The sequence below is a fragment of the Euleptes europaea genome, chromosome 2, assembly GCF_029931775.1.
Source record: "Euleptes europaea isolate rEulEur1 chromosome 2, rEulEur1.hap1, whole genome shotgun sequence".
Classification (NCBI taxonomy): Eukaryota; Metazoa; Chordata; class Lepidosauria; order Squamata; family Sphaerodactylidae; genus Euleptes; species Euleptes europaea.
In genome coordinates, this window is record NC_079313.1 from 65,175,352 (window position 1) to 66,214,259 (window position 1,038,908).

Here is a 1,038,908-nt window from a genome sequence, read left to right on the forward strand (position 1 = left end):
ATAAAGTGTTTATTTACTTAACATCAGTATGTGCAAAGTGTCTTTAACACTGCTTGGCAAGGCAATAGGCATACATTTGTATCGTGTAAATTAAATAGTCAAGAACCTGAGCTCACATTTCTCTTATGTGTTAACTGAGGAGTCCCAATTAGGTGAAAAAATATTGATGAATCCATAAACACGCGATAGGTCCAATTTCTACTAATAGTCATGCACTCCCAACACTCCCTGGCATCATGACATCAAATATATATCAACGTCCTTCCACATTATAATTCTTTCTTCAAAATGTTTGTTCCACAGCTTATAATGTTGTGGGCAAATGTAACAGGTCTGTAGTTTTTTTGGATCGATACTGTATGTTCTAACAGAAAGTTAGATTGCGGTGCATAGGTATATTAACTTTTCTTCAATCGCCACACTTATGCAAGTGAATTTTATTTTAAGTAATTTCAGTTTTATTTAAAACATCTTATTTTACTGATATACATGAACATATAGTACATTTCACTGCTATTTTCCTTATCTCACAGAAATCAGCAGCATTATTAAACAAACCTGAAACCCATGTACCCAGAAAAGCATTAAGCAGCTTAAAGGATTGGCACATAATCCACTATGAAGTTATCCCATGCAAGGCCCACCAAGTTCTTACACATTTCAATTCATTTCAGTGGGACTTGCACACTGGACTTCTCACTGGATTGTATCCTTGATCATTTCCATATAGAACTTACTCCCCTACATTGTCACCAGTTAACTCATAGGTTTCGATGCAGTTTCCGGCAGTACTATACGTGACACGTAAAGAGTGCAAATTACAAGAAGCAACCCATGTGATCTCTCAATTGAGTCATGAGAAGTGCAAAATATGTCATCATACAAGCTCAACATTCTTGGTATCACAAATGTCTGAAAGGAAAGTTACTTGCATTAAAGGTAGAATAATTGTTTTATCAGTCTTAGTTATGGTTTGGATCCCATGACATTGCTCCCTTTGCTCTTCCCTCCAGCCACTGTGGTGCTGGCTTCCCCTGCTACTAGCACTGTGCAAGATCAATGTTTTTCCAAGGAGCTGTCTCTCACACACAAAAGTGCTAGCAGCAGAGGAAGCATGTATCACAGCAGAGGACACCCTCCACAGTGGCCCAAGAGCACCACAAGGGGAACAATGTCATAGGATCACAATGGTTGGTAATTTTGGTCACTATTCTTAATTTTATAATGAACCACATCTCTAAGTTTCACATGTGCGTGCAGTATGCACACTTTGACAATCAGAACGCCTCTTCTCTTAAAGAATTCTGCATGGGATATTTCCTTTGCTTTCCTTATAAATATCGTTAGCATTGGCAATGTCACTGAAGACTGGGTAAGAATTCTTTGAAACTCAGCTTTCTTTCAGGCACTGTTCACGGGACACTTACAATGTATCCCAATAGCTTAATGCACTTTGTGATTAGCTAGTTCCAAACACAGGACAGAAAACAAATCAAGACAACATTCTTGACGAGACAACCACTTTTCCTTTGATTACTGCTTCCTTGCCTGTGATCCATTTCACATATATCATTTATTCCAGACAATCAAGATGAATGTTACTGCATTCTACTGAATCATACCGTAAAACATGTAGACGTTACAGGCTTTGGACATGAATTGACACTTTGTTGATTAATGAGACACTATACCACAACACTGACTATGAGTTATTGGAACCATCACATTTTCGTTACTCTCTGTTGCTGTATTATCATACATATTAATGACTAGCCCTATTCCAAACTAAGGTGCTTTCTGCAGCCTCCATAGAGTTGAACTTTAGATTCCACAAGCTATCTTTATCACCTATATAGCTCTCTTGAGACATGCTTTTCATGAGGTTCTTGTCAACCTATCAGAAGAATTCAAGGGAGCCAGAGAACTTGAAACAAGACCAACGCAAACTGAGTGGAGGCTGAAAACTGACTCATAATTACCAGCAACATGCACACCTACCCCAGGAAGATTAGTCAGGGAGGCAGGCATTTCATCATTAGAACTTAATATACAATTAATTTCTCTTAGGAGAATTTGGTATTTCATCATCTGGAATGGCAGCAATTTAATTCCATTTTAATGTTTTCTGGCACAGGTGAAAAGACAATCAGCATAAACAAACCATGAGTGAGATGCAAAGCCACTCTTCTGTCCACCAGTATCCAACAAATAGCTAAACTCCCTTTTGTGCATGTGCAAATTCTAGTTCCAGTGATTATTCTGTTATCAGTAAAGCAGGAACAACTTCGCAGAGAGGAAGAACATTCAAGGAAGCACTAGTGCAGAAAATGATTTCACAATAGCTTTCAGTGACCAGACAAAACGAACCTCTACAAAGGATGAAAACCCCCCAGGCAACAGGGTTAATGTGCACTAATTTTAGCTAGAGCTGGGGGTTTTATCTCACTTGGAAAGGACTGTATACCATTTTATAGCAGCTCTAGCAATGCTCAGAAATAATTGCATCCAGCCGAGATTGCATTTACAGCAAAGCTCACGACAACACGTTCAGTGTCACAGTCCCTTTTTGGCGCTTCAGAATAGCTACAGCTTGCTCATGAGTCACGCCTTCTAGAGACTCTCCATTAACAGCTAAAATCTGATCACCACGCTTCAATCTGCCATCGTCTGCAGCTGCTCCCTGCGGACAACAAAAACAGTACATCAGAGGACACACAATTTTGCAGGTCTTAATTAAAAAGACGCACACACACATACACAGACTACTCTGAACAATGATGTTTCATTTCCGCTATTAATGCTTCCTGAAGTATTTGTGGCAGGAAATGTTCCGCAGGCTTCACTGAAGAAGCGGAAGGAACAGATAGTTGCTCTACTACCCTCCTGTATGGAACAATGATCCCTTTCCAAGGCTTGGCTAAATCATTCCACATCACCACATTTTCTAAAATAAGGTGACGAAGGGAGCTTGGACTCTCAAAAGCGGATACCCCAGAAAATCTTTTTGATCTCTAAGGTGCTTTTGGACTCGGATCCAGCTGTTCTACTACAGACCAACACGGCTAACCTTTGAATCTAAAATAAGGGGCCCTGTTAAAGCCTAGGGCGGTGTGACCTTACAGAAAAACTGCTTTTAAAATGATGGCTTGGTCTTACACAGCCCAATAAAACTAATGTCCTCTGACCAATGTTAAAATGCCAAGGACGGTGAAATAAGCAAACTTGTATCTTTACAGCCTACTTCACATGGTTGATTTAGTCAGAATATAGTTATTAAAATGTTGTATGAAATATCAACAACTGGTAGCATGCGTCTTAAAATCATAGTGAAAGGGACAGTCAGGAATGTGGTCCCCAATCTTCAATCCCATATTTTTTACAAAAACAAGATTAAAGTTACAGCACTGTGAAAGATCTACAAACTTGCCTCTTAAGGATGTAGTGATCATTTGGTCAAGCACCTTACAAACTCATTTAACAAGGCAGTGTACCACTCTCTCTTCACCAGTTTTATTTTTTTTTAAAGATTGTGTGCCCATCTGTCCATTCAAAATACTCACAGAGTGAGTTCTTCTTGGTACCCGGAACCCGCCTAATTGTGCACACGCTTATCTATTTCATATTATGCAGAGACATCATTTTAAAATTCAACTTCTCTTTTCAGGTAGTGCATAATCCAACAAAAATGGAAATATAACTACTGACTGCAGAAAACTGACTGAACTTTCTTTTAAAAGGTACTTCTTGTGTAAATATTGACCAATAGCTCAATAACAAGGGTCCAAGTTTGTTTTTAGAGACCATATGAGAACCTGGACATGGTTCTTCTTCCATTTTCTTTACCAGGGTTTGATGAAATCAGCATGAATTTAGTTATGTTTTGAACAAACCTGTCTTTTGGAAGTCTAAGCAGGCTGAGGCTGAACATACTAAAACTGAATCCAGACATAATGGACATGCTGCTGTGTAGGAAATTAGATCCCTTGGAGTTCCCTGGATATACTAGCCAGTCTAGTTATGCTAGTGGCTTAATGGTGAACTTTTTACTTGAAGTTAAGAATACCACCATCTCACACACAGTGGCGAAGTTCTGTTATACTACTATCAGAATACGGAGATCGCTGAAGTTATGTGAAACAGCTCGCTAATTGTGTACTATTGTGATTGTTTCTTTTTGTTTGGGACGTGGAAGAGGGTGTAGAGCCTCTGATTCAAGAAATCAACCCTGGCAACTGGCCAGAGAGGGGGGATGTTGACTTGCCTAGGAGGGGTTTCCAAACTGCTTTCTAGATTCAAGGAGGAGTAAATCCTTCCGGGCAACAGCTGCAGGCCTAAAACCATTTCCTGGGAGTAAGCCCCATTGAATAACATGTGCTTACTTCCGAACAGACCTGTTGTGAATTGTTATTTCTGTTTTGCACAGAGGGCAACTTGTGGGAGGGAGCCCATACTCATCTCTGGACAGAGGTACTTTTGGGGAAGTAGATGCCTTTTAGGGTTGGACAGTGTTTAAGAGCAGGGTGTCACACCTTTAGTCTGAGGGATTTAGTTGGGGGTTCAACTTCTCAGCAAACATCCCAAACATGAATGGAAACCAATGGACCCAGCCTCTCTGAGTCAAGTAAGGCAGATTTCACACTTCCAGTAAGCAGAAGACTAATCCATTAGGCTTGTAATTAAAGTGGACTTGGGATTAGATGGGTCACAGGTGGCTCAGGGTGGTGTGGGGTGGTGTTTGCCTTGGCAACAGAGACCTGGATGACTTCCATCCTGGCATCTCTTCTGTGATATTAGCTAGAACGCCCCAGCGGTTGCCTCCCTCTCCCTCCACACGTTCTCTGTTCCGCAGTGGTTCCTCAGGGCTCAGGGTCCTTGTGCGGAAATGGTACATAGTCCCGTCACAGCACGTGAACCCTCGCACACACAAAGAGCTAGGGGGAGGGGAAGACACGGATGCCAGCTGTGGCTGCACTAAAATCAACCACTCGAGAGTCAGTTCCACCACCGTCCTTTTTCATAGTGCCTAACAAGGACCCACCCTGACCTGGATGGCCCAGGCTAGCCTGATCTCATCAGATCTCAGAATCTAAGCAGGGTCAGCCCTGGTTAGTATTTGGATGGGAAACCACCAAGGAATACCAGGGTTGCTGTGCAGAGGAAGGCACTGGCAAACCACAGCTGTTAGGTCTCTTGCCATGAAAACCCCCAAAGGGGTCGCCATAAGTTGGCTGCGACTTGACGGCACTTTATACACACACACAACAAGGACCCAGGTAAGTCCCCCCCCCCCCACAACTTCATCTAGCTAGGAAACGTGGACCCAGATATGTGGTCTGCAACGATGACCATCCCCATGTACTTTGGGGTCACCTTTCCTGTATTCTTCCCCCCTTCGTTTGCTCCTTCTATATACTCTGTGAGAAAGTGAACAGAAGGCACACACACAAAAATAGTACCAGTCAGGGTGTTTGTGTGTTCTAGCAATTCTGATGCTCCTGGCAAGTTGTTGCATTCTCAGAGGGAAACAGGATGGATAGATGTCAGTTTTTTCATGCTCTTTTTAGAGACAGATCCAGTCTGGCTCTTCAATTAGAAATGCATGGATCTGTAAGACTACACAGGTGAGAATCTAGGATTCCAGGTTTCCTTTCTCTTTGGCCATCAGCCCTATTTTACACATGGGGTTGTTTTTCTACCCAATGAATGAGGTGGGCTGGAATCCTGCCCCAAACTTGATATGTTAATACATTCATAATATATAATTAACGTATCTTAATTATGCAGAAAGGTTAACATGTAGGTTCATGTACACTTAAGGGTTATCATGTAGGTTCATTTACACTAAAAGAAATAAACAATTCATAGAAGTCAACACAATTTATTCTATCGTTTACAAGAGTTATTGATTACATATGTATATTATATATGTTGATTATGTATGTACCGTATATATAAATAAATATTATGTAATATATGGGGGCGTCATTTTGTACTCCCACTCCCCTTAAAAATGTAGATCTGGCCCTGCCCATTTGGTTCCATAAACTCAGGCCCAAAGCCCCCTACCCAACCCTAAAAAAACATTATTCAGAATAGTGGTGTGCATAAAAGGTCCTGGAAAACAAAAAAAACCTTAAGAAAAATAATGAACGTAAAAGAATAAAGAAGATTATTTAACTTTATGGCTCACTTTTAATATCTGTTATTTTTTCTTGCAGTTCTGAATAATGACAATGTTTTATATTTCCTTTATAAATGTTTGTCTACAATGTTTTATTTTTTTGATGAAAATAGATCATAATTCCCCCACAATATTTGTATTTATTTCCGATAATTTCCCTCTTACCAGATGTTTAAATTATTTATACTCCCCCTCAGTTACCAAAATGTTTCCCCAAAATAATCCTTTAAAAAGTTTTTTACCATTTTGAAAACAATTATAGAAAATTTTCAAATCCTTATATAACCTAGTAATAGTAATACTGGGTAGGCTACAGCAAAAATAACACTTAAGAGCCAATTCCTGAAGGAGGTATACTGGTCTGACTGAAGCTCTGGTGGTGTATTTACTAAAAATTCCAATAGTTTCCACCAAATTTCAGTGCCATGCAGAGGCAGAAACTTAAGAGTGCCATTTGCCAGCATGATGCCCTAGCCCGGTCAATTGTAAATACGTAAACAATGCAGTCAAAGGAGCTCAACTCTAGCCCCCCCCGCCTCCCCCTTGCCTTTTAACTCCCTTAGGTAACCCCCCCAGAGAGTGGTACTGACCACTTTGACAACCAATGGTCAAAATGCTGTTTCATTCGCCTTGTCTGTATCACGTGAAGAGTCTAACGTGCTCCTGAATCCTGCCTTGTTTTTTAAGAGGCAGCCTGGTGGTGTTCCCAGGTTTACCTTTTTCATTAACATATCATTTGAAAGCTCTTTCACCTTCTTTATATTACTGTCCTAGTGACAGTAACCAACACTTTTATAATCTCCAGATTAAAGAAAAAGGTAAAGGTCCCCTGTGCAAGCACCAGATCATTCCTGACCCATGGGGTGATGTCACATCCTGACGTTTACTAGGCAGACTTCCCCAGTGCCTTCCCCAGTCATCTTCCCTTTACCCCCAGCAAGCTGGGTACTCATTTTACTGACCTCGGAAGGATGGAAGGCTGAGTCAACCTTGAGCCGGCTACCTGAAACCAACTTCTGTTGGGATCGAACTCAGGTCGTGAGCAGAGCTTGGACTGCAGTACTGCAGTTTACCACTCTGCGCCATGGGGCTCCTAATCTCCAGATTAGACTACTGTAATGTACTTGTCATGGGGCTGCCCCTGAAGGCAACTCAGAGACTTCAGAGACTTCAGCTAGAGCAAAATAGAGCTTTCTGTTTGTTAGCAGGTGTCAGACATTGGATGCATATTACCTTGCAACAGTTGTACTCTTGTCTGTTTATAACAGAGCTAGTTTTGACCTTGAAAGCTCTTCATCACTTGGAACCCATATATCTGAAAGACTGGCTCCCTATACAGATACACCTGCCAATTTAGTCTTGCCCACACTTTCTGGTGATAATTTCCTCCTTTTGGGAGGTGTGTTTGGCCTCCGCAAGAGTACTAGCCTTTTTTGGTAGTGGCACACCTTGTTTGGATTGGATTACCAGAGGAGGTCTTTCTCTGGTAAGTCCACCCTATCCCTGTGGGCCTTTGGCTGTTAACATGTTTTGTTCAGGCCTCTGTACTGCTCTTATTTTCCTCTTACTCTTAATGAGCTGGTTCATTTGCTGATTTGGGGGACAAGCAATTTTATTTTCTTGTATTTGTATCCTGAGTGTTTTGTGAGCTGTTTGATATTATATTTCACTTTTTGTTTTATGTTACTGTTGTTATTGATGTTTGTATATTTACTTGTTTCTTCATTTAAATTAAAACACCAATAGTCATACGATACATACTTATGTTCTTTTTAAAATTACCTTTGCAAAAATGGTCTTGACATAAATGGGGAGGTCTCCATGGGGGCTTCCGTAGCCTCCTACAATACTAAATCCCAATCCATCTGAGCCTTTCTCCAACACAATTATTTTAGGCTGAGGTGCTCTGAAAAACATAGCAAACGCCTCTTAAAACAGTGCTTTTTAATAACTGGGAAAGCAGCCTAATTGGTGATGTGGGGCTTTAATAAAGTTGCCCACTTTCTTCTGACAAGGCTCCTCTGTCTGCATCAGCTGTTAAGAGCCAGAAATCAGCAGGTGAAACTTTTCCCATTACTGAATCTCCATGCCAGGAAAAGTTGCACGAGTACACGTTTTGCGGCTTTTAATAGCCGGAGAGCTCTGCCATTTAAAATGAGACTGACAGTCGTAAGGAGCACATGAATGAGGCTATTTCCTTGGACCATTCATTTGTTTAAAATAAATTATTTCCTGGGAGGAATCTCCAGTGTGGTACTCCTTGCATGTTTCTGCTTGATTTGTGCTAGGTGTGAGCTAATTTGTAGGATCAGTTGAGTAGTGGCTTAATATGTAGAACATGGAGTCTGGAAGTCAAGGTACAGTCTGAAACACCTTCATGGCTCTTCTGGATCTGTGATCTTACTATTCAAATCAAAAGCAAGTACAGCTTACTGCCAAAGCAAGTGATGCTACTAGTCAATTTTATATACTGTCTTATCAGTGGTGTGATGTTTCCTGCAGGTCAGATGCAAAAGGAGAATACCAGTGTTTGTTTAACAAGGAATGTGGTAGCACTAGGGTAACAGAGATCATATAGATCTGTGCCTGATTCCCAGCATCAGTACATATGGAAGGTCAGCAAGCTGCTGATCCTGAAGCTTAGATGTGTATCCAGTTCACAAGAAACCAACAATGGAAATGTGGTGTAGCTTTCAAGAAATGTCAGAATATAAGAAACAGGGAAAAACTGATTAAAAATAGGTGTTATTTTTAGATTAGGATGGGAAAGATCCAAGTTCAAATCCTTGCTCAGCCATGAAGTTCACTGGGTGACTATTGGCATACCAGATTGTGACTGGCCCACAAAGCTGTGTTGTAAGAATAATATGAAGGAGGTGAGAGCCATTTATACCACCCCGGGCACCTTGTAGATAAGACACCATGAAAATAAACCCTATCCCAATGATAAAAGTGCCCTTCCATTGACAGAAGTGGGAGGCTGATTTTCAATACCTCTCTGACTACAACCCACCCCGCTTTGTTCCCATACTGTTTGTGAGGGTTCCCTGATCCCCAGGAGTATTTGGGGTAAGGTTGCCAACTCTGTCTTGGGAAATTCCTGGAGATTTGGAGGCATTCCTGGGGAGGGCAGAGTTTGGGGAAGGAGATCAGATGTGATACCATAGAATCCACCCCCCAACCCTGCCATTTCCTCCAGGGGGACAAATATCTTTATAGTCTGGAGAACAGTTGTAATTATGTGAGAATTCCAGGCCCCACCTGGACAGTGGCAACCCTAATGTGGGGGAGGCTCATGGGATTCAGCATGATACAGGGAATGAAAAAGTCCCATTCTGTGAGATTCATGCCATTCACTGTTGGAAACAAGCAATTCCTATTATTCAGGGAATAATTTTTTTTTTAATATAAATTTTATTGGGTTTTATAATAGAAATTTTCCATTGCATTAAACAACATCTATAACAATATCGAATTTCAATTCTAACCTAAAGTTGTAATAATTCCATATCATATAATTAAAAAGAGAAAAGAAAAAAGAAAAAAAAAGAGATGGAAATTTTTTTGACTTCCCCATCACCTCTATCTGCCTCTTAATAAAAAGTTCCTCCCGTCATAGGTAATCTAATCTTGATAAAATATCAATACCATATATAAAAAACCATAATCTGTTAGTAAATATAATTATGCTTATTCAATATAAAAAAAAAATCAAAAATAATCCTCTGGATCAGATTAGAAAATATTCTTCCATTCTTCCCAATTTTAACTCATATTCACAATAATGCATCCACGCCCCCCATTCCCCCAAAAACCGAACGTCATTTTCTTCATTTAGAATAGCTGTGAGTTTTGCCATTTCTGCCACTTCAAACATTTTAACAATCCAGTCTTTTTTCTCTGGAGTTTCTAGCCCTTTCCATTTCGCTGCATAAAGCAGTCTCGCAGCTGTTGTGGCATATATCAAAAAGGTTCTTTGTGTTGCTAAGTCGTCTGGAATCATACTCAATAACATCATTTCTGGTGCTTTGGATATATTATTTTGTAGTATTAATCTCAGTTCGTTATAAATCATGTCCCAGAAGTCTTTGGCTTTGTCACAGGTCCACCACATGTGATAAAAGGAACCAATTTCTTTGTTACATTTCCAACAAGTAGGGGCCATCGTTTTATAAATCTTTGCAATTTTCTTGGGTGTTAGATACCATCTATACATCATTTTATAGATGTTTTCTCGCACTGACTGTGCTTTTATTCCTTTTAAATCTTTAGACCATAATCTTTCCCATTTATTTAAAACAATATCATGTCCCACATTTTGAGCCCAATCGATCATAGTTGGTTTAATCGTGTCCTGCTCACAGTATATTGTTAAAAGGAGATTATACATTTTAGAAATCAGCTTTGTATTATTATCTAGTAGAATCCTTTGAAAAGGAGATTTTTCTTTAGAGAAACCTTTTTTTGCATCTTGTACAAAAACTGATTTGATTTGGTAATATTGAAGCCATTGTAAATCATCCTTAAGCAGTTGAAAGTCTTTTAGTGAGCATTTCTTTCCTTCCCAATTAATTAGATCTTGATAAGTAATAAATTTATCTGGTCTAAGTGGGCGCAAAGTTAGCATTTCTTGGGGCGATATCCACATCGGTGTTTCTGGTTCCAAAATGTGTTTATATCTCATCCAAATACGAAGTAGAGAGGACCTGATTATATGATTACGGAATGTTGCTTGTAACTTAATTTTATCATACCACAAATAACCATGCCATCCACTTAAGTTATTATAACCTTCCAAGTCTAGCAAACGTACATTTGACAAATCCATCCAGTCTTTTAGCCATACTAAAGCTACCGCTTCAGCATAAAGTTGAAAGTTAGGCAATGCTAAACCTCCTCTAGTTTTTAGATCCACCAAGTATTTATAAGCAGTCCTTGGTTTTTTTCCTTGCCAGATGAAGTTTGAAATGTCTTTCCTCCAAGTTTCAAAATATTTTGTTTGTGATATTATTGGTAAATTTTGGAATAAGAAGAGCATCCTCGGTAAGACATTCATTTGGATCGTTGAGATACGTCCCATTAATGACAATTTTTTGTTTGACCATATAATCATATCAGTTTTAATCTTACCCCATAACTTGAGGTAATTGTTGGTTAACAGATCTTTATTCTTTGCAGTGATCCAAATTCCCAGGTATTTAACTTTGTTAGCTTTCTCCCAGCCAGTATATGATATAAATTCCTGTTGTTGTATTTCCGATAAATTTTTAAATATTATCTTTGTTTTTTCTTGATTCACTTTAAAGCCTGATACTTTTCCAAAATCATCCAAAGTCTCCTGAAGTATATTCATTGACTGTGTTGGGTTTTCCAAAATTAGCAGTAGGTCATCCGCGAATGCTCTCAACTTAAATTCATGTTTTTTAATTCTTAGCCCGCGGATGTCCTCCATACTTCTTAGTTTCACACATAGCGGTTCCAACACCAACAAAAATAAAAGTGGAGACAAGGGACATCCCTGTCTAGTCCCTTTCGTGATTTGGCAGTTATCTGACATTGATTCATTAACCAAAATTTTAGCTTGTTGGGAGGTATAAATAGCCGATATACCTTTCTGAAAACGATCTCCAAAATTCAATTTATCCAAAATCCGTTTCAAAAAGTTCCAAGAGACCATATCAAAGGCTTTTTCTGCATCCAAAAATACAAAAGCCGCAGTTTGTTGAATATTATGGTCATAATATTCCAGTGAGTCTAGTAAAATTCTTACATTGTCTTTTATTTGCCTTCCTGGTATAAAACCTGCTTGGTCCTCATGTATAAGATCCTTAATAAATTGCTTTATCCTACATGCCAAAACCGAAGCAAAAATTTTGTAATCCACATTTAAGAGCGATATAGGTCTGTAATTAGATGTTTTTTCTGGATCTCTTCCTTCTTTGGGTATCAGTGATATAAATGCGTGTGACCAAGTCTCCGGGGATGTTCCCTCGTCCAAAATTGCATTGTAAAGTGAACCAAAAAATCCAACTAAATTGTCACTAAATGTTCTATAAAATAGTGCAGTAATTCCATCTGGTCCAGGTGTTTTATCCGTTTTTTGTCTCAGTATTGCTTCTTGTATTTCTTCCCTTGTTACTGGAGCTTCAATACATTCTCTCTGGGTCATTGACAAAGCTTTCATCTGTATTGAGTTTAGAAATTTATCTATTTTCTGTTTTGGAATATTTTCTTTCTGATATAACTTAGAGTAGAATGAAACAAATTCTTTCTGAATTTCTGAAGTTGAATAAACTGGTCCTTTAGCAGTTTGGATTTTTGTTATAATCTTCTTTTGAAATGAGTCCTTCAGTTGTGTTGCTAAAAATTTTCCTGGTTTATTTGCATATTCAAAATACTTTTGTTTAGCAAGTTTCAGATTTTTATTCATTTCCTCCATTATTACCAAATTTAATTGGTGTTTAGATGCAGAAATCTGTATTTGAATTTCTCTTCTCTCCTCTTCCTGTGTTACCATTACCAATTTCTGTTCCAAATTTTGTAAATTCCAAAGTATGTTATTTGTAAATTGCAATTGAGTCTTCTTCCAGGCCGAGTGTTTCTGTATCATAAAACCTCTCAGAACAGCTTTGAATGCGTCCCAAACTGTATTTAAAGAAGTTTCTCCATTAAGGTTAATTTCAAAAAAGTCTTTCATTAAAACCTGTAATTCCTTTTGTATCTTGTTGTCTTTTAAAAGTTTATCGTTCATTCGCCATCTAAATGCTTGTTTATTGTTCCAATCAAAGGTAACAGGATTGTGATCAGAAAAAGTTCTAGGTAAAATATGAATTTTACGTAGTTGCGTGAAAATTGATTTACTGGCCCATATCATATCGATTCTGGAGTGTGAATCGTGTCTTGCTGAATAAAAGGTGTATTCTTTAGCTGTTGTATTCATTGTTCTCCAAATGTCTTGTAATTCTAATTCTGAAGCCATGGCAAAGAAAGTTTTAGGCAAGCATCCATCATTGATATCTTTTGCTTTTGATTTTTTGTCCAGAGACGGGAGAGTAATTCCATTGAAGTCGCCCATCAATAAAATTTGATCTTGTACGTACTGGGTTATCAGGTCATGTAATTTTTCATAGAAGGATTTTTTCCCTTCATTGGGTGCATAGATTCCAACCACTATTGTCCTTTGTCCCAATATTTTAGTTCTGATAATTACAATTCTTCCTTCATTGTCTTTATATACTAGTTCTGGACAGAGACTGGGGTGGGCATAGATTACCACTCCCTTTGTTTTAGTTTTAGCAGAAGCAATAAATGCTTGTCCAAGCACCTGTTTCTCCAAGTATTTTTTATGCTTTGAAGCTATATGGGTTTCTTGTAGACAAATTAGGGAGTATTTATATTTCTGTAGATATTTGAAGATTCTGGCCCTTTTAGTTTTCTCATTGAGTCCATTTACATTCCAAGAAATTGCTTTTGCCATAATGTAGTATTTTTTAGCAAAATAAAAAGTCTATAGTTTAGTACCACCTTCTGCACCCTGTACCTCTTCTTCTTCCTCTTCTTCTTCCTCCTTCTCTCCAGGTATTTCTTTAAGGTCCATTTTATATTTTCTCAAAAATTTCCCCACATCTGCTTGGGATAGAATTGTCGTTTTCACTTCCTTATAGGTGAAAGCCAAACCTTGTGGCATAATCCAACGATATTTGATGCCATTAGCTTTCAGTATAGACACAAAGTCTTTGTAGTTATTCCTCTGTGAAAGTAGATGCCTTGGAATATCCTTCAGTAGTATAAGAGAGGAGTCTCCTGCTGACACTGGATTTTCATAATGAATCTTCATAATCTTGTCTTTAACTCTGGTGTCATAGAACACTATCATCAAATCTCTTGGCTTAGATCTTCTCATTCTAGCAGGTAGTGGTATCCTGTATATTCTATTAATGGCTTGTTTTAATTCTTGTTCGTCTATCTGAAATAAGTAGGCCAAATTTGGTATTGCAGATTCTTTATTATCTCCCATCATATCTGGAAAATTGCGTATACGAAGGTTGGTCTCTTTCACTCTCATCTCCATCATTGCCATTTGATTTTTTGCCGCCATCTGATCCGCTTGTATTGTTTCAATCTGTTTTTCTTGGTTTGCTAATTTTTTCTTTGTGTCCTTGTGCTCATCCATCACTTTCTTAATCGATACATCCATCGCTTGCATATCTGTCTTCATAACAATCATTTGAGTTTTTACTTCTTTCAAGTCTCCAGTGACCACATCCAACTTCTGATTAATAGCTTGGGATGCTTGACCAAGATTTGTCATCATAGAAGTCAACTGTGCCATCTGTGTGGACATCTGTTCAAACTGTTTATTTGTTGCCTCAGTTTGTTTAGTTAGCATATCCTGTAACTTTTTTTCCATGGTCGAGGTTTGTAAAGAGTCCCTTAGTTTAGTATAGGCAGGGCTATGTAGTGAGCCAGAGCGGGGTCGAGACATTTACATTAAAAAAAAACTGGTAAAATACATGTCCACCGACAGGGCCTTTAAGGTGCTGGTTAAAAGATGATAGTTCAAAGATCAGCCTAATAATTTTTTCGGGTTGAAAAGAGTCGAAATTGGCTTTAAAATTGCATTTTAAAGTTTTAAAATACCAGTGAGTTTTTTCGGTCGCTCTAGGTCGGATTAATCAGGAAGTAAACAGGAAGTTACTAGTGCTGCAGACCTTCTCTCGCCTCTTCTCGATGGTTATTCCTTCAGGAATGATTTGAAAGTAACTCGAGTGCGACGGATATTCAGTCCCGCGGCTACTTCCTGTTGTTTTAGTTCCAATGATAGAGAGGGTGTTATAGAGAGTCTTCCGTTCCAGGCACTCCCTTACTGCAGACGTGGCAGGAATTCGCCGGAAAATCAGGAAGAGAAATCACCCTCCCCTTCCTTCGGACCTTCTCATTGGTGATAATTCTTGTCAGTCTAAAAGGTATCCTTCCGACTCTTTGTTATGGTTTAGGCTGATCGATCCGATAAGGCTCCTGTCGCTAATCCCGATGACTAACTCAGATCAAACTTTTTCAGTTCGGATTATGGAGGGGTGGGGGTCCCAGAAATATTCTTATCAGCCTCCCGTCTGTTCAAATTTCTAGTAAGTAGACGAAGAGTTCTTTTGTACTCACTTGGGTGTCAAGAGGTGAGGTTCTTTTCTTTATGTAGTCCTTATGTTGGTATTAAGGCGGTGGAGGGTAGAGCTTGCTGCCAAAGTTGCGTTTTGGCGATGTCCTTCCCTAGTGCCCTCGCAGGACCGGCGTCTAGGACTCCGAGGGGCTTAAAAAAGCCCCCTCAGAGTACCTAGGAGGTCAAACCGCGTTTGCGGGCTGCAGGGAGTTCCTGCTTTCCAACCCACTTGCAAGGGTCGGATTGGGGTATCTATGTACCCCCAAAATAACGCAGACTTGGATTTCTCCCAGGACAACCTGGGGAAATGGAGTGCTCTCTCCAGCGGCACCGCCGGAAGTCTATTCAGGGAATAATTTTAATTCCAGTGACTAGGTTTTACAGAGTGCCTGATATAATTTTCATAAATCAAAGGAAGAAAATATTTAAAATTATCCCAAAGAACATGTATCTTGAAATTTTCTTAGAAAAAAAATAATGGAAGTCATTCTTCATTTAATTTCTCTAAGGACAGATCATCTGGAATTGCAGCTGTCATAACTCATCTCAAGCGAAAAAACAGACAGGAGCAGAATCAAGATGACAACACATCAGGGGAGAAAACTCTGGGGGATGGGTTGTCAGAAATCAATCAAAAGAACAAAAACAAAAAAATCATTCCAGCAGTCTAGAAGATTCACACTTGCATATTTTTGTGATTATTAGCAGTTGAAAGCAAAAATATTTACCTTATCCATCAAGGAAGAGGACATGAGCATTTTGACAAATGCTATAAATTGGGGCAATAAGGGGGAACTAAGAGTACACACCAGACCCAAATTCATGAAACAGCAGGTCTTGGATATAACTCAAAAGTCACCTAGTCTGCTTTGCACACAGAGGCAGGATGTTCTACATCCAGCTTCCAAAGTTCAGAGTTGTGTACATCTGCACGTAGAAAAGCAAAACTATGCAATGTATACAATATATGAAACTGGGGAAATTTGCATATATTTGCTTAGTTGTATAATTTATTCTGTTAGAAAGGGCAAGAAGCAAGGCATGACACTGGTCCCATTCCTTGACCTCTTATGGACCTTTTCCAAAGCCTATGGACCTTTTCCCTTTCTAAGACTTTAGAAAGCAGCACCCATACTCCACCCCCTCTACAAGGTTTAGAAATCTATTTTTAAAAGAGATTCTGTGATTATAAAATTTTGAAGTATATGGTATTATGCAGAACTTCTGAATATATGCAACATTCAGGTCATGGCGTGGGACAAGTGCAGTGCAAAATAAAGATGCATTAGATAATGCTCCTAAGTAGCCCAGCCAAATGTGAAGCCACACCAATGTGTTTTCACACAGACTGACCTGGGATTAAAAAAAATTCTGCCCCAAGTATGCCAATCAGTCAAACTGTTTAGCCTACTAAGGTGTGAAAACCTACACACATCATTAAAGTATTCTACCTAGTTCATCTCCTGTTGCAGATCTCTATTATTTCAGATTTACTTGGGGAGGAACCAGAGTTTTGCCACCCCGCCTTTCCAAAATGCTTCCCCGATCTCAGCATACCGCTACCAAATAATTACCACCATACCATATGCCACGAACATATGCCACCATATGGTACCAAGTGTAAACCTGTCAAATGTAAACCTTGACAGCAGTTTATGGGATTCAAAATTTCACAGTTGGCAAAATGGTAAAAGCTCAAAATTTCTACATTCTAGCCTTGACAAATTTGTTTGTCATTATTTAAGACATTTGTATCTTGTACTCTCAGCTTTTACTCTCTAGGCAGCTAACTACCATCAAATACAGAATCAGTTGAAAGGCAAGTATCAACAAGGAGCAGAGAACCAGCAGAAACGACAAGCCCTGAAAAGAGAGCAGCACGAAATTTAGAAATCCCTAATCTCTTGGTACAGAAAACAAAGGATAAAACATAATGTATGCCCAAACACCAAAGGGGAAGCAACAGAATCGTATTACAGATCCAACAACTGTTGACTGAAAGCATTTTTAGTTCTTTGGAGCAGAAATTTGGCCTCTTGTAGAATACCCGAAGCATTAAGAAAACATGTGTACTTACTCTAGATCTTCAGGATGGTGTTTGGTAGGTGGGCTCAGGTTAGTGCCAGCGGTCATGCTCTCTAGCTGGCTGGCTATGGCACTGATGTTGGTATCAGCTACCACCTACAGGTCAGCACAAAAGAGAGAAAAAGTTAGCAAATTTTGAATTCTTAACAAACCAGATTTCCCCATTTAGAAGCTACCTTTTCAGCAGAGGAACCCAGTGAATGATGGAAGTGCCAAATAAAGCTAAGTTTTTAAGTATATTCACTTACATAGATATAGCTCTTACTAGTACATGGATGAAAATTTCTAAAAGAAGAGCAGAATGAATGACAAGATAAATGCATTCTTATATACTTCCTCTTTTCTAGACTTGCATAGCAAGAAGATTTTATCAGCATCCCACACACTTCAAAGCTAGTGCACTCAAGGTATAAAGGTTTGCACATGCTGGTTATTGGGCACAAGGAGAAGCAACCCAAGACAGTTCTTGCCACCAAAGAGAAAAGATGGACTTGGATCCTATACAGCATGAGTGGTGCAACATGTATAAACAGTAGTTCTCCCTCTTCTACTGCAGTTGTCTGTTCTGCCTACCAATTACACCCCACCATAGGATACTGAAGCCCCATGAACTTCACAGGGGGCAAAATAGGGAGCTGAAGTGAGAAGAATAAATTGGTGAAAATTGCTCTCTCTTTCACAAGCAGGAATGGAAACGAGTTCAGGACCCAAGCAGGATATTACACATTAAAGGGAAGACACAAGGACTTGAATGCATTCTAAAAGTATATCTTGGTAGCACTTTTGGATATGCAGAAATCTATGAATCTCATTTCTATCTCATTTCTTTTCTAATTCACTATCAACCAATTCTTATGTGCTGTATAGGAACGGGTAGCCCAAATTGGTAAGCAATAGAAGACATTTAAATTAGTAGTAATTGCTGCAGATGCTTAAACCTAATTTTATGTTTTAATTTTAAAGCCTGTTTTTATTATTTTATAATTTTGTTCTTGCCTATTTTGTTTAAAAAAGAGATCATTTAATGCTTTCTGCATTACAGCTTCCATGATTTTGCTAGTGATGTGGTTCACACACATCTTTTGCAAGCTCAGTTTTTTTTCTTCATCTTCACTTCTTTGTTCCTGACATGAAAAGTAATTATTTTTGGTTTTGCTTGCTTGACTTCCCTGCCAAAGTCAGTCAATTGGAATCACAAGTTGCTCTATTAAAAATCTACATCTTCATCCAAAAATAAGAGCTCTTGCATCATTTATAATTCCATTGGAAAGCACACGGAGAAGAGAACAAGTAGGAAGCTGAGAAAATAAAATTATGCTAAACTCACTGCATTACGGCATTTCGGGAGGCGTTCCCGGGGCGTAATGGCGTCCTGGGAGGCGTTCCCGGGGCATAATGGTGCCGGCCGGGGAGTGGGGCTGCCATTAGGTGCCATTCAAAGCCGTTATGGCTTGGGAACGCCCCCTTTTATTTTTGCTGAGGGCAACCCTATGCGGGTTGCACAGATTTTTGGTGCCGGGCCAAAACCTCCTTATGAGGCAGCACCGCTGCGTTGCCTCCTAAGCCCAGCACAGGCATTCCACTCAGGAATGCACTGTTAATTAGCATAAGGCACAGACATCAGAGTTCTTTAAATAAACTATATGTAGTATTTTATATGTTCCAACAGTAATATTGTATATTTTATTGTATATAATATTGTATAATGTTATATATTTCTGAGAAGGCAGAAAAGACTTAATTTAAACAATACTATAATTTTCTAATAGGATTGAACCCTTGTTCATGGTTACTGGTTTAAAAAAAAAATAGTTGGCAGCAAGACATATCTATATTTATCAATCTGTAGTTGGCAATGAGTGCATCAAAATTCAACAACCTTGCAAAAAGATGCTCCTTATAACCACTCCTGCAGACAATAGATTAAATTAAACAACAACAACCAAATAGCCAGGAGGCATGTGTTCCCCTGGGATCCTAATCTCCCATTTGCAAACAACATTAACAAACTCCTTTGCCATCCTTCCCAGGGCATATCAACAATAAGCTTTTCCACACCACTGGATACAATTATCTGACCTTTCCTAGCCAGTTACCAGGAGGGGGTTTAACTGATAATAGAATTCCTTAATGATGTGCCACTTATGATTATCACATTGATAGAACGAGCACTTCTATTGTCAGAATTCACTGTTAAGCAAATGAAGAGTACAGTTACTTAAAAAGAGAAAGGAAAAAGGAAATAGCTATTTCCTGTTCAACATTCCATATTTTTCTGCTATAATATTTAGCGTTGATACAGCTGTCTAATCATGACAGCTTCCCTCAAAGGAAATTTTCACTAAGTATATTTCACATTTGAAAGTGGGATTAAGAAAATTCCAATTAATTAATATGTGGGAGGAAAAAAACCAACCTTTATTTTTTAAAGTCAAATATTGTTACATAAAAACCATATTGCAAGAGGAGCGGCAACCTTTTAAAACAGGAACATTTGACAGTCTGCTTCTCAGGAGGTGCTCATGTAATAAACAAGAGTTTTGACACCTTGCATGCCATGCTATTAACACTCACTTCTTTGTTATCCTAAGATATCACTGCTTGTGTTCTGTTTAGGGAACTACAGATATGAACAGAGTATCTTGGACAGACAGCAATGGCAAGGTCACATTCAATTAGTTTAAATATTATTGACCAGTAATTGTCAAAGCAACTGACAATGCCATTTATCGGAGTCATCTGCTTCACTCTATGACTATTCAGATCCTCCCCTTGAGCTTTTATTCTGAACCAGTTCATTTAATACAGCCACCTCATCAGATTAGTGGCTTCTGATTGGCTCCAGCTCCAAACTACTCACGTCTTCCGTGTGGTGAATGTATCATCAGGAGAGGTCCCACATAAATTCATGCAGTTGGACTCTTTAACATCCAGTTCAGAACTTGCTACCTTGATTAATTCCAGATAGGTAACCATGTAGGTCTGTAGCAGAGAAAGGGAGCTCTGACTCACAAAAGTTTATACGAGACTAAATTTTGTTTGTCTTTAAGGTTCCAGTGGAGGGAAGACAGCATGGTATAGCTCAACCTTATCAGACCTTGGAAGCTAAGCAGGGTTTGTACTTGGATGGGAGACCACCAAGGAAGATTCTGCAGAAGAAGGCAATGGCAAACCACTTTTGCTTCTTGCTTGCTTTGAAAGCCCCTTGTTGGGAATCGCCAAAAGTTGGCTGCGATTTGACTGCACTTACGTATGTAAGGTTCCATTGGACGCTTATTTTACTAAACTACCCTGCATGTCATTGTGCAGGGTTTACATTTTTAAATCAATAGCTATAAACCATGTATGCTGAAGTTTTTCTCTGCTTCAGAATCAGTTGTCTGTGAACTGTAGTATTCAGTGGATGTTCTGAGCCATCCTACGATGACACTTGTGTGCTCTGTATATTCTTCCAAATCAGGATCTGCAGGTACAGCAAATCAATTATGTGACTACTTTACCACTTGCCCAAAAAAGGAAAAATGTCACCCTTCCTTCCAACCTGAATTCACTCAAAGATCTTGCAAGCTAAAAATAGATTCTTAAATGACTCAGATATTGTACTGATTTTTCCATCTGGCTGAAGGTAATGGCCCTGGCCAAGGACTTCAGACTTCAGCAGCTGCCCTTCTTGAGAGTGAATCTCAACTTCTATCTTAAAAATCTTGGAATCTAGTTCTAGCAAGCTGAGCTGCAGTTTAGCTCCAGCTCCTATTTTAAATGGGGCACGAGGTGCCGGTTGGGCCAGGGAATTGAGAAAAGCTGTTTAAATGTACTCCTCAATTCATACTTTTGCAGAAAGATGGCCTACCCACCATCCCTATAGAATGTGGGATTAGCTGGTTATCTTTTAGGGGCTGAGCAGAATTTTTTTTTGGGGGGGGGCTCTTCAGACTGGCAGGAAAGGAAACCTCTTTTTTTCAACTGCTTTGCATTGTTTGAGGGGTTAGTGCTTTAATAATAATTAGGCTTGGTCTTGGACTATTATAGCTGCTAGGTGTAGCAGAAACAGCATGGGCTGCTAGTGTACAGGTAGGGCTAATTGGTGAGCACCCTGAGGTATCTAAGGATGACAGGGGTGTTGCTATCATTGGCTTGAGCAGGTGGGTGGATTGAGGATGGGAAGCTCATGGTACTGAGCAGCATCTATGGTCATCAGGCAGCCGTCTGCTGGCTATCCTTCCAGTTGGGATCGCCCATGTGGCATTGATCAGAACTCAGGCCTTTTCCCTCATGGCTCTAGCTCTGACATGGGCTCACTGAAGAGGTGAGAAGGGCCCCCTCCTTGGAGAATTTCAGGAGGCTCTACAAGGCCTGCCTGTTTGCCAAGGCTCTTGAGGGAGTTTGAATGGCAGGCATCTTTTAAGGAGGGAGGGATTTGAGGCTTGCTTCTTTATTTTTGGTTTTAGCTGGGGATGTTTAAAATATTATTGTAAGCCAACTTGAATTAAGAGGAAAGACAGTATATAAGTGTTTTTATAAACAAGCAAACAAATAAGCAAGCCTTGTTGCTTGGGCAGCAATTGCAGGGTGGGGGGAGATGAGGATTAACACTTCTAAGCACTGTTTTACGTGCAGGCTAATACTGGCTAGCTTTGGATCCATGGTGGCTTTCCCCAAAATGCTGTGGTAGGCTGCTTATTAGCAGCAACCCACAGTAAAAGTCAGGGAAGCGTTAGGTGGATGTAGATCAATCATTAGAACATGTTTTGTTCAGGTGCTCTTTTTATGAGGAAACACGTCATAAACTAATCATTCCCCTACTCAGTCAAATCACAGCTAATTCAGAGGAAGGGAGAACTAAAAGTCTCCTTTGGGAAGGAAATGCTCAGACGGTAAAATAGGTAGCTAAATTCGGTGCAGTCTCATATAAAGTCTGCCGCTTAAAGTTGGGTCATGGCAACTAGATTAATTCCTTAATTTTTGTAATATTTAGTGAATTTTAGTTTATTAAATATTAGTCAAGAATTTTAACCAGCTATTGTCTTTTTAAAATCTCTGTAAACTTTTATCTCATGTATAGATGAATCAAATGTTTTATTGGCTAATGCTGTAGTAATAAATCTGATTAACCATTAACAAAGCCTAGTTTATTGTATATTTTGTGTCTTGGGTTGTTATTGCGAGTGAGCGTACAACAATCTAGCCTACACTAATTCATCTCATGTTGGGCCTTCCTCTTTACCTTCATTGAATTTAATGGGATTTAAAAGAGCTTAATACTCTGTACTCATTCTTTTTAGGTATGCTGATCAGGTTTTCTTTTTTTTTGGTAAGCAAATAAAATGAGTGCCTTGTAATTTACAACAGAACAGTGATCATCTAAGTTAATAATACATCTCTCTTCTACATAATTAAGACAACTCTTCAGTTGTAACACCCAGACACTGCAGTTTGGTTGATAACCAGTCCTGTGCAGAAGAAAATTGGATAACACTACAAAATCAGCATTGCTGTTTCTCTTGCCCTCTCCTTTGAAGAACAAGGAAGTTAGCATGATGGACAGCTCATTCAGAACTATGAGGCACAAGAAAGGGAATAATTTTGTATTCTATAATTGTGAGGGGGTTAAATAAAAAACAGACAAATTATAATCACAGATGATTTTTTCATGTATTTCAACAAGTCATTTCCGCCTTCCTTCTCGTTGTTTTGCCTTTATGTAATCATGCTCACAGTCTATATGGCCATGAATAAAGAATTCTTCAGTGAAATAATTTCTTGCTTTCATTCTGCTGCGCTGTGATGTCTTGCGCCAGTGATGCTCAATCTTTCTTTTTCTTTTCTTTTTTGAACACACCATTTATCTATCCTTGTGCAGCTGCATGCTCAATTTATCATCATACCTGCAGGATAATACCCCCATAAGCATTCTTCAGTAGATTAACTGCATCAGCATGAGTCAGTCCATCCAAAGGCTGCCCGTTAATACTGACAATCCGATCTCCAACCTTAAAAAAAAAAAGCAACAAAAGCAACAGAAAATTACTAGGATTGAGGGAAACTGGAGTGCTTAACACTGCTTGCAAACTTGGCATCGCACATCCACGTTTCTCAGTGATAGTAAGACAATACAGATCTGCTGTATTTCCACTGATTAATAAGCATTCTTCATAGCGAGGCTAAAATATTCATCCTAGAACTTTCAGTCATCAACAAAGAGCTTGTACTTTATTGCTATAGGGCTGGAATCAAGAGGGAACAGCATAAGAACTCATTCTACAGGTAAAAAACCTACTGAGAGCCAAGGAAAAAGATCATCTCACATGTGTTTATGAAGCTGGTTCTTTCAATATGAAAACTATACATGAAAACAGATGATCTTTGGAAGGCAAACACGTTTGAGCTGTGAGCCCAGATGTCATTGAAGACCCAGGGTATTGTGTTAACGACAGTTTTACAAATTTTAAATTGTTCACATTAGTCTCACTCCTTTTCCAAAGTTCAGGAGATAAGATACAAACGCTAATAAAAAAAAATGAAATATCCATATTAAGTTGGTTGGGTTTTTTTTATATGCTGACTTTTTCTGCCACTTAAGGGAGAATCAAACTGGCTTACAATCACCTTCCCTTCCCCTCCCCACAACAGACACCCTGTGTGGTAGGTGAGGCTGAGAGAGCATGACTTGCCCAAGGTCACCCAGCTGGCTTTGTGTGTAGGAGTGGGGAATCAAATCCAGTTCTCCAGATCAGATTCCACTGCTCCAAACCACCATTCTTAACCACTATATTACACTGGCTCTCAGTGTCAAGTGGTGTGCAGATAATACACATTTTACTGGCTCGACTTCCTCCATGTAGAAGATTGGCTTAGATCCTATCTAGGGCAAGCAGAGCAGCAGTTCCAGAAGTGAAGTTTTTTCCCCTCCGTGCTCTTGCTGCACCATACTGTGCCTCCCAGAATCATGCCCCTGTTGACTCCTGGGAACAGCAGAGGGGAATGAAGTGGGGCCTGTAGGTGGGAGGGAGGACCCAGAAAAGCTGTTCTCTATTTTTGCTGGTGAACGTATCTTCTGTCAACAGAACTTGCTGTTAGGATATAAGCCACATTCACTTGTCGGTTGCATACATAAAATTTTGAATGTCCAGAGTAGTCCTTAAAAAATATTTGGATAAATGGGTATCATATGTCACAGTGTCTTGCAGGCATGAGGCTGCATGGAGGACACAGTAAAGTCAGACACAAAGCCTTAAGTATCTGTACAAAGCAGGCCATATTTGTTTTTACATAAATTCAAAGTGTTGTCACTATCTTCCAGAAGCTCTTCTCTATTTACAGATTATACAACCTGGGATTATGGCCCTTGATTCCAGTCACAAAATACATAAAGAAGCAGCTGCTATGCTTTGGTTACTTTTATGTAGTCAATCACAAGGCTGACACATACAGGCATAGCTAACAATCAAAAGACAAAAATAAGAATGGAAGTAGCCTTTGTGTTGGGAAATGAAAGGGGCTATCAGGATCTCTTCATCAAGATATGATCCTTGCAATAGAAGAAATCCTCTTTGGAAATAATAAAAAGAGCAGCAGCAAAATAAACATATCTGAAGGGAAGATTTCACTCACTTTGAGCTTGTGTGTCCGTGCTGCTACTCCGCTGGCTTGAATCATGGCAATAAAGATTGGAATGTCTCCCAATGGGCTGCCTTTGCCACCAGCTATACTGATACCAAGAGCATCATTTGGCCCCTTAATAGAAAGATGATTGTTACAACAGCTCAGAATACATAATATATGCATTTACACATATTTATTTAATGTTGTAATTCTTATGTAGACTTGTTAATGTAGAAAGCATGGGCTATGATGTAAAATCTCCAATTCATGTGCTTGATTAAAGAAAACAGAATGCCTCACAACAACAACCCTCGCATGCAAAAAATTTCCATTTACAGAAGCAAGAAACTGCACAGTACTTCTTGGTGCTTGAGGCTTGGGTAGATCCAGTGTTCGGATTGTTCCACTATACACGCATGAACACATGAAGCTGCCTTATACTGAATCAGACTCTTCGTCCATCAAAGTCAGTATTGTCTACTCAGACTGCCAGCGGCTCTCCAGGGTCTCAGGAAGAGGTCTTTCACATCATCCACTTGCCTGCTCCCTTTAACTGGAGATGCCAGGGATTGAACCTGGGGCCTTCTCCATGCCAAGCAGAGGCTCTACCACTGAGCCACAGCCACTTCCCACAGTAGCCCTTTCAGTGATAGTCCTTTACACATATTATTTTCAACATGCATATATGTAAAGCTGAGAAAAGATGATTGCAGGGTTGTATCTAATTAGCGAGGCTGGCTTTGTAGGATGATCAGGTTTTATATAGTTTAAGCCAATCATACATCATATACTCAAATGGCACAATAAACTGTACATAGAAATTCTGACCTGAATACACAGATACTAATATATGCAATACTAAGCACTAACAAACCAGAGAACAGCTTTCGCTTGAAGTAAGAGGTAAATGTTTTGAAAAGCTTACCCTTGTAATCTCCACAGTCCTTGGACCCATATCTGCTCCAACTAATAAAGAAAGAAACCATTAAAGACTGTGATTAAGAGACAAATACTGCCAGGAGATTAGGGCCTGTCCAGGTTATCCTTCCAAAATTATCATTGAGCAAAAACCTTGGTCGCACCAGACCAGATGATAACCATGGAAGAGGTGGGCCATCTGTGCTATCCAGTGCACAAAGGTGGCCAGAGTATAGCTTGGCCTATAGTTAATGCCACTGGTTAATTTGTTCTTAATTAGGCTCATCATGACTAGTGCAATGCATACCCTTCATGTTCTATAGTGTATCTAGAATGGATTGCTGATGTGGGAAAATACCACAGATAAAATCCAGTTACTGTCATATGCTGTTGCAGCATTCAATGATGGAATAGTACATATGCCAATAACAAATCAAAAACGAACAGAGCCATCCTCTGCAGAGTTGTTCCAGTCTTAGTCGTGGGTTTCAATGGACTCAGACTGAGGTAATTCTTTATAGGATAGCAATGTCAGTAGTTTGAGTTGGATATAGTAGGTAACAGCCAACTTTGTCGGTTGAATGGCCTAAGAAAGGATTTGGGACACCATAAATAGAATTTAGAGTTAGGGGTAGTACTTGTATTACACAAATGGGTGTTCTGTGTGCAATTTCAGCTCAGACTCACTGACTGCCAGCTGAGTTGGAGACCTGAGAGCCCTTTCTTCCCTGGTAGCTCCATTTCCCCCCCATTCCATCCCCCCTTCTGTCCTCCTCCTCCCAGTGGTTCCATTTACTCCCATCTCTCATCTTTACATTGCCCTTGCCTTCATTCCCCACAACCTCACACCCTCAATCTCTCTGCTACGCACCTTGCCCCCTGCTCATAGTGGCTCCCTCCTTCCCCCCTTAACTTCAGCTCATCATGGAATATGCATTTTTTCAGGTTGTTTCATTTCCTGATGCAGTGCCTTTGCACCTATAGACATTGCTCATCTGATCTGGGCTTTTCAACCCCTTTTTTAAATTTTTAAACTTTTCAGTTTTTTGTTTTTTTGCAAACCTAATTTTTTTTTAGAGTTGTAGAAACACCTCTGATATCTTTACATGGCCCATTGTGCAGAGTTTTTGATACATACTCTGGGGCCACATTCAGAATTAGGTATGATTCTTCCAGTCACCCAATCAACACCCCACCCACAGCCAGCTATCATTATTCAGCTCATCAATTTAACACTCAAAATATCTGGCTTGCTGTAGGACAGCCTGCTTCTTTGCAGGAAATACTCCTCTCCAGGACTGTTCTTTGCAGGAAATACTCCTCTCCAGGACTGTTCTGGGGGGTTTCCTCAAGTATAGGCATTATTGCAATTACTGTTCCTTTGTTACATACAAATGAACATATTAATAATTGTTCTAGGTGATCACAATAAGATAGCATTATAAAATAGAGTAAAATAGCATAATCTACAGAGTTATTGTTTGTGTTTCCTATCCCATACCTGAGTTTCTATGAGAGGAATCAGCGGATGATCTTTTAGCACTGACAAAATTCTGTAAGGTGGAGATAACTGGAGCAAATGTAGGGTGAAAGTGACCATGAATGGTGTGTTGGCCTATCTGAAAATCAGAGGCAAAAATGGTAAGGCAGAAGGAAGAAAATAAAAGATTTTACAGCACACTGAACTGAGCTCCATCCAAATGAATACAGAGGTAGACAATATAATGATGTTATTGTGTGAATGGATGTACAAATGCTTGTACAGTTATACAAAGTTAAAATATAGCTTATAGTGAATATTTATTCATTTATTTATTCAGAATATTTCTATCCTGCCTCTTCAGTCTATGTAAAAAGGCAGATCAGTTCCAGTATTACAGATTCTTGCGGTACTACTTCCCAGAATATTTATTATTGCAATGAAAATGGATAGACTCCCAAAATATTTGTGCAGCTCAGACTTGGAAATAAACTCTGATTTTAAAGGGATTATTATTTCCCAAGTGGCGTAACTTAATAGCCATCACCTACTGTTACAGATGTCAAATTTCTATAAATTTTGCAGAAAATTTCCCCTCCATTTAAAAAAAGAAAATAGAAATGGAGAGGGGGGATCGAAATGTATGCAGTATGTACATTCCTATCACAGCTAAACTGTTTTAATAACATAAATGCATAATTTATAACTTACTTAGCATATAAAATTATACTATTTGGCATATTCATAGAATTTAAAAGTATAAATGTGTTACAGTGTAATACTAAGCAGAGCTGCATCCTTCTAAGCTCACTGACATCAGTGGACTTCAAACTCCGTTCTTCTGATGAGGAATGTTTGGTGAGCTTTTTACAAGAAAAACTGCAGCTATACCCAATATATGAGAGAGAAAGCTGCAAAATGCTGCAGCCTATGGTTCCTGAGCACATGCATCTCAATTTCTACACCACTTGAGAAGTAGGAAAAATAAAAGTTAAAATTTGAAAACAGATTTGGGTAGTAACAAAGAGAAGGTTAGTTGGAGAGAAACAGTTTAATACAGTCACAGACGGACTACCAGCATATTTGGTTACACTTCACAGCTCTGAAAACATTGAAGTCGTCAATAATGTGCTGTCATACACATGTATATTAACTGTTGTCAAAGCTATTCACATGTAAACAATAAACACATCCTTGAAAATATGTTGCTTATGTCTACCAAGGAATGATCTAATTTTGTAAATTGTGTTATGTAAACTCGGGCAGCCATTTGCAAAAGAAAACAAGATGCTCCCATGTGGCATTACAGTAAAAAATAAAGTATGATAACGAGGGATCCCAAGAAAACATCCATACTGCCACAGAAAACACCCATACTGCCGCAGATTTCAGCATTAAACAGAGGCAATATTATCATGTATGAGCATCTTGTTCTCGTTTGCAAATGGCTGCCCAAATATCTGTATAGATCAGGTTCAATGAGACTGGCAGTGCAATCCTATGCAGAGGTACTTCAGTCTAAGCCCTTTGATAGTTATGGACTAATACTGAAGTAACTCTGCACAGGATTGCCCTGTGGGTGGAAATGCACATAGACAGAAAGCACAGTTCTGATAGGCCTGCTGTATGAATATAGGCAAAGCTTATCTTACACACTTCCATCTTCTTTTTGCTCAGCAAAATTTTATCAGTGGAAATAGTAAAGTGATAAAAATCCCCTTTTCCTACACAGTGAGAGTATTTTCCCCAAACATTTCACTCCCGTGTACCTAAAGCCTTAGCCTGCCAAGCTACAGCTGTGCATGCCTTGCATCTGAAAAAACTTTGCTCGCTAAATAGATTTTCAGGCCACAGAGTGCTAATGAAATTTCTACAGAATTTGGATTAGTGCTCCTTGGAGTGTACGGAGAATTCATTAGCAGTGGCTCTCTATTCTCTACAGTATGCTTCAGACTAGCAGGGAATAAGACGAAGAAATAATATGCACAAGGACCAAGCAAGGCACAGTTCAATAGTTCAGAAGAAGCAAAATATCTAACATGCATCAGAACTTGACACATGACACAGCAGCAGAAGGGCACAGAGACTACATGGAAATAAGAATGGCTAAGAAATGGCTTTGCTAAAATATTCATGCCTTTCCATCAAATCACAGTGATTGCTCGGCTCGTTTCTGAAGGCAGAATCTATTATATTCTTTCCTTTATTATTGTCATATATTGTTATAGAATGCCTGGGAACATTATTGCTGGCAGCTTCGGGATGGCAGCATGGCCCCCACGAACCAAGTGGTGACATTTCTGGCTGGCTGGGCAAAGCGTGAAGTCTGGGCTCTGCCTCTTGTGAAATGGAAGCTCTTGGAGGCTGGAAACCTTGACAGGGCGTGTGTGGTTTGTCATACTATCTTTAAAAGGGAAAGGGAGGCAGCTGAGAAGGGGTGCTCTTGGTTACCTGCCCCTGGTCATGTGAGAGTAATGCAAGAATGCCAAGAAACCTCCTTAAGAACATAAGAAAGGCCCTGCTGGATCAGACCAAGGTCCATCAAGTCCAGCAGTCTGTTCACACTGCGGCCAACAAGATGCCTCTAGGAAGCCCTTCCCTTGTGATCTCAGGCAAAATGGAGTTCATGGCCAAGGGGATGGGGTTGTGACAGAGAAGTAGAGCCTAGACAGTCTCGTATATAATCTTCATACCGACTTGTCTACAGTTTTAATTTTATTGCTGTAATGCTTATTATCGACCTTGAAGACATCAAGTGAGATAAAACGTGAGATAAAAATGGAAAACCTCAGATTGCTTATGCAATTGTTATTTTCATGAATACTTAAAGAAAAATGAAGTACATGACAAAATAACCACTATAAGAATATACACATATTTCTTAGATAGGATTTCAAGCCTCCTTTTGTGCCAATAAAGTGGATACATTGTCCAATAGTTTAAAAGATTATTTTGGTTACCAATAAAAGTAAACCAGTAAGTTAGATTTGAAAGCCTGTTCCCTGCAATCATTGTGCACAAAGTAGATTTGAAAGCCTGTTTCCTGCAGTCATTATGTACAATCATTGTGCACAAAAAGCTGACTTTATCTGATAAATTTCCCATTTCTTATATACTGCACCATCTGCCACTAACCTGGCTGTTTTGAGATGTTTTCCGTGATGACAGCCAAGACCCAGCTCTAAGTCGTCCAATCTCTAGCCGCACAAGCCCTTGAGCACACTTAAGAGATGAAAGAAACACACCAGGCAGTTCTCAGATCCCCCTTGGAAAGTATTCATTTATCAAGAACACCTCACCCACACACCAAAATCCCACCCTTGCCATTTTATAACACATAAGCCTAACTATTTGAACAAGAGATCAAATAATTAAATAATCAATTTTCCAATTGTGAAGATAGAAAAGCCATTTTATATTAGCTTTAGCTTAGCATCGCTTATTCTCCATTTTGAGTGTCTAGAATTCTGCCTTGTAGTTGTGGAGGTTTAGCAGAGTTCATGGATAACAAGATGCACCTGCAGCCTGTTACCAGGCAGATAAGACCTGTTCAAGGATGAGCGAACATAACAGCCTACTTGGGAGCTTGTTTCATCTGTGGGAAGTTGGGTGGGGGGATGATCTCACTATTCACTCCTAAAAACCCAGTCCGGCCTGAACCGGTCTGAACCACCTAGAGACTTCTCTGTAGTACCATCCCTGATTGGAAGTCATGGGTCATCTGACTGGGGTCCACATTGCCATAAGTTTAGCCATACTCACTGTATGTTAACTTTCTTTATTATCTGAACTGCTTTGCACATTATTCTGCTTGACTACAGCAAAGGCTCAATGCAAGAAACCAAGGCCTGAATCAGCTTAGCTTGATAGCAAAGAACATCAGCTATGTAATAGAGTAGTAAGTATAATTAGAAAGACTTTTGTTATTTTCTTTGCCAGTGTGCCTTTAAGAATTCTGTAACTCGCATTTTAATTAATTTGACTTTTTATTTCTTAATAAACCTTTTCATTTAAAAGGTGGTGTGAGTTAATTGGCCTGACTCGGTTACGTTACAACACGGCTGGGGCTCAGGAGAGGGCAACCAGCCGTGATACTAATTCTGGGTCTCAATCCTGTAACTAGTTCACCTTCTGTCTGAACTGCTAATTTTCTGTGTGCAGAAAAGTCTTATAATGTAAGGAAGCATATAGCATCCCTATATTTCGAACTCCTTTTAAAACTGTGTCCTTTTAAGAACACACATAATTGCTTTAAATCACAAAGGCATAAAATGCTTATTTTTTCCCCTTATAACATTTGTTCTAAGACACGGGGCAATCCATCAGTGGAAGGCACCCAGCAATCCATCAGTGGAAGGCACTGATATTCATGGCTTTTTTTTTCAGTTGCTCTCCTCCTAGAAATCCTTTCTGACCCTGAGAAAGCTCATTCCTGGGGCTGCAGGACCTACATGGATTAATAGTCACGTGGGTCAGGCAACTGCAAGGGATGAAATTTCCTTTTCTGACTCTTCTGTTAGTACACAGGGAGATTTTGCCTCCCTTCCCCTCCAGACTCCTAATGCAGGTGGCTATTAGTCCACTCAGGTCCAAAGAGCCTGTGAATAAATTTTCCCAGGGTCAGAAGGGACTGCTGGGTGAAGGAAACTTGTGAAAGGTCGATGATCTTCGTGTCCATGGGTTCCCAGATCCAATCCTTGGGCTGCAATTTTATGAAAACCTGCCTGGAAGTAAATCCCAGTGAACACAGAGGAGTAGTGGTTAAGACCGGTGGTTTGGAGCGGTGGACTCTGGAGAACTGGGTTTGATTCCCCACTCCTCCACTTGAGTGGCGGAGACTAATATGGTGTACTGGATTTGTATCCCCACTCCTACACATGAAACCAGCTGGGTGACCTTGGGCAAGTCACATTTTCTCAGCCTACCCACCTCACACGGTGTCTGTTGTGGGGAGAGGAAGGGAAGGTGATTGTAGGCAGGTTTGAGTCTCCCTTAAGTGGTAGAGAAAGTTGGCATATAAAAACCAACTCTTCTTCTTCATCATCTTCTGAGTAAATATGAAAAGGTTTGGGCTGTTTTACTTGTAATATTTCACACTGTCCAGTCATCAGGCGTCTTCCCTTCTTTTTTGAACAACAATTAAATGACTGAAATATTTGCTTCATGAATGAGAATATTTTCTTAGTATCTCCATGATGTATGTTAGATTTGGGGGGGGGGATGGATCTCAACTGCATAAGCATCTGCCATCTTTGCTGAAGCTCCACCTCCCCCCCACAAGAAATCTTTGCTAGTTATCTTACTAATGTACCAGCACTTCTACTGCTTGGGTGTCAAATATAATTTTTGGATTAGAACAGAGAATCACTTGGATCCCATGAAGGACTTTTACAGACAGAAGGGGCAGATTTTGCTAATTTCATCCTCATGCTACAGACCTTCAAGTCCTCCAAACTACTCCTGGGAAGTTCTATGTCCCCCAGGAGCAGCATTTCAAGTGTAATTTTGGACTACAGGGAGGAGGTGGGGAAGTTCAACCACACCAGTGGTTCCCAACCTGGGGTACACATACCTCCAGGGGTACGAACCAGGACTTTTAGAGGTACATGGAAAAAACTAAATAAGCAAACATTTTGGTAATATGAGGGGTACAAGTTATGGAAATGGGCTGCCAAAGGGGCACGCAAGTGAAAAAGGTTGGCAACCACTGAACTACACAGATGGAAATCCCTTCTGTCCATGGAAATTTCTGGTGGATCCAAGTCTATCATCAGCTTGTAGAACGTTTGCAGTTGCAATTTAGCACAGCAGAATATATCATGGCTCACCTTGAGAATAGTGGCAACAACCTCTTGTGAAGCATGTCTTACATCCTCCCCATTGACTGACAAGATCTGGTCCCCTTGAATTAGTCTCCCATCAAGGTCTGCAGCTCCTCCTTTGACAATATCAGAGATAAATACTCCACTTCCATTTCTAACAATGCAAGAAACACATGGCTATTAAACAAGCACAAATGGTTTCTAAATGCAGCTTTAAAAAATAAGATATTCAAAGTGGCAGACTCAAGGAATACAGACTTTTAAATGTTTCAGAGACACAACACCCAATACAATAGGTTCTTATTACACTGCAGCCCCCCACATCATGACACTTCTGGGAATAGTATTTCAGAGAGCATGAAGCTCCCCTTGCAGCTTGCAGTTGGGATTGGACCCTTTATTTTTCAAATGGTAGGACCACGTCAGGAGATTTGGAATATACATTCACTGAAAGAATTCCTGGCTAGAATTCACTTAGCCACTACCTACATTTTAGTCTTAAAATGAACATTCAGACACAATTCGCTATGTGGAACAACACCAATAATTCTATACATTACCCTAGAAAGCATTATAATTGTCCTGTAAGGTAGGCCAATGTTACTATCCCTATACTCCAGATGAGAAAATAGCAGTTTGTCCAAGGCTACCTAGTGAGCTTGAAGCTGAGATGAAATATGAACTTGAGAACACTCATAGACCACACTCTTGCCACTATACCTATAGCAGCTCTCAACTACCAGGGCTCTTATCTGAAATGAGAAATGCTGTTTAGAAAGAAGATATGTAATTACAGTGTGCCTAATTAGTAGGAAAGATGCCAAAAGCATAGATCCAACAACTGGGGCACAGGAAAGTGACCTTGATGAAGATAAGCCGATGTGAGTCTGGATGGTGTCTGGATGGGAGACCCCCCTGAGAATTCTATGCAAGCAGCCTTGAATTCCAAGAAGGAAAAAAGGCAAGATATAAATAAAGTAATTACATAAATAGCCACTGATCTGAAAGATCTCTTCAACCTTAGGTCACCATTCTTGGCCTTCTGGTTTATGTCCTTGAATCTTTGGGTTTAGAAGAGAGTGGGCTCTTATGAAATAGTATGGCCCTTATTTTTGCACAAAGCAGCATGAAAAGTGCTTGAGCAGTAACTTTCCACCCCATGTATATTCTCACATATTATGCTTGCTTACAATTTAAAGCTCCATGTGCTCACACTTACTCCTGGTTTTTCACTCCAATCCTCTTTGTCTGCAGGTTAGGGGCAACAATTAAGATGAAATCAATGCTATACTTGTAAAGATATATGTGCACCTTAAAGATATATATGCACCAGTGGAACCGAATTAACAACAAATACTAACACCATTTATTTCAGTATGAGCTTTCAAGAGTCACTGTTCACTTAAAGCACATATTGAAATAAAAGTTGTTAGTCTTTTAAGGGCTACTTGACTTTTGTTTTATTTTGCTACTAATACAGGTACCCTTTTGCAAGATTCACACTTCAATTACAATGTAATAAAATGGGAATATTTAAAACCTTCTAGCTTCAAAACTATACAATCAATTTTTACCAAACCAATGACAGGGAGCCCAGCAGCTTACACACATTTTAAAAGGTTTATTTTAACCTCCAAAACATGGGAAGACTCAACATGAGATGGATTGACTCGATGAAGGAAGCCACAACCCTCATTTTGAGAGATCGGAATAAGGCTGTTAACAATAGGACGTTTTGTAGGACATTAATTCATAGGGTTGCCATAAGTTGGAAGTGACTTTATGGTACTTAACACATACACACACTGCAGCAAGGAGATTCTCCAAAGCAAATATCATATTGGTAGGATAAATCAGGAAGAAAGTAGATTTCTTTGAAATGTTGGAGGAGAGTTTCACAGATACCATGGACCACCAAAAAGACAAATCAGTGGGTTCTAGATTAAATCAAGCCTGAACTCTCCCCTAGAAGGTAAAATGACCAAACTGAGGCTATCATACTTTGGTCACATTCTGAGAAGACAAGACTCACTGGAAAAGACAATAAGGCTAAGAAAAGTTGAAGGCAGTGGGGGAAAAGGAGAACACAACATGGACGTTTTGGAGGTCATTAATTCATTCCTTGGCTCAATCATTAACCAAAATAGAGACTGCTACCAAAAAATCAGAAGGAGATTGAGACTGGGAAGGGCAGCCATAAAGGAGCTAGGAAAAATTCTTAAGTGTAAGGATGGGTCACTGGAAACCAAGATCAATTTAATTCATGTCATAGTATTCCCTATTACTATGTATGGGTGAGAAAGTTGGACAATTAAGAAAGCTGACAGGAAGGAAGTAGATTCCTTTGAAATATGGTGTGAGAGGAGAGTTTTACAGATACTGTGGACCGCCAAAAGGACAAAACCGTGGGTTCTAGATCAAATCAAGCTTGAACTGTCCCTAGAAGCTAAAATGCCTAAACTAAGACTATTGTACTTTGGTCACATTGAAAGAAGACAAGACTCACTGGAAAAGACAATCACGCTAGGAAAAGTTGAGGGCAGCAGGAAAAGAGGAAGACCCAACATGAGATGGATTGAGTCAATCAAAGAAGCCACGGCCCTCAGTTTGCAAGACCCAAGCAAGGCTGTTAATAGGACATTTTGGAGGACATTGATTCATGGAGTTGCCATGAGCCGGAAGCAACTTGATGGCACTTAATCACACAGGATAAATAAAATCAGTTTTACAAGGACTAGAATTTTCATAAAAAGTGGCGACCTCTTAAGCACAGAGACACTGACTTAACTTTAGAATGCTCTTGTAGCAGAGCTACAAGACGTTCTTCTCTTAACAGAACTGTGCTTAAGTATGCCTTACCGTTTGCCGACAATGCTTAGCCCTAATCCTCTACCCATTTTTCTTTGTAGCTCTACATAGAAAATCTCCAGATTCTCTTCATCTTTATAATGAGCTTCATCTCTGTAAACAACCAGTTGCACTTTCTGAGGAGTCTGTCTCAGGGCTGTGATAGCTTCTTCGTGACTAGCGTTCCTCAAGTCAATGCCATTAACCTGGAGGAAATCAAAATATTATATTCGCAGAAATGTTTGCGTATTGGATTTTAATTAGTATGATTACTAGACAGTATAACCAATTGATTTATTGTTAATGAGACCAGGTTTGTAGGAAAGTATTCCGCTCAATAAGGCAAGGTATTCAAAATTTCAACCTAAAAATTCTATAGTCATCCATATATTTGACAGTGGCTATGCAGGACCCAGGAACAATTAGTATGCCCATTCTACCTGCTCTGCAATGCAATTATAAACAGAGTTATGTTCTTCTAAGTCAGTGGAGTCAATGAACCTAGAAAGGCATAAATCTGGTTAGGATTACACCGCTAATCACAGGTTAACTTTACATATTAATACGATTCATTATATTACTTCATTTTAGGTTGCATTTGTATTAAAGTAAGGTTAGAAAAGACACCATATGTTCTAGGAAATACTTCGCAATGAATTAGGACTTCCAGGCTCCTTGAAATAAATTTTGAACTCCCAGGAAAAGAAAACCTATCAACCACAAGCATCAAGCCAGAAGTCATCCCCATTTGATTAATATCCAGGAGGATCTTCCTTTCTGTAATTGGGGTTGGCAGAATCCAATATTGGCTCTTGTATAAACGATGGTGGCTTACTAGGACACAATCCAGCTCATAAAACCCGTTTCTGCCTTCTCGAAGATCCTGAATTTCCATCACACTCAAACTTTCTTACAGTCTCGTATATAATGAAGAATGTATCCTACAGCCATTAAGCATACATCAGGTAATAGTGTTCGATTACAAATGGGAAGATAACAGATGGGAAAAAGAAATAAACAAGCAGGTCAGCTGCCACAGGGAGAGATAAAAAGTTCCCAAAACATCACTGATTTGTATATACCTAAACTTGTGTTCAGTCCAATACCTATTTATGGACCCATTAAAGCGCCAAGAGATACTTCTTTAGCACTTTGTGGTACAAATCTGAGTTCCCTACATTTTGTCACCAAAGAATAGACATGTTGTTTATAGTTTGATGAACCAACAGTGCACAGTTACTCTAGTCTCAGTCCATTGAAATCAATGGGTTTAGACTGGAGTAACTGAGCATAGGATTGCAGTGTAAGACTTTTAATTTCTGTGACTATATGAATACTCAGGTTTTTCTGGCCATGTAGCCCTTAATTTGTATCTAGACATCCCATCTAAATCTTAAAAGAATATTTCACAGTGGAAGCTACAAGAAAATTATTTTTATACACTCCAATAGATGGCACACAAGACCAATCTTGGAGTTTTCTATTAAATTGCTTTTAAAATAAATGATAAAATGTTGTTGTGTAATAAATGTCGAAAAGACATGATTGTATAATTTTCCTGACCAAATAAGAATCTATTTTTGTTGACATAAAAAAAACCCACTTGAAACATATATTGTACTTTAATTCCTGGATGATTTGGGGTTAACATCCATATCAATCTTCCCCCACACACTTTGCATGTGTAAGAAGCCTCTTTATTTAGCTGAGAACACAAAATGCGCATTTTTAAACATTCCACATAGCATCGGATGAAACAATTTTGGAGAATATGGCCCTGGAAATCTAGGTAGGTCACAAGGAATTTGAATATTTTGGTAGGGCTGAAATGTATAAAGGCAGAGCACCATGGTGGGTACTTTGACCTGTTGTAGCTGAACTGGAGACACATTCAGTATAGTGGGGGATAAGGGCACATAGCTGTAGGTCTCCTTTAAACCTGAATGTACAAGCACGTCTTGCTATAGGCCTGGGGATTTGCATCGTAAAATGCTTCCATTGATTAGTTAATTTGTATTTTCCAGGGTTTTTATTCCTCTGCTTGATTCCAGATCTCTAATCAGGGTTGCCAACCTCCAGGTGGTAAATAAATGCAAAGAAACACCTATGCTGTGAAAATGTGTGTCACAACCCAAAATACAGCACAAGGCTCTAATGTTCACAACAACTACAAATACAAGGAAACTTATACTATTTTCAAACTGTATTGTTAATAAACTATTAACTTTTGTATACATGAATGTCAATGATAATAAATATTCCTATGTCAATACAATATTATTACAATACAAAGCCGCAATGCATAAACAACCTTAATACAATATTATTACAATGCAAAGCTACAGTGAATAGGCAATCTTAAATTCTCAAAAGGATGTAGCTTTTCACTGTAATAATATTACTGTAGCTTTTCACTGTAGCTTTGCATTGTAATAATATTGTATTAAGGTGGTTTATGCATTGCGGCTTTGTATTGTAATAATATTGTATTGACATAGGAATATTTATTATCATTGACATTCATGTATACAAAAGTTTATATTGTTTCTTAACAATACAGTTTGAAAATAGTATAAGTTTCCTTGTATTTGTAGCTGTTGTGAACATTAGAGCCTTGTGCTGTATTTTGGGTTGTAACCTCCAGGTGGTGGCTGGAGATCTATTACAACTACGACAGAGATCAGTTCACTTGGAGAAAATGGCCGCTTTGGAAGGTAGCCTCTATGGCATTATATCCCACTGAAGTCCCTCTCCTACCCAAACCCCTGTTGTTACTTGTTATTTCCAACAAGGCTCCACCCCCAAAATCTCCAGGTATTCCCCAACCTGGAGCTGGCAACTCTACATCTGTTACTGATCCAGCCTCTGAAGAACCAGTCTGGTGTCTGCAGAACTTCCTAGTTTGCTTTTACTCTTACGAAAGAATGATCATGTGATTAATATAACTTGCTAACTCCTAAATCAGCATATAAGAATTAGTGGAGATAAGGTGAGAACCTGTATTTTTGACTGTGTCCTTCATGAGGACAAGGACTTGCAGCAATAAGCACTTTTGTAGAAGCTGGCCTACCAGGCCACTCGATCTCTCCAGGCTCAGAGGCCAAAGCACCAACTTTCCCTTGTTTTCGTGCCAAAAGGCAAGTCTTCCTAATGTGCTTCCTCCTCCTCAACAGACTAGACTATTTTAGGGCACAGAAAGGGAGGGCAGAAAGCTGATCCTTTCCTTTTTAATTCTCCTAAGTCTTGAACAGGAACACTTTAGCAGGAAGTGACTCTAACCAACACCATCCAACCTGCCTACACTGATTCCACTATCTGTAGTTTGGATAGATGGGGAACTAGGGTTGATTGAAGACTCTACTATGTGCAGACTGTGGCAGTTAGGTAAATATCTGACCTCATGCAAAAACGCCCTGAGTGATGGGGTCTACTTGCAAAGTGTGTATGTGCAAACATAAATTATAAACATACAGGGAGAGGGTCCATCATGATGTCAACCTCATCATGATGACAGCCCAGCCACTAGTTACAGTACTCGTCACAGAAATTTGGATTCCAATTGCTCCCTCGCTCTCCCCCCCGCAGAAGGTGGCATTTTGGGGGGGGGTTTTTTTGGCCATTTATGCAGGGCTGTTTCCCTGCAGTCACCCCCGCCGACTGCTTTGGGGCTTCCTTTTGATTATGTATGCCTTTCGTGCTCCCCACGTGTTTCCACGGGTTTTCCAGATTCTGGCTAAAACAGCATCTGGAAAACATGGGCAAAACACACGGAAACACGTGGGGAGAGCAAGGCAACCTCTGACGGGCGGATAAGGCGTGCATAATCAAACGGAAGCCCCAAAGCAGTCAGCGGGGTGACCACGAGGGAAACTGCCCACATTAATGGCCTTTGAATGCATAACTTGGTCTGTGTCTCATATAAGACAATTTAATGAGGCTCAAATGAATGTGGTGCTGTATTCTCGGTTTCTCAAATCAGTTCAAATGGCCACAAACTGAACAGGTCAGGCAAATATGTTTTCTAAATGAAAATTTCTTCATGTTTCATGAATAATTCTACATTATTAATTAGATTTTGTAAATATAGCATTAAACGAATAGAACAGCAACAGAACAGCAAGAGTAATTTCTAAACAGTCCTCAATATTTTCCTAACCTTCTTACCTACAGCCCATAATAGGTGTGCAGGGATTTTTGGTTGACTGCCCAGCAAGACATTTGTAGCTGCTTTGAGACCACAGTGGTTTGGCTCCACTTCTATTATTCTGTTACCACAAAGTTTTTTCTTAACCATTCCTTATGTAACAACCCCAAAAATAAAGCATTTGCAAATCAGCAAAGTTCATAAAAAAAAGCTTGTGCCAACACAGGTTATTAATTTGGAGGGCGGTTTCAGAGAATTTGAATAAGTCATTATTTAAGATTTTCATTGTCTGAAAATTATTTTCAGACCTTAAATTAAGTAAGTAAATTACTGTAAACCAAACGGCAATCAAAGGAACTCACTGGAGGGGAACTGCTGCCTCCTCCTCCCAGTTACCACCATTGCCATGTCTTCTCTCCCTGGCAGATGCAGCAGCTGAGAAAAGGAGAAAAAAGCAGCCGCCATCTCTTTCTGTTCCTGGCTGCTGCTGATTCTTCACTACCTTCTCTCCCTGGCAGGGGCAGTGGCTAGTGAAAGGGGGGAGAAAGCAGTGGCAGTGCTGCCATCTCCTGCCAGCAGTCGCTACAACTGCTTTGTTGCTTTTCCATCTAGCTTCTTCCCTCACTTGGCGCTGCCACCATCTAGCTTCTCCCACCCTGGCCACCAACACTTGCCTAACTAATTTCTGCCTGCTTAGCTTCTTTTCCTCCCCGTGGCTGCTCCTGCTCCACTGCTGACCACCTTCATCCTCGTCCAGCTGTCTTCCTTAGCAATGTTTTATTGGAGTTGCTAAGCAACTCCGAATATGGCAGCCAAGACGTTGCAAGGCTATGCTGTGAGATTTTGTTCTTTCCCTTTGCGGTGTCTTTCTTCTTCCATTTGGAGGAGGGATTTTACCTTCCCTTTAAGAAAAAAAACTTTTGCGATTTTTCTGCAATCCTGGGGGTTCCCAAAGGTCCATAGACACCCCCCGCCTGTACTTGGCTCCATTGTGCTGTTTTTTTGATCAGTACTCTGGAGGGTCAAGTTCAGAATTAGATATAAGATAATGTCAAAAAGTCAGAACTGGTTTAAATCAAGTTAAGCACACGTATTTCAATGTATGATTATATATAGTATTAAATCAATGTCAGCTGTTTGCTCTCAAATGTAGGACAATGCATAGTTTTCCTCTTAAAACATACGTTTTGAATGGAAGATGGAGTTAATAAAGAGTAGCCTTACCTCAAGAATTTGATCACCAGCCCAAAGTCGACCATCTCTAGCAGCTGCCCCTTCATCATAAACTTCATGGATAACAATAGCATCCTAGTGGAGCAAAGTAACTCTGTATTAATGAGCATAAATTAGATAATATTCCAAATTTGTAGGGGCACAATGTTCTGCCGATGCTTTTGTTGTTGTTACTGAACACAATAAATGTTAAAATGACTGTGGGGGAGGGGAGGAGTATAAAATGTAGTATACAGTTCTGCAGATGGTCATTCCTGGGTAAGAGAACAATAGAGTCCTGATAATGCCTTTAGGTAACAGAAAGTATCACATGAATACACATGAAGCTGCCTGATACCGAATCAGACCCTTGGTCCATCAAAGTCAGTATTGTCGACTCAGACCAGCAGCGGCTCTCCAGGGTCTCAGGCAGAGGTCTTTCCTATCACCTGCTCACCTAGTCCCTTTAACTGGAGATGCTGGGGATTGAACCTGGGACCTTCTGCATGCCAAGCAGAGGCTCGTCCAGTTTCCAATGCTACCATCTAGATCACAATTTCACAAACTTATCCCACTGTCTAAGAGTAATGCTATGCTGATATTCTTGCCAGAAACATCTACTCATAATATTCTCAGACATCAGCTATATATGAACTCTGAGTCAACTTTCATGTTAATCATGTTTAACTTTTATTATGTAATGCAAAAGCAGGGTGTTACGGAATAATAACTCTTTTTAAAGGCCACAGGGATGTTCAGCATTAATTAGGAAACTGATGCCGTGTACTGAGTGCAATTCAATCCACCAGAAGAAACGAACTCCAGAAGTGTATTGGTTTTATAACTCAGGCTTGAAAATATAGGCAACAGCAGATGTTGCTCTAGGGAAAGTTTCAGTGATATATACTTATTGCCGGGAATGGATGCTGCAGAAAGAAAGAAAAAAGGGGGGACCGAAACAGCATTTGTTATCATAACATCCATAATACCATTTACTTTGAAACAAAATGCCAGATGCACCCATGGATTGCTTCCTAACTAGCCTTTGTAATGATTTGCCATATAAAACTGAGAAGGATTGGCAAATATGCTAGAGGACAGGCTAAACATTCACAATGATATTAAAAAACTTGTCAAGTGGGGCAGATAGCAGTAGAGATTATATTCAATAAGATAGAACAAACTGTTACATATAGGAAAGTAGAAATTAACAAGTGGGGGCCATCAAGGACTTGTGGGGGGGACATCTCATTTTCCCTCCCCACATATTACCTCTTTCCATTTTCTGAAAGCGCCCATAGCTTCTCCCCCTTTCCTGCTTCCTTCTCTCCTTCCCACCCATTGGCCATGCTACCTTCATCAGCTTCCCTGTCTTCAGCTTTCCTTCCTTCCTTCCTTCCCCCTGGCAGCCACTCCCAGGGAAAACTCTGGCTGAGTAGTGCGGTGCTAGCCCTGTTGCCCTGTGTTGGCTCTGTGAGACCCAATTACACTGTAGCAGTTGTGCTGTGCCAGGACCAGCTGTACCAAGCCAACTGTGCTGTGCTCAGTTGTGCCATGCCAGGATGTGCTGGGCTCAGTTGCTTGAGCCATGTGATGCTGGACCCAGTTGCGCCAGGCCCAGTTGTGTGATAGCAAGTTCAGTGGTGGTTGAGGCTAGGCCTGGCACCAATGAATCCTCCCTCTAAGGCCATGGAATGGGCACTCCTCCTGCCCTTACTGAACAGATCATCTCAAGGGTTTCTTTCCTCTCAAGTACAGAAACATACGACTTACTTTCTGTTCACTAGCAATATTGTTGTGGTTTCCTAGTAATTAGGGTTGCTAACCTCCAGGTACTAGCTGGAGATCTCCTGCTATTAACTGATCTCCAGGTGAAAGAGATCAGTTCACCTGGAGAAAATGGCCACTTTGTCTATTGGGTTCTACAGCATTGAAGTGCTTCCCTTCCCCAAACTCCATTTCCTTCAAAAGAGACAAATAAAACAGTTTTGAATTTTTATTTCAATAAGCCTCTCTTGTGCCATATATTCTAACTTATATTTATAAAAAAAGAGTTTTTGGCAGATCCTCCAACCATCTTAAGTGTGGGACAGAAGACTAAAAGAGACAAGTCACAAGTCTCTGGAGTGATAGTGGTGGTTGGTGAGGGAGAAATAAATTAAAACAAAAGGAGATCCATCATACACTTCCCCAATAGCACCCAAAAAGTTTCTCTTGAGGAACAGTACGGAATGCAGTGCAGGGGCCTGTAGCTTGAGTGGGAGAGCTGCAGAAATTGTGCAGACCCCTTGTACACGCAAAAGTGCTTTCCAATCTGACAAGAACACCGTTTGGACTCAACTTGTCGTAATAAGAACAGCAAACAAAATGTGAAATATCTTTGAGCTTACTATTTATTTACAAAACTATTTGGAAAGATCTAGCACAGGACTTTGCAACCAAACAAGGAAGCATGCACCTTATTTCAACTTGTCTTTGGGCATAGCTCAGTAGGGAGCCCTCGAAGTGATTGTAGCAACTGACCACTCCTGAAAGGGTTGCGCTGACTTAGAGGGAGAAACAGGGCAAAACGGCCAGCTGCCCACATCTAATTGGCTGCTCTGCTTTCCCTGCTGCCATTGGAGCCTCACATTTCATTTGAAGCAAGTTTGGGGCCAGGGCAAATCAACCCACAGCATAATTTGCTGTGAGTCTCACTTCTGCGAAGCTGCTTTAAGTTAGCAATTCTGGCATGAAATATTCTTCCATAAAGTTAACTGCTGAAAGAAATGCAGTGAAATACAAGACATTGTGTTTTACATATGAGCCTAGGTTTTCTTATTTGTCATTAAAAAAAGTGATCCTTTAAAAATTGATTTGCTAATGTTGGATGTACTTTTGGTGATTATGGTATTTTTGGTCCAGGAAGATGGAGTTGGATCTGGTTTTATCTGAGTTCCAAAAATAGATTTTCATATACTAGGCTGGGGTCTCAAAATTAATGAGTGTCTCAGTGTCTCAGTAGATCTAATGTGTTAGCTATCCTTGCCTGCTTCTCTGGAAACTGTGTGGTTAAACTACCCATGAATTTTAAAAAGCAGTATAGAGATCCACGCAGAAGTAATAAAGGACTTCATGAAGCACAGTGAGATACAGTTTAATTATTTACATCATTCATAGTCCACCTTTCTCACTGAGATTCAAGGCAGATTACACAGATGTGATTACAGAGATGCGGATTGAAGCTATAACCTGCTTCTTGTAGAAATAAAAGTAGCTTGGGGGTTCTGCAGAGGCATCTGCTAGATCTGTTAGCAGACAAAATTATGCATAAAGGTATTATCCATAAAGAAGTTTATTGCTGCAAAACACAACCAGTACAGAATTCTATCCCTTAATTGTATAAAAACAAATTGTTATTAATCTCAGTAAATGTAACCATATCTTAACAAGAGTTAGCTGCTTTGTCAGTACTACTTTCACGGATCGCTCCAAACATACAGAATACAGGGTAGTTTCTTTTTACCTTTTTAGATCTCTTTTCTCCTGGCCTGGTGTAGATGTCACACCTGCAATCTCCTAACTATATGCCTGGATGCTCCTTTCTCCTTCTTCTGCTAATTTGTGCAAGTTCCTTCTCTGCTCGCTTTTCACAGCTAATGTTAGCAATGGTGTTGCTTTGCACGTAATCTCCAAAAAGTGAAGGGAAAAGGAATTCCCATGGCAGAGGGCAGTGGAAAGGAGGTTAGGAGATCAGGACTGCTAAATCTGCACCAGGCCATGCACTAATAAACACAGATGCTGCTTCGAGACTCTATTATGTGCTAGGTAGCAGGGCTGACAGCCAGAGTTAACCTATCCTGCCTTTTCACAGTGAGTAACAGCAACACAAATGATAAATACACTATCACCGGTACTCATGTTTTTCCTTCAACCTTCCACACCAAAAATGAAATATTTATGTTTTGCCTAAGAACAAATATTTTAGCAATTGTTGCAAGCTTGCATTGATAATGATGTAATAATGGAATGTGTGCACTCTAGCATCATTGTGTAAAGAGCTTACAAAATAGTCTTGCAACCTTCTTAAATCTTGTGATAAAGGAACAGAATTAATATATGAAACCCCAACATATTGAGAGGGGATGTCCCATTAAATGGAATAACTCATTTACCAAATAGCAAAAAGAGAGGCAACAATAGCTATCTATCCCAAAACAGAGGGCGGATAGCCTACAAGAACCAAAACAGAGGGCTTGCACGCCGTAGAGTATGCGCTTTGCTTACAGAGGGCCTGAGGTTCAATCCCTGGAATCTCTGGACAAACAGTTCTCAGAGAGCAAGGCTGGGAAAGATCTCTGCGTCGAAGACCCAGGGAAAGCCCTGCCAGTCAGTGCTGACAGAACAGGTCAAATGGTTTAACTCAAGTGTTATATTCCAATGCCAAATAACACAGCAAGGAATGCTTAGAACATGATGTAATCCTATATATGGGTGATATGTTTTAGTGGAGCTGGAAGTCACGCAAGCATTAGCTAGTGTTCTTTGGGAAGATCTAAACGTACAAGTCAAGTCTCACTTTACATGGTATGGCTGAAGTCCCATGTTAAAAAGCTCTTCCCCCTCCCCACACATTTCCTGATTTGAGAGTTTTTTAAGAAGGAGCGCACAAAACTGTATCAGCCGTTGCTTGCTATTTCACAGCACTATGAGAAACTGGGGTTGCCAATCTCCAGGTGGGGCCTTGGAATCTTCCACAATTATAACTGATCTCCACACCACAGAGATCAGTTCCATTGGAAAAAATGGCTGCTTTGGAGGGTGGACTCTATGGCATTATACCCCACAGTGGTTCCTCCCATCCCCATCCCCAAACCCTGCCCTCCCCAGACTCTACTCCCAAATCTCCAGGAATTTCTTGACCTGGAGTTCGCAACTCTAAGGCCAATTTATGATGACAGAAATAGCTTCTATATCCTCCCAGGAACTCTTCTAAACCCTGTCACGATATTCCTTCATTCACGTTCCACATTGGTACCATTGTTACATTTATGGACTGAAGCTGAAAAATTATGGAGAGCTAAATTTGCCTGAAGTAACAAGGGGAAAATGTAATGTGATGCAGCTTATTTTTTCATCTCAAAGCAGGAAACAAAGGTGTTTAAACAAAACCAAACAAAGTTAATATAAAACAAAACAAGGAACTTACAAGTGGTGTATCTTTCCCACCTACGATGCTGAGGCCAAGGCCAGATCGTCCCTTAGATATTTCTATAGTCATTTCTTGGCCAGGAACTATTGGGCATGTTGCTGGGTCCAGTACCACTAAAGGCGGTGGGAAGCTGCCTACAAAGACAAAAGGTGCTAGACGATGAAAGCACAAGCACTACACAAAGAAGACACAGTGTATAAGTCTGCATGTGCATCCTCATCAAATTAATGATTGGAGCAAAAGAGAAAAAGAGGCTGGCTCACTGCAACATAGACAGCAACAGAAGCAGTTAAAATGAAACATGTATAGGTTTTATAAGTATATTTTGAGTAGCCCAACAGAAGTTAAATTGAATCACTGCTTTCTCCAGAAGTAGTCCCAGTATGGTCAAGGAGAATAACCTCAAATAAGTGCTTTCATGGCATTTTAATACTACTACTTTTAATTTAAAAATTCTCAGGATTGCAGCAATCCCCGTAAATGCACTGATGCTGCCCTACAATAAATTTTCTTGGTTCATATGTAGGAGAGGCACCTGGTTGGCCACTGTGTGAACAGAGTGCTGGACGTGATGGGCCTTGGTCTGATCCAGCAGGGCCTTTCTTATGTTCTTATTTTCTTATATAGGAAAGGATCACATTACATTTTAATCTATGACACCTGAATCTCTTGCCATTTTAGGGTGGCTTTTCACTGCTACAACTTGGTTGTTCCACTCACAAAAACTCATGAACTTCAGCTGTAGCAACATCTGTGCTCTACAAGGTGCACAGTGGAACTTTGGTGACTAAAGAAATTCCCATGGTTGAGATTTCTGAGCCCACAGCTAACACATTACTTTGCTCATTTAAGGATAGCATTCTGAGAGTGAAGAGAGAAGCAGTAAGGTAACATGTGAATCAGGCCTATGGTCTGGACTTCAGAATTAGGTGATATACTCCTGAGGTGATGAACTGATTGTACCACTTTGGGTGGGGAGGGAATGACACTTTTGAATTCACTCCCCATATTAAAAAGCCTGCACGCACGCGCACACACACAAAGTATATTAAGGCAAGAGTTTATCCCAATCTGTTTCCTGGTATGCTTGTTTTCTACTTGCAAAAAGTCTTTATGGGCTAGAGCAGGATTTTAATTTAAATTGTATTAAGTGTTCTTATGAAACGTTACAGAGAGAAACAGAAAAACCCCTCATAAACAGAACTTCACATACTACGTCTTTAACAACAGCCAATATTTCTTGTTTCACATTCTCATACAGCTTGAATTTGTTCCAGTAAGAAATAAAAGGAGTCCATTGTTCCAAGAATGACAGATGGTTAGTTTTCATGCCTTCCCATAGTCTTCTATAGTGTGCAAGTTTGTTCATTAGCGTAGTGTGCCAAAAATCTCCTTCTTCATTCTTCCTTTGAAGGGAGCTTATATTACTTCCAATATTTTATAATTAGGATATGATCAGTATTAATAAACTTCTAGCTTTTGATGGCTTTTCTAACCACATTCTTAAGAAATCCTAAAAAGAGTACCGCTGGATCAAATAGAAGTTCATAACTAATAATAATCTTTTATGGTACTTTCTGTCTTTTAGTGGATTTACATGACTACCAAATATGCTTAAAATCCATGGTTGGATGGTTAAATCTTCAGCACTTACAGTGCAACCCTAAGGAGAGTTACTCCAGTCTAAAGCCATTCCTTTCAGTGGTCTTAGACTGGAGTAATTCTGTATAGGACCGCACTGTTAGACTTCATTGTTCCACAGTATCTTATCTTAATTAAGAGTATAATACCAAGGATAATGGATTGCACCCAAAGTTTCTACATATATCTTCCACTGGAACAACAGTTTCTGCACTAAGGGAACGCTCCGCTGTGACTGGAACAGAAAGTTTGGATCTAACTCATAACTTACATAAGTTTTCTTTTGAATTAGGTGCGTACATTGCATTAGGAACACATACACTCTATTGTTCTTTTGAAACTGTCAGTTGCAATCCTTTCCCCATTTATCTTTGTTATTATGATCTATAGAGTGCAGTTCTATCAAGATCTTACACATTTTGGCAGATATTTTTGGGGAAAAGAAAACTATTAATAGTCTTTCAAATTTTGTCAGTGGAAAAAAGATATAAAACCTGTATGTATTTCCTATAAACAAATTCTCACCTGAAGATACTGGAATGAAGGAGAAACAGTTTTAGCAGCACTATATGAACCAAGTAATTCCAGTTTATATCTTTTGTAGTGTCTTAGAGTTGCTTAGTGCTTGGGAGATTATTTTTTTAATTTAAAAGCAAACCCATGTAATAACTTTTATTAAGTCAAACCAAAATGACAAAAAGGGTATGCAAGTTTTTAATGCAATTTTTGCCATTTCAATACCTCACTGAAAACAATTTGGCATTGCTCTTCCCTGTCTTTGTCATCTATGAAACAATACTAATAATGCTTTAAACATTACCACACCCATTAGAATTCTGCTTCCTGAAATATGTTAATAGCAAAGGGACGCTATGCAAGATTCTCTTTTTGAGATATGGAATATTCATTAGAAAGGCGATTTGTTCTTTGATGATGTTTTGTTGTATGCCCTGATGTCATTTTATATGTCAGCTGCCTTGAGTCCCCCTTTTTTAGGGGGAGGTGGAGGTGGGATGTACGCTACACAAAACAGCCAAATTTGTTTGCCAAAGCATTGTAACAATACAACAATGTAGAAGCAATGTAGACTAAAACAAGTATCTCTTTGTCTGAAAAACAGAACAGACATACAATTATCTGTATATCGTACAGTCATAAGAACATAAGAAAAACCATGCTGGATCAGACCAAGGCCCATGAAGTCCAGCAGTCTGTTCACACAATGGCCAACCAGGTGCTTCTAGGAAGCTCACTAACAAGATGATCACAGCAGCATCCTGCCTGTGTTCCACAGCACCTAATATAATAGGCTTGCTCCTCTGATACTGGAGAGAATAGGTATGCATCAAGGCTAGTATTCATTCTGACTAGTAGCCATGGACAGCCCTGGATAGTCAAAAGGGTATAGGTCTTGAATCAACAGGAGAAAGATGGGTTTATAAATATGGTTTAGGACCATTTCCCAGTCACAGATAATATAGAGTGCCCATTGTGGTCGAGTTTTTATGAACCACCAGTGTATTACAAAGGCCAAACTGGATGAGACCTTACCCCCTGAGTCCAGCCAGGGGATGCACCACCATTTTGAAATAGTGACCCCCCCCCCATCCACTGGGGAAAACCTTTTAACAACACCACAGAGGCCTGATTCTAATTGGGACCACCATGGCATGGGGAGGGGGGGACAGGGACTCCTGCCTTCTTCCCATACCACTTTTCCCAACCCAAAACAACCCCAGAGGGATGTATTAGAAATAATGCTGGATCTGGCCCCTGGGCCTTATGTTTGACACCCATGATCTGACTTTTAAAAAAGAATTCTTGAGATTATACTATAGAAGCAGCATAATGAATGCAAGGTATTCTTCTGTTGTAAATAAAAGGTTCATACTTTGTCTGCTGAACCCTGTCTCTGGAGAAAACGATGATGCAGGTGTCAAAGATATCTCATGTAAACTGATGGGGATTACTGCTGAAGATTTGGATTGCTTCAATTGGTTCCGGAACTAGAAGGGGAGGGGGGAAAAGGAAAAAGAACCACAAGCAGTTGTATTGTTAAGCTCTTTTAAACTCCTTGAACTTAATTGAATTTTCAACATTTTTTTCTGGCCACTTACTGTATCAAACATTTTACTATACAAAAGGGGGAAAAAGGTATTTTTTCAGATTAAAAAAATTGCCAGTAGGATTGCCTCTTTTATGTTAAAATGGTTTCATATTTAAGAAACAAAGGAAATTGAAATACACACGTTTTCTGGTTGTTCTGACAGAACATGCTGATTCTCCATCATCTCTTTGTCAGTCTTGTTACCAACATTCTAAAAACACAAACAACCCACACAGAGTTAAAGGTTATCTTGATCAAACCATTCCTAAACTATGCATGCTACTGATTTCATTTCAGAATTTCTTTAACTTCCATTTTAAAAATCAGCCCAGAAATAAGACGCTCAGTTTTGCAGACTATGAGTCACTGCTATATTTTGATGAAGCTTTTCAACAGACACATAGTATCACATAGAAATGTACAGTGTTGTCTTTAATTTGGAGTTAGCAACATCTATACTCCAAGTTCCATATAGTACTTCTGCCAATAATGTAGAAAGATATTTGATTTCTGATACAAAATACATACTCATTGGCATAAATCTTCTCTAACCAGGTAAATGAGAAATGCCAGCTTTTGAGTGACTGGAAAAAGAAGCAGCAGGAAGAAAACAAAAAATTGCCTAAAGATGCTCAACAAGAACTGTTGCAGAAAGTAACCTTACACAAAATAACAGCCTCTGCAGCACCTAATCCAAAATCACAGCTGAAATTAGCAAGATTTCCTATTTCTTCAGAACACATTTCAATGAAAACCATTTGTACTTCAGCTTTTGTAGTGGAAATGGATAAACATATCTAACCATCTTTTCAATGTGAAAATTTGATTTTTAGCATTCCAAGATGGCACTTAACACATACACTCAAGAATCATTGATTTGGTTATGGCTATGATAGGTAGGCTGGCAGGAAAGATTGGAGTGGGTTGGTCAAGGCTGCCTGAGTTCCATTCAGCCCCACTGGTGGAATTTTATGTCATTCACTTATTTTATGTTCATTTTGTTTTGAGTTCCAGCACACAATTTGGTCACTAGGGATTTCAGCTATCTTGAGATGGTCCTTGGGTTGGTTTGTTTTTTAAGCAGAATGTAAACACAGACCTAATCAGGAAGGCTTTAAAAGTTTTCAAATACATTATTTTTTTATTGCTTAAAAACTTATATTGATACAGAAGGAATAAAGTAGAAATGTGAAATGCTGTTTTATAACAAAGGATACCACTTATAAGAACTGAAATATTGTGAGGAAGGGAAAAAATTCAAATATTGCTTCTCATATATGGTCAGCTCTGTCCTCTGATGTGATGCTTCATCATTTTAAGAGACAGGTTATACCGCTGAAAAACATAAAACTACTGGATGTTGTACTCTGCAGACATACTAGTGTTCCTTGTGCCAAGTAGTACCATGTCACAGAAATACTGGGAAATATTAACACGAGCCCCCCCCCCTTTCTTGAAGCTTGCAAATAAATAAATTCAGCTGATGCTTGAGTAGGATTCTGATTCAAGGACATACAGAGGTTTTGCAGCTATAGTAATCTTCAAGCTTTAAAAGACTCCTGCTAAACACAGACATGATTATTTTGTATGTATGATGCAGAAAAGCAAAAACACATTTCAAAAGCACAGCGAGTTGTTACTCAAGCCATTTCCTTGTAACGTCAACACAGAAGATTTAAAATTACTTGTTGGGTAGAAGCCCTTTTTAAAGAATAATATAGCCTGCTCTTCAAAAACACCAAATCATTTTCTTAGGGCACCTTTAAAAACCAGAGATATATTGCAGGAAATATATCAACCGAATTGTGAAGAAATGGCATCTTTCTATTGTTTTCTACTCTTACGAGTTCAGAACCCTGCCAGTGATGTGAATTTGTACTTTTGAAGGTGACAGCTTGCAGTGCAAAACACTCAAGGACAGATCATGAAGGGGAAAACAGGCTTTTCAAAAAGGTTGCCACTTGATTAGATATAATGGCTTGGATCCAGATTAAATTGCCAATTTCTATTGATTCCTGCTTCCCACTGCAATACCCCTCTAGCGTCATTCCTCAGGGTTAACTATCACTCAAAAGCACTATTTCATGGAGATCAGTGGGAGTGGAGGCAGGAAAGTTCCATTCCACTGACAGAAAACTGAGTTTGGATCCAATCAGTTCCCACTACCCTAAGGATCCTAAGGATATAGCATTCCCATTGTGTGACTATTTAAGCTGCACTAGCACATGTGAAACATTCTCTTTTTGAAGCCAACAATGGGAAAGCTCTGAGTGATTATATATTTAACATGCAATTAGCATAGCGCAGAAGCACTACATTAAATACTGGGTTCAGAATCTGTCATCCTGAAAACTTCACCTTTTCATGTCTTAAAAACAAAAAAGAAGTTTCTAGCTCTTATGATTACAGGTATAGGCCTGAATATGTCAGAGCAAAAGAAGAAGAGTTGGTTTTTATATGCCGACTTTCTCTATCAGTTAAGGAAGAAGCAAACCGGCTTACAATAACCTTCCCTTCCCCTCCCCACAGCAGACACCCTGTGAGGTAGGTGAGGCTGAGAGAGTTCAGAGAGAAATGTGACTAGCCCAAGGTCACCCAGCTGGCTTCATGTGTAGGAGTGGGGAAACAAATCCAGTTCACCAGATTAGCGTCTGCCACTCATGTGGAGGAATGGGGAATTAAACCCGGTTCTCCAGATCAGACTCCACAGCTACAAACCACCGCTCTTAACCACTACACCACGCTGGATGGGTGGAGATGCAAAACCAAGTAAGATTTCAAGCGTGTCAGGCCTTCAGTGCCTTGGGAATGCCCTTGCCCCTCCCCATGACTAGAAGGAGAATTATGTAAGAGAATTAACATGTTTCTTAAAAAGTGCTTACTAGTTTAGTGTACACATCATCTGTTGAGCCTTTCATGAGAAAGTCCAAACTGGCATCTTCTTCACCACTTGCAGATTCAGTGGTACTGTGATCCTAATAAAAAAGTTTTTTTTAATTTAGAAAATGAAACTATTGTATATTTCACTTAAATTTGAACAACACGACTATAGAAGGTAGATCCTTCTACAGTATGGAAGAGACTCAACGGATAGGTTTACTTTCACACTCAGCATCCAACTGACAATCCTGGCCATAATTCATAAAACTTATCTAAAAGAATAAGAAAGCTGAAAGTCTCAGGAAATTTAATATATCCAACACTGTCCTGGAGGTACATAAAATGAGCCAGTCTGTGTACACCTTGGAACAATTAACATTACACTCAGGTGATAGCCCAATTAATTGAGGCTAAAATTCTGATTGGGCAAGACATTTTTAATCGGTTAAATGGGCTTGATTAATTAAGGTTGTAGCCCTTAATATTTGACTCCACCAAGATTTCCAAAAAAAAGCAAGTGAGAACAACAATCACCCAAGGACTTACGCTCCGCTCTCCTGGTGATGAAAGATAAATGTTTAAAATGAACTCTCATTAACAAGTTCTGAACACAGGGGAACACAAGAGAATTAACTGAGGGGGGAGGCCCTTTAAAAAAAAGTGACAGGGCTTTTAAGTCGTAAAGACAAAATTAATGAAATACCCTTTGTTACACCTTTTGAATTCCAGATTTAGACCTAGTCATACATTTTTGGCCAGGTTTCCAATAAGCCTGGCAACAATCCCAGGGTTTCCTAACTGTAGAAACTCTTAGATACTGATTTGTTTCAATAGATGCAGGCAAGAACTGGCCATTGTCCAAGACAACATTTTCCCAAAGGCAGTGCTGCGAGGTTAAAATGTGAATCTGACATGAAACTGCATGCGGTTACAACTGCATACTGACCTGTCCAATGCAGACATGCAGCATGCAAAATGAATCATGCAGCTTGGATAAAGGGAGTCTGAAAATAATAGCTATATTTTCAGCTCCAAACAAAATTGTTGGATGGTCATGTCTCTTTACATACAGGAGAAGATCAGTCCTGGTCATATCTTTTTAATGCCGGAGTAATCCAATTTATTAGTTAGCAATGGCTTGGACATTAACAAGATATAGATACGGTTGCTAACCAACCAGAAGACAAAAACTCAACAGTTTTTTCTTTAATAAAGTCTGGCGAGAATCCAGTGAGGGAGATTACATTTTTAATTCTATGGCTGGCCCTTCCACACATATTTTTTTTAAAAATTATTTTTATCTCTTTGTTCTTGAATGTGCTGGGGCAGTCAGACTCAGGAGACACAGTTTTGCACACATGAAGTCTAGTGGAGCCTAAGCTGTAAAATGGGTGCATGCCACTGGCTAGAGTGCCACTGGCATGGTTATGGCCATGCTGCCTAGAGAGGGCATCATTCTAGTAGCAACAGGGAGAGCAAGGTGGTAACAGCTCAGAACTTCAGTGGTAGGAAGGCGCTTCCAGCAAATTGCAGAAGTGTTTTGTCATGGACATTGCAGATTAGAGATGCTTAACTCAGGCAGGTTTATTTATTTATTTGACTTATAGCCTGCCCTCCCTGGCAGACACTGGGTTCAGGGCGGCTCACACTGTAATAAAGGTAAAGGTCTCCTGTGCAAGCACCGGGTCATTCCTGACCCATGGGGTGACGTCACATCCCGACGTCTTCTAGGCAGACTTTGTTTACGGGGTGGTTTGCCAGTGCCTTCCCTAGTCTTCCTCCCTTTACCCCCAGCAAGCTGGGTACTCATTTTACTGACCTCGGAAGGATGGAAGGCTGAGTCAACCTTGAGCGGGCTACCAGAAACCGACTTCCGTCGGGATTGAACTCAGGTCATGAGCAGAGCTTGGACTGCAGTACTGCAGCTTACCACTCTGCACCATGGGGCTCCTCACACAGTAATAACTATACAATAAAACATCATAATTATATAAAACCACATTAGTTAAAAACAGCCCTATAAAATAATAATATCAGACATTCCCTATGGAGCTTAGCTTGTGACATAAGGCCACAGTAATGCCTGCTGAGAGTTCACATAAAAATGCAGCCCATAGATGTAGTAGAAGCTGTAGTAGAAGGGTGGAGTAGACTAGAATGGGGAGGCCAGCATCAACAAAGGAACTGTAGCTGGCCTCAACCATTAGCCTGGCAGAATAGCTCTGTCTTGCAGGCCCAGCAGAACTCCATAAGGTTCCACAGGGCCCTGGTCTCATTTGAGGGACTATTCCACCAGGCAGGGGCCAGGGCGGAAAAAGCGCTGGCCCTGGTCGAGACCAGCTGGATGCTCTTTGGGATGGGGGCCACCAGTAGATTCGTGTTTGAAGATCTTAACGCTTTCTGGGGGGCATACCAGGAGAGGCGGTTTCATATATACCAAGGTCCCAGACCATGTAAGGCTTTAAAGGTCATAACCAGCACCTGAATTCCCCTAACCTTTGGTTCCCTGCCAGTCCAGTATGCAACTCATGATAACCCATTGCCAGCATTCAGCAAGCCTGCTGCCAGCATGACTGGCTGTAGAAGAGGAGCCAGCAACAAGAGAACAACCAGAAGGACCAGTCACTTGGGCCAGTGGGGTTTGTGTGTGTGTGTGTGTGTGTTTTGTAATTTTTCCCAGGCCTGTTCTCTGTGCATAAGGTAGTAAAATGGTTTACATTTTCCACATGATCCATTCATTGACTATACTATACAAATATGTGCATTGCCAGGGATGTGTACGTTGGGAGGGACCGTTGTCCAGGAGGTGTCAGGTCAAGTAGATCCCTTGTCTCCACCCCCACCCCACATTTTGTTTGCTGGCATATAAGTTACTTCACAGGCAGATGTTGCATTTTTTGGTGACTGGGACCAAAACACCTGTTGAAAAATGTGTTAATTTTAATGGGGAAAATTTGGCAGGAAGAAACAGAAGCTAGTGCAAAAATAATTGGTTTATTTCCCATAATGGAGAAGCACAAGCAAAACATTAGCCATCCCTTCACTTTACATAGATATTTTCTACACCAGTTTCATGGTATCTGTAAGCATTTGATCCTTATCACACATGGAACAAATGCTCAGTAAACCCACTGCTGAAAAAAACACTGAAAAAAACATTGGCTGCCTCTGGTAACTGGTCTGCTGACCCCTTGATATGACAAAGTAAAAAGTGTTTGAGAGGCCATTTCCTTAGCCAAATTCATCTCTAGTTAACTACTGAGAGAGCAAGTCTACTTCATATCCTACTCAGGTCGATTCAGTGGAGCTTACTCCCAGGGAAGTGTTCTTAGGATTGAACTGTAAATTACTCAAACAGATCTGATTTGCAACATAAGACACATTCCTGAACCAGCTGCAACAGTCTCTGGGTTATTTAACAACAGTCTCATGAAGAAAGACAGTGTCTACTGCTTTGTACCATACAGCTACTTTATCAAGATGGGAAAGTCATGTGCTTTTTGATGGGTTTAATTAGATTGATATCTGGAATTCTATTACATTTGCTAATTAGGATTAATCTCCCTCAATTAGGAAACAGATTTTTAAAAAAACATTTTACCTCAATGGAAGACTGGGAGCTAGAAGGCAATGGGAAAGGAGCAACAGCCATCTGGTTAAATGCTTCATCGTTGCTGTAAAGTGAGGGAAAAAAATCAATAAAATGCATGCTAGACAAATGTGAAATAACCAGTCAAGCCTTCCATTTCCCCTTTGTTACTTTCCTTTATTCAGACTACACTTCTATCCAGACCTTCACTGAGCTTAACTCAATTCCCAGGAGGGCTCCCATCCAGCTCCTGACCAGACCTAGACCCACATGGATTCATCATGCTTGATGTGCCATATCTATGACCTTCAGAATAGGATACTTATCCCTTGTAACTATGTTCCTTTATTTTGCTTAGAGCAGAAAAACAGATGAGATATTAAGTACTAAAAGCTACACTGCAAATCTAGAGGGCAGCAGTCATTTGCATGTTTTAGCTACACGCGCAGTTACATGAACTACCTATCATTTTTATGAACCTAACTGGTGTCACTGTGTCAGTCAGGGGCCATGGCGCACTGCCTTACTGTCATGTAATTTTTAGTCAATGGTCAATGATTATGACTATTATTGTTTATTGTATTGTATCACTGTCCGGCTGGACGGGCAGTTTATTTTAACCTTTTGCTTAATTCCAATAATGTGGTATATTTTATATATTTCATATTTATTTGTATTTTATATATTCTGTATATTTCTAAGCCTGATAGGGGCCCTGGTTTGTTCATCTTGGGTTGGTGTGACTGGACTTTGATTGTGAGAATCTGTATGAGATGTTTTTTGAACTATGCCTATTAAAGGTTGATGATGATAATGATGTAATTTTTCTCTCTTTCCCTAGATTTAACAGCCACTGGCTATCCATCAACCACTTCACACTTTAAAGAGGGGAAATGAAATTTAATTTTTTCTTGACACTATAAACAGAAAATTTGCCACATCTCTCACGCAATTGACCAATCTATTTGACAGCAGATAACACAGTATTCGCTTCTCAGAAAGCGTCTTCAGCTGTTTTATTCAGGGAATGATATATTTATTTCGTGCAATATTATTTTGTGGACATGCTAAAACAATGTGGGCTAGGGAATCTATTTGATCTGGACAAAATGGGCATTTTCGTTCTTCTGCAATAATTTTATTGTATCGCCCTTGTGTCTCGGCTGCATCTAGGGCATTACATCTTGTCAATAAGAAAGCTCGTCTGAACTTATGAATTTCTAACCAGCGGAAATAATCTTGCATGGTGAAAATCCTGTTGAAAGGTATTTGGAAGAAGCGAGGTGAACGTTTACGATTTGTGTCCTTAAACACTAAGGACCAATCCTCATTTGATGGATTAAATTTAGTAAAATGATTGCTAACATTTCAATTTTACATGGTAAATATTCATCTCATGTTTTACAAAGCAAGGCCTGGTATTCACCATGTAAAAAAGATTCGGAGTCTGCATTCCCCGTGCACAATTTCAAATATATATCTCAAAAGACCTTAATGGCCATGGATTCAGTCCATATGAAAACAGGCAACCTCTAATCTCCCCAGCAAAACTTGGCAACATGGCCAGTCAGTGAGAGTACAGGAAAAAATTGGCTAAAATCTAAAACAAGTTACCAGCTCTGTTATTAGGTTTCCACACACTGAATTTGTGAACACAGCATATAACAGACACCCTTCAAATGCCTCTACAACACCCCTTAACTGCCTTTCCCCATTATGCAGCCCTTATGTTTCCCTTCTTTCTTCCTCTCCCAGGCTACTACTCCCCACACACCCTACTCTCATCCCCACTCCCTCATATTCCCATGTCACATTCCCTCAGATCCCACCTGTCCCTGCCCAGCACTCCCAATGCCCACTTATCACCCTCTCAGATCTCCCTTGAGGTTCTCCAGCTGAACTTGAGACTGACAGCACATCCTTCCAGGACGTGTGACAACTGAACGCTTGAGTGTTCCTTTGGGCAGACTGCAACAACTCTGTTTTAGGAGGGGAATATCTCAAAATGGGATTAGGGGAGGCAGGTTGTAGCTTTATGTATGCCTGGACGTTCCCCCCCCCCAACATTCAGAAATAGATCTCCCCTCTGCCCCAATCCCATCATAGGGCTGTTGTTACCTGCATGAGGCCTGGACTTCAGAATTAGATATGATGGTACTTATCGATAAACAAGATCATGGCAAATGAATCTATATGTAGTGCCATAATCAGTCATTTCAATGTCTATGGCAGGTTCCATGACTCAACCTTGAACTAGCACGAGGGGTACTCGTGGACAGTTGTGGACCGTTAAGAGTTCTGTTCCTGAAATTTAAAATTCTCACAAATAAGAAGTTCTTTACAAAAAAGCAGCTGGCCGATGCCATAGAATGTAGTACACTTTGCAGTGTGAGGCTGCTGCTGGCAAAGAGCCAATAAAAAATTGGTTCTTGTAGGTTATCCAGGCTGTGTGACCACGGTCACACAGCCCGGATAACCTACAAGAACCAATGAACTCAGACTGTGAAAGCCTTCGACAGCCAATGAAAAGTTGGTAGCAGCACTATACCAGTTTTGCTGCCTTTGCTAGGCCTCTAAGAGCCAAACTGAATGTGAGAGAGAACTTGTGGCCACCATTTTAAAGAGACTATAAATTGCAGCAAGGTCATGGCGCAAGCTCTTCCTCACAAGTGGCAAAAGAGCAGCAGAGGTGGGGGTACACACACTCCTGCAGCTGTTTTGGCACTTGAAAAAGCAGGGGGGGGGAGGTCTGCGGGCCCAATTAGAATCAGTCCCTTGTGGCATTTTATAATCATTTTAAAATGGTGACAGCCAACACATTGAAGCCATGAGTTCTCTGTCACATTTATTTTGGCCCTGAGAAATCAAGCATCAGGTTTTTTTGCAGTTTTGAAAACATGTCTGGTTTCTCCAAGCAAAGAGAATACTCATTTATTTATTTACTTACTTCATTTATTCCCCACCTTTCTCCCCAATGGAGATCCAAAGCAGCTTACAACATTCTCTCCTCCATTTTATCCTCATAACAACCCTGTGAGGTATGTTAAACAGAGTGTGTGTGACTGGCCCAAGGTCTCACAGCGAGCTTCCATGGCAGAGTAGGGATTTGAACCAGGGTCTCTTCTAGTCAGGCAGTCTAACCCCTACACCAGACTAATTTAATGTTACTTTAATACCTGTTTTATGCCATTGCTCAGGTTACATCTCAGGGTTATAACCCCATTTCCCGTGTACTGACTATATGTCCTAAAATATACTTCTCCTTTCCACATTCCCTTCCAGGCTTTGGTGCAGCCAGAGATTAAAATGAACTGCAGTGATCAGGGTTATCAAGTGCACAACAAGTGCCTACAGAAACGTGCACCATGAAAGTGCACATGATTTTCAGCTGACTTCAATTTCCAGTCACCTATCAGTTAGCCAGTACAGCATGTTAAACAGGAATGTGCTTGCTCATTTGTTTTTCCAAGCATACAAACCAGTTAGGATGCAGCTCTTCCTGATGAGAATCCATCAGCAAATCTAAAAGCTTTGTAACCCCCAGTAATTGTTGTCTGGCACCAAGCTGATCCCTGCCCACATATATGAACCCTGCTCATTCACTTCAGCGTTTTCTTTCCAGCCCATGCCTCGCTTAACTTTGCTGGTATCCGCTGAGGAGCCAGGGCACATGTTTGGAAAAAGCTGTAGGAGGGTCTGGGCTTTACTTTCCTTAGCACATGCTCCAAATGCTTCCTTACCACATGTTCAATTTTTGAAATAAAATAGGCCAGTCTTATAACATAGTTGCCCCAGAATTTAGGGGTCCAGGAACCCCTAATTCAGAACCAAATATTAACTTGGCTAAGGAACTAAAAGCTCAGAGGCTGTAGCTGAGAAAAGGAAGATTTTCTCCAGTAAAAAGAGGCCTATATTTTGAGAAGGTAATTTGCTAAATGCAGTTAAACTAGAAAGAGCCAGTTACTGGAAGACCCTCTAGTAAGCATCTGGAAGCAAGAAATAGGTCAAGCAATTAGTGGTTAAACTGGCTAGAGTCCAGATGTTCATTCTTGGGGAGTTCCTCTGAATGAATGCCTAAAAAATTGGATAACAGTTTCTGCAAAGTCATAATTAGAATAGAAACAGCTGCGTGACGCAATATACAAAAATAGTAAGGAGGAAGGTGGAAACATGAGCAGCTAATAGGGTTGCCAGATTCCTCTTGGCAACCAGTGGGCGTTACATGGAAGGGGGTTCAGGGGCGACAATCTGCATGCCCAGCGAATGACAGAACTTCTGGGTTGATGCAGAAGCGCTGGTATCATGCAGGGGAGGCTCTATCACTCTCTCCCAAAACTATGGTTTCCAAAGAGTTTTTTTGGGGGGAGTGCTAGAGCATCCCCAGCCCAATGCCACACTGCGTCAACCTGGAAGTGACATCATTGTGCTGGGTGCGCAGATCGCTTCCACCTGCCCACCAGCTGAGGGTCAACAGGCAGCTGCATGAATTGGTGGGTGATTGCTTGCCATTACAAGGCAGCTGGGAACCCTAGCCGCTAAGCAATGTTAAATTTTGATTAAGCTTTTGCCTTCCTGCACGTATACAGGTGAAAGTAAGCTTGCCTTGGACAAAATGTGGTCAGGCTATGAGTGGAAGAGATGGTTATAAGGAAAAGGTGTAACTGAACTTCTGACACGTTCCTTGAAGGCAAAAGAAATCCAGAGAGATATCACTCCCAGAAACCAAGTTTGTTTCTTTGCTCTCCAATTTCAGTGCCACAGGAGCAAAGCTAGGCATGACTGTGGGTGCTGCCCTCTTCCCTGCCATTTCTGGGAACAACAGATGTGCTGTCCACCTCTGAAATGAACAGCTGGCCACCTTGTGGTTTTAGATGGTGTATAGAAATCTGTGTGTGTCAAGTCGTGTTAAGTGCCGTCAAGTCGCTTCCGACTCATGGCAACCCTATGAATGAAAGTCCTCCAAAATGACCTATCTTTGACAGAGTATAGAAATACCTTTGAGAGTGTATAGAAAAACCACCCAAGAATTCACCCCACCATTTCAGACATTTGGACCACACTCTGTGTATTCTCAGGAACCCAGCTGCAAACTCATAGCTAATAGAAAGGAAGGGGTTGCAGGAAGGAGCTAACAAGTGTCAAGCATTAGGTTATCCTTATGACTCTGGCCAAAGCAGGACAATAGTTTACTATCCCACAGCCTGCTAATAAGTCACACCCCAAGACATAAAGCTGGGAAGACTAGTGAGAGAACAAAAACTCTTCCTTTGGCTGGGACACAAAGGGACAGTAAGGTCATCCCCTGTGGGGGAGGGAGAGAGACAGAGGGGTTATTTACAGCGCATTCCTGAACTGCGCCGGCGTCCAGGACGAAAGTCCCGTAGGAGGCCGGGAAGGGCCTGCATCAGCGTCTGCCCCCCCCCCACCAGTGCCACGCCGCCCCGGGATGCCGACAGGGCCTTCCAGTGGTGTCCGAATGGTGGCAAAGGCTGCGCCGGCATTCTGGGAGGCATTCCTGGGGAGTGATGGCGTCCTGGGAGACATTCCCTGGATGTACCGGTGCCAGGCTGGCGGCAGGGCTGCCGTTAGGCGGCCTCCTAAGCCATTTCCGCCTGGGAATGCCCCTTTCTTTGCCAAGATACGCCACCTATGTCCCATGCAACCCTATGAGGGTTCCACAGATTTTTTGCGCCAGGAGGAGGCTTCGGCAGAGCCGAAAGCTCTTTTGGAGGCTGCACAGCCGCGTTGCCTCCTAAGCCCGGTGCAGGCATTCCGCTCAGGAATGCACTGTTAAACTCAGAGCATGACGAAGAAGCTCTCTTACTCTCCTGCCAGCTCCTCAAATGGACCAAACCATGATGGACTAATCTTTTACCCAGGGCCTCCATCTTGTCCACGTGGCAATGGGAAGAAGTCCTAACCATGAGAACCAAGGTAATGATGAACTTTAAACTACACATCTTCAAGTAAAGCTAGCCTGCCCTAATTAAACATAGTTTAGGATCAGTACTGAGAGTTGGGTAAGGAAAGGGGCCTGTGTGTTTACTTCTTTTCTTTGCTCCCTTGCTCAGCCTGAAAGGCTTGAACATAATGTGTGTTATATTTTTTATAACTTATTAAACTTGCATATATTTTGAATACTATAAGCCTGATCTCTGGAAAAACGCCATGCCTATTCAGTCTTGCTATCTGAAATGTGGCAATCGGGAGAAGCAGCTGGTAAGCTGACCATCCCTAGAGCATAATAGCTGGGAATTGTTAAGTTACAATAGACTGCTCCCACATTCGTTTGTAGGAGTATAGCGGGAGGCATGATAACTAGGCAAAGCCACTAAACAGCAGCACTGGTACAATGTGCGAGACATCCAACTTAGGATGGATGTTAGGATGGAGTTAGGAGACACTCTCAGAGTTGCTGGCAGCAAAGGGTGGTACCCAGTTGGTTTCTGGCAACCCTGGAGAGTGAGGAAAGGGGGCAGCAGCACCAGGCAGAGACTTGGGACAGCCACAGGGGTTTTCTGACCTCCCCAGGGGCCAACCAAAAGGAACAGAAAAATGGTGTCCTTGATTCCTGTGGCTCAGGTAATATGATGTGTCTTGCATGCTTTCATTTGCTGCTGTTACTGTAGTGTGCTATTATGCGTAATAAACTAGTTTGATTCGTAAATCTAACCAGCTGTGCACATGGTTGGCCTTGAGCGCACAAGAATACTGAAAACAACCTGTGCGACTGCAGAGTTGAGCACACAATGTCATCCTAAGCAGGTCTACCCAGAATCCTATTCAAGTCTAGTTAGTGACGCTTACTCCCAGGGAAGTGATCCTAGGACTTCATTGACAGTGTAACAATCCTCACTTTGTATGGTAAGTACGGTAGGGCTGTGGCTCAGTGGCAGAGCATCTGCTTAGCATGCAGAAGGTAGCAAGTTCAATCCCTGCATCTCCAGTTAAAGGACCAGGCAGTAGGTGATGTGAAAGTCCTTCAGTAATGACCTTGATGGACCAATGGTCTGATTTACTACAAGGCAGCTTCATGTGTGTTCAAACATAATGGCTGCTTTTAGAAAAGGAGAGATCTGAGATTCTCAGTGAGGAATCTCACATTCAGCAATCTGATCATCACAGACCTCTCAGTTAGCTGTGTTGTTGTTCCTTAAACCTCTGGGAGGATGGAACGTTTACCCTACATTCTGGAAAGCAGGTAGGACTGCCCTACTGTGAGGTGCATCTATACTTTTCCTTGTTTTTGACAAGCCTCAAACTTCTCTATTCCCATTTCCCACACCTTCTTTAAGTGCGTGCAAACAATGCTTTTGCATACCCTTACCTTCAATCTAACATCAGATAGCTGGGATGGCTCTGATAAGAAGCACCCTACTTACATAAAATTAGAGTCCTCCCTGAGCCAGTGAGCTAATGCGATTGGGGGTGGGACAGGAATGGCATTCCTGTCAGACACATATTTGCTGAGTAGCCCTCTTGCCCGAGAGAAACTGAAATTTTAAGTTGGTGCAGGAAAATAGAAACTCAAAGCTGGGTGCAATGCAGACATTGTGCTGCTGCCAGAAAAGTAGCCAGATCCGGCCCTGTTGATTCAGATCTGAAGACAAAGATAATTTCATTCATACTGGTTACTCTTCCAAGGTTAATGGACGGGGCCTTTTTTGGGGTCAGATTTTGATTAGTCACATTCTGAATGCACATCTCTAGTTCCTTCTTTAGGCGACCTTTAGATACCTCATGCTTTTACAACACAATTTTGCCATCTGCCTCCTCCTATTGCTATTAAATTTGTATTGTATATCATTTTTAAAAGATCCTCATTTCTTATTCATATAATCATATTTCTCCCAGGATTTCAAACGCTGGGTAAAAAGAGGTTTCTGCTCATAATATTCTCCTGCTGTAACTGTACATATTCAAATGAACTGAGTCCTGCTTCAAAGGGGGCCCCTTTCAAAGTAAAGGCACATTTTAAATGGTGCTGCAAACAATAAATGGCCTTTGCACAGCTCTCTCTACAACTGTAAATCATAATCTATTTATAACTAAAGGGAAGACAACTTCTCTTTGATAGCTTTTAGATGAGTGGCTATCCCTTACCCACTCCCTTGGTATGAATTTATGCTTACAGGTCTGCAGCTTTTAAATGGCTTCTACTGTATTTCTAGTTTTGAATAATTTGTATCAATTAGCTTTTATCTGCTATTGTTTTAATGTTGTGTGAATTGTATATTTCATTATTGTAATTTTAATATGTCATTACCTGTCCCCAACTAACTGTTTAGCCTGAAGGAAGGATACTCATATTTAAATAAATAGATAAACAAGCTGACAGATGAGGGGATTGAAAAACACATCTGAAAGTCAAGGTGGCAACAAAAATTCAGCATAAAGCCATCTGAATGATTCAGTCTTCCATACTGAGGTGCTACAATTCTCCTTAAATGAATTCACTCATACTCATGCACATTAATCACTCTGCTTCAGCATACTAAAAAGAATTACTTGCACATGTAAAATGTTAATCATAGATCCAATGTTTTCATGGTTCCCGACATAACCTCAAACACTATCCTTCCAGTAGAGGCACTTCACATATCCACATACTTGTAATTTAAAGGCTTATAGCTGAACATGTAAATTTTCTAAATTAAGTTTGAGGTTAGGCCATGTTAATATGCATATGTAAGGTAAGGGATTCTTGTACAATTAATTGAGTTAAAAAGCAGCATCCTAAGGCTTTTGCATTCTTCACAGTATATTTTGTGGCTGTCCACTTCAGTCCTAAAAAGGCTTCTAAATGGCGTGTGTATCTAGGGCTGTGCATATTAATCAACCCAAACTGAAATCCCCCCCTCCGAAAAAAAGCTATTTTGGTAAATTTTGGGTTCGGGTTTACCGAATGGCAAAGCCTGGGGAGAAAGCAAAAGCCGAATTTAAAATTCCTCCCAAAACTGGGTAATTATTTGGCTTTTCCGGGTTCAACTTTCCCCAGGCTTTGCGAAGCTCCTGGGGAAGAGGGGCATTTTTTGAGTTCAAGCCCCCAAATTTGCAGAGTAGCTACAAGGAATCTCCTTGCCCGAACCCCCAAGTTTGGTGAATATTGGGTCCAGGGGTCTGGAGTTATGGGGTCTGCAAGGGGTTGCCCCATCCTCCTCCATAGAGAATAAATAGTGAAGTGGCCGTGGTCAGAATCTCTACTGTGAATTTTGCTATGTATCTCTATGGAGGGGCCCATGCCAACTTTCCCACCATTGCTTTCAATAGTGGAAACTTGAAAATAAGCCGAATCCCCATATTTACCGGTATGGAAATTCGGCTTATTTCAGGTTTACAGAAAAATTTGGCCCCAATAATCGCGAACCCGAAATTTACTGTTTTTTTGGGTTTTTTGCACACCCCTTTGTGTGTCTCCTGGGAACCCCAAGAGATCATGGAGTGTGTGTTTGGGCCCATCTCCTCCTCCTCCTTCTATACATTTTAAGGCTTGATTTTTGTTTCCTTCTTTAATTGACTCTCAATTGCTCTCTATATTTTAAAGATAAAGATCTTTGTCATCTTTGTCGTGCCATTTTTAGGAAGTTTTATTTTTAATTTTTTTTACGAAGTAATATTTTTCTGCATATTCATGGGGTATTCTAGTATGCAGAATCCTGTACCTGGTCTTTGGTTAGTCAAGTTTTGAGCACTGATGAGCACTCAACCATTAAGTCTGCTAATATTTATTTAGAAAATGTATATGCCGCCTCTCTCTCTCACACACACACAAAGTAAAAACAACACAGTAGCAAAGTTAAACCACTAACACAAAATTATCAGTGTTAAAGAAACCCATAAAATAGACCACAAGCCTACCAGGGACAAATAACAACATTAAGCTTTCTAAAACAATATCAATAAAATAGCCCTCAGTCTAGAAGACCATTAAAACAGCTACAAAGATTATAATCTCTGTATCCAAGCCCTGACAATAGCTTGATTGCTGCATTTTGGACCAATAGAGGCTTCCAAACAGTGGTTCTCGTAGGTTATCCGGGCTGTGTAACCGTGGTCTTGGTATTTTCTTTCCTTTCCTTCGTTTCGCCAGCAGCTGTGGCCGGCATCTTCAGAGGAGTAACACTGAAGGACAGTGTTACTCCTCTGAAGATTTACTCCTCTGAAGATGCCGGCCACAACTGCTGGCGAAACGACAGGAAAGAAAATACCAAGACCACGGTTACACAGCCCGGATAACCTACAAGAACCAATGAACTCTGACCTTGAAAGCCTTCGACAATATTTTGCTTCCAAACAGTTTTGGAAGGCAGCCCCCTGTAGAGCACACTCCAGTAATTTAGTTTAGATGAAATCAGAGCATGGATAACCATGGCCATCGGGAAGTTTTACAATCAAATGTGTTTCAATCAGGTCCACTAAGAACAGTGAAAGGGGGTTTACCTATTACTATGCAAAACAAATTCTATGGGTACAGTATTACAGAAGTCATGTGTACTCAGTCTTTTATAGTGCTATGCAACAACAAATCCCTCTCATATCATTGTTATATGAGTCATCTTGATTACAATCTGTAGAGGAACAAGAAAAAACGCTTCAAATAAATAAATAATTTTTTTAAAAATCCCTCTCACATCCAATTTCAAATATTTCTGCTTTAGCCTGTGCAGCTATATATCAGGCATTTTCCACATGCAATTAAGTAATGGAGACTAAGTGGTTGTACATGACATTTAATTTTCAGTAGCTGAATAAAGTAAGAACAGGCTACAGGCAAGACCATTAATCTCCTTTGGATGACTTGCCCTGCTAAGGATAGCAAGTAATTCTTCATTTTACTAGCACTGTTCTTTACCATTGTCATTTGTGGTCTACATTAGACCTAAAGATGCATACATAGTAACTAGAAGATATATTGGCTGCAGTCCTAAGAAGACTTAGCTGAGTAGCCCTGCATAGGATTGGTCTCATTGTCTCTTAAAGACACAAGTACACAGGATATGGATTTATTCCATGTTTATATTCTATAATTTTACAGAGCTCAAGCTCAGTATCAGTCTCTGAGAACCAAAAAGAGATGCAGTCGTGCCTTGCTCATCGTTCTTCTATTGATTTTAGCGGAGGACAACAGGTCCAGATATTTGGCAATTCTCTTTTTTGGTTCCATAAACCAAAGAAGGTTTAACATTTTTCCTTGATGAGCTCTGAGACTGAGGAAAACAAAAATTCAACATCTTGGCTTCTAGTCACAGATACCATCCTAAATATATCAAGGGAATTAAAACCTGTGAACATCTACCAAGATAGCGGAGACATGTTGTTTGTCAAAATAGTACAAAATATGAGACTATAAAATCTGTGCATGCTATAGAAAACCATGACAAGTGCCTGGTGAATAGGTTGTAATGTCACAAGGGTACACCATAGTAAAACAAAATGGGTTTGCCTGGACCGCACAGACATAATTCTATAATATTCAGCCAGAAAGAGAATTTGGATAAGTGACAACCCTGTGAATGATAAAAACAGAAAAACACATTAATTCTGTAGCCCAGTTTTGTAGATCATCCATAGGACTTCATAGCTTACTTTTAGAGAGAGAGAGAGAGAGAGAGAGAGAGAGAGAGAGAGAGAGAGAGAGAGAGAGATTTGTCTACACTTTGGAGCGCAGTGCATAATTGAAAAAATGTATTAAATATAATTGTTATATTACAAGTGGTTCAAAACAATGTTTACAACAATCCTGTTACGTAAGTTAGTATTAAAGCTGAAGTATTAAAGGCTGAATATTACAGAATGGTGGAGATGGTTAAAGTTACTTAGACAAAAGATTTTCAACAGTGGCATACACTTTTAGCCATTATACTATATCTAGGACACAATCCATCAAGATCTAAGCACTTTAAGTACCATAAGTAATGGGAAGATTTAATGACTATGCCATTTTTACTGTAGGAATAGGGTCGTGCAAAAAAAATATCGGTAGTTTAGAGTTTGGGTTTATTGAGCCCGATTTTTTTGGTAAACCCGGAACAAGCCAAATACCAATACTGGTAAATATGGGTGTTCGGCTTATTTCCGGGTTTACAAAAAAAAATCAGGCCCATTATAGTCTATAGGGATTTTTTTTTGAAGCTCCTGTGGGGGCATTTTTAGAGGTAGAGTCACCAGATTTGCAGCATGGCTGCAAGGGACTCTCCTTAGATGGCCATTTAAGTTTGGTGAACTTTGGGACAGGGGGTCCAATTTTATGGGCCAGCAAAGGGGTCGCCTCCATCCTTCAGGCATTTGCAAGCAGAGCTGTCCATAGGTTTTCACGTTCAGAAGTTCAGCAGTGCCGAAGACTGGCAGAAAGAGCCGTTTGGCAGGCTGGCGCCTCAAAATCTGGGGCTCCCTTCGTATCTGGGGCACATGATGCCCATGCAAATTAGCTGCCAAACTGAGGGAAATGGCTTAAATGCAAGAAAAATAAGGTACAGAAAACATTTCTTTTGGTGGCAAATTACATCCTATGAACAGTCCTTTAATATAGTCATCAAAAATCTGATTTCAAGAGATGGTGCGAGGAAACGAAGCCTCTACTTGGGCCAACCTTCAATTTGACAATTTGGGGAGGGGCTGTGGCTCACTGGTAGAGCATCTGCTTGGCATGCAGAAGGTCCCAGGTTCAATCCCCGGCATCTCCAGTTAAAGGGACTAGGCAAGTAGGTGATGTGAAAGACCTCTGCCTGAGACCCTGGAGAGCCACTGCCGGTCTGAGTAGATAATACTGACTTTGATGGACCAAGGGTCTGATTCAGTATAAGATAGCTTAATATGTTCAACTTTGTTTCATGCACAAAATTATTAAAGATATTGCATAAAATTACCTTCAGGGCATAAGTAGTATATAAAACATAAATGAATTTCGTGTTGGGTCCCATCCCCAAGATATCTCATTAAGAATGTGCAAATGGCCCAGGCTAGCCTGATCTCGTCAGATCTCAGAAGCTAAGCAGGGTCCGCCCTGGTTAGTATTTGGATGGGAGACCACCAAGGAATACCAGGGTTGCTGTGCAGAGGAAGGCACTGGCAAACCACCTCTGTTAGTCTCTTGCCATGAAAACCCCAAAAGGGATCACCATAAGTCGGCTGCGACTTGACGGCACTTTACACACACATGTGAAAGACCTCTGCCTGAGACCCTGGAGAGCTGCTGCCAGTCTGAGTAGACAATACTGACTTTGATGGACCAAGGGTCTGATTCAGTATAAAGCCGCTTCATGTGTGTTCATGTGTGTGTGGTGATGGGGGTGGGTTATATCGGAGCTAGCTGAAGTCATGACCAAGGCACCTCTTGCGAAGGAAATTGCTCATCCACACGGGTGAGGAGTCTTCAGAAGCCTGGTAAGTAGCTGTAGAAGCAGCCATTTTTTAGTTGGAGGGTATATCCTCTGGACAGGACTGGGTGAGCCCCATCTTCTAAATAACCCTTATGCTTGATGCAGAATGGCAGATCAACCCACTGAACAGTTGTCAGACCAAATTGGCTCCAATTACACGACCTCTACCTCAAAAGGGCTCCAACTCTGGGGCCCTAACAAAACCAGTCAAAAGATAGAAAAATGGGAGAAAGCACAGAGCCATACTTCTGAGCAAAGGTGACTAGCTGAACAAAGCAAAGGGTTTTTCAGGAATTGCCTATTCGCCTTCGGGCAGATTTCCAGGGTTGGGTATTCGGTCTACCCAGGTATTCGGTCTACCCAAAACCCGAATATTGCCGAAATGGCTAATTTTGGGTTTATTTTCTGTTCAGGTATATTGATATGCACAACCCTATGTAGGAGCTGTCCCAAAGAAATTAATGGAGCCTAGTATTTAACTTTTGGTGGAAGACACCCCTGGTGAACGTGCCCTGTAACAGTTCCTCTGTTCTGTCTGAAAATAGTGTTATGTACTCCCTACTTTCCCAGCAGCAAAGCTTTCAGGGGCAGCATCTTCCTTTGGATGGCAGAGAGCCCTGGATATTTAGGGTATCTTACATTTGTTTTATTTACTAAGATACAATGGTTAGAGAAAAAGAAGCAGTTCCACAGATCAGCAGATCCATTACCTCACACAAGGTCCCCAGAAGGAGAAACCCTGCATTTCAAATCACAGTGCATGCTCTCTAGACACCCTCTGCTATGTCTGTACCTTTCAGACTCAATCTGTTTATTGGGCCCACACAAACATATACATCTGCTCTGCCCCTCAGCTAGAGAAGTCACCTTCCTCAAGTTCCCATTCAAAAACAAGCTTCAAATTGAGGGAACATCTACAGCCATTTAAGAACATCAACATTCACTTGTCAATGGCTCTGACTCCCACAAGGTGCCATTTTAGGCCAAATGATAGGAAATGACCTCTTTTCTGTAACCAAGGAGCAAACCTATAACTACTTAAGCTGGCTGGTCTTCTGCCTTACCATATCTCACCCTCCAGATTTCCCCCGAGAACAGTTCACTTTCATTCCCTAGACTCCTTCAAAACATCACTTTGGGCACTTTCACATATGCCAAACAATGCACTTTCAATCCACTGTCAATGCGCTTTGCAAATGGATTTTACTGTGTGAAATGGCAAAATCCACTTGCAAATGATCCCTAAAGTGCATTGAAAGTGCATTATTCAGGATGTGTAAAAGCGCCCTTTGTTTCATAAAATCCGGTCCATATCAATCAAATAATCATGTGCTGCTCAATTCTCCAGTTGCAGCTTGTCATTTTGTATTCCTCATATGTAAGGTTGCCAGGTCCCTGTTCGCCACCAGTGGGAGGTTTTTGGGGTGGAGCCAGAGGGGGGCAGGTTTGGGGAAGGGACTTCAATGCCATAGAGTCCAATTGCCAAAGTGGCCATTTTCTCCAGGTGAACTGATCTCTATCGGCTGGAGATCAGTTGTAATAGCAGGAGATCTCCAGCTAGTACCTGGAAGTTGGCAACCCTACACATAGTGTTGGCTCCCTCTGTAATGGGAGCTCTTTTTCTACATCAGAATGATTTTCACAGACCAAAGTCTTTAAGTTGTCTTGCTCTCAATCAGCAAGTCTTTTTCTCACTGGCCCTCTAGCCATACTGTATGCTTACATGATACGAATAGCAGGGTTTTTTTTAGGAAGGAGGGAGGTATCTGGAGTTTTATTTTATTTGGTTTTAATTTGAAATGTTTTCATTATGACTTGTAAGCTGCTTTGAAGAAAAGGAATGGTGGGGTATAAATATTTTAATAAACAGATGCAGATGGTCGCTAAGGGATTAATAACGACATTAACATTTATTAAACTTCTAAACAAGACCTGAGCACTGTCCAGTCAATAAAAAGCAGTCAGACAACTTGCCTTTCTCACTGAAATGGCAGCCAATAAATCCCTTCAAAAAGATCAAAATCCCAATTAGCAGAGGGAGCAGTGGAGACAGGGAATCCAGATGCCCAGCCTCTTCCTGCCCAGCTGTTTGATTCAAAAAGGGAATGGCTCACACAGGACCCATTTATGTATGTGGTTCCACATTCAGTTAGCAGTGTATATGTGTATAAGTTTGGTTCCATGTACACAGCATCTTAAGTTGGATCAGGGCGATGACCGACCCAAGGTTTCCTAGCAAGCTCCTAGACAGAGTAGGGATTTGAACCAGAGTCTCCCACATGCTAGTCAGACACTCTAACCAATTAATCATACTAGCTGTCATAACAATTGTGCAAGAAATTGCCAAGCGTTTAAAAGGCTTGCCCTTGAAAGTAGATTTTAGCAGCTATCGATTTTACTTGGAAATTCACCCTTTTTCTCAGTTCGTAGCTCATACCAGGTCACTAATCCCTGATTTGATAAATCTAATTGTTACTGGCTATGCCATTCTTACCGTATGAATACCAGTTTGACCTTTGATGGGGCAGTCTTAATTATTGCGGAAGCATTTTGGTGACTTCTCCCGTACAAGATCTGGTTATTTATCTGTTTTATAAAAAAGAACATGAAACATAATTACTAATTAAGCAAAAACAAAAGGTTGCATATTGCTTTGTAATTTTATCACACACTTCTGCAGGAAATGTTCTCTTCTCTACCCTTTTTCTTTTAATCTCATTTCCAGCCAGCAAGCAAGGATAAAGGTAAAAGGTATGAGTCTTTTACTTCCTGGAGAAACATGATTTTTGTTTTAGTTTTACTCTAATAACTCTCTGTGTGAATAAAGTTTTGATCAATTGGAATAATTATATCTGCTGAATAAGACTGATTATATAAGCTAAAATTGTGCCATTCACTACTTTGAATGCAATCTGAAAGTGAGAGATAAAAATCACACACACTGTAAAACGGAGGTGATAGTAATCCCATTTCCTGTGAACCTACTGCAATGCCAAACCATATCAGAGTTTTGCCTTATATTACTTTTTTTCCCCTTGCAGGAGTACAGATTAGTATTCTACAAGAGTCTTCCTCAAGCGCTACGGCATTTTAGTAAGATAGTGTGCAAAAATACGTGGAGTGAAATAGTCAATGCTAACCTCCTTCAGCATACCTCCTCAGAAACCGATCAGCCTGCCATCACTCCACATAAAGCAAGACTTAGCTTTGATGTGGTTTCCCTTAAAAAACTTGTACACACAAGCAAATTAAACATTTTCCGTAAATATTTCAAGCGAGACTGGGAATTGATATATTCCAGAGGGGAAGCCATGTTAGTCTGTTCTGCAAAAACAAAAAAGTCTGGTGGTACTTAAAGACTAACAGATTTATTATGGCATAAGCTTTCAGGGCCACTTCATTAGATTCACAGGAAATGGCAGTCATAAACTTAAGGAAGGAAAATGTTAATTTTCAGTGATAGCAGAGTCATTCCTTATGTCAAGGAAATGACAACATAACTAACGAAAGGAAACAGGATCATAATAGCCAATTCAGAAAAATGGTGAATATAGCTTTCTGTAGAAAAGTGAAAGAATCCTACATAGACAGAAGCAGGATAGTGACATTAACAAACAGAATTTTTAAAAAAAGGTATAACTATGTTTCTGCTCCAAACAACAGTGATAAAACACATTCAATTAAAAACCAACATTTATTCAAGAAATCTCAGGATATAAAATACAGAAAACAGGCTACAATCAATACAAACTATTAACCTAAGAAAGCAGGCCAGAGCCCCGCATGCACCAGTGCAATCTTTTTTATATATTGCCCACATTCATGGTAGGAGTAATTCTGTTTTCACAACTGGAATTATTTTGTGAGAAATGCCCTTTGTTAAACTAAGGATATAACATCTTACAGCACCTGCATGTAATACTGTGCATATTCCCATACATCCTTGTGTCATTTAGCCTGTTTCAAATTAGACTGAGGCAGAATGGCTCAAGGCTGAGAAGCGAACTCAAGCAGGGTTCTCACGTCCAAAGACAACATGCTCTCTCCTATACCATACCTTTACTCAAATTTGAAAAGGACCTTACATTACAAGCAGAGCCCTAACTAAACAAACTGGTTACCTGTACGGTTTCCCTATTGGGGAACAGAGCAGCTTGGGATATCAGTGTGATGTACATAAAGAATGGCACAAGAGAAAAAGTGAACTTCTTTAGAGATGTGTCCTGATCTAATTCCCTTCCTTTCCACACAGCTGCTAAAAGATATGGGAGATCTGATCACGGGTCTTTGATGTCTCATCTTGTAAAGCCTTTTAAGTGGGGCATTTTTTGCATCTATCCATCAAAACTTAGAGCATGAAGTTTACCTCATAATGCCAAGCAGCATGCCAATACAGAGCAAACCAAGAGAAATGTGAGGCAGGAGTTCCATTGTGTCTTCAGAAGAGAATGTAGAGCAAGCCACATTTACATTTATCAGCAGAAATTCTATCAACATTCTATCAACATCTAGTTTTGCAGAATTCATTAGTCTTTTCACAGTAATTTTATAATATTGATATTATGATATATGATATTGATATCAAAGACTCAAATGCTTTAGCATTTTCTTGAAGGCTTCATAAGAAAACAACCATTACTTACTGTAACGTTAAAATCAGCTCAGAGCTTTTTTATGAGGAACAGATGTATAAAGGAGAGGAGTCAGAGAAGGGTAACAGAACAAAAGGGAAGAAAAGATAAATGAAACTATCAGTTAAGTAGCTTGAGAGGCTATAATCAATAAAGATTAAAAACAGAAAAATGAGATTTAAAACAAAGCATAGGTTTTGGAGTGGTAGTGACATCATAAATATTTCATAGAAAGTGGATGTGGTTCCTTAAGATAAGGAAAACTTACAGGAGTATTTTAAGAACGAGGAAATTATCAAAATATGGAGGATGATTAGTCTGGGAATCATTTATAAAGGAAACTGAAGCTTTTCACCTCCTTTGAAATTGTTTTAGCTCCAGGCTCTGCATTCAGCTCTCTTCAGAAAAAGAGTACACATCTCTCTTCCAATAAAGAAGAATGGGTAGGTTTTAACAAGCAAGTTTCTCAGTTCAGTGTGGGGTAGTGATTAGGGTGTCATATTGGGATTTAGGAGATCCAAATTCAAATTCCCATTCTATCATGGAAGCTCACTTGGTGACCTTTGGCTAACCATTTTGTCTCTCAACCTATCCTACAGGCATGGCTTGGCAACAGGCAGGAGATGGAAGAGGCAGTGACTTATGCTAGGGGGTATGATTAATACCCCTGGTGTGATGACGGAACTTCTGGTGCAATCTGGAAGTGATGTCATCGCACAAGGGCAACATTCTTGCATTGACCTAAAACTTATTGTTTAACTGGGTTACACTGGAAGTTGTGTCATCACACTGGGGATGCATAGCAGCACACTACAGTTTACCATTATGTCAGACCCAAGTAACCAAGAGGGAATGTCACAGCATGGGAAATGGAAGAGGAACAAAGCAAAATGTGTGAAGGTGGCAAGAGAAAACTTAGAAGCAAATAGGGTACAAAGCTCTTCTGCACTGAATGCAATCATTTTAGCTCAGGCCCGACTACTTGGCTTTGGGGTGGCTTTCTCATTCCTGCTAACAGAAACCTTTAAACTCAGAATCCAAGGGACTGAACTTGGGATCTTAGGTATGCAAATCATGTGCTTGTCACTGGAGGGCCAGAAGGAGTTTGTGCCATTAAGACCCTTGGTGCTTTTTTGAAACTTTTAGTTGCCTACAAGCACAAAGACATATTCAAACATTTAACAATCCAAGGACTAACCATTTCAAAAAAGGTAGTGTAAAGCAGAAGATTCAAGCAGTTCACTCCTACTTCACTTCACCATTCAATTGAGAGACAGACTACCCTTCCATAGCTTTGTTCTAAATATCTACACCCATCTTCAGGTGACAAACATTACATACAAAGAATATGAAGCACTGCAGTACAGTGGTTCGAGCTCAGCCTCAGGCAGCCCTGCAAATTTGTTGGTTGCCCACCCCTAAAAGGCGCAAGCTAGAAGCGTAAAAAGTGACTGGAAGCATAAAAAGACTCCCATCAGCTTTTCAAGTTGGCGGTGACGATGGAAGCAGTCAAACTGAGCCTTAGTGTCAGCAACAGGGGTGAGTGGCTGGAGGGGGGAAATTTTCACCTGGAAGCAGTCCGCCCCCCAGACTCAAACCCTCTTCCAGCTCTCTCTTGGGGCTATTTTCATCCTTGTAGCTGGTAGCCATGTCTTCCCACCATTGAGTATTCCTTATCCAAAAAAAATTCGAAATCCAAAACACTTCGGTTCCAAGCATTTCTGATAAGAGATACTCAACCTGTAAAAAACACAGCTCTCACAAATATACTGTAAGCCTATTACAGCTTTATCACTGAATTAGACTCTTTTGTATTACCTATTTCCCCCACCCCTGTTGCAACTGGGGAGTATGATGCTGCCTATTGCCATGAATGCTGCAGCAGATGTGTCAGTATTAATGAATTCTGCTATTAGGAAGACAAATGTTCTAACATTAGTGCCTATCAACCTGATTTTATTTCTGTTATTGACTGCATATTTTCCCATTTAAAATAATTATTTAAGGAATGATAAGTCGAACCAGTGCTGAACTAAAACACAGTGGACAGGTTTGGAGCTTGGATTTTAAAAAATGGCCAGACTTAGCAACTGACAGAAGAGCCAGCCAAGCAGCCCTAAGCATGACCCACCTTGAAAAGGGGAGGGGAGTTAGTTTATGACTGACATGAAGATCAGCCAATCAGTACTGTAAATACATTGCTTTAAACATGAAAAATATTCTACTATCCTTGGCAGAAGGATTGTGTGACTGCAACTGCTGTGTAAATTCCTCTACAGTGGGATTAGTGCTGAATTTATGCACGTCTGAACGAAGCCTCAGATTAGCACTAATATTTCTAATAGCTAGAATTAATCCTATTCTAGCTGAGCAGATAATTATAGTTAACTAGATTTAAAGCAGTATGTTTTAATTACTTAAATACAGCAAAACTGAACGATGATCAAAAAATCCCCATTTTTTCAATCATCCCATGTGTTCACTCTTCTGCAAGAGAACTCACTCTCTCTCTCAAGCTAAAAGAAACAGAATTAATATGTTCTAATTCAAAACTGGATATGTTGCATTATCATGCTCAGATACCATGATAACAGATATTAAAATCCAGCAAAAATAGAACCACACAATGACATCTAAAATGTCAAGAAAGTTCAGCAACCGAAGTGGATTACATCAGCTGGAACACAATGTTAATGCCAGCACCCTAAACTCAGCAATCAATCTAAGTAATGATTTGTCAATGGGCAGAACCCTAAAAGGTCCCAGCTGCCTCCCCAACATGGATATGCCATTTTAAAATATTTTGCTTTAAACAGGATAGTCTGTTTGAAATAGACTATTCAAACAGACTATACAAAACAAGGAATGGCATGAGACAATGATAAGCCCCTGCTTCTCCTCACAGTCTCTATAGGATAGTGCTTTTGAATTAGTCAGTCAAAGATAATGATCCAGAGACTCTGACTATTTTGTAAAAGATGACAGGAGTGTGAGCTATCGGACCACACAGACAAATAACAAAAAGGAGCCTGACCCCACTCTCCCTCACCCCCCAATTCAGGTCAAACAAGCTATAACATCGAAAATCCATGAGATCAGGATCACCTGCATTTTCCTTTCTTTAATTTGGTTGTTTACAATATCGGGAAAGGGGCAGTAGAGAAGGGGCAGCTTTGCCCTTTCCTTCCTGCCGTTGTCTTGATATAATTTCCACTCCTGGTCCCCAAGCCGTAATACGTTTTTTAAGGCAGAAAATACCAATACTGTATTTTTCTTTGTCCCCATGGAGCTACCTGCATCTTAAGGACGATGATTGAGAGCAGGAATTTGGTGCTGGAAGAAAGGCTTAAACAACCCTTGACCCACAGCTGTTGCGCCAATAAAATAAACAACCCCATACAGCTGCTCTAAACTAAAAAAAAAAGGGAGTTCCTTATCATGGATCTAATTGTGCCAGCAATTCTTAGTTGGGTTATATTGGGTGTTAGTATACTTCAGTCAGCACACAACTCCTGTGTGAACAAGAAAATATCCTCTTTATATTTTGCAAGTCACAAGTTTATTGGTTCTCGTAGGTTATCCAGGCTGTGCAACCGTGGTCTTGGTATTTTCTTTCCTAAGGAAAGAAAATACCAAGACCACGGTTACACAGCCCGGATAACCTACGAGAACCAATGAACTCTGACCGTGAAAGCCTTCCACAAGTTTATGCTTAGATGAAACACTGCTCCATTTGTAAAGAGGCAGGTTCTATTACTAACACCTACTATGAAGACAGTTTCTCTCATGTGGAAGCCCCCCCTCCATTTCAGATATTACTCAGGGGTGTGACTCATTCTGTAATTCATGGGACAGGCTCAGTACTCATCACACTGGGTATTTATTTTGTTTTTTTCCATTTACAAAGTGATTTCCCCCACATATCTTGAGTGTCCTCAACCCTTCTCTCTTCACTATGGAGGAGCCTGTTTTGCTGCCTTACTGATTGGCACTCACTTAGAAAATTTACATCTTCCTCTCTTTCACTGCCCTACCAAAAGGAACTTGACCATGAAGTTTGCTGTTAGAAGGAATGAGAGAACTTGCCTAAGTATTCAAACTACTGGACAGGTAGAGATTAAACTGTATACAGCAACAGCAAAACAGTTTTGATGCCCCCAAACTGTGCCTGCTGGCATGTTTGTTTTATTCAGAGTTTTAGCTCATTACTTTGTATTTGGTTCTTGATCTTCTCTATCACTGCATGTTAAAACATTTAAAATGTAAAAAAGAAAAATTACCTCTAAAAGTTCATCTCCAATGTGCATTCTTCCATCTTTCCCTGCAGGGCCATCTGGACTGATGCCCACAACAAAGATGCTCATGCGAGACCTGTCCTTGTTGCCAGCAAGGCTGAGTCCAAGACCATTCTTATCCTTCTCAAGCTCGATAATGTGCAACTCCCCTGGCAGATCTGCATATCTTTGTCTGATTTTCTCTGCAAGTAAAAGAAATCAATAGTACATATCGTTAGGAGATGGCTTTCAGTACAACATACCAGTTGGCTGTAATTGCTTCTTGGGCTTTTGGCTTGGCAAAGAAAAGTCAAACAAGGTAATTGCCTGGGAGCTCGGAAGAGTCTGCTTATTTTCACGGTATACATGCACCCACTGATGCTGACCTCCAATGCCCCTTGTGCTCTACTGTGGGGTAGGATCAGCACAGCCTGCTCAGCGGTGCCATGTCACCCACTGGGAGTTAATGCACAAGCAGGGAATTTGAATATATTTTTCGCCCACCCAAACTTAGTATTGGCAGTCCTGTATCATGAAACACATTAGGTTCATGAACTGGTTTATTGTACATTAGTACTGATACTTTGGTATGCCCTGTCAAGGGTGGGTAAAGGACATCCAGGCAATCACTAAAACCACTGATAACCAGATTCTGCAAGGAAAGGGAAATAAATACATTTCTAGCTTTTGTTACCTCTGATCTCCTTGGTTCTCAAGAGTGGAGAATGTTATTCCATCTTAAGTATCAAGGCAAGGGAAAGGTGAAGTACACTTCCACACTATACTTGAGGAAGGTGGGAGTGTACCTCTAGAATCATAGCGCTTGATGGGGCCATACAGGCCATCTACAGGGGCCATACAGGCCTGCTCAATGCAGGATCAACCTAGAGAATCCCTGACAAGTGTTCGTCCAGCCGCTGCTTGAAGACTGCTAGAAAGGAGGAGCTCACCACCTCCCTAAACATTCTAAGCATTAGTAGAATATTGTTGAAGGCTTTCACGGTCAGAGTTCGTTGGTTCTTGTGGGTTATCCGGGCTGTGTAACCGTGGTCTTGGTATTTTCTGTCCTTCAGTGTTACTCCTCTGAAGATGCCTGCCACAGCTGCTGGCGAAACATCAGGAAAGAAAATACCAAGACCACGGTTACACAGCCTGGATAACCCACAAGAACCATTAGTAGAATGTATCTCACAGGTAGTTAGCCTACAGAAAATTTACCAATAACCTTTAGGCTACTTCCTAAATAATTCTCTGGCCACTCCATTATTTGGAGTTTATCCTGTGATGGGTGTGTGCGTGAGGAGAGTTCCTGCTCAAATTTCCAAAAATACATGGCAACACTACTTCAAATAACATTTTGGGTTTTATTAAGTGTTGTACTTTCTTGCAAAGTAAAAACCCTCACAGTTGCTCCCACTAAACCTCCCTCCAGTCACTGTTTCCATTCATACACTGGTGTTTGATTCCCAAGGAGGGGAAGTCATGCACTAATAGAGCAGGGAAGTAGCACACAAACAGTACACATGCCATATCTACGCCCACTGTAAAAAAAACATAGGTTTTTGGATGCAGAAAAAGCCTGATTGGGCAGGGGGCACAGTCAAAGCTCAGCAGTGAATCAAGCTGCCTACTGCAATGCAGTTTCCACCTAAAAGGGGCATTCATGGCATCAGCAGGCATGAATTCGTTTGCCCTGGCCCCTTCTGACAAATGGTTGGGGATGGAATTGTTCCAGCCAAGGGGGAGGGGCAGCAAAGTAGCTACTTAAATGGGCTGTGCCCCTCCCAAGCAGGCATTTGCTGTGTGCTGCTGACCCACCCACCCACTCATGGGATGTCCAGGGATTAGCTGGTTGTTTGTAAAGGGCCAAGCAGGAAGTTTTAAAGTTTCCCCCAGACTGGTTGTTGTTGTTGTTGTTGTTGTTGGTGGTGGTGGTGGGCTTTTTTACCTGCTTTGTGATATCACTAAAGCGAGGTGTTAAAATTTGTTAGGCCTGATTTTTAAGTGGTTAGGCCATAATTCGTTGGCAGGAATAGGGCAGGTTACTCAAGATGTGTGTGTGTGTTAAGTGCCGTCAAGTCGCTTCCAACTCATGGCGACCCTATGAATGAAAGTCCTCCAAAATGTCCTATCTTTAACAGGCTTGCTCAGATCTTGCAAATTGAGGGCTGTGGCTTCCTTTATTGAATCAGTCCATCTCTTGTTGGGTCTTCCTCTTTTCCTGCTGCCCTCAACTTTTCCTAGCATGACTGTCTTTTCCAGTGACTCTTGTCGTCTCATGATGTGACCAAAATAAGATAGCCTCAGTTTAGTCATTTTAGCTTCTAGATAGGTACGGATAATTGGCCAGCACACTGATGCATCAGACATGATGAGGCTTGTGTCCCAAAGGGCCCATCACATGCCCTGCATCTTGGTGGGTTGGGATGGAGCACCCTTGGTGATGAGCAGCATTGTTCCAAACTTGCTAGTGGCCTTATGGTGCAGTGGGGAAGGGGGATATGGCTTGGCACCTCTAGGCACATTGCACTTGCAGGTGAGTGTAAATAAGGAATCGCTGGCCAGGTGTTGAGTCAAGGTGGAGCTTCCCAACAAAGGTAGCCATTAGCAGGCTGCCTAGTGAGCCTGCTCCTTTAAACATATTAGCAAATTTAATATTATGATATAGATCAGTTGTTTAAATGAGCTAGTTAAACCCACCCTGTTGTCTCGTGTCCTCACTGGGGGGGCGGGTGTTACCTGGGCAAAAGAATCTAGGACAATTATAATTTCATGTATTCATGTATCACTTGAAATATCACCATTTCCAAAGAAAAGCCCTCCATTTCTTACAAGAAAGTCCCTGAAAGAGTTACAAATAGAAATTCTGATCTCTTACAGAGTCTGTAATGTTTACAATACACGTCTTTAGCTTTCTCCAATACTTTGTTTGGTATGAGTCACTATTGATAACATGGCAGCAACAGCAAACATACTATACACAGGCAAATCACTTAACACACATAATGAAATTGTTATTCCAGTGTAACAGGTTTTTTACTTTAAGCCACAGTGTTTGCAAGACCTGAGCAAGGCTGTTAACATTAGAACATTTTGGAGGACATTGATTCATAGGGTCGCGAGTTGGAAGTGATGTTAGGTAGCAAAATAAATTAGATGTTAGGTAGCAAAATAAAATGAGCTTAAAACAAACAAACTATGCTCATGTAGGAGATTGCACTTAAAACTATCATTTCCACCAGTACTAGTTTGTCCTGCACAATTTCAACCACACTTTTCTAAAACCAATTCTGTTGTGCTAGTGCCCGCACAACCAGAAGATTTTTTTAAAAAAGGGAATCAGAACTGTTTTCAAACTATTGCTTGAAAGCAACATTCCTAACCAGAACAAGGAGAAAGAAATTGATCTATTAAAAAGAATGAAATATCATAATAACTATGTACTATACAAGCTCTACTGTAAGAACTACCACTATCCTGGGAAATTGTGATAGATGTACAATGTAGTGAATGTTTCTATGGCAACAGTAGACTGAAGAGGTGCTGAAAAAAGTAGAGAACCTATCAAATTAAAGAAGGAAAAGGAAACAGATATTGCTGATACAACACAGGACACTGAAAGTCTAACAAGTCAAGTCTAGATTCACAACTTGAAATGAATATACTGATTATTTTTCAAGAAGTCTCTGGTCTTTAAAAATAATAACTGTCATCCTTGAACTAAGTTGGTGTGCAGCATGAATACATATATACACACACACAACTTGCATCTCAAGCCTTGCTTCCATTTTTGTTGCACCCTTTTCTGTTGCAGGGGTGGGCTTCCACTGTGGATCACATTCCTCAAGTGCTAAGAATTCTGCTCTCACAAGACCAGCATTTTTAAATGAGCCAAGAATTGTCTAATGCCAAAGGAACAAGCTCTGCACCAAAGGACTGCCCTCACAATAGACAGGGTGCTGCGCAAGCAAAAGCAAGGCTTAGGAAAACCATACAGTTTTGGCAGAGATTGCTAGAGCGTCTGCGTCACTTCCAGGTGAACCCAGAAGTGATGTAGGTGCGGTGCATGGGGTGTGCGCATGCATCAAGCGCCCCAGCCACATCCCAAAAAAGCTACCGCCGGTGGAGCTAAGGAACGTAGCAACCCTAGGTGTTGAACTCTTGGAAAGAAAGTGAAGGCAGTGGAAGACAGTAAACAGAGTACAGTAATTGAAAATCTGTACATGCATTTGTTGAAAATCTTTATGCTAGACAGGTGTCCTGATAAGCAAATTCCATTCAAAGGACGCTATTTACCCTAATTTCCCAAAAAACTACAAAACTAAAAATGGCTATCTGCCAAGTCCTTACATAAAGATTGTCCATGACCTTTTTGTGCTGGATTAGGACTATTTTGCTAAAATCTAAGAATTTACTCCGATAAAGAAAATCCTTAATTGCACCTTAACTACCTTCATCATTGAGAGGAAGCACTTTGGAGAGTTCCTCATCAAATACAAGGCTCCACAAGCAGTTATTTAAACTTGTCACACCACGGCTGATTCACAAATACATATATGTAGCTAGCTCCTTGCTATCCCAGCACTTAGTATTTTGCAACTGATCCCAAAAGTTCTCTAGATGTGATAGTAATTTGTATTTGATTTGTGACTGATGATTTCACGTGTGTAGAGTCAATTCACACTGCCATTACCTGATGAACACAACTATGCACACTTACTGAGAGCTTACTACTGATCCTGTCATTTAGACAACGTACTATCAAACTATTGTAATTTCTGCCCTATTGAGTGGTGTATCTGATTTATTCTTAAATCATCTCATTTCCACTTTCCTTTTGGAAAGAGGATGCGTTGTATTGTGGCACATTAAGTACTTCCAACATCCAGGCCTATACTCAGCCATGTCTCAATAGTCTTTCTGCTTTCATTTGTATTCATCTAGGGCACTTTTTTGATTAAGGTACACATTTTACAAATGGCACAAAACAAACCGGATGTGAAATCTAAGAATGACTTTGAGAAAGCAAAGTACCTCCTATCCAAAAATCCAAAATCTAAAACTTTTTGAGCACCAACATGACATCACCTGACCTCATATGACAGATCAGTCAAAACGCAGGTGCACAACAGTGTCCCCAAGGGAAAAAAGCTCCCTTCAGCTGCAAAACATTTTTCCCGTGCTTATTCTCTGCTCTATGATGGGTGGCTGAGATAGTGACATCTTTGTTTTCTGATGGTTCAATGTACAGGGAGGGGCTGTGGCTCAGTGGTAGAGCATCTGCTTGGCATGCAGAAGGTCCCAGGTTCAATCCCCGGCATCTCCAGTTAAAGGGACTAGGCAAGTAGGTGATGTGAAAGACCTCTGCCTGAGACCCTGGAGAGCCACTGCTGGTCTGAGTAGATAATACTGACTTTGATGGACCAAGGGTCTGATTCAGTATAAGATAGCTTAATGTGTTCAACTTTGTTTCATGCACAAAATTATTAAAGATATTGCATAAAATTACCTTCAGGGCATAAGTAGTATATAAAACATAAATGAATTTCATGTTGGGTCCCATCCCCAAGATATCTCATTAAGTATGTGCAAATAGCCCAGGCTAGCCTGATCTCGTCAGATCTCAGAAGCTAAGCAGGGTCCGCCCTGGTTAATATTTGGATGGGAGACCACCAAGGAATACCAGGGTTGCTGTGCAGAGGAAGGCACTGGCAAACCACCTCTGTTAGTCTCTTGCCATGAAAACCCCAAAAGGGGTCACCATAAGTCGGCTGCGACTTGACGGCACTTTACACACACATGTGCAAACATTCCAAAATCCAAAAAAATCCAAAATCCGAAACACTTCTGGTTCCAAGCATTTTGGATAAGGGATATTGAACCTGTAATAAATTGCTGCTAGATATCTGCACTTGGAAGAAGCCAGACAGAGGTAGCTTAATTAACCCTATTTTCAGGAAATGGCCTCACGGTGAACAGAGGCAACTTCTTCCACCTTATTATCATATTGTAGATTTTCTTGCAGTCATCTTACTTCATTTCATTGGCTGAGAGGTAGCGGGCCCAGAGGATAAAGTTTGCTATTTACACAACAATACGAGAATGTACTGCTGTAGAATGCAGGTGTTGGCATTCTAATCTGCAGTCACAGAATAGCAATGCATACAGAATGAGCAAATGTAAAGCCAGGAAAAGCTGCTGCTTGGCACCCTGCTCACTGGGATAGGACCCAAACAAGCTGAATGAACACAGATACCAATTTCAGCCCAGTTTCATTTAAATGATCCAGCACAAAGCATTTTATGTAGCGCCTGAGCCCACAAGGTGCCGAAATGGAATCTCCATACAAAATGATACTTTCATAGAGAAAGGGATATGATCAAATGTACAAAGGATGAGACTTCTAGCTTAAGCTATGAATGTGGCACCTCTTAATTCTGATCTTTGTATTTCACTAGTGGTGGTTATGGAGGCTTTATTTAAAAAACAACAACACAACACTCTGTGCTATTGATAAGGAAACAGGACATCTTATACTATGTCCCTTGATCTGTAACTTATTTCTCATTCGGTGCTCTACTTGGAGATTTTCTCTGCCAGATGTTTGTACAGAAAACAGCAACCAAAATGATTAGGGGACTAGAGCAACTGTCCTATGGGGAGCGGTTAGGATGCTTAGGGCTGTTTAGCTTGGAAAGAAGGCGGCTAAGGGGAGACATGATAGAGGTCTATAAAATTATGCATGGTTTGGAGAGAGTGGACAGGGAGAAGTTTTTCTCCCTCTCCCATATTACTAGAACACAGGGTCATCTGCTAAAGCTGGAGGGTGAGAGATTCAAAACAGATAAAAGGAAGTATGTTTTCACACAACACATAGTTAAATTGTGGAACTCCCAGCCCCAGGATGTGGTGATGGCTGCCAGCTTGGAGGGCTTTAAGAGGGGAGTGGACATGTTCATGGAGGAAAGGGGTATTCATGGCTATTAGTTGGAGTGGATGCTGGTCATGCTCCATACCTGTTCTCTCTAGTATCAGAGGAGCATGCCTATTATTTTGGGTGCTGTGGAACACAGGCAGGATGGTGCTGCTGCAGTCATCTTGTTTGTGGCTTCCTGGGGGCACCTGGTTGGCCGCTGTGTAAACAGACTGCTGGACTTGATGGGCCTTGGTCTGATCCAGCAGGGCCTTTCTTATGTTCTTATGTACTTCCAGAAGTCTTTCCTGAGTGATGACTCAGTGGGACATTCTTCCTAATTCATTATCTTGAAAACTGCAGTCTTGTTCAATAAGAACCCTGTGGGAAAGAGCAATAGTCTATCTATTGCTTACAGTAACTGACCAGATACTCATAGAGCCAGCGAGGCGTAGTGGTTAAGAGTAGTGGATTCTAATCAGATGAACCGGATTTGTTTCCCCACTCCTCCACATGGAGCCTGCTGAGTGACCTTGGGCCAGTCACAGTTCTCTCAGAACTCTCTCAGCCCCACCTACTGCACAAGGTGCCTATTGTGGAGAGAGGAAGAGATTGTGATTGTAAGCCACTCTGAGACGCCTTAAAGGTAGAGAAAAGCGGGGTATAAAAAACATCTCCTTCTTCTTCTACCCTAACAAAAGCCCAGAACCCAAAACCTCTCCTTCCCACTTTGTCCCAGAAACTGGCATTCAGAAATATATCGACAACTGTTCACTGTGTGTGCTTACAGTCAAATATTAACAGGGATATTTTCCTGATGAATTAGAGTATTCCAATGTTACCTATATTCCATTTACAGTGAAAGCCAGAAGTGCTATACTGACATTTTTATTTCTTTTTATTTATATTTATAGTCTGTCTTTCCCACTGAGACTCAAGGCGGATTACACAGTGTAGGTCAATACACTGAACAATACAATACAGTAAACAATGCATATAGGTTTTATATTGCAGAAATCTGAAACCAAGAAGAAGTCTGAAAGCAGAGCTGAAAGAAAGCATAAGCATTAACATGACACATTAAACTGTAGAAATTACATAGTAGGATCATACCTCCAGCAACAGTAGTATAGTCCACAGTCCTTATCCCTTTACCAGAATATCTTTTTGATCCATTTCATTACAGTACGGCTCTATTAACTGCATTAACTTGCTTCTCCAGCAATAATGCTGGATCCAGTATAACCCTTAACTGGGTCTTAACTCAGTCAGCAAGGTTCAGCTGAACCCTATTGAAAGTGGGGAGCACAATGTCCTTCAAGATCTTCACTTTCCAACCAGCATTATCTCTGTCTTTCCAGGATTTAGTTTCAATTTTTTTACTCTTAGCCATTTAACTACAGCATTCAGGTACAGAAGCACTGAGGAGAACATTATACAGGTAACCACACACAGAGAGCTTATATCTAGTGCTAGAGTAAATGTCAGAAATGAAATAAAACATTTTGGAAAATTAATAGGAAATGTCAGAAAATGCAGATACTTCAGATATTCAGACAAGAGCCAGAATTGTGCAGTGGTTAGACTGTCAGACTAGGGAATTTAATGTATGAATGGTTTTGTTATAAATTCAATTTTCACCGTAATTTCCATAATTTTCACCCTAATTCCCATAATTTTCTATGACCCTGTTGCATGATTTCATTAACAGAATACATGAGGCCTTGCATAGGGATGAGTAGATCAGTCAAAGGGATAACAGAGTGGTTGACTTCCCTAATGCAGACCAGATGCCAAAACCTACAGATCATTACCCGTTTGTGATGGTCCATGTGGGAATGAACGACACGGCTATGAACACCATCACAAGCATTAAGGCTGACTATGGAGTTCTCTAGAGGAAGCTGAAGGGAATGGAGGCACAGGTAGTGTTCTCTTTGATCCTTCCTGTCAGAAGAAGAGGAATGCAAAGGGAACAGAAGAACATGGAGGTGAACCACTGGCTGCATTTTTTTGGATGATGCCTATTAGCACGTGATGGGTTTCACCTGTCAAGGTTGGGGAAGAATTTGTTTAGCAGAAACCAGGGGAAATTCAACAGGAGGATTTTAAACAGAAACCACAAGGGGAAGGAGACGACCTACATATGTATTTCAATAAAGGGCAGCCAACAGCAGAAGCCCACCTGAGAGGGCCGAAGGTGCAGGGTTTCAGATTCCTATATACCAATGCTGAAAGCTGGGTTTTCCTGCAGACTGTCTAAAATTTGGGTAGTTTACTGATTTTTGCATCTTTATATGAATGTCAGTCGATCATTTTGTATAAGTTCTTACTGACTAAACACATATATTTCAGTTATTTTTCAATTCCACCCTCCTGTTTTCACCATTCTCCCTCCTCCAGCTGGTATAACTTTTCAGTGCTGGGCTTTACCAAAGGGAAGCCAGTTAGCATCTGTTTTTGCAAACAATTCCATTATCTGCTTTCATTACCAGATACTTTACACAAAGCAGTTGTAATTCTGATGTTATTACATTACAAACAGGATGCCTAGTCTTTTTCTTAGAGCTCCATGGAGCCATGTTATATCCAACAGAACAGATTATATGGCATTTGATGCATCTCCTGAAAGGTCTTTAGTCAGAGAGTGAAACATCAAATTTTAAAACAATAAACACATGCAAAGATAAGTATGAACAAAAGTTTTTTTTAAATCTATACATTAACACCTCATTGTTTTATGTTTCCAAAGAAGAATCCTGAAAAATGGACAGTGGAGCAAAACAAGATCGATGTGTTGCTACAATATTTTCTGTGTCTATTACAAGGGTTGACCTATTGGCTGCGTTCTTCATATGGCCCAGACTTTAACAACAAAACGTGGGATAAAACTAGATTAACGGTATTTTATAGCCTCATCATTGTTAAACAAATCCTGTGTTTTAGGGCTCTGAATTGTAATTTTTGCTTGGTTAATGTTGACACTGGCACGCCTAAAAATATAGAAGTCCAACTTCCTTCCCCATGGCTTGCTCCCAAATACATATGCAAAGGGTGTCTGGGTTACAGACATCAGTGTTGCATGGTTTCACACACAGCAAGACAAGAGTCCAAATCTGATAGATGCTGAGGGTCTTACTGCAGTTTTTTGCCCTCCAGGGAACATGTACATATCTAGCTCAGAGTATTAGCAAAGGGCCTGAAGTGGATGCAGTTATTGACACTACATCAACAATACAAGAATGTCATGTCATATAATGCATTAGAGAGAATACATGAATGGCTGTGCCATTTCACAGACAGCACATGAAGCAATAGACCCAGTGTACGAACACCATCCATTTTCTTCCCAGGCCAGCCTTAAATCAAGGATTTCCCCCCAAGGCTGGGAAGGCAAGCTATGTATGTGTGCCCTCACAAGCATTACCAGATACATTCGCTTTATTTATACCCTGCCTTTCTATCCACTGGGAACCCAAAGTGGCTTAGATCATTCTCTTCTCCTCTGTTTTATCCTCACAATCCTGTAAGCTAGGTTAGGCTGAGAGTGTGTGACTGGTCCAAAGTCACCCAACAAGCTTCCATGGCAGAGTGGGGATTGGAATTTGGGTGTCCCAGATCCTATTCAGATACTCTAAGCACTACATCACACATTTGTATACTTCCTTTGTCTCTCTGGGCTACTGTTTCATCAGACACTCCATGTTTTTTTTGTTAATATTTATTCAATAAAATAAACAACAACCAAAAACATACAACAATCTTCATAATTTAAAATATGTGTAAACTTAAAAATTTAACAGAATTTCTATATTACAACTTATTTCAATATCCTCATTCACACTACCACACCAAATACACGGTTTAGTCCTCTGAGAGCCCCGTGGCGCAGAGTGGTAAGTTGCAGTACTGCAGTCCAAACTCTGCTCACGACCTGAGTTCGATCCCAACGGAAGTTGGTTTCAGGTAGCCAGCTCAAGGTTAACTCAGCCTTCCATCCTTTCGAGGTTGGTAAAATGAGAACCCAGTTTGCTGGGGGTAAAGGGAAGATGACTGGGGAAGGCACTGGCAAACCACCCCGCAAACAAAGTCTGCCAAAAAATGTCGGGATTTGACGTCACCCCATGGGTAAGGAATGACCTGGTGCTTGCACAGGGGACCTTTACCTTTTAAAAATAACTAGACTATCATTGCTGTACATTGTCCTTTCTCACTCTTAATTATAAGATTTTCCATTTTATTTACAGCTCGTAACCATAGCTCATCTAGACTCATCGTATCACCATTTTTCTGATACGTTGTTAACTTAATTAAAACATATATTTATTTAACTTTAACCAACCATTCCTCTATTTTTGGAGTCTTTTTTTGTTTCCAGTGTCTGGCAAAAGTCATTCTAGCAGCGGTTATCACATGTAACCCCATACATTGTTTATCTTTAGTTAGGTTTGGAACTAAATTTAACAAGAGTATCTCCGGACACTCCAGGTTTTCTAATACAAACACAAATATCTTATATTACTTGTGAATTATGCAAAACCATTTAAACTACTTTCGACATCACAGGCACCAAATCAAGATGACATTTTAAGGTTTTTAATAGATATTTCCTTGTCAAAGAACTCACATGGCACTTCACAGTCTTTATGGGCAGTAGAGAGTTGTAATGGGATAGCATGGAAGTAATGTGGGCAGGCCAATCCCGAAGCAGGGCAGTTCCGTGGTGGCTGTGAGCAGCGCAGCCACACCACCTCCTTTGAGGCTTCCTGGCTGTTGTGGAGGGAAAAAGAGACCTAAAAAAATTTAAACAGTTAAAAAGGGGGGAAATCCTCCATTACCGACAATGGGGCTGCGCTACTGGAAAAGGTGTTGCAGCCCTGGCGCTGCTCAAGGGGGCATTCCTGGGGCGAAAAGACTGTGGAAGCTACCTAAAGCCAGCTCCACCACTGGAAATGCCCCGGGAAAGCCCCCCCCCGCCAGTGCTGGCATGACTGCGCTGGCGGAGGGGGCTAGTGGCACCCACCAGTGTCTGGATGTCGGCGTGTTTGCCCCTGCACCGATGTACAGTTAAAGGTAAAGGTCCCCTGTGCAAGCACCGGGTCATTCCTGACCCATGGGGTGACGTCACATCCCGACATTTACTAGGCAGACTTTGTTTACGGGGTGGTTTGCCAGTGCCTGCCCCAGTCATCTTCCCTTTACCCCCAGCAAGCTGGGTACTCATTTTACCAACCTCGGAAGGATGGAAGGCTGAGTCAACCTTGAGCCAGCTACCTGAAACCAACTTCCGTTGGGATCGAACTCAGGTCGTGAGCAGAGCTTTTGACTGCAGTACTGCAGCTTACCACTCTGCGCCATGGGGCTCCTGCACCGGTGTAGGCACCACCTTATTCCATGGGGTCATTCTGGTTCCAGAGGAGTTTCTCCACCCCCCTAGGAATAGGCTCTGAAGTGTCTGGTCCCTTACATTAGAACTTCTTCCACCTAGAAAGTTACTAAGGTCTGAACAAAATAACCAGATGGCAATGGAACAGATGCAGTTTCTTGCAGCAAAAAAATCTGATTTATTCATTGTGATTGACTTCAGGGCCAAATATTACAGGGTCTCTAATCCACAGAGAATGGAATGAAGGCTATGCAAACTGTAAGTCCCCCAGTTTTCCTGAGCTGGGTGTGTGATGTATTTATTTATAAAATGTTGTATCCCACCTTTGAAAGTTACATGGGCCAATAATTACAATGCTTCAATAATGCTCCCCTCACCAGATATGAATGGAATCCATTTTATCTGGCAGCACCATCACAACCTTGTATTTTGTGTTCTTCATGTAATATTTAACTTCCTCAAAGTGCAGCTTGCATACACAATTACTGGACTACTCTTGCATATCAAACACTTATTCTTTCTTTAGTTTAACTTCATAGAAAGGAGCAAGGATCCCCTTGAAAGCTAATCTTAAGGCTCTGAGGTTAGTGCATCTAATTTACTGATTACAATTTACAAGATCCTAAATGAGCCCCGTGGCGCAGAGTGTTAAGCTGCATTACTGCAGTCAAAAGCTCTGCTCACGACCTGAGTTCGATCCCGACGGAAGTCGGTTTCAGGTAGCCGGCTCAAGGTTGACTCAGCCTTCCATCCTTCCGAGGTCGGTGAAATGAGTACCCAGCTTGCTGGGGGTAAAGGGAAGAAGACTGGGGAAGGCACTGGCAAACCACCCCGCAAACAAAGTCTGCCTTGGAAACTTCGGGATGTGACATCACCCCATGGGTCAAGAATGACCCGGTGCTTATACAGGTGACCTTTACCTTACTTAAATGAGCATATTCAAATCTGCAAGTAAATAAATTGGGGTTAAGAACTATCTTGCCATTCAAACAATGAACAATTATACTATATTAATCCTTCCAAACAGCTCCAATGAATCTAATCTCAGAATAATGCAAACCGTTGGATTCAAAGTCTTCTGACAACTACTCACTGACAAAAAGCGAACTCAGAGGACATGGCGCTGGGTCGGCATCTTCACAGAAAGTCCCCGCCTGCCCTATCAAGGTCCCAAAGTTCCTGGCTGAAGACTACCAGCTCACTGAATGCAACTATTAGGTTTAAAGGGAATTGGTAGTTTCAGGATTTTGACCTATCAGTCACAGGTAACCAAAGACTCCTACTGAGGTGGGGAGAAGAGTCAAATATAACCCTTAGCCCTAAACTACACTGTATTAACTTGCACATACTGACAGTTTACCATATGATTGCCACTTAAATCTTTTTGTATGGTACCTCTAACTATGACTGTATTAGCATCTGGACACATAGCAGGTCAACACTACTATGTTCCGTATGTGCTGAACGTAATGTTTAACAAAGCATGAGCATGCATAGGCAAAGAAATTTGCTAACCACCTTCCCTATAAATAGGGTTGCCAGGTCCCTCTTTGCCACTGGCGGGAGGTTTTTTGGGGTGGAGCCTGAGGAAGGCGTGGTTTGGGGAGGGGAGGGACTTCAATGCCATAGAGTCCAATTGCCAAAGCGGCCATTTTCTCCAGGTGAACTGATCTCTATCGGCTGGAGATCAACTGTAATAGCAGGAGATCTCCAGCTAATACCTGGAGGTTGGCAACCTTACCTATAAAACCTGACCCAGGGTTCAAAGGTGAAGCCTCCCAGAGTCTACTGTCTTTAGTCCAGAACAGATACAATATCTAGGTCCTGGCTAACCAGATTAATAGGATTTTAAAATATGCAATCTCTGATCTCTGAGCAGGCCTCAGTGAAAATTACTTTTAAAAAAACTGCTCACTGCTAAGTAAGACCTTCTAGAAATAGTTTGAGGCCTTTGCTGAACTGTGCTGTCACTGAACTTCAAACAGCTTCTCTCCTTAAAATTAGGGGAGTTTAATATGACTGAGGACTTGAGACTTTTATATGTTGACTCACAAGTTGCATGGGCAAATGTTGCTGATGGTCTCAGCACACCACGGGCTGACAAAGAACTTACAATTGCACGCAAAGTCCAAAGAATGACCTATTCACTAATGCATGTTCTTTGTAAACTGAGGCCTAATTCTTAATAATATGGCAAATCCTGTGTCTGAGTTATATCCCTTCAGACTCCATATTCTTTACGTAATAGGTGCATTCCATATTAAAAGCTCAATCCATTACATGCTAGTTTTCTATGTGGAAGAAATGAGGTATGTAAAAAAGAGCCTGCAAACACGTGAGCCACCTACCCACAGAAGGCTTGCTATTTGACCACTAATAGTAGGCAATCCCCAGCCCTTGATGATTTGTCGAATAGGAGAAAAAATGGGGGTAGGTAGGAAGGAAATAGCATTGATGGCGACACTCTAGGAATTTCCCCAATTGTTAATGAAAAGACATTGGGGTTGGAGGGATTTCTGAAGCATCACTGGCAAGTGACATCACATCCTCCAAACCTTCCCTTAGAAGTGATGTTATATCCTCTGTGATGCTCTAGGAATTTCCACAGTCTGTATGGTCTCTACCATAGAGATTGGGAACATTATTTGTGGTATTCAAATATCTATGCTAAATTAAGTCACTAGTTAAAAAGTCATTAATGAAATTTATTCTATTTTCCTGAATAAACATTGCATTGCTCTCACAATTTCCCAAATACCTGTGTCAGCTAAAATACTTTGTGTGTGTGTGTTTTTTAAATGGGATAGCTAAGTCGATCTACAACATTAAAGCAAGTTTACCTAACCTTCCTTGGGAATATTAACAGTTACTTCAGAGGAGCTTTGCAAGTGGTAGCAACTCAGAGTAGTGTAAACCAATCTCTGAATTTGCTGTTCTCACTACATGGCCAGAGGATGCCAATGACCATACAGTCTGTGCTAATATAGTCAAATATACTGCCAATAATAATGCTCCATTATAGTCAAAGGTATAGTCGTGATTCCACTCCAGCCCAGTTTCATATGTATGGGAAGTGAAAGGAAAAGAGCTAGTCTCTTGATGGTTATTTTAAAGACAGAGAAACGCCTGAGAAATCTACAATCTCTGCCTCCCTCTGAACTAACCATTGGTTTCAGGGGGAAAACACACACTCCCTATTCATCTACCTTTTAAATTGCTTGCTTGCCAGCATCAAAGCATTTGCCCCTACATGAAATTGACCTCCTCTGAATACTCTGAGCGACAAATCAGTTATTCACCTAGAGAAACAAACGGCTGAGTTTAGAAAGGCTCTGTACCATCCAGAAATCCTGCAGTGCTACGCACTTTGTTGCAAAAGCCTGGAGAAAAGGAGGTGGGGTGTAGAAGCTGTCTGCATATTTCTTTTCTATTGCTTCACTACTGATAAGACATGAATGTTTTACCTAGATTAGGAAGGAAACAGAGCAGGCTGATGGTTCATCGCTGTTCTGACAGAGCTTATTAAATATAAGCAAAAAACGATGAAAACATTTTCCCCTTGATAAAATCCTGTATCATTATCACAAGCAACTGCATAAACGGTTTCAAGGCTGGAACTGAGTAGGAGCCTTTTGAAATAAGACTGAAGCATGGTTTAAATACATGCTTAACAGCTAAGAATGCTAAGGCTTACCTGGTAGAGGATGAAAGGCTGTAAGATATATTTTATTGCTCCAACTAGCAGGCTGAACATAACCAGCCTACATGTATTTCACATGTATTTCATCAGGTAAGACTGCTTTGCTCAGAATATGAAAGGCTCAGTGGAATTCAAAAGCTTGCATGCTCTATAACAACTGGCTGATGCAATAAAGAGACTGCCTTCTCAATTCTTTGTGTCTACTTCTGTGACACTGTCATAGTCACCAACCGTTTGATCTGCACTGCAGATCACAGTAAGCATATCCAAAGAAATATCAACAAATACTTTATCCATAGTAGCCATTTTATTTACCCTAATAAACAACAAGGTTGTTGTAGTAAGAAGCAGCATCACTGCCAAATGGCGGGTTCGACCGAGATTAAATTTTCCAATGGCAAATTAAAATTTCCTGCCTCCTTCCACACAGGGGGAATTGCAAGGAAATTGCCAATTTAGTCTGGATCTAACTTGGTATTTCTCTGTTGTCCTCGAGAATTCTCAGGTCATCCTGGGGTATAATTCAAGAAGTTATGTTAGGTAGAAATATCTTCCAGGCCAAGATCATAACAATAATAATTTCTTTTCTAAATGAACGTTTGCCACTAATAAAGGAGTTAATCTCTTATTGCATAGCACTGCTTGTTCTGCAGTCTTCCAAGTACTTAATGAAAATTGCATGGGTCAAAGCAGCATAGAGGAAACCAAATCTATGAGTATTGGCAGGACTATAGGGAAATTATGAAAGTCATTATTTTAAGCGGGAATGTGTTTTTAAAAAATACTGGCTGGATCTCACCCAGAAATCTCTGCTGACAGAAGGATTTCTGACAGTGGAGCATCACTTCCTGCCTGTCAGGCCTCAACAAGTCGATGCGTTCCTGGCAATAACTTTCCTCCAGACGATGCAGCGAGTTAAAAAGTTTATTTCAGAAGAACAGCGATTTCAGCAGGTCAAAGACTTAAGGCTAGCATACAGGTATGGGGAATACAGAAACATATATAGGGTGGATACAATGGGGTTGATTGGATTATTGGAAACAAAGGCACAATGCCGAAGCAAACTACCGGTAACGACTTGAGCAAAAGTATTCAGAGTAAAATGCGTGCGTTAAGTGGAAGATCTTCCCAGGCTCCCAGTATTGTTTTGCGGGACCTGGTATCTGATCAGCCATTACCGGGGCGGGTCTCCATTGAGCTGCAGATCTTGGGCAGGAGACCAGGTGCAAACGGAGAGGGACGGAGTGCAAAAGGACCCCATTTTGTCAGTGGGGGAAACCATCTTGTTTCTCTCCGGGGCCGGCGGAGACACTGCCTCCCTCCCCCACAACAACCCAAAATGCCCCTTGTAATGCTTCTGAGGGGCAGGGAGCCCCCCAAGGATCACCATGAGGAGCTGGAGGACTGTGAAAGGGGGGGATAGAATTGGTAAAAATTGCCTCTCTTGTGCATGCAGAACTGATCCAACCCACTAACCTCTATGTGTACTTTATACATGTTACAATCAACACATGTACAACTGAACTTATGACACAAACCCCACATTTATTTGGGTACTGATTCCCGGTTTAATTAATAAAGTGAACTCGCATTGGCTTAGGGTTGCCAAGTCCCTCTTCGCTACCGGCGGGAGGTTTTTGGGGCAGAGTCTGAGAAGGGTGGGGTTTGGGGAGGGGAGGGACTTAAATGCCATAGAGTCCAATTGCCAAAGCGGCCATTTTCTCCAGGGGAACTGATCTCTATCCCCTGGAGATCAGATGTGATAGCGGGAGATCTCCAGCCACCATCTGGAGGCTGGCAACGCTACATTGGCTCTTTCTTATAAGTAGACGTACACAAATACAGGCAGGATGTACATACATTCACTGTAACACATTAAAGGGTCTACTATCAAAGTTCTATTGGCTTACATTTGGGCAAGTTAAGCAGTATTAAAATTGGAAAAAGTAGCATTCAGTGTGTTTAAATAAAAAATACCATGACACCGCCCTCTATGTTGTTTTGTCCTAGTACTCCTAATTGCATTGGTAGTGCTTAATTCAGCAGTAATGCTGCAGCACTTGGCAAGCTTTTGTTCTGAAGCATTATGTTCCCTAAGGATGAACTGTCTTAATAAAAAAATGTATCTTAAAACTACAAAATAGTTTAATGGTCAGTAAATGAATTTGTTAATTATATGTTCTGTTCTGGAACTGAATCCCTATGTAGCTCCTTTCTTATTCCCAGTCATTTGAGCAAAAGTCAAGCTCCAAAAAATGCTGAATTATCCAGTGCATAATCCAGTTTCTAATTAAAAATTATAACTGTGGAATCCATGTCTAGATGTAATACGATTCTGAATTTCATGCTGGTGACTGGTAAGTGCAGCCCAGCAAATACACACAAGCCTTTGGCGCTCCAATGGAAACACAAGTTTCTGAAAAATGCTGAAGGTAAAGCCAGTAACTAGGGTAGTAAATTTTAAATATTTGCTTCCCAAAATTTATGCTAAATCAAAAATGCCAAGACACTTTGTATCATCACTGTTTATGGATGAAGAGCAGACTTCTCTGCTTGTCTCTGAAAATTCTGTATTCCTTTGTAATGCATTTTAGACAAGATATCAACCAAAACAGAAGAGACAAGTACAGCAAGAAACATGGTGATCAGTATTGCTAGGTCATGGAGGATGTGAATTAATTCTCCATTTCCCTCGTTTTTGACACTTCATTTTCATTATCTCATATTTTAACTCTGCAATAATTTTGGAGGACATTAACTCATAGGATTGCCATAAGTCAGAAGCAACTTGATGGAACTTACTTAAAATTTGGATTCAGGTCTAAAGGACCCAGATTTTTTCAGGAATCCTGGATATTCTTGATATGGGGGTTCAGAAATATCCAGGATTCCCGAAAAAATTCAGGTCCATTAGATCTGAATCCAAATCCCCCCCCTTTTTTTTGCACACTCCTAGCCCTTGTGCCTCATTAGGACTCTGCCCATGAAGACATCACTCAGGTATCATTTTCATTCATAGCAAATCACATCCTACACATAAATCAAAACCTCTAATGTTTGGTTCTGACCTAAAACAGAAGCTTTTTTCCCTCTCTCATAATACTAGAATGTGGGATTATCTGCTGAAGCTATAGGGAGAGAGATTCAAAACTGATAAAAGGAAGTATTTCTTCACACAACGCATAGTTAAATTGTGGAACTCTCTGCTCCAGGATGTGGTGATGGCTGCCAATTTGGAAGGCTTTAAGAGGAGAGTGGACATTTTCATGGAGGAGAGTGGGAATTTATGGCTGCTAGTTAAAATGGATACTAGTCATGATGCATGCCTATTCTCCCCAGGATCAGAGGAGCATGCTGAATATATTAGGTGCTGTGGAACACAGGCAGGATGGTGCTGCTGCAGTTGTCTTGTTTGTGGGCTTCCTAGAGGCACCTGGTTGGCCACTGTGTGAACAGGCTGCTGAACTTGATGGGCCTTGGTCTGATCCAGCATGGCTTTTCTTATGTTCTAATGTACTTCCTTGCAAAAGAGAATTAAATATATGTTCTAACAGCAAAGTTGGCCAAATCTGAGAATACATAAAAACCCCAGGTTTGCAGAAAAATCTGAAATTAAACAAAAATACATTAGGGGGCTAAAAAACCCCAAAATGATAAAAGGAGTGCTTGTAGCTTTAAGAAACAGATTCCCTCAGTGGCTGTTGCTAGGCAACCACAACAGGCTTGGTTTCTGTCAGTAAAAGTGGGGGAGGGCTCTTTCCAGGTATATTTTGGCCTTTTGAGGGAGGACTCATTGGGGACAGGCACAGCAGCAACCACTAGGCAACTTGCTACCACCCAACTTGCATGCTTTATCTAGGCCTGGCCGCTTGCTACTGTTCAACAGCAGCCTCCACATGAATGCCAGTGTGGTGTAGTGGTTAGAGTTTCAGACTAGGACCTCAATTTCCCATTCTATTGTGGAAACTGACTGGGTGAACTTATCCCAGTTTCACATTCTCAGCCTCATTTACCTCACAGGCAGGGGGAAATACCATTAAGAGCATTTGGATGCCACCTGGTGGGCCAATGACCTCCCCCACACCTGGGCCAGCTAGCTCTCTGACAGAAGAGCTGAGCACAACCAACCCAAGCCCTGTGCAAGGCAGGGCCTAGCCAGCCTGAGGCAAGGCAAGGATGACTGAGCCCAGCCTACTGGGCTGAGACACGATTCAGGGAAATTGGCAATACCCAGCCCCACCTGGCCCTTAAATTATGTTAACAAAACATGACGGGAAGAGTGCTTTCATTACATAACAGCTATTTAGCTGTCAAGTAAAAGTAATTTTAGAGACTAATTTATAAACAGAAAAGATTAAAATATAGGACAAGTATCTTTTGAAGTATATGCGAAAAACAACATCACTGTAACCTACTTTTTGGTCTCTTTCTTCCACAATTAGAAAGAGCAAGTTGTTGTGGACCATATTAGTTAATATATTGAGGTCTAGGAGAAGATTTGCAAAGGGTTAAAAAAACCTGTGTTTCAGTCTGCCTGCTTCCATATTTTTTAATCAGCTCTGTAAATTTAAATTACAATGAAATGAGGTAAAATTGCAGCAGGATTTCTTTAGAGGGCTTTTGAACAGGCCATGTCCCAAAGTGCTGTAAAGAGACCAGTGCAAAATATTATAGATCAGCTATCTTCACTTTCAAAGTATTTCACTTTAGGAGAATTGTGAGACACATGAATTAATCTGTTGTCTCATAAGCACTACTGGAAAAGATTGCTTTGTTTTCTGGATACATGGGACATGTTTAATGGTTCCTCCTTATTAATGTGTTTACTAAAAAGGAGATATATCAAGGCTTCAGTTTTAGATGGATTGTAAGTATGTTTATAATCAACTAATTGCAGTAAGATGTGTCTGCTATCAAATGTACTTAACAACTCTCTTTTCCTCCTGGTGAATTGGAAGATTCGTAAGCCACAAGAATAACCACTATATAAAATGGACCTGCTAGTTAGCTTTAATTGCAGAAAGAAAAATAAGCCTTTGGAGAGGAAAGCACAACAGAACAGCTTAAGGAAGAAGAAGAAGATTTAACACAATAAATTGAACCGTCTACTGCAACTGCTTCAGATTTTGTTCACAAACAGTTTTTTGTTTTACCACATGTACATGTCTAAACTGAACACAGGAAAATGAAGCTAAATGGGTACTTTCTGAATTCATCTGTCAAATTATGGTTTGTTTGTGACAAAAATGAGCTGGGTGTCCTCAGGCTCATGCATTCCCTTCCCATGCTGTGATTGAACCCTTCTGGATGTAGAAATAACTGCAATTTGTTGGGATGTCTAAACGGCATTTTTACAAACTGAAGTTTGTTCTTTGCCAGTAACAAGGATGTTGAATCAAATTACCCATGGTTTGTTTGATTTATTACGTTTATTTATTACAATTATTTATTAAATTATTTTTGATCTTGTCTCAGTCACTGCCTGAAAAGGGCTTTAAGTCAAGGCAATAGACACAACTTTCTACCTAAAGTTCTATATCTCATTTAGGCCTAGTAATTCACAAATGTGCCTAACACAGTGCAGAACCACAAAGTATAGTTTGGCCTTGTAAGATGAGAGATAATTTGCTACGAGAGGCTAAAGATATACCAAACCAGGAGGAAGACTTCTGTGAACAATGTTGTGACTTAAACAATTTTATAATAAGGGTGAGATTGGTCCCGGAAAGGGGATAATGGGGAGACCTAAAAGACAGCAGGGAGACATGAGATCCAATTGGGCCCAGCAAAGGAGACCAGCTGGTTGCTATCCTCAACCTTAGGCCTGGTGGAACATCTCTGTCTTGAAGCCCTGAAGAACTGAGCTAGGTCTCACAAGGCCCAGGTCTCACTCAACAGAGAGTTCTATTCCCTGGTCGAGAATAGCCAGATAGTTCTTGAACCAGGGACCACCAGGAGATTGTTTCCAGAGGAGCGCAATCCTCTTTGGTGGGTGTAGCAGGAAAGGCAGTCTCACAGGTATGACGGCACCAACACCATTCTCCTCTTCTCCATTTTACCCTCAAAATAACTACCCTGTGAAATAGGCTGCGAGTGAGAACTGGCCTAAGGTCACTAAGCAAACATGGCTTACACTAATGATTCCACAACCACCAGAGAACATGCAGTCCACACAGCAAAGCATTTTAAAAATAAATTGTGATTGTAATTGGGTTCCATTTCATAACTGTGAGTTCACATATTTTACCTGGTATGCACTGCAATTAATGAAAAACCTCTTCTATGCATACAGGAATCTCCCCACACTTAATTTATTCTGTTGCTGTCATTCTCTCAAGACTCCAGCAGTGAATTTTGGAATTGGTAGGACTACATGTGCTATATATGGATGTGTTTGTCACACACATATTTTATTTAATTCATTTATACCCTCCTTTCTCCCCAATGACTTATATTGTTCGCCTCTATTTTATCCTCACAACAACTATGTGAGATAGGTTAGACTGAAAATGTGTGACTGGCCCAACGTCACCCAGCAAGCTTCCATGGCAGAGTGGGGATTCAAACCTGGGTCTCCTAAGATCCTACTCCAATATTCTAACCACTACACCATGATGGCTCACCACTTCAGCACTCCACATATAGAGAACCAGACAACAGTTTATGGAAAGTGAGATTTTGTTCAGACATTTTCCAGAAAGATGGGTGTTTGTAAAAGTCTTAAAAATCACTGTGTAAGTATTTGTGTTCTATTTGTGCTATCCAGTTTCATTAAAATGTCATACTTCTAGTAGACATTATACTTTCAGTGGCTTCCAATCTTACAAAAGTTCTTGATTCACTTCTGGAATGTCTTCTTTGCCCATTATGTGTGTACCAGCTACAGCTGGATACCCATTTGGACACATATCCGCTGCTCAATATATATATTAAAAGACAAAAATTGCCAGTAATCATATATAATTTGATTATTCCACCAATTTCCACTGATTCCCTCCTCAGGACTTGGGAGAGGCCTGGTACTCAGTACTGTTGAGGACCATCACACACACACACATGCACACAAAAAGCAGTCCTGCTCTTAACTGTGTGCTACCACTGCCCAACTACAAACACAGGAAGATGGCACACTGACATGGTTTCCCCCATCCTAATGGCATACGATTAACAAATATTGATTTAAAGTATGACACCTGACAGCTTTTGAAGGCTCTTTCTAGTACAAATGTTATGTTATGATCCAGAACAGATAAAATCAAACTCTGGCACTGAAATTACAATGCCTTTTAATGAAGATGTGGAGTAAGGCAATGATTCCCAAAGTGTGGCCTTTATCAGTTTGACAGAGTTGAGATACTGTGGTAAATAATGTAACATGTTTTAGGAAAGAGACATAACATGGCTGTCATCTAGACACTGATTCTAAATGTCCTTCTTGAAGGTGGAAAAAATAAATAATCCCTGAAAAACCTATAGACATTCTGACTATGGCAAGCTCATGATGGAGCTCAGAACTATACCCAATGATTTGCTGAAAAACCTTTACTGGTTTCTCTGTTGGAGAAAAGTCACTTTCTGAGGAGACAGTTTGAAGCACAGAAATGGCCAGTGCGTCTCTCCAGATTTGCCACTTTTCATGACACAGTTTTGCCCTTCCAGCTATTTTGACACCATGAACTTCGAGATGCATATTTACCCTCAAAACACTTCTAGAATTCTGCAAGGGGAATGCACTTTATGGGGTGGAGAGTAACATCAGAACAGCAGCACATGGGGAAAAGCTGAATACCCTTAACACTTCCACCACTTCAAATCACACCTCTAATAAAAGCACAGTCTGGGATTGGTTGCTTGCATTTGCATGCAATGTTTAATTCTGACCTGTGTGTCAAATGTTCATAATATGGCAGAAGTAAGAGTTGTTTGACAGCGGAATCAGCTACCTATGGAGGTGGTGAGCTCCCTCTCACTGGTAGTCTTTAAGCAGAGGCTGGACAAGCACTTGTCAGGGATGCTCTAAGCTGATCCTGCACTGAGCAGTGGGTTGGACTAGATGGCCTGTATGGCCGCTTCCAACTCTATGATTCTATAAGTATGTCTAGTATGCAGTGGATGCACGTGGACACATGTCCATAACATGAAAGTTAGCGTGCCTTGCAATTACAACAGGGAAGAGAACGTTTCAAGGAGGCTTCGGCTGCTCTTGTGTATGTTTGGCAGATTCATCTGTAAAAGCAATTTCTATAACACTAAGGCAAAAATAATAAAAAGTTAATACAAAAAAATAACAACAGCCCCAAGATGGTGATGCAGTAGCCGTCAACTACATACAACTTAAGCTACAGAACTGTCAATTCAGATCCTTCTGAAGCAACATATAACTAATGCACACATGAAAATATTAATCCCAGCATTTACAGACAATATCTGAACCAATATAGAACTAATACATAAACAAAAATATTAATCCCAGCATTTACAGACAACATTCTGGAATGTATAAGAGCACTTACAGAAAGCAATTGTTAACAGCATAATACGTTTTCCTTCCTAGTGTAGATTATTTACACTTCATGTTCCTAGGAGTCCCAGTCTCAAAAACAACTACGCAATGAAGATGCCTTTTAGACACTGGAAATTGATAAATAAGCAGTGTGGTTTTGTGTTCTCTTTAGAATTTTACAGCTTTGCCGGTTGGCTAAATCAGATGTTCTTGACACACTTTCTTTGCAGTATGATAGCATTATTGTTACTCATGGTACTGCTAAAAGATGCAATTTGAAACAAATATTCACTTTCTATAAGAACAACTCTAGAACAGCCTCAGGCATACATGAATGGTATACTATAGTTTGCCCTCTCCCTGGCAAATGCCTACGCAGCCCCTCTCTCAGCCTGTTATGTCATATCTCTAATTGCAAGTCACTGCAGTGATGCTAAGTGTTTCTCCGCGATAAAGTGCCAGCTTCACTAAAAGAATTCCTTCTCTGCAATCATCCAAAGCCATTTCTCCATGCAAAGCACAAAGCAGATGCTACAGAATCATGGTTTGTGAAGTTGTACACTTGCAATATTTGACAAAGGTTTGTAGTAAAAAAAGAGGGCTATATCAAGCTGTCACTGGCAGATCTTTTACAGCATTAAACCTAAGATTTCTGTGCACGCACCTCTCTCACACGCGCATAAACCTTCCCCCGTTCTAAATACTTGGACCCCAGTCATTGCATGAACATAGATAGCAAAAAGATAAGCCAGGAATAAGCAAATCACACCTCACAGCAGTGCTGTAACATTGTATCACACTTCACAGAAAATAACATGCTTGTTTACTCACATTCTGTTGCCTCATGCAATAAAAAAATGCTGAATGTTGAGATTTCAACAACTGCTCTTTATTGTATTCTAAACATTTACCTAGCAGACACTTAGTAGGCAAAATATAAAAGAAAAACCATCTGCTATCACAGCTTAGGGATGTTTGGCTAAGAATTTAAAAAGTTGGGTCATCTTCACCAATTACCACAGAATTCTGAGCACTGAGACAGCCTATCAATACCTTGACAGTTTCACAAGCTGATTCAAATAATTACATCAATTTAGCCAACGCGTTAAAAAAAATACTAGCAAAATTCATATTATCTTTCTACATATAGATAATGCAAAAGAAAAAAAAACAATTATGCTATTATTGTTGTTCTTTCCCCCCCTCCTTAGTAGTTGTTGATGAAATGGTGAAAATGAGTGGCTGGAAGTGAGTACAATACATGTAGACAGATACTTGAATACATACCTGGGAAACCCCCTTGTACCATTGCTGTATCAGTATGAACTTCAAGGTATCTGCATTCCTGACAAACATTCAAATGCTGCGAGCGGCTCTAATCCTCATCACACACACACACGCAAACACTCAGAGACAGAGAGGCTCAGGGCTGACGACCTTGGGCCTGTCTGAGAGATTCCCCTCTCCTTAAGGGCAAGCTGTCGGTTCTCTTTCTATTAATGCATGTGATCAATTACACCTCATTTCAAGCTTATCCCCACAAGCGGACAGTTACATCTGGCAGCAAAACTGCCAGCACAACTATGCAGGGAAAAGCAAATCCCTGGTTTCCCCCATCCGACCCACTGACGCTCGACTGCTTGCTGCTACTGCTCGTGCTGCTGCTACTGTGCTGTTGCACTGCCAGAGATCACTAATATTCGAATGGCACTCCCGTCCCCAAAATGTACGTCAATTCAACACAACACTGTATCTGTCTTTCTCAGCTAGCTACAGCCGATACTTAACGGTCCACTCTTAATTGCAGAAAAATGGTTTATAACATCCAGTCACATATATTTATAGATGCATTTTCTAGTTCAAATCATCAGTGAATGTCTGGCAGCCAAGCAGACTTGCTCAACTATTACCCTTCAGCATTCACATTAACGGAGATGTAACCACAAGATAACGTTTATAACCCCAGAAACAAAACTGTGCTGTTTTGCAACATTCAGGTCTAAAAGCTGCTCGTTACTTGCATGTTATTAAAGACAAATTAGGAAAAACTAAACCTTTCAAGCATTTAAAGTTGCTCCTTTTTTAGCAATTAAAAATCACAAAAGCCTAAGGGAAAGAAATCTAACAGTGGAAATTGCCAAACTCATTAGTTTTTCTAAGCGATCATTTTTGTTTCCTCCTAAAAAGCATCTTCTATGCATTCTTTCTGATGTCCATGGATATGTGCATATCTACAGATACACCATCTGTTCAGCACATTAACAGGGAGCACCATCAATTCCAAATGGTTCTTTGAGAAGGCATATTCAGTGTTGCAGCTCTGCACCAACAACTGGAAAAAGCCACGAAAGTATTTTATATATATACACACACACATCAGTATGAAAGCTTGTGAAGTAGGACAGAAATGTATTGCAGCATTCCTTTGTCCTTCAGGTGGCAACCCCATAGGGTTTTCAAGGCAGGAGATGTTCAGAGGTGGTGTGCTATTGCATACCTCTGCATAGAGAACCTGGATTTTCTTGGTGGTTTCCCATCCAAATACTGACTACAGCCGAGCCTTTTGAGATCTGATGTGATCAGGCTAGCCTGGGCCATCCAGGTCAGGGCCTAATATTTGACTATATATAAAAATATTTTACTATATTATCACATCATCAAAATATAGTAATATTTTACTATATTATCATTGCAAGGTCCAATTGGTTATCTTTATGGGTTAATTATGAAAAACTGGAATTACCCACAGTTGAACAATCATTTGTTGCAACTCTCTTAATAAGCTGGTTCACTTTGAAAAACCCTGAAAGATATATTTATTATAGAAATGATAGTCATATTAACTGTATAATGGAAACCTGGACTAAGTTTAATAGAAAGTTATCTCTTTGTTTGTCCCAATTTCTGTTGGCAGTGAGAGAACGTGAACCTAGGGGAAGATGGAATTCAGATTGTTCATGATGGGAAAGATCTGGACTTGATTGGTATTGGGATTTAGTAAAAGACAAAAATATAGTTCAGTAGAGTCATGTATCCGATCATAACACTAGAGGTATACCGGTATTTCAATAGTTACAAATAAAACATTTGCCTGTTGCAAGAATTCATAAAGGGAAACTTGGAAGGGATTTGGTTCTCCTCAAAATTCTCATTGCTTCAAAAAGTAATGGTTCTCTTTCTTCATTTTATAGCTTGTTACGTACTAAAGTCTGGGATTCAGCTCAGGAATATTTAAGGAAATGGCAATGCGCTTTAGGGTATGAGATTAGGGTATGAGTGATGGACTCTGATCTGGTGAACTGGATTTGTTCCCCCACCCCTACACATGAAGCCAGCTGGGTGACCTTGGGCTAGTCACACTCTCTCAGCCCCACCTACTTCACCGGGTGTCTGTTGTGGGGAGGGGAAGGGAAGGTGACTGTAAGCCGGTTTGAATTGCCATATAAAAACCAACTCTTCTTCTTCTAATAGAATTTGGAATTCTTTGTTAACTTTTGGTCTTTTATTTTCCATTAGTCTTTGTTTAAGAGAGAATGCTATGAAAATGCTTCATCACTGGCGCCTCCCCCTGGTTAGATTGGCAAGAATGTACCATGGCATCAGTAATCACTGCAGGTGCTCTAATGAACCCCATACTGATTTTATACATATGTGGTGGAAATGTATTAGAGCAATGAAATATTGGAGGATGGTATCTATAAAGGAACTAGAGTTAATCTTGAAAGTACACCAGAATTATGCTTGTTAAAATATGCAGCCTCTATTCCAAAGAAGCTTTGTGTGATAACATCTTTTGTTATAACTGCCGCTAGATTAACCCTAGCTAAGGTATGGAAACATAAGAAAATACCAATTAGAAAAACGGTTTAAGATAAAATTAAATAGTTTTATTTATATGTAAAGCTTTAAAAATGTTGTTTTTAGAATTGACTGAACTGGGCAAGGAGTTTTAAGTCAAATTGAGCATATAATATGAAAATATAGCTTTTATTACTTTTTTCTCTTTTGGCTTGTATAAATAATTTGCTTATCTGTACTTTGCTTACAAACAAAAATAATAAGAGTTAAAGAACAGCAAAAACTCAAACACCAGCCTCCTTGGTAATAATTTTTATTTTTATGTCACCACTAAGGGACCAAGTACATTTTCAAAGAAAGTCACATAAGCACCACACATTATTTAAATGTACGAAAGTCCACATTTACTAGAAAGCATCCTTTAAGTTATTTTTCCTGGTGCACATCTTGAACAGCAACACTTACTGGTGACTGCAGTGACATCTATTGGAGAGGCAGTGTTTGACTTCTGGCTCCTCTTCACCTTATGACAGCAGTGTACACTCCTATTTTTTGCAACAATCAACTTGCTTTCTTTTTTCTTCCTCTTGCAGAGCTACATGCCTAAGTAACCCCCCAGAGACACTCTCTCCAGTAACTGCACAGGGCAGTCAATACAAGTCAAAGCTTCAACATGCCCATCATTTTAACAAATTCATACAAGGATTTAACACACCATTATATAGTTTTTTTATTATATCGAGGCAGAAAAATTTCCAGCTTTCTCTTACAGTACAAAGTATGTCTTAGAAACAGCATAACTGTCATCAATAATAAGGGGTCAGATCATAAGTCTTCTTCTGCCTGTGCAAGGCATGGTGGTGAATTTCCTGATCCCCCTCTCCCATTTGCAGACACCCTAATCGCATACTACACAGCTCCCAAGCTCCAGGAGCTACAATTGAGGGTTCACAGAAGGCTGCAGGGAGTTAGTTGTTCTGCTCATTGTCCTTAGGATGCGGAATAATAATTTTGTCCAGCTAGTTCAAGGCACTTGCTCTTACAAATTCAAGGCAGCTTTGTCCCTGCCCTTCGAGCAATTAAGAGGCTGAGAGATGGAGACTGTCCTGAGTTTCCCAGTAAGCTTTGAACCTGATCAAGGATTTGAATTTGAGCCCTCTATGTTCAGAACTGCAGCTACTACATTACACTGATGTTGCGACAACTGATAGAGGAGCTTCTTTCCACAAACACTATGTTTTGTGATCTCACTGTCCAGGAATTTAAGGAGTTCCTTTGGAAGAATGGAATTAAAACACATTCAAACATCTCCCTATCATCCAGCTTCAAATGGCTTAGCTGAGAGAGCTGTCAGAACGTTCAAAGAAGGAATGAAAAAGATGACTAACGGGACTTTGGAGACCAGGCTGGCTCTATTTCTTTTGAAATACAGAATCACACCGCCCCCAACCACCACGGTGGTGAGCCCAGCCCAGTTGTTGATGGGAAGGAGATTAAGGACCCACCTAGATTTAATGTGTCCCAATATAGAAGAGGGAGTGCAAAGGAAACAGAATATTCTTAAAGGTAAGCATGATTAGAATCATAGAATCATAGAGTTGGAAGGGACCACCAGGGCCATCAAGTCCAACCCCCTGCACAATGCAGGAAATTCAGAACTACCTCCCCCCTCCACACCCCTAGTGACCAGAAGTTGGCCAAGATGCCCTCCCTCTCATCATCTGCCTAAGGTCACAGAATCAGCATTGCTGACAGATGGCCATCTAACCTCTTCTTAAAAACCTCCAGGGAAGGAGAGCTTACCACCTCTCGAGGAAGCCTGTTCCACTGAGGAACCGCTCTGTTAGAAAATTCTTCCTAATGTCTAGACGGAAACTCTTTTGATTTAATTTCAACCCGTTGGTTCTGGTCCGACCTTCTTGAGCAACAGAAAACAGCTCGGCACCCTCCTCTATATGACAGCCCTTCAAGTACTTGAACATGGTTATCATATCCCCTCTCAGTCTTCTCCTCTTCAGGCTAAACATACCCAGCTCCTTCAACCTTTCCTCATAGGACTTGGTCTCCAGACCCCTCCAGACCATGCTAAGAATAGAGACTTGGGACATGTCCAGAGGGTGGAGTTCAGGTTCCAGTTAACTCTTTACTACACTATGTGAGCACTTTAAGTTTTAAGAAGATCCAGAACTATGAGAATGACAGGGAAGCCTGTTAATAAGAAGCTGGGACAAATCATGCAGTAATTCCTGAGACGCTTTAAAATAGCATCCACATCAGGCTTGCTCACTGATCTAAGCAACAAGATGACTCTCATCATAGACCACCCCTCACATTTGTTATTGCTTCACCCACAACTGACATATTGATCTGACACACTACTGTACTATATGTTCTTTTGGTTCTTAGGAGCAAAAGGGGGGAAATGGAGAAATGGCAGAGATGATGCTACAGGGAAGAACTGAAGATGGGGGGAGCCTAGAGAGGTTCCATCATTATCCTTCCCCCATTCATGGAACAACAGGATGCTGTGATTCAAAATTTAGGTTCTTTCCCCTCTCCCTGAATTTTTGCAATTCTTTATTTCTTATTCACCCCTACCTTTACCACATCTTATTCAGCCTTGCTGCTCAGAAACCTTATTCTATAGCCACACTCTCATCAATCCTTTCATGTCTTTTGCGATGTGCATGTTTCACTCCACTGAAATTCAAAAGTGAATGAAGAACTATGAATGACAGGGGAGGAGTTATGTACAATAGCCTTCTGCTCTTCATTCCAGTGTCATTTGTATGAAATGAATCCACACCACAGTCTAAGCACAGCAATAACATGCTTGTGTATCTGCGATTTGAACGGACATGGTTTATAATGATTCAAATGGGGAAAATCCAACAAGCCAATCATAAAACTTTAACAAGAGAACTTGAGGGCACCCAATGAAGTTAATGGGCAGGAGATTCAGGATGAACAAAAGGAAATACTTCTTTACACAACCAGTGATTAAAACATGGCATTCACTGCCAGAGGTTATAATGATGGCCGCAGGCATAGATGACTTTAAAATGGACAGATTAGTGGAGGATGGATCTATCAGTGGCTACTAGCCATGGTGACTAAAGGGAACCTCCAAATTCAGAGGCAGTAAACCTCTGAATGCCAGTGGCAGGAGGCAACATTGGCCTCTATGCCGTGTTGCTGCCCCTCCAGAGTAACTGGTTAGCCACTGTGTGAGAGACAGCATGCTGGACTTGATGTCCCACTGGTCTGATCCAGCAAGGCTCTTATGCTTTTATGAATATGGCATAATTCAGAAGCAAAATTAAACCAAGAAATGGTGTGGTTCTCTAAACGTAAAGAGTGGTTCACATATGATTCAGGTTTAAGGGCTAAAATATTATTTGGCCATTAGAGTGAGGGGAAAAAGTATTTGATCCCCTGCTGAATTTGCCCGTTTGCCCTCTGACGAAGAAATGACCAGTCCATAATTTTAATGGTAGGTCTATAGTAGCTGTGAGAGACAGAATAACAACAGGAAAACCCCCAGAAACCCAGAAGACAAAAGTCAGAGATTGATATGCATTATAATGAGTGAAATAAGTATTTGATCCCTTTGCAAAAGATGACTTCGTACTTGGTGGCAAAACCGTTGTTGGCAATTACAGGGGTCAGACGTTTCTTGTAGGTGGCCACCTGGTTTGCACTCATCTCAGGAGGTATTTTGTCCCACTCCTCTTTGCAGATCCTCTCCAAGTCAGTAAGATTTTGAGGCTGATGTGTAGCTACTCGAACCTTCAGCTCCCTCCACAGATTTTTGATGGGATTAAGGTCTGGAGACTGGCTAGGCCACTCCAGGACCTTAATGTGCTGCTTCTTGAGCCACTCCTTTGTTGCCTTGGCCGTGTGTTTTGGGTCATTGTCATGCTGGAATACCCATCCTCGATCCATTTTCAATGCCCTGGCTGAGGGAAGGAGGTGCTCACCCAAGATTTGACGATACATGGCCCCGTCCATCATTCGATGCGGTGAAGGTGTCCTGTCCCCTTAGCAGAAAAACGCCTCCAAAGCATAATATGTCCCCCTCCATGTTTGACGGTGGGGATGGTGTTCTTGGGGTCGTAGACAGCATTCCTCCTCCTCCAAACACGGCAAGTTGAGTTGATGCCAAAGAGCTCGATTTTGGTCTCATCTGACCGCAACACTTTCACCCAGTTCTCCTCTGGGTCATTCAGATGTGCATTGGCAAACTGCAGACAGGCCTGTACATGTGCTGTCTTGAGCAAGGGGACCTTGCGGGCTCTGCAAGATCTTAGTCCTTCACAGCGTAGTGTATCACCAACTGTTTTCATGGTGACTATGGTCCCAGCTGCCCTGAGATCATTGACAAGTTCCCCCCATGTAGTTCTGGGCTGCTTCATCACCGTTCTCATGATCATTGCAACTCCACGAGATGAGATCTTGCATGGAGCCCCAGACCGAGGGAGGTTGACAGTTAGGATTAGGGTTGTCACCTTCTCACCAAGCTGCTCGGCAATAGTCTTGTAGCCCAGTCCAGGTCTACAATCTTGTCCCTGACATCCTTGGACAGCTCTTTGGTCTTGGTCATGGTGGCTAGTTTGGAATCTGATGGATTGATTGCTTCTGTCGACAGCTAACCCTAATCTGGCTGGTTGATAGGGGATCAAATACTTATTTCACTCATTATAATGCACATCAATCTCTGACTTTTGTCTTCTGGGGTTTTTCCTGTTGTTATTCTGTCTCTCACAGCTACAATAAACCTACCATTAAAATTATGGACTGGTCATTTCTTTGTCAGAGGGCAAACGGGCAAATTTAGCAGGGGATCAAATACTTTTTCCCCTCACTACGTAAGAAAGCCTTGGAAAAACTTGTAACCCGTGGTTCTTCTGCAGAAGAGTAGACTGAAACATCATTACACAGATACACCACCCATTTTTACTTGCTCTGAAAATAAGTTTTCTTTACTATTTGGGACAGAACTTTTAGAATATTGTCCACCATCAGTTTTAAGAAACTGCAGTTTAATACATTTTGTGAAACTTAGGTAGCCTATCAAAAACTGAGATCTCTCATCACTTTAACAAATTTTAATTATGGTCCCATAAACATGGATGCTACTATTGCCTGCTACTTCATAGCAGAGTCACAGACGAACAGCAACCCATAACACAGCAATATTAGTAAAACATCACATCATTTACCGTCTGTATAGAAGTCCTCTTCTTCCTCCTCTGTCTCCTCAGAGCTGGACTCTTTTGGTCCTTTGTAAGGAGGTGGTAATTTCATGGGTGGTGGTGCTCCACTTTTCTTCTTAAAAAAAGAAGAAAAGAAAACAGGATACATAAGACCTTCAGAATTATTGTCCATTGCTTGACACGAAGAGCCTACAGTTATATAAACATATTTTTGATGTACATACTGTCTCCAAATGAAGCTTCAACATTAGTAGGGTTTTTGATTTCTTTTTAAAAAACGCTCAAAAACATTTTTTTAACAAGAGCAGAATGTAAGGAAAATGGATTTCAGACTAGGCTGCTTAAGAAATAGAATGCTTAACAAGGCACATAACAGACCACACAAATTAAAACATCTCTGTTTGACAGGAACTACAATCCATTTTTCTTTATGTAACTCTATTTTCTACACACTTTACAAAAAAGAACACTGAACACATTAAACTGCATAGGCATTAATAACTACAATATTTTACTCAGATCTTAGGTGCAGTTTTTAAAAGTCTATTTATTATAATTTTGAATGAAATTTTATTACCTCACACAGATAAAGACATTTGCGATAGTGATGCATATAGTGGTGCATATCCAACCTAAAGAGTTCTGCTGCAGGTCACATCCAAGCATCGGTTTGTCTGGCTCGGACTAACTGAATCATTCTTTAGCTGCACTGTTTTACTAAATTACGCCCAATTGCATCCCATGCAATCACAGCTCTAATAGCAAGATGCACTTTAGCAAACAAATGTTGAGGCCGGATGCCATGAGAGCAACAGAAATGGCCAGAAAATCCTTCTGCAATACAGAGTTAATATCAAGGATCCACATGTCATGTTAGGAGGATATTGCTCCACATGCATATAGGAAAAGCCAAACCTATACGATAATCTTTTAAATCTATATTTATACTATTTCACATAATTCCTATCAGCTACATGAGACGTGGAAGCTAAATACAAAACTGCTGATAAAACAAGCAGCCACTGATCTGCAACTGTGATCCAAAATTATTCTGCTCTCATAAAATACATTCTTTCCAGTTGATAGTGGTGCATCTACTATGAAACTAATGAAGCCTAAGCTTCAGGGCTCCTAATCCCAGAGGGGCCCTGAAGCACTTTTTTTTTATGAGTGAATTTTTCAACAAAATTGATGGAGTTTTTTTATGTCTGTTATTAAAATAAGGCTATTTTAGTGATAGAATCATAAGCCAATGTGTTGAAGTACTTAATACTGACATCAGAATATACTCTAATACCCATTTCATATGACCTCAAAATGTCTCCATAATTGGTCAAATTTCAAAATTTTCTCAGGGCCTTGCAGCACCCAATCCCCCAGCTGTATGGGCTCACTAAGCTCACCAGAATCTATTCATAGCCTACATTTTGGCAGCTGGATCCTTGAATCCTTCGTTGGTGCACGGCTTAATAGTTCTATCGCTCAGCCCTTAAGCTTGAGCCAATCGGAACCATAAAAAGACATCTGAATTTTCAATTCAGGCTGCACTCGTCTCGCTTGTGCATTTTAACAGCAAAAATCAGATTTTCACCTCTTTGTGAGCCCCCTCTGATGACCTTCTACCTGTCTATTGGAGAATGAACCAATACATCTCCCATAGAACAACCCCACTGAAGAAGATAACAGCGGTTACCCAGACCTTGTTGCTGGTGGGAAGGGGCTCACTGTTTGGCCCATTTTCTAGAACTCCACCCCACCATCTTGTTCTCCACCATTTGGGCCTCGAGGCCCTTGTAAGGGCAGCGAGGCCCTTTGTTTTGTTTTTAAATATTTGTTTTATTTTTCTTCATTTAATATATCCATAAAAACAATATAATAATAATAATAATAAAGAGAAAAACAAATAGTATTTCTAATTTAACAATCAAATGATTTCCCCTCTCCCTCTTCCATCTAAAATTAAATTGTATAATCTTTTGCTAATGGAACTAATCCCAATATTATTTTAATTAATCTGTTCTTGTCATATCCAACATTATTAAATCAATACCTAATATAAAAATTAACACAAAGTATGATTAAGGGATTAGATCAATGAGTATCCTTTAAATGGTCCCGTTAAAAAATAATTTTCACAGTACATTTTCCAAGCCTCCCATTCCCCCCAAAATTGTTCATTATGATTCTGATTTATCAAAGCTGTAAGCTTCGCCATCTCGGTCAATTCCAGCATCTTTTTTATCCAGTCTTTTTTGTCTGGTATCTCAACTGTCTTCTATTTAGCTGCATATATCAATCGAGCAGCCGTGGTGGCATAAATCAAAAAAGTTCTATGAGTGAAAATGGTATCCGGTATCATACTCAATAGCATCATTTCAGGTGTTTTAGGGATATTTTGTTGTAGAATCAACCTTATTTCATTATATATCATCTCCCAAAATTTCTTAGCTTTTTCACAAGTCCACCACATATGATGAAAAGATCCTATTTCTTTGTTGCATTTCCAGCAATTTGGTGACACTGAAGCATACAATTTTGCTAATTTCTTTGGTGTTAAATACCATTTATACATCATTTTGTATACATTTTCTCTTAGTAGTTGCGAACAAATAAGTTTCAGGTCTCTCATCCAAAGCCTTTCCCATTTTTGTAACATTATATCATGACCCAGCATTTGTGCCCAACTAATCATGGTAGGTTTTATTCGTTCTTGTTCACAATAAAGTTCTAACAATAATTTATACATCTTGGAAATAAGATGATCATTTGTATCCAGCAAAGATTTCTGTAAAATTGATTTAGTTTTAGAAAATCCTGTTTTGCAGCAAGGCCCTTTGGACCTTGTTGGATGTTGCCCTATCATTGCTGGTTGCAAAGAGGCCCCCATGACAGTTCAAGCTTCAGGGTCCCAAAAATGTAGGACCACCACTGCCAGTTGATAACAAAAATGCATAAAAAGAATAAAATAGGTAAATATCAATAATAAGTTTCATAACAAAATTACACAGAAGCACTCTAGAGAAGTTCAGGAGCTAGAAGGCAACACGTTATCTGGAGGAATGGCTTCTCCCAGAAGTGATCATGATTTTAAGAATAAAGGCTAATTCATTAATTAAGTCAAAAGGTTTTCTTTTGAATCATGAGTTTTTCCTCACAGTGATGTTAGGCTTAATATTTTACCTTTGGCCCTCATTCAAATACCATTTTCAAATGCACAGTGAAGACTGTCTCCATTTTGAGTCAATCAATTGTAATCTTAAATGAATTATACACTTAATTGTTTCTATCATATTTTTCTCCTACCCTCTTCAAGGAATTCAGGGTAGTGTACATGGCATTCTCATTCTCCAGATAATCATCATAACAATCTCATAAGGTACTTTAGGCTTAAGAAACCATGACCAGTCCACCAGGGAACTTAGTGGCTGAATGTGGGTTCTGTGGTAACACATTATTTCTACAGAAAGAGGCTGTCTCGAATTGTGTTTTTAATAGCCCAAATGCAGGCTTCTTGAAATGTCTCCCCCAATGCCTTGAGAAGAAAGTTAACTGCGTTCCTGACTCACTTTCCCCCTAGCTTAGTTTTGTATGTGGTTTGACTAGATGAAAATCCTGATCCATATTAACAGCTGTATTTGAGCCTGGCCAGAAAACCAGTTCATCACACATTCCATCACACATATGCACTTGAAGTATTGTAACCATTCCCTCCTATCATATCGGGTAGGTTTCCTCCACTCAAAGTTTCCCCTTCCCTCACTATCAGTAGTTTGAGGCACTGATAGTGGTGACCGTGTGTGTGTGTGTGTGTGTGTGTGTTAGCAGCAGCCACACAAACCTCTATTCCACCCTGCCTGCTAACCAACTCTAGCCCTGTCAGGAGTTTTGGTCTACCTATGTATGAATGGCTAGGAGCTTTGGGACTCTTTGATTACAGTCTGAGATTCTTTTAGATAAGAAAAAATCCTTATTCAATAACAACCAGTTCTAATTTCAAGGAAGCATAGAAACATAGGAAACATTAGCAGGAATGTTATAGAAACTAATTCAAAGAAACAAAACCAGAAGCTAATTAAATTGTATAGATCACTGGTTTTACTTTGGCATTCTGACCAAGGAATGGACAAAAGCAAAACTGGAACTCTGAAACAGAGGCTTGTTAACAGAGGCAGACTTTACCCTATTTCTCCCTATTCCTGGTCCTTGGCTTGAGCGCCCTTCATAGGACATATTAAACTTTTAAACTCTTTCCCTTCCAGATGGGAGGGTTTCTCATTGACCTATTCTGAAATTGGGTTTGGACTGCCATGTATGCTGCTCTGCACCTTTCCGCTATCATAATGAGGCACACATCCTCAATCTTTATGGCCTACCCAAACACCGGTCTACCTTGCTCTTCCTGGTAGGTGGGCAAATGATTGTCCTCATCCTGCCTTGTCTCCATGAAGGCAAACCAATTTCACTCAGTCATAAATCCAAGGAGTTTATTGCTTTGTTCCCAGGGAAAACAGTGTCCTATCTGAGGTCTGGTGCCCCTTGTGTGTAATCAAGATATCCTGCATTTCCCAGTCATAACAGTTCTAACCAATTGTTTCTTGAGGCTTGCAGTAAAATTTTGAGAACCCATAAATCAGCTGTTCGACATATCAGTTACAGCAGTTAAGCTGATATTGGCTAGATGGTAGCTCTACTTTTCAATGGATGTTTTCATGGACATAACAAAGAGCTTCAGACTAGCTCCATGTAACCTGTGATATTTTTGAAGTTTTCCTTCAAAACAGCAGTTCCTGGTAATAAACGAAATTAATAGAGCACCAGATTTGAACAATGAAGGGTTTCCCACAGGATGAACTAAGTGGGTTGATACTAAAAAATGGTTGCATCTACAGTGCAGTCTTTCAGAATATGTATTCATTAATTGAAAACCAGGTGCTAATTATATTTCGGAATTAGCAGCAGAGCATACTGAAGGTTCAATCACTGGCATCTCCATTGAAGGAATATGAGATAACAGGTGCTAGGAATGACTTTTCTTCAACTTTGAAAATACTGCTCAGTTCAGAGCTAAACGGACCAAACATTTGATTCAGCAGAAGTAATTTCATATAATCGATCCTTGATTTTTCTTTTGTGCTTAGAACTCTGCACTCTGGGATTTTGTCAATGGGGCACTTCAGCTGATCCCTAAATCTTATGCCAACTCTAGAACTCATATATTCCATAGCCTTTGATCACATCCCAAGTACCCACATGTACTATTAATACTCTAAGTGATGGTGATAAAAGCTGATTGCTGATAGAAGGGGAAAAACCATTAGTAAAACAACCACATTTTGTTCATATTATGAACAGCCAGGAATAATGCATAATTTAAGAGTACAGTTTATACCCAGAGGCTAATGCAAGATAATTTTTAACTTTATTTCTGGAAAAAAATTCTGCTTGGATATGATCTTCACAATGAAACTGCGTTTTAAAGTAGCAACTAGGGAATACCTGAATGTTGTAAGGAATTTTGTATTACTATACAAATTGTATTACTATACAAAATAGGGTTCACAACTGCCTGGTTGTGGTGGGCAATTGCCCGTCAATCAACTGGGCAGCCTGTTGACCAGCTGATGACCAGCGCTGCCCAAAAGAAACTCCCGCCAAAGGTAAGAGGGGACCTGGCAACCCTAGTCATGGATTTGATATATAGAGTAGGAATTGATCTGTGGTGATGGGAAACTGTTTAGAGGTCAAGCAGGAATATCATCTTATGACACTCTCCACACAGCCCACTTCATATGGCAGAGGCAACAGCAGCATTTTCATGCATACATATTATTTACTCCAATATCAAGTAACATGTATGGTTGAATTCTCCCTAACATACATTCACAGCTGCCAGCACCAGACTGTGGATCTCCTCCAGAAGGTTCAGTAGAGTGAGAGGTTATTTGCTCATGTAAGGTTTCAATTGCTCTTGTTTCAAATTGTATCCTAATACAAATGTAAAAGTTTTATTTGCTAAGTAGTAAATTCAGTTGTATCTTCTGCAATTATTTCTCCATTAAGAACATCCCTATATGATATAATCTCAGGAATGTATGCATACCCACCCCTTTTAGCAGCATACTCAGGCAACTGATTAGCTGAGAATATTTTTTTAGCAGTTATTTTAGAGATTATTTTCATTACTGGTATCTAAACGTACTTATCTGTGTGGGGAGGAGTGATCTGATACACTGAAATAACAGCTTGCCCTCTGAATCAGAGTTGTCTGCTCATGTCCTTGCATCAAACATAAAAGACCAAGGAAAAGACTATTGCTTACCTTAGCAACCAAAGTGATTTCAGATGAATTATTATACAAAGTAGGGAAGCTGCCACCTCTTTTACTATGACAGATATAAGAGTAAGGTTGCCAATCTCCAGATGGGGTCTGGAGATCTCCTGGAATTACAACAGATCTCTAGACAACAGACAGTAGGTCCCATGAAGAAAATGGTTGCCTTGGAGGGTGGACTTTACAGCATTATACCCTGATGAGGTCTCTTCCCTCTCCAAACCCAGCTCTCCCCAGGCTTCTCACCCAAGTCTCCTAGAATTTCCCAACCCAGAGGTGGCAACCCTATATAAAAATCATTTTATGATGAGTGGCTATGTGACAAATAGAAAAGAAAAGAAGACCAGGAAACCGTATCATAATTGAAATCATTACAGAAATAGCAACATCATTTTAATCTTCCAGATGATCTCTCCAAACACAGCACCATTGGCTATGAAACAACTGTATGCCTGCTAATGAAATCCCACTCCAGAAGTACACAAAGCCCTGCAACACTTAATGCTGGTCATCCGTTCCCCCCCCCCAATCTTCTCAAGTCTTTCCAAAGACTTGAAAAGATTTAGTTTAAAGCTAAAAAAAGGTTTCTAAAATTAGCTTAAAATATCAGGCGGAATACTGAAAATCTATATTTTATAAATCAGAGGAAGATACATTAATTGCAACGTGCAGCTAATTTACAAGACCTGAGCAAGGCTGTCAAAGATAGGACATTTTGGAGGATATTGATTCATAGGGTCGCCATGAGACGGAAGCGACTTGACGACACTTCACACACACACACACACAGCTAATATAACCAATTCAGATTCATCTGCACATAAAGAACTTTAAAGCTAGATATTTTTTTAAATGAAAGATGGGATTTGGGGAACCTGCTTGACCTATCATTATAGCAGAATATAAATATTTTAGTGCCTTTTTAAAATATAAAAAATGAAACTACTCATCTTCAGGGTGTGTGTGGGGGGAGTGGGTTGATGATGACAACAGTCCAATCATTGAAAAGTGAGGTGGAGGTGTGTGGGAGTGGGAGTGGACGGGACAAAAAACTAACAGAAACATTATGCACCAGGAAAAAGACGTCTTAAAACTGACTTCCACAAGAAGATTGGAGTAAAAGTGGGTTCAAAAGAAAGAAAAATTGTGTGTGTGGGGGAACAAAACAAAGAAAACTAAAGGCACAAAAATGCATGTGAAAATCAGGGGTTAAACCGAAGTGGTATGGGTCCAGAACCGATGAAAAAAGAATTGTGGAAAAGCCCCTGGTGGCTGAAGACAGTGATGGAAGGGGGATGAATATCCTTAGGGAGGGTGTTCCATAATTTTGGTGGCATGACTGAGGAGGCACTCAGAAGCTATTATCCATAGATAATATTATCCATGAGCTATTATCCAGGTATTTTGAAGTTTCGTCTGTATTTTAAAGTGACAAAGCATCCGATAGTACATGTTATTACATAAGCCTGATTTAGGAAAGCAAAAAATAAAATTAACAATACCTCTTCAGTTTCTCCAGCTGTGTCTTGATCTTGATCACTGTGATTTTTATTTTTCTTGGGGTTTATTATAGAAACAATCTGCAGGACATAATTTTTTAAAAAAATATATAATGCAGCCAAAATGCAATACATTTTATCTTGCAGATAATCACCCAGTTCTAATTATGTTTCATTCATACTATTTCAAGTACAAAGTAAAACCCTAATCGACAACTAGTATAACGTTTGTTGCTGCTATTTTCACTAGGATTTTATAATTTGACAGATTAAAGTGTGAAATTATTAAAAATTATTAAAAATGTAACATTCATGTTTTATTATCATATACATTGAAACTGTAATAAATGCACATGAAAGTGGTAATCTTCTTTTTGCAGAATGGGATTAACAAAACAGCATAAAAATTTCTTAACTACGGTAATTCCAAGAGTATTCAGAAGACAATATATGGGATGGCATTTGCATTCCTTAAGAACAAATAAGAAAGCTTCTTTAACTATTGTACCCCTTGTCTCCCAAGGACACTGTGTAAATTTAACTAGGGGTTAGCTACTAAATCCCAATCTGGACATATTTTTACTTGGGTTTACTTTTAACTGGCAGCAGTTAGCAAGCATTAGAAAATTTAAACTCGGAAGTATTTTATTGATTTTTTAAAATCTTAATATATTATCTGCCTTGTCTCCTTGCCTTGAAATCACTTTTCATTAAAAAAAAATCAAAAAGATTCAAAGACCAAATTTCTCTCCAAGAAATAATTATCAAATAAAGTGGATGCTATTCTGTATTTAGATTTGGAAACCAAACAGGTAACTCACCCTAGGCAGAGTAGACAAACTCTGAACAACAAACACAATGGGGTTGCCTGCATTTTTTATAGCTTCCACTGCTTCCTCGTGAGTAGCATTTTGAAGATCTATTCCAGACACCTGCAAAGTAAAGACTTTTTTTGGTGCTTTTCACAATATGAAGTTTCAGAATCTCCTCACCAATGAAATTTAGCACCTAAAAACATCACACAAATGTTTCCCATACCAAATATATTTAACAAAACTCACAATTAAAAACTGACTTCAATAGCATTAGCATGATGTCCACTTCATGAAAAAAGACATTTACTCACATTTTGACAACTGTACACGCAGAAGAATCAAAGAAATACTTACTAGACAAATGCTTCATAGTATTAAGTTTGGCTCATGTGCTCAACTTATTTGAAGCAATCTGCTCTACAGCTGTTTCAATATGGTATACTTTGCTTAGTTATTTTTTGTGACATAATACCTTATCTTCACAAGCTTTTGTGGTGAACTGCAGAGGAGAAAGGAAGTGGCTTTCTAGAGAATTCTCCCCTAATGTTAGATATATGGATGGATGAGCCTATGGTTCTCTGAGTGGTTGCAGCTTTCTTTATAAGGAAACATGAATCCAGTAGGCATAAACGAGTTGTACTTCCTGTCTTCATATCTTTACCATTCCTTATAATAAAGTGAAGGAGGACCACCCACAGACAAGCAGTATTTGCATACTTGGTTTATACTCAGATGGGGAGAAAAAAATACTGCTTGAAAATATTTTGAAAAGAAAATCCTCCCCAACTACAAACAACCTGATGAGTATTCTCATTGTTTCCAGAAGCATAGAATGTTATGGGCAATTAAAGGTGGGGCGAGGGAAAATTGGCCTGCTGAACTGGTACCCTGGAGAGAACCAGGTGTGCAACTCCTATGGTTGCCAAACTCCAGGTGGTGGCTGGAGATCTTCTGCTATTACAACTGATCTCCAGCCGATATAAATCAGTTCACCTGGAAAAAATGGCCCCTTTGTCAATTGGACTCTATGGCATTGAAGTCCTTCCCCTCCCCAAACTCCGCCTGCTTCAGGCTCCAACCCCCAAAATTTCCAGGTATTTCCCAACCTGGAGCTGACAACCCTAGCAACCCCTCACTGCCAAACTCTCCCACATAGAGAGAAAGAGGCAAAATCTCCTCCCCTCTGCATTGCACCACAGAGTCAATGTTACACGATCAGCTTCCTGACCTCAAATCACAACAGTCATATATATAAATTGTTTGCCATCTTGGGGATCCTAAATTGAGTGGCAAGGTGGGGTACAAATGTTTTACATAAACAAATAAATGCGAAAGGTCCTAACATCTCCAGTTCAAAGGATCAGGTAGTAGGTGATGTGAAAGACCTCTGCCTGAGACCCTAAAGAACTGCTGTCAGTCAGAGTATGACAGTGGAAATAATTATCAGAGCAGACAATACCAACCCTTAAGACATCAGTGTTCTGACTCAGTACAAGGGAGCATCATGTGCTGGTCTGCTCAAATCCCTATAAATTTATAATACCCTGGACATGGAAATTTGATTTGTGAAGGATAACTTCTAGACAGTTTACCCCATGCCTGATTCTTCAGAGGCCCCCAGTGTCTTCTAATGAACTTGACTGAATGGGACTTTCCTCCCCAGATAAGGATGGGGTTTCTGCATACTTGACAGTCTTTTTAGGTATATAGAAAAATACTGGCTCATAAATTAAAAGAAAAACACTCATATTGAAAACACCCAGATGATGGTCAAGCAGTCTCATTACACTCAAAATGCTGAGAACAGTACAATCTGTTGGAGAATGTCTGCACAAACCTCTTTTAGAGATTTCAGTCATGGGAGGGGGTTCCAATCATTAATCCCACCCACTTTAACAGATCCCAGATTGTGTATCAGTTAACACATAAACTGTAGACTTAAGTATTTCCTGTAACAGGGAAATGTGTGTGTTATGTCTGTGTGAAAAGCACACACATCTCTGCAGGGGACATGCTCGAGCCAACACTTCAAACGTTAACACTATGCATGAATAAAAGGATGTATAGCTCATTTGCAAATCATGCATTCCGATGTACCATTAGTGGCTGAAGCCACTCTGCGAATACCTTCAGTTATTTCTGAAGGAGAGTTTGTTTTCTCTTCAAAACACAAAGCTTTTAATGCTTTATCCCACAGTTAGACAGTTGTGAACCATTATATTCTCTTTAAAACAAAGTTTGTCTGAACTTACTTCAAGTATTTTATCGCCAGTTTTGAGAGCATTTGTTCTTCCCGCCGGGCTGTCTTCCAAGACTTGCTTGATAAATATACCTTTAAGCTGTTCTCCATTCTTTAGGCGCTTTATAACTGTATGTCCCCCGACAATACTGATGCCAAGGGGCACATGAGGGTCTCGCAAAATTTCAACACTAAAGAATGCAAAACAATAATTTTGCTGAACTTGGTCCTGATGCAAATCTGAACACATTACTCTTTGTGCAGTCTAACATATGCCTCTTAAAGAAAGAACCAATTTGCTACAGACGAGCGGGATTTCACTAACACTTGTCATCTTCTGTTCCTCCTGAAACATGCCAGTTACAGTATTCACAGAATTCATGCCTCCACAGATCCTCTGTGTGATGTTACATGACAATAAGATCAGAGCTTTCCAAATTATGTTAAAAAACCTAGAGCTGACCACTTGTTGATCCCAACATTTGTTCTATATTACCTGACCCTCTACACATGCCCAGGACAGGTACATTTGAAGTAGAAATCTGGCCTATTAAGGAATTTGGTGGCAAGGCTAGGTATTGACATCAGCCCCTTGTGCCTCACTTGGCCCCTACTTTACTGTCGGTTTGGTACTGTTTCTTTTCCCCCAACCTTTTCATTAGCTTTTAATAATCTTTCCAGCTGTTTTATGGTCTGCATATGCTCTGAGGTTTATTTTATACATATTTTTCTGCAGTTTTTATGTCCCTGGGCTTGATTTAATGGCTTGTTCTTTACTAAGATACATTATTGTTTAATTGTAAGCTACCTCAAGCAGGACTCTGGAAAGGCGGCATAAAAATCTCCTTGGCTGAAAAGAGCTCAGGAAGACTGCAAATGGCCGTGTACGGCGTTCGGGCTGCTTGCGCCAGCAGGCGGGCCACTTGCACTGCCGTGAGAGGCATGCTGGCTTGGCCTCCCGCCAGTGTCCCGGCACAAATGTCTGTGCGGGCGTCCTGGGGGGCATTCCTGGAGTGTTCCGGGGGCAGAGCTGCTAGTAGGCAGCTTCCTGACCCCTTTCGGGCAGGGAATGCCCCCTTCCAAAACAGCGTTGCTGCACCAGGATTTTGCTGGCGAAGCCTCACTGTTTTCAATGGGGCAAAATGCCCCATTTTCACAGAAAACTTTTAAAAGGCTTTTTTAAGCCTTTAAGCAGCTGGGGAATGGCTTTGGAGGCGCCGCAGCAGCACCTCAGCTACACCGTCTCTGGCCACTGCAAAGCTCAGTAATGAGCTGTATTTCTGCCAGGTATTCTAGCACAGATTGCAGAACACTTGCCATGTATTGCATTTGCAATTGTCATTAATGGGCTTAAGGACTCTAGCAAATAAGTCCTGATAATTGAGTGGTTGCCAGTTACAGACTGGTGTATACCACCTGCCTTTTCTTGGGAAGGGGAATGAGAGGCTGCTGGCAGAACAGCTTCAGGGTTTCTGCCCTCTACCGTTTTCAGTATGGCTTCAGGTCTAGCTATGGAATGAAGACAGCCTGGGTTGCGCTGGTGGACAACATTTATCTGCTGATAAGGGGCATGCTTCCCTGTTAATACTGCTTGATCTCTTGGCAGTCTTTGACATTATAGACCAGTCAAGGGGTTGGATCCAGACTAAATGCTCCACTAACAGAAGTTGAGTATAATTTCCACCAATTTTTTGCCCCTCATTCCCATTTTGTCCAAAAGCTGATATGCTATGTAGACTTCCTTGAATAAATAAATGTCAATTAGATCATTATGATTCCTGAGGGTCTCCTGTCCCCAGAAGCAGCATTTCGGGGAGATCAGGGGGCTGCAGTGAGAGAGAGAAGATGCAGGAAAGTTCGGTTCCTCTGGCAGAAACGGCTAGCTTACATTTCTCCATATTTCAGTGGAGTTTCATTGCCACTTAAATTATGAGCAGATGGACCAACGGTCTGATTTGTTAAAAGGCATTCATATGTTCATCTTCGGCATATTCTTAAAATATACGTGTGTGAAATCACCATATTTCAGCCAGCTGCTAGTAAGATTAGAATGGCTGATAGCAGAATCTGTGTGCAGTAATCCACTGATGAATCAACAAAATTTAACTGAATAAATCAGCTGCAATGGAAATCAGGAAGGTTTCTAAAATCAACGGAACTGATATAATAAACCTTTTCAGCAGGACATCTGCTAAGCATTAATTTTATCTGCAGTGTTTAGCAAAACATACATCCTACCTTATTGCTTTTCTAGAATGGGATAAAATAAATGATCAAGATAACAGAGTCTCAGGCGAAAGATGAAAAGTTCAGGCAAGTAAAAACTTCATGCTCAAGAGCCTCAAACATTTTCTAAGGCAGAAGAAATATTGAAACATTTATCAACATACGTTTGTGGTGGTCCCCAGTGGCTGAATACTGGAGTTTCTTCCCCTTCTCCTTCTTCTCTCTCAGGCAATTCGCTAAAAAAATAAAAGGGAAATATATTTCAGTTCCCTACCTAGGCTAAACTTTATTGATGTATATAACAAAGCCTAGAATAAAGATGCAAAGTATACAGGTTCATGAGAACCTGCAGTCTATATGCCTCTATTTGTAAAAAAATCTGTTACTAAAACAAAAACACCTGCAAAATAAAGTGTCCTAATACCACTGGAGCATCTGTTAATAAGAAATAAAAAATTTCTGTCCCCTATAAGTACAAAAATGCAAAGACTGATTTTGCAAAGTCAAGATAATGTTATTGAGTGTAGCATGATATGGACAAGGGAGAGGAGGAGCACACACTATGCTTTCTTCTTCTTGGCTACTGCCTAAGCACAAGGATAGAATTCAGAGCCAAACATGTACAAATACTGTAATTTGTTTTAATGACAGTTATTACCAAAAAGGTCTGTTGCCTGTATAATAAAGCTTGTTACTGTACTGTACTAAACTTTGACGCTCATAGGGATGATTGAACTACTCCATCCTTACACGATAGGGTGCCATAGCATCTGCACCTGCCCCAAGGTAAAATAACTCTGCCTCTTTATATATCTGACCAGCCTACCTTGTGGTGAGAAGGTTTAACTTTGGATGGCTGCAGGATAAGAAAGGGCTTGCCCTAAGTAGCTTGGCAGGTATCACCCAGTTGAGAAGGAAGGACAATTTTCTTGGCAAGATGGCACCAATGACCAAATAACCTGGTGGCAAGCCTTCTCATTCTGCAATCATCCACATTTAAGCTCAGTCATCATAGAGTAGCCCAGCTACTGATACGAAGAGGTAAGGAAGATTTGTACCATATATCATATTATAGGTATGTGACAGACTGTATGGCAAAACAGCCATCAGGGTAAAACAGTCCTCAGTTCGAGCTCCCTATTGGAGGTAAATAAAAAATTTCTGATAGTAAATGAACAGCACTAGAGACCACCAAAATTACAGAATGCATATGGAAGACTCCTGCAGCCATCCGACAGAATATTTAGCACTTTAAAATATTCATATCATTTTGCATACAGTCTCTCCATAATTATTTAATAAACTCTGTGAGGTAGGTCAGTATTACCCTCACACTACAAACAGGAAGTGAGACCAAGAGACAGTGGGTTGCTTAAGACCCGCCAGTGAATCTCCAGCTGAGGCAAGATTTATACCAGATTATATTTGTTTGGGCGTACAGCTAACAACCAGCTATTTACTCTTGACACCTGGACATTGGTTTTCCACATTCCTTTGCCTTTATCAGGTATTTTCTGAACAAGATAGGCCATGTTTATCAATCAATAATAATCACTTTTATTTTGGTGAAAGAATGGCCCTCTTACTTAGCTCAGCAATCAGCTATTTAATACATTTTTAGTTTTTTTCAATATGTTTTGTTAAGTAATAGCAACCTAGTTCACAGGGTTTTTGAAACAGTTCCTAAGATTATTTATTTGCACATTCCTATGCCATCTCTCCAGAATAAATGTGTCCCCCCAGACCCTGTGCAGCAACAGCAAATCAGAACAAAAAAATGAGCTGCAAAGGATCAATAAAAACACAAAGGTCAGCATAAGATTATAAAACAATAAAATGGTCAAACAATATACTCCAAAAAAGGGCATGATGCTAAAATGTTAAAAGAGCTAACAAAAGGTCCAGGACTCCGGAAGAATGAGCAACTCAGCTAATTACCTGCACAAACAAAATGTCAACCTGGCATCTGAAAGCCAAAAGTGTACATGTCTAGCACCAAGCTTCCATAGGGACAGTTTTCTATGCCACTGCTGTCTGTGCTTGCCACGCCCTTCACTTCCATGGACAGGTACATACAGAATGAAGTTCAGTATTGTAAAATTAAGTTTTAAGACTGCAAGATTCAGTATTGTAAAATTTAGTAAAAGTAAGATCCTAACTGGCAGCCTGGACTATGTGGGAGGAGACAGTCCTTCAAGTACGCTGGCCCTAAACCTTTTAGGACTTCAAAGGTAAAAACGTTGACAGAAATGAACAGGCAGTCAGGGCAGATCTTTCAGTACAGGTGTGATAGGCTTCCTATATGCAACTCCACACGACAACCTGGTGGCAGCATTCTGCAGTCTTCACAACAGCCTTCAAAGACAGCCCTACAGACAGCACATAGAAGTAATCTAATATGGATGTGCCTAGGTTACCAATGGCCAAATTTCATTTCACAAGGAAACCTGGGCTTCCAATTGGAGGTCTAAATTAAGCACTACCCCAATTCAACTAACTTGTTCCTTCAAGACAAATGCAATCCCTGCCAAAATAGGCTGCCTCCTTATTCAGTTATTGGCTTTATCATTGGCATACAGCAATTCAGTCTTGTCTAGATCAAGATTCAATTTGCTGGTCCTCATCCATCTTATTACTGTCTCTAAGCAGCAGTTTAGAACTTCCACAGGCCCACTGGAATCAGATTAAGAGAAACAGAGCTGTGTGTCATCAGGACTTTGATGGCACCTCACTCCAAATCCGAGGACAATCTCTGTCAGTATTTCAATGTAGATGTTAAAACAGCTTGGGTCAAGCAGCAGTTCCCCAGAATCACCTTCTGCAAAGGACCAGTCAATGTATGCAAAATGACGGGAATACTTTCAAGTACTATATAAATGCTAAATATTGTACAATGGCTAAAGAAATCTTGATATTTCTTGAATTTTATAATTATTTATGACTATTCAAGAATAATGTTCTAGTTTAACTTAGTACAAGGAAATCACCTAGACATTTTCATCCAAGAAAATCTTTCATACCTAGACAGCCCTCTAGACAGAGCTGAATCCTGGCTGCTGGAAAAGTCATAGTCTTTAGCCTTTGATTTACTTTTTTGAACAACTTCAAGATCAGTGTTGATGCATAGAGGATCTTTATGGTCACTTTGCGTCTCCGTACCTTGAAATAAGAGATTAGTTATTATTTCATTATAGTGAGATTTAGATGCGAACAGTCAGACAGGGAATACAGATAGTGTTGCGAGTAGGAAATGTGAACTCAAGAGACATACTTGCATGAAATAAACATAGAGACTTCTGAAAGCATAACATTTGTGCCTATATGATCAGCATCAGCAATGGTGGAAGTAGACATAATCCAGGACATAGAGCTGCTACCAAAACAGCAACTTCACTTGAATCTCCTCACTTTCTCCACAGCATTTAGGTGCCTTACATAATTTACCAGTAATGCATGCTGTTTCTCTAACCCAGCCAGTTACAGCCAAATGTGGAAAAGAGAGGCTAGAAGTCACAACGAATATTGCAATGTTGTCACATTACGTCTGTATGAAAAGAACTTGACTCAAGGGTGCTATTTTTTGGCAACATGTCCAGTTTAATGCTTGCTTCTGTTTTGACAAAAGTGGTGCCATTTCGGATCCCTGAAAATGTATTACTAATTATTATGAATAAATCACAATTCAACTCAAAACCCTCAGGTGGCTGAGGACTGTGTAACAATTTTAATTTTGTTCACTACCCACTAATCAGATTGAGTTCTGCATCCCGAGAAATTTGAATATTGTAAGCAAAATGAAGTATGCAGACAGCCAAATTTCTAAAATTTATTCTCATCGCTGGATCTGGCTTTCCTAATTATCACAGCCAAGTTAGCAACCTATTGTCCACTAGAAGAGGAAGCCATGTATTAATTTAATACAACAAACGGAGGCACACAAACTTAAATTCCAGCTGAATTTTTTTGCTGATTACTTACTCATTTCCTGACTATCCTGCATACTGTTTGGTTGGTTGTATTCTGCTGAGGCTTCAGGGAGTAGTGAACTGTTATCTGTGATTTCTTCAGGCTTCAGAGAAAAAAAATTATGAAGGCAATTTAAAATTGAAATCCACTGGCATTGACCTATGCTGTAAATACAGGCTGAAATTACTGTAAAAATGAATTTTAAACTAATTCAATATAAAGTTCTTATGACCAAATCTATGACCACAAAAAGAATCCTGCTTTCCATATAATAGTTACTGCAACTAGCTTTGTTTATGCTCTATTCAACAATAGCAACAAAATCCAGTACAGACCATTTTTATAGTCCCAGCATTCTTCAGGCTATTTGGATGTTTGAGTTTATTCTATAATTAATAAAATAATAGCAGTATCTACTGTTGACTTTTTCCAGGACATAATACAAGGAAATATCTTGTTCCACCCCAATATCTCACATTAACAGTTTTTACCCTGTTCTCTTTACTGGATATGCAATGGTGTGCCTTTTCAGCTCTAATATCCATCATGTGACTCAATTTTGGCATTGTAGTAAATTCTAGTTCCTGTGCCCATTGCCTTGTAGAATCAAAGACCATGTCAATAGATGAAGCAAGCTCGTTTATATCTGATGGCACACAACTGTAATAATCCTGGTCCACATAATACTCTTCATCCACTAGCATCTCTCGCTCTTCGTCAAGATCCTTCACTGGAGGCTTCAAAAACTCATGCATTTCCCATGCCTCCTTGTCAACATCGGCCTCATTTTGAGAAAGTTGAAATTGTCTCCCCAAATCCAGGATTGGTTCATCAACGAGTTCTTCTTTAGAGAAAGATACATCTCTGAAGTCCTGCATAAAACATCAAAGCAGATCATTGTAGCGGCCCTAAAAATTCTTTTTTTAACTGTTCAATATTTAAAATTTAATATTTTGTCCTGGGAACATCTTTGACTTTATAACTTCTGTCTCATGATCTGGGGTATTTGTTTAACTATTTTCTTCTTAAACTATTTCACAATGTTGGTGAAGTGAAAATGTACAAGTAGAACAATTTATCATCTCATTTCTCATATGATTCAAAAAGGGAGACGATTTAATTCAATGAAGCAATACTTGGTAGACACTTGATAGATACATTAGAAAGCAAATTTCAGTGAATGCCTGGGATATAAAAATTGCTAAGCAAAATAATAAGTCAAAGAACAGAATCTAAACAAGTCTAAATAAAGGAAGTTAACAGCGCCATCCTAAATAGAGCTACACCATTCTAAATCCATTGAAGTCAATAGGCTCACAACCATGACGGTACTGTAAATCAGATTGTTTTCCTTATCCGCAGTCACAAGGCAGATGCTATTAGAATATAAGAAGACGGAAAGCTTAAGACAGAGGGACAGGTAAAGGTAGGTTGGTGGAAAGGAAGTAGGGTTGCCAACTCCAGGTCAGGAAATTCCTAGAGATTTGGGGGGCAGAGCCTGCAGAGGATGGGTTTGAGGAGGGGAGGGACCTCAGAGGGGTATAATCCCACAAGCTCCACTCTCCACAGTGGCCTTTTCCTCCAGGGGAACTATGGTTGTCAACCTCCAGGTGAGGGCTGCAGATCACCCAGAACTACTACTGTTTTGCAGAATACAGAGATAAGTTCCCCTGGAGAAAATGGCTGCTTTGGATGGTGGACTCTATAGAATGAGGTGGCTTCCCTCCCCAAACCTTACCCTCACAAGGCTCCACCCCTGAATCTCCATGCCTTTCCCAACCTGGAGCTGGCAACTCTAAGGAGAGAAGGAAGCAGGAAAAGGGGCGAGTCTATGGGAGCGTTCAAGAAAGGGAAAGAGGAAATAGTGGGGTAGGGGGAAATGAGATGCCTCCCACGATCCCTTGCAAGTTCCCACTTGTATAATAAAATATTACTCTATAAAGCATGCATTTAGGATTCTTCAGATTTTAGTCCCTCCTTCAGGTCCTTAGAAATTACATCTCTTAGTGTTAGATATAAAGCAGAAATGTTCAGGAGGGCATTTTTATAAATGAAATAGGGCTGCATTATAACAGAATGATTCAGGAAGATGTTTTGCTAGAGAGAACAAGACTGTGGATAATACTACTACCATATATTACCAGTTTCTGTATGTTTTTATCTTCTTCTCACCACATTATATATCTAATGTAATACCCTTTCGTACATTGTTTAACGTGTCATGTTTAATACTTGTGCCTTGTTTTAGATTTCTGCAATCCTAGTCTTATTACGTTGTTTATTTGATGTCTCCTAATCCTGTTGATTGCACTGGTTTACATTATGTAATCCTCCTTGTTTCATAGGCAGCAGATAAATGCATCTTGACCTTATACTTACATGAAATTGCTCGTGCATGGATGCAAAATACCAGCGACTGGCTGCCTTTTCTACATACAACCATAAATGCCTATTCAGATACTTAATCTTTGCAGAACTTGTTTGAATTACAGTTGTTCTAAAACTATTATTGCTAGAACCCTTGTCAGAGTAATTTCCCCCCCTTAAACAAAACAGTTACAGTCAGTTTAAAACCATATAATAGCTTAGTTTGGATGCAAGTGAAAACCATGGTTTGCCACTATGGGCAATGAGTATAGGGGGAATCATCAGACTTGCATGCTTCCTCCACACCTCACATATGGCCAGCAAATTAGAAATTTCTTTTCTTGCAGCAAACTACAATCTGAAATACACTGCTGATCCAAGGAAGTTACAGTTTGTACTGCCCACCAGGATTCCAATTAAAAAAAAACACACCAGAGGTGTTTTTGTAACTTGGAACCTACATGTTCCAGGGCCGGGGCAAACTTTGTGATTCTGATACTTTAATTTTTAAAATTTAATTTTCTGCCTATGCTTGTAGGAATGCAGGAGGGTGAGAGGACCGGCAGCGTGTGTGCCCAAGGATTCCCCAGACTCATTCACACAGTGGCAAACAGCACTTTACCATTAAATCTGAATCTAGGCCATGTTTCAGAAGTCGGGGCAGTCTGTGCTACTGCAGAGCAAATTAAAAATGCAGAGTAAATGATCCTTAGTATGAGAATGGAATACATATGCGTAAGAGTCTGTCTAGTTCCACCTGTGAAACACTGCAGAATAAGCTACACTAGAATCTTTCGCTGGGTATCCCAAAAGCTTTAACAAAGAAAGAATTCATAAATTAAGTTCCTTCTCATTGCTGCAGCACCCATTGCTATTGTGCACTCCATTTGTGAGGCTCATCCAACTCTCACAGAGGATTTTTAGAGCAAGCTGTAGGCTGTCTGGGGAAAGGGAAGTCAGGGACCAATTTACTTTGCCAACTCTTTCCATGAACTTTTCTGTGAACCCAGTACCCTTTCATCCCATGCACATTCTCTCTATAGTATAGAAGGTTGAGAGTAACTTCAAGAACAGTAAGGACATTCATGTCTGATTCTACTCTGGCCTTTTATGCATGGCTGTTTCCCTCATGGTCAACCCTCCAACAACTTCATGTCTTTGTTTTGATTATACATGCTGTTTCTAACCATCAGAGGTCGCCTCGCTCTCTCCCTGCGTTTTAAAACTTGAGATAAAACGGGTCTCTGAAAATGCAAGCAAAATGCAGGGAATCGCAGGGGGGAGCGAAGCGACCTCTGATGTTCAGAAACAGCATCCATAATCAAAACAAAAACCTGAAGTCGTTGGAGGGGTGACCGTGATGGAAACAGCCACACATAAAAGGCCTCTGTCTTCATGTTGCAGGAAAGCCCTGGCCAAGGCTTTAGATCAGTTTATATAGACTGGGCTGGGCTCAGGCCCAAGGGTCTAATGAGTTTCATTTAAGGTATACTACACGGAATATCCCAAATGGAAAACAAGGGTCAAGGGACTCTATTTAACTCATAGGTCTAATATTCCCCAAGTCTATAACAGGCAGTTTACAAAAAGTGTTGTACACACACGCACAACCATCTAAAAGAGAAAAACGTACGCTCCTGAAATGACATGCACTACACTGATTAAAGTAAGAACATAAGAAAAGCCATGCTAGATCAGACCAAGGCCCAGCAAGTCCAGCAGTCTGTTTACACAGTGGCCAACCAGGTGATTTAAGAATAAGATTTATGGATAAGAAAATTTGAAAAAGAAATCCTTTTCCATCCTGAAGTACAAACTCTCTAATATCCCCAGTTTAAACTGAATGAAAATAAAAAATCAATAGATACCTTTGGAGCTTCAAGGAGTAGTGATGATTCAGTATTATTGATTGGTGCTGGAGATGCAGAATTCCTGGCAATACTCTTTGGATCCATAATACAAGAAGCTGCATGCTGTCTACTTTCTCCCTTTAAAAAGGCGCACACACACACACACACACACTAATCAACATAATACCAAAGCCAAAATTTTGAAACAGAAGAGAATGGACAAGAAACTTGCTCATAAAGGACACGGCTGCAAAGAAAACCAAAAGGGCTTCATGAAAGGTAAACTAGATAAGATATTATCCATAACTAGAATAGTACAAAACACAGCAATAACACAAAATGTTGAGAGACTGGTAAAGAAACAATAAGCTAAACATATGGGCTAGATAAAAATTATGTTCTCACTGATTGTATTTCCTCTGTTTTGGTTTATTTGTAAATTATGATAAAAATAAAATTAACCAAAAATAGGATACATTTTAGTCTCATCATCATCTATGCCTTCACTAGCCTGAGAAGAACTTAGAAACATATTCTTATTTGCTCTTTAATGCTATGCTTTAAACTCTTGGGGGTTCAGCAAGTGACTTAGCAGCACCCTATTCTTTATCATTGCTAAAGTTAAATTAGGTGTGGCCAGGGTCAGAATAAAATATTTATTTGGCTTTTTCATGGCAAAGAGGAATAATTTTTAAAAAGTTTTACATCAGCAACCATAGCCCAACAGTATTCACATTCTTATTCAAAAAGATGGATAATTCCTCTTTATCCTATCATTCCGTATTGCATCTTGTTGAACTTTCAGCAATTGCATCACAACAAGCAGAGATACATTCCAACAGTGATCTGAAGAAACTGTGATGCCACCCCATACTTGGCAATAAATCAGGGGTCCTCAACTTTTTTGAGACCTCGGGCACATTTAGAACTCAGTAGGCACAGCAACAAAATGGCTGCCACAAAATGGCTGCAGCAAGAGGCAGAGCCACCCACATAATTATTGCCTCAGTTTAACTTCAGTAACACAGTGTAGATTCTTGTGTTGTGGTAGCAGCTACTGCCACAGCAACATTTTTAAAAATCTGCACAGTGAAGAAGAAGAAGAAGAGTTGGTTTTTATATGCCGACTTTCTCTACCGCTTAAGGAAGAATCAAACCAGCTTACAATCGCCTTCCTTTCCCCTCCCCACAACAGACACCTTGGGGAATCAAACCCAGTTCTCCAGATTAGACGCCACTGCTCCAAACCACCACTCTTAACCATTACACCACACTGGCTCTCAAGTCTCCATAGTCAATCAGAAGCCTTGCTGGGCAAAAGCCCTACCTGACCCCACCCACTTCCTAAAAACACTTGGTGGGCGCCAGAAAAGGGGACCCCTGCAATAAATGTTAGTTTTCTTTATAAAGCCTTTGTGCTTGTGCCTTGTAGACAGCATTATTGTCAATAAACCGTTTTGTAGTTCAAGAACAGAAGTGTGCATTCTTGGGCTATACCCACTATGCAATACCCTCAATCCAAAAGTAACTATACTCTTAAGCATGTTAGGTGCTTTCATATCTTCTATAAGCAAAGATGAAGAATATACAGGGCATGCTTAGTTAGAATCATTGGCTTGGCTCATTATTAGCACAAGGAGAGTTGAGCTTCAGGAAGGCAGCTTCACTGTCTCCCTACTGCAGTCTTCTGTGGCCTGCCCCCCCCCCCCACAACTGTGTAACTGCAGGTTAGTGAAGTCTCCTGGGACAGTTTAGGGTCAAAGTGGGAGCCTGCAGAATATTGGCAAAAATCAGCATCCTTCCTCTGCAAATGGAAATGCTGCTCCATCAGAGGAACTGCTGTTGTGTCGACAGAACAGCACCCTAGCAGTCAAGCCACAGAGTTGAAATGTGTCTAAAAAACATCTAGTCCGACAACTGACATCTTCTATGTAGCAATGTATACTCTTCCAATTCATTCAAGTCTTAAATATATTAGTCCAAGTTACCATGTGCCACAAGAGAAGAATAAGCACCAACAAGATCCCATAAGTTTAAGAAAGTAGCTATATGTTATGGGTACAGGCTCTTTAATCAACCTAGGCTTGTCAGTGAATATTGCCTGGGGGGAAAATGTTCTTAGTTATGAATACAGGGTGAGTCATGGATACAGGGTGGCCTCCCTGGTGGGGGAGCCACCTCTTGGGGATGCTCCCCTTCCCTCGGGAGCCCCGTCCCTCTCATAGCATTTTGGGGAGGGGGGTCACTTAGTCTGTTCTTCCCTTGCCAGCCGCTCCTCCCACCTCCGACCATCTGCAGGTCCCCTCTGCTCTCCAGGTCTTCGACACCCCCTACGTCCCTCTTGCCGACCTGGAGGCAGCCATGTGCAAATGAAATGTATGCAATAATAATAATAAAGTATTCTGAATACAGGGTGAGGGGCACTATTAGCAACAGTCTTCTCAGTAGTGGCACCTTTTTGGCTCTCATTACATGAGCACGTGCAATAGACTTGGTGACATAGGGACTTGAAGGCTGCTTTGCTTTTCCGGCTTCAAGAAGCCTTTGAGCGACTGAGTGTTTGCAGTCGCTGTTTGATTGGTTTCTGCTGTGTTCTCTTGCTTATACTGTTGTAATTTGATTTTGAAATACTGCACTTTAAAATTGTACAGTAAGCTACTCTGAAAGACTTGCAGAACTACTGAATGGGATAGCAACTTGAAAACTGATGGCATACAAAAATGGAATCAGACCCTGTGCATAAGGGCAGGAAAACCACCATCGAGTGTCTTCAAAGAAGTATTCTCTTGTTCTTTCAGCACACATACTATCTGCCATCTCCAGTTATAACAACTTTGGATATCCGAGAAGAGGGGAACCTAGGGACTATGTTCGCAGCCAGCTCCTCTTGGCACCCATAGCGAATTCTGTCCAAATTAAGCACAGGCTTTGCTGAACTGGAACAATGTAAGGTATAACACAAAATGACAGCCTTTACCACCAAAGGTTTACAGATTCCAAGACGAACATTCCCTGGAGGTGCAGATTTCAGCACTTCTACAGCCTCTGGAAGAGAGGTATTGTGCAAACTTTTTTCATTTACAAAGACCAGACGATCGCCAGGGAAAAGTTCACCCCCACGCTCGGCCACTCCATTTGGCACCAAGGAGCTAATCACAACTGCTGTCTGTGTTGGATCTACGGGATCCTGTAAAAGGAGCAAAAAAATAAGCATTAGCCTTCAAAACAAACACGCTTGCAATAAATGTTCTTGATTCAGATATAATGGCAAACCAGGATTTGCTGCCACATGAACAAGCATGAGGGCTTGCGCATTCCCTTCACCTAACAGATACAGCTAGAGAATTAGTTATTTCTGCATTTGTGGCAAGGCATAGTTTGCCACTACATTAAAACTGGCAGTTTATGGTTTAATTGTGGTTTGTAAGGAAAGCACAAATCACAGTTTGCCACTGCAGACGTACCAGTGAAGCATAGTCTACCATGAACAGAAAACAAATATCTCATTGCATGAAAAGGGAGGGAGGAGAGAAATAGGGAGCAAAATGACCCCCAAGTATCTCACACGCTCATTCACAGTAGAAAACAATTGTTTGCTATGTCTGAAACACGCCTCTATGACTGTTAAGGGTTAAAAGTTTCACTGTGGGAAGGGGCTATGGCTCAGTGGTAGAGCATCTGCTTGGCATGCAGAAAGTCCCAGGTTCAATCCCCGGCATCTCCAGTTAAAGAGACTAGGCAAGTAGGTGATGTGAAAGACCTCAGCCTGAGACCCTGGAGAGCTGCTGCCGGTCTGAGTAGACAATACTGACTTTGATGGACCAAGGGTCTGATTCAGTATAAAGCAGCTTCATGTGTTCATTCACAGAAACCATTTGTAGGCAATTGCCTCTGATCAGAAAAGCTTGGCATATGCAAGAGCACCACTGGCTTCAGACTGAAGAACTAGGCTTCATCACCAGAGGAAGAAGTTTAGGGTATGCTTCCAAACAAATGAGTGACTAGCACAGGGATTCATTGTCCCTGCCCTTACCTGATCATGTTATTAATTAAAAAAATGCCCTGGTTCTTTTATAAGTGGAAGGCTTAAGGCATAATAAATACTGACAGTCTCTTAAAATGGTTTTCCCAGAGTTTCATTGGAACAAACACAGCCCTTTAAAATTATTATTTCAGGTTAAAAAGGGAGCCAAGAACTTTAAAAATATTCTATTAGCTTTGAGGTCAGTCAGCTGCTGCAATATAAACAAATTAAATTGATAAAACCTAATTAAGCAGAAAAAGTAGCCTACAAATAACTAGCCAGTAAAATAAAGGATTTATTTGCTATCGGTTATAATTACACTGTCATTTTCAACCAGAGGGAGCTCTTGTACAGGAAGAGAAGAGAAACTACACAATGGGGGAAATGAATCAGTTCAGAAAACTCATTTCTGTATAGAGAAACTGCAATATGAATATCAACATAACTTGCTAGAAAAAATACTAATAGTTAACTCATTTTCTAGTTGAGCAATACAAGGTTCAGAGATTTTAGAATTTCTGCACTCCGGGGAATCTCAAGTCCAGGGTTGCCAAATCTGGGTTGGCAAATTCCTTGAGTTTTTGGGGTGGAACCTTGGGAGAGCAGGTTTGGGGGCAGAGAGGACCTCAGCACGGTATAATGCAATAGAATCCACCCTCCAAATAGGGTTGTTAACCTCCAGGTGGCACCTGGAGATCTTCTGCTATTACAATTGATCTTCAGACCATCAAGATCAGTTCCCCTGATGAAAATGGCTGCTTTGGAGGTATACACTATGGTATTATACCCTGCTGAGGGCCCTGCCCTCCTCAAACCCCACCCTCAACAGGCTCCACCCAAAAAAACTCCAGGCATTTCCCAATGCAGAGCTGGTAACCTTATCCCCCAAAGCAACCATTTACTCCATGGGAACTAATCTCTGTTGTCTGGAAAGAAGTTGTAATTCCGGGAGAACACCAGGCCCTACCTGGAGGTTGGCAACCCTACTCAAGATGGATTGCTAGTGGTCAGAAGAACAAGCAGTGCCAGTCCCTGACCAGTCCTTTGTCACATTAAGCTTGATTTTGTATTTTGCACCAAGACCATTGATGGTGACAATGGGCTTTATTTTACTTACATGTGTCCTGGGTCCCCATTCCACATAAAACACTCAAGATGACTAACACCAAGTAATAAAATGCATCAAGATAAAAATGAAAAGTGTTCATGGCCTGTGTACCACAACAAAGAAAGCCCAACTCTGCATACAGGGTTGCCAACCTTCAGTTGGGGCCTGATGATCCCCTGGAATTACAACGGATATCCACACTAGAGAGATCAGTTCCCCTGGAGAAAATGGCTGCTTCGGAGGGTGGACTGTATGGCATTATACCCCACCTTTCAACCCAATTCAAGGTCCCCAAGATGACTAATGAACCTCTCTTGTCTGCCCCCTTCAGCTTTATTTATTATTTACTTACTTCATTTATACCCCAACCTGGGGACCCAAGAAGCGTACATCATTCTCCTCTCCTTCATTTCATCTTCACAACAACCCTGTGAGGTAGATTAGGCTCAGAGAGTGACTGGCCCAAGGTCACCCAGCAAACTTCCATGGTGGAGTGGGCATTTGAATCAGGGTCTCCCAAATCCTAGTCTGACGCTCAGGCCACTACTCCATACGGTCTCCCAGTTTCCCCTCTTTCCCTTCCCCGGCTGCCTCTCAATGGGTGAAGTCTATCCAAGTTACAGAAGTCCTGTGGTAGCAAGTTGCTCGCGTGAGTTGTGTGGTGGCCACTGCCAGGCATGCCCAAGTCACACAAGTTGTGTGGCAGCTACTGTTGGGCCCAGGCAAGTTGTGTGGGATTAAGTCATCTGATAGCCCTCACTGCATCTGGATGAGTCACACAAATTACATGGTAGCAAGTGCTTGCTGCTGGGCTGGACCCTAATGAAGGAAGGAAGCAGGGCAGGAGAGAAGGAAGCAGAGATGAACTAGAAGGCCAAAATAACCCTGGGACAGGGCCCTCCCCTGCTTTTACTGACAGAAACCAAGGTTTAAAGGCTGAAAATATTGTTGTGGTTGCCTAGGAACCCCCACAATGGCCACTGAGATTTCCTTTCTTAAAGGTACAGGTGCTGTTTCTATTATTTTTTTCGGAGGAATTAATTCCCCAATTTTTAAAAATGTCATTTTTTTCCCTGCAAACGCAGGGCTTTTCTCGGGTTTACCAAAAGATCTGTCTTGTCTGTTCAAGGCTCCAGTCTCTGGCTTTAAGTATTCACAGATGGGGCCATGCTGAGAATTAGATATATTAAGAACATAAGAAAAGCCATGCTGGATCAGACCAAGGCTCATCAAGTCCAGCAGTCTGTTCACAGAGTGGCCAACCAGGTGCCTTTAGGAAGTCCACAGACAAGACGACAGCAGCAGCATCCTGCCTGTGTTCCACAGCACTCTGATACTGGAGGGAACAGGTATGCATCATGGTTAGTATTCATTTTGATTAGTAGCCATGGATAGCCCTATCCCCCATGAACATGTCCACTCCCCTCTTAAAGCCTTCCAAGTTGGCAGCTATCACCACATCCTGCAGCAGGGAGTTCCACAAATTAACTATGTGTTGTGTGAAGAAATACTTCCTTTTATCTGTTTTGGATCTCTCACCCTTCAGCAGATGACCTTGGATTCTAGTATTATGAGAGAGGGAGAAAAGCTTCTCCCTGTTCACTCTCTCCATACTATAATTTTATAGACCTTAACCGCCTTCTTTCTAAGCTAAACAGCCCTAAGCATTTTAACCACTCGTCATAGGCCAGTTGCTCTAGCCCCCTGATCAGGTTGCTCTTTTCTGCACCTTCGCAATCTCTGCAATATCCTTTTTTAGGTGTGGTGACCAGAACTGTACACAGTATTCCAAGTGTGACCTCACCATAGATTTGTACAAGAGCAGTATGATAGCAGCAGTTTTATTCTCTATTCCTTGTCTAATTATGGCCAGCATGGAATTTGTCTTTTTCACAGCAGCTACACACTGAATATCACTATCCAATAACTAGTATACTTCTGCATTTCATCACTGATTGCGGTTGTCATGTTCCAGAAGCTAGGTACCTAGAACCAAAACAAGCAATTTATGCACACACAGGACCATGCTGTAAGTACACAATACAAAACTGGAGAGAGGAGGCAGGCACGTGGCACTAAATGCTCAATAAGTTATAACTTCAGTGCACAGATATGTTTTTTAATACATGGGGGTGGTGAATAGTCTCTCTCTTCAGTCTATTTAAAATGCTTCAAGTTTATTTATTTGATTCTTTTTAAACCTGACCTTCCTTCAAAGAGCTGCATACGTGGTCTCTTCCTTGGCATGCAGTGCAATGGACAGGTTAGGTTCCGCCTCTTCCTAAGGGCAACCAATGAGAGCTGACGGAATGTTAGGGAGAGATGGTTGGAATACAGAAGTTGAGAGTTGAGAATGGAAACACGGCGTGAATTCACTTTGGTTACAAAGTGAATGTGGCAGGTCTTGTGTTATCAGGATCCACTGATTTGAAAGATGAATTAGGTCAGTCAGAAATGTTTGATCTGCAAATGCCAACTAAAGTACAATACCTAGTGGACTTCCAGGACATGAAATCCCAAGAAGGAGCCAAGATCCTGATGCTGCAATTGGTAAGAAGAAGCAAGCATCAAACTACTGGGAAGAGGCCAAACCAGATCCCAGAGACTGAAGGTTGTGAACCCTTTTGTGTTTACTAGCAAGGACCCAAACAAGACTAGAGACGTGATCTCCGACGTGGGGATCCAGGGCACATCCCTTCAATAGCTATACAGCAGAGTCTGCAGAAGACATTGTGATTACAGCAACAAGAGAACAAGCCCAATGCGTACTTCACCCTCCCCAGGAGCCCCCGACTTTGGCGGCAGTGGGGAAGGGTGATCTACATGCTGAGCTGGAGCCCCCACTTATAGAATCATAGAGTTGGAAGGGACCACCAGGGCCAACTAGTCCAACCCCAGCACAATACAGGAAATTCCGAACTACCTCCCCCCCACACCTCAGTGTCCCATACTTCATGCCCAGAAGATGGCCAAGGTGCCCCCCTCTCATGATCTGCCTAAGGCAGGGGTTTGCAAACTGCGGCTCCCGAGCCGCATGCGGCTCTTTTGCCCGTTGAGTGCGGCTCTCTGAACTTGTTTCGGAGCCCCTGCTCTCACGCGCGCCGACAGCCGGGCTGCGGAGCAGGCGTGCCTGAGAGAGAGAGAGAGAGAGAGCAGGCGAGTGGGCAAGCTGTCTCTCCTCCCCCCCCCCGCTGTGGAGAATGGCCGGGTCCCCCTTGCCCTTGCCCTCAATGGTTGGAAGGCTAAAGCCTCGCCTCCCCTCTAGCAGCGCGATTGCTGCGCGGGCAGCTCGGCGGTTCCTGCCCCTCCGCCTGCCTATCAGCTGTTGGGCGGGGCGGGCTTCCTTTGGTAGACCTGGCCTCCAGCTGAGTCCCATTGGGAGGCCATGTCTACCCACTGGCTTTCTTGGCGGTAGACCTGGACTCCGAGGAGGGGAAAAAGTCCCCTTTCAGAGGCCAGGTCTACCAATTGGCTTCTATGGGCCTCCGGAGGCCAGGTCTACTGCCAAGAAAGCCAATGGGTAGACCTGGCCTCCCAATGGGACTCAGTCGGAGGCCAGGTCTACCAATAGGCTTTTATGGCGGTAGACCAGGCCTCCAGACGAGGACTCCGGACGGGGAGGGGGAAATGGCAGGACTTACAATTTAATTTCTGTCAATAAATAAGATCACTATTAAGTATGATATCAAGTTTTATTCAGTGTACCTTTAGTTTAATTAAGATTTAAAACTTTAATTAAAGTTTATTAAGTTAATAAACAGTGTACCTACCTATATAGTTTAAGTTTAAGAAATTTGGCTCTCAAAAGAAATCTCAATCGTTGTACTGTTGATATTTGGCTCTTTTGACTAATGAGTTTGCTGACCCCTGGCCTAAGGTAATAGAATCAGCATTGCTGACAGATGGCGATCTAGCCTCTTCTTAAAAACCTCCAGGGAAGGAGTGCTTACCACCTCCTGAGGAAGTCTCTTCCACTGAGGAACTGCTCTGTTAGAAAATTCTTCCTAATGTCTAGACGGAAATTTAATTTCAACCCGTTGGTTCTGGTTCGACTTTCTGCAGCAACAGAAAACTACTTGGCACCATCCTCTATATGACAGCCTTTCAAGTACTTGAAGGTGGTTATCATATCACCTCTCAGTCTTCTCCTCTTCAGGCTAAACATACCCAGCTCCTTCCACCTTTCCTCATAGGACTTGGTCTCCAGACCCCTCACCATCTTTGTTGCCCTCCTCTGGATCCATTCCAGCTTGTCTACACTTTCTGATCCCTGCTGCCTGTGGGCTCAGACCTTCATTTGGAGGTCCCAGCAAGCAGCACTGATCAGAAGTCCCGTCTTCTGATCCCCACTGCCTGTGGGCTTGGACCTCCACAGGGAGGTCCCAGCCGGCAAGCAGCATTTATCGGAAGGGGGGGTATCGAGCGCCACAGACAGGAGAAGAACAGGAGGAGCCCACCAACAACTGGAGGCCAACACTCCCTCTTAAGACCCCAATACCCTGCACAGCAGTCAACCTGCCAAACAGCTGATTGGCTGGAAAGTTTTCCAGCCAGCAGGGAAGGACGGGGGCTGGGACTAGCAGGCTGACTGGCGGCCAAGATCGCCCAGGGCCTGAACAGCAGCCCAGGTGCATTATGTCTGGTTTACCTTTTATCTGTCTTCTGCCAGCTTTCAGAACAGGCGTTAGAAGAAAAGAAATAGACAGAACCACTGATCTCTCATAGAGAGAACTTTACTCCAACTTCTGTATAGAGAACTTTACTCCAACTTCTGTTGCTAAATGTGACTTGCCCCTGTGCAATGTCAGCCCTGATAGGCACAGTTCAACCGCCCTGCCCCTTCCACACAAACACACCTTCAACCCCCACCAAAAAAGACTGTAAGAGGGAGACTTCTTTGTCTGAAGAGGCAAACAAAGTCTGCAGCCCAGATCGGGATTGGGGTGAGGGGTGGTGATGGGTGCTTCAGCTCAGCTCGCAGGCCAAATAACAGCACTCAAAGGGTTGAATCTGGCCCGTGGGCCTTATCCTTGACACCCTTGCTCTAAAATTTTTACTTCAATGCAATGCATATAAATGGACGCAAAAATGTAGTGGCAGATACCCTCTCCAGGAAGGGAGAAGAAGAACAGTTTAATTATAGCATGTAAGTATTATTTTGTAAGGTTTAAATGTGTTTTTCTCCTGGGAACCTAAAAGTTTTAATTCTTGTGAATATAAATATGTAAATGTGAAACAAGTATGCAAAAATTTGTATTTAACTGTCTTAAATAGGTAAAAACAGAAAAGGTGCAGTTTAAATTGATTTGAACAAATTCAAATAAATTTATTGATTGATTGATTTGATTTTTATCCTGCCTTTTTCTGACCAAAGTCCAGTTCAGGATGACTCACATCATTTGTAATACAAGATCTCAAATGCTGGAAAAGGGAAACCATTCAAAAGTTCAAGGGAAAAGAAACTTGTAACTTCTACTTTATTTTCTTAAGGTTATGTTCAAACCATAAATAAAAGTTAACTCGCTGTTTGTTTAACCCTGTGGGCTGCGTGTCTGAGAAAGAAACACACACACACACACACACACACACACACACACTTGAAGATCACTGTCTATATATGTTTTAGGATATGAATAAATGGTGGCATCATGTGAAGGAGCAGTGTTCGAGCTCCCCGAGTGCATGGCATCATCACGTCCTTTCTCATGAGTTTCAGAGTTTGGGATTTTGGGGATCTAGCAACCTGAGTGGACATAGCATGTTTATTAGTGGACATTTACACTTATTGTTACGGCCATTGGCCAGCACAAATTATTGGTGGACTGTATTCTCAGCTCTGCAGGAGTAAAAAAGGCAAACAAGGCTCTATGAAAGTGGCTCATTTATTCTTGAATCTCACTGGATTTGCAATCTATGTCTAGATGTCAGACGGTAATAAAGCGCTTCTATTGTTACCCTCTGAGCTCACGTGACCGCTGAATTTAGGCATTTAGGAGAAAGGGAGGTATGAACACACATGAACACATGAAGCTGCCTTATACTGAATCAGACCCTTGGTCCATCAAAGTCAGTATTGTCTACTCAGACCGGCAGCGGCTCTCCAGGGTCTCAGGCGGAGGTCTTTCACATCACCTACTTTAGGTATCTACTTTAGGTATCTAAATACTTAAAACAAATTCCATATGCAAAGCTCTTTATACAATCCATTTTTGGTACATGAGTGAGTTGGCACAATTAAAATGCTGAATCCAGCTGGAGAGCCATTTTGTACAATCCCTTCTGATGTGAAACAGGAATCGTAGGATTCTGGTTTTAACTGCTACATGCTGCAGAAAGCAAGGTATGAATGAATTAATTTCTGAATTAAGTATTTAAGGCTTCTGTTAGTCTATAGAGTCAAATATGCACTTTAACTTAGCAAAGCCTTATAGAAAAGGCCCTCTGCTCTGTTCCCATTGGAAACTATGAATTCCCAAAGGCATGAAACTTCCTTAGATCCCAGACTCCATTAAAATTATACATGCATTCCAAGAACCATGCCAGACAGGCATCAGGGACTCTTAACTCTTGCATTTAAAATGATGAATTTGCATTCAGATTTTAATCAAGATCTTTCTTTTAAGGTGTTAAGTTTATCTATGTCTTCATGTATGTTCTCTCACTCATTATTTCTAGATAAAAGCATTAAGTGGGACAGACTGTTTATCAGTTGGCTTCAGCTGATTATCTATCAGATTTGTTAGCTGAGGAAATTTTTAACATGGCATACCAGCACCAATCAAGTGCAAGGGAGCCATAACGATGAAGGCTGGATTTATTAGATTCAAAGGGTGTGAGATTTCAGTATTGGCCAACAGAGGGCACTAAGAGACCAAAAGCAGCTTCTTTTGCTAAATGTATTAAACATTGGTAGCCTGCAATATTTTGTCTAATCATCAGATTAGGACCTCCCCCCTTCCCCCAAGGACACAGAACAGTCATCTGTATCTAATTGTTCTGCAACTAAGGCTTTACTGAGAACAGGCACTGTGTTTGGTTTTTAGAAGCACATGCAGCAGATAACACAATTCTTGCCATTTGCTCTCAGATTAGCTTCAGTACTCTTTGAGCTCTTCATTCAGACAAATCAACTTCCAGAAGAAAGTTGACACATTCAAGTCACAAAATATCCACTGCCACAAAAATGCCTATATGTAAATACAACAAAAAACAACAACACAGCACGGAACACCTGACTCCAAAGCAAATACATTTGTCTGTACCCTTTTAAATTACCACTGGAATCTTTTGCTAGCAGGAATATGCCACATTTTGTGTACCAGAGCCAAGAGAAATACATCACAGTTCAGAAGTTGAAATTAATGTAATACATTTGGCAAGGGCATTATTTAAGGAACTAAATGTATGAGGTGGGTTCTTCAACTCTATTTTGTACTCCTTCTCCAAAGTCAGTATTTTTAAAGTGAACTTTTACACCTCCACCCATCGAAAGCCTACAAGTGAACATGTTTTGCAAATTGGTAGGAATTGAATTGTGATCGCCTCAGTCCTACGGGTGGGACACTGCAGTGCAGACTTTACTACAGAGCTGTGTAGTTATGGTTATTGGAAGCCTGAATATTCAGGTTTCGGGTTGACCGAATACCAAAGCCTGGGAATTTGCCTGAAGTGGTCATAGGCAATTCCCGATAATTATTTGGCTTTTTCAAGTTCGGCTATTCGCCTTTGCTCAGAGGCACGGCTCTGTAGTTGGGGCCCTTCTGAGGTCGGGGTCGTGTAATCATAGCCAACTTGATCTGACCAACCATCCCCTTTCAGGGGATAAATCTGGATCAAGCATAAGGGTTATTAAAAAGACGGGGCTCACTAAGTCCCATCTGGAGAGGCTCCAACTAAAAAGAACTGGCTTCAACAGCTGCTCACACCACCAGGCTTCTGAAGGAACTTCCTCACCCGTGCAGATGAGCAATCTCCTTCACACAGCCTCTGTGGTTGAGACTTTAGCTGGCTCCGATATCATCCCCGCCCCCATGAAAACCTGCTTTTAAAAAGAAGGTCACCCAGAGTAGAGACTTCGTTTCTCTGCACTGTGACCATCTCTTGAAATCAGATTTTTGATGACTATAATAAAGGACTGTCCCCAGGATGTCATTTGCCACCAAAAGAAATGTTTTCCGTGCCTTATTTTTCTTGCATTTAAGCTGTTTTCCTCAGTTTTGAAGCTGACATCATGCTATGGATCCCAGATACAAAGGGAGCCCCCAGACTTTGAGGTGCCAGCCTGCTAATCAGCTCCTTCCGCCAATCCTTGGGAACGCTGAACTTCTGAATTTGAAAACCGATGGACAGCTCAGCTCACAAATGCCTGGAGGATGGGGGCGACCCCTTTGTGGGCTCATAAAATTGGACCCCCTGTCCAAAGTTCACCAAACTTTGGTGACTGTCTAAGGAGAGTCCCTTGCAGTCACACTGCAAATTTGGTGACTCTACCTCCACAAATGACCTCACAGGAGCTTCGAAAAAAATTCCTATAGACTATAATGGACCCGAATTTTTTAGTAAACCCGGAAATAAGCCGAAAACCCATATTTACTGGGTATTTCAATTATTGGGGGGGGGGGGAGGAGATGGGAGAAAAACAAATCATGGATGAAATTCGCCAAGCTAATAGTAATTTTTATTCTAACCCCAAAAGTATGGCTGTCCAGAAATCAGTCAGCAACTGGCTAAGTACAAAGTCTGATAGCATCTTCAGGTAAAGAAACAATAGATAAATTAATAAAACAGGACTGAACTCCCAGAATGTACAAATACTAACGATGACAAGTTTACTACAGACTTGAATAAATCATAGGGGTAACCTTTCATTTCATTCTATTCAACAAAGTCTGACAGGACGAAAACATAAGGGCTTCTGGGACTTCCAGTGCCGCCGCTGGAGAGAGCACTCCATTTCCCCAGGCTGTCCTGGGAGAAATCCAAGTTTGCGTTATTTCTGGGGTACATAGATACCCCAATCCGACCCTTGCAAGTGGGTTGGAAAGCAGGAACTCCCTGCAGCCCGCAAACGCGGTTTGACCTCCTAGGTACTCTGAGGGGGCTTTTTTAAGCCCCTCGGAGTCCTGGACGCCGGTCCTGCGAGGGCACTAGGGAAGGACATCGCCAAAACGCAACTCTGGCCTCAAGCTCTACCCTCCACCACCTTATTACCAGCATAAGGACTACATAAAGAAAAGAACCTCACCTCTTGACACCCAAGTGAGTACAAAGAACTCTGCGTCTACTTACTAGAATATTTGAACAGACGGGGGGCTGATAAGAACATTTCTGAGACCCCCATTCCTCCTTAATTCGAACTGAAAAAGTTTGATCTGAGTTAGTCATCGGGATTAGCGACAGGACCTTTATCAAATTGATCAGCCTAAACCATAACAAAGAGTCGGAAGGATACCTTTTAGATTGACAAGAACTATCACCAATGAGAAGGTCCGAGGGAAGGGGAGGGTGATCTTTCTTCCTGATTTTCCGGCGAAAAGAATTTCCTGCCACGTTTGTAGTAAGGGAGCGCCTGGAACGGAAGACTCTCTATAACACCCTCTCTATCATCGGAACTAAAACAACAGGAAGTAGCTGTGGGACTGAATATGCGTCGCACTCGAGTTACTTTGAAATCATTCCTGAAGGAATAACCATCGAGAAGAGGCGGTAGAAGGTCCGCAGCACTTGCAACTTCCGGTATACTTCCTGATTAACCCGATCTAGAGCGACCGAAAAAACTCACTGGTATTTTAAAACTTTAAAATCCAATTTTAAAGCCAATTTCGACTCTTTTCAACCCGAAAAAATTATTAGGCTGATGTTTGAATTATCATCTTTTAATCAGCACCTTAAAGGCCCTGTCTGTGGACATGTATTTTACCAGTTTTTTTTGAATGTAAATGTCTCGACCCCGCTCTGGCTCACTACACAGCCCTGCCTATACTAAACTAAGGGACTCTTTACAAACCTCGACCATGGAAAAAAAGTTACAGGATATGCTAACTAAACAAACTGAGGCAACAAATAAACAGTTTGAACAGATGTCTACACAGATGGCACAGTTGACTTCTATGATGACAAATCTTGGTCAAGCATCCCAAGCTATTAATCAGAAGTTGGATGTGGTCACTGGAGACTTGAAAGAAGTAAAAACTCAAATGACTGTTATGAAGACAGATATGCAAGCGATGGATGTATCAATTAAGAAAGTGATGGATGAGCACAAGGACACAAAGAAAAAATTAACAAGCCAAGAAAAACAGATTGAAACAATACAAACTGATCAGATGGCGGCAAAAAATCAAATGGCAATGATGGAGATGAGAGTGAGAGAGACCAATCTTCGTATACGCAACTTTCCAGATATGATGGGAGACAATAAAGAAACTGCAATACCAAACTTGGCCTACTTATTTCAGATAGATGAACAAGAATTAAAACAAGCCATTAATAGAATATATAGGATACCATTACCTGCTAGAATGAGAAGATCTAAGCCAAGAGATTTGATGATAGTGTTTTATGACACCAGAGTTAAAGATAAGATTATGAAGATTCATTATGAAAATCCAGTGTCAGCAGGAGACTCCTCTCTTATACTACTGAAGGATATTCCAAGGCATCTACTCTCACAGAGGAATAACTACAAAGACTTTGTGTCTACACTGAAAGCTAATGGTATCAAATACCGTTGGATTATGCCACAAGGTTTGGCTTTCACCTACAAGGAAGTGAAAACGACAATTCTATCTCAAGCAGATGTGGGGAAATTTCTGAGAAAATATAAGATGGACCTTAAAGAATTACCTGGAGAGAAGGAGGAAGAAGAAGAGGAAGAAGAAGAGGTACAGGGTGCAGAAGGAGGTACCAAATTATAGACTTTTTATTTTGCTAAAAAATACTACATTATGGCAAAAGCAATTTCTTGGAATGTAAATGGACTGAATGAGAAAACTAAAAGGGCTAGAATCTTCAAATATCTACAGAAATATAAATACTCCCTAATTTGTCTACAAGAGACCCATATAGCTTCAAAGCATAAAAAATACCTGGAGAAACAGGTGCTTGGACAAGCATTTATTGCTTCAGCCAAAACTAAAACAAAGGGAGTGGTAATCTATGCCCACCCCAATCTTTGTCCAGAATTAGTATATAAAGACAATGAAGGAAGAATTGTAATTATCAGAACTAAAATATTGGGACAAAGGACAATAGTGGTTGGAATTTATGCACCCAATGAAGGGAAAAAATCCTTCTACGAAAAATTACACGATTTGATAGCCCAGCACGCAAAAGACCAAATTTTATTGATGGGCGACTTCAATGGAATTATTCTCCCATCTCTGGACAAAAAATCAAAAGCAAAAGACATCAATGATGGATGCTTGCCTAAAACTTTCTTTACCATGGCTTCAGAATTAGAATTACAAGACATTTGGAGAACAATGAATACAACAGCTAAAGAATACACCTTTTATTCAGCAAGACATGATTCACACTCCAGAATCGATATGATATGGGCCAGTAAATCAATCTTCACGCAACTACGTAAAATTCATATCTTACCTAGAACTTTTTCTGATCACAATCCTGTTACTTTTGATTGGAACAATAAACAAGCATTTAGATGGCGAATGAATGATAAACTTTTAAAAGACAACAAGATACAAAAGGAATTACAGGCTTTAATGAAAGACTTTTTTGAAATTAACCTTAATGGGGAAACTTCTTTGAATACAGTTTGGGATGCATTCAAAGCTGTTCTGAGAGGTTTTATGATACAGAAACATTCGGCCTGGAAGAAGACTCAATTGCAATTTACAAACAATATACTTTGGAACTTACAAAATTTGGAGCAGAAATTGGTAACGGTAACACAGGAAGAGGAGAAAAGAGAAATTCAAATAAAGATTTCTGCATCTAAACACCAATTAAATTTGGTAATAATGGAGGAAATGAATAAAAATCTGAAACTTGCTAAACAAAAGTATTTTGAATATGCAAATAAACCAGGAAAATTTTTAGCAACACAACTGAAGGACTCATTTCAAAAGAAGATTATAACAAAAATCCAAACTGTTAAAGGACCAGTTTATTCAACTTCAGAAATTCAGAAAGAATTTGTTTCATTCTACTCTAAGTTATATCAGAAAGAAAATACTCCAAAACAGAAAATAGATAAATTTCTAAACTCAATACAGATGAAAGCTTTGTCAATGACCCAGAGAGAATGTATTGAAGCTCCAGTAACAAGGGAAGAAATACAAGAAGCAATACTGAGACAAAAAACGGATAAAACACCTGGACCAGATGGAATTACTGCACTATTTTATAGAACATTTAGTGACAATTTAGTTGGATTTTTTGGCTCACTTTACAATGCAATTTTGGACGAGGGAACATCCCCGGAGACTTGGTCACATGCATTTATATCATTGATACCCAAAGAAGGAAGAGATCCAGAAAAAACATCTAATTACAGACCTATATCGCTGTTAAATGTGGACTACAAAATTTTTGCTTCGGTTTTGGCATGTAGGATAAAACAATTTATTAAGGATCTTATACACGAGGACCAAGCAGGTTTTATACCAGGAAGGCAAATAAAAGACAATGTAAGAATTTTACTAGACTCACTGGAATATTATGACCAGAATATTCAACAAACTGCGGCTTTTGTATTTTTGGATGCAGAAAAAGCCTTTGATATGGTCTCTTGGAACTTTTTGAAACGGATTTTGGATAAATTGAATTTTGGAGATCGTTTTCAGAAAGGTATATCGGCTATTTATACCTCCCAACAAGCTAAAATTTTGGTTAATGAATCAATGTCAGATAATTGCCAAATCACGAAAGGGACCAGACAGGGATGCCCCTTGTCTCCACTTTTATTTTTGTTGGTGTTGGAACCGCTATGTGTGAAACTAAGAAGTATGGAGGACATCCGCGGGTTAAGAATTAAAAAACATGAATTTAAGTTGAGAGCATTCGCGGATGACCTACTGCTAATTTTGGAAAATCCAACACAGTCAATGAATATACTTCAGGAGACTTTGGACGATTTTGGAAAAGTATCAGGCTTTAAAGTGAATCAAGAAAAAACAAAGATAATATTTAAAAATTTATCGGAAACACAGCAACAGGAATTTATATCATATACTGGCTGGGAGAAAGCTAACAAAGTTAAATACCTGGGAATTTGGATTACTGCAAAGAATAAAGATCTGATAACCAACAATTACCTCAAGTTATGGGGTAAGATTAAAACTGATATGATTATATGGTCAAACAAAAAATTGTCACTAATGGGACGTATTTCAACGATCCAAATGAATGTCTTACCGAGGATGCTCTTCTTATTCCAAAATTTACCAATAATATCACAAACTAAATATTTTGAAACTTGGAGGAAAGACATTTCAAACTTCATCTGGCAAGGGAAAAAACCAAGGACTGCTTATAAATACTTGGTGGATCTAAAAACTAGAGGAGGTTTAGCACTGCCTAATTTTCAACTCTATGCTGAAGCGGCAGCTTTAGTATGGCTAAAAGACTGGATGAACTTGTCAAATATACGTTTGTTAGACTTGGAAGGTTATAATAACTTAAGTGGATGGCATGGTTATTTGTGGTATGATAAAATTAAATTACAAGCAACATTTCGTAATCATATAATCAGGTCCTCTTTACTTCGTATCTGGATGAGATATAAACACATTTTGGAACCAGAAACACCGATGTGGATATCGCCTCAAGAAATGCTAACTTTGCGCCCACTTAGACCAGACAAATTTATTACTTATCAAGATCTAATTAATTGGGAAGGAAAGAAATGCTCACTAAAAGACTTTCAACTTCTTAAGGATGATTTACAATGGCTCCAATACTACCAAATCAAATCAGTTTTTGTACAAGATGTTAAAAAAGGTTTTTCTAAAGAAAAATCTTCTTTTCAAAGGATTTTACTAGATAATAATACAAAACTGATTTCTAAAATGTATAATCTCCTTTTAACAATATATTGTGAGCAGGATACGATTAAACCAACTATGATCGATTGGGCTCAAAATGCGGGACATGATATTGTTTTAAATAAATGGGAAAGATTATGGTCCAAAGATCTAAAAGGAATAAAAGCACAGTCAGTGCGAGAAAACATTTATAAAATGATGTATAGATGGTATTTAACACCCAAGAAAATTGCAAAGATTTATAAAACGATGTCCCCTACTTGTTGGAAATGTAACAAAGAAATTGGTTCCTTTTATCACATGTGGTGGACCTGTGACAAAGCCAAAGACTTCTGGGACATGATCTATAATGAATTGAGATTAATACTACAAAAGAATATACCCAAAACACCAGAAATGATGCTACTGAGTATGATTCCAGACGACTTAGCAATACAAAGAACTTTTTTGATTTATGCCACAACAGCTACGAGACTGCTTTATGCAGCGAAATGGAAAGGGCTAGAAACTCCTGAGAAAAAAGACTGGATTGTTAAAATGTTTGAAGTGGCAGAAATGGCAAAACTCACAGCTATTCTAAATGAAGAAAATGACGTTCGGTTTTTGGGGGAATGGGGGGCGTGGATGCATTATTGTGAATATGAGTTAAAAATGGGAAGAATGGAAGAATACTTTCTAATCTGATCCAGAGGATTATCTCTGATCTTTTTTATAATGATTAAGTATAAGTATATTTACTAACAGACTATGGTTTTTTTTTCTATATATGGTATTGATAGTTTATTAAGATTAGATTACCTACGACGGGATGAACTTTTTATTAAGAGGCAGATAGAGGTGAAGGGGAAGTCAAAAAACTTTTCCATTTTTCTTTTTTCTTTTTTTATTATATGATATGGAACTATAACAACTTTAAGTTAGAATTGAAATTTGATATTGTTATAGAAGTTGTTCAATGTAATGGAAAACTTCTAGTATAAAACCCAATAAAATTTATATATATAAAAAAAAAAACATAAGGGCTTCTATTCCTGTTCCTACCCTTCCTGTTGATTTCAAACACAGTATAGCATTAGGATATCCAAAATGTTTGCATTTGTGCAAAGGAAGGCCCAAGACCTTAGAAGCCCCAAGTAGCTTCATTGGATGATCTGGAAATATGCTCCAGGTTCCCTGGCAATGCTGAGGAACAATCCTAAAATTGTGTGTGTATATATATATATATATCTTTCCATTTATTTTTAGGGCCTATCTTACTACCCACATCCATCCATGTCTGTAACGAACAGACTACAGATGAAGGGAGTCTGTCTGCTGAGTCTGGGCTCAGTTTAGACATCACATGAAACCATGGTTTGATTTGTTTTTCGGCTTTTAAATGGCCCACAATGGGCTCTAAAATGGCGGTGGCATCTCCAGGGACATCATAATGTCTAGTTGTTCCCAGAGACATCACTCAGACCCCAGTTTGTCTTGACAAATGTGGGTTTCATTGCCTTCCCTCTGCAGTTGCAAAGGTATCACAGAACAACTGCTGCAAATAAAGTAAGATACATTCTGCAGCAATACAGGGACCTTTGGGCCATACTGAGGTCATTTCATGGAAAATTACTTTGCTAAAATCAATTCTGTAGAATGATATCAGGTTAAAGCTGTTTCTGTAAAGTTTCTCACCACTGGCAATCACTGAAATACTCAATATATCGAAGGCACCTGCACTGGAGCAAAAACTGGGTGCTGCCAAGCCTACTCTTCTTGCTTAAAGCAACTTTGGAGTGACAGGCTGAAGGTACTTAGAATGAGCCCCTCTTTTAAGGTGAGCAGAACCCAGTGCTCTAGATAATATAAAACTTCTGATTTACCACTATGACTTTAATACAACCCTAAAATGCATAAATATATTCAAGCTGTTAAATTGAAGGGTGTTTTTGTAGCGGAGGAAGGCAGACTTTGGAAAATAAAACATAGGTATTTATTGATCTGCAGTGGGAACTACAGCAATGAATTTCATAAGCTCTGCTATACATCTGGCATTAATCAAGCCTTCTGTTGTAGAAAATGTCAGCAAAGATCCAGAGAAAGAAACTGCACAAAGAAGAAAAACTAACTGGAAGAAAAACTGGCAAAATGGGTAGCCAGCCCCAACATTTTTTATATTTTTGGATTCTCTGCCTATCCCCCCAAAATGAAATAATTTCACCCATCTTCACCTATACACTCACTCCCGACAAAGAGAGTGTCTAACCAGAAAAAAGATGTATTAAATAAAGAAGAATATTCAAGGAGACACGCTGTACTTTTAAAGCAACTGACCAAAAAACGTACACAGTCTTTGTCAAGGTTGGCAATCCTACTTGGCTCAACTACAGGTGCTCCCGGAAATCATATTTAAATTGTGACAAAACAGCAGCACTTGAACTATATGTGTTCTTGGGACATCATCCTTTTTATCTGTGGCAGATGTTCAAATGCTATTTAATCTGGTAATTGGTTGTGCCACCTTGCCAATGAAGAGAGATTTCCAACCACCTCTAAATGAAATCCCAAAATTTATTTCATCAGAAAGACCTATAAGTGACATAAAAATAATTCCTTGGGAGAAGTAGAAATATTCAGCCTGGTCTGCTACACAGATCCAACAGTTTGCTACACTGTTCTAATACAACAAAGCATAACTATGAAACTGGGAAAAGTTCAGAATAATGTTGCATAGCGGCTACCGTTTACTCTGTGGTGCTTGCCAACACCAAAGCACTTGCTTTATGGAGCCTCTGTAACAAGGAGCATCCATGCCTCAGTTTCAGAGCATATGGGCTTACATGCAGAGGGCCTAAAACTCAATCCTTTCCATTTCCAGGTTTGGAAAAAAAACACCTCTATTTTGGTTGAGATCCTGGAGAACCCTTGCCAGTCAGAATGGACAATATTGAGCTAGAAGGATCAATGGTATCTGATGAAGAAGAAAAAGAAGAGTTGGTTTTTATGTGCAGACTTTCTCTACCACTTAAGGGAGACTCAAACTGGCTTACAATCACATTCCCTTCCCCTCCCCACAACAGACACCCTGTGAGGTAGGTGGGGCTGAGAGAGTTCTAACAGAGCTGAAACTTGCCCATGGTCACCCAACTAGCTTTGTGTAGGAGTAGGGAAACAAATCCAGTTCACTAGATTAGCCTCCGCTGCTCATGTGAAGGAGTGGGGAATCAAACCTGGTTCTCCAGAACAGAGTCCATGGCTCCAAATCACTGCTTTTAACTATTACACCACGCTGGGAGCTTTCGAGAGCAAAAGCTTATATCCCAAAATTTTTGTTGGTTTATAAGGTGCTACTGGACTCAAATCTAGCTGTTCCAACTGCAATACGATCACCCTCAGAAACTATCCAGATGGATCAATGGTCTCACTTAATATAAGGCAGTTTCATATGATCAGTTTGGACTAAGGAGGAAATATTCAAAGCAGCAATTAGTTCTGTTAAGACATGCTTTCTTTGAGTTAAATCAGCAAGTCATTGCTGATTTACTGGAACTATTCAAGATACTTCTGAAAGGTGAGCAAGAGGACTGTTCCTTGAAAACCTGTTAGAGAAGGTAAGTGAACCAGGATGCAGCCTGAAAGTCCATGAAGCATATTTGATCAATATACATTGGCCACCATGCTCAGAAGCCAGTTCCTCAAATTCATCTCTTCTGTTTAGGGCCAGTTCCTGAATCACTTCCAGCCATCCCTTTAAATAGGCTTTTCCAACCACCTGCTCCTCTCCTCTTTCAAAGCAGTATGCTCCCCCAGGCCACCTCTTACTTTGGTGATATTCCATGTCTTTTGCTGGGTCTCTTTCAGCAAAGCAGAAATTCTCGACTTAGGCCAGCTGTCCTCATATAAGTTTATAAAATCAAAATACCAGTTAGAGAAGATTTTTCCTTAAAGGCAGAAGCCTAAACCCAGCAGAAATCACCAAAATATCTAGGAAATAAGAAGGCTTAATTAGGCTTTATTAGGGAACGAAAGCAATGACATCCTAAAATGTCAGGTTGTTGTACCTATCGATTTGCTCGTAGCTAAACCTCAGTCAAGGGTTTCAGATATTTTGGATTTCCTTCACTTCATCATTCCACAGCTGATGAAACCTCCACAGAAAGAGTGCTACTCAGATTAGCGGAAGGACAAAATAGCCTGCTATCCCCCAACAACAATGCTGTCCTGAGGTTTAAATATTGATCAGTAAGCATACCTGGCTGAAAGCAGACCCAGAGTTATTTATTATATATTCAGTAACAAATTAATACAATAAAGGTTGCTATTATGTGGCATCTGCTTTAGACGACCTATGTTTTCAATTATAGATGCTATACCAATGACGTTCAGAATCCATATCCCAGCAGTCTACACTAAGTAACTCTGCATTAGGACTACTCAGACAAATCATTCAGAATACACTGCAACAAAACAGACAGCAGGAAAGATGTGAAACATGATGCTAAAAGGACATCTAGTTATGGGATGGGTTGTAAGACCACACACTCCCTCCCCTATGACAAGTATGCCAAAGAGTTACAATGGTATCAGCCTTAACTATGATTACTACACTAATGAAGTTCACCGTTCACTGAGGCTTGCAAATAAGCCTCAAGACCTTGCCGCAGCTAGCATTAACTGTGGTACAAACCTAAGCACCTGATACCCTTTAACCATGGTTGAGGTAATTGTGTGGGAAGAGTAGAATTGTGTAGACCTCCCCAAATCTCTCAGTCATGATTAGAGAACAAAAACCCTAAGTTTGCATCAGACACTAGAATATAAATTATTAGCTGAATATGATCTATATACAAAGTAATACAAACTGAATCCAGAACCATCAATATAAAGAGCTACCAAACAAACAAACCCAAACGTGCTGAACCTTTTCACACCAACTTGCGCCACATAGTTTTGTCCAGTGATGTAAATAATAAAATGCTCTTCCATAACATTCCAAGTGTTGTTAAGGATACCTTCAATACTGCATGATCAGATATACAGCCATACCATTAAGGGTGTAGCTAAATTAATTTTCCATGCAGCTAATGTTTCCATACATTAAGGACAATGCACTCTCCCTCTCTCTGTCTTTTTGTGTGTGTGTGTGCTTATATCTAAATTAATACAAATTAAATAAAGACAACAGGAAAGTTGGTAAAATTGTAGACTAAAGAAAATAAATCAATAGAATTTTAAACAGGTAACTGGATGAACACTTGGCACTGTGACCATAATAACAATCTGCCAGTTTATACTGCATACTCCATTCAGATTGTCTTTCATATAAAAGCACCTCAAGCTCATTTATCTTTGAAGTTCCATCACTTTATTCTTGACAGAAGTTTGGAATTCAAGTCTGGATCTCACTTTGTTTCCCAAATCTCTTTCTTTGATGTTATCTTTTGAAAAATTTAATAGATAAAGCCATTTTGGGAAATTTATGTAACCATTCTGGATTTTTTTTTAAACAAAATTTACTAATATGCAAAATATTTTCATACCGTTAGTAGAGAACACTGTTTTCGACAGGATCTTCTGTCCAAAGCCCTTTATGGAGTTCATATGAGGAATAACTAAGTTTCATGACCAAGTGAAATGAAGTCATCTATGAATGCGCCAGCAACACTACATAAAAGTTAGTTGGGAGGTGGGCAACTCGTTCAAACAGAATGGTAGGAAAAAATAAGGGAAGTTGAATATATTACTCACCCTAGGATTTGGCCAGCATATTAAATTTAATACCATCCTGCATTTAATTACTAGACATGGGCAAGGTATTAGACACAAGCTTGTGTTGTATCCTGCAGCACAGCATCTCCAGTTAGCCCATATCTGATTAGTCCCATACATAACTGGAAAGAAATCTCTGGCAAATGGTTGAATGCAGAGAGAGAAGACAAGCCTCTACAGCCCTTGGAAATTACAGCCAAACTACTCAAAAGCTACAATGACATTCTAAACCAAAACAAATTTCAAAAATTTGTGCCAGATGCACATATTTGTACATTTTTGTCACCCCTGTAACACATAGCCGCAAGGCTAATTATTCCCTAGCCACCCATTTTGGGATTCCCTTCACTTTCTAAAAGCATCTGGTATTGCTCATTGTTAGAAACAGAATACTTGACTAGATAGACAAGTGAGGAATGGTTGAGAATTCCAGAAATATAGAAAACCTCAGATACGGCCTTTGTACACCCAGTAATAAACCTCTGTCTTACTTTCCAAAACTGAGTTTTAGTGTGTGTGATTTATTACGTAATTACAGCAAAGAGATATTAGAGCTCATTAATTATCTCACACAGGATAAAACTTTTAAATTAAGTTATCGGCCATACAAATGTCACAAAGGATGCCATTTACTCACTTTAATATATAATGATATATTGCAAATGCTGCTGGAAAGAACGTGTATTTTTTCCAGTAAGCTTTTGAAGCAAAACATGTGGCCTGGACTGTGCATTTTGGCAGTTTTACTGTAGTCCTCCTCACTCCATTTAAAGTAAACCAGATAGTTCACACAGCATTTATTCCCAGCATGCAAGCCAGCCCACAGCTGTCCTTTACTGCATACCTACTACAATTTTGAGAGAGGAAAGCTAATTTGAATCAGGCTACTTTTGTATCTTACTTTACACTATGGTGGCCAGCTCCAGCTTGGAAAATTCCTGGAGATTTGGGGGAAATCCTGGGGAAGGCAGAATTCAGGGAGGAGAGGGAGCTCAGTGGGGATATGATTGCATAGAGTCTACCCTCTGAAACTGCCATTTCCTCCTGGGGCATTGATCTCTGTAGCCTGGAGATCAGTTGTAATTCTGAGAGAACTCCAGACCCCATCTGGAGAATGGCAACCCTATTTTACACCTTACCGGGACACTGCAAAAGCAGCTAACACCTTGTACAGGATCCATTTCCTAACTGTCCAACAGAGCTAGCTTGGTTAACCTCGCAGGGCAAACAATTCCAAAACTGAAGAGGAGTCTTGTGGAACCTAAAGGAATGGCAAGATTTTATTCTGGCATAAACTTTCATAGATTACCTATAGCCCACTTTGTCAGAAGACAAAGTGGAATGTAGTTCATGTAAGCGTATACTAGAATACACACTTGTTAGCCTTTGACAACCAGCAGGTTGGAACCCTCAGATGGTTCACAGACCTCAACTACTGGGCTGTTACTGGCTGCCTTTTAGAAAAATCTGATGTTAGTGAGCATGTATAGAAAGAACACACCTCCTGACTCTCCTTGCAGTCGTGCTGAGAGGAGCACCAAGCTGCTAAGGTGAGGAGGACATTCAGCAGTGGAGAGGATTCCCCCCTGCCCATGGCACTGACCCTGGCTTTTTCTTCCTGGTGTTTGCCTGCATTTACTGTTGCTGGATTCTCCCTGTTGTCTAAAGTCTAGGCCTTGATACTGGTGATGACATAACTTTGCCCCCTTCTGGTAATGTAAGATCATGTGACTTCCTGTCATAGAAACCCAGGCCATTCAGAGCTTTAAAGATTAAAGTCAGAATCATAAACTGAGCCTGGAAACTGAGTTGCAAGTATACGAGTTCTTTTAATATCAATAGATCTAATTCTCAACATAGCACAATCTGTGACTAGTTAAATCCAGAGATTGGAGCCTTGAACAGCAAGAAAAAATCTTTCTACAGACCTGAAAAATGCCCCAGATTTATTTATATATAATGTTTATATATGTTTATATACATATATGCCGCCAAATAATAGAAGCAGTGCCTGCCTGTAACTTTAAGAAACCAATGTCCTCAGGCAATGGCTAGGCAACCACGACAGTATTGCTAGCCAAGCCTTGATTTCTGTCAGTAAGAGGCTGGGAGAGGGGGCAGAGCCCTCACCAGAGCTGTTTTGGCCTTTGAAGGAGAACCAAGGTCTGGTAGTAACCACGGGACGATTTGCTACCACACAACTTGCATGACTTACCCAGGACTGGCTGCTTGCTACAGGTCAAAAGCAGTCACCCCATGAAAGCCACTGTGGTGTAGTGGTTAGAGTTTCAGACTATTATCTGGTGAAGGGAACTCTGGTTCTCAAAAGCTTATACCCTGAAAATCTTGTTGGTCTCCAAGGTGCTACTGGACTGAAATCAAGCAGACTAGGATCTGGGAGACTTCGGTTCAAATCCCCACTCTACTTTGGATGCTAACAAGGTGACCATGGGCGGGTCATGTACTCTCAGCTTAATTTACCCCACACAGTTGTAGTGAGGATGAAATGGAGGAGAGAACAATGAGGCAAGCTGCTTTGGGTCCCCATTGTGGAGAAAGTCAGGGTGTAAATGAATTAAATAAATAATATAGCTGATAAAATATAGCAGATTAAAGGTTGGTCAGCTGGTGGGTGGGAAGGAAGCAGGGAAAGGATATGGGGGCTGCCAGGAGGAGGAAAAGAGGAAACAGCGTGGGGAGGTAGATACAGGGGAAAGTGAGGTGCCTTCCAGCAGCCAGCATCTGCCAAAAGCCATGAAGAACACTTTGGACTGCTTGAAGTTTTCAAATTGTTTTCAAGTACAGCCTACATGAAGCATGTTACTCAATTGTTCGATGGTGGAATGTGCTGCCTCGGAGGGTGGTGGAGTCCCCGTTTTTGGAGGTCTTTAAGCAGAGGCTGGATGGCCATCTGTCGGGAGTGCTTTGATTGTGGGATCCTGCATGGTGGGGGGAGGGTTGGAGTCACTGGGGATGTGGGGGAGCGGTAGTTGTCAATTTAATGCATAGAGCAGGGGGTTGGACTAAATGACCCTCGTGGTCCCTTCCAACTCTATGATTCTGTGATTCTAATTGGAAGTTACTGAGGCAAATATATGGATTCAGTCAGAAACAGAGGTCCAAATGTGCTGCGTCAGATGACACACATCTGAATTCTCATAGTATGAGCAACAGACCGGTGACATAATGAAGAAAATGCAAACAGTTCCCCAATCAAAGCCTGTGCTAATTGTAATTAACATAACAATTGATAAATATGGGTCAACCCCGACTGTCTGAACTAGTCAACAAAAACAGAAGCCCTCCAGAGAGAGCTGATATCCTCAAACATGATCTTTTACTTAAACAAAAAATAAATAGGTCTCTGCCCCTAAGTAGCTTACAATCTAAAACAGATAAAGGTGATCACAAGAGACAGAGGGAAGAATTATAACCACAGGAAGGAAGGAATGTGGATCAAATGAAGCCACATGTATTTAAACTTACTTATAAATGCAAAAAAGAAATGAAGAGACGGAGATGTTGGGATGAAGATAGGTTTGCACAACATATGGCCAAATGCCAAGGAGAATGGGCATGCTACAAGAGAAATCCATAAGACAAGCCACCTTGCACACCAAGAAATGGGCAAAGGAGACAAAGAATGCTTGGGCAGGTGAAGTAGAGAAGCAATTACCAATTGCCCCAGTCATCAGAAATAAAAGTAGGATAATTATGGCTTAGGAGACAGGACAGTAACATCGTTTTCCACTGGTCATCTAGGTCTGACGTAGAAGTTGCTATTCCAGTCACGTATATTAATTTGAGATTTCCCCCCCCGAATGGCCTGTCAAAACAGTTACTGTGAACGAATATATCTAATTAATATCTATGCACCATAAAAAGCTCAGTAGATCAGCAAGGACACACAGCACTTTACAAACCAATATCTTAAAGTGATGGAAGATCTAAAATTAAATGGCTTATAGCCCATTTCAAATAATTTAAGTTTAGCTGCCTCCCATACATGGGGATGCATTTGCATTTGTAAGTAAATAAAAACCGTGTTATTAAGGCCTCCATTAATTCTGATCATACAAGAATATAAAAGCAGATCTGCATATTATTGCTCTCTGGAAAGGATATTAGGTGCCATGTGGTAAGATCTGAGACTCCCAGCACAAAGTTTGTAAGAACAATGACTTGGGATGCAATCCTAAGAACACTTTCTTGGGAGTAAGTCCCATTGAGCAGAAGAGCTTAGAATTGCTCTCTAGGGATCTATGTTGAATAATTTAGAGTATGCTACAATTGTCTTTACTGTGTCTGTGCAGGGAAGATAAATGTCAAGGCACCTGCATTTCATCATCATGGCAAATCGGGGTTTCATGCAAGATTTTAAAAACTCGAAAGTCTTCAAAGCGGGGGGCAGGGGATGAGCTGAGTGCGAGCACACACGAAGCTGTACTTGTGCCCATCATGGACACACCTTTCTTTGTCTGTGGTGGTCCCAACGCACCCAAACTATTAAGAGAACTTGATGCATTACACTCCTTGTGAGTACATAAATGTTAATCAAAATATGAAGTTTTAAGGGGCATAATGCAAATAAAATTTGGATCAATGATACTTGATCATAATGGATGTACACAGCATACCTGATAGTCCAGTATGCTGAAGCCTAAGCCCGTTTTCGTGTCTTTCACAAGATCAATAACTTTGATTTCAGAAGACCATAGTGCAAGCTCTGCATCCTCTTCCTCTTCTTCCTCTGGGCCAAAATCTATAGGCTTCATTTGAGAAATAAGAGATCATTTTTTATTGATACTGTCATCCAAAATGTACAAGATGGAGGGGGTCACCTAAGCTAAAATTTAAATAACGATTGCATACAACTGAGTATTTGTGCTCTTCAGTTATAGCCTAAAATAATGTTACAAACCTCTTATTCTTCAAAGGGTTTCATTTGTGGCATAAAAGTACATACCTAAGTCTGAAGTCACATTATAGTACAAAATTTCAAAAGGCTGGAAGCCCTTGGTTTAATTCTAATCTTAGGAAAGTGCTAGGGGTTTTTCAGGGTCCTTACTGGCAAGTCAAAATGTAACTACCTCATAGGGATATAAATCAGAGCAGCCTGACAAATGTGGTGAAATACAGTATCTCCTAAGGTTAATATGCAATGGACACTCCAGAAGAATGGAGCAAATCCATTCTAAGGTAAGCACAAAAACCTACCCCTCATAACTACTGAAGAATGGGCATTTAATCTGGCCAGTACAAAAGCTCTTTAAAAACTTGAAGAGATCAATAAGAGAGGAGATTTCAGAGGAGGAATGCCAAAAAACCCGAGATGAATAAAGTATGGCATGCTCTAAAAGCAGAGTTTTGATAATCATTGCTTTATTTCTTATCAGTAACTGATGTGGTCCCCATTTTAAACTAGAAGAATACCCAAATATGAAAACTCCTTTACTTGTTGGATTTCTTCACCATTCAGTGTCCATCAGTACACTGTACGATTTCATTTTTCTGAGAAGGCAACTACTTTAGATATCTGTTAGTTTATTCACGGGCCTTCCCTAACAAAATATTCTGAAAAAGTTTTTAAAAGATCTCTGAAGACCAGCTCTCATCCGAGATAATAGGACAGTATCATCTGCATAGAGCAAAACTGGAATATTACAATTGGCCAAACAAGGTGGGTGACAAGACTCATTAAAATAATTCGAAAGATCATTCATATTTTGTTTTTTTGCTGTCAAGTCACAGATGACTTATGGCAACCCGGTAGGGTTTTCAAGGCAAGAGCCGTTTAGAGGTGGTTTGACATTGCTTGCCTCCACATCATGCCCCTGGTATTCCTTGGGAGGTCTCCCATCCAAATACTTGCCTGGGTTGAGGCTGACAGTTCTTAATGCACTTAACTAGAATGTCTATTGAAATAATCAGATCTTCCCATTTTCAATGTATTTTTAAAATTTAGGTGGAAGTTGATAACAATACCAGTATGTCACATTTCAAAAATCATTTATGTTCCTATCAAAATCTGACCAGAATTGCTTTCTTACTGTACACATGTGCAAGGAGCACTTCACCACCAACTACAATTGTTAAAAGTAACAGTGCCGGGTAAAAAAGGCTGGGGTCATGACAGAAGAGCTCATGTAAAGGGACTTCCAGGAGAAGAAGCATTCCCTCCCTTTTCCTTTTGTGTAAGTGTGTTAGATGCCTGCAAAATCGATACTGCCAGATGAGGGTTTCTTAGCTGGTTCAATATCTACATTTATTTTGTGTATTTGCAAAGAAAATGTTTTTAAAAAATATGTCAATTTTAAAAAGGCATCCCATTAAGCAGAGCTTCTGCCTAAAACACTGAAGACCAACCATCAGTTATGCATAACCTCACTCCCTGACATTTTGTGGTTGGCTCCACCTCCCATGGCAACCATTTTGTGATTGTGCCCAGTACCCTGTGTCAGAATTCCAAAAGTGTCTGTTGGCTGAAAAGGTTCGGGGGGGCCTGCTATCAAGAATCCAAACAGTCCCACAATTGTACCATAATTTCACACAATGAAACTACATCAGACTAGGATCAATGATCTGTCTTCCCTCATAGAACTGCCTGATGTTGCCCTTTGCATTATCACTTTTCCATAATATAAATGTATTTGCATTCTGTTAACTGTTTTGTGATTTATTGTAAGGACTCAATTCCCTCATTTTTCTTCTGGTCATAATATAAGAATATGCAGACATAATTTTGGGGCAAGATCTACATTCTCAATTAGTTTTCAGGGTAAGGAAAGGAGCATCTGGCAACTTTCCTTACACTATGCATTAAGAGATGGCACTATATTATGAGACAAAGAAATGTGTACATTTCATTATTGGTATAAACCTTCATTTAAAAAAAATCTATGTGACCATTCACATGCGGACGTTTTTGCACCCCAGCTTCAGTTAGTGTGAGTTTTGCTCATGTTAAAGTATCCTATGCAGAAAGGCAATCTATCAAGAGGATACCACATCATGAAACAAAGAACCCCAGGAGCAAATATTTACTTTATTATGGAAATGTTAAAGGCTAAGATCTGAGACCTTTAGAAATTTTAATAGCTAAACCTGTAGTTTTCCAGTTTGCATCAAATCCCTTTGTTCACAAGATGGAAGCAATCAGCTAATGGGGAAGCTGAGACTGGGTATAATTCAAAGCACTTGCTCCCTTATTAAACTGAAGAATGATGAATGGGATGTACACCGTCAGCATGTCGGCCCGTTGATTTACATACCTTGTATCATTAGTACAATGATGCGTCTAACTACCTGCCTAGATAAGCTACTGGGAGTTTCCAATTACAGTAAAAGTAGTGAAGTCACAAACATAAAATAACTCTCAGAGAAGATACATTTTCTAAAGCACTGTTTGTACTGAAGTCCAAATTACACACAGTGCTTCATAAAATCCAACATAAAGGAGCCAAATTTTCCAAAGTTTGCTGCCCAGCTTTAAAGTGAACATCTCTCACTTTCAAAACAAAGGTTGTCATTTTGTCCTGACAGACAAGCCAATTAAAAAATTCTGTACATGTGTAAAAATGATTCTTCACCAGCACATATTGCTGTTTTTCCCTTTTAGTACCAACCCCTTTGCATCAGAAGTGCTATCCAGAAGGGCTCTCTAACTCTGGAGTGCGTTTGTGGGGGTGGGGGGAGGTTGGCTGCCCAAAGGTCCAAAAAAATCCTTGCATGGGTTTACTTTGTATCCTGGTTATAATTTTGTGAGGGTTGTCGCATTGCTTTCCCAGTCCTGAAAGATCATTTTTTAAAATATTTTTTATGACTTTACCTTAGGTTCTGGTGAGCAAGTGGTAACAGCTGCAGGCTCATCCACAAAGGACTCTGTGCCATCATCAAACAGGCGTCGACAACAAACCAAAATAAATGGAGGTGGCACTTCCCTAAGAAAAGAAACTGCTTCACGGCGGGATTTTCCATACAGCTGAACGCCATTTACCTGTGCAGAGAAAGGACAGCATACATGGGCAGTGAAATACTTAAAAGACCTGGTTCTGCCATAAAAATATCTTCCTGCTTGTTTGGGTTACTACAACAGTAAGGCAGGTTATAACATGCAAAAGTGTTTATAAAAATGTACTTCACCTATCAATTTCTGTGAAAGGGGGGCTTTAGTTCAGTAGTAGTAGCCTTAAACTATATTTGTAACCCTGATTTCTGAATTCTGGTTAATTTGTTAAAAGAAGTATAGCAATCTGTAGTCATTGTTCAGTTCCTATATTTGCTGCTATCTACCTTTTTTACATTTCTAATCTCACCAAGGAAGTACATGGTCATGATGCAGAGGCAAGCAATAGCAAACCACCTCTGAAGGTCTCTTGCCTTGAAAACCCCATGAGGTCATCATCAGTCAGCTGTGACTTGATAACAAGAACAACAAAAAATCCCAACCCCAGTACATATTAGAATTATTGCCCTTCCTTAATTGTGATTACTTGTATTTTTTCAAGTTTCATGAGCTATATTGAACACGTAGGGCGGGAGGTGGATGAGCATGGTTTTCCAGACTGACTGTAACTGGAAATTATAGTTATTACATCCTAGTATTCGATTCACGACACTCTTAGTACCATGCACATAATCCAGCACACTTATATGCAAATAGTAGTAAGTACATGCACTATGGTTTCCTAGCAAATGGACCACAGCAATCTCAGAAAAGACCAGCGGTGGTGGTGGAAAGTACAATCAAGTGGCAGCTGAAGTACTGTGACCCCATAAGATTTTCAAGGCAAAAGACTAACAGAGGTGGTTTGCCATTGCCTGCCTCTGCGTCACAATCCTGGATTTCCTTGGTGGTCTCCCATCCAAAAGGAGCTCTGTGGCGCAGAGTGGTAAGCTGCAGTACTGCAGTCAAAAGCTCTGCTCACGACCTGAGTTCGATCCCGACAGAAGTGTCAGGAGCAGGCCATGACGACAGTTTATGGTTGTGCTCCCAGGTGTTGTTTTGCAGATCTCTCCAAGGCCAGTCCGTGCCCCGTGTTTAGACTTCTTAGAGTCCTTCATAGATTCCTTTGGTGTGGGAATTGCCAAGTACTCCTTCCTGCCTCTGGGAGGGGGGTTGCCTGGGTTACTGGTTATCTCCTTTTGCTTTTCCATATATGCCATGTGCCTTGCCGTAGCTCCTTACTAGTGTCATTCTGAATATGGCTTCTGTAACCTGTCGAGTCTAATCAATAAAACTGCTTTCATGGACTTGCCGTCTGCTGGAATCTGTTTATGGGTTTGCCGCAGGGCTAGAGCTTACAGGAAGTCAGTTTCAGGTAGCCGGCTCAAGGTTAACTCAGCCTTCCGAGGTCGGTAAAATGAGGACCCAGCTTGCTGGAGGTAAAGGGAAGATGACTGGGGAAGGCACTGGAAAACCACCCCGTAAACAAAGTCTGCCTCGTAAACGTAGGGATGTGACATCACCCCATGGGTCAGGAATGACCCGGTGCTTGCACAGGGGACCTTTACCTTTACCTTACCTCCCATCCAAGCAGTAATCAGGTTTGACCCTGCTTAGCTTTCACAATCTGACAAGATTGGTCTAGGCTGGGCCCAAGTCAGGGCTTCTGTTACACTACAGTACTAAAAGCCATGGTTTGTGGTGTCGCAGCATTATCAAGTCCTTAAAAGTGGAGTTCTTGCAAGCCTTCAGAATAATTCATCTAAAAATGAATAGCTACCACAGTCTGGTCCCTATCCAGCAGTGGTGATCTGCATGTGGAAGCAGCCTTCTGTGTGAAAGCAGATGTACACCACACTAGAAACATTCATTTGGATCCCATTTTTGGATGGGGCCACCCCCTATAATGCTCACAATTACAGGGGCCGTTGTCTTTATGGTATTTCACTTGTCAAGAAGTGATACATCGATTTAAAAAGTAGAAATGTGTCAGTATGGTTGGTCCTAATAAAAGGTACAACTTTATCAAATTAAGTAACCAATTTTTAAATATTTGATTTTCTGTTAAAGAAAAATGCAGTGATCTATAAATGAAGGCCTATTAGGCTTGAAACAGAACCTAATATAATGCTTTCTCTCATACCCATAATCCTTCTGAAAGTCAAAATACAAACTGAAACACTTATATATTATCACATTTGTATCCAATCCTTCCCTCATAGGCAGCATATTGGAGGTTAACCCATTTTATTCTTACACCTGCCTTGTTGATCAAAGACCTGAGGCCAAATCCCTGCTCAGCCAAGACTCAAACCAGTCTAATTTACAACTATCTTGTCAACTAGTATTTAGAGACAGTGGCTTTACCAAAGCTATGGATGAAAAGGAATTTCACACCACATATTCTTGGACCAGGTCAAACCCATACACTGCACTTAATTATCTAATTATAGAAGAAGAAGAAGAAGAAGAAGAAGAAGAAGAAGAAGAAGAAGAAGAAGAAGAAGAAGAAGAAGAAGAAGAAGAAGAAGAAGAAGAAGAAGAAGAAGAAGAAGAAGAAGAGCTGGTTTTTATATGCCAACTTTCTCTACCTCTTAAGGGTCACTCAAACCGGCTTACAATCACCTATGTATATCTTTCCTTAGTATGATGAGACTCATTACATGCCTTTTCCTAATGGTTAATACTCATATATTTCCTTGCTTACCGCTAGTTACCAGTCTGCAAGTAAAATGATGGTCAAGAGTGCAACAAGAAGAAACAGCACAACAAAACTGGCTACTGTATTTATACAGTGATGCCCGTTTTAGAAATTATTCAATCTTTTATCTTGTTATTTACTTTGAAACCCTGGTTGGATCCTATGACACTGTCTCCTTTGTGTTCCTCTCTGGCCACTGCAGACTCTTTCCTCTACTGCGGTGCTTTGTTACCTTTGCTGCATGCAATTCAGTGTGCGCAAGATCGATGTTTTTCAAGGAGCCTTTATGCATGCAGAAGTACTAGCAGCAATGGAAGCGAGCACTGCAGTGGAGGAAAGGCTCTGCAGCAGCTGGAAAGAAACATGAGGGGAACAATGTCGTAAGATCCAAGCCACTAACTCTAGCCTTCTCCGTTAACCCCAAATCTCTCTACCTCTGTGGTCTGGCGGTGCTGTTCTCTTTGTGCAGCTATTACACTTTTTCATTGCTTTATTTAACATGATGCGTAACCTGGTATTATACAGAATTGTTCTTGGCATTCAGTGTTGTTTTTTTAAAAAATTAAAAGGCATGGTGACGTGGGTTGAATAAAGGCAACAGCTTACAAGGTCTGGAAATAGCTGAAGACTTGGATAAATAATGAACAAATAAGAGTTCAGGCTAACAGACCACAGTAAGGCTTCATTACTTCCATACTATATTTTTGGTAACTGACAAGACATTGTCTTTCGATACTCTTTTAATCCTTTACACCCAACTTTTCCTATACTTAACATCTTCATTTTCAAAAGAAAAATGAATTTGTTGCGAACAGTATGCATTTATGACATAATAAACTATAGGATAAGAGTAAGCTGATAACATCTGCTATAGTGGCTCCAATTACATAACACAACCATTCCATTTCTGCCACTCCTACTTTTTTAGCTATTCCCAATCGCAGATGTATCAAATAGATATTTTAATGCTCCTCAAGATACGAACAGTAATAAAATATTGGACTGTTAAAAAAAAAGACCAACAAATTATCTAGATACCATACCTCTAAAAGTTCATCCTCCAACTGCAGTAAACCAAGCTTAGCAATTGGGCCATCAGTAGCAAATGATGATATGTAATGATGTCCTTCATATGTATCAAGTTCAACCCCTAGCCTCAACGTGTGAACAGGCAGCAGCTGTATTTTAATAAAAATATGAAATATTAAATAACCAAATGCTAAGTTTTAAAATGTTTTTTTTTGTAATACTGCACCCTAACTAATGCTTACCTTGAAACTACTTATTCAAACTGAGTTAACAGGACTACAATCTCTAGTTTTTTAAAATAACACTGCATTAGTCAAGCATTTTCTTTTGGAAAAGCTGGCAAAATAGTAATCTCACAAAGGTGGTCTGCAATATGACAGGGGTTAACTGCAGTTCAGACATTTTAAAAATGAAAAAACAATACATTGTATAGCCCTGACACTTGATACCTATGATAGAAGCTTAACAGTGAGATTTTAAATATGATACAGCACAAAACAACCAGAAAAATCTCAAGACACTTTGCTGGAAAATGCCTAAAAATCAGAAAGGACTTGGTGGTTATGGTGTATGTGGTCAACACTCAGGATGAACGTTATCTGCAACATTTCCAGAATCATAATCCAGGGGTTAAAGCAATATGCCCTTCCATCAAAGGAAAACTCTTAGTTTCTTAATGGCAGGAAAGCCAGCAGATTTTGAGTTTGCTGACATCTCATAATGAAGGTCACAGAACTTAGCTAAATACACATAAGAGAAGATCTCTACAGGTGTCTACAGCTTTGTTACCATCAGCTGGTTTAGTGCTGTACATGTAAGTGTGTGCAGAGAACTCAGTGATCATTCATTTGGGCTTCAAAGATGTATATTAATTTATCTGAAATATTTCTGTGTTGCCTTTCCACCAAACAGGGTTCCAATGGCAGCAAACAATAAAGCATTAAAACTGCATTTAAAGTAAAGTGTATAAAGATATTTAAACAATTCAATAAAACATAAGAACACACAAATGTACATAACACAACAACCAGGGAGGAGGGCCAATAAAGTTAGTGGGGGAATGCCAAATGGGGGGGGAAGGTCTTCTTCACCTACTAGAGGAAGACAACAATCCAAGAGTCAGACAAATCTCCAAGTGGAGGAAGTTCCAAAATTTTGGCACCATGACTAAGAAGGCTCTTTTTCTTGGGTTGCCACTGTCTAGACTCAGATGAGGGGGGGCACCCAAAGTAGGGACTCCAAAGATGACTGGAGTGGATGGGTAGGTACATAGGGCAAATGAAAGAACATCTAGTAAAAAGACTATAAGTAGGGCTATGCCCTTTCTGGCCCCTTCCAAAATGGATACTTACTGCATGCAACTACAGAATTATTACACAGACCAGTCTGAACAGGTTTCCAGCTTGTAATAAAACTGAAGGATTGCTCAAAATAAAAGCACCTGGAGTTGTTGTAACATAGGTGTATTATTAGCATTGCTGCTACCCTCAGAATTAATATGCCAAATAATCATCACAGTGTTTTAAGAACGGAAACAGCAGCATACTTGAAATTTTATTTATTTAGTTCAGCATCAACTATATTTGGAGAAATTAAGGATAAAAGAAGAGTCAATTCTTGGAAGAATTTATTCCTAGTTTGTCATTACTTCTTAATTGTCAGGGGGAAAAATTCTTTGAAAGATCAAGAGCAGCCACAAATCTGGCGCTACATCAAAATTACAGAAATATTTACATTCAAGTTGGTTTGTTCACACCAATATCCAGTAACATTGGTAATATGTGCCAAAAAAGAAATAAAGAAATAAGATTTGATACCTTTGAATATTTCTGTAGCTCAGCATCATCTGCAATTGGCATGTCCACGGTGGAAACCTGAACATCAAACAAGAATACTCCCATGGGTACTCATTAAAGAGACATATTTATTACAATAAAGTAAATGCTATGCGTTCAACAGATGTAACACTGATAAAGTTTAACAGTATCCTTTTTGGTGAGTGGGTGAATGGCATGAATCTTGCCAACCTCCAACAGCATATTTTGGCACTGCTGGAATAATGGAGAATGGAGCTATAGTAATGTAGCACACACACACTCCTCTCCTAGAACAAAAAATCTGGCCTCCTTAGTTGTTTTGACAAGTCACTGTCTTTCAGTTTGTGTTCCTGCAACAGAACATGCTTCATCCATCACAAGAAAAAAACCTTACACTAGAGGAAATTAATAGATTCAAACTCAGATTCAGTGCAAGATTCGGCCCAAAAGAACTATCTTAATAATACAATTTAAATGACCATGGAAAACACCCTCGTATCATTATGCATCGAGTGGCAATTAGGACTGCGATTTGCTAAGGTGTGCATTGTTGCAGTAAATTTTCTCTCTCTCTTTACCCCTTTGTTGGCCCTCTATGGAAATATACCAAAAGGGTGTCCCAGTGGAATTACAGCTCATCTCCAGACTACAGAGATCAGTTCCCCTGGAGAAAATGGATGCTTAGGAGGGTGGACTCTATGGCATTGTACCCCACTGAGGTCCCTGTCCTCCCCAGGCTCCATCCCCTAATCTCCAGGAGTTTCCCAACCTGGACCTGGCAACCCTATTCCTCATCCTCCACCGGTGGTCAGGGGAACCTGGCAACCGTAGCTCCTCATCCTACATTCAGTGAAACATCTGCATATAGGCTCAGTATGTACATCTGCATGCACACAATGCAGTGTCCATGCAATTGGAAGCAGTTTTTCCAGGCTTTCCCTTCTGCAAAGTGGATCTGACATAAATACCATTTTAGGTTCCAGTTCTATGAAGTCATCTGAAGTGTAGTGCTAAGCTCTTGCTCTCCCCATTGCATTAACTGATCAAAATGTGACTAGAGCTAGTGTATCCCTTATCTATTAATTTGTTGGTTTAAAGAACAATAAGGTGTTCTCTAAATTACATACAATGTAACACTCAGTCTTATGATTTAAAAGAACAGTGTGTACCCACAAGTATGTGGCAACGTACCATAACTTCGAAGTCAGGTCCCAGCATTTTCTGCCACTTAGATTTTAATTTATCTTCTGATGTTTCTGGGCTTTCGCCTAAATTAAATATAACAGGAATATTCCAAAAATTAGAAGAAGAATTGGTTTTTATACCCTGATGTTCTCTACCTTTAAGGAGACTCAAACCGGCTTATAATTGCCTTCCCTTCCTCTCCCCACAACAGACACCTTCTGAGCTAGGTGGGGCTGAGAGAATTCAGAGAGAACTGTGACTAGCCCAAAGTCACCCAGCAGGCTTCATGTGGAGGAGTGGGAATACCAACCCGGTTCTCCAGATCAGAGTCCACCGCTCTTAACCACTACACCATGCTGGCTCTCAATATACATTAGCTCAGTATACATCAATAAAGCACAGCAATAGCAAAATTAAAGCAATAGAACAACACAAAGAAAAACACTTTTTGTAGACAAACACAAATATAAATGCTAAATATGTGATTTATTCAGTACAGAAAGATATGTGAAAGGTGATGGTTATGTTAATGAGATAAGTATACTGCATTGTTTAATAATGTAAATAACTCAGTCCTGGCTATGAAAGTCAATGGTCTTTATCATTAAGGGCCATTTATAAAAGGTCTCCCACTAGCACCAACACCTTCTAGATGAAAACACCCAATGCAACATAGCTGTTATCAAGGCTACATTGCTACTATTCAGCCATAGACTTTGTTTATACATTTGGCAAGTATGAAGGTCTTGTCTAGTTTAATTGAGTAAGTAATACGAACTTTAATAAAAGCCCCAGTTCTAACCCAGTCTTCCGTGGGAACTTGGCTATCTTGACATTTATATCTTTTCAACTTTCTTACTTATGCAGCCAGAGCAGTATTACAGTCTTGCAAGACAATTTGACAAGGCTAGACAGCATAAAATGACTGGCTGCCCTGCATTTGACCTCAGCCAGAAGCTCAGTGCACTTATAAAAAGATCTTCACATAAGTAATATTTAACTTGTAGAAATCCAAAGCCCCAACATGCAGACCCAAAAAAAAAAAAAAATTCAACTAACAGTGGCAGCAACTGGAGGATAAGTTTACCGCAAGCTATTTGGTTTTATAGCTGATTTTGTTACAACTCTGGACAACTTACAGAACATTTCATTAGCAGCAGTGAATACTGTCAAAATCCTAATACACTCTGTAGTTACCAGAATTTTTTCAGTGCACGTACATTTTTGTGTTACATATCATGTAAAGAATTATAATGCATGTTAATGAAGACAACTGCAAGAAAAAGCAATGCCCAAAATCTTTCAAAAGACAAAATAGGTATCCCTGCAAGCCAGTTGAACAGAAAAGCTACAAATACTGTCTCAAGCTTTTAAAAACGGGTTTCAATGCATTTTAGGTATAAACAATTTTTACATTACCCAGCAAGAAATCAAATGTAGTGAATCACAACATAACTTCCTAAGTGACTGAGGCTGTAGTCCTATCATTATATCTAACATTAAATCAGCTGGCTTCTCCATTGATCACAAAAGCAGAGAAAGCAGGCCATTCTTAAGCAAACTAAGGGCTTCTGCATACTTGGAAGACTCCCGTGAAGAAAAATGAGGAAATTAACCAAAAAGAAAAAGGACTAAACACGGCTTTGGAGCCAGACTAATGCAGCCAGAGAAGCAAGGATGTTCACCCATGGGGCACAATTTTCTGGCCTCCCCCCTCTCCTATTGCAGCCCTTACTCAAGTTCAGGATTTCAGGGGATATTTTGGGCTGCCCAGGTAGGAGGAGGTGGGAAAATCATGGTCTGTGGGCAGAAATCTTTGTACATGCAGACGTTTTTGTCTGGATCCAAGCCATGGTCCAGAAAAGTTGGGACTACAGAAGTATTGAGCCTGACCTACACATGAAACAGAAGGAAGTGGTAAAGTGCAGAAACACAGTAGCTAGAGTTGCTGTTATTTTCCTGCAACTCTTTGTGCAGCAAGCTAACCTATTTTGTGATAACCTCTAGGCGGGGGCTGGAGATCTCCTGGAATTACAACTGATCTCCAGACTACATAAATCACTTATTATTTATTTATTTTAAACATTTATTATGCTTATCCTGGAGAAAACGGCTGCTCTGGAAGACGGATTACATGGCACTATACGCTACCAAGGTCCCTCTCCTCCCTAAACCCCACTCTCCAAGGCTCCATCCTCAAATCTCCAGATATTTCCAAACCTGGAGCTGGCAACTCTAGTAGTGGCAGAATGAATCGCATCACTACAGACTGCAGCTGGGGAATTACATTTTTCAAAGTTCACCTGCATTATAACTTCCTGTAAGTGGAAGCCAGCACAGCACTAGCTTCACTCAATGTGTAAATGCGTAGGTCTGGCTTCAGTTGAAGAAAAAATGGAGAAAGGGGAATCAGTCTGCCCATTCAAGTTTAAGCAAATTTTCTTAGAGGGGCAAATTTGAAAGAGGTATCCAAGCTGATCTGCTACTTCTTTTACTTCTTGTGACCCCCGTCCGTACACTTTATTTGGACTTATTTCCTTTCAAAAGTTTGACCCTTGTATCATTTTTAATGATCTCAAGCAGTTTCTTCCTTACCACATAGCTGACTAGAATTTCTCCCTTCAGAGCAGATTAGTTGATATTCCAAGACTCCATTGTGCCTTTTGTATGACCTTGGATGTCCAAGACAAATACACAAAAGGACTCCAGAAGATAATGGCAAAACAAAGATAATTATTTCTTTTACTCAACTATATCATAAATCTTTAACTGGATTCATTTTTATTAAAGCCTGTTCTTTGAAGACAACTTTATCTTTCCTTTCCAGGAAAATTTTGAAAGAACATATTAAGTTTTATTAAATGAATCTGCTACTAGTAAAGTTTTGTGTACTTTGGGTATGGGTGTACTTAACTGCAACACAGAAACATAGAGCTAGAAGGGACGTCATAGGTCAATTAGTGCAACGCCCTGCACAGCGCAGGAAATTCACAGCCACCTCCCCCCCCCCGAATTTCCCCAGTGACCCTGCTCTATACTCAGAGGAAGATGAAAAACCTCCATGATCCCTGGACAATCTGGCCTGGAGGAAAAATTGTTTCCTGACCCCAAACTGGCAATCAGCCAAACACTGACAGAACCCTTCCTGTCCCCCCTCTCATGATCTGCCTAAGTTCACAGAATCAGCATTGCTGTCAGATGGCCAACTAGCCCCTGCTTAAAAACCTCCAAAGAAGGAGAGTCCACCACCTTCTAAGGAAGCCTGTTCCACTGAGAAACCACTCTGTCAGGAAGTTCTTCCTAATGTTTTGATGAAAACGCTTTCGATTTAATTACAACCCGCTGGTTCTAGTCTGACCTTCTGGGGCAACAGAAAAAAATTCTGCACCATCCTCTATATGACAGCCCTTCTAGTACTTGAAGATGACTATCATATTACCTTTCAGTCATCTCTCCAGGCTAAACATACCCAGTTCCTTCCACCTTTCCTCATAGGACCTGGTCTCTAGACCCCTCACCATCTTCGTTGCTCTCCTTTGGATACGTTCCAGCTTGTCAACATCTTTCTTAAACCGCAGTGCCAAAACTGAATACAATACTCCAAGTGAGGTCTAACCAGAGCAGAGCAAAGTGATACCATCACTTGATGATGTGGGAACAATTAAGTATGAGAGATAACTCTTAAGAAAAAAGTGGATCTGGGAAGAAGACTCTGACATCAACCTTACCAGCATCAGTACCGCCACCAGTAACATGGCTGGCTTCTGTGTGGAAAGTGAAAGCTGCATGGCAGGGACATCACAGGTAAGCAGAAAAAATAACATTCTAAGTTAACTGGGGGGGGGGGGACCCAAAGGACAACACAAAGAGGAGTAAATAGGCTCCAAAAGGGACCGAGAGCAGCTGAGTATCACAGGAAAAGGGATTAGAAGGGGAAATCAGTCTGCACAAGCTTCTGTCAGGGCTTGAAGAATCCTGGACAGGGAGACTTTGAGCCTTGTGGTTTCCAAATTGTGGCCCCCCTGCAGTTCCTCATGGCCCTATTTTCTACATCCCTAATGATGAGTGGGTTGCTTTGGACTAACTTCAGAATCCAAATTCTCCAGATGTATGGAAACAATAAAACAGAAACAAAGCATGAGTATACACATTTATATTGAACGCATTTAACTCCACTGATTTGTCATCTGGAACGACTTCCTTGCATACTCTTTGATTTCTGGCTTTCGGTTTGTGGCCCATTTCAATATACGTTATGGTGGACCTACCTTCGGAACTCCACTCTATTAACTCCACTCCCTCCTACCAGTGTCTGCCAAGCCATGCCACCAGACACACAGACTGCCTCTAGGCCCACCAATTTATGCACAGGAATGTCCTAATTTTCATATGTGAAATTTTGGCAGATATATTTACACACAGCGATTCTTCAGATGGGGAGTCTGCAGATTGCCTTTGGGTACAAAATAACATTTGATGGTGTGACAAACAAGGGGTTAATCTTCAGCAGAAGCTGAGAGACCAAAGGCGGGCAGAGCCGAAAAGCTGATACTCTGAGCTCTGAGAGACAGAGAGGCTTCAGAGCTTGGGAAGTGGTGTGAGAGGAAGCTGTGAACAACTCTGTGAACCTAAGGGTTCGGTGTAGCCAAAGCTAGTGGAACACACAACCTGTGGAGTGACAGGATTGAGATTGGGTAGAAAAGGGCCCTTTCTCAGGTCACAAAGGGGAATTAGTCTCTGGGACAGAGCTCTTCCGCTTGCAGGGTGGTGTGGAGGATTACTGCCACTGGTGTGGGGTAGTCAGTGAGAACTGGAAGAGGGATTTTGATACATCCCCATATTTCTGCTGTTCTCTGGGAATAGAGATTGAAAGTCTCTTCCTTCCTGATAGCTGGGCTGGGGACAGAGTTTGTGAAACTGAATCTGTGTGTGTTCTGAGGAACAGAACTAAACTTGTAACCTAAGAACTGAAGAAACTTAACTTGAGAAACATCTAAGCTAAAGACATTTTGAGTAACATCTAAACTAAATATAAACTAAGCAATCTTGTGTGTGTGTGTGTGATTTTGTGCTTTCCCTTCAATTCAGCCTTGCCTCAAAATCCATCTTGTGAATACTGTTTAATACATTTCCCTGTTTACTTTATTAACTTTAAGAAGCCTCTTGTGTCCTATTTTTCTCTGAGGTAAAATCTGGTGGGAACTGGAGAAGGAGAAAAATAATCTCCACATAACATCCTCTAGCAAAATAACTAGAAGTAAGGCGATCCCTCTCCCAGCACCAAATACTGATTACTGGGAGCTGGGAGATAATAACAAGGAGTGCGGTCGTAATAGATGGTCTCTTTACAACTGTTCTTGCAACATAACCCACCTCTCTGTTTATTTGTATCTCTTTCTTTCTGTGAGAGATCTATGCTTTTAAGCTTCACCAAAACTATTATCTTATTATTATATTCAGACAGTAACATGCCTAACGTGGCCCAGTATGCTTCATAACTGAGGGGCCAACTTATATTTGACAGAGGTATGTAAAGTTTCCACTAGTGCCTTACAGGAAATGTGAAGCTTTAAGGCAAAAGCAACCCTTCAAAAATTCAGACATGCATCTTGTCCCCAGCACACATCTCTCATATTTCATGCATTCCCTGTATATTGGTATATACTCTGTGATCATGTTTGCATCATAACTGGCTCTGAAGAACTCACTGAATCAGTTTTCTCGTAGCTAAAATCATTACTTTGGCCACATGATAACGTTGATGCTTGGGTGTCTCTAGACTTCTAGGATATAGTTATGGGTGCTGTGCATACACTATTCCTCAAATATTTTTCATGAATTGCACCAAAACATGATTACTAGCCTGTTTCACTGCTTAAAACCTCTGCAGGAAACTTGAGTTTTAACGACAGTTTAGCACAATTTGACCTAAAATAAAAACAACACATCTTATAAAACACACTTTTTACATTAACTTTGAAAGGTGTTTCCAGAGTTTAGACAGGGCATTAAATTAGTGGTGTTTTACTTTAGTGCTATTATAATTAAGTGCCTGTCAGCATTTCCAATATAAGAACTATTTTTGGAATTTAATTTGGCCATTAAATTCTGTTCCAGGGTGAATTTTTATAGACAGCATTTTAGTATCAAACCATGTTTGAAATGAAATGACTGCTTTTAGCTCTCAAGCAAAAAAAAAAGTAAATGAATGTATTTACCAGTGTGAAACACTCTTAAATCTTTGTATCCTAAATGGTTTTCACCATTTCTGCAATAAAATTGAATCTTACCAAATGACAAGCATTTCAATGTAGAATTTCATGCTAGAGATCACTTATTCAATTTTAGAATCATTTCTATTAGCCTATGAATGTCCTGGCATGGTGAAAATGGATATTAGTCACCATTTGTCAACTGCAGCATGTCGCATGAAACAACAATGCCACATGTTACTAACATTGCAGTGTAATATATCTAACATGGCAAAAGGCTACAGATGCAGCTTGGTATTGAAGTATCTCATCAAGAGCTAAAAGTATACCTTATGAAAAATAATACTCGATTGCCAACCCGTGCAGAAGTTTAATTACTTAACAGAAAATACCCTAGTTTCAGACAACTTAACTTTGGATATTTCTTTATTGTTTCTCAGAAACAGATGTTCAGTAGGTTAGGGAAAAGTACAGCCAGTTAAGCTAGGGTTGCCAACTGCCAGGTAGTAGCAGGAGATCTCCTGCTAATTCAACTGATCTCCAGACGATAGCGATCACCTGGAGAAAAATGGCCCCTTTGGCAATTGAACTTATGGCATTGAAGCCCCTCCCCTCCCCAAACCCCGCCCTCTTCAGGCTTCACCCCCAAAATCTCTCGCCGGTTGAGAAGAGGGACCTGGCAACCCTAAGTTAAGCCCTAACACTTCCGACCGCTTCTGCCTCTCAAGGGCACTCTAGGTTGTGGCTGTGTGGAGACTCAGAATGAAAGGGACACAATCAGTGGCTACCTCAGCTTTCAAATTCCCAAGGATCCACAAGCTGCTTCTTTAAGCAGTCCCAAGATCTAATTGTCCAGCTTCAGAAGTGCCTCTGTACAACAAAGCTCACTAATCTTGCTATCCCATTGACTTCTTGTACCACCTGGCACAGTCAGGCAAAGAACCAGTATGGAAAAGATGCGGAGAACTAGTGCACTGAACACATATCTCCTCCAAAATCTTTAGAGACATGTTCAGGCTGCTTTGAGTCTTACCCAAAGAACTACAACTGTACCCTTAATAGCCATTAAAACAAAGCCTTCTGCCCATGGTAATGTACATTATTTTCACACATAAAATATCCCAAGTGTAACTTCTGGTATCTTAGGGTTAAATAAATAACTGCAGGTGACATGGCTGAGAGACAGACTTGGACAGCTATAGTCAATGCTGGGACAGATGGGTCAATGGTCTGACATAGTATGAGGCATCTCTTTATATATTTAAAGAAACTTGAAGTCATAGCAAAACCATATCCTAGAAATGCAAGTCTGAAAGTTCTGGAAGGTCATCTAGTTGTAAGTCACATCAGCTACGCCCTAACAGTTAACCCTATGTTACAAGAACACAGAATATCTGCAATGCAAAGATACAGCATGGTACCAGTAAGAAGCAGGCGAGACCAGGACACATTAATTATTTTAATTGCTAGTCGCCTTGGTGGCCCTGATGGTGCAGAAAGGAAGGGTAAACATAATGTAATTAATGAATTATCAATTAACATAATTGGGTCTTTAGGATAGATTTGGAACTCATTTCTGAAGGGGGGAGAAGCTCCTTAGAAGCCGGCGTGACCATGCGCCAGCGTAGGTGCCACCTTATCACGAATACAGTGGGACCTACGGCAGAGCAGGGGCAAACATGCCAGTGTCCGGGAGCCACCAGCCCCTGCTGCCAGCACAGCCATGCTGGCAGGGCTTTCCCTTGAGCAGCGGCGGGGCTGCACCACCTGATCGCTATGAGGCATATCCCCGTTTTTACTTCTAAAGTTTACCAAAAGGTTTTTTATGCCTCTGCGGCAGTGAGGAAGCCTTGGAGGAGACAGCATGGCTGCGCAGCTCCCAGCCACCCCATATCTACCCCCCCCTTCAGGATTGGGCTGCCCGTAAACATTCCAAATGACTAAAGCTAATAAATTATGCTTTCACAGGAACCAGCAGCCAATCAAAACTGTGCAAGCTATTTTTTGTTCTTTTACATTTAAAAAAAATGTCTTCCTCAGAGCAAACATGCCCAGTGGTTTCGGAGCAATATAAGAATTGCTTTGCTGGATCAGATCCATACAGGCCACTGCCTGAATTGAGGTGAATGTTTCTATTTTAATTATTTTTTCCTACTGTTATCGAAAGGAGACTATTAGAATTGTACTTACCTGATGTACTGGAAACTTTCTGATCTTTAACCCTAAAATACTATTATTTCTGTAGCACAGTGATACATAATTCTAATTAACCATTTTTCCTTTCAAATGAGGTCTGACTTACCCACTTGATGTAGTTTCTGCTGATTTTCATTTTCAGAGTTATCCATTTGCTCTTGTGCTTCCTCACTTTCACTATCTAAGTTAGTTTCAGTTTCCACAGCTCCAGACAGGAATATGGCTGGCATGGTGGGCTGCACTGCAAGTTTTCAAAAAGCTTCTGTTGAGTTATGCACTTACAAGGACGTGACAGCACACAACACGGGCCCCTAATACAAGCTTGCTTTCATTTTAGACATGATCACTCTTCCTTCCTCTCACTCCAAAGCCAGTCTGATTTTTGTAGTATGGCATACAACTTTATGCATTGTATCTTCATATAGATTACTCCCCCTCCACAAACGCGCCTTTAACAACCCTCTGTTGAGTGACCATTTGTTGAATGGCTTTTCCACTACCCTAAAAATTCCTTAAAGAGAAGGAACAACCATTCTGAAGCGTTAGAAATTAACAGAATTAGGATTGTAAAAACTATTTCATAGCATATTTTAATGTTTTGTTTTTTAATCTCATTTCCCCCCAAAACGAACCAAAGGTAGTTCAAAGAGGATAAAAACACATCACATAATATTATCAAAAACAACAACAACAAGCAGCCCCTAGTAAAAACAGCATGACAGCAAATCATAAATTCCCTAGGCCTTCTATAACACCAAAGCATGGCAGAATTATAATTTAAAAAATACTTTATCATGGTTTATAAAACAGCAAGGATCTGAATGAGAGTACTGAAGCGGAGATATGTTACTGCAGAGAAGGCCATACTCCTGGTAGCAATCAACCTAAATTCCAGAACGGAAGATAAACAGAACAGGAGCATATCTGAAGATCTTAATGGGACAAACTACTATTTTGTATATAGCCATATTACAAGTGACCACATTACACTACAGATAATTGAGGGACTTAAGAAATTAATAGGTAACCAGGAATATTCAGTAAATTACCAGATTGTGTATAGTAACATAATCTTGAGCCCTCAGAAACATATGGTCAACTCTGATGCATGTTTGTGATGTTCCAAATAGATCATGTTTCTATGAATGAGGAAGGTATTTTGTAGGTTTCAACCACTTTAAGTAACAAAGCAGGACATAAATACTGCAAATTAAAAAAAATCCTGAATTAACTGATTGTACGGCAGGAGTCTACAATGGGGTGTCCATAGGCACCAGGGCAGCCTCTACCACTTTCACTGGTGCCTACCAAGTGTTTTCAGAAAGGGGATGGGGCCAGGTATGGTTCTTATCCAACAGGGCTTCTGATCAGCCTCGGGAGAGCCAACTGACTGTGCAGATTAAAACAATGTTGTTTCAGTTGCAACAGCCACCACAGTATTGGTTTTATTCTCTTTCATTCCTTTTCCCCCAGTGTATGTTTTAAATCACGCTTCTCCTCCCCTGCACTTGGGCTTCCTCTGTGTGGTTGGCTCCACTTCCTGCGGCAGCCATTTTATGGTTGTACTCACCTCCTTGTGACAGAATTCCAAAGGTGCTCATAGGCCCCAAAAGATTGAGCTCTACATGATTATCCAAACTGGAATATGGAAGTATTTTTTCTGAGACTGCTGCCATGGAACATTTAGCAAAAGTAATAATAATCAGGTAAAATCAACTTAGAATATCTGCCACGGTCAATAAAGATGGAGGGAAATTTTTTTACCTCTGTTTAAGCCTTTTTCTGAAGGGAAGTCAGTATAACATGGTTTCTTTCGAAGTAACGTAAGGTGTACACTTGGTCCTGTATTACGCAATGCCTCCACGACTTCTTGGTTAGTAAAATTCTGAATGTTAACCCCATCAACCTAACATGCATAGATAACCAGTCAATTTTTTTACATTATAATCCGCAACTCATACTTCATTAAATGGATGAGAATGCCAATTTGTTTTGCTTGTTAAGATGCAATTCTATATACACAAAGACACATCAACAAATCTTTGCTGTCCAAATGAAATGGGATTGAAGCTGTATGACCACTCAGTACTAAACACCGCCACTTAAGCAACAAAAGGGCTCAGTCATTAAAAGTCAATCGAGACTAGCCACCCATAAATGTAGAATCAGCTCAGGGTGGGAGGGGGATGTCCTCATGGGTACTTACAAAAGAGTTCAGGAATTCTAATCAAAGTTCAGAGACTTTCCATAAATGTGAATTTATGGTCAATTTTCATGTGCCCTTTCCATACAGCCATAATGTAACTGCTTTTCTGTGATGCCATCTTATTCAAGTAGAAGCTGCATGTGAACGCATGGATTGGACACATTGTGTGTGGTTTTCCCATTACACTGGAAACCTGCTGGGCCGGAGGGATCTCCTCATGGTGCAGAAGCTGCCATGCAGCTCTGTGTGAAGGGCAACTAAAAATAATCTGCAATACCAGTAATGGTTGGCAATGCAAAACATTTATAAGTTCCAAGGAAGATGTACTCACAGCAATAATTTTGTCATGGACTTTTATTTGACCACTGTGTTCTGCAGCACTGCCAGGCACTATATTTTTGACAAAAATCCCAGAAGATTCCACTTTAAGCAAAAACAAAAGAAAGACTTAATAGTCAGAACATTTTTAGGAGATGTTCATTTTGCAAAGATCCCTGAGAAACAGTTTGTTTTTCTTACAAAGAATCCTCTGTTTAACCTGGTAAAACAGACTCTGGCTCAGGAAAGCTTATGTCACAATGAAATTTTGTTAGACCATTCTATACAAAACTGCACGTCAGAGGGAGATGCTTACATGAAGAAACTTCTGAAGTTTTTACTACAAGCAATCACCTGGCTGAGAGAGAGAAACTACGGTAGTTGCAATGTTTCTAGACGAGGGGGATCATAAGTGTGAAGCAAAAAGAAGTATTACAGTTTTTGCTTAAAAAAATCCCCCCCCAAAAAACCCTCCCCCACCACTGCACAACAATTACACCCATTACTTTTAATTTAACTTGAAAATTTAACTAAAATTACATTCTGGTAATTTAGATTCCGTTTAGAATGAATAGCAGAACATTAAATACTCTGACTCCAGGGGGAATCTCAGTGACTCTCTAACCAGGTAAAAAGCCTAAATAAACAAGGGAATAGCTAGCTATTCTCTTGTTGCTGTAGGTTAGTTATTAACCATTCATTATATTTTGATTGAAACCTTTAAAAGGTTTTCAATTACAAGAAAATTACATGAGTAAAGAATGACGGGTTATAGTCAAAGACTCTTGCATTGCATAGCTGCAACTCTGTGCTATACATAATTTCATATTTTCTTACATTAAACTGACATACTTGCAGAGCACATCTCATTGTGTTTTAAAAACACACTACATTTGATTAATAAAGTTCAACTTTAAGCAGGCAAAACAGACAAGGGAATTTGACCATTCAGCCAGGTGTTCATCTGTAGATATAACTTTAAGAGGACCCCAAACAGGTAAGGTTGCCAACCTCTAGGTGGGGCCTGGAGACCTCCCACTATTACAACTGATCCCCAGACAACAGAGATCAGTTCCCCTGGAGAAAATGGCTGCAATTCCTCTCCTCCCCAAACCCCGCCTTCCCCAGGTTCCACTCCCAAAATATTCAGGTATTTCCCAACCCAAAGCATATACTTTGGACATATACTTTGTATCTGTCTCTACTGAGATTGCTTAGGATCAAGGCCTCATGCTTTAAACTACAACAGGACTCTGTTAATTTTGTTCTGTTCATCTTGAATGACCATTTACAAGTAAAACTATGCAGTCTTCTATTTAAAGATGCCAAAATGGGGGTGGGGGTGGAGAAAAGGTTTTCCTTTCCCCCCCCTTTTTCTGAAGAAATATTTTCAATTATTCCAATGGAAAAAACTAGAAACTTTGGAGAACACTGAAAAGAAACCCCATTAAATATTCCTGTATTGAACAAGTCTTGCTAGGATTTACTCACCCAAAATCTATAGTTTGAAGATTTTTATGTAAGACAGTCTACACTACTTTCTTACACTGGAGTCCAGGGAGTCCCTAGGATGTATTCTATGTTACTAACTGTCATTGTTCCCCAAAGGTTTCAAAATGTCTGGAAGTTTTTACATCTCTGCTTCTATCACAATGCTTTCAGCTCAGATCACAAGGGTATAATAAGCAGAAGAGAAAAAGATAACTTGTTTTGAAGAAAACTAGGTGAGCCAGCCATGCATTTTGGCTGAACAAAAGGGGTTTTGTTTCAATTTAGCTCTTGATCTCTATATTAAACATGACACATTTGTTTCATAGCCTCTTTTACTACTTAAAAGTAGTCAGCTTAAAGCCCACCTTTGTCAGAAACTCCTGTATAGCCAACAATTGTTATACCCAGACTTTGTCCATCCTTTTTCATCAGCTGAACCTCCTGGATTTCATTTTCCTGTGAAATAAACCACACAATTTGTATACCTTCATACCCAATAATATAAACATTAGTAATAAGCTTCTGAAAAGAACTCCCATAACTCATTTCCAGCTAACTGGATACTTCTTCAGTCTAAATATCCAAGAACAAAATGTTTTTCTTCTAAACTGGAAGTTTGACATTTCTGTAGTTTTAGTGCCTTTAACATGAACATCAATTACTTTAAAATACTGGGGAGTACAGCAGGTTAACATGGAAGGTAAAGTCCTGAATTCCAATCTGTTCAAGGTCCCCAAGCTTGAGTCACAGTAGCAGGGATCTAAGCAGAGACAGATCTGGATATTGCCGATTCTGATATTTCACTCCCAATAAATAACTTTCCTTTTCTCCTTTCCTTTTATCCCTTAGAAGCTCCTTGATCCATTGATCTTGAGCAGCATATATCTAGTGTTTGAGGGATATAAGGACTGAAACAAATCTTGCCACTGACAATGTAGCCTTGGGATCCCTATCGCTTAGTAAAAAAGGCATTATGTCAGACACAGAGGCATTAGATTTGTATGTCAAAAGGGGGGAAATATAACGTGATCAAAGTTCCTCATAAAAGCGGCATTCCAAAAGGGCATGAGCTAGTGAATCGACAGAGCCAGAAGAGCAAGGACAGGTCCTGTCTGAATATGGTATATTCAAAATTCTGCCCTGCATAACCATAGAGGGGTTAGCATTCAATCTAGCTAAACAAAAAGTTCTAGAAAGACGAGGAGTTGTCAAATAATATGTATAAGCAGGCAAACCACGTGGTGGTGGTATTCCAAAGAAGAACAAACGCGGCGAGCACGAAAAGTAGTGCTGTTATAATCAAGCTCTTTAATGCGCTTTTAAATTTTGGTGAAAGCCTCAGTTTTCCCAAGATCTAATAACATATCCTGCGCTTTTAAATTTTGGTGAAAGCCTCAGTTTTCCCAAGATCTAATAACATATCCTGCGAGAAGCCCAACAATGACAGTTTCTCATCCAGGATTTTTTGCCATGAGGATTTAAAAGGGTCGTGCTTCAGAGAAGCTAGGAACCCCTCAGTGCTGAACCACAGTTTAAGGTATAGTTTAAACGTGGCCAACCATGCCCTAGCTTCAAGTGACATTTGGCCAAACTCCGAACAAAAAGTAACGCCAACAACACATTGAGGGGCATTTAGGAGTTTTCCTAAGAACTGAAGCAATGGACGATCTATAGATTCATTGACAACTGTTAACCAGATGGCAACACCAAAGAGAATAATTGGGGTAATTTTTAGATTAAAAACCTGAATAGCCCCTGGAATATATTTGCCACCTTTGGTGTGGAAAAAGTTGACAATAGCACCAGGTTTAATTTTGTTGGACACTGCTTTTTGATGGGCATTCCAATTTAGGTTATGGGAAAAAAGAATGCCAAGGTAAACAAACTCCTTGACTTGGTCAACCTCAAAGCCGTCTAATACCCAGCAAAAAAGGGGGCATTTTTCTCCTCTTAGTGAAGATCATAATCTTAGATTTATGATGGTTTATTTTAAGATCTTCCCTAGAGCAGTACTCAGAGAAGGTTTGTAAAGATCTTTTCAAACCAATTCTTGTGCGGGACAGAAGAACTGCATCATCAGCATAGAGTAGAATTGGGGTGGGATGACTTGCAAGTTTTGGGGGATGACGACTCTGAGAAATTGGTTGCCATATCATTCAGGTATAGATTAAACAAGAGAGGAGCAAGGAGGCAACCTTGTCTAACTCCCTTGGCCAGTTCAAAGGGCTCAGTTAGTTCTCCTTGGTCGCCACAGCGAACCTGAGCTGTGAGGCCAGTATGAAATTGTTGAATAAGCCATAGTAACCTCTTATCCATAGTAGAATTTGACAGTTTCAACCATAGCCTCTCCATCAGGATGGTATCAAAAGCTCCCTTAAGATCCATAAAACCCGCGTAAAGGGTGCCATTTTGGGGAGAGGAATATTTCTCGGCTAAGTGGGAGAGCACTAAACAATGGTCCATAACAGACCAACCCCTTCTGAAGCCAATCTGCTCCCAGCCAAGGATGTCATTACTCTCAACCCAGTCCAACAGCCTCTTTAATAAGTAGGAAGAATACAATTTGCCTAAGCAAGATAAAAGGCTGATTGGACGATAACAGCTTGGGTCAGAGTGCTGACTCTTTTTGAAGATTGGAACAATAATAGTATGTCTCCAAGATTTTGAAATGGCTCCTGATGCATTAATTTGTGTAAATACAGGAGCAAGAATGTTGGCCCACCATTTACTATTGACTTTAAAAAGTTCACAGGGAATTAGATCAGAACCTGGGGCTTTCCTTGAGCGTAAGCGATCAATGAGCGGTTTAATTTCATTAGGAGACATATCTGGCCAGGAATTCAGCAAAATAGAAAGTGCTACAGGTATAAGTCCTTGGTTTTCCACAGAGTAGGAGAAAAGGCTCTTGAAGTAAGCTACCCAGACCGATGACGGGATACATGCGGGGACTCTGACATAGCCATTACTTAGAGAATTCACAGTCCACCAGAAGGTTGAATTATCGTTTATTGCTGTAATCAAGCTCTTCCAATTTTTATATAAGGCCTCTTTTTTCCTTCAGTTTTTACCAAGTCCTTGTAGTTCTTTTTAATGGTTGACAATTCCTTCAATACTGAAATAGTATTGTTCCTTTTGAATTCTCTATGTTTCCTGGTTATTGCTCGTTTGAAGAGTCTGCACTCATGGTTAAACCAAGAATTTTGTTTGGATAAAGCATGTGAGCTTGAGGTAATTTCCTTAGTAAATAAGGGTTTAAATAAATCAATTAATCTGAAAAAAACATTTAGGACAGTAGCTGCAGACTCTTGCCCAAGGAGGGCAGCTCTCAACGAAGTCACCTCTAAAAGCTGCATTCTGCCACGTACCAAGGAGTCAAACTCAGGACTCCAGTAAACACGTGCTAGGGCTTTTTGGGATCCCAATAAATAACAGACTCATGATTAGGAGGAGGACGCAGGGGGGGGGGAGTGCATAACACAGCTTGGCCACAGTGTTGCCACCGCCTTTTAAAACTGTTTTTAAAATTTTAAATCTACTGTGGTGACATGGCCTCTAGAGGCCAGGTCTATCCCCCATTGTTGAATGTTGAGTCATCAACATGGTAGAAGCCGGATAGTACAATACACTCAAAACAGTCCAGTCCAAGAAGATGAGCGCAGTGGCCTTGGACAACCAGCAGCCACAAAGGTCCCACAGAATGCTTGACACTGTACTTCAGTTCCACAGATAACTTGTAGTTGCATCAGATTGCACTGGTAATTAGTAAAAATTGCAGTGGAAAGGAGTAGCATCTCTTTCCCCTTATATGGAAAAATCTGCTGGTAAGTCTCAGATGAGATGATGGAGAACTCTGCTCCAGATTCACCTTCCAGGATGTGTGGAACACTACAGATAGCAACTATCATTGTCAATTTCTTCAGCCTAGTGGAATACCACACATATGGCTCAATGTGTTGAACAATATTACTGTGTCATCATGCGAGACATAGATAGAATATACACTACAGCTCCTTTGTGCCCCCAAAATTGACTCCCTTTCTGCTGTACTCCTGGAGGTGACTAGTTTCAGCCTGGCTTGATGAACACATGTAATATATGTCTAATCTGGTCACAAAACTGGTATTGTACATTTCTCAACTGACAGGTTAGTCATTCATGAGGTTCTCCACAGACTTTACACTGCCCTGGAGGGCCTTTATCTGGTACTTAGGTTCCCCACAGCAGCTGTTCTAAGTGGAAGAATGCTATGATGTATCATATAAATATCCCCTGTTAGAGACTAACAGACCATTCCTGTGGGTGGGGGTATATCTGTGGCAGCTGGAAGTGGCACAGCCATGCTGCCTCCTCAGAGGCTTTCTGGCTGCCATGGAAGGGGGGGAAAGCTTTTTAAAAAAAAATTAAAAAAGAAAAAAAGTGGGAAATGCCCCACTGCAAATAGTGAGATTGTATCACCAAAAAAGATGGCGCAGCCACACCCCTTGGAAAGCCCCGGGAATGCACCCCCCCCTGATGCCGGCATGGCTGCCACTTTCGGGATTTAGGTGCTGGTGGGGAGGCGGAGGAGGCCTGCGCCACTCCGGGCCATCCAGGCACCAGTGTGTGTGCCACCCAGGATGGCGTAAGCGCCTATTATCCTGGGTTAAATTGGCACTTACGCCGGTGCAGGGTCACGCCAGCTCCTATGGAGCTTTCCGCCCCCCCTCAGGAATGCGCTCTAAGATTTCAGGTCAACAGAACCTCAGAGCAAGGAGGACTCCTTTCCTAAGACACTTCACGGGTACGTGCTGCTTCTCTCAGCAGCCAGTGCTTTTCTTTTGCACACTTTGGAGTGTCAGGCCCCTCTGCAGTTCTCCGTTGTGAAGGACACATACTAAGTGACCACACAGCATCTCCTCCAGGTTTGGGACACTGCAGGAGTCAAATTTAACTGGAAGAAGAAACTGCTCTGGCTAAAAGCTGAGTTAGTGTGGCAAGTCAGGAGGGCCAATTCATTGTGGGTACCACCTGCCTTATATATATATATGTGCGTGTGGAATATGTGAACACAAATATACAAACATACATAACAAAATTTTAGCTGTAGTTGGGGAGGGGAAAAAAAAAAGAGGCTGTGGAAAATATTCCACACCACCATTGAAAAAGCACAGTAGAAACAGATGGAGTACAAGCACAGCTTTGCTTACATTTCAAGACCTCCTGCATACTTTGGTTAGCATTTGTTGGTTTTAATTACTCAAAACTGAGAAAAGCTTTTTTTTAGACAGACATTTGGATATGGCCACAATTACATTCGTTAAAGCAAGATTTTACCAGCAAATATTAATGTGGACTATAAAGACATCAGAACTTTATTTAGACATTAATATTTAGACAGGAAAAACAAGCCAGTATCAGCTTCTTAAAACTACTGAAGGCTTAATTTCTAATAAAAACATTTTTTAAAAAAATACTGTAAGATATTTTAACTTAGGTTGCCTGTGGAGGCTGAGATTATACAATTCTGAAGGTGGAGTGGTAATAGTATTTAAGATTTATTTTATTTCAACAATACCTAACCGTAAGTACAATAATCAGATTAGAGCTTTCCCCACAGAGATTGTGAAAACTGTGGGGATCAATTGCAAGTGATTACTCCAACCACTCACACCTGCAGTAACAAAGGTGAGGCCGCCAGGCTTGGAACAGCAATGGAAAATGAAGAGATCAGATGTAGGAAATGAAGAATCTTTTGCCTTGGAATAGAGGAGGCTAAAAAGAACGTGACTTTTCGTAGAGGACTTCGGTGGTAATAGGAAGGGTCATATATCTTTTGGACTGGAGGTTTTATCAAGAACCAGCATGGTGTGTAGTGGTTAAGAGCGGCAGACTCTAATCTGAAGAACCAGGTTTGATTCCTGGCTACTCCACATGAAGCCTGCTGGGTGACTTTGGGGCAGTCACAGTTCTTTCAGAACTCTCTCCACCCCACATACATCACAAGGCACCTGTTGTGTGGGGGGGAAGAAAAGGTGATTGTAAGCTGCTTTGAGACTCCTTACGGTAGAGAAAAGTAGAGTATAAAGCCAACTCTTCTTCTTCAAGATTTGAGGGACCAATAACTGTATAATTATGCAACCTATATGAAATCTTCAGTTGTCATGTGCTTTCCAATGTAACAAACAATATGATCAACTATTATTATGATACTCACTGTGCCAAAACACCTGTCCTGAAAAGGAGTCAAAATTCCAACAGGCTGGGCCAAAGGGGTTGGTGGCGTCACAGTTATATCACACACTGGATCTCTTGCAACAACCATCCTAACACAGTTCCCACAGTTCCTCAACACCTGAGCAACCTGCTCACTGCTCATTCCTTGCACATTAATGCCTCCAATTTCCAAGATGTGATCGCCAGTCCTGAGCCTTCCGTCCTTCAAGAAATATAGTTTTGCCAAGTTAAAATTAGTAACTGAAATAGAATAATATATTGCCAGACTATAACCATATATTTCTCCTGCTTTCATAAGGCACTCACTCCATGCAAAATGCCATCAAATTAGTCAGTGTAGCAACATACGTTATTTTGAAAAATACCAAATATTAAGCATCACATTTCTTTACAGTAATTAAAATTTAACCACACAAGCCATCAGGCACTTCTTCTACTTAGGAGGTCTCAGTTATTTCCCAAGAAAAAAGAGCCACTTTGTTTTTTGTAGGAAACTATTGCAACACACACCTGTGGTCTTGAGACTTGCAAAAACCGTGTTACTGAACAGAACAGCAACTGAGCGGATTTTAATTCAGTGCTACTGAAAGTCACATGCTGTGCTGTTAACATCACTGGCTTTTAAGCAGCTCTGCAGACTTTTACCAAAATATGGTTAGAAACAGGATCTCACTTTGCAACACAGTTAGAAGGGTGAGTTTTAATCCACCATTCCGGCAGGAGTATAACATTTCGGACATGCATGGAGATGAAAGCTACAAATCTGCTCTCTGGAACAGTGTGACTGGGTGGGGGGATCACAGGTAAGTTAATATTCAACTCAATATTGAACATTTTTCCATCAAAGGTCATCAATCTGGATTCTCCCAGAATTATAATTTAGAGCCAGTGCAGTTTCAGTATGCCTTACCTGCACGAATAACTGCTCACAAGGAATGGCCTACTCACAAAAGCTGTGTAACAGATGAAGAAGTGCCCATACAACATTGCAGCACCTTTTTCCACTAGCATGCACACAGGTACAAAAATAACTGCTGAGATTTTCTGCACACAGCACCTCTGACACTATACTGCCCATGCACGTAGACCGCTCAGGTGAGCACGTTTTTGCTCAGGGAACCCTCCCCCCATCCAGGTCTGCATTGGCTCATGAGGTCACTCTGCCATCGTATTTGCTTTCCAAATTTAACATCTCAGTGTTTTTTACTCTCCTTTTCATACTGTACCTCCATTCTTAGTCACTCAAGCCTGTTGTAAATTAAGATAATGTGACATATGCTATTGGAAGCCAAAACATTTTGTTCCTTACAGCAAAACAGGTGTTCCAAAGGCATAGTAAGAGGAAAAGCATTCATTATGTGAGACAGTTTTGTAGAGGAGGGAGAATAGCCAACATTTAACATTTCAACTCTATTTAAGTATCCCATTTTCATTTATATTCTGAACTGGAATACAAACTGTCTCTTTGCTGTACATTACTATTCTAAAGTGAAACAGGGTCCTCTTTGTATAAGGTTAGGGCAACAGTTGTATTTAAGTCTTTGTCACATTTGTACTGATGTGCCAATCCCAAAAGGGGTGCCATCCTTTCATGCCTGCTGATACACTTGGAAGCAAAACAGCAATTAATGGAGCACTCCTAAGGAGCACTACTCAAAAAATACATCCCATTTTATTAAATGAAGCTTACTCCCAGGAAAGTGTTCTGAAGACTGCAGCCATAAGTTCTGACGAACAACTCCCCAAAGTCATAGGGTAAAATCCCAATTGTCATCAGAAGCACACACTGAAGGGCTGCAGCTGATGGGCTCTGCAATCTCCTGTACCTCTCAGTGGATTTTGATGCCATCAATCATGGTATCCTTCTGGAATACCTATCTGGGCTAGGATCGGGAGGTACCATTCTGTGGTGGTTCCAGTCCTACCTGGAGGGTAGGATTCAGAAGGTAGTACTGAAGGACTGCTGCTCAGCCCTTGGCCTTTGGGGTCCTGCAAGGTTCCTTCTTGGCCCCTATGCTCTTTAACATCTACATGAAACTGCTGGGTGAGGTCATCCAGAGATTTGGTTCGGTTGTCACCAATACATGGATGGCAGCTCTATCTCGCACTTCCCGCTTATTGAAGATTGAAGCTTAATGCTGACAAGATGGCAGGGCTACTGGTGGGCAGAAATCTGACCCTGGATTTAAGGTGTTACCCATTCTGGATGGGGCTGCACTCCCCTGGAAGTAACAGGTTCATTGTCTTGGGGTGCTCTTGGACCCAGGTCTACTGCTGGATAAGCAGGTGGCAGCTACAGCCAGGAGTTCCTTTTACCAGTTTCAGCTGGTTTGCCAGTTATGGCCTTCCCTGGTCAGAAAAGATCTGGCCACTGTGATGCATGCCCTGGTGATATCTAGCTTAGGTTACTGCAATGCACTGTACATGGGGCTGCCCTTGAGCAGTGTTTGGAAACTTCAATTGGTACAGAATGCTGCAGCCAGGATGTTGACTGGAGTGGGTTGCCAGGACCTTATCACTCAAATCTTGGCCCATCTACACGGTTTCCCAATTTGCTTCCTGGCATAATTCGAGGGGTTCAAAGACCAATACAGTTTGGGGCCAACATACCCCCAAAAACCTTATGTGTATATATCTTTACCTATATGCTTATTCAAGGAAGCTTACAATTAAACTTTGCTGTCTGAAAAGTTGTTGACATCAGCCACTTCTCTGGCAAAACAGAATGAATCCTACAAAAGTTTCTATTTCTGTGATTTTCTTTTCAGTTTGTTTGCTAGTTGCCTTACCAAGCAAACATAAAGTTCTTTTACACTCCCTTTAATTTCCTAGTTTGCTTGTTAATAGATTTGAACCACAGTAATTCTAGTTTAACGAATGATGGAACACCAGAAAAATCTACCCAAGTTGCTCTCTCACAGGAGAGCAAAAGTTTCAATGTCAGAACACATTTTAACCACATAAAAGCTAAAAGCACAACAGCTTGAATAAATATTTATTATTATGGCATAATGAGTGTTGTGATTTGTGTCCATGGTGCTAACCAAGTATAATTTATTAAAGACATTCTACATCTTTCACTTGCAGATCCACAATCCACTGCTGAACTTCAGTTCCAAATGGTGCACATGTTTTAAATATTTCCCTTTTTACTGAGTGCCAAGGAACACTTGAGAAGTCACTCATCTAATTTTAGACAGGCTCATTGTTGACATTTAATTAGTCATCTTTGCCCGACCTTTGTGTGTGTGTGTGTGTTAAGTGCCGTATCATGGCTGACTCATGGTGACCCTATGAATCAGTGTCCTCCAAAATGACTTATCTTTAACAGCACTGCTCAAGATCTGGCAAACTGAGGACTGTGGCTTCCTTGATTCCCAAAGAGTGCTAGTTAATGGTTCCTCATCCACTTGGAGAGAAGTGACTAGTGGAGTTCCTCAGGGATCTGTGCTGGGCCCAGTGTTGTTCAACATCTTTATAAATGATTTGGATGAAGAAATAGAGGGGATGCTTATTAAATTTGCAGATGATACTAAATTAGGAGGGGTAACAAATACGGTAGAAGACAGAGCCAAGATGCAGGATGATCTTGACAGGCTGGAGAAATGGGCTAGAACTAATAAAATGCACTTCAACAAAGACAAATGTAAAGTTCTGCATTTAGGTAGGAAAAATCAAATGCATAATTATAGGATGGGGGAGATTTGTTTGAGCAGTAGTGTGTGTGAAAAGGATCTTGGGGTCTTAGTAGACCAAACACTGAACATGAGTCAGCAGTGTGATGCTGTAACTAAAAAGGCAAATGCAGTCTTGGGCTGCATCAACAGAAGTATAGTGTCCAGATAACGCGAAGTGATGGTATCGCTTTGCTCTGGTCAGACCTCAACTAGAGTACTGTGTTCAGTTTTGGGCACCACAATTTAAGAAAGATGTAGACAAGCTGGAACGTGTTCAGAGAAGGGCAACAAAGATGGTGAGGGGTCTGGAGACCAAGTCCTATGAGGAAAGGTTGAAGGAGCTGGGTATGTTTAGCCTGAAGAGGAGAAGAGTGAGAGGGGATATGATAACCATGTTCAAGTACTTGAAGGGCTGTCATATAGAGGAGGGTGCCGAGTTGTTTTCTGTTGCTCAAGAAGGTTGGACCAGAACCAACTGGTTGAAATTAAATCAAAAGAGTTTCCGTCTAGACATTAGGAAGAATTTTCTAACAGTTAGAGCGATTCCTCAGTGGAACAGGCTTCCTCGGGAAGTGGTAAGCTCTCCTTCCCTGGAGGTTTTTAAGAAGAGGTTAGGTGGCCATCTGTCAGCAATGCTGATTCTGTGACCTTAGGCAGATGATGAGAGGGAGGGCATCTTGGCCATCTTCTGATCACTAGGCAGATAATGAGTCACTTAGATGACACAGATGATGGCACAGATGATGGCAGATGATGAGAGGGAGGGCATCTTGGCCATCTTCTGGTCACTAGGGGTGTGGAGGGGGGAGGTATTTGTGAATTTCCAGCATTGTGCAGGGGGTTGGACTTGATGGCCCTCGTGGTCCCTTCCAACTCTATGATTCTATGATTGAGTCAATCCACCTCAGGTTGGGTCTTCCGCTTTTCCTGCTGCCTTCAACTTTTGCTAGCATTATTGTATTTTCCAGTAACTCTTGTCTTCTCATAATGTGACCAAAGTATGATAGCCTAAGTTTAGTCATTTTAGCTTTTAGGGAGAGTTCAGGCTTGATTTGATCTAGAACACACCGATTTGTCTTTTTGGTGGTCCATAGTATCCAAAAACTCTCCTCCAACACCACATTTCAAAGGAATCTACTTTCTTCATTGTCCAACTTTCATACCCATTCATAGTAATAGGGAATACTATGGCATGAATTAACTTGATCTTGATTGCCAGTGCCACATCCTTACACTTAAGAATCTTTTCTAGCTCCTTCATGGATGTCCTTTCCAATCTCAATCTCCTTCTGATTTCTTGATTGTAGTCTCCTTTTTCGTTGATGATGGAGCCAAGGAATAGAACGTCTTAAACAATTTCAGTTTCCTCATTGTTCACATTAAAGGTGAATATTCCCCCTGTAGTCATTACTTTTGTCTTCTTGATGTTCAACTGTAACTCTTCTTTGGCACTTTCGCCTTTAATTTTCACCAGTAGTCGTTTCAGGTTTTCGCTATTTTCTGCCAGTAATGTAGTATCATTGGCATATCTCCTTACCCAAATTCTCACCCCGCCTTCAGTTATATTAAATCCAGCTTTCATTATGATATGTTCCACATACAAAACGAAGAAATAGGAAGATAAAATACATCTTTGTCTGACCTCTTTGCCAATTGGAATCCATTCTGTTTCTCCATATTCTGGCCTAACAGTAGCTTGTTTCAGAATTGGAATGTAGATTGAGCATTTCCAGTTTGTGGGCCATTGTTTTATTTTCCGTTATTTGTTGGCATAGTCTTGTTAAGATTCTGATAGACTCCATTTATGTGGCTTGGAATACCTCTATTGGTATCCCAGCTGTTCCTGGTGATTTCTGTCTCCCAATTGCTCTCAATGCAGCTTTCACTTCACTTTCTAAAATTGTAAATTCTTTTTCAAAAGATTCTTCTTGGAAGGAATCCTTCATCCTTTCATCTCTTTTGTATAGTTCTTCAGTGTATTGTTCCCACCTTTTCTTTATTTTGTACTGTTCAGTTAATGTATTTCCATATTGATCTTTCAGCATGCCTAACTGTGCAATGTCCCTTTGATTTCTTGGATCTTGCGGAACAGATCACTTGTTTTTCCTTTTTTGTTGTTCTCTTCCATTTCTTTATACTTATTATATTTGTTCTCTTTATCTCTACTTGCGAGTCACTGGAACACTGCATTTAAACTTTTAATTCTGTTTTTGTCGCCTTTTACTTTTGCTTCTCGTCTATCTTTAGCAATTTAAAGAGTTTCCTCAGTCACTCATTGAGGCTTTTCATTTCTTTTGGCTACAGGAATAGTCTTTATGCATTCTTCTTTGATAAAATCTCTTGATTCAACTCATAGTTCTTTGGATTCACATTCACTTGAACTTAGTAATGAAAATCTGTTCTTTAAACTAATCAGGAAAGTCACTTAGATTGTATTTTGGCACTATGAATGTTTTGGTGTTTTTCTTCAGCTTTACTCTAATTTTCGATATTAACAAGTCATGATCTGCACTTCAGTCAGCTCCTGTTCTTGCTATAGCAGAAAATAGAGATTCTCCATCTTCTGTTTTGTATTATGTAATCTGTTTTATTTCTATATTGCCCGTCCAGGACGTCCACGTATACAATAGTCTATTTGGTTGCCTGAAACCAATGAGCAAACTGTTGTCTTCACAGAATTCTATGACTCCTGCTTCATTTTGTGCTTCTAGCCCAAATCTGCCAACAATATTTGATTCTGCTTGTTTTCTACTTTTATGTTCCAGTCACCTATGATTATCAGCACATCTTGTGTGGTCAATTTCTTCCTGAATACTTGCGTAAAAGCTTTCAATTTATTCCTCAACAACAACTTCATGATGGTTGTGTTTATAGGCTTTCCTTGAAGTCTGATTGATATTATTAGGTCAGACTATTTTCTCATGCACCTATTTTTGCATACACATTATTTTCACAATTTCCACATGCTAGGCACTTAGGGCCAAAAGCTAGAGCCCTGAGGGGCTGGCCCCCTACTTCACTGGGTAAATGAAAAAAATGATAAGAGTGATACATTGGATGTCCAGATATGGTGGTGTGCTCCATCATTCTGAAAAGACAATGCTTTCATTTAATAATTGTAACAGCATATCCTCCAGTCTTTGAGAAAAGAGAATAAGAATTAGCATAGTGCAGCATTTTTACCTTATCTGCGAGTCCACCAGGAACAATAGTCCGTACCACTACACCAATTGATTTCCCACCGACAATTCCAAAACCTAATCCCGAGCCATCATTAACAAGTTCAACATCTTCAATATGACCCCAGTTGATCTGAAAAAGAATACAATATGAAACCCTTTAGCTGGCTATACCCTTTATATGAGCCCACCCTCATACGAACCCAGCCATTTTTTTAACCTGCACTATTTCTTGTAACAATGACAGTTGGTGCTGAAGAGCTGGTGAGAACTCCTACGCATGCACAGTAAAGAGTAATTCTGGCCAGATTTTGATAGGAACATAAATGAACCAAACATGACATAGCGATGTTATTACCAACGTCCAGCTGAAATATCAAAATACATTAAAACAGGGAAGAGAGGATGACTTCAACTGAAGGTCAAGTTAGGTACATTAAGAGTTTTAACCCTGCAGCCCAACTGTGTTTAGGCAGAATCAAGCCCTGCTGTGTTTTTTCAACATTACTCTTCTTTTTGCACAGGTGATGTACTTTACATAAAGCCACTGGTCTACATTATACCATAGACATGAAAAACTCAAAAAGCCCCACTTGTCCCCACCCCCTTTCTAAAAACACTTGTTAGGTGCTAGGAAAGGTTGCTGGTGGGTCACCATGGTGCTCCCAGGCACCATGTTGGGGAACCTTGCATGACCAGAGGCAAGCTTATTGGACTATGTGAATAAATGATGGCTGAAAATGCCGCAGTTTTACACATTTTATTTATTACAGTTGTGGCCCGAACCTCTTCTGAACAGCTCAGTAGTCTAAAATCTTCAAGCCATGAAATATGGACATAAAATCTTTGCCCAAAGGTTATAACAAGAACAGTAGGCAAACCATCCTTTCCCCATTTTTGAAATATAAAATGATTTGTAGCTGTGACTATGATATGCAGAATTTAATCTGAGTTTCAGGTGAATGAAGGCAGTACTACTCAGAAAAACACAGTGCATCTGGTCAGCCAATTCTCCAGTCCACTTTCACTTTTCAGCACCGAGCACTACAGCAGTAAAAGTCAATGCACTTGTTTTACTGTGCATGTGTGTGTGTTTTAACTTTTAAGATGGTGGCTAGGATGTGAAGCTCTAGCACGGACTACTCAATGGCACAGGTGACAAATGGGATTTGCTTGCTCCCTGCTTGCCCCTACAGATGAGAACTGAACACCACAACAGTTAACTTTTGCTCATTATTCCTCTTTCTTCCAGTACATTCTATGAACAGTATAATGCGAGTTTTACCAGACTAGACTAGAAACACCTCTCTCAGCTACTTAACTTGGCAAATTTGCAGTGTGATTTGAAACAGACTTACTCCAGTTTAAGCCCAGTGAAAATGGGCTTAAATCGGAGTAATTCTCTTTAGGATTGCACTGTTGGTGTCCTGCAAAAAATCTGCAGGAATGTAAGTGAAGTTTCTGAGACAGGTGTTCTGTGACTACAAGGTACATAAGAGCACTGAAAGATCTCTTCATGATACTACTTAATCATAAAAGAAGTTTTAAAGCCATCTGTACAGAATTTGTATGTTGCATTTTGTCAGGCTGTTCAGGACATATTCTGTACTGAAAAAGCAGTTAAAAATTTTAATTCTTTAAATTCACAGACCAATAACCAATATTGATTATCCTCTAAAAACTTCAAATTTGACAAGGTTTAGTATAATCATAAAAACGAATAAAGTACCTAATATAAGGCCTCTTCCAAGGTTTTTTCAGTTATTAAACCAATGATTGCAGATCTAGCGATGTACTGCTGTATGAAATAGATCCCACCCCCATCTCAACAACACAATATGACTAATAAGTAAAAAAAAAACCCACTATCAACATATGACAATAACTTGTAAATCTTGGTATCAAATTATGAAGTTCAGGCAATATTTATCTCTTAAAACCTTATTTTGTAAGTTGTAAAGAGTTTAGTACTGTAACCAAGCTATAAGTACCACAAACATTTGAAGGATGTGAAAAATAAGGCTTCTCTTCCCAGGTATCTGTTGCCCAGTTACTGGTTAACAGCCTTGTTTGTCATACCGGGCCAGCAAGGGCACAGCAAAAAAAAAAGGGGAGGGGGATGAATAAAAGGTTTGTCATGTGATCCACCGGGTCACAGGAGACAGAAAAGGAAAATACTTCCTGAAAGCTAAAGGATACCAGTCTGACATGGGCACCATGATTTACAGAATTAGAAGTTTACAGCATGTTTACATGTCTATTATGACTTACTACAGATTATTTCAGAGCTACAAAGTGCACTCTGACTGCCTAAAAGTATTACAGCTTTAAATATGATCAGTTGCTTCATCGTTTTGCTCCAGCTATCTCAAAAAGGCGGGGGGAGATTCTAAAAAAGGTTGCAATAAAACATCATGCAAATACGAATGTGCTTTACTGCATGTTCAGTTTGATCTGTGTGGAAAGGAGGAGTTAAATCAGATGGTGAAAATGGCCAAGCATGTAAACAATCTTCATTGAAATTAGTTAAACAAACTTACTGTTTCAGGCAAATTATTATCACTGAACACAGATGAGGTCATACTACTTCTTTGGGTTGGCTCTCGGGCCACAACCAAATGTAAGGAACCAACGGACTGTTGGAGCAACACAATTGCTTGCTGATGGGATATGTTCTGGTCCAGTGGAGTATGATTAATGGCCAATATGTGGTCATTTTCCTTTAACCTCTGGTCCCTTCATTAAAGCATAGAAGACGTTTAAGAAGTACTGCAGCAACCTCATAACAAATTTGCAAAGATTAAATGGAGATGTCAAGGCTGACAAAGATAGGACATTTTGGAGGACATTGATTCATAGGATCGCCATGAGTCGGAAGCGACTTGACGGCACTTAACACACACAAATGGAGATGACAGGGAAGAGGTTCTAACACATTTTTATCTTAGGGCATTAACGCATGGGCAGAATGTTCCTGGTTCGCTCCTCTGTTATCCCACAATATTTTAATCCCACAATATTTAAGTCTGGATAATCAAACGCATGACGCCAGCCTATCCCACATTAAGTCTGAAACAAGTAGCTGCTGGAGGCTCCCCGTGCGTTTGAACCAACCATATAATGTGGGATAGTTCGCAATGTGGGATAGCAGGGGAGTGACATCGCCCAAGGATTGGCTGAGGAGTTATCCAATCAAAGGGCGATTCTCCCCCCTTTTTTTTTCTTTGAACGCCAGCGTTCCGGTATACCATCGTCTCAACCTGTCAATTAAAAAAAGGCGGGACGGGAGACCGGAAGCAGCAATTGCTCACACAGGAAAGGGGGTGGGACGGGGGACGGGAAGCGGCAATTGCTTGCGCAGGGAAGGGGGCGGGACGGAGGAGACCGGTAAGGAGCATTAGTAGCGAGCTAGCCGAGTAATTACACGCACGTCGGCGTTCCGGTAATGTAGCGGAATTAAAAAAAAGTAGCGGATTAGAACCGAAAAGATCGCTATAAACCAGGGATTGATTAACCCGGGTTTTTTTGCCTTAATTCGTGACTAAGGTGGGTCCGATGCGCAGCCCTTGGACGGTCGTGCGTGTGGACCATGGAGATTCGCTACTATTAAGGCACAAAAGCGAGACAAATTGGCCGTGCGTTAAGCCCCTTATTCTTCCTCCAAGGAGGTCAGGGTGCCTTCCCTTCATTTTATCCTCACAGCAACTCTGTGAGGTCACTGCAAGATAAGTGAGACCAGTCATGCTCTATCAGCCTTATAGCCCATTCCTGACCTCAAAGGACGAAAGTCCTTTGGAGGCCAAAAAGGGGCTCAGCCAGCATAAGTGGGGCAGCCAACGGTGGCCGTCCCACTTACGCCTTCCAGGTGGGCTCAGACGCCTGCGGGGGGACCCGGCCGCTGGTCTCCCAGTGCTGCCGTGGCAGTGCCGCCCAGGGATGCCGGCTGGGCCTTCCGCCGGTGACCCACCAGCGCAAAGCCCCATGCTTGTGTCCCGGGGGGTGTTCCCGGGGGCATAGCTGCCAGTAGGCAACTTCCTGTCCCCTTTCGGCCCAGCACGCCTGCAGGGAGAACAGCGTTGCTGGACCTGTTTTTTTGCTGGCACAGCCTCGCTGTTCTCAGTGGGGCAAATGCCCCATTTAAAAATTAAAAAGCCTCTGAAAGGCATTTTTAAAGCCTTTCAGCAGCCAGGAAACGGCTTTGGAGGCGCTGCAGCAGCACCTCGGCCACCCTGTCCCCAGCTGCCGAAGGCTCAGGAATGGGCTGTTAAGAGTGCCTGGTGAACTTCATGACAAGAGTATGATCTGAACCCAAATCTTCCTGGACCTACACAAACACTTTAACCCATACAACTGTAAGCTACCTTCTCCTACAGCTTGGCTAGTGCCGCACACTGGTTAAACGTGTGCTTTACTAAGGTAAAGTTGTCTCTCATTGCAACCATAAACTCAGTGGGACTTTAGACAAGGCACTCTTTCTCCCTGCCCCAACTCATCATACAAAATACGAGGATGGTAATACTGACCCACATCATGGTGTTGATTTGATATAATGTATGTGACACTCTCCGAGTGCTGAAGTGCTATGAAAACGCTAGACAGTATTTTTATTTTTTTGTGCTTGCACCTGTATAGCAGGCAGCTTTTGCAACTCATCTGCTCATGCTTCTAGTACATTGTGATGCCCAATTTCCATAAGTGGATCTGTGGGTGGGTTGGCGTTTCTGCCTTGCAAGGAGGAAATTGGACAAGGCAGATTTTTGGTGCCTTTCAGCTCTATGGTTGTGTGATTCATCATGCAGAGGAAAATTTTAAAAAAAATCCCATAACCTTCATTCAGTTGTTGCATTTTTAAATGCCTTGGCAATACTGATTTTTATTCTTTTTTAATTGTTTGCCACCTTGAGGACCCTAATTGGGAAGAAAGGTAGCATACAATTTTTAAAATAAATAAATGTTAAAAAATACCCCCCCAAAAAACCACGCACCTGGCTGCTATGCTTCCGGGTTGAACTTCCTTGACAAAGATACCAACTTCTCCAGTGCTTTGGTTTTTAAGGGTAACCACACTAAATCCAAGACCTCCACTAAATGGCTTTTCAATATCTATATATTCTATTTGCTTTCCCTAATAAGGAGAGAAAAACATGAATACTACAAATAAGCTGTTTCAATAATCTTTACATACAACTGCAAAAAGTTGTTTTTTCTTTTGATGAAACTATGCAAGAACAAATTCATATGTTTAACAGAGTAAAGATCTTGAAACCTCATGGAATTTAACAGATTCTTTCACACTTTATTTATATTATGACCATGTGCAAAATGCTTATTTCACCTCTTAGAGGAGGGAAGATTGTTTTTGTTTATTTTTTAGAAAACACAAATAGGACAAAGAACTTTTGACAGTGTGCAGTGTTCCCTCTCATTTCTGACCTGGCTAGTGGCCAGGACCAAGAATGAATTCCTGGTCAGATCAATCAACTTCTAACTGTGTAGTGGCCAAATGGCCAGTTATTTCAAATGCAAGACTCTTCTCTACTATGAGACCATTCCTAAAGGGGGGGCAAAATTCCTCTGGAGCCAGCGTGACCCTGTCCCGGCATAGGTCCACTTTATCACGGAATAAGGTGGCACCTATGCCAGCGCGGGGACAGACATGCTGGTGTCCGGGCGCTGCCAACCCCTGCCACCAGAGCAGCCATGCCGACAGGGCTTTCCCAGAAGGGAAAGCCCGCACTGGCATGGGGGTGCGCTCCCAGGGGTGGAGCTGCCTTTAGGCAGCTTCTATGGCCCTTTCGCCCCGGGAACGCCTTCATGAGCGGTGGCGCAACCCCACTGTCAGCAATGGAGGATTTTTCTCCCTTTTAAATTTTCTTTATTTTTTTTACGTCTCTTTCCCTCTGCAATGGCCAGGAAGCCTCAGAAACGGCACAGCTGTGCTGCTCCCAGCCACCACAGAACTGCCCTCCCTTCAGGATTGGGCTGCCTGTGTCTTCACAAAACATCATCGCATATAATTGAACTATCTGTTATCAAAGTGGCAACACACTTCCTGGGAAGTATGATAAAAAGTCTTTATCAGATTAGGAACTACATAAATTTTACATTAAGGAATCCAGAATTATGTCTTTGGAGTACTGATGGTAATATACCCTTACCTTGGCCATCCTTTGGATTGCTATATTAAACTCATCCACTGCAAGTTTTGGCATCAGAGGAGGCATCTTGGATACTGGTAAATTATTATTGTTGCAAGTCACATAAAGGTTACCAAAATCATGAGAACGGTGGTCAGCATCAAATACCAACAAACCTCTCCTAGTAAAGTCAAAATCCACTGAACGATCTGGAGGCATACAACTGAGCTGTGGACAGGAAGGCAAAATATTCACATATAATTAATTTAGAACACAAGGAAAACAGCATCTTGAAATGTCTGAATATTTCAGAAAGCAATGGAAAAATGGGTGCCTATGTTGTATTTTTAAAATCACAACTATTTTTCTTCTCCTTTTTTAAATACCCTTATGAATCACTGAGAGTTTTATTTCAAGAGTAGCCAAATAAGAGAATCATAAAGAACGATCCTAGACAAGTGGAAACAGGGTGGGAAAGGAGTCACATTCCTGATGTGTAGGCCAGGAAGCATCTTTCCCCGGGTTATTTCCCCCCATCATATTAATTCTTTCTAATTTTTTTCTTGTTTTCCTACATTAGGTGGGTTTTACATACAGGCAAAGAGGACATCTGAGAATATTCAGTAAGTCAATTTTGCCCTTTCCACTTAAAGGTTGTTCCACCAAATCAAACTGTGTACAGTTTAAACTAAATTTGTATTAGTGAAAAGATGAAAATGTCTATGGGAAAGGAAAGCAGATACCTACATTAGCTAGAATCTGCAAGGCCTTTACTGACTAACGTTACTGTTATGTCCCTTTTGAGCAGCGGGATGTTAAATAATCTGAAAACAGCAAATAGTCCTTGTGCAACAAAAATTGTGGTTAACATGAGTTCACAGATCAGCCACCACACTGTCTTCAGCCTTGCACTTTTGGGCAAGACAGTGGATCAAATGAGCTGTTTCTAAGTTCCCATATATCTGGATGACATATTTCCTAGACTCATGGCAGGCCAGTTTCTGGCAAGGACTTTAGCTATGACAGTCTGGTTGACAATCTACATTTGGAAACATACAGGAGAAATCATCCCATATTCACTGTACTTTTTAAACGATATTTGACATTGTGTTGATATTCTATGTACATTGATATTATACGTGATACTTGATATTATATGCGGGTTAAACTTTAGTTGAATAAATTTCAGTAGCATGTTGTCAGATCCCAGAACTGACTGAACAGGTGGTATATAAATCAAACTAAATAAGTTTCATGCCTTTTTGCTGCATGAAAAAAAAAAGAGCTAGGGGGCTTATTCAGCAATAACATTGATCAAAACTTTGGACCTTAGTGTGGACAAGGATGTGACAATCACTGAAACTCAGGCCCGGTGCTCAGGGCATTCGTCCCACAGGTGACTTTTTCATGTTAAATTAATGGGGAAAGTCACTTTGTCATGGCTTACTATGCCAAGAGTAAACACAAGTGTTGATGCAAGGTGAATTATAAAAACTAAACTGAGTTTACTGACCAGCTTGATGAAAGAGAAGATGACTGAAGAATCCCAAAAGAAATGGGAATGTTATTTTGATTATGTTAAATGGAAAGGGTAGACTGTTAGATATAAGGATCAGCTTATAAAATTTACTATATAGTATAGAAGGAATTTATTAACCAAAATGTAGAATATCAGAACAATATATAAGGTGTTTGAAATGTAAGATGAAATAGACTCCCTGAAGGAGTTCAAATTGTGTGAATGTATGTGTATATAATTTGTTTGTTTTTTCTTGAAAATGTTAATAAAATATCTTTAAAAAAAACTAAACTGAGTTTAATAAAAATTAAAGCACACAATTAACCTCAATTTAGGGAGATTCAAAAGTTAGGTTTAAGTGAGAGAGAACTTTGCAGTTTGCTTTCTACTATTAGATAAATGCACAGTGTAAGTGACAATCTAAGATGTGACAGTAATAGTAATTTTGCATATATAAGTTAACAAATGACACTACAACAGGAATTATAAATGATGTGAACAGACACCTACTTAAACGTTGCAAGGCAATTACATTGCTAAGAACAAACACTTCAGGGATACTAGTGATTTCCTTCAAACAAAGCTACTAGCAACAGCAAAGTAGCAAAATTTGTAACTTACTTGTTCCTTCAGTTGCTTGATTGACTGCTGAAGAGTCAGGATCTGATTGAATAAGGGGCTCCTTAGTGTACTGTGCAAAACAGTCAGTTTCTCAGCCTGTGAAGTGTCTCCATGCTCATGTAGCTTTCTTTGCAGACGGTCCAGGATCTGCAGGACCTGCAGCTTGTCTGTTATAACCCCCCCCAAAAAAAACCCCACTAATTAAACATCTGCTAAATAATATTTGCTTCATTGACCAAAATATATTTTTTTTCCAAAGCATTTACCTGCTGCGGGATTTTCTGGCATAATGGCTCGTCACTATTGCAATCAGTCAAAAATATCTGCATGAAAATAAAAGTGTAAGTTAACTTTACTTCAATGTACAGAATTATTCAAGCATACTTGGTCCATCTGTACCCTTTTGCTAAATCTAAAGTTGCTGTATAAAACCCTACAGAGCAATTGACACTGCACTTTTCTAAAGTCTAAGTCCACTGAAATCAACTGGCTTACAAGGGTGTAGCTTTGTTTACAATAACACTATATTTGGGGCAGAGCAACTCAATCATTACTCACAATTCATGAAACTCTCATTGATATTAAGGGATTCACTGAATGTTCCTAAGCATTGGTTCTTGTAGGTTATCCGGGCTGTGTAACCGTGGTCTTGGAATTTTCTTTCCTGACGTTTCGCCAGCAACTGTGGCAGGCATCTTCAGAGTAGTAACACTGAAGGACAGTGTCTCTCAGTGTCAAGGGTGTAGGAAGAGTAATATATAGTCAGAAAGGGGTTGGGTTTGAGCTGAGTATTGTCCTGCAAAAGTATTGTCCTGTAAGTATCAAGATAATGTGCTAATGAGGGTATGGTGTGTTAATATGGAACCATTGTATCCTGAAGTGATCTGTTAATGTGTGTAATCCAAAACTAATCTGTATGGCTATTGTTTAATGTTGTCTTTGTCTGGAGGTTTTTCAGGGCAGGAAGCCAAGCCTTATTCATTCTTAAACTCTCCTCTTTTCTGTTAAAGTTGTGCTGATGTTTATGAATTTCAATGGCTTCTCTGTGCAATCTGACAAAATAGTTGGTAGAATTGTCCAGTCTTTCAGTGTCTTGGAATAAGACCCTGTGTCCTGTTTGTGTCAGTCCATGTTCAGCCACTGCTGATTTCTCAGGTTGGCCAAGTCTGCAGTATCTTTCATGTTCTTTTATCCTTGTTTGTATGCTGCGTTTTGTGGTCCCGATGTAAACTTCTCCACAGCTGCAAGGTATACGATATACTCCTGCAGAGGTGAGGGGGTCTCTTTTGTCTTTTGCTGATCGTAGCATTTGTTGTATTTTCTTGGTGGGTTTAAACACTGTTTGTAGGTTATGTTTTTTCAAAAGTTTCTCCATCCTATCAGTGACTCCTTTAATAAATGGCAAGAATACCTTTCCTATGGGAGACTGTTTTTCTTGAGTTTTCTTATTTTTGTTTGGTTCAATGGCCCTTCTGATTTCATTCTTGGAGTAGCCGTTTGCTAGCAGTGCGTGATTTAGATGGTTAGTTTCTTCCTTGAGAAACTGTGGTTCACAGATCCGTCTTGCACGGTCCATTAATGTTTTGATTATTCCTCTTTTCTGTCGGGGGTGGTGGTTGGAGTTTTTGTGTAAGTAGCGATCTGTGTGAGTTGGTTTCCGGTAGACCTTGTGACCTAACTGAAGGTTTGATTTACGGATGACAAGGGTATCAAGAAATGGGAGTTTACCCTCAATTTCCTTTTCCATGGTAAACTGAATGTTTGGATGGATATTATTAAGATGGTTTAGAAAGTCCATTAATTTTTCTTCACCATGGTTCCAAATGGTAAATGTATCATCTACGAACCTGAACCAGACTGTAGGTTTGTAAGGTGCTGATTCTAATGCTGTCTTTTCAAAATATTCCATGTAAAAGTTTGCTATTACTGGACTGAGTGGACTTCCCATAGCTACTCCATCAATCTGTTCATAAAATTCTTGATCCCATAGGAAATAACTTGTTGTCAAACAATGGTGAAATAAGGCTGTTATATCTTCTGGAAAAATCTGGTTAATCAATGAGATTGTGTCTTTAACTGGAACCTTGGTAAAGAGGGATACAACATCAAAACTGATTAATATATCCTTTGGATTGAGTCTTAACGGACTGATTTTGTTGATGAAGTGAGTTGAATCTTTGATGTAAGAAGTGGTTTTTCCAATGTGGTCCTGTAGGAGGGTGGTCAAATATTTAGCTAATTCATATGTTGGGGAACCAATGGCACTCACGATGGGTCGGAGTGGAACGGAATCCTTGTGAATTTTAGGTAGTCCATATAATCATGGTGGTTGTGCTTCAGTCTTGCATAGTTTTCTGTGTGTGTCGGGATGAAGAGTGGAATTCTTGATCAGAATGCTAGTTTTCCTGGTAATTTTGCAAGTTGGATCTCGTTTTAGTTTTTTGTATGTGGCAGGGTCCAGAAGTTCCTCAATCTTCTTTTTGTATTCTTCTGTTTTCATGATCACTGTGGCATTGCCTTTGTCAGCTGGTAGAATAATGATTTCTGGATCTGCATTGAGGGTCTTGATGGCGTTTCTCTCCTTGCGTGTTATATTGCTAGCAGGGGGCTTTGCTTTTCGTAGAATTCTTGCTGTCTCTCCTCTTATTTCCTCAGCATCTTCTTCAGGTAGATTACGAATGGCAGATTCTACATTTGCAATGATGTCTTCCACTGGAATTTGGGTGGGAGTGACTGCAAAGTTTCCTCCCTTAGCTAAGATGGAAGTTTCTTCAGGTGAGAGTTGTCGGTCTGTCAGATTGAAGTTAATCCGTTTGTTGTCAAGTTTTGGACTGTTCTGTCTTCTTTCCTGTAATTTGTTAAACTTTTGCTTCTGTCTGGAAGTATGGCTGGTTAACCCCTGTTCCATTTTTCTGTAGGTGAGATTATCAATCTTGTCCCAATCATGGCTTCTCATTTTGTGGCTAGTATTGATATGTAAGGAAAACAACTCCTTGTCTGTGGCAGCAAGTTCTCTGCGGGTAGTGTGAATTCTCTCTCGTAAGAGAGCCCGTTCTAGATGGTCATAAATGCGGTTAGCTCGTGAAGTTTTAAAGATTCTTTTACTTGTGAGAAAAGATGGAATGGTTCCAGTGTCTCTGCATCGCAGTAGAAAAGTTAAAGAACAAAGTAGATGTGCTTTCTTGTTCCGAAGTGTTTCCAATCTCCGGGTCTGTTGAAATATTTCCTCCCCGTAGAGGCGTTCAAAATATTGTCGAAGGCTTTCACGGTCAGAGTTCATTGGTTCTTGTAGGTTATCCGGGCTGTGTAACCGTGGTCTTGGAATTTTCTTTCCTGACGTTTCGCCAGCAACTGTGGCAGGCATCTTCAGAGTAGTAACACTGAAGGACAGTGTCTCTCAGTGTCAAGGGTGTAGGAAGAGTAATATAGAGTCAGAAAGGGGTTGGGTTTGAGCTGAGTATTGTCCTGCAAAAGTATTGTCCTGTAAGTATCAAGATAATGTGCTAATGAGGGTATGGTGTGTTAATATGGAACCATTGTATCCTGAAGTGATCTGTTAATGTGTGTAATCCAAAACTAATCTGTATGGCTATTGTTGAATGTTGTCTTTGTCTGGAGGTTTTTCAGGGCAGGAAGCCAAGCCTTATTCATTCTTAAACTCTCCTCTTTTCTGTTAAAGTTGGTGAAGAAAAATTAATGGACTTTCTAAACCATCTTAATAATATCCATCCAAACATTCAGTTTACCATGGAAAAGGAAATTGAGGGTAAACTCCCATTTCTTGATACCCTTGTCATCCGTAAATCAAACCTTCAGTTAGGTCACAAGGTCTACCGGAAACCAACTCACACAGATCGCTACTTACACAAAAACTCCAACCACCACCCCCGACAGAAAAGAGGAATAATCAAAACATTAATGGACCGTGCAAGACGGATCTGTGAACCACAGTTTCTCAAGGAAGAAACTAACCATCTAAATCACGCACTGCTAGCAAACGGCTACTCCAAGAATGAAATCAGAAGGGCCATTGAACCAAACAAAAATAAGAAAACTCAAGAAAAACAGTCTCCCATAGGAAAGGTATTCTTGCCATTTATTAAAGGAGTCACTGATAGGATGGAGAAACTTTTGAAAAAACATAACCTACAAACAGTGTTTAAACCCACCAAGAAAATACAACAAATGCTACGATCAGCAAAAGACAAAAGAGACCCCCTCACCTCTGCAGGAGTATATCGTATACCTTGCAGCTGTGGAGAAGTTTACATCGGGACCACAAAACGCAGCATACAAACAAGGATAAAAGAACATGAAAGATACTGCAGACTTGGCCAACCTGAGAAATCAGCAGTGGCTGAACATGGACTGACACAAACAGGACACAGGGTCTTATTCCAAGACACTGAAAGACTGGACAATTCTACCAACTACTTTGTCAGATTGCACAGAGAAGCCATTGAAATTCATAAACATCAGCACAACTTTAACAGAAAAGAGGAGAGTTTAAGAATGAATAAGGCTTGGCTTCCTGCCCTGAAAAACCTCCAGACAAAGACAACATTCAACAATAGCCATACAGATTAGTTTTGGATTACACACATTAACAGATCACTTCAGGATACAATGGTTCCATATTAACACACCATACCCTCATTAGCACATTATCTTGATACTTACAGGACAATACTTTTGCAGGACAATACTCAGCTCAAACCCAACCCCTTTCTGACTATATATTACTCTTCCTACACCCTTGACACTGAGAGACACTGTCCTTCAGTGTTACTACTCTGAAGATGCCTGCCACAGTTGCTGGCAAAACGTCAGGAAAGAAAATTCCAAGACCACGGTTACACAGCCCGGATAACCTACAAGAACCAATGAACTCTGACCGTGAAAGCCTTCGACAATATTTTGTTCCTAAGCATGTTTAAATAGTACGGTAAGTTCCACTGAGTTCAACAGGACACATTTTAGTAAACATTTTTTTTTTGCTGCCAAGTCACAGATGACTTATGGTGATCCCATAGGGTTTTCAAGGCAAGAGACATTTGGAGGTGGTTTGCCATTGCCTGCCTCCACGTCATGACCCTGGTATTCCTTGGAGGTCTCCCATCCAAATACTAGCCAGGGTCAGGGCAGAGTGTGTGTGACTGGGTCAAGGTCACCCATGGCGTGAGTGGGGACTCAAACCTGGGTTTCCCAGATCCTAGTCCAACACCTTGACCACTACGTTAATGCTTCCCAAACTTTTTGAAGCATGGAGCACTTTTCAGGAGAGAAATTCATCACGGAGCACTAATTTTCACCTAGCACCTATAGTACTAAACCAAATGACAGCAGTATTTTTCTTTCCAATCTCTTCACAGAGAACTAGGAGATGTTTTGCGGAGCACCAAGTGCTCCATGGAGCACAGTTTGGGAACCGCTGCAATACACCATGCTGGCTCTCCAATTATTTTTTGAGTATGACCAGATACTGGGGTTTTTTTTTGGCCATAAGGTCACATCTGACTGATGGCAACCCCTGGTGGGGTTTTCAAGGCAAGAGACCTTCAGAGGTATTTTGCCATTGCCTGCCTCTGTGTCACGACCCTGGTATTTCTTGGAAGTCTCCCATCCAAAGACTTGCCATGGTCAACCCTTCTTAGCTTCCAAGATCTGATGAGATCAGGCTAGCCTGAGCTATCTATACATAGGATAAAAACCATTTTTTAGCTGGACTGTGGTGGTAAGGCCAACAGATTCCCTAATTTTTCAAAACATTATTAGAGGTCTACGACCATTGCCAATTGACCGCAATCCCCCCCTTTGGTGGCCTTATCCGCTTGGCAGAGCTGGACTGCATCTTCCTTATTATTTGAAAAGAAGGACAACACAATGCTATCTCATTGGAATTCCTTGGATACTATGGAATGCTGCTATTACAAAGGAGAATTATCTCTAGTCACTGCTTCATGCAAATCCTTACATGCCCATAGGAGACAACACAGAGAATTGTATCAGTTACATTGTTAAGATATAATGAAACCCTGACTTATTATTTAGACTCTACTGTGAAATACTGTTGTTATGTAAAGGCACAGCTGGTACTAAAGACAAACTCTCTTGGATCCAGGCTTCACCAAAGTTGGAAAGCAAAGTAAATTTATTGCGCTCCTCTAAAAGCATTAATGGATGGAGCTTCACTTAACCGATTCCAGATTCAGGGAGAAGTCAGAACCTAAAATAGTTTCAATTAACAAAAAACAATTAAAAGGATGCTGCTGAAAAGATTCACCCCCAGAAGTTCTTTTAAAGGAAGGTCACCCCACAAAATAACCAGGGACTAATATTTAAGTTTCTAAATTGAGAAGTGCTGGAATGCCTGGAAGACAGACTTGTCCACCCTGTTTGATGGCTAGTTGTATTTTCTCTTGGCAAGGGAAAATCATTCTGCATGTTCTAAAAGGAATTATATCTTTTATTCCTACATTTTTTAAACTGTTGCATCAGTTTGGTAGCCTCATTAGGTAATATCTATTGCTATTTTATTACCTTTAGTTATTAAAAATATTTTTTTTAATCTAGCATGCTCCAGAGTGGTGCTGACATAACAAACCAGGTTCAGGAGGTAGGGTTGCCAACTTCCCGGTAGGGCCTGGAGATCAACCAGTTAGAGATCTCCGAACTAAAAAGATATGTTCCCTTGAAGAAATGGCTGCTTGGACTCTATGGCATTATAACCTGCTGAGCACCCTCGTCTCTTCAAAACCTGCCCTCCCCGGCTCCACCCCCAAATCTTCAGGATTTCCCAACCCAGAGTTGGAGACCCTATAGTAGATGATGCCATCACTCAAACCTCATCTAGATGATAAAAACATATTACAAAATCTTGTGGGCTGAAACTAATATGGAGCACACTTTACTATTATTTATCATTCAATAGAGAAAACATTTCCATGAGAAATGTGTGCAAAAATATGGCATTTGTTGACTCAGAACTTTGAAAGATTACCCGTTCACTGGAAACATAGCTCTTATTCAAAGTGCTAATTGGCTTTAAATACATTCTATTCAGGCCAGCCTATATTGTCCTGGACCAGATCTGACATTTGGATATGTTGTGTATCACTCCTTAGACTGTTAGAGGCCTTTGGGATATTTCAGACCCAATGGCAGCCCATAGATTTATCCAAAATAACAACAATCCACAGCACAAAGAAGGAAAAGCAAAAGGTTTTTTTTCAAGAGATTTGCTTTTTCTCCTACACAATGGAACCATGTTGCTACGCTTTGGGTGTTTTTTTTAAACAAACAAACCTTACTTTACCGTACTTATCATAAACAACCCAATTCCAAAGAAAAAAATAATGTGTTCATTGGAAGCAAGAAGATATGAAACATTAGGTTTAGAAAATACTATAATTATACCCTGTCTTATATGGGGCTCAGCTTACACCCACTGAGCCTTGCAAAGAAGCATGTTGCACTTTCTCTTCTTCTTCTAAGTCTCATGCCAAAGGGAAGATGTGTAGCCCCTCAGTATGTGTCAAGGAAATACATAATCCCACAGTCTGCAAGGTCAAAGCACATCTTTGTCCCATTACAGTGAAGATGCATATTCCTCTTCATAAGAAAAAACCAATGTGTATTCACTGGAAAAATAAAATTGTGTACTGGTACTTAAGAAAACATGGGGTATAGACTGAATGTTCAGCAGTAATTCAGTAAGAATTACTCAACTTGCTTGCAAAGAAAAACATGGAACTTTTATGGGTGTTCACTGTATGTACAGTGCTTAGAAAGCATGAGAACAGGAAACAGAACTCAGAATATCCACTTTCAATATGGTTGCCAACCTCCAGGTCCTAGCTGGAGATCTCCAGTTGAAGAGATCAGTTCACCTGGAGAAAATGGCCACTTTGGCAATTGGACTCTATGGCATTGAAGTTCCTCCTCTCCCCAAACCCCACCCTCTTCAGGTTCCGCCCCCCAAATCTCCAGGTATTTCCCAACCTGGAGCTGGCAACCCTAACTTTCAAGAAATATTCTGTAGCATCCCTGCTTGCAATGGTGCAGCTTCCAGGTACACGATCCTTCACTCTGGTTTGCGAGGCAGGGCTTTCCTAGACTTGTGTCCCCCCCCCATCCCTGACTCAAGCCTAACCATAGCTAATGAAGATAATTCACAGTGGGTAGCTGTTTTAGTCTGTCTGCAGTAGTAGAAAAGAGCAAGAGTCCAGTAGCACCTTAAAGACTAACAAAAATATTTTCTGGCAGGGTAGGAGCTTTCGTGACCCACAGCTCACTTCTTCAGATACTGCTAGAATGTGAATCCATCCACTACTTAAAGACAGATGGAGTCACTTTCTAGCTGTATCTGAAGAAGTGAGCTGTGGCTCACGAAAGCTCATACCCAGCCAGAAAATATTTTTGTTAGTCTTTAAGGTGCTACCGGACTCTTGCTCATTTCTACTATAGCCAATGAAAAATAAGAGCCACCTCTCTCGCAAGGGTGCATTTCCAGCTGGACCTACACAAGGCTACAATACTCGAGTTGAGCAGGGAGCTGAAAATAATTCTGTCCCCGTTTCTATTTCACACAGTCTCGGGGCTTTTATTTGCAGTCGTTGCGGGGGACTCGAATCAAGGCGACCGGACACACAAGCCACTTTATTATTGCCCTCTGCCTGGAGCAGAAGCGGGCCAGAGCCCGAGGAACTCTGGAACTCAAGCGAAGACTGGAACCGAAACCAGCCTAAGTTCAAGGCAGTGAAGAGGAGTCTGGCCATTTATGCACGGGAGGTTTTGCCTTGGATTTGCCACTCTTTAGATGCACTTTTCCCCCATCCATATTCTCAAAACTCAACAATAAGCCGCCATGCAGAGTTTTGAGAATTCAGATGGGGAAAATGTGCGTCTAGAGAGTGACAAACCCAATGCAAAACCTTCCATGAATAAATCCACACAGTTGAAACGCCGGACAAGGGCTGGGGAAAGTAGTTCCGCTCCACGCACAAGTTCCCCAGAAAACTTAAACCAGGAAGGAAGCGGAGGGCGCCCCAGAAATCCCTGCTTGCTGCTCTTGTCCTTGGATGCACGCTGCGTCTGTCCTTCTACGGGAGGGCTCAACGCACGGGAGGAGAGGCGGGGGGTGGGTGCGTGGGTGGGGGGGCTTTTTCTTCCCTGTTTTTAAAGGCACGCTCTTACCTGTTCAGGAGAGGGATCTGCTGCTCCAGCAACCGCTCTCGGAGCTTTACTCGCTCTCACCTGGGCGGAAGCGGGAGTTCAGATTTTGACCGCACCTCACCTGCAACGCAGGAAAGCGACAGGGAGGGGAGCTGCTGTGCGTTGGAGGAAACAGATCCAGGCAGGGACGGGGTGAGGGAAGAGGGATCAGCGGGCAGGAGGCAAGACCTTGCCTTGACTTCCGTGTGCGAAAGTCGGGTTTGGATTTCAACATCTCCCCCCCCCCCCCCGCGATCCAGAGCACCAAAGTATTCGCCCTTTACTTCTATTTTGCTGTTCGGCCAGTCTACTTGTGAAGGAGCGACTATAGGATTGCAGCCAAACTGAGAAGACTTTGGAGAGAACCAAGGCATAGCAAACACCTCGTCCGTTCAACCCCTAACCCCCGAAAAAACTGAGAAAATAGATTCATCTCAAGTAAAGAGGAAAAGTTGAGGGCAGCAGGAAAAGAGGAAGACCCAACAAGAGACGGACTGACTCAATAAAGGAAGCCACAGCCTTCAATTTGCAAGATCTGAGCAAGGCTGTCAAAGATGGGACATTTTCGTTCATAGGGTCGCCATGAGTCGGAAGCAACTTGATGGCACTTAACACACACACACACAAAGAGGAGAGGACTGAGTGGGGAGAGATAGGTGTGTAGATACATTCTCGAGGAGGGTGGAAATTTAGTTGATGTAGTTACCTTCGTTTATGACACCAGCAATATGCCAAGCCCCAAACATACAAAACTCGTGAGTCAGGTTAAAAAAAATATATCTGCATACTTCTGAGTAAGCAAAGAAAAACATTCCACTTAATATTGCTTAACATATACTATTAGGGTAAGATTTCTTTTAAATCCTCAGTAAGTAACAAAAGAGGAAAGTAGTTCAGATGCTTTAGTGACTTGACCCTATTGGTTTATTGAAGTCATCAGAATCTTTGCCAAGTATTATTTTACTTGAGTCACAGTTCTTCAGAAATTGTTAGGTGTTCAACTTGATCTTGGTATGCTTATATGGAAACAAATTCCACTGTTTTAACCGTGGCTTACTATTATGGAGATATACATAGGATTCCAGTGCTATTATAGAAAAGGTGGAGGGGAGGGTAAGCAATCTATCTTCTGATCACTGGCAGGTGGATCAGATTAAAAGTTTCATACTCACCTCATCTGGTTTTCGGAGACCATCCTGTAAAAAAATAAATGCATGATTTTCCCTAGAAAAGTCATGTGGATAATCAACTGCCTTGCCAGTTTTCCACATATGCAACCATGGAACAATTCAGAAAGTTATGGAAGTGCAAAACAAACTGGGACACTCTCTGCAAACTTGTTAATAAAGTATAATTTAAAGAGAATTTGGTACTTTTGAACATTTTAATATGCCATTATCCAGAGGAATTTCAGCAACATATTGTTGTACAAAACAAATAAACCATGGATGCAAGTGAAGCAGGTCAAAGTCCATTTGACTCGGTTGACAACTTTTTTACCAGCTCTTCTCCTGTGCCCTTAACAGTAGCTTTATGTACAAATATTAGAGATAAACATTATGATCTCTTATTCCATTAAAAGATTCACAAGATATTTTCTGCATTTTGCTTCCTTCTGACAATATTGAGTGATGGCATACAGGTAGTATTTTCAGTCTCAATAAAGTGCTAACTGAAAGAGATACTTCTCTGAAAGACTTTTTTAAACAAACAAAAAATAATAATAATGGCATCTGTAGGTTGAAATGAAACCCATTTAGGAGATGATGGTGTTTTTACTCCAGCAAATATATTGTAAGATAGAACCAAACATATTTAACTAGAGCTTTTCTTTGACCTTTGCAATACTTTGAAGCACTTTCTGCTCAAAGTCTTGAATTGACTTCTGGAAGGAAGTTTCCATATCGAGTACAATCTCTTGAGTATGTAGAAAAAAGTCCTGACTTTCTTTAGCCATAGCCAGGTTTTCTTTTGGTGGCTGCTCTGATATAGATTTAAATTTTGCAACGTCTACCTCTTGTTCTTCTTCAGAGTCCTCAAAGTCTTCTAAGGTTACTTTCTTTCGTTGTTTTCCTTTCCGTTTTTAAGATTGGCAGCGTGCAAAGCCAGATCCAAATTTCAAAACAGGAGCCGTATGGCATGTGTTCTAAGAAGCATTTTGAAATACTGGTGTTTCAGAATAAAACATTCCATTACATTCAGCAGAGCTGCACAGTATGTGATTTTATTCTTCCCAATAGAGGTCATGATACTTTCAGTGCGTTGACAAAACTCAGTTTTCTAAGGTGTAGTTACTGACATTCCCAAGTTTACTAAAAATAAATAAGTCTTGCAATGCCTTTAAAGACCAACACGTTTTTATTCTAGTGTAAACTTTTGTGCACTTTGATGGGTGCACGTCGTTGGTCCTCTTGTGTTTCGTTAACAGTAGGACTATGAAATTCAGGAAGTACAAGGCAAGATGATGTTCTATAAGTCAAATGTAATGAAAAGAGATCATTCACATAAATTCATGGATTCCTTGAAGTGTGTATTCCAATCGGGGGTTCTAGTCTTTTTTTTTTTTTTTTAAGTATGCTATCTTTTAAACATCTATCTAAAAAGCAAACTCACGACCACCAACTTTTTTTTCCTATTTGTAGTGTAAATTATGGGGAAGGCTGGGTCGTTGCTTACTGAACAGCTCTTAAAGGTATAGTATCCCTATCGAGGGGGAGGGATAACAATCCACATTCTAATCTGTACGAACGGATGGATGGAGCTGGCGTTGGTGATTTAACTGTATTAATCCACGAGAAAGTTCCTACAACAGGCACACAATTGCCATCATAGCCCGGCCTATTCGTCAGCGTATTTGAACCGACGTCGACCTCTCACTCGCTCCTCCCTTTTCGGGAATGAAAAAAGCAGCGAGCGATGAACGCTAAATTGGCCTGCCCAGAACGACACCCATCTTTTCTAAGGGAACCTGGCTCACGGAGAGGCGCGTTCTGCCTTCGGCCGCCTTCAAAGTCATACGAAATGGGAGCCATCTTTGTTAAGGGCATGGGAGTGTTTCCGTGCGAGACCAGCACTTCCGCCTCTGGTTTCTTTTATGAGGCGTCAGCCGCCTTCGATAGGTCGAGGGTATCAGCTGACAAATGTGTCTGTGTGTTTTTTTTAACATGGCCGGCCGGCAAGGGAAGTCGTTATCCGGTACCAAAAGAAAGAAAGGGCCTGCGACAGTTCTCTGGGCCTTGGGGACCGCCTGGGTGGCGTGTCTCATGGCACGGGGCGTGGAGGGCGGCGACTCGTCGCTGAAGTGCGAAGATCTTCGAGTCGGCCAATATCCTGAAGCTGGGAGAACGCAAAGCACCTGGTTACTATGGTGACAGGCTTTGCAACCGAGATTTAGGCTTGCTACCCCTCCCCCCTCCCCCGTAGTAACCCTGTGTCTTTAAAAGACGCATAGCAAGCAAAAATTCAAGAGGTGAAGTCCACCAGCCACGACAGCTGTAACGGGGAAAGTGGCACTTGTTGAATTTCTGCCTGTGGTGCAGCTGTAAACGGGCCAGTGGCGTTGCTTGGAAAAGGTGGGACTTATAGTAAAGAGTATAGAAAAAAGATTGATTTGATTTATAGGTAATTCCCAGTGGGTAGCCGTGTTAGTCTGTTTGCAGTAGTCAAAAAGGGCAAGAGTCCAGTAGCACCTTAAAGACTAACAAAAATATTTTCTGGTAGGGTATGAGCTTTCGTGAGCCACAGCTCACTTCTTCAGATACAGCTAGAATGAACATACCAGAAAATATTTTTGTTAGTCTTTAAGGTGCTACTGGACTCTTGCCCTTTTTGATTTATAGGATGTGTGTAAACGTCATGGCAGGATCATGTAAGAAAAAAGTCTAATAGGAATGAATGGACTTCAGTGGACTGAGGCATAACTCTGCTTAGAAGTGCACTGTTCGCCCCCCCCCCCCCCCCGGTCTCTAATTTTGCATTAAGAGGGTTGTTTTTTTTTAATCGTGACAGCTATTTAAAAATAAAAAAAAAATCTGAAGTATAGGTTATGAATGTCTGTCATGCCTACTCTGTGAAGGTGTACTATTTGGGGGTTGTGCTGTTCTGGAATAAAAAGTCTTCACACACAAAAAGTTCTGTGCAGCAGGTCAGCCACTCTTGGATCTCCTGAATCTGATTTTGTTTTATGAAAAAGGAATAGGTGTAGAGCAATTAAATGATGGTTGCTTGGTTAGTTGAGTTTTCTGAAAGAGAACCAGTTGTCCATGACCACTTTGGTGTTTTGGCTTTTGCTAATAGTTCTTATAAAATGAGGAAATATTTTAGGAATATGTTGTCAATGTATCATTAGTTAAGGTTACAGAACTATTTCTTGGGAAGATGTTTTTGTGCTTTTAAAAATGTCTGCTCAACATTAGCATGAATATCCTTTAAGCACATACGCATTGTGAAAGAAAAGTCTGTTAAAGGTGTCAAAATAAAAGTTTTGAAGCCCCTGACCAATACACTTATTTCTTACTGATGTGCTCCCCCCTAGAAAGCTTAACCAGATCCTACAGAGGCACACAGATGCTATACTTTCTCAGACTTTTCTTATGTTTAAATGTAACTGTTCATGTGACATCATTTTGCTGCCTCTTCTCCACTTCACATCATTGGCTACCACCACAATAGTGTATTGCTATCATGTCATTTGTTCTGTTTGTCTAGCTGTAATGAGGAAAAGACAAAAATAGCACTAGCAGTTCAGTTTCTTTTGTCATCTAATCAAGCCCTTAGAAGTAATGTTTATTTCAACTGCATATTTTGCGTTTATCTTTGTTTTCACTTACTAGATGAAAAGAAAAAAGGCTATTGGTGCGTGCAAAATTTCTGGTTGCTGTAAAATTTATTATAGTGTTAGTGCTGGACATTTGTGTAGGAACTTGTTTACATTTGTTTCCCTTAATTATTCAAACATATATTTGTGATGATCCTAAAATAGACAATGACACTCAGGAACCTGTGAACTGTACCAATCATACTGCATACGGTAAGGATTATGGCGATCTGATACTTTTTGAGTTGCATGTTTAACCAAACTATGGTAAGAGTGTATAACCTGATAATTGATTATATTCATCGGTCTATGAAATGCTGGATTGCAAGGTACTTCAGGAATTAATACTGTGGGTGGCCAGTGTGTATGGTGTTCTTCACTTGCTATGATAGGATGTTCATACCTTTTGTTATAGGCCTTCTTCCAGTGAATCTTGATAGCTAAAGCTATTAATAGTAACCGCTGTGAAGTTTAGTCATGTACTCTTAATTGGATTTAATATCACAGATGTAAAGATTTTTTTTTGCAGATGTTAACAATTGTTACTTTTTATAGTGACTTGTAAAACTTGGCAATATTGCCACTTTTTTGTTGTAGCAGACTTAACTTTACTTTATGCTAGAACCAATATTAGTCATTCATTAGCGTATTGAGAATATGCACATTGTTTCCTGAGTTTTGTATTGTGGGGTCTTTCTGTGGATATGAATCAAAAATGCTATCATTTTATCAGTCATAATTTTTTTTTTTTTTGCCCTCAGTTGCTTGTCATCCTGCACCAAATGTTACATGCAAGGATTTCAGTGGAAATGAAACCCAGTTTACTGGGAAAGAAATTGGATTTTACAGACCCATAGAATGTCGAAATGTGTAAGTGAATAATTGCGGTCAATGTATACTCAGTATACAACGTCTCCAGTTATCAATATAAAATATCTCCACGTTGGCCAATCGTGTTTGCTTATAAAATATTTTATATGCTTTAGCTGCCTTCTTATTTTGAAATATTCTTCAGCCTTCTTCCTTCTGAACTCTATTATGTAGAGAACTAGTTGATAACATGACCAGGTCAATGCATTTACCATATAGTTGTCTTTATAACTAAAATCTGTGTTGCCGTATTTTGCCATGCATACTCATGTGTGGTAAAGGCTGGGGCCTTCACTAAGTGTATTTCTTACACTGAATGGTCTTCCATTTTAATAATGCGTAATGATAGTGGATGATGTTGAGTAGGAAAATATTTTTCCAAGTTCTCAGATTTCATGACTAGAGTATTCTGTATGTTTCCTGCTTTTTTCTCTATGATTCTTAGTTTTCACAATATCAAGTGAAAGACTTAATTAGTAGTTTTCCTTAAGACGTTTTTGTTTAAATTTTTAATTATGTATTGGGGTGTGTGACTTTTTTAACAGAGAAACCATACCCTGATATTGTACACTTTGTTTATTGTATGATGATTTGTGTATATATACAATTCTGATTTTAATGAGGACACTAAATTTAATTTGATTTTAAATGTGTAAAGTTTTAGATATTTTGGTTTGTTTTGCAGATGTGGTGCAAAAACCACATTAGCGTATTGAGAATATGCATTCAACGGAGGCACCATTTAAAAATACAAAGCAAAAGCCATTGTGTAAAAAAAGATAGAAAATGTATGTAGGTACTTTAAATTATACCCAGTAGGGGCTTGTAGCATCCTCTCCAGTCATCTCTCTATATAAATGGTGACAGAATGCTGCAGCAATGCATGGAGGTATCGGAAGAGCTAATATATTCACTCATAGCAAAAGAATTTCTATAACTAGGTTATCAGTAACCAGGGAATATTGCAAAGCCAGTTACTGTTTCCAACATTAAAGCACTTCTGTATTTCAGAAGTACATATTTCTCAGGTTGTAAACTGAATATCTGTATTCACCCACTGACAAACCAGTTGCCAGGTTTGAGGTAAGGAAGGGCATTCTTCATGTTGTTCACCTCTGGTGCCTTTAGCCATCACTTATAGCATGTAACTTGGCTTACTTGCCTCACTGCTTGATTTTTGTACATAGGAATGACTAAAGTTTTTGACTTCAGTGGGCTTACGTATTCTGAACTGTGTAGTAATAAAAGGCACATCATCTGGAGCTATCTCCTCAGTTGGCATTTGATATGATGCACATCATTTGCTGCTGCGATCTGGATTATGGGAGTCTGGGACAGTTTGCCCTGGGACAGGGACTTGAGCTTAATGGTTTTCAGGTTCTTTATTGGTTATCTTACTACATTTTCCTACAAAATCATAATGTGCCGAGTACATTTACCGCTGCTGCCTAAAATATTGATTAGAAAAGCATTCCCCAGTGTGGCACCCATGGGTGCCATGGCACCTGCCCGTATTCTTATTGGGGCCTGTTAAGCTTTTCACTGTAAGGCAGGGCTTGTTATTGGCTGCCCTTATTCAAACAATAGAGTTTTCCATGGCTGTAATATAGCCACAGGAAGATCAGGAGAACTGGTAAGCACCTGGATTTTTCTTTGTCATTGTGTGGTTCCATTTCCCCTGTCAGGCTTTTCTTCTTTTTATTGTCTAAGCTCTTTCTCTCTTTCCCTCATACTTTCCTCCAGTTCTTTTTTCTTCACTTTCTCCTCCCACCTCAGGCTTTCCTACTTCTTTCTCCCCTTTATTCCCCTTCTACGATTCTTTTGCAAAGTGAGGAAGGAAAAATTGTGTTTGGCTTGGCCACCTGAGGCATCCATTGTGGAGTGACACCACTCCCCCTCTTAAAATGCAGGCTCAAAAAGGACCTTGCTGTAGAATGTGTGGATCTGAACAGTGAGGGGAAATTAACTAGGTACATGTTGCTTACTTCTGTGTATGCTTCAGTGTTAAGTGCTATCAAGTGCTTCTGACTTATGGTGACCCTATGAATTGACCTCTGAAACATCTTGTCGTTAACAGCCTTGCTCGGGTCTTGCAAACAGGGCTGTGGCTTCCTTTACTGAGTCAATCCATCTCATGTCTTCCTCTTTTCCTGCTACCGTCAACGTTTCCTAGTGTTATTGTCTTTTCCAATGACTCTTGTCTTTTCATAATGTAACCAAAGTATAATAGCCTCAACTTAGTCATTTTAGCTTCTAGGGAGAGTTCAGGCTTGATTTGATCCAGAACATACTTATCTTTTTGGCAGTCCACTGTATCCGTAAAACTCTCCTCCAACACCACATATCAAATGAATCAACTTTCTTCCTGTCAGTTTTCTCAGTTGCCCAACTTTACACCTATAATGGGGAATACTATGGTATGAACGACCTTGGTCGCAAGTGATACATCCTTACACTTATAAATCTTTTCTCATTCCTTCATGGCTGCCCTTCTGGCTCTCAATCTCCTTGGCCATTTTTGCATGGCAATTAGCAGCACGTTCCAGGCTGAATTGTTCTGCATATAGATTGAACAGTCAGGGAGATAAAATACATTCTTGTCTGACACCTTTGCCAGTTGGAAACCATTTTGTTTCTCTGTATTCTGTCCTAACAGTAACCTCTTGTCCAGAGTACACATTGTGCCTCAAAACAATCTGATGTTATAGCACACCCATTTCTCTTATAACCAATCATAGCTGAAATTCTCTTGTATGCTTCAGTAACCAGTGTAAATTTGCAATATGATCTTTAGTGCCTCTTCCTTTTCTGAATCCAGCTTGAACATCTGGCATTTCTCATTCCATATATGGGAACAGTCTTTGTTGTAAGAGTTTGAGCAACAGTTTACTCACATGAGAAATTAATGTGATGGTCTGATAGTTGCTGCAGTCTTTGATGCCTCGTTTTTTGGAATTGGAATGTAAATTGAGCTTTCCAGTTCTGTTTTCCATGTTTTTTGGCATATTATTACAATTGTGATGGACTCTGTTTATGTGTCTTGGAATACTTCTATTGGTATCCCAGCTGCTCCTGGTGATTTGTTTCTCCCAATTGCTCTCAGTGCACCTTTCACTTCACTTTCTAAAACGGTAGGTTCTTCTTCAAAATATTCTTCTTGGAAGAAATCCTTCATCCTTTTACCTCTTTTGTATAGGTCTTCAGTGTATTGTTCCCATGTTTTCTTTATTTTGTCCTGTACAGTTAATGTATTTCCATGTTGATCTTTCATCAGTCATCCATTGAGGCTTTTCATTTCTTTTCGCTACAGGAATAGTCTTTGCACATTCTTCCTGTGCGTGCTCCATATTAGTGAAACATTGAACATATTGCTGATTGATCTCTGTGTCCTACTCAATATATAAACAAAGCAGTGCCTCCCTGCTGTCTAATGATGTTTACCATTCAAGGTGTATACTCAGTACAGGTGCATCAGAGTTTAGAAGAAGTTGTATTTTAATCTGGTGTTAATCTTTGTAACAGAAAGCTTTCTCTATTTTTACTATTGTTAGTGTCGAAAGAATCCTGTGGCATATTAAAGGCTAACAACTTTATTGTAACATAAAGGTTGATAGGCTTGAGCCCATGAAAATGTTTAAACTGATGTCATATATTGGTTACAGTGTTGAACTGGGGTCTGAGAGATCCAAGTTCAAATCTGCATTCGGCCATGAAGCACACTGGGTGATCTTGGGCTAGTTTCATGCACTTGGCTTAAGTGGCTGCTTTCTGGTGGGCTATGAGATCTGCCTATTCAAATGCCTTATGTATTTGAAGTGTTTGTGTTAGTAGTGTTTTAGATGTTAATGTGATTTGGTGACGTCTACCCAGTATGCTGATTGTAGACAACCAGACTCAGTACAGGAGGAGGCTGAAGTTGATTCCCAGTGCCTTAGTCACACTTCCTAGCTCCTTGTTCATGAATCCAATCACAAATATTGGTGATACTTAAAAGCTCTACACTGCACCACAAGATCCCCACATTCTGGGGACTCTGCTCTTCAAAGAGACCTATGCTGTTCCCTGGATCAAAGCCTAGCTTTCACACTAGCCACTCTAAAGTGTGGTGTCCTCAGCAGAAATGCAGAAAAAGAAACTGGATGTACCTGTACTCCCCCCAAAAAACACTTTGGGCTACCCCAAATCATACATCCACACACTTAGGAGTGTACATTATAAAGACTTCCTGGGGGACCCAAAATAGAAGCTGTTGGTGCTAGAACCAGTGCTTGAGGTGGCCACCAACACATGTTATGTTGCAGGCACAATCCTCCAAGTGTGTGGGTATATGATTCAGGATAGCCCAAAGCTTATTTTTGGAATCCAGGTACCTCCAGTTTCTATATCTGCATTTTACCTGAGGTACCCAATTTAGATCATTTAGAGCAAAACCAGTTTTTTGAACCACCCTAGATGCTTGTGGTGATCCAGACCATTTTGAGAGGTGTAGAGGTTTTTAAGTATCAATATGTGTAGTAGGATTAATGAATAAGGAACTGAGAACCAACTTATGCCTCATCTCTAGCTCAGTCCAAAGTTCCAGTCATCTCAGTTTTCCCCCAAGGATCAGGTAGTAGGTTGTGGAAAAGACCTCGCTTTGGGACTCTAGAGAACTGCTACCTGTCAGAGTATACAGAACTGACCTTGATAGACCAGTAATTAGTATAAGGCAGCTTCGTATGTGTTCATGTGAGTCAGACATATGCATAGGCTCCACTGAACAGCTAAAAGACTGTACAACAGTCTTGGGATTTAGCAGGTTGTGCAGAACACTTTAAGAGAAAGCTACCCAGTATACAAGATGATGTTGTGTGTGGATACTGTTTCCTGCACATTAACTTTGAACCATAGCACTGAACACAGAATACTAGAACTTCCTGTGCAGGCGGGGCACTTTACTTGCAAACTATCTAAATCATACCATCATTTTTTCCAAACTGAAGTCAATAAATTGCCTCTAAAAGAGGTTTGTATTTGCTTGTATAATCTGCTCAGATGGGCAATGATTAGGTAAGAATGTTTGGAATTTGAAAAATAAATTGTTAAGCACTGGCAATGGAACAAGAGCCTTGGTGCCATCTGGGAGTGGATATCATTGTGCCAAGTTCCACCACCTTGTCAACCTGTTGATATTGACTAGTCTCATTATAAGGGAGTGTGATATCTGGGTATGGCAGAAACTGTATTGTTCAGCTTCCTTAGTGCTGCATGATGAATCTGATGAGCTGTAGGGGAAAAAGGAATATTGAATGAATGCTACGCCTAGATCTCTAATAGGGATTTTTTTTTTAAATTTCCAACTCTTGGACAGCTTGTAGAATGTAACTCATTGCCCTCTTTAACACCTGTTGCACCTGTGGAATGGTTCAGTGTGTACAGGCTGGGGCACTTCTTATTTTGAAAAGTCTGTAAATAGCATATTACTTAAGTATAGAATCACTGAATTATTCTCAATGCTGGCAGGGCCATAGCTGGGGGTGGTGAGGAGAACAGCCGCTGCCCCTGTAGTTCTGCCACCCTCTCTGCATGCCACAGGGACAGCAGCTGCCCTCCTACTCCCTTCCCCCGTTATGGCTCTGATTACCGGTAACCAGCTGAAAACGGCAGTTCTTGTTGATTAAATCCTGTAAAAATAGCCATGTGAAGCAAGTCTGACTTTATATTTGAATTAGAAGAATAATCAAGCCTGTGACTGTTCAAGCCTAGAGATGTTTCCATGTCCATATTGTACTAATTAATTACAAATATGGTAGCACTGCAAATATTGATTCTGAAAACATTTGCTCCTGTATGTATTTCTGGTCATATGTTGTTGGTGTATAAGCATGGCTAGATTTCCATTTGATCAAGCTGTGAAGCAGTTAGGTTCTGAAGTGAAATTTCTTGTTAAATAGGCAATGGAACACTGTTGCAAATTCATTTAGTGAGAATAATTTAATAAATCATTTCAGCTTTTTTTTTCTCCTGTTCTTGTTTCTAGAAATGGTTACTCCTACAAAGTAGCAGTAGCTCTGTCTTTATTTCTTGGTTGGTTGGGAGCAGATAGGTTTTATCTAGGATATCCGGCCTTAGGTGAGTACTTCTTTGTTTTTGTCCATGGTTGTTATAATGTGTGTATTTACATGGGTATAAGCTCCATGACCTGGATAGCCCAGGCTAGCTGGATCTCATCAGATCTCAGAAGCTAAACAGGGTTGGCCCTGGTCAGTATTTGGATGGAAGACCACCACACTGCACAGAGCCAGGCAACGGCAGACCACCTCTGAACATTTCTTGCCTTGAAAATCCTACAGGATCACCATATGTTGGGAGGAAAAAAGGAATTTAAAGCTTTCCGTATTTGTAGTACATTATACACAATTTCAGGACATATAAGAACTCATTAAAATCACTGATATGCTCCATTGGCTTTCTGTAGTATCAGTTCATCAAAATGGCTTTCAGAATCCCATTGACATACACAATAAATATTGAGGTGGTTTGAGAGAGCATCTGCTATACTTAGGAGTATTCTGGTGTTTCCTTGCTGAAACTTCATGTACACTTTGAGAACCATGTTCTTAAAAAGTTGGTAACAGTAACTTTTTAATAATTAGTATTTCTGGGAGGGAAATATAGTATTTTGATGCCATTATGTTGGTCCATAAAATGTCAGGAAAGTTCTGGAGGCTTCACTTCAAAAAGGATGTGGACTGAATGGAGCAGGTGCAGAGGAAAGCAATGAGGATGAAGAGGAAACAATTTATAATATAAAGACAGTAGTCAAATATATCATAGTTGTCATCATAAATTCACTTTATTAAGGTAATAAAACTGCCTTTTATTGGCTATAGTTTTTACTTATAAAAATAAGTACCACCATTCCAAACCCCTTTTAAACTACAAAACTGGAAAAGTTTCTCCCAGAAGTATCTTACTTATGTCGTCATTCCATTATCTACCTGCAATCTCAAGCCAGAATGTCTGTGTTGAAGGATACATAAGAACCAACACTACTCCGACATTCAAGTTACTTAAGCCATATTTTCAGTTTGTACATCAAATGTGCCTCTAAATAAGGAGTGTCTAGACTATCAGGAGTTCTTTAAAAACTAGTTATATGTATAAAGGTCTGTTGCCTCTGATCTTGCAGGATAATTTCCAGTCCTTATGGCTTAAGGCGGTTTACAACAAAGTAGAATGGCTGGGCTTCTCTCTACTCTGTTGTCTCAAGGCAAAGATCAGGCAATATGCTCTCTGAAGCAAAGGGTGAATGATATCGAATGTCAGGCAGATCCTGGGCGATCACCGCTTTACCTACCACCTGAAAAATCTAGATACATAGGCTGTGGGGAAAGCTATCAATCATAGGAAAGCTTTCACCGTTGCTAGGTGCCAGGTTTTACCATTGGCGGTGGTAGAAGGAAGATATAAGAAGGTCCCTTCTGCAGGAAGGATTTGCCCATGTAGGTTAGGAGATTTCAAAACTTCAGACCATGTTTTGATCCTCTGTTCGTTCTACCAAGAAGTCCGCACAAGGTTTCTTTCCCCTTTATTTAACATTTTCCCTGGCCAACTTGATGTGTTTCTGGCTAAAGAAGTTCTTAATAGATGACAAACCACAGTTTTCACTCCTGACCACTAAATTTTGTGCTGCAGCTATCAACATATGCCATACCCTGGTAGGATAAGAGTAACTGAAATATTTTATTAGTTTATTTATGCATGCAATATGTAATTTTTAGGTTTAGGTCATTTGTTGTTGTCTTTTCTGCTGGTCAGTGACTGTATTAATAAATTATAGTTATATGTATAATAAAAGTGTCAGTTGTGTTCAAACTCAGTATGTAAAAGATTCTCAATTCTGATTCTTTTAGGGACTTTAACTTTGTTCAAATATGTTCAGATTGAGTACAGTAATCATTCTACAAAGATTTTGTAGCAGATGAGTGGCTTTATCTGTTAATTGATTAAAAACATTTTAATGTTTGAAGAACATAGATGGCTTGATGCTGGAACTGAATAAAAATCCACGTCATAGAAATATAACCTGGTAGGGTCATCAGATGAGAATGTACTTGCACCTCAAGGTCACTGGTTCAGTTCTTTGATAGGGAATTTCTTACTTAAATAAAGGCAATTACTTTGAAGAACAGGACTGAAGGAGTATTCCAGCTCTGTCCTGGAATTATGCAAAAGTGTTTGCACTCTTTTTTCTCCTTTTGTACAGTCCTTTTGTACAGTACTTCACAAGTAGATGCCTCTTAATTTATAGATGGCGCACGATCCAGAGACACTATAATGTATATATGATAGAACTATTTAAGAACTATTAAAAAATACCGTGCATGAAGTGTAGACTTGTATTCTACTTACATTTCTGTGGGTACAAAGGAAAGGCCAACTTTTACAGTTCCTCATCCTGCAGGAGACCTCTGGTTCCCAAGCAAGCTAATCCTGGGTGCCCCTCCATCTCCTGGCAGCGTCATTTTAGGGCATGCTTTGGACTGCCAAGGGAGGGAAGAGTTTGTGAAAATATCCACCTACCACATTGCACTTGTGGAAATCTAGGTAGGATCCAGCCTATAATATTATAAAACAACAGATGTCTATATGTACTGAAACTGTATTATTCTGAAGCTTTATTGTGCAACTGTTCAATAGTATAATTGTAATTTTCCTCCCTCAGGTTTGTTAAAGTTCTGCACGGTGGGGTTTTGTGGAATTGGTAGCTTGATTGATTTCATTCTGATTTCAATGCAGGTAAGTTCATGTATGAGAATTTTTAAAATAGCTGATACCAATGAAGCCATATAGATCAATTCCTGCTGGCACTTAATCTAGGACCCACGTCGTAGATTCTTAGCCCAGAACCACAAATATAAATTGACAGCACATGTCATTCTCCAGATCACTGACAAATTCAGTGGATGAATTGCACTTTCAGAAGAGAATTGATGGTTGGTTTAATTTAATTAGTCTGACTGGTGTCTAATAGGTCCTAATATGATCTTGTAAGTAAGGCATATATCTGTATTTAAATCATTTATACCCCACCTTTCTCCCCAATGGTGACCCGTCATTCCGCTTGCCTCCATTTAATCCTCAAAATAACCCTGTGAGGTAGGTGGTGAGAGCCAGCGTGGTGGAGTGGTTAAGAGCAGTGGTTTGGAGCGGTGGACTCTGATCAGGAGAACCAAGTTTGATTCCCCACTCCTCCACATGAGCGGCAGACGCTAATCTGGTGAACTGGATTTGTTTCTCCACTCCAACACATGAAGCCTACTGGGTGACCTTGGGCTAGTCACAGTTCTCTTAGAGCTCTTTCAGCCCCACCTACCTCACAGGGTGTCTGTTGTGGGGAGAGGAAGGGAAGATGATTGTAAGCCAGTTCGATTCTTCCATAAGTGGTAGAGATCATCGGCATAGAAAAACCAGCTCTTCTTCTAGGTTAGGCTAAGAGAGTGTGACTGGCACAAGGTCACCCAGTGAGCTTCCATGGCATGAGTGGGGATTTGTACATGGGTCTCCCAGATACAACACTCTTACCAATACACTACACTGGATCTCCTGTCTAGCCATGCTGTTAGGATTTTAGAGATGAAGAACTTTTATTTACATGAAAGTTATGTTCTCTAACAACACTTGCCTTATTTTTCCTAGCTCTGTTTTCCATGAGCCACAATTCTCTAAATATGGAGATGTTGCTAAAAGTCTCAGTACCTCTGAAATCCTACTCCATGCTGCCCTCATTAGCTGAAATAACACGGGTGGCCACACAACAGGATTTTTTCTGGGTTGATGCCTTGTTTGATGGAACATCCTTCCCAGAGATTTGACTGGGGTCTATATCAAGTTTTTTGGCCCAGTTAAAGACATACTTATTTATTCAAGCTATCAATTCATTATTTTAAATATGGGATTATTGCTTTAAAAAATTATATCTAAGCATCCTTGATCAATTCTTGATAGAGAACGAAAATACAAACAAATAAAATTACAGTTAAGCTTCTCTGTAAGGATTTCTGGGTTGGAGGCAGAGCGCAAGCTGCCATGCCAAAACTGTGAAATCAGCATGTAGTTCAGTTGTTGGTGGCCTCTCTGCTCTTGATACTTGAAAGCGTGTGAAAGTGATAATTGATAATGGTAGCTTTCCATGGCCATAATTTTGATGGCTGAAAATTAAGTAGGAAGCTAAGTAGATTTACTGCACAGAAAGCAGTACATAGAAATTGTACAATATTGAAATCCAGATAATAAACTTTTGATGGAAAGTTTAAAGTTGCACTCAACATCTCTACATAGCTGTGTCCATACTTGGAACAACCTGATATGGTATTAAAACCTGGTTTGACAATATCTGGCCTTACATACAGAAGGCATAATTATAGTATAGAATTCAGTCATATCATGCAACAATTTGTTTGAAGTTTCATGTGGCTGTCTCATGTATGAATGGGTCCATAAGGTTTTAGAGATGAACTTTAAACGTGTGCCAAGTAATATACATATATTGAACACTAATTAATCTTTTTTAAAGTGTTAGTTGTACTGCAGAGATCAGCTTTTTAGTGAGGGCAGTGTTCTGTAAAATGAAGTTATGTTGAAGAAAAGAGTGTTCTTGAACGGTAGGGTGTTTTCCAGATCTTGGCATTTTTGTTTTTACTTGTGTTGGCCTTCAATTATTTGGGGATGCTTCTTTTTTTAAAAAAAAGATATTTTATTAACATTTTCAAGAAAAAACACCTACATTCACACAGTTTGCACTCCTTCGGGGAGTCTATTTCATCTTACATTTCAAACATCTTATATTCTACATTTTAGATAATAAATTCCTTCTATACTATGTAGTAAATTGTTAGATCTAAGGATTAGCTTATAAAATCTATCTTTTCCATTTAACATAATCAAAATAACATGCCCATTTCTTTTGGGATTCTTCAGTCATCTTCTCTTTCATCAAGCTGGTCAGTCTGGCCATCACCGCAAAGTGCCTCCCGGCCGGGAGGCGCAAATCTATTTAAAGGGCACCCCGCGCGCCTCCAGGGAAGCTCCCTGGAGGCACGGGGGGGGGGGAAGAGCAGATCTGTGCCTTCCAGCTGGAAGGCACAGATCTGTTTAAAGGGCCCGAATTGGCCGAATTCATTCGGGAAACACCCTGAACTCGGTCAATTCGGCTCCCCGGTTCCCTCCCTTTTTTGGGTTCGGTTCGTCTGAACCGAAAAACCGCTGAATTGGGAGGAATTTGGCTGTTTTTCGGTTCGGGCCAAACCGAATCAACAGCCCTAGCTGCCAGTACTAGTCTAGCCGCCGTTGTCAGCCAAATATTTCTTTATGGTTTCTGTCCAAGTTATCTGGCTCAATTCCTAGCAACATAGTTTCTGGGTTCAAAGGAAATTTGATTCTTAAAACTTTCTGCATTTCTTGATGAATTTGTATCCAAAATTTCTTAACTTTCTTGCATGTCCACCACAAATGAAAATATGTTCCATCTTTGTCTTTACATTTCCAGCACCGGCAGTCATATGATTCATTTTTTTAATGTCCATTGGTGTGATGTACCATCTAAAAAATTGTTTGTACCAGTTCTCACGTAGATTATTACTGACCGTGAATTTAATTGACTTGGTCCAAAGTCTTTCCCATTGCTGCAATGTTATCTCCTTTTTAAAATTTTCCATCCATTTTATCATACATGTCTTGACTTGTTCTTGTTCTGTTTCAAATTTAAGTAAAAGTTTATAAATTTCCCCCAAAATATGATCCGTATCTTTACTAATTAAATCTTCAAACTTAGTGTTCTTTCTTATCGTCCCCTGTTGGAAAATTATTTGGGGATGCTTCCTAACAAAAATGCTTTGTCTTTGTCTAAGAGCTGGTTAGTACACCAAGCTTCAGTGAATTTTCTTACACAACGTCTTTGGAATTTCCCCCCATGTCGACACAGAAGAAGCTGAATGTGGAGTTGAAGTGCATTCATAGCTGATAATAGGCAATGGCCTTGATTTCCACTAATTACTGTTCCATTATGGTAGCTTCAGAAGAGGTTGTTAGAGCTGGCTCAGGACAGTGGATACAAATGTAATTTGCTTTACATACTACCTTGGAATCTCAAGGATATTTCCTTGTAGAAGATTTGGTGGCATCATCAAATCAATTTAGACATAATGTACCTGAATCTTTACATCTTGCAGGCTGTAGGTTTCCTGGAAACCAGAACCATCAATCACAGTCAAATTGGAATGGCAGCTTTAGTTCCAGGTTAAACTATTCTTTTCCTGTTTCACATGTGTAGAGGTAAATGATTTGCCAAGAAATGGGAAATGGAGAGTAAAATCCAAGGGCCTGAGAACGGAACATGCAGGACTGAGGTTCAGGCGCAATTAGACAAACCATGATTTGGTTGTTGTGTGTGAATTGACCAATCATGTGTGAATCAAGACAATCAAGAATACTTACCTACTTATGAGTCCATCCCAAATCATAATTTCAGACAATTTGTTCCAATAAAAGGCATCCCTTTGCCTGGTTTTCCAACAAGGCTGAAGCACAGAGTTATTCAAGAGAGCTTTTGTGGCAGGCCTCCCTACTGGTGGGGGTACAAGGTGCTTTTAGATTGGTTTTTAATGTATTTTTATATCCGTTGTTTAATGTTCATTTTTATCACTTTATTTTTTTATTGTTGCTAACTGCCTTAGGTCCTGAGATGCAGGTAGCTTTATAAATATTTTAAATAACCAAATATCTCACTGTGGATAGATAGGAGGCAGGAACATTTTGTGGCATATTCTGTTCAAAATGGATAGTGTTTACTGAAATGCTTTCTCTTCTAGATCGTGGGACCATCCGATGGCTCTAGTTACATTATAGATTATTATGGAGCAAGACTTACCAGACTGAGTATTACTAATGAGACATTCAGAAAACCACAGATATATCCGTAAACTTGCCAGTAAGTGCCTTGATTTGGAATATGGATGGTTCCATAGTTGATTAATAACTAAGTTTAAAAGAATGCGTTTGACAGAAGGATGAAGTCCACCAAGCAATGCTTTCTTCTCTTCATGCAGTAAATGAACGAATGCACTAAATAAACAAATAGAGGAAGAGTCTTAGCTGAACAAATTGACTGTGAACTATTAAGTCTTTATTAGTAGAAAAGAGCAAGAGTCCAGTAGCACCTTAAAGACTTAACAAAAATATTTTCTGGCAGGGTATGAGCTTTCGTGAGCCACAGCTCACTTCTTCAGATACAGCTAGAATGTGAATCCATCTGTCTTTAAGTAGAGGAGAGTGAATTCAGACAAGCATGACGTCTTTAGTCTTTAAGGTGCTACTGGACTCTTGCTCTTTTCTACTACTGCAGACAGACTAACATGGCTACCCACTGTGAATTATTAAGTCTTTATGTAGGGCTTCTTGCATGCGGTGGGGCTTTAGTTTTTTTGTCAGAGTAGAAAAGCTTGCTGCCCTCCCAGTTTGGGACAGGTATGTACGTGATTCTTTAATAAACAAAATATTGAGGAATGCCCTTTTGCTTTCATATATGTGCTTCTTTGCAGAATCATATTTTCAATAACAAAACTGAAGATTGTTTGGAGGATGCTGGTGATTTTAATTTTTTTTTACTGTGGCTGTTTTTATTGGTTCCAGCATTTTTAAGCTAATTTGGATGGACTAGGGAAGGAATTTTATCTGCTGCTGTTTTACAGTAGTCTGTTTTACTCATTTTGTTTTATTTTTTATCATTTTGGTTTGTATTTGTTTTATTATTATTTTTAGTCTCTTTGTAAGTCACCCTAAGTGCTTTATAATTTGAATGATGGGATACACATTTTCTAAATAAAGATTTCTTTTTGTATAAGTAAAATGCACAAAGTCATTTGAGGAAATGATTCTATGTTAAAACTCTTCTTCATTATATAGAATCTGATAAGCCAACAACTACAGTTTGCTTCACTTTCCCCCTCTCCTCACATTTAGCATCCTTGGGAAATGAATTTTTAAAATTCTACTGGGTCTTCCAAAGCATACTAATCTAACAGTACAATCCTAAAGAGAATTGCTTCAATCTTACCCTGCTCATTTCAATGGGCTTAGACTGGAGTAACTCTGCATAGGCTTGCGCTGTAAGTCTGATAGAGTTTTTTGTTCTTTAGGATGATCTTGTCCTTCCCTCTAACTAGTCTTTTGTTCTTCAAAAGGTTTATCGTTTCAACATGACTGTGATGCAGAGAGCATCATGTGTAGCTTGTACCTATTCTCAGCTGTAGGCATCAAGGGCCATGCACACAACCTGTGTTATATCTGACAATGAGTGAATCCTAAACTGCAGTTGTATTTATATTGGCCGAGAGCTTTGGTCTCTTACTACTGGTAGTCCATTTATTGGTTTGCATCATTAGGTGTTCAGACCTTTTGTGTGTTACCAAGTCTTCCATTTTGTTCTCTTGCACTTCTGTCACATGCAAAGATGACATTGTTAAAGTCAGGGACATAAGCCAAAGGTAAACTTCCTTATAATCCTGTCTTCATAAGGCAACTGCAATAAATATGTATCGTTGCCTATGTTTTACTTTGTGTATTAAACTTCTGAAATAGGTTTTTTGCTGAATGCAAGAGCAGGTGACAAACATGTTGAACTGGGGAGGAAATCAGCATTTCCAGTCTCCTTCATGAGATATGTGAATGATCTCAAATGACTTAAACCAGTAAAGACAGTATTTTAACTTGCTAAGCATGTTCTTTATCTTTTCTTACCTCAGGCTGTCTGATGTGATGTATTGGGTTTTATTTCCCAAAGGCGAACTCTGATAGATTTTCTGTCGTTTTCAGACCAAATTCAGCTCTTTGCCTTGGTTATTTTAATCCTGCCTTTAATCCAGGTTTGCTCATACCAAGAACAACAGCATTGAAAACAGTGAAAATAATTCACCGTAAAAACTTCATAACTGAATAACAACAGAAACTGACTGGCCTGAATCATCAAATTCTGGACGTTTATCAATTCTGCAGTGCCTTCTCAAACAAAATTAACTAAACCATAAAATTCCTGTTCAGGGTTTAATAAGGTTAAAGAGCCTTGTGTGAGTGAGAGCACCATGGTGCAGAGTGGTAAAGTTCATTACTACAGTCAAAGTTCTGCTCCCAACCTGAGTTCGATCCCAATGGAAGTCAGTTTCAGGTAGCTGGCTCAGGGTTGACTCAGCCTTCCATCCTTCCGTGGTCGATAAATTGAGTACCCAGGGGAGGCAACGGCAAAGCCTGTAAGCATAGTCTGCCTAGTAAACGTCATGATGTGATGTCATCCCATGGGTCAGTGATGACTGGGTGCTTGTACAGGGGACTTTACCTTGTGTGAGTGTTGGCAGTGATCATCATACAGATCTGGTTGCAGGGCAACACCTCATTTGCACAACTTTGCATACTGACTGCTTACCTGGAGCTCTCATTTGTGCTGTATTTGGAAGAAAGAACGAACTAACAAGGCGCCGCTTCTTCCAACACTGTCAATTCTTAGGTGGAAAAACTGAAGTACATCTATTGGCAAAGACACTATTTTCCCTCTTCTCCACCCTGTTTCCTGTAGGTGGAGCCAAACCCCATGGCTGAATACCTTATACTAGTTGGTGGTATATGCTAAAGCTCAGGTATAACCTCAATATTCAAGTGAACTTCCCCTTCAGTCTCAGCTTTTATGGAAGCAAATGGAACATGCATTATTGCCTTTCGAATTTACTCCTGCAGGCTAGTTTTGCTTGTTTTATTAACAATGTTAACATGCTGTAGAGTCTGCATCAAATTATCCTTAGAATCTCTTGCATTCCTACTGAATTTCTCCTTGCTGGTTCTTACGCCAGATGAGAGATTCTCTGCCCGTGCTGTGTGTTAAAGGAGTTGTTTAAGATGTTCATTGCAGCTATTCCACTGATACGTGAGAGTGTTCAGAACTTTTTGGATTATGAGGGAAACGTTTAGTATCCTCTAAAGATGTGTATGATGCATCATTTTCATACTGTGCATGAGCATTTTTAAAGATCAGCTTCCATTAGTGTAATTACTATATAAATTCTCTTTTGAAGAAGTTTACAACAGATAGTTTAATCCTGCTTTAGAGCTGAATTTTATGTGCCATGATATCAAGTTAGAATTATATTCATTTTTAGCCTTTTCCACGAACAAAAATATTACATCTAAAAAAAATATCCATGCTGCTGTAAAGGCTGTGCTCTGGCTTTGAATGAACTTTAGTCAGAAATTATTATTTTTTTACCTCTGGCTTGAAAAGCCCATCCAACTATGATACCTGATTGCTGAAACTGGGAAAGACTGTGTGTCTACATATTTCTGCTACATATATAGAAGAAGGAGAAGAGTTGGTTTTCATACCCTGCTTTTTCTGTACCTTTAAGGAGTCTCAAAGCGGCTTACAATCGCCTTCCCGTCCCCTCCCCACAACAGACACCTTGTGAGGTAGGTGGGGCTGAGAGTTCAGAAAGAACTGTGACTAGCCCAAGGTCACCCAGCAGGCTTCATGTGGAGGAGTGGGGAAACCAACCCGGTTCACTAGATTAGTCCACCACTCTTAACCACTACACCACACTGGCTCTCTATAGAGCTAAATGTACACATGAAACTTCTTTGTGCCACCTCAGATCACAGGTCTGCCCACCCTGTCTTCTTTGCTTGGCAGCGCCTCTCTGATGTGGCTTGTGCCAATTGAAGGGCTCATGCAGAAGTCTTTCCAAGCCTCATCATCTGGGAATAACTAGAGATGCTAGAGATGCAGCACATTTTCTGTGTCACTGATATGAGCCCTTGTCCACATTCATTTTTGCTCTCAAATCTGTGTATGAGACAACTTTCAGAATATCCATAGGAATTCTGAGTAAATCCTGCGCTTTTTGTAAACTCCAGCAGGCCTTCCTTGTGCACTGAGATTCGGGAGATGAAGACATATTTCATGTGGACCGCTTAATTATAAGGCACATTTCATGTGACGCACGGAGAGGGGTTGAAATTGCATTTAAGTGGCCACTGCGTCATGCATAGGATTGTTTGTACTGGCCAGTGGTGTGCTGTTTCACCATATAGTTGCAAACCACTGACCAGAATATTTTGCTGGGATTATATCAAGTGAAAGTGGGTATTCCACGTGGCAAGCTGTAATGTCAAGCAATCTTTGCTTTGGAAGTAGTTTAGAATGAAACAGGTTTTGTTTGTAGGCTACCAGTCGTACAACTGAAAGGTAGGCCTTTGAACTCTTTTCCGGTGTACCAAACTGTAATTCTGGAACTGCTACACTTCCTTGCTGGTTAAAAAGTAGGTACAACCAGGTACCTTAATTATGTGTATTTTGCTACCATTGCTGTTTGCCTATCTTAATGAGTCTATTCAACAGTTAAATTCTTCTGGCTATACTTCTTCAGCTTTTAAACTGTGGTGCACGCTAAGGGGTGGTGGTAGAAGGGTATTGAATTTAGCTAACACAGTTCCCAAACTCTGTTGACAGCAGCAAAGAAACAATATTTTTTGGCCACCATTGCTTCCATGCAGTGTAGATGTGCAGATCTTTTCCAGCTGGTTTGAGGCTTAGTGGGTTCTGGACTACAGAAGGAGGTGGACTGCTCTGTAGCCTGATAAGCACTTTGAGGAGAAAATCACATCCACTCCACTTGGACTCCATATTAGCAGTGACAGGATTAGCCGTGACAATCCCAGGGTGCCAATTTACCCAGTTGTATGGGATTCCTTTCACCCTGTCCAGTCTGAGAATGTGGACAGGATTCTTGTTGGTTTTAAGACATACAACCTTCTTGTACAACCCTTGTCCTTCCTGGCTACTTAAATCCGCTGGGGTGGGGGACTGGCAGACTGAGGCCAGGAGACTGCAGATGCCTTCCTGGAAGAGAAGGTGGTCCACTCCCGCCTTGAGGTGGGCAATGGTGCATCCACTCCTATAGAAAACTGCTTTGGAATCTGGAATAACTACTGTCCAGTCTCATATGTTCCATTCTTGAGCAAGATCATTAAACAAGTGGTGACTGGGCAACTTCAGGGATTCCTGAATGAATGGGATTGTTTGGATCAATTCCATTCTGGTTTCAGACTTGGTTATGGGACTGAAATGGCCTTGGTTGTCCTGGTGGATGAACTGAACCAGGAGATGGACAGGAGGAGTGCAAGCAAGCCTGTTAATTCTTCTGGACTTCTCAATGATGCCATTGATCACAGTACCCTTCTGGACCACCTTTCAGGGTTGGGACTGCAAGGCACTGTTTTGTAGTGGTTTCCGTTTTACCTTGAAGGTGGGTTTCAGAGTGGTGCTGGAAGACTGCTGCTTGGTCTCTGCCTTGTCCCTCAAGGTCCCATCTGGTCCCTCATGCTTTTTAACATCTACGTGAAGCCCCTTGGAGAAGTCATCTGCAGATTTGGGCTGAGTTGCCACCAATATGCAGATGACACCCACCTCTATCTCACCTTCCAGCAGATCCCAGATGGGCTGTGGAACCCATGAACAGGTTCTAGGGGCAGTTTTTTGAATGAATGAGGGCTAACAAGCTGAAATTTAATCCCAACAAAATAGAGGTGTTACTGGTGGGGAAGGGTTTGACATGTGAACGGTGATACCTCCTGTTCTGGATGGAGCTGAACTCCCCCTGAAGGAGCAGGTTTGTAGCTTGGGAGTGCTGCTTGACCTGGGCCTTCTGTTGCATAAACAGGTAGAAGCAGGGGTGCCTTCTACCAACTTCAGCAGGTGAAACATGATGCATGCCCTGGTTACATCTACATTAGAATACTTCAGTGTGCTGTATGTGGGGCTGTCTGGAAGGTACGTTTGGTACAGAATGTTGATATGGTCCCTACAGCTCGCTCCAGGGACTCCCGTCTTGTTTTATATACAGTGAGGGGGGAAAGTATTTGATCCCCTGCTGAATTTGCCCGTTTGCCCTCTGACGAAGAAATGACCAGTCCATAATTTTAATGGTAGGTCTATTGTATCTGTGAGAGACAGAATAACAACAGGAAAAACCCCAGAAACCCAGAAGACAAAAGTCAGAGATTGATATTCATTATAATGAGTGAAATAAGTATTTGATCCCTTTGCAAAAGATGACTTAGTACTTGGTGGCAAAACCCTTGTTGGCAATTACAGAGGTCAGACGTTTCTTGTAGGTAGCCACCTGGTTTGCACACATCTCGAGGTATTTTGTCCCGCTCCTCTTTGCAGATCCTCTCCAAGTCAGTAAGATTTCGAGGCCAATGTGTAGCTACTCGAACCTTCAGCTCCCTCCACAGATTTTCGATGGGATTAAGGTCTGGAGACTGGCTAGGCCACTCCAGGACCTTAATGTGCTTCTTCTTGAGCCACTCGTTTGTTGCCTTGGCCGTGTGTTTTGGGTCATTGTCATGCTGGAATACCCATCCTCGACCCATTTTCAGTGCCCTGGCTGAGGGAAGGAGGTGCTCATCCAAGATTTGACGATACATGGTCCCATCCATCATCCCTTCGATGCGGTGAAGGTGTCCTATCCCCTTAGCAGAAAAACACCCCCAAAGCATAATATGTCCCCCTCCATGTTTGACGATGGGGATGGTGTTCTTGGGGTCGTAGGCAGCATTCCTCCTCCAAACACGGCAAGTTGAGTAATGCCAAAGAGCTCGATTTTGGTCTCATCTGACCGCAACGCTTTCGCCCAGTTCTCCTCTGGGTCATTCAGATGTGCATTGGCAAACTGTAGACGGGCCTGTACATGTGCTGTCTTGAGCAAGGGGACCTTGCGGGCTCTGCAAGATCTTAGTCCTTCACGGCGTAGTGTGTTACCAACTGTTTTCATGGTGACTATGGTCCCAGCTGCCCTGAGATCATTGACAAGTTCCCCCCATGTAGTTCTGGGCTGCTTCATCACCGTTCTCATGATCATTGCAACTGCACGAGATGAGATCTTGCATGGAGCCCCAGACCGAGGGAGGTTGACGGTTAGGGTTAGGGAACTAACCCTAAGATAGGGGATCAAATACTTATTTCACTCATTATAATGTACATCAATCTCTGACTTTTGTCTTCTGGGTTTCTGGGGATTTTCCTGTTGTTATTCTGTCTCTCACTGCTACAATAAACCTACCATTAAAATTATGGGCTGGTCATTTCTTCGTCAGAGGGTAAACGGGCAAATTCAGCAGGGGATCAAATACTTTTCCCCCCTCACTACATGGGTTCCCAATTTAAAGTGTTGGTATTGACCTTTAAAGCTCGATATGGCTTGGGGCCAGCATACCTTAAGGTTGCCTTCTCCCAAATGAACCTGCTGTCTTCTTTGGTCATCTTCAGAGGCTGTACTTTGGGTGCCCCCGCCATCTTAGGCTAGATGGGTGGCATCCTAAAAAAGGGTCTTCTTGCTTATGGTGTCAAAACTTTGAAACTCCCTCCTCTCAGGGAGATTTGGCTGTCTCTCTCTGTCACTGTATTCTGCCAGCAGCTTAAGACTTTTTTTTTTAAGCATTCCTTCATAACTTTTATTAGCCCTCTTCCTGGTCTGTTTTCATGTGTTTGCATTTCTGTGTATTTGTGTTTATATTGCATTTTAATTGTTTAAAATCTTTAATATATATTTGCATTTTAAATGCTTTCTAATGTATGGAATGTTTAATGTTTTGTTTTAATGTTACCCCGTTGATTACTCTGAATTGAGTGGAGAGGTGGCATAGAAATGTTTTACATAAATAAAAACCATGGCCCTCACAACAACTTTATGTTGGCAAGTACTGGAAGAGATGCAGCAGTGAATGTAGTCTCCTGACCCTGCAAATGACAGTGAGAAGATGAAGGACCTCTTTTCTCTTCATGGGCAGCAGCTGCTGCACAGGTGTTTTGGGGGGGGGCTGTATGACTGTGCCACTGCAAGAGGCAAGAAAGGGTTACAGCAGTAGGCTCTCCAGCTGGGTATCTAGGGGACAGGAGAACCACCACTGCTCAAGCAACATATATTTATATGTTGCATAGTGGAAGCTACACACCTTTTTAGTATGTTTTGAATAAAACAATGCTGCTTTTTTGTAGTATACTGGGAATGAAACAATATTTTTCTTTCAGAGTTAAACATCATGTCCTCGACTCGGCTGTGGGGATGATGCCTGGAATAATAAACAATGGAATGGGGCTGCCTTGAAAGAATACAATTTGATGGAAACGTCTGTGTCTCCCATTTTTCTCCATATGAGCCAAAGCAGCGGACCACTTCGTTATATGTGCTATTTATTATTTACATGAAGAGAGTTAGGGTTTTTCGGCTATGATTTTGACAATCGCTTCATGTCCCTGTCAAGAAGACAACACCGACCTGCTGTTTATTTTGTTAAATGGGAATGAACTATGGCCATTATTTATGCTAAATGCACCATGCAGTACTGTACACTGGACTTCATACTAGTCTAAAGACTAAAAGCGCTTGTGAACAAACGTAAAGAAGGAGGCAAAGAGCAACGACTTGACATTTGGCATTCTGTTCCATACTACTCTTTAAAAGCAAGAAGAGACTATAAACAAAAAAGGGGGGTTGTTTTACAGATGTACCAAGTTCCAGCTCATTCACTCCTGCCCTTGCACCAAGTACATCCTGTACTTTTGGCAACAAGTTGTCTGGATATTTAAAAGCTGCAAACTGCTCTGAAAGTTTCACATAGAGGGTTATGGGCCATGTGGGTTTGATCAAAATTCAATTACTATACTGTGCCAGGCCTGGAATCCTATCATTGCAAGTTATGAAGTATGACGAAATAAGCTACTTAATTGGTTCAGTATGGGAAGCAGTCTCAACCAACCTTGTTATGATAAATAGCTTCCTGTGCTAAAGGTTCTCTGGAGCTTAAGTATCTTGGCTTACCTCCTTCAACAGAATAAGAATATTGTTCCCTAGGAACACTTACATCACTGTCCCTCTTCCCCGTTCATACTTAAACATTTGTAGCATTTTCATCTTTCTGTGCTTGACAGAAATAAACTATGGCCATTGCTGTCATTTCCCTTCTCTCCTTTTTTGTCACTTCCAGTCATAAAGCATCTTGACTCCCTATATAAAAAGATTGCTTTAATATTTCAACACAACTACTGTTGCTGGCAATTGCACTTTGCTCAGCCATGTTGCCCCATGGAAATTCTTGACTGTTATTTAAGTTCACAAGAGCTCAAAGAGAATATTCTATGGCTTTAAGCCTAGATCTGCATTTGCTAAATCTGCCATTGAAAGCATGAGTGTCATGGGAGAGAATACTGACTCCATAGTTTTAGCAGTAACGTCTGTGTTGTGTTATCCTTATGCCACAATAATAGCCTGCAGCAAAAGGATGGAGAACAGGCAATTATTGTCCATGGCTGCACACATAGGGTGGCCATCAATGCTCTTTGGATACAGATGGCATTCTCATGGTCCACTTTAGGGAAAGAATGAAATATCCGCATTAGCTGCTATTTTTGTTTAAGGTGATCTAAGGAAAAAGAGATCCTGAAAAATGCTCTTCAGTATTGGTGCTGAGTTAAGTAAATAGATCAGTGTTTCTCTCCATCTTGTGTTAACAGGTATTACCAATGCTGTTATCCAGTTACCACTGGTTTTCTGAACTTTGAAATATTCTGTTTATCCTTTTTGACCTGCTCCTAAGAGCTTGTACTAGATCTGCAAAAAGGTCTCCATTTTAGTTAACGCTTAATCAAGCAATAGCTAAGTGCAGCCATATAAAATTAGTGGGAGGAAAACTTTATTTCTCATCTTAATCATACTTACATTTGTTTTATAAACCCTGTTGCTGTTTTTGTAAGCAGATGTCACCAAATGCTTTGGGATGGATCAGAGATATGTAAAATGTCCTTAGCCCTAATGTTGCGCTATGTGGGTTTATTTTATTATTTTCCTTGCACTAGCTGGTAGATGATAGTAATCATTTTATGGCTCTTCATAAAGTTCCACAAGAAGTAACTTTACCTTTAAAAATAGAATGTGACGGCAGGCACTTATGCTAATCTCCCTTTTGGCAAATCAGCTTTTTTTGTATTGAATCCCGCTTGATTGAATAGCACTAGAACTGCCAGAGTAAATGCTATTATCAATGTACAGTAATTAAGGAAATAGTCCTTGTCACTCGAACAGCATCCAGGCTATGCCTGCTGTAATAAAGTTAAATGATAAAGAAATCTCTTTAAATAAAGTGCAGCTACTGGAGTGTGGTTACCTCTGAAATACAGTGGAACAATGTAGTGGAGAATTATCCGTGATGGGAAAATAAGCCCACTGAACACAGTATAAATGTAGAACTTTAAAACATATAATTAAATAACGTTAACCGATTAATCATCTGATTTAGAACTGAAGAAGCACGTTTTAATCCTCCATTCCTAAAAACTGGCACGCACAAAGCTTTGTCTTCCCTGCCCTTAAATAAGAAACAGGGAACTTGGTTCCTCAAAATATAATTGACAAGTGGGGACCTGCAAGAAACTTGTGGGAGAAGCTATACAATCCCCCCGCCTTTTCTTCCTCCCCTTGCTCCTACTTTTCTCAGTCTCTCACCTTCCTGCCACTCCTTTTCTTACCCTTTCCTCCATGCCTGTCCCTTTTTCTACCCCGGACGCCCTCTCTCTTTCTGACCACTAATTCACTCTCTGCCCCCCATCATCCTCCCGGCTTCCCACCACCACCCAGTGGTGGCAGAGGCTCTCCTGGAATCACAATAGATCTCCCAACTACAAAGATCAGTTCCCCCTAGGGTTGCTACCTCTAGGTTGGGAAATTCCTGGAGATTTGGAGGTAGAGCCTTGGCAAGTTGCAGTCTGGGGAGGGAAGATACCTGAGCAGGCTATAATGCCATAGACTCCACCCTCCAAAGTGGTCATTTTCTCCAGGGGAACTGACCTGTTATCTGGAGATCAGTTGTAGTTCTGGGAGATCTCCCACCTTCACCTGGAGGTTGGCAACCCTATTTCCCATGGAGTAAATGGCCACTTGGGAGGATGGAGTTGTCTATGGCATTATATATCATGCTGAGGCCTCTTCCCAAACCCTGCCCCCCTTAGAGTTAACCACAAAATCTCCAGGAATTTCCCAACCTGAAGCCGGCAACCCTTCCCAGGCCTGGCCCCAGTGAGTCCTCCCTCAAAGGCTAATATAGTCCTGGAGAGGGCTCTGCCCCCTCCTTCCTTTTACTGACAGAAACTGAAGCCTAGACTCTGTGGTTGCCTAGCAACAGCCACTGGGGAATTCCGTTGCTTAAAGCTACAGGCTTTATTATTATTTTTGGATTTTTAAAACTGTTTTAAGGTAGCTCTTGCACATGAGAGTGAAGTCTAGTGCCACCAAAATGGCCTTAATACCTGCATTGTGTCTTTTGTAATGCAGGAGATAATAAAGGACACATTTTTAACACAACTTTTAGAACAACCGAGAACACGCAAGGACATACAGGAGGCATCTCACGTCCCTCTCCCCCACTATTTTCTCTTTGCCTGTTCTGAAAGCCCCATAGCCTAGCCCCTTTTTCTCCTTCCATCTCCTTCAGGGTGGCATGGAGATCCGGAATCGCCACATATCCCAACTACAGAGATCAGTTCCCTGTTAGGGTTTCCAGCTCGGGAAATTCCTGGAGATTTGGGGGTGGAGTGTTGGGAAGGTGAGGCTTGGGGAGGGAAGTGACCTCAGCAGGGTATAATGCCATAGCGTCCACCCTCCAAAGTAGCCATTTCCCCCAGGGGAACTGGTGATCTGTGTCATCTGGACAGCAATTGTAATTCTGGGTGATCTCCAGCCCCCACCTGGAGGTTGGCAGCCTAGTTCCCCTGGAGGAAATGGTTGCTTTGGAGGGTGGAGTCTATGGCATTGTTCCCCTCTGAGGTCCCTCCCCTCCTCAAACCGCACCCTCTCCACCCCACAAATCTCCAGGTATTTCCTAACCTGGTTTTTTAAAAACCCAACGGTGTGGGGCTTTTTAAAGATTTCAGATTTTTCTGCAAACCCGAGGTGTTTTTCAGGTTTGTAGAAACATCAGTCTTGCCTGTTCACAGCTTCAGTCATCAGATTTAAGTATCCTCTGTTTTGGCTGACTTTGCTATTAGAATATAAGAGGATGACTGGGCAGACAAGGTACTGGTTCATTTTACTATTATGACACCTGAATTAACAATATATTTGGAATACATATACCTAAGAATACCATCCTGAGCAAGCCCATAATTGTGAGAAGTAATTTCATGAAGATTATTCAGCTAAGACTTAAGCCTCAACCCATGATCAGAAAGGAAGACATGGGACGAAAACGCACGGTCGCTTTAGCCTCCTTTATTCCCTTTATACTCCTTTATTGAGACTCAGAAGGGCAGACATGAAAGAGCTAGAAAAGATTTTGAAGTGTAAGGATGTGTCACTGGCCACCAAGACTAGATTAATTCATGCCATCGTATTTCCTATTACTATGGGTGTGAAAGCTGGACAGTAAAGAAAGCTGATAGGAAGAAAATAGATTCCTTTGAAATGTGTTGGAGGAGAGGGTTACGGATACCGTGGACTGCCAAAAAAAAAAAAAAAATCAGTGGGTTATAGATCAAGCCTCAACTGACACTAGAAGCTAAAATGACTAAACTGAGGCTGTCACGTTTTGGTCACATCATGAGACGACAAGAGTCACTGGAAAAGACAGTCACGCTAGGAAAAGTTGAGGGCAGCAGGAAAAGAGGAAGACCCAAAAAGAGATGGACTGACTCAATAAAGGAAGCCATAGCCCTCAGTTTGCAAGATCTGAGCAAGGCTGTCAAAGATAGGACATGTTGGAGGACATTGATTCACAGGGTCGCCATGAGTCAGAAGCGACTTGACGGCACTTAACACACACACACATTCCCTGTTTCAGCCAGGATCGAACTCATGTTCGGCGAAACGCATACGTTCTATCCTGGCTGAAACAGAATAAAGGAGGCTAAAGCGACCTTGCGTTTTCGCCCATGGAATCTTTGTCAAGAAAACTTGGATGATTAGATGGTCTTATTTGAAGTAGCTGATCTTTGGGTGCATCTGTAAAAATAAATTCCAGATAGTCTGAGGTGACAATGTCATAAAAACGTGCTGAGGCCTGCATCTAGGAGACACAGCTGCCAAGCTGATACACATTTTGAAAATGGTTGGTTCAGCAGGTTAAGAAGTGTAGCAAGGGTCTGTGCTAATGGAATCTTGTGCTGTGAATTCTTATTCTGCGGTCTAATAGCAAAGAAACTAAGAAGCAAAGAAGTAATAACTGAGGAAAGCTGCAGCAATTGCAACAAGAGCAGGGCATCAGCGCTGACAGTTAGATAGCATGTGCTTATGACTCAAGTGGCAATCTGGGATTTTTCCCTTCCAACCACGGCAGCATATAGTGCCTTGAGAAAAACTGCCCATCTTGCTTTCTAGGTGTCCCTTGTGCACTTTCCTTTTTTAAAGCCTTTTTTATTCTAATCCAGTTACTTGTTGCAAGATTTTGCAAACTTTGCTTTTTGTAATATCTCTGCAAGTTCACTATAGATCCATAGTAGATGTCATTGCCAGAAGCACATAAGAAGTTAGGTGAATGTTTGAGCTGTGGTCACTGTGCCAATTCTTTGTTTTAGAAAACCTTCATAATGACCTTCAGTCCTGTACATTGCAATCAAAGCGAGGATTAGCCAGTCCATTTTAAAAAAATATAGTACAAACAGTGAGTTTTAAAAATGAGGCATGCCAAAGCTGAATGCAGATGTATTCTGTGTTACTATTACTACTTTGCTGCTTCAAGGACAAAGGAAACATCCAATTAGAAGAGACATGCAATTGAGACATTCTTAATTCCTGCAATACAGAAAATTCTGGACAAAGAATATCAACCCTAAGTCATAATGAGTTCTGTTGAAATACTGACTGCACTGTTAAGTCTAAATACACTAAGTTGTGATTTTTTTCAAGGCATGCAAAGCATTATTCTTTATAAGGCTACCTGCCCAAGGCAAATGCCACAAGCCATATGTAAGATATCCAAAAAGTAAATGAGACTCAGTTATTTACCTGGAGTGGTGTCAACTATAAGTTGGTCATTCCAATGAATGTAGCATGGGCGGGGATCAAATAAATGAACAAAATAAACAACCAGAAATAATATCCAGCTTTTAAATAATAACAAAACAAGCATACCTTCTCAAATGGCCACAACCAGTTGTTGCCTGCCAAGGATTAAAGACAAGAGCTTGTCAAGAAAAAGCAGCAGGGTGACATTTTTAGACATTTTTGTGCCTGAAGCAACATTTCAAAATGACACCCCCGCTTTTAAAAAGTTGGATGCAGAAGTGAAGTGGGATCATTTGTTGGCTATTTTTACTGTTGCATGTGTAATAGATGAGGGCAGACGTGTAGGACATTTATGATGATTCACCAGCTCTCAGGTGAAACTAAGGCTGCGAAAAGCCTTATCTGGCTAGATAGGTTTGGTTGTTCAGCCAGGAGTCAAAACATGTCTCTCTATTGACTGAGCCAGTTCTGGTGGACTCTGTGTCCCAAAACACAAGACCCAGATTTAAGGCCTTTTTACACATGTGGTTAGCCATGTTTGCATGCTTCTTTTCTTAGTCTGTACCCTAATCCTGTAAACTATACTTACTCTAAAGTTGCACCTGTAGTAATAACGCTGATTAGTTCAGAACGCATTGCCTTGATTCCTACCCATTTGCCTTGTTTCTGGCTCATGCCGCAAACATCGCCCCATTTTGGCAGCTCCTCCTGACTGCTGAAATAGGGCAGGGGGCAGGGATCAAGTGGTGGTGGCAGGCCACTGAAGGAAAAGTCTCTGAACCCCACTTACCAGAGGGCTGGGAAGTCACCTGGGATGTGCGGATTTCCCTCACCCAAAGAACCTCTGTTCTAGCTTCTGAGCAGGGATGCGCCTCCCTCATTTGCATGAGGGCTGTTGGCCTGAGTGGGGAGAGAGCATAGCTTGCTGGGCGCTGGGGCAGAAGTGTCACAGCATGCCATCACATAGTCATGTAGAAGAAGAAGAGTTTGTGTTTATATGCTGACTTTCTCTACCAGTTAAGGAAGAATCAAACTGGCTTACAATCGCCTTCCCTTCCCCTCCCCACAACAGACACGCTGTGAGGTAGGTGCGGCTGAGAGAGCTCTGAGAGAGCTGTGACTAGCCCAAGGACACCCATCTGGCTTCGTGTGTGTGTGTGTGTGTGTGTGTGTAAAGTGCCATCAAGTCGCAGCCGAATTATGATTCATGTGTAGGAGTGGGGAATCAAACCCGGTTCTCCAGATTAGAGTCCACCACTCCAAACCACTGCTCCTAACCACTACACCATGCTGTGGATCTATTGATCTGTTGTCCTTCCCTGCATATACTGTAATCACTAAAGTGTCAGCTACATTAAACCCGTTGTACAAGAAGGATGGCAAAATGCAACTACTGTGACTTCTTGGACCCTTTGGTCTCCTGGGCAGCTTCCAGAGCATAGCTGGAAGAATTATAGCATTTGCAGGCAGCCATGGAATAAAAGGAACCGACACAATGAACTGGGAGAATAAAGGGTCAACTTAATTTATTCAAGAACAAATATCTACAATGGGCAAAACACTTACTCAAATGGCATTCAAGTCAAGTGCAGGTAACTAATGGCATGGTGATGAGTCACATTTCCTTTGTCTGTGTATCCCTACATGTGAGTAGGCTCTGGCTCCAAGATATGAACAGTCATTATGTCTCCTCCCTACTAAACATTTAATGTTTGAAGGTGTCATGCCACATCTTGAGTCAAGGATGATTACGCTCCAAAGGAGGCCCTATCCCAGTTCCTCGAGGCGACCATAGCCCGCAGAGACTGATCTTCACCTTTCAACTGATGCCCGAGGGTGCTTAAATGCTCTGCTCCCGTTGGTATTGACAGCTGAGACCACTGAGACCTAAGCAAGGCAACCAACCCAGCAGGGTCCTAGTGAATCAGCCAAACTGACCCTCCGAGTGCAGTAGATGAAAGAAACCAAAACAGACCAGGGCAATTCTTGATATAAAAAAATTCCTACTCAGACATTAAAGCAAGCCACTCATGCCTACTCTGAATAGTTGTCAGAGAGAGTGACTGAAAGAGACTGGGGTGGTATCAAGGCACTTAAAATAAGATACTCCCTCAGCCTTGGTCCCAGTGTGCAGAAATATGTTGCTGCCTCATTCTTCTCTTCCTTAAGCAGGCCCCATCCTTACAGGGAGTGGCGGGATTACTTTTTTTCCCCCTAGGCTAAAATATCCAAGATTTTACAGTTGTTCTTTGTAAGGCTTTATGATTATGATCAATTTATATGGTAGAGTTATGATGCTTACTATTTATTTTCAATCCCTTTCCTAAACATTTCAAACACCAAATTTTATTTTTCACAGTCAAAGAAGACAGAACTGGGGTTGCTGATGAGTTTTCCCAAAGATCTCTTCCTGGATGGTTTAGACTCCACAAATGTATACAGAATGCTTGTCTAAATACCCACCACTTTCCACACACTACCATTCTGTAACCTGGCCAACTGGGTTGTAGAAATCCCTCTGGAGCTCTTCACAGTCTGTTTGGGATTTCAGCATCCTGAATTATTCATAGTCAAAGTTGATTGCACTACTATTCACCATGAGTCCAAATAATTTATGAAAGTTAAATAGAACTTGCCCCCAAAAGGTTCTTAGGAGACTCCTCAGTTCAATCACACATACACACCTCGCCACAATCTACAAAAACTGGCATCTTCTCATCTCTAACCCAGATTTCATTCAGATTTTAAAAACAAATTATACATGATGGAATGCAGGCAACAAATATATTTTATATTCAAGTGAAAAACCTATATAATGGGGAACATTAATATAAACGAGCTGCTAGATCCTATCATCTTGTCCCTGTGACCAGGCATATTCTTATCTAGCAACCATTACCTGTATAAGCCAGGCTGTTTTAACAGTGGCTGCCATGTGCGACTGTAGTTTAGGGTAAGAACAGAAAACTTGCTGATGAGATTGCAGAAAACAATGAATTTTTTGCACTGGCTTTCACTGACAAAAACATGGGGCAATTACTCATCCTATAGCCACTGATTTAGAAAAGGTGTTTGAAGAACTAAGTCAAATAGAGGTGACAAGGAATACATTTTCAGGCCTAATTAACAAATTAAGCATGAACACATCACAGGTTGAGGTGACATATGCAACTTGTTGATAAAACCAGCCTCCATACTAGAGGACTGGAAAGTGGCAAATGTAAAACCAATTTTTAAAAGGTATCCAGAAGACATACAGGAAATTACAGGCAAGTTAATCAAATGCCTACTTCAGTTAAATTTGTGGACTTATAAAAATAGAACTAAGCATGTAGAGGAACTGGTTCAACTGAGAGAATCCAGAGGGAAGTCCTGCCTCATCAACCTTAGAGTTTCTGAAAATGCTAACAAGCATGTGGGTAAGGGTGATCTCTCCCAAAAACGTCTGATAAAGTGACTCACCAAAGACTCATGAGTAAAGTCATTAACAGTCATAAGATAACATGATAGGGTCTCTTGTAGATTAGGTTAAGAGACAAAAATATATGGATAGCTTGCACAATTAATTAAGATAACCAATGGGCTCCCACAGATACTAGATTTGCCAAGTCTTAGAAAGCACAAATCCAGCATGTGGCATGACCATGGAGCCCACCAAGAGGCAGTGCCTACTCCAGGGTTCACCCACCCAGGAATGGATCCAGAGAGATCAAAGAGCAGAGCTCAGTGGAGTCAAGGGACAGATCAAACACAAAATACACTTTTCCTCTAAGGTTAATAATTAAGGATCACCAAGCAATACTCCCAAACATAATTGCAAGTCAACATAGATTCCTATTCCACTACAAGCACAAAATGAGAACTCAAAAGGCATATAACTCGAGCAGTTGACAGTTGAGATGACCATAGTATACACATTTACAGTGCCTAAGCAGAATTACACCCTTCTAAGCCCACTGAAGTCAGTTCACTGTTAGTACTATTTAAAGCATATATGCAGCATATTATGAATTAAGCATTTAGGACTCTAGAAAACCATTCATCCATTTTACAGATGGGAAACACTGAAGCCAAGAGTAATCCATAGACCAAGAATAATCCACAGTGGCGAATTCAAACCCCCAAAACAGCAGATCTCTCAAGAAAGTAAACAATGCTGCAGGACAATAACTAAACCCATGACAGATTATTTCACACACACACACACAAGGCAACAGAGCCAGACCATACAGAATGTAAATCTATAGTGCAGACAATTTAAAAAAAAGAAAGGTAAGGCATGCATAGTCTCTCTCTCTCTCTCTCTCTCTCTCTCTCTCTCTCTCTCTCTCTCTCTCTCTCTCTCTCTCACACACACACACACACACACACACACACACACAGTCTCTATCCCAGCTGTTGATCCTCTGACTGACAGCTGTAGCTGCTTCTGGTGGGTGGCTAATTCGTCCATTCTGGCAGCTGGCCTTGGCATTTTGTGTTGGCAGGGCAGCTAGGCTGCCTGTGCACCAACCATTCTATCCCAGATTTGGGGCGGGGGGAGGAATGCTGAGGGGAGGGAATCAAAGGAATATATCGAAGAAGGGAGGTGGGATTAATAAGGGGAATGGAGTAGACAAACCAAAGAGGACATTCCAGGAGGGGGGAGTGCAGAAAGAAAAAAGAGTGAAAGAACCAAAATTGACTATAGACGGAATTGGGAGTGACTAATAAGGCTTGGTTAAAGCAGGGAAAGAGAATTGGCTATGGGAAGGCTTCCCCAAATGGAAAACCTTCTCATAATCAACCACAGGTGAGAAAAACCTTCCTGGCTGGACAATTTCAGACCAGATGGTAAGTCTGGCAAGGTTCAGTATTGGGAGCTGTGCTATTTAATTGGTTCATAAATGGTCAGGAATTGGGGTGAGGAATGAAGTGGCCAGGTTTTCAGGCAACAGTAAATTATTCAGGATGGTGGTAGGGACGGGGAGTAGATAATAGGAAGATCCAGTATAGAAACTTCCTTGTATGAATCTATGGTACAGCTACATTAGGAATACTTTATGTAGTTTTGGAAACTGCTTTTCAAAATGGATATTGTAGCATTGCAAAAGATGCAATTAAAATAAATAAAGACTTAGAATACTTTTCTTATGAGGAAAAATTAAAGAGATTGAGAGAAGAGACCACTGGGGTGAGGCAGGGCATTGTAAGCTCTTGACCCATCGAACCAGAAATCACCACAGAGACAATCAGATTCCAAGCAGATGGCTTTACTGGTCAAATAGGCAATACAGTGCATTGAAGGCAAGATGACAGCTATGGTTTGTCTTGCCCGTTATTTGGAAATATAAGGCAGAGAAACGGCGGGAGATTACAAAGCATAAACAGAGCATTATTTCCCAGGAGTGGCGTTCCCAGGCTTTGGTATGTGTAGTCGTCCTTGAAGTCTGGACGGTTCAGCAGAGAAACGAAAGGAAACATCTATACCGAGATAACAGCCTGACATCCTGCTCCCCTTAAGGCCCCCTCCCATCCGGCAAGGGGGCTGGTCTGTCTGGGTAGGTATTGTGAAAAGCGTTGACGAGTTTGGGGGCGGAGACATCCCGTGCGCGAACCCATTCGTCATAGGCAGGGGGGAAGTGTTTCCAGCGGATCAGGTATTGCAAGGTCCCGTGGTGTATGCGGGAATCGAGGATTTTGGAGACTTCGAAATGTCCCCCCCCCCACCATTATGGGCTGTTCAGGAGGCGGCTCCGGGTGCCATTGTGGGGAAGCAACATGGGGCTTTAGAAGGCTGATATGGAAAACGGGGTGTACACGTCTCAGAGTTTTGGGGAGAGACAGTTCCACTGTGACAGGATTTATGAGGCGGATGATGGGAAATGGGCCAATGTATTTAGCATTGAGCTTATGGCACGGACGGGTGGAGCGCAGGTTCTTGGTGGAAAGGTATACCAAGTTACCCACTTGCAGGTCCCTACCGGGGGAACGATGCTTGTCGGCCTGCGCCTTGTATTTGCGCTTGGCTCGGTCTAGGTTGCTAACCAGCCAGGGCCATGTTGTACAGAGGGTGTGTGCCCAAGAGGCAATGTCGGCATCCCCCTCCCCCTCAAATCCGTCTATTGGGGTGATAGGACCGAAGTCCTGTCCATACACCGCATAAAACGGGCTGAAACCTGTGGACTGATGTACAGCATTATTGTAGGCATATTCTGCGAAAGGCAACAGTTCCACCCAGTCATCTTGGTGGTAATTGACATAACAGCGCAAATAGCATTCAAGTACAGCATTGACACGTTCGGTTTGACCATCCGTTTGGGGATGGTATGCACTAGACAACCCCTGCTCCACCCCCACCAATTTGAGAAAAGCTTTCCAAAACTTAGCAACGAAACTACTTCCGCGGTCGTAGATTATCTTGCGCGGAAACGAATGTAGTCTAAAGACATGTGACACGAAGAGGCGGGCCAACTTCTGAGCGGAGGGGATCCCCGCACATGGAACCAAATGTATTTGCTTAGAAAATAAGTCAGTGATAACCCACAACACAGTTTTTCCCCCGCTGAGAGGGAGAGCCGTCATAAAATCCATAGCAATTACTTCCCAGGGTTTGCTGGGTATTTCAAGTGGTTGCAGTAGTCCTGAGGGCTTGCCTTGAGATCGTTTGACTGTGGCGCAAACAGGACAGCTGCGAATAAAAGAGTCAATGTCAGAACGCATTCCCCCCCACCAAAATTGTCTGCGCAACAGGTGAAGGGTCTTTAGGAACCCAAAGTGTCCAGCTGTTTTTACTCCATGAGCCAAGTGTAAGACGTCTTTTCGGAGCGCTTTGGGCACATACAATTTCGAGTCTTTGTACCAAGAGCCTCCTTGTTCGATTACACCAGGAGGCAGGGTTTGAGCAAAGCGTTCCATAAGGCATTGTTCCCGAAGGGAATTTAAGAAAGATTCGGAGACGGGAACCCCCCCCTTGTTTACGGTGGTATTAGGAGCAGTTATGGGGGTTGACGAGGGGGAAGCGCTTACGTGCGGTGGTGTGCAGACTGTAGGCGGCTGGGCGGCCGGTTGGGTTGGAGGAGCTGGAGCGCCGGCTATCGTGTGTTTCCGTTGTGGGGGCAGCTGGTAGGGCTGGAGGAGCTTGCGCGCCGGTTATCGTGTGCTTCCGCTGGGGCAGCGTCTGGGATCGAGTTTGTACAGCCAGTACGGGCAGGGCTTCTCTTTGCGCGAGCGTAAATAAAGAGTCTGTTGGCCGATCGAGTTTTGCCGGGTATTGAGGCAACCGGGAGAGAGCATCTGCGAGAACGTTTTGTTTTCCAGGGACATGCTTCAGGACAAAACGAAACTGAGCAAAGAATTCCGCCCAACGCTGTTGTTTCGCGGATAACTTATGGGTTCCTGTGAGGGCGGCTAGATTCTTGTGATCGGTCCAAACTTCGAAGGGGACTTTAGACCCTTCCAGGAATTGTCGCCATAGAGTAAGTGCATGGTGAACGGCTGAGGCTTCTTTCTCCCAAATGGGCCAGTTCAATTGGGAGTGCGCAAATTTCTTTGAGAAGTAAGCGCAGGGGTGAAGGAGACCATCTGGTCCTCTTTGGAGCAGGGCCCCTCCCATAGCTACGTCGGAGGCATCGACTTGTACAATGAACATTCGATTTGGGTCTGGGTGCCGTAGCACAGGTTCCGACGTGAAAAGGCGTTTGAGGCGGTCTGGCATTGATCAGTCCACAGTATCTTAGCGGAGGGTAATGTAGCAGAGCTTCCTTTACCCTTGGTTTTCAGAAGGTCGGTGATGGGCAGCGCTATTTGGGCGAAGTTAGGGATAAATCCGCGGTAGAAATTAGCAAAGCCCAGAAACTGTTGTACTTGCTTGCGGTTGGAGGGAGGAGTCCAATCGAGGACGGATTGGACCTTGGCCGGGTCCATGCTAAGGCCATGGTGGGAGATTATATATCCCAAGAAAGTTATTTTGCTCTGGTGAAATTCGCATTTAGCCAACTTTGCAAAGAGTTGATGATTGCGCAGGCGGTGCAGAACTTCTCGGACCAAAGTGACGTGCTCATCCATGGTTTTTGAATAAATAAGAATGTCATCCAAATAAACTACCACCCCGCGGTACAGTAAATCATGGAGGATTTCGTTGATGAGTTGCATGAAGACCCTCGGGGCACCTTTTAACCCGAAGGGCATCACAAGGAATTCAAACATTCCAAAACAGCTAGAGAAGGCAGTGAGGGGTTCGTCCCCCTCGCGGATACGGACGCGGTAGTAGGCTTCTACTAGGTCCAATTTGGAAAATATACGTCCCTCTTGTAGTTGCCCCCAAATATCTGAAATTAGCGGTATAGGATAGGCGTTGGCTTGAGTAACTGCATTGAGTTTTCGGAAGTCAATGCAGAGGCGTAGGTCGCCCTCCTTTTTTCGGACGAAAAACGCGGGGGCTGAGTTGGGAGCATTCGATGGGCGAATGAACCCTCTGGCAAGGTTTTTGTCCAAAAAGTCCCGTAGTACAGTGCGCTCGGAAGCGCTCATAGGGTAAATCTTACTCTTGGTTAATGTGCAGTCCTTCACCACCTCAATTGCACAGTCAGTGGCCCGGTGGGGGGGTAAGGCATCACATTCTTTAATGTTAAAGACATCCGCAAAGTCCTGGTATACATCAGGTAGGGATGGCGGTGATGGGACATCGGAGATTAATGCCGGAGCGGGTGGAGACAGCACCGCAACTTGCTGTCGGTGCTGGTCGCATTTGGGGTTGGCAAAGGAGATAGTGTTCGTCTCCCAGTCTATACTGGGACTATGACCTTTAATCCAGTTAATTCCCAGGACCACTTCAAATCGGATAGGGGCTATGGTAAAGTCTATTTGCTCCCAGTGGGGGCCAATACCCATCGCCACCCCTATAGTGCGATGATCAACTGGGCCCCCCTTGAAATGGCTCCCATCCATTTGGGCAAATTGGACGGGGGCTGGTAAAGCCTCGGACTTGACTTTGAGTGCTGCAAATGTGGCCTCATTGATGAGAGTGCGACCGCAACCGGAGTCAATGAGTGCCTTAATGGGTAGTTGGGGACCACCTTCATAGTGTTGTAAAACTGCGTCCACATAAACGGTGGTTTCTACTTCCTTTACTTTAGTGGGAGCTTTCGGTTTAGCAGGAGATTCTGCAGAGGTCTGTGGAGACCCTCCACTCACCACAGACCGGAGCCGTTTTTTGACAAATCAAGGGGGGATTCCAGGTTTAAAGCTGGAGGATTCCATGGGTTCTTTTCGTCAGAAGAAGGAAAGTTGTCCCCCAATGGGGCATTTGTAATCCGGGACCCGGCGGGGTCATTCGATGTAGGAAGGATAGATGAGTCCTCAACGTGAAGTGCAGAGGGTGTGGGTCTTCCCGGCACTGCGCTGCGGGTGGCCGCGGTGCCTCTGCGTTGAGGTCGTCCTCTAGCTCGGGCTGTCATGCTGGGACGAAAGAGTTCAGGGCGATGTGGGCAGACTGCTGCAAAGTGGTCCAGTTCCCCACAAGTGAGGCAAGCACCTCTTTGAAATCGGGTTTCGCGATCCTGGGGTGGACGCGCGGGTTTCCGTGGATTGGGGGGCGGTGCCTTGGGCTGGGGCTTTTGGACACTTTTCTCCTTGTTTCTTTGGCGGACAAGGGAAATAAAGCGCCGGCGGCTTTCCACCTCTTCGGCTAATAGAATCCAATCCTCGAGGGTGTCGGGATCACCCCGCATATACGACCAGTTCAGAATGTCAGGGTGTAAGGCTTCCCTGAAATGGTGAATTAGGGTGGCTTCGGGCCAGCCCACAATTTTGCTTGCTAGTCTTTGAAATTCATCGGCAAACTCTCGAACTGGAGTAGAGCCCTGTCTTAGTTGTAGAAGCTCCACTTTGGCTCGTTCCCCCAGAAAGGGGTCCTCAAACCTCCTCCGTAAGGCAGTCATGAAATTGTTGAGGGAACGGATAGAGCGGGATCGGGTGTCGAACTGGAGGACCATCCAGTTGGCTGCTTTACCTGTCAAAAGGGAAGCCACATAGCGAACCCGGCTGTCCTCTGTAGGGAAGAACTGTCCTTGTTCTCGCATATAGCTGTCCACCTGATGCAAGAAACAGGGCAGGGTTTCGAGAGATCCATCGTAAGTAGTTTTCAACTTGAGTTGTTTCCAAGGACCGGGCATGGGTTGGCCCGGTTGCACGGGTGCCCTGGGTGCAGGTAAAACGGGACCTACGGGAACCGGAGGTTGAACAGGCACATTAGCGGGTGGCTGGGCTGGCACTCCCTGAACCGGTACTGTGGCCCCCTGTGGAATGGGTTGTGCCGGGGTTGTCAGGGCCTGCTGTAACTGCCTGTTGTCCTGAAGCAAGCGTTCCATTAGCTCCTGGAGTTGATCTACATGGCCAGATAGCTCTCGATTCTGAGCTCGTAACAGGTGAACGTCCTCACCCGGGCCACCTGTACGATGAGGTTTGCTTGTCCTAAAACTTGTGGCCCATTGAGAACTGTCCCCATACAAGTCTTCTTCCTCAGACTCCTCGGAGTCTTGGCGTCGTTCCGCGAGGCGGCGTGCGCGTTGGGTCATGCGCGACGGGGCAAATACCGGGGAAAAAGACAGACCCAATGGAGGACCGCTCCTTCCGGAGTCTTTGGGGCGGCCGCCTGTCCGTGCCCGATCCGCAGCCAACTGCAGTTCTTTATCCCTTGCGGCTTGAGCCTCGGCTTCCGCCTTAGCCGCTTCAGCAGCTTCCCTATCCGCAAGAGCTTTTGCGCTTTCAAGTCTCAGAGCGGCAGCTGCGGTCATGTGCGGTAAAAGTTCCGTTTCCAGGAGCGTGAGTAGGGGGTCGGGATTCCCACCTAGCAATGGTTGCACTCGGACCGCGACCGCGGGTGCATCGGCCCCGAACGTCGAGGTCAAACGTTGAGCCAAGGTGGCTATCGTGGTATCCTTTGTACAATCCGCAAAGAGGAGGGCCGTCTGGATAGCGACCCTCTTGGCTTCAGCTTGACAGTCAGCTGCATTGGGTACCAAAGAAAAACCTGCCGGTGCGGCTCCCGCCATGGTACCTTCCCCCAAGGCGACAGGACGCGTTAGAGCCGTGGATGAGAGAGTCTCACGGGCAATAAGCTTATCCAATAAATCGGTTAGTATTTGTAAGTCCTCAGTTGCCAGCCGGGCATCATCCAGCAACTGATCAAAATCCTGGAGGTCTAAACGAGCATTAGTATCCTCCGACGTTAACATCCAGAGAACCCTCACTAGAGATTGCCACTGTGTCTGGACCAGTCCACTCAAGCGACAAACCTCTGAATTAGTCCTAAAGAGTTCAGCTACTATGTCCCGTAGAAGGGTATGATCCTCAGATGAGGACTCCAGGGTCCCAAGAAGCAGTAGTCACGGTTCACTCGGAGAGCGCCCTCCTAGCTCCCATCCGAGTGGCAGGCGAACCCTCCGGGGCTCCAGCCTGACTAAAGAATCGATGAAGAAGAGTAGTGATAGCTGTCATAATGTAAGCTCTTGACCCATCGAACCAGAAATCACCACAGAGACAATCAGATTCCAAGCAGATGGCTTTACTGGTCAAATAGGCAATACAGTGCATTGAAGGCAAGATGACAGCTATGGTTTGTCTTGCCCGTTATTTGGAAATATAAGGCAGAGAAACGGCGGGAGATTACAAAGCATAAACAGAGCATTATTTCCCAGGAGTGGCGTTCCCAGGCTTTGGTATGTGTAGTCGTCCTTGAAGTCTGGACGGTTCAGTAGAGAAACGAAAGGAAACATCTATACCGAGATAACAGCCTGACAGGCATATGTTTTTTGTTTTTATTTATTCTTTTGCCATCAAGTCACATCTGACTTATGGCAACAGCTGCTGGGGTTTTCAGGGCAAAGACATTCAGAAGTGGTTTGCGATTGCCTTCCTCCACACCACAACCCTGGTATTCCTTGGAGGTCTCCCATCCAAATATTTTCCAGGCTCAACCCTGCTTAGCTTCTGAGACCTGACATGCTAGTCTGGGCTGTCCCAGTCAGGGCACAAGATAGGTTAATAAAATTATGCATAGCGTAGAAAAGTTAAAGTGTTACTATCCTCCTCTTCCCTTTACTAGAATTCAGAGGCACCAGGCTGCAATCCTAACAGCACTTTATTGAGTCTAAGCTCCACTGAATAAAATCAGGCTTATCTTTGAGTACACCCGTTTAGGATTGCTCCCCATCCAAATGACGTTGACAAGTAGCAAATACAGAGCAGACAAAAGGAAATAGTTCTTTATTCAATGTGCAATAAGTTTGTGGAACTCAATGTCACGGGATGTGTTAACTGAGAAGAATTTAAGAAGTGGCCAGTCACATGCTTGGAAGACAGGTCAATGGCTGTTAGTCATTATGACTCAATGAAATATTCACATTTAGAGGTAGAATTCCTCCGAATATCGGTTGCTGAGAGGCAACAGTGGGGTGGGGGAACTTTGGCCTCCTCACCATCCTTATTTGCAGGCCTTTCAGGAGAGTCTGTTTGGCCACTGTAGGAAAAGGGTTCTAGATTAGATGGACCATTGATCTGATCCAGCAGGGCTGCTCTTATGTTCTCTTAGCTGCACCTGTAACACATTCACGAAAAGGATCTCTGCTACCTTTCCATTGTGGAATTCGACATCACAGGATATAACAATGACTTATTTAGATTGATTTTAAAAATTCAGCACCCTGCACAGCTCAAAGCTGCTCATGTGTGATGGGTCATGGATAGAACGTGGTGTTGGAGCTGTAGGAAAAAGGGGAGAATGAGCAGAAAGCTTCCCTCCCCACTGTTGCCTGTGCTGCTTTGAAAAAAGAGGAAGAGCTCATGGAAGGATGTGGATTACTGCTGATTGCCCCTTTCTGCCACAGCCCTTTGTGCTGTCCCTCCACAGAAAGAGTGTGGGGTCCTCCAGTAGGAAGAAGGAAAGATCCCTCCTGTGCACTTGCTACACTCATGGTTGTTTGGATCTGATCCATGTGGAATTTTGCAGTTGGACACAAAAATTCCTCTGCCTCTCAGAGCAAAAAAAATAGTTTTATAGTAAATGTATTTCTTTATTATCATGATTCCAGTCTGATATTGCTTGTGTTCTGGATCCAGTGCTTCCTTGCTACAAACTGCATTGCATACTTACCAGAGAAGAAAAGAAAAGCGGCGAACAAATGAATGATTATTAATAAAAAATATAATCTTTATCCTAGTCCGGACTAAATATAATTGAAACAGGTTTAATTCTTTGGCAGTACTGTGCAATTTCACACCTCTTTTGTGGCGACCCTTCTTTTCCTAATCAAACCTTCAATTTGCAGATGAGCTATATCCTACATTAACCTCGCATATGGCAAATGGGGACATTCCTCTGGACTTTTCCAGAAGACACTGATGAGTGCCAAATTCCTGTCACAACCTATCCAAATTCTATTAAAATCTGCCCGGTCACTTTCTCTTAAGCAAGGAGGGCTTGCTTTCATTACTGGAACACCAACAGGAAGCACACAATATATGAGACAAATGGAAAAGAATAACTTAATTTGGGCAAGGTAGTGAAATCATGGAAACCTAACTGCTAGCATGTACACCTAGCCCTTCAGAGAATTCTTGAACTCCTGCTTTCCTCATGGATTATGAATTCTACACTCACTAGAGGCTTAGCAGCTGGAATGGGAAATGCTTTGGGTGAGCTATTCATTGAATGTGGTGCAAGATTTGTTCCCAATTTAATTTTTCTGCTAACACAGGCTGATTTTCAGATGATTTAGGAATCAATAATTTAAGAAAATTGCTATTAACAGTTTTTTCATTAAAATTATTTTATGACAATTTTGTATCATAGTACTAAAAGTACTATGTAAAAACAAAACAATGAATCATTAAACAGTGATGAAATCCATAAAACTGTTACATTAATACAAATATCCACAGAGCAAATGATTCACAGTTACAGTTTACATGAAGCTTCCATCTCAGTTCAGTCAGAGAGCCACCGAAATCACCAAGTCTCCAAGCCAGCAAAAACAACAACAACATGGAGTTGGTCAGAAAGTCCTGGGGCAGAAAGTCCTACAACACCAGTTGAAATATCAAGAAATCCCTGCAGCAGCTATTGCTCAGTAGTAGATCATCTGCTTGGTATGCAGAAGATCCCATGTTCAATCCCCAGCATCTCCAGTTAAACGGATCAGGTGATGGGTGATGTGAAAGGCCTAGGGTTGCCAGTTCCCTCTTTTCCACCGGCAGGAGGTTTTGGGGGTGGAGCCTGAGAAGGGCGGGATTTGGGGAAGGGAGGGATTCCAATGCCATAGAGTCCAATTGCCAAAGCGGCCATTTTCTCCTGGTGAACTGGTCTCTATCTGCTGGAGATCAGTTGTAATAGCAGGAGATCCAAGGCAGAGGCTCTCCACGCTGCTGGAGAACTGATCTTTGCAGTCTGGAGATCACTTGTTCTTCTGGGAGATAGACTCACCTCCCAAAGTGGGGCCTCACCAGTGACATAATGTCATTGCTGGCAATGCATCGACATGACTTCTGGTCACAATAAGAAGTTACATCAGCGCATTGCCTGCGATTCTCACTGGTGATGAGCTGGTATGTCAGGACTGCATGTCAGCTCTCCTTTCCCCCTATTTTTTTCTGCCGCCCAGCTGAGTGGCAGCGGGTGGCCCTGCTGGGAGTGGGAGTTCTGCTCTCTCCAGTGGGCACATGGCAACCCAACCTGTAGATCAGCAACCCTAGCCAGATCCAGCCATTTAATTGGGAATGGAAATTAATCAGAATCAAGCACAGACAAACAAGAACAGGAGAAATGTGTTTGCACATGATTCTCCCTCCACACTAAATTATGGCCCACAACGTTCTGCTGTCTTCAAATGCAACCTTGCACACAGCATGCCACAATAGTCCAAACAGGAGGTTACCAAAGTACAGGTGATGGTCACAAGATATGCATCTGAACAGCTGGGTTTTTCGGCTGGTAAAATACACTTCTAGCAATAGCCGCAACCTGAGCATCAAGCAGCAAAGCTGAGTCCAGGAGAAGTGATGGCCACTGTTTATATGGATTGACAGATTTTTGGCCATGATGGCCAAGTGGCCCCTTCGGATTCATAAGCAGAATGCTTTGGAACAGTTAGGAGGCATCTTAAGCCCTCTTTGCGGGCTTCCCCGTGGTATCTGATTGGCCACTATTGGAAACAGTAATGCTGGAGTAGAACACTGGTAGCTACTCTTATGTTCACTGCTAGACCATAACTGACCCTTAACATGACATCTATGACCAGGGCATTGGAATTAGTACATTGATTGTGTATTCTACTTTTTGTGGTTTAATGACATGCACAAAGACATGGGGTATTTTAAGCAAGTGTCTTTATTGGTGTAAATGAAATGCTTCAAATTTTACAAAGTATATTTGGGACAAGCAGAAGTTACAAATCCATTCTTAAAACTTCAGCCAGTTCTTCGTCATCATTCAGTTTGATCTGAATACATGTGACGAAACCTGTTTCCAGCCTACTATATCGCAGCTAAAGTCATTGATGCATTAGCCACACAATGGACTCTTGGGTTCAGAAGGGTAAAAGTTATTAACTGAAAATCAATTGAAAGAAAAAAAAAGAGCGGCCCATTTGCCGCAGTGCACAATTCACTCCAAACACGCAGCTTCTTCCTGCATTGCAGGCAGAATAAAGCTGTGACATTTGCGGGGAGCCACATGATTGAAAAGAAGGCTAAAATGTAGTGCCACTTGTAAATGGCCCAAAGGATGTCAAAAATATTTGGGTAGTCACCATTTCCAAAAGCAAATGCTACTTACAGAAGGTTAAAACTAGCAGGGAGCTAAACTGAAAGACGTTACATGAAGTTGGGTAAGCAGGTTGAGATAATGGGGAATTGACTGTAAAAGAAAATAAAAATTGTAATAGGAAACATTGTGGCCAGGTCTAATTATATACTAAAATTCTAAAATATAATATGGGCAACAGTTAAAAAGGTATGTGCAGTCATATAGTAACTAATGAAAACCTGAAGCAAATACACCTGAGGCCAGAAGGAGAAGCAGCAGCGGTCTGGCACCCATTTGTTGTGCTTGGACTCAGACGTCACGAAGAACTGCTTCCCTGAGCACCTTTTATTTTATTTTTTAATATCCATATTTTAAACAGCTGTAAGACACTTTGGGGAGCCACTTTTTGCCTGAAAAGAAAAACAACAAACACCAAACAACTTGTTCTTTAACATCATTATTATAGCTAAACCTGACTAGAAAACAAGCGTCAGTAATATTAGGAAACATTTGAATCTGGCCATTATTCTGGCACCTGGCAGTCTGACTTAGAGTTCAATTATGTCAGAAGGAGAGGAAGAGAGGGCAGAGTGACCATGACAGATATGCAGGTGACCGGGACATTTACCAGTCAGCAGAGCTGCACACAGATCTTATCACCTCAAAGGATCTTTTTATAAGGCTGTGTTAAATGAAAATGTTTGATAATAGTACTTACAAAGTGTGCATTGGAACAACAATGCAATATAAGTCCTTTTGCACTTGAAACTATTATATGTAAAACTTTCAGATCAGTAGCTGGGTTGGTCTGTAGTCAAAGATTTTCACACCTTAAAGATTTTCAGGGTATAAGCTTTGGAGGCAAAGCTCCCTTTGTCAGATACAACAGAAGTCGTGCAGCTGTATATCATGCTTTGAAATGTTATCCTGTTAAAAAAAAGATTGCACTGTTAAGAGTTTCTTTCCCAAGTATTTTTAATATCAATTCCTTGCTTGAGAGGAGGAATTTGATTCCGTTTGCAGTGGCTCCTGTTTGCTTGTGATCATGTTTTCCCTGATGCTGCGCCAGCCAGGCCCAAGGATAAGCATTTGGGTTGCAGATGCTGGCATGCAGGCAGGTGGCACTTCAGATGGTGTTGGTGGAGGTGGTGGGTGGTTGGTGGAAACATATGCCAAACATCAAGATCTTGTAACACCTATGTTTTATCTTAATTACACACAACCTTTAAATAATACCCAGGTTTCCAATGTTTTCTCCAGCCTTGAGAGACTGACTGTTGTTTGCTTGGCAATTTCAGAGATAAATCCTTTTGTTAACCATGTGTTGCTGTTAATCCATGTTGCCAAGATGTACTCCTAGCCTGCTTGGGTGGGTTATGGCAACTCAGTAAGTCCCTCTCAACTGGATTTTCTTAACCATGCTATTGTTATGAAAAATGGGTTTGTAAACAGAAATATTGGATGTACCTGGTTTAATGGAACAGCTGTAGTATACCAACAGTTCCAAAGTTTTATTCTGTGGATATTAATTTTAAGCTTTTATTGAGGCTACAAGATCTCCCTCCCTCCCTCCCTCTCTCTCTCTCTCTCTCTCTCTCTCTCTCTCTCTCTCTCTCTCTCTCTCTCTCTCTCACACACACACACACACACACACACACACATTCCTTGGCAATATGTTGGATTGTTACATAGAGATAATGAATCGTAGATGAAGACCTTGTCAAAACACATTTGGTCCTTTGTTTTATTCTGACACAAGGAGTGTTCACTTTATTTGGTGACCTTTCATCTATAAGTGGCCTTCTTTTTCCTTAAGGGAAGTCATGTTTCCTAGCTGGTATTAGCCCTGGTAGAGGAAAACAGACAGCCTCCAGTTCATATGTAAAGAAAGCAGGAGTAAGGAGACTCTGTTTTTAAGCAAAGTCAGAAATCACAGTTTAACCCTGCCACCTCTTGAACTTTACCTTGAATCACTCCAATTCTTTTAATGTATATACATACAACCTGCTTCAGTGGATTGCCAAATGTTTGTCTCTGCCCACCATGTGAGTGAGAATTTTGATTACACAAAAAATAAGAATAATTCCTCCTACCTGCTTGAATTTGTCAGAAAGGATCCCTGGAAGATGGGTACAGTCCCTGAGAATTTGTGTGGCAAACAAGGAAAAGTTACATCTGGAAATGTGTTTTGCATTGAAATGAAATAAAGAAGAGAATAAGAAAAATGAGTGTAATAGTTACAATAAAGAAAATGAATTTTAATAATATTAAAGCTAGAATGAAAACAAAAATAATGTGTGCGCCCCTTACTACCCTGTTGTGTTAACTGTGCACACCAATGCCTTCTGTGACTCAGCTGGTGAACTTTGATGTGTGGCAAGTATGAAACATATTCCACTTCCCCAAAGCTTTGGTTTAAAAAGTTGGCATGTTCTTTCCCAGTATATTCAAGTTGGGGGGAAACAGTAAATCTGTTCCATGAAATTCCTTGAAGGATACTGAAGCAAAGATACTGGGGGTGGGGGGAACCATGCTTTCTGATTTTTGTTATATACAAAGCACAGGAAAACAAGAAAGGAAATTGTGTGACTATTCTTACCTTCCAGACAAAAGGCCTTGTTTTCTCCAAAAGATGTTTGGGAAACATGCTCTCACTGTAATAAATGATGCATCTTTGGGAAAACAATTCTATTCAACTTTGTGCATACTACATGCACCAGTCTGCTCTCCCCCTTCCCGTGCAGTATTGTACTGATGACTTGACAAAATATTGCACTTTATACATTTTTCTGTACAAACGGCCTATCCACAGAGAAATTAGACTGTTTGTAAAATCACAACGGCCCACTAGATGGCAGCAGATTAACTCTTCAGATGCCAGAGTGCTTATTGAAAAGTTCCTAAATGGCCAAAGAAGGGAGGGGAATGAACTGAATGAATTGTTGAGGCGCTTGAAAGAAGACTCTCCCCGTTTTATTTTGAATGCACTGCATGCAAGCCAAGCCAAGCTCCAACAGAGCATAGGAGTCCCGGTTGCTGCTCTTCCGAAGCAGCTGGAGATGAGGAGTCATTAATGAGGCTCTCATGGTGCTCCCTCAATACCCTCAGAAACCCATTCTTCCTCACAAATATTTGAGCTCAAAGCAGAGCATTTTTCAGAAGCTCCTTGTTCAACTGATGTACTTGCATTTTTTATCGTTTTATATTTTATACATTTCTTACATTTCCTACCTAGGTTAAAGCATTATCAACTGTAAGAATAAAAGAGCAGCCTTGCTGGATCACACCAGTGGTCCATCAAGCTGCACAAAATGTCCAACCAGATGCCCCTGCAAGCAGCACACAGAGGCCAAGGCCTCCCCCTCCCGGTTGTCTTCCAGCAATTGTATTCTGCCTCAAAAGATGGAGGTTCCATTAAATCCTGAGGACTTAATCGAACCTCCATCTTTTGAGGCAGAATGAAATCCATGGTGGTGTAGTGGTTAAGAGCCAGCATGGTGTAGTGGTTAAGAGCGGTGGTTTGGAGCGGCGGAGTCTGATCTGGAGTTTGATTCCCTGCTCCTCCACATGAGCGGCAGAGGCTAATCTGGTGAACTGGATTTGTTTCCCCACTCCTACACACAAAGCCAGCTGGGTGACCTTGGGCAAGTCACACTCTCTCAGCCTCACTCACCTCACAGGGTGTCTATTGTGGGGAGAGGAAAGGAAGGTAATTGTAAGCCGGTTTAAGTGGTAGAGAAAGTCGGTTTATAAAAATCAACTCTCTTCTGCTTCTTCCTCTTCCTCTTCCTTTTCCTCCTCCTCCTCCATGAATTAATCTAATCATCTTTTAATGTCATATAATGACTGGCCATCACTACATCTTGTGGCAGAGAAATCTTCATCTTAATTCCTTTTTGAATGAAGAAATACTACCTCTATCTGTCCTGAATATGTGTCTATGGTCATTTATGCATGAGTACTTTCACTCACTCACTCATGAATTGGTTGTTCCTTGGAATTATGCATGAGTTTTCCGTCCATTAGAGATGACCTCGTGCCCAGACCTCACAATGTCCAGGTTTTCCCATTCCTCTGTTAACTCTTCCATTTTCCCTGAGCAAAGCCTGGGTGAAATCCCCATGTATTTATTGTCGAAGGCTTTCACGGTCAGGGTTCATTGGTTCTTGTAGGTTATCCGGGCTGTGTAACCGTGGTCTTGGAATTTTCTGTGTAACCACAGTTACACAGCCCGGATAACCTACAAGAATCCCATGTATTTGTTTAGTAATAATAAAATCCCCATATAGATAACAATTACTAAAATCAGAATATGCTTGTACTTAAGTACCTCAATGGCGCAACTCATCAGTGTCTCCAGTGTGCAGGGCCAACAAGGGCACGTCAATGGCAGTAAATCCCCTCATCTAGTAATCCAACTAGGTAAAGATGTTTTAAAGGGGGGGGCAGCACTTATTGAAAATCCATAGCTGTCCTCAACCATAAGCCTGGCGGAGTAGCTCTATCTTACATGCCCTGCAGAACTCCTTTAGGTCCCGCAGGGCCCTGATCTCATTTGGGAAGCTATTCCACCATGCACAATATCCCCAAGGCTTTTGGATGAAGTTAAGTTGCATAGTGTATTCACAGAAGTGAACTGTAGTTTTAGCATGAAATCAAACATACCTAAGCAAGTAAGACAAAGACTGGAAGTAATTAAACCAGTTGACAGGATCACTACAGTTTTGTCACCATAACAGTTCTTAACCGTTTTCCCTTTCAGGAGATACGGGGGTGGGGTGGGAGAGGAGCAAACCTTTCCAGGCAATTTAGAAGGTCTGTTGCTGAGTTTTACCATTTTTCCATTTTACAGAACAGAACACTAAAGGACGCAAGTGTAGGAGTCAAAGAAACCCTCTGACTAGAAATTGCTATTGGTCTCAATCATTGTTTCAGTCTTCCAATCTTTTGTGTGGTGAGTGACAGTATACCTTGTATTCTCCCTTCCCTTTGGGCCTTATCCTGGGCTGCACTATCCTGTAACCCACCTCCAAGGAAGGAGTACTTCATTCTTATTGAATCCAATATGTCCCCTGGGCATTGCGCACTGTTAACCTTTTCAATGTGACTTAAATTTGTTCAGCAAGTGACTTTGCTAAGACCATACATAGCAGGAATTTGATCTCAGTCATCAGTGCCCTATATTTCAGCCACTGTATGATTAGGTTTGCCAACCTCCAGGTACTAGCTGGAGATCTTCTGCTATTACAATTGATCTCCAGCCGACAGAGATCAGTTCACCAGGAGAAAATGGCCACTTTGGCCACTGGACTCTATGGCATTGAAGTCCCTCCCCTCCCCAAACCTTGCCCTCCTCAGGCTCCGCCCCAAAAATCTCCAGGTATTTCCCAACACAGAGCTGGCAACCCTATGTATGATACAGTTTCTAATTAGGGTTCTTTGCGGCAACTATAGTGGGAGGAGCATAAAGAGGATGAGTTTGGTAGTCAAAAATAGTAGGTAGAGTTCAAACTAACATCTACTGTGAAGGCAGACATTTAGAAAATCCCATGCATTTGCAATCGTGTTGCATTTGAATTTAAATTATCACATTTAAGAACTTGGCAAAAAGGCTGTCAAACCTTTGTTAACTAATTCATAATTCACATTTATAATTTAGTAAATCATGGATTGTGACCAATGAATATGAATCGTGTCATTTGCAAGTCATATACTGCGAGACTGCAATTAATGATTTGAAGTTTTGTAATTTAAACAATTGAAGGCTTGATCCTATGAGCTGCTGAGCTGGCAAATAAATATTTAGGATGGGCTGCAGCAGCTGGTGTCTCAAGCACAATGTTTTGATCTTGGTGTTACTTCATGTCTGCACCTCAGCATGTGTTGGCACCGCTTTGCTGTCCAGAGCCACCAAATGCCTCTATAACTGTGTGCTGAAGTGCTGTCAAACAAAACAGTTTGTGGTGAAAACAAGATACGGGCAGGAAGAGAGCCAATGCACCTTACGCAGCATACTAAAGGCATTTTTGGCAACCAGAGAAGCATCTGCATTGAAACAGCACTATAAACTAATATTTGGAAACAAGCCTTTATGGAAGGGGGCACCCATGGGCGTCCACAACTTTCTGTTCAGGATGAGAGAGGATCTACTCCATTGTAATTTTTAGAATGGCATTCCAAGACAAGCACATTACACGGCTGTGCTCTGGAAATTCGTGTAATTTTATACCATTTGAACTTGGGTAGGAAGTTTGGCGAAAGTGGATGATGGATCTTTGGCATCCCAGCTCGTCCCTCTCCATCACGCATTGGATAAAACTTGATTGCTGAGACAGCTTTGTGTAAGCAACAAATCAAAAATCTGCCAGTCTTACCTTTATGCACGGCCTTTCGATAAACACAGGTGCTTTTCTGAGCTAAAGAAGGTGGCGGTGGAGGAGAAAAGATAGGATGCTCCTTGCCAGCTGGCATTCTACTGTACTCTTTTCCCTCAACTTTGCAAAATCCTATCCACAAAATTAGAAAACACATTGTTGGGTCAAGAAGGCAAGGTCAGAGCTGATTGCTGTAGGTGTAGGGAGCTTTGTCCTAACAGGGGTAATAGCAACATTCGAACTACATAAGCATAAGTGGGGGACTTGTGGGGAATGTCTCATTTCCCCCTGTGTCCCCCACCACTTATTTTGAAGCATGACTAGCTATTTTTAAATCTGAGTTTTAATACTCATGTTTCCAATTATGATAACTAAGAAGGGAACTAGTGAGGACTTCTATAGGATGGGAACTCTCACCCCACCGTGCTGGTCACCACTTCCTTCCATTTTTCTGTACTGTGAAGCTGACCATTTCTCCATTGGGACCGATCTTTTTAATCTGGAGTTCAGTTGTAATTCCAGGAGAATACCAGAGGCCCCACATGGAGGCTGGCAACCCTAACAATTACCCATTTCTCTCTCCCCACCCCTCCCGTCATCTGGTTTGTTTCCTCTTCCTACCCCAATCTGAACAAGTACCCATTGTCCTACCACTCTGTAATCCACCCAATCATCCATTTTCTTGCCCCATTTTCTATCTGCCCAATTAGCCAATTCCCCCCTGCCCCTACCTGACGAAGAAGAGTTGGTTTTTATACCCAGCTTTCCTCTACCATAAGGAGTCTCAAAGCGGCTTACAATTGCCTTCCCTTCCCCCCTCACAACAGGCACCTTGTGAGGTAGGTGGGGCTGAGAGAGCTCTGAGACTAGCTCAAGGTCACCCAACAGGCCTCATGTGGATGAGTGGGGAATCAAACCTGGTTCTCCAGATTAGAGTGTGCTGCTCTTAACCACTATACCACATTAGCTCTCTGGCTTCTCTCCCCCCCGCCCATTTTCACATGGTTTTCTTTATGCAATGTCTGTCCATGCATATAGTTTAGGGGTGACCTGTTAGGGGATGTAAACTTCTACATTTATGTAACTTTTCATATTTTTTCTACAAACCCTGGGATTGCCCCAAATTTGCAGAAATATACACCCTAGCCCTAGTTACCCTCCCTTTGTAGATTTTTTGATCACTGTAGGAGGGCTACCAATCTTTGTTGGATATATGACAGTCAGTCATTTTTATTTGCTGTCATAGACCATCAAGCAAAGCGAATTTACATAACTGAATAATATAGGATAAAACAAGTACAAAATACAATTAAAATTTAAATGCTTAAAATGGGAAAAGATGCAGAGGTACATAGCTAATTAATATCAAGTAAAACGAATGCTGTATATTATTAAAATTGGAATTCTTAATAATAGCAAAAGATTGCTAGAATATATATATATATATATATATATATATATATATATATATATATATATATATATATATATATATATATATAAATAAACATACATTAAGTATATAGATATATATAGTACGCACAATACACATTCTCTATTTCCTTGGCTATTGTATAGTCTTAAGTGATCTCTGCCTTATTTTCATTGCTAGCCAAGCAAATCTAGCCATGCTAGCAGATAAGTTAACTATTATAGCCGATAAGAGGAGTGCTAGACATTTTCTCAGAGATCTGGGGCAGTCCCCTAATAGAATCAATGAACCTATGCAGATATGATCGTATAATTTACACTCAAATAGCATGTGTATGGTGGTTTCTATAGCATCCTGTTCTTCACACAACGCATAGTTAAATTGTGGAACTCCCTTCCCCAGGATGTGGTGATGGCTGCCAACTTTGAAGGCTTTAAGAGGGGAGTAGACATGTTCATGGAGGAGAGGGGTATTCATGGCTACTAGCTAAAATGGATACTAGTCATGATGCATACCTACTCTCTCCAGGATCATAGGAGTGTGCCTATTATATTAGGTGCTGTGGAACTCAGGCAGGATGGTGCTGCTGCAGTTGTCTTGTTTGGGGGCTTCCTAGAGGCACCTGGTTGGCCACTGTGTAAACAGACTGCTGGACTTGATGGGCCTTGGTCTGATCCAGCATGGCTTTTCTTATGTTCTTATTTCCTGTTTGCATATGCATCTACATGCTTCTAATGGTCGTTTATTATATATCCCATCTATGAATGTGGAAGGCAGGGCATTATACCGAAGAAGCATAAAGGCTCTGTGATATTCAGGTTTTGTAATATTAGACAGATATGACATGGTACTATTCCTGATAAGCAGATCCTTTCTAAAGAGAGGATTCAAAATCTTATTTAGATCATGTTGCCTCTCTACCTCAGCTACTCTGTTCTTAAGAAGCTCCTTTGCCTTCTCATAGGTCATTCTTAAAAGAAATCGACAGGAAAGCCCATAATAACTCAGCTTTTTATTGAGAGCCATTTGCCAGGATGCTGTTGAATCAATCTGTTAGTATCAGGGTTATCAGCCACTTTTTTGATATTACAGTTTTAACCAAAAACAGTTTTAACCAGAGGATTTCTGGGCATTTAGGGCATCATAGTTGATATGTGAGGAACTAGCTTGCGTGGCTTGAAACACAACCTATAGATATTTATACTGCTGGACCTGCTCAATCTCCTTTTGACTGATTCTCCATCAATATTGCTTTGGGTTCCTAGCATAGACCATAGTTGTGGTCTTATCCACATTAATCAGTAGCTGATTTTCATGGCAATACAGGTTTAACGCCTGCAAAGCTCTTCTCAAGCCAACCAGAGTTCTGGAAAATAGAACTAGATCGTCATCATAGAGCAGGAATAAGATATGCCTATTACCAACTGTGTGTGTGTGTATTAAGTGCTGTCAAGTCGCTTCTGACTCAAGTCGCTTACCAACTTTTGGAGGGTGAAAATGAGTATTTTTGAGATACTGTGCCTATAGATATCATTTATATAATAATTAAATAATAAAGGAGCAAGTATGCATCCCTACTTAACACCCTTTTCAGTCTTAATCAGGTTCGTGAGATGACCTTGTGGGCTGCATCGGACCCTAATACCAGTGTATTAGATATATGACTATTTGTCTGGGATGGTTAAAAACATAAGAATGATGAAATGTCTTACAAACCATTGTTACTTGCTAATTTTAAAAAAATGTATAAAATTACTTAAAAAAAAGAAATGCATCTCAAAGTTTTACTATCTATGGAAAATCCCATGCCCAGTTCACCCATGGCCTCTGTATGTATGTTCCACATGTGGCAGGGGTTCAGTAAGCCTTGATCTTCTTACATGCTCTTCTGCTTACATTATTGATAGAATGTTTAACCAGATGTGAATGTATGCACATGCGTTCCTTTAATGGAAGGCCTGTCTGAATGGAAGGCAGCCCATTCCTGAAGGGTGGGCAGATAGGCAGTGGGCAAAGGCAGCACTGCTGCATCGCCTCCAAAGCGGCTTGCTGCCAGTGCAGCAAGTCAAAAAATAAATGAAAAAGTAATTTTTGGAGAAAAACCCTGTGGAACTCCCCATAGAGTACAGCAGGGCTACGCCATGACTTTGCAGGTGTATCTTGATGCCTACAAAAAGGCTCCTTTCCAGCCTTAAAGGGATTAGAAAACTGCCTAAAGGCAGCTCCTCCCCAGGGAATGCCCCCCAGGATGCTCGCACTGGACGTATGCTGCCAGAAAGGCAGCATGGGCACAGGAGGCTCACATTGCTGCGTGGCACCCCAGGTCCAGCGTAAGTCACCCTGCGCCGGTGTCCATGCCAGTTTACACGGTGCAAGTGGCACGGGCATTGGCATAGGGGTCACGCTGGTTCCTGTGCAGCTCTGCCCCCCCTTCAGGAATGCACTTTTGCACCTTACCCTGTGTAATATCAGAGTATGAACCAGCCTCTGTGGAAGAAGGCTTTCAACTTTCTTGAGATGACCAGCATAGGGGAAGAGCAATAGACAGCACTGCAGGAGGCTGAAGTTGGTTCCCAGTTCGTTCCCAGTTCCTTATTCACATTTCCTAGTTCCTGAATGATACTGAGGACAATTTAAAAGCTCTGCACCCCCTTGTATTTTCAGTTAGGGGAACAGGTGATTCACGTAGCACTCTTGAGTAATTGCCATACTATATGAACACTGAGATTACAAAATTGACCTACCTCTGAGAGCATTTTGTGCGTTTGACCTTTTCCATGTTGCTGTCTCCATATTACTTAGTCTAAATTGGGGATATATCTTGTGGCTCTTTCATGTTTATTCAGATCCCAATGGAAGATGTGTTCTGGCCTTTTCTGCTACTGGAGTACAAGGGAACCATTTGATGGTACTCTAATGCAACTGTATCTTCCATATTAAATATTTCATTCCCTACAGGTTTGATTAAAAGCCCTTGCAGTGTGCTCAGGGCAACAATTGCTTCCTTTCCAGTCCTGTTGTTGTGAACTGATGAAGAAATAAACATTCTGTACCCAATACAACATTTGGTTATTGTTTCTTATAAGGATGCAGAAACCCATGTCTCCATAACATGGCAAAAACGATAAAATGTAATATCAGAACAGTTTCACTTTATTAAATTTTTTTAAAGTATGGCTATACTCTGCGAAATTATTTTCTCTCCTCCTGACCTTTTCCAAAGCTCAACGTGTGGTTTCAGTGGCTTCGGCTGAAATAGTTCCAAATGGTGTGCATGTGATATTAGTTAGTTTGGGAATCTGGTTTCAATTTCAATCACTTTGGGCTGTATTTTTGCTGCGACTCGTTTGTCACAAAACACTGACACGTTGTTGAAAGTATGCCATCTTTCCCATTGTTTATATGCAAGTGCTGAGACTACAATGATTTATTTATGTTTTAATTAAAATTTGGTGAATAGACTTGTGATATTTTTTAGCATGCCATTTCTAATTTGTTGCCTCAAGAAAAAAAAATCAATAACCTTATACCATTTATATTTTTATAGTTACCTCAGGCATTCGTAATGCAAACCTGCCATTCACCTGCATTTGTACTCGGGGAATAGGAACCCACTAGTATAAACATTATAAAGGGGAAGGAGGTTCCATATTTCCCAGTCACTTCCATTCGGTTTGAGTAAAGAAAGAGAGAGAGATGTAACACCTTTCCTCCTCTTGTCAAGGTACATGTCTAAAATTAATACAGCAAGTAAATTGATGTACTGTAAGTTTTACAACACCTGACTCAATCCTTAACAGATGCTTAGAATTTTAATAATTTAAGTCCATTGATTCCCCCCCCCTCATCTGACATGTAGCAGGTCGATCTGAAAATATAACCCACAGACCCTTTAGAAACAACATGCAAAATGCTCATTTTTTTTAATACGAAAAGAATGTGTTCCATTCTGTGAAGGATCATAAATTATTAGTAAAAATGGGTGGTGTCAATATGTTTAATTGTATACACAGTTAAGTAATCACTTCATAAAAGAAGCAAGATGAGGCAGGGAAATGGAAATGAATGTTCAGATATTCACTGTGGCAAACCATGACCCAATGCATTTGCAGGGCAGGAGTGCCTTGAATATTAAAGTTGTGATTAGAGCTGTTGAGAACTATTTTTACTGGCTTTTTTAAAAAGCTTCTCAGTTTGATGAACTACGGCATGTACATATGTTAGGAAAATAGAATGTTTCTTAAAGAAGTGTTGGCAGAAATGGAGAGAGGGAAGTTGGCATTTGAATGCACTGCCTGTTGCCTGCTACTCACTTGTAGACACGGCTATTTCTATGCCACCTCTCAAAATAGTAATTTAGAGTGTAGGCATTAAAACTATTTATTGTATTGCTTCATCTTTTTAAATCACATGAACACATGAAGCTGCCTTATACTGAATCAGACCCTTGGTCCATCAAAGTCAGTATTGTCTACTCAGACCGGCAGCAGCTCTCCAGGGTCTCTGGCAAAGGTCTTTCACATCATCTACTTGCCTAGTCCCTTTTAACTGGAGATGCTGGGGATTGAACCTGGGACCTCCTGCATGCCAAGCAGATGCTCTGCCACTGAGCCACAGCCCCTCCCTTGGCTCAAATCAATGCCCAGTACATTGGTCTTATTTAGTTCCTAAACCTGGTTTCATGAACAAAATGAGTCCTTGTGAATTCTTTTTAAGCATATATAGAGTGCATTTCTTTTGCTACTGACAATCACAACAAGTTCCAATAATGGATTGCAGACCCAGGGCTAAGTGAGAAGGAAGGCTGGCACGCTAAAGTTATGTGTGAAGACATTAAAGAACAATTTAAAGCAACCCAACTTTATTAAACAACAACATACATCGTACTTAATAGAAAAGGAATGAATAGATAATTGGAAGGTAATAGGCCACAACTTGGAATTGGCAACAGCTGCGATCCCTTGTGGAGCAGCATGAAAACAATATGTCAGGTACCATGGCCGACCCCAATGCAGCCTGGTGTGCCAACCAGCCCACAGCGATCCCGCTGTGGGCAAGCAGTGTGGGGACCAAGAAAACACCAGGACGATCACCACTGGGTGTTTTTCTCCCGCTGCTTGCCTGAGTTAGGAAAGCGACCCCTCCAGCTCGCTTTTCCCTCCAACTGACACATTTCCATGCCTATCCACCCAAGTTGTGACTAAAGCTAGGGAGGGCAGGTGGGTCAAAAGAAAAGACGGAATGAGCTGGGGGCGGGCCGCCTTCCCCGTTATATACTAATATGGGAGGGCTAGCCCGCCCCTCCCCTGCTCCCGCCCGTAGTTCCCATTGGCTTGGGCCCCAGGGGAGCAGCCAATGGGAAGTTGTTGCTCAGGAGGCCGGGCCGGCACGCGCCCAACGGACACGCACAAAAGCACATGTCGGCCAGCCATTTTACATCCCGCTCCCTGCTCGCTCCAGCTTGTTTCCTGCCGTGGGCTGCAAACCCGCCTCCCGTTTAGGCGGAAACCATAGCTTGCAGACCCAGGGCTAAGTGGGAAGGAAGGCCGGCGCACTAAAGTTATGAGTGAAGACATTAAAGAGCAATTTAATGCAACACAACTTTATTAAACAACAACATACATCATACTTAATAGAAAAGGAATGAATAGATAATTGGAAGGTAATAGGCCACAACTTGGAATTGGCAACAGCTGTGACCCCTTGTGGCGCAGCATGAAAACAATGTGTCAGGTACCATGGCCGACCCCAATGCGGCCTGGTGTGCCAACCAGCCCACAGCGATCCCGCTGTGGGCAACCAGTGCGGGGACCAAGAAAACACCAGGACGATCGCCACTGGGTGTTTTTCTCCCGCTGCTTGCCTGAGTTAGGAAAGCGACCCCTCCAGCTCGGTTTTCCCTCCAACAGACACATTTCCATGCCTATCCGCCAAAAAGCTGCGCTGGGCCCCCATACTCACAAGCCAGTGTAGCTTCCGCCACATCTCACAGCTGAAGCCAATTCATCAGCCCCCCCCCCCGAATGTTCTGAAGCCAAAGATCTATGCCCCAGGTGGTGAGGTGCACGCCGTCCCAACGGTATAATGCCGACGTGCGAAAAGAAATGTCCCCTTGCCGGATTACCGTTCCGCCCAATCTAGTCACCGCTCTGCCAATTGCGTTGGTGACCTTCCTCCTTGCCACATCTATATGCTTGACGTTGCAGGCACCTCTCCAGGACCTCCTTTCCAACCAATCCAACCAAAAGATTACCATGCCCGGGCATGCTTTCGCCAAAGCTGCCAGATCCGTGCACGCCTCCCTTTCCAGGTCTTTGCCTCACGAGCTGCAGAGGTCATTCTCCCCCAATTGGAGAACCACCGCATGAGGAGCACCATACTCCTGTATCCACTGCAACATCACCGGCATGAACGAATGCCACCGCATGCCTCGTTGACCCAGCCAGAAAATCCACACATCACGTTCCAGGCCCAAATGTCGTCCCCATCCAGCCACCGAAGCATAACATCCACTCCAAAAGATGATACTGTGGCCCACGATCCACATCGTTCAACAGCATCCTGAAACTCATAAGCACAATTAAAGGAAAGCCCGGTCAGGCCGGACATAGCCCTTGTATGTTGCTGACCGCCAGTGGCCTATGGCCTGGATCCGTTCCGTTGCCATGCCAGCACCGGCTGCCGACGTGGCCGCTCCGATGCGGAATGAATGCCCCCCGTGTTCTGATGCAGGGAAACCCAACCTGTTCAACGTGGTTCAGAATACGCTGACAAATTGATATCTCGTCAACGGCGTGCCGTCAGCATGGATAAGCAAATACCCATCACCTCTCGGGCACACACCTAAAAACTGGCGCAAAGCCCAGTGTGGGCAAGGCCCCTTTTTGCCAGTGGCATGTAGTTGAATCAATGCCCCTCTTCCACCCTGGTCCGTTTTGGACTTTCTTATCACCAAGGTTAATGTATTAGCCGACATATGTGCATCTCCCAGACTGAGTGCCCTCCCTGACCCATCGTGGTAGGATTGGGCCACTAGTTCTCCAACCCTTAGCGCCCCAAAGAAGGCGATGGAGAATGCTGCCTAGAACAGAACGACCTCGTAAGGTGACCTGCATGTCCTGTGGAGACAAGAGTTAATTCTGGCCAGCAAAGCTATAGTAACAGGTTTCCTGCCATCTCTGATGGCTGGTGTGTTACGCTGCCAGCCCTTTATAGCTCGCCTCACCCTAAAGGATCCACAGGGATCAATAAACCCATGGGCATTGGAAAAGAACGATATGGCTGCCATATGAACTCTGATGGTCCTGGCAGCGTACCCGGATTCTTTCAGTTATGCTAAATATTGCAGAGCCATAGTTTCTGTGGTTGACCATGTGCTGGGTCCTTCCGCACGAAGCTGAAAACCCTGAAATTGTGCAGCGGCTCTGTCGTATGCTTGGACCCTGGTGGGGGCAATTGAGTTTCGAATGCCGTTCATGATAACGTGTCCCCAAGAGCCCACAACTCCTCTGGGCAGGGAAGCGGAAGGCGATCCGCCTCTGGTGCCAAACGCCAGAATTTGTCGAGCTGAAAACAAGACAACGCATCGGCTAAGCAGTTGTCCAGGCGAGGTACATGTTGTGCTATAAAGGTGATATTATTTGACAAACATGTTAAAACCAGGTGCCGAACTAGTCGCATCACTCTTTCAGACCTTGATGTTTGCCTATTAACTACCCTCACCACTGCCTGATTGTCGCACCAGAAAAGGACCCTTTTATTCGTGAAAAGGCCAGCCCAAATGGAGACGGCTACAACCAATGGGAATAGCTCCAGGAAGGTCAAATCTCAACAAATTTCGGCCCCCCGCCACCTGTCAGGCCACCGCTGGGCGCACCACTGTCCGTTGAAATAAACCCCAAAACCAATGCTACCGGCTGCATCAGAATGGACTTGCAAGTCTTGGCCAGTCTCTAAGCAACCCTGCCAGAGGGAGGTACCATTGTAATTATCCAGGAACTGTAACCAAATTTTAATGTCCTCCTTTATGTCTCTGGATACGATGATGCGATGGTGTGGAGTGATGACCCCACGAGTAGCACTGTTTAAACGGGCACAAAATGCTCTACCCGGGGCTACCACCCTGCAGGCGAAGTTCAGGTGGCCAATCACGGATTGCATTTCCTTTAAGGTGCATTTTGTCCTATTGCCCACCAAAGTAAGCAGGGCCCGAAGAGCCAACAGCTTTTCTTCTGGCAACCTAGACGTGCCCGCCAGTGTGTCCAGCTCGATACCCAGAAATGTTAAAATTGGGGTGGGTCCCTCGGTCTTCTCGGAGGCCAATGGCACCCCCAGCTCCTCTGCCAGCTCCTTGAAGGAGGTTAGCAAGTTAGCTAACCCACCTCCCATTTAGGAGATTATAGTTTATAGGAGATGATTGATGGTGAGAATATCTATGATATACAGACATACAGTCCCAGCATGTCATGCTTTGGTAATGTAACATGAGTCACATGTAAAATGTTCCTGTTAGTGCTACACAATGGCTAGACTTTTACTTTTTTACATGCAGGACATTTAACACTGTTCTACTGTAATAGTAAAGTGATCCATGTGTGTTTAGTCTGAATGTTTGCATAACATCATATGGCCTTTTTCAGTGAAAAGTATAATATAAATTGTAAAAAAAATGTAGGTCAGGATTTTTAGGATGGAAAATCAAGCTGTGATCTGAAATTCTTATCCTGAAATTCCAGTATAGTTTCTTCGAACTAAAGAGGGGAATACAAGATGTTTGTGTGTGTAAAGTGCCGGCAAGTTGTAGCCAACTCATGGCGACCCCTTCTGGGGTTTTTAAGGCAACAGACTAACAGAGGTGGTTTGCATAGCAACCCTGGTATTCCTTGGTGGTCTCCCATCCAAATACTCCCATCCCAAGGCTAACCCTGCTTAGCTTACGAGATCTGACGAGATCAGGCTATATCATGCTGCCTTCCCTCCATACCAGATGTAAGTAATGGTAAATCTAAGAACTGGACCAGTTTAACTCCACCAAGCTGGGCTGAGATTTATTATGTAATCTGCACACAGAACCATTCTGGAGTCTATCTAACACAGGTGCAGAGAATGGTGATTCTGCTATGACATAAGACCTTGGAAGTAAAATGCTTTACTAGAATAAAATTGTCCTAACCCTCAGTGGAGCAGTGATTACAGTCCTTAGGTGTTTCTTCTTGCACTTTTAAGCCTGTATTAGCTGTTTATTTTCTATCTGTGGGTGAGATATGCTAGCTAAAGAAGTTTGTCACATGCATCTTAAACCTCCATTGGTATTTCAAAGGTTTCTTCTGATGATTTATAACTCTGTCATAATCATGCTCTGACCAAGGAGGCGGCGAGCATTCCATTTTCACAGAGACTAAAGCCTTAAGATAGGAGTTTCTGATAAACACTCCTTCCTCTCTAAAATATAACAGCTGGAGTAAGTCTTTACTTGAAGTGATTCAGTGTAAAGGACAAGTGGAGTTATGCATTTTTAGATTTACTAAATCATCCTGAACTCTCTTCTTTTTCCAAATCAGCTATTCCCACTCTGCACTGCAACAAATGTAGGCATTGGGATATATTCTCTGACATACTGCTGCCCATGCATTTTCTTTACTTGCTTGGCTTTCTCTTTTCATCTCAGGTTTAAAAGACAGATCTTACATTTCAAGGGTGGGAGATGGCAGATTTCGACCCATACAGTTCACCATCCTGCCCTGACTGAGAGAAATTATTTTATATGTTATATGGGTATTAAAAATGTTGTTATACCTGAGATTAATTTCAGGGCCAGGGTGGGAAATAACGTGTGTGTGTGTGCGCGCACACACAGTCTGTATACATTGGCCATCTAGATGGTTGCCTAAGGCAAAAGTTAGCTATTACAGTAACTGAAAAGAACAATATGCAGTGGGCAAAATCCATGGCTGCTTCTTACATGTATGAAAGAGAAACACTTTTTGTATTCACCAGAATTTCTTGCAGAATGATTTGGGGCATTGCTTCCCATGGATGGGAGAAGGAGAACTAAGGATCAAATTTGACAATAAATATTCCACGTTCATATTAGGTACTTGAGAATATATTTTAAAAGTCATTAAAAGAATGCTTTAAATTAATCGACCAAGTGCTTGGCAGGGTTCCCTGGGAAAGGTCTTAATAATCCATGACCCATTGCTGAGAAGGTCCTACAAAGCACTACAAGATCTGCAGTGCTACCCTAAGCAGAGTTAAACCTTTCTAAACCGATTGTCCCCTCCCACTCCCCTCTACAATCCAAAAGTCTGAATCTGTTGGTAGATTCAGTGAAGTAACCTCCTGCTAGGGATCCCCTTCGACGTTCCCCTCCCTGAAACTGTCCAAAATACAGACACCTCCCTCCTAGGTTGGGGTTCTCATGCGAGGCCCACGTCAGTCAGTCAGTGGGACTTGGTTTTACAAAAAGAGCTTGCTCCACATAAATGTTCTCCAGCTCAAAGCAGTGCCCTACACACTTTCATCTGGCAGGGAAGACCATTCAGGTGGTTGTCAACAATGTTGCTGCAATATATTACCTGAACAAACACTTAGCTGTCCGAATATGGGATTGGTGCATATCTAAACCATCCTCTATACAGGCTGTCCATATTGCAGGAGCCAGCAACCATTTTGCAGACTTCCTGAACCACAGCCCACTAACACCACATGAATGGGAACTGCTTGGGGGTTATCTACTTCCAGTTTTCCAGCAGTGGGGCACCCCATCCATTGCTTTCTTTGCCACCAACAGTAATAAAAAGTGGAGGTACTTTTCCTTTAAAGCAGCATGGGGCCCACCCTCTCTAGGGGAGTCAGCATGGTGTGGTGGTTAAGAGTGGTGGACTCTAATCTGGTGAATCGGGTTGGTTTCCCCACTCCTAAACATGAAGCCTGCTGGGTGACTTTGAGACAGACACCGCTCTCTTCGAGCTCTCTCATCCTCACCTACCTCATAAGGTGTTTGTTGGGGGGAGAGGAAGCGAAGGAAATTGCAAACCAGGAAACTGGTTTGATTCTCCTTAAAGGGTAGAGAAAATCAGCATATAAAAACCAACTTTTCTTCTTCTTCCTCCTCCTCCTCCTCCTCCTCTTTTCAGCTCCTTTGGACAAAGATCCTACACGATACCTTTCCCCCCTTCCCTCTCATTCTGCAAGTCCTGCACAAAATGTCACTACCTCACTCTCCCTCAGAAAAACAATCTCATCTCCCAGGGACCCTTTTTGTACCTGAATATTCACAGCCTTCATTTGGCCATGAGGCTCATTCATTTTTGAACTAGCCCCTTTCAGACGCAATATAACAAATTATTATGGATGCCAGCCCCCCCCCCCAATATGGCATTCCTATTATTTTGCATAGAAGCAGTTTTCTGTTGAGCTGAGCAAAAAAGTATAAATATTATTTCCTGTCCTCTGGGAGATATTTTAGATTACCTCCATCAGAGTACATGGGCAGAACAATCTTGAGGGCTGCTGGCTGCGCCACTGCCAGCCAGTGTTGTAACTGTGGCAGGGCTAATCTGCTCCCTGAAGGGTTTTGTTAGTGAGCAGACAGCAGGAAAAAGTGTGTTGCAGGGGTTTTGGAGGCCACAACTGTGTCAACAACCCCAATAACTGAGACATGGCATCCCATCTGGGTGCGGTCTTGTGTTGAAGGGCTCATCGAGTGCTTGCGATCCTCCACTGGAGCTTCTACTCAAGGCTCAGATCCTGCAAGGGAATGCGTCAACAAGCCCTGTCCTCTGCCAAATTGGGGGGAACAAACAACTGAACTTACAGCTGGGGTACTAGCTGGAGATCTCCTGCTATTACAACTGATCTCCAGCCAATAGAGATCAGCTCCCCTGGAGAAAATGGCCGCTTTGGCAATTGGACTATGGCATTGAAGTCCCTCCCCTCCCCAAACCCTGCTCTCCTCAGGCTCTGCCCAAAAAACCTCCCACCGGTGGCAAAGAGGGACCTGGCAACCCTACTTACGGCCTTGTGTTGGGCTGAAAATGTCCCCCCCCCCACGCTGTTCTCCTGGAAAATTTCCTGGCATCTTTTCCAATTGCATGAAAGGGCCATGGTGCTGGGAGGCCGTGGCTCATGCTACACCGGCACAAGTGCAGTGCTGGGCTTGAGTGCGGGAGGTGCAATTGCTGGGAAAGCACTCAGCCTCAAGTTATGGAGAACAGGGGAGCAGGTTTGTGTTCTTCGCCCTTGCTTACCTGTCAGTGCGCAGTCACTGCTGTGAGTCGAGCCTCCACAGGTGGGGGTACCTGTTAGGATTTTGAAATAGGAGAGGTCAGCCACAGAGTATGGACGTTGTTTTCCCCCTTGGGTGTTAGAGCTAAGTGCTTGCCCTGTATTGCTAAGGACCTCTCTGTACTTTTCCTGCCACCAAAGTGCCTCTAAGTCTGCACGTAGGGTTGCCAACCACCAGGTACTAGCTGGAGATCTCTTGCTATTACAACTGATCTCCAGCTGATAGAGGTCAGTTCACCTGGAGAAAATGACTGCTTTGGCAATTGGACTCTATGGCATTGAAGTCCCTCCTCTCCCCAAACCCCGCCCTCCTCAGGTTATATTGCTGTGTTCATATAGCTATTCCACACTGAGGAATTTCAAATATTTGAATGGGACCTTAAGTTGTGAAACAGAAATTTATCAGGGGGCAGGAGCAAGTACCTTAGATGTATTTGTACAAAAACCAAGTGAGTACTTGCATAGATAAATGGAACAGCAGTCATACAGTTCACAGACACTTTTTTATGCCTCCAAAAGAATCCCAGAAAGTAAGAAAGCAATTGGCAATGGAGGCCAAATTGGCAGAGCTTTAAGAACATCATCCTCTCTCGTACAGTCCATAAACATATAATTCCCTTCATTTCCTGAAGCATGAGAACACACCGGCTGATGAATATGGAGATACTCATGCTGTTAGTAACGTAATTGGTGCCTTGAGTCTCTGACAGGCACTTTTAATAAATTAAAACAAATAACGGAATGTCAAATCATGCTGTGTACTGCGATGCATATGAGGTCTGCACTCCACATTTTTTTCCTAGTGCGTCATGGCTCAGAGAGAAACTCCCAATATCTTATGTAAATGTGTATTAATTAAAGCACTTTAGCAATGCAGAATATTGACCTAATAGGCTATAATGGCTCTGTTGGAGCAATTACTATCTATCACAGAGATATACATTTAGGGAGTTATTTTTCTCGAATATGCATTATTGGCCTGATGGAGTTTAACAGTTTCATCAGAGCTGTTCCTGCCTATTGTGCAGATCCTTCTTGTTTCCTGGTTCACTGATGTGATGGATTGAAATAACTTAGATCTCATAAAGCCATTTTCTTTCCTCAAGGGCAAATGTCCTTCGGATGATCTGTTTACTTGACACACTTCATTCCACAAAGACTTCGGATGGTGGTGTTAATAAGGTGCTGATACAGCCACTATCGCACTGAGTATTATCATAGCTAAAACTGTTTAGGCCCATCAGTGAAATTGGTAGGTCTGCTTCTCCAAACGTTTGAAAGCAATTCTTGGTCTAAGTCAGCTGACTGATCAAGTCTGGCACAGAGAGGCATCACTTCCTATCCCATGAAAATAAACATGTGATGTACTGGATGTTGGGTTTAGCTGTGGAAGTCTTGGCCGTAAAGTCTCCTTAAGCTTGTGAAGATCACTGATTTATCGGAGCCTTTAAATGGGTGGCAATGACTATTCAAATCACAATTGTAATAACATTTGTCATATTTTGATTGCTGTAGTGCAGGGGTGGGGAACGTCAGGCCCGGGGGCCGTTTAAGGCCCGCAAAGTCATTTGGTCTGGCCCTTTGTGGATCCTGGCAGATCAGAAGGATCTAAGACTGGCGATCCACCCGCTCCCGCAGACAGGAATAGCCTCTATTCAAGGCGGATGTGAGTTTGTTTTGCTGAGGAACCTTTCCCCGCCCCCTTGCAGAAGAGTCATTAGCTATGGAGCTGCTAGGACCGGCCAAGAAACTGTGTTAACCCTTTCCTAACTGGGCCGTGGAGAAACGTATTCCCTCTGTACTACAAGAGGGCTGGGGGCGGAAGTGGCAACAATGGAGGGGTTAAAGGGGGCAGAGCCAGAATGCGTGTGTGGGGGGGAGTTCTTAGCCATTTCACCCCTAATTTTTAAGTTGATAATTTTGTATGGCCCGCGAATGATGTTATAAATATCCAAATGGCCCTTGGTAGAAAAAAGGTTCCCCACCCCTGCTGTAGTGTGTAGTGCTGTAGACCAGGCAAGGTCTGGACTGAAAATTCATTACTCCTGTTGAAATCATTTAGTTACATAATGACTTCTTTCACCCCTTAGTTCAAGGGTCTCCAGCCTTTTTGAGCCTGTGGGCACCTTTGAAATTTTGAGAGGGTTTGGTAAGCACCACCCCAAAATGGCTACTGCAGGAGGCAGAGCCACACGTAGTACCTCCCTTCTTGCTTTGCAAAATCATAGCAGAAAGGGGATTCAAACAAATGTAATAAAACCAGAGAGAAAGGAGGGAGAAAGATATTAATGTATAAAAAGAAATAAAGGAAAGCCTAGGGATGAGGAAGGGAGAAAGAAGAAGGAAAAAAAAGAAGGAAAGCTTTGAAGGGGGATGCCTACCAGTCCTCGTGATCCTCCATTGGCCGCTACTGCAGCTGTTGAACACACTTTAATTTGAATGAGGACGACCAATAACAAGCCTTGCCTTAAGCTTGGCAGGCACCAGATGAATTACTAGTGGTCAGCGTGGCACCCATGTGTGCCACATTGGTTAGTTGATCTGAATAAGCCTTAGCTGCCTTAGTTGCCTGAATAAGCACGCTGGCTGAGGGTCAAAAGCAAAATTATCAAATTGCCTTGTACCTGGAGAAAGTACTTCATTTATACCCCACTTTCCCCTCAAGTTGGCTTACACAATTCTCTCATCCATTTTATCTTCACAACAAGCCTGTGAGGCAGATTAGGCTGAGAGCATGTTACTGGCCCAAGGTCAGATCCATGGCAGAGAGGGATTCGAAAGTGATTCTCCGAGATCCTGGGCTGATGCTGTAATCACTACACCTCACTGGCTCTGTTGACGGAAAGCCCATTCCTAAGGGTAGTTCCTTGGCAGCTGGGAGTGGTGCAGCTGTGCTGCCTCCACACAGGCTTCCCAGCTGCTGAAAATACAATAAAAGGAAATTAAAATATAAAAAAGAAAATACCCCCACGAAAATAGCGAGGCTACTCCACCAAAAAAGGTGGCATAGCCAGATCGCAGCTCCATGGGGCATTCCCAAGGACAAAGGGGTTAGGAAGCTGACTAATGGCAGCTTCGCCCCCAGGAACATCCTGGGAACACCCCCTCCCCCATGCCAGCGCGGGTTCCTGCTTCTGGAATTTTCCTGCCAGCGTACCAGTGCTGGTGGCCGAGCCCCGCACAGCAGCACGGCTTCCTGGTGCCAGCATGTGAAGTGCCTATAAACTTCATTTATGGGAAAACATATATTCTTTCATATGTATAAACATTCATAGGTTCATGAGGTGCTATGCTCAAAAATAGAGCATAGCATCAGGCAGATATATTCTACCCACGCATGGAAACGTTGGGAACGTTGGCATCCATAACTATAAGAGGCCAACAGAACACATTGCCTGGTACAGGCTTTCCCCAGTAAAGAAAAACAGTGTCTTACCTTCACTGTTAGGAATGTGAATCACAAGACCAAGTGCTTGCTTAGAGACAGCTTCTACCAATCTCTATATACTATGTTAATTAAAGTAAGGTAGACAACCAATGTCTAGTGAGTCAACGTAATTGGAACATCCCTAACCAGAAGTTATAATTGGGGTTGCAATCCTTTGTTTGAGTGTGAAGACTGTCCCGCGCATTAGGGCAGTTTTATCCGGGATGTATATTGGGCTCAATAAACAACTGCTTTGAACTATCAACCTCCCACTGTGTTATATTGATTCGAAATTAATATTATAACACAGGCATTTCACATGTTTGCCCCCTCACCAGCATAGGTGCCACTTTATTCTGTGATGAAGTGGCACTTACGCCGGCACGGGGTCATGTCGGCTCCCGAAGAGCTCCAGCCCCCACCTTCAGGTTTGCAGCCACAGAGTCAAGGCAGTTGACACAGATTCCATTGGACCATATAGGGTTGTCCAAGAAAAGCAATTAAGCCCTCCAGCTGCAGTCAGGCCTTTTGCCCCACATGGCAGGTTGGAGGCAGATATATGAAAGGTAGGGATGAAATTAAGAGGAAAGGAGCTTGAAAGCTGAGGTGAACAATGTTTCTGCTACTTTTGCAACTGAATAAGATAAATTATGATTTTTAAAAAAAATTCTGATGAGAACACCTTCTGAAGTTCATTACGCAGTGAATGACTGACCTATGTCGCATGACAAAAGAAATTTGCAATATAAAGCATAAATGAAGTCAACACACAAATGGAGTTAAACCAATCGCTTCCCCGTTAATTTAATGGTATTAACAGTGCCATCCTAAACAGAATTACTCCTAAGTCTATTGAAGCCAATGGGCCTAGAAGGGTAAAACTCTAGGTAGGAAGACGCTGTTAATTGGCTAAATAGGTTTATGGATTTGGGGTTTTAATGAGTGTCTCAAGTAGCAAAGTTCAAAAAAGGTAATCTTTTCCAGGTTTTCACTGAAGATGCTGAATGCTCTACCTCAGGTTATGAATTTGGAATGAGAAAATTGTCCCAGACCAAACCATTCTCTTTTTTTACTTATGCCTCATTTTGAGATCCTTGAAAGTATTAACACACCTGTGATATATCTAGCTTTGTTTTAGTTTTTGAATTGATTCTGGCTCTGATCCAGCATAGCACTTAAGCAAGTGATTAAATCTAAGCACATGAGTAGCCTTAGTGGTTTCAATGGAATATTCACAGCCTTTAAATGTTATGTAAGTGTGCAGGAATCTAGATGAAACAGAGGCTCAAAGATTTCATTGAAACCTAGACAAAATAAATTAAAATAAGATATACCATTATTTCCTTTTCATATAAGTTATATATGGCTACTTGGGTATATACATTTTATTCTAAATGTGGCTGTTTCTGAATTTTATACTCCAGGTGTTTTGAAACAGAACCCTTCATACTGCAGGAAAGAACACGCATATTGCTGTGTATTTCTGGATGCTGATTATATGTAAGTGTCAACTACTTAAAGTAATGTTATACTATAAGCTCAGCCTGCTCATGTACTACAGGGGCTCATATTTCAACAAGATGCATTGCTAATATCTTAAACCTGAGTGTACTATTAGGGATTTTGTCAAATTAAACCCAATCACACAGCCCAATGTTTTATAAATCAGTTGAACCATGACATCCATACAATGAAAATTAAGAGCATGTTTCAAGAATTATGATGGTTCCGAGTCCCCTTTTCACTTAGGAACAGAAATAAAAAGTGTGAAAGGATAAAGAAAGGGATATTATACCCAATACACAGATCCTAACAGCCCATTCCTGAAGGGGGTGGGTGGATCCGTGGCGGCCAGGAATGGTGCAGCTGCGGAGGCAACCTCCCTTTTTAACATTTTAAATTTAAAAAAGGGGGAAATGCCCCATAGTGGGCAGCAAGGCTATGCCACCGAAAAAGGTGATGCAGTCCCACCAAGCTCAAGGGGGCGTTCCTGGGGCAAAAGGGCTCCACCCCAGGAACGCCCTGGGAACACCCCCCCCACACACACCAGCACCAGCATAGGTGCCACCTCCTAAGGAGCTTCACCCCCTCTTCAGGAATGGGCTCGCCAAGTATCATATACACAGTGATGCTTGTGCCTCTGAATCTGTTGGAAAATGGCAGTTGTGGCACTTCAGGAACTCAACCCTATACATGCTGCATTTGCACAACAATATTGGGGCCTAGGCAGCACTACTGAGCAACTAAGGTATATTCATGGGTTAGCAGCACTTGAGCTAATAAGAGAGTTTAAAATGCTAAGTCTGCTGTATGGTGCACATGCATGTTAGTTCTTTTCAATGGTCCCCACATGACAGAGACTTCCCTCCCTCCTAGTATCAAAAAAGGGTATTTCCATAACCAGCAGAAAGCTGAAATTTGGTTAACATGTAATTAAGACAACCTAATTAATACATAGTCTGAAAACAAGGCATCTTTATTCCAGTGGTCAAAACATGTGATGTAAAGTCCCTCTCATAATGGCAGCCATCAGTCCAACACAGCTAAAGTCACCAAATGGAATGGAGTGGTGACTCCATTGAAGAGCATGTGCCCGAGCAGCCTTCACACACACAAACAACATCAGACTTAAGCTGAATTCAGGAATAAAGCAAACTTGTAAAAGGTAAAGGTAAAGGTTCCCTATGCAAGCACCGGGTCATTCCTGACCCATGGGGTGACGTCACATCCTGACGTTTACTAGGCAGAGTTTGTTTGCGGGGTGGTTTGCCAGTGCCTTCCCCAGTCATCTTCCCTTTACCCCCAGCAAGCTGGGTACTCATTTTCCCGACCTCGGAAGGATGGAAGGCTGAGTCAACCTCGAGCTGGCTACCTGAAACCAACTTCCGTTGGGATCGAACTCAGGTTGTGAACAGAGCTTGGACTGTAGTACTGCAGCTTACCACTCTGCCACAGGGCTCTTCCAAAACTTGTAATAGGTGAGTACAAGTATGTGCATATTCTCCTACACACTTGAAGAATCCTTGGATTCACAGTGGCAGTCTGGAATATATCTGTGCATGCAGGGGGTAAGTTGTTTTTAACAGTGTCAGTGGAAAGTAAGCCATCTTTCAGCGTTAATAAATATGAAAGCACTCTTCCCAATGCTGTTCTGTAAAAATCCTCACTAGAAACCAAATCCCACAGTGTTGCAAGGAATAAAGAAAATCTGGAAATGCAATGTTAATGCACAAGCTGAAAACAAATCACACATTATGACCAGAGTCAGTTAAAATCCTGATGGGAAAATGAAGAAAAATCAAACAGATGCACATGTAGATCTAATGAGCATGTACTTCACTGCAGTTTAGAGCCCCATGTATTCTGCAGTCCACACCTGGGGTTCCTTAGCCTGAGCTGCCCTATTCAGTTAAATGGATTTCCCTGAACCTGATTGGAGCATTCCTTGCAGACTGGATACTTTCATGCATCACAGTTTCTGTTCCTGCAACAAATCTTTGCTTCACAGTTAAATATCTAGATCCTGATTTCAGTTCTCCCACTGAAATCAGCAAAGCTTAACTAGGTGTAACTTTGGCAGAATTGTTTCTATCACCACAGAATTAAATCTGTATTCCTGATCTTCTTGAAGTTATTCTCTCATTTTATAATTTCTTTTAAAAATTAAACATTGGCAATGTATAAGTACTCTTACAGTGCAATCCTAAAGAGGTTCATACCCTTCTAAATACATTGAAGACAATGGGCTTTGAAGGGTCTTACCCAGGCTAGCCTGACCTCACCAGATCTCAGAAGATAAGCAGGGTTGGCTACCAGGGTTGGATGGGCAACCTCCAAGAAATACCTGGGGTGTGATGTGGAGGCAGGCAATGGCAAACCACCTCCGAACATCTCTTGCCTTGAAAACCCTATGGGGTCGCCATAAACCAGCTATGACTTGATGGCACACACATACAAAAATGAAACTAATAGAATACCTCACCGGTCGTCTTCTGGAAGGTTTATTTTTATTCTGTGATCTTTGGCTTCAATTTGAAATGTATGATAATACCAGAAGTTCTAAGGAAACACGAGCTGTGCTGTCAGAAGGCAATGGAAGCTAGATGCTCATTTTAAGAGAATCTTGCGTGATGTACTATGCAAACATGATGAGATCATGTACAGAAGAATATTCCAAATACCATGTTCTGCTGAAGGAACGGCACTTAGCTATGAATGAAATCTTTCTCTCTTTGAAACTAGGATAACTAGGCTTCTTTGTTTATGTAGAAATATAAACAATTTCAGACTTCTGCAAGTGGAAGCTGCTTAGAATGGGAAGAAGCATCATCACAGGATACTAGAGAATAAGAAACAGAATGTACCAGGCTACTAAGCTACATGCAGTGATACTCAGAACTCATAACAAAGATTGTAGTATCCCTTGTGAGGCAGGAAAGCCCATCAGACTAGGAGAAGAATATGACAGAAGAGTTGATGTGCCTTGACTATTATTCATGATCAATGAATCATGGGATAACAATTGCAACTACAACCAGAAAAAGTCAAGGGCATGTAACTTACTTATGTCCCAGGGCTGCTATAACTCGTCCATCCCATTTCAATTATTACTGCTGAATGTGCGTTATTTATGTATTCTTCCAGGCTCCACTTTTTCATTATACTTTACTGCCTTTCTGGCATATGCCTGCTTTGCATGTACTCGCAAATATGCAACAGAATGCCAGGCTGAAATATTTGTGATCAAAAGTATGCCCATATTTTACCAAAATTCTAGCAATAAATCAACAAACAAAAAGTGAAATGACCACATTGTCCATAATGGGCTTTTAAAACACACACACAAAAACCCAGAGATGTGATCTAACAGAAGGTAAGCACTTTCAAGTCCTACTAATTTCAATAGGGGAGTGTTATGCATTTGCTTAATGTTAAATCTGCTGTACTTAGTGCTTAACTGTGGTTGGAACATTCCTAAAGATATGAATCCTTTATATTTCTTTTGCCACATAACCAGAGTCTGCAGAAATGTGTTGGCATAAGAATTCAAGAAAGAACATCCAAAAGACCAATGGGTGGACATCTAGTTTAGTAGGATAGCTTCGACTAGGAACTGTTTGATTACTTGTTGATTGATTATTTCCTGATTTATGTGATTTACTTGCTTTTGATTATCTTATTGCATAGCTTTATAATCTTCCTTCCTTGGCCGCCTTTTATGAAAAAGGGAAAGTGTTGTAAACCAGTTATGATCGCCAATGGGGAGAAAAGGGGGGGTACAATAAGTAAAAAAATCTTTTATCTCTATTCCAGAAAAATCAAATTCAGTTCAACTAAAAGTTGCCTTCCCCCTATATTTTCTCCATTGAGAGGGGCACATGTGAAGGCCACATGTGTGCATCCCTTTTTACTTTTCCAGTGATAACGAGGAGGATTTGGATACCATTGCTCATTTCCTGGTGATCATCATTTGGGCTTCTGCAATGTAATCAATGTGAGTCTGCATTATAAAAATGATAAGAAAGAATAATTAGCCCAAGTTGCAGCTGGTAGCAAAGCTCAGCTGCCTGGAGGACTGCAACCTCTATATTGACTGCAGAGATTTCTAAAACCATTATAAGATGCTGATTTTGACCTTTAAAGCCCTAAGCAATCTAGATCCAGGACAGTGTAAAGACCATCAGGTCATCCTATGTGTGTTTGCCCCATCTAAATAGATGACAGTATGTGACATGACTTTTTAGTGGTGGCACCAAAAGTATGGAATGTACTCCCAAGGCATTAAAATTATTCCCTTACCGTATTTGGTGAAAACATTTCAGTCTCAGCGAGATTTGTTTAAGGCTGTTCAGACAGTGGGCAGAACTTGTGCTTTACTGTGATGTTTTATTTGTGATTTTTGTTATCGAAATAAAACTTGATTTGACTTATCTTGATTTCCTCATGTTGTATCCCATTTGTTACAAGAGATCTGGAATGGTCTAAAAGGTAGGTTACGATATTTTAATAATAAACAGATAAATCCCATAAGATAATGCGCAGTTTTAACCAAATAACCCAGGGTGGTGTGGTGGTTAGAGTGTTAGACTAGGATCTGGGAGACCCAGGTTCAAATCGTCACTCTGCCATGGAAACTTTCTGGGTGACCCTGGGTCAGTCACACACTGTCAGTCTAACTTACCTCACAGAGCTCTTGTGAGGAGGAAAGGAGAATGATGTAAGCTGCTTTGGGTCCACCTTGGGCAGAAAGGTAAGGTATAAACAAACAAACAAACAAATTTGAAGAGAAACCAGATGTGAGATTAACAGTTTTGTAAAAGTCCTGGGATACCCTCATCCATGCTATGTGCAAGCTGCTTATGATTACTTAGCAGCAAGAGAATGGTGCTTTTGACTTGTCATATGCACTTCCTTTATAATTATTTCATGTATGTAATCTGAAACCAGGTCTAGGGGTGAAGCCATATGACTCCTGCTTAAAATCATTAATTAGTTATCACCACAAGACAAGACCTTGGAAAACAGTGCTAACTTCAGTTTGCCAAATCAGAATTTACCTTATTTATTTACTGCCTGGAGATGCCACCAGGGTAGGGTTAGGGCTGAGAGAGTTCAGAGAGAACTGTGACTAGCCCAAGGTCACCCAGCTGGCTTCATGTGGAGGAGTGAGGAAACCAACCCTAATTACCAGACTAGAGTCCACCTGATTCTCCAGATTAGAGTCCACCATTCTTAACCACTACACCACACTCGTAACTATTGTCCTATGGAATATAAGTATGTACGTACACCATGGTTTTCGTTTAGTGATAGAACCATAAGCAGACTTTTGATTAGATGTAAAAATTATTCCATTGTCAGGTTCATTTTTTCCCCAACCGTGGCACTTTCCTGGCTTTTTGAACTACGGCCCAAATGGAGGGAGGCTGTGTCTAGCACTCTTCATTTCTGGTTGTTTCTTATGTGAATGTCATGTGCATGGCTTGTTACAGAATTAAGTGCCAAGTAATGAAGGGGGATTTTACTCTCAAAAGCTGATACCCTAGAAATCTAGTTGGTCTTTAAGGTTCTATTGGACTTGAATCTTGCTGAGAAATGCGTCTTCTATAACACTGTCTGAACACTGCAACAACATCCATCCCTATCTCTCATTTCATAAAAATTCAAATAGAGTATGGTGGTTCCGTGCCAGATATTTTAACGTCTATAGCTAGCAGTCTTAGAAAGAGGACTTCCCATTTCCTTGAGGGAGATGTAGGTATTTCATTAATGTTTTACTAGCACATGGTGCTACCACCAAAATCACTCATCTCTGCCATTACCATATAGGCTACATAGCTAATGGTGTATTTAAATTTTTCAATACCATATGCCACAATTTTGTATAGAACTGCAAAGAAAGATTTGTCTCTTGAAAATTACACCACCAAAAATAATATATTCCCTAAATCAATTGGTGTATTAATCCTCAACAGAAAAAAGATGTTTCAGTTGCATAGACAATATTTAAATGCAATGATAGAGACATCTGTTATAAATACTTGTAACAAATTCTTCAGAAACTATAAGTGTGAGGCTATAATTAATAGAAACGCCAAGTGCCAGCTAAAGCAGAAAAACTCAAACATCATAAATCTGTCCTCAAACCTTTCGTGTACACTGATGGATGGTTACTCTGTGCTTAAATATTTCAAAATCAATAATTCAAATACTGATCCTGCCCTATTAAATTTGTCATGTTTATAAATAAATGCAATATTTAGCTGACTTCCACATAAAACATATACTTCATTCAGTAACCAAAATATGCCATTTCTGAAGGAGATTTTAAAAACAACAACAACGAGTGCTTTAGCATTCTGGGGGGAAAATCACACAAATCAAAGCTGCCTATTGAAAATACTTCATACAATCCCTCCCCTCCAATTTGGCTGACATGCAAATATACCCCAAACCAATCTTCTTTAATGTACAGTAAGCACACTTAAGGCTAAAGATACCTAGAGTTTATCAAAACCAGATTGGCAGTCAGGCTGATGAAATCGAACACAATATTGAATGAAACTGTGAATTATTTACACAGAGTTCTGTAGCTCATTGTGCTACTCAGCAAGATCGTGTACCTCATCGTTATTCAAGCCCCTTTCCCTTTGTAAGAAAAGAAGTACATGAAAGATACCACTCACTATTGGCCCTCACAGACTTTCGTTTCTGGTGTTTCATTATTCATAAAGAATATTACTATTGAAATTTAATCGTTTTCATTAAATACACCCAAAAAGTGATAATGAGCAATTGTGATTGATCCTTGGTTTCTAATTATTTGATTTAGCACCTGCCTTTAATAATTGGACTTTATAACATACAAAAGATTTTCAGAGTTGTCCACTTGTCCAAAATCCCTTAACAAGTTGACCATTGCAGAAGTAAGGTTATCCTAGCAATCAATTCACACTTTCTGCAGAACTATGTGTTATTTATACTAGATTAAGATACTCAAAGTGATCAGCTGTCCATTTATAATTATTATTTGCTATTTCCAGTGATATTTTAAACGGACAGCTTTAAAACTCCAAACCCAAAATTGCTGGCCAACTGCAACAATAGTCTACTACAGTATGTGTGTGTGTAAAGTGCCTTCAAGTTGCAGCTGACTTATTGCGACCCTTTTTGGGGTTTTCATGGCAAGAGTCTAACAGAGGTGGTTTGCCAGTGCCTTCCTCTGCACAGCAACCCTGGTATTCCTTGGTGGTCTCCCATCCAAATACTAACCAGGGCTGACCCTGCTTAGCTTCTGAGATCTGATGAGATCAGGCTAGCCTGGGCCATCCACTACTACAGTATGAAGATTCAGATTTCCTTACATTTTCCTCCTTTTTTACTCATTTAAACATCTGAAAATGTTTTCCTGCAAGAAGTGATCAGATATCCAGCGTGTCCTATATTACTACCCCGGGGGTATAATACTACCCCTAAACATATTTGTATTTTGCCACATACAACTGTATTTGTCCTACCAAGCTTGCAGTGGGGGAACTACAATACTTTTCTGAAAAGGAAATGAAAAGGCACCAAATTTGGTGTACAGGTCATCACTCTAGCTTATGAGGTTCCATGTTTCCTAAATTATAAAATTAAAAAAACAGAGGGCAGATATTGTGTAATCCTCATACAATTACCTTAGTCCAGAGTTCAATCCAGAGATTTGTGTTCTGGCTCTGAACTCTCACATAAATCACACATAACTACAGGAACAGGGCTGCCAACTCCAGGTCAGGAAATTCCTGGAGATTTGGGGTGGAGTCCAGGGAGGGCAGAGTTTGGGAATGGAAGGAACCCCAGTGGGGTATAATGCCAAAGCATCCTTTTTCTCAAGGGGAACTGATCTCTTTTGTCTGCAGATCAGGAGTAATTCTGGGAGACCTCCAGGCCCCAATTTGAGATTGGCAACCTGTACCAGAATTATATTAACTTAAAGAAAGGATATGTGCTAATACGTCCATGGGGTTTTCAAAAACTGCCACAAGAATAATGTAACCTACAGGGGAAGTTTGAAAATATTTACATGGTAAAGAGTATGGTTTCTCCAACTGGAAAATGGTTGTCATGAGCCAATAGGCAAGACAATGGAGGAAAACTATAGAAAGAAATAATAGTGAATGTAATACAAAATTCCCTGGTATGTCCTGTACCACATCTTCAGTTGTGATTCCCCACAGTCAATACATTCAACATATTCTTCATAATTCTGTGTTTCTTGTTGCCTGACTAGGTCTGGTAATAGCCTCAACTCTGCTATCACCTATGAACTTGTCTCAGAAAGGATAGCAGATTATTCCTCCTCAGGGCTTCAGACTGTTCCTATCTGTCGTTACCTTCTCTACACTGTCAATATTTGAATATAAGGCTATTAATGTTAGGTTGCCAAATGTATTGAGGTAGTATTTCTATAAGCTCTAACCAATAAGCTCTAACCACTGCTTCAATTTCCCCGCTCATGTTAGGTGCAAAAGAGTTGCCAGGCCTCAGAATAGGGTTGCCAAATACAGCCTGGCAACCAATGGGAGTCCTGGGGGACAGGGGGCATGGGAGGAATTCTGGTGATTAATAGAACAGACTGACATCATGTCTGGGTTTCCCCTAGGGTTGCCAGCTCTGGGTTGGGAAATACCTGGAGATTCAGGGGGCAAAGCCTGAGGATAGTGGGGTTTGGGGAGGGAGGGACTTCAATGCCATAGAGTCCAATTGCCAAAGCGGCCATTTTCTCCAGGTGAACTGAACTCTATGGGCTGGAGATCAGTTGTAAAACAGGAGATCTCCAGTTAGCTCCTGGAGGTTGACAACCCTAGTTTCCCCTGGAAGTGATGTCATGTCATCGCCTGATGGTGAATATTTTAGATTATTTTTCTCCTGATAGCTACAGGATAGTGGCAGGAAACTAGAGCTGGGGGAGAGGCATCCCTTGCCCCTGGTGGAAAAATGGCTGCCCTACTTCAGAATCTTCAGCCATTCACTGTTTGGTTAGTAGTCACTGAATGGATTTTACTTTCAATGGTTGCACCTTGGTATTTCTGTCATGCCCTGGTTGGGAGTGTGGTCAGTTATGTAAACTTCCTGTGCTGTTACTTCACAGTTTGCTCCTCTCACAGTTCCAGCATTTTATCTCAATCATGGAACAAAAAGGATTCCTGTAGACCTTTTGTGAAAATAATTTTGATAACTTCATAGAATCATAGAGTTGGAAGGCACCTCCAGGGTAATCTAGTCTAACCCCCTGCACAATGCAGGAAATTCACATGTACCTCCCCTCCACACACCCAGTGACCCCTACTCCATGCCTAGAAAATGGCCAAGATGCCCTCCCTCTCATCATCTGCTTAAGGTCATAGAATCAGCATTGCTGACAGATGGCCATCTAACCTCTTCTTAAAAACCTCCAGGGAAGGAGAGCTTACCACCTCCCGAGGAAGCCTGTTCCACTGAGGAACCGCTCTAACTGTTACAAGATTCTTCCTAATGTCTAGACGGAAACTCTTTTGACCTTCTGGGGCAACAGAAAACAACTCGGCACTTTAACAACATCAACCTTTACAACAACCTTGCAAAGTAGTTCAGTGTGATTGTCTGTATTTTGCAGGGCAGGGGAAAGGGCTTTGAAATAATAGCTTGCTTTGAGCTAGCCACTGAGTTTATAGTTGTGCTACAAACCTGCCCATCTGCATTACACTAGTTAGCAGCACTGTGTGTTAAGAATGAACCTGATCTCTATACAAAGATATGTGCAGCTGTGCCTTGTCTGTTATGTTGTATGTCAGTTTGAAAGAAGGGAGAACACATTCTGGGAATAAATGTAACAGGGTCACTGAAAGAGCATCTTTTGTTCTAGTAGGGTATCATAAATAGGTGGGCAGGTACTCTATTATGAATCACATTTATAGGAGTAAGTTTTCAATTTTCCTTTACACCTAAGGCTATTCACTGCCATTCATTTCTTTCTAGAGAGGAATCAGTCTTCAGAAAAAGGTTGATGAAGGGAACTTATTCATGAGGGCCTTTACAGACTTTGCTAGCATGACTTTCTCAGAACTTGAGGCAGTGGAGCAAGTCATTTACTTTTGATGTTTTTGGAGCAATGTGATGAACTTTCACTGTACTTGTTTATGCAGACAACTGATTACGAGGATAGTTATATCTGCTTCAGTTGTGAATGAATTGGCGTTTGATTGTATGGCTGCCTGCATTCTAACCTATAGGATGTAGAAGCACCAGAAGAATGTATTTTCATTTCAGTGCCTGCAGACACATGGCCGAGGGCACCAGCTGGTAGATAGATAGATAATTTATTTGTGGCACTTAGCCAGTCAAAACATGATAAAACGGAAAGCATGGACTAATAGATTCTTACAATCAAAGAATTACAGTCCAAGTCTTAAAACATTTTTAATACATTTTAAAAAAGAATTACAGCTGGGACACATCTGTCAATTGCGCTGTTCTAAGGTGACAAATTTTCATTGCTGCTAAACATAATTTCGCAACCTGAAGAGTGGTTGAAGGATTACCCCCTTGTAGGAGCATCTCAAACATTTCACCTGCCCTGTCAGGTCTTAATCTTGATAAGAGGGGCTCAATAAACTTCGAACAGGGTAATGTATAGAAATTGCAGTTCAGGAGGGCATGCTCAACAGTTTCTAAGTCCCCTGATTTGCAGGGGCAGAATCACTCTTCCCAGGGTGTCTTCTAGGCACCAGCTGGTATACAGATTGTCACGTGCCATCTCTGCGGCGCACTGGAGACAAGTGTTTGGGCCTTTCACATGGACACATCAATCTACAGATGTGAAAGATCAGTGATAAGGAAGGACCAGATTTCTATGTAAGAGAGAACTGCTGATTCAGCATCTGAGGTCTTCCAACCCTACCCCAGACGTTTTGACACATTGCTAGCTAGTGTTTGCATGGGGAGGTTGTATAGTTCAGATGATGGCCCATGAACAGTCATTGTTTGCATAACTATGTTATCTTATTAAGGAGGTACAAAACACTTTGCACATGATTTGGCATACTTAGAGACGTGAAGGCCCATTTTTACCACCACCACACTTAGGACTTTCCCTCCATTTTTTTTCCAATGGAGCAGTGGCAAAAAAAAAAAACCTCCTATGAAATATTTTCTCTTATACAGAGTAAAATGTTTCTAAAGGCAAGGGTTTTTAATACTCAAAATACTTGATTTGAAATGCATGGAAAAGTCTGAGTACTTTCTCAATTTTTCCAATGGGAAAAATATACTGTAGACATACACAAGGTTTTTTGGAGTGTAAATTTAAATAATTTTGGTAACAGTTAATGTGCTATAATGTATTTAATCATTATACATGATTGAAGAGCTCAGTATTTTCAGTGTTATAAAGTTTAACAATATCCAAACTAGGGCTGTCGATTCGGTTCGTCACGAACCGAAAAACAGCCGAATTTCCCCTGATTCGGCGGTTTTTAGTTCGGATGGAACCGAACTAAAAAAAGGCGGGAAAATGGGGAGCCAAATTCAGTGAATTCGGGGTATTCGGCAAATAAATTCAGCAAATTCGGGGTTCGGCGCAGCAGCATAACCTTCAGTTAGTAAGCAGCATTCTCCTGCAGCCAATCGGTGGCCAAGCTGGGTCTTCTTCTGGCCAATCAGTTTGAGCGATTGAGTGCATGAGCCCAGCTGCTGCGCGGCCCGGGAAAAGAAAGAGAGAGTATCTGTTTGTGTGCGAGAGAGAAATCCCCATGGGGGGTGCTTGTGCACATTCGCTCCTTTCCGTGGCTGCAGGGGGCACATTTTTTGGGGTAGAGACCCCAAACTTTCAGCGGAGCTTCAAATGACCCTTCTTGTGCAACCCCCCCAGGTTTTGTAAATATTGGGTCAGGGGGTCCCGAGATATGGGGCCCGAAAGGGGTCCTCCCCTTAATGTGCATTTTTATTCCATTTAAAGCACACATTCGCTCCTTTCCGTGGCTGCAGGGGGCGCATTTTTGGGAGTAGAGACCCCAAACCTTCAGCGAAGTTTCAAAGGACCCTTCTTGCGAGACCCCCCAAGTTTTGTAAACATTGGGTCAGGGGGTCCCGAGATATGGGGAACCCCCCTTTCCCTATTGGGATGAATGGGATCAGCCAATCCTGTGTGCATCTCGAGAGCGGCAAATCCAAGGCAAAACCTCCCGTGCTTAAATGGAATCGTATTGGATTATCCAGTCCTCCCAGTCCCTCCTGATGGAACAGAAGACATCCACAGACCCCTTTTGGGGCTTTAATCTATAATTTTTCTCGTGTGTGTGTGTGGGGGGGAGCAGAGTCTGTGTGTGTGTGGGGAGGAAGCACTTTCTGTGGGTGGGGGGGAAGCCAAAGGGGGCTTTCGCCTGTTCTGTCTGGGTGTGTGTGTGCCCCCTCGAGTCTCTCTCTCCCTAGTTTGAGGGGGGCTTCAGTTGTGTGTCCTCAGGTTTTCCCTCATTCATAAGATCAGTTAGGTCTATTTTGATGCTTGCTCAAAAATTGTTTTCAGTTGTGACTTAAAGAATGCATTTTCCTGGTCCCGAGACTGATGCAAAAGGGGAAATTCCACCCCCTCCTGCTCCTGATGCTTAGCTAGCATGCCTCTGTCCCTTTCCATGGTTTGCAAACTCCCAGGCATCAGGTGTTGCTTTGCATGGTTGCAAAGGTATTGCTTTGCAAGGTTGTGTTGCTTTGCATGGTTTGCAAACTTTTTCTGTCCTTTTCCATGGTTTGCAAACTCCCAGGCGTCAGGTGTTGCTTTGCATGGTTGCAAACGTAATGGTTTGCATGGTTGTGTTGCTTTTCATGGTTTGTAAACTTTTCGCACCTGCCCCACCCTTGCTCCCCGCAGCTCAGCTGTTTGTCGGGGCTGGGAGCTTTGAGTGGGCGGCAAACTCTGCTAATTGCAAATGCACATTAAGGAGGGGGGACACCTTTCAAGGCCCATATCTCAGCCCCCGCTGATCCAATCTTTACAAAACTTGGGGGTTATTGCAAGAAGGGTCCTTTGAAGCTACTCTACCCCAGAAATTGCCCCCCCAGAGCTGCGGAAAGGTGCAGTTGTGATTTTAATGGCTTTATTCGGCTGAATTTTCCCCCGAACTCCGGACCTTATGCCGAATTGCACGGACCAGAAGTGGGGGACTTCAGCATTTCCCGAATAAAAACGGGTGGAATTTTGCCAAATCTGAATTTTACCAAATCTTTTTTTTCAACAGTCCTAATCCGAACACAGTGGTAGTCAGTCCTGCCTACTCTGATGGTGTCCAAATACTACAAAATTTATTTTCTGCCTTCAACTGCTATTTTTCCTACCTCTCAGGATGACAAAAATTAAAGATACATGTGCAATGGTAGCTTAGGATGCAGCAGTTGGCAATTCTTTCTCAAGTATTGGGTATACTTTTAGTTTTATTATAGAAAATGAAGATGTTTATAGTTTTAAATTGTATAAATATCCAAATAGTATATGCTAACTAAGTTATATGCTAACTAAGTTATAAGACTGGCAGAGTGGGTCCAGGACACAATGACAGAGGGGATGTCAGCCCTGCCTTGAAGTGGGCATAGGGTTGCCAGGTCCCTCTTTGTAACAGCGGGAGGTTTTTGGGGAGGAGCCTGAGGAGGGCTGGGTTTGGGGAGGGGAGGGACTTCAATGTCATAGAGCCCAATTGCCAAAGCGGCCATTTTCTCCAGGTGAACTGATCTCTATCATCTGGAGATCAGTTGTAATAGCAGGAGATCTCCAGCTAGTAGCTGGTGGTTGGCACCCTAAGTTGGCAATAGTGCATCTGCTCCTAAAGAAACCTACTTGGGGCCCAGGAGAGTTGAATAATTACCATTCAGTCTCAGCTGTATCATTCTTGAGCCAGGTGAGTGGTGGTTGGACAACTTCAGAGATTCCTGAATGAAGTGAGATGTTTGGATCTGTTCCAGTCTGGTTTAAGGCCTGGTAAGGGGGCTGAAATGGCATTGGTAACTTAGGTAGATGACCCGCACTGGGAGGATTTCACATGATAATTCTTCTTCTTTTTTTTTAAAGATTTTTTTTATTATTTTTATAGGATACAGAAAAATAGGGGGGAAGGGGAGAAGATAATCAAACTACGTCCATTTTCACCGACGTATGGGATTTTATCATCAATTTACATATCTCATATCTATTATTACTACTGTTTCATACATACATTAGTTCTCTATTACCATTGTTAATATTTCAAATATTTTTCTTTAGTCTTTCAAAGATAAAATAAAACTTGAACAAGACTCAAACTAAGATACATATTTATGAACTACTGTATTTATCATAAAAACTTGCCATTTCTGCATATGTTCTTCAATCATCTCTTGATGTAACATAGTCGAAGGTTTTGACATCATAGCATATTCATGCATTTTTGTAATCCACAATTTCAAGTCAGGTATTTCCTTGTCTTTCCATTTTTGAGCCAGTAACAGCCTCGCCGCCATTGTTGCATATTGGTACAACTCTCTCTGTTTTGAGGGAAGTTGAGTTGGAATTATACCCATTGAAAATGTTTGGCTTCCAATGGAAAGCTCATTTTCATTAATTCTTGTATTTCTTCGTGTATGGTTATCCCAAAAAGTCTGTACTTTTTTACATGTCCACCATTGATGAAAAAAAGTCCCTTCTGTGTTGGAGCATTTCCAACAGTTTGCCTGATTTGCTTTATACATCTTCTGCAAATCTTTCGGTGCATAGTACCATCTATAGAACATCTTGTACCAATTCTCCTTAACTGCTTGTGATCTTGAAAATTTAATGTTTGTTTTCCACAATTTCTGGTAATTGTGTTAACAGAAATGTTAATTCTTCTGGATCACCTTTTGGACTTGAAATAGGTATTTTTAGTTCTACCTCAAAGATGTTTGAGGTGCTGGGGGACTGCTGCTGCCTCTGGATCTTCACAAGGTTCCATCTTTTCCAAAATCTATGTAAAGCCCCTGGGAGAGTTCATCTGGAGATTTGGGTTGAATTGCCACCAATAGATGAATGATTCTCAGTTCTATCTCACACTTGGGGAGGGGCCATGGCTCAGTGGTAGAGCCTCTGCTTGGCAGGCAGAAGGTCCCAGGTTCAATCCCCGGTATCTCCAGTTAAAGGGACTAGGCAAGTAGGCAAGTAGGTGATGTGAAAGAACTCTGCCTGAGACCCTGGAGAGCTGCTGCTGGTCTGAGTAGACAATACTGACTTCGATGGACCAAGGCTTTTACCCCAAAACTGTCCCTTTGCCACAGTGCCTCTTGATAATGCTCATGCTTCAGCATGTACGAACCCTTCCCCCTTCCCCTAGCTGTTCTTGTTTTCAGCCCAGATCTCTTACATTCTTCCCTTCAGCTTTTTTGCTGTATCTCCCTCTCTCCTACACTTTCTGGAAGCTCTGCTCCAAGCCCCCCTCCCCGCCAGCAGTATACTCCCTCTCCAGGCTTATGGCACAGCAGTGTGCGCTGAGTTGGCTCACACATACTGTCCCCACTGAAGAGGGACACCTTTCCAGCAGCGATGGGGAAGGACTTTTTCTATTTCTCTCCCCACAGCATACCTCCACATTGTGCCCAGTACTGTTCTTGGGGATCTCCTGAATCCCAGGGATTTGGGGGGTGGAAGAGGGTGATAGCATACGGGCCTGCCTAAACCTCCCGGATGTGACCTGGCAGCCCGATGTACAGACACTCGACTACTATGCTGGCCGCGCACCTGCCCCAAACGATACGGGACGGTCGCTGCGCTCTCCGTCGTCACGAACTCGGCCGCTCCTGCAAGCGCCGTGCAGTTAGCAGCCAGGAAGCAGACACGGGGGCCAACCCTGGTGAACCTGAGGGAAGCCATGTTCCTGCACATATTCTGTTCCAGCCGCAGCCATATTATAGAAAGCAGTGTGTCACATAGTCAGTGCCAAATACCCCCCCTCTCTCGCAACATCCACGGCTTAATGGGCCGTCAACAGCAATCCAGATATCAAGATGAAGTCATTCCTCCAGCTCAGCAGCAGCAATCTCAGAACGTTTGCACAGATCGCACTCATTGTTCCAGTATGTTAATCTCATCAGCAGAGAATTTCCAGCTCCTCACGGGTTGCAAAAGTCATCGGAATCAGAATAGATTTCCAAATTCTCACTACCCCACCCCAGTAGCCACAGTTTAATCTTTTGTCACCTTTTGCCACCTGGGAACCTAGGAGGGGAGAAACCCCTCTCCCCGCCATTAGCTCTCTCTCGAATTTCTGGACCCCTGGAATCGCTCTGACACCTTAGGTCTTTCCTGGCACCTCTGCCGTTGCTCTGTTGGTTTGGTTTTGTGCAGCCTTACCTCTCTCCCTCCCGCCTTGCTGGTCAAGTCTACGGGAACCCCTGCCCCCATCTCGGTTTTTACTTTCAATCTGTTTTAGTCTGCCTGAGCTTGGACACCACCTCGTCTAGAAGGTAAATATAATCCCACCAACGACCTCCTGCCACGTTGGCTCCTGTGCTTGTACTCCTCTCTTGATATTCCTAGAGTCTCTGTATGTTTGTGTGCATCACCGAATTGAATGAGAAAGACATAAACACCTTTATTTGGAAATCCCCTGCTTCTGTCTTTATTTTAAGGTCACAGTTATGGGCTCTGGTAGACAAAGGTTGCGATACCGCTATAAAAATAAATATTGTAATTTGCCATCTTGCTTGCTAATTCCCCAAGTTAAAGGGCAATTTGGCTAACAAGGGGTTATAGACCGAGAAAGAGGTGGGAAGTTTTTGTTCTGTGACTGGAATTTCACTCATAGCTTCAGCCCACTGAAAATAAGGGGGAATGTCCTAGAAGTAAGACTGGCAGGAGGAACCATCTCTCCTCTTAATTCACCAAGTGGTCATCCATGTTCTTCATTTTGCATATCAAGTAAGAGCACAGCATTTAGGCAGTAGAGCTGATCAGAACATTGTTTAAGGAGATATACGCATTTTGTCCTTTCAGTCAGTGTCAGCAGATACTAGGTCTCTGACAGAGAGCAGACAACTATAGGAAAGGCCACTTGAAGAGGAGTAAAAAAAAAATTATGTTACATGTCATCTGCAGTAATTATTCAGCCTTCCACTGATGACTACCCTTGTCCTAATGTGGTGGAGAAATTTTATGATCTGCCCACTCCACCCCCATATATTCTGCCATTGTTGTGTTATGGTAAGTGTGGTTAAAAACTATGGGCAAGGTCCAGATTGTTAAGATAAATTAGGCCAGTGCTGATCACATGGATTTAATTGCTATGGATTTGATGATGAGGGATATTATTTGGGTGATGTGCTGTCCATGGTGAAATTGTACTTCACCCCAGGTATCTATGCAAAAAATTACAACCTGAATGGCCTGTGAATGGCCTGAAATAGACATCTGGAAACTTTAATCAAAAAGGGCAAGAGTCCAGTAGCACCTTAAAGACTAACAAAAATATTTTCTGATAGGGTATGAGCTTTCGTGAGCCACAGCTCACTTCTTCAGATACAGCTAGCTGAGCTTTCGTGAGCCACAGCTCACTTCTTCAGATACAGCTAGCTGTATCTGAAGAAGTGAGCTGTGGCTCACGAAAGCTCATACCCTACCAGAAAATATTTTTGTTAGTCTTTAAGGTGCTACTGGACTCTTGCCCTTTTTGACTACTGCAAACAGACTAACACGGCTACCCACTGTGGAAACTTTAAATTATTCTGTCTGTTATCCTGATTCACCATCACCATTCACTTCCCACCTTAGTTTATACTAAGGCATTTTGCACATTTTATTTTCCTTTGCTCAGCAGCTGTTTTGCTCAACTAGATGTTTTTCCTTTTTGTAACTAGTGACTGCATATAAAAGTAATGTTCTCTCTCTCTGAAATAGTGCTCAAGCAGGGAATTTGCAAGGACTTGCAGAAGAGGTGGGAATATATTCCCCCACTCTTCCTCCTCCCCACTGTATCTTCAGAATTAGATATATGATGGTGGTTTGGTTTGAACCCGCATAAATGCCTAACTTGGCTCATGCTTTCCCAGGTACAAAGAGATGGCAGGGAGATGTCTGCCTGGAAAGGAATTTGAGTAATTCCATTATAAAGTGTTCAATTCAGATTCTAAAGATTTCTCTGCCTCCATGATATTTCAGAGTAGAAGGAATTATCTTAATATGAAGTGTATTTTTAAACCCAAAACTGTGTCTAGAAACAGGCTACTGGAGAAGTCAACAGATACCCTGTGGGTGCCAATGGAAAGGAAAAAGGATATGTGTGGGAAGGGGCAGAGATGGAATAAATGGAAGAGCTGCATTTCTCATTAGGGTCTAGCAGCTTGGACCTGGGCTAGATGAGTAAATTCCACATTCGGCAATGTACAATGAGGTGTCTCTGGGGCTCATTTCGCCAATATAATTATAATGACAGTTGTCCAGACCTAACTGCAGTAGTTTGCCTGTAGACAGTGTGCCATTGACTATTTGTCTTTGTTAAACTTGCAGAAGTTACCAAGCAGAGGTGTTGATAGACTTCTCTGATTAGTCTTCAGGGGCACCTGTATCTCTGGTTTAATAGGAAGTGTAAATCAGTTATCACAATACCTTATTTTTTTTAAAAAATAATTTAATCTAGAGCACATCCAACAAATTGCCTTGGAACCTCTCTGCAAATTCTTCACCCTGTCTCTCTCACATATCCCCCCCTCCCTAAAATCTGTAATGGCTCCATGATGCAGCTTCCTGGACACATTATTTCAGAAACTTACCTACCCTTCAAATGTTTCATAAAAGACAATCACCTGGAGTAGAAACTGGGTATAACCTGTGTTGCTTAAGATTTTCTAAATGAATAACACACATATATAACTTTGCTACATAGACAAGGACGTACGAATGCAGCTGTTTGTGGGGAATTTAATCCCTGACACTTTGCACCTCATTAAGAACCCAAATGAATACCTGGTACCTTGGAGCCTTGGAGCACCTGGGACAAGTACCAAGATCGCAGAATACACATCTTGCAGGGTGCTTTTGGTCTTACATTTGTATCTTGCCTATTCTTGAGGGAGCCCAAAGAAGCCCATACAAAGTTCCCAGGCAGCCTTCTATGCAAGCAGTAGCCTGGTTTCTTTTAAACGATTGAATAAAATTGGGCGCTTGTGGACTGTTCTTTGGGTGCTTTGTTTTTTCCTCCCTAATCAGTTATTTATACTCTCCGTGATGGACTTTAATAGGTTTGGAAACGCTAAACCGTTTGGTTAAAAAGTTAAAGATACAATCTCAATATTTGTGAATGAGAGCCAGCATGATGTAGTGGTTAAACTGTCGGAATAGGATCTGGCAAACCCAGGTTTGAATCTCCACTCTATTATGGAAACTTTCTGGGTGACCTTGGTTTAGTCACACACTTTCAGCCTCGACCCTGGTAAGTATTTGGATGGGAGACCTACAAGGAACACCAGGGGCGTAATGCGGAGGTAAGCAATGGCAAACCACTTGCCTCTTGCCTTGAAAACCCTATGGGGTTGCTATAAGTCAGTTGTGACTTGACAGCAAAAAACCATTGTGAATGAGGAAACACAGTTACATTTGCCATGGATGTAACAAACTCAAGGGGCATGAGGCAGGAAAGGGTTGAGGATTAGAAACTGTGTGCAGTGTAATGATGAAAATTATTTTATTAGAGTGTGAAAACTGGGTTCAAATCTTCCCCTTGGTCACAGAGTTCTTGGATGACCTTGGTCTAATCACTGGGTGGGATCCAAACTAAATTTTCTGCTCATACAAGGCACTTCGGTCATCGGAAAAGAAAGTTCCTTCTTTACTACAGCCCACATCTCCCTGAAAGGCTGCTCCTGAGATACAGGGAACCCTCAAGAATGGCATGAGAGGTAAACTGGGGGTTTGCAGCAGAAACGCAGAATTGGTTTAAATCACCCTCACCTTCTGTTAGTGGAAAATCTAGTCTGGATCCAACCCACTATTTCTCAGGCTCATCTACCTCACAGGAAAGTTGTGAGGATAATGAAGGAACAAAGCAGGAGCTCTTTAGAAGCAGGGTGGGATAAAAATGTAATCATAATATCAGGGATAAGTCTAGTGGGAATGAATTCTCAGAGAAGCAGTAAAATATAGCTTTTGTGCTAAGTAAGTCAGAAGGAAGCTTGCATAGTAGTTATCACACAGCTTCATCTGAGTGTGCCTACAGAGTAGAATTTGAGTTACGATTACATAAATCTCAATTTCAAATTTATTGCCATAATTTATCCGCTCATGTTGCTGAATGGCCAAGTAGTTAATTTTAAAATGAAGTGGTGCTATTTTCATTAATACCCTTGTGCTAACTACCTATCAAAACACTCAGAAGCAATTAATACCATGTTGCCGAAGTACTGAACCAATAAATATCTCCAGTACTGGCTTGTCTTTGGCAGATAAAAGACATTAGACTAACCCACTCCCTTAATAATGCTTTCTCTTTCCTTTTCTTTCCATATCACCAGAAACATTTATACTTTAAGGAAGAGATTAAATAGCTCAATAAGCCCTTAACAGGAATTTGAAAGGCTGGTTTTTTGCTTCTTCATAACATCCAAGAGGTCTCTTTAGGATTTCACTGCAATATCAATACAGTTGAATGATGATGGAAAATTCTGGGGATTATATATCATTAGCACAAAAGAAGTTTTGCTTAGGCAAGGAACTCTACTTTGTTTTAAATAGTACAGTAGACAATGTGCTGCTGTACATTTTGCCATCTGCTAGGCATTAAAAATACTGATTTTATTTTTTAACTGAAAAAGTTGTCTTATTTGTGCATTTTGAATCCCCCCCCCCCCCCGCTCTAGTATGTTCTTTGGCCATAAATTTATTACCACTGAAATAGGTTTACCCTGCCATAAGAACGAGAAGGGATTTTGGGGTCCATCTCTGCCAGCTCAATAAGATGTGGGCTGGGCTTCTGTGTCCTTTCCTATTGCAGGCATTTGAGCCTGGGTATGGCCTTTTGGTGTAAGCCAAGAGGTCTTGGCCCATGGCTCATAACCTGTGGCTCAATGGATCCAGGACTGAGCTATATGTTGGGAGAAGGCTCCACACTTTCCTGAATGGAGTGGTAGGATTCAGGCCACTACAGTCTTCTTTCATGACATATGGACTGGAATGAAACCACCTAATAGGACAGAGGTGGAGATATGCAGTCTTTTCTGATTATCAGCCCCAAATCCTCCATTATACCACTAAATGCTGAAGAAGCCATTTGTTTTATCTCATCCAACTGAACAGACTGAGCTAGTCATAGATTCAGGAAGGATAGTAGCAACAAACAGAGATTGGTTAGGTCATATAGTTTATAGACACTTGATTGCTGTGTTCTGTCTTGTGTGTCATTCTATAACAAAATAACCAGATGTTGTACTCAAAGTAGACTGGTTTACATGATTTATCCAAATTTTAATGTATTATTCATTTATATATTTTATTAAATTTCTACGCTGCCTTCCCATGCCTAGGCTGGGCTCAGAGCAGCTTAGTTTTAGCAGAATTTTGATTCTGTGTTTATTGAGGGTAAAAGAAATATTTAGTTTCAAAAATGGTATGAGGAAAGTTATCGCAAGGCACATAAAGTGAATGTCCAGCCTAGTGAAACCCCTTGTTAGAACAGATGCAGCCCACTGTGTTTTCATTCTACAGAATAAATAGAAGAATCCCCCCATTTAAAAAAGTGTTATGCTTCAGAAGACAGATTACATCTCAATATCTCACTGAACACTGAATACACCATGTTGAAAAACAGGGTATTTTTTTATGGATACAGGAACTCCACTCCTATGGAGAAGTACATTCTTTCACGTATTTCTTTGCCTGCATGGATCTGCTCCTGCCATTAGAATGAAGGAGGAGAACTTACATTTAAGCAGTCACACACAGATCTGAAGACCAGGACAAAATAATAATGTCAAGCATACGATGGCAATTTGTTACTTTAAACTGTAAAACACAATTGTAAATATATTGTAATTGCTTCGTTATATTTAATTCTGAACTTATAGTATGCTCAGTGTAGTTCACAAAACTGATTAGGGTAGAGTAAAACTAAGGAAACATCTGACTATATAAAAAATTCTAAGCTTTATATGCCCCGCTTCTAATTGAAGAGTCTGAATAAACGCAGAAGTACTACTCTAATGTGACTTGCTTTCAAGATTGTGACTCCAATGCAGTGGGGCTTTTATTTTTTCTCATGAGTAGTAGAGAGATGTAGTCTGAAATTCTCGAATCCATCCTGAACATCGTTGGCAAATGTTAGAAATGCACGGACTCCAGACAAATCACCTCCAAAGTTCAGGGACATGGTTATTCTGGCACTTAGCTCTCTGGTTCAGCGCAGCAGGAAGTAAAAGGGCGGAGGCTTCCAAGAATGTCTCAGCATCATCAGACATGCACATGACAGGGATGCTGCCAATTGTCTGGCCCAGGATAGTCACAATGTCTCTCTGTGTTAAGTGCTGTCAAGTCACAGCTGACTTATGGCGACTCTGTATGGAAGAGACATTTGGAGGTAGTTTGCCATTGCCTACCACTGCATGGGCTGAGAGAGTTCTGAGAGAACTGTGACTGGCCCAAGGTCACCCAGCAGTCTTGGTGTCATTCATGATTGCACCCTTTCATTTGATTTTGGAAGAACTGGTTCTATATAAGCACCTTCTCTTGGCCTGAGGTATTCTATGAAACTGGGTGAGGAGGGGAAATACTTTGCTTCTTCCGTTGTAAGGCAGGCTGGTGGAAGGATACGAAGGCATGAGAAAACCATCCTATAGGTCCAGCAGGGGGTAGAGGGAACGGCTTTGATTGTATTTGCTGGATGACAGGAAAGGCAAATGGGAAACATGTTATAGGTTGGCAGCAGGGCCGTAGCTAGGGTGGGGGGATGAGGAGGGCAGCCACCGTCCTTGTGGCATGCAGAGAGGGCGGCAGAAGTACTTCTCCTGCAGGAGGAGTGGGCCAGGTAGGGGAGGCAGTTCTTCCACCCTCCCTGCATGCCACAGGAGCAAAGCTGCCCTTCTCACCCCCACCCCCATTACAGCCCTGGTGGACAGCAACTGTCAGCCTGCCTTTCTTGCTGAGAAGGGAGAACAAAGAGCGACCCTTGTGTTTCCCCCTTTTCAGTGACAAGTAGTTTGTCTACCCTGTTGAATATACTGGGAGCAACAGTGGCTGCTGCCAAGGCTTCCCAAACATGGGATACCAGGAACTGATGAAAAAGCTCACTCACATTCTGATTGATCTTTCAATGGCCAATCTACAAGTGAGCATTTTAATTTCTAATAGAATGCTTTTTAATATATATCTGTCTAAGGCCCTGACCTGGATGGCCCAGGCTAGCCCGGTCTCATCAGACCCTGGAAGCTAAGCAGGGTCAGCCATAGTTAGTACTTGGATGGGAGATCACCAAGGAAGTCAAGAGTTGCTAGGTACAGGCAAGCAATCACAAGCCACCTCTGAATGTCTCCTGTCTTGAAAAACCCATGGGGTCACCATAAGTCGGCCTTTACTTGATGGCATCAAAACCAAACAAAACAAAGCAAAACAAAAAATGAGAAAGAGAATCCTTCAAGTGAGGAACATATGCCCTGAACATGTCCTCTTAAACAGTGGGGTGGAATTGCCCCAAACAAATGGTTTTTCCATTAAAACCAATGAAAATGATTACAGGATGGACTTCCTTATATGATTAATTTTGATGCTGATAGTAAAGAACTCAGCTCAATATTTGAAAAATATGTGGCCTGATTCAGATTTGGGCCCTTTTTCTTACATACTCCTCATAGCAATTCCACACAGCACTGCAAAATCAACTTTTTAAATGTCCTAGCCATGTGATGGTCCTGCTATTCAGAAACATAAAAACAAAATCTCCACTGTGCATGGCTAGTCCCTTTAAGAGGAGATTGCTAGGTAGAGGCCTGTAATTATTAGTTAACATCCAGCAGATTTGTGCAGTACAATCAATTTATACTGAAAATGTGCCTGTAAGGCATCACAGAAAACACCCACCCACAAGAAAATGATTTTTATCTATCTGTGAGTTCATCTGATTAAGCTGTATTCAGCTGGATAATGGTTCCTTAACAGGAAGCTTTCACCTTCTGTATTCACTTTGGAACACTGAGGTGCAGATGCCTCCCATGCAATACTTGAAAAGTCAATTTGCCTGTGTTCTCATGCCAGCTATAGTAAGGAATTTCAAAGGTGTATCCTGCAACTGAGCAGGAGAGAAATGTTAATAGTTCATATTCTAGGATAAGTAGCATTGGTGTTGCGTTCTGTTTAGCTGCTCCTGAGATTTTGGTGTTTTAGGCAGGATCTTGGAGTCTGGGCCAGACAACTGCTCTGTAGCTAGCAGATCCAGATAGAAAGAACAGAAGATCTTCCACTGAATGCCTTGAAAATGTATAGGTGTTACCATGAAACCCAGACTATTTGAGTCGTTCATTGTACCTGCTTGTGATGCCAGAATAACAACCCTGCAATATTCTCATAATGTGCTGTTTCACTGTTGCCTGTTCCCAAACCATGTTCTCTTGCGACAACAGATTTCAGAAATACGGCTGGCTGGTCCCATTTCATAGAGACAAAAAGATACCTATGTACACACTGTATAGTAAAGAACAACAAAATGTGTTAGCATTAGCAATTTTTTATTTTCCTTTTTTGTTGCATAGGAAATGCAGTACTTGCTTCCAGTAATTGTATTGTAATGTGAGAGGGTGGTAGCACTAATGGTTGAATACAAGAGTTAAACTAATCCACACCAGCTCAAAAAACCTGCAGAGATTTAGTTGAAAAAAGAATGGATGCCCACAGTGATTCTCAACCAATTGCAAATTTTCACAGAACACAGTAAAACTAAAATGATAAACTATGAGAGTCAATACAAAGATTCTAGAGGCACAAGGGGCCCGATTCATAAAGGAAGGTGGAGACACAGGGGTATTAACATGGGGTTCAGTGATTTTGCAGCAGATTTTTCACATGTCCATTGGAAGTGCTTTGATACACCAAGTTGAAATTGAAAATCAAAGTATATGACTACTAGAACTGAGCATGCGAACTGGTGAATGCCTAATTGTGCAAAGAAGCCAACAGCAGGTGCATCGTGGGTATTTCTCACTAGCTGACCGTTCCTACTAACTAACATATTTTGCAAGCCTGCAAAATAACTGCAAAACTACCATTCTCTGCCTTCCTACAGCAGCAACAAAAGAGAAGGTAAAGAGGGAATCCAGTTCACCCAGCCACATTGCTTTATTGGATGTGCTCTCCAAGACTACATTAAGATCACTTTTCTACTCTGAATTGCCAAACTTTTCCGGCTTTTACTTATATACTAGTTTTGTCCTTGGGACTGTGACTATTCTAGTTTTCTAGAATTTTCTAGAACTTTTCTAGCTTGGAAAAAATTCACTGATTTGAGGGATGGCTGTACATGAGGATGCAGGATTGTGTCGAAGAAATGCCTAGTGAAATCCTGAATTGCAAATGCTCTTTGCTCAAGGAAAGATCCAGAAAGGAAGTGCAAAATATATGCCAAATCTGCAGATTTTTGTATGACCAAGAGAACTATACTTTGCTCAACAGCACAGTAAAATGTCTCATATCCATGCAAACAGCAGAATGAGGGTGCTGTCATTGAAATATTACCCTCCTGGACTCCTTTTACCATACTTATGTCAAGTGATCTAGATATTGTAGGCATAGGATAACTGTTGCTTCCATGAAGTCCTTTGGTTGGCATGCTGAAGTTTACACTTGTCTTGGGGGGTGGGGGGAGAGAATTCAAATGTGAATTTAAAAACATACCCAAATCCTATGTTAATGCCTAGTGATCATTCATGAATCGGGCCCAAAGTTTATACAGAGTTTTCTTTTGACAAAAAGAAAATTGCAATGGTGCATGAAACTAAACAGCCACATGCGGTTGGGTTTTTAAAAGTTCTTCAAAGGTTGTTTTAATATGAGGAGGTCTGGTGTGAAGAAGGGCCAAGCATGGGTACCTGGTTTAAATACTGTCCATTAAAAAAACACTTTCAGTGTCAGTTCAAAGTTCAAGAATTGTCCCTTAATTGAAATATGTCTTATTGTTCTTTCAGACTGAGCTCCTAAAGTTCTTATGGAAGATTGTGAGCAAAAATACCACCAACACATGGATGTCTGATTTCAAACCCCATGCCTGCCTTCAAGAATAAAGAATGCCCCCCTAACACAAGTAATACTGAATTTTAAGTAAATGTATATCTCCAAGATACTGAAAACACCCAAAATCAAGAAAAAAACAGAATTTGTGTTCTCAGTGAAATATCTTTAAACCTATCTGACAAGAACCAAGTCAGAAAAAAAAGACTAACATAACTTTGAGTAATATTCATACAGCTCACTAAGCATTATGGAATAGCATGCATTAATATTGTACGGTTATTTTACATCACCTATATCAGAAGGTTCTGACAGACAGCGAAGGCTACTGGTGTAGAAAAATCTTACTTCAGAAGAGCAATATAATACAGATTTCACAGGCACTACATTTTTTAATATATCAGGTATTATGCTGGTTTTCTTATATTTCTTTCTGTCCTAAAGCTGGCATTTATAATAATGACCAAAAAGGCAAAGGATTGAAGTAAACGGAAACTAGATACCAAAGTTGATATATTTCTTTTTTTCTTCAGATTTATATTAGTGCATAGTTCTCATGCAGATAAACACTGCTATGCATTTACATTGTTGGAAAGCAGAGTGAATTGAGCCCAAGTTGTCACATTTTTGTAAATCATTTTGCCAGCCTGTAATAGCACCATGTAATGGATTTGCATTAAACATTAAATTGATTTCAGAATTGGTGACACAGTATTCACTACAGTTAAGTGCTATGGAATAGCTTCAATGTTACCTGCTATATATCAAAGCAATTTTCATCCCACTGCTTTTTTATTGGAAAAAATAAAAGGAAAATGTACTCGATACTAATTAGACTATTGCACAGCCTTGGACTTGATGGTGGCATAGCCGGGTTTTACTGTCAAACAGTAATACATGCATTGACAAAATTGGCTTTGTAAGCTTGGTTTAATGGAAACCTTGCCTGGTAGGCAGAGTTCATTTCATGAGATCTCCCCCAATAGATCTCATGAAAGATGAGTTTCGTTTAGGTGCCATTGAAGCTCTCCTTACATTTTCATGCCGGTTGTGGTTTGCAATGTTTGTTCTATGAAGGCCTTCTACCAAAGGAAAATAATAAAAAGATATTTCTAGAGACACAATGCAAAGTATAGTACTGACATTCTTTTTTTTTTTAAAAAAAATCACAACAAGGAAAAAAACTGTTTTATGCCATGTATTTGGGTTTTTTGTCTTTTGTCGTTTGTGTGTGTGTGTATGTGTGTGTGTACGGTAAATGTTAACGCTGTTACTACAAAGCTGCAAAATATACTGAAGAGAAAAGAAATAGTGAAAGAAAACTGGGTAGAGGGATTTTGCATATTCCTGTGGGCTGACTGAAAAATGTGGAGCCGAAAAGTTTCTATTCCTTTCCTCAATTAAGAGAAGGGGCCAAGATTACAGTACAAACAAGATATACCCATGGCTCATTTTAGCCCATTTTTAAAATACATATATATAAAATATGGTGAACAAATATAGTATTGCAGAGGTGTGCAGAATGACAACAGGTAAAGTCCAATTTTAAAAAGGGACAAATAGAACAAATATTTAATAGCAGAGTCCATTTGTGGAGACATACTGTCATTTGGATTGTGGGAAGGAAGAAGGGGGGGAAGTCGGTGTTTGTGCGTCTGGTGGTTTTCAGAGAAAGGGTCACAAAGAAAAGTTGTTGTTTGCACAAAGAATAAAAAGCAATTTCAAAATGGGCAATGCAAATGCGACTCTGATTCTGAAGTGTGACCCAAGCTTCTTTTTCTATTGTCGACTGCACACCCCATGCAGCTGTCTCCCCTAAGATCTCCATTCTCTATTCCATTTTGAGGAATAAAACACTGTTTGTTCTCCACACCTGAACAGATCTGAACTGCTGTGTTTCTGCATGATAATAAGAGGAACCAAAATTTAATTTAGTGTCTTTAATACTTTACAACCCCTGTTGGTAAACACCCTTGACCGCCTATCTAACGTTTAAAGCCTTTAAAACAATTTGTTTTATGCAATTCCGATCAGAATTCCCTAACTTTACCATCTTCAAACTTAATATGATAAAACACCTTCAAAAATACAGCATATCTGTAATGTCCATTTACAATGGTTCTTCAGTAGCCTATACTTCTCAAGCATAGGAATATGCTATACTATTGAGAAAAGAACAAAAATAACTGTATTTAAATACATACAAAAAGGAAACAGGTAAGTTTTTAACTTAAATCCAGTTCCCAAAGGAAAAAAAAAAGCAATTCTATGAATGCTGCCTTTATAACGAACAATCAGAAATTCCACTAAGCTAATTTGACAGAAATTTTTCCTCATTTAAACAACATTACAAAAGTCCTGCATTATAAAATAGGGTAGAATAAATCAGTGTAATCAATAAAACTATACAACATACAAATTACATCGCTTCTGAGTGGGCAGCTTTGATTCTGTCTCTTTGCGGCCATGACTACGACATGCTCACTAAAAACAACTAACTGCCCAAACTATTGCTTGTTTGTTTTGTTTTTTTTAAAAAAGGGTGCAATTTTGTTGTATATACAACCAATTTACTGGTAATACCTTGGCTTATAGCAAGGTTCTGACAAAATGTTTGTCTAGGCTTTTTTCCCTTCACTGTGAAGCACTGAAAGCTGCTAATTTTTTTATTTTTTATTTTTTAGTGCACATATGTCTTAATAAAGTAATGCCCTGCTAAGTGCTATAGGGAAGGCAAACGATGCTGGCTAGTGGATGTGATACCATAATACTAACAATCACACAATACAACAGAGCAAATGACTACTCAACCACTTATCTGACATATATGAAAATCCAAAACATTTTTTCCTTAAATAGAGAATAACCAGTAAACAATTTTCAGAACTTGGAAGTTTTAAAAACGTGCATATAAAAATGGGCATTATATACTTTTATTGAATGTGGATTGATTGCAATCTGCTAATAAAAATGGGTGTGGGAGCTGAAGAAAAAGGGAGGGTTTTTTTTTTAAGGCTTGCTTGTGAAAGGAACAGTTGTAAAACAAAACTTGCTTGAAGCAGGGTTCAGCTTAGTGCTTCACAGTTTGACTGCTTCTCTAAGAAGAGCCCTTCCTGCGTGTGCATTCAAAAATCACCAAAAAAAAAAAAAAAGTACAAACACCTAAAACACACTGCGTCAAGTGCAGCACTGACTTTGGTCAAATAAAAAAAAAGTCAAAGAAAAATTAAGAATTGTTAAGCTTTTCTTCTACATGATATAAGCAGGTATTGCATATTTTCATATATCTGGGGAAAAACAAAAACAAAAGGAAGACTCCAAATAAAATGTAAAATGCAGCAACATCCAAAAATACTGATAATCTAGCATCTACAGATCTCAGAATAGCACTGCCACTGACCGTACAGGACGAGAAAACACTACCCCCTATCTGTGGAAACGACTAACATTCTACTGAATTCTAAGATGCTGAAACTGACAATGGCTGACATAAAAGTCACATTTACAAAAAAGTGTCTCCAAATGCTTGACTAGGGAAAAAACCCTTTCAATATAGGAACATGTGCAACAATTCCACAAATAATCGCTATCCAGGGCAAGGCACATTGATATGGAATTTTTTTTTTGTTTCGTGCAAATCAAGAAAACAAAAAAAAATTAGTTTCAGGGAAAAGATGAGGAGCAAAGTGTCTTCCCAAAAAATTCAGTTTACTTGATTGTATAGGACAGTAGTAGAAACCCTTCTGAAGGGCCGAACAAACATAGTTTAAAGGCAAGTGCCTGGATTAGGGATTACAATATTGTGTCTTAATGCACTCTACTTTACCCTACATTAACTATATAAAAATTAGTTACTAACACTAGAACATGCAGAGACTTTCTCTGATTAGCTGGACTTGCCAACCAGAACGTATATATATGTATAATATAGGAAACCTTCTTAAAGTTGCATGGGAAGCAAAGGGGTGCTCCGCTGTCTGATAGAGAAAAAAAACTTGCATTTTTCCTGTTTTTTTCTTTTTCTTTTTTGTACATAAGATACAGGACATTTGGGGTCTGAACTTTTTATTTCAGGGTGCCCTTCCTTTGAACTGGAATAATAAGATGTAGAATCAGCATTTTGCTGTATTGTTTTTGCTTTTACAGTCCAGAAAAAAATACCAGTTCAGGGACACAAAGGTGTTTCATTTTCTGGACAGCTCTCTATTATTAATTCAAGGGTCACAATTCAATCCAGGGCTAGGGACGCTTAAACCCACCCAGTGGGATGACGCACATCTAACTCTGTGCTGGGTTGTGGCCAAGATATTTTGAGAAGTGATATTCCCTATATTGCTGGAAACACATAAAGTTCGTCAAAATTGGCATAATGTATTATAGTGACTTTTAGCTTATAAAATTAACAGGTATTATGATTTAATTTTAATTATGTGCTTTGATAACAGAAAATGATTAATTAGCATTTAATGTAGATAACATATTGTGGTAAAAGCACCATTAATTTTTGTATTTTTTTAAAATTTCCTTCAGTTTTAAAGGGATACAAGTTTAACAATAAAAAACATAAAAAGCAAAAATAGCTCCCCTTTTTTCTTGCAAGGCTGTTTTTTACCCCGATAATTTAGAGTCCTGGGGTGGTAGGACTTGGAAAACAAAAATAGAATTTTCAACAATCTCTATCTTACAAAGATATTTAGCTATCCAATGAAATTGCACTTTTCTCAATTCAAAATTCGATTGTTTTGATTGATTCCTGTCAGTTTCTATCAAAACAGACCAACTTCCCCATTTCCGTGTGAATTTTATGTAATTGTTGAAAATCGTCAAAAACATTTTATGTAAGTGCAGCATTTTAAACCTTTTTCTTTTTTCTTGTGAATAGCAATTGATTGATGTTTTATATTTCTCTGCAACTTGAGTGAAAATCAACCTGTTGATAATGCTGTTTTGATTAATGTCACCTAACTGACTGTAATTTTTTTTAAAATCCTGATATGTTACAGAAAAAATATACTCCATGTCTGTCCTGTAAACTCTATGTTGCAGAATTCAACTACTACAAACAAAACTTATAATTGAAGTCTGATTCTCATGATCTCTCAAGAAGTTTCACACCTGTATGGGAAATAAATCAGTGAAAATACTGTAAAACAACCAGGCGACATATGGAAAATGTTATAACAGCAAGTCAGTAATCAGCCAGGAGGCTAGCTCTACTACCGGTGTCCCTAATGCTTACACTACCAATTGAAACACTTCAAAAATTATGAAGCCCAAACATTTCCAGCACCATATGAGAAATTACATCAGTCAGTAAGGTGTTCTTTAAAAAAAAAAAAACCTCCTCCCCCCCATGTTACGGCCTTTGTCAATCAACCATAACTTTTGCCGTTTCTGAGTATGATCATTTTGCTGTTGATATCTGTTCTTCTCCCCTTCCACGGATGTGAAGTAACTGCACTGTGTTGCTGCTGCTTCCATGTTACAGAGTTGGGAAGGAGTCAGGTGGTCTGTCTGGTGGATGGTGGGAAGCTATGGGTTTTATCCCAGGTACCAGGACTGCATGAAAGAAATAAAAGAGAAAGGGAAGATTTTTACTATGCGTAGTCATTATTAAAGAAACCCTCATTAGTTAATTCACACAATTTGTATGCCGCCTCCCCATCCAACAATGCCGGAAAAGCTTCAAAGCGTAACTTCAACGACAAAAGTGAAACTGCAATCGATATCAACTTAATACAAAATAAATAAAACACAAGAAGATATACCACAGCCAGCAGATGGAAGCACAACAGGCAGAATCACAAAACGCTAACACATAAGAGTAAAAAGGCACTATGGTAAGTGAGGACTTAAAGGAAATCTACAAATACACTCAAACTGATCTGGCTGTTTCATGTGTCATGACCAGTCAAAGCAAATGGTACTATGGCTCCCTCTTCATTTGTCAGAAAATGAAACAGGAAATTTACAAATCATTGCATAACATTAAAATTGCCTTGCCTTTTAATTGTTACTTAAACAATATCAACGTTCCATTCACAAAGATTCTAACTGAATAGTTTCATAAAATGAACAGAAACGGAATGAAAATCAGTCCCAGTTAAGGGAAACAGACTTCCCCCATTCCTCTTCAAGCTGCATTTGAAGCAAGGAAGCCTCGGAGGGGCTACGAAAAAAAAAAGGATAAAGCAGCAGTTCTGTGATGGCTCTCTGCCACACAAAGAATTCAGAAGCTGCTGGTAATATTAGAGAAATTTGGCAAACCCTGCAACATTCCGCAAAACCATTAAAACATTAAGATTCAATCATGTGAAGGTTGTGGCCAAACATACTTTCCCTATACTTTCCCCCCAACTAATCCACACACTGGATCCCATGCATATGTCTTCAGCACAGTCAGATTTTCTTGAGAACTTTATCAAGACTTGGAAGGGGAAGCACGTTTTGCTTTCCTACAGAAGAATACATGCAAAATACATACTTTCTACAATTATAGAATATGTGGCCTGCTAAAATGGCAAAGACTATGGGTTGGTCTATATGTTAAAGCTGCCAAATTGGGGCTGCCTATAACAGCTTTTGTGGGGGACTACGCCAAGGTTTGGTTATAGAAGGTAGACTGGCTTTGCCACATGGAAAACTCACATGGAAAGTTCTCATATCATTATCAGCTCCAGTCAAGAACAGAGTACACGAGTCTTAAAATATAAATCAGCTGGGTTCAGGGAAAGTGCTAACTTTTGTTTCTGGTCAAGATTCAGCCTGCGAGTGAAGGAAGAAGACTGCATAAAAGCTTTTCAGTATGAAATTAAACTGGAACAAATGACGGCACTCCATAAAATGCTATGCAGTGGGCATAGATGCCAATCGAGACAGACTGGAGTGAACCACTCAAAAGTGATTTCTCCCCTTTCCCTTCTATGGTTTTTAGGCTCAGTGATTTCTCATAAACTGCTCCAAAAAACCCCCCCACTGAATCCAAATATGTATGAGCAGAATTAAGGCGAAACAAAAACTGGGTCTAATTTTCAGTTCGCACTCGGCAAATTACTTGAGTCTGCAGCTGGATAATGCCTGCTCCTTTTAAACGAACAAGTGGATACAATGCCAAACATCATAATGAGACAGATGATATTAGAAGATAAGTTTTGTGACATGTCCAGGCCACCCTTCCATTGTATTTGAATAAAAAAAAATTCAAACCTCACCCTTCCTGACTGAAAACTGCCCAAACTTATTACACCTGGAAACACATGCAGTTACATGAAACTTCTCTGGGCCTTTTGCTTCTGTGTGCCTAGTAGAGTCCAGCACCGGTTTGTCGATGGTCCAGCCAGTTGAAATGACTCATGCAGGAAGCTCCACACAGAAGGTTGTGCTATGCAGAAGCATTTTTCAGCCTCTTACATATGGGACGGTGAATAACCAAACTTTCGAGTGTGCGTTTTGTTACTGTTATGATTATTTGTCACATTCCTATCCTTTTAAAAAGCAGTTCTGGGTGGCCCAGATACAGTTTCCCTCTTTTATCTATATAGCAATCTTATAAGACTGGTTAGACTGTGACTGACCTGAAGTCAAAATGCTTCATGATTGAGCAGGGAATTGAACTCAGGTATTCTGGTACAAATCTGACACACTGTCCATTATGCCATGCTATCTTTCCAGTTATCCAGTGTTGATCTCTTTTACCAATGCATGACTGTCAAAAACTGCTTTCTCTTTCTTTGAATGATGGCAAATTGACAGTACTGCACTTATACTACTGTGGAGTACACCTGCTTATAGTGACCAAAGCAGATATGAATGGCAGAAACTAGTGCTATTACGGTCACAATAATTTCCCAGACAAAACAAGCTTGCACCAATGCACCTGGTATTATTAATATTTAAATTGCTTATTATAAAGAAAAGCAAAAATCCTGCTGGCTTCAAGATTACATGATTTTGGCTTTGGCAGTGTGTCATGGAGACGGGTTAAATAAATACTGGTAAAAATAAGTTGGCAGGATAAATGCTGTCGGTTTGGTTGCCTGGTTTCCTTTTCATCCCGCTGTCTAATTCTTTGGGTCTTTCACAAACACCCTTAGATATCTTTGCCATCTTTTCTCTACAGATTTTATAATCTCAGATCTAGACTTGATGTTACCAAATGAAATAGCTTTCATAGGTAGGTTTTTGCTTAAAATGTTCGCTTGATTAGTGAGCTTGGGAACTTCACTGGATTCATATAGAGCGAATTTGATTACCTCAGTGAAATATTCCCCATTCACTAGGCATAACAGAGTGTACTCCCACCATCTGAATGCCTGAAGTTGGAAAGCGTTTAATAAGGTTGATTCTTGCACCCCAGTTCTACCCTAAGTTACATTAACACATTAACATGCTCGCAAGAGTTTTTACAAGCTCAGCGAAAGACTTATTGGACCATCTTGAAAGCGCTTGGATTGTATGTTGCAGTTCCCAGCTCCAGGCCAGTGCAAAACATGACCCTGACAATTGGACCAGGATCACAAACATTTGTGCCAACACAAATGTTCAGAATTAATATCCTAAGGGTTGCTCTCCAGAAACCAAATGTTTAAACCAGAAGGTCACTCTGTCCCCAGTTTTCAGACAAGCTATGACAGGAGCAGCCTGACCACCTGCTAAATGCCACCAATGCATCTTGATTATCCATCTTATATTGCTATTATTTTAAAATGCTTGATTGTTCAGAAGTCCTCCTATTGATAACCTTCCAACTATTAAAGAAAGTCCATTTAAAGTAGGCAAATTTTAAATGACGAGAAATGTATACCATTTACCTTACACTAATTTTAAAGGTACAGATCAGGTTCTAGTAAACATTTTAGCAGTCCCCCACCCGCCCAGTTCATGGGGCCTGATTCAGACTGCCCACACACTGATGTGGCCTGTGTCATTTAAGGACATGTAGCAAAAGTTTTGAAACGCCTTGCATTCTTGCAGAATGCAGCTTGCATCCAATATTTCTTTTCTTAATACTCAGTGCACATTTTGGACAGGAGGGGGTGCACTTTCCCATGCCACTTTTTCCCCTCTGCTACTCACTGTATAAGTTTAAAAAAAAATTCTGCAGTGCTTCTGCACTCTTCTCAAAACTGGGGGGGGGGAGTTTCTTCACCCATCTTACTATTCAGTGTGTGCCTTGCAGACAAGGTTACCCCAGAGCAGCTCTGTAATCCTTCACTGAAATAGGCTTTATTGATTGCTCTGGTCTATTGTTCCCTTTTCAAGTCCCCCAAGTTCAAGTTCATCCTGGTGTTACATCATGTCTGGTTGCTCATAGCAACCAGACAGACCCAGACGTGACTATCATTAGCAAGAAACACTCTGCTCTCCTCCCACCAACCTTCCAGTGGCTCTGACGTAGCAGGCCCACTGCAAACACATTGAAGTATTTATTCAGCCTAATTTATGACCTACCCAACAAGCGAGACCCCCACTCCAAAACCCAACGCTGTTGTATATTTAATTAATCAGCCTCTCTCTGGCACTTGGGAAAGTTAGACAAAGGGCTAATTATTGTGTTGCACTCCCCGCACTTTTCTTTTTAGTGTTGGGGAGCGGGAGTTGAATATTTGCATGGGAAAGAAAACTTGCAAGGCTAACGCCAGTCACACCCTCTCCCAATAAACACCTTTCTCCTACTCTCCTGCCCTACTGACATTTCGTGAAATACTTTAGCTGCTTAAGGGAATTAGAAAAAAAAAACCTGATGTGAATGTAACTCCTTCAGAGTTGGTATTCAGTAACACAAATCAACTCCTGACATGTTTAAATTTAAATGCTAACCACACACTCCGAGTTACTTTAAAGGTTAGTTTTTAATCAATAGAAGTTGCTGACTCTGGAGTTTTGAACTGCGCACTGCAGCTCTCGTGCCTTTGTCTAAGACTTAAGGCTTTCAAACTTTTCTTTTTTTTTAAAGATGATTTTAGCAATGATTTGCAGACAGAGTGCTATTGTGTTCCTGACGAGCAACATGTCAATATAGGAGTAGAGTTACCAGGCACAGGGGGAGTGTCAATATGACTCCTGCTCACACACCGCTCTGCGCCTGGGACCAAAGGAAAGGGAATTAACCCTTTCCTCTCCACTGGGAAACTTTAAAGCTGGTTGGCAGAGATTTGATTATATACGTTCAAGGGGACTCCAAACATTGCTTTCCAAGACATCCACATACAATTTTTTTAAAATAAAGATTAAAATCCCAGTGTGGGTTGGTGTTTATATGCCTGTTATTTTCACACAACCATCACAATGAAATCTTCACTTTCTGGAGGAAACAAGAATGCATCTACTTTTAGATCTGGGGCAGGTATTTTATTTTTTTTTATTCACAGCATCTCTGAGAAAAAGTACATATGCAGTAATTATTTTATGCTATTGATTATTTTAAGCTTCCATCCCCAAATCCTTTTATTCAGACATGGCCAATTACTTTTAGATTGCACTGAACAGTCAAACTGTCCTTCAGATGAACTTGGAGTTACAGCAGAGTATTTAAACGTCACAATATGGAAGGAAAATACATGAAGTTCATAGGTATACACACCATCCCTCAATATGAGCATATTAAAGTCTATGATTTACAGATGTTCCTATGAACAAGCATCAATGCTGGTGCAGTGTTTACCTTGTTAGTTACTGCTTGCAGCAAGTACAGTAATACTTACTGACCGTTAAGTCTGCCGTTTTATTTTTCTTTGCGTTCTCTAAATTAATCTTCTGCACCAGCTAGTCACTAGAAGTGCTTCTCTGTTCAGTTTTAAAATGACATGTGTTATACCTATATAGGACAGGGCTGTTACAACTGTGCATTTTAAAGCAGAGCAACAGTAATTTAGGTGTGATCTCTATTTTTGGAAACCTATTGTTTTAGGAGACATTATACGGATTCACTAGAGTGAATAGTATCAGTTATGTAAAATTAGTGCCATAGAGTTGCGACTGCTATTACAATTCTGTGTCGTCCTAAAATGGATTTCACTGTCCTTTCCCTAGTGCTCAAGGTGAAACATCAAAAAGAATTCTGCAGTCCGGTACAAGATCTTCACTTTCCTTTCTCCAGTCAAATGAAGAAGTAATCTCATCAGGTTGAAAAGTGCTGACTAAGGATTTAATAAAGTGCCTGCAGATGTGTGTCATCTCTAAGGTATTCAACTCATGTAATGCAAAACAGTTCCACACTGAATGTGCTTATAAAATTCCATTTAACCATTGCTGAGCTCTGTTTTAATGTTCTCCGAGGAGCATTATCACACTTCCCCCGCCCTAATTTACAGCACAATGAAAGTTGAAGCTCTGTATTGCCAGTATCCTAAAATCCTCACAGTAGTAAGGTTTTATGAACCATAAACAATATCTACTTGACTGAATCCTAAACAGGAAGTCTGAAATGGCAATTACAGTACTTTGAGAACACCAGTCTATAGCTACAGCTAGCTGGGAAAGGGTTCTTCTAAAACACACACACATACACACAAAATTCTGCCTTCGTTTTCAAAGAACACCTAAGTAACACCAGTCCTGAAATTTAGAAGACTTTAAAGAGAACAGCAATATTTATCTTTTAGTACAAAATCTGATTGTGCTGGCAGTATAGGAATAGGCCAAAAGGTTGTTAAAATCTTTAAAATGTCTGTTGTTTTATATTTGGCTCTGAAGTTATACATATTCAAACCCGGCCTGGCCCAGTTCAAAAGATTTCCCAGTAAATAATGACATTTTATACAAAATAAACAAAAACAGTAAGTCTAGGACAGCAGAAACTGCTTTTTCCCCCTCAAAGAAGGGAAACAAAAGTCCTCAAGGGCAAAAGTGTAATACCGCAGAAGGAGGTTGCTAATGTGGAATCCAGAACTGGGTGTGACAGTTGGCTTACTTCTCAAAGCAAAATGGGTTATTTAAGGATATTAATACATTAAAAACTCCTCTGACAAATTCCATATAAGAAATTTTATTTTCCCCAGTATATTTATGACTAAGGCCTTTTATTTAAAAATAATCCATCCTCAGCTATTAAATTTGTCCCCTCCCCTTTACAGCAACTCTGTAATATAGATTAGGCTGAGGGTAGCCAGAAAATGTCATGCCAGAAACCAGATCTCCTCTAGCTAAGCGCAAGACCACAGATGAAATCTTGTATAGCTATTGTTGCTGGAGCTGTGTCACTGAGGAACAGTATGAAGAAAAGTTTGCCATCACAAACGTCTAAAACTTTCACATTTATAGAAGTGGAGATGCAATTTTGGCCACAGAACTGAAAACAGGCTGCAGCCACTATACCACTGCCCAAGGTAGCTCGTTGTTGTTTTTTTACACTCCTTTTAACCTCAAAGGGCTTAACATTCATTCATTCATTCATTCATTTATATAAAGTATTTATATAAAGCATTCTCCCAGAAAACTAGGAGCTAAGATGGGTAACAGATAGCAATATAATCTGTAAAAGCAACAACACAAAATGCATTAAAATATCATTTGATATATGACACTGGTCCCTTAGATGAGGGCACAATAGACCTTACCTACAGTATTACATAAATAAATAAAAATTTCCATTATGAAAAACGAAGTCTTCCTCTCCCTCTGGAATGGCAAGTAGCCTACATAACAATACAAACATGAGCCATCACTTGGGACAGATTATTGGACCAGACAAGGACCTCCCTGAAAGAGCTGTTCTTGACTTGTAAGCAGAAATAATGCCCTCATCCCAAATAGGAAGGAGAATAAATGTGAAGTATTCTTGGTTTTCTACCTTATCCTCTGATTGCACAAGTTCTTGCTGAATATAACCCAATGCTGGCTAGCTTGGGTAAATGTTTAAATATACAATGTAATAGTTCCAGCCAGTAAATGTAAATCTAAATCCTTGGCATAAAGAGTTAGGCAGCAACTGCAATTATCACAAGAATGTTTTTTGAAGTAACTTTTACAAGAAAGTAAAGGATCTACAGTTAGCATTTCAAAGCAACACTATAATGGTTTAAGATTCCAGTGCAAGAACCGTTAACTAGGTAATAAATCTAGGAAGGGGATATTTGGCAGAGTTCTATGGAACTGGAGTCATTTGAAGTCGTTTTATAATTGTTTGGGCTGATGTAGTCTTCAGACATCTTTGGACTGCCAGTGCCACCCTAAGCAGAGTCCAGTTCCATGGACTTAGAAGTGTGTCACTGCTTAGGATGGTACTGCGAGACCGCTAAGGCTGGGCATGTCTCATGTACATTTCAGCTGTAGCTCAACAACATACGTAGCTTTTATGTAGCAGCACAGATGAGATGCCACGAAATCCACGATTGGATGCTATGAAATCCCAGCATGATCTGAGTTTCACTATAGCTGCATGGAATCGAGACCATGCAGAAATGAAGAGAATTCACAAATTGTAACTGGACTCCTTGTACTGTTAGCCTTAAAAATAATAAAAAAAACAAAAGATACCTGTCTTTTTTCCTTCGAAAGACTAACAACAGTTGGGTGTGTGTGTGTGTTTCAATTAGTGAAACTGTGTGTGGATGGAAGGTTAAACCACCTCCACCCTGCTCTTTGCAGCTGTAGTTTGTCTTTTAAAGACTAATGTCTTGTCCCTTAGAGTGTTCAGAGTGCTTCACATAAAACACTGTACAGATATGTCAGTATTCTTGTGCTCCTATGGGAAGCTGAGGATAAGAGATTATGAAGTGCTTAAGACCAACTACAAGTTCATTTAGATTTGAGTCCAGTAGCACCTCAGAGACCAACAAGATTTCCAGGGTATAAGCTTTCAAAAGCTCCCTTCGTCAGACAGTGAGTTCATATTTGAGGTAGTATTTGAACTGGGGACGTGCTGGAACACTACATCAACTCTCTGGTTGAGAAACAGTGGGAATAAAGTGGTTAGCCCTGTCCTAGATCTGAACCAGAGTGGGATCTCTTATAGCAGGAAGAGAACTTGAATGAGCGGTTTCTCCCCTCTCTAATGAGAAGTCTGATCAGATGGTCTTCTCTGAATCCTTTCCATGGTGCCATCCTTAATTATTTTGCAGCCCAGTCAATTTCAATTTTGGTGTACTGGCTTCCATCGAAACTAGGAGAACATATGAATGCCTACCGCTATGCTGTGGTTATATGTGTTTTATCGTATGTAAAGATTTGGTGAAAAGCAAGAAGCTTTGAAGTGTTTTGGCTGCTGAAAGAGATGTATGTACTGAGAATTGGGGTAAGAAGCAGAGAAACGCACATTTTTTCTGGATGCCAATTTCTTCAAACACCAGTTTCCTCTTGCGCCAGTTCTCAATACATGCATCTTTTTCAGCAGTCAAAACATTGCAAAGCTTCTTGTTTTTCACCAAAGCCCTACATCTCAGGCTGTTTTATATAAATACACTGTGTTTTAAAGGCCCTTGTTGTTTTATTGAATTCCTATTTGGTTTTCTAAGCTGTCTCAGAACCTCTAGAGAAATGCACTGAGACCTTTAAAAAAAGAGAGATGAGTAAATAAGGAGATGGAGTCATGTAATGGACTATAAACTGAATCTATATACTCGTCTACTGTATTACATGGAAATGTGTGTATTTTTTCTTGATTTCCATATTAAATGTTTGTTGTTAAAATTGTTTTTATCTCTAACTGTAATTTTGTTGTTCTAGATCTTTGTCATACACTGGAGATAGTAAACTTCCCAGAATATTTATTTATTTAATTAATTCATTGATGCCCTGCCTTTCTTCCTGCCAATGGGGACCCAAAGCAGCTTACATCATTCTCCTCTTCTCCATCTAGGGTTGCCAAGGGCCAGGTAGTGGTGGGCAAACCCCTGCCAATCCACCTGGCTGCCTGCCGACCAGCTGAGGGTCAGCGAGCAACACATGCACTGCGCCTGCCCACTGTACCAGTCACTTCTGGTTTACACCCAGAAGTGCCGCATCGCAAGGGGCCTTTTTGAGTGGTAAAAGGCCCATTGCGACACGGCACTTCTGGGTGTAAACGCATCACAAGGGGCCTTTTACCACTCAAACTGGGAGTTTGAGTTGTAAACGCCCCTTGCGTTTACACCCGGAAGTGCCGCATCGCAATGAGCCTTTTACCACTGAAACTCCCAGCCATTAGCCATGCTAATGCTATAAGATCATGAAATATCTTATAGTACCACTATGGCCACCAAATGGTTACAATGCACTTCTAGGGGGGTACCTCCATTTCAAATGTCTATTGTATAAACTCCACTGACATCTCTCATACTTTTTTAGTAGTGATATACTATAATTGTGCCATTTAGCTATAAACAATAAATAAAATACATAACAGAAAGCTCAACTAGCATAGATCTATTAACAAATTATACAGGAATTGCTGTCCTGAGAAGCTAAGTAGGGTCGGTCCTGGTTAGTAACTGGATGGGAGACCAGGGTTGGGAGACCAACCAGGGATGGGAGACCAGGGAATACCAGGGTTTCTATGCAGAGGAAGGCAATGGCAAACCACCTCTGAATCTCTCTTGCCTTGAAATCCCTACAGGGTAGCCATGAGTAGGCTGCTACTTGACAGTACTTTACACATGCACACATAGGAATGTCTAATTTATTTATTTAGTTTATTTATAGTTTAGTTTATTTCTCACTGAGACTGAAGGTGTATAACACAGTATACATCAATACAAAAAAGCAGTAATAATTTATTTGGGAAATGACAAAAGTACCTTGTCCATCTAGGACTTCGTTTATCATAGTGTTCATTTTGCCTTTTTATTATTATTTTTTGTTTTTTGTTATGGTTTGTATTTACTGCTGGCAGGCCTTTTGGAAAAAATAATCCAGATAAATCTTATTTATTCCTGGCATCAGCAAGTAGAATATTATTGGCACTATTTTTTCTACACACAAAAGAAGTAAAAACAAGAAGTGCAACGACTGGCTGTCCCAGGCAGAGTTATCTACATATAATGTTGTAAGTAAAGAAAGGAAATTTTTCCTTCAAAACAGAGAGTTCAGAAAACAACATATAGGTATCCTTTGAAGGAAGACAGTCATGGCAAGCTATACTGATTCTGTACTACAGCTCTAAAATAAGGACTTTTGCCTGTTGATTATTAAGGCTAAAAACACATGCTCGTCATTGTGCAAATGAAGACCTCCATTTTATATTATTAAGAAATTAAATGCTAATGTGTAAGCCTTATGCCCTCCCTCCCTCGCTCCCAGTTTGTCTGCCCAGTCACTACTGCTGATGGTTTCTCCTCCTTTGGTGAGGAAATAGAAGAGCTCATGTAATCTATATAAAGATACATCATTGCACTGTGAGCATGTAGACTCTTTATTTTTATATTAATATTGTCAATAGGACACTAGAGTGGTGAATATTGCTATGTGAGTCTTGCTTCTCTCTGTTGCTAAGCTGGAAGGTCTCCACTGCCTCTACTTCCAGTAGCAGGTAAACAGAATACCCCTAGGAGGAGGTTGCACCACTTCCATCTCGGACATCTAGCAGTGGGGCACTTTATTTCCCAGCAGTGACCATGAAGAAGAAGACGAGCTGGTTTTTATATGCCAACTTTCTGCACCACTTAAGGAAGAATCAAACTGGCGTACAATCACCTTCCCTTCCACTCCCCACAACAGACACCTTGTGAGGTAGGTGGGGCGGAGAGAGTTCTGTGTAGGAGTGGGGAAACCAACCCAGTTCACCAGATTAGAGTCCGCTGCTCATGTGGAGGAGTGGGGAATCAAGCCTGGTTCTTCAGATTAGAGTCCACTGCTCTTAAACAAGCAGGTGAGCATTGGGGAAGGGCAAGAGTGATATATCGAGCGTGCAGTTCACTGGTGCAAGAAATAGCTATTAACAGAATACTGAGAGCACAGACAGATTTTTTATACATGGCATGGACCATCATGGATATTTTGGTTGCAAACACTCTGGGTCCTAACTTTTCTTCTAGTTCTGTCCGAAACAACTCATCCACATTCTAATATTATTGCTGATGTTTCCAAAGTTTTAAACACGCAGCAAACTTTGCAATTCCCAGAACTTTCCTGTCCGCAAAGTATAACTCCATTGTTTGAAAGCGGAAGAATGAATGAAAAGTCGGTTGGATTGTAACATAATCACATTTAATATAACCCAGAACAGAACTAGGAAAGGCCTGAAATATATTCCAGGTGAGCAGACAGATTTCCACTTTTAATATATCAATTATGTATAAGAACTTAAGATCTACATTAGAGTTATGGAAAAAAACCACTTTCTCCTGACTATGGAAGAAAATAATTTGACAGTATATGTGTGTGTTTTGTAAAGCCTTTGTAACAAATAGTTTGGTTCTGAAGAAGGTAATTAAGTTTTTATTTATTGCCAAGCTTACTTTAAGTTAATGTCCTAAACTTTCATGTCACACATTCAAAGCCAGCCACGGTAAACTTCAGATTTTTTTCCTGGTTAAAAAAGGCAGAAGAACAGAAAAGTAGTCAACCAAACAAGAGAAAGAAACAATCCTATTTGGGTTTTGTTATAGGACGGCATACTACATAGATCAGAGGCTTTTAAAAAATACAAACCCCCACTGTACACAAAGCACAGGAAAATGCTGGGGGGGAAAAGGGAAAAAAACCCCTAAAAGCAGCTTAGGATGTGTTAACTCTGCCATTCTGTCAGCTTAAAGAGTATTTTATGCTTGATCAACAGCTCCCTTTATTATGCTATTCTTTCATTCATTCAAGACATCAAAGAAGTGAGCCACCAGTGTACCTGATCTACTTGAAGGACTAGTAAGGGTATTCTAAAGAAACGGGGATATTGGGAGCCAGACACCCCTGCGGACAAGCTAGTTCAAAGGGAATATTTCAACAATGATTACATTTTGTAAAACTTTTTTTCCACCAAAGACAGCTTATTTCCTGCTTTTTCATGAAAAATAGATTCTACCCATTAAAGTGAGCCAGCGGTATGGAAGTTACTTGAGAAGGGAAGTACAGGAAGGGGATTAAGCAGAAGGCAAGATGAAATCTTTCAGGGACTTCCAAAGCATTGCTTGCTATTTGTTGCTCACCATAAGGTTTTCCTTACTGGAATACAAACTCTTCAATTCTATTTTTTGGCTACTTTTATTTTTTAAAAGTAGATTTTTACCTGGGTATTCTAAACATTACAGCTTGGTGTCATAAAAATCTATCCTTAATTTAAACCACAAAATTTCAAGTTATGACTTTTCAAGAATTCAAACTTCATACAGAGGCATGGCACTTTGCATAGGCTTGTGTTCACCTTGACAAACCTGCAGGATAGAGCTATCTTGTTGAAACATTGATAAAACATTAATGTTTGATGAAGATTTGGAAATGCAACATAATTAAGAAAAAGATAGGAAATCTTCAAAAGACCCAGTGAAATAGAAGATCTGTATAGGCTCATACATACTTCCTTACATGCAGACTGTGAGTTCTAACTCAGCATATACAGAAGGGCAGCTGATTCAAGTTGATGGAAGGAGACTCCAATACACAGAGGATACACCACGGGACTAGAATATTGACTAAATATTTAACCGGGCACCAAAAACCACTAACCTGCATTGTGCCCATCAATCACTCATATGCAACTCTGATGACAATTGCATTTATTTTTGAAATTATATATTTTGCAATGACAAATACTTCATCCGAAGTATTTAATAGTAGAACCTGTACAGTGTATGCACTACCGGGGCGGGGGGTAGAGAGACCTCCTGCCTTTGACCTGGGAAATGTAGGCTATAGTAGGGGACTTCCTTTTTCAGGAATCACCACCTGTGCTACAGATGTCTGGTGGTGTCTCCCAATGGTGTTTGGAGGAGTGGAGCCCACATCTGGACTTCTCTCCTCTTGAGAGGTGGAAACTAGCATGCACAAATTGTAGTAGCATTGTCTTCAGCAGGGCTTGAGAGGAGACAAGTGATGAGTTTCCTGGCTATCTGCTCCAGGCTGCACGGGAGAGAAGCTGGTGAGAGGAGGAGGAACCAGGTGCACTCGAACCCACTTCTTCTCCCTCTGAGATGATGCAGGGCCAAAACGGCAAAGGTGGGACCCCTTCACACACATACATTTCTTAATTCTAAGGGTAAATTCATCCTTATGCAGTAGCTTTATGTTGCTATCTATACATGTAAAGGGGAAATGCACATCCCCTTTATAATCAATTATCGCTCTGCATCGCTTCATGACATATTCTGAGTATTTAGAGACATGCGCCTCCCCTCCTTTTTATGTAGTTTATGCAAGTTTGGGCTATAAAAGGACATCTCTTTTTTTTCTTTATTGATTCCAGTGTTGCAAAGGCACTATGCTCATAGCAACATGCTCTCCCACTTTACCCAGCAGTTCTTTCTGTCCAGTTCCACTGGAATGCATTTAAAAGTTCAAGTTCAGATTTAAGCTAAATAAAATTCTCCTGGGGAGTCTCGAGCCAGCCTTCATTTACATGTGATCTCTCTGAACTTCTCTTGTGTGAGCTTGCTCTGTTTCCAGGGCCCACCAAAGGAATGTTCTACAGTTAGAGCCCGCAGTGCTTTCTCAGGCATTCGAGACCCAGAGGCGCAAGTTTCAAGCTGCAGTTTTAAAAGTTTCCATAGGGCTGAAGCAGGGACGGAAAGAAGCGGAACAATATCTTCTCAATTATTTGCATATAGCATTACAGTTAAAGTATTAATTTTCTTTTTTTTTTAAAAAGGGACATAATTTATTCTAACAGCGGAGTGTTGTAAAAGCCAGCATGTGCTTTCACCACGGTCTAAACTCCCTTTGTTCTTCATTGCACTTTCCACTCTTGTTGCTTTTGCAAAATCCTTTGTTTGTAAGCCCTCAAGACTGTACTTGCAGTCTGAACCACAGAGTGGGCTCCTGGGGCAAGCTAACTACAGCAGACGTTTTTGCTACGTATGCTGGTACATGTATGCCTACAATAAGTAATGTATAAATATTATTTTAGAAATAATTGCTGTATACACAGCATGTATACACACATCGGAGCCATCTGGACCTCTATCTTGCTATGCCCAGGAGAGGGGAAAATGTTAAAAATCCATTTTGGGAACCTAAAGGGGAGTTGAAAAATATTAAATAAAACAGGCAGAAGTCCCCAAACTACAAGTTTCTGCAAAAATATAGCCTCTGACTGGAAGGATTTGTTTCGCTGTACTTCTCAGGATGAAGACTGTCCCCTTGTATGAAGGAACGGGAAAATGTTATTCATATGAGATGATGAGCAATGATTTAAGTAGAAGTGACTGTTGTCCAAGCACAGCTGTCCAAATAGTGATACTACACAGAGTAGTGGTCTTTTCCAGCTCTGAGACCCGTCTTTAAGCCCAGGCAGGCTAAGAGATCTCCTGAGCTGCAAACATGTAAATTCGGAGGTGACAACAGTGGTACATGATAGGAAGAGAAGACTCTCGGAACCTGCCCATGCTAAAAAAAGAATCCTCTTCACCACTGAGTGACCTCCCTTTGCTTTCCGGCTGTTCTTCTCAGTGAACTTACAGAGGCATGAGCCTTAGCAATGAAAATGTCTCTGGAAGGACTTGTGATCCAGAGGGTATGACCTACCTAAGAGTCCTGACCCACGGGTTGAAGATCACTAATATAATCACTATTTTGAGTCGGTAATGAGCTGGATGAGGCTGAGAAAGCTGAAACCTAAGCCTGACAAGACAGAGGTTCTCTGGGTTAGAAGAAAGGCAGAGCAGGGGCTTCCGATCTCTCCTGTCTTGGATGTGGTTATATTCCTCTTGAAAAGCCAGGTTGGCAGCTACTTGGCACAGCAGTCACCTTAGAAAACTAGGTGGCTGTGGTGGTCCAGAGTGCTTTTGCCCAGCTTCGGCTGGTGCATCTGTCCATTCCTGGGTCAGTCAGGTTCATGCCTTAGTTACATCTAGACTGGGCTATTGCAATGCACTCTACTTGGGGCCACCTTTGAAGAGTGTTTGAAAGCTGCAGCTAGTGTACCAATGCTGTGGCTAGACTTCTGGTTGGGGCCAGCTATCAGGAACATGTCACCCTGATACTACAGCAATTGCACTGGCTACTGATCCACTCTTGAGCCCAATTCAAGGTGCTGGTTCTTACCTTTAAAGCCCTATGGGGTTGGGGACCAGGGTAACTGAAGGACAGTCTTCTCACATATGTTCCATCCTGCCCAGGAATTAAGGTAACAGCAAGAGACCTTCCTGACTGTGCCATCAATCAAAGAAGCTCATTTGGTGGATACATGAGAGAGGGCCTTTTCAGTGGCAGCCCCACGATTATGAACAACCTCCACAGGGAGGTGTACCTGGCCCCCTCACTTTTAATCTTTAGGAGGCAGATGAAGACAATTTTATTTAGGACTGCATTTTATTGATTTTGGTTTTATGTATTTTTATACATTCTATAGGACAGCAAGATGGGGAAGTTACATTCCACCAGCTTCACTCTGTCAGTGGTGCTTTGGATCTAACCCATATTGTGCATTTTCAGAGAACAAGCCACAATAGGTGCTCACATGGTTAACTAATTTGCTTTTTAAATGGCTCCAAACCTTTTTAAAGTATGGCAGACCAGAGATAGCAGGAGATAAACTAGTACAAGAATGACTAAGTAGTGATTTAGGGGCACCTCAAACGTTACATTTTTAAGTACATACCTAACATGTTTTAAGCATGCACTTAAAAATATGAAGTATGAATATGACAAATACACGAACAGTAAAAATACCTTGTCAGGTTGCTGTGCCTGGCTGTGGCTCATGGTTCAGTGTTCATTCAGTGGCAAACTCAGATTTGTCTTTACATAATGTACAGAATGCTTTCATTGTAGGCTTTTCAAAGAAGTGCTATCATGCTGCTTCTCAGACATCAATCAACATCTTTCAGTGTATAAATATAGTTCTCCAAAGAATGCACTCTTTCAAACATCACAAAGGTATTCCAAAAGTAAAAAAAAAAAAAAAAAGGTACAGTGAACTGAAGAAGCTTAGCGTTATGGATCAGGAATAAAATTATTCTACATACACAAAACTGTTCTCTTCCACTGTTGTCACAAAGTGAATTCAAAACTATGTGTGGGAATGGAAGGAGGAATTTTAGGTAAATCAAAAGAGAATGGAAGGAAAACAGTATAATGCCAAGACCTAGTTTGGATTTACCATAAACTAATGTTGAGGAATGAGTAACAACAGGCACTCTCTGCCTTCCCTTCCAAGTTAATTTCTTCTTCCACTCCCTAATCTGGGTTTGAATATACAGATAACCCTGGATATGTTCCTAAACTCAAGTTCAGAACCTAGTTTAAATTTACTTAGCAGTGTGTGTTGGTTTGTCCACTACAGCTGTCCTTGCTTACCAAAGGGCGCTGTGAATTGAAGATGTGGGAAAACAAAAAATATAAACAGTACTGAGGGTCAGAATGCATCATCATCCATAATGTACAATTAAAGTCAACAGGGATTCACAACAAACATTGGAACGAAGAAACAGTCAATGAGAAAGATCACTGACTACTGTCCATTTTAAATTATTTGAAAGCACTATTATAATGTCACAAGCTTACTAACAGATATGGGAAGGGACTCTGTTTTATTATTGCTATGTTCTAATACTGTGCAGTGTAGCAAGCCAGCCGAATTAATTAATAATCACAATACAAGTAGTTGTAATTGTATTGCTTCAGTGTTGTTTCCAATCATCAGAGCTATGGTGCTGTGGTTGAGTGGGCTAATAATCAGGCTCCCACATCCAGCATTTATTTAATTTTCAAATCATGATTTTGAAGCACAACTCATTCACTTGCTTAAAGTAAATGTTTGATTTTTTGGAATCAGGGCTATTAATAATCCAGCTAGTTATGTGATGCAGTTGTTATGAGAATGAGGCCTGAATAGTTACACAAACTGCAGTACAACACATACCTAAGTTTTGTGTTAGTAAATAGGAAACAAAAACCAGCAGGAGAATACAGTATTGCAGGCACTGGGAATTAATCAGGAAAAAAATTAGACAACTCAAAGTGAAACTGAAATCCAGCAACTGACAGAAAAAACTATGCACATTTACTCAAAAATAAGTGCGATTTTATTCACTCCCAGGTAAGTGTTGTAAGGGAGGCAACCTTAAACACTGAACTGTGCAGTTATACTCCACGGAATGTAGGCATGCACAATTTCCTCTGGACTTAGGGTTGCCAACCTCCAGTTACTAACTGGAGATCTCCTGCTATTACAACTGATCTCCAGCCGATAGAGAGCAGTTCACCTGGAGAAAATGGCTGCTTTGGAAATTGGACTCTATAGCACTGAAGTACCTCCCCTCCCAAACTCTGCCCTCCTCGGGCTCCGCCTCAAAAACCTCCCATCAGTGGCAAAGAGGGACCTGGCAACCCTATCTGGACTGGGCCTACAAATGTCATTTGGACAAAGGAGACAGCCAATCAGCTGGATTACTAACAGCCCATTCCTGAGCCTGGTGCAGCCGGAGTTGGCATGGCTGTGGTGCTGCCATGGCGCCTCCAAAGCCTTTCGGAGGCTTTTTAAATTTTCAAATGGGGCATTTTGCCCCATTGAGAACAGCGAGGCTGCACCAGCAAAAAAGCTGGCACAGCAACACTGTTCTCAACAACGGTGTAACTGGCCAAAAGGGGACAGGAAGCTGCCTACTGGCAGCTTCGCCCCCTGGAATGCCCCCCAGGATGCCGGTGGAAGGCCCAGTCAGCATCCCTGGGCAGCAATGCCGGGAGACCGGCATCCGAGTCCCCCCGCCAGCGTCTGTGCCAACCTGGACGGCGTAAGTGGCGCAGCCCTTTCCTGGCCTCCAAAGGACTTTAGTCCTTTCAGGTCAGGAATGGGCTGTAATTATTGCCAGTGTTATTTTTGTCCTAAAATAGATGCCTTAGTTAGGGGGGGAAACTATATGTTGCTTATTAACTTAGCAAGAGTGTTCTGGAATCTTTGAAAAATAATAAATATGGTTAACCACAGTACTATTTTTACAAGGACAATTTTTAGACTAAAACAGTACACTTGTGGTTATTGCCTGCCTGGCACATGGGTATTTTGATCTCTCTTCACTATGAAAGATGAAAGTTACTCAGTATGCTTAGCACATTTACATTCGAGTAGGCTATAAAAACTGGTGTTTTTTTTTAAAGATGAAGAATTCACTTTCAGAGTTTTCAACAGCTATTTTCACCCCCCAACCTGTCAGACATCCTTACAAAAGTGTGTAAAATACTGCACAGATTAGTATGTTTAAAAACTAGACATAAGATATAAAAGATTCAGAGTGTATGAAATATATATGTATGGATACTAATTCACAAAATGGGTTTAATTTGATGGCAGATTTTTACCAAGACAAATCAGCTTTGCACAGATTTTGGTCATAATTAAATATTTCCATTTTACAGATGTGAATTCAAGACTACCTAGAGTGTACCAATTGTCTAGAGTGCTCTGTAGTGATAAAGCAATGTGTAACCTGTAGCTGGCAATATTCCTGTTCCAGCAAATAAAAAGGTAAAGGTCCCCTGTGCAAGCACTGGGTCATTCCTGACCCATGGGGTGACATCACATCCCGACGTTTTCTAGGCAGACTTTGTTTACGGGGTGGTTTGCCAGTGCCTTCCCCAGTCATCTTCCCTTTACCCCCAGCAAGCTGGGTACTCATTTTCCCGACCTCGGAAGGATGGAAGGCTGAGTCAACCTTGAGCTGGCTACCTGAAACTGACTTCCGTTGGGATCGAACTCAGGTCGTGAGCAGAGCTTGGACTGCAGTATGAGTTTGTACACTGTACACTTCATAATGCTAATACATATTTTAAGAGTGACAGTATCAATACAACATATTCCTGGGAGTAAACCCCACTTAAAATAAAGTTCAGGTCTTAAACTTCTGTTCCTAGAAAAATGTATGTTACAAAAGAAATATGTGTTTGAATTGTTTCAGTAGCAATTTTTAAACATTTCAGGATGCAGTCCTATGAATTCAGTAGGACTTGTTTCTGGATATATAAATCAGGCTGAAGGACTTGATCCTAACATTTAGGATACCTTAAGAATTAAGATTCTTATTATAATATTAAATATTTATAGACAGTCTCCATACTTTTATATTTTAATAGATAATAGGATGTAGTACACAGATTAGAATAATATTGTGTTCTATGGCGGGTGTCCTGAGTGGATGCTATGGTGCAGCACCATTACATAGAATGGTCATTTTGTAGATAACTAGGTAAAAAGGGGGACACATTAATGAATTACTGAATCCTAAAAGTATTTCAGCTACTATATAACTAAAAGTGTACATATATGACATCTATAGTAGTAAACTGTTGATATAGGATTTTAATGAACACACAGCACAGTAGGATGCGCCTGTCACCAGGTTATCAATCTACCAGCACTAGTGCAAACTAATATACGCCCCCATGAAATAATGCACTTTTCTAGGATTGGGGTACTAATATTCCAAAAAGTTCATGGGTATACCAACATTGTCTCCACCTCTAAGATTGACCGTTACCCATCAACATAAGCAATTAAGAAAATGTGATTTAATAATACTTTAAAACAGCCATTAAAGGAAGACCAACCCCCCCCCCCCCGCTGATCATTGAATGAGATCAATGTTTTCAATAATACGCTTGCTGTCATGTAGCACCTTAACTGTTGCAATTAATAATCGAGCTGATTAACTTAAGTGAAGTGCTCTCCATTGTATAAACGCATAAAGATGTATAAGATAGGGAAAAAGAGAAAGGTAAAGAAAGAACAAATCATCATTTACTATTTTTTTTTATGTGGACAGGTTCTTGCTTTCCATTCTGCTCTTGTAACAATTACTGTACTAGCCTCTCTGACAGAGTCAATAAATCGATCGGGATCTGATGCAGCGGCAAGCCAGGCTAATCCAATACACCATTATCTGCAGCAGAGGTTGGTGTGGGGGGAGGTGAAAGTGGAAAGCAGGAAATCAGAAAAGCGAAATAAAGGCAGCAAAGGATACAAAACTCCAGCCTGGGCTCAGTCGAAAATGTTTGGTATGCATCTGGAGGTGTGCATTTGAAATAACTGGCAGCTGCATAACAGAGATGATTAAACACAATGCATACTGGAATCTAGCAACCCCATATTCCTTATGCTGACTACAGCAATCAGCAGTTGAGGGTAGATTACTATCCCCATGTAAACATGTAACCTGCAGGCCTTACTTACAAAACAAAAACTTCCATAAGGAGTGTGCATTGAGTTTAAGATTTTTCTTGGACATACAGTTTCTTGCATTGAAAAAAAAACCTGGTTGAGCTGCCATCCCACAAATCTGATCATTTTCAAAACAAGCCAATATTTTAAGTAGCCCAGCAATGCAATGCTCTAGAAGTTTTCTTGCTGAAATGAAAGAAGTTTGCTCATGGATTTGAGACATGTAGAATTTCTGGACAGGTTTAAGCTATGGCACCTCCTCCAAGATACAATTTAAACGTCCCCCACCCCAAACAAAAATGTAGAATTTCATAAAATGATTCAAAATACCTATTTTCTTCTCCAATAGAGATATTCCTATTGTAAGAACATAAAATGCAGCATGTATAATTTAGCCCATACAATTACTAGTCATTACATTTATGATTTCCATACAATTACTAGTCATTACATTTATGATTTTTAAAAGTATAAATGCCCTTCAAGGCAATCCTATGTATGAATTATGCCAGATAGACAATGATAGGGTCAGGACTAAAACAGAAGTTCTAAGCTGGTCAATTTGGAAGAAAGTCCCATTTTATTCAGGGGAGCTCACTCCCAGGAAAGTGTCCTTAGGATTGCACTGCTAAACTTTTATGATGCCGTAAATGGAAGAGGTGGGTGTGTGCCAAGGCAGAAGCAAAGGAGTGTCCACCTTAGTCCCAATTGTATCCTGCCCCAGGTGAAAAAGCCAACTCCTCTAACAGCAAACAGTAACTTATTATATTCCCAATAAACCCAATGGAGGGATAAATCTAATATCCTCCACCTATCTCACTCACACAACTACAACAGAGCACAGGATCCCAGCTAACTCTATAGCATAGTCAATTAAAGCATACAACGAATAATATACCTCTGGTGAGAATCATAAATCAGATGATAGAGCATATGATACGCTGACCTAATGCCGTATAGGGAAAGACAGCTGTTGATCATAAAACATAACATACAGACAAGTTCGCAGTGCTGTAGTGAAGGCAACTGGGAGGACATACACTGCACTACCACCATTTTGCTTCTATCCATGTCAATGAGTCAATGGCAACCTCAGTCTTTCCTGACATTCACACTTTGGCTTCATCTAGATATCCTTTCTGGAGGGAGTTCTGTTTTCATGTGGCATATATGTTCATTTAGAAAGATCACCACATTTACTTGATGTGCTGAGTTGTTAGCTTGCCACCTCAGGAATCTGCTTCATGACTTTGATGATTCCCAAGATCTCTTTAGTCCATGGCAGTTAGAACTGCTGCATTACACCCTCGGGGAATGAGAGTTTTGCTATCCGCGATCAAGTTATGATTCCAAACTATCTGTAAGAATGAGGACAATCTAGCCACCTGTGCCTTCAGTTCTCCTTGAAAGTGCTAGTGCTTCCAGAACTTCCTGTATATGGAATCTCTAGAGCGCCAGGAAAAGTTTTTAAATAATCCCTTCCCCCATCCAATGCAGACTACCACTCATGACAAGTACTCTTGCCACATATCACGTCATCATTTGGAACGTGTTAAGTATTCTTTAGGAAAAGCGTATGTTTTGGCTACCTACCTCACTGGGTGTCTGTTGTGGGGAGGGGAAGGGAAGGTGATTGTAAGCCGCTTTTATTCTTCCCTAAGTGGTAGAGAAAGTCATCATATAAAAACCAACTCTTATTATTATTATTATTTAAGTACAATGTGTTGTGATGGTTGTAGGGTTTGATGCTGACTTTTGGCTATTGCAGACATTGGCTCCAAAGGCAGACAAGGGTAAGTTTAGCAGATAGAGGCTCTGTAAAAATTCAGTTACTGGTGGAAACCACTTATATGGATGTGAAAGATTAAGATCTTCGTTGTAAAGTCTTTGCATAAGAGAGGCATTTTCATTGTGAAAATGTGAGCAAGAACATGCAGAGTATGTCTTGTAAAGCAGCTGTTTAGCTAAAAGATATTTACATAGCCTATGGAGAGCTACTTAGTAAGAAAGAAAATCTCTATAGTCCTTCCTAGGGCACATGTAGGCTGAGAAAAGGGATGAAAAGCTACCCCACTGCCATTTCCACTAGTGTAAACCAGGTGGAAGGGAAACAGACATCTCTTGTCCCCACTTGCAGGGACTGTTTAAGCTGAGTTCCTCTGACCTGACTGCAATTCGGGTTGTGCGCCCATGCCCTGACACGTGTCAGACGTATCATGTAGTTTGGCCCTCAGTCAGAAGTGCAGCTAACCCGAATCTATTTGAAATGAAGCAAGAGAAAAATTGAAAGGTGTTTCTCTGACAGAAATTAAATGCATAAGCTCCCTAATTCGTTTCAAATGTAATATGTTTTCAACAGTAATTGTGTCATATTTTCCCCATGCTGGTCAATACACAAATACCTGGTCTACCTAGTACAAAAACACAAAATTCCTCAGATCGATGATGTGCTGGTTTGACGTGTTCTCAAACTGCCTTAGTGACTACCCTACACTGAAAAAAACCCAAATTAAATAATCCCTGCACAAAACAAGTTGGAAACACTGGCTATAAGAGTTCTCATTCTTGTTAAAGATCTGGGACAGGAATGAAGGTTGACAGGCATGGCCTAGCAACCAGCAGGAGATGGGGGGAGGCAGGTAATTATTGCGGTGTGTGTGTCTTTGTTGCTGTGCAATGACATCACTTCTGGAGCAACCCAGAAGTGCCAAAATTGTACTCAATGGAGTTTATGGGAAAGTGCTAAAGCATCACCACAGCTGGAGCTTTTGGGTCACGCTGGAACTGTCGTCATTGCATGGCAATGAAGACTGCCGCCCCACCTTTTCCCGGCCTGCTTTCACCTGTGTGTTGGCGGGCATTGACAACAAATACATGAGTTTGCCTGCCATTAGTGGGCAACTGGAAAGCCTAAATGAAGCCCGTAAGACATGACAGAACAGTGAAAAAAACACTGAAACACTGGTCACGTTTTGACTGGGCTCTACTTCACACTGCGGCTCATGGTGGACATACTGAAGAGAAGCATATGAGCCGATACTGTCCTGGAGGAGCAGCTTGTGCCCTAGGGAAAACCATGACACAGTTGTTTAGGGAACTTGTAATTTGAGAGTCATTTCCCTCCATATTTCCATCAAGGAGTTGAACCACAGCCAATGTCACTTAGGTCACATGTGGTATATTCCTTAGTATAACATGTCAGGGGAAAGAGGACTGAATATTTTAAGTGGATGACTATCTACATTGGATATCATTTCCTTTATTGATAAGACAGCATTTGTATAGAACTATGGAAAAAAACCCAAGATACAGTACATGGCTCATCGCCTTTTAAAGACCACTGAGTGAAAAATCTGAGAGAAAATAAACAGCAATATTTTGTAAGATTTGAAAGAAGAATATCTCCGCTCTGAATTTACACGCTAGAACATTTAAATCCTGAAATCATATTACTGTTTGACATATTTTAGAAGGGTGATAAAAAGGAAGTCTCCATTTTGAGAGTTGTAATTTTTTTAATCTGAAATGATAGAATGGTAACATTTTCATCAAAAAAAGACAAAGGTTATGTTCAGACCTTGCAAATGCTGCTAGCATTTGCTTTGCTTCTAGAGAATATAAGACAAGGACACAGACTCTTTTGATTGTTGTGACCTTCTTTAAACTATTACACAATTACCATTAAAATAAAATAGTAATAAAATTAAAACATTCCCCCCAATTACTTCACTTTAGCAAATCTGGAAGGAATTAACCAAGACCATGGAAATGTGCATTATTTATGCTGTATACATTTCCTTTTTGTTTGTTTGTTGCTGTGGAGAAGTAGAGAGGGCAATATTTATTTCCTTTACTGTGCTCTTATAACTCATTTGCTCACAAAGAGAAGGAACAAAGCTAAAGGTGTGAATGCTAATTCTAAGTGAACAAAATAAATGGGATTTAGTTCTGAGTAAACAGAACTACCGGTAGCTCAAGGCTGTTAACTGAAGTTACCCACTTTTTGTCCCATTTCCCCCTGCCCTTCTTTCTAGGAGTCCATGGTGACATGGTTCTTTCCTCCTAGTTTTACCCTCATAAAAACCCTGAGAGGTAGATGAGGTTGAGAGAGTGTGACCGGTGAGAGGTCTTGCAATGAGCTTCCTAGCTGAATGGGGAGCTGTGTGTGGATTTCTGCAGTTACCACACTGGTTCTCTATAGCTCAAATCTAGGCTGAACCTAATTCAAGGTCTCTTTCTTCCAAATAAGTACATGCAGGATTGCAGCCTTGAAGTAACTGGGTATAAAACTGCAACCGTAAACTTCTTGTTTTAATACACATCTTCCCTCCTGTACTTTGTTATATAAATATAGTTTCCGAGGCCACAAAAATAATGGTTTCATTTTTTAAAAAAAGCATAGGAAAACTTTGCTTATATGTCTGTTAAACTGGAGATACTTCAAGAGAGACTTAACTGCAAGAAGCAGAAAAACCTCTTGCTGCTTAACCAATGCAAACAGACCACAAAGAGTTAAAATATTCTCAGAGTTGCTGTTATACTTTCTGTGACCTTGTTCAGTGCAAAGAAGGCTTGAAATCCAACACAGTTTAACCAGTTCTATCCGTGTAGCTATAAAGTAAAGCCCTTACCGAAGGGAGAAAAAGGAGAAGTCAGCAAGAAAGCATACAGTGCTCTCACAGTCTGGGTCCAGGAAAATATTGATTTCATTACTGAGGGTAAGTTCACACAGCTTGTGAACGTAATACAACTTATGGTTTTCTGTATAATAAACTGCAGTTTTCATGTGATTTATTCTTGGTGAAAGCCCATTTTTGAGTCCAGCTACCATGACCATTCTTTCCAGTTGCATTATCTCATCACAAGCTGCAGGCACGGTGGGATGGAGTAACCCCATGCTAGCAGATCTGTGATAACACATTCACACAAACTAGTCATCATTCGTCGGCTGTCATTTGTAACATGGTCTCACTTGATACGCAACTATACAGACATAGCCTCAATCTTATCTGGTGAAGCAGCTTGACATGTTCTGAAGTGATTTTCACCCCTTCATTACAAGAGGGGTGAAAGGCATGAACACATATGTAGCTGCCTTATACTGGATCAGAACATTGGTCTATTGAAGTCAGTACTGACTACTCAGACTGGCAGTGGGTCTCAGGTGGAGACCTTTTACATTACCTACTGTTGGATTCCTTCAACTGGAGATGTTGAGGACTGAACCTGAGACCTTCTGCATGCAAAGCAGATGCTCTTTCACTGAGCCACAGCCCTTCATCATCTTGCAATTATGTAGTGAAAACTGTCAATCCTGCATGATGTGATGCTTCATATAAGCAACATTCCATGCTCAAGCAACAGTCCAAGGTTCCATCATGCCAGTCAATGCACAACCAATACAAATCTTATCAGATAACACAGTGAGAATGCATGCCCTAAACATGTAGGAGGGTGACATCTATGTGCTTTTTTGGGTTCTTATTGCAATTTATGGAAGAGGAACACAATTACAATCCTGCCCTACATCTTAACGCTAGAATAATGTTTTTGTAACCATTGCCAAATAATAATACTGCATGTTTTTGACCTTTCAAATATTGTACTATAATATCAAAACATCCTAAATAAAAGCTATAGTCCTGAAACACTAGTTCCTCTCGTTAATTCCCCCCCTCCTCATGACTGTGGGATATTAACTACAGCCTTAATATTGTTCAACATCTGGCTCAAATTAGCTGCTAACAAAACTGCCAACAACTATTTTCTTAATTGACATTTGGGAATTTGAAAGGGCCCAGAAAAAGCATATTCAAAAAGTGTTCTTGTTTAAATGGGATACATTTTCTCATCAAGCTTCTGATTCAAGTACATACAACAAACATCTGAATAGGGTAAGGTTACTACAACATCATGAAGGTTAAGTTAGTATGGGCTGCACTGAGGATGCTGTTGGTGGTTTTTCAGTTTTATGTTCCATTTGACATTGGAAACTAAATCTTTAAATGGAGTTCCTTAACCTCCTCAGTAACTTTGATGCAACTTTCTGTTCTGTAGCCCAGGAGAGAAACTGGCTTGATCCTATGAAGTTGTTTCTGCTCCTTCCTGCCCTCCAAAGACTCCAGAGACTTCCAAAACATTAATGCTGGAGAGTGTGAACCCTTGTGAACAAAACACCATGTGGCTGCACAAGTTTGTGTTTTGGAGGTCTTGGGGAAGGAGGCAGGCAAGAAAGGCCAGCACTATGAACAGAGTGCCTACGCTTCATTATCCTTCATTACTATGCTTCATTATCCAAGACATTATCCTTCATTCATAAGTTCATTTTCTCTAACATGTAGAAATAAGATGTATCCCAAAATTTCTGTCCTCAGTCTTTTTAAAACATTTATCTAATGTTTCAGAATGCGATTTATTGAGCAATCTCACAAAAGAAAATGAAAATTCAAATGATTAGTGTAAAAGGATCTTGTAAGAAAATGATACCAACTTCACTTGCACAACAAGGAATTTTGAACTAGTTCCACCATTCAAAAAAGAGATTTTGAAATAACTTTAGATCTCTCTCTTAAATACGTCAGTTTCCAACATCAAATAGCAAATACATTTTTAGTAAGGGGCAGAAATTAGAAAACACGCTTCTATGAATCATTGGGGCATCCATATCTTGAATGTTATGTATAATTCTTCTTGTCTTACTTCAAGAAAAATGTAAATGAGGGCCAAAGTAGACATGACCATGTTCCTGGTCACTGCCGCCATTTAAAACCATGGAATGTTGGTATAAATGTTGGTATATCTGTGGTATTTTTTAATTGTTGCATGTATTTAACAGCAGCTGCAACACAGATGATTGGAAAGGTTATTTATGCTTTTTGTGTGGTGGAGAAAGCTTAGAGTAAACACTACAATACTGTTACTTCCAGAACCCTTGTACTCTCCTTTGGCCTGTGAAGTCAAACATATAGGCAGACTCCTTCTTAGATCAAACCACACAATCATGATAGAAATAAAGTGTAATAAAATGCCATTTCACAATGAGACAACGATCCAGGACTTGTCTTGTGACTCCATGAGATCTACCCCCAGCCAAATCAAGAACCCTCCCTCTCATTTTCTAAAAATATCACACCAAGGGACACATGGAAGGATCCTCTGTGTCAAGAACAGCACTAACATATACCTTCCATCTCACACTCATACCTTTGTCCTATTTCACTCATCTGTAAACGAATACTTGTTCCACTGGGTTAGAGATATGAAAGATACACTCAATAAAAACAGATGTCTAATCGTGCAATCTTGAAGGGGGGTGGAGCTGCTTAGGAGCCGGCATGACCCCAGCGCCAACATCTGTGCCACTTGCGCCATCCAAAGTGGCACAGATGCTGGCACATGGCGACTTACATTGGCTCCAGGTAGCAACGCAAGCCTTGTGTGCTGGCGCTGCTTCCCTGGCAGCGTTTTTCTGGTGCAAGTACTCACGCTGGCATCCATGGGGCGTTCCCGGGGGCGGAGCTTCCTTTAGGCAACTTCCAAAGCCCTTTCGCCCTGGGAAAGCGACATTTTCCAGGAATAGGTGGTGTATCCCCGTGAAACTCAATGGGGGAGTTTCATGGGGATTTTTAAAGTGTTTTTAAATTTAATTTAGGGCCTAGGAGGCCTCTTAGGAGGTGGCACAGCTGTGCAGTCCCTGGCCGTCAACTAAGTACCCTCCCCCTTAGGATTGGGCTGCCCATATCACTTATGTGACAGGAGGTGCTGGAACAAATAGCTGACTCCAGCATATCTAAATGGATGAAAGTTTTATTCATCTGGATATATTTCCAAGTAAAGATGCTTAAAATTGCTATTGTTAGAAATGTAATTTTATTTCTTTTTTAAAATGTAAATATGAGTAACACTTGCATGTAATGCAGGTTGCAGCTATTTTTAATGTTACCATATTTTTGAGAATTTAGGCAATTTATTTTGAAGAATGTGGTAAATGTGCATTGTAATGATCCTGTGCTGCCGTGAAGATGTGAATTTTAAGCTGCCAAGTGTCATATTTACCAAAATGAAAAATGGAATCCAAACTTTTCTCCTGAAAGCCGAGTTCTCTTTTGTACTAATAAACAGTGGGCTTAAAACACAGGACACTCTATTTCTATCACAAAATTTAAACATGCATAAAGTAGTGAAATTCCAATGTACAAAAAGGAGATATTAAGAAAAATAAATCTGACTCTCCTTCACGCGAACAGCTATTACCTTGTCTTGTAATAAATGAGTAATGAAACCCAGTCTTATTATATTGTATTGTACTGTGTTACAATTATTGTATTATAATAGTCCAGCATTAAATGGTATGAAACATACCCTTTTCTGGTTATGGAGGAAGCACTTTGTCACAAGAAGACCCCTCAAACAACCCCTAAACAATGCAGACAAACAAAAACAGGAACTGACATTTCATTCGTTGTCACTCAGACCACGGAGATGAGCTGACTGATGAAGACACAGCTGTCTGAAGAAACACTTAAGGTACACCAAAGAGGTAACAAGCAGGATGACATACAGATTACAGAACAGAAGTTGAAAGCTTCCCACCTGTGTCTGTTGAGGGATATTTACAAAGCTTGGATCCCGTGGTCCAACACTGACGAATCGGTTTGCAGGGGAGGTGCTGGGTGTCGAGTAGGCTGTGAAGGGAAGGGACACATGCGTTCAGGAAGCAGCACCAGATCACACACAAGCAACACCAAAACCGACATCATTCTCGGAGCTACCTCAACAGATGTCGAACACAGAAATGAGCTCACACTGTATGGGTCAAGAATCTGACTTGAGACAACTGTTTCAGAATGATGGCGATAGAAACATGACATAATTAGGCAGTAGGAAATAGCCTTTCTGTTCAAGACAAAATGAGGTGATGTAAATAAGTAATGTTACGTTCACTCAAGCTACTTTTTTCTTTGAGACAGTTTATTTAATACAAGGTTCCACATGCAAAAATACCCGGCCTGTAAGGATGCTCTCAATTCATTTTCAAGAAGGAAGACACTGTCTTCATGAGTGCCATTCTTATGCTTGAAGTGACTCACATGCATTTTAGCATAATCGGTTCTTTATTCCATATTAGAATTCCTGCTCCATGTCACAGCACTGGACAAACTCTGAATTATTTGTATAATGGATTCGAAATGCTAAAACGATTAGCAAATGTAATGAAACACAATTGTGGGGGCAGGGGAAATGTATATAAATAGCTGTTCTCTACATAAAGTTACTGGCCATACTGCACCGAGATTACAGTCACAAATATGGATCCCATGGTGCTGAAGACTGGGGATCAGAAAGCCACATGGGCTCTATGAATGCCATTGGATGACTGGAGATGTGGACTGTGACCATTAAGGACTATACATTCACAGAACCTAGAACCCCTTCTAAAGCTAGTGCACTGCATTTTAATCATGATTTTATTTTTGAACATTTCTTCATTTCTGATTTTCAGGTCTTCACATGTTTAATTTTTAAAAATTTTAAATGGTACAGGCCATTTCCCACATATAATCCATTCACCATTAATGGGAAATTTAATCAGAATAAATGTGTATGATTTTGCTCAGTGTGTTTACAAACTGATGTGATTTAATGAAAACATTCATCACACATTGAGAAATGAAAATGATCATTCCCAAAGTGTTCAAAAATGAGATAAGAAGAAAAACCTGCTATTCTATGAAGGTTAGGGTCACAGTTCCATCACTAAAATATTTTTGATATCAATGAGATGGTTCTTATTCCTCCCAAATGAGTAAGTCAGACTACACCCACGAACGGAGGTTAAGTAATCCAATGATGCTGTCTGATTTAGTTGCTCTGATACAGTGGTTGGGGAAATGCCCTGTGAATTTTCAGAGTACTATTGGACAGAATAGCCATGAATGTCATGTTAAATAATAGATTACAGTGGAATTACAATAAAACATTTAGACATGAATGAGAACATGATGTTCTACGTATGGTGTAATATGTGTGGGATACCAATTGTTGTCCCCCCAATACATCACATGCAGACCCTATAGGCTGGGAAGATGATGTGAATCTGCTGAGCATCAGAAAAGGAATCCTCTTTGCTATAGCTGATGATGTAGAAGGTGACAGAATGGAATAGAATAATACCATAGTATCTCCTATCCCAATGCTGCTGAGGATTACTGCCCTACTCTCACCAGTAGGGTTGCCATTCCCCCGTCGGGGGAAGGGGGTTCCCTTCTTCAAGCCCCCCTTTGATGCCATTCAGCCAGCTGGTGGGGGCACTTACTACCTTCAAAGGAAAGCCAGCATCCACACATCGATGTCACTTCCAGAAGTGACAGCATCATGTTGCCGATGACTCAAGGGGCACTCAGGTATTTGGGCAAAGCTCTAAGGTTAAAAAGGCTTCTACCATGGAGTTTTTTGCCCAAATACCACAGTGTCCAATGTGATGATGAAACTTCTGGAAGTGACATCGCCAAGTCAACACTGGCCTCTCTTTGCAGCTGGTAAGTTCCCCCCTACCCTACCCCGGTTGCCAGGGGGTACCTAGCAACCCTACACACCAGCTGGTAACAGAGAGTACAAGATATTCCTAAAAATCACAAATTCCTACATATAGTGGCTCAGAGGTTTCTTGCTATTCACAGTTAGCAAGGGGATTTTCCATTAGACTTTTTAGCTAAGCTAATGCGACCAGCAGCCATAGTGCACTACACTGCTACAGTGGATTCCTGCAGAAAAATTAAATGGCAAGGCAGAGGTCTGAGAGCCCCAGCCCTGGTACAGCTCTTCACTTTGGTACTTCTGAACCGAGCTTCTAAACTGAACATACATTAACAGTACAATCCAAAAGAGTAACACCCTTTATATCTATTGAGGTCAATGGGTTTAGAAGGTATACTGTTAGAATAGCACTTGAAGATCAGTCACAAACTTTCTTCAGTGTCTCCATGTTTATTTCATGATACAAAGTATTAACAATGGTTAGAACAACATATAACAAGGTGAAGGAAATTTCTTCCATACTTTGTTATCCTACTAAGCGAATTTTGATTATAGATATACTCTCCCAAGAAGTGTCTGTTGCCCTAGTGGCTCTATATCATTTAAATAGATGCATCAGGCCTGAAATTACATACTTAAGATGAAGCCAATGAAATTGATAAGAGGTTTTGTTCGTTTGTTTTGTTACTGAAACCTATGCAAAGAGACTAAACAGCAGAATGCCACTTATTTGTAAATCTAACAGACCAATCCTAAGGGGGGGGGGGTAGTTGGGATGGGTCTGAGCATGGCGCAGCCAGGGCCAGCTCTGAACCGCTTGCTGCCTCAGCTCAGCTAGCCGAAAATTGTAGAAAACACTGTTAAACTGCTCTATGCAGTTTAATGGGGCTACACCTCTCTTTTTGCTGGTGTTCCTGGGGCAAAAGGGCTCTTTGACGTTGGCGCAAGCCCTTGTGCTGGGGAAAGGTTGCTGCAGTAGCTGTTTCAGTGCCCATGAGTGACATGGTCACACAACTCCCCAGGGCAAGCGTATGTGGTCCTGTGCCAGCGTTAGTGCCACTTTAGCCAGCGCAAGTGGCACTAACATTGGCACAGGGGTCATGCCGATTCCAAAGGCATTTTACCCCCCCCCCCAATGATTGCTTTTTCCCATGCCTTAAACTAGCTTATGATAGTTTCCCTCTTAAACTCTGTGGATTCGTTAGAATTTAGATGCCCAACAGATATACAACTATAGCATCTAAATATAAAAAATAAAATCACTGTGACGTAAGCATATCCCTTTTCTACAGGCATAAAAACAATGTTCTATATGATCTATATTTCCTTTCTGCTATCCTCCAGGGAACTGGCACAGTACCTATTGCATATATAATATCCAAATTTCAATCCATGACATTTCTAGTTAAGAAGAAAAAGAGTTGGTTTTTATACCCCAATTTTCTTTACCTTTTAAGGAATCTCAAACTGGCTTACAATCACCTCCCTTTCTCTCCCCACAACAGACACCTTGTGAGGTAGGTGGGGCCGAGAGTGTTCTGAGAGAACTGTGGCTAGCTCAAGGTCACCCTGCAGGCTTCATGTGGAGGAGTGGGAAAACCAACTTGGTTCACCAGATTAGAGTCCACCAGAGTGCTGGCTCTCCTGGTTAAAGGGTTTCAGAGAGTTAGAGAAGAATTCTAGGCCTTGTTCAACTATTACTAACAGCATTCACCAAACTGACAGCCTGGCTCAGTATAAAGACTGTCTGAGACTGGACCTTCTCCCGGACTTACCCAGGCCACAGCAGGTAGCTATGCCCTGGCCCTGCTATGGCTGTCCTGATGGTAAGAGGGTCGGCACTGCCAGGTCAAGCAATTCATATCTCCTATACATCACTGAGTGGCCCCTTTAAGGAGCTGCCAGAAGCACCTTTAACTGGGACAGACCAGTCAGGCAATCATGCAAATGGGAAGAGATGTGGGAGGTCAGGGAAGGCTGATGGACATGTGCATGATAGCGCCTGGCCCATATAAGGGGTCAAAAGGCAGGGAGGGAGGAGGCTCCAGGTGTTCTCCAGGCTCTCAAGAACAGATTTGGGAAGAAGAATAGGCAATTAGCCCCCTCCCTATCTACATCTGAGGCCTTTGCTAGTCCTGGGGTCTCAGCTGGAACCACAGAGGCAGACAGGGAGGACCAAGACATTGCGGATTCCCCTAGATCCCATAGCAATCAGCTTTTTGAGTCTGAACTATTTTTAATTTTATATGTGATGAAACAAGTCTTTCAATTCCTAACTTTCTTGAAAGCGTTATTACTTTCTAAGAGTTGTGGAGTCAACAAGGATGACTGCTGGCAAGGCAAAATTCCAGGCAGCTGTAATCTAATACTGTGTGCAGTCTCTTCTTCACAAGAACAAAGATATGTACAAGTGCATGATATGAATAGCTACACTGTTCTCATCATGACTGGTGCTATCACTTCAGACACCTCTACAGATACAAACAACAGAATTTGACAGAACACAGTTCCAAGAGAGTAAGGTTGCGCAGGATCAACACCTTTCACCATAAAACGTGCTATAAAGTTTAGAAAATGGGCTTGTTACCGATTTTGTGTGTTAGGGACCAAAGAAATATCAAGAAAATGAAAAGTTAGAATCAGACGTCATTAGGAAAACCATACTGTTCCCATCCCAGCAAGCATATAGATAGAACTCCAGCCTCTAAACATGATAGCAAAGGCCAGTACAGGTGTCCAGTCAACTGATTTTAATTTTCCTCCTTCACATGATACCCAGAATATGGCACACAATTCACTGAAATATTACTTTACTACTCCCACCTGCAGATTCCTGTCTGCAAATTCCAGAAAGCTGAGACTCAGGGCGATAAATGGAGAGATGTTTATACTATTGCTCCTGATTTCACAGCTGCCGAGGAATGTAATTTGGTATTAAGTACTGAATATGGTGTCTTTAGGATCTCAGATTTAATTTATTTTTATTCAAACTTCTAACCTATATGAGTTGTGAAGACAGGCTTGAAGACTGGCTTGATGAAATCTCAGAAGCAAGAAAGAGAGGTAAGCAGGATTTCCAATAGTAAGGCAGTAGTATTTGAGGGCTATCCTGTCTCAGTAGCCTGAAGAATAAATTCTGAGAACATGCTCTATTTGCTTATTTTATGCATTCAGAAAATGTAACTTTTCTAGTTGCATAATTCACATTCTTCTGGTGCAGAATTTTTCTTTGTCTTTGTTTAGAGAATACAGAATTCTGGATAAATGTCACTAGCCCCTTCTTTTGCACAATGTACACAACTCACAAAGCACTGGAAATATATTTTGATTAATACTTAAAATATTCTCTCAGGGTTCACAAACATTGGCCTAGTACGTCAAAATCACCCCACTAGGGAAATGTTAAGAAACAACCTTTGGAAGAGAGATGGTGGCATGGTATAGCCCAATCTCGACAGATCTCAAAAGCTATGCAGGGTCAGTACTTGGAAGGGAGACCACCAAGGAAGGCTCTGTAGAGGAAGGCAATGGCAAACCACCTCTGCTTCTCACTTGCCTTGAAAGCCCCTTGCTGGGGTTGCTATAAGTTGCCTGCAACTTGACAGCACTTTATACACATACAACAACCTTCAAATAATGTGACTATCACCTTCTTGGCTGTTGAAACAAGTATCAATCTTTGCTCTATAAAACTCTCCGATTCTGGTTATGCTTTGTACCCAATCATCAAGAGAGAACAAAAGAAATATGAAGTCCAAATGTGAGAGACCTTTCTCTTTCAAAAGACAGTGTGGCACAGGGTACAGAACACCAAGTTTCAAACTGGAAGTCTGTAGTTCATATCTCTGCTCAGCCATGAATTCATTGGTCGGCCTTGGGCTACTCACTACAAGTTTCTTAAACGCTGTAAAATCGTATCATAGCAATAAAAGGAATATTTTATATATATTGTTAATATAAAGATGATAATAATCACAGTCTAAAGATACAGATTCCTTAGCTCAGTTGACAAACACTAAATTATTATTTTTTCTTAAATACATAATCTTGAGAATTTGAGATAGAATTAACCTTAGCATTTGCCAAATCAGTAATGCTAGTGGCTGCTGATCATATCTTCCATCCATAGAAAAGAATGGTTCTACACTTATGGGCCTAGGCAAACATAATTTGTATGCTTCCCAGATGACACACATTAAGTACTAAACTTATGGACCTAGGCAAATTTTTCTATGGAAAAATCTGTCTAAGCATAATTTGTATTCTTTCCAGTTGACACACATTACATACTAAGCAGGGATTTATCACAATGAACAGTCACAATAAATTATGCAAGCAAGCAACGGAAGGTTCCAGAGTGAGAAGCTCAGGGAGTAGGGGGGCTCTGATTGGAGCACTGAAGGCAGCCCCTCCACCTACAAGTACCACGAGGAAGAATGAAGATACATCATCAATGGACAAAAACAAAGTGCTTTTCAAATGCCCTCTCCCATGATTGTAAAGCAAGAAAATTTGGTTGTCCACAAAGGACAAACAAGCCAGAACTGTAATTGCCAATGCAATAAACTGTATTCACAGTTATAAGAATACTCAACAGTGTTTTTAATAATATGATATACAGGTTGAGTATCCCTTATCCAAAATGCTTGGGACCAGAAGTGTTTTGGATTTCAGATTTGTTTGAATAAGGGATACTCGATGGTGGGAAGGCATGGCTACCAGTAAATTTACGAGAACTGGAAAGAGGCTTAAGTCCTGGGTGGGGGGCTGCCTCCAGGTGAAAGTTTCCCCCCTCCAGCCAATCACCCCATGTTACTGACGCTAAAGCTGGAACTAGAGGATCAGCCAAATGAGAGGGCCCTACAGAAGCCGCTGCTCTCAGTAAGCTCCCATCATTGCGCCATCTTGAAAAGCCACACGACCTCGCTGCAAAGACCATGACGTCTGTGGAGTTTGGAGAATTTTGGTTTTCAGATTTACAGACAAAGGATACTCAACCTGTAGTAACTGTGCACTGATCAGGGTTGTGAAGAGTCAAAACTGTCTCTGTTTCACCCAGGATTCATCCAGGATCGAACACATGCGTTTCGCCTAATGTGCAGGATCGAACACATGCGTTTCGCCTAATGTGCAGGGATTAAAGGAGGATAAAGCGACCATGCATTTTTGCCCCAAGTGACAAGGCATGGTGTTATAGCTGCTACTGCATAAAAGACTGGTGTTGTTTCCTGGCTGCAGAAAGCAGAAAGTCACATAGTTGTTTTCCTGGTTATGTTTTCTCCTCTCACTCCTTGCCAGCAGTGGCTCATGTGGTGGATCACATGGACTGTTCTAGCTCCCACCACTGATAACCACTGAAGGGGGAGAACACTGTGGTATTCTTACCAGAGGCAGTCAGGAGGCAACAGTGGTGGCGCTGAGGCTACAGCGGCAGAACTGTGGATGTGCAGCTAGTGGCTAGCAGAAGTTGGTATCAGGAAGTGGCTGTGCACCAGCATGGTGCCACAGCTGTGGTCCTGGCATATATTTTCTGTTTCCTGACATCCTTTGATAAGGACATCACAGTGGTGGGGCCCAGAATTCTTCCAGTGCCTTATCAGACAAGCTGCTGCTATTCTTTGTAAATGAGATGGGGGAAACTTAGCTCTTTAATGTATTACTGCAGCTGGACAAACATTTTGGTACATCATTTCTGCTGTTTATATGAGATACAGAAGCTAGCTATGTTTCTAGTCTAGGTACTTGCTCTTTCTTTCTTGGGAACAGCTTTGATTTGTTATGGATTCCTGGCTTTGCAGCATGGCTGTTGTATGAACAGTGGCTGGCAGAGAGAGACAAAGGAGCTAGAGCTGTCAACCGAAAGGAGTCGGGAGGGTAGTGTAGAAGACTACACTATCAAATAACTTTTATATACCATATAAAGGCTCAGAAACGTATGGTATAATCATGTGACATAATCATGGCTCAAACCTAATTTTTGCGGTTTGATAAATTTGTGTGGGCGCAAATTCCTATGATCCTGGAAAAATTTTGCATCTGGATCTTCACTAAAAGGTAATAACGACAAAAAGGTTACCCTAGTCAAAAAGCAATTTGAAAGTCCACCCTGATTATGTCCAGTAGGAATCAATCTTGGTATTATTGTTGTGTCCTCAGTAGTTTGATGTAATTGAGAGGTTTTCTTGTTTTTGTTTCATTTTACAGAACCATGAACAAATTGCTGATAAAGCTCCATCAAACAACTCTTTCGTTCCTCTTGGAAGCGGTACTTACTTGGTGAAGTGGGAGAGGTGGCACCTCCTTCTGTCGACGTGGCTGGAGGCTTTGTGTCTGGCACTGGCAGAGGCACAGGCCTGGCCATCGGTGGCGGAGGTGGTGGTGGCAACATTGGGGTAGGAAGGAATGGATTGTGCACCTTGCCTTGGCTGCTACCATTGGGCTGCCAAAACACAAGAAAACAAACTGTTAACTGATGCTGATAGCAATGATTTGGAAATCTTACATCTACCTATAATTGCTTGATGCTGAAGAAAACAAACAACTCTCTAAGTTAAAAATAAGAAATATTTAGCTTAACAAATTTAAAATCTACCCTGGCAGTTCCATTTTGTCCATACAATGACTCGCTGATATCTCAAGCATCTTTATTCAAATGGTGTTCACATAAAGCAGCTGTTTTTAATTTTATAGGCTCTCTTAAGCCTTAGAATTGCCTATGAACTGAATCAGACATGACATGGAGCTTTCAAGTGGTTTTCAGATGGCTCATATCCACAGCTGGTTCGCCACCAAAGCAACTGCTTAGTGAGGCCTAATTTGCAGGGTCCCACCATGCCTGCTCCTTGCTTGTGATGGCAAGGTAGGAAGTAACTGACAATTGTCATTACAAAACTACAAAGCTGCTGCCAAAATCTGAGGTGAGCCCACTGCACCACTGTTTGCTTTTAGCCAATGAGTCTATCCCCTGTGATGCTGCTTGAACAGGAAAGCATCTTCATCCAGCTCTGGTAATGTCGAATGGACCACTTAGGTTGTATTTTTCAGTCCACTCAGTTACTGGTTGAGTTCAAGCATAGCAACAAATCTCTGTTTGTTTTTGACAGGCACAAACATTGCTTGTTTGCCATGCTGGCATGCTCCCTCTCTTTCCCCCTTCCTTGCTCTCCTCATGAGTAGTGTATGATTGAAGGTTTACTGGTTTTGAAAGCCTTCACACTCAGAATTTCCATGACATCCAAATGAAGATGCCTAGCCAAATCTGAGATCCCCATTCGTGTTCTCTACCAACTGGGATTCTAAATGCACTTGCATTTGGATGTCGAGGCAAATTGGAATTGGACTGAAATTACGAAGTTTTCAATTGCACTTGGACAAAATGTGGGGAGAAGGGGGAGCAAATGTGCAAACATGCTATGTTGATGCCTGTCACAAATAAATAGATGTTTGTTGGTATGTCTGAACCCAGCAGTGAGACAAAAGGTTGAACTGAAAAGTGCAACTGTATAGTTTCTAAAATTCCTGAGATTTTTCTCCTTTCAAAAATACCAACTAGGTATCTGATATTTTTTTAAAAAGAAAGAAAAGTCCAGGATACATTTTTAAAAACTGCCTTTTTGGAGTCTTATAAGGGTTTTGAGTTAGGTAATCAAATTTTCTGTCAAACATGGCAGGGTCAAGGTTTACAGTATTCTGCATGTTCTTCTTGCACTGACTGGATATAAGAACATAAGAAAGGCCCTGCTGGATCAGACCAAGGCCCATCAAGTCCAGCAGTCTGTTCACACAGTAGCCAACCAGGTGCCTCTAGGAAGCCACTAACAAGACGAGTGCAGCAGCACCATCCTGCCTGTGTTCCACCGCACCCAAAATAATAGGCATGCTCCTCTGATACTAGAGAGAATAGGTATACAGCATGACTAATATTCATTCTAACTAACAGCCATGAATACTCCTCTCCTCCATGAATATGTCCACTCCCCTCTTAAAGCCCTCCAAGCTGGCAGCCATCGCCACATCCTGGGGCAGGGAGTTCCACAATTTAACTATGCATTGTGTGAAAAAATACTTCCTTTTATCTGTTTTGAATCTCTCACCCTCCAGCTTTAGCAGATGACCCCGTGTTCTAGTATTATGGGAGAGGGAGAAAAACCTCTCCCTGTCCACTCTCTCCAAACCATGCATAATTTTATAGACCTCTATCATGTCTCCTCTCAGCCGCCTTCTTTCCAAGCTAAACAGCCCTAAGCATCTTAACCACTCCCCATAGGACAGTTGCTCTAGTCCCCTAATCATTTTGGTTGCTCTTTTCTGCACCTTCTCAAGCTCTGTAATATCCTTTTTTAGGTGTGGTGACCAGAACTGTACACAGTATTCCAAGTGTGGTCTCACCATAGATTTGTGGAAGGGCAGTATGATATCAGCATTTTTATTCTCTATTCCTCGTCTAATTATAGCCAGCATGGAATTTGCCTTTTTTACAGCAGCCGCACACTGGGTTGACATCTTCATTGAGCTATCCACTACCACCCCAAGATATTAAAGCATTAACACTAAACATTTTTAAATGTAGAGTTTACATTTCTGCAAAATGTACTTTGAAAATACTTATGTTATATCCATTTAATTCACATTAGTTGTTGACTTCAAGGATTTAATGAAGCTAAGCCCTTTAGTCTATCATATCTCTTGTAAGTAATTTTAATTCCATCAATTGATTTTTAAAATCAGACTGATGCAGTTGAAGAACATTAATTTTTGTGATTTTAGGCAACTCACTAATCCACTTTGACTTTCTGGGGTTTCTTTTTAAGATTGGGTAGAGTGAACGCTGCCATCTGGTATGACAAAAAATAGTGAAACTCATAGGAATAATTCACATATGACAGCAAACCATGGTTTGCCATTATGGAAATGAACCTCGGCACTCTCTCTTGATTTTTACATTGTGCTTGGCTGATAATTTATTTATTTAAAACATTTCTAAGCTGCCTTTCCATCTAATTTAGGGTCTCCAAGGTGGCGCACAATAAAACATTAAAACAATTTAAACACAAACACATGAACAGGAGGAAGGGTCAATGAGAATCAGTGAGTGAATGCCAAACAAAACAGAAAAAGTTTTCACCTCTTGGAGGAAAATGATAGAAGGGGAAAAATTCATTTCCGTGGAAACTGATTTCATAATTTTGGGGCCGTAACTTAGAAGGCCCTTCCTTAGATTGCTACCTATCTAGCCTCAGATGGTGGAGGCACCCGAAACGGCATTTAAAGATGATCATAGTGGTTGGAAAGGTTCATATAGTGGTAGATGATCTGTAAGGTATGCTGGCCCCAAGCCATACAGTGCGCTTTAAAGGTCCATGCCAGGAACTTGAAGCAGACTGAGAGCCCAAGTAGGAAGAACAAGACTGGAGGGATATGTTCCCTATTACCCACTCCAGCCAGAATTCTGGCTGCATCATTCTGCAGCAATTGTAGCTTACAAACACTGTTCAAGAGCCACCCACGTGGAGTGTAATGCAGTAGTTTAGTTTAGATGAATCTAAATTAATAATTTCTTTCTTTGTGGAGAGCTATGATTTGTTGTACATCCAAACAACAAATTATGGTTTGTTCTCTTGTCTTCGAACCAGGATTGTGAAGCAGGATTAGAACCAACCAGACTATAATTGGTGATGTGGATGAAACACTAAACTATGGTTTGCCACTGAAGTGTGTATGATTAATTTGTAATCAGCATGAGAGAAGAGAAAGGAAATCTGAAAATTTCCAAGGCCCATTCACCATATGGACCAATCATGGTTTGTAGTTATATATGAATTGTGCCAAACTCATGACTTGAATATGGTAGCACTACTCCTGTTTATAAGCTTCGTTTTTTCTTAGAAATTTCAGGTGAAAGTAATCTGTGCAATTATGCCTTTGTCTTTAAAGACCGGTGTAATTTTGTAGTCCCTTTTCTGAAGCAATCTTCTGCTTTATACATACTGGACTGGATTGTCCATTTATTCTGTCAGAACCTGTGCATTCTTTCCAGTGCAACATGTCAATGGAACAAATCTAACCCAGTGTTCATGTTCACCACAGCACACTAAGGAAATTGCTATTCAAAATGATCTCTGTTTTACTGTCTAGATAAAAATGTATTTGTTATCCAAGCTGGGAAAGTATTCTAAGTTTGTACTGGCTACAATATACAGAATCAGAAACATATTAACAATGTGATTATTAACTAACACAGGTAACAAATTGGGTAATAAAAGCCATCATTTACATGCTTAGCATTATGTACAGCAGAAATGCTATGGGTAGAAACAACTAGGGGCAATAATCATTTTGCAGCCTTTATTGTTGACACTATTTTGGATAATGCTGTATGCAGAATTAATCATTTCTGCATACAGATGGAATGTTATTCCAATAACTTGAACATAATTATTAAGTTTGCTTGAGAGAGAAAAGCCCTGAAATCACTCAACCAAAATCTTGGAACACTATTTAATTTTTCAGAGAGATAAGGGGGAAAGATAACAACTCACAGGAATAACAAACCATAAGGAACTGTACTTTTATCTTCTTGAGTTCAAGTACTGGTCAACTTGATCTAAAGTGCTATAAGAAAGTCATTTAAAAAATGAAATGTATGTGGCTGAATTTAAACAGCTGTTTCTTATTCTCCTGTCTAAAGACATAATTAATAAAAATTATAAAGTCCCTGTATTTTGTTAACCTTAGAAGAGCTGGAGTCATAAAGCATGAAGCTTTTCAGTCTGCTATGGTACCTTAGAAGGTGACAGTTGTTTCCTGAGGCTGAGTTAGAAGTTCGGTTCACACATGACTATGTTGTGAAGAATCTTGGGCAAGGGTCAGCTATTGCTAATTTACATGTACACTAACTACGTATTATTCGGTTGTGCTCACATCTGACTACAGATCAGATTCTTTCATCCCTACAAGAATTAGGATCACACAGGCACACCTAAAGTCCTCATATAGGAGAAGGAATCTCCTGCCCAATAAATTCCAGAGATCTTCTGTGTCCTCTTCTCCTGCTCTTGTCTGGCCTAGACTCTCTTACTGGACATGTCCTTTAACTGCAGGACCCTCTGAAAAGGAATGCCAGCACAATGAGAAATCTTGGGGTAAATATGGAAGCAGACATCGTGGTAGCAGATAGGATTAGTCCAAAGCATTTGCTGTGGGGAAGGCAGATCTCCAAATGATTTGGTATTGTATTCTGTAAAGCTTCTGGGAGAGAACAGACTTGGGGGTCTTCTAGAAGACAGTAACTTTTATAAACAGCACAGTCTCTGGTGTTACTCTTCTAATAAAATAATGTTTTATCTGCCTGACCAATATTTTGCCAATATTTGAGTGGTCAACTACCCCAGTATTTTATGTTTATTGGCCAAATACCAACCCAAATACAGTTTCAAAACTTGGGAACACAGTAGCAAGTTTGCATACCCTCCCACATCACAACTATTGTATGAACTGGAGCCTGCACGCATGCTTTCATGGGAATGCATTCATATAAGTCCAGTTCACATAAGACCAGTTCACAGCAGTGGAGTTGTACAAGCCTAAGACATGCTCCCATACCTATCCACATATACATCCCACATATAATGGTCATGTATCAAGTGATCCAGAGTTATATATTTATGACAGGTGCAACCTTTGTTCTGAAAATATGCAGCTTTGGCAGTACATGCAATATGGCTTAATATACCAACAATGGCATTTTAAACTTGACAAATCGTTTCACTTGGTCCTGCTATAGCCTGTCTATTGCACTTCTGTAATAAAATGTTACTATCCAATGGTAGGCATTCAAAAGATCACACTAGAGTAGTTGGCTCACTGGTGCTTTAGCTGTCCCTAAGTGGTTTGCCTGCCCTGACCTGGATGGCCCAGGCTAGCCTGATCTCGTCAGATCTCAAAAGCTAAGCAGGTTCAGCCTTAGTTAGTATTTGGATGGGAGACCACCAAGGAAGTCCAGGGTTGCTATACAGAGGAAGGCACCTGCAAACCACCTCTGTTAGTCTCCTGCCTTGAAAACCCCATAAGGGGTAGCCATAAGTCGGCTGCGACTTAACGGCACTTTACACACACACACAAGTGGTTTACCTAGTTCTGTCCACAGCTCATTCTTTACACAATTCTCTGTGTTGAGAAACTTACAAACTGCATTACATGTGGCACTAGTGGTTCTTCCCAGCCCAGCAATATCTGCACAGCAATATCTGCATCAACATGCAATTCTGGGAATGTGGCCTATGATGCCTATTCTATTGGAAGAAGGTTGCTTGAGCAGGAAAGGCTCCTGCTACTGGATCCGATTAGTAAGTGCCAACCTTTGTGCTGGATCAAATAATTAAATAATATTATATTGTACCTGCACCAATCACTTACATGGCATTGCAGGGACTAATAGGATTTGGATGAAAATTGATCATATTTGTCATAACACGAGGAGGATAAATTATGGACACAATCTAGCCAAATGTAAGCAGTTTAAATTCCCATTAATTTAATTCTTCCCAATCACAAGGAATGGAACATAAATGTGCTTAACCTTGCCTAGATCATGCCCAAAGGTTCTTTCTTGAAACCAATTTTACTGAAATTGTAGTGAATAGCTAACCCCCACACCTTTTTATATGTATAAAACCTGTTAACATAATTCCATGGTTACTGGAGACAGAGGAACAAAAAATATTTGAATAAATAAAAATGGCTTTCTTACATTGAGGAACCCCACCTGTCCAGCCTGCTGACCAGCATCGGGGCAGACAAGTTGGACAAACTCTTTCAGAGTCTCCTGAGGATGATAGCGGATTGCTGGGTGTGAGAAGTATGGCCCAGGCTGCTGAATAATGGGTGATGTTGGAAAATGAAGAGTCGATGGTGTTGCATGTGGACTTGCTATAGGAAAGAAAACAAAAAGAAGTTATAGATTTTTGGAGTTTTGTCAATACAAGTTGTTGTTTTTTCCAAATAACTTTACCTCTTTTTTTAAAAAAATTCCCACCAAGGGTATACACTCTAAAGTATATAACTGATGTTCTATGCAGCTGATCTTCAGAATACATCAGGTCATGCTGAATTCTATAGCCAAGCATAAAGGCAGAGCATAAATGAAGCCAGATTTTAAAACGTCTTTTCTGCATTTTTAGTGGTCATCATTTATAAAGGAGCCAGCAGTCCTTGGTAAAAGTGATGACTATTCATTACCTTAAGAGCCTTTCTAATGAATCCAGCAATAAAAAATGTATTTGGGAGATTACGGTTGATTTAATTGACATTCCATATAATTCTGGTTTGCACATAGGGACTAGTTTTATTTTGAGCAATAAATGGGCAATAACATAATGATGATGCTCTTGCAGATCTTGTTTATGTCACTTTTCCAGCTCAATGGAGGATTATTATTTTTAAGTACTATGCCTTCACGTAAACCAATATTTACATTTTGCTTTTTATAAGAGAAGAATGAAAATCTAAACATTCTCTCGCTCATTTTAGGTATATTGCTGAAAGGAGTTTAGGAATTTGGGGGGGGGATCACACACCAAGGAATTACAGCAAAGATTGGGAAAAGAAATACGTGGTTATTTTAGATATCGTGTTTATCCCAAGACACTGGAACAGCTAAGTACTTTGATGAGTATTAGTGATTTCATCCATTCATTTGCAGCAAACATTAAATGTCTTATAAAACCGTAGTAGTGCAATGTGATGGGATTAATGCCAGACTACGTTTTCCCCTTAAGGAAAGCAACACTTGGAATTTATACTGCAGTACTGCTGAGTGCTCAACATACCGAACATACATTATCCAGTATCAGACTGCTATCAAAGTAGTCTCCATGTGATGGCTTCTCCATGCTGTTATCCTATTGTGGCATATTATTTTGGTCTTCCTTATACTTTAAAGGGTTCTGATAGCTAGTGTTAGTACACAAATGCTCCACATTAAAGTGGAAGGATGGACATGATGCACTGTATTATAAATCATGGTGCCAGTGTGGTGAGGCCAATTCCTACGTTCATCACATGATGGAGGTTATGTGTAGATTGGTTCTCAGTAATCCCTACAAGAGCACTATACAGCCAATAAAACTATCTCTATATTAAGAAAGGGAAAGGGAACTGGTAATTCCCATTACTTTGTTCTCTCCTCAAAGGGGAGAACAAAGGCCATACTCTGTGGCTGATCTCTCGCAGTTTTGAACCCTATATGCCATTGCTGCAGGTGGTGTGCCAAGTTACAGCATTCTCTATTTCATCCCAGGGCCCTGCACCCTCAGAGCTAGGAGCACACAGCCTTTGTGAGGTGGGTGCATGGGAGCGCAACCATGGAGAGATCAGCCATCTGTAAGGATGTGTGGGTCCTTCTACGTCCCGAGTTGGCTGGATGCTCAGAAAAAAATTGGTTCTGAGGATCCTCAGCAAGTGTCCAGGGTGCAGTGTGGGAATGGGCATGGGAGGGAGGAAGTGGTGTGGGGGGATGCTTCTGATTCCCACCGACCAGGGGTCAGACCATGGACCACCACTCATCCAGTCTGGTGGTTCAACCCTCCCTAAGAGTGCCAGAAGGTGCAGGACTCTGAAAGGTGCCATGGGTGGCAGGGTGCCTCCTGTGTCAGATGAGCTCCCATACCCACTCACACTCAATGTGTAGGAGACCAGCTTTGGGTGTTCATGGGGGGGGGATGCGGTGGCCCATGCCAATACTTGCAGGTGCCCATTAGTTTTTGAGGGGACTTGGTCCCTTTAACAGGGGGGTGAACGCCAGCTAGCTTGCCTGCACATACCCTCTTTCAGTCTCTGGGCTGTGATGGCTGCTTGGCTCAGTCCCTGTGCCTCTTGGCCCCTGTGTCTGCCCTGTCCATCAGAGCCTGCCTCCCCACAATGCTGTTACAGACCACCGCAGCGCAGTTGCTGGGGACATTGACATAGTTGCACCAAAAGACAGCCTGCAAAACCCTCCATTTTCCTGCTGGCCACCCCATACCTTTTCCCCACAGGAAGTGGACTAGCAGTGCCAGCCACAGCAGCACTGGAGGCCCTCAGTATTGCTCTGCCCATCTGGTTACTCTGTAAGCTACTAGTTTTAAACAGTGATCATTAATTTGTACAAAATGCAGGTGCATTTTACCACCACAAAACAAACACGTGTCCCCAATGGTTCCACTTATGCCATAACCAAGTGAATTTATAATGGATGCATATCATGGTGCTCCTCCACAGATTCTATCCATTTCAATGTAGCTTGAGCAGAAGAACTACCTCATGCGTTTGGATGTGTTTGCTGTAATTTAATGCATTACATTTTTCTGTGGAGAGAATAATTCACAGTATGCATTTGACTGGTGAAAAGGTGAGCCCCCCACTAATGGCAGGAAAGGCAGAGTATATGAATTTAAATATATATATATATTTGATATGACAAATATTGTTAAATGATACTTTAGTATTTTAAAAACATTAACAATATTCAAACAATGGCACTAGAATAACAGTCATTGACAGGGAATCCCCCCTTTGATGTTACTGCGAGTTGGCGTAGCCCTGTGGAATGCTATGGAGTGGTTACATGGGGCCTGCAAGTAAGGGCAGCTTTCTGGCCTGGGGGGGGTGGATCCCACTGTGGAGGCAGCCACCCCCAGGGAATGGGCTGTATACATGTTACAAAAGACAGCCTCCACTAAGAGATTAGACATATCAGTAAATAAAGCATTCTTCCAGAGCACGAAGAGCAATAAAATTAGAAATGGCAGATTTGAAAAAAGGCTTACATAATTATCTATGGATTAAAAAATCAGTTAAAAAATACAATACAAAATGGAAGCCACATAATTAGAGATGGTTTATTTAGAACTTGGGGAACTACTCGAACAAAAGTCAGTCCTTCAATATCACAATTAATGTCTCCCATAGAAGCATACTATGATAAATATGTGAGGGGAAATAATTATTATATAACATATGGTGATATTATCAACTCTCAAGGAGAAATTAAATCATGGCAAAAGATGAAGGATGAAGGTAAAAACATATAATGGTTGTTATACTTTCAACTAGTCTCAAGATTAAAAAAGGACAATCACACAGCAGGAGGAGTAATAAAGGAATTGACTGAATTTGAAAAAGGGTGATAATGCAACAAAAGGATCATTTATTAGGACAAATTTATCAGCTATTACTTCAATTTGACACAGAAACAGAACAAGTTAAGACATGTATGGTTAGATGGATGCAGAACTTGGAGGAAGAAATATCTTTCCAACAATGGGGAACATTATGGACAAAAGACAAAAAATTTACAGCCAGTCCATCATTAAGGGAAAATTAGTATACAAAGTTTTATCAGTGGTATATTACTCTAAAAGACATTGAGAAGATGAACAAAGATTACAAATGGAAATGCAAAGAGGTGGATGGAACTTTTTATAATTTGCAGTGGAGATGCAATAAGACAAAGAAATATTGGGAAAAGATACACAGTGAAATTCAGAAATTTTTTAAAATCAAACTTCCAATGGAAGCTAAGAGTATGCTATGGGGAGTCTTACCAAAAAAATATCTCAAAATCGTCAGAAGAACTGTTCAGATGTATGATTACAGAGGCCAGAGTTACACTTGCAACAAAATGGAAAGCAGAAAGGTGTCGTTCCAGAGAAGATTGGGAGAGTAATTATACTCTGAAGTATAGGGTTGAACATGCAATGATGGCAAAACTGACAAATTAGGTGAATAAAAGACCAATCAAAGAGTTCCAAGACAAAAGGAAAGCATACTATTTATTTCATCCCTAAAAATGGGGAACCGAAAAAATTGTTGATATGATAGTTAACTTTTTTGAAAAATCTCTTTGATACACTGTATCAAATATATGCCAAATATGGTGGGGGGAAATCAATTTTTAATACTGGGAAGAATTATTAGAAATATAAAATAATTAACTTTTACTAGAAATATAATACAATAATTAAAATTATGTATTGTTAGCTATATTATTTTATAACTCATTTTAATATTCTGATCAATATAAATATTGTGGTTATTTAGTATCAAACAAATAATATTATGATTTAGGATAAGAATATTAAGATAATCATTAACTAATGTTGTCTATTATATTAATTCATAACTGCCAATTTATTTAACACTAAAATGGATATATTTTTCTTTGGTATAATTGTCTTAACTGTCTTGATTGTAAATGAGATCATGATATGATTCCTTCTTGTTATATACTAATTCCAGCTTTTTAAACATGTTTTGATTATATTATAATATTTTTTTTTTAAAAAAATCAACCATTCTTTGGGATATATACAAATTAAAATCTAAAGATTTGCAAAAGGTAAAAACAAATGAACTTGGGATCTATTTTTGTTGAGTTCAAATGCGAAAAGATCGTGATCTTGTGGATTATGGTTCACACACACACACACACAAAGACTCTGAACATGTAGCTTTCTTTTAACAAAACAAATATTTACTATATTATAGGAAGGGTAAACTTGGGATACAAAATAACAACTGTCGTGTCGCTCATAACTTGAGGAAGAAGTGTTTATGCATAGCAAGTCTCTCTCAACTACTAAATGGCAGTTTAACTGCTGCTTCTTGGAATGCAGCTGAACATCACATGACCAGTGCCAGCTTAACTGACCAATTAACACTGGCTAAGTGGCCAGCACTGTTCCCCAATACCATGCAAACAAATATATACAGTTAACTATCTTTGTTGTCCTGACATAGACAAAAACTCGGTGTCTAATTCCCAACAATTAGGCTCTGAAAACGTCGTAACATAAATTACTAGACTATCTAGCTAGGATTTTCTATTACATGGTTTTTTAATCATGCTCCTAAAAATGTTGTGTAGTTATTTTCTGACATGCAACCATGTATATAGTAAAAGGCTGAAGTCTTTTTAAATGTCCATTTCTATTAGTAAATTGTGGATGCTGACATATAGGGGGAAATTTTCATGGTTAGAGTCTTGTTTTAAGGCTTCTGAAATTAAAGGTTATTTGTGATGACAACAAGCCAGGCAGTCTTTGGGCTAAAGAGGACTCTAGCCATGATTACTTTCTATCACACAGACTAGGAAGGAAACAAGATAAAGGGGTTCCCCTCTAATATGGTGTTAGTCTATATAATCAATACATCAACTAGCATAGGCACAAAATGCCAGCTTAGTGTAAGTTTTGCAAAATAAATCAGACGTTATCACACTAAAATAACTGAAATTCCCAATTATTATATCTTTTTCACTAAAAGAAGAAACATGCATTTGTCCTCAGCAACTTAAGTGGCTCATGAACAGCTGCGTATGAACTCTCACGAAGTTACATTTACAAGGAAGGCTATTAACAATTCAAACATTTATGAAACCTCCCCACCTGCTCCAGCCATCAATATTGACTAGAAGCTGAAATGCAGAAAAACCATTCCGGATACCACAGTTCTAGGCCTGCCTATAGCAATGACACAATGATTAAAGGTAACATTTTTAAACTTATTCGTTAAAGCAATCAAGTTAACCTTTGCACAAAACAGTCCTTAAACATTTCATTATTTCAAAACACAATTCTCCCTCTGGTAAACATGGGGGCCTTAGTATTGACCTGCACCAAGGCATCTGCATAACTACATCATTAACTGTGCAATCCTGAATGGGGTGTGTGTGACCCCGAGTTGGCATCGATACTACGTTGCTTTCGGCCCAGGAACGCCCTTTTGTGCTGCCGCAGAGCTATGCCAGCAAAATAGCTGGTGCAGCCCCGTGGAACACAATGGGCAATTTTCATTGGGTAGTATTTTTAAAGCTCTTTTATTTTTCAGGCCGGGAAGCTTTTCAGGAGGTGGTGCAGCAGCTCCATTGCCATCCGTGGCCCAACTATGTTGATAAATGTTTCATTACTAGGTAAAATTGAATCACAAAACCAAGGTGCCAAGCAATGCAAAGGAGTTATGCCCATAACTTTTAATTCTTCAAAGTACCAATTTTGAGGAAGAAAAACCAGTAATAGTTTGGAAGAAAAACCAGTAACTTCAATTTGGAATCCCAGTGTGTTAGCCATCATATCTTGTCTGTCAAAATCCCCTCACCAGACCACAGGTACCGCTAATAATTAGCTTTCTCTAATCTCTGGCCCAAATTCTCAACTCTTGACCACTTTAATCCATTTCCCACATGCCACTGCTTGTCCTCCAAAATCCTCACACGTATAAAACAGCTGCTCCTTCCTCAGTTCTGCCATCTTAAACTTTCATAGTCTCCTTTTATACAGTCAAAGGTGGAAAAACTATATTTTACATCTTTTGCCTTCTCGACAAAAGCTGGTAAAAAGATATTTCACATTCTTTTCACTCTTAACACATCCATGATTTATTTAAATGAAACGGGAGAAAGGATGAGGATGGATCCATGTGACACCGCACGTGGCATTTTATTTATTTATTTGATTTCTACTTCACCCTTTCCTGGCAAAGCTGGGGTCAGGGAGGCTTACAGCAATAATTAAATGTACAAATGTAGGAATAAAACATGTAATTTAAAACCACAATTCCATATTTAACAAAACAAGATGGCATCCTGAACTACGTGGCCACCTCACATAGGTGGAGCTGTCATCAATGGGTGAAGTTTGTCCAGAAGATGTAAATGGGGAGACCAAGAACAGCAGAGAAACTCACAGGTCCAAGGAAAGTAACAGAAAATAGGAGAGTAGGGAAATGGGAGGGGAAAAGGGGAAAGTAAAGGATAGGGGAAAGCGAAGGGAGGACTATTGAGCTACATAACCATCGCTGTCCTCAACCATATGCCCGGCGAAACATCTCCAGCTTACAGGCCCTCCAGAACTGAGCGAAGTCCTGCAGGGCACAGGTCTCACAAGACAGAGAGTTCCACCAGGCTGGGGCCAGGGCTGAAAAGGCTCCGGCCCTGGTCGAGGACAGCCGCATAGTTCTGGGGCCAGTGATCACCAAAGAGTTGTTTCTGGTTGAGCGTAATGCTCTCTGAGGGGTATATCGGGAGAGACAATCCTGTAGATACGATGGTCCCAGACCATTTAGGGCTTTAAAGGTAAGTACTAAAACCTTGAAGTTGATCTGGTACTCAATGTGGAGCCAGTGCAGCTGGTGGAGCACTGGTTGTAAGAGTGCTCTCCATGGGGTCCTTGTAAGGATCCATGCCACCACATTCTGATCTGGACAGTTGCAATTTCTGGAGCAACTTCAAGGGCAGTCCTGTGTAGAGTAATAGAAAAGAGCAAGAGTCCAGTAGCACCTTAATGACTAACAAAAATATTTTCTGGCAGGGTATGAGCTTTCGTGAGCCACAGCTCACTTCTTCAGATACAGCTAGAAGTAAGTGTCCAGATCACGCGAAGTGATGGTATCGCTTTACTCCGCTCTGGTTAGACCTCAACTAGAGTACTGTGTTCAGTTTTGGGCACCACAGTTTAAAAAAGATGTAGACAAGCTGGAACATGCCCAGAGGAGGGCAACAAAGATGGTGAGGGGTCTGGAGACCAAGTCCTATGAGGAAAGGTTGTAGAGTACTACTGTGTAGAATAAGTTACAGTAGCACAGCCTAGAGGTGACCGTTGCATGGATCACTGTGGCCAAGTCAATGTGGGACAGGTAAGGGGTCAGCTGCTCGGCTTGGTGAAGGTGGAAAAATGCTACCTTGGCAGTATTTGTGACCTAGGCCTCCAAAGAAAGAGCCATTCAGAGTCACTCCCAAGTTCCTGGCAGAGGGAGCTGTTATCAGTTGCACCTCATAAAGAGTGGGGAGCTGAATACCCTGTCCCAGACCTCCCCGTACCCAGCCACAGAACTTCTGTCTTTGATGGGTTTAATTTCAGATGGCCACCCCACCACAGCCTCCAAATACCTGACCAGGTTTTCATGGAATCATAGAGTTGGAAGGGACCACCAGGGTCATCAAGTCCAACCCCCTGCACAATGCAGGAAATTCATAACTACTTCCCCCCCACACCAGAAGATGGCCAAGATGCCCTCCCCCTCATCATCTGCCTAAGGTCACAGAATCAGCATTGCTGACAGACGGCCATCTAACCTCTTCTTAAAAACCTCCAGGGAAGGAGAGCTTACCACCTCCCAAGGAAGCCTGTTCCACTGAGGAACCACTCTGTTAGAAAATTCTTCCTAATGTCTAGACGGAAACTCTTTTGATTTAATTTCAACCCGTTGGTTCTGGTCCGACCTTCTTGGGCAACAGAAAACAACTCGGCACCATCCTCAATATGACAGCACCTCAAGTACTTGAACATGGTTATCATATCCCCTCTCAGTCTTCTCCTCTTCAGGCTAAACATATCCAGCTCCTTCAACCTTTCCTCATAGGACTTTGTCTCCAGACCCCTCACCATCTTTGTTGCCCTCCTCTGGACACGTTCCATCTTGTCTACATCTTTTTTAAATTGTGGTGCCCAAAACTGAACACAGTACTCTAGTTGAGGTCTAACCAGAGTGGAGTAAAGAGATACCATCACTTCGCGTGATCTGGACACTATACTTCTGTTGATGCAGCCCAAGACTGCATTTGTTTTTTGGGATGTTGTCCGGCCATTCCTCCATCAACAGATACAGCTGGCTGTCATCTGCAAATTGATGACAACCCAGCCTGAAACTCCTGACTAGCCGGGCAAGGGGAATCATATAGATGTTAAAGAGCATTGGGGAGAGGATTGCCCCCTGTGGGACTCCCCATACCAGAGGGTGTCATGTTGAGTCCCTCTCCCCAAGAGCCACCCTCTGTCCCTGACCCTGGAGAAATATTTAGGCACAACTGCTCTTCCAAGCACTTCTTGGCATCTCACTTTCATTACTGGAACTTGCTGGAGGAGAAGCATCGGAGGAGACAAACTGTATGGAGGTAAGCTTCAAGTGGAAGAAAGGTCAAGTGTGTCTTGTCTGTAATCCTATTTGCTGTTATATTTGGACCCAATTTTCTCTTTATGATTGGGAAATATCTATCTACTAGCACACTTTTATCCTGTTCTTCTTCCAAGGAGCTCAGAGCAGCATACATGCTTCTCCTTCCCCATGTTATCCACACACAAACCCTGACAGACTGTGGCTCAAAGTCAAGGTCACCCAGGGAATTCATGATCTCTTTCTTAAGAGAATCTCCACTAGCTTTATATGTGTATGGTGCTGCCACAGAAAGAAACAGCTATGTTTAGTAACAAGCTCATTTATATATCTTCCTAGAAATAATAATAGTTTATTCACAATTAATCAAGAAGAAGAGTTGGCTTTTATATGCCGACTTTCTCTACCACTTAAGAAAGACTCAAACCGGCTTACAATCACCTTCCCTTCCCCTCCCCACAACAGACACCCTGTGAGGTAGGGGGGGCTGAGAGAGCTCTAACAGAGCTGTAACTTGCCCAAGGTCACCCAGCTGACTTCGTATGGAGGAGTGGGGAAACAAATCCAGTTCACCAGATTAGCCTCCGCAGCTCATGTGGAGGAGTGGGGAATCAAACCCGGTTCTCAAGATCAGACTCCACCGCTCCAAACCACCATTCTTAACCACTACACCATGCTGGCTATCAAGAGAGTGTTCTATCAGTTGTGTCTTTTTAACAAACATAATCGGCTTAATTACAATTACAATTAATTACAATTAAGAAAGTATTTATTAAAAGCCATTTATGTGGAAATGTTGTAGTTTCTTCCCTTAGAATCTTCTTTCAATCTTTTTGAGATGCCTTAACTCGCTGTGATCTGCAACATCTCAAAACATTAGAGCAATGTGCGTGCCAGTTCTGATTATGCAAGGTATGTCCCGTTCTTTGTACCCCAATAGGGCTTGTTTTCCAAAATGACCATATTAAAATACTAATTGGCTAATCTACCATGCTGACTGATATGAAATGCTTTCAAACACTATGCAACACCTGTGTTTATCAGAAATAAGAAAAGTGACTTTTTAATAAGGAAAGCTGGCAAAAGGCCAGGATTGAAGGGAACTTGAACTTCTATATATAACCCGATACTAGAGGTAGAGAACAGAAGTCTTTACAAACAGCTCTAATTTTTTTAAAAAAAAATTGAGTGTAATCCAGCTCTATTAAAGTCAATGGGAGTTCTGCCACTGACTGCAAGAGGAAATTAGATCACAACTTGTATGATGAATGCCTCTTCCGCATTCTTCTAATCTGGATTTATTTTTCCAAAAAAACCCCAAAACAGATCACCCACATACCATAAGCTGATTTGACCTTATTTAAATGTATTTAAATACAATTTTGCACACACAATTCTGCAGTTTTTAAAACAACTGCCTTACTATTTGCCCTGATGTTACTTGGTAGACTGTTCCACCAGGCTGGGGCCAGGGCTGAAAAAGCCCTGGCCCTTGTTGAGAACAGTTGCACACTTCGTGGGCCAGGGAGGGGAGGGACTTCAATGCCATAGAGTCCAATTGCCATAGTGGACATTTTCTCCAGGTGAACTGATCTCTATTGGCTGGAGATCAGTTGTAATAGCGGGAGATTTCCAGCTAGTACCTGGAGGTTGGCAACCTTAGTCACCCAGGTGTAGCACTACCTCTGAAACAAGCTTTAGACAGCCAGGGCCATTTTCAAAATAGATAATTCTACATAAGTGGTCAAACGGAAAACTGACCAAAATTTCTGGTTCCTTAATAAGTAAATGCAGATAACATCTTTGAAACAGAAATGTAAATCCAGTTGTCTTCTATAATTATGCCCCATTTTTCATGTGCGTAATTATATAGTTCTACTTTGATACTAAAAAGTGCATGTTGATGGAACCAATGAGTCTGGAACAATATATTACTGTTGAGTTATTAGGACTTTGTGTCCCCATTTCTAATATCAGTGTTTCTCCTTGCTTCCATTCTGCAGATGGTAAAAAGATACTACATAAACATTGCTAAAGCTATAGTTCCATGGTACAGTAATTCACTTAACTTTAATGTGATTTATGGTTCTGTCATTATCAGAGGCTGGAAAACTTGAGCTGTAATACTTAAACATGGGTTCTGGATTTAAAAATAATAATGTACTTTAGTTTATGTGTCTGAGGATGATAGAAAATTTAGCATAAAAGGAAATTTTGCATAAAATACTACAGTTCAATGCCCTGCTCAAAGCATATAGTTTAACTTCATGGACACATCAAAGAAAAGGAATGAAACTGAATATATAATCAGCATGACAGCAGGCTAAATATTGAGGTCTAAGAATATTCCGTTTTTATGTTATTATTTGAGATATGCATGAAATCCTGTTAGCTTGCTCAAAAATTCTTCTTCTGCTCTTACTGTCCCTTATTTTTATATGGAATGAATCAAGTCTCTTTTGTCAGACTAACGTTAAATCTACGTCCACTTTATTCATCATGCCATTCTTCTCTCTGGCAGTTCCCCCTTAGGGCATTTTTGTGCCTCTTTTAAGAGATTAAGCGACCAAGTCATCTTGTTGCGCTAACGTCCTCAGTGGAACAACATATTAATACGGCTCCTCATGAAAAAGGCCCTCTCTAGAAGTTTGCTGCAGGGATGACAAATTAACCCAGCATGGTGTCCCACACATCTATCTCTTTGCAAATTATTAGTGTAATAGCGCTCTTACTTATGCATTTATCTAGCATTTATTGAATCGTTGCACATCACAAAGCTGAGCAATCAGGATCCTTTATGAGGCAATCTCAGTGGGTGGTCTTACCATTAATTTAGGATAGTAGTCCTCTAAGCTGTTTGCTTACATACAAATTAGCTAAATAAGCTAGTCCTTTAAATATTTCCTATGTCACAGGGCAACTCTTTAAAATCCAATAAAGGTACAGTTTTAATTACACGGTTCCTGACTTTTGTTTAGTTCTAGTTTTAACCATATGGGTGGGATGCAAGGATACTGTAGATTTGAACAGTAAATGTAGCCATTATCTAATTAAACCTGACGATTGACCTGAGCATCTTGGGTAGCAGTTTTCCTAAGCCTTAACATGGAGCAACTGAATATTGCTGAAGGGAACTATCCATTGTGAAGTCTCTATCTGCTCTTTTTTAAAAAGCTGTTGTTCTGACTGTAACAGATACTACTTCAACAGGGCATTTGTTGGTGGTGACACACTCCAGGCCCTGCTTTGAGGTTGGCAAGCCTACTACTGAAAGTTGCAGATTATAAGGAGACTGAGTTCTAGTGTATGCACAACCAGCCTACACGCACATCAGGTAGAACAGTTTTCAAAGTATTGGCAAGGGAAAGGAGAAGTGATTAAAACCCACTCTGTGCATGCAAAACCATAGCCTTTATTTTGTTACGGTTTTGCAGAACAGAAAATTTGACCTCTGGAACTTCATTCCCTGGCATCTTCCATTTTAGCAATCAAGCCTTCCCTGTGAAGGCTTTTTCTTCACCCACACTCTAGCTTTTAAGTTAAAGAACTTAACCTTCTGGAGATTTGGTCAGGGACCTTCCACAGCATGGACATATAATTTATTATGGGATCCAGTAATATAGAGGAAGACAACATGGAAGAAGGTTGCCAACAACCTGGAGGAAAAAAAATGGCTTGCACCTTTAACCAAAGATTCTGTTGGGGAGCAGGCAAGGAGGCAAGCAACACAAACTGTGATTTGTTGTGTGTACAGCTGGGACACACACAGTGATTTAGAGCCCAAACAATCATTAGTATGAAGTGTGGTATGTTCTTAATATGAACTAATCTGCCACTATATGAACCCCCCACCCCCAACCCTGGAAAAAAGGGAAATGAAGGCTTTATTCCCCTTCCACCCTTGAATGTAGGAATTATCATCAGGCCAGAAACTTTGGAGTTTAAAGCTGCTATTATTACCAACCATGAAGGGAAACCCCCCCCCCCCCAGCATTTAATAGATGGGATGCAGGCATGTAATACAGTGTTTCTTGGACTGAATTTTTAGAGCTCTATGAAACCTGATATTAAATTTATTTTATCTATTGGGATGAGGTTCACTTCACTCTTTCTTTTTTTCTGTTTTCTTTCTTGATTTTTCTTCCTTCCTTTCCCTTCCCCTCTTAGAGCTAGGGAAGGGTGGACTTATGGGATGGAAAGCCTTTTTATAGTGTTTTATATTGTATATTAAAAATAAACTTTAAGTAAAAGGTGCCATTCCAGTGGTACAATTGCCCTTACATACATCAACAGAAGAGCCCTTTTAGATCTAACCCATTATTTGGGCAGAAGTAACTTGTACTATGGCAGGGCATAGGACCCACTTTCTGACTATAATAAATCAGTGTCCCAGAACACCAGAGGCATAGCAAAAAAGTTTTGAATTCTAGTTGGCACAAATTTACCCCCAATAGTGATATTCGTTTGCGATGGAAGAAAAGTGCTAAAGTTACACACAATGTACTGAAAGCCATATTTTAAGGTTTGATGTTTTAAGTTTTTTCTAGAGAAAAAATCTCTGTACACATGCTCAGAGTCTTGAATATTGTGTATATTGTGTACATTTCTCATGGTTAAAATCTGGAAATGAAAAGCCTGGATACCTGAAATGACCTGTAATACAGCAAAGGGGTAGAGAAGAAATTACTGGAAAGACAGGGGAAATCACTGTAGAGTCACAGATTGGAAAAGATGGGTGATATCCACATGAAGCTGCCAGCTCAGAAACTCAGGGGTCATATAATGTGCTTGTTTATTTATTACATGTTTATCCCACCCTTCATCCAAAGAACTCAGGGCAGTGTGCATGCTCTTCCATTTTATCCTCAAAACAATCCTGTGAGGTAGCTTACACTTAAAGATATGCTTGACCAAAGTGAACTTCAAGGTAGTATGGGAATATGATTGGAAGAAAGTTCCAAGTGCTACTAAAAATGTTAAAGTGGATGAGATAGCGCCTTAGTCCAATAGCACTTTAGAGACCACTTTAGAGCCAAAGCTCCCTTTGTCAGATACAAGCTGGAATGGAGATCTCGAAGTCCTAATATTCCAGTCAGAAGATGGGAGGGGTGTTGCAAAGAAGGAACTCATGATGCAGCGGTACAATGCGCATAGAAATTAGTTTGATTAGAGGGGAAATGTTTGAGGGCAGAAAATCAGTTAGCTGTAGTGAGATAAGAATCCTATGTCCCTATTCAGACCTGGGGGGATCCATTGTTCTGAACTTGTGAATTAATTTAAGCTTTAAAATCTCATGTTCCCCTTGAAGCTTCTCTGTTTGGGGACTGCTAGTCTTAGGCCAGCAATGGAATGACCAGGAAGATTAAAATGTTCCCCCACTGGTTTTTTTTAGTGTTGTGGTTTTTTATGTAGGATTTATGTCCATTTATTTTTTAGTGTAGGGACTGACTTGTTTGTACAATGTAGAGCAGAAGGGCATTGCTGAAATTTTATAGAATATATAACACTGGAAGATGAACAAGTGAGTGAACCTGATATGGTATGGCTGGCGTTGTTAGGTCTGGTTATTAAGAACATAAGAACATAAGAAAAGCCCTGCTGGATCAGACCAAGGCCCATCAAGTCCAGCAGTCTGTTCACCCAGTGGCCCAACCAGGTGCCTCTAGGAAGCCCACAGACAAGACGACTGCAGCAGCATTCTCCTCCCTGTGTTTCACAGCACCTAAGATAATAGGCATGCTCCTCTGACCCTGGAGAGAATAGGTATGCATCATGACTAGTATCCATTTTAACTAGTAGCCATGAATACCCCTTTCCTCCATGAACATGTCCACTCCCCTCTTAAAGCCTTCCAAGTTGGCAGCCATCACCACATTTTGGGGCAGGGAGTTCCACAATTTAACTATACATTGTGTGAAAAAATACTTCCTTTTATCTGTTTTGAATCTCTCACCCTCCAGCTTCAGCAGATGACCCCGCGTTCTAGTATTATGGGAGAAGGAGAAAAACGTCTCCCTGTCCACTCTCTCCAAACCATCCATAATTTTATAGACATCTATCATGTCTCCCTTCAGCCGCCTTCTTTCCAAGCTGAACAGCCCTAAGCGTATTGTGTTGTCAGAATGAATATGGGACAGAATTGGCACTGCTGTGGGTGAGAAGTTGTTTAAGGTTAGGAGGCTGCCTGTGGACAAGAAAAGGTTTGCCTCCCAATGCCTGTGAAAGAGAAATATAATTGTCCAGCATAGGTTGTACATCATTAACGATGAGTTGAACTGGTTTGAGCTGAGAGCTGTATGTGACCACCAGTGGTGCACTGTGGTTGTTAGGTTTGGGCCTATCTTGTAGTAGGTGATCCCTTGGTATCAAAGTGGATGATGTATCTTTTCTCTTACCCATAACTGTATGTGGAGAAAAAAGTGCTAAAATTCACACAAACAACCTTTTCCCCCACATGGGACTCAGGAGTTCTTAGTGCAGCACTTGTGGCTGTTGAAAAATTGCAGACAGAACGAAAGCTCCCCTTCCTTGCTGATTAGTAGCAATTTCCACCAACTCCAAGCACAGAGATCCCTGGCTTAACTGCATATTAGGTTTCATTCTGCAGAACCAGAAAAGGATCTAAAACTATCCACATCTTGCAGGTGCAAATATGCATCGTAGGCGAAAAATGTGAAATTTGGAAAATCAGGAATCTCCACTCCCTCCTAATTCAGGCTGTTGTGACAAATCTCTCCCGCCACAAGGGCAGCAAAAGTAATCACCAAAGAACAGGACGGGTATATTCAGTAATCCGACACTTTTGCCAGCAGACCTTTTTTCAGACGTCCGTCCGACATCAGAGCTGTGATGAATACCCACAGTAGCACCGCCTAGGGGCTGACATTTCCACATGCAGCTCTTTACAGCACAGGTGTCTGCTGAAGTCTTTGCCTTGCTCGTTTCTGTAAGAACTGTGGCTTTCCTGCTGTTTCATTCAGCGAAATTCTTTGCAGCAGTAAGATCCTATTGTGGAGCCTTGTTCATGCATCTGGAGCTTTGCAAACAAAAGGCACACACTGAAGTGCAAAGCTAGGCTGGGAAATCCGAAAATGCCAGATTGCCAGGTAGTTTTGTGCAGACCTCAAACATGTTCACAGAAAGAGTTTGCATGTACATATCAACCATTGTAACCTTTTAGGCTAAACTCACAGGCCACATGCTTTATGTTTATTAATATGCTTATATTGTTTTATGGATGAACAGAATTCAAAGACAGGTCTCTGATCCAAGTAGTTTACAATCTAAATCTCAACAGTTGAGAATGAAAGAAAGGCAACAGGGAGGGAAGGAGAAAGGAACAGGAATGGGTGAACCGGCTGGGAGAAAAGTGGGATATGAAAGACAAATGGCTTGGTTTCTCTTGGGGGGAACTATCTCTCCTTCTTTCTGTTATCTGCCAAAATATGAAACATCCCTTCTGTACTGTATTCCTGCCGATAATATATCCAAAATACACCGTAAATATAACCAGTGATACGTGGAATAACAAAGTCTTTGGCAAGTTTTTTGAGACCACGCCAAATTCCTCTAATATAGGTGCTAACTTGAACTGAGAACATGCTATGGCAACAGTATTGAGCATTTAAAAACCAATCCCCCAAAGTTGCAAGTTGGTTGTCAGAGGGGAAGTTTATGAGGTCTTATGAAATCAGAGCAGGTAAGGCAGAAATGCAAGCGCATGAAAGCCATGGGGGGCGCAAGGAGGGTAGCCGCCACCCCTGTGGCATGCAGAGAGGGTGACAGAACTGCCTCTCCTACCTGGCAAGAACCAGAAGCATGTGAAAAGCTGAGTTACTAATGCTCTCTAATATTGCCACCAAGTCCCCCAGAAGCAATATTATCATGTAAAGGGACACATGGAGTACTGCTGGACAGCCCTCCACCTGCCTTGTCTGTTTAAGACGCTGCTTTGTTTAATAAAATGCAATCCTCTAGTACAGTCACATCAGGGAAAACCTGAGATAGGACCGTGCTGTGCCTGGCTTAGAGTCAGCTGGTGCCCAACTGAATGCACTGCTAATATAACTCTAATACTAATAAGCATACCTTGGTATTAATCACCCATTATCAAGGAGTGGTTTTAAAAGGCATGTTTGCCTCCGAACAACTGGTTATGTGATTAGCAGCAAATAATTCTATCCAGTCTCCTCCACCCCCCGGGTCCCCAACTGAATAATTCCTGTATGCTTTTATAATAAAACCTACTCAAGGCACTCAGCAAAGTTTCACTGTGGCGAGACCTTATACATCAATGCTATAATCAGGGCAGCTCTCTGGATTGTGGTGATGCATTTAAGATTACAGTAAGAGTCTGAGCATCCTTTCCTATCCAAGTATTAATGCCGAGTGAGCCATTTATTCTTAAACAATTAGCACGCTTCAGGAACAAACATAATTCTGTCACAAATATCCATTTTGTATTATTTTTATTAGAGAAAAGTTATTAAGAGAGGAAGATTTCTTGTGTGTATCTCTAAGCAGGCATGAAAGTGTATTTAAAATTCCAGGGAGCAAGAATGGATTTTAAGTGTCTGAGAAAGCAAATGCATGCAATTTTTCTTTGTCTTCCTCTAAAACACATACATGGGATTCTCAGTGTGTCTCCTGAAAATTAATCAAGGTGCATTTTAATATTTTGACCGAAAATTGGAGATCTCTTCCAAACCAATTAACCGGCCATATAAATTAAGATGGGCTTGCTTCATTTTACCCACAAAATTTTTTTGTGATGAAAATCAATAGTCTACAGTAAGTCATCTGCAACTTGAAAAGACAATGCTAATGAGGCCAGGTCCTCTGGTGCAATTAAACCTACGCGCTCAATAAAAAAATGGTATGCAATGTAAAATCAGGCTTGCTGAACCTTTAAAGAGGTACAGCAACAAAATGCAGGGCTCTTTGGTCAACCAGATGCAAAACGAAGGGCTCTGTGGTCAACCTGACGCAATTAATCTACCATACCTATTCACAACCAAAAATATTAAAAGGTCATCCACACTGGTTTGAAAAGTAGCCATTTTCCTCCCTGAAAATACTTGGTGATGCAAACTCTTATTTAAATACTCAGACCCAATGAGCAACTTTCCCTTTTTTTCTGTATAAAGCCATCAGGCAGCCACTCTCTTTTTTCGTTGTGCGCAACCTAGTGGCTTGGAACCCCATGGTTAAACTACCAGACAACCAGTGCCTTTGGGTAAGGCCTCACCTCTGGGTCCTGTAATGACAGGTCGATGATGCTGTGTGAATGCTGCTCCAAGGGAGGAGGTCTGCGAAGGCGAGGGACTGCTGAAACCAGACTTCTCTGACTTCTTTAATGTAGTTGGTGATGGCATCCCTGGCAAGAATGATTGATAAGTGCAATTTAATAATGCTAGGTCATGGAACAACAGCCAGTGCATTGTGAAAATGGGTGCGAAAGCAGATAGATAAACTTAAAGGAAAAATCAAATTGCATACAACAGCAAGCTCAAAGGCTCACTTTTATTTATGATTGTCTTTGGGGCAAAGGGTGACCACAGTTGGCTTAAATGAATACATATTAAAACACAGCCACACTTCTCTTTTAAAACCTCTGAGTGCAAGTTGTTGGCACGTTACTACTGTTGTTATGTTATGACATTGTATCCTGTACAATTTATCAGCCTATAACAGAGGCAGAAGTCACATTTTTTGCATCTGTAAGGGATCTAAAGATGCATGTTTGAGAAATTTAGCCTGCACTCTCTGTATTAAGATTAAATAGGCTAAGGAAAAACCTTCTGGTGGTATTAGCACTATCCTGCCGGGCAAATGCAGTAATTAATAGTTTTAAAATAATTAAAGTTTAAAAATACTTATAGATTAGATGGTTATATCACTACAGTGGAGAGGTGCAGAGAGGTCTGCTCACACCATGTTAAGTTCCTGGGTCAAATGTTTTATTACCCTTAAGCCAGAAATGAGCAAGCTGGTCAAAAGACCCAACACCTCACCCAGTGCTGTTCCAATGGAGCATTAATGCATATAGTAGAACTATCAGCCTCTCTCATATTGTTTTCTATAGGGCTTCTTAACTGGTTAAACCATTAAATGTCAACATGGCTGGAATGCAGTCACAAACAATTAAAGCTGATGTAGCATAGTGGCTAAGCAAGTGAGTTAAAAATTTCTTGATTGACATCCTACCACAATGGTGTCCTCAGCCTACTAACTGCAACACTGGGATCATAATGTTGGCTTTATCTTTCATGGCTGTTGTAAGGATTAATTATGTATGTGGAGTGATCTGACCCTTTCAAATGTTTGTATAAATGCTAGTTATTAAATACTAAAAGTATTAAAAATACTAGACTTTCTTGGACATATTAAATATATATTTTAAATGGTATTTAACAAGGATGTATTTGTATAATTTATAGTCCTTGTTTTCCTATTTAGTAACAAGCTGGTAAACATGGTTGCCCCCATTAGATTCCAAAAACATGACTGCTTCCTCATTGCTATGAAGATGGGCTTTTGATTTGCATGCTATGGAGGAATTGTGATTGAAGCAAAAATGGAACCAGTTGCTATTTTCCATATTTTGTCCTTTAAGAAAGGAAAGGATTAGTGGGCAAGTTAGGGGCTGCAAAACATTATTCACATTTTATGGTACCTTAGCATGGTATTTAGACTGAGTAGCAGAACTGAAACATTCATTGAATAGGTTAATAAAAGTATGATGATAGCCTGCATGCAAAAATAAAAGTTCTAGGAACAAGCCAAATAAATCTAGCTCTTTTAAAATGGTAACAGCCAGGTGACATCATCTTTAAGACTTCTAGGGATGTCTCTTTTAGCAATTAAAAAATAAAACTGGAACTCTTGCTTAGTATCACACATGTGGTGAATATTCCTGACATATACTGCATGTTTCTAGTATACCCCCTTCAATTTATATACAACAAAAAATTTTAAAGGTGGACAACTGTATTGTAACTGTTTTGGTGTCTTAGCCTACACCAATTAAGCAGCCATCAATGTTTAGGATACTGCAGTAACTACTAGAGGGAGAACTCATGAATGGGATTAACATTTTGAGTATTTGGCATCTCTGAAAATAAATCTGTTCGAAAATCCCACTGAATTGAAGACATTTGTGCTCCTTTGGATGCTTGAAGGATGAAATCTAAATTACTAGAAAACTAAAGTTTTTTTAAAAGTTTAAGCCTTCTGAATGTTTCCTCCATGTGGGATTTTCCTAAATGCAAAAAAGCTATTATGTCCATCCCAAAGCATCACAGCCATCTGCCCACCATGTAACCATAAATTGAATCTTTGGTTGTTTGATGCCTCTGGTTACTGGAGTCATGGTATGGATGGTGAAGCCTCACAGGAAGACCTTCCAGAAGTCTGCCGTTCGCAAACCTCCAACCCAAAGTTAATCAGTGAATGGGCAGAAATATTTCATGTACTGATCAGTGGAAAACTGCAACAGTTTAAAATTCTATACCTTCTTATATTTGCTAATGCAAGAAATATCAATGTATCAAAGCCAAAAAGCCTTTATATCTGGATTTTCCAAATAATTTTATTCCTAGTATCTGACCCACTGCATGGCGAGTATTTCTCCTATTTTCACAAACTTAAGGGAAGTTCTTTTCTTCCAAGAATGTAACTAATCGAGACTGGTGACAACACTATTTTCATCTTCTTTCTGATTGCAAATATAGCGAATACATTTAATTCAGTCGCGAGGGTTTACTCTGGAAGTACTTGACCACCTTAACATGGACTTTTGATCTTCAAAGCACAATCTATTTTGTCATAGGAGTAAAATCTAACTACTGTATGCTACTGTTAACATATATATGAACAGCACTGATAAATATGGAGAGTAAACAGGAGAAAAATGCTCAAAGAAGAAAAGGAATGAAACCTAGACTATCAATTATGTGGAAATGCTCATAAATAATTTATATTAAACATACTTTTTACAAGAAAAAACAAGTATTGTGAAAGATACAATAATTTTGCAATGTAAAGTGAAACTCGGTTGTTATTTTTTTGACAAAATTTACACCCCACCTTTATGCCTTCATCAGGGCCATCAAGGCAGGTAACAGATTACAAATATACATACATAAAAAACACATCCATTCAAACTAAGAAAAAACCCCACATAATTAAAATAATTAAAACCAAAAATAAAATACACATACAAAACCGTAGAAACAATAATGAAAACATATGGCAGGAAGAAGGGATCACCGAGGGAATGTCAGATGAAACAAAAAAACCCTCTTTACCTGCTGGCAGAAGATGGAAGCAGAAGGGGAGAGATGAGTCTCACTGGAGAGAGAGCTCCAAAGCTTTAGTGCTATAATCAAGGAGGCCCTCTCTTGGGTTGCCACTTGTCTAACCTCAGAAGGCAGGGGAGTAAGAAGCAGGACCACGGAAGATGACTGGGTTGGGTAGGTTAAGCTACATAGCACAGTCAGAATTCTATGTAAGTGCTGAATCCATGTAAGACACCAAGAAGGTGTTTTTGCTAAGGTCCCTGAACCACCAGGAATGTTAAAAAATTGTAATTTTCCAAGGTAAACTTCTTTTACTTAGCCAAGATCTGTCAACCAACGGGTGGAACTTAATTGGTATATTTTAGTGGCAATTCTTTCTAGCCTACATGTAATACAAAGTTGGGGGGTAGTTTTTTTAAATATACTTCTTTTTCCCCCTGCACTCAGCTCTTAGCTCAGTTATTATCATTTAACAATCAAATAACAATCAATGAAAATGCAATGAAAATGACAAATGGAGTACCCAAGAACCATTTATTGATTTATTCAGTAATACAAATCATTTGACATGTGATATCAACAATTTCTGAACAAACCTTTATTTCTAAACATCATATATTTGTCCAGGTACTCACACTGACAGGCAACTATCACAACACTTAACCTGAAAGTATGTATGAAAATGCAACAAGACATACACAAAAATTCTCTGAAGAAACATTAATTTGACTAGATCTAAAACATGAAAGTCATTATATGCTCCGTAGATTGAAAAATGGTGATAGGCAAAAGATAAATAATAAATTCAAACAGCATTTACAAAGCTCTAATTAAAAGTATTTGCATTCCACTATAACCACGTTATGAAACTTCTGGAAGTTGATGACCATACACAATTTTATATTTCCAGCATATCCTCAATTTGTATACTAAATTGCAAGTGAATGAAGGGATTTGCAACAGGATTGTGTAGCTAGTATCTCACACTGATATTAACACATTAAATAAAATTCAGCAGCGATTTCTACTATATATATATGAAAACTGATAATCTTAACAAATCTATTAAGATTTACAGCCATTGTTACAGCCCCGTTTTAGAACAGGTATATGAAGGATAAGCCTGGTATAAAAAAAATCATCTGAACAGTTCATTCTTGGATAAAGGGACAAGCTATGTGGGACCAAACAACCAAACACGTATCAAATCACAAGGGTGCTGAGTTTCCCCCCTGATTACATCAGATTCCAGGGTCATACCACTGTGATCAAACAGTTTTGAGTATTATTAGAGGACTGGCTACAAAATCAGTAGTTATGTCAATATACTATATCGAAGGGACTTTGTACCTATTTTAATTGACATTATTGCTGTATCTGTTTTAATTGATGTAATTATTCATTGATGTAAACAAACCACTCTGAGCTCTTAGCTGAAGAGAAGCGGTATAAAAATGAAATAAATATAAAAATGAAATATATAACAAATTATTATCAGCCATACAGATATAAGGGTAGGATTCAATAATTCATTCATGAAAGAATCGTGGGCCTTCCCTTCTTTCCCTTCCCTACCACAGCTAGTCCCAACCCAGCTCTATGACGTTTTGATAGGTAACTGGCTGACTGGTTATAGCTCTTCTCACAATTTGGGCTGGGGTCAAGCTAAATTTTCCATTAATGGAAAGAGTGAGGTAATTTCCACTACTCCCCACTTCTTGCTGTGGCCCCCCGATTTGCCTCTCATGATGTTCCTGAGCATCCTCTTTCCCAAAGGAGCAGCATTTTGGGGAAACCAGTTGGCTGCTATGGGAGGGGGGAGGCAGGAATGTTCTGTTTCACTGATAGAAGCGCCTTCATCCAGTTAGTCTGGACCCACCCCCTTGGTTTGGTCAGATATTCTGTCCTGTCTGTCAGAAACTCTTGCCATGTCCAAGCTTCTCAGATGCCTCATATGCTGACTGATTGTGTCTGTTTGGGCTGGAGGCTCTGCAGGATTTAGAAGAAATGCTTAGGCCAAGCTGGTATCTGTTCAGTGAAGATCCAAAATGAGGAATGAAAGCAATAAAGCAATAACTGAATATTTGCTTCTGGCAGTAACAGGAAGATAGGTTCTAGTCCAGAACAGGATGAAGCTCACTATAATTTTATTTTTCCACACAGGAGACAAATTAGTGTAGAGATTTCACTGGTCAAGGATAGTTTAGAAATTGAAATGAATAATCTACTGTGTACCACTGGTATCTTGTACCATTAACCTTATATCTCAAATGATACCGCTTCCTGGGGGTGTCTCTACTGACAGAACTCAGAATTGGGAGCAGAGTATTTCCTTTTCTGGAATGTCCTTCTCACAAGCGTAGTGAAAACAAAAGGGGATCAGCAGTATTGGTTCATGTAAATCCCTCCCCACTTTTTTCCAGAGTGAGTTGCATCCTGTAGGAACAGAGGAGTTTGGCAAATGAGGACATGTGGAAAGGGTTAAAACTGAGGAAAACCAGGAAGTCAGGCATACGGGTTTTATGAAAGTTCCCACATCTTCCTCCACATAATTTGGCACTGTTCCTAGACCCAAGTTTCCATCATTGCCATTTAACTGGTCATTGTTAATCTTGTCCTTATAAAATTTACTCTCCTAGCCTGCAACCTTTGTTTATCATAGTGTTGTTTCTGGATCTAGATTATTTTCCAACTTCTCTGCTGCTTCATTTTTTGCCTCAAGCTCTCCACCTTGCTTATCTCCACCTTACTTATCCTAACATATCTTACTGTAAAGCCCTGGTCAGGGATGACATCTCCATCCAGCCATTTCATCATTCTCCAGCCTTGCCAATAAAAGGCAAACACCAGGGGACAGCTTCATGTTCGTTTCACAGTTTGTTTGCAATAACAAAGTCCTGGGTTCAAATTCCAGATTATACTCTGCAGATCCACATTTCCCTTACTGCCTCCACCTGCTTCAGTACAGACTCTGCTCCTCCTCCCAGATAAGGGTTCCTGCCCAGGATTCCTTCATTGCTGCCTTTAGAAGCTGCAACCTTAACAAAAGTTTAGTTTTGAGGCAGGTAGGTCCCAGAAGAGTAACGTACTACTCTCCTAGCGAGGAACACTGCCTCCCTGACCTCTTCTGATCCCCAGGGCCCCAGACCTTGACAGCTCTTTGACTTCCCACTCTTGTCAGCCAGCTATCTCCCCTCTTTTTCTTCTTTCTGTTCTGGCCTTTTATGGCCCTTTCCTCTGCCACACCCACTTTCTGGCTTTCTTGGCCTACACTTGAGTAAGCCTTTACTCCTGAGGGTTTTTCTACTCCCGAGACAGCTGCCATACCCCTAGGAAGCTAGTACAGTAGTCTTTGCCCCTGCCTGCCCTTTAGGTGCCTTCAGGGCCCAGTCCTGCCTTTCCCTCCTTATAGTAGCTACAGTGCAGCTTTTCCTGGGGCTGTTCCTGGGCTCCCCCACTTCACAACTTCACTTGAGATACCACCTGGTACCTCGCCTGCTCACTTGGGCTGTCTGCCTGGTATTGACTCCAATGTCTCTTTAGGACAAGTGTGCACAACTCAGTTACATATGCCAGAACTGACCTTGATTGGAACTAAGTGGCCACATTGCAAAAGTATACAGTGACATCTGGCCTTGTGCCTTCCTCCTCAGGTTTTGTGATGCTGGGATCTGGCAACACTTAAACCTGACTATACTGTCATCACGGTGTAAGAAACTATTCATTATGATTAGGCACATCACAGCAAAAGAAGGATCAGAAGGAGTGATTAAGCTGTCCATGGCCATTGGGGGCCCCTTCCCTTCACACTATGTCATTGCCACCACCCTCCTTTCTTCTCCCCCACATTGCCTCATAGCAGGAGGAAGATTGTGTCCTTGTCAACTACTCCCCAGCCTTCTTTAAACAAAGAATGGAAATCTGTACATGCTAAGTTGGAGCTCCTATGCTCTCACGAGAAGTGCCACTGCTGTCAGAGCTTTGAAACTTGAAGCCTTGACTAGGGCTGTAGATTCGGTTCGGCCAGAACTGAAAAACAGCCGAATTTCCCCTGATTCGGTGGTTTTTAGTTTGGGACGAACCGAACTCAAAAATGGCGGGAAAACGGGGGAGCCGAATTCAGCGAGTTCGGGAGTTCACTAATAAATCCGGCCAATTCGGGGCGGCAGTAAGCAGCATAACCGTCAGTAAGCAGCATTCTCCTTCCCCGGCCAATCGGTGGCCAAGCTGGGTCTTCTTCTGGCCAATCAGTCAGGATTGAGTACTGGAGGAATTAGCTGATGTGCGGCCCGGCTGGGGAGAGAGAGAGAGGGAAATCCTCGTGTGTGTGTGTGGGTGGGTGCTTGTGCACATTCACTCCTTTCTGTGGCTGCAGGGGGCGTATTTTTTGGGGTACAGACCCCAAACTTTCAGCAGAGATTCAGACAAACCTTCTTAAGAGACCACCCAAGTTTTGTAAACATTGGGTCAGGGGGTCCCGAGATATGGGCTCCCCCCTTTTTTCTTTCCATGGCTGCAGGGGGTGCATTTTTTGGGGTACAGACCCCAAACTTTCAGTGGAGCTTCAGATGAGCCTTCTTAAGTTACCCCCCAAGTTTTGTAAACATTGGGTCAGGGGGTCTCGAGATATGGGTGCCACCCCTTTCCCCTCCCCCCTTTTCAATTTCTGTGGCTGCAGGGGGTGCTTTTTTGGGGATACAGCCCCCAAACCTTCAGCATAGCTTCAGACAATCCTTCTTAAGATACCACCCAAGTTTTGTAAAGATGGGTTCAGTGGGGGCAGAAATATCGGCTCCCCCCTTTTCTCTTTCCGTGGCTGCAGGGGGCGCACTTTTGGGGGTGCAGATCCCAAACTTTGAGCGGAGCTTCAGACAAGCCTTCTTAAGAGACCACCCAAGTTTTGTAAACATTGGGTCAGGGGGTCCCGAGATATGGGCTTTCCCCTTTCCCCTTTTCCCTATTGGGATGAATGGGATCCTGTATGCATCTCCAGAGCAAAACGTCCTGTGCCTAAATGGAATCGATTACCCAGTCCTCCTCCCACCCCTCCTGATGGAACAGAAGACAGCCACAGTAAGACCCCTTTGGGGGCTTTAATCTATACTTTTTCTCCTGTGTGTGTGTGTGGGGGGGAAGTAGAGTCTGTGTGTGGCGGGAGGAAGCAGTTTCTGTGGGTGGGGGGGGGAGCCAAAGGGGGCTTTTGCCGGTTCTGCCTGGTGTGTGTGTTCCCCGTTGAGTCTCTCTCTCCCTGGTTTGAGGGGGGGTTTCAGTTGTGTGTCTTCAGGTTTTCCCTCATTCATAAGAGCGGTTAGGTCTATTTGGATGCTTGCTCAAAACTGGTTTTCAAATGGTGACTTAAAGAATTCATTTGGAGTCCCATGCAAAAGGGGAAATTCATCCCTCCTGCTCATTATGCATAGCTAGCTGCCTCTGTCCCTTTCCATGGTTTGCAAACTCCCAGGTGTCAGGTGTTGCTTTGCACAGTTGCAAAGGTGTTGCTGTCGTGTTGCTTTGCAGTTGTGTTGCAATGCTTTGCAAACTTCTCAGCTGTTTGTCGGGGCTGGGAGCTTTGTGCGTGGGTGGCAAGCTCTGCTCAGAGATGCACATTAAGGGTGGGGGGACCCCTTTCAGGGCCCATATCTCAGCCCCCCTGACCCAATCTTTACAAAACTTGGGGGGTCTTTCAAGAAACGTCCTTTGAAGCTCTGCTGAAAGTTTGGGACCTCTACCTCCAAAAATGCGACCCCCAGAGCCGCGGAAAGGCGCGGTTGTGTTTTTAATGGCTTTATTCGGCCGAATCTTTTTCCCGAACTTTGAATTCCCGAATTGCACGGACCCGAAGCGGGGGGGTTCGGGCTTCGGCATATCCCGAATCTAAACGGGCCGAATTCAGCCGAATCCGAACTATACCGAATTTTTTTAAATTCAACAGCCCTAGCCTTGACCACCATCCCAGACATTTGTGCTTCTCAGTAGCTTGCCTGAGACTTCCCAACCATCCCTTGCAGTACCGCTCACTTCAGTGCCTAGCAAATCAGGGGCACAGACTCCAGAATCATCTTCTAAGCAACCAGAAATGGCTGTGGGGGCTGTGCGCTGCAACTCATAGGATGGAAGGCCACATATGGGCCCTGCAGGCTGAATGTTGTGCATCCTTACTCTAAAACAATGGTTCTTAAACCTCTGATAGCTCACATTTATTTCTTGCTGCGCACCAGCAGTTATTTCACAGCACACAGTTTGGGAAATTACTGCTCTAGAACCAGGAACTCGCATAGCCCTTTGATGACCAATGTCATGTTTTGGAGCCTGCGCCTTAAATGTGATATTGACTTTGATTATTGCCTGTCTGCTACAGGCCTACTTGTCCAGATATTTATATTTGTATCTGGTGCCCTGAAATTATATGGGGAATTTCACGCCAAGGCTAAATATGAAATATTGTTGTAAAGAATTCAGTGACAATATTGTGCAGAAGGGCAGGGGCGTTATTTTTTTAAAACGCCCAGTAAAAATGAGATTCATAGTTTATGAACTGCTGGAGTTTTCCATGGATAGAGAAGAAAGCAAGCAAGAAAAAATAACGAAGAAATCATACTGAGCTTTCAAAAGGCTAACCTCAAGTTTCTTATATATGCTGATGATATATATTGACTGTGCAAAAGCTTAAAAGCACAGCTGATGTAATAGCGGACCTCAATAACTTTATTTAAAATAAAAAATTAGAAGGTGTTCAAGACATTTTATAGTGGAGAACAAGAATATAATGCTAAGCCTCTTAAAATTGCCTGAACTGTGAAATCAAGTAATGAACACTAGAAAAGGTTCTGTCAGCTGGAATCAAAGCTTAGACCAGTCAGCATTTTCTCCTAAACCCTTATTACAGCCAAGGTATTTGATTTTTCATCTCTGCACTCTGTTCTGCCCAACAAATAAACCAACTTGACCTCTACTCGAGGTGTGTTCTTTCCCATCAAAGCCTTCTCAGCCACTGAGAAGGTGGCGGGATATAGTTGTCCAGTGACTCAATTTCAGTTTTGTTCAACTGAGATTTCACAGTTAAGGACTGTGGTTAAAAGAATGCACGGAAATTCTTTGAGGGGGGGTAAATAATCTTCACTGGTATAATTCCTACAAAGATGCTCGATCCATTTTTTTTATTAGAGATTTCTTATTCAAATCCCCCCCACATGCCTTTTGTAAACTGTATGTTTGCAGACAGAGTATGTTGAACATACCTAGCAAGCTGATGAATGTGGAAAGAAACCCAACTTATTTAACCTATTAGAATGTCCTGGGATCACATCATAAAGACAATCTATGGAAAATAAGTCCATTCTTTTCCTGCTCAAATAGTAACGAGCTTCATCCCACTAACCCATAAAGCGCTGTCACTTCAAGCATGGTATCTTGACAAAAGAAGTGAAAGAAGGTTTCTAACACAAAGACATATCAGGGAAAGCACTTTTCTGCAAAGTTGGGCTTTTCCTACTGATTAATGCTACATTCAACAAAAGAGACAGTGTCTGCCTAATTACGTTAAATACTTATCTTCAGGGGATTAGCAGGGTGTTTCTGCTCAATGTCACTCTTCCTGACAACCTAATGATAGATCTGTTTACTTAAGAGAGCAATTAGTAATTTTTTACTGTTTTCTTTACTGCCTTCATATCATGAAAATATTTGATTAACAACACTCTACCCTATCTTACACTGGGAACAACATATTCTGAATACTTTTTGCTCTTCCTTCAAAGGCGCATGACTGCAGCTTGCAGTTATCTTCAACACCCTCACATTCCTTCTTTCAGAAACCTGATGATATTAATGCTGAATAAAATATGTACTTCAACTACATTACAGAACTTTTAACTAAGTAGGGAATGGAAGAGAATACAGGCTTCTGAGTTCAGACACTCCATTAACTCTCGTCTGATAAATGATGCATAGATGCTTCAACAAGAGCAGCAAGATATTTCCCCAAATATAGAAGTCAAAAACACAAAATGGCATGTAATGAAATGGACACAATGTCAATAACATTAGCCCCACCCTTCTCCTAAAGAAACAGAGGTGGAAATGGATTTGAACATGTAATACAGAAAGGTCCCAATCCAGTCAAGTCCAGGGGGCACTAGACTGTTGGCCATGTGGCCACTGGAGAGTGAACAGCCGCAATGCGTTTGAGGCTGGGTCTAGCGCCCCCTAAAGTCTAAGAGCTGAAAAACCATCCAAAGTAAGCCAGCTCATGCGCAGTCTCAATGTGGGACTGCATGGAACAACGATGATGAACACTAATTTCTTTAGCAGTATCTTTTGCCACAACCAATTGTTACTTCAACTATTGGCTAATTCAGTGTTCATAACTGCTTCCAGCAGTTGCTGAAACCAGCAATCTTTGAATGTTGACTATTCTGGTTGACAACTGTCCCAAACCAGTGTGTTTTGTGTGCATACCTATGATTAAGTTTCTGTTACCATTGTTAAGAATTGTACCTGCACCATCAATTTAATGTAATACGTAAATAAAGTTGCAATCCTAAGAACAGTTTACTGGGAATAAGACCCACTGTATAAAATGGACTTCTAAATAGGCTTAGGAGTCTGAATATTGCTTAGGATTTCTCCCAAAATGAATAGAAAGCTAGACAGCCTCTTGTCCAACATTTCAAATTTTGTTCATTGGGCAAAAGCAAATGTCACTAGCGAGGATTCATTTGTTCTTCTTAAAAAATGCAAGGCACAGGCCTTTCCACTACCAAGCACACAAACTGTACAACATTGACTAAAATACCTTTGGATTTTTTTATTTATTTAGTGTTTATAGCCCACCCTCATTCCCAATCAGGCTAGGCTCAAGGCAGGTAACAACGATAATTTAAAAACCATAAAACATTGAATTAAAATCCACAATGATACAACTATAAACAAGATGTCATTCAGATAAACAACTATGGGCCAGAGAAGCAAGTTGAACCCCTATAGATGGCAGTAGTGGGGGGGGGGAGATGGGGAGGCAAGCAATGATGAACAACTCATGGTTGCCCTCAATTATAGGCTTTGCAGAACAGTTCCATTTTTCAGACCCTGTGGAACTCCTTAAGGTCCCTCAGGGACCTGATGTCACTACAGAGACTATTCCACCTTACCGGGACCAGGGATGAAAAAGCCCTAGCCCTTGTAGAGGACAGCCACATACTCTTTGGGCCAGGGACCACCAGTAAGTTGTCATTCATAGAGCATAAAGCTCTCTGGGGGGCATACCAGGAGAGGCAGTCCCACAGGTACAATGGCCCCAGACCATGTAAGGCTTTAAAAGTCAAAACTAGCACCTTGAACCTGATCCGATACACCAGCTGGGACCAGTGCAGCTGTTTTAGCACTGGTGTGATATGATCTCACAGCAAGGCTCCCATAAGGAGCCTTGCCGTGGCATTTTGCACCAGCTGGAGTTTCCGGATCAGTCTCAAGGGCAGCCTTACGTAGAGCAAGTTACAGTAATCCAACCTAGAGGTGAAAGTCACATGGATCACTGTGGCTAGGTCAGGGTGGGAGAGGTAAGGGATCAGCTGCCTGGCCCAGCGGAGATGGGAAAAGGCCGCCTTGACCATGGCTGTGACCTGAGCCTCCATTGATAGGGAAGCATCAAGGGCCACACCCAGACTCTTGAAGGCAGTTGCAGATGTAAATTGCACGCCATCAAGAGCAAGGAGCTGGCACCCCACCCCAGAGCCTACCTTCCAATGCTGTTTACCAATAAACAAAGTGGTCATTTTGGTTTAAAACACTTATCACTTTGGAATTTTTAATAACAATGGAATGTCTAATAATCTGAGAGCCAAACTGCACTTTCAGAAGAATCACATACTATGGCTTGGATTGCTTCAGAATGCAGATGGAGGAACTGCAGCATTGCATGCTTATGTTAAAATTAAATCCTGCTCTGCACTAAAAAACTTAACATATCACAGAAAACAAGGCTTTAACAGTTGTCCCTACTAGTTTGCTTTTCACAGTTATGAGATCATAAGAACATAAGAAAAGCCATGCTGGATCAGACCAAGGCCCATCAAGTCCAGCAGTCTGTTCACATAGTGGCTAACCAGGTGCCTCTAGGAAGTCCACAAACAAGTCAACTGCAGCAGAATCCTGCCTGTGTTCCATAGCGCCTAAATCATTATTCAGCACCTCAGATCCTCTACCTTCATTCTGAAGCTGGAATACAAAGATGGCTGTGCTATTCTGTTCCTCCAAACATCTTCTGGTTATTTAAAGTTAATGAAGTAAAGCAATGGGAGAAATGTTTTACAGAACACTATTGAAAACTCATAGATGTTAGTTATTACTGTATTTTAATTATGAGTTAAATTTTTTAAATTCTAATCTGCTTTGAATCTTAGCGGCAAAAAAGCAAAAGTGGCAATGAAGCAAATGAAATAAATCAGGAAATTGAGAAGTCCTAGGGGGGAAATTTTACAAAACTAAACATTTTATTTTCATAGTTTAGTATTTGTGCTAATCATAGCACAGGACAACATTGCTTGATGTTGTTAAACAGCCCCCAAACGAACTACCACTAACAAATTAAACAAGAAAGTAGAGCCAACTAAACTGAACCTTTGGGTGATCCGTTTCAGCTTTTTGAATATAATCAAAACCAACCAGACACTACTTCAGACTGGATGATATAGGATATAATATCCTCCATGCATTCACGGCCCCTAAATAAGTGCTTAAATTCTGTTTTACCTGTAAGCTTATCATCGAATGGCTTTTAACGGCAGCTGCATTGCAGTACTTCAATGTGGAGCCCACAAGGGCAGTGAAGACTGTGACACAAGAACTGTATCAGCAAAAAAGGGTCACCGGCATTCAGCTAACTGAACAGCATTTAGTCACCATCGATAACTTTTCTTGCCTTGAGCACAGCCTGAATGTGAACAGGCTTCGAAAGTTAGGTCTTTCCCCTCTGACCATAGGGGTAATTGTAGATTAAAGATGTCATGGAACAAGGGCAATGCTCAATAGACAGAATTTTCAGAAGTGAATTACGGCAATAAAGCTCAGCAATTAAAAGGAATAAAAGACATGCTTGATTACCTAAAACTATAGCTTCTTTTAAAAGGCCATATATTAGTTCAAAGACACACACACACACACACACACACACACTCAAAACAACATGCACCACCACAGATATTTGTGCATGTGTGATTAGCTACTGAAAGCAATCCAAGGAAGTGGCACAGTTTGCATCATGTAACCTCTCAGCTGATGTCCCTCTTTAATGCTCCACATCGATGTTTCTTTGTGCAAAGTCTGGTACCATGATAAAGAGGTACAAATTTTCTTGCAATTTTTTGAACACATGAAGCTGGCTTAATTGTTGTATCAAAATTATTATTGTCTACTCTGTCTAGCAGTGGCTGTCCACGGCCTCAGTTAGACGTCCTTCACGTAATCTACTACCTGATCTTTAACTGGAGATACAGAGATTGAACCTGGGACCTTCTGCATTAGAAGCCCTAGTACTGATCCACAGCCTTTCCTAGATACAGAAGAAAGGTCTCTTGGAGAGGCTTTCCCTAGACATTTCTCTACCACTGGAACCTTTTCCTTTTATGCTGAACTAGAATCTTTTTATCCATGCACCCATTTGCCATAGATATCGCGTTAATTCTTTTTGTTGACTGTATTTCCATGGCTGCTTCACAGCTCTAGAAATAATCTATTTCACAATGCCTTCCTCATGGTTTCATCCCCCTTTAAGGGTCTAGTCCTATCTTACAAAGTCCCCATCAGTCCTATTTACAGGTATGTTCTGGGAGTTCTGTGCTTAGAAATTAATACTCAGGCACATGTGGGCCCAATTCAGATCAGGAGCACAACACACAAGGGGGGGTTAAGCTTCCTTCCCATGCCATTTTCCTGATGTAAAATGGCTTTGGGGAGCTACTATTTGCCCCACTACAGGCACTAGTGCCCCACTACTGTTGTCAGCTGACTCATATATTGTCCCAATTGGGCAAATATTAGCAGTTCCGAGACCTTTCCAGGTTGGGAAAAGGGCACGGGGGAGGTTCAAGTCCCCTCTTCACATGTACTGCAATCCAGGATCTGAACTGGATGCACACACACCTGAAAATTAAATTCTGAGCATGAAATGCCCTGAACATATAGTTCAACAGGACCCATGGCAGTTATGAACACTTTGCAGTGTTTGATTATGTCCTCAGGCACCCCTTACAGTACACTGCATGTAAGAACATGTGGAGTATGTGGTTAGCTCCTTGTGCTTATTCTCACATTTGTAGATGTGATTATTATGGACATGGCTCTTTTATAGACACAAACACTAAATACCACACATTCTTCAAGAAATTTAGTACACATTTATTATTACCAAGAGGTGATTATACTAAGAGAGAACAAGGCATCACAATGATGGCCTTAAGTAAAGACATTCTTACCGCATGAGAATAGTGTGGTGTAGTGGTTAAGAGTGGCAGACTCTAATCTGGAGAACCGGGTTTGATACCCTACTCCTCCACATGAGCGGCAGACTCTAATCTGGTGAACCAGGTTTGTTTCCCCACTCCTACACAAGAAGCCTGCTGGGTGACCTTGAGCTAGTCACAGTTCTTTCAGAACTCTCTCATCCCCACCTACCTCACAAGATGTCTGTTGTGGGGAGGGGAAGGGAAGGTGATTGTAAGCTGCTTTGAGACTCCTTAAAGATAGAGAAAAGTGGGGTATAAAAACCAGCTCTTGGGGTTGATAATGACTTTTTTGTACAGCAATCTATATAAACATAGCTTAGATGACTTTTATAAAAGATGAGAAAAATTAATAGATATGCTTTATCAATGACTAGACAGCTAAGTAAATCCTTCAGATTGAGGCAGTGGACCACTGGATAACACATGCTGGCAACAAAGAGCAGTGAAAACCTCTGTGCCTTGCTAGCAGTAAACCCAGAGTCTTCCAGTAAGTAACTCTTGCAAGCAGAAAGCTGTTTCCTTCACAAGCCATTCTCAGATTTTCAGCATTTGAAATGTGGACTTATGAACTGACCTTAAATATTCATATTTTCCAAATTAAAAAAACAAACAAACCAGAGAAGTGGAAACCCTAAAAATTATTTTGGAATTCTAATGCTATTTTTCAGCAGTTATACTTTTTGTGAAAGAAAACAAAAATTTTAAAATCGTATTAACAACAACAAACCTTTTAAAAAATGATGGAACAATTGTTTCAGGATTCATATGTGGCTCTTCATAAAAACAGCTTTTAAAAATATTTTAGGACCCTTTCAATCATCACTATAGTGCAGGAAAAGCTGCTGTAATGTGTTTTTCAAATACCATTGCAGTAAAGTGAGAAGGTGATGATGCAACTATTTCCCACATCAAGGGGTCCCTTCTGGGAGCTTGGCCAATGCCAGTGTGGTAAGAAGCACTGTGTGACCTGCTTCTACTAGGGGTTCCAATGTTTCCAGACAGGTGCGAGATGGAGGTATGCTGCAGTAGTTCCCTTACTACTAAAGTAACATTGAGACAACAAGAAGAGAGGAGGACTGGCTCTACCTAATCTGAAGCTTTATTACCATGCTTCCTGTTTGGTTTGGATATCATATTGGATTAAATATCCAAGGGATATAAACTTGGTATTAGAAAAAGCAGATATTACAGTTGGTTTTCACAGACTACTCTGGACCCCAGAAATACACAAAACTCTATTTACATCACCATCGAGTCAACAAGATTGCAATGTGAAACCTGCCCTATTAAAAGTCTGGAAAAGTTATAAAAAAGGATCAGTCCATCTCCTTCTACTCTTATGTCCCCACTTGAAGCCTACTACAATTCGTCTATCTGGAAATGTAATAAGTATTTGACCTACCAAGACCTCATTAATGAATTCAGAGAGATCAAGCAATCATCGTTTTAAAAAAGAAAACAAGGACCTAAACTGGTTAACATATCTACAATTAAGATCAAGACTCAAAGAAGATTGCTTTAAAACGGGTGAACTTAGGGCACAAACAGAATTTGAAACCATTATAGTGAAACACAAGATCACCTGCTTGGTAGAATTTATAAGTTACTTCTGAAATATGGTCCAGAAACAAAACAGGTCCATGATCAAATGGACGCCAAAATTCAGAGAAATTATTCCTATTGAATAATGGGAATCACTTTGCACCAGAGAATTAAAATTTACAGTTAACCAAGACATATGCGAAAATTGGTACAAGATGTTTTACAGATGGCATCTCACTCCAAAAATGCTACAAAAGATGCAAAACACAAATCAAGGTACCTGTTGGAAGTGTATCACACAAGATGGGTCTTTCTTTCATGTTTGGTGGACTTGTCCGAAAGTACAGATGTACTGGAGGAACATTCACAATGAATTCCAAAAACTGTTCCATTTAAAACTCACCTTAGACCCCAAGAGTATGCTGCTGGGCATTAATCTACCAGAATTGCCCACACAATCTAGACAACTGTTTAAATATGCCACAACAACTGCTAGAATTGTTCTAGCTAGAAAATGGAAGTTGATATCACTTCCAGATATTGAAGAATGGAAGGAAAAGCTGTCTGAATATGCATCATGGCCAAAATGACCGATTTAGCTAACAATGATCAACAGTATGAGCTGTTTTATGAAAACTGGACACTCTATTATCAATATGTAAAGTATTAATCAAAGATGGTGTTAGAAGGATAGAAGATATCAGAAGGATAGAACTGATACTAAGGTTTGATATCTTTATTAATTATCTTTTTTCATTGGGAAAGCTGCTTGGATATGGGTAAACCATGTACCGTGAAACACAAACACATGCATGTAACAATTTTTTGTATTTTCTTTATTTTTCGACTGTTTCCCTTTCCCTGTACTTTCTTTTTCCCTTTATACTAAAAATAAATAAAACATTAAAAAAACAATGGTTTTTTAGGGAATGTGATTAGGGAATGTGCAAGAAAATATTCTTGACTGCCAAATAAAAACAGTGTAATATTCTAATAGTTCTTCCATTTAAAACTCACATGATTGTATGACAATCATGTCAATGCATCAGTTAATTGTCAAAGATAAGGGTAACCACCTCATTCCATAAACCATAGAACAAAGAGAGACATATTGATCCAATGCTGTCTGTCATCATGAAGTGTATTAATTATTTTACTTAATGGCTACAACGGTAAACTCCCAATTATGCTCCAGATACTGCTATTGACTTGCTATGTTTCTGTAGTATATTCATTAACAGATTTTTGCTGGCCATAACAAGAGAGATGATGTATAAAATGTGACAATGCACAAAAGTAAGAGTAGTCATACTGGCTCACTACAATGATTCATGAGGTTATGTGTCATGGATGCCAGTGTGATGTAGCAGTTAGAATGATTGACTAGGAACTGGGAGATATGATTCAACTCCCCCCACCCTAAAGCTTGTGGGGCCAGTCACTCTCTCTCAGCCTAACCCACATCACAGGATTGTTGTAAGGGCAAAATGGAGGGAGAACTGTATATACTGTTCTATGTTCCGTGGACGAAAGGTGGGATAACATGCAGAGATTGAAAAATGCATCTGACAAAATTCACTACTAGGCACTTCAGTGAAATACTGCTCATTAGTTCACACTAGTTGGACATGTAAGAAAGAAAAGCAACTACCAGCGGACAGACTTGCCTCTTTACACAGAAACAAAATAGGCATACTGTTTTATTCCCTCCTTTGACAGTGCAGAGGGCAGTCCAAGGGCAAAGTAAGGATGTGTGCACTGTGGGAAGGTGAGAAAGACAGATGCCAGGCCAAGAGAGCTCATGCCATCAGCTCCTGAAGAGATCCTCAATGGACTGAGAAAATTTTGCTATTTCATTTTTCTTTCTTTTGTATCTTTTATTTTGAGTTTTACTGTTTCAAATTGTAACCTAACCTAGAGTGCCCTGGCAGAATGGCAGCAAACAAACAAATGAATATATTATAAAAAATACACGGGGATTTTAAAAAAATAAACACATTTCAGTTTCGTTGAGGTGATAACGCGTTCCAGATTAATGGATATGGAGTGAAAGGGTGTGATCTGTATGCTATATAAAATTTTGGAGCATCCTGATACTTTTAAAACAACTTTTCTTTACAGCAAGACGATCCTGTGATTATGGATTCTATAACGGAATTGTGAGTTGTGTAAAAGTAGTTTTCAGCACCCCGTTTACTTATTTCATTGCTGGCTCCCTGAGACTTGCAATTAAAGGGGGGAGGGAGTTAGGCTGTGTTGGTGACAAAATCAACAGCAATGCAGCATTCTAACTGAGAGCTTGCTAAGAAGCCGATCGCTCAGAGTGTGAAAAAAAGATCTCTAATGTGCTAACACAGCTATCCTCTTTCATGTAGCACCAGCTGAGACAAATGTATTGTGATCCCAAGGTCCTGGTGTGATTGCTCCTGAAAATACATTAAACTTTACTGACAAAATTCTCAAATTGACAGTGATAATGAACCAAATCATTTAGGGAGGGAGGTGGGAAATATTATTTAATAATTTATTGCAAAGAAAGCTGTTGTTTGGTAGTTTGCTGAGCTTCTTTTAGATAATCTCTCTCTCTCTCTCTCTCTGGAATGAGGAATGACTTTGGTGTGTAGTTTGTTGCAAGTTTTGTCATGTGTTACTAACTTCAGTTACAATTAACTATATAAATAGAGTATTATATTTAAGTACTGCCTTCATACTGCTGTGGATTATTTTCATTTTATTGCACTGGGGAATTAACAGCCTTTGTTGCAGTTAATACTTTTTGATACAGTTTTTGGACCCATCCCCTATTAAACTTCAAGACAGTAGCGGGATTTGAAAGGGTGACGTAAGTGATATTTGTAGGAAGGTCTGGCAATCAAGCCTCTTTGGTAGGCAACTAAAATTCCACTCTTGCTAGCTACAGGTCACCTTCACCTTATTCCTCCTCTGCATTTTGCTCGGCCTCAAATTAACAGGGGCAAGGTCTGAATATTTGCTTACAGACCATTCCTGAGCGGAAGGGCTGCGCCAGTGACTAGAGCCAGCACAGCTGCGCTGCCTCCAAAGGAGGTTTCCTCACACACACAGAGGCCAAAACCTTCCCCTTCCCTCAAAAACTCGAGCAACTGCCCCATAAGGTTGCACGGGGATATGCCACCTAAAAGGGGGGCGTATCTCAAAAAAAAGGGAAAGGGGGCGTTCCTGAACTGAAAGGCCTTAGGAGGCCACCTAAAGGCAGCTCCTTTAGGGAACGCCTCCGGGAGGACAGTGCACCATCCGAACGCCGGTGCAAAGCTATGCTGGCATCCCTGAGCTGCGCTGCCACAGCAGCACCAGGAGGATGGTGTCTGTCCCCCTGCCGCATTCGTGCCACCCTGGGCAGCATAAGTGGCATGGATGCCAGTGCAAGGGGGCCAAACACCAGCACAGCCTCTGTCCTCCTAAAGACTTTAGTCCTTTAGGCTCAAGTCAAGTTAAGTTTATTAATATGGTCTATTTGACCAGCCAGAAGTTAGTTTATCATATTGTCCAACTTGATAAAACTGTAAAAACTGGGGAAAATCTGTTATCAATAAGATATACAAAAATAGTGCATGATACAAAAGTGATATAAAAGTATAAAAGAGTTTAACAGTTTTTTTCCACTCTATTTTTGCGTATTTTAATTGCATGGTGCAGAATTTAGCAGTGTGAAGCGAAAGATGAGGAATCTCCCCCATCAGAAGCTTCTTAAACAGGAACTCAGACGACTTATCTGGGAATCCACTGATCAGGGGATCAATAAGTCTAATACGAGCCCAGGAATGGTCTGTCTTTTACTGTTTCCTATTTTTCATAATGAAAAACCGTGCATTCCTAAGCCACGCTGGCAGCCAGGATGAAAGTCTTCTAGAGGCCAGCAAAGGCCTGCACCGGCGCAAGGGCCCACTGCGCTGGCATCCGGGCTGTGTACGCCGTGTTTGTGACCCCAACGCTGGCATGAAGGCCCAGTTACTGGCCACTGCTGCGGCAGCACCAAAACGCCCCCCTTTTTTAGGTCACGATACACCACCTTTTAGGCACCAGGTGGAGGCAGGGCTGTTGCATTGCCTCCTAAGCCCAGCGCGGGCATTCCCCTCAGGAATGCATGACAAGTTTTGAGAAAGATGACAATGACAACATGTAGGAAGAAATGTAATGCTTCCCAAAGAACTTGAAACAATCTCTTCACAATATTGTCGAAGGCTTTCACGGTCAGAGTTCATTGGTTCTTGTAGGTTATCCGGGCTGTGTGACCGTGGTCTTGGTATTTTCTTTCCTGACGTTTCGCCCACAGCTGTGGCAGGCTTCTTCAGAGGAGTAACACTGAAGGACAGTGTCTCTCAGTGTCAAGCGTGTAGGAAGAAAATACAACAGGTGCTACGATCAGCAAAAGACAAAAGAGACCCTCTCTCCTCTGCAGGAGTATATCGTATACCTTGCAGTTGTGGACAAGTTTACATCGGGACCACAAAACACAGCATACAAACAAGGATAAAAGAACATGAAAGATACTGCAGACTTGGCCAACCTGAGAAATCAGCAGTGGCTGAACATGGACTGACACAAACAGGACACAGGGTCTTATTCCAAGACACTGAAAGACTGGACAATTCTACCAACTATTTTGTCAGATTACACAAAGAAGACATTGAAATTCATAAACATCAGCACAACTTTAACAGAAAAGAAGAGAGTTTAAGAATGAATAAGGCTTGGTTTCCTGTCCTGAAAACCTCCAGACTAACAAAGACTACAGTCCACAATAGCCATGCGGATTAGCTTTGGATAACAGATCACTTCAGGATACAATGGTTCCATATTAACATACCACACCCTCATTAGCACATTATCTTGATACTTACAGGACAATGATTAGCACATTACCTTCAATACTTTGCAAGACAATGACCCAACCCCCTTTTGACTATATATTGCTCTTCCTACACACTTGACACTGAGAGACACTGTCCTTCAGTGTTACAACCCGGATAACCTACAAGAACCAATCTTTTCACAAAGTTATGGCCCATTTTTTGGGCAAGATAAAATTTCTTGACAGAACCATTCGGAATACTGGTCATCAGATCAAAGGAACTAAGCATTCCGTACACTCATCTTGCCACGGGGTGACCAATATTCCAAATGTTCTTCTCAAGATTTCATGAGAGACTAGGAGAGCTTGCAGCTATATTATCTTAATCAGACCTCAATATTCCAAAATATATTCTTCTATACAATTAAAGAAAATGCTCAAAGAGCAGGTGGTCCAATTGACCTAATGTGTTATATATAGCCTTTTGCTAAGTTATCTAGTAATGAAAATTTTGTTTTGGATTCTTGGACTTTTAAAAATAATTTTGACAATCATTTTAAAGCACTAAATTGGCTTATTACACATTGCTTATTTCAAGGAAGTATTCTTTGTTCATTTCAGAAATATTCAGGGGAAAGAAGAGGTACACTATAGTTGCAAAAACCGTGTTTTGTTTAATAAATGTCAAGGAGTATATATTCTACTAAAATAATGGTAAAGTTCTGACACAAATAATACATCATTTTCTTTATCATGATGTATTCCTACTTTGGAGTTCTTCAGACCACAACCCCTGAATCAACTGTGACATTTTATTTATTTGCAGAAAATCTATTCCACATCTAACTGACTGTAAAGCAGCTTCCAGTGACTGATAAAACATCACAACAAAATACAATCAAACAGCATCACAAATGTATGTGGTGGGAGAGGGTAAAAGAGGAGATGAAAATAGAAGTAATAAAAGATCTATCAACCAATTTGATCTTTATGTCATGCCTAAGGAACCTGAAAATGAAGTCAATAATATCTTATGGTCAGTCTTCAAACGTGCTATGTAAGGTAAATGCCACATCTGTGTAGGATTAGAGAATGCTATTTAAGAAGAAAAAGAAAAACTGAAAGGAAAACTGAATGTTTGATGTCATTTACTTCATTGAGTGTGTTTGATTATGGCAGATTAAAATAAAACAAAATTCTGAAGCCAGGAGCTTTTAGGTGTATTTATGGCTGTGTAATAGCTCATACTAGTTTAAAAATGGAGCCAATGCAGAATTGTGCCACAGTATAAACTAGAGACCGACGCCACATGATTTCCTTACCAAGCATACTCATCTCCTCTTGCCTTCCTTCTCCGCTAGTAAGAGTTATGTGATGAAAGTGCTGAGATAAAGTAATGGTAAGGAGGATACCACAAGAGGTATTTCAAAAGCAGGAATAATTTACTACATGTCTGCTTTGTTTTACTTCCCTGAGTCTTCCTGTGGTGAAAGGAAATTCATCTTTTCTGGCAGACTACAACCTTTTTAGGCTTGAGAGCTCCCCAAGCACACTGGAGTGCAGATAAATGGATGCAAGTCTTCATGAGTACAGTATTAAGATCATGGATTTAATGTTGTGTTTTGTTTGGTATGTCACGTCTGAAGCAGAAATAAGGCAATGACGCTTATTTGCAGAAATTACTTCAGTTGTAGTAACAGACCTAACTTCACATGCAATTCTGGGAATGGAGTGTAGGACTTTGGTTAAAAACCATGGTAAATGCTATAGCAACACCTCATACAAACCTGGAAAAGGGAGAATATTATGTAATAGGCATAGTATTCAATCACGCTGATCTTCTATGAGGAGTCCTATTAACATATATTTTGGGGGCTCTAATTTGATGTACTTCTTTGGTGCAGGATACAGAAATGAAGTAATGTGAAGGATCTCTCTTATTTCTTTTCTTACAAATCTTTGAGGAAGATTTACTCTTGAAGATAGAATTAATTATGGCAGACCTGAAGACAATAACACAGTGCCAAAAATTCATCACATACAGCCTGAGAATGGATGGATTACATAATGTTAATCCCCCTGCACAAGCAGAAATAGAGTACCTGAGAACCTGCATTTGAATGGAGTTCACAGTGGTCACAAATGTGGTGTGCTGGTTAAAGTGTTTCAGTGCATTCCTGAGGCGGGGTGCTGAATCGCCTTAGGAGGTGACGTGACCCCTACGCCAGCATTTGTGCCACTTGCACCATGAAAACAGGGATGGACGCTGGTGCTGTGACACCTGAACGCCCCCCCCCCCGGATGGGTGCAGCAGCATGGCCCTCAGACACTGGTTTGGCTTCCCACCGGTGTCCTGCTGGTGCAAGTCCTTGTGCCGGCATCCCAGGAGGTGTTCCCGGGGCGTTCTGGAGGGCAGAGCTGCCAGTAGACAGTTTCCTAACCCCTTTCAGCCCAGGAACGCCCCCTTAACAACAGCAGTGCTGCGCCAGCTTTTTTCTGGCATAGCACTGCTGTTTTCAATAAGACTTTCCCCCACTTTTCTACATTTAACTTTTTTAAAAGCTCCTTTTCCCCCTTCCTGCAGCAGCTAAACCTCTTTGGAGGCGCCACGGCACCGCCACGGCCACGCCGTCCCATGCTGCTGCAACTCTCAGGAATGGGCTGCCGATTAACCCCTGGGAGATTCTAGTTTGATCCCACAGTCACCTATGGAGCTTTTTAGGCCACTTTGGCACACTGTTTCCCTCTCAGCTTAATATACATCACAGAGTGTTTGTGATGACAAAACTGATGACAAAACTGAGTGGTAAGAAAGAATCCCCCTGATCTTCTAGGAGGAAGGGTAGGGTAGGGTAAATTTTTTACATAGAAATACAACAATGAACCTCAAAAAAACAAGTTTAAAGTTTCACCTCATTTTGTTCAGCTTCTTATATAGCAAAATAATCTCAACAATCATTTTGCTGCTACTGCAAAGATACAAAATAAATACTGCTTAACAGCAACAAGGTGTCCTGTTCAAGGTGCAAGATATTTTTTTTACGATCGTCTAGTAATATGCAAAACTGAAGTGTATCTTTTGAATATTTCCCATGGCCATATCCCCTAGAACTTTATACTTAAGGCTGTAAGCCCACAACAATAAACTAACTTAACCCCCCCCCCCACAAATATGGCTTTTTTTACATGTGATATACTACATTGCTATACAAAACCCAGAGGATAAGGACAAAATATGATGAATGTAAAAAAGATGCACTATAGAGTTAAAGAAGCATTTCTAAACCCTGGCAGGTAAAAATGTAGTTTGTTTAAAGAAACAGTAGAGCCCTCAGGTGGAAAGGACACCTTAATGATGGGATGTCCTTGAATATTAAATTAAACGATTGCAAGAGTTACATAATTAGGTATAAAAATGAGAGAGGCTTGAGGATGAATTTGGGGTTTTGGCTTTCTGCCTCAAAGAAAGTAGAAAGCCAGTTTTGCTTATCCAATAAACAATTATATTTCTGCTATAGTGGGGCCTCTTTCATACTTACTGGTTCCAAAAAGCTGAAAACATCTTATCTAACTTTGGCTAAAATAGGAACTGCATTATTTTACTCCTTCTTCCAAACAGGTTTGACTCTAAATTTCTGTAGAGATTTTTGCCCTCTTCTGTGATCTCTCCTACCCTCCCAGCAACACAGAGGTTCTGGACCTCCACACCTTCTTATCCCTTTTTGTTGTTCTGCTCCCTTCCTTCTCATGACTAGAATTCTGTCTAGCCCTTCTTCTCTCTTTTCTTATAAGAGATAGCAAGCACAAAGTTGTGCATACATTTTATACTGTTCCCGAGGACTAATAGCGGAATGTGTGTACATTTAACTGAATGAAACACAATGTATTTTTGTACACTGTGAAGATCACTGGCTTGTGCATGGGACGTGGCAATGTCGCAAAATGTACCGTTGAAGCAATCAGTGATATTTTTTGTATGGGGTATTTTCCCCCCTGTAAATCAGAACTGCCACCAACAGAAAGTGACCAGGCATAAGGGGATAAATTTTACTGTAGCATTTTTATCATTATATAAAAACTATACAAAAGAGTGTCTATGGCAGTGGTTCTCAACCTTCCTAATGCTGCGACCCTTTAATACAGTTCCTCATGTTGTGGTGACCCCAACCATAAAATTATTTTCGTTGCTACTTCATACCTGTAATTTTGCTACTGTTATGAATCGTAATGTAAATATCTGATATGCAGGATGTATTTTCATCACATAGGGAGACATTTTAGATGTTACGTTAGGTTTGCGTAAGGCAGCTAATTGTGCTCATGAACATTCAGCAATTCAGGGGAACCATATGCTCCGCCTGGGATCATTGGAGAAGCCAATACAGTAAATAAAAACAAAATACACCAGTAGGAAAGAAACACCCAACCCCAATTCGTTCACAATCAAAATCTCCCTGCCCTTGGAAGGAGTGAGCCGTGAAGAAGGTGAGCTGTGACTCACGAAAGCCCATATACCAGTAATGGCAAACCTTTTAGAGACCGAGTGCCCAAACTGCAACCCAAAACCCACTTATTTATTGCAAAGTGCCAACACGGGAATTTAACCTGAATACTGAGGTTTTAGTTTAGAACAGGGGTGGGAAACCTTTTTTTTGCCAAGGGCCATTTGGATATCTTTAACATCATTCGGGGGCCATACAATAAACAAACAAACAAACAAACAAATAAATAAAATCATTATTAGATATTTGTGCATCTTATGCAGGTCTACTCTAAATCCTACTCAAGTCCAGTCAGTGGGCTTACTCATTGGAAAGTGTTAGTAAGTTTGTCCTGCAGATGTCTAGTATCTTAACCTATTGGTAGCCTACCCATTTTGGCCCAGAGAAACTATGAAGTATACTTTATTTATTGAGAAATTTTATATGCTGCCTGGATCTTGACTTGGATGGCCCAGCCCAGCCTGATCTCATCAGATCTCAAAAGCTAAGCAAGGTCAGCCCTGGTTAGTACTTGGATATGAGACCACCAAGGAAAACCAGAGTCGTTATGCAGAGAAAGGCAATGGCAACCCACCTCTGTTCATTTCTTGCCCGAGCCAGCAATGCCGTGGATTGAATTTAGAAGGGTACAGATTGGGGAGGGGCACAGAGTACACAGAGAGAGATGCTGCATGTTTGGTAGCCCATCCTGCACCTGGGACCTTCTGCATGCCAAGCAGATGCTCTCCCCCTGATCCACAGCCCCTCCCAAGGAGATGCTCTCCCCCTGATCCACAGCCCCTCCCAAGCAGATGCTCTCCCCCTGATCCACAGCACCTCCCCCTGATCCACAGCCCCTCCCAAGAAGATGCTCTCCCTCTGATCCACAGCCCCTGCCAAGCAGAGGCTCTCCCCCTGATCCACAGCCCCTGCCAAGACGCTCTACTGAAGAGCGCCATCTGGGAGATCCAGCGGGGAGGGGCTGGCCAGTCATTCTTCATAGAAAGGCAATGGCAACCCACCTCTGTTCATTTCTTGCCTGACCTGGCAATGCCCTGGATTGAATTTGCAAGGGACTAGATTGGGGAGGGGCACAGAGTACACAGAGATGCTGCATGTTTGGTAGTCCATCCTGCACCTGGGACCTTCTGCATGCCAAGCCAATGCTCTGCCACTGAGCTACAGCCCCTGCCAAGCAGATGCTGTACCTCTGAGCCACAGCCCCTGCCAAGTAGACTCTCGACCTCTGAGTTACAGCCCCTGCCAAGCAGATACTCTACCTCTGAGCCACAGCCCCTGCCAAGCAGATACTTTACCTCTGAGCCGCCAGTTCGAGCCTCCAGTTTGGCCTCGGCTGGGTCGGGTCGAGCAGGAGGGAGCAATACGGAGTGCCCCACCTGCTTCTGCTTTAGCTTTGGGTGAGAGCAAGGGGAGGGCCACGGAGGGACCCACGGAGCCAGCAGTGCGGCCAGTGTGCAAGCCGGTGCGGGGGGATTTGGCGGTGCAAGTTTTGGGCGCCCCAGCGGCGAGTTGCTGACTGAGGCGGCTTCCTCCCTTTCCTCGTCTGGGGAGCCTGAGAAGGGGTGAGTGGGAGGGGGAAGAGCCCTGTGTGGGGTCTGAGGGAATTTTCCGATGGTCTTAGGCAACCCCTGTGAAAGGGTCGTTTGACCCCCAAAGGGGTCGCGACCCACAGGTTGAGAACCGCTGGTCTATGGTATTATCAATGTTCCTACACATATATAACAATGGACTATATATCAGGACTGCTATAAACATTTTCATTCAGCCTCATAATAGTACTTTAGGATTTGTATAACATGCATTGTTGGATACTGCACTGCCGTTGCCTTTAGCAATCCTTTCCTTCCTGGATAATCTCATATGAACCAAAAAAGACAGCTTAAAATGACTGCTACACAGCTGCCCTTTTTTACCACGCAAGTGATAAAAAGTATCAATCAGGAATCCCATCTCCAAACAATCAAATCAAGTATTTTCAAAGTTCTATGCCTCCTTCCGAATGATTGTCTTATCATTCTTCCTTTTTCAGAATGCAACATGGACAAAAATATTAAATCTTGCCGAAGAGTGTTTTTAAATCAATGAAAGAATTTGATTTAATTGATATATGGAGAATGAAAAATCCAAAAACAAAAGATTATACCTTTTATTCAAATCGTCACAAATCACACTCAAGAATTGATATGTGCTGGACCTCCAGATCAATGACAACAAGTGTGGAGAAGATACACATTGCACCCAGGATATTGTCAGACCATAATCCAATTGAACTGACCTTGATAAGAGGCAAAACAGGGATCCAAAGATGGCGGATGAATGATCAAATACTGCGGAACAAGCAAACACTCGAACAATGCAAGCATGATTTGAAAGAGTTTTTTATTTTACAGAAGACATGTCCGATCTTGTTATATGGGACGCAAGCAAAGCTTTTATAAGAGGGAAAATGATAGCCCTGAACTCTAAAAAGAAAAAAGAAAGACAGAAGAAAATCAAAGAATTACAAGATCAATTAAGAAAACTGGAAAAGAAAGTCCAAATTAAGCCAGATAAAACTATTCTACATGACATTAAGATGACTAAGCACCAAATAGAGTTGATAGAAACAGAAGAAATCAAAATAAAAGTCAAATATGCTAAGCAAAGGTTTTTTGAAAGAGCAAATAAACCAGGTCGTTTCCTAGCCAATCAACTTCGACAACAAGAGAAGAAAAGGAAGATAATCGGTGCCAAAGCTAACGGGATAACTTACAACAAACAAGAGGAAATCGAAAAAATATTTGTGGAGTACTATAAGCAACTTTACTCGAAAGATGATCTGCGAGAACAAGGACTTTCAACTTATTTAGCAGGTGCACAACTACCTAAACTATCACTAGAAGAACAAGAGATTCTTAACCAGAAGATAACAACTCAAGAAATTGTAGATGCCATTAATAATTTAAAACCAGACAAAGCACCTGGTCCGGATGGCTTAACACCACAATACTACAAGTTGTTAGAACAACAACTAATTCCGGTTTTACTCTCTCTTTACAACGAGGTAATTGAATACGGCAAGATCCCTCTGTCATGGCAGGAAGCACATATCTCTTTGATCCCAAAAGAAGCTGCAGATCAATATCTTCCTCAAGCTTACAGACCAATATTGTTACTGAACATTGACTATAAAATTTTTGTCTCTATAATCACCAAAAGATTTCAAAAATATATCGGAAACTTGGTACAGTTTCCAGATCAAACAGGTTTTATTCCTAAGAGACTAATGAGAGACAATGTGAGACTGGTTCTTAGTGCAATAAAATATGCAAAGTCAAAATCATTAAAAACAGCAATGATATTTTTAGATGCAGAAAAAGCTTTCGACAACGTTTCTTGGCATTTTATTGTTAAAACATTACAACAAATGGACTGTGGAGAAACTCTACTTAAAGTTTTCAACACGATATATTCGGCGCAAAGAGCTCGTCTCTTGATCAACGGTCAGTTGTCAACAGAATTAAACATTACAAAAGGTACAAGACAAGGCTGTCCTCTTTCTCCATTTCTATTTGATTTATCAATGGAGGTCCTCTCAAACCATATAAGAAATGATCCAAAAATCAAAGGTTTAACAATAGAAAATGAAGAACACAAAATCAAAAGCTACGCAGATGACGTCGTCTTAATTTGTCAAAACCCTGAACAAACACTTCCACATGTTTATAATCACCTCATCGAATATGCAAAATACTCTGGTTATAAACTTAACAAAACGAAGACGAAAATTTTGACTTTCAATCTAACAGCAGATGAAGACAAGCATATTGAAGAAATCATCGGATGTCGAATTACTAAAGAACCAGTGAAATATTTGGGTGTCAACATATCCTCACAAAACAATACACTTCTAAGGTCAAACTACTTGAAAATTTGGGGAGAAATAGAAAAAGATTTGAGTTTATGGTCAAAAATGAACATCTCATGGATAGGAAGGATATCGACGATAAAATTTAGTTCTTCCTAGACTAAATTTTTTATTTCAATTTTTGCCGATTGACATCCCTGATAGGACACTAGAAAACTGGCAAAAACAAGTTAACCGATTTGTTTGGAATGGGAAAAAACCGAGAGTCAGATTTAAAGTCCTTCAAGACGAAAAGAAAAGAGGAGGGCTGGCATTGCCTAATCTCAAATTATACTACCACGTTGCCTGCCTAACTTGGATAACCGAATGGATAAAACATCCTAAAAGCCGGCATGTTATTTTAGAGCGGGCAGACTTGGGACAAGGTTTCCATAAAGTTTTGTGGGACTTCAAATCAAAAATTCAAAAAGACAAAGTATCAGAAGATTGCGATGTCAAAACAGTGTTACTGAAAGTGTGGAAAAGATACAAAAAGAGAATAAGTCCTTCTCCGCCACCCATAATGTCACCAACTGAAGCTTATCACGATAATGTTAAACTGAAACCGGGTGTTCATTTTACCTACAATGATATGATAGAGTCCATGGGAGAAATTAAGACCATGATTAAACTTCAAGAAAAATTTCAAAAGTTGAATTGGTTAACTTATCTACAATTGAGGTCCAATTTGCAAAAAGACTGTTCATACCCACAACCATTTCGTGAATTAACAGAATTTGAGCAGTTAATATCTAAAAATGATTCACACGTCTTAGGAAAAATATACAAGCTTCTCCTGAAATACGATACAGAAGAAGAACAAGTGAAAACAAATATGATAAAGTGGATGCAAAATTTCGGAGAAATGATCAATATGGACCTATGGGAAAAACTTTGTTCTTCCGAATTGAAATATACTGTCTGTCAAGAAGTGAAAGAAAATTGGTACAAAACTTTTTACAGATGGTATCTGACTCCTAATATGCTTTCCCAGATGACAATTCCAGGGAAAAAAGGTGCATGTTGGAAATGTCAAGAGTCAGACGGCTCTTACTTTCATGTTTGGTGGACGTGTTCAAAACTATAACTATACTGGAAAAGAATTCATCGGGAACTACAGATGATGTTAGATATGAAGTTTACATTTGATCCTAAATTTTATCTACTCAGTATAGTGCCGTCAAATTTACCTTTGAAATCGTATGACGTCTTCAAATATGCTACAACAGCTGCCAGAACAATTTTAGCAAGAACCTGGAAACAAACTCACATACCTGAAATTGATGACTGGAAAGAAAAACTTCTGGAATATGCAACCATGGCCAAAATGACTTTTGAATTAAATCCTAAACCTAGTGAATCCACTGAGCAATTCGAGGAGAAGTGGGCATCTTTCTATACTTACATGAAATGCAGCTAACCTAAACGAAGTATGTTTAAACATTATAATAAACTCTGTATTATATTTTCTTATCTCAATTAACTGCCAAGTAGAATATGAATTTTTAAAATATTAGAAATCAGAATGCAAGTATAACAAATTAAAGATATTCTGTAATTATGTTCTATTCAGAAATCATTTTATAATACTGTATTGTTTTTATAATGATAACGTTTACCCCTTCCCCTTTTTCTCTTCCTGTACCCTCCAATTATATAAATAAAATAATAAAAAGTTAAAAAAAATATTAAATCTTTCTTCTGCTGTTCTTATGAAGAGGCATGAATGGAAATTTACCAGAACTTTCTCTTAAGCCACCTCTTGTTACTTCCTCCATATTTTCTACCATAGAAACATTGGCAAGACCTTAAGCCCTTCAGTTTCTTGATGAAACCAGCGTGAGAAGATTCTGTTTGGAGTAATATAATCAAATTGCACGAATGGCGAAATACTCATTTTTCTTGCCATATAATAACCTTCTTAGATAAGTTACAATTGAATGAACTTGTCTTATCTTGTGCCCATTTTCAATAAACTCACAGAAAAAAACTATATCAAGTTCTTCCTTGCATAAAATAAACTAAAAAAAACAAACAGAAATTTCACAGAAACAGTGAGCTGAGAAGCCTTTACTATCAAAAATTAATATTTAACTTTAAGAATGAAATGCTCCTTAGACAACCAACAATATATTTATATGAATACCCACTTAAGAGATAGCACAAGAATACAGACTTTAAATAATCCAGCAGTGGTACAACAGCATCCGTGGTGAATCACACATACTTCACTCAAGCTTTCTAATACTTTTTAAAAAGACCAAACAATATTTCCTATGGTGGCACTGTATAGTCAATGTAGAATTAAATCAATTTAAGTTAACAATAGTTTGAAAGTGTTTCTCCCCTTTTATAATGATTCAGCTATTGTCATTTTATATTACAATGTAGCTAAAATATGTAATTCTTTTTGAAGGACAACCAACCTAAATATACAACACAATTTTGGGACAATGAAGCCTTGATAATCATTGAAAGAATATTCAACACTATATTTTGCTTACCCAGAACACAAAACTGACATATGGCCAAAGTTCTACAGCTGTAAAATTTTTTAGTTTCTATATGGTGTCTCATACATAGCCAGATTGTAAACTGCTAAAATTTAGGAGTAAAGAAACTGAGTGTTAGTGAGCATTGCCTAGGCCTCCTAAAAGCCATTTGAGTGGCCACAATTACCTGGCTCCACTTCATGCCATCCACTTGACTGACTGCCACTTCCTGGAGACCGCCCTTGGCTTGTATAAAATGATTCTTCTCCAGGACTGTCCATTTCATCCTCTACAGATTTGAGGCGCTTTGTAGAGCTGGAATTTTAGAACACATATTATTTGATAAATAATGAGTGAGATAAAATGCCGTAGTACCATTATAATCTTTCAGGATCATAAAAAAGGGAAAATTGCCTGTCTCTCTGTTTGCTCTAAAACAGTCAGAGATAAGGGTGAGCATTTTGATATTCCTCAGCTGAAAATATACCCTGAATTCACTGTTTCGGGCCATCTTGGGGATATTTGAAATGACCCTAAAGATTTCTGAAATTCGAGGAGTAATGGAAAGGTATATCCTGGAATTTCAGGAGTGTTTGGGCTTTCAGGGAGGCCAGGAATGGGGAGGGAGAGAGGGGAAGCTGGCACCAGCAAACAGCTGTTTAGCAGCATCTGGCCCCTTTACATTTTAAAGGGCCATTATTTTCTGTGAGAAGAACTGGTCTCTGGAGTTCTACAGGCCAGATCTTTCCATAGAACATAATGGCCTATTAAAATTCAAAGGAAAGAGAAAACCTGACTAACAGCTGTTTGCCAGGGCCAGCTTCCTGTCCCTCCCTCCCTCCCTGCTCCCTCTGGGGGAGATGGGGCGGGAGGCTGAAAAAATGGGCCAAAATACCGACCCAAATTAATATTTTTTTGGTGGTGCCCACCCTAGTTAGAGACTGTGCAGCTGTTTTGCCTCTTCTGCCCCCTTACTCTGTGGACCCCAGTTGAACTGCTGCAGGGCTATACTGAAATCCTGCTACCCACTAAAAGCAGCTCAGGGAAATGTGTGAATGGGCCATTTCAGAAACAAAGCAGAAGACAAGGTAACTGCATACTCTTATGTTTTCACAGCTTTAAAAATGAAAGCTCTGATTTGACCACTGGCAATCCCATTACCTTTATAGAACAGGCAAGCACTGAAATTTACACCAAGTAATATCCTTGATGAAAATGTTGAACAAATTCAGCATTTCATATTTATGCATTATCTTTAATAATGTGTTAATTTATGATTGACAATATCTCAATATTTAATTATTGTACTTTACAAGGAACAAAGAACACAAATGCATATACTCTAGCCATCCCAAACTGTAGTACTGAAATAGTAAAATCACTAGGGCTGTTGAAAAAAAAAACGGTATAGTTCGGAATCGGCTGAATTCGGCCCGTTTTAATTCGGACCGTGCCGAAGTCCGAACTCCCCCGCTTCAGATCCCCGGATATTCGGGGGGATCCGGAGTTCGGAGGGAAATTCAGCCCCCGCGTGCCTTCAGGGGGATTCCCTGAAGGCGCGCGGGGGCCCTTTAAACAGATCTGCGCCTCCCAGCTGGGAGGCGCAGATCTATTTAAAGCAAGACCAGACCCCCCACACACACACCCTTCCAGCCCTGCCGTGAGTCCCGGCAAGACTGGGGGGGAGCTTCAAACAGATTTGTGCCTCCCAGCCGGGAGGCACATATCTGTTTGAAGACCCACCGCGCGCCTCCAGGGAGCTTCCCTGGAGGCGCGCGGCGGGCCCTTTAAATAGATTTGTGCCTCCCAGCCGGCACAGATCTGTTTAAAGACCCCCCCCCAGCCCTGCCGGGACTCCCGGCAGGGCTGGCGGGGGGCTGGCAAGACCAGACCCCCCACACACACACCCTTCCAGCCCTGCCGGGATTCCCGGCAGGGCTAGGGGGGGGCTTCAAACCGATCTGCGCCTCCCGGCCGGAAGGTGCAGATCTGTTTAAAGACCCGCCGCGCACCTCCAGGGAGCTTCCCTGGAGGCGCGCGGCGGGCCCTTTAAATAGATTTGTGCCTCCCGGCCGGGAGGCACAAATCTATTTAAAGCCCCCCCCAGCCCTGCCGGGACTCCCAGCAGGGCTGGCGGGGGGCTGGCAAGACCAGACCCCCCCCCACACACACACCCTTCCAGCCCTGCCGGGACTCCCGGCAGGGCTGGGGGGGGGGCTTCAAACAGATCTGCGCCTCCCGGCCGGGAGGTACAGATCTGTTTGAAGACCCGCCGCACGCCTCCAGGGAGCTTCCCTGGAGGCGCGCGGCGGGCCCTTTAAACAGATCTGCTGGTCCCAGCCGGGAGCAGCAGATCTGTTTAAAGGGCACCCCGCGCCTCTCCAGGGAAGCTCCCTGAAGGCGCGTGGGGTGGGGGAAAGGGGCCGAATAGGCCGAATTTATTCGGGAACACCCCGAACTCGGCCAATTCGGCTCCCCGGTTCCCCCCACTTTTTGAGTTCGGTTCGTCCGAACTGAAAAACCGCCGAATTCAGAGAAATTCGGCTGTTTTTTGGTTCAGGCCAAACCGAATCAACAGCCCTAAAAATCACCAACTGGCAGGCATGCCAAAGTAATAACAGAATTCTGTCAGATTCACCATGTGAGAGTGAAGCTCCGGCAAAGAAACAAGAATCGTCTTAACTGGATACTGAAGCAACTTTTATCTTTGTTTTGGTAATTCTCTACCTATATAGCAATGGATTGTAATCTGAACTGTTTCTTTTCATATTTTGGGCATTTGTAAGGGATATGAACATTTGTGACACTTTAAGTTGAATTTTGGAATGGACAGTGTAATCCTAAGCAGAGTTACACTCTCCTACGTCAATCAAAGTCAATGGTCTTGGAAGGCTATAATTCTGCTTAGAATTGAAATGTAAATATTATAGGGAGTGATCCATATGTCTGTTTTCAATACTTCTAGTGTGGCTTCTGAAGTAATGCATGGATAAACTGCAGGTGTTTACACTTTCCAATGGACAAGTATGGTATCTTGCAGACAACCGTTACACTTCTACCCAGCCAGGTAAAATGACTAATAGTTGGTTGCCCAGTGTGACCATGTCTATAATTGCCCAAGAAGTTAGCTTTAGCTACAACTAGCTTTATACTAATAGCAGGTTGCATTACATTCCACCTGTTGTTCATGGTTACCCAGTCTGTGGAATGCAGTGAGGAAGGCTTATGCTCACAATAGCTAATTCTGAATTGTGTCTTGTCTATACATGCATCGGAGAAAGATAGGAATGAGGTAGAGTTCTGAAAGGGCATAATAGACCGTACTACTTCAGAGTACAGATGTGTAAAAAGCTCCCTACATTAGGGAGAAATGTTTAGCCTATCTTTCTTTCTATTTTTTTATTTCTGGGAGTGCTCTTTTACATGGGGGACATTAAAAATTGAACTGACCATCTTCAGTGTAAAGTAGAACAGCTGAGAATTTTGCTGCATGTGAAGACGCAGCACTATTTTATTCTCCATCGCACACAGTTTTAATAGCTCCTTTTCAAAGTGACGTAAACATTGATAGTACTGCACAATGGATGTGTACAGCAATTGAATTGAGAGTGAAGTTATTCTGTTCATAAATAATTTTGTTAGGATTTTTAATGCTACAAAAACATGTGGTTGGATTAGTAATTCAAGATGGTGGTTGTTTCACTGTTTTAAAATGGAAAACACATTTCCAACTGATAGTTTCAGAGAATAGCTGTGTTGGTCTGCAGTAGAACAACTAGATTCAGGTTCAGTAGCACCTCAGAGAACAACAAGATATTCAGAGTATAAGCTTTTGAGAGTCAAAGCTGCCTTCATCAGATACCAGGATGAAGAGAGCTTTGACCCTGGAAGGTTTATACCCCAACAATCTTGGTTGTTCCCTGAGGTCCTACCGGACCCAAATCTAACATTTTCACCAGCAACTCATTTCTCCCTAAACTGGATGAACTCAGAGGTTAGACCTCTTAACCAAGCCCTTTGGTGATGCAGAGTGGTGTTAGAGAATGGCTGCCACAGGGCTAGGGGATGGAGATGGGACCAGGAAAGATCTCGACTTCACCCTCCAAACAGCAGCCAGGGAAAAGCCAGAAGGTGCACAAAGGTGGAAGTGACCTTTTTTTAAAAAAGCATCCCAATAGGAACAAATCCATACTAAATACTCAATGAAGAAGTGACCAATCTCTGTTTTAATGTGGACTGTCTATTACCCAGGCAAGGGTGATTATATGAACTTACTATTATGGTGTAGGTAGAGCCACATAGTTCTCTGTCTCTGTTTCTGTGCAACAAACTATCTAACTGGACAAGCAAAGTGACAACTAGAGAAAGCAAGAGAACAAATCTGACATAATTACCTTGGGAGCCATAAAAGTGCTGCAAAAGTATTACTAACTAAGCATAGCTAGGCAGGGAGAAGGATCCCTTGATTTTAAAAACAATCAGTTTCACCACAACTTGAAACCAAATTTTTTTTTTTACTTGAGCTCTTCAGAGGTGAAACACAGAGAGACTGTTACTCATCACCAGCCACATATACATCCCTCCCCCATGAAACATTCAAGTGAAGCCTGAGAGGAAAGATAACCCTTCTGCTGAGCTCTGAAGGTCAATCGGCTCGGACTCTGGCAGAGTAATGTGGGGGAATTGCAGAGCCAAAGGCCCTCAGCTTCTTGAGCGATAGTGAGCAGAACAGACTGTTCTGAGGAAAAATGCCCTATTGAATTCACATTTGAAGACAGGGTCGGCAGATGTTACATCTATTGTCAGCTTTATGGAGTCTATTGCACATTTCTGTGCACAATGGAAACAGAAACTCCCAATGGTAAACTACCTGCCCAAAAGTCCTGTTGAGTGAGATCAGGGAAGACAATTCCCTAAATTAAAGAACTATTGTAAGGGAATTTAAAAACCTGTCATGATTTCTCCTGTGCTTAAGAATTTAAAAACAGATAATTCATACAGTCACTTCTTGAAAATCTGTTAAAGCAAATTGCTTCTTTGCTATTTAGGGTTTGCCAGCTCCGGGTTGGGAAATACCTGGATATTTTGGGGGTGGAGTCTGATGAGGGCGAGGTTTGGAGAGGGGAATGGCATAGATTCAAATTGCCAATGCGGCCATTTTCTCCAGGGGAACTGATTTCTATCTCCTGGAGATCAGTTGTAATAGAGGGAGATCTCTAGCTACCACCAGAGGTTGGCAACCCTATTGCTATTTGAAGTGAATTTTCTGTGGTATGAGCATCACAATACAAGCACTATCAGTGCATGGAACATGGGACAGATTTTGTCTACTCTAGTGTGCACAATTTCAGTTCTTGATTTTATCATACTCACATCAATGGAAGTTATTCAGTGTTACAGGAAAAGTAAATAACAAGGCATTCTGAGCCTTCTGATCTCACCGCCTTTTTCAAATTTTTATTTGCACACATGAGGGCTAGGTACTTTTCAAACAATTAAAACTGAGATCCTTGGCACTCTAACCATAGCCCAGGAACACTAAAAAGCGTCTCTCAGCCCCAAATTTGTTTTCAAAGCATGTTTAATGTCAACAAGAGACATTTTTATCTGCAGTACAATCACTGCCTTGATAATTCTGCTAAAGCTACAGTCCTTAGCAGTCCTAAGCTTGTGTATTTGGAAGGAAATGTCGGTGAAATCAATAGGGACATACTTCCAAGTAAATATGTTTAGGATTGTGCTGTAAGCCTGTAATTTAAGGACTTTTCTGTCTAATATGGAGAAACCTAATGTGAGGAAAAAACAAACATATTGCAGAGTTATTAACTACTGAAGCTGTTTATAATTAGCTTCTTATCTGTGTCAGGTATTTGCAGAAGCCTACGAGAGCGACAGCTGAGCTTTACTTTTAAGTATCGTTAATAATCTGTCTGTTCTTTCTCTCCTGAAATGGAAACAAACATACCCTGAGACTAACTCTTATGAATGAGAACTGTCCATACAGCATACTAAGTATGCTCAGAAAAATAAAGCTAAATTGTGTAAATGAGTATACTGATTACTGCCACAAGTAACGATTAGTTTATTTGCCAAATTTCAGAATGTTGACTGAGTATACGCACACAGGGCATTCTCTCAGTCATCACAGGCTATAAACCAGTGACACATTGTCCTGGAGCCTTTGTAGCAAAAAAAAAAAAGAAAAAAGAAAAAAAAGGGGGGGGGAGACACAGAGAGAAATATTTGTATGAACTACATTTTTCACATTACATTTTTCTTACATATCATTTCCAGAAGGGAGAAAAGAGTATGAAGAACTCACATGTGTTATTTTGCTGGTTATAGCCTGCAATGTGAAGCTGAAGTCAACTGTAATGTGAAGACTCACATTAATACAGCTAAACATGCATATGTAAGTCCTTCATAAATTATGGGGTGCACATGCTACACAGACAGGATAATTCTATATTACTCTAAGCCCAATGAAATCAATAAGTTGGATCTCAACATCCAGAGGCAAGGATCACTGATCTTTCCTTTATCCCCTTCCTACCAGTCCTTTCTGACCATGGCAAAGTTTACTCCTGGGAGCACAGAACCTGTGCAGCTTAATAGCCAAATGAGTTTGGAGGTTGTGGTGGGGAAAAGAGTTAAAACACTTTCTGTTTCCTCTTCTGTCAGTAGAGCTGCAGTAATGAAAAAGACAGAAAGGGTAATTTCCCCTCCTTTCCCCTCCTTGTTGCAGACTCCTAACCAGGAGGGTCATGTCTTTGAAACAACTGATCCACTTTGAGTGAGAGCAAAAAATTCAATTTAGGTCCTAAATAGCATACATGATAGCAACTGGCTTTGCCTTGCTTGCAAAAAAAAAAAAAAAAAGTTACAATTTTAAAAAGTTGTCTCCAAATTACTATCCAAGCCACAAACCCAAGACCTATAAGGAAAGCTAGAACATCATCTGAGGCAGGCCTGTGCATGCGCAATGTGGGACTGCACAAAAGACCGAAGATGAATAAAAGATTCAACTCCTTTCTAAAGCTGCATCATCAAGTAGAGTTCTAAAGGGCAGCACCTTAAACTACACTAGGTTGCTATGTACCAGTTTATCTGAAGCCATGTGTTACATTTCCATTGGGCAATATGATACAGGTTGTTGTACCAAAAGCCCAGAAAAGCCCAGTCAATATGGTTTATATATATTAGACACAGAGGTATCATCAGTGGCCTGCCCTGTAGGTTAGCTAATCTTCAACAGTATTACTTTAAAATGGCCTCCTTGCTGCAGAGTCATCATGGTCCCCTTGACCTTCCCAGAAGCCAAGCACTGAAGTCATACTATTCTGTGATGTTTCATGAAAGTCTCCTTCAATGGACAGAAAGCAGGAGGGACAAACTACATGAAGTGATTGCTTACTTTGCAAGCCTAGTTCCTCTCAAAACAACACCGTAATGGAAAACCACCTGTGTGCTTTAGAATAATGACCTTCCATTTGGCTATTTTGCTTGGCTCACCTTCAGTTAGCCTTGATTCAGCTCAGCAGATCCCTGCAATAGGTTTATTGTTTAAGAGCCATTACAGCTGAATGGCTGATTGCTGTGCATCTGTGTGGCCTGTTCAGCTCCCCAGACAAGCACGTACCTAACTGGCCACCTGAGCAGATGTTCACAAATTGAGTATTCCTGGATTAGTCCCAATTCAACTTCGATGTGCAAATAGCAGCATGATTGCTGCTTGAAACACACTAGCATGGAATCATATCCATGTGGTAAGCCATTTGTGTGCAGCAGCTCTCTGTACCACTCTAGCAATTTTAACCAGGACAATTCAAACTCTGCACTTTGAAGGAACTGGGTCTCAGTGTCTTAACTGCCAGTTCCCTAAACTTGGATAAGGCCACTTCTGTCATTAAGACCCTTCAAAAAAAGTTTAGAATTACAGGCCAACATCTCCATCCGTTATCACTTTTATTCCACCTTTAGAAAATGCCTTCCAATTTATATTCATTAGATCTTCAGTAACTTTCAAAATATAAGTGCAAATAAAGGGCTTTGAGACACATTAATGGACACTCCACTTTATTCTTAGAAAGTCTCAGGCCATGTATGCTTGGTAATTAGCAGCGTGTTCCAGGCTGAAGTGCCCCACATTTTTTTTTTTGAGTTTTTCATGCTGAACCATCATCCAGGAAGTGACTGCGAAGCCGGCACATACCTGCTTCGCCTTTCTTAAGAGCCCCTTTAATGTGACCTTTTGTATTTGCTCCGCCCCCGCACCAAAGCATTCACTGAAGAAACCATGAAAAATCACAAATACAGCTTAGCTATGCAAACGACCATTGCCAATCGCTATGCAAACGAAGGAGAGAATAGGCATTTTAAAGGTCACCTTTAGAAAAAGAGCTTTGAGTGAGCATCAAAATTGACCCTGCATAAATGGACTCAATGTCTTAACCAGAACCTGTCAGGTAACTTAAGTACTAAATGACAGCATTACTGATTTTGAAATGTGCGCATAGCCAAGGAGATTAGCCATAACCCCAATATCTTGCACAGACTGAATTACCTGGTAGAGGAAGTGCTTGGTAAAGATCTCCTCATTGCTCCTGGGCTCATGCTATAGTATGAGGAACTTTCCAAATCTGAGAGTGAGAAATTAGGGCCTGTTCCTGCGGCTATTGGTGCTGGGGAAATAAAGAAAAGGAAGTAAGTCATGTGAAAAACGAATAATTACATATCAAACATTCACTTTCACCTTAATGACTTTACCCATCTTGTGGGTAGAAAGGTATGAGTTAACTGACACTGTAATCAGAAAGATTAAAAGTTAATTATGCAACTTTATGATTAAGGTCTTCTTTTAAGGTTTTTTTCTAATGGCAAAGTCTGTTTGCACTGTGGCCTTTCTCAAAAACCTGAAGGAATATTGCTTCACAGATTTTTTCCATATGTTTAATATCACCGGATATAGTAGCAAGTTTTTCCTTTTGTTCCTGCCTTGGGTAAGTGATTTAGTTATTTAAAATATTTATATCCCATCTTTTTAGTTAGCCCAAGGCAGCTTATAAACACTGCCATACAACCACGATTAAGTCTTTTTTGTTGCACTGTCTCTTGACTGTTACAAATGGGTGGGATGAACTAATTTTTAGTAAAGATACTACTAATTACACAGAATTAATTGCGAAGAAGGGAAGTTTGTGAATTTCATGACATCAATAATATTGATCTGGTATCACAAACATAAGAAATGACTAAAGGCAGATGACCATTTTAATACAGAAGAAATGTACAGTTGTTCTAAGAGACCAAGGGGACCCTTTCTCACCTGCCATAGGGTGCTGCAAATAATATTTCCTCAGTGTTTTCACTGCAATGTTTTTGCTGGGAAAATATGAACATCTAATGTGATAGAAATCAGGGCTGCCGAGAGCCAACATGGGCCTCTGGACAAAGATTCTACCTGGGCGCCCATATGACCCTGATCCAAACCTTGTGTCTAATTTTGTGATATTTGTACGAACATACACATGTGAACCAATATAGAACACACTTCTTACATCTGAGGAAATGGACTGAAGTTCACAGAAACTTCATAACACAGTAACTCTTTAGTAAGTTAATCTGTAAGAAATCTAGTTGTTTACTCTTGTACCTTTACTTAGCACAAAAGCAGGGCAAATTGATTATGTGGTGGTGCTGGATGAGAAGTACTGGGATCTGATTTTCTAATAGTTGTCCAACCAATACAACAGCAACAATGCACTGCCTGATAAGTGTTTAAAATGTAATTGAATCTAATGGGAATTAGATGTATAACCACATGTATAACCACTAACATTCCATTACCATGCACATAAAGGGGGCATCCTTTTCCTATTTTGATAGCTCATGGAGAAATATTAACACCCCCTTCACTTCTGTTCATAACGTTAACTGTTTCTGCTGTACTACCGTTAAGTGCATTCTTGCCAACCAGGGATAAAAAGGAGTTGAGACCAAGTCTGACAACTAATGGGGGGATTAGAAGAGGGAGAGAGAAATTAAGAGATATCATGAAAGAAAGAGAGCAAAATGGAGAAAAATGTGGAAAAGAGGAAGAGAAATTAAGAAAATAGGGAAGGTTATTTTATTTTCTACAACACACTAACAGGGAAGATCTGGCTGAGCAGACAAAACTATGGAGACCGATGGAAGGAAATGGAGAAGGAAACAGGCTGCTGGAAAGAACAATCTTGTTAGGAAGCTGCAGCCTGGCAATGGGTGTATCAGCCATGAGCTGTGCTGGCTGTCTTGCCTTGCTCCAGTCCTGGCTTGGTAGATGGGTTTAGTAGGATATGCAAGTATTTGCCTCCTTGTAGTAAACTTTGTAAAAAGGCACTGGGAGCAGAAAGCTGAACTACTGCTGTGTACTGTGCCCTGTCTTCCTTGCGCCCCTAATGACTGCAGTGGATAACTGCATTTGAACCAAAATAAATCGGGATGCATACTGAATAGGGCATGGTCCATAGGAATTTTGTCTCCCCAGTTCCCCCTCTCAGTGGCCCTGACAGAAATGTGGTTGGTCAAATTTCACAGGTACCTATTAGGACTGGTTCATAAATGCAAGGTAATCACTTGCTGACTTAGTGAATCACAAATTACACTACTAAATTGCACTAAACTTCAGTGACAGCAAGTTACACCACAAGTGTGTTCATTCATTTACTGAAAAATATGTACTTGTGTATGTCCTATCTCTACTTCATCTGAGGTGGCTAATAATCAGAACGTCTAAAATACAATCTTTAAAATTGCAACATGGCGATGATAATCAAACCATAGTCCAAAAGGTACAACTATGACCTATAATTAAAAATCAGCTTGACAGGAATCAGCACACACAATCCAAAAGAAGAAATTGCTACCTGCATCAAAAAGAACAAGCTAAGTTAGGAACTCAACCCGAAGTATGCTGAAAAAAAGTGACCATAAGCTTCGAAACTTCACTAGCAAAAGTTCTCTTTGCACTTTCACCTGCTACATAAGGTGGAAGCCACTATTGAAAAGACTAATGAATGTACGGAGGACCAAATGTACTTCTTGAAGGACAAGGGTCTTGAGCTAACTACAGGGTTCACATAGGGAGAGGCAGCACTTCAAGCATGTCTTCAAAGCACCTTGAGTTGAGCCTAGAAATAAATTGTTAAACAGTGCAATCATAAAATTGGTGTTATGTGCAAGTGATTTCCAGTGCCAGTTTGCTGTATTTTGCACAAGCTGAAGCTTAGGGCTGCCCCACAGAGAGTAGTATAGTCTTAAGGTTACAAAAGCATGGGTCAGTGCAGCTAGTTTGGCAGAGTCTACAACTGTGGGAAGTGCCCAGATTAAACACATATACAGGTAAAATATCCCTCATCCAGGAATCCCACATGCAGACTGATCCAAAAACTGGACCCTTTAAGCCGGCATGCAGGCAGATCCATGCTGCCTGCTTTTAAAATAGTATTTAAAATTACATTCAGGCTATGTGTATAAATTGTATATAAAACATAAATGAATTTGGGTCCCATCCCCAAGATAGCTCATTATGTATATGCAAAAATTCCAAAATATTCCAATATGCGGAAAGATCCGAAATACAGACCACTTTTGGTCCCAAGAAGTCTAGATAAATGATACTCACCCTGTAGTAAAATATACTCCTATCAACTATTGCATCCTTTTCTCAAATACCAACATTTGACTGGGCAAGGTAATCGTTTCCATCTAAATTTAACCGATCTCTCTCTCAAGAGTATCTCTCTTCTCAACAGCATCTGCCTTAGCTTGCTTTCTCTCATTCACATGGCCACCTCTTCCAAACACTGGTTCAGGATTAGCTGCATTCACTGAATCAGCCACCACTTCACACAAAGAACTTCCCTGTCTCCAAATACTGACTCAAACACATTGTTATTTGGTGGACATGTTTAACTTGTCATAAATCATCAGTTTGGTAATCAATGAATGACAAAGAAAATTATCTACTTGCCATTAGAGAGTGCCTATGGCATCCCTGGCGACAAACGATGTAACTGTCTGCCTCCTACGCCCATGCATTTTTGTGATTTTAAATTCTTAAAACTCTTGCTTTTCCATTTTCATATATCCATTTGCACCATACTCTATCTCAGCATGTGAATAGCTATGAATGCTGGGCCACCATTCACTGAAATAGGTTGAGAATTTCTACTATGCAGCTTCATCCCAGAGTGTAGAGGGTTAAGAAAGTAGGTTCCCAGCATCAGTTCAAGTGTACCCATATGCAAGTGTGGAATCTGATCATCTGCTGAAGCTGGAGGGTGAGAGATTCAAAACAGATAAAAGGAAGTATTTTTTCACACAACGCATAGTTAAATTGTGGAACTCCCTGCCCCAGGATGTGGTGATGGCTGCCAGCTTGGAGGGCTTTAAGAGGGGAGTGGACATATTCATGGAGGAGAGGGGTATTCATGGCTATTAGTTAGAATGGATACTAGTCATGCTGCATACCTATTATCTCTAGTATCAGAGGAACATGTCTATTATTTTGGGTGCGGTGGAACACAGGCAGGACAATGCTGCTGCACTCGTCTTGTTTGTGGCTTCCTAGAGGTACCTGGTTGGCCACTGTGTGAACAGACTGCTGGACTTGATGGGCCTTGGTCTGATCCAGCAGGGCCTTTCTTATGTTCTTATCATAATCTGAATCCTGGTAATTCAGCCACTGAGACCTAGCGTAATGTAGAGGATAAAGTGTTAGACCTAAGTTGGGAAGACCTGAGTACGTAATTTAGATTAGCTATGAAACTTACTGAGTAACACTGAGCCAATCACTCTCTCTCTCTCAGCCTACCCTATATTATAGGATTATTCTTCAGCAAAAATAGGATGACCCTCAATTGAAACGCCCAAAACTCCATGGATACAAACGTGAAAAATAACTGACATATGATCTGCAGAAAGTTTAACAGGGGAATGGGCCACAGACAACCTCTTCTGAGGTTGTAAAAACATCATGGGGTTTATGGGTTCCCAGTGTAATTATTCCCAGGATAATCCTGCACCAAGTCTTTCTGCATACCTCCTATCCAATTTGCCTTTGGTGGGTCTTTTACATGGGCACAAGCTTCTTTTCATATTACAATTAAATTGGATGCCTAAGTCCTCAACAGAGGGAATATTATTTGGAGTAAATTGTTAACAGACTACAGGTGAAACATGGGAATCATAGATAACACGGAGAAAAAAACCTCCTCATACAACTTGCATATAATACGCTAGAAACAATCGACTACTCCAAGCAGTGGTTTAATGACAACAGGTGGAATGATATGCATTGAAAAAAAGAAAAAAGAACAGGATGGAAAGAACACAATGATATTAAAATGGGTGCCAGTCGGTAATGATCTTTAAATGGAATTAACTTGGGACATAATTTATAAAAAGACTCAACACCCATTTGCTGTCTTCTTTTAACTACAATATGCTTCCTGTGCAATGGGTAAATGAAAATTTGCAACAACAAAAAAGGATTGTAAAATTAACTCGTTTTATCAATTGTGCTGTCTGCTAGAATTTCCTGACATCAGAGACAAGATGCTGTAAAACTGATGAATTTGCATGGAAAAAGAAACCAGTGTAAGTAATTTGTGTAAAAGGTAACATGGGCTTGGGCTGCTATAATTCAGACACCCTGCAGATAGCAAACTACTGCAGTGCGAGCAGTTATGGGTTAGAAAAATGACCACACTGCAGTCAGTCTGACTTGAATGGAAATCAATCATAAAGGTATACTCTGCAGCATCCGCTTCACAGTTTTTAGCAAGTTCTTGGCCAAATGTATTTGTGCTTTAAAAGCCTTCACTTGATAAATTCTCTTTCACACAAGACCTATGGAAGGCATAGCTGAAAGGTTAATAATGTTTTTTTTTAAGCAGGTACATAACAATGTCATTTCCCAGCTACTATAATATTTATTAAGCAAGTTCATTTAAGAGAGTGGAAATGAGGAAAAATACCTTAGTTAATTACCCAGTTTCTACTTCTCTGTCCTTATTTCAGGAGGACTAAATTCCATGAAGTGTAATTCTACCTTGCTAAATTTGGATATGTCTACAGACAGCAGGAGGGTGGGATACCATTAGACAATGCAGACCAAATATAATACATAACAAGAAATATCAAGCTATCTCCTTAAATGACAGGGAATAGATAACATTATTTGCTTATCCAAAAACTTTGATAATATGTGACACACAACCTTTGTTGTATCAGATTGTAGTATCCGTTCCTTGACATCAATTCACAATGTAAGCAATAGGCTATAAAATTGAGCTAAGAATTCTACTGTTATTATCCTAACATCTTCACAGAATTGGGAGGAGCAGTGAACACATCAGAAGATATAGAATTCAGCGAGATCTGAATACACTGGAAAAGTGGCCGAATATGAACAAGGTGCAATTCAAAAAGTGCTGAGTTCTACATCTGGGTAACAAAAATAAGGAAGACACATTCTGGATGGGGGATGCACTTCTGGGTAGCAGTGTGTGTGAACAAGATCTTGGGGTACGAGTGAACTGTAAGTTAAATATGAGCAGCCAGTATGATCAAGCAACATAAAAGGCTAATGCAATCTTGGGGTTCATCAACAGAGGCGTAACATCCAAAATGCAAGATGTCATAGTTCCACAGTACACTGCATTGGTCAGGCCACACCTGGAGTATTGTGTGCAGTTCTGGAGGCCTCACTTCAAAAAGGGTGTGGACAGAATGGAGTGGGTGCAGAGGAGAGTGATGAGGATGATCAAGCCCTATGAGGAAAGGCTGAGGGACTTGTGAACGTTTAGACCAGAGAAGAGGAGGTTGAAGAGGATCATGATAGCTCTCTTTAAGTATCTGAAGGGCTGTCACCTAGAGGAGGGCAGGGAACTGTTCCTGTTGGCAGCAGAGATTGGGACTCACAATAATGGGTTTAAATTATGGGTAGAAAGGTACTGGCTGGATATTAGAGAAAAAAATTTTATAGTAAGAGTTGTTCAACAGTGGAATTGGCTACCTAGGAAGGTAGTGAGCTCCCCCTCACTGGCAATCTTTAAGCAGCAGCTGGACAAACACTTGTCAGGGATGCGTTAGGCTGATTCTGCACTGAGCAGGGGGTTGGACTAGATGGCCTGTATGGCCCCTTCCAATGCTATGATTTATTTGTGTGAAACAGGACAAAGTGGACTAACACTACAGCTAGCTACATTATTAAAATGTATTTCTTTATTTTAAAAATTAATGTGCTTTCCTTGCAATGAACTAAGAATGAAAGTCATCTGTAATATACAGTGAAATGGCCCAGTATGTAAATTTAAAATGTCCTTTAGTAGTTATAATAAGCAAACCCATCTCATGTCAGAGGTTAGCCAAGGTCATCAGTGTGTGTGTGTGTGTGTGTGTGTGGGGAGAGAGAGAAAGAGAGAGAGAGAGAGAGAGAGAGAGAGAGAGAGAGAGAGAGAGAGAGAGAGAGAGAGAGAGAGAGAGAGAGAATGAAACGGCTTCTCCGTAGTGGTCAATAAAAAGATAAAAAGTATCTGCATCTTCATTTTAATGGTACTCATCTGTCCAGTCACCATTTTATTAACAACATAATGCAGTATTTCTCAAATTGGGGCCCAGGGACCCCTGAAAGTCTGTGAGGGTATAAGGACAGAGGATGAGCCCTTCTCATTCCCATCTAGATATCATGAAAAGGAGGCTTCTCATTTTTGTAAGAATAAGTGCAGGGACTTTCCACCTCAGGGAAAAGGGATAGAATCAGCTGACCACTCTTCAATGGTGAGAGCTCATAGAGGTCATAAAATCTTAGAAGTGCTGGTATATAAACTGCTGGTATTCAGACCACATTTAGAACTTTGTTAACATTTTCTCCTTGGACTTGGAGCAAATCTTTTTCTCATTTGCTGTTAAGCCGTAGTTATGCACATTTTACTTTTCTGTATTAAAATCACACACTGTGATAAATTAAGTCATTATAGTGAGAAAGAAGGGAAGAATATCCATCTATCCAGTATGTTCATCTCCCTACTAAGTTTATGGATCCAAATGCCAGAAGGACACATCAGTTGTTGCTGGAGAACCACTTAGCCCTGGCTGCAGTAGAGCAGAACAAATCCTCAGCTTACCTGAGAAAATTCCCTGTGCATAGATATCCAGTGCTGAATATGGGGTTAGGGTGAGGGTATATACAGGTGTATGATTTTACATCTTAGGTCCAACTCATGAATGGATCTTCTGAGCAGTTTCTACTGATAAACAACAGCTTCCAGAGGTCTATTGTTTGGATCGGAGCCACAATGCAAAACAGAAAGAAATTTAATCCTTTCAATCCTGCACAATTTTACCAGTTGCAAATGACTCCCAGATCTGTCCCTTTCAGGGAAACATACAGATGGCTTATTCTGCTCCCTGTATACATTCCCCATTAGGCAAATACCAGCTCTGCAAGGCCATCAGAGGTTGAAACATAGTGCAAATGAAAGGATTAAATCCCCTTATCCCCAAGGCCCAAAGTTGAACCCCCTGCCACTGCTGCTATCACCCAGCCTACGATCTAGTTTGATCCTCAGACACCTATTACTGCCCAACCCTAAGGAAACCCGATTGGAAACTGGTATGATAAGGGTAGAGAGAAAGGTCTACTTATCCTCTCTCTACATATAGTTTAGGATGAATCTTAATCCTAGGGGTCTTTTGCCACTGGTACTGAGTGACTGCTCTGACCTGGATGGCCCAGGCTAGCCTGATCTCGTCAGGCTACTCCTGCCCTTTAGCAAGTGTAACTCTGTGCCAGCTAAAAGGGGTGTTCCTGGCCTGAAAGGGCTTTGGAAGCTGCCTACAGGCAGAGCCGCCCCTGGGAACGCCCCCATACGACAGTGTAAGTGCCCTTGTTCTGGCATCCATGCCAGTTTGGATGGTGCAAGTGGCACATATGCCCGTGTAGGGGTCACGCTGTCTCTGTGGCAGCTCTGCCCCCCTTCAGAACTGAATGGTTAAGGTGGCAGAGCTATTAACTGATGAATCCAGCTACACAATTTGTTACCTAGCATAGCATCATGCACATCTGAGAATATATCCCATTTCAAAGCTGGAGATTCTAGAACTTTTTGCCAAGTTCTAGAGTTTAGGGGGCATGATAAAATGTACCTATTTTGTGAATGTCAAGGCCACACAGAGGTGAGGGGGAAAAGGCCTGAGGAAGGAGGATGGGAGGATGAGGACTTGTCTCATGTTTGATAATGTGAAGAGAATCCTTTAGTATTGTTCCCATTATAAGGAAAAGGAATCCTGCAAATTATGGTTAACAAATCAAGCACGTTACTAAGCAGAAGCACACCCAAATTACATACAAAACGTTCCATGCAACAAAGCCCATAAAAAATCCATGTACTCTACAATGGAAAGGACCTGAAAGAAAAAGTTACTGCTAATCAAAATTATATTGAAGCCTAAGCATTCTAACAGCTCATTCCTCAGTCGTGCAGATGCCGGGGACAACGAAGCTGTGACGCTGCTGTGGCACCTCCAAGAAGGTTTCGTGGCCACTGCAAGGGGAAAAAGGGGCATTTTTAACTAATTTTTTTTTTAAGCGGGGGAAGCCCCATAGAGAAAAGTGATGCTGCGCCAGCAGAAACCTGGCACAGAACTGCTGAAGCATAAGGGGGTGTTCCTGACTTGAAAAGGCAGCTCCACCCCCCAGAACACCCCAGGAATGCCTCCCGGGACATCAATGCAAGGACTTATGCTGACAGGATACTGGCGGGAGGCCCAGCTGGCATCTGAGGGCCGCGCTGCCACAGCAGTCCTAGAGGGGCAGTGAAAGTGGCACAATACCAGCATCCATGCCAGTTTGCACAGCACAAGTGGCACGGACACTGGCGTTGGGGTCTGGGCATCTCCTAGGCCCATTCGGCATCCAGGCTCAGGAATGCACTGTAAGAAGCCTAAGAATACTGAAGCCCAAGAATCATAGCTCACCTAAGTACATATTCCATATGAGAAAGAACTCTAGGCACATGAATGTGAAGGAAGGTGGCTTTGCTGGATGAAGAACGGGCTTCCCGTTCAACTTCTTCTCTGATTGATCTACTTGAAGCTTGTCTAACTGAGCTAATGCTGATTTGGGATCCAGTTTCAACTGACTGGGTGGTCTCGCCGCAAACCTCTACATATACATGGGATAGTTTTCAGTCACTAGGAGCAGCGAATGAATGTCCCTGAAACAGTCACTCTAGCCCAAAGGCTCCTCGCTCAAATGAATTAAAAATGTCCACTAGTACTAGCTCACTTACACTTGTCAGTCATAATCACTCAAATGTCTAAAGGGGGGAAAAACCAGCTTAACAAAACTTGAGCTCTTGTCTTGTAAATGTACAGAAATGTTTATTCTGATTGGCACTCATCTTATAAAGGATGTGGCTCTTGCTCTGGAATGCTAATATGTGTTTTTACTTCTTTTCACTCCCCACCCCCATTTCCTATTTAGAACCCATTTCTCTACTATTAGGAGCATTACAAATGGAGACTCGTGGATGTAAATCCATGGATGTGTTTTGGTGCATGTAATAATCTCCTCTATGTTTATACTCGATCTACTGTCACACATGCTGCTTCATTAACAGGACTAGGCATGGCTCGTTCAAATCAAACAAAGCCAGAGCTCTTTCAGCCAAGCACTATGGAGGTTTCGAAGACTGCAGCCAATGTTTAACTTAAGGTTTTTTGTTTTTGTTTTTAAAAAATCTTGTTGTACTTATATGGTTTTTGTTACAAACTGGCAAACCCATTATTTTTCTGCAACTCCATGCGTTCTGAGTTCAAATTAGATACTCAGTTGAAGTCTTTATGACCACAGAAAACCCTTAAAAAATCTGAAAGCTGGCTTTGACTTAACAAACAGACATATAGGTATTTTGAACACTAAAGCAGAAAAGTGACAGTGTGAGAATGAGATGGGGGTAAAACCAAGGAGCAAACACGCCTTTGAACCGGTAACCCTTTCTCTCAACTGACTGAATAAGCAGCATTTATTTATTTATTCATTTACTTTATTTGCCTTTCACCCCAATGGGGACCCAAAGCGGCTCACGTCATTCTCCTCTCCTCTGTTTCATCCTCACAGCAACCCTCTAAGGTAGGTTAGGCTGAGAGTGCGTGATGACTGGCCCGAGGTCACCCACAAAGCTTCCATGGCATGAGTGGGGATTCATCCTGGCTTTCACAGATCTAGTCTGACACTTTCACCACTAAACCACGCTGAAATCTGTGGTTAGATCTTTTTCTCTCCTGTAGATGGTTTTGCTAGCTTGTGTAAGAAAGCTTTGCAGAATACCACAGATATTAAATGTGTGATGTTCATTTCAACATTACTAGTACAGCATGCTATTGACCATCTAATTATGCTGAATTCCATTTATAAACATAGCTAACCACTAAGTTTATGGTGACTTTTTTGTGTTGCCTTAATAGGATATTGATTGAGAACAAGGTTTGAGTGGGCTGCCATTGAATTGTGTAATGGCATAAAAAGGCAAGGTCACCCCAACGCTTCATTCTGAGCCCACAGTCCATTCTGTATTGTAATTTTTTTTTTAAAAAAAAAATTGCTTTGGTCTTTTCATACCCAAAATTGAATTGTATACTTTCAACAGCAGTGCTTTACTACTGAATATGAAGTTAGCCTCTTCAGTGTTTATTTTTATGCTGCTGATTTTAAATGACCTCTCCTACAAAACTGATTAGTACAGCAGAAACCCCACATTCTTATATATGGAGAAATAGCACAGCTGTGTTACCGTGGAACATAAGAGAAAACAGATCCACCTAGATTTCTCTAGGCTCAATGGGGGAGGGGATTTTTTTGTTTTTGTTTTACCAGGGACAGTATTTGACTGGGGGAAGGGCTGCTGTGAGAGGGAAGAATCGACAAAATTAGTCCATCAGTGTCTTTTATTCAGCCTACTTCTGTGTGGAATCCACACAAATGACCACAGTCAGGATGTTAAAATCCAGGTGAGGTCAATGGGTGTGAAACTGCTTTGCATGCATAACTGCAACTGAAAACTTGAATATAGTGCTATGAATGTTTCTCATAAATGGTAAATTTATTCTAAAAAGTGAAAGTGTGGGGCATGCAGGTTTCATGCATTCTCAGAAATGACAACCTTTACTCTGAAAACCTGCTGCTTAATTCCAGAATTTTGAAGGTTAGTTGCAATTACATTAGTTGTTCAATCCATAGATATTGCCATTAGTATTTCATATATTCCAGGCACTTGAGCATATTCCAGACCTAAGCTGTGGCTAAAAAAAAAAAAGGGGGGGGGGGAGAAATCCTGCTTGCCACTTTCACCCAGCATACATAGAAAAATAAGTCTGATAAGCTGCTCAGCCACTCATTTTATTGGCTAGTGATCAATTCTCAGCAGCCATTTTGAATTGTCAAGCTACATCAATTTAAAAAGCTGCCTTATGGATAATCTGTTGAAACTTGGGGTCCTGAGACCACAAACATAGAATTTACTCTGGCAAAAACACCCCCAAGATGAAATCTCATCTACACTTTCCTGGAGGTCATTGAATGAAGTCCCACGGAAGTCCCATTGAAGTGGGACTTACTTCCAAGTAAGCACATATAGGATTATGCTGCATATCTGATCAGAGCAGTGACAGTTAAGTTTATCTTCTACTGATTTGTATGTATATAAATTATCCTATTAAGTCTGTGTACATTTTTATTCATCTTCAGAAGTAAGTTCCACCAAGTTCAGCCTCCTGCAAACCAGAGTTTGGGAAGTGTCAAGCATGTTAATTCAGTGGATATGACCTAAGCCATAGACTGTGCCAATCTCTATGTTTACCATTTGGTGCCCTAATGGCAAAATGCACTCTAGTAGGATCAGCACAGTCTGAAACAGCCATGACACAACAAAACACCCATGCTGTTAGAATCTCTTCCTTGTATTGCCCTTTCCCTCCCGCTTCTTTCCCCACAACTCCTGCATTAATGCTACAGCCCTAGATTGCATTTCAAACATCTTCAGGCCAGTAGATCCGGCTTTCAAGCTAATTGTGAGGAATCCTAGTAAACACAAGTGATAACTGCTTTCATTTTTTTTAGCAGCAATGATCCATGCTGTACAGTAAGAGAATTATTGCAACTTTCAAACACTAGAGTGCCACCTCATGCCAATCTGAATCTTCTTACATTCTGTTCCAGCTTCTTATTGTCAGGGACTCTCTATACAGTACTCTTACTTGTGTGACTAGGAGAGCAGATCGCTACAGTGTATTTTAAGTGATGTAAGCTTCTAACTACAGATGCAGAGAATCCAGTGACAAGCCATATTTTTGCAATGTCCACCTTTTCCTGGATTTTCCAAATGTTATATAATTGTTTAACCTGTGCAGAATTTCAGTGGATACAAATTTAGAAAATAAAATGTTAATACCTGCAGCAGGTAAAAACAGACATATTAACTCAAAGTGAGTGTAAGGGAAGGGTGGAGAAGATCTCTGCAGTATTTCCCTCAATTCAGAGGTCTAACAGTGCAATGCTAATCAGTTACAGCTTTCTAAGTCCATTGAAATCAGTGGGGGCGTAACTCTGTTTAGAACTGCACTGTGAGCATATGGATATGAAAGACCCCTGCCTGAGACCCTGGAGAACCACTGCCGGTCAGAGTAGACAGTACTGACTTTGATGGAGCAAGGGTCTGATTCAATATAAGGCAGCTTCATGTGTTCGTGTGGATTTCTTATGAATACAAGGTTCCCCAAACAGTTCAATGATCCATAAATTTATTTTAAAGAATGAACATGAAGATAGATACTATATATTGAAATACAGTCACAAAAGTCAGGACAGCACCACATATATATTGGAAAAATGGCTTATGTTGTCAGTCCTCTTGAGAAGCAAACACCATGGTATAGAACGGCAGAGTCTTTAAAATGGCAGCAATACATGCTGGAGCTAGATTAGAATTTCAGCTAAATTTGTCACCAGTTCCTTAAGTCCTAGTTAACTGTAATCAAAATAGAAGTATGGCTAGGAGACAATGGCGTCTATAACTCATTGGTCTGCCTGGAGTATGTCACAGTAAACATCAAGGTGTCTCTGATCAATAGAACAGGGTGGTGACAAGTACTCCTAATTCACTGTTAGTGAATATTGACAAGCTGGTAATGATCATCCTGCAGCATGTCATTCAGGTGGAGGACATTAGCATTGTTTAAAGGTCAAAAGGAATGGCTTCAGGAAAACAGAGTTCCATACAACTCAGGCCATGGAGTGTAGAAAACCGTGATAGCCATAAAGGGGAGAGCTACGGCTTACGTGGGTTCTGTGACAGTTTTTTACTGGGGGCTTATACACACACAATGCCAGAGCTGGTTCCAAGTTTTAGGGGCCCTTCTCCCCTCCTCTGCCCCCCATCAGGCACTCATGCCTTCTTCCCTCCCGCCCACCTGCATGCCTTCCCCTGCTTGTGTGTCCTTCCCTTGCCTTCTCACAAGTGCTCCCATCAGCACTCTCAGCTGCTAGCGTGCAGCTGTGAACACGGATGGTGGAGTGCTAGCGAGTGAGGGGGGGGGCACACGAGTGCTGGAAGCAGTGGGCCCTGCTGGAATCCTTGGGCCCCAGCAGCAGCCAAACCTCAGGGTATGCTGATGCTAGCCCTGCACGCAGCAGTTGTGAGCAGCTTCAGATTGAGTGGAGAACCTGTAGCTGGGGAAGGTTTGATACTTTCTTTGTTACCCGTTTGTTCATTTAAAATTTCCCACAGCTGATTTTCTCACAAGGAGTAAAAGAAATAGGTCCCAGTCTCTCTGTTGCCCCACGGGAAAGAATAAAGCTGGGGAAAGGGACTTTGAGTGGACAAACAGTGGACAAGGAAAGTTTATTATATTTATATGCCACTTATGTGCAGAAACAACAAGCAGTGCTATGAGGTTAATAACCCCTTCCTGGCCTGTCAGTTCTCTGCTCAGTCTCAAGCCTCCAGCAGCAGCTCTGCACTATAAAAGTCAGGGGAAATCACTATGGAACTCATTGTCAGCTTCTCCCCAAACACCCGATCCTGTATCTGTGAATGAACTGATATTTTCAAGTTTTATCAAATCTAATGATATAACAATAATAATTATTGTACAATATGAATATGCATGCCAATGTGGATGTACCCAGTACATGTACTATGTGCAGTGGGGGCTATATGGGGAGGGGCCATGGCTCAGTGGCAGAGTATCTGCTTGGCATGGTAGGGGGTTCCTCAGCCTCTCCAGTTAAAGGATCCGCCAGTAGGTGATATGAAAGACCTCTGCCTGAGATTCTTGGGAGCCACTGCCATTATCTGAGTAGATAATGCTGACTTTAATGGACCAAGAGTCTGATTCAGTATAAGGCAGCTTCATGTGTTCACGTGTTTTTAAAAGTCTGATGAAAATCAACGGTCTAATTCTGAAAACACACAAATTTCCTGAAAACACGCAAACATTTACCGGACATGAAATCATTTGGAAGAGTGATCTAATAGATTGACTTTAGCTGGAGTTGGCTAGTGGTAGCCAGAACCCAAACATAAATGGAAGAGGCAAGAAAACGGGTACACTTCTAGGGGGTCTGGGCCAGTGTACAACCCCTTACAATAAGGCAGGTCCATTTATGTAATTTCAAAAATAAAATACAAAGTATTCTTCCATGGATCATCAGATTGGATGTATGAGTTTGAGTCACGGGGGAGAGAGGGCTCATATATTAAATGTCTACACTGGACCCACTGAAATTATGTCTAGGCCCTAGGGGTACCTTGGACTATTATAACTAAAGCAGCATTTTAGGTTTAGCAAATGGATCAAGCCCGGCTATTTATATCTTATTCCTCTATCTGCATGTGTGTGTGTGTGCATGTGCACCACCAAGTCACAGCTGACATATGGTGACCCCACAGGTTTTCAAGGCAAGAGACGTTTAGAGGTGGTTTGCCATTGCCTGCCTCTGCGTGGCCTGAGAAAGTTCTGCGAGAACTGTGCAAGCCCAAGGTCACCCAGCAGGCTTCATGTGGAGGAGTGGGGAATTGAGCCCTATTTGCCAGATTAGTCTGCCACTCTTAACCACTATGCCATGCCATCTCCTCTTATTCTAGAACACCTAACAATTTACAAACTTTACATAAAGAAAACCATGAGCAAGTTTATCAACTGCCTTTTCAATCCCCAGGATTCAGCATGGTAGATCAGTTGGTAATACCATCCATCAACTGTGAGTATCTTTGTGTTGAACTAAAGGCCTTTCACTATAGGCCTTTGATTGTGCAGTAATGCAGATGGCTACTGCCATGCCAGTATCCATTGCAAAAAAAGCTTGTGCCAACATAAACTGAGGTTTCCAGAATCAGGGGGTAGGTCAAGTACTAACAGTACTTTGCTATTTTAGTGAACAGTCCAGTTTTGCAAAAAACAGGACCTTGTTACTTAAATTATAATACACAGTTTATTTTCTTTACCTAATTAAAATTGCAACACTACTTAGTTATCTACGATATGCAGAAATGGATTTAAAAAGTGGGTTTCCAAAACTGGTATAAAGGTTGAGTGTGCGTAGAGAAACCAAAGGAAAAAAAATACATCACATAAAATATTCTTAAATTATAAAGAACAGTACTTACTTTGTGAGACCCTTACTAGCTCAGTCACACTGAAAACACCTGATGTGACAAAACTGTCTTGGAAGCCCAAATGTCCTGCAAAACACAAGAAAATCAGATAAATGATTAATCTTAACAATGAATGCCAGTATTCTCCAATATTTCAGTAACTGTTTCTTCCTTCCCGTCCCTGAAAGGCTCCATGGCCTTTCCCTTTTTCCTGATTCCTTTTCTCTCTCCCACTCAACCTACTTTTTACATCCCCTGTCTTCACCTATACTTCATTTGTACCCTGCCTTTCTCCACAATGGTAGCCCAAAGCAGCTTACACCATTGTCTTCTCCTCCATTTTATTCTCACAACAACACTACAAGGTAAGTTAGGCAGAGAATGTGTAACTGGCTCAAGATCACCCAGTGAGCTTCCACAGCACAGTGGGGATTCAAACCTGGGTCTCCCAGATCCTAGTCTGCAACTTTGACCACTATACCACACTCACTTTCATGAAGTGGCTGCTGTTGAACAGTAGCAAGCAGTCGGGCCTAGGTAAATCATACAAGTCATGTGGCAGCAACCTGGCTGGGGGCTGCTGCTGGGCCAGGCCCTGGTGAAGCCAAAACAGACCTGAAAAGGGCGCTTCCTCCTGCCTTTTATTGACACTAACCAAGGCTTGGGTGTTTTTTAGGTTTGTAAAAAGATTTGTCTTTTCTGTTCATGGTTCCAGTCTCTGGATTTAAGTATCCACAGATGGGGCCACATTGAGAATTAGATGTATTGATTTTACTGATCACTAACGGCTGTTTAGGTAAACAGATATATGGTTAGAGTTTAAGAAAGTTAACAGTCACTGGGAGTTGTGTATATATTAAGGTATTTCAGCTAGAAATCGGAAACAAAATAAACCAGTTTTGATAAAGTTACCTCAGATGACCCTAACGACTTAACAATTGAAATTAAAATACTGTTCCTAGGAATCAGATGGGACAGCTAAGTTCTATAATCGTTTTAAACATTATTCTCTAAAGAAACATCTGATCAGGATTATCTACTCATTCATTCAAACAAAACAAGATTTAAAGATGTACTCTTCCTTTTCTGAGGTTACATTAGGGAAAACTTAAAATAGTAGCTGTTTAAAAATATTGAAAACTAATGATTTTCACAAAGGAAAAAAGTCTTTAAAATGAGCTTTTCAAAAGAAAAATGAAATCTTTGCATAAGAAAGCTTTAATTCTAATCCTTTGGTTTCTTTTAAGAGACAGGCATATGATTACCTTCCTGTTTCGTTTGCGTAAAGGATATTTTATATCAAAATGTTATTACACTCCCCATAACAGTATTTCCCTTTTTCTATGAAAACATGTCCATCACCAAATGGTAATTTAATTTTCTGGGTATAATCAATTACGAAACAAGAAGCCCTCAAACTGTAAATCGGGTACAAGAAATTCTGCAGTACCAGATACTACAGTGCATACCAAATGTATCAGTTTTTCAATTAGAAGGCTGTAGCTGATAGGCCAGCATGACCTATTGCTTTTGAAATCAGGGTCAAAGAAATCTGAGGATAAAGGGATTATTAAAAGAACTGTAAAGACGTTCTTGTCTGCAGGATAAGTGGCATACCTTTTAAGGTTGTTCTAATTAAGGTCACCAGATCTAACACACATACACACACAGTATTGAGCTCCATATGCCCAGATGTAATAAGCTGTGTATTAGATTGTTTGATTTCACTGTATTTACTCATAACACTACAAAAGAATACTAATGCTACTGAACAGCTACTCTTATTATGTTATATACTGTATAGTGCATACTTTAACACCTACGTGGAGATACATGCACACAGAAAATGCTGCAAGTATTAATCAAACAAACAATTTGTTGATTTATCAGATACTACCAATTGCATGTCTATCACTGTGAAAGGGTGGAAGCAGTATATGTCCTTTCTTCATTCAGGTGACACATTGAAGCTGATTTCCCAATAAATAATGCAGTGCTAGAAGCCCATTTTTGCCAACCCCCTGGCACTGGCTAGAATCATGAATCTGCCAGCCTTCTTTTCACTTCTACTTTTCATGGATGCAAATCCAACAGCAACAAATACTAAGAGCAGAAGAAGGGTATAGTCCCTAGACAGATAGGTACTCAGGGACCTAAAGATCAGAGCTCAGCTCCTGAATAAATTTCTAGCACAGTACTGATCCTGGAAAATCAATATTGCTCTTACTGCTGTGAACCATGTCCTCAATTTATAAATTATACCCCAGTGTAAACAATGTGTATGCTCCTAGTCTCAGGAAAGGACGTGATTTTTTGCAATCATTACTAGGCAAATAAAGGGAGTCGAAAAAGTGGAACTCAAATAATGCAGAATGTTTTTGGCATTCTTTGGGGCCACTTTGGCTCCACCACCAATTTCCTCTCCCTCCCCTCCCTCCCCCTCTCCTCCCCCCTTACTTACCAGAGTCAGACCACTGTGGCCTGCTGGCTCCCAAGTCCACACTGGGGTGCTTATTTCGCTGCTGCTTGCAAGTTCCCAAGTCTAGCTGGCCTTGAGGGCCTGCAAGCAGGGCTGAAATGAATGCTAGGGCAGGCTGTCGCCTCCAGGCCCCACATGTGGCTCGGAGGCAGCTCTACCCCTGCCACCGCCGCAGCTGCAGCCCTGGAATGAAGGTAAGTGGAGGGAAAGGGGAAATGGAGGGGTGGTAAAATTTGGATTCAGGTATAACAGACCCACATTTTTTCAGGAATCCGGATATTCCCGATATATAGGTTTGGGAATATCCAAGTTTACTGGAAAAAATTCAGATCCATTAGATCCAAATCTGAATTTTACTGATTTTATTTTGCACGCCTCTAGCCATTACCAACCTTTAGCCTTGCGTTTGTTCAAAGCAATGGGCATAACTGGAAAAAATGTAGAATAACCATGGAAAGTGTGCAAACATGAACATTCTCCATGGTCAGTCTGCACATTCATTCCAGGTAAATGTGTATAACTACTGATGTTTTGTGTGCTATCCACAGCTGTTCTAGACATTCTCCAGCATACGTATGCCAGCATAAAAACAAGTGACATTTAATAATATGAAAGCAATCCTTTCCTGAGATGGCAAAGGCACACACGATTTACACTGAAGAGTTAGTAAATTTCAAATATAGTTAATAATAGTACAGCCTCTATTTTCCACAATCATTAATGTGCACATTTTCTAATTATGCTCTGTTTTTATAATAGCCACAAACACAAAATTTATGTATGAATACTTTATTGAGATTCTTTTAATGTTAATTGCACAGCCTGTAAATATTGCTTTTCTGAATCACGAGGAAATCACAGCACTGCAACCTGTTACAAGAGCCTAGACATGTAAAGTATCCCACTATACAGTGACATCTTAAAATCTTAAAATAGTAATGATCAATTAGAACGGCAAGCCTATTATCTTAACCAAATGCCTGATTAGAAAGAAAAGCCTTCCCTATTCTAACTGCAATTTGATTCCTCCTGGTTTTATCCTGCCTAGATAATCCTCTGTTTCACAAAAAATGTCAAGCAACTAACTTTGAATAATACTTACAAAATAAGTGTCTATGACACTAGTTACAGGAACACCTTGACAGAGTCATTGGAAATATGTTTGATCCTCCTAGCAATAAGTACATTAGGTCAAGTATTAGCCATATGCTTTGATGTACTAGTTAAGCTGGAATGGATCTTATTTATTTATTTACAGGACTCTGCTTTTCTCACCAATGGGGACCGAAAGCGACTTGCATCATCATTCTCTCCTCCAATTTATCCTCAGAATAACACTGTGAAGTAGGTTAGGCTGGGAAGGAAAGAGTGATCGGCCCAAGGTTACTCAGTGGCAGAGTGGGGGTGTGAACCTGGGTATTCCAGATGCTAGACCAATAATTTTACCACTATACCACTCTGGCTCTGAAATACACCAGTCACATTGCATTCATGTGATGCTTTGCAAAAACCTGCAGATAAGCTTTGCTGGTTAGGTTTCTCTTACAGATGATATTGATAAGAGGAAACAAACAAGAGAATAAATGAACAACCATTTGAACAAACTTATCAAACACACACTTTATTGTATTAGGCAACTAAATACAATTGTATTATTGTATTAGGCAACTAAAAATGAAAACTAAATACCTATTTTGAATAACCAATTAGTACCCAGCTTGCTGGGGGTAAAGGGAAGATGACTGGGGAAGGCCCTGGCAAACCACCCCTCAAACAAAGTCTGCCTAGTAAACGTTGGGATGTGACGTCACCCCATGGGTCAGGAATGACCCGGTGCTTGCACAGGGGACCTTTACCTTTACCTTATAACCAATTAACTTACTTTGGAATCTGAATCCTGCCTTCTACTTTGTAGTTCTATAACATAACGGCTTGCATCCAACCACTCTGTTAATTTAAGTGCCTTCAGGAAAATCATACTACACTTGCTCCCTGTTTAGTTGGATACTAAACAGTATCCCGGGACTCCCGGGAAGAGGGGGGATGGGTTGTCAAGCCCCTCTGCGCTGTCTGCTGTCTGCGCAGGCAGCGCAGAGGGGTTTAAAGACCCCCCGCTCCTCTTCCCGGGACTCCCGGGAAGAGGGGCGGTGGGTTGTCAAGCCCTTCTGCGCTGTCTGCGCAGGCAGGGCAGAGGGGTTTAAAGACCCCCGCCGCTCTTCCCGGGACTCCCACCCCGCCCCTCTTCCCGGAAGCTCCCTGAAGGCGCGCGGGGGGGGGGAACAGATCTGCGCCTTCCAGCTGGAAGGCGCAGATCTGTTTAAAGGGCCCGAATTCACTGAATTTATTCAGGAACACCCCGAACTCCCCGAATTCGGCTGCCCGTTTCCCCCCTTTTTGAGTTCGGTTCAATCCGATCCGAAAAACCGCTGAATCGGGGGAAATTCGGCTGTTTTTCGGTTCGGGCCGAACCGAATCGACAGCCCTAGTTGACATCAAAACTATGATGCAGGAAAGTTTTTTTATGGACTAGAAACAAAACCACCATTTGTGGAAACTCAAAAACAATTTCGGCCCCATTCTATGTTTAATTTACAGAGCAATCCTGAGGAGAGTTACACCTTTCTAAGCATATTTAATTTAATAGGTGTAACTGCCTAGCACTGCATTGTTAGTCTGAGAAAACTGTATATCCTCACATAATTTCATGTGAATGTGATAGTGAGCCTGTAGAAAATTATAGCTGCCCTTGCAACTTCATTAAAAACAAATATATGTATTCCATATTTTGACCAATGTTGTGTACTTTTAAAAATAACATTTGAATGCTAATTTATCCAAAGATCTAACATTTTAAAAATATGGCCCATTCCTATTCCTTTTCAACGAGGCACATTTTTATCACTGAAATGTGTGGATGTTACATTTTTTGTTATCTCTCTTTCTCTTGAAACCCTCATGTTTGGCAACAGTTGCTTTTAGTTTTGGTTCTGTCTGGCACCAACGATTAACCATGGTTGCTTTATTACCCAGGCTTATTAGACATTTCCTTTCAAACATAACAACAAGGCTGCTGGGTCTACATGCCAATGCTATCTAAAGCTTGTTTTCACATCCGTCTTTTTAACACGGTTTTTAAGAACCAACAGAAAATTCTTTGCGTTGTATAACGGAATGAATTGGACTATGTGGGGCATAACACTTAAGTACAATGGAGGAACACCTTTAAGACTTTAAAGTCATGTAATACAATTCTAGGCTGGATCTTTCTTGTTGAAAAAGGCAGAATACAAGTGGCCCAGAGAAGAAAGGACCAATATTTGACAACAGAAATCAGCATAACCTTTTAACTGCAGCAGTCATGGATGACTGCCCTTTGACCTGGGGAGATTATGTGGGATTTCAATGACAACAGCTGGAAGTGAGCATGTGTGAATAGAGAACACAAGATCTTAGGCCTAACACAAAAGCCTGCTCAGATCAGAGCGTTGATTAGAAATTGTTTCCTGGTCCTGGCTTAATAGAGTGTAATAATGAAAGTTTTGTTAACACTTCACACCACACAAAATTAGCGGGATCTTGGTTTCTTTATAGTCTTTTCAGCAATTCTTGCAAACCCATCACTGAACCGGGATATTTTTAAAATATTTGCCAATATAATGGCTACAATTGTACAGAGTAGTATGATGCTCTGTGCATTGGGTCAGACAAAATAGCCTCGGTCCTAAACACATTTGTACTGAAAAATTCAACGGGGTTTAAGCATGCAACTTAAAATCTTAATAATACTGCAAGAAATCTTTTCATGTCACAGGGCATTGGATAAAATTTTACACATGGAGTAAGTATAAATATGCACAATTCGTATGCTTTAGTTGCAGGGAACGCACAAAGAAAACATTTAGCACTTCTGGGAGGGCGCTTTGCACTAACATCCAAAAGGGAAAGCAAAGTCCAGACTCTGTGGCTGGCCCTTCTCACTGCAGAACCCGAACAGGTACCCCATCTCTGCAGGCTTGATCCAAAGGGGAGCCCAGGTACTAGCAGGTAAGCATAGTCCAGGGTCTCAACCCTCCTTCCTCATTTCCCTGGTTTGTGGCTGAGAGCTGCTGAGCCAACAACAAAGGGGAAAAAACTTAACCCTAAACACCAGAATTAAGTACCCAAAAGGTCAAGAAAATATAAATCCAAGTGAAAATCACAGGCCCGAGGAACTACTCCAGATTTTATGAATACTTTTTGACTATGAGATATTGATAACTGTATTTATGGTTGCAATATTACATCCCCTCATTTAAGAGGGATACATACACAAGGATTAGTTTTCCCTGTGGATGGAAGTCTAAAACAGAGGAAGAAGGGTTGCCGTTTTATATTTTAAATGTTACTTTGCAATAACAATGCTCACATAGTCATACATATTTTTTATATATTTATGTATATCTTTGAGTCTGCAATGTTGAGTGCTTAGACCATTGAAAAAGGCTGTATGGCTGAAACGCGTACGGTCAGAATATAATTGTGTTATTTTATGTCTTACTGTGTTATGAGTATGTCAGTTTGGTAGGCTATTGCAATTCCCTATATGTGCTATTAGATTTTATCTTGAAATAAATGTATACATATTCTGTACTTACATCATTTTTAGAGTGTATAACCTTGGCCCTTGGATTTTTATTTTTATTTTCTTGACCTTCAGGGTACTTAACTTTGGGAGCCGCTGAGGCCACACCACCTCAAAACAGATAAAAGAAAATATTTTTTTCTACACAACGTATAGTTAAATTGTGGAACTCCCTGCCCCAGGATGTGGTGATGGCTGCCAGCTTGGAGGGCTTTAAGAGGGGAGTGGACATATTCATGGAGGAGAGGGGTATTCATGGTTATTAGTTAGAATGGATACTGGTCATGCTGCATACCTATTCTCTCTAGTATCAGAGGAGCATGCCTATTATTTTGGGTGCGGTGGAACACAGGCAGGACAATGCTGCTGCAGTCGTCTTGTTTGTGGCTTCCTAAAGGCACCTGGTTGGCCACTGTGTGAACAGACTGCTGGACTTGATGGGCCTTGGTCTGATCCAGCAGGGCCTTTATGTTCTTATGTTCTCCCATACCCAAGCCCCGTTGCACTGTTGTTGTGCAGTGGACCTGTTAGCCACAGTCTCCTGGCACCATGGCCCCTCATGCACAAGAGGGATTGGTGCATCGTAAGTGTTCTAGGAGAGATGTCGCGGGGAGGGGACCAAAGTTGTGGGTTCCGCAATGGGCTGTAAGCTCCTTATTTTGGTGGGCTTCACCCTGGACAGGGTGTTTTGTTGGGGTGTGTATGTGTGTGTGGAGTCCCTCCATTCTGTGGAATAGGTTGCCACACAACTCTTGAACTCATTCTCTTGTGGGCAGCGGCTGCCATGGTGGATGGATCTTTAGCAGTCGCTGAGCACCTCAACACAGGACCAGTGAGCATGGTTCGGGTGGCACCAGCCTGTGCCTCAAGGGGGAGGTTGTGGGGAGTTCTGCCCCATAGGCCACGAAGTGGAGTCCGTGGAGGGTCATGATGAACATGGCTGCACCCAGCAAGGCATTCACTGACCCAGCAAGGAATTCCTGACAGCTTGTTATCCCTGCACATGTCTCTGTTTTGCTTTCCTGCAGATGAGGATTCAACAGGGAGACCTCTGGGCATGGCTTGTGCTGTTCTCCCCCAAGCTCTGCTCAGTCAGCTGTCCTAGTCTGCCTCCTGGAGTGAAGCTTTGCACCCAGCCAGACCTTCCAAATTCCACCTGTGACTCCACCCCACTTAAATGCCTGCCGTGCCAGAGAAGGTTCAGCCCATCTCCCCATGGCCCCAGGAGGTGGCTGGAATCATCAGACTTTGCCATGATCTGCAGTTCAATGAAGTCTAGATTGTGCCACAACACAATGAAGTCTACAACACAACACAACGAAGTCTAGATTGTGCCTCCCATGGCCCCAGGGAGGTGACTGGAGTCATCAGACGTTGCCATGATCTGCAGTTCAATGAAGTCTAGATTGTGCCACAACTGTGTTTGTCTGTTTGGTTCTGTCTGCATGACAAGAGCTCCGTGCCCCTCCCTGCCCCACTTCCTCCCCACCCCATATGTAACTCCCCCAAGGGCTGCCTGAGAACACGTCCTAAATGGAGGGCTCTTGGGTGGCTGTGGATGGTTTTGCAGGTGCCACTGATCTTGTCATAGTCATCCGCCAAACATAGCAGGGCCCAGCAACACCTCCAAGGCTGACCTAACACCTAGTCCACCCACCACTCACTTCACTGCCTGCTGTGAGAAGGGGGGGATGGGCCAGTGGCTGGTCTGGGTGATTAAACCACTGAGGTGTGGTGGACAGAGTATCAGATTGGGACGATCTGGGAGCCTCAGGCTCAAATCCACACTCATGCCATAGACACTAGCTGGGTAGTCTTAGGCCAGTCACGCAGACTCAGCCTAACCTCTCTCACAGGGTTGGCATGAGGATAAAACAGAGGAGAGGAGAACTATGTAACCCATTTTGGGTCCCCATTGGGGAGAAAGGGCAGGATATGAATACACTAAATTAATGAAGTAAATGTGTTCCTGTTCTAGGAAAGGACGCTTTGACACCTGGGGGAAGACTGGGGATGTATCACTGAGGGGGCAGGGGATCATGGGTTCCCTGTGCAAACATCTGGGAGGGGGGAAGGCAATGCTGCTGGCAAGCAGCTGACTCAAGTCCTGGTTGCTGTAGCAGAGGATTTGGAGCCCTTGAGGTGGCCCTTGGGTGGCAACCAAGTGGGAGCAGCTGGAGACCTGCCATGTCGAGGGATGTGTTCTCCTGAGACATAAAGGGGTTGGCAACATCTGTGGCAGCAGCTGCCAGGAACCTGGAGGGGCTCCTGAATGTCACAAGGGTCATCAGGGACAACCAGGTGTGTATCAAGAGAGGATGTACTAAAATGAATGACAAGACTGCCTGTTGGCAACAATGGAGGCTGCCGGAATGCCCACTGGATTTACTGGGAGCCAGTAATGCCAACTAACTTGCTTGGCCTCCACTGAAATACACTAATGCAAACAAAAGTTACAATGAGTGCAGAATGGATTTAGAATTATGGTCTCGGGACACCGACAGATTGCTCTGGGACTGGAATGACTGCTTCTAGAATGGAAGGATGGTGATTCCAGTCCCAGAATACTTCTGTTCCATTGAGGAGGCTATTGGGGGATCCGTTGGCAGTGCTCATGCCCCCACATCTGAGCCTACTGCAGTGGCCCCCTCTCTTGCTCCACCGCTGGCAGGGGTGACCAGGGATGTGGGCCCAGGGTACCCTTAGAAGTGTCTGGGCTGCCAGGAGGTGCCCCACAGGTGAGCAGGGGAGACCCCTGGCTGGCTGCACTCTCCTTGTCATCTCCCGTGCTCTTTCTGAGGTGAGGGCATCCTTTGCACCATGTGGGCTGACAGCCTGATTAAGGTCTCCATGGGAGAGGGATTGCTGGGGCCCTTGCCAACACTGTCAGCAGCGCAGGGACTTGTGTTAGGACTTCATCCTTTTATTAAGGATGTGTGTGGGGGAGTACTGCAGATACAAAGCCAACATCCCAGGCCATGCTCCTTCCCACCCCTGGGCTGTGATAAGCACTGGGCTACACCCTCTGGCTCGATGGCCGTTGATTGGTTCTGCCTGCCCTGTCCGTCATGGCCCGGCCATGGCAACACAACACCTGTATGGGATGCTATGGTGCAGCTTCTGGGGACCCTGATGCAGTTGTGGCCCAGCTAAGAACTCTGTTTCCTGACAGGTGCTTTCTAAGCTTTAGGGAGCAGACTAGTGGTACTACGGTTACACCAGCAGCCAGTTGCTGCAGCACCGATAGCCCTTAGTACTGCCCTGCCCATTTTCTGTCAGTCTCAAAGCATTTATTGCGAAATACGTACCCTCAGGATTGCAGCTTTAGAAGATTAACAGGAAGACCACAGTATTATACAAGATTTGTTGCCTTAAGCAACACTATTATATTAAAAGTCGATTGATCCCCGCTTGGGTGGAGAGCAGGGTATAAGTCAAAAATATAAATAAGAACAAGTTCAGTCCTTTTTGTGAATTAAAAATTAATAATTTTTCATTAGAAAAATCATCAGCATGGATACTCTTTAGGGATCAACATCTCTGAAAAAAGCAGATGTCTTAAGTTTATTTCGCTTTTTTAAATGTAAACCCAAAAAGGATACCGTATATACTCGGGTATAAGCCGACCCGAGTATAAGCCGACCCCCCAAATTAGAGGCCAGAAAAGGGAATTTCTTATTGACCCGCGTATAAGCCGAGGGGCAATAAGAAATTTCCTTTACCGGCAATGCTGCGCTCTAAAATGGCGGCCGCCATTTTAGAGCGCAGGGCCCCTGCCCCAGGTCGCCCTCCCGCCGCCTCCCAGGCCCTCCCGACCCACCCCGACCCCAGTGCCATCCAAGGGGGGGAGGGGGAAAAGCCCCTGAACCCACTACTTACCTGGAGAGGCGGCGAAGCGGCGGCGCGTCCTTCCTGGGCTGGCAGGAGGCCCCTCCAGCCGGCAGCGAAAGGCGCCCAGGCGCGTGGGCGGTAGCGGCGCGACGGGCAGGGGCCTCCCAGGGCCCCTCCCGGCGGGGAAAATTCGGTGGGGGCCGGGGGGGGCCAGGGCAGTCTCTCTGCGGCTGCAGAGAGGCTGCCCAGGGCCCCTCCCGGCGGGAGAAAATGGCGGCGGGGGCCTGGGGGGGCCAGGGCAGCTTCTCTGCAACTGCAGAGAGGCTGCCCAAGACCCCTCCCGGCAGGAGAAAATGGCGGCGGGGGCCGGGGGGGGCCAGGGCAGCTTCTCTGCGGCTGCAGAGAGGCTGCCCAGGGCCCCTCCCGGCGGGAGAAAATGGCAGCGGGGGCCTGGGGGGGCCAGGGCAGCTTCTCTGCAACTGCAGAGAGGCTGCCCAAGACCCCTCCCGGCAGGAGAAAATGGCGGCGGGGGCCGGGGGGGGCCAGGGCAGCTTCTCTGCGGCTGCAGAGAGGCTGCCCAAGACCCCTCCCGGCGGGAGAAAATGGCGGTGGCTCGGCAGCGGTGGTAAGTTCCCTCCTCCCTCCTCCCTCCTTCTCCCTTCTACCATATTGACCCGTGTATAAGCCGAGGCCGGCTTTTTCAGCCCTTTTTTTGGGCTGAAAAACTCGGCTTATACACGAGTATATACGGTATGTTAAAAGTAGAAACTCCACCCTAAATAGTCATACCCATTTGGCAGATGAGATTATAACACCTTTTCCAAAACCCTTTCAAAATAAATGAGAATTAATCTGTAGAACACAAACAGGTTTTTTTTTTTGGCTTGGTTTTAATGATTTTGTTTGGATATAATTCTTTTAAGATGTGTTTTTATTAAGTATGTTTACAATCTGCTAGCAACCTTGGTGGCCCTGCTAAAGTAAGAAAGGTGGGATATAAGTTTTGTAAATAAATAAATAACAAGCGGGAACCCGCAAGGACTCGTGGGAGGCATTTTATTACCCCCCTCCCCCACTATTTCTTCTTTCCCTTTTCTGAAAGCCTCATAGACTCTCCCCTTTTCCTGCTTCCTTCTCTCCTTAGGGTTGCCAGCTCCAGGCTGGAAATTCCTGAAGATTTGGGGGTAGAGCCTTGGAAGCCAACCTTCGTTCATCTGCTCCTCTGTCTTAAGTGTTCCCGCTCATCCCCCACTCCTCCAGCAGTCTTCGCCTAGGAAAACTTTGGCCCAGTGTTTTGGTCCCAGACACTGGGCCAGGCCCACTTGCACGGTAGGGGACTGTCAAGGAATTGTGAGGTGTCACTTCACTTTCCCCGCTTTCCCTCTCCCCACAGTATTTCCTCTCTCCCTCCCCCGGCAGCCTCCATATCTTCTCCCTGTTCCCTGCCTCATTCTGTCCTCCTCAGCCATTCACCAACCTTCCTTTTATCAGTCTTCCATCTTCAGCTATATTTATTATTTACTTACTTCATTCATACCCCACCTTTTTCCACAGTGGGGACCAAAGCAGCTTACATTATTCTGCTCTCCTCCTTTTAATCTGCAAAACAACCCTGTGAGGTAGGTTAGGCTACAACCATGTGACTGGTCCAAAATCACCCAGTCAGCTTCCACAGCAAGATGGGGATTTGAACTTGGATCTTACAGACCCTACTCTGAAGCTCTAACTGCTATGCTACACTGGCTTTCATTGGGTGGCTGTTGCAGAACAGTAGCAAGCAGCCAGACCTAGTTGAATCATGCAAGTCAGGGGGTATCAAGTCACCCAGAGGTTGTTTCTAGGCCTCTATTTGCCAATCTTCCTCATGGGCTAAAATAGGCCTGGAAAGGAACCTGCCCTCTCTTGTGTTTTTATTCACAGAAACCCAGCCTGGAATCCTGTGGTTACCAGGCAACAATCACTGAGGGAATCAGTTGCTTAAAGCTACACGTGCTCCGTTTTATAACTTTTGGGTTTTTAAACCACAATGGGTTTTTTTTTTTTTAAGATTTCACATTTTTCTGCAAATCTGGGGCTTGTTTCAGGTTTGCAGAGAGATCTGTCTTGCCTGTTCACAGCTCCAGTCACTGGATTTAAGTATCAGATTTGACATCTTAGCTATTAATATATAGACAAGTGGAGACCCAGAAGAAACTTGCGGGAGCAGCTATCATATTCCCCTCACCTTTGCTTCCTCCCCTCTCCCACAGCAGTGGCTTTCCCTGAATCACGACTGATCTCCCAACTAGAGAGATCAGTTCACTTTATGGTTGTCAGCACCAGGTTGGGAAATTCCTGGAGATTTGGGGGTGGAGGCTTGGGAGGGTGAGGTTTAGGGAGGGAAGCGACCTCAGCATAATGACATATACTCGACCCTCCCAGGCAGCCATTTTCTCCAGGGGAACTTTGGAGCAGAAGCCCAGGACTTATCAGCCCAACCCCCTGCAGGCTGTAGCTTCACATTAAAAAAATATCATCTAATGGCAGTGGCGGGGGCGGGGTAAATCCAGAGCCAAAAGTGCACCAATGGTGTCATCCTTTAACCACTAACTACTGCTCAACTGCAATACATCTAGAACTGGCAGGCAAGGCTTCCAGGTTAGAAAACATGGATCTCATACAGACCAAGTGCTCTCTTTCCCTCTCTCAGAAAGATGTTAACAATTTCTACTCAGCCTGCTAATATTTTGCATGACTCATAGACACAGCATATGATGTTGGCCTAGATGTGTTTCTTAGAGTGCAATCCTAAGAAATTTCCTGGTAGTGAGCCCTATGGAATGGACCTGAGTAGGATTCTGAGTAAACCTGCTTACTATCACTCTTTAAAGAAACTATAAAAGAAAATATTATAGCACAAAATAATGGAGGGCCTCTCATAACCTTCATTCCACATGGTCAGAGCTTTCATGCTGTTGTTCAATGTTTTGTGCTATTGAATGCTGGAAAAGAATAACAAGTATACGATTTCTGTTTATTCTCCTGTGCCCATTTTAGGTTGTATTGTGTAACAATTGATATAATCCTTTTAGGAGATAATTAATATCATTTCAGTGGCTTGGTAAGGATGCTCTTATCTTCTTAATTTTGCTAGACACTGGGAACATCTGTCCATCTCAACGTTCCATCTTCACAAATAGCTCAACCTTATTATTTTGTGACTGATTTCATGCAGTGGCAAAAAGTTGTGCCCACAAACTACCCCACTGCTTATAAAGCAGTGGATATGTTCTACAGAAACACATTTTGATGTGAATCCTTAAGTAACTTCCCTTGGACTAAATACTACTCAGTTAATCTACTCAGTTTAACAAAATCCCGTAGACAGTCTCCGTTACTGAAGTACACTTGCGGGGGGAAGCATAAGAAGAGATGGCTTCCTCATTTCTCATTTTGCTCACATATAAATAAATTTAAAGCCATTTTAATTTTTTGGACTATTTACATATTCAAACTAATCAAGAGCTGAAATAATCACATTTGTTTCAGTGCCTTGTTTATTGCTGCCCGGCCCCTCCCTCCTTTAAATCTTTCCCTCAGCCACAGAGATGTTTATTGAATACCTGTCATTTCTCCAGCAGCTTGTGCCAAGAGCAGCTTACCAGTGCCAGTCTTCCCGAAGCCCCTTCTGTTTCCTGTTCTCTCAGGGGCTTCCTTAGATCAGCTGCTCCCCCTTGCCCCAATACACCGAGACTTACAAATTTGCAAGTGCGGCAGTCAACATGCCGAATAGCAAGCGGCACCCATTTTGCCCAGTGTAGAGCTCACTAGCGAAGGGAGGAAAGAAATACCACATGGTGAGCAGCGTTCCTCACCATGTGTAAACTGTCAATTTGATTTGAAATTAAAATTTTTTGATTAACATGAGCATTTTTGGGCCTCCCACTGGCAGCAGCCTGGTTACTGGAAAGTGACATGATTTGTAACAAGCATGCTGTACTGAAAGCCCCATGCCAGCAACTGAAACCCATTTTCATTTTGTTTGAATAGTGACAATTTGAGGGTGGCTGGTAGAAACTAACTTTCACATTTTGGCCAACAAGAAGGCATTTCTTTCTTTCTTTCTTGAGCATCACAAGACTATGAAAAGATGGAGACAGAGTGAATGTGAAGGAGGCAGTATGACTCCAACCATGTCATCTCCTTGCAGCACCAGGGACTCCTCTTTAGGGTAAGAAACAATATTTTAAAATATGCAGGGATGTTAACATGATTAATGTTTCACACATGAGAAACGAGGCTTTGTTCACCAGGCCAAGGAACTCTGCTGAGCAACCCAGATACCCTTTTAATATGGTCTATTCAGGTACACCTACTAGTCATGTCTTCAAACAGTTTACGTGGGAGCAATCCCTTGACATCTGTCAAGTGTGGCATTAGAAGTGTAGCATTACTCAGTGATGATAATTGCAGAGGGGGAGCTATGATAGTCTGTAGCAGCAAAACAAAACAGGAGTTCAGTCTTACATCCAGGATCCATGACCACCTAGAACATGGGGAAAGGACTGTGTAGGTGTTTCCCACATTGCTTTCAGGCCCAGAGCACAGATGCCAAAAGACCAGGGAGAGAAGTATCCTTAATCAGACACAGAATCTGACAAGGAAGTAAAATATCATTTAAATTGGTTAAAATGCAAACTGAGGGTTTCCGGTACCCTTTGCAAGAAAGTTCATCCCAAATGCAAACATCCTTTCTAAACATTGTCGAAGGCTTTCACGGTCAGAGTTCATTAGTTCTTGTAGGTTATCTGGGCTGTGTGACCGTGGTCTTGGTATTTTCTTTCCTGACCTTTCACCAGCAGCTGTGGCAGGCATCTTCAGAGGAGTAACACTGAAGGACAGTGTCTCTCAGTGTCAAGTGTGTAGTTCCATATTAACATACCACACCCTCATTAGCACATTATCTTGATACTTACAGGACAATGGTTAGCACATTACCTTTGTTACTTTTTGCAGGACAATGATTCAGCTCAAACCCAACCCCTTTCTGACTATATATTACTCTTCCTACACACTTGACACTGAGAGACACTATCCTTCAGTGTTACTCCTCTGAAGATACCTGCCACAGCTGCTGGAGAAACGTCAGGAAAGAAAATACCAAGACCACGGTTACACAGCCCGGATAACCTACAAGAACCAACATCCTTTCTAAGTTACAGATTTCATATTCTGGCCAAATAAAATTGGTTAGTGTTTGTAACAACAAAAGACAAATATTAGAGAAAACTTAAAGGGATTTTTCAGACAATGCCTAATATATCAAAGGGAGTGGTTTACAGGCAATCCTAAAGGGGATAGTTGCAGCAGGCACAGAGATGGTGCAGTTACACTGACTCCTGAGCAGCTTGCTGTAAGGAGCAGCAAGCCAAAAATATCACTTCCCTGTAAACCCCGTGAAACTCCTCCACTGAGCTTCACGGGGTTGCGCCACCACTTCTGCTGGCACAAGTTTGCGCCAGCAAAAGGGGGCATTCCCAAGGTGATGAAGCTCAGGCAGCTGACTAAAGTCAGCCTTGCCCCCGGGAACGTCCCCTTTGGCACTGGCACAAGCCTTGTGCTGGGGAAATGCTGCCATGGAGGCTGTGCTGGGGCCCATGTGTGGGTGCTGCCATGTGGCTCCCCAGCACCGGTGTTAAGTGGCCTTTCGTCGGTGTTAGTGCCACTTTAGCTGGTGCAAGTGGCACTAATGCTGGTGCAGGGGTCATGTTGGCTCCAAAGGCTTTTCGCACCCCCCCCTCAGAGGACTGTTCTGCCCGTCTCCTTACTGAATTAATCCATAATGGCAAAACTCATCTCCTGTAGCTAAGCCCCAGGACATTTGCCAGCAAAGATCCTGTAACTGTATTTGAGTTAATCATAGTATCTCCCAGTCAGTTTTTGCCCTGAATAAATAGTGAAAGAAATAAGTATCTTTGAAGATTGAAACTAGCGCATATGGAATTTGATTTAATTTGACTCTAAGAACTATCACAGACCTCCCTGTGTTTAAGGACTGGGATTGTAGCCATTTAATAAGTTCAGTTTTTCCTTTCAACTGACTTCCACCACCACTCCAGCACAAGGACAAGAGAATCATGCAAAGTATAATTTTATTTCTTTAGACAATGTTTATGCTGCCTCTCCAGAGAATTTGCCTGAGGCAGCTTAAAAAATAAAAAATAATTAAAACAAAACACAAAAAATATTAATTAAAATCTAACATAAAAAGCCACCCATAGCATAAAAAACATAACCACAAAAACATAAAATGCTGAATAGCTCAAAATGAGTTTTCAGACTAAAAGCAAACTTAAATGGTGTTAAAAGATTAACCCCTTAATTCAAAGCCTGAATGAAGAGAAACATTTTTGCCTGGTACCTAAAAGAGAGCAATGTAGGTGCTAGGTGAGTCTCAAGAGGAAGGGCATTTCATAAGAAAATGGCCTGTCTTTGATTGCCAACTGCCACACCTTGGAATGCAGGGGCATCAAAACAGCATTTGTGGCACAGATCTTAACTGGCAGGTTAGACAATACGAGAGGTTGGTCTTTCAAATACCCTGGCCCCAAATCATTTAAAGATAAGAACCAGCACTTTGAATTGTGTTCAGAAACAAATGGGCAGGCACTTCAGATCTTTCAGCACTGGGGTGATACGATTACTGTATTCTGCCCTGGATAGTAGCCTCACTGCTGCATTTTGGACGAGGTGAAGTTTATGGACTATAACGCGCATTATAGCAATCTAACCTGGGTGTAATCAGAATATGGATCACCATTGTCAGATTACACTTTACCAGGAATGGCTGTAGCTGGCATATCAGCCAAAACTGATAAAAGGCACAAAGTGCCACAGAGAAGACCTGGGCCTCCCGCTGTAGGCCAAGATCCAGCAGTATCCCCAGGATACAAACCCATTCCTCCATGACAGGCGGACTGCTCAGTCTTTGAGCAGCTTTGCCTTTGTCCAACAGCACCTCAGTTGTGCCTGCATTGAGCTGGGTCCTCACCTATCCCTTTACCACCTCCAGGCATCTGTTAAGGACTTCCACAGACCCACCAAAATCAGCTATTAAGGAGAAGCAGAGCTTGGTGTAATCTGTGTGATTTAATCTCTCTCTCTCTCTCTCTCTCTCTCTCTTTCCCCCTGTGAACTCTTCCCCTCTCTGCCATTGCACCCAGCCCCAGAACCTCCTTCCAGCCCTCTGCCAATACCAACCTGCAGCATCATCCTGAGCCAGCTTCCCTGTTTCTCTTTTTTTATCTCAACACCAGTGCCATGCGTCTCTTCCCACCCACCCCGCACTCAGGTACTTTTTGAACTCAGTAAGTTTCCCTCACTCTCATCCTCTTCAACATCCTTAGGTATCGCCTCCTGGGTTCAGACCCAGGCATTTTCCAGCCCCCATGAATTGCCTACATCTCTCTCTCTCTCTCTCTCTCTCTCTCTCTCACACACACACACACACACATCTTGACAGCTCCTGTCTCTTAGTCCTCTCCAGGAGCCAGTACACACTCTCCATCTTTTAAAAAGGAATTACAGGAGGGTAGAACACTAATTTAAAATAAAATAATCACACCAGGAGTGAGATTGCCATTACTGTATTTATGAATAGTTGTTAATTAACTGATATCTTAACATTTCTTCTTTGCTCTACTGATAATCTATTGATTGTTGGTCAACAAAGTTCATTATTTCTTTCTTTCCAGCTCCTTTTGGGAAGGGAGATGCCAGAGCAAGCCTTTGTATACATGGGCCTAAAATGATCCCTGGAACTGTCAAGTTGCACACTTGTGGGAATGCCTATGTGGGTCAGCTTCATTGATTCTAACATTTATTCTAGCATAAGAGCCAGCATGGTGTAGTGGTTTGGACAGCAGTGGTTTGGAGCGGTGGACTCTAATCTGGAAAACTGGGTTTGATTCCCCACTCCTCCACACGAGCGGTGGATGCTAATCTGTTTTCCCACTCCTACACATGAAGCCAGCTGGGTGACCTTGGGCTAGTCACACTCTCACATACCCCAGGGTGTCTGTTGTGGGGAAGGGAAGAGAATGTGACTGCAAGCCGGTTTGATTCTCCCTTAAGTGGTAGAGAAAGTCGGCATATAAAAACCAACTCTTCTTCTTCTTCTTCATGAGTTAGAGACTAACCAAACTGATATAGTGACCTCCAACTCACAAAGTTGATGATGGAATAAAATCTAATTAAATCTCCAAAGAGCCACTGGATTCCTGTTTTAGCATTCCAGTGCACCACTTGCTCCCAGGAGATCAGGGTATGATTTGGGTACCTAACTGCTTGCAGTCCCTTTGGAGTCTCAGCTGCTTTCTGTGAGCGAGTCACATCTCTAGAGGCAGAACAAATAATTTCTGTTCATTAGCAGGTTCCAAGATATTAGCCTTTCTGACAAGAATACTTAATAATGGGGAAAATGTTCTTTGATTCAGTCTCAGGTCATGGCCTTTAAGAAGTGAAAAGAACATGTTTCTTGGGCCCAATTTCTTGATTCTGCATGGGCAGAGGTGCGAGCCATCTGGCAAGACTCCAAAGGGTACTGTGGCCCCGAGGGAGTCCAATGGGTCCATGAGATTGAATTGTACTGTGTGTTGTTTTTGGTTTGTCTAAATTATATTTTCATGTTTCTTGTAAGCTGCTTTTATTTTAAAATTAGCTAATGTTCTACCAGTTTGATACCTGGAATTGTGTGTGTGTGTGTTAAGTGCTGCAAAGTCGCTTTCAACTTATGGTGATTCTATGAATTAATGACCTCAAAAACATCCTATCCTTAACAGCTTTGCTCAGGTCTTGCAAACTGAGAGCCATGGCTTCCTTTTTTGAGCCAATCCATCTCATGTTGGGTCTTCCTCTTTTCCTGCTGCCTTCAACTTTTCCTAGCATGATTGTCTTTTTCAGTGACTCTTGTCTTCTCATAATGTGACAAAAGTACAATAGCCTCAGTTTGGTCATTTAGCTTCTGGGGAGAGTTCAGGTTTGATGTGATCTAGAACCCACTTATTTGTCTTTTTGGTGGTCCATGGTATCCATAAAGCTTCCCCCACCCCCAACACCACATTTCAAATAAACCTAGGGTTAGAAACGATTATATATTGGCAGGAGAAGGTTCCAGATCTTTCCCCACTTCTCAACCCTACGTTTCCCATCCTCCATTCGTGCTCCTTGGCTCCACAGTTACCTGGGAATGCTCAAGGAAGACTTGCTTGAAAGTTGTGACTCTGCTGCCACCTCTAATCAAATGTACTTTAAGAGCATTATCAAAACAGGACAGTCAGCTCTGGTTGTTTGAAGTGGAGTGGTTTCTACTCATCACATACATCCATTTAACAACATTCAATTTGGGTATGGCACCCCTAAACTGGCCACAAATATGTGTTCCCAAATATGTGGGTCAGGGTGGAGGAGTGAGAGTCTCCTCCATCCTTCCAAAATGGCAGCATGCATCTAACTCTGAAGCTGTAAGAGCTAGTGTTACATTATTATTACCCCTCAGATATTCCCATCTAGGTGAGCACCAGTTCTGTTCTCATGAAGAAGGTAAAATTTGTTCTTCCCTATTATGTCCTGCTGTCTACATCATTTCTTAAGAGCTAATTTGAATTCTTACCTTTATTCCTGGCACACAGTTTTAACCTAAGACATAAAAGGTTGTAAAAATCATGTACTGTACTGCTAGGCTACCCTTGTGTTCCTGTCCATCATCCTGTTCAGACACAGAAAGGGCTAATGATCTGTCAAGCAGGTAAATTCATTACCCAAGAGAGAATACTGTGCTTCTTCTGCTACCCATTCACAGCAAGGATTTCTTTCAGAATGATGCTACATCTTCTATTCTCATGGGAACAGTTTATGGTTGGCAGAAAAGCACTAATAACAACAATTTACATTTATGTGGTTCAGGGCATGCTCTATATTTCTACTGCTAGATTGTTTCTAATCCCGCCACAGATTCATCAATCAGCATAATGACACACACCGAGAAGCTGCTGCTTCACTGTCATGACCAGGTGACCAACTTACAACATTTCCCTTAGTTTTTCTTCATGACACTGGGATGATAAAGAATTTGAGGTACATTGGGAGTAGGAACAGATCTGTGATATCAAGCTGCTAGTGTTAAGAAAAAGAATATTCTAAGAGCTAATTCTAATGCAATGTTTCTCTACTAGTGGCAGCATGCACATTAAACAGATTGGCTGCACTACAATGGAAAAAAAATCACAGTTTGTCAAATTATTTGTGGAAGTCCTTTGACCAGCACACTCCCTCCCATTTCATACATGGGTCAGTAACTGAACTATGATTCGTTCCCTTGTCTGCAAGGGAAGATTCCAAGCTAGGATTATATACACACACACACATACACACACAAAGCGAGAGAGACAGAGACGTATGGGGCAACTCCAGCTTTGGTGATGGGGTCTTTGGAGGTGGAGGCAAGATCTCCTGAACCTCCGGAGAAGGTCTTCACGCTGGTTCCTCAGAGTGCCGGTGTCTCAGTTCTGAAGCCTGTTTCTCCCTTCTCTTCTCCTTATCTTTCAACTTAGGTCATTTGCTTGGCAGCTCTGACAAACATCTTGGAACCGGTGAGGTCGATTGGTTCCGATGTTGCTCGATTCCGAGCAGCGGTTCAAGGAAGTTGATCTCACTGAAGCGGCCGAGGACCCTTTGGAAGGTCAGGTTGATTCCGAGGACGGTTTAGTTGGGGGATCCGCCAACTCAAGGGCTTCCTTCCATAGGGCGGCCTTCAATTTGGCTGCCTGATCATTTCTTGCCTTCAAGGTGTACTTTTGGCAAGCTTCGCAGGTGGCCACATTGTGTCCCTCACCCAGACAGAGCAGGCAGAGCTCATGCTACTCAGTCTGGGTTAATTTAGCACTGCAGCAAGTGCACTTTTGAAACAAGCTCTTCTGCGTCATGTTGAAGCTCATTGCTCAGCTCATTGCTCAGTAGGGGTGGAGAACAGACCCTCAGTCAGACGAAGAAGTTGCTCAAGGAAAAGCCCAACTCACAGAGCTCGGCTAGAAGCGACTGACTCCGGTAGTGGCGAAAGAAAAACAGAGCAAAGGGCGTGCAGCACGCCAGCAGCACGTGATAGTTCAGGCGCGAGTGCCTGTACGGCTCCGGCTCTCTGCATTCCCCAGTGGCTAAAGCTTGTAAAACCTCCAATGGCAGGCCCGTGCAAGCGACAATGAATCAGCAGTGTAACAGTACTATTGTGTTTCATTCAGTGCTATGTCTCACAGTACCAGTTTTGTGTCAACTCAGACATTAAGAGCAGAAGGAGATTTTTGCACACATGTACCATTTCCAATTAGTATGGAAAGATGTGACTGGTGAAAATTGAGATTAGCACTTTAAAATTAAGGTAGTTATGGATTCAGAAAAAAATACATGATGAGGAACACATCTATCTGTCTATCTGTCTGTCTTTATATCCACAGCCTCTTCATTATAACTGACTCAAGGGTTACCCTAAGACAGGGGTGGGGAACCTCAGGCCCGGGGGCTGTATGCGGCCCCCGAGGACATTTTTTGTGGCCCTCAGGAGCTCCGGGAACCCTGCCGCGGAGGCGGGGCGCAGGGTGGCCCTCCCCGAGGGTGTTCCTGGGGCCACGGCTTACAGCGCCCTTGTAGTGCCCTTTGGACCTCCTCTCACTGACTATTGGTTGTTGGTCGGCGAGAGGGGAGGGGGAGGGACTCTTCCCCCAAGGCTGCCCCCTACAGCTGCGGCGTGCAGGAACGCTGCGGCACATTGTAAGCCCCTCTTGCTGCCTGTCGACTGTTGAGCAGCGGGGGGGGGGAGAGAGGCTGGCGGCTCCCGGCGGCAGAGCATGCATGCAGAACCAATTGGGCTTGGGGAGGGCTTTTATGGACTCTGGGGGGCAAGTGCACGAAGACTGGGGCCCGGTTGATTGGTGCTCCGTGCGCCGCCGGGTGTGTGTGTGTGGGCGGGGGAGGTGGGGTGGCTGGGGCCCGGTCGCGCAGGTCGGCATGCGCGGGTGTGTGTGTGTGGGGGGGGAGGCTTTTCTCTCTTCCTCTTTTTCTGTCACTCTTTCTCCTTTCTCTCCCTCTCTTCCTCCATCTTTTTCTGTCTCTTTCTTTGTCTCCCTCCGTCCTTTTTTTTCTTTCCCTCTGTCCTTTTCTTTCTTTCTCTCCCTCTCTCCATTTCTTTCTCCCTTTCTCTCTCTTTCTCCCTCCCTCCCTTTTCCTCTTTCTCTGTTTTCCTTCCTGCTTTCCTCCCTTGCCAATCGACTGTGGGCTGCGCCCCCCTGGCGCCTCGTTTTCTGGGGCCCACCGCTGGCTGCCCTCCCACCTGTGGGGAGTGGGGGCACCCTGAAGGCCTTCTCTGGGTGGCCTCCCCGGGGTTGCTAACCTCCAGGTGGTGGCTGGAGACCTGGCAACCCTAGCCTCTCTTCCCCCCCCCCCCACTGGGAGATCTACACCTGGTATGGTCCCCGAAAGATGTTATAAATGTGCAAATGGCCCTTGGCAGGAAAAAGGTTCCCCACCCCTGCCCTAAGAAGTCAAAGTAGAATGTTTTAATTTTATTTTTCTGTTCTTGCTCTTTTGCTCTTTGAGATAAACACAGAACAATTTAGAGCTAGGATCTGCCTTTACTTGCTCTTAGGTTCCAACTGCACAGTCTGGTGATATTAAGAACTCACTCAAGAATGTTAAAAGACATTTATAAATAACTTGGTATAGCGCAGATGAGACAGAAGAGGGGGGAGGTGGAAGGGGGGAAGTTGACATTCTTTGCAACAGAAACTTCAAACATCACCATTTTCTTGAACTGTGGTAGTGGATAACACATGCAGAAAAAGCCACTGAACTGAATGTACATGGGAAGCAGCATAAGAGCCACTAAACATAATGTGCATGGGAAGCAACATAGACACTGAATCCTATGGTGGATCCAAATGATCTGAAATGCCAATTCCAAATTTAGATCATTACACAAGAACATAGGAGGAACCCTGCTGGATCAGAACAATGGTCCCTGTAGTTCAGCATCCTGTTTCCCACACTGGCCGATCAGGTGCTCTGGAAGGTTCAGGGATCAAGGTACAACAGCCTAAACCTCTCCCTGTCACTTTGCTTCCCCAGCAATTGGCAATTGGTGATATACTGCTCCTGAATAGGATGATCAGCATACCGGAAGGATGCTTAGATTTCCCAGCTATAGCACCATAATAATATAATAAACCTCTTCCCACAACGGTTCTAGAAACCATGCTCCTGCAGGAACTTATCATTTGGATTATTGTTTTAAGCCTATGATCGATTAGGTATTTTCCTCTGAAATCTATTGTACATTAACTGATGCCTGTTACACTATTAAGGGTCCTTGAACCCAGTCTCAGAGACTGCCCTACACTGGAAAATACTGAAAAATCTTTAACTCAGCTAACATTTACTCAATCTACATGCCCCCTGTTTTGAGGGCCTATGTAAATGATAATTTGTAGTGGGAACAGACTAGCTGGGATTGAGTTCCACACGCATCAATGTGACCTAAACTAGATGTATGCACACAAAACCATGAGTGGGACTAATCTTTTACATGTTGCTACATGGTTTGGGTTATGATGTTAAAAGCCCAGCCGAGCATGCAGCTACCATGCACACAATCATTTAGCACGTACTGAAGCAGCTCTTCCTGTGAATGTTACTTGCCAGTGGGATGTAGTGGTTAAAAGTGGTGGTTTGGAGTGGTGGATTCTGATCTGGAGAACCTGGTTTGATTCCCCACTCCTCCACATGACTGGAAGAGGCTAATCTGGTGAACTGGATTTGTTTTCCCGTTCCTACGCATGAAGCCAGCTGGGTGACCTTGGCCTAGTCACAGCTCTCTCAGCCCCACCTACCTCACAGGGTGTCTGTTGTGGGGAGGGGAAAGGAAGGTGATTTTAAGCCTGTTTGATTCTCCCTTAGGTGGTAGAGAAAGTCAGCATATAAAAACCAGCTCTTCTTCTTGCTGAAATACATATATGAGGAAGTCCCAATGGTTTCTAAATCTTAACGAAAACGAGAATTTTACACCAAACCAGCTCTTACTTCCGCCTTTCTCTTCCTACTTCTAATTTAGTCCTTGATTAGATAAAACCACTGGTTTAGATGAAATATTGTCTGCAGTATGACAAGTCTGCTTGCAAGACAATCACCCTCTCAGCACTTTTAAAGTCAATAGCTTGGCTTTTTATAAGAGGAAGGATAAAAATGGACGAGGAAGGAAGAGACCCATAAAAGGTTTACACATACCTTTGCTTCAGGTCTTTTCCTAAATGGTGATCAAGTAATGAACGCTTCTTATAAGTGACTGATTTTAGAGTGCACTTTTATCTACAGGTTCGGTATTTATAGTTCAAGCCCTTTCAATTAAAACATGAAAATGGAATTAAACTGCTAATTATCGTATTTCATTCCAAGTCACAGGACTTTCATCAGACCCATTAAGTGAGGGAGCCAGTTCAACAACTGGAGTTGCAGTATGCAGATTTATGACCAGCGTTCACCATATTGATAGCAAAAGATACATGGATTTGTAGCACAGAGTTTTTTGAGGACAAAGTCTTAGACTAACTGTTCTTGTAACTCTGTTGCTGTGGAAATGAAGCAAGACCTATGAAAAAATCCAGACCCGTCCCTGCAACACTGCTCTTTACGTAAGGCAGACTTTGATTTTGCATCATGGAGTGTTAGAATAGAATAGAAATATTTGTGTGCTTATGTGCTACACGTCCTTCAGGATCTGCGTGATCAAGCTGTGTTTGTTTTACATTTTCAGTACTTTGTGTCAGTCTTTGCTTGGATTATTCCTTTTTATCAGAATGTTTTGCTTGCAAAGGTCCTTTATCAATCTGCAATCTAATGTCCTTTATCAGTCTGCAAGACTAGCATACAGAGGTCATTGAAGACGTCACTTCCACATTTCAGAACTAACCTTTTGTGACTACCCCATATAATGTAAGACTAACAATAAGTTACATTCTTTTTGAGTACCATAAGAGTGCTACAGCAAAACAGCAGTCATACTAACAACTAGAATAAGTGATGCTAAGTCATGTGCTTACAAAAGACTACCTGCAATCTAATATAAAGGGAAAATGATACAATTTAAAAAATAATAATAAAGAAATCTACTGATTTTCAGCAATATGCGCAAGCCTGTGTTGTTTTTAATAAAAATGATACCTTTCAAAGTTAACTAAGATGCAATATTAAATTATGTTCTAAAACAAGAAACAAAGTTGCTTAACTATAATAGGTTTAACAGATTTCTGTTAAACACAGAAAAGATCTGGCCACTGTGGTACATGCCCTGGTTACATCTCGATTAGATTACTGCAGTACACTCTATGAGGGGCTGCCCTTGAAAAATGTTGGAAACTTTCAATTGGTGCAAAATGCTACTGCCTGGATGTTGACTGCAGTGAGTTATAAGAACCACAGTACTCCAGTCTTTGTCACTCTACACTGGCTCCTTATCTGTTTCTGGGCACAATTCAAGGTGCTGGTGTTGGCCTTTAAAACCCTATATGGCTTGGGACCAGTACATTTGAAGGACCACCTACCTATTCGACCTAATGAACCTAAAATCATCTTCCCTTATGAACCTACGATCATCTTCCTAGGCCCTGTTCCAGGTGCCTCCCACCTTCTGAGATTAGGCAGGTGGCAACCTGGGAAAGGGTCTTCTCATTCATGGAACTCTTTCCCCAGAGAGACTCACCTGTTCCCTTCTGTTGCCACCTTCTGCCACCAGGTGAAGACTTTGTTTTGTCTGGCATTTCCTCAGTGATTCCTCCTTCCTGCCCTATTTTTTAATTATTATTTTTCACTGATTTTAGCAAGTGTCTGGCCAATTAATACTGTTTGCTTAGCTAGATAATTGAAAATTTCTGCCCTATTTTGCTCTGATCTCTCGTTCCCCAGAGTAGAAATTTGGAAATTATCACTAAAATTAGATGATTCCTCCAGACCCTCATCTAACTGTGAATGTTGTGGATTAGGGATTAACTGTGCAATCCCGAAGGGAAGGTCTGAATGCCCATAGGAGCCAGCGTGACCCCTATGCCATGCCACTTGCACTGTACAAACACTGGCCCCCTGGATCACAGTGGCAGCGCAGCTCTTGGATGCCGGTGCGGCCTCCCACTGGCGTTTCCCCAGTATATCTCCCCATACCGGCGTCCTGGGAGGCATTTCCTGGACATTCCTGGGGGCGGAGCTGCCTATAGACAGCCTCCTAACCCCTATTGCCCAGGGAGCGAGCCTCCACGCTTCAGTGGAGCTACACTAGCAAAATAGCTGGTGTAGCCTCGCTAAAGTCTATGGGCCATTTTCCCAATGTTTGTAATTTCAGTGCGTTAATTTCCCTTTTTTTGTGGCCGGGAAGCCTCCGTGGAGGTGGTGCAGCTGTGCCAGTCCCAGTCACTGCCTAACTGCCCCCCCCTTCAGGAATGGGCTGCGGAGACAGCCCTGACTGCTCAGGCAAGCACTGACATCTATTTGTCTGTTTGGAAGGATACAGGAGTCCCTCTGAAAAAAAAAGTCTTCCATTTTACTTTGTTTAGTGCAAGGGGTGGGAACATCTTTAAATGGATAGCCCCGTTTCTTTCCCTTTGTCTATACTAATGTCAAGTTTTCAGTTCACTCAATAAAAATAGATTAAAATTGGTACAACACCACACAATTGGTACAAAACCCCTAATTCATCTTGTTACAGCTACATAGATACTAGAGGCTGAGTAGTTTTAATACACAGCTGGATCTTGCTAACCAGGTTAACTACTCCCCACCTATTCTCTTCTCTGTTGTTCAAACAAAATCAAATAATAAATAAAAGATAAAATAAAATGAAATACCCTACACTTGAGCTGAGGGAGAAACCAAAACACCTTTTACTATAAGATAGGTTCAGAGTGATAAATACTGGCTGTTGCTTCAAGGATGAAACAACCAAGATAATTATAATCAAAGAGGGGAAAAACAGAGATTCTAAGGTCTCATAAGTGATCTGAACAACCCCCAAGGAGTGTTCATCAATCAGGCATAACAAAATAAAATAAGTACACATAAGGAATAAAATAAAAAGAACATGAATGAAAAGCAGCAGCACCCCCACCCCCAACCTGCCACCCCAGTTAGCAATAGCAAAAGCTAGGCTTGGCAACCAAAGTTAACTGCTTTCAAAACAGAAACTAAATACCAAACAACCAAAGAATCTCAAAAGAATATCTGAAACAGGAGAGAGAGAAGAAAAACAACTAAACTAAAACATTAAGTATTAAAACAAAACTCCTCAGAGCAGCAATTATACACGGCACCCAGCACAACCCGAAGACCTTAATTATTATTTTTATGTGTGTGTATTTTATTGTACTGTGATATGCATTTGTTTTATTGTAATGGTTTTTAAATGTGCTTTTATTATGTATGTTTTTAGTCTGTTAGCCACCCTGGTGACCCTGATCAGGTCAAAAGGTGGGGTATAAATTTTGTTGCTGTTGTTGTTGTTGTTGTTAATAATAATAATAATAATAATAATAATAAAGCACTCTGTTCTTCCTTATTTCTAAAAATCCTTATTTCTAAGAAGGATTAAGAACTTCAGATCTTAAGATAGAGATGTAATAAAAGCAGAAAAAAATAATTTCTTATGACTGGACCAGGTTGGAACCAGGCTAAATTGGCAGTTTCCCCTCATTTTGTTTTTCAGGGTCCTTTGTTCCACAGTAGGCTGCAGTGGGGGCGACAGGAAAGCTCTGGGCAGCTGATGGAAAATTTAGTCTGGATCAAACCCAATGTATCCAGTAAGGAGAGTTAAAATATTACTGCTTGCATGTCCAATGCTATAATGGGCAAAAAGTTTTTGGTGGCTTGCTTTGCTGAGGAGACCTCTAAACTAGCAGTGAATCAGTGAGATCCCAAGAGGTGTAAATCTTTTGGATCTTGTACTTTATCCCCACCTAGCATGTTTAATTCAAAGTCTCATACATAGTGAATTTTAGCAGTCAATAACAAGAAGGCACTTCATATTTTGAAACAGGGTAAAAATCCAACAGAAAAGACATTTCAGGTACAAACTGTATGACCTCCTCAGGAGCCTTAAGCGATGAATCACAACAACCATATGCGAATAGTTCTTGTTGGTGAAATCATATCTCTGCATTGTTCCTGAAGTATGGATACTAAGAACGTAAGAACATAGGAAGAGTCCTGGTGGATTAGACCAGTGGTCCATCTAGTCCAGCATTTTGTTTCACACAGTAACTAACCAGTTACTTTAGAGGACCAACAACAGGGAACAAAGGCCTGAATCTTTACGTGATGATGCCTCCTGGCAATGGCATTCAGAGGTTTACTGTCCCTGAACAGTCTGACATATCCTCCAGGAAGCTGTAAAACCCCATTTTAAAGCTGTCCATGCCTGGGGCCATTACTACATCCTCCAGCAGCAAGTTCTACAGTTTAATCACTGGTTGGTTAAAGAAGTATTTCCTTTTGTCTGTACAGAATCTACTGCCTATCAACTTCACTGGATGCCCTAAAGTTCTAAAATTTTGAGAGAGGGAAAAGTTCTCTCTGTCCACTCTGTCTACTTATGCATAATTTTATAAATCTCTAGCATGTCCCTCCCTTAGTAATCTCTTTACTGAACTGAAAAGTCTGAGACTCTTCAGCCTTTCCGCATAGGTAACATACTGCAACACCTTAATCATCTTGGTTACCCTCCGCCATACTTTTTCCAGCTCTGCAATGTCTAGAGCTGCACATAGTATTCCAAATGAGGCCAAACCAAAAATCTCTACAGGGGCATTATAATATTTGCTGTTTTATTTTTAGTCCCTTTCCTAATAACCCCAAGCATAGAGTTTGTCTTTTTCACTGCAGCACACTAGGTAGACGTTTTAATTGAGCTATCCACTATGACCCTAAGACCTCTTTCTCTCTTAGTATCAGCAACTTCAGACTCCATTAACATGCAATTAGAGTTGGGATTTTTTGTACCATTGTTTATTACCTTACACTTACCTACACTAAACTTCATTTGCCACAATGTTGCCCGCTCATGCAATTTGTGGAAATACTCCTGTAGCTCTTCACAGTCATCCTCAGTTTTCACTATCCTGTCATCTGTAAAGCTGGAAACTATGCTGCTCACTCCCACTTCCAATTCATTTATGAACAAATTAAACAGCACTGGCCCCAGTATCGATACTTGTGGGACCCCTGAACTTACTTCCCTCCATTGAGAGAGCTGTCCATTTATTCCTACTGTCTGCTTCCTTTCTTTTAGCCAATTCGTAATCCATAAAAGGACTCATCCTGTTATCCCATGAATACTAAAATAAGGTTCTTCAAAAATGTTTTATAGGCTGACACAGAACACTTTTTAACTGCATTACTTATCACGTCAACATGCGTATAACTGAATTAAAGGAGTGCAGTGTGAGACTGGGTTCAACATGTAAATGCCAGGAAAGTCACTCGCTGATTTCATCAAAGTCTCTTCGGAATATTGATCTATGATCCACAGTGGGTGGAAAAGATAGACGTGAACAGTAATGATACTATTGTGTGGTTAGGGCCAATCTACATGTAACATAGTGATGTGTAACTTTAATCCAAAGGGTGTTTTTCCCCCCCAAGAGAAAAAACATGTTTTCGAGACAGTGATCTTGGGCATAAGACTGGCAGGTGGGGCTCAAGTGCTTAACCTTTTCTCTCAGATGGTTTTCGTTCTCAAAATAACCCTTCCTAGCTGCTTTTTTTCTGACCTGGAAAAAAGAGACAGAACAGTACATTTCCCCCCTCTGGGAGAGAAGCACATGGAAGGGTGCCTCCTCACATCGCAGCATTCTGCCACAAACTGTAGTCTCCCACAGCTGCTTCTCATTACTGGGGGAAAAATGCTGGGGCAAAGTTACACAGAACTGTACAATACAGGTAGGTTGACACTCAGAAATGTTGATAATTTTATACTGTGGGAGGAAAAAGCAAAGAAGATCGGGGCCAAACTGACACTAAGCAGAAAAATCTGAAACTTAAATAAAAAAAATACATTGAGGGGGTTAGATTTCCCCCCAAATAAAAAAGGATTGTCTGCACAAGTGCACTTACCTTTAATCTTCAGAGCTCGTGTGGTGGATTCTGGGTGCCACTCTGGGCCTGGAGCAGCTCTAGCTGTACATTGCCGCCACTGCCGCCACCACTACTGACCCTGGGCTAGGGTTACCAACCATCAGGTACTAGCAGGAGATCTCCTGCTATTACAACTGATCTCCAGCTGATAGAGATCAGTTCACCTGGAGAAAATGGTCGCTTTGGCAATTGGACTCTATGGCATTGAAGTCCCTCCCCTCCCCAAACCCTGCCCTCCTCAGGCTCTACCCCCAAAATCTCCCACCGGTGGCAAATAGTGACCTGGCAACCCTACCCTGGGCTCAAAGGTGAGTGGTGGGTCCCAGAGCCATGCTGGGCTTAGTGATGGGGGGATGGGATTCCCCCATGAGTCTTGTGGGGCCCCCACTTGTTTTTATTATCGGGGGAGTTTTAATCCTCCATTGTATATATATTTTTAGATTTCTGCAAACTAGGTGAGTAGAGAACCCCTCCCCCCCATCTATCCCTAGCTTCATTTTGCTAATCCACACTCTATGGCTTTGGAATTAGATATATGATAATTGGGGATAGGATGATATTGGGTGGGGTGACACACACATTGTAGGTGTTTTGTTTAGATTTGCTTCTATCTGCAATAGCCTGATCTAAAAGCCTAGGGGAGCACGTGTAATCACCCAGTTTCTGGAAGGCCAGTTCATTAATAATAGCTGTTAATGTGACAAATGTGACCTTTAAATCTCACAAAGAGAAGCCACCCCTCCAGACAAGGGTATGACCTTTAAAGACAATCTTCCTCATCTGTTCCTCTTTCTTGCACCCTACTTTTCTCTCAGTTACATACACAGTTAGGCACAGATTCTTAATGTCACACTGCTTCTCATCCATTTCACTCTCATTCACATTATATCATCTATTTCATGACTATTCTCTCTCTTTTTAAAAGGTAAAGGTCCCCTGTGCAAGCACCAGGTCATTCCTGACCCATGGGGTGATGTCACATCCTGACGTTTCCAAGGCAGACTTTGTTTGCGGGGTGGTTTGCCAGTGCCTTCCCCAGTCATCTTCCCTTTACCCCCAGCAAGCTGGGTCCTCATTTCACCGACCTCGGAAGGATGGAAGGCTGAGTCAACCTTGAGCCGGCTACCTGAAACCGACTTCCGTCGGGATCGAACTCAGGTCGTGAGCAGAGCTTTTGACTGCAGTACTGCAGCTTAACACTCTGCACCACGGGGCTCTTTTTAGACCTCTTTTTATTGGCTTTCCCAGTAGGATGAGTGGATATAGTTCCAATCTGGGATCTTGCAGCCTCATTCAAAGTCGTGGAACTGAGTGGGTGACCTTGAGCCAGTCAGTGTCTTCTGGTCTAATCTGCCTCACATGGTTATTGTGAGGATAAAATGAGAAGAAAAAGAATTTGAACCTGGTATGCTGCCCTGAACTGTTTGTAGAAAGGGTGGATAAAATACAGATTTCCCACATTTCCTTCTTCTCACCACCCAGTCCCCCATTTATCTCAGATATTCTTGTACACCTTTCTCTGGTACAAAATGTGGACTTACGTGGTTAAGAATATATACAATTCTGCCAATTAGTATAAATAATACCTACACTGACCTTCTTTGGTCACCCTTTCCCACGACCACAAAAATACATGTGGCTACAATTTGTTTCCCATATTTCACATCCATGTGAGCTTCTTGATCACAATCTAATCAAAATTAAACATATGAAAGTCCCAGCATATTACTAGTTAACCCTATTAACATTCCATGGATTTGGTGAAGCACAGGGGCTAATATTAGCTATGATCTGGGAGATTCCTCCTTCAAATTTTGCCTCTGCTACAAACTCTTTACTTGGCAAGCAACCCGCTCTAAAATCCTCAACGGAAATATGCAGACAGTCAATACTGGCCTACCTTGCAGGGCTGTTGCGAGCTATGTAAGTGCTATATAAATGCTAAGAATCAGTATTCAATGGGAGGGACTGAAGGCACATGCTAAAATGCAACTAAAAAAACTCCAGCCAACTGAAATTATTAACGTACCCGAACTGCTTTTTTTTTTAAAACATTCCTTTGACTCATGAAGTTAAAGTATGCCCAACCCTATGTAAATAAATAATTAAGTAGATGAATGAATGAATTCTTAAGCTGTATTAACAAGTTCAGTACAATTTACCAGAAGGGTGGTCAAACTAGTTTTGTGAGTTGCTGAATGTCATTGTTTCATACCTTATACTGTTAGGAAGAACAAAGTGCCTTTCATTTTCTAAGGTACAGCTAAGGTACTTGCAGCTTAAAGCACAAATAATGCATTCTAATTTTTTAAAAAATGTTTGACTTGTATAATGAAGATTTTTTTTGAAGCTAAATATCTCTGTTATCTTTTTAATGAGAAATTAGTTCAGCAAACACTGGAGAATAGCTGCACTAATGAATACTGTCCTGTTTGGATTTACATTTAAATGTAACACATTCTGTAGGGTAAAAAAAAACTCTTGTAAATTTACAATTAAAACTCCTATAATATCAACTTCTGGCTGTCAAATCACGAAAAATACATGCTGATCAGAGATGTTGCTGGACTTGCATTCTTACACATATCAGTTCACTATCCCATTACTAGTATTTGCAATTTCCTATAAATTACTAGTTTTTCCCCTGAAGGAGGATTGTGAGGTTTATCACATTGCTCTATGCAATGTCTGGATAGACTTTGCAAAGAGCACCAACCCTGCAAGTACATGACAAGAAATCACGTGACATCAGAGTGAAGAAGAGGAGGCCCAGAATCAGGTCCTCAATGGTGTCAAGGCCAGGAACATGGGCAGTAGAACAAGAACACTAGGGCCCCAGAAAACAAGCCAAGCACCAGGAAGTGTACACAGAAAGCAGGAAGCCAAGAATCAAAGTCATGGAGGAATTCTTTCCATGAATGAATGACCTAACCTCACTGTATGCTTACAAAGACAAGCAAGAGGCATGGTGCCCTTTCTGTATACACAATGAGTCCTTCCAAAAGGAACTGAAAGAAGAGAGGAAGCACTATATAAACTGCAATATAAACTGCAATCTTCCTGAGGGTCCCTATGGAAAGGTTAACAACTAGTACAGACACACCAATAAAAATAAGTACATTAGGACTTAAATAAGTAAACTTAGAACGCATTCCTGAGGGGGGTGGCGAAAGTCATTTAGAGGCGGCGTGACCCTGCGCCAGCATAAGTGCCCACTTATCACGGTATAAGGGGAATTTATGCTGGCAAGGGAGACTTCCTGTTGGCACCTGTGTGCTGCGTAGCTGCGTGAGGCTCCCCCGCCAGCGCAGCCTCTCCGGGAGCTAAATCCTGGAAGAGAACGGTGGCGCCGGCATGGGGCGGGCGGGGCATTCCCAGGGGCGGAGCTGACTTTAGTCAGTTTCCTAACCCCTTCCAGCCCGGGAATGCCCCTTGCTGCTGAGGCAAGACTATGACAACTTTTTTTGGTGTCGCAGCCCCGCTGTTTTCAATGGGGGCAGTTTCCCCATTTTTTATTTTTAAAAAGGCTTTTTTATTCTCCCTGCAGGCCAGGGCGCCATTGCGGATCCCAACCCCCAAGGAATGGGCTGTTGAAGTGTGTAACTGTACCCAGTATTACTAGGGAAGGGATAGGCAACAGCAGCCCACTAAAGCATTTTGCTTGGCATGTAGGGCCAGTTCCCTACAAAAGCAATCAAATTAAGCCCTTGGGTTGTTGAGATCATCTCCCAGACCACTGTATCCTCCCACCAGGTCTGAGGCAAGGCCCTGCTGGAGCTCAGTTGTTCCAGTGGAGCAAGATTCTAAGTAACAGCCTCTATCCCCCACTGCTGCAGTACATATATCTCCCAATGTCACTTCTATTTTGACACAGAGTGTTGAAAATGTATATAAAACAAACTTTAAAGCCCCAGCAGGTACAGACTTACCATTTTCTGGCTGGTCCTTAATATCAGCATCACTTGGCTGGCTTGGACTTTCAGACTGACTTGAATCTGAAAAATATAAAAGATGGCCAAAAATGACAGGATTCCACTATGGAAAGGTGGCAGACGATCTCCAAAGTCTGAGTATTCAAATGAAATGTATTAGGCATTCTTTTCTACAACTAGTAGATGGAAAGAAGGCAGGGTAATACCTTTGCTCTTGATTTGTATGAATATCTTGGAAGTGAAGCAATTCGTTTCTGATTTCTCAGACTTTGCTGAATATGAGAAATTGCACACCATCAAAATTTATAATCATACAAGACCTTAAAATTGTTATGATAACCAAGGACTTTGGATTTGTAACCTTCTGTTGAATTGGCATGTGTTTGACTATTGTAGTCATTTTTAGTGTGCTAACGGCTTCCAGTTGAGAAATTAACCTTTTCATGCTTACATTATTAACTACTGTTTGTGGCTTAATATGCTACTTTAATTCTCAGAACCTTCTGAATGAATTTCAGCCTGAATAAAGGCTTGTGGGGACTGAACAACATTCTTTTCCAGCTTTATATATTGGTTCTATCCTGCTTGGGAAGTGGGCTCTTCTAGTTCTAGATAGTTTAGGATAACCAGAAGAAGTATTCTTTCCATCAAATATCATCTAATTTACTCTATAAAGGCAATTGACCAATCTACAGTGGATCCAGGGAGCAGTATATATTATAGCAACAGAAACTCTGGAGTAAATCCAAGATTAAGGCAGCGACTCTAAACATAATTTCTTGTAAATAAATTATGGTTAAATTCAAAAGATTTGCTTCCAAATAGATACAGTTATGATCAGGGCCTAACTCTGAATTCAGCAATATTATGCACATTAAAACCTTGAAAACACAACAGTATTCTGGAAAGTTACTTCTTTATGAAGATTTATATATGAGAATATTAGCACATGAAACCAATTTAGAAACAAACATCCATAAACCACCAAAAAGCTTCTTGGGTTTTAATCACATATATACAAACTTATAGGTTTGTAAAGGTAGTCCCCTGAGCAAGCACCAGGTCATTATGGACTCATGGGGTGACATCACATCACGACGTTTACTAGGCAGACTATGTTTATGGAGTGGTTTGTCATTGCCTCCCCCAGTCATCTACACTTTCCCCCCAGCAAACTGGGTACTCATTTTACTGACCTCGGAAGCATAGAAGGCTGAGCCAGCTACCTGAAACTGACTTCTGTCAAGATTGAACTCAGGTCGTGAGCAAAGCTTTGACTGCAGTACTGCAGTTTCCCACTCTGAACCACAGGGGGGCTGTAGGATACGTACCTACAGTGGCACATAAAACAGTTTCCCACGTAGTGATTTTTTAATCTATGATGTGTCAATGACATCACAGTTGTCCCTAACCTAAACTGAATTGCAGCAATGTAATGCCACTAATTCTAAATATTCTTCTAGTCTACAGTAATATGGGACAAAAAAACCAAAGCTTAAAAATGAACTATGAAATTAAAACTTACTCTTAAATACAAAAGTTAATCCAGATGCTCAGCAGAGCATCTGACAGAGCCTTCCTGAAACAGTCCTGTCTTAGATACGTCTTAGATACGCATATAGATTGTTGTATGTTTGAATCTCAACCTGCCACATAATCTAGCATGGTGATTTCTAGCTTTATATGTCCTAGGATATCTTAATGTAGGGAAACATTTAGAAATGTGCTTTCTCACGTGTGTATCTCAGTTTGTCTCTCTGATTTGCACATAGATTACATGTTTGAATCTATGTGTTAAAACCGACCAGCGCACAGAAACCTACAGTGCTCATGGGATTGTACCATGTTTTGGTGCGTCAGAAAAAGTGAGGTATAAATAAATAAATACATTATATTATTCTATATTGTAAAAACCTAAGAACAATGGATAAAAAATGACTGGATAAATAAGTACATGATATTTTAATGACAAACTCTTAACAGGTTGGGTCAAATACAATTAAAAAAGGAAAAAGACAATGAATTGGATCCAGACTAAATTTTCTGCTAACAAAAGGGGCAATTTCTGTCCAATTCCCCTTTCTGCTGATGGAAAATTTAGTTTGGATCTAGCTCAATGTTACAGTGGAACAATGACCTCATGAATATTTGGAACCCACACAACCACTATATATATGAAATAATTCACATGTATTAAAATTAATACATATTGTATCAGTTTCCCTTTAATATAGTAGACATATATTAATTTAACAGATCATACATAACACATAGTATAGGGTGAATGGGGGAAGAGGAGGATTACAGTTTTTTCTCGATATAATTGAAGAATTATATGTACATGTAAAGTGCCATCAAGTTGTAGTTAACTTATGGCGACCCCATAGCGTTTTCAAGCCAAATGATTAAGCATAGATAGTTTTGCCATTGTCTTCCTCTGCAAAGTCTTCCTTGATAGTCTCCCTTCCAAGTACCAAGTAGCTTCTGAGATCTTACAAGATCAGACTATACTATACCATTCCACATCCCTGAAGAATTATATAGTAATTGTAAATTCACATTATTAGGATTTTTATTTTATAATTTTATGATAAATAAGAATTATAATCATGTTTTTTCTAAAAAGAAATAGTAAACGAAAGAGATTTTGGGGTCATAATATCGTATTGTATGTGCATTTAGGAGTTACATCAGCACGTTGTAAACGGATCATTCTGTTTTTATCTTATTTGGACTTGGCATAAAAATGTGTCAGAATTTGTTATCCTTTTCATATCTTGGCTTTTTGGCCTCACTGTTTGGCAAAGGTTTTTTTATCCTACTGGCCAGGATCCAAAGAACCTTGCAACTGTTTCTGTGTGCCCAGGAGAGCTTTGGGCCATTCTCAAACAGCAGCTTGACATATCACATGGCAAACCTGTCTGGACACTGTGAGCATATCAAAAGCAGTTTTGGATGGGCATCCAATGCAGAAACAAAACAAACACATTCCAACGGGAAATGACTAAACTAGCCCTTTAGATCCTGGTGTCTGTACCCATGCATATACATACTAACTAACTAACTAACTAACTAACTAACTAACTAACTAAGGAGAACACTTCAAAGTTTGCTGTAATCTACAAAAATTTAGGATTGGTTTACCCATGCAGGAGAATAAGGTAGGAATAAGGTGTCAGAATACTGTGGGTGGAGGATCACACAGGACCACCTTTTGGAATGCTCCACTATGTTAAAGTGGCCTACAAATAGAAAACCAGCACATTAAACAGAAAACTAGCACCATAATTGTGTGTGTGTGGGGGGGGAGGACTTTTTCTCCCCACTGTGCTAGTTTTCTATTTGCATGGAGGTTTTTATGTGAAGGAACATTCAGAGTTTGAATCTACCTGCTGCAGCCTGAAATGGTTCAGCACATTCAACCACCTCAGCAATTTTACTACCTTCTTCTCTCTTCATTCCCCTGGGCCCCCTGTGAACAAAATGCATTTGTTGTTGAAATGACACTGCACTTTGGTACCGTTAGCACCATTGTTAATGTTTTGGGGCTAAAACGGATTATATTTTATAGAAATTAGATTTCTAATGTTGTATTAGACAAACATTTGATTAATTAGCAACCAAAAAAGCTAATGTGATCCTGGGATTCATCAACAGAGGCATAACATCCAAATTGCAAGATGTCATAGTTCTGCTGTACACTGCTTTGGTCAGACCATACCTGGAGTATTGTGTGCAGTTCTGGAGGCCTCACTTCAAAAAGGATGTGGACAGAATGGAGCAGGCGCAGAGGAGAGCAATGAGGATGATTAGGGGCCTGGAGACCAAGCCCTATGAGGAAAGGCTGAGGGACTTGGGAATGTTTAGTCTGGAGAAGAGGAGGTTGAAGAGGAACATGATTGCTCTCATTAAGTATTTGAAGGGCTGTCACTCAGAGGAGGGCCCAGAGCTGTTCCTGTTAACAGCAGAGGATGGCACTCACAGTAATGGGTTTAAATTGGGGCAGAAAGGTACCAGCAGGATATTAGGGAAAAAATTGTTTACAGTAAGAGTTGTTCAACAGTGGAATCAGTTACCTAGGGAGGTGGTGAGCTCCCCCTCACTGGTAATCTTTAAGCAGAGGCTGGACAAGCACTTGTCAAGGATGCTCTAGGCTGATCTGCATTAAGCAGGGGGTTGGACTAGATGGCCTGTGTGGCCCCTTCCAACTCTATGATTCTGTAATGCTTGTTATCAATGAGGGGGCAAATGCCTTTCTTAAAATAAACATAATTACTAATTAAAGAATTTACTATCTGAAGCAAACCTATATTTGAATTAACCAGAAGTTGTTATAATGTAGCGATCTGAACTGTGGCCATACTTCCGACAGAAGAACAGTCAGTGCAAGATCATCTACCTGTGATAAAACTGAATATTTTATTTCTGTTTCTACACTTGAGGTATTAATAGCACTGAAAAAACACTGCTGGAGATTTTGAAATAAAGAATGATAATTTATTATGTTTGTTTAAAAAGTCTTGTTTTTGAACAAATAAAGACTAATTATCACAAACCACTATGAAGAACACTTTGAATATTCAGGATTTTTAAGCTGCTGTCACTATGGATAACCTGGTAAAAGCTTAAAGAACAATGATATAAATTAACAATGAATAACTAATAAAGGTGTACATGAACAACTTGGATACTGCATCTAAACATAAAAATACCCAGAATGACTCTCAGTTTTAGAGCAGTGTGGAAATGTGTGTCAAACACAATCAAATTGCAAATGAGGCAGAACATCTGAATATCAGTCTTTCTGAACCTCATTGTTCCTTTTTACTATTTTAATGATGTTATTGTTGGGGGGGACTTGAATTTTCAAAAATTTAAATTTTCACCCCCCACTACATAAAATTTTGATATTGTAGAAAAGCATGTTTATTTTATCGCTTAAGACAGAATGGCTTTAGAAATAAAATTATGTAGATACAATCCCTTTGTGGTCTTATGTACTATTCAGATATTACATATAACAACAATTGCACAAACCTAGGCTATTGCCAGGTTCATACATACACCATACTCCTTGCTCTTACATCTCCCTTCTCATGCCAAAAACTGTTAAGCAGTAGCTCCTCTTGCCATGATGTACAAATGTACGTATGATGTTTAACCTGTTAGTTTTACCTCCCTCCCACCCAGTTACCAGGATTCTTAAGCCAGATGAAACCCCGGTTTCAGATTCTGGTTACTGGAGGAAAGGAACTAACTCTTGACAACCTGAGTGCCTGTATTTATATATTTCAAACAATCTATGTTAGCAAGGGGGTGCAAAATGCAAACCCCCAAATGTGCCAGATTCACGTACATTTCTCCATAATCATATTTAAATGTGATGTTTTAACGCATTCTTACTTAAGAACAACTCCCTCTGGATTTTAGTAAGACTGCCCTCAGATTCAAACCTGCTTATGATTGGGCTGCATGCAGTGCTTACATTTTGGGCACTATTCTTTCAAGTGATATTTCATACTTCTGAAGTGGGGTACAGATCTTAAAATAACGTATATATACAAAATGGGGAAAAATCAGCGTACATATCTTTCTTTTCATTTTCCCAACATCCTCCCATTATTACATAATATTTACAACTAAATTAATGTTGTACAGGTAAAAAAGGAAATGAGTAAAAACTGCTACATTTTCTAAAGAGTTGGTATGCGATACAACACAGGATGCCTTTTGTTAATCTTAGGTCCTCCATGAAATATGAATCCTACAGTTTATATTTTACCCTATTTATATAAGCTTGATTTATTAAGTAAATCTAAAAAAGGAATATCAAAATAATGTACCACTAAGATTTTTTCTAGAAGAATAAGTAAGATGAGCTGGGCTATCACCAATATCAACACAAAATTTCACTGGGGTTAGATCCCATGATTAAATTAAAATCTTGTTCCCATGGAAAGAGCTTTGGTCCATCACACCAAATGGCTTGCTACATTTAAAATTTTCAGATTTAGCAAAAGGGAGTCTTAGGATCCAATGCTCGAAATTTGCATCCAAAAGTCTATGCTCAACTCTAGAAAATCTTGAAGAAGGCAAACCAAGCAAAGTGTTTCTACCTCGTATAATAATTAAAAGCAGCTCTAGAAATATAAAACCATGCTGAATCTAGTTGGAAGTCTTTTTCAAATCCATTTTCATTGTAGAAAAAAGTTTCACTGATGTATTAAGCTAGGGATAGTAACAAGCCTTACTAAACGTGCAATCCTAAGGGGGGGAAGCTCCTTAGGAGCTGGTGTGACACCACACTGGCGTTAAGTGCCCCTTTAACCTGGGATAAAGGGCACTTACTTCATCCTGGGGGCAATCATGCTGGCATTGGGAAGCCACAGAGCTGCGCTGGCAGGGAATTCCCAGAAGGGAAAGCCTGCACCAGCATGGGGGGGGGGGATCCTGGGGGTGGAAGTACCTGTAAGCAGCTTCCTAACCCCTTCTGCCCCGGGAATGCCACCTCTTGCAGCAACGTGGCTATACCACTTTTTTTGGTGGCACAGCCCTGTTGATTTCAATGGGGGATTTTCCTCTTTATAATTTTTTTTAACAGTTTAAATTTCTTTTCGGAAGCCGGGAAGCCTCTGCGGAGGCAGCACAGCTGTGCCAATCCTGGCCACCACGGATCTACCCTTTTTCAGGAATGGGCTGAAAATTATATAAACAGAATTGGCAAAATCTAACCAAATGTAAGATTTTTTAAAAAATGTTTTAATTTCAGTGGGATTAAGTTAAGCACAAACACAATACTGTCCTTGAAGTCAATGAGATTTCAAACAGACTGTGACTAGTGTTCAAGGTTGAATGTAATGTATCACATGGAACTACAAGCATTATAGTGAAGAAAACTGAATTGGAAGAATGTGTATTTTATCCAGGAATCTAGTTTTAAGAAACCTTAGTTGTTAGATCACTACAAATCTCACATTGTGCAGTAAGTTTAAGAAGTCTACGAATAGGGTTCAAGTACAGGTTCAAGTTTATTGCATTTGGCCAAAGGCCCTTACAAGAACTGATAAAAATCCATATAACAATCATTGATAAATGTTACATTTTGGTAACATTAAAATAGATTAATATTAAATTCAAATATTTCTGTAACCCACCAGAACTTATCAAAATATTGGAGAATGACTTAGAATGATCTTAAAAAATGTAACATTTGAAATTATTTGGGAATACTCCAACATTAAATAAACAGAAATACCACTCCAGACTTACTATGAAATAAAATAGGGTTTATCCAGCACAAATCAGATAGTGCTATGCAGTGACACTACAAAGTGTACTAAGCCATAAGTAATAGCTGAATATAAAAATAGAACTGAAGCAATATTATTTTCTATACTGATGAACAAACTGGGTAACATATTCGGCTTCTGATGTAGCATCTGATTCCGTGTTCAGGTTTTCTATACTTTTTCTAATCCTTACAGCTAGGATTTCTGACTTTCACAGACACAGCAATATTATATCAGAATTCCTAACTCTAATCCTGACACTTTATCAGTCTCTGAAACCACCTAAAGCTGTAGCCTCTTAGCTGTCCTGGTGGCCTCTTGTTCTTTTTTATCCAGAGTCCTGCATTCTATTTTTCCAGTAAGAGTTTGGGAACATGGATAAGTAAATTTATAAATCAGTTAACAATCAACTTTGGGGAGAATCTTGGTGATCCTGGCCCATTAAAAAATAATTTCCATAGGGAAATAAAACTGAAATGTATAATTGCAGAAAAATATAAATAAGAAATTGAAATAAAATATTATAAGAGGCGAATGTAGATCATTTGAACACTCAATTGAATATGTGGATTGCCTCCACTGAAATGTATTGTTCAGGTAATATGAAATAAATAAATAAAAGCCAACCCGTGACCACTTGTTGCTAGTAGGAGAGTGCAATTTTTAGAATTTTTACTGGGAATGTAATTTTAGTGAACTCAACAGGAACAACTTCTGAATAAATAAGTTTTAGGATTAGGGTGGCAAAATTTTTCTTTTTCATTAAGACAAGGCACATGATCCAGCAGGAAAATTCAAATGTTGTATTTACAGGAGAAGGACTACAGTGACATAGAAGGAGACCATGTCATCCAACCCATCCCTGTGGACATTTTAAAATATGGTACTGGAGTGCCATGACACTGGCCCATAATCCAACGACTTTTGTATTAAATAATGCTTAAATTGTGCTAAGAGACCTTTCATCAGGGGATGAAATTGAAAAAGTGTATCTCTTCCCAAAATAATGCTACTCTCTGCACCCCTCCCCTCACAACACCAACAATCCAATAGACATTGAGGATTGACCACTGACATTTATTAGTTAGTTGAGAGCAGCAGATGGTACTGTTATTTGGGACAGGGCAAGGGCATCAGGGAATCCCTCTGTTCCTCATGCATATTTGTAAGGCTAGAATATTGTACAGAATGTGAGGTGATGCCTTGATGAGTGTATAAGGGCTAGAAGATCTGTAGACAATAAACTAGGATATGGAGACAACCAATGGTTTCAGTTTGAACATGATGTATTAGATAAAGCCAGGTTGTAGATAAACCCACATTTCAATAGCACATGACATGGATAAGTCTGTGCTCTCAGCAGAATTTTTGATGTGCAAAATAACTTTAGGATACTTCCTTCCACTGGTACTCCCTAAAACCGCTCTAACCTTCTTTCCCATCTCCACAATAGGCATTAGCCCAGAAAAGTGGATAAAATGAAGCCTTTCCTCCCTTGCGCCCTCTTAACTCAAGCCACGTTCAAATTATCCTTCAGCGACACAATTTATTTCAGTATTTGGTTCACTATACTATCTGCTCTAGTGACCCCAGCCTTGAATCTCAAAGTTCTTTTTAGCAAGCGATTTGTATCCCATCAGCTTCTGAGAAAAAGGTGCTACACAGTGGCAAAATCACAGGAACACTAGTCTTATTTTTATGAGAGGACTTTTAATTCCCACACATTGGGAAAGAGATTATCTTTGTTAATGGAAATGTAAATCAAAGCTTGCTGTTGTTTATTCCAGACAGACATTTGTGCATTAAGTCTGTTTATCAGGCAACACTCTGTCTAAGCCAGGACGCAGTCAGCCTTTGTGAGAAGATGTATGCAAATATATTTCCCAGGAGTCCTAGCCGCAAACTTTTGTTGCCAAGCCCCCTTACCTCCGACTCGTTACTTTACCAGTAAAATTGTCCTAAGCCAGCCCATAAGTAGATGAGCAAAAACAACTAGCTTGACTATGCTGATGAGCATGAATGAAACCAAAACATGTGCGCACAGTCTGCTGCCCTTTATTCTAAGCAGACTTTGTGTATTACATCTGTTTAGCAACCAATACTTTGTCTGAGTTGGGGACAGAGTTCCCATAAATTCCACTATAACGTATGCACTCAAAATAATAGAAAATGATTCTGATCATTAACAGTATCCCAGAAATCTATATAAATCACTTTATTTTATAGATAATAATTAATTTGTTCATTGCTCCTTTTATGTATTTCAGTATTCATTCTTTTTTCCCCCCCAAATAAATGTCATTGTTTTCATTCTGGAGCAGAATTCATCTACAGCAGCAAATATTATTTTTTGACAAAAATATTATAAAGGCTTCCTGTTTTAAAAAATCCATCAACATAATGCAACTATGCTGTTTTTTTAAAAAAGATAAAAGACAGAAAAATCTGTAACCCAAAGGAATTAAAATGCAAGTTTTCAGACCTCCCCTTCCCATTAGCCAAATAAACACTTTGGACTTCACTTGTTTGTATTCTCCTCAGTAGTGTTGTATGCATCAGCAACTAAAAACAAAGAAACTTTTAGCTGCTCAGACAAAATGCAGAAGCTCCCCAAACGATGAAGAGGGGTGGGGGGAAAGGGGGGGAAGCATTCAAAAAGTCTGACAGTCCATTCAATATACGGATGATGGCCATAATGCACCCAGGGTCCCCTTGCTAATTAAATATGCATTGGCACAGTTTTGATCGATGCAAGCCATGGATCAGATGACACACCTGCAAAATCGTGAGCCCAGAGCTCCCAGGGAAAAAAAAAGGGAAAATACAGCCTGTCTCCTTATCTTTGTTTTCAAAGGCTCTCAATTTCTGTGCTTAGATATCTAATTTAATTCTCTCACCCCTCAGCAAACTGGATTAGGAAAGTCAATACTGCCTTTGTGCATCGACAGGAACACACAGCTTTCCTTTTATTCAATTTAGCCATGACCTTTAGACAAAGATAATGACAACTGTCTAAAAGAAAGGTACGGCTTCAAGGAAGGAGCTCTTGAGGGGGGCCCCTTCAGCCTCCTGTAGTTCCTCCACTCTACATTTGCCTACAAGATGAGTCAAAAATACATGAAAGCCCCCTTTTTGTAAGCAGCGAATGTTGAGGCTAATCTTTAAAGCCCCGCATACTTCCACAGGCAAATTTTTGCTTAGTAGCAAACTCCTGAATTCAAAGTCACTTGCTAACTATTTGCCAATAAAATGTAACAATGGCTCCAATAACATATTGTTTAAAGGCTGGGTTTTTCAAAAGGCTACACCTGAGATAAAGAATATGGAGCACATTCCATGAAAATATACTATTGGGTATATAGCAGGAAAAAGTATTCGCATGGCTACATCAAAACTGAATTTTAAATATAGCTGTGACGATGTTGCGAAAAATATGTTGCAAAATCTTATAAACTATTCCCTCTCTCTGCATATCACATTTGTACTGGTGTCAAAAGGGCTAGAACTAACCTGATTTCCCTCAGTCAGCTAACAAAGCGGTAACAAAGTGTTCAGTAGCTATAGATTACTGCTGGACATAACTGACATTCTTTTTTTTTTAATTGGTTACTAGTAATATGGGGATTCTTTAAACCAGCACAGTATCATCCCGAAACTTTTAATGGTATATGGTACACAGTTTTTAGAACCCTATTTCTCCATGTTAGAATATGCTCTGTAATTACAGGTCCTTATTTTTCTGAAATATGCCATATAGATAAAGCCGGGGGAGGGGGATAGTTGCGTGACAGAGAAAAATATTATTGCAAATCTGGTTTCTTGAACACCCTGATCTTTAAAAATACAATAAGAATATTTAAATGCCAGAAGGGACCATATGGATCAAAAATATCTGCCCTTGTATTGAAGAGAAACATAAACTCATATTTCATCACCGTAAAGTCCAAACTGGAAAAATATATATTCAAATTAAAGACTCTGTCCTCTTACTCATTTTCTATACCCCTTCACAACCAATTTACATTATTCACTTCTATGAATTCTAACGTGATTTAAATTTATTGGGTCATTAAAATTTTTAGAGAGCTTCCAATTGGATCTGTATGGCTTTCCAGACATATGCAGAGCTCAGTTATTTAAAATTAATTGCAGTACAATAATTTTAAATTACTTCACACTGTACTGATCTCAAGTGCTTTGAAATATTTGAACCATTCTGTTTAAAGCTATCAATGTTCTGCTGCATATGAGTCCCAAAAAGGAGTTTCAAATGTTGATTGGGCCTTTCATGAGCTATGTCAAAAAGCAAGTGTTCATAGAGGGATTATTGTAAATTGTAGTATTCAAAATGTTACAAGATTGTTATAGATCTTTTTATACTCTATGTCTTTCCCCAAACTCTTAATCTCTACGTAATCTGAATTACTTTAAACTGCAAATATTAATGTATGTAGTAGTCAACATGCCCCATCTGCGGATACTTAAATTTGCAGTGCAGAGCCATATATAAACTACAGACATTTTGCTGAAATTTGGGGCACCTCCAGGTTTGCAGAAAAACTGGAACCCAGGAAAAATATGGGGAAACAAAATCACACAAAATAAAGGTGAATTTGACTGTGCGTGCGCACACAATGCATCTCAGAGCTGCCACTGCTTCCCTCTCTCCTTTCTCTGAGCAGGGAACAAGCTGCTCCCCACAATGGTGGCATCAGAGGCTAAGAGCCAAGCATCAGCTGGGTTGGGCACAGAAGTGGCAGTGTTGCCGCTTTGCCCTCCTCCAGTCCTGATGGGTCCACATCTAAGTGACTTGTGAGTGACCAACCTGAGGGCTGAGCTGAAACAGTGACAACAGCAGCAACAAGAGCATCCTTTTTGAGAGCCTCCATAGAGTCAGTGATAGGGCTGCGTTGCCACAACAAGCATGGAGCAATGGAGGGGGTGTTGTGAGGCCGGCATGGAGGACTGTCTGTTTATATTGGACCTGCAGAAAGGAGAGTGGTGGGCTGGCAGGCAGAGCAGAAATGAGGATGGTGGGTAGGTAGGCATAGTGGGAAAGACGACGATGGTGAGGTGGGCAGAATGGTGAGGAGGAGGGAGGTGGGCAGGCAGCCAATTAAAGAAGGGTGGGTGGGAAGGCAAAGCACTGAGGACAGACTGAAGAAAGAGGGAGTAGCAGGAGGGCAAGGGGGATGTGGGGACCTGTGTTGGGGCAACAGGGAAGAAGATATAAGATGTAGAAGGGGAAAGATGAGGAGAGGAGGTGGAAGTGAGAAGAAAGCGTAGAGAAAGGTGGCTGAGAGAGTTCAGAAGCCATTAGACAAAGCAGGGACCTGTGAGGGAATTCCCTGTGATTTTCTCATGGGTCCCTGCTTGTAATCAATATTACTATTATTAAGATAGTCTAAAACTTAACAGTTGTACTATGAGAGAATAATAGCCTGCAGGATTCATACCTGCGTGTACCTTTTCTGCTTCCAGTCCAATAGTTTAATTCATGCTAGGGACAGGAGACCCCAGAAGAAAAACTGCCTTTGGGAATGTTTCACTCCTTTCTGAAGACTTTTAGGGACTATCTTCCAAAACTACATGCATACACAAAATTCGCTGAAAGACAGCTTCAACAATCTCAAAAAGACAAAACAAAAACTACATCATCAATCAAAGTCAGAGATAAGGAATATACTCCCCTAAAGCAGCACACAATCTTGAAATTCTATACAAGATTGGCTTCAACTTTTCCATATTTGTCTTTCCCCCTCTTTTTGTAAAACATTCATTTTTTTCAGATAAATGGATTACAGTGGCAGCAGAAGTAAGTCAAGAAGGACAACTCCTTGGTCAGAATTGAATTGGCCATTCTCTAAATTATCCCTGCTGTCATGACAAGAATACGAGAAATACCAAAGAAGTAAACTCCAGAATTTAGGGAGGACCAATTGATCAGCATACAACAATTGTAATAAAATAAAAGGGAACATTAAACCCTCCCATTAAGAATAGAGATTTAATCTAACCTCAAAGACAGCCTCTGAGGATGAGAGCATTTCAATTCTGTAATATTTTACAATGTAATGTGATTACAATGTATTCCTTCTTGGGTGATATAGTCCATGAGTCAAATATCTCTTGTGTAAAGTAGGCCATAATATTCACCAGGGAAGATCCCAGTTGGCAAACAAAAATGGAAGAGATAGAAGTTTTCTTACTCCTTTTCTCCGCACAATAAAGGAACCTATCCTGAAAGGTTCTTCCTTGAGTAGAGTGATCTCTAAAACCTTTCATACATGAAGGGAACTTCTCCTGAGTATGGGATGAATGAAGGCAGAATGATAGCAATACCAATTCTGTATAACACTCAACCGGATTTTATGAGGCGTTTACATTTTTCATTCACATGTCTGCTTGCATGTTTGTTGCTCACAGCAATGTAGGACTTCTTTTTCTCAGCCTGGTTTCAGAACTGGGCAAGGGAAGTGACATAATGTGGCAAGTTTAGGCAGGGGAGATTGCAGTGGTCAGTTGCAACTCGCCCCTTACCCCTACTTAGTTACATGTTGATTTAAATCAGACACCATCCCTGACTTTATATGTGAGTGGGCCAGCTTTGAGAACAAACATGATCACTGCTCATCTTGTAAAAATGGGTTCTCAGACATAAAATCTGGTTTGGGCTGAAGAACAATTGTGATTTTATGAAAAATATCCAGATTGGTCAGAACTGTTAGCCTCTGGACAATAGTGACAGCTTCTTGTGACAGCTATAACAAAATCTACCTTAAGTACACAAAATGCTTCAAAGGGAGTCCCGGGCAAAACTTTTAGCACAAAATCTTCAAGGGGGAAGCCTGTAAAACCATTGGAAACATAACTATTTGTCTGTTACGATTTTTGTAAATGAGGATATGAAGAAACCCTGTGCAGTGGACAGCAAGAAATAACAGGTTTCTTTAAGGCTTGAGGCCCTTAACTATTTCTTCTGGCATGTAAAAAAACCTTGGCTTTGTGGGAATGGGTACTAAATGGTTGACCCTATGAGATGAAGATCTTCTAGGCAACACTTAGAAAAGAACTATTTCCAGAACAGAGAGGAGCAGAAATGCATACAAGAAATCCTTCAGCCAAGCCTGGAGAAAGGGTACCGGTTTTCAAAGCTGAAATCCTAAGCAGTTTCTGAAGAACAGATGCTTCTTCCTGTTGAATTTGTAGGTAAACAGATTTTCATTTTGATTTCTGAAGCAACAGAGGACTTCTTGAAACAGATGACAAACCAACAGAGGATATTCTTGAAAAAAATATGTTGACTTAGCAAAATGTTTGAGATTTGTAAAGACTCCTGATATAGATTGCTGCAGCAGATGTTAGGTATACCTCGAAAACAAAAGCAGATTAGCTTCCTTCTTATGGGCCTGGATTCCCTTTTTCCTCATTGAGGAAAAACTAGGGAATGGTGAGGTATGGCAACATTTTAGGATATAGTTGGAAGGTACATGATGCAGCGGCCTCACTGAAGTTAAACATATCTGGGTCTTGTCAGTACCTGGAAGAGAGACCTTCCAGAAATTCTATGCAAACCTCCTTGATTTATATGATGAAAGAAAGTCAGGCTAGAGATGTAATAAACAAACACTTGAGCTGTATGGCTAGAGTTCCAACACATTGATATAAAGCTGCTGCTCCACTTGGGATCACTGTCTGATAGGAATGAAAGCCTTCCCCACTATTCAGACTGGTATTGTTTGACCACTTGTCAATGGTATTCCTACTCTGTCTCCAATTGCTTATTGCCACCAAATCAGTGGTTCTTTGAGACAAGGAGAATAAGATCACTTTTCAGTATGAATTCTATATGATCATGCCTTGAAGAACAGCTAGAAGATTCATGAAAGTGGTGCAGGAGACCATTTTTACTCAGAAAATACAATTTATTAGCTCCAGATTCCTTGAACCTCTGAACCAAAATGATGTGATTTGATAGTGTTAGGATCATGCCCAATATGGGATGTCTTTGACTGAGATCAGCTGACGTTTCTCTAGTTGATGAGAAATTCAATTTGAAGCCAGTGAAGCCCACGTAGAGTGAGTGGCCCAGTTCCTGGAGGCAGCTCCTTAAATCTTCTGGGAGCAGTCACCAGTGAAGCCTTGGGCCTTCTGGTCTGCCTGGGGGCCCCCACCCCCATCCAACTGGCCTGCTGCTTATTGGCTGTCTTGGAGCCCAGGCCTGATCACTGCCACCCCTAAGCAACCACTGGAGAGCCAGGTATAACCCCCTCTCCTCCCTTGCTACCAAGCCCCCCAGCTGCAAAAACAGCCCTGGTTGAGTCTGCGGCTGTCACTTGTTGAAACAAAAGAGGAAGAATTTAATCAGTATGTGCTGTTGTGCATCCCTGATATATACATGGATGACAAGTATTCTCCTGGCTAACTGTGTAAGGCTATGGATGATCAGAGGTTCCATTTAAAACAGCTGGTGTCTGATTGTTTACTTATCTGATGTATAATTAAGTCATACTTCCCACATTTTCAAGACCAGGAAAACTATAGAATATGCCCATAACCATGCAGACTATCCAGCACTGGCTTGACAGCCCTTCCAGCAACTGTCTCACTAGGAAATTCAATGTTGATGTAATATCTGGATATGGTATCTAGTACCCTGCTGACTTGGAAGAGTCTTGTCCATGCCACAATAAAAGCAATTATCCACCCTCCAACGGGGCCCACAAAAGAAGGGATACGCACAAGTCAGCTTTGTCTTTTGCTGTAGATGGTAGTTGCCATCTGAACTGAAGATTATTTTGTGATCCTTTTTAGAGATGTAAAGGCATGGAAAAAATAAAAAATAATTTTTCTCATTTTTTTGCTAGGACTTTTAAAAAAATTCTGATGGAAAAATTAGGAAATCTGAGGAAACACCAAAAAGAAAACCTTCTATGAAATATTTGCTCTTCTATACTGAGTGCTTCGGGAAGTGCAATCCAAAGGGGGGGGGGTAGTTTCACAGCAGCTGGGGACGGTGTAGTGACGGCACAGCCACATCACCTCCTGAGTGGTTTGCTGTGGTGATGTAGTCAGGGGGGAATAAAAATGGGACACCCAGGGGGGAGAGGAAGAAAGGGGGAGGCCATCTTAGACGTGTAGTCCTCAACCATAAACCTGGCTGAACATCTCCACCTTAAAGCCCCTGCATAACTGAGCCAAGTCCCGCAGGGCCCGGGTCTCACTAGAGTTCCACTAGGCTGGGGCCAGGGCCAACAAAAGCCCCAGCCCTAGTTGAGGACAGCTGAATAACTCTGGGAACAGGGACTACCAAGAGGTTTTTTTCCTGAGATCATAAGCCTCTCTAGGGGGGTATATTTGGAGAGGTGGTCCCATAGATACGAGGGTCCCAGTCCATTTAGGGCTTTAAAGGTCAATACCAAAACCTTGAACCTGATCCAGTACTCAATCTGGAGCCTATACAGCTGGCAGAGAACAGGTTGTATATGTTTGCTGAATCAGAAGGATCCAGCCATTGTTTCTTCAAGAGCGGCTTCACTACTGCCTCCTTCAGCATTCCCAGGAAGACCCCTGACCTCAGGGACAGGTTGATAATGTCTTCCAGGGAAGTCTGTACCCAGTCTGCACTAGCCTTAACCAGCCAAGATGGGCACAGATCCAGGATGCAAGTGATTGGTTCACAGCAGACAGGATCCTGTCCACATCGGTCCCAGTGAGTCTGCTGAAATTGTCTAGAATGGGACCCAAAGATGGCCTTGGGCCGTAAGTTCATAACTGTATCAAATGTTCTGAAGATGTTAGCAATATCTCTGCAGAATATTTTGTGGCAGTTTAGATTCTAGCATTTACCATCAACTGAAAGAGCCATTTGGCTACTTCATGCCTTGTGTGCCACCCCACCAAATGCACAATGCAATAAGATACAGCAATTATTATTAAATATATAGCCATTTTAATTATCTCTGACAATTTGGCCTGTTTCCACCACTGCTGAACATTAGCCAGCCCTTGTGTACTTGGAGTGAGGGGAAAGGCTTCCCTCTCTGCCTTCCTACTCTCTCCTCAGCATGAGGCACAGTTGTGCACGCAAGACAATGAGATTGCCAGGGAATCCAGAAGAAAGCAAGATGGTTGTGGTGAAAAGGAAGAAAATGAAGTAAAATCCCCCCCTCACACACACACACACACACACTTGCCATGACTTCCACTGAGCCAATCTGTGATTCATAAAATGATGATGATCTGGAGGAAGAAGCAGGAACACATCTGAGGCAGATCAGCAGATTGGGGAGACCCAAGCACCACAGTGTTTCCCTCAGAGCTGTAGCCCCTGGCTCCCTAAGAGACTACAATTGAGACCTCACCACTGGGAGACCCAGCAGACATCCTATATTTAGTGAGAGCAATCCCGTCGCCAGGCTAGGCCAGGACTACCAGCTCTCCAGGCTCAGCTACCACCCAACAGGAATAATGTTATCTCTAGGCCCATACGGAAGCAGTCCAGTAGAGATGCAGTTCAAGGCTCACAGCTCTTGCTCCAGCTCTTAACCAAAACCATTGCTCCAGTGATCTTAATCCTTTGCAGGATTCTGACCCCAAGTAAGTCCTGGCAAGATGAGTCTCTGCTGCCTATTTAAGCCTTGCGGGAGGGCTATTTGTGCCTGGGGGGAGAATCTAATGTGCTGTTTTCGATACCTGTCTTTCTTTCTTTCCACAGGGTTGCCACAAAGTGTTGTAACCTATTTAGGCAGTGGAGCCCAGATTTTTTTCCTTATAGAGATTTTTGTTGTTATTGTTGTCAAGTCACTGCTGACTTATGGTGTTTTCAAGGCAAGAGGCAAGGTTTGGTATTCCTTGGTGGTGTCCCATCCAAGTACTATCCACGGCCGGCCCACTTAGCTTTGGAGATTTGACAAGCCTGAGCTATCCAGGTTAGGGCACAGGGACAATACAGCTTCTAAATACATAGCATATGTTACAGAGTAGATGGTTTTGCCTTGTTCATAAAATGTATGTGTGTGCATACATTTCTCACATACACCTTTGCAACTGTGCAGGTAAGAGCTATATATCAAACAGTACACAGAATATTGTTTCAGGCTTAGTCCATAATTCAAAGCATTGAAGATTATTAAAATGAAATTAAGAAGAAGACTCAGTTGCCATAACATTAGGGGTCTGTTTTTATTGTGCCAGTATCATGTTGGCGTGATTCAGTGTGCCCTAAAAGAGAAAGGTTTCTCGATAACCTGCTGGTAAATTGCTCATGAAGAAGATGGAGTTAAAAAACTTGGAAAGAAAATAGTATCCCAGAGTTTCAATATGTCCTGGTCGTTTGTGCCAAAATTCAAACTATTAGGTTAAAAGAGAAAAAATGCACAATTTTAAAAATAACTTGTCAATTGTGGGGCAGCAGATGCTAACAAATATGCGTGCAATAGGAAAAATAATTTTTTTAAAAAAACGTAAAACATATGGAAAGAAAAGGGAGCTTAAAATGTTCCTCTCAAACATATTAAATAAAATCTATTTTTACTTGACACAGGGCTCAGTAATTGCAATCTGGGACAGAAATTGAAGATGGCAAAGCTTTAGAGCTCTTAAAACCAAGAATGGTGCTGTGACATACATTTTAATAAAACTTTTAAACGGCATCTGATGATAGTGGCAGCAGGCATCCGTTTCTATTTCTCTTTCAAGATAACAAGGATCATGCAGAGTTAAAAACGTCAGCATCAAATAGTGAAAGTTTCTGTGGGTTTCGAAAACAAACAGAAGAAATGCAAGATTGGGTTGCCACTTTGTTCTATCTGAATCTCTTCCTTGCACTAGAATATTGCACTAGAATATTTTGTTGCATTTTCTTTCTGGTTGTTATTTTAACATTACCACTTGCAATGAAAACGAATAGGTCGTTTGTCTACATGGTAGCCCCATCTTATACCAATGCACTTAAAATTTTTGGATTAGGCTACGTTTCCCTTATACTTGTCCTTTCAACTCGATACCTTTAGCGCTTCCAAATCTATAAATGTTTGGCCACGTTGAGACTAAAGGAAAAAAAAAATGAAAATTAAAACTTGCCGAATAACTCAGAGGCTCAGAGATAATTTTGAAGGCATTCTGGCTGAAATCTATATCCCTTTGACTCACATGAGTGTTTTAAAATGTTAAACACACTACATAGGAACTAATGAATGTAGAAGAATGATAAAGAGTCCAACTCTATCCGTTACATATCTCAAACTAAATACATTTAGGTATTGTGCTCAGGAAACTATCATAACCATAACAAAGGTGAAGGAAAGCTAGAAGATACAACTGTAGACAATTCTATTTCTGCAAAGTGAGCTTTTTTGGTGACAAGTAACAGATGTATTTGTTAAATAACTAAACTTCTTAACAAAGGTGTTTTATAAATCAGTGATAAAATAAAGCCATATCCATGTTTCGTCATAGATTACATTAATTTATTGATAAAATAAATTGCATTTGGACTGATGTAGTGTAGTCAAAATATACCAATTGTAAATGGGAAAAAAATTCATTATTGCTATTTTAGTATGTTTTTGGCCTTGTCTCAAAAGTTTCCAGAGCCCAATGAAGTGCAGACAGAAATAAAATGTACATAGTGATTCTAACCATAGAAAGTTTGAGAATATATCAGATTCAGTACTTTTCATAAAATAAAATGTACATAGTGCTTCTAACGATAGAAAGTTTGAGTATATATCAGATTCAGCACTTTTCATAATGGGTTGGATCCGGCCACCGTTTTTGCTCAATTCATTCTGGCTTTCTCCTAACTAGTGTCTCTGTCCCTCATGACTTTTGTTCATGTATATCCCATGAACCTTACCACAGCCTTTTGGTGATTAAAGGAGACCCCCTCCCTTTTTCACCAACGGAAAAGTTGGTTGGATCCAGCTCTATGATGGTGGTATGATAACAAGAGGTAACCTAACAATAAAGCATTAATAAACATTAATAAACATATGCTTCTTCCCACAAACCTTTCAGAGGATGTCAAAATGTTAATTCCTGATATGGCTTCTTGCTCTTTAAAACACCTGCAAATATGCCGTGTTTCTAAAAGAGTAGCAAAGGCATTCTTTAACGGTACTACTTCTGATGGAAGCTTCATTCTGTGCATCAGGAAGGGAATAGAAACTAAGCAGGGAACCCACAAGGAGTTATGGGAGTAGCTTCATTTCCCCCTGTACTTCCTTTCCCATACTATTTCCTTTTTCTGCCCTGCTGGCAGCCCCCCATATGCTCTCTCCTTTCCTTGCTTCCTTCTCTCATCTTTATTTACTATTTTACTACTATCTTCAGCTTTGTTTACTATTTACTTCTTTCATTTATACCCCACCTTTCTCCCTGTTGGGAATACCAAGCAGCATACATCTCAAAAATTGCATGGTAGGAGGTTGCCTGGTGATTGTGGCTGGACCAGGCCCTGAAGAACATGTTTCATGGCTTTATTAGATTATTTGTTTATTTTTCAATCTTATATCCTGCCTTTCCTAGCAGAGCTGGGCTCAGGGCAGCTTACATAACATTAATTTCAGCACCAACAAATATATTAAAAATTACAATAAAATCAAGTTAAAAATGCTATAAATAAATAAGAAACATGTCCCAATGGATTTCAAATTGGACTAAAGACTACACACACAAAGAAGCAAATAATGGCCACTCTCCCTTTGACAATCTGTAGCACAATGACTAGGTGTCTTTTCAGAATATTTATAATCCAAGCCAAATCTAAGAATTATTGCTGTAGACTCCATCTGTACAGGTATAATTACTTGCTTTAATTGGTACTGCTGGCCATCCGGAAAAGGCATGAGCGAACTCGGTAGGCCACTATGACCTTTTTGAAAAACATTTTGTGGGTAAGACCACTTGCATTCTTTCTAGCCTAGGGGCCACATTTGATATATCAAAGCTTTGCCCCCTTTTCCCTGGAGCTACCATAATGTGATCAGTTTTTAAACATCCATCTCTATATATCACTAATCCTGACAGCTGAAGGCTGAACTCAACTTTCCATTCTTGGGTAAGGTGATCAAGCATGTGGTGATTCACAACTCCAAGTTTTTTTGGATAAAATGGATTGCCAAGATCCTCATTATTCTAGCTTTTTACATGGGTTTGGTTGTACAACTACCTCATTTGACAATTTGATCCAGGAGATGGATGGGTGGCATGTGTCCCTACTGATTTTTCTGGATATTATTGATCTATAGCATCACCATCAACCAATCCTTCCAAACCATATTGATGAAACTGGATTGGTAGATACCATATCGAAGTGGTTAAGCCCTTTATGGAGGGTGAGGTCAGAAGATGATACTAGAAGATGACAGCTATTCTCCTCAGCCTTTGGCATATGAAACTCTCCTTTGCTTCATCTTGCATTAAGCTATCTAAGATCTACATGAAATGCCAGGAGAGGTCATCAAGAAGTCTGGGTTGCAAAAACACTAGTAAACTGATTATATCCAGTTCCAACTCTCATTTTCATTATTTCCTAAAGAGACCATATATTTACTGAACTAGTATCTCAAAGGCAATGATGAGCTGGATGAAGATGAACAAACTGAAGTTTAATATATACAGGACACATTTGCTGTTGATTAAAAGTTCGGAGCATCCTTACCCCCAGCCCTTGAACAGGGCTTTTTTCCCTTAAAAACTGAGCTATGGCTCAGCTGTGAGCTGCATTTCAACTGTTGGCATAGGATTGCTGGGCTGGGAGGAGGCCCAACAAGGTTTGTCAGCCAGTTGTTGCTTCTGCACTGATAGGACAAGCAGGAAAGAGGGCAGTGCCAGCAGAGAGTGACACAAGGATGGGGTGTGTGGATGCCATCTCTGTGTCCTTCCCCCTGCTCACTATTTCCACAGCAGGGTGGCTTTCCTCTTGTATGGATGCTGTCCTGCCCAAAGGGACACACCCCCTTGTAACTGCTAGATTAGATTACCGTAAAGCAAATTACATGGGCATGCCTTTAAAAAGTTCTCAGAAACATCACTTAGTCCAAAATGTGGCTGACCAATTATTTTCTGAGGGTAACCACTGGAATTATATTACATCAACTTTGCCCCAGCTCTATGTTGCCAATTTGTCTCTAGGCCAAAACACTGTTTCTGACCTTTAAAGTGCTAAATGGTTTAGTACCAGGATACCAAAGCACTACGTTTTCCAACCTCAGCCCACCCAGGCACTGAGATCATCAGGTGAAGCCCTGTTTTGTGTGACATCACCCTTGAAAGTTTGATGGATGGCAACACCTTTTCAGTAGCAGCATCAAGTGGAATGCCATCACCTGTGTGGTATGACTGGCATCTCTGCTCAACATTTGTAGGAAGACAATGAACACTATTTTATTTAGATAGACTTTGGGGTTAACATTGTTGGGATACTGAATTTGATTATGATGATGACTATTCTAGACTGCTAAATTGCTGTTTGTGATGTCTCTTTATTAAATGACATAGTATTTAATGGTTTGTTTTACATGTTTTTATGTTACTGCAACCTGCTTTTGGACAGTTATATTTTAATAAATAAAAATAACTAAATAAAAAGCCAAACTGTTCCTCTTCAGTTTGAGGAAACTGAGCCTTGGTTACTCACCGTGAAGGCTTCTTCTGCTCAGAGGGACGAAGGGCATCTTCAGAGTGGGTGTTTCCGTTTCCTCTTAACTCGGGAGGCAGGAATCTATTATTCAAATTTTTTCCCTTCCCAGTCTACTGTGGTAAACGTCCCCTATAGCCATTTCAAAACTTTCCAAGCCTTATATCGTTAGAAAGGACATTGAAAAAAGAAGTCAACTGTAACTGCAATTGGTACCCAAACCTGGAACACTAACCATAATAAAAACTAGAACTAGGACTAGATCTACCTGAACTAACAGATGTCTGGGAGGGCAAGATGCCCTTCATCCCTCTGAGCAGAAGAAGCCTTCACGGTGAGTAACTAAGGCTCATTCTCACTCAGAGGGCCAGAAGGGCATCTTCAGAGTGGGACATATAAGAGCAGTCCCATGACAGGGAGGGTTAGACGTCTTGGACTACACTCTGCAGAACCCTTCAGCCGAAGGCTGCATCTGCCGAGGAATAAAGATCTAGCTTATAGTGTCTAACGAAGGTGGAAACTGAGGACCAGGTTGCCGCCTTACAGATTTCCTCTATAGGAGCCTGCCTGTCAAATGCCGTGGACGTGGCTGCGCTTCTGACTGAGTGCACAGTGACGCCACCTGGGACAGGAAGCTTGCTTTCCTGATATGCCGATTTTATGCAGGAGGCAATATTGCAACTGATAGAGGCCCTAGACATGGGTTTACCTTTGTTTGGGGGCGAAATGTTAATGAATAGAGAATCTGATTTTCTGATAGATTGCGTGCGATTGATGAAAATATGCAGAGCCCTACGTAGGTCAAGGGTGTGCCATGACCTTTCTTTGGGACTTTTTGGATTGGGCAGAAGGAAGGTAACACTATGTCCTGCTGCTTGTGGAATCTTGTGTTGCATTTTGGAATAAAGGAATGGTCGTGTCTTAGAACAACTTTGTCCTTGTGAAAGGTAAGGAGTCCTGGTCTAATTGAAAGAGCACCTAATTCAGAAACCCTGCGAGCTGAAGTGACTACCGTTAAAAACAGGGTTTTAATTTTGAGCCATTTGAGACTTATTTGCGAAATAGGCTCAAAGGGTGGCCTAGTGAGAGCAGTGAGAACTGTGTGAAGACTCCATGTGGGAAATCGGTGTCTGACCGGAGGGGAGATAATGCTTAAGCCTTTAAGGAAGGCCTTAATGTGGGGATGTTTAGTTATTCTATATTCCGCTACTCTAGGAACTATTGTGGCTATTGAAGCCAGTTGCCTGCGAAGTGTGGAAGGAGACAGGCCTAGTTTTTGCCCTTCGTGAAGAAAGGATAACACTCCTGCTGTTCTAGGTTTAAGTGGGTTGATTGCTTTACGCCTGCATCATCTAGTAAACGCTTTCCAGGATGAATTATATATCCTCTGAGTAGAAGGCCTACGAGCTGCCTGAATGGTGTGAATTATGTCAGCCGTATAACCTAAGGCTGAGAGTCTGCTCCGTTCAATTCCCATACAGTCATTTTGAACCATCCTGGATTGGGATGGCAGACAGGCCCCAGTACCAGAAGGTCTTTCCTGACTGGGAGTCTCCAGAGATGGTTGTTTGCCATCTGAACTAGGGTGGCAAACCAAGGGCGGCTGGGCCAAAATGGGGCTATGAATAGAACATGTGCTTTCAGTTGTTGAATCCTTCTCAGTACTCTCGGGATGAGAGGGAGCGGAGGGAATGCATAGAGAAGGCCCCTGGGCCACTAGAGCATCTACCTGTTCTGCTCCGGTCTGGGAATACCTGGAGAAGAACCTCTTTATTTGGTGGTTGCTGCTGGAGGCAAACAGGTCCACCAGAGGGGTGCTGAATTTCTGAGTTATCGAGCGAAACACCTCTGGGTGAAGGGACCTTTCCGCCTCTCTGATTGTCTCCCTGCTGAGCCAATCCGCCTGAACATTTACAGACCCCTGAATATGCTCCGCTGCAATCGATGACAAGTTGCACTCGGTCCACATCAGAATTGTTAGAGCTTCTTTGTGCAGGGCCGACGATCTCGATCCCCCCTGTTTGTTCAAATGCGCCTTTGCGGCGATGTTGTCGGTTCTGATTAACACATCCTTGCCCTGCAGAAGATGTTGGAAGCTCTGAAGGGCTCTGAATATAGCCCTGAGTTCTAGAATGTAGGTGTTGTTCCTGGGAGGACCAGTGAACCTGAGCTAGTTGTCCCTGAACTGTGGCTCCCCACCCGGTGTTGCATGTGTCTGTGAAAACCTAAGTGGGGATGGGAAGGATGTACCGACGCCCTTTGGCAAGGTTGTTTCTGGAGGACCACCATTTTAAGCTTATTCTGGTTTTGGCAGGAATGAAAATGTTTTTGTCTCTTTTCCTTTGTATGTCTCCTTGGAAGGGTCTGAGGAGCCACTGCAAGGGTCTTGCATGGAGATGCGCCCATTGTATGGTCGGAATACAAGACACCATGTGCCCTTGAAGTTTGGCTAATTACATGAGTTTTGCCCCCTGGACGGTGTGAGCCCATCTGGCTAAGGAAGCTATCAGATCTACTTTGTCCTGTGGAAGAAAGAGGGAGTTTCTTTGTGTGTCTATGTCTACTCCGAGGTGTTTTAGCCTCTGGGAGGGCAAGAACTGGCTCTTTTTGTAGTTGATTAAGAAGCCATGGTTTGATAGGACCTCTATAACCTTTGAGTATGTTCTGCGCTTTGAAGTTCTGAGTCTGCGCATATGAGAATGTCGTCTAGATATGGCAGAATTCTGATTCCCTCCTTGCGTAGGTGCGCCACTAGAGTGATTGACACTTTGGAAAAAACCCTCGGAGCTGAGGTAAGCCCAAACGGGAGACCCCTGAACTGATAGTGCCTTCCTAGGTAGAGGAATCTCAGGGAGCGTCTGTGAACAGGAAAAATTAGTATGTGAAGATAGGCTTCTGTGAGGTCTATGGACGTCATGAAGTCCATAGGCCTTAGAGCCTCTGAGACTGACCTCAGAGTTTCCATGCGGAAGCGTTTTAGTGGTATAAATTTGTTGAGAAAGTTGAGGTCTAGTATTGGTCGGCAACCTCCATCTCTTTTGGGAACTGGAAAGAAATGTGAATAAATTCCGGATGAGCATTCCAATAGAGGGACGGACTCTATGGCTTTGATGTATAGTAAGTGTTGGATGGCATGAGATGTTCTTTGAACTTTGAATTTGTTTTTTGAACCTGGGGAGACGACCAACCTGTCGGGAGGAATGTGAGAGAATTCTAGACTGTATCTCTGTGTGATGATGTTTTCTAACTTCTCCCTCCTTTCACTTTCCCAGAAAGAAGAAAACTAGAAAATAGAAAAATAGAGGAGAAGGACAGTAATCGAAGAAAACAGAAGTAGATCCAGGAGAAAAAGGAATAAGAACAGTAAGGCTGGTTATCTATCCCTATAGAGCTAAGAGCTGCGAGAAAGCTGCTCTCCCGATAAAGGCAGGAAATAGAATGGCTATAGGGGGCTTTTACCACAGTAGGCTGGGAAGGGAAAAAATTTGAATAATTGATTCCTGCCTCCCGAGTTAAGAGGAAACGGAAACACCCACTCTGAAGATGCCCTTCTGGCCCTCTGAGCGAGAATGTCCTGTTTCTCCTTGCAATCTGCTTTGCAGATCATGCTCAGTACCTTAAGCCCTGTTTACATGTTACAGTGAGTTCTTGTACATACGTACTTCTACCCGTAAGAAAGATCCAACTTGTCTTCACTTTACAAATCAGACTGGGGACCAGGACCTGGATAAATTTGGGTTTAATCACACGTTTAGCTGTACATGTGTTAAATGTAACATAAGAATTACTCATATATAAAGATCAAGTGTACACTGACCACAGATTGTACCTGTGTTCACTGTAACTTTTGAACACAGCTTTAATGTTATCTGTGCACTTGACTATCTGACTATCACCCACCTCGGCCCTGGCAAGCACTAGTCCAAACACAAGACTCTTTTTGAACCCACCATTTAGTAATCTGCACTATGAAATCTATAAGCTTATTTTTACACCTTTGTATTTTTACAATTGTGTCAGTAAACCTACTCCGTTTCTTAAGAGCTTTTGGCAAGGCAAAGGCTTTCTGAAAATCCAAGCATTCCATTTCTACTAGAGCACCCCTATCTACATTCTTGCCGTCTTGGCATCCTCTAAGAATTCTGAATGGTTAGTGATGTATGACTTTTCTATCCAAATGCTTTGATTACTTTCTTGCAGTGGCTTGCTGATATTCTGAAAAACCTAGACTTAATAAAGTTAACCAATTTACTTAGCACAAAGGTTAGTTTGAGAGCACTATTTTTTTCCCCTGGATTACATTCACAGACATAACCTACCCAATTATTTTTTTTACTTGTTTGAATAACTAATGTCACAGAAAAGACCTTTCAACTGTCCAGAAATATTTTGCATGTGCAGTATTTTCCTATTGCTTTTTCTTATGGTTTTTGGCTATATGCTACCAAAGCATAAAAGAAATGTTCATATTACATACTATATGCATGACTTTGGGTAAAGCTAAATCTACTTTTGAGCTATGTATTTTATAATCCTCTGAAGCTTTGTACCAGAGAAACTGCTGGACAGTAAAGAGAAGCATCTGAGATCCCCCTGAAAATTTGACCGCTCCGTTGCAAACAATACAAAGCTTAAGATTTGGGACATATTGCTGACACAGCAACATCGCTGCCTCAACAAACTGTGGGAATTGTCAGATTTATGGTCCTATGGGGGATGGTTGGGAGGTTGTCCCCCCCCCCCCTTCAACAAGCCTCTATCGGAAACAGAGGCTCTGGAAAGTTTTTGGCTATATCCCAGCGAAGCAGAAGGAAGCTGTATTCCACACTTCCCCTGGGACCTAATGAAATATACAGCCTCTGGGCTTCTTTCAATTTGGTCTTTCAGATTGCTAAACCAGTGAAAGAAGGATCCTAGCTGTTAGGGACATCACATGTTTGGGGTCAACTGCTGCTCAGGGGTTCTCATGCCAGTTGTTGATATAATAAGCATCCCTTATACTTTAATTACAATTCACAGTGTGCAAACTCTGCAATCTGTTTTTTAAGGCCAACTGTGTTTTTTTTAAACAACAACACTAACCTTTACTACTGTTAGCTCCGAAACTGGGTGTGTGTGTCTAGCTGCCTGATTAAATACATTCAAATATTTGGAGTCCTGGGCTAAAGTAAGCAGTATCTGTCTTGTTCAAGGGTCACTGCATTGTCCATTACAGAATCCAAAGTGAAGCCAGACCAAAGCCTCCAGCCTGCTAATTCCCGGGCAGCTACAGCCCTACAGGGAACCCTGAGTCCCAGTCCATGGGGTCATCCAGGAGTAGCTTTTCAAATGGCTGGGACTAGAAAATTATGTTTCAAGAACAGCTAATTACAATACAATAAAATTTTGTGAAAACATGTAGAAAACGGCAAGAATACTGAATCAAAGACCCCTTAGGAGAAGTTTAATATCTCTCTTTTTAAAACAACCACCCACCAAGTGTCACCAAGTTTCTAACAACCGCCTTTCCTGACTTCCCAGGTTTCTTTGCACCCTAACCTAAATGTAGGGAATCGGTCTCAGATAACTTGGGAGATCTAAGCCCCACCATTTCATCTTCTGTTGCTTCTTTCTGCTGCGTCTGTAGAAAGAGAGATCCTTATCACATGCGGAAATTTAGCATTCATCTCCAACACTCAGAATATTTCAAGAGCATTGCTTTCTTTAAAGAATCTCACCCACAAATGAATATGACCCTTTCCTGTTAATATTATATTTACCAAACCATGACAGAACATAGCAAGTTTCAGAACCACTTTCTTTACTACAGTAGCTGTGTAACTAGTTCTTTGTGGGGATCATTAAGGTGGATTAGATGACCTGTTTATTTAATAAGCATGGTGCAAATTAGCAAAGTCAGGTGGCATCTGACTACTGCAGTAAGTTCTTCCCTATCTGCCCACTCTCTTGTGAAAGGTCGATTGAGGTCATTTAAGTGACATTTATGAGTGCCATTTGAGTGCCTGAATTGATGTTCAGTCAATCTACAAAAACCAGTTCCATTGGAATGACAAATGCGTCAGGTATAGCATGATCCTCTAAGGACTTCTCATACCGTGATTTACATTTAACATGCACCTTAGCATTTCTGTCTGAACAAGGTACAGATGAAATGATTAAGACAATCCTGGACTGAAAGGGGACCAAGTTGGACTGCTTCAGTTTGAAACTCAACAAATATTTCCTATTATTTTTTATCATCTGCCATCACACTGCATCCTAGAACCTTGTGGTTCACTCATCATTCAGTACAATGAGAACTGTAGACCCAGATAATTTCTCCCTTTTCCCTTGCCACTGGGCAATCCCTATGTATTGCGGTTATTCCAGAACAACCAACCCTTCCAGAAAGAGAGGGGGAAAATACATATTAGATGTGGGAGCAAGAAAGGAAGCAGTTCATACAATGTGTTACACCTATCTATACTAAACCAAATTAAATATAATTCAGGATGACCTGCAATACAGATATATCCCTACTGGTGGTGGGGTTTCAAGGCAAGAGACGTTTAGAGGTGTTTTGCCATTGCCTGCCTCTGTGCAGCAACCCTGGACTTCCTTGGCAGTCTCCCATCCAAATACTAATCCAGGCTGACCCTGCTTACCTTCTGAGAGCTTACAAGATTGGGCTAGCCTAGGCCATCCAGTCAGGTATACCCATATTACAAATATTTTGAAAAATCCTTTAAGCTAGGAAGTAAACACTATAAGTTATACAGTGGCTAGGGGAAAATATCTTGGTTATTTGTAGATTTCTAGTAGACAGGCAGTGGAATACTAAATAGAGTTAACACCCTTCTAACAGTGAAATCCTAAACTGTTAATTCCATTTAAATTAATGAGTTGGATCCTGACTAAATTGGCACTGCTTCCCTTTTCTCACTGCAAACCCCTCTCATGTTGTCCCTAAAGTCCCTGATATCCCAGGAGCATCATTCTGTGGAGACCAGTGGGCTGCAATGGGTACAGAGAGTCAGGTTCTCTTCCACTGATAGAAAATTTAGTCTGGATCCAATCCAATGGGATTATAAGGGTATAACTTTGTTTAGGATTGCACTCTGAATCTGAAGTTTAAGCACTAACCAACCCTTTTAACCCATAATCTATTTCTCCATAACCACGGTTAAAAGAAAATTCTGCACTATACCTAATCTAAATTATTCTGTTCATATACTACACAGAATTTTGAAAAGCATTTGGTAATCCAATGAAAAGTCTCTAGAAAAGACAGTCATGTTGGAAAAGTTGAGGGCAGCAGGAAAAGAGGAAGACCAAATAAGAGATGGATTGACTCAATAAAGGAAGCCACAGTCCTCAATTTGCAAGATCTGAGCAAGGCTGTCAAAGACAGGACATTTTGGAGGACACTGATTCATAGGGTCGCCATGAGTCGGAAGCGACTTGACAGCACTTAACATACACACAATCCAATGGAAGATGTGGTATTCACTTTAGCATTAAGGAAGATGACATGAAGTAAGGAATCATAATTCAGTGGCAAGAATTATGATATAGTTAACCCAAGCACTCTGGGTAATAACATTAACATTGCTATTAAACAGAAGATAGGTTGGCACTTCCTTCCCAAATACGTAGCCTTGGCCATATAAACTACAGTAAAGATTGGTAGATGGTAGCCTGGGGACTCAGTCCACTTTATATTATATACTCTGATTCGAAGTGTGGTTCCCTACAAGTGGAGACAAAGAGAAATAGTGCAGCAGTTGTTTATTCCCATAAACCTGTTACTTGTGGACTGAGCACCTCAAGTGAAAGGGCCAAAATTCTGCCAATGGCTCTGCTCCTGTTTATACTTGAAAAAGCAGGTTAAAGAAGTCCGTATCAGCAAGATCACAACCTGTGACATCAATGGCCTATACTGGCTGGCTTTGACTTTGACAACAACCATGTATACTCAGATGGTAGCCACTGCTAATTATGAACTAGATCTAAATCTAAATTACATTAACTCCATGTTTTAGTCCATATAATGGACTGTACATACGTTCAGGAATCCTCTGGCTCTATATCAGCTGTAATTCAATAAACAAGCATACAATAAACACCATCTTTAGTTGTTCCACAATTTTCTGGATTGTGTTTACTCTTTTGAAACCATAAGAAAATCAGAGATAATTATTTAAATTTTCATGAGGATGAATATTTCCCTCAAACAAACCGCCAAAACAGATGTGTCACAGGTCAGGGGCAAAGGACTTACCAGGCCACTTTCACACACATTCTAGCATGTTTTAATGCTCTTACCATGTGTACAATTCCATTCACATGCAGATTTGTCAAAATGAAATGTGATGAAGGTGTATGGCCGACTTAACAGGTAAATACTTCACCCACAATCCCACCGCTTATCTGTTGCACAACGTTTTTCTCCACTTTTCTCATTGAACGCCCAGGAAATAGTAGATACCATGAATCAAACAGAATATTTCTGAAAATATTCAAATATGGCGATGAGAAAAACTATTTTGAACACTTAATGACAGCAGGCTGTATAAGCAAAAGAAACACAAACACACTGTTACATATAAACTCTCTATCTGCCTCTCTGTTAGTGTTAGCAGGACTGTGTAGAATACAGCATGTTTGGTTAAAACCATTTCATGTTCAAAAGGAAATGAAACCAAAGAATAAGTTATTAAAAGGAGTCTTTGAAGCTAAAAGCAGTGATGTGTGAAAGGCACAACCAGAAGAGTTTATTTAAATGCTGAGCTGAGAAAACGGGGGAAAACAGAAACTAGGAAATCAGAGGAACTGTCATCATGGCACCCAGCAGCCCCTTTTTTAGTCCTAGAAATTCTTCTATCTATGAATATTTTATCCAGTTTCCAACTACCTTTTTCAAGTTCTCCATATAAAAATCCCAGACTCATTCTTCAAGGAATTTAAAAGTGTCTCTCCCAAATTTATCAGTCCTGGTGGATGATGGGCAATTAATTGAATAAGCCCATGACAAATAAAGCTTCAGGAAGTCTAGTGCCCTTTGATAGTTATGTCTTTTCAAGCCATTAAATAGTGCAATGATTAAATCCAGAGTGGATGGACTTTGGTTTTTTCAACATAAATAAACAAACAAAAAAGGAGAAAGAGAAAGGAATAAATGAAAAGTAGTTAACGGATGTAACTTTGTTTCCCCCCCCCCCCGTCAATTGTTTTTAAATCGTAATTCTTAGATACAATATACCACTACAGAAAAGAAATCACAAGAACAACTGATATTTGATGTTTGTTCTTCCCAAGAACAGATCTCCTTATTGGGTCACAGCAAATTCTAACCAGACCACTATCTTGATTTCAGGAAATGTCCTGCTGTGGATATTATAGATTACAACCAGGAACCCACAAAGACATGTGGAAGGTATCTCATTTCCCCATCCCCCACTATTACCTCTTTCCCTTTCCTGAAAGCTCCTGTAGCCTCTTCCCTTTTCCTTGTTCCTTCTCTCCTTCCCACCCAACAGCCAGCCTACATTTATCTGCTCCTCTGTCTTCAGCTTTCCCTCTTCCTCCTTAGCAGCCTCTATCTAGGAAAACTATGGCCCAGTTATGTGGCGGTGGCCACTGGTCCGCTTGCATGGTAATGAACCCTCAGTATCCTCAGATTTGGCCTACTTCGCTATTTAAAATATACAAGTGGGAACTCACAAGGACTTGTGAGAGACATCTCATTTCCCCTCCCCCACTATTTCCTCTTCCCCTTTCCTGAAATCCCCCATACCTTTCCCCTTTTCCTGCTTCCTTCTCTCCTTCCCATCCAACAGCCAACCTACATTTATCTCCCCCTTAATCTTCAGGTTTCTTTTCCCTCTCCAGCAGCCTCTCCCTAGGAAAATGATGGCCCAGTTGTGCGGTGCTGTCCACTGGGCCAGGCTCATTTGAATGGTAGGGAACCCTCAAGGACTTGTATGAGGGGCACCTCATTTTCCCTGTATCCCATTCCTCTCACTATTTCCTCTTTCCCTCGTCCTGGCAACCTCCATATCCTCTCCCCTTTCCTGGCATCATTCTGTCCTCTTCAGCCATTCACCAACCTATCTTTATCTGCCTCCTATCTTCAGCTCTATTTATTATTGATTTACTTCATTTATACTGCACCTTTCCCTGCAGTGGGGACCAAAAACACCTTACATTATTCTCCTCTCCTTTTTTCCCTCACAACAACTCTGAGAGGTAGATTAGGTTGAAAGTATGTGACTGGTGCCAAATAACTCAGTGAACTCCCCACAGCAAGATGGGTATTGGAACCTGGGTCTCCCAGAACCTGCTCTGAACCTCTAAGTGCTACACCACACCAGCTTTCATAGGGTGGCTGCTTTTGAAGAGTAGGAAGGGGGGGGGGGAAACAAGGTGCAAGGTAGAGCAGTTTATTAGACCTTTAAGATCCCAAAGGGTTCCACGATAAGCTTCACCAGGAGATCTAATAAAAAGTTAAAATAGATGCAATTACATTAATCTTATGTCAATTAGAATGAACATACAGAATAATAATTGAAAAAATATTTTTAAACCATTTACATTACTTTTACAATAATGTTTAAAAATAATTTAAGACACATTCTTAGCATGGTATAAAGAACCTAACATATTCTCTAGAGTGATACAAAAAATTTGAAAGTTTATAACCTGAAACCTTTTTATATAAACTGAAAAAGATAAAAGAACTCAAATAAAACATTAATACAGAGTCTGTATCAGAAAAGTAGACAATGTGGTATACCTTACACAGAAACTTATCGGGCTCCCACCTTGGCTCCCTGGACAAATGGCTAGGTTGGGGTAGCGCTCAGTATATTTTATAATCAGGTATGGTGCAAGAAATCCAGACACCCTTTTAACTCCTCCTAAATAGCAGAAAAGCTGGCGTTGACAGCTCCCTACCCTCTTCCCGCTTCTCTAAGAATCTTCTCCCTCTTTCTTATCCCTCCCCTTCGGTCAATCTTCCCATCTCTCTTTCTTCCCTTCCTCGTCTCTGAAAATCTCCCCACTCTTTCTCCCCCTCCCCTTATGTCACTCTAGCCCCATCTCTTTTGCTCCCCACTCCTTCTCCATCAATCAACCTCTCCTCCTTCCGTCAAACTGCCTACTATTTTCCCTTCTTTCTTTTCTCCCCTTATCTGTCAACCTACCCTCTCTCCCTTTGCCCCACCCCTTCTTCATCAATCTACCACCTTCTGTCAATCTACCCCACATATCTTTTGCCCCAACCCCTCTCTATCTGCTCTCCTTCTATGTCAACCTACCCCTATTTCCCCCCTTCCTCCTCTTCCCCTTATCTGTCAACCTGCCCCATGTCTTTTGCCCCCACCATCAATCTACCCCCACCTACCCCCCACCCTTGGCACTTCACTCACCCCCACCATTGCTGCTCTCCCTATATATCCCCACCCTTGGCACTCCATGCCCCCACCCTTACTGCTCTCCCCATCTACCCACCACCCTTGGCACTTCACTCATCCCCCACCCACGCTGCTCTCCCCACCTCTGCACAGAGACCACTTTTATTGGGGGGGGGGTATTTAACTTCCCAATGTGTGTCTTTAAGATGTCAAATTTTTCTGCCTAGGGGTCCCCCAAGTTTGCAGAAACATCTGTTTTGGGTGTGATCCCGATGCACGCATTTAGATATCCACAGATGGGGGCCACACCTGAGAAATAGTATATAGATAATGATGATGATATACATAGCTCCATGAAGAAAAAAGGAACACTTTAATTTCTATTGTCTTCTCTATTTTTTGCTCTCTATAGCATGTCCCTGCCCTGTGAAATATAATGCATAGTCAAAGGCATCCTTGGCATAAGTCCTGGAAGTTCTCTTGTGGATAGCCATAGTTGAATTTTTCTGAATAGTTCCAGGTCTTGGAACTATCTACTGGCAAACTACATAGCCGAGCTGTTCAATTAAACTTATTCATATGTCTGCAACCGCAGGAATTGCTCTATGAGCCACTGCTTTATGCTGAAATGGTACAAAGTTCGGTTTCAGTGTTCAAACCAGAGAATTTTTATTACACTGCAGCAGTTCTGTTGAGGTTAAGAGGTTTGGGCATTTATTAATTTGAATACATCCTAAATTCTCAGTATTTTACACACTCTCTCTCTCTCTCTCTCTCTCTCTCTCTCTCTCTCTGTGTGTGTGTGTGTGTGTGTGTGTGTGTGTGTGTGTGTGAATGTGTGTGTCAGAGGCCAAAGTCCTGCAGGCTTCAGTGGGATTAAACGCAGGTACCAGGGTTTCTGTGTACATGCTAGTGAGCTACTAGCAGAGCAAAGTAGATCTACAACCCACAGACATTTATTCTTGAAAACAGCAGGACAAAAATTCTGTGAACTTTACCATGCTTAGAACACCATGATGTAGAAACAAAGGAAGAGTTTTTACAAATATTTTCTAATTAATGTCATGCACAGTCTTGATGAAATTTTCTCTCTCTTTCTTCTTTTCTGTCAGTCTCTTATCTACTAGGCAGTTCTATGAAGAATTCATTCTAGAATTATTTTATTATTTATTTTGGTTGGGGGAAATATAGTTGTGAATGGCTCCATTATTCGGATAATCAGCCTTCTGGTGGACAGAAAGAAACTTTCTCTGAACAGCCACTCACTGAGTCTGTTGTACTCTTTTACATGTTGTAGTTCAGCACACAGTAAAAAAACCTTCCCTATTTTTTCTTTCAGAGTTTCTATTTTCAATAGGGTTTTTTTTTAACAGTAGCTCATAATGAATTTATACCACATCAAATCGGAGAGAGAGAGTAACATCCAACCACTGCAGTTCTTTTTAAAGTAGACGTTATATGGAACACTTCACCCAATAAAATTCTTCAAGATTTTGAACTTTCTTCCACAAAACTTTTTTTAAACCTCTTTTTAATTAAACAGTTTACAGAAATAATGCACCAGGGTTACACCTGTGGCTTTTTGCCCAATCCCAAACAAACCATATGTTGCAAAACAAAACCATCCAAACAGACGCTCTCTCCTCGTCACAAAATATAGCAACAGTGGTCTTCAGCAGAATGTTCACAAGTGAGTTTGTTGACGTATATTCATTTTGAAAGAAAAGTAAAATTTGCTCAGCACATAAACAAAACAATAAAAAGATTTGTGAACCATTTTAACTTTTGTACCTTAAAACATCGACATGTTTCCAAGAAGCCTGATAGTAAAGGATTCTTTGAATAAGAAATAATTAAATAGATTGTCTTTGTAAAGCAAAATTACGAACACCAGATCACCAAAGTATTTTTCTTTCCTTTTTTTCTACTCCAATCATCATCCGTTGGCTTCAGGTCTACTTTTAAAGCCAGCCCATAGTCTCTTACTGGTTTCTGTTACCTCCACAGCCTCTATACCTACAAGCTGCTGCTGCCCTAATAGTGATAACAGCCTTGAGCAACAAAGTGAAATATGGAAATCATTTAACATACACATAGAAGATTAGAAAAACAAGGTCTTAATTAGACGTATTATAATATAACCTAAATTTTATTTACAAAAAACTATCAGGTTCGTTAACGTATTAACCAGTTTCTGAAAATATTTATTATTTGGTATTCCATATATTGGCCAAATTGATGAAGATTTTGGTAATGCTGAATGCCTGTTTTGCGTTACAGTATTTTTTACTATTATTAATTGTTTGTGAAAACTACATACTGGACATATACATTTTCCCCTCTCCCGTTTTTCTTTTGTACCCCCCATCTCATATAATTTTTTTAAAAAGGCTGCTGCTGCCCATCAATATCTGCACTAAAAGAGATTGTCTTGACATTAATGCATAAGCATAAAAGGCAGCTGTGCAGAAATAAACATGGCATAATGGGTTCCTGTCCACATCCCCTTATAACCTCTTGAGCCAGGTTTCTACTCTCATGCTTGTCAACCCACAGCTACAAAGATTTTTGGATCTTCTCATGTGCACATCGGCTTCTGCAGAACCCTTACTACAGCCACCAGTCAAAGTGCTAGGCAGCAACTAAGGAGCCTGTGCATGCCTGGCATGACCCATGATTGGCCAGTAGGTCTAGACTGAAAGGAAATTTTCAGAACCCCACTAACGGCAATCAGGGAGATGGGATGAAATCCACTAGATGTGTTGCCCTCAAGCCTGGATCAGGGCAAAGTGGGCACAAGTACTTTAGTTTGTTTGGGCTGGATGTAGTTAAGTCAGGGATTTGACTAGATAGCCTGCATGGCCCCTTCCAACTCTATGATTCTATGTCAATTAACGAACCTCTCTTCTTAAGGAGTTCCCAATAGTTTATCATAAAACGACTAAACATAAAGGTTGCATCATTATTGGGAAGAACGCTAAGATGTCTTTCAGACTGTTTCCCATAATTTCAAGTAACTGTTTTGCACTGTTAACTGACATTGTCATTTTATTTAAAATTAATCAACATTAAAAATGGTGCTTAAATCAAGCAATAGTTAAAATCCCTAGGCTCAAAGCTCAATCTAGTAGGGGCATTTGGAGAGTTTGTCACACACTCTCACCTATGCTGGCAAACACATAACTCTGGCTGCGAAGAAAACCACAATGTGGGAAGGAAAGCCTACAAAAGAATGAAAACAGAAAGTGTCTAAGGCCTTGGCAGAAGGACACCAAATAAAATAGAGAGCGGTGACTCATTCTGGCAGGGAATCCACCTCAACCCCTTCAAAGGTTTTGGCAGGAGTCCTTGGAGGAGACCCTCGGCTTTTGCCAAGCCACAAAACACCACAATTATTATCACAGCAGTCATCAACAAAACAGATTTTGTAAACTGACTTGCTGGCACATAGATTAAAGAAGCTATAAAAAGGAGGAACAGCTGTCTGGGTTGCCCTGAACTGAAAGTTACTCCACAGAAAGTATGCAATGCATGTGTACATGCATGCATGCTAATGCACTGTGCATACATGAAACATGTAGGAATTTCCAACATCAAACAAGTTCAAGGGAAAAGATAAGCTTTCTGAAGCTGCTGCTACGGTTTGAGAGTTCAGTTGCATCAAAGATAAACTGACAAGTCTATTCTCAGGCGCTGGATAATTGAGGAGAATGTAGTCTTGAAGCCAGGATAGGATGTACCTTTTGTACCTTTAATAAATGAAAGAGAGGGGTCTTAGGTAGGTACACCTTGTTATTCAGGAATGAGAAAAGCTGTACCTGCTAGAATTCCACATAAGCCTTCAAGGAGCACTGTCTACAGCTCACTCTAACACTACACTGGCCACGTTCATGTTGCTGACCCATTGGGACACTTTCTGTGTCTGGCACTGGATTGTGAACACTGACTGTGAGCCTGTTTCAGTCTGCTTTGCCTGTAGCCACCTCATACCATTTCCACTTGTTAGTTAAAGCTAACTCAGAGATACTGATCAGAAATACTAGTTTGCATCTGGTTAGTCCAGAATGGGAGTCAGTGTAGATGACACAATGTCTAGCATAGAAGAAGGAAAATCAAGTCACGCCAAGCATCATAGTAAAGGGCCAACGTCATCACTTAATGATTGGTCAACAAACCCCATATTGTGTAAATGCAAGAAGGGAATTTCATAAACTGGTAAACAGGACAGGCACAAAGTAACGAAGGGTCCCCTCGGCATCACTATAGATTCCCTTTTCCTACTTACTGAATCTGCAGCCTTCTCAATTATAAGAGCCAAATTATTTCAACATGCGCTCCATTCATTATATGAGTCTGCTACTAAGACATGCTCACCTCTTCACCACGGAATATTTCCTAAATCTGGTGAAACTGCCACGTATTTATATCAACTGTACATTTCAGAAGTGCACAGGGCTTTTTCTTTAGCCAGACTTAATGTATTACCATCAGCCTTACTAACTGGCCATTATACTGGTGTCCCCCTTCCCGATAAGACTGTGCCCTTGTTCTATGGAAGAGACGGAAACCATACAACATGTTCTCCTTCGGTGCCCCTTGTATCAAAGATTACGATTAAAACTCTTAAATCCTAGTTTGAGTCAGATGGAGGGACTTTCTAACTGTTCAAAGGTTCTCACCCTTCTTAATAAACAGGAACCTAAAATCATAGAAATTGTGGCTAATTTTTTTGTTGGTGTGATGGCAATTTGCTCTTCTTTTTAAGAAGTTATGTTACGTTTTCACTGTACTCGGATGAATATTGGATATGCCAATAAAGGTATCTGAACTAATGAAGGGGCCAAATCTGAGAAAGAATAGGACAGAGAGACAATTCCACAGATATGTAAGCACGCCATTTTGGAAGCAGTAAACAGGATATAATGCCTTGCTTCTGAGATTAAGAACTACCCTCGCCTATTTTATATGTGTAAAAGAGAGAAGAAAATTGGAAGATGGATGCAAATGGCTTTATAAGGGTTAATCCATGTTTTTCAAGTTGTCTAGACAAAAAGGTTCTCGGAAAATAAGCAGGGTGGGCTCTGGTTACTATTTAGATGGGTAACCCACCAAGAAATACCAGGGGTGTGATGCAGAGGCAGGCAATGGCAAACCACCTCTGTTCGTCTCTTGCCTTAAAAACTCTATGGTGACTCCATAAATAAGTTTTACTTACCACTATGACCCAGAGAAAAGTTAATATTGTTTGTGTTTAGCAGTTAACAGTATTGCCTTACTATCAATTCTATGTAGATTTGGTTTGGATCCTGGGGTTCTGAGCTGTTGGGGGGGAGGGGGGATACATGATTATTTTCCAGAAAAATATTTAGCAGATGCTTGAAAAAATCAAAGCACAAGGGTCTAAATGGAGGACGAAACAGCTCTGAACAGCACATTTGCAGCTCTTCCATATCTTTCACTCACTGGAATCAGCTGGAGAGCAAAGAGCACAGCATAATAGTACTTTATAGTGTACATACTGGAAGTTAGATGGCCCTTAGTTACCAAGCAGCCCTGCACACATAGCTGTGGGCAGGAAAAGAAGAAGAGTTGGTTTTTATATCCCACTTTACTGTAAGGAGTCTCAAAGCGGCTTATAATCGCCTTCCCTTCACCCCTCACAAGCAGTGAGGTAGGTGAGGTGGAAAGAATTTTGAGAGAACTGTGACTAGCCCAGGTCACCCAGCAGGCTGCATGTGGAGGAGTGGGGAATCAAACCCTGTTTTCCAGATTAGAGTCCACTGGTCTTAACCACTACACCACGCTGGCCAAACCTATAAGAAGACACCATGACCTTGTGGATACAACACTTGGCCCTGATTTTTTAAGGGTTCGTTTGCAGAGATACACATGACCATGTAAGAGGAAACTTCAGGATAGTTAGCTCTCAGTAGGTTTGTACAGTGAAACCATACATGCATGCCTTATAGGAAATGCTCTTTTGTTAAACGTTGAGATAGAACTTTTTACATTTAAAAACCCAGACACACACATACACCTAGTCAGGCATTAAAAAATCTTTGGAATTCATTCTGTATTTTGCTATACATACTTCAGGTATCTACCCAATGGTGTATTTAGAACTTGTCTTTGCAGACAAGCATTTAGCCAACAATGGACAGGATTTAAATACATTCCAGCTTTTTAGTATTCTTAAGAAGCAATATTTTGCATTATTGTATTCTTTTTCTTCCTTCTTTACAACTAGCTTGGAACCATACACCATATTATTCAACTATATAATTAACCAGCACACTAGCAGAAGTTGCTAAATTCCACCACTCCAAGTATTTAAAAAGCATTCAAGTACATACTGTCTTCTCTGTAGCCCAGAGAACCCTGTTGAGTCTTTGCCAAGTCCCTGAAAAGTTGGACACGACATCCGGTATTTACACTAAGCTAAAATTCTAATCAGCACTAACAGAAGTGTGTTTTAATTCAACCTTATGATTTTATTTCAATCTGCTAAGTACCTCTACTGCCAGAATGCAACTTGCTATAAATGTAAGTAAACAAATGTGGCAACTAAAATAATCTGCAGCCTGCAGTATATATAAAGTTTGCATTTCTTTAGATGCACATAACAAAAGAAAACAGCCTGAAATATCATTGGAAGCTGCCTACTTTGGAGAACTTCACAAATAACAAATCCTTCCAGTTCATGTTTGGTGTAATGCAGTCAATGAAAGAAAAATCTTAACGCTATTTTACACTGTCTAGTTCAGCTCACGTCATCTCTTAAAGAGGTTTCTGCCAAGTACTGTGAAACAGGAACACAGTTACTACACGGATCTCTGGATGACTCTATAAATTCTAGTGCCAAGAGGTTGCTGCCAAGTTTAGCATCTTCTTCGCTTTGGAAAAAAAAAAAAATTTTGTGAAGTTGGTCACCATTTTGAACCTGTTCTGTGTATTCAGACCTTGGCAGCCATCTTATAGCTTGGCAACCATTTTGAGAATTTGTCTGGCAAGCACTCAGAACCCGCTTACACTGTTTAAACAAAATGTCTGTTAAATATAGTCCAAATTAAACAATACAGTGCGACACCAGGTAAAACCATTCTTCATAAAGCTGCCCAACAAAACACATTATAAATATTTTAAATAATGAGTACCATTCTGACGCCCTAGAAGATGATAGAATTTTACTAAGGAAGTTTAGGCTCCTTAACCCTTTAACATACTTTTTGCTGAGATGAGAATTCTAAATGCAAACTGAAAACAAAACATAATAGATAGCTAGATGTTCTCATACAATTTATCCAAATCAGAAGTATAATGTCCAAGGATTAATATGGCATATACTGGATAATGTTAGCTATTGTGGATGCACAACTGAAAAACGACAGATCAAGAATTGCAAAATGCAGAATACACTTTCCCTTTTGTTAATGTTTAATGAGGCCACTGAAACTGTAGCCAGAGTCAAAGTACGGGATCCTTCTTCCTTCAGACAAAGAAAGTTCGTATACAAAGAGTGAGACAGATTTTAAACACAGTATCAAAAACTAAAATTGATAAACTTTACATAAAGAAGCACTGCATTCAACAATATAGCATATTCTGCTTTTTCAGATGCTTTCAGACGCTTTATCCCCATAAACACTAAGTGTCCCATTCATTATTTTAAATTAATACATTAACAGATCCCCTCCCCATTTTTCTAACTTATAAAATCTCTTTTTTTAAACTGTGTGGCTCTCTCTTATTAGGTGACAAAACACACAGCCCTTATTTGTTGCCAACCAAAGAAAGAGATGACACAGTAATTTTCAAAGGACAGAATTAAGTTTTCCAATTGTGTTAGGTTTGCAAAAGTCTCATTAACACTAAATGTAAGACACATTTTCTTGATTCTGAACTCTAAAATATTTTAAAAGTAGACTGTGCACTCAGTTCACACATGTGCTACCTTCACTTCAGGTACACACACATTTTCCTGCCAGGAAATGACTTTCTTCTGGAATGTTATAGAAACAGCACATCAAAACACACACACACACACACACACACACTTCCTGTTTCAGAAGTTGCTGTTATTATTACTGTTTCTAAAACATCTTGTACAGTACAACATACATAGTTTATGGTTACTTAAATGGCCCTGTAAAGAAGAAGAAAAGTTGGTGTTTATATGCTGATTTTCTCTATCTTTTTAAAAGGAGAATCAAACCAGCTTACAATCTCCTTGCCTTCCTCTCCACACAACAGACACCTTGTGATAGGGTTGCCAACCTCCAGGTAGTAGCTGCAGATCTCCGACTATTACAACTGATCTCCAGCCCACTGAGATCAGTTCACCTGGAGAAAATGGCCACTTTGGCAATTGGACTCTATGGCATTGAAGTCCCTCCCCAAACCCCACCCTCCTTAGGTTCCGCCCCCAAAATCTCCTGGTATTTCCCAACCCGGAGCTGGCAACCCTACCTTGTGAGGCAGGTGGGGCTGAAAGAGTTCAGAGAGAACTGTGACTAGCCCAAGGCCACCCAGCAGGCTTCATATGTAAGAGCATAGGCTGAGAAACACCAATTTGCCCATGACTGAACAGCAGTGTGAATCTGGCTGTTTGACAATCACACTCAAGTCTACTAGACCACATTGGGTGCTAGAGTGCCCACATACATTTAGCTTTACTCATGTGAAATGAAAAAGCCACAACATACATGTTGGTACAAAATTTGCAGAATTATTAAGTAAACAATAATTGAACTCCACAAGCAATTATTTGGTTATAAATTTATTTGCTTACAAACAGAAACGGTGAAGTATTTTTATTTGAGAGGTTCCTATTCTAGTTGTACTTCTGTAGCACAATTAATTCACCAGTTCTAATCTCTTGCTATTTATACAATAAATTTGACTTTCACTTTGCTATTTATTGCAATTATTTACTGCTTAACATGGCCAAATCAAAAAGAATAAGCCACATATGTAGATTCAAGTTACATAGCACATGTCTACATATCTCAAAAAAGTGACTTTCAGATATGAGCAATGAGTTTACAGTTTACAAAGTACACAGTGGATGAACCACTGATTTTGCCTCAACTAACATTGGACTTAAAAAAACCAAATCCCCTTATTCAACAGAGGTATTTTAAATGGAGAAAGCAAGAGTGCATACTCCTTGTGCTTAGTAGTTACTACCATAAATAAGTGAAACTGAGTATGTACCCTTGCTTAATAGCATAAAAAGTTTTAGTGGATTAGACCACAGCATTCCTTCAAACCCCAGCAACTGCCCAGCAGCCAGTCTGCACCACAAAACCCCAGTGGACCTCTCCTGTATTATGAATAAAAGCTACAAGCACCCATGCCCAGTATTATGAATATAGCTTTGCACAAGAAATGGAGAATGCATGCAATATTTATCAATGCACTACACATCACTGAAGTCCAGCCTAAAGAGAAGTGCTTGCTTAGCACTTTTCCTCCAAATGTCAGGAACAGATCAAACAGGGACTCAAATCAAATGCCCAGTGTACCAGATTATACAAACAACATGTCAATAATAATTGCAAAATCAGCTTTTGAATGCAGCCTTAAAAGACAATGTCATTGTGTGACTTTTTATAAAAAATTAAAACGTTGTATATCAGTAAGTGAATGCATACACAATTAAGTGGAAGTGTGCACATTTAAAGCAAGTATTTTAACCCACTACACTTTCAGATATTAATCATGCTGTATTAATTGAAAGGATTTCATCTAATCTTCTAAAGAAACAGGCAAACTCTTGGCTTTCCTCTAAAGTAAGAATATATCACTCAGGCCATCCATTACTGTGCTATAATTATGGTAAGTGAAGCAGAACTGAATCGATGGAGCAATTTATCAATGCATTCCAAACTTGTGTAGTACAGTTGACGTCATGCTATTGCAGATACTGTCCCTCAATCTAAAAATATCTACCATCCCAGGCATTATTCTCCTTATATATTTAATATTTAGTATTTTTACGTGTAGCGTCATTACTGTCCCCCATGAAATTATTATGAAAATGAACTTAGTTGTCTATTTTCAGATTTCTAAAATTTATTTTTTATATATGGTACAATCTCAAATATTTAATGTTTCCTGCTAATGAGAATATCATTCGTTTCTGATGCTGCCTTGTTGCTGCAGAAGAAGGGAAGAGGCTAGCACCTATCCTTCAGGCCTTTTGGAGAGACAGTAAGACAGAATTATTTAAAGGAGCTTATAGGGAGCCTCTTTAATGGCTGAAAAACAGTATCTGTTTTTCTTATCTGTTTTCGTGATGTTTTAAGTATTTTAATAGAAGGTTGTCCTTGTATTTTATCTATTGTTGTAACCTGCCATGGGTCCTGACTGTGTTGGGGGCATGGCAGGGTATATAAATGTTCTAAATAAATAATAATAATAAGAGTTGGTTTTTATATGACGACTTTCTCTACCACTTAAAGAAGAATCAAGCCGGCTTACAATCACCTTCCCTTCCCCTCCCCACAACAGACACCCTGTGAGGTAGGTAGGGCTGAGAGAGTGTGACTAGCCCAAGGTCACCCAGCAGGCTTCATGTGTAAGAGTGGGGAAACAAATCCAGTTCACCAGATTAGCCTCTGCTGCTCATGCGGAGGAGTGGGGAATCAAACTCGGTTCTCTAGATCAGACTCCACTGCTCCAAACCACTGCTTTTAACCACTACACCACACTTGAAAGCTACTATCTTATTTATCTAATTCAGTCATTCAGATTTTTAGTGGGATTATGATGACATCCTAAAGTTGTCAGTAGGCTACTATGTTCTTGGTTCTACGTTTGCTAATATAAAATATTTGAAATAGAGTATACGATGGTGGAAAAATTCATGGTAGATATCCTGTTTGTGAGTGCTGGATCTCTCAACTTCCTCCATGACTAGCAAGACTAGTCCACAACCACCGATAAAGGTTTCAGCATGGAATCCCTTCTGAAAAGTTTCCCTTCAGCGTAGCTGCAGCCAGGTTGCAACTAGGCCCTTTTCATTTTCCTGATCAAAGTTATTGGGGGGGGGGGGGACACAGACTACTACAGCTGTATAACTGTGTACCCAGTTTAGCCATAGCTGGAGGAAGTTTCTTTGAGAATGCTATCCTTTCTGCATCTGGATTCCAAGGTGTATTCACCCCTAGAGTCCATTGCTACATGCAGAAGCCTTCTCTACCAACATGGCCTATAGCCATTGACAGACCAATCCTCTACAAATTTGTCTAGTACCTTATAAAGCAAACACACTATATTGTGACAGTTTCTTCAAGCATATCATTTGCTTGCAATAAACCTCACTACATATATACTCATGCTCAACCACTTTTAATGGTGAGGGGGGGAAATTGCTATTATTATTATTATCATCATCATCATCGTCATCATCATCATTATTATTATTGCAACAACTGGGGAAAATGCCACAGATAGAAAGGAGATACATGCATGCTGCTGCTGGAGCAGTGTGCTCTATTTTTTAAAATTACATTTTAGTTAAACTACTTGAAATCTGCTTTTAACAGGGAAAACACTCCTGTTTCCTTATAAATGGGAAATACTAAATAAATTACATGCCTGTTTATGCAAACTAAAATTCTATTGTTCTGTCATTAGATAACTTCAAAAAAATATGTGTCATGTGTCAACTGGGTTGCTACGACCCACTAAGCGTGTGGTACTGCAAGTACGTTCTGGACTGTGGCATTTCTTCTGAACAGCTTTCACAGAATGTCAGGAAGTTATAGCTATGCCTATCTATGAATGAAATGGGTACCTTTATTATCAAATGTATTGATTACAATTTATTACTGAATCTCTCATGCAGCATTCCGAATGATTTTACTTAATGTTTGCCATCCATGTATTTTAATGTCAGTGAACTCCGTTAAAATAAGGCTACTGTTTTACTTACTGGATGTTTCTGTTTATCCAAGTAGGGTTTGGGGAGGTTTCTTTGCTACAATGTTGTAATATTTTATGATGGCATAGGCTGGAGGATGAGGAAGGCTGTTTAGAAAGATACATGTTATTGGGGATTATTTCCTCACAAGTAAATCCAATCCAAAGAGAACTTTTCCAATATGCAACCACTGTGGCCAGAATTATATACGCTTCACAATGGAAAAATTCTAAGATTCCATCTAAGAACGAGTGGATTTATGAATTATTTGATTTAGCTTCAATGTCAAAACTAACCTGCCTGATGAAAAAACAATCATTAGATGACTTCAGGTGTAAATGGCAACCACTACATGATAAATATGCAGCATCGATGAATTTAGCTAATTGTATTTAATATATTAACTTGAAATATAATGTATGGAATCTATATACTCAGCACTAGCTATCAATAGAGGAGAAGTTACTATCATACGTTTATGGAGTGACTAAAATAAGGCTAGCCTGATCTCGTCAGATCTCAGAAGCTAAGCAGGGTTAGCCCTGGTTAGTATTTGGATGGGAGACCACCAAAGAATACCAGGGTTGCTGTGCAGAGGAAGGCACTGGCAAACAACCTCTGTTAGTCTCTTTCCATGAAAACCCCAAAAGGGATCTCCATAAGTTGGCAGCAACTTGAAGGCACTTTACACACACACAAAAAATAAGGCTACTGTTTTACTTACTGGATGTTTCTGTTTATCCAAGTAGGGTTTGGGGAGGTTTCTTTGCTAAAATGTTGCAATATGTTATGATGGCATAGGCTGGAGGATGAGGAAGGCTGTTTAACTTTAGAAAGATATCTGAGAAGCAATTATTATTACTCTTGAATTAACAATATTTCCAGCTGTTTAAATGAGACCTAATTTCTGAGATATTCTGCTCTTCGGCGATTGCAGTAGTGTCCAATTGATCTGTACTTAGAAATGTTGGGTTTCTTCCCTTCTCATGTTACAAAGGCTGTCACTGGAAATAAAATGTAACTTGGGATGACTGTAGCAGCTATCAAACCTCCTTTGACACATTATAATGTCTGAAACCCAGACACTCATGGTTTACATCAGAAAAACTTCAGCGTATAGTGAACAACTCAAAACCAACTATCGATCATATATATTGATTTTTACAAGAGAAACCAAGAAGGAAAAAGCCCCAGAAAAGATAGCATTTCTTTCCCCCACCCTCATCTGTAACTCACTGGCTGCCAAACTCGGGTCTTTTCAGGCTAAAGCCATCAGAAATTTGTGTTGCAGCTAGCCAGGATGTCTGCACAAGATAATTCAAGCTGAAGGTAGATATTCTGCAGTAGGGACTGATTAGCCAGTCCTGTCCATGTCACAAAAGAAGCTTCTTGGCAGTAAAAGAAAGTAGAGTGGTAGAAATAAAATTGTGTTTCAATTGTGTTTGAGGACATCTGAGCTTCCTTTGCCATTTATTTTAAAATACTCTATTTGACTGAATCTTCAAACATGCTCTGACAATGTCCTTACATCTACATCATCAATATATCTATTTCTCAAATGTGGCTCCCATCTACAGATATCTAAATCCATGGATTGGGGCTACAGTTACTCAAAACAGATAGTTCTGCAAACATGGGGTACTCCCCAAGTTTGCAGAAAAATATGAAACCTTAAAAAAAGAATATATTGGGGGGTTTATATCCCCCACACACACATTTATTGTCTGCTCATGGGCAGACTAAGAGCCTACCTTCGACTTCGTTGGATGGCTTGCCACCATCTCCTTCTTTGATGGTGAAAGAGGAGAAGCTTCAGCAGGCTTGGCAGTAGAGGCAAGATCTGAATGGTGCTCACTAGAATTAGAGGGAGGGAAAAAGCCTCAGCAGGAACTGGGCTGGGCTCGCTGCCATTGTACTTGACAGTGCGGGGGGGAGAAGAGAAGCACGGACATGGTTGCATTAATGGGAGGGAGAGAGGGGAAATAAATGTAAGAGGGAGAAGGGATCTCCCCATGAGTATCGCAGGTTCCCACTTGTACATTCTAATAATGAAGTTGGACAAATCTGGAGCTGTGAACAGGCAAGGCAGATTTTTCTATAAACCTGAAAAATGCCCGTTTGCAGAAAAATATGGAATCTAATAAAACCACAAAATGATACAAGGAGTGCATGTAGCTTTAACAAATGGATTCATTCCCTCAATGGCTATCCTTACGTTTCTGGATTCTGTGAGTAAAAGGCAGGAGAAGGGGGCAGAGTCCTTTCCAGTGCTGTTTGGCCTTTAAGGGAGTCCTAAGGTTGCCAGGTCCAGGTTGGGAAATTCCAGGAGATTTTGGAGTGGAATCTGGGGAGGGGAGATGCTTCAGCTATATATAATGCCATGGAGTCCACCCTCCCTAGCAGCCATTTTCTCTAGGGAGACAAATCTCTGTAGTCTGGAGATCTGTTGTAATTCCAGCAGATCTCCAGGTCCTACCTGGAGGTTGGCAAACCAAGGTCTGGCAGTAACCACTGGGTGAGAATGTACCACCCAATTTGCATGATTGAATTAGGCTTAGCTGCTTGCTACCATTCAACAGCAGCCACCCTATGAAAGCCAGTGCGGTGTAGCAGTTAAAGTTTCAGAATAACATCAAGGAGAACCAGGTTTGAATCCCCATCTTCCTGTGGAAGCTCACTGAGTGATTTTGGGCTACTCACATACTTTCAGCCTAATTTACCTCACAGGGCTGTTGTGAGGATAAAATGGAAGAGGTGAGAATAATGGTCCCCATTGTAGAGAAAAGGGGGGTATAAATGAAGTATATAAATAATAAATATAGCTGACGATGGGAGGCAGATAAAAGGTTGGTGAATGGCTGAGAAGAAGAGAATGAGGGAGAGGGTATAGGAGTTGTCAGGAGGAAGGAAAGAGGAAATAGTGAGGGGAGGGGATATAGGGCAAAATGAGGGGGGGAAAACCCCAGTCCTTGAGGGTTTCCTCCCATGCAAGTGGGTTTGGCCCAGTGACCAGAACCATAAAACTGGGCCATAGTTTTCCATAGAGGCTGCTGGGGGTGGGGAGAAGACTGAAGACAGATGGGCAAATAAATGTAGGTTAGCTGTTGAGTGAGAAGGAGAGAGAACAGTCCTATGGGGTGTTCTCAATTCTGTACATGCTTTTGCTTAGGGTTTTTTATTTTTTATTTTAATTTGTATCTGAGTTTTACTACTAATGTATCCACTAGTATCCTGATGACAAGGACAGTCATTTCTAAGACACAAAATTGTTCTTAAACCTTCTGTTATTGAAGTGTGCTTCTCGGTATGGGAAGCAACAGAGAGGCTGGCTAGTGACCTTTGTCCCAGTGGTCTCTATTTCAATTACCAGTAGATGATTCAGTGTCAGCCTCAATGCACAGCACAGTTATGTGTTTGCAAAGGCATGCTTGAAATCCTGCGAGGAGAAAAACAGTGTGGGGGTACAATCTTGAGCAGAGAAGTGGGAGGTACAGGAAGGATTAAGTACTTGTCACTTCTCTGCTTCAACTTGCCTCACCCTACAAGATGCCCCTTCCTTTCTAAAAGTACTTGTCAGGGCTTATACACCTATGCTAATGTTTCACTGAGGCCTCCCAGACAAACCTCTGACCAAACCAGGAAGTTGTGGATCAAGAGCCATGTGTGAAGGGAGGAGGGTCATAGCAGGTGTGAGAAAGAAATGTGAGAAGGATACAAACTGGTGTTTGTATCCATCACAGACAAATCTCAGCTTATCTCAGTTTGTTGTGATGTATGAATGCTTTCAAATTTCTGAGCCAATCATTAAGGCCTAAAACCTAATATGGAGATGTATACATAACTGGAGCCTAAATAATCCACACTTAGGTTGAAAGCATTCCTGAAGCTAGTACCCAATAGACCCCACAGTAGAAGCGCCAGTATAACTTGCCATACATATAAAGAATAGTAATCAGAAGACACTACAGGTAGCAACATATTCTTCTATGCTGCGTTACTTTATACTAGCCGGTGAATTTACTCCACACTAAGATCAGAATTGGTTTCCTTGTTAGTCTGTATTATGTCAAGACATATTGCACCATATGTCTGGAGCATTGCTAACCGGCTTCATTTCCAGAAAATCCCTGAAGTAACAACATGAATATCACACCTGTTTATCTAGATACACACACACACCTTTATGGCACCTTCTGCTATTTGTCCCAACTGCTAGCATTCTGAAGACAGCAAGACGAAACATCCCTTATTCCTGTTTATATCAACAGAGTTCCCAATTATTCTGACAGAGAATGCTGATATGAAATATTTTTGATGCACTACTGTCTAGAATGAAGTAGGCATTGACTGGAAAATGTCCATTTCACAGTGGACAAATGACCAAACATCTTAAAAGGCAATTACAAAACACGAGGAAGTTTGACATTAGGTGTTTAACAAAAGACATGTTACTTTATTACTCCTGAAGAAAGATGTAATGCACCTGAGGCTGACACCTTCTTACGGACAGACATTCAGTACTTTTAATGGCACATAACATGGCAGAACTAAACAAACTAAGATTATTTTCACAACATGGGGAAATTTTTACCAGTTATATTCTGCCTTTGCCTGGGTTGAAACATGGACAATGGCAGGTAATATCGTTTATCTCCATGCTGTGAAACCTCCACCTGGGGATTTTGACGTGGAAGCAGGCGGATTAGCAGTTATCCAGGACACACCACCAGAACTCCTTGCTTTATAGAAAACAGTGTTGTTTAATTTACAGTGCACAGATAAAAAAGACAAACTGTCACATACACTTCTCTCCACCAAACTTCCCAACACAGAGTTACAGTTACATAGGCTTATATACATAACACCACCTGAAACCATTAAGGCCACCTGCAGACCTGGCCACAGTATTACATCATCCTACTGCTTCAAACCGGTTAGTTGCAGTTCACCTTAGAACCTGCAAGGCTATTGCTGCCTCTTGCATCATCCTAGATGCCTCTGATCTGACAGCTACCTGTCAGCTGTCTCTGTCAGATTATTATGGGCAACTTGTTACTCTGACAGATTTTTGCAGATATCTCCTGACTTGAACAGCAATTCACAAAGGGGTTTTGAGGTCAAATCACTACCCTAAAAGTCTCTAGCAATAACTATTTTCTGTAGAAAAAAACTTCTGTAAATGATTTGGCATCTCTAGGCAAAACCCCAGGTAAGTGACTGTTGCAATCAACTTTTATGGGGAGAGAGGGAGACCCACCCATGGTGAGGTAAATCAAAATAATCAAAACTGCTTGCATCAACCATCATGTGTTGCCTATTTCTGCTGGGAAAAAGCTTCACCTGCTGAATTTCAGCCTCACACAGAACATACAGCACCTGATGCTACCTAGAGTTTTGTTTGCTTTTGAACTGAACTCTGGAGTTAAACCTCAGTTGAGAACTGAACTTCCTGAGTTCTATAGGCTCATTTTGTTCAGCTTGTAAATAATGGAAAAACTAATGAACTTATTTCAAAAGATTCATGTTGGGACAAAAAACATTCCGAATCTAAAGCACTGTGAAGTGTTGAATTACAGACTTATACACAATGCTCAATTATTATCACCAGTTGTCACTGTATTTATCATAGCTGTATTATCACATACTTTCTGAAATAGATTTCTAATCAGATCCCTAGCTTTGTCCTCAAAACAACAGAGTAACTCAAATTAAACAGGAAAAAGTTAGTAAGTTGCTAACAATAAGGCACCCATGTTATTTTTGCCTGAGTTGCATTTAAGTGTTTTCATACTGTCAGATCATGCATCCTAATATTTTGTAAAGAAAGATGCAACTAAAAAAATAATCTTTGGTACAGTCTACTTACAAAAAAAGTGTCTCTACGGTCTAGGGAATAAAACAGTGGCTTGTCAGTCAATGTGCCTAATTGTGGCATATGGGTAAAGGTTTCAGTCTGCTATCTCCAGACTCATGTTATGGCCCTGGTTCAACACAACTGAACTACTCTCCAGACAAAAGAAACGTATTCAGAATGGGTGCTGAGAGCTGTCTGGCCACTATAAACTGCGATGCCTGTTTGAATGAGAACAGACTACTGGCAGCAGAGACGTGGGATGCAATGTGGAGGTCTTTAGAGCTTTCTAAAAGCTAAAAAGAAGCTGCCTGAAGGTTAAAGCTGGCTAGTCAGAATGGCATACTTGGCTGCATATATAGCCAGGTGGCTTAGGCATATTGGCAAACTGCCGAATACATATGGCTTGGATTGTTTTGCTCTTCCCAGGAAGCTTTCCTAGACCCTTGAGCAGGCATTTCATTCAGAGAAGTAGGCATCGTGGTTTTAAAAAGAAACTGTTCACTAAAATATACAAGGCTGAATTCTTTTTTTCTGGGGGGGGGGGGGAATATACCATTGTTCCTTACACTATACTCCTTTAATTTTATCTTTATTGCTATTCAACACTTTAAACCCACAAACAGGAATCTGCAATTTTTAAAAGCAAAAATTATAGTGATGTAGAAATAAGAACATAATAGGTCCTGCAGGATTACACAACCTCTGAATATGCCGATTTTTTTAGTCACCATGGCCAAAGCTCTTGAGAGATCTATAATCTAGGGTAAGATTTGCACGACAGACCTGACATCCAAGATAAGGCAGCAAAATCCCTGTTGTTTACTTATAAAATTTTAGTTTGCTTTTCAATTAAAAATGGTGGTGGCTAAAGAAGAATAAAATCAGCGCAATAAAACAATAGCAATATATGATCAATAATAAAACAACAAATAAATAATATAAGTGCCACATACCCCAGCAGAGTCTTAATTGCAAGAATCGAAGGATTAACAGAACAATCCTGAAGGGGGTGCCATAAGAGCCAGTGTAACCACATGCTGGCATCCGTGCCACTTTGCGCTGTGATAAAGCGGCATGGACACCAGCACAGGGGAACTTCTGCTGGCGCCAGGGAGCGATGCAGCAGCGTGGGGCTCATCCGCTGGCACTGCCACATGGGCACCAAAAACCCAGAAGCGAGTGCCTGCGCTGGCAGGGGGGGGGGCATTCCTGGGGTGGAGCTGACATTAGTCAGCTTCCAAGCCCCTTTCAGCCCAAGAACTCCTCTTTACACTGCAGCATTGCTACACATGGTTTCTATTTTTCAATACTTTATTTTGTGTATTTTCTGGGCAGGAAGCCTCTGAGGAGGTGGAGTAGTTGTGCCGCTCCCAGCCGTTGACTAACTATCCCCCCCTTCAGGAATGAGCTGGCCAATTTCTGATGAAGTAACTCTCAGATGAAAGGAAGGGACTATATTTCCTAGGGCAAATTATGGTACAGTATCTTAGACACAGTGTCTAAGGCACCGAGGTTGATGGGGCAGTAGAAGTTTCTTTATCCACTCACACATTTGCTGCCTGGCTGGCTGCTGCCTTGCATGGCATCTCACCACCATAACAAGCCTGGCTAACAATAGTAACAGCAGCAATAGCTGCCTAAGCATCCCAGTGGTCTTGGACTGAGAGAGGAGGCACAGGAGAAGCAAGAAGGGAACAATGATCGATTGATTGATTGATTGAATGAACCTCAAATGTTTTTGTATTATGTTTTTGTTACCTTTAATAAATGTATGCCTTTAATAAATGTATGCCCCACTCAGATTCTTCACCAACTTAATTTTCCAACTTATCTTTAAGGACTACCTCCCATAAAGCATGTTACAGTAGTCAAATCACTAGATTACCATAAAAATGAGAACATACACATGGACACATGAAGCTGCCTTATACTGAATCAATCCATTGAGGTCAGTATTGTCTACTCAGACTGGCAGCAATTCTCCAGGGTCTAAGGCAGAGGTCTTTCACATCACTTACTGCCTGATCCACAACTAGAGATACTGGGGATTGAACCTGGGACCTTCTGCATGCCTCACAGCAGTATCAAATTTACTTTTCTCCAAACAGGTGCAGCTGGCATATCCAGGCTAATGAAACATGCTCTTTGCTGTAGCATTCACCTAAAAATAAAGAAGACCCAGATCCAAGAGACCGTGGCTCAGAAGCAGACATTTCTCCCAATTTTCTAGTTTTAGGTCCATACATCTTGAGTTGGTGATTGTGTTTCAATGTATTGGACCTCATCTAGCCTGTTACTGACCTGTTTCAGATAGAAAGGAAAAACAGAAGTCGCATCTCAGATCATATGCTCACAAAGTGATGGACAGCACTCCTCAGGACTCATCCTGTAAAAAATATTTTCCTCTAGAATTTCTTTTTGAGCCCTTCATGCCTTTTGAGAATTTTTTGACCCAAATACAAATGTTTGAAAACAAACTGAAAACCCATTTCTCTTCCTCCATAACATGGCCCCAAACCCAGCCTTCCCTCTCCTCTAAAACAATCAAATGGTATCTTTGTGATCAGGTAGGAAGTAATCAACAGAAGTGATTGTTAAACACAGGAGTTAAGTTTCTTGCAATTACAATTGGGAAGTTTTAGGGAGCACTAAAAAAAACTTCTACAAACGATTTTTTTTTTTAAGAAGTGAACTGTGATGAGTTAGCACAGGGGGCAGCAGTTTGCAGCGCTCTTGCTTGTGTTGGGTGTATTTGCAATTTTGCTGCTAGAAAACCCAGGAACTACTACTTTTAAATTCCATCAGTATGCCAATGTATACAATTTTATATGCTAAGTAAATTGTAAATGACATAATTTAAGTTGTTAAATCAACAAAATAGGGTTAAGTTTGATATAAGTGTCTCATCTATTTATTTTCTCAAAGTCTGCATTTGTTCTGAAAAACAAACAGGGGAAAACTTTTTCCATAACTTTAGAATTTCTGGAAATGTTACATCTCTAATTACAAATCATATTAGATTGGCCCAGATGGTACAGTTTGTAGTTCCTCCTCCCTATCAATTCAATTGGGAAGGTAGAAAAAGCTACAGATCCAATTATCCCTAGAAAAACATGATGGTCACAGAAGATGGGATTTTCTATATCTTGTGTGAAATAAAACTTCCCCACTCCATGTTTACTTGCAAATGTAAGATTTCATTACTTGGAAAGGAAAAGACTTTCACATAGGACTGAGTTGAGAACAGTAAGATACCTGTGAACTTCAGTCTGAGCTGAGTCTAGATTTGAAGGGTCAGGTGTTCAGCTTAAAATGGAATGTGTTTTTTTTAATGAGTGTGTGTATGACGTTTCACATCAAAAATATTAAACAGCTTACTCTTGAGATAGGGTTGCCAACCTCCAGGTGGTATTTAGAAAAAAAGGCAGCACAAAGGCTCATACAATTGCAAACATTAACATACACAGTATTTGTTGTTCAACAATTGGACATTTACTTCATGCCAATACTCAATAAATTCTGGTCAACTAGACCAAGGATGCAAAGCTGCTACACAACAGAATAACAGCTAAGTATAATTCATTCATTAATTAATTCCAGGTAGTAGCTGGAGATCTCCTGGGATTACAACTGATTTCCAAGCAAGAGATATTCACCTGGAGAAAATGGCCGCCTTGGAACTCTATGGCATTATACCTCATTGAAGTTCCTCCCCTCCCCAAACCCCACCCTCCTCAGGCTCTACCCCCAAAATCTCCAGGTATTTTCCAACCCAGAATTAGCAACCCTAACTTTGGGGTCCTTGGAATACTTGTTTAATGACTGTCCAACAGCTGCCTGTTCCAGGCTAAATGGAAGAGAATGAGTTCATGCTTGTTAATAAATAGGCCACCTACTTGTTTTGGCTCTAGCCGTGATGTCACCAGGCTCAATGAACAGGGGCTTAGTGGAATGTTATTATGTGAACTGATCTAAAATCCCATGTCTACGAAATCTTTAAAAACATTTTGTATCCCTTCCTGTCCCAATACACTCTCCTGCTGCTTTTGGGGAGTTGCAGTCCACGCTGCAAAGATAACCTGAATAATTACTTATAAATAAATCCCCCATCAATCAATAAATAGACTGGGTAGTAGATCCACTAGTTAAGAATGGATTCTAGCCTGCTGCCAGAAGTTTCTGTTCTAGTCATTTTCTCTGTCAAGTAGTGAAAAGAATCACGACATAGGTACTAGATCAGGGGTGTCGAACTCAATTGTTATGAGGGCAGGATATGACATAAATGTCACTTGATTGGGCTGGGCCATGCCTTGCCAGCCCAGACTGAGAATGGAGGGTGAGTGGCTGCCTCGTGGGCTGGAGCAGAACTCTCAAGAGGTCGGATCCGGCCCTCGGGCCTTATATTTGACACCCCTGTACTAGATACTAAATAGGTACTAAATGGGGTTGATGTATGTGGCTTCTCCTAAGCTATATCCTAAGCCTCAGTTTCTCCTAGGTTATTATCCTAGGAACCATTCCTCAGTGTACAGATTTTTTTTTAATAACTGAAGTTTGCATGGCCTTATCTCTTTAAAAAAATGTGTTTTCTGCCAAAAGCAGAGTTCTGAAATACCTGTACAGCCTGATTTTAGTAAAACCTATCGAATTAATTTCTTTTGGACAGATATACAGTGCAGTGGCTTAAAATAATGTGCACTCAGGAAAGCTGGGTCAGTTGGAATAAGATAACATAATTTAACAAAGCTCAATGCAGTTGCAGCAGCCTGGTCACGTTTAATCCCAAGTAAAAAGCTGAGCTCAATGTGATGCCCTTTGTAATATATTCTTAGGGCTGCAGCATTGATCCCTTTAAATCTCTATACTATAAATCTTCTGTAATGTCCAACAATGTAGCTAACTGGCATAATTTCTATGCATCTTATGTTCTTGTACTTATATAAAAAGCCTGAGAAATCAATAACCAGAAATCTAAAACCAGAAAGAGGGATGGGGCCCAGAATCTATTCTTGATGCCAACCTATCCCACTTCCAGAGAGGACACTCAAATTTTTTTCCATGGTATGAACACAACTAAATCGTTTCAAGATTTACTTTGTATGGATTTGAATGTGATCATAGCTCCATATGTGGTTGCTAGGAGTAGAGAAAGCTGCTTTCTTTTGACTCCACCTTATTTCCTGATTTTGTACATTAAAATGATTAGCCCAAGAAATTGCAAAACTGCTTCCAGCTACTATTTTCCCAGTTCTCCTTTACTTATTTTATTTATGTATATATTTTATGTATTTACTCCATTTATAACATTTCTGCCCACTGGGGGTCCAATGGAGCTTATACCAATTCCTTCTCCTCCATTTTATTCTCTTAAACTTTGAGGTTGGTTAAGATGAGAGTGTGTGACTAGCCCAAGGTCATCATCCACTTTCACTTTGTATTCAGAAGTAAATTCTTCATTTTAAACAGGGGTTTAAACTACCCTTGGATAGCTTTTAAAGCAAATCACACCCTCCTCATGCTCACTGATTTGCCTTACCTAGCCTACTTGTGAGCCACAAGTCAACTGAAATTCACTATCATCCATATGTGGTAACCTGCAGGAACTGATTACTTCTCTGCTTTTGTAGACAGGGCAAGTGGTTTTACTGATCCCTGATGCATTCAATTGGTAAGGCAATTGGAAACTGCCTACCCTAGCCCAAGACTGAAACCAAACCAAAGAAAACTAAATTGTGTTTTAAAAAATTGCATTTGAGAAACGAATTGGATACATCAGTGAGAGAGCTTAATATGATGTGTGCAAGTTCAGGATTTATATGTTGGTAGAATAAATAAATCTACAGTTTTCTTTAAAGGTTTCAGTTTTCTTTCATGTGTTCATTATTACTATATTCACTTCTAATGTCTAAAAAGTTAGTTTAATTAACACAAAGATTTGAATCATGGGTATCCAAACTGAATGTTCTTGTGACCTTATTCGTATTATGAAACCACAAAATGCATTCAAATGCATTTATTTAAAATAGTTTTAGTTTCAGTTTCTGGATTTATTGATTATGAAGAAATTATATGTTCTTAAAGACTAGCAGTCAGAAATGTCCCTTCGTTGCTTCTGGAACTATTTATGCTATTGGAGAAACTATAATAAATTAACATTTAAAAGAGTACAAAATTCATCCAAGTTGCCTGCTATGACTGCAAAATTAGCCCCATTAAATTAATTGGGAGCAAGTGGTTGGAAAGGCTTCAATTTCTACCATGCTCTCAACTCAGGTTGTGCTTTTACTTACACAACTTGAATTATAGCATTAATTCAATTTGTTTTCCAAAGCAATGTAAAATGTGGATGTCTGGCAGAGTTCCTGGCTAACCCAACACCAGCTGAAACTTAGACTTTTTGTTACCAATGTGAGTGTATGTATCACCTACTTATTCAGACACTGGCTCTGAAATCAAGCAGTGTGCAAGAGGGTCAAGACTTTATGCTCTTTGTAACATTCCGACATGTGAGAAACCTTGAAACTATATTTAACAGATGTTTTAAAAAGGCATCTAAAGTGTACTAATGAAGAACAAAGACAATGTCTATAATCCAGCTATAAGCTTCTGTCTTTCTGCTTACTCCTGATACCTTTGGAGCAACATGGAAATTAACCTACTGATTTGCAATATGGTATTTATCCATTTTATATGCAGTATTTTAGCTCATGACTGAAATGTATGTTTTTAGGGCATTTCTTCTAGCACCTGAGTGGGAAAAGACTTATACACCATGGATGTGTTACAATTTATCAGTTCAATGTCAAAAGATCATGGCCATCATGGGCAGTATGAAAAGGGCAAACAAAGAAGCCATGTCAAAACTTTATATGTAATCATTTTTTCTTGGTACAAGCCTCCGAGAAATATTGTATGTCTTTATATTTAAACTTTTGAGAGGAAAATGTGCCTCTGTAAGTTTTGCAAGTTTCTGATACCCAAAGACCAACTGTTCAGCTTTTCAGACCAACAATGTCTGCTCATTTTGTCCCAATCTTTCCAGCTTAAATATTCACAATGTGCCATTATGATGGAATCATTATCTGCCTGTAGCTCTGACAACAGCATCATATGGGCTATGAAAGGCTTCTTTCTTCTCATGATTAGCCTCTCAAACATTTCCTCATCTTACAGTGCTTTTTGGCTTCCCAGGATGCATTGCTCAATTACAGTGCTGAAATTAACTGTATGCCACTCTTATTTATCGATAAAAGAATAATCAAGTGCCCCAGCCCATATCCTGCTTTAGCCATAATTTCTGTATCATGTTCCAAGCAATGTATTTAACTCTTTACAAGTCTGAAATTTGCAAATATAATGGCACTGGAATTTTGCTTGTCCACATATAACAATCTACATTAGAAATTTGATCTATGTTGAGGTCCTACCTTTAGATCAGCCATGAAGCACAAAGATTTCTTTTTCTCTGTGCACCTGGTCCTTCCTCCCTTGAACACACTGTCAGAATTTCAGATATACAAATAGCAATAAAAACCTGAAGTCATTACACAGCAGCTCAGATTGGTATATATGTGAAATACTCCACGTAGTCCAAAGTAGTTCTACTGAATATTCAGTTAATGTGACTGCTGAATTGCATCCCGATCCTCAAAATAACTGAAACAACAATCATCCTAGTGGAACTGGGCTGCTCAAAAGCTGGATGTACAGAATTATCCCACAAATGAAATACATATATAAAGTGAAATATAAATGAAATACATATATAAAACATATCAAGCTATAGGTGTACAGAATTATCCCACAAATGAAATACATACATACATACATTACCTATATATACCTACACACACACACACACACACATATACCTACATTGAGAATAAAATACAACTTCTTGGCTTCTCCCTCTTAGGAAAATGCCATCTTGGGTTCTCGGGAGCTAAAAATATACTTAAACAACGGATCTGGGATACAGCTCTTCAGGCTGATAGAGCTCGGGCCATTTTGAGCAAGCGAACTATTTTTATGTTTTAGAATTCCTCAAATACTGCAGAGCTTTCACCTTAGCCCATTTTAACTGCCTGCCTGCAACTCTACTAGAAGGGAGATACTTGTGTATTCCCTTTTCTCAATGTCTGTGTCCCTGCCAATTGAATGCAGTCAAAACAGTGGAACATGTGTTATTATATTGTTCATTTTATAAGGACATCCATTCCACATATCTTATTCTGACTCTAAGTTTCTAGGAAGATCTGGAAAAATCTACACATATTCCTTCCTTGCAGACCGCTCCAATGAGGTCACTTCTAAAGTGGCCAAATTCTGTGCTGAGACTTTGTCAATAAGAAAGCAGATTTTCCAAACATTTTAATAACTGTTATATATAATCAATTACTGCACAATAAGGTTATGAATTTTAATCTCTGTATATTAATTCTATATTTGTATGTAAATTGTGCGGTTGATGTTGACTGATCTCTTGATCATAATGAATGTTGATACATTGATACATGTTACATTCCATATATAGAGAGATTTATGTTTTAAGTGTAATTCAATTGAATTATTATGCCCTAAATATCAACTAGTATATACAAGCCACTGATTGTTTTTCTACAACATGATTATGTGATCAACTGCACTTATGCAACATGTTGCATAGGGTCAAGTTCAGTGTTCCACATCAGTTTCAAAGCATAACTCTTACTGTCACCTCTTTGCTATGATCTGACTACAGCACACCTGTAAGTTCTAGATTAGACTTTGTAGATGCTCCCCATCCTTCCTGAGGTCCACAGGAACCGCTTCTCATGCTACACTTTGCCCTCTAACAAGTTAAAAAATAAATACATATCATGCAACATATAAACTGCTGCTTCACTTTTCCATTCCTTGTTTATTAATGTATTAAAATATTTGTATTGCATATTACTATCAAACCTAGGCTTCCAATGTGGCTAGCACCAACAGTAATAGAATATAGTACAATAACAAAAATCAGATCCTACAGGCGAGAAAAAACACAATACCCCTCAAGTGCCCCCAAATACATAGGAAGAACAGAAATTTTTTTACGGGGTCCTTAACAATGTTAATTACCTTACTGGGTAATTAACAATGTAGGTGATTTAGCTCAGTTAGGGGGAGTATTCCAAAACCAGAGTGACATGACAGAAGAGACCCCAAACCAGTAGCCACATATCTCACATCCAAGGAGGAGAAGCAGGAACAAGGTCAGTAGATGATCTTAATATACAAGCAGGCTCATAAAGAAACAAGCAATTTCTGTTTTCATTTATTGTAAAAAGAAAAGTATCATGTTGCACATATGTATGAACTTCATAACTGATTTGGTATATCATCCACTGGTACATTTGCAATGAAGAACAAAATGTACTATGGGCAGTCATTTTAAGACAGCACTCATTCATTTCAGTGGACTTGCATAAAGCTCCATCATGATGACTCGTAACCTAAAGGATTTGTTTGATGCAGAGATAGAAAGAGAGAGAGAGAGAGAGAGAGCACTTCAAACACCTCCAGCATGTTTCTACAGCAGATAATTGAAGAGGAGGGGTAAAACTAGATTAGAATTATGCCTTAACTTTATTTTACTAAAAGGGAAGAAATTTCCTTCTGATACCCAAAGGTTACTATTTAATTATGGTATGTGCCTTGGGCCAACAAAAGAATGAAAATAAAAGAGTCTTTAAACCTCAATGATACTTACTAACCCATGCCTACATTAATCATTTATACCACATGATTATTGCTCAGCATTTGTGAAATAACAAAGAGGAGGGGGCAGGAGTTATTGTGGGTTTTAGCAAACCACATTCTATTTAGGCAAAGCCAACTATTAATCAAAAGACTAACTTGCCAAACCAAGATAAATACATGCCATTATTATGATGACATAAAAGCCACTGCTCTTAGCATTACATGTTCTAATTGGCACTATTATAATTAAATGAATGCATATGTTTACAGTTCATCTTTGAATGGTAAAGTGATTTAGCAATGCTGGTGTCTCTAATTTCTTTCAACTGTACTGGCAGACTTCACTTAATCAGTGGTCTAAATACCACACTGCCACAATAAATTGGTTAATCATCTAGTAAACTCGGCAATGCTGTCAAGCTTAAATACACCATGATATAAGAGCTAGTTACAATTCAGTAGGTATAGTGAGAAAGACGAGCATGAATTTATTCTGGATAAGCAACCACAAAAATCCTAAGAAGAAAAACAGTTTTCAGGTAGGTAGCTATGTTAGTCTATAGTAGTAGAACAAAATTCAATTCCAATAGTACCTTTAAGTGGCCTTGTGTCGTATGGCAGTGCTGTGCCACAAGCTGTGATGGTTTTGATTTATTGATACTTTTGTATTAATACAATCCTGACATGGCTCATGATCCAAGCACACTAACAGAAATTGTGATATTGTGTGTTAATAGGGTAGCCAACCTCCAGGTAGGGCTTGGCAATTTCCCAGAATCACAACTGATCTCCAGCCTACAGAGATCAGTTCCTCTGGAGAAAATGGCTGTTTTAGAGGATGGACTCTATGGCATTATAATCTGCTGAACAGTTCTGGATAAATCAATTCCTGATTGCGTAATTTGTAATTTTTAGGCTTAGATTATTTGTAGTAGCAGTAGTAGCTGTTGTGGTTTTCTTATTAACTATTGTGGCTGTTGTTTGTTTGTTTTTGCTGGTCAGTGAACGTATAAATAAATTATTATAATCCCTGATTGCCACAGGGAGTCACTTTGATCAAATCTATGATGGATTTGTAGGCAGAAGAAATTTTTCTATGAAAGGAAAAATGTTAGCTCTTCATTTTAGTAATGCTAGTATCATTTGTAAGAGAGCCAGTGTGGTGTAGTGTCGGACTAGGACCTGGGAAACCCAGGTTCAAATCCCCGCTCACACAATGGAAGCTTGCTGGGTGACCTTGGGCCCATCACACACTCTTAGCCCTGACTCTGGCTAGTATTTGGATGGGAGACTTCCAAGGAATACCAGGGTCATTACACGGAGGCAGGCAACTGCAAACCACCTCTGAACGGCTCTTGCTTTGAAAATTCCATAAGTCAGCTGTGACTTGACAGTAAAAAGAAAAAAGAAAAAAAAGGTCATTTATGGGCTCCTCTGTGCACAAAAACTTTTGTGGGGCTGGGCTGCCAGGAGACACCACAAGCATCTATACAAATATTCTCTAACATCATATTGGGCCCCTATCAAATTCATAAAAATGCATATGTTTGAATCAAGTAGACATGATGCTACTACTATCAAAGAGTAAGCAATACTACCATCCAGCATTATTACCTTTCCCTGACTCCTTGTTCCCTTCCCCTCACCTGCTCAGGAATTTATGTATGTATAGAAATACATCTATGTATTGTAAACAAGAATGAAATGAATGTATGTGGTACCAATAAAAACACACAAAAGTAATGGCATGTTATAAGAGTTAAGAGTATGAAAACCATAACCTACTGTAGGTCAATGAAAGACTATGGTTAGAGTGTTGGGTTGAGATGTGGGAAACCCAACTTCAAATCCCCACTCTGAATTGGAATCTTGCTAGGTGACCTTGGACCAATGACTCTCTCAGAGCCCAACTTGCTCACAGGGTTACTGTTCAGAGGGAAAATGGAGGGAGGATGAATAATGTAAGGAGCTTTGGCTCCCCATTGGGTATAAATATCTAAATGAATAAAAATAAAGAGATGTAGTCCCAATTGCAATGCCTTGTAAACTCATTTGATGAATGGCCAGTCTAAGATAGATCTTTCTGATAATAATCTTACAATATATCATTTGGTGATTAGAACATTAGACATTTGACGATTTGGCTCATGGTACTTGATAGTGAGTCTTAGAGGAGACTCTTTCCACATCTTTACTCAAAAAATTGACACTACTGCTGTTTGGAAAGTTCTTTGACAGAACAAAATGGGGATTTTGTAAGAAAACAGATGCCTGCTAACAGGGAACTATGAATAGAATCTATCATACATACTACCACTGGATATCTTGCCTAACATTAAATATGCAATACACTGTTCATGGGCTCAGTGCCTTTCTGTTTACTCACCTGGGGCAGAATGACCCGGTACAGTGAAAAAAAGTAGCTTAGGAAATTGTTTGAATAAGCCAAGGACACATTTAACCCAATCGTATACATGGGTATGTACGCTGAAGGAAGTTCCACAATGTTCAATAGGACGTACTCTTAGGTAAATGGGCATGGAATTTTAGCATTGGTAAAGATAAGGCACAACAATTAAGTAGTAGAAATACAAAACAGGGAGAAGTTTTAGGTTTTCTTTTTTGGAAACTCAATAGGATATATTTTCAGATGCACTTTTTGTGGCTCTTCTGACATAGTGAGGAATCTGTACATTGCTGCTGCGAATGCTGAGGCCTGTATGCTGATGGCAAAACTTTTACGTGAGAGTTTTCTATGCACTTTGCTCCATTTTTAAACTTTCCCCTTCCACACATACTCCAAAGCAGCTCTCTGAAGTATGGTCATCACAGCTGCCATGACAATGCATCACTCCTTTTCCCCTTCATACATACACGACATCCACCCAAAATGTTAGAACAATGTTCTTTCCAAAAAGATTGGAGTGAAGCAGGTTTGAGAAGTAGCATACTGAGGGCAGAGAAGACCTGAAAAGAGGACAATAGGCATACAACATTGGACAGATGTTCCAAAAGAAGTGCTCCACTTTGGAAGCCAAGGAGGAGAAAAACCTCCACATGGAAGCAGCTTGTTGCAAATGGGAGAGATGTGGAGTTTATCCTTTTAACTTTTAATGTTACTTGTTGGCCCACCTACAGCCATGCTTGGATAGTGAAGAGAATGGGATATTATTCATCAGGAAATGTTATTTAACTTCATGCTATGAAAAGCCAGCATGGTGTGGTGGTTAAGAGCAGCAGACTCTAATCTGGAAAACCAGGTTTGATTCCCCGCTCCTATACATCAGGAAATGTTATTTAACTTCATGCTATGAAAAGCCAGCATGGTGTGGTGGTTAAGAGCAGCAGACTCTAATCTGGAAAACCAGGTTTGATTCCCCGCTCCTATACATGAGCAGTGGACTCAGTCTGGAGAACCAGGTTTGATTCCCCACTCCCCCAGTGGGGAAGCCAGCTGGCTGACCCTGGGCTACCTCACAAGGTGCCTGTTATTTGTGTGTGTGTGTGTGTGGGGGGGAAACGGAAGGCGATTGTAAGCCGCTTTGAGACTCCTTACAGTAAAGCAGGTTATAAAAAAATTAGCATCTGCTGTTTACATAGACAACACGCTGCTGTGATTTTACATGCTTCCTTGAGGGGATTCTTTGAGGCGGGCGGGGGAGCAAACACAAAAGATCGCGTTAAAGGGGCTCTTAAGAAATGCGAAGCAGGTATGCGCTGGCCTCGCAGTCACTTCCTGAATGACGGTTCAGCGTAAAAAACTAAAAAAATAAAAATAAAAAAAAGGAGGGGCACTTCAGCCTGGAACGAGCTGCTAATTACCAAGCATAAATGATCTAAAAGTGCTGCACCCAGAAGACTCGCTCTCTCTTCCTCAGCTGACTCTCTCAGGCTCCTCTTTATTCAGCCTCCATCTTCCTCTCAGTTCCCCCATCAGATCACAAGCTTCCTTCAGATAGCAATTCCTTTGTACAGTCTTCTTCAGCTCTTTTCATTGCTTCCACCAGCAACTACTGAATTTTCACACCCTGACTATCTCTAACCCGACTATTATCTCCTGGTAGACCCTTTAACCACTTAAAGATCACTGTGTCTCACACTTTCATTGGTTTTAAGCCAAAGGCCCTGAAATCACCTGCTAACTGACCAATCATAAGTGACACATTTTGAATCCTTCTGCACTATATTAAATGTGAAAGAGATTTGCTGTAACTCTCAGAGGGGAAACAACTTCCTTGGTAACAGTAACCAGGCATCAGTTGCACTGCTTGGAAGGCTGCCCAGAGGCCTACATACGTTTGTACCTTTACTTTCCCTGCAAAAGTAAAATCAATTCACATTTACCTCATAACTTTACTATTTCTTAATATTAACATTACCTTTTAAAACAAAACTACTATATGGTTTCAAGCAAACTGCATTCTAAGCAAAACTACTATTATCACACAAATGGTAATTTACCACACTGAATTTTAACTGTTTCTCCACAGTGGTATTAAACTCTTGCACCCAGTGGATGACATCATGTACATTTGTTTAAAAGAAAACACCCAGGACCTCAACTGACATTGGAAAGTTGCCTCAAAAGAATATATGTGGGTACTGTAGCTTTAGGATTTAGTATCCTTAACAGTGTAATTTACCCATTTACAGTTGCACAGAAGAGCAAGGGAGCCCTTAATGGCAGCAATCAAATAAGTATTTCAAAAAAGCAGGCTGCCAATCAGGACCCAGCCTTCATTGACAAAACCAAGCAACCTATGGAGGTAGTAACGTTTGCCAGACATTCCAGGATGTCTGACTGAAGGACCCAGCTGCTGGTTCCACTGGTACCTGAACTTATACTTATCATTCATCCCAAGTGGCCTGAGGGACACGGAAGATATATAAATGAAGAGTCACATGTTGAAATAGAAGTACTGCCTTAAATATATTCAGAGTATCATATACTTTTTAAAAGCATCCTTGTGTGGCTCCAGATAATAAACTCCAAATATTGCAGAATGAATTCTTGCCAATTGTACCAGTACATGCCAATATTTTAGGAGCTTTCTTAACCATTTCAGTTGACTGTTACTTCATCCTTCACAGATGTAGCTTTCAGTTTTCATCCCAGTCTCACGAAAATGGATGGAAAACCAATCTGATTAAAATACCTAACAAAGAGAAGGGCATGCAACTCAAGCAGACTTAGGAAAAAAATGCTGATGTTGTACAAAACTGGAACAATCTATGTGTGAATGTATCTTTAAACTTTCACCACCCCCTCTTGGGTGCAACAGCATCATACAAACTAGAGCTGAAGGAGCTCAGTTTGATCACCAAACTGGAAAGTTAGTGTGTCTGAGGGGTACACTTTGACTTGGGAAACTTGGGTTTAAATTCTTAAGCCATGATGTTCATAGGGAGCCAGCCCATTCTCCCTTCACTTAATCTGCCTCTTGGGCTTTTTCTGGCTGGGGGAAGGGACAATTCTCTATCAATATATGCCATTCTGAGTTCCTTGAGGAAGGATGTAACGTACGAATGAGGGACTGAAAATTACCAATTCAGGCTTAAAGTATGTGTGAGTATGGGTATCTCTGCTTTCTCTTTTTCCAAAATATAAACTGACTTCCTTACTTTTGGTATGGATTGGATAAAAAGAAAAACACACTCACTGAGAGGAGAACCACTTTGCAAAAACTATACTTTCCATATTTACTGTTAGTTAATCTGTATTGAAATACACATGCAAATCCAACCTTTTTAACCAAAGATGATGCTGGAATTATCCAAGGTTGCAGCTGGACTATCTTTCCAGTCTTGATATTTCAACACTGAGATTCTCCAAGCAGTCTTATTAATTTTAATGGAACCACTTAGAATTTAAAAGTTACTAATCAATGAGGCAGGCAGATACTTGTCTGTTATAAAATGGCACTGCTCCACTTAAGTCAATGAAGCTGTGCAGAATTACAGCAGCTGAAGATCTTGCTCCTATGATAGTTAGCATAACAAGGCCCCTCTGAGCAATAACTCTTCTCCCAAATTCACTAAAAAAAAAAAAAAAACCTTCCCTCATAAAAATATCCACAATTCAGTTAGAAAATATATTTGACAGTTGTAGCGTAATATGTTGGTAAAGACTTCAGGGGAGAAATTTTGGAGACTGCATCTCCAATTTCCATGGAGGGTGGCGCCCTACCTTGACCCATGGATTTTGCCACATGGATTCATGCGACAGCAACCTCAAGGGTAGACTACTGTAACATGATAATCATGTGACTGCTCTTGAAGACAGCTCCAAAGCATCTGCTGGTACAGAATACCACAGCTCTATTATTATGAAAAGTTAGGTGGCGGAAGCACATTACACCTATTCTGCAGTCACTTAATTGGTTACTGACTAGTTCCATATCTAGTTCAAGGTTCTGGTTATTACCTGCACAGTATTTCATGGCCTGAGACCCATATATCTGTGCAGGACTGCCTCTGCCATTATGCTCCACTGCAAAAGCATCACTAGCTAGCGAGAATCCAGAAAACATGGGCAAAATGTGGGGAAACGCGCAGAGAGAGCAAGGCAACCTTTGACGGTCAGGAAAGGCATGCATAATCAAAATGAAGCACTGGAGCAGTCAGTGGGGTGTCAGCAGGGAAACAGCCCTGCATAAATGGCCTAAGAGAGACTTTTTGAATATATTTATTCATTTATTTAAAATGTTTTTATGCCACCTTTCCAGGCAACTCTGGGTCCCCAAGGCAGCAAACATTAAAACACTGAAACATTTGAAACAGCAATAGCATTTAACATACAAATATGTATGTGTGTATTAAGCGTTGTCAAGTTGCTGCCAACTTATGGCAACCCCATAGGGATTTCAAGGCAAGAGACTAACAGAACTGATTTGCCATTACTTTCCTCTGCACAACAACCCTGGCATTCATTGGTGGTCTCCTATCCAATTATTAACCAGGGTTGACCTTGGTTAGCTTCTGAGACCTGATGAGGCTAGCCTGGGCCAACCAGGTCAGGGCAGAACAGAGATAAAATAACAACCAGAACAGGTATGACACTGTTAGACTGGCAATGAAGAATGGTCACTTTTAGCCTTTGACAGAATCCTCTTATAAGAAGGCCAACAGGTGGCCCAGGCCAAGGTTAAGGGGATTGACATGCTTGCATTGGCACCACACCACAAACAAGGAGAAGGGCTAATAAGAGTTAGTGAAGGAATGGCAAACGAAAGCTTACCCACTGGTAGCAGACAGCAATAGAAGGAGACAGACAAATCTCCTGTGGGAGGGAATTCCAAAATTTTGGCGCCAGGACTAAGAAGGCCCTTTCTCAGGATGCCAATTGTCTAGCCTCAGAAGGCTGGGGCACCTGAAGCAGGGCCTCTGAAGATTACTGTAGGGGTTATATAGGTTCATATAGTAAAACGTTCTTAAGGTATGCTGCTGGCTCCAAGCCATATTTGTCTTTACAGTTCAATACCAGGACATGAATTGGTCCTGGAAGCAAAAATTGGGAGCCAGTGTAGTTGGAACAACACTGGAGTGATATGGTCCCTACAACCCCCTCCAGCCATTGTTCTGGCCACATTCTGAACCAAATGTAGCTTCCAGAGAGCCTTCAAGGGCAGTCCCACCAAAAGCACAGTGCAATATGCCTGCAGGTCCCACCCTGCAAATGGGTAAAATCAATAACTGTCCATACCTGAGCATTTTCTATGGCGCTCCTGTCACCTGGTGTAATTGCCTACCTGATAAGACCTTTGATCCTATGGTGCTTTTTGGACGACACAGAAGCAGCTTCTCCTGATGGAATGGCTTTTCTGTTTGCAGGGGAAGGTGACTTCTATTGATTCCCTGTCTCCCACTGCAGATTCCCAGCCCCTCCCCCCTTGTTCTTTCATACCCACCAACCCAAGGGAACATGATTTGAGGGGGGGCTGCAGTAAAAAGGGAGAGGCGGGGAGCTGCCTTCTTCAAGCATAACTCTACACTTACTGCTTAGGATGCAAACAAAGGTCAGTATTCTGCCGATTATGCAAAACATAACTTAGCAGGATGGCATTTTTATGAAGGGGTTATTGTCATAGATTTTAATGTATATAAATGTTTTTTACTCTATTTATTGAAGTAATAAATAAATAGCATGTGTTAAATGATCCTGTAAATGTGCCCCACTTTGGGGGAACCTTTACCTTGATTGTATTTTCATTAGTAGACTCTTTCCTGAATATTTAATGTGGCTCTATTTTGGCAACAAAAACGAACGTTATATTTTCAGGGTATAAGTTTTCGAGAGTCAAAGCTCAAAGGAGTTTTTGACTCAAAAGCTAATACCCTAAAAATCTGGTTGGTCATTAAGGTGGTACTAGATGTGAATCTAGTTCTTCTACTTCAGATCAACAGGGCTACCCTCTGAAACTAACTTTAATTGACCAGTGTCTTTAATTGACCAGTGTCTTTAATTGACAATACTATCATTTCAGTCACAGCTAAAGAGCCTTCCCTGGCCAGTTCAAAATTAACTAAAAACAAGTAGATGGCATGTGATGAAAGTTTGACCCCTCCAAAAAGGGGTTTTTTAGATGTGTGTTTGTTCTTACATGTTTGTGGCTGGCCTTCTGCTGTTCTCAGTGTCTCATCTGTAAAACAGGAAATGTAAAGATCTCTAGGCTGAAGTGAGAATGAAAAAGATAAAGAAATTTAGAGCATAAACGTAGACAAGTTCAGTAATGTTTAAGTAAATATCATAACAATAGAACAATGTTTATGTAAATTGATTCCTGAAGTAAGCGCAAAATGTATGAATGAAAGTGTATGTATATGTTTGTTTGTTTGTTTGTTATCTTTTCTTTTGAAAATGTCAATAAAATACCTTAAAAAAAAAACAAGGAACATAAAGCTGTTTGCATGTTGTCGAATTATATTCCACATCATGAGTAACAAGGTAATCACACTGGTTTAATGAAAATATGCTAGGTTTTGTCCTACTGAGGATCACAGTCACAAATCTTTAAAGGTTTTCACTGGTACGAAAGTATAACATCAGTAATCAATTGGCTTTGTCTTGTAGTCTATTGAACTGTCTTCCTTGCCATAAGAGTAGCTGCTGCTTATCTGTGTTGAGTCTCAATTCTTTTATGACCTGCTGTGGCTTCCTATTTTGCTGTTCCAAGTAAAAGGGGAATCCCTGTGGCAGTTAGCCACTGCGTCTCTGGCTAGAGAGCACAAGGCGTCTGGGCCAGGAGGAAGCTCCCACCACCCTGGCATTCCAGGGCTGACAGAACAGTCCCTGGAGGCCACTGGCAGACAGAGAATATTATGTTAGCTTCTCTAACACTACTGAAAGTACATATTTAAGCTTGCAGCACAGTGTGCAGATAGCAAATAACTAATTTTGCTTTTGTTCTACCCATAACAAAACAAGTAACATTTATGAAATCAAGAACTAAAAATCAAATGAAGGGAATAAACACACGCAATCAAACACACAAACAAAGGGAAGGGAGCCCACAGAAATCACTGTGGGATGCTCTGAGATTGAACAGGCTACAGGATTTAGTCGTAAATGCTGGAAATTCAGGCCGAGAAAAAACTCACTTGCCAAGCTGTTTAGGTAGTATGAGCTAGGACACAAAGGACATGGAGCAGATCATACCAAGCTTATGCATATTACTGCATATTTCTTTACTGAGAAATATCAAATGCTTAAATTGACAGCAGAAAGGGAAGGAATTAAAGTGATTTATGTTAGCCTGTTGCCATATACATTTGACATTCATGAAGAAATACCGGCAGAGTTCAGCCTATGAATACCCGAAAGACATACTGCTGTGCTAAAAGTGAACTCTTAAAGCACATATTCCTTCACCAAATGAAGGAATACTACTTTATATGATGCTTTGGTTGAAGGTCCCTGAACTACAAGTGTTTTTGACCAAAGGTGAATCTCAGAAACTGTCTGTCTCAAGGAGTTATGGACATGTGAAGATACACCTTGGACAAATCTATGCAGGGCATCAAGTCCTCTGGTTGAGAGGGTTCCACAATGGTCTTCAGGGTCTCCATCTTGAACTTTCTGTACCTCAAAACCCAGCAATTTATGGTCGAGGATAGCCCTCCAGTCCCCGTTCTTTTTAGAAACTATGAAAAAACTGAATAGATGCCTAAGAACCTTTAAGACAATGGCACCGGTTCGATGGTGGTGATCTCCAACAGATGTCTGATGGCATCCTGAGTGCATTGTCTCTTGATGGGGCAGTGAGGAACTGGTGAATGCAGGAATCTGTCGTGAGGTGGGGTGACAAATTCTACTGAACAGCCATGGCTTATGGTTTCTCTTACCTATTGATTGGTGACTGATAAATTCCAGGCTTGGTGGAATTTTTGAAGCAGTCCACCTGCTGGAGCTAACCTGGCATCACTTTTGTTGTTGCCCACAGTTTTCCTCCCTTACTGGAGGCTGACGCCTGGGTTGAATGGTTGTATTGACTTGTGGCTCTGAAGTTAGGCATGGATTTGATCCATAACTGCTGCTTAGAGTGTGATCTAAATTGTGGAAGCATTCTGTAGGAATGAAAGGACTGTGAACCATACATTTTCGGCCACCTGTCCTCCCATTTATAGGTGAACGGCATGACCTTATTCTTGTCTTTGGTCTCAATTAAGATGTCCTATAGGCTGTCCTCACATAATTTACCACCAAGGAAAGACCAATATGCCATGTGAGACTTAGAAAGCGAGTCCATGTTCCAGGACTTAAGCCAGAGATGTCTTCTGAATACCACTGTCGAAACCATGGACCTTGCTGAGAACTTGATTGATTGGGGACAAATTATTCTAACCAGTCCTGGAAGCCCGGCAGGACAGCAATGGTCTCTCCTGCCCTTCTGGCTTCCCACGTGGTAAGGAGCTATTGTCTCCCTTCAGCTCAGCACTGCAACAGCTGCCACACTGGGACAGCTAGACAAGTGAATTTGCAGGGTTCTCAAAACATCCCCCAACTCTCCCTCAGAGGAGGCACCATGGTCAGAGACCTCAGCTGCCAACCCAGGTGAAGACATTGCTGTGACTGCAGCAGCAGGCAAAAGTAGGCAGCCTCAGGTAAGACAAGCCCCAAAGAACAAAGGGATTTTTTTCTTTTTCCAAATGAAGGAAAAGGCACACAGAAGGGCACACGTGGAAAAGAAAGAACAAAGTGCAACCAAAAGAGCTCCTAAAAGGTAATTCTCAGGAGCTCTCTAAATTCACTGCTTTCTCAGGCAAAGGCAGGAAGAAGACTGAAGGGTGAGATCCTCTTTCCCCTGGAGACGGAAAGCGCAATCAATTTCCTGCCTCCAGGGATTGTGGGAACAGGAACCCGAGCATATCAGTGTCCTCCTCCCCCTCGAGAGAAAGAACACTCCTGAAAGCATTATGTGATTACAAGTCACTGACTAGTGGGGTTTACAGATAACAGATGAACAATTCCTTAACATCTGTTCTTAACAACACTTTGCCAATTGTCTAGAAAGAGTCACAGATGTACAGAGGACAAAGGGCAAAATAAACCATTCTGTGTACAGATACGTTTCGATGATGGCATTTGAACATTTCCCAAACCAAAACCATACAGGAAAATATAAGTACAGACTGGCGTATCATACCCAGTTAAGCTTTCTTCTACTGTCTTCTGTCTGTACTATTATTCTGCACAGTGGCTAACTGAGTGACAGCTGCAGGAAAATTTGTACTAGCCATCTGAAGACAAGTGGATTGGTGTACTGTGTCACTCTTTTTGTCCCTGTCTACCCATACTATTTTTGTGAGGGTGCTCTGGACGAATCACTGCTCACATGTGCTGGAATGGTTGTCTGGAATTACTCCAGAAAAATAATGGGTTGGATCTCATAGAGTAATTCTGTGGACAGGGGAAGTGATATTTGCAGACCCTGAACTGCGGCAGACCTCCAACTTCCCCCAAGCCTAGGTCCTGTGACCTCCAGAAAAAAAAAAGATTTTGAGGGGCATTACACTTGCAGAAATCTCTAGTAGATCCAAGCCAATATCATAAGGCAGTTAAACAGTAAAAATGGTATCAGTAAAGTTCATTGGCAAAGGCACTTAGTCTCCTCTAAAAAGCAGCAAATGGCATAAATGGGCTTTAGAATGGCACAGAATGACAAGGATGCTGGCTTCAAAAATACAAGCAAGAAACATAATCATCAGAAGAACACAAACCTACATGCTCTGCTTCTGAGGCCTGGCAAGGCTGCAGTACAGTCCAAGAGTAATAAATAAACACTTCCACAGCTGCTTCTTTCAGTCATCATGACTGTCCGGTATGTTTCCTGAACACAACAATCACAGGCCTTGCAAAGCAAATTGCGGGTAAATTTGAATAAACCACATGGTCCTCGTATATCACAGCATTATTGATCTGCATTATAGCAAGGAAAAAATCTATGTGTGCATGGGAAAGCGACTGGACAGAACAGAGGGAAAGGTGGCATTTGTGCATTTCAATAGATAAATAAACCGAAGTGTAGGACAAACTCTCACTGCCAAACTCTGCCCCCTCCCCTGACCCAACCGCTAGAATAAGCAAGGGAAGCTATTTTCTGGATTCATCTATTTTAAAGATTTATAACATAGTGTATTTCAGCAGCCTGTATCTCTTTACAAGGGATCAAAGCTGAATGTGCTCACAAATGCAGACCTTTCCTAGTTTCCCCTGTCTTCAGCAACCACTTGTGGACCATTCCACAAGCTGATGCTGGGGGCTGGGAAAGCCTTTTGGACAAAATACCACGGGGCACGGGGGGGATCAATGGGGAAGGGAAACGAGCTGAAACAGCCCCATCTACCTGTTTTCCTAATGGATCTATAAGCACATTCCTCAAAGGGTACTCATGGTTCACAGGATGCCACACATGAGTTCCCTCTGCACTGTTCGTATTGTCTTGTATGAACACTTGATGATATGAGAGTACACATGTAATGCCAACATGAATAAATAAGAACATGGATGGATCCAGTGAAGGGATCATGCAAGGATGGTGCAAGGATCTTCCCCGCTTTCCCCTCCTACAGCAGCCATTTCCAACCCCCCCTGAGGATGCTGTAGTGGAGAAGAGGAAGGAAACAATATTCTTAGAATCAGAGTTGGAAGGGGCCATACAGGTTATCTAGTCCAACCCCCTGCTCAATGCAGGTTCAACCTGAAGCATCCCTGACAATGATCGTCCAGCCTCTGCTTGAAGATGGCCAGTGAGGGGGAGCTCACCACCCTCCTTTTCTGTCATTAGAGCTCATGGATAAAGTAGGAAGGAGAGATTTCACCGCCTTTTCAATCCCTACTGCAGCTACCAGCCTGTGTGGCTATTACTCCATGCAGGTCCCTTGATCCCAGGAATAAACTTTACTGGGGTTGGAAATGGTTGATGGGTAGAGGAGAAAGCAGAGAAGATCTCCTTCCAGTGATGGTTTACTGGATCCAGCCCTTTGTTTAGAAAATTGCAACAGCATTTTCATTTAACTAAGAAGTTTAAACTCACTGTTTTATTTGGGCCCTTTATGTCCAGATTTGGCCTTTGCCTTAGCTGTAAGGTACTTCTCTTTACACAGAGAGTTCCTTGCAATCATTAAATTGAATGATACTGTTGTTATGTAGGGAAATAAAGGGTTTATATATCCTCACAATTTTCAGCGAGTTCTCCCATCTCACATTTGGCAGTTCATGAATTTACAGGTACTATGCTAATTCCAGAGAGGATTTCCTATTTAAGCACACATGAAGATAGCACAGAGTAGACATTTGTTTTTAAAGCTGTTATGCTGAGGTCATAAACTTTGCACATATGGTTTTGTAAACTGCCCTATTAACTACTCTAAGACAAATCGCTGTTATTTACTGTAGAATTCTACTAAACCTTACTACCCTTTCTTCTACCTTTTCAAGCCTACAGAAGTATCACTAGAGTTAATACAATGCTGAACTGGGTTGGAGTCCCAAAGTACAGCATATATAACTTTACTGTATAATTTATTGGTGTTTTTTTCCATCAAGCTAGCCATATTGTTTTATCCATTTGCGTGACAGGATGTCTAGGAAGCAGCTGAAAGAATTATTTGCAATGAACTCAGAACACACTGTGAAAGAAATATGCACACATACAAAACCTTGTTAAGCAAATAATAGGGTGTCTGTTCCTTGGCTGCCTTTTTAAACTTAACCCCTTCAGATTATATTCTGGAGCTATGTTTGAATGACTGGGTCACCTTCTCTCCCTGACATAAAGGACCTTAGCTTCTATCTGGCCGAAATGTCACCCCCAACCTTCAATTCCCTTTGAAGCTGAGAAACAGTTCAGGGATGAGAGGTAGAAGAAAGGAGAAGGGGAGAGATGACCTTTCTCAAAGATTCTCCAACATGAACAACTGACTATGGATTTAAAACTCCAGAGAAATCCTATATTTTGACCTTCTGCAGGGGGACACTAAATAACTGTTCAATCAGTTATGAGCAATGCTTGTATCACTCTCATGATTACTCAGGTATTTGTGACATCCTAAGCAGAGATGTACCATTCTAAGTCCACTGAGGTCAATGGACATTTAGGACAGCAGTAATAATCACAGGAACAACTGAAGATTTTTAAATTATTAGGTCAGCAATATATTAATTACTTAGAGTGTCGAAACCAAACCATTAATACACACTAGGAAATTCCACAGATCCCAGGAAAAAATAGTATGCCAAGAAATGAGCTCATCTTAGTAAAATATGCAAAACTAAAGAAGGCTTTTTCACAATAAGTGTTCAACACAAGGAAAAAGAATTAAAGGTAGAGGTGCATTTACAATGTAATCTTAAACAAAGTTACACATAAGCCCACTGATTTTAGTAGACTTAGAAGGGTGTATCTCTGATTAAGAATGCACTGATTGACTTGTAAGTGTCCTTGCACTTTCCTTGAAAATGCATTTCAAGCATTGTTGAAATACGTGTTCCTTACTTTGGATCACTAACTACTAGAAAGGTAGTAGCAGGAATAATATTTTCAAGTAGTTGTGCAACTCCAATAATGGATTTAATGCTAAAGTCTTTGGCCAAGATCTGAAGAACCATGCAACTATATCCATGCATCCCACTATGCCCCATAACAAGCTCCTGTGACATGTCATGAGGGTTGGAAACACAACTAATCAAAATTTCTCTTGCATGGCCCCTGTTTAGTAATTTCAGAAGGGAAACTAGTTCAAATGAATTTATTTTTTTGATTTTCAGATCTGGAATGACTAGGACCTTTTTCTGGTGCCATCCCATCCCTGCTATATTACTTACATATACCCATTTAAGGGTCAGGCACAGGAAGAGTTTTCAAGCATGTCCTTTTAGCTAGTTATCTGACTTTTGGGGAAAGAACCAAAGGTTTGACATGTATATTCTGAAATAAAGACACCAGGTCACCATGGTGACTTGAAAATTACTCATTGTGCTTAATTTTTCAGTGCCCTCCCTTCTGACAGGCCCCTACCCCAGCACCAATGGTTCCCCAGATGTAAATATGGGCACTCCAGAGGGGGCAGATGATGGGTAGCAATGCTGAAAGGCAGAAGAGAAGGATCCCACACAAAGAGCTAACCAGGGCATGGTGAGAGCAGGCACCCGGAAAGAACATCCAGAGAGCAAGTGAGAGGGTTTTTTTAATTGCATTTGAGGCTTGGGAACAGATTCAAGCCTTTTTAAACATAGAGTTGCTATATATAAATATTTTGAATAAATAAATGTAATAAAACTGCCCACATTAAACACCTCTTTCCAGATAAGCATTATGTAAATTGATTTTCTGGCTAACCTAACAGTGTAATGATATCAAACCATGGAACAATCCAAGGAAAATGGACAGTTCAGAACACAAGAAGACTCCTGCAGGATCAGACTACTCAATTTCAGCAATGACACTCAATTTCTAATGCTACAAATGGGAGAGAGAGAAATCCTCCCCTGCAACTACTTTTCCTAAACTACACATAACTTTTCAATCTCTACCATGCTTCTCCATACTATCTTTTTTTCTTTTTTTGCCCTATGAGGAGAGACTTAAGGAGCTCGGTTTGTTTAGTCTGGAGAAGAGAAGGTTAAGGGGTGACATGATAGCCATGTTTAAATATTTGAAGGGATGTCATGTTGATGAGGGAACTAGCTTGTTCTCTGTTGCTCCAGAGACTAGGACATGGAGTAATGGATTTAAACTAAGAGAAAAGCTATTCCACCTAAACATTAGGAAGACCTTTCTGACGGTGAGGGCTGTTCGATGGTGGAATGCGCTGCCTCGGAGGGTGATGGAGTTCCCGTCTTTGGATGTCTTTAACAGAGGCTGGATGGCCATCTGTCGGGAGAACTTTGATTGCGGGATCCTGCATGGCAGGGGGTTGGACTGGATGGCCCTTGTGGTCTCTTCCAACCTTGTGAACTTGTAAAGTAAAACATTCCAAATGCTTTAGCTTTCTCTTTGGGGGAGATGTTTTAGCTACTCAACTTGGGCAGAGAAAGGATGACCAATAAAAGAAAGAGACAGAGAGAGGGAGAAGGTACGCACATGCATCAAAAGTGGGGGGGGGGGGAGAAAAAAGACAAAACAAAAGCTAAAACTCCCATTTCTTTTCCATTAATCTAGACTCCTGCCTACATACATAGAGGGAGGAAGTGTTATTAGTTTAAGAACTACATGTGTATTTTATTAAGGCCAACTGATGTACGTTATTTTTATGGAAGAATATTGGGGCTGGATGCTATATTCGACAAAAAAATTGTCAAGACCTGCTGCAATGTGGGAAGGGGCTGTTGTGCCACTGAGGAAGAGTTTACCCTAACATGCTTCATTCTCATGCCATCATAAGAAGAAGCCCTCTTGATTGGCAGAATGGAGACTGCATCCACAGGGCAATGTCTGTTCACTTAGTTCTCACTGCCACTGCATTTGCAGAGGTATTCCCACTGGCAATGGAGCATCCACATGGGAGTTTTACACTCAGGTTTCTTCCTCAGCTGCCATTTTCTTCATATGATTCCCCTGCCAAACCACCAGTGGGCTTTTTTGAGCTTTTAAAAAATTGGTAATTGCTACTGCAATATAAAGAAACAACTAGTAGACTGCATCAGTAGATTGTTATAATGTTATTGTGCTATAGTGCAATGGCAATTAATGTTATTGTGCTATAGTGAAATTGCAGTTACTAATTTTTAAAAGCCCAAAAAGTTTTCAGGGGGCAAAGGGGGGGAAATAGCAGTGGCTGGGGGTTGGCCATAAAAAATGGTGCTGATGTAGGCAGGAACTTCAAAAATGTTCTCTGTACCAACCAGGCAGCTAACGAACATTCATTAGACTGCATTATTTCCGAAAAGAACATACCAAATCAGGTTTAAGAATGTTTTGAGGATGGGCAAAACCTGTAAGGCAACAATTAGAGGACAACATCATGTTGATGGGGCAGGAAAGGAAAACTCACCTGCACACCCCATATGCATGTTAGGCAGGGCACTTTTAATAGCCTGTAAAATATCCTTTGTCATTCGGTCTGCAATTTTGCAAGTATAAGATGGGTTGGGCCTATTACTGCCTCTAAAACAGGGATTCTGCCTCTAGAACAGGGATTCTATCTAGAACAGGGATTCTGTAATACAGTCTTTGAAAAATTCATCCCAATTGGCTGTGACAAAAAAAAAAAGTTACTGGCAGAAGTTTTTTCCCCAATGACACCAATAGGAGCATCATTCAAATTCAGTACCAAAATTGGACATAGACCATAACAATATTAAAGAATCTGAACAGAATTGTTAACAAAAAAGCGGAATGGAAAGATCTCATACAGTCCACTTTTCTATCTCAGTATTCTATATGTATTTCAGTTCAATTCCAGTTTATTGTTGATAACGCAGTCGTCATGTTCTTAGAACATTAACCTGTTCTTAGAAACAGTAATCATGAATGAAAAACAAGCCCCAGCTGTGAACTGGACTTCTATTGTGTGTGTGTGCGCATGTTTATGATACAATCTTTTGTGACAGAAATCAAAATAATTTTCAACCATATATGTATCAGAGATTCACACTAGGAACTATATACTTATGTCATCTGTCCCCACTTGGTTATTAATAACTGTCCTGCCAATAAACCAAAAGTGCATTGGACATCATTGGTCATCTGTGACAAGGTTTTTAATATTGTAGGACAGGTCAATACCAATGCAAATAAAATACTGTATTGTCAGGTCTGATTTCTCAGGGAAGTCAATAAGGCAATGTCCATTTCTGACAGCTGATGTGGCCTTGAAATTGAAACAAACATATTATAAAAGGCACTGTTCTTATTACTGTTATTTAATGAAATAACTCTCCTGCAATCCAGCAGAATGCCTTCCTCTCCCAAATGAAACACCAGCCCCCAAATCAGAATTATAAGACCACCATCTCAATGCAGATTTAAAGAAATTTGATTACTGAGCACAAAATTAATCTAAATGTTGCTTTTGTTCTGTGCTTGCTTGTAGAGAGAAGGAAAAATGCTTTTCATATTTCTTATTTGTTCTAAAGCACTCTGTAATTTTCCTTTCACACCTCATGGTACGTGCTAAAGAATGAAATACTGCCTGCACAAAAGTCAATGGAAACACAAGCATTGATTTCAGTGGAGCCAGAATTCCAGCCACAGAAACCCAACGGAGCTCTCTAAAAGCACAGGTTAAGAGAAGAGTTACTCTGTTGGCTAATATATATAAATCTTTTATACAGTGGTACTAAGCATACAAACATATGGGCTATTTTGTTAGCTCTTAGCAAATGTTATAATACCAGCACACTGGTATTCAAACAGATAAAGGCAGGAATGGGGGAGGGGGATGATCTCAATCCTTCCTTTATGCCAGGTTCATTTATTAAAGTGCATGAAATCAACCTCTTCCTAATTCAGATGAGGTGCTTAATCTCCCAGTTCCAGAAGTACTTCCCCCAGAACTGTATTTTTACTAATTTGAGGATGCATGGGGTCCTCCCCCAATTTCCCCTCTGTTTTCACAGGAAAGGCCATTCTGGAATTATTTTGCCTATAACTAAGTATTTCCTTTGCCTATCTATAAATCCCAAACTATTAGAATCCTGCCATAAGTAACAAGAAATGAGTGAATGAAGTATCAGAAAAATGGCTTAACCACCAGGGGCTCAATAGCTACTCTGTCAAGCATCATGAATCATTAGCTATCAAGGTCTGTAAGTTCACTTTCTCTGCTACTGCTCTACTTCCAGCATGTCATGAAGCACTGCGCTGCACAGGAAATACTTCAAGGTACCATTTTTTTCTCTCCGACCCCCACTATCATACAGTGGGATACACAAACAACTGGATAAAAATCTGATGTCAAAGGAGTGTCAGTCGATTGGGTTTACTGAGAGGAGGGAAAATTCTGGGCCCCCCGATCACTCTAGGGGCATATGCAATAGGGGTGGTCAGGTAATTTTTTAAATAATATTTTGGTTGAGTATGGGTTTATGAGAGGGGTCCAGGGGGAATCTGTCTGGAGCCAGTACTGGCTCTGGGCAACCTTGTGGACACAGAGTATCAGATTGCTTCCAATGGTCCAGTTGTATATGATCTCACTACATTTTCTGATTCCCCCCACATAAAGATGAGGCAGCAAAGGAACCTCATGTCAGTTTTACCCTGGTACAACTTATCACGTAAATTAAATCTTAAAGTAAATGTCAGCACCTTTGTCAAGAATAATGCAAAATTATAATAAGGTCCAAAAAATGAAAAAGATAGAACATTGCTGTATTCAATAAGATGGTCTCATGTGTACCTCTGAAAACAGAACATTTTTCCAGTGGTAGGGATAACAAAAATCACATAAGCAATAGTCTTCTTTGCCTTTGTTCAGGCCAGAATTAGGTCCTGCTTTGAAAAGCCTTTGGTTAGTGAAGAAGACGATGAAAAATTCAAACCAAACCTTGCAGCAATACCTCTGAGAAAGACTACCTTGTATGCGAGTATTCACTGATTGTACATGTGAATAGGGTCTACAATTTAGCCTTATTTTCCTGATTAACAACTCAGAATTGTCACCATGCTATCCTATTTCTAATGCATTCGAATAACCTTGCATTTTTTCTCATCAACACCTAGACCAACAACAGCCTGACAACTATTTAATTTTGAAATGGAAAGCTTGCTAAAAAGTTTGCTACATGTATAATGACACTCACAATTATGCTACACTAGGCATATGTCTGTATAGAATGAACAGAATTGGCACTGAAGAGATTTCTTGCTATGTAATGGTGTAAGATCCATTTGTGTAGGCAGCAGAATAGATGTGGTTAATATTTTTTTTTTAAATCAGGATGGCATATGCTGCTGACATATGGCAACAGACGGCCATCTGGGTTCAGAAGTAGACCTGGGTTCCCAAGCTGTTGCTGGCCAAAGCCAAGAACATTGCTAGGTGCTAGGTCAGACTGGCTGGAGAGGGCTCTGCCAAAAAAACAAAAAAATCCCTTGATGCATTACTGTCTTTGTTAAAGCACGCTACCTTCTTACCCTGAGAGGTGAAGGCCTCAGCAAGGCAAAAAGAACAGTGTAGATCAAGATCAAAAGCTGTTAAACTGAAATAACAAATTATCTTCCAGGCCTCAATCTTTGAAAATATACATTTAATCAGTTATGTTATAATCTCTCACTTTGTGTTCTTGTACAGCAAGCAACAACATAGACATGAGAAGAAAAGAGAGCATTAGCTGCCTATGCTAAGAGCCAAAAAGGCCCTCCTTTCTCCTTTAGCAGCCAAACACTGTTGGAAAGGACAAACAAAGCACTTCCCATTGGTCTTTTGCTCAACTATCATGTCTCTCAGATTATTTTAATAGCCAGGCAAGAAAGGGGGAGGGAAATCTTTCTATTGGCATGCCTGGATCAATGGCAACTCAGCTCCACCCCTCTTGGGCTTCTGTAGCAGCCATAAGCGTGGCGTAGTGGTTAAGAGAGGTGGTTTGGAGTGGCGGACTCTGATCTGGAGAACTGGGTTTGATTCCCCGCTACACACAGGAGGGGCAGAGGCTAATCTGGCGAATTAGATTTGTTTCCCCACTCCTACATACAAAGCCAGTTGGGTGACCTTGGGCGAGTCACAGCTCTTAGACCTTGGGCGAGTCACAGCTCTCTCAGCCTCACCTACCTCACAGGGTGTCTGTTGTGGGGAGGGGAAGGGAAGGTGATCTTAGACCAGTTTGATTCTTCCTTAAGTGGTAGAGAAAGTCGGCATATAAAACCAACTCTTCTAGGAGCAAATAAAGGTCCCTTTCCATTGGCATGTTCAGCCCAACTGACATCCATCTTAACAAGATTGGGAAAGAGAGACAATCTCTTTTATTGGCCTGCCTGTATCCACCACCACTCAACATCTCAACTTCTTTGTAGACTGCATTGTAACCAGCAACTTTGTTGGAAGCCAGGGAAATCACAACATTAGGGTTGTGCCAAAAAAAAAAAAAGGTAATTTCAGATTTGAGTTTATTGGGCCCAATTTTTTTTGGGTAAACATGACATAAGCCAAATATCCATACCGGTAGGTATGAATATTCGCCTTATTTCCGGGTTTACCGAAAAAAACCCGGGCCTATTATAGTCTACGGGAAAAAATTCAAAGCTCCTGTGGGGGCATTTTTGGAGGTAGAGTTCCCAGATTTTCTGGGGAGCTTGAAGGAACTCTCTTTGCATGAACCCCAAAGCTTGGTTAAGATTGGGTCAGGGGGTCCAATTTTATGGGGTCCCAAAGGGGTTGCCCCCATTCCCCACAGGAAAACATTACAAAGTTCACACAAGAAGACACTAAACTGCCAAAAAAACCTCTCTCTAAATTCAACAATGAGAACGATGATGACAACAACAAAGCAGTGCCCCCCAATAATCAAATCACTCCCTCCTTTCGGGTGAAAGCCAGAAAGACCTGAAGCAAGAAAACCCCAAAATTCAAACAATGTAACTTTGAAACAGCAAGCGGTGGAGAAATGGAAGCAGGGCCTCCCACCCAAAAGAATCAAATCACCCCCTCAAACTAGCAACCCCTCCCCACACCACCACCAACCAACAGGACAAGGCCTGCTGGCTTCTAGCGAAATGTAGGAAATAAGCCCCAAATACAACAGCTAGTTTAAAAGGAAAATGATGATATCTGAAACCCTTCGATGTCTTCTCCTCCAGGCAGCAGGCAGGAAGGAATCCAACCCAAGGAGCAGGTTGTAATCCAGCAGGTCAGGATGAGGCACCAGGATCCAGGATCACAGAGGAAGAGTCAGGCAGCAGGAGCTAAAGCCAAGCTATGCCACCAAACTCTCTCAAATGGCCTGGTCTTATAGTCTTTGGCCAAGCTCAGAAAAGTCTGAAAATAATTCCAGCCAAAAAACACCTTCTACAATTGGTGAAAGAACACTGTTCTTCCTTACCTGGGTTCCAATTGGCCATTGAGAATTCCTGGCCATCCTCCCTCTTCCTGTCAAGGTTGTCTTCTGTTGCAATCCAGGTAGATTGCACCAGCTGGGCCATATGGGAAGCTCCAGTGAGCCTTCCTATTGGCAATTCCAACATGCCTGCTCCCTCGCTCCTGCTGTTCTGGAAACCAGCCATGGGGCAGGAATATGAAGAAAGGAGATAGCTCACCTTTAAACACAACAAGGGCCACAAAATGGAGACTCAGCAGAAGGCAAATAGCCGAAACCTGAAAAGCCTAATATGTTTTTGGCTTTTTTGGGAATCACCTATTCGGCTTCGGGCAGATTCCCATGTTTTGGTATTCAGTCTACCCAAAACCAGAATATTGCCGAAACTGCTAATTTTGGATTTATTTTTGTTTCACGTATATCAATATGCACAATCCTACACAACTTTACTATTGGTATGTACTGATCCATTTTATGTTATGGCTCAGCGTGAACAATGTAGTCTGGTGCAAATATTTTCCTTGTGATTTACAGTTCTCAAAAGGACAGTCAAACTGTTTCTATATAAGGAAGCTACTTAAGAATAGTAATGTGAAAATCAGTGGCAATGAGAATTGCAACTGATGTATACAGTGTAAAATTCTCGTGGTTATAAAGTAAGTCTGCCTCATGGTAGATTTGCTGAACTGGCATACAACATCCTGTCTTGCATAGCAGTATTCTGGGTATCACTTAATTTTGAGGTCATGAGAGTCTGTGAGGAACTGATTTTTACTTTGCCTTATCTTAATTTTGGGCAGAGGAGTACCATGCACATTTCAGCTTATCCACAGGGGAAAACAAAAAGTATATAATTTTCTCTAATGCAAGCAACTGATTCAGTTTCTGCACACACCACAGGACTTACGACTACAGACTTGAAATGTATATAAGCATAGGCTCTATGTTTGTACCAGCTATTTCATTCTATTATGCTGCTTTTGCTAGGCAAAGGCAAAGTTTGGCTTGCACACACTGGCAGACAGATCTACGCAGGCTGGTAAGATAGAGGCAGAAGCCAAATTTCCACCTCACTCCTCTTTCAGCAGTGGCAGCCTGCCCTATGGACTTGGGAGGGGGCAAAGGCGTAAGACATAACAGTGAACAGCAAACATGTAGACTTGGGAAACGCATGAAACATCAGTGATGACAATGGCTGAGATCATTTCTCTTTGTGACGGAGAACCAATGTTTCTAGATCTGAAGTTTCTCAGATTCTTTATTGTATCTAAAAGAAGCCAAGGGAACACCCAAATGCAAGAGATAGGCTATTCATACGTAAAGTTGGGTATTCTTTAAATCAAATCTGGAACACATGGACTAGAGGTGCTAAACCAGCTCCCATCTTACCTTACTTTATTTTACTGTTTGAAGCATATTTTTTCCAGGTCAGGCTCTGGTACCATAAATCAACTGGGCTGAGAGAAAAATGCTGAAATCTATTAAGCACAGTGTCAAGTCCTCTCAAATAATTCAAACCATCTGCCTATTTAGGGTACCAGATCTGGTGTGAAGGGTTAAACAGACAATGTATTTACATGTCTTGAACAATTCTAGCATTTGCTCATTATCAACTTTAACTAGAAGCCAAATTTTAATCTACTATTAAAGCTACAGTTGATTAATCACATTGATTAAAGGTTGCAGACCTTTCAAAAAGGTTTTCATATACTCTACAGTCAGTTCAAGAGGATAAGCCAAAGTTACAATACACACAAAGGAAGAAATTCTGAGACTAAGAATGCAATTAATAGCAGACATTTTTTTAAATGTTCATCTTCTTTCGTACTAGGAGTCTTTTTTGCCTTTTAAGTTCTACTGAATACTCTGCTATATAGAACTGATGCAGTCTACAGTTTTCTATTAAAGCTATTAAAATGAATGGATTTACATCACTTCAAGTTAATTTTTGGAAAGCCACAAAACAAACTGGAGATTAATATCAGTTATCCCAGACTTCAAAAACCACTGCTGCAAGCTGAGAAATATAGATATTACAGTTTATGTTCAACAATTGCAAAGCCATTAGCTTGGTTGGATTGCAAACACATATTTAATATACAAACTTTCTAAATGAGCCGCCAGTTATGTGTGCCCACATAAAATCTCCAATGTACTTCTCTTAGACATTCATTTAAACGAAATGGTGGGTACCATTGCCAAGACAATTGGATATTAAATACGTATTTCAATCATACACCCCAATGCATCCAGGGAAAAAGTCACTAATTGATATGATAATGCAACTCATATCCCTGGCATATATCATAAACATGGCCATTTACCCTTTCCTTATTACCCTTAAGCCCTGATCAGTAGAGCTACCATACAGTAATTATCACATAACTATATCACAGTGATGACCCTAGGCAATTATTCCAAACCCATAGAAGGGTTTTTTTGTTGTTTCTTTTAATAAAGGAATGCAAGAGGAAAAAAAGAAAATATGCAGATTTTCATAAATGAAAGCATTAGTACTTTTAGTTAATGTAGCTATGCTATAAGACAAATCCACAGTTTAACTAAACTAACTACAGTTATTTCGTTGTCTGAAGCCAATCCACAAATTATGGTTAGTTGATTTGTTTTGTGCTGTAAAGTCACAGCTGACTTATGGAGACCCCATAGGGTTTTCAGGGCAAAAAATGTTCAGAAACAGTTTGCCATTGCCTGTCTCCATGTCATGACCTTGGTATTCCTTGGAGGTCTCCCATCCAAATACTAACCAGGGCCAGCCCTGCTTAGCTTCTAAAATCTCATGAGATCAGGCTAGCCTATGGTTAGTTAGTGCCCATCAAGCCAGGATCTGAATTTGGTTTATTAACTACAGTTAGCCTTAACTATGGTTTTGTATAATGCATAAATGCAGGCATCATGCCTTATTTCTGGGTTAAGCCTAGCAATACCCTCCCAGACTACAGAGACAAGGAAAACAGTCCAGTATTTGTTCCAGCAAACCAGGATTTGGGTGATCATTTGTAAACTGGATCATGGTTCCACAAAGTATGGTTTTATTTGCTTTATTTGTGAAAATATTTATATCTCACCTTTCCTCATGGTGCATGATATCTGAATTGAACCTATCTACTCTTATGTACTTTGATCAGATTATCCCCCTGCCCCCCGCAAAAGCATTATTAACAATGGCACACAGCTCCAGTAGCCATTTGGGAAGGGTGCTTTACCATATCCTGGAAGGTGCATGTTTTTAAGATAATCTTTTTTCATCTTTTTACAGATATTACTGTAGATTGCTTCCTCCATATTGCTCAGCATCAAATGGGGCTGAGCCACTGTGCTTGGAGAAATAAAGAGATTGGATGCCACATGCTGTTTTATTCCACTGTGTACCACAGAGCCCATGGAAACATGGTGCTTTAGTCATTACTGACCTGCTAGGCTCAAAACAGTTCAGATTAGATGATATTTTATGGGAAAAAATTATATCATAGTAAGTGTTTTATAGAAATAAAAGAATATTCTCAGAAACCTACTATTATTCCTCACGTGTTTCCAACAAATAGAACCATAGCCTGTAAGTGTCACTTACTAAAACACAGAGAAATCACCTCTTTCCACAGATATTCACACTGCTTCTCATCCACTTTTCTTCGCTAACCTTCTGTCTACCTTTCTATCACCTCCTCTCCTTTTCTTTCTCTCTCTCTCCCTGTTCCTCTCTCCTCCCTCCTACAGCTATTACTTAACCTTCAGGTACTCATTTAAGCAACCCACCAACCAGCAATAATGATCACATATAGTTACTAGATTGCTATGTAATCACCTTGCCTGCTGCGTTAATGTCAGTTGTCTTTTGCTTATGTACATGACATTTCTTTATCCTTCCCGTATGTTAAACGTGAATTACTGTTTGTTTGGTATCAGCTATTCTTAACTGCACCTGGGCTCATTTTCAATCCTTAAAATAAAACAAAATTACCAAGGCACATTAACATACACAAAAAGCATAATAAAAGGAATACACTCAATCTTTCATCACATTAGTAAAAGATACATGGTAATAATACCTAAGAAAAGACAAACTACTTTCCTTCCCTAACAGAAAATATTATCATTATTTTTGAGACTTTTATTCTGTCAGTGGTAAGTACAAACTTAAAAGGCACTACTTGATCAATCCTCAAGTATCCTATTAATTCCCTCAAGATGCTGCTATGGCGAGAACCATTAATGTCTGAGAGATACTAACTGGCTTCTTCAGACAGTCAGTGGTGCCCTTGAAAAAAAAGGATTATAAAAGGAGCTGATAAATGAAATAGAAAGGACCTGATTGTGTAGGAGAGGGAAAGCATGAGCATGAGCTTTGAAGATACCTTTGTGGGGTTTGGCCTGGGTTGAAAGGGGAAGGTCTACATTGGGTAAAATTATCATTAGTATATCTACTTTGCAACATGGTCCTATTTCTGGATACTTAAATCCAGTGATTGGGCCCATGGACAGACAAGACAGATCTTCCCACAAACCTGAGTAAAGCCCCAGGTTTGCTGATTAATCAGAAAAAAAAATTTTAAGTCTCCGGGCCCTTGACCCCTTCCCCATTATAAAAGGAGAGCCTGTAGGTTTATGAAATAGATGCCCTCAGTGGCCATTGCTAGGCAACCACAACAGCATTGTCAAGCCTTGGGTTCTATTAGTAAAGATAGGGGGAACGGGCAGGGCCCTCTCCAAGGCTGTTTTGGCCTTTGAGGGAGGACTTACCAGGGCCAGGGCCACCAGCAACCACTGGGAAACTTGCTGCCACCTGAATTCCCTGACTCACACAAGCCCAGCTCCTTGCTACCATGCATCAGCAACCACTCCATGAAAGCCAGTGTGGTGTAATGGTTATAATTGCTTCAAATTCCCACATGGCTTTGGAAGCTCACTGGGGCAATCCCATACTCTCAGCCTAACCCACCTCACAAGGTTTTTCTGGGGATAAATGCAAGAGAATGCTGTAAGCTGCTTTGGGTCCCCATTGTGGAGAATAGTGTCATGTAAATGTGCGTAGACACTGAAAGTCAAAAATCTCAATTTATGAAGCACCCAAAGGATTCTGGTTTGAGAATAACATAAAACATGCACTGGGGGAGGGGAGAGGAATTTGTCTAAAAAGTTCAAGCTGTAATTGATACCTATCATGAATGCTGCAAATTCCTACAATTCTATTCTCAAATATTGACTTATTGGAGGTATTAGTATATAATAAAAATGCATCACTGGCGTATGCTGTATTAATAAATCTGAATCTGGATACATCACTAGAGTTACACAACTATGGCTTCAAAAAAAGAAAAAGAAAATTGAATACTAGAGTACAGAAGATGGCAAGACTACCATTTTTTTAAAAAAACACAGAGTTCCTTGGTAGCAGTATGAAGGTTTGCAGATGTGTGAGTAGGGAGTTTCCACATGCCCACATTTGAAAGATGTTCTTAGCTGACACTGCAAATGCCCCCTAATCCAATTATTATTGAAGTTCATGAAAGGGGGAAAGCACACAACTCTGTATTCCGTCAGAAATGTGCCTTGGTATACTGAGTGCTGCCATTCTTATAAGGTTGACTTCACATTACAAGTTTCAGCAATCAAGCATGGAAAAAAATCTTATTCAATGTATTCATTTATTTAAAATATTTCTATCCCATGTTTTCAACATTTTAAAGTCCTTAATTAGTTGATTAACTAGTTGATTAATTGCCATTAGTCGTAATCATGGTTTTGTGTGATGTCTGCATACACACATACTAGATTGACCCTGGCTTGTTCTCAGGCATGGCCCTCCCAGGCACCCGAGAAAAGGAAATGAAACCAATATTTCTTCTGGTAAATATTGGTAAACCAGGATTTGAATGACTGATTATGGGCTGAATCCTGGTCTCACTAACAGCATGGTTAAAATAAAACATAGCTAAACATGACTTTACATCAGGGGAGTTGAACTCCATTATTATGAGTGCCGGATATGACATAAATGCCACTTGGTTGGGCTGGGCCATGCCCCACCAGCCCAGATTGAGAATGGGGGTGGTGGTGGCTTGGCTGGCTTGTGAGCCGGATAAGAGCTTTCAAGGGGCCGGATCTGACCCGTGGGCCTTATGTTTGACACCCCTGTTTCACATTATGTCTGAACCAAGCCACTAGGCATGCCACTCCCCTTTTCAGGAGGAATGCTATCATAATACAGATGAAAGAATTCACCAAGCTGAATAAGACCTCAGAACCTACCTCTCCCCTCTCCCTTTTTGGAAGGTATTTGAAGCCTGGGCTTGGCCAGAAGCTCTTGGGCCTTAGCCCCTGGCCCTGTGTAATAACTATCACAGTCTCACAGATCCCATGGGTTCATTCTGATTTCCCCCCTATTTTTTCTGAGTTTCCTGCAACTTTTCAGTCTCATAGTCAGCTCTCTAGAAACCCAGCGTCCTCTCTTGCACTTGACTAACAGACAAGGAGCCATGGTGGATAATGGATAATTTTCTTTTTCTCCTTGGAAGTGGCATTAATTCTTGCCTTCCCCATCACAGGTAGACTCCCAAAATCAGGAATGGCTCCAAGCTCACCTTGGACAAGAAGGAGGGGGACATTTGCCAAAAGTTATAATGCTCCCCCTCCCCTGGGGCTCTGGTGTGCATTTCCGACTTGTTCAGCAGCCCTACCTACTGCTGAAGTGAGCCATGTCACATGGAACCAGGGGATATATCAATAAACAAGGGAGTAAGGTTAGGGAAATGAGCTCAGTTTACTCATGCCTCAGTATTCTGTTGTTTTCCTCTGTCTGGTCCTTCCCCCCGCCCAACTGTTTGCTCAGCATTTTACTTTTGGACAAACCTACTGCTTTTTACCTTTGCAGAACATATGCACAATTTATATTATAATTCAGCAGCTGCCACATATCTGCCCTATTAGTGCAAGCCAAGTCACTGCTCCACCCCTTCACTTGTACATAGGGCAGCAAATTGTTTTTCATTGGCACTTATGCAAGACTCTGATAGTCTTTGCCTTGATCTTTATGGAAGCTTTCCGTCACTTATGAACTTTAAGAACTTTTTCTTAAAGAGATCACCAGCATCTTTTTCAACTTTTGGTTTTTGGGCTCTGAATACAGTCTTTTAATTAAAGTTTTAAAACTCTGCTAGGGTGTTTAACATCTCAGATTCATGAGCTCATCCAGGCAGCGTTCTCTTCTTGATAAAGGAGGTACTGTCAGGGCTTATCAAAGGGAAGTTTGCCTCTCCCAAGGGTCCACGCTCTTCCAAGTTAAGAACCCCCAGGAATGGTAGCAGTGGTTATTGTACCTGAGCAGTCCTGGAGTCCTAACAGGACAGGCAGAAAGAGTGAAGGATGTGAGGGCAGTGAAGGTACTTTAGGAACTTCCTCTGGGAGACTATAACAGAAAATGGACATAACAACAACAAAACCAGTGGGACTTCATAAGGTGGAACTGAACCTGACAGGATATTGGATGAGCAAGGAATGTTTGTTAGGAGGACTTTAACTGGTGTAACTCCCATCAGTAAAGGGAGTACAGTACATAAAATATACTCTTGTCATTGCACCAATCTCATCTTCCATAAGCAAGGCTGGATCCAACAGAACTCTCAGGTACTTTCCCATGTCTTGCCAGGTAGATATATTGAGGGGAATCTGCTGTTTTAGGAGAAAGCAGGTGGATCATCTGGCCATATTTCTGATACCCAGATATTACTCTCCCCCAAAAAAAACAACCAGACTGGGATGGGTTAGTTAAAGTTGGTATAGTATTCGCTGTTATCTGTTTTTCATGAATCAAATGACTACCCCAATAGTCACCTGACCATGTTGAGCATATCAAATAACTATAGTGAATTAGAAATGTAAATAAGGCTCTATTTCAATGTAGAGTTACTTCAGAGTAAATTGTATCACATAGATTAGAAATATAAACAAGACTGCATTTCTGTACATGCACACCTGGGAGTAAGTCTCTTTAAAATGAGTAGAATTTACTTTTAAGTACACATTCTTAGGACTGTAATGTAAACAAATAAATAACCCTGTTTGTACAGTGCATACAGATTAATTGGTTTATACAAAAGCTCAATTAATTTTAATTCCTAAATTAACAATTCAGTCCTATGGCCCTACAGTTCAGTCTTGTGGCCCTACATTCCCATCAGAAAAGAAGACATTAAGACGATACCATAAGAAACAAGCAATAAAACAGAAACATCAATTGACATTCCCACAGCATCTATGGCAACACAGGAACCAACTACCAATAACATCATACTAATGAAACTCCCACAATACCTATCATTGGAAGGCACCCATCAATGGTAGGACAAGGTTATGACATTATCTTCCACATGCAACACATAACTAGGCAGACAGGTAAAGGCTACACCATCACCTCGTGTAAGCCTTGGGCATAGTGGCGAGGAAGGCAGGAACAGACCCATGAGGTCATAAACTTCAAGTGTCTCCTCAGTCAAGAGTTCAAATCCCATGGCAGTCCACATAGCCAGCCAGTGACCACCCTCTTGCATAAAATGGCTCAGGCCAAGTTATAGGAATCCATGCCCACTCCCCACTTTCCAGTGCGTACACTTCCAATGTGTTTGAACACGAGGGAAATAATGTAGGGAAGGGTATCTGCTAGCTATCATAACAACATGGACACTGGTAGAACCATTATAGCTTGTGTTGAACAGCATCAGTTACAGAGGAACTTTTGACAGTATCACATAGAAATGTGTAAGTCAACCTTTCCATTTATCAGGACCTCTGGGATTTTGAAAGTTGCATGATAGATGGGGACAACAGATGCACGTTTACTCATCACTTCACTTCCATACTCTGCTTTTAGCTGCTGCAGTTGTACTGCTGTCTGTCATGTATTCTTGAACGGCATGGGAAACCAGAAATGGGAATTACTGGTATTGCCTGTGGTATTGAAAAGGAAGTCTGCTTAGCCAACACATATTTTTTCCATTCTGGGAAAAGGGAAAGACATGTGCATGGGTGAGAGATCCAAAACAGCTGCTTTGAGTCAATATCTCTCTCACCCTGGAGCAGCCCCTCCTACAAGATACCTTGCCATTGCAGCCTCAACTGGACAATTAGTTGGGCATTTTGTATCTTGAGTTATGAGGCAGGGCACCTCTAAGAAGACAAGTACTGGTAACAAACCCTTCCATTTTTGTTCTTAGCCTTGGTTGTTTCTTATTTTTGCAAAGTGGTATCTTTTTACGGAAAGTCCTTTTTCACAGTCCATTGTTAATGTTCTCGTGTGTGCAGTGTCTCTAAATATGGGGAAAGAGCCCTACATGACATATCCTGAAGTATGAAATGTGTGTTCCCTGACTGGAGATTTTAAACATGGGTGGTTTGCTCTGATTAGCTGTGAAGATGGAAGGAAAATGTGGAAGACAGCTGCCTAAGGCTTTCTTCTGATTTCAATGTGACTGTTTTAAAAATTTATACTACCTCTCTTGGAAATGTACTAATATGCCTCTTTCACAGCATCCCAAGTCTGGCATTTTTGCCCCTAGTACTAACAGCGTACTATTGGCATTACAGTCACACTGGTATAACCATGGTAAAAGGTAAAGGTCCCCTGTACAAGCACCGGGACATTCCTGACCCATGGGGTGATGTCACATCCCGACATTTACTAGCCAGACTTCATTTACGGGGTGGTTTGCCAGTGCCTTCCCCAGTCATCTTCCCTTTACCCCCAGCAAGCTGGGTACTCATTTTACCGACCTCGGAAGGATGGAAGGCTGAGTCAACCTTGAGCCAGCTACCTGAAACCGACTTCCGTCGGGATCGAACTCAGGTCGTGAGCAGAGCTTGGACTGCAGTACTGCAGCTTACCACTCTGCACCACGGGGCTCTTATAACCATGATACAATGTCAATATAGCTCTACTATGCTGGTATGTCTTCAAGCTCCATCAACAGAACTTGACTTAGCAACAATTCTGTCTTTGTCCAGCATGTATAAGTTGATGACAGGATTGTACCATAATTTAGTATGCCATAGACATGACAACATGCCTGGTTTGGTGCTCCGTTGTAATAGTTCTCACAGATACAAAACATTTATCATCTAAAAGCCTTAATTATAAGATAATCAGATATGGAAATCAAACACATACATTCTTCGTTCTGTGCTTCAGTACAAATTAGTACTCTGAAATGGAACACACAGGGTTAACGCTGAGTAGTAACAAGCAGGCTTGAGGGGGGGGGGAGAAACTCTCACAAAAGTAATTTTAACTCTGCTATTCCTTTCCCCCTTCTCTCCCCATCCCCCTGCTTTGTGTTCTAAACTGTATGGTTTTATTCATTCTGTGCATCAGTTATATTTCATGCCTTATTTTTCTGAAATAAAAATTGTTAAGTGCCAGTTTCAAGCTTCTATTGTAAAAAAAAGAAAGAAGCACTGGCGTTCAGTTCCTGTGAGCTTTTGCTTACTTTGAATACTGTTCCTATTACACAATAATGTGTTATTTTGTTGAATTCTGGCATCTCTTTCACTTGTCTGGTCAAGAGCCAAAAAATTAGAGTGTGTCAGTCCACCAGTTCCTCTGCAGAGAAGCTCTCTTCTCGCCCAGTGAGTGTTCTGTGCTCTTGGATTGAGGCCAGGAGGGGAAATCCATTTTACATAAAGAATGCACGCAGCTCAAGTGCTCGGAGACTTTTTACCTACTAAAATAACTTTGTGGACAAACGCCAGGCAGCTAGACACATTCGGTGAAGAACATTTGGCATCTAAAACAAGGCAAAGTAATCTGCAGAGGTAACAAAGTTTTTAGAAACAAGGAAATGACTGTAAGTGCATTCGTGGCATGTCACATGATTTGGCACAGACTGTTCGATTGGCCGGAATTGAAGTAAATACAGCCGCCATGTAAGGAGTCTGAAAGCTTCGCCCTTTGCTGAATTCTTAAAATGGCGGACTCACTGCGCACCATGAGAAGCAAAACGAGAGCCAGTCTCAGATTTTTCCTCCCCCTCTTTCTCCCTCTCTGCTGAAGTTTTTATAAACCTTACAGATTTGAGTAGAAACAGATTTCTCACAAGTTGCTCTGCATCTCAGTTTCACAGTTCAGCATACACTCAGGCTCTGTCAAAAGCTTGACAGCGTTCCAGGGAAAATATTAACTGTAAACTTTCCAAAAGGAATTAAAGGAACAGAGCTCACATCAGGATGTCCCTCTTTTAAAAATACATATAAGCCTAATGTTTATACACATTTGTAAAGTTTATGCTACGGAGTATACTGTTAACACTGAAACAGACCCCAATGTGGTTCCACTTCACCGTGTCATGCATGCAATTAAAAAGCACACACATCCTTTGCTTAAAAAGCTCACAGCTCTCTCCCTCATTCTCACAGGCCTGACCAGTTGAACACTGCATGCTCTGGTGTATAAATATTTGCCTCTGGCTAAAGTTCAAGCAGCCCAGTGTGGCTGCCAGACACAACAGAAAACCAACTTCCAAGGGAAAGTGTTTACTGCGTCGTTGGCCAAGGAAGCCACTGCCAGCAAACAATCACGTCTGGTTGGCCCAGCCCTGCTAGTGCTCATCATAAAGTCTCTGGCTGGCTGCCACGGCTGGACTCCCCCCCCCCTTTTATTAATGGTAGATTAATCTAACATGGCTTTGCCACAGTTAATATGTTTATAACTAATGCCAACCCATTTACAAGTCTTTTCAGTTCTGGAAATTAGGGTGAGTCACATCGAACCTCTGTCCCACCTCTTCACCTTTGGTACACTTTTCGAACTTAACCCTTTGTGTGTATGAAGCAGTCCACAGCTGCTCATGTGGAGGAGTGGGGAATCAAATCCGGTAATTCTTTTGCAAATAGGTACAGTATTACACTGTTGATAGGAGACAAAGTATCACGGACAGGTAGATTAGAGTCTAGCAGCACCTTAGAGTCCAACAAGACTTTTGGGGTATGAGTTTTCAGTAGTCAAAACTTCCTTCATCAGATGCCTGATGAATATATGATGATATCTGACAACGGGAGCTCTGACTCTCGATAGCTCATACCCTGAAAATACTGTTGGTCTCTAAGGTGCTACTGGACCCAAATCTAGCTGTTCTACTGCAGACCAATATGGCTGCCCTCTGAAAGTATTATGTATAATGAGATTAAATAGTTTTGAGGACATCTTTACACACTTACTTAAACCAAGATAATCCCTTTAAATTGTTTGACCCTGCATTTACTTATCTGCCTAACTGGTATATTTAAATTTGAGAAAAGAGAAAAAACAGCCTCCTGAAAACAGCAACTTCCCCCCACTGCTACTTATGTGTGATGATTACTGACTCTTTATACAATACCATGACTTTTACAGTACCAGTGTGACAGCCAGTGTGGTATAGTGTTTGAAGCGTCACACTAGGATCTGGGAGACCCAGGTTCGAATCTGCACTCTGCCATGGAAGCTTGCTGGATGACTTTGGGCCAGTCACATACCCTCAGACTAGCCTACCTCACAGGGCTAGTGAGAGGAAAAAATGGAGAAGAATGATGTAAGGTCTGGGTCCCTACTGATAAGAAAGTGGGGGTAGAAGTGAAATAAATAAAATAACCATGGCACAGAAGAAGCAGTTAGAGGTCATAATGGATAAAGTTAAAAAGGAAGATTTTTGCAATTAGCCCCAAATTAACCATTTCAGTTCCTTTACTGGGTACAAAGCAGAGGAAGCTTAACTCTATTCAGCTAAGTGTTTTCATTCCGAATTCAAATGAAACTTAAGCCGCCTTTCCTCCGGTTGCCAACTTTTTGACTGGTTCCTCTAGCTGTCTTTTATTATCAGTTTGACTTGCAGCAATTATCAGGTGACATTATTTAGCTCCATGGCATGAAAAACCTCAACTGCCCATTTCTGCTTATTAAACTTCTATTGAAAGAACAAGCCCTTTTTTCATGGCCAGTTGCCAATCTTAGCCCTTGTAAGCAACTTCATAACAGTTACTACACAAAATTTTCAGGCCTTATCTGTCATATATCTAAATGTTTTAGTCTAAGTGAATTTGCACTAAAATTTCCTTGCCCAATTGCCTAATGGCAAGAGAAAACACATGAACCTAGATTTATGGTAATCTTTTTTCCAGCTTGTGCCTGTTGTGTAAACCATCCTTAAAACAACTCATAAAAGAATCCAATATTGCCTTGTCTCCCATTATAACCATTCAACATACAACCTCACACATCTCAGCACATAAATGGTCAGTGAATCAGCTGTTAGATACTTTCTTGAAGCAGCAAGAGAGACATATTCTGGCCCATTTACCTAAATGTTTTAGAGAACCAAGGCCCAGTCAATGGTTTTTCTGCTGTTTTCCCTCACACATTGGTAGCATAATCTTTTCATAAATAATGCAGGGATTTTTTAAATTTTATTTTCAACCTCCGGTAGCCAGCAGCGTTTCTCTAAGACAATACTGAAAATAACTTTTGATTAGGCACTTGCCCATCCCCCCATTTGTTTGCCCAAACTCTGCCACTGTCCACTTTCCTTACTCATAGAATCATAGAATTGGAAGGGACCACCAGGGCCATCAAGTCCAATCCCCTGCACAATGCAGGAAATTCACAACTACCTCCCCCCTCCACACCCCTAGTGACCAGAAGATGGCCAAGATGCCCTCCCTCTCCTGCTGTTGTTGTCTTTTCTTAAGTTGTAGAAACAGACTGCAGTACAACAGCAATTACTTGTGTATCTGAACACACTATTAATTTTTTTAAGCCTGTAAAAGGAGTGGAGTAAGATAATTCATGGACTTTTCATAGACTCATAGAGTTGGAAGGGGCCATACAGGCCATCTAATCCAACCCCCTGCTCAATGCAGGATCAGCCTAGAGCATCCCTTTTGCTGAAATGATGTATTCCATTTCGGGCAGCAGCACGGAAGAAAAAGGTGACTGGTACAGCTGAAAAAGTAGTCTTAGGAAGCAGCAGCAACAGGGGTGTAAAACAATGGAAGTGGGAATAGGGTACTATAGACTTCTACAGAGTTTTTACTGAACCCAGGCAAGCAGGAAAGTTGCAAAACAGCAGGGGTAAAATGAAGGTAATTGTAGCAATGACTGACACAGAGTTGGTCTTATCAGTTTAGATGCCCAATTCCATACCCGACTATACTTCCTTGGTCATCATCTGAGGCCACTCTAAGGTCAATGTGTCCATGCAATGGATTTTTTAAAATTAAACTGCATCATTGATCTGACAAGGTAACTCTGCCATCGCTGATGAAATAAGGTGCTACAAAATAAAATAGGAGCAAGACAATTACCCATTGGCTTTTAAAGAAACCCGACACTGCTAGACCTTCTTAATAGTGGTTCACATAAACCTGTGTGATTCCGTAAGAGAATGCATGGACGGAGGTTACACCACTTTACAAAACTTCTTGAGCCTGGACGATGAATGAGAAAGAGAACACAGTGATAGGCAGGATAAGTGTAAACTGTATAGGCTGTCCTGTAGGAGGGACCCCCAGCAATCCCTTTGGGATTCCTTATTGCTAGCTTGGAAAATACTTCCCTTAAAAAAACAATCACATTGCTGCACTAAATGGAAAGAGTCTGCCCATCTGAAGCTGTTCACTTTCTGACTGAGACACTCAGCTGTACTTTAATAGAAACACTTTCCAGTTTTGTCCCAGCAGAAAACAAAGGCAGCATGTTTTATAAATAAATATAGCCCCTTCAGCTGTGTGATGCAACTGTTTAAATACAAACTTCATATACGTATCACTTGTTAGCTCTTTTATGTGCACTCACTAATTGCTACAAAATATAGGGCCATTCAGAATTTCCATCATGTTACTTGAACCAGGTTGTCAATTCTAACCTTGAAATCTCCTGTTCCTTCCTTAAGTCTGGGCTTAAATGGCTGCAAATTCAAATTCACTGTAAATGTGCACAAATGCTCTGCCATCTAATCTCATTTTCTACTCTGTTTCCTTAATATGAGTCTTAACAACTCCACTTGCCTGGTCCAATCTGTCTCTAAACCACAAATGGTCTGTGATGTCACTACTGTCGATCTACTTTAGACCTAAGTATCCCAGCACTAATAGTATCAAGAGTGGCTTCTAGGAGGCCTGAGTGAATCATGTGAAAGAGGATCATAGAGGAATGTTCTGTTCCCACTGAGAACAAGACAGAATTAACTCTGAGAGATGCTTCCTTCTGTTGCTCTGTTTGTCAGAAAGGTCAAGATGATTAGCTCTTGTATACACAGTACCAGACATCTAAACAAAATATATGTAAAACCTTAATCTATTTTAAACAGACCAAAGACTCAGGCTTGAGAAAGGTAACAAGTTATGCATAGAGAGGAAAGCTTAAAATGATGTACTGCAAGATCAAAAATATGTTCATCTCTTAATTTCAAACACCATAATAAAAAAAATCCCTGACCAAATTACACATTAAGCAAATTATATAGACATCTTGATTTCAAATTAAAGTTCATTTTACTAAGAGAAGAAACAGGAACGTTTTTTAGTTTTATTGGTAATGCCATGTGCACTGCAGTCCAAACCAGGTTATCCTGAAGCAAGTGCCATTAAGTTCAAAATGACTTACTCACACCTTGCTTACTACTGCAGTCTTAGTATTACAACTACGTTTGTAGTTTAAAAGCACTCTAATCATTTTTTGACATCTCTCTTTGTGAAAGCTCATAATTTATTAGAAAGTTCAGAACCGAGCTGAGTGTGCCTCCCACTAGAATTTTTTTCCAGTGTCAGAGCATCACATATTTTGATTCCAAAACAACCATGAGTTTGAAAACTACAGCAAATCTGCATCTATCCACCGAGTACGTGTGAGTAAGCTGCACTAAAAAAATTCTAAGTGGAACCATATCAGCTCAATCCAGATCCACAGAACTGGCCCAAAGTGAATGTGAAGATCATAAAGAACATCCATGTGAGGCATGATTTAATGCAGGGGTGTCAAGCTCTATTGTTTCGAGGGCCGGATATGACATAAATGGCACTTGGCCGGGCCGGGCCATGCCTCGCCAGTCCAGATTGAGAGTTGGGGGGGGGGCTGCTTCGTTTGGTTTGTGGGCCGGATAAAAGCTCTCAAGGGGCCAGATCCGGCCTGCAAGCCTTATGTTTGAGTCCAAGGATCATAATCTTGTGGTTGTTCCTAGCACAGCAGTCCTAGGAAAGCCTATGCAAGTACAGAAAAGCCCTGTGTGCATCTGGGCTCCTGCTCCTATAAGGGGGCCTCTGGATTGGGGCCTTTATATATTTTTTAATTATTGAATCAGCATATGCACCAAATAGATACAAAATGCTATATGCCATAAAAACTGACAACATATGCACCTAAAGGGTACTCGAAAATGTTCAAACAACAATCAAATAAAACTAACAGCATCAATATTCCATCCAGTCGTGGGGTTTTTTCTTCTTCATTGTGCATTAGTGTAAATATAGACTGAAGTAATCAAAATGCCAGAAATATAAATATTCCTTTTAATGCCAATGAATCCATCACTTTACAAGGAAAAGGCTTAGCTATGTTATTTGCAATTCCCTCACTGCACAACAATGTACATTACTGTCTGTAAGCTCTAATTTGGCATAGCGCATCATTAATGACCTGAATGGTGGCTGTTTCACACATACATATTTAATTACAACAGCTGAACAAATTACATATTTATGCTTTATAAAGGGGATTGCCAGTCTAATTCATTTGCTATGCATGCAGGTACAGGGCTCCATCTGCAACAGCATCTGCACAACAAGAGCTAACAATTATCCATTGTACAGTGAGTGTATCTGGTGAAACCTGTAAGAGATGCAATCGCATTAACCACTTCACTACATACATACCATTATTTTTCACATTGGCCCCAAATATTTTAAATAATAGATTATTAACCATAATGATTCTTTGCCTGCCTTTCAGCCACATTTCCCAAAGCACTTCACAAACAATAATGAGCAAAATCTTGGTGAAAAACCTTTTGGAGAAACCGCCTTTATGGATGAGGAAACAGCACAAAGGTTAAGTGACACAGAGGTGGCATCATAAGAGACAAGGGAAGGAAACGAGGCTGCATCTCTTCATTTCTCGAACCACTTCAAAGCTGCAAACTCAGTTCATTGGACTGGGTCCACGGGCATGGGAAGACTTAAAAATATCCCAATCCTCAACTCACTTACTCAGGAGTAATTCCATCCAAGTTTCATGGGGCTTACTTTTTCATAAGGATGCACATATGTTTGTGGGCCAAAACACACATTCATCATTAAGAGTTACTTTATGTTTTATGTTTTTTCTACATCAGAAGCATTTCCACAGAGCACAGATTGGTATGACTTATGACCCACCAAGGCAAGCATCTTATCAGCCATGTATTATGGGCTGCACTCAACAACTCTCCTTGCAGACCCAGAGAGGCAGAAAACACTGGGGTTTATTGAAGCTCTAAAATGGCAGGCGGTCCCCAAATTGTGGTCATAGGCCTGCCACCTTCTTCCTGAAGAACAGTTCCATGAACCGTGAAAGCTTCTGACATCTGACTACATTACCTAAATAACTGTATCAAGTCTAACTAAAAAACATAATTATCTGGATCATATCTGTTCCCTGAGACAAATATGTGATCCTAAGCCCCCATTCCAAAGCCCTACACCAGCGTGGTGTAGAGGTTAAGAATGGTGGTTTGGAGTGGTGGAGTCTGATCTGGAGAACCGGGTTTGATTCCTCACTGCTCCACATGAGCGGTGGAGGCAATCTGGTGAACTGGATTTGTTTCCCCACTCCTCAAACAAAGCCAGCTGGGTGACCTTGGGCAAGTCATTCTTTCTCAGCCTCCCCTACCTCACAGGGAGTCTGTTGTGGGGAGGGGAAGGGAAGGTGATTGTAAGCCGGTTTGATTCTCCCTTAAGTGGCAGAGAAAGTTGGCATATAAAAACCAAGTCTTCTTCTTCATATTCTAGAAGTACATCAGCATAAGTAGGAGATATGGCAATGCCAAGCCTCACCATGCCATGCCACACTGGTGGAACTCCAGAAGAGAATGGGGCAGAGTCAGGGTATATAATAAATGGAGCAGGACTTACTTGGTCTCCCAATCTGCTCCAGCCCCAGTCACTAACTACTGATCTGTGTAAAGTTACACAATGGACAACCTTGGCATATCTTTACAGCATTCCATATAAACCAATAAAAGTAAAAATACAGGTCCGCCCAGTCCCCGCCCCCCCCCAATCCTGCCCTCTACTGCAGCTCAGGATATCAACTTATGTGTGACTTCACAGTGCAGTTCTAAACAGAGTTACGCCCTTCTGAGCCCACTGGCATAGCTGACGCATTGGCATCAAGTTCTTAGTACTCAGCTCCCTGACTGTGAGATCACTTCAATGGTTCGACAGGCGACATTACAAAATATACATTATCATTCATATATAGTATAATATAATCCTGCTCAGACACTGAGTTCATCATCACTGGCCCTTCTCTATGTACCACTCTTCCGGCCTGCCTTCAGAAGGGAGCTGAGTGGGCCATTTTGGCAGCTGCTCCTGACAACGAAATGCTCTCTCCTTTCCCTCTGCTTGGCATTTTTTCTGGTGCCAGGCAAATAACCCGTTCTGATTGGTTTATGCCCGTTGGTTCATTTTCATTTTTGTTTCATATTTTTGCATTTCTGCTATGGACAGGATTTGCCTAAGTCAGGTTTTAGCCAGCATCTTGTCTATTGTTTTATTGGGAGCTGTTTTGCATATATTGATTTTATATTCATCTTATATGACTTTGATATATTTTCTTGATTGTGGAGAAGTGATATGTACTTTTTTAAAAATAAATAATTTAAATGTGTATGTAGTCCCCTGACCAGTCTCACCATGTGCACAGCTCAGTAGACTCACCTGCGGGTGGAAATCGCATTTAGGAAACTGTTGCAAAGAAGTGGGGGCATGCAGAAGCAGCAAACAGGACCACCTGGATTGTGCCCACGCATCAGGTGGGGACAGGTGTGCAGCTGCTGGTTCCACCCTTGCCATGGCAGAGGCAGGCCTTGTGCAGGAGCTGGCAGCAACCCAAAATGCTGTGTATGTGTGTGACTGAGAAGAAAATGGGCATGAAAAAGGTGTCTCGGAGGCAGTGGGCCTGGATGCAGAGAAGATGAGAAGCATAAAAGACATCAGAAAGGGGCATCAAAGGAGGAGGAGGAAGAGAAGGAGAACCAGCATTGGTTTTTATACCCCAATTTTCTCTACCTTTAAGGAGAATCAAACTGGCTTACAATTGCCTTCCCTTCTTCTCCCCACAACAGACATCTTGTGAGGTAGGCAGGGCTGAGAGAGTTCAGAGAACTGTGACTAGCCCAAGGTCACCCAGCAGGCTTCATGTGTAGGAGTGGGGAAACTAACCCAGTTCACCAGATTAGAGTCAGCCGCTTGTGTGGAGGAGTGGGGAATCAAACCCGATTCTCCAGATTAGAGTCCACTGCTCTTAACCACTACACCATGTGGAGAAAAGGAAGAGGAAGACACAGGACAGAATGAAGGAGAGAGAGGAAAAGAGGAGGAGGGGGTAGAAGCAAGGAGAACAGAGGGGAAGAAGGAAAGCAGATTGGTGATTTAAAAGGATTCTAATCAGGTCAGAAATACATGACTGGATCAGGCTCCCTATATGCAAAAAGCTCATTTTAAAGCCAGCAGATATAAGGATTATGCACGCTGGGTCCTAATCAGTCCTGAAAGTTTTGCCTTGCCTAACCTCAAAATGTGCTGGCTCTTCCTTTGTTGTGAAGGATTTGGCCCACTTTTCTGAGCCAGGTACATTTCATTTTAATTTAGTTGTATTAACTTGTTCCTGGCTTTGTGAGCACACACAGCGTGGCATACTATCTTGGCATAGCATCTCTGCTTGTTTCACACTGTAACACAGGCAATGTAGGCTGATCTTCTACAGTCCTGATCAGCAACTAATATGAATAGGCCCCATATTTTGGGCTGAGCAAGATCATGAATAGCCAGTGACACTGAGCCTGCCCACAAACTTATTCGCACATGCACAGACAAAGGGCTTATTAACCTACTCGTCCTAGTATAAACAGAAGGTTAAACAGAGACCTCTCTTTACACAACCCACCTTAAGGAGCTAAGTGTGATGGACATGTTAACTTCCTGCTCTCTAAAAGCCTCAGCCACTTACTTTCAAATGTGTGTGTGTTTGTGTGTGTGTGTGTGTGTGTGTGCTGGAATATTGTAAAGAAAAAGAGAGGAGTCTGGCAGTTACCTACTGGCCAACTGACAGAGTTGAGGGTTGTTGGGTTTTGTTGGGAGCAGGGTTAGGAGGAGGTCAGCTAGTTAGGAAGGGGGGGCATTAGAGACTTTAGGTATTTTGAAGATAAGTAGCGTTTGGGTGATGTTAAAAGTCTGATCAGTTAAGTCTGCCAGTTCTATGTTAGAAGTCTGAATTAGTAAAATGTGCTTTGTGATTGATATGCTTTCGCAGGCCCCAGCTCTCCAGTCACTTTGTTACTGTAGTTTTGGGAGGGCTGGAGGAAAGGAAATCAAAGAAACAACCAAACTACACATATCACTGAAATAAACCTATTTCTTAGTTGTTTTCATCAGTCCTACTGTGTGCTTCTTTCAAGCCTATAATCCTCTCATAACAGGCCATATGAATGCCAGGTGGCACCTGAGTCCAGGCATTGCCCTCATTGTGGACTAGAAGACCAAGCAGCCCCAAAAGCCCCACTGAAAGAAAGAAACACACACACATATACAGTAAATGGCAGTAAAATACATAAAAGGGAGAACTCAGGAAGTGTCTCTGTTGCTATGTACATCCTGGTAGGGACAATGTTATTCAACATATGTCTTGGTTTGAGAGAAACTAGCAGGGGTGCCATAAGGGGGGGTGGGCTAGGATTAGTTATAATATTGGGTGGACAGAATGCCTCTGGCTTTATGATTTAAGAACCAACAACAGATCAATAATATCTTGGCTGTAGTTAATCTGTGTTTGAACACAGGCCGCTATGTGTAAGATAAAGCAGCTATTTTATTGTACATGTTCCTGTACGATGTATGGCATTGTCCTGTAGTCCTCAGATTGGTGGCACCATTGTGGTGCACAATGCCATGCTAGTAAAATAAGGATAATGAGTATATTTTGTCAATGATGTTGCATCTGTGTTCAATAGTATTACTGGTTTCACAGGAAACTACTATTGTGTTTATAGACATTGGTATAAAGATGGCCAACAGATCAAAACAGGGGCAGGCAACATTTTTGGCTCATATTTACCTGTGAAGATGTTGGTATCCGCAAGCCAAGAGGGGGAGAGGATTTGTACTCGGGTCAGGAATGTTTGGAGCAAGCCATGTCCAAGTGGTGCTAGTGGACATAAGCCATGCCTGTCGCCTTCTCCTGCACCACTTGCCCAAGCAGTGTTGCCTGTGCCATGGTTGCCTGGGCAGAGATCTGACCCTGGGCACCAAGCAAAATGGTCTGATGTAGCACAGTTGGCACAGATGTTGGAGGTTTCCTATTCTTGGATTAAGCTATCCTAATATACTAGGAGACTTAGGCTGCAATCTTGAAAGGGGGCAAGCACCTTAGGAGCCAGTGTGACCCCCCGCCGATGTAAGTGCCCATTTAACCTAGGATAACAGGCACTTACACTGTCCTGGGGGCAAACACACCGGAACTGGGGAACCACTGAGCTACACCAGCCCCCGCTGCCAACACAGCCATGCCAGCAGGGAATTCTTGGACAGGAAAACCCATGCTGGCGTGCGGGGGGTTCCTGGGGGTGGAGCTGCTTCCTAACTCCTTTCACCCCAGGAATGCCCCCTCGTGCTGCAGCGTTGCTGCGCCACCTTTTTTGGTGACACAGCCTTGCTGTCTTCAATGGGCCCATTTTCTCTTATTCCATTTTAAAAAAATTTAAATGTCTTTTTGGCAGCTGGAAAGCCTCTGTGGAGGTGGCATGGTTGTGTTGTTCCCGGCTGCTGTGAATCTACCCCTTACAGGAATGGGCTGTAATACTGTCCTGCTGTCTTGCACTCATTGCATCTAGATTGCACTGTATCTTGTGGTACAACAATATAATGAGATGGACACGTAATCCACATCAAGGAGAAATATTGGAAGGTGTTAAATCCTGACTAACACCCCCCTTCCAGAACTATTGTTAATTATGTGATAAAACAATGGAAACTTATGGCATTCAACTGGGCAGTGTTAAACATGCTGATAAAGGAAGAGAAGAATACAAAAGTATCAGGCATGAAAAACATGGGGGAATGCCTCAAAATTTAAATTGTTTTAAAATATCTGAATCACATCTGGAAACAGAAATCCTAACTAGGATGGCAAAACTGAGAAATCAAAAAGACAAAAAAAAGAGACTGTATAGTGATAAGGAAAAATTAAATTTCATCTCCCCTTTTTAAAGTGTGAAGTGGCTGATGGATAGCCAGTGGATGTTAAATCTAGGGAAAGGAAGGGGGAAAAGACTGTGAAGATTACATGTGCAAGCCAAGCACAAGTGGTGCTAGTGGACATAATCTGTGCCTGTGGCAATATAGTGTCAAAGTCCAGTGCAATTACAGCTACACAAACTCAACAATAACTTCGCAGAATAGAAATACCACCACTTAATCCAGTTCTATTTCAGATTATTTCTCCAAACCAAACCGTGTTCCCTTCCCTTCTCAGATTTTATGTGAGGAATGGCTGAATATGTTTTTCAGGATTATGTGCTCTTTACACTTCAGAGAAGTAAATAGTCCAACGAGGAGATCTTGCATTTATCTGAACCTGGGGAATTAGAATGCAAGCAGGAGGTCTACTTCCACTCTTTCTGTACATAATTCCCACTGAAAATTATCTAAACATCAGGTCTTGCATTTCTGAAACATACAGATGATGCACAAATGCACACCTTGACCAAGACCTGAGATTAATCAATAGGGGGATTTTGCTTACATCTCTACGGGAAAAATTTAAGTCATGTGGACCTATCAACAATCATTCCTTCCACAATAACCTGTTGAAAATTCCTAATCCTTCAATTAAACCCTGCTGCTGTATTCCGTGAAGCAAAGTATCAAAGAATAATCATCAAACTAATTAGGGGCTACAGAAGTGGATTAAATGATGAACACTTCAAAGAGCTAAAGGTTTACAGCTTGATTATGCAATAACACCAGAGATGTCTCTAAATATTTATTGTAACAAACATCAAGAAGAGTAAGACAGCATGATAAAAGAAAGAACAAAGTGGTTAAGAAAAGAAAAATTCTTATGGAGAGTAAGCAAACTTCTCGCCACAAGATCACGTAGCCTGCAGAAGCATCTCCCAAGGGAACTGGTTAAAAAACGAAGTGGGCAGGCAAAACATAGAGCAAATATACTGGAAAAATACTTTTAAGGCTAGCAGGCCTGAATGACATAATAGGTCTTTACTGCTACTAATTTCCATGGCTTTGTGGAAATATTCTCTAAAACTTTCACAAAGTCCATTTAGTGAACTCAGTGGATGGCATCAGTGCTGTATATTGTTTCAATGTAAAGAAGTAGCACAGGCTTAATCAAACTTAATCAAAATATTTCTCATTATCAGTTAAAGGCAGTCTTTAGGAATAAAGAGGTTTAAATATGCTTTTCTGATAATGGTGGCTATGGGTCAGCTTTTTGCCATCATCCATCATAATTTGTTTGGGGTATATGTATGCTCATTAACTAAAAGCAAGTTTGAAACTATCACTGGCAGTGCAATCTTAAACACAGTTATGCCCTTCTAAACCCATTAACTTCAATGGAGTTACATGAGTACAACTCTGCTTAGGATCACGCTGTTAACCATGTTCTAGTGATCATTCAGGAAAGCATGGATGCTCCATGTACAGCCCCTCAACCAAATTTTCAGCTGCCGAATATTTTTAAGAATAGCCCTATCATTTCCAGCTGTTATCCTCTGGGTTTTCCTTGAGAGGGACCCACTTGACCAATCAGCAAAGCAAAAATGTGGATCAGAAACATAATTTCATGTTTTAATTTTATTTCCTTCCATCTAGCACAAAAGTATTTAACCACTGAGCCTGGGAGCTCAACCTTTCCCTTATAGACACTTTCCTCTCTCTTTCTCTCTCTCTCACTGCCTTTGGAAGGACCACTGCTTAGCACACCATGCCTCCTGATTCTCTTTCCACATATGCTGAAAACAGCAGGAGGGTGGTGAGATGAGGACACCTAGATTCCTCCATGGTTCTGAACCTTGGCTTGATCCTCATTTATCTTCTGGTGCTCAGCCTGTGTTTTCTGTTCCTGGCACTCTCAGTCCACCAGTGAGGTCATACCTCTGGCTCCCCGTCTTCCTGTCGTACAGCTCTGTTTTATGTGGGTCTGGAAAGCACAATGGTTGCTTGAGCATTCAATCCTACTAGCAAAGATGCAGAAAGTTCCAGTTTATCGCATCAATCAATTCCATCAGGAAACAATGTGGGCAGGATCATAATTACCTAAACAAGATTTGTGTACAAGTCCTAACACATTTGTTAAGGAAATCCAGATTTTATGATCAGAATTATTCAAATCAGCTTGCACGATTTGATGGTTCCAACAGAGGGAGATCAGGAAACAGACAGCACCTTGCCATTATACCTGGATCCAGCTCCAGCTTGCTATTAACTTCCAGTTGGCATCGCTAAAGCTGTCAGAGATGAGAAGAAGGTGGTAGCCAAGACTCCCTCCCAGGGAACATTTTTAGTGAATTTTAATTGACAGTGTATTGTACGGATTTCTGTGAACTGTTTTGGGAGCCATTTTTGATTGAAAAGTGAGATAAAGATAATAAAAACCGGTCAATGAAAAATGCTGGATATATTACCTACGCTAGCATATCAACTGTGGTATTTTTGAAAGTGCTCAGATGGATAAGGCAAGAGGAAAGATATATAGTTGCTGGGGAAAGGAATGACCAACACATGTTAACATGGAATTTGGTATAAGCCTCTTGTGTTTTTAACTTTTTGGCAAAAACTGACAATTTTTAAATAACAAAACCATGAGAACTAGAAAACTCAATTTTTGCATTAAGGAAATAATTACCTAGCCAGCTGCAAATGCACTGCTGTACTGTAAATTGCAGCATGAGATGGATTGACACAGTAAAGGAAGCCACAGCCTACAGTTTGCAAGACCTGAGCAAGGCTGTTAATGACCGAACATTCTGGAGGTCATTAATTCACAGGGTCACCATAAGTCAGAAATCACTTGATAGCACACACCCACACTGTAAATTCACACTGGATATGGTCATCTATTAATTTTACTGTATTGCCAACATTTATTTTAAAAGATAACAAATGCTTACATTTTTTGGATAAGGGCTTTATCTGTTGTTAAATAAAACTACTTAAGTGCTAAACATTCCTTTAAAATGTTCTATTTTAAAAACAAGAGGCAGAATTAATTTCTCCACCATACTTCAGATAAACAGTAAACACTACAGTTACCTTTACCTACATACCCTGCTTCAATACCTCAAGTAACCCTCTGAACTCTCTAACCAGTCCACTTAAAATGGAGAATGCATTCTACAGCTGCAGAACAGAGACAGAGAGGATTGCTAGTTAAGTGTGTAAGAATAATTAAATCAGCCTCTTACACCGTCTTACATAAAGGTCTTTCAAAAATCCTAAAGAACCGACAAGTGAACCCTTGTTCAAGAATAGCACATCACAAGGTAAAGTCACTTGCAACTGGGATTAGAAGGGAATACTTAACTAAGATATCCAAGAATGCATAGCATAAGGTCAATTTTTTATTGTTTAAATTTGATTTTGGTGCATTCTTTCGATTGACAGTGTTTGTTTGTCCAAAGGATGGACAATTCTGGTGCTACATTTCCAAAGGTGGCTTCAAATTCTGTTCGCATTGAAGTCTGAACATAAACCAATTTCACCAATAAACTAAATTAATTAAAAACTCAGACCTACCTTGTATTATACTTCACCCAGAGAGGGTGTTATTAGAATTAGGAATCATCTTGAAGATTTTTAAACACATTCATTAAATCTTACTGAAGTATGCTATAGGTAGGTTTAAGATTCTCTACATAAGATTTATAAACACTTGTCCATTATGGCATCCTTTGAAACCCATTCTGTTTTAGACATAACTCTACCTACAGGATATATCTGTTGATCCCCCCACTCTTATTCATTTTAATTGCTAAGGATATCTGCATAACCAAGAGGGTGGGGGGCAATTTTAAAGAACTCAGGATTTTTTCCATGTTTTTATGGATTTTAAGTAATACTCCTACTGTTAGTTATTCCATAATGATTCAGAACAGGAGACTAGCGTTGGATACAAAGTAAATTGACAATTTCCACAGAGTCCCCTTTCCTGCTGCAGATTCTCCTCTTGTAATTCCTCAATGGCCCCTCTTCCACAGGAGCAGCATTTTGTGGAGACCAGTGAACTGGGGCTGCTGATTCGGTAAAAACCAAACTGAAAAAATACCAGAACAATGCAAATTCAGTAAAATTCGGGTTTGGGTTTACTGAGTCCGCAAAATACGGGAGGTTGACAAAGCTGAATTTGCCATTCCTGAAAAAGCTGGATAAAAATCCGGCTTTTTCGAGGTCTTTCTGAGGCTTCGTGGGGGGGGGGGGCTTTTGTGCAGGTAGAGGTCCCAAATTTTCAGGGTAGCTAGAAGGGACTCTCCTTGCAAGAACCCCCAAGTTTGGTAAGGATTGGGTCAGGGAGTCCAGAGTTATGGGGTCTGGAATGGGTCGCCCCCGTCCTCCTCCATTGAAAAACATTGAAAAAGTAGCTGTGTTCAGATGCTTTAGTGTATCCTTCGGATACATTGTATCTCTATGGAGGCTCAAGGCGAACTTTCCCACCATTTAAAGCCCAGTTTCTCCATTGAGATACACTGCGAAGATCACACTAAAGCATCTGAACATCACTTGCAAGGAGAGTTCCTTCTAGCTACCCTGAAAATTTGGGACCTCTACCTGCAAAAATGCCCCCCCTCGAAGCCGCAGATAGACATTCCAAAAAACGTTTGTCATTCAACTGGACACTGAGCCTATGGCCTTTTATGCATGGTCTGTTTCCGCAGGATCTGCTGCTCTCTAACTGCACAGTATTTGCACTCGAATTCTCAAAACACTATGCACAAGGGCTTTTTGCCCTGAAGAAATCCCAGGAGTACTTTCTGCAACCCCAGCGAAAATGTGGAGCTTCTGAACTACACATGAGTCCCTCCCCCTAAAAATGCTGCTTTGTAATGGGCTGTGGTGTATTTTTTTTAAATACTTCACCAGCCCCCACCAGCCCCGCAGCGGGATTTTTTCATTTGATCTGATCCCAGTGGCCATTTTACAGCCAAAGCACAGAAGGGTTGGGACAGGCCCCCCCCCCCTGACAAATTTGTTTCTGCATAACTCAATGAAGGGTTCGTTAGAACATAAAAACACTTGCATGGTCATTTGTGGCATTCATCGTTCCATCAGTGGTCTTGTACTCCCCCCCCCCAAAGGCTTTCATGCCTATAAGAGGACTCATATAAGGGAAAGGCAGCAAATCAGCCTGGCTCTATTCCATCCTGCTGAGAACTGAAACTGACCCACACTCGTGAAACTGACCAAATATATAGACGCAAAGATAGTTTATGATTATTTTAGTTCTCTCAACTATTCAATCTGAAACTGACCCAGAGTTGCTGTGAAACTGACCAAATAAGCAGCTTCATGGTATTCCAGCATTATTCTCTCGCTAGTGCCCTCGATAATGGCTTCAAGGGGAGGGGTTGCTTGAGGGGGCAGACACATGGGAGGGAGAAGAGAGAATGGGAGTGGGAGAAAAACTCAAAGTGACAAGCATGCACAGCACTGGTTTTCTATTTGGGATCGAGGCAGACTTTACACCCGGGGTAAAACAGCATCCTGAAAATGCGGGGAAAACACAAGGGGAGAGCGAGGTTACTTCTGAAGGTGGGAAAATAAATGCATAATTAAAACGAGGTCCCAAAGTAGTCGGGGGTGACCGCAACAGGAACAACCCATACATAAAAGGCCAATGTCTTGAGATCTAGATTTCATCTGTCATTCTGGTAATGTGAAGAACATCAGATATTTACATTGCCAGCAATATAATAGTAAAATTGTCTTTTAAGGAGACAAAACCAAGTAGTGGCTTTGCTAAAGTATGTTGAAATACTAAAGATTTGAAGAATTTAATAAGGAACTACAAATACTTATGGTGTGTCTTTATAGATATAGACACAGATATAGATAACATATGTGTTTGCACATGCACACACACATACACAAGTAAATGAAACTTGCATTCTGCAAAAATAGACCTATTTTTGCTGCAACTGGAAGTAAATCCCAAGCCTGAATATGAAACAGCTTGCTACCCTGTATGCAAACTGGCTTCCTTATGTACAAGAATGCTGGCCACCACATTTCTTGTTCTGAGCTGCAAGTTAAGTACAAATATGCGGCACAAAATTTCAGTGTTGTGGGTAACCTGGAAGCTCCCTAATCTTTTGGGGAACACATCTCTTTTTTAATTAGATATACACATGTGACTACTATTTGGGACTACACTTCAGGGCTACACATGCTGAAAAGTGTACAAATGTCTCACTTTAAATTATAGTTGGTAGCTGGAAAACAGATGACATGTTCTAAATTTCAGGGCTCTAGCCCTCTGGAAAGTAAACAAATGCAATACTTGTGTGAGTTAGTCTATCAGTGAAGTGTTGTTCACATACAAATGTATTATTTGGCGCTAGCACTGCCAGCCAAGAGCTTGGCAACCTCTCAGAGCTTTTGGAGGTGGGGCCAAGTATTGCATAGCATTTCCCATATACCATAGTGTTTGGGAATCACTTGAGCATCACTATGACATATGCCATCACTTCAGCTAAGCAACCAGAAGTGACGTCTTGACATCACTGTAATGTCACTACCCCCACCCTACAATTTCTCTCATTGCTAAGCTGGGAAGCAGTGGGGAACCAGAGGCAGAAGAGCAGAAGACCCATTTCCTCCTATTTGGCACAGCTGATGCTGTTGGGAAACGGGTTTGTTTTCCTGCTTCCCCACAGAAACTTGTGATTTCAGGCACCAGCAAGGTTTGTCTGGTCTCTTCTATGACTTTTCTCAAGCCTGTTTTGCTGAGACGATTTGGGAAAGATCACAGCAAATTAGGACGGCTGCCATGTAGATGGGAAAGTCCAGGTTTTCCTAGTCCCATCCACATGGGTACATTGTCCCTTTCCTAGTATCCTGTGGTAAGCACACACACCCCTCATGCCAACAGGGCATTTTTTTTAAATTGATAATTGCCATAAGTGATATACCAATGTAACAGCATGTTGACAGGTCAATTAATATTTTTTTAAAAAAACTTGAAAATACTTTCCAGTGATGTATGTGTGGGGGGAATGGGCCACGCCAGGGGGAATGTGGGGAAACCTGCCACATGGAAACCCTGTTGCCACTGTGCTGCACTGGCGGCTGCAGCAACACTGGGGCTTCCACAGGAAAACATCTCCACAGGCCAAAAGTAACCTTTATATATCCTGGGGAGTGGGGACCTAAAGTCCAAGGAACTGCTTGGTTAGTTCTGCTTCAGATCCCTGTGTGAAATTCTACACTATCACCCCTGCTGCCACATGCTGCTTCTTGGCCCTCATTGACAGGTCACGGTTCCAAGATTCTGTGATTGTTCCATAGGACTACTGAAGTAACAAAACTGGCCTTGAATTTGTGTGCAGAACACTTACTGATGACTAGCAGAAGATAAACTATGCAAAATAAGGAGATCTGTTTAAATTTCCAAGTTCATATGTCACAAAAGTTTCCTTGCTGAAGAATTGTGGGGTTTTTTTTCTTTTTACATGCATCTATTTATCACTGACCACTGATTGTTCTCTTTTTGTCATGGCCTCCAAGCTATCCCCAATTTGTTATAAATTTAGCACAATTCTTTGATTTTTTTTACCCACTTGGTCACATAGTATAATAATCTCCAGTTCAAAACGGACTGATCTTTGCTTCATAAAAAGCTATAAATCCCAGGGCTCAGGGAATATCCTTCTTGGAGAGAGTTCCACACAATTTGCTTTTCCACATGGAGTTTTTCATCAGTTCCAACCCCATACTGCTTCAGTTTATCCCGATTTCTGTATGCATTTATATGCCTTTAGTTTTTGCTCTCTCCCCCCACCCCCACCCCCAACTTCTTCTCGGTCCTTTTGAGACCACTTTTAGTTTGATCTTTTTCTGGAAGATGATTTGAGTCGTTTTTTAACTTGTGCATCATGTTTCTGTTGGTTTACTTTGCCCTGCCTACTCCCACTCACCTCCAGCCCACTTGTTGATGATTGGATTGTGGTGGGTGCAATCAGATAATGACTGCTGCAGGAGGCAGAACCAGGCACAAAATGGTTGCCGCAGCTGACCTCCAGTCACCCAATGAAGATCCTTATGCTGAGGTGGCAGCTGACACCAAAGAAATGGTTTAAAAATCTGCACAGACAATCAAATCTCCAATGGGCAAAAACCCCACCTGGCCCTGCTAGTTTCTCAAAAAAACTAGGCAGGCGCTAGAAAAGAGGTTGGCAGGTGCTCACGGGCACCATGTTGGAGACTTACTTTTAAAAAAAAATGAAAGCTGTGAATCCACAGATGTAAATCAATATATCGATATAAGCAAGTGCAAAAAATGAAAAAGGGTGCTGTGATGCCACTAATGACACCATGGGTGATGACAGCACCCTTCCTTGAAAGTCCTGATTATTTAAGGCACATGTGGAAGGAAATAAACTGACTCCATGACTGAAAATGTAGGTGGAGGGCAGACATGTGGAAGAACTATGCCCAAACTGACTCCAATACCAAGAAAATCAGGAGTAAGTCAAGCATGCGGAAAAGCCCAATGCATGAGAAGAGTCTGATCTTGCCAACTTAAAAGAACCCATTTTAAACAATGCTGCTTGTAGTGTATAGACCTCAAACAGCCTGGCTGAAGTGTGGTTGACCAAAGAAAAATGTTTTAGGTGCCAAACACATGAACTGCCTTTTACGTAAAACAGAATTGGTTTAGATTACACATGTTAAGCTTAACAGTAATATTTTAAAAGTACAGCAACAGCCTCCCCAGGCAGAACTGGAAATTTAAAGATGCATCTCCACTTCGGGGAACCTATCTGTGGACAAGGCAACATCTTAGCAGTTGTCTTCTTCCTTCCAAAACCAATATACTGAAGGTTCTAAATATTGCATACTTAAATAATGGACTTTAAAAATATATTAGTCTAAAAACCAATCGCTAACGTCTTGTACCTGACTCATCAAAAACATGCTTCAATACTACAAGATTTGTAAGGGGCAGAGCATTATTTCTAATACAACTTTTAAAAGGTTCTCTTTAAAAAAAAAAAAATATTAATTGCTGACATATAGCTTTTGTTCATGAGAATATTTATGGCCCACATAACTGAAGTTAGTCAGATGACTGCAGAAGATTACACTTTCCTTTTAAAAAATGAAACACTCAACCATATCTAGACATTAATGCATTTGTTTCATTCTCATATGTGAGAGGAACCTCTGGAAGTTCACTGACGCCCTAACTTTTTATTCATTTATAAGTGCTACACTGTATACATTAAAAGCAAGACTTCTATTAAAGAACTGGTCACAGCTACAATCAAAATCACGTTCACCATCAAGCTTGGGGGGAGACTTATCCAAATGTAACACAGTCAGTCTGTATATTTCCTTTATCTCTATATTAATTTTAACATCTGTATATTGCATTTCCCCCATACAGTTCACAATTCCATAAAAACAACAGACACAAATACAACAGAGCTCTTCCTGTCCAAGGACACAAAAACTACAGAATCATATCATACGTAGTCCCTATCAAGAAATGCTTCATCTTTCATTGCTCCAGGAGGCCATTCCACAGTGAAAGGGCTATCACTGAGAAATTCTTACAGCCCTGTATGAAGGCATGTTTAGTAGGAGCTGCTGGTCAGAGCACAGTTGTTACATGAGTTGATGTAGGAAAAGACAAGTAGATTGGACCCAGGCTGTGAAGATGGCCCTGAACTTTGCTACTACAAGATGTTATATACCTCCCATTTCATTCATTTAGTGCACAGGCAAAGAAGAGGGAAAGTCCCAAACTATATAGTCCATCTATCATTTTCAACCATTTTGCATTTAGCAGAGCCACAAATGTCACAGGCCAGAATCCCGCCTCACAGTAGAAGTAAATAAATAGTAACTTCACATATTGTACAAAGTGAACCGTGAATGAATTCCTGTATATTTCCTTTATCTCTATATTAATTTTAACATCTGTATATTGCATTTCCCCCATACAGTTCACAATTCCATAAAAACAACAGACACAAATACAACAGAGCTCTTCCTGTCCAAGGACACAAAAACTACAGAATCATATCATACGTAGTCCCTATCAAGAAATGCTTCATCTTTCATTGCTCCAGGAGGCCATTCCACAGTGAAAGGGCTATCACTGAGAAATTCTTACAGCCCTGTATGAAGGCATGTTTAGTAGGAGCTGCTGGTCAGAGCACAGTTGTTACATGAGTTGATGTAGGAAAAGACAAGTAGATTGGACCCAGGCTGTGAAGATGGCCCTGAACTTTGCTACTACAAGATGTTATATACCTCCCATTTCATTCATTTAGTGCACAGGCAAAGAAGAGGGAAAGTCCCAAACTATATAGTCCATCTATCATTTTCAACCATTTTGCATTTAGCAGAGCCACAAATGTCACAGGCCAGAATCCCGCCTCACAGTAGAAGTAAATAAATAGTAACTTCACATATTGTACAAAGTGAACCGTGAATGAATTGCAATGGAAATCACTATTTAAAAAAAAATCGAAAGGATGAGTGCCAAACCTGTTACAATGTCATGGATTATCTGCTTTGTTTCACAACTAGAACAAAGATTCTTCTTAATTCAAGCTCATTTGCATATTCCTGATTAAGCATTTATACGAAATAACCATTAACCTACAACCTGTTCTGCAGAAGTATATTTCTTAAAAGGTACATACATATCTATTTTGTTCAGTTCCTTAATAATCTTTTCACTTAAATGAATTATACTGTTAAAAAGTCATAACCTTTGGAAAGGATTCATGAGCTGTTTTAATGCATTTTATTTCTGCTGTGCCTGGTTACAAATATCTTGTGAGAAACTCACAAGTAATGGCTAGAATGCATTTATATCACCATCCAAAACTCTACCTCTGAACAGGTAAAATCTATGCCAGCATATCTCAAAAATTAAATTGATACATGCCAAAAATATACTGGTGTATGTAGAGATACACTGACACAAAACTACATAGGCCAGTGTAACAGTCATAAAGGTAAAGGTCCCCTGTGCAAGCACTGGGTCATTCTTGACCCATGGGGTGATGTCACATCCCGACATTTTCTAGGCAGACTTTGTTTACGGGGTGGTTTGCCAGTGCCTTCCCCAGTCATCTTCCCTTTACCCCCAGCAAGCTGGGTACTCATTTTACCGACCTCGGAAGGATGGAAGGCTGAGTCAATCTTGAGCCGGCTACCTGAAACCAACTTCTGTTGGGATCGAACTCAGGTCGTGAGCAGAGCTTTGGACTGCAATACTGCAGTTTACCACTCTGCGCCATGGGGCTCCTGTAACACTCATACCTGTATAGAAATGGATGGTGTTAGGGGTGGACCAGAGCTTAGCTATGCCTCCCCAGCCTTGATCATGCCCCAGATAACAGCACATCAGAGATAACCATGGTGTGGCTTTTAAGGCTTTTAAAACCCCATGCAACACATGCAGAAGGAAAATACTACTGCCCCTCCCCCCGTCTGCTGCCACATCCCTAAGCCCTAGTGCAGTTTAGGATACTAAGTATGCAATCAATCAGAGCCACCCTACACACTATAAGAACTCCAGCCAGGGAACCATAGCTCAGATGATAGGGTACGGCACATGGGACTATATCTCCCTATAGAAAAGGGAACATTCTGCACGCAAATCCAAATAAAATAACAAACATTATTGAAGCATGATGTTGCTAACACTTCTCTGCTTAAGATTCTGCACAGGTGTTAGTTCACTACAGGACAAAACGCCAAAGGGAAGAGCCCACAGACCTCCAAATAGTGTATGTTATTGTATTTATATGGTATGTTGTTACTCAGCCTGAGCCTGGTCTTTGGGCAGGATAAGGGGCGGGATATAAATCCAAAAATAAATAAATAGGGATGCAACGATCAGGTATCCCAAACAGGTAAACAAGTGAGTGGGAGCTCCAGTCCCAAGTCTGGGTGTTGCAACTTTCCCCATGCCCCTCCCCATACCCACTGGGTGCACCCCCCCCCAAAACCTCCACCATCAACAGTTGCTAGCAACAAGCATGTAGAGCGCAGAAAGGGAAGGCCCTCGCGGATATGCCAGCAGCAAAAAACCACACCAGCAGCAAAATGTCCCTTTAAGTGGGAGACACTGGGGGGCACAACCACAATCCTTAACTATAAACTCTGTTGCTGCTGTCCAAATACAGGTGGTGCCAATTCCCTTGCAATATCAGAGCTCCTTGGAGCACTCCCTATGAAGGCCTCGTTCTAATGCAATCACCTATCAATAGAACTCCTTTCATCAAACTGATTAACCCACATTGTTGAATCTGGCCTGAAATTTTTGTTTGTACTGCTGCTGTGGATTTCTTCACTTACGAATACTTCATTTGCCTGCCCTACACTAAACAATGTGATATCTGAAGCATTGTTTTTTAAACAAATGGACTACTCCCCGTCAGCAGTGCAGCCAGGCAAAAAGAAACGGCTGATAAGTGACTTTAAAAGAAGGACGCCCAACTACCGGCCACAATTAACATCTCTTTTCGTGAACCAAAAATGCACACGACAACAGAGGCGCTGTGATGGCAGAGGCCCACCAGGCCTTCTGCTATATTGTAGCCCAAAGTAAATCTGGTAGAGCAGACCACTTCTAATTTCCCTTAGCAAAGTCTCCATCGTGCCTGGATTGGGCACCAGCCCATGGAGGGGGGGACACAGATACATACACTGGGAAGAATTTTAATGGTTCCTCAGGTCTTGGCACAGCATAGGTTGGGGACAGTGGCCATGGATGACAGCCCACCTGCTGTCAGCACCTTCCCCAACCCACCTGTGGGGAAAACCGAGGCCAGAGGGCCGGTATTAGGGCTGGAAGTGGTGGAAACTGCTATTCCTAGCCATCCCCATTCTCCTGGAGGAGTGGACAATGTGCCAGTCCCAAGGTTGGCAGTCTTGTGCCCCGCCACCCAGAGTCCCTTAAGGGGACTCCCCTTTTGGTCAGGCAGAAAACCCTCCCTGCACAACCTGCACTATGTTCCCAGACAAGGCCTAAATACTAGCAGCCATTTGTGACAGTTATGCTCTTTTTAACAGCGCAAACAAGCAAACACACACAGTAAATATATTCTTTGCTATGGAGAAGATGGAAACCCCAAAACCTAGCAGCCCATTAGCTCTGGGCAAAATCTCTCCCTGGCCCTGTTAACCAGCTACCTACTGAAGTCATAGCAAAGGATGAATAGTAGGGTTGCCAACCTACAGGTAGGACATCTCCTGCTATTACAACTAATCTCCCGCCGACAGAGATCAGTTCACCTGGAGAAAATGGCTGCTTTGGCAGTTGGACTCTATGGCATTGAACTTCCTCCCCTCCCCAAACCCCACCCTCCTCAGGCTCTGCCCCAAAAACCTCCCGCCAGTGGCGAAGAGGGACCTGGCAACCCTAATGAATAGCCACACAGGAAATAAATGCTGAATGCATGAGGTGGAAAGTTGGGTCTTTGCCAAGAAAGAGTTGATGAATGCCAAGCACTCTTCAGCCTGGTCCTTTCAGTCTGAACTGAGAACCAGAAAGAAGCATGTAGCCCGCAGTACTGTATGCCCCCCCATCCCATGATGGGATGACCTCTGGGGCAGGCTGCAGGAAGCTGCTTGAGAGCTGACTGGCTGACAGCCAGTGCTGGGCCCAATTTCCCAAAATCATCCCTATTACATTCCCCTCTCCCAGGAACAAATGATGCTCCAGCTCATGGCTGGAGTGATACTTTTTCTGGATAATGCTATTTAATTGCCTGTAAAGGGAACTAGCAAGAACTAGGTATTCCTAAGTGGTGGCTTTCCCCCAGCATAAAGACCAGCCTGAACATTTTGTTGCAGCTGGTTGTATCTTTGCTGAAGCTTATCTCCTTTTATTTAAAACTGACTTTTAAAAATCAGCAAGGTTTACATAAATTCTCATGGAGCTAAACAGAATGTTATGGTGGCCACAGGTCTGACCTGCCATTTTAAAGAAAAAATAGGCTATTAAAAATGATTTGAGAGCCCAATCCTCATTGGGCCCCTGGCACAGCAGGAGCAGCTGCCTGTGGCCACCGTCATGTCTGTTTTGGCTCTTAGTCCTTCTGTACTCTTGTGTATTTGGGGGAGAGGTTGAATGAAAATTATAGTGATCATGAAATGATCCTTTTTCTTTTGATGGCCTATTCTACTTTGAGCAGTCTCACAGGCATCTTTTCCTGTATATAAAAGCAATGCTAAGAATTAGTAATGACTACAGTGTAGGGCTTAATCTTGGGTCTAAATTCCTGCTTAGCCATGGAGCTCTCTGGGTGACTTTGAGCCAGTTACCTCAGCTAACATACCTTGCAGAGTTCTTGCAAAGACAGAGAAAACCTGCATATGTTTATGGACTCTTTGGAAGAAAGCTGAGATACAAAATGCAATAAATAACAATAAATGGCCAATTTTGTATGCAGTTTTCCCAGCAAGGGGGTGTCAGGCTGCTATCTCGGCCTATCTGACCCCATACTCTTGCTCCTCGAGACAGAACTTTTGCCGCGCATTACGGCAGAGGCTGCCCTAAGACTTGAGAACGCCAAAGTTCTTGCGGATCAGCAAGCCGCCGAAGCGGCTAGGGTCGCAAGAGAGAGAGAGGCGGCGGAAGCAGCCAGGGCGGCTGCAGCAAGGATTAGGAATCAGGCGAACGTGGACACGCGCCCCAAGGACTATGTACTGGGACTATCAGGTCTAACTTTTTCCCCGGCGTTTGTCCCGTCGCGTGCGACTCAACGCGCACGCCGTTTGGCTGACCGACATCGAGACTCAGATGAGTCTGAAGACGAGGATTTATATGGGGATAGCTCTCAATGGGCCACGAGCTTCCGAACCAGTAAGCCTCATCTTACTGGTGGCCCAAGTGAGGAGGTTCATCTTTTACGAGCCCAGAATCGGGAGCTCTCCGACCGTGTTGATCAACTCCAGGAAGTAATGGAACTTATGCTTCAAGAGAACAGGCAATTACAACACACCCTGATAGCTCAGAGACAGCCCGTTCCGATACCGGGTCAGGGGGTACCCGTACAACCACCCGCTAACGTGCCTGCTCCACCCTTACCTCCTGGAGCTCCTGTTGCTCCTCCGCCCGGACCACCCGTGCAACCACCTGCTAATGTGCCCGCTCCACCCTTGCCTCCTGGAGCTCCTGTTGCTCCTCCGCCCGGACCACCCGTGCAACCGGGTCAACCCGCGCCCGGCCCTTGGAAGCAACTCAAATTGAGGACTACGTATGACGGATCTCTTGAGACTTTGCCTTGTTTCTTGCATCAAGTGGACAGTTATATGCGAGAACAAGGTCAATTTTTCCCCACGGAAGATAGCCGGGTGCGGTACGTAGCTTCCCTCCTGACAGGCAAAGCGGCTGACTGGATGGTTCTCCAGTTTGACACCCGCTCTCGTGCGATTCGTTCCCTCAACAACTTCATGACTGCCCTGAGAAGGAGGTTTGAGGACCCCTTCCTGGGGGAAAGAGCCAAAACGGAACTCTTACAATTAAAACAAGGCTCTGCTACAGTTCGGGAGTTTGCCGATGAATTTCAGCGACTGGCAAGTAAAATTGTAGGTTGGCCCGAGACCACCCTAATCCATCATTTCAGGGAAGCCTTGCATCCTGACATTCTGAACTGGTCTTACATGCGGGGCGATCCCGATACCCTCGAAGGCTGGATCCTATTAGCCGAGGAAGTGGAAAGCCGCCGCCGCTTTATTTCTCTCGTCCGTCAAAAACACAAGGAGAAGGGCACCCAAAAGCCTCAACCCAAGGCACCACTGCTCGTCCCACGAAATCCCCCACGTCCGTTCCAGGAACGTGAAGCCCGATTTCAGAGGGGTGCCTGTCTTACATGCGGAGAAATGGGCCACTTTGCAGCCGTTTGCCCACGCCGCCAGGAATTATTTCGTCCCAGCACGACAACCCGCGCCCGAGGTCGTCCACCACGCAGAGGCACCGCGGCCACCCGCAGCGCAGCTCCGGGAAGGTCCACACCCTCTGCACTCCATGCCGGGGACCCAGCCTCCCTGCCTGCTTCCAACGACCCCGCCGGGTCTCGGATTACAAGTGCCCCATTGGGGGACAGCTTTCCCTCTTCGGATGAGGAAAACCCTTGGATTTCTCCAGCCTTAAACCTGGAATCTCCCCTCGACTTGTCAAAAAACGGCTCCGGTCTGTGGTGAATGGAGCATCTCCACAGACCTCTCAGGATCTTCCTATCAAACCGAATGCTCCTACCAAAATCAAAGAAGTGGACTCCACCGTCTACGTGGATGCAGTTTTACAACAACTTAACGGAGGTCCACAAATCCCCGTCAAAGCACTAATTGACTCCGGTTGCTGTCGCACTCTCATAAGTGACGCCACGTTTGCTGCACTCAGAGCCGACTCAGAAGCTTTACCCGCCCCCGTCCAATTTGCTCAAATGGACGGGAGCCAATTCCAGGGGGGTCCAGTTGATCACCGCACCATAGGGGTGGCAATGGGAATTGGTTCCCACTGGGAACAAATAGACTTCACTATAGCCCCTATCCGATTTGAAGTGGTCTTGGGAATTAATTGGATTAAAGGACATAGTCCCAGTATTGATTGGGAAACAAACACTATCTCTTTCGCTAGTCCCACCTGCGACCAGCATCGGCAAAACTTTGCTCTGCCATTTCCGCCCGTTCCAGCATTAACCTCTACTGCCCCAGTACCACCAGCTCTACCCGCTGTATACCGGGACTTTGAAGATGTCTTCGACCTTAGGGAATGTGATGCCTTACCCCCCCACCGGGCCTCAGACTGTGCGATTGAAGTAGTAAAGGACTGCACATTAACCAAAAGTAAGATTTACCCTATGAGCGCTTCCGAGCGCACTGTCCTCCGGGACTTTTTGGACAAAAACCTCGCCAGAGGGTTCATTCGCCCTTCGAATGCCCCAAACTCGGCCCCCGCGTTTTTCGTCCGGAAAAAAGAGGGCGACCTTCACCTATGCATTGACTTCAGAAAGCTCAATGCGGTTACCCAGACCAACGCCTATCCTATCCCATTAATATCGGATATTTTGGGACAATTACAGGAAGGCCAGGTGTTCTCTAAATTAGACTTGGTGGAAGCCTACTACCGAGTCCGTATCCGCGAAGGAGATGAACACCTCACTGCCTTCTCTAGCTGTTTCGGAATGTATGAATTCCTTGTAATGCCATTCGGATTAAAAGGGGCCCCGGGGGTCTTCATGCAACTCATCAATGAAATTCTACATGACCTTCTATATCGTGGGGTGGTGGTCTACTTAGATGACATTCTCATTTATTCGAAAACTATGGACGAGCATGTGACTCTGGTCAGAGAAGTTCTACAACGCCTGCGTAACCATCAACTGTTCGCTAAATTAGCTAAGTGTGAATTTCACCAAAGTAAACTCACGTTTTTGGGATACATCATCTCCCACCAAGGTCTTCGCATGGACCCCGCCAAAGTCCAAGCCGTTCTCGATTGGACTCCCCCCACCAACCGTAAGCAAGTACAGCAGTTTCTGGGATTTGCAAACTTCTATCGGGGATTCATCCCTAACTTCGCCCAAGTGGCTCTACCCATTACGGACCTGCTAAAAACTAAGGGAAAAGTAAGCTCGGCTGCCTTACCCTCCGCAAAAATCCTATGGACTGAGCAATGCCAAGCCGCCTTTCTGGCCCTCAAACGCCTCTTCACTTCGGAGCCGGTGCTACGGCACCCAGACCCTAATCAAATGTTCATTGTGCAAGTCGATGCTTCCGATGTAGCCATGGGAGGGGCTCTCCTCCAGCAAGGACCGGACGGTCTTCTTCACCCTTGCGCTTACTTTTCAAAAAAATTTGCGCACGCTCAATTAAACTGGCCCATCTGGGAGAAAGAGGCCTCTGCAGTTCATCATGCACTGACTTTATGGCGGCAATTCTTGGAAGGGTCTAAAGTCCCCTTTGAAGTTTGGACCGATCACAAAAATCTAGCTGCCCTCACGGGGTCCCATAAGTTATCGGCGAAACAACAACGGTGGGCGGAGTTCTTTGCTCAGTTCCGTTTCACCCTGAAGCACGTCCCTGGGAAGCAGAACGTTCTCGCGGATGCCCTCTCCCGTTTACCACAATATCCGGTAAAACTCGAGAGACCCACCAACTCTCTGTTCACCCCTATGCAACGTGGGGCCCTACCTATGCTGGCTGTGCAAACCCGATCCCAGCATCAACACACCTTCCCTAACTCGCAAGCTCCGCCAGCCCAACCGGCTGCCCAGCCGCCACCGCAACAGACCGGAGTTCCCGCCCCTCCTACCCCTCCGACCGCTCAGCCGCCTGCAGTCTGCGCGCCGCCGCACGTAAGCACTAGCCCTATAACTATTTCTCAGATCTCCATGACCGACGGGGGGGCTCCCTCCAAAATCCCCATCTCCGAATCCTTTTTAACTGTCCTTCGGGACCAGTGCCTTTTAGAACGTTCCGCTCATACCCTACCTCCTGGTGTTTTGGAACAAGGGGGGTCCTGGTACAAAGACTCAAAATTGTATGTACCCAAAACTCTCCGGAAGGACGTTTTACATTTAGCTCATGGAGCCAAAACAGCTGGGCACTTTGGGTTTCTGAAGACCCTTCACTTATTGCGCAGACAGTTCTGGTGGGGGGGCATGCGTTCCGACATTGACTCCTTCATCCACAGCTGTCCCATTTGTGCCGCTGCGAAACGATCGGGACTGCTACAACCTCTTGAAACGCCCAGCAGACCTTGGGAAGTGATTGCTATGGACTTCATGACTGACCTCCCTCTCAGTGGGGGTAAAACTGTGTTGTGGGTTGTTACTGATTTGTTTTCTAAGCAAATACATTTGATTCCATGCGCAGGGATCCCCTCTGCTCAAAAACTGGCCCGCCTCTTCGTGACGCATATCTTTCGTTTACATTCGTTTCCACGTAAAATAATTTGTGACCGCGGAAGTGGTTTCGTTTCTAAGTTTTGGAAAGCTTTCCTCAAGTTGGTGGGGGTGGAACAGGGATTGTCTAGTGCATACCATCCTCAAACTGACGGTCAAACTGAACGTGTCAATGCTGTACTTGAATGTTATTTGCGTTGTTATGTTAACTACCACCAGGATAACTGGGTGGAACTGTTACCTTTAGCAGAATATGCCTACAATAATGCCATGCATCAATCCACAGGTTTTAGCCCGTTTTTTGCTGTGTATGGACAAGATTTCAGTCCCATCGCTCCTACAGATGATGTAGAGGGGGAGGGGAACCCCGACATTGCCTCCTGGGCACACGCCCTCCGTACCACTTGGCCCTGGCTCGTTAGCAACCTCGACCGAGCCAAACGTAAATACAAAGCGCAAGCTGACAAACATCGCTCCCCCGGGGGTGATCTGCAAGTGGGTGCTTTGGTTTACCTTTCCACCAAAAATCTCCGTTCCACCCAACCGTGCCATAAGCTCAGCGCCAAATTCATTGGCCCTTTCCCCATTACTCGGGTCATAAACCCTGTCACAGTGGAACTGGCTCTCCCCAAATCCTTGAGGCGTGTGCATCCTGTTTTCCACATAAGCCTCCTCAAACCCCATGTTGCTTCTCCACGGTGGCATCCGGACCCACCGCCTGCGCAACCCATCATGGTGGGGGGGGAAGAACACTTCGAAGTCTCCAAGATCCTTGACTCCCGCATTCACCATGGCAGTCTGCAATATCTAGTTCGTTGGAAACATTTCCCCCCTGCCTATGACGAATGGGTGCGCGCACGGGACGTATCCGCCCCCGACCTCGTCGACGCCTTTCACATTGCTTACCCGAACAGGCCAGCCCCCTTGCGAACTGGGAGGGGGCCTTGAGGGGAGCAGAATGTCAGGCTGCTATCTCGGTTTCGTTATTGCCTCTGTCTCTGTGCTGTGTTGTCTGCTCCCCAAGGTCGCATGCCTAGGCCTGGGAACTCAGCTCCTGGGAAACTGTATTCATGCGTGTAATCTCCCGCCTTGCCTGCCTTATAATATCTCCCAGCTAGTGAGCCTCTCAGAGCTGTCATTTTATCCGTTTGCACTGTATGCCTATTTGATCAGTAAAAACCATCTGTTTGGACTCTATATGACTTTGTGGTGATTTCTGGTTCTGTGGGCCAAGGGCTGACAGGGGGACAGAGCCTGATGCAAGAACTATTTGAGCTTCATCTGGGCCTTCGAACCACAGACTCTTTCTCCTCCCAAATGACCCTACACATCACATCACCAAACAACAAGGTTTAGCTAAGTATTTATTCATGCAGGGTTGGCAACAGACCATAAGCAGGCATTCTTTTTACTGAAACTAACAACCACTTTTGCTGAGGGTCAACAGTATATCAGAGCCATGAATAACTAAATAACTCATATAAAAAGCTGGATCAATTGCAAGTAAAAATTCACAATGAGGAATAATGCATGTTAGATGCAACCATAAAAAGGCATGGGTATAGTATAGCCTGCTGGTCAACAATAACCCAGATTATTGGTTTACAGTGTTACACAATACAAAAGAAGGAGAAGATGATGCATTCAAACACGTTCAGAAGGTTATAGAAATGTTTTCCATTCCTTTGTTGGGGATCTTGACATTTTAGGTTTCCAGAAAGTGCCTCAATCAATTATCATCAGAAATATTCCACTGACTGAAAACAATTTTTCCTGACTGAATTCTGAAGATTGGTTGTTCTAATTTCTGCTAGAGAAATTCACCTTTAAACACCATTACTGGGAAATTAGAGAACTGAATGGGACTTATTTCTGACTGAGAAAACAGACTTAAAAATGTGGGGCACAAGACAGGTCTATAAACCAAGATATTTCCAGGGCAAATCTCATCACACTCCTCAACTCGCCCAGTGGTCACAGGCTAACCGCTATCTTTCAGCCTTAACTTCCTTATGTGCAGTCTGAGAATAGTAATGATAATCTATCTCATTATGTTTTTGTAAGAGATCTCGATGCACTGATTACAGCACATGTATTACAAAAAAACAACAGTCAATAACTATAAAACATCTTTGCAGTGTGGTGTAGTGGTTAAGAGTGGTGGACTCTAATCTGGAGAACCATGTTGGTTTGATTCCCTACTCCTTCACATGAGCAGCAGATTCTAATCTGTTGAGCCAGGTTGGTTTAACCACTCCTACACATGAAGCCAGCTGGGTGACCTTGGGTTAGTCACAGTTCTTCTCTTAGAGCTCTCTCAACCTCACCTACCTCACAAAGTGTCTGTTGTGGGGAGAAGAAGGGAAGGAGATGGTAAACCAGTTTGATTCTCCTTAAAAGATAGAGAAAATCTGCATATAAAAACCATGTCTTCTTCTTCTACTTGTTCTTTCTAAAAGTTTTAGACTTTTTAGAAAAGCTTCAGACATGTATTTTTGGTCCTTGATTATATGTGTCCTGGTAGATCATCTGCCCCTTTCTAGATGATCACAGATTATCTGTATGCAGTTGAGCTATTTGCACAATTGCTTATACTGGTTAAGATGGATCTGTGGTATCCACAATTTTTTTTAAAGCTTAGTTTAGCTCTCTTTGTAGAGACATCTGGGGCTTAAAGTTGAGTCAAGTATCTTCCAGGGGAGAATAACATTTAAATCCACATGGCAAAACAGAGCATTATGCACTCATAGACCAATTCTTGAATAGAATATAATGAGACTGAACTTGAACAACTACACTTAATGAAAACAATCATTTCAATAATCCCCTATTAAACTGAGATGAGTATGGTAGGATGTATGACTTTTTGTACTGCAGTAAGAAGTAAAGAGAGTTGCTCTGTTTAACTCAGCACAAATTTCAGCAAGGTGGCAGCATGCTATTCTGTACCTATAATGGTTCCATATGGTGTCAAGGCAGATGGATACAGATGCCTGGCAGATGTGTGATGCAAATTAATGCAGATGAAACCGGTCAGATGAAAGCTATAGATACCTCTAATCAGAGCTGACCTGCAGCACACACTGAACGCATACATGCTCTAAACAGAGGCCTGAAATGCAGTGGTGACAAAGGACAGGGTTAATGGGTAAAACAACTCAATATGAAGATGAATTTCCAACATCAAATTCCGACCCCTCCCCACACACAAAGAGTAGGAAGAACAGGGAGCTCCTAATGCTATATAAATACAATCAGAAAGCTACAGCTTTTGTTGCTTATTTCTACTCAAATCCCTCTCAAACTGGTTTCCTAATGAATATAAAAAAATATTGATTTTGAGCCTACATACATTGTCAGAGACAATACAGACGGATTTAATTATAATCAATAAAATTTACAGACAGTGATGCAACCCAGCAGAAATGTTCCTACCCAAAAGCACGGCAAGCATATTGCTCCACACATGTTTTTCCCCCCTACTGCACTACAGTTCTATGACCCTAATAAATATTTTATGGTATATAGGCGATAACCAAGTTTCAAGATGGCAGATTTTAATGGCTAAGAAATAATAGCTTGAAAGAGTTTACTAAAGAAAATACATCTGTTCATGCTAAGTGACTTCTTACTTTTGAGTAATGCCTCAGCACTGACAAAGCCTGCACAGCAGGAGCAAAATGGTATTATCCGTGCATGTTCTCCCCATTGTTCTCCTCAGGACTTCTGATTATAGTCCTGTGAAAGCACCCCCATGTGGTAAGATTGTAAGTTACTGTGCGCTGAAAAAAAGCTTATTCTCTTGTGGGTATCTTTCAAGACATGGTCTCTCGAAAGTTTACCATGTAAAATTTCATCCTTTCACAAGGACAATACACCATCTGAATCCTGAGGGGAAAAGTCACTTTATGATAACTTTTCCACCCCCAAAACAGTCATGAGTAGCACTCCTAATCTATTATGGTTAGGGACTCTGAGGCAGAGGCTGCATAGAATAACATCTGGTTGCTAATTATTATTACCTTAGTAATACTAGCTTCTTTCATTAAAACACCTACACCCTCTTTTTTCCCTATGGCTATGCAGGTGTCTTATTACTGGATATAAGAGAATTCCTTTATGTTTACCTCCTGCACACACCCATAACGGAAACAATTTGGCACGGTCTTCATTGCCTTGATTACTGTTCTTGGTAATTCTATCAAAGCCTAATGGACTAATGTATAGGACCCTATAAAGTGAAACTTTAGAGAAGATTTTAAAATGTGACAGTGACCAATGGCTTCAATTAATTATAATATAACTCTGCAGCAGTGGGGGGAAATCAAGATGCCATGGAAGTTTCTCAATGTAGGCAAAATAAATTAACACAAAGCGTTCTTCTTTTCTTCTTACTTCTGGTTCAATGATACCAAACCAAAGTTTCATGGACACTCTATGCATCAAGTAGAAAGTGTTTGACAGCTGGAGATATTTTAACTTTCTAATTAACTACAAACACAATGAACATGTATTGCTTTAGTAACATAAACTAACAGCAACATGTAAAATTTGCACATGGCAGATCCAACCAGGAATTAACTTTACTATCGGTATCCAAATGTACTAGTGATTTCAATTCATAAATAATTGTGATTTCTTTCCATGCTTTCAGAATGTTAGTCTTGAGTTACACCATGTATTTAGAATGGTCATGTGCAACCTGATGGTGGTGGTGGAAAGTACTGTCAAGCTGCAGTCGAGTTATGGCGATCCCGTAGGATTTTCAAGACAAAAGATGGTCAGAGATGATTTGCCATTGCCTGCCTCTGCGTAGCAACCCTGGACTTCCTTGGTGGTTTCCCATCCAAGTTCTAACCAGGACTGAACCTGCTTAGCTTCTGAGATCTGACAAGATCAGGCTACCTGATCAGGATACCCACGAGTACACTGGGATTGAGGCTCACCAACAGTTAAAGACTTCAAGTTTTGAATCCACAATCACTTATTAGAATAAGCACAACAAACCAAGACTATATGCTAAAAAAACCTAGACAGGACTCTGTACAGAGATAGAATTCAGCATGCCCAAACCTGAAAAAAAATTCTAGACTGTTAACACATTGAATGCAAGTTAATATTCCCATGAGCATACAAAAACATCATTAAATACATCTGTGTTATTCAGATGGAGATAGATTACTTCCATATCAAAAATACAGTTTAAGGAGGAACTGTACATTGTGATAAGCATGGGACTTGTGCTTAAAATGGCAGCCCTGTGTCCAGTTTTCTGCGTACCTATTATAATTAGTTTTACTCTGCTATTCAAGTGCCCACTGAAAAAAAGATAAGCAATATAAATTTTATATACCCTTTTATTATTCTCTAACCACCGCTTTTATGATCAAAAGGATAGTCAGAATGTCTTAGAAAGTTAACTAATGTGCATTATGCAATCACATGAACATTGTCCCCAGATTCATGGTATCATTACACTGATATTTCTAACCTTATTACATCAGAATTTACATAAGCAACTGCATACCAAGCTGGAAACAAAACTGGGCGAGAACCGGGACCCAAGATGAGTTTGGAGCCTTACTGTTTTGGTTACGCTAAGGGCAGCCATGTGGGCCTGCAGTAGAAAGGCTAGATTTGGGTCCAGTAGCACCTTAAAGACCAACTAGACTCTCATGATATAAGCTTTGAGAACTGAAGTTCCCTTTCTCAGATATTTCTGAAGCTTATACCATGGAAATCTTGTTGGTCTCTATGATACTACTGCATTCCAATCTAGCTTAGCTAATCAAGTTATTAATATACAAATCAGAAGGAACACACGGAAGCAGTCCATCGCAACATCTAAATGAAAAACCGGTACAACAACCGAAGTCATCTTGCAGTGTGGAAATATGTGACATCATAATTAAATATAAATACATGTACATCAAAGATTCTAAGTACAAGTTTAGATTCAATAGTTCAATTGAATAACTGAGTCCAATAATGCTAGCCTTATTATTTTCAAATGATAAAGAGCTCTGATCTATTAAGAGCTGGTTGTGCCTGTTTCATTAAGCATAACGATGCTCCATCAGCCAATCAGGGACTGCCAACTGCCTAAAGGGTTCACAGCATATTTTTATGTTTCTTATCCCTCCAGCAAGTAGCAGAAAAGCTATTAGTGGTTTGCTCTGCTAAAAGCTCAGCAGTGGGCGTAAACAAATTTAAGATGCAATTTAGAAAAAACCTGGAACACAGTGTAATGCAAACTCGTGTTTGTTTCAAGATGTCTAAACTCTGACCACATTGTCAATCTGTCAGAAGGGAGGGAGAGGGGGAAAAATCCATATAAAAGGTTCTCACACCCTTTTGGCTTAAGAGACAGTGGGTATTAATCTAGCCTTGCCATGCCTAACTTCCTTTTTGTGGTCAGTTGAGAAGCTATGTGGTTGGTCTGAAGGAGTCCAGTCTTTTTTTTCCCCCTCTGTGTTAAAACAAGGGAAAGTTGGTCTGTTACACAGCAAAGGAGAAACCACAGCCAGCCCTTTCTGCTGTTGCTTTCCCTTGAAATGTGGCCTGCAGCTATTCTGCTTTCCAAAAAAAGGTTTAATTTAAACCATACACTGTGCTGTAAACTGCCACGTTTCCAAACTGCACATTCCTCCCTAATCTGTGCTCTTCAAAACTGACATATACTGTTTCCATTCATACTCAGACAAGATGCAATGGCCAGGATCCAAAGAACTGTGAAACGGGGAACTACTTCTCATGGAGCTGGTAAACCTGTGTCTGGGCGGTATCACTTCAGGATGCAAATGAAGCCTCAGATGGTTTCCTACACACAGAAAAACAAGAAGGCTAGGCTAAAATCCTTTTCTGGTGTTTTTTTACTTTGATTCCTAAATGAAGAAGAATCTTCCATCACTCATCAGAAGTAATACAATCTGATTGTTTGTTTTGTAAATATTCTCTTTATTACCCTGGCCTGCAGCTAACTTTTAAACTGGGGCCTCATTTTGAATTGGAGTTAGAAGGCTGCCTGACTTTTGATACTCATTTGTATTAATCTGCAGCTTGACTTGCAAAAGTAGAGAACATAAGAACATAAGAAAAGCCCTGCTGGATCAGACCAAGGCCCATCAAGTCCAGCAGTCTGTTCACACAGTGGCCAACCAAGTGCCTCTAGGAAGCCCCCAAACAAGATGACTGCAGCAGCACCATCCTGCCTGTGTTCCACAGCACCTAATATAATGGGCATGCTCCTCTGATCCTGGAGAGAACAGGTATGCATCATGACTAGTATTCATTTTGACTAGTAGCCATGGATAGCCCTCTCCTCCATGCACATGTCCACTGACCTGCATGTAGATAGAACTTTCTGAGCCTCTGTTGATGTTCACACTGGGGACGAGAGAATTAAAGCTGTGTATCACAAAAAAGGGGGGGGCTGGTTTGCATGTTTGCTCTTTGAATTAAGCTGTTTTTAAGGGTCTTAGACAGCTTGAGCTATACAGAAAAGTTGGATATAACTGTTTTAAAATAAACTAACAAATAATGTAGGAACAGGGTGGTCCTTGATATTGTTACTTTAGTTCTGTGAAACCTCTTCTTGGCCTGGTTTAGGGTTACTTTATAGTCAACAAATGACTGAGAACTAGTTTCTGTCTCCATGGTTCACATAGTCAGCGTCCAAATGTAAGTTGTGTTTTTTTTTCTTTATTCTCCTACCTTTCTTTTAGTAGCATATTTTAGTTTTTTTCATGTGATCATTCAATCATGTGATCGAATGCTGTTTAATTTGTTTCAGTTAAGCCACAGAGTTTATGTGTTTGTTACTGGTTCGGCATGGCCTACGTATGCAAATCACACCACACGTTTACAAATATGATAGTCATTGGTGGCGATCACATGAAAAGCCTTTTAGGGCTATATTTTCCCTTCTACCTAACAATCTATGCTGCCGCTCCAGAGACCTACTCAAGGCAGATCATGAAGTAAAACAAGAACAATGCAATCATAAAAACAACATAACAATTTTCAATATTAAAATAACATTCAGCAGTATACATCCACAGAACGCAGGCTAGAAGCAGACCATAAAAACCGTTTTAAAAGATGGGACCCCTCAGATAAAAACCTGGGTAAAAATAAATGAATTGACCTGGTGTCTAAAGACAGTAAAAAGGAGGCATCTGGATAGTCTCAAGGGGGGTTGAAAAGTGAGGTGCTACCACTGAAAAAGCCCACTCATCTCACCTCAGTAGGCATGGGCACAGAGAGCAGGGCTTGGGGAATAGATACTAACTGGTGGGCTGGATGTTCAGGTGGAGGGTGTCCATCAAATACTATCCGAAGTCATTCACAGTGCAATCCTAAGCAGAGTGTTTAACACCACTTCACTTCAATGGATTTCTGCAGAGAACTTCACTATTAGGGCCTTCAAAGTAAGCAACAGCACTTTGATTTGTGCCTGCAAAGAGGGACAGCCAGTGTACATCTTTCAGCACAGGTGATATCCAGCCCTGTATCCAGCTCTATAACAATAGCCTGGCCACCACAAATGGACCAATTAAAATTTTTAGTTTTCAAAGATGGCCCCATGTTAAACACATTACAGTAATCTAACCTGGATATGATCAGAACATTAGCCTAACAGTATAAAATAGCCCTGAGTTGGATGGCCCAGGCTAGCCTGATCTCATCAGATCTCAGAAGCTAAGCAGGGTCGGACCTGGTTAGTATTTGGATGGGAGACCACCAAGTAATACCAGGGTTGCTGGTTCAGAGGAAGGCACTGGCAAACCACCTCTGTTAGTCTCTTGCCATGAAAACCCCAAAAAGGGGTCGCCATAAGTCGGCTGTGACTTCATGGCACTTTACACACACACACACACACACACACACACACACAAAATAGGTGCTCGTGTAGTTTAAACAGAACTCTCCTGGAATCCACCTTTGTGATAATGATGGGAGGAACAGTCTACCAGGACATCTTCTGGAGGAAGAGGAATTTCCTCCCAATTCACCCCCCCACACCGGCTTATAAACATGAATTTCAAATCTGTGTCACACTTTTCTCTAATTAATGGTGACAAATTTAGTAAGTATATTTCTCTGGGATAAAAAGTTTGTTCTTAACATTGAACTTCTACTTCTTCACGATGGCTTCTCACCCACATTCTTTCATATTGCTCAGTAACATCACTCCCCTAATTGTAAAAGTTGTATCAGCAGCATCACAGACTGCTAACATGAACAAGATTAAGATCCCCCATGTAGCTCACATGATCATATTCTATTTTGACAAAGCAATTTCAATCATTTAACTGAATGGGTACATAGCCTCATTTTATTACAAAGGGAAAAAAACACTGTAGACTACAGTGAAATGATTCCATTCTTTACTGCATAGGAGACTTGGCTCAGCAGCACAAAAGTAGTATACTCAGAAGGACATTTGTATTTGAAGTTGCTATGCAGTGTCTTTTAAAACAAGCCTACTTTTAAAAAGATGCCCACAGAAAATGCATTTCAACCACTTCCGCTATATATGTATAATACCTCAAGCTCGTTCAAAAGGGGAAAACGGTAATTGTTGAACTCATTTTCATGGCAAGACGTTTGAAGACTTTGATTCTTCTCAACACATTTTCAATACTACCTCACATGAAACAGGGTCAGAGTAGGGGTGGGGGCAGCAATTCTTTGGTATGTCTCTTGAAATAATGAAATGTGAGACAGTTAACATTTGGTAACAGTATAACCTGCATCTTATAACTACAGCCAAAGGAAGTTCAAATGAACTGCCTCATTTCAGTTGATGTCATTTATCTTAATTTGCCCAAGAGATAGTTTTCACAATGTGATAACATAGCCAAAAATTTAAAGGTGGTACATTTAATTTATTTTGCCTTTTCTGTGCATGTTCCAGGAGAATTAATGTTTTTAAGTGGTTGCATTTCACCCTGAGCCAAGTTAATGTCCTTTGCTAAGTCATCAAGGGCATATTGGTATATGACTGAAAAGCTGGACACAGTGAACACTCCTTCCACATACTCCCTTTTATAAAAGAGGAACACAGTTTTGGGATGTCTTCCATGGTTTCTGGACATGGTCTTTTTTATAAAGGTCCTATGTATTAAACATGGAGGGTATGCTGTACTGTAACAAACCTGAAGGTATGCTTTAATCAGGAGAAACTATAATTGTCATTTCATATAATTACAATTAGGAAAAGCATAATCCTTTGAGGTAAAAGATTGCCCCAAGGTAAATTTCTACATGCCAGAGGAGTTAAGACATTCACTACCATCAAAAGATAATCAGTACACTACACAATAACTTGTCAGGAGTGCCGGCCTGAGGCAAGACGATCATCATTCCTCTAATATATCCTGTCTGCCTGACATTGCTTCATAGCAAGACTAGCTCTCCTGGTCAGCTTGACCCTCAACGTGCTCCACTAGCACTAGTTCCACTGAAAGCATCACTATCCTTGGTCTCAATGTTTTGGATGTCCTTGAAAATGTTACCTCAAGAATGGTACTATTGCTAAAACTATATGTTCTGAAATTATTGCATATCTAGACTTCGTTTTCTGCTTTGCAAACAACATAGCTCTCTAGTGCTATGATAAAGTTCCTATAATAAAATCTTATGTTAAAGTTTTTTCTTCGATTTTCTCTTCTCTTAGTGCTATGTGCACTGTTACCATAGGAAAAGTTTGTAGAGCTAGTGATGTAGCATTTGGTTACACTACTACCACAATTAATTGTGCATAAGGATTCCAATTTACTATGAACATACTTTCTGTACAGCAGAGAAGGAAATAATTTCTCTTGCTCAAAATGCAGGCTGGGGATCAGCCAGCCATCTTGACAAAGAGATATTTTTTTTGGTAACAGCCTTCTTGGTTTGTTGTGTTTAGTTGTCAGCCACCTTGAGCAAATATCTGACGGGGGGGGCATATATATTCTCTACATAAGAACATAAAAAAGGCCCTGCTGGATCAGACCAAGGCCCATCAAGTCCAGCAGTCTGTTCACACAGTGGCCAACCAGGTGCCTCTAGGAAGCCACTAACAAGACGAGTGCAGCAGCACCATCTACATAAATATTCACTGTAGAACATAGTCACAACTGTTAGATCTACTAACTGTGATATTAAGCCATGCTCTTCTGGTTGCCACTGTATTACCATGCCTCTTCTTATTCTAGGGCATTTTCCGTCACTGCACCAATTTCATGGAACAGCTCACCGGAGAAATTCTGAAACACTCTCTTTTACCCTACCTTTAGCAGGCCCTGCACATTGATCCTATTTCAGGGGGTCTTTATCCGATATGGATAGCCATATAAGTAACCCAAGGCAATCCATGATCTAACGACTCATCATTAACTTTTTGAAATGGGAATCAATTTTGTCTCAGTTGTTAGCAAACAAGTAGTCTGATAATCTAACAGACTCAGTTTTATTTATGTAAACCTTGATGGCCCTACGAATGTCAAAGAAGTGCTTCACTTGTTCATAGAACTGGAATTAGTTAATACCAGTTCCTGACTACCCACAGAATTGAAGGTTCGTTTTCACAACATTATGTATCTATATACAGAACCAACTTGTATGTATGGAAAATCCACAATTCATTTGGAACAGTTTGCCTTCTAAGAAAGTAGTAGCAAACACATCAGGCTTAAATCTGAAGTTTCCATTTCAGTACTTCTACTGTAAGTGCTGATGGATACTAAATTCACTTCATAGAAGAGCCAACCATAAATTCAGCCACTTTGGCAATATTATTAAAGATTTCCCACAGACCCTTATGCCCAGGAGGAACCCTCTGCCAACCCTTGTCAAGAGTCCCTAGTGAAAATGGACTTAGCTGTGGTTGTTCTAATTGCTATGGAAAGCCCCATGGGATCACAAAGTAGGAGTTTGCTTTGGCAGTCTGCCATGTCAATTGGCTTTTCCAGCCACCTTTGGAAACCACTGCCTTGGATATTAAAATAGCAACTAGTGCAACTTGGGACTCTGAGGTTGTTCGTGATCTCAGGTGTGAGATAATAAAACTCCAGGCTTAATAGCTGGGGGCTTTCATCCTTGTTGATTCCTCTCATTTGTGTTTAAAAAATGTTTTGTAATAATCCAGATAAGGGTGTTGTATTAGTTTTATATGTTCTATTTTATTCTGTTGTATGGGTTTTATGTGCAAGACTTTGGTCAAATGAGCTTATTAATAAAAAGAAAGGGATGGGAAATTAAGCTTGATTGCAAGTGGTACCAGAAAATGCCTTTCACCCCCAAAAACCTAGCAGCATATAGTCTGATAGGAGGATGTTTCAGATCTTGTACAAAATAGGGGAAAATACAATGTCACCAGTTGGCTGAAGGTATCTGTCTTTCTCAGAAATAGCGCTCTCCTCCAACTTAGGGAAGGAACACCAGAGTCATTTTAATGTTTTTTTTTAATTGTGAGTAGAAAAAAAAACACCAAGCAGAGAAATACAGAGATGAGGTGGTGGTGTATTACTGTAGGTGCAAGGAGTGTACAACATTTCTTCTTTGAATTAACATTCTTTGTATACTAGACATGACTATGCCATAGAATGAAAAACCTTATCACTGTATCTAATAGTAAAGTGGCTGAGTCCCATGCACGTTATGAAATCAGCTAAACCTAGCCACTCACAGACATGGTAGAGGGCTCTATATATTTTGAAGACTCCTCAGATACAAAGAAAAGAATATTACTTTGGAAATTACCCAAAAGGAACTGGGAACTGAATATGCTGGGAATGTTGAGAGAAGATGAGCAACAGCTAAAGGGAGGAAAGTGAGAGGTGAAATTTGCCTGCTCCTGCTCCCAAGAGATTATAGAACCTTGAAGGAGGAGAATTTTAGCGGAAGGGAGGGATTTTCAACTGGTATTCCTCCACCCACAATGCTTCTCTCCCCACCTTTGGGGAACAGTAGTAATCAGAACGTGGGCAACAAGGCTCAGAGACATCACCAGGCCATCTAAACAAGAATATCCATTAATTAGAGATGAAGGCATTTTGTATCCTACACTACACTTAAATGGTAGGACAATCTCTATATAAACCAAGGTTTGTTGGCTTTGTGCCTGAACATATCTTGCTTGCTATGCTTCCCTCATTCTTCCCATATCCCACCCACAGGAAGTGATTGAATGTTTCCTGGTTTCATCCAACTCTAATTTGCCATAATGTCTGCTTTGGCAAACTGGAATCAATATCTCCCCACAAGCTGGAATTCTAAACCTTCGCTAATTCTCAGTTTAAGATCTTGGTGGGATGGGGGATGGGGATTTGTGAAGGTGCTTGAATTGGAAGCTCGATCAAACCAGGAAGGCTTCAATCAGGCTTAGTGAGCCACAGCAGGAGGTAGGAGGAGCAGGGACAATAAATATGTACAACAACCAGTGTTCAGGCACTATGCCAACAAATGAATGTCATCTGAATGCAGCCCTAGTTTTTCCAGAGTTTTTCTCAAGGTAAATGGCAAGGAGATGAAGATGCAACTGGGCTAAAAGCACTTAGAAAACTAAGTTGATTTTTCCAGCAGCACTACGTCGCTGCTTGCAAGCTGGTACTCACACAAGATGTTTTGGAGTGAAGTTTGAGCCCTTTCTTATAACGACATTGCTGGGAGCTTGATGTAGTCTATAGCACACTGTCATCACAATCATATGATCTGAAGATTCATTCAGGAAACAGGTCTCACAAACTGCTTTAAATGTCTCTGTTTGTATATTTCATTTTTAATAACTCTCTGCAGGATTTTGAGGCAAGGGGGGAACTGTTTGTTGCACAAATGAACATCTATGCTGTTGTACTAAAAATATGCCCAATCAGCATTTATAAACAACAACAACAACAACAATTTGGAAACAACAAAAATTGGTTCTAAACGAAGTCTTCGTGCAAAGCTGCAAGCAGAACATTTTATGGGCATGTTATAAACCACAGAAAATAAGGGTTTGCAATTGAAATGCCAACATATACTTAATTATGGTAGGAATAATGGGCACAGTAATAGAACTCACATTTTCTCCCCTTGGTCATTATTTATAAGGTGCAATAAAACAATACAGATATGTGCATGCCTTTTCAAATGACCTATGTTTGCATAGGGGATGTTATACATTTTTTAAGGTAACAACAGACAGTATAGGGTTTTTGTTTTTTATTTAACCCACAAGATTTACCTCCTTGTATTCCAGCAGCATACTAACCAGAGGTCTGGGCATTGACAAATGCTTTTACTCTTCAAGTTTGTATAAAAGGTTGAAGTTCAGTGTGGTACAGTGCAGCATTCCACAAGATCTGCTGGCTCTTTAGACAGACGATTAATCACATGATCAATAGACCATATGATTAGACACTAATAGCTGATAGGAGGAGAGAATAAACAGCTATAAATTTGCTTTGTACCCTGTAATCCAAGTGTAAAAGAGGTCAGATTATGGCCACAAAAGGTCATGTTGCCTCAGGAGTCCATATGGGAAAGATGAAGGATACATACATTTTTAAGTATCTTCAATTACTGTTGTGTTGTTGAAGATACCCTGCTTTGTAGCTGCTCTGTCATTGTAAAGCACATGTACAAAGGTTGTCTGTAAATCCCCAAATTAGCACCACCTTGAAAAATACAGGCTATGTTGAAAGGTTTTATTGTATTAAAACACAAATAACTGCTATTATACATGTATTATACAAGTAACCTAGCCTAGCTCATTAGGTGGTGAAAATGAGCTCCTTCGTTCACAATTTAAGAGTGACAAATCCTGTTCACTTCAGTGAATCAGGATCAAATTCTTCTTTAGAACCAGAACCAAAAAAAGAAAAGAAAGAAAGAAATTTTAATGTATTCGTTAAGTACTGATTTTTTGTTCCTTTTTTCTCCAGGTCAGCTCCTTTTATTGTCATAGGCAAAATATTAGATAGGTAAAGATAGTCCCCTGTGCAAGCACCAGGTCATTCTTGACCCATGGGGAGATGTCACATCCTGACATTTTCTAGGCAGACTTTGTTTGCGGGGTGGTTTGCCTGTGCCTTCCCCAGTCATCTTCCCTTTACCCCCAGCAAGCTGGGTACTCATTTTACTGACTTCGAAAAGATGGAAGGCTGAGTCAACCTTGAGCCGGCTACCTGAAACCAACTTCTGTTGTAATCGAACTCAGGTTGTGAGCAAAGCTTTGCACTGCAAGACTGCAGCTTACCACTCTGCGCCACGGGGCTCCTAAAATATTAGATAGCTGTTCCATTTATCTTTTACAGTGCTAGTTATAACTAGTACGTGTTGCTATTTTTAAGGGTATCCCAAATTCCAAATATCAAAGCTGAATGTTTAGAATAAAAGCTTGATTTCAAAATGTCATAAATCTCAGTCCTTCCCCCCTCTTCTCCCACTTCATTCCCAAGTTATCTTTGCTAAGGGTTTCCATTCCTCCTAGTCCACCCTTGCATAAAAAAAATATATCTGAATGAAATTCAAACTAGGTTTATAATAAATATGTTCCAGAGTGGTGTAGTGGTTAAAAACGGTGGACTCTAATCTGGAGATCTGGGTTTGTTTCCTCACTCTTACACAGGAAGCCTGCTGGGTGACCTTGGGCTAGCCAGAGTTTTGCTAGCCCAGGGCTCTGTCTGGAGGGGAAGCGTTGGGCAATACCCATAACCACTTTGTATTTATAACTATTAACTTTAACACAACTCAGTGCAGGCACAGCTTCCATTCACATGAACCAGAACTTATTCACTTGTATGCTATATGTGCGTATGCCTCTTTTATGCCTATGTGGCCTACACTGATAGACTAGGCAACCCAAAGTGATAGCCACTATAGGGTCATACTAAGAAGTTACTCACTTTAACTTTTTAATCAGCTTCAATGAAGCTATTCCTGACTGTTTAACTGATTACAACTTCTTCAGATAGTGAGGCAAGTGCTTTTCTGTACTCCAACAATCAATATGGCTGAGAATTACCATGTTAAGACAAATTACATGCTGCAGGAGCAGAGTAAGGATAATGGAAATGTGACCTTTTTAAAAAGCCAAGTAGCCAGTTCAGCTGTTGAAAAACAAGCCCTGAGACTATTTTGGTAAAAACAACAATCCTAATTTGTGAACAAGAGTTATAATTGATCTCCAGATACCAAAGATCACTTTCCTGGAGAAAATGGTTGCTTTGGGATTATATGGCATTATATCCTGCTGAGGTCTCTCCCCTCCCCAAATCCCACCCTCTCCAGGCTTCACCCCCAAATCTCCAAGAATTTTCCAACCTGGAGATGGCAACCATACATGCTTCCCCAATATAAACAGCTAATGTTTGTGAGTGTCAGACTTAAGGTAACGTTCATTTGAAACCGTAGAAAGGAAAACATTCTTGCAGTTCTTCTCATAACTGAAGCAGTATGATGAAGAAAATGATACATGATGGTATTTTCTGTACTGTGAAACTTTCAAGGATCTCAAAGCCACATCAGAGGCTGAATCTGGAAACCCTCACTATTTGTTTTGTGGCCATGATGTTGCTGCAGATGACACAAAAGTTGGTCTGAGCTATGAAAGCATGCTATCATTACATTCATTTGCCCTGTCACCCCAAAAGAAGACACAAGTCACCAAGTATGGGTTAAACTAGTTTATTTAATTAACCGTATTTAATTTACATAAATGGCTGGTTTATGTCATTGCTTATTTCAATAAGCTGACAATTTTCAGGGCGGGTTGTGCTCAGCATCTGCATGGACTGCCTTCTGGACAGATCCACCCCAGTGCCAAACTTAGTTGGTGATTTCGCTGACCTTGCTTATCATTGCCTGCACACCCCTATATGCAGAGAGGTGCCCAGCTCCATCCCACAAGGCTACTACCAGGTTCAAAAGATGCCATTCAGACCCAAGGACACTCCTTCACAGCATGCCCAGCTGCAAGGCATATGATGGCCTGTTCTGGACACGTCCTTCATCATGTAGATGTCTCAGGGTGCTTGCCGATTAACCAGACCTATCCAGAGCAACCTGCCCTGATTGGCTGCTCTGCTTTCCCCACAGCCAATGGACCCTCGTGTTTCTTTTGAATCAAGTTGGGGGCCAAGACAAATCAACCTACAGCATAATTTGCAATGAATCCTGCTTTTCACTACTTCTCATTATGAATCCCTAGTCAATAATGTGAAAGATTCAACATCTCAAGAAGGGATGATGGATCATTATTATGGTATCTCTGGGCCAAGAATATACATCAAACTCTCTTGGTACAATTCTGACTAGTAAAAGTATGTGATTGTACGCCTGCTATAATGTTCATAAATGTCGTTAATGGTAACGGTAATTTGTGCACTGTCTAGAGTCACAGGCTATAATCCAGAATCATCATGCAATCAACTCCACATATCTGGCAGGGCTTTCCTCTGGAAACAATCTATCCGCATGCCATAGGAGAACCCACTCTGAAACTTGGGAAAGTTTCCAGCTGTGTGTGATATGGTTTAGTGAAATCATGTTTCAAGCAGCACAATCAATAGCTCCACTTGATGTGTCTGTCTAGAAGTCTTCTTCTGGAGCTTACATTACTGCATGCCTAATTTTACAGAAGCTTTACAAATTGAGAACTGACAGAAAGTAACAGTCCACAAAGGGCAATGCTATCCCCAGGCAGAGTTGGTGTAGCTTCCAAAATCCAACAACCAAAAATCTATTTCTACCACTCTTCTCAGAATAGAGGCAAATATATATAGCATGAGTCCTATTTGGAGATCACCATATAAGAACACTGCACAGCACACACATTTTCTGTAGCTATTGGCTATTGATCCTGTAGCATATGAACATCCTACATGGAATACATGGTATATACATGGGATTGGCATTATTTCCTACATGAAATTGCCTTCAGTGTAGGAAATGTGCAATCTATGACACAGTGCTAAAGCAAAGGCCTTTTTTGGTTAAGGTCCTCCATTGCTTAAGGTAAACAAGAGAGTGCAATACAGTGAGCTCCTTGTTAGCTGCATCTGACCTACCCAACTCAAAGTACTTATTTACATCTTCAGGGAATGAAGACAACCTCCAGATATAAGCAAAAGTACTATAACTCAAAACCATAAGCTCTGAGAATGCAGTTGAATGCCCTAACTATATAGCCATCACTCATGTATTCTCCATAAGAGCCTTATCATGAGCATGGAAATAGCAAGAACAATATTTTGTGCTGTATATTTTTAGTACAGAACTCTCTGCGCTGCACTTTTGCTGACCTTTGTAGCACAGACGTCCTGGTAATAGTGTTAATTCCATCTTCAATATAAGTCACAGTAAATGCTGTGTCAAAGCTAGACAAATGGCATTAACTTTGCACAAACTCCGACAAAAGTCACTTCAAACAAATCTGCAGGGCAACTGCTCTGGAGGCAGAATGAAATAAACCTGAGTAAGGAATGAAAACCTTCGTAGCATTTAGTCGACTTGCTTGGGGGAAGTTTAAATCATCATGGGGGGGGCGGGAACTGTCCTGCAGGAAGTTTGATTCTACTGTAACTTCCTGCAAACACTGCTTAGGAAGTTCTTAATGGCCATGTGGTCAGGATTTCTCATACTAGCAGCACCATTAATCCTGTGGCTGAATGTCTATTTGATGTCAACACAGTAAAGGGCACCAGCGAGTAAAATGCCGCATTGCTTCCAATACAAATCAGGCTGTCCTCAGAAGGCTCTTCTGCAAATATGGATTCCAAGCAACTCAGGAAACACAATTCAGATTAGCTGCAAAGAAGGCCATCTTCCTGAAATACCAAATTTTAAAACTATATTTTGACCTTGTGTTTTTTGTTTTGTTTTTTAGTTGTACATTAATCTCAGCAACTTTTTGCTCGGCAATTTAAAATTCCACTTTATAACCAACCGCCAAACCCAAGTATTATTCTCAACTCCAGTTCCAGCTATGACTATTATTTATAATTGTTTCTTATCAAGTCATTACATCCTCTGTGATTTCAGTAAACACAATCAAACAATTTCATAGAGCATTTGGTATGTTTACTAAATTTATTTCACAGTGGGTAGCCGGAATGATACCCAGAATGATACCCAGGCACAACTTACTACAAGATAAGCCCAGAGAGAATGACAACAGAACACCTCTGGTTGTCACTTATAGCTTGTCCTGGGACGTACCTCCAGACCCCCTCCCAGGCCTCCCGACCCCCTCCCGGGCCTCAGCCAAACCCCCACCTGACCCCCTTTTTCCCAAGCTCACCTACGGGGGAGGGGGGAGGGGGGAGGACTGCGCAACCCCACCTGGATCTCCCGGGGCAGCCGGGGGATGCCACCTCCTCTCCTTCTCTCTCCCCAGGCTGCCGGCGAGACGAGATGCGCTGGTCGAGAGACGCCACGTCAGAATGAGGAGTCTCGGTGCCGGGTGCAGCCGGAATGATGAGCGGCTCAGGACCCCGCCCCGCTCCATAGCTGATCTTCGGGAGGGCGAGGGAGGGGCAGGGAAGGGCAGACAGGGCAGCTGCAGCGGGTCCCGGAGAGGAGCTCATTGGGCTGGCCTGCTACGGGAATGTGGGAGAGGGGCCGGGGGCCGGGAGGGGTGGAGCCTCTCTGGCTGGGAGAGGATATGAGGCGAGAGAGGAGCCTCAGCCGGGGAGGGAGCAGTGAAAGGTTGTGAAAGCTGAGCGTTGGAGGGCAGACAACCTGGCTGCGTCCAAAGAGGAGGGAAGCTCTGACTCTCCCTCGGACTGGTCTGAGGCCGAGGAGGCTCCTCCGCCCCCACCCTCTTCCAAGCCAGAGACCCCGGACCCCGCGGAAGTACAGAGGCAGCGTGACATAGCTCCCAACTAAAACCAGTCCAACGTATTATTAAGGACCTACAACCAATGCTGGATTGTGACACTTCCCTCGCTGAAGCACTGGGGGGGGGGGCGCGTCCCTTTCTTGCTTACAGACAGCCGGCTAACCTAAAACAACTTCTCACCCATGTTGATAAACTACTTAACAGGAACATGGACTCTGGCACCAAGGCCTGCAACAAACCAAGAGGCCAACTTTGCCCTAATATAGATTCTAGGAACATCATCTCTGGACCCACCAATGTCAGCCATACTATCTCAGGTTCATACTCCTGCTCATCTTCTAATGTGATTTATGCCATCACATGCCAACAATTCCCTTCCACAATCTACATTGGACAAACAGGTCAGTCTCTTAGACAAAGATTAAGTGGACATAAATCTGACATCAGAAACCACAATATTCAAAAACCAGTGGGAGAACATTTCAAACTTCCAGGACATTCTGTTGCAGATTTAAGAGTAACAGTTCTCTTACAAAGGAATTTCAAAGGGAGATTGGAAAGAGAAACTGCTGAATTACAGTTGATATTCAAACTAAAGACAATGCATTTACCTGGGCTGAATAAAGACCTTGCATTCATGGCTCATTACCAATGCTGATTTCTCCACACGCATCTCTCCCCTGGACATCACAGACTCTTCTGCATACCACACCTAATCCCATCACGCCTGCTATTCACATTTACATACTGTTAACATTTACATACTAATGCTTGTCTGAATTCACTCTCCTCTACGTAAAGACAGATGGATTCACATTCTAGCTGTATCTGAAGAAGTGAGCTGTGGCTCACGAAAGCTCATACCCTGCCAGAAACTATTTTTGTTAGTCTTTAAGGTGCTACTGGACTCTTGCTCTTTTCTACTACTACTAAATTTATCTCACTGCATTTATTCAACCAAGATTCAACCACTGTTCACATGCAATAAGAGAGAACACAAATATGCATTATATTTGAATACAGCTAACTTCTCAACTCAGCTGCTGACAAATACTAGTTAAGCCCCAAAAGCGGCATCCAGTACATTTATAGTACAATCCCTGTGCAGAGTTATTTCAATCTAAGCCCACTTGATGTCATTAGGCTAGAACTAGAGCAAGACTGTATTGGACTGAACTGCTAGTTTCCTGTGATTATACTGAAGGCATGAAAAAGAATTCTCACATGCTCCCCTAGAACTGTTACATTTATTTAATTAATATCTTTCCTCTCTGCTCAGCCCTTGTTCACACAATAAGCCTGTATTCAAAGCAAAGCATGAATAATTCAGATTTTAAAACCTCATTATTACAAAAGATGTCAAGTTCACACACTGTCAACACTAATAAACCCTCCAACCTTCCAAAACCAAGACCTCCCTCAACCCTCTGTTTAACCCCTCAGGGAAGGCACAGAACAAGATAGACCTTGCAGCGAGCCATGAATGCCAGCAAACTCAGTTTTGTTGTGGACTAAGAAGGAAAAATTAAGACCTCCAACCTATCACCCCAAGAAATACACACTCCTTTCTGTATAAATAGGGCTCTATGATCAAGAATTCAATATGAAACACAACCTCTAGAGTAAAGCAACAAGAAATGATGAATAATAGAATGCTTTAATTATTATCATTATGAAGTGTTGTGGTGGATATGGAAGCAACATGGAACAGAAGCAGCAGATCTTCACACAGCCATACTATTGAACAACCCCTCTTCAAATATATCCTTTTTAACCCCCAACACACATGACTTGAAGCATTTCAGAACTATTGCAATGGGTATTTTTAAATCAGCAATTGAAAAATATATCCTCTTCCCATCCCATTCCAGACATTTTCAACTAAAATGGTTCAAGATGCATTTAGTATGCATACAGTCAACCTCCAGGAAGCCAAGTTACCAGTATTATCCTGTCAAGTGTTAGGATAATTTTATCACACATCAAATACAGATGTGTGGAAAAAGCATGATCTTAACAACCAATGAATGCACTGCAAAGTTCTCCAGCTCAGGGAAAGTGTCTTTTTAATATTACACTGAGCTTTGGAGGCAGTTGGAATCAGTGAAACTTTATCATATCTTCCAAATGCCTGTAAAGAATAGCATGAGGTCAGGGAATGAGTTCCAGTTCTTTGCTTGATTACGATGTTTGGGGAATGTAGGGGTGAACCCATCCAGCCATTTTCTTGAATTCTGAATTGGTATGCTGTCGTTGCTTCATTTCCCCTTTGTCACTGTTGATTTTCTTTTTCTTTTTATGCCATACAGGCAACATTCTTATGCCATATATATGTACAATTCATGCAAAAATGACTTTGAAAAAAGCTAAGTAATTGCAATGGAGAAAATTCAATATGAGGAACACAAAACTGATTTGAATATAAAGTTCATTTCTGACAAGCAAAAAATAAAATAAAAACAGATATTCTAATGAAATTAAATGGCTTTTGAAATTTACCGTCATCCTTAGGGAAAAGGAGCGAGAGCCTCATGGCCCAAGGTGTACAACAACAGTGTATACAACAATATAAAACAATTAAATTACTTTTGTAAAAAAAAAAAAACATATAGTACGTTAAAACCATATTAAAAAACAATGTAAAAATCCTTATGCCTGCCAGGAAAATATTAAAAGTAGTTTTGGTTGTTTGCCTTTTTATAAACATTAAATTGTTAACTGTGCACAGAAAAAAGGAACTTTGGACAGTGTCTAATCCTTACCTGTATAGCATGACTCCATGATATATCGTGTAGTCACATTAAAAGAAATCATTCTTCAGTGATCTGGTTGAAACGGGTCGATTGCTGAATAAACGGACCTAACTTCCCAAGGGGCTATGTATAATTTTTATTCCCATCAATAAAATTACAAGTGCGCTGACTGGCGCCTTTGGATTTTGGAATGTATAAATTGTAGATTTTATTAGAGACTTTAATGATAAATTATTATGATGTATCATTTTAAAATTGAACTGGATTATGATTGTACTATGATGGTTGTGAGCCACCCCGAGCCCAGCCTTGGCCAGGGAGGATAAAAATACAATGAATGAATGAATTTCACCATCAGTTTGACAGTACCATCACAAGAAGCATAGAGTGAAATGCTAAACAGATCTACTCAGGAGTCCCATTTTATGCAGTGGGGCCTACCCTCAGGAAACTATTCTTAGGATTGCAACCTTAGTGATCGCTAACACTTTTGGAGAGTAAAAAAGGGAAAGAAAGCAAGAAGAACATGTTTTAAGTTCTTGGTAATCAGCATCAGTTAGCTTAAAAAAATTTCAAATTCTTGATTGCCACCATCAAATCTCCAGATTCCTGGGTGACAAGCCCTGAAAGGATAGGAGCACGGTGACAGTTTTGGAGCTGACAAAGTCTTAAAAGCAGTGGTGAAGAAAAAATATATCAAGAGATTACAGAACCTCCTCCCTTGAAGACACTCAAGAAAACAAGGGTTTAGGATGCATAAGCTTCATAGTGTTATACTTGCTTTTCAATCTTTCATATCTTACATCCCATCTATCACTCTTTCAAAGAATCTCACCATGACAGAAACAAAAAAACTATTTATTTAAAAAATGAGAAGGGCATTTACATGTTTACAGACATTCTGGCATTACTACTAGCATTCCAAAAGGCCACAAGCAGACAATCCATTGCAAGTAGAAGATGGCATAGCATGCTTTCAGGTTGAAGGTGAATAAATTCTTAAAAACTTATGAAAACCCTGCATCCTACCTAGACTATTTCTGTGTATGTGATACATGTACCACCAGCTGAAGCACTATATATGATAGAAATGTTACATATGTTGCAGTGTGTATGTACAGTATATGTTAGGTGAAATTTATAGTCATGACCTGCATATTATTAGCCCAGTGCATAATCTTAAATGTTTAAACACAGTAGAATAATTACTATCAAGGTAGCGTGGTGTAGTGGTTAAGAGTGGCGGACTCTAATCTGGAGAACTGGGTTCGATTCCCTACTCCTCCACATGAAGCCTGCTGGTTGACCCTTGGGCCAGTCACAGTTCTCTCAGAACGCTCTCAGCCCACGCGGAGGAAGGCAATGGCAAACCACCTCTGAATATCTCTTGCTTTGAAAATCCTACAGGGTTGCCATGTCAGCTGTGACTTTACAGCACTTTCCACCACCACAGCTATTAAAAGCTCCTCAATATAGAGTACGTGTTTCCAATACAACCCTACTTCACAATTTTATCAAAAGGAATCCATGTTTGGCATGATATCTGGATGGTATTTGGGAGATTATACTGAAATTTTTGTTGAAGCTTATGATACTTTCAACTTCAAGAAGATTTTTAAAAATCATATTATAATTTATTTATTTTTAATGTAAGTTGTTTTTAGCCATCCTGAAACTTTGGGAGGCTCAAATGAGACAGAAAGAAATGGATGAAAAACACTAGGCATCTAAAGGCTGCTCACAAAAGATAGCCAGCTCCACTGTATCTGGGGAGCCAGTGAGAAGATTTGATTTTTCAGAAAGGATACATACAGCACATCCACTGCAGATACACCAACAGACAATATCAGCAAGTACACAGTGGGTAATGTCAAGATTTTCATTACCAATGCTTCAGCAAATTGCCTATGGATCCTCAGAGGATCGATTCATCATTTCAGATTGTCAACACCCAACTACATGCTAAAAGTTTCCTCTGTCCTCCCTTCAGATACAAATGATTTCAGGGGCATACTGCCAAGTAATGTGGCAGATAAAGGAGAAAGGCTCTTGCCAAGTGGAGGATAAACCTCAGAGTTTGGTGGATGCAATCAAATGCAGCTGCCGCTCTATGGCAGCATATGGTTAAGTAAATCATGCCTGAGGGCTGGCTGGATGGGAAGCAGCCAAACCTCTTTCAATTGGGCACACAGATTATTAAATCATCTCATTGCCAAGCAGCCCACATGAAGAATTGGGCTTCATGAGACCCTGTGCGGTGGCCTCCCATAAACTAAGTCTTGTTTAGACGGTACCACACAATTAAGACAAATTGTGGATGAAGAACAGTATAGAGCACTGCCAATGGTCTTATCTAGAAGTGCTGCTGAAATATAAAATGTGTGTGTGGAGGGGCACAACTTCCCATGAACTATGTGCCAGCAGGCCCAGAAGCTGTTGTCAGAAAACACTGTCTTTTGAGGAAAAAACCTTTATAACCTAACACAGGGCTCTATTAACAGGATACAAAGAGGGTGTGTTTGTTTATTGACTACTGCAGACATTCTGGAACACTGTCCTTCATCCTCAGTTTTGCATCCCTGATAATATGCTTCTGGTTAAAAGAAAATGATTCGCATTTGTAGGATACAATAGGACACCACAGTCACATCAAGTATGTTCATTTTGAAATCTGCTAGCACACCAGCATACAGACAAAACAGAACTATCCAGTAGCAGACATTCAAATCCAGATTTAGAAGGTCCTTTCCCCCCAACTGTTAACTAAACTTTTGGTGACTGACAGGAAGCTTTTTGTGTGTGGTTTATACCATGCTATTGAACCCCCCTTACTAATGTTCATGTTTACTTTGCAGAAATGACAACGTTGTAATTAGCATTAATTCTGTTGTTCTGAGCGCTGCAATGTCTCATAGTACAATGCACAGATTTTATCAATTATGTCAAGAATCAGCTAGCAAATTTGCCAATCAAAAATGAGAAAATCAAGCAGCCACCATACAATAAGAATGTGGTTACACATAATGTAACTTACAGAGTTGAAGATGATTATTAATGCTTCCTTTCCTTTATCCCTTAGAAGCTCCTTGATCCATTGATCTTGAACAGCATATATCTAATGTTTGAGGGATAGTAAGTGTCAGAGTTACAAGTTGGCCATAATAGATTTGACAGAGACAGCTGACAGGTAGCTGGGACATCTAGCTGATGCAAGAGGCTGCAAGTGCCTTGAGGTCCCAGAGTGAACTGCAGCAAACCAGATTAAGGCAGTAAAGCTGATGCAATACTGTGGCCAGGTCTACAGGTGGCCTAATTTGTTTCTGGTGCTGGAATGTATATAAGTCTGTGTGATTATAACTCTGTGTTGGGAAGTTTGGTGGAGAGAAGTGTACGTGACCGTTTGTCTTTTTGTATCTGTGAACTGTAAATTAAACAACACTGTTTTCTATAAAGCCAAGGAGTTCTGGTGGTGTGTCCTGGATAACTGCTAATCCACTTACTCCCACGTCAGTAAGGACTGAAACAAATCTTGCCACTGACAATGTAGCCTTGGGATCCCTGTCACCTAGTAAAAAAGGCATTATGTCAGACACAGAGGCATTAGATTTATATGTTAAAAGGGGAGAGATATAATGTGATAAAAGTTCCTCATAAAAGCGGCATTCCAAGAGAGCATGAGCTAATGAATCGATAGAGCCAGAAGAGCAAGGATAGGTCCTGTCTGGGTATGGTATATTCAAAATTCTGCCCTGCATAACCATAGAGGGGTTAGCATTCAGTCTAGCTAAACAGAAGGCTCTAGAAAGACAAGGAGTTGTCAAATAATAAGTATAAGCAGGCAAACCACGTGGTGGTGGTATTCCGAAGAACTGGGATGAACAAACGCGGCGAGCATGAAAAGTAGTGCTGCTATAATCAAGCTCTTTAATGCGCTTTTTAATTTTGGTGAAAGCTTCAGCTTTCCCAAGATCTAATAACACATCCTGTGAGAAGCCCAACAATGACAATTTCTCATCTAAGATTTTTTGCCATGAGGATTTAAAAGGGTCTTGCTTCAGAGAAGCTAGGAGCTCCTCAGTGCTAAAGCGCAGCTTAAGTTGTAGCTTAAAGGCGGCGATGATTATTAATGGTGAGATGGTACAAAGAATAAGTGCCAGCTTCTTAATAATTTCTGTAGCCCCATCATGAACACTATGGAAGAAATTTCTGCAATAAAAGGACAGAAACCATAGAGATTGTGTGAGGGGCTTCCACGGATGGGACGTCTCAATTTCACACATCTCCTTTCCCCCTCCAAGCAGGAATGATATACATGTCATTTTTTTAATCTATACAAAATCTGCATATAGAATCACTTCTGACAGCAAATCTTTTTTTCCTGGGGGGGAGAGGGGAGTGTTTTTTTTCTGCATAATTTATTTATATAGGAGCCTGATCCTTTGATTCCTCCAGTGGCTTGCAATGCTAAAGAATTAGGGTCAAAATGTTCCAGCCCTTCGGTACAGAAACTTTTGTTCCCAAGATGTTTGCAATCAGCAATCTTGATCCAGCAAGCATTTACACATATGCATAACTTCAGTTATATGAGAATTCCCCCAGGCTTCACTGGAGAACAAACTCAAAGAAATAAGATTAGAAAAGCAACAGGCAAGAAGGGACTTGGAGCAGAAAAGTACAGCGATACATTTTCTACACTTGGTTGAGCTACAGAAAGGGAGTAATTTTGTGGAAGGTTTTCTGCTGATCCCTTATCTATGTCATATTTCTGATCCCTCTTTACTTTGCTCCCTTGCCTCTTGCATCTGCAATTACACTTGCAGTTAACAGTGTCCTACAAAGTTGAAGACAAATCTCATTCTTTTAGCCTTGCTTTAAGTGGGATCTGTGTTCATAATTTGTAAGCACAGTGCAGACTGTCAGGGCAATGGCTTGTAGTTTAGCATGTTTACATACGCACTGTGTCAGCACAGGCAATTCCTTACCACAGAAAAATGGTTGCGTGTGCAAGAAATAAATAGCCTTTGACATGCCGGTTAATTACATCAGTTAGCTACTATCACACATGCATGCATTCTGTGCTAATGAAAACACTTTACTGTGCAAAATGGAATAGATCAAGTTGTCTGAAAGTAGTTAAATCTGTTCAGAATCTTATTTAATGCAATGGAACTCAGTTAAATGTTCAGGACTTGAGTTTAACTGAACAAAAAGGATTCTATGGAGCAGTACATTAAATTTAGCAAAACTGAGTAAACTGGTGGTCTGTGCATCTACTGGTTTGCTGCCACTAGACTCCGTGGGCTAGGGTCAGCAAACAACTCCTTTTAATCTGTAGCAAGTAATCTAGAATCACTAATGGCTTTGAAACTCTACTCTCGCCTTTTCCCAGCCACAAATTGAGCTCTGTTTGCTTAACTACAAGAACGGTTAGTTGTGCGGGAATATGCAGTATTATCACTCCTTCAGAATAAACAGGAATGGAGCATTGGTTTTACTCACCGTGAATGCTCATTCTCCGCTGAGGCGAAGGCGTCTTGATTCGTGGGTTATTTCCCTCCATCTTCAGGGTAGGCAGGACTAAATTTTTATTGGCTTCCTGTCTTCCCCTGGTGGGAAATAGCCTGCAAAACCTCAGATACAGTCTTGCCTAGCTACTAGAAGAACAGGAATGAAGCTCCTTGAACAAACAACATTCATCAATATGTGAAAAACGACACAACCAACATAGGAACTCACTCAGAACAGGATAATTCAGAGAAATTTTGTTATAACGGTAACCCCATAGCGTCACTAATGACCATGCCAGACTAACTAAAAGAAGCAAGTCGGATCAACTGTAGACTAGTGGAATGAACACTTTACAACTTGCACGGGTGGGCAAGACGCCTTCGCCTCAGCGAAGAATGAGCATTCACGGTGAGTAAAACCAATGCTCCATTCTCCCACTGAGGCTTCAGCGTCTTGATTCGTGGGACCTCCAAGAGCTCCCCAAAGGGCAGGAAGTGCCCCCTATTCCACCACATGTTGTAGAACTCTACGGCCAAAAGCCGCCTGGGCAGATGCCCACTTATCTATTCTATAGTGCTTGGTGAATGTGGACACCGAAGCCCATGTAGCTGCCTTACAGGTTTCTTCTACTGGGGCTTGCCTGTCAAAAGCCGCAGAAGTGGCCGCACTCCTAAGGGAATGCGCTGTAATACCCTCGGGAACTTGTTTTCCCGATGAACTGTATGCTTGAGAAATGCAAAGCTTGAGGGTACGACTAATTGCTGACGCTGACATCCTCTTACCCCTACCCGGATTGGAAGTCCCGACAAACAGGAAGTCCGTTTGACGGAAAGATTTTGTTCTTTCAATAAAAATGCGAAGGGCCCTGCGCACATCTAAAGTATGCCAAAGTTTCTCCTTTGGACCTGAAGGGTTGGGGCAAAAAGAGGGAAGGTTAATCTCCTGGTTCCTATGGAAGGGAGAATTGATCTTTGGACTAAAGGTGGGATCCGGAATGAGGACCACCTTGTCCTTATGAAAGGTGCATAGGCCTTTTGATATAGAAAGGGCCCGAAGTTCAGACACCCTTCTAGCCGAAGAAACCGCTACTAAGAACAGAACTTTCATCCTCAGGAACTTAAGGTCCACAGTGCGGAGGGGTTCAAAAGGGGCCTTTGTAAGGGCGTTAAGAACGGTATTTAAGTTCCAGGACGGAAAGCGGTGCCTCGTTGGTGGTTGAATTTGAGCCACCCCCTTTAGAAATGCCGTGACCTGTTGGTGTTTAGTAGTAGAAACCCCTTCAAGTTCTGGGATAACTGTGGCTATGGCCGCCACTTGTCTCCTCAGAGTAGACCCCGAAAGTTTAAGTCGAAGACCTTCCTGGAGAAACTCCAGGATCCCCTGAGGTCCTGGACGCAGTGGGTCTACTTTCTTCCTCTTTGCCCAGCGGACAAAGGCTTTCCACGAGGAATTATAGATACGCCTAGTGGGTTTGGGGGTTCAGATATGGTATCAACCACCTCGACAGAGTAGCCCCTGTCTATCAGAGCTTTCCGTTCAAGCGCCATGCGGTTAAAGAGAACCACTGAGGGTCTGAGTGAATAAGGTGGCCCTGACTCAGAGTTCCCCAATGAGTCGGTATTTGCCAGGGTTTTTGGCACGACATCTGCCTTAGGGCTGCAAACCATGGACGACGCGGCCAAAAGGAGGCCACTAAGATGACCTCCGCTTTTTCTTGTCTGACTTTTCTCAGGACTTTGGCCAGGATGGGAAGGGGAGGAAAGGCATACAGCAGTCCCCGAGGCCACGGGCTCAGAAGAGCATCTGTAGCCTCCGCTTCCGGTTGGTAATATCTGGAGAAAAACCTTCTTACCTTGCAGTTTTCTGCGGAGGCGAACAAGTCGACTAATGGATTTCCGAAAGTGGATGTAATTAGAGAGAAGGTTGCATGGTCTAGTGACCATTCCCCTTCGTCGGCAAATTTTCTGCTTAGCTGGTCTGCCTGCACATTCAGGACTCCCCTGATGTGCTCAGCTCGGATTGACAACACGTTGGATTGGGCCCAGGCAAAGATCTGAATTGATTCTAGGTATAAGGCCGATGATCTAGAACCCCCCTGCTTGTTTATATAGGCTTTGGTTGCAGTGTTGTCCGTTCTGATGAGGACATGTAGGCCTTTGATCATGGGGGCAAAGACTCTGAGAGCCAGTTTTACGGCTCTCAGTTCCAGAACATTGATGTGCAATGCTGACTCCCTCGCGGACCATCGGCCCTGCGTTGAGTGTGTCAAGTACGTGGCGCCCCATCCCTCTAGGCTGGCATCCGTGATTACCTGAGCTGGCTCTGCGTGAATGTAGAAGGAGTGACTGGTGAGGTTCTTTCTGCTCATCCACCAGCGCAGGCTCTTTCGAGTCTCCGCTGATAGGGATATTAGTCTGTCTTTCTTTTGGGCAATGTCTTGTTGAAATGGTCGGAGCTGCCATTGGAGCGGTCTGGAGTGAAAGCGGGCCCAAGGCACCACTGACATACAGGCCACCATGTGTCCCAATAGCTGCACTAGTGTCATGATCTTCGCTGTTCTGGACCTGGCTACGGAGGAAGCATAATTGATTAGTTTTTGTATTCGTTCCTGGGAGAGAGAAATAGCATTGATGGATGAGTCTATTTTCACTCCCAGGTGGACCATTGACTGGGACAGCGCTGAGAACTTTTCTGAAAATTGATGACATAGCCGTGTTCCTGCAATATTTGTACCACCCTGCTCGTGTGGACTGTGGACTGCTGTTGAGATTGTGCGCAGATCAATATGTCGTCCAGGTACGGATGTACCTGGATTCCCTCCTGTCTGATATTGGCTATGATGGTCACGAGGGTCTTGGTGAAGACTCGTGGTGCGGAAGCCAGTCCAAAAGGGAGGGCTCTGAACTGGAAAAGTTTGTTTCCAAAGGTGAATCTGAGGAAGCGCCTGTGAGACTGATGTATGGCCAGATGCAAGTATGCTTCGGTCAGGTCCACTGCTGTCATGAAAGTGCCTGGGAGAAGGGACTCTATAATTGATTTTACTGTCTCCATGCGGAAACGCCTCCGAACCATCCTTCGATTTAAGTATTTCAAGTTGAGGATGGCCCTCCAGTCCCCGTTCTTTTTGGGGACCGTGAAGAAAATTGAGTATACTCCCAGACCTCTCTCGAGAGCAGGGACCTGTTCGATGGCCCTGATGGACAATAGGTGATTTATGGCCCTGAGGGACCGATCCCGTGTTTGAGCTCTGTATGGAACCGGAGAACTGAGGAAACGATCCTTCGGGGGGGGGGGGAAGTAAACTCCAGTAAGTACCCCTGGGAGATGATCTGGAAAACCCAATTGTCCGGGTCTGAAGAGGCCCATTTGGTACTGAAAAATTGGAGTCTGCCCCCGATAGGAATTTTGGCAGAGTCACTGGTTGGAAGGTTTGGGGAATTTATCTCCCCTGTCAGATCGAGTTTGCTGACCCTGGGGTCTGGAGAATTTCCCCCCCCTCCGAAAGGATCTAGCCGAATTCCAGGATCCCCTCCTGGTGTCACTTCTAAACCTGTTGGGGGTCCTGGGTTGACGAAAGGACTGATAAGATGGAGACCTATGCTCCCTCTTGAATTGCTTTAGCATGACCTGTTTTTTGTCCTTCGTCTCTACCAATATCTTGTTCAGTTTGTCCCCAAAAAGTTTACCCTTTTGAATGGGATACGCCATTAGCGATGTTTTGGCTTTGAAGTCCGCGGGCCAAGTTCTAAGCCAAAGAGCCCTGCGGACTGACGTGGTAGAGGCCATGGATCTAGCTGAAAAGGCCATGGCATCCAGGGACGCGTCTGCCATGAACGTAATGGCTGATTGGACCCTTTCTAAACCTCCGATTACCCTCTGGTTGTTAGGTGGAATAAGTTGTATGAGCTTTTTAACCCAAAGGTATGAAGCTCGGGCAAAAAAGGAAGTCGCAGCACTAGCCTGGATAGCCAGCGCCGCGTTTTCATGGGCTTTCTTAGTTAAGGAATCAGCTTTTTTGTCTAATTGATCCCTAATGGCACCCATGCCATTTTCGGGCACCAGCCCGGGGTTCTGAAGATCGACCACCGGGGCGTCAACCAATGGAACCTTCAAGAGGTCCATAGCGTGTGGGGCAAGGGTATATAATTTCTTGACCGACTGAGGCGTTTGTCTGTTAGCCACAGGGTTACTCCATTCATCCTGGACTGCTCTCATGAAGAACTCTGGAAAAGGAATCAAATTAAGTTTGGCATGCTGACGAGGAAAACATTCTGGCACTCCCTGCTTCATGTCACATTTATCCTCTGCAGAGACTGCAGAAGGCTCATTTAAGTCAAGAGCCAAAAGGGCCTTGGCCAACAGGGCTTGGTAGTCTTCTGTTTGGAAGAGTCGCATCTGAGGCTCCTCACCTGGGAGCACCTCTTCATCGGACTCAAATTCGCCCTCCTCTTTTTCCTCGCCTGAGTCAGGGGAGGATTGGGAGCTGTTGTCTAGTACAGTACTGTCAGAGCGCTTGGAAGATTGTGCCTTAAGTGCTGCTTTTGTGGGCCATTGGGATCTATTAGAGGGCCCCTCCCCCGGGTCTGTCTCCTTGCCTCCCTCCTCCTTCGAATAATAGGAGCTATTCGAGTTAGACAAGGGAGAGTCAGCTTGTCCCCGTGCAGGGGTCGGCTGTATTCTCATTTGGTAGGCTTGAAACGCCATCCATTGCCTCTGTAGGGCGACATTTATCATCTCATCCGCCTCCTCACGAGAAAGGGAGCGATTGGGCAAAGGGGGGGGAATGGAGCCCCCAACCTCAGGCACAGAGAAAGACTGTGGCCCCGCCATTGAAAAGCTGGGCGGTAGAGGAGGGCCCATGAGCTGTAAAAAATGGCCGCCCGTAGGCAGGGGAGGGAAGGGGACGCCAGAAATCGCGCCAAAATGGCCGCCCGTGTTTAAGGCAAAGGCGGGAATATTACCGGGTCCAGACAAAGCAGCAGGCTCCTGAGCTAGTGAGGACGTCTGGCAGGACGTGCTCGCTGCATTCGAAGAGTCCATCGAGCTGACGGGAGATTTCCTCCCAGCCCTTGAAAATACGCCGAGTTTGGACCCCCGCTTTTTATGCTTACCGCCATGGGCTGGAGCTGCTCGCTTTCCTACCGGCGCAGACTTTCGCGCCCTTTTCCCTCTGGGCTTTCCCTCCGCGCTCGGCTCTGAGCCCTCCTGCTCAGCGCTCCCGAAGGCCTCGCTACAGCGGGCATTGGGAGGATCCGGTTCTTTTGGGGCGGATTGGACTAGCCCAGTTTGATAGTCCGCCTCGGAAAGGAGGTCATCCTCCCGTTCTGTTGCGGCGTCCGCCATTTTAGGCCCCCGCTCAGCACAGGGATAAACTTCTTACTTTTTTCCGCCACTCCCCCAACAACACACAAGGGAAAAAAGGGGGGGGACGGAAGACAGACGCAATAATACTAACTACAGACAGACAACAACACAAAGGAGCTGAAGCTAAGGAATTTTTCTGACAAAGTAAGCGAGAGGACGCTTACGCCCTGCTTACCCTTCTTAGGCAGGACAGAACTGAGGTTTTGCAGGCTATTTCCCACCAGGGGAAGACAGGAAGCCAATAAAAATTTAGTCCTGCCTACCCTGAAGATGGAGGGAAATAACCCACGAATCAAGACGCTGAAGCCTCAGTGGGAGAATGGGGCTGGATAATTCCCGAGACAGTACCAAAGTCATGCAAGTACTGTTGCTGGAAAACCTGTGACGTGGGCATTCTGTGACTTGTACAGGCAGAAGTCTGATTATTCAGTGCAGTACTACGAGCTATGATTTTAAGTGTTTTGTTGAAATTAGAATTACAGCAATTATCTAAACATGAAATGGAAAGGGAATTTTTTTTAAAAAAATCATGCATGCGAAGGAAGTAGGAAGGTGGAAAGTGAAGAGGGAGTGAGCATTTAGGTAGGAAAAATCAAATGCATAATTATAGGATGGGGGAGACTTGTCTTAGCAGTAGTGTGTACGAAAAGGATCTTGGGGTCTTAGAAGACCAAACACTGAACATGAGTCAGCAGTGTGATGCAGTAGCTAAAAAGGCAAATGCAATCATGGGCTGCATCAACAGAACTATAGTGTTCAGATCACGCAAAGTGATGGTATCGCTTTACTCTGCTCTGGTTAGACCTCACCTAGAGTACTGTGTTCAGTTTTTGGCACCACAATTTAAGAAAGATGTAGACAAGCTGGAATGGATCCAGAGGAGGGCAACAAAGATGGTGAGGGGTCTGGAGACCAAGTCCTATGAGGAAAGGGGGGCTGGGTATGTTTGGCCTGAAAAGGAGAAGACTGAGAGGGGATATGATAACCATGTTCAAGTACTTGAAGGGCTGTCATATAGAGGATGGTGCCGAGTTGTTTTCTGTTGCCCCAGAAGGTCGGACCAGAACCAATGGGTTAAAATTAAATCAGAAGAGTTTCCATCTAGACATTAGGAAGAATTTTCTAACCGTTAGAGTGGTTCCTCGGTGGAACAGGCTTCCTCGGGAGGTGGTAAGCTCTCCTTCCCTGGAGGTTTTTAAGCAGAGGCTAGATGGCCATCTGTCAGCAATGCTGATTCTATGAACTTAGGCAGTTCATGAGAGGGAGGACATCTTGGCCATCTTCTGGGCACTGGGTGTGTGGGGGGGAGGTAGTTGTGAATTTCCTGCATTGTGCAGGGGGTTGGACTAGATGACCCTGGTGGTCCCTTCCAACTCTGTGATTCTATGATTTCCAGTTTTGAAATCACAGTTTGGAGACTGGTTACTGTGACATCTGAATTGAACCACTAAATATAATTGAAATTTATGATTTATTTTATTCTTCTGTTTTGCCTCAGCTTCTATGTATCACTCAGCATCCAGTTACTTTATTACAATGTCTCCACAACTTACACAAGTCAGCATTCTTTCCTCTTGTATCCAGTCAAATACAAATACCTTTATTGGCATAATATGTTTAAAGGAATATACAAAAGCTGAAATTAAAATTTGAATGTTAAAAGCTAGTTTAAATATAGTTTATTCTTTAGTGTTGAGATCCTCTTTCTGACTGAGTTCCCATTGTATCCAGTCATGAACAATGAGAATTAAATCCATGAAGTGGAAGCCGGACTGCAGCCTCAATGGCTAAGCCACAAACAGTCTCACTGTAAGAGGTCTAAACCATAAACCGAGCAGGAATGACCACAAATGTGAAGTGAGAACAGGCCTTCAATAATATTTTGGTCTCCCTTTCCACTCCCTGTGCAACACAGTTTTCACCCGCACAGTGGGATGGAGAACACAGCTAATAATTTCTTAAGTATAATCTTATAATATATGTTCCCTTCTTTGATCTTAATCATTATCCCTTCTAAGAACTCTAAAGTTTATTCCATTACTATTTACATGGAAAGAAAAAAAATCCATATTTGAATGTCCTTTCCATCACTAGGCAATAATATTACACACAGCAAAACCACAGCCCTACTGTACTGACAGTTAAACTGCTTTTATCACTTCTATTTTTCATAAGATTCTCATGCAGTATTGCCGCTTACTCATATTTGAACCAATAAAAAAACAGAATAGCTAATGCAGTGGCTAACTTTACAATGACACATGATCTTGACTTGTAATTACTTCCATTGCAAAATAGCAAATTCCTAACAAATTCAAAGCTTTTTATAGTGGTTTGGTTTTTTTTTTTTTAAAAAAAAAAACCTCGTATCATTGGTTTGATTCTTTGCTTACTTGCCTTCTTAGAGGGAGTGGAACGAGGGAGTTTTATTCCCTAGTTTCAGATAAAGAAAAAAAGTAATGGCAGGCATTCGCTGAAAGGGTAAAACAACATTTTCCTCTGCTAGCTCCAAGGTCCTGTTCAGCGCAGACTGCTTAAAGTTCAAAAGGTAAGAAAAAAGAATAAAAACTGTGTGTCGGAAAAATAAAAGTTTTTAATTAAAATTGGCATTTCTGAGGTTGCTGTTGGTGGGAAGGCCTCTTGTTAAATAAATTACATCATTTTTGACCCTGACAGCACAGAAGCATGATGAAAGACTATAAGCAAGTGTTATGTTTGGTTTTGGTGCTGCAAGAACAAGCATAAAAAGAATATGAATGTTGCTAAATTAAGGATCCTTCAAAACACACTTCTGGTTTCAAAATAAGGAGCTCCAACATGTTCTGCTAAAGAGAGCACGGTCTGCAACCAAAACTCCTCTTCCTTCACTAGGACCATAAGGAAGAATACACAAATTGCTCCAGAAAACTCTACCCTGTTTGAGCAAAACTCATCCAGAGAGAATGAGTGATGGCTGTTCCAAGGACAGCATCCTCACTAATAAGCAGGTTTATCTTTATGCAATTGTCATACATTGAGACCCTAAATGGAAAGAGTTTGGTTGAAGACGTCCAGGGCATCATGGACGGAATCCATACCTGACTTTAATTGGACAAACCGGGATTATCACAGTTTATAGAACAAGCATTGCATTGGACTCTTCAAAGTTCTCAATGTAAGACCACTGCAGATCTCAAGAATTTTTTTAAAAATATTAATTTCCTTATCAAAAAATGTATACCCTCGCTTTCATTGTGGTTCAAGATGGCTTATGATAACCTCTTTTCTTCCAAAAGCTACAGCCTCATTCTCCCTTGCTCCATTTCATCCTCTCTGAAAGGCTAAAAGTGATTGGCCCAAGTTCACCCAGTAAGCTTCCATGGCAGACTATTTGAGCATAAGTCTCCTAGAGCCTTACTTCAACACTTTAACCATTATACTTGGCTTTGTTTTAAGGAAAACTACTGTTTGTCTGAATCTAATCTATGACTGGTTCACATGAGTAAATTCCACTGAGAACATTAAAGCAGTAATATATGACTGGCATGTCTCCAGAGAGAACCATAACAGTAGAAATTTGTCCAAAAGTAATAATTGTAAAACATGCAAGTGTATTCACACAACTGGGAGCCATGACTGTCATTGGTCAGGGACAGACTACATTAGGCATTGTTTTTTCTTTGTCTACGTCTGTGTTACTTGGAATAGCCAGCCTGTTTTGTATGAAATTCACTTACAGCTGAACCAGGAACATAAAAGCCTGCCCACAAATCACACTAAAGGTAGCCACTTATGCAGGAAAGTATGAACCTCTGACCAGCTTTCTCTGTTGGTACACAGCTTATCTTCACTTATCTCTCCTTTAGTGGCTAATTGTCCCTGTTCCTCCCCCTCTCACCCCCTAGGGACAATTAGCTGATAAAGGAGAGATAAGCAACCATCATCTTCTGCCTCCCTGTGTGTTTACCTCTCATCTTCCAGTTTTCTCTGTCTGTCTCTGGGGGAGCGTCAGAATTCCCACCAATTAAAATGTGGTATATATATGACTGTGCTAGTTAGTATTTGGATGGGAGACCACCAAGGAGTATCAGGGTTGTTATGCAGAGGAAGGCAAGGCAAACCACTTTCATTAGTATCCTGCCTTGAAAACCCTACTGGGTTGCCATAAGTTGGCTGCGTCTTGACAGCACTTTACAAACACACATATTCTTTGGAAGTGATGAATGTACATTTAGCCAGTTTCTAAGATACAGGTACAGAGCCACCTCTCTACCTTATATAACCTGATACATTGTCAACAAAAGTCCATTAACTTCATTGGAACACTCTCATTAATTCCATGGACTTTATGCAGGCCACTAGATGTCTTTAAAGCAGAGGTTTATGACATCTGGCAATTCTTTAACCTGTACCGAGAGTCACTTCACATGTAACAATATATCACTTCCATGTAGACAAGACCCATGTAGACTACATATCTATCATTGGGTACCCCAAGGATATCTATCATTGGCTGCTTCAGTTCCCCAGGAGAGGGCCTTCTAGTTCATGGCACCAAAGCTCTGGAACTCTCTTCCCAGAGAGATTCATCTATCATCTTCTGTTGCCATCTTCCACCAGTGGGCAAAGACTTTTTTTTCCATTTCGCATTCACTCAGTGATCCCTCCTTCCTAACCATTGTTTTATATTTGTATGTATTATAACTGTTTTATATGTATTTTTACTGTTTTTAACTCGTTTGAAAGCTGTTGTAACGAGTTACATTTGGGATGGGGGTTTATTTTAATGTATGTTTATCATGTATGTTTTAAATTGTTAGCCACATTGGCACCCCTTGTAGGAGCACAAAGGAGGGATATAAATTTCATTAAAATCAATAAAATCGTCACAACAAGTGCACCTATGTTGACCATGTACACAAGTGGATTATATGCATCACTATAACATATGTCTACTTGTTGCACATGATGAATCAGCATGTGGTTTTCCAGTGTGGCAGCGATGGCTGTTTATGTACTGAGTACATTTTTACCCTGCCCATCTTTCAAGGAATTCAAAGTACCATACATAGTTCACCCTTCTTCATTTTATCTGCACAACAGCCCTGTGAGGTGATAAGGCTGAGATGTAGTGACTGACTCAAATGAATTATATGGCCATGTCTCACAACTTAGTCTGACAATAAAACCAGTATGTCACACTGACGTTTATGTGAAAATCATTGCAGATGAAGCAACCCAGAGCTATATAGTGTTCATTTGTAAAAGATACCTGGAAATATTTTTGCAGGTCTCATTTGTTTTTTTACTCAGAAGAGCAACCCTCAGTCAACAAATCTTTTTATAACTTATTTTTATTGACTTAATTTATATCCCAGTTCCCACCTTTCTCTCCAAAGAGGACCTAAACCATCTTACATCTTTCGCCTCTCTTCCATTATATTCTTACAAAAGTCCTGTGAGGTGTTAGGTTGAGAGGGTGTGACTGGCCCAAGGTCACCCAGCAAGCTTCTATGGCAGACTGGGGTTTCAAACCGGGGTCTCCCAGACCCTAGTGTGGCACTGCACCACACCTATCTACTGTGTTGGTGAATACAAAAACTGGATGCATGAGTGTGCTGTTCAAATCACAGTCTGGTATACTGTGAACAATCAAAACTGGTGTCCCTCGACCACAATTGTCTAATAAGAATGGACTTTGATTTGATTAAACTCCATGTAAATGTGTAAAGACAGCCTAGGGCTTCACTTTGGGGAGGGGGGTGTTCTTTTAGCTTTAATAGCTGCATGAGGGCAAAAATTCACCAGGTGAGATTTAATGCCAGGAAATCTGCTTAAGGTACAGGAACCATGCCAGAAGGGAGGAAAGTGCAACACTCTTCAGGGCATAAGGAAACTGGTTAATTTAGCATTTCAACCCCACATAAAAAAGCCCTATAACTTCTTTTTTTAATGAATAAAATCATAACTCAAATACAGCCCTGCAGTGAGGTACAGTTAATTATAATTTATGGATCAACTGCTTATCAGAGGTATTAATCACAACTTGAGTTCAAATTTCACTCTTTTGTTGTTTCTGTCTCTGGCTGGGCAAAGATGCTTCTGACATGAACAACTCATTTATTCTAAACAACCTTGGAGTTTGTGTGAGGGCAGCCCACTATTCTAGCCCTACAGGGAAGAAACTTGCAGTGCCTGTATGATCTGTCGGTTTGAGCTACAACACACATCCAGAGGCAATGCAATAAACAAAAGCGGATTATGTGCCGTCAGCAGCCCCTGGAACAAAAAAACCCCCAACAACCTAGGAAAATGCATAAACTACAGATAACGTCTGTTGCCTGTTTAGATGTTTACCAAGTTAACAGATGAAATCCTAACGAACATGAGATCCTTCCAAATGGGGAGAACGCTTGACTACATTTTGTCTGCATGTGGCTGATTTCATAGCATGATGCCAAACCAGTGGTAACTTTCACTCTAAGGGCCTTCATCACTTTCCCTTCTCCATCTGCTTGTCCAAAGGAGTCAGTATTTCACTGAACCTGCATGAGTCAGCATGAACCACAAGCAAGAGCTGCACAGAGAAATCACTACAACTTTTTTTTTGCAATGTATTGCAGCCTAATCTTGTGGAGAGATGCAAACGTGAAGGGGGTGAAGGAAGATTACAATCATTCTTTTCTCTCAGTAAAAACACCAAATGATTACTATCCCAATCAATAGTGAAATTTGTGTTAGCTTTCATGTTTGGCTCCTGGTATCAATTCCTTTCTCAGTGGAGGGTTTAGTTTTCTTCTCTGCCGACTCCTTATTAACCCTAATGCTGATTACATTCTCAGGGCATCTATTGGGTTGCGTATAATTTGTATAATTAAATGTAAAAAAGAGATGTTTCATGGCACACCAGATCCTCTCTCTCTCTCTTTCTCTCTCTCACATACACACACAGATAGCCTAGCGCTTCATGCTGTGAACTTGAATGAGAACCAAAAACACAAAAGTTAACTTATCTTTCGTTACAGCCCAGATGAGCTTTGTTTGTTAAGACACTCTTACTGTCAAGAAAAACAGCTTTATTAAGATTGAGTTTTTAAGGTTACTCAAAGTATAAAAGACTGGTGACTTAAGCAGTAGTGCAATATGTATAAAGCAATGCTGGCCTATCCAGAAAAAGGGAGTAAAAATAATATGCTGTTATCCAAAGACCTCCTGCTTGGGGTGAATATACGTTTTTGCTTGGCGCAGTACTTCATGCAACACATTAAACAACAAACCTAACTAGCTTCTAACTGTCCAACTGCTCCTTCCAAAGTAAGAAGATGATATGGGACATTCCATTCCTTCAGACAAGGCTAATCAGTCCACGGAGAACTCCATCAATATTCCTGGTTTTGTAGAAGTATGCAAAGGATAATCAGTCTCACAGTGTGAACATATCATTGACCTGTTAATCTGAATGGAGTTTAAAATCTAAAGGAAAATGGATTACTGCGTACATCACATTCCTGAGTGATTTAATGTCAAGCAGGTGGCATTCACACCATTTCATAATGCCCTTTGGAGTTTCCCCCATGCCATTTTGGAAAAACAATTGAAGATTCATGAAAACTGGATCAACATGTCCAAAACCAAGAGCCTCTTTTGGTGAGCGCGCACTATCCTTAATTGTTTTTTACTTGTGAACCTAAGTTGTGCACAAGCATTGCTGTAAAAGAAATAATAAGGCAGGCAAGATTTAGAGAACACTTTTGGTGTTTTCATTACACACCTTTTGAAAAAAAAAACTGGAATAGATCAATCAAATTCTTTCAGTAACCTATCATTTGATTCTATGCATTCTAGGGACTTGGTGTGATCTGGCTTTCTCAATCACTTACGATATTCCATCCCCGACTACCTTCTACGTTCTTCAGTAGATAACTCACAACTTAAGAGGCTGGGTATACAAGTGTGATGCTTTGATAGATAGAACAGACTGTGAAATCACCATGGTTTAAATCATTTAAAAATGACCACTTTAGATCCCGATATTTAGTTATGATTTCTAAACATAACCTCAGAGCAGCTTTTACAACTTTACGCTTTGAAGCAATGCCAACGGCCGTTTTGGCCGGCCAGTATAAGCAAATTCCTAAAGATGAATGCCTATGTATCTGTGACATGGGAGTGCAGGAGGATTTACCCCATTACATACTTGATTGCCCATTTTATCTGGTTTAAATTTCCATTCTGAAAAGGAGAAAGTTATATTAGTGCTTTCAGACTCTGATGAGTATATATCCCATAGAACATCACTGTTACGTTCTGTCACCAAGGAAAATAAGGGCCGAAGTTGATACTTTGAGAGCAGATTTCTAAAAATGGTTTCATCTTTGGATTATTAACTTATTGTTTTATTAATATTTATTGTCTAATCTGGAGAACTGGGTTTGATTCCCTGCTCCTCCACATGAGCGGCGGACACTAATCTGGTGATCTGGATTTGTTTCCCCACTCCTACACATGAAGCCTGCTGGGTGACCTTGAGGCAGTCAAAGTTCTCTCAGAACTCTCTCAGCCCCACCTACCTCACAATGAGACTGTTGTGGGGAGAGGAAGGGAACACGACTGTAAGCCAGTTTTATTTTCTTTAAAAGGTAGAGAAAGTCGGCATATAAAAACCAACTACTCTTCTTCTTCTTAAGCTGCTTTGGGTAAGCTGATTAGGGAGAAAAGTGGGATATAAATAAAAATAAGAACAAATAAGGGTTTCAATAAATAAAAGTAATCAATCACAAAAGTATCTTGTCTGTTGATCCATAGGAAGAAAGATGGAAACCCTGGACAGGAAGTAACCCTTGACACAGGAAGGTTTAAAAAATAGAATATGACTCCATGTTTTTTTGTTTTGGTGTATAACACATTAATATAGTAATGGAAGCCAGTGTTGTTTATTATAAAGTCGGACTGGAATCCAATCATTTCAATTGACTTAGACAAGTGTAAATCTGTTTAGGATAGCACTGTTAGTTCCCTATAAACAAGATTGTGAATATAACCAATGCTACAAAAAGATAGTTGTTAACAGCTGTATCTATGCTACCTTAGCATGTGTATCTAATTTTTTGTCACCTGAGAGGTAGGGGGGGAAATTAAAATTGTAAGCAGAAAACATAAACTTTGCATTTCAGTCATTCAAAAAGAGTAAATATTTCATAGATTTCTTTCAGTGCTCCCCAGAACTTCCAGTTTTTTCCATTGGAAAGGGGGGGAGGGGAATAAAGTCCTCAGTGGGTAACTGTGCTGTTTGCTGCAGTAAAACAAAACTGAAGTCCAGTGGTGCCTTAAAGGCTAACAACAAAACATTGTGAGTCAGAGCTAACTTCTTCAAATGCAATGGAAAGGAAGAAAATCGGGGGGGAGGGGGGGTCTCTTTTGTTAATGTTCCTGTTTTTCCCCAAGCCTTCACATCTCTAGCTGCAATACTGAAGATGGGCTAGAAGAGCTCATGGACTTGTTCCAGGTAAACACTCATCTGCTACTTTGATTCAAATCCACAACTGTCAGTAACGTGATCGAGTGATCCTCTTATCCTGGTCTGTGAATCTTATCCACTGGAATTGAAACATGTTTGCAAATTCTTTGCTAGGCAGTGTTAGCAAGGAGAGGATAACTAAATTGCTACTCTTCCATTAGACTTCCATCAGGCTTTAACTTTCCCCCCAATTTAATATTGCAAGGGAATAAAAACGGGGTACTATTCAATTTCTTTTTATATGTGTTTCAATAGCTGTACATTCCTGATAACTTAAAAGCCAACAATCAGTATTTTTCCTTGAGTGCAAATAAATGTGTTAAAAAGGTGTGTAATTTACAAATATAAGTAAATTTATTTGTATATGGCCATAGGCCTTTGCAAATCATCAACAAATATAACACATTATAGTGTAATTACACATGATAAAAGAATAAAATCTATACAAATAGTTTAGAAGAAGAAGAGTTGTTTTTTATATGCCGACTTTCTCTACCATTTAAGGAAGAATCAAAGTGGCTTACAATCTCCTTCCCTTCCCTTCCTGTGAGGTTGGTGGGGCTGAGAGAGCTCTAAGAGCTGTGAACCAACCCAGTTCACCAGATTAGTGTCTGCCACTTACGTGGAAGAGTGGAGAATCAAACCCAGATTAGAGTCCATTGTTCCTAACCACTACACCACATCATTCTTCCTTCTTCCCACAACAGTGCATAGTGTTCATGGGCTTAGTGTGCTGCATACATAAAGGTCATAGTCTTGAATGAGGATAGTCCCATTTTCCAGAAAGACCCGGGCCTAGTCTCCTGCTCAGATCCTGGAAGAGTCTCTTTTAGAATATTGTCGAAGGCTTTCACGGTCAGAGTTCATTGGTTCTTGTGGGTTATCCGGGCTGTGTAACTGTGGTCTTGGTATTTTCTTTCCTGACGTTTCGCCAGCAGCTGTGGCAGGCATCTTCAGAGGAGTAACACTGAAGGACAGTGTCTCTCAGTGTCAAGTGTGTAGGAAGAGTAATATATAGTCAGAAAGGGGTTGGGTTGAGCTGAATCATTGTCCTGCAAAAAGTATCAAAGGTAATGTGCTAATCATTGTCCTGTAAGTATCAAGATAATGTGCTAATGAGGGTGTGGTATTTGGATTGCACACATTATCAGATCACTTCAGGATACAATGGTTCCATATTAACATACCACAGTTACACAGCCCAGATAACCCACAAGAACCAAAGTCTCTTTTAGGTTTCTGTTACCAGCAGAATCCACAGCACCTCAATTTCTGCAATTCTTCCTGTGAAGTACCTGTTGGCGTAACCTGTGATTATTTTTCTTACACAGCCAGGAATGACTTTTTCATCTTTACCCTGCATTGGCCTAACCCACTCAGCTTGTACAACCTCCAGACCTTGCCTGCTACTCTCTTTCCTTTGCGGTTTACAATCGTTACTGTATGCAGACAGGTAAAGGAGGACTTTAGGGGCTTTATAAAGATATAGATGTGAAGTCTTTCTGAACAATAGATGGTATTTTGTTTCAAAATTCTTAGCAAGAACTTCTATACTACACCACTAACCACAAAGCTGAAGCAAAACAGCAACACATACACACACAAAACATACACAAATGCTGTCCTTAGCTTGATATTCCTAGAAATGCCTTTATTTCCAGGATGGTGACTCTCCTCAAAAGAACCTTCAGGTTTGGTGAAGTTTGGGCCAGGGGGTCCAAGTCTATGGGCACCCAAATGGAGGAAAACTGGGTGCCTATAGAATTGGACTCCCCAGGATGGTAAGACTAGACGCACCATTGATATCTTACATAATTCTCTAGCACAAGGTATAAAATCCCTTCCAAAAGAACAAGCTACTTTTCACATGATGGGCATCTTTACATCCCAACCCTATATGTGTAGCTTAGAAGAAGAGTTGGTTTTTATATGCCAACTTTCTCTACCACTTAAGGGAGACTCAAACCGGCTTACAATCACCTTCCCTTCCCCTCCCCACAACAGACACCCTGTGAGGTAGGTGAAGCTGAGAGAATGTGACTTGCTCAAGGTCACCCAGCTGGCTTTGTGTGTAGGAGTGGGGAAAGAAATCCAGTTCACCAGATTAGCCTCTGCTACTCATGTGGAGGACTGGCAAATCAAACCCGGTTCTCCAGATCAAACTCCACCGTTCCAAACCACCGCTCTTAACCACTACACCACGTTGGCTCCTTATTCCCTTTCTTTAGGTTTGTACATATTCCCTTATAATGTCCCAATTTTTGCAAGATTTAGTCCCTCAGAATTGATGTGAAATTCATAATAGTAGACTGAAAACAATTACTGACTGAACTTTTGAGTTGAACCTCTTTCTATCACTTGTGCCTAACTCACAACGTCTCTCTCTCTCTTTCACACAACCACATGTACATACCAGTGTCCTGTAGTGGTTGAAGTGCTGGACTAGGATCGGGGAAACCCAGCTTCAAACCTACACTTTACCATGGAAGCTCGCTGGGTGACCTTGGGCCAGTCACACACTCTCAGCCTAATGTACCTCACAGGGTTGTTGTGAGGATAAAACACAGGAGAGGAGAATGACATAAGCTGCTTTGGGTTCTCATTGGGGAGGGAGGCAGGATATAAAGTTTTTTTTTAAAAAAAACCTTAATATCACTTTGATAGACTCAAGGTGCCTTAAGGACTCTCATGTAAATGAAAGAGAAGGCCTGCATAGTTTGTGGGATGAATATAGCACATTACCACCACTAAATGAAGTAGTTGTTGTATTTATTCACCACAGACAACAGATCTAAACACACTGTTTTTAATTATAACATTAATTGATCTTTTTTCCATACTGCTAATTAGCAAGATAACATCATGGTTACTTTAGGAGCATTAAAAGAATGTTGCTTATGTGAAGATACTTCTGGAGAAAAAATAGAGAGGTATTTGGTTGTACAGATTGTTTTATTTTTAAAAAGAGCAAGAAATTACCACAGTTGGGTGAATTTTTCATACTTTAATTAATGCTTTAATTAGTGTATTAATTTGTTTTTAGAATTTGGGACGATGCTGCATAGAATTCATTGGCATTCTCAAACACTGGACAAGCAAATCAAAGCAAACAAATGACAGCCACATCTTTTGAGAAATGCTCGCTTTAAAAATATTGATAATAAGATTTTCAAACTACCATTACATCAAAGCAAGGGCTGGGCAGGCAAGTCGGGTTTCTGTTTGCATTAAAAGTTTTATAACTTTCCTCACACATTGGGATGAGACTATTTTAAGATTCTGTCCAGCATGACTCTAAATCATTCAGATGCTATCCAGAATGATTCTAAATTAACAACTGCAGCACCTGAGAAGGCTTCTTGGACATTTGTCTCCCAAATGTTTCCTCTCAATAGAGTACAGTTCACATATTACTGAAACAGCATAACTCCATTGAAGTCAGCAGTCTAAGAGCCCATTCCTGACTGTGTGTGGGGGGTGGTTCCGTGGCAGCTGGAGGCAACGCCGCCGCACCGCCTCCAGAGCAATTTGCTGCCAGCACAGCAAGCTGAAAAAAGAAATAAAAATGATTTTATTTTTTAAACCCCATGGAACTCCCAATACAGTTCCATGGGGCAGTGCTACGATTTTACAGGTTTATCCAGCGCTGGCGCTTTTTGAGACCAAAGGGGGTTAGGAAGCTGCCTAAAGGCAGCTTCGCCCCCAGGAACGCCCCCAGATGCCAGCACTGGAAGATATGCTTGGAAAACACTGGCGAGAGGCAGCACTGCTGCCCGAGCTTACGCCAGCGTCCATGCCAGTTTGCACGGTGCAAGTGGGGATCATGCCAGTTCCTGTGTAATTCTGCCCCACTTCAGAAACGGGCTGTCCAGCTGAGTTCTCATTAGGTGATAAACCTGTGTCTGGGCTGTACGACTTCAAACTGTCATTTGCTCTCATGACTAGATGTTCTTCCATACAAAAAAGGTTCTGAACATAAAATGTCAGTACATCATGAAAATACCTAGGTCTGAACCCTTCACCTGACATCTTGTTTTGTATGAAGGGGCATATTGTGAGCCCCAGTAAAGTCGTCTGTGATGCAAGCCTAACACAAGTTTATCACTTTACTGAGATCTAGGTCTAATCTCATATAAATGGTCACTTACACAGCTGTTACAATTTCATTCATTTCCATAGCAGAGCACATTTATTTCCGAAGCAGTCAGAAAGCATGTAGCAATAGAAACACTATAATTTTAATTGCCCCCTGTGTGACTAACTCCACCTCCCTCTGTTTGCCAGCACCCCAACACCTTCACAGGTAGACACTGGGAGGTTGTCATTTAAGCCAATAAAGTTATCTGCTCTTTCTTTCACTTTCAGGTTGGTTTAAATAAAGTGGGGCATAAAATATGTAGTGGATTAGATAGAAGAAAAAGAAGTACAGTCTTTGGAATTTAACTACACAAAAGAAACTATAACTGCAATAACCAATGTAATTTTAAAAAGTGGAAAAAGAAGAGATGCTTAAGGGTTACAAATGTTAGGAACTTTAGAAACTCTGAAAGGATGGGTTTTTGAGTTCATTCCAGAAACTCTCCCACACAAGGGAAGAGAACTGGATGGGACGCCTGCTATGACAGTAGCATCTCTCGTCACTTCCAATAATGGTTCTTGCAACTCTAAGCCAATTCAAATATATAGGCACATGTGTGCCACAGACCTCCATAGAACTTTAGCATCTCAAAAAAGTGGGAGGAAACTCTTTGTTTTTAAACACTCTCATAACAGGGGCTTCCTTCCACACAGAAAGCCTTCTCCCAGGTACGCAAGCTTTCTATGTGCAGCAAAATTGTGACACATAGGGCAAAAACGCATGGTCGCTTTATCCTCCTTTAATCCCTGTTTCAGCCAGGATTCAGCCTGGATTGAACGCATGCTTTTCGCCTAATGTGTGTTCAATCCTGGCTAAAGCAGGGATTAAAGGAGGATAAAACGACCATGCGTTTCGCCCATAGAGATATATGCCCCACAAGAATGCTGAAGTGGTATGGTTGCACAAACAACTGCCCTGTATGCACACTTGAATATCTGAATTGATTCTGAAAGCCACTAAGAAGAGGAAGGAAGATAACGGGATGCATCATTGCATTCCCCATTGAGGAGCTTGAGCTGTACAACACTGGGAAAAGGACTGTGGGGTTTTTTATATCCCTGAGAATACCCACACAGACATTTGATTAAGATTTTTACTTATTCAGTCTTATACAAATGGTTGGAGTGTGCCTGAACATTCTTTTTTTTTCTTTTTCAGCTGTGCACACATATTCACGGGACTTCAAAGGCCAAGCATGCTGAGGATTGGGTTTTCTAGCGATAAACAGACAAGCTTATCAAATGGTTATAAATTGGTGTCGCTCCCCTAAAGCCAGGTGTATTCACCCCAAATCAGATAAATCCAAGTTTAGATGCCGTTTTACTGCAAGTCAAATTTTCTTGTAGCTGCAGGGATACCCTGCCAGCGCTGCCTAGGGTGACCCATTTCTAAAATGATTGCAAGCTTGAGTCAGAAGCCTGTTAAGACCCAATTAACAAAAATGTTATGCATCACTGGTGCATGTTTCATCTGGAACTTTAATTCCACAGTTTTCCCAAGCAAATTCTCTTTTATTTTCTAGTCATTAAGTCACTTCTTCCCTAGGGTGTGAGAGGTAAAGGGGAGGGTTTGTCCTGTGTTTCCAAAAGGGTAGTTGGCAAAAAAATGTCAAGGGGGTGGGCACTGATTAGCTGCTGCTAAAAGTACACAATGAAAGTGTTTACTCTTTCTGGTGTATAAATGGCAAGCTGGTCGACTTATGGTAGCCCTTGAGAATGGAGAGCTGAGATTCCACTTTCAAGAATGACCTGCTGAAAAGCAGAAAAAGACAATATCAGTCTAGGGCATGATTATTTAATCAGGCCTTTTTGCCAATAGAAGTCAGTGAGGAGGATTTTATTTGGCTGATGGGTATAGTCAATGAGCTTACGTGGCACTGAGTTTTGGCTACATGAGTGTGTAGCCTGTTGTTTACTGCTTATGGATAAGTCAGTTTTAATTATTGTGTAGAGGCCAGATGCTCTAGCACCCAACACCATAAACACTGAGGAGGTAAATTAATGAAATTGTAATAATATATAAAGAGAACTTTTCTAGCGTCCAGACAACACAAAAGCAATAAGTTTCAAAGGGTCTTATATGTACATTAGCACAGAACTATGGGCTTAGACTGCCCATAAAAATAAATGAAAATTTGGAGGAAAATCAGCATTGGTATACATCTCATAAGGAATAAATATATTTCTTGCTGGAATCACTGCAGCCCATATCCCTTTTTTATTTTAAGTAACACTCTGTTAGATCATTCCAGTGCATTTCAAAACGTTTTCCAGAACCCCTTAAGTGTTTCCATATGACTCTGAATCTTACAGGTAACTTGAGTTACTGCCATTCGTTCAGCAAAACTCAGTATAAAATTTTCCACTATCTCAGCAGTACTCTATGTACAGTCATTAAAGAAAAAAGCATTAGACGCAGATAGATATCTGAGGAAAATCTTCATGATATTTAACTAATTATGTTTTGTATTTTTAACTTCCTTAATTAAATCACGTACCTACTTATTTTCCATGTACTATACTCATATAAATATGTTTTGAAATGGAACTGTAGTTTTACTTTTCTAAATACCTGCTGTGTATATCAGGTACAAAAAATATCAGCAAACCTTTTACTAGCAAAAAAATGGTGGCATTATATGTCCTAAACAGGAACAATTGGATTGTTTAAACACTATTAAGAAAAATGCACAGAATCCTGGGATATACTCACAAAACTACAGGGTGCAAACTATCTGAACTAGCCAAAATTAAACCTTTTAATTCCCATTGGTGCAAAAATTAAGCACGTGCTTAAATTATTCCTCTGAAATCCATAAGAGAAAGACTTAGCTTTGGCTGGACGGAGCCCAATATTTAAAAGGATTTTAATGCAATAATTGTGCATTTCTGATAGTCACTGCTTATATGGAATTGGAAATGTCTATAAAACATCAAGGATGGTAAAGGAAAAACATTGTGTAAAGGGCAGCATTCATTTTTATATTTTTTAACGTCCTGATGAGTTAAAAAAAGACTATTCAGCATGGCACTTGACTTATATTACAGTTGGTATTAAAAAAAACCCTGTAAGTACCTGCCATAACCTTTAGAGTCAAATCTGGTTGATGGATCTTGCCTCCATTACTCCTCTAAGAACTCTAAGAAAGAGAATCCAAACTACAGCAATTTTCACTGACTACTTGACGGTAGTTTTTGTTTTTTTAACAGTTATTGTTTTACTGTTTGTTTGTTTTTACTTTTGTTAGAATAACGAGCAGGAGGGAAGGCAGCATGGTACAGCCTGATCTCGTCAGATCTCGAAAGCTAAGCAGGGTCAGCCTTGGTTAGTATTTTGATGGGAGACCACCAAGGAATACCAAGGTTGCTATGCAGAGGAAGGCACTGGCAAACCACCTCTGTTAGTCTCTTGCCATGAAAACCCAATAAGGGGTTGCCATAAGTCGGCTGCGACTTGACGGCACTTTACACACACACACACACACACACACACACACACACACACACACAGAATAATGAGTAGCTGGGAAATAAGCCTATTTTACACTAGCCATTCCCTGTAAAAAAAAACACCTCCCTATAATTTAGCATTCACACCATGGTGGGTCAAAATCAACTATTTAAAAAAATCAGATTTTTAAAATGTAAATCGGATTTTTTAAAAAATAAAAATGTTTTTTGAGGAAAAATCTACCTAAAGATAGTTTTCTATTTAAGATACATTATACCGTATATACTCGCGTATAAGCCAAGTTTTTCAGCCCAAAAAAAGGGCTGAAAAAGCCGAACTCAGCTTATACGCGGGTCAATACGGTAGAGGGGGGGAGGAGGGAGGAGGGAGGGGGGAACTAACCTCCATCACCGCCGCCACCGGGCCCAGGCACCTTCCTTCGGCCGGCAGGGGCCTTCCTGGGCCAGCAGGAGGCCCCCGCCTGCCGCGCCGCCGCCGGCTGCGCGCCTGAGCACCTTCCTCCGGCCGGGAGGGGCCTTCCTGTGCAGGCAGGAGGCCCCCGCAGCCCGCGCTGCTGCCGCCTGGGCGCCTTCCTCCGGCCGGCAGGGGCCTTCCTGCGCAGGCAGGAGGCCCCCGCCACCCGTGCTGCCGCCACCCGCGCACCTGGGCGCCTTTTTCCGGCCGGGAGGGGCCTTCCTGCGCAGGCAGGAGGCCCCAGCCGCCCGCGCGCCTGGCCGCCTTCCTCCGGCTGGCAGGGGCCTCCTGCCAGCCCAGGAAGGCCGCGCCGCCGCCACCGATTCGCCGCCTCTCCAGGTAAGTAGGGGGTTCAGGGGCTCTTCCCCCTCCCCCCCTTGGATGGCAGTGGGGTCGGGGTGGGTTGGGGTGGGGCGGGAGGGCCCGGGAGGCCGGCGGGAGGGCGACCTGGGGCAGGGGCCCTGCACTCTAAAATGGCGGCCGCCATTTTAGAGCGCAGCTTTGCCGGTAAAGGGAATTTCTTATTGACCCTCGGCTTATACGCGGGTCAATAAGAAATTCCCTTTTCTGGCCTCAAATTTGGGGGGTCGGCTTATACTCGGGTCGGCTTATACCCGAGTATATACGGTAGTCCAAAGGTTACTCATGAAATAGGGATTAGTTTTTTATTATGTAGCATGAGGCTGTATACTGATGCAATGTTTACATTTTGGGGGGTAAATGAATTCCATTAATCCATTCACAATGTCATACTCTTCCAGAAGTTTCTGTAAGATTATTTGGGGCAATTTTTCTATCTAGAAGATATTTTCACAGATGCTTGGTATTGCAGTTCTCAAAACTGTGAATTTGTGTCTGCAGAGATAATATACCTCTTCTTCACAGCAAACATGTTATAAAATAAAAATACAGAGATGAGAAAAAGACCTTAATCCCATTGTTCCTTTGCAAATCTATGTACACAGAATCAACCCCTTTTACCTCTTTAGTGCTAAATTTCCAGAAGTTCAATGAATAGAAGATTCTTTGGAGTGGAATTGAACTACACAAGGAGCTAAGTGTAAGGAGGGAGGGGCAAGCAGTAAAAATGAAACCTTTTGAGCATAAATAAGTCTTGGGATCTTGTGTGCATTGTGCCTGAGATTTATCATATTATTTTCTCCCTGGAGGAGAAAACCTATAATGGCAGCAGGCTGTAAAAGAGAGCCAGTTTGGGAATATTTTAATGACGTTCCTCTACCTAAGGGGTAATGCAGGCATGCATGAAAAATAGGGTTGCCAGGTCCTTCTTCGCCACCAGCGGGAGGTTTTTGGGGTGGAGCCTGAGGAGGGCAGGGTTGGGGAGGGGAGAGACTTCAATGCCATAGAGTCCAATTGCGAAAGCGGCCATTTTCTCCAGGTTAACTAATCTCTATCAGCTGGAAATCAGTTGTAATAACAGGAGCTCTCCAGCTAGTACCTGGAGGTTGGCAACCCTAGTGAAAAATGCAAAGGAATGCAAGGCCTGATGGCCTGAATGAAACAAAATTATGAGAAGTGCTGTTTATGTGGAACTAGAGATTAAATTGTGATTTAAATCAATTTGATTTATAATCACACCTTGGTTTACAATGATTTATAAAAAATCTATTTTGATCAATCTTATTGAATGGAATTCTTATCAGTAAGCCAGTCTTTCCTACAAATGTCTTTAAAAAAAACTCTTATTAAATGTTCTGCTTTAATTCTAATATTTTGTTTTATTCATGCTAATAATTACCTTATTTCCCTGACCTGTGCTCCTGCTTTCCAGATAGATAATCAGCTTTACACTACTGCCAGCAACAGCTTATATATTATTTTTTAAAACAAAGAAGGAACAAATATCATGTGTGATGTTAGGAAAATGCCCATGGCAGAGCAAGTCTGAGATAAGCCTGTTTAATTTTTTTTACAAATACAAGGGAAAAGAAAAGATGAAGTTCCGTTGTCCAAGGGAAACAATGAGAATCCTGCCCAGCACTCGTGAACTAAAACTTGTGCCGAGCCAGGCTCCCTCTCTAAATTATACAGACCAACCAACAATTATGTCATTTCATTCAGACATTCATTCGCACGTCATGTGCCCAGATTAAACAGTAACACTTTGTTTTCAACATTCCGCTGAAATTAGTAAAGTAGCATTTCTGTCACCTACATTTGAGTGCTTTGGGAGGCAATGAAAGTTGCCTCAGCTGAACTCAGACAAGTTGAAGCAAGAATGTGGAACTTATGTTAAAGATATCCAACCAACAGATATCTAAGGCTTCCTTTTGTTTTGTTTTTCTTTTCCACACTGCATAGTTGATACTAGTTTTGGGTGGACTGTATTCTCTACTATGAAGCTAGTCTACCGGCAGGCTTATCTGCATGAAGAGATTTTGAAGCATTTTGGACACTGGGTGGGGGGACCCCAGCTAAAAAAAATGCATACCCTGACACCAAGTCTGCTATTCTGTACAGTAGAAATGTAGATGTATACAGCTTCCAACTATGACTTCCCCCAACCCAAAACTAAACAGAGAAATAATTGATAATCTAGAGTGATAAATGCATAACTTTCCCACAAAATTACAATTGGAAAAGAAAGTGCTGTACTCATTCTTCATATAAGGGTAATGTTTTTTCTGCAAGGGAAAAATATTGGGATACTTTCAGTTCTTGGATCTGTTGATATTGTCCATACTTTTACCATTATACAACCTGAAAGAGGTCTAAAACTTTTCAGAACACACATTTAGTATACAAATAGTACAGTGACTTCAGTTGGCTTAGAAGGGTTTAACTCGGCTCAGGATAGCCTGAAAGTTTGGCTTTGGAACACGCCACAGAATTTCATCGGTAACTTTTCTTTCCATTATTATTTCCCGTTACGCACATCAGGAAGCATGGAATGTTTGAAATTAGCATTTTTGGCCCTCCAAGACATACTTCAACCAGCAAAAAAGGTTCATGATATACAATGACTGGCATCAGTACTAAAATCTGTAGTGCTACCAACACCTCCGGGATGCCAGTTTGCTGCCATCCATTTTGTGTGACAGACCAGACTACCAAGCAGGCTGTGCATTTAATGAGCCACACGTATTGTAGATCTATAGCAAAAGATACATGTGGATTTCTCTAAAGCTCTAAAATACGGCCCTTATGGTGTCTTGACTGCCAAAACCACAATTAATTCAGTCTTATTGCCACTAATCTTGCATGTTACATATGGTTGACATTTTTCTGTAACTTGACATTTTTCTGTAACTTGCACATGTGGCAATATAGAAGTAGAATGAGAAAGTATATATGAATAGACAAACAACAAAAGAATAAGTTATAGAACAGAATGTTCCCATTACTAACGGGTGTGGGGGGGGGGGAGGCAGGAGAGAAGCCTTGACAGAAAGATACTGCATATAAACAAGAGGGCCTAGAATACATGGGTGTGTGCAAACATCACGTTTTCCACACAAGATATTTTTCCCACTAAAATAATGCAGACAGAGGAAATGAATGCAAGACACATGTCATAAGACAGTACAATTAGCACTTTCTTTTTTTGAGAAAAGAAAGCAGCATAACTTCCTTCTTCCCTCCCCACAAATCACATATTCACTTGTGGATTACATTTGGCTACAGCTGGCAGTCCCTAAGGTATCCCCTTGGATATCTGTCGTATATATTGTCCAATGCTATGGTGTCATTTATCCCTTATGTCCCTCTGTATAAAAGTTCACTAAATGACTTTTTCATGGGATAGTTTCTCACATTAATAAAACAGGACTTTATTTTATGGGAGTTTTCTCCGTCTTTTTGACATATGACTTTTCCAAAAGGTTAGTCCTGGCTCTGGGCCTGATCTCATGTCAATTAAAGTCACAAAGAGCTTTTCCATACATTTTAAGAAGGTATTGTTCAGAATTTTCATCTGCATTCTGCAGTCAGACAGCCAGAGATTTATTGTTCAACCAATTAGGTTATTACCAGACTGCATCACATTGCCACCCCTCCCCCCATATAATGAAACCCTACTACAAGACTTTATCACATTGCAGATATGTGAAGAATAAAATTATGCCTGAGATAACAACAAATGAACATGGGGGGGGGGTTTACAGGCACTACATATGATTTTAAAAAATCTCAATACATTTTTACAAATGACAGCACTTATTGTTATAAGTTTTCTTTTCACTTTCTCTGCATGGATATAACACATTTCAGAGCCTTGAGTGAAAAATATGCCTCTTGGTTGGATAAAAGGTCACAACTATACGCCAGAAATGTCCAGACCATCCAGCAATGGCACAACAAATTTCTACCCTACATTCAGTATAGCTATCACAATAAAGAATACAACAAATGTTCTTAATTGCCTGTGTTCTAAAATACAAGGCCACTGACTCAAAAGGATGTTCTTATTTCATGATATTGAGCAGGCATAGGTAGGCATCTCAGAACAATGAAGATCCTATATGTGGTAAAAGACATTATAAAGCAGCTTCTGAAAACTGTTTTGATATCAAGATATAGAGAAAGCTAAATTGTTCCATATCTCAATTATACAAACGTTCATCTTTAATGTATTACTTTGTGTGATCCAAACATTAATCCTTTGGGCTTTGAGAGTTAATAGGAAATATGGACAGTTTCGGTGCCCACTGAGATATTTAATTGTTTCAGGGTTTGATTCTGCTTTGCTCCCAAACAGACCTTACCAATAACATGTTATCATCCATGTTAAGAATCTAGGAGTAATACACAAGCAACAATTTAAGGGTACAATCATTTCACTGGCATAAATCCTAGCTCTGCTGTATTACAAACAGCTGGTATATCAGGTGGTCCTCTTAATTTTGTTGTTTGGGACTTTCAGCTGTTCTTACTCTTTTGAACCCCAAAGTTCAGCTCCATATGACAAGCAGAAGACTTTTCAGTAGCATTCTAAGACTAACAGTGTGATCCTAAACAGAGTTGCTCCCTTCTAAGCCCACTGACTTCAGTGGTCTTAGCAAGCTAGAAGTCTGTTTAAGATTACAGTTTGTGTACATAGCGACAAAGGGGATAGCTGTGTTAAGTCTGCAGTAGTTAAAATGGCCTACAGCACTTTAAATTAATGAACTGTATGTTTGGTTGAGCTGACAAAAACATAATATGAAATTAAATCAGCAAGGAGAATTGTTCTCCAATTCATTGTCAGTGCTTTTTATGAAATGGTCATCAAAACATCAACCTTACCAGTGCTGCAAGTAGCACTTACCCATGAGCAAGAATGAAAATTAAAGCTGACTTTTCAGAAGCCCTGTTCTTCTTCTTCTTTTTTTTAAGGCAGAAAAGTACAGCAGATTTAGCTGCATTCCAAGTCATCCTTATTTCAGTGTTTTCATTAAGCATCAGCTTAATATTTATAATTATGGGAAAAGAAAAATACACACATTTGCCACTGCTGGAAATTTGGAACAGGGTATATTTTGTGCCCTTTTGGTGTTTTTTCTGCCGAGACCATTATTTTACCCTACCATCAACAATGTTCTTATAAGATGTATCACGTTTATGATGAGCAAATACTTTGGCTTGTCAAAGAGCTACTTTGACTGGATATGCAGCCTGTGAATTCGGAAGTTCCTGTTATTAAGAGTTAATTATGAATCACAACTATTTCCAGATGGCCATAAAGTTTCCCTTAATTTTTACTTAAGAGGAAAATGAAAAAAAAAGAGTAAGTAGTTTAGATCTACCACAGCATTTCTGCAGAAAGAATAATTTTATCTCATATAGTCTGAATCTCTCTTCTTCCTTCGCCTACCACAGCTTAAAATGCTGTTCCTGGATGCAGCATTGGAGGGGGGAAAAGAGAATTTGGGGCTACAGCAGGAGAGTGGGGGTGAGAATATCATTCCCTGTCAGTGAAAATTGTTCCATCCAAGGAAATGTTCCAGTGGATCCAAGCTGGTATGTAAAATTTGCAAGTGGACATTTCTCTGGTAAACATTGTAATTATTTTCTTATTTTATATTAGTTTGGAGTTTATTACATTAACAAGTTTTTTAAAAGTTCCTTATGCCTTGTTTCTAAACATGTTACCGGGAATGTGCATTGTATATCTAATTCTGAACTGGGCCATAGAGTGTAGATTAATAGATCTGCAAAAAGGAGCCAGGGACAGATAGGGGGAACTTCTCTACAAACCTGAATGAAGTCCCAAGTTTGAAGAAAAATATGAAATCTTTTTTTAAAAAAGGGGGGGGATTAAAACTCCCAGAAATAATAAAAAACTATGGCTGCAGCTTTAAGAAAACAACTCTCACTGAGCTCTCAGTGGCCATTTTGGAATTTTTCAGGCAACCACAACAATATTACTGAGCCTTCCAAGCCTAGGTTTTCATAAAGCAAAACCATAGGGGAGAGCAAGGTTGGGATTCAAGGGAAAAACAGTAATGAAAATGGTCCCTCCCCCATCATTTCCCCTGATGGAGGAGGAGTCACCAACAGGGCCTGATTTAGGTTTGATGAGGCCCTAAGCTATTGAAGGTAATGGGGCCCTTTATATGTCCAGCTGTCCTTTGTCAACAACAAATTGTCATTGTTTTTTGTGTTGAATATATGCTATATGGTAATTTATGCAGAATGTAGGCACCCTATATATAGAAATGAGCAAACCAGTGATATTTTAGGGAGCAGGCTAGCAGGTGGGGCCCATTACTTACATCATAGGAGCTTACACAACACAAAACACTGTTGCTGTATGTAGGTTTTATTTTATTTGTTTTTTATCTTATATTTTGGAAATGTACATCCAGTTTTTTTTCCTTTAATTTTTTTTTGGGGGGGGGGCCAAGAGAGTGGGGCCCTAAGCTCTAGCTTGTTTAGCTTATACGTAAATCCGGAACTGCTCACCAGTGATAGGCCCAGTGGGTACCACCACAGTCTCACTACCCACATCAATGGCGTGGGCCCCAGCATGGCATCCACTATGCAATAACCCCTTAGCAGCAGCCACCACACAACTGGGCCTGGCAGCCACCAAACAACAAGGCTTAGCACTACAGCAGCAGCCATCAAGCAACTGGGACTGCCCCAGTCTGGCAGCCACCATGAAACTGAGCCCAGCACAGCAGCCAACACAGAATTCAGTCCAGGCTAGCCAATGCCACACAACTGGACTTGACCCTCTGGCCATCTCACAATGAAGTCATATCTAGTGCATCAGCCATTCTGCAACTGGGCCTGACCCAGCTTGGCAGCAGCAGCCACTGAAAAAATGGGCTTGGCCTGGTGGCAACAGCCACTATGCAACTGTGCAGGCCAGGAAGCACGAGCCAGACATGGTGAACACAACACAATTGAATGCAGACAGGCTTGGTACAAGCCACTGCCAAACTGGAATCAGCTTGGCCCACCATCAGCAGTGGCCACTTAACAACTGGGACCAGCTCAGTGCCAGCAGCCACCATGCAACTTGGCCAGACTTTTCCTAGGGAGATGCTGCCTAGTGAAGAGAAAGCTGAAGATGGCGAGGGGAGGGGGGGCAGGCAGATAAAGGTAATATGGCTGGTGGTCAGGCAGAAGAGAAGGAAGGAGGAAAAGGGGAGACACTATGGGAGTAAACAGTGAGGGTGAAGATACAGGGGGAAATGAGATACCCCTCGCAAGTCCTTGCAGGTCCTCCACTATAAGTAATGATAGATCTGAAATGATGGCTTTGAGGTATCTAAAAAAAAAATGCAAAGAGCTTTCCTTCAATGGTCTCTGAAAGGATCACTGGCACTTACCGTGAGGGTTCCTTCTGCTCTGAGGAAGGGAAGGCATCTTCACATGAGTGATTCCCATCCATTCCTCAACAAGGCAGGACTAAAATTCTTCCAGACTTCCTTTCTCCTAGGCGGAGTTACCCACTTTCTTCAGTTTGATAATTCCCAAAGCAGTATGCATACTAACATTCTAAGTAAACCATTCAACATTTTAAGAAACAGAAAACAAGAAACAAGAAGGCAATAACATGGTGGGACAAGATGCCCTCCCTTCCTCAGAACAGAAGGAACCCTCAAGGTAAGTGCCAATGTTCCTTTTTAAGACCATTCAAGGAATGCACTTGGCACATTCTGGACCATGAGTGCCAAGCCCAAGTGGCCACCATCTATGTTGCCGCAGATGATCTTTCCACCCAAATCGGCTGCTGCCACTGAGGCATCCTCCAAGGTGCAGTCAAATTGCGCAGCATGCTTTTCTTGAAACATCTGCACATCTGCAGTTGGCCACTCATATTCACTCATATGATCTTCCTTCTCACCAGCTGTTGATAACAAGTAAGATCTAATGCAGATTTCAAGTATTACAAACTGAGGTTTGGGAGATTTGTAAATTCTCCCCTCCAAATTTTCTGCTTCTCTATGATAACAATAAGCTATCATAAAGGAAACAGGCTTATTTCTCTTCACTCTTTGTTCTTTCAGCTGACACTTGATTCTAGCATTCCATACCTCCAAAAGCCTCATCAGGACTGGATGATGGGGAATTGAAGTCATATCTTTTTCTACACCAGGAGAATCCCCCAAGACTAGAGGAAACAACTACCTCATCTGTAGGTGGCCTAGTTTTGTTGCTAGCATGTCAGCAAAAGGGGCTAGCATCAGAAGACTGATACAAGGTGCAGCCACTTCAATACATCCATGCTCATGCCTCCAGTCACTGCACTCCTGGAGTGATGCTGGATGTGCAACTTCCATGTTGTGACAAACTAAGGGGTAATGTCTGTCAGTGACTATGTAAGGAGGATACAGGGGGGAGGAATAGTCTAAGAAAAGAGGTACTCATAGCCCAAATACCGTGAGAGAATTCCCCAGAGAGAAAAAAGGAAGGGAGAATCTCCATACTTCCTAGTTTTAGGCACCAGAGTATACACATGAACCTCTGTGAGCAGGTAATGGGACTAAGCTACCTTAAAGAATTGGAAACCTGGATTAAGTAAAATAACATCTGTGCTGTCTTTGTGGAGCAACTCATTATTTATATAGAAAATTAGTACCTTTCCTTAATACTAGTTTTTCCTCCAATACCTTTTCCTGTGAAGTATAATAAAATTCTGTTATTTTATTGTTGAACTGAATAAAACCTCTGGCGTCTCAATTACGAAGAAGGAGAGGTGGGAGATATCCCCCCCTCGTCACACCTGGCAAAGGTTTTTAAGTATGGTAGGTCCATCCAGTTTCTGAATCTGAGCTGCACACGTTCCATTCTGTACATTAGTTCATCAACATTTAAGCACTTGGGCATCCTGGAACTGAGCAAACTACAATGTCCAAAGATTCTCTGAAGAGTCATTTTGCAGTCTGTCAGCTCGGAGCCCCTGCTTGGACAAATGTGGGGAGGACAAAGAACTGGTTATTGGGGACTGCAGGAACTGATGTTTTGTGGTTGAGGGCAAGTGTTTCAGGAAGTCCAGAGTGTCTGGGACCACTTCGGAGATTACTTTTATAATTAACATTTATAAATAACTCTGGTTAGTCTACACCATGATAAACACTAACAAGCATACTTCTCTAAAACCAAATGACATAATAAAATGTTCCTGTGTAGCGATGGTTTTATGCATAATCATGTATAAAGATTTTTTTAAAAAAAACTGGCAGTGTTTCTGATAAAGCACTGTGAGTCAGGATATTGTACTTTGGACCTTGACATAATTTTGAGCAAATGTTTTTAAACACCCATATTATTAATTAACTATCAAAGGGAGCTATTTCAGGTATATTAATTACTTAAGTTAACAAATGCCATGCTACCCATGCCAAATAAAAATGAGGAATGCACTGGAACAACAACTTCTTTGATTAATGTGATCATAAGTCGCATTCCTTCACAGTTGCTCCTAATGAAGGACAAACAGAATCCCCCCCCCCAACACTATGGAGCTTATTTCACTTTCTAGTCCTTCCACTTATATTGCATATAGCTCATTCTACTGTTTAACTGTACACTCTTCTATTAGCCAGTAATTCATTACCAACCCTGGTGGCAAGGTGACAGTATCTTTCATTACCACCCAAAGGAACCAATCTGATCATTTAGGACTGCTCAAACAGCTCTAAATACAGTAAAGGCTGAAGTGAATTTGGGATAGAATGAATGAGGGGAGAAATACCCTCTCCAAACAAACTTTTTGATCTGCTAGATTTGAGTCCAATAGTACTTTAAGGTTCAACAAGATTTACAGTATAAGCTTTTGAGAGTCAAAGCTTCTTCTAGCTCTTCTACTGCAGAGCAACGCAGCTACCCTCTGAAACTATCTTTTTGATCTCCCATCATTGTGCATTAGAATTCATTTTATGGGATGCCTAAAGATTGCCTTCTGCTGGATGTTCTTACTCAACTATGAACATCTTCCAGACAGGCCATGTTCTGTGCTCCTTTTACTGAGGATTTTTATTGATGTTGCTTTAGACTCTCTGTATTGTATTTTTGTATAATTTATGATTGTGAACTGCCTTGCAAAATCTGAAGGGTTGAAAGTACAGGACCTAATTCTTTAAAAAAAAAAAAAAGTATGGTGTACAGAGTTGTTAGACCTGGATCAAAAAAGACATGGATTTCAATCCCAAAACAACCACAATGTTGACTGACTGGCCTTGAACATGTCACAATCTCTCATGATTGTGAGGATAACCTTATAACAACATGCATGCTGGGCTGAGTGCTGCGGAGTAATGGCGGCTAGGGTTGTGCAAAAAAATCTGGTACATTTCAGGTTCAGGTTTATTCGGTCTAATTTTTTTTTGGTATGCCTGAAACGAGCTGAATACCTATACTGGCAAATATTAGCTTATTTCCAGGTTTATCGAAAAAATTCGAGCCCATTATAGTCTGGGGGTGGATTTCAAAACTCCTGTTGGGGCATTTTTGGAGGTATAGTTCCCAAATTTTCAGGGTAGCTGAAGGAAGTCTCCTTGCATGAACCCTGAAGTTTGGTGAAGATTGGGTCAGGAGATCCAATTTTATGGGGTCACAAAGTGGTTGCCCCCATTCCCCATAGGAAAACATTGCAAAGTTCACACAGGAAGACACCAAACTGCCAAAAAAAACCCCTCTCTCTAAATTCAATAATTAGAACAATGATGACAACAACAAAGCAGTGCCCCCCCCCAATTATCAAATCACCCCCTCTTTTTGGGTGAAAGCCAGAAAGATCTGAAGCAGAGAAAACCCCAAAATTAAAACAATGCAACTTAGAGCAACCAGTGGAGAAATGGAAGCAGGACCTCCCATCCAAAATAATAAAATCACCCCCTCAAACTAGCAGCCCCTCCCCCCTCACCACTACCAACCAACAGGCCAAGGCCTGCTGGCTTCCAGAAAAGAAAAAACCAAAAACAAAAAACAAGCCCCAAATACAACAACTTGTTTAAAAGGAAAACGATAATATCTCAAACCCTAACCCTAAACCCGAATATTGCCAAAATGGCTAATTTCGGGTTTATTTTCGGTTTGGGTATATCAATATGCACAACCCTAATGGCGGCATACAAATGTGATAGGTAAATAAACATGTTTTGCTAGTTTCATGCCAAGTACTTTAAATAGCACTGCATATGTACTTTCAGTGGTCCTGAATCATTTGAGCCTTGCATCTGAAAAGCCACTTCCTCAAGCAGGTTCAGAAATATTTTCTCACTGTTGATTTTTGCCCTGTGCTTCCTCCCAGAGCTTGTGAGGCATTTTGTCACCGTTTTGGGGCCGCCAATATCTTTCTGAACTAAGTGCACTTCCACAGTTTTAAAATGTGGCTATATGTAAATAACACACTGCTGCCTTCCACCCACATCCATCCGCAGTTCCACATCAAGATGGCAGCACCACAAGGCAGCGTGAGGAGGACACCAGGATGATTCCCTGCGGTCTGTGTTGTGACCAAATATCTGGATGCAAATACAGCCGCCACTATATACAGCAGATGTGATACCCAACCCTCATTTCACACATGGAATCATTACTGATAATTCAATTATATATGTGTTAAAATTAGACATGTAATTTAAGGCCAGTTCATAGTGAGCACCCTTAATGTTTGAAGGGAGTTATGTAAACCTGCCAAGGACATGTACCTGGGAGCCATGACTTGCTGCTAGACCACCATATTTTCACATGTCCAATGGCTTCTATTAAACATGTATGGGAGAAAAAAAAAGAATTCAAACTCTAATCTTCTAAGCCAACATGAGAAATTTTCACTGAACTATACAGACTGATTGTATATTCTATTTTCAAAGCAGGTAGTCCTGATACCAAGATGCATTTTAGCTTTCCTGTCAATGCATTTTGTCCCTTGCCTGAGTAGTTGTAAGACTCCAGCACCTCGTTGCGTTTCTCTCATAAGGAACTTTACTCCAGACATAATCGCGAGTTTAAAAGTTTTATTTAAGAAAGCCAGCGAGTTCAGTGGGTCCATTGAGACATAAGGCTAGAATGCAGACATGGGGAAACACCAGTACATTTAAAGGATTCATACAATAGGATTGATTAGTTTCAGGACATAATACAAAAGGGCCGAGTTGAGGCAAAGTTGCCTTGATGGGTTAGGTATAAGGAAACAGTACAGAAGGTAACAGCCGATAACTATTCACAGGAAAAACCATACATGAAACTAATGTGTGAAATAGCTAGGTGATTGCCAGGGCTCCCAGGCATTGTTCCGCGGGACCTGGTAACTCAATAACGATTAGCGGGGCAGGTCTCCATTGAGGTATAAATGCCGGGGGGGAGGGATGGGCAGAGGCTGAAAGCCAGGAAGCCTTAGCTGACATTTCGCCTCCCCAAAGACCCATCCCCTGGATCTCTCGGTCTGGTGGGGTAATTACGGTGGAATTCAGCTATCAGGATGGGGGCATTCACATGTACAGTGGACACCCATTCGTCATGGCTAGAGTTGAGGTGTTTCCAGTGTACCAGGTATTCCAGCTGGCCTCTCCGTGCCCTGGAATCTAAGACCTTAGAGATTTCGAAATGCTTTTCCCCTTGAACCATGATTGGGGTTGCCGCAGCGTTCGGGGTGTCACTCAGGGGCCGGCACAAAGGGTTTCAACAAACTCACATGGAACACTGGGTGTACCCCCTGTAAGGTTTTAGGAAGGTCCAACTCTACGGTGACCTCATTGATAACCCGGGAGATTGGGAACGGTCCCACATACTTTTGACACAGTTTCTTACACGGACGTAAGGACCTGAGATTTTTCGTGGAGAGATAAACCCGACCCTAAGGTCGGGTCCCATTGGGGTGTTCTGTGTTTATCTGCCTTTCCTTCGCCTGTTCCAACTGCTTCACTAACTGGGGCCAAGTATTCCTTACTGTGTTAGCCCACGAGCCACTTCCGGGGGTTCCCCCCCCCGGCGGGGGATCAACTGCACCCAAGGGATCAAATTCCATCCCATAAACTGCCTTGAATGGACTCACACCTGTAGCAGAGTGTACCGAATTGTTGTACGCATACTCAACCATGTGGTAGTAGGTCAACCCAATTGTCCTGTTGGTAATTCACAAAACAACGTAAGTAGCATTCCACCACCGCATTCACCCTTTCCGTCTGACCATCAGTCTGCGGGTGATAGGCCGACGATAAACCCTGTTGTACTCCAACCAATCCTAGGAATGCTTTCCAAAATTTAGACACGAACACTGGCCCCCTATTGCTCACAACCTTCTGGGGAAACCCATGTAGACGGAAGATCTGGTGAACAAACAGGCGAGCCAACTTGTGGGCTGAGGGCATCCCCTCGCATGGTATGAAGTGGACTTGCTTAGAGAAGAGGTCCGTGACTACCCAAAGAACTGACTTCCCCTGATTAAGCGGGAGGTCGGTAATGAAGTCCATTCTGATCACCTGCCAGGGCACCCCCGGAGTCTCTAGGGGCTTTAATAATCCGGGGGACTTCCCCACCAGGCGTTTATTAGTAGCATACACCGGGCAAGATTTGATGAATTTATCAATGTCCTGGCGCATCCCTGGCCACCAGAAACGTCGTCTCACCAGGTGCAAAGTCTTTACGAACCCAAAATGGCCCCCTGTCTTGGAGCTGTGGCTCCATTCCAACACATCACGCCGCAGTTTCTGGGGAACATAGGTCTTATCCTTAAGGGGTCCTTCATCTTCTCCCACCTGGGAAGGGAGGGATTCATTCCCCCGCTCCTCTTGAAGAGCCCCAACCCACCTTCCTTGTACCGCTTCGGGAAGATCCCCCTGGACTGCCAGGGATCGGGGGGTAAGGTCCGCCTCGTCCTGTGAGGGGACCGGATCCAGCAGGGTCGCCGCCGCCTGGGCTTGGGCTCTGGTCAGCACCCCTGCACTTGCCCCTCCCGGGACCAAGCCTAGGTGCTCCGGGGTAAAGAGGGATCCAATCGGTTGCTCAACCTTGCAGTCGTACTGCGGCATCCGGGACAGCCCGTCTGCCAGACTATTTTCCCTCCCCGGTACATGTTTGATTGTAAAGCGGAACTTGGAGAAGAAGTCCGCCCAGCGGAGCTGTTTGGCCGACAGCTTCCTCTGCCCCAAAATCGCCCCCATGACATTTGTAAAACAAGAGAACGCCTGCTGTAAAACGACTGTGGTGTCCCTGGGCTGTCTTGGGAGACTCTGTATCATCTAGTTGTGTCCTCAGTAATTGTTCTCCACAAGTTCTGGAGATCACTAACTAGGTACATGCATAGACTGTAACTAATCACCATCATCCAGAGACCAATGACTCCATGGGATGTTAAAATATTCTGATGGCAAAAAAAAATCTTCAGGTGGAGTACAAATGTATCACTTTAAATAATGAAGCTTTAACAAGATAATGTATTTCTTATGTATTTAACAATTATCATGGTCCAACTGATACGGCTTCGGTGTGTAATTATACACAATAGTCAGCTCATCAAAACCTTCATGCCATCATAAACGAACAACTTTCAGAAAAGGCTTGCAACTTGTGAAATTTATTAGAATTGCTTCCCTTTAGCAATAACCATTTGACAAATACCCAAGTGCATTTACTGTGTTTACATTTTAGTACACTAAGGTCCTGATTCTTAACCTATTACAGTCTGAACCAAATTAATCAGACTTACAAATGGAACACATGTGATTAGGCTTCCAGAAGATAAAGTGTTATTCAGGCCAGTTCACATGGCGAGGAGAGATCTGAAAAGCAGCCTAACCAGGTCAGTGGTTGCATTGAAGCTATGATCAGTTAGGGAAAGAATCAATACTTCATTAACATATGTGTGTGTGTGACAGAGAGAGGGAATCAACAGCACTTTTCTTCAAAGGAAAAATTTAACTGACTGACCCACACATTTAGCCATAAAATAGAGCTCTACCTGAATATTCATTAGATTAAAAAAATCAATAACTTCATAGAATAAATGATAGGTTAAATATCCCTTAGAACCTAAATTTCCAAACTGCAAAGGTGGTCCCTGTAAGGAACTGCTACCCAGTGGAAGGGGGTGTGATAAGCCTTCCTTCATCCACTCTGGTTACAATCAAATGTTTACCTGTTGTTTGGAGCAGGAGACTAGAGCACAGACTTCTGGAAGACTGAACATTTCTCCCTGATTATTGTATTGACAGATGGTGCTGGAAGCCAGTGGTATAACCAGTTATTTTTTAAGGTTGTGTTGTATTTTTCCTTCAGAGATTTTTATATCTGCTAACCCCAAGTTTGGGACAAAACTAAACCCTGACAAATTAGGGTTTTTGTTGTTGTTTTAGTGTTGCCTGGGATGCAGTTCATGTGTGTAGCTGCAGATCTGGTGGTGGCTTGAATGCTTCTGCTTAGGCACAACTTGATATCACGAGACACTTATGTTAACTGCCTATCCATGCGGTGAGTGCCATTATAACAATGCCATCATTACATTCCTTGAAGATCTGAGATGTTTAAATGACACGAGGAACCACTTTCCACAAATGTCTTTCCCATGTGGAGCTGCACCACAAGCTGCCATTCATAGTAGCCTGTGTGAACTAGGCCTTTATTTAGACCTAATAGTATGAGTCACTGCAGTGAAGAGTTAATCTCCTAGCCTGCCAGATACAGAATACTATAGTAGATGCACAGCAAAAGCTACATTGGTTCTCTCTTCTCCTCAGATCATTTTATGATAATGTGTGGCAGTTTCAGCTTTAAAATCAAGAACCTGTGGGAACATGATTGATTTCAGTAGGTTGTGATCAAATTGCATCCAAGAGGGACATCCTTAAAAATAATCAATTTGTCTTTATAATCATGATGAAGTTATGAACTTGGGCATCTCAGGTCCTAAAATGCATAGGCCTAAAAATAAATCTAAAATACATTGAACATAGGTTTCTTTCTCCTGAACCCATCTCCAACTGTACTCCTCAAGAATAACACACTTCATTTAATAAATTTAACAGACATCTATAAATTAATCTTTTTTAAACCCCTGAAGCAGAAAACTGCTGCATTTCTACAATCTAGATCCTGCAATCTTTCATTTTCTGGAAAAGCTTTTTTTCTGAGTAAGGATATATGATAGGTGAGGTTCAATGTTTGCAATGACCTCATGAAGTCTGAAAACACTTGGAGAATCAAAAGCGGGCTCCGGTCCACAGTGCTGTAAACATGTCACGTTAAGTAAGTGCTGGGAAAGGAGAAAATGACTCCATTGTACTATAGTTTTGTAAGTTATGCATCAGTTCCTATGACCCTTTCCTCTAAAAGACAGATTTCAGACACGATTCTTGTAGCCCAAGTATGTCGGAAATTGAACTGGTAGCAATGGAATTATTTTTACAACAAGGGAAAACTCTTTATTTTAACCAACGTGATGGCTTTTCTCATCTCCAAGTTACAAAATTATATTCTCTGACAGTGTTATGTGCATTTAATTTCAAGGAAATATTTTTTTTTTAAATATACTCCTAATAAGCAAAAAGGGAACATGTCCTGTGCATGAGTAAGAGAGTAAGAGAGAGAGAATATTAACAGTATGACTACAGTTTTGTATCATAGCTGAAACATTAATATACCAGCCCATGTTTTGCAAAACAACTTGAAAGCCCATTTGTATACTGGGGGTTCAGCTTCTTAGACAATTCTTTGTTGCTTTGCCATCAACATTTTATGCAAATAAGATGTTAATTAGGGTAATTGTAACTTAAATTATGCTTGTGTAAACCTCTCCATTGGTAGGAAAGTGTGGGAATCCAGACAACTGGTATTTGAAGCAGCTGTACTAAATGTTCCAAAAAGTAAAGCATACCAAGATCACTTTCATGTCTTTACAGTTTGTTTTTATGAGGTGATAACATTTTTTTTCAAATACCATCATTTTTGCTTTTTTATATTATAAGTGACACTCTGACATTTACAACTGGCTTCTTGAAAACAAGAACTGGGAACCCTTGCTGTAACGGACATTAACTACTGAAAAGAGATTGAGATGCTAATGAAGTAAAAGAGGCTACAGAAAGTTTTGATAAATGCCGTACACACTCTTAACTATCACTGAATATGGGTTAAGCTATGACCATCCACATGGGGCTTCAGTAAAATGTAACCTTTTAAATTAATCACAGTAGCAGCATTTAATAGAATGCAGACTCTCCTTGCGGCGGGGGCACAAAACCCAAGAATTGCAGTTTCGTCTCCCCATTTCAGACTTGTAGTTCATGCTTCACACACTGTTATTTTTTTCCCTTTTGAACTTGTCAGTTGTTCAGACAGAGGGGAGGGGAGTAGCTACTGCAAGCAACCAAGCAGATTCAGGAGTTCATTTGTTGCTTCTTTTGCAATACTTCTTTGTTCCTACATGCAAACCTATGTAAGCTATGAACCATAGATGACCAGCGCAAACAAGTCATCATAAAAATATCAGCACAACAAAAGAGTATCAAGGGAAAATATCAAAGAATAAACACTGTACGGCAGTGTCATCCTTCAATTAATAATGTTCAGTTGGTGCTTTCTTGTATTCAGTTGTACTGTGTTAGTTTTGCCCTGAAGCTGTCACTGAGTTCTAAAAATAGCAGACAGAAAAATCAAATATAATTCTCAATTTCATTCATAGTTTGTAGACTTAATGATACAGTCTTCTCTGTCAAGGAAACCAGGCCAACTACAGACATTAGGGCATCCTAGTGTCCACTTTAGAGTAGGGTACAGCCAACTATTTCAGGCTGGGACAATGCAGCCAGTTAGCATTCACAATGGAATCAGATTGATTACCACACATTAGCTCACAAGGCTTCCAGGAAGTAAAACAGTTCAAGGGAACATCATATTTCTTAAAACAGCGCAAAGAACTACCCTGTTATGTCATCCCAAAGTGTCAATCCCCAATATCCTTCTTGGTTTTAGCCAATTTTAATCTTGGCAGAACGTGTAAATCTGTGCACTTGGAAACATTACTGGCTTTCTGGCTGGTCTTGGCCTGTGCCTAAGTGGTAACCCTATCATTTGACAAGGTCAGAACTCCTTGTTCTGGTATACAAATTTTCCTAAAACAGCAGGTCATGCAAAAATGTTAATATGCTAGCTGAATTTCAGAGCATATATTCCATTAATTAAATAGAAACCTTATTAACTGAGTTGTTACTTAAACCCATTTGACTAGCTGAAATGTTCATGCAGCTAATTTTTGCTGTTGTACTGAACTATTGTTGTTTGAATGATGTTTTAACTTTGTAATACTGGTCAAGGACCGCAATAAATTATATTACAATCCACTGAGTTGTTAGCTGCAACAAACTAAAATACAGAGAAATCTTGAAGGAAGGTGGGCAAAAGGCTTCTGAAGGTGGAGTGACCCCAGTGCCGGCATAGAAGCCACGGGCCATGAAAATGAGCATCTACAAGGAGCCACTTAAGCCAGCGCCGGGGAATGGTGCAGTAGCACCATGCTTGGGCGCCAGAACATCCACCACTGCAGCATTTCTCTGGCGAAAGGACTTGCACCAGCACCAAAGGAGGTGCTCCTGGGGGCAGGGCTGTCTTTAGTCAGCTCCCTAAGCCCTTTCTCCCCAGGAACTCCCCCTTTTGCAGGCATGCCCAGCCACCGAGCTGCTCAGGAGGCAGCACAGCTGTGCCATCCCTGAGCCTGTCATAAGTACCCCCCTCCTTCGGATTGCACTGTTAGTTGCAGCAGTTTTACAGAATTATTTAGATACCTGGACAAGTAAAACATATCAATTAAAGAACAAAATATAAACAGCCAATGGGGCCAGGAACACTATACCTCCCTTTCAGTGACACCCCCCCCCACACACACACAAATATACTGTAGGCTTAAATTTGTAAACCCTTTCAGCTATCATTCACCCCTATCACATAGTGCCTGGGGATTGATGATTTAAACTAGTATCTTTGCCCTTCAGCAGGTTCCTGTTCTTATTCAGCCTTGTTTTGGAAGCAGGGGCAGGATGTGTGCAGAAATTCCAACTCTCAAAAAAAGGGACAAGTGAAGGAATGTGTGCCGCAGTTTAGAAATAGCCATTTAGCCAAATTGCATACCTGTGCTGTGTCAGCTGTATAGTAGATTCATCTCATTCCATTGGTCTAATGGATAGCAATTGAATTTAATTAGTAAAACTACTTTAACTTAGTCTCATACTGTGCTGAATGTAATGAAATCTTCCTCTCCCCCCATCCAACTAAAGAATGCCCTTAAACTGCATTCCGCTGTCAGAATATTAAAAGCAACATATGTTACACTTACAAGACATAATGTTTCTTCCCGTTTCATGGGATTTAAATTTATTGTATCACATTGCAAAATAATTTCAGGTAATACTTTTACATGGTTTCGAATATGAAATTTAGGCTCTAATTTTTTTTTTAGATTCAATTACCACAGTGTCTCAATTAAAAGCACTTTTATAGTATGAATAAAATAAAAATCCTTTTTGTGGATCAATACTTGAAAATAGTTCCATGCTTTATCCTGAAGAGGAAGTGAGCCTTAATAAGTTTCCTTCGTACAAATCTCTGATAAATGCTATATGTGTGTTAGGTGCATGCAGTAATGTATGAAAACAGTTAATCAAGATTTCTAAAATAATCACATTTACGTAAGCACTTTCAGAAATTTTTTTTCTTGCCAGCAGGAGATATTGGTTCCATTCAGACATCATACCAAATTGGAGTTCAGGAAGCTTAACTATGTTCTGTGCAAATTTACAAACCACATTTTGCAACTAATACACCAAAATCAGAAACCACGGTTGACAACAATTTGCAAATGATGGTTTGTGCCAACTATGGTTCAGTTTGATGGCTGAATTGACAACCACAGTTATGGCTTTTGCTCTGCTTCTGGAAATGCACCCAGAGACCAGAGCATTAAGGGTTTGGGAAATGAAAGAATCAAATGGTTTGGCCACACATGTCTACACTGAGTCCTCATAAGAACCACCGATTACTGTGATAGGGAAAGTTGCCCTGTCATCCTCAAGAAGCAATGAATGAGTGGTCTCTCTTCTTTCTTACTGGGTTTTTGCAGGTGGCAGCTAACCTTATTTTTAATACTTTCTGAGCACCTGTGGCTGCAGCATGCAAACCTTCATAGGGGATTTCATTATGACATAATTGTGCAGTAACTGCCAAGACTTCAGTGCAGCATAAAGTCCACCACTTGCAGGATATTTGTTCCTGAGAGCCCAGGGCCCACAAACTTTAGCTTTGCATGTACTCGCTGAGACCATTACTTATGGTTACCCCCCAACCCCTGCCTTCCAATCCTGACTGCCATGGGAGTTGGGAAGAACTTGGGGAATGAAGGTTTCCCTTGTGCTGGACTTTTGCAGAACCGCCTTGCTGCTGCTGCTTCCTGTGGAAGCCCAATGGGAAAGAGGAGAAGCTCTCTCCTCTGGGAAGAGCTGTAGGGGAAAGGAGAGGCGTTTTCTCTCCTGCAATTTGGCTTTTACAAAAAGTGACTGCTTCCACTGCCACCTACAAAAGCCCAACAGGAAGGGAAAGAAAGAAAGCAGTAATTCTTTGTGTCTTGAGGCAAAAACAAAAGATAGTTCCTCACCCTTTCCATTGGTCTTTTGCAAGCCACTGCTAGTGTTTCCCACAAAAAGCCAACTTAAAAAAACAAACCTTTTCTGATATCTTCCATAAAGAATGGTGAAAGAAAGGAATTCAGGTCTACTCCCCCCCCCCATGACAAGTCATTTGCAGAAAGGAGTACTTGTCACACACACAAAAAGGTGGGAGCCCTCACAGTAGATGAGAGGCAAATGCATTTATGAAACCTGGTTTGAGATTTGCACATCCAATTCCCCCACCCCCCAAAAAACCCTTTTGTTCAAATGGTTAGGAAACCATTCCTAACATTCAGCCTCATTCTAATACTCATGCTGTTTAAAACTGCTTGTCTTTATCCTTATAAGACAGGATAAACAAAAGTGGTTGGCAGAGAATACTGATGCAACGTTCCCTTCAAGTTCTCCACTGTGTACAACTAGTAGTTTGACTACCGCAAAGGCAGCTGTCACATGAAATAGGATTTTCCAAAATTTGTACACAGGAATTTTCAGTGTTTTACCTCATATTGTCCCATGTTTGTCCATACTAAGCAATACTTAGCAATACTTCCTCTTTAAAGGAAGCAATACTTCCTCTTTAAAGGTACTTCTGATTATCCAAGAAATACAACATGCCTAACCACTATTGCTTCGAGAAGGCAAGACTCCATCAACAGTCATTTCCCCCAATAAAATAACCACACAGCAAAGACCATGCGTTTGAGGTTACCTTCAGGTTATAAGGTAGAAACTGTATACACTCTGAGTACTGTGCATGCAACTCTGCTTTCCTTAACTTTTTTATGAATATGACAAAGAAAATATTGTCGAAGGCTTTCACGGTCAGAGTTCATTGGTTCTTGTAGGTTATCCGGGCTGTGTAACCGTGGTCTTTGTATTTTCTTTCCTGACATTTCGCCAGCAGCTGTGGCAGGCATGTTCAGAGTAACACTGAAGGACAGTGTCTCTCAGTGTCAAGTGTGTAGGAAGAGTTATATATAGTCAGAAAGGGGTTGGGTTTGAGCTGAATCATTGTCCTGCAAAAAGTATCAAAGGTAATGTGCTAATCATTGTCCTGTATGTATCAATACTTACAGGACAATGATTAGCACATTACCTTTGATACTAGCCTTTGTACATATGAAATAATACTAGACTTGAATTAGACTTTGACTACTTTTATTAATCTTTTGTATAAAATATTGAGCTGGTGCTGTGGGTTCTCTCAACCATCAGGTACTAGCTGGAGATCTCCTGCTATTACAACTGGTCTCCCGCCGATAGAGATCGGTGCCTGGAGAAAATGGCCGCTTTGGCAATTGGACTCTATGGCATTGAAGTCCCTCCCCTCCCCAAACCCCACCCTCCTCAGGCTCCACCCCCCAAAAGAGTGAAGAGGGGGACCTGGAAACCCTACTTAACACTGAGGAAATATTGTTAAGAGTAAAATGGAACACTCTGTTTTCCAAACTGCTGATTACTTCAACCTGAAGAAGATGAAGTTTAGCTGGGATTGCAAGTTCTGTAGATTTTTTCTTTTCTTCTTTGAACAGCTGGCATACCTACATATGGTTCTTGAAATTTTCTCAAAGGTTGTATGGAAGACTGCTATTCAAGACAAATGTACCCATGGGCGCCTCGGGCTTATGGAAATAGCTTCATGGTACTTTGGCATGCCAAGCCCCAGTTTGAGCCAATAGCAGCAGACCCCTTTATCAGAGAACATTACATGATAGTATTTTAGGCATTATGCCAACTACTGCTAAAATAAACCTACTTGACCACTCAACCCACTCCAAAATGATTATAGTGATATTGCTCCCCAGTGATCGGACTTTGATCAACAGGCATAAAGAGTGCTAGCTGGACATTACCCATTCTGGGAATCACCCGGTGACAGAAACTGCTTTGAAGGAAATCATTCAGTAGTTGGACACCATAGCGTTTCATATTTCTGCTAGTAGGCAAACACTGCAGAATGATTGTAGGCTTACTTCAATGAAGAACAAGATGCATCCCCTTGTTCTGACCCATTTTGAAAGTTAAGTTGTATGCTAAGCCACTATAGAGAGAATGGTCTGTCAGCTGGACATTTGCACTAGCCCAATTCTCTAGTATTGACTGAGTCACTGACACTTTAGGGTTACCAGTGATAACAACACTACAGGTCTTCAAACTAATATGAACTAGTAGCAACAGAATGAAAACTTTTTGCAAATGATTATATGCCCCAACATGCTTTATGTCTATTAGACGTTAACATTCCTTCAGTATAAAACAAATAAAATGAGATTGTTTTTTCACTGGAGTTTAAATAAATTAGTGGGACTGCTGTATAATAAAAATAAATGATCTAAACCCTGCCTGGATTTTAAAAATTACATAGCTCCTAAAATATGCAACCTTTGTAATATTTTGTAACAGAAATTTGAAACAAATTTGTAAAACATAGCTATTATGTTTTCCTTTGCACATTTTCTCTGCAACTATTTAATAGTTGTTTTCTTCCATTCTTTTAATTTGCAGCTTACTTTTAGAAAACCGTTGTGCTGAAATACTAAGCAATTTATCAATAGTCGCCATACATGTTCCTCTTATCAGACCTTCCTCCTTTTCAAAGTTCCCAGAAAATGCAGAAGGATATATTTTTCAGCTGCAAAGAAAGGCACATTTGAGCTTCACATTAACAGCATATAAGGATAATGTTCATCTTACATTGTCCATTGGTGTGAGTGGTATTGAATACTGACAGAACAAACAGGAGCTTATAAATACATAAAAATTGACCTCTTGGTCCATCCCAATTTTATACAATCTGTCAGAGTGACACTTTAAAACCTGACTTCCTCAGTGTTAATGAACTAAATTTCATCCTACCTCCAAATTATGCATGTTTTAAGTACACAACAGGGAAAATTCAGCCAGTGTAACTTAAACTGTATCTTGCTCTAAGCTCACCCATTTAATTCTTTCAACTCCTCTAACTATTAAACTCTATGATGTGAACTCAAAAAAAAAAAAAAAACAGAGATCAGAAAGTCAAAGCACTAAAGCTGATGCATTAGTATATTGAAATGCCAGGTTGGCAAGCAAGACAGTGCATTTTGGATAGACTCCAATTAAAAACAAAAGCAATCAATTGCTAGGTGTTAGGTAGGGGTGTGGAAATATGCTATTGTGAAACAACTCACTCCAAAGTAAAACACAAGGAGGAAATAGAAGAATGTGACCATTGGAGCTCATAATGTGTCTGGACAGCTAGTTTGTTAGTAGAAAGGAGCAGCATTACTGAAGTCTATTTATGATAAAGGAAAATACTTTGTTTAATGATCATACTTGAAACTGTGCATAGAGGCACCAACTGTTGGATCTACAAGAGAACTCAGTTAGTGGTGATGTTGTTTTGCAGTATTTGAATGGTTAAAATATTTTAAATGGGAGATTATATAAGGGTCACCATGAATCAGCTCATGAAAGAATGAGAGATAAATAACACTGGGTAGCAAAACAAGGGTATCATTGGCCGAATAGCAAGACATATGCAAAAGCAACATCCTGGACACACATACTGACAGCCTCTGAATAAAGAGCATGACTTAGAAGACATTATTTCTGGCAAGTCTACCACAAATCATGTACAAATGGTGAGCTAGTGATGGTATGGGTTAACCTCATTTTGATTCATGTAGACAGAAAGCAGCAATACACAATAAGAGAGAGGGACAGGTCTGACTGTACAAGAAGACCCCCTTTTTCTGTCCGGGTTGCCACAAACCACTCCTGTGACAAGAGTTTGACGCACATCATAAGATGGACACCTAGGTATCATTCAACTTAAATGAGCACACCGAGAGTGTACATTCTTCTTTTTCATCACATGTTCCCATTCTCTTTCACACACACTCAGACACACACACCTAGCAGAAACTCCATATTACACAATTTACAGGCCAGCCTCCAAGGTGTCATTTAATTGTGAGCTGCCTCAAGCAAGTTCTGAAGAGGTAGCTATGACGCACCCCCCTTTCAACCACTTCAATATCCCACTCTCTCAGCCCGGCCGTATATGCTGAGGGAAAAGCGTTGGCCTGAGTGTATTTGTGAGGAGACTATTTTCCTTCTCCTCCAGTCCCACACCAGTATTTACCTCAGTGAGAAATAGGAGACAAGAGGCTTTTTAACTTAAACAGACAAAACAGGGAAGTTTATTGAATAGAACTCAGAGATTGGTTTTCAAGAAAAAGGCAGAAATTTGGAGGATAAACTCAGAGTCAGATTTATATACGCAAGATTACTTCAGAGAAATAGCTTAGATGTTTTCTTCACTCAAGTTCCTTTCGTTCTTAGTTTCAAGCTTACTCAGATTCCGTTTCAAGCTTAGTTCTATCCCTCAGAACTATTATTCAGACGCAGACTCTCAGACTCTGTCCCCAGCCTAGCTCACAGGAGCAAAGGAAGTCTGAGTTCCTTTCCCTCCTCAGAGAACTCCCAGAGGTTTGGGGAAATATGCAAAATCCCTCTTCCAGTTCTCTCCCTGATTACCCCACACCAGTGGCTGTAATCCTCCACACCTCCCTGCTACTGGAATAGCTCTACCTCAGAGACTAATTCCCCTTGTGACTTGAGAATGGGCCCCCTCTAACCCAGTTCTCACTCCTGTCACTCCCACAGGTTGTGTGTGTCAATAGCTCTGGCTTTCACAGAACCCCTCAGGTTCACAGAGTTCACTCTGGCTGCCGCTCAGTCTTGCTACCAAGCTTCGAATCTATCTCAGCCCTCTATGGCTGGTCCCGAGCTTCGAATCCTTTCACAGCCTCCTATCCAGGCTGGGTCCCAAGCTTCGAATCCTTTCTGTCTCTCGGAGCTCAGAGTGTCAGCTCTCTGGCTCTGCCCACTCTTGGTCTGTCAGCTCTTGCTGCAGATTAACCCCTTATCCGTCAGAGTAGCATGCATAGGGTTGCCAACCTCCAGGTACTAGCTGGAGATCTCCTCCTATTGCAACTGATCTCCAGCCGATAGAGATCAGTTCACCTGGAGAAAATGGCTGCTTTGGCAATTGGACTCTATGGCATTGAAGTCCCTCCCCTCCCCAAACCCCGCCCTCTAGAGGCTCCGCCCCAAAACCTCCTGCCGGTGGCCAAGAGGGACCTGGCAACCCTAAGCATGCAAATTCTCTAAATATATAATACTAGTATGTCATGAACAGGACACACTCTCTTGTACACTGGTAAGAAGTACTCCTAGTTATGACTGAAAGATAGCCCCAGCTTGCAAAATTCCTAGAGATTCGGGGGAGGAGCCTGGGGAAGACAGAGTTTGGAGAGGGGAAGGAGCTCAAGAGAGGATATAATGCCATACAGTCCACTCTCCAAAGCAGCCATTTTCCCCAAAGGAACTGATCTCTGTCATCAGGAGATCAGTTGTAATTCTGGGAGATCTCCAGTCTCACCTGAGGGTTGGGAACCCTGAAAGAAAGCTGAACTGAACCCCACTCCCAAGCTGAATTTATATTACAACGTAAGACATTAACATCAGCAGCCACAACATTTCTAAACTTGGTCAGTCTATATATAGATGATTTGAGAACAGAAAATAGAAAGTGAGGTGGTGTCAAGGCTGACCCTGCCTTGTTGTAGTAACATTACCAAATGTAGGCCTGGGTAGGTTCAAGTCACTCTCCATGACTCACACAATATGTAGCAAAAAAGCTTCATTGAAGAAATTCTAGAAAAATAATCTTTAAAACAAAGCATATAGTTCAATGGAGTCATAATGCATATAAAATATAATAAACTACCTGGCTGTTCTACTTACTTACTCCTAACCAGTGGTAGATCTACTATGAAACTAATGAAGCTTAAGCTTCAGAGCCCCTAATCCCAGAGGGGCCCTGAAGGAACTTTTTTTTAATGACTGAATTTTTTTAACAAAATTGATGTTTGTTATTAAAATAAGGCTATTTTAGTGATTGAATCATATGCCAATGGGTTAAAGTACTTAATATTGACCTTAGAATATGCTCTAATACCCATTTCATATGGCCTCAAAATGTCCCTATAATTGGTCAAATTTCAAAATTTCCTTGCGGGCTTGCAGCACCCGAACCCTCAGCTATATGAGCTCACTGGGCTTGCCAGAATCTATACATAGCCTACATTTTGGCAGCTGGATCCTCGAATCCTTTGTTGGTGTACAGCTTAATAGTTCTATAGCTCAGCCCTTAGGCTAGAGCCAATCAGAACCATAAAAAGACATCTGAATTCTCAATTCAGGCTGCAATCATCTCGCTTGTGCAATTTAACACCAAAAATCAGATTTTCACCTCTTTATCCTAATGAGCCCCCTCTGATGACCTTCTACCTCTGTTAGGGAATGAACCAATGCATCTGCCATAGAACAACCCCACTGAAGAAGATAAACAGCGGTTACCCAGACCTCATTGATGGTGGGAAGGGGCTCACTGTATGGCCCATTTTCAAGGACTCCACCCCACCACCCTGTTCTCCACCATTTGGGCCTTGAACACACTTTATGTTCTTAGTTGCTCTAATAAAAATGCAAAAATGACCCAAATGGTTTATCTACTCCTTTTCCCCCAGGAAGTCTTACACACAGTGGCTGCTAGATTCACCTCTTTGGAATGCCACCACATCCTTTAACAAGAATTGAAACTGGAAACCCAAGTTAATCACACTTCCTGTTGTCAGGAGAAGTGCAAGCTACCTTTCCAGACATTACAGAAATATGAAAAACAGGAAGCTTGCCTCCATCATACTTTCTGTTTCAGTGATGCTATAAGGCACAGATCTAAAACAAAAGTAATGTAATACTTTCTATTACCCAAAATTCCTAATTGGACCAATTTAATTGTATTAAATATAATTTATTAAATTAAAACAAGCGCAAGATATTAAAACAAGTGCATATAGTTCAGCGACAGTGAAATGCGCAAAAATAACAAAGCTGGCAAATTCCATTAAGATGACTTCTCCCTTGAAGCTGGCAAACCAGCTGAAGCTGACAAAGGTGCTGCCTGCCATGGAGACCTAAACTCCAACCAAAGGCCAGGATCTAGTAGCACCCCCAAGTCATGAACCTGCTCCTTAAGGGAGAGTGCAACACTTTTGAGGAGAGGTTGACTCCGCAGTCCCCAAGCAGCTTTTCCATTAACCAACTGCACCTAAAATAACAGACTTAAAATAGTACCATAGGATGTTGGAAAGAATTAGTATCTCAGAAGATCAATACTCAGTACATGCAATTGAATTGTCCAAAGAAGCATTTCTGATAATAAAAGGTATTACATGACAATACCAGTGAGAATTTCATGATTGTATGGTGCTTGCAGCCACATTGGGTAGATTTGGTACAAAGATGGGATATAAACATTTTAAAGAAATATAAATAAATAAATAATTATCAGACATTTAAGTTACTTTGTTTTTTTAAAACTTTTTGAAAGTATTTTCTCTTTTCTTTCTCAAAATTTTGACATTACTCTAAGCCAAATCCAGTTTATTTCATCTTTCCCGTTTCTTGCTACACAAAACAAACAAATCTGTTTCACAAAATCCCACATGTTACTGTGACTAATTCAGGCCCAATTTTATTTGGAGTATTACGACGCCATTATGACAATCTCATGACATTCTAAATGTGAGGAAAACCATATGTTTAATTATCTCCTCTAATAATTACATGGCATATAATTTATTAAACATTTTTTTCATTTGTAAACAAATTCAGACCTGAAGATATGCATAGACAAACACACTTTCTGACTGTGCCTCGCCGACCAAGAATTATAATGATGTACCCCCCAAAATATACTATTTACAAAGATCATCAACATAATGCACGCTCTCTCTTTTTTTGGTATTTCATTTATCAGCCATGCAGTCATCATTCTCCTCCCTACCACCATCTGTACATACTTTCCCAATAGACCGTCACAGCTGTCCTGTTTTTCACACACACGGAACCTTTTATATGCTTTCCAACTGTTTTTAATAACTGTTCTGTGCTTAGCACTGTACTTCCTTTGTCTTCTTTCTCAAATATGAAAAGATATTATCCCAACAAACAGGTTATCACAGAAAATAGCTTTTTTTTCTTTTTCTTTTAGAAAAAGGGAAAGCAATGAGAACTTTGCCTTATTGACCCCTTCTAATGACTCTAAACATTTTAGCCGTTAGCCTAATGGAAAGCAATTCTGCAAAGAATTGAAAAACTTAGAAACACACCAAACAACCCAAAAGTCGAAGTGAAACTTTAGTCCACCACACTTTTGTAAATTACAGCCATTACACATACATGAACTCATAAAACTGCCTAATACTGAATTAGACCCTTGGTCCATCAAAGTCAGTATTGTCTACTCAGCTCGGCAGCGGCTCTCCAGGGTCTCAGGTAGAAGTCTTTCACATCACCTACTTGCCTAGTCCCTTTAACTGGAAAGGCCAGGGATTGAACCGGGGACCTTCTGCATGCCAAGCAGATACTCTACCACAGCCCCTCCCCTCCCAATCCTACCCCACTACCTTTTGCACTCATGCTGACCTGATGGCCAGGTCTGCTCATCTTGCTCCTCAACGTGGTGTGTTACAAGGTCTTTTTAAAGGCACCCATTACCAGGTATGAAGGAGGTAAGTGGAAAACCAGATCCATCTCTCAGTAGTAGACCACAGCAGGAATTAAACCCTTCTAAGCCCAGTGACTTCAGCAGAATCAGGGAGGGGAAAGGAGGTATAATCTTAGAAGAGAGAAATGATAGTTATTCTGACAGTGCAAGCATCTAGGAAGCCAGCATCGTGTAGTGGTTAAAGCATGGTGTAGTGGTTGAAGAGCACTGAACTCTAATCTGGAGAACTGAATTTGATTCCCCACTCCTCCACATGAGCAGCAGACTCTAATCTGGTGAAACAGGTTGGTTTCCCCACTCCTACACATGTAGCCAGCTGGGTGACCTTGGGCTAGTCACAGTTCTCTCCAAACTCTCTCAGCCCCACCTGCCTCACAATGTGTCTGTTGTGGGGAGAGAAAGGGAGGGAGATTGTGAACTGGTTCGATTCTCCTTAAAAGGTAGAGAAAATAGGCATATAAAAAACAGCTCTTCCTCTTCTTCTAAGTTCTGGGTATCAAGTACTATGAGGTCCTAGAATAATAATCACTTTTTCCTGTAGGCCAGTTTTTGCCCCCATTGTCAGGCACCAAAAAAGCAAAGCTTCCATGGCTCAATGGCCCATTAAGTACATAGACACTTGGTTACCAGGCTGAACTTTTGCTTCGCATTTTGGGAAAATCCCATAGCATCAATATATTAACAATGAATTCTTTTGATACAAAACTTTTAAGAGAACTCTGCTTTGATCCCTCCCCCCACTTGTGCTTTCAGATATCATGCATTACTGAGTGGTTGAATATATAATGTCTTCTGGAGCTCAATTCCAGCATAATCAGCAGTGTTGGGAAAGGCTTTTGGGATTATGAAGAATATCTGCCAGATGAGAATTAGACATAAGAATTAGACAAGGTGAAAGAGGGCTGTGGACTGAGATGGTACATGATATATTTGTAGTTAGTTCTGCCTAATAACAGACATTCAGAAAACAGAAAGTGTACTGTACAACTTTCATTTCTCTCAGAATATTATTTGCAAAGCAGAATTACCTCTTTTCAGAAGATATCCATGTGAGACCAATAGCCACATCAGTGTCTACAAAATTCCAAGATATATAAGAAAAGACTGCTATCACATGCGCTCCCAGCAAAGTTCACTAAATTAATTGATTCCATAATATTTGCATGACGTGAAGGGAAGAATGATGAGTGAGAACTTTAAAAACGCAAACTCTCAACATTCATGAATATGGCCAAGTGTATTAATCAATCCTCAACTATGCCTTATTACCATAGCTGCTTTAGGAAGAAGCTAACAAAAAAGCAGTCTGTTACCCAAAAAACCAACACACTTCAGCCAGATATCCTAACTACTGAACTAAACCAGTGCTTACTAACATAAGTTCGAGACACAAACCATAATCCACAAATTTTGTACTTTGGAGTTTATATGATTCTACGGAACTGCAACAGAGTATACAGCTTGTGGACTGAGGTTGTTATGCCACAATACCCAAGAATGTTACAGTGAAAGGAAAAAAATATATAAATTGATGGTCATAAACATCTGGAATGCAGTCCATCAGCAGCTGCATGCTGCAGACTGTTCCCTTGGTATGCAGTACTCTATGCAGAAAATATTTGAATGTGGACCCAGTGCAGCAGACCCAAGGTTTACACTTGCAAAAAATGCCACCCTGCCAGTTTTCACGGGCATGCAAAGACAGCTACAAATGGCCTTTTTGTGTGACCAGGCCAATCAAGGATAAGGCACATGCATAATACGCTAAAAATGGCAAAACTGGCTGCTTCATTCAAATTGGAGACTCCATGGATGTTTGAGACCCCAAGGCTAAACCAACAGGCCACTATTATGCTCTAACACAATGATTTATTGTATTGCTGCAAAGTTTAGAGACCAGCCTCAAGCAGAAAATCAGGTGTTGTCTATCAGACTCCTAAAAGCTCCAGCTTTCATGTAAAAAGAGAAGTATCTCAGAACAGTTTGGTTAAATACTGAAGCCATTAGCTGCTAACAACTCTTAGAAGAGGTTTTAGGTGTAAGTTTCCTACCAATTATGAGTAAAATCATCTTTGCCCCACAAACCTATCAATCTTTACCTATACTTCACCAATATCTCTGCTAGGATAAATTAGGATGAAATCTAGCATGAGTAGCAATATTTCAAACAAGTTCCATTTCTGCTTTTTTGGCTGGTGTTTGTGTCCAAAATCAAGTAAGTTAAATGATAAATCAAACGGCACCTGTATAATTTGCAGATTTATTCCATTTATGGTTAAAATGCAAAAAAAACCTTTAAAATAAACCAGAGACTCTTTTATGAACAACAGAAAGAAAAGTATCTCCTGAAATAGAAAAAAATCCCAGTTAACAGGTCAAGTAAATCTTCAGGGGAAAATGGCTCAGAAAGGCCAGACAAATACAGCTACTGCATCATCTCTTTGGAGGAACACTCCATTATAAACCAGCCACCAAGAATGATACAGGAAAACCCAGCCACACAATTTCTGATAACTGAAATCAAAGGGAACACCAAGTTATTAAAAGTACTGTGAGAGACACTGAAACCGGACACATGGATTTTTTGCATTCTGACAGAGATTAAGGGGAGCTAAGCAACACAGACAATAAAAGGGACAGATAAGTATTACAGACAGATCTGTAACTAGACACTGGGAAATAGCAGCGCTGAGATCCAAGGCAGACTAAATGCATGGAACTCTTGGGATGCAGGTCTAGTAAGCAACCAAAAAGGTTATTCTAAAACCCACTGCTTGTACAGGAAGAGGTGCCGCCACATTTGCAGGACTGTGGACGTTACCATAGATACCCACATTGACATCGTAAGAACTGCCAGTGTGTCTGACTTTCTGAAAATTCCAGCTTTTATTAAAAGCAAGTCTACAGACCACATGGTTAAGGCAGTTTTCATCAGATGATTAGGAAACCAGAATGATAGGTACTTTTGTGCCCCACCAAGTTTTCAGTCCTTTCTCTTCCCTGGTCATATTTGCAGATCTGACCCTGGTAACACACTTTCTTTCTAACAGGAAAAATACTCTGATAGGGCAGGACGGCACCATTCCCAGTCAGCAGGCAGCGCAAGAAAGAGAGTGTAGGCAAAGTTGATGGGAGAGACTGTAGAATGATCTGGCACAAAGATCCATAGCACTAGATCCAGTTCAGTTGAGGAATATGGAAACTGCTTATGTCTCCCTAAAAAACAAAATCCAGTTTCCAAAGTATGTATGAATAATGTTTCCTTTGAGATGCCCAGATTGGGCACATCTAATCAACCCATACTAACCCAAACATAATTCACAGTGGGTAGCAGTGTTAGTCGGTCTGCAGTAGTAGAAAAGAGCAAGAGTCCAGTAGCACCTTAAAGAGTAACAAATATATTTTCTGGCAGGGTATGAGCTTTCGTGAGCCACAGCTCGCTTCTTCAGAACCCAAATATAGGCACATGGCATATGAGGGAATGATTTGATCGACACAATCAAAAGGAAAATGACATGAAAAATGGTACCCTTTTGTTCCTAATACTGTCTTCCTTTTTCCAAGTTATGCACAAGCATGTGAAATTCCTGGCCATAATTCTAGAAAATAATTTCAGCTGATTCACACACTCTGAACAACACATCACTTGGAGGCCTAGAGCTACATATGTAGATCGCCTGCACTAGAAAGAATGGTTTATGGTGATGGAAGGTGAGGTTACTCTGGTAATATGGGAGTTGCTAAACCACTGCTCTTTAATACTCCACTAAACTTCATAGGGTCAGTAATCTGGTGCTACAAGGCTACATGCTAGAACCCAGACTGTGGCTTCTGCCCACACCAGATTTGCATCTCCCAGAGAACTCTGTTGGGCTCATGGTTCAAGGCCTCTTACACTCTTCAAAGAACTTGGAAAGACTCCATGCTATAGCAGATCCTCATATGAACATCCACACATGCAAACTATCAGTTGACATAGCTGTCAACCAGTACTGTACATTTCCTCCATGAACTCACCTTTATTAGTAATACTAATACTTGCTGTGATATTACAAGCCATGAAAGCATTTTGTAGCCATGGAGCAATTTCCTTTCATTCATGCTTTCCCAGACATATTCTTTTCCACTCTGTGAAAGTACTGAGCAAGTTTCCAAGGTCTATGTTATCCACGTGTCTTGTTCAATATAACCCAGTGTCAGAGATCAACCTTCTGCTAATGCATTCTGCCATGCATTATGGCAATGCACACAAACATATTCCTGCTAAAGAAGAAGAGTTGGTTTTTATACCCTGCTTTTCTCTGCCTTAAGGATTCTACAATCACAATCCCTTCCTCTCCCAACAAAAGGCACCTTGTGAGGTAGATGTGGCTGAGAGAGTTCTGAGAGAATGGTGACTAGCCCAAGGTCACCCAGCAGGCTTCATGCAGAGGAGTGGGGGATCAAACCCAGTTCTCCAGATTAGAGTCTGCAGCTTTTAACCACTATACCCCACTGTCAAGGTGCGGGTTTTTTTGTGACAAGTCGTATGCAACCAGCAACACTCACATGTTTACATATGTGCAGCTCTGAGAAAACCTTTCCCAGTTTGCTCCCCATCCTTGGAAGATTCTTAATTCTTCTAATGCGGTTATACAATTCACTAGTTATCACTATCTTCACTTCAAATGTAAATGTTGTAGGTGATCACTGACATCATGATGCCTCACAGAATTGTTCTTGATATAAGAGCGATACAGAATCTACAATAAATGACATAAATGACAATAAATGACAGTGACTGCAGGCCAAACAATACTAGTGTTTTTATCAGATATGCTAATTATTTTCAGACTAAAAGCCACACATGTGTAAGCATATATTTCAATACGTCAATCTACCTTTTTCCTGTTCAAAATTACCAGAATTAAATCGAACCAAATTTTACAGTTTATGATTTTTTTTCTGTGTTAAACAAAACAAAAGGTGGCAATTTCTCAATTATGTGGAACACACAGTCTTTGAGGAGAAAAAAAAGGGAGTCCATTTGGCACATTAGATGATGCAGCATTATCAAATACCCCATCTGGCACCCATTAGGCATCCTGTCACTGGACTGCACTGATTGGTTCTTTTCAAACCTACGTCAGCACTCAATTGGTCAATATGCTTGCACATGGCTTATTAAGCAACTAGAGAATGGGATATGAGATGCATACAAGAGTAGAAGAAGAGTCTGCGATCATCCAGATTACAGCATTTGCTGGAAGGGGGGGAAGCTGCATTGTCACAGCCGGATGTGACTAGAGAACTAGGGAGGTATTTAGTAAAATGAGTCCAGATGGTTGAGAGAGAGAAAAAGGCACCAGTCAATCTGAATTTCTCAAGCCTTTTTATTATCATAAAAATAAAAGTAACCTATCGAGCTCATATGCTAACTTCAGCACTAGTCAATTTCGACACATCTTATGTATGACTGTCACTGATACATCAGAGGTTTTTTTTAAAAAAATACCAAAAATACTTTGACAGGTGAAATCCTTGGCATCCTTCAGGGCTCCATAACAGTAGATCCCTCATAAAACACCCATCAAGAATCTATCCGTCAGTGCTTCCCAGAAGAAAATTATTTCATTCCTGGATCTTCCCTATGGATACCATTCTTTAATTTCATCCATGAGTAAGAAACTTTCCCCCTAACCTTCAACCTGCTAAACCATTAATATCCAATTTATTTTTGTACTTACTTAGAAACTGCCCAAACAGTTCCAACCTCATTCTAGCCTATTAACCCCTAAACAAGTAGGCATTTTTGAAAAGTTGTACACTTGATGCAATGAACCAGATTCTGTCTGCTATATAGCTAACATCAAGAAGTGGGAGGACTGACTGTTCAGTACATAGGCATGGAAAACTTACTGCTAGCTGCAATATGCAGAGGGGCTGAGGCTCAGTTTGTAGAGCATCCGCTTGACATGCAGAAGGTCAGAGGTTCAATCCCTGGAATCTCCAGTTAAAAGAATTAGGCAAGTGGGTGATGTGAAAGACCTCTGCCTGAGACCCTGCAGAGCCGCTGCCGGTCTGAGTAGACAATACTGACTTTGATGGACCAGGGGTTTGATTCAGTATAAGGCAGCTTCATGTGTTCAACATCCTTCAATAGCAAAGAGTTTTTTCTTACCCTGCAGGTTTGACTAAAAGCAAGCATGGTTGTCATAGGCCTTTAAACCCAACCAAGCTGCATTCAAGTTTTTTTTCCCTATTTGCAGTCAGCAGTAAAACTGTCCAGTGGCATTTAAATATACCCATTTTTATTAATCATTTACTTTTCTAATGTTCAGTGCTGTACGTTTTTATAAGGAGTCCTCTGAATTCTAGATATTTACAACTAAGTCTTATGTAAATCCTGACCAATGCACTTGAAATAATGTGCAAACAATTGAAAAGGACAACTGTAGTAATACTAGGTTAGGCCTGCGATTCTGCTCACAGTTAGTTATGTCTCTTAACTCTCACCGGCTTCAAAAGGATTTAAGTGGCCCAACCACATGCAGGATTGCAGTCTTGGTGGTTAATGGGAACACAAGATAACAGTGGCTGAATTAAGACATCATGAAGAGCATGAACCCAACTTGTGACCACGCTCCCTTCCTCCTCTCCTCAATGAGAATCGAATGCCTCCTGGTTTCAAAAGTCTGGAATCAAACTCCAAATTGCTGTGACAATCAACTGCAGATGCCCAGACAAACTGGAGTTTGTTTCTTGTACACAAGCAAGTTTAATCCAAGCCTGAGAAAAACTTCAAGATTTGTCTGAATATAGAGCAGGACCTCAACTTGCAGATCTCAGTGAACATTACTAAAATGGGACAAAGCAATCTGTAAGATAACCATGTCCAGGAAGTATACACAACCATTAGCACCTTGAACTGAACTAGAAAACTAAACAACAGTCATTGCAACTGATGTTGATGTTTTGTGCTCTTATCAGGCTGTCAGCGTAACAATGTGGGCTGATACATTTTGCATTAAATAGTTTCTGAACAACCTTAAAGGGCTGCCTCACAGGGTGTACCCTATAGCACTTAATTCTCCCATTAAAAAAACAAAATTATTACTCTATCCTTGTTCTATAAGACTATGCAGAGCCAGAGTGCCAAATGACAATGAGAAAAAGAATTTCTAGACAAGACTGCCTCTACAAAGAAGACAACTTTAAAGAGTACTCAAAGATATGGACTTGAGTTTTTAAAGGCAGCGAAGTCCCTAGCAAAACAACAACCGAAAAATCTACTTCCAAGCATGTGGTTCCATCTCAGTTCCATTTAGTCTATATCCAGCTTCACCCTCATCCCCTCCAAAATCTGCCCTCCAGTTCAAGAGTATCCTGTTCCATGGATGAGATGAAAATGTAATAGAGACTTGGGTATTATCAGGGTACTAACCACTTTACACTCCAAATCTTATCTCCCTGTAGCTTCATCAAGATAGAAGGGGGGGGGGTGAACAGAGCTTTGTGAAATCCTGACAGAAAGTGCACAAGCTTTAAAAAAAAAAAATCCATGGAATGACCACAGCCTCTACCTTCTTGTCTCACCAACATCGTTTAACATAGGGTTAATATATTATAATCATTATTTACTTCCAACAGCAAAAAACAGGGCACCATGAGGGTAGCTGCGTGTTCAGAATATACATCCCATCTGCTGGGTACTGAAAGACACATCCAGGAAGGCACATGCGGCCTTTCCCCTTGTACTTTCAAGCTTTCCTTTGCAAACTGCACATTAATCAAACGATGACTGCACATATGCCTTGATCACCTGAATATGTGTATCTGCTGCTTTTGTATCACCAAACTCTCTAGCCCTGATGACAAATGAACTGGACACTGGTAACCCTATGACTTATCCCACCCTGCTTGAAGAAAAATAAAATATGAATCTTTAGAATCTAACCTAATTGATTTTTAAAATTCCACTCAGTACAAGTAGATTCCATTCATAACCACACAGACTTTTGAAGGGCAAACTACACACGACGAGAGTAACTGTGCCTATCTGTTCCTGTGTTGTACCCATTTATGTCTAAATTAGGGCTGGTGTGTGTAATTTTTTAAGCTGAAGATGTCAGGAGAGCTACAGCCTCCTCTCCCCCACCTTGCCTCACTGTGGACTATTTGAGGCACTTTTCTGCCCAGCTCAGCTCACCTCCAGTATCAGAGCTGGCTGGGAGAAAAGTACTTCAAGCAACAGAGCACGGCAAAGTAAGACAGAGGAGGGTGTAGGTACCCTCAGTTGTGCCATCCTTTCCATATAAAACACAGGCATACTATTTATTCTTTATAGGAGAGTGGGGCAAGCACCTAAATAAAGGCCCCTGGCTACCCATTATGTCTCATTTGGCCCTAAGTTCCTAACACTGCCATAAGTGTGGCATGCCCATAATCAAAAGCTGCAGGGTGGCTGTTCTCACAAAAACTTGCCTATGCTGTCCTTTTGTGTTCCCATGTATCCCCCAAGTTTAAGTTGTGTGGGAAGGGAAAAGAAATAAGAAGCCACTGCAAGGTTATTGGCATTTGCAAAGCATTTGTGTGTAACACTGCTTCCTTAGCAAGACCTGGAAAAGCTGACAGGGTGTTTCAGGTCTCCTCGAGTCAGCTTTCAAGTCTCAATCAAGTGAAACATCCAGCCCTGTTGTGTACACCAGTGACCACAACAAAGTTTGTGGTTTCTTCTACATTCGTCTTAAATACATTTAAATTAATGTTATTCATCAGTGGATGGAAAAGAAGGGAAATATAAAAGTCCACTAATTTAAAAAAAGTCAGGCCTGGCAAGAAGCACTGGACCATTTTTTACCATCATCAAACAAGCCTGATGACTGTAAGAGTTGTTCAACAGTAGAATCAGCTACCTAGGGAAGTTGTAAGCTCCCCCTCACTGGCAGTCTTTAAGCAGAAGCTGGAAAAGCACTTTTTAGGGATGCTAGAGGCTGATCTTGCATTGAGTAGGGGGTTGGACTAGATGGCCTGTATGATTCTATAAAAAGTATTACATCCATGCTTTCTCCTTCTCCCTTGTTATACTGTGAGTTTTCTTTTCTCACTGGATATATCTGTTAGTACAGAACACAGGAAATAGCCCTCAAATTATGTGCCAGTTCTTTCCTGACAACACCTGGAAGTATTCTAAGAAATATTACAAGCCTAAATGCTACTCAGCTTTATTTGTTTCTGTTTGGGGAGACAGGAGTAAGCTTAGCCACATGACTGAACTGATGCCAGTAGTTCGTGATATAGCAAATACTCATAAGTTCCACTACCATTAGGGTTCACATTAACAGGGATGCTTACCATCTCAGTTACAACAGCAGGGTGAATGCAGTTGTCCCCATCTAAATCCTGCTTCTGTCAACCAGAATCTATCCCAGCTAGCAGCAGAAACTGACTTCTTTGCTTGCCAAGACAGAAAGTACTGATCAGCAGGGATCCTTTTCCTACAGTGCAGTAATTCTCAGATCGGGCACTCTGATCTAGAATGGGATACACACATAGCAATGGCAAGAGAAGTGCAGGGCAATTAGACTGGGTCATTACTTGTGAGAAATAAATTCTGACAATAGGGAGAGAGTCCTGAGGCAGCACAGTCTATACAATTGACAAAATGGAGCCAATATTGAACCATAGCAGCAACTAGCAAGGAAGTACAGATCCAGAGGAGCAGAGGTGGTTTTCCCCCTTTGAAACACTATAACTACAACCGCCCCATGTCAGAAGAAAAAGAGGGATCCTTTACAATCACAGAACATTGGTGATTCTGGAATGGTAAGCTGGGAACCAAAACAGAAGACTAAACTGTACAACTGGAGAGAGTTGGAAGCAAGAGGTTTTGCGGCCAGACTAGGATACTAGCAAGAAGAACTGGGAGGGGAAATATAAAATGAAGGATTTTCGTACCCTGGACAACTCTGTTATTACTTTGAACCTTACAAGCTGTTTACAGATCTAAGTTGACAGCTATCGCTCTCTGAAGGGACAAGACATCCTTACAAATGTCTTTAGATGGAAGGCACTTTGATATCAGTCAGTCCATCTCACAGGCTGCCGGGAATTGCATGCCTCCCCTTTCTTACCCAGCAGGACAGGGAATGAAACCCAGCTCATGGCAGGGTGCAAGATGGGTTCAGTGAGCATTCTGTGTTTTTTGCAAGTTTATCTTTTTCATTTATTTAAAAGGTTTAAACCCCCCTCTTGAGATAGTTTCCACAACTACAGATTAAAAGAACGCAACACAACACTTTTAAACCCTTTATCTGAAACTGACATAGATTAGCTTGGGAAAACTTTATAAAGGGATATACATGAAAAACATATCTTTATAAGGTGGCACGTATATAGCATATGAGATAGTTCAGAGAAAGCTGAGTACCCTCCAATCCCACTGAAGTTGAGCGCATGTTTAAGTAAAGCTAGCTGTTTCTGGATTGTCTTATACTCCAAACATATTCACAAGTTACAATGAACACATGAACAATCTGTGTACAGTGTACATTTGATTTTTTTATATGTAATTCTCTTGAGTAATTCTCATGTTACATTCAACATATGTACGCTGAACATATATTACAAACCCCACATTTATCCAGGTACTGGTTCCAAGTTGCAAATGAAAAGAGAATGTGCATTGGCTCTTTCCTATAAACTGATTCAAGCAAGATGTACGAGTGTTCACTGTAACATGTGATGAGGGCTCTGTCATACAATGTGTCCAGCTATGCATATGTGCAGAGAAGCTGGTGCATATAAAGAAATCCACATCTTTAAGGGCGGCCTCATTTTCTGTAGTTAGAGAAAAGGCTGCATGCAGTGAACACCCTACAACTGTGCAGAGAATATAAAAGCCTCTGCTCAAAGCACCTCTGCTTACTCACTAGACTTGTGAAAACATCCAACACATTGTTGAGTAGTCAAAAATGTACATCAAGAAAGGGTGGTACGGGATAGGAGCTTACTTGAGAATGCGCAGTAAAACAAGATGAGGATGGAGATCTGAATAATTACAGTATAGTTATTTATTAATTTACCATATTTCTATCATCAGAGTCCTGCTCAAGGTGGCTTACAAACAACACCACATCACGGTATGAAAAACAAGCCATTAAAAGCAAGCCATTGGACATAAGCAGCATAAAAACTATCCATAAAGCAGAAACAGACCATTAAAAAGCTGATAAAATAAAACTCCTAATTAAAAGCCTGAGTAAAAAGATATGTTTTGGCCTGGCACCTAAAAGAAAATGAAGTAGGCAAGCCTCAAGGGGAGGGCACTCCAAAGGTGAGGGGCCACCACAGAAAATGCCCTGTCTCTAGTTGCCACCCACTTAACCTCTGGAGGCAGGGCACAGAAAAAGGACTGGCAGAGATAGATCTTAACCAACAGGTTAGATAGTATGGGAGGAGATGGTCCTTCCAGACAGTCCTTGGATTAAGTTCTATATGGAATATGGTCTCAATCACGGGGATCCAGCATACTCAGTTAATACGGAATATTGTTACCTTTATAGTGGATCACGTTTTATCCAATACCCACAGTTTTAACAGACATTTCTGATTAATTTGGAGGGGGGAAAAAACCCTTACTGATCTTACACCTGCTTTTGAGCAGTAGGGAGCAGGTTCTCAATCTGTTACTATGGCCATCTGGTTAATCATCAAATTATAGAGAACCATACTGCCATAGAATGGCAACAGGGGTCAAAAACGCAATGAAACTGCATCATCTTAGGAGAGGGCTTTTGTTTTCCTTTGATTTAAATTGAACAATAAATGCTGGGTTAAAAAAAGAACCATTTGTAAAGGCTAAATAATTATAAAAATTTGTCACTAACACACAGTAATTGAGATACTTTATATGGTAAGCCTATACACTTTTTACAGGGAATGTCACGGATTGTAAAATGCTGTAACAGCTCTTTTTGGAGTATACAATATTGTTACAACACCTTCCACAATACTACTGAGCATCACCAAATGGTCTGTAACTATTAACAAAATGAATCCAGTTCCAATCAGTTGTACTGGAAAATTATAATGTAAAATGACAAGTACCTTTCTGATTTAAAGCACCTGGCTGACAATATCTCAAAAGTATACCACTGTGTTTCATTACTGCGACAATTTGTTTTAAGGTGCATTTTTATTAACCTGAGGGTAAATCTCCTCACCCTTCCAAAACAATACATAATATTGGTTTATTTTAGCCTGAAGACAGCTTGTACATTCTACTGCACAGTCATTATCTACAGAATTAAATACATTTTCATATTTACCAAAAATGAAAGTGACCTTGTTGCTACTTTGGTGTTAATATTATTATAACTAGCAATGATGAGTAAATGACTTAATTCAAATATTATACCATGGGCAGATTTTTTAAAAAAAAAATCAAACACCCTTCAGCAAGTTTATATTTTAAAAAGATATTTCACTATGAGCACTTGTTAAGCTTAAACGCCAGCCCATAAAAGATAATGGTTGAAAACATCCGCTATTGTGCAGCCTAAGAAAACACAAGCTAGCTTTGTCCAATAGAAAAAGCCTCAGAAAACAAACAGAAAAATCTTTAACCTCTCACAGAACCCAACTGCTTGAGCAACGAATCCCTTTTTACAATGTCATCGTGTTAGCTGAAGTTGCTGTGCTGCAGTAAAAAACAAGAAAGTTCTCGCTTGAGTGCCTACTAATGAACAAAGGTTAACTTTATCTCAAAGGTCAAATGGCTGGTGGCGAAGGTTATGACCCTAACAACTTAAATGGTGACCCTGCCACGTGCCTAGTATATTGCAGATTCTGATACAGATCATCTGGTAAAGGACTGGTCATAAATTTACTTCAGTATTATACTCCCACAAAGAATACCGTTGGCCACAATAGTTTCCAACTTGTCATTTGATACATGGCTGGAGAACCGAAAGGCAAAAAAGCAACCCAAAGTTAAGAGCAACATTCTGCAACTCCCTTCTTACTTAAAACTATAAATCAAGGCTAATGTTTTTACTTCAGTACTTTTGAGTCACCTCTTATCACCACAGATACAGATTTTCCTAAGGATTCCTTCAAAGGTATCAAGTTACACGTACTGCCAAATTTTACATCCCTGATTTTATGCGGTTCCCTTAGGAAAATAATTTGTTTGTAAGGAACAACCTACTTTGGAAGAAGGATTATTTAAATCTGAGCACGAGTCCTCTTGCAGATCTGAGAGCAATCCTAAGCAGGTCTACTCAGAAATAAGTCCCATTTTATTCAGTGAGGCTTAGTCTCAGGAAAGTGTTCTTAGGACAGCAGTCTGCTTTAAGAGAGGGTTGGTTCCTAGTGAGTAATTGTTATATTTGAGGAAGGAAAAGGACATCCTGCTGCACAAATCATTGAGAAATAAAGTGTCTTGGAACAAAGCACAACATAATAGCACTGCGGGTGAAAGGCCACAATGGTTCTGGCACATCTCTGGAAGCACGTTTTGGAGTCTGTACCTCCTGCCGTAAGTGGCAACTTTTCAATTTTTTATGTAGAGAAAAACATTTTCTGTTTGCAGGCCTTTGGGTTATGGCAAATGCTCTTCACCTCAACTACATACAAGTTGCCCAATCTACCTATTATTTATACTGGCAAGATCCCAACCGTAAATAACAAGATAGTAAATCTCTCACAGCAAATCAAGAACATCTGAAGACAAAGAGCCCTTAAGACATTCTTTTGTAATTCTCTTATTGCGCATTTAGGATAAGTTGCCATTACTGCGGCTCTGTGAGAGCCAATCCCCATCAACTTGGCTAACATGCAGGTGGGACAAAGGATGATGGGATATATCAGAACCAAAAAGAAAGAAACTCCAACCATCACACCCCCTAATCCCACCCCCAATGAAGGTGGCCTGATCAATGAATGTTTTGTGTAGCCAAAAAATAGCTACATACATAGCGCTATTGATATATTTCTACAATACAAAGAGCTTTTCAAAAAGTATGATACATATACATTTAAAACTAGAATTAGAATGCATAAACCAAATTTATACAGCTTATCTCCTGAAAAGACCAGCAAAAATGAATACAAAAAACAAGTACAAACATAATTTAATTAAAAGTTTGCTTTTTAAATGTTCAGATATTCTAAAATATAATCAGGCTCTCATTAGCAGTGCTGTTAGTTCCCACTATTAACTCAGTAAGGCCTAACAGCCTAAACTAGAATATTGTTATTTTTTAAACTACCTAAATATAGTGGACACAGCTTACTAGATCAGGCCAACCTGCGATGATTATTTTCTTCATCTGTTTTGCATCTCATTGCTTTTTCAACTACATTGTACTGCACACATTATTAGATTGATGGTTTTTATAATCAACTAGCTGTTCTGCTTTTAGGTAAAGTACTCATCATTTAAAACGGCTATAATAGTAAAATGGTTCAGTGATGCTTTGAGTATTTTTAATGAATGTAATGATTACTTTCAATTAAATAGATTATTAAAAACATAACATCAACATAAAAGTCATTATTGGAGTCAACAGGTGTACAAAGATAGTTCTGAAATCACACTCCAAACTAAGCTAGTCTACTTGAAATCCATATATTTAATCTGTAATTGATTGGCCATATTTCCAACACAGCATTAAATACACCTATGCAGCCTCAAAGACAAGCTTACAATACAATTGGGACTACAGTCTATTGTACTACCTGATTAATAAAACACAGCACAACTAAAAAAACAGCCTATATATCACACTGCCTCCAAAACAAATTCATCTTTACCAGTATTTTTACACACATTCAGCAGAAGAAGACAACGTAGCATTTTGTATCACATACAATTTTAGAGTAAAAGTCCACCAACCTATCTGATAAAATGGCACAAAAATGTGAAGATTCTAATACCAATAATGTTATTACAATGACAAGACAACCAACCAACCATGAATTCCGTTTGGGGGTTTTTTTTTTTTTGTATTAGATCATCCAATACCAGCCGCCTAAAATTCTAGTTCATAAATACAGCTGCATCGGTTTAACAACATACATATTATTAAGTGTATTACATTTTCTTTTGCTCTTCCATCCTATAAAAACTAAAATCTCAGCATGGCTAGATTCCAGCTAGACCATTAGGTTGCTTCAAAAGGTCAAGCTATTGCCAATCTTAGGCCTAATGGCCCAGAAGCTACAAATTTGCCTAAAATAAACTGTGTGCATGCACAAAAAAATCAACACAGAAAATTACATTGTTTTGCTCAATACTAGTTTTCAGATATGTTGATATTCATGGGTACAGTACAGTGTATAAGTAGCAAACTCATTTCCATTTTCATGGATGTCACATTGTTTTTAAAGGATAGGCTAGTAGTTTAACAACCATACTCTCACTACAGGTGACAATTAACAGAAAACATTAAACAGGTGTTTCTTCTGACAGGATGTCTGCTTAAATCAACAGTTGGCGTATTTGTGGCAATTTGTAAATTCTTGCCCAGTCCTTTTAGCTGTGGCCAGATTCTGGATACCCATCTGCTTTGTGGGTTGGTCGTATACAAAGAATGGGTATTCCTATTCCTAATAGATCTCATTAGTGGCCAAATTTGAATACATCTAGGAAAATAATTTATAAGAAATTCTCAGTATCCTGATTCCTCTGCCCAATTTTTGCCTAGGCCTCCCAATATTTTGCAAATTACCTACTAAACATTTTGTCTTCACGCTGATGTTCAACATATCTGAAAAGGGTTTGTATGTGCAGCACACTGGATTACAGTGTGAAGAAACCATGCTTCTGTGATCAACTCGCTACAATGCTACTGAAAATGATCTTATACTGGAAAACACTCTCACAGCTATGCTGCCAACCAAACTGATGTGGCTCATAATCTTGGCCAAGTTCAAGCATCTGACTGGCTGAACCATTACATTACTGACTTCACAAATTCAAACAGTTATGCAAAGTTTGAGAAATTTGGGGAAAAAAGCACTTACCTGCTGCGTGCACAAAGTATGCCAAATATAAATCGAGTTCCTTAACAGAAACCCCTATATGATGTGGCTGTACGCACAGCCCTGGGTTTGAGCACTGTGGGGACTTTACAAGGCGTTCGCCATCAGTACTTTCAAGCGGAATACCTTTAAATAAAATCACCATAACAAGGTCCAACCTCCAGACCTTATCTGCCTGGCGTAAGCAGTCAATTCTTCTCATCTTGCCTTTCTGGTCTGGATTGGAAAGGACACAACATGGAGGTTTTTTCCCTGTGACAGTTAGAACAAAATCCTCCCGATACTCGGGCCTGATGTCTTTCCGTAACTTTGCCAGAAGCCTGGATGCCCATTTTTGCTTGACCTCAGGTTTTTCGCTTAGCAATTCATCCTTCACAGCTCTCTCTTCCTCTTTTGACATGCGTTTCTCATGTTTTTTGAAGTATTTTCGCTTTCGAGCTTGTAGGTTGAACCATGTATACGCAAATGCTCGGACATGGGGGAGAAGTGCTTCAATGAAAGGATGAAATTCATCCTGGAAGAAATTGAAATGAAGAATTATAACACAGAACAGTTTAACATCATGAAGGTCTATTTGTTTCCATAATATGTCACATAACTTACAGGCAGACAACAAAAAGTCATTAGACAAAAAGACTAATAATTGCAAGGCCTACTCTGAGTAAAAACATGAGCATTTATATTCTCACTGCATACTCCTGTGGAAAAAAGGAGCTAGACTCTAAATATATTCAGGAACCAACGTTTCTTTTCTTTTCTTTTTTACTAGGCCTCAATCTAAAATTACAGAAAAAAATAAAACTATTAAAACATAAGCACAGGAAACACCTCGGCACACAAACAGTAATCACAATTACTCAGAAAAAACATCCTACTAAAATCCATGGGAGTGTCCTCAAAGTAAATGTAGTTAGACTCAAGATGTTATGCTGTAAGCCTTAAATTGCTGACTTCACAATAAAACCATTAAGTCAATAGGAAAACTCCAGAATCAATGATCTAAGGGCTGCAAAAAGATTGTGGTGACCTTAATCCGATTGCAAAGAAAAGGAATCTTTCTTTACTCCTTCCTTGAACCTGATTCAAATGGTATGATCAGCATGTACCTGCCAGTTTAGCTACATTCAGACATTTGGATGCCAACTGCTATTGATATGTGAAAGCCTATTGTACAATAAAAACTCTCCCGAAGATATATTTGAAAGAAGCAACCTGTATTTTAACAGAAGTTCAGTTAAATTGACTGTGTATTATCTGATCGCTGATTACGGTGAACATATCAGTATCTAAATTTCGAAAACATATGCAGATAAATACATTCTAAAATTACAAATATGGATTTTTGACCTTTGTCTATGAAATAAATATTGTATCCTGTGAATTGAAAACTGTATGCTACAATACTCTTTCGTTTAAGTTAAAAAAAATAAAGAAAGGTGAACCTTGAAAAGCTCAAATGTAACTATATATGAAAAAAATATTTAAATCCTAAGCTTGCTACAATTTGTGATTTGTAATATGTGATTTCTGAGAAAACAGTAAGTTCCGTCATTCTTACCTGGCTTTATGCATAATACTTTAAAAAACAGAAACAAATCAGTTATTTCAAACTTCCTCCCCTGTTAATAAACATATCGCACAAAGAGTAAACTTTTAAATAAAGAAAGGCATCCACTTAGCAAATCCTCCCATAAAAGCCACACAAGACATACTATAATATTTGTGCATATTATTCTTTTGTATATGATTTCTACAGAAATATTCATGCAACTTAAATAAGTGATCCTGCAAGCATTCCTGTGAAAGGTTACTATTTCTCACTGAGCTGATTTGTCTTTGTAAGAGGTGAGATCATTTCCAGCACACATTTTTGTATATTGGAGGACAAAACACAGCCTCTCTTCTTTGCCGAAATAATCGTTCGAATGTACTAAAGACATTGGCAACTTCTTTTCTAGTTTTCCTATACTTCTTAGTTTATGACATGTATCCATTATCAAACTATTATTTCAAAGTAGCATCCTTATTTAGAATGTCTTTGAAGTTTGGTTTTCCATTCCGGCAAATACAGAGGTAAAGGGGGGGGGGGGATCCCAAACTATACTATCTGAAAAACTCACAATATGGAACACATGTTAAACTCTTCTACGATCTATAAATGGTTAACTGCTGTACATGGTACCTCAAATATAATATGCAAAGGGTGATGTAAATTTCTATGGAAAGAATTCTTAGAAACAGAAAATAAGATGACTATACTGATAATGGAAGGGATAGGTGTCAAAATGACTGTTCAGATGGTGTTCACATACAAAACATTTGGCAAAATGACACTTTCCCTTACTCCTCCCTTCTAAAAGAAAACCACAGTTTTACATTTCAAAGCAGCACAAAAGAAATATTATAATAATGGCAGTTTAAATGGATAGCTACGGGTGCAGGATGAAAAAAGACAGGAGGCTGGAATCTGGAAACCACGTTTATAAAAAAGAAAACAAAAAGATTACCAGTAGATGCTGCTACTAAGCACAAACTCTGAAATCTACTACAACACATTTCGAGGCCTTTTCCACATGCACACACAGACACACAATAGGTAAGAGTACAAAAGGGGCCTTTTGGAATGCTCATCTGCTGTGACACATGAAATGGTCCCTAAAATTATTCATTCCAAAATAACTGACTACTTTAAATCCTGGTCTTATGCTGAAAACATTAAACTTTCAAGAACTTAATCAATATCCTTGCGCGGTTACCACCTTTCTGTATCTACTTTCAAACTGTACAACCACTGCTCTATATTCTAAAGCTGGGGCAATCATGTCATTTGAAAAAGGCAGAAAGATGGTAAAAGGTTTATCTAAATGCCTCAAAAGCCACTGCATGGCCTTACAGCGATGATACAGTTAAGTGGTTGATCATTGTTAATATAAGGGCTGCTAATCAAATGGGATCTCAGAATGATGCATGAAAGGATAATTGTTCCACTTAAAAAAAACTCGCAGCTAACTGTCAAGTGCACTGGGATGGGGAAATCTAGCCTTCAATATTTCACTTCAAAGATATTCAAAAACAAACATAAGACTCAATATCCACGTTTGAAAGAAATGGCTGGTTTATATTTTGTGCTACAGTGTTATTTGAACCAACGTTCTTGAATCAATGAGGTTTTCCAAGAATATTTAAGGATGTTCAGGTATGACCAGAGATGAATCTATAAAAGGAGCTACTACCAAAAAAGGAGACGTGGCTTCCTTTTCCTACAATAAGGCGGAACAAAAAGTTCTCCTAAAGTTTGATCAAAGTTCTATTACCCTTAAAATTAAAAACTGTTTTAACTATCACAGCCTTCATATATGTGCCTTATAGCTTTTACAGAAAGAATATTTTTTTAAAAAAGTGAATGTATACACCTTTCCTTTGCTCATATGTTCTGTGCTCCAAACAGCATTTTGTCACAATGGTGTGGCTAAATTTTGGATCACAAAATGGAAGCACATTTGAAAATCCCAACTGTCTGGTAATCAGAACAAAAAATTACAAAAAAAGGAGAGAAATTAATGTGTTTTCCCCTTTAAATAAAAACATACTGTGTTCCCATAATCTTTGGAAACAATAGATTCAAGCTCCTGTACTTCAAAGTTAGCCAGCTATGTAAAATCTCACAGAGTTAAGATTTCCATGAACCATAGTCCTATGTATATGACCTAACACTGTAAAGTCTAAACAAAATTTAATAGACTGCAAGTAGGTAAATCACATGCATGGGGCAATAAGTAATCAATTCTTTAACAGGTACTTTCTGCTAGGCTTCTGGTTCCATCAGCTGAAGCAACCGTTCTTTACCATCATGTTTAAAATCACACTGGACAAATTTTAAAAAGACAAGAGCTCTGGAATGTTAATAAAACCACTGAACTCTTTATCAATTATGGTGTTCATAGATTACCTATAGCCAGGTTCCGCAAACTGCGGGATTCTCTTGGAAGGCTGTAAAAAGACACTTTTTAAAATCCCTAAACAACACTGGCAAATGTGCAATGGGGAGGGAAAGCTCCATGTACCATAATGATTCTCTTATAGCAACAGTGGATATAAAAAAAGAAAATATAACCGAACTCTTCATAACTGAACTCTTCATAATGTACGGTAAGGCCTACGATGAATCACTGTATCAAAAGGCAGACCAGCAGAAGCAGAGATGACTGGGGTACAGAATAGAAACATTTACAACCATAGGTTGGTAAATTAACAGAAAACAGATCTTGACCTAGGTTCTTCATCAGTGAGGAAAACTTTTCACTAAAGTTAAACTTGAAAGCCACACGTATTCTGGCATTCCAAAATATATACTAGAGGCATCTTCTACCGATAATCAGTGTTGAAATTATTAACATGGTCGTGAGGTGTTCTGTGGCAATTTGGTTTGTGATAACTACACATTTATTCCTTATAGGTGACAGCGGTGAGTCTTGGGCCAGCTACTAATTTCAAAAAGTTATCTGCACCTTAGCTCCTAAGCTGGACATTCTGCAAATGTCCCGCATCAACCCCCCTTCCCTCTTCACAAAGCATTCCAAATGCAATGAAAGACCTATACAAAAGCAGGAAATAATCTGGGGGTCTGTGTCCCAAAGTGTTTCCTCCTTAAACCAACAGCACGTCCCGCTTAACTGGAGGTGTGTAATTGCAAGTCCGTGCCAGTCAGAAATACTGAAGTGGGAAGGGCAAAACTTTTTTTGAGCTCAATAGAAACTTTCAATTGTCATTATTAAGGCTGGAAAGCAGCAAAACTGAGTTTACCGAGTTATTTGGGGGTGGGGGGAGGGTCAAAGAAACTGGATCTAGAACACACACACACACACACTCACACTTCAGGGCATGCTATGCTTTTTAGACCTGTAAAGCAAGCCGGGAAGGGGAGGCTGGGGTGGGGGGAGCGGTTATCTGGGAAAAAACTGGCGCTGCAAGAGTGGTCTTCGGGCGGGGGGGGGGTGCCAAGGCATCTTGGAGGGTCGAGAAAGTTGCCCGAACTCTTTGGGCGCAGAAGCAGCCGTTTCCCAGGACTGGCTGCATGGGTGTACCTCAGGCGTCAAGCACACAACTCTTCAGGCTGAGGGGAGTTCAGCCAGAGAAGGGAGAACTGGGGGGGGGGGGGGGAGGCGGGGAGAAAGGTGGGGGGGATCACATTCGAAATTATTTTCAGCCCACGAGGAACTTCGCTGCGCTGCAAACAAAAGGGACCGACCAACTTTTCTGTTCAAGGGGGGGGGGGAGAAAAACCCACCCTCCTTTCCCCGCCCTCCCCAGGCAGGACGTGCAAACCCAACTTCCCAAAGGAAACAACCTCAGGCCAACGTGACACCCGAGCAAGTGACAAGGCGCGTTCGAGGCAGCCAAAGCAGGCAGAGCGGGGCTGGGATTGCCCTGCGGAGCCCGCCCAGGCGAGGAGAGCCGGGCGGAGAGGTGCGGCGGCGGCGGGTCGTGCGCGGGAGTAACGGGGAAGAGGGCGACGCAGGAGGCCGCTGCAGGAGCAGCGGCGCAATGTGGCTCACTTAAAAGCTCTAGTTATCCGTCAAAGGCCGGTGCAATGGACAGAAGGGGGAAAGATCTGGGCATAGGTGCAATGCATCGCAATGGCTCTACTTCTCCGCCTCGGGCTCAGATACAAAAGCTCAAAGCGTAGAAACCCAAGAAGGTTGAACAAAAAAAACAAAACAAAAAAGTGTGAGAGGAGTTTACGGAGGTGAAGCAATGCAGCGCTAGCGATGGGGGGGCGCGAGAGGGGCAGAGAGAACGCATGCAGCACGCAGTTACTTAATGCTACACTTAAAACACACACACACACACACATACACACAGAGAAAGCACCTAACTATATCTTGTTGTGTTGTTCTATTTCGATGCATTCATCACCTCGGAAGCACAAGCAGCGAGTATTGATTTCAGATGACCAAGCATGTAATGGGCTGCGAGACTGCGAAACACGTGCGGATCGTCCTGAACACACACACAAACACACACATTGCCTTTCAGCACGACCCCCCCCCGCCGCCGTTTACCCCCTTCCCCAACATAAACCCACACCTCAATATTAATTAAAGCCTTAATAACTAGGCGCCATTAGCCATGTGTCGATACAAATGGCCGTGCGAAAGCAGAAATGTAACCTAATGGGGAAAGAAAGTTACTTTCCGCAAGCCGGATTTCGCCCTCCCGCTCTCTACAGCCCCCCCGCCCCCATCGCAACGCACACACAACGTCCAGCGACCCCCCCGCCTCCCCCAAATTAATCCAAAGAGCTTCTTACCTGGGTAAGACAGAGAGGAGAATACATGATTGGTGCGGGGGGGTTTGTGGCTTGGAGGTGTGTGAGTGAGAGGGAGAGAGAGAAAGGGAGGGAGGGAGAGAGGGAGAGAGAGAAGACAGAGAGAGAGAGAAAAAAAAAGAAAGAGGGGGGGGAGAATCAAGCCTGCTTCTTGCTTTCACATTTCCAACTCTGCTAAACTGCAGCCAGCGCTGATCAGCTCCATGAGCTGAACTTTAACCCCGCCTAGAGTTTCCCTACACTACACACTAGACATGTCTACTGTACCCAGGCGTTAAAGGCATAGCGCACACTTCCCCCCGCTCCCAGCTGCAGCGGCCGCAAGCCCCGGGCTCCAGCTTCCCCGGGAACCTGCCAGCGTGCCTCTTTGCTTCTGCTCCGCTCTGCACCGCTCCGCCAGAAGCAGCAGCAGCTCGCTCGCTGCCTTGCCCGGGGGAGGGGGGGGGCTGCAGTGCTACTGATCGGCCAGCCCTCCCAATCCCCGATCCCCTGCTCTCAGTGCATTACTGGGTAACGCAGTCAGGAGCCGTTTGCATGCAGGGCTCCCGAGCGGCTATAGGCTTATACAGGATGTGCTTAAGCAAACAAAACTACTTTTCCACATTTCTGACTCTCCTGCTCTCCCCTCCCCCACCGGCTCTCCAACCCCCCCCCCGTTTTTTTTCTCAAAGACCTTCAAGGAGATCGCCATAAAGACTTTTAGCTAAACTTCCATTATTAATCGCGCGCAAAAAATATATATTGACCAGCAGCTTTCCAAAATATTACAGTAGCAACATCCATAAATTATATAGATTGCAGCTCCACTTATACACCGCGGAAGACACTCAGGGGCTCTCTCCCCCCCCCCACTTGTACGCACACTTCTGAAGACTGCACGAGAATTCCTTATACGTTTTTCAATGCTGAAACTTTATTTTCCAGAAAGCCTATTCCTTAAATGAGCAATACCCCCTCCCCCTTTCCATACGATTTTCTTTAAATATTAAGGCTGTTAATGCTTTCATCTGATAATTATGCATGAAACTGTACAATGTAGAAACATGCATTCTTTTTGTGCTCTAGGAAGGCCTTTTTACATTTTTGACTGTTTACAAGAGCATGATTTACAGGAGTTGAAGATACTTGTTCAGACCTTTCCATCTATCTTAAACACTTGGTGTATGTAGGCAGGGATGCTTATTTTACTAAAAATGCACTGCTTCATGGCTGTGTTACAACCCTCAAGCAATAAAATTACTACTTAAAAGTGCTCTAACTTAGAACTGAGGCTCCTGTCCTTTATTTATCTTATAATGCATTGTTTTGGCACAAGAAAAGGTTTGGTTTTTGGGGTTTGGAAAGTTGCCAGTCAGTCAACTTTTTCTTAGATTTTCTCTCTCTAAATTGCCTAAGAGGACGATCTTCTCTGGTTTTCCTTCAGTTTCCCAATAAGATGCAGCCTTGAAGACATACATCCACAACCATTCATAAAACACCCCACACACACCCCTGAAGAGGAAGAGAATACCACAAGACATACCACATATTGCATGCAAATCTTCTGTGGAAGAGAGATTTAGGTGTTTCAGAGTCAAGAATGTTATGAGGCTGTTTAAAACACGGTGAAGATTTCTCAAAGGAAATAGCTATTCAGCACAGGAGGCCTAAGCGGCTATGTTACCTTTCACCTTGTACTCTGGAGGGTCTTTCGCCTTTTCCCAGGTATGTCTTACTAACATTGTGTCATTTATGGACGTATGTGCAAAAGAGCTGAGTTTTCATTCAGCCCTTTTCCTAAAAAATCAAAACAGTTGCCTAGTACCTGTCAATGAAATAATTACATGGAAACACACCCAACTAAACCTTTTCTGGGATCGCCCAGCTTTCCAACTTTCCTCGACAGAATTTTCTGGCTGCCGGTCTCACAAAAAGCAAAGAATGCTAAGAAAAACAACCCATTCCAGCCCTTGGTTTTTTAAATACACCACTTGTTATTTATTACGTACTTTTCACTTGTTCCCGAACGTCTCTTTTTGGTCTTCTCGTTCTAACCCCAGGAGTAGCTGCAGGGCCAAGAAAAGTTATCCCCGTCACTGTTGCCTGTTCCATTTTTAAACACAGGGCCTATTCCCCACATTGCTGGGCACAGTTGCCACAGCGCGTGTGGCTGCTCCCAGGGCAGCCGGCCATGACATTTGCTGCTATGTACAAGGCTTGGCGTGTATCTATAACCACAAATACTCAAAAAGTGGCGTTTGTGGTGAGATGCTGAAAGTGGAGTGCAGAGAATGCACAGGGCTGGCCCTGAGAGTCCTGATACTGTCGTGTCTAATGACTGTTGGTATCAATGATATTTTACTGTACCAATATGCTGGTGGAACACCAGGGCCATTTATGCATGGGAGGTTTTGCCTTGGGTTTGCCCCTCTCTAGAGGCACATTTTCCCCATCCGAATTCTTAAAACTCAAAAATAAGCCCCCATGCAGAGCTTTGAGAATCCAGATGGGGAAAATGTGCCTCTAGAGAGGGGCAAACCCAAGGCAAAACCTCCCATGCATAAAAGGCCCAGGAGTTTCTATTAAGGCGGGCTTTAAATATGTTTAAAATAAAACCAGTTCACATTTTCTTCCCTGGAACGTTTCCCTTTTAAAAGCAAAAAAACAAAACAAAATCACACCACACACATTCTAGAAGGTGAGGAAGATTTCCTTTGTACAGTGAAGGGGAAAGGCGGGATTCGCCAGAGAGGCAGGATCGAGCCCTTGGCTGTGCTCTTTCTGCTGGCAGACAGCTCCGCTCTACGATTTCCAGCTCTTTGTGGTTAGCAATATTATCTTAAGTAACTTTTGGCGCCCTTCGTAAGACTTTTGGACGTGGGATGATTGTTTGCGCCCTCTAGGCAGACGTTGCATCCAAGTTCAGCACCGAGCCGTTTACATCCGCTGACTCCTCGACTCCCCCTCTCCCTTCCCTCCCTCCCCTCCCTCCAGCCAAACCTACAGGGGGAGGGAGGGAGGGAGGGGGGAAGGCGCTCTCCGCTCTCGCTTTCGTACAAGGCACACACGCACACACTCTCCTCTTTGTAGGCAGAGCAAATCGCGAAGGGAGAAAGCCTGGACGGAGGGTTTTTTTAAAAAACAAACAAAACAAAACACAAAACTTCTCCTTAACTCCTTTTTTTGCCCCACATAGGCAGAAAGTTTTCTTCAAAGCCCAGGGAAATGTTTCCACCGGAAGATTCCAGCACAGGGCATAGAGATCTGCAAGTACATTCGTCCTAAATGTATAAAGAGAGGTTATTATTATTTTGTGTTGTTGTTTTTTAAAAAAAAAAGCCTGGGGAGGGAGAAATACACTTAAAGGAGATCGCTTCATTAAAAACCCAGCAGACAAAGATCTGACTCAAGCCAACATGTCTATTGCAAATGGGGGAGTTCGAAAAAAAAGCGCTATAGGCTGCTCCCATGAAATGGTATACGTCTGTGCGCAAAGACTTTCTGCCATGATCCCTCCTATCCATATTCTGCCTGGCACGCTGCCCGGCCTTGCATTTGCAGTGTTTTATTTGCAGCAACTTTTACCTCGCCGGCCTCAAGTGAAATCCTCTTAGATATATAAATTACGTCGAGCAGGGTTCACTTATACGGACCATCTTGAATATATATCAGGAGAGACTTAACGGGAAATCGCATTAATGTGATTTAAAAACTTTTGAGGCGGGGATCTTTCAGCCGCTTCCTCCGGATTAGTGCCGTCGCTGGAAAGCGGGGCTGCTCCCGAGTAGAACCGTCCCGAGTGAGTTCAGCGAGTGAGCAAGGGGCACAAATCTAAGTTTTCGGTTCAAAAACCAGTCCTCCCCCCCCCTCCATCCCCCATCAGTATCTCCCTTCACTTTAAAGCAACTGTTTCTTCTCTGGTTATTCTCGGAAGGGGGGATGGCGAGGCTTCGTCTTTAAGGCGAGACCCGGCTGCGAACCCACTAAAGCCAGATCCCCCTCTCTTGCCTCCGAGGCCGGGCACGGTTGGGGTTCAGTACCCATCGCGAAGGCTTCCGGATCTCCTCTTTAGGAAGTCGGCTCAGGGATTCTGGCAGGAGGGGGTTCCATGTCTCCATCCCACCACTAGCGAGCTTCAAACAGGTTACAGGAGTCTCGCAGGGCCTAAGGCCAGCTCTCCTAAGGAGTACCAGTTACTAGGCATGGGGCTTTTGCTGGCTTGTCCTGGGCTCGCCTCACGGGGGCTTTGGTCCGGGGGATACCGGCCAAACGCCCTGTCAAGGAGATCTCCCATGTTCCAGCAAGGAAGGGGGAGAAGGAAGAGGGCATCCCTCTCTCTCTCTTTCATACACACGCACAACGCCCCACTCAGAAACACGCATATAATACATTCTCCACGTCTCTCCTTGCTCACCAGCCTTTTTATGGTGTGCCCAACTTTGTCGACTTAATAGATCAGATTTAATAAGATATGGCGAAAGTTAAACACCTTTAAGCCCCATTGAATGATGTGTTGGTATGTGTCACAGTTCTGATAAGACGTGCCCCCAGAACTTAAAAGAGCTTGACTTTGGCTGGATCGTGCTTCTGGTGTGTTTTTTTTTTTAAAGCTGGGGGAGGGGGTCTCAACTCCATACTTGTCTTCCAGGTATAATACATGCATAATACCTAGATGATAGCGACTGACTAGTTAAACTGTCAGCAATGCTGATTCTATGACCTTAGGCTGTTCTGTTCGCCAGAGGGAGGGCGTCTTGGCCATCTTCTGGGCATGGAATAGGGGTCACTGGTGGCGTGTGAGGGAGGGAGTTGTGAATTTCCTGCATTGTGCAGGGGGTTGGACTAGATGACCCTGGCGGTCCCTTCCAACTCTATGATTCTATGAAACGGTTAAACCCGGGGGGATCAGTTTCTATCTGAGATTGTAGACAGAAGAGTTTTAGCAAAACTCTTTTTAAGCCGCAGTCCTTACTTGGAAGCAAGACCCACTGAAACTAGAGGGGACATACTTTCAGTAAGCATGATGATGCTGGAGATAAAAGGTAAAGGTCCCCTGTGCAAGCACCGGGTCATTCCTGGCCCATGGGGTGACGTCACATCCCGACGTTTCCTAGGCAGACTTTGTTTACCGGGTGGTTTGCTAGTGCCTTCCCCAGTCATCTTCAATGCTGGGGGAGGGGAAATAACCCCGCACCCCTCGATTCCGACGAATAACTTTCACTCCACATACCAGAAACCAACGCGGGGCCAACCGAGACCATAATCTAAACCTCTCACCATGTGATAACTCGCTGGTGCCCCCTCCCTCGTAAGAAACCCTGGCTGTTCAGACTAAATGGCAACACTTTCGCAACTATCGTGCCTTTTTGAATGAGAACTATGAAAAGTACAAATGCAAAATCAACCGAGCCAAGCACTTGCGCTACCAGGGGGAATCCCTGCCCTTTCTTGTTTATGCTTCCTTTTTAAATCCAAACCCCCCAACCCCCCCCCCCAGGTTTGACAGCTCCCAACTATCCCGCTGCGAGCCCAGCACACGGTGAACTTCGGGACGGGGGGAGGGGTTAATCCAACTCGCTCGTTCCTTCCCCCCCCCTCCTGCTTGGGCTGCTTCGAACAGTGCGACACGCAGCCTCCTCTCTCATTGGCCAGCGCTGCCGTCCATCACGAAGCTTCGCTACAATGATTAGAGAAGGGGCTTGTCAATTACATCCCCCCCAGTCTAGACACTTCCTTTTGTGCTGGGCTGGCTGCCGATCCCAGACGTCTTTTTATGGAGCTGAGCACGTACCTTAATTTTTTTTTTTTTTGGAACCAAGCAAGCGCTATGAAGGGGGTGGGGGGGGGAAGAATCTGTCAAGCTCAGCGGTTTTCTCGGATCGCTGGGGGGGAAAAGGGAAACCAGCGCGCGCACAAAACCCACCCACCCTGCCGCTACCTTGTGCATAGTGCACAGACACGCCAACACAGTCAGTTAAACGTTAAAATCGCTTACAAAGCAAACATCTGCGATACAATAGCCATTAAAAATCTCGCGTCGAGCACATTATTTTTCTTTTTAAAAAAAAAGCAACGAAAGAAGGTTGAAGATGCACCACGTACCATTGCAATGTCTAAAGTGTACGTGAGAAACTTTAAAGGCTCGAGACGATTTGCTTCGTGGGTTGTCACAATGTTTCTATTTTTTTTTCATTAGGATCATATTCAGATTGAAATGGTTGAAACCACAAAAGAGATTTTTTTTAAAAAAAAATATTAAGCTAATTAGCAAGCTGCTGTGTAATATTAAAAAAAAAAACCTTCCAAATCAACGGTTTGTGATGCACTCTCGCTAGCCTCTCTCTTGTTTTGAAAGCGATCCAAGCCGGGCTGGCTGGGTTCTCAGATTCGCTCTCTCCCTGGCTTTGCCTTGTGTGTGCTTTGGATTGTGTTAGACTTTGCAGAAGTTGCAATCGATTCGACAGACTTCCCCTCCCCCGCCCGTGCATTTCCGCAATCGCTGCTATTTGCATAGACAACCACACACGGAGGAGGTCCATTCTCACGGAGGCCCGCGCCCGGGCCAATAGCAGCAGCGGGAATCCCTTTCAGCGCGCGCGCTCCGGCCAGAACAGCGCTGCCAATAGCCCAGGCCCCATTCCAGACACCGCAGCGGCGGCAGGAAGGAAGGAAGGAAGGAAGGGGGAAAAGGAGAGCCGCTCTCTATGCGCAGTGCGAGTCCTTTCTGCAGGCGGACATGGCAATGAATGGGAGTGGGGGGAAGGGAGGCTGCCTAGGCGAGTGCAGACCTGCTCCATGCAACCCTGCGGGTCTCTCCCGAAGCGCGGTGTTCAGCAAGCTATATTCCCTTCGCTCTAAAGGTGATCTCGGGGCCCCCCAGCACTCCTTCTGCACACAGAAATGCTCCTGAGACGCATCCTCAGAATCCCTCTTGACCTCTGCTGTGGCTGTAAACACAGTCACGTGAGCATTTCCTCCTATACAAATTTGTTTGCGATTGAGGCGGAATTGTTACTGCACTTTTGGGGGGGAACTACTGAGTAAAGCTTTGCTATGTAGAAGAAGAGTTGGCTTTTATATGCCCACTTTCTCTACCACTTAAGGGAGACTCAAACAGGCTTACACTCACCTTCCCTTCCCTTCCCTACAACAGACACCCTGTGAGGTCGGTGGGGCTGAGAGAGCTCTAACAGAACTGTGACTTGCCTGGGTAGGAGGGAGGAAACAAATCCAGTTCACCTGATTAGCCTCCGCCGCTCATGTGGAGGAGTGGGGAATCAAACCCTGTTCTCCAGATCAGACTCCACCTCTCCAAATCACCACTCTTAACCACTACACCATGCTGGATTTGGAAGTCACCTTTTTGGTCAGTGGGCCTTATGTGTGAACCTGCATGGGTTTAGGTTGAACCGTTTGACTTGTTATTGCAAAGTGGCCAGCATCTATTGAGCCTATACAATAGAGCATGAAAGGATTTTATCTGCTTACTCTTGCAAAAAAATAATAATCCTTGGACATTTTCATTTAGTGGCTTTTGAAAGTACCATCCCTAACAAGCACAATGTGATAGGCTTCACTTGCTCACAGGAATAAGAACATAAGAAAGGCCCTGCTGGATCAGACCAAGGCCCATCAAGTCCAGCAGTCTGTTCACACAGTGGCCAACCAGGTGCCTCTAGGAAGCCACAAACAAGACAACTGCAGCAGCACCATCCTGCCTGTGTTCCACCGCACCCAAAGTAATAGGCATACTCCTCTGATACTAGAGAGAATAGGTATGCAGCATGACTAGTATCGATTCTAACTAATAGCCATTAATACCATGAATAATATTAAATGATTTGCTTTCTAAGTGTCTTCTGGCAATGAACCTAGAATCATAGAGCTGGAAGGGACCACCAGGGTCATTAGTTCAACCCCCTGCACAATGCAGGAATTTCACAACTACCTCCCCCCACACCCCCAGTGACCCCTACTCCATGCCCAGAAGATGGCCAAGGTGCCCTCCCTCTCATGATTTGCCTAAGGTCATAGAATCAATATTGCTGACAGATGGCCATCTAGCCTCTGCTTGAAAACCTCCAGGGAAGGAGCACCTCTCACCTCCCGAGGAAGCCTGTTCCACTGAGGAATCGCTCTAACTGTTAGAAAGCCTACTCTATGCTTCTTGTACGTTGTGATCTGGATAGCATATTCTGATGGGCAGGGCACAAGTGGGTGGGAAGAATTCACATTAGGAGTTTCAACTAGATGTCCTTTTGGTCTCAGCCACTTCTGTCATTAGGTCATAAGAGGTAAAAATAAAGTATTATACTGATTAAATATAGCAATGCATGTTTATCTTACCTTTCTCCATTCATATTGACAACAACTTTGTGAGATAGGCCGGGCTGAGAGATACTGGCAGACCCAACAGTACCCAGTAAATTTTACAGCTGGATTGGGACTTAAAAACAGGTCTTAAGACTTAAATTCAGCACTCTAGCCACAGTGAGGGAATCATGTAGAAAAATGATAATCCTTTCCTTTATCCCTTAGAAATAGAAACATGATAATAATAATTGAAACTGAAATAATAATAGTCTCTTGTGGAGCTGGAGACAATTTACCCACTTCCTAATATTATTTTTTTCACATAACAGTTTTTTATCTAATAGAAAACTGAGCAGCCACATGCCAGCAAAACAAGGCCCATCTTTAGAAAAGGTATGGGGTGTTACATATTTGACATCTCCCTGAATATGCAGAAATATGTAAAATTGAGCCAGAGTAAAATATACCCCCACACATGGCCTAATGAAGGCATGCTCCAGGATAGAATGAAAGGAACAAAACTAGGAGGAGATGGGAAAATTAGTCCCTGAGAGCTTTTCAAAAGTGTAGGAGGAGATTTGGGGGGCAGGGTGATTTCAGGATTGTTTTCCAAGCCCATAGTTTCCCACAGGTCCCCAGCTTGCATCTAATATGTTAAACACTGATACAGACACAATCCATATTTTACTTTTTTTGTCATGGTTCCATTTAGATTTAGTAAATATGGAATGACAACTCTATCCAAGCATATTTATTTGGAATTCACTTCCACTGAAACATACAGGGGCTTAGACTTGTTTGCCTAATTGAAAGAACAACCATCTAATTCAAAATAACGTATTACTCTATGACACCTAACAATTTAAGAGCCAGCATGGTGTAGTGGTTAAGGCGGTAGACTCTAATCTGGAGAACAGGGTTTGTTTCCCCACTTCTCCACATGGGCTAGTCACAGTTCTCTCAGAACTGTCTCAGCCCCACCTACCTCACGAGGTGTCTGTTGTGGAGAGGGGAAGGGAAGGTGATTGTAAGCCGCTTTGAGTCTCCTTTCGGTAGAGAAAAGTGGGGTATAAAAACTAACTTATTCTTATTATTTAACGTAAGTATATTAAACAATGCTTAACTTCTTATTTGAGAGTAATGATCTTTTTAGGTGTTGTGTGCATCGTGATAGGAGGGTTTGATGACTTGAAGATTATTGCCAGTCATAGAGATGGGTGTTGATGGTAAAACATTGATGGACTTCTTTATGTGGACTAGCATCCGAAGAAGAGGCATGCAGCAGGGGAGAAATTTGTATACATAGCCATGGCTTTTCTTGCTGGTTTTGCTTAAGCAGTTCCCATAGTTAAAGAGACAATCCAGTGTGCATTCTTAAAAATAAAAATGCATGAAATTCTCTTCCCCTTTTATCCCTTTCTCAGGGTCTTGGCAATACCTAAATGATCTGACAGTTTTAAAAGAAGAAGCTTTAATGATAGTCAGAGAAGCAATAAAATAACACCTTTTGGACTCATCTTGTTTGTCAGAAAGGAATTTGCCACCTGATCTGAAGAACATGGATTGGGAATCAGCACCATCTGGGGTGCATCATCTGAGGTCCATCTGTGTTGGGGGGAGGGGTCATTTGCACTTGCCGTTGCTGCTCCTCCAGTAAGGCTGATTCCTATGGCAGCAACTGCTTTGAGCCTTCTCCAAAGACATAGTTTAGGAGTATGCTGAGAAGTGTGCTTTGTCTGTGGAGACTACATTTGCTGCCCGCTACCTGAGAGGTGTGTCAGGCCTGATTTTGAGGCGATGAGCTTTCCCAACTTTGCATGGGCTCAGGGTTTCATTTAAATTATGCTGCACCCCGTGCAAAGTTGCTATATGGCTTAGTTACAGTATTAACACAACATCCACAAGGACTATGGATCTCTGGCATGAAAACTAAGCACACATAGGCCATTAATGCATGGGTGTGTGTGGATTTATTTGTCCCTCTAATATAGCACAATTTCCCCCAAAAACTGCATACATGGGGAAAAGGAGCACCTGGCCGGAGCCGCCACCGCTCTGCTCTCCTCCACCCCACCGTCTCTGGGCAGAGGCGAGGGGAGGCCGGCGGAGAGTGGAGGCTGCTGCAGCTGGGTGGAGGTGAGAGGAAGCCACCTGGGTTGAGAGGGAGGGGACCACTTGGTGGTGGGGGGCACTGCTGCCGCTGTTAGGCTGCCAGGCTTCTTCCGACAAGAGAGTCGACCCGGATGCTGAAACGCTCTGGGAAGCTCTCATGGTTGCAGCGGGCTTTACATTTAAGTCGCTGCAAACCAGTACTTTGCAGACCTGGGGAAGTTCCGGTATTGGGTTGATCGATCATGCAGGCCATGCATGTAGGCTCATTAGATTCACCACAGGCCAGGGAGTTTAGCAGGATAAATGGCCCTGCGTTAACGGCCATAGTCACTTTGCACAGATTGCAGCACATGTCAAGCAAGACTTTGAGCCTGTAGAAAGTCATTCAGCATGCTTTTTTCGGGAGGGGGGGTAGCTTCACATGTAAATCAGGCTTTAATGGTGATAGGTGAAGAATGATTAGACTCTAACCAGAGTATACTCTGGTTTCTCTTCAGATCAATGAGACTCTAACCTTAAGACCACTTTGCCATCACTTTCTTGTTTTGCAGATGTAGGCCCAGTAGTGACATTTGGATGCTTTCTGTCCCACCTCATTGTTTCAGATGGAACAGTGCTATAACTTTACTAGTGGAAAGTTTCAGAGGGTAGCCAAGTCAGTCTGTGATAAAATAGTTACAGTCCATTCCTGAGAGCTGCAACACCCAGGGATGGTGTGGCCGTGGTGGCACCGCGGCGGCACCGCAGCGCCTCCAAAAAGGTTTTGCCACTGCAGCAGGGGGAAAAGGGCTATTTTTAAATAAAAATTAGGAAAAGGGGAAAGCCCCATTGAAAACAGTGATGCTGCACCTACAAAAAGGTGGCACAGCACCACCATTGCTTAAGGGGGCGTTCCCTGGCTGAAAGGGGTCAGGAAGCTGCCTAACAGCAGCTCTGCCCCCCAGAACGCTCCAGGAATGCCTCCTCAAATGCCAGCAGGAGGACTTGCCCTGAAAAGGACACCGGCAGGAGTTCGAACTGGTGTTCAAGGGCTGTGCTGCCACCACAGTCCAGGGGGGTCTGGCATAAGTGCCCCTATACTGGTGTCCATGCCAGTTTAGATGGTGCAAGTGGTATGCCGGCATAGGGGTCATGCCGTCTCCTAAGCCCATTTGGCCCCCAACCTCAGGAATGGGCTGTTATATTCGAGTCCAGTAGCACCCTAAAGATTAACAAGAGTTTCAGGGTATAAGCTTTCAAGAGTCAAAGCCCCCTTAGTCAGACACCATTCATCAGACGGTCAGACTTCATTCTAGTGGAATGAAGTCATTTAGCATTGTGTCAAGGGGTAGCAGAAGTACAGAAGGAATACTTTCAACTGGTCTGCTGTTAGAGGTTCTGGCAAGGAAAGGTTAGATTTTTTATAGAGTGGTGAGGGGAACACACATTGTGTGAACATAACCTACAAATAGCACGGCAACCCACAAAAGAACATTTAGTTTTACACATTCTGAATTCCCCCCACCCAGCCTCATGTGGTTAAGATTTTGATAGCCTTGGCCAACTGCTGTGTGAGATTAGGCCCCTCAGTTCTGTCTCCAAACCATGGGAACAACACAATTATCAGAACTGTTGCACCTGATCCAAATTTTGTTAGAATAAAAGGAATACTCTTGTCGGGTTACATTTTCAGAGCATGCCTCTAGGAGTTGTCCAGACAGAAATTATACTGCATTACAGATAGATTTACAGCTCTATCTCACTAAGGTACATCTTCATTAGTTTGGAACTGTGTTCTCATTTTAAAAAATGTATTTACAGTTGTGCATTAACAGCACAAAGCTATGCCGATAGAGGATACACTGTAAATTGATATGAGTATCCATGTACAAAGCTGTACTAGGTCATCTGAAGAGTTTGAAAGTAAGTATAAATTCATAGGATGTTGTTTGTTTACCCAAGAGATATTAAGAGATGTATAAGAATACACTCTCAGCAATTATCAATATTATTGTTCTGTTAGACATCCCACTTCAAGTGACTAGAGTTCTATGCAGTGCTTCCATTTCTTTAAATTCTGAGTGTAGAAGATCCAAGTTCTGCGATTAGAGAGAAAGCTTAAATTATTCTATGCTGATATCTTATGTGAGACATTCACCTATCCCTAATGTGTTGCTAGCATTCAGTTTGTATTAGGACTAGAAGAATTGTTAGATTATGGATATGAAGAAGGTTAACCACCCTGATGTGAGCAGTTGTCTGTGTTGCTGTAAATAATCTAGTTCGATGGTATGCAGCCCCATGCCTAGCTGCATGAGATGTTCTCCCCAAAGGCAGAAGGTCCTGTACTATCCATGCCAGAGCACTGTTGTCTGCCATTGCATAACATGGCTGAAGTATGGCCAAGGCAGGAGTCCATTGCTAGCATGGTAGCGCCAGTGGTGACTTTAACATTGACACTGTATTTTTATTTAAAATATTTGTATGCCAACCTTTCTCCAGAGTATCCCTGGACCCACTCAAGTGCTTCATTTGTTAAGTTGTGGATCGAGCACAAAGTCTTTAAGAGGGGAGTGGGCATGTTCACAGAGGAGAGGGGTATTCATGGCTACTAGTCAGAATGGATACTAGTCATTATGCATACGTATTCTCTCCAGGAACAGAGGAGCATGCCTATTATGTTAGGTGCTGTGGAACACAGGGAGGAGAATGCTGCTGCAGTCGTATTGTCTGTGGGCTTCCTAGAGGCGCCTGGTTGGCCACTGTGTGAACAGACTGCTGGACTTGATGGACCTTGGTCTGATCCAGCATGGCTTTTCTTATGTTCTTATGGCTAATAGGATCAGGCATACACAAAGCTGAGGTATATGGGAGGCAGACGAAGTAGGAAGAATTACAATAGGGGCTGTATTTTTAACTATATGGACAATGATAAAAAAATTATTACTGGTCAGGCTGGCCTATAAGGGGTTTTCCTCAACTTCAAAAAGTTCAAATCAACTGACTTCCATGTAAATGTGTTTAGGCCTGGAAAGCTTATTAACAAATAGCATGGCAACCCACAAAAGAATATTTAGTTTTACATATTCTGAATTCCCCCCCACCCAGCCTCATGTGGTTAAGATTTTGCATGCAGAAGGTTTCCACTTCCGTTCTTGAAAAGTAGTGAGACCTTAGAGCTTCATAAAAATTGTATGTTTGTTGAGAGGTTACTTGTTTGATAGTCACCAGTTTCATTACTGTACACTGTAAAAATGCCATGAATACTACATAGTACATTAGTTTGCTGGTATGTGCACAAAATGGAAGTGGAGAGCTTTTCCAGATGTTTGTATTTTAGTGCAAAATGCAATGGAAAGTCATTACTCAGTTCCTGCAAAAGGATCTATGATCTTTTCTCGAAGTAGTGCTTTTCTTGTTTTCAAATAATGCTTTCTCTGCAATGAACACAACAGTAAAATGCTCTTTTCTGCCTCTCCACACTTCCAGCCGTCTAGCATTTTTTCAAGAAAGAGTACTTGGGGGGTTGTTGTGGCATGAGTGTAATAGTTTATTGGGTAGTAGCTGTGACATCACTGGTAACAAGCGTGGACCCCACCTCATGCAGATACCATTGTGTCTCAAATAAACATTGTATTTCATTTATTTAGTTTTATTTAAAACATTTTAAAGCCATTTTTCCACCCAACTCTGGGTCCGTAAGGCAGAAAACAATAAAAAAATTAAAACAAGCTTGAGCACACACATACTCATGCCTTTAAATATACACAAATATTGCATCTGGATACTTTCCAAGGGTAGAGCACGATGCAGATGTTACCAGGGCATGTACTGTAGTGGCATGTACCACAGTGGCATGTACCGTAGTGGCAAGATCTGTTTTGCCCGAAAGACTGCAGCTGCCTCACTAGCTGAAGTTGGTGAACAGTGCTCCTGCCACCGCTGGCACCTGGGTTCAGCCACACCCCAAAGTTACCAAGCTGCTCCTTTAGTTCTTTGGGGCTGCTTCCACACAGAAGTCCTCCCCCGGTCTTCTAAGCTGGAGTGCTTTTTTCTGAACTTCCACGTGACACCATGCTGTAATTGTCCTGTTTACAGGTTTTCCCTGTCCTCAAAATGCTATTTTCCAAACCTACTTAACTCCAAACCTTTTGAAAATAACACAATACAAGCAAGTTAGTATTCTCTTTGGAAAGAACAGCGTATATTTTCCTCACTCACAGAGGTCCTACTAATGTTGACACCATTTTCCTCCTGTAAACCTTTGGGAGCACATTTTCCTAACATTTTTTCTTGCTGTGCCAGTCCTTTTTTTTTTTTTTAATGGCAATTGTTATAGCACTATAACACTCTATTGGCACATTCTGAAATAGACCCATTATAGTGCTATAGTGTATGCATTGAATAGAAGAACAATAAAAAGGTGGCAAGTTACCACAGCAGCCAAGAGGACCATGCACTATGGCCAATGTGGACTAGCAGCAAAGAACGTGTGGAATTGGAAAAGTCAGGAAAAAAAACAGAGGAAACTTCCACACATGAAGCTTTTGTTGGTTTCAGATCGTAGTCTGACATTAATCACTATACCACACTGGCTTTTGTGTGGTGGCTGTTTTTTATCAGATACAAGAAGCTTGGCCTGGGCGAGTCATGCAAGTCAAATAATAGCAAGTTGCCTATTTATTGCTGGCAGGCCTAGCTACTATTCCTTCTCCCAGGGGTAGACTGGCTATTTCAGGCACCAGGATGCCTCCAGGTGGGCCAATGGCCTCCCCCTACCTGGGTCAGCCCAGCCCTTCTGTCACAGGGCTGTGTCTGGCACACCTAAGCTCCGCACATTGTAGCAGAGACTGTGCCCGAGCCCCGTGTGAAGAGAGGGGGATGGTACCCAGCCGACGCAACCCCTGTGCGAAGCAAGGGAGGCCCGAGTCCTGCAAGAGCCGAGGGAAGTGGCAGTGGTGCCTGGCTTGCCCTGCCTAAGCACCATGTGAGATGAGGTTGTGCCCATCCCATGCAAGGCAGGATGGCCCGAGGCCCACCCAAGCCCCACACAAGGCGAGGCAAGGAGCAGTAGCTGGACTTCCCTGCCCAATCCTATGTGAGGCACGGAGGAGCCCAGCCCACCCAAGGCTTATGGGAGGCAAGGTGGCACCCCGCCTGGCCTGCCCAAGCCCCACATGAAGCGAGGTGGTACCCATCCTGTTCAAGCCCTGCATGAGGTGAGTTGGGGCACTGCCCAGCTTGCCCAAGACAAAGCTGTGGCTGACCTGCACAGCCCCTGTGTGAGCTTAAGCGAGGCACAGAGGTGCCCCGCCCAACCAAACCCAGTGTGAGGTGAGGCAGAGCAACGCCCAGCCTGCCCAAGCCCTGTGTGGGGCAAGGCAAGGCAAGGCAGTGCTCTGCCTGCCCAAGCTCTGTGCTTGGTGAGGTGGCAGCTGCAAACCCCATAAAAGGTGAGGAGAGGCAGGCTGGTGTCTGGCCTGCCTGATCACCCCACACAAGGTGGCACCCCACCTGGCCCATCCAAGCCCTAAGCAAGGAGAGGCTACACCCAGCCCACCAAAGCCTTGCGCAAAGCAAGCTGAAGGATCCAGCATCCAGTCTGTCCAAACTACTTGCAAGACAAGGGAGCCAGCTCCTGGCTCAGGCAAGTTGATATGGCACCTGGCCTGCACAAGCCCTGTATGAGATGAGGCAAGGGAAGTGGTGCCTAGCCTGCTCAAACCCCACACAAGATGAGAGAGGCAGCACCTGGCCCATCCAAGGTGAAGGAGGCAGTGGTTGGCCAACTAGGAGAGTGGAAGCTGGAGTAGGAGGACAGCCTCTTCTTCTCTCCCTCCCTCCTTTGGGGAATGGGCCAGGGGTGGGGCCCTTTCCCAGTGTTGTTTTTTGTTCCCAGTCTGCCTCTTCCGCTTCCCTCAGAGGCCCAAACACCCCTGAAAAGGGCCATGCCCCTCCCCCTGCCTTTCACGGCCAGAAACCAAGGCTGGAAGGCTGGAAATACTGTGTGGTTGCCTAGCAACCACCAGCATGGCCATTCATTTCTTAAAGCTAAAGAGGCTGTTTCTACTCTTTGGGGGGTATTTTTACCTCCCTCCCCACAGTGTTTCCCCCCCAAAGATTGTATTGCAAACTTTAGGCATTTTTCAGGTTTTTAGAAAGATTTGTCTTGTCTGTTCATGGCTCTGGTCTCTGGATTTAAGTATCCACAGGTTTGGCCATTGAGACTTGCAAGGACTTGCGGGGGAGATCTCATTTTTTCCTCCTGTGTTATTTTCCCATTTCCCTTCCTTGAAAACCCTTTCCTACTTTCTTTTCTCCTTCCCTCCCAACAGCCAATCTGCCCTCCCCCCATCTTTAGCTTTCTCTCTTCCCTGGCAGCCTCTACCTAGGAAAACTATGGCCCAATTGTGTGGTGCCAGCCACTACCTCACTTTCCCTTGTATCCTTGCACTATTTCCTCTTTCCTTCCTCCTGCAACTCCCATATCCTCCCTCTTTCCCCTGCCGTATTGTCTCCTCAGCCATTCACCAACCTAAGTTTTATCTTCTCCCCATACTCAGCTGTATTTATTATTTATTTACTTGATTTATACCCCACCTTTCTTTGTAGTGGGAACCAAAGCAGCTTATGTAATTCTCCTCTGCTCCATTTTTTTCCTCATAACATGCCTGCGAGGTAGTTGAGGTTGATAGTGTGACTGGCCCAAGGTCACTGAGTTAGATTGCATGGCAGACTGGAGATCTGAACCAGGGCCGTCTTAACAGCATTATGGGCCCTTGGGCAAACCAGTGTGCTGGGGCCCCTACGACAAGTAGTAGTATTTATGTATGGCAAGTCACTTAACATACAAAGATTAGCATAGGGCCCCTATGCTCGTGGGGCCCCCGGGCAAGTGCCCATCGGGTCCATGCATTAAGATGGCCCTGATCTGAACCTCCCATATCCTAGTCTGACACCCTAACTACTACACTACACTGGCTTCTGTGGGGTGGCTGCTATTGAACAGTAGCAAGCAGCTGTACCTGGGTGAGTCATGCAAGTCATGGGGTAGCAAGTTTCCTAGGTTGTTGCCAAGCCTGACTCTGATGAGTTTTCCCTCAAAGCAAAGGAACCTGCCCCCTCTCCCTGCATTTTACTGGCAGAAACCAAGACTTGAAGGCTGGCAATATAGTCCGGTTGCCTAGCAACAACATTAATTTCCTCAAAGCTACAGGTATCACTTCTATTATTAGGGGGGATTAACTCTCAATTTTTAAAAAAAGATTTTAGTTTTTTCTCCAAACCTGGGGTATTTTTTCAGGTTTGTAGAAAGATTTGTCTGTCTATGGCTCCACAGAGTTGGCAACACTGAGAATTATGTATGCTTATATTAGATAAAAGGAAATAGTGAAATCTCCACCACAATACCCCTGACAACACAAGCTCCCCCCACCCACAAATAATACTGTCTGCCCAGTGGTGCACTAAATCTAAAAATTCTCAGAAAATTGGAGGGGGGAGGGGGAGGGGCTTCCTGCCCCTGTAAAATTGAGAACATTCTTCGGCAAGCAATTTCTCCGATTTATACCTGCATATATTGGATAGTTTTTAGGAAAGTCATCAGACATGCTGAGCTGTATTTACTCACAGTATACACATTACACCTCTCCCCCTTTCTCTGGTCATTATGGTTTTCTGTAGTCTTTGAAAATAGAGTGGTAGGATCGGTACTGCAGCAGCCAACATACGCATCTTTTGGTGGCCTGTCGGTTGTGTATGGATACTGAATGTTATAATATTACCTCCCAAACAAAGCAGGTGATAAGTGGCATATTAAAACTTGAATTACATTTCTAAAATATTCAGACTTTTCTGGGATGGGGACAGATGGCAAAATCAGGCATCACAAGAAAGTGAGATCTGTTTTGTAGAATCTCCTGTTACAGAGTAACTACTGATTTCAGATGTGACAGACAATTGCTGTAACATTAGGTGGGACTTATACCCAGCAGTAAGCGGATCAACAGAGAACCTCAGATATGACCAGAGCCCAAGCCATTTGAATCCTTATTGTCCAGGGCACTTTTACATTCAACATGCCACTCTTTAGAGACAATATATGACCACTGCCTCTGCTGCTGCTGCTGTGTTCTGCACAAATTATAGAAGCTCCATGCTGAAAAAAAGTTTCAAAGGTATGGGCTGCTGTAGCTCTGTATTTGTTGGATAAAATAAAGGGGCAGTCAATGCACGTTGCATGGTTAAGAAAAGAACACCATTGTATTATGCCTTTCACTTGGTAGTTCATGAAAAAGACTTCCAAAGGGGGGGGGAAGTGGTCTTTACTGTTACTCCAAATGTACTTGTAACAGTTGAAGGGTTTTAAGGCATCCAGACGGCTACCTCCAAATGGGCTCCCTCAGTAATGGGCAAAAGAGAGACAAAGAGAATGGGCGGTCTACAACAACTAAGCCTCCACCAGAATAAACTGCTTCTTTCTACGTCATTCACATCTATTTATCACATGCCCACTGTGCCCTGCCCTTTCTTCAGGGGATTCTGGGGGGCTTTTTTTGTGGGTATTGTCCCAATTTTGGTATCAATTTTTCTACATTGTAAAGTAGGACTGGCTTAGCCTACCTGGCTAAGTAGGGATATAAACCTAGGTTTCCTTGGATCAAGTATGAGACTAACCACTACACTACGGCCACTTCACAATACTGTTGGATGAAACAATGGAGAAAGTTTGCAAAGTGAATAGGGGTGAAAACAAACAAATAAATGTACTGGTGGCTGAAGCTGTATTCACACAATCTCATCAGACTGAGGCTGCATCTTTATTATTTCAGGACTAGAGCTGCAAATCATGATTAATGTTTTTCTGATGTTGAGGCTGGACAATAAAAACAGTGTACTCCATTGGGGCTATATGTTACCATGCCATAAAATCACCCCAGAGCACAACTGTCTGCACAGTTAAAGAAAATGGTATTGTCCTAAATAGCCACAAGTGATCTGAGCCTTCCTCTTGATTATGTCTCTAAAAACCAAGAAAGCAACATTCCAACATTCCATCTTCCAGCAACATCCCAAGATCTTCCTACCTGGGTTTGAGTTTAGTTAGCGGGCCTAAGTAGCTGTTATATAGCAATTATATTTTTATGTTTTTTTTATGATAATCTTATAATATGTAACTTAAAAAATATCTAGATTTATGAAATTAACTTCCACTATTTAAGGAGTCCAAGCTAACATTTTTTCAGACCAGAATGGCCAAAACTGTACATTATTTGTGGTCTCGTGTGGACTGAGTAGACTGACTGAGAAAAGTGAGGCCTTTGGTTTAGCACAACTGCTTGGCATGCCATTTGGCAAGTTCTTCTGTCAATTTATAAAGATTGTTCCATAGACTATTAGGGAAATTTGATGTAAAATTTGGTCAAGGGAGAATTCTGTTTCAAGGTTTTGTGATTTGAGTATATTTTCTTCCCTCCCTACAGCCCTCCACAGATGATTTCAGAAGAGGAAGGAAAACAAAAAATACAACACAATGCTTGCACAATCTTCCCTGAAGATAAAGATATTGGAATTAATGTTGATGTACATGTCCAGGGAACAATCCTATATTTCGGATTAAGCCATCCACTTTCAAAAGGGTTAATACTAGGTAAATTTCTCAGATGCTGACCTTCACTAATTAATAACCCTAACAAGTAGACTCTATGAATATCAGATTCCAGAATCATCATCCAGGTAGGCCTGAAGTTAAATTAAAACCTCTTGTTTTGAGGGATGGAGCCATATATAAAAATTGAAGGACGTATCCTGCACCAATCCCAATGTTTAAAGTGGGGGTAGAACTGCTGTTTAAAGGTGGTGGTGGGGGGGAGGACTTACCTGCCATTGTCTCATTGCTAAGTGAGGTATTAACACAAATTCTCGGTAACAGTCCTGTTGTCCCCAACTATAAATAATAGGTTATACCATGAATGAGAAGGCAAGCTGAAGGTTTTGGAGATCTTAACAGAAAAGTGCCCTGAACTGGATGGCCCAGTCTCATCAGATCTTGGAAGCTGAGCAGGATTAGCCCTGGTTAATACTTGGATGGGAGACCACCAAAGAAGTCCACGGTTGCTACACAGAGGCAGGCAATGGCAAACCACCTCTGTTCATCTCTTGCCTTGAAAACCCTATGGGGTTGCTATAAATCACCTGCAACTTGACAGCACTTTACACATACAACAGAAAAATACTTCTTCACTTGTAACTTCACTGAGGTCTTTTAATGATGCAAATGCTTTCTCATCAAAAGAACTAGCTAGCATCACTATCCCAGAGCTGATCAATCTTATCTACAAAAGTGGTGGTGGGCAAATTTTTCACAGATCCCCCCCAACAAACAGGGTAAGACAGTGCATTAGTTAGCTAAGTGTAACTGATCTTGCCCAAAATGAATGGTTGTGAATTTCATATTACAATACAGCTGCGTATAAAGATGCTCCAGAGACAGCCCCTTCTCTGTTGTAAAGCATCCTTAGGTGGTGGTTTACACAGGAGAGGAAAGCAACTATTTTTGACTTTTTTCCTACCAGTTACCTTCCCCCTGGAAATCTGCCTCTCCCCCAGCTGCTTCAGAGAGGCTTTTGTTTCACTAGCAAACATGGGGAACATGTAAATCTGAAGAGGGAAAAGTGCCTGAGGATGAAAAGTCTCAGGAGAAAGCAAATGTCAGGAGAAACGTTATGCATTGCTTGTCTTCTAGGCCATTGTCTATAGCAAACTCTCAGCCTTTTGATTGCCCTTTGCAATGGAGAAGAGGCCACTGAACATTTATGAAATAAAGTGTAACATGTAGTTTGCCCTAAAGCAATATTTGGAAAGTAACATACTGTTCGAAATTTTAAACTGAACAACAGAATGAATGGTAGAATGGACTGAATAATACCATAGTTTGTTGTCCGTACTTGCGTTCTTTGTTAAACTACTGGACAATTTTTAAAGAACATTGGAGCATATTTTTAAAAATATTGTGGGCTGCTGAATCAGCTAGCCAGACAAGATTATACTCCTTCTCTCACACACAAAAAGTATACTGTGTCAATGTATAATTTTCCTGGACTTACACATTTTTATCCTCATATTTTAGAAATGATACTTTATTTACTTGAAAGGAAGACAACCCTGAATGTAAGATGACCCCCATTAAAAATGTTATACACAGAAACTTTTATATTACTGAACATAACTTTAACATGGAAGCAAATGGAAGATGACCCTCATCCTTTTCTTAAAATAGCATACCTGGAGGAAAAAACTAATCTTGCATTTGAGTAAATGTAGATCTCACTATCCAAATCAATAATGCTGTATCACATCATTATGTATAACTAAAACTAACTAAAAGCTAATTATTACTATACTAAAAATGTTATTCAATTATTGTTACAAATAATCAATGAAACCTTTCATTGTCTGTTTAAAACACTGGATATTTTATTGGAACTCCCTTGTAAAAAAGGAGATCAATGCTGATAGCAAAGTTATCAAGCTATACGTTCTTTGTACTCCAGCAATGGGTTTATTGTAAAGCACAGAGTTTATTTATAATATGTATCTAATTTGGGTATTAAGTAGTAAAAAGCAACAGGAAACACTTAATCATTTGACAAATGGCAGATAATATGGGACCTACTCTGGTATTCTTGCACTGCTGAGTAATAAACTATATGTGGTGTTCAATATGTACGTAAAATACAATTTTTTCACTATTTGCAAGACTGAAATTATGATATACAGTATTTCCTAATTTGATAGTTAATTGAGTTACGTGACTGTTTTGCTATGGTGTAAAAAAGTGACAAGGGTAGCACATCTATTGTATTTGCACGCAACTTGATATTCTGTTGAATCTGAAATTCAATCATGAGGGTGAAAATGTGGCTTGTAATGAGATAATTGAATTCAGCAAGATAATCTCATCAGCAAGAACAATATCGAAGAACAACATCGGTATGTAAAAACTGGAAAGTATCTTTAAAAGTATCATAAGAACCTAATGATCTTTTCACTAAAAAAGCACAATGAAACCCAGTGCTGGTTTTCCGCTGCACTGCTCCCTTGCTACTTTTTAAAAAATGGGCCAAAATGTGTGTTTCAAGACTCCATTTCTAATTCTATGTTCGAGTTTGGTGAGAAATACATTGTATGCCGTGTAAATAACTTCATGGGGCAACTACAAGTTAATGTACACTTTGAGACAGACATTTCATTTCACTGCATAGATAATTATTCAGTTGTTTCATACTCTTTAATTTTTAAAATCATAAACTGGATTCATTTCTGAAAATGCGGTAATCTACAACATGTGCAGGTTATTATACAGAATGAGGGAAAAATAAAATTCTAAAAAGTGTTAATATTTATGGTTGTATTTTTCTATTATACAGAAGTAGAAAGGTGAGTCCATCACTTAAATACAAACAATCTGATTGCACTGCACAGAAAACAAAAACTTTCCCAACATCAATAGAGACAGTAACTTGGGGAAAATATTGCACTTTCTAAACTAATGGCCAAAACATATCCTTGGGAGAATATTCTGATACTTTCCATTTTAATGAGTTTAGGATTAGACAAAACACATAATGCTGTAATAATGGGTCATCTGGATTTTTCAGAAATTAATTTTATTTCCTAGCCTAATTAAAAGCATTATAATATGCAATCGGGCTGAGATAGAATAATTGATAATGTATGAAAAAATATCTGAAGAATAATACTATGCCCAAGAAGAGCTATCACATGGTCTAATAGCCCTTTTCAGGATTTCTGAAAGAAAAATAAAATTACATTCAGTTCTTACACCTTGATTAATGTCTAACCAGTGACTGTTGTATGTTTCCAAAAGACTTCTATGTTTCCAAAAGACTTATAGATTTGTATTTTAATATGTACACACCTTTCAGCATTTGAAGGAAAGGCAGTTAAAAATAAGTAATTAACATATAGGACTTGTTTGGATGTAAATTTTATCAAAAGCAAGCAAGATCCCCTTCCATGCAAAAAATGCTTAAGATTTGCATGCAGGGGCAACTGCTAATAAACACATACCCTTCACTGGGTAGGGTTTTTCCCCTTCTTCTTCAGCAGTCTAAAGCCATAATCCTACATAACGCTTATTTAGGGGGGGGGGACATGTAATGTAGCAGAACATACTTCTGATTAGGATTGGACCTCACGTTCCTTTGGCCTGCAGCACTGAAACCAGCAGCAGCATCTTGGATTGCACTCCAATTGATCAAGTAGTGCTTTAAATTACATTTTGGGAATGTTTTTAGCCAATTGCAAACCTACCTGTGTTGGAAAACTACACACAGGGAGAGAATTTCTCATTTGTCTCAGTTCACACTGAGCTTCCACCTCAAGCTAGAACACCACCAACATTATTTAATAAGAAAAACAACTTGAAGCAACCAAGCTCTATAGAAATGTAGGCATTCTGATTCCAACTACACTGGCTATGCGGGTGTAATGTCTTCCCATCACATATAATGATGCTGAGCCACCTAACTCTAACCACTTCAGTGGAGATACAGCCAAGTCTTAGGATGGGCCCAGCTGGACAATTAAATAGAGACCAGTGGACCCAATCTGAAAAGGGTGATTGCATTTACCATTCTGACATCCACACGTATCCCAACAGTGGACACAGTTACACAAGTACAATGACAAAACTCAATTACAAAACAAAACAAAACCCAACATTCATATTTTGGTTCTTTTATTATTATTATTATTATTACTAATTTTGAGATGGTACTTCCCAATCCTTCTGCAGCTCTTTTTGAAAATATTTTTGTTGAAAGAGCTTAAACAGAAAAAAAGTATAGTTCTTGAGTTTCCAAAAACGACTTTGTTTTGCTGAAGGTCTCTTTCTCCACCCACAACCTCCAATATAATTCTTATCCTTCATCGATCTGGACTGTTGCTCAGCTTGGTAGAGAAACTCCACCAGCCTTGGAGCATGCAGATGGCTGGAACTGGCAGATACTAATTTGCAATTTGTTCTCCAGTTAAAATCTCTTCAAGCCATACTTACGTTTTGAGGAAGTTGACAGAGAAGTAAACAAAAAGGTGGGGTTTAAAATGATATATGCCAGCATGTGATTAGGGTTTCACCGACACCACAATTAAGACTTGAGTCTGTCAGATGTGTAACCTGTTATCTGCTTAGTATGGAAGGCATTTTGCAGGAGTTCAAAATCGAGCTTCTATGTCGGTGTGAACCTGCCACTTAAAAAAAAAAGTTCTACAGAATAAGGAGCTGGTGATTTTCTATATTTTTATTGCAATGATCTTTCCTTACCCGAGCTGATCACTGTTAATTGCCAAATGGCCACTAATGAGAATGTGGGTATCCACCAGGTTTTTTACTGCCCACGTAATGGTATATGCTTAAAAAGAAATTGCTGGGTCAGCAAGATCCTCCACTGCGCCCCTAGCATCAACATCTAGAAGATATTGATGGGGGGGGGGGAGTGCGGATAGTCACGTAGCTCCCAGTATTTCTATTAGCCCCATCGTTATTTTCTTATTCAGTTCCTGAATATGCAGCCAGGGCGTTTGGAGCTGGTCTCTCCGCAGCCCCAGCAAAATAATACCTCGATCCTGAACACAGGCTGACTCCGCGGGCATTGTCTTCCAAACCAAGCGTGTTTAGGATGGAAGTGTTTGGGATATTTTTTTAAATCCCCAACACGTCTTCAACTACTGCACCCTCCGCCACCCCCCCCCCCCAGATGTACACAGACCTCAAGAGAAGCGTGTACAATAAAAGCTGACACAGGGATGCCCAATCTGAAACGTCGGGCTTCTCACGTTTGTAGGAAAGCCACAGGGGGAACGGGGGGGGGGGACATGACAAGAAAGACAATAAGCAACACACACAGACACGAACGCACACCAATTGCAAAACACAGAAAAGGAGCTTCGGGTACAGAACCGAATCCTCGTGTAAATCCAGCGGTTGGGCTGTAGTCACTTCGAATTACAGAGCCGAGAGAAAGCCAGGCTGGAACTCGCAGAAGGAGGGTGGTGAAATCCAGTCTGTGCCTGCCCAGCGCCCCTGCTGCAAACACTGCGGCGGCTCCATCGAGAGGCTGTGCCTTTTTTTTTTTTTTTGCCGCAGTCCGTCCTCTCTCTCTATATGTACGCACACACACACATATATATATTTAAAAGATACCGACAACCGTTCGGCTGAATAATGGAAGCGCCGCACTGAGGAGCAGCGCCAAGGTGATTTATCGCCCGCGAACCGCGCGCCGCTCCAATCGCGGCTCCCCGCTAGGTCTCTTTAAAAAAAAAAAAAAAGGCAGCAAAAGAAAACAGCATCACGGACGGGGAGACGAGACGCAGGACGGCGGGGCGAGGCAAGCTGTCCTCTTCCTCGGGAGGAGGGGAGAGGGATCCAGGTAGCTTAACGCGGGGGGGGGGGCGGAGAGGAAAGAGTCCTTTCCCTGACGGTGGCGAGCGCCTTGCCGGGAGGAGGGGGGGGGAGGAGGAGGCACCAGTCTAGACAGAGAGACAGGCACCTCGGGGTGGGGGGGTGGGGGGGGACGTGACGCTCCGGCGGCCCCTGCAGGAATCCGGCCTCTCGCGAGCGGGACGCTCCTCGCCCGCGCGCCAACCCCCGCGCGCTCCAGCGGCGAAAGGACCCTGGGCGTCTGGGGGAGGCGGCGGCCCCGCGGTCGGCTCGGGCCAGTCTCCTGCCCCCACGCCGGGGGGTGGGTGCGGGGGAGGCCAGCGAGCATGCGTGGGGGCCTGCAGGGAAAGCCGTGCAGGGCACCAGGACCGCAGGAGGTGCGCGAAGGAAGGGAGGGAGGGAGGAAGGACGGGCTCGGGGCGCGCCTGAGCCTCCGTCGTGGCCGCTGCTGTTCGCTGTCGTTGCTATTATTCTTTTTAGGCCCCGCATCGCCAAAGCTCGAGCCGGGTTCAGACGCACAGGGTCACCCTGCGCATGCTTACTCGGGAGTCAACCCCCTCGAGTTGCAGGGGACTTACTCCCAAGTCAGCGGGTGCAGTGTCGCAGCCCTCAACGAGAGCTGAAGGCCTCTCCGAGAAAGAAGGGTGAAAAGGGCCAGCTTGGGCCCGTGCCCGTTCCTGCCGTGGCAGGACCCTGTGCCTGGCGCTGGACAAACAAGAGGGCGAAGGCCGGCAAGCGTTCCAACCCCGCAAAGTCACTCCGCTCCCAGCCCGTTGATTTCAGTGGGGTGCTACACATACCCAAAGGCTGTCAAAGGGAGCATCGAAACCACTTCCACCACAGTTTGCAATGCACGTGGGTCCTCGTCCCACAGAAGCGAACGCATGCTCTAGGTCAGGAAGGGGCTTACAAGAGAAATGGTATTCAAAAGGGCAGGAGTTCAAAATGCTTACAGCGCTGATGACTTTATGCATTAAAAATATTGCATGCCCCATCTGTATTGGATAACTGCTTGCATGGCCCGTGTTACATTGGTACAGCCTTGCAGATCAATAAAAACCTTCCAGCCCACTGGGTGATTGAGTGGCCATTACCCCACCTTGAACAGAGCAAGCTGCTTGGCCAGAAGGAATTGTTATTCTCCCTGGGAAAGCGTAGGACTGGCTAATGGCAAGACTGCATTAGCAAGTGCCGGGGGCAACTCCAGGTGCAGGCGTTCAGAGGAGGTGTATCCCTCCCAGCACAAAAAATAGCACAGAATGTTATGACAGATGTGAGAGTTAGTCTTTGTCAACACTACAACCCTACATCCACAAGACAAGCAAAACCTGGAGTCGAATCCCCACTCTCACAGGCTAATGCAGCGGGGCAAATCACTCTATGCTGCTGTGAGCATAAAACAGAGTTGCCCTAACTAGCTTCTTGGCAGAAGAATGGGTTACAACTTTAAGAGACCACAGACTTACATCCAAACTACATGTTATGCTGGAGATCCATCTAATTTTAATGCAGACACCTTGTGAGGTAGGTGGGGCTGAGAGAGTTCAGAGAGAACTGTGATTAGCCCAAGGTCATGCAGCAGGCTTCATGTGGAAGAGTGGGGAATTGAACCCGGTTCTCCAGTTTAGAGTCTCCCATTCTTAACCACTACGCCATGCTGGCACACCTACCCCCCACCAATCCCTGGTTACAATACAGCCCCTTCAATGCTTCTAATTTTTTAAAAGTTGGGAGATTGATTGTGGATTTCCTAGCATAGCATACCGTTTAGCCCAAATCTTCCCATGTATGGAAATATGCCACATCAAAGGGAAGTCTGGGCTGATACCAGTGGGACTTGTTTCTGAGTAAACATGGAACAGATCAGGGCAGGCTGCATAGCTGCACCCCTGTGCATACTAACTTGGGAGTACACCCGCTTGGGAATTACAGATGAATAAGCAGATGTAGGATCATGCTATTACACTCTTAACTGTGAACAGGATTGTAGCCATGGTATTACATAACTACTTTGAAAACCAACCCCAAGTAAACCATGCAGTATACATTCTCTTGGTCTGAGGCTGTTTCTAGGCCCATTAAAGTATACGAGATAATGTTACCTCTGTAAACATGTATGCTTACACTGTGTTTGTGTGTGCACATGTGTATGGATAGATAGACAGGATAAGGTGCTGTGTGAAAATAGTATTTAAAAAGAAATTCAACAGCTTATACTAGTCTTAATGTCAAGGAGTGGGCCACAAGAGGTACTTGCAGGTAAAAACTGCCACTCTGCATTAAGTACAAACAGGTGTACCATCTTACTGAATTCTTATATTATTGAACTCTATATACTACTAGATTATATATAATACAGAATTATGAGTGCCAATATATTTCTGACAACCTGGCACATTGTAACGATTAAATAAATACGTAAACACAAATAAATAAATAAATAAAAATAAAAGTTTGATCAATTTTTTACACTGTATTGACAAACCTATATATGCAATTTAAGAAAAAAAAACTTTAACTTTTGAATGCAGGAAAGGGTTCGGTATCAAAACGATGTAACAGTCAAAGCATTAAGATGAGAACCAGAAAGAAAGTAATGTATTTAGTGAAGGATATTCTGTAAATGTATTTTACAGAGGAAGGCACTGGCAAACCACCTCTATTCGTCTCTTGCCATGAAAACCCCAAAAGGGGTCGCCATAAGTCGGCTGCGACTTGACGGCACTTTACACACACACATTCTGTAAATGTATTTTCTTTCAATTTTCAAAGGTCCAGTGAAGTTACAAATTTATCCATATTTCAGCCCGGACATAGTATTAGTGATCTTCAGCACTAGCTTCTTTGAAATGAGTAGGAGATAACTCAAGGAGCCTGGTTGATTGTGTGCAAAAACATAACAAAGGCTAACATCATATATGGAAAGGATAGTCTATGTCATGTGCAGCTGTGATTAATTAGCTACATGTAGCTGTGATACCATAATAAAATATAATATTTTAAAATTATAAATAAATGAGAATAAATATAATAATATAGTTTTAAAAATATTGTTGAAGGCTTTCATGGTCGGAATTCATCGGTTCTTGTAGGTTATCCAGACTGTGTGACCGTGGTCTTGGTATTTTCTTTCCTGACATTTCGCCAGCAGCTGTGGCAGGCATCTTCAGAGGAGTAACACTGAAGGACAGTTTTTGTTTTTATGAACGGTTGAAAATACAGGCAGCAGGGATACAGAAGTTGGTGAGCATTCACATTTTTCTCTCGCCTCTCCTACTTCCCTTGCTCATTCTCCTGCACACAAGCACACATATGTACATAACCACCTTCTCATCTGAAGCTTTAAAATAATCAAAATAGCACCAAGAGATGAGATATGAAGGCAGGAAAAGGCATTGCCTCTGGAGTTTGCTGCCTTATGGTATGCTAACTTGTATGGCCAACCGCTCCTATGACCTTTTGGGATCAAATAGGACCTTCAGTGTCATCACAGCCCATTTCAATACAATGGCACCTTCCTCTTCTCCACTTTGTGCTTTAAAGATATTGTGTGGCACCTGATGTGCTGCTTCGGAGCTTTCCTCAGTTCTTGAAAGTGGGTAGTTGCTCTTCTACCAAGAGGAATGTACAGTTCCTTAGCACTTATATAACCCATTAGAAAACCTAAAGCACTTGACATGTGAAATTGCAATCCTTAACAGTTAGCCCTGTAAGATTGGCCAGTATAATACCTCTTGAATGCCGAGACAAGAGAATAATATCATGGCTGATTTTCAGCAGCCACTTTCCTACACCTGCTGTAGGCTAAGGATCCATTCAAAATGCTTCAAGGTGAGCCACCAAGCTTCTTGCCCTATAGGCAGCTATCACAACCCCATACTTTGATTTGGCAGCCTGTGCCTAAACCAAAGATACTGTTATTCAAGCCATCACAAGTTGTGGGACAGATGGAAATCACTTCAAAAGATGGATACAAAGAACCCCGTTCAAACTCTTCCTGTGCAGGGAGGTTCCAGCTGGCTTATCAATGTTACGTGTATGTTGAGCATTATGATGGAGCTTCCAGCTAGAACATATGGGAGGGCTTCATTCCAGCATCTCAACTGACTTCAGTTATACTTGCCAAGCTCAATGCGCAAGTCAAGATTGGAAAATGATGCTGATGTAATTAAAAAGGACTTGGCAAAACAAAAAAGCGAAAGCAGAAAGAAGATAGGTATATAGGATTTATGGTGGTGGTGGTGGAAAGTGCAGTCGCAGCTTACTTCGTAGGGTTTTCCAGGCAACATTAAATGGTGGTTTGCCATTGCTGGCCTCTGCATAGTGACACAATACTTCCTTGGTAGTCTCCCACCCAAATACTAACAAGCTTCTGAGATCCGACAAGATCGGGCTAACCTGGGCCAATGAGGGCAGGGCAAATATAAATGAGAGAGAGAGAGGATGATCCTCTACCCCAAAACTGAGTGCAGTTTTTTGAGTGCACACCAGGTCACAAAGCTCCCTTTTGTCTTGACGTCTGTAGTGCACAAAATAAGCTCATATACAGAGAGAGTGAAACTGGGAACAAATGCTAAATCTCAGCTTCCTTTTCCTATTCCTATCAGCCCAGGCTGATATGATGCCATGCCAATTTCCTTACATGCGATGGCTGTAAAATACTTGTGTGTGTGAATGGTGTAGTTGGTAATACGTATCAGTTGTGACTTCAGTTATGGTTGTAAAGCATATTAATTTTAATTTATTAGGGGAGAATTTACCAGTGCGATTATAAGTCATGTTACAGCATTCTAAGTCCAATGAAGTCACTGAAGTCATAAAAAATTATGAATATCTATGATTTAACTGTTTCTATAACTAACTATATGGATTAATGTTTGGTAGGAAACTTATGCTAAGAAGGTAGAGCCCCCCCCTTTTTTTTTTTTACTGATCACACCTATTCAGATCATAAAAATGGAGTGCTGGTGTGATATATATTTATCATAAAAAAATACGCAATATTGAACGAATCTAAAAAATAGTAACTCACACTTGCACACCTGCCCTAAGTATTTCCCTTCCCTACGTAAGTAACTACTAGTCACTGTTCAGAAGAGGGTATGGGATACAGTGAGGCCCCTTCTAAGGCCCTTTTTTAATTGATTTGTATGTAATAGTCTTCATTAGTGGCCTTGCATTTTTTTTATTTTAAGAAAGAGAGGCAGAATATAAATATAGTTGATAAATAAGAAACAAATACTCCTAAACGTTCGCCCAGAGTCCATATATTCTCCATTCATTTCAGAGGATAGGAAACGGGCTTGCCTGGCTGCTGACTCTGATTGCTAAAATAAACCCAAATCCCTCAGTCACAGTTCATTCAGAGCTGCATTTGGTTTCAGGCCAAAGGATTATTGAAAGGTATAAATAAAATGTCTGGTTCATTGTCTTTTTATAAATCTCCATTGTTGGTTTCAGGACATTCATTGAGTCTAGGAAATAATTGGCATTCACCCTGGTTTCACTGCTTGTCTGCATTAACCCATCACTGTTAGAGGTGAGCGTTTATACATTATAGAAATAGTGTGGGAGTCCAGTAGCACCTTAAAGACTAACACAATTGGTTTCAGCATGAGCTTTTGTGAGTCAGAGTGCATGAAAGCTCATGCTGAAATAAAATTTGTTAGTCTTTAAGGTGCTATGGAACTCCTGCATTATTTTCCTTTGACAGACCAATATAACTACCTTCCTGGATTTATTATATATCATCAAGTTACTGCTGATGGTGTTCTCTCATTGCTTTATGCACTGTTGTTGACCTATATTACTCACAGGTATATTTGGAGCATAATGATGTCCTTGTATATATACATATTTCTTTACTATGTTTAAGTGTACTTAGTCAATTAGCATGATCCATATAGCATAAGACTTACACTGAATATCTGTGCGGCAGATATGGGGTATCATAGGCTGTGAATTGGTAGTGTACCTTTGATTTTGCTCCTGTTTCTACGTAGTACATCCTTTCCTCTCTTGCACTAAATTACATGGGGCAGAACGTATAGTAAACTCCATTGTACAGGTGTCATAAGATGCTGAACCTCAGTGTTTTGATACAAATTCGAGGGACAGGAAGCTGAAAGCCTAACAGATGAAAATCATTCCAACTGTTATCCATGTAAATATATGTAAGGTTAGGATGTTATTGTTATTTTTGCTGGTGGGGCAACTGATGGCTGCTTCACTTGTCAGCAGCATAGGGGATGTTCCAAAAGCTTCATTTTTGATATGAACAATAAGTGAAAGGACTCACAAAGAAATAAGTTTCATGAAACCCATTCATGATTTACTTCCTCTTAGCAGCCCCAATCTAGCAGCTGGAGCTGCAGTGAATCTTTGGAACTGCTCCTTCTAAAATGATTTCCCTGTGCATTTCAGTAGAAAAGAATCACACAAAGAAAATCTATGAGCAAATCTGATATACAGGTCTCTAGCTGAGGCAATTGTGTCTAGAATTAGGGTGTACACTATATCATTGGCATATCCCCCAATAGTTATTGACTTTCCTTCTAATGTTGTTTATGTGATTTTAATTGAATTTTAACTGTATTTCAATTGTTTAAATGTTTTAAATATTTTAATGTTTCTTATATTCACTGTCTTGTGGACCTTGGTTAGGTGGAAAGGCAGCATAAAAACATTTAAATAAATAAATATTTTAAAAATATGTATCCACCACAAAGCACAAGTGTGCTCTGATATCTAACTACTTTTTATATTTTAAAATAAAAATTAATTCATTTAAAATAATAGAAACATCAAAACTATATAGTAAATAAATTATTTTCATTATGGAAGATTTTATATATATTCTGGAGATGGAAAATCTGAGGTTAAAAATATTCTCGGCACACTTTAACAACTATATATACTATATAGTATTATATTTTACAAAAAGTATATTTTTCCAGTTAGCTTTCTTGCCTACTTTTTTGTCACTATAACTTATATTTATACTGTGTTCTAAAAAAAAAAAAATGTTATACTTCCTTTTTAAAGGCATTATTCTGAATACTGCTAATAAGCACATTTGAATGACAACATAGCCAAGGTAAGAAAGCACAGAAAATGACCGATTCCAAAAAGGACAGCTGAGATCATTCATCCCCAAATTTATCTGCATCTACAGGAAAGGATTGTTTTGAACCCACTTTTCATTCTTGATGGGAACCTGTTATTCCAATTGTTAAAAATGTTCTATGCAAAAGAAGATCTTGATGGTATAGCCAGAAGAGCCTTCCATTATCTTTGCTAGGAGATTTACCTTAGTCATATTAGCAAGCAAGCAAGCAAGAAGTGAAGACCTAAGTCCTGCTCATACCTGATAGCAGGAGATGCTGCTGATAATATCCATAATAGCTAACTTTGCACATTAAGTTTGCCGAAGCTTGAATGAATGACGCCATTGCTTGCATAGACAAAACCAGTACGGTGTGAACTAACCTTAACTCAGGGATGGCATTCCTAAAGAGTAGAATACATGCTAAAGTTTTAGAACACAGAATATAGACTTATATGCAGCCAATAATTGATGTGTTTCAAACAAAGACTAATGAGTAAAGAGCAAATTAATTGGGAGCGTCCCTTAGGTGGGGTTGTGCAGTTAAGCTGAAAGTAAATACTACCATCCACACAGAGACACGGACAAGATAGGAAAAGAATTCTGAGGTTAGATTTCTAGCTTTTGCATTAAAAACTCCTTGCCCCTTGTATACCATTCCCCATTACTGCTTTGTATAGAGGTCCATAATAACCAGCTAACAGGCTACTTGCTTAGTAACTCACCTTAGCAAGAGGTAATATAACACAGAGATTGGAAACTGAAGAAAGTTCAGCTGTAATTATCTTTGTCTGCCAGAGTAGGGATGATTGTGATCATCAAAGCAGTAGGGGAAACATTCTGTCTGAAGATAGGGGTGTGGGTTTGAGTGAGGGAGACAAAGAGAGAAAGAAGGAACTTTCCAAACTTTGCTGAACAGTTTCTCTACTATTCATAACTGAAAGAAGAGGGAGATTGAACTGTGGATTTTTTAAAAAGTGAACTCTAGCTGGACTGATACTGAAAACAAAAAGGGTGTGCATGGTTATTTGAGTTTTCCAAGTTCTGAGTAAACCTATAATTTCAATATATTGTATGGGGTGGGTGGGTTGCATGAGTGTATGTGTACACGTTTAAAAACATTATATATAAGTACATCAGGACTATCCAAAAACTTTGTGTTTAGTTTGATGGATTCTATGAAACAGAGACAGATAGATAGCAATTGGAGAGCCTCTAGATAACTGAAAAGTAGATAATAACATTAATTATAATAACAACAATAACAACAATATGATGGAGAATTTCAGTGGAAGCACTACAGACATTGAGAAGTTCACTACCAGCATCCTGTATTGCTATTTGAGACAGAGATCTCTGTACACCCTACACAGAATTAAGGAGAACAAGTACAATTTGAGATATTCATACATTTTTTCAGAGTTGTTAATTCCTCTTCGTGCCTCTACCATTTCATATAATAATGACTTCTAAGCACAAGGTCTTGCTCATTTGATTCCGGGCAATCTCTATTCCCTCCTCCCCTTCCCCCTTCTAGCGCTAAGCAGGAAATCTGTCTGGGATAGTGAATGGTATGCAAAAGCTCACTAGCTTGCATATTAATGTGGCTTTTAGCAGTCAGGGTGTCACTCCCCTTTACAAATAAATGTGTTTTGAGTGAAAACATTCTTCTTCATCAAGAGTAGCTCTAGGCCCAAAGGGCTGGGGGTATATCTATATATTTAAACAACAAGAACAACAAAAATCAATAGTGGAAGCTAAGGGAAACAGCTAAGTATTTCTGGAGTCTTGAATGCATGACAGTCGAAGGAATGCTTTGAGTTATGTTCTCGAAAAATTGACTGAGGCGGTTAGCACGCCACCTAGAGGTGAACCCTTGGTAGTGCCCCCCTTAGAGACTGCACATGGTTTTTTTCATGCTGTAGTATATGAGAAAAGCTCTAAGACAACGTGTTAAAATCATGACTTCAGCAACTGAGTACTGAATTGATATGAAAGCTGTATTTACTGAAACAGTACACTGTAAAAAATTAACGGAAAAAGGAAACTGCTTTCAAAAATTAGCTTTGTAAAGTACTCAAATTTCAGCAGCATTGATGGTGCTAAATATATTTAATTATGCTAAAATAATTAATTTTAAATAAACAAACAAGCAAGCAATGTAACTCAAACTTCCAGCAGGAAACTCTTTCTTTCTCTTTTATAAGCATCTGCGGCATATTGTCCCTCACTAGTACTTCCACTCTGAGTTTAATCTTGAAAATGTCCACCTGCATATACTAACACACTGTGGGACTGTATGTGATCCTGCAGAGTCAACTATGTCTGGCTGTCTTCTGTAAACATTATTGAGGGGGTGGGCTGGTCTAGAAGACAGAACATCCGTGTAATGTTAACTGTTCCTTAGCAGAATGGATGCACATGTTCACTATCAAACATGAGCAAATTCCACTCTTCTCCTTTTGCATAGTAACAGGGAAAGGGGCACAGCCGAATCAAGGAATTCATACAAAGATACCCGAAGAATAAATTTGATGTTAAGGTCTTCTGTCTCTGTGTAGTGATTTTCAAAATGATCGATCTGGAGCCATAAGTAAGTGAGTTGGGAAAATGTGTCACAAAGCATGATGTAGGCAATCTACACAATCATTTCCGGCTGTGTTTCCTTTATGATCTTACTTCTATGTGGCTGTTCCAAAGAGTGCTACTGAAACCAGGAAAATCACTGCGAAAGCATACTTGTATGTTTTCTGGGCCGGGGGTGGCAGCAGGGAGGGCCATTTGGCCTAGATCTCAAAGGGGGCCTCAAATGTAGAAATTTGTCAAGGTTTTTTTTACATTTGATAAGTTTTACAACTTGTCTCATTCTTTTTCTGATGCCTTATTTTGTTTTCATGTGTCATAATTTTTACCCTTTCTTCATCATCATCATCATCATCATCATCATCAATTTTATTAATATCCCGCCTTCCCTTGGTGAACTGGGCTCAGGGCAGCTAAGCTAACAACAAGTAAATACACACACGCACTCACACATATTTACACAAATTCAGAAGAAGAAGAGTTGGTTTTATATGCCGACTTTCTCTACCACGCAAAGGAGACGTAAACTTGCTTACAATCACCTTCCCTTCTCCTCCCCACAACAGACACCCTGTGAGGTAGGTGGGGCTGAGAGAGCTGTGACTGGCCCAAGGTCACCCAGCTGGCTTCGTGTGTAGGAGCGGGGAAACAAATCCAGTTCACCAGATTAGTGTCCACCGTTCATGTGGAGGAGTGGAGAATCAAACTCTGTTCTCCAGATCAGAATCCACCGCTCCAACAATCTAGACAATATAAAACAACACTAATAATAAATCCTGTACAGATGGCACCTAAGCTACTCCACCCTGGAATTATGTCTTAAGAGATGGCTGTGTATCAGTGCCTACCATTCATGTCGCTCCGATCTGTGTGGGGGAGAGACAGAGTGGAGATGGATAGACATAGGGACAGAAAAACAGCACCAGGGAAAAGGGAGGAAAGAAGAGTCAAAAGGGAATGGGGAAAAAGGAATAAGGGGTAGATGGGTAGGGAGGCCAGGGTCAAGATGTAATACCATCACTGCCCTCAACCATAGGCCTGGAGAAACATCTCTGTCTTGCAGGCCCTGTGGAATTGGGTTAGATCCCACAGGGCCTGGGTCTCATTAGACAGAGTTCCACCAGGCTGGTGCCATGGCCTAAAAAGTCCTGGCTCTGGTTGAGGACAGCCAGATAGTTTTAGGGCCTGGGATTACCAAAAGATTTGTTCCAGCCAAGCGTAATGCTCTCTAAGGGGTATATGGTGAAAGGTGGTCCTGCAAATACAATGGTTCCTGACCGTTCAGGACTTTAAAGGTTAGTATCAAAACCTTGAAATTGATTCGGTACTCCACCTGGAGCCAGAGCAGCTGGCAAAACACCTGCTGTGTATGGGGCTCTAGATGGGGTCCCTGTTAGGACTTGCACTGTCCGTCTACCAACAAATGCAGCTGTATCTAATCCAATTCCGCAGGGCCTGCAAAACAGAGATGTTTCTCCAGGCCTGTGGTTGAGGGCAGTGATGGTATTACATCTTGACCCTGGCCTCCCTACTTGCACTGTCCGTCCACCAACAAATGCAGCTGGGTGTCATTGCATACTGATGACAACCCAACCCAAACCCCATTACTAGCTGAGCAAGGGGGTGCATATAGATGTTAAAGAACATAGGGGAGAGGACAGCCCCCTGAGGAACCCCACATACTAGGGGTAACGCAGCGAAATCCTCTCTCCAATTGCCACCCTCTGTCCCCATCCATGGTGAAATGAGATCAGCCATTGCAGGACTGTCCCATGTAATCCAAAACTGACGAGGCGGTGGGCCAACAACTCATAGTTGACTGTGTCGAATACAGCTGAAAGGTTGAGCAATATTACCAGCCCCTGCCTGCCTCAATCCAGCTGTCTATAGAGGTCATCTCTGTGTGTGTGTGTGTGGGGGGGGGGACACCAGCACAGTCTCTGTCTCATGGCCAGGCCTGGAAGCTGGATTGAAATGAGTCCAGGGCTGATGTGTCCTCCAGGAAAGCCTGTAGCTACTTCACCACTGCTGTCTCAGCTACCTTACCCAGGAACAACAGATTCAACACTGGGCAGTAGTTTGAAGGATCAAGAGGATCCAATGATGGTTTCTTCAAGAGAAGCTTCACCACCCCCTCCTTCAACGAATGAATCCATAAGTCTCTACAGGCAAGCATAAATCTGCTCTACGCCTATGCTATGGTTAAGGGCTCAACCTCCTTTTGGAAGTACAGCTTAATGTGGTGAGGGGGTTTGTGTGTGTCAGCGAAGTTGAGGGCAATACCTTAATGCATCTAGACTCGAAGTGTCAAAGATCCTAGATTCACGTATATGGCATGGATCCCTGCAGTACCTAATTTGCTGGAAGCACTTCCCCCCCTGCCTACGACGATTGGGTGCGTGCACAGGATGTCTCCGCCCCACACTTAGTGAACGCCTTTCACACCGCCTACCCAGACAAGCCGTCCCCCTTGCAAGATGGGAGGGGGCCTTAAGGGGGGCAGAATGTCAGGCCTGTATTTCAGTTGGTTTGTGTAGTTTCGTTTTCCCACTGACCAGACTCAAGGATTGTTGTGCATACCTAAATCCATTTGAAGCTGTGGGAACCTCAGCGTTGTTTGTATTTTGTAATCTCTTGCTTTTTTCCATGCTTTTATATTACCAAGTGCAAGCCAGCAAGCTTCATTGCTGTCACCTTTACTTTATGCTCTGTTAACCTATTTGACCAGTAAAAACCAGCTTCTTTAGAACTGACTGTCTCTGATGTGGTTTCTGGTTCAGGTTAGGCCAAAGGCTCACACAAGGGTCTAACCTAGCAGAGTCACTCAAGGCAGAATGGTCACAGCTGAGACACCAGACTAAGATGCGTCCACCCCCCTTCAGGGATCAACGACCACATCAGTAGAAAAAAACAAACAGTTCCAATGGTGATGGGGGTGGAGGAATCCTTGAAGGGTAACTACTGGGCAGTAGCAGTAGTGGAAGGTGATACTGGCAGAGGATCTTTCATAGACAATGGCAGTGCCACTGCAGACAACCTGGGTTAGTACTATGTAGAAAAAGGCAACGGTAAACCATTTCTGACCAACCTTTACCTCAAAAACTCTATGATGAGACAATTCAAAATGAAAGACGATATAGTGGTGGAAGATGGCAATTTAATCTATCTGCAGCCGTGAAGGAACTAGAAAAGATTCTTAAGTGTAATGATGTGTCACTGGCAACTAAGATCAAGTTAATTCATGCCATAGTATTCCCTCTTACCATGTATGGGTGTGAAAGTTGGACGATGAAAAAAGTTGACAAAAAGAAAGTAGATTCCTTTGAAATGTGATGTTAGAGGATAGTTTTATGGATACTGTGGACCACCAAAAAGACAAATCATTGGGTTCTATTTCAAATCAAGCCTGAACTGTCCATAGAAGCTAAAATGACTAAACTGAGGGTATTGTATTTTGGTCACATTATCAGAAGACAAGAATCACTGGAAAAGGCAATACTGCTAGGAAAAGTTGAAGGCAGCAGGAAAAGAGGAAGACCAAACATGAGATGGATTGACTCAATAAAGGAAGCCATGGCCCTCGGTTTGCAAGACCTAAGCAAGGCTGTTAATGACTTTCAATGCATTTCTGAAGGGGGGATGCTCTTAGGAGCCAGTGTGACCCCTACGTTAGGGTCCGTGCCATGCAAACTAGCATGGATACGGGCATAGTGCCACTTACGCCGGCCTCCCTGGACCACGGCAGCTGCTCAGGGCTCAGGGGCAAGCAAGGCCTCCCGGCAGCATTCTCCCAGCACAAGTCCCTGTGCCAGCATCCCAGGAGGTGTTCCTGGGGCATTCCAGGGGGCAGATCTGCCATTAGGCAGCTTCCAAACCTCTTTTGCCTCTGGAATGCCGTGGCGCAGGCCCACTTTCCCCTATGGGGGGAAAAGCCTTTTTCCCCTGGTTTTATGTTAGAAATAAAAGTTTTTCTCCCCTCCGTGGCAGCTCTGAGGAGGCTTCTCAGCTGGGCCGTCCTGGCTGCCGCAGTTCACCCCCCTTCAGGAATGCACTTTTGATTCACAGGGTGGCCATGAGCTGGAAGCGACTTGGTGGCACTTAACACACATAGGGCCTTAGAAAGATGGGAGTGGCCTGGGCCTCTCTGGACCTCTGAGAGAGCCTGCTAGGTCACAAAGAACTTTCTGCACACAACTGCTGTACCCAGGGTTAAGCACGTGGAGGAAACCTTTTAGTAACAAAACAGAACAACTCTAAATGGCACCTGTGAATTCTTACTACAGAATTAGAGCAATTGATGCATCCCAAATTCCCATGATATGGTTATAGATCATGATGGGTAGCTGTGTTAGTCTGTTGATAACAGTAGAAAAGAGCAAGAGTCCAGTAGCATCTTAAATACTAACAAAATTTCTGGCAGGGTATGAGCTTTTGTGAGCCACAGCTCATACCCTGCCAGAAATTTTGTTAGTCTTTAAGGTGCTACTGGACTCTTGCTCTTTTCTACTGCCAAGATATAGTTGTTTAATAAAGGCTTGGGAAATCACATCTTTTGATTATTCTTTATACCTATCCATTTGGATTTAGTTTCTCTCTTTGGCTAAATGAGAAGTTTTGCTTGGCAGACAAGGGCTTCGTCCATCAGAGGAACAGCTACTTACAGCAGTAAGGAGTTTTTATATCTAGCTGAGTTTCCATCTTTTGTGGCAGGATTCCTGTGCCATTTTTCTAACAGGCAGAAATGCACTTGGTGAAGAGTTCCCCAGTATTGTATGGTATTCTTCCCTTTTCAGTTTAAGTTTTGCAAATAGGGTGGGAAAGGAAAAGAGTGAGAAAAAACATTTTGCCTGACAAAAACTAGAAGTACTTTTTAAATAAAGGCCAGCAGTCCAAGGAAACTGTCACCCTGTTGATTTATTAGAATTACGTTTCATTCATTGTCCTGTCTGGAATGGTTTTATAATGATCAAAAATTACATATTCCAACTAATATACAAAGGGAACGTATTCTCTTGCAGTAAATAAAGAAAAAAAATAAAAAGGTTAACAAAACAGGCCATACTTTTGATCTTATCCAGGAAAGCTGATACAAGGAATGTAATCCTTTTAAAATGTATTACATTTGCATTTTGCTCTTCCTTTAGAAAGTGTATCGCAATTTTCATGGGGCTCCCAAATTTTCACCAGTGATGCCTGAATCTGCTTACGTAGTTTGACAATGCTACAATACCACGTGTTCCTGTATCATTAACTGGGAACTGGCTCCACCTCTTTCCTTAGTAGTTCAAGGCTACTGATATTGCTTTATAATCTAAATTGTAATCAGAGATCAAAGTGAAACTTGAACCTCTTTCTTCCCTCGTATCTTATAGGAGTTGTGTGTGTGTGTGTGTGTGTGTGTTTACAGGAATTTTTAAAAAGCCCTCAAAGGTTTTTAAAGTACTAATGTTTACCACGATACTTTGGGTCTATATATGAAAACTAATAGGTAGCTACCATGGCGTAATTGATGCATGATTGGAGGAAACACTTCTTATACAGAATACATCTGGGAAAATGAATCACACAAGGTTTTTCATAAGAGACAAGGCAAATACCTCATGGTTTATTCCTGGATTTGAAATACTATTTTATTGTTTCCCTGGAGAGGAAATCCAACAGCCTCAGCAGGGAAAAAAAACTGTTTTGGATTATCTAATCTGACACAGTGCTTTAAATGTATTCCATAGAAGTACTATATGCCAGTGGAGTTTTATAACTGGTGGGAAAAACTGCCCATTATAAATTGTCCATTATAACTAACCACTCAAATTTGAACACCCTTTACTCACTTAATATAATGGAACAGTAGAGGGCACCCTTTTAATGTAATTCAGTAGCAAAGTGCCAGATACACTTGGACACAAATGCACAAAATGTAATTCTCATGCTGTGACTCTCAGGGTTTCTAATTGGAAACACACGTTGTGGGGTGCCTCCATTTCCCTCACAACATCTAAAATATAATTCATTGCTCCAAGCAATTGAGAGTTCTGTACTATGGAAGTAAAAGGAAAATATTTACAAATGTGCTAGAACTATCCCAAGTTTCGCAGCTGTGAGAAATTAATACTGATTGGATCATCATTTTCTATACTAGGATATGGAGAGCGATAGTAGGCAGGCCATCCAAATAGAAACACTATTGTGAATATGCGATCAGCATAATGGACTGGAATGGGAGACATTTGCATGTGATTGATATATGGGAGGGTGGGTGGGGTATCTCCGGTTGTGTATCATCTCTGCTCTGACATTTTGAATAGAATATTTCCTCACTTCTTGTCTAAGAACATATTTGGTGATGGGCATATCTCACTGGAGGGTGGTTGTAAATCGTTTGGAGATGAGTCTCTAGAGATTTTTGAAGATTCAGCAGGGTTCTCCTATAAATGGGCAAATAACATGGGAAACAGCACCACAGACGGTTTATTTCTAGTGCTGGCTTCTTGTGGGACTACAGAGTCTGTGTAAACCTGAGGCATATACAGCAATAATCATGGGATTACTTTATCAACAACAGGTCATCTTAAGGAACAATACTGAGGATTTAAGGGGCCTGATTTCTGACCACAAAGATTACAATGCAGGTATATTGTTTTGCTCCTAGAAACAGATGTTAACAGTTTAATCAAGTACCTGTTGGTACAATGTACACGGCATCCTATGTATCATAACCATTATAAAATCAAAGAAGGAGTTGCTACAGTACAAATGATTCTGGGTTTCATGCTAGGTTCAAAAATAGATTTCCCCCCTGGTATCCCAAGAAAAGCATAAATAGGATTTCCCCTTCTCCTGTGGCCTAGCTCCTATGCCTTTAAGATCTGCATGATAGGGAAATGGTTTTATTTTATTCCTTTAGGATTTATATGTAAAAGGAGCCCCGTGGCACAGAGTGCAGTACTGCAGTCAAAAGCTCTGCTCACGACCTGAGTTCGATCCCGACCGAAGTCGGTTTCAGGTAGCCGGCTCAAGGTTGACTCAGCCTTCCATCCTTCCAAGGTCGGTAAAATGAGTACCCAGCTTGCTGGGGGTAAAGGGAAGATGACTGGGGAAGGCACTGGCAAACCACCCCGTAAACAAAGTCTGCCTAGTAAACATTGGGATGTGATGTAACCCCATGGGTCAGGAATGACCTGGTGCTTGCACAGGGGACCTTTACCTTTTTAGGATTTATATATAAGCATCGCAGCAAGCAATATTCAGTTTGCTTAACTTTTCTTAGCCTAGAACTTTCGGATGGAAAGAACTTCAGATATTGACGTTCAACCTTGCTTATAAAGACTCAGGCTCTGAAGAAGAAAAAAGGTGCAACTATATTTAGAATGCAAAATGTTTTATTACACTTATCTGAATGCAACAAGTGTTACCCTTGCTGAATTGCTTAAGTTTGAAATTGAGCTTCCAGATATTCACTGCTTAAGGTTGGAGTTGAGCTTCCAGATATTCACTCCTGCTTTGGAAATTGCCTATATGCATAACTGAGCCCAGATCCCCCATTACCTTCAAAGGCACATGCTCACTGGTAACAAAAAAGCAGAATATGGCCCTAAGGTAGAGAAAGGAACTCAAGGTAAACCCAGTAGATCTCTGTCTGAAAACGGATGTTCCTTAGCATTTTGCAATAACATGTCCTCAGTCTTTGCTAAATTGTAAACGAGTAATTAATTTTCCAGCACTTGTTCAGCATACTTTAAAAGTGCAGAGAGAGAGAGAGAGAGAGAGGGAGGGAGAGTGAGTCTATTAACATAAAGCTTGATGATATGCACCTGCCATTAATGTAGAGTCACTATGCCTCTGACTCATTATACTGATGATTTGGGTGAGAACAAGAATCATATAGTCAGAATCACTTCAACACATGCCTGTTCATATGCATAAACTGTGTACCAGATGGCAAAATATAATGACATCTTAAACAGCTAATTGCATAAACCTTGTAATGCAGATAATTGCTGAACCCAAGTACAAGTTAATAATTTCCCACTATAATGCCTGGCTTGAAATTAATCCTCAAGGAAAGTTGTGACAATCCTCATACGCTGAAGTTCACCAAACGGTAATTAAAACTAGCACTCAAATCATTTGATTTTCAAACCTTCAATTATGGTTCGGCAGACTCACTTGTGAGAAGCTAGACGTGATTGCAACATTTTGTCAGGTTCTGTCTTGACAAATAGTCTGAGGTTGTCTATGTTGTTCTTTGGATTAAAGGACAATAGAAGCACGATGCAGAGTCAGAAGGTCAAACTAGGCAAGATGGAGATCCATTTCCTATCTAGGTAAACTTTTCTAAGTGATAACTGCTGGAAATCCCTGATCTGGATTAGTATCATGGTTTTAGGAACAGTTGTAACTCTTCCTCTAGTGCAATTTAACAATGTAAATTGCCCCCCCCCCCCCCGTAGTGCTCTCTATCCTAGCAGGAAAAATATACAGGTAAAAATAATGCTGCCCAAGGGTGAATTTATTTCTGGTAATGAATAGAGGTAGTAGTGCAGGCAGAGGAAAGATTGATTCTCATCCGGTATAGCGGTCCCTACTCCAAATTAAGGGGCCTATGGCTGCTATTCAGATGAGTTTAATGAAGCAGGAGGTTTACACTGCCAACCTAAACAGAGTTACATCCTTCTATGCCCATTGACTTCAATGGCTTGGAAGGGTGTAACTCTTTTCAGGATTGAACTGCTTATCATGGACCTGCAGCATTGTTATCTGTTAGTCCATGTTTAAGTGTTTGCTCATCTCAGAATGATGAAGCCAACCTTGAACATAAATCATAAAACACACAAGACCCAAACAGCTTTGGAGGATAAGTCCTTCAATGGCTACTAACCATGGTGAACATCCACATTCAGAGATCATAAACCTGTGAAACACAGTGGTGGGAGGCAACATTAAGGTAAGGCCTCTGCCTCTATGCCCTTTTGTTGGCACCCAAGAATAACTGTTTGGCTACTGTGTGAGACAGGATGCTGAATTAGACAGACCACTGGTCTGATCTACTGGGGCTCTTCTTAACTTTGTTTAGCTCATACAGCCTAGTTAGTCTGTCATCTATGGAACACAGAAAGAAGATAGAATGCATTGTCCAGGTTAGGAAAGGCTAAAAGAGCGCCTACATGGTTAACAATGCAATGCAACAATCCAAGGAAGCTATAAAAAGCAAAGAGGCTTCTTTTCAAAAGTGGAAGGTCTGCCCCAATGAATTGAACAGAAGGGACCACAGGTTCTGGAAAAAGAAATGTTAATAATTAAGCATGCAAAAAGATAATTTGAAGAGCAGATCACTAAAAGCATCAAGGTACCACGCTATCATCATATGATTATTTACTTCATTAACCTTTTGACCTTTAAAGGAGACCAATGCATAGATAAAGATAGACCCACAATCTACTTGGCACATTCCAGGGTAAGCACACTGCAGTATAGATATTAATTTATCTCGTGTTCTTGACTAGGGTTGCCAGGTGGGACTTGGAGATCTCCTAAAAATACAAATGATCTCCAGTCTGCAGAGATCAGCTGCTCTGCAGAAAATGGCTACTTTCGAGGGTGGACTATGAAAATATACCCCACTGAGGTCCCTCCTCTCTACAAATCCTACCCTCCCCAGGCTCCACCCCAAATCTCCGGGAATTTCCCAACCCGGAGTTAGCAACCCGACTCTTGGCCAAATGTGTTTAATGTAATGAGGAGTCTAGTCTTGAATAATAGAATGATTTAACTCATGAGGGTAGAATGGAAGTAATTTACCCATGTTCCTGTTCCATATTGCTCTATAGAAAGGAACAATGGAGAGCAGCCACATGACTTGACTGTTCCCTGTGTCAGTTTGTCTCAACAGATGATACTAGATTAGACCTTTGGAAGTGACTCAGACACTGCTCCTATAAGGTATGAATGGGACAAAGTATAATTTGGGGTGAATTATTTAGCCTGATGAATTCAGAAGCTCAGGATGGAAACCTTCACATTGAGCACATGACTGCATTACAGCAGCTGTTAGTTCATTTTAATGACTGAATAAGTACCTATTTCTACAGCCATCTTTCCCCGCTCCACCCTGGGTTGGATCCCACAGATGATCCTGCTGATGTGATCTGTGTGCGATTTTTGCCTAATCCTGCTTTCTGCTGTAGACCGCTGACTTCTTGCACATGCTATTCCTGGGGGGGGGGGGAGTCCTGTGTCCCTCAGGAGCAGAATTTGAGGGGACATTTTGGGCTGCAGCAGGAGGGTGGTGGTGGTGGGGAGGAAGTTGTGCTTCACGGACTAAACGTCTTCTGCCAGTGGAAATATTTGGTGGGATCCACGCTCATGTATTTACTGTGGATTTATGCTGTAAAGAGCCGTCATTCATGATGCACGTTTCCGCAGTGTACACATGGTTTTAAAAGGGCAAAGTTAGAGGATAGAAGCGCATACTGCCTTTCTGTCTATGTTTACACACACACACAAAATTGTAATGCGTGAAATGGCCTTCAGACCATCTGATTCCAGAATAGACCTGATTTCATAGTTCTTTTATTGTTAATGGTCTCCTGCCAAGCAGCTTGTTTGGATGAGAAGAACCAGAGTTTAATAGGGTTTGTTCCATTATACTAGGTCCTCTGTATAGGGAACACACCGTTATTTCACATCTCTTATTCCACAAATGCTATCATCCTCAACAGACCATTTGATGTTTATTTTATGACACTCGTGGTTTTTGTTGTTGTTGTAGGTGCATAGTGGGATTGCAAAACAGCATGCTTTGCCAGTGAGTTTTTCATGCGGGCATCACAAGTTCTACTTGTGTTGGGTGAAACCCTTTGCTGCCTTTGAGTACTACATGGATGCAAAGCCTGTTGGTATTGTAGGTCTGATGGCATGCTGCTAATGACAGCAACATACCCATGAGAAGTCATTTCATCACCACTGGTGAAATTGCAAATTAAATATTGCTATCTCAAGTGATGAAAGCTCAAATAACCACAGTGTTTGGGAGTACATAAGGAATGAAGCAGGAAAATACATCAATGTTGGTGCTGCTTTAACATTAGGTGTATTGACAGGGCATAGTATACATAAAACCAGTGCTGCAGAACCACAGGTGCGAGAAGTGAATGAAACCCTGCAGTGAGCAAGCACCTCGCTGGTTTGAATCAATAACACAAACTGCATTCATGAAAACTTTATATGTCTTGGGGGAATCAGGCTTCTAATTAGTTCCTGAGAGAACCTTCTGCATCACCTGCTACTGACCCTGTACATAGACAGAGTATACACTTTGTTTAAAAAAGGAATAATTTTTTAAAAATCAAATTTTGCACCAAGGTGACCCTAATTCTGTCCTATAAGCTGAATTTGCAACGCATACAAATTATGCAAATCAAGTAAATATGCATATATTTCTTATGTTGGATAATTTACTCTGTTTTTCTAGTTATGTGGATGGAGAAATAAAAGGCGTGGAAGTCTTACCCCCGCTCTCTAGAAATCTTGTGCAGTCTACCTTCAAAGTGGCTTACTTTAAAGAAAACTAAATTTGAGAGTTGTGGCATGCCAAATTCTGCAGCCAACTTAGTTCTGCACTTGAACAGAGTTAGCAGGGAATTGTGGAATACACACTAGCTCCAGTAATTGTCCTGCCAATCAGTTTGTCAAGCTTGTTTAGATTTAAACTCCATTGAGCTTACATGCTGAGTTCAAACCTTTCAGTCTTAACACAATTGTAATTTTATACTCTGCATTAGTAGCATTCAAATGACTCGAGTGCAGGGATATTAACTTTAAAGTAGTGTCTCAAACATTCCTTTCCTTGAATATATACAAAGGCTAAGTTTACACATGGTTTGAAGCTAAAGGAAAAAATCTTGTGCTCACAGGGTCCCTTCCTCATATCCTTCTTCCTCTTCTGCATATGGAGTCAATAGTGTTTTCTGATTATCAGTTAGTGAATCTGAGTATTCAGCACTCTAGTACAGTTATGCGTTGAACACTCTTAAGATGCAGATGAGGAAAGCGTGGTAAGTTCCTGATCAAAAATTCAAAACTTAACGTTAGATTTCCTTCAAGTAGAAGCTGGCATGAAACAATCCAAGCCCTGGGGTCACCCAGGGTTTGAGAAACTGAGTTCTGTATAATATCTAAAGCTGCTATATAGAACACAAACAAGAAATGTGGACAGTGAAAATGAGATAGCATGAGAGAAACTTGCTTCCAGGGTAACAAGGATAGGTCTTATGTGTTGGGTTGCACTGGATGGCTCTGGTTTACAGGATAGATTTTGGGATCCCAAAACAGTACCCTTTTTGCGAAGAGTCCTTCCTTCTTCCAGCTCTTTACCTTAAAGTTGCTCTCCCCTGCATGAAACACAATGTTATTGACATTTTTGCTTGCTGTCACACTACTGTTAGAGGCATTGCAGCCCTGCCAAAATAGAGTAGAAAGCAACTATATTTTTCCTCAGGTCTTTTCTGCCTCCCAGGGCTTGACTTTCCCTCAGTCATATCTACCTTTAGGGTGACGCCTAGTGCTTTTGTTTTCCCAGTTCTCACACAGATTTTAAAGAGAGGATTAGAGAATATGTGTGCTCTTTAAAAAAAAAAAAAATCCCAGCCCACAGCCCTCTAGTTATATACCAGATGCAGAAACTCTGATGGGCACGTGATGCTTTTCTACCCACAACCCCTACCCTATTTGTTTCAATGGCAGGTGCATCTGCTGCATGCATGATTCTCCCCTCTGTTGGAAGTGAATTGGAAGCTTGCCATGCAAGAATCCAGTGTGGCCTACATTTAACTTTAGGCATGTATGAGTGAACACTGGCTTGGAGCCACTGTGCGTTTCCTGAGGTAATTTCCACCATCTAGGCTACACTGATATAACATACGGAATTAAAGGCAGAGCTGTGCCCGTCTATTCAAATCCCTGTGATTTAAATAGGATTTGGGCCCAGTTTTCATGTTATGCCAGTGATGAGGGTGCTGCTGGAATCCCAAACCACTCCACTTGGTTTGGTTCTTGCATTGAAAGGTATTGCTATAATTCCATCTAAATGCTGCTATGCTGAGATAATCCATCTAAAACGATGAGCAGCTAAGGTTCCAATCAGCTCAGAATTTGAGGGTAAAACTAAGTGTTTATTCATACAAAACAGTAACTGAAAGGAGACCATATGGATTGGGGTTGTAGTGGCATCCGCAGCTCCCCTATAATGCGGACGTTTGGCCTTAACCTGCTCCTGTTAGTCACAGCCAATTTCTTTATTTCTACTTCCCAGACCATGTCCATCCCAAAGCACTAATTACAGCTGAAAATCTTGTTTGACATTTGTTTGGCTTGTATATTGTTTTCAGGCTGAATTATATTCCCAGGGCTGTGTGTGTGAGGAGCAAAATCTGACATTGTTTTTTTTCCTTTCACACCTGATCACAAAAAGCAGAAAGGTCTCTGTTTCACCACAGCATTCCTGAAGCTTCCTCTCTATAGGCACAGGCTAGTTTATACAACTCCTATTGGGACTATTCACTTCTCCATATGTGCAAGTGACTCCCATTAATGTCTGTCAATGGGAGTTAATGCATGAGTACAGACAGGAGAATAGGCCCCTCGCTGTGCCCTTGACTAAAGGCTTATAATATGGATCCAGATCACCTATTGTTAAAAATCACAGAATTAACAGAGGCTGCCTGACATAGTCCCTAGTGCCTGAATATTTGTACAGGTGGCTTGTGAATTAATGTCTGGGACAAAGTAGTCAGAGCATGGTATGAGCAAGCACATCTGCAAGAGTCTTTATTTGTTCCCCCCCCCCCAATAGCGGACGAATCACAGTACAGAACATTATGTCAAGTGCAACACTGACAGCACAAGTTGTTTTTTAGTGTAATCCTCAACAGAGTTAAACCCTTCTAAACCCATTGAAGTAAATGGTCTTAGAAAGGTGTAATTCTGTTTAGGATTATACAATCAGTGGCCTTCATACAGGGCCAGTAGCTATTTATTGTATATAGCTGTCCATTTTAAGTAGAGATCATAAGTTCAAATATTAGGAGCAGTGCATTGCCGTGCTTGAGTCACCCCATGTTGTTGAAATTGTAAATAAATATTAACTCTGTTTTTCTCTGTTTAAAGCCTGTTGACTGGATGTCTAGTGTTTCAAGGAAAATACCACACACATACATTCACACCAATCTTGATGGCTGTGGCCAGTGAATTTAATTAACTATGTGGTGGCAGCGAATAAGGGGAAGAAGTCCAGGGTTCCCTGATTTCAATAGCCAGGTGTGATATCTGGAAGAAGAATGGATAATAAAGGGAAATAGGCTGGAGATGTCTCTGGGAAAGAGGAGAGAGGGGGCCTACTGTTTGAAAAAGGGTCAGGGCTCTACATCTGTTAAAGGGAGACAAGAAGGGTGGCAAATTGTGACTACCTTGACCTGCTGGTATACCTAAACTTGTGTAAAGAGAGGTTAATGATGGGAGGCAGAGTGGTTTGGGGGTGTTTGTGCACATCCATTTTGATGTCGAGGCATTGTCTCTCCATTAAGCAGCTTTCAAGAGGAAACATTAATCAATGTGACTAACATTAATCAAGGTAACTAACTTGCATGCTCTGTAAGACTTTCATGTCTTGATATCGGAAATAAAAGCTACTAAACATGGGATCTTATACATTCTACACAGGGTTACACTGTACTATACAATTATCTCATAGTATTAGTTATTAGTTAATTATCTCACAGTTTTAGCTTTATATTAATAGAGTAAAAGAACATGATGCCTAATACAATATTTGGGATCTATATAAGATCATCGTGAATAAGTCTGATGGCCCACGTAGCAGACATCTGTGGTAAGAACTTTGATAATTCAACTGCAAAGCAGTTTGAATGGAGAAGGAGAGTTATTAAAGAAACACAGGCAACAGTAGTTGGCATTTAGGAATATCTAAGCTGAAGGCATTATCCTAGAGCACCTAAAAAGAATGGTGCTTTTTGGTTTCAAAACATTTTGGGAATTTAATGTTTTCATGAGGCTTTAAAAAAAAATTCAGCACAGCAGTAGAGTTCCTTAAGATGCAAAACAATTACAATTACATGTGGGTGTTATGTGATTTTAGGCAGACAACCAGCAAGCTGAGTCTGCAAATGCAGCCATGCAAGTCTGTTCTGTTAGTACTGTTCCACTGGAGAATTGACAATGTTCAGCGGCCCTGAAAATAACATATCCTCTGTGATCCAATTTATTTCACTCAAAGGTGCTTAAATACTTCATTAGCTATAGGTACTGGCCCTCCCCTCTTTCCCCATTTGAATGACTGGATAATGCTAAATGAGATTATTATTTGGATTTTGCAAATAGAGGGGATTACTAGAAATATGCAAAAGACAAATGAACACACACTGTTCATAACAAAAGATATTGCCATAAACATGACCTTAAAGCACATTTTGGTGTGTGTGGTGTGTGTGTGTGGGGGGGGTAATCTTAAGTATATGTAAGAATGGGACTTGTGAATCTATCCTGACTTTGGAACCTGATTCGTTGGGATACCATTATTCCACGTAACTTGAGATGTTTCACAAGCAGCTTTGAATCAGGAAATACATTTTTAGAATTGCTCCATTATGCAGCCACAAACACTGTCAACAGTACATCACCTTTTTTTTTTTTTTTTTTACAGTCCATAGCTCATTCTAATCTGGGAACATCTAGAACTTAACTACAGTTTGTATCAGGATGACATAAACTTTTGGACGTGCATAAGGCAATCTAGCTAATGCTCAGTTTTGTCTGCAAACATCTCAGGGGATTCAGAACAGCTCAGAGAAGACAGACAAGAAAAATCACGGATTGTTCCCTCAGAAATCACCATGGTTATGCATTATCAAGAGAGGCAAAGCTAATTGGTGACAGTTTTATTTATGTAATTAGTCATTCTTAATTGAGCAAGGTTTCACCAAATCATTGACTTTTCAAGTTCTTGAGTAACCAAGAAAAGCCTTTGCTTTGATGATGAAATATTTATAATATCACTGAAACACCAGACATTTACCTCAGATTTGAGTGCAGAACAAATCATAAGAATAATCTCCCAGAGAATTCAATTAAAAGCAATTTTGGATACCTGCAAGTAATTACACTATCACATTCTCCATAGGGTTTAATTCAGGCCAAGTTGCAACTACTGTGTGTCCAAAAGATAATGAATTAAAGCAGTGCTTTGGCATATTCTCTTACTGAAACGTTAGCAGCCTTCTCAAGTGACGTGAAAAATAGGCTTCCATAAAGTAGGCAGGAAAATATATGCAGTTAAATTCAATCAATAAGCTGTCCTTGACCAATGTCCAAATTTTAAAAACAGCTCCACATGAATTATGAGGACTCCCACTCTGATTTTAAAGTGTATTAATTTTGTAGCATATACGCAGCAAGCTGTGTGCCTTTGGAAAACGGGTTGAAATAGCAATAGAACAAACTGTGAAGAGATCACACGTTCCATTTCTAAAATCAAGCACACCTAGAGCTGTCCAATATGTGGACTGCTAGGGAGTTCTTTGTACACTACCCTAAGTCCCTTGATGGAAGGTCAGGGTGCCTCCAATCATTTGCGGACAGTAGGTGCTGTGAGATAACTGAAACTTTGATAGATCAGAATGCTTCAAACTGTGTTGTAGTGAACCTCTGTGAACCAAGGGAAATCTTTTTAGACCTCAATGCTGCACCGTGCATTTATAAGACCAAGGTAGTGTGAAAGGAACAGGCGAAGGTGTGTGTTAGGGTTGCCAACCTTGGAAATTCTGGAGATTTTGTTGGCAGAGTATGTAAGTACACATAGAAGGGTCAGTTTCAGTTATTAAAGATAAAGCTACATTTATTGAAGGAACTACATTTGGGATAGGAAAGCTGAGAGACAGAGCCTCTAGCTGGCTAACTACCTAAGGAGGGAGAGAGAGGGTAGAATAACTTCCGAGAAGAAGGAGGGAATTGCCCCTAAGAATATCAGTCTAAGGACAGACAAAAGGTGTGGAAAAAGGGGTGGAAAGGTCTTTAACCTTACTGCCCTATCTAGCTGACCACGTGCCCTCCCCCTGCTGGGTTTTCTTCTCAGTTCCTTTGCACGTTAGACATTGCAACTCTTCCAACAGATTTGAGGGTGGTACCCATGGAGGGGGGAATTTGGGGAGGGATTTCATCTAGAATCTATGGTATAACATAGTGTCTGTCTTCCAAAACTGCCATTTTCGATGATGGGGGACCTGATTTCTGCAGCCTGGAGATAAGTTGTAATTCCGGAAGCGTGTGTAGATTTGCTGAAGAGTATGCTCTGCTTCTCCTGGCCTTCAGTCCTCAAGGCTGTTAAGCTCTGCATCTTATACCCCCACCACTATCCAGTTTTTGTGTTTAAATAGTTCTTTGGTTTTACTACTTTACTACATTTTTACTACGTTCAACCCCAGTCAGTTTTTTTGCAGCTGAAAAACTGCTGCAAGAAATGGAAGAAGCAGCTTCATGACTGACTCAAGGCCTAGCCAATCAATACTGTACACATCCCTCAAACTCAGTCCAGGAGAGACGGTAGTATGTTTGCCCAAATGTGGTGAGGGTGTTTCTCAGTGGAGTTTAGTACTGAAATATGTCTACATGAACCATGAAAATGCTTAAGCAAATGTTTAATGATCTAGCTTTCCCCTGATCTCTATCTCTTTTTTCTTTGGGTACATTGTAAAAATCCTGGATTTTAATAACTTTTAATGTTTCATATTTTTATTAAGTTTTATTTTGTAAGCCATCTTGGTCAGATTTGCTGGAGAGGTGGCATAAAAACTTTCTAAATAAATAGTAAATAAATTTTAGTGTGTGGATGATGGGTGAAAAGTAAAGGGTTATGCAGGGTAGTGGAGGGTGTCTAGTAAAGCCCCTTTCTTGCAGGTTGCACAAGCTCCACCCCACACCAGCTGCCCCAAATAAGAGTTACAGATGCATGGTTTCTTCACACCACTGGTATAGGGTTCCCAGGTGCCTGCTAACAGTGCCTCTGCCCACTGACACTCAGCTGTTTGGCAGGAGGAGGCAGGCCCGCCAAAAGGGGGGGGAGTGATCCACATTCCACATCCCCACACAGTGACATCACTTCTGGCATGATGTGGAAGTCCCAGCATTGCACCTGGGTGGTGGTGCTCTGTCGCTCTCCCCAAAACTCTATGGGGGCAAGTGCTAGAGCGTCCCATGGTGCAAAGCCAGCACTTCTGCATCATGCCAGAAGTGATGTAATCACCCGGGGATGCGTATTGCTGCCCCCTGTACCCGCCTCCCCAAAGCTCCTGCAGGTTATCAGGAGGGACCTGTCAATCCTATATTGGCATGAGGGAGGTTCTTTGCAGTAGAGGGCAGCACATGGGCATTTGACTACAGATGAGTTAAATTGTGTTGCCGTGATGCCATGTATATTCTTTACTGTATTGCAGGGAGTTGGTTGGTGGGCATCCCTGTATCTCCAGAGCTCTCAGAATATGGTGCAAGCCACCCCTTTGCTGCTCTGCTGAGTAGTCCAGCTAGTATCAGTGGTGCTACTGCTGTGCTTAACTGTGCTGGAATGAACTACTCTTGAAAAATGAAATAAGAACTGAATTCTTCCCAGAGTAGGAACTGCATTAATTACAATTTCCGTACAACCCTGAATAGAGGCAGACTCATACTAGTTTTCTGAACAGAGGTGTTTTTCACCGAATACATTATCCATTATGAACTCAAATTAATGTCTCAGACCACTTTAGGAACGTTTGAGGTGGCATGCAAAGTTGTGATTTGAATTCATGAGTGAATTAAGTGATCCTTTTGGCACAGGCCATATCCAGTTCAGCTTGTGAGAAAGTGGCCTTCTTCTTGCTAAGTGGCCGTGGTGAATTGGCCCCCTGATCCGAGAAACAACAGGTTATTCCTTAAGAACATACAAGTCTGTGGCTGCTGCTGAATCAGCTAAAACTGAACATAGGGATGCCATCCTCCAGGTGGGACCTGGGGATCCTTTGGAATTACAGCTCATCTCCAGACTACAGAGATCAGTTCCCCTGGAGAAAATGGATGCTTTGGAGGGTGGATTCTATGGCATTGTACCACACTGAGGTCCCTGCCCTCCCCAGGTTCCATCCCCAAATCTCCAGGAGTTTCCAAACCTGGATCTGGCAACCCTACCCCCCCCCACCTTCTGCAGGAGACCAGGGGTGACCTGACAACCTTAACTGAACACCTTCATAAGGTTGCCAGCCCTGGGTGGGGAAATACCCGGATATTTTGGGGCTGGAGCCTGGGGAGGGCAGAGTTTGAGGAGGGGAGGTACCTCAGCAGGGTACAGGGCCATTGAGTCTACCCTCCAAAGCAGCCGTTTTCTCCAGGGGAACTGATCTCTATCACCTGGAGATCAACTGTAATAGCAGGAGATCTCCAGCCTCCACCTAGACGATGAAAACCCTACTTCTGCACCAGAACAATCACCTCCAATATCAACTCAGTACTACTAAATGAAGGACTGCAGAGGGAGGCAGGTAACGACATCAGTTGCTGGGTCAGCTGGATATTATCCTGGTTGGTGTTCTCTATTTGTATTCAGAAGCACTAATTATCATCTAAGTCTGTGTATTTCTTTTTTTTTAAAACCAACACTGTAAATTTTCTTGTTTCTAATTTTTACATTTTCCTTTTTATCATGAGGTCATTTATAGTGTATGTATCTTTTATGAACCTTTTAAGAATATGCTCCTTCTGTATAGCTTAAAATTGTTGTTCATTAGCCCAAACCTTTACAGCACCACTTAATTTCAGCAGAGCCTGTGCAACAGAACCTCCAGGTGGTGTACTATGACCTGTACAAATAATCCTAATAAATAGTTGGCAGTAATGTAAAGGCATCAGTCAACCTTTTCCTACCTGCTAATGTTCATTACCTCTCCTAATATCTTAGCAATTATGGAACTGGGACCACACATTTGCAAGGAAAATGCTTTCATTGGTTCTTAACTCTTATCCAGAAGCTCTTGTGGTTCAGGAAGTTCCAAAATGTCCTTAACAGATGATGGATTTAGCTGCTGATAAATTCTGTGAGTTGCTCATGCCAGTATACCAGTTATGTGAGAAGGGAAAAAATGGGGTTACACAGTCAAAGTTATGTGAATTGTGGCTACAGGAACTATGCGTTAGTCTGAACTTCTAATTAAACAGGGTTTTGGCTGCTTTTCAGATCAATTAATTTGAACAGCACATTATGAAACTATTAATTTATAACTCCTAAAAATAGAATGATGAATACTTTAAAAGAAACATTCAAAAATTTCAACTGTATGGCCTATAGAGAGAAAAAAAAGCAATCCCGAAAAGATTAACTGTGGGGCTTGAATTCTAGCAAAATCAAGGCCTTTTATGCAGAGTCGTTTCCCCACGGTCACCCCTGCTGACTGCTTCGGGGCTTCCTTTTGATTTTGCACGCCTTTTCCGCCCGTCTCGCTCTCCCCGCGTGTTTTGCTGCATTTTCCAGATTCTGTTTAAAACAGCATCTGGAAAAAATGGAGGGGGGTGACCGCGGGAAAATGTCCCTGCATAAAAGGCCCAAGAAAACCAGTACTAAACATTCACTGAGAGACTGTGTAGGGATTGCACATTGGTTATTATGGGGCAAAAAATTAACTGGGGGAGCCTTCAAAATTCTGATATACTTTATGGATTGCCTGTGAGTTCAGTGGGATTTCAATGTTTAGCTTTCTCTGAATGGCACATTAATGTGTTTATGCTGATGCATGCGCAGTTAGAGGTAGGTGTGCATATTCCATGTCCATTCTAAAAGCGCAAACCCCTCCTGCAGAGTTGTTCTATCAAGAACTAAGTAGGAGTACAGTTACACAGGTGATGTGCACACTGTGGAATCTGAAACATTACCCAAATAACTGAGTTTACTAGCAGGCTTCCGTTGGTTCCCACACAGTCCTAAAAACTAGGGGACTACGCTAGCCTCAACACAACACGGTTACCTCATGCAACATTATGAGCTGTGCACTCATATAACACAAAACCAGCACTTCTTTTATTCCCCTAGCAACAGAAGTTGGCACCTGAGATGTTTATTTTCAACAACCATGCCTTGCATCTGTTTTGCTGAGCTACAATAAAACAAACTTAGCCACCGCAAAAAAGAAAAAAGAACAGAAAAAAAGCAGCTCTCACTTGGACAGCACTGGCCAGATCACTTGTAACTGCACAATTGCTTCTTGCTGCCTTTTCACGTTCTATTCTGAAAGGGGGTGGGGTGGAGATGTATATGAAATAAACATAAGAACTGTGCTGCAGGCTGGAGGCCTGACATTCTGGCCCATCCTCTCCTATAAAACTTGCTGCTGACAACTTTCCTCATGCCTTTCTGAGCTCATCTATGAAGGATTGTCCACCTGCTGCCTTATCTTGGGTTCTGGAAAGAAGCCAGAAGATGGCAACAGCATGCACTACTATGGGGGATTTGGGTGTGTGTGGAATAACAAGGACTCTTGTTATGACTGGGAACGTTTGCAGTACTATAAATAACTCTATCAATATTGTGATAATGGCACTTTAAAGAGGACTATTTTACAAGTGTTGAATGTAAGAGACTGCAGCTGTGCTCATTAATTCTGAAGTATGCTTTTTCTATGTACAATTTGCAGGTGTAACAATAGGGGTGTTGATTCGTTGGGAGTCTGGATTGTGACTAGAATTTGTTTGGATCTTTTTTTTTCCTTAAAGAAAAGGTTACGCTAACATTATTAGTGCCTAGTAAGTCTTTATTGTGTTTGGCAGAAGGAAAGCAAATTATAATAGTTTAATTGAAAACCGTAAGAGGTAAAATAGAAAAACACTATTAACACAATTTGAGCAACACTGAAATAGCTCTTTCCTACCAAAGAGCAAGTACCATAATTGATAGAAATAGATTTTTTAAAAAATTAATTGCAGTAAATTATCACTTGGCACAAAGGATGCATAATTCTAATTAATTTGCAGACTTTTCTAGTATAATATTGGATTGAAGGTGGCAGTGCTCTATTTTCCTTTGAAGGCTAATGCAGAAAAATGGACTTTTTAACAAATTTTATTTATTCTGAGTCGAGTTTAATTTCTATTGCCAGTGTTTCAAGCACCACCAGTACTCTAGGGTTTCCAGGTCCCTCTTCGCCACTGGCGGGGTTCAAGAGGGTTCAAGCTATGTCAGTGGGATTCAGATACCATATCCTCTATGCCACCGTGGCTAGAGAGTGGTGTTGGGATGCCAACTCAGCAGGAATCAAGAGCTACCAGGGGCCAGTGGGGTTCCACCTGGTGCCATAATGCTGCTGGCTTTGACTGGCTCTTCAGTCTGAACAACTCGCCACTTGGGTACAAAATGATTGGCCGTTCCCACTTACCAGATTGACCACCTGTATGCCCCCAGCCTGACAGGTAACAATTTGGCCACTGCAATTTAAGAAAGATGTAGACAAGCTGGAATGGGTCCAGAGGAGGGCAACAAAAATGGTGAGGGGTCTGGAGACCAAGTCCTATGAGGAAAGGTTGAAGGAGCTGGGTATGTTTGGCCTGAAGAGGAGAAGACTGAGAGGGGATATGATAACCATCTCCAAGTACTTGAAGGGCTGTCACATAGAGGAGGGTGCCGAGTTGTTTTCTGTTACCCCAGAAGGCCGGACTAGAACCAATGGGTTGAAATTAAATCAAAAGAGTTTCCATCTAGACATTAGGAAGAATTTTCTAACAGTTAGAGCAGTTCCTCAGTGGGACAGGCTTCCTCGGGAGGTGGTAAGCTCTCCTTCCCTGGAGGTTTTTATTAAGAAGAGGCTAGATGGCCATCTGTCAGCAATGCTGATTCTATAATCTTAGGCAGATCATGAGAGGGAGGGCACCTTGGCCATCTTCTGGGCATGAAGTATGGGTCACTGGGGGTGGGGGGGAGGTAGTTGTGAATTTCCTGCATTGTGCAGGGGGTTGGACTAGATGACCCTGGTGGTACCTTCCAACTCTATGGTCATCTTTTCACGGAGGTTTGGCACGGTTTTGCCTTTGTTTTGGCCTGCTTCAAGTTTTTTATTTTTCATGAACGCTTCGAGCTTTAGCATAAAAACTGCGTCAACTCCACGTCTTCTCAAACCTGTGTTGGTCCGTTCTTTGTGGTTGCTACGCGTTTTTTTCGCTCCATGAAAAACGTTCCTGGGTTCGGACTAATTGTCCCTGCCCATGTCGGCTAATTTCTCCTCCCCTGTGAACGGCAATTGGCTGGGAGAGTTTCAAGCCCGGGGGACAGCCTCCCTCCAAGGCAGGACAGATCTCCCTCCTGCAAATCCAAGCCAAAACCCCCATCACCCTTCTGAAGAGGGGCAGCCAGTCTGCTCTGGGTCTCCCTCCAGCCGGTGCGATCCTATGTGTGTGTGTGTTGGGGGGGGGCATCCTGAGAGTGGCAAATCCAAGCCAAAACTCCCATCACCCTTCTGAAGAGGGGCAGCCAGTCTGCTCTGGGTCTCCCTTCTCTATCTGGATGGAAGTTCCTGGCAATGGATGGCCGGAGCTCTACGGGGGGGGGGGGGAGGCACAATGATGACCGTCAGTCAAAGTCTGGGAAAGGGTGGTGGTGGCCAAGTATGGGGGGGGGGACGGGGGGCATGGTAAATAGTAAAGTTATATAAGGAAACTGGAGGGACTGGTGCTTTTTTTGGCTGGGGCTGTGTCCACAGAGGTGAACTGCACTGGGTAATCTGCTGGGCGGAGTTGGGGTGGAGTTGGGGGCGGGCATAAACCATGAGCTTTTCAGAAGGGGACAGACCAAACCGTTGTAGAATACTGCTTGCTTTGTTCCCATGAAAAACCAAAACTACTTCTGGATTGATGGGGATATAAAAACATGAATTTAAATCGCGCCCATGAAAAATAAATTTAAATCCTTTTTTTTTTGCTCCGCGGCAAGAGAGCATCAAAATCTTCCATGAAAAGTGGGCCTAAGATTCTATGAATCAGCTCAAAATATTTTGCCATCCTGTATAATATGAGAGGTGCTCCCCAAGTTTTCTTGCAGTGTCATTGCAGATGATGGAGTGCAACTTGTGGACTGCATGCATCTGCATCTGCATCCTGTCCAAGAATTGTGTCCTGTCTAGCTGTGTCTGTGACATACTCATCTGTGTATTTGAGGGCACATCTTTGAGACTGAACCCTGCTCATTGACATCAATAAAGATATTGCCATCACCAGGACAGCAAAGGATGAGCTCCAAAATGTTTCAAATACAGCTCCTGGACTACTCATCTCACTTAAAAAAGTATACACAGCAAATTGATAATTAGTGCCAAGATGTTAAGGTTATGGACTGAATCAAAATTTTAACCTACACTGTTTTAGTGCTGGTTTTATAATGTGTGTACTATAACTCTTGCTCTCCTAGTAATGGTGTTCATTAACCCTTTGCTCCTCTGAATTAATTATTCTAGTGATGTTCCCACTGTAGTGATATAGACGTACAGCTGTAACAGGCAAATGAAAGTCCAAGTTTCAGCTTCCTAATCAGGGTTCTGCCATCGATATTCCACAACTGTAGCCTTAGTTGACATACTCATCAGTGCAAACTTTGGTAATACCACAGGAGAACCCAGAACAGGTCTCTTTGCTCCCACTCCTGTTATTTCACATCAGGGCCCCCAAAGGGGGGGCCAAATTTTTTGGGGGGCCAAGTCAGTTGGAAGGCCCCTGAAGCCTTCGTGTTGCAGTCATGGAACATATTTACTGTACTTTTTTTAAACTTGTACTGCAGTTCTGAACTGCAGCCGCTGGGGGGCAGGGAAAACAGAGCACAGTAAAGAGGAGTTCTTCTGATTCTGCTGGTGGGGCCATTCTGCAACCTTTGCAAGGAGGATGAGGGAAAGAAACCCTTCTTTCTCAGATCCTGCTAAACCCATCAGCCAAGCCAGCACTGGAACAAGACCAGCCAGAACAAGCTACAATCATTGCCAGGATGCAACCTCCTAATAAGGTCATTATCTTCAGCAGACTGTGGTTTCCTTCTTCCTTTAGTTCCATCCAGATCCATAGTTTGCACAGCCAGATCTTTCAAAGGGGCAGCCCTGTTAGTGGGTGGTAGCAACTCAAAAAACCCCTTTATTTTCTTTCCATTAATTTCTCTAACTCTTTCTCTCACTTTTCTCCCCCTTCGTTTTGCTCTCTTCCTTTCATGATCTGCCATTCCTCTATCCCCACTTCTAACCCCCCTTTTGCAGTCTGGCAGCACATTCCTGAGATCTAAGGGCGAAAGCCCTTAGGAAGCCAGGAAGGCGCCATGCCAGCGTCCGGCCAACTAACAGCAGCATTAGTAGCCCGAACGCCGGTGGGAAGGCCAGGACGCTGGTCATGGGGCGCTGCCATGGCAGTGCTGCCCTGGGACGCCGACAGGGCCGAAACCTCCTTTGGAGCCGCGTTGCCTACAAAGATCAGCGCAGGCATTCCTCTCAGGAATGCACTGTGGGTCTCAACTCCTTCTGATCCATCCTGGCAACTTAGAATATATTTAATAGTAGTATAGCAGCACACCTTTGTTAATATTATGAACAGAAGAGGGGAGTTAATATTTCCCCATAATTTATCGAAGGAGTAAAAGGATGCCTGCCCCCCTCTACCTTTTACATGCATGATAATAGAATGTTAATCTGCCTTAGTTGTAATAAATGAGGAACAGAAGTTAGAATTTATCTTAGCTTCCATTGCAAATAGCATGAGGGGTATGGAGATAACCTGGCCCAGCATATTCTGATTCCTGTCTGATTCCTGTCATTTTTAGCCCTGAAACTCCCATGATCATCTCAATTTGAGATTTTGAGTTTTATTTTCTGAAGAGTTATGCCTGCCACAAGTAGACAGATGGATAGATATGCCAATTCTTTTATTATTATATATGCACGGTAACAGCCACCCAAGTGATTTGTTTTGTTACGATATTTGGTTTGGATCAGGGTCATATGGGGGCCCCAGATGGAATCTTTGCCCAGGGGCCGATGATGGCTCCCAGCAGTGCTGCATCACATTTTCTCTTGCAATTACTCTTACATTCCCTGAAATCTTTTACTATCTTTTCCACTAGATAGCATGAAGTTTATTTTTCAATCCCCAGTGACTTCCTGTTACTTTTCAGTAGTCCCCCATGCCTGCTTCCACAATGGTATAGCACACTCCTGCCATCCTTTTGCTGTTGCACTGCTACTAGATTAACGTGCTTAATAATGTATTGAACAGATATTTACATGTGTTCTCCTTCATATGATACATTGCAATTTGGACAAATATTATTCAGTTTCTTTCATCTGATCAAGTTTCTACTAATTGCCACATTTTTTTGCCTGACATTTCTATACCGTTTCTATACCGTTTTGCAAATGTATATCCATTTTATATATATATATTTAAAAATGCATCAGTCTTCCTCCCACTCCGAGTTGCAGGCAGTGACTCAAAATTGGAAAGAGTTGTATATTGAGGGCTGAACAAGATGTGATGGTTCTATTTTAACATATCTATAGAATGGGAAGATATATATTCCACAGTAAAAGGCAATGAACCTTCTTCCCTTGCATACCTTACATTCCTGCAGTTGGCTTCTCTTACTTCTCTTCTTGATTCCAAGACTAGAACTGAGCTGGGAAAAGAGAAAAATAGCTGGAGGACTGAATTACAGAGAAGAAAGGTGCAGGACCGAGAAGGGTTCAGCACCCCATTCCTGCATTTAATGTTAATCTAAGCCCTCCATGTGTGGCTTTGAGTATGAATGAAGGATGTGGGAAAAGGACCATATATCTGTCATTAACGGCTGTGTCTACACTAGGAGTAGACATGTCCCTTCCCTTCCCTTTCCATACTCAGCCATTCTGTAGTGCTCCATTAAAGGTCAGCAGGGAAAGAAAAAGAAAGCCCTTTCAAAGGGAAGGTATGGTATGTGGAAGTAAGTTGCCCAGCACCATTTTTGAAAGCATAACTAGTCTCTGCCCTGACCTGGTTAGCCCAAGCTAGTCTGATCTTGTCAGATCTCAGAACTGAAGCAGGGTCAGCCCTGATTAGTACTTGGGAGACCACCAAGGAAGTCTAGTTATGCAGAGGCAGGCAATGTCAAACCACCTCTGAATATCCCTTACATTGAAAACCCTATGGGTTCACTGTAAATTGGCTGTCACTTGATAGCATTAAAATTAGTTCTAATTTAGTGAGTACACTAATGCCCCCCACAGCCATTCCAAAGATCCTCTTTAATCCAGAGAAAAAGAGCCCAGAAATGCCATGAGTTATGCACAGAACGAACATGATATCATGCGGACCTTTCCTTTTAATGCAGGGGCTTCCTGCTTGCCATGTGGAGGGAAATTGATGTGTGGAAGCAGCCATTGTTTTTTCAAGTTTGGCCCTGAAGTAACCTTGCAGGAATGCCTTGCATCTTCTGTGCTTCTCGCATTCTTTCTTCATTGGAAATATCTGTAATCTCGTTCCCATTTGTTTTGATGGAGCTGTGTTTTGCGATCCTTCAGTAACGTTGTTATATAAGAGATACTACGATTGTGCGTTAAGCCAAACCAGATGTCTAATGAGAAAAGAATATTCAGAATAAAATGGGATTGGACAGTGTTCCCCAGTTACATTGGTTCCTTCCTCTTTTCCTGATTACTGTTAGTCTTGGCAATAATGATCTCACCAAAGATGGAAGGAGTATTGCCCCCTCTGTGATTTAATCCTGATCCCAACAGATCAGAGTTTAATTGCTCTACAATTAATTAGAAATAGAGACAAAATGTTTAAAAAGAGAACATTTTACATATATCCAAGATGCTGTTTACAGTCAATTAGAATGAATGTTAGACCAAATCATTAAAACTATAAAAGATTACATCTGGGCAAGAATTAAAGCCAAGCCGATTCATTAACCCAAATGGTGGCCTACAGATTACTGACACGGTATTGCTGCTGTAGCGATCAAAGGCTCAAGGGATACGTGACCAGATGACCCTAATTGAAACAGTCTCCACTGAATTTAGTAAATAGAGAATTTGAAAGGATTAAGGCGGTATTCACCAACTTCTGTCAATATGAAAAATAAATAGGCTTTAATAGCTTTGCTGTATAAATGCTATAATAAAAAAGAAGGGAACAAGGATAATGACAATCTTTTATGCAGAACTATAAGAGTTGGCATTAGATTACATCACATAGCTGCCCAGATTGTTTATTACTATCTGCTTAGGACTATGGAACCTCTGGAATTTTCAGGCCAAACCATCTCTACTATTACAGTGCCAATAATATTAAACCCAACCTTTGGAAAGGAATGTTTTGGGGCATTATTATTCAGTCAATAATTTGATATATCAAGTATTTTCTAGGGAGAAAACCATGCCAGTTGAGTTGAATAAGCTATGAGAGTTCCATTCTTTATAATAAAACAAAACAAGAGCCTTGTGGCACCTTTTGTTATCCCAGCACAAGCTTTTGTGAACTAGAGCCCACTTCTTCAGATGCAGTGAGTAGAGCCTCACTATGCAGCGAGTTTATGTAGAAATATGGAAACATGAAATGAGTAGCTGTGTTAGGGGGCCATGAAATGCACAAGGTACAGAGTGAAATGTAATCACATTCAAATCTAATTGCGAAAAATACAGAGACATTCACTAGTTATGTTTACCTAGTTAGCACCTGTAACGGGTGGGCAGCCCTAGGTCTTGCTAAGCTAGTTAACACTTATAATGAATAAGAAAGTCCATGGTTGCTTTAGCCTCCTTTATTCCGTTTCAGCCAGGATTCAGCCAGGATCGAACGCATGTGTTTCGCCGAACGTGCATTCGATCCTGGCTGAAACAGGGAATAAAGGAGGCTAAAGAGACCATGCGTTTTCGCCCCATGTCTTTGTCCAAGGAAGTATTATGAACCCAAGTCCAGCAGTTTCATACTGGAGTCTTTCTTTTAAATTCTTTTGTTGAAGAGCCATGACTTTCTGGTCAGAAAAAGCATGTCCAGTGAGACTGAAATATTCCTCCACTGGTTCCATTATGTCTATTTATTCTTTTACATAGGGGCTGACCTATCTATTTAACCAATATATTCCCACATGGCAGCTGTGTTCTTCAGACAATCTTCTGCTTTGCATTGTTTGTCCTGCAACAGTCAAGTTATGGGCTTTTGTTTTGGTGATAAGCTCAGTCCTTTGAAATGGCTGGTGAGGAGAGCACCTTCACCTCACGCATTCAAGAAGGCATGAAAAATGGTTTTATTTTCAAAGGAATTCTGTGGAGGGTAAACTATTTTGGCATATCTAGCTGTGTTTTTATCCTGCATGTTGTTGTTTTTTCTTGTTGATGAACTAATCTTGTTTTTATGAGTTTGCAGCTTGTATCATTAGCTTGAGTTTAAGGAGATAAGATGGAATATAAATATTTTAAATAAGTAAGTAAATAAATAAATGTAGTGAGCAAAAAGACATTATTCACACATGCTGGCACATTGGAGAAAGAACTGGAAGATGAGACTGCTAAGCCACTTTAGTTAGTATTTGTTGGTCCTGTAATAGTATTGCCTGAGTGTATATGGGGACAAAGTTGGCATCTTGGTGTGTTGCAGTGTCTAGTCCCTCTGTTTGGGTTTCTATTAAGTGGCTCCTTTTTGGCCATTTTAGCATAGAGGTTGTCTTCCAATGCTTCACAGATAAACACAAAGACAGTCTTGGACCCTTAAGAAATGGCTGATTGTACAGTATATGTTCGTTCAATTATATACAAGTTCACTGTAATTAGGGTTGAAACTCCAGGTGGTGGCTGGAGATCTCCTGCTATTACAACTGATCTCCAGGCGACAGGGATCAGTTCCCCTGGAGAAAATGGCTGCTTTGGCAATTTGACTCTATGGCTTTGAAGTCCCTCCCCTGCCTTCCTCAGGCTCTGCCCTAAAAATCTCCAGGTTTCCCAACTTGGAACTAGCAACCCCAACTGTAATCAAAACACATAGTTTTAGCTCAAAAGATGGAAAAGTAAATCCCAAGAATGGCATCTCTAGTGCATATACAGTGAGGGAAAAAAGTATTTGATTCCCTGCTGAATTTGCCCGTTTGCCCTCTGACGAAGAAATGACCAGTCCATAATTTTAATGGTAGGTTTATTGTAGCTGTGAGAGACAGAATAACAACAGGATAAACCCCAGAAACCCAGAAGACAAAAGTCAGAGATTGATGTGCATTATAATGAGTGAAATAGGTATTTGATCCCTTTGCAAAAGATGACTTAGTATTTGGTGGCAAAACCCTTGTTGGCAATTACAGAGGTCAGACGTTTCTTGTAGGTGGCCACCAGGTTTGCACACATCTCAGGAGGTATTTTGTCCCACTCCTCTTTGCAGATCCTCTCCAAGTCAGTAAGATTTCGGGGCTGATGTGTAGCTTCTCGAACCTTCAGCTCCCTCCACAGATTTTCGATGGGATTAAGGTCTGGAGACTGGCTAGGCCACTCCAGGATCTTAATGTGCTTCTTCTTGAGCCACTCCTTTGTTGCCTTGGCCATGTGTTTTGGGTCATTGTCATGCTGGAATACCCATCCTTGACCCATTTTCAATGCCCTGGCTGAGGGAAGGAGGCGCTCACCCAAGATTTGACGATACATGGTCCCGTCCATCGTCTCTTCGATGCGGTGAAGGTGTCCTGTCCCCTTAGCAGAAAAACACCCCCAAAGCATAATATGTCCCCCTCCATGTTTGACGGTGGGGATGGTGTTCTTGGGGTTGTAGGCAGCATTCCTCCTCCTCCAAACACGGCGAGTTGAGTTGATGCCAAAGAACTTGATTTTGGTCTCATCTGACCACAACACTTTCACCCAGTTCTCCTCTGGGTCATTCAGATGTGCATTGGCAAACTGCAGACGGGCCTGTACATGTGCTGTCTTGAGCAAGGGGACCTTGCGGGCTCTGCAAGATCTCAGTCCTTCACGGCGTAGTGTGTTACCAACTGTTTTCATGGTGACTATGGTCCCAGCTGCCCTGAGATCATTGACAAGTTCCCCCCGTGTAGTTCTGGGCTGCTTCATCACTGTTCTCATGATCATTGCAACTCCACGAGATGAGATCCTGCAAGGAGCCCCAGACCGAGGGAGGTTGACAGTTAGGGTTAGGGTTGTCATCTTCTCACCAAGCTTCTTGGCAATAGTCTTGTAGCCCAGTCCAGCCTTGTGCAGGTCTACAATCTTGTCCCTGACATCCTTGGACAGCTCTTTGGTCTTGGTCATGGTGGCTAGTGTGGAATCTGATGGATTGATTGCTTCTGTCAACAGCAGAACCCTAACCCTAACCATAACCCTAATCTGGCTGGTTGATAGGGGATCAAATACTTATTTCACTCGTTATAATGCACATCAATCTCTGACTTTAGTCTTCTGGGTTTCTGGGGTTTTTCCTGTTGTTATTCTGTCTCTCACAGCTACAATAAACCTACCATTAAAATTATGGACTGGTCGTTTCTTCGTCAGAAGGCAAACGGGCAAATTTAGCAGGGGATCAAATACTTTCCCCCCCTCACTGTATGTGCATACTAACAAAGTTTAAAAGGCACTTTAAAAAAAAGCAAGATATGGGCAGAGATTCACCAAGAGTAGAAATTAGAAAACATGATCTGTTGCTGGTACACAGGGGCAGTTAGCTTTGTTGTGTGAACTACATGCTCACTTATGGCTAAGCGGAGAAAATGCCCAAATTTCACAACTTCAGCATGAATATGAACCTCTTTCCTAGTAGTGAATGTCATGACTTTTGTATATTGAAACCTCCCAGATATAGTTTCTCTAAACCGTATATCACTGTGCTTAAAGAAAGTAAAATCAGTGGTAGTTTTAGAGGGTAGCCATGTTCATCTACTGTAGAACAGCTAGAATTGAGTCCAATAGCCCTGTCAGGATACTTGGGGTTGGTTAACATAGTTAGGCCTTAGGTGCTTGCTTCCCAAGGAAAAGAACAACTCATCATTTATCTTCTGATCCAAATAGAACCATAATCTTTAATATTTAACACAAACTTGAAAAAAGAAAAGAAAAATGCAGAACTGGGTACAGGAGAACTGTCTTTGTTCTTATTCTATAATAATTCAAACCTACAGTCTTCTGAGGCCTTTTCTGCCAGCTTTCTGATTAGTGTGGGGGGATCTCATCTCCCCAGGACTTCAGTGTAGTATCTCCCTTTGTGGACTTTGCCTTAGGACTGGCTGTAGTCAGGCTGCTGGGGCCTAGCTCTCTCCACAGCTATTTATCTCTACCTGGTAGGGTTGCCAGGTCCCTCTTTGCCATTGGCGGGAGGATTTTGGGGCGGAGCCTGAGAAGGGCGGGGTTTGAGGAGGGGAGGGACTTCAGTACCATAGAGTCCAATGGCCAAAGCGGCCATTTTCTCCAGGTGAACTGATCTCTGTCGGCTGGAGATCAGTTGTAATAGCAGGAGATCTCCAGCTGCTACCTGGAGGTTGGCAACCCTACTCCCTGGTCTACAGCTTCCTCAGCTCTCAGGTCCTTCCACCTCCTGAGGGAATTCTCTGTTGCAAATATGTAGGCTTCAGCTCTGTCCCTGCTTTCTGAAGTTCTTCAGGGCTCTCCCCTCTGCATTCAGAAGTGGTAGTGTCCAAGAAAAATTATACCACACACTTTCCTTAAATACTTAGGACAGGTAGGAACATAGACCATGAATGAAATATTTATTTCTTATATTAGGAGTACCTATGGTGTATTAAAAAGAGTAGCAGGGTTGAGGTCACATGATACTGTAGGCCACTGAAGGGTAAGGAATCTATATATTGATTGGTAAGCAGATTATCTTGCCCTTTTCACCTTTCTAAATTTATACCCTATGAATGACGTAGATTTAAAAAGCTAGATGTTTCCAAAAGAAAAGACCTTTCCCACAGTCACCAGGGTTAACCAGTATGACTGAGGGAAGTGAATCTTCATTATCCCTAATATGACAATCAAAGGCATGTGTGGTTCTAACAAAATGTGCAATGCATTTTCTGCTTTGCTGTCTGTCATGAAATAAGTTTTGAAGTCATTAGCCAATTTGTATGCCACTAACTTCATATTATTTTAATTTCAAGCATACTTATGCAAAGACAGGAGGACATTCATCCCCAATCTACAGTACTGAAGTCCATCTTAACAAACTGCCAGGAAGTAATTGATTTAGGTAGACAATTCAGATGACAATAAATTGAATATGACAGCATGATTTAAATTATATCTGAGGGCTAATAACACTGTTCTGAACTATGGATCACATATAACAGAGAATATGCTCAGATTCTCACAGGTATTTCATTCATAAGCATGAATACAGAGATCCAATTTTTACCTATGAGGGCTAATAGTAACTGATAACGAGGGTTGCCAACCTCCAGGTGATGGCTGGAGATCTATTACAGCTGATCTCCAGGTGATAGAAATCAGTTCTCCTGGAGAAAACGGCCGCTTTGGCAATTGGACTCTATGACATTGAAGTCCCTCCCCACCCCAAACCCTGCCCTCCTCAGACTCCACCCCCAAAATCTCCAGGTATTTCCCAACCCAGAGCTGGCAACCCTATTGATAATTGAAAATAAAATGTGTTACATGTGCTCTCACCATTCTTCTTTCATCCTCCTTCAAAGAATCAGCAGCAGCAGTAGAAAGAAGTCTTTTCTAAACCTTTAATCTCCTTCTGCCCTCCCCAACCATGCTTCCTCACTAATACACCAAAGGAGCTCTGCACAAGGATTGCCAACCTCCATGTATTAGCTGGAGATCTCCAGCTATTACAACTGATCTCCTTCTGATAGAGATCAGTTCACCTGGAGAAAATGGCCGCTTTGCCAATTGGACTCTGTGGCATTGAAGTCCCCCCCCCTCCCCAAACCCCGCCCTCCTCAACCTCCACCCCAAAAACTTCCCACCGGTGGCAAAGAGGAACCTGGCAACCCTACTCTGCACACAGAAGCATTTGTCCACCTGCATATCACTTCCTTGATCAGGGCTTCAGGGTTAAATCAGATGTCTAGGTGGTGCAGAGCTGCTAGCTCTGGGTTGGGAAATTCCTGGACATTTTGGGGACAGTGTCAGGGATAAGTAGAGTTTGGGGAGGGGAGGGGCTTCAAATCAAAACCACAACCCGTGGCAATGAATTTAATAAGATAACAGAGCATAGCACAATCGATTGCCCTTAGTTTCATTAGTGACTCCATGTTGTAGCTTTCAGAGAGAAAAATAATACCTTTCCATGAATTTTATAGCATTATAAACCTTGACTGCGGTTGTAAGCCAATTTTTTTTCCAGCCTAGAAGTTGTAAAGGACACCTCATTTTTATTGAATATGCAACACATGGATATAGCATACATGGGTATTAAGGCACAACAGTTTGCTGTGTTTTCTACTCTATTGTGTGCATGCAGAAGGTGATACCAAACTACTATGTGGTGCTTGTCTTTTATAAGTGGGCTGCTGGTGCCATTTCATGGCTTGTAGGAAACGTTGAAATCACAAGTCATGTCAAAAGCCAAAAGGAATAACTCTGCAAATATGTCTGTATCTGCCTACTTACGACAACTGTTTTGATCTTGCTCAAGATGCCTGCATTTAAAAATAAAAAGTTGACAATTCTATTGCAATTATTCCCTCCATCAAACTTTGGATTGGTTTTAAAGCAAAATTTTCCTGTCTTGAGCTTTTCTTTTTTAAGAAAGATGTTCATTCCCCACTATTACCCATGCTGAATATTAAATGAGTGCCACATAGAGAAATATTAATTCTGGTGATGAACAGACTTTTTTTGGCTAGTTAAACCAAGCATTTGGAGCAAGTTAGTCCTGAATATGCCTCTCAACAGTAAGGTCTTTTATGCATGGTCTGTTTCCACTGGATCTGCTGCTCTCTAACTACACAGTATTTGCACTGGAATTCTCAAAACACTATGCACAGGGGCTTTCCCCCCTGAAGAATTTCCAGGAGTACCTTGTTATCAATTATGCATCCCCAGTGAAAATGCGGAGCTTCTGAACCATGGATGAGTCCCTCCCCCTTGAATATGCTACTTTGTAATTGGCTGTGGTGTAATTTTTTGAAATATGTCACCAGCCCCCACCAGCCCCACAGTGGGATTCTTTCATTTGATCTGAATGAAGTGGCCCTTTTACAGCCAAAGCAGAGAAGGTTCTGGACCCTCCCCCCCGACCTATTTGGTTCTGTGTAACTCAATGCAGGGGTCATAAAAAAAAAAAACACTTGCACAGTCATTTGTGACCATTTCATCATTCCATTGTTAGTCTTGCACTCACAAAAAAAGAGAGAAGTCTTTCATGCCTATAAGAAGACGCATACAAGGGGAGGTTGGCAAATCAGTCCAGCTCTGTTCCTTCCTGCCAAGAATTGAAACTGACCTACACTCGCTGTGAAACTGACCAAATAAGCAGCCTCATGGTATTTCAGCATTATTCTCTTGCTAGTGCACTCCATAATGGCTTTGAGGGGGGGGGGGTAGTTGGATGAGGGAAATAGACACATGGGAGGGAGAAGTGAGAATGGGCATGGGGAGAAAAACCAGAAGTGACAAGTATGCACAGGACTGGCTTTTGGATTGGGATAAAGGCAGACTTTAAACTCGGGGTACAACAGCACCCTGAAAACACAGGGAAAACATAAGGGGAGAACGAGGCGACTTCTGAAGATCGGAAAATACATGCATAATTAAAACAAAGCCCCACCGTAGTCAGGGGGTGACCACAATGGGAACAACCCACGTGTAAAAGGCCTAAGTATCAACCAAATGAGCTCCTGGCTTGGGGGATGGATGCTCCCTCTAGTGTAACACAAAACAATTCAAGGAATTCAGCATGGCATGGATTTTATTTTTTATTATGCTAATAAAATTAAATAGATATTGCTGCACAGGTCCTGGAGCTTTAATATGTCTTTTGGGGACAGACAGTTTTTCACAAGGGTGTCAGCAGTATTTCAAGTTGCACAGATTGCCTCAGACGGAAAAGGTTAGATATGCAAAGAATAAGACCAGTTCCTTCAACTACTAGCAAATCTGCTAGTATTCAAAGGGAAAACACAGCAAGGAGTTATCAAAGGACTAATGAGCCAGTTTTTCTAATTACACTATCATCATGCAGCCCAAGTTATGTAATTTAAATCCCATTGATTTCAAGGAAAATAGCCCAGGCTAGCTCAAACTCATTGGAACATGGAAGTCAAGGCCCTGGTTAGTATTTGGATGGGGAACTAGTAAGGAAAGCCAGGGTCATGATGCAGAGGCAGACAAAGGCAAAACACCTCTGAATGTTTCTTGCCTTGAAAACCCTACGTGGTAGCCATAGGTTGGCTGTGACTTGATAGAAAAAACCCCAAAAAAGTAACTGTGAACAGATAGCTGCTGCTGCTATTATTATTGTTTACAGATGGCAGTATGTTTTAAAGGAAACTGCATAATGAATTATAAATAATCGTTAATGCGGGATAAATTACCTTAACTCTCAGGGAACTAAGGCTCTTTAAATTAATCCCCATTATTTGGCATATGAATGCACGTGTTTACATTTGGAATGAGAGCCATATTAAACTTCTCACTTTTCCATAGTGCTGATTTATGATCAAGCTTTTCTGGAGGCACGTATGCAAGAAATGTCTGCCTTTGTTGTGTTTTGCAATGCAAATAATTCTTTCATTCCCCAGAATGAAACAATATTTCATTGAATTTCTTTGTATTTATTGTACTAGTTTCACAGATATCCACTTTTCCTGAGCCAGATGTACAGAGAGCTACTTCGAGCTTAGACCAAACTGAAACATGTTGACAGAATAACATAACTCAGGCCAGACATACTGCATTTTACGCTAGACAGAGGTCATATGAAAAAATATGGGCTGCTTAAAGCACAAGCTGTTTTACATAAACATACATTTGGTATGTGGACTACTCAAAGAATGTTGGAGGTTGGGGAGAGGGGAGAACAAGCTTCTCAGCAGTTGCAGAAGCCATAACAATTGTTCATTACATTTCCTCAGAGCCTGTTTGTGCCCTATTAAAACAAGTGTGAAATGTCATTACCCACTAGAAGGTGTCAGAAACAATAGGTTCTTCAAAATACACTATGCAAGATCCCATAAGTAGGATGGAAACCATTTCATAGGACTTAGTTTTTTTACACTTTCTCCTTATGGCTGTAATTCAGCTGTGTTTCTACCTAAATAATTTCTTTCACCTAAGGAAAGAAAATGAACCTGTGAGAAAAAAAATCATTATTAAGCCCAGGGATACTCCAAAGAACTACAAATGATACAGTTTCAGACTAGGTTACAAATTCTGACCAACCTTCCTCATAAGAAGGGTTGCCAACCTCCAGGTACTGGCTGGAGATCTCCTGCTATTACAACCGATCTCCAGCCGATAGAGATCAGTTCTCCTGGAGAAAATGGCTGCTTTGGCAATTGGACTCTATGGCATTAAAGTCCCTCCCCTCCCCAAACCCCGCCCTCCTCAGGCTCCACCCCAAAAACCTCCCTCTGATGGCGAAGAGGGACCTGGCAACCCTACTCATAAGATCTCTCACGGAACTGTAAGAATGCCTCTTATCATACATCAGCCAAATATTAATTTATCACAAATCAAGCAAATTGGAAGCTTCCCAATCCTCCAAGCAGTCCTTTCTCTTGAGTTCTAGAATTCTAGAAAACATCTATGTATTCTAAAGTGATTAGGAGTGTTTCAGGCCTCTTTATTTATGGTGGTTGGTATTATTAAGTGTGCCTTAAACAGGATGCAGATAGGGACAGAAGAGGAAAAATCAGTTTGGTAAATCAAAGCAATCCTTCTCTCTGCATATGACAAACTATGTGCACCATTTGAAAATGTTTATTTTCTGTTCATTTGGTTAATTTTAAAAAATACCTTTTCTTTTGTTATTTCACTTGTTTTTTTTTAAACTATGTCCATTTTTATTTCTTTGGGAAACAAATTTCCTGCATTAACTCTCTCCCAGTCATAGAATTGGAATAAATTGGTCCAGGATTGACCTTTTTCATAAGAGATTCATCCTGCCAAATTTTAAGCAGATAGAAGAATGTGCTCCCATGTTATAAACCGTTACAATTCTGACTTGCAGAGTAGGAACAGGGAGCAGTTTGCCAACCTGTGAAACAGGCAGCAGAAACATAGAATATGTAATCATTAATAAGGGAATATCTGTGAGTTTATAGATTTAGATTATAGATTTCATTCATTTATACCCTACTTTCCTCCCAAAGTGGCACAGAACATTCTTTTCTCCTCTATTTTATCATAACAATAACAACAACCCTGTTGAATAGGTTAGGTTTATAGTATGACTGGACCAAGGTCACCCATCAAGAGATAATCTGCGCTATGATGTTCTAGTTCTATGATGTTCTAGTTCCCTAGCTTTATTTTCCCATGTGTTATGCAACAGCATGGGGGATGATTTTGAAATAACCTTGTCCAGGATTATTTTTATAATTTTATTTTTTTATTTAGATTTTTTTTATGCCGCCTCTCCAAGAACCTGTCCGAGGTGGGTTACAAAATAAAAATAATAAAAACAAAACATTAGAAGATACTAAAACCCCAGCCCAGCATAAAAACATAGACCAGAAAACACAGACCAGTGACTGCTTAAAATAACAATTTCCAGACTAAAATCATGTTTAAACAATCAACCCCTTACGTAGAACCCTGGATAAAAAAAAAGTTTTGGCCTATCACCTAAAAGAAAGCAACATAGGCCTCAAGGGAAGGGCATTTCAAAAGCAGGGTGCCATTTCTTAAAAAGCCCTGTCTCTAGTTGCCACCTGACTTACCTCTGAAGACAGGTTCACAGAGACCAGTACTTGTGAGGCAGATTTAACCAGCAGGCTGGACAATATGGGAGGGTACTATCAAGTACCCTGGCTCCAAGCCATATAGGGCTTCAAAGGTATGAACCAGCACTTTAAATTGTGTATAGATGTATTCAGAGCATGGATCACCATGTCCAGATCACAACTTTTGAGGAATGGCTGTAGCTGACATATCAGCCAAAGCTAGGGTTGCCAAATACCCCCTGGCCAGGGGGTAGGGTTGCTGGATCCAGGTTGGGAAACTCCTGGAGATTTGGGGAAGGAGCCTGGGTAACCTCAGGGACCTCAGGGGTACACTCTCATCCTTTTCAACATCCTTAACATTCTTGGCTACTCCAAGAATGAAATCAGAAGGGCCATTAAACCAAACAAAAATCAGAAAACTCAAGAAAAACAGTCTCCCATAGGAAAGGTATTCTTGCCATTTATTAAAGGAGTCACTGATAGGATGGAGAAACTTTTGAAAAAACATAACCTACAAACAGTGTTTAAACCCACCAAGAAAATACAACAAATGCTACGATCAGCAAAAGACAAAAGAGACCCCCTCACCTCTGCAGGAGTATATCGTATACCTTGCAGCTGTGGAGAAGTTTACATCGGGACCACAAAACGCAGCATACAAACAAGGATAAAAGAACATGAAAGATACTGCAGACTTGGCCAACCTGAGAAATCAGCAGTGGCTGAACATGGACTGACACAAACAGGACACAGGGTCTTATTCCAAGACACTGAAAGACTGGACAATTCTACCAACTATTTTGTCAGATTGCACAGAGAAGCCATTGAAATTCATAAACATCAGCACAACTTTAACAGAAAAGAGGAGAGTTTAAGAATGAATAAGGCTTGGCTTCCTGCCCTGAAAAACCTCCAGACAAAGACAGCATTCAACAATAGCCATACAGATTAGCTTTGGATTACACACATTAACAGATCACTTCAGGATACAATGGTTCCATATTAACATACCATACCCTCATTAGCACATTATCTTGATACTTACAGGACAATACTTTTGCAGGACAATACTCAGCTCAAACCCAACCCCTTTCTGACTATATATTACTCTTCCTACATCCTTGACACTGAGAGACACTGTCCTTCAGTACTACTCTGAAGATGCCTGCCACAGTTGCTGGCGAAACGTCAGGAAAGAAAATTCCAAGACCACGGTTACACAGCCCGGATAACCTACAAGAACCAATGAACTCTGACCGTGAAAGCCTTCGACAATATCCTTAAATATAGCCTCCTGGGTTGAGACCAAGGAATTTTCCAGCTTCCATGAATTGGTTTGCCAGGTCTGTCCTGGCAACCAGTGGGAGCTTTAGGGAGGTGAGTTCAGGGGTGGTGATCTGCATCCCCTGCATGATGACATCACTTCTGGAATGATGTGGAAGTGCTGGCATAAAACCATGGGATGCTCTAGCACAAGCCCCCAAACTTTATGGTTTCCATAGAGCTTTTGGGGAGAATGTTAAAGCTTTTGGGGAGAATGTTAGAGAAAATTTTAACAAACTTAAACTTATGCTAGGTAGAATCCCATGGTCAGAAATACTTAAGGAGAAGGGAGTTCAAGAAGGGTGGGCATTTTTAAAAAATAAAATACTGAAGGCACAATCCCAAACCATTCCTATGAGAAGGGAAAATGGGAGGAACCTAAAGAGGCCAGGGTGGCTCCATAAACAGCTTTTTAAAGAGTTGAGAAATAAAAAAGACTCATTTAGGAAGTGGAAGGAGGGCCTTATAACCAAAGAGGAATATAAGCAAATAACTAATGCTTGTAGGGAGAGTGTTAGGAAAGCTAAAGCTCAGTATGAACTTAGGCTAGCGAGAGATGCTAAACGCAACAAAAAAGGGTTCTTTTCCTATGTACAGAGTAAGAGTAAGAACAAGGACAAGATAAGCCCATTGCATGGACCAGAAAGTGAAATTGTAACAGGAGATGAAGAGAGGGCAGAACTCCTCAATTCCTACTTTTCCTCAGTTTTTTCTTGTGAGGAAAGTGGTGCTCAACATGGCATAAACAGAACATGTGATGAGGGAAGGGATTTGCAGCCTAGAATTGGCATTGGGGTAGTGCACAATCACCTGGTTTCTTTAAATGAAACAAAATCCTCTGGGCCAGATGAATTGCACCCAAGGGTACTCAAAGAACTTGCAGATGTAATTTCAGAACCTCTGTCCATTATTTTTGAAAAGTCTTGGCAAACAGGTGAGGTGCCAGAAGATTGGAGGTGGGCAAATGTTGTCTCCATCTTCAAGAAGGGAAAAAGGAGTATCCAGGTAACTACCGACCCATCAGCTTGACTTCTATACCAGGAAAAGTGTTCGAACAAATCATCAAACAGTCCGTCCTTGAGCATTTAGAAAGGATGGATCTGATCACTAAGAGCCAGCATGGGTTTCTCAAGAATAAGTCATGTCAGACTAATCTTATCTCCTTTTTTGAGAAAGTTACTACCTTGCTGGATCAGGGGAATGCTGTAGACATAGTTTATCTAGATTTCAGTAAGGCTTTTGATAAGGTTCCACATAGTATTCTAGTTGACAAATTGGGAAAATGTGGGTTAGATCCTATTATTGTTAGATGGATCTGCAACTGGTTGACAGATCATACCCAAAGAGTGCTAGTTAATGATTCCTTGTCCACTTGGAGAGAAGTGACTAGTGGAGTTTCTCAGGGATCTGTGCTGGGCCCTGTGTTGTTCAACATCTTTATAAATGATTTGGATGAAGGAATAGAGGGGATGCTTATTAAATTTGCAGATGATAGTAAATTGGGAGGGGTAGCAAATACGGTAGAAGACAGAGCCAAGATGCAGGATGATCTTGACAGGCTGGAGAAATGGGCCAGCACTAATAAAATGCACTTCAACAAAGACAAATGTAAAGTTCTGCATGTAGGTAGGAAAAATCAAATGCATAATTATAGGATGGGGGAGACTTGTTTGAGCAGTAGTGTGTGTGAAAAGGATCTTGGGGTCTTAGTAGACCAAACATTGAACATGAGTCAGCAGTGTGATGCTGTAACTAAAAAGGCAAACACAGTCTTGGGCTGCATCAACAGAAGTATAGTGTCCAGATCACGCAAAGTGATGGTATCGCTTTACTCTGCTCTGGTTAGACCTCAACTAAAGTACTGTGTTCAGTTTTGGGCACCACAATTTAAGAAAGATGTAGACAAGCTGGAATGTGTTCAGAGAAGGGCAATAAAGATGGTGAGGAGTCTGGAGACCAAGTCCTATGAGGAAAGGTTGAAGGAGCTGGGTATGTTTAGCCTGAAAAGGAGAAGACTGAGAGGGGATATGATAACCATGTTCAAGTACTTGAAGGGCTGACATATAGAGGAGGGTGCCGAGTTGTTTTCTGTTGCTCAAGAAGGTCGGACCAGAACCAACGGGTTGAAATTAAAAGAGTTTCTGTCTAGACATTAGGAAGAATTTTCTGACAGTTAGAGCGGTTCCTCAGTGGAACAGGCTTCCTCGGGAGGTGGTAAGCTCTCCTTCCCTGGAGGTTTTTAAGAAGAGGTTAGATGGCCATCTGTCAGCAATGCTGATTCTGTGACCTTAGGCAGATGATGAGAGGGAGGGTATCTTGGCCATCTTCTGGTCACTAGGGGTGTGGAGGGGGGAGGTAGTTGTGAATTTCCTGCATTGTGCAGGGGGTTGGACTTGATGGCCCTGGTGGTCCCTTCCAACTGTATGATTCTATGATTAATGTGGCAAGGGAAGACACTGCCTGACATCTGGGGAAGGTAACTGTGGCATTTAACCTTCACCCCTCCACTCCAGTCTGCATTACTGCCTGTATGTATCCCAGCATGTGTAAGCAAAATCCTTGTTCCTGCACTTTTCCCTACCAGAGAGTACAGATTAGCAAGGGAACAAGAGCCGCTTCCTATGCAGAATGAAATCAAAGCCTCTCCAAAATCAGTGTGCTAACATTGGCCAGATCTAAATGCTTCCAAATATTACAGATTATAGTTAATTTTAGTTAAAGGTGAGGTATAACTACTGTAATAAAGGACATGGAATTGTATTTTTTTTAATAAATTAATATCTGAATGCACATTTCTAACCATATATCAGCTGATCAGTCAGGTCATTGCAAAGGAAAGAACCTTTATAAATGAAGAAGTCTGGATGGTTTGTTTGGTTTACTACTGGATGGTTTGTTTGGTATTATGCCTTTTACCCAACAAGACCAGAGTATTATTTTAGGACCATACCCATACAGGAAAGATGAGTCTCTGTTTGCCCATCATATTCCTCTGTGATTATTATTTGGTGAGTACATAGGGTGAGAGCTTTCAGATAATACGTACATTTAGAAAGCAGACTGTTGATATGTTTGTTCTTTCACAGGGATGGTGCTTGGGCACTGATTCTACCCGGTTATAAATTGAGATCTACCGTGCTTTAATAGGGAACTAAATGATGATATAAAACAGCCCAGGCCGCATTGCTTCCAGTAAGCAATTTCCAAAAGCATTACTTTCAAACAAATAGAGGTTGTCCATTAAATGTTTCAGGTACCCTCAGTGCTGCTTAGCTGAATTCTATATCACTTTTACATTAATATTACCACACATGTAGATTCTAACCTGACTGGGGAAGGCCCTGGCAAACCACCCTGCAAACAAAGTCTGCCTCATAAACATCAGGATGTGACGTCACCCCATGGGTCAGGAATGACCCGGTGCTTGCACAGGGGACCTTTACCTTTAGATTCTAACCACACAATGCTACCCTAAGGAGAGTTACATCCTTCTAAGCCCATTAACTACAATGAAGTCAATGGATTTAGAAGGGTGTAACTCTGCTTAATATTGCACTATAAAACACAGGAAAATAAGGATGCTGGCTTTCTATATATTACGAGTCATATTTGCTTATCCTTTTCAGGTTTATTCCTACCCACATAATCTCAGTCTACATTTTCCTCTTATCTCTTTTACTTTCATTACAGCCCTATCAGGATTTATTAGTTGATCATTCTATGAATGTTAGAGCACAAAGTATCATTTATGTTCTACACTGACCTTAACTGTGACCTTTGGGGATTATAGCAAGAGGGAAACTTGTGAACCTGGAATAGCCAAAGGGCATAATATAGCCTTAAAGAACTGATAATAAAACAAAGCTTCAAATTCCAGTAGTGAAAGAACACATTAAGTCAATAAGGCCACTAAAGAAGAGCAAGAGAGTACAAGGTGGTTAGTGTATATTTGTCAGACTTATTAAAATAGTGCTTCAGTATCTTTAGATATTTTCAGTACTCCGTAAGTGAAATATTGAATGCTAATAACTACATCTTTTAGCTTATTATAAATGTCTCCTGGGTAACCATAATGCAAATCCAGCATTTTGCATTTGGAAATACTGATACATATAATGTGAATTAAAAATTGGTTCTTGTAGGTTATCCGGGCTGTGTAACCGTGGTCTTGGTATTTTCTTTCCTGACGTTTCACCAGCAGCAGGAAAGAAAATACCAAGACCACGGTTACACAGCCTGGATAACCTACAAGAACCAATGAACTCTGACCGTGAAAGCCTTCGACAATATTTTGAATTAAAAATACTTGGTGGCACTAAAAATGTACATCTTACTTCAGCTGAGGTCTAACAAGCACCCAGTAGAGGAACACCATCAGTCCTGACATAGCATAGAAACTTACCATTAGACATATTAACTAAAATAGTGCTGCTGCAAAGGACAATAGTGAAAAAAATGAGCCCTGTAAACAGTAGAATGGGAGATGAGTAGGCCACTGCTAGGGTAGCCAACACTTGAATGACAAAATTATGGTACCTAGGAGGAATCCTGGGAGCTGAACTTTGTAGGCTCAAGGGATGGAGTGCAGTGGTGTGGTATTAAAGCGCATAGTTCACAAAAATACTCTGTTCATCTGGCATATGGTTATTCATCAAACTTATAAGTTACAATAATACTTATATATGATTGTAGGCCCACATAGATCATTCCAATGGAGTCTAGACTCCCTGTGTCACAAGGGCAATGCAAGAGCTAAAAGGAAATAATTGAAGCAGATGAGCCCAGCCACACACTACAGTCAACACCACAACTTTCTATCAGAAAAAGGCAGGGGGAGAGCCCTTTGAGGGAGGACATTTGGGCCAAGTCTGGCAGCAACCGCTGGGCAACTTGCTACCACCTGACATGCATGACTTTCCAAGGTCTGGATTCTTGCTACTATTCAACAGTAGCCACCCCACAGAAGTCTGTGTGATCTAGAGGTTAGAGTTTCAGACTAGAATTTGGGACACCGAGGTCCAAATCTTCAGTCTGCCCTGGAAGATCATTGGATGACCTTGAACGAGCAGCACATTCTCAGCCTAACCTACCTCACAGGGTTGTTGTGAGGATAAAATGCAGGAAAGGTGAATAATGTAAGTTGCTTTGGGTCCCCATTGGGGAGAAAGGCAGAGTATAAATACACTAAATAAATAATAAATGTGGCCAAACATAAAAGGCAGGTTGGTTGGTGGGTGATAGGGTTGCTAACTCTGGGTTGGGAAATTTTTGGAGATCTGAGGGATGGTATCTGGGGAGGGTGGGATTTGGAGAGGTGAGGGGCCTCAGTGGGGTATAATGCCATAGAGTCCACCCTCCATTTTATCCAGGGATCTGGTCTCTATAGTCTGGAGATCAGTTGTAATGCCAGGAGATCTTCAGGCTCCACCAGTGGGTGGGAAAGGAGAGATGGAAGCAGGGAAAGGTGAGGATATGGAGGTTGCAAGGAGGAGGGAAAGAGGCAACAACATGGGCCAAGGGATACAGGTTTAATTAAAATGCCTCCTGCAAATCCTGCACAACTGGGACATAGGTTTCTGATAGGGTTACCAGGTCCCTCTTCACCATCAGCAGGAGGTTTTTGGGGTGGAGCCTGAGGAGGGGAGAGTTTGGGGAGGGGAGGAACTTCAATGCCCTAGAGCCCAATTGCCAAAGTGGCCATTTTCTCCAGGTGAACTGATCTCTATCGGCTGGAGATCAGTTGTAATAGCAGATCTCCAGCTAGTACCTTGAGGTTGGCAACCCTAGTTTCTGGGAAGAGGCTAATGGGAAAGGGAAAAGCTGAAGATGGAGAGCACATAAAGGTAGGTTGGCTGGTGGATGGAAAGGAGAGGAGGAACCAGGAAGGGGAGAGGCTATGGGGGCTTTTAGGGAAGGGAAAGAAGAAATAGTGGGGGAAATAGTCCTTGCAGGCCCCTGACTTGTATGATCTAAAACTGAGTGTTGGAACTGCTGGACTTCAATCTAGGGAAGGTTGGGATAAAAAAGTACTAAAAGACTAAACAATATTTCCTGCTACTGCCAAAGGTCACCTGCCTTGTGTCTATAGAGACAAATGGGATGTAACTAAAAGGAACTACTGGCTAAGGGAAAACAAAGTGAAGAATAGAATTAGCACTGTTGCTCAGACATATTACAAGTAGTAAAAATGCAAATGTGTACTCTTTCCAAAATTGGCTTGTCACTGGATGAAAAAGTTAGCTATCCTGACAAGCTGTCCTGTCCTGTACTCTCAGTGCAGCCTACAATTTAATTTTATGATCATGGCTCTCTATTAGCATACCAATAAACGTTTATGAGATTATTCAGCATAAACTATAAACTTTTACATGTAATTAATTAACCTTATGCATGGGAAAGGGAACTCCAGGAGTATGGTGGTTTATAAAGCTGAGGAAAAGTGTATAGAACCAGTTCTACTCAAAGTAGATTTGCCTAGAAATTTCTTCTTGCTGTATTTCTCTTCTTGCATGCTTACCATAGTATCTACTTTGGTAATATTTTGAGTTTTAATAGTCTTAATTGCAAAGTGCCAGTAGCTACTAATTGGGCCTTTTTAATATATACTTGATCAGATTCAATGTTGATCTTGTCCATAGTACACCAATAATAATGATTTACATATGCTTACCTGCATCAGCTATGCTATAATGATACAGAATTATATAAGGTGATAATACCTTATTAGTAATCAGTTCTATTTATCTAGGATGAACATGAAACTTAAAATTGCACTGCAAAAGAAACAATAGTCCTAGGGATAAACGATTGTCTACTTCTTTCACAGATATTTGAACATAAGGCCAAATGCTTCACACAATCCATGTAGAAATTGCAAACAATGCTACTATTAAGCATTTATGTAGTCCACAGTAAAATTAACATAGGCCCCAATCAGGCTAAGTTAGTCATGACTAACAGGGCTATTTTATCCAGAGTTGCTCCAGCCAAAGCACATCACTTGATATGATTGCACTGTACTTACCTGTGAGTAAGTCTCAGTGAACTCAATGAAATTGTCTCGCAATTCATGTGAGAACTGAGGAGAACATGGAAATAACATGTGAGACAGATGGCAATGTGACTTATTCTAACTGTGTCCCCCACTGCACCAACATAACTTTTGGGTGCATATCTCTATGGTGCAACCATAGAGTTTTGGGTGAATCCTAGAGTGGCCTGTGAAACAGTGATGTCACAGTTGATACAGCCGGAAGTGATGCCACAGCATTGCAGGGTGCCTTCCCCCCCATTCCTCCCCTACTGCCCTATTGAGAGGCAGCGAGGGATGAAGATCAAGGGCAAGAAGTTGACTGCCCTATCTGTGAATGTTACACAAGACATATAGTAGGGACCCTGGAAGTTACAACAAGTCAACAAAAAGCCTTGTAGAAAAATATAGTCTTGTAGGCTTTCCTAAGCATTGGATCCAGTCCCATGTGTTTGACTCTGAAAAACTAGTGAATAAAGAAACTTTCTATTTGAATAACCTAAATAATCTCCTTATTTGGAACTATGCTAAGTGCAACGAGTTATTTCATAAATGAGAGCACGTTCTTCAGTTAAAAAAAAACAATTCTCTTTAAGGGGTCTTTTGTTAATTTTTCTCCTGCTTTGTTTTGCCTTCCAAATCTTATCATACACAGCTTATTTTTTTCTAGAGACTTGTATACTGTTTCATGAAGAAAAAGATTTGACATACACAAAAACATTGGGTGAAAACGCATGGTCGCTTTAGCCTCCTTTATTCCCTGTTTCAGCCAGGATTCAGCCAGGATCGAACGCATGCGTTTCGCCGAATGTGCTTTCGATCCTGGCTGAATCCTGGCTGAAACGGAATAAAGGAGGCTAAAGCGACCATGCGTTTTCGCCCATTATCTCCTTTTAAACTTGCTTGGATACTGACAAGCATTCCATATACTGCATGCTATCGTATACTGTATGAGTCTCACCTTTCTCCCATTGGTAAATCTAGTGTGGTGTTGCCAATATGGCAGTTATCATATGCTTTTTTGATTGGTTTGATGTCTGCTGTTGTCTTGCATATCTTGGTTGTCAGACTGTGTTGCCTCAAAGATATTTTGACTGTAGTGACTAGTGTGGAAGGCAGATGTTATGCAGGAAATAGCTTACACCTCTATGGTGAAGAGTACTAGGATTGTGCACATGGGTGAAACATAGGCTACAATTAAAGATGAAGACATCAGTGCTGAAGTTTGTGTATCTGGGACTTTGCTACAGTTGCAGCTCTTGTTACATGTTTGATAATGCTTAACATATGGAATCCAGTGTTGTTAATAATTCTGTGGTTTTGATCCACTCCTAGAACTTACAGCCTTTTATGACATCGTAGAGCTTTACCAGCTGAATGACGGACAAAAAAACCCTGTAGGTTCAGCTTCCCTATTAGTACATTTCCATGCCAGGAAAGGGGGAAAAAACAGTCCTATTGAATTTCTGCCCATCACACAGCTGTTAAAAGCACTAGGCCTCAGCTTGTAAAAAGATGCCAAACCTATTTAGTTGAGTATATGGGGGCAAAGCAGAGACTCTCTTTTTGAGTTTGGAAACATTTGGATGATGGATTTACTGTGTGGAGAAATGCATCATTGTACATAAAGACCTGGTTGCTGTCAACCAATCTGCAAGATTCCTCTTGTGGCAATTTTTGCTTGCCTCCCATAATTTCTGTCATAGGTCATTTCAGCCTTTTAAATTTCTTTTAAGCAAGTAACAATATGTCACGTAGGCTGTACACTTCATATGTTGAATGCAGATTCATGAATTGATGTTTGTGGCTTGTGTTCTAACTTTATAAAGATCTTCAAATAATTAGTATATTTATATTTTATTTTATATTTATTTATTTAAACATTTATATCCCACTTTCCCCCCAAAATAGCATATGGATTTACAAACAAACAAAAAAACCCAACCTCAACTCCCCCCTCTAAAATCAAACTATCCAGAATTAAACAATTGGCCCCCAAATCAGAACTAATAATAACTACAGGCCCCGATGAGCCCCTTCCTCAAGGGGGGGGGGCTGAAGCTCCTTAAGAGCTGGCGTGACCCCGAGCCAGCCTAGGTGCCACCTTTCACAGAATAAGGTGGCACCTATGCTGGCGCAGGAGGGTCGTTCCTGGGGCATTCCTGGGGGTGGAGCTGCCTTTAGGCAGCTTCTACAGCCCTTTCACCCCGGGAACACCCTCTTGAGAGGCGGCGGAGCAGTCCTCAAATAAGGAAACTTCAGGGGAAATTACAACACAATATTGCTGAACTTGAGTTCATTCAGAAGTTCATAACAATGGACACCCCCCCCCCCCCCGGGCTTAATTGAGACATAGGATCCTTCTTTCACTACAGATACTAATTTTCTTCCCAAAGCATTTCCCCTCTGCTCTAATCAAGCCAATTACAGTGTGCATTGTACCTTTTCATCCTGAGCTCCTTCTCTGTAACACCCCTCCCACCTTCTGCCTGGGATATCTCAGAGATCTCCATTCCAAGTCATCTCTAACGAAGGGAGCTTTGACTCTTGAAAGCTCTGTGAATGTTACACAAGACATATAGTAGGGACCCTCTAAGGTGTTACTGGACTTGAATCTCGCTGTTCTACCGCAGACCAACATGGCTACCCTCTGAAACTATTTTTATAAAGAGAAGAGCTATTGCACTTGGGACACAAGATGGAAGCACTGCCCAAAATGTCTGGGCTGTTCTACTCTCACAACAACCCCATGAGGTAGATTAGGCTGAGAGAGTATGACTAGCCCAAGGTCACACAGCAAGCTTCATGGCACGGTAGGGATTTGAACCGGCATTTCCCAGATTGTAGTCCAATGTTTTAACCATTATAGCAAGACACAATGCAAGGCAGGCAAACAGCAAAGTAATGGCCCTCTTTCTCTGTTATACTGGCAACCTAAGAGCTACTATGGAGCATCTACTTTCCTGACCACCAGGAACATATGTGAGAAGGATTTATGTGGGAGAAGCCAATTGAACAGATCGTTTCAATGCCATTGCTTTCCCTAGAACTCAAGCAGTGTTGGCATCGGGAGGAGTTGTAGTGACGGCCAAGTATCCTCATGTTAGTCCATGGGCATGGTAAGGAGTTGCACAGTAGTATCATGTTCAGCAACTTGTCCAGCCATGGCTGTCTAGTGAGCATTGTTGCTGAGTGACAATTTGAATCCATACCTTTGCAATGATTATCAATATGTCTTGTAGCCGACCCCCAAAGGATATTAAAGGCCAAATTGCAGAAATAGTTGGGTAAAAGTCTCCCTTTTACAGGCTATGAGTCAGTGGAGACATGGGCTTAGATCCAGACTGTTATCTCTGCAAGCACAAAAGCTTCCACCTGCAGAATGGAATTTTCCCCACTTCCCACAATGCTGTTCTTGAGGGACCCTGTCCATTAAGAAGCCCATGAGATCAGTTGTTTGTAGAATCCTAAGTACTTTTACTTAGCAAGCTAAGGAACAGGAAGGCAAAGGCTTTGCCTCCCTTCATCCACATACTCCTTTAAAAAAAAATTAAAAAACGCACCTGTCTCAAGTACAGCCTTTGACTGCTTCTCCCAAGTGGTGTTAGCCTTACTGCCTTACAGAGAAAACAAGCACAGCCTTTTCCCTTTTCCCCTAAAGTATCAGGCATGCAGTCAGTTTACGGGAAGGGGAGGAAATGGGCATATGTCAGAACACCCCTGCCTCTGTTTCTTTTGCTCTTCTGCCATACTACCATCTGCTGCAACAAAGGCATTTGTACATTTCCCCCACCCCCATTGGAAGGAACACTCTTTGTGGTACAGAATGAAAGCTCTCCCCAAGTAAGTGAGCCCACAATGTGATGCGGGGGGGTGGGGGAGCTCTGTGAACAAAAAGGTGAACCAGGGACCGCACTGTATGAGCTGAATGTTGTGGTTGGATGATGTGCATGTCAGACTCAGATACTCAGTCATATTCTCCCTGTCCCTTCTCCCATGGTCCTGGGGAAATAGAAATTTAAAGATAGCTGGAAGAAATTGGAACAGAAAGCAATGCCACTAGAAAAATGGTCAAAACTGACCGATGCAGTTTAGGCCCAAAAGCTGGTAGACGCTTCTTTTGGGCCATTTAGCATTCTGAGGTTAAAAGTATGCTTGGTTCAGTTTTGATACTTTGTGAACATGCTGCCTCGGTTTAAACAATCTGTGGTTTATATTAGAAAATATTATTTAAAGCTTTTTCTTCTTTTGTTCTTGCATTTCACCTGTGTCTACAGGAAAATGTGAAATCTATTCTGAACAGTTTTATAGAAGAAACCTGTGGCTATGCTATTCACTTTAAATATAATGGAATTGCCTCGGCATATTAAATGTTGAAACGTTTTAAGCAGACGTGGGGGAAAAATAATTTAATGATGTTCTCTTTAAGACTGTTAATTAGCCTGCCATGTATGAAAGTGTAACAAGAACACCACCTACTGTAAAAGTGAATGTTCTACACTCAGGATGCTAATTTATTCATGTCCTAACAGAAGCAAGAGACCAAAACTGTTAGACCTTTTATGGCAAGCTTTTTAAAAAATTGTATTCATTATAGAAACTATAAAAAAGAGACTGCTGCCCAGTGTATTTTCTGTAAAAACAGAATAATTGATGACAGTATCAGAACAGAAGAGAAAGCTTATGATGTTTTGAAAATTATTCTGTACTGATAGTACTGGAAATGGCAACATTTACACGTATTATTAATAATTCTTTGTTGGCATTATTACTTGAAGCAATTTGATGATTAACAGATGTAATAGCACAGAAAATGTTCTCCTGTTCGGTTGTTGCTGCCTTGATGTCACCGAGAATTTTATTCAATATTTTTATGATTAAAAAGTAGTGAAAGAAGTTCAGCTCCCACAACAAGTAGAGACTTTGTTTCAGGAAAACACTCTTGACTGGGGTGAAAGGAAATTATGGAATTTGTACAAACATAACATTTGGCTATATATTTATTCTGAAATTCGACATTGCTGGACACTTTTAAAGCGTGTAAATTTTTAGCCATTGTCAAACTTTAAGGAAACAAAGTATCATGCTACCAGATTTAATGCCTTGTGTCCTATGTTTAATGCTGCCTAAAGAATCCATAATTGGAAACCTTTTAAAAACAAAATTGAGAGAATATATTATTTTTGAAAGCAAATGCCACAAAATAATTTGCATGAAAAATATTTCTTATATTCTAATAATGATTCTCAGATGGGTCAATGTCATGTGCCAGCTGGACCAGGAAAGGTCCATTGTACTGAAAACACCAAGACATTGTGTATGTACTCTGGACTAGCACCACTGATTTCCTTGCACAGTTTTGTGCTGGCATAGCTGCAATGCGGGCCCAAACCCCCACCAGTGTGCATGTCCAAAATGAATGGTATCAGAATTATGGTGGAAGAGAAGCAGAACTTAATCTCAGTGCTATGCTTGTTCATAGGTGGGTCAAACCCTTGGTGACTGCTAAATGTTACGCTGGCAAAAGAGGTGGTATAAGGCAAACCCTCCCCTGAAGTCAACTGAGAGCTCAGTCAATGCCCCCCTTCCACTCTGCATTCATAACTGTAAGTGTACGACGATTAATTCTTCAATCACATTGCGCCACCAGAAGTTTGTAAACCTGGAAATGGTACACACATTAAGGTAAGATATATAATTTGGGATTCTGTGTCTTCTTATCTAGAAAGTCTAGAGTGCTCGGGTGCAGGTGCCTAAATTATTAGGCACTACGGTGAAAGAGCACACTTTGCACAAATGACCAGGACCAATACCGAAGTTGGAAGGGCTTGTTGTGCTAATTTTTGTCCCACAAAAGTGTTGGGTAAATGCTTTCTCCATGAGCTTTTTGTCTCAGAATTTTAGGGGTACAGTTACAAACTCCATGAAAAGACAGTGTATAAGAGTACCCTTTTAATGGGGTGATAGATGTAAGTTTTTGTACTGCTGCCTTTGCCTTTTTTTCTAACTTAACAGTGTTGCTGCCTGAGTAAGCAAACTGAGCCAGTGTGGTGTAGTGGTTCAGAGTGTAGGACTGGTATCTGGGAGACCTGGGTTTGAATCCCCACTTGTGCCATGGAAGCTCGCTGGGTGACCTTGGGCCAGTCACACTCTCTCAGTCTGAACTACGTCACAGGGTTGTTGTAAGGATAATAAGGAGAAGAGGAGAATGATATAAGCTGCCTTGGGTCCCCATTGGAGAGAGAGGTGGGGGTTTTAAATGAACCGTATAAATAAATAAATAAAAGGTATGTTTTGTGTAGTGACAGTCATTTCGGTATTTTCTGATGGCAACGCTCAAACCACCACCAGTGCCAATACTCAATTTCAGTCTTCTTTCCCACTGAGCTATCAAGTTAGGTCCAGGTACTGGCCTTTGTGAGTTTTCTGACCGGGGGTGCCCACGGGCACCATGTGCCTGCTGGCATCTTTGCTGGTGCCCGTCAAACATTTTTTGAAAGTGGGGAGGGCCAGGTGGGGCATTTGCCCACAAAGTTTCTAATTGACCATTGGAGATCTCATTAGCTGGTCAGATTCAAAAAACCATTGCTTTGGCAGAAGCTGCCACCACAGCACAAGGATCTTCACTGCATGACTTAAGGTAAGATGAGTGTATGTAAGAAACTATTTAAAAACAATATGTTCGTTCAGGCAACATTTCTGCCTAAAATGATGGAGAGTTACTATTAGAGTTATTCATAACCTCAATCCCTAATGTTTTGTTTGGAGAGGGGCTGTGGCTCAGTGGTAGAGCATCTGCTTGGCATGCAGGAGGTCCCAGGTTCAGTCCCTGGCATCTCCAGTTAAAGGAACTAGGCAAGTAGGTGATGTGAAAGACCTCTGCCTGAGACCCTGGAGAGCCGCTGCTGGTCTGAGTAGACAATACTGACTTTGATGGACCAAGGGTCTGATTCAGTGTAAGGCAGCTTTCATGTGTTCATGTGCAGTTGGCTCTGCCTCCTGTGGCAGCCATTTTGTGGTTGTGGCCACAAGCCTGTATCAGAATGCCAACGGTTCCCGCAGGATCAGAAATAGTGGGGGCCCCTGGTATACTCTTTGCATCACACGTATGGCCTTCTCCTTCCAAAAAAAGAGGATTCCGACTACAGATGCTATTACAATTGTGTTACCATGGTTTTGTTTTCCCAGAGGATCTTGGACCTAATGAGTGGGTTCTGTATTCATTCTTAGTACCCACGGAGTTATACAGCATATTTGAAACCATGGATAAAATAGTTCCACGTACAGAATTTCCAATCAGTTTTTCTTTATAAATTGCAAGCACTTGAGACCCTGAAGCAGATCAGAACAGTGATGCAGAAGTCCTGTGGGGCCGTATCAAGTCAGGAAAATGGTGTAAGGGGGGAAACGCTTAAATTCCCTTCCCCTTGTGCCATGCCTCTAATCAAATGTGTTTCATGAATGCCTACTATTTAAAAAGATGTACACACATACACACACGGAAAAAAACCGAGAACTTGAGATCTTTCTACATGGAACTCCCAATTTTACATTTGTTTAATCTCATTAGGACAGGCTGAATGGAAGAGATTGGATGCATGTGGGCTTCAGATCGGGTGTGCCTGCCAAACCAAGTTTCTGTTGAAGCATGGAAAGGCAGTTCTCTGCCTTTAAAGTGGTATAAACCTCATATGAATATGAGCCCCGTGGCGCAGAGTGGTAAGCTGCAGTACTGCAGTCCAAGCTCTGCTCACGATCTGAGTTCGATCCCAATGGAAGTTGGTTTCAGGTAGCCGGCTCAAGGCTGACTCAGCCTTCCATCCTTCTGAGGTTGGTAAAATGAGGACCCAGCTTGCTGGGGGTAAAGGGAAGATGACTGGGGAAGGCACTGGCAAACCACGCCGTAAACAAAAGTCTGCCTAGAAAACATTGGGATGTGACGTCACCCCATGGGTCAGGAATGACCCGGTGCTTGCACAGGGGACCTTTACTTTTTTAAACCTCATTAAATCAGAGAAGGGAACAAAAGGAGGACACAAGAATTTAAAAAAGGGTTAAAATTTGAGAAAAATATGTGCCACAGCCTAGCCGGGTCCAGGGGACACTGATGACTCCTCTGATGATGAGTCAGCCAGCAGCCCTGGCTTCTATCCACAGCCAGCAGCTGAGGTGGTACAGGAAGAAGCAGCCCCTGTGGAACCAGACCCAAACCCACAGCCAGTAACCAGTGCAGCAGCCCCTCAGCCCTCCTTCTCTGAGCCGACTGCGGGAAGCCAGCCACCTGTCCGCTCAACCCCTCTCATCACCAGAGCCTCAGGAACAGCGAAGGAGTCGAACATGTAGGGCCTTACAGGACAGAAGGTGGAGTGGCAACCTAGCAGCTCAGGACCCACCCAGCACTGACAGAGGTAGGGTTACCAGGCCCCTCTTCACCACCGGCAGGAGGTTTTTGGGGCAGAGCCTGAGGAGGGTGGAGTTTGGGGAGGGGAGGAACTTCAATGCCCTAGAGTCCAATTGCCAAAGCGGCCATTTTCTCCAGGTGAATTGATCTCTATCGGCTGGAGATCAGTTATAATAGCAGGAGATCTCCTGACACCACCTGGAGTTTGGCAACCCTAGACAGTGGGGATGGGTGTTTGCAGGAGCAGGTCTGAGGTGGCTGGCAGGTGCACGGCATTACAGGCTGCCCGAGTGGAATCCAATTTATAAGCATCTGGAAAGGGCGTAACTGTGTGGAAGCAGCATGTCTGTCTACTTCTGACCTTGCTGTGCCTGTGGAGAACTGTCTGCCCTGTCTGGACCTTGGCTTGAACCCTTGGACTTGACTTTTGGAATACCCTTGGACTTGGCCCTGTGAGGTTTGAAACTGTTTGGTGTGTGTAGGCTGGGGAATCACAACAATGTGGGAGCTGATCATGACTAAGAGGAGTAGTGTGGGAGATGGAGTAGTACAATCCACAGGGAAAGAAGAAAGAACAACCATGTGGAAAAGTCCACACGGCAATGATACAGATGGGACTCTAACCACTGGGTAAATGAATGTGAAATGTGGTTTTATGGTGCTATCCTAAGCAGAGTTATAACCTTCTAAGCCCACTGACTTCCTTGGACTTAGAAAGGTGTAACTCTGCTTAGGATGGCATTGTTAGTGACAGAAGAAAATCTTCCCATTTTACTTTGGGATAGAAAGTTAATGAATCCATTAGTAAATATTAATTAGCTTGTTGTTATTTTATCTGGTTTCATCCACTTTGTGGTAAGAAGTTAGTGCATTTTTAAATATTTTATTTTGGTTAATATGTGGTAATTAATACATTGAACTTTTGACAATTTTATATTCTTGTATTGGTGCTGAAATATTGATGATTTTAATAATTATCACCGAAGTGCAAATTGGCAATGACAATGATTAATTGAAAATACTCTGCTACCGCAGCAGAGGGTGAGTTTCCTCAAGTAAACAGATGAGAAATACTTTCCCTTCATTATAATGTTTTTTATTGTCCTATGTAGTCTCATAGCCTTTAGTTGTATCTATTCATAGCTTTTGGTGTTGAAATTGAAACCACATACATTTCTAACAGAGGCAGACCTATAGCTTGGGGAGTAGGGTTGCCAGGTCCCTCTTCACCATTGGTGTGGAGCCTGATGAGGACAGGGTTTGGGGAGGGACTTCAATTCCATAGAGTCCAATTGCCAAAAAAGCCATTTTCTCCAGGTGAATTGATCTCTGTCGGCTGGAGATCAGTTGTAATAGCAGGAGATCTCCAGCTAGTACCTGGAGGTTGGCAACTCTCTTGGAGAGCAAACTCATTCAAAGGCTGAGGTCATGCCAAGAAGATTAGCAATGGCTGATGAGCAACACTGGCTAGGTGCTTGGATGCTGTGACTGGATGAGGAAAAGCCAGCTGAAACTGAATCCATCAAAGACGAAGGTCCTTTGGCTCGGCCGGGGCGGCTCTGAGGTGGGGTGCTGGCTCCCAGCTCTTTATGGCTTTCAACTAACATTTGCACCTGCTTTCAAGAGACTGAGTGTGATCCTTGATGCCTCCTTAATGATGGAGGCTCAGATCACAGCTGTGATCAAGGTGGCCTTCTTCCATCTCCGCCAGGCCAGGCAGCTGGTGCCTTACCTCTCCTGCCCCGACCTGGCCACTGTGATCCATGCAATGGTCACCTCTAGGCTGGATGACTGTAACTCGCTCTATGTAAGGCTGCCCTTGAGACTGATCTGGAATTTCCAGCTTGTGCAAAATGCTGTGGCAAGACTCCTCACAGGGACCTCGCTGCGAGAACATATACAACCAGTGCTGAAGCAATTGCACTGGCTCCAGTTGGAGTATTGGATCAGGTTCAAGGTACTGGTTTTGAACTTCAGAGCCTTATGCTGTCTGGGACCTTTGTACCTGCAGGACTGTCTATCCTGGTATACCGGCCAGAGAGCGCTACGCTCTACGAATAATAACTTGCTTGTGGTCCCCAGTCTTAAGAGTGTGTGGCTGTCCTTGACGAGGGCCAGGGCTTTCTCAGTCTGGCCCCGGCCTGGCAGAATTCTGCACAAACCCCAGGCCCGGAGAATAATAATATGAATGCTATGCCATCAAGCAATTAGTAAATAACACTTATGCCAAGTCTTCTTTTCAACAAATAAATCACAGTTGGCTGAAAAAGACCACCACGTTCTCGGTATACCATATTTCTAAGAATACTAAAACATATTCTTGTGTAATTACTCTCCCATCACCAGTACTAAGAAAAAATAAGCCAGAAAAAATACAGTGAAAAGAAAAAAGAAAGAAAGAAAAGAAAAAGAAAGAAAATACCAGCTCTTCAGGAAAAGGCACGAGACTCCCTGTTGTTGTTACGATTACAGTTTTGCATACAGTTTGACACCAGATCATTGGATTTGTACCATGGTTTGAGGGGCTGACAGGCAGCCCAGCCTTCCTGATTAAACAAAGTCCTTAATACACAGTCTTTAGCTGTCAAACGCACATGCATTATTGCACAGGGGGCCAGCCATACTTCAGCCATGATGATAGAGCGGGCAGCACTCTGTCAGATCAATTATGTACAAGGCTCATCTTCTCTATGATTCCCTCAATTTTTCCTCCTGACAGTTCACCTTGGGCTCAACCTTCTGTTCTCATGGAGGCAAACCTGCAGACAATAGCAAACCTCAGCTTGCTTTTCCCTCACTGGAACACGACACAAAGTAACCCATTCCTTACTATTTTTCAGTCAAACGGCGTTTCCCTACCCTGGACGGTTTGGGTAAAGATTGATAATGCATTGCATGAAAAAATGGCAAGTTTTTCCTGTCCTGTTTGTTTACAACCACAACATATCTGTCAATAACACATAACAATCTGTGTGACAGCTAATTGCAAGGCTGGTTCCTCTAACCTGCCTGCTGTATAGGCTGTCATGTGAAAGTTTTGCGGATATGTGCCTCTGTATAGCAGAGCTAGCAGTCATTCTAAAAATCATTAACAAGAGATTTAGAATAGGACCAGCCAATACATTCCCAGTGCAGTCCAGGCTTCCCCCCTTGAAACCAATGGGCATATATTAGAGTACTTCTGTATAGGATTGCACTGTCGAATTGGCATCCAGTTAATAGTTAGAGGCTGTAGATGGATGGTGGAGTAGCAGTCTTAAACTGCAGTATATGCTATAGTTCAACAGTTATTGCCTGTTTCTGTAAGGCAGTAGTGGGAGGAAGAGAAGAATGTGTAACAAGAGATTTCGCAGCACCTTGCAATACTACAGTTCCCGGGATTCTTTGTGGGAAGCTGTAACAGATGAAGTGGCATAAAGATTGCGAAGTAGATTTGTAATGCCTTTTAGACGTGTAATGTCTTTAGCATAATAGAAGTCACTGGGACGACAACACTGGCAGAGCAACTATAAATCATGAAATGGCTGGAAGAACAAGCTATTAGGATGCTAGTCTACTTTTGTCTGCTCAGAATGGCTAAGACACATTTATTGGATGGATGTGCAATAACTTTTGAACAGAGAAGTAGGTTGGCATGTATACAGCTCAGCATTTCTAAATTTTGGTGTATTGTGATATATGAAAACAGGCTGGCCAACAAACCGGTTTGCTAGTGGGTGCTGAAACACACACTGTGGGTGCTGAAACACACACTGTACTTGGCATGTTCTGTGGTTTGCCATTACATCTGAATGCAGCCGTACCAGTATATTCAGAACTACCTCCACTCTTGGCCTCCTGCATTCAGAGAAGGCTGCACAGAGCAACACAAAAAATGTAGCTGCATTCAAATATTAATAAAGACTTTCTTATGGCAACCTCCTGTTTATAATTCTTTCACTCACATAAACAACTCTTTGTTTAGTGTGACAGAGACCTCCATGCTTCTCTGGTTTGATTGAAAAAAATCTTATATTCTAATAGTAAATCACAGTAAATCCAATAGTAAATCACTCCTTCAGATATGACTAGAAACTTCTAGCTGTATCTGAAGAAGTGAGCTGTGACTCATGAAAGCTCATACCATGCCAGAAATTTTGTTAGTCTTTAAAATGCTACTGGACTCCTGTTCTTTTCTACTGCTACAGACAGACTGACTAACTAACATGGCTACCCATCGTGCTCAAATAGTGAAGTCAGCCAAATCATTGGTAGGGCTGTGCACAAACAAACAAACAAACAAATCAGTATTTTTTGGGTTTATTGGAGCCCCCCCTTTTTTTTTTGGAAACCTGAAATAAGCTGAATACCCCTACCAGTAAATGGGTATTCCAGCTTTTTTAGGTTTTCCTGAAAAAATTCAGATCTATTTTAGCCTATGGGAGTTTTTTTCGAACTTCACAATGTTTTTCTATGGAGAAGAGGGTGATGCTTTGGGGTCCCATTAAATCGGACCCTCAACCCAGATTTTACCAAACTTCTGGATTCATGCAAGGAGAGTCTCTACCAGCTACCCTGAAAATTGGGTAACTCTACCTCTAAAAATCCCCCAACAGGAGCTCCTAAAATAATTCCCATAAAGCCTTGGGAAAGCTGAAGCCCAAATCAGCTGAATACCTATTTGGCGATCAGCTATCTGGCTTGGGCTTCATTTTCTATTTCAATATTTGGTCCCAAATAAACATGGGAAAAACTGAAATGCCTTTTTTTTAGGTTTATTTTTGGGTTGGTAAACCCGATATGCACAGCCCTGATCATTGGATACTAAAATCCAGTGACTGGAGCAGTGAACAGGCAAGATAGATCTTTCTACCAACAGAAAATTTGGTAAAAGAAGAAGAGTTGGCTTTTATATGCTGACTTTCTCTACCTTTTAAGGAGAATCAAACCGGCTTACAATCTCCGTCCCTTCCTCTCCTCCCAACAGACACTTTGTGAGATAGGTGGGCCTGAGAGAGTTCTGAGAGAACCGTGACTGGCCCAAGGTCATCCAGCTGGCATCATGTTTAGGAGTGGGGAAACCTTCCCGGTTCACTAGATTAAAGGCTGCCACTCATAAGGAGGAGTGGGGAATCAAACCTAGTTCTCCAGATTAGAGTCCACCACTCTTAACCACTACACCATGCTGTTAGAAAGTTTGCAGAAAAATGTGCAATCTAAAAAAATTGGTTTTAAAAAACCCTGCAAATGATCAAAAGGAGCACTGTAGCTTCAAGCAATGGATTTCCTCAGTGGCCATTGCTAGGCAACTACAGATTCCAGGCTTGGTTCTGTCAGTAAAAGGCAGGGGTAGAGGGTAAGGTCCTTTCCAGGCCTATTTTGGCATTTGAAGGAGAACTCACTGGGGCCAGGCCTGGGTCCAAGGATTGCCAGCTGGGTCCAAGGATTGCCAGCAGATTGCAAAATTCCTGGTGATTTTGTGGTGGAGTCAGAGGATGACAGGATTTGAGGAGGGGAGAGGCCTCAGCTGAATATAATTCCATAGAGTCCAAAGCTGTCATTTTCCAAGTAGGACAGATGTCTGTCATCTTGAGTTCAGTTGTAATTCTGGGAGAATTACAGTCCTGGAGACTGGCAACTCTAGGCCTGGAAGCAACCTCTGGGTGATTTGATAGCACCCGACTTGCATGACTCAGCTGAGCCTGGCTGCTTGCTACTGTTCAACAACAACCACTCTACGAAAGCCAGTGTGGTGTAGCAGTTAGAGTTTCAGAGAAGGATGTGGGAGATATAGAAATTTCCCAATCTGGAGCTGGCAACCCTAAGGGGGGAACTGATATCTGTATTTGGGAGATCTGTTGTGATTCAAGGAGATCTTCAGGCCCCACGTTGAGGTAGGCAACCCTAGAAGGAGAGAAGGAATCAGAAAATGGGGAGGGGCTCTGGGGGCTTTCAGGAAAGAGAAGATAGTGGAGGAGAGGGATATGAGATGCCTCCTGCAAATCCTTGTGAGTTTATACATAATGCCAGGACTGCATCTATCTTCGCCAGCAACTGGCTCCCAACCTGTCCCACACTGACCTAGCCACTATGATCCATTCAATGGTCACCTTCAGATTAGACTATTGTAACTCACTCTGTGCAGGGCTGCCCTTGAACCTGACCCTGGAAACATCAACTGGTCCAGAATGCAGCTTTTCGAGTCCTTACTGGGACTCTGTGGAAAGCACATATAACAGCTGTGCTCTGCCAGCTGCATGGCTCCAGACTGAGTATCTGATTGAATTCAAAGTATTGTTATTGACCTTTAAAGCCCTAAATGGTCTAGGACCATCGTAACTACAGGGCCTCCTCTCCTGTTATGCCTCCAAAGAACGTTGTGTTCAGCAAACAAGAATCTTCTGGTGGTCCCTGGCCCCAAACATATCCGACTGTCCTCGACCAGGGCCAGAGTTTTTTCAGCCATGGCCCTGAAGTGGTGGTGGAACTCTCTGTCAAATGAGATCTGGGCCCTGTGGGGCGTAGAACAATTCTGCAGGGCCTGCAAGACAGAGATGTTCTGCCAGGCTTATGGTTGAGGACAGCAAAGGTTTTACATCATCTGGCCTCCCTTCCCTTTCCTTCCTCCTGTCAACCCCCCCCCCCAAATCATCTCCCCTTTCCCTGCCTCGTTCTTGCCTTCTCTCCCCAGGTGAAGGGAAGAGCAGCTGGAGGGAAGCCGCAGGTGGTGGAGGTGGCTGGTGGAAGAGGCGAGCGGAGGCACGGCTGTGGGTGGGACCTGCCCTCAAGTGGCCTTCTGCTTGCAAGGAGCTCCTCTGAGTAGGCAGTGAGGAGAGCAGCCAAAGGGATCTGAAGGCAGTGGCTGCTGGGGGGAGAAGGCAAGTGGTGGTGGTGAGCTGTGGGCTTTGGGGGGCAGCACTGATGGGGATGTCTGGGCAGAGAATTCAGGAGATGATCCTTAGGAACAGTATGGTGGTGGAATTGGGCTCTGCAATCTGAGGGAATAATAGTGAAATTGCTGTCTTCCACTGGCAGGAAACCAGCTCTGGATTCAACCTAATGAAACTAAAAACAATGCCACTGATCCTGCTTGAGTGATGGACAACTAGCACATTCAGTGCCTTTTATCAGCTCTAGCTAGTTCACCAGACATGGCTATTCCTTGAAATCTCGCCATTGTGATCCATTCTGTCATCACATCCAAGTGAGATTACTGTGATGTGCACTATGTGGAGCTGCATTTGAAAATGGATTGCAAACTTCAGTTGGTCGAAACTGTAGAGGCCAGGCTACTGTCAGGGGTTGGTTATAGGGATCACCCCTGTGCTGAAACACCTGCAATGGCTGCCCATCTGTTTCCAAGCACAATTCAAAGTGTTGGTTCTTGCTTCTAAGGGCCTAAATGGCTTGTGGCCAGGGTACCTGAAGGACAGTCCCTATCCAGCCCACCAGTTAATATCTGCCTCTCATCTCCCTGCCTTCAGAGGTAAGGTGGGTGGTGACTAGAGATAAGGCATTTTCTGTGGTGGCACCTTGCCTTTAGAAAACCCTTTTCCTTGAGGCTTGCCTGGTGCCTAATTTACATTCTTTTAGGTATCAGGCTAAAACACATTTTTTAACCCAGGTTTTAATTAGGGTTTTTGTCTTAACGGGTTTGTAATGGTCTGTTCTGTTTTACAGACAAATTTTATGCTCTTATTTCTAAAGGCTTGTGTTTTATACTGTGGTTTTTAACTGTAAGCTGCCTCAAGCAGGACTCTGAAGAGGCAGCATAGAAATATTATAAGTAAGTAAATAAAAGCTCTACCTCAAGAAAAAGGTATGCGTTCTCACTCACAGATTATGCATACAACCAATTCATTCTAATTCACACAGAAAAAAAGATGTATGCCAAATGGATTTGCCAGGACAAATTTAGACATACCTTAATTTTGAGTTGCATTTTATTTTAGTTCCCCCCCTTTTGTGCTTAACCAGCTGATGCTGGTAAAAAAAAAAAATGAAAACTCAGCTCAGTGAAAGCCAATGGAGATTCAAATCCCTATCAAAGACTGAACTCCCATGTAACATCTTTTCACTTGTCCCTTTGATGCTAGTGTGCATATGTGAAGGGGGGGGGGAACCAAAACCAAAAGGCAATTCTAAATGTGCCTTTGCTGGGTTTCTGTATTGACTAGTGCAGGAAGCTTGATTTACAATTTTATTTCAACCTTCCCATTCTTTATAATGCATGTGTGACTTAAATCAAACTCTTGTCACAAAAAAGTCACCTATCAACTAACCTGCAGTATAAGTTAAAGACTTGTGGGGGGCATTCTTGGTATAGCATGCCCGATCACATGCAAGATTCTTCTATACATCTCTTAGATCAGCTGACAATTCATCTAAGCAATTGCAGTTGCTCCTTCCAGTACCTTTCTTCACTGTTCATCCTGACACCTTTTTCTATTACTCCAGAAGCGGAAGCTAGAAATGTGTCTGAGTCTCTGCAATGAATCATAACAGCACTCTCACAAAGCTGAGTATTTTTCATTCCTAACAGGCATTCGATTGTCAAGCACAAAGTGAGGAAGAATAAAATAAAATATAAGGCAAACGTTTGGAAGCAGAATGACTTTTTTAGAATCGCTTTCCCTCAATGATTTCAGCAGGCCGGGCTTCTTTACTGCTGGAGCCCTGCTTTCAAATGCCCTTCTGCTAGCTCCTTATTGGAATAAGAGGCATGGTGGCCCATGACTGGATAGGTCAGCATTTTATTTCCTTTCAGCTCTCTCTAATGAAAAGCACATGTGTCAAGTAAATCTTGCCTTTCTTCTTATTAAACCAGTCAGTGTTCATTATTGAAGTCTGGGCCTAGCTGGGTGGGAATCAATATGATGATCCTTTTAATCGCTTTACTAATCAACAGGCTATTCCTTACTTCACTCTGCAGTAGTCAATGAAATCAAAAGATTTATCTGCCTTTGTGTACTTATAAATCACACAGCCATACTCATAAACATATGTGCAAAGGCAAGCATATGTGTACATATTCCCCTATAGCTGAAGTTTCACTCTATTTTGTAATGCACTCAGAGATTCTTAAACTGAAATGTGGAAGGTGCTCTTTCTATGTATATTTATAGGCACACACTTGCTTTCTCTCTTCCTCTTTAACTCAATATATTGTAAAATAAAATGCTGGTACAGATAGAGTTGCCAGCCTCCAGGTAGTAATATCCAAATTGACACTTCTGTGTGTATCAGAACATAGTACAAAATTGCACACAGAAACCAATATGCACAGTGAGTTTAACAAAATGCACAATGAGTATAACAAAATGCAAAAGTGTATTACGTGACAAAGGGCAAAAATATTGCCAACTATATACAAAGACTAAGATATAATATATATGAAAGTCCCCTGTCTGACATTCTCTCTCCAATATTCTTGTTCTGTAGGTGCAGTTTGCAGACTTTTTCAACTAGGTGTATTCTGGTGTGATCCCATAATCAGGGAGGAAGAGGAAGACAGCTGTTTCCAGTTCTTCATCAGTCCCTCTTCATATCTATTATGTATCTCATATTGTAAATTCCAATCCCTTCTTAGGACGACTTGCAAAGGTTCCCAGCTGGATACAATAAAGCTTGCAAAGTTTCCAAGATGGATACCATATCCCGCTATCACAATTGATCTCCAGCCGTTAGAGATCAGTGCACCTGGAAAGAATGGCCACTTTGGCAATTGGACTCAGTGGCATTGAAGTCCCTCCCCTAACCCTCCCCTCCTCAGGCTCCGCTTCCAAAATCTCCAGGTATTTCCCAACCCAGAGCTGGCAACCCTAGGTACAGACCAAAATGGAGGTGGCTGGACAAGAAAGTAGCCATAACAGGATCAGAGCAGGGAGCACACAGGTGGTGAAGTTCCCTCTGTTAATAGGGATATTCAGTCAGAAATATACTAATCAACATCTGACCTGAATCAATGCTAGTTCATAAGTGTAGTAAATACTCAGAACGTGGACTGAATTATTTCAAGTTGGAAACCTTTCCGTTTGACAGTTATTCTCATTCCTTGCTGTCTAGTTCCACTTTCCTGGACAGTAGGAGATAGAAGGGACAGTGAGAAGAGAAAAGGACAAAGTAAATATGTGCCTGGAATAGGCATCACCTAACCAGAAAAGTTAGCAGGTGTTCTCACTGGGCGAGATCATCTAAACTGGTATTTCTGTCCAAAGCATTTCCGCATTTTGATAATCACTGCATTCCCTCACAGGCTTTGGGAAGGTGTTCTTTCTAAATACTTTCTCGGCACTGGCAGAGAACAGAGCTGTGCGTGAGTGTGTGTTTGTGGGGGGTAATTGTTGCCCTCCTGTAACAGCCAAGCACCCAGCCTGTTCCCATGCACAGGACAGACTTTCATCCCATTCCTGAAGGGAGGGGGGAAACTCCTTAGGAGCTGGCGTCGGCATAGGTGCCACCTTATCATGGAATAAGGTGGTATCTATGCTGCCAAGGAGCTCCACCAGCCCCTGTTGCCAGCACAGCCATGCTAGCAGGGATTTCCCAGAAGGGAAAGCCCGCGACAGCGTGTGGGGGCCTTCCCAGGGCGTTCCAAGGGGCAGAGTTGATGTTACCTTCCTGACCCCTTTTGCCCTGGGAACGCCCTCTTGAGCAGCAGTGTTGCTACGCCACCTTTTTTGGTGGCATAGCCCTGTTGCTTTCTATGGGGGCATTTCCTCCTTTTTTATTTTAAAAGTATTTTTATTTTCCTTGCCGTGGCTGGGAAGCCTCTGTGAAGGTGGCGTGTGAAGGGGGCGTGGCTGCGCCACTTCCGGCCGCTGCCTAACTGCCCCCCCTTCAGGAATGGGGTGCCCGAGTCTCATTGGGAAAGGTAGACTGTAAGTTAGTAAATTACTTTGCTAAAATATACTAGGATGAAAGGATGAGAGGAGAAGTAGAAACAGCTCCTCAGCCCTGCTGACTGTGAAGGGGGAAGATCAAGGCAGCGTGTTAAGGTTTCTGCATCTACAGTAATAAAGAGGAACTACAAATAAAAACATGTGGGTCAAGGATATCAGAAATGACAAATATTCAAATCTTTTATGTGTCATAGAACTGATGATTGAGGATTTGATATCTCTCAGACATTTTTAGTGTGCTTACTGCATTTAAAACACTCCAAATGTTTATAGTTCCTTTGGCAAGAAGCTATCAGTAAGGTTTTCTTGTCATATTCTGCCCCAGGCAGAAAAGAGAATTCAGTGCCCTCGAGAATGTACAAAGTGCTTTGCCCTATGACTGCAAAACTATAGCAAGGTCAAAAGTTGTTACTTCCAGGCCAGAACCTCTCATTTGAAACCCTTATGAGCTATGTACCTGTATATTGTAACAGTCTACAGGTGTAGGGCCACTGTGAGCTCAGGGAGAGAAATGTGTCTCTGTGTGATCAATAGTGGCTTCTCCACAGTCCAACACCGCTCACTTCTGTTGCCAGCTACAGATTAAAAAAAAAAAAGCTAAGTAATAAGATAGAACTATCCCCCCTCTCTTCAGTTTATTAAGTGTATCAAGACGGTTTGGGGAAAGAGAGCACAAAGAGTAACCATTACGTAGGACTGCAACCTTTCATAAACTAAAGAGAAGTTCCACTCATTTCAGTTTGGTCACATGCTTGAATAACGACCACTCACATGAGTCAGAAATGCAAACCGAAGAGCCGGTACTGCAGTCATGCATTCTGTGGAGAATTGCATTATGAATGACTAAATTCTGCTTTATTCAAAGAGGCAGTTAGATATGCTGATTACTTCTCATTGAATGATGCAGCCTTGCTCCCGCCACTGTTTTTGGCCATAAAAGAGGCAAGAGATGAAAACGTTCAAACTGGCAGTTCATCTTTCTTTGAACATCTTTCATCTGTGCCCTTTGTTACGTAACAGGGAGATGTGTTTGGCCTGCAACCTGACACCACTCCTTCTTTCCCAAACAGAGGTTTTTCTCATAAAATCCTCTCAGGCCCTTCTTCTCAATTTCTTCATACACTTTTCACAAGAAAAAAAGAAATCATTCATATCCAACAAAGAGAGTCTCGGATTCTTTAGATATTTTCCACTATGAGCTTTTGGCACCATTATGAGCCTCAGCTCAAGTTACGTTCCTGATCCCCCTTCTTTCATCTGGTCAAAATGGATTATTTCATTATTAGCCTGGAACCGTTACTGTTCACAGAGATCAGGTCTGGGTATGAACAATTCTTTCTCTGGTGTCTCACTGAAAATCCCAGGGCTGCTGTAAACTTTGCTCCAGACTCTTTAAACTCTTGTGGTAAGATTAGCATGGTGACTGACTTTTCCAAATGGCTCATGGCGTGAACAAAAATGCTTCCAATATGAATGATATGAAATTGCCCGTCCTACCTTTGTGTATTTTGAAGATTCAGATATGTAAAGTAATCAGAATCATATTGCTTGACTTCAGTTTTTGTCACATGTGGATTAATATGGGGATGGATGAGATTCAACCCGGTAGATCGGGGTCCCCAGTGTGACACACACCTACTCCTTTACTGGCACCAACCAATTGTTTTAAGAAAGTAGGCAGGGCCAGGTGGGGCTTTTGCCCAGCAGGGCTTTTGATTGGCTGTGCAATTTTTTTTTTTTAAGTTATAGCAGCAGCCACCACAACACAAAGATCTTTACCATGGGGCTGAAGGTAATCTGTGTTTATGCAAGAAAATATTTTTAAACAATATGTTAATTTTAAAAAGCATCCTTTTAAAGCTGAACTTCTGGTTGAAATGCTGAAGAGTTATTATTAGAGTTTTGCATCACCTTACTCCCTGACATTTTGTGATTGGCTCCACCTCCTACAGCAGCCATTTTGTGGTTGAGCCCACCACCCTATGTCAGAATTCCAAAGGGCCCCTAGGCTCAAAAAAGTTGGGGACCCATGCTGTCGATTATTTCAAAAGAAAGAATTCTTGAAAAACTTTAGAGAATCTGAAGAATGGTATTAAGATGAAGTTGTGATAAGGAAAAGGCCAAGAACTTGAATTATGGGGTGAATACTAAAGCTGAGCAGAACGAGACGAGATCTTCCTACTGAAAAATCTGGCTTAACTCCAGATTCCAAAAAAGGGGGGGGGAAAGGAGAAAATAAACTGCTACATCAGAAGTGGAGTTTTATGGTTGTGATCTATTATGGTATCTTGGAATCAGAGGCAAAGTTCATTTCTCCTAGTGAGTGCTGAAAGCCACAAGGGACCTGCAGATGAAAATTCTTCCTAGATCTTCCTCACACCATTTGGACTCAGCCCAAATATTGTGTGAAAGGGGACTCGGTTCCCCAGAATGTTTGTCCTCCTAGCCCTTCCCTGTTGGCAGCTCTGATTTATACAAAGACATATTAGACACAGAATGTAAAACTTAATTTAAAGAGGTATTTATAAGACTCCATATTTTAGTAACTGATTTTTCCCCATGTCAAGAGCTACTCATATCTGTTCCTTTAGAGGAATCCAATGCATGTTTTGATCGTGGTTCATTATGGCCTCTTTCACATTACTGTTCTAAACGGGATGTTATCCGTTGTTGGCCTGATTCTGAGTAAAGCAATACAGGGATGGTTGTTTTTTTGTTTTTGTTTTTTTGGGCCTTTTTCCTTGCCTTTTTCTGCAATGCACTCTTTTTTGTTTTTTTTGTTTTGCATTCTAACTTTTGCGCTATAGCGCTAGACCATTATAGCAAATCAATGGATCTGAATGCATGCTAAATAGCACTAAATTTCTATATTGGTCTAGTGCTACAGTGCAAAAGCTAGAACATTTAAAAAGAATGCAAAAAATAACACACCGTGACAAAAGGCAGGGAAAAGCAGTCCTTTTGGAAGTATTCCAGATATTTTAAACAGCACACTACAGTGATTCAGAAGTACAAAGAAGACCTGAAAATGGAAGAAAGCAGTTTAAATAAAAACCAGCTCAACCCCACTTGGCCAAGGGGACACAAGCAGCTTTGTATGAAAAGGTTAAAAAAAAATTCCATTAGCATCCAGGAGCCAAAACAGTTGTATCTGAAATGACACAAAAAATCTGTTAGCAACTGCCTGCTAAAACGCATTACAAGAGCTGTTTGAAAGGGGCCTATGAGTTGGTCAGAGCTATTTTTCAGGCATTCTGAACGTGTGATCACTCATGATCAGAAGACATGCTTCTCCAGTAACTTGTAGTACAGCTTACCATTTTTCCAACATGGTAACTGGAAAATCACCATGCTATGAGTTAAATAAACAAACAAATAAATGTTAAAAAAATCTCACATGGTTATAATGTATTAGGGATACATGAGTGTGTGGATAACGGTTTCTTATGCAGCTGATGGCATAATCCAGGGTCTAGTCTCTTCTTTCCAGAAGGGAGGGAGTTGAAGAAACAGAACTCAGGGGCTGGCTGATGCCAGCATGGAGAAGATACTAACGGAAGCAGCTGTTCTCATGATCTGCTCACCCTTGACAGCTGAGCTAGGTCTTTATAGGTCCTCACTTTGAATTATGCTGGAAACACTGGTGTAACATTAGTGAATATGCAGTAATCATGTTTGCTTAGTAAAGTGTGGCGCTACCCAAATTAAAGATATGGTCAGTGGGACGAGGGAGATTTGTGCTAAAGAAATACGAACATTTCTCTTGGGTGAGCTCACTTATTTCAGCTCCCACCTCCCTGCCAGCCCACTTCAATTAACTCTGAAATAACCTCCAGCAATGGATACCACCAATTCACTATGTAATTAAACCTGAAATCCTCCATTATTGCACTGAATTATAGTTTAGATGGGTGAGTAACATCTTAGTGGGGCATAAGCTTTTCCAGACTCATTCTCTTCTGCAGTGAAGTGCTCCCAAATCACACTGAAGTGCTCCCCAAAGGACAAGAACTATTTAAGCTTTATAAATGCTGTCCTCCCCCCCCCCAAAAAAAATCACTTCACATAAATGTTTCATGTCTCTCCTTGGTGATGCACAGGCCTCAAACATTTAGCTGTGAGGGTGTTTATATTTGTGGAACTCTCTTGAACATTTGCTGTGGATTTCAAACAGCTGCTACACTGAAGCATTGGGAATAGTAAGATCATGAATATTCAGGTGTAACGACTGGAATGAACAGCCGTTAATAGAATAAACGCCTAAACAGTTGTGTAAGGCTTATTAAGACCTATTGGGGCTGAGATAATAAATTCCCAGCCCGACATGTTACAACAAAATGTAGTTGAAATATTTTGGACCATCTCTTCAAAAATGAAGGGGGGAAATGTTAGTTCTGTGTGATAACACAATGGAACACCTGGAAATCTTGGCTCATACGTTAGATTTGGCAGATATGATTTTTACATGCTAACTCATCCTTGCTTTAAAATGATGGCTCTGTCTTTTCTGTAAATTGTAAGGGCTGTCTGGTTTATGTACAGTCTAGAATGGACAATTTCTTAGGTCCCCTTCAGATTTCCTAGATTCTAAAAAAAAAAAAAAAATCACAAGCATACTTTGCAAAGGAGAGCTGTATAGGATTGGATGTCAGATGGAAGAAATAACCACATATGCCTGGGGGTGGGGGGATTGTGTTACATCTATTTTCATATTATTTACCTTTAATCCCTTTTGTGGCCGGGTAATTTCAACAATGTGGAAGCCAGCACTGCTAAGATATAATTAGTGGTTAGGTGCTATATGATTAATACAGCCATGTAAACCACACGGGAAAGGCTGTGGCAGTCCCAGAAGCATGTGAGCGCCACGTTACGTTGCAGAGCCAATCCTCAATTTACCCTTCATTAAGAAAAAGCAAAATCTAATATTTGACTGTACTTCTAGGCATCTCCATCAGTCGTGCTTTCTAGAAGGAGTACATATGTTTTACAGAACTGCTAGGATGTAAATAGGTGTAATGGAAGTAATATAGACCTACCCTTCTGGAGCACAAAAATATTTTGATTGTGCAAATGTTCACCATATAAGCATTCTGCTTGATGCAATTGCTTCCTTTGCTACTGTTGCTTCTTTATTGCTCTGTGTCACATGGGTGATTCTCGACAATTAGAGATCTTGCAAGGAATATGCAGCCAGTTAAAATTGGATAATTACAAGGCTGAACGAAACTGAGAATGTGTGGAATGTTTTCTGAATAAGTTACATGGGTCACCTTAGTGAAGCAGGGATTACATAGTGAATGGTATGACCAATCAGTTTTTGCTATGTGACAGAATCATCAGAAAGGTAAAGTCAAATGAGACTGACAGTAATTTGGGCTATGTAAGGAACATGTCTTAGAAAAATAACTGAAAGGAGGAAGTATTCTTGACAATGATTATATTAGCATGAGAAAATGTGAGTAGTGAAAAATAAAGCAACAGTATAAATCACAATTATCACAGCTGATGGCATAATCCAGGGTCTAGTCTCTTCTTTTCAGAAGGGAGGGAGTTGAAGAAACAGAAGAAAGCATCACAGCAACACTATAATACAGCTATTAAAACATTCAAGGAAATGCAGAAAAAACAAACAACCATAGAAATCTAGCTTTTAGCATACTTGAAATAATGATCAAAATTCTGTTCACTTATTGCTCACTGTTCTGATCAATTTTCTTCTCTGTTCTCTTTCAATTAGAGATAAGCATATGGTTGAAACAGTGGTACTGCCTTCATGGCTTGTGTAGCGCCTCGTTCACAATTATTATCAACCAAAAGAGCCACATTTACATCCATCCCTGGCATAAGGCCTGCGCCTCAGGGAGGCTCACAGCTTACCAGTTCCTCTGGCAGTGACTGTCTCAAGGTGGGAACTACCTACCACCAACCACAAGCCCCACTTGTGCCCTTGCCTGCTTTTCTGAAACATGAGGCAGGTGCCACATTGGAGATCAGTGCTCAGAAGAACCACAGGTGGCATGTCAAAGAGCTGCATGTGGCTCCTGAGCCACTAAGTGAGTATCACTGGGTTAAAAGATCTTGAATCCTTTTTTCAGATCAGGAAGAGCTAAATTCAGAGTTCATTGTAGTAGCTTAAGTGGGTGTGTGCAGAGAAATCGAATCATATTAAGGAGAGGGGCCATGGCTCAGTGGTAGAGCATCTGCTTGGCATGCAGAAGGTCCCAGATGCAATCTCTGGCATCTCCAGTTAAAGGGACTAGGCAAGTAGGTGATGTGAAAGACCTCTACCTAAGACCCTGGAGAGCTGCTGCCGGTCTGAGAAGATGATACTGACTTTGATGGACCAAGGGTCTGATTCAGTATAAGGCAGCTTCATGTGTTCAGATAACTGACCATTTCACTACAACACAAATTCTACAGATGTAATGGATTAGATTTTTCTTACAGTACTGCCTAGCTTAGTTTTAAAGATTCTTTCCAATGACCTGGGTTTTTGTTGTTACTATGTATCTACAATGTTGTTAATTGCTGTAAGAAAACTAGAATTTTATGTCACATTACTTTATGCTCTTCCATTCACCTTGGTTCTGCCACATAGAATCACATGACATGAAAACCAACATAATAGAAGGAGAATCTCCCAGTTTCATAACTAAAGGTGAAAACTCAGAAATATTTGATCAATTATCTCCTGTCAGTTGCAATGTCAGCCACCTAAACCTAAACTGGCACAACAGTTTCAGAAGCATTTCCATGCTGCTTATTACTGTGGAACAAGAAAAATTTCAGCTGGTCACTTGGGATGACCACTTTTAGTGAGGGAAAATGTCACAGTGTGCAACCAATAAAGCAATGTGTGACCAAGAAGTGTGCATTAGAATACTTAGTAATGTTGTAGAGAATGTTGATGTGTAATTTTTGCTATCTGTACTACTAGCTTCCTAGTAGCAGTCAGTTCAAACAGACTTAGGTCTTTTATGCATGGCTGTTTCACTCGTCGTCACCCCTCCGATGACTTCGGGTCTTTGTGTTGATTATGCATGCTGTTTCCAACCGTCAGAGGTTGCCTCACTGTCCCCCTGTGTTTTCCCTCATTTTGCCCATGTTTTCAGAGACCTGCTTTATTTCAAAATTTAAAACACAGGCAAAACGCGGGGAAACACAAGGGGAGAGCAAGGCGACCTCTGACGGTTGGAAACAATATGCATAATCAACACAAAGACCCGAAGTCATCGGAGGGGTGACAGCAAGGGAAATAGCCATGCATAAAAGACCTTTGGCTGCAGTGTGATGTATGTAATGCCCCTGATTACAGTTCCTACAGACACCTTGTGGGTGTAGTCAGGTTTAAGGCCAGAAATGTGAAAGTACAATTGCTTGTGGTTGCTCCTTTTCTTCTTGGGCGCTGCCAGGTTGTTGCTTGTGATAAACAGATAGACTTGTTTATTTCTCAAAGGCCAAGGCCACCATTGTGTATGCTGCTGCTCATCTCAAATTGAAATAGATTGTAGTTGTATGTTTCAGCCTTCAGATTTAAGACATAGGGTTACTTATATTCTTATGCCAAGTATGCCAGGGGACAATACATGTGGCTGTCCACTTTTATTCTCATAATAATGCTAATAATGTCGAAAACCTAAAGTAGTAGCCAAACTGATACAAATATTCCATGTGTTCTGAGGTAGCGTGTTATCGCAATGGGCTGAACAATAACATCAGAAACTATCTTTGACTCTCGCTTAACGGTAGTCATTTATTTTAATCCAAACATACACATCTAACTTAACCAAAACCACACCATAATCATTTAAAACTATTTATATTTCAGACCCCCCTTTAGGGCATAATAGATTTTCCTTCTCTAAGGGGTTTTCCGCATGGCATTATTGCGTTGGTTTTGGCTCCATACTGCTCCAGTTCCCCCTGTCTTCCACACATTCTCTTTAGCAATTAGCTTTTGTCTTGCACTTTCCCTGGTTTTTTTATCTAGCTCTTTTGGGACCACTTTTACCCTAATCTTTTTCTAGCGATCGGATTTGAGTCGTATTTGTTTGTGTATGTAATGTATTTCTGTGCTTTGTTGGTTCTTCCCACTTCCCGCCCACTTTCTGTTGACTAGAATGTAACTGTGGAACAACCCCTTCCTGTTCAGTAAATGAGGAATTGTAATCCTTCGTGTCAGCAAATTTTCAAGTTTTTTTTTTTTAAACAACACCAACCTAATAGCAAGATATCTCTATATTGTTATAAGAAGGGACAGGAGCAATCATTGACCTTCCTGGCTGGCCACTGTGTAAACAAACTGCTGGACTTGGTGGGCCTTGGTCTGATCCAGCAGGGCCTTTCTTATGTTCTTATAATTTTTTTCTTTGTCACCATGTTGATGGCTCTAGGGAATTCATCACACTGTAGAGATCAGCAATCTGGATTAAAGCCATTCAGAATTAAGTTATAGAAATTACTCCTAGTTTATTCCTCTCTCTCTCTCTCTCTCTCTCTCTCTCTCTCTCTCTCTCTCTCTCTCTCTCTCTCTCTCTCTCTCTCTCTCTCTCTCTCCCCCTCTCCCTCTCCCTCTCCCTCTCCCTCCCTCTCCTCCCCCTCCCCCCCCCCATATCCTTTCATTCTTCTATGACCTGGTTATCAATATAAGAACCAAATCTGTTTAGGAAATTTCCCTATCTTGGTTGTACCAGGGAAAGAAAGAACAGATGGAATAAATTAATTAGTCAAAGTTTCTTTAAAGGAATGCCATTTCTTTGCCCCAGCTAGAGGGCAGAAAAGAGGAACATTTAGAAAAATTAATATACTTCTTGTTAGTCAGAACTTGTTAGCTGATTGATGGACCTGCCCATCACTTTACATGTCAAAAAGAGGTTAGGAGGTTCCAATTTGGAGACAGATTTTTTTGCATATGAATGGTTCCTCAGGAATTGTTCCTCTTAACTTTTCATAACAGAGAAAATTAAAATATTTGTGCCAACTGTCTTTGACTCAAAGATCCTGTCCACATAGAACATGACTGTGCTCCTGGTTCAGAGCTGGTGAGCTCAATGGAAACATGTGGCTATTCTGCCCTGGTGCAACATCACAACATCAAAAGCCAGAAGGGCAGGCCCAAATAAAAACAAGGAGGCAACAGCCAAAGGTGCACAGAAATGGAAAAGTCTTTTCTTATAAGCCCCAGATCCAATTTATTATAAAGTATTTACACAGGGTCCTTAGAGTATTGCCTTTGGACAATGTATGTGAACATAAACGTGAAACATAAACATGTATGAAAATACATCTTAATGCAAAAGAAAGGTACTAAATCAATGAAATGAACTGAAAGTAAGCAACCTAGAACTCCAAACTCTGATCATCGTTGTTAGGATCCAATGTTTTGGTTTTTCAGGTACTGAGTCAAAAATTTAAGAAATACCCTATTATCTAGCCTCTGTTGTATGCATTAAAGATTGATTCAGTGTAAATTAAACCTGTGTGTTTCTTTTTGGAGTAAGCAATGTCTGGTGTACAAAAAAAAGAAGACCCTCCAGAGGGCAGCAAGAGGAAAGGCCAGTTAGACAGGATAGCACCTTCTCTCCTGTTAAGTATCATTCCTCGTCTGTCTCCAGATTGCTATTCTTAGGGCAATATCCTGCTTCTTCTCTGAAGTTCTACAACTCTCTATCTATCTCTCACACCCGTCTCTATCTCTGCTCTTTACCATTAAGTATGTTAATTCCTGAATAAAGCTTTCTCCACACTTGGATCAATTTGCACATCTCTGTTGCATTAACCCCTCAGCCAACATTTCTTTCACTATTAAATGCAATAATTACCAAAATGGGGTGTTTTGTAATTATCATAATATGGAAAATTCCCCACCAAAACAGCCAATAACAAAACACACGCAATTTCCCCCACATCTATTGTTTTTGTATCTTTATTATTGCAGGGTCTCTCTCTTCCTGCTATTTTTACAACCAGCATAGAAAGCTGCGTTCCTAAGTGGCAGGGGGAGGGGAGGTTTGCCAACCTCAAGGTACTAGATGGAGATCTCCCACTATTACAACTGATTTCCAGCTGATAGAGATCAGTTCACCTGGAGAAAATGGTTGCTTTGGCAATTGGACTCTATGGCATTGAAGTCCCTCCCTTCCCCAAACCCCACTCCAGAAATCTCCAGGTAATTCCCAACCCGGAGCTGGCAACCCAAGGAGAGGGGGACCTCTGGGCTTTCCTGACTGACTGCAAGCTGTAGCCACTAGGATTGCATAGAACAAGTGTGAGGTGTTCCAGTTAGGGTTGCCAACCACCAGGTATTAGCTGGAGATCTCCTGCTAGTACAACTGGTCTCCAGCTGATAGAGATCAGTTCACCTGGAGAAAATAGCCGCTTTGGCAATTGGAGTCTATGGCAGTGAAGTCCCTCCCCTCCCCAAACCCCGCCCTCTTCAGGTTCCGCCCCCAAAAACCTACCGCCAGTTGTGAAGAGGGACATGGCAATCCTGGTTCCAATCCTGAAGGATATAGATAGAACTTTGAATTAAATAAGCTGATGTCACATGGTGAAGTGTGATTAGCTTTCTTCATAAATATAGTTCCTGTTATCTGTGTGGTATACTCTGTGAATTTTTCTGAAGCTATTTACTGTTTTTATTTGGTTCTTGCACACACACACCCCAATTGGTTTGTGGCTTGTATCTTTCTGTTTCTTCCTTCCTCCTGCCCCTTCTGGCTCTTTGGGGCCCAATTTTTTTAATTAACCCTCTCTTCGTCTTAATTGCTTTATTGGTTGTGTGTGTAAAGTGCAGTCAAGTCGCAGCCGACTTATGGAGACCCCTTTTTGGGGTTTTCAAGGCAAGAGACTAACAGAGGTGGTTTGCCAGTGCCTTCCTCTGCACAGCAACCCTAGGCTTCCTTGGTGGTCTCCCATCCAAATACTAACCAGGGCTGACCCTGCTTAGCTTCTGAGATCTGACAGATCAGGCTAGCCTGGGCCATCCAGGGCAGGGCGCTTTATTGGTTAGTTATCTTTATAAAATATTTCAGTGTATGAGACTTGCTGTGAATGGGTGTTGCCTCAGTGCAGACTTGTCCTCTATTTATGCACAATCCTTTTACTTCTTAACTGTACTCCTCCCAGCTGTTACATTTCTTTGAGAATTACAGTTAATTTGGGATTTATTTGAATTGTTATTCCTTGCTAAAATTTGATTGTTGTCTGCCTTGTATAATCCAGTCTGCATTATATTAGTGTTCCAAGTGTAACCCAAGTACAGCACATGCTCTTCCAGCAGCGGCTGCGTTTGTGTCTGTTTTACTGCCTGGAATCTTTCCTATCAATTCTCCCATAAATAGGTTTGCCAGGTACCTCTTTGCAGTGCCAGGTACCTCATGTCACAGTGACTTTGTATGAAGATGCATACTTTGGGCATTACAAAATTATACTTGCATTTTCAAAGTCAGCGCTCTTTCTACTTCCTGCTCTTTTAGTTTTTCTGCAGCGCATTAAACCAGGGTTTCCCCATGTGTTCTATTTCTGACACTGGGTAGTGGGCACAACCACAAAATGGCTGCCACAAGAAGCAGAGCCAACCACAAAATCTCAGGGAGTGAAGTCATGCATAACTCTAATAGTAACCCTTCGACTCTTCAGGCAGAAGCTCTGTTTAACACGATGCCTTTTAAAATGAACATATTGTTTAAAAAACATTTTCTTGTAGACACAGCTTATCTTCAGTCATAAAGTAAAGAAGCTTGTGCTGTGGTGGCAGCTGCTGCCAAAGCAACTTCTTAAAAACCTGCACAGCCAATCCAATTTCCAATGCTGAGCAAAAGCCTCACCTGCCTCCCGCTTTCTAAAAAAACTTGGTGGGTGCCATGGCACCCATGGGCACCACACTAGGGAACCTGAAATAGGGTGAATAACTAGGGTTGCCTGGTCCCACTTCACCATGGGTGGGAGGTTTTTGGGGGTGGAGCCTGAGGAGGGTGGGATTTGGGGAGGGACTTCAATGCCATAGAATACAATTGCCAAAGCGGCCATTTTCTCCAGGTGAACTGATCTCTGTCAGCTGGAGTTCAGTTGTAAGAGCAGGAGATCTCCAGCTAGTACCTGGAGGTTGGCAACCCTATGAACAACATCCAACCAAGGAAGCTGCTGAATGAAACATATGAAGAATTAACTAGCATCTGTAAAGGATTACATGAGAACAACATGGTAAGAAGTGCCAATTAATAATCTCTGATATGTCCTAAAATTAGGGTATATTACTGTTCCCTTGAGGGCAGTTTTCAAAGGACCTTTATGCATTAAAGCAACAGCAACACGCACTATAAGGATTTTCTCCCATAGAACGTCACTGTATGCCCTGGCAGCAAGGAAAATAAGGGCCAAAGCAGGTACTTCAAGAGCAGATTTCCAAAAAATGATTTTACCTGTGGATGATGAACTTATTGTTTTATTAATATTTATCGTCATAAGGTTGTTTATATTATTGTAAACTCTTTTTTATAGAGTTTATTATTTTACCATGCATAATTACATTTAATGTGTTATATTTTTTGACGATGTTTTGTAAAGGCTTATGGCCATATACAAATAAATTTACCTACTATACGGATTTTCCAGCGTGAAAATGAATGATACAGAAAGCTGCTGTGCAAAAGTACATAAAAACCCAATATAGCAATGACGGGTGATTAAGAGGAAAAAATAGATGCTGTTTTATATAGAGTTTGAAGTAATAGAAACCAGATTTTTAAAAGGGAAAAGCATAAGCTGCACTAGTTGTCTCGAGCACTAGCTCTTAAGGCGGGCGCTGGAAGCACATGGTATCAGCTGAGAAGGAAACTGCTTCATTAGCCTCCAGCTAGAGGAAATGTGCTGGAACTGCAGCCGAGCGAGGTGAGGTGGGGGAAAGAGTGGCTTGAAGCTAAAGCAGCTGTTTGTCTTTATTGCTGAGAGTGGAAGAGCTAAGCTAGAAATGAACACCAAAGGGTGGACGGCGATTTGGCTTTTATGATTTATAGGCCACCAGGATCCCCAGACTTTTATTGTTCGTTTATTTCAGCATTTTAAAATATTTTTCAGAAGAAGGGAAAGCACACAAATAAGACGAGTGCTTCATGTGATTTAAAAATAGCTGGTACACCATACTCAACACTTTTGCTTCAGGTCAGGATTGCGGCTACGTGAACAAGACACTGCAGCCTCACAATAGGCTTCTCTTGAGAAATCTCTCTTCCTGAATAGGCTTCTCGAAGGGAAGCTTTCAGGGTGATGGTCCTACATCGAGAAGGCTGAGACATTAGCATGCGTCCAGGTCCAAGCAAGCTAGTGGTTCATTCATGGCAACCTTCAAGAAGTCCATATTAGGACCTTCCATGGAAATGACACAATAATTTTGATGAATAAATGCCTTCTGTCCCATGTATCAAAGCCAATGTCCAAACCCTAAGCCAGGATAAATGGCATTTTATGCAAGAAATGCATCTCTATTTTATATGGATAGATTTATAATTATTTTCTTGAGTAGACATCTACACAATTATTTTAGATTTGTTATGTTTGGCAACATTATGTATATATGAGAAAGGGCCTTAAATAATGCCTAACTCGACCCAGTTTTGTTGACACTGCGTTTCATAACATATGCTAACCAGTAGAACTGGACATGGTAGGATAGGGGGGAGGTAATATAAGATATTATAGTTGTTGTAGTTACAGTTCTCAGAAAGTAACATTATAAGAATTGTGTATTGCTAGATGTTAAGACTCCACTCTTACCTTTCTATCATAAGCATGCCTACATAATGAGACCTTATAGCTCAATAGACTATCACATATAGAAACCTGGCAAGAACGCCAGAGGAGAGCAGGTCAATATGAAGGAGGTACTTCTGAATTCTCCTTTTCACATTCGTATTCTCTGTATTATTTGAGAAAGGAATGTATGTGCTGCCCTTCTTATTCCCCATGCAGTTCATGTGCTGAGGGGAGGCACATGGGAGGCAGGCCCATGTAAAATTACAGAATTCTGCAAAGAAGCCTATGCCTTCCATGCTGCATTTATTTTAAGTACCCCTTTTTCCTTAGACCAACCCCCCCCCCCGCATCTACAAAAGTACTTGAGTCAGCACAAATGTGGAAGCACAAAACCCTAGCAATAGCCTTGTGCTGCTATCAGTTTTCCACTTCTAAACATGAAGTTCCTTTGTCTATTATCAGAAGCTGGTTCCAGGGACATGGTATGAAATATATGTTGCAGTCTGTCTTCTCATTTTTTCTGATTGTAATTTACAAGGTACGGTATATAAAATATATGGGGAAGTTCTTGCAACAAGCCAACATAAAATGAGTCAAGTTCCAAAGAACTGCAGCTACCAAATACATCACATCCAGCATTTCCATATATTATAGTTTCATTTCTCCCCTAATCAAACTGAGGGTTCCTTACTTGCTGATGCCTGCTTTTTTCTTATTGGTAGGAGGCTAAAATCTGTTTTCAGTTAAAAATGAAATAAAGGGTTCATTTACATTATGTATCAAAAATTGTTGAATTATGCAATTATATGATTTAGGAAAAAATTCATCCCATATAAAGCAGGCTAATCATGATCCTAAATTGAATTTTCAAACCTTTAATTGATCCCATCCCACAGGTAACATTCTATTTTAACTGCCAGGCCTAGATGGTTGCAATTAAGTAAATTAAAAACTCAGCTCAGTGGAAACTGGAAAAGCCATCTAATTGAACAGATGATGGCCAGGTTTTCAAACAGTTGATTGCAAAAGGATGTAACCACTTTGTTCATATTTCCTATTCTGGTTACCTCCATCTGCATTTGCATCCAGTTTATACTACCATCACAACAAACAATTGGAACACAATGCCATTCTGCATTAAAATACTTCAAATCTTCAGCCAATGATAATAGGTTTTTAAATTCATGTACAGCTCAGATGATGTTCTCGCAGCTTTTATTAGTATTATTAAGGGAATGCACACATGAATTTTGACTTTGCTCTGGACCTATGGGTGTGTTAAGTACCATCAAGTTGTTTCCGACTCATGGCGACCCTATGAATCAATGTCCTCCAAAGTATCCTATCCTTAACAGCCTTGCTCAGATCTTGCAAATTGAGGGCTGTGGCTTCCTTTATAGAGTCAATCCATCTCTTGTTGGGTCTTCCTCTTTTCCTGCTGCCTTCAACTTTTCCTAGCATGATTGTCTTTTCCAGTGACTCTTGTCTTCTCATAATATGTCCAAAGTACGACAGCCTCAGTTTAGTCATTTTAGCTTCAAGGGTCAGTTCAGGCTTGATTTGATCTAAAACCCACTGATTTGTTTTTTGGGCGGTCCAGGGTATCTGTAATATCTGTAACACTCTCCTCCAACACCACATTTCAAAAGAATCTACTTTCTTCCTATCAGCTTTCTTCATTGTCCAGCTCTCACATCCATACATAGTAATAGGGAATACAATGGCATAATTTAACCTATGGATTCATGTCACAAGGTTCATTGAAGAAGAAGAAGAGTTGGTTTTTATATGCTGACTTTCTCTACCTTTTAAGGAGAATCAAACCGGCTTACAATCTCCTTCCCTTTCTCTCCCCACAACAGGCACTTCATGAGGTAGGTGGGACTGAGAGAGTTCTGAGAGAACTGTGACTGGCCCAAGGTCACCCAGCAGGCTTCATGCGGAGGAGTGGGGAAATCAACCCGGTTCTCCAGATTAGAGTCCACCACTCTTAACCACTACAGCACATTGGCTCTCTTGGGGGAAGTGGCTTTGGGGGGGGATCTCCTGATTCATGTGATAAGAACTTGCACAAGAATGGTTTATAATATGATGATCATAAATACATGGAGCCATTTAAAATAGCCTTCACATGGTGGCGATAAAGTATACATCAGCTATCTGTGTATGAACACCTTGTTTACACAGAATGAATAAACAGATAATCACTTATCCTCAGAAACCAAGCCTTAATACAATTTGCCACAAACATGTTCCTTTAAGGTTTATTTTAAATTGAACTATACAGATTTAGGTAATCAGTGGCATGTATACCCTCTCTGCTATGGGTTTCAAATAACTGGTAGGATAAGAGGTATAAAGAGTTCTGCAGATTTCACAGCAAGATCACAGTGACCTAAATGTGCACCAACTTTAAATGTTATAATTTTAAATTGATTTGAAAACCGGTTTACGTCTAATGTCTTCCCCAAATAATCCTGGGAATTATAGTTCTGTAGTCTGTAGTTCTGCCAATAATTCCTTGGCCCCTTCACAAAACTACAGTTCCCAGGGTTCTGTGATTTCTGTGTGTTCATACAGAGAGTTTCTGACGGGTTAATCAATCAAACCCCTTCCCCCTTGGAATGGAGTATTATGAGAGAGAAAGGTGTATGTATTATGCTCGTATGGGGGGAGTGAATGTCATGGCTCAGCAGAAAATATTTTCACTCAAAACTCTTTCAACACTTACACCATTTTTATTAAAATAACAAAATGCAGCCGTTGCATCTAGACATTCTTTGAGAACTTTTATAGGTCAGCAAATTGCATGGCTGCTTCTCAGCTCTGCTATTGATCCACTTTGCAGTCAATGTGATTGAGATGATGCCAGTGTGACTGACAAAAGGAACCAACTTTCCCTGTCTTTAAATATAATTTCATTTGTTTTGAAAGAACCTTGAAGAGTACTCAAAATTATGAATGCAATAGGTGGCGTTTCAGCTGCATTTTAGCTATGTGGTTTCATTCTAACAGTTGATTGGGAATTAACATTGGGAACAAAGATAAATCTCAAATATATATTTTATATGAGAACAAAGAGTGCCCAAACTTGCTGCAAACCTCCATGCCTCATTAACAGTGCAGTCCTAAGTAGAGCTGAAGCCAAAAGACTTAGAAGGGTGCATCTTTGCTAAGGGGGTGCATCTTTGCTATAAAGCTTAAAACTTTTACGAATGGGTGCAAGTCAGAAATCCAAGTAAGCCATTTAAGCATGAAGCATTTGTAGAATATTTGTATATATTATGGCTATTTTTAATAAAATGTTTTTTTTTCTAACAATGTTATCACCTAGTACATATTTTGTGGCTCAGATAAATTAAACCTAGAAATGTCAGCCCCCATTCTCAGAAGCTGTTTTCAAGTGTGCGTCCCATGTAGGCCTATCTTAAAGAAGAAATCCTACTTGAACAGTGCTCCCTTTCATTCAAGATCTTGAGTACCACAAGAACTGGAGATCCCAGGCTATTTAGATAAATGCAGTAATTGTATATTATTTGCTTATTGTGCAAGATTCACCGAGTTGCCTGCCAATACACCATTCCTTTGCAGTCTTGGCCTTGTCCACAGGAAGAAAACACAAGTGGGTAAACTAGCACAGTTCCATTTACACCAGCTAAACTTGTTAATGAAAATCCTTTGTTGTGAACAAATAATACCACTTTTGTTTGTATTCGAAGACTGGAGACTGATGTTTCATAAAACGTATGTTTTTTTCATTAATAAGTATAGTTTATCTGTCAAATAAGGGTATTCTCCTGGGGGTCGTCGTCCTTTTCTTCTGAACTGCCAAGTATTTTTAAGGCCTTCAGCACCGCAGCCACAAGTGCACTGTGCAGAAGCCACTTCTCCTTCCGCCCAGCATTCATGCATTCAACCAAAACCTCAGCAAAACCTCCTGAGGCTATTAAAAAGGAGGATACTATGTGGCCCAGCAGCCAGACATCAATCACAGATAGTTTTGCAACTGGCAAGAGAAAGCCCATGTCTTGCCCTGGAAGAAGTGGGGCTCTGGGTACTTGTAGGATCTAACAAGGAACAGATTTGAATCTAGTAGTATCTTAGAGACCAACCAGATTTTTGGTCATTTATGCATGGGAGTTTTACCTGAGGTTCTTTGCTCGCTGGACCCACTCTTTCCTGTTGGGCATCTATGCACCAGCAGTCTCCAAGCTCAAATCAAGTCCCCGCCCCTTTAAATGCTGTTTTGTAATTGGTTTACTTTGTAGTGCTTACTGTGAGAGCAAATCCACCCTCAAACCCCAATTGCTGCATAAAAAAGCATTTTAAGAACAAAAAAAGGAGCAATCTGAAAGGGGGAAGGAGAAATCCAAGCCTCAGTTTTTAAAAAGCCTTTCTTCTGCTCAGAAAGAGCTCCCAGGAAGCAGGAAGCATTTGAATCCCTGCCTCTTTATATGCTGCTTTGTAATTGGCTGTGAGAGAAACCAAGCCTGCGTGTCCCGTGCTTTGCCTTATGCATGGGGATTTCACCCGGGCTGAGCTCAGGGGAGAGGGAAGAATCAGGTTAACAGAGGAACAGGAAGTTTGTGAGGGCTGAGGTGAGGTCATCTCTAATGGATGGAAAATGCATGCATAACTTCAAGGAACAACCAAGACAGACTGGGGGCAAATGTGAGTGAAAGTACCTATGTATAAATGACCGTTGAGAGTCAAAGCTCCCTTCATCAGATACTATGATGAACAGAGCTTTGACTCTCAAAAGGTTATATCCCTAAAAATCTTGTTGGTCTGTAAAGCCCTACTAAACTTGAATCTATCTCTTTTATGGCAGCACAACTTGGCTGCCCTATGAAACTAACCAAGAAGTAGTTCTGACCTGCTACTGAATCATTGGCAATTGGGATGGTGTATCCTAGCTCCTGGCTGGGGCAGAATTGTCGATGGTACCCTATGTTTTAAAAAGTATGTAGGAATACTTGTGGGATAACAGACACTGGAATGATATTTGTGGGATAACAGACACTGGAATGATAAGAGGCAAAAAACCTTTGGATGTCATGTACACTCCTTTGCAGACAAGGCAGTGTACCGGCTTTTTATGACAGCAATATTGGGTTTACTAATTTGATTATTTCACAGCAACAGTCTGGCACGTTAATGAGGCATTCAAATGTTCTTAAACTGCTACATTCTCCTAGCAAAACCTAGTGAAAATGGCTTACCACAAAGGAGCAGTTATGGACAATGCAGAAATATCTGTTTCCTTGCATCTGATGATTGGTGGTGGTGGAAGTGCCACTGTGTCAAGTCACAGTTGACTTATGGTGACCCCATAAGGCTGTGTCGGCGAACCTATGGCACGCGTGCTGCAGCCGGCACGCCGAGCCCTCTCTGTGGGCAAGCGCGGACCCGTCCCGTCTGCCTAGGGTTGTGCCGTGTTGCCGTGGTGAGGGCGCTGAGGGCGGTGCTCCTTCTCCCCAAGCCCATGCTCCCCAAGCCTGTGCTGGCGCCCTCCCTCTCCTTGCACCGGGGCAAGTCCCTCTCTCTCTCTCAGCTGAGCTGAGGCCGCAGCTCAGCTGTTTTTTGGGGGCCCTGCCCATCTTCAGTTTGAACCGGGAGGCTGTGGCCGAGCACCTTGCTATGCCCCCCCTCTCAGCTGAGCTGCAGGGCAGCTCAGCTGTTTGTCAAGGCCCCCTTCCGTCTTCAGTTTGTCTGGGGCCCCACCCGTCTAAAAAAGCATTTAGAAAATTCTACAACATTTGCAGACAATCCTACAAGCCATCAGGAAATCTACAAGGAATTTTCTAGCATTGTAGCAGCTGCAAAGGTGAATTTTAGTAACAGATTTTTACAGTTCCGTAAGATGGAGACAACCCTGTGTTTTCTTACTTCTCCAGATAAAGCCAAATTTGAAGAACTTGATCTTTCCTGCCTACACTGGTTAGATTTAGAAAATCTGGAAATGGAGCTAATAGAATTTCAAGAAAGCTCTATCTAGAAAAACAAATTCTATGGCCTGCATGAAACTCTTGAGAAGAAAGAAGGAATGCCAAAGGACAGCACAGTTAGTTCTGAAAATGAAATCCTTAAAGTGTGAAATTCTCTGCCAAATAATTTTAAGTCAATGAAAGCACTTGGGATTGCTTTCCTTACTTTGTTTGGATCATCTTATGAGCAGCTGTTTTCAGTGTTGAATTATATCAAATCTGACACCAGAAACGGGCTAACAGATGACCTGAGTTCTGCATGTGTTGCTCTCAAACTTACAAAGTATGAGTCAAGGGTAGACAAATTATCAGCAACAGCAAACAGCAAACAGCAACAGCAAATTATCAGCAACACAACAGCAAAAATCACATTAATTGTTCAAAAAATTTGATGATGTCCTCAAAGATGTCACAAAAATGGTGAATTACATCATGGCTCATGCTCTGAATTGTCGACAGTTTCAAGCACTTATTGAGGAGGTTCAGGCACAGTATAATTGTTTACTTATGTACAATAATGTCCGGTGGCTGAGCAGAGGACGAGTCCTGGAGAGATGCATGCCAAATGCAAACTTTTACCTTTCAATAAAAAGTTGTTTGTATCATTGAAAGCTCTGTTATTGTGTTTTTCTCTTAACGCAAAATATGTGAATGTATGAGTTGTTTTTTCTAAACTAAAACCTCAGTATTCAGATTAAATTGCCTTATTGGCATTTGGCGATAAATAAGTGGGTTTTGGGTTGCAGTTTGGGCACTCGGTCTCTAAAAGGTTTGCCATCACTGCCATAGGGTTTTCAAGGCAAGAGACATTCAGAGGTAGTTTGCCATGGCCTGACTCTGAGTGGACTGAGAGAGTTCTGAGAGAACTGTGACTGGCCCAAGGTCACCCAGCAGGCTTCACATGGAGGAGTGAGGAATCGAACTCGGTTCTCCAGATTAGAGTTTGCAACTCTTAACCACTATATCATACTGGCTCTCTATATGATTATTATTAATTTACTTATAGAGAAAATAAATCTTATGGTATATACACATGCAGATGTCACCTGATTACTTATCAAACATGACTAATAAAGAAATATGTCAATTGCTTCCATCTGGAAGCATTGTGCTGGAGGGGATATTAAAGCTCTGGCAGATATGGCTGGTCTGTGATGGCTATTTCATGCAAGCAAGTCATCTTATGATGCTGCAGTCATTAAACAATGAACATGATGAGAACTTACATTTGGGGTAAATATATTTTCATAATGAGAATGCTAGTTAGGTTAGATCCATATCCAGGTGTCAGATATTAAGTAAGACCATATGGGAAATGAAGCATGTTGGCAGACAGAAATAGATGTGAAAGGCCAAAGCTCAGGGCATGTTGATATAAATGTTTTCATTTAAGGGTCAAACTAGATGGGATGGCAGCAGATCCATGCTGTTAAATACAAATTTCCCACAATTACATGTGAAGTAGGAGGATGTGGTTTTAAGATCAAACGAGCATGCAGGTGAGGGGTGTGGTGAAATATCTTCCACCCCAAGATTAATGCCACAGAAGGGTCTCCATGCTTAGCCAGAGGAAAGCTGGAAAAAAAAACCTCAAGTGGGTATGAATCTCTTCTCTAGTGCAGAGCCATTTGGGGCCTTAGAAATGCAGATGACCCTGGCCGGAGGAGGGACTGAGTCACACCTAAGCCATAGAGCCTCAGGAGGCCAAGGTGAGAGTGGAACTTCTGGCACACAGGAAAAGACTGAGAACCTGATGGGGTGTGGGAAAGGCTAAACATAAAATGTCTGAGCTTGGGTACGAAGTAGCCTCTGTACACACATTCCGAAAGAGTCCATCTTAGAGACAGCAAGGGAAGATCCCTGAATATTGGAGCTTTGAAGAGCTATTCTGTTCTTGGTCTCTAGACTCCCTTCTTGGCAATGCTTCCCTGAGAGGCCATTTTTATTCTGTTGACATTCCGCAACATCCTCTACGACCTTTCTGGTCAAGTGCGGCAACTGTTCCACTATATTTCTGGCCATATCCATGACAACTGGTTTACTGGATGTGGTCATTCCCTGAAAGAGAAGTGCAGGAGTGGAGAAAGAGGATCCTCATGGGGAGTCTTGAGACAGGAGACCCAGGTTGGCTGAGTAACTTCCTCATTCCCTGAGGTGTAGAAACAGGTGCTTGTGAGGCCTGTCTCACTACAAGGGGTGCATAACCCATACCCTTGCTTAGTTCTCCAGATCCTATTCCTCCAATGATGCTTTTATCTCAGCCAGGAAGTGGTCCCAGATAGTATTTCCAGGCTGTGGGACAGGCTATGGTGAGATAAGCTGCAGATAGGGCTTCATCACACCTCACCTGCATGCTCTTTTTGTTCTTAAAATTGGACCCTCCACTTTATTAGGGTTTCCAGGTCCCCCCTCTCCTCTGGTGGAATATTTTTTTTGGGGGGGGGAATCACACGCGCGCAGCCGCGAGTGAAGCGATCTCATCACTTCTGGTCTACTTCTGGAAGTGCCGCAGCGCAACGGGATGATTTACCACTCAAACCCCTATTTGAGTGGTAAATTGTCCCATCATGCTGTGGTGCTTCCAGAAGTAAACCAGAGCCGGCCAATGGATTGGCAGGCAATTGACCACCATTCCAAGCCACCTGGCAACCCTACACTTTATACATGCTTGGAACAGGCCCATTTTAAAGACAAATCTGCTAGAGGGCTAAATCAGACATGATGGAAGTAAACCCATTGCATCTAGTGTAGACTTCACTTCTAGCATTGTACTTTTAGACTGCAGTCCTTAAAATCTCGTTTTAGTGTGCTCCTGTTAACTTTTAAGGCATGTGCAGAGGAAGAGTCTGAGGCCATAAATCATTCATCTTCATTTAAACCTGCTAAAACCAATCACTATGTGACTGCAGAGTTGTTACATGATGCACACAAACGGTATTGCGTAAGTTGTTCCTCGCACGGCTGTCACCGCTTAGCATGCTATTTAACAAACCCTACCTACATCAGCCCATGAGGAGAAATCGCACGGTAACAGCCTTTATTTTTGCCCCTGTTGTAATTGTTAGGCCGTTTCTGTTTTAATTGATGAAATGTGCTACACAGTATGACAAAATTGAAAAGAACCCCCCCCCCAACAAACCTTTTGTTACCCTTCGGAAATGTGACGGGAGTGCCAGAAGTTAAAACTCTTAGGACTCTAATGAAATAACAGAAGCTCTTTATCCTTTCTTCAAGACACTCGTTAGATTTCACTTCTCACATTCTGTTACCATGGATCTGATCCAAAAATAACGGTTGGAAAGTTATTAAGCAAGTGATAGTTTCAAAAATCTAAGTGTCATCACTCATTGTGGAAACACAGCTACAAGGGGAAGTCTTTGTTACCAGAAGCTTTATGAATATAATCATTTCCACAGGGGACTGCACACAAGAGAACTTGAAAGATGCAAGCAAGGGTTTTGACTTGGTACAATGATATGTCAAACACATTTGAATGTCCATAGTTAAATGTGCTCATGCTCACAGGAAACCCTGTAAAAAGGAAAGTGGATGTAAGTGGGTACATCCAGATGAAGGATGCAGGGAAATTAAAGGTTTCCAGGGTCAGCCTTACCATGAGCCAATTTGAAGTGGCTTCTAGATAATCATTTAATTTCCAGTCTCCATCCAGCCTTTATCTCTTTCACAAATAAGTCCAGTGTAAGGAGAAGGGAAGTTGTTTGGGTGCAAAAATATAAAAGGTAAACACAGGTTTTATCAATTGTAAACTATTTTTTTTAAAAATCTGATCCTGACATTTGTTTTCTGCACACTTTGTCCATCTTATAAAACAGTATTGGAAACAGCAAGGGAGATTGCTGTTTCTGATCACATTTATAATTACTATGGTCACAGTCCTACAAACCTAACCCTTATAAATCCTACTCATTTCAGTAGGAGAGCTTCCTATACCTTTCCTTTTTGAGACCTCAGATTTATATGCTAAGGGTGTTTTTCTTAATCAATTCATTAGTCATTCTGTAGACATACATTGTAAGTTGCAGTTTGAATCTGAAACTAGGAGAAATGAGGAAAGGGAGAGAATGAGGAAGGATAGATGGACCTTGTGAATTTTGTGCTTGGAACTCAGTTTCCACGCACGTATGGGCCCAGTTTGAATGAGGACTGTGGTGTGTATGTTCAGCTCCCTCCCCATACCAGTTTTCTAATCTAAAATGCCCCCAGGGAGCTGCCCTCTATACTGATGACTACACATAGAACCAGGGGACACCACAACATTAACCCCAGACAAATTGGGCAAGTTACATTCCTGGGCACCAGTGTAAAGAATCTGCTTTTACACAGAGGTGACGAAGTTTCTTTTTGAAATTAGTCTCTTTTACTTTATTTTGGTTTTAACATACAAATCTTTGGAAACATTATTGTTCTCAAACTTTTTTTTAGCTCATAGACATAGTGAACACATGCGCATGAGCGCACATCACAGTAGAGTGCATAATGAGGCATCTTTTAAAAATCAAAATCTTATTGAGTAGGGAATATGTGCGGCTAGTTTACATAACAAAATGTAGACTTCATATAACCTCCCATCCGGTTGTCTACATCTACCCAAAAAGAACCACAGGAGAGAGTGATAAAATGCTGCAGTCATGCCTGAAGAGATAAAACAAACAACAGCACATGTCAGCCACTAGGGTACAGAAACAGCAACAACAGATTTTTCCAAAATTGCCCTGGTTAAAAAACAAGAAAACCTTCAAGATTTCCCACAAAGTATTCTGGGTGTCTGATTAATTAGGGTTGCCAATTGCCAGGTAGATCTCCTGCTAATTCAACTGATCTCCAGCCGATAGAAATCAGATCACCTGGAGAAAAATGGCCACTTTGGCCATTGAACTCTATGGCATTGAAGCCCCTCCCCTCCCCAAACCCCGCCCTCCTCAGGCTCCGCCCCAGAAATCTCCTGCCAGTGGCGATGAGGGACCTGGCAACCCTAGTTTTAATCCATTGTCCACTGTAATTATGAATTGTAAGACATGTATATCTATCTCTCTTTAGAAGAAGAAGAGTTGGTTTTTATATGCCGACTTTCTCTACCACTTAAGGAAGAATCAAACCGGCTTACAATCACCTTCCCTTCCCCTCCCCCCAACAAACACCCTGTGAGGTAGGTGGGGCTGAGAGAGCTCTAAGAGAACTGTGACTAGGCCAAGGTCACCCAGCTGTCTTCAGGTGGAGGAGAGGGGAAACCAACCCGGTTCATCAGATTAGAGTCCGCTGCTCATGTAGAGGAGTGGGGAATCAAACCTGGTTCTCCAGATTAGAGTCCACTGCTCCTAACCACCACTCTTAACCACTGCACCATGCTGGCTCTCACTGAAGGAATAAAACAAACAACAGCACAAGTCAGCCACCAGGGAACAGAAATAGCAGCCACAGATTTAACAGTAATCTTCATAACCTATAAAATATGAATAATATATACTGATTTTGTTTTAATTCCCTCATTTCACATACACAGCCCAGGTTTCAATTCCATTTTGGTATTAAAATGGTGTTAACCATACTGACATCTATGAATGTTTAATAGCAGGATGTACAGATCTAATAACAAACTTCCAATTCACTAGCAGGCAAAAATGTTTAGAGCTATTAATCTTCATCTGGCCACCCCCTCCCCCATATTTTAAGAAGTGTCTGAGGATATATATAGCTCCTGTCATGTCAACACTTACATGAAACATTTATTTCCACTTCAAATATTTTGCCTCTTTGGCTAATAAAAACAGACTGTAGTCCAAGTGAAAACAGGAAACATAATGATGTCAGGAGTCAATTTTGAACAAGCAAAAATAATAATAAAAAAATAGAGAATTCATAATCAACACTTGAACCATCTATAAAAACCACTTTCTTTTTAGATACTAGAGTGTTAACACTAAGTAGGATGTAGTGAGCTTCAGTTTGACCACCATCTTGGTTCAGTGGTTAGAAGTCATGACTGGGAGTGGAGAGATAATTAGAAACATTTTGAGAGAACAATTTTCTTTCTATATATTAGCACATAACCTTTGAGGCCTTCAAGTAGAATAAATCTTGGGATATTTATAGTTCTCAGAAGACTAAATAAAATCCACTTTTCTCCTATTTAGTCTCACTGAACACATTTATTTGCTCTCTGGTGTCTTAGTCGATAGCAAAAAGGGGATACCTACTTAGGGTTGCCAGGTCCCCCTTGGCCACCGGCAGGGGATGTGGAGGGGGGTAGGGTTACCAGCTCCAGGTTGGAAAACTCCTGGAGATGTGGAGATGGATCCTGGGGAGGACAGAGACCTCAGTGGATTACAATGCCATAGAGTCCACCCTCCAGAGGATCCATTTTCTCCAGGGGAACTGATCTCTGTAGTCTAGAGTTGAGCTGTAATTCTGGGGGATCCCCAGGCCCCACCTACAGGCTGGCATCCCTAACACCAACAGTTTGGGCATAATCTATTATTGAATTATGTCCGCTTTATTGGGTTAAGTAGACAGTTTGTTTGGCTGTGTCTTCTGTCATTTGAATGCAAACATCATTATTATTTTGTTTTGAGAAAATGAGGACATATATTGCGTCCATTATCAAGTCAGGGCTGAACTTGTTCAACATTTTCTCATTTTCACTCTGCCATGATGTGAAGCATTACAAAAAAAGTAAGTCTGTAGCTCCAAGGTCGCAGCCTGGAAATGTCTGCTAGGGTATAAAAAACTGAGTCTCAGAGCGAGTCCGAACAGAATCTGTCTAAATTTCTCTTAGAGGATTGTTGAAAACAGCCTCATGTTAAAAAAAATTCTTCAGTGTTAAACACACATACATCAGGCTAGATAGATTAGAACATCCTCCCAACATATTAATATATAAGTTTTCTATATCTACGAAGATTTTGACATGAGGTCAAACAAGCAACTCTCTCTCCAGGTAAATTCAGATATAGTAGCATTGTGGGGGATTATTATGTTTACCCTTTCCTGAACCTTCTCTCATGGCAGTAATTTCAGAAAAATCATAGAATCATGGACCTGAAAGTGTCACACCCAATCCTCTGGTGTAAGGAAGAACTATTTGCATCAGATCAGTTGTGCTACAAGGAGGCTGCAGGTGAGCAGAAAGGCATTTCTGTTCTCAGTATTGAGTATCTGCTACATTATAGTCTATGTCCTTGGGGGGGGGGATTAATAGACCCAGGATTTAGGCTGTAGATGAAAAATATGTCTATAACTAGAGGGAGTCCAAAACCAGGAACTTTGTATTTGCAGTACTCATCAGCATTGAGTACTGGCACCCCTGGGGGCGGGGGTCTCTCCCAAGTTCCGAGGGGAGAATTGGTGGAAATCAGTGCAACCTTATATATGAGTACTGGCACCTTTTTAAAAATAAAAAGCACTGTCCAAAACTATAATGGATTCTTGTCAGGTGTAAATTGGCCCTTCTTAAGCATTAAAGAAGAACAGTTTGCTCATTTTTTCCCCTTTGTTAGGGAATAATGTGCCTCATCTGAAGTAGTTACCTGAAGTATCTTGCTCTGTGGTGTGGTGTAGTGAGCAGTGACATGCAGTAGGGTTTATCTCTCGATGGATGATTTGAAGCAATGAACTATGATGAGTCACCACTCGTTGATATGAAAGCACATGCTCACGCTTGAAGAGCTTTTGGCGCTCACTTCAGAGTCATCCACTGACATAAGCAGAAAGGTCAGAGCCCATTTTAGCAGTAGCCACTGAACTCTGCTGTACTGACTGTGGAACTGAAACCTTCTTGCTGCTTGAGGGGAGGCCAAATATGAACTTAATCCCCATGCCATTAAACAAAAACAAACCAGAAATATCCTACTACAAAGTGGCTTAAATAGCTGGTCAAGCTGGATTATGTCAACATGTGACCTGTCCCTTTGCTAATTGGCTAACTCTACTAAAAAGAAGAGCAACAACTGGATGGCAGCTGGTATTTTTAAAGCTATGATGACATTGTATGATCTCATACTTTCTCTGTCTCTTTGAGGGATAATCTCCCTGTCAGAATAATCTCCCTGGTTGTACTGCTGCTTCCATCAAAGGATTATTTGCCCACGTTTGGTTGTCAAGGACCTTTAGTTTTATGTAAGTATAGCTCGGTCATGCAAGTATTACAATAATATTAAGTTTGTGTGAACACATACCACACTTTCTATGTTAATCATTGTACAGACCATATAGCTGTATCTTCTCCTACAGAATTTTCTGAAGAATCCACTCACTCATGGCAGTACACTATACTGAAATTTATCTAACATTCATTGGAGGTCTGTGTTCCCTTGACTGAAGGAGGAGGCAGAGACCTCAAACAACTCTCTGCTGTTGCCAGGATGTTCTTTGGCAGGGCAGGGAGTGCTTGAGAGATTAGGCATAGATTGTATGTCCATTCAATAGACTGATCTCTGGTACTCAGCAACCAGAGCACAACATTCTTTCTCTTTTTTGAGATGAGGGTTTATTTTACCATTCTGGAAGTGGGATCTGCAAACTCAAGGATCAGCAAACTGGGGAGAGGACTGGAAGAAGGATGGGTGGCCACCATATTGGTGATGACATAAGTAAAGAAAGTTCTTTTTTCTGGATTGCAAAACAATTCCTTAATATGTAGTAATTGCTTAAATAAAACCCTGCACCTTGAATTGTACCTAGTTATACAGAAGGGATTGAAATATTTCTGGAGTAAAGACTGTCAAGTCTGTGTGCTGCTCCTGAGGTGGTGGAAAGTGCTCGCAAGTCAAACCTGACTTACAGTGACCCCATGGGGGTTTTCAAAAGCAAGAGACATGCAGAGGTGGTTTGCCAATGCCTGCCTCTACATTATGACTCTGGAATTCCTTAGTGATCTCTCTCAGCCACATTCTAACCAGATCCTGCTTAGCTTCCAAGATCTTATGAGCTCCACCTAGCCTGGGCTATAGCACTCTTTAAACCACACAAGTTTGCCAGAAATGTACAAGTTTAGGAAAATATTTTTTCCTCAAACACAGATAATTGTAATTCGGTCAGCTGTGCTTTAATAAATTGTAATTGGTTTAATTTGTTCTCTGGAACCCTTGATTCACCTGGGCAAGGAAATAGAGGCTGCAGTAACTTTAAAGCAAACCATTATCCCAGCATTTATTTATTTCCAAACAACAGAAGGCCTTGACTATTGTACTATGTTTTAAAGGCAATTGATGCCCCTGTGGTGACAGCCACTGAAAACATTGTCTTTCTTTTATTTCAAATAATCCAATGATTCAATGGTCTCGGACAACATAAATCACTCTAATGCCATTGTGTAGTTCCACCCACGCATTAAAGCCACTGTAGCCAAAATTTTTGCCACAGCCAGTATTATACCAAAATCAGTTTCAGCTTGCAGAAAAGCTGGGGAAGCAGAATAAGAAACAGAAGCTATAATTGGCTGAATCTAGAGGTCTCAGGGGAGCTGCCAATCCTCAGAAAAGATATGAGCTGAAGTTTCAATTGCACCAGATCCAAAAGGACACAATCTATCCCAGTAAGCTACTCCTGGGAATCTACCCCGCAAAACAGCTGAGGGAAAAACATTTAATTTAGCCAAAAGACACCCCCCCCCCGATATTTAGGGACAGTCATTTGAGAAAAATAAGATGCAAGGGTAAAAAGGGGCACAATACCCCCCCAAAGCATACTCTATGAGACCTTGCAAGGGCTGACTGATGATCTAGGGCCTTCAGTGTTCTATCAAGAGAGAACATAGTGGCCTGAGGTAGGGTTGCCAACCTCCGGGGATTAGCTGGAGATCTCCTGCTAGTACAACTGAGCTCCAGATTATAGAGATCAGTTCACCTGGACAAAATGGCTGCTTTGGCAATTGGACTCTATGGCACTGAAGTCCCTCCCCTCCCCAAACCCCACCCTCCTCAGACTCTGCCCCCAAAAACCTCCCTCTGGTAGTGAAGAGGGACCTGGCAACCCCAGCCTGAGGGCCAATAGACAACAGGAAAGCAGGGGATAGCCCCAAAGAATGGAAGGGTTATGGCAGGGACATGGTGGGGTGGCTGCATAGAGTTTCCAGCACACCCTAGAACTACCCACCATCAGTTCTGGCTTTTCCTCAGAAGTAATGATGGCACACTGGTGATGCTGCCATTAAAAAAAATCTTCCACTGCTGCTTGAAACAGTGGCAGGCAATGGGAGCTCGGGACAGGGGATCCCCACACCCACCTGCGGCTTGATAGCTCTATATTGAATATCCATTGGAAACACATTGTTTTCTGCACCCCTAAGAATGGATCAGATAATATTTTAAAATGATGGACACGAGCCCCTAAGAATCTTGGAGTAGTTCTTCATATGTGTTTGTGTAGCTTACGGGGGGAGGGGGGTTAAGAAACTACCCACCTGTCCTCCCTCTTCAAAGGAAGTTCCAGGTTTTAGACCTGCTTTAGCAAGATGAGTTGCAATAATTTCAGCTGTTGGTGTGACGTAACAATGCAAGTAGAACGTTGCAGGCGCGTTCAAGTAGAAACAACATGTTCTTTAGAAATCAGATCTGGCAACCATTACAGCTAAACAAGATAGATATGTCTTGCACTAAACAGAAATGTAAAAGCCATAATAAGCAATAGCCTTCACTGACTGTTCTTCTACCTCTTTTCTTATAGACTTGGTAACTGCCATCTCCATGAATAGAGATTCTCTCTCATTATCCATCTGAGTCAATAAAATTATAGTGGATAGGTAGAAGACAGAGGAGGGGTTGGGGAGATGAAAGGGAGTTACTGAGTAACCTTGGGCTCCTGAAGAGAGACGTTTAAGATTTATGCAGGTAAATGTAAGATGGCAATTGGCTAAACGGTTGAATATTTTTGCTTATACAAAAGAGCAAACAGAAAGGTAAATGTAAGAAACATAGAGGGGCTATGGGCATCTGGTCTCTTCATATCTGGGATCCATGTTCTTAGGATACAATCCAGTGAAATTTTGCACACGATTTCTCATTGAAATCAATGGGATTTAAGCATTAGTACTGCACTGGATTTTGGTCTCTGTACATGAGCATGGATCCTAGACGTTGAATAAGGATGCTGTAAATCGATGGAATTTATACATATACATAAGACGTAACTCACAATCTTAAAGGGGGTGAGGGAAAAGAAAGAAAGAATGACAGAAAGACAAACAGAAAAAAGGGCATTCACTTTGCTTGGACTATACAGAAAGGGAAAGCAGCAAAACAAGACTAGAAGGAGCAACCACTCTTCACAGTATTATTATTTTTCAATGACAGAAGTTTTATTTTAAAAGAGAGCTCATGATCTTGAGAAATTAACAAACACTGTGGTAACATCAGTGGGGAGGGGGTGTTACTACCTGCACATTCACTTTTCATTTTCCTATTTCTTTTCTTTACCTGTACAGAAGATGGTTATCCTAATCCCATATTTATGCAAACACATGTGTAAGTGGCGTCAAGTCACTTCTGACTTATGGCTAACCTATGATAGATAGATAGTTTATTTGTGGCCCTTGGCCAGATAAAACAAGATACATGGACTAAAATGGTCTTACTGACAAAAGTTTACAGTCCGAGTCTTAAGTCACTTAAAAAAATAAAAATAATAAAATAAATAATATCCAAGTTACATCTGTGGCTAACCTGTGAATTATTGTCCTCCAAAATGTCCTATCGTTAACAGCCTTGCTCAGGTCATGCAGATTGAAGGCTATGGCATCTCATGTTGGGTCTTCCTCTTTTCATGCTGCCTTCCACTTTTCCTAGCATTTTTGTCTTTCCCAGTGACTCTTGTCTTCTCACAATGTGACCAAAGTGCGATAGCCTCAGTTCAGTCATTCTAGGGAGAGTTCAGGCTTGATTTGATCAAGAACCCACTGATTTGTCTTTTGGCAGTCTCATCCAATACCACATCTCAAAGGAATTTACTTTCTTCCTGTAAGCTTTATTCATTGACCAACTTTCATACTCATACATAGTAATGGGGAATACTATGGCATGAATTAACATGATCTTGGTCACCAGTGACACATCCTTACACTTAAGAATCTTTTCTAGTTCCTTTAAGGCTGTTCTTCCCAGTCTCAATTGCCTCCTTATTTCAATTTCTTCATCATCAACCTTAAAGTTGTGTAATTCCCCTGTAGTCATTACTTTCATCTTCTTAATGTTCAGCTGTAATCCTGCTTTGGCACTTACTTTTTAAACCTTCATCAGTAGTTGTTTCAAGTCTTCACTGTTTTCTGCCAGTAATGTGTTGTCGTCTACATATCTCAAATTGTTCATGTTCCTTCCACCAGTTTTCATTTTGCCTTCATCAGAGCATAAGAAATGCCCTGCTGGATCAGACCAAGGCCCATCAAGTCCAGCAGTCTGTTCACACAGTGGCCAACCAGGGGCCTCTAGGAAGCCCACTAACATGATGGCTGCAGCAGCGTTATCCTGCAGCAGCGTTATCCTGGCTGTGCTCCCCAGCACCTAATATAATAGGCATGCTCCTCTGATACTAGAGAGAATAGGTATGCAGCATGACTAGTATCCATTCTAACTAATAGCCATGAATACCCCTTTCCTCCATGAATATATCCACTTCCCTCTTAAAGCCTTCCAAGTTGGCAGCCATCACCACATCCTGGGGCAGGGAGTTCCACAATTTAACTATGTGTTGTGTGAAAAAATACTTCCTTTTATCTGTTTTGAATCGGTCACCCTCCAGCTTCAACAGATGACCTCGTGTTCTAGTATTATGAGAGAGGGAGAAAAACGTCTCCCTGTCCACTCTCTCCAAACCAAATAATCTAAATCTAATCCAGTTTTCCTTATGATATATTCGGCATACAGATTGAACAGACAGGGAGATAAAATACATCCTTGTCTGACCCCTTTGCCAACTGGAAACCATTCTGTTTCTCCATATTCTGTCCTAACAGTGGCCTGTTGTCCAGAGTAGAGGTTGTGCATCAAAACAATCAGATCGTGGCACACCCATTTCTGGTCCTGACAAACAATTAGCAATCATTTTCCACATGCCACTTCTTGAATCACTGTTCAGCACTGCCACTGATCATTCTAACATGACTATGCATAAGTAGCGCTAGTCACTGGGTCAGAGGAAGGACATGGCAGACCACACCTCTTAGCATGCATAGTTTTTCATACAGCAAGGAATATGCATGGGAAAGCCCTGGGGCATTTGATCAATAGAACTTCACCTGTCAGAAAAATATGAACTCTTTACTTTGGCCACATACATGAAACCACAGAGCAAATCCACAATTAAGCATAGTTTAAACACAAACTCACCAAGCTGGGACCACAGACCAGAAGTGAAATTAGTGAAGCTGATTGATGTTTTGGCTCTAGTTCAGTTAACTGATTATGCCAAGAGGAAGCCTTGCCACAGGATTTCAGTCACTTTGGTATGAGTCATAATCATGGTCTTAGTGTTTGGCAAAAGTGGGATTTAAAAAAAAATCTCTGGCAATGAAACGGATATGTGTGTGTTTGTGTAATTTGCTCCTCTAGCTCCTTCCGCTGTCCTTCAGTCAAAACAGCCAACAATCTAAACATAGCCTCCCCAATGACAGAGAGAAGAGTTATGAGATGCTGTGAGATTAGCACTCATTTCCAGCATATTTATACAGAAACAGTGAGAAGTCAGATAGGATTCTTGATGGAAGAGGGTAAAAGAGAATCAGAGAATGTAGTATATTCCCTTTGTATTGCCAAGCAAAAAAGTAGAGTGATCTGATAACCAACTGGAAACAACCGCGTCATAAAAGGCCATGAAATGTCTGGGACCAATGATTTTCCATTGAAAGGCTCTAAAACTGGGCATCTGATTTGTTCCAAAGGCTTTTCATTTTAAAATGGGCAATCTTTAACAGAAGTTACTCATTGACCACAGAATTTCTGTTTTGAGGGCTTCTGTATCTCTTTGAGTAGCTGTCTTGCCCAAAGCTGCATAGTCTCTTTGTGACAACAGGGAACTAAACCAAAGATAGCCAGATGGTGTGTGGTTAGAGTTGCCAACTCCAGGTTGGGAAATTCCTGGAGATTTTGCGGTGGAGTCTGAGGAGGGCAGGATTTGGGATGGGGAGAGGTCTCAGCTGAATATAATGACTTAGAGTCCACCCCCCTGAAGCAGTCATTTTCCCCAGGGGGAAGGTATCAGTTGTAGTTCTAGGAGATCTCCAGGTCTCACCTGGAGGTTGGCAACCCTGTGTGGTACTTCTATTTTCCGAACTTAATCACGACATCAGAGCAGACCAGTCACATTCACAAATAAGGCTGAAATCCTGTCCCTATGTACTGTCAGCTTCTTCAAAAGATAGATGCTGTATGCCTGACAACTTTGGATATGGCCCGAGGGAGGCCTCTTTCATGAGAATACTTTTACTTTGGCTAGTGATCTTCACCTAAACTTTATGCTTTGTAAACCTGACCTAAGAGACACTGTAATACAGAGAAGGTTGTACATTATATGGAGACTAGATGAGCATAGATGCTAGATATAGCACCTCCTTTCAAGATTATCTAAGCCAGTTCCAAATGACTACCATTCCATTAAAAAAAAAAGTCTTCCCTAAATAGTGCTGTTCATAGCAGCAACATCTAAGAATGCCTCATTACTCAATTGTGTCCTATGCTTACCCATAGTACTGGTCAGCCACAGAGAAGTTTGTCACTGGTATGGGTTGGGTTGCCAACCTCCAGGTACTAGCTGGAGATCTCCTGCTGTTACAAGTGATCTCCGGCCAATAGAGATCAGTTCCCCTGGAGAAAATGGTTGATTTGGCAATTAGACTCTATGACTTTGAAGTTCCTCCCCTCCCCAAATCCTGCCCTCCTCAGGCTCACCCCAAAAATCTCCAGGTATTTCCCAACCTGGAGCTGGCAACCCTAGGTATGGGATATTGCGAGCATTTGAGCAAACACATAGCAAGAAACTGTTAAATATCACCATTTGTACAAAAGGGCTATTCACAAGGAGCTTAACAAAATAGTGAACACTCTTACACAAAAAAGAAAAAAAATGTGTAAAATGGCAGCTTTTAGTATTGAGTCTATTTTTGACTATCGAAATGGTTGCATCAATTTATTTCAAATGTGCCACTCTTGCAGCTAATTCCAAAGGTGTGGAAGTAAGGGAAGAGTGATAAATAAACATAGGATTTCCCTACATGATACATCAATTTGAAGACAGGAACAATGTGAAAAATGGAGCTGGTAATATTAATAGGGATACTCTAGTCTCTGCATGTTAAATAAAGCTCATTTAATGAGGCTTAGTTTAATTATATTTGTTGAGCATCCTAAAAAAAAAAAAATCCCAACAGGACTCGAGCTGAAGAATTTGTCTCTGCTCCCTGCTGTGAATCCACCTGTTTCTGTCAGCCTCAGTGCCTCGATAGCTGTAAAATTCTGGGTTATCTTGGCTAGCTACAGCAGGTCAAAGGAGTACACTTCTGTAAAGCTTACAAAATTTGCTAAGAAAGAAAAAGTCGAAAGGAATATCCGCATTTCTAAGCTTGTAATGTCCTTCCCCCTCCCCCGCATTGTACCATTACAGATACTGGCAATGAAAGAGGTCATGCCAAGTATGTATCACTTCTTCAGCCTAATTTCCAGATAAACAATCCACTCTGTCAGTTAACCAATGAATTTAAAATCAAATATAGCTACGTTAAACTAAATCAGAAAGTCTTCTTGTTTCTAAGTTTGTTTCTACTATTGCAAAGCACTGGATGATGAAATCACATATTTAGGTTCCAGTTGTGGCCCTTTGTCTATCATAGGGCGAAAACGCATGGTCGCTTTAGCCTCCTTTATTCCCTGTTTCAGCCAGGATTCAGCCAGGATCGAACACACGTTCGGCGAAACGCATGCGTTCGATCCTGGCTGAATCCTGGCTGAATCAGGGAATAAAGGAGGCTAAAGCGACCATGCGTTTTCGCCCTATGACTGTGGAGCCCCAGATTTTCTTGCAAGATGGTGGTTTGTCTGTACTTACACTCTATAAAGACGAGAAGAGAGTGAATGCTCTGTACGTTGGAAAAGTAGCATATCAAGGAGAAATTGTTGGTTCATCCCCACCATCTTGATGAAGCGTTTCCCTACTTTTTATAAGGGGAACATTAAAAAAATGTGGTGTCTCCATCTGCAGTCCGAAGTGATATGGTCCAGAAGTTAACTCGGCAGAATGTTAGTGTAACACAAAGGCTGTTAGTCTGTTGTAGCAAGGTCTAGTTCCATATTAAATGATAATTTTTTGTAGTGTGTAGAGTGATGGGAGACCACCAAGGAATACCAGGGTCGCTATGCCGAGGAAGGCAATGGCAAACCACTGTTAGTCTTTTGCCTTGAAAACCCCATATGGGGTCAGCATAAGTCAGCTGCGACTTGACGGCATTTTACACACACACACACACACACACACACACACACACACACACTTTACACACACTCACAGCCACTACTCTGGAATGGGTTTCCCTTTTTGCAGATTTTCATTGGCTTGGCAACTATTCTGTGGTTCCCATACTAGAATCACAGACTTGCTTTCTTTTTGATAACTCTCAAGGTGCCTGACAGCTGGCCTTATATTTGACAGTCCTTTCCCCTTCATGCTGATGTGAAATAAAATGCTGAGTTGGTTGGTTCTTGTAGGTTATCCAGGCTGTGTGACCGTGGTCTTGATATTTTCTTTCCTGGATAACCTACAAGAACCAATGAACTCTGACCATGAAAGCCTTCAACAATAAAATGCTGAGTATTTTAAAAAAATTAAATCCATGGCCATTTATGAGGGGTATTTAGCTTGTGATCCCTGTTGGACTGCTTTGAGGCTTCCTTTGCATTATGCGTGATTTTACCAACCTTTAAAAGTCTCTTCGCTCCTGCCTTGTTCTTTCCCCGCCATTCTAGGATGCTGTTTTATAATGAATTTAAATTCTGCTTCAAGGCAAGAGAGAGGAAAATCTCCGCCATTTTCATGCATACTCCTAACTTCGGGGTTTCTCTCCCCACATCCATTCTGGCTTCTCCCTCCCACATGCTTGTCCCTCCCATCCAACCCCTTCCCTCAAAGCAAAGCACAAAAGAGGAAGTGAAACCTTCATGAAATGTGCAGGAAGACACCAACTGAAAAGAGTCCGAAGCTCCTGGCAGGGAGCTGTTGAAGAAAGGAGGGGAGAAATCCCTAGCTTTGCAAAAGCAAACGCACAGACTGGGAGCAATCCCTTTAAGAGTTGACCAGCCCCCTCCAAGTAAACTGCAACAAGGCTGCATTTTCAGGGGGAGGGGCTGAGAAACACAGTGATTCACTGGGGATGCATAATACAAGGTATTTCTGGAATTTCTTGGGGGGGGGGAGAAGCCCTCATGCATATGCTATTTGAGAATTCAGATCAGAAAACTGTGCAGCAAACCAAACACAAACTTCCCCAGCATAAATGACCCATGTTTCTAGGGCAGACCACTAGACCACTGTTGCACTCCTATTTGTGGTGTGGAAACTTTGTATGTAAAATTTACCTGGATTGATTAAAAAAAGAACTAGCTTTCCATGCAAAAAAAAAATCATGGACTTTTCAAAAACGTGTTGGTTTGGGGAGGAAGACAGGCTTTGTTAGCACTGCTGGCCTCTCTTAGGATGATAATTTACTTCTCAGTGAGAAGCAACATTTAACAGCCTGGAAGAGGTCTGAGTGCCAAGCCAAGAGCTCCCTTCATAAATGAGTCCACCTCTGCTGGCAAGGTTTGGGCAGCTGTAATATGAGCTGAGATTTGCTTGTGAGTCATGCAAAAAGAATAGAGGACGCAAAGGATATTTTTCTGTAAACAAAGCTGGAGATCCACTGAAGTCATCCTTCTTTGGCAAATGAATGGAAATACACAATTCTGATTCAAAAGGTGAGTCAAAGAAGAAATATGTCCAAAAAACCCAGACTATTTTTTCCAGAGCCAAAACACGTGACAGATCCAGAAGCAACTCCAAAGCAACCCAACCAACTGTCTGACGAGTCTCTGCCAAGCAGCCAGATGCTGCTGTTTTAAAAATATCTTCCACAGCTGAGTATCTGACTGCTATCAAAACGAGGAACAGGAATTGGGGTATGGAAGAAGGGAGAGATTATGGTTGTTTTTTATTTTCAGTTCAAAGAGTTCCATAGAACACATTGAGGGATTGCTAGACACATGGCAGATTCACATGACCATCTGGGCCTGTGGTGGCCACTTAAATAGATCTTTTGCAGTGACTGTGCAAAGGACCATGATGCTGGTATGCCACCACTAAGCCCTTGTAGAATGTTTTGCAAGTGCTCACAAGAGACTATCGCCACATGCAGGGAGTTATTACAGATGGCTGCTTTAAGTGTGTTTACAGCAGCCACCTTTCATTTTATGAATACACAAATTGTATGCCACAGAGTCCTGAAAATGGGCTGGAAACAGCTGGAGTGGCTGAGGGCTGAGTCTGGACAGAAAGTGAAATACTTGCAAGATTTTTCATTGTATACTTCTATCCTGATTTTTCACTTCAGTCTTGTTTTTGTAGTCACTTATCCAATTCTTCAGAGTTAGTCAGGGACTGCCAAACATGCTTTGAAGATGACCTTGTGGTTTTCTCAAAATTCAGTGCTAAAACGATATAACACCTTAACCATGTGAAATATTAAAATTAGAAACACCCAAAGTGATTTTTAAAAACTCAAGTTCAAAATTCCCATCCACTTCATTTGCTTTCTGTTTTTGCCACTAGGCTGAGGAGCATTTTAAAAAAGTGTGTGTTAAATGAGGGTTGCCAGTGTCTAGGTGGTTGCTGGAAACCTCCCACTATTACAACTAGGGCTCTCGATTCGGTTCGTCCCGAACTGAAAAACATCCGAATTTTCCCCAATTCAGCGGTTTCTAGTTCGGATGGAACCGAATTCAAAAAAGGTGAGAAAACAACAAACCGAATTCGGCGAGTTCAGGGCAATTGCTGAATAAATTCAGCAAATTTGGGGGCTCTGAATCAGCAGCATAACCGTCAGTTAGTAAGCAACTAGCAGCATTCTCCCGCGGCCAATGGTGGCCAAGCCGGGTCTTCTTCTGACTAATCAGTCGTGGTTGAGTGCGTGAGCCCAGCTGCTGTGTGGCCCAGGAAGAGAAAGAGAGAGTGTCTGTTTGTGTGTGAGAGAGATCCCCGTGGGGGGGGGGGTGCGTGTGCACATTTGAGCCTTTGCGCGGCTCTGGGGGGGCATATTTGGAGGTACAGGTCCCAAAATTTCAGTGTACCTTTAGGGGACCCTTCTTGCAAGAACCCACAAGTTTTGTAAAGATTGGGTCAGGGGGTCCCAATATATGGGGCCCGGAAGGGGTCCCCCTCAAAATTGCCCATTTGAATAAAGTGAATAAGAACACATTCGTGCCTTTCCACAGCTCTGGGGGGGGGCATTTTTGCAGGTAGAGGTCCCAAAATATCAGTGTACCTTCAGGGGACCCTTCTTGCAAGAACCCCCAACTTTGGTGACGATTGGGGCAGGGGGTCCGGAGTTATGTGGTTTCCCCCCATCCACCCACTGCGATCCTGTGCATCTAGAGAGCAGCAAATCCAAGGCAAAACCTCCCGTGCATAAATGGAATCGTATTGGATTACTCCTGAGTCCTGAGTCCTCCTGATTCCCAGTCCCTGCTCCTGATGGAACAGAAGAGTCAGAAGACATCCACAGTAAGACCCATTTTGGAGCTTTTCTCTATAATTTTTTTCCTCTGTGTGTGTGTGTGTGTGTGTGTGTGTGTGTGTGTGTGTGTGTGTGTGTGTGAGGGGAAGCGGAGTCTCTGTGTGTGGGGGGAGCAGTTTCTGTGGGTGGGTGGGGAAGCCAAAGGGGGCTTTCGCCCATTCTGCCAAGGGGTGTGTCCCTAAAGATTTACTTCTCCTCCATGCTCCTGCTGGAAGACATCAACACAGTTTGATTTTGGTTTTTTTTCTCTATACTTTTTCTCCTGTGTGTGTGTATGGGGGGGAAGCAGAGTCTGTCTGTGTGTGGGGGGGAGCAGTTTCTGTGGGGGGGAAGCCAAAGAGGGCTTTCACCCATTCTGCCGAGGGGTGTGTGCCCACTCGCCTCTGCAGGAGTGTGTGTTCTGCTTTTAAAGTTTTAAAGTGTAAAGTTGAGTCTGTGCGGTGGCTAGCGAGTCTCTCTCTGCTCGGCACCTGGGCTGTGCCTCCTCCTCCTCCTTGGTTTTTTCCCCGTTTGGGGCTGAGCCGTACTGGTTTGAGAAGGGGGGGTTTGCCTGTTCTGCCTGGGGGTGTGTGTGCCCACTCGCGTCTCTCTCTCTCTGGTTTGAGGGGGGGGGGCTTCAGTTGTGTGTCCTCAGGTTTTCCCTCATTCATAAGATCGGTTAGGTCTATTTTGATGCTCGCTCAAAACTGGTTTTCAAATTGTGACTTAAACAATGCATTTGCCTGGTCTCGAGACTCCCGACTCCCGACTCCGATGCAAAAGGGGAAATTCCACCCCACCTGCTCCTTATGCATAGCTAGTGTGCCTCTGTCCCTTTCCATGGTTTGCAGACTCCCAAGGTCACATCACTTGTTGCGTTGCATGGTTTTGCAAACTCCGAGTCCAAACTGTCTATTTATTTCTATTCATTCCAATGGGCTGATCATGGAGGGACTCCTTCCGGGTCCCATATCTCAGGACCCCCTGACCCAATCTTCACAAAACTTGGGGGTTCTTGGAAGAAGGGTACCCTGAAGCTACACTGAAATTTTGGGACCTCTATCTCCAAAACCGCCCCCCGTAGCTGTTGAAAGGCGCGAATGTGTTCTTATTCTCTTTATTCAAATGGACAATTGGGGGGGATCCCTTCTGGGCCCCATAACTCAGGACCCCCTGAACCAATCTTCACAAAACATGGGGGTTATTGCAAGAAGGGTCCCCTCAAACTACACTGAAAGTTTGGGACCTCTACCTCCAAAAATGCCCCCCTGGAGCCATGGAAAGGCGCAAATGTGTTTTTAATGGCCTTATTTGGCCGAATTTTTCCCAAACTAAGAATTGTGTGCCAAATTCCATGGATCCGAATTGGGGGAGTTCGGACTTTGGCATTTCCTGAATAAAAACGGGCTGAATTTTGCCGAATCCAAATTTTACTGATTTTTTTTCAACAGCTCTAATTACAACTGATCTCAGGGTGACAGGGTTCAGTTCAGTGCACTGTAGTGGTTAAGAGCCATGGACTCTAATCTGGAGAACTGGGTTGGATTCCCCACTCCTTCACATGAGTGGTGGATGCTAATCTAGTGAACCGAGTTGGTTTCCCTACTCCTACACATAAAGCCAACTGGGTGACCTTGGGCTAGTCACAGCTCTCTTAGAGCTCTCTCAGCTCCACCTACCTCATAGGGTGTCTGTTGTGGGGAGGGGAAAGGAAGGAGATTGTAAGCTGGTTTGATTCTTCCTTAAGTGGTAGAGGAAGTTGGCAAATTAAAAGCTAACTCTTCTTCTTCACCTGGAGAAAATGGCCACTTTGGAAAGTGAATATGGCATTATACCCCATTGAAGTCCCTCCCCTACCCAAACCCTGCTCTACTCAGGCTTTGTCCCAAAATCTCTAGGTATTTCCCAACCTGGAGCTTGTAAACCTAATGGCAACCCAATTTAAAATATACTCTGGTAGATATTAGACAGGATTCAGACTCTTGAAACAAATACCTAGTTTTCAATATTCTGCAGACTAGGAAAAAGCACCCATATAATATCTTTGTATTTTATATAAAAAACTTTGTATTTTATAAGAGTATATAATTATTGTTGTCTGGCTGGTGCTGTATCAATAAACATTTACATTTACACCCATATAATGATTGCAGCTGTGTTGATTTCATGCCTATAGGTGCCACTCTTGTTAATCATATGGAAAACACCAAATCTTCAAAAATAAGTGATGCTGCAGAGCTGTGGTTTCTGGCTAGCATCTTCTCTAAAAACAGGGTATATTCTTCCGAATGTAAATGGTGTGCATTTCTCTTGTTGATACTAATATTTCATTAAAATTGAAAAAAATTGCATTTGAAATATCAAAAACTGAAATGCAATGCAATGAAATCTCAAATGACAATTGAACTAAAGATAACTCATTTTGCCAGCTCTGAGATGGCAAGGATTTTGTTCATGAACTTAAGTTCATGAATGACTTCTCAGTCACCCTCTCAAAGCACATGCAAGGGATTGTTGGAGATATAAATATTTTAAGCAAGAGCAAGCTCAAGGAGGTTACATTTCATGCCATTTAATTTGGTAGGCAATAGATACATTCATTACAAATCTTTTATTTGGCAAACAGTAATGTGGTGGAGCCCTGACCTGGATGGCCCAGGCTAGCCTGATCTTGTCAGATCTCAGAAGCTAAGCAGGGTCAGCCCTGGTTAGTATTTGGATGGGAGACCATCAGGGAATACCAGGGTTGCTTTGCAGAGAAAGGCACTGGCAAACCACCTCTATTAGTCTCTTGCCATGAAAACCCCAAAAGGGGTTGCCATAAGTTGGCTGCGACTTGACAGCACTTTACACACAATGTGCTGGAGCCAGCATGGTATAGTGGTTAAAAGCAGTGGACTCTAATCTGGAGGACCAGGTTTGATTCCCCACTCCGCCTCATGAGTGTCAGACTGTAATGGTGAACCAGGTTGGTTTCCCCACTCCTCCACATGAAGCCTGCTGGGTGACCTTGGGCTAGTCACAGCTGTCTTAGAGCTCTCTCAGCCCCACCTACCTCACAAGGTGTCTTTTGTGGGAACAGGAAGGGAAGGCAATTGCAAGCCAGTTAGAGACTCCTTAAAGGTAGAGAAAAGTGGGGTATAAAAACTAACTTCTTCTTCTAAAAAGCTCTTTAGAACACCACAGTTTTTGATGTAGTGAGACAAATAAAACTTGCCTTTATTATTTAAATAAATCAAATCCATGTCATATATTGGGGATCATGGAGGCATTCAGCTTGTTTCTCCTTTATTTCTTTCTACTGTGACGCTTTCCTACTTGTAAGCATATTATACAAGTATATTTATATAGTATATATAGAAAGTTATATATATAACTTTCAAATAATGATGGATGCATTAAAAAATTTCCCCGATTTTAATGAAGAGCCAAATCAAACATTAATGTGGAAATCAATTGAAATTGTCTGCTGGTCCACCCCTTTGATATCACTGATGTCCATTCATTCACCAACCTGTATGTATATTGTGAAAAAGCATCTGAACTAGCATTCAAAGTTCTTGACCTTACAACTTAAAAAGAGTTATTCAAGAGTGCTAATGTTTGGCGAAAAGAGTATCTGATTGAGTGAAAATTGCCTGCCAAGTTTTGAATTAATTCTCTTGGAAGCAAGTCCAACGGGCCCATTTACACATGCATGTACATAATTTGATTATTTGGTACAGGGTTCTAGCTCATACAACTTGTGGCCACCAATTCCTTTATTACATTGAATAGCGGACACACACCTGTCCAGTAAAACAGTCTCAGGTAATGAGTGACATAAAGGCTTCATGTGTAGAGTTCTAGTTTGTAACATTTCTCGCTCCAGATTTACTCATAAATCGGGCCATTGTGTACACAACTATACACACAGGCCTTCTGTCACATTACCTCATGAATAGTGTTCCCTTGTTAAACATTTGAAATGATTTCATCAAAACATATTGTGTTTTAATTGATTATAAATAATGCAGTAGTTCTAAATATGATATGGGAAGCCCAATTCTAATGAGGGGGGGGAGAGGTTTGGAGCTGGCGTGACCTCAGCGCTAGTGTTACTGCCACTTACGCCAGCTAAAGTGGCACCAATGCTGGTGCTGGGGCACTTATGCTGGCTCTTGGAAGCATTGCAGCAGTGCAAGCCTCTTTTGTATATATTTTTATTATTTTTCAATAATAACTTACATATCATTTGACCATACATCCTCTGTATCAATAAAAATAATAATAAAGAGTTAAAAAAATTATTAGATGTATGTCTTCAATATTTGTATACAATTAAGAACAATTGACTTCCCCTCCATCTTCCTCCCTCTCTAAAATATCTAAAATCTCCTTTGCATTCTTACATTCGGATTCATTATAAGTCATCATATTCATATTATACTTTCCCCTTATCTGGTATCTTTCAATAAACAATAGTCATATAATGTTAATAATAAGAAGGAAAGAGAAATAAAAACATTTAAAAAACAATGAGATACAAATCTCATTTAACATAATTCCCTCCAGTTGTTCATCTCAAAATAATTTGTATAAATCTTAAAAAATTAAAAGAAAAACCTTATATATCCCAAATGAAAAATCATATCGATAATATTTTCCTCCACCCCCACCTTTCCCGTATTAAAAGTCAAATTAGTGTTCTTCCAACTTTCTCAGCCTTTCTTCTTATACTTTTTCTTCTGTCAGGAATTTCTATTGCCATTCGCTTGCTTTCTTGAAGTGGTCTCCTGTCTAGAACAGTCAATACCCTGAACTCCGTGGGCTGTTGAATCTTCTTCTTGTATTCCAACAGTTTGAGTTGACAGCTCACTATTTCTTTTCAAAAAAAATTCAACATCTTCCAGTGAATTGATAGCATGTTTAATTTGTTTGTAAGTAAAGGTAAGGCCTTGTGGTAGCAACCAGCTGTATTTTATTCCTTTATTTCTTAGCAATTCAACAAAGTCTTTATATATGGCTCTCTTTTCAATCAGGTGACGTGGAATGTCTTTGAGAATTATCAGTGGTGTGTTATTGACACTCAGTTGATTCTCCAGTTGGAATTTCATGATAATGTTTTTCATCCTGATGTCAAAGAAGGAGATCAAGATCTCTCTGGCTTTTGTTTTCTGTACCCGTGTTGATAAAGGAATTCTATATATCTTGTTTATTGCATCATTCAATTCTTGTATATTTAAATGAAATATTTCAGCCAGTGATCTGATGATATCTTCTCTGGTACCCCCAAGTCTTTCCGGTAAATTGCGTATGCATAAATTACATTCTCTTTGTTGTAAATCCAAAATGGCTAATTGATCTTTCATTTGTTGTTCCTGGAGTTGTATTGCTTCGATTTGTTGTGCTTGGGATTTCATGTCTTTTTTAAGTCCTTTCAAATCTTCCGTGTTATTTTTAATCGAAAGTTCCATCTTGTTCATGCCATCTTTCATTTGTATAACTTGGTCTTTTATTTCCTTGATCTCATTTATAATGTCAGCAAACTTCTGGGTAATAATTAAAGTCATTTGTGTAACTGATTGTTCTTGTTGCTTGGAGACCTGTTCAAACTTCTTCTTTACTAATTCATTTATTAATTCATTTTGCTTAGCCAACATTTCCTGTATCTTCTGATAGTTTATTTCCATGATTTTCTGTGGCTTTTTCTCCTTTTCCCCGACTAAAAATAAATGTAAGCAGGCAATCCAATATTAGAAAGCTACTGAGTTATGAAGAGAGTCTATTGGCTTTGGTGCTGTTGCTAGGCAGAACAGGAAGATATGAGGTTGTGAGCCTTCCGTGACTCTCACTCTAATTGAAGAAGGTAGGATCTATTTTGTTGCTGCACTGAGTGAGGCACATCCGGCTTGACCCTCCTGTTTGATTTCCAAGTCCTAGAAAGGTCACTTCCTGAATACGTGCCTGGAGGACTCTTCCAAGATAGCCAAACGAGGAAATCGAAAGCTAAGGAATACTCCTCCTCCCCTTCACACCGCGGCCGCCGATTGGAAGCTATCGATGCCACTCAAGTCTTTCCGGTTTTTATTTGCCTGCTAATTCAATTTTTACTAATTGAACTGTCTTTTTAGTCGGAAGATCATTTAAAGTCCTGGGTAATGGGGTGCAGAGTCTTAATCGTGTTTTAAAAAGTTCCAGTTGTCCTAAATCAGATTTGATAAGCAAAGGGAGTTCAAGTAACTTACATGGAGATTGGAAGACGGGGTTCTCTGTTATTTACTTGTTCGATATTTGGTGTAAGGTAGAGGAGATCACAGCTTCTATCCTTGAGGCGTTTGCGGCGATGGAAGTCTTCCTCAGCCAGCGGGACTTCGACCAACCCTCCTCCTCAGCGAGAGCTCTCATGGGAGGGGGTTGGGAGTCAAACCGCTCTTCTACGGCAGCAAGGGGTTGCCTGCATTCCAATCCACTATTTAGGATCGGAGATGGGGCTTTTTGATGGAGCCCCGATTCAAAACGCCTCTTGGTTCCTCCAAGCGGACTCTGGGGACATGGTGCTGGGTCAGCGTCTCTACCGGAAGTCGCAGCAGCCCAAGCCTCAGGCACCGGCACAGCTTCGCTGGCAGTGTTTCCCCGGTGCAGAGGCTCAGGACCACGTCAAAGGGCGTGTTCCCGGGTATGGAGTTGATGTTAGCTCGCAAAGCCCTTTTGGCCCAGGAATGTCCCTAGGGCTGTTGGAAAAAAAACATTTGGTAAAATTCGGATCCAGCAAAATTCGGCCCATTTTTCTTTGGGAAATTCCAAAGTCCGAACTCCCCTGATTCGGATCTGTGGAATTCGGCACACAATTCGGAGTTTGCTAATAAATTAGGCCATTTAAAGCCATTAAAAACACATTTGTGCCTTTCCGTGGCTCCGGGGGGGGCATTTTTGGAGGTAGAGGTCCCAAACTTTCAGTGTAGCTTGAGGGGACCCTTCATGCAAGAACCCCCAAGTTTTGTAAAGATTGGGTCAGGGGGTCCCAAGATATGGGGCCTGGAAGGGGTCCCCCCTCAAAATTGCCCATTGGAATAAAGTAATTAAAAACACATTTGTGGCTTTCCACGGCTCTGGGGGGCATTTTTTGAGGTAGAGGTCCCAAACCTTCAGTGTAGCTTGAGGGGACCCTTCTTGCAAGAACCCCCAAGTTTTGTGAAGATTGGGTCAGGGGGTCCCGAGATATTTGGTCATCCCATCTGCCCATTGGAATGAATGGGAGCAGGGTTTTTTTTTTGACCCAATATTTACAAAACTTGGGGGTTCTTGCAAGAAGGGTCCCCTCAAGCTACACTGAAAGTTTGGGACCTCTACCTCCAAAAATGCCCCCCCGGAGCTGAGGAAAGCCGCTAATGTGCACACGCACCCCCCCACCCACGGGGATTTCTCTCACATACAAACAGACACTCCCAGTCTCTCTTTCTCTCCCCAGGCAGGGTCACACACTCCATCCACAACTGATTGGCCAGAAGAAGACCCAGCTTGGCCACCGATTGGCAGCGGGAGAATGCTGCTTTGGAGGCGCCGAACTTGTACGAATTTATCCGGCGTCCGCCCAAACTCGTTGAGTTCAGTTCGTCGTTTTCCCACTTTTTTTTGACTTTGGTTCTATCCCAAGTAGAAACCGCCGAATCAGGGAAAATTCGGCTGTTTTTCTTGTCGGATGGAATCGAATCGACAGCCCTAAATGTCCCTTTTTGCAGGTGCCCAGTTATGCCTGCAAAAAGGCAGGTGTAGCCTTGTGGAACTCTATGGATATTTCCACTGGGTTTCCTTGGAAGAGGCATTTTCGGCTTGCTGTGCTCAGAGATGGAGCAGCTGCACCATCCCTGGGCCCAGGGTAAGTACTCCCCCATTAAGATTGAGCTCTTAGTCCAGGAAGTCACACCCACAAGTCATCAAGCAGTGAACATGTACAGACTTGCCTTTATGGCAACTTCCTGAATCCTGGGTTACTTTTTTGTATTTGAATGATGCATGCATGTGTTATATGGTTCTCTTCCAAATGTTTAAAAGTTGAAGCAAACAATGTACACAACTGCAGTTCACATTTAATACAATCCATATATACATTGTAAAGTCTATATTTAGGTGTAGCAGCTTTGATTTCATTGATAGGTTTAATTAAATTGATTGCACACTAAGGATGCTTTGAGTAGTTAAAGATCAATGTTATGTATGAAATAAAACATTGTTTCCAGACATTGCTTAGGTTTAGGCTTTGGTGTGTCTTCATGGGAAGGCAAATCCTCTGTGAGTCCCACATGAGAATGATTTCCCTCAGAGTGCACACTCCCGTGTCATACATGAAACAGAGTGGCCCCTGTCACAGGCTTACTTTTCCCAAACAGAGATTGTGATATGGGGGAGCACAGTGGAGGAAACCCGAACCATATTATGTTTGTAAAAAAACCCCTATGAAGTTCCAGAAATTATGTTGTGTAGGTTGACCTTCTAAAATGCAGAACCCAGATGCTGACGTTATGTAAATTGGGACATAGATCTTCAGATGGTATCATCTACCATGAATTAATGACATTCTACTACAAAGAACTGTTCATCTTAGTGGCCCAGATTTCCGGTTGCAATTTGTTTTACTTACAATATCAGTGTGAAACCTGATATAATAAAAACAGCCCAACAGATTTATTCTTGGTTCCAATACAAAATACTGTAGTTGCTATAGATAACCTTGGGATTCGGTTTAATTCAGTGTTCATTAAAGTGTTCAGAAAATATTTAAAAGACTAAGGGGAAAAATACAGGCCAAGATCTAAAGAGCTACTGTGTATGTGTGTTAAGTGCCATCAAGTCGCTTCCGACTCATGGCAACCCTATGAATCAATGTCCTCCAAAATGTCCTATCTACTAAAAGGTAAAGGTAAAGGTCCCCTGTGTAAGCACTGGGTCATTCCTGACCCATGGGGGGACGTCACATCCCGACGTTTACTAGGCAGACTTTTTGTTTATGCGCCACAGGGCTCTTATCCTATCTACCAGGACTATCTACTAGTAGGACTCTCACAAGTGGTTTGCCCTAACCCAGTGCAGTGTATGACGTCCTGCACCCCATGTTATATCACTCTCACACCATATCACAAACTTTTTTTCTAATTTCCTGGGAAAAACTTTGTACTCTTGAACTAAAATACCCCGCAAGTCAAGAAGTGAAGGAAAACTGGTACAAGACATTCTCCAGGTGGTATATGACACCCGACATGATTTCTCAGATGGCCACCTCAAAGGGAAAAAAAGGGGCTTTCTGGAAAAGCCAAGAGACAGATGGTTCTTACTTTCATGTTTGGTGGACCTGTCCGAAACTACAAATGTACTGGAAGAAGATTCAATGTGAACTACAGAACATAACTAAAATAAAAATAAGACTGGACCCCAAATACTTTCTATTAAGTATAACACCACCTGATTTACCCATGAGATTCAGAGATGCCACAACAGCTGCAAGAGTAGTACTGGCAAGAACCTGGAAGCAAATGTCTATACCTGACATAGAAGAATGGAAAAATGGAAAAACAAAATGCTCGACTATGCAGACATAGCCAGAATGACTTTTATGACGAATCCTACTTATAATGAGTCAATAGAACAGTTTAATGAGAAATAGCAACCATTTTATTCTTATATGTTAGTGGATTAATAGATAAATATACTATAAGAAACTAGAATATACAATCAGATAAATGTAAACATACTAGATCAATGAAAATGCTTGATAACTAATAGTTTGAAAATGTAAAATGCTTTTGAATTTATTAGACCAAAACCGTGCTTGTTTACATCAGACGGATTTCCCTTATCCCCTCCCTTTTTTGCTTTTTGTATCCCGTATTTGAATTAAAAAACAAACAAATCTCTTTTTCTAATTTCCTGAAGATTGCTATGAGGAACTGGGGGTGTGGGTGTGGGGACTGTTGTTTGTGAAAACAAAAACCTACAGCCCCCTTGGGCTCATGGAACTAGCTTCATGGTTCTTTGGATTCTGGCCATAGACTGCATCAAATAAATGTGGGTTTGAATGGTCACAGATGACCTTCACAATATGGACTTTGCAATTTGGGAGGGATTAGAAGAAACCAATGATGGGTTTTAAATGAGCGTTTGGATAAAGCTTGTAAAAATCTAATCATTGCAAATCCACTTCTTATGTAGACTATTCCATTATGCACACTGGGGGCTTTAAAGCAGAAATGCCTCATTTTTCTCCTTTATGCAACAAGCCGATTCTGTCCTTTATTCTTCCGTTCTTAAGAAGCGCTATAATGCAATGCTAAAAAAAAAAAAAAAATAGAGAGTACATGCCCTTATGATGTAAAAAAGTGTGGATGTCCTAGGGATGGCTGTCGCATTTAGTTTAGGACTCAAAGAGTTAATCGGCTGTGGAAGAAAAAACACCCCCTTGCCTGAAGCCTGTCACCTTTTCTTGGCAATTACACTGCTAATGGCTGGATCCCAAGCAAAGTGGCAAAGAATATCTCTTCTCACGTTCCCAACTCACAGTGCATTCCCAAATACCAGATGGTGTTTTTGGAATCCATTTCACTATGTTTGATATGACAATGCTTCTGTATAACGTTAAATTATATATAACAATTTTAAGTAGCTGATATCGGAACAAGTAGAGAAACAGAATATCAGGCACAAATGGAAAAAACAAAACAAACAAACCCAGAAACCAAAACCTTGGGGGTTTAACCTCCCTTACTGTGTTTTGTTTCTCTAGTATTCTACGAGAATTTGTGAAAAAGGGGGGGGGGGAGAAAGAAGAGAAAATAAACTGCTTGTAGACCTTGCAATAAACTGGCATTGCCTATTTCTATCTATAATAAGGTGTGCATTTCAGGAGTCTCACTAGCCCTGCAGGAGGACTTTGAAAGAGCATAAGTGGTTGAACATCAGCCTTGTAAGGCAGAATTACAAATAGAAGCCCTTCTATAGTTACACATGCTTTTTTATTGTTTTTGAAAGCTGTGTAATTGGTAGAACATGGATTCAATGTAAGTTATCCCAAGAGATGCTAGAAATTACCTATTGACATCAATGGAGATATTCCTAAATTATGGCTGGTGAAGATCTGCCCTAATAATTTTAACTCAGCAATGCAAATTCACGCTGCCTGAAGATCTGTCTCACCAATGAGTAAAATTCGGTATATAAAATCAATAGCTGACTGCAACATTTATATTAATACTCAATACATATGTCAATAAAGGTGTTGTTGTAATAATCAATGACATTTCTGGTCCTCAAGAGTCACAACTGGATCTCTTTAAAATATTTCAAAATCTGGAACAACTTGTTGTACAACAAAGGGAAAACTGGGTTTGGGAAAAAAATTAACATATCTTTCAATTGAACTTCAAAGAGAATTTGGTTTTCTTTATAAGAAGGCATTAGGCAATATATGCTGTTTGTCTGTAAAAGGCAACATAAACTCTACTTACTGAACTTCTCCATAGCCAAAATAGCCCCTTCATTTGGCATAACATATCACAAAAGACCTGAAAAACGAGAGAAGGAAAGAAAGCCTCCTAGTCTGAACCCCCTTCTCTGAATTTCTGGGAAGCCTGGATTATATTGTTCCTTTTTTTCTCTTCTTAAAATATAATGGAAATGTTGGCTGGATATTTGAAATTGATTGTTCTGTTTTAGTAGAAGAAATGGGTGCAACATTACCTGTTCCGTACTTTTCAACAACAATTCTTATCTTCTTAAAGCCAGCGGGTACTACATCCACACACACCACGCCGCATGGTTTAAAAATCTTGTTTTCAGTGTCACTTAAATGTTGTGTGTATGGTTATACAACAGGAGGCAAAACTCAGAAGTGAACCCCCCCAGTTCTGTTTCCTTTTTTCAGTGAGAGTCCTACCTTTCATTAGCGCAGATACTCTAAAAAGAGTTTCCGTCCCAGTTACACATTCCATGAGTGATTTAACATAAGCATCCCCATTTTTACACACACAGCAAAGATTTATGGACTGATCTCCCATCAACTGTTTCTAAATTCCTACCGTTTTCATGTACAGCTGAAGTAATCATTGCTCTCAGAACAGAGCATACAGATCCAGTAACTGCTACTTAATTAACAATAACGTGCAGCAATGCAATTTTAGAGTCTTTTTAACTGGCATGGATGGTAGAATGTATAGCCCATCTTTCTTTGTCATCCTGTAAAAGGGGCCCCATGTGAAGCTGCTGGTTACTGAGTGATGCTTTGTAGTCTGTACCAGAGAGTTGCACAGTACCAGCTGCATTGGCAGGTAGCCGAAGTGCAAGGAGATAGCTGCCAAACTATGCTATACAAAAGAAAGAGTGCCAGAGAGAAAAGGACCTCTGCAGAAAATGACCCTTGACCCTTCCGCCAGCATGGATCCCATATTCATCACTTTCAGACAATTGCATCTTTCGTTTCGCTGCAAATGATGATCAGAAAGAGACCGTTTGTGATAGCAGTTGTTAGTTTACAGTTCCCAGAGACTGGATTATTTAGCCTTTTGTTTTGGTGGTGCCAATGTGTCATTTGATCCTTTGTTTATGGGATGCAAATAATAATCTAGCAAAATATTATTAATACTTCTGAAGGCATGGATCATACCTAAAGAAGACTAAGGGAAAAATCGGTTCCCAAAACATGATCCTGTGTTATTAGGTGTTTTCAAGTAAATAGTTAATTGCAAGAAGATGGGGGGGGGGGGACTCTTACCATGAATGTATCTGCACCGAACAAATAAATCAATGTCAAGTGTAAACTGTCAGAACCTCTTTTCATTACTTAAAAAAAAGCCAATTATTATTTAGTAACATATCTCATGCATCAGTCTCAACTACAGCTTTAATTCTTTCTTCATTAATTTGTATCAGGATTTTCTTTTACCTGTATATTCTAGTTGAGCAGCACTAATAGGCCAAAATGGAACAGATTAATTTTACAGATAACTCTCTTGGGGAAACATCTATTTTATGCAGTTATTTATTTTGGAATAATAGACAAGAAATTCAAAGCAGTAGAAAAGGATTCAACCATTGATTTTGAAATTTATGTTTTACTCCATTCAGCTGCATGTCTCTTTGCACTTACTTGGGAGCAAGCCCCATTGTGGAACTGAGGAGGCATTCATTTGACTGTGCTGTTAAGCCACCTCACTGGAATCAGTGGGCATCCTAATAAACAGGATGGACATCTTGAGAGTTGACTTTCCCACCTGCAGAATTTGCAAAAACTGACCTTCATTCACATCAGAAGACTGGAAATATACCTGATATCTAATGTTAAGTATTAAGGAAAAAGTTCTGGGCACACCTATATTGCTCCCCTACTGTTTTATCTTGTGGGGTTGTCAACTGCTTGCTGTGTCTTCAGTGCCTACTATGACTGGTAGTGCCATCTTGTTATTTATATGTGGATTATTTTGTTATACTGTTTTAGAGTTTTATGAGAGATTTTATGATTTTATTATATTTTACTGTTAATTGTTGTTATACGCTCTGAGCCCGGCTTGGCTGGGAATGAGGGTGGGCTATAAATTTAAATAAATAATAAAAATAATGAACACATGAGGAAAAACTGAGATTCACAGTGCAATCTGAAGTCAATGGGTTTAGAAGGATGTGACTCTGTTTAGGATTGCACTATTATTTCTCATTGGAAGAGAAGAGGTATCTTAATAACATTTCTACAGATGTTTCTCTGAAAACCCTGCTCCCCCTTCGACCCTCTTCCTCCCAGATGTCCATTTGATCTTTTCCTTCTTATCATAAGGAATGTTCCTTTGAGGAATGGAAAAAAATACCTTATACCTGATGGCTAGATTCATTGTGCTGCACCTGACTTCTGGCTTGCATGTGAGACCGTCTGTTCTTTATTTTCACTCCGTATGAAGCTAATGGAATTTGCAGTTGATTAACCTCAGATCTTGAATAATGATCCAGCCTGGGATTACAGTTGGCAATGCCACGGCTCCTTGTACTTCTTAACTGAGAGAGACAGCAACAAGTATAGGGGTGCAAAGGTAAAGATCTAGAATAGATCTGAATGTCAAAGATGCATCATGGGGGCCTACAACCTGAAATCTGGAGCATGGAGACAGTTGAGGGAAACCAGTGGATTGAAACATTGTCATTGACAACAGGAAAGCATATCTAGATTACTGAACTGGAGTTTGTCCTGGAAGTGCAGTTTTGTTCTAGCATGAATCTATTCATTGTGTTGTGTACTATGTCTGAATGTTGCAGGCTGCAAGTTAGAAATAACTACTGGAATATAGACGTAGTACTGACACAGAACAAGAGATTTGTAAGTCAAGATTCTAAAAGGAAAAGGTTAAGACCATTTAAATTTGGAGTAAAGAGCAGGGGTATGCATATCAAATAAACAGCAAAGGCAGATGTAATTTGTAGAGGAGTTAGGAGGAAAGTTTGGAAATCTTTGTTCATCTTCCTGGGGCCAATGCTAAAAACAAAACAAAACCCACTCCATTCTTCAATTTTTCAGAATTAGATGAGTGGGAGGGTTCTTTATTGGCTGCTTTTACATACATACAAGATACTTTGTGTACATAAAAGACACTTAGAGTTAGTAGAAATATGGGGGGGGGAGAGAGAGAGAGAGAGAGAGAGAGCACAGGATCACTTCAGAGGATAACATAGTAAGGCACTAGCCAAGGGCTCAACCCTGGACAAAGACACTAGTGCTGTTCACATGTTACAATGAATGCACATATAAACAAAAAACAGGAAGAAAAGGGGGAAGAAACCCAACCTTATTTAGTCATTCATTAATTCATTAATTCATTCAAATTTATAGCCCACCATCATTCCCAGCAAGCCAGGCTCAGGACTGGTTACAACCTTAAAAATACATTAAACTTCAGTCAACAATAAAACATTAACACAACAATGAAATATTATAATATAACTTTAAACAGATGGCCTTAAAATTTCCCCAGATGCCACCATATAGCAGGGTTCCAGCAGGTCACCCCCCACCGATATCAGGAGTGGGGGGGGGGAGGATGGAGAGGCCAGTAACGAAGGATCAACTTGCGGCTGTCCTCAATTATAGGCCTGGCGGAATAGTTCCGTTTTACAGGCCCTGCGTAACTCTCTAAGGTCCCGCAGGGCCCTGATGTCACCAGGAAGACTATTCCACCAGGCCGGGGCTGGGGCTGAAAAAGCCCTAGCCCTTGTTGAGGACAGCCGCACATTCTTCAGGCCAGGGACCACCAGCAAATTGTTATTAACAGAGCGTAGAACTCTTTGGGGGGGCATACCAGGAGAGGCGGTCCCGCAGATAAAAAAACCAAAAGCTGTGTACCCAAGGTTGGGTGGAAAAGATAAAACGATAATAGAGAAATATATTTTATTTTAAGGCGCTATCTCAGGATTAAAAACATTTAAAATGATAAAACATGGCACAATGGCATCTTTTAAGGTTGATAGACCTAAACCAGACACGTGTCAGCCATCAGGCCTTCATCAGTGGTCAAATAAAATTCATATATTGCACACACAAGTATTTATAAATATCTCAACATATGCAGACAACTATATACCAGCCCAGGCATGCTGTAGGGTGTTAAATAAATTTCAGGTTATAAAGCCCTCTAGTTGGAGTGCCTGCAAGTTGTTCTACACTGGGTTGTATTGGTCTCCCATACAGAATGTGTATGCAAGTATCAACCTGGAGTTGGAGAATGGGCTCGTGTCAGGACTTGGGAAAATTGACCTCCGACTGAACTAAGTACCTACTCACATCCGGGTGGGCTTGGAACGAAACTAAATACTAGGGCTGTTGCAAAAATAATAATTTGGTAAAGTTCGGCTTCGGCAAAATTTGGCCCTTTTTAATTCGGGCCGTGCGAAAGTATGAACTCCCCTGCTTCGGATCCGTGAAATTCGGCGTGAGATCCGGAGTTCAGGGGAAAATTCTGTGTCTGTACTGTACTGTCTAGCCTCAAGGTCGACCACACATACCAAGGCCTGGGAATGCTGCTCCTGGGAAAGTGTACTCTGTTTATGTGTGCTGCTGCTGTATAATCTCCCGCCATTTACTGCCTTATATTATCGTTCAGCTAGTGAGACTCTCATAGCTGCCATAGTCCCCTGTATGCACTGTATTGCCTTTTTGACCAGTAAAAGCCATCTGCTTGGACTCTATATGACTCTGTGGTGATTTCTGGTTCCAAGGGTCAGGAGCTTACAGCCGGGTCTTTGAAGTGCTGGGCGCCGCCTGCCCAGGCGGTGCCCACCATTTTAAAGAGTCGGGAAGAAGGCGGGGGTCTTTAAAGAGCCCCCCGTGGGCCTTCAGAGGGCTTCCATGAAGGCACACGGGGGGGGGGTCTTTAAACAGATCTGCGCCTTCCAGCTGGAAGGCGCCGATCTGTTTAAAGCGCCCCCCGCGCGCCTTCATGGAAGCCCCGTGAAGGCGCGAGGGGGCAGAGGGGTTTAAAGACCCCTGCCCCTCTTCCCGGGACTCCCGGGAACAGGGGCGGTGGGTTGCCAAGCCCCTCTGCGCTGTCTGCGCAGGCAGGGCAGAGGGGTTTAAAAACCCCCTTTCTTCCCGGGACTCCCAAAAAGAGGAGCGGTGGGTTGCCAAGCCCCTCTGCGCTGTGTGCGCAGGCAGGGCAGAGGGGTTTAAAGACCCCCTTTTCTTCCCGGGACTCCCAGGAAGAGGGGCGGTGGGTTGTCAAGCCCCTCTGCGCTGTCTGCGCAGGCAGGGCAGAGGGGTTTAAAGACCACCCCGCCCCTCTGCTGCTGCCCCGAATTCCAAATTTGCCGAATTTATTCCCGAACACCCCGAACTCGCTGAATTCGGCTCCCTGTTTTCCCTCTTTTTTTGAGTTCGGTTCTTCCCGAACTAAAAACCGCCGAATCAGGGGAAATTCGGCTGTTTTTTGGTTCTGGACGAACCGAATCGACAGCCCTACTAAATACCATGATAAAACAGGGATTGGAAAACCTGGGGAAATCACAGAACAGAAGTGAGTTGAGCCCCGAGGGAGGGGAACATCATGCATAACCCCCGCGGAGAACCGAGACAATTGCAGGAGAATCGTGAGATAAACCAACCGTACATAAACAATATTAGGTGGTCTCTCATTTCCTGCTGGAATGAGTATGAGAAGAAGGTGGAGTAGTGACTCTGTTACTCTGCCTATAGCTCTTCTGGAAACATGAGAGATTTGTACTTCTTTCCCTCATTGGAATGACAATGGAATGGGGCAGGAAACAAACTGCAATGGCCAGGGGCACAGCAAATTCTACATCTAGTTCTGAAAGAGTGAGTAGGACAGGGAGCTCAGTGACTTCATATATTGTTTGGTTTTGCCTTGCCTTTTTGCCTCTTCTAGCTTTCTGCCTTTCAGGAGAACAAGCAACTCCGTGGCTGCAATCCTAAGAGCACTTTCATGGGACTAAGCACCACTGATAGAAAGATGACTTACTTCTGAGAAGACCTACTTATGATTGCTCTCTTTGCCTCTCTCTCTCTTCTGCAAATGCACATCTACTTTATCTGGCATGTGTAGTTTAGCTAGTCTCTGTATTTCCCCCCTTTTGCCACTTGCCTTTGGGACATAGCATTTGGTCATGTGAAGACAAGTAGGTAAAACTCCAGAACAGACACTACACTATATTCACAGAAACCTTCCCCAAGTCAGTGGATATAATGGTTGATGGAAAGTGGAAATGATGTATGCAGAAATATCTATGGGGACAATTTTCTTTGGCAGGTACATTTGCTAAACCATTCTCTCCTGTCACTGTTCCTCCAGAGTACCCCTCACCATATACAATTGCACAAAACAAACAATGATCTATCAGAATAAGTATGCTCCAGTGATTTTAAAACATTATAAATTTCATTAATTTTTAGAGATTGGATTGCTTGTATTAAAACTGGCTGGGCTGTGGTGGCCAAAAGCTGGCTCTATGGGTAACATGGAATAGGTTAATAATTTATACAGTACTTCAGAATGCTTAAATTCCTTTGGAGCTGTCCATTGATCTGAATGGGCAAAACCTCCTTGAACTGGAGATCCACTCCATATATTTTGTAAGTATGCGTAGAGCTGCAGCCTAAGCCATTGTTTTTATGTCCCACATACTTGTTCCAAATTATCATTGCTTAGTATAGATTTGAACCTCACATCAGTCACGCTACAATGCTAATGCACAATATAAAAGTGTCAGTATGTAGTTCTGAGAGCTGATGTTGAAAACACATTCATAATTGCAGTGTAGAAAGAACGTCAAATTAAACCTATATTAAACCTACCAAATGCAGCTGATATGCCAACTCTGTATTTAACCCATTCATAGAAAGATAGTTATTTTGCAAAACCTTTTCCTTTATCTTTCCGTATCAGCACAGTAACTCTAAAGTATTTAGACATGTTTTACAGTGGGTTAAAAATAATATTGGTTATATTTATTAAGGATACTGCTGAATTACCAGAATGAGAGCTGATGTTGAAAACACATTCATAATTGCAGTGTAGAAAGAACTTCAGATTAAACAAATACTACCAAATGCAGCTGATATGCCAACTCTGTATTTAACCCATTCATAGAAAGATAGCTTTTTTTGCAAAACCTTTTCCTTTATCTTTCCGTATCAGCGCAGTAACTCTAAAGTATTTAGACATGTTTTACAGGGGGTTAAAAATAAATTGGTTATATTAAGGATACTGCTGAATTACCAGAATGATACAGTTATCCTGTATACTTAATTATGGCCCAGTGGCATCAGTAGGGTTGCCAGACTCCAGGTAGTGGCTGGAGATCTCCCACTATTACCACTGATCTTCAGGTGACAGAGATCAGTTCCCCTGGAGAAAATGGCTACTTTGGAAATTGGACTTTATGGCACTGAAGTGCCTCCCCTCTCCAAACCCCACCCTCCTGAGGCTCCACCCCCAAAATCTCCAAGTATTTCCCAACCCAGAGCTGGCAACGATCAGGAAGGATTCCCCCCCCACACACACACACACACCTACACACACGTGTGTGTTTTGGTGTTCCTATTTGTGCATCAAGGACTTGTATAGAGGATGTTGGATATGGTAACATGGGAATAACATTCCCTTAGGGCAGAATCTATGGAAGTTTGCTTCAATTCTCCTATGTGATTCAGCTCACTTACAGGAGTCACCTGCATTTCTTGCAGAAGGGGCCCATTATGTTGCACCTATTTTTTTTTCTTTGTGGCGCACTCTGGCCCATTTGGATGGACCTGCCTTTTATAAGATATCTGAGCACATAATCTTTAGGCTGTTTCCACCTTTGGGAAATCAGGAATTTCAGTCCTCCAAAACAAACATATGTGTGTGTGTGTAAAGTGCCATCAGGTCGCAGCTGACTTACGGCAACACCAGCAAGGGGCTTTCAAGGCAAGTGAGACACAGAGGTGGTTTGCCACTGCCTTCCTCTGCGGAATCTTCCTGGGAGGTCTCCCATCTAGATACTGACCCTGGGTAGCTTTTGAGAGCTGATGAGATCAGACTATACCATGCTGCCTTCCCTCCAAAATAAACATGTAACCGGAATTGATTAATTCAAAAGTTCAGTAGTGTGGTTTCATCTTTCGGTCTCTGTGTATAAATCAGTTTAGCTCTGTGTCCTTCAAAATGCCTGCAATGGGAACAAATGCAACTTTATTGATCACTGATTTCTTCAATCTTGGCTGAGCAGAAAAGACACAAATTGCTGTGCTTGATGTAGACTGCACATATGTTTCCCCCAGGTTTAACCTGGTAACCTGGTTTAAAGGGTAAACATCTTCTTTTCTATCTGCCCTGGCTGCCCCCATCCCCCACCCGGCAGCTAGACTCTGGCTGACTAGCCATACAAGAGGAAAAGATAAAAGTCCAAAAGCCACAACAGCATGAGCCACTGCCCCTCTGTCTCCCCTATACACACTAGGCCCAAAAGAGCACTCCTGCTCATGGCAGGGCCACATTCTCATCTGTTTCATATTGCTTGTGCTGTTAACATAAAAATTTGTAAATAGGGTATGATTCTTATGGTCGTTATTATGGTAATGTTCAAATATGAGTGTTCCTGGGGTAAACTGTAAAGTAGGTCTAGTCTAGATGATACAGGCATCACTTGAAGAGTTCTGTTTTCATGGGATATGTTTGTTTACAAGAGCAACCAAGTGCATTGGACATATTGAGTTGCCACCTCAGGGACCTGTTTCAAGAATTCCATGATGGTTTCATGTGATCTTTTTGGCCCATGTAAATCAAAACTCCCAGGATTTTATGACTGGATGGCCATAGATTTTGGATTCCAAACTGTCTGAAAGAATGGAGACTACCTAGCTGTCTGTGTGTCTATGGTTGTCCTTTAAAATAATGCTTTCTACAACCTCCCCTTAGAAAGGTAGCTATAACACATGGAATATGAAACCTGCAGAGCTCTGAGAGAGAGGAAAGAATCCCTATTGCATACTGCAGTGGAAAAGAGGTTACTGCATCACCAGCCAGGAATGTGGTAAGCTGCCACAGTAGAACTAGCTCAAGATCTATAGATTAATTACTCAAATAAGAATTTGTTCTTTGGGGAGGGGCTGTAGCTCAGAGGTAGAGCATCTCCTTGGTGTGCAAAAGGTCCCTGGTTCAATCCCCAGCATCTCCAGCTAAAAGGGTCAGGTGGTAGGTGACGTGAAAGACCTCAGCATGGAGAACTGTTGCCAGTCTGAGTAGACAATGCTGACCTTGAAGGATCAATGGTCTGATTCCGTATAAGGCAGCTTCATGTGTTCATGTGACCCACTGATTTTGTTGTATCTTATTTCCCATGAAGTAGGTTGTATATTTGTTTAGAATATGACAGATCCATGTTGTAATATAGACTCAACCACTAAACGTATTCAGAAATCTTCAACAAGGTATCATCTCTTATCCTAAGTTACTTTGTTGTGGAGTGTGAGAATAACACCTTGAACAATGAGAAGCATAACAGAGATGGTAAATAATGTTAAGTGAACTGCGTACAATAATTTCAAACATTAGTGACACAGGTCATTTTAGCCCCTACCCATGGTGGTGGAAAGTACTGTCAAGTTTCAGCTGATTTATGGAGACCCCATAGGGTTGCCAAGACAAGAGATATTCAGAGGTGGTTTGCCATTGCATGCCTCTTTGTCATGACCCTGGAATTCCTTGGTTGTGGCCCATCCAAACACTAACCAGGGCCAACCCTGTTCGGCTTCTGAGATCTTATGAGATGGGGCTAGCCTGGGCCATATTATGCTATTTCACCATTCCCCCTGTTTTAAACCATTATAACTATCAGTCACAAGGCCAAACTGCTATTACTAGCAGGTGTTCTCATCCTTTCATATGAACAGGCTAAGGGATCTTACTCAGGTACAAGTTAGATAGTTGTGGCAAGAGTTTAGAACAGGGATCTATGTCCCTGCAACTGGATTGGGAAAAGCAACCATGAACACATGACCTGTCCATTCATGTAGCTCTGCATACAACTAGGGATACATGCACTGGCACCTTCTATGCATCTGCTGTAGCCGAAAAGTAACATCCTTGGGGCTTTTGCACTCCTGCTCAGAGTGAATCTTTGTCTGGAGGCTCTTGGAAGCCCTAGCTGCATACATGGTTCCTCTTCCTGATCCACTCGTAGAACTCATGGTTCACAGTGATTTTTTTAAAAAGTGTCAGTACTCATATATAAAGTTCTGATGATTTCTACCAATTCTCTCCTCCCACTGCAGATCCCCACTAGGCTGTTCAGGAATTCTGCTACTGGGCTGGTGGAGGCTGGTGATGTATTTCGAAAAAATGCACTACAGCCACTTACAAAGCAGCGTTTTTAGTGGGGAGGAACTCACACGTGGTTCAGAAACTGCATTTTTGCTGGGAATGCATAATTGATCACAAGGCACTCCTGGAATTTCTTTGGGGGGGAAAGCCTTTGTGCATTGTATTTTGAGAATTTGACTGCAAATACTGGGCAGTTAGAGAGCAGCAGATCAGCAGAAACAGGCCATGCCTAAAAGGCCTAGAGTAGGAGAGACTATGATTCTACACAAGTGAAATCAGCAGGCTGCCCCAAATATCAATATTTGTGCTAAAATGACATTTTAATCCTCAAGATGAAATATATCTAGCACCATATTAAAAGGAAAGGTGCGATTTGGGATGATCTAGACCGATATACCAAGTGCTTCTGTGCAGGCAGCCGCCTCATGATCTACAGAAGTTTTATATAGGGCTGCTATCTGATTCCCACATTGCAACGGCAAGGGCTAAAAAGCCACAATGCCATTTGGCTCCAGGATTTGCAAAGTCAATTTGCCAACCTCCCAAGAAAACAGTACCATCTGGATGCACCTTAAGTCACTGCCCTCTAAAATAGTTTGCTAATTAAATGTCAGAAAAAGAACTGCTGTGTAGTTGTTTCACCTCCTCTGAGATCTTGCCAGAGTAGTTCAACAGCAATCAGTCTGGCTTTCAAGAGATATTGTGTCTATGGCAACAGGACAACATGGGGGGGCATCAATGGCATTCTGCATATCTGGGGGGGGGGCGCATCAATGGCATTCCACATATCCAAAAGTAGAGATAAAATTCTAATCTGTATAAAACAGAATTTAAAGTTCTACTAGACTTTACAAACAGATGATTTCCTTTGTGTTGTTGTACCTTGTATATTTCGTGTAGTGGGGTTTGTTCTGTGATGCTGCATCTGACTTGATTCCGTATGTTACAGAATTCCAGTTTTGTTTTGAAATTACTTGCTTTGATTGGTGCACACTAAGGGAGAAATCCTAAACAGGTCTATTCACAAGTAACCCCATTTGACCCAATGAGACTTACTCCCAGGAAGGTGTTCTTAGGATTGTAGCCTGAATGTAGCATTTGTTTCTTTTAAAACACAAGTGCTGTGATTTCTTGGTAGTAAAGTCTACAAAGCATGTGTTGTCTGCATTATACCATTCTTCGACATGTCTGTAACTGGATGATGGTTTATATTTAACAGCCCTCTGGAAAAATCTATGTTTACATGTAGCAAATGGTTTGAATTTAGTTCCATTAGTTAATATATCTGTTTTGTCTCTTCCAAGGATGCATAGATTATCTAAAACCATGTCTCAGCAATCTGGTATATAGGAAATAGTCCAGAGATTTTGATTTCAGTGGCCATAAATGCAAAGCTCTTTGTGCCAGTTGTCATTACGTACGATATATTAATATTACTAGACTCTGGCTGTTGGGCGCTTGAGTATGGTTTTGATATGATTGTTAAATCATTAATAATAGACTCCTTTTATTAATCGTCTACCCCTTTGCTTTCATATGCATATTCAGAGAAACACAACATTGGTATATCATGCAGTTTCACAAGTGCAACCCACAAATACAATATATTTCCTTTTCTGTTTTAACTTTGTTTGTTGTCAGTGCCAATTCTCAGAGCTTTTAAAAGTTTACCCCTTCTATTTTTTCTTCTTCTGCTATATACAGCCAAAAATGTTCATAGAAAGTTTCCTAGTACAACTTCATCAGTCAGCGGGGCTGGCCATAGTATACATGCAACATTTCTTCACCTCTGGCTATGGAAAGGAAGGGTTCCTGAACTCTTGTGCCATTACAACTGCTATAGAGGGTGATCTATGACATATGCATATACAGGGCTTTGAGTCACTACCTGTCCAGGATCAAAGTGTGAGCATACCACACAAGTTGTTATACTTCTGGCAAAACAACAATAGTCTGAATGGCTTATCGTAATATGTGGAACTCAGCAACAGTGGCAAATGCTGATGGATAAAAAGCAAGTATACAAGGACACTGGACAACAATAGAATAATTAAGTCACTATACACTTGAAGGTACCAGGAATGTAGGGAAATTTTGAGTGTGGGCACACATCCCCTGACCAAACTATCTTAACCAATAACTGCTGCTATCATAATATGGGTTGAGAGTTGCTCTAAATAAGTGGGTCTCAGAAGGTCTCAAAATATCTTTAGTTATCTGCAGTTGCCATCAGCCTTGTCTAGCTCTTCAGCATGTACACAAACAGTCAGTGGGATATTGGAAGCTTCAAATCCAGGTACCTCATTATCTGTTAGTATTTCTTTTGCTGCACTGCTGTCCAATCATTTTACTAGAGCTCAAGGAAAGGCTAAAACATTTTCTGAAAACCAAAGCACAGAACTATTATAAAAATAACACAATATAGAGAAAGTTAACAACTAAATTAAAATCCACCTGACTCCTCCTCCTACTGCTAGCACTATCTTACTGTTAACCATTAGAAAGTACCCCATATAAAGAAGATCTTACAGACTGGTAAGGTGGAGTTCTTGATGAGTGTGTATGCATATGTGTGCAAAACTGAAGAACACAGTGGTGGTGGTATTAACTTCCTACTTTGACACTAAGAAAAGTTCTGCCGTCAAGCAATTCTTAGCTACTTAAAATACTGTGTAACATTCATGTACTATGGACCCATGAGAATGTGTATGTGTTGCAGGGAAGGTGAGGGTGTAAATGGGCCGATTTGTTCAACAATCAATTCCATTAGATACTTTTGACACAGAGTGTTCAAATTTACCTTTGCAGTCACGAAGGCAGGAAATTTGCTTCTTTAAAAAAAGTTATCCTGGGATCCATAGGATTGAAATTAAACCAATGGAACCCAACAACGTGGGACACATTGACTTCAGAATAGCTATGTTGATACTGCTGAAACTTGGGGACAGAAAGCTCTTTTTACTCTGTTCATACATTCAACAATTTCTGAAGGTGGGCTTGAGCTATTAATAAGAAATGCTCCCTATCCTTTCAATGTTTATGCTTTCGCAGCTGACTTGAGTTTATGGAAGAAATCAACTCCCTCTCTTGTCATAAAATGCTATTCCAGGGATTCCTGCCTCAACAAAGTCCTCCTGAAATTCTGCTCTTCCTCCACTAGCATACTGGGTTTATACTTAGGGTTGCCAGGTCTCTCTTCGCCACCAGCGGGAGGTTTTTGGGATGGAGCCTGAGGAGGGCGGGGTTTGGGAAGGGGAGGGACTTCAATGCCGTAGAGTCCAATGGCCAAAGCACCCATTTCCTCCAGGGGAACTGATCTCTGTCGCGGGGAGATCATTGGTAATAGTGGGAGATCTCCAGCCACCACCTGGAGTCTGGCAACCCTATTGATGCCACTGGGCCATAATTAAGCAAACAGAATAACTGTATCATTCAGGTCATTCAGCAGTATACTTAATAAATATAACCAATATTATTTTTCTCCAGGTGAACTGATTTCTATCAGCTGGAGATCAGTTGTAATAGCAGGAGATCTCCAGCTAGTACGAGGAGGTTGGCAACCCTAATTATATTACAAATGATTCTCAATGTTTATGAGGAGAAAAGTTAATGTGATGCATTCTTCTCTTATCAAATAATATCTTATCAAGTAACTGTCCTTGAAAAGTATGAAATTATTATGCTTGGTTCAGTCCTGACAACAGTTTACATGTTCATGTCATATATCAGAAACACACACACAAATTCAGACAAACACTGAAATGTAAACAGCGGAGACCATACTCATGCAAACTTCTTCTATCACTGTGTTAAAAAAAAAAACCTCACTCTTGGCTCAGACTCATCAGTTCCCTAATTTCTGGATTTTCTAAAGAAAGAAAAATGAAGCACAAAGGGGAAAATAACATTGTAACTGTTGTTGAGTTTATAATCCAGTGTAAGTTACTGAGTGCTGATAAGTAAAGGAAGTTCAACCAGACAGTTTAATCCTCCAATTTCCTGTCTTCTAATCAGCCACTGGCTCTTTTGGCTTTAAATTAGAAACATTCCTGACAATATTTAGGACAGGTGAAGGAAGAGGATAGAAATGAAATGGAAGAAAAGAAGACTTCTGAAAAATAACTTGCGATGGGAGGATGAAAGAACAAAACATTTAGTGGAATAAGAAGTATACAGGATATCCCCTGTATAAATGAGCAAATATAATTAAAGGAAAAAGTTGCTAATAAATTGAAAAAGAAAATGTATATTAACAAAACCGGAAAATTTGCTTTTAGAAACATTGTACAGTATTGGAAGTAGAAAATTATTTTTCAAACATTGTGTTAATAAAAATTCATAGGATAATATTATTTTGTTTATTGTTATTTTTCCCCTAATGGTAGGCCAAGATATTAGAACATGAAAATTTCACTGTACTAAGTTTCCTGAGAAATACAAATTAAGCTAGCTAGCCAAGTACAATTGGCAAATGCTTACATGCAGTTCAGATCAAATACCTACATGACATGAAACAAAAAAGTTATGATACTTAATGGAATCATTATAGATCAGATCATGGGATAAAACACTTGTGAAACATGCTACTGTTGATAATACTTTAATTTGAAGATTTATGTACTCTTAATGCAAGAACTGCTAATTTTCTTCTCTTTGAGTGTTTAGGTGTTTGAAATACTGCCTGAACAAACATACATGCAGCAAAAATGTCCATCAGAAATTGTGTGTTTGGAAGAAATGTAGGGGCTGAAAGTTACATGTGAGATTAGAAAACTCATTCCAGGATTTAAAATAGTAGTAGTCTCAGGAAAGAGAAGGCGGTTTTAAAAATGAACATGCAGTACAATGATAAGATGCCAATAAACATTTAAACCAGTGCAGTCCTAAATAATTGTTGGTTCTTAATAACTGCAAATACAGTAAGTGCTGAACAAGTACATTAAAACTCTGCACATATAACAGTGTTTGCTACTTTTAAATAACAGTGTGTCTGTTTATCCTTCAAAATCCTTCTTTCAAAATAGCTCATTTTGTAATGAAGAAACACAAGTGATCTTTATGGCACCAGAAGAGGGCAAATGATTAGCAATTTAAAGAATTATTGCTCCTGATATGAACTATATAATCTATTCCTGAGAATCATTCCTTCCACCTCTTCTGTTAGTCCATGTTTGCCCTAAACTTGCACCTGAATTTGGTTCAGCATCTAAAGTCCAAGGGGCATTGTATCCAAATCTGTTAACTCCTTTATCACTTGTGCCAATATAATAATCCTATATGGAGAAGTAAGCATAAATGAAATGTTAAATTGATAAACCAGAAACAAATGTGGACAAATCTAGCTGTACTGGTACAGACAGTTTTTCTTATATATGCAGCAGTAAAGAACCATTTAATATTGATTTCATCATTATACTATATTTAATGCCTCTTGGATATTACTTTTTATTCTGAAATGAAAATGGTTCTCTAACATTGTTCACCTTAGTGGGAAAAATCTATTTCAGGTCTGCATGGGGTGTATCAGAAGTTTTTAAACCAAAGGTGTCACAGGAGTGTTAGCCTAAATTAATATCTGTTTCAAGAATAGCATGATTAAAGCATGAGGGAAGAGAGGGTTAGATTTCAAAAGATTTCTTGCAAGTCATTACCACAAAGGTAATTATTGCTAAAACGTACACATGTAGTGAGCCTTGCTTACAGTACTAGGAAGTGTCTGACTGATCTTGAACACATTACTTGGTATCAAGTCCAACTAAAGGCAATAAAGCTACCTTACTTTTAATGTAACTTATTTCTTTAACTTTGTCATACCAGTGAATTAGAGGCAAATTTTAAAAAACTGCTCTGTCAGATATGTGCAGGAAGATAAATGATTAAAAATGGAGTAGAAGATATACTAAGAAATGTGTAAAGTAAGTTTTATTCCCCCCCCCCCAACATACACAGGCAATTAACCAAAAACTATTAAAAAAAAAAAAACCTTTGCATTTTCACTGGGCATCCCAGCAAGCAACTATTTAGCGACATTGGAATGAAATCATGCCAGGGAGAGAGAGAGAGAGAGAGAGAGAGAGAGAGAGAGAGAGAGAGAGAGAGAGAGAGAGAGAGAGAGATTACTGTGCCCACCCTTTTATACAACAATTTCTTTCATTATAATGGGTCTTTTAATCAAAATGCCACAGAACCTTAACATTTGGATAACATACTCCTGTACAGTAGAGACAGCAGCCACTTCAAACTGATTCCAAACCTGCTCCCCGCAATAAAACAAACTCTTTCCATTGACACACATAAATTGTTTACGACTCATTAAAAAGCAAAATTGCACATCACAGTGTTGGCAGCTGAGTCCATGCGGGTGGAAAGGGGGCATTCACTCATCTCTTTGTATGCTGGCAGTACCAAACTGAAGTTTAGCAGTAGGCAGTAGCTGAGATTTTTGTGTCCAGCCAGACGATTACATGAGGTAACTTTCAAAGCTTCCTTTTTGTCTTTGTACGTTAAGATGTATCAGGTAGCTGAGTTTTGATTAAAAGAACTTAACAAATGCTATGAGGTTTGGGGATAAAATATGCTTTGTGTGTGTGTGTGTGTGTCAAGATGGCTTACTTTTCTATCAATAACCAAATCCTTGTCTAAAAACAGACATATCTATTGTACAAATGCCTGAATGTTTCATTTCAGGGAAAATGAAAACCACTCTTTCCTTTAGTGCACTGTTTTAAGAGGCTGCTTTTTTTGACTCTGTACTTTTAGAAAATAAGTTATGTGGCATGTTAAAAGTTTAGGAAGAACTTTCTGTAAGGTTTCGTCTAAACAACAGCCTGTGTGGTTATGAAGCTTGTTTATTTTCTTGTCAAGTGCATTACTAAATGTTTCCAGCATTTTTTTTTACATATTATATTCATAGCAGCAAGACATCTGCAAAGTAACTGGGATTTTTAAAAGAAACACAACTTCTTGATAGACTTTCAAAAGAGAGACAATGCTCTTAAGATTACTGGGGAAATTATAAACAATAATATACTTCAACATAACAAAAAGACAATTTTTAAAAAGAAGGACTGTAAGGAAAAAGTTGGTTTAAAATCACAAGAGTGGCATCAAATGTCTTTACAGAAGAGTGCCATTTAGAGCTTTCCCCTGCAAATAACTTACAATTAACAATCACATTTCAGTTTTAACAGGCTAAATTCACTCAAATAAATAGTAAGAAGCTTCAAGAACATCCAAGAACATCTCTTCTGCATTTTCTACTAGCAGAAAGTCTAATTGGAAAATCCATAGTGTGGATAAAGCGGTTAGATTTCCTCTATTCTAAGTAACCAAAATCAGCATGTAGCATTTATTTGGCAACCACCAGTTAAACCCTTTTAATGAATAAAAGTTCAAAAAACCCCAACAAAAAACTAACAGCGCAAACACCTTTTGATGCAAGCAATGAATACCGCCAAGCTGCAGAAAGAAAGCCTTCCATATTTCACTTGTCCCTCTTTGCTAAGTCCACAGACGTTTACTTCTCCAAATGACCCCAAAACTGAGCGGGGAGATGTTTCCTGGGCGTGCGTGTATGTGCATAAGCCTCTCTGCTCCCACTTACTTGTTTCGGCATATCATACAAGACAATGGCATGATCAGTTTCATTGTAATTCCAATCACCAGTCCTTTTTAAAACAACAACAACAACAAAAAAGCCCCTTGATATGTATGTGAACTGAACGGAGGTTCACGGTCCAGTTAGAAGCAGATAATACGTGCATTGTCCTGGCTGCAAAATTTCTCTCACTGAAAAAAAATTCACGCTTTGCCACAAGAATAATAATTACAGAAAACTAAAAAAAAAGAGCCCTGCTAACAAATTAATCCCTAACGGACAGCACGCTAACGAGGGCAGTAATGATTTGAAGGCTCTCTTCGACACAACAGAGCTCGCATCTTCTGCCACAATGGGCTATTGTGCATCCTCCTAACTCACTGTACCTCTTGATAGATTCAAGATGTCAAAGGTTGTCTGGCCTGAGTGACCATGACATGCGAGTTAACTCATTCTGAAGATGCCTCTTGGTACTTTATTAAAACTTTTAATTGAGCCCAAGCGACATTGGAGCGGGATCCATAACAACTGGCTACAGCTCATAACAGGATGGGGATTTATTCTAGCACAAGCAAACGAAGGGAAAAGTTAGACCAAGTTTCTGATGAGATGCTCAAACATCATGAATGCAAACAGTCCCACCAACAATACCACCAGTGAGTTTTACTAAAATTGGTCTACTCTGAAATGCCTTAAATTTCCTTTCCCCATTGTTTTTTAATATTGCCTGGCCAATATTACACGTCGACGTCTTTAATATTTCTACAACATGCAACCACATGTGCACAGAGAACAAGAATCTGAAATGTCACACTGTGACAAAAGACAACATGGACCAAAAGGAGTTGAGAAAAAAGTTATTCTTTGAAAGGAAAGCTTTTCAAACTACTTATCCAAATACTTTTATAAAGAGAACTGGAAGGGGGGGGTTAGAGCTGCCACTGTCTTAACTGTAGGGCACATGAACGGTCTCTTGTTACAGAGGAAAAACACACAAGTGGGACAAGTGTAAGGCTGCTCCAGTGAAGAGTGTGAAAAAAAATCCAAATGTTAATTTGATAAATGTGAGGTCTGGGACATTTTGTCAAAGAGGGAGGGAAAGTAGAAAAAGGAAGGGGAAAAAAAAAGCAGCCGTGCTGCCAACTCACCATCCACCAAGTTCTGGCCGAGATGTCATAGCAGAGCTGCCATTTGATGGATCCGTCGGAGGTTTTCCCTGCCATTATGCTGTCAGCAAGCTTCATCTGATGCTAACTCACGGGAGATAAGACACCTAATTGAGAAAACATTTGCACTGGCATGTTGGGCAACATGTAGCCCAGTCCATACCATATGGAATCATGGGTAAAAAAAATCTCCTTGACAGTGAACCAATCTCTCACAGACCCAGTGGCAAGGTGAAGTGGGGATGAAAAGTCATCTGCTCCTAGCACTGTCTTCTTCTCCTCTCTCTCTCCCTCTCTCTCTCTCACTCTCCCCCCACTCTCTCTCTCTTTCCCTCTCCCTTTATTTTTCTAAACTAAGAACCCACCGCTGAACATCAAAGGGGGGGACGGATAAAATTAGGGCTTCATCACTCAGATGATTTTGGTCTGCAAGATTTTCTTCTTTCCTTTTTATTCTCCCCCACCCCTTCCAGCTTTTAAAAAAATGAATAGAGACTTAGGACAAAGGCAGGTAGTGGACTGCGGAGGGAGATCGCCACAGGCTATTAGCCTAAAATTTCTGCTTGACAGATGGAACTGCTTAGAGACTATCATGCAATGTTTTGGGGGTTTTTTTTTTCCAAAAAGAATTTCCAGTCTGATTCAGTATCTGTTTATCACAGCTACTTTTCCCATGAATGTGACCAAGAAAAAAACACTCGAATGAAGGTTTAATTTTTTTTCAAGTATAAAAAACTTTGAACATAATCCTTTCAGGAAATAAAATAAAAATAGTTTAAATGTTTTTTCCCCTCAGTGATTTAAAGAGTTTTCTTTATCTCTTATTAAAATGCTCTGTCAATTAAAATTCTGGGGGGGAAATCTAAGATGCGACTCCATCCTGGCCTTTTAATTTTTTTTTAAAGCTATTCTTGAAATGATGAAACAGATGTCGAAAGGCCTACAAAGATCTATTCAGACAACTCAATTTTGAAGCACAATTTCCCCCCTTATTTTTGGCAGAGTTTTAAAATAATCTGGTATGACCTTATTTTTATTTTGTCAAATCTTGTACATCAAAAATACCTAGTTGTCAAAATGCTCTAAATGCCCTACCGGTCACATGGTATTCCACAGACCCAAAAGTTAGAATGATCGAAACATTTTGGGAGGATGTTCTCTGGCCATTCAAATTGACCATACCCAAAGCAATTATACAATGTTTTTCATGTAAGTCTTCAGTACTTTCTATTGATGCACCCCTCTTGTGCAGCAAAGTGATATCAATTCAAAAAAGAAAAGAAAAGAATGGTTTTGGTTAAGTAGGACTGTAATTCTTGGTTAAGTGCCAAAAGACACCTTGTGCGGAATGGTTGAAACATGAAATTAAAGGTCAAGTGTATAATTTGTCTATATTTTTAGTTGAGTGGCAACCCAACTGTATATATGTTTGCTTGCAAGTACATCCTGCTAAGTTGAATGGGATATACTTCCTTGTCAGTGTGCTTTGGATTGTATTTGAAGAATGTTGGATGAGGCTAACACATTGCATTTTACAGTACTTTCATTGTTTGGTCATATGCTTCTACAACAGCTAAGAAGGATCCAAACAGCAATAATTAAGAAAGATATTTTATTCAGAAGCATGCAAAGGAACATTGGAACCTACACAAGGGGTGGGTGTTCCACTTTCTTGGCTTATTCAGAACTGAATTTCGCACAAATAATAAACGGGCTTTCATATTTATAGGTTTTTAAATTTCTTTTCCTAGCCATAGAAGAAAGCATTCACCAGATATAGCAGATTTTGTAGTTGTACTGAACTTTTGATGATAAAAATCTCACATTTTTTTTTCTGGAAATGCACTGCTGATCCTTACTACACAAGTTATATAACAGTCACTCCCTTTGGTAGGGAACTAAGTTTTACTCAGCTCTGGCCATTCTGAGAGGGTTTTTGTTTTTTTGCAGCATAGAAGATGACATGATCAGATTTTGGCTCATCCAACTAAATTTTATTTCTGAGACAAAAAGATGAAATCTTATCCTTAATTCTCCTGGTGCTATTTATTCATCATGTTTGGACAAAATGATGTGCATGCATTTACTTCTGAATTACATGTTTTATTCTTTTTGCATGAGGCATGTGTGCATGCACACAAACACATGGTTAAGCCTGAGTACATGTTAGCATATGTATCTATGATAACATCAGTGTGCAAGTTTAATACTAGTTCTGTTTATAGGAAAAGCTCTGGCTAGCACAGGAAGTGTTAAAGTTGTACTTAGAATCCAGGAAGAAAAGTGGATGTTGACAGCAGGTGCCCTTGCAACGTATGGCCCAGATCACAGTGTGTTCACTTTATCTGCGTTGAAGGTACCTGTCCTTTCTTCTGCACGCTGCTTGGTGATCTTAAAGTCCACTGTAAATATGAAGTAAAGGGATTAAGCAATAATCAGCATCTGAACCAACATCAGATCAAATTTTATCCTTCCCTGCTTCTCACAGGAAACAACTAGTCCGCACTTGTGATTATTAATTGAGTACCACTGAGCCGACTCTGCTTTCTATCTCTTATGAAAAATGTAGGTGATAAAGGCTCAAATCTGCACCTCTGCTTGACTATAAGTTGGCATGGTCTCGTATGATTATACCTTGACTGATAACTTTTTGGGCATTTCTCTGTTTTCCACTCTGTCAGTAGTTCACGGGTCTTCTCGATCCAGTACTGCCTTCAAATTAGCCATGAAAAACACTTCCAGCAATCCCTAGAGAAGAATATAGATTTTAGCTTTACCAGTAGAAAGAGCATGAAATCACTTGATTCTGGACAGTACAGTAGTCTGATGCAAAGGAAGAATCAATGTTACTAAATAGCTGTGTTTTCAATCCAGGACAATTAGGGTGCAGTTGACTTTACCATTTTTTCTGTATGATGTGGGTGGCAGCAGGTCTTTCTTGTCAAGCGACTACTCCTTTTCTAAGTGAGCTGTTACTAATAGCCTTGAAAGAAGATTAAATGCAACATGTTAAATATTACAATTATTGTGGAAAACAAAATTATTTAGTGAACATAATGGGGAGCAAATCAAGCATTTAACATGATCCAGGAAATGCTACTCTAAACAATTGCATTTGTTTTATGCAATTTTTCCCCCTTTGATTGCTGACAGATGCCGTTTTGGAAACAAACATCTAAACAGTTTTCCTTCAATCACAAAAAGAAAAAAAAAGGAAATAATAAACCCCACACACTAGAAGACGTCAATGTGGTTTGAATTCAACTCTTGTCAATCACTGTTCTGCAAAATATGACATGTGAATGGTATCAATGAAAAATAATATCATTAGAAACCTAATCAACCACAAATGATGTTTTCCCTCTAACCTCAATTCTTTATATTTTTAAGGCAGAAGCAAAGCAGCTGGCTATCCCCAAACGAAGTGCTTCTTTGTTAATGCAAGTACCTGCCTCTGCCAGTGTTCCCTTTTTTAAAAAATTAATTAATGCTGAATAATAAATATCCCACATACAGGTACTCTTGCTTTGGAGGAAAATCAGAATGCATTTGCCATAGAAAGGAATGCCAACTCCTGCTAAAGTGCACTGCTTTCTGTACAGAACGAAATGCATTTGCAACACTGGATTTCACCTAGGAAAAGTAAAGATAATGATGGTGATGTTTCATTTACTGAACTACAATGAGCAGACTGAGAGACAACGTCTGTAGAAGTACTTTTAACTCCACAAGATGCATCCAAGTGGTATTTGACACTTGTGTTTCTGCACAGGGTATTTCCTCTCCCCTAATTCCCATACTCTTTTATCAAGCCCTGCCCTATGGAGGCTCTATAGACTTGCATGCCCAGAGAGTGTGTCATGTATGCATTCTAATTAGTGTTTAAGCACATCTTTGTTGCCAACTGAGACTAGGAAAAGAAGCACATCATACACATTAGTAGAAATGTGGAGTATACATTGAGAAATTTTCTTAACGTTGAACTCTAGAATTCACTCATCTAAAAGTGACAATGTCATAACTTCTCGAGCCAAGAGAAATGCAGGTAGCTGTTAGCAAAGAAGAGAGTAAGCCCCTGGGGGGAAAAAGATGTCTGGTTTTCCTTCTGGGTCATAGGTTCGCCAACTTTTAAATGGGTCCCTCTAGCTGTCCCTTTAATATCAGTTTGATCTGCAGCAGTTATCAGGTGGTTATTTAAGCCCCATGCCATGAAAAGCTATTAAACCTGTAAAAAACGACAGGACATTTTTGCTGGCCAGTTGACAAACTTTTTCTTAGATTAGATTAACAAAAAATTCTAAATGGTTAAATATTTGATGAATAAACATTCACAAATATGTGTTCTTTAAAACACTTCTCAATAAAGAAAAGTTTTAAAGTACAGAAATTTCTGAGGAAAGTAACATTGAGAGCAATCACAAGCAGATCTATCCAGAAGTAAGTCTGTTTTATTCGATGGGGCCTACATCCAGGAAACTGTTCTCAGGACTGTAGCCATTAGGTTTAGGGTTACCAGGTCCTTCTTCACCACCGGCGGGAGGTTTTTGGGGTGGAGCCAGATGAGGGTGGGGTTTGGGGAGGGGAAGGACTTCAATGCCATAGAATCCAATTGCCAAAGCGGCCATTTTCTCCAGGTGAACTGATCTCTATTGGCTGGAGATCAGTTGTAATAGCAGGAGATCTCCAGCTAGTACCTGGAGATTGGCAACCCTAATTAGGTTGCATCCAAGCAACTTTTCTACTAGTGAAAAGGGGAGGAAGTGGGACCCTTTGACCACAAAAAGGCTACTCTGGGGATCGTGGGACCTGCTTGAACAAAGGCTATATGGGACAGGGTGCTAGTAAGAAGGGTAACTAGGTGAGACTGACTGAAAAGGTTGGCTGGATTCATACAATTGTCTCCTAATCATGTAGCAACAGAGAGCTACCAACTGCCTGGAGAAAAATATCCTGTCCCTTTAATAGAGGCTTAATAGCATGTTATTTCCTCCATGCCATGAAAAGCTTTAGTTTCCCATTTCCACACATTACCCCTCTAAAGGACAGGACATTTTTCTCCCAGCCCATTGGCAACTCTATGGCCGTTAACGCATGGCCACTTTCTCCCTCTTTTCTCCCGGGAATGCAGCGAATTGAGGAGGTCTGCACGCATGTGCTTCGCCCACATGCGCGTTCAGTCCTGCTTTCGCTATATCCCCGGGAGAACCCATTCCTCTGTTATCGTGACTTAAATGGAAGTCGCTTAACAAAGGAAGGAGTTCGCCCATGCGTGCTCCTCCGGGTCGAGTCCCTGCTGGGAGACTTCTGGGCTGGCAGGGGCCACAGCAGTGGCACCTTTTCCTCCCCCCACCTTGTGCCTCTCTCTCCCCTCCCCCCTGGCTGGAAGCGGGTAGAGGCGAGGGGAAGCGGCAGCAAGTGCAGGTTCCGGCGCCCGGAGAAAGGAGCCGCCGCAGCCTCCATTTGCCTTCGGCTTCCTCTCACTTCGACCCGGGGAAGGGGAGCGCAGAGCGGCGGTGACTCCATTCCCCCACCGTCTCCTGCTCTTCTCCAACCCGGGGGGGGCAGGCGGGCAGTGGCAGCTTCACCAGCCCCCCGCCACTTCCACCCTTTGCTGGTGTCTGCTCTTCTTTGCGGGGAGGGAGGTGAGTGGCTGCCCCCACCCTCCACCGGCTTCCCCCCTGCTCTGCCTGGGGGACGGCAGGGTGGCGGCTTTGCCAGTCCACCCGCTTCCTGCCTGTTTACTTTCACTGATTTCTTTTTTTTAAAAAACCTCACACAATTTTCAGCATCAACATCCTTTAGCAGCTGCCTGGGGGCTGGCAGGGCGGCGGCAGCTGCTTTGCCAGTCCCCCGGCCGCAGCAGCCTCTGCTTGCTGCCAGCCTCTACCCGGGGATGACGAGGTGGAGGAGAGAAGAGCGGCGGCGGCTCCCACTGGGCGCTCCTTTGTGCCGGGCGTTTGATTTCCCGCAGTAAAAAGGTTCCCACGTTAAAAAAGCGTGCACCTTTACTGGCACAAAGGAGCCATGCGTTAACGGCCCAGATCTGACTTAATCTGACTTGGAACAGATATTTTGAAAACATTCAGTATATGTGTGTATAAAATTAAGTGCTGTCAAATTGCAACTGCCTAATAGCAACCGCTCATGAAGTTTTCAAGGCAAGAGATGAGCAGAGGTGGTTTGCAATTGACGTCTTCTGCATAGCAACCCTGGTCTTCCTTGATGGTCTCCCATCTCAACACACATACACAAGCAATTTGTAAAACAGTTAAGAATATAACTCCATTATATACACTGATGGAAAAAATACCAAATATATTAGACATGTGTGAACATAAATACATAAAATCCACTAAAGAACAACACCAACTTTGCAAAATTCATGTTTAGTTTACTTGGTAGGCCAGCATTCATCTGTTTTGGAATTACAATTTTTTTTCTTAATAAATAAAATACTATTGCTTGCAAGTCATAAATGTATTAAATTTTCTGGATAGTGTTCATGGACATAATCTGGAAAAAAAGTGGGACTAATTCCTAATCAATATCCAGTTAGTCCCTTAACTGTGATACTCACCTCCAAACATGCAAAGGAATCCAAAATCATTCTTTCTTCTGCATCATAAATTGCAGCTAACATCTAGAGAACTATTTTAGAGATGCCCACAAAGTTGAGAATGTCTTATCGAATATTCTTTAACCTGCAGTTCCCCGTGTCATATAACAAATAGGTTGTGAAAGTCCTCTCAGTTTCAGAAGTGGTTTAGAGAGCAATACAGTTTTATACAGAATCCTACTCAGGTCTATTTGGTGGGTCTTGTTCCCACAAAAGTCTTCTTAGGATTTCACTGTTAGATTTTGACTTTGGGTGATTAGATGAGTAGTGCAGTTCTTTGAATTTTAGTCATTGGCTTCATCTATCCTTTGTAACCAAAGAAGAGCCTTTTTTTTTTTTTTTGCTAGTTTGATATTCAGTGATATCTCCTGCAGCAAACCTGCAGAGAGTTACATCTTACCATCTATGCTACTGGCATATACATGCCCACCCAAATAAATAGAGGGAATATTACATGGATATTTTGAATTCAGTCTTATAAAATAAATCAATGGGATGGATCCAAAGACTTCATTCTGCTACACAAGGACTCTTACTCCAGAAAAAAACCATGAGGGAAGTTTCTTCTGTCACAGCAATAATACTTACTTCACAGAAAGGAGTCACTGGGACCTACTGTATCAACCAGTCCACAAAATTGTATTTCACTGAATGAAATATTTAACAGCTGACTTATGCCTTTCAGAATTCTTTTACTGATTATCATGTTTGGACAGGGATGGGAAAATTGCCCTGGTAAGGATCCTGCCCCCTTCCCCCCTGGGCCTACTCACTGAGGGATGGAAGAAGAGACTGTTCACCTCCCAAGCCAACCACCTCTTTTCAAGCTCAGCATACAGCTCAAGTGGATTAGGACCTTCCCTGTACTAGCCTTTGGCATTATAGTGACTAGATAACTGTAATTCACTGTACACTGTCGATTCGTCCCGAACTGAAAAACAGCCAAATTTCTCCCAATTCAGCGGTTTTCAGTTCAGATGAAAAAAGGCGGGAAAACAACGAGCCAAATTAGGCGAGTCTGGGCAATCACTGAATAAATTTGGCAAATTCGGGGGCTCTGAATCCGCAACATAACCACCAGTTAGTAAGCAGCATTCTCCCACGGCCAATGGTGGCCAAGCTGGGTCTTCTCCTGGCCAATCAGAGCAGGGATTCTCACTTTTGAAATGGTCAGGAGAAGAGTATAAAAACTCCTGTCCCTCCCCTCCCGTCCCAACTGTACTCATTGCCTTCCATTTTGGTGGTGCTGCTGAGAGATCCGATTCCTGATTGGGCCGAGAGGCTGCTGCTTACTGGAATAGGATTGGATTTACTTCTCCTCCGTGCTCTTGCTTGAACAAGACATCACACCGTCTGATTTTTGGGGTTTTCCTCTATACCTTTTCTCGTGTGTGCGTGTGTGTGTGTGGGGAAAGCAGAGTCTGTGTGTGTATGTGGGTGGGGGGAGCAGTTTCTGTGGGTGGGTGGGGGAAGCCAAAGGGGGGCTTTCGCCTGTTCTGCTGAGGGGGTTGTGTGCCCACTTGCCTCTGTGGTAGTGTGTGTGTTCTGCTTCTGTTTTTTGCCCCTGGCCTGGGGTTGAGTGTGACGGTGCAGCGGTTTTTTGCCCTTGGCCACCCTTGCCTGGAGTTGAGAGCGGTGGTGAGACTTGCGTGAGTCTCCCTCTGCTTGGCAACCATGCCTTTTCCACCTTGGTTTTTTTTCCCGTTTGGGGTCCAGCAGAGCCGTATTGGTTTGAGAGGGGGGTGCGAGAGCGGCGGTGCGACATGCGTCTCCCTCCGCTTGGCAACCGCGCCTCCTCCGCCTTGGTTTTTCCCCCGTTTGGGGTCCAGCCGAGCCATATTGGTTTGAGGGGGGCGAGAGCGGCGTTGCAACTTGCATGAGTCTCCCTCCGCATGGCAACCGCGCCTCCTCTGCCTTGGTTTTTTCCCCGTTTGGGGTCCAGCCGAGCTGTATTGGTTTGAGGGGTGTGTGTGGGGGTTATAGATCTAATCAAGGCTGAACCGACCCTAGAAGCTAAAATAAAAGACTAAGCTGAGGCTAGCGTGCTTTGGTCACATCATGAGATGACAAGAGTCACTGGGAAAGACAGAGTTACTTGCCCATGCCTCAAATTCCGTGCTGGGGCGACCTGCGTCCTCCCAATGTTTTCGGAAGTGCTTATAATGGGCTGGCCTCTTCTCCCCGGGCCGCAGCCACGCGTGCTGCAAGGAAGCCTGGAAGGCATCCCGCACCTTCGTATATTTTCTAAGGCATTCTCTTGGGGTGTGCGTAAAGTCCCACACCAGGAGAGCCTGGGAGATCTGTTCAAAAACAGACAACCCTTGGGGCGTTTGAAGGCCTTGAATAAGTACCATCGACTCTCCCAAAAATGGAGAAGGATGTCAACCTCCTCCTCCAGCCAGGGAGCTTGCCTATACGTCCTCCTACTCCCTGCCATTTTCCTGGAGTGAGCCCTCCTAGATGCGCGGGGGCTCGTGGGAGCAGGAGGGCAGGGGCACGGGGTGTCCAAAGCAGCACTTGCAAAATTTGGTGGAGTCGTTTGCATAAGGGAGGAGCGTCCCTTCACCATGAGAAGAAGAAGCAGGGCAGAAAATACTAACCCTGGGGCTTTTTTTGCATGGTCTGTTTTGCTGCTCGCTCAAAACGGTTTTGCAAAATGTGACTTTTACAATGCATTTGCACGGTCTCCCAGTCCCAAGTCATCTGCTACTTTGTTCCTATTTGCCGAGTTAATTAATAGCATATCCAATGCATAGCTAGCACGTCTCTGCCTTGGAGTTTGCAAATTGCACAATTGCACACTCCAAAGGTCTCGTGTTGTTTCGCATGGTTGGCAAACTCCAAAAGTTCTATTCATTCCAATGGGTGGAGGGGGGAGGAGGGGGACCCCATAATTTGGGATTAATTTCCTTTTAGTCTGACCCCCGGGCCGGGGGTAATGGTACGGCCCAACTACCGAGGCAACCAGATCCCTGGGCCGGGGTAATGGTATGACCCAACTGCCAAGGCAGCCAGACAGACCCCCGGGCCTGGCAGATAGGTGGGGGGACCTTTTTCAGGCCCCATAACTCGGGACCCCCTGACCCAATCGTCACCAAACGTGGGAGTTCTTGCAAGAAGGGTCCCCTCAAGCTACACTGAAAGTTTGGGACCTCTACCCCCAAAATGCCCCCCCGGAGCCACGGAAAGACGCAAATGTGTTTTTAATGGCTTTATTCGGCCGGATTTTTTCCCGAACTCTGAACCTCGCACCGAATTGCATGGATCCGAATCGGGGGAGTTCGGACTTCGGCGTTTCCCGAATTAAAACGGGCCAAATTTTGCTGAATCCGAATTTTACCGATTTTTTTTTCCAACAGCCCTACTGCTAATATTTGTGGTGCCACAAGCAAGAAGTCTCCTCTGGAAATAATTTGAAAGATCTATCACCTGTAGACCAAACATTACTTTGAAAGTAAACAGATTACTGATCTCTGGACAAGCACAGGTTAGTTAGTAGTATGCACCAGAGAATATTGTATGGATGATTGTTAAGAAGCAGTTTTACAAGGACAGACAGGTTGAATATCCCATATCCGGACATCCCTTATTCGGACTGACCCCAAAACCGGAACCTCTGAACCGGCATGAAGGCAGCTCTGTGTGGCCTGGCCTCTGCTGACTTCCAAGAGGCCAGGCTGAATGGATCTGACTTGCAGCCATGCTGCCATGGCCTTTCCAAAGTCTGGAGAGGTTGGGCAGCAAGGCTGCAAGTCAGATCGAAATTCACCCGCAGCCGAAGTTCAGATCCAAAATCTGGAAAGATCCGAACTACGGACCACTTCTGATCCCAAGCTGTCCGGATGTGGGATACTCAACCTGTACACAGGTAAACATTTTCTTAACATATAACTGTATGATGGATATTTTACTGGTCATGGACTGTTCCAATAAACTGTACTGTAATGTATATAACTGTACTGGAAGCAACCTAAACCTCCTGCTAGCAATCAACTACTGTTCCAATAAACTGTACTGTACTGTATATAACTGTACTGAAAGCAACCTAAACCTCCTGCTAGCAATCAACTACGCCTTTATGAATTATTATGAGTTTTTACAATGAAGTCAATAAAATAAATTAATAAAATCAATCAATGATTGTTCTGAACTTGACCTCTATTCAGGAACTAGTCAGGATAAGAAGAGTATAAATACATTTCTCTTATGTTGACACAGCTTGTTTTCTTTGAGAGAGTTTTCACCAGTGAAATTCTGTTCTATACTATGTTGTTATATACAAAATAGGCTCTTATCCAGGGTTCTATTATCTGCAGTACAGAACATTCTGTGACCTTCACTTATTCCATATTTTAATGTAACGGTCCCGACATGGTGATGAGCTGCCACTCAGACAGCTGGTGATGGGCAGAACATGCCACTTTAATAACAATTTTCTTTTCCATTTTGGCTATGTTCACAGAGCACTTTCCTAATATTATTTACATGCAACCATTGGGTTAGGGGCCTGCTGCCACTGACATGGGAAGGTTGCATGGCAATAGCAGCCGAAGGTAGTACAGATTTAGTAACCCTCATCCGGACAGCTTGGGACCAGAAGTGGTTTGTATTTTGGATCTGTCTGGATTTTCGATCTGAAGTTCAACTGTAGCGGGGATGCTGAACTGAAGTCTGGGAGCACTGCAAGTGAGCCTAGACTTCAATTTATCATCGCCGTCGCAGCTGGAGTTCAACTGCGGCAGAAAGAGAAGCTAAACTGAAGTCTAGGCTCTCTCGCTGCGCTCCCAGATTTCAATTTAGTGTCCCTCCCCTCAGCAGTCAAAGTTTCTGGCAGGGTACCTGAAGAAATGAGCTGTGACTCACGAAAGCCCATTCCCTGCCAAAAATTCTTTTAGTCTTTAAGATGCTACTGGACTCTTGGTCTTTTCTACTGCTACAGACAGACTATCATGGCTACCCATCGTGTGCTATGAGGAATAGTTAGTAAAACCCAGTACAAGCAAAGAATGGTTCAGACTCTTTAAGGGTTCAACTGCTGAAGTTACAAGTTCTCACACTGCTGAGATAGATTGTTCCCACCACTTGTGCTGTACAGTTGGCTCAGAAGCTGTAGAGGTGGGGACCACAGACAAAGCTGTGCTTGGTGCAGTTCTCTAAGTAAAAGTGCATTAGAGTTGTTTTGTCCTCCCACCTGCAGTATTCATTGGCAGAGGGAGCAATCTGAAGCAGGTCTACTCACAAGTAATTCCCATTTTTTTCCATTGGGCTCACTCCCAGGAAACTGTTCACAGGGTTGCAGCCTGAACATACTGTAGGAACCAATGAGAAAGATGCAGTGGTGACAGTCTGCCTGGCCTACTTCACTAAGCTTCTGCGTGGAGTCTTCCTCTACCTCCTGGTCAGTTATCCCAAACAGAAAACCAGACATTACAAGAATTAACATTATTTTAGGGATGTTGAAAATTTTTTTTTGGAAAAGTTCGGCTTCGGCAAAATTTGGCCCGTTTAAATTCGGGACGTGCCGAAGTCCGAACTCCCCCGCTTCAGATCCGCGAACTTCGGCGCGAGATCTGGAGTTCGGGGGAAAATTCCCCCCCCCCGCGGGCCTTCATGGGGCTTCCCTGAAGGTGCGCGGGGGGCCCTTTAAACAGATCTGCGCCTTCCAGCGCAGATTCATCCCACACATGAATAATAGCCAGAACGCAGTCTGTTGCCATTTGTTGCTTCTTCACATGCGGGATGACCCTTCCTTTTCGGAATCACCATCATTACAAAGGGAACCATGCTCTTACTTTCATCTGCTGGCACCTACTATAACCCATTTTATCTGCAGTTTAGCTGGCTGCATTTCTACCTGCAATATCATCCCTGGAAGCAAGGTCTCCCTTCTTCGCCCTCTTCAGAAATCCTGAATGAATTTCTTTATCCACAAGGATTCTGTAAATAACCATTTCTGCATAGGCTCAGCAGCCTTAGTAAAGGGTGCTACCTTTTACAGTTCAATTTTATGCAGCTTTCCGTATGGCACAGAGCATAGGCACTGCCACCTACTGAGCTTGTGCAAAAAGTGCTCCTAAGTAAGAGGCTAAATATCACTTAGTAAAGAGGTATACATTGGTGATTTGAGGGAGGATATTTTCTCCTCTAGTGCAGGGCTAGTGCAGGATCTGAATTGCAATGCACATAGGATTGCCTCCTTTTTGCATCCCTGCTTCTCTCCCAGTGTGGCATAGTGGTAGTGGTTAAGAGTGGTGGACGCTAATCTGGTGAACCGGGTTTGATTCCCCACTCCTCCACACGAAGCCTGCTGGGTGACCCCTGGGCCACTCACAGCATTCTCTGAACTCTCTCAGTCTCACAAGGTGTCTGTTGTGGGCAAGGGAAGGTGATTGTAAGCCACTTTGAATCTCCTTATAGGTAGAGAAAAGCGGGGTATAAAAACCAATAATTCTTCTTCTTCTTCTCCCCTTTAACTGCAGTCTGCTATAAGGAAATTATTTCCCAATCACTTAATTTTCACACCATGAAAGTTCCAACCACTAGATTCTCTCTCTCTCTCTCTCTCTCTCTCTCTCTCTGTGTGTGTGTGTGTGTATGTATGTATGTATGTGTGTATGTATGTAATGTATGTATATGTATTTACTTACTTATTTATTTATGCCATGCCTTTCTCCACCATGGGCATCCAAAGTGGCTTACATCCTTCTCCTCTCCTCCATTTTATCTTCACAACAACCCTGTGTGTAGGGTTGCCAGCTTCAGGTTGGGTAATACCTGGAGATTTTTGGGGCGAAGCCTGAGGAAGGCAGGGTTTTGGAAGGGGAGGGACTTCAATACCATAGAGTCCAATTGCCAAAGCAGCCATTTTCTCCAGGTGAACTGATCTCTATCGGCTGGAGATCAGTTGTAATAGCAGGAGATCTCCAGCTGGTGCCTGGAGGTTGGCAACCCTACCTGTGAGGTAGGTTAGGCTGAGTGTGTGTGACTGGCCCAAGGTTACCCAGTGAGCTTTTATGAGGGAGGATTCAAACCTGAGCCTCTCAGATTCTAGTCCAACACTCTACCCACCAACCACACTGCTCTCATATCATTCTACACCACCACTGATTGCTATGAAAGGCACAAAAAGGGAACAAGTGAAATTCTTCTAGAAACCCTCATACAATCTGTAGCAGGCTTCTGTGCTTTTTAACATCTGCATCACAAGCCAAAAGTGAAGATTTACTGGGCATGCAGATTAATTGATGGGGGAAAATGTCCCCTGCCTTTTCTAAATCTCTTGTCACAGTTAAGGGCATGGGAACTTCGCTACAACACAGTTGGCTAGTCTAGCAGTAAGATATCAAAGGGTTCTGGTTGTATGTGTAAGCTCTCACACACAAATGTATAAAAAACTCCCTTATCACTAGAAAAGGTGAGCAATGGGATTCAGTCATATAGAATAAAGGGGTCCCCCTGTTTGAGGCAATGGAAAGCTTTCCTGTTTAACACTAAAGTCAATAGGATAATTTATAGGAAATATTATAAATGCACAATAACACAGACAGAAGTGCTAAATGGCAGCACAGTCATTTAGCCTGAAGGCCAGTAGCATGAGGAGGAGGCAGACTAACAAGGCAAGGGCATCTGGTGGCTGAAGGAGGGCAAGGCATCTGGGCAGGCAAGCAACAGCAGGAAGACCTTGAAGTAGATTTTCTTGGACAAGGGATAAGTTTTGGAGAGCCACAAGCAAACAGGAGAGTGCAGATGTCAAGGGGAAATTTGGCATGACAGCACAGGCATTGGGAGGAGAGAGGAAAACAAAGTCCTACCCCATATCCTACAGGACTGGAATACCTTACATATGTATATACCGTAAGTGGCTACCCCTTTTCAAAATGTCTATCCAGCTTCTGCTTCAAGACTTCCATTGAAGGACAGTCCACCACCTCCCATGAAAGTCTGCTCCTCAGTTAAACAGCTCCTACTATTAGGAAGTTATTTTTTCTAATATCTAGCTGAAAACTACTTCCACCTATTAGTTCTAATCCTGCCCTCTGGAGCAAAAGACAACATTTCTGTTCCATCTCCTAAATGGCAGTCCTTCAGACATCTGAAGACTGAAACCATGTCTCCCCTTAAGTCTTCTCTAGGCTAAACAATATTTCCTCACAGGATATCCTGCAGTGCAGATGCATCCCTAGGGCACACACACATTCCACACAAGATCTTGCTAATATACCAAATTCCTCAGACTGCTTCTTCTCAGAGTGTCCCTAGATGAGGCAGAAGCCTTTACAGGATCAGCAGGGGCAGTCTTAGCCAATAAGCAACTGAGGCAGCTGCCCCTGGGTGCCATGCCCCTGGGTGCCATGACTACCCATGGCCCTGCTCCCTGATAGAGGAGGCAAAGAAGAAGAGCAGGCTTCTACCACCACTGCGTGTGCCTGCTATATTTAGGGCTCAGTCCATCCACTGACAGTGATGACTGCTCATGCCTGCCCTGTTCAGGACTCAGGCAACCAGCTGGGTGGTGGCCATTTGTGCCCACTATGCAGGGGGCAAGGGTCAGCTCTAGCTTGGCCCTGTGGTGGATGGATGGCACTGGCAGGGGGTGGTGGCAGCAATGATACTGGGGCCTTATCCTGGACTTCTACCTAGGGCAGTAGAATCACTAAGACTGACTCTAAGGATGAGGATTTTATAGGACCAGTTTTTGGATCCATTTATATACAACCGGACTCTCCCAGTATTCTACACTACTTTGTTAACATCTGAAGGCCTGAATCATAAGAAATGGGCAGAACACATAGGGACTGCTTATTCCTCTGTTTGACCTGTCTGGGGCACTGAGGGCTGAGGCTGGCAAATCTATCTGATTTATCCTTCAGACCTTACTGAAGTTGCATGGGATCCAGTTAGGGTTGCCAGCTCCGGGTTGGGAAATACCTGGAGATTTTTTGGGTGGAGCCTGAGGAAGGCAGGGTTTGGGGAAGGGAGGGACTTCAATGCCATAGAGTCCAATTGCCAAAGCGGCCATTTTCTCCAGGTGAACTGATCTCTACCTGCTGGAGATCAGTTGTAATAGCAGGAGATGTCCAGCTACTACCTGGAGGTTGGCAACCCTAGATCCAGTAATAGGGAAGCAGCAACACTGACATTTTGATAATATATGAAGTAGGCCTCATTAACAACCTAGGGTTTATTTCAGAAAGACTGGCCAGACTTTGACAATTTGGCAATACCAGTAATCACACTCTCTCACAGGCTTGAGGCAGGGTTACAACAGGCAAAGGAATGTGCCTTTAGTTAATAAAAGGAAAGACTCCTCTTTCTGATAGAGATAATAATTCATAATTTACTAGAATGCTGGCATTTATTACCATTTTCTATGTAGTTTCTCTCTTGAACTGACATGTGGCAGATGTTCCTATGTGCGTGACGCGACCAGCTTGGGTTTGCTCAACTTTAGAAATGAACGTTTGATCATTTGTTTGCGTATAGGTTTTCAGTGAGGGCGACAGACGAAGTGCCATATTTCTGCAGTGTTTTAAAGGGAGACATGACACAACTTTGCAACAGACTGAATATTGGGAATAAAAGAGGAAGAAGAGTCAAAGATGAAACCAAGGTTATGCACAGCTGGCTCAAGCTATCAGGTCACTCCAAGCGCCTTCTTCTCTGACACCTTGGAAGGCTACAAATCAGGGTGCCTAGTAAATGCCACCGCAGCCTACCTCAGATGGAAGGCGCCTGGGTAGGCAGCAGCAGATAAGATGCAACCTTTGCTGCTGGCCACCTGGCATTCTTCATCCAAGGTGGCCAGCTTCTTCTGCACCTCACCTTGGGTGGATCTTGAGTAGGGTTGTAAACTGGCTGGAGAGAAAAAATGTGCTGTCTTTTTACAGAGGCTTAATGGGATGTTATTTACCAGGTGATGCTATTTACAGCTATGCCATGAAAAGCTTCAGCTGCTAATTTCCACACATTAAGCCTCTGTTAAAGGGACAGGAGATTTTTCTGTAGGACTGTTTCCAACCCTAATCCCAAGCAGGCAACCTTGGCATAAAAGAAACATGTGCCTCCTCTTGTGCTGCCTGGGTTGGGTCTGAGGTGGTATGCACAGTTAATACCTTTGCAGCCTGCCTTAAAACTCTAGTGGCATAAGCGCAGGCACCGGCACAGGAAGTAATGGCACAGACACAGGAAGTTGCCTCTTCACATGCCTCTTGAGTTGCTTGGGCTGAATCAGCCCCAGGGCTCCATGCATGCTCTGCAGTGTGTATGGCGATAATGTCAGGAGATAAGGAGAATATCCAAAAAGAGGAAGGCTTGAAAGGACCAATGAGAAGTTCAGCCTTGGACATATTGAGTTGGGGACAGCGGTGAGCCATCCAGGTGGAAAACTGAAGATGCAAGATGGAACGGAGGGAGAAAATTCAGAAGCAGAGAGAGAAAGCTGGGAGGAGTGTATAGCACACAGGTGGTACTGAAAGTCCAATGTTAATTTGTAGAACAGGAAAGGATAGAGGATGCACCCCTAGGGACCCCAACAGATAGAGGGAAAACAGAGGTCAAGAATTTCACACTAAGCATCTTGTTTTTCTGATCACAACATTTCTTCTCACAGTTCAAGGAGGTATTTTGAAGGACCTTATTTTGTAACGGTAACTTTTGCAAAGCACTTCCCCATCTGCAAAACTCCCAGTAAGTGGCTTCCTAACGTGTGCGAGTGGTGCTTAAGAAAACTAAAAGGTTAATATATTCTAACTAGATGTTGGGTATAGAATGTCAGATATGTCAAAGCGCATTAGAGTGTGCTGCTCAATGAAAAAGATTTGATTTCTTTTGCCACTGTCCTACTATGTTCAAGTCACACAGTGCCAGCAGCAACCAGCCAGCGACCGTGGGCTGGCACTGAGCGGACCCGAGTGGGAAGCCAGCCGCAAGGACCATCTGTTTCCGATTTCTAACTGAGCCAAGATGTGCAGTGAAGTGCATTCCTTTCACGGAGCCAGCCATCGCCATGCTCAAGTTATTAGGGTTACAAGTGAAATTATCTTTCCCAAACAGCAGGGGAGCCATAATCCGTATGGAAAGAGACTTAAAAGATTCAGATCACTTTTGTTAAAGTTGTAGGGAAAGACAGCTTGCTTGCGCATTTAATTACAATCTTCATGGGGTTTGTAATGTAAAATATATGTTTTATTAAGCATAATAGCCTTGGAGGGATGAAAGGTAGCTGTTAATTCACCTGGCTCAATGGAATAAACCAATCGAATAATATTTGCATTGCATTTGTGAACAATATTTTAAAAAGTAAAGATGAGCAAAATGTGGAGCTTCTGCACATTATATAGCTCAAGAAGCATTACAAATCTGTTGTTATATCTAGGTATATCTTAAAACAAACAAACATTTGTTACATGTACTATGTTGTTTAAATCTCTGAGCTGTTTTGAATTTGAAAGTCAGAAAAAACTGACATTTGCTTGAAACATCCCTTAGTTTATGATATCATTTTCCTGAATTTGCGCTTGGCAATGTTAAATTTTTTTTAAAAAATAATAAGAATAATAAAATTGAAAAATCAAAAGAAATGGCAAATTTAATCTGGAACGTGGATTGCCAAATGCAGCAACATGTATCCGTTGACGCCATTCCATTCCTATGATTTTATTTCCACTGTGCTGTTTGATTAACGATGTGGTGGATGTCATTGTGTTAGATAAATACTGCCAAAGTTGTGGAACAGTTGCTCTCTTTGCTATTATTGGATAGCTGTATTTTACACACTGGAAATCACAGAATTATCATTGTGTTATGCTTTGACCAATTAGGAATCGGCTTATTCAGAAGAAGGCATCATTTTTCTTTAATTTCACAGACTTAACAGAAACTGATTTGTGATTGGCGGCAATATTAATGGCTAGATCATAGACTTCTGAAATCATCAATTCACAATATTGGAAGGGGGCTTATAAGGTATATATAGAGGGTCATAATTGTTGTGGGCTAGGCTTGCCAATTGCAGGTTAGGAAATTCCTGGATAATTGGTGAGAGCAGAGTTGGAGAAAAGAGGGAGCTCATTGGTGTTGTGATACTATAGAGTCCCCTCTCCAAAGCTGCCACTTTCTCCAGGAGGAACTGATCTAGTAGTCTGGAAATCAGTTGTAATTCTGGGAGAACTCTGAGCCTAAAGCAAGAGATTTAACAATGCACAGGTAGAACATGGCACTCTTGCCCCCCCCCTCCCCGGTACCTTTTCAATTGCCAAAACAATTGGCCCTCCATGGCTGTTTCAACACTCTAAAAGGTGCAACTTGGGTGGGGGGACACAAGAGTGCCTTGTTCTGTTGTGCTTGGGCCCAATCAGGATCCCTAATGGGATTTTTCAATTGGCCACATTAGGCTTTAAAATGCTGGTGGCATCCTCGAGTTGGACATTGGGTGCCATCATGTCAAGTTTGGCCCTGAGAAGTACATAGGATCAGGTAGCTGTATCACTAAGGTTGCCAGCTCCGGGTTGGGAAATACCTGGAGATTTTTGGGGCGGAGCCTGGGGAGGGCAGGGTTTGGGGAGGGGAGGGACTTCAATGCCATAGAGTCCAATTGCCAAAGCGGCCATTTTCTCCAGGTGAACTGACCTCTATTGGCTGGAAATCAGTTGTTATAGCGAGAGATCTCCAGCTACTACCTGGAGGTTGGCAACTCTATGTATCACATACATTGTTTTCTATTGGTTATTGCCCAATAATATTCGAGAATTGTTTAGGAGGGCGTTTTTATAAAGTTGCCCTGGACTCCAATTTCACTGAACTCGTACTAGAGTAACTCTGCATAGGATTGCACTGTTAGTATCTGTGGAATATTCCTAAATTTAATTTTTTTTAATATGCCCTGAGTCTCTGTGAGAAAAGTGAACTGTAAATAAAGTAAATACATATGAGAACATTCCCTCCAGCACAATGTAAAGTGTCCATAATTTTATTTATTTGTTTATTTAGGTTATTTCTGTGCTGCCTTTTATTATTTATTTATTTATTTAGGGGGAGAATTATGCCACCTCTCCAGGGAACCTGCCAGAAGTTGCTTACAAAATAAACCATAACACAAAATATAGAGCATTAATGTGGGGTTTTAATTAACAACGTTAAAATAACCAGCCAGATCATAAAATCATAAATTACTGAGCGGATTAAAATAAATGTAACAGTTTTCAGGCTAAAAGCACACTATAAAAATGGTATAAATGACCAATCTCTTAGTTAAAAAAAACCTTGGTAATATTTTGGCCTAATGACAAATGGAGGCATAGGCAGGAGGCATACCATAGGTGAGTGCCACTGCTGAAAAAGCCCTCTCTCTGGTTGCCACCGACCTGCATGGAGAGCAGGGCTTGTCAGGTTGATCTTAACTGGCAGGCTGACCAAAATGGGAGATGGTGGTCCTTTAAAGCCCCAAATTACTTGGGACCAGGGTACTTGAAGGTAAGAACCAGAAACAAATGGGCAGCCAGTCTGTATCTTTCAATACAAGGGTGATATAAACAGTGCATCCTGTATTTTAATTCACCTATGCTGAAAGAGCCTCACATGAAAAGTTAAAAAAAAACATAAAATACATAAAAATATGAACAAACAGGAATTAAAGCCAAGCATTAAATTATTTTGCTTTTTGAGTTGATGTTATAAACCCTGAAATGATAGGGTTGAACACTACTCCTTGGGAAAGAGTTCCAAAGCTCAGGGACCCCACTAAACATACCTATGAGTTCCTGCAGCAGAGTCTTTTTGGATGATTACAGAGAATGGGCAGATGTACATGGGTGCAGGGATTCTTGCAGTTACTGTGAATCCAGGATATGAAGATCTGTGGGATTTTCTGGTAATCAGAACAATGAAAGAGAAGCAAAATTCTTGTGCCGCTTGATCCTATAGGCTCCTTAAGATGGCAGGTGCTGCATGTTGAGAAACTAGGCAAGATGTATTCTTCATGCAGCAGCAGTTCAATGAAACTTTAGCAGTGCTGAAAGAATTGGAAATCTTGACATGAGACATTAGAGATCATACCAATATGGAAAATTGTTGTGTCCCTCTCCTCCCACCTCAGATGCCTTTAATACCATCAAGATGGAAGAAATAGTTTCAGACCTTGTAATTCTCTGCCATGCCCAAGTGACAATCCAAAGGAGGACATCCCATGAGACACTTTGAGGAAGAGGCTGCATCTTCTGACTTCATCTCTGAAACTTGTAACTGGGACTTCTCAAAACAGCTGTTAATGCCTGAGAATCACTAGCTTCGTATAGTGGTTAAGAGTGGTGGTTTGGAGTGATGAACTCTAATCTGGAGAACCGGGTTTGATTCCCCACTCCCCCACATGAGGACTCTAATCTGGTGAACCGGGTTGGTTTCCCCACTCCTACACATGAAGCCAGCTGGGTGATGTTGGGCTAGTCACAGTTCTCTTAAGAGCTCTCCCACACTACCTACCTCACAGGGTGTCTGTTGTGGGGAGGGGAAGGGAAGGTGATTGTAAACTGGTTTGATTCTTCCTTAAGTGGTAGAGAAACTCTTCTTCTTCTTCTTCTACAACTACAACTACAACTACATCTCCATGCTAATCCTGGCACTGACATCTACTGCAAGCCTAATCCTGAAATGGCAGAAGGCACAGTCCATTCAGAGGCACTGGAGTGCTAGGCTCCATGCAGGACATTTCTTCTTTACGAGCGTACCAGTCTGGGCAGGCATAAAGTCTGCTGTAAGTATGCAGGTGATCTAAAACTCTTGTTGAATCAATGTCTGTGCTGAGAAATTATCTAGATGGTCCTTCACGCCCTTCCTCTGACTAGGGTCTACATTCTGCTACCTATTACTACTTGGTGCTCTCAGTTCCTTGCCTTTGCCCTTATGAAGTGTATCACTGACCCTTGAGAAGGGCTCATATGGAATACCAGTTTCAATGTCTCTTCTAGTGGCATGACAGGTAAACATCATTTTAGGGCTGTTGAAAAAAAATCGGTAAAATTCAGATTCAGCAAAATTCAGCCTGTTTTAATTTGGGGAATGCCGAAATCCAAACTCCCCTACTTTGGATCCATGGAATTCGGCGCGAGATTTGAATTCGGGGGGAAATTCGGCTGAATAAAGCCATTAAAAACGTATTCGAGCCTTTCCGTGGCTCCGGGGGGAATTTTTGGGGGTAGAGGTCCCAAACTTTCAGGGTAGCTTGAGAGGATGCTTCTTGCAAGAAACCCCAAGTTTTGTAAAGATTGGGTCAGGGGGTCCCAAGATATGGGCCCCAGAAGGGGTCACCCCCCAAAAAAATCGCCCACAGGAATAAAGCCACTTAAAGCACATTGGCGCTTTTCTGTGGCTCCGGGGGGGGCATTTGGGGGGTTAGAGGTCTCAAACATTCAGGGTAGCTTGAGGGGACGCTTCTTGTAAGAACCCTCAAGTTTTGTAAAGATTGGGTCAGGGGGTCCCGAGATATGGGCTCCGAAAGGGGTCCCCCCAATGTGCATTTTTATTCCAGTTACAGCACACATTCGAGCCATTCCGTGGCTGAAGGGGCGCATTTTGGGGGGTACATCCCTCAAACTTTCAGCGTAGCTTCAGAGGAGTCTTCTTGTAAGAACCCCCAAGTTTTGTAAAGATGGGATCGGGGGTGAAATATGGGGTCCCCCCTTTTCCCTATTGGGATGAATGGGATCAGGCAATCCTATGAATCTAGAGAGCGGCAAATCCAAAGCAAAACCCGTGCTAACCATTGCAATACAAAGCAATACGCGAGCAAATGTATTGTGAGAGTCAGATGTTGCAAAAACATTTTTGAGCGAGCAGCAAAACAGACCGTGCAAAAAAAAACCCAGAGTTTGTATTTTCTGCCCTGCTCCTTCTCATGGTGGAGGGACGCCCCTCCCTTATGCAAACGACCCCACCAAACTCAAGCAAGTCTCACCAGCACCACCCCCACCTCTCCAACCTATACGGCACCATGGTGCACCCCCCAAACGGGGAAAAAATCCAAGTCGCAGGGGATCTCACGCAAGCCGCTCCATTGCACTCAACCCCAGGCTAGGGGCAAAAACGGGGAAAAACACCAAGGAGGAGGCGCGGCCTGGGTGCCGAGCGGAGAGAGACTCGCTAGCCGCTGCACAGACTCAACTTTAAACTTTAAAACTTTAAAAGCAGTACACACACTCCCACAGAGGTGAGCAGTCACACACCCCTCGGCAGAACGGGCGAAAGCCTCCTTTGGCTTCCACCCCCCCACAGAAACTGCCCACACACACACAGACTCTGCTTCCCCCCCCACATACACACGGGAAAAAATTATAGATTAAAGCCCCAAAAGGGGTCTTACTGTGGATGTCTTCTGTTCCATCAGGAGGGACTGGGAGGACTGGGTAATCCAATACGATTCCATTTAAGCACGGGATTTGCCTTGGATTTGCCGCTCTCGAGATGCACACAGGATCGGCTGATCCCATTCATCCCAATAGGGAAAAGGGGGGACCCCATATTTCGGGGGGCCCTGATCCCATCTTTACACAACTTGGAGGTTCTTGCGAGAAGGCTCCTCTGAAACTACACTGAAAGTTTGGGGGCTGTACCCCAAAAATGCGCCCCCTGCAGCCACGGAATGGCTCGAATGTGTGCTGTAAATGGAATAAAAAAGCACACTAAGGGGGGGACCCCTTTCAGGGCCCATATCTTGGGATCCCCTGACCCAATCTTTACAAAACTTAGGGTTCTTGCAAGAAGCGTCCCCTCAAGCTACCCTGAAAGTTTGAGACCTCTAACCCCCAAATTGCGCCCCCTGCAGCCATGGAAAGGAGCGAATATACACACGCACCCCCCCACAGGGATTTCTCTCTCACACAAACAGATACTCTCTCTTTCTCTTTCCGGGATGCGCAGCAGCTGGGCTCATGTGCTCAATCGCGACTGATTGGCTAGAAGAAGACCCTGCTTGGCCACCGATTGGCCGCGGGATAATGCTGCTTAGTAACTGACGGTTATGCTGCTGCGCTGAACCCCAAATTTGCCGAATTTATTCACCGAACACCCTGAATTTGCCAAATTCGGCTCCCCGTTTTCCTGCCTTTTTTGAGTTCGGTTCCATTTGAACTAAAAACCGCCGAATCAGGGGAAATTCGGCTGTTTTTCGGTTTGGGACGAACCAAATCGACAGCCCTACATCATTTAGCATCAACAGCATTTTAGATGTAGGGCAACACTAATCCATTCCTTACCTCCCATGTCACTGGGGCTTTCAGGACCCAGATAGGATGTGATATAAGGTTCTGCAGTTGGAGGGAGGAGTCAGAAGAATCTTCTATTTGTGCAAGCAGGGATTTGGGTCTAGCTCTGTATTTATTATAGAGCCAGTGTGCGATAGTGGTTAAACTTGAGTATAGGCCAGTGATGGCGAACCTTTTATAGACCGAGTGCCCAAACTGCAACCCAAAACCCACTTATTTATCACCAAATGCCAATAAGGCAATTTAACCTGAATACTGAGGTTTTAGTTTAGAAAAAACAACTCATACATTCACATATTTTGCTTTAAGAGAAAAACACAATACAGAGCTTTCAATGATATAAACAACTTTTTATTGAAAGGTAAAAGTTTGCATTTGGCATGCATCTCTCCACGACTCGTCCTCTGCCCAGCCACCGGACATTATTGTACCTAAGTAAACAATTATACTGTGCCTGAACCTCCCCAAGAAGTGCTTGAAACTGTCGACAATTCAGAGCATGAGCCATGATGTAATTCACCATTTTTGTGACATCTTTGAGGACACTGTCAATTTTTTTGAACAATTAATGTGATTTTTGCTGTTGTGTGCATGCTGATAATTTGTCTACCCTTGGTTCATACTTTGTAAGTTTGAGAGCAACACATGCAGCACTCAGGTCATCTGTTAGCCTGTTTCTGGTGTCAGATTTTATATAATTCAACGCTGAAAACAGCTGCTCACAAGCATAAGATGATCCAAACAAAGTAAGGAAAGCAGTCCCAAGTGCTTTCATTGACTTAAAATTATTTGGCAGATAATTTCACACTTTAAGGATTTCATTTTCAGAACTAACTGTGCTGTCCTTTGGCATCCCTTCTATCTTCTCAAGTGTTTCATGCAGGCCATGGAATTTATTTTTCCAGATAGAGCTTTCTTGAAATTCTATTAGCTCCATTTCCAGATTTTCTAAATCTAACCAGTGTAGGCAGGAAAGATCAAGTTCTTCAAATTAGGCTTTATCTGGAAAAGTAAGAAAACACAGGGTTGTCTCCATCTTATGGAACTGTGAAAATCTGTTACTAAAATTCACCTTTGCAGCTGCTACAATGCTAGAAAATTCCTTGTAGATTTCCTGATGGCTTGTAGGATTGTCTGCAAATGTTGTAGAATTTTCTGAATGCTTTTTTAGATGGGCAGGGCCCCAGACAAACTGAAGACGGGCGGGGGCCCTGACAAACAGCTGAGCTGCCCTGCAGCTCAGCCAAGGGGGTGTGTGGCAAGGTGCTCGGCCACAGCCTCCCGGTCCAAACTGAAGACGGGTGGGGCACCCCGACAAACAGCTGAGCTGCGGCCTCAGTTCAGCTGAGAGAGAGGGAGGGGCTTGCCCCGGTGCAAGGAGAGGGAGGGCGCCAGCGCAGGCTTGGGGAGCATGGGCTTGGGGAGAAGGAGCACCGCCCTCAGCGCCCTCACCACGGCACAACCCTAGGCAGATGGGACGGGTCCGCGCTTGCCCACAGAGAGGGCTCGGTGTGCTGGCTGCGGCACGCGTGCCATAGGTTCGCCAACACGGGTATAGGCCTAGAATCTGGGACACCCAAGTTTGAAGCCCTACTCTGCCATGGAAAGTTTCTGGGTAACTTTGGTAGTCACACACTCCCAACTGAACCCACCTCACAGTATTGTTGTGTGATAAAATGGAAGAGACAGAATGATGTAAGCCACATTGGATCCCCATTGGGAAGAAAGGTGGGGTATAAAATCAATCAATCAGTCAATCAATCAATCAAACTGCATTGAACTGACAACATTTGAACTGGAGATATTTTCAACAGCTGTTGACATAGAGGTCATAGGGATATAGAGGGTAATGTCACCTCTGCATCTCTTTTCATGATGAGCTCCATTCTTTCTCTGCAACATTGCCTTAATACCAGTAGCAAAGCTGGTATTGCAATTGGAACGTTGCAATTGGAAAGGATATGTTTTCCCAAGTCAGTTTTGATGGGACCAGCTTCAGCAATGCTGGCAGAACAAGGTTTAAATTACACAGACTGGTTTAAATTACACAGACTGGTTTAAATTACACAGAGAGACACTGTCCTTCAGTGTTACTCCTCTGAAGATGCTTGCCACAGCTGCTGGCGAAACGTCAGGAAAGAAAATACCAAGACCACGGTCACACAGCCCGGATAACCTACAAGAACTGATGAACTCTGACCGTGAAAGCCTTCGACAATATTTTGCCTCTGACTTCCCTGGGATTGCTGCTAGCAGTAAGGGCCTGTGCTCTCCCTAGTTGTGGTCATCAGTGCTCCCATCCTGAGGAATTCTGACCCCTCTTTCAAGTGGCCTGCTTTTCTACAGGCTCCCTGCACTGGAGAAATCAATGCCCCATTTTGCACTGTGCAGTTCTGCTGCTCAGTAGTCTCCTTTACAATTTCTGTTTGGTCACCCTGGAGAGAATCTAGGGCCTACTCTTTTATCTCTCTGGGCAGACCAATCATGTAAAATGAACTGGCCTCGGTAGCTGGGATTAGATGTTCTCTCTCTGTGTAACTGAAAATGGTCCTGAAACCATTCCCGACGGGCTTTGAAGCTTGTCTTGTAGGAATGGCTGGAATGTATATATCTAGGTTACCAGCAGACTGCTTTGATGCCACAAGAGAGAATGTAAGCTGAGTCGCAGCAGTTAACAATGTTGCTTTTTAAAAAATCCTGTATTATTTTAGCATGGCACCAAAAGACTTAAAAAAAAAAAAAACCCCTAACCATATTTGAATCTGGGCAGCATAAATTAGAACACAGGGTGTCTAACTAACAGGGTTAATTAGAAAAACCATTGGTCTTGATATACACCATGGTGTGCTGCAAAATGAATGGCTTGTACGGATCTTTAAAACTACTAAACCAAACGACTGAGAATCTGCTGTAGAGTTCAATCCTTTTACTAAGGGTTGGGGTTGTGGTTTTAACAAGAAAGGGAAATTTATCTCCTCCCCAATCAGAAATGTAAAGGTCTTTTGTAAAATGGGCTCCTTCGTATTCATGTCCTCGTTACAGTCACAGATTCCACCCTTAAAATAACTTTACAACTGTTGCCTCTAAACTTGGAGACAGCTTAGTTTCCTAGTTTAATCATACATTTTATCATCATAGCTAACAAATATGCATCACATTTATAATGCATTCTGCTAAGTTATGGCTAATTCAGACACGCACGCTCATTACTTAATATATTTTCACTTGATGACTGAAGATCCACAACATTAGGCTTAGTAGCCAGCCACTGCTGTAATCATCAGTGTGGTTTGTCTGTCTCACTTCACACTCAGCAAAGACAATGTGCAACTTTTGTACCCACAACCCAACAAACAGGTTCCACAAAAAAGGCATAGCAGGTGTGTGTGTTTGCAGTAAACATTTCACCTCTGACCCATGACACTGATGACGTGGTGTCGAAGTAGAGGACGTTCCAGAATCTTGGTGCTGTTACCAAAAAGGCCCTGTAATATGGTGCCATCTACTGACCCTCTAATGCTGGTGGCACTCAAAGCAAAGCATCATTCAGTGCCCTTCAGATGCATGCAGGTCTTCATTTTTTATTAAACTTGTGACAACTTTAGACAAATAGGGGAAGTGGGAAAAATTTCTTAGTTGTGACAGGCTTTAGATGTAGCAAGTTGCAGTCATATTTTGTAGCTTTTCTAGAATAGTTATTTGAATCTACTTTTAAAATGTATTCAGATATCATACTAAGATTCCCTATATTAAATCAGCTTGTTGCTGGGCTTGCCTGTATTACTCATCCACCCTCTCTGCTCATGTGGAGAATTCTGGTTAGAAAGGAAGTCTAGCTTACACTGAGTTAAGAAATAGGCGTATGCATTAACTGGACATAGTTTTCTCCCCAAACACCAGGGTTCCACACAGAGTCCTGGTTGGGTCGGGGAATCAACTCTGGTTAGCCCATACATCTGCACAGGTGCAGCCAAAGTTAATTTCTAACCAGGATTATTTGCACATGGAGTGGGGAAATGGGGGAGGGATAAGACATGTGTGCGAATCATTGGCTAGTAATTGTCAGAGCAGCTGACAGTGCCATTTCTAACATTATCAACTGCTCAAAAATAAAAGGCGGCAAACAGCAAGTTTCATACACATGTTGGTTTAATGTAGGGCTGAATGTGATGTTTCAAGGCAGTCTTACTCTAAGACTAAGGGTTAAGGCCAAACAACATGTGAAGTAGAATCATAGAATCATAGAGTTGGAATGACCACCCGGGTCATCTAGTCCAACCCCCTGCCAATGCAGGAAATTTACAACTACCTCCCCACACACCCAGTGACCCATACTTCATGCCCAGAAGATGGCCAAAGTATGCTCCCTCTCATCATCTGCCTAAGTTCATAGCATCAGCATTGCTGACAGATGGCCTCCTAGCCTCTGCTTAAAATCCTCTAGGGAAGGAGCACTTACCACCTCCCGAGGAAGCCTGTTGCACTGAGGAACCACTCTAACTATTAGAAAATTCTTCCTAATGTCTAGATGGAAACTCTTTTGATTTAATTTCAACCCATTGGTTCTGGTCCGACCTTCTGGGGCAACAGAAAACAACTCAGCACCATCCTCTATATGACAGCCCTTCAAGTACTTGAAGATGGTTATAATATCCCCTCTCAGTCTTCTCCTCTTCAGGCTAAACATACCCAGCTCCTTCAGCCTTTCCTCATGGGACTTGGTCTCCAGACCCCTCGCCATCTTTGTTGCCATCCTCTGGAGGTGTCCTCCTGTGACTAGAAATCTAGATACATAATTGGTAGGGTTGCCAGGTCCTCCCTTGGCATCAGCTGGAGCTTTTTGGGGGTGGGGCAGGAGAGCAAGGGGGAAGAGTGCAAGAGTGTCCCCCATGATGCCGTGCTTCTGGGATCACTGCCGGAGGTAAAGCAGGAGCACTTCCGCATGCAGCCTGGTTAATTGGTGAGTAATTGCCCACCAGAACCAGGTATATGGCAACACTAATAATTTGTCTCTAAAATGCAGTCATGATCTGCATTAATGGCATGCTGCTGAGGAAGGAAGGAGTTAACTTTCCTCTTTGCTGTTTTTCCACTTGACCATGCATTGCTGGGTTGCTTTAAAGCAATGTCTCTCATTTATTTGTTTGTTTTTTAAATGAAACCCACTTCTAAACTTATTGTGCCTTTTGGGCCCCACTTGCAAAGTTTCTCTGTGCTACATAAAAAGCAGGATTTTCCTTTGATCCTCAACCTAAAGTGCAATATGCTAACATCAATTAATGAAATTAGTATTTTATTTGTCATGCTAATGTTAATAAATGCACACCATTACTGAGCAACAGGCTGTATTTCATGACATCTCTGCACATTATGTAGGGAAGGGAGAAAGATATGTCTACTGGGTCTTTCTTTGTTGCCTTCTGGGTTTTAAAACACAAGCAGCCTGACAGCCCATTCCTGAGGGGGAGGGCTGCCCCCCCGACTGAGGCCGAAATCTTCCCCCTTCCTGGAAAACCTGTGCAACCGCTCTATTGGGTTGCATGGGGATATGCCACTTCAAGAGGTTCTGGGCCGAAAGGGCTTAGGAGGCCGCTTAAAGGCTGCTACTCCCCTGGCCTGGTGCGGGAATGCCCTGGAAGCGCCCCTGGGAGAACAGCGCACATAAGTGTGCCATCTGGATGCCAGTGCAAGGCTTTGCCGGTGCTACGGCAGTGGCAGGATGATGGTGTCCGCCCCCCCGCCCAACTTCCGTGCCACCCTGGGTGGTGTAAGTGGCATGGGCACCAGCACAGGGGGCCTAAACACTGACACAGCCCCCTTCCTGGCCTCCTAAGGACTTTTGTCCTTTGGGCTCAGGAATGGGCGGTAAGAGGTGCTCTGTCCCATACTGGAAATGGCTTTGGTTCCTCAGCACCATGGCCCAGACCCATAAGGGGAGCCCTCACAGATACTTTTTAGTACCCAGTTTCACGTTTGGCGTTCCAGTCAGGGAACAACATGGCAACATTTTGCAGTTTGTGCAACACTGTATGCAGTTTGAAGTTTAAGCTACTGTTATGTTGTATATTTCATACCACTGGCCTCCTGCAACCCAGTTCTTTGCATTTATAGCAGGCTGAAAACTTTTTACCCCTTTCTTCTTCTTTTTGTTAGAGTGACGCTGCTATTCTACCTTACTTTGCAAATTTAAAAACAAAACACAACTCAAAAAAGTCACCAGGAAGTTGGGCTGGTTTGCAAGAAGGGCTTAATCTCAGCAGAGATCAGGGGAGCCCACCAGCATCATTTTCACTGCAGCACAAAGTGCCTATTCTTGACGACTTGACCAAAGGAAGCAAAGGCAGGGTAACTCGCAGCAAAGCACATCTGTGGGGCTGTATTTCACAGGAAGCAAGTCAGCTCCTCTGCAGATATGTTTCACTCGGGAACAAAGAATTATTTTGTTTGAGGCCTCTGGAATGATGCAGTGAACCTGGCCTCTCTCTTTTTTTTTAAGTTCCTGAAAGCAAGGCTCAGAAAACGAAAAACATTTTTTTAATTCCCTCCTCCACCTTAGGCTAAGCACTTTTCAAATTAACATCCCCTTCTCACATGAAAAAAAAGTTTTTTGAATGCTCTAATCTTTTCCTGTTATGTGGAGGGATGTTGTTAGCTACCCAAGAAACAACCTGCTTTGGGGGCAGGGATCCTCCAATAACATTTAAATCATTTGTAGAAAATGTATCAGAATCTTCCTTACGGAACAAATATTTGCTAATCATATAACCGATTAGCAGAACTGGTGGTTATAAATTACAATGCATTTGATTGCAAAGCTTACCTATATTACTTCTGATGTGCTACTGGCTGCTAGACCATGTTTTCTGGAGCTCAGCATTTACCCTGCAATCCTTAGCAGAGTCATGTCTTTCTAAGTCCTTTAAAGTCAATGTACTCTTAAAAGCATGACTCTGTTTAGGATTTACTGTTAGACTCATAAAGTGTGCTTCTCTAAGGTACAGACATCATTTATGTACTCATATGTTTAGCTGGGAGCCAGAAATATGATTGTATTAGAAGCTGGGCCAATGATTACCTCCATCTCGCGCTCCCTCCCCCCTTGCTTTCTTTTTGCTTGTACAGCATCTTATGATTGGTGCTGAAAAGACACTGTCAGGTACTTCTTTATAGTTTCATTTTCTTTCCTCACCTCCATTGTTTGCAATGCCCTTGCCTTCTGCTGCCTGAAAAAATAAAATTTGCTTCCCAATCAATTTTGTCCCTTGCTCTTCAGGAGGAAATTGAACCCACTGGCATTTATCAACCTTGGCATTATTTTAAACAGGGCTTATAAGCAGTAACATAGTTACCCTAAATTGTAAGACCGTTTAGAATAAATGAATGTAGGTCTTCTATATGGGCACCAACTTTTAGGTGTAACCTGGAGATCTCCTGGAATTACAACTGAGCTCCAGAAGATGACAGGGATCACTTCAGTAAATGACTGTTTTCGAGGGTGGACTGTATGGTCTTGAACCCTGCTGAGGACCCTCCTGTCCTCAAACTTGGCTTTCCTCCCAAAATCTCCAGGAATTTTCCAACCTGGAGTTGACAACCCTATGCATACTTAACATTCTATGTAAGTATCTATTGGGTTGGATCTCTCTAGCATGACCTTCCAAAACCCTGCACGAGTGTCTTGATGGACCCCTGAAATAATATTTGTGGTGGGAAAGGGCTTTACCAAAATCCACACACCCCTTTTTGCTGGGAGCAATGTCTTCTACCATAATAATACTTGGTGAGGATCCACCCATAGTTTTTAAAATATATCAATCATACCACCATATCTATATTAACAGCCTTTGGCTTCCAACAGTCAGATTTATACAAAGAGTCACTTCACACATTGCAAACATCCCGGAGTAATTTGTGACTGTGTTGTGCCTGTAGTTTCTAACTAATAAGCCAAAGATTTGTAAGGAACTATGTTCAATAGGAAAAGCTCTTTCATACACATTGTAGTTAGGGTTGCCAGGTCTCTCTCCGCCAGTGGTAGGAGGTTTTTTGGGCAGAGCCTGAGGAGGGTGGGGTTTGGGGAGGTGAGGGACTTCAGTGCCATAGAGCCCAATTGCCAAAGCAGCCATTTTCTCCAGGTGAACTGATCACTGTCAGCTGGAGAACAGTTGTAATAGCAGGAGGTTGGCAACCCTAATAGTAGTTTGGATTCCTATTTGTTCCTTGTATCATGATAATAAAGTTTCCATTTCATGCAATGAGAAAAGGAAGCCTCAATCCAGAGAGATTAATAGAAAAAAAGGAATGTTGATTTGCCAGGCCATGTGGGCAAGTTACAGCTAAGGGAAAAGAGAACAACATCTGATTCAGACTATATTCTTTAGAGTGCCATCCTAAGCAGTAGTCCTGTTAACAAGCTACAGTGAATGCATATACAATCCAGCTATACTTGATTTTTATACATGCATAGAGTAATTCTCATGTTACATTCAACACATTTACAGCTGAACATGTGATTGAATCACCACATTTATATGGGTACTGGCCCCCAGTTCCATTTGTAAAGTGAATGTGCATTGGCTTTTTCTTACTAATAGTTGTACATATGTACATGTAGGCTGTACGTTCATTCACTAACATGTGAACAGGGACAGAGTAACTATCCGTGGGATAACAGTATTTAATAGGAGTGCACTTTATGACATTTCCAAGACATAAAGCTGTACATGGAAATTTCTGGATCGGGTCATTACAGTGATTTTCCAGAATGGGAATACAAATCCAGGATTCTGGGATACAAATGCTGAAATGAATGGACTTAGTGAAGGATTGGGTTATAGATCAAATCAAGCCTGAACTGGCCCTAAAACCTAAAATGACTAAACTGAGGCTATCGTACTTTGGTCACACTATGAGAAGACAAGAGTCACTGGAAAAGACAATCATGCCAGGAAAAGTTGAAGGCAGCAGGAAAAGAGGACGACCCAACAAGAGATGGATTGACTCTATAAAGGAAGCCACAGCCCTCAATTTGCAAGACCTGAACAAGGCTGTTAAAGATAGGACATTTTGGAGGACATTGATTCATAGGGTCGCCATGAGTCAGAAGCAACTTGACGACACTTACACATACAGTGAAGGGTTTGGTGTTTTCATTTGCTGAGTTTAATGATGATCACTTATTCTATTTAAAACCCTGCATCAAGATCCTGATGGTGCCAGGTAACAGAGGAAAAATCCATTACTATGCCTTCTTGTGACTACATTGCAAGGAAGAATTTTAACAGCCTTTTCTCCTCTCTGTTTGCAGTTTGGTATGGAGCCTTCACTGGGTAAAGGGATTTGTTGTATTGGAGGGAAAGATAAAAAGGAAAATTACATTTGACAATGTGCTTCCAGTTAAAACCAATCTACACATCACCTGAATACATTAATTACATTACTGGATATATTGCTTAATAATATCAAAGATCTGAATCAGCAAAAAATCTGTGCCTATTCATAAAGGGAATGGGCAGATGTATATATACCAGTTTCCCCTCTGGCTGCAGTGCTTTTAAATATAATAAAAACCTCAGAGCGATTTTACATCCTGAATCAGCAAATCTCTCTTGAATAGAAATTATCACTGATCCCTCATGTGTATCCTAAGAATATGTGTGTTTACTCTTTACTAATGTGAGAAGTGGAAGCCTTGAATCTCTGCCTCTATCCCTTCCCAGTCTACAGGGTGCCAATCACAGGAAGGGGGAGAGGTAAGGAGAGCCTCACCCCCCCCCCCCAATTAGTCTTCAGTATTTGAAGTTCGCCTACTTACCAGCATGGCAAATATTTGTCTCTTTTCCCTTCTTGATGTATGAAAGCACTACAAAGAACCAATCAAAGGGTGTGATTGCAATTTGCTTCTTCTAGAGCTTGTCATAATGAAGTAAATGTTGATACCTCAGCTGTTTGTCTAAAGTTGTCACACATTTCACCCACAATGACAACAGGGATCAGCCTCAGTATTGAAGCCATTTGATGATGACTTTCTTCAAGTGCCACTAGCACCAGAGGTTCAGTAGATGGCAACATATGACAAGGCCTTTTTGGTGGCAGCACCAAGAACTGGGAACTTCCTGAACTTTAATGTGCATTTTGCATATCCTCATTGTATCTTCAGGAAGGTAGTTAAAATAGGTTTTTTTATATGTTACAATTATGAGTATCATGGGCTTATCGATTACATGTAGATCACCCCAACATGCATGGTTCAGTGTTTTGTAAACTGGGGCAAAATACATGTACCATGTGTGCACAGCTCTGAAATGTGTGAACTGACCAATAGATTTTACAGGGTTTACACTTACATGGTAAATGCATGTGTTTCCCTGTTTACACAACATGGTGAGTGAGCTTATTGGAAAGATCATGAGCAGCATGCATCCACAATATGTGTAATTGGTGGGATCCAAATATGTGCAATTGTAATATCTGAAAACAGCATTTTCCCCTTCTCATCAGGCCTTTCAGCTGATTTACATTTATTTGTTGTAAGGAATTCCTTCTGCTGATTTCTTCTGGCTTTTAATTGATGGTTTGTTTATTTTTTGTTATATTTCATTTCATCTGTTAACAGTAATTTCCACTAAACACTATTTTTCCAGTGTTCCTAAGACTGGGATGTGTATTTGTACACTGGTTTGTGTGTGTGTGTGTGTGTGTGTGTGTGTGTGTGGCTCTGCTACCTCCCTTTCTTTCAATGCAAAAATGGCTTTCTCCAGCCCCCTCTGAAATTCTGCCCATTTTCATGGGGTTGCTAGGCAGGAGGTTTTTGGGGCAGAGCCTGAAGAGGGTGGGGTTTGGGAGGGGAGGGACTTAAATGCCATAGAGTCCAATTGCCAAAGCGGCCATTTTCTCCAGGTGAACTGATCTCTATCGGCTGGAGATCAGTTGTAATAGCAGGAGATGGTTGGCCTGGTTGGCCACTGTGTGAACAGACTGCTGGACTTGATGGGCCTTGGTCTGATCCAGCAGGGCCTTTCTTATGTTCTTATGAGATCTTCTGCTATTACCTGGAGGTTAGCAGCAATAGACACTTCTGTGTATACAGTAGTTACAACCAAATTGACACAGAAAAAAGCTCTTATATCAATATTACAAATTCTATATTATACCACAACAAATCTAACATATACAAGCTTACAATAATACAAAATACACAATACAAAATACAATTTTTCCAATATCCAATATGGTATATAACCAGCACATGCAATGTTCCTATATCCAAAAAGGTATATATTTTTTCTTCAAGTACAACAGGTATGTATCATCTGTATATTGCATAAAATATACAGGAATACTGCTGTTTCAGTTCTTTCCTCAGTTCCTTCTCAAACCCTTAAACTGCAAGTTGGTATATCCTCTCCAATATTATCACATAGCTCCCATTGGTAGCATTAATTTCATATTTTCTGCCAGCAAGTGGCTAGTATACTTCCATATACTCCTAGGTTCCCTCCTGGGATACCTCAAATATCTGTCTCTGCTAGAATTGCCAGCTCCGGGTTGGGAAATACCTGGAGATTTTTGGGATGGAGCCTGAGAAGGGTTGGGTTTGGGGAGGGGAGGGACTTCAATGACATAGAGTCCAATTGCAAAATCAACCATTTTCTCCAGGTGAACTGATCTCTATCGGCTGGAGATCAATTGTAATAGCAGATCTTCAGCTAGTACCTGGAGGTTGGCAACCCTAGTCTCTGCCCACCATATTAACTAGCATCAAAATGACTTATCAGACTGGAACCTTTATCCCATCTTTCTGAAATTTGGCAGAGATGTGTCTTTGAGTACTAGGTACAATACCTGAAAATTCCATCCCAAATTGATACAAAATGAAGCAGTTGCAGTTTTGCTGTATATACTTTCTACTGCAATATTTTTCCCATTGGAAAAAGGGAAAACAACAACAAATGGATGCCATAATGAACTAAAATGAAACTGAATAAATTTCTAAGAATGAAAATATAATGAAACAAAATGTGTATACCCCTAGAGTGGGCCAAGGTTCACACAGCTAACACTTAAACTCTGCTTTGCTGCCAGGCGTAGGAGTACTTTTCACCAGCTCAGGCTGAGACCCAGCTGCTGTCATTTCTCTGATAGGAATCTGATTTCAGCAACATTATCCTAATGTGTTGACTACTGAGCTGTGTAGTTCATGGTGCTGTCTTTGAAGACTGTTTACATTAAGCTGTAGCTGGTGCCAAATGCTGCATCTCTTTGCAGGACTACAGGAAGCACATCAAACTTTTTCTCATCCAGCTGTCCTGGTTGGCAATTGATTAGCTTCTGGTCTCAGCTCAACCTGCATTACATTACAACTCTTTCATGGTTTGGGCCTGCATACCTTCAGCATGCCTTCCTTCCATATGAACTTCCTCACTTATTTAGATCAATGCCATGGATCTGAAATCTACAAGACTTGGAGTCTGCTTGGCATTTTTGGGTGGTGGCACCCATAATTTGGAATACATTACACTGGCTAATTCCTTCCTGGCATTTCAGCGATTGCTTAACTTGGACATTCAGAATGCTCTTGATGATGATGTAATAATAGTAGTAGTATTTATTATTATTAATGATGATAATGATGATTGGTATAGATTATTTTAATCTGAGTTTGAAAATAAAGTGTCTGTTGTGTTGGAAATCACAAACCATAATGTGTGGATGTGGTTATTCTGACATAAGTGAAGTTAGGCTCATGGGAAAACAGTGTTTATACTGGCTTGGGATTTAAATGCTGGGAGTAGAATCTGTGACAGTGGCTGCTGGAAGAAGAAAAAAGGTAACTCTGTTCATCATTTTTTTGAATTTAATCACTAGTGAGACTGAAGTGGTAACTGAGGGCTTTTGCAAAACAGGTTAGCATGTCCATACTTCAGTTGTTTCGTCATGTGGGCACAACTGAAATTATGATGTGACCAAGTTCATAACCTTCACTTCCTGAACCTTGCTGGTGAATCACACAGCCATTTGGCACTGAGTCTAATGCAGCCAGCTGTTTGATGTGACCTCACGCCTTCTAGTATTTTTAAGTGTGTGTTTGTGTTAACACCAGTCATCTAGCTGCTACAACTCTCACAACCATACCACAGCATTACTAAAATCTTGCTAATTCTTTATCCAATAGAAGAGGATTATTGGCAGGGGTTAGGCTAGAGATTTCCCCTCTAGCCTTCACTTTGAAATAAGATGCCTACAGTAGGGAAAATGTCCAAGATGTTAGCCCTAGGGGCACCCCCAATGAAGACACGAGACAATAGCATTGGGCTTCATTTGTGGTGTAGTTGTTAGAAACAGTGGTGCAGTGGTTAGGAATGGGGGACTCTAATCTGGAGTACTGGGTTTGATTCCCCACTCCTCCACATAAGCAGTGGACTCTAATCTGGTGAACTGGGTTGGTTTCTCCACTCCTACACATGAAGCCTGCTGGGTGATTTGGGGTCAGTCACAATTCTCTCCAAACTCCCTCAGCCCCACCTACCTCATATGGTGTCTGTTGTGAGGAGAGGAAGGGAAGACAGATTGTAAACCGGTTTGAGACTTCTTTTGGTAGAGAATATCGGGGTATAAAAACCAACTCTACTTCTTATTCTTAATAATATTTAATTATTCATATCTAGGTCATATAATTAAATATGCTAACACATTTAAATAGGCAGGCATTTAAATGGGCAGGCAATGGCTGCCTTTGCTGAGCAGACCCACCCTGACTCCAAACTCAGCCTGAGTCTCCCGCAGGCCTTGTTTATCATTGCCTGCACACAATGTATCAAGAGGTACTCAACCCCACCTCCTTCTCCTGATGTGCCACACAGCCACTAGCTGGTTCAGAAAGATGTTGCTCAGCACTGAGGGCTCTCCTTTCCAGCAGCACCCTGTCACATGGCCAGTGATGTGCTGTTCCAGACTTACCCTCCATCGGTGCTTACCAATCATCCCTACTTATCATGAACAGTCCACCCTATGCCTCCCACGCAAAAGGGTTAGCCTAGCCTAACACGCCTCTAGCCCAACCTGCTGACTATAATGGCCTTCAGGCCCTGATATAAATCTGCCAAATAGATGTTGCACCCTTCTGGAGAAAGATGCATGCCATCCTCCCTATACAGTTGAGGCACATCATATCTAACGGAGTTATGTGATACACACACCCCTCCACCATCCAAAATTACCCTACACTCCAAACTATTAATCTTGGCATGTGTGGTCACTCTGAACAGGCTTCATGGCTCTCTTCCAAATCCTCCCCTGCAGAGAATCAGACCAAACAATGATGGCCCTGGGTAACCAACTTTTTACCTCTTTTAGGTCCCTAAGTATTTTCCACATTAGTGCCAATCCTTTCATCTGCACCAGGTAGTTTTCATCCAGATGTAGGATGAGAATACTGGAATGCCTGTCTTCCCTCAAGACCTGGTGGAGAGAGAGCAGAATCTGGCTCCATTACATACCCCAAAGGCCCCGCCATTGGATGACAGAGGCTCAACTGTGATCCCATCTCACAGGCAGCTGCTCTCTTGCACGCCCGGAAGACAATGGAATGACCCACCACCAGAACCCTGATCAGGCTTCTTGATATGCTCATGCCTGCCAAAAATAAAAAAAACCCAGTCAGTTGATCTAACGTAAGCCTTAAAAGCCTGTGACTGCCACCTGCCGATTCGTTTAATTGCCTGCCCCAGCATTCCCAGCCTAGCAGCGGTGCATACAGCTTCTATTCTAAATGAATGGGCCACAAACTCCCATGGGTGACAGCGAAAAAACAGGTATTGTGTCAAAGGTGACCCACCTCTACGTTGAAATAGGTCATCAGGGCTTAGCCCCGCCTTCTCATGAACACCCCACAAGGCAAAGCTGGGGCTCCCCAGCAATTCCTAAAACCATGTGGTGCACCTTGCCCAAATGATGCATTTTGGACTTAATTGTGTCTTGTCTGGCCACAATCATTAATTGTGCCTTGTCTGGCCACAAATGCAGATCTGAAACTTGCTGTGCTGCCCATAACACATCCCACCAAGGGATGGCCAAGAGCTCCCTGATGTGCAATGCTCATAAAAGACAGTCAGTGCTGCTGCACAAAAAAGCCTCCTCAACACTACCACACTACCCTGTAACCCTGTACAAAAAGCCTCACAAGCCCAAGTGTAAGGATTGCTTTTGCACTGGTGCTTCACAACCCTTGAGCACCTTCCTAATTCTAAAATCACTAGTGGTGTCCCCATAACCCTCCACTTTTGCTTTGAAAGCTGATGCAGCTACACAGCCCTTAATGGTCCCGACTACCAAACTGCTACCATTCAACAGAACTAGAAATTGCTAGAGATGCTCCACTGGCAAAGGGCAAGTCTGAGCAAGCCTGCCCCCTCCCTAAATACCAAAAACTCCTGACATTGCTTTGCATCATTTGCCTTTGTACCTGGAGCTAAAGCAACCATCACCACTCGCTGTGCCTAAAACTCCCAAGGGCCTGTAGTTTGTTTGGCATTGGCATTGGGCAGCTTCCATGCCTGGTGCCATTTCCCAAAAAGTTCCTCCTGAAACCGAGAAGAAAAAGAAGAAGAAGAAGAAGAAGAAGAAGAAGAAGAAGAGGAGGAGGAGGAGGAGGAGGAGGAGGAGTTGGTTTTTATATGCCGACTTTCTCTACCACTTAAGGGAGAATCAAACTGGCTTACAATCACCTTCCCTCTCCCTCCCCACAACAGACACCCTGAGAGGTAGGTGGGGCGGAGAGAGCTCTAAGAGAGCTGTGACTAGCCCAAGGTCACCCAGCTGGCTTCATGTATAGGAGTGGGGAAACCAACCAGATTCACCAGATTAGCATCCACTGCTCATGTGGAGGAGTGGGGAATCAAATCCGGTTCTCCAGATCAGAGTCCCCTGCTCCAAGCCATCACTCCTAACCACTACATCACACTGGCAATGCCTAGCTTTGAACAGAATATTAAATTCCAAACAGAGCAAAGTGAAGACGTGTGGAAGCTGTAGCTCCCTAATGCTCCTAGATGTCTGCTTATTGATAACCTCCACTACTGCACTGTTATCACACCAAAACAAACCTATTAAATTCCTTGAAACACTACCCCAGGTAAGTACTGCTACGTTTAAGCAAAAAGCTCCAGGAAAGTAAAATCCCTAAGTACACCCTAGTACTCCCAGCCTACGTGCCAATGTTGGCCACACCAGTGGTCTTGGAGATAAATTCCAAAACCATGTGCCCCTGCAGTATCTGACTGCACCTGAAAGTCATGCCCAGCCAGCCAATGATTCCTCCAAAAGGACAAATAATTAAATCTCTGAAGGAAGTCCAGCCAGCCATGAGCATCTGCCTTAATCTGGCCCAAGACCCTAATTCTGTGATGAGCATACCTGACACCTCTGGTAGCATTTTCCATTCTGGCCAAAAAGGCTATCTCTGTAGCTACAACCCTGCAGGCAAAATTCAAATGCCCTGAAATGCTGTTTAATAATGATCAGACATTTTTTTCTTGTTATATTAAGCGTTTGGGTCAGTAGATGCCTTTTTTCTGACAGTGAAAAAGCCTGTTCTCTTCTAGCCACTTTCCCAGCTTCTAAACTGGAAGCACGTAAATATCTCCTTCCCTTTTTCATCTCTCTCTCTCTCTCACACACACACACACACAAACACACACACACACACACACACACACACAAACACACACAAAATTGCTGTGCTTCTTTCCAGCTATATTAGGATGTTCATGCAGATCAACCATCCTCATTCCCTCATTTTTAGACCATAAACCATGGCTAGAATATACAAGGTACTATCTCATTCTAACAAATGTGGAAATCTGGCAGGAAAAAATGATAACTAAAGTTCATCCCTCTTGTGGCAATGAAAACACTTTTCAAACTTTTTGAAGTGGAACTCATTTAAAAATTTACTATACTTTTAGGGACCCACTTGCAAACTAATTCCACACTACTTACTTCCTCCCAAAATAAAACACAGGTAACTCTGACCAAATTTATCTTCCGTTTTTCATTTTTACTATTTATGTAGTGTTATTGGAGAACATCAGGCTATATTTCATGGCCATTTTGAAAATTATGCCAAGGCAAATACAAATTTGCCATGAAAGTTCCCAGAGATTTCTCACCTGGTTCCATCTCTATCTTCTTGGCTTAATGACCCACCAGCAAAAAAGCCATGACCCATGTTGGGGTGCATACCCACAATTTGATATCTACTGCCTTAAAAGAATAATCATTTTTGGTATGCAGGTTCCCAGAGCATGCAAGCAGAACATGTGCTCTTATGGGGACAGCCAGGATGATCCTGTTCCACCTTCCACCATCTCCGGATTTTAACTATCTGAACAGGGCTTTGATGTCCTTGGTGCATGCTACAAAGTCATGTTTTAAAAATGTTTAATTAAATTGATTTTTTTAAAAAAGAAACAGGTTAAACATAGGTTCCTATCCAAAATGGGTAAATGAAAATAGATGAACTTTGGGCGAATAGGAGGGGGTGAAGTGTGAGGCAGGAAATAAGTTTTAATTATATGAATGTTTTAATGAACTGGATTATCCCATAACAGCACATCAGAGGATGAAACTATGGAAGGGGTCACTCTATAATATACTGAGCACATGGAAAATGCCTTTTTTTGCTTCGTTATGATTAACTATTAGGGGTGTGCATTTGGAGATTCCTGAGCCAAAATTAAAGCTGAAATTAGGTGTTTGGGGACAGCTCAGGAAATAAAAAACGCAGGTCAAAATATAATGCTAGTAATCTAGACTCTTGTCTCTACAAACCGTCTGTACTCCAGCCATATATTTTATCTTTAACCATGAAAATATTAATCAGAACCAATACATGACAAATAGCCTGCTCTGTTTTCCAGCATAATTCTTCTAGACACTGTTACATATGCCAAGAACCAGAAACACCATATGTTGTTGGAAACATGCTCTCCTCTTCATTCTTAAATTTCCTTCTTTTTTACTTTCAATATAGTATACATTTAACTTATTAGCATTCAAAACATAATAAGACCCACACACATACACAGCATTTATAGTATTTAAATACATTGGCTTAGTTTCACAGGAGCATTTCCACTGATTGGAGGATTTCCTTCTGAGGAAATCTCGCTGCAGCCCAAAATGCTTCTTTCTAATTGAGAAATTGATGGCACGTGGGAAGCTTTGTGAGGTAAAAATTTAAAACAGCAGATTTTATTTTCAACAGCAACATAGGATGAGGTTGAGAACAGGCAAACTAGGATTCAGAAAATGTACTTGGCTGGTCACAGACAGAGTAGGCCCTTCCTTTGGTTGACAGTTTCTGTTTGGTTCTCACTCAAACTTTACTTCAACATAGGGTTGCCAGATCCAGGTTGAGAAATACCTGGAGATTTTGAAGGTGGAGCCTGAGGAGGGCGATGTTTAGGGAGGGACTTCAATGGGGTATAATGCCATAGAGTCCAATTGCCAAAGTGGCCAATTTCTCCAGGCGAACTGATCTCTGTCTGGAGATCAGCTGTAATAGTGTGAGTTCTCCAGCCACCACCTGGAGATTGGCAGCCCTACTTAAACACACTGTTTCTTCAGGTTGTTTTTTTGGCATTAGGAACTATAAAAAAAACCCCACACTTTATCAGTTTCTAGTGGCAACCCTAGTTTCTACAGAGAAAGATTTTTGCTAGGCCTAAAACTCTATGTTCTGCCATTTCAAGTTAACGGTGCTAGAGCTGATCTCACGCATGGCATTTAAATCCTGGCATCATAAATATCACCTGTTATAGTGATTTTTGACCTAGAATTTTATTCTTTCACATTAACTCCTTCAGTTTCAAAGGAACCCAATGAATCAATAATGTTGGTACGGAAAACATCCTAGCCTCAGTAGCACCATATATTTCTTTGAAATAGCTACAAATGGATTTGTCCAGGGATCCTGTCGAACATAATTTGTCCCCATAAATCTTTCCATTTCCCAGGTGTTAATTAATCTTTCTCTAAGAAGTGCCTCATTAATTTCACATGGCCAGAAATAGAATTGCAAAACACTAGCAGTCTTGCATACATTTCTTCCTCTTAGGCTGGTGACTATATGTTTATCTTTGGCTCCACTATAGTGTGCTTTTAAATTGTTGGCACAGACTTCTATAGCGTTGGCAGCTGGAGTCAGTTTTCCTCCATAATGTTAACAAAGGGAGCAAGGAAGAAGGAGTTAGCTGAATATAAATAAGCATCTGTATGAACAACATTGTACTGACTTCACAGAGCAGCGCTGACAATTCATTTGTTATTTGCACCCAGACTGATTCTGCTTCAGAAGCATTTGACGGTGCAGGGTAATCACCAAACCTTTGCAAAAAAAAATCCCTGTTCTATTAGTTCTATTGAGCTCCAACATACAGGAGCAAAAAACTAATCAAAAGACCCAAACAAGATAGTCAAGGTGTTCTTGGCTGAAGCACAATCGAATCTGTGCTGCAATAGCGCAAACAGTTCTGCTGCCATTGCGAAGATTGTGTCAGCACTTCTGCAGTGAGCTCTTATTTCCAGGCATAATGGATTAACTTGGTGATAGAAATTCACTTGTGGCTGAAACTTGGCAATTGATCTTCGCTTAAAGAAAAGCTAGTTAGCTTAGTGTATATAAATCTCCCACCCTGCCCCAAATCTTTTTGCATCGAGTGGCCACAATTTTAGAAAAAAAACCTCTTCCCTTGACTCTGATGATTAGAACTTCTTGCGATAGAATGGGTTGAATCCAGCCAGCTTTTTCACTAAGTCTCACTTAATTCCACTCGATACTTCAGCACCCATCTCACATGGCTTTTGTCCATTTATTTATTTATTTATTTATTTAAAACATTTTCATGCCACCTTTCCACTCAATCAGGGTCCACAAAGTGGCATACATTTAAAAAATTAAAACATTTAAGCAATTAAAAGTACACAGATTGTTCTTTATGGCTACTTTCCTATATGGTAAAAAGACAGTGTTCAGTTACTTCTGTCTGTATTGGCACACTTTTATACTGGAATAAACTGGTGGAAGAAGTTTAAAATAGCTTCCATGAGATAGCTATTTCATGTGAGCTAGCTTATGATGCTTGATGGGAAACTTGTCATTCTTTAATAAGTTTTATCGCTTCTCAGCCTTTTGGCCAAGATCAAGTGTACTATACTGGAATAAGTTTTAATGAAACCAGTTATACTGACTCTACATAAAATGCTTGATGTTTGCATGAAATGGTTTGTATGTACAAACTCTTCTTTTAATGTTTTGTTCAAATGTTTTATTCAAACAGAAACTGCTTACTATAAAGAAAATGTCATATGAATAGATATCTCGAAATGTGTCATTCCACAGCATAATACATAAAGGTCTATTGTTTACAAAATTAATTCTATTTTATGAACGTTCTCTTGTTCTGACATAGTTGATATGTTTCATGATGCTAGCTAAATCCAAAACTCCAACGCCAAGATTTCCATTGGGTTCCAAAAGTATGAAATTGATATTGTGCTGTTGTACATAGATTGATCATCATTATTGATAAGCAAACACTCTTGCACCTGTTTACTCCATTAGGACTTTGGATACAGTCTGTTGGAGCCTCTGCCATAGGAGGAAAGTTAATCCTTTCTTTACTTTTTTATGAGAGCTTGAGCTGAGAGTTCTCTGGGCATGTTCTGGACTCAAAAGGAAACCACAGTAATACTTATTCTACAAGGATTATATGATGCCGTGTACCTTAATTAGGGTTGCCAAATGCCCGGTTATGGTGGGCAATTGCCCACAAATTAACGGGGCTGCCTGCCACCCCTCATCTGACAGGTGGGTGGAAGCAGGCCGGCTGAAGGGGAAGCAATTTGCACATGACATCACTTCCGCACATGACGTCACTCCCCCCTAAACTCTATGGTTTCCATAGAGTTTTTGGAGGAATGTGCTAGAGCATCCAGTGCGATGCCGGTGCTTTCGGGATAAACCCGGAAGTGACATCATCATGCTGCAAGCTTGGATCACCCCCACGAAGCTCCTGCCAGTGGCAAAGGGGGACCTGGCAACCCTAACTCTATTATATAGTCAAATCAGCTCAGAATCATTGAGTGTGAGCACCACTAAATGGTTGCTAGCTTCACGCATGGTAAATGCTTTTTATGTGACCAATCTTTAGGGAACGATTGTTTGAGGTCTTAAGCAAGCCAATGTGCTAAAAACGTCTTGAAGATCATAGAAAAAGATAGTCATAGTAATTTTCATGAGTTTATACTTCAGTAGAGCTCTAAAGGTAAAGTAAGGTAAAGGTCCCCTGTGCAAGCACAGGGTCATTCCTGACCCATGGGGTGACGTCACAACCCTACGTTTACTAGGCAGACTTTGTTTACAGGGTGGTCTGCCAGTGCCTTCCCTAGTCATCTTCCCTTTATACCGACCTTGGAAGGATGGAAAGCTGAGTTGACCTTGAGCCGGCTACCTGAAGCCAACTGCCGTTGGGATCGAACTCAGATCGTGAGCAGAGCTTGGACTGCAGTACTGCAGCTTACCACTCTGAAGCCCACATGCATCCAATCTCTTCCATTCAGCCTGTCCTAATGAGGTTTAAACAAATGTGAAATTGGGAGTTCCCTATGCACCATAGGGGCAGCCCATTCCTGAGAGGGTGGTAGATCCATGGTGGCTGGGAGCGGCGCAGCCACACTGCCTTCTCAGAAGCTTCCTGGCTGCCGCAGAGAAGAAAAAAGCTTAAAAAATAAAATAAAGAAAAAAAGACAGAAATGCCCCATTGCAAACAGTGAGGCTGTGCCACCGAAACAGGTGGCACACCCACCCTGCAGCTCAAGGGGGCATTCATGGGGTGAAAGGGGTTAGGATGCTGTCAGCTCCACCCCTTGGAATGTCCCAGGAATGCCCTCAATGCCTGTTGCTTCTGGGATTTAGGTCCAAGTTTGGTGGCTGCGGTGGCAGAGGCCCGCGCTGCTCCGGGGTACCCAGGCACTGGTATGTGTGCCACCTGGGATGGCATAAGTGCCCATTATCCCAAGTTAAACAGGCACTTATGCTGGCGCAGGATCACGCCGGCTCCTATGGAGCTTCCCCCTCCCCTGGAATGCACTCTTAGTAATTCAGGGGTAGGGTTGCTAGGTCCCTCTTCGCCACCAGTGGGAGGTTTTTGGGGTGGAGCCTGAGGAGGGCAGGGTTTGGAGAGGGGAGGGACTTCAGTGCCATAGAGTCCAATTGCCAAAGTGGCCATTTTCTCCAGGTGAACCGATCTTCATCGGCTAGAGATCAGTTTTAATAGCAGGAGATCTCCAGCTAGTACCTGGAGGTTGGCAACCCTATTCAGTGGACATTCAGATTGAATATTTTTAGAACAGTTATCTACAAATCCCTAAAACAGTTTAATGAAAATTGCATTTCTTTATTTTTCAGATTGGATAACAGGGATCAAACACCTATTAAAACAACATTAAGAAACTCCTAAAATCCTTCCCTGTAAATAAGAAATGCTTTGCTTTTTCTTACATTGTGTTGATTTACTGTGAAACACTCTTATGAGAGAGAGAGAGAGAGAGAGAGAGAGAGAGAGAGAGAGAGAGAGAGAGAGAGAGAGAGAGAGAGAGAGAGAGAGAGAGAGAGAGAGACTAAATTGATATGTTGCTTGCCATTTTTCTAATGAGCAAAGCTAATAAGGGAAAAATGTTCTAATATTTCTGTCTCAGAATGGCCTTATTGTGTAGATCCAAGTGAAACACACTTAGTGAGGCATTTCCTTGGTTAAATTGCCTGTAAGATGGCCTCTTGTATTTGAAAACTATCTTCCACAGACGGTTCCCAGAGTAGGATGACACTCCTGCTTTGATGTGGTTAAGTAATTTTACACAACTCCAGAACAGATTATACTTAACTGATAATGGTTGAGATTATTGAAAATGTTTGGTGCTCTTAATTTTTCTTTAAGATTAGTAGAGTAGACAGTACCCTGTTTCTTTTAGAAAGGGTCCCAGCAACTGTTCTTTAAACAAAGTTACTTAAATTTTTAAAATAAGAATTATCCTGTTAAAAAATCAGCTCCATTTATAATGTATTTAATGTTCTTAGTAAATGGTGAAAAAGTATATCCACAGAAAGCTGTACATATATAAAAGATTGAAGTGCTTTACTGATGATTGAACACTAACTCATTTATAAATCTCATACTTGACTACTGTTGTGTGGTTCAGTATGGCACTATCCTTAAGGATTGTCAGATGCTATAGAAATTTAAATAAGACTGCACCTCCAGATATGGGTAAATTCTTTTGAAGATATTGGGTTTTCAGCAATATGTCTACTGGCTTCCGGAATCAATTTAAGGAATTGGTTTTAACTTTTAGCACCCTTACGAGAGCTTGTTTCTACTCCTACACATCTATACTGTTTCTTTCCCAATGTCCTATGACCATCTGGTCAGCTGGTATACCATTTGGAACATGTGCATGGTAAGAAAGCATAGAGAAGTGTTCTTGCTGTCACATTCCTTCTAAAATGTCATAAAACCCAGACCATCTGAATATCTTGAGGTACATTTTTTGAATAAGCTCGAGTCAGATACGAAAGGATGATGCTTTTGAAAGAGTAATAACTATTTCCAGTTTCCAGATTGAACAACTGTGATAGGTTGAGACATAGTTGGAAGCAGAGTATAGTCACAGTCAATTTCTTCTGTCAATAGTTTAAACATATAGTGATTCCACTGGAAACCAAAGATTAAATACATCTTTTCAGCAATGGAGAGATGGAAACTGTGGTTTCCTGTCCACCACTAGAAATGGACACCAAGTCAGATTTGGCAGTATATGGAATTTTTTGAATTTGAATGGGCAAATGCCAAACAAAGTCACGTAATTCTCCTCTGCCATGCTGACCTTGTGAGGAAATCAAGAATGTGGTGTGAAGCACAGCTTTTCCCCCCTAGTCCCATGATGTTGCAAAGGTAAGAATGTTTGGAACACATCTTTGATAGATTAGGAATAAGTTGGCAAGTGAGTCATGAATTCAAGACATCTGTGAAGGATGGGGCCATCTATGTAAGTCACTGATCCAATAGGATACTTTTGGGAAGGAAAAGCTAAAAACAAAGCCACTATCCTACTTTTACTTAACTTTTCTAGAAAAATGTCTACACAATTAGCACTCTGAACTGAAGGACCAAATGACTTTGACAAAGTTAAGCCCACAGGCTACTGAGTGACATGTGTAATGTTAAAGATTTTCAGCGTATGCCTGAAACTGACAGTGATTCAACACAGGAGGATGTATACTTTCAGATTGGCACGTGTGATTATCTTCACTTTGTTGACACTGCAGTAGGCTGTCTTTTAGCATAATTTAAAGAGCTGTCCACAAAAGGGCTGCCCAGAGGAGCAGGCCACTGGGGCAACTTGCCCTCTGCCCCCAGAAAGCAAGGGGCTCCCTGCCTCAGCTTCTATGTACCATTGGCTCCAGCCCTGCTCACTAGAAATCTTGGTATATTGAGGTTATCATAAAAAAGAGGAAATGGTGTAGCAGAATGTAAGATAGCAGTGACTCACAGCAAGTAATTGTGACATCTTCAGCAATATTTAAATAAATATTGTGCATAGGCTTAAGTGATTGAGAATTTATGCACTGGTGTGCATAAATTCTGAAACTGGGTAAATTAATAATTCTAGCTCCTTTGGTCAAGCATAAGCTACCTATAGAACATAGAGAAGCTGGAAGGGATGGGTGCTATGACGCACGCAGCCAAGCTCTACACTACAGATGCATCTGTTCTGACCCCTAGGACAGAGATTCTCATCTGCAGAATCTACAACAAATGTTTCTGGAATTATGATACCCACCTCATGTGTAAGGAAACATACCAACAAAGCCAGAAGGATACCAAGGAATAACCTGCTACAAGATAGGCCCAAATGAAATAACAACAGAATACCACTGATGGTCACATACAGGATACCCCTCTCACACAGGCATTGGGAGCCAAACCTTTTCTTGCTTACAGACAGCCTCCTAACCGTGAACAACTTCTCACCCACAATAATGCATTTCCTAACATGGACACAAAATCTAGGATGAGGACTTGTCATAAACCAAGATGCCAACTCTGTCCCCATATTCAAGGTGACACCTTGACCTAACAACGCCAGCAATATTGTCTCCAGGGTCAATCCCTGGAACTTCCAGTTAAAAAGGACCAGGTTGTAGATGATTTGTAAGTTCTCTGAATGGAACTCTAGAAAGTCACTGTCAGTCTGAATAGTCAATATTGACCCTGATAAACCAATGGTCTGATTCAGTATAAGGCAGGTTCATGTGTTCATAAGTCTCAGGTTCATTCATTTGTTCACCTTCCAACATTATATATGCCCTCAAGTGTCTACAATGACCTTCCACTGTATATATCAGACAAACATGTCCCTACACAAAACAATAAATGGGCATCAAATCGACATAAAAATTGCACCACTCAAAAACCAGTGGGAGAACATTTTAATCTTCCAGGACATTCCATTGCTGACCTAAGAGTGGCATTCCTGAAACAGAGAAGCTTCCAGGGGAGATTGCAATGCTGCTGAACCTGAGTTCATTCACAAATTCAGAACAATAGACCCTTAGGGCTGAATAGGGACATAGGATTCTTAGGTCACTATAGATGCCAATTTTCTGCCCCTAAGTATTTCTCCCCTGCTCCTGTCAAGCTGATTGCATTTTGCATTGTACTGCTGCATCCTGACTCCATTCATTGCCAGACTGAGATATAAGGACTCAGGGATCACCATTCCCACTTGCATGTGACAAAGGGAGTTTTGACGCTTGAAAGCTCATACCACAAAATTTTGTTGGTCTCTAAGGTACTACTGGACTTGGTTCTAGCTGTTCTACTGCAGATTAACATGGCTACACTCTGAAAGTATAATGCCCTTGGGTGGTGCTTTGGAGATCACTGCCTATTGTTGTGGCTGCAACACACCATATTCAATACAGCACAACCAGTCTTTCCCCCCCTGCTTGGAACAGAGTAGATGACTTCACCAGAACTGAAAAATATGACTGTAAAGAGATTTACAAGAAGGTGCTTCTGGCATTTGCAGGGTGAATAACTGTAACTGGTTTAACGTGATAAATTTAGGGCCATTTGTTAAGTTCTTTAATGTGTGTTAAAACATTACAATCCATGGATGCTGTTGCTCCACAGGTTATTGTTATGTCCTGCTACTGTGTATTGATAATTATGTCCTATCTATTCCTCTGTCCATTGGTTTGGTATTTGGACACCACTTCCTATTCATTACTTACATAAGAAAACAGTGCTTAGTATATTGCTGTGAGGATAAAAATGGTGTTTGTGAAATAAATTAAATTTTATTTAAAACGATGTTTGTGAAATAACTAGTAAATTGGTTTAGAAATAAATATTTGAGAACAAGAACAGCATAAAGGGATACCGGTGCAATAATGTGTGTTAAGTGCCATCAAGTCGCTTCCGACTCATGGCAACCCTATGAATCAATGTCCTCCAAAGTGTACTATCCTTAACAGCCTTGCTCAGATCTTGCAAACTGAGGACTGTGGCTTTTTTTTATAGAGTCAATCCATCTCTTGTTGGGTCTTCCTCTTTTCCTGCTGCCTGCAACTTTTCCTAGCATGATTGTCTTTTCCAGAGACTCTTGTCTTCTCATAATGTGTCCAAAGTATGACAGCCTCAGTTTAGTCATTTTAGCTTCTAGGGTCAGTTCAGGCTTGATTTGATCCAAAACCCACTGATTTGTTTTTTGGGCGGTCCGGGGAATCCATAACACTCTCCTCCAGTACCACATTTCAAAGGAATGTACTTTCTTCCTATCAGATTTCTTCATTGTCCAGCTCTCACACCCATACATAGTAATAGGGAATACGATGCCATGAATTAACCGGATCTTGGTTGCCAGTGACACATCCTTACACTTAAGAATCTTTTCTAGCTCCTTCATGGCTGCCCTTCCCAGTCTCAATCACCTTCTGATTTCTTGGCTGCAGTCTCCCTTTTGGTTGATGACAGAGCCAAGGAATAAAAAGTCTTCAACAATTTCAATTTCCTCATTGTCAACCTTAAAGTTGTATAATTCTCCTGTAGTCATTACTTTTGTCTTCTTGATGTTCAGCTGCAGTCCTGATAATAAACACTAAAATATTTTAAAGACTAAAACAAATAAAAAAATGAAAAAAGTTTTTTCCATGTATATTCCCAGTTGGGATTGCTTTTTGCTTACTCAGCTGGGTATTCCTACTGAAACTTTTACCATATTTGATCAGCTCTGCCCTAATTTTCACTAAGCCATAAACTTAAAATGCCACAACATGTTCATTTTCCAATAAGCTTCAAAGTGCCACGATGAAAGGGTGCTTCTGGCTTAGCCAGCAGTTGCATTTTGAAACCTAGTTTTTACATATCTGTGAAATCTGGGCATTTGATCTAACATAGCTTCCTCACTGTCAGAAGCCAGAACAACAAAACAGTAAACAAATAGAACACAACAAGCTGTTTTCATGCAGTTTATGATTCCAGTGAATTATTGACTTGCCAGGTCTTGTACCAGTCCCTGTAACTGTCATAATAACACTAGCTTGCGCTGCAGCACTTAACGGGTAATATTTCTGTGCCACACAAAATTTCACTAGCTGATCCCTGCACATCAAATTTCTGTTGAAGGGCTATAGAAGAAGGCCAGGGCATTTTTTTGCTGGCCATTTTGGTAATCCTAGTTAAACCTAGTTAAAGAGATATGGACAGTAGACTATACTACAGTATTCAGTGGCTGTTGCTGGATAAATGACCCTACTATGTAATTTCTGCATCCTTTAAATTGTCATGTTAATGCTTTGACTTTGTTTTCAGCCCTCTTTCAGGTTTCTGCTTGGTTTCAGATTTCTGCCATCCAAATTTTATTTCATTGTTTATTTGATGTCCCATCCTGTTGGTTGTTTTTGACTTGTGCTGTGTGATCCCCCTCGAGTCTCAGTGAGAAAGGCGGACTACAAATAATGTAAAAACAAACAAACAAACAAAAATAAGATAGTTTGGAGGACGCATTCACTATGTTGTGGCCTTTCAAGTAGGGTTGCCAACCTCCAGGTACTAAAACAAAGTAAAATACAACTGTAGTAAGGAAGTATATTTAAATATGATAGTTGTTGGCTATCACAAGGACAAAACAACCTTGTGCTAAATGAAATAAAGAGAGTATGAAATAAAGTCTTGTTTCATTATTTTAGTTTTAAGGTTGTAGTTATTTACACATTGCCCTCAATAGGGCGTGATCAGGACTAATAAGACGTTGTCGGGTCATTATCTTTTATGATATGAAATCATTTTATCGCTTACAGTGAGTATGAAAGATTGTTATATAAGGCTGTATATACTTGTTAAACTTTAAATGATGTAATATAATATCCTGATTGTAATATACTTTTCAGTTGCTGGCGTGTAAGAATGACTCATTACCCGGTGGTCTGAGTACTGAGGGTTCTCAACTCAGACGTGGGACACGTAAAGGCTTTCGCAAGAATTGGGGTGGCTGATGAAGTAATCGAAACAGGCACTTACTGGCATCCTGTACCACCACCAAACGAATTTCAGCCTTCTTATTAACAGAATATTATTGTTCTATGTAATATATGCTAAACAGCGAACTGCAATATTTGTTGATATTTCACGCCCTTATGCAATGAACATATGAATGAATATGTACATTTGTTATAGTGAAAAATAACTACAACCTTAAAACTAAAAATAATGAAACAAGACTTCATTTCATACTCTATTTCATTTAGCACAAGGTTGTTTTGTCCTTGTGATAGCCAACAACTGTCATATTTAAATAAACCTCCAAGTACTAGCTGGAGATCTCCCACTATTACAACTGATCTCCAGCTGATAGTTCACCTGGAGAAAAATGGCCGTTTGACAATTGGACTCTATGGCATTAAAGTCCCTCCCCTCCCCAAACTCCGCCCTCTTCAGTCTCCGCCCCAAAAATCTTCAGGTATTTCCCAACCAGGGCAACCCTACTTTCAAGCCAAACATAGTGATGGAAATCATATTGATTTAAAGTCTTTATTTTCATAGCAGACATTTCTGTAATTCTTATTACAGCGTAGAAAAGAAAACAATGTAATCAGTTGTATTAGTAGGACTTGCTCTAAGACCTAAGGCCTAATACATATTGCTGTCAAGTCACAGCTGACTTATGGTGATGCCGAAGGGTTTTCAAGGTAAAAGACGTTCAGAGGTAGCTTGCCATTGCCTGCTTCTGCATCACACCCCTGGTATTCTTTGGAGGTCTCCCATCCAAATACTTGCCAGGGTTGAGACTGAGAGTGTGCGACTGGACCAAGGTAACCCAGAAAGTTTCCATGGCAGAGTGGGGATTCGAACCTGGGTTTCCCAGATCCTAGTCTGACACTTTAACCGCTACACCATGAGGGCTCTCCTAATATATTTACTTGGATGTAAATTCTGTTGAAATTAGTAGGAATTAATTCCACTGACTGGGAGATTAGTTTAAGATAATGGTATCCATTTTCATTTAAACATTAAGGATCTGGTCTTTATGAAATGTTATATGGAATAAATTGCTTATTTCCTAGTGTAAACTCTATTAGGAGCCCCGTGGCGCAGAGTGTTAAGCTGCAGTACTGCAGTCAAAAGCTCTGCTCACGACCTGAGTTCGATCCCAACGGAAGTTGGTTTCAGGTAGCCGGCTCAAGGTTGACTCAGCCTTCCATCCTTCCAAGGTCGGTGAAATGAGTACCCAGCTTGCTGGGGGTAAAGGGAAGATGACTGGGGAAGGCACTGGCAAACCACCCCGCAAACAAAGTCTGCCTTGGAAACGTCGGGATGTGACGTCACCCCATGGGTCAGGAATGACCCGGTGCTTGCACAGGGGACCTTTACCTTTTTAAACTCTATTAGCTGTCTTCATGCTTAAGCCTGACCAGATTTTAAAAAGTTCAGAGGGACCTGTGTTATAGCTATAACAACCAATGACCTGAGAGGAGACATTCACAGCAGATCATGCTGTGGATCAATTTGCCTCTGGCCCTCTTAACTTCGAATGAGTCATAGCATGCTGTTGGCTCACAGCAAATCTGGTTAGTCAATCAGAAGAGGGTAGTAGGCTGCTTCATTCAGCTGCACCCTCTCACCCACAGCATTTTTGCTGCAGCTGACTTGTGGCTGGGTGTGTTGTGAAGGAGCACCCTTGGTGTTGAGCAGCATCTTTCTATCCTGGTAGGAGCCTTGCATCACATCAGAGGAGAGGGATGAAGTTGGGCACCTCTCTGCACATACGGCTGTGCAGGCAGTGATAAGCAACGCCAGTGGATTGAGTTTGGAGCTGGGGTGGATCTGTCTGAATGGCAGACCAGGGGGATGCCTAGCACAGCCTGCTCTAAAAATTGTCAGCTTATTGAAATAAGCAGTAACGTAGATCAGCCATTTGATTAATTTACATAATGTAAAATAAATAAAAAACTAGTTGAACTCACTTTCTGTTGTCTCATGTCACCATTGGGGGGGGGGGGTGCCGGGGCAAATGCATGTGTTTGAAGTAGACAATTAGGTCTTCTACTGTTTGAGGTGACCTGAAATTACTCTCAAGAGTTACCACAACTATGGAAGACAAATTAGCTTCCATTTTAAAATTGCCTCCACAGCTGATTTTAATACTGAACAGATCAATAAGAAGATACCCTGGTACATGTCCATGAATGGAAAACAGTTGACTTCTTGCATACATTACATAGGGATCTCTTTTTTACATGACTCAAAAGTTGCAACTGAACAGACAACAGGCATGACTCTCATCCCTCCCCTCTTCTCTATTGCTCCCCTGAAAGACAACAAAGTGGTTAGACCATATAAAATGGATTCAGTACAAATAAAAGACAATGCGGTGGACTCTAATCTGGAGAATCGGTTTTGATTTCTCACTCCTCCACATGAGTGGCGGGTGCTAATCTGGTGAACTGGGTTGGTTTCTACACTCCTACACATGAAACCAGCTGGGCGACCTTGGGCTTGTCACAGCTCTTTAGAGCTCTCTCAGCCCCACCTACCTCACAGGATGTCTGTTGTAGGGAGGGGAAGGGAAGGTGATTGTAAGCTGGTTTGATTCTTCCTTAAGTGGTAGAGAAAGTTGACATATAAAAACCAAAGTCGGCATATAAAAAACAACCTCCTCCTCCTCCTAACCTGAACAGGCAGTCTCCACTTAAATTGGGGGGAATTAGCTGGAGACAGAGAGTGAAAGGGAGATTCATAACCTATTCATACCAGGATCGTCCCGGGTGAGAACTTTTAAATGAGTAGGCAGTTATATAATCGAAACAGGTTTTATTAAAGAACAAAATAAAAAATATATTTCAAGCAATAAACACACACACACAAAGCATACACGAGCTGACTAAGAGAAAAGGGAGGAGGTTAGATAGGGTTTCAGAGAAGGATGATAGTTACCAGTCTTGAAGGGACGTCCACAAGAGCCGTGCTAAGGAGGAAAATGACCAGCTTTTCCTGGAGCAAAGGAGAAAGGCCCCCACGCAAGTGGGGGTGGGTGCATGCATCCAGGACACACATCATGATAGCCAAAGGACCTGTATTTATACCCAAAACTGGGTCCTGAGCCAGTATGAGGTATTCTGGCAGGAACAAAGAATTGATTGCTTTTATGGGGTTCTGACAAAAGGTTAGGAGAGGTTTGTTGGGTCATCAGGTCCCAAGGGAATGCCCAGGCTATTTCCTTGAATACTGATTGATTGGAGGGATGAGTGCAGATAGGAGAAATGGTATGCTCAGAGTGCTTGATTAAATCACCTTAGGTGAAACAATGGAATTTAGCTAGCCCCATTGGTAAGCCAAGAACACCTTCAGGCCAGGGGAAAAGGTCAGCTGTCATCCTCCTTCCTGCCCAGGCTTGAATAAAAGATGGATCTCAAAACTCTCTGAGGGGCATGCATTCTGTGGGAGCAGTGCCCTGCTTTTGTGTCAGTCTTGGAGACCCCCCCCCCCACCGGCCTCCATGGCACCCTTTAACGGTAGGAGGGGGTCCAACTGCTCACAGAACTGTGATATGTACTTGGCCAGGAGTTAGCAAAATGCTTATTTCCTTGTAGAAGTGGGAATTATATTTTTGCCTTTATGCTGTTGCACAATTCTTTGGGGAGCAAAGTTAAAACTTTTGGCCACCAATACTCCTTAGTATGTGTCACACAGAATATAGTCTCTTGTCCAATTTCAGTGCCAGCAGACAGAATCACAGCCAGTGTAAATGAAACAATGCATCAGCCAGACCATTAACCTTTGCACATACATACTAAGCTCTGAAGTGGATATTATTTATCAAGCAGTGTGCAGGGTAGCATCCTTAGCAGGCCGGATTAATACATCCAATACGGCACTACACTAAATACGTGAGCAGTACCATACTTGATACTTTCGAAGATTCCAGTGAGCATAGTAGCAAATACTTGCCTGCTTGAAATCTTAAATAAAAACGTTCAATACAATAGCAATTCCAAACTTTCTTTGCTAAACTGCATTCCAAAAACACATTTTCAAAATCAAAATAAATATATGCACACAGGGATCTTTTTCAAAGGACCCAAAGTATTATTATTGTCTCCAACAATTAGTAACATATTGTAGAATATGGTCATAAATGATTAACAATCCATGCCTCAAAGTGCTCCACGGGCACCATCTGAGCTGTATAATTAAGCAAAATTTTTCAGATTAAAACAACAAATGTACTGTTCTGTGATGCAGAGTTACTCAGAATTGTATAATTTGTTGCAATTCTTATGTGAAAGCTGCTACAAACAGCAGTCACACAGCAGCTTTCCCATACAACAACTGGAATATGTATAGATTCGGGTGGTGGGCGGCACCGGCATAGAGACTCTGCCTGTGATACAGAAATCCTTATTTAAAAAGTGTGACTCAGGATGGCCTTTGGTGTTGAAGTGCTACTACATGGACCCATTCCGCAGCAGCTTACATGGGGTGGCGGGTTATTTGGGAATGGACCAACACCAGACTCACCCTCAGCTACAGACTAATGCCTATTGCAGGAGTCTTGGTGCCCATTCAGTGTTTTTAGAAAGTGGGTGGGGTCACCATTGAAATAACATTAGAATGAAATAACATTTTTATTGGAGTAACATGGCCACAACTAAAATTATTGGCAACAGTGATAACAACACATGGGCGAAGCATGGGAGGCTGGATGTGGACATCAGCCGGCCCCATGCGAACTGATGTGAGCGCATTCTCCCAGCGAGCCCATTGGGAGCAGCAGAGGATGACAGTGTAGGGAATTCACCTGGGCTTGTGCCATTTGGTGTTCCCCCGTCACTTGGGTAGAGGCCAATCCTGCCGACCTGAGATGGCAACTCAACACCCGTGGCCTCGCCAAAACCCCTTATTGGGGTCCCCCAGGTGGGGGAAAGGGGCACTCAGGCCGCTTCTCATGCATACAGAACCTTTTGCATAGAACCTGGAAGAGCGCCCTGCTTTTTACCACTCCTTATACTGTATGATGCAATTTCCATCCAATAATTTTAAACCATTTTTAACAGGATGCAACTTGTCATCATAAATGGAAATGTTGACAGAGATTCGCACTAGTAGTTACTTCTACTTCAGTCATTTGCAATCTTCTTGAGCCGTATGTATTACAGAACTGCTGAATCACAGCGAAGGCTGGAATAGATGTGGACTTCCTCAATGATGGTACCGATCCTCTATTAAAGAACAAACTAACACCATTTACAGTGGAATTCTAAGCATAGTTATACCAATTGACTGCAAGGGTGGACTGGGAAGCGTGTAACTCTGTTTGGAAAGGCATTGTTAATCATCCATATATTTACACGTCATCTTGAAAAATACCAGCGTTTTAAAATCAGCTTTTGTTTGCTTACCTATTCAAAAGTCCATTATTAATCCCATTAATGTCTGAATATTTTCCTTGTGTTAACTCTTGTTTTCTTTTCAGTCACATATTTAAATGTGTCATGAAACTTATGTTCAGTATTTTTCACACCTTTCACTTTTGGATTTAATTAGTACATCTTTCTTATTTTTCCCCCCAAAATAGCTTATTGGCATATTTCCATACAGCAAGCTTATTTCCTTTTATTAATATACTACAAGTGGGGACCCACAAGAAACTTGCAGGAACAGCTATTCCCATCCCCCACCTTTGCTTCCTTCCCTCTCCCCCAACTTTGCTTCCTTCCCTCTCCCCAGTCTCTCACTCTTTCTCTCTCCTGCCATCCCTTTTCTTACTCTCTCCTCCATGTCTGTCACTTTCTTTCTCTTTCTGTCCCCCACCCCATCACTCTTTGTTCTCTTTCTGCCACCTATCACCGTCCAGGCCTCTCACCTGCTTCCTTCCTCCCTCCCTCCCACAGCAGTGGTGCTCCCAGCCATCCACCTGCTTCCCCCCCCCATAACAGCAATGACAGCAGCAGTTCCCCCAAAATCACAATGGATCTCCCAACTACAGAGATCAGTTCCCCTTAGGGTTGCCAGCTACAGGTAGCAGGGTTGCCAACTTCCCAGTACTAGCTGGAGATCTCCTGCTATTACCACTGGTGTCCAGCTGATAGAGATCGGTTCAGGAACTAGGATCGCCAACCTCCAGGTGAGGGCTGGAGATAATTCTGAATTATATCTGCTGGTCAGATAACAGAGATCAGTTCCCCTAGAGAAAATGGCTGATTTGGAGGGTGGGGTCTATGGCATTATACCCTGTTGAGGTTGCTTCCCTCCCCAAACCTTACCATCCTAAAGCTCCACCCCTACATCTCCAGGAATTTCCCTGCCTGTTAGGGTTGCTTGCGGAGGGTGGGGTTTGTGGAGGAGAGGGACTTCAATGCCATAGAGTCCAATTGCCAAAGCGGCTATTTTCTCCAGGTGAACTGATCTCTATCAGCTGGAGATCAGTTGTGATAGCAGGAGATCTCCTGCCACCACCTGGAGGTTAAGTAATCAAAAATCAACACTTCTGTACCTATACCTAAGGTTAGAAAATTAGTACAGAAATAGGCTGATAATAATGCATAATAACAATGGTGTATTGGATATGACAACGTGCTACTAAGCAAATATACAACAAAAAGTCTTTTAGTCCAGGTACAGTAACAATCAATCCGAGGACGTCTTCAAATGAAGAAAAGTAGAAAGGGATACGATCGTTTCAATTCTTCCTCAGTCCCATTTAAATATTGATGTCAGATATGTGCTCATTTCAATATAAGCTTCTGTAGCTTCAATGATTTCCATAAGCTTTTAACTTCTAAACATTACCCTTTTAGGGATCAAATAGCACCAAATATATATTTTTAGCTTCTCAATTTCAACATCAGGATATCCATTAAAACAAGGTTGCACAGACAAGTTCACAGTTACCACGTTCCCAAATGGGATACTAGTATCCCTTTCTACTTTTCTTCATTTGAAGACATCGTCCTCAGATTGATTGTTACTGTACCTGGACTAAAAGACTTTTTGTTGTATTTGCTTGGTAGCACGTTGTCATATCCAATACACCATTGTTATTATGCATTGTTATCGGCCTATTTCTGTACCACCTGGAGGTTGGCAACCCGAAATATGCACCTTCCAAGGTGTCCCCATAAGGACCTGCACAGCTGCATTCTGGACCAGTTGAAATTTCTGGATCAGTCTTAAGGGAAGCCCTGTGTAGAGCGAGTTACAGTAGTCTAGTCTGGTTAGAACATAAGAAAGGCACTGCTGGATCAGATCAAGGCCCATCAAATCCAGCAGTCTGTTCACACAGTGGCCAACCAGGTGCCTCTAGGAAGCCACAACATGATGACTGCAGCAGCATTATCCTGCCTGTGTTCCACAGCACCTGATATAATAGGCATGCTCCTCTGATACTAGAGAGAATAGGTATGCAGCATGACTAGTATCCATTCTAACTAACAGCCATGAATACCCCTCTCCTCCATGAATATGTCCACTCCCTTCTTAAAGCCCTCCAAGCTGGCAGCCATTACCACATCCTGGGGCAGGGAGTTCCACAATTTAACTATGCATTGTGTGAAAAAATACTTCCTTTTATCTGTTTTGAATCTCTCACCCTCCAGCTTTAGCAGATGACCCCGTGTTCTAGTATTATGGGAGAGGGAGAAAAGCTTCTCCCTGTCCACTCTCTCCAAACCATGCATAATTTTATAGACCTCTATCATGTCTCCTCTCAGCCGCCTTCTTTCCAAGCTAAACTGCCCTAAGCGTCTTAACCGCTCCCCATAGGACAGTTGCTTTAGTCCCCTAATCATTTTGGTTGCTCTTTTCTGCACCTTCTCAAGCTCTGTAATATCCTTTTTTAGGTGTGGTGACCAGAACTGTACACAGTATTCCAAGTGTGGTCTCACCATAGATTTGTACAAGGGCAGTATGATATCAGCAGTTGTGACCATTTTTTGATTCACTGTGGCTAGGTCAGGTCGAGAAGTAGGGCACCAGCAGCCTAATCTGGTGGAGTTGGTAAAATGCCTGGCTGTATTGGTGACCTGTGCCTCCATTGCCATTAAACCCAGGGCTTCTCCTCCCTTTGTTATCACTATGACATCTGAGGATTAAAACAGAACTTTGCTTTCAAATCAAATGTCATTGATGGGGAAACACTGAAAACAAAAGCTTCCCACCTACAAAATACATCATTGTCTCTAATATACTACAACATTTTTAGTATACTTGCTATTATCTAAGATGGCTAAATTTCTGGAATTTTACTGGGGTTGCATGTAATACTCAGCAGCAAAATTCTACTCCAGGGTAGTCCAAATTCCAGGAAAAGGCAAATCTGGCAACCTGTATACATTATGAAACTTCAGCAGACCTGTGTGCATTTTCTTATTTTGCATAATGTATTCCGTGTCTGGTAGGGAAAGGGAGGGTCAAAGAGTTTTATGGGTCATTAAAACCAACTTTACAACTGGAATTCTGATTCGGCCACCTGTCCCACATCTCCAATTTCACTATCTGTCTAAGGTTGGGAAGACTGTATTGGCAATAACATAAATCTAAGTATTTCTCAGGTATATGCAGCTCTTTTCTTAAATGATGCAAGGTGCTAAATTCTCACCAAATTCTGCACTTTGAAGTGAATATATCACTGGAATCACCTACTCAGCTGATATACACTTAACACATACATTAAACAGGAATTGAAACTCTTTCAGCAACTGTGCTGACTTCATTTAACCCTTCCTAAAAATGGTGTACACGTTTCATGGATCACATGCTAAGCTGAGAAATCAAAGACAGGTTCCCCTCAAACACTTTCGTTCTAAAAAAAAAACCCCACAGCATCACATTATGTAAATAGCATTTAGAATGACGTATATCTGCTGGATCAAAAACCAGCTGAAATAACTCCTTTGAAGGAATTCCATTTCCAGTGACAACTGTATCCGAGAGCTCCTCAGCTTGCACCCTGGGCTCCCATATGTTGTGATTCTTCTGCAGAGGTCCATGGTGATAATGGAAACCAGTGTCAGCAGGAGCCAGAGGGAACAGCATGAGATTCTGGTTTGTAAATATCACTGGATCACTCTGGAGTAGTCTCATTGCTGGCTTCGCCTCGAGCATTACTTGAAGGACTAATTTTGTTTCATTTCTCTCTGTTTTCAGTTATTTAGCATAATTAATTTGATTGGACCAGGGAAAGGAAGGCTTCTTTCCTTTGTGCTACAACAGTTTGATTTCTTTGGCCCTTGTTTAAGCATATGTAATGGCACGCTGGTATCACACATGAAATAAAAAAAATTATCCTGTATGATGAGCAAATATCCTTGCCCTCTTTCTTCTGATCAACAACTTGGTTTACCAGCACAATTTCATTTTTGAAAGTTTGTGTAAAAATGAAGGCTCCCACCACGTAGTGTGTACATCTTTTGGGAAACATGATATTTCCCACCACATCCTACAGGTATTACTTTATATTTCAAAATTCCATCTGGAATTCTAATATTTTGGCAGAACATTATGAACATAATAAAATTCTGACTTTCACAGGTAAATTTTTCAGTTCTAAGTATCACCAGGTCACTTTGGCTGATGACCACATTTCATCCTCATTCACCAAGGCATGTTTTTATATGTCCTAAACAAGCCAAGTATCACCGTACATTCTGACATTTTCTGGCAAATCTTAAGAATTTTCAACAGCCATCAGCAAATGGCTCAGTTTCTCCTCTTATTTCCATCACTTGCTCATAAATGTCAGCATTTGCATTCCTGGAGCTGTGCCTCTGGTAGGTTCTCCAAGGATATTTTCTTTAATTTGTTTGTTTGGACAGGTGCATTTTAAGCTCATGCAATGGATTTACAAATATTTGGCTGTAAATTAGATAGTGTTAAATGCTATAGTAAAAAAAAATAAAAAAAAATATTTTACTACCCACAAGTTTAATGCAGAAACTCAATGGGGACCATTTAGACAAGAACAAATCTCTTTATATGGAACCAGTGATAATTGTGAAAGACCACTACCTTCCTGGAAAGAAGTTAAAAATAATTTCTTTCACACAGAGAATCTAATGTTGGGGAGCTTAGTAACATAGAAAAAAAGGCAGTCACGAGATAGGAACTATATATTATCTAATCTAAGCACTTAGTACTGGCATCTGTTTACAAATTGCCACATTTTGCATTAGCAGCCCCTACAATGTCTGCTTAGATGAATATTTTAGGAATTATTGCAAATATAAAGGCCACAACCAAGCATTCCCCCTGCTATTTTCGATGACATGAATGATAGCTTGTTGTCATCATTCCTAACATGCAGCCTTGATAGATTGAAAGATTTAGCATTAACTTCCATTTCAATTTGACAGCATTTAATAATACAGTCTATTAACTGAGGTGTGTGTGTAAAATCTGCAGCCCCATCCAAAGCAGAGGTAGATCCTTCTAACCTTATTGACTTCAATGGACTTAGAAAGGCATAACTCTATTTAGGATTGCACTGGTATTTTTATAAAGTTAATTTTCACAGTTTTAAAATTCAGTATTTCATCTAATTAGCTGGACAATCATTCAAAGCTATATGCAAGTAATTTATCTTATTGCTTCCTAGGTAAATGGCATGCATATAACTTTTGAAAATTATGAGTATTTGTAATTATTTGGTACCTTGCACCTTGATCCCTTCATTTCTGCTAGCTTCTTCTGTTAATGTGAGGATGAGGTACAGAGGTACTTTTAGGCCTTTCAGTAGGGTTGCCAGATACCAGGTAATGGTGGGCAGTTGCCTGCCAATTAAGGCGGCTACCCGCTGCCCCTCAGCTGGCAGCAGGAGGAAGACGGCCAGCTGAAGAGGGTGATTAACACTACTTCTAGGTTACCCCAGAAGTGATGGGGATTCTCTAGCACATTCCTCCCAACAACTCTATGGTTTCCAAGGACATTTTGGAGGAATGTGCTAGAACATTCCTGTCACTTCCAGGGAAAACCTGGAAGTGATGTTATTGCACTGATCACTCCCCCCAGCCCCACCAAAACTTGCTTACTTTGCTATGTGCTTACTTTTGGAATAAGAAACTTTTATAGGCTCATAATTGTTCTCTATTAATTATCCATGTAACAGTAATGGATGGATTGTATAATGCTCTGTGGATTTCATCTATGTTAAGAATACAATAGTTATACTGAAATAAAACAGCTTAGAATGGAAGCAGAGATTCTCTAATAGTGTACTATACCCAGAATGAATTTATACTGTTACTGAGGTGTACCTCTGGCTAGGAGTGAAAGGATCTGGTATAGGAGAGCAAAGTAGAGATCTAGGGTTTCTTAAGTGTGTACTTATATTAGGCCTGATGAGAGTCATCTATTACAAATTTAAGGGTTAGAATCTAAGGAGTTTATACAGAGGATGCTAACTCAGCTTGTGTCTTCATTACAGAGAACAAAAACTTAGCCACAGATATGATAGTTCTTTCATCATACCCTGCCAGTAAAATTTTGAGAGTCTTCTGCTCAAATGACAGTTTTTTGTCAACTCAAACAGGTTCCAATAAATCCAAGCGTGCCTGTACATAAAATCTTCAATGAAAAAACATGTGAACCAATATTTCAATCAGGTTAGCAGAGCAAGGACAGAATCTACGATTAAATGGAATGTTACTGTAGTTTTCTGCCAAGAGTGCAGATGGTAGTGTGTTAAATCTAGCCAGTGTAAACGCATGGTGATATCCTGAAACAGTATTTATAGATAATGTGCACATTGGTGTGCATCATTGGAGCTAAGTTTAATAGTAGGGAAGAACACACACCACAGGCTTCAGCCAATGTTTCATGAAAGTCAATATCCTTAACATCAGGGGTCTTCAACGGGGTGCCCATGGGTGCCATGGTGCTCGTTGGCACCTTTTGTTGCTCCTGCCAAGTGATTTTAGGAAGCAGGTGGGGTCAGGTAGGGCTTTTACCCAGCAAGGCTTCTGATTGGCTGTGCATATTTTTTAAAACGTTGTTATGGCAGCTAGGGCTGTTGAATTAAAAATTTTTTGGTATAGTTCGGATTCGGCCGAATTCAGCCCGTTTAGATTCGGGATATGCCGAAGTCCGAACTCCCCCACTTCGGATCCGTTCAATTCGGCGGGAATTCAAAGTTCGGAAAAAAATTCGGCCGAATAAAGCCATTAAAAACACAATCGCACCTTTCCGTGGCTCGGGGGGGGGGCATTTTTGGGGTTAGAGGTCCCAAACCTTTGGCAGAGCTTCAAAGGACGTTTATTGAAAGACTCCCCAAGTTTTGTAAAGATTGGGTCAGGGGGGGCTGAGATATGGGCCCTGAAAGGGGTCCCCCCACCCTTAATGTGCATCTCTCAGCAGAGCTTGCCGCCCATGCACAAAGCTCCCAGCCCCGACAACAGCTGAGAAATTTGCAAAGTAACTGCAAAACAACTGCAAAACAACACAACCTTGTTAAACAACACCTTTGCAACACACAACTGAAACCTCCCCCCTCAAACCAGGGAGCGAGAGACTCGAGGGGGAACACACACCCCAGGCAGAACCGACGAAAGCCCCCTTTGGCTTCCCCCCCACCCACAGAAACTGCTCCCTCCCCACACACACACAGACTCTGCTTCCCCCCCACACACACACACATACACAGGAGAAAAATTATAGATTAAAGCCCCCAAAGGGATCTTACTGTGGCTGTCTTCTGTTCCATCAAGAGGGGCTGAAGAGGACTTGTAATCCAAGATGATTCCAATTAGGCACGGGACGTTTTGCTCTGGAGATGCACAGGATCGGCTGATCCATTCATCCCAATAGGGGAAAGGGGAAAGCCCATATCTCGGGACCCCCTGACCCAATGTTCACAAAACTTGGGGGGTATCTTAAGAACACTGGTCTGAAACTCCGTTCAAAGTTTGGGATCTGCACCCCCAAAAATGCGCCCCCTGCAGCCATGGAAAGAGAAAAGGGGGAGGCGATATTTCTGCCCCCACTGAACCCATCTTTACAAAACTTGGGTAGTATCTTAAGAATAATTGACTGAAGCTATGCTAAAAGTTTGGGGGCTATATCCCCAAAAAAGCGCCCCCTGCAGCCACATAAATGGAAAAAGGGGGGAGGGAAAAGGGGGAGAGCCCATATCTCGAGACCCCCTGACCCAATGTTTACAAAACTTGGGGGGTATCTTAAGAACACTGCTCTGAAACTCCGCTCAAAGTTTGGGGTCTGTACCCCCAAAAATGCGCCCCCTGCAGCCATGGAAAGAAAAAGGGGGAGCCCATATCTCGGGACCCCCTGGGGGATACTTGGGGGGTATCTTAAGAAGCTTCATCTGAAGCTCCAGTGAAAGTTTTGTGTCTGTACCCCAAAAAATACGCCCCCTGCAGCCACAGAAAGGAGCGAATTTGCACAAGCACCCCACACACACACACGAGGATTTCGCTCTCTCTCTCTCTCTCTCTCTCCCTGGCCGGGCCGCACATCAGCTGATTTCTCCAGTACTCAATCCTGACTGATTGGCCAGAAGAAGACCCAGCTTGGCCACCGATTGGCCGGGGGAGGAGAATGCTGCTTACTGACGGTTATGCTGCTTACTGACGGCCCCGAATTTGCCGAATTTATTCGCGAACTCCCGAACTCACTGAATTCGGCCCCCCCGGTTGCCCGCCAGTTTTGAGTTCGGTTCCTCCCGAACTAAAAACCACCGAATCAGGGGAAATTCGGCTGATTTTCAGTTCAGGCCGAACTGAATCAACAGCCCTAATGGCAGCATCTGCCAGCACAGCACAAGGATCTACACTGTGTTAGAATCATAGAGTTGGAAGGGGCCATACAGGCCATCTAGTCCAATCCCCTGCTCAATGCAGGATCAGGCTAGAGCATCCCTGACAAGTGCTTGTCCAGCCTCTGCTTAAAGTCCACCAGTGAGGGGGAGCTCACCACATCCCTAGATAGCTGATTCCACCGTCGAACAACTCTTATTGTAAAATTTCCCCCCCTAATATCCAGCCAGTACCTTTTCTCCCACAATTTAAACCCATTATTGCAAGTCCTATCCTCTGCTGCCAAAGAGGAACAGCTCCCTGCCCACCTCTAAGTGACAGCCCTTTAAATACTTAGAGAGCAATCATGCCCCCCATCAACCTCATCTTCTCCAGACTAAACATTCCCAACTCCCTCAGCCTTTCTTCGTAGGGCTTGGTCTCCAGGCCCCGATCATCCTCATTGCTCTCCTCTGCACCCGCTCAATTCTGCCAACATCCTTTTTGAAGTGAGGCCTCCAGAACTGCACACAATACTCCAGATGCAGCCTGACCAATGCAGTTTACAGCGGAACTACGACATCTTGTGATTTGGATGCTATGCCTCTGTTACTTAAGTTAGGCTGTGGCAACCAATTTGTGGCTGGCTCCACCTCCTGCAGCAGTCATTTTGTGGCAGCCATTTTGTTGCTGTGCCCATCATGCCATGCCGGTGCCACAGAGAGGCCACTCAAGCGAAGGGGAGAGGCGCGGCTCCGTGGTGCTTGGGTACCAGCGGAGCTGCCCTCCCCGCCAGCGTAAATGCGTGTAATCTTGTGATTACACGCACTTACGCCGGAGGCGGGGTCAGGCTGCCTCCAAAGAGGTTTCGCCCCCCCTCCTGGAATGGGCTGTAAATGTAGTCCATTTCTCATCTGTTGGGTTAAGCCAAGTTGGAGTATAAGGGTCAGCTGTAAAGAAAATTGTTCTGATCACTGATGAACAATAGTTGAATACTAAATCTAAAGGCTGCCAGCCAGGCCAAATTTATGAGTGAAGTAAGACCAGTTTCTAATCTGAGGGCTGTATAAGGTGCACGAATATATAAGGTGCACGACTAGGCAATTATTGTTCTCAACAATTTGAATTGAATTAATTCAAAAGAAGGGGTAGCCACTTGCACTCAATCTGGAGCTGCATATAAAAGCTGATATGTAATCTTCGAATATACTGTGTTCCTATAGTAAAAAAAAAAAAAAAGAATGTTACGATTGCTCCAATCTCCCTTTTGGTCTAAACTAGGATTAACTGTGGCTCAGTGGAAGAGCCTTGGCTATGCATGTAGAAGGTCCCAAATTCAATTGCTGGCATCTCCAATTTAAAAGGACCAGGCAGTAGACGATATGGAAGTCCTTTGCCTGAAACTTTGGAAAGCCACTGCCAGTCTGAGTAGACAATACTGACCTTGATGGACAAATGGTCTGATTCGGTATAAGGAAGCTTCATTATGTTCATCTGAGTTCATAATTTGTCACAGAAGATAACCCCCAGATATTTATATGCCCAAATGTGTTCAATTTTATATTCTCTTATCTCCTGTCTATTTAGTGGGTGAGGGGTGGTTCCAAAGCAAATAATTTTGGTCTTATTGGGCGCTTTCACACATGCCAAATAATGCAGTTTCTATCCACTTTCAATGAACTTTGAAGCTGGATTTTAGTGTGTGAAATGGCAAAATCCACTTGCAATCATTAAAGTGGCTTGAAAGTGCATGTGTGAAAGTGCCCATTGATATTTACAGAAATTTCATTTTCAGAGCAATACCTGAACAATGCCCATAAAGCTCTCTTTAGTCAGACCTTTGAATCTTTATTGATAATAAACTAAGAGCAATCAGGATTCAGAAAGGATTAGCCTATCTTGGTACCCTAGCCCCCCCACCCCATAATTTATTAGTAACTTCTTATAAACTCTTATATTTGTTGAAATTCCATGAAATTTTGGTATATCTAATTTTTACTGGATGAGTATTACTAGTTTGGAAATAAATTATGGAGGACAAAGCCAAGGATACTTATATACAACTAATGACTATTTCCTTTTCCCTTTAAAAGTTCCATCCAGTCTTTTGGCCATCCTCGGGTGGATGACTCAAGAATGGATTCAGCTGTAGTTATTATAAAATTGCAGGGACCTGAAAAGACAATAAGTGACATTTTTCTTAGACATTCTGCAATGTTTTCAATATAAATTATGATGAACTTCCTAGAATAATAATTTCTTTATTCAACGAGACTGCGAAAATACATAACGTTGAGAAATAAAAGTGAGGCCAAGAGAAGGAGAAGCAACTACGCAGCACATGAATGCTCCAAATAGAATGCTTTGATAGAAATGTGCACATATAAATTGAGTTGTCCCTGTCGGGCATCTCACAAAACAGTCATGCTTAAAAGCTCCAGCTTGCCACAGCCATATTGGTGTTCCTGGAGGCTCTTGCTCTTCAGCAAGTGTTGCATTCACTGAACGGTATTATGATGATTCCCATAGAAACTGTGGACCCTTCCACACACTGTGCAAAATATGGCATTAAGATGTGGTACTGCTAAAATGCTAGGGGGGCTCTAAGGTCTGTTGATAGCGCCTGTGCCTAGGGGAATGTATATTTATATGAAATAGCAAGTAGAAGTGTTAGAGTTTGTGTGTTTGTGTTTATATTGTGGAATGTACTTCCAAAAAATTTCAAAAATCAAAACGTATTTATCATTAATGAAATATGTTGGTCTCGTATTTACAAAAGGAAGAAAGATTGGCAACTTGCTGAACAAGGAGAATCATATGGAAAACAAAATGTGCATATTTTAGCATATTGGTTCCACAAATACTGTGGGATACAAATTGAGAGCTGATGGCCCTGTCATGCTTGTCCCTTGCTATTTTAGGACTACTTCAAACACTGTTGGTTTATTTCACACTTTCCTCCTTATCCAAGGGGAAGGACACTTCCACTGTTGCAAGAGAGACTGTACTCATATTCCTCAATTCTTGCTTCAGGTTCCTGTGCCATATAAGAACATAAGAAAAACCATGCTGGATCAGACCAAGGTCCATCAAGTCCAGCAGTCTGTTCACACCATGGCCAACCAGGTGCCTCTTGGAAGCCCAGAAGCAAGACGACTGCAGCAGCACCATCCTGCCTGTGTTCCAAAGCACCTAATGTAATAGGCATGCTCCTCTATTCCTGGAGAGAATAGGTATGAATCATGACTAGTATTCATGCCACACCATGGTCTCACAAGTGGCTTTTAGGGGTTGAGAGCCACTGTGGTGTAGTTGTTAGAGTATTCAACCATGAAGAAGAAGAGCTGGTTTTTATACCTCAATTTTCTCTACCTTTAGGAGTCTCAAAGCAGCTTTTGGTCGCCTTTCCTTCCTCTCCCCACAACAGGCACCTTGTGAGGTAGGTGGGGCTGAGAGAGTTCTAAGAGAACTGTCTAAGGTCACCTAAGGTCACCCGGCTGGCTTCATGTGTTGGAGTGGGGAAACCAACCCGGTTCACCAGATTAGAGTTCGCTGCTCATGTGAAGGAGTGGGGAATCAAACCTGGTTGTCCAGATTAGAATGTCATTTATGTAGAGTAGGTACTCCACAATTTTCACTTACAATTTTGAGCATGAGTTGATAATTGCTTAATGGTTGCAGTCCCAAATACATCATTAGGATTATTAGAAAATTAGGAGACTGTCTCGGTGGTGCTAGGTTTTAGGTGCAAGATGACAGGAACCACACAGAGCCAAATGAGAACATGATTTTTATTCTGTCTCTCTGTCAACTTTCCAGACCAAATTTTGTCATTACCCTTGATTTGGAATCAAAATCTTTGCAACAAAATCTACATAATGCCTTAAAGATATTTCTTCACAGAGTTTTGTCACAAAGCAAACCTTCTCCTTCCTAGGTGTTGATTGAAATAATCAAAGCAGCCTCAACAAAAATACCAGATTAAAAATGGCTTTAACTATGTGGAGAAAAGGAAGAAATGACTTAGTTGTCTTAAGGGGAATTCTGAGGTTGACAGTATTCAATAGAACAGCATGTTCAAATTATTGCTTTTAAACATAATTGCAGGTTCTATTAATCTGCGTCACGATAGTATCATTCTATTACATTCATAATACTTTCTTCTACAATTCTGTGATGCATATGAATGTAGCAAAGCCCCCTAAATAAGTTCAGATTCAGGTCTAATATCTACTCTAATTCAATGTATCATTTATGTTCCAGCCAAAAGTTCAAACAAAGGTCTGGGGATCTAGAGGATGTAGCTATCTGTATTAAAGAGCTTGTACTGTAAGTACAGATATGGGTCAGGAGACGGCTGATGATTTGGTCTTATTATTTTTATGAGCCAGCTGCTATTAAATGAGTCTTGGCTGTATCATGATTTAGATGTGAAGTGGAATCCTATTTGCAAAAGGAATGGCAAAGTGCTTTAGCAACAGCTTGTGTTTTTTTGGCAGCATTCTTTTGACCTCTAAAATGTGTATATGTATACATCTCTTTAACATTAGCCCAGTGTATCCAGAAATTATACAAGAGTACTTGTGATAGATATCAACTCTATACTAATTTCTACAAGCAGAGGGGTCAAGGCTATTCTGTCTATACTGTTAACCCAAACATTTATTAGGGAAAGGAATTTTGTGCATGCTTAAAGGCACTTTTTTCATACTGGTTCTTACTCCTTAGCCTCCTGTTAATACTATAACTTACATTCTAATAGTGAAGTCTGACAAATCTTTGGATAGTTAAATCAGGTGACTGGAGCTGTGAAGGAGCAAGACAGATCTTTCTACAAACCTGAAAAGTGCTTCAGGTTTGCAGAAAAATATGAAATCTAAAATAAGCAAACACATTGGGTTTTTAAAAAACCCTTAAATGATAAAAGGAGTGCCTGTAGCTTTAAGGAACAGATTCCCTCGGTGGATGTTGCTAGGCAACAACAGCATTCCAAGCTTCAGTTTCAGTGAATAAAAAGCAGGGGGAGGGGGCAGGGTTCTTTCCAGGCCTATTTTGGCCTTTGAGAGAGGACTCATTGGGGCTAGTCCTAAGGTTGCCAGCTCCAGGTATGGAAATTCTTGGAGATTTTGTCGTGCAGTCTGAGGAGGGCTGGGTTTAGGGAGGGAAGAGACCTCTGCAGGGTATAATACCACAGAGTCCACCCTCCAAAGAAGCCATTTTCTCCAAGGGGACAGATCTCTGTCATCTGAAGTTCAGTTGTAATTCCAGGGGATCTCCAGGTCCCACCTGGCAGTTGGCAACTCTAGGCCTGGCAGCAACCTCTGGGTGACTTGATACCACCTGACTTGCATGACTCAACTAGGCCTGGCTGCTTGCTACTGTTCAACAGCACCCACCCAATGCAAGCTCGTGTGCTATATCCATTAGAGCTTCAGAGCATGGTCTGGGAGACCCAGGTTCAAATCCTCATCTTGCTGAGAAAGCCATCACATACTTTCAGCCTAACCTACTTCACAGGTTTGTTGCATGGATAAAAAGGAGGAGAGGAGTCTAATGTAAGCTGTTTTGGTCCCCACTGTGGAGAAAGACTGTAGTTTTCCAAGGTAGAGGCTGCGGGGAGGGGGGGGGAAGGAGATGGAAACCTTAAGACAGAGGGACAGATAAAAGTAGGTTGGCTGTTGGGTGGGAAGGAGACAGAATTGCCAACTCTAGTTGGAAATTCCTGGAGATTTGAGGGATGGAGGCTGGGGTTTGAGGAGAGGAGGAACCTCAGATGCCACACTCCAAAGCAGCCATTTCCTCCAGGGAAACTACGAGTTCCAACCTGTGAGTGAGGGCTGGAGAGCACCTGGAATTACAACTGCTCTCCAGATGACAGAGATCAGTTCCCCTGGAGAAAATGGCTGCTTTGGAGGGTGGCGTCTATGGCATTATACCCCACTAAAATAGTTTCTCTCTTCAAACCTCACCCTTCAAAGGCTCCACCCCCACATCTCCAGGAATTTCTGAAGGGAAATGATCTCAGTAGATCCATTGTGATTCCAGGAGAGTCACTGCTGCCACTGCAGCTGTGGGGGGAGAGGAAGCAGTTGGGAGGCTGGGAAGGTGATGGGGGACAGGAGGGAGAGTGGGAAACTGAGAGAAGTAGGGGGAGAGGAGATAACAAACGTAGGGGGGATAGGATAGCTGCTCCCGCAAGTTTCTTGCAGATCCCCACTTCTACCTTATATGTGCAAAGCTCCTCTAAAGGCATTGCAAAATTTTCACCAAGCATATGGCAAGAATGCAGGGTCAAAAGGGAGTCTCATCTTTCTTGCCTCTCTACTGGAATTTCTTCCACAGAAACCACACATGCTTTTTAATTTTTATACTTATACTTGTGATCACCAGATCTCTGATGAAACATTTGGTAAAGAAGGTTTGTTCTAAATCCACATTAGATAAGAGGCACCCACCCTATTTAGCCCATTGCTGGAATTCGAGAGAGAGGATTTCTCGCAGAAAGGATATGACACCCAAAAGTAATCGACAGCTTCTGTCTTTTTAGAAATGAAGTTCAACAAAGTGAAAAATCTGTTACCTTCATTAGCATCAAATTGATCTGTCCCAGACATTTTCCTCTACACAAATTGTGGAAATGGAAATCCTAAACAAATGCCTTCCAGCTTTGTCTTCTTGTACTATCAGGAGTCAATTTGCAATAATTTTATTAATTTCTATCTAATCATGTATACAGTAACCTAATCATCTTACTACCAGTATATCAATTTATAGAACATAGTAGAGGTGACTATAGCACTGAAATACATCTTAAAGCTATTTCCCCCTTCTAAACTTTACCAGACAGTGTCTGGTTTAATTTATTTTTATGGCCAGCTCCTTAGCTTCTGGCAAGGCAAGTATTTAAAAAACGAACATATGTTGCATAAAACGACAATGCATTTAAATTAGGCAAGAGTTACTTAGTTTTGACATGTGTTGCCAGCATAGCCCCGTTTCTTCAGGATAAAACTAGGGGTTTTTGTTTGTTTTGTTTTAGTTGTATTTTCTTAGGTCTCAGTTGTTTTATCTTCCTGCACTCTGAAACATTTAAATGAAAAAAGGAAGAGAATCTAGAATTCATTCATATATGAGTTCCAATGAACTTTGCATACATGAACAACACCAGTGGGTTGAAACTCATGAACATGTTTGTGGAATCAGCTCTTCAACCTGTGATGACTGATGAGTACTCCAATGGACAAAAAGCCATGTTGGAAAGAGGGCTACTGTGAGGAGGAGAAATTGGGCAAAATTACTTTCTCCTTTCTAACCATGGGCCTCTTCTGCTTGTCTGTAAACCACCTTAGATAAATCTTGAATTACAAATCTTGAATTACAAAATATCAATTGTATATAACCATCACAAGTTCCTCATTCCCTTGGTTGTGTTATAAGCCATGTTCATGTTACGGCACTTTATTAACCTGACTTTTCCTTCCCTCAAAGGAGACAACTAAAACCAGTTTTAGTTTTACTTCAAAAAGCCTCTCATTTGCCAAATATTTCTGGCCTTTATATAAACAAAAGAAGAGAGCAATTCCATCATAGATGCATAGTGTGAACTTATGCTCCTGATAGGCATAGTAGGTGGGCTCATATGTGGGGATGTAAATGTCTGAAGATCACTTATATGATTCTAGACTAAAGTTTGACGCTCTGCTTCAATATTAACAAGTCAGTCATACATTCCTCTTCCTCCTCCTGCTCCTGAAATTTTAGATACCCTCAACATAATACATTAACAGTTGAATCAATATCCAAAAGATCTTGAAATGTTAAGTCTTATTTTCATGAACCCAGAGAGTTTAGCATAAACCACAGATACTGTACAAGGAAATATAAAGCAATCTGGAAATAAATGTATCAGTTGTAATATGGTAAGGTAAAGGTCCCCTGTGCAAGCACCAGGTAATTCCTGACCCATGGGGTGATGTCACATCCCGACATTTACTAGGCAGCCTTTGTTTACGGGGTGGTTTGCCAGTGCCCTCCCCAGTCATCTTCCCTTTACCCTCAGCAAGCTGGATACTCATTTTACTGACCTCGGAAGGATGGAAGGCCGAGTCAACCTGAAACCAACTTCCGTTGGGATCAAACTCAGGTCGTGAGCAGAACTTGGACTGCAGTACTGCAGCTTACCACTCTGCACCACGGGGCTCTGTAATATGGACAGGAGATTAATTACCAAGAGAAGCCATGGATAGCACCATTATTAAGTAATCATATAATAATTACTTTTTCTTGGAAGTAATTAATTCCTTATGGAATTACAAATCCCTTGGTGTGATGAACCTGAATTATTACTGTGTTTCAAATAACTGAATCTGAAGTAGAACGTAACAGCCTGGTAAGGATAAATAGAGTGAAAACAAACCAACCAATGAGAACATCTCTCTCTGACCCAGAGAGCTCTCGAGGGGTTTATAATAAGATTAAAGAATATCACATAATATGTGTTAACTCCTAAAGATCAGTTGATATTAGCAGCAAAACATCAGTTACAAGAATGCACTACAAAATCAAAAGATTAAACAAAAATTGCTCTGCCCATATGTTTGGTAGGATAAATTAGTTTTTGCAAGCATATAAGAGGCTACTAATGTCTGAACTTGATGTGTATTCTGTAGTTACAAAGGAGTCTCATGAAACAGAATAATCCTTTATGACCTTCTGGAGGGAAGGGATTTTCTGGAAGAAGGTTTTCCCTCCCTAATGTACACCAGACGTCTGCATGTTAGGTTTTAGCCAAGTACAAAGCCATGTTACCATAACTCCTTCTGCCACAATGTCTCCAAATCCACGGATTTCTGTTTCATGGCCCACAAAGTTTTGCACATCATACTGTGAACACCATCACTAATGGCACTGTTCATTTATTTACTTCAGAAATGTAAGCTCTTCATTCTACTTTGCATGAAGCAGTTCATTCAGAACAGTCTTAAGAAGATTTCTGAATCTTGCCAGGGAGACTGCTTTTCATGCCTTAACAGGCAGGCAGAAGAGTGTGGCACAGGAAAAGTTCATGGTTGTTGTAAAAGTAAGAGGAACTTCCTGAAAAAGGAATACCTCAAACAGGAGGCTTGTTGACTATCTAAGAGCCCATTCCTGAAGGGGGGGCAAAGCTCCTTAGGAAATAACGTGACATCTATGCTGGCGTGGGGGCAAACACGTCGGCGTCAGGGCATCACTGCCCCCCACCACCAGCGCAGCCATGCTAGCAGGGCTTTCCTGGAAGGGAAAGCCCACACTGGCATGAGAGGGGGTGTTCCCAGGGATGGAGCTGCCTTTAGGCAGCTTCTACAGCCCTTTTGCCCTGGGAACGCCCCTTTGAGCGGCGGAGGGGCTGTGCAACCTTTTTTGGGTGGTGCAGCCTTGCTGTTTGCTGCGGGGCATTTCCCCCCTTTAAATTTTTATTTAAAAAATGCTTTTTCCCCCTCTGCGGCTGCCAGGAAGCCTCTGAGGAGGCAGCATGGCTGCATTGTTCCTGGCCACCACAGATCCACACACCCTCTTCAGGAATGGGCTGCTTGTTGTATTAAATATACTGAATTTAGCTCTGATTTAAATTTAATTTTAAATTTTGTATTGTATAAACATTATATATGATATTAGCTGCCCTCAGCCTTGTTCTGCTGGGGGAGGGGAGGGTATAAATAATATTTATTATTATTATTAAGAAGGCAAGAGGGCTTATGATAGCATAATTGAAGATGCTCTTCCCAAAATCCTGCATTGTGACCATCATCACTCATTTACCCCTTCCCCCAATCCCAGAGCACTGCATATTCCAAAGCCATGATAGTCATTGAGTAACCCACATTCCAATGGTATTTTAAAGCTATCATTTTAAATTAATTGCTACATGACAACTCCACTCCTCTGTTTTTATATTATGGAACAATGCAATGAAAAATAACTCCCTGATTAACATTTATTTCAGCACAAATGATAAAAAACTAGTTTCCATTTTTTACTAACAGAAAATTTACCATCTTTAAAGTCTCCTAAGTGTTTGCAAAAAAATTTAAGGAGACAGAGCATTTGTTGCTTACAGGAAAGTTTGTTACCATATGAGGCAGTGAACACTTTGCGTAAAAGATAGAGTTCTCCAGAAATGCTCCACTTACATTGCATAGTGTCTGTATATCCTAGTGTGGTTAGGATACCCAGAAATGCATAGCCTGGCAAGGCAGGAGAGGCCCTAGGTCCCAGCAGCAAGACTCACCTGGGTGGAACAGGGTGGGACAAGGAGCAGAAAGATGCAGTCAGGATGGCCTCAGCAACAGGGCAGTCTTGACAGTTTGGCTCAGGGAAGCTCAAAGGGTGTGGTGGCACTGAGCAATAGGGTTGCCAACCTCCAGGTACTCGCTGGAGATCTCCTGCTATTACAACTGATCTCCAGCCAATCAGTTCGCCTGGAGAAAATGGCTGCTTTGGCAATTGGACTCTATAGCATTAAAGTCCCTCCCCTCCCCAAATCCCGCCCTCTTCAGGCTCTGCCCCCAAAACCTCCCACTCCAAAAACTTCCCGCCGGTAGCGAAGAGGGACCTGGCAACCCTACTGCATGGCCTTTTGTCAGTGCAGGTCCTACGGTCCCGAATACCACATTTTTAGCAGTCAAAAGGGACCATTTCCTCTGTGTTTCACCAGGGGATAAAGGATACTTATTCAAAAGGATACACATTTAGCATTTACCTGTAATTTAGTTGGAAAAATATCTTAATTGTATTCAAACATTGAGGTAAAAGAATATTCCTTGATAAAATGGGATGCTGTAGTCTTCATTCTAATTTTGGATTAGAAATTGTTAAATTCAGATTTATAAAAGAAACGAGAAAAACTAATGTGACTTCAATAAATTACTTAATTCATAAAATATATGTGTAGCATAATGTTGCTTCTTATTTAAGGGTAAAAATTAGGTACACATTTGCAATTAACACTGTACAGAATATGAACTCTAGACTTCTTAAGAATCTGCTGTTTTACTGGTAGTTACTGATTTTCCCAATTACCTTTGTAACCCTGGCCAGAACCAATGGCCAGGCAATAAATCAGATATTCTTATTAATATCCAGAGGCTATCATATGTAATTCTGAGTGGTGTATTCTAATTAAAGAAAGGAGTAGTTGAAATTCAAATTTGTACCCATCAGCTATTGATTTAATATATTTGTAGGTTTTATGATCTAAGATTATCAGAAGACATGTTTGAAGATCTAATTCACTAGTGAGGATATACATCTGAAGGTAAGGCTCGGTTTTCAACATTATGATTTATGTCTGTATGATTATTAATGATCAATATTTTTGCAATATTTGCAACTTTCTAAGGTTGGAAGTTTGCCATTTGCTACTGCATCTTTTATTTCTATTTTAAGAAAGTTTTCATGAATTTTCCCCTGTGGGCAAATCCATTGTGCAGTGTGATCCTATGTGTTTTTACTCCTCATTTTCTTTCTTTAAGTTCAATGGGATTTATTCTGTACTAAATAAGGTTAGAATTGCAGCCTTACAGAACCATATTCAGATTACAGCCACTGGGTAGGGATAAGGTCGCTATTACATTTTGTTGTGCAGGTGAAATAAAATGTTAGCAGCATAACAGATTAATCCTGGTGCAGTATTATTATCATGCAATACTGCTGCAACTATTATACTATTATACTGCTGCAACTATTATACTGGCAGAACTCTATCATTAATTAACAAACATCTAGGGAGTTGATGTCTTCATAAGAATGAAATAGTTTAGATGGAATCCAACACTCAGTTTTGTTATGGCCTTGACAAAAGCTATAAAATTACTTTTGCAAAAGAGATACAGAAAATTAATGGTACAATCCTAAACAGAATTATACCCTTCTAAGACTACTGTCTATAATAGACTTAGTTAAGTGCAACTCTGTATTTATCCAGGTTTGCACTGTGTAGCAATTACAGTGGTGACAAGGGAGAGTCTCATTCTGCAACAAATAATTTCTATTACGTTGTACCTATTGAATGCCCAGGTAGGGGGCATGACTCAATAGCAGAGCATATGTATCACGTTGCAGAATGTCCCAGTTCAATCCGTAGCATCTCCATCCAGTTAAATGGATCATGCAGTAGGTGTTGAGAAAGATCGTTACCTGAGACCCTGAAAAATTGCTGCCAGTCCAAGTAAACAATATTGAACTTGATAATCTATGTGCTTATACACTTGCATGTGCTCATACACTAAGAGAACTGCATCCTCAGATTTATTTAAGCTATCCATGATGACAAAAAAATTTAAATCAACTTTGAGTTTCCTAAGCAATGAAAGGCAACTCTAGTCAACATCCTCAATTTTGGTAAACCTGCACAAGCTTTTGGAATGTTGAGAAAGAGTAGTGGGTTCCACCATAAAATGTCTGCCATGTTTGTGGGGCCAACCACAAAAACCACTGCTTTGGGAGTTGAAGTTAATCACAGAATGTTGGGGAGTTCCACAAAACATTGGGAAAGCTGCAATCCAAACATCTTCCTATGACAGAAGCAGTTGCTTCTGAATTGATGCCCTCTACAGCTGCAAAGGTAAAGCTTCTTGGGCTAGGGTTGAGAGCTTCCAGGTACTAGCTGGAGATCTCCTGATATTCCAACTGATCTCCAGCCAATAGAGATCAGTTCATCTGGAGAAAATGGCCGCTTTTGCAATTGAACTCTATGGCAATGAAGTCCCTCCCCTCCCCAAACGCCGCCCTCCTCAGGCTCCACCCCAAAAACCTCCCACTGGTGGCGAAGAGGGACCTAGCAACCCTATTTTGGGCTCTTCTGAAGCACCTCCACTTCCAAGAAGACGAATGACAGCTTTGCTTCCTGAACAGCCATGCAGAGAGATTGCCAGGCAGAGACATACGAAAATTTGTATCTCAGAAAAAGCTTAGGGTGAACAGCAATGACATACCTGCCTATTAAGAGATCAGTACTTTGCTAGTCAGTCCACTGATATGGAGTCACCTGAAGTTCTCAGTTTTTTCCCCTGTTCTATTCTTGACCACTCGAATTTTATCCCCAAGATTCAAGAAGTAAGCAGACACCAGAAAACTCATTAGCATGCCCCATGGCAGCATGGACACTGAACAGGGGATTGATAACCTAGATTTTTCAGTTTCTTGCCATTCTCCTTTGGAATTACCTCAGTGATTTTGGGGGTGGCGTCTGAGGACGGCAGGGTTTGGGGAGTGGAGGGACTTCGATAGGGTATAATGCCATAGAAACCACCTTCCAAAACAGCCAATTTCTCCAAGTGAACTGTCGCCTGGAGATTAGATGTAATAGTGGGAGGTCTCCACTCCAGCCACCATCTGGAGGTCGGCAACCCTACTTATAGACAATAAGGAAACACTAAAGAAGGAAGCAGAAGTCAGTTTTGGTCCCCCTCTGACATTTGATGATAACTTGAAGGTGGAATTGTACTTCTGTGCTGGAGTGAGGAGCAAAAGGTTGTGGGCAAGTACCTAAACCTCATCATAAATATGCAAGTTTCCCCTTCAAATGTTATACTAGAACTGCAAACGTTCCTCCTTCTTAATGAATTCGTCTTCCTGCTCTAATTCTGAAATAAAGCAATGATGCCTACTTGTTTCTTTTAGTGGATCTTGTTCTATAGTTCAGTGGGCCAGATTTTGCTGATGGGTTGTAAGTTGCCACTCATTAATATAGATTATTATTTTCCAATTTTGTGTGATGGTGTTCAAATATAATTAACAGTGCTATTAGTTCTACAAACAGCTTCATTAGCTGAATGGGTCTTTTATGGCCTTTGAAAACAGACTAGAACATTAATGATGCCTTCCTTTTTATATTTATATATTTTACCTCTTCTCTTTTGTTTTCTTTCCAACAAGTGTCCGTTTTCTTAAAACATGAAAAGAACAGACCAGTATCCTGAACACTGCACCATTGTAGCACCCATCCTACATAAAATAATCTTAACACCTGTTCCTTTGTCATTTTCTACAAAGCTTTCTGAATAATAATGTGACGGGACTGGTTGTAAAATAATCTCTTTTGCTATTTGAACAGTTTTGATTAAGTAAGATGCATTGGGGAACATGTTGTATATTTTGTGACAGCATGAAATGAGTGGGAAAATAGACACAAAAAGAACAGAAACATGTTGTATGTGCCAGGAACATAACCAAAGGAAGAAATAAATTCAATGTTTGTAGGACAGGATTTGAATAGAATATATTTAAACACTTACATATGTTTGTGTTTTAAAGATACAAAATTTATAACATAGTTTCTGTGTGTGCCTGTAATACCCCCAAGACAGCCCCTTTCTTTAATTTTGCTCACCTTCATTTTCTTCATAAGAGCTAGTTTATATACTAGAGGAACACTTCTCACTTCTACCCCAAATGAAGATATGAAATGAAGATATGTGCAGTTGCCATTTTGTGTGAAGTGTTCAAGGCATGGATTTTCTGCATATGTAAACTGCAACACTTAAAAAGTACTTTCATGATACCATTCGTTTAGCCTACAGGCCTTGAGCGATGTCACACTAGATACAATAAAAATAAAAATAAAAATCAAAATAGATAATTTAAATAGCCAACCAGTTACAGCACTTGAGATCCTTTGAATTTGATTACATGAGCAAAAAATCTGGCTACAGCTATTGTAACTCCTAAATCCAAGCCTGCCAAGAGTTTCTTAACCTTATCTGGTGTTGACAGCTCCTCATTATCACACAAAAGAGAAGTAATCCACATATCCCTAATACTGTGAAAGGTACCGCGTTTGAGTAAGCAATGCTCCAAAGTTCAATTTGTCCAGAAGCACAGTCACAGAGTCTATCAGAATATGCATTTGATCTTGCATTCCTTGAGAGGGGATAGAGTTTAATCTTGCAACCCTTAAAAATGAGTGTTCTGTTCAACATGCATGGAAGCTATACGTGCATGGAAAATCCATGTGTTCTCAGTTCACATGAAATGGCAACAGCTCATACTGGATGTGTCACAGAGACTGCACGCTCCCAATACATGTGGTCAATGAACTGCCATTTAGCATAGTCATAGTGTTTGAAGAGGTGTTACATTATGTGGGTTTAACTTATGGCTGTCACAATCCTGCCCTGGGTTTGTGCGTTCTCACGTATGTGTTGTGTGTTTGCCTATATGTAAAGGCATATTTCCTCTTCATTGCCAGTACCCCAAGATATAAAACTTAGCCTCTCAAGTAACTAGTGCCTTGAGATACCCTGATAAGGCTGCCTCTGAGCAAGTACAAAGGGCACATCTTCCAGCTACTTGAGCTCCCCTCGTGTGTGCATATCCTTAATGTGTAAGAGTGGTCTTCAGTAATAAGGTAGGATATGAGATACAGTCTGCCTTCTTAAACAGGAAAGAAGCTTTATGACTAAAGATTAAACTAGAGTAGATACATGGAAAATAGCTATTATAGTTAGGAGATAACAGATCTAAGGAAATAAAATGAGACATAAGTCTAGTTAAGTTACATTACAAGACAGTTACTTTAGATGGAGTGAACACATCCCCATTCCCCCTACTGCCCTGTTACAGCATCTGGGTGAAGTGTTTGAACCAAGATCAAAGGAAGATTTCACCTTTTTAAACTTCTGCCTGCTTAGGTGGAAACCTCCCCCACCCCCAATCCAGAGTTTTTATCTGGCATACTAGCCAGATAAATAAAATTTATTTATTGGTATCTGCAGCAGAAGCATGCAGACAACTCAAATGGATACTGCAACTAATGCAAGTGTTCAGGATAGATGAACCCAAACTCTTTGAGGACAACCAAGGATGTACAAAACTTGCACAGATGGAGACAATCAACTCTAGAACTAAACACATGTATGTGAAGTATCCACCTAGTAAGAAACATGCAAGAAGAAGGCCTTGTTTAGTTTTAATACTTTCCTACAGAAGAAATGATTGCAGACACACTCACCAAGCCACTTTCTTGAGAAAAGTTTGAAAGTCTACCCATTCTCTGTACACTAGACCTTGAGAATGGGTGTTGGAATAGGTGATGTCTGTTGTACAAAGAAGAGAAGAAGACCCTCCAGGGGGCAGCAAGAAGACCTATCTAATTGTCTATCCTATCTAATTGTGAGGTCAGCACCTTTTCTCTTGTTAAGTGTCATTCCTCGTCTGTCTCCAGATTGCTACTCTTAGGGCAATATCCTGTTTCTTCTCGGATGTTCCACACTAAGGCCATTTATTCAGTGGAGATTTTGCCGCTCGCTAGACGGACCTTTTTTTGATCTGAAATTAAAAAGGTTATTCATGGACATGCTTTTAGTTGAGAAAGTCTGAAATTCACGTTATGAATGGGAACCCTAACTGCGCATTACTCCATTACTTGGGCCACAAGTTCCCTCCTTGCTATGTCATTCTCCCCATCCCCTTCTCGAGTTCAGGCATGCATGTTGGTTCTTGATTTTTGTGCCAATCCCTCTTTCTGTGGATTCTATTTTGTGGGAAGAGCAGCCATTTTGGGGCCAAAGTACAGCTTCTTTTATTTCCCCCAACCAGAAAACCAGCACCCAAGCTCATTTCACTAGCACATCAATTCACATTTTTTTTTTATTTTAAGTTAACTTTTATTGACATAACGATGGAATTATTAAACGTTAAAAGCAACCAGCCCAGTGTTGCAAACACATGCATTTGGCAAGCCCCTGAATGTTCACAATGCACAGACACTGCACACCCAGGAAAAGTCTGTCTGCATGCAGCAGAATGCCCGCCAGATTGCAAGCTGCCCCAGTCTGCTGGAGATACTGCAAGCAGCAGTGACTGACAGTCAGACCCCTTTGCAAAGGGTGTGAGGTGAGGGGGAAGGCAGGAAGAGGTAGATGGCATGCAAGGGGAAGAGAGCCCCGCAGGAGGCTCAAGGAGGCTCTTTGCAGCCGAACTGGCAGGACGGCGCACTGAATGATTAAAAAAAGAAGCCAAAACCCGGCACTGTTTCCATACACCACCTTCCACCTTCAAGCAAGGGAACTAAATTACACTTGCCACCAGCTCTTTATTTATTTTTTATATTCCTCATTCTATTGCTGAAGTGATTCCCTGAAACAAAACAAAAAAGGCCGGGGGGGGGGATTGGAGAATGGTGATCTTCATGCTGTTGTAGAAATAAGAGCCCATTCTCCAGTCCCTGTTGTCATTTGAGCTGGCTTCCAGGAACTCAGGTGGGCTTCATGGAAGGGCTTGCAGGAAGGCTGGCTGGGGGAGGATGGGGTGAGAGGAGAAACGAGAAGGGGGTGGTGTGGGAGCATGGAAAGGGAAACGCTTTGTTAACATTTCTACAATTATTCACTCAAATTGACTCGCTTTCCTATGCTTTAAATTCGCCATATAAAAGTTTTCTGAAGCTGCGGAAAAACTGCGGGGTTGCTGCGCGGTGCTCCTCAAGGACAGAAAAATCATGAAAGACCAGGGCAATCCTGCAAGGATTGCGCAGCTAAGAACCAAGAATAAATGGCCTAAGTGTGCAATCCGAAAGGGGGGCGAAACTCCTTAGGAGCCAGTTTGACCATGCGGCGGCATGTGCCCCTTTAACCTGGGATAAGGGGCACTTATGCAGTCCTGGGGGCAAACATGCCAATATCAGGGAGCCACAGAGCTGCGCTGGCCCCTGCCACCAGTGCAGCCATGCTGGTAGGGAATTCCTGGAAGGGAAAGCCTGTGCTGGCATGGAGGAGCATTCCTAGGGCATTCCTGAGGGCAGAGCTTCCTTTAGGCAGCTTCCTAACCCCTTTTGCCCTGGGAACGCCCTCTTACACTGTGGCATTGCTGTGCCACCGTTTTTGTTGGCACAGCCTCGCTGTTGTCAATGGGGGCATTTCCTGAATAAAGATTTATTTAAACTTTAATCAGAGTATGCACCTTTGCTGTGTTAATTACTCTGCCAACATACTTTATCACTGTTCAGGATATTTCCTCACAGCAGATGATGAGGAAAAAGAAAACAGAGGACACAGTGGCTAGTATGATGCAACTGTGAAACACCTGTGAGGCTGGCTAAGGGGAGTACATAGTCATTGCGCATACAGGGGATAATATAAAACATAAGAAGAGCAGAGTAGAATATGTATTTTGCCTGTGCCAAGAGCTCGAGAGCAGACATGCCTAGGAGAACAGCGCTGTGCACCTTCCCTCCCCACCCCCTAGTATTTTTGGGGTTTGGGTTTAATAAATGTGGAAATTTTTGAAAAGATGAATAAGCTGAATATAAGGGATTTGTCTTTTTTGAACAATTGAAAAATTTCAGGTTAAGTAAGCCTGAACCCTAAAAATACATGGCACCTGCCCCTCCGAAGTCCACGTGGACATCAGAGGTGGCCCAGTGTTTAGTTCGTTGCCGCCTGCCGCCTCTGAAGTCCGTGGACTTTGGAGGCTGCAGGCAACAGCAATCTGAATGCAGATCACCACCGTCTGCCACTTCCAAAGTCTGTGGACTTCAGAGGCTGCGGGTGGTGTCAATCTGAATGCCAATCCCTGCCACCTACCGCCTCCAAAGTCCATGTGGCCTTCAGAGGCGGCAGGTGGCAGTAATCTGAACACAGTGGCGAGGACTCATCCAGACGGTAAGTAAGAGTGGAGGGAGGAGGGGAGGGAGGGGAAAATGGCAGTGGGAGCAAAGTGGCCCTGAATAATGTTGAAAAAAATTGGCATTATTCAGGATACACTTTTTTAGTTCCCTTTTATTGCTGCCATTTTTTTTTTTACTGGTAACCCCCCTCCCCAAAAAATACCAAAAAGGGATTTTGGAGGGTTTTTCCAGTTTGGCTTTAGCCAAATGCACACCCCTATAGGAGAATGTAGTACTATGTTAAATAAACACTGGCTGTACGTATTATACTTAAGACAAAACCAAGCTAACACACCTCACCATTAAATGAGATTAACAACTATGAAATAGGTACCATTGAATTCTTATTCAAAGTTTTACAGTGAAGCATTTTTAATTACTGGAAGACTCCAGGGCTCAGATAATCAAATAATTTACACCTAGATGCTTTGACAGCACTCGGCCTTTGGCCTTGTGCCTAACACCACAATAAAGCGCAAATCATTACAGAGTGATTCACACACTGTCATGTCTTATTGCTTAATTAATTTGTCTGAAATCACTTTCTCTAAAAAGTCAAGGCAAATAGTATATGTTGTGCGCATTTCTTTAACAAAAGAATCAACACATAGCCCCCACGCTGTCATTATAAATGAAACAATCTTATTACAGTCCATTTTTTAAGAACTGAAGAATGTGTAGACACTTCTAAAGTTATGTAAAATTACAAACACAGCATTGTGTAATTTTACACTCAGGTCATAAGACTTATTGGAAGGTTTTAAAGAATTTACATAGCATAATAATTTCAGATGGGTTTAAGAAAACTTTAATATGCAGCTTAAGCATTACAGTTAGAGGAACTATGCCCCTGAAGTAATTGTTGACCTCTGCAGCCACTCATCCTTACCCACAGCCCACAATATATGGAGGATCCCCAAACCTTCCTATATCTTTCTTTTGATTTCTGTTGTTCACGACAAGACTTGCCTGATGATGATGCAGACTGAAAACAGCAGATCTGTAACCCGAATATGGGGGGACATATCTGAGGCATATGGGACTATCTATAAAGTCCAGGAATGGGGAGACAGGGTAGCAAAGTTTTGGCAAAGGAGAAACTACAGTAGGTTAAAATGGACAAAATGTGACACCCAGGGATATTTTAAAGGCTCTGGGAACATGTGAAATGCTTTATGAGAGGTTCCTATAGTTCACCTATGCCTCAGGAAAGCCAGTGTAGTTGAAGAGTTAGAGTGTCACAATAGGGCTCAACAGGTTCCGCCTGGGACTGGAGATGCACATAGTCACGAACCTCATGAGATGATCTTGGGCTTGTTCATTTCTCTCAGATTAACTCAAATGTTGTTGTCACAATAATAGATGGGAGTAGAGAGCAAGGTGTACCCTGAGCTCTTTGGGTGGAATAAAAAACAACAACATATAGAGATGATTTAGGTATGCTGAAATGTACTCTGCATTTTTATTATGCATTAAAACACTTTTCATCCCTCTTTCCCTTCCCCACTACAAAGAATGACCAAGGTAGCATACATCAGTATTGAAAACAATACATTGCTTTATAAAGCACTATCAACCACAATAAGGTAGACTCCAATAATAAAAAAATTGCATCAGCGGCCAACTAATTGACAATCAAAAGCTTGCTTTAAAAGTATCGCCCTACCTAAAGGGGAAAAAAAGGCTAGCCATACTTCGGACTTCCAGGACAGGGTGAAGTTCCATCCTGTGAGATGAAACTATAACAGTGTTGACTCAAGGAGTGAAGCTGCAGCTCATGTATCATATCATATAATGATGGTGATTATATAGTGAAACCCATTAACAGGAATGAGGGGCAAAATCACTCCATTTGAGTCGCCTATTAAAATAACAAGCTGATATCATAAAGGACCAGAAATAATGATCAGATGTGAAGATCCCTCAATGATGATCGCTCTGGGAAGAATTTAAGCCAGGGATCTAAAACTGGGAGTCTTTATACAGCAGGAGTGGCTACTCATGTCTCTTGAGATTTTGATAGCATTATTAACGCAAACAATATTTGGAGGCTAGTCTTTAAAAAGATCCAAATGTGCTTCACGCTTTCCAGGGTCTCATGTCTTCTTCTTTTTTAAACTGTACAGATTAGAGGTAGTGAACTTATGTTTAAAAAATAAACACCTGAAAAATGCAGATGTCTGCATTCTTTCCTCCTCTATTTCATGTCAGCTAAAAATTGGACATCTGGTAATAGTAATCCAGAACATGGCAGTTGAGAAGCTGATTATTTTTATTGCAAAATATAATTTGTTTCCTTAAATAAAATTTCCAAAGTGCAAATGTTTTATGAAAAGCCTGTTTGCTAGATAGTATTTTATTCAAGATAGTCAGAAAAGATTATGTTTTTAAGACTTACAACAGGTATTTTTTTAAAAAAGCCCTTTTTAATTAGCACATTGTAACAAAGTTAAGGCTTATTTTCTTTAACTGCAGTAATATACCTTGGCACAAATCTATTCTTACAACATGGCTAGGACCAAAAGACCCCAGGGTTCATTCTCCTGCCAAATCCAACTACGCAACTCTGAGTAATGGCTGAACTTGGCTACTCTTCCTCAGTTTGTTACTTTTAGCACTCAGCCACGTATCCTGTGATTTTAGCAAATGCAGCAGTAACAATTTCAAACTCTCGGTTTATTTGTTTTTAACCGGAAAAAAAAGAAACTCTCAAAAGAAAAGAATGTATTTTAATTAGCTAATGATACCTCACAACTGCTTAGCAGCCTCAGGTTGAATGGATGGCTGTGAAACACTCACAGCCTATTCCTGAGCTGTTTGCGGCTGGGGACGGCGGGGGGAGGTGCCGCTGCAGTGCCACCTAACCTGTTTCCTGGGCACCGACAGCTCGAAAGAAGCCTTTCAAAGGCTTTTTAAATTTTAAATGGGGCTTTTTGCCCCATAGAGAACAGTGAGGCTGCACCTGCTAAAAAGCAGGCAAAGCCCTGCAGCTCTCGCTGCCGGCGTGCCGGGCTGAAAGGGGACAGGGAGCTGCCTAAGGCAGCTCCTCCCCGAGGCATGCCCCAGGAATGCTCCCAGGGATGCCGAAACATCCTCTGGAATTCCAGCGTGGGACTTTCTGCTGGTGGGACACTGGTCGGCATCCTGGGGTGGTGCTGCCGTGGCAGCGCCAGAAGACTGGCATCCGGGCCTCCCTGCCAGTGTTGGGGCCACTTATGGCAGCATAAGTAGCCTGGACGCTGGCGTGGGGGGCCCCAACGCCGGTGAAGCTCCTTCCTTGCCTCATGAGGACTTTCATCCTCAGAAATCAGGAATGTGCTGTCAGAGCAGCTACTCTCTCCTGGTTCCTCAACAATGGTAGAATAAAAAAGAACCACTATGATCCCAATGAGGACCCGAAGCTTGATATTTATATTGTGAAACTGACTGTCTGTTTTCTAATGAGCTGCCAACAACTTAATTTTTCTCCTTACACATTCTCAAGGTCACATAGTGACATGGAGAAATATGATGTGTGAAGCAGTGATAAAACCAGTGACCACTGCAGTGTTTGTACGGGTTGATTGTGTGGAAATTGCTCCTGGCTAGATCCAGGTACTGCCCAATCTACACATTCGTCCATGGAAGCACAAATGGATACATGACCAATGACGAGCCACAGCAAGACCTGCGTGAAACAACAGATTAGCGTGTGCCGTGTATTTATAGATTGTTTAAAAACCTGCAGAAAAAAATGTTGCAGGTTGCAGTTATGTTAAGAATAAAAACGTTGCAGCTATGTTAAAAAGATTTGTCTTGTGGTACTCCACAAAAGTTTCCCCTTCAAACACACATCTGTTAAACAATATCGACTGCCCTTTTATCTGTCCTTCGTTGTCTTTATTCATCATCCCTTAGTAGCTTTGCTAACAATAGAAGAATAGAGTTCAGGACAAAGCAACTCCCAAAATAAACAATTTATAATCTCTAGTGCTATAAACTGTCAAGGGCAAGGATGTTCACCTCATGATATGTACATTACATCCTACAATAAACTGCTGCTGTCTTAATGGTTCAGTTGTCAAAAAAAATATTAGAAGGATACCCCCATAAGTTTATAACGTCATACATATTGAGGAAGGGAGAGAGAAAAAACCAGCCCCAAACCCACAATATAGTGATGGTTATGAATCTTTTTTTGTTTGCAAACAGCAGTTAAGGCTTAAACCCTTTATCGTATTTCATTCCTGTCCTGCATTTTTTGTAAGGAGTGGCAGAATACCCCCCCCCACACACACACACACACTCATGTTTTCTTGCTGTCACAGAACTGGGAGCCACACGGGGGGGAAGGGGCAGGCCTGGGTGCAGGGAGCCCTAGGGTGCCTTTAGCCAGTTCACTCGAAATGTAGAGTCTGTCCCATCCTATCACCCAACAGCAATAGCACATTTGTTCCCTGAAGGCCCGGCATGCTGCCAGCAGCAGGTGTTGGGCTGTCCTCTGGGAGGAAGGCAGCAGGCACAGGCATTGATGTGTGCCTGTGACAAGATGTTGCGAATCTGCTTGGGTGACGATGGTGACAGCATCTGGGACAGTGCTGTGAGTCACCATTCTGGAACCATTAAAAACCAGTTGCCGTCTCCTTTCCAAAGAAGCAATGAAAATCACACTCCAAATTGTGCTCGTTTAAAATCAAAGGGGGGAGGAGGCAGGGAGAGAAAAGAAAAGGCGCTTTATGCTGTAACTACAGCCCCTTAACAAAAGAAAACTGCCAGACCATATGCTGTCGACGAAAGGACTGTTTGTGGCAACAGATTTATTAATTTGCTTTTGTTAAAAAATCCACCTCTCAACCAAAACTGGTGCCCAAGAGGTTCACAGGAATTAAAAAAGCTAAGACATATAATGTTAAAAAAATCAAGACAAGCGTTCCTGGGTGAGATGAGCCTCAACTGAGCTGGAGCCATGGATGATGAAGGGGAAACTGGTCGCTATCAGCACTCTCCCACTGATGCCTCTTAGAAAGAAGCTGGAAGCTTTAGGGAGGGGCAGTCTCAGATGTAGCTGGATCCAGGAATGACGGAGGGGGCCTGGATCCTGCTGCTACCATCTCTGAAAGGTGTTACGGATTGTTGCTGGAGATGACAGGAAGTCTTTACAGCTGTGGGCCAAGGTGAAGTATTAAACATGCCTCCCATGGACAGAGACAGCATATAAGAGAATTAGAACAATACAAGAATATAGAGAGCCAGCGTGGCATAGTGGTTAAGAATGGTTTGTTTCCCCACTCTTCCTAGGATTGCCAACCTCCAGGAACTAGCTGGAGGTCTCCTGCTATTACAACAGATCTCCAGCCTACAGAGATCAGTTCACCTGGAGAAAAATGGCCACTTTGGCAGTTGGACTATGGCATTGAAGTCCCTCCCCTCCTCAGGCTCCATCTCAAAAACCTCCCACCAGTGGTGAGGAGGGACCTGGCAACTCTAACTCTTCCACATGCAGCCTGCTGGGTGACCTTGGGCTAGTCACAATTCTCTCCGAACTCTCTCAGCCATGCCTTCTTCACAAGGTGTCTGTTACGGGGAGAGGAAGGGAAGGCGATTGTAAGCCACTTTGAGACTCCTTAAAAGGTAGAGAAAAGAAAGCAGGGTATAAAAACTAACTCTTCTTCATTTCTAGACAGCTAATGCACGGGCAGGAAAAGGTGTACTTGTTGCTTGAAGTGTTTAGCAGTCACTAACTACATGACTCAATAAGTAAGTCCATTAAAAAGTATCTTGGCCACTCTGCTGGATGATGGGCTTCAGTCAAATCATCAGGGTCAGGATTGTGTACTCTCACTGGTAGTGGGTCTCCGCAGTCTCTCACAAAATATATATTTAAAAATATATTTATTTAAATATTTATTTAACTATTTTAAATTTAATTTATCTAAATATTTTTAATTGGAGATGCCAAGGATGGAACGCATGACCTTCTGCATGCACAGCAGATGCTCCACGACTGAGCTACAAGCCCTCTCTCTCTCTTTCTATATTTCTGATCTCTGAATACATGCTAATTAATCCTTTGGGAGATATATCTATTGGATTGCTGTGATTTTGAACACAGAAGGAAGGAGACAAAAACTAGACTGGAAAGAAATGAAACTGTACATTTCCAATCTTAGCAGCATGGATAACCCAGCAATTTTCTTAAAGAAGGTAGAATTCCCTACATAGTGGTACAATGGAGTGTCCTGGTTTAGCAGGGGAAGAATAATCCTTGGAAAAGGACAACCTGCCACCACGCCCTACCTTGACAGACTCTCCCTGTGAGGTGGACTCTCCAATGCCTCCCTGAAGGGACCCTGAGCCAGCACCAGCACTGCCCTCTGAGCCAGCGGGGCCCTCACACCAAGAGGCCCCAACATGGACCCACTCACAATCAGACCCACCACAGTCTTCCAAAGAACCCCGGGAACAGAGGAGGTGAAGGGTTTGGGCTGAGGCATGGACCAGGTGCAGGAATGTGTGCCTGGTAGCCTGAGGCCTCCCCTCTGCTAAGGAAATACTAGGAGAGATTGATCAATCACCATGGGGATCTTGACCCCAGTGTTCCTCATGAGTACAGGAGCTGACTCAACTTGTGAGGAGGATCCTACGGGGAACCCAGTAACACCAGTATGGGGATCAACTTGTTTGCATTTTTGCTGATGAGCCTACCAGTTACCTGACTTGCTCTTGGAACCTTGCTATCTGACCTTAGACTGTGATTCTGGGTTGCACAACTGGATCCTACACTTTGGACTGGTACTTTTGTTGGGAACCATTTGTTGTGGCCCTGGTCTTGCCTCTAACCCGGTGAGCAGGACAGCTGGTGATTGTTTTGTTACATTAACTCCATTCAGATGTTACAATAAACCATGGTTTATTAAAGCCATAGTTCATTGCTAGGGTTGCCAACCTCCAGGTGCTAGCTGGAGATCTCTTGCTATTACAACTAATCTCCAGCGGATAAAGATCAGTTCACCTGGAGAAAATGGCTGCTTTGGCAATTGCACTCTATAGCATTGAAGTCCCTTCCCCAAACCCTGCCCTCCTCAGGGTCTGCCCCAAAAACCTCCCACTGGTGGCAAAGAGGGACCTGGCTGGCAACCCTATTCCTTGCACGAACAACAGCTAATTTACCAGATCTTCATAACAGACCACAATTTGTTCCTAGATCCCAGTTAAGCTGGCTGCTGATCTCCTTTCCCACCTCCAAGTGGTATCTCTAGATCGTATCCCAAGCTCCCTTGCATTGCCAGCTTCCTTTTTGCTCTTGGCTAAGGATCATCAGTTTCCAGCTCCTTTCTGTCTAGCTAATTCTCAGTATTCCTGAACTTTTAAGCATTAACATAACCAACCATTTATAGCCTGTATCTCCTTTCTTGCTTGCTAGTTATCAGTCATTGTCCTCTTCCCTTCTGCCCAGCTACTTCAATGCATCCTATAAATTATCCTCTAAAACAAAATATATTACAGCACCCCATCTTCTGATTTCACTGCCCCTTTAGTTACTGATGAGATATCTGAGGTGCATTTCCTGCTTCATCATGAGCAAGCATGGGAAGCGTGGCGGAGGGAGGAAATGCCCTGTGAATTAAGCTGGAATGGATTGTCTGTTGGTCTGTGTGTTCCTGCCTGAACACAGGTGGAAGTGGAAACTAGAGTTTCTGCATTCAGCTGTAATACCTAGGACTGCTCAAACACCCAGTAATTTGGCTCATGTTCTGCTTGCCTCTAGTGACTGGCAGTCAATTTTTGAAAAATAGTTTGGCTGTTCGCAAGCAGCTTGAGCCACTTTGGCAGATTACTTTTTGGGTATTCAAGCAATACAGTACAATTGGCAGTATCTGGCTGGCATATTTATACACCGCCCAATGGGAGCTCATGTTTTCCCCTTTCCTGCAGACCTGTTCTTGCTGCTCCGCAGCCAGTCACATAAATAAAAAGTGAGCCAATTAATCAGATAATCATTGTATGCATCTTTTAACAGGTTTTACCATTTGATATTGTTTAAATGGGAGGGAAGGTGGTATGGTATAGCCCAATCTCAGAAGCTAAGCAGGATCAGTACTTGGCAGGGAGACCACCAAGGAAGACTCTGCAGAGGAATGCAATGGCAAACCACTTTTGCTTCTCACTTGCCTTGAAAGCCCCTTGATGAGGTTGCCATATGTCAGCTGTGCCTTGACAGCACTTTACACACACATTATTTAAATCCTTGTTGTTGTTAAGATTATTTCATGAATGCACATTAGCATAGCCTTACATAAGTCATAGCATCCCCCATGCGCGCGTGCGCACACACACACACACACACACACGTCATTTAATTAGCTAATCTGACCTGAGTCTCCCCCATGACTCTGGGGGAAGTTTGATCTTACCTGCTGCACAGATAGGACAGTAGCTTGTAAGGCAGAAGGAAACTAAAGTAAACCACTACAGCCATTGTACAGCTGCAAAGTTGTTTGATAGCTGTTCCAGTAAGTGATCTGAGACTCCACTTACAAGTGAACACAGTATGTTCACCTGCTTAGCATGTCCTCGATCAAATTGGTGGCATTCCCTTGACACGGCAATACACAGTACAAATCACAGTTACCAAGCTAGGAACAAACCATAGTTTAGAATCCTGGGTTTGCTCCCAATCTTTGTTGGTCAGCTTGCTTTCAGAAACACACTAAACCAGAGTTTAGTCAAACCATGGTTTATAATACAGCCATAGTTTCCGGGTTATTTTAGATCTGGAAAACATACAACACATAACATTATCATGTGAGTTTGTGTATTAATTGACATTGGATGGCTGGTGAAAAGTGCTGTTATTGCAGGTGACTTATGGTGACTTCATAGGGTTTTCAAGGCAAGCATTGCCTGCCTCTGCTTAGCAACCCTGGACTTCCGTGGTGAATGAATGAGTTTTATTTGCATGTAGCCATAGGCCATTACAAACATGACAGTAATTACCTCAGATAGTTATAAATATACATAATAAGACTAGGTGGTCTCCCATTCAAGTACTAACCAGAGCTGATCCTGCCATATCTTGAAAAATCTGATAAGATTGGGCTAGCCTGGACCATCCAGGTCAGAGCCATATATATTGGCCATCTACTTAATTTAACAAAAACTATACAAATCCCCAATCAACTATGCCTCATCCCTAATCAACTGAGAACAATCTCCAATCAAGTATATGGAAATCTTTAAAGATACCCAAGACTGGAGAGGGAAGTAAATCACTCTTGAATCAAAACGTATCCCTGTTCCTCCCTCCCTCTCTCTTTTTTTCACACACCAACAGCCCTCAACACCCAACCAATGAATCACCAATCTGTTTATTCAGCAATATAAAAGGCAAGCACCCCAAAGGGCAAAATTTCACTCTTGACACAGTCGCAGTAGGGAAACCCTGTGTGGGAAGGGGCATAGCTCCGTATACAGCTATTTGCCCTCTCTGCCATGAACTGGGATATTTATATTGCTCCTTTCTCCTCAATGGGGACCCAAAGCAGCTTACAATGGTGCTCTCCCCTCTGTCATTTTATCCTTACAACAACAGCCCTGTGATGTATGTTAGGTTGAGATGGAGTGAATGGTTCAAGGTCACTCAGTGAGCTTCCATGTCACAGTGAGAATTCAAACTTGGATCTCACAGTAGGCCATTTTGAGTCATCAACATACTAGGCAGTCCTTGATATCAAGGAATGAGGGTCTCGAACAGAGACTTTTATAGCCCAGCTGCTTCTCCCATGGCTACCTCACACACTGCACTGAATGTTTGTTTATTTGATACCCTAATTTTCTCCCCAATGGAAGGCCAAAAGTGATTCACAACATTCTACCTTTCTCCATTAGATCCTCAGAACAATACCACTCTGAGGTAGGTTAATCTGGGAGAGTGTGACTGGCCTATGGTCACCTAGTGAGATTCCATGGCAGAATGGGGATTCAAACCTGGGTCTCCCATATTTTAGCCCAACTCTCTACCCACTACATCCATATCTCTACCACACTGGTTCTCTCTTAAAGGTAGTCCCCTGTGCAGGCACCGGGTCAATACTGACCCACGGGGTGACATCTTATCACAATGTTTACTAGGCAGACTATTTTTACTGGGTGGTTTGCCATTGCCTCCTCCAGTCGACTACACTTTAACCCCAGCTAGCTGGGTACTCATTTTACTGACCTCGGAAGGATGGAAGGCTGAGTCAACCTTGAGCCGGCTACCTGCATCCAACTTTGATCAGGATCAAACTCAGGTCGCGAGCAGAACTTTGACTGCAGTATTGCAGCTTAACACTCTGCTCCACAAGATTCTCTCTTACAAGGATAGAAAGCTCTTGTGCAAAGCCTGGAAGTAAATTTTGGCTCTATAATAGTTAACCACAACCGAAGCTGAATCTTTTGTTATCCTGTTTATGCTCACTTAAATCTTTCAGGAGGTGAGGAGCAATCCATATATCTCAACCTTTCTACAGAATATGACAAACAGTATTTGAAAAGAGGCTCTAATATGGTTTATCTTCAGTGGTTGATCTTAATGGAAATACATTAATATCCCATGAAACAAGTTCTGGAGTTCAGCCCTAAGAAGTTGTAAGTTCTTCAGAGTAGCCAGAGGCAGGTAAAGAGAGTCAGGCCAAAAGTCATTTGGATTGCCCAAGAGTGACCCCTGCTGGGGAAAGGAAGCTGCCTTGAGGAGAAGCCAAGACCAATGGACTGTGTTTATTTTGCTCCCGTGTGGAGAATTGCAGAGGTTTGATTTTTGGCAGTGAAAACTGGAAGACTCCGGGGGGGGGGGAGGAAGGGGGGACCAAAGAAGGAACAGAGAGGAAAATGTGTAAGCAAATACCAGAAGTTGGTATCAGTTTATTGCTTGTGTGGCAAGTTAAAAGCTAAAACAAACAAACAAACACAAGGAAGAATACATATGTATATTAAATAAATAATAAATGAAATAGCACATTATTTTTTAAAAAAAATACCAAAAGGTTTTTCAAAATAAACATGCTAAAACTGCCTATGACTAACTTGGCAATGCTTTGGTTTTAATAAGTTGTACTGGAAAAGCATCTTCACACTTTTAAAATCTAGAACACTGCTGTTTTCTCGAATGTGACCTCATGTTACAAGAAAGAATTGATCAAACACCCTTGTCAAATTTAAAGCCATACACATGCTCTGAAGAAGAATAAAGTGCATCTTCAAACTCTGACTTTTGACTTTGTTAATTTAGTGGGTGTTTTAAACCATTAAAGTTTGTCATAAAAGGAGATAGTAAATATTAGCATTGGTCGCTAAAGAAGGGATACTACAGTTGCCATGAGAGGATTTGTGACTATACAAATAGTAGTTTGGGCAGGATCCAAGCATTATTTCTCTTGCTTGATAGAAACATGTAACACTCCCCCCCATCCCCGAGACACCAAACCTCAAATATATTGTATAATTAATTGTGAAAGAGAAAAATATTTTCTTTCTGAAATGATATAGACTATGGGAGCAGTCCTAGGCAGGTCTACTCAGAAGCAACTCCTGTTCTAAGTCTTGAATATTCTTTGGATTGCAGCCTGTATCTGGTAATTAGTTTGTAGCCCATCCTGGGTCCCCCTGGGCTCAAGTATCGATTTCCTTCCCGTGCTTGGGATGCAGACGGTGGCATGCACAGCATTCCAGCCCAGTTCAGTCCCAGCCATCACCAGTTAAATAATGTTAAGTAGAAAGTGCTGGGAAAGACCTTTCTCTGCCTGAGTCCCCAGAGAATTGCTGCCAGTCAGCATAGACAGCACTGAGTTAGATGGACCAACAATCAGATTAGGTATAGGGCAGCTTCATATGTTCAAGGATAGATATTACTTATACATGCACATAATAAATGCCATGATGGTTCTCAACATACATTAGAACACTGGATTTCCTCCCCCATGAACAAAGTGAAAATCTGCACAGCTCCCTTTAACTTTCCTTCAACAAATGCCAAGATGAGACATATGTGTTAAAGAAAAGGTTAAAGCTGTTTTTCTCAAGTTGTCTTCTAAGGCTTTCTCAATTAAGCTACAGGGACACATTTATCAAAGGAGTATCAACTACAGTTGCCAGTTTCTTACTCAAATGCCAGTTTCTTACCCCAAATACCATGTTTTCTTTTTCACATTAGGAGAGTAAGACATTATTCCAGAATAAACATTTCAACCTGAGATAATTCCTGAACAAAAAACACACTGTCCTAAAATGCTAAAGCAGCAGAAAATAGTGCATCAGAGCTAGGAGCTCAGTGGAAGACTGAGAGGGACATGGGGGGTGGCCATTTTTGATGGTGTGATGTCACTTCCAGGAAAACCAGGAAGTGACATCACTTCAGTCTAGGAACCACTGGAAATGCTATAGGGAAACCATAGAGTTTCTGGTGATTCCTACAGAGGACTGACAACACTTCCAGTTTTTTTCTCCAGAAGTGATATCATGTCATTGGCCCCACAGCCATTTTTAATTCTTTTTTTTCTGGGAGCCAGGGATGGGGAATCTTCAGCCCCCAGTAGGGGCCTGGCAAACCTGATTGTTGAATGCTGAACTTCTCACCATCTGATATGAACCTCCTTGCTCAAAAAAAAAAAAAGAAAAGAAAAAAAAGAAAAGAAAAGAAAAAACAAACAAACTTCTTTCAGGTTGCAATCTTATACACACTTCCTTGACAGAGAATCCTATCAACTACGAAAGGACTTACTTCTGATTAAACGTGCATGGGGTTGCACTATTGGTGGTAAACTAAAGACATTTTGTGCACGTTCTCAACTGTTTTGTTAAAGGAGCTTCTGAAAAAAATGTTGCCTTCTGAAAGGAAAGATTTTGGGATTGCTGAAATTGTTCTCTGTAATCAGCAACCCTTAATCTGGTTTGGTTGTATGTATGTCACCTGGTACCTAGAGTCATAGAATCATAGAGTTGGAAGGTACCATCAGGGTCATCTAGTCCAACTCCCTGCACACTGCAGGAAATTCACAACTACCATATATACTCGTGTATAAGCCGACCCGCATATAAGCCGAGGTGCCTAATTTCACCCCAAAAATGGGGGGAAATTAGGCACCCGCGTATAAGCCGAGGGTCGGCTTATACAACGGGTTGCCCTCCCGCCCGGCCTCCTGGGCCCTCCAGAACGACCCCAGTGCCACCCCCTCCTGGGCCCTCCAGACCCACCCCGACCCCAGCGCCACCCTGGGGGGGGGAGGGGGAAGAGCCCCTGAACCCCCTACTTACCGGGAGAGATGGGAGGAGGAGGCCCGCTGATCAGCTGGAGGCGGCAGCGGAGCCCTCCCAGCGCTGGAGCCAGTGGCGGCGGGGCCCTGCCTGCATGCAGGCAGGCCCCGCTGGCTGCTTCCAGGCCACCCAGAGGGTGCGCGAGCCGGCAGCGGGGGCAGCGGCGGGGCCCTGCCTGAGCTCAGGCAGGCCCCGCTGGCCGCTTCCAAACCACACAGAAGGCATGCGGGCCAGTGGCGGTGGCGGCGGCGGTAAGTTCCTCTTCCCTCCTTCCCTCCCTCCCCCCTCCCCTCCCTCCCCCCTACCATATTGACCCGCGTTTAAGCCGAGTTTGTTTTTTCCAGCCCTTTTTTTGGGCTGAAAAACTCGGCTTATACGCGAGTATATACGGTACCTCCCCCACACACCCCCAGTGACTCCTACTCCATGCCCAGAAGATGGCCAAGATGCCCTCCCTCTCATGATCTGCCTAAGGTCATAGAATCAGCATTGCTGACAGATGGCCATCTAGCCTCTGCTTAAAAACCTCCAGGGAAGAAGTGGCCCAAAGCCTCTTTATATCACAGAAAATGATTTCTTGATGGAGGGATTTGGAGAGCTGATCAAATTGATACCTGCAATGTTCATATCCTTCTTTGTTGCATATCTCTCTTGTGGCTAGAGTTTGGTCGAGTGGATTTCAGGAAAGGCAGGCATGTGGCAGGATTTCTCCTGCATTATTGTAAACACAAGTGCAAAAAGAAGGCTGTTTTATTAGGTTGGCATTTTCATAGAGTTGGTGTCCCATTTTTGTGCAGTATTGCAAGGGAGGAGGATGGGACAAAACCAGTATCAGTAAGCTCCACCTCATGTTGATTCTGTCTTTGCCTACTATTGAGAGCAGGTGCGGCATAATGATTAGAGTGTCATGCTAGGATCTGGGATGGGGTTGAATCTCGGTGCTTCCATGAAACATGGTTGGGTGACCCTGGGCCTGTCACAACCTCTCAACACCCACACACATATAGATTTTGGAGGCCATTGATTCATAGGATGGCCATGACTCAGAAACAACTTGATGGGATTTAATACACACACTTATAATTTTTTTTAAAAAAAATATATTTGACCACCCTGCCCTCCACCCACACGCCTCAATGGGTATTAGCCACCACTGGCTATAAGACCTATATTCAGGGCCAGTTCCAGGTTTCTGTAGACCCTGAGCAAGAGGCTATAACTGGGCTCCATTTCTCACTTTGAGTCCCTATTGGGAAGAAAGACAGGGTACGAATGATGTAAATAACCAAATACCTCAAAAGAACCCTGAGAGGTATAGGAAAAGCTATAGTGACTCGGATAAGATTACACAGTGAGCCTAGATTATAAGGCTGACTGATGAAATTTTTAAAGCCTAGCCCTAAAGGTCCATGTCTAAACAGTTATGCTGCAAGAAATAAGAGGTGGGGCTAAAACTATCAGGAGCCTATCAAAATCCACAACCCTAAACCACAAGCCCAGAACTTGGATCCAGAAATTTTCTTTAGATGTGGTGATATCATGGAATGTATTAGTGTTGCCTCTGTGTCTGACATAATGCCTTTTTTATTAAGTGACAGGGATCCCAAGGCTACATTGTCAGTGGCAAGATTTATTTCAATCCTTGTATCCCTCAAACATTAGATTTAAAATTACACTGCTCAAGATCAATGGATCAAGGAGCTTCTAAGGGATAAAGGAAAGGAATGCATTAGTGTAACAGCAAGTAAGTTGTTCTCTTGCCCCATGTAGCAATGGAACAATTGTGTTTTTCTTGCCAAAATAAGTGCAAGGAACATATGAATCCTTCTCTACAGTACTTATTTCTTCAAGAAGACCAGCAAAGGGCAGAGCAATCCTAAAGGGGGGTAAGTAGAGGTGCACCTAGGGACGCCGCAACCGGGCCACCACCTGAGCAGCTTGCTGCCTCAGTGCAGCAAGCCAAAAATGTAATTTTAAGAAAACCTCGTAAACTGCTCTATGCAGTTTAATGGGGCTATGCCTCCCTTTTTGCAGGCGCAAGTTTGCACCGGCAAAAGGGGGCATTCCTGGGCCGAAAGGGCTCAAGGAGTTGGCTAAAGTCAGCCCCACCCCCCAGGAGCGCTCCCTTTGGTGCTGGCATGAGCTCCTGCACCGTGGAAATGCTGCTGTGGCAGCTCTGGTAGCGCCCACGTATGGCGCTGCGACACAGCTGCCCAGTACCAGCATAAGTGGCCCTGCACCAACATTAGTGACAATTTAGCTAGTGCAAGTGGCACTAACATCAGTGCAGGGGTCACACCAGCTCCAAAGATGTTTTGCCCCCACCTTGTGGATTGCTCTACCCAGCAAGTGTATGTCATGCATGACCCATAAGCCATTTCTATTCATAACCCAAATTCCAAACCCAAGTAGAAAAAGTTTTTAAAAGTTCTAAACAAAAGAAGAAGAAGAAGGAACTGGCAGCTGAGAAAATAAAAGTTGCAGAACTTTTATTTTGATTTTTCCTTATTGGTGGGGCAACAAATTCTCAATGAGCCATAGTTAAAATAATAGTAAAATCAGTTATGGATCCTATTTATTTCCTGTGTGGAAACTGTTTAGATAAAACTTCTCATTCTTATACTGTATATGATTTTTTTTTAAAATGTTGTTCTCAAAATAATATGTAGCTGACATATTCTTAATTTATTAGCTTTCAGTGATAAGGCAAATTCTTTTTTCCCAGGGTTTTTCCCCTTCCCTTTTAGCTTTTTTTTAACATAATCACTTACTGTAATTCATTAAGAAAAAACCCCTGCAAGGGCTGTAATTAACAAGAAAAATAAGCTATTGATCTACTTTTCCATTATGTTGTTATCACAGGTGAAAAATGCCCTTTTGATGCAATTGCTATGATTAAAAACACACAGATTCACACAGCCCATTTATCTCTTGCATATCATTACCTAATGAACTATAGGAACACAAAATGAGAAGACAGCTACATTGGCCATTAATAGAAATATCTGCCATATGATCCTAAATGCCTCTACCCTCATTATTACAGCTGGGAAAATTTCTCATTTACTAGAGGAAAGTTCCTTTAGGGGATAAATAATTGTATGCTTCTGAGACTTGTTCCTGCCTGTAATGTGGGAACAGTCACATGATGGTTGCAGTTCTGTATGTTGTCAATTTTGGTTCAGAGGCTAGTCTCCAAAAATGGTGTGAATGAATAACCTAGTATAAAAAGTTGTTTAAGGAAGCACTGAAGTAAAGCACACTTCCACTCTTACAAACCCATTAGGCCATGCCTAGTATTGAATGTATTGATATTCCTGTAAGAAGGGCTGTACAAATATGCCATTTTTAATTTCTTTTATCTTTTGTATATATTTACATTTAGGTTTTTGTCCATCTTCTCTGTTTTCTTTGCTAGTTTTTCCTTTTGTTTGTAAAGTTGAATTTGCCTGTCAAGCTGTTATCTGCTTTAGAAAATGCTGGTTGCAACTGCCCCAAGAGCTGTTTGAGAAAAGCATGAAAACAGACAGCAGATATTTATAGCATTTTGACACTGTTTTCCCAACATTTATATGCAAAAACAATGTTAATGTCAATTTTACTGCAGAATTTTATTTTTTGGGTTGGGAAAGAAATGACTGAAATTCCATCCGAAGCGCTGAGAAGCCACAAAAGAAACGCCAACTTTCAAAACAAACCACAAAATTCAGCCCCAGAGCTGGAAGACTCTTGTTCCTCGAGCTCACCCCAAAAGAAAGCTCCGGCTCCTCCTCCTCTTGCTGCTGAGTCCCAACAACAGCTGGAGGAGGGGCAGTCTGAGCAGCAGACCCCTGCCCAGTGCCGGCACCTGCAGGCACATCTGCAGGCGGTGCTTCAGCAGCTGCCTCAATGGAGAGAGCCTTGTAAGGCCTCTACATTGCACCAGCCAGAGGTTGGGGGTGGTGGTGGAAGGTAGATGGTGGAATAACTAGCAGCTTTCTATTCTAATACCTGACGAAGGTTTAATTGAAACCATCCTTGAGATGGAATTTGAAAACTTTTTTGAAACGGTAAAGGAACTGCACTAAACTACAACAAGCACCTAACTCCTTTTCAAGAATTCTTCTTGAAAATGGAGCCAAAGGACAGTCTACAGCACTATTTTCCTAAAACCACCTGGCGTCTTTTGTTTTGAAGCTCGGAGAGGACACTAAAAAATCCCCCCCCCTGTTAATCAATGCTAATTAACTGTTTGAGAAACAACAACCTTGCCTCTTCTGAATTGCCTAGCACAATCCTAATTTGGGAGGAACACAAGCCCTATGTTGAAATTTAATTTGAGCTTTTTAAAACCAGTTCCTAACATACCCTTACTAAAAGTAGCCTGTATTTAAAACCTTACCAGAATCTTAACAATCAAATGGTTCAAGTGAAACCAACAGCAGCACAACACAATAACTCCACCAACTAGATAGAACACAGCAACAATGCTAAACTTCCAAACAAACAGCAACTCCCCCAACCAACCCTCTAAAAATTAAAGGGGGGGGGGGAGAAAGGCAGCACTAAACAGACTCCAAGCGCCCTATGCAACTCTTACGACAAATAAAACCAACAGAAAGTGAAGCTGGCGGGGAGGGGGGAAAGCAACCAGAGAATGCAAGCTAAGCAGCAAAGCTCCCCACTAGGGTTGTGAACAAAAAAGGGGGGTAAATTTAGGGTTCAGGTTTATTGGGCCTGATTTTTTTTGGTAAACCTGAAAAAAGCAGAATACCCATAAATATTGGTAAAATATTGGTATTCGGCTTATTTCTGGGTTTCCCAAAAAATTTGGGTCCTTTATATTCGATGAGGATTTTTTTACAAGTTCCTGTAGAAGCATTTTTGGAGGTAGAGTCCCCAAATTTGTGGGGTGGCTGCAAGAGACTCTCCTTAGACAGTCACCAACATTTGGTGAACTTTAGGATGGGGGTCCAATTTTATGGGCCCGCAAAGGGATCACCCCCATTTTCCAGGCATTTGCGAGCCAAGCTGTCCATCGGTTTTCAGGTTTAGAAGTTCAGCGTTGCTGAGGACTGGCAGAAAGAGCTAATTCGCAGGCTGGCACCTCAAAGTCTGGGGGCTGCCTTTGTATCTGGGGTGCATAGCATGATGTCCATGCAAATTAGCTTCCAAACTGAGGAAAATGGCTTAAATGTGACAGCTGATTTATGGCGACCCCATAGGGTTTTCAAGGGAAAAGATGTTTAGTGGTAGTTTGCCATTGCCTGCCTCCACATGGGCTGAGAGAGTTCTAAGAGAACTGTGACTGGCCCAAGGTCACTCAGCAGGCTTCATGTGGAGTAGTGGTGAATTGAGCCCAGTTCTCCGGGTTAGAATCCGCTGCTCTTAACCACTACACCCCGCTGGCTCTCCTGATCAATGTAGGAGCTTTATATTACTTGCTAATCAGAGACCGATACTGTATACACTTTCTGTGTCTGAAAAAGACTTTCAGTGCAGTCCTAAGTACAGTTAGACCCTTCTAAGCTCATTGACTTCAATGGACTGAGAAGAGTGTAATTCTGCTTTGGATTCCATTGTTTGAAGCCTATTGGAAGCAGTCTTCTAAATAGGGTATGTTTCAACCTCCAACCATCAGGTTCTTGGCCCAGCCCTGGAGTTCCTCATACAACAGTGAATTTAATTACTTAGAAGTTGAAAAATTGGGTCTTATTCTTCCAGATGCTTTCAGCTGTTTAAACATCTGTTCTGAAAAATAGTGAACCTAAGAATCTGACCTTTCTTATAATCAGATGCACACATAAGGGTCAAATCAAAACCCATTGCAGCTGGGCACAGGTGGCCAACTTCTACATTCTCAGGGACCTCTCCGTTTCCCAGACAGTGGCTTCAGGGACCAGAAGTATATTTTCTGACACAGTTAACTCTTGTCAGAGTTGGTTAAGTTGGCTCTACCTACAGTTGGCTCTACCTAAACAGTAAAACATTCTGAGAAATGAAACTCTGACATGGCAGGAATATTACATACAAAATCTAGTAGTATTAAATGGGAGGGCAGCTTTCAGCAACTTTTTTTTCTTAACAATGAAATTATAGACATCATCTTTCATCACCTTCTTAAGATCAAAAACTTTAGGAGTGTGATAAAATTCAGCACCTGGGCCTTTAGTGTGCCATCCTTATGAGTAGACATGTGATGAAATAGTCTTAGCTCTACAGCATGCCAAGATCACTTTTGTATACACAGTGAGATGAATGAAAGAATGCATTTCATGCTTAATGATGGTTTCCTGGTAAAGAAATCATATGCTGTGTGGAGATGGGCATCATAGAGGCACGGGAAAGTATTTTGTCCTTCATGGAGAGAGGGAGGGAGTTAGTTAGCCAAATAGCTGAGCAATGTCACTTGCTGCAGGACTGCCGAAGTCACCATGGGGTCTCAACAGCCCTAGAATGACATCTACAGCATTAATGCCTGGAGTCCCCAATGTTTCATTCATCTGGTGCTATCTGGTTTCCAATAGTGTCATCAAGTAAACAAGCCAGCACTTTGTCTTACCTGGTTTACCTGGTATATCAAGAAGCAACAGCTTTGTTTACTTGTAGGCAGCGGCAGCAATTAGCCAAGGTAGATCAAGGATAAAAATAAATATGCAAGAGAGTATTTATAACTTACCAATAGAATAGTATGGCCACAAATTATCTAAATTTATTTGTGCATTGATTTACTTAGATATTTATACTTTTCTTCCCCATAGGAACCCAAAGCAATTTGCAGCCTTGTTCTCTTCTCTATTTTATTTTAACAGCCACAACCTTGGGAGATTGGTTATTTGCAGATTCTTAGCTGTGTCCTTTACTGACTAGTGAGTGACATGTCGATCATATGAGGGAGTATTTGTGAATTGGGGCCCATGAGGCTTGAGAAAGCTGGGTTTGTTCCCATTCTTCCCAGATTTGGTTGTACTATGTTTTCTCCATTATTTGTCGGGCAATGAAGAAAGCTTACAGGAAGAAACTTGATTCATTTGAAATGTGGTGTTGGATGAGAGTTTTATGGATACTGATGATGGCTGAAAAGACAAATAAGTGGGTTCTAGATCAAATCAAGCCTGAACTCTCCCTAGAAGCTAAAATAACTAAACTGAGGCTATTGTACTTTGGTCACATTGTGAGAAGACAAGGCTCATTGGAAAAGATAATAATACTAAGAAAAGAAGAAGGCAGCACTGCAGGAATCAAGGAAGACTCAGCATGAGACAGACTGATTGAGTAAAGGAAGCCACAGCTTTGTTTGAAAGACCCGAGCAAGGCTATTAATGACAGGACACTTGGGAGGTCAATAATTCATAGGGTTGCTATAAGTTGTAAGTGACTTGACAGCACATAACACATACATACATGTTTCCCCTTCATAATTCCTGATCATACATGATTTTTAAGCCCAAACATGAACTTCACATGACCATTCTTTCCATAAAGCAATCATATTTGAGTTTTTTAAAAAGATACTGCTGCGATACAAACATGGACTAATAACTGTAATTGGGAAATAGGTGGAAACAGAAATAGGAGGGAAGTTTTCCTTATTGCGTTTGGTGTTGTCCTATTTCCTTTTCTCAGAAAGCATACAGTCCTGATTAATGAAAAAATTTTCTGGCTCCCTTTCAGTGTCTGGCTTCAGAACATTTGCTATTTGATATCTGAGATATGTACAACATGTTCACAGTGAATTCTCCAACTGAAAACAGCAGAGTTCAAACCAAGTCAATTAATTCACAGAGTGAATGGATTTGAGCCCAGAATCTCATGCCTTGTGGAGGCCTCTTTGATACTCCTGCCAAAAGATATCTGTTTATAAATGCAGTAAATGTAACTGTTTGATACTTATAGCTCTTACAGTCTTATGTAATTTTTTTTACTTGTTATGGCTGATCTCTGATAATTGAGTTACATTTTGCAGACATTTCCAGCATTTTTCCTCTCTCTCTGTAGTCTGCTCCCCCCCCCCACTCCGTAGCTCAGCCAATACCTTCAATGGTTTCACATTTCCTCCCCCTGCCCCCGTTGCCTTGGATATTCTGCTGAAGCCAGGCATAATAAAGCCGTATCCAGTATCCATATTCCCAGTCAGCTCTTTCTTGAACCTGTTTTTGTTGGTTTGGTATCCAAGACAGCCTCGCTTATCAGGGAGAGCAGAACCATTTAGGCACATGACCTTGATGAAAACTACTGAAGTAAATGCTCCGAAACACCCACAAACTCTTTCATGTACATGGTGCACATTTATTCAGTAGCAGAACTGACTGCTGTGAAAATTCAGCCATCACTTGGGCAAGACAAATCATCAGATGCTCTAAACCAAAGGTTCATTGTTAAACCTTGCATTTCCAGATCCTTTTAACCGGAACAAGGGGATACTCTCCCTGCGTATATCTTAGGGAAAAACAAAGGAAAGCAGGTGCCCTCTCTCACTCTACACAGGGCAGGGAGGACAAAGGAAAATGGCAGTGCAGGTTTTGCTACGGTGCTTATTAGGATCCCAAAGAATGTACCCCAGGGATGGGTTGAACATGTGAGGAAAAACAGAAACTAGCTTGTTGTCCCATAGTTTGTACAGAAGAGGGGGTAGTGTGTTTCCACTGTTCTAGGACAGCCTCTCGGAATTCTTACTCTGTTGCAGCCTGAACTTTGGAATAAATGTTAGAGTGGAGATTTTTGCCCCTGCTCTCCCCTTATAGAAGCTCATCTTACACATGACTTTAAAAAAACCGCCTGCAAAAATGCAGGGTACTTTTGCTGTGAAAGTTGCTGTGCTAAATCAGGTCTCGTAGTTCAGTAACAAAGCGGTGGCAATGTGTTCCATGCATGGCCTGCTTCTTTCTGTTGACTGAACTGAGCCATGAACTGAAGTTGCATGGTGTTCTGTGATTATTTTCTGTATGGGGATTTAAAAAAAAAAAAAAAAAACCGGAGAACCCTGGGGAAGATCACATCCGAGCAGAAGAAGGGTGTGGGGGATAAAAGTTGGTCAACGTTTTCCCCATCAGCGCCTTTCCCAGCTCAAAACTGCCCTCCTAAAGCAGTTCAGTTTCTGCTCTAACAGTCCAGTTACTCTCAACCCCAAATATTCCTTCATTCACAAACCTCCATCTCCAATCCCCAATAAACTGGATGCAAAGTTTTCTAGTACTTCAGAAATAGTTGAAATCTAACAATTTGACATACGATACATGAACTCACTCCCTTCCACAATAAGAAATGTTCCATAATACTTTATGGGACACTTGGGGCCCATGTAAATGTAACGTTCCCAATTATTTAGGAACAGATCAGAGGCATTCACCCTTCTTTCCTATATGTATTCCTTCTAAAATATTATCTAAACAAGTGGTTAGAGTTGCTGCAGTTGTAATAATTAACATTGGTTTGTTGCGACCGAGGAGGAGAATTTGTACTCCAGAAAAGACGTGATACCGAGAGTGGACTTCTAATTCTTTAATCGTGATTAAGCCACAAGGAGCATTTAATCTCCAACAGCCTTTTGGGTCACCATCATTCTTTCGACTGCTTAATGGAATCCAAGTCTGAGAAACAGGATGCACTTCGAATAATGCACTACACAGATTGTATCCTGGTAGCGGCCTAAGTCCCAGGAACTGAGAACCACATTAAAGGAAGCTTTAAGGAAGTAAAGGTTTAATTTCATTATCGTGAGCACAATTCGGGGCAGCTTTTTTAACTGCCCTCCTTCCTGTTTATCTTACTTGTGGCCTTGATCTAAACTGCATTTTGCTATTTAGAGATCATTATTTTTATTTTTTTCACAGTTAAGTGGAGCATTTTAGCACAGCTGAATTGCTGCGAGCCGTAGTGGAACAAATCTATTAGCACTATGGCTTGAAACAATACACAAAAGAGCCCTGTGTGTGGTCTGCTCAACAAGCTTTTCGCTTCCTTATGTTAAACAATAAATCTCTGAGTCAGCTAGAACTTGGAGCCTTGCATCCAAGGAGAGCTGCATTTTATCTTCTATTCATTGGCAGGAGCAGAGCTATAGGAGGCATTCAAATCACACTTTTATTTAAACAAACGCAGCTGGATCACATCCTCTTAATATAGCAATTGTCTAATAAAACAACAACAACATGGTTGTTATCTCTTTTCCTTTGTGCAGCTCTCAATTTGCTAAAATTAGGCCGGCTTCAATCCCATATAAAAATTGGCATGTTGTCATGATCAGAGCTCATAGCAACTGACTGCAAAATTATAATGGAATGGGGATGCAATTTCAGTGCGGCATGTGAAGTACACATCCTTTTGTTGCTGTGAGTTAAATACGGTTCCACCATTATGTTGAAGTAACATCATTTTCTTTCAAACATCTTTGTCAGCTCATGTTTTTATTTAATGATGAGCTCATCAGTTACACGCAGCATGAGTTTAACAATGGACATGAAGTATCCTGGGTTTGGAAATCCAGAACTCCCCTTAGCTGAGACAATCTAATACACTACCAAACCTGTCAGCCTACCTGTACTGAAATTAGGATGATTGCCATTACAGTGACATTTCCCCCTTTATTTGGATAGCATTTTCATGGAGGTGGAAATTGAAGTCCCTCCCCTCCCTAAACCCCGCCTTCCTCAAGCTCCACCCCCAAAATCTTCAGGTATTTCCCAACCTGGAGCTGGCAACCCTAGCTGTATGGCATTATACCCTGCTGAAGTCCCTCCCCTCTCCAGGCTCCACTCCTGAATCTCCAGGAATTTCTCAACCCAGAGTTGGCAACTCCAGAAGGCATACTTTTAAAAATGAAATCTGGGAATACAGAAAACCTGATACCCACTGTTATAACACTATTCAACATCCACATAAAAACAAAAACAAAAAAGCCTTTCAGTGGTGGAGGGGGAAATGGCTAGGAGGGACAAAGAAAATTAGAACTTTCCTGCCTACATGGCAGCCATCCCGGCAGCCATCCCAGCAGCCATCCCGGCTTTGCTGCAATCTGCCAATCCTTCACAGCACATTTGGGAAAGATATAGGGCTGCCAACCTCCAGGTACTAGCTGGAGATCTCCTGCTGTTACATCTGATCTCCAGCTGATAGAGATCAGTTCACATGGAGAAAATGGCCTCTTTGGCAATTGGACTCTATGGCATTGAAGTCCCTTCCCTCCCCAAACCCCGCCTTCCTCAGGCTCCACCCCTAAAACCTCCCGCCGGTGGCCAGGAGGGACCTGGCAACTGTAGAAAGATCAGAGAAAAGTCTAATCTGGAAGGTGTACAAATGTACCATGATGCTGTGGGGAAATGTGAAAAGAACCATTTCCCAACAGCATTGAACCTAGGGAAAGTCTACCAGTACAGTTGCAACAAAGATAACCTTATTCGTTAAAACAATGCACTGCTCACTTCCCAAAGTGGTGAGAAATCAAGCCTCAGTGCTGCAAGTTTTTCGTTTCCTTTGGATGAAGGTCTGTCATGTCTTTTGTAAAATGTATTTAACTACAAATGTACAAGTAGAAACTAATGGAAGCAAGGGGAATCCTAAAAACTATCTGGCTAGTGCACTTTCATCGTGCTCTTCCTCCAAGGGTGGCATATGTGGTTCTCCTTTATTATCCTTACAACAACCCTCAGAAGTAGTTTAGGCTGAGAGAGTAGGACTGGCCCAAGGTCACTCAGCAAACATCATGTTAGATGATGTTGGCAATTCTAACCAGGTTGTCCCAGATGGTTAGAGTTGCCAGGTCCCTCTTCACCACCAGTGGGAGGTTTTTGGGGTGGAGCCTGAGGAGGGCGGGGCTTGGGGAGGGGAGGGAGTTCAACGCCATAGAGTCCAATTGCCAAAGCAGCCATTTTCTCCAGGGGAACTGATCTTGATCGGCTGGAGATCAGTTGTCATAGCAGGAGATCTACAGCTAGTACCTGGAGGTTGGCAACCCTACAGATGGTAAGTCTTCCCAAACAGCCTCTGCATCCCCAAAATGCTTTGATTTTAGTCAACTCCATCTAAGGGCTCTCAACTATCAACTATCTCTCCAAGCAAGTCCAAAGTCAAACTTGCTACAAACTTGCTTAATGTTTTCAACTGCTAGCTGAAGGGTGCCTCCTCTCAAAAATAGGGAAGATAAAATGTTAGCCGTGAAGAAACATTAGTGTTCTTCAGTTAAATTCCTACCACCAATTAGAGTAAAAACAGATGGGATGAAAATCACAGATCTAACTATCAGCTATCTCTCCAAGCTATCGCTCCTCAGGCTCCTCGCCTGATGGTTCCTATCAAGCCAGGATGATGGGACTGGAATCTGGCTGAATTTTCTATGTTGGTAGCAGGTCCTGCCATTTCAGTAGCTCTGCGTCCCAACCTCAAGAGATCTGATAACATCCCTCCAAAATTAGGCAGGAGCCTTTCCCTCTGTGTTCTGTTCCATGTTCTGTTCTGTGTTCAGTGGTGGCTGCTTTGCTAGATACTGGAAATCACACATTTTCCCTAAGAAAAGTTAAGTGAAAAATAAAATGCATGATTTGTTTAAAGTAATTAAGATGACTGTGTTGTGTAAAACAGATGTAATGATAAGAGACAAATAAAGTTTTGCCCCTTATCTTGTGATATATGGAGACAGGTGATACCAAATTGTGAAGGTATCTGCATATAAAATTATTAAATGTATTTACATGTTTGTACTTCTATAGTATTGTAAATGTATGCATGTTATATGTCTGTTTCTGAAAATACAACAGGAAGTGCCTTTTCTGCCAATGTAAATGCTGTTATGATGGCAGAATTCTTTGGCTGCAACCCTATGTAAGCTTATAAATTGAGCGCAAGCACTTAAGTATGATCACTGTGTAAAAGAACGTAATGAAACCACTATTGGTCCCTTTCCATCTGGCCTGGATTTACTTGTAGTGACTATTTTTAACCTGCGTACTTGTATTATTAAAAGTCAAGGGGAGCCACTAGCAGCTTCAGAAGAAGACAAGAGGACTTAACAAGCCTGCTAGAGATGATAGACTAAATATGGCCCACACAGGTCACCTTTTGAAAAAAACAAGGACGGGAGGGATGGCACCATGCACTAGTTATCTGGTGAAGAAGGCAACTCTTCCAGCAACTGTCCACAAAAACAAGTAAAGTAACCTTGGCACTGACCTTGAGGAATGAGGCCCAGTCAAACTGATTTCCTCATAATGACTCGTAACATGTCTGGGCATGGTGACAATTTGAAGATTTTGTCTATTGATGTGCATCTTCTCTGTAGAGAACACTCATGTCTGTTAGTGTAGCCCAATGGTAAGAGATATCTGTCTAACTACATCATGCTTCTCTCTAATGATTACAGACAAAAGGGGCAGAGATTCAGCTAGAGATAGGCACCCAACATTTCTCAAGCTTAAAGCAAACCACAATATTTAGGTTTAATTATTTAGACTTTCTGTAGCATTTAAAATGGTGCTTTACAAATTGTTTTCATCTTCACAATTACCTTGTGAAGTAGTTAGTATGACTAGGGATGCTCAAACACTTGTTTGGATTTGGATTGTGTCCTGTTTGCTGGTTGTGCATTTTTTGACAATTGGTCCAATAGTTTGTCTATGTATTCATAGGTGTTCAGCAGGTTTTTAACCTGTATTTCTTAATAAACAAACAATATAACACAATTGACTTTTCACTCATGCATGTTCTCACACAACCACCACCCCCAGTTGTTGCTGCTTAATTGCACTGTTCAGCAGGCAATTGCTTAAATAAACAATTAAATCACTCATGAATCATATAATCACAGAGAAATGCTGTGTTTCAATAAAATCCTGCACGTTGGCATTTGTTTAGGTAGACCTTTGTGATGCTAACTGTTGCAGATCAGTTTGAACAGGCAGCATCTTTGTGCATGGTCAGTTTGAGGAAAACCTAATGCAAACTGGTTCAGCAGGAATTCACGGATGGTCAACATGAACTGAGCAGACCAAGTGATTGAGCCAGCATGGTATAGTGGTTAACAGCATTGGTTTGGAGCAGTGGACTCTGATCTGTAGAACCGGGTTTGATTCCCCATTCCTCCACATGAGCGGCGGAGGCTAATCTGGGGAGATGGATTTGTTTCCCCACTCCTACACACGAAGCCAGCTGGGTGACCTTGGGCTGGTCCCACTCTCTCAGCCCCACCTACCTCACAGGGTGTCTCCCCTGTGGGGAGGGGAAGGGAAGGTGATTGTAAGCCAGTTTGACTCTTCCTTATATGGTAGAGAAAGTTGGCATGTAAAAACCAACTCTTCTTCTTCTTGACTCACAGCTGATTGCCACTTTTTAATATCATAAGTTCAACAGTTGAATATGTTGGCAATGAAATTCACAGCATCCCTAACTATGATTTACATTTCCCAGAGGGAAAATAAATTGGAGGGCTAGTGGAACAAGACCACTGCCGAGGCAGGACTTGAATTTGGGTATCCATAACTATGACCGACTGTTTAGTACTGTTGCCATGCATCTTTTATTGACTTGTTCAAAGAACCAAAAACATGACTGTTATATTTTGCATGTGAAAAGGAAAAATGCTCAGCAGATGAAATTTGCTATTTAGAAAGACGGAGGCCGAAATCTGAAGCAGAAGAAGAGCAGGCTTGCATCATGCTATATACTTAGAAGTATCAACAGAAAAGAAAATAAACATATCCAGCACTTCCATGTTAAAATCAGGGTTCCTTTATGTTAATCTATGAAAATAAAATGCATTATGGCAGCTGATTTTTCATGTTATCTACTAAGTTCCTAAACAGTTTTGTGAGTAGCAATCTATAGAGTCTCTGGTTGCCAAATAGGAGATTAGGATTCCTGGTAGGAAGGAATTTTGTGGGAAGTTCACTGGTTCACTGGCTATGGAAGAGGATAATAAAAGTGTGTCACTTCTGGATGATGGGTTGTGACCAACAGATAGATCTAAAATAAAGACCAGATACCATCTGATAAGCTTTTAAAGTGACAGACATTCACAGCAGGTCATACTGTGGATCAATTTGCCTGGCTCCATTAACTTCAAATGTGGCATGGGGTAGAATTGGGTCACTGAGAATCTGGGCAGCCACTAAGGTTGCCAACCTCCAGGTAATAGCTGGAAATCTCCTGCTATTACAACTGATCTCCAGCCGATAGAGATCAGTTCACCTGGAGAAAATGGCCACTTTGGCAATTGGACTCTATGGCATTGAAGTCCCTCCCCGAACCCTGCCCTCCTCAGGCTCCACCCTCAAAATCTCCTGCTGTTGGCGAAGAAGGACCTAGCAACCCTAGCAACCACTCACAAGAGGGCAGCAGACTTTTTTTTAATTCAGCTGTACCCTCTCACAGCATTTTGCTGTGGCTGACCCACCAACCCTCCCTGCATACAGCATGGAATTAGCTGGTCGCTATTGTAGGGCCGGGTAGGAATTTTGACGCATCTTGCCAGACAGGCAAAGAGCAAGGCCCTTTTTTTGGCCTGCTCTGTGCTGTCTGTGAGGACAGGGTATTCCTCCTTAAATAGGCCTAGTTTTTAAAAACTGGTTAGGCTACAACTAGTTGGCAGGAATAGGGAGAGTTGCTCAGGATAGCTAGGGTTAATGGGCAAACACCCTGAGACATCTGGTGCGGTGAGAAGGGTGTCCAGGACAGTCCATCACATGCTGTGCAGCTGGGTGCGCTGTGAAGGAGTGCCATCAGTGCTGAGTGGCATCTTTTGAACCTGATAGAAGCCTCCTGGCACATCAGGGAGAGGGATGAAACTTGGCACCTCTCTACACATATGGCTATACAGGCACCAAAAAGCAAGGCCCGTGGAAGAGCTGGCTGAATTTGGAACTGGGGTGGATCTGCCCAAAAGGCAGACTAGTTGGATGCCTAGCACAGTTTATTAAAATTGTCAGTTTACTGGAAGAAGCAGTTATGTATATCGGCCATTTAGTTAATGCAAATAAATCAAACTAGTTGAACCTAAACATTTGTTGCCTTGTGTCATCATTGTGGGGGGAGGGGGTACCAGGGCAAAATATTTGCATCAGATCAGAAAGATTTTTTTTGTTGTTTTTTAGTACCAGGAAGATGTTTTGCTATGTAGGAGAGAATGGACTTCCAAGTTCTGACAACCATGACAATCCATGAAGAATTCAAGAACTTCTGTATTTTTGTGGAAAGCCAAACATCATTGACACTTGTTAAACTCACTGGCAAGCTAAGGTTGTCTTGGCTGATCTGCTTTCTAATGTCAGAAAAAGAGGGGGAAAACTGGCAACGCTTCTAATGCAGTAAATACTCGGTGGATCCTTGCCTGTAGGTTTAGGTCATGCTTGACCAACTTAAAATCAGCTGGAAGAGTTTTGATGTTGTTTTACTGTATGAGTCTGAGAAACTGGATGTAGACAAACACATTGCAGTACCTTCAGTGTTTTTGATAATGATCTGCCTTATTGCCAAGGCTTAGTTTTCCATAACTTTCATAGCAGTGGTTAAGAAGATTCCTTTAAAGATCATTTTGCTGCAGCTATGGAAGATATATGATGATAATGAAAAGCACTGTACTTTTTAAAAATGATAAGAGATGTATGCATCTGGCTTGAACCTCTGCAGTCTCTGGTAATTCAGACTGGCTCCACTTCATTGTCTTTATACAGAGGTTTCATTTCTTTCTTTCTTTCTTTCTTTCTTTCTTTCTTTCTTTCTTTCTTTCTTTCTTTCTTTCTTTCTTTCTTTCTTTCTTTCTTTCTTTCTTTCTTTCTGTATATCTCTGTTGCTTAACCATTTTTTAAATGGTGAAATCACCACGGATTAACTTTCCTCCATTGTATTAGTATGTTGAACTAGTTTTATGTGTGTTTCAAGATGCAACTCATGATGTTCTGAAATTCTCTGAAAAGTGGATTAACCCTACTATTGTGTTGGCCTTGGAAAAAGCAATTTAAATAAAAATGAAATGAATGAAATGAAATATGAAGAAATCACAAAACAAATTCAATAATTGAATTTCGCAGAAAACACGGGTTCACATTTGGTTGCACCACAAGGGTCCCTCAGGGCCTCAGGGTGATTCTGGATCCAGCTTTATTGTTTGAGAAACAAGCAGCAGCTGCTGCAAAAAAAGGCATTCTACCAACTCTACTTAGATCAGCTTAGATGATTAAACTGACCTGGCCGTGTGGATCCATGCTATGGGTACCTCAAGACTAGACTACTGTAATGTACTATATATGGGTCTGCCCTTCAGGACAACTTGGAAACTCCAGTTGGTACAGAATGCAGAGGCCTGAGTGTGAAGCAGAATATTGTCGAAGGCTTTCACGGTCAGAGTTCATTGGTTCTTGTAGGTTATCCGGGCTGTGTGACCGTGGTCTTGGTATTTTCTTTCCTGACGTTTCGCCAGCAGCTGTGGCAGGCATCTTCAGAGGAGTAACACTGAAGGACAGTGTCTCTCAGTGTCAAGTGTGTAGGAAGAGTAATATATAGTCAGAAAGGGGTTGGGTTTGAGCTGAATCATTGTCCTGCAAAAAGTATCAAAGGTAATGTGCTAATCATTGTCCTGTAAGTATCAAGATAATGTGCTAATGAGGGTGTGGTATGTTAATATGGCTTCCTGTCCTGAAAACCTCCAGACTAACAAAGACAGTCCACAGTAGCCATGCAGATTAGCTTTGGATTCACACATTAACAGATCACTTCAGGATACAATGGTTCCATATTAACATACCACACCCTCATTAGCACATTATCTTGATACTTACAGGACAATGATTAGTACATTACCTTTGATACTTTTTGCAGGACAATGATTCAGCTCAAACCCAACCCCTTTCTGACTATATATATTACTCTTCCTACACACTTGACACTGAGAGACACTGTCCTTCAGTGTTACTCCTCTGAAGATGCCTGCCACAGCTGCTGGCGAAACGTCAGGAAAGAAAATACCAAGACCATGGTCACACAGCCCGGATAACCTACAAGAACCAGTGAAGCAGAATCTTCATATTGCTCACATTCTAAAGATGCTTCATTAGTTCCTGATCACTTGCCAGGTTAATTTCTGGGTTCTAGCCTTTAGCTACAAAGTCCTTCATGGCATTGGGCCTGTGTATTTGCAAGGCTACCTCTCCTACAATGTTCTGCCATGACAGCTGCACTCATCTGAGGAAAGCCTTCTGAAGATGCCACCTTACAAACAGATTTTTAAAAAGCCTGCATCACAGGCAATCACATCCTGGCTTCAAGCCCAGGCTGGCATCATGCTATTACAATTGATCTTCAGCTGATAGAGATCAGTTCACCTGGAGAAAATGGCCACTGTGGCAATTGGACTCCCTTCCCTCCCCAAACCCTGCCCTCCTCAGGCTTGGCCCCAAAAACCTCCCACCTAGGGTTGCCAAGTGCCAGGTGGTGGTGAGCAAACCCCCACCAATCCACCTGGTTGCCCGCCGACCAGCTAAGGGTTGGTAGGCAATGTGTGCATGCGCACCTGCCCGTGGCCACATGTCACTTCCGGTTTATACCCAGAAGCGCCGCATTGCAACTGGCCGTTTACCACTCAAAAGGCCCATTGTGATGTGGCATTTCTGGGTGTAAACCCAAAGTGACGCGATCGCAGCTGTGCGCGTGTGCGCCCCCCCTCCACTCCAAAAACCTCCCGCCGAAGGAGACAGGGTACCTGGTAAGCCTACTCCCACCGGTGGTGAAGAGGGACCTGGCAACCTTATTAATGGTGCATCCCAGCGCATGCACACACACACAACCTGGAGAAAGAAATGTTTTTTTTTCTGTTTTAGATTTTGGGTGAGCTTTGACCAGCTGATGGCCTTGATCTTCATTGTACCTTGTTTCTCAGGCCATAGTTTGGATAATTCTGTCAAGTCTCAATACAATGTCTTGGAATGAAAACATTTTTTCTATAACTCTTTTTGAAAAATATGGCAAAACATTTAACACTACAATCATCATTAGGACATACTGCTTTGGGTGCAATGAGTATAGTATGGGTGCTTCCAAATATTCAAATAATTAGATATTTGGATAAACAGAAGTTCTTTTTTATATTTATAGCCCTGATGACTGAAGACATCACTCTTGAGTCTACATTGGGAAACTGGTAGCAACTAGATAAGCAGGAATTTTACTTAATGCATATCCAAATAATGGATATCTGAATATATACAAAGAAACCACATTAACACTATTTAACTTACTGGTTTGAGTACAAGCAACCCAAGTGAGTTTTATTAAGACATGTCTCAAACCACTGCAACAACTAGTCATCAAATTCAGGAGCATGGTCTAAAACTATAGCTGCCTTCCAGCACTTGGACTCCATCTGGCTACCATTCTTGATCTATTCCGCTCGTGCATTCCCCTTCTGTTTCAATGTTATATGCCATATCTCAGGTTTTTGAGAGCTGCCCATCTAATATTTTATCGTAATTGAATACTGTTTACAATTCTGTTAAACACTCAACTCATTCTGATTTTTATATGCTTTTAAAATTAATAGCCAGTTCAGTTTGGTTCATGATAAATGCCCATGTCAAAGTCTAGTCTCATCTAGGTTTTGTTCCAGCATAGTCCAGTAGATGAGAAATATTCTTTCAGTCTATACATTTTTAAGATCTAGTCCCTAGAATAGTATTCATTTAATGAACATTTATACATGCATCAGTATCGTTTGTTCTGTAGTTTCATCAGTTCTTCCTCCTCATATGGACAACAGATTGGCCCCAGTGCACACAAATGTTATAGATACCAATAGAAGTTAAGTGTGACTTACTTTAATTCAGTGATATTCAGTGGCTCAGGAGCTGCATGTGGCTCTTAGACATGCCACTCATAGCTCTTCTGAGAACTGTTCCCCAGTTTTGTAGCACCTGCCCCCTGCTGTAGGAAAGTCGGGAAGGCCCTTGCCCAGTGTGGCTTATGGTTTGGAAGGTGGTTTCCCCCTTGAAACAGGTGCTGCCAGAGGCTTAAGTAACCTGCAAGTATCTTTGAAGTGCAGGCCTCATGACAGGGACAGAAGTAAATGCAGCTCTTTCGGTTGATGATAATTGTGAATGTAGCTCTCAACGAGATGTGGAGTATGTACCATTGCTTTAGGTGGGTCGCTATTATTATCCTTTTAAATTTTATCATACATCAGCCATTTTCACTGAGCCATACGTATACTGTTGCAGATAATCTTTATAAGAGTGTGGAGTGATGCCTAATTTTATTCACTGGGTAGAAAGGCTATGGCTTGGATCCACTATAGGATGTCTATGAGCAGGAGGGATTTCTATCAGCAAACCAGAACTTCTTCCTCACACTGCAGCCCCAAATGCCTCGTGAAATGCTGCTCCTGGGTAACAGGGATCTATGGTTCCCATTTGCCAAGTTATGGTGGGCAAACACCTGCCAATTAACCAGGCTTCCTGCCCACCCTCCTCTGGTTGGCAGGCGGAAGCAGGAAGGGGGCATGAGCATGGCGCCAGAGCATTACTTCCAGGGATGCTGCTGGACCCATAGGGAAGGTGGTTCCTGGGGGTGGGGTTCAGCCAGCTGCCAATCCAGGCCACCGTTGAGGAGGTTGCAGGGGAGGAACTCTGTGGCCTCAGGCCTCTCACTATCTTTCCTCCTCGGCTCCCTGTTTCTCCTGCCAATCAGCTGTTTGGCAGTGGGTGGGGCCAGTCGGGATGCTGCTGCTGTCTGGCCTGGTCATGGCTGGTTCTTCTCCACCACAGTTGCTGCTGCACCTGTTGTTGGGGCTCCTGCTTCCCCCTAGACTTCCATTCCAGTTCTGCCGACCATGACTGGGGGCAAGTCTGTGGGCCTGAACCATGGTCATCCCCTGACACTCTGCACTCTTGCATTGATGGTGCTTCCAGGGTAAACCTGAAAGTGACATCATTATGTGCACATGAATTGCCTCCCCCAGCCCTCCTCCCACGAAGCCGATGCTGGGGGCCAGGGGAGACCTGGCAACCCTAAGGGGATCCCTAGAAACAGCATCCTGGGGAGTCAGATGTCTGTAAAGGGAGGGGGAAATGGGAAAAGTTGCCCCCTTCTGGTCTTGGAAATCCTCCAGTGTTCTATGAACTGGAGTCTGAATTCTGTGGAACTAAAGACCCTGTAGAACTAGTGTATCGTACACCTGATGACCCACTGAAGGTACTATCCAGGCCCGTTTACGCACTAGCAACTTACCTCGTAATTGCAACGTGTCCAGTACACAAGAATCCAACTCGCTTTTAAATTTCTGTTCGCACTGCTCTGCCTTTCTTCGCTGCATGTGATAAGCTGGGAGCAACGGGCTCCCACACATGCCCAGTCGGCTCTGGAAGCAAGAGGACGGCGATTGGTCCAGCTTCCCTTAGGGAGGCGGGAGGAGTGGGGTGGTTGGCTGGCAGCAGGAAGTGGGCTGGCAGCAGGAAGTGGATTCAACACTGATTGCATGTTCCCACTGTAAGGCTCCCCGTGAGGAAGACGCTTTATTTTTTTACTTCGCCTTATAAGCGGATCCTCTTACTGCGGAGAAAGTGCGCTCTGATGACGCTTCAGTGATCCTTCGAACAGAGTAAGTGCGAACATGCAAGGAAAGCCCGCGGAAGCCGGCGCCGCAAATGGTAAGTGCGGACACGGCCCAGATGTACTTTTTGATGTAGAGAGCAATCCTAAGCATATCTTCATCCTACTCAAGTCTGTTTAATAGGTCTAGCTCCCCATTAGAGACAGCCTTTGAGAGACATTTATTTAATGGAACATCTCTCCAGAAATTTTCACCGCTACCTTCTCCTTTGTAGTACTTTCAACGGGTAACATATGTTGTTGGGGTGCTGATTGTTCACCTCCCACTGTATTAGACCGCACATATATGTGTATTTATCTCAGCATTCTGTACATATGTAGAGTCATCCTTGGCCATGCATAAAACCCAATGGATGTCAACCAAGCTCATCTTTCAAACACTGCAGAGATTTGCCAGTACATGAAAAAGTTGTGGATGCACTGTTTTTTTTTAAACTAATACAGGTACCAACTTGCTAGCTCAGTGATGTTAACTTTTCTGCACTTCAGCTGTAGGCAAGAATCAAATCTTATTATGGCTTCTTTGTCATTTCCAAAAAAGAGAGTCTAACATAATAATAAAGACATAACTTATTGGGGGAAAAAGAGTCAGGTACCAATAAAGTACTCCATGCTTTTCTAGTACTCTAACCCTATCCTATCTTTTTGTCACTACTGACAGGTAGAGGGCAAATTTGCATAATGAACTGTTTAAATATTCAGTTTTATCAAGGCTTCAAGGCACTATTTTGTCCTCAGCCTCTTCCACAGCTAGTGACCCTATTGAAATCAACATCATTTGTCAAATCAAATTAGGCTTGTTGTTAATTTCAGACAGTGATGTTCATCTTTTTGATGCTTTCAAACAACTCTTTGGTAAATCCCCGTGACATAATGCTATTTAAATATGCTAAATGAGTCACTTGTTCAATGCTGCAATTGTCAGAAAAATATGAAACTTTGCTCTAAGGTAAATATTGTTGGGTCACTTGAAATATATGCAAATTTGACATTTCTTAACTGATTAGCATATCTACACATCAAAGATTTCTAGATATCACATCAGATCTTTTTGATTTAGGAGAGTTAAGGTCAGTGGCACTTGGCACACTCTTTACTTTCCATCAGGCAAGATATGAAATGAAAAGCATTTTGAAAGAAATGTTAGGAATGAAACTACTTTGCTTAGGAAGAGAATTTTCCACTGCAAGAAGCTGAAGATACTGGAATGGAGAAGGAAAATAATTAAACATAGTTTACAGCATAAATTGGGAAACATTCACTATTGCCAATTTAGCATTGCAATGAAAAATGTTACTTTTTAATCCAGGCTTTTAATTTATCTTTTAACGTTGATTTTTATAGCCTGCTTTCAGCCTGAGAACTGTTTTATGAGACTTGTTCAAAACTACTCATTGTTTATGCTGATTTTGTTGTCTGGCTGGGTTTTTAACACTGATTTAGTAATAGTTTACTACTTTTGTGGAGTTAACTACTTTTATGGAGTTTGATGCTATATTTTACTTGTAGGCCACCTTGAGAGTTCTCCGGCAAGTTGGGACAGACAGACAGACAGACAGACAGACAGAGATAGATAGACAGACAGACAGGCAGGCAGGCAGGCAGGCAGGCAGATAATATGTTATTTTCCAGTTTACTATTCTCAGCTATGATGATCCAATTGTTGCCCTACCATGGGGTGGTTTCTAAGCCAAGACAAGGTTGAGAGAGTTGGCGTACACATTTTCTAAACACATAAATGATTTCCTGTTGACATCAATGAATCTTCAGAGGGAAGGCAAGATGCAACCAAGCATTTGTCCATCATGCCTGGATTCAGTTCTGCTTGCAAGCTTGCCTCCTTCCAGCTTCCAACTGCCATCAATGAGTCAATCAGAGAAGAAGACATCTATCCCTAAGTCATTCACAGATCCAGTTATAGCTGAGAATACTCTTTCCAAAAAAAGTCTTTCATAAAGGTTAATGACATTGGTATTTTTTTAATTATCTACGGCTCCCAAATTTGGGCTTCTACACCTGTACCTCTCACAAAAGCTTGAACTGCAACAGCAAGCCAATAATAAGTGTTTGATGCTTTGTCAAAAGTTCAACTTGGTGATTTCTATAGATCAGGCTTCCATTAATGGTAGAGGAGAAAACCAAGCCTCTTGGTGAGTTGGCAACCTTACCTGGGACTCTCACTGTGTTTTCTTAGTCCTGGTGCTCATTGTGAGCAACTGCTTGGAATTTTTTTTTGTGTGTGGCCTATACAGCATCACTATGTGAGGTTTTACAGCCTCCCATCATATTCTCTGGGCATGAGATAATTGAAAACTTCCTGCTCTCCCCATCTCTTCCAGCTAGGGATTCATTTACCAGATGACATTCCTGTTCTTGGGGTAGAGAAATTTCTCGATGCAGATGAGGAAATGGGTCACAGAACAGGCAGCAAACCTTGGGCTTTTTTGCAAGGCAGATGTAAGGAGGAGGAGGAGGAGGGACTGGCAGCTGTTATGCAGATCACTCTAGGAGGGGGAAGGAGTACACACTGCCCTCCTGGTGTGCAGAAAAGCGTGGCAATGTAGGCACAAGAAGGGGGCAGGCAGGGGAAGCTGAGCCAGCCCTCAGCATCACTCTCTCCCTCTACATATCTCTCTCTCTTTGTGTGAGAGAGAGTGATGCTGAAAGGGCAGAGTAGAGGCATTCTAGGGAAGCTAACTTGTGCTGTGTCAGCTATGGGAGAACCCCAGCTCAGGGGCCTCAAGCCATCTTTGGGCCCTGAGAATTTTGTCCTCCCTGTCCCCCTCTTTTGGTGGCCCTGCTGCTATCACCAGTTAAGTAAGGTATGGTTGTTTAGCCAGTACATGGTTTCTTCTCATTGTTCAAGGGCTGGTGTTAGTGTAGGGTTGCCATCCTCCAGGTACTAGCTGGAGATCTCCTGCTATTACAACTGCTCTCCAGCTGATAAGAGACCAGTTCACCTGGAGAAAATGGCCGCTTTGGCAATTGGACTCTATGGCATTGAAGTCCCTCCCTCCCCAAACCCCTCCCTCCTCAGGCTCCGCCCTAAAAACCTCCCACCGGTGGCGAAGAGGGATCTGGCAACCCTATGGTAGTGAGAGATGCTCTGTAGAAATGGAAGTTTCAGTACTCTGAACACCTATCTGTTTTCTTGAGGAAATTGGAAGGATAGAAGGAGCAGGAATCCTTGAATCATGATGTCCCCATCCCCAGTGAACCATTGTACTTTGCTTACTTGTGTGAAGCATTTTGTTCTTCCAATCCATGCATTAGCAATGGAGTTGAGAATCCTGATTCTTATTTGTATCTGGAGTCTAGAAGTGGGGTACATACAAATGTTACTATTCATCTTTCCTTAATGTTTGTTTGTTTGTTTTCTGGCTGTTAAATTGCTAGATTATAAAGTCCTCATTTATGTGCTCCCATTTGTAAAGATTTCGAAGCAGAATAATGTTGTCCTGTGTTCATGTGACTGTGGGGTATTCTTCACGGTGGATTTTGCTTCGGTTTCGAATCGGAGCAAACAATAAACCGATTTAAATAGCTTTTTCATGGCAGCGCAGATTCTCCCCCCCATCCCGAGGCATTTTCAATTTTTCACGGGAGAAACAGTGCACTTCTCTGCGCTGCTTACGTCTGCTGCCGCTCATGACTCACCGCTCCAAATTCGCCTAATCCCGCCCACTCTTCCCATGATCCTTTGTGTGTGTGTTTGGGGGGGGGATCCTGAGAGCAGGAAATCCAAGCCAAAACTCCCATCACCCTTCTGAAGAGAGCAGCCAGTCTGCTCTGGGTCTCCCTCCAGCTGGTGCGATCCTATGTGTGTGTGTGTTGGGGGGGTATCCTGAGAGCGGCAGATCCAAGCCAAAATCCCCATCACCCTTCTGAAGAGGGGCAGCCAGTCTGCTCTGGGTCTCCCTCCTGCCGGTGCGATCCTATGTGTGTGTGTGTTGGGGGGGCATCCTGAGAGCGGCAGATCCAAGCCAAAAACCCCATCACCCTTCTGAAGAGGGGCAGCCAGTCTGCTTTGGGTCTCCCTCCTGCCGATGCGATCCTATGTGTGTGTGTGTTGGGAGGATATCCTGAGAGCGGCAGATCCAAGCCAAAACCCCCATCACCCTTCTGAAGAGGGGCAGCCAGTATGCTTTGGGTCTCCCTCCTGCCAGTGCGATCCTATGTGTGTGTGTGTTGGGGGGGGGGTATCCTGAGAGCAGCAGATCCAAGCCAAAAACCCCATCACCCTTCTGAAGAGGGGCAGCCAGTCTGCTCTGGGTCTCCCTCCTGCCGGTGCGATCCTATGTGTGTGTGTGTGTTGGGGGGGTATCCTGAGAGTGGCAGATCCAAGCCAAAACCCCCATCACCCTTCTGAAGAGGGGCAGCCAGTCTGCTTTGGGTCTCCCTCCTGCCGGTGCGATGCTTTTAGAATGGCAACTCCCCCAGCCAATCACCGTTCTTGGGGGAGGAGAAAGGAGACGTCCCGGCGAGCGAAGCAAACATTTTTTCATGGGCATCCGAGCAACAAAACGCTCTTCTACTGGAAAGTACGGCTCAGAAGTGGTTTCGATTGCCTCTCTTTTAACCCGGCTTATTTTGCTCAGTGGGGGAAAACACGGATCTGCAGTGAATAACCAAACTTTGCCTCCGACGCAAATCAGCATCAAAACAGCAGCAAATCTCCGTGAAGAATACCCCTGTGTTTCCTTGATGAGTTTTACATCCCTAATGCACTATTCTCTGCTGTGATTGGCTTGTGAGTTAACTGGACTCCTATCCTTAATTGCAGTTGTGGGGGAAAGGCATGGGGGGCAGAGCACAGTTCCTAAGGCTCTCCATTCTAGAACTTCTTTGCATGCAGCTCAAAAGAGTAATTAGGGAGAGGACTGGCTCTTGAGCAAGCATACGATAACACTACTCCCCCATGCGCTGCTTAGTATCCTGCTTCCTTCAGTAGACTCCCACCAGCATAAGCATAACTCCAGAAATATCACCATCAACAAAAGGATATTGCTATATCTGCATATATATTTTTCTTATCAGTGCAAGCTGTAGCAGAAGTCCTGCCTCATGCAGATGCCATATGTTGAGAATAAGGAAACACTTTTCAATAGGGATGGATGAATATGGTCCTTTCATTTTCTTTTTTGTTCCATATGTTGTCATTGTGAATGGTTTAGCTCTGCAAATTTTCATTGCTGGTACTGATGAATCATTTGTTTCTTTTATGCATTTCTTCACAACATGTTTATTTAGTTTAAGCCCTTCATATGCATTTATAATATACTTATAATGTATAATCATGATGTACTGATGCACAATTAGCACTGAAAAATAATACATTTAAAAAGAAAAATTTGGCATAAAAAGTAAAGATCCATAGGTTTCATTTACAAAAGAAGAAGCAAAATCAAAACGGGAAGTTGGACTTAAAGAAGAAATTTTTTTAAAGATTGATGAGGTGGGAAAAATAATTTGTTTGACTTGACAACCCTTCCATGTTTCACCTATGCTTTGTCAGGGGGATCTGTATAGTAACATTGTCCAAAGCTGCTGTGGGAACTTTCTGGTGGTGTTACTATTAGGGGTGACAGGTGAGCATTACTAAATTTCTGATCAAAAAATGTACATGGAAATTACTCTTTTGGGTCATTACTATAATTTCTCAGAATGGTAACACAAATGTACAGAGCAGAAAAGTAAAAAAAAAATTGAATTGTCAGTCAGTCAATGAAAAATTATGTAAAAAACAGATGCAGACAGGATTTTTGTTTTAAATGCTGGTGACTGGTGCCATTTGCTCCTCCCCCCCAATAAGAATCAGTGGAGAGAAGTACACCTCTGCCAAAAGGGGGTCTGTAAAATTAAACCCCTTTGTCCATTGCACTAAAAATTTAGGGGTTCTTTAGATTGGAAGAAAGACAATGTTCAGAGCAAATTAGGTACATTGTCTTTAAAAACAGCTGCCCCACACCCTCACATTGGCTCCCCATTGAGAATAATGGTCCCAGAATTCCAGACTCCACCCCCCCCCCAAAGAAAACACCCATGGATTCAAATCCTGAACTGGTAACATGCTACCTGAAAATCAGCAATCATGGTAAAGTCCCTCCACAAACCCAGATCCAAAATTATAACATTTTTTTTCTTGGCGCACACCCCTAGTTACCATACAGATCCCCCTGATGAAGCACAGGTGAAATGCAAAGGGGTCATCAATTTTTTGGGGGGGGGATTTTCTTGTTCTGTTTGCTGGTTTGGCTTTCTAATCTGGACTGATGTTGGACTTGAACCAGCAAGCGTATGAAATTCAGTAGCATCCCTACTTTTTATTTGACAAGATATAAGAGATTTGTCTGTTAAATAATATACTGATTAATCTTATTAATGCTTTCCAATTCTAATTTTATCATGCAGTCAATCTGGTTCCTTTGTTTGAAACTAGAAGGGGGAAAGATCTGTACAATACGCTCCAAATGCCAACAACATTTCTTGTTTAAAGAAAAAAAAACCATACAATTTTAGAACTTATTGGAGCAGAAAGAGTGTCAGACACTACTAACATATGTTTATTTTCCCTCTTGGAGCTGAAATACAGGCAAACATTTCTCTCTGCACTCTGCTCCCTTTCCCCCATCTACATTTTGTATAGATATATTTACTTTCACCCTGTGACCTTGCATACTAAGTTCTAGGATGGATTGAACGGTTGACTTACTAGACAGCAGAAAATTAAGAACAAGAATGCTGATGGATCCATTTTTACTGTAGGGCAAACAGAACCACTGTAATAAATTAACGGTTGATGCTTGACAATAAATCGATAACCACTTTTGTCTTCTAAGTAAAAGATATTTTATTTTGCCTTCCCTGTCCCCAGACCGAGGGCAATGTGTAAAATAAGGATAGCGAGCGCACATTCTTAAGGCAAGCTTTCCCAATGACATCAGTGCGAGCTTTGCATTTGCAAGCTGCCCAAGCTTTTCCCATATTGGCAATGAGTTTGACAAATGAAAAAAGTCACTAATATTTTGACACCCTCACTGCCCAGGCATGATACCAGCTGGCTGTGAATCTGGGTGTACATCGTTCTGCTGTATTTTAAAGACTGGTCTACAGCCAATGTACTGGACCAGCTCCATTCATTCGTTTTCAACAGAGAGGGTTCAGCTAACTGTAACACTTTTTTTTTTTTTTACACAGATTTGGAAGCAACTTCAGCTGTAACAGAATCATACGGATTCCTGGAAGTCAAGTCTGAGCTCAGACTTAAAGCCTGTTCCTCCAAAGCAAAATATTGTTTTTCATCCATTCTATCACTAACTTGAGCATTAATGAACCCCCAGCTTAATCTGAGTGCGGTTTCTTTTTCCTTTGGCACATTCTATTCAATAAAACACAAAACGTAAATGAATCTTTTATGTTGGTTAGTTGTTTGCCATGTAAAATTAGCCTTTTAAAAAAGACAGTTGGAAAAGGGCTTATACAAGTGAACCACATACACAGCACATATGGCTTCAGGAATATACATTTAAATGGCAGAGTTGGATTACCCTCCATCCGTATTTGTAGATTAGCTGGAACAAATTCATTTTCAATCTACTCTCTTCTGCTTTCTGTGTGTTGGCGAATGGCAAAAGCTCCCCACAGAAAGAACATCATTGAATCTCTTTCCAAAAAAATTAAAAGAAAATTATGCTTACCTAGCAAAGTCGTCCTTTATTGTGCCTGCAAAGAGTTTTGTATAATATTTTCCCAAAGTCAATAACCATATTTAAACCCTCTGGCTTGTAAACTCGCTGATTAAAAAACAGATTGCCAGCAGTCATCTGCTATTGTCTGGCTTCTTAAATTCTGTTTCTGGTTTAATTTACTTGATTGTCCCATACACTATTCATGAGTTCTATAATATTCCAAACTTTAATTTCAACAGATTAATTCTTGCTAATTATTCAACATATGAACCTGCACACGAGAATTCTACTGTATGTACCATCCTGAGGCGCAGGCTGCAATGTCGAATCGTTTTCTGATTTCAAGTGGAAAACAAACTAATTATGTGGAAATATGATAATATATTATGCTGCAGGGACCAGCCCTTTGTCTGTTTAGAAATGTTTGCTTATGATCGGCTCCCTGTGTTATTTCTTCCAGGAGAAGATGCCCTTTCTTAATGCATAAACATTATTGACTGGTCCATGATTCTTTACTTCATGTAAAGTTGATTTACATAATTCTATATTACTTCCATCTGATGAAAGCAAACAAGACATCTTAGAAATCTCATAGTTGAGGTAGCCCTAAGCAATGGAGTGTAAAGACAAGAATAAACGGAGCCCTCTACAGAAGCGAGTGTATTTCTTCCTCCTGCATTGTGCATTTCCCCTCCTTTTATGTCAATTTGCTAAGAAGTCAATTCCAGCACCTCATCACTACTCACTATAAATCAACTATCAAAAATAAATTAAGCCTAGTTTGAAATGCAGTGATAGCAGTCGCTCTGTTAAAATAAAAAGCTAAGTTGGAGTCAGACATTTCATTGTCTGAAAGGTCATTTATGCCTGGTCGCTTTAACCTCCTTTATTCCCCGTTTCAGCCAGGATCAAAGTAACCCGGGTTGGGGGAAACTGTAGGCATTGGCTGGAACGATCAGGGATGAAACTGTGTATTAATGGAGGAATGAATACAGAAAAGCAGTCTCCTAAGTTCAAATCAAGTCCCACCCCTTTAAATGCTGCTCTGTAATTGGCTGACTTTGCAGCTCACCCGGAGAGAAGACTTCCTTCCCCCCCAAACCCAACTGCCGCATAAAAAAGCATTTTAAGAACCAAAAACAAAAAACAGAGCAATCTGAAAGAAGGGGGTGGGGAGAAATCCAAGCCTCATTTTTAAAAAGCCTTTTTTTTTTTGCTCAGAAAGAGCTCTGAGGTAGCAGGAAGCAGGAAACAGTTTTCGTACTGGAAATCATGGATGTATCATTAACTAGTTCAGAAAAGGCCACAAGTCATAAAAGTAATGTTAAATTCAACCTTAGCAAAGGATAGGAAAGTCAGAAAACAGGATACAAATGTCAAAGACCTACATCTATGGCCACCACAGGAGGCATAATACTTTCATGGAAAAGGTGAAATGCTTCTTCTTTTAAGTCTTCCTTTAAGAAAATAAATTACTTGAAGATACTAATTATATTAATAAGTATCTTACAAGTGGGAATGTGCCAGGAGTTTCAGAAGGCATTTCATTTCATCGTCCTCCACTATTTCCTTTTTCCCTTTCCTAAAAGCCCCGATAGCCTCTCCCTTGTTCCTGCTCCCTTCTCTCCTTCTAGGGTTGTCAACCTTCAAGTGGGGCCTCCTGGAATCACATCACATCTCCCAACTACAGAGATCATTTCCCCCTTAGGGATGCCAGCTCCAGGTTGGGGAATTCCTGGATATTTGGCGGTGGGGACTTGGGAGGGCAAGGTTTGGGGAGGGAAGCAACCTCAGCAGGGTTATAATGCCATAGAATTGATCCTCCAAAGCAGCTATTTTCTCCAGGGGAACTGATAACTGTCATCTGGACAGCAGTTGTGATCTCCAGCCTGGAGGTTCTCATCCCTGGAGATTACAAGTCTGTCAGATAGTTTGACAGGTGCAGGATAGATCAGTGAGATCTAAGGATGATGTAATCAGCCTGGAAAGTACCTGGGGAGCTAGAGAAAGCTGGCCTGATCCAGTTAGAGCCAGGTGGCTGATGCAATGCAGTAGCAATACCAGGATAATTGGATATCTACTGTGATTGGTGGCTGCAACCACCAGGTGTATATAATGAAGTGAAACCGCAGTTCTATGCGGGATGTTATGAGCGGAGAGTGTGAAAGGAGTATCTGTATATATTTCTGCACTGTACAAATAAACTACACTTTTTCTATGTGGCCGTGGACTTTCTGATGGGTATCCTGGACAAGACTGCTAATCCGCTTGGCTTCCGCGTCAGTTCCCATGGAGGAATAGTCTTGGCCCATTTACTCTATTTCCCTATCTTGTTCCAGGCGCAATTCAAGATGTTGGACTTTAAAGCCAACATAATGACCAGAATACTGGAAGGAACGCCTACTCCTTTATGAACTTGCCTGACTGCTACGGTCATCTTCTGAGGCCCTGCTTTGGGTCTCCCTGCCTTTTGAGATTAGGCAGGTAGAAACCTAGGAGAGGACCTCCTTAGTTGTGGAACCACTACCCTGGAACTTTCTCTCCAGGAGACTGTTCTGTCCCCTCTGTTGCTGTCTTCCAGCAGTAGAAGATTTTTTTGTTTTGTCTGGCTTTCCTTCAATGATCCCTCTTTCCTGCCCTGTGTTTCAGTTGCTATTTTTATGTTTTTGTATGTGTATTTTAGCTTTGGTTTTAGTTTGTGTTTAATTTTTTTATACAAGGTTTATGTCAAAAAGGCTCTGAGAGGGAGAGGAAAGAAGAGAGAATAAGGACAATGATATTGTGATGGAGAGCTAGAAAGTGATAGTTTGGGTCTGGCTCAGCAAGAGAGCAGTTCGAAGGGTAGCTCTGCATGGCTGGGTGGTTTAGTTCTACCTCTGGGAGAGGACCAAGTACCTGATTGTGAGACCTGTCTCTTATGATTAGCAGACCTTGAACCATTTAGTCAGATTCTTGGGAAAGAGCAGGGTGGAATCCTGTGTGGGTGAAAGGATCCAACCTAGTGGCTAGTCAGTGAAAGTCTATTTGTACCTGAAAGCATTAAAGAGAATTCACACCACACTCTGAAACCATAATTCACTTAAACTTATGTGCTTCAGCCAGGTTTCTTCCTTGACTATCTGAAGACATGTACTGCTGATCTGTTCTTTAAAACCAATTTGTAAATAAACAAATCTTCTTTGTTATTTACATACAACTCCTGATTCAGGGATTTCCCTGTTCTGCTTGCTCGCCACAAAACGTACCTCATGGTAGTAAGCCCAAAGCCTTCACACTTGCTACCCTAATAACAAATTTATGACAAACACACATGGAAAGCAGACCAGAGAATATGTTGAGAGCTTGCTGAGATTATTTTCCTCACAAGATAGTGTTTGTCTTGTTGAGCTTCTTGATTAAATCTCAGACACTCCATTTAATATATACAACAGCAACAAAGTTTACTATACGGTCAACGGACTTTCAGGAATACATGCAAATATGGAATCCAGACATGTGTATGCAAAGTGCCGTCAAGTGGCTGCCGACTTATAGTGACCCTGGTGGGGTTTTCAAGGCAAGTGATTAAGCAGAGGTGGTTTGCCACTGCCTTCCTCTGAAGTCTTCCTTGGAGGTCTCCCCTCCAAGTACCAACCCAGTGTAGCTTCCAAGACCTGATGAGATTGGGCTAAACTATAACATTCCACATCCCCTCCCCCAGACAAGTATCAAAAAAACAGTATCCTAAAACACCATTGCATTGTTTCAGTAGGCTTCTACTCAGCCTACCAAACATATTAAAAGTGAGGACTACTTCATAAGCATTGCTGTTTCTGACAGTCTCTGTAGCATTTAAATAATTGAGGATTAAATATCACTGAACTCAGGAAACTATGTTTTTCTTTAATGCACCAATGGTTAGCATGTTTAGAAAAGCATTAAAAAAATACAGAGCAAAGAAACCGTGTTCGTGGTCCCAGGATATTCAACTGATTCTGCTATGGCCTAAAGCCATACTGTTCTCTGCACATTGGTATGTCTGCTGATCTTAATCCAGAACTTAAATTAAAAAAAAAAAACTATCCAGGAAAAACTAGGAGTTACGTGAAGCCATGGATGAGATGTTGTCCAGTCATGTCAACATAAGTATTGCTTAAACTACTGTTCATTTGCTAAACTACTTAAGACTACGAATGTTGTGAAGCAACTAGAGATATTTCCTGCATGATTTTACCAAAAGATAAGTCAGTATTTGCTATCCTAAAATGTTGTGTTTTAAAAGTTACTGTGAATTCACTGCAGGGATTTCAGAAATATTATGGATAGGGGCATGCTTTTAAAATGTACATTTAAGTTTGTATTGAGAAAATAGTGTTGTTGCTTGTTACTGGCCAGGTGGCAAAATTTATCTATAGGCCTGTTTGGTGCTCTGGTTCCTGTAGGGTTGACAGCCCATTCCTGACCTCCAAGGACAAAAGTCCTTTGGAGGCCAAAAAGGGGCTGGGCTGGCATAAGTGGGCTTGGACACTGGATGAGGGACCCAGAAGCTGATCTCCTGGCACTGCGGTAGCAGTGCCACCCAGGGACGCCAGCTTGGCCTTCCGCCGGCATCCCACCAGTGCAAAGCCCCATGACAGTGTCCTGGGGGCATGCACGGGGCATGCCAGGGGCAGAGCTGCCAGTAGGCAGCTTCCTGTCCCCTTTTGGCCCAGCACTCAGGCAAGGAGAACAGAATTGCTGTGCTTGCTTTTTTGTTGGCGCAGCCTTGCTGTTCTCAATGAGGGAAAATGCCCCATTTAAAAAATACCAACGAAAGGCTTTTTAAACCCTTTTGGTGGCCGGGAAATGGCTTTGGAGATGCCGTGGCGGTGCCTTGGCCACTCTGTCCCTGGCCACTGAAAACTCAGGAATGAGCTGCCCGATTTCTAACAGGAACATCCTTTTCAGTTAGGGTTGCCAGGTCCAGGTTGGGAAATACCTGAAGATTTTGGGGGCAGAGCCTGAGGAGGGCGGGGTTTGGAGAGGAGAGGGGCTTCAATACCATAGAGTCCAATTGCCAAAGCGGCCATTTTCTCCAGGTGAACTGATCTCTATTGGCTGGAGATTAGTTGTAATAGTGGGAGATCTCCAGCCACTACCTGGAGGTTGGCAACCCTATTTCCAGTAGTTGCTTTCCCTACAGAGTCTTCAGTTCTAGTCTAACTTGTGGAGGGGGGATGTTGAATGTGCCTAGGCAGGCCATTTGAAATTTGTTGCCGGTTTCACTTTCATAGTAGACGTTAATCTCTTGGACTCGTACAACCTTTGAGGAGCTAAAGAAGCTTTGCCATTATCAGTATGGACAGTTTTTAGCTCACCAGGCCCTTCATAAATACTTTCTGAAATCCTGCACTACTATTGTTATTTTACCATCAATATATGTTTTGTTATTTTACCATCAATACATATGAAGAAAATTAACACCCCTATTTTACTTTGTCTATACAGATTTAAATTTCTGTTGCCATTTTGAATTAACAACCCCACAGTCAATAAAAAGCACTCATTTTTTAATTAACATTGCTGTTTAATGTTCGAAAATATTTGATAGGCATTGTGTTTGATGAGACACTTGCAAAATGTGTTGTATGTAGCCATGGTCTGTAGTTCCTGTAATTTATTTTTTAAGCCTGACTTCCTATCAAGGTTGATTCTACTTTCAGTTTTTGGTCCTAAATTTAACTGGAAGCTTGAGATAACTACAACTTCTTCAGCAATCCAATAAATTCTGATATATACAACTACTGATGACTAGCCAGCTGCTTACATGATAATGAATGCCACCAACAACACAGATGCAAATACACTCAAAATTAGGGATGTGTATTCAGATATACATGAGCCATATTTATATGTGAAATTAGGTATTAACAGTTTGGGGGGGGGGGAATCAGGAAAATGAAAAGTGTCTTACCAAAAACTGGATCCAAAATTATTATGAAATTTTTTGAAGTGCACATCCCTATTCAAAAAATGGCTTTGGTTTAAATTGTTGCCAGTTGCCAATGAAAGTATTTCTGTTCTCCTGCTATCTCCAGCCAATAGAGATCAGTTCACCTGGAGAAGGTGGCCGCTTTGGCAACTGGATTCTATGGCATTGAAGTCCCTCCCCAAACCCCGCCCATCTCGCTCTGCCTGAAAAACCTCCTGCCAGTGGCAAAGAGGGACCTGGCAACCCTATTGCTGGCTGTGGCTGGTTATGGCCTAACAAGGCCCAGAGCAGTCTTGCTTATGTTCTAATAAAGTTCTGTTCTATTTTAGTATTAGGTGCTGCGCAGTTATTACACTTTGGCTATGCCAAGGTCACAGTTGCCTGCAAGAATAATGGCAAGGAACCTTTGCACAATTTACAGCTTCTAGGCCCCAGCAAGTCTTCAAGGAGCTGGGAGAGATAAAAGAGAAGTGAGAGGCCTTGATTTTCTTATCTATAAGTGCGAAAAGTACCAGAGCTAGCTAGAATCCTCCCTGAGGGGCAGAAATAGATCCTAGCCCTGAGTTTGCAATCGTGAATTCAAATGAAAATACTGTCCTCTGTATGGATTCTATTGCTTGGTGCTGAGGTACCTGTCAAATAAGTAGAGGATAGGGAGGATTCTCTCAGTGATAGCCCCATCAGCCAGATGTATAAGTGAGCCAGATGTAATTTAGTACAAGTGGGGAAAAGAGAGAGAAGAGTTGTTTCTAGTTTTTGGAACACCTCCCAGAGAAGAGCTATGTTACGGGAAGGAAGATGGTAACTGCTGACAAAGGGTCTCTTTACCAAGGCCCAGTAATAATCGCAAGGGGTAGGTGTTTAGGCTTTAGGTAGTACAGTAGCTCAGGGACTGGCTTTATAGAGACTCTTGCGAAGGACTGCCAAATTTCACACCTTGGCCAAGACCATGTCGATTCCTTCCATTTTCACACTGAGCTAATTGACATAATCGTTGGGGCTTTTGCCTAGTAGTGAATCTCTTCACCATTCCTCCAGGGTATTTTGAACAAAACTCTTTGCAGACTCAGTAAGGCAAACTCTGGTGAATGGCACTGTAGAAAGTGAGATTAAAAAAAACCCTCCAGTAGTATGTTATCCACATGCTGAAGGAATTTGAAATGAAAATATATTAAATATTTAACAAGCTGAGGAAAATGTACTTGCTCTTGTGGCAGGCAGAGAGGTAAGCAAAAAATATTATTTTAATATACACCAGACAAAGGGAGAACAATATCACATCAGCAAAGAGAGCTACACTCTTGGCTCACATCAATGTTTTTGTGTTTTTCACCTAGTGAACAAGTATCCTGGTTAAAAGGGAGACCAAGGAAGCCAAAGACACACTTGATAGAAATGTGTAGTGTCACTGGGAATGTGTAATGTCTTGCGCCTATTTCTACTGTTCATGACCTAACAAGTAAAAGACCGCAAACATTTAGGGAAAGGTTTAGTCTACATTGTGAACTCTTCCTCCCCTCTTCCTAATGAACAATGCAGATTATTACAGAAAACACTTTTCTACAGAAGAGGACAAACCCAGAACCAGCCTTACCATGAATAAGGTCACTAGATTGCACCATTCTGAGGAAGAATTGTCTGGTATTCAAAAGCTCAAATGCTGCATTTTAAATGCTTACCTAAGAGGGTATTTTATTGAACTAATGAATTTTGTTATACATACGTACTTCACTATAACATTTTAGAGGCCTTAGTAGGTAGGACTTGGGTAGTTCTCTTGATCTGGGGCTCACAGTGCATTGTCTCTCTGCTACTGAGAGCCAGGGTGGCGTAGTGGTTAAGAGTGGTGGACTCTAATCCGGAGAACTGGGCTTGATTTCTTACTCCTTCACATGAGCGGCAGACTCTAATCAGGAGAACCAGATTTGTTTCCCCACTCCTCCCCATGAAGCCTGTTGGGTGACCTTGGGCTAGCCACAGTTCTCTCAGAACTCTCTCAGCCCCACCTACCTCACCAGGTGACCGTTATGGGGAGGGGAAGGGAAGGCGATTGTAAGCTGCTTTGAGACTCCTTAAGGGTAGAGGAAAAGCAGGGTATAAAAACCAACTCTTCTTCTGCTATCCCATCCAGTTGCCTCTTTACTGGTTTTCAATCCTTGTAAAGCTCTTGGTGTTCTGGGCTTGACCCCTTAGTGGGGTTTAAAGTGATGGTCACTTCCTTTGTGTGCTGCCTCCTTCTCAGTCTGCTGCAGGGTAGGTTGGGGCTGGGCTACTCTTCCTTATAAATCACCTATGGAGCTGCTCTTAGTTGTTCCATCTTCCACAGACTGGATGACTGCTGTGACAGCTCTGTGCCAGCCTCACAGAGCTACCCTAGGCATCCTTTCATCAGATTCCCTGAAATTCCTGGATCATCCTGCTCCGGCATCAGCTATTTTTACATTCAGGTTGTCTGGCTGTGCTGTGGCGGTGTTTGCAGCTGTGATTGACTGTGAGATGTGACACTCAGTTGTGAGATGTGACATTCATTTTGAACTTTGTTCGTATTATAGTTAGCTAATAGTTTCTTACATACCCTGAAAACAGAATGGAAGATCAATTTCATTTGTAATGTTATGCAATTGTATGGACAATCTTGATTGTCAGATGTGCAGAGGAGAGTAATATGCTCAAACATCTTCAAGTTCAGCTCATTTTCCATTCAGCAGCAGTGATCAAGCAGCCAATTAATTGACAGGTTGTTCACAACCTTTTTGAGTAGGGTTGCTAGGCTACCCCTGCTCAGCTGGCTGGCAGGAGGAAAATGGTGCGGAAATGGAGGGGACATCAGCAGCATCCCCCATGCTGATGTCACTCCCTGTGCACACAAAAGTGAGGCCAGTGCATCAGTTGGGGACGCTGGGGATACTCGGGCATTCAGGCAAAACTCTATGGTTTAAAGCTGGAGATGCTCTGACATCACTTCTGATGTGCACAGGGAATGACGTCAGCACTCTGCCAGCAAGGACCAAAGCCCCCCCTCCACTCAGTAAGTCCCCCTGCCCCCTCCAATTACTGGGGTGGGTTGGTAACCCTATCGTTGTGTGTATTTACAGGAACAGGTCACTTGGAGCCATCAGAAGGTGACTCTCAGCTGATAATGGATCATCCTGGAGTTGTCTTCTGATCCCCTGCTTAGGAACTTTTGCTCTGTACCCAGCAAAGATTTGGGGGAGGGGGATCCATATCTGACCTCCAATTAATTAGTTGGATTTGCTCAAATGCCAGCTAATGCATTTGTGTGTGTGTGTGGGGGTGTGTGTGACAAAAACCCAGCTGATTTTCCTTCACTTCTCCTCACCCCAACTGTTTACTTGAGCTGCACAGGAAAGGAGAAAAGCCAGCTTCCCTCCCCCCCTCCCCTTTTGGAATGGGGAGGTTAGACTCATTGCTTCTCTTCTCACTCAGCTGGGGGCGTAGGGAAGAGAAACAAACTCTTTATTATCTCCGTTTTGCATCTTCACTGTGCAGCTATTTTGCTGGTGGGGGATCAGAACCTGTCTCCCAGCTGATTCCCTGTGTGGCTGTTCATTGGTTTCTGGCCAACAGGAAGCTGCAAACTTTTTTGGCAGCTGTGCAAGTTGCTCGATGCAAACCAAATATCTCTACGATGATCAGCTCACAGTCTAATTGTGAGCGTTGAACAGAGTAAGTTCAACTGCCAAACAGCTTTGCTGAGAAATTTGTGACAACCCTAGAAGTGAATGGGAGATTGTGATCACACATGGTATCCTTGTTACTGACTCCATGCATTGATTTGAAGGCTGGAAAAATACCTCCACATAACCACTGTCCCCACTGCCTTAGGCAGAAAAATATCTTGAGCCTTCACCAACTATAAAGGAAGATAATCCCCAGCCCATTGAAAACATCTATTTGCATGGGTTTTTATGTTCTCTCAGCAATAACAAATGTTTGCCACAGTAGTAGCTGCATCACACAGTACATATGCTGCTTCTGACATACATAACACCTCTTTAAGGAAACACATGGCCCCATATGTCCTCAGAACGTAACTCTGCAATACTGTAAGAGGAAATATGTTTCATGATAAATGTTTTCCTATTTTTTTGTATGCAAGCAGAACTGGGCTACCTATTTCAACTGCCTCACAAAGCTTTAGATGTTCTTTGTGCATTTAGGTGTCTCTGCCTGAGAGAGAGAGAGAGAGATAATATCAAGTAGGAAATTTGAAAGCAAAAAATCCTCAATCAAAGAGCTAGAAGCAGATTCAAACATTTATTGAAAGAGTTATTTCTACACTACATAAACATAGGCAAATAACAGAAGCAAGTATTTGCACTGACAGAAGACTTATATGGGTCCCAAGCAACTTCTCATCATGCAACTGACCCACACTGTTTTAAACAGAAAATCATGATTTTCTCAGTTACAACTAAGCCAAGGCTACTTAGTTTTTCACAAACAATACTGCTTCATCTTGGGTTTTTCCCCTCAGTCCTTGAAAAAGTTTGCTTGCTGACTCAGGGCTGAGTCAGAAGGAGTCACTGAGCAACAAAATAACAAACCCAACAACATGTTTAATCTAAACATTAGACTTTAATTATGGAAATAAAATGGCCACAACCTATTTGGCAATGGCTGAAACTGCATTGGCACTGCATGGGGGCTGGAACAGGAACATCTGCTGACCCCAACGTGGCCAGGTGTGGACGTCCAGGGATGTCCCTGGCAGGGATGGCAGTTCTGGGGAAAAACACCTGGGCTTGAATCACTTGGTGTACCCCTGCCACTTGGGGAGAGGTTGCCCAGACAGCCCACCATGTGGGCATATCCACCCCAACAGCCTCACCCAAAATCCCTTAGTGGGATCCCCCATGGCAGAGGAAAGGGGCATGCAGGCCGCTTTCCCCTATAAAATGACTGCACCCCATGCTGACACCACCAAGTTGTGACAATAAGAACAATAACAATAAACAATCCAAAAACAGGGAGGGAGGGTTGGAACAAATCTGGAGATGAACTGAGGCTTCAGCAGGGGCAGGCCTATTTATATGCTGGACGGGTGGACCAGAGTGAAAACTTTGCATTTCCAGCCCAATCTGGCCAGCCCTGCCCCCAACCGAATCAGCTCCTGATAGGCCAGTTCAAAACCTATGGCCTGGGAGCTTACTGACCCGGCAGGTGCAATTGCCTGAGTGGCAGGGAGCCGAACTGCTCTGCCGAGCCATGCACAGGCCCTGCTGGCAATGAATCTACCCTCCCGTGTTTCTTGCTCCAACCTCTGTTCCCGGGCCAGCAAAATGGGAGTTCCCGGTAAGTTCTGGGAAGCCGGGCTTATTCAACTACATTTGCCTCATTTCCAGTAGTTCACAGTGATATCGTTGCATAGCCAGATCTGATTGGCTATGTGACATACTGACCTTGACTCTTTTACTATGTGCTCCCTGACTGGGTGAGATCACCCATGTATTTAATCCAAGAATGGGAAAATGTTAGCAGACAAATAAAAGAAGGGTGCTGAATAGGACTGAACAAGCATATTCATACAATCGAATATTTTCCCCCAGCAAAGAACTGTTGCCCCATGGAACCTCTAGTCGCTACCTGAAAATTAAACCAACGGTATAGTTTTCCTGATTTCCCTCATTTCAGCTTTAAATTAAAATTTGTGGGTTTTAAAATTATTTTTTCTAGAAAAACCTGGACCTCAAAATGGTTTGAACCTGCTGGAAATTCCCAAACATCTTAGCGGAAAAAATCTATGAACATAACTTTATTGTCAAAAATTACACACACACCCAGGACCTCTAAAGTGGCAATCCTAAAATCTCTTTCCTCAGAGTACGCTGGGCCCCATTGAATAACATAGGATTTACTTGTGAGTAGATCTTCTTAGGATTACTACCTATATGTATCAGGATTTCAGAGCTTTTCTCACAAGTTTGTTTTTCACCATTTGGGGGTTCTAAATCAGTTTCTTTGCTGTGCCAGAACCCTCTTGATATCTAACAGCTTTATTTTTGACACTCTGAGATTATTTTCATTTCATTTCTTTTAATTAAACTTATTCTGTGCTCAGACACTATCCAGATACAGATTGCTGCTGTCCTTTTATGTACCACCCCAATGATATGTTATCTTGGTTTGAAAAGAACTAGCCCTGGGGTACCATTAATTTTTTTTAAGTCTGAGAAAAACACAGTTCCCACATCTCATTTGGAGTTGCAATTCATGAGCAGACATCTTTTAGTTTAACCACACACTTGACATGATTGTATTATTCATTAAGGGTCTATGAATAGCGTCCTTTATGTTTTATTTTATTGTCAGCAGGACAAATATTTTATTACATAATAGGGTAGTGTGTCTTGGGTGCTATTTAATTTCCTTTGAAAACTGGGTGAAGTTTTCAGTGCCTTCAACTACAAAAGGAAAAGAATGGGAGCAAAGTCCTCCTCCAGGTGCCCTTTAAAAGAGTATTTATTGTTACCACATCATGTCTTTTAAATGAGCTCCTGAAAGTGAAATGAAGTCACATATTAATTTCCTCTATGAACTCTATAAACAGAACTAATGGTAAATTACTTAGTGGACGCATATAGAGACATTTTTGAGTGGGGAAATGTTATCATTTAAAATGGGGGGAAAAACACAAGGTGACTCTCTAAGGAAGAAAAGTTCCCCAACTTTGCCAAAGCAGCATATATTGTTCCATGTCTGCAGCCAACTTCCTTTGATTTATGCTTCCCTTAGAAGAAAATCAGGAAAAATACAGTAAATGCTTATCAAGACCTAGCACGCATATATAATAATTTATCCAGCCACATCTGATCATGTCATTTTAAAAGAAAAGCAAAAGAAAAGGATTTTTAAAAGATAGGACAAATTCTGCTTCACTGTCAGATGCTCCATGTGCTTTCCAAGAAATATTATTTCATTGTTGCAAGGAACTCCAACTTGTGAATGCCAAAGCCAAGTGAAAATTCTGAAAATTGGTGTTTTAAAGTTTACTCAATGAGATCATTTTTTGGTGTGTGCGCCCTGATGAAATACAGGTGCAAAGACTAAACACAGGGGTCCCAGTGGGGCTATTTTCCAACCATTTCCTCTCTCAGCAGACTTAGCAGCAATAGTAGGCTCAGCCAGCCAGCTCTTGCAAAAAGAAACAAAGCAGCCAAAAATATAGAAATTTTCCTGTCTCTTACAAAAAGATTTTTTTTAAAAAAATATCTGGCCATGCTTTGTTATCCAAGGCCAGTTTCAGCCACCACACAGGCATCATCTGGGTCCTAAGTGAAACAGCAGACCTGCAGAATGATTGTCAATTTGTTTGCCAGTGTCAGTTCACATACCAGATGGTAAAAAAATGCCTGGTTTTAATAGGGCTAGGGGAAGGTTCTCTTGTGCTCAAAAGAAAGGAGGCAGCACCCTCTAGCACTGAGACTCTGCTACCATCGGGTGACAGCCAGTGTCAAATACACGCATACAAAGAGCGGCAAAAGCCTTTTCAAAGGATGCGTAGAGCCTGTTTTTTCCTCAACGCGAAAAGAAAACCTTTTTCTGGTTCTTAATTCAATCACACGTCCAACTGGCAATCTTACATATCAAAAACAGGAATCCAGGGAAGCGGCTCGGGTATGCAGATTAACAGAAGCTAATTAGCATTTGGTCACAGCCATCCTTAACTGATTGGCAGAACAGCTGTGGGGACCAAACAAAACACGCTGAGTTGCATATTTGTAAGGCCACCTGCCACTTGGCAGAAGCCAAAATAGGGTAAACTACCATTTCATAATAACCGAGCGACCTTAGTTTTGAAGCAATTCTGAACAGACGTATTTGGCTAAGTGTATAATTAGTACTTGTTTCACCTGACACACAGTTCAACAATAGACTGTACTGCTGTACCTGTGAGTTTGACATGCTGATGTCTTAATTGAGATTGACAACTTGCTAAAGTGGCACTTTACCAGTACAGGGAGAATCAATTGCCCTCTGAAACAATGCACTTTTATGCTGCATATGCATCAGAGCCACGCAGGTAGGCTTAAGTATAGACTGACAGTCTCTTTGGAGGGGGGTGGGTGGGAGTGGAGGAGCTTGTTCCCTGAAAATATTTCAGGGAGAGCGGCATCATGCAAGATTGGGTAGCGATGCCCCAAACAAAAAATATCAGGAGGCACAACTGAAAAATAACAGAGGCATAGGAAGAAATATGTTGGAAGAAGTATACAGAAGGATTATCCACGTTTTGGAAACTAGTAATATGGTGGGAAAGAAAAAAATGAATTGCAATAGTAATAAAGATATACAGCCAACAGTTCAGCTGAGACTAGTAGAGGTCAAGGCAGAAGAGCTATGTTTGGGCTCTCAGTTTCTTTTCAGACTAATCCAAAGGTCTGGTTCATCCATGTGCACGGATGATATATAACAGCTAAGAAAACGAGGGAGTATTAAGAAGAAGAGGAAGAGTTGGTTTTTATACCCTGATTTTTCTCTACCTTTTAAAGAAGTCTCAAAGTGGCTTACAATCGCCTTCCCTTCCCACACCTTGTGAGATATGTGGGGCTGAGAGAGTTTAGCGAGAACTGTGACTGGCCCAAGGTTACCCAGCAGGCTTCATGTGTAGGACTGGGGAAACAAACCTGGTTCACCAGATTAGAGTCCACCACTCATGTGGAGAAGTGAGGAATCAAACAGTTCTCCAGATTAGAGTCTGCTGCTTAATTCACTAGCAATCTAACCTGGTACCACACCTTCAGTTGTGATTGCTCTTATTTGCGGAAAGTGCTAAATTCCTATGAACGTTGTTCAGGCTTCCTACTATGTGGTTTCAGGACATGATGATTGATTAAATTTAAGGTAAATGTGAATTAATTTAAAAGAGTGCACAATTGATGAAGCATTTTTCTTTACCTACTCCACCGATACAACACCTGACCATGGGCAAATGCCACCAAGTCCTGCTCTAGACAGGACCACATTACCAAAGTCTTTGTATATTCAGTAATTAAACAAGGTTTGTGGCATTTGTTCCATGCCATAGTCCACAATTTGCATATAACTGCATGATATAAGTGCCTGCTTGTTCTCTAATTCTGGTAACATTCCAAAAGTTATACAATACTGAAAAGCAAGGAACAGAGATGCTTGATCACGCCTCTGTTTAGATCTCAGTTTGTTTGCAAATGGTGAGTAGCGTTATTGAACACCCCAAAAATATTCACTTTTTTATATTGCTCTGAATTGGATCCCAAAATGCTATGCATGTGTATTCTCAGACTACTTTCCCCAGTGCTGTCCCTAAGCTGTCATCTTTGTTATCTGTTTTATTCTCAGTGTGACATTGTTCAGGACCGGATTGGCCATTTGAACAATATCATCAAAGTAAATTATCTGTTTAAAACAACAGTGCAGTAAAAGAGGTTTTTTGGTCCTCCCTGCTGGGGTGGGCGAGAGAAGCTATGGGGCTTGTCTCTTTAATGTTCCAGGAACCCTCTCCCATATGAAATCATGAGTCGGCAGTATGGGTATAAGTAGTTTTCTTGAATGGGGTGATCTATGTCATAATTTATTGAAATATGCTAACATACTTTAAGGGTGGGCTGCATTAGGCAATCTTGGTAGAGTGGAAAATCCACCTGGTTTATCAATCTAGTGTTCCATTCTCTCCCTTTTGCCTCTCAGCCTAGCTCCCAAATTTGGGGGCTCTGAATCAGCAGCATAACTGTCAGTTAGTAAGCAACTAGCAGCATTCTCCCGCGGCCAATGGTGGCCAAGCTGGGTCTTCTTCTGGCCAATCAGTCACAGTTGAGTGCAGCCCAGGGAGAGAAAGAGAAAGTATATGTTTGTGTGAGAGAGAGATCCCCATGGGGGTGTGTGCATGTGCACATTCATGCCTTTCTGTGGCTCTGGGGGGGCATGTTTGGAGGTAGAGGTCCCAAACTTTCAGTGTAGCTTGAGGGGACCCTTCTTGCAAGAACCCCCAAGTTTTGTGAAGATTGGGTCAGGGGGTCTTGAGTTATGGGGCCCAGAAGGGGTCCCCCATCTGCCCATTGGAATACAGCCTTTAAAACACATTTGCGTTGGGCCGTACCATTACCCTGGCCCGGGGGTCTGGTTGCCTCGGCAGTTGGGCCGTACCGTTACCCCGGCCCGGGGGTCTGGTTGCCTTGGCAGTTGGGCCGTACCATTACCTTGGCCCGGGGGTCTGAATAAAAGACAATCCCGAGTTATGGGGTTCCCCCCCATCCACCCATTGGAATGAATGGGAGCAGGCAATCCTTAATGTGCATCTAGAGAGTGGCAAATCCAAGACAAAACCTCCCATGCATAAATGGCCAGAAAGTAAGTGTGGTTGAGTCTACTAGAATCGTATTGGATTACTCCTGAGTCCTGACTCCCAGTCCCTGCTCCTGATGGAAGAGAAGAAGACATCCACAGTAAGACCCATTTGGGGGCTTTTCTCTATAATTCTCTATAATTTTTTTCCTGTGTGTGTGTATGTGGGGGGGAGATTCTGTGTGTGTGTGTGTGAGGGGGGAAGCCAAAGGGGGGTGGGTTTACCTGTTCTGCTGGGGGGTGGGCTTGATTGCCTCTGTGTGGGACTGTTCCTTCTACTGTTTTCACCAGTTGCCAACTTCGTGTGGAGTTAACTGTGGGTCAGTGAGTCTCTCTCTGGCTGGTTCCTATTGTTTCCAATGGGCTGTGCAGTTGCTCCTCTTGTTTCGAATGGGCTAGCCTGTCATTCGTTTTAGTACATCCCCTGTAATGTATTTCAGTGGAGTCAAAGCAAGTCAACCGACATTCCCCTCTCCCATTATCTTCAATGGGCTGGGCAGCCTCTCCCATTGCTTCCAATGGGCTGACTTGTCATTTGTTTTAGTTCATCCCTTTTAATGGCTTTATTCCAATGGGCAGATGGGGGGACCATTTCCGGGCCCCAAATCTTGGGGGCTCCTGACCCAATCTTCACAAAACTTGGGGTTCTTGCAAGAAGGGTCTCCTCAAGCTACACTGAAACTTTGGGACCTCTACCTCCAAAAATGCCCCCCCGGAGCTGTGGAAAACCACAAATGTGTTTTTAATGGCTTTATTCCAATGGGCAGATGGGGGAACCCCTTCCGGGCCCCATAACCCGGGACCCCCAGACCCAATCTTAACAAAACTTGGGGGTTCTTGCAAGAAGGGTCCCCTCAAGCTACACTGAAAGTTTGGGACCTCTACCTCCAAACATGCCCCCCCAGAGCCTCGGAAAGGCGCGAATGTGTCTTTAATGGCTTTATTCGGCCAAATTTTTTCCTGAACTTCGAACTTAGTGCCGAATTCCACGGATCCGAATTGGGGGAGTTCGGACTTCGGCATTTCCCAAATCAAAACGGGCCAAATTTTGCCGAATCTGAATTTTACTGAATTTTTTTTTCAACAGCCCTAATCTCAAATATTCATTAATCTTTTTCTGTATTGGATTAATATGATAGTTACCCAGAGAAACACATGCTCTGTCACTTAATATTCTGGAAATTTCTTCTCCTGAAGACTTGTTGAAAGTGAACCCTGAGCATCTTTTCTGAAGATCTGAAAGACTATTTAAAGTAATTGGTTTTTGGTGATCAAGATTAAAGTGCATTAATAAAGTACAAAATTAAAGTGGGATAGTGCAAGGGACCCTTTCCAATGACAGGTATCTATTTTTCAGAAGAAGCTGTATTTCTGTACAATCTGTTTGTTTGTCACATGAGCTGTGACTACAATTAAAAGCAAACAAATGGCCCTGTGTTCCAAGAGCTGCATGCCAAAAGCACAAATCCCTCTGCAGAAAAAAAGGGTGACTGACCTGTGCTCCTAAAGTTGTGATAATTCTAGATAAATTGCCAGATTAATCTACAGCAGCAAAACAAAAGAGAAGTCTCATGGTACACTAAAGACTTACATAAATTATAATAACTTTTATTAGTTTTGAAGTTTATTTAGGTTTGGATGTTCATGAATTAGCTAGATTTTCATTGAGAGTTTTACTGGAATTCAGGATCTTCAGCTCACATTAGAACCAAAATCAAGAGTCCATGGGAAGTAGAGTTGCTCTCATGGGCACATTTAGCAACTGTATAATATGAATCCAGTTCATACATGAACTCCACTGTGAGAAGTGCCTTCCTTATGATTCAGTTTTGTCTTTGCAAATGCTATGAATTGGTAATACAGTTGTAAAGGCTGCACCAGTTAACAAGTATACCACACAGTGTTTTGTGTAACTTCTTAAATAGTGTAGGTTCTCTGTTTTCCAGTGTGTAAAACACAAAAGACCAATCTTTGGAATGCTGTTAATGAATGTAAACCCAGTTTTTAGCAGCAGTAAACAAGAATCAATTTACTCATAGCTTGTCATATCACTGTAATAAATTAGCCAGGAACATATTACCATTTGACAGTTTAAACAATGCAGCAGAAAAGAAACTGTAAACCTCTCAGGAACCATGTGAAGCCTGTTGGCAATTTAACAGACATTCAAAGATGGAAAGACATAGATCAACCTTTCTGAATACTGTCTTGATAACTCTTTTTCCAGCATGTGCCAAAACACAGCTGCCCAAAGTCTAATGAGTTCCAGATTTGTTTCTCTTTGGTGGCTCAGGCAGATTCACAAGCCCCCTGACCCCACTTTCCCTAGGTCATGTGATATTATTCTTAAACAGCAGAGACATGGATTTATCTCTTAAATTGATTAACAAATATATGAGGCAATTTTAGAAAGGAACTAGAGGCCTACAAGCAATGTTTTGGATATTAAATTCTAACACAGAGAGACCTCTCCAGCCACAACTCTCTAGTAAGTAGACTGTGGAAGAACGTTCTCTTCTGTGACTCTCCCTTGCATACCTGCTCTTGATATGTCTTCCTATGCATCCCCTCAGCCTTCTGTCCTATCTCTGCACATGCTGGCCATCTCTGTTGGTCTTGACCCCTGCTCTCTCTCTTCTCTCTATAAGCATCTCTTGGTTTCTGTCCATAATTTTTTATGTTCAGAATAGTGATGTTCAAACCCACCCCAGATTTCTAATTCCCATCATCACTTGCATTTTCCCGCCCCCTCCTTCCCAATCTGTGATCAAGCTTATGTTTCCCCAGGCAATGTTTCATAAAGATCATGTAAAAGAGGGGCAGTCAAGAAATAGGAAATGCAAAAGATTTTAAAAATTAAGTTTGTGATGGACTCAAAAATTATGTTATTAATTATTTGGCCAAGCAATATTTCAAAAACACATAATGAACTATTTAAGTCTATGGTGATGGCGGCAAGAGAGGTATATGCAGCAAGATGGAAAGCAGAGAAATACTCAGATTTAGATGAATGGATTAATAAACTAACAGCATATGCAACTATGGCAAAACTGACATCTTTTATACATAACAGGCCAATATCAGAATTTCGGGGATATTGAATTCCCCCCCAATTATATAGCTAGAAATTTGGAACAGAATTGAATTACATTTAGATAAAATGAGAGAGATGGCAACCCAGTCCTGATCTTTTTGGTGTCTGGGTATGGCATAGCCATAGCGCTGCCATAGCACCTCCAAAGCCATTCCCCGGCTGCTTAAAGGCTTAAAAAAGCCTTTAAAAAGTTTTTCCCCCAGAAAATGGGGAATTTGGCCCCATTGAAAATGCTGTTTCAGAGAGGGACGTACCCAGCCTACTGGCAGCTCCACCCCCGGAATGCCCCAGGAACACCTTGAGGAGGACGGTGCACAAAAGTACGCCATGCGAATGCCAGTGGGAGGCCCAGCTGGGGATGCTGCCACAGCAGCGCCGGGAGGATGGTGTCCAGGTCCCCCCACCGGCATCTGTGCCACCCTCAATGGCATAAGTGGCACGGGCACCGGCGCTGGGGACTTGAACGCTGGCGCAGCCACTTCCTGACCTCCTAAGGACTTTTGTCCTTTCGGCTCAGGAATGGGCTGTTAGGCAATAAGTAAGTAATACATGTGTTAATAGATATGTAGGAATATGTGATAAACAAAGAGCAATTTAATTCAATTAAGCTGACAATAGAGTTGCAATTTTGAATGGCAAACTTCTCATATATTGTTATATTGAGCTTATGTTTTAATATTTTTGTTTGTGTTTGTTAAAAATATTTTTTTAAAGAAATAGGAAATGTAACTGAGGAAATGTTACATTGCATGGCAGCCTCATCCCTGTTAATGAGTGATAAATTTTATGAATGACACTGAAGCCAAATGCTCCATTTTGCGCCAAAAATCAACAGACTAAAACTAGACCCTGGAGTATGTAAAAAAACCTTCATAAAACTGCCACTAAGATTGTGCACCATGCCTTTTCCACACTGCTAAAAGAACTGCCTGTCACCACACTATGATGGGTGCGCTGTCATCTGTCTTGACAGCTGCTGAACAGCTTTGCAGCTGCACAGTAGCTGTGGTGTTTCAGTTTCATCTCCTTCTGCCTTCTGAACCACTTTTGCATCTGTGCTGCGGTTGAAATTGATTACTCCCCAGTCCCATGTATGGTTGGGTCAGGTAACCAGATGACATGGGGAAAGTACCGCAGCTTCCATAAGGCTTGGCAAAAATGTGCATGTGCAAAATTACTAGGGTTGCCATATGCCAGTTGATGTGAGCAATTGCCAGCTAATTAACTGGCCTGCCCACCACCCCTCAGCTGGCCAGTGGGCAGAAGTAGGCGAGCTGAAGGGGGTGATCCACATGCACACATGACAAAATAATGTCCCTTCCGTGTTTATCCGGGAAGCAACGAGGATGCAGTCACAGAATGTGAACTGAATTGGAGGGTATTCGAACATCCCGATTCACCATTGCAGAAAGCAAGCAATAACAAAATATGCTTAAGAGAAAATTCTAAATGCATGGATAACACAGTGACAGTGAAATAGAATCATGCTAAGACTAACAGATCACAAGCCAAAGCTTGTTTTGAAGTTTACTCTGTACTAGTAATTTTGACAAAAATACCAAAATATTCTGCTATCACTGCATCTGTTCAGTGTTGTCCAGTCCAGTAATGTTGTTCTAAGTAGTAACATGTCATTTTATATCTTTATACACACGAGGAAATAGTGGATCTCTCAACAGCCTGCTGTGACTGAAACAAAAGCTTAGCTTCTGAGATCTGACGAGATCAGGCTATCCTGGGGCTATCCAAGTCAGGGCCAAAACATAGGAGGGCTACGCTCCCCTCCACTATTTCTCCAAGGGCACAGCTCTGGGAGAAGGGAAAAAAATTAACATTAACATGAGCTTTGTCTACCCAATGTTCTACCATGAATAAATATGGCTGAAGTGCCAAGTAAGCGGTGAGTTGAAATCAAGTGAGCTTAAGCACCACTATATGTCTTCTGATTTACCTATATAAAATAGTTCTGTTAAATGAAGAAGTCCTGCTTTGTGGGGTAGAAAGTTTGGAATCTTGTATATATACCTTGGACGAGATATAATGGCTCTGTACTGTGACCTGATCACTTCTTTTCCGGAGATAGAATTTCTTTAATACATTCCAGTACTGAGTCTATATAACTTGGCTTTCATCTGAGTTGCCAGATGTCAGTAAAATAATAATCTACCTAGCCCACAACTTTGAAATATGCAATAAACTTAAATTGTACTGATCAGGACCTAATGTGGAAAGGTTTAGCAAAGGAAAAAAAAGAGTACAAGGCCTTTTATGCATGGGTTGTTCCCATCGCGGTCATCCCCCGACTACTTTGGGGCTTCATTTTAATTATGGATGTATTTTCCCACCTTCAGAAGTCACCTTGCTCTGCTCTTGTGTTTTTGCTGCATTTTCAGGATGCTATTTTACCACAGGTTTAAAGTCTGCCTCAACCCCAAATCGAAAGCTGATCTTTGCATACTTGTCACTTTGGGTTTTTCTCCTCATGCTCATTCTCACTTCTCCCTCCCATGTGTCTGTCCCCCTCATCCAACCTCTTCCCCTCAAAGCCATTATGGAGTGCACTAGTGAGAGAATGATGCTGGGATACCATGAGGCGACTTATTTGGTCAGTTTCACAGTGAGTATGGGTCATTTTCAGATCAGAAAGTTGAGAAAATGCTGAAATGATCACAAATGACCTATGCAGCTGTTTATTTCGTCAGTTTCACAGTGAGTGTGAGTCAGTTTCAGTTCACGGCATACATATTGAACTGGCTAAGAAACCCACATCTGGCAGCATAAGTCTTCATTTTACAGGCATCTAACACACTTATGCAAAGGGAAAGGGAGAAATGCTTCTCATGGCATTTTCTTTGCTTCACGTGAGCCCTTCTCTCATGAGCCCAGCCATTTTCAACCTGTACTATTTCTTGTAAAAATGTTGGTGCTGAAGGGGTGGTGAGAACTCCTTGCACATGCATTCAGTAAGAGAGAGTGACTACACAGATTTTGATAGGAACATAAATGGTTTTTGAAGAGTAACCAAAATTTTATACAGCGGTGTTATTATCAACTTCTCCCTGAATTATAAAAATATATTCAAATGGGAAAGATCTGATGACTTCAGCAGAAGTTCCAGTTAGGTACCTTAAGCATTTAAGCCATGCTGACCTGTCATGTTTATTCAGAAGGAAGCCCCACTGTGTTTTTAGATTATGATACTGCTATTTGCATGGGTAAAGTATTTTATTTAAAGCCACTGGCAGCATTGTTCCATAAATATCAGAAACTCAAAAAGCCCCACTTGGCTCTCCCACTTTCTAAAAACACTCAGTGGGCACCATGGCACCCACGGGCACCCCTTGGGGACCCCTGATTTAGAAGTTCATTATGAGGGATGCTTGAACACCAACCAGTTTGGCTCATGTCTTGTTTGCCGGTCTCGAACAAACTGTTTGCATAAACTGACCAGACCAAGTGATTGGCTCACATGTGATAAATACCCTCAAACATGGTAAGTTTGACTGTTGAACACATTTGCAGTGAGATTCACAGCAGTTTTGTGGTGGGCTATTCCAGGAACAGTCATCAGATGGTGCACACATGGTCAACATCATTGCCTTGTCCAGCTGATATCATTGCAGGCCAATTATCTGAGATGACCAAAACAGTTTATTCATAGCCACACTGTCTGGATCTCCATTGCTACCTTTTCACAACTTACTCTAGTTGTTGTTGTTTGCAAGTATATGTCAGGACATCGAAGCAGACAATTTGATTTCAACCCCAGGATTAACTTGTAGATAAGACTGGAATTATAGATGAAATTATGTGTTTCAAAAACTGCTTTATTTTGTTAGATTTGAGTCCAGTAGCACCTTAGTGACCAACAAGAGTTTCCATGTAAAAGCTTTCGAGAGTCAAAGCTCCTCTTGCAAGTTCATACCCTGAAACTCTTGTTGGTCTCTAAGGTGCTACTGGACTCAAATCTAACTGTTCTACTGCAGACTAACATGTCTACCCTCTGAAATTTTGGGTATACAAAGTCCCACCAACACTTTTACAAACTGGTCAAACATTCTATATCAGTGTGAAACTCATTGGAAGCAGGTCTTTAAAAAAACCAACAAAACAAAACGAAACAAAAAAGCTCCCAACTACTACCACCCATAAAAAGTTCATTTTTGAGATCGCTTTCCAATGTTCCTTTAACACTTCTCAATGCATCTTATGCAATTGAATGTCTTTCCTTTGCTGCACTGACTCAGTGGAGATTGATGATTTATATTCAGAATTGCCCCAGTTCTACTGCTCTATGCCTTTCCCCTTATTGTTTCAACAAAGCTCCCTTTATAAAAGTTAATCACTTTCTGTATAAGCAATTCCGAACTAGTTTATATTCTGTTGTTAATGGGGAGTGATGCTCTGAAAGTTGGTATCCATTGCAACAGCAGGTGTTAAGACAGAGGAGCAGGAAACAAAAGCATTTACTGCATGAAAAAGCCTAATAATAGACAATTTATTCACCTGGCTCAGGCAGCATTTGCATTTGAGATGAGTGCATTGTTATTTGGCAATCAGCTTATTGTGGATCCCAGAGGAAGTACATGAAAAATCCAAGTTCTGGCAATAAGGTTTTGCTGATATTAGAGTTACATTATATGGGACAGAAGTGAAAAGCTCTATTCTGGATTAAGTACTTGGTTTCCTGTGTTTTTTTAAAAAAATTTCATTGCTTGGAAAGAAGCTTTAGGATTTACACACAGTCTTCTTTAAAATTAGAAATATTTTAGGGTAGCAGTTAGGGAATAATCATTAAAAAAGTGTACATGGTGGATACGAAATCACTTTAAAGTTCAGGAAGCTGCACTCTGCAGTGTAATATCCTTTGGTTAAGTATGTGGCGATTAGCCTAGCAAACTCTGGATGAAAAGCAAAAGAAATCAATCTGTTCTAAATGGAACCATTAATCATGGTGGTTCATACTCTTTGAAGCATGGGGACTACCAGGAACTGATTACCACATTTATTTAATTTTACTTAAGCTTTAGAATTTTATCCTTTATTTCTCACAGGAAGTTGTGCTGAGGAAGATTGGGAATAGTAATTTACAGGAAAGAGAGACTCTGGATTTTGACAAAGTCCTCCACCAAAGACTGCTAAGCAAACTTCATAGTCATGGGAAAATAGGACAAGTCCTCTTATGGATTGAGAGCTGGCTGAAAAATACAAAGCAGAGAGTAGGAATCAATGGTCATTTCTCACAATGGAGGGATGTCGGCTGTGGGGTCCCTCAGAGATCGGTGTTGGAACTGGTTAGGGTTGCCAGGTCCCTCTTGCCAACCGGTGGGAGGTTTTAGAGGTGGAGCCTGAGGAGGGTGGGGTTTGGGGAGGGGACTTCAGTGCCATAGAGTATAATTGCCAAAGCAGCCATTTTCTCCAGGTGAATTGATCTCTAGCAGCTGGAGATCAGTTGTAATAGCAGATCTCTAGCTAGTACCTGGAGGCTGGCAACCCTAGGACCGGTGCTTTTCAACCTCTTCATCAATGAGCTGGAGCTGGGGTGAACAGCGAGGTGGTCAAGTTTGCAGATGAAACCAAATTATTTAGGGTGGTTAAAACAAAAACGGATTGTGAAGAGCTCCAAAAGGATCTCTCCAAACTGGAGGAACAAGCATTAAAATGGCAAATGAGATTCTATGTGAGCAAGTGTAAAGTGATACATATTAGGGCAAAAAATCCCAACTTCACATATACACTGATGGGATCTGTGCTGGCAGCGACAAAGAAAGGGATATTGGAGGTAGTGGTGGATAAGTCGATGAAAATGTCAACCTTGCATGTGGTTGCTGTGAAAAAGGCAAATTCCATGTTGGCCATAATTAGACAAGGAATAGAGAATCAAACTGCGGCTATCATACTGCCCTTGTACAACTCTATGACTTGTGCCCTGAAAGGAACAGCCAGCCAGTGCAGCCAACATACTACCAGATTCTCTTGCTCTACTAGAAGCCGCTGGCATTTTGACATACTTGCTTGTGAGCAGCCACATGCAATACATATTACAGTAATTAGGTGTCACACATTTTGGATGGGGTTGCACTCCCCTTCAAGGAACAGGTCTGTAGTCTGGGGGTTCTCTTGGATTCGGGCCTACTGCTGGGTAAGCTGGTGGCAGCTGTGGCCAAGAGTGCCTTTTAACAGCTTCAACTGGTTAGCCCACTATGGCCTTTCCTGGGCAGAAAATATGTGGCCAATGTGATGCATGCCCTGCTTACATCTATATTAGATTACTGCAGTGTGCTCTATGTGGGTTTGTGCTTGAGAAGCATTCAAAAACTTCAGGTGGTACACAATTCTACAGCCAGGATGTTGACTTGAGTGGGTTGGAGGGCCCATCTACACTGACTCTCAATTTGTTTCCAGGCGCAATTCAGGGTGCTAGTCTTGACCTTCAAAGCCCTATGTTTTTGAACTAACATACCTTAAGGTCTGCCGACTCCCTTATGAACCCTCCCAATCACTATGGAGTGGTGCTCTGTCCTTCTGAAGTTAGTTGGGTGGCAACCGGAGAGGCCCTTCATGGCACCAAAGCTCTGGAATACTCTCTCCAGGGGGCTTCATCTATTCCCTTTTGTTGCCATCTTCTGCTGGCAGTTGAACACTTTTTTCTTTCATTTAGCATTTTCTCAGTGATCCCTCCTTCCTTACCAATGTTTTAACTGCTGTTTTTATGTCTTTTTGCTCTGTTTTTAATTTGTTTTAATGATGTGTATTGGGCAGGTTGGTTTTTGTGGGTTTAAAATGTGATTTTATCATGTATGTTTTAAATTGTTAGCCTCTTTGGTAGCCCTTGTGAGGGTTGAAAGGCAGGATATAAATTTTGTAAACAAACAAATCAACAAGTCTTTGAAAATATGAATGATGGTTGTAAGTTCTCTCATCTCCAGAGAATAGACACATGAATATACAAATGCAACTGATAAAATTTGTTCCTGGCCCTCACCATGCAGAATAGTCTTATCCATAAATTTGATCCATTAAGTAGATTTTGATCTGATACTGATAAAGCCATCTTTTTTGGATGGCATATATCCCCCATTACCACATCTCTGTCATCTGTATTTAATGTTTCATTCAATTCCATTCATTTCATTGCATCCTTTTCAGGACTTGATTCAGGGATTGAACTGTATCCAATGTAAAATGATGTATTAATGACACCAAACCATTTTGTCTATATTTAGTTTGTTTGCTCATCTACTTCCCTAACAAATGTACTCTACTACAGGCCTCAGAGCCCAATTAAAGTCCTGAACTAGATTCAATGTAAATGGGTATGTTGATGACACTATACTTGAAATTTGTGGACAATCTTTTCTAGCAGTTTTCTATATATGTTGTAGATCCTGTTACTTGTGACAGAATGAATCTTAATGGAGAGGAGTCTTACGGTATCATTGTCCCAAACCTTTCATTCAATGGTTTCATTGGATGTTGTCCTTCCTACCTGTTATACCGTTCCATACTTTTGTATTTTTATCTTGGCAGTTTGAAGGGTTTCCTCCTTTCTTTTTTGTCCCATCTTGCTATGACAGCCATGGTCTACTGTGCCTCTATGTTCTTGAAAACAAGTTCTCCTGCATGGTTGTAGTACAGAACCCAATTAATTCCTTCAATATTATGCGCTAGCTTTCAAGTCCCCATTTGTTAGTTACATATGTGCTATTTGGATTTCAGACCTACTATCTGATAAATGGGTGTGTGATAATAATGAAGACAAGTGGATCAGCTAGCCAGCCTTCCCTTCACATCCCAGTTTCACTGAATATTATTGCTGTTACATAATATGAGGATAACCAAATGCTAATGATGATAGATGATGCTCAATTGTTCGATCATTATTTATGGTGGGAAAGTAGGTAATCTATTATTACTGTAAATTGTATGTTTTTCTCTTTTCTTTTGCTAAGGATTTCAGAACAGAGAAAAACCATTTGTACTGCCAGCACCCTTTCTTAAAGAAACTTTTACAAAAGTATTTTCTACCTTTTTTACACTTCAGTTCATTATGGATCAGTCTCCAAACAATACATTGTAAGCCCTTTGGGCTCTTACCTTTGAAACCTGATATTGGAATTCCTGCAATCCCTAATGCTTATGGCCTTTCTTGCCATGTACAGAAATGAATTCCCATTAATCAAAAGAAAAGCTGAGTAAAGTGGTACAACCAGTAGTCTTATTCAAGCAAATTAAAAGGCAGAATCATTATTAAATGGCAGTTCTGCTAAACATCTTCTGATGGAAAGAGAAATGGGACACATTGCAGAGCTTTGGGTGACTTTGCCAAAAATGTGACACCGAGCAACACAATAAATGAATGCATAAATAGTTATTGTTCCGAAGGGTTAGTCATAAATCACCAAGCGAGCCACACGACATTTCTTTTTTTCTTTTTTTGGTCAGGCTTGAAATGTGATCCACCTTCAGTAATAATATTAGTAAGAGAAGGGGGAAAAAGCCCAAGCCTCTAGTTGCATTAAAAATGAAGTAGAAATGGAGGACATGCCATTTTTATAAGATTATGTGGTATGCAAAAGCTGAAGCTCAGCAGTAAATGTTGGATAGCAGAATCCTGCAGACAGGAGAGGGTTTTTTTTTTTAGGGAGAACAAGCAGGCATTTTGTTGTTCCTCTAAGAGGTTATTAATCATGAAACATTTAAGAAATCTGGGAGATGGCATGTCACCACCTTGGAATCAGTTAAGCAGTATAATAGATAGGTATGCGTGGATGGATACAGTTATGTCGCTTAGTTAAACTCTTGTTGTAGACTCTTTGTATCTACATTTTATCATGGATTGGCTCCAATGGATTCTGCATTTCATTTGTTTTGACCTACTGCCCTCCAAGAATTAGTCCTCGTCTCAGTCTTGTGATTTTAGCATCGATGCTGCCTGTTCAGTTTCTACACGCGGTCTCCTTGCTTGGCTTTGCCAGGAAGATATGCTCAATAACTTTATGAGTTAAGAAGCACAAAGCATAATTTTGTTCATCAATGGGAAATTGATGTTGGTGTACAATAATGATGGATTTATACAATCTGAAGAGAAACCCAGAGTATGATGTTTGTGTACAAAATAAGAAGCACACATTTTTATTCGAGGTGTTAATTAACAGATTAAACACTCAGTCCTTCAGCTGAGAAGTTTTCTTATGGACTTCATTAAGCTTGCTCAAGAATCCACCACTTTGACTTGTGTTGGTCACCCTTTGCAAGCAGGGAACTTATAGTTTAGTGAGGTGTACAGTGTCTGAATGAATTGGGATGATGCATGCATCCATTTGAATGGATATGCTGCTTTCTCACATATTTTTTGGGTGGGGTTGCACCCATTACCCCTTTCAAACGCATCTGCAGCTGCCTCCAATTTTAAAAAAGCACATAGCTAAAAGGGGTTGGGGAGATTAGCTTGAGATTTTTGAACTGAAACTTACTTCTCGTAACTCTGTGTGTCTTCCTTTTCTGTTCAGGAACACAACTAACCCTGAAATCATTTCTTGGGATCAGTTCTCAAATATATACCTCTTGAATGCTCATGCACAAAAAGCAGGCAATGCTATCTACCTAATATTAGTCATTTAGAATGCATCCAAATGTCCAAGTGCAAAGAGGGAATGTACTTCAAAAATGCCCTGTCTTACAACACAAGGAGTTCCCCTTAATGTCCCAGCTGTGAATGACTCAGGACAAATGACTCAGTTGTGAATTGAAAACAATTATTTTGTAGACTGTGCACAAGTGGCCACAAGCTGCAATGACCTAGTCTTGTAGAATTAGCAGCTGCTGCACAGCAGGAGCTGCTCAAGACAAACTTCAACAGCAACCATCAAGACTATCTGATGAGGAGCTTGCCTCATGGTGAGGTAACTTCACCTGGTATGAGTCACTTCAACAGGCAAAGAAGCTAAAGTCTGGGATGATGAGGCATCTGAGGCCCAGGGACCACTCCAGAGGAAGACATCTCTAGGAGCACCTCCTTGATGTCTAGGAGGAGTTCTAGGAGACTGGGTCAGCTCTCTTGCCCTAGACTATAGCTCTGCCTTCCTCTTCAGACTCAGAGCCTGAATCTCCCACCCTACAGCATGGTGCAGCCCATGAGGTTGTTGGATTGTGAGGGCTTTGTTATGCCCAAATCCCTGTTAAATTAGCAGAGTGCACAAAGGCTGTTGTGCGCAGAGAAGCCCATCCAAACCTCTGTGTGTGCTGGGAACAAAATTGCTAGGAGCCTTTTGTCTATTTAACTAATATACTTCATTTATTGTAGGAAATCCATTTCTGGATAGGATATAGTTGCCTATCTATTCTAACTAACTAGGATGGAGGGAGATCCAGGACATGCGTCCTTCCCTCATGGTGGCAAGATGGAGAAGATTGCCAGTGTGTGTGAGGAAGTGGGGAAGAAACAGGAAGGAAGGAAGTTTCCCTAAGAGTAGCAATCTACATATCAAAGGGATAGGTCAGAGCAGTAGAGAAAGGATGCCCCAGTGTCTTGTCCCCTCTATCTTTCTGACTCACTAGTCTTGCACCCCTCTGGAGTCTGAGGTTAAGAGATAGAGCAAAGTCCTTCACTTCCAACAGAGGTTTCTTTCTAACTGACCCTTCAAGCCCTGAAAGGTCAAGAACCAACCCACCAGAGCACACACTGTCATGACCTGGCACGGTGCACATAAGAGCTACTAGTAGGGTTGCCAGGTCCCCCCTGGCCACTGGCGGGGGATGGGGGGGGTGGAAGAGACTTAAAAGTGGCAAACGGAGGCTGGAGAAAGGCTGATGTTGACTTGATGACAGCACTTACAGAAGTGAACATCATAGCATCACCGATGTTCACAGGGACGCTCTGGTATTTGGGCCTCTAGTAAGTCCCCTCCCAGCCAGCTGAACAACACTGGGGGGGGGGGAGGCTTGGAGGGGGCTTGGAGCGTGGAATCCCCTGCCCCTAGCCAGGGAACACAACTCTAGCTACTAGCCTGCTCCTAGAGAGGCAGGGTTTAGATTGCCACCTCCTTGCAGGCTTTAGGTCATCCTCAACCTTTGCTGAAACAACATTTGAGCTCTCTTGTCTCTCAGCTTTTAGTGGAACACCTTGTGATTGTGCCAAAGTTCACCAGCATGGCTAGACTTCAATAGTTTTTATATTGCTTTTTAAAAAAAAAAAAAAATACATTTGTTTACACGATATTCCAAGGGCAGAGGGCACTGTACATTTATTTAGCTTAATACAGTCTAAGTAATTGCAGGCTAATCCATCCCACCAGGAACAGATGAGGCACACTGGGAAGCACAAGAGGGGTCTGGCTATGTAGTGTGGCCTAAAATATTAAACTTTTCAGTCTGTGTTGGTATTTCCTCAAGCCTCAGCACCTGTTATATTTGAGCTTTTAAAAACATAGGACGTAAGAACTTCCTGGTCTGAACAGCCATATAGTATGTTAGCGACTAAAACAGTTATGTATTCAAGCCCTTGCAGCAAGCTTCCTAGCTGAGCAGGAATATGACCCTGCATCCAAAATGTCATGCACTATCCACTACATCACCCCAAATCATTCACACAAACTGGGGCCATTAATGCATGGCCATTTTGTCCTTTGATTCTCCTGGGAATGTGGCGAATCTCTGAAGGCTACATTGCCGCAATTTAAAACAAAGACTCGCTCCATTAGCGAGTGCTCGCCCGAGCGTTTACGCGCCCGGGTAGACTCCGCCGGGAGCCCTGGAAGCAGATGCAGAAGCAGCAGCAGTGACGACTATCCGCCCCCTGTGCCCCTCACCCCACGCCTCTTTCTCCCTCTCCCCCCCCACTCATCCATGCCCTCCTCCACCTCCCCCCAAGCACCAGAGGGGGTTTTAAGCCCACCTTCAGGAAGACTGCAGCCTGCAGCCCAGAGCCTCACCATCAGCGGCAGAGGTGCGGCAGCGTCTCCTTCAGTCGCAAACAAACAACGCACGTGGCTGGAAGTGTGTGTTGCTTATTTGCGACCACCCCAAAAATACTGAAAAGATTTTTCAGGTGTTTTTATTTCGGTATATCAATATGCATACCCCTGAACACATGAACACATGAAACTGCCTTATACTGAATCAGACCCTTGATCCATCAAAGTCAGTATTGTCTACTCTGACCGGCAGCGGCTCTCCAGGGCCTTAAGCAGAGGTCTTTCACATCACCTACTTGCCTAGTCCCTTTAACTGGAGATGCCGGGGATTGAACCTGGGACCTTCTGCATACCAAGCAGATGCTCTACCACTGAGCCATAGCCCCTCCCCTGTTTGGAATCAGCCCTTTACTTCCTGCAAAAAGGTTAGACATTTTGTTGTCTGGGCCAAGAATTTCAATTCCACTCTCATCATGATAAAAATATAACATCTCTTGCCTTTTAATTCAAAATCTGCCACTCAAGGCAAGTCTCACTATGCTGCCATAACCTGCCACAATTCCTTATCATTTAAAATATCATTCCCATTATTTTGTTCATGACTGAATATAAATTGTTTTTACCCCTATAATGGCATTGCAGTTTCATGTTATGGACTTGATACTGTTACATGGGGGATCCACAATCAGATCTACTGATATGTACTTTAATGGGAAAAGAAACCATGAATATAATACTCCCCACAGGTAATCTGTCAGGACTAGACCAATTCAGATTGCGTCATCCTCTCACAACTGTTATCTGACCTTGAAAAGTATCTCTGGAAAAAGCAAGAGGGCAAAATGGGATGGCTGTTTCCACAAGTTTCTTGTGGGTCCCCACTTGTTATATCTAATTCTGAACATGTCCCTAGATGCAGATCATTAAATCCAAATGTTAAAGCCTTGTACAGAGAAGGGAAATGTTTTTTCAAACTTGGGACTTCAATGCCATAGAGTCCAATTGCCAAAGTGGCCATCTTCTCCAGGTAAACTGATCTCTATCAGCTGGAGATCAGTGGTAATAACAGGGGATCACCAGCTAGTACCTGGAAGTTGGCAACCCTAATTATCCACCAGAGGCACCAGGGAATAAATCTGAAAAATCTGCTTCATTCAGAAATCCCTGAAGTTACATATCCACTACCATTTGCTTTGTTATGGCACTGAAATATCAGAATAATATGACTATACCCTGTCCAGCTTGGCCTTCTGAATTGTTGTTCATTAACAGGATTCACACCAATTATTTTGGCAGCTGTTACTTGTCTAGAACTCAAACTCTCCTCTTTGTTTAGCTTTTAAAGAAGCAGGCTGTTTTTAATCCTTCAAACATGGATCCACTCCAATGTATCAACAGATGAGAGTAATGATTCGGCCTTCACAAGAATCCCATTGCCTCAGAGTTCAAGGGGAAAAGACTGACTTGGAGGGCAATGAAAGGAAACCACCTGAACAAATAATGGCACAGTGCTTTTGTTTCCTAAGACATATTTTAGGGGAAAGCTGTTTTCCTCATCACAACGTTTATTTTTGTTTGCAAAGTATGGATTTCTACTTTCATGAATACAACTCAATTATTCTAAATTGCAATTCAATAATTAAAAATTATACAAGCAATTGGATGGAATATCATTCAGAACAGTGAAACAGACGAGGGAAACATTTGGATAATCTGTGCCTTTATCAGTTACATCTGGCTTGGAAACTGCATCACTCCTTGGACCTGGCCCCACAGATTCGTACAGTGCACTTTATGTGGGGCTGCCCCTGAAGATGACTCAGAAACTGCAGCAGGTGCAATTACATCAGCTCATCTGCTGAGAGGAGACTGTATTAGATCAACAGGAAGCTGAAGTTCGTTCCCTATCCCCAGTTCCCATTCAGGAACTAGGAAATGTGAATAAGGAACTGGGAATAGGGAACGAATAGGGAACTAACTTCAGCCACCTTAGATAAACTTGGTAGGCTATCATTTTGTTTCCAGGTCCAATTCAGGTTGCTCATTTTGACCTTTAAATCCCTGTACAGTTTAGGAGCTGAAGGACTGCCTCTCTCCCTATGAGACAACAAAGCATCCCCATAATGATGTGTGGGGCAGGGCTGTAACTAGGCTGGGGCGAGAAGGGCATCTGCTGCCTCTGTGGCATGCAGAGAGGACAGCAGAACTGCCTCTCCTGACACCTCTCCTGACAAATATCATCTCCCATGGGGATGTGGAAGCCATATGACAAATATCATCTCCCATGGGGATGTGGAAGCCATAGTGTTAAGAATGTGAACAATTGCCCTATTCTCACACCAGAGTATACCAAGTGAGGGGGACAGGGTCTCAGGCCTAATGTAGATTGCTACTACTAGGCAAAAGAACTCCAGGAAGATCAGGTCCTTCACAGTTCTGCCAATAGTTCTGCCTAGGGCTGTTGATTCAGTTCGGCCCGAACTGAAAATCAGCCGAATTTCCCTTGATTCGGTGGTTTTTAGTTCAGGATGAACTGAACTCAAAAATGGCAGGCAACCGGGGGGGCCGAATTCAGCGAGTTCGGGAGTTC

General features: G+C 41.5%; 3 protein-coding genes across 7 annotated transcripts; 1 reads left to right on the forward strand and 2 right to left on the reverse strand.

Annotated features, from left to right (window-relative positions):
- Positions 1-2,437: 2,437 nt before the first annotated feature.
- On the reverse strand, positions 2,438-207,591 carry PATJ (PATJ crumbs cell polarity complex component). The gene is made up of 45 exons (XM_056844332.1): positions 207,551-207,591; positions 207,285-207,451; positions 205,166-205,372; positions 203,993-204,132; positions 201,548-201,743; positions 199,012-199,140; positions 192,132-192,353; positions 186,304-186,394; positions 184,461-184,552; positions 183,688-183,829; positions 182,030-182,164; positions 173,522-173,598; positions 172,331-172,387; positions 170,528-170,662; positions 166,662-166,834; positions 165,222-165,225; positions 163,476-163,607; positions 136,927-137,136; positions 133,968-134,087; positions 130,257-130,604; positions 129,745-129,835; positions 128,787-128,925; positions 125,931-126,002; positions 123,554-123,731; positions 121,308-121,418; positions 120,490-120,567; positions 112,663-112,768; positions 79,147-79,343; positions 72,730-72,821; positions 56,869-56,941; positions 53,270-53,362; positions 50,530-50,598; positions 50,172-50,286; positions 46,637-46,773; positions 41,461-41,544; positions 36,105-36,298; positions 33,252-33,399; positions 30,559-30,645; positions 27,445-27,562; positions 25,951-25,991; positions 25,035-25,157; positions 23,309-23,413; positions 17,416-17,519; positions 7,964-8,087; positions 2,438-2,680 (listed from the first exon to the last, which is right to left on the reverse strand). Exons 1-45 carry the CDS (start codon positions 207,570-207,572, stop codon positions 2,534-2,536), a joined length of 5,625 nt encoding a protein of 1,874 aa, XP_056700310.1. The 5' UTR covers positions 207,573-207,591; the 3' UTR covers positions 2,438-2,533.
- A 12,058-nt stretch (positions 207,592-219,649) lies between these two features.
- Positions 219,650-235,178, forward strand: TM2D1 (TM2 domain containing 1). Its single transcript, XM_056845310.1, has 6 exons — positions 219,650-219,822; positions 221,453-221,526; positions 222,075-222,183; positions 228,203-228,294; positions 230,891-230,964; positions 235,035-235,178. Exons 1-6 carry the CDS (start codon positions 219,662-219,664, stop codon positions 235,143-235,145), a joined length of 621 nt encoding a protein of 206 aa, XP_056701288.1. The 5' UTR covers positions 219,650-219,661; the 3' UTR covers positions 235,146-235,178.
- Positions 235,179-321,598: 86,420 nt separating this feature from the next.
- On the reverse strand, positions 321,599-877,871 carry NFIA (nuclear factor I A). 5 transcript variants are annotated; one of them, XM_056845662.1, is made up of 11 exons: positions 877,608-877,871; positions 699,125-699,656; positions 476,747-476,812; positions 441,706-441,780; positions 425,559-425,676; positions 417,183-417,310; positions 384,191-384,319; positions 365,768-365,946; positions 359,293-359,458; positions 351,076-351,167; positions 321,599-321,827 (listed from the first exon to the last, which is right to left on the reverse strand). In XM_056845662.1, the coding sequence occupies exons 1-11, from the start codon at positions 877,701-877,703 to the stop codon at positions 321,810-321,812; spliced, it is 1,599 nt and encodes a 532-aa protein (XP_056701640.1). In that variant the 5' UTR covers positions 877,704-877,871; the 3' UTR covers positions 321,599-321,809. The 5 variants fall into 5 exon arrangements, with proteins under 5 accessions (XP_056701640.1, XP_056701641.1, XP_056701642.1 ...); XM_056845663.1 differs by lacking the exon at positions 877,608-877,871 and adding an exon at positions 705,453-705,851; XM_056845664.1 differs by lacking the exon at positions 384,191-384,319.
- Between the last annotated feature and the right edge of the window lie 161,037 nt (positions 877,872-1,038,908).

Bases quoted from the DNA above. Each gene is read 5' to 3' on its own strand.
- PATJ (XM_056844332.1), bottom strand. From the start codon at position 207,572: ATGCCAGAAAATCCCGCAGCAG. The intron at 192,354-199,011 runs GTAAAAATGCTG...TATTTCTTGAAG, and splicing joins CTGGTGGACTCGCAGATAAG to GACGGAAGGCTCAGGACTGG. The intron at 25,992-27,444 runs GTATGGGATAGG...TTTCTTTATTAG, and splicing joins TTCCTCTCATAGAAACTCAG to TTGGAGCAGATATGGGTCCA.
- TM2D1 (XM_056845310.1), top strand. From the start codon at position 219,662: ATGGCCGGCCGGCAAGGGAAGTCGTTATCCGGTACCAAAAGAAAGAAA. The intron at 221,527-222,074 runs GTAAGGATTATG...TTTTGCCCTCAG, and splicing joins TACCAATCATACTGCATACG to TTGCTTGTCATCCTGCACCA. The intron at 230,965-235,034 runs GTAAGTTCATGT...TTTCTCTTCTAG, and splicing joins TCATTCTGATTTCAATGCAG to ATCGTGGGACCATCCGATGG.
- NFIA (XM_056845662.1), bottom strand. From the start codon at position 877,703: ATGAAGCTTGCTGACAGCATAATGGCAGGGAAAACCTCCGACGGATCC. The intron at 699,657-877,607 runs GTGAGTTGGCAG...AATTTCTTCCAG, and splicing joins CGGCCAGAACTTGGTGGATG to GATGAATTTCATCCTTTCAT. The intron at 441,781-476,746 runs GTAAGTCTGTAC...TGTGTTTTGCAG, and splicing joins TAAGGACCAGCCAGAAAATG to GACATTTGGGCTTCCAAGAC.